This window comes from Zootoca vivipara, chromosome 12 (assembly GCF_963506605.1).
Source record: "Zootoca vivipara chromosome 12, rZooViv1.1, whole genome shotgun sequence".
NCBI classification, from domain to species: Eukaryota; Metazoa; Chordata; class Lepidosauria; order Squamata; family Lacertidae; genus Zootoca; species Zootoca vivipara.
The window spans coordinates 41,465,091-42,618,523 of record NC_083287.1 but is presented as its reverse complement, the minus strand read 5'-3'; the positions used below and the strand labels follow the sequence as shown (position 1 = coordinate 42,618,523).

At 42.6% G+C, this 1,153,433-nt stretch overlaps 6 protein-coding genes and 1 long non-coding RNA gene across 19 annotated transcripts; 4 read left to right on the top strand and 3 right to left on the bottom strand.

The window, feature by feature from the left end:
- Positions 1-48,800: 48,800 nt before the first annotated feature.
- On the top strand, positions 48,801-51,665 carry FZD8 (frizzled class receptor 8). The gene has a single exon (XM_035129840.2). It carries the CDS (start codon positions 48,855-48,857, stop codon positions 50,964-50,966), a length of 2,112 nt encoding a protein of 703 aa, XP_034985731.1. The 5' UTR covers positions 48,801-48,854; the 3' UTR covers positions 50,967-51,665.
- A 10,772-nt stretch (positions 51,666-62,437) lies between these two features.
- GJD4 (gap junction protein delta 4) lies at positions 62,438-66,629 on the bottom strand. Its single transcript, XM_035130425.2, has 2 exons — positions 66,486-66,629; positions 62,438-63,983 (listed from the first exon to the last, which is right to left on the bottom strand). The coding sequence occupies exons 1-2, from the start codon at positions 66,547-66,549 to the stop codon at positions 62,806-62,808; spliced, it is 1,242 nt and encodes a 413-aa protein (XP_034986316.2). The 5' UTR covers positions 66,550-66,629; the 3' UTR covers positions 62,438-62,805.
- Positions 66,630-71,879: 5,250 nt separating this feature from the next.
- CCNY (cyclin Y) lies at positions 71,880-177,694 on the bottom strand. Its single transcript, XM_035130426.2, has 10 exons — positions 176,955-177,694; positions 111,107-111,181; positions 104,451-104,485; positions 94,648-94,748; positions 92,641-92,676; positions 88,003-88,060; positions 87,752-87,871; positions 78,607-78,773; positions 76,256-76,418; positions 71,880-75,513 (listed from the first exon to the last, which is right to left on the bottom strand). The coding sequence occupies exons 1-10, from the start codon at positions 177,106-177,108 to the stop codon at positions 75,397-75,399; spliced, it is 1,026 nt and encodes a 341-aa protein (XP_034986317.1). The 5' UTR covers positions 177,109-177,694; the 3' UTR covers positions 71,880-75,396.
- A 20,180-nt stretch (positions 177,695-197,874) lies between these two features.
- Positions 197,875-233,887, bottom strand: CREM (cAMP responsive element modulator). Of its 7 annotated transcripts, none has more exons than XM_035129409.2 (8): positions 233,672-233,887; positions 222,838-222,961; positions 219,828-219,974; positions 215,845-215,942; positions 215,594-215,736; positions 213,684-213,872; positions 204,135-204,291; positions 197,875-200,862 (listed from the first exon to the last, which is right to left on the bottom strand). In XM_035129409.2, the coding sequence occupies exons 2-8, from the start codon at positions 222,955-222,957 to the stop codon at positions 200,718-200,720; spliced, it is 999 nt and encodes a 332-aa protein (XP_034985300.2). In that variant the 5' UTR covers positions 222,958-222,961; positions 233,672-233,887; the 3' UTR covers positions 197,875-200,717. The 7 variants fall into 7 exon arrangements, with proteins under 7 accessions (XP_034985300.2, XP_034985305.1, XP_034985301.1 ...); XM_035129410.2 differs by having other exon boundaries at positions 200,725-201,303; positions 233,672-233,882; XM_035129412.2 differs by lacking the exon at positions 222,838-222,961 and having other exon boundaries at positions 200,725-201,303; positions 233,672-233,740.
- Positions 233,888-238,547: 4,660 nt separating this feature from the next.
- CUL2 (cullin 2) lies at positions 238,548-290,980 on the top strand. Of its 4 annotated transcripts, none has more exons than XM_060280886.1 (22): positions 238,548-238,699; positions 243,693-243,831; positions 247,647-247,749; positions 248,622-248,716; positions 250,118-250,223; positions 252,357-252,439; positions 257,801-257,897; positions 258,001-258,111; positions 259,284-259,461; positions 263,484-263,608; positions 264,423-264,530; positions 266,253-266,312; positions 266,748-266,876; positions 266,985-267,071; positions 267,994-268,146; positions 269,305-269,382; positions 276,488-276,554; positions 277,768-277,970; positions 279,542-279,643; positions 282,472-282,588; positions 284,186-284,333; positions 287,127-290,980. In XM_060280886.1, exons 2-21 carry the CDS (start codon positions 243,713-243,715, stop codon positions 284,315-284,317), a joined length of 2,253 nt encoding a protein of 750 aa, XP_060136869.1. In that variant the 5' UTR covers positions 238,548-238,699; positions 243,693-243,712; the 3' UTR covers positions 284,318-284,333; positions 287,127-290,980. The 4 variants fall into 4 exon arrangements, with proteins under 4 accessions (XP_060136869.1, XP_060136871.1, XP_060136870.1 ...); XM_060280888.1 differs by lacking the exon at positions 287,127-290,980 and adding an exon at positions 252,921-252,974 and having other exon boundaries at positions 259,284-259,446; positions 284,186-284,795; XM_060280887.1 differs by lacking the exon at positions 287,127-290,980 and having other exon boundaries at positions 259,284-259,446; positions 284,186-284,795.
- A 38,974-nt stretch (positions 290,981-329,954) lies between these two features.
- On the top strand, positions 329,955-898,317 carry PARD3 (par-3 family cell polarity regulator). 4 transcript variants are annotated; one of them, XM_035129013.2, is made up of 25 exons: positions 329,956-330,628; positions 410,666-410,767; positions 542,487-542,667; positions 568,202-568,380; positions 581,183-581,314; positions 632,695-632,786; positions 636,462-636,545; positions 651,268-651,393; positions 654,294-654,676; positions 668,183-668,322; positions 676,440-676,568; positions 681,076-681,114; positions 697,817-698,005; positions 699,351-699,521; positions 712,369-712,519; positions 722,245-722,434; positions 728,090-728,238; positions 731,578-731,622; positions 738,634-738,861; positions 751,494-751,710; positions 775,226-775,327; positions 785,766-786,017; positions 881,580-881,700; positions 886,811-886,938; positions 897,453-898,317. In XM_035129013.2, the coding sequence occupies exons 1-25, from the start codon at positions 330,509-330,511 to the stop codon at positions 897,844-897,846; spliced, it is 4,044 nt and encodes a 1,347-aa protein (XP_034984904.1). In that variant the 5' UTR covers positions 329,956-330,508; the 3' UTR covers positions 897,847-898,317. The 4 variants fall into 4 exon arrangements, with proteins under 4 accessions (XP_034984907.1, XP_034984904.1, XP_034984905.1 ...); XM_035129016.2 differs by lacking the exon at positions 785,766-786,017 and having other exon boundaries at positions 329,955-330,628; XM_035129014.2 differs by lacking the exon at positions 731,578-731,622.
- On the top strand, positions 586,184-618,019 carry LOC132592866 (uncharacterized). The gene is made up of 2 exons (XR_009558421.1): positions 586,184-591,312; positions 591,346-618,019. It is a non-coding gene; the product is annotated as an uncharacterized LOC132592866 (long non-coding RNA).
- Positions 898,318-1,153,433: the final 255,116 nt, after the last annotated feature.

The following is a 1,153,433-nucleotide window of genomic DNA, read 5'->3' as shown; positions in this document are numbered from 1 at the left end:
ATCCATTCCACCCAGGAAAGATAAGTAGAGAAGAGTTGTTCTGTTGTCTGGAGAAGTCACTTCCTGGTTCGCATGGAGAAGCCATTTTCAATGGAACCCAGTGACGGAAGTGCGCAGCTGTATTGAGGCAGCACCGGGTGTTGAATTTTTGCACCCCCTAACAATTTTGTGTCAGGGGCAACCACCCATGCTACACCACTGGGTACAGTGGATGACACTACAGGAAGCTATTCTTATTCAGAGGGCTTATCCACCTCTCCATTTGACCTGACACTTCCCCCCAGGGGAAACCCACTCTTTAGAGCTGATTTAGAACAAACAGCAATTGGGTTTTCTGCAGATTGCCATCTGTTCCGATTTAGCTCTAAAGAGCAGGTTTTCTGGGGGAAAGCGGAAGAACCCATGCTTTCATTCACAGGAGAAGCAGAAGTATTGGATGAGCCCTTGTTGGTCCAACTAGCTCAGTGGATTGTCTCCTCTGACAGGCAGCACTTCTCCAGGGTGACAGGCAAGAGCTTTCCCCAGCCCTTCCTGGAGACACAGAAACCTGGGATCTTCTGCATGCAAGATAAACACTCTGCCCACTTAGCTATAAATAAACACAGCTCTGAATAGACACGCTATGCAACTGAGCTATAAATCATTTCCAATAAATAATATTCCTTCATAACACAGAGCACCTGGAGGTGTATCAGAAGTCATGACCCGATTGTTGTTAAGGCAAAAGAGACCATTCTGGTTCCCATTTTGATTGAAATTTCCTTTTCAGAGTCCATCTTTGGGAGCTGGAGAATACCCATTGGCTGCCAACTGTGAACCAGAGGGACAGAAAAACATTAGATTGGGAGGCACTTTATTCTAGGCCAGCATCTCCAAAGTATTGTGCAACTGCATTTTATAGCACCCTCAAAGCTGATGACCTTCAGATGTTTCAGAGGGCACCAGCTTGGGAAATGGTGCTTTATACCACCATCATTAAATTCTTCCTGAACCATTCCCAACAGATAAGGATCTCGTCTAGTCTGTAGTCATAAATATATATTGCATACAAACATCTAAGTGATCCAACCAGTTTACTTTCCCAAGGCTGAGTACATCATATAATTCCCCCTGCCCCACCTCATTCTTAAACTGGTGAGCCTTCCAATAGGAGAGTTTGAAGCCTGATCACCTGATACCTTTCAGCCTCTGCTTGGGGAGTACAGTAGACATGCTGCCAGCAGGAATTATTTGGCACTACAAAATAATAATAATAATTAATAATAATAATAGGGGGAAAGGGTCAGGGTCATCCTGGTAGTAAGTTGCATAAGCATCACTTCTGCCAACCTGGATCCATTTAGGTGAGTTTCTGAAATTGCACAGTGGGAGCTGTTTACAGCCATAAAATTCCACATGGTTAGAGAAAAGGATATCTCCTGTCACCTCATCGCATAATCGAAATCTCCCTTCTCCCGCTCTTTCCCTGCTGCATTTAAATACGCCACTGTCTCTCCTACTCTCATAAACTCATACCTTGATCCACTTTCCATCTCTAACTCCCACTGCACTTCGCTTCTCCTCCAGAGCCAATTTCCTTGCTTTCTTTCTTTCTTCCATCTCCACTCTAGACTCATTCCAGTCTGGTTTCCACCTCCTGAACGTGACTGAAAGTGCCCTCACAAAAATCAGTGGTATGACTGCAGAATCAAAATCCCTTATGCACACAGTAGATAACTGTGGTCTGCATGAATTTCTCCTGCAAGTTCCAAAGTTCTCAGAAGTCCATTCCGTAATAAACTTGGGACAGGGCTTTTAGTGTGACTGCCCATGTTCTGTGGAATAGTCAATATACTTTTCAGAAACTGCTCCAGATACTGTTTTGAGCCGCAACCATTTGTAATACAGTATACTGTTCTGTTTGATTCTGAGCTGGAAACTCAGTTGTGATATATGCAGCATCAAGGCCTGCATTATGATTACTCCTCTCATCTTCCAGATTCACCTCCACATGCATTTGTGTGTCTTTCTTTCTGTTTCACATTTTCATTTCCTGAATCTATCAAAATACTGTGCATGATTACTAAGCAACTGCTCCTTGTTTGGGGATAAGGTTTCCAACTGTTTCTTCTTGCTCCAATTCTATAGGTGAGTTCAATTAATTTGTTGTTTTTTTGGTTTTGTTTTGTTTTTGTTTTTTTGGTTTGTTTGTTTTGTAGCCACACTTAATCCAAATTCAAAGAGCATTTATTGACCCCCTTTTGCATTTTTCTTATCTGTTATTTTCTGGGCTCCTGATTTGTGGGAATATGTTTTGGAGGGGTGATTCATAAATTAACATTTTTACAGTTGAAAATAGGAAAAAAGACAATAAGACAACAATATTATATACTAATAATTTAGTAGTAGAAGTAGTGGTAGCAGTGCCAGTAGACCACTGTGGTGTAGTGGTTAAGAATGGTGGACTCATAATCTGGTGAACTGGGTTCGCGTCCCCGCTCCTCCACAAGCAGCTGCTGGGTGATCTTGGGCTATTTATCCTCACAACAACCCTGTGATTTTGGTGTGAAAGAATAAGGGTGGCCCAATAATTCTTGAGCCTCGTGAATGAACTGAGATTTTAAGACAGATCCCTTCAGTCATAATCCAACACTGGCCCCATGTGCACTATGCCTTTAAACATTATTGTGCCACTTAACATTATTGTACCACTTTAAACAATCATGACTTCCTCTCCCCACAAAGAATCCTGGGAACTGTTAGAGGAAGCTGTTCCCCCACTCAAAGCTAAAATTCCCAGTGTTTTTCTGTGAAGAGCAGTTGACTGCTAAGCCACTCTGAGAATTGCAGCTTCTTCGGGAAGCGGTGACTGTTTAAAGTGGTGTGAAGTGGTAACTGCTTTAAGTGAAGAGTGCAAATGGGGCCTCTAGCCACTACACAACACCACCTACCGGTATTTGCTCCTTTGCTGTATCAATCCATACTGCAAGTAGAGCTGGTTCAAATATTGGCATGTTCCCCACACTAAACACCCCTCCACACATACAGTCACCTGACACACACAACTAGCATGCCAGGAGACAATTGCAGGCTAGCCTTTTTCCGTTTCCTTTTTTTAAAAAAATACTGCACCGCTTAGGTCTTGCCTTAAAGAGAATAATTCTTTAAGCCTTGAGGGTTTGCAGTTTGCTCCCCTGTTTCTTACATGGCTTCATTTGTTTCTGAACTGCTGAAGTGCCTGTTTGTCGTGCCTTTAAGTGCTCCTTTTAGTTTCCTCTTGTTTCTGCAAATATTCCCTCAAGCAAATATTAATATTTCCAAACAGGCAAATGACACCAGCTCTGTCCACATCTGCAAGGGAGCGTATATCCCATGGCTCCCCAGATGCCTGCACTTATCAAACCACTACCAATAAATCATAGGTGAGAGGCTATGGAGACTGAACTAAGAAGCAATGCAACAAATCCCATTACACCACTGGAATGGCAGCTTAACACGTCTTTTGCTTCAGAAATACTATTTGCTGCTTTTGCAGTGTTTCTCCAAAACCTTCATGGAAAAAACAATAATCTGATCATCAACATTCTCTTGTTCCTTAACTGTCCAACTTTCAGACAGCCAAAGTGTTTGTCTTTTAAGCATCCTATAAAAATGTCTGTGGTCACATTCAAACCATACATTCAGAGTGCTATGATACCATTTTAAACACACATGGCTTCCCTCAAAGAATTCTGGGAGCTGCCGTTTTGCTAAGGGTACTGAGAGTGGTTAGGAAGCCCCTATTCTGCTCACAGATCTAAAATTCCCAGAGTTCCTAGTGAAGGACTGTTTAACCACTCTGAAAATTGTAGCTCGGGGAGGGGAATAGGGGTATCCTAACATCTCTCAGCACCCTTAACAAACTACAGCTCCCATAATTCTTTGGGGGAAGCCATGGCTTTTTATAAAGTGGTATCGTAGCACTTTAAATGCATGGTGTGAATGTGACCCAAGAGTTTCTTCCAACAGTGAGAGAAGTCATATTTCACTTATGCTCAATCATGTTTTTTTACATGGGTGGAAAGCTATCTAGAAGTATATGTGGGACCTCTGGCAAGCATGCCCACTTTTCAAAAGGCAGATAGTAAATGTGTGTGTTCTTCCTCCTGTGTCTGATCAGGAGCCCACTGCCAGCATGGAGAGGAAGGATAAAATGGAACCGTGCCAAATTTACTACTATAAAACCTCTACAGTCAATTTAAATGAATGGGCCAAAGGAGCTATTTCTAGATTAAAGCAACAGAAAAAGGAGGAGTTGTAGGAAACAAAACTCGCCCATCTCAAGTAGCAAAAATCCTTTCAACCACCCTAGATCGGGCGCACTATGCATAAGCGTCAATGGGCATCTAGCTAAAATGCATAGCAGAAAACGCTTCTTGCAAATGGGGTTGTGAAAAATTGATAAGTTTTGGCGCCATTCCAATACCGTTTGTGATACTCTCTCTTTTGGGGATTGCTAAATGAAGATTTAATGCCTCCAGTTATGCAAACACTTTCAACCCACGGAGTAAGTTTTTTCCTCCCTCCTCCCTCAGTAAGAGGATGCTCACTAGCAAGAATACTGCTGAAGTCCAGCTCCCGGCTAAAAAGGCTTGTGAGGAGAGGGTTGCTTTTGCATTTTCATGTTTGACACTGCCCACTGACATGCTAAGAGTGAACACCAAGGGGGAGGATGGGAGGGGTGCAAATGACTGTTGCAAGCCAGAGAAAATGAAATCTTCTGAACCACAAGGTCTATGATTCCCAGAGATTAACAACCATTCCCTCTCCCCAGGGAGCTCTTGGAATTGTGGCACTGTGAAGGGAATAGGGGTCTCCTAACATATCTCAGCATCCTTAACCAACTAGAGTTCCCAGATTTGATTTTTTTTTTTAGGAAGCCGTAACTGTCTAAGGTGGTATCATAGTACTTTAGATGTACTGTGCAAATATAGAATCATAGAATCATAGAGTTGGAAGAGACCACAAGGACCATCTAGTCCAACCCTCTGCCAATATGGTTTGAGATCAGGCAATAGGACTTTTTGGACTCCTGTCCCGATTCAGCAGGAAACTTATTCCTGTTTTACAGATGTTTAATGAAGACTGAGAGGTAGTACTTTGCAAATGAACTTATCATAAGCCTAAATCTGAGATGACAAAGGTCTGAAACACAAGACCAATGCTCTATCCAATGGAACCCTCCAGCTCTTCTGTCACTGACACAATTAAGAAAGTTGTGCTCATAATTCCTGGCATAGAGTAGTCACTGAAATTGTCAACAACAGGGCAAGAGAAACAAGACCCTTTTGGGGTGTTAATGCTGTGAACCCCTCCATCCTAGGGCCAGGTTGTAAATATGTGTAAATAAACCATATATCATAAAGACACCACAGTATCCGCTGTCCCAAAAGGAAACACGAACCCTGTGCAAGCGCCTGGAACCCCACTAATTTCACGCTGCTCGGAGATTGGGGTGCAACAATATCAACAGGACTTTCACTTTTGGGTGGGTGCGTAGACTGTATATCTAGGCCAGTGTTTCCCAACCTTGTGCCTCCAGATGTTTTGGGACTACAACTCCCATCATCCCTAGCTAGCAAGACCAGTGGTCAGGAATGATGGGAATTGTAGTCCGAAAACAGCTGGAGGCACAAGGTTGGGAAACACTGATCTAGGCAACAGTAGCATGACAATTATTATTATTATTATTATTATTATTATTATTATTATTATTAATTAGAATTTGTATACCTCCCTATACCTGGAGGTCTCAGGAGGGTTTCAGGAGTCATTTTTCTAACTTGCTAAAACAGTGCTTGGAAAGCTGGGTTTTTGTCTTATAGCTGCTAAAGGCACAGAGCCTACATCAGGAAAACTGTGGAAGCCTAGAGACCTGAGACTCATTAAAACCTCACAAAAAAAATTATCTCTTGTAATGCTTTCAGGATTGAATCTATTGCTTCTTCTACAAATATCACCACAATGTCTGTAATTGCTTTTAATTTACTGTATATTCCTATGTATAAGGTTACTTTTTAACCCAGGAAAATCTTCTCAAAAGTCAGAGATCGTCTTATACGCTGGGTCATATTTCTTATACGGCAAGTATATCCCAAACTCTATATTTTAACTGGAAAAGTTGGGGGTCGTCTTATACACCCAGTCATCTTATACGCCAGAATATACGGTATATTGTCTCTGTCCACCTCTTATGCCTTTAATATCTTGATGACTTCTTCTTCTTCTTCTTCTTCTTCTTCTTCTTCTTCTTCTTCTTCTTCTTCTTCTTCTTCTTCTTCTTCTTCCTCTTCTTTGTCTAGTCTTGAGTATCCCCAGTGGTATTTTTGGTTGCAAAATACGCCTTGGCAACTCGTTCCATTGCTTAACTCTTCTAATGAGTGGGTGAATTGTCTGGAATCAGAGGTCTGGCAAGTTTTTCAAGCCTTTGTTTGTTTAAAACTAGCATTCATAATCTGTATTGGAAACTGTTCCCATTAACAGGGCTTGAATTTGAGATGGATTTCTCTCAACCTCAAAACCAACCGTTGTTGGTTTTTTGGTAGGGGGGGGAATCAAACTTCGATCATGGAGAACAGGAGTTGAACAAGTAGATCCTGCAATGGAATGTTGCAGTGTGATATATCCCTTCTTGATGAGTCTCCCTCTTTCAGAACACTCCATTCCATTCCCCCTTTCACCCAGTTTTCTGTATGTCCCTCCACCACACACAAAGTCACACCTTACCTTCCACTCTGCATCCAGTGCACTCTCACTGCTAGCTTTCAAAGCTATGTACAAAGGCGTTAGTTGCAATCCATATCTATCCTGATGTTGCCTGACAAATGTTTCTGTTTGATGTGTTTTCCCTCAAACCAGCTTCCATTCCAATTGAAAACTGAAAACACATTCACTTTGTAGTTAAGCTGAGGTTGTGCATACAGTTGAGAGAGACGCTGTGTGTGTGTGCAGATGACGGCTGCGTGAACAGGAGTTGGGAGGGGGGGCTTACATCCCCACCACCTCTCCTCCCACTGGTGTGGACAGGCAGCAGGTAATTGAGAAATACATCAGACCGTACAACACCGTCTAAATGAGACTTGAAATGCAGAGGGGAGAATGCAACCTCCGGTGCTTTTTAAACTGTTCCTGTGCACATAACCTCAGTCAACATTTCACAACCACGGATCATGCCCAGTCCTTGGACAGTTTGGGGAATCACACACACACACACACACACACACTTGGGGTTTTTTGTACTTCTGTAAGCTTTGCCGTTCATCCTCTTGTGAATGGGAGATGCCATTTTGTCAACTTAAACAATGGCACTCAAGCCTAAATATCAAAAGTACGGTAGTGAGAAGAATTCTATCATAGTGCTATAGGTTTAGGAGGGTCAGTTGAGATGAAACTTGCAGGTCCCTTCCAAACCTACGGTAAGATCCTGTATCTGTGGGGTTAGAATCTATGAAGAAAGCTGAAGAACCAGTCCAATAAGTTTATTGGTTACCGTAAGTCAATATCCTAAACTGGCCATTTAACTAAAGTACCACTGTTTTTTCCCCAAAGATGTTGCTTTATTTCCACAGAGACAACTGGGTGGGCCTTCCCCCCCCCCTTCCATATCTGGCCACATCATCCTAGGATGCAGAACAATAGGCCAAGGGGAGCTGTGTGAGAGAGGCAGTTTTTGCCTGAAGCTGGAAACACATGCTCAGTTCTGGACCCAATACTGTGGTCTTCCTGGAAACCTAATGGGCAGGCAAGATATGTTGGAACATTACTGCTTTCGAGCCTTTTCAGCCTCTGCTCAGGTTGTATATACAGTGGTACCTCCGGTTACGAACTTAATTCATTCCAGAGGTCTGTTCTTAACCCAAAACCATTCTTAACATGAGCCGTGCTTTTGCTAATGGGGCCTCCCGCAGCCGCCGCGCAGCTGCCGCGTAACTTCCACTCACATCCCGGGGCAAAGTTCACTACCAGGAGCATCTACTTCCGGGTTAGCGGAGCTCGTTACCCGAAGCATTCGTAAGGAGGATGGTACATAACCCGAGGTTCCACTGTATGTGCAAATAAAACCATGTATCCCAGGGGTCCCCAGACTAAGGCCCGGGGGCCGGATGCGGCCCAATCACTTTCTAAATCCGGCCCGTGGATGGTCCGGAAATCAGCATGTTTTTACATGAGTAGAATGTGTCCTTTTATTTAAAATGCATCTCTGGGTTATTTGTGGGGCATAGGAATTCGTTCATTTTTTTTTTCAAAATATAGTCCGGCCCCCCACAAGGTCTGAGGGACACTGGACCGGCCCCCTGCTGAAAAAGTTTGCTGACCCCTGATGTATCCTAAAGATTCCCCTGGCTTTCATTCCAAGGAAACAGAACCCTAGGTAAACATTGGAATCCCTGGCAGCTCCCACCGCTCAGAGATCGGGGGTGCACACAACAATTGGTATTTACTGCTATAGAAGAGAAATCACTCAGTGTTTGCTAGACTATATTCAAAAGATCAGAATTATGACTGTTGGTTTGTTTTTGAACCTTGCACCCCTCCTGTCGAAAGAATTTCCCACTACACCACTGTGCCAGGGCCTTAAGATCAGCATCAGTGGCCTTCTTCATGGGTCCATCATCAAGATGCACCAGGGGGCACCAGGTGGGCATCAGAGACAAGGCTTTTGGGGTGGCACTGATGCTTTTGGAACTCCCTCTCAAGGAGGGCACACATGTTCCTAACTGGCCAGTGTTTAAATCAGGCATTCCCAAACTGCGGCCCTCCAGATGTTTTGGCCTACAACTCCCATGATCCCTCTCAAGGAGGGCACACATGTTCCTAACTGGCCAGTGTTTAAATCAGGCATTCCCAAACTGCGGCCCTCCAGATGTTTTGGCCTACAACTCCCATGATCCCTAGCTAACAGGACCAGTATTCAGGGATGATGGGAATTGTAGTCCAAAACATCTGGAGGGCCGAAGTTTGGGGATGCCTGGTTTAAATGAAGAACCTTCCTATTTCAAACTGCTTTTTATCTAATGTCTGGAGTGCTCTCCTGGTTCCTTTGTTTTCTTCATCCATCGCTGATCTAATGCTTTACAGTGGTACCTCGGTTTATGAACACAATTGGTTCCGGAAGTCTGTTCATAAACTGAAGCGTTCATAAACTGAAGCGAACTTTCCCATTGAAAGTAATGGAAAGTGAATTAATCCGTTCCAGACGGTCCGCGGAGTAAGCGTTCATAAACTGAAGCAAACTTTCCCATTGAAAGTACTGGAAAGTGGATTAATCCGTTCCAGATGGGTCCGCGGAGTACTTAAACTGAAGCGTTCATAAACTGAAGCATGGGTGTAATTGGTTCCGGAAGTCTGTTCATAAACTGAAGCGTTCATAAACTGAAGCAAACTTTCCCATTGAAAGTAATGGAAAATGAATTAATCCGTTCCAGATGGGTCCGCGGTGTTCGTAAACCGAAAATTCATAAACCGAGGTGTTCATAAACCGAGGTTCCACTGTATATGAAGCTGCTTTTAATTGCCCTGCATCACTGTTCTAAATTGCTGCTGCTGTGCCAGCGCTTGCGTGCTTTAGTATGAACTGTGCTTTATATGTGCTCTATTTATTATGGTGAATTATAGAGGGTTGTTAGAGGTTCCTGGGAGGCTTAGCCATGAAGATGGTGTCGAAATGAATAAAGAACATTGCCACCCACCATAATTGCAATGGTGGGGAAACCTGAAGAAAGACTTCCAACTATGATCTCAGCAACCAAGCAGGTTCAAATGAACTAGTCAGCCCAACTGCTGCTGCTATCCCAAGCTATGAAGAGGTTTAAAGGGTAATCATTGGCACCTTGGATTGGACCCAGATATAGACCAGGAACTAGTGAAGTTGTTCAAGTACAGGGGAAATATGCTCCCAGCTCCCAGAATAAAGAGATCTTATCAGGATGGTTTTGGCTATGGCAGTGTTGCACAATGAGTTGGAAGAGCAAATCCCTTTGTGCTCCTTGTATCTGGAACACCACCTACTACAGCGGGGTGGAGAAACCTTTTCAGCCCAAGGGATTGTGTTCCCTTCAGGACAAACTCTTGAGGGCCACATGCCAGAGGTAGGTGGTGTCAAAGGCAAAAGATGGCAGAGCAAGAAATGTAAATGTTTGCATTTGTACAGTTAGTTAATTTCTACACACGCTAATCCAGGGGTCAGCAACCTAAGGCCCATGGGCCACAAGCAGAGCCAGTGATTGCCAGCAACCTGGATGCCTTTAAAAAAGGATCGGACAAATTCATGAAGGAGAGGGCTATCAATAGCTACTAACTATGATGACTATGCTTTGCCTTCACAGTTGAAGACAGTAATGCTTCTGAGTACCAATTGCTGGAAACTGGGGGAAGAGACAGCGGTCTTGTGCTCGGGTCCTGCCTGTAGGATCTGGGTGGCCACTGTGAAAACAGTATGATGGACTAGATGGACCATTGACCTGATCAAGCAGGCTCTCCTTATCTTCTTATATGCTATCAGAGTCCAGCCAATGTGGCCAATAGAGAGGGATGATGGAAGCTTTAGCCCAAAGAGATCTGGGGGGTCAGTTTCCCCACCCTGATATACAGGAATATTATATACACTTCCCATTCTGCAATGAGCAGGAGAGCCCTTATTGTCTGTTTCGCTTAACAGAGGAGTTAAGAGGGTATGCAGTGAAATTAAAATGGAGCTTGAAAAGCCTGTGGGCAGAGAGGAACTCCCTAGTCAGAAAAGCAGGGAGTGGCCAGTTACTGTATATAGACAAGTGGTAAATAAACAGCAAATCCCTGGAAAACGGGAATGTCAACTAGTCTGCAGCTAGGAGAAATGGGAAGGATTGCAAAGGTGTTTCCGACTAAAGCTTTGCAAGTCAAGAACTGGACAGCCTGCAATCTACAGCAGCTTTCCCCAACCAGGTGCCCTCCAAATGTTTTCAACAACAACTCCCATCAATCTCAGCCAGCCTGGCCAAAGACCTGAGATGATGGAAGACATGGTCCAAAACACTTGGAGGGCACCAGTTGGGGAAGGCTGACCTACAGCCCCACCAATCCTTTTTGTGGCAAGCAAAAGGGTGGTACACATTATACTCAACATACCCACAAATATTTCCCTTTGAGCTCTTGCGGATTTCAAGAATTATGCTCTCTTCTCCTTAGGTCTTCATCTAGGGGTAACCCAGGCGCCCCTGGCGCCGTGGAGCGACGGATCCCTCCGGCGCCCGCCCCCCCCCGCCCTGTTTCCCAGCGCGGCGGGCGGGCAGGCGGGTGCAGCTGCGCATCAGACCGGCGGACCAGCCGGCCAGCAGGCGGGTGCAGCTCGCGGCGCCCTCCTGGCGGGCCGGCGCCGTGGTGCCCTGCACCACTGGGGGTCTACCTAGAGCCGGCCCTGTGGTAACCTATGTAATGGATGCCTTCCAGATGTTCTTGCTTGCAACTCTCATCAGTCCCAGCCAGCGTGATCAAAGCTCAAGGTGATGGGACTTCTAGTCCAACAACATCTGTGGAGCACCATGTTGGCTAGCCCTGAATGACTGAATTACACAAAACAGGTGAGCCATTTATTGGAAGCTGCTTCACACCAGGCCAGGCAATTTGTACATTGAGCCCTGGAGGGTCTACATTGCCTGGCTGAGGAGTGAACCTGGGGCCTTCTGTGGATCCTCTGTTGCTGAGCTATGGCCCTTCCCAGTCATACAGCCTGGAGACACATTAAGGAACTGAAAAGCAGCTCTGCTGCAAAAGTGTGTGATTCTTCCCAAGACAATATTAACTACGTAGGGTTGCCATATTTCAAGAGGTAAAAACCAGAACACCCCGAGAGTTGCCAAGCTTTTTTAGGACGACCCCAAAATTGTCAAGCCTTTTTATTAAAGAAAACTGCAAAGTTGTTGAGCTTTGTTTTACAAAAACACCAAGACAACATGATTCTTTTGATTGACTTGCCTAAGATCCAGGCAAAGCGCTACCTTTTGGAAATTCCTCCCAGACGTCAATTCCGCCTTTGAAATCCCGGTAATGTCTGGGATATGGACATTAGGGATGTATATTAGGGATATGCCCTAATATTAACAGTACACATTTGATGCAGATCTGTGCCCCTTTTTGTCTTCTTTTGGGGTAAAATGCATGTCCTCCTAAGTGATGTATAAGTGGCTACTCTCCGTTGCTTCCTTCCCACTCCAAAGGTGCATGTGGAGTGGAAGAGTTGAAAATGCATTAGGCCGCTAGACACACATCTGTTCTTCTTCAAAATCAAGGGAGACTCTCTCCAGCACAGCCTTGAATATCCTAGTGGGCAGTGGCTCTGCATCCAGCTGTTCCACAAGGCTGTCCCATGACTACAACTTATTATTGAACCAGGCAACACAAGATTGGAGGTGGAGTCAGGGGGAGCAGCACAGCTGGTCTTGGGCTGGCCCAGAGACATTTCCACTTGTAGCTTCATGTTCTTTCCAAATAGACGCTTGGCTGAGATCTCTGTTTAGCAGCCTCCTCTTGCAAAGCATCCATCATGCTTAAGAGTGAGTAGGTGATCAAGACATATCATGTGAATCGATCATATTAGGCGAGGTTTCCAGACACCCAATTAAGCAAAAACAAGATTGCATCGGAGGGGATAATTTGAGTAAGACATCACCCCTTTGGGGCACAAAGAAACAGCTATTGCCACCCCCTTCTTGGAAAAAGTCCCACTAACGTGATGAAATGAACTGCATTACCATATTTACCCAATAGATTATTGACTTGCCTTCCTTTGATTGCTGGAAATTGTCAATTACTGTTACACGATCATTTGAATTCCAAGGTTCACACAGCTTGTGGTTGTTGATTGTTGTTTTCCTTAAGCAACTGGTGCCTCGTGCAAACTCAGCCAGTTTGACATGAAATTTATGGAATCAGACAGCAGATAAATGTTTTAGATGGTTCCGTTGGCAAGCATCAGTCAGCATATTTAATAAGGAACCAGGGGACAGTGCTTGCAAACACAGACTATCGATGTTGCTGTGAGCTAACATTGTTTATCCTAATAAGGGGGCAGGGAGAAAGCAAGAGCGACATAATTTGCAAACTTATTTCATGTTACTCTTCGTAAGACATTTGTGAGAGCATTTTTGTTCTTTGCCGTTTCCTCCACCAGATACTCAGATCTGTTTTTGTGATTCATTGTACAATCCAACTTGTGCTGGAGCTCTCAGGGCCTGAGTCTGGGCTCCCAGCAAGTCGCCAGAGGACATGGAACCTCCGCCCTACATAAGGGCCGATTAACACAAACAAATTAGCACATGGAGAATGTGAACCCAAATGAACCACCCATGCAGAATTTTTCACAGCACAAAAACTCGCCAGAGTCGATGAACCTGCCTTATAGGTCAAATGAACATGATATAGTTAAAGCACTCTCATGGCATTTGGAGAATCCTGGAAACGGTGGTTTGTTTAGTGTGCTACAAACTGTAGCTCTGTGAGGCCAGCACCATTTTAAAAAGCTGCAGTTCCTGGGATACTATAAATATTTGGTGTGGATGTGGAATAAATTGAATCAGGTCATTTACCCATCTAGTAAAGCTTTTGCCAACTTCACCCTCATTTGTTTGTAGAGGTTATATGACAATGAGCATTTGTCCCCCATTCTTCCCAATGAGCTGGAAGGGTGCACATTCCACATTCTTTAATGGATTTCCCATAACTTTCCTAAATGCAAAAGCCCCGATTTTATGTGTGCGTTTAATGTATTTGTTCTGCTAGGGCAGGGCTGGGGGTCCTTGGGCCCTCCAGACATTGTTGGACCAGTGGCCAATGGTTTGAAATGATGGGAGTTTTAGTCCAGCAGCATCCGAAGGGACAAGGGTTCCCCAGCCCCGTGATAGGGCAACAGAGAACGCGAATCCACTTTAATGGTGGATTAAATTTCCCAGGATGCACTTGAATCCCTCCCCCAAAATGTTGAGGGTCTGCAGGTGCCCAAAAAAAGACTCCTCATATTTGTATCTCAAATTCAAAACCTGACTCTGAATTAATTAATTAATTAAGTGAGGAACCTATGGTCAAATATAGTCCTTAGCCTAATTTTATGTTGGCTGGGGGGAGTCTGGAGGGACAAAAGGAAGGGGAAGTGGTAAAAAGAGACTAGCAGGGTGGAAAGCAGGGAGAGTAACAGCAGGTGGAGCCGTGAGAGCCAATAACAAACAGAGCCAAATAATGCTACGTTTGTCCCCAACCCACTGGCGGAGGAAGAGGAGTGCGGGGAGAGCGCACCGCCCCTGGCAGCGTGATCCCGGTGGGGTGCCATCATGGCTGCCCCCACCTGTGCTGGGTGCCACGCCCCCGGGATGAGCACCACGCCCCCAGGATGTGCGCCAGCCCCACCCCCGCCTGCTCTCCACCACCCCCACGCCCCAGTGCCAGAGCATGAAGCTCCGCCACTGCCCCAACCTTCTCTTTATTGCCTTTTACAAATGAGATGCTTGGGCTAAGGAGGAGGGAGCTGACAGGCAGTTCCACCCTCTTACCTGGCAGGGGAGATACCACGATCGCCCTCCACCTCATCTCACACATCTCATGCATCTGACAAAGCGGGCAGAAGTCCATGAAAGTTGATGCCACGAGAAATTTGTTTGTCTCTTAAGATGCCACACTGTTGGTTTTGCTGAAAGAGACTTAACAGCTTAAATTGAACCATGCCTACTGATGAGTAAGTCCTAATGAATTCAGCAGGGCTTACTCCCAGGTAAGTAGGGTGAGAATAAGCTCCCTTTAACTCAACAGAAAATACTTTTGAGCGGACACGGTTAGGCTTGTGCTGCAGCCACATGGTTTCCTCTGCCAGATACTAAGAACCGTGAAAATGCAAAGTGGCCTGAGTTAGTGCAGGTGGATTCCTCCCGCTTTATACTGTTAGGGACACAAGGCTATAGGAAGCGGTCTTAAACTGAGTCACACCACAGGTCTCTCCAGCTCAGTATGGTCTACTGACTGACAGTAGCGCTGTAGGATTTCGGATGGTGGGCCCTTCTGCATGCAAGGCAGGTGTTCTGCGCTTGAGCTACAGCTCCATTTCTGCTTATTTTGTTTAAATTTCAGTTGTCAACATTTTATATTTTATTCAAGCTTTTGGAACCCGTCTAAAATGTGGCTATAAATTAATAAGGTAAATTTAACGTAGTTTCACTGACTTCCACTGTGAAGCTGAGCAAGTTGTTCTTCGCAGATTGTGAAACCCACGGTGAACACGGGAAACTGTTGACTGAGATTTTTGATCAAGGAGATTAGTGCCGGCCTTGGAATAGCTTCCAAAGCCAAATGGACTGTGTAGCCTACAGTGTTTGGGGCTTTTCTTTTGCCCCTGAATGCACCAAGCTTATGCAGTAATCTTTAGCGCAAACTGGAGGCACCAGTCAGACAATTGCCTGTGTTAGCACAACAATTTGTTTTGTTTGCAGAGTACCAATCAGTCTGTTTGTTACTAGCAATGTGCTAATTATTCCTGCTAATTACACGCATAACATTCATTATCACCTATAAGTGGAAGAGGACCCCTCAGGTTCCAGTGACAAATTGATTACTGTGTTTTCCTTCAGAACAGCACTTCTAGACCATTCCTGTTATTATCTCGGAAATAAATTGGCTTAGCAGGAAGTTTCTCCCTCAAAGGACTTTTTCTTTTCATTATTTTTTAAATAGAGAAGCAGGTTTACAAATACCATATTAAGTTTCCTCTCCTCTAGTTTTTCCCAGGCAGGTATTTCCTGAAGCTCTCAGGAGTTAGAATATTGATTTTACCAAACTCCTAATCTTCCTAAAGTAGACCACGTACAGAAGGTCGGTGGTTTGAATCTCCGCGATGGGATGAGCTCCCATTGTTCGGTCCCTGCTCCTGCCAACCTAGCAGTTTGAAAGCACATTAAAATGCAAGTAGATAAATAGGTACCGCTCCGGCGGGAAGGTAAACGGCGTTTCCATGTGCTGCTCTGGTTCGCCAGAAAGCGGCTTAATCATGCTGGCCACATGACCCGGAAGCTGTCTCCAGACAAACGCCGGCTCCCTCAGCCAGTAAAGCGAGATGCGCACCGCAACCCCAGAGTCGTCCGCGACTGCACCTAACGGTCAGAGGTCCCTTTACCCTTTAAAGAAAGAGAGACAGACCAGAGAAGAAGAAACTTCAAGTCTGCTGTCCAACCCCAGAATGACCAAAGGGTGTATGAAACTGCCTCTTAAATGAGAACGGGCCATAGCTCAGTGGGATTGTGAACCCTCTGAGAGTAACTAAAGAGAAATTCATGTATGGGTATTAGTTATTTTCAACAGCCTTGTTTATACACTTTCATACAGTGACATTTTTGCATCCTATTTTCATTTATATATTCATTTTTATGTTTTATATATTCATTTTTCTGGGCACTACTACTTGCAAACGCTGGGCAGCTGCATATTCCTGCATTGCTGGGGGCTGGACTAGATGATCCTCAGGGTGCCTTCCTACTTTATGATTCTATGAAAGGTTGCGCAATTGCCCTTCAAAATTCAGAAAAGTGCGGATTTCAAAGGAGGGCTGTTTCGGTTTTCATGTAGTTTCAGAAAGTGTGGATTTTGATCAATTCAGCTTTAATGTGAACTGAATCAAATTTGTCCCCCATCACAGCTACAACCCATTGGTTTTTAAGGAAGGCAGATGCCATATGCTCCCCAAAAATAGTTCTGAATGCAGATTTCTACCATACATGCCATTGTAATCAGGTTTCGCTCAGCCTGTGCTCCAAAGTCCTGTGTAAACACCCTTACTTTGGTTTAGAGAAGAGGGCCATTTTAGTCTGGCAGGTCCAACAAAATAAACATGTTTAATTAAACCAAATTGATGCAAGTAGTTTTGTTTAGGGGGAAAAAAGCCTCAGTGACATCTTGTTTCTTCAAAGTTGACATTTCCTACGCCCAGTTTAGGAAAACATGGGTAGCCCATTTCCCCTCCTTGACAACAAAATAACACCAGCTTTTAAAATATTCCTTCCTTCGGGTTTCCTGGCTTGCTATTTTGTTTGCTTACCCCATAGTCCTTCAACAGAGACATGTATTCCCTGGCTACACAAAATGCAGGAGGGAAAATAGTATCCTTCTCAATAATTGATCCTTCTGAAACAAGATTTGATTTAGAAAGGGGACAAGTGTAACTCCGGGGGGGGGGGAATACGCAGCAGAGGCTAAAGTGATAGCATCATTCAATTATCCACCTCATTTTGGAAACTTTTGAGTGATCGTTGGGCTTATTTCCTAGTGCACTGAAATTCTGGATTTCACAGCAAATGTAAAGTCAGAATTCCTACATTCAGAGACAGAAAAGCTGAATAGATGTCAGTTATAAACCAGTAGTGAAAGCAGGAAATGACATCTCTGGCAGGTTCTGAGTGCAGGGGCAAAGAACTGAAGGCAGCTGAGAGAGGAACCTTGTGGAAGCTAAGCAGGCATGGGTCTCACTAGAGCCAGGATGGGAGACCACTGGAGAAAAAGCCTTGGTTCAGTGGCAGAGCATCGGCTTTGCATACAGAACGTCTCAGGTTCAATCCCCAGCATCTCCAGGTAGGGCTGGGAATGTTCCCCTCTCTGAAACCTTGTGAAGCCACAGCTAATCAGAGTAGATGATACCGAATGACAGACTTCTTGGCACCTGAGGCAGAGATCCTAAAATGGTACCCCCCTCCCCACTAAGGAAGAAAGTGTGGGGGAAGCTCTACATTGGGAACAAGGGACGGGCAGGGGTGGGGAGAAAGATGAACATTGGGTGAATCCTGCCCCCTGAGGCAGTTGCCTCATGGGTGGTCCAGCCATGCTGAGATAGGTGGACCAATGGTTGGATTCAACATAAGGCAGCTTCCTAATGCAGTTGTCACATTATAAAATAGCTCACACATTTGGAGCACTGTGTGCAGTTCTGGTCTCTTTACCACTAAAAGCATAAAGTTGGAGAGGGTTCAAAAAAGGGCTCAAGTGCGTAAGTCCTGCTTATGAGTATTTGGTTGGCCACTGAGAACAGGATGGCATTGTCCTGATCCAGCAAGCCCTTCTAATGTTTGCTTACAAGCAAAATTTCAAAATTAGAAGCTTCTCTTCAGTCAGTTGGTTAGGGAAGAGGACAACTTGTAGACTCCAGACACTCCCAGCAGATTTCTTTTATAAGCATGTGGAAAGGAGAGCCTGGTTTTAGAGCTCATGATTTATGTAGCCACTTAATGCCTGGATGGGACACTCTTTTGGATTCTATAGGGGAAAGGTGGAATAAAAATGGAAGTGCTCCAGTATTTATTTATTTATTTATTTATTTATTTATTCTGAAACGCTTCAAGGATACTTGTGGTTGAACTCCCATGTCACTGCTCAACATGATGCTGACACTGTGTACCACCAATTGGAACAAGCACCCTGGTCCTCTCTGCCCAGCCTATCCATCATGTCTCAAACAGAGCTTCGGTGGAAGTTCATTCACGGCCAACACCTTCCCTGAAGATCTCAGCCCTCTCCCTGTATAAACTAGGATAAACAAACAGATGGCTCAAATGAATGGCAACTATCATGGAAATTGTGAAGCCCAGCCCAGGAGGTATGATGAGGGCAGCTGTTTGGAAGCCCAGTTAATAGAGTATGCATTCATGAGACTATGATGGAGAGGGAGATTAGTGAGCTAGAAGAGGAGGAGGGAAGTCCAACTTTAGGACTGAACAGAAAAAGGCCACATTCACGCCATACATTTAAAGCACTGTGATACCTCTTTTAACACCCATGGCTTCCTGGGAGCTGCAGTTTGTTGAGGGTATTGAGAGCTGTTAATCCCTGTGGGATAACCAGCCTCATATAACCAACATGCTTAAGTCTAATTAATGCATGAAGGGGTTAAGACCACAGAGTTGGCTGTCCTGCCAAGCTTAGCTGGTGACTCACACTCACCTTGGAAAGAAGGGTCATTAAGCTCTTTGTTCTTCCTTTCCACCATGCATAGGTGCCAACTCCTGGGAGCCAAGGCCCCTTTGTCCCCGTCCCCCCATAAAATATTTGAGGGGGCCAGCTCCCCCACCCCAAAAAAGATTGATGAGCATTGCCATTCGAATGGTGCGTGTATGCCGCTTCTTGTGATCAAATATGCAGGACAAGGCTTACCTGTGTTCCCCCAATATTTTACTCAAGTCAACACCCCTGCCACCATGTGAACTCCTGTGAGTAAGGACCACAACTCAGGCACAATTCTGTAGTTACAGAGTTCTTGGAATTATGAGATGGGATGGATAGCTTTCAAGGAAACGTAGAACCAAATACTGCTGGTCCTTCAGTGGAATAGAGTCCATCTCTCCACATTCCCAACCTCTGGCCCTCCCATTGTTGCTAAACTACTACTCCCATCATCCCTAGCCATAAACCATGCTTGCTGGGGTGGCTGGGAATTGTAGTTCGGCAACATCTGGGGAGTCAAAAGTTCTCCACAGCTTTCCTACAGCCTGATGGAATGACTGAAGTGAAAGATGTTAATTGAAGGAGCAGCCTGATAGATCTGTTTTTTCAGCAGAGCCGATGGGTGTTCCATTGTTTCTCCTGGTAAAGCAGCCAATGGCCAGCCTGGGTGGGTCATGTAACACCAAAGGAATGCTCCAAGCATTAGTTTCAGTGACTCACCTCATGGGGAAGCAATGCCCAGATGCCCACGTTCCTGGTTCTAGCGCTGCTACCTCTTGACTCATTGTCAAGCCCCAAAATGCCAGAGGAAGAAGAAAGCATGTTCCATTTCATATACTGTATCTTCTCCAGGGCTGGGGAGCCTGATCCAAGAGTCAAAGTAGCATGCAGAGCTCTAGTTAAATTGTCTTCAGTTGCACTGGACAGGGGAGGGAAGTGGTGATCCAATCAACTATTCTCCAAATACACTATTTCACCACCCATGTGGAGAATCTGCACACACATAATACAAGTCTTCTCTTATTCTTTATTTCAACACAACCTTTTCTTTTTCTTTTTTCATTTGTGTTTTGCATATTCCATATTTTCCATCGTGGATTTTTCCACTGCAGAAAGAACTTGCAATGCCCTGAAGGAAAATTCACAATGAGGCTGAATGATATAACTATATCTGTTCTTCTTCTTTTTTACCTCCCCAGCAGTAAGTGTAGTACAGAGTGAAGCTAGAGGAAAATCAGGCGTCATTGCCAGAGATAGGTAGGATGTGTGCATGAAGATGCAGGCCATGTGAAGCTTGGCATTTATTGCCGCTGTGTAGACACCATACTTGGTGCACATTTCACCACCAAAAACAGAATTCCCAGCACCCATAACAAACTACAGTTCCCGGGGTTCCTTGGGGATGAGGGAAATATGCTTTAAATCAGTGTTTCTCAACCAGTGTGCCTCCAGATGTTTTGGGACTACAACTCCCATCATTCCTGACCACTGGTCTTGCTAGCTAGGGATGGTGGGAGTTGTAGTCCCAAAACATCTGGAGGCACACTGGTTGAGAAACACTGCTTTAAATGTATGGTATTTATGCAGCCTGTATTACTTCCACACCACTGCTAAATGTAATGCTCTTTACTACCAGTAGGGGGGTTATGCACAAGGGCCATGTTTCCTTATTGGTAACTTTCTAAGGGCCACGTGCCAGTGGTGGGCAGGATGAGATGCAAAAGTGGGTGGAGCAATGAATATCAATTTTGTTGAGAATAAGCAGTGCTGGATTTCTTCTTCTTCTTTGGCAATCACTCGTAGCCGAGTAAGATTGTCTTCCATAAACACGATTTTAACAATGGGTCTGTAAGTGACTGTGGAGGCCAATTCTGGATCCACACGTCCTTCCACAGTGGGGACATAGGTTTCCAGGCGGGAGTTGATCATGGTGTGGATTTGCCAAATGTGCCTTCCTCTTAGCACGTTTCTCCGTTGCATCCTGAGATCGAGTTCCTTCAAAGCCGATGACATCTTTGGTAAAGGCTGTTCTCCAACTGGAGTGCTCGCAGGCCAGTGTTTCCCAGTTGTCAGTGTTTATACTACATTTTTAAAGATTTGCCTTAAGACAGTCTTTAAACCTCTTTTGTTGACCACCAGTATTACGCTTTCCATTTTTAAGTTCGGATAAGCTAAACAAGCTATAGCTTAGGGTCTCACTCTCTTGCCCCCCCCCCAAAAAAAAGTAATGGGGAAAAAACTGAATGTACATTTCAAAAATATAAGATTAAAAAAACAAATAAAATAAAACCTACATACAGCAACAGTGTTTTGTGTTGTGTAGGCTCCTATGATGTAAGTAATGGGCCCCACCTGCTAGCCTGCTCCCTAAAATAATACTGGTTTGCTCATTTCTATACTGTATATAGGGTGCCTACATTCTGCATGGAGTGGTTGCATGGCAACATGTGCAAATGGCTTTAGATACCTATTAGGTCCATAAATTACCATATAGCATATATTCAACACAAAAAACAGCAGCAATTTATTGTTGAGAAAGGACAGCTGGACATATAAAGGGCCCCATTACCTTCAGTAGTTTACGGCCTCATCAAACCTAAATCCGGCCCTGAGTATAAGCAGCCTTTATTTTTTTATTCAGTTTTTATTCAGGAACACATCAGAGGAAAGAGTCTGTGGCAGCATTCTTTCTTAGGTAGTCCACCCTACTGTCGAAATGTAGCAGTCAGAATCTCCTTTCTTGTAATTCGGTTTGCCCCCTACCCTCGCCTCCATCTTCCACGTGACAGCCCTTCAGATATTTGAAGATGGCGATCATACCACCTCTCAAATCTTCTCCAGGCTAAATACCCCCACTCCCTCAACTGTTCCTCATAAGGCTTGGTTTCCAGACAACCCCTTAAACAGAGGACTTCTTCCAACAGTGGACTGCCTTTCAAATAAAGGACTGTCTGCACTACACCTGTGCATCATGGCCTTCAACCACAGCTCCTATATACCAGAAGTGCATTTTGCTTCAGACTGGGAATGTTATCCTGTTGGAAGCAACATTTACTAGAACCTAGGTTGCAAATCTATGCACACTTATCTGAGAGTAAGTCCCGTTGAATTCAAGATGTCTACAGATGAAAGATATACTGGAAGGAAATATATGCAGGACTGAGCATTTGGTCTATGAAATTTTGATTGCGATGGGGGGGGGTACGACGGCCAGGTGCCCTTCCATAAGATCATCAGCAGTTCACAGGATGCACAGGGAAATCACATCACCAGACCCCAGAGCAAGTGTACAATATCGGGGCAACATATTGGGATTTCCTCAGTGCATTTATTTAATGTAAGCCGGGCATAGTTCACCAAAAAGCTCACATGAGAGCTATTGGTTGCCATGAGAGCTGCCCTTTAAGATCATCAGCAGTTCACAGGATGCACAGGGAAATCACATCACCAGGCCCCAGAGCAAGTGTACAATATCGGGGCAACATATTGGGATTTCCTCAGTGCATTTATTTAATGTAAGCCGGGCATAGTTCACCAAAAAGCTCACATGAGAGCTATTGGTTGCCATGAGAGCTGCCCTTTAAAAAGCAAAAGAAAAGCCTATGATTATTTGCATACATTTACATGTGTTAAAAAGCACAGCCATTCAGAAGAGAAACAAGGGTTCACTTTAGGAAGACAAACTCCTGGCATATGATTGAGTGACAGCGAAGCACACAAAGGCCGATTGAAAAACTTTATCGGTCCTCTCCATTCATTTCCCACTTTTCTGATGACAGCGAGGTCAGCCAAGGATGTCTTGGGTCATTCCTTCTGCCGATTTTAATTTATGATGGGATTCTTTATTCATTTTTTTTTTGTGTGTATATATATATATATATATATATATATATATATATATATATATATATAGAGAGAGAGAGAGAGAGAGAGAGAGAGAGAGAGAGAGAGAGAGAGAGAGAGAGAGAGAGAGAGAGAGAGAGAGAGAGAGAGAGTTCAAGTGCCTTTATTGGAGGCAAAGGGAGGGGAAGGGACAGGGATCAGAGCTCTTTGGCCAAGCCACAGAAGTTAAGGTAGAAGACAGTGCTGGCAAGAAAGACCCCTCCCCTCTCCCTAGATGAAGCAGGCCCCACTGATTTAGCAGAGAAACCTACAAACTGCCCTCTTAACCAGTCCAAGCATAAAGGCATGTCAGCAAAGCATTCCTAGCAGGCTGTGACAATAGTAACACATCCTTTCAACCTAATGGGTCCTGAGCTCCCTCCTTTGTCTGCTGATTAACTGCTCCATTCAATGACCAGACCGCTAATTGCATGCTCCTTATACATTACTGTAAGAATTAATGAGACACAATTACAGCTCCCAGAAATCGGAGGCCGAGATTACCACAGAAAGCACTCCAATTGAATGAGAACTCCCCTTGAAGAAAGGGGGAGATCCAGCCAATTGTTCCCAGGAAGCAAGAACATGGTGGGGGTTTTCCTTGGGGTTGAAATTTCTGTATTTTTTTTTTGAAGCAGTTTCATAATTAGGCCTCAGAGAGTTGTAGGGGAGGAGAAAAGGAAAATTTGGGGGAGGGGGGACAGAGGGGGCAGCAAGGAGAGAGAAGACTTGAGAACCAGAATTCGCTAGCAAAAAAAAAAAAGTAGAGGTGAAGAGATGAAGAAGATGCCAGGGAAAGGAGGGGAGTATAAGACCTGCTTAGATGCCTTCAGAGCCTACAACCTATTCCAAGCATCTTGGGTGGGACATAGGGGGTCAATGTCCAAGACCCCATCAGCCTATGGGGTCCCCAGGTGACAACACTGAGGCCTGGTTCACTCCAGGCTTACCAGAACTAGGGAACATGCAAGTTTCCAGAGAGGAGCTCAGAACCACTTTGCTCCTCCTTGGTCCTTTTTACTGCTGTACTGCTCTGAAATTAGCCAAGCCACCATGGTGTAGTGCAGGCATCCCCAAACTGCGGCCTCCAGATGTTTTGGCCTACAACTCCCATGATCCCTAGCTAACAGGACCAGTGGTCAGGGATCATGGGGATTGTAGTCCAAAACATCTGGAGGGCCGAAGTATGGGGGTGCCTGGTGTAGTGGTTAAAGTGCTGGACTAGGAGCTGGGAGACCTGCTTGGTCATGAAGCACATTGGGTGACCTTGGGCCAGTCACTTTCTCTCTTCCTCTCCTACGTCACAGGGATGTTGTGAGGATAGATGGAGGAGTGTGTATGCCACCTTGAGTTCCTTGGGCAAGGAAGGTGGGATATAAATGTAGTAATAAATTAAATAAATTTTTGTCTTTGCCTGTCATTCAAACCAGGATGCATGGCGAAGCTCTTTGCTTATTAACCATGAGCTGTAGCCAAGGAGCCTAGATTTTTGCATGGTCCCAATAAACCATAGTTTGGTTTACCATGTCAAGTGAAACAGGTTGGTGATGGGGACAGTGACAAACAGGCCCAGTGTCAACACCTTGGCTGGCATGAGTATACCAGGGTCCACCGGGGCCAGCTGGTCACCACCACATCATCCATCCTTTCTTCTTGCTTTTAAGAATGCTATAGTCAAAGATCAGCCAGCCAGATACATGCTTGGTTGCAGATGCTCTGCCCACTTTGGCAAGTTTCTACACACCTCTGGACACTCACACACATCTCTCCGTGGGATCTAAGTGTCTACAGCAAAGCACTATAGGCATTTGCTGCATCTCCAGAGGAAGGGAATCCCACAAATTAGGTGTAGCAGTGCTGAAATGCTTTCTGCAAGTGGTCGCAGAGCAGACCTCAAGGGCGTGTGGCATGGCCAAGAATGTCTCTCCCTTGGACTTTGAAACACTAGAGTGACTAGGCAAGAGCACTTCCCAGCAAAGCAGAACACAGCCCCAGATTCAAATAACTGGCGGTTTGTGCAAATCGCCATTCTGAATAATGCTTTTTATAAGGTAAGTATGGGGGTATGGGCGTAGCCAGGATTTATGTTGTGGGGGCAGGATTTACATGGGGGGGGGTGTAGAACCAAGCTATCTGTGACTGAATTGGTCAATTACTTAAGTATTGCTATTTATTTACTTGATGGGGGGCTGCCCCCCTCCCCCTGGCTACACCCACTGGGGACGAGTTTGTGGAACCAAGGAGTCAGTGGCCTGAAAAGCTTTGGGAACCACTGCTCTACACCTTTATCCAACTCAACTAAACCTTTACCCAACTTTTGAGGTGATTCAAAAGGAACAGCTGTACTGTACAGGAACAAATACAAAAGATGCTTATCTGCAAACCCCCAAGACATCAACAGCCAAGCCCTAGCCATCGACACACAACTATTCAGCCGGACAAGGCTGCAGCTCTGCCGATCTTGGTTGAGATTCATGGGAAATTGATGTTCTCTTCTGATGCCGTTACTCACATCATGTCCCCTGCTGATCATCACACACCATTCCCCGCTGAGTGTAAATGCTGCTCTCAGAATGTAACACTCTTGGCAGTAGTCGGCAAAAATGGACTCCCCGCCGACGACGGCTGCACCTCACTCATCACGCACTCCGGCTTGTCAATTGAAGTGCTGCTAGGAAGCCCCACCAAGAAGCGATTGAATTAGTCGTGTTAACTCAGCTTTCCAATATGGTTGGCATCACGGGACAGAAGAACGCCAGTGGGTGGGCAGGATGGTGAAGTGTCTAATGAAATGTAGGGAAGGCATAAGAACACAAGAAGAGCCTGCTGGATCAGGCCACTGGCCCAACATCCTATTCCCACTGGGGCCAGACAGATGCCTGTGGGTAACCCGTAAGTAGGATTTGAACGCAAGCACACGCTCCGCTCTCCAAAATCCCTCTTGATTGGATGTCCATGAGTTCTAATGTTATGAGAGATGGAGAAAACTTTGTCCACTTTCTCCATGCCATGCATAATTTTATAAACTTAAATTGTGTCACCTCTTACTCACCTTTTCTCCAAACCAAAATTCTGCGGCAATAATAATAATAATAATAATAATAATAATAATAATAATAATAATAATTTCTTACTTATATCTCGCCCATCTGGCCGGGCCTCCCCAGCCATTCTGGGCGGCTTCCAACAGGATATTAAAAACACCAATAAAACATCAAACATTCAACATTAAAAACTTCCCTAAACAGGGCTGCCTTCAGATGTCTTCTAAAAGTCATGATAGTTTTTTATTTCCTTGACATCTGATGGGAGGGTGTTCCACAGGGAGGGCACCACTACCAAGAAGGCCCTCTGCCTGCTTCCCTGTAATTTCACTTCTCACAGTGAGGGAACCGCCAGAAGGCCCTTGGAGCTAGACCTCAGTGTCTGGGCTGAATGATGGTGGTGGAGATGCTCCTTCAGGTATACTGATCCAAGGCTGTTTAGGGCTTTAAAGGTCAGCACCAACACTTTGAATTGTGCTTGGAAATGTACTGGGAGCCAATGTTGGTCTTCCAGGGCCAGTGTTATATAGTCTCAGCAGCCATTCCCAATTTCCCAGTCACCAGTCTAACTGCCACATTCTGGATTAGTTGCAGTTTCCAGGTCACCTTCAAAGGTAGCCCCACGTAGAACGCATTGCAGAGGTCCAAGCGGGAGATAACTACAGCATGCACCACTCTGGCGAGACAGTTTGTGCTTTCTTCATAATAGAGTCACTCCATCCTTTTGACCATTTTGGCTGCCCTTTTCTGCACGTTTTCCAACTCTAAAATATCCCTTTTGAGGTGAGGCAACCCAAAGTCGACTTGGTATTCAAAATGTAGTTGTGCCATAGATTCGCAAAGTGGCATTATGATAGTGGCAGTTTTATTTTCAATTCCTTTCCTAATTATCCCTCGCATGGAATGTGCCTTTTTCACAGCTGCCACATACCGCGTTGACATCTTCGCCAAGCTATCTGCTACAAACACAACCAGAGACGGGGAGGTAAAACGGCACCATTTTGCATTCCACCCTGTGTCTGTTGCATGCAGCACTGAAGTTCAGGTTCTGCAAAAACATTACTCGCCTCACTGTTTGCTGTGGCCAGATTTAATCACATTGTTAAGGTCTCCATCTGGTTAGATGGGAACTCACCTGGGAAACCTATGCAGGTCATCTTGAGTTCTAGCACGAAAGAAAGGTGGGATGCTGCGCAGTTAAAAATTAAGGTGCCGATGATTTATTCAATTTGCATCTCTCCCTTCCCCCCCAATGCAAAATGTCAATATAGTACAATTTGAAATCAAATCAAAACATATTTAAAACCGTTGAAAAGCATTTTAAAAAAAGAACACCTAAAAACATTGAAAAGCAATCACATGCCCTCACAGTTAATATTTTCATGACTGCCATCACCAGTATCTCTCAGCCATGAAATACCATCAACATGATGTGAACTGAGAGGTTGCCTCTCCTCTAGACCCCAAGGTCATCGTTACCAGAGACCCTCCTCCAAGTAAGTCCCTCTGCCACTAGAAATGTGGCAGCTGGTGATGGATAAAAGGGCTTTTCCAGTAGTTGGCCCACAGGTGGGGAGTACCCTCTCCAGGAGAGACAGCTGGTTACCCACTAGTACAGTTGAATCCAGAGACCTCTGTCGCCGATATGTATTCTTCTTTAGCAGAGTGTTTTTTAAAAATACAATACCGGTATATAAAAAAAATCTGGAGCATTCCATAGATAAGAATTTTATTCTTATCTCTGCAAATGCTTTCCGGTGCTTTGCGTGGATGGTGAAACTGGCATGCCCTGGTGTTTACAGATAACTATCAGATTCCGCCTACTTATTTGTTCCAGGGATAGTGGTGGATCCTGCCTCCACCCTGCTGCCGCCGCCGCCAAGTTTTAACATCATGTTAACAGAGCTAGCAAAGCTCCTCTCTGTCTTAACCAGCCTGCTGTCATTTCCCAGCCCCAGGAAAACGCCCCAGGAAATGAGGATCTCCAGCTAAATTTGGCTCTGGAAACTTTGCTGGGAGTAAAGCAAGTGGGAGAGGCAGTTTTGGGGAAGAGGTTGAGGCCAGGGGTGACCAGGTGCCCCACTTTGCAGAGGACAGTCCTCTATTTGAAGCACTGCCGGGTCCAGGTCTAATAAGGGCCATAGCACAGCACTAGAGCATTTTCCCCATATGCAGAAGCTCACAGCTTCAGTCCCCATCATCTGCAGGTAGGGCTGAGAGGGACTCCTGTTCTGAGACCCTGGAGAAACATTACCAGGCAGTGCACACACAATACTAGACTAAATGTACCAGCAGTCTGATTCTGTATAAGGCAAAGACAATGAACCATAAGGAGAAATAATGGACGCGTTGACACTGGATGGCAGCCTGAAGAGGCAAGGAGATCACCTGGTCATAGACTTCCCTGCTATGATGAGATGCATTTATATTTAAACCATGGGAATGATTTCATGGAATCATAGAGCTGTAGAGTTGGAAGGGACCCCAGGGGTCATCTTGTCCAACCCCTGCAATGCAGGAATCTGAACTAAAGCATCCATGGCAGATGGCCATCCAACTTCTCCTTAAAAACCTCCAACGAAGAGTTTACCATCTCCTGAGACAGACCATCCCACTGCCAAACAGCTCTTACCAAGCTCCTTTCTTGTAACTTGAGTCGGTTGATTTGGGTCCTACCCTCCAGATCAGGAGAAAACAAGCTTGCACCATCATCCCTTGAACCAATTGAAGATGACTATCATATCTCCTTCCAGTCTCTTCTTTTGCAGGCAAAACACACCCAACTGATCCATTTTCATGTGCAAATATGTGTCATTTTTTACAGTAATGCATTTCTCTCTCTTTTTCAGGTGATGCATAAGCAGCCTTCCTGCTTAGCCCTCTTCTCCCATCTGTGCAGGGCTAAACCCAGGGCCTGACACTTGCAAAGCAGATACTCTGTCACTGAACAAAGCTCCTTTGAAAAAGATCCAGCTGCAAGTCCCACATGGATATGCTGGTTCCTATATGCATTCTGCAGTTGCTACATCAAGTGACGTTGCTGGAACGGTGGTTCCCTTACCTGGCTTCTCCAGCTCCTGATGCTTGGCCGCATTACAAATAAAGTACCCAAAATTGTTTGGCAAGTAAACCAAGCATGTGGGCATGTGAAGCAAGGAGCTTTGCTGCATGTCACTTGCCAGGGTATCTGTGCAACTATCTCCTGAGGTTCCTGGGAAGCTGCTGAGCATGCTCATGACACTATTCCAAGTACAAGGAGTCCTGGAACATGGAATACCCCGGGCACCTAAATATTAAGCTGCCTTGGGAAACTGCATATTTCAGGGATGCTCCCAGTCCCACCCCACTTGGGACATAGCCATTTTGGTATCCCAGGCAATAGGGAGGAACAAAGACCACGCAATTCCTCCTGCAGTTGCCACCATCCAGGTTGAAGGCCAAAGTTTCCAAATTTCTTGAACTGATCTATTATTATTATTATTATTATTATTATTATTATTATTATTAGTCGGGCTATTTTCCCATTTTGGGGAGCAGTGAGAGGTTGCTGATCCCAGACGAGGGGACTTCATGCCCCATCCACTAGCTATAACCAAGAGAGAGATTGAACTTGTGTGAAATTTGAAACCAATGCAGCACAAGGCGCCAGTGTGGGAAAGCCCCCTTTTGAGCAATGAGGAGATTTGCCTTCCTTGACGGCTTGCCAGATGTCCCCAGTTTCAGGGCAATATTTCTCAACCCTCAGCTCCCAAGGGACAGGCACAGCCAGCGTCAAAGTGTCTCCTGTGTTTGGGAGAAGCTGCCAAGCTCAGGAAGGGAAAGAAGGAGGACAGCCAGGTCTTTCTGTTGAGACTGGTCTCTCGTCAAGGTCGCCAGCAGGTTCGGCGCTGAGAACCTGATGTCATATCCCTGAGGCCAAGCTAAACTTTTCTATCCCAAAGATCTCTAGGGCCTCCTTATTAAAGGGTTAGTTATGCCAGTTGTCCCAAATAAAAGAAAGGACATGCAGTGCATAGTTAAACTATGGAAGTCACTTCCACAGGAGGCAGTGATGGCCACCAACTTGGATTTGAGGATTTGACAAAACCATAGGGCATAAGGCTATGAATGTCTACTAGCCACAATGACTCTGTTCTGCCTTCGTGGCAGGATGGTTCTGAATACCAGTTGTTGGAAACTACAGGAGTGGAGACTATTACTCTGCTTAGATCCTGCTTATGGTTTTCCTATAGGCATGTGGTTGACCACTGTGAGAACACAATGCTGGATTATTATCATCATCATCATCATCATTGAATTTATATACTGTCCTTTACCTGCAGGTCTCTGGGAAGCTTACAGAATAAAATCAAAATATAAAACCACAAAATCCATAATCAAAATAAAAACAACAATCACCCAATAACACCCTCCCTCCCCCCAAAAAACCCCAACATTTTAAAAGGGCACAGGGTGTCAATCAAATGAACCAAAGGCCTGGCGCCTAAAGGTGTATAATGAAGGCACCAGGCGAACTTCCCTGGGGAGAGCATTCCACAGATGCCAGTGCAGAGAAGGCCTGTTCTTGTGTTGCCACCCTCTGGACTTCTTGAGGAGGAGGCACACATAGAAGGACCTCAGAGTCTGGGTAGGTTCATATGGGAAGAGACGGTCCTTGAGGCATTACGGTCCTGAGCCATTTAAGGCTTTATAGGTCAAAACCAGCACTTTGAATTGGGCCCGGAAACTAATTGGTAGCCACAGCAGTTGGACCAGGAACGGTGTAATATGCTCAAACCGTCTTGCTCTGGTGAGCAACCTGGCTGCTAGATGACTAGATGGGCAATTGGCCTGATCCAGCAGGCTCTTCTTTTGTTAAACCCCAGGGAACATCTGCTAGTTAATGCTTTCAGTGGCGAGCTAGCTAGGTCTGACTCAGTACAAGGCAGCTTCCTGTGTTCCTGTACTACAGATCTTCAGGGCCGTCTTAAGCATGTCGGGCGCCCTAGCGCCGTGGGGCAGAGATCGCTCCGGCTCCCCCGCCCCGCCCCGTTTCTTGCTGCGGCTGGTGGGCAGGCACAGCGCAGTGCCCCCCTGGCAGCCCGGCGCTCTGGCGCCCTGCGCCACACAGCCTTCCCCTAGAGCCGGCCCTGCAGATCTTTCTTCTTCAGAGTCAGTATGCCTCTTAAGTCCACATGGGATGGGCATCACTTTCATGCCCTATTTGTCAGCTTGCAACACTATCCGACAGGCCATTCCAACAGAACAAATTGGGCTAGATTGATCTTGCCCTGACCCAGTAGGGATCTGATGCAATAGCCAAATCCAGCTGACCACTCCTCTGCCTCCCACACATGCACTGAAAACATTTCTTCTTTATAGGCGAATCGCCTTCCAAGATTCCCCCAGCCCTCAAAACATCACTTTCCCCGGCCCTGATTTCCACTTTCAAAAATTAATTCACCCGCAACTAATTTTGCTATCCAAGTATCCATCCTTGCCAAACTCATTTCCCCTTCCAAAAATTTGTTTCCCAAAGTTCCCCCTTCTCTGTTTCCCTGCTGCCAGACACACACACACACGGCTGGCCAAAAGGAAAGGGGGAAAGTAATTCTCATTGTTTTCACCTTAGCCCCTTGCCAGTTCTTTCTCTCTGAGACACCTTCCCTTTTCCATCCTCCACTTCAACAGGCCCAAAGGTGAAACACTGAAAGGATAGTGAGAGGATGCAGTACCACCTATTCAGCAGCAGCCGCTGTAAGGAGACACATAGCAGTACGATCCTAACCATTTCTCACTCTGCCTAATGAAAGAGTTCTGCCTAGGATGGGCTGGAGAACATGCAGCCCTCCAGGTGTTGTTGGGTTCCAATTCCCATCCACCCAAACAAGCATAGTCAATGGTCAGAGATGGTGGGAATTGCAGCAACATCTGGAGGGTGTGGCATCCCTGCTTTACAATGACATTAGAGTTGTTGGGATAGTTGAGATTGTGTTGAACTCTCCAGATTTACCACTGCAGTATAATTGGCCCATTTTTTTGTGTTGCTGGTACAGCCAATGGATCTGAGCTGGCATTTGGTGGCTGAAATTAATCCGTTATGTGGCTGGAGTTTTTGTTTCAGCCCATTTTTTAAAAGCCTGTGTTTAAGGTAATAAATACATTCCATTCCAGCTGCTGCCTGGGAAGGCTTGGAAATGCAAAGAGAGCGACTCTCCAACCTTCATAACTATTCTATTTTTGAAAAAAAAGAAAAGAAAAGAAAATCACCAATGATGCCGTGGAGTGACAGGAGAGGGGTGGGAGTCGTCATCAAGCTGTCAATCAATTTTTAATTGAGTCTGATCTCAGTCACATACAGACAGCAGCATAAATTGGATTCTAAGGGTGAATTCGCATTGGCATTTCACTTCTCGGAGATGCTGTTGGATGGTCCCCTCCTGTTACAGAGTTTGCAGTAGTTTAAACTACTGTTGGGAAAATCAAGCCATAGTTTACTGCTGTCTCCCCTGGGATACTTGAAAGAGGCAGTACGGACAGTTCTGGACTTCAGATTAACTCCTTGTAACCTCTTGGGAAGAAATAATTGGGTAGAGTGCTCTTTTCAAAGACCGGCATCCTCCATACACCTTCACTCTCAATGTAAGGGAATATGAGATAGCTACGACTTTTTCTTCACAGCACAGAAACAGAGCAAAGGGGAAGAGCGCTAGTTTAATCATGCGGCAACAGCAAGGTGAACTCTCTAGCAGTGGAGTGCTTTCACAGGGAGTGGGGGAGAAAATTATTGTTGCCTGAAACACCCCAAACCAGTGATTCCCCAGCTGTGAACACTAATGTCCCGAGAAAGGTGCTGCAGTGTGCCTTGAGACATAATGCACGGTGATGATTTCCAGGGAAGTTGAACTCTTGCTCACCATTTTGTGACATTTTGGTTGGTCATAATAAACTTTATAAAGGTACCGTTTTGGAAGTTTTCTTATGGCCGCCTTTCCTTGTTTAGCCTAATTTTTAATGCACCAGTTGTATAGGCTGGCTTATTTGCTAAAGCTTCCCGTTGTTCATTTTAGCTTTCTGTAACTTTTGTAGTCGAAGGGACCCAGGTGGCGCTGTGGGTTAAACCACAGAATCTAGAGCTTGCTGATCAGAAGGTCGGCGGTTCGAATCCCTGCGACGGGGTGAGCTCCCGTTGTTTGGTCCCAGCTCCTGCCCACCTAGCAGTTCCAAAGCACATCAAAGTGCAAGTAGATAAATAGGGACCGCTCCAGCGGGAACGTAAACGGCGTTTCCGTGCGCTGCTCTGGTTCGCCAGAAGCAGCTTTGTCATGCTCGCCACATGACCCGGAAGCTGTCTGCGGACAAACGCCGGCTCCCTCGGCCTATAGAGCGAGATGAGCGCTGCAACCCCAGAGTCGGACACGACTGGACCTGATGGTCAGGGGGCCCTTTACCTTTACCTTTTAACGTTTGTAGTCACTCAAGAAATGAAAAGCAAAATGTGCAAGCTACTTTTGTTGTGGTTGCAGGCAAGAGGTGCATTCTGTCCAGAGGCCCATTAGCACAAAGATGCACCATCCACTGCCTATCGAATGCATACCCATAAAACTATTTGCGCATGCCATCTATGCCATGCCTCGTGCCCGTTTTCATTCCAGCCAGTTTATATAATTGAACCTTTTGCCCTGCTACTAAATCAAGGTCACCCAGAGAGCAATCTTACTTTATGCCTCTTCCTTTGTCAGGAGGTCCTTGCGAAACAGCAGTGCAGTCACAGTTAAGCAAGTTTACGAGTTCCCTTACAAGCCGTCTTGCAAGCGCCTGGCTGCATTATTGCACCCAAGCCTATCGTTAACTACTTCTTATTATTGGAGGTGGGTGTGCCTGTCCTGATGGATCAAGGTGTTTTGCTGCTGCTGGTGTTTAAATTTTTTGCACAATATAACATTTTTATTATTGGTATTATTGGTATCTGAAGAAGTGTGCATGCACACGAAAGCTCATACCAATGGCAAACTTAGTTGGTCTCTAAGGTGCTACTGGAAGGAATTTTTTTATTTTGTTTCGACTACGTCAGACCAACACGGCTACCTACCTGTAACTACCGGTATTATTTATTCTGTTCATAATACTAGTCTTTTTAATGAAGAGCGGGTTAGAAGTTGTCTGGAGTCAATGAATAAATCCCTTGATAGCTTAGTTAGCACAGGGGATAAGGCTGTGTCCCAATATTCAAGCCCTCCCATGTGTGCCTGTTTTTTTGAAATGTCCATATGACATTGTCCTTATTCAAGCAGTAGTGCACATTCCCCCCCCCCCTTTAATTTGCATTTTTCTCATGCATGGATAATGCAGCAAATGGGTTAGGAGTAAATCTGATGTAAAACCGCAAGTTACCCAGCTGTGGACATTGTGACGGTGGGTTTATTTGCTCGTTTACATGCGTGGTGATCTGTGGCTGGTTATCACCGCATCGATCACCACAACCCCTACTTCCATTGGCAAGGTGCTCCTTGGTGAGCTTTGGCAGGGTTCAGCAAGACAAACATTTTTTTAAAAAAAATAGCCTACTATTTTGTGTAAGTCTCATATATCAAAAAAGTTTTCTTTCAAAAAAAAACTGGCTGCACACAATACTACAACGGATCTCAGGTTTTCAGAATGCAGGTAGAATGGGCTACAGGCAGGGCCAGGCACCACACAGACATCTATTTCATTTTTTTTATACCACCGGGTTTTTTTGCAAGTCTGATATATCAGAAAGCTTGTATCTCAATAAGTAAGAAAAAAATTCTTTTGGGAGGGGTGTGTTATCCTGAACTTTATTTAGAATTTTCTTTATTTAGATATCATGCCACTGGTTCGCTTCAAGGTTTAACTTATCAAGTCTGCTGTAGTAATTTGGCATTTACAGATATGTTATTTCCGAAGAAGTGTGCAACAAAGATACATGGTTCGCTCATGTGTATTGCTTTCTATATGATCTTTGGAATCTGTCTGTATTATTAGTTGTGTGTGTGTGTGTGTGTGTGTGTGTGTGTGCGCGCACACACACACACACACACACACACACACATTTTTTTAATTGGCTGCACACACAGATAAACAAATGTCTGTGTGCATGCCCACAATGTCAACATTCAGATTGGAACCTCCTTGGAGCAGGGAACTCCGCTTTTTTTTCCTGCTTAATGTAATCTATGTATTGGGTGGTGTGGTGTATAAACAAATAACCAGCTGATACATGCCTGCAATAAAATAAACATTTATCCCATAACCTGTGCTTCATTTATCATGTAGCCTCATGGGTGAGTGTGGGCATCCATCTGATAGGAGCTCGGAATTCGCCAGTTTATTTGAAATTCCCCACTTTTGCTTTCTCCTCCATAGTAGCTCCACTTCAAAGGGGGTGGGGGGTTAGATGTTCCCCTCTTATCACAGACATGTCAGTGTAAACAGTGTAAAATTATATTTCCATTAGTTAAAGGCAGCCAGGGGTGAGAGGAGAGAGTGAGAGGATTGTCTCCTTACCCTAGAACATATAAACTCTCATAATTAAACTTTTCACCTTTCCAAGTAGCTATCTGTGTATTCCTACACAGTGGGTGGCTTGCTCTGCAGACATATTGACTTGGAACAATATACAAAGCAGAAATAACTGAATGGAATTCATCTCTCAATGGCTTCTTTTTTAAAAAATAAAAAAGGTATGTATATTTGCCTGTACACCTTTCCAGCATTCTCCAAACCATCCGTCTGCCAAAGTAGCAGTTAGGTTGCAATTAAATGGAATTAAACACTCCATTGTTTCTGAGAAGATGAAAATGCTGCACATTTCAGTAATTCACCACTTCAACTCTTAAGAATTCCTGCCATTGGGCAGGAACAACTACGGTAACATTATGGCCGAGCCAGGGGCAGGGGGGAAACTTCTAATTTTAGGAAGTGTAACAAGCTTCCCAGTTACTGTAGAAGCTTTCCTGTAGTCCAGGGGTGGCCAACTTCCAAGAGAGCTATCTACTCACAGAGTTAAAAACTGGCAGTGATCTACCCCCTTTTGGGGGGTTCAGGTCAAAGTTGATGAGCTTTTTTCAGGAAGGAGGAAGGCCCATTGGGGGGGGGGTACAGGTTGAAATTGTTGAACTTTTTTTAGGGAGGGGAAAGCCACGTTTTTTAGGGGTCCAGGGCAAAAATGTTGAGCTTTTTGGGGTGGAGCCAAACTTGTTGAGCTTCTTGGGGAGCCCCAGTGACCTACCATAGATGTCCAGTGATCTACCGATAGATCACGATCTACCTGTTGGACGTGCCTGCTGTAGTTAAATGTAAAAGATGGCGGCCTTAAGAGCCCCCTCCAAAGTCTAGGATGCCTTTCCTATTGATTGCAATGTAGATTTTTATGAAATTATTAAACATCTACACAATGACACACTCTGCTGGTTTAGGGAGAAAAGGCACAGAAAAAATGTTGCCATGTGCCTCAGCAACAGAACACATTTAAGGTGTAATCCTAACCACACATACTTGGAAACCAGGCCCATTGAAACCAATGGGACATCCTTCTCAGTAGGGTCAAGGTGCATAGGTTAGTTCAAACAACCAAATTAGTACGAGTATGTGTCTTTAGTAGCTATCGTCATGGGATTGTTTCACTCTTTTTAAATGTATTTAACCATTTTTAAATATCCTAAATATGTTCTATATTAGTTACGTGGTTGTTGTTTTTTAAAAAAGCATTTGGCCCTTTGGAAGGAAGGGCAGGATATAAATTAAACAAGGCATCCCCAAACTTCGGCCCTCCAGATGTTTTGGACTACAATTCCCATCTTCCCCAACCACTGGTCCTGTTAGCTAGGGATCATGGGAGTTGTAGGCCAAAACATCTGGAGGGGATGCCTGAATTAAACAAATAAATAGCCTGCCTCATAGGGTTGTTACGAGGATAAAATGGAGGGGGGAAATGGGAGAATCATGTACACCATCTTAAACTCCTTAGAGGAGAGGTAGGATATAAATGTAATGATAAATAAAATATTCCTATCAAAACCGCAGTACTCATGAATTCTTCCTCTTTTACCCTGCATACACAACTGGGGTCAGGTTCTGTCTTGGATCTCCTTAACAGACCCATTGCACCTGCTGCCTTTCTTTTCTTTTAATTTTTGCAGGAGCATATAATTGCGCAATGCTTTCTCGTTCCTCTGCAGTAGATTCCTTGCCAGGACTGCATTCCTCGGCTTCAGGCTGGTTTATGTATGGCTAGCCACACTTGATGACTGCAGCATCAGATTATGTGTTCCATATGCAAATGGACTGTTAAGACACAACACCCACCTCCCCTGAAACACAAGGGAATCAAGCAAACATTTTAAATGACAGAGTATGTATGTGTGAGCCGGCTATTAGGCTGCAATTTAATTGAGTGGTATCATTAGGTGGTGGGTGGGATGAGATAGATGGATAGATACAAACCATATGCACTATACATTTAGAGCAGTTTCATACTGCTTTAAATAGTCATGGCTTTCCCCCCCCCAAAGAACCCTGGGAAATGTAGTTTGTTAAGGCTGTTGAGCGTTATTAGGAGACTCCTGTTCCTTTCACAGAGCTCCTTGGGAAGAAGGATTGACTGTTGAAGCAATCTGAGAATTGTAGCTCTGTGTGGAGGATAGCGGTCTCCTAACAACTCTCAGCCCCCCTAACAACCTACAGTTCCCATGATTCTTGGGGGGAAGCCACGGCTGTTTAAAGTGGAGTGACACGGCTTTAAATCCCTGCTTGACAGGGGGTTGGACTGGATGGCCCTTGTGGTCTCTTCCAACTCTATGATTCTATGATTTTAAATGTATAGTGCAGATGGGGTCATGGCCTATATCCACCCCACCAGTGATGCAACTCAATTAAATTGTGGCCTAGTAGCTCCTTGCCATAGTTGCCCTTGTAAGGACTCAGCAGAGAGGATGGGGACAAAGCTAGAATTAGTTGGCTCTGTGTATTATTGGCTCTGGCTGCACCTACTGTTTGGACTCCCTGCTTTCCACCCCACCAGTACCCCATGGGCACCACCAGGACTAGCAGTAGTTCCTGAGCACCCTTTGAAGGAATCCCCACCTGCAGCATAATGCAGTAGTCTAGCCTGAATGCCAGCCAAACAAGATTTTAGCCACATTTGAATGAGACTTACAGTACTTGGTTAGCCATTGAAAATAGAACAGGTTTCTTGAAGAGGTAGGGTTTTCCCGATAAATGCAGATTAAATTATTTTTGGGGGTGGCAATGTTAGAACGTCTTGCTTGAATATTAACAAATACCAAAGGAGTAGCAACAACACTGCTGGCACTTAACTCTCCTTTTCCATCTTGCAACGTAAATTATCAGTTAAAACCCACAATTTACTCTTTACAGTTAACCAGTTATCATAACTGGCAAAGCATGAAACAAAGAACTTGATTTGTTAAACCTTGGCTCGTTTCCCAAGCTCTATCTTTTATTTTTTTTATAAAAAAAAACCTCCGAAATGTGAATATTTCATAGGCAGCAACATTTCTCACATCTAATACCTAAGAAAACTTGTGTAAAAGTGTAGTACTTAACTCTGACTCTTCTTAATAGGACACTTCCTCTACTTAAATGCTTGTTAGCAGGCTAACTTTTCATTTGCAAAGAATCAGCTGCTATTTGCGGAAGCTACCCATCTGCTTTTGTTCCTAAGGCTGAAAGTCTATTAGACTTTCCACATCCACCCCACCCCCTTCTCCTTAAGAAGTTTGGATCCCACTGCTGATAGCTCCAGGGAGCAATTACTGGGCAGAGTTGGCCTACTCTTCATCTCATGTCTTATCATTTAACACCACTGGACAGAGCAAACATACTTGGCAATGAGATTTTTACCAGTAAGCTGTGTGGACATTATCACTTATTAGATACTACTATGCAAGCAAGGGAGAAGATAGCAGAAGAGCCCTTTTAAACAAGACACACCTAACTCACAATCAGGCACCATTGGTGGTACGGTAGCTGCATTAATTTCCACCTTTGCAGCACTATTCTTTAAGACGTAATCAAGATGTAATTCCTTTGTGTACTTTATAGATTGCACTTATATCAGCTGACTTCAGTCTCCATTCCCCATCTGTAAAAAGGGTCAATGGTGACCTAGCATGAGGATTTCTTACTCTTGAGGATTTCTTACATTCAAGCAGTACATAACTTTATGAAATAAACAAAACAATTTATTTTTACTGACTTGGAATAATCAGTCTGATTAGCTAGTTGACGATTCCATGGATAGAACTCAAAGGGCCTTCCTTGGCTGTATTATCTTTCATAAAAGTTATTCCCTGGCCACCCTGGATGCAACACAAACTGCCCCTTGAGAAATATTTTTGCTGTAGTCTAGGCACACCTGGGAGACATGAAGCTCACTGGGTGACCTTGGGCCAGTCACAGCCTCTTAACCTACCCCGCAGGGTCATTGTAGGGATTAATTGAGGAGTGAGTAAAGCAGTGTTTCCCAACCTTGTGCCTCCAGATGTTTTGGGACTACAACTCCCATCATTCCTGACCACTGGTCTTGCTAGCTAGGGATGATGGGAGTTGTAGTCCCAAAACATCTGGAGGCACAAGGTTAGGAAACACTGGAGTAAAGCATATACTCCTTGGAGGAAAAGGTGGGATATAAATGCAATGAATAAGCTCTTCTGCTTACCTGCTTAAGAAAGCTGGAGAAACCAACCAGATGTCCATCACCAGCCCTGCATCAAATGAGCTCCTCATAGCTGCAACTGGATCTGTACCAGTCATGAAACATGCATGGTGCGTGGCTAATTTTGAAGAGTGATCATCTCCAATCTTTGGCCATGCTGACTGGGACTGACTGGAGTTGAAGTCCAGCCATATCTGGAGGGCACCATGTTGATTTGCTTACCCAAGGTGGTAAGAGGGCAGCCCCATGAGGGGTGCAAAGTTGGGTTCTATCTCTAGATGATGCTACCGGAGAACAGGTTGTCTTCTTCTTCTGCCTTTGGGCTCATGTGTGCTTGTTCTGGCTGGGCAATCTGCTCTCAAATACCTATTCCTGAATCTGGGGCCCATCAGATAGATACCACTTAGCCGAGGCTGGAGAACAAAACTGCAAGATGACCTGCTGAGCGAGCTGGAAGTACAAAGGGCAGCGCCCCTTCAACCATGATTGCCAAGAACACCATGGCAGGTTACTCACCATCCCATTCCTGAAAGACAAACACACTTTCAAGATAGGTGGGTCTTTTGGGCCCAAGTACAAAGTCAACTCATCCTCAGCAGCCATGACCATTCATTCATTCATTTGTTTAGAATATTTATAAATCACTCATCAATTTAAAAAGATAGATAGATAGATAAAAATTTATATCCCACTTTTCCTCCAAGGAACTCAAGGTTGTATACACGCATATCGCCTATTGCAGGTAAAGAAAATGCGTTAACTCCATTAGTGTAGCTAGCATGCAATAGCATCCAGCTTAAGAAGTCTGGCTGAATAAAACAGAAGTCTGAAGGCAGTACCTAAAAGAACAAATTGTTTGTCCCATCCTGATTTCCCAGTGTATTCCAGAGCGTAGGTTCCGTTTCCACTTACAAGAACTCTGATACGAGGCTAGTGGCTGCTCAGTCGCTGTGACAACGCAAGGCCTCTCAAGGGCACAGTGAAGACATCAAACTGGGGGCCCAAAGCTCAGAACAGGATGGAGAAAGACTCCTGGGACTATAAAGATACAGAAACAATGCAGTAGTCATCACCCCTGCCCCTATGTTTTACAGTCCAAAACTGGTTCGAAATACATGTACAGCAAAAAGCAGTACCAGGGATTTTTTAAAGTATATTAATAATATTAGGTATTTTTATCCCACTCTTCAGATGAGAAAGGCCCCGGAGGAAACTTGAAAATATCAGTGAGAATATAGCCCCTGTTCTCAGTCTCACAATCTATGATGAACAGCACAAAAGGAAAAGGGACTGGGAGGGAGGAGGAAAAAGGCAAGATGCTAATTCTTAGATACAAAGAATTTGTACTGAGCAGCAGGAGTTGGGGCAAGGATTGCTAAAGGCTGCTTGTGTTTCATCAGAGCTAATGGAGGGGCCCCACAGCCCTCTTTCTCTCAATCTCCTGTATCCTGATGGAATGGATATGATAGATCAGGGCTGTCCAACTTCCAAGACTGCAATTGACCTGTTGGACAGCCCAGCACTAGATGATAGTCAAAGGAAGCACTAGATGATAGTCAAAGGAGGAGCCTGACGGAGCTGGTCTCTCAACAGAGGAAATTGACTCAACAGAGCAGGCTGATTAGTGGTGTGTTTCAGTATGACATTATGAACATCTGGTTCCCATTCATAAAATACATTTACAGGGCTTCTGGTCTGACACCTCCAGGGCACCAAGATTATTTGGGGATGATCTATCTATGTGTATGAGAGTTACATTTCATGCAATTTGGTTACATTATATAGCTAGCAGGATATGTGTATATAATCATATCTGAAGTGTACTACATAGGAAGTTTTAGAAGTTACTATTCGGGTGTGAGAGATAATGTGTGAGGTTTCGTTTGTTTTTAAAAATGCATTGCAGCAGGGGGAGAAAGGTGACAAAATATTGCCCACAATAAACTCCAGGCATAGTGCAGCCAAACCTAAGCCATTTAGGCTGCAATCCTGTACTTACTTACCTGGGAGCAAGCCCCACTGAACTTAAAAGAGGGCTTGCTTCTGCTTAGCAGCCTATCTAAGTCGCAAAGCATTTCAAATCGAGCCATTCTTGAACAGCTCAGCGCTGAGCACCCTTACTTGGAAGCAAGTTTAATTAAACTCAAAGGGGCTTCTGTGCTTAGGGCAACTTGGCTCTTTAGAAGTAATATGATTGTTCAAGATGCACTAAGGCTAAAGACGAACACAAGTGAACCCTCGTCCTCTGATGAAATCTTTGCAAATTCTGGCAGTTTTGCATGATAGGGTTTTTGTTTTGTTTTTTACATTGATCATTAACGCTTAATAAACGGTCTTCTCTGTGTGCTGGCGAGGGGGTGGCCGTTTCATGCCGCCAGATCGTGGGCAAGTTGTGCTTTACACCACGGTAAGTAACTACCCAGTCGTGGGCATGGGGAGACCCACAGGGACTAGCTCCTGTCCCCCAGCATAAGCGTGCAAAGGAATTGCGAGTCCAACCGGACTGAAGGAGGACTGGAAACCGAGTGGTTCATTGCACCCTTAATGTTCGAGGTTTCTCAGAATCGGAGCTAGGATTTAACAGCGGATCTTGCTCCCAGAAAATGTGCCTAGCCCAGCGAAGGGACGCGCCCCTTCCATACACGCACAGCCCCAAAGGTGCGTCCTCGATGGGGCGTCGGGCTACAAGGCGAAAGGCGATCTGCAGCGGCTGGAAAGTTTCTCCCTCTCTCCTCTTCTTCCAGCCTTTCCACTTTTCCTTTCCGACGAAACAACTCCGCCCCCGCCCCCCAAGAAAAGGCGGCGGCGGCTGGCGTCCCTCCTTCGCAACCCTCTTGGGCTCAGCGGAGCGCTCGTTCCCGAGACGGCAGCAATTACGGCCCCAGCGTGAGCTCCACACCAGCGCTAAATGAAACAGCAGATCAATTAAAAAATAAACACTCCGTCGGAAAAGGAAAGACAACCCCCTGGGACGGCCGAACAGGCGCAAATGAACCTGCCAGGCAGCCTGCCTGAGCGCCGCTCGCCGCCCCCACTTCTCGGTCTCTTTCTCCGCCTCCGCCGCCTCCTCTTTCCCCGGCCTCCTCCTCGGTTAAGGTGGCTGGCGAGGATGGAGAGGAGAGAGGCTCGTGGCTGCAACAGGTGGGGGTGCAGCGCGGGGTCTCCCAACAAGCTCACCATTCGCTCCCTTTTGGGACAGCAGCAAAGCAGGGGCACCAGGCCCCACCCCCAGTGAGGATTTTCTTTTAAAGAATTTGACATTTCCAAAAAAACTAAAAATAAAAAGCATAAAACGTGGCATTTCTGGGGGGTGGGGCGGAATCCGAACTCTGCGCTCTATCTGCTTTTCTCTGCTATAACTCCGTTGGTAAAGACTCTTAATCTCAAAGTCGTGGATGTGACCCCCACGTTGAGCAAAAGAGTACTGCATTGCAAGGAGTTGGACTAGATGTCCCTTGTGGTCCCTTCCAAACTTTGCAATCCTATGATTCTATGATACTTGTTGTTGTTGTTGTTTAGTCGTTTAGTCGTGTCCGACTCTTCGTGACCCCATGGACCAGAACACGCCAGGCACTCCTGTCTTCCACTGCCTCCCGCAGTTTGGTCAGACTCATGTTCGTAGCTTCGAGAACACTGTCCAACTATCTCATCCTCTGTCGTCCCCTTCTCCTAGTGCCCTCAATCTTTCCCAACATCAGGGTCTTTTCCAGGGAGTCTTCTCTTCTCATGAGGTGGCCAAAGTATTGGAGCCTCGGCTTCACGATCTGTCCTTCCAGGGAGCACTCAGGGCTGATTTCCTTAAAAATGGATAGGTTTGATCCATGGGACTCTCAAGAGTCTCCTCCAGCACCATAATTCAAAAGCATCAATTCTTCTTTATGGTCCAGCTCTCACTTCCATACATCACTACTGGGAAAACCATAGCTTTAACTATACGGACCTTTGTCGGCAAGATGATGTCTCTGCTTTTTAAGATGCTGTCTAGGTTTGTCATTGCTTTTCTCCCAAGAAGCAGGCGTCTTTTAATTCCGTGACTGCTGTCACCATCTGCAGTGATCATGGAACCCAAGAAAGTAAAATCTCTCACTGCCTCCATTTCTATCATTCTTCTATGATACTTATATCCCCACCTAAACCAGGAGGTGTCCTACTACTAACCCAGATGGAAATAATGTGGGGAAATCAGCTCCTGTTATATTCTGCAATAAATCTGTGTTTTGTTTTAAATTTTTATTACACTTTATATTATTGCTTTTATTTTGAATTGCAAAAGGTTGAGGGCCATATGCTTTTCAGTGCTTCAGGCCTCTAAATGTCTGGATCCAGATCTGCGTGTGAGAGAGAGACATACAGACAGACAGAAAAGCTCTTCTCTTTCAGGACTTTGGAAATGATCCCCAATGGAGCTTAAGACCACCATTTGGGCTTAATGTGGGTTGGGGCTATTTTTAAAATGGGGGTGGTAAGTAACTTGTGGCCTTTTTTGGATATTTCTGAACTGCAGTTCCCATAATCTCTGACCATTGCACATGCTGGCTAGGGCTGAAAGGTGTTGTAAGCCCACTCCTCTTTTAATGGCTGAGACATTTATTATCTTGGGGTTTCATTATCTAACCTGTTACTCGGCATTTAACCCTTCCATTTGTGATACTTTTCTTCCAATTATTATTTCATTTATTTGCCGGGGAAGTTGGATCGCACCCTTAATCATGTGCTCAACCTGTGTAAAAGTTCTGAAGGCAAATACTTCCTCCACTGACACACAAACTTTCTGTGACTATGCTCCTAGTTATGGATCCCCTCTTAAAACACACACACCCATCCTAAAATTAATCTGAATACCAACCAATAACCCATTAAGTGTGCAAAGCCACATTTTTATCCTTCTTCTAAGTTTGTTCATGCTCTCCGTTGCAATCTGACCATGTGCATCTGTTTGTGCTAGAGAAGGATGTAGCTCTGAGGATAAATATTTGTTCTTTCTCTGACTGTGTTTTCACTGGGTCGCTTCAGATCAGGAGCATCCCTCAGCTCTTCCACACCATGGACCCATGATGTTTTCATATGTAGCACTCATCTGATAAAATGGAGGGGATGTAAAAATTTGATTTCTAGTCCTCATGGTGTATGCAAAATATATTTAGAATACATGTCTCTGCATTGGGGGTTTATATATCCTCATCCCACAAGCTCCATGGCACCAGAGCAAAGGCTCATCAAGTCAAGCATGCTTCTCCCCGGAACCAATGAGAAACCCATAGACACCCACAAGTAGGGCATGACTGCAATAACACTCTCCTGTTCATGGTCCCCAGCAATTGGAGCATTCTCTCTCTGATCCACCAATCATGGCCACCAATCATGTAGCTTTTGGTGGCCATGAATTTGTTTAATTCCCCCTTTAAAGCCATCCAGGCTGGTGGCCACCAGCACAGCTTGCAATTCCCTCCTTTAACTATGGCATAGGACAATGTATTTTCAGTCTCTCAACATTTATCTACATTGGTTGACTCAATGACATAGTAACATGATGGCCCACCCACTTGTTCATGCCATGCCCAATTTTACACACCTCTTTCATGCACCCCTTACTCATCTTTTCTCTAAGCTGCAAAGCCCCAGATGTTTCTCCATCCCTTTGATGATTTCGGTGGCCCTTTCCCAGCTCCATTATATCCTTTTTGAGGTGTGGCAACCAGAACTGCAGTATTCCCAGTGTGGCTGCACTGTAGACGTAGATAAAGGCATTCTGACAATATTGGCATTTGATCTTCTTCACCCCCTTTCTTAATGGTACCTGACGTTGAATTTGCCTAACCCTTGCCAGGTCTGCAGGCTCCCTTCTATTCACACTGAAGGAACCAGCACTTGTGGAAAGTCCAAAGCTCTATGCTGGAGTGTGTTCAATGGTCCAATGTTCCACGTCTCATTTCTTGGATTAAAATAGATCTCAGGGGGCTGGACTAGAAAAAAGCTTTCCCAAGATCCCAGAGAGCTACTGCCAGTCAGAACCAAGGTAGATAAGACTAGTGGTCTGATCTAATCTAAGAGCTGTTTGTTTGTTTGTGTTTTACTTCCAGAGTTGTCAAAGTGTGCAGTGCGACTCCATGTATGATCTGCTGCTGCCAGTGGCCATGGTCAATTCATCCTAAAAGTGTCCTTGTATAGGAGGGCCATAGCTCAGTGATGGGACATCTGCTTTGGACACAGGAGGTCCCAGATTCAGGTCACAGCATCTCCGGGTAGAACTGGGGATGTTCACTAGACTGTACTGAGCTTGATGAACTGTTGGCCTGACTTGGTATAAGGCACCTACCTTCCCAGGCAACTTCCCTCTGTGTTTGAGACTCTGAGCAGAACCATTTTGCAGCAGCTGAAATCAGGAGCTTCATAGTTCCTGGGCTTTTGGTCGCTGCCTGGAGCAAGCAGGCAGACAGGTCTTGTTAACTCCCTCTTGCTGTTCTTCCTCTGCCCCTATCTGGATGGAGCAAACCCTAAGCTCCCTGGTGAGCGAGACTGAAAGCAGGCAAGAGTATGGAGGTTAGGGGAAGAAAAGGGCAGCACTCCTGCTGAAAGTTATTTTAGCAACCTTTCCCCTCAGTTATTCAGTGCAGCAATGGGAGACACACACATCTCTGTGCGCAATTATCTCTGCTTGCTCATCGGTTAGGCAGATGGGTGGTGGGTCAGCAGGGAAGAAAAAGTTTAGAAGTGGGGGGTCCATTTAAACACGCTTGCAAAACATTATCTGTAGTGGAAGATAAGTGTCATCAAAATAGATGGGATTTGTGTCTGCTTAATGGGCTTATCATGGGAGCCCATGAGATCCCTTGCGCCTGCATGATAAGCCCATTAAGCAAAAGTAAATCCCATTTCCAACTTGTTAAGTGCACAATTTGCTTAGTGCACATACTAAACAACACACTCCCTATATTGTTGCTTCCTGGCCTCTGAAGCTATGCCATCAATAATGAAAACACTTAGCAGAGTTAACATCAAAGTCAGGGTCTCTGCCCCAATAGGCTTACAATCCAAAATTGAGACCAGGAGAGACAAGAGAGGATGGATGCAAGAAAAGACAGAGTCAGAATTAAGTCACATGCACTTAGGTTTAGCTATCAGGGGTGCCGTCAGGGCAGGACTTTGGGGCCAAAGACCAGCCCCCAACTCAGTGGATCGGGCAGGAAAATCCCTAAGCACAGTAGGACTGGTTCGCTTGCCAACTTTTGAAATAAGCAAACTAACACATATTGCCACCCAGAGAAGAGGTGGAAGACCATTAAGTCCAGAGCCCAAACTGTGACAGTGGAAATGGTTCAATTAGGTAAGGAGAGAAGGAAGAGACTTTTTCTTCTTCTTTTTTTGCAGAGGCCCAGGGGTAAGGCATCTCAGGCCCAGGGGGTGAATGTGACCCTCCATACCTCTCTGGCCCTCTGGACTCTCCCCAGGCCCCACCCCTTCATTAGCCCTTCACTTTGCACCCTCAGGTGGTTTTGCCTGGGTGGAAAGTGTCCTTTAACTGATGATGCCTCTTGCCTGTCTTGGATGGAGGATACAGAACAACGTGTGTAGAAATTAGTCTCCTGGGCAATGCAGCCTTCAGGGCTGTGTATAGAATCCTAGAATTGTAGAGTTGGAAGGGGCCACAAGGGTCATCTGGCCCAACCCCCTGCAGTGCAGGGATCTTAGTTTTTGCCCAATGTGGGGTTCGAATCCACAACCCTGAGATGAAGAGCCTCATGCTTCTAGAGGCGGGGATGAAGACGATTCCCCACTTCTGGTATGGGGTTGGAGTGGGATAGGCAAGTCCATATTAAATAAATACATAATATAAAAGGTGACTGCCAAGATTTGAAGGGAGAGGGAGAGAAAGGGCATGAAGGATGAACATTTTCTGAATCTGTCAGGGAAGGCAATGCCACCTGCTTCCATCCCACGGACCAAAACGTACTGGTGCTTCACATCCCAGTGAAATCTGCATAGCAAAGCCAGCAGCAGTTGCTGCCATTAGCCGCTCCAGCTAGAGAGATGCCATTTGAAGCAGCGCCCCATCCATCCCCGTAAAATTCCCAAGGGAGCGCCTCGAATGCAGAATTTGCACGGAGACACACAGGACACCTGTTTGCAACACTGTTTATTAACTAAAAGGAAACGCTGTTGCATGCGCCCCCGCTGAGTTCAAGTATTTCAAGCCTTGGAAAAAGTGGTGTTTTTTTTTTCAGCCCCACTAACATTGTAACACAAAACTTCTGGGGAAGAAATCATTTTTATTATATGTGAATTGAATACTATAGGACTGGGAACGGGTACAGTATTTAGCTTGGGTGTTGTTTGGAGCAGAATCCCCTTTTTATGCAACTTACCTGCCAAAGCGTTAAAGCGGGCCATTTACACTTTTTCTAAAGAAAAAGAAAAAACACCGAGGAACCAACAGCGAGCCCAGGGCCTTAAAGGGCCAGCAGCGGCAGTCGCCTTACCACCCCGGTGCGAAACCCGCTCCACCTTAAGCGAGCCTGCTGGGTCGGGGTCCCCGATCCCCGCCCGGAGCCCTCGTGATAGGTAGCTGGGACGGGCGAGGCGGGGCCTGGCATCCTCCTCTATAAATATCCCTGAGAGCGCGGCCACCGGATTGGCGCTGCTGGAGCTGGAGCGAGCGAGAAGTTGTGCCAAAGGGACTGGCGGGGCTGCTGCCGCCACTGCCGCTCCGCGAGCCTCTCTCTCTTTCTCAGGTGGCAGCGCTTCTTCGGGAGCGAGCGAGCGCTGCAAGTCTCCCGCAGCTGCTCGGGGATCGGGAAGACGACTTGCTGGGCGCAGGGGGACCGGCGATCTTCCGAGAAGCGCGAAGAGAGCGCTGAACGCCGCCGCAGCTTTCGGGGCTCCTCAGCCATCTTGACACGGCACGGCTGGGGGAAAGTTGCGGGAAGCGAGGAGCAGCAACAGCAGCCGCCGAGCCCGTCCTTGCAACAAAGCCGAACGGGGAAGAGATGAACGCGAGACGGCGGGAAGCGGACTGAGCCGAGAGGGGAAGGAGCAAAAGGCGCCCCAAAGCGGTGGGGGATCCCCCGAGCCGCCGCTTCTGCCGGGCCAGAGGGCGCACTTGCTTCGCGGGAAGGAGGCGGCGAGGCGAGCTGGAGCTTGGAGAGGTGGCGCCCGGAGCAGCGGCGGAGGAGATCGTCTTGGCAGCGGCAGCAGGAGGAGGAGGACCGGCGTGGCTGGCTCGTTCGGCGCCCGAGGAGTCTGCCTGGACGCGCTGCCGCCCCCGCCGCCGCCGCCCCCGCCGCCGCTCCGGGCCGAGCATGGAGCGCAGTTACCTGTTGGCCGTGGCTTTCCTCCCGCTCTTGCTGCCGGCTTGGTTGCCGGGGCTGCCGCGCTCTAGCTGCGCCGCCTCGGCCGCTTCTGCCGCCGCGGCTGCAGCAGCCGCCGCAGCCGCGTCGTCGTCCTCGTCCTCTTCGGCGTCTTCTTCGTCCGCGTCGGCGTCGTCTGCCAAGGAGCTGTCTTGCCAGGAGATCACGGTGCCCCTGTGCAAAGGCATCGGCTACAACTACACGTACATGCCCAACCAGTTCAACCACGACACGCAGGACGAGGCGGGGCTGGAGGTGCACCAGTTCTGGCCCCTGGTGGAGATCCAGTGCTCGGCGGACCTGCGCTTCTTCCTGTGCAGCATGTACACGCCCATCTGCTTGGACGACTACAAGAAGCCGCTGCCGCCGTGCCGCAGCGTGTGCGAGCGGGCCAAGGCCGGCTGCGCGCCCCTCATGCGCCAGTACGGCTTCGCGTGGCCCGACCGCATGCGCTGCGACCGCCTGCCTGAACAGGGCAACCAGGACACACTCTGCATGGACTACAACCGCACCGAGGCCGTCACGGCCGCGCCGCCGCCCCCGCAGCCCAAGCCGCCGCACCGCAAGCCCGCCGGCGGCGGCGCCAGGATCCCCGGCGCGGCTGTCCCAGCGCCGCCGCTGCCGCCGCCCGCCGAGCCGCCCCTGCGCAAGGCCCGGCCTCCGGCGCCGTGCGAGCCGGGCTGCCAGTGCCGCGCGCCCATGGTGTCCGTGTCGAGCGAGCGCCACCCGCTCTACAACCGCGTCAAGACGGGCCAGATCGCCAACTGCGCGCTGCCCTGCCACAACCCGTACTTCAGCCCCGACGAGCGCGCCTTCACCGCTTTCTGGATCGGCCTGTGGTCCATCCTGTGCTTCATCTCCACCTTTGCCACCGTCTCCACGTTCCTCATCGACATGGAGCGCTTCAAGTACCCGGAGCGGCCCATCATCTTCCTGGCCGCCTGCTACCTCTTCGTCTCCTTGGGCTACCTGGTGCGCCTCGTCGCTGGCCACGAGAAAGTGGCTTGCAGCGGCGGCGCAGCGGCGGGTGCAGTACCGGCGGGCGCCGGAGGGGGCGCTGCAGGAGCAGCCGCGGCAGTCGGAGGGCGCGGGGCGGCAGGGGGCGCTGCGGAGCTGCAGCCGGAACTAGCCGTGGCGGAGCACGTGCGCTATGAGAGCACTGGCCCTGCCCTGTGCACAGTGGTCTTCCTGCTGGTGTACTTCTTTGGCATGGCCAGCTCCATCTGGTGGGTCATCCTGTCCCTCACCTGGTTCCTGGCAGCTGGCATGAAGTGGGGCAACGAAGCTATAGCGGGCTATGCACAGTACTTCCACCTGGCCGCCTGGCTGCTGCCCAGCGTCAAGTCCATTGCCGTGCTGGCGCTCAGCTCTGTGGACGGGGACCCTGTGGCGGGCATCTGCTACGTGGGCAACCAGAGCCTGGAGAACTTGCGGGGCTTTGTGCTGGCCCCCTTGCTGATATACCTGGCCATTGGCTCCATGTTCCTGCTTGCGGGCTTTGTCTCGCTCTTCCGCATCCGCAGCGTCATCAAGCAGCAAGGGGGCCCCACCAAGACGCACAAGCTGGAGAAGCTCATGATCCGCCTGGGCCTCTTCACCGTCCTCTACACGGTCCCGGCCGCCAGCGTGGTGGCCTGCCTCTTTTACGAGCAGCACAACCGCCCCCGCTGGGAGGCCACGCACAACTGCCCTTGCCTGCGGGACCAGCAGCCCGATCAGGCGCGCCGGCCAGACTACGCGGTCTTTATGCTCAAGTACTTCATGTGCCTCGTGGTGGGCATCACGTCCGGAGTGTGGGTCTGGTCTGGGAAGACTCTGGAGTCCTGGAAGGCGCTCTGCACCCGTTGCTGCTGGGCCAGCAAGGGGACGGCCGCCGCAGTGGCGGCAGGGAGCATCGGAGTAGTTGGCGGTGGCGGAGGGGGCATGGTGACTGCGGCTGCGGTGGGGGGACTTGGGGGCGGAGCGGGGTCCATGTACAGCGACGTCAGCACCGGCTTAACGTGGAGGTCTGGCACCGCCAGCTCAGTCTCGTATCCAAAACAGATGCCCTTGTCCCAGGTGTAAAAGACAGAGTTCTTGGGGGCAGGTGGGGAGAGGGTGCAGCTGACTATATTTCCCTGCCTCCCCACATTCCCAAACTTCCCAGTGGCCTCTCCAGGTGCAGGACAGATACAGCTGCTGGAGGCTGTCAAGTGCCAGGCCAGCTCCTCCTCAGCCCCCTTCCTGCACTCCTTCTCTAGAGTCACACGCTCCATACTTCAAGGCACCAGCCTCCCAAAGCAAAGGACTGTCTTGAGCTGCTCCTTGGACTGGCGGGAGTCCTCTTGGTTGTTGGATGGGGTTCCCCCTGCTTTGCTTTTTCTCCTCCTTTCAAACTCAAAAGGTGACATCAAAGCAGCAGGTGTCTATGATAGGACTGCAGGGTTTGGGAAACTTTCTTTTTTAAAAAACAAACAAATGACTTTCTTTTTTAAAAAAAATATCAAATGAACAAACTGGCAGATGCCTTAAACACATTCAAGTTGTGTCTTAATTATACACCCCAAATAAATACGGGTTTCCTATGTTAAAAGATGTATTTATATAATTATTTGGTACCTTGTACAAAATGTGTAAGATATGTATATAACCCAAATGCTTTACAGTCTGTAAATTTTTTTTGTAAAAAGGAAAAAGTTTAGAGGCTTACCACCAACTGCTCCCTCTTAAGAGCAAATATTTGAGTATTCTATTTTGTCAATAAAATAATGATAAATGATCTGATTGGGAGGGGAAACATCCCCCTATCGATGCCCTGATTATTCCTGTGGGTTGTAAGTGTGAAATTTTGCGTATCATCTAAGAGCAGAGTTGACTAGGGAAAAATCACGGGAGGCTTAAGGGTTTGCACCTTCAAGATTTAAATGGCCTTGTTCCTCTAAGTCTGGGTTGGAGAATTAGTGGCAGTCCAGATGTTGCTGTCCAACTGCCATCAGCTCCAGCCAGCCTGGTCAGGGATGATGGGAACTGAAGTCCAGCAACATCTGAAGTGCCACCGATTCCCCATCCTGTGCTTTAGTGTTCCTCTAAGAAAGGTGTGGGGAACCTTTGGTCCTCTAGCTGTTGATGAACTACAACTCACATCAGCTCTGGCAAGCATGCCAATGCCCAGGGTTGATGGGGGATGTAGTTCAGCAACTTCTGGTGAGCCAAACGCTCCCCGCAGCTATTCGAATACAAGGATAAGGGAGCCTATGGTTTCTCCACATGCTGTTGGACTACATCTCCCATCATTCCTGACCAGTGGCAATGCTGAGTGGGGCTCATGGGAGTTGTAATTCAGCAACCTCTGGAGGGCCCTTGTTCCCTCTCCCTTAAAATTCATTGCCAACTCTGGAGGCTCAAAGGAGCTGAATATGATTTGACAACAGGGAGCTGCCTTGTTAACTCAAAAGCATACAGTACAAGGGTTCCCCATCCACAAGCAGTTTGTTTTCTAATGGTGCCATCTGAAATCTAATGCAGGCTGGAAGGGGCAGCTGAGGCATTTTGCCTCAGAGCTTTGCTTGTTAAACAGCAGGAAATCCTCAGGGTGGATGCAAACTCCATACTCACTATGGTGCTCCTTGAAGAGGGGGGAGAGAGAGAGAAAAGGAACCACTCCAGAGTGGTAATCCAAATTGCTTCCTCCCAGAGATTTTTCAGGACTCCTTTAGAGCAGATGTACTGGAGACTCGCAACCTTCCTTGTGGGCCATCATTTCTCTTGCAGCCGTTTGCTGCCCTGTCACAAGGAATATAAACAAGGGACGGGTATTCCGTCTCTCTTGGCTGCTTTGTTTTGACTTCTGCCCAATGAATGTTGCTTTAGGAATGCGAGAGACATGCATGCTCCATTTTGCCTGTGTTTGTCCATGCTTGTTGGGGTGAGCAGCACCTGCCCCTTCTGCAGGCTGAGGCAGAAATGCTAAAGCTGGTTTAGGGAAGAAAAGTAAGCTGAGAATTGTCAGGAGCATTTTTTATTTTATTTTTTGAAGGGGGGGGAAGCACTTAAGGATAGATCTCTCCCTCATGGGAGATGGAGACTGTCCTTGTCAAGGCTAAAGCTAATTGATTGGGGTAAGAGGCAGTGGAATTAGCAGAATGCCTGGGTGGGGGAAGCTGAACTTTTTACCTGTCTACACCAGTGGCTCAGAACATCTCCTTTTAAAGAGGAACTAAATGAATAGGGTTAATCCGTCAGGATCTTGGTTCCTTTTGAGATTGGAGAAAAACTTTGATCTTTTCTCTAAATGTACTGCATAGGGGTGTGTGGTGTGGATTTCTTTTATTTATTTTTCCAAAAAAGAAAAAGAAAAATCCACCTCCTGCCCAGATTCTCTTGTTGCAGACCAATTGGCCACCACGGAGTCCCTCAATTAAAAAGAATGTGGGGTTTTACTTTTTCGTTCTTTTTTTTTAAAAAAGGGAGACTTGTAACAGTTTGTGAACACCAGAGGAAAAGGAGAGAACAGGCTTTTAAACAGATTTTCCTAGCATTGTTAGTCAGACTGCAGGCAGTAAGGCCCACGGTTAAGAGTATTATAAAGGTGGGGGGGGAGGGAGAGTAATCCATGAATACTCTACAGGTGGTCTTCTTACAATTGCTTCAATTTAAAGCATTTCTTTTGGCAGAGAACAAAATTCTTCTCTATAGCCACTAATTGAACCAGAGGAGAACTATTACCAACCAGACACTGTGTGTGTGTGTGTGTGTGTGTGTGTGTGTGTGTGTGTGTGTGTGTGTGTGTGTGTTTTAAGGGAAGCCTTCAGTGCTTGAAATTGTAGCACTACAATATTTGTTTTATAACAAACGTTTCAATACACAAAAAGCTATATTCTGCTTCGGATTTGTTTGCCTGTGGCTTCTGTTATAGAATACAGGCTCAATGGATCAGGGGGCATGTCAGCAGTTAAAAAAAACCAAAAAACCAAAATGAAACTGTCCCAGGACTGTTTGGTGCTAGGCAGCCATTTTGCTTAAGGCCAAAACTGCAAACAGAACTGTAAAAAGGGAAGAAATCAAAATCAAATCAAACTTTATTTGCATAGCCGACAGGCCATAGCAAAAAAGGGAAGAAGGTGTGGTGACATATTATGTCCCCTGGCACCACTGAGTGAGAGAGGGTAGTCCTGGTATATTTTTCACATTTGCCTCCATGCTACCGGTATTTAACTCAGTTGTACTTTGAGCAGACCCATTGAAATGAACAAAGATGACTAATTTCAATGGGAATTCTCTGAGTAAAACTTAGTTGAATGCCACCCATTATTATTTATTAAACAGGATTTATATACTACTTGACCATCAAAACCTCTAAGCAGTTTACATAAAATATAGAATATACATTAAATTCACCAATAAGACCATATGTTTAAAAAAGTTAGCCTATTCCCCCCCCAAAAAAAATCAGTTTTAAAATAAGCATTATGAAAGACATGCTTAAATTATGTGTCTGAGTAGGTTTGCTTAAAGAAAAAGGGTTTCTAGTAGGTGCCCCAAAAGGTACAGTAAAGTGAATATCAATGGGCAGGGAGTTCCAAAGCCTAAGTTCTGCCACACTGACAAATCAATTCCTTGCAAGCGCAGAACTCCCATTTTGTGGCACATCATTTCTCTTCTCTTCCTTTAAAATTTCCTCATTTGATTATTGTTCCCTGTATATTTGATTATTGTTCCCTGTATAAGGAAAAACTTAAGATGGGAAATTAACTTATGTGTTTTGTCCTAAGATGATGATGATGATGATTATTATTATTATTATTATTATTATTATTTGCTCCTATGCGATTTCAGCTGCTGAAGCAGAACCTGCTGAATTAAAATAGCCCGGTGAGCTTTTTTTTTTTCTTAAGTGAGGTGGGGGTTGAGGAGTGAAGCTGTTGCTTTGACTTGGTCCAAGCAGTAAGTAGCTTAGAGTGTGCATTTTCTAGCAACTAAAAGCAAATGGGGAGAGGCTTGTGCTCTTTCCAGCGCAATACAATGACGTACAGCAGGGGTAGCCAATGCTTGGGAGTCCCAACTCCCATCGACCCCAGCTAGTATGAATGATGGTCAAGGCTGATGGGAAGTTGTAGCTTTGTTAACTTTGGCTTAACAGGCTGAAATAAGACATAGTGTATTGTAAAGTCATCATTGGAGTAAGCCCACTGAAATCTATAAACTTGGCTAGCTTAACCCCATTGGCTCCAATGGGTCTCCAATAGTATATGATCAGTGGCTGGATGAATGCAAAAGCTACTGGAGAAACTTTCTGTTACTGTTGTATTGGTTAGTAGGATAGTTCTTTTCCTTATTAGCTGGAATAGTTTTCAGAAATTCCATTTTTGTCTCACCACACGTCAGTCACTTGAAGTCTTAGGAGCCCCAAGGGTAGAATCAGGGAATTGTAGAGTTGGAAGGGACCCTGAGGATCATCTAGTCCAACCCCCCAAAATGCAGAAATATGCAGCTGTCCCATATGGGGATTGAACCTGCAGCCTTGGCATTATCAGCACCATGCTCTAACCAACTGAGCTCTCCAGGCTGAACTATAGTGGGACTGTAGGTTATTTCACATTTCAACAACACGTGTTTCCACATGTGAAGTGCCCTTTGCAGCTTCTTTAAATCCCCGTAATTAGTTGCAGATCTAGGTGGTGGTTGGTTGGTCCTTTAAGAAATACTGCTTTTCCCCAGGAAGCACTGCAGACAGATTGGGCTAAAAATCAATGCAAATACAAGAAGCCTGAAGGAATCTGTAGAAAGCTGTGAAAGTTCATGACTGCATTGGAGAACTCCTCACAGTTAAAACAAATTGGATAAAATTATAAACACCCTACAGAGTGGATGTTTCTCGAGATCAGTCTTCCTAATTAGTCAAGTTGGTTTCTTGTTGAATTCGACTTTGAGGAAACGACGGGTTTGGAAAAGTAAAGGAAAACGTCCTGTGAATAGTTGGGGAGCAGTGCCACTTAGTGGCCAAACAGGAAATTAAACAACCCCAAGTGAAGTGGAGCAGAAAGGTTGCTTGTGAATAACAACTTACTGGTGCTAATTTAAATACCGGTAGTATGTACTCTTGACATAAAAGGGTGAGGGGAATTAGATGCATTTTAACATTTGGTTTCAGAACGGGCAGTCATAATTTGCTGCTGCTGCTGCTGCTGCTTCCCCCCACCTCCCACCCCCACTTCTTTAGATTCGCTTTGCATAAGATACCAGTAAATACAACTCACTTTGATGTAGGAAAATTGTGTCAGTCCACATTATGGCTTCATAATATATACGTGTACATCCTGCGAGTGCCATCCTAGGCAGGTCAACTCAGATATAGGTCTCATTGAGTTTAACGGGGATTATTCCCAGGCAAGTGTATATAGGAGTACATACTTGTCTTATCACCAGTAAGCTAATTCAGGCTTACATGGCTGCTGCATGGATTAGTTAGTGGGTATTTTTTTTATTATGTGTGGTATTACAAATAAATTCTACTCAGAGTAAACCTATTAAAATGAACCTAATTTAGCCATGTTCATCCATCTCTGTGGTGCAGCTCTGAGAAAAAACTTGGTTGAATACTATCTGATATTTTGTATTCATATGTATAGTTTAAATTAGTCCGCATTTAAATTTATTTTTAAAAGAGTCAAGTTGCAAAATGCTGAAGTTGCATTCAAATCAATGGGGTTTGCTTTCAAGTAAAAAAAGCAATAGGACTGAGCTGGACACTTGAGGAGAAAGATACCGGAACAGGCTTCAAATCACACACCAGAGAGTTTCCCTTTAAACATTTCCCTTCCTTTTGCTTACAGTTCTGTAATCACAACTACTAATATTAATTACCATTCTCTTCCTACCTACACACTGACTGCTCTCTTATTTCTTAGTTTCGGGGAACCTGTGGTGCTCTAGAACTCCCATCACCCCTGACTATTGGCCATTGCTGGCTGGGCATGATGGAAACTGAACCCCTGAAAAGCCACAGGTTTCCCTCCCCTGGTGTAAGGAAGAGAGTTAATCAATGAACATCTAGGCCAGTGGTTCCCAACAGGTGGTCCGGGGACCCCCAGGGGTCCGCGAGCTATGCCAGAGGGGTCTGCAAGATGCTATTAGAATAAAAAATATATTAAATATATTTCGTATGATAACAGATTTTTTGTTTTGGCTGCTTCCTGCATGAGCAGAGTCTAGCGCAAAACTAGAATTAGATAGAGGCAGTAGTTCTGCTGTATGCCGTTAGGTGGCGCTTTACAAACACTACTGTTTTGCAAAGAGGCAGCGCGCGCATTCTACTAACGCTCACCTCCCCAAGATGCTTTGCGCGCGTCGGCTTCATTTGTGCGCTACTGCGCAGGTACCCTGTCTTCTCCATTCCCCTCCCTCCTCCCTGGCGCGCGCTGCCTCTTTGCAAATCAGTAGTGTTTGTAAACAAAGCGTTGTTTTTCGCGGAAGCTACAGTTCGCGTAGTTAAAAATGGACCGTTGGTTAAAAAGTGGTTCGTTAAAATGACAAAGGCCTACAGATGAAGAGGAAGAACTGTAAAAAACGTATAAATATAAAATATAAAAAGACTCTTAATTTGGCTCTCACTTTTTAATTTTAGGATTAGGAATTAACGGGGGTCCTTGTCACAATAGCGGCTCGATGAGGGGTCCTCGAGAAAATTTTGTTGGGAACCCCTGATCTAGGCAGAGAATGACATTAGCATTTGACCACAGAACTTACTGTGGATTAAGTAATCTGGATTTTAAAGTTTAACAGTGTGCATGCACAATCCCGTGCACTGTGTCAAAAGAGGCTTGCTCCCTTTTGTGTTTAGAGATGCGGCTGATGTGGATCCAACACTACAATGTTTGTATTAGCAAAATGGCAAAGTTGTATGGCTTTTTAAACTAACCAATGCAGCATATGTCCACTGAGGGTGCTATCAGCTATTGGATCTTTGCAGCTTGCCTTCTTTGTCTCGAGTTGGTACCCTTAACTTTCTCGAAATATAAGAATGTGTGCCCATCATTCCTTCAGTCTCAAACTCCCAAAGAACACTGTTACTGACGAAAGTGCTGAGAGTTCCCTCTTGGAGCATTGGTGGAGACACAGAACTCGCACAGGTTTTCCAGGTAATAAGTCCCCTGACTTCTGGTACCAGAGAAGAACGTGCTCTTTGGGGTGAAGTACTGATTTCTTGGTTCTGTGCAGGTTGTAGTCTGGGAAATAAATCATCTGCCTCTTAAGAATCTAACATTCTGGGCAAGTTGTCCAGGATTGTGTATCAAGAAAATAGCCATGGAGCACATTGCTGCATATGACAATTGTGTTTGTGTATTTCACAGCAAGTATTCAAACTAGGAAGTTGCGAGTGAAGTTTCTTAGCCTTCTATTTACCATGTGTACATTTTTAAATAGGTAGCATAACGAGGAGCTTTCCCTCTGCTCTTCTCACACCAGCACCATCCCAGTTTCCATGATGGTGGGGGCATTCAGTAGGCATATATGACCAGTTTCCCCAGGTGTAACCACTGGCCTGGTTTGCATGTCATGAAAACTGAAACCATGACTTAATGTAAATGTGCATGTTCCTGGAGAGGAGCTCACTTTGCTGCTTCCTGGTCATTTGCAACACAGGCCCAAACCATGGTTTGCATGTCTTTCAAACTCAGTTTGTGGTTTAGCTCTTCTGAATACACAACCACAAGCCATAAAGCAGTTGTGGGGAAACTCTGACCCTCCAGATGTTGCTGAACTACAACTGCTATCACCCCTAATCACAGGCCACACTTCCTAGGGCAGATGGGAGTTCAGCAACATCTAGATGGCCAACTCCTGTTGTAAACCATGAGGCAAACCTCGGTTACAGTACATGGTGAGTACACTCAAGCCAGAGTTTGGACAACAGCCTAAGCCATGTAATGGCCTAGCACAAGACAGTGGCACAGCAGAATGACCAGGGAGGAGCAATCTAGATATAATAGCCACAGACGCTCAAAGTGTCCCTATTTTCCAGGGACCTCCCTGATTTAGAGAAGCCGTTCCAGTTTCTAATTTCATCCCAGAATGTCCCACTTTTCCTTAGGATGTCCCTATTTTCATTGGAGAAATGTTGGAGGGTATGTAGTTTTCTGACCTCCAAGCCATCTGAAGGCAATCTTGTATAGGGAACCGTCCGGCGTGGCTGCGGCAACCCAGTAAGATGTGTGATATAAAAATAGTAAAATTATCATTATGGAATGGGGCGCCCCTATTTTCATCAGAGAAGTGCTGGAGGGTATGTAGCCATGTTTGCACTAAGCCATGGTTTGGCTCATGTAAAAAGTGGGTTCACATCAGGCTCAGTGAAGAGAGGAGCTACTTATAGCCAACAGAAGATGGTCAGTTGGCAGAAAAGCCAAGGAGGAAATGGTGCATAATATATCAATGGGAGACCAAAGCAAAGAGTATACCCAGGGAAATGTTAGGACTGGGTGACATGGAATCCTATATACCGGTAGGACTAGCAAATTCATTCATTGACTTTGCAAATGCAGCAATGTTTCATTTCAGACTCCAAGGGGAAAGTGGGGCTGAAACTTGCTCCACCTACATCATCCAGGGCTGATTTTCTGGTAACTGCAGGAATGGCAGGCATGGGCACGTCGGACAATTGCTTCCTGGTCAGGCCTCTAAAATGAGCCTGTGGGAGAGCAAAGCCTCTTTAACTGGGTCTCTGTCGTGGTTCATTGCCCCCACAGACCCCAGGAAGAGCATCTGCAACCCCCTGGAATCTTGCACCACTAATGGAGATTGGAGTGGCATGTGACAATATCTAGCTGCAGGCACGCTTGTTAAGAAATAGTGCCAAATGTAAAGGCTCCAGGCAAACCAATATCCTACCCTATATCTGGCTTCAGAGAAAGTTGCCTATATGGTGTTGCATGAGCAGGAAGTATTCTAATGTTTTCCCTTCCATGGAATAAGAGAACAGAACTTTTCACCATGCCCTCTGCTGGTAAAAAGGATGAAATTCATAAATATCTAGTAAAAGTGTTTCAACTGAAAGGAAATGTATCTTCAGGGCAGTTAGCTATGATAATTAACCAGTTTTTGTTTTGTTTTGAATCTATGTAGGGAACAGCCACAACCACAAATTTATATTTTAGGGATTATTATCCTACTCCAGTGAGAACATTTGGAATAGCAACACATAAATGCAAGATGTGTGAAATATTAGCAATATTGAGTTTTTAAAAATGCTATAATACTAAAATCTCAAGCTCATCCATAACTCGATGAAATGAAAACCCATTCTTGATTTTAGAGGTAATAGCAACTCTCAAAGAGGATTTAAAAATGCATAAACCCACTCACCCAATACACTACAAGGCAAATATCTCACATTGATGTTTTAAAACCATGAATTAATTGTGGTGCATTTCAACCCAATACTAGATTAGCAAAGCGTAAGAGGGTCATAACTCCTACCCATAATCCCTGGTAATCCTCAACCAAAACCCAAGTTCAGTCTTGAAACCTCACTAGTCTGAAAAAAGGCAGTAGCTAAAATGATTAATAAGAGAACAGGAAAGCGAAGGAAAATAAAAGAATATCAAATCGGGCAGAATGAGATTGCCTCCCCATTTCATTCACAGGAAATTCATCCAGATTTTCTAGAAGGGTTTTGATTACTCTCTTCCATTCTTTCACACCCTGGTCTATCAGACTCATCCTAAAACATTGGGCAGCTTGCAATGCTGTAGAATTTATCAAGGCCAACCTTTGTATGCATCCAGTTGTCAATGAAGCAAGAACATGTTCAACAACTTCTACTCTGCTAAAATATCTTCTAGTTCTTAGGGTGAACAACATGGAGGTAAAGGGTTGCATCCAATACTAGCCATACGAAGAGTAGACCCATTGAAATTAAAGATCTCCTGATTTATTTGCAATACCAAGGTTTAAATATTACACTCTTCCAATTCTTCTAGAGAGCAATATGTCAATTACATGATTGTACTAAAGGGGAGGTCTCAGTTTAATAGCATAGGCAGGCCTGCAATTGCACTTCTAGCACACTTTGGGGATAAATGGATCAGAAGCAAAACTTTCCAAAATTCTAGCAAGAGAAAAATAAATAGGGCTGAGCTATCAGATTCAGAATAACCCCACTCCACAGCTATATATTTCTGTCAATGTTGGACGTCCTGCAACCAAACCAATTGTCATAATGCAGGTTTGGAAGATATATGTTGCCATTTGGAGCACTGAACCAAATGACCTCTGACCATTAGACATTTTATACCAACCTTAAATTTTGAATTTTTCAGCAGGCATTGCCCCCACACTTTCAAGCATACCTTTCACAAATGCTGAAGATTAGATGCTTACTCTTTCAAATATGAAAGCTGACGTTTGCAGCAATCCGTATTCTGTACTGATCTACTACATTCTCTGCACTTTTACAGAACACACACTTTTCAAGATGAATTCTTCTTTTCTTTTTTTTAAGTACAAAGTGGTATGTCTTCTGACGCCTAAGTGATTCCAGAATGAGTGAAGAAATGTTTTGTTTTATGTTGTGAACTGCCCTGAGATCTGCGGATGAAGGGCAGTGTATAAATTTAATAAATAATTATTATTATTTTAAAAAGAAATCTGAAATTGTGAATGTCGGAATATATAGGAAATGAATGAAACATTTGTCAATGCACATTTTGTACACATATTTTAATGGTTGGTTAATGAGCAATGATGAATGGACATAAACAAACATGGGGCATTTCCTCTCCCCCCCCCCGGCAACTTTCCTTTTGTCGCTGCTGCCATGTATACACTTCTAAATTGGTCAAAAGCTGAAAATAAAAGGACTGCTACTAAGCATTCAAAACATACTGCTTACAATGACTTCTCTGCAACTAAGCCAAATCTCACACCAAAAGGCATGCAAGTTCCATCAGAGGAATCAAGACATCCTGGGACCCCCACATCCTAAACCCCTCCCTGAAAGTGAATGGGCCCTTTTAAAAACCAGCTTCTTGAACAAGGGTAATCCAAGCTATGCGACTCCATGATCCATGTCTTGGTGTGTGGATTTGCTTACTTATTTATTATTATTATTCTATTTCTGCTGTTCAGAGGAGGAGATGCAAAAGAGAGAGGTAGGCAGAGCAGTAAAGACCACAAACATTATTGTTAAAACCACTTTGGAGTTACGAGAATTCAACAGATATTTCAAATCTGCATTTTAGAGCTTATCTTGTGATCATTAAGTCCAGAAACATGTTGGGTTTTTGTTTTGCTTTTTTGGTAAAACACACACACACACAAGCCAATATTCTCAGAGTACTGAATTTTGCCTCAAAAATGCACATTCATTCATTCTTAACAGGGGCTCTCCCTTTTATGATTACCTCCTCACCTCTGCTTTGGGTCCCCACCAGCACCAGTCCCCCATCCATGCACTGGGAGAAAGATCTGACGATGGGAGCCCCATCAACATGCACAGGTTCCCTGTGTGACTCTGTACCCCAACCGTACAGGCTTCTGAATCGCATGAGGAGCCTGTTTGTGCAGAGCAGGATCCACTCCTCAGGCCCTCTTCCCAATGCAGGTGATGGAGGGGCCACATCCAGCAACCAGAGCCTTGCTGCCCCCCTCATCCAATTGCAAACATGTGGGAAGATTTAGTTATTTCCCCTTTTGCTTTAGATACTCTGTGCTTGCGACCAAAATCTATAAATAAGCACCTCCAGATGTAGCATGCATGCACACTTCATTAGCGAGTCTCCCTAGTAAAAGAAAATAAACCATCTAGCTGCATGCACAGAACGGCAATAATATTCAACCAAGGAGACTATTCCTACACTGTTCTTTAGATTAAAAGCAGTTTTGGGAGTGTTTGGTGGTAGTTCTCCTGCCATTCTATCCTGACATTTTACACCCATTCGGATTTTTTGGATCTGGAGCAGCCAGCACTGCTGCAGACAGATTGGACATCAGAAGCCTTTCTCTCAAGGGAAGAATAATGAACAGAGGGCTTGTGGCTGCTTGCAGGCGAATGGGCTCCATAACGGCACCCGTCCAGGGTTTTAAAAACCAACGCTCCTTTGAGAACGCCTGGCGGCTGCTCAAATCTCAGTTGCTCACACGAGATCTCTGGCTGCTCACTGTCATGGAAAGACACCCCTTTGCCCTCTTGGTGGGCAGTTCCAACACACGATTTGTTACTGCCATTGCTGCTGTTGAGGTTAGGGCCATTTTTTTGCTGAGGATTGAACACAGCTTGAAACGAGCACACTTCCTTCACCTCTCGGCCAAGCAAACAGTTGCCGCAGTTGTCAATGACAGCGATATTGCCTTGGCCCCCCAGCAAATCGTTGCTTAGCTTGTCACCTTGGTGCAGCAGGCCAGGACTGCATCTCTCTCCGGCCGTGAAACCTTCTGACAGCAGCTTCTTCCTCCGATTCCTCACGGCGTTGGTTCGGAAGGCGAAGCCCAGGTCAACAAGGCTGAGGAAGAACGAGACGCTGCTGAGCCCCCAGATGAAAAGCATCATGATGGATTTTTCTGTGGGCCTGGAGATGTAGCAGTCCACGTAACTCGAACAAGGGGATTGGTTGCAGGAGAAACGTCTTGGGACAAAGAATCCAAAGAGGTAGTAGTGGCCCACTCCAAAACTGGCCTCTGTCAATATTCTCAGAAGAAGGTGAACTGCATACGCCCTGGAAAAATCAGGAACAGCCATTTCACTTCCTGCATAGCTGACTCCGCTCCTTTTCCCTTTGGTCGATTTCTTTGCGACTTTTCCGCCCGCCGAAGGTTTGATCTCTTTGTAGCGACGGTAGGCTGCAGAATGTGCCTTCACAACCTGCCTGCACACTTTGTGCAATACGTAGACGCCAAAGATGGCGTAAGGGAGCAAGACGGACACGGTCTGAATGAGCCAGAAGCGAAAGTGGGACACGGGAGCAAAAATGTCGTAACACACATTGGAGCACCCTGGCTGTAAAGTGTTGCAGACAAAGCGTTCCTGCTCATCTTGGTAGAGAGGGTATGCTGCTAAGAATATCACCATAAACCTCAGCAGGATCACAAGAGTTAACCAAATCTTCCCTAGAAAGGAAGAACAAAGGTAGACATGTCATCGCTAAAGGAGTTGTGTCGTATTGTAGAATCCCTGCATATTTTTTACCCTGGTTAGTAACCACACACACACACACACACACACACACACACACACCAGCACCAATTGGCTCACTCCACCAGCCAACCAGCCAACTTGCAGGCAAGTGGCTAGATTAGGATTGCCCTATTTCAAAAACTGAACACAAAAGTGGTTGAGGTGTTGTTATTTTCAAAATTCAAGTTTTTGAGCTATTTTTAAGGAATTCGTCAAAATCTAGACTTCCGACATGGGTTGCCATACATCCGGATTTTCCCAGAGATTTCAGAGATTTCTGCCCAGACACGGTTTCCGACTGCCGAATTCCAGCTATGTCTTGGAAATTCCAGATGTATGGTAACCCTACTCTAGATCAGGCATCCCCAAACTTCGGCCCTCCAGATGTTTTGGACTACAATTCCCATCTTCCCCGACCACTGGTCCTGTTAGCTAGGGATCATGGGAGTTGTAGGCCAAAACATCTGGAGGGCCGAAGTTTGGGGGTGCCTGCTCTAGATATTCCATGCTGATCACAACCATTTATCTCTGTTGTTATATATATGGGAGCCAACAGCTGAGAGGCACCGACTCGAGCCCCACGTTGGGCGAAAGATCCCTGCATTGCAGGAGGTTGGACCTGATTATCCTCACAGACCCTCCCAACTCTATGATAAATTCTATGATGATAAATTCTGTGAAGGCTCTGTTGCTGTTCACATTGGGAACGGAGGGATGTGAAAGGCTTTTCACTTACGTCTCGTACTCGCATGGCAGAAAGTGACTGAGGTGCATAATGTAGAAATCCTTGAGAAATGAACTGAAGATCAGAGATTATCAGCCTTCCACAACTCAAGCGACTCATGACATTGTCAGACTACAACATGCTCTGTCCTCATTGGCCTGTGTTCCGTCCACCTCACCACCCACTTCAATGTTCTTTTCAGAAGGTTTTTCAATACCTCTGCAAACCTTGGGGTTCCTCTGAGCCTCCTGCAGTTCCTCTGGCACCTCTGGTCATGGATGGGCCACTTTGGCTATCTGGGGTTCAGCACTCAGATAACAGAGCTTGCTATTATTACAGGTGATTTGAGGATTTCTCCTAACACCTGGCAACATTTCTCAGGAGAGGCTTCCCAATTTTGAAGCATAGGTGGATGCTGTACCTCAGGTGAACATTTGAGAGCTTTTCCCCCTTCCCTTTTTTTGAAAGCATAGGAACAGAAGTAGCTGCCTTATGCTGAATGAGAGCATTGGTTAATCTAGCTCAGTACGGTTCACACTGACTGGCAGCAGCTGTCTGGGATGCCTTCTTAGCCCTGAGATGCTGGGGACTGAAGCTGGGGGGCATTCTGCATGTAAAGTAGTATGCCCTACCATTGAACTATGGCCTTTTGCCCAAAGACTTGGAAGTTCTTCACAGACAGAAACCGGAGGGCCATCAAGCCCAACTTTTCATCACAAGAGAGGAGAGATGGAGACAGAGGAAAGGCAAAGTTTTTGGTATGCACTCTTAGTACTGTTCTTGCTTGCTTGTTTGCAACCTTGAGGGTGGAGCCCCATTTGCTGGGAGAGAGGAAAAAAACCAGGGGGAAAAAGATGTATCATAAATACATAATTTTTTTAAAAAAAGAAAAGAATTCGGCTCATAGGTTTGGGAACACAAGGCATCTCAGCTCTAGGAAGAGCCAATTATAGAAAGCATTGAACCCATTAAGAGCTTAGCAATTACCTTCATTAATTTATTCACCCCAAATTGCTGTAGGCAATGTGAGTATTAACACCCACAAAAATCACTCTCACCAAGAGGACTGACAGAATCAAGTTTTTCGATCAGTGCAAAGTTAAAGGGGGGAACCAGATGTACACATACTAGCTATTGGCCTCGAAAATCAAACAGAGGACTCAGTGAGAACTTGGCTCAGCCAATGCCCATTAAGTTACTTCCAGAAGCCTCCTTATTTTCATCTGTGATCTGCACTGTTTAAATTATTGCTTAATAAAAGTGTAACTAGGCTATCATGCAAGGCATAATAAGTTCATGCTCTTGCATCTGAATTTGTCTTCATGTGCTATTTTCCTAAAAAAAAAAAAGAGGTGCCGGAACTCCCCATGAACACCTCCCTTGTTCTGCTATAATGGCATTGGTGCCCATCTGAGAGGTGCCAGAACGGAGCTCCAGTGAGTTCCGGCTGAAAAAAAAAGCCTCGAAACAGCTAATGAGAAAGACCGAAAAGGGCCCTAAAATTTAAATAAAGGATAGAAGTCAAACACCAATATCAAGCAATTTTTTTCATTTACAACCAAATGTTATTAAAATGCAAATGAGTGAATTCTAGAAACAGCCAAAAATACACACACACAAAACAAAAACCAGGACACAAGTTTCCAGGAACCGGGTGCCAACTCTGAACAAAAATTAAGATGTGGTCGTTGTTTTTGTTTTCAATACTCACCAATAATCGTCACATTGTAGCTGACAGCAATAATTAAAAAGCCGACTGAATCCCAACATTCCATGTCTGAACTCAGTTGCAGGGATCCCCCACTTACTGAAGGAATACGAAAAAATTGAGCATTTTCAAAAACCACAGCGATCTAAACAGAGAGGGCAAAAAACATTCGAGAGCCGGCCAGGAACAGGAGTAACAAAATCCTCTGCAGAGAGAAACGAGCCTTCTTTAGGAGACCCAGCTAAATACCACAACTTCACAGTCCTATTGATTGCTCTTACCTCTGCTCCGACAACTGCAAGAAGACAAAAGGCAACAGGAATTATCTCTGCCATTGTCGGCTATTCTTACTCTCCCGGGGCATTCCAGCCTCCTGAAATTGCTGGGATAGTTCGGTGGTGAAAGAGAAATCAAGCAGTGGAAGAAATAATAGAAGCGGCTTTGTTTCTCCCCCGACAAGTGATAAAAATGGATAACGTGAGGAAAGAGGATACCGAAACATCGTGTTATGTCTGCGAATGGCATTTTCCTCTACAGCAGTGCCATATGAAGCGAGAAATAAAATCCCACTTCCAAAAGCTGGACACACGGTAGCGTCACCAACGGAAATCAGTGGTGTCTCTGCAAATTCCTATTTCATCTCTCCTCAGTAAATGAACGGGTAATTTATTCCTGTGGGACAACAAAGCCCTGAACTTGGGGACATGAAACCTGCCCTGCTTCCTCAGTGTTTGGTGGCCTGGTCTTTACAAGCACGAATGCTGAGAAGTGGCGGCGAAAGTGTGTCTGTGCGGAATGCCTTCCGCAGAGGTGCTCATAATATACAGTATCCTCCTTCCTTTTTTAAAAAGATAATTTTTATTACATTTCCAAATAAACAACATCAAACAAAACAACAAATAACAACAAAAACAAAAACAATTTTTTTTGGCGTTTTATCTTCTATTCACCTATTTTAGTTCATTTTGCTCTGCCGAGCTTTGACTTCCCTCCCTCCCATCATTCGGTTTTCTTTTCTGCTCCTATCTCGCAGTCTCTTTTAGTCCAACTAATTAAAACCAATTCGTAGGATTTCTTTCAGTCCTGCAAGTGTCTTTAAACTTCTATAGTTTTTCTCCATGTAGTCCACAAATTTACTCCATTCCTTTTGGAACCTTGTCTCTCCCTGGTTTCGGATCCCACAGGTCAACTTTGCTAACTCTGCATAGTCAATCATCTTCGTCTGCCACTCCTCAATAGTCGGTAACTCCTGTATTTTCCATTTTTGGGCTAATAAAGTCCTAGCCGTGGTTGTAGCATACAGAAATACTTTTTGATCTTCTTTTGCAATCTCCTCTCCTATTAGTCCCAATAAAAAAGCCTCAGTTTTTTTGGGAATGGTATACTTAAAAATCTTTTTCAATTCATTATATATCATTTCCCAAAATCTTTTTACTTTTTCGCATGTCCACCACATATGATAAAATTCACCATCTTTATCCTTACATTTCCAACATGATTTACTACTCATTCTATACATCTTAGATAATTTTACTGGTGTTTAATACCATCTATACATCATCTTCATTACATTTTCTTTCAAAGCAGTACATGCAGTAAATTTCAATGTTTGATTCCACAATTTCAACCACGCATCATATTCAATATTGTACCCAAAATCTCTTGCCCATTTTATCATCACCTCTTTTGTCATTTCATCCTTCGTGAACCATTCTAACAATAAATTTATACATTTTCGATAACAATTTCACTCTGCCTTCCAACAATTTTATTTGAAATTTGGACCTTTTATCTTCAAAACCTATTTTTTTATCATTTAATAAAACATCATTGACTTGGCGATACAGCATCCTCCTTCCTCACACATTCCGCCCCTCAAAGAAAATTAATGGGAGGTATATAAAATTATACATGGCGCGGAGAAAGAATAAAACTTGGTGGGTCAGCCAAATAAAACTGAATTTCGGAAGGTTCAGGTCAGACAAAAGGAAATATTTATTCACTCACACTGTGCCTAGTTACAACTACGGCTGTGGTGGACACCACATCGGAGGGGGATTTTAGCAGGGGATTACTTACATTTATGGATGATAAGGCATGTCAATGCCCACTAGTCATGGTGGGTTATATATTACCTCAAGTATTAGGGGCAGTGTGGCAGAGCCTGTGAAACACCAATGGAAGATATTGTGTTCACACCCTGCTTTTCGACTTTCCATAGATAACAATTGGCAAAGTTGGCCCTACCATTAGGCAAAGTGAGGCAATCACCTCTGGCGGCAGATGGGGGTGGCAAAGTCAGCACTCCCCAACTGTTAGCACCATCTGAACTGTGTCTCTTCAGAAGTATGCCCTACTGAATTCAATTGAACATACTCCCAGATATGTGGGGCTAGGATTGCAGCCTTGGTGGAATGAGTCATTTCAATGGGATCTAGTCAATGTAGGACTAAGTCAGGCACCCCCAAACTGCGGCCCTCCAGATGTTTTGGCCTACAACTCCCATGATCCCTAGCTAACAGGACCAGTGGTCAGGGGTGATGGGAATTGTAGTCCAAAACATCTGGAGGGCCGAAGTTTGGGGATGCCTGGACTAAGTCTAGATCCAACCTGCCACATACATATTTCAATGGTTTTACATCTGCATTATTTACCATGTTCTAGCTGAGGGAGTTTAATTTTAACCTATTTTTATTTACATGTTCTCTATTGCTGTATATGTCCGGATCTCTGGTCTGTGACCGTAATAAATCGATTCAGCCTGTCACCTTAATACAAACACACCCAGCTTTGGGATTTGTTTGGGTGAAAGGCAGTTCAGAATTTGGAAGAAAAAAAATTACAAAATTGATTAACAAAAACTGTTAGGTGCCGTTCTTAACTCATATTGCACATTATATTTCCTTATGGCAGGCAAGGAGACTCTCCAGCCCATAGACGTAATCTGGATAACCATGGCTCTTCCTCCAGTCCCTGGCACTCCCATGGCCCATTTCCTGCAAGCCATACCTCTTTTCCCTCACCTCATCCCCATCCTGTGCCAGGGAGACAGCCATACAGGAAGAAAAGTTTTTAAGGCAGGTCACTTTCTATCCTGTCTATCTACCTGCTCACCACATTTCTATGTTGGCCTCGGAGGAAGAGACTTTCCTTCCTTTGTAGTCAGGACTAAAATCAAGTGAGCTGGCACAGAAGGAATGATCAGTCTTTCCTCCACCATCCCATTCCCTCGCCTGAATGGAATTGCTGGCCTAGGCTTTGAGACTGTAGCACCTCAGTTTAGATTTATGGCATTTCTCCATGCAGTAACTAGAGGAGGGTGCCCAAGCACATTTCTGCTTTGCAGCATTCACCAAGCGTTTAATTTGGCAATGGGGGGGTGCGTCCTGTAGGTGCATTATTAAAGTTGCTTTTAAAATAAAATAAAAGTCACCACTGCAGTTAAAATAAGAATCCTTTACACATTCTTGGGTTTCTCCAGTGACCGTGTTAAAAGACAAAGCTCAAATCTGTTTATTCAGTTACTGAATGAAGATACTGTTTTGTGTGTGCTTCACCCCCTCCAGCCATTTGAGAAAGAGAGATGGTGGCAAGATGGGCCGCTGGATTTTGGCAAGAAAAAGTGATATCCTCAAACAGAGGCTGCGTTTCAACTAAGGGCACGGAGACCAAAGCGACGATAATGAACTGATGCTATGAAACAGGTTTACTTACCTATAATTTTGCCTGTTCTTTTAGTAGTCACACACAGAGGACTGCGAGTGTGTGGATCACAGCAAAGAAACATCCAATGCTTCGAGAGGCATTCTTGTCCCTCCCGTTGCAGAAAGTAGCAAACACCTTTCCCCTTAATTCTTTTCTGATGGTCTTAGGAGACTGCATAGAGACCACATTAAGGACACGAAAACACAGAGATAGGGGCCACCTTACTCTTCATGTTGCTTATCCATCTTCCAGTGGTGCCAAAAGGAAACTTTGGGAATGCAGGATTCAAAACTGTGTTCAAAATCTATCCACTCTTTCAGGTTGATGGAAAGGGGAGCAAAAGGTGAGATAGGCAGGGTTCCCCACCCCCACCCCCAATTTCTAAACCAAGGGTGACAACTCCAATGGAGATGTGGGAAGAGAGGAAAGGATTCTGTGGTTGCAAGTGCTGGAGAAGGCCTGTTCTCCACAGTAATTTTCACCATTCTGCATCATTTATTCTGGATTTGGTAGTCATGGGCAAGAGCCATGGAGCCTCGTAGGGCACAAAAGTCCCCCCTCCAACCACCGGACATTTTATTCAGCCTCCTCTCTTGCTGCTGAGATTTCGGCAGGCTTTCCCTATACCAGGGGTCAGCAAACTTTTTAAGCAGGGGGCCAGTCCACTTTCCCTCAGACCTTGTGGGGGGCCGAACTATATTTTGAGGGGGGGAAATGAACAAATTCCTATGCTCCACAAATAATCCAGAGATGCATTTTAAATAAAAGGACACATTCTACTCATGTAAAAACACACAGATTCCCGGACCGCCCGTGGGCCGGATTTAGAAGGCGATTGGGTCAGATCCGGCCCACGGGCCTTAGTATGCCTACCCATGCCCTATACCTTTGCAAGCATTTTTTCATATCTATAAAATGGAAATACTTGCCCCAATACCACGTGCTAAGCTTCCACCAAGACCAACACCAGCTCCGCCAAGACCACGTGTTAAACAATGGTGCCACTTTGGGGCAGAAGACCAGGGTCCCAATCAGGAGAATGGACAGGGGGCGCCAACTGCACCTGAACTTGCTGAACTCATTTTGAAGTAAGCAAGGTAATGCGCTTTACTATCTAAAGAGCTCTATCCTCCCAGTAAAACCAGCAAGTGCGGAGTCTACAATTATCTAAATGCACTGCTGTTTGCCAATGCTTCTTTGCAAAGCAATGTCCTTTTAGATCAGTTCTGTGGTGTGATGCTTAGAATATTGGACTAGGATCTGGGAGACTAGGGTTCAAATCCCCACTCAACCTTAGTTCAGTCAGGGTCCTTCAGTCTAACCTACCTAATTTGGATTGACTTGGGGATAAAATAGAGAGAGGAAGTAGTGAGCTTCTAGGAGGAAAGGTGGGGTGTAAACAGAATAATAAACAGATCAAATTTATGAGTGCATAATGGGGTTTGCTTTTTGCTATAGGGGCACAGTTTTGTAATCACGGCAATGAATCAGCTTGAAAACACAGGGTAATATTAACAAGCCATAATTTTTCAGCAGTTTTTAGCAACCTTTGATGAAAGGGAAACAGATCTCCTAGGAACAGTAAACTTTATGGAATCATACAGAGAAGAACCCTAAAAAAATAATGCTCAAAGTACTGCAAAAATGTAAAATTAACAAAAGTAAAAATAAAACCCACATTTAACAGATTTTGTTTCGTTTTTTAATTTTTAGTGCAAGAAACATAACCAAGTTAAATCACAGAATCAGTACTAATTGAAGAATATGGAAAATTCTCCTATACAGAGGTAGAATCCAGTGCACAAGGCTAAAACGATATCCAATATAGTCTAAACAAGACTGAGCCAGGTTTTACGGAATCCACTTGAAATTTTACAATAAATAGACTATACAATCTTTAAAGTTGTTTAATAAATTTCACAAAATTATAGTAGATGCATTGAGAACTTTACATAATGCAAACCTTGCTCTCTTTCTGATATTTCCTTACACCAGCCTTCCCCAACCTGCTGCGCTCAAGATGTTTTAGATTACAACTCCCGTTGGTCCAAACCAGCTGTAGTCCAATGCATTCGGAGGGACTCGGTTGGGGAAGGCTGTCCTATACCCATTGCAAACTGTGCTTGCTAGAAAGTCAGCCCCAAAATGTTCTGCAGACTGTTGATAAAACAACTCCATGTACAATCACATTTCTATTGGGAGAGGCACCGTAACCCAATTCTAACAGAAGCTGACCTTTTTCACTCTCGCTCTTCTCCTTTATTTGAAGAATTTTTAAATTTGAAACATTCTAGTCAAGGAAAAGGGCAAAGGCAAAAGGGGGACCCTCAAAACTTGATAGAATCGAAGTTTCGTTATATTGGCACAGTAATAAAAATAGTAGCAACAACAATAACAAAAGTAATGGGAATTAAACTGATTGGGGAACATAGATGGGCAAAACCTTCATGTCATGTAATACATGTTAGTAGAAAACTCTTAGTTATTAGCAATTTAACCTCATCAGTGTGTGTTACCCTTTTAAGGCAGATAGCATAATCAAGGACACAGTTGTCTGATAAAAACCTTTAATGCTCTGGGGTCATAAGCACATTTAGGGAACGCAGAGGGAGCATCATTCTGCGTTCCTGATTCGGCACTGTGGAACCAAGCTAGCAGCATGGTAAGTGTCTTACGGAAGGGAAGAGAACCTGGGGCTCTTCTAATATTGTACTACAACTCCCATAATTCCTGACCATGCTGGTTGAGGCTGGCAGGAGTTGCAAGTCCACCATATGGAGGACCACATTCCTGTCCTAAGAAAACCAAGGTCTCCTGCCTACCCAGAACTGGGGAGCTGTCTATAGGTGATAGAGCCTCGACTGTAGGCCTGCTGGGAACCAGCATGTCTAAGCCACTCTAACGTGCACTCCTTAGTCAAGATCCCCAGATGGAAACATGAATTCACACGAGATAATTAAGCGCTTTCTGTTTCTTCTGCAGCAGCTCACACCACTAGGGAGCAGTTGTTCGGTTGCCTCTTTACTAACAGGAGCTCTCGTAGAAGAAATCGAGAAAAAACTTTCAGGTGTGCAGACATACCTCCTCTTTGGCATCCTGCAGGGATTGGAAGCAAAGAGAGCATGCTCGTGCTCCCCAGGATCAGAGCCACCTGGATGTGCTCTTGTAACATGAAACAGTTGGGTTGGAAATGTCAAGTAAACAATTCCTAATTTGGGTTTTAAGGCTCAATGAGACCAGATAAAGAAATGTGTAAGGGCATGTCTCCTGCAAGAGCGAACACTGAAGCTAAGGGTTAGTAGCGCAGGATGATGAAGGTTTGTCCTGCACAACCCCCAAGCAGAGCGGGGTGCAAGTGCACATCTGGAATAGGAGTTTCTGCAGAAGATGCTCTGGTGGAATGTGCTGTGTATGGTTTCACTCGAGTAGTGCATGTAGAGCAAGTGCCACACATCGAAGAGGTTCGTCTATTTCGCTGTGGCTTGCACAGGAGAATTTGTGGAGCTTCAATATCACGGAACTTACAACTGATTTTGGTTTTTGTTTGCCTTATGCATCGTAAAATGGCATCCTTCTCAAAATGTGCAAAATAATTCTTAGATGCTTATATAGAGCACAAGGGTTTTCCCCCTTTCCTTTCCTTTTTTTCAGAGATAACGTCATTTGCTTTATATAAAAAAGGTATTCAACTCGTTTATCCCATTAAGGAAAAGAATGCTGGGAACCAGTAGTAACAACAACAGAAGTACAATATAATCAACAAAGCAACAAAATTTTCTTCACAGTTTGCATTTTGTTTAAATTTCTAGAAGCACCTACACTGAAAAATGCATTTTAACGGTTTTTATTCTGAAATCTAACCTGTGACAAAACACTTGGTAAAATTAATATATATTTCTCCTCCTCCTCCTCCTCCTCCTCCTCCTTCCACGGACCCTTTTCCACTAGAACAAAAACTCTCTTTTTTCTTTTTTTTTTGTATTTTATACAAACAGATTGGTTTCCATTTAAAGTAAACATATAAAAAACTTGAGGCTATTGCTTGCAACATTGAACCAGGAAGTGAAGGAAATCATCTGTCTCTGCCATACAAAATAAGTTTCTCTCTCTCTCTCTCCCACTTTCTCTCTCACTTAATCTCTGCTAAATCTCTAAATGCTGTGAAAAAACTTGCAAACACAAAAAAGGACTACTGCATCCAATGCAAATTTCACCTCCTTGGCCCAAGTTCCACTCTCACCTGGATCCTTCCAACAACCATAACTTTATAGTAAGGAAAAATAAAACTATCCCAAAGAACATAGGAAGGCACATGCAGCCACATATACTATGAAGCAGCCAGTATCTGAGATGCAACCTGTGGGAACGCATCATGGACACGGTCGCTATAAATTAAAAAAAGAAAGAATTCCAAACAATCACCTGATCTTTTTTCTTTTTTTTGTATACTTTTGGTTCAGCACTAGAAATCAAGTCAAGATTTTGTTTTTTCAAAAAATACAATAAAGGCATACGAGAAACAAAATATGCATAATAATTAAGGGGGAGAAAAGGCTAATAAAACAGCTTATGGAGGGAAGCCTAGTGGATGGAGTAGCAGGCAGGCGATGGGAGAGAAGAAAATTGATGGTGTCTGGTTCGGAGGCTTGAGCTACAGTAGGTACTGCCTTCTTCATACTTGCTGCTTTGCAGAAGCAGGAAAAGCGACTCCCAGACAAACAGCAAGGGGGGAATGAAAAAAGATATAAAACCCAGAAAACCAATAGAAAACACTGAAGAGAAAGTGAAATACTTTCAAAATCCTCTCTCATAGTGCTTCTTCCAAGCCGATCTTGTGGTGTGTTTTTAAAATTCCCATGCCGTTGTCTCTGCTGAGGATCTTTTTCTTTTTAATAACACACACACTTGCTTTTCTGTTCTTCCAAGCATATGTATGTAGTTTGCCTTTTCCTCACATAAGAAAGGACAAATCTGCAGCAAAACAACAGAACCAGCTTTCTTCCAAAGTTCTTCCCGATGTACTGACGTCTCTCTCCTGTCCATATATTTATTCTTGTGTGCTACGCAACAGGGGAGGCACTGTAAAGGCAGATCTAAAAACAAGAATAAGGAGAAGGGGGGAGAGAACGAGGGGGGGGAATAACAACCCCCTCCCTCCCAAAGTTGATGATAGAAACAGTACTTTTGAGACTATCCAAGACTTCAAACATTAGGAGATAATCGCAGGTGACCACCTAACTACAGTCAGATTGTCCGAACTGACTGACCGTTTCTTTGCAGATTTCCTGAAGTCCTTATACTTGTCTTCACACAAGCGGGAGATGGCCTGTAGGAAGATGGGCAAGGGAGAAAGGTCAGACACATGAAATAGCCTAGCACTGACTGCTCCAACTGGCAGTAGCTCTCTAAGGCTTCAGGAAGAGGAAAGTCTTTCCCATCCTCTGCGTTCTACCTGACCCTTTTAACTAGAAATACCAACGGCTAGACCTGGGCTTTGCTTTCCCCCAAAAAAACTGGAGATACCATGGCTTTACTTTGGGGCCTTCTGCTTGCAAGCCCATGCTCTGCCAACTAAGCTATGGCCCCATCATCTTTCTCTGTAATCCAAGCCTGTTGAACTTGAGACCCTAGCAAGCCAAAAACAGTCTGTCTGCCACGCAGCCCACCCAGGTGCTCACTAACCCACTTCCTGCCCCATTGCTCCAATTTTGTAGCCCACACAGATAGCAATGGCAATGGTCTCTCTCTCTCTCTCTCTCTCTCTCTCTCTCTCTCTCTCTCTCTCTCTCTCTCTCTCTCTCTGGTTTGAGGTTCTGCCTTCTCCATCTCTCTCCTCTGACATCCCAGCCACACTAGAGGTAGCCTAAAACTTTGCTCTTTCATTTATCCTGCTGTTGTACAGTATGATACTGTTGTAAATTGATTGCTTTGTTTATTGAATATATATACTTTTTGTTAGAATTGAATATATATACATTTTGTTAGAATTTTTTCAGAGAGTGGAAAATAAAAGGTCAGCTTGCCACATCCACAAGGTGTTTGTGATGAGGGGAGATCAAGGGTCTCACCTCAAGTTTATATGCCCTGTCCCTGCTGAGCGGCTCCAATGGAAAGCTCAGGTTGTTTGCTTCTGCCAGGGATCGCAAATCAAAATAATACTTGGCATAAACACTGGAGGGAACATTAATGTTGAACTGCAGCAACTCAAGAAACTGGCGTTCCAACTCATTCCTGCAAAATAAATAGCAAGACACGTTTTAAACTCTTGACCCGAAGGACAATAAGTTACTTTGTCTTATAACAGGCTGACACCAGAGAAAGAAAACATATTCTAAGCTTGTCCACAGACATCCCATGGGAACCTGAGCTATCTTCAGCCCAGGCAGTTTGGGGACAGTTTCTCCTCCCCACCCACCCAAATGTTCAGGTTCAACAAAAGGTTGTCAAAGGTAAGCTTTTATCTCATGTTTGTTAATGCAGCATTTCTCAACCGGTGTTCCGCAGCACACTACTGTGCCGCGAGACGCTGGCTGGTGTGCCGTGACGAGAAGGGCGATTTGCATTATCACGTCGCTGACCCGCCGGAAAGGAAGCCGGCTTCCTTTCTGGCGGGTCAGCGCTGGTTATTGGCGGCCGCCAGGCACGTGACAATGCAAATCGCCCTTCTCGTCGCCGCACATCAGTAAGTGTACAAGTCGGCATCCAGCCAGAGGAGGGGGAGGAGGAGGCAGGCGGGGAAGGCTGCGCAGGGCTTCCCTTCGCCGGGCCAGAGCGGCGGCGGCTGCCTGGGGCGGCTGGGAGGGAGGCGGCGGCAGCTGCGCGCCCGTGTCTGCCCGCCTGGGGTCTGTGCGTGCCGTCTAACGTGTCCCCGCTCGCTCCGCAGGCTCTGCGCCTGGTGGGTCCGCCTGGCTACAGCGCAGCAGTTCTTCAGTGGCATGCTTTACGTCTCCCCTCCAAACTAAACTAAATATAGGGCGGCACAGAGTTGGTGTGCCGCGGGATTTTTTTTCATAGAACAAGTGTGCCGTGGCCCCAAAAAGGTTGAGAAACACTGTGTTAATGGACTATCAAGCATTCATTTCCATTGCATGCTTGTGGCTCACTTCCCAGCAATGGCCAAGTATGAAATTTAACAGCAGATGCTCAGTCGCCAATACAAAAAAAAAAGTGTATTAGATCAGTCCCGTGCTTCGGTTGCTTATGATTTACTTGGTCAGACAAGTTCCAGCACATTTTGACTTGTACAAGGAATTTTGGACTGTAAAAGAACTACACAATATAATCTGTTGGGGAATCAAATTCTCTTTGTTTTATGAGCTTTTAAATAGGGCTTTTTGTATACTGTTGAATTTCATTCCAAAGCAGCATCTGTTCCACAAGCTAACACACATAAATATAAACAAGCTCAGATCGACTTTCACTATTTTTGATGTACCTGTGTAGGAAACTCCAATGCTTCACAATGGAAGAAGAGGTATAACCAGAACACCCTGAGGCAAAGGCAGTGTAAACCAAGGAACCATCCTACTTTGATGAAGTCTGAAAGCCGCTCCATCACTTGCCTCCTCTGCTCTCTTCCTCTTTCATGCGTTTGACTAAAGCTTCCCTTTCTCCTTACTCTGTAAAACTAACCCATGTCTTCTTGAAAGTTGCAAAGATTTTAGAATTCTGCTTGATTTCTGTTTAGGCCAGGCACCCCCAAACTTCAGCCCTCCAGATGTTTTGGACTACAATTCCCTTCATCCCTGACCACTGGTCCTGTTAGCTAGGGATCATGGGATTTGTAGGCCAAAACATCTGGAGGGCCGCAGTTTGGGGATGCCTGGTTTAGGCACACCAAGGTACATCTAGCGTGAGCAATTGCACCCACATAAGCAGACCATAAAGGAAACCACTCTGCAAAGTGTTGGACTGCCATCATTCAAGCCTGCAGCAAAGCATAACGAGAATAAGACCAGCCAGCATGGCTATCATCTTCCTGCACTGTCCAAGGTAGCATGCCTCTAAATACCAGTTCCTACGCAGTGGTAGTTCTATTAGGCATTGTGAGAATGCCAATAGTTAAGACAGAAGACCCATCTAACCGGGTTGAATCCAACCTAACTTAGTTGAACTTACTTCTCTTTGAAAAATCAGTGGGATTACGTCTCTTAAGAAAAATCAGTGGGACTTAAGTGAAATCAATGGGGACCTCCCATTGATTTCAGCGGCACCTAATCTCAACTACGAATTTAGTCTGGCTCCAACCTTGTTTATTTATCTGTTGTGTTTATTTCTCTACCAAATAGCTCCAAAAGTGGTGTGCAATGCAAGATAGATGATCATAATAAGTTTTAACAACAACCTATTTTTTTAAAGGCAAAATAATGGTCAGTTCTATTGTACATCATGGGGACAACAGAAAGAACAGTGAACTCACATGTCCTCAACGGTGATATCTTTCAGAATCTGACAGTAGTCCACATTCCACACGGCCTGGTCATCCCAAACTTTTGATGCCAGTAGAATTGCACCCAGCACAATTCGCTTCCAGTTTGCTGGACATATATCTATCTCCGCGTAAGTTAAAAGTCTTTCAAGATATACCTGAAAAGACACAGTCCTTTCATTCGTTGATTCATGGCACTTTACGAATAACAGGTTTGACACATCCCTGCCCCAAGGGGGCTTACAATCTAAAAACAGACAAAAGGAAAACAACAAAAGAAAGGATGTGTGGGGAGAGATGGGTAGGCAGGGTTTTTTTAAAATTTATTTAAAAAATGCGCAATGTGCTTCATTTAAACATACTGTGGCTTAATAATAATGAGGAAGTTGGCCCAAGTTATTGGTAGAGAGAAGGACTGGCGAAATCCTGTTCCTCCCCCCTGGATTATGCTCTAGAGATTCATAAGTATATATCTATTGTCACTGGAATTTTCCCTCTCCCACCAGCTGCACATATAAGTTAATACTATAGTACCTTGAAACACAATCCTATGAAATTAATTCCCTCCATTCTCCTTGTGATTACTTGCTCCATATGGCCCAAAACACCAGATTGCTGGTACTGTCAGCATCACTTTACTGCCCCATAATTGTTCCCTAGAGACTTGCCATGCAAACTACATTTCAAAAGCTTCCTATACTTTCCTGATACAACATTCATGGGCCCATATTCAAGAAAAACCACAGCAATTTAGCCTCCATTTACTGCTGGTATTTTCAGACTCTTGCAGAGAGACAGCCTTCATCAATACTGGTATGGTAATACAGCTTCAGGAGTCATAGGTAGAAATACGATCAAGGTAACTTCTAACATTGCATTTTCAAATCCAAGCCATCTAAGTACCGGCAAGTAGGGAAATAGTATTATGACATATTTAGCCACAGGAAAGTTTAGCATAGACAGGACTGTTTGGAGGACAACCATGAATTAATCAGGACAATGTAGAACAGCTAAGTGACAATCAGCGAAAGGCACCAGACGTGCCTTGCCACTTAACACAGAAACCGAACACAGGTATCAGATGCAAAGTTAGGCTGGAACCCTGACTTGCCCTAACCATGGTTAAAACTGCTGGCAATGGTTAACTTCCTAGCAGGAGAAATTTGTATTCTGGAAGAGAGATAAACCCAAAGGGAGCACATGATCTCTTCAGCTGCTTGCAAATGTAACCGTGATTAAAACAATCATCAGTGTTATTTATTTAGAAGACCACTGTAAGCAGAATAAAACATTAGCAGGATTCTAATCACACTTGTAACAAATGTGATGGATAATATGGACAGATATAAAATATAGATTCTGATATAATATGCAGTTATAACACTGACATTAGGGGGGGAGTCGCAAAATTCAGAGAAATCTCTGTATATGGAAATGTATTTGGTTTTGTTATAAACTTATACTTGACAAATCAAATAAAAATGATTGCAAAAATTAAAACAATAAAAGAATCACCAGTATCATATCTGCCTTGGCCTCTACAACTGGCAACATCAGATGCACTCAATTAAAACATTATATCCAATATTGGAGGAAGCAGTATTTCTAGCGGTTCTGGTGCAAAACAAGTAGTTCCAGGCGTTCCTGCAGTACGCATCACCCTCCACTTCAGAAATCTGTGTGTTATTATTTACACACCCACTTCACACCCATCTTTGTGTTATCTAATAGTAACTGCCTCTTGGCCAAGGTTGCTAGAATGCTAGGTGTATACAGCTAATGGGTGTTTCCAATGATGTGTGTGGTGTGGTGTGGTGTGGTGTGGTGTGGTGTGGTGTGGTGTGGTGTGGTGTGGTGTGTGTGTGCTGTTCGATGATGCTTAGGAAAGAGGTTTCAAGAAATAGAGCTTCTTCTCCAAGCAAGCAATAGTCAATGTCTCCAGGGAGTGGTTTTTGCAGGCTTCAGGGCCTGAATCCTATCCACTAAACTCAATCAATGTTATCAGGGGGAAACTCAGTATGTACGTAAGCAAACTACACTCCAAAAGCAGTATTCACGAGCCTGTTCTTCATGCTTCATTGCAGATTGCCCTAGTGAGCATTCCACTATCAAATTTCCTCACATAAAAACACCTTATTTAAAGATGTCCTAATTGAGCTTAGTCAGCTGTGGTCTGTAGCTATTAAACATCTGAGGCAACAAAAAATACTACTTATGGGCTTCTCATTGACATCTGATTGGCCACAGTGAAACTAGAATGTTGGGCCAGATGGGCTTTGGTCTGATCCTGCACAGCTCCTCTTAGGGTTTTATGTCAGGCAGAGTGAGAAGCCACTTCTATGTTTCCTCCACAGAGCTGACTTTCCACTTATTCTATGCTCAACATTGCACGCGAGCGAATGGTGTTGCTGGTATTCTAATGCATGGCTGTTGCCACTTGCTTATATTAGTGGCACCCGCCCTGTGGAACACCCTCCCATCAGATGTCAAAGAGAAAAACAACTACCAGAATTTTAGAAGACATCTGAAGGCAGCCCTGTTTAGGGAAGCTTTTAATGTTCAATAGATTATTGTATTTTAATATTCTGTTGGAAGCCGTCCAGAGTGGCTGGGGAAGCCCAGCCAGATGGGTGGGGTATAAATAATTATTATTACTGTATTATTATTATTACTACTACTACTACTGCTGCTGCTGCTGCTGCTCCTGACCCATTGTAACAGTCACATGATACACCCAGATACCATTTTAACAGGATGACCTGTTTACTCAGAAGCAAGGCCCACTCTGTTCAATAAACCTAACTCCCAGGTATAGTAAATGCACATAGAATTTCATATATTTCAAGCCTTTCTCCCACCTGTTATTTTTGGGTTTGTTCATTTGTTACTGTGTGTGTGTACACCACCGATATTTTGTGAGATGGTGGTATAGAAATATTTTTATAAACATAGTTCAAAAAGTAAAAACAAAAAACCTAGCTATTTAGGTGTGTGTTTTAGTTTAAAAAAAACACCAAAAACATTTCAGTCAGCAATTTGAAAAATAAAATTCATAACATTCAATTAATGTTCATTAAGGCTTTTAATGCATGTGGGATCATAATGTAATTGTCTTCCCCTCCGATTTTAATTTCATCACCTATTAGAAGACAAAATCTCTTGGCAGCTTTGGAAGCGGTGAGGAAAATTACATAGTTTGTGCTTAATTACAACTCGCCTTTTCTTGTAGAGTTAAAACAGGTTTTAATTGAAAGAACTTAATTAAAGGGCACAGAGGGCTGGCAATTTGCCCCTCTCCTAGTTTTTCCCTCCTGGAGACCTGTCCTTTCAGTGCAAAGGAAGAACCCACCTAGCATTGTGGCTACAGCAAATCCCACTGAATCTGACAAAAGGCTCTGCAGAAGAAGTCCTGAGCAGCAGCCAGCCCTCCTGTGCACTACCTTGAGCTCCTGGGAGGAAGGGTGGGGTAAGACTGTGTTTACGTTTTTACAATTAAAACAAGCTGTCACCAGATTCTACCTACAGGGCAAATCTGGATATTTCTCCTCAGATGAAACATCTGAAGAAAAAAAAATCAGCGCGATTAGTGAAATGTCTCAGGAGGGGTTTACACATCTCTTTTGTCCGCATGCCAACACAGAAATATGCAGCTGTAGATTCAGGTCAACCTTTGGTCTATTGCAGGGAGATCAAGCAAGGAAGCTTGCTCACAACTAAAAATGTATGTGCAAGAAAACAAATGTGTAGAGTAAATTCAACTGCATTGTTAAGATCTAAGTTCCCTGGTGAAATATTGTAAACTGGTTTCTAAGTCTCTAAAAGCCAAAGCACACAACAGACCTTGGATCCACTTACAGTATGAAGGAGAAGACTGGATGAAGAAACCTAAGGACAGAGAGCCTCAGAACAATGATCGGAAGAGTTGGGGGTTCATGCTTGTAAAATGAGAACCACAAGCTAACACAGAACGATCATTAATTCTTCAAACCAGGATTTATTGGCCTGGCACCACCCACAGGCTCTTCCCACTGACAGGATTTGGGAAATATATTTGATGTGGTTTTCGAATCCTGTAAGGAAAGGGCTAGTAAATGTTCTTTGTGTTGTTCCTGGCGGGCCTCATGACAGAAGGCGACCCAGCCAGGTGTCTCGCAATTTCAAAGCAAGGAGCACAACTTATTGTACACACGAGGTCATGTTTTCCATCTTTCCAGATGTAGGGCACAAAGCAACTGTGCAAATGGGTCTTGATTTAGCAGCAACTGCGCAAAGAACATGGATCCAAGTAGCTTACAATTGGAAACTGAATCTAGCCATGGTAGAGCAGTGGGCCGTGTGTGAAGCAGGGTTGAGTTTAAGCAATTCCAAATAAACTTTAAGTATTTTTTCCTGTATAGGGAACAAGAAAGGGGGGCACTTATGTGAGGGATACTGTATCCCCTCCCCTCCCATGCAGTCCCACATCCAAACTCCTTGGGTGAGGGGAAAAGAACCCTCTCCCATTCCATGGAATGCCTCCTTGCAGACTGACACTCAAACTCATTTTTCTTCCCACCACAACTCTGGATGGGGAGGGAACTTCCTTGGATGGGAAAGAAACATATTACTGGGTCATTGTAAAGATGATCAATAAATAAGCCGAGGAAGGAAAGAGAGTTCAGCTCCCCTTTCTTTAAAACAGATATGTAATTTTTTTGAATGAATAATAAAAATGTGTAGCTTTAAATGGAAATGGGGTGTTGTTGTTTTATATATTTTCTTCAGCACCCTTTACAGAGCTAAGGTCATTTTATTACTTTAGGAATATAAAATGCATTTAACTATAATTCTGTTATAGAATAAAATACAATTTATTCAGACACTGATTGCAAATTTACTAATTGGCGTTCCTTTTAAATGCTTTAATTTTGGTTACAAAATTAGCATCACTTAGTTTTTGCCTGTTTAAGAGAAGCAGGCAAAAGAAGCAGCAGCTGAAAACAGAAGAAACCATCAACATTATAGTAAAAAAATAAAGTTATTCTATATTGCTGCCATCACATCTTATTTGACCAAGGGGACAAAAAGGAAGGTACAGTTTAAAAGAGCATTAAAAAAACCACACATACATTCATTCCTTCCTGCCTGCCTGCCTGCCTGCCTGCCTTTCTTCCTCTGATCTTCCTGCAAATTGCTCAGGATTGCACATGATTACCTTTTATCCTCACAACAACACTGTGAGGCAGGTTAAGTGAGAGTGTGTGATCGGCCAGTGGCAGGATTTGAACCCAGTTGGGACAATCCTGTGTTTGGGCTCCCCTTCCTTGGTGGATGAGCCTGGCTATTCGTAAGGGGAACTGCCCTCAGAGCAGATCACAGAAACCCCTTGCCTACTGGAAATGCTTTTGCAAGAAGAGTCATGCAGCCAGTAATCCTCCGGCCTGAGAACATTGCACTGGTCTCCTCGGATTTGGAGGAGTCCATTTCAGAAGCCCCAGTGCAACTGAAGTCTCATCTTCTCTGTCAGATGTAAGTCTGCTGAAGAAGGCTGGGACCCTTTAAATTAAGAGGAACCTCTCAGGAAGGCACAGGTAGCTATTGAGACACAGCCCCTATATAAGGCTCCTTCTGAGTGTAAACTGCTGCTGAAGAGAGATGTCTCCACCAAGCAGTCAGCTTGAGCCTTGCCTGGAGCTGTCCAGGGTACAGGGACCTCTTGCTGAGATCTCCCTGGCTGCAATCTTCTAGCTATTGATGCCACACACTGGGAGATATGGAAAATGGGAAGACAGTAGAAATCAGAGCAGCGGTGAGGCTATAATAATCCACAGAAGTTTTGATTAAGCAAGGAGGAGGAGAAACATTCACATTTTGCAGCCTACTCAAGGAAGTAATGATCAACTGACAGCAAAGGCTAGACAACTTCAAGGGTTTTGCTCTGCCTCATCTTAAGCTGGCACATATGTGACACTGCTAAATGATTATGCCACGTGACTGAAAGGCTCTGGAACATATCTAGCACAGTTGAGATTAAATAAGAGAGTCAGTGGCCCAATGGACAGAGAAGGGATTTTGCACGCAGACGATCAGATTTCAAGACTTATGATGGCGTCAGGCAAAGATTTTGCATCTATAAAACCTTTGCTCTTGCAATTCCCAGCAACTGGTACTCAAGAGTTATGTGAGCTCTGCCTGTGGAGGCAGAACGGAGCCATTGTGGCTGATAGCCATTGATAACCTTAGCCTTCATGGATTTGTCCAATCCTCTTTTAAAGTCTTTAAGGCTGATGGCCATCGTGGCATCAAATCCCATATTCCAGCTACCGTATTTTTCGCTCCACAAGACGCACTTTTTTCCTCCTAAAAAGTAAGAGGAAATGTCTGTGTGTCTTATGAAGCGAATGTGTGGTCCCTGGAGCGGAATTGCCAAGGGACGAAAGGCAGATCGTGCTTTTTTTGGCTTGCTTTTTTTTTTAGAAAGAGCTAAAGGCTAACAAGAGGGAAAGAGAGTGTTGAAAGGACCCACTCAGCAGCTGATTGCAAGAGATCGGGGAGGAAGATAAGGGAGCTAGCTCCCTTCCCGGCCCGGCCCAGGCCCCTTTCCCAGGCCTCAATTGTTGTCTGCAGAGAGAGGCTGCTTGTTTCCCCGGCACATGTGACTGGCTGATTAGATTTTCTGTCTGGAAACTGTAGAAAAGGGTCCCTTTCCTTTTCTAGAGAAGCTGCAGAACTGTGAGTTGAACACCATAAAACAGGATTTTTTTTCCCTTTGCAAGGTAAGCTCAACAACTTTGAGCTGATCCTCAAAAATGGAGCTTTCCCCCTTTGCAAAAAAGATGCACAACTGTGAGCTGATCCTCAAAAAAATGGAGCTTTCCCCCTTTGCAAAAGAAGCTTCCTCAAATATTTAGGGGGGGGGCAAAGGCACCTAGGCCTCTAGGAGTTGGCTGCTATGCCTAGGACAATTCAAGAAAGCAAAATATTTTTTTCCTTGTTTTCCTACTTTAAAAAACTAGGTGCGTCCTATGGTCAGGTGCATCCTATGGAGTGAAAAATATAGTATGTGTTTTGTGAACACGTTCAGCTTCATTGGATGGGATGTGAGTTTTCCCAGATGGGCGGGGTATAACTATATTATTATTATTATTATTATTATTATTATTATTATTATTATTATTATTATACCGTGCATATTCTTACATGCCTTTATCAGCCCTCAGTCCTTTACTCACCTTTTTTTTTCTGTAACAAAAAAGCCCCAAATAGTGTAAGCTTAGCTCCTGAGAGCCCCTTGATCGTTTTGGCTGCCCTTTTCTGAACCTTGTCCAGCTCTGCAATAGCCTGTTTGATCTTTAAGCAATAATGGCTTATTTTTAGGTGGGTGACCCTCGCCCTCAGCTATCAACATTGCTCGATAGTCCGGCACGCGCCAGCAAGACGCGTATGCAGGATTAATTCTTCTTCTTTTTTTTAAAGCGCTCACTTTGCATCAGCCACAAATGTGTGCCAGTCACTCACAGAGCCCTTTGTGCATCCATCAGCTTTTATTAATGCTCCTGTCTGTTGTTGACAGTTGTCCAAGATTCTTTGCTTGAAGCTATAATGATTTACAATCAGCCGCACACAAACGTGGAAAAGTTCCAGACTTCAACATCCACGGGATGCCTGCACGACTAAAACCCCCACCTGTGTATTATATGAATCAATCACCGGGGCAGAGTGTAACAGTATCCCTTCGCACAGCCAAGTTATAATCTAGGCTAAGCCCTCTTTAAATAGATTCCCTTACTGTATACAGTGGTACCTCGGGTTACAAACACCTCGGGTTACAAACACTTCTGGTTACAAACTCCGCTAACCCGGAAGTAGTACCTCGGGTTACAAACTTTGCCCCAGGATGAGAACAGAAATCGTGTGCCGGCGGGGCAGCGGCAGCGGGAGGCCCCATTAGTGAAAGTGCACCTCAGGTTAAGAACGGTTTCGGGTTAAGAACGGACCTTCAGAACGAATTAAGTTTGCAACCAGAGGTACCACTGTATAGCAATGGCTACAACTCTCCCCCCCATTCCCCGCCCCAAAACACCCCAATCATAGGTGCCTTGCTGTATACAACACTCAATCTCTTTACAAGGAAAAATTGTACTTTACTGCCGCAATGGAAAATCAACGATTGTGATATGCCATGCTGATCATGTTCACGCCTTAGGATGGGCTTCTTCTTCTTCTTTGGCGATAACTCGTACCTGAGTAAGATTGTCTTCCATGAACACGGTCTCAACAGTGAGTTGTTAAGAGACTGTGGAGGCCAATTCTGGAGCCACACGTCCTTCCACAGTGGGGACATTGGTTTCCGGGCAGGAGTTGATCACTGTGAGGGTTTGCAAAACATGCCTTCCTATTAGCACGTTTCTCCCTTTCGTCCTGAGTTCGAGCGTCTTCAAAGCCCATGACACCTTTGATAAGGCTGTTCTCCAATTGGAGCTCTCGCAGGCCAGTGTTCCCCAGCTGTCAGTGTTTATACTACATGTTTTCAGATTTGCCTTGAGAGAGTCTTTAAACCTCTTTTGTTGACCACCAGCATTACACTTTCCATTTTTAAGTTCAGAATAGAGTAGTTGCTTTGGAAGACGATCATCAGGCATCCGCACAACATGACCAGTCCAACGAAGTTGATGTTGAAGAATCATTGCTTTGACACTGGTGATCTTTGCTTCTTCCAGTACACTGGCATTAGTTCGCCTGTCTTCCCAAGTGATGTGTAAAATTTTTCGGAGACACCGTTGATGGAATCTTTCGAGGAGTTGGAGATGGCGTTTACAAGTGGTCCATGTTTCACAAGCATATACGGTAGTAAGGTAGGAATGGACACCTATAATCGGGCATGTGGTTTTACAATATGCCCAAAGCATGTGCACTACCAGAAGCGGCGTCGGGGCAATCCTAAAGAGGCAATAGCACTGCAAATCCAGGTAGTGGTGCTTCCCAAACTTGGGGTGCCAGCTGCTGTTGGGACTACAACTCCCATCATCCCTAGCTAGCAGGACCAGTGGTCCAGGACCTTCTGCACACGAATAGATGCTTTACCAGTGAGATATGGTCCTTCCCCAATGAGTTATGGTTCAGCCTAGAGGACGGGACGGTGGCTTTGCATACTCACCAGGGTGACAATGGCACATTCAGCAGTCAGCTGAGCGGCGCTGAACAGCGTCCGCACAAAGCGGTAAATCTGCTTCTGCTCTGGGTCATGTGTGTCATAATCTGGCGGCACTTCGGATTTCTGCAGGAACAGCATTATTTAAAAGGTGAGCAAACTACAATCCATGGCTTGGGGTGGGGGAGAAGCAATTAACAGGGGTGGGTAGAATGCACCTCAAGAAGAAATGAAAGAATGAGGCAGGTGATCTTTACCGTAAGGGGGTGGAGGTTTTCATCAAAAATATCTAGGAGCATCCTTCCATCTGTATCCCTGGAAAGAGCGAACGAAAAGAAGAAAAATACCAACTTGTTACGCCATGGTGGGCGAAAGAGGAGGAAGTGGGAAACTATTATTATGGCAAAATGAAAGAACTCTATACACTGGGAATCACTTCCCAGTGGACTTATTCTCACACTGCTCCAGTAATGTATATGAAAGAGCCACATGGCTGCAGACAATAATAAAGTTTCATCTCATGCAAATATTGTCCTATCATGTTAAATTAATCAACTGCTTAATATCCAGAATAGCCAATGTGTTGCCCTCCAGATGTTATTGGACTACAACTTCCACCAGCCCCGAGCAGCAGGGCCAATGGTCAAAGATGATGGGAGCTGGAGTTCAACAACAATGGGAGGGCACCAAGTTGGGGGAGGCTGCTCTGCAGAAACAACTACAAGCATTACAGAAACTTGCACTTATAGTTTTGGTTGTGGAAGCACAAATTTAAATATTGTTGGCAGAGGGTTGTTTTACTATTCCCAACTGGTGGCCCGTGGACCCCAGGAGGGGTCTGTGCAACCCACCCAGGGGGGTCTGTGGCACTCTCCACAAAACAAAAGCTACCATAAAGATATCAAAATTTTCAAATGCAGGGGGTCGATGGTTTAGGTTTTGAAAAACAGGGGGTCCACCGTACTTAGCTAACTACCGGTAGGAGCCACTGCTTTGGACAATTAAAAAACACAAAACACTTCAAACTGTTAACATAATGTGAAAGTCTTTCCCATTTATTTTATGTTTTAAGTTCTTGTGAAACTTCACACAATGCATAATAGATGTGTAGAATTCACTGTCATTACATGCAGGGGTGACCAATACTTTAGAGGGATTTAAAAAAGAATCAGGCAAATTCACAGAGGATCAGGCTATGAATCATGATGGCTAATGGCTATATTTACTGTGATGTACTCTGTACAAGCTTTAACTGTTCACAGACATCTGACAGACCACCTGAACGAAGCTGATGGTCCACCAGCGGCTCATGGACTACAGTTTGGGAAATCCTTTTCTACAGGTTGTGGAGGGAGAATCTGTGCTGAAATGCAGAGAAGAAGTGGAATTGTTCCAGTCTTAAGTCACTGACTGTTCCGCAATAGAACTGTTGCAAAAGGCCTCTCTTAGTGGATGGGATTTGTTATATCCATGTTTTTAGCTTTTATTTTGATTTAGCTTTATGTTAGTTTCAATTTTTTGTATTATATTGTAAGTCACTTTGAGATTCCATTTCAATAAAAAGTGACTGAGTAATAACAATAACAACAACAATAATAAATATACTATTTCCAGGATCAGAGGCAGTTTGTTATGGAAAACCTGTTGCTATGGAACAATGGGAGAGGGCTACTGTCTTCCTGCCCTGTTTGAGGGCTTCCCATGGGCAATAGCTAGCTGCCTGTAGGGTCAAAGAGGATGCTGGACTAGATAGGACCTTTCTCTGAGCCAGCTCAGAGCAAAGCACAATATCCCCAAGGTCCAGCAGAGGGCGCATGGAGAACGTGCTGTGTACTGACAATCACAATAAGATTCCCACAGCAATTTCCACTTGAAAAAAAATACTGTATTTACCAGTACGTTTTCGAGCACAATTCAAAGTCTTTGTGCTGACCTTTAAAGCCCCAAACAGCCTTGGTCCTGTATACCCGAAGGAGCGTCTCCACCACCCTGAGGGCCTTCTGACAGTTTCCTCACTGTGAGATGTGAGGTTACAGGTTACAGGGAACCAGGCAAGGGCCTTCTTGGTAGTGGCGCCCTCCCGTCAAGATGTCAAGGAAACTATCTGACTTTTATAAGACATCTGAAGGCAGCCCTCTTTAGGGAAGTTTTTAATGTTTGAAGTTGTATTCTGTTTTTAGTGTTCTGTTGGGAGCCGCCCAGAGTGGCTGGGGAAGCCGAGCCAGATGGGCGGGGTATAAATAATAAATTATTATAAATTATTATTACTGGTTAGGTTGTAAAAGAACAAAACCACCTGCAGCAGCAGCAGCTCTTATCTACCCTGAAGCTCATGCCCAGCTCATCTCCGGAGTTCTGAAAACTATTTTTAGAGCACATCTAAGTTTGTGATAATCAGTATAGGAAGAGGGGAAAATTAGAGCAAGGGGAGAGAGAAATGGCTAAGGGAGCATAATCCCCAAACCCGACTTTGATCCATCAACCCTAGTTAAGGGCCAGCTAATATTATGTCTGCAGAAACACCAAGAAATTAGAAGGGAATCTTTGGCAAGACTTCCAGTTTCTAGGAGATGGGATTTTAGTGAGTTTGCTGCCCTGCTACTTCAGGATGGTGAGATATATATATATATATATATATATATATATATATATATATATATATATATATATATTCTCCTTCCACCCTACACCTGCCCTGCAATCCTGCTCTCTGTCTAAGGAACTTGCTAAGCTGGTCTAAATTCTAAGGAAACTTAAAAGCCGCCATATGAATTATGCAAACTCAGCAGATAATGAACATTTGATGGAAGAAAGTTGAGACCTGGCCTTATTTTAAGAGCCCCATCCGATAGTGTTGTTACAGTGTTTGGAATCCCAGAGCCATATGGGCATGGCCAATTTACACATGTTTCATATTCGGTCATTGCTCTTCCAGGTGACCATCAAGAAGGGAAGGATTCATATCACAGTTGCAGAGCAAAAGCTTCCAATAGTGTTGTTTTTGTTTTTGAAATCTTAAAAACATAAGACGAGCTTGTTGGATCAGGACAATGGCCCATCTAGTACAGGACCTGCCTGGGTTTTGAGATCTTTGAGGGAAGCCCTTCTCTCAGTTCCACCGCCCTTACATGATGGGGACATGAGAGAGGGCCTTTTCGGTGGCTGCTCCCAGGCTTTGGAACTCCTTCCCTAGAGAAGCTAGACTAGCTCCCTCCTTGCTGTCATTCCACTGGCAGGTGAAGACCGTTTTATTCAGACAGGCTTTTGGGAACTCACTGCTTTTAATGAAAGGGCTGGTGCCATGCCATTCTTGCGATTTTTGGTATGGTTTTAATAGATGTTATAAATGCGTGTAAGTTTTAATCCTATTAATGTTTAATTTTTTAAAAAATGATTTTCTCTTATGTTTTTAGCAGTTCTTATTTGTGTATGGGCAATCTATCCAGAAGATAAAATTGCATTTCGATGAGTTAGTGATCTGACTCGGTTGCCCTCTTCCTGCCCTCTGTTCCATTTTCCTCTCCTTGTCTCTGAAGTTTTTTGATGGCACGAGAGCAGCCTTTAATGTCCTAATCTGTTGAAGGAAGTGATAGGGCTAGGTACCTTCTTTGATGCTGGACATTGTTTGGAGAAGGTGAGGCATTGGGAGAGGGTGGCTAATGAATAATCTGCACGTAGCCAGTCAGGCAAACCACACAGGTTAGCTATCTATAAATCTGATGGTTGTGGGCAGAGTTTTAGAGAGAAGCTCGTGCACAGACTGACGGCCGTGGGGACGTGCAACCTGAGCCTACGTGGGGAGTCACATCGCCGCTTCTTGAGGGCTTCCAAGTGGCAAATTGAGGTGCTTGCTTGGTATGTATATACTGCTTGCTGTTTAGAATAAAATCTTTAATCTTCTCACTCACTTGTGTTTTGTATTACTTCTGAATCTCGTTTTAAAAGAACCACCTTGCATTTGGCAAGACAATTTGTAAGCTGCCTAGAGTCCCATGGGGGGGGGGGGAGGCAGGGTATAAATAAAGATAATTCTGCTCTCACATTGCCTGACCAGATATCTGTGGGACAAGCTAGACATGAGTGGACTCTGCCCACCTGCAATTACCATCAAGTGGAATTCAGAGGCATAATGCCTCTGACAGTGGGGGTAGAGCATAGCCATTGGCAGCCACTGATTACCTTGCCTTCTGTAAATTTGCCTAATCCTCTTTATTATTTTTTAAGATTTCTTGCCTGCCCTTTACCACAAGGTGCCAGGGCGAACTACAGCCATTTCAAAATACAATATTTAAAACAGTTTAAAACAAATTACAGTCCCAACAATTTGATGGGCCCTAGAAATATATCTCTCTCAAGTGTCAAAGGCCAGGGGGGGGGGAGAGAGAGAGACATGCAGGTACAATCCCTGGTGTCTGCTGACAGGGCTAAGAAAGACCCCCGTCTGAAGCTCTGGAGAACTGTTGGTGCCGCTGAGGTAACATATGAAGTGGTCCTAAACCAAGTATTACAGTGGTGCCTCGCAAGACCAATTTAATTCGTTCCGTGAGTCAATTCGTTTTGCGAAAAATTCGTCTTGCGAATCGCGGTTTCCCATAGGAATGCATTGAAATTTCTTTTTTTGCCCATAGGAACACATTAATTAAATTTCAATGCATTCCTATGGGAAACCGCGATTCACAAGACGAATTTTTCGCAAAACAAATGCGTCTTGCGAGTCACCATCAGATCACAAGACGCATTCGTCTTGCGAAAAATTCGTCTTGCAGGGCATTCGTCTTGCGAGGTACCACTGTGTTGCTTGCACATGATAACTATAGGCAATTAAACAGAAGGTGAGAGGAAACTAATGAATGGGGGGGCGGGGGGAATAATTGGGTCTCCCAACATAAACGTACCTGTTTCTGATGTGGTAATATATTGCAAGAGCTACACTGTAAAAGAAAACATAGAGTGAAAATACGGAGTTAGTGTTCTGGGCTACAAATTTAATGTTCTCTACAAAGTCACATTACTAAGCTTTGACAACCATTTCTAACCTTCTGAGAAGGCTCAGACAACCTGAAGGAACCATTTCTTGCCAAGGGAGAGAGCAGGGATCAATAAACAAAGTGGTGGGTGTTAACCTGTAGCACGTAGGGCTAACTCCTATCAATCTGCACAGCACTAAATAAAGTGCTTCTTCAGATCTTTGAGAGAAGCGCATTTTAAAAGAAATTGATTCAAAAGAGGAGAGGGAATTGAAACCGCCAAAGGTGGCAGAGGTCTTCCGTGTGCCGAGAGCAGCAGCATCAGGCCGGGGGGGGGGGTTCAACCTGCCTCGCAAGTAGTTCAAGTGGAAGCTTGGGAATGCAATGCTTTTAGGGGCATCAATGAAACAAGCATACCAGCAAATCTAGTGCAATTGGAGTGGTGCATCCCAATATCCTTTGCAGCACCACAAGCAAAGTGTAGATACTTCAACTTGAGAAATATTTTGGATAGACCCTGGAGTTGTAATGGGGAGGAACAAAAGTGGAGTGGGAAAAGGGGAGGAATTGCAGAAACTGATAGGGATCCAGCACATAAATTTACAGAGAGGGCAGATGCAATTGCAGCAAGGACGACAATGTCTGAACTGAGTGAAGGGATGGAGACAGAGAACAGAAAGACAGGCCAGCAATAGGGGTATACTTGGTATAAGGATATCTGTTTGGGGGAAAGAGTTTTATGAATTGACTAAGGAAAAGAAATAATAGCAGGTCTAACTGTTCAGAGGAGATTAACAGAAAACCTAAAAGGAAGCAGAAAAATAGAGAAGAGATTTTATAGTATCTACTTCTTGAACAACAATCTACTTCTATTATCAACAATTTACTGTTTGCTAGCCTTATCTGGGCTTACAACTTCCCATTGTGTCCCTTATAGACAGAGGCAGAGAGACAGAGACAGAGAAAGGGAGCTAGATTTTCTCCTCAAAAGGACTTTTACAAGAAAACCACTATTTTCCCAACGCATCATGAGTTAACACAGACAGCGTGGTCCAATTATACTATGATTTCCCTTTTATGGGGTTTCAAAGGCTTTTGGGAGCAAATTGTGGAGGGGAAGGAAAGGAAGGACACAAGGGGATTATTTGTGCCTCTTCTAGAAGTTTGCACTATTTTTTTACAAACAAATATGCTAACATTTCGGTGCCATGGTAATTGCAAAGCTCAACCACAACTTTTGAATATAAACATCAATGATGTTAATGGGTCAAAGGTTTATGGTGTGTTTGCATCCACATGTACATATTGAAAGTCTGAGCAGATGACTAAAAACCTGACTGCAGTAGCAAAATCAAAGGTTTCCTTGTGGAAAAACAAATGTTTGTGTTCATTGATGGCACAGTTCTTTCACTATAGCGGTTTCACAAGCGTACAATTTGTGTACAGCATACTTGAGCTGTACACTCATAGTTATTCACATAGAAAGTTCAGTGTGTATTCAATCTTGTGTTGCTGCATACACAATAGCTGAACTGTACAAAAACACTCTTTCACACAAACACCTGTGTACATGTGCTGAGATAGCTTGTACCTGTGTTCAGTTTAATGTGTAAAAACAAAACAAAACCTTAGAAGACTTCTGAAGCCAAATGTTGAAGCATTCAGACCAGATCTGAACAAGCAAGCATGTGGTTTATTACTGGAGCATTTAATTCAAAGCAAACCCAGCTGTTTTGGACTGCAACTCCCATCAGTTCCAGCCTGCATGGCCAAATGGGCAAGGATGATGGGAGATGTACTCCAAAAACATTTGGAGAGCACCCACCAGGTTGGGGAAGGCTAGATTAGGTCCTCCCTCCTCTTTTGGAGTGCCTTTGTTATAGAAGCAATTATGCAGAAATAAGTAAAACAAAAACAAAACGCCACCATACCCACCTTTTAATTGTATACTTGAGGTTGGGCTGAGTGACTGTGCTGTCATCCAGGAAAATAGTGGAACAGGAACTGTATTTCCTTCTCAGTTGACCAGGAGGATGCTAGAAGGCAAACATACAAGAATAGTGGCAGTGACGTTGTACCAAAGGCATTCCTTAGACAGCACAACATTGAGTAAACAGTTCCTCTCTGTCTCTTGCACACACACACGTAGGCACACTCAAGTCAACAGGGGTCTGGGAATTCTTTTTTTCAGGGCTTGGGTACCTCCTCATGAATCACACAGAAATGACACTTTGCTAGTGGCTCAATAAAGTGAATGGGGATAATTTGATTCTCTCTCTCTCTCTCTCTCTCTCTCTCACACACACACACACACACTCTGTTTGCATGGGTTCGTAAGTAGAAAGCAACCAGCACACTTTCATTTCAAAATACAATGACTAAAGGACTGAGGAAATTGGTTTACTTATTATTTATTTCTTTAAAGGCATCTCTAAGTATTTTTAATTTTCTAAGCGGTGTACAACAACAACAACAGCAACAGCAACAACAACAACAAAGCAACAAACAATATTATTAAAACAAAAACAGTAGTATAAAAGCATATAAACACAAATAAAAGGAGGAATGCAGGGAATTCATGATAATTATTTTTAAGGGTCTGGTTTTACGGGTCAGGAAAAGCCTGAGCAAAAAGAGAGGTCTTTACAAGATGACTGAAGCAACTGATAGTTGACATTTCATGTATATGTGAGATAAAAAGCCATTCTATATTGCAGGGGAAACAGCAGACTGTACCTGCTTTTTGTTCACCGCCCAATGATATTCTGCAGGCTGCAGTATCAGGAGTAGAACTTTCAAAATGATCTAAATGGTCTATACAGGATCAGATCATCTTTCAAGTAACTTGGTCCAGAGTTGTTCAGGGATTTATATGTTAACAACAAAACTGTGAACCTGACCCAGTAGCTGATCAGCAGTAGCTGATCACGCAGATGCTCCACACAGCAAACCCAGCTGCTGCCCCTCTCCTGAAGAAGGTCCTCCATCAGAGCAATCAAGACCAATTTTATCCCCAAACCAGGCCTGAACCCATGCTGAAGTGAATCGACACAATCAGTTTCCTTCAAGAGTTTCTGCAGCTGGACTGCTACTACCTGCCAAAGCAGCTTATCCAGAAAAGGAGCATTTGTTACTGTGGCAACACACACACACACACACACACAAATACACAAACACACAGCACTCCTGGACCCACCTATCCAACTCAGCTAGCTTAAATAAAGTCATGATGCACAGGGGTCAAGAGAGCATGTTGTACAAGAGCATTTGGTCTACCATTTAACTGATCCCACAAGACCAGGGACGCGGGTGGCGCTATGGGTTAAACCACAGAGCCTAGGGCTTGCCGATCAGAAGGTTGGCGGTTTGAAAGAAGGAAATGACTTAGGTGCCTCGCAACTTCTGTCCCATCACCTGCTACTTTACATATCTAAGCCTCTGAAAACCTATTAGAACCAACAGACTGACCCTTAAGAGAAGAAAACGCAGATTAAACTGGCAAACAGCTGAATTCAAATCTCATCAAAAGCTCTACATTTTTTTAATAAAAAAATCCAACACATTTATACAGAACAGGTGAAGCTGAATCATATCGTGTTGGACTACCAGTCCACCTCAAGCCCAATATTGTCCATACTGCCTGGTAGCAGCTCTCTTAAGGCTACTGCTGCAGATAATTGAACAAGGGACACTGGGATTTGAACCTGGGAACCTTGCAAATGCAAACCATGCACTCTGTTGCTGAGGTATAGCTACTCCACACATTTGGATCATCATTAGTAAAAAGCAGCATTTTTATATTGAGTTACCATCTTGCATAGCCAATGCTACAAATTTAACGGATCAATGAGGAACCCTATACTGGGAAAGGTGTTCCACTTCAATCTACCTTGGTCATGGATAGTGGTGGGAGAAAGGTTTCACTTGCTTCTGGGTCCCAACCCTCCCTGGAATTTTGTGCCCTCCCTATACAGTTTGAGGCCCACTGGTTTTAAGATAAACAGCACTGGGGCCTGCAGAAACTATTTCAATTGAGCAGGAACTCTATGGCACTGCTATCTTCAACGCTACCACAATAGTATTTATTTCTGACACTTTTTTATGATGCCAACAAACATCAGCATCTCTCAGTTGTCCTTTCCACATTTCCCTTTTATAAAGCACACTGTCTGTATTAGGAAGAATGAGAGAAAGCACTGCTCTGGAATTACAGTACAGGGGAGCCAACTTGCACTGCTCAAAGATGCACCATGCACTTATGGAGGAAAAACATAAAATACAAAAGCACAAACCAACAACTCTAAAAAAAAGTTTGTCATAAAATGTGGACACAAAGTCCACTGCTACTTTATCCAAAACTACTAAGGGGCTTTACAGATAATTGCTTTCCTAGATCTCCTGGGCTTCTACTCTCCTCTTCCACTATCTCCTTCTTTATTTCTATCTTCCCATAGAAGTAAGAAGTGTAGAGTTGGAAGGGATCCTGAGGGTCATCTAGTCCAACCCCACATCAATACTACAATCTTTAACCAGGAAACTGGTGAAGATTTCTTGGAGTGCTGTTCATTATGAACTAAGGGAACTCCAAAGGCTTAGAGACTTTGATAAACTGTTAACAATCTGATAAGCTTACAGGCTTAAAGACTCTGGTAAGCTGAAGAAAAGATGTTGGCTACTTAAATACAATCACCGTCACAATCTCCCCTGTGCTCCTTCACGATACCTTTTTGTACAAATAAATAAAAACTAAAATGAAGCCAGGACTACTAGCACAAGAGGAAGTGGCAGCCCTGGCTCTGGTTCAGCTCATGTCTGCTGGATGGGTTCCTATTGCAAATGATTGCAGTCTAAAAACATGTGTAATGAACCTGCAATAATGTCTCAGGCCAAATGTCATTAGGTGGCCAAATGTCATTAGGTGGCACCCTTGTGGGCCAACTCAGGCCAAATGTCATTAGGTGGCACCCTTGTGGGCAAATATAATGACAGTTGACTGGTACGAGTTGGTAGAGTGCCACTACCACATACCCCTCCTCCTCCTCCTCCTTTGCAGCTGTGGCTAGTCCTACCCTTACTGTGCCTCCAGAGGAAATATAGAGGAGAGGCTCTGCGCCTTTATGCAGAGGGCCCACAGCATGAAAAGAAGTTCACCAGAGGATTCCCATGTCGAGGCCTCCCCCTCCCCCGCAAACCCCCCCTCCGGTGCAGCTGGCCCTGATCTGACTGCAAGAAAATACTGGTAGAAGTTGTTTCTACATTATTTCAGAAGGAAAGAGAAGCCCCACTGGATCTGACCCAAGGTCCATCCAATCTGGACCTCATGTCTCAGAAGTCTGGCAATTGCCTTCTTACAATCTCGTTATCAGCAGGAGAATGTGACAAATGGACTGCTGGGCATTGTGTCCCAGGTTTGAAAAGGATTTAGTACAGATCCCAGGGCATGGGAGAGTCCATGGCTGTGGGTAGTGTTATAGCAATTCTAAGGTCTCAAATATAGAATAAATGTTGGTACGATGCTCTGCATTGAGGGATGTCTGACCAGCATTCTTTTTTTTTTTTAATGTTTAATCTTTATTAAGTTTAAAATCAATATAAAACAAAACAGTTCTCTAAAATAAAAGCAAAATCAATACATACATATATAATCATACAAATTCAAACAAAGCTTATTCCATCTTCTCAAATATATCGTCAACTTGTCTTATATATCTTCCATTCTGTCTTCACATCTTCTTTTGTAATTCGACTTCCCCTTCTCTTCTATCCTGACTATGACATTGTTTATCCTCCTACTGCTTACATTAACTTTCCTCCTTGGAATACTACAAAATATTGGTTTCTAACCCAAGTTCTTTTAAGTATACTCCAAATTTTCCCCAATTGTCAATAAATTTTTTATTGGAACCGCCCCTAATTGAATTCGTCAATCTCGCTAAATCAATATAACCGATTAATTTCTCTTGCCAATCTCTAATAGTGGGTACTTCCTTACTTTTCCATAATTTTGCAATTAAAATTCTCGCCGCCGCTACCGAGTATAAAAATATCTTTTCATCTTTTTTTTTTCACTTCCTCTTCAACCATTCCTAATAGGAAAGATTCTGGAGTCTTCTTTATGTTGTATTTGAATATTTTCTTTAACTCTTCTAACACTCCATTCCAGAAAGGTTTAATTTTTGGGCACTGCCACCAGATATGTAGGAACGTACCTACTTCTCTTTCACACCTCCAGCAATGATTATCTTTAACTTTATACATTTTATGGATTTTGACCGGCGTCAGATACCACTTATAGAACATTTTTATTAAATTTTCTCTAATTGTTTCTGACGCCGTGAATTTCCATGTTACACTCCAGAGTTTTTCCCACTTATCCATTTCTATTGCTTTCCCTAGATCCATTGCCCACTTCGTCATTGTCTCCTTCACGACTTCATCCTTCACTTCCCATTCTAGAATGGTGTTATATACTTTGGATATAATTTTCCGTTCACTATGTAGTAGACTTTTTTCAAGTAGGGATGGTTCGGACATAAACCCTCCTTTTTTCATATCCTCTTGAAACCTACTATTTAATTGATAATATTGGAGCCACCCTGCCAATTGCTGCTTAACATCTTCATATTTTTTAATTTTAAATACCCCTTCTTTTTCCTCTATTAAGTCCTTATACTTTATCCATTTTCCATCATTATTTACTTTTTTCACTGTTATTATTTCGATAGGTGACAACCATTTTGGTGTCTTCGGTTCCATCAGAGGTTTATGTCTTTCCCATACCTTCAATAGAGATTTTTTAATAACATGCGTGTTAAACCCTTTATGTATTTTTACCTTTTCATCCTGCAAGTAGGCATGCCAACCCCATCTATTTTGAAATCCCTCTAGATCTAGTAGCTCGTGATTTTCCAAGGTAATCCATTCCTTTATCCAAAGAAGGCTTGCGGCATCATGATAGATTTTTAGGTTAGGAAGCCCCAGTCCTCCTCTCTCTTTTATGTCGGTTAATAATTTAAATTTTACTCTGGCTGGTTTATTGTTCCATATAAATTTGGATAGCATTCTGATTGTCTTATCAAACGCTAATGTTTTGTGTAAACTGTGTCTGGAACTATGTGAAACTTGCTAAACCCTCAGGAATATCACACCTTGGCCTGCCTGAGCCACAGAAACCCCACTTTATGTGTGATGTCATTTCTGACTGCTTGTAGAGGGAATGTCCTTCTTCTCCACGCCAAAATGCAAACCCTTAAGAGAGATGTTTCTTCTTGGTTCTAGGTCTCTCTTGCCTCCTTGCTAGGAGGGGAGGGAACTCTGTTGCAACAGAAAAATAAAGATCTGCATTGCTTTCACTGCATCCTGCCTCCATTCATTCATCTCTGACCGATCATGGACTTAGGGGATTCAGTCCCTTGGGGGGTTGGGCAGCAAAAGCCAACCACCCCTATTTTTCTATATCAGCTGAAATGCAGTTCCTGTGCTGCCAAGGTAGGGGTGAAGCTGGAACTTGTGTCAGCAGTCAAGCAAACTTACAAGCCAGGAAGGAAACTTCCCCTTTCCTATCAGCAATGACAGAGCCATCTAAAGCCACAAAAGGAATTGTGGGTCTCAAATCAGCAGCCTTACCAGCCAGACTCAAGCACCTTCCCTTCTGGGGGCGGCAAGGCAGCATGCCTGCTAAAGGATTTGAGGGCGGAACTGGGACCCAGGGTCACTGCTAAGCAGTATCAGATGCCCCACCAGATGATCTAGTGGACCAGTGCAGCTTTTCCTGGTCCCAAGAAGTGTCAGCCTTGAGGACCGATTGCTCTTCAGTTTCATCAACTTATCCCCGGGTAGAAACATCCTGCCAACCTAAGTTCCCACTTTCCAGCCTTCCAAATACTCTGCCTCTGGAACCTGCCTCGAACTACACTGATTGCTTCCGGCCTACCCTGGCCCAGTAAGTATTATCTGAACAGGGCCTCAAGATCACAAGCTGTGGTTGCGAAAAGCATTGTAAGGCAGCAGGTAGAGAACATGGAACCAGTGGTTTGTGTGTTGAGGATCAAGTTGCATTTGCCAGAAACTGACAAAAAAGGCACAGCTTGGAAAACAAGAGTCACCTTCCCCAACACCTGCTCTCAAGTGGCCTTTAAATTACAAAAGAAAATCACAAAGGAAATGACCAGGAACCAAAGTTCTGACATTATTGCTAGGGGCACTTTATTGTTTTGTCTTTGCCACAACGCATTTGGAACTCTGGAGATATATTGCTGCTGCTATTTGGCACACAGGTTCACCACTGTGCATCATTTTTGAACTTTCAAAGCTCTGCTGTAGCAGCTATTCTACTTTATTTTATTTTTTTGTGGGGGAAATGTCTGAACAGCTCCAATCTTCAACAGAATGCCACTTATCAAAATCAAAACAGTGTGCAGCCTGAGAGTCACCGATAAAAAGATTTTAAAAATGGACAGGCTCAGAAGCACTTGTAGTTCACTTTGCTGTTTTATCAATTCCTTTATGGCTCACAATTTTTATTCTAATGTTAATAGAGTTGTGTGCAGGGGTGGGAGGGAGAAGCCTTGCTATCAACTCTACCCAAAGTACTGAAAGCCGAATAACAACAGATGACACAGTATAAAAAAACCAGGTGGGTTGAAAAAAGGGGTATGGAAAGGTTTGGAGAGACAAAACAAGCAGAGTACTTCAGACTTGAAGCATCATATAAAAAGCACCCCAGGTCAGGGAGTCATTTTCAAGTATGATATGCTTTATTCAGTGAGGCAACAATCCAAAATGGGCTCTGGTCCATACAAATATTGGCCTTCCCCCCACTATGGTTTGGAATTATGTCCAAACCCAGCAGCCTTTGCTTAACCATGTATTACTTGGCCATCCAACCCGGATGCTTGCCAAGCTGCAAAGGCACAAGGTAAGAGCAGCTGGAAAATAAAACCGTGAGTAGACTAGAAGTAGATGGGGGGCAGATGGAAAAAAACAAACTTTGGAAGAACAAGCCATTGTTTGCTCTGCTTGCAAATGAGCGAACAAACAATGGCTTGTTCTTCCAAGTTTGTTTGTTTTTTCCATCTGTCCCCCATCCACTTCTAGTCAAGATATTTTGCCAGTTGGTGCAAAGGATAAGATGGTGCCCTTCCTCATTCCATCTAAAGATGCTGATTGGACTGGCAGCTGAATCTTCTTTCAACACTGGTGGCAGAATAGCATCCTTCATAGCACCTAAAGGTAGTAAGCCAGTTTGGGAGGAGCCAGGACAGGCAATTTAGCATACACTGCTGTTTCATCCCATAGAGGGGAATGGCTGCGGGTTTAGGGGGAACAGCCAGAGGATTACTGTCATTGCCCCCAGAACCTGCCAACTAAGGTGGTTACTTTGCCTGATGGCAAGGCCAACCCTATCTGTGACAACTTGCAGTTTGCTGACCAAGCCATGGTTAAACAAACCATGGCTTCTTCACATTATGTGAAGGTACAGCTATTAATTTATATAGTTATCAGAAAATAGTCCATGTCAACCCTAGACAATGCAATGTCAAACTCATTTTAGTAGAGGGCTAATATCCACCTCAAATTTTTAAAGTGAGAAGCCACTGACATATACTGTTTGCTAAAAAGATCTTGTAGCATCTTGGCTCCAGCTAGAAATCCTTAGTTACACTAGCTCAGGAGCATGGGGAAGCCAAATTTTTCTTCAGAATTACTGTCATAAATGACTCAGCTACCTTGATTATATTTAAGTTGCTTCCTTCCTTCAGCAGGTCTGATATTATTTATTTATTTATTCATCCTTTAATGAGCACCACTGCAGGAAGGAAGGAAGGAAGGAAGGAAGGAAGGAAGGAAGGAAGGAAGGAAGGAAGGAAGGAAGGAAGGAAGGAAGGAAGGAAGGAAGGAAGGAAGGATGAGCCTTTATGAATTTTGGCTGAAGTGATATGGAAGTTCAGCAAACAACAACATCAGGGGGTGATTTTCAACAAGAAGGCAGCACTAGGAGCAAATGGGTAACCTCTCTGCAGGCTACAACTCCTAAGCACACACGCACGCACACACACACAGACACAGACACACAAAGAGAGAGAGAGAGAGAGAGAGAGAGAGAGAGAGAGAGAGAGAGAGAGAGAGAGAGAGAGAGAGAAGAAAAAATGAAACTGCAAACATATTAAACAAAATTACTTATATCAACATGGAGGTAAGGAAAAGAAAACAGGAGAAGCTGCTCTCAGGTTTTAAAAGTATTTTATTTCATATTTCTTCCTGGTTCTGCAAAACAGTATATATGAGGAAAGCATATGGACTGTTGTCAAAAGATGAATTTCCGCTTGCTGGAGTTTCACCTACATTTATATATTTTGTAAAAGGCCAGATAATATGTTTAATATTATGCAAGTTTCTAGGAGCTGGGTGGGAGGCACTGGGGAAGGGAGGGAGGAAGAGAAAGAAAGAAAAATGCAACACTTACATTCCTATTAAACCTTGATAACAAAGGAGTCTCACCTAATCCTAGGACCACCAGTGAGTTTAATGAGTTTAGTACATAGGTACACACCCTCCAGTAAAAATACAAGCACTTCAGTTCCTATTATTATTATTATTATTATTATTATTATTATTAATTATGTTATTATATCCCAACCATCTTCCCAAAAGGAAGCACAGGGCAGTTAACCTCATAAAACAATTCATTAATCTTAAGACACCTGAAACATCAATCAGATCCTTGTCTGTAGAAATAGCAGCAGCAGAAAATACTCCCCTACCACCAATCGTACCCAAAGGCATGGATAAAAGGTGAGCTTTCAAATTGTGCCTGAATGTAGCCAGAATGGGGAACAACCAGATTTCTCATGGGAGGGAGTTCCACAGGTGGAGTACTGCCACCAAGAATGCTCTGCCTTGTGTGGCTGTCCTCTTGCCACCTTCACTAATGGAACCATGATCAGAGGACTTCCCATGGATCACAAAGTCAGGTTGGAAGATACTGAGAAAGGTGCTCCTTCAAATCCTTGGGCCCCAAGTCATCCAGGGCTTTGTACACTAGTATGAACACCTTGAATCAGGTCAAGTAGATACACTGGCAGCCAGTATTGTGTTTTGAGAATTAGGATGGAGATCATTCCCTCTCGCTGACCCCACATTCAGCCAGGCAGCAGCATTCAGCAGAGTCACAGCTTCTGGAACTTTTTCAAGGGTAGTCCCACTGACAGCACATTGCAACAGTCTATATAACAGGTTATTGGAGCACAGATAAACCGGTCATGATAGATGACACATGCATAATCAAATTACTGCTTTGCTTGACTACACAGCAAGTTGGCAGCAGATCAGGTCTCAAGTTGAATGCATTTTGCTGAGAAAAAAAATTATATATATATGTATACTATTCACAACTGAGCCCAAAATTCCTCTGTAAAACCATTCAGCTCATTTGGCTTCATCACCCTACTTTTCTGTTCTAATATGTGGCAAAAAGAAGAGATAAGAAAAGGGCATCTCCAGTCTAAAACTGCACCCCCAGTCTAAAACGTAATTTTTGCACACTTCCTTGCCATAGGCTTCTGCAACAGATTCCCATAATACAGGAGGTCTCTTTCTACAGACTCTAAATAACTTTTGGCACTCCACTGGTTGTACATTTAGACAGCTGATTTGCTTGAAAACCAGACTTTTAGATTTAATAGTGTAAACTCAAAACATGCTAATCAGCCAGAAAAAGTTGCTGTTTTTTCACTTACGTGGTTTATAAAGAGACTCTTCCGCTTTTCTCTCACTGTGAAAACACAAAACACATTGTAGGCATGTTATATGAATTTGTTTGATTTTAGTTAACTCTCCCAACCACAGAATCTATCATTGGAAAATGAAAAAACTAAATTCAATGCTAACAAAAAAGGAGTTAGTGAATAATCAAATGCTTGGCATGTGTAAATTAAAACAAGGTATATTAAATTTCTGCTTTCTAAATTAAATGGTGCTAATGCTATGTTGTACATTGCTTTGAGATGTTTAAACATTAGATGGTTTATAAACGCTCATAAACAAAAAAAATCATGCATAGCCCATTTAGTTTGATTGGAACTTTGTTATGAAGGCTAAGTACTTGAATGGCACCTGCCAATTAAATGTGTTTTTAACAATGTGAAAATGTTAATAGACATTGAGATTTACCCATTAATAAACATCCTTGCGGATCAGTTTCAAATATTTCAATATGCTAAAAAGACAAACCAAAAGTTTTTGATACCAAATTAGACACAAGCTGCCTCCAGAACCTCAAACAACTTCATTCTGGACTACTTCACTCCACCATCCCCTTTTCTTCCATCTGTATCCTTGCTGCTCTACATCCAAGAAGTGCACTGATGCCAATCCAATGAATGGCTGATGCAGGACATATAACCAACATTCTAGAGTCCCCGCAGAGTTCCACCCCTGCTCCCCACAAGAATTCTTGAACATATCTCTTATCTCATGCTGACCACATGGTGACCTTAGAAAAAAATGCAATAATTATCTGTTTTATTTAGGAGACAGGGACGCCTAGCTGAAAAGATGGTGCAGGATGAAAAAAACCAGGAATTAACAGTGCAACACTCAGTATATTCAATTCAGAAGTAAGCCAGAATTCAAAGGGTGTAAGGCTGCAAGCCTCAATGAAACTGAATACAATCGAGTCAAGGTTGAAAAGTTCAGCTGACAAGCTCCTGCAACGACCAACAAAAATTGCATTCTATGGTTTCTTAATTTGCTTTATTTTTAAAGCCAAGTGCCCGATTCTAATTTCTGAAAGTGTAGTTTAACTGTTAAGCTTTTTAGTGCCGTAGGGTGAAATTAAGCAGCATTAAAATTAAGGGAGAAAAGGCACTTTTTCCATATTATTGTGCTTTCCTGGAGTCTTTTGTGCAGTGTGTAAGAGACAATTTTTAGTGGGAGACTTCAAAAGGACAAAAGGCAATATCCCTGAGTTAATAATTACACATCAATTACAACCTCTCGCATTTTGATAGCTTTTAAATAATTTAGTACAGAAATAAAAGCCATGTTTCTTCTAGTTAGGGGAATTGTCTGGTACTGATCTAAGCAAAGGACTACATGAGTTCAAAGAAAAGCTGACTCGGTTTCTCCTCAACTCTTGAAATGAAAAGCGGAATTTTCTTTGGTCTTTTCAAGCTGACAAGTGCATACTGGCAACAAACAAGCTCACCATCTCACTCAACTGAGGCAAGCAAGCAGGGAGGGGGCTAAATCTAAAACGGTGCATCTACAGAATGTAGGCTACTCTAAGGCGAAGAACAACATTGCTCTAGGGCAGGGGTTGGGAAGCTCAGGCCTGGGAACAAAATGCAGGCTTCTCTATGTGGCCCCCAGGACTGTACACAGGCCACACCTCCTGAACTGGTGACAGCCTTAACTGGCCTTGCTCCACCCTGCTTGAATGGTTTTGTTTTGTTTTTAAGGGCACTTAAGGACTCCATGGTGCCCCCTTCCACAGTGAGTCCACCTCCTCACCATAATTATCACTATCTCCTGCAGTGGCTCTTCTTCATCATCACTGATATGGGCCACTCTAGGCATGCCATTTTGTGGTAGAGGAGGACTGCTTTGTTCTACCACTAAGTGGCATAGCTGAAGTGGCCTGCATGTCAAGGAAACAGTCGTTCTAGCCACACCACTCTGTGGTAGACCCACTTTTGTAGGCTGCACCAAAATGCCTCCAGGAGGTGAGAAGCAGTGGCAGCGGCAGAGGAGGTAGGCAAGGAGGAAGGGGTGAAAGAGGGGTGCATGTACCGTCACCTACTTCTTCTTTTTTTCAAATAAAGCACTGACGATGACGAGGAGCAGGTCAAGGGGGTTACTGCCTGTGAGTCCCATGCTGGGTTATGGGACCTGGGCTGTTGCCCTGTTATCACCCCATTCCTGTTCAGGGTTCCATTTCGCTTTTTTCCTTTTCCACTACAACTTTAAAACTTATTCCTGGACCTGCATCATGCTCTTCTTCTGACTCTGCTTATCCTTCGGCTTTAAATGAGAGCGCCACACACATCTCAAACTTGTTTTGTGCGCAACTAGCAAATTCAAATGCAACCTGAATTTGTTCCTAACACCAGAGCCTCCTTGGCAACTGCTCTTCTCTGGCTTCCACAATGCCACCGGTTTTATTTTGGGAATGGAATTTCACATATTTTTTTCAGGCATGGCCTAAATTTAGAAATTCTGAACAGTGTTTCGGGAGCGAGAGGCTGCACGTCAATAAAAGATGTTCCAGTTTATTATACAAAGATGTGGGCTGCAATCCAGAGGATCAGAAATGGGCACATATATAGCCACTGTCTCCTCAGAGCAACAGCACAGAACCCAAATGCCTCTGGCAAATGTCAGAAAGCACAATCTAGCAATATATATTTATTTTATTCATTTGTGTTCCACCTTTTTAAATAAATAAAAAAATCCACAATTAAAAGCACAACAGCTAAGAAATCTAAACACAGCACAACATGATTATAAAAGTGTCCAAAGTTACAAAACAATGTCAACATAGCAGCAGGAAGCATCATGCAACAACAAAACAACATAATTAGTAAAATTCCAGCGGCAACAATAAAAATCATAACCACTGTTTATTCAAACCCCAGGCTAATCTGTTTTGACCCAGTGCCTATAATCTGAGTGGGCTGCAGGAAAAGTTGCTTCTTTTTTGTTTTGCCTTAGGCCATCTTCCAACAGGTTTCAGGTGCTTGGTATATTTTAGCACTCCCAACTCCTGCATTACTGGCACTTGGCCAGCCTACATTGGCTTGCAGAGGTCCACAAAGAAGACCAGAACCAGCATGCAACTAGACGTCTAGCTGGCTTTTCACAGCAATTACAGAGCGTTGCAAAGCACAGGCTGCCTCCCTGCCCAAAGGAAAGCTCTTCTAAGTGAAAGTTGTTCTTAAAGCTACAACAAAATTGGACAAGTAGTAGGGCTGGGTGATATACAGTCGTACCTCCGTTATCATAACCCTCTGGTTATGTAAACTTCGGGGTGCAAATGCAGCAAACCCGGAAGTATTTTACAGGGGTTCACTGCGCGCACATGCGCAGAAGCGGTCCTCAGGTTGTGGAAGCCTCGGGATCCGACCAGACCTCCGGAACAGATCCCATCCGCAACTGGAGGTACCACCATATTGATATTATCATCCCAAACCAGTTTGAAATCCATACCGTGATAGCGATTTCATAATTTTTTATCCGGCAAGATATCATGTGTGTGCTTTGCAAAAATCACTATGTGGGGGAAAACCATGAAGTCAGCGAATGCCTCTACATAGCTCCACCCTTATTTCAGACATCACGATCGGTATATCGTGATGTTTAGCTGGTGATATATCATGATGTCGAAAACCAGATATTGCCCAGGCCTAGACAGTAGTATCCTGATCAACTGACATCCAAAAACAAAGCTAGGAAGGAATCCACCACCTAGCAATGCTTTCCATTTGACTTAACCCTGCAAGTACAGGAAAACTACACTTGATTATAAAGGTGTTTTATAATTCAGAAGCTGTTCCAAGTGGCTTCCCACACTCTAGGCATTAAAGTAAGACTGTGGTATATTGTAAAGAAAACCAGAATTGAAACAATGGTCTGCAAAATAACCCAGTTTTACAATCACTGAAATGCAATATTCCCTGCTCACAGTGGAACAACAAATGGCAAAACTGCAAGACTGCACCAAATGTCCATTTACAAACATTTCTGATGTGAAAACTTAGAACATAAGAAAAGCCTGCTAGAGCCCATCTAGTCCATCATCCTGTTCTCACAGTGGCCAACCAGATGCTTGTGAGAAACCTACAAGCAGGACGCACAAGAGCAGTCTACCCTTCTGAGGTTTCCAGAAGCTGGTATTCAGAATGATATTGCCTGTGAATTTTTTCAGCTTAGCCCAATATTTTTCTGACCATTCACACTTTTCGTGTCTATTTGTATTGGCTATCTCCCAAGTCAGACCACCTGATGATATAGAAGGGAGGCCAACATAAGCAAGTGTAATACTAGAAAGTGGAAGTAAGTTTGTTCCTGTTGCCCCAACTGATCAATATGACATTCTGTGCTTAACCAAACTGTGTAATTGGTACCAAGCAATTGGTACCTCTTTCACACTCCATTAAGAGTGGAGGAAATGTAATGTCTTAATCTGTCTTTAGTGAAACTATCGTGCAGCCAAATCTGATGTTATGCTGTGCTTCTTCTGATCTGCACCACCCTAGATAACCACTGAAAGGTGTTGTCATGGTGCAGAAGGGTTTACTGAAATCATTCCCCCATTGGGATTCATGTCCGTTTCAGCAACCACTGAGGGTTCCAGAAGTGTTTAAAAGGATTTTAAAGATCACACATGGCACACTGAGGCACACTGTATTTCATGCTGGTTCAATTCAGGGTAGACCCACTAAATGGCCTTGATTCCAATGGGTCTACACTGTGAGAAAACAGGTGGATACTATCCTGATTTCCGAGTGCTCCTCTTGCATTAAGCCATAAGAAAACACTGCACAGAAACAAAGCTTCTCTTTTTGAAAACATATCTATATACCTCTGTACCAGCCTTCCCCAACCAGGTGCCCTCCATAAGTTTTGAACTCCAACCCCCATCAGCCTCTGTCAGCATATGGTCCAAAACATATTGGGGACGGCTTTCTTTACCCTCTTGTAGAGCTTACTCCCTGTCTTGATGCAATTGTTTTGTGAATATCTGCAGCAGACCAACCAATTATAGATACATTCTGGGAAAACAAAGATGGTGCTTTCTGGTAACTTTCTGCTGAGCACTGGGCTGAATGCAGAGAAGGGTGGCAATGATCAGCTTGATCCTTAGTGTTCAGCAACATATATGCAGCAGGCACTTCTATCTTCCTTTCCCTTGGGGGTCCACTGGGCTGGGGGGGGACACAGCTTATTTCCCAGAGCCCCCACGCCCCAGCACTGGCTTGTGATATCAGGACATGATATCATGGCAGGGGGAAGAGAAAACTTAATAGAGGGTTGACTTCTAGCAAACATTTCAGAGACACAATGATTGCCATTTATTATCCCTGACAGCTTCAGAACAAGGGGGAACTATCATCACTGAGGCCCAGCACTACAGATTGAATAAGCCAACAGTAAATGAATCTCCCTCCACTGATTGCATCAAGGTTCACTCTAAGGCAAATACTGTTAATTTCCAGGTGCTGTAGAAACCCAGACTAATAAATGATGATGTTCGACTCCACTGATCAAGGAGTGCAAGGAGAAAGACTGTTTTATTTTTAAAATGTGCAGCCTGCAAGCAAAATTCTATAAATCAACCACCTCAGCTCCGAGGCCTCTCTAACCGAACTGTTGAAAAATTATTCCTAAAGTTTCCGATAAGTAACTATTGCCTCTTTTGTAAAACAAGTCATCATTCACAACATGAGCCTGTGTGGTCCAGTGGAAAATTTGTTGCAAGTAGCTTCAGGTCCTTGCAAAGCAACAGAGCCTTGAGCAAAATAACTGTCTCTCAGCCTATTTGGTACAAGAGAGGACCAATCTTTGTAGATGTACTTGGTCCTCACCGACCTAAATAGATGGGTTCAAATAAAGCACAACAACTTAAAGAACCAAGTGAGACCTTACCACACAGTCTTTTCAAAAGCAAGGTTTGTATCGAGTTAATATGTGAGGATTCTATGCAACAATACGTAAATTTCAAAACACTTAACTAGACAATTGTGTCTGTATAATGGGAAAAGATGAATTGTTGATAAACACAAAGGATTTTTTTGGGGTGTGTGTGTGTGGAATCTAAATAAATAATCCAGTAGTCGAAACGCAACAATTCACTATGAAATACAGCCCTTATTGAGAATCAATAGCACATAGGCACATAAGTGGTCTTGGAAAAAGGATTATGTGTGTATGGGGTCCTCATTTATCAGATTGCATCAAGCCTACTAGCTGATGGAACTCTTCAAAAACAGAGAGTTCAGATTGTTTTTTTATGCCTCAAGAGAACGCAATATTATTTCTCTCTCACAGATTATTTTGTTGAAGTCCTAAAAAAATGATAACAAGTCAATAAGACTCTCATGCTAAACATGTTTAGATCCTAAACACGTTTAGCATGAAAGACTTGCATGGTTGATTTCCATTTCTGATGCTGCTGTTAAAACAATCCAAGCCAGTGGCCCAGTCTGAATAGCAGGTCAGCCACAAACCATGGCTTTTGAAATAAAATAAATATAATAGCTAATAATCTATCCCAATTGCTTTCAGGTATGGTCTTGCAATAGGGCCATATGCATATTATAAACTATGCATGAAGCGTATGTTATAAAGTGCACATTAATCTTTTGTTGTTTGTATAATAACACTGGTGACCTACCGTCTGTTTGAGATTTGCTGAGGAAGATTGTGCTGGCCCGTGGGTGATCTGATGGGTTGAACTCCATGTTCAAATCTTGAAAGAAAAGAGAGATAACGTTAAAATAATGCCCCATGTGAGTCCATTTTTAAGTAACTTTGGCCTTGAGACCCTACTCCCACAGCCAATTCTTTTTAAAGAGCCGAGTCTATTCAGATATATTTACAAGCAGGATTTGTAGATGCAAAAATCAGTTGTACTGCAGCATAAACATGCATTGTGCAAATCGTTCATGCAAGGACACCAACTACTTTCAGATCATTTTCAGATATGGAACTGACAGCTGGCAAGATCTAGTATACTGCCCTCACACTGTTCTGACACAAAGCATGTAATATACCCACTCCACTAATAGGGAGGAATAATATTATTAATCTTTGTTTGACCAAATCCCACAATGAGTTGCTGTTGTTTTTTCTTGGTTAGCCTGAGTTAAGAGAAACAGGAACCTAGGAAGACCACCAGGTCCACATGGCTCCGTATTGTCAACACTGCCTTGAGATGTGGAGGATTGAACATGGGAGCTTCTACATAGAACACAGACACTGTGCCCCTGAGCTACAGCCCGTTCCCAAAAATTCTCTTATTTGCATTACCAAAGCAGGATGGGGTGCATTGGAATGACCAAAGCAGGATGGGGTGCATTGGAATTGACTATTGCACATTTTGTATGAGTGAACCTCTACCCACCCACTGCAGAAGACTTAAACCGCTGTAACTAATGATGTGGGCACTGAGTGACTATTAGCTGGGTGATTGCTAAAGAAAGGTAACTCCTTCCAAGTTTAAAAATAGGTCAACACAATTAACCTAGTTACAGGTAGGTAGCCGTGTTGGTCTGGCATAGTCGAAACAAAATAAAAAATTCCTTCCAGTAGCATGAAATGGAAGTCCATCAACCTTCCAGGTATCTGAAGAAGTGTGCATGCACACGAAAGCTCATACCAAGGACAAACTTAGTTGGTCTCTAAGATGTTACTGGAAGGATTTTTTTTTAATTTTGTTTTGACATTTACTGTAACCTAGCATATGTGGGCAAAAAAGGTGTGTTTCCACTTACGTCCACTTCCTATGTATGAGGAACACACACAGGAGAGGAGAAAGAATAAGGGTGGTTTTCAATAGCTCATTTCCAACCTAGTCACACAGCAGCCAAGTCAATGAAGGTTTCCCAGCTACCTCCCAGCAGCTTAATGGCTGACTTGTAGCTAAGTACTAAAGGCGGACCCATTCTGAATACCCCCACTATTACGGTAAGAGTCAAAGCTGTTGAGAATCTCAGTTTACTCCCTCTACAGTCGCAAGCTGTTGAGTTCCATGTAATCTATGCTGCTTAACAGGCCTGAACTAGAAATAACGAGGGACACATGGCTACTGACCCACATCTCCCCAGTGGAAGAAGGCTTGCGACCCAACATCATCCCACTTAGCATTTCCCTGACCCTTTCCCACTTCACTGGTTGCCATTTGCAAGAGGTAAGCAAATGCTGAGATCGTCAACACCACATCACATAATTAATTTCGCCAGTCATGACTTACGGGGTGGATTCACACAAGCATGCAGAAATAATACCTGCTACTAGACTGCTCTGGACTGTACCACTTTATACTGGGGGGGGGGAGGTTTACAAGTCTGAATGCTTCTCTATGTAAAAGGCTCACTCCATGGGGAGAATGGTATATTATCCCAATTTTCTCCTTGACAGGTCCACAAGGAAGAATTGGGAAATGAATTGGAAGTGATGGGGATTCTCCAACTTGGGCAGAAATGAACACCCAATTTACTTTCTGGATGATTCTCTAAATGAGACAGGACGTCTTCATACATTATGATTTCATGAGTGCACTTTAAAAGAGAAGCGTGTGACTTTGGCAAATGAGTGTTTTCAAACACAGGTGTCCCTGTGGTGCCCAGGAAGCCTGGACTAGCTGCAGTTCCCTGCTGAATGTACACTTAGCGGCAAATGCAGGGCAATGTGAGGAAATGGTCCTCTCATTTGTGCCGTCCATTAGGGTGATCTGCAAACTAACTGGGGAGGAAGGGACCAGTCTGATCTGTTCTTTTGCCTTTCACAGCAGAAGTCAGCCTGAGAATTTTATTTCAAAGCACGGGCATGCACACTATCACCTCATGTTAAAGGTCCAGAAAAAAGAATAGATGGGGAAAGGCTGGCAATGCAAGGAGGGCAATCATGATGTAAACAGCTGTAAATCAACTTATTATATGGTTTAGGCACACAAATCACACTGCCAGGCATTTCCTTAAGTTCATGCCAAAGGTCAAAACAGGAGCCACTTATCTTGTTTGGAAAAAGCTGGCATGAGATTGTGCCTATTAAAAATGCACTATAGTGGTGGCCAACTCCCAAGAGACCAAGTGACCAAGTGATCTACCCCCTTTTTGGGGGGTTCGGGTCAAAGCTGTTGAGTTTTTTCAGGGAGGAGGTAAAATGTCGAGCTTTTTTTTAGGGGAGCCACAGTTGTTCAGCTTCTTTGGGGGGAGCCAATGATCTACCAGTGATCTACCACAGACGTCCAGGGATTTACCAGTGGTTCATGATCCACCTGTTGGACATGCCTGCACTATTCTTTGGGAAATTTTGTCAGGCAAACTTTCCAATCAGAGGTCTGTGACCAAAGAAGAAGACTTCCAGGCCATCCAGCATAGTTGGTACTCATTCAGTTCAGTCCTAGATATACTCTGATCCCCAAAGGCACTCAGGACAGAATTGCCTCTTGGTGGCGCATTAGTAAATGTGACATATTAGTAAATAAGCTTGTTATGTATTGTTCCAAATTTTCCAAATCCTTCACTTAAGGGACCCAAGGTTTTAAAAACAGTGACCAGGAAAATAATTATGCAAGTGAGGTGGAATGCAAAAGTGAAAGCCTACTGGCATCATTTTAAAGAGAGAGAGAGAAATTCCTTAAACTCATTAGTGCACAGGAAGGAGACAGCCACAAAAAGAATGAAGGCCAGGTATCCTAGCAACTAGCTGCTTCTGAAGAATTCTCATCACAGCTTCCCTGGGTGTGCAATAGGAAACACTAGTGATTGTTGCCTGGTTTTATCACAAACGTTACAGAAACAAGCTTAAGTAACAAGAATGCACACAGACACTTTGGAGGGAAACTTCAGACTTATTTTCTGATACGTTCACATGGGCCAGGCTTGCACTCAACTCCTGTTAACAAATGAAGCACTTTCAAACAGAAGTCAGGAATGCCACTTCAAGTTTCCAGGACCAGGAAAGGGGTGGAGGTTCATTTTCTGGCTCAAAAGCCTGCCCTTTGATATAGTCATGACTCAAGGTACAAAGAGCACAATGCATTTTAAAAGTGCTTGCTGAGTTTATATTTTTATATATTATAACCAGAGATTCAAAGCTACTCCTGAGGAATAATCTAATGTGATCTGACTCATGATGTACTTTTCCTAAATAACTGGAAGAAGAGCAGAAATTGTAACTTGCATTAAATCCTGATGCAAACTATTATATTATTGTTTATCGCTTTCTACACACATCTCAAGGAGATGTACCGAATGCAATAAAACAGCTAAAAAAACCCTCAGCAGACAAAGTAACAGCAGCAGATAAATTTAAAAAACAAACACCAAGTAGTCACCCACGGCAAATAATAATATTATAATAATTTATTATTTATACCCCGCCCATCTGGCTGGGTTTCCCCAGCCACTCTGGGCAGCTTCCAACAGAAATATTAAAATACAATAATTTATTAAACATTAAAAGCTTCCCTAAACAGGGCTGCCTTATTCATCCAACTTGGAAGGGCTATTGGGACCAAGAAAGATCTTCAATTGTTTAGGGAAAGTGCAGATAATGGGTGCCTGCTGTGTATCTCAACAGGAATACTCTTCCACAGAACAAGGGCGGCCACGCTAGAAGCCATGCTCTGAGTTACTGTAGAGAGAGCTCCTGAGAGCTTTGGAACCTGCGACTACAACTCCCATCATCTCTAGCCAGCAGGATGATGGGAGTTGTAGTCCATCAACAGGTGGCTCCAGTTTGAGAAACAGTGCCCTAGAAGATCTATAGGAATGGAGGCAATTTTTTCCGATATTTGGGGACTAAGTATTTGGGGCTTTAAAGATTCTACAACTCCCTGGCTCAACTCAGCTACCTACAGCTCACCCTGACATCATGAGCAAACTCTGACCTGCACCTATTGCCCTACTTTGGTTATCAAGCAGGGATTCAGTCAGTTCATCGCTACCTGTCTGTGGTCATGCATAGGCAGTGGCAGGAGGGTGAAAGACTTCCTTGCTGGTGTGGTTGACCACCAACAGCCCAGAACAGGTAAGGTAATATCCCCCAGCTCCAAATCAGAGATGGGGAACCGGTTTTCTTCCAGATGTTTTGGACCATAATTCCTATCATCCCTAACCATTGGCCACAATGGCTGAGGCTGATGAGACTTGGAGTCTAACAACATCTGTAGGGCCAAAGATTACTTATCAATGCTAAAAAGTACTTCTATAAAGTATTGCTCACCAGTCCCAGCAACTAGTAGACTCTTCACTACAGACTTTGCCCTTTCCTCAACTTATGTGCACATAACAGCATTCTGTACCCAAGAACGAATCCATGCTGCTTTTCTGGAAGTGATTTTTAAATTCTATTTTTGTACAGTTCTTGTTCCAGCACATATTCTCAAATTGTCTCCCTAGATTTCTACAGCCTAAACAAATACCAGCTGGAGTTATATAATCCTTTGCTCACTCCTCTCAGCAGCAATCAAAATTCTATTCTTGCAGACAGCCTATGCATGCCTCTCAGCAGGAATAAAAAATTGTGCACAAACATTCTGCACTGATAATGCCTTCAGTGAGTTTCTTGCTATGGGTACTGCTAGAGATGAAGTTCCTGGACTAAATGGACCAACTGGTCACACCCAAATAGTGTTGGCTTCAAATTTTGGGAAGTCCTTGGGCAAGACACCCTTACTTGGCCCTTGTAATTTAATAATAATAATAATAATAATAATAATAATAATAATAATAATAATAATAATAGTAATAATAATAATAATATATTTATACCCCACCCATCTGGCTGGGTTTCCCTAGCCACTCTTGGCGGCTCCCAACAGAATATTAAAAACACAATAAAACTGGAAGGATTTTTTTATTTTAATAAAACTTCAAACATTAAAAACTTCCCTAAACAGGACTGCTTTCAGATGTCTTCTAAAAGTCAGATAGTTGTTTATTTCCTTGACATCTGATGGGAGGACGTTCCACAGGGCAGGCACCACCAGAAGGCCCTCGGAACCGCCAGAAGGCCCTCGGAGCTGGACCTCAGTGTCTGGGCTGAGCGATGGGGGTGGAGACGTCTTCTGCTAGAGTTGCTTCCTTCTCCCCGCCCCCCAATAGTCACTCACAGCTCATTTGTTTGCTCCAGCTCAATCTATACCATTGTCCAGAACAAGAGGACAAGGAAACAGAGGCTCTTTCTCCTTGTTTTTGTTCTCACGATTTGAAGATGGCAGATGAACAGGCACCAGTAGCAATGGCAAAGAGAGGGCCCAGGGAGTCAGCAGTGAGACCTCTGCTAGTGTGTGTACATCACAGCAGACATCTGACAATGCCAGTCCCTGGTGCAATCAGTGCAATGAAATTGAAGTTTTGCACTCCTGCTCTAAATGTGGACTGCCTTTGAAAACTGGTCAAAAGTGATTAGAATTTCTATACAGTCGTACCTTGGATCTCAAACGCCTTGGCTCCCGAACAAATCGGCTCCCGGACAATCGAAACCCGGGAGTGCACATTCCGGTTTGTGAACGATTTTGGGAAGCCAAGCATCTGGCACAGTTTCCACGGCTTCCAATTGGCTGCAGGACACTCCTGCAGCCAATCGGAAGCCACGCCTTGGTTTTCAAATGGTTCGGGAGTCGAACGGACTCCTGGAACACATTCTGTTTGAGAACCAAGGTATGACTGTACCACCCTTCATCTGAGGATTACAGGTATAAAAACACAAAAACCCATAAAATAGTTACAAACAAAAACAATAACCCCCCACTGCTTAAAAGGCCATTTGTTGTCGTTTAGCCGTGTCCGATTCTTCGTGACCCCATGAACCAGAGCACACCAGGCACTCCTGTCTTCCACTGCCTCCTGCAGTTTGCTCAAACTCATGTTAGTAGCTTTGAGAACACTGTCCAACCATCTCGTCCTCTGTCACCCCCCTTCTCCTTGTGCCCTCAATCTTTCCCAACATCAGGGTCTTTTCCAGGGAGTCTTCTCTTCTCATGAGGTGGCCAAAGTATTGGAGCCTCAGCTTCAGGATCTGTCCTTCCAGTGAGCCATAGCTTGTTTAATTAGCCAAAGGCTACAGAGTTGCCTGCCCTTTAAGGAGAGTGATAAAAACTTAAAATAAGCCATCTGTTGTTGCATTCTTACACACGCAACCACACTCACACTGACCCCTGCATTTGATTTTGAAAAACTCTATTGAAGGAAGTCCCTCTGGTCTAATCATATAAGCATTGGCATCACTTATAAAGTTCTCTTAGAAAACCCTGAAAGAGGCGAGCAAGACTAATAGCACCTCTTCATTTCTAATACAGCTGCTGCTGAACGCCAGCTTTTCATTCAAGTACAAATGATTTTTAAAATTTAAAAAATTCATTGCATAAGGCGATACCCAAGAAGAGGAGAGCACAATGAAAGACAGGTGCTTGCCGGTTGCTTTTCTGTTCTAGTGAAAGGAGGAAGACCAAGTCTCCCAGGGAAGAATGCCAGGTCAACTATTCTGAGAAAAGGGAAGAACCTATCATTGTGATTGCTTTATGTCAAGGCAGATATGCTCTGCTCCTGAAAATGTTCACATGTCAAAAGGAAAACTGAGCAGCAATTTGGTAACCAAAAACTCCCCTGCATATATATTAGGCGAGCTGACAAGAGAGGGAGGGAAGCATTTTTATGACTGCTGAATACATGACAGTCCAATGACGACAAAATTACCAGGGAGGTTAATTCCACCCTCTAATGGAATAAGATGAAACTTATCATTTCATGCTGCTCCTGAAGAATCTTAACACTGCCTTGATTCTGTGACCTCATTAAGTGAATGAACGTAAATCTTGCTGAGCCCGGTGTTATCCTCTGTTATTAAAACCGAGATCTTTCTTTACCATTATTTCATTCATAATTCTTTCTGTTTCTTACAGAGGTTGACAGAGCAAGTTAAAGATTATGCTCAGGTACAGGCGTATGCAAAGAACAACAAAGGGAAAATAAAGGCATTTCTTGCTTGAAAAAGCAATCAGCATTGCATTATGGTTGCTTTCAGTATGTAATTAAAGAACTGGAACCGCACAAACAAATACAAATACTCTTCTAAAATAAGACACACTATCAGAGTTGTGTGTGCGCTGCCCTAGATAGATGATAAATGATAGATGATAGATAGATAGATAGATAGATAGATAGATAGATAGATGATAGAAAGATAGATAGATAGATAGATAGATAGATAGATAGATAGATAGATAGATAGACAGACACAGACACAGAGGGAGAGAGAGAGAGAGAGAGAGATTTTCTTCCAACAGAACTGCTTAGGCAGTCCCTTTCTTCCCTTCTCATGACCTGCAGCAGCAGAACAAACAGCATTTGCCAAAAGTTCTTAGAAGAAGCAGCAAAGAGCCAGAGAATTAAGGGTCATATTAAGGGTAATCACACATTACTGAACAGCAAATCTGGATTTGCCACGAAGTATACAATCAGTGGTAGCTGAAGCCAATCACAACTCTCTAACAAGGGTACTTGTTCACTGTTCTGTATTCATTCTTTTTAATAATGTTTTAATTGATTTTTCAACCACATTTGCATCAATTCTAAGAAAAACCCAGCAACGTTAGTAACCAATGTAATACAGAGCAGGGTGACACTCATAAGTCCAAAAGATCTCTCTCCACATGTTGTTTAGGAACATTGCAATGTGTGAAGCAGCCTTTCAGCTCAACCAAAGAGTCAATTTATATCATGTTTTCCCCAAACCATTTCATGTTCTGAAGTCCACCATAACTTTAAAGCACATTTACACCACTTGAACAGGGACCCAGGTGGCGCTGTGGTTAAACCACTGAGCCTAGGGCTTGCTGATCAGAAGGTCGGCGGTTCGAATCCCTGTGACGGGGTGAGCTCCCGTTGCTTGGTCCCAGCTCCTGCCAACCTAGCAGTTCGAAAGCACGTCAAAATGCAAGTAGATAAATAGGTACCGCTACAGCGGGAAGGTAAACAGCGTACTGCTCTGGTTTGGTTTGGTTTGGTGCTCCATGTGCTGCTCTGGTTTGCCAGAAGCGGCTTTGTCATGCTGGCCACATGACCTGGAAGCTATACGCCGGCTCCCTCGGCCAATAATGCGAGATGAGCGCGCAACCCCAGAGTCGGTCACGACTGGACCTAATGGTCAGGGGTCCCTTTACCTTTACCTTACACCACTTGAACAGTTATGAGTTTCCCTCCAAGAGTGCTGGGAACTAGTTTATGACTCAAAGTCCTACAATTCCCAGCATGCGTAACAAACTACAGATCCCAGGATCCATTGGAGGGAATCATGTGCTTTAAAATGTATGGTGTGAATGTGACCAAAGTGTTGAAAGAGGGGTGTTTTTCTTTTGTTAATACACAGAAATGCTTCCGTCTTATATCCCTCCTTTTTTTGCTTTTAAAAATGTTTATCGGCTTTACACCATCTTCATTTTCCAGCACATTGAGAAGACTCAAGCATTCCTTTTATGAGCTATAAGGACTCATTAAGCCCTTTGTTTTTGAAAAATTCTATCGAATCCCTGAAAGTCTTAAATCGACTTCCTTTGTGTATAGAAATGAAGGGGTGTGTGCAATTCATAATGATCCTGACCCATTTATTATGCCTAGTTAGAGTGTACAAACCGAAAAACAAACCTTGTTCAGATTACTTTGAACCTTTTCACTCAGAAAATAATTAGAAGCTACTTGCATGTGAAATCTGAGATTTCAAGGATAACACAGCTGCTTCTTTAATATGCAGAATTATAATTTGCAATCTTTTCTGCAGAAGACAAAGGAGGGTGCTTGGTAAAGGACTAATGCCATCCCTTCCATCCCGTTTCCCCACCCCTTCCAAAAAATACATGCAAATGGCAACAAGACGAAAATTACCAGGCTAGCAATTGACAGTATTAAAGCAGCTTTCCAAAAACATCACCATCTAAAGCGACAAAATGAGACAGAGGAGAATGTGTGGGAAAGGAAGCTCCTCTCTTGACAAACAGTATCTAAATAATTTATTGCACATATTTTTATGTCAAGGAGAAAGTACAACAACCTCCAGATAAAAAAAGGAATATGAGAACTGAAGCTGTACACATTTATTTGACACGCTGCTATGCACAGTCCCCCCCCCCAAGCCTTTGAAGGCCTCTTCCCACATTGCTTTTAAGTGTACACCTAGAAATGTAACATGTGAATGCAACGAATGTGTTTTTAAGAAGCATATGCATCATACAGGTTTGCCAGATGTATCTCCAGAGGTACATTTGATGGCGGGCCTGACTTTATCGCCATATAGTAATGTAACGTTGCTCCAATCACATTGTCATACATGACACTAAGGCCGCTTCCTGATCGTTGCAATTTTGCAGGTGGCGTTTAATTACACCCCAGCTAATTCAGTTTGCACAATTAATGTGGATTTGGGGCTCTCCCACCCCCACCCCACTGCACTGGGAAAGTGTGGGCTAACAATTGATTGATGATAAAGGACTCATCTGACCTCCGGACACCCTTACCTAGCAGGCCAAATTATCGGTCGCAGCAATGGACTACACCTGAGTATGCCATGATTCTACTGACAGGCCTGTCGCAGAGCAGCAGCAGCCATCAGCAAAGATGTCAACATATCCCAGTGAGATAAATGTTGATTTGATGCATCTATTATTCCTAGCACAGCAAAAAAAAGGAGTTGGGCCTACTGTTGTATTACAAATTAATCCAATTTCTTTGAAGACCGGTGATCAAAGGAAGTCCTCGTTACTAGAATACACCAATAGGAAGCTCACAAGCAGAACCTGAACACAACAGCATTTCCCGCCTCCCACTTGCAATGCTCATCTGGTATTCAAAGGCAGCCTGCCTCAAGCAGTGGCTAGTGGTCATTGATAGCTTCATCCTCTATGAAATTGCCTCATTACATTTACTGCATGTAATGTGTTAAAAGAGAACATGATGAAGATGATGTATAGATGGTATCTTACACCAGTAAAACTGGCTAAGATTTATCATAAACAAGATAATAAATGTTGGAAATGTAAGAAAGTGGAAGGAACCTTTTACCATATGTGGTGGACATGCCCCCTAGTAAAGAGCTTCTGGGATAAGATTTATAATGAGTTGAAGAAAGTGTTTAAAAACACATTTATTAAGAATCCAGAAGCTTTTTTACTTGGAATTACAAGAAAGGAATTACCTAAGAAAGATATTACCTTTTTTCTGTATGCCACAACAGCAGCTAGAATTGTATTAGCAAGGAATTGGAAATCTGAAGATATACCTACGGTAGACAACTGGCAGATGAAGCTGATAGAATTCATGGAACTGTCTGAGTTGACTGGGAGACTCCGAGACCAGGGAGAAGAATCAGTGGAAGAAGATTGGAAGAAATTCAAAGTTTATTTAGAGAAGAATTATAAGATTGGAAGTATTCAATAAAGGATTTGGGAGAAAAAGGAGGTTGCAGAAGTAAGATAGATTAATGTATTATGCATGAAGATTTAGATATATTATAGGAGGTTATTATGCTCTTAAGACTAAAATTATATTATGAGGTTTTGGAAATTTTTGATTGAAAAGGGATTAAGAGTAATATTTAGATTGGATAATTATGAAGTAGAATGTTATTAAGATTTAGAAAGTGCTAAGTAAGTGATATATAGAAACATAGACGGGAGGGAAAGGAGGAAGTTGATAAAGATACGGAATATAAGATTGAGTGAATTGTTTTTGTATTTTTTGTTGTTTTTCTATTGTTTGTATATGATATGTTTGTAGTTTTAAATGTTTTGTTATTATAAAAAAATTAATAAATATATATTAAAAAAGAAAGAAATTGCCTCATCCTCATTCAAAGGTATCCAAATTGCTTGTCATTACTACCTACATCTTCTGGGAGTGAATTCCATCATTAATTATGTGTAGGCTGAAGAAGTATTATCTTTTTTCCCCCTGTCCTGAATCTTCCACCATTCAGCTTCACTGGCCTGAGTGCAAACCATGCAGAATGGCAGCCTCAAGAAGGCAAATTTATGAACTTCATGGTCAACAGAGGAGCACTCCGAACCACACTCTTCATTACACTGGGCACACTTACTTCCTTTGCACACACAAGAAAGGGCTATTACGAGATGTTATACAGGCAACGTCCTGTAGTGTATAACGTTTAAGTGAAATCATATATATGAAACACCATTGAAAAATCCTACAAAAATATAAACTGCATAACACAGCACCTAGACTGGCTGGTACTAGCTGCCAGGGCATTGCTACATCAGTGTTGAAAATTTCACAGTCATCTTATTTGTTTCTGGTTATAACTCAGAGTGCTTGTTCTGGCCTCCAAGACTCTATATAGCTTGGGTCTGGAGAAGGAATGTCTTCTCTTTTATGAACTTGTTTGAGAACCAAGGTGAAGCAGGTGGCAACTGGAGAGAGGTCCTCTTCCCTAAAGGGAAAGCACTCCACAGAGAGACTGGCCTGGCACCTTCATCATTTATGTTACATGTATCTGGTTTAGATTTGGCTTCCCTTTTTTGAATGATTTTAATCCACCAATTTATAATGAATCCGCTGTGTTATCTGTCATTTGTATTTCTGTGTTTTATGTTTCCCCCCTAATTTACCTTGCTTAAGATTTTGCCGTTCAACTGTCTTTGTTTAAAATGCTTTATTATCACCCTCTGGGTATCTTATACAAATTGATAAAACAAGCTATAAAATGATTATATATGACCTTAGGGGCAAGGAGGAAGAGGCAAAATCCACAATGAACTGCTGTTTTCACTTAATTCAGCCTTAAGTAACAGAAATAAATCAGAAGAAATTTGACCACAGTGATTCCCTTTAGCCCAATTATTTTTTCCTCTCGTGCACGGAGATTATCTCTTGCCATGCTGCCTATAATACTGGCATAATACCTGTATTTATTTAATAAAGAATGTAAAAGTGTTGGTGCTTCTCTCCTTTGAATTACATCTAGGTGATATGTTAGTATTATACTAACCATTCTTATACTTGGTTATATAATCCATATCAGATTCTGTAAAGGACCCCCTTCATCCTTAATAAAACGATATTATCTGAGTTTTTAAAGATCTGTCAGCCCAAATCTGAATTATTCCTTCAAGAAATAAATCCATAAATTAGCTATAGCCTGGAAAAAGACTGATCCAAGAATCAGCGTGTATTTTTAACTGCCAGATGAATTATTCATGGTCCACAGAACTGGTGAAACTAAATCCTGAGATCTGAAATTTGCAAGAGATACCTTGCTGCTAGGAAGTTGCTTATTGCTCTATTGTAGAATACTTCCATATCCATCTGCCATTGTTTTAAAACAATTCTCTCTCACTACTGTGTTTAGAGAGAACTTGTGACTGGGTGACCATACGTTTCCCCAGGCTTGCATGGGAATATTATTTCCTGTATCTTCTTAAGTCATCATATTCACTCTTTACAAGAGATTGCCGACACAACAGCAGCTCCACTAATGACAATGGCTATATGAGGAGAAATAAAGAGAGGAAAGATAGCAGCCTCATTGTTAACCTTTCAAATTCATTAGGGCCTACACAAATATATATATATATATCTTTACCTAACACAACTGCAGTATAAGGACAACTCCGGAGAAAACTTGCCATTCTCTTCCTCTAATTCAGGGGTCGGCAAGGTTTACCTTGCCTGGGCCAGTTCACTCCAGCGGAGATCCCTCTGTGGGCCGGATCGCGCACGCATGAGATTTCCAGCATCTGTGCAGACGCAATTTAACAGCTTCTGCATCTACACAGATGCAATTTTCAGCGCCGCAAAAAGCGAGTCCCTGCACTGTGCTGCACCGGTTTAGTGCACCAGGCAGGGACTCACCGGGCAGGTGGCTCAGTTCGGGGGCGGCTCATGGGCCAGTTAAATGACCCCCATGGGCCGCTTGTGGCCCAAGGGCCTTAGGTTGCCGACCCCTATTAGAATATGAACTATGATCTCAGTCAGTAACTGGCAACACAAAAACCGATTTTGCAGGCGCAATATTCTGCAGCTGACTATCAGGGACTGGCTGGACGAAGAGGAGTGGTGGGAGGAACCAGCCAGGGAACCCTCAATGGAAACCCCAGAGGAGAAACATTTAGAGCTAGGGGGTGGTGGTGGGGCATAGAGGAGAGGTCAGAGGGAGAAGATTGAGAGGAGGAGCCAGATGCTGAAGGGGCAATTTAGTGAGCAGGAAGCGCTTTTGACAGGGAGCGGTTCAGACTCTGAGGCTGAAGCAGAGAAGGGGGGTTCAAGAGGCCACTGCAGAATTCAAGGACTCTCCCTCTCCTGCTGTGACAAGCACTCCTCCCCCCTGGCCTCCAAGAACATGCAGTATAATGAGGTGAGCAGAACAGAGGTGTGAGGTGCACAGGCACAGTTTGAGACTGCTTGGGAAACATTTGGGAGGAGCCTTCGAAAGGGTGGAAGACAGGGACCTCCAGTCCTGGCATCTGCTCCACAGGGGCAAGACCTCCTGGGAAGTGTTGCTGAGCTCTGTGTTTCCTGAATAATGAATAAAGAGTTGACTTCACTGACAATGGAGCCCTGTGACTTTCGTGCTGACCAGCGTCTGACTCCAACCCTGACACTGACCACCAGTGTCTCTGCAACAAGCAAGACTCCATTCTTAACACTGTAATGTGGCAGAGAGTCATTAAAGATCTTTAGCAAAACTTTACAGGCAGCACTTGAAATTAGCCAGAGACAGGGTGTGATTGAAAATCTGGATAGTAAATTTAAAATTTGCTGCAGTTTTGCAATTTTGTAGCGTATTTTCAAATATTCATTTAATATCTTTATATGCCACAACTAACAAAGTTTCTCAGCAGCGTACATAAACATCATGATTACAATGATGATGATGACGATGATGATGATAATGTGGCCCTTGGAATATTGTCCAGGAGGGAATGCAGCCCTCAGGCTAAAAATGCTTCCCTGGCCCTACTCTAGGGTAAAAGACATTTGGAAGAAATAAAAGCTTTTAAGCAAGTGCCTATCGATTATTTTAATCTATGCCAGGGGTCAGCAACCTTTTTCAGCCCACTGTCCCTCAGACCATGTGGTGGGCTGGACTGTATTTTTTGGGGGGGGGGGGAATGAACGAATTCCTATGCTCCACAAATAACCCAGAGATACCTTTTAAATAAAAGCACACATTCTACTCATGTAAAAACACGTGGATTCCCAGACCGTCCACAGGCCAGATTGAGAAGCGATTGGGCCATATCCGGCCCCCAGGCCTTAGGTTGCCTACCCCTGATCTATGCTATAGGCAGGCCCACTAATACTGCTTCTGGGAAAGTTTCATGTCAGCAAGACCCTAAGGCAGGGGTAGCCAGAAGGGTATTCCCAGAAGGTAGGGCAGGGGCTACCTCAAAGTTTTGAGCAACCCCTGAGAAACAAACTCCCACAGTTTAATGCACACATTCGAGAAGAAGGAAATGAAAGATTCTGTTTCATATTTTCTTTAGGAGATAGAAAGCCATTTGCAGCAGCAGTTCCTGCCTGCTACAGAATTTGGAAACTGCTATCCGCTGCCATCCTGCAGCTTCTCTCATTCAAACATCAGAATGCCTGGCATAAAATGTGATGAGACTGAACTGCTGCTCGCCAACAGTCTAGTACTGCTGGGATTTTATCGTTTTTCTCTATCAGTGTCTAATTCTGGTAAGAATAGCTCCATGTCAGCAGGGGAAAGAATAGCAGGGTTGTTGATTGCTGGCTTATATTCAATGGGGGTTGTGGTGGGTTGTTGTGTGTGTTTTTGGTGTGCGGTTTTTTTTTTTTTTTGAGATTTCAGCTGCAACTTAAAACAAGGTGGGTATTATCCCACACCAAGGAGGGGAGTATCTTTCATCAGAACACTCACACACACGAGCAAAAAATGTTACCCCCAATGCTTACTTGAAGGGGATATTACCTATTATCCACTTGCATTTACTAAACTATTCTAAGATGCTGAATCAATTTAGGGATCAGCTTCTATCTACACATAGCCGACCTGACTCAGGGTCAAATATTACAGAATTCAAGTTCAAGCCACTAAAATCTCAACTGCACAGAGGCACTCCACAATGGGGTTTATTCGCGTTTTAAATGCACGTGGCAGGCGAATGGCTCAGACTGTGTGGAGAATAAAACAACATACCTAGGTTTCAAGAAACTGTATTTTGAAGATAACATTTCAAAACTTCACAGTTGAGGATGTACTGTCAGATACCTCTGGGAAAACTTCACATGATTCGCCCACTCAGTAGTAATCTGTTTGCAAAGCTGTCTAATGTTGGAAAAAAGCAACATGTGGTTTTACTCTGCATATGCAAGAGACTCTCAACAGAAGAGAGTCTGATGACACAAGCCACCAGAAAATAAAATGAGATATTAGAACATAGAACATGTGTTGTTGTTTTTCTGGATGGGGTGGTGATGGTGGTGGTAGAAATCATGAATATTTTGACCGCCAAAAATCTTTCTAGTGATCTATACAAACTATCATTTCCTCTCCCCAGGGAAATCTGGGAATTGTAGCTCTCTGAGGGGAAGAGGGGTTGCCTAACAACTCTCAGCACCCATAACAGACTACAGATCCCACGGTTGTTTGGGGAAAGCCATGAACCTTTAAAGTGGAATGGTACTGCTTTAAATGTACAATGCGGGCAGGGCCACAGATTCAAACCGTCCAAACTCCAACTAGTTACTACACCCCGTTTTCTCTTATTCTACTGTCTGGTCCCAAATGCATATCCCTACTGGAACGCTTCATCGAACTACAACTATTTGCTTAATATTTGCTTAATCTATAGTCTAAGAGACGGTTTACAATTCAGAAGGCTGTAACATTTAGGAATTTGTTTTTATCAAATGCCCTGAAACGAATCTGTGGCATCAATTTGTAACAAAGTTGTTTACTTAATGGCAGGAAGTGTGCATATTTTGAGTGCTGTTTCACTCCATTAGAAGACTCTAGTGGGAATTTTTTCATCTATTTCGTCAGTAAACAAAAAACCCTGCACCTCTTGCTTCCATAGGGTTTCGGGTTTTTTGGACAAGCTTTCCCAGATCTGACAAAAAGAAACAGCTTGGACACACTGAGGCCTCCCCATTGGGCATGGGAACTGGACTCAGAGGTGTGTCCTGCCATCAAAAATTTAGGTTCTAGCTCTAGGTTGTTCCAAATGGGCAGGCTTTCCCATACACAAAGATACCACAAAGAAAAACTCTTACAGCGTAACTTTATATGTCAGTATTGTACGTTTTGTAAATAATCTAAAACTGTTTTTTTAAACAGCTTACAAATGTTGGAAGAAATGCATCCAAACTGGTAGAATAAGGTTGGTTGTTTATAGATTGATACAAGTGAAACTTGCAACAAAACAGTGCAGCAGGTAGCATTCCTGTTCAAGTTTTCACCAGTCATATTCCATTCCAGTCTCCCTCCTCTGTTCTCCAGTTTCTCCCCTCCAAAACTCAGCCAGCATTCTTGGCTGCTAAGCATGCTCAACCCTCATTGGGCCATTTTATTTTATTTTATTTTCTGAGGAGGGGGGAACCCTGAGCTTTCTTCTCTAGGATTTCCCCCCTTTGTACAGTGGTACCTCGGTTTAAGTACACAATTGGTTCCGGAAGTCTGTACTTAACCTGAAGCGTACTTAACCTGAAGCAAACTTTCCCATTGAAAGTAATGGAAAGTGGATTAATCCGTTCCAGACAGGTCCGCAGAGTACTTAAACTGAAAGTACTCAAACCGAGGCATACACGGTATGACTGTACTTCAACCTATCTTTGAGTATATACCTCATTCTTGTGCATAAATGGTGTCATTCCCATACACATAATACAGGATCCCTCCCTTTCTTCACAACACATGAGTCCTACATATAGTTCTGGTCGCCTCACCTCAAAAAGGATATTTGTAGAGTTGGAGAAGGTTCAGAAAAGGGCCACCAAAATGATCGTGGGGATGGAGAGACTCCCCTATGAAGAAAGGCTTCAGCATTTGGGACGTTTTAGTTTAGAGAAAAGGCAAACAGGAGGCAACCTGATAGTTTTTGGCATGACACATGGCACGGAGGAAGTAGTTTATCTCTTTCAAAACACTAGAACTCAAGACATCCAATGAAGGTGAATGTTGGAAGATTTAGGACAGGTAAAAGAAGGTACTTCTTCATGCTATACCTAGTTAAACTATGGAGGCAGTGTATGGCATGGCACCTAGTATGGTAGGCACCTAGTTAAACTCCAGGAGTCAGCATTGGCCATAAACTTGGATGGCTTTATAAAATAACCAGGCAAACATTAGAAATAACCCCAGAGTTGGGCTTACTAAACATCTTCCAAGACAAAGAACTTATAACCCACTTACTCTCAGCAACCAGAAACATCATGACCAGACATTGGAGAGACCTGTCAGGAGTAAACATGGATAGATGGTACCAAATAGTATGGGAAACAGCCCTACTAGAAAAATTAACCAATAAGCTGAAATTGACACGGGGACAAATAGAGGAAGACGGCTTCACCCTGGTATGGCTCCCCTTTATCACATACACAGCCCAACAAGACAATGACAAAAATCCACCAACAGCATACAAATCAATATGGCTAACCTGATCCAAAACACCCACCCCACTCACACCCGAAACAAAGACCACCACAGCCAATCACAAATGAACAGTCATACCCTAGGCCAACTCCAATATCTCTCACCACCAAAAGAACGCAAGTGAACAGCAGAGAACCAGCACAAGCGACGCTGACAAAAACAACAACCACATACATTAAGTAAAATAGAAACATCGCTACCTGACCCCACCCTCACCCATCTCTCCCCCATCTACCTCTTTTCCCCTTCTCTTCGCAATGTCTCAACAAATGAAACTGATTTGTAAAAATGTTACGAGAGACATTGCACATACTTTTGTAAACCAAGAAAATCTTTAATAAAAATTAAAACAAACAAAAAACAAAAAACTTGGGATGGCTTTAAAGGAAGATTAGATAAATTCATGGCTACTAGCTATGATGGCTATGCCCTACCTCCATAGTTGGAGGCTGCGTTGCTTCCAAATACCAGTTGCTGGAAACCATGGGAGGGGAGAGTGGTCTTGTGCTGTTTTTCTCCTTGCTGGTTTCCCACAGGCATCTAGTTAGCCGCTGTGAAATCATGATGCTGGACTAGATGGACCATTGTCCTGATCCAGCAGGCTCCCAGCCAGTTATTGAGGTTACAGTGATAAACTCACCATTCTGCTTTATCATCCCCTACCATTTCCTACTGGTGGTTAAAGATTGCTAAAAGGTATGCAGATATTGGAAACACAAATCCAAGTTCCTTAACTTCAAAACATCAATGGAGCTGACCCAGATTTGATGCAAACACACAGAGGCAGCCTAATCCTGGAAAGATCAAAACAGACTTAAGAATTAAATGTCAAGAAGTGATAAGTCTCTTTTCAGTTCACAAGCTCTCAGCTCTTATTCATGCCAATCATCCTCTTGGGGTGGGGGTGGATTTAATAGTAAACAGCCATTGCAAATCCAAACACCTCTCCAATAAGGGTGCTTGAAAGAATGAGGAAATGATGGTTTCATATAATACCAGCATGGACAAAAAGGAGTCCCCCAAGTTGTGGGTGCACACCAAAAGACTGCAAGACTTTAATATATGGCTCCACTGTCATCATTGTGGTTGGGGAATAACTTCCCCCATTGTCTGCTGGTTCTTACACCATCCGTTTTATTGTTTGCAAGCTCCAAGACCCCACATACAAGCAGGGATGGGAAACCTGCAGACTCCAATTCCATCAGCCCATTAGCATGGTCAAGGATAAAGGGGGTTGTAGCTCAGCAACAATTGTTTCATTGGTACAGATACAAGCAAAGGTGAGCATCAACAACACGTCTCCAAACACAGTGTACATCCAAGATGATGGTGTGACTTCACTGACTTCCTTTTTTTCAGGTCCTTAAATAATTGCCAAACATAAAAGTATTTTGTCCTGAAAACCCACCTTCTATCATCTGAAGTACTTCCATTAGCCCCACACACTAATAGGCGCACACACATATTGTGAACTGTGTCAGCACAACTGGTGTATTAGGCTCTTGAAGTCCATCAGTGAGCCTCCACTCTTCAACAGACTTACTTGGGAGTTGCTGTCCTCTGAGTAAATAAGTAATGTGCAGTACCTCACACATTTGTAAACCAAAGTGGAGTTGCCCACAGCTAACCATGTTACATAAACTGGGAGAGGGGATACTGGCACTCCAATTGTTGCCCAGTCAAAGGGATTGGGTGAGCTGAAAATGTCAAACTTTCCTTAGCAGCTCTCCCCCTCACCTTTAGACCCTCATACCCTATCCCACATACTGTACACACACCACAAAAGTAGAGCTGTGCTGGATTATACCAACAAAGCTGTGGCAGATCAACACCCAGTTTCCAACACTGGCCAGATTGATTGATTGATTGATTGATTGGAAAGTATTTCTTAACTGTTCATTATTGAAAAAAAATATCTAGGCAGTAATCAAAAACCTCTGGAACAGTAGCATAAAAATATAAACCTTACGGCCCAGTAACATCCATGTCACAAAAAACAGAAGTCTTTACAACAGGCATCCCCAAACTTCGGCCCTCCAGATGTTTTGGACTAGAATTCCCATCTTCCCTGACCACTGGTCCTGTTAGCTAGGGATCATGGGAGTTGTAGGCCAAAACATCTGGAGGGCCACAGTTTGGGGGTGTCTGCTTTACAAGGTGTCTGAAGCAACTGATGGATGATGCTTCATGCATAGTAGAAGGAAGAGAATTCCAAAGTTATGGGGCAATGGGAGAAAATGCCCATTTCTGGATCCCAACCTTGTGATATTCTGTGGTGCCATAAGTAAAATTTATTCAGATGATGTAAGTCATCTTGCAGGTCTATAGACATGCAGATGCTGCTTCTGTTAACCTGGTCCTCAGTTGTTTACTAGGTACTTGCTAGATATGTCTAGTAAATCCACAAACAAGAAGGGATGAAAATAACAGCCATCTTCTATTGTTGGTCTCAGCCATCTGATATTCAAAGGTATGCTGCCTCTGAACAGGGTGATGTCACTTAGCAATTACCCTGCTCAAAATCATGCAAAACATGAACACATGCTCAAAGAAGGAGACATGTGGCACTAAAATGAGTAGCTGCCAACAGAAAACTGGCCAGAATGGTCTGCTTTACTGGACCAGAATTAAAGAATGCTAGTGGCTGTTCTATGATTAGGCAGCTCTATGTACAGAAAGATCACATCAACAAACAAAAAAATCATATTTTTAAAATGATTGGATGTCAGAAAGGTAACTCACACAGAAGCACATATACCAACGCAGACATAAAACTCATAGCCTCTGATCTTTAAATGATCGTCCAAAAATGAAAGTGATTTAGTTTCAAGCTGCTGCAACTGTTCTAAAATACTTGACAGTTTTATAAACAGTCATAAATCATGCAATTTTCATTCATCAAAGTCAGTGTTGATACAACAACAAAAACCAACAAAAACTGCAGCCCCACCCCAAAAGCATTTTCTTGCTCACTCACAAGACATGAAAACTCTTCTTGAAAATGAGATTCTGTTGGGCTGGAATGGGAAAGCAAGATAATGTAATGTAAATCCTAGCAGCACACAGATTTTTATCCATCTAAAATATTTCTCCATTGCAAAGCAACTCCAGAGCAGGTTGCAATTAAAATTCAAGCATATAGCATATCCCCCCCCCCAAAAAAAAACCCATAAAAAAACAGGAAAAGCAACCAATCATTTTATAGCCAGAGTTAATTAACAACCAACAAGATACAGCAGAAGTCAGGGTGAATAAGGTCTTCAGCTGATGCTAAAAACTTGGGACCCACCCAACATTCACACTCAAATCTATCTGGGACTCTAGTTGCTCTACTATCCTGCTGGCCGGGCCTGAGATTTGTGCAGGCAAAGTCTGAGGCTACGTCAGCAAGCTGCCAGCTCACTAGGCAGGATGACCACTGCTTCACTGAAGGAGGAGCTAGAGACCAACCTGGGGTGCCAATGTGATGAGCAAAGGGGGGGGAGCCGGGGGGGCTATCCACATATCCACAACGGCTACCCCACAAAAAAGGGCTTGCATGTCAACAGGTCCTTTGCTCCTGTAATGTCTGTGGTTTCTGCCAGCCAGTCCCAGAGTGCTGGGAATGATTTTCACTTCTGAGCCTGCTTTTGCCTGTAACAACTGCTTGGCATCCGTCTGCTTGGGAAGTAATGGAAGAGTGTGCCTTCAGGGGTGAAGTCAAACCGCTGGAGAGTTACAGCAGAGACCAATATAGGAGAGATGTGTTTGTTGCAGATGGGGGCATCCGGTTGTGCTGATGAAGGTGTAGCTCCTTCCTCAAAGGAGGTTGGATGGGCATCTGTGATGGACACTTTAGCTGAGATTCCTGCATTGCAGGGAGTTGGACTAGATGACCCTTGGGATCCCTTCCAACTCTAGAATTCTATGACGTTTCATCTTTCTGTGCTCCCCCCAGCCATCATTCCAACGAGACTCATTTTATTCCTGCAACCTGTTGCCTGGACCCTCACGCCTTGGAAACTGTTCCTTGCTATTTGTTGATTAACAAAACAGGATATGGCAGTGTTAATGTTTAAGATGGAGCTTCCTGTCTATTTGGCCCAGAGAATTGCTGCTGATCCTCAAAAGCATCTTGCCTGTCCTAGGAAAGGCCGCGAGCTTTGGAGAGACACAGACAAAAACTGGACATTCAGGCTATTTTAGCAGGGCAGAGAAAAATCTGGTACCCTGTTGTCATGCTATTCCCCTCAACCATAACTGCGGGAGGGCAGCGCAGCTCATGTACAGTAATCCATGGAGAAACATGAAAGCTCAATGGTAAATGGCCAACAGCATGTCCGCTCTGTCGTGTGATTAGCTTACACAGCCACAAGCACAGATCACAGAGAAAGAAGCAAGTTGAGATTAACTGAGCCACATTCAATCTCTATGTTGCACTTACACTGAGAAGTTCGCTATTCCTTGCCAGTTATGCATTGCAATTATTTTTCTCCACAGGTATGCTGGTGTTGGGGAAGGTGCTCCTGAACATGAGCAAGGGAAGCTGGATTGTGCACCTGCCATTCTTAAATGATAAAGCTTAGTTCAGAAAGGAGCCTGCTTTCATTTCCTAGGACAAAATGAGCCTTTTTATCTGTTAATATCAGTGCACTACTGAAGAGCACTCATTCTTCCGCAACCAACTTGCGATGCTCTCCACATGTTGGAAAAACAAGACCTTTGATTTGCATTTGGGGATTGTTTGTTTGTTTGTTTTTTGTTTGCTTGTTTCAGTTGGTTTCCAGGAAGGCACTAAAGAGCACAGGCCAAGGTGAATTAGTAATTCTTGCCCACCCTGAAAGACAAGGCGTCTATACTGACAGACACAATGCTTGCAGAGCGTCACTGCTCTTTCTTCTCACTCTTGCCACTGCTCGCAGGCTTAGAGGGGGAAGATGGACAAGCATGGAAGCCAAGAGTCTTCAGATGTTGGCAATGGGCCTCCTGGTGGGGTATGGTTCTCAGCAGCTGCCTGGCATCCAGCACCAGCCCTGTTCTTCCTATAATCATCAACAAATACAAAGTGAGCAAATGCCGGAACCAAGCTGAGCATTGCCTGTCATAATGCTTCCCTTTTCCTTCCATGAAAGGCTGTTGATAATAAAAGAACATGTGTGGCGTGACTGCGAATAGAAGCCCGCTTCTGATCTTCTTCATTTAATTCTGTGGCACTGCCCTAATATATCCTCCTGCGAGCCAAGCAGCATCAAATTATTGAAAATATCACATAATCACTTTCAGGGGCTCAGGAACTGGAATACAGGTGTCATGCAGTTGCTAACAATTCAGCTTACTGCTCTCATTTTACGAGCCAGAAATCAGTGTCTGTAGGGGCCTTATTTTTAGAAAGGTTTTTATTGCTGTTGTTTTGCAGACAAATATGTTCTAATGCTGTTCTAAAGAACAAACATCACAAGGGGCCTTTCAACAGCATAGTAGTATTTGGAATGCCACACACAAAGTCTGTGGGAGTACAAAAAGCATATACTCCCTTGCTGTTTGAGAAATGCCTCTGCTCTGTTAAGACCTTGCAAATCGCAAGTCAACATAACATTACTTAGGAACAACAACAACAACAACAACAGACCTCTTCCACCATGAAAAGAAAAGACATTGTTTTGGTAAGTTTCCTGAATGTTCACTGTCAATATTTTTTTTCTGTGCACCGCTTCAGGTAGCTCAAGTGGGAAAATAAGCCAAATTACCTGGCCATGGTTTGGCTGTGACCAGAGCAAGCTCCTATGGGGGCCTAACATGCAGCCCATAGGCCACATGTGACCCCCTGCAACATTTGAAGCCCCCCCCCAGGCCTGGCTCTAGGGGTAGTCTCGGTGGCGCAGGGCACCAGGGCACCGGGCCGGTGGAGGGCGCTGCGCGGCAAAGCCGCACGGAAGCCGTGCTGCATGCTGCGCCCGCCCACGAGGGCGGGGGCGCCAGAACGATCTCCGCGCCACGGCGCCAGGGCACCCGACCAGCTTGAGACGGCCCTGCCCCCACAGCGAGGTGCTGAACTTTGGGAAGGAGGTATGAGGGCTCTGACAAGATCCTAGAGCCCTCCTGCCTCCTTCCCAAAGCCTAACTAGCACTTTCCCAACTTTGGGGAGGAGGTGTGAGGGCTCTAGGACCTTGCCAAAGCCTTGTATCTCCTTCCCAAAGCCAGGCGCCTCACCTGGCAAGCTTTAAGAAGGCAGTGGAAGGGTGGAGGGATTGTCAAATTTTGGCCTCGCTCCCATCCCCACCCCTGCATTTTCGAACACTTAAGAGTTTGGGAGGTTCTCGTGCACTGGAGCCATTTTTTACCCAGTATAATTTCTATTTATGTTGATATTTAGGATTACTTAAAAGTAATTTAATCCTATGAATTGTTCCTCTTTGTGACTTCTTTAATTACAGGACCCATCATCATTTCCCCACAAGAATCAAGCTACCACTTGGATGGACTCATCAAGCAGACAAAAATATCGACCGACACCATGAAGCCATAAATTCTATTTATCCTTAGCGTCAGAGCCACCGCAAGCACCTTTGGCTATATTTAAAGAGATAAAAAGAGCCCTCTCTCAAAGGATTATTTTTTAGAAGAAATAACCCATCACTTACATCAAATCACAAATGCCACTGATGTCCCTAAGCTGTCCCATTCAATTAGCTTTCTTACGTCAAACACCACTCACCAACTGTCACAAATTCATGAGACGTTCTTTAACGAACTAGTGAGGACCAAAAACAATAATAATCTTAAGACCACTCCACAGAATTGCGAGCTAATAATATCACACAAGCCGATCTCTCTTCCTCTGTAGACATACACCCACATATTTTCTGGCACAATGCAAAAACAGAATAAGTTGATCACAATATTTGAAAACTAAAGCAACAGCTTAAGTGCAAGGCCAAAAGAGGACATTGAAAGCTGGAATGCGGAGAAATCAAGAGATAAGAGCAGAGATTTAGCTCTCTCAAACTCTGCAGGCAATCTACAAGGTTATCAGCATAAAACAAAGAAGACTACCGAAAAAGCTCAAAGACTAGTTCCCCTAGCATTTGCACAACACTTTCATAGCACTCCACATACATTATCATGTTTGGAGGAAACCAAGAAGGTGTCATCCAGATGCTTGGACTATAGCTTCCATCATCTTTGACCACGGGCCCTGCCAGCTGTGAATGGTGGGAGTTCCTGAACATATGGAGAGCACAATGATGGCTACCTCAGAATTATGACACACACACCCCAATTACAGATAGGAGGGACTGAAGCTTACAGAAAGTGAGAGTTGATGGCAGAGAAAAAATATCTGAACCAGGGAATTTGAGTTGTAGCTCAATCTCTTAGCTATTATGTATGCTGCATCAACTGGTCATATTATGTATTTATAAACATGTTTAAAACATATATTCCTTTAGAGGCCTGGTTGGAGAAGCGGAAGGCTAGTAACATAAATGAGTTCCTTTTCTAAACATATACACAAAATGACCTCAGGTTTAGAACAGCCCTATTAGATAATCAAGAACTCATGACTTTCTTTCTTCACCCCAGGAAAGTACTGCAATAAGACACAGGCTGCAAACACACCGAACATTTAAAGCACATTATTACCCCTTAATCATCCCAAGTGCTGGGATTTGTAGCTCTGCGAGGGGTAAACTACATTTCCCAGGATTCTTGAGGGGATTAAATGTGCTTTAGAAGTACGGTAGTGTGTGCCCCAGTTTTTCTAAGATATCATCCACAATATTCTCACTCCCTTTTCCTCTTCCTTTTCCTCTACCACACAGCACCGCTTTCAACACTGGATAGGTGCATGAAGCTATTTTATATTTGTCTTTTATAAATAGAAGCACAGGACAATATATTGAATGGGCTGTTCCCAGCACCATTTATTACACTTCCTTTTCTCACACCTGCTCATTTTGCTCCAAAGAGTTCGGGGAATGCAACCATCTCATCAAATCCTCACAATACATTCACCACGGGCTGAAATGGGCAAAGTGTCTGAACCGATCAGGGATGGCAGCCCATGTTTCCCATGTCCTAGTCATTTTATTTGTTTTATCAGTACTAAGTCATTAATAATAATAATAATAATAATAATAATAATAATAATAATTTATTATTTATACCCCGCCCATCTGGCTGCGTTTCCCCAGCCACTCTGGGCAGCTTCCAACGAACACTAAAAACAGAATAAAACTTCAAACATTAAAAAACTTCCCTAAACAGGTCTGGCTTCAGATGTTTCATAAAAGTCAGAGAGTTGTTTATTTCTTTGACATCTGATGGGAGGGCGTTCCATAGGGCGGGCGCCACTACCGAGAAGGCCCTCTGTCTAGTTCCCTGCAACTTGGCTTCTCGCAATGAGGGAACCGCCCGAAGGCCCTCGGTGCTGGAGCTCAGTGTCCGGGCTGAACGATGGAGGTGGAGACATTCCTTCAGGTATACAGGGCCAAGGCCGATTAGGGCTTTAAAAGTCAGCACCAACACTTTGAATTGTGCTCGGAAGCGTACTGGGAGCCAATGTAGGTCTTTCAAGACCAGTGTTATGTGGTCTCGGCGGCCGCACCCAGTCACCAGTCTAGCTGCCGCATTCTGGATTAGCTGTAGTTTCCAAGTCACCTTCAAAGGCAGCCCCACTTAAAGGGCATTGCAGTAGTTCAAGCAGGAGATAACCAGAGCATGCATCACTCTGGTGAGACAGTCTGCGGGCAGGTAGGGTCTCAGCCTGCGTACCAGATGGAGCTGATAAACAGCTGCCCTGGAAACAGAATTGACCTGCGCCTCCATGGACAGCTGTGAGTCCAAAATGACTCCCAGGCTGCGCACCTGGTCCTTCAGGGGCACAGTTGCTCCATTCAGGAGCACTGAGTATCTTGTTCAAAAACATGGCAGTAAATGTCAAAAAATTACCTCCCCCCCCCAAAAAAAACAACAACAGTCTGATGAACTAAAATAGCCAAAAGTTCAATTGTGCCCAAGAACAAATAGGCAGCCATGAGACCATCAGCTGCCAATGATGACATGTGCAACTGTAAGAAACTCATACATCTTTACTTGCAGGCAAAAAAATAAATCTGCAATGTATCACATCTATGTCCCAGCATCCCACCAAAGCCAAACAGATTACAAAAGCAGCAGGAATTGGTTTGGGTGTACACAGGCCTCCTTTCCAAAAAGTGTATTACACTATATATGACCCACTGCCCAGCTCATTCTTCAACCTAATCCATTTGCAGATATTATTGAAAAGACACGGTGGATTATAACAGAATGGCCATCTGCAGACAGTAATTTTGCAGCCAGTAAGATTCAGGTGACAAAAAATAACCAGAATATATTTAACTCCAGTAAACAGAAGCATGACCAATTCTGCTCCCATTGGTCATGACTCTGGACCTGAGCACAGACTTAGCGGAACTTGCTGAACCCAAGTCTCCCCCCCCCCAAAAAAAGCCCAAGATGTCTGAGAACTCCAGAACCAAGATGCCAGAGATCCCCTGAGTCTGGACTGGAGACTGCAGCCACCTACGTTCAAGGCCAACAAGTGCCCAGCATAATTGCCACCAAGGGTCTCACCTCCACAGTTCAAAACAAGGTTGCCTTCTCTTCCTCCTCTCTGTCGCTCTCTCTCTGTGCCATGGGATTGCACTGTGCTCGCTACCCATAAAGCAGTTTGTGTGTGTGTGTGTTTGCACGTGGATTTGTGCATAGATATTCAGCGTTAGTCTAATGTCTCTACTATGCGCACAGATGTGCTTATGCCTCTACTATGGCCAACCTAAATCAGAGCTCTGCAAACTTTTTCAGCAAGGGGCTGGTCCACTGTCCCTCAGACCTTGTGGGGGGCCAGACTCTAATTTTTTTTGGGGGGGGGATGAACGAATTCCTATGCCCCACAAATAACCCAGAGATGCATTTTAAATAAAAGGACACATTCTACTAATGTAAAAACACGCTGATTCCCGGACCGTCCGCGGGCCGGATTTAGAAGGCGATTGGGCTGGATGCTGCCCCCGGGGCTTAGTTTGCCTACCTTCAAGAGTGAATGAGTTTTGGTGGTGTGGATTTCAGGTGGTAGCAAGGAAGGTCCCTTGAAGAAAAACTGAAAAGGAGCACCCCCACCCCCATCCTGCCCAGAACATGCTGGAAGAATGTTTCGCTAAGCCTTGTGGTTTTTTACATGCACTTTTAACACACTGCTGACGCCATACTCTGTGGAACATTTCCCCACTTGCTGAAGATTTTTCAGTTGTACTCATTGCAATGGTTCTGAATTGCCTTTAAATTTCCATTTAAATAAGAAAGCCATAAAGAAGGCTGATCGCCGAAGAATTGATGCTTTTGAATTATGGTGCTGGAGGAGACTCTTGAGAGTCCCGTGGACTGCAAGAAGATCAAACCTATCCATCCTGAAGGAAATCAGCCCTGAGTGCTCCCTGGAAGGACAGATCGTGAAGCTGAGGCTCCAATACTTTGGCCACCTCATGAGAAGAGAAGAATCCTTGGGAAAGACCCTGATGTTGGGAAAGATTGAGGGCACTAGGAGAAGGGGACGACAGAGGACGAGATGGTTGGACAGTGTTCTCGAAGCTACGAACATGAGTTTGACCAAAATGCGGGAGGCAGTGGAAGACAGGAGTGCCTGGCATGCTATGGTCCATGGGGTCACAAAGAGTTGGACACGACTAAATGACTAAACAACAACAACAAAGAAAGCCAGTACAGTATATAAGAGTCTAGAAATAAATGAAAACGTACCAAGCAATGACTAAGGTTATTGCAATGACAATGCAAGTCGTATCTCCCTTTATGTCTCATATTGCTTCAAATTAATTTTATCTTGTGGAAGAGCAACAATGAGATTACTATTGCTAACTTACCTATTAATGATTGCAAGGGAAATGTTCAGAAAAGATCTTTAATCAACAAGGGGGGATTTGGAAATAATTGTCAGGGAGACAGTAGCAACTGAACAGCTTTGAATACTATGATTCCATGAATATGAAGCTCCAGGTATTATTATTATTATTATTATTATTATTATTATTATTATTATTATTATTATTTTATTTATACCTCGCCCATCTGCCTGGGTTTCCCCAGCCACTCCGGGCAGCTTCCAACAAATACCAAAATACATTAAAATATCACAGATTAAAAACTTCCCTAAACAGGGTTGCCTTTAGGTGTTTTCTAAATGTCAGGTAGTTTTTTATCTCCTTGACCTCCAATGGAAGAGCGTTCCACAGGGCGGGCTCCACTACCAAGAAGGCCCTCTGCCTGGTTCCCTGTAGCTTTGCTTCTTGCAGTGAGGGAACTGCCAGAAGGTCCTCGGCGCTGGATCTCATACAGAGAATGGGGAGGAAAAAGGAGAGAGAATGAGTGCAAGGCACTTCAGTCAAGGAAGGACCTTGAGAAGCCCTGCAAACAACCTCTTCGATCTTAATTAAAGCATTCAATGTTGACTACTCAGAATTTCTGTGATTTTATAGACACTCGTAATAGTTATACATTATAGAACTGCTATTATATGGTCATCATGTAGGAAGCTGCAGGGAGCTTATTCTCAGCAAAGCATCTGATCTGAGGGAAACACAGCAGCTTTTCCCCAAAAACCTTAGAAGAAATTCTTAAAACTATGGAACAAATGTGGGTTGACTCAACCATCAAGGCCCAGACATGCCCTAAGTTGCAAGTGCAAATCAGACCCTTAACATCTTCTTCCTGGGATCAAAACACAAGCATGTCATTATGAAACTAAAGTTAATGGGCTGGTTTTGTTTCTCCTACTGTGCCTGGGAGAAACAAACCACAATCCTTGGCTCAGTGTTATGTCTGAATCAAGGATCACGGCCTCTTTTGCTCCAGTAACAACCAAGGCAAAACTTGTAGCATCTTAAAGACAAATAAACTTTTGTAGACTAGAGTCCACTCCATCCGCTGTCATTCTCAGCTTTTCATATAGATATCAATTAAAGGTTAAACATATTCAAAATAAGAACAGTGACCTTTCAGGAGTAATTGGTGATAAGGCAATTATTCCCAACCTGCTGTGTTAATGAACACCTGGAGTGGGACCAGAAACCCTTGTTTCTATTCATGTTCAGATTGACAGAATTTATCCAAGAGCTGGATTCTAATTTGGAAATTTCAGAATCCTTTAAAGTTTGTTTGTTGGAAAATACAGTGTCATGAGAGTGAAAAGCTGCTACAGACTAATGCACCTAGCCCTCTGGAAAACAAATCCTGCGTTACTTTTGCCTTTCAGCACCTTGAAATATGAACATGCAGGTCCCAGATGACAGCATCCTCAAACTTCCACTGGAATGGAAGTATTTGCAACTGGCCCCACAGAGACTCAGGTGGTCTCGAGGGGAAAGTGTGGCTATCTACCGGCTCTTCAAGAGATACCTGTTCTGACAAGCATTCCCCTGATCTCCTGACCTGAACCTCTTGTATTGTTTTAATTAATGATTCAACTGTTTTAATCGGTGTGCTCTTTTAATGGGTTTGTTTCATTGTACATTTTAATTGTGGGTGTTTGTTGTCTTTATTGCACATTTAATCATTTTTAAACCAGTTTTACACTTGTCAACCTTTCAGAAGCCACTTTGACAAGTAGGCGGTACATATGTTTAATATAAAAAAAACAATAATATTAACAGTTATGGTTGGTGCATCGACTGTGCCCCTTTCCTGGGCAAGGATGGCTTGGCCACCGTGACTCAAGTGATGGTAACCTCACTTTTAGACTGCTGTAATGCGCTCTACATAGGGCTTCCTCTATGGTTGGTCTGGAAGCTGCAGCTGGTGCAGAATACCAGGCACATGTCAGGCCAGTGCTGAAGGATCTGCACTGGCTTGTCTATTAGCCACCAAGTCAGTTTTAAGGTCCTGTTACATAAGCAACTCTGGACCAGGCTACCTGAAAGAGAAGACTTCCTCCCCATTGTGTAACTGGTTTTCATACTTTGCAAACCCACTCTAAAAGTCTATTTTGACATTAAGACTATTTGGATGACCAAGAGTCAAAGTAGACCAAATTCTGAATGAGGATATCATTACATTCAAAATAAACACTATGCAAACATACACAAGGTCTGCTAAAGCTGTTGAATGAGTCCTGCATTACAATAATAAAAAATCTTTTTTTTAAAGGCAATCATGCTGATTTATAGCTGCCAGTGGTTTCTGCTCAAGCATCATCTCAGTCTGAACATGGCTCTCATGAGCAGAAATCCTCACAGGCCTGCAGCTTCTAATTATGTAAAGGTCTAGAATGAAACACGCACACTGCAGAAATCAATAAATATGGTAATAAGAGAAGAATCTCCTTGCAGCCAAGTTCAGTAAGCCAAAACATAAAATGGGAAGTTGTTTTCTCTGTGAAAGTTGTATCATTGGAGGCAGCTTATTCCTCCATCAGTGTGGCACCTTTAAAAAGCCTATGCAAAAGACCTACTGATCAGCACCAATAGATAAACAAGGAGAAGGAGATGGTTTCTGCACGTGATTCTAGTTGCAGATGACAGAGTCTTATGGCATTTTGTCAAAATGACATATTTATGGCACCGGCGTAGGGGGTAGAGAACGAGGACAGAAACGAAAGGCCACATACAAAAAGATGCCAGAGACATCTCACTTTTTCTGTAACCAAGATAAGGGCAACAAATGGGCTGAAGCTCACAAACATTCCCACTTAATCATTCTCTCGGTCCCAGCTCCTGCCAACCTAGCAGTTCGAAAGCACGTCAAAGTGCAAGTAGATAAATAGGTACCGCTCCGGCGGGAAGGTAAACTGTGTTTCTGTGCCAGAAGCGGCTTAGTCATGCTGGCCACATGACCTGGAAGCTGTACGCCGGCTCCCTCGGCCAATAACGCGAGATGAGCACCGCAATCCCAGAGTCGGTCACAACTGGACCTAATGGTCAGGGGTCCCTTTACCTTTAATTGTGAATGGGATATGGGATCAGGAGCTCCTTCCCCTCGGCTCCTCCCTTCCGCAGCTCAAACCCCAGCCCCTTTCCCTCCTTGCCTAAATCAGAGTTATGGGATTGCAAGGAGCAGCAAGGAACCAGGATTTCAAACCAATCAGGGTTTCAAGATGGTTACAAACTCTGCTAAAGAGTGTCAATAACACACTTAACTGCTGTTAAGGCTAGCAGGAGAGAATTTGCACTCAGAGGATACCATACAGTGCACCCCCAAGGATTGCTTCCAGTTGTTTAACCGTGATTAAGCATTACATGTTCCCAAGCCCATTAACAACTATGGCAGCTCTATGGTGTCAGCCCATATTATAATTATCTTAACACTGCAAGCATATAATTGTGCTTTAGATAGTTATAATTACATTGTATACCTTCCTCCTCCTACATGCCTCCCCAAAAAGTATTAATGATTTCCTAAAAAAGAAACCTTAAGATTGCCTAAAATTTTACTTAAGAACTTTGGAATACACACAACACACACACACACACACACACACACACACACACACACACACACACACATTCACTGTGTGAGTTGCCAATTATCTCTGTTATGAAGTGGCATAATTTAATGCACAATGGAACTATGATATAGTCCTTAAACTACGGTAATACAGTCCTTCCATATGAACTAATCCTACTATATAAACTAATATGATACAGTCCTGTAAACTGAGATAGTCCTATAAACTAATCACCAGCACTATCTTAAATTCAAATTACTGTACTACATGAGCCACAGTGCAGAATGAAGGCCAGTTTGGGTGAGACAACAAGTGCCAAATTCTGAACAAATCTGTGAGATACTGATAAGCGCAGCCGGAGACATGAAGACAAAAAGGTGGCAGAATTGCACTCGCTTTTCACCTTTTCCTCCCCAGTTACCTGCAAAAGATAACCTACAACAAAGCACCCAATGAAGCAGACTCTATTCCATGAAAATTTCACCCTTATAAATTTGTCAGTCTTTCCTGTGCTGTGTCAGTCTCTTCATTGTTTCTACAGCAAGCATGAAATGTAGTCCATTTAGTGGCGACACCCAGGGATAGAGTGCTACAGCATTAGCAGAGGAATACGAACGCTCTGGTAGCAATAGAGCCCTAACAATGCAACACCATGAGTTGCAATTCTGTAAAGAGAAAACTGCAACCTGAATTAGCAAAACAGAACTCGCTGGTGGTCCTGGTCCACCAAGGGCCTTCAGACATGGACCACTTGCACAGAACCTATCAGGAGATGGAGATGGCACAGCTGGCGACAACAAGGCAGTGCTGATTTTGGAATTTACCAAAGTGACTGTCCATGTTGCATTCCTCTGATTCAGGAATGGGGAATTTATGGTGCTCCAGATGTTGCTGTGCTGTAGCTCTCAAATTCCCAGACCACTGGCCATGATGGCTGGGGCTGATGTTCAACATCTGCTCCCCTTCCCGATTTAAGTAGGAAGTATGATTGATGATAACGCGAGATGAGCGCCGCAACCCCAGAGTCGGTCACGACTGGACCTAATGGTCAAGGGTCCCTTTACCTTTACCTTTATGATTGAAGAGTTATTTGGCACAGGACAGAGATGGATGGCAAGCAACTGCAGCACTGTGTGGATCAGGCTACTACCGTACTAACCACATTTATCTTTTCAAGTACATACAGTGGTACCTCAGTTTATGAACACAATTGTTCCGGAAGTCTGTTCATAAACTGAAGCGAACTTTCCCATTGAAAGTAATGGAAAGTGGATTAATCCATTCCAGACAGGTCCGTGGAGTACTCAACCTGAAGCGTACTTAACCCGAAGCATAGGTGTAATTGGTTCCGGAAGTCTGTTCATAAACTGAAGCGTTCATAAACTAAAGCGAACTTTCCCATTGAAAGTAATGGAAAGAGAATTAATCCGTTCCAGATGGGTCCGCGGCGTTCGTAAACCGAAAATTTGTAAACCGAGGTGTTCATAAACCGAGGTTCCACTGTACTGCAACATACACAAAGAAATACTTTAATCAATAATTTCTCTTCCTGATATTCAAGGATCGGCATATAGCCCAATGTACTACACAAGTGTGTGCCACAACATGCAGACACCCCACAAAAAAAGAGTCACACAATAAAATGTCAGTAAGAGTTTAGCACTTCCGCATGTGGTCGATATGTATCATTTCAGGAAATGTTTATTGTTCTTCTATTTTTGTCACACAGCTTTTTAGTTCTAACCCATGAGATCTCTTCACTCATCGCGGGTCTTCCTTTTTTAACCTTGATTTTACTGCTCACTTTCCACTACAACGTTGCGCAGTTTCTCCAAGGCAGTGAAGACTTGGAAGTGCATCTCATCGTGTGCTGCAATGATTTTTAAAATATATAAATTGCATTAATTCATGTTGCCCAATAGCTTCAAAAACCTTTCATTACTGAAGACATGCTGGATAAGGCAAAAGGTCTATTGGTTCCAGCATCCTAAATCCCAGTGGCCAAAAAGATTCTGATAAGAAGCACTAAAACAGAACATGACTGCAACTGCCCTCTCTGGCTCTTGTTATACAGAAACTAGTATTTAGAGGCACATCATTCATTGTGACAGTTCTCCACTTATCCCTGCTTTCTGCTTCCTGTTCTTCAGCTAGTCACCAATCTATCATTTTTATTTATCCAGAATATATATTAAGCTAATTGGCCTGTAATAGCCTAGATCTCTTATCAAAATTAGTGTTCCATTGGGCTGATTATAGTCCTCTGGAGCAGAGGCTGAGCTTAGGGACATATTTTTGTCAAAAGGTCACTAACCATGATGTGTTCTCTCCTCCTTCTCTCATCCCCACTACTTGCCTCAGTTCTTCAAAACTCCCTGTGAAAGGCAGTTCAGGAGAAAAATTCATTCAGCTTCTCTGCAATCTTTTCCCCCCCTCCTCAGCAAACCTTTAAGCTTTATTGATTATTGTTCAATAATCAGTTTCCTGCTTCTAATGTATTTAACACTCCTTTTTATTGTTGGCCTTTATGTCTTTAGCAATATGCTCCTCTTTTTATACTGCCTGCTTACATTTCTTTTGTTAAAGTTTGTGATCCTTTTCATTCTCCTCATTTGGGCAAAGACTTCTCAATTCTTGAAGGAGGTCTGCTTGCTTCAAACAGCTTCCTTCCCTCTGCTCATTAACTATACTGGCATCAAGCTTCTATTATTCTGGGTTTTTTCAACCCATGGGGATTCTAGAGAGATGTGACCTGCTTCAAATTCTCTTTCAACTTCATTTTAACCAATCCCCTCATTTGGGAGAAATTTTCCTCTTTTGAGGTCAACTGTGATTGCAAGGACTTTCTTGGTGATTGTCCACTTATGTATATGTTGAATGTGATTGCACTCTAGCCACTGTTTCCAACTGCATCCATAACATTCAGCCACCACTTAGCATTAAGTCTAGGGTCACCTCTGGAGGAGGAGGAGGAGGAGGAGGAGGAGGAGGAGGAGGAGGAGGAGGAGGAGGAGGAGGAGGAGGAGGAGTGCATATGGAGGAGTGGGGACGGGAAACCAGTTCACCAGATAAGAGTCCACCACGCTTAACCACTACACCGCACTGGCTCTCTAGTTGATTTCATGTCCAACTGTTCTACAACAGTCACTTAGGGTGTCTGCATTTCACCTCTTTGTCATCACTAGAACACACTTACAATCTGCATGGGGGTGGAATTGTTGTCACCCATTAACTGCAACACTTTCTCCTTTGAATGCCCATTTGATTCCATTCACCTCTTCAAGATCACCCTGAAAATGTTGGTCCCCCATACCAAATTACTATTGAGGTCAAGTTTTGCCACCTATAGCCAACCTGTGAAGTGTACCCCCTTGGGATTTCTAGCTCATTTGGCTCCATGCCCTCTTTGACATACGGAGAAACACCCGTACACTCTTCCCTGGTGTCCCAATGAAGTTTGTAGCCATATCCTATTGGTTCTTTCCCTTAGGGGATGTTTTGATCTTAAGCATAAGGGGACAGGTGCCATTTTTGCTCAGGTGGAGTGTCTCTCTTTTGATCCCCAGTGCTTGAGAGGTCCAAAACTTTCTCTTCCCCCCACTGACATCCTCCTTCCCTAAGACCCTCACCATCCCTGATGACAGAACAGGAGCTGCCAGTCTGGGGGTGGGGTGATACCATCACATCCCTGAAAGCCCCATCTGAAAGCCTCTAAGCTTCTCCAGGTCAGCAACCTTGACCTCAATGGGATGAACTTGCAACTGGAGAAGCCAGGAGCTCATTGCACCCAGTACATGCTGCAACTTATGTTCAAGTGGGCAGGTACCATATATGTTATACACTGCAAGACAAGGATAGCTCACACACCCCTGCCGTCTATCCACCTGCATAACTGTTTATATATTTTAAAAAATCCTTCCAGTAGCACCTTAGAGACCAACTAAGTTTGTCATAGGTATGAGCTTTCAAGAAGTGTGCATGCACACGAAAGCTCATACCTATGACAAACTTAGTTGGTCTCTAAGGTGCTACTGGAAGGATTTTTTAAATTTTGTTTTGACTACGTCAGACCAACACGTAGTTGGTCTGTGCGGTGTAGTGTAGAACCAGTTGTAGTGTAGTGCCAGTGTGGTGTAGTAGTTAAAAGCGGTAGACTCGTAATCTGGGGAACCGGGTTCATGTCTCTGCTCCCCCACATGCAGCTGCTGGGTGACCTTGGGCTAGTCACACTTATTTGAAGTCTCTCAACCCCATTCACCTCACAGAGTGTTTGTTGTGGGGAAGAAGGGAAAAGGAGAATGTTAGCTGCTTTGAGACTCCTTTGGGTAGTGATAAAGCGGAATATCAAATCCAAACTCTTCTTCTTCTTCAACACGGCTACCTACCTGTAACTGTTTATATATTGATATGAACATAAATCAACCATGTTACGAAGAGAAGAAAATCCTGCTTTTCCTTTTAGACCCCACTCTCTGTGGCATCCTTCACTAGCATCAAGTCAGAGACAAGGAAATCCCTTATACAGAAACCATACAGCTGTTCTAACATTCTGGCATTTTTTTCATCTATTTTGTGATTTGTATACTGCACATATTCTGAACACAATGCTTTTGATAATTACAAAACACCAACTGGAAAATAATTCCTTTGGCGGTGGCGGAGAGGGAAGCTTTCATCCCTATCCAACAGCATGCGCTCTGAACAAGGGAAAAATTAGTACTATGCATACTGGCACATTTCTGGCATTTGATAGTCCTTGGAAGCCAGCTGCTCTTCATCCATCAATAAAAGCAGACCCATGACAAATTTCATGCGACCAGTTGTAGGAAGCATCATGGGATTCCTGCCATGAACTATCTAGTTCTGCGGCTTTAACAAGCACTCTGCTTTTAGTTCCACATCACAACCACTTTGTTTCAACTGTACTTTAAGGTCCCTTCCCCACTGTAATAGACAGAAGTCTCCAAGCTTTAGAGCACAGTCCGAAAAAACTTTTCAGTGGTCAAAAATTGAACCCACACAACTCACCACTGCTCTCCCTCTTTGCTGCCATTATTCAACTGTTGCATCTTTACTTGCTCTTCAACAAAACCTTTCATTTCCCCTCTTACTCTGCTACAGTCATACCTTCCCCCAACCAATCCTGTAGTCCTTGCAGGCTCCCACACATGGGCACCAGGGACTACTTTTTAAAAATTCCTATAACTATTCATTTTCTGCTAGTGCCCATGAGCAGCACTTTGAATGACTCCCACGCACTCCCTTCAGATGCATAATTTTGTCAGCAACTGGAACACAGTTAAAACACAGTTGATATTCTCATTAAATCCAGAAACAAAAACAGGGTCATTTTTTCTAGTATAGGACCTGCCTTTAAAGTCAAAATCTACCCAACTGAAGCAAGAACTCAAGAGGAGTTATGAATCATCAGCCAACCAATTCTGAGGAACATGCCCCTTCAAATTTCATGCCAAAGTATTTAGAAATAATTATCGTCAGAATGCCCGCCGAAAACATTAAAAATATATCCTAATTCAGTGTCAAGAGATTTCAAATAGTAATGTACCCATAATGACATGTACAAGTAGCTCTATATGTATATTAATTACTGTGCATAACTAATTCTTGCTTCTAAGACGCTGAGCTTTAAAATAAAGAACTTGGAATTATCTGACTGTAAAAGTTGTGGATGAGAGGAGGGAAGAATGGATAAAGTGAAGGAGAAGAGAACAGAAACTGAGGATTCATGAGAAGGAGGGGCTAAATTCTGACACTCTCCATAACCAGACACCCCCAAAACAGCTGTGCCCCAAGGAGAGTTCTCAAATGCAGGCAACGTGGGTGGCGCTGTGGGTTAAACCACTGAGCCTAGGGCTTGCTGATCAGAAGGTCGGCGGTTCAAATCCCCGTGATGGGGTGAGCTCCCTTTGTTCGGTCCCAGCTCCTGCCAACCTAGCAGTTCGAAAGCATGTCAAAGTGCAAGTAGATAAATAGGTACCGCTACAGCAGGAAGGTAAACGACGTTTCCGTGCGCTGCTCTGGTTCGCCAGAAGCGGCTTCGTCATGCTTGCCACATGGCCCGGAAGCTGTAGGCCGGCTCCCTCGGCCAATAACATGAGATGAGCGCCGCAACCCCAGAGTCGGTCACGACTGGACCTACGGTAATGATCAGGGGTCCCTTTACCTTTACTGGCCGAGGGAGCTGACGTTTGTCCGCAGGCAGTTTTTCTGGGTCGTGGCCAGCCTGACTAAGCTGCTTCTGGCGAAACCAGAGCAGCGCACGGAAACGTCATTTACCTTCCCGCCGGAGTGGTACCTATTTGTGTACTTGCACTTTGACATGCTTTCGAACTGCTAGGTTGGCAGGAGCTGGGACCAAGCAATGGGAGCACAGCAGCACTTTATGCATACCTGCAATCCTATGCATTTTCCCTGAGAGTAAGCTCCACAGAACTTAATGAAACTACTTATTTCTGATTTGCATAGGTTCAATTTGAAAACACACTGAACTTTAATGAAGCATCTTCTGACAGCTGGGTACTTATTGTTTACTTACAAAAGTAAGCAGTCCTGCAAAGAAATGTTGCCCTTTAAAGTACTACCGGTAGGCCCATCAAATTAACCTTGCTAAAGGAAAAGGGGGGGGGAGTAAATAGCTTGCTTAATTGTTTTCTTCTTTCTCCAACTTCTTGAATGCTAATCTACCACAAACAAACTAGAAAGTCTCGTTATAACATTATTCATTTGTCAGAGCCAGGGTGGTTTGTAAATTACCCCAACACAGATGAAATTGTCACTCCAATTGTGGGGGGGGAAACTGGAGCTACACTTTGCTATTTCCCCCTCCACAACACCACTAGACAGTCATTTTGAGAGGAAACAAGGAGCAAGACAGACAGGTGAAGCGCCCAATGACTGCAAGACCCCCATCCAATACGATATTTTAAAGAAAGATAACATATTCGTGATTGCAGTTCTATTTACTGAGCATAGAATTCTCAATACTGTATACATAAGTTCCTAATGAAGAAAAGGGAATCTCTTAATGTCACAACTCTTTATCCAGCATTTCAGTACTAAACACTGAATGAATGTTCAGAATGAAGGAAATAGAATTAAGTTCATCAATTTTTTTAATTTTTTTTATTTTTGTTTTATGGTTTTTTTTAAGCTGGAGGAGAGGAAGGTAGACATCCATACAGAGAATGCAACAGAGGACAACCCTCCCATTAAAAAAAATGTATATCAGTCACATGTACCAATAGATCTTCGATTGCACTGACTACACTTATTTCAGTTCTGCCATGGGTCCATTTTTAGTGCAGGTTCTTCCTGTGGGACAGCTGTAGCATTTGAAGACCCACAACTATAAGCATGAGGCTGGTGATATGGGTGAGTTACAGAATCAGCAACTTCAATTCCAGCAGGATACCAATTTCCTGTCACGTACCCACCCCACCAGCCTGTGGTTGTGGGTCTTGGAAAAACTGCAGCTGCACCATGGGAAGAATCTGGTTCAAAGCAGTTCCTGTGACAGAGCTGTAAGGTGCAAAAGGAATCCACACCAGGAGGGTGCTAGTTCCATGAGACAGATAAAATCAGTCAATCCAACCCATGTGTTTATGGGGCTTTAATTGGGATTGATGGGAGTTGTAGTCTCGACATCTGGAGGGCACCAGGTTGGCAAAGGCTGGGCTACAACACAACACCTTATGCTACCTTAACTGCAGTGTGTGTGTGTGTGTGTGTGTGTGTGTAATCCTTCAATCAAGCACATTAAGCAGTCAGCATCAATAAAGGAACCGAATTCTAATATCCAATATGCAGCACTCACTTGCTGAAAAGAGGAAATACAGGACCAGTGGCTATCTTACTGAACCATGCCCCAGTAAACTACTTCATGTTTTGCTATCAACTCTGCAATGAGGAAGGAAAAACAGTCTTCCTGTTACTGATGAAAGCAAGTTTTCCAGGGGTAAAGAGGACAACAAATAAAAGGTGAAAGTTTTCTGAGATCAAAAGCAGCAAAACAGAGATTAACTCAACAAGCATGATAACTGGAGAGTGTGAAAAAAAGCTGTATCACAGAATAGCATTCCATGCATACCTTGCACGCTCAATGTTTCCAGCCCAACAAGAGTTCAGTGCGCTTATGCTCACAGATTTCTGTGAGGTTTTGTTCCAAATTCTATGATGGATGGTGGTTAATACCAACTGCTTCTACACTGGGCATAACTAGAAAGCAGCAAGTACGTGCCCAGAGGGCGGCAGCAACAGAACGGGCCTTTTCTGTGGTGGCTCCCTGTTTGTGGAATGCTCTCCTCAGGGAGGCTTGCCTGGCACCTTCATTACATATCATAAGCCCCAGTCAACAGCATTCCTCTTCATCCAGGCCTCTGCTTCATTAACCAATCAATGGTCTTAAAACTGTGGTGTGCTTATTGTTTTTGTTTGTTACTATGCTATATATTTTTGTGTTTTTATATTGCAAACTGCCCTGTGATCCTCAGATGAAGGGTGATATAGAAATGTAACAAACACCTTTTTTAAATCCAAGTTGAATAACTCTTCCAGTGACTATTTAGACCAGGCATCCCCAAACTGCGGCCCTCCAGATGTTTTGGCCAACAACTCCCATGATCCCTAGCTAACAGGACCAGTGGTTGGGGAAGATGAGAATTGTAGTCCAAAACATCTGGAGGGCCGAAGTTTGGGGATGCCTGATCTAGACCAACGGTTCTCAAGCTTTTTTTTCTCTGTGACACACTTTCAGAATAAAAATTTGCTCACGCCACGTCCAATTTCTCATGGACAAGAAATACATTGGAAAGCACAACTAGGATTGTCCTCCATATCACCTGATGCTCTTGCTCTCGTTTTGAAAAGATGTATATCTCCATATTCTGTCAACAAATAAAACTATGTTTTGATACTATACTACACTGAAATGTTTCTGTAATTGTCCTGAAATCTTCCTGCCACTCTTGCCATCCTCTCCTACCACTTTTGAGAACCACTCGTCTAGAATCATGGTCAGTTCACACAGTCAGAATTGAGTAGTAGCACTTTTCTGGACCACAGTAGTTTGGCTTGAGAGGCTGAAGTTACATGTTCAAATGCTCCCCTGTGGTGGGGCGGGGAATGAACACAACGCCCTACGTGGAGAATGTGATCCTTGAGATCACATGAAGCTACTTCCAAAGTTCTCGCCCCACTTACGGGGGGGGGGGGGAGAGACCTTTTCTTTCTTTGGTCAACACCAATACCCTAGAGCAGAGGTAGCACCCTCTGGATATTGCTGGAGCCCCATCCAGCAGCATGTCAGATGTTTAAGGTAAATGTTCAGGGATGCTGGGAGTTGCAGTCCAAAAATATCAGAAGGGCAGAGAAAAGACAAAGTGTGAGCCACTTGAGCTTCGTACGCTTACCGGGATGGAAGACTCCTCCGGCAAGGCTATCCTATATGGTGCCCATTGGGACTGGCAGGGCAGAAGGCAAGGAGACCAAACTGTAGGTGGAACCAGAGCCAGAGTCCATGACAGGCAGTTCTTCCAGTTTGGTCCCCATCCTCTTCCTTTCTGAGTTCTGCAAGGGGCAACACTGAAACTAAGGAGGAGAGGGAAGCTTGATGGTCAGGGTTAGCCTCTAGGCCAGGCATCCCCAAACTTCAGCCCTCCAGATGTTTTGGACTACAATTCCCATCATCCCTGACCACTGGTCCTGGCCTACAACTCATGGGAGTTGTAGGCCAAAACATCTGGAGCGCCGCAGTTTGGGGATGCCTGCTCTAGGCTAAGTAAGAAAGTAGGCAGCTAGCAGCTAGGTGAGGGCAGACTGAGGGTGGTGGGGCACCCTCTAGCTAGCCCCAATTTTGCTCAAAGCAAAAGTGAGTGTATTGTTGTAATAAAGAAATAAATAATAGACTACTCTGGTGCTGTCGTTGGCTTGTTTTAATATTGTGATGAGTATACACAGCTGCTCCCTCCCCATTTTAATTCTCTCAAATGAGGAATTAAAGACAAGGGTGTTACAGGCTTCTGTTGAAAGGGAAATTAATTATTGTTGTAGGCATGGCAAGAAGCTTGCAGCACACATGGAAAATAAGAAGGAAGCACAAACTGAAATGGGGGGGGGTGTCCTCTTGTAACTAAAACATATCCAAAGAGCCAATTGGGCTTGGCCACCTTCCAGTTTGAAACCAGGAATGAAATGCCAGAACCATAGCTGCCAAGTTATCCCTTTTTAAAGGGATTTTCCCTTATGCTGAATAGGCTTCCTCGCGAGAAAAGGGAAAACTTGGCAGCTATGGCCAGAACCAGTAAATGTGTTAGATGAGAGACCATGTACAAAGCAAGAACTAACCAGCAGACATTTCTCCTGCTAGCACAGCAGCAAAAGAGTTAAAATTTATCCTGGAACAGCAACAAAAAACCCTCAACTTCTAAAGTCTAGTGGCCCCTCTTCAGAAATTCTGGCACACCCTAACGGACATTGCATATTTCTCCCTTTGAAAAGGGCATCAGACTGGCAGATGTCCTAAGTGCCTTTTACACATCAATGATCGCACATGAAATTCCCCAACGATGAAAGGAAAAAAAAACTAACATGCAGCATAAAGCAAAAAAATGTGAATTTTATGCTTCCAAACCTAAATTTCAGCTTAAGTAAACATGTTCAAATATGCATTGTAAAGAGTGCATTCTACAGTTGAGTAAGGTCATTTAGGTATTTTTCAAAACACCATGAATATCCATCAACTTTAACTCCCTCTCTCCCACCTACCCCTAGAATGGGGCTTATCCGGTTTTATCCTGTCCATCAGGTTGATAGCGGTGAAAGGTATGGCTGGCTCAAGGCTACCCAGGGAACTAGATAGCAGTTTCAGTCTCTAGACCAACCCTAAGAGACAATCCACTATATCATACTGTTTTTAATATGTTAGATATTATATGCTAGTAACCCCATAGTTACTAGCGGGTCGCGCTGTGGTCTAAACCACAGAGCCTAGGGCTTGCCGATCAGAAGGTCTGCAGTTTGAATCCCCGTGACGGGGTGAGCTCCCGTTGCTCGGTCCCTGCTGCTGCCCACCTAGCAGTTTGAAAGCACGTCCAAGTGCAAGTAGATAAATAGGTACTGCTCCGGCGGGAAGGTAAATGGCACTCCGTGTGCTGCTCTGGTTCGCCAGAAGCGGCTTAGTCATGCTGGCCACATGACCTGGAAGCTGTACACCGGCTCCCTCGGCCAGTAAAGCGAGATGAGTGCCGCAACCCCAGTGTCATCCGCGACTGGACCTAACAGTCAGGGATCCCTTTACCTTTAACTCCATAGTACTATATGCAGTAAACCTCAAAGCAGTATCAACAGCTTATAAAAATGCTTTCTTAAGCAACAAAATACAGTATTAGTGCTCTGATTCCACATAATCACAAATTTTTAATTTGTTGTACTCAGCATAAGGGGCGATAAATCTCTTCCACAGATTTGGGTCTCAAAACTCTGGAACGGGAAACAGCAGGCAGATCAGTTCTCAGCTCATCCCTTGCAGGAGTCATGCAGAAAGAAGCATTTTCGCCTGCCACCCTTTTCTCACCAGGCTCTCTGCCAGGACACTGAGGTCCAGAACAGAGGGCATTCTGGCAGTTCCCTTGCTGCGAGAAGCCAAGTTACAGGGAACCAAGCAGAGGGTTTTCTCAGTAGTGGCACCCACCCTGTGGAACACCCTCCCACCGGATGTCAAAGAGAAAAACAACTACCGGACTTTTAGAAGACATCTGAAGGTAGCCCTGTTTAGGGAGGCTTTTTAATGTTTGACGGACTATTGTATTTTAATATTTTGTTGGAAGCCGCCCAGAGTGGCTGGGGAAACCTAGCCAGATGGGCGGGATAAAAATAATAAATTATTGTTCTTGTTATTATTATTATTACCACCGAGATACACTTGTTTAGAGAAACAGAGAGCAAGATGTGATGTGATAGGATTTTATAAGATTATGCATGGCATGGATCAAGTGGATAGAGAACTCTCCTAACACTAAAACTCAGGGGCATCCAATGAAGCTGAAAACTCAAGACAGATAAAGTACTTCTTCAAACAGTGCAAAGTTAAACTATGGAACTCACTGCCACAGGATGCAATCATGGCCACTAACTTTGGGTGGCTTTAAAATTCATAGAAGAAGACGACAAGGCTATCAACACCTATGAAGCGCAATGGCAATGTTCTACTTCCATTAGCAGACCCATTAGCAGAGCTACTGGGGATCGCAGGTGGGCAGAGTGCTGTTGGGCTCTTGGCCAGCTTGTGAGCTTCCCATAGGCAGTGGTCAGCCACTGTGAGTACAGGATGCTGGACCAGATAGGCCATTGGCCAGATCCAGCAGGCTCACCTTATCTTCTTATATCACACAGCCTTGAATGACTGCAGCTCCCTGCTTAGTCCATACCTGGATTTGCCACTCTGTAATGTGCAAAGTAGTGCTCAGAGTTAATAGTGAATTGTTGAGCTGATAGTGATACCGGTACTACTACTACTACTACTACTACTACTACTACTACTACTACTACTGTATTATTATTATTTTCTGGGCGGCTTCCAACATATATAAAAACATAATAAAACATTACACATTAAAAAAGCTTCCCTATACAGGGCTGCCTTCAGTTGTCTCCTGAATGTAATCTAGTTACTCATCTTCACGACATCTGGTGGGAGGGCGTTCCACCGGGTGGGTGCCACTACCAAGAAGGCCCTCTGCCTGCTTCCCTGTATCTTCACTTCTCGCAGTGAGGGAACCGCCAGAAGGCCCTCAGAGCTGGATCTCAGCATGGGGTGGGTGGGAAGAGGAGGAGTTTAGAACAGGCTCCCTCAAACTCGACCCTCCAGATGTTTTTGGCCTACAACTCCCATGATCCCTAGCTAGCAGGACCAGTGGTCAGGGATGCTGGGAATTGTAGTCTCAAAACATCTGGAGGGCCGAGATTGAGGAAGCCTAGTTTAGAACTTCACTCTAAAATTTACTATTCCAAACCTTAAAGAAAGAGATTGTCCATGTACTATGCTTTACTTAATACTCAAAAGTTTGCTTGTCTTTCCACAAGTTAGCATTTTTAATAGTTGTGCTGCCATCCCAATTTCAGAGCTTGTTACTTTTGACAGCCGGCCTGGAAATAGAAGCATTCACCAACCAGCTTACGTGCTGCCATTCTGAATCAGCCACCAGAAACAAAACATGACATCATTTCCTTCCCTCCAACTTACAAAGACTAGAGTTTTATTCTTCAGTGATGAAATATGTGGCACAACATGCATGACTAAATCATTTGTTCAAAATTAACATGTGCAGCGATTAATCTGCCTGCTTCCTCGCATCTTTCTCAGATTTGATGATTGTGCATCAGATGATGGAAAGAAATATCTGTAAACTCCATAAACTATTCAGCATGGACACCAAGAAGTCCATAAAATCAGTTCTGTTTCACACAAGACCTTTTAAAGAATTTTTGTTGTTGTTGCCATGCATGAAAATCATCTCAGTAACTATACAGACCCAATCATACACAGAGCGCGGGGGGGGGGGTGGAGGGAGTGAGGCAAATCCATCCTCTGAAAGATTAAACTCATCTGTGCTTATCTATGAAATCAGCTGCTACTGTACACGAATTGATGGATTGGAAAGCGGCATAATGCAATCTTGGGGATTAAATAATATGTTTGAGCCTTTAAGAAGGATGCAAACTTCCAGATAATTGTTGGCATTAGCATTATTTATTGGGATTTCCCAGAAAGTTAAGAGTGCTTGAAGTTCTAAAAACAGGGAATCAAATAAACAAGGGATCAAGTATTTTTAGAGAGAGTCTGTCTGCAGAGCAGGTGGATTATGTAGCATAGCATACAGTACTTCAAACTCCCCAGGTTGCAATGTGAATAAAGATGGACCCAAGGACAGGGCCGGCTCTAGGTAGACCCCCGCGCGGAAACCATGCTGCGCCCTGCGAGGGCGGGGGCGCCGGAGCGATCTCTGCCCTGGTGCGCGTGACCTGCTCAAGACTGCCCTGCCCAAGGATACAGGTTTACAGCATCCTCCAGTGAGGAGGCCAGGACTAATTCAACCTGTACATATAACTTTGTTCCCCACACCCCCAAATGTGCCAAATATCATTCCTTTGATATTCAACACACACACACACAGTTTTCTCCCACAACCTCTCTCTCTCTCTTTTTTGCACAGAACCATAAGGTACCAGGAATGGAAATTCTTCTCATAAGAAGTAGGGGCTTTAAGCTCAGTGTCACACTGGTGATTTTTTTTAAGCATATGCCAAGAACGAAAAGTGCTTGTTCAGTAATATTTACTTGTTGCTCTCCTATGCCAGTTACAGCATAGTTTAAATTGAAGGTAAAAACCTGATAAATACATTCTCCACATACAACTGCATTATCAGCAGGTTTGCTGACCAAAAAAATGAAGCGAGGTGTGCTCTACCTGTGCAGCTCTTTGCCTGACTGTCCATAATTTTAATGGTAGGTTTATTGTAGCTGTGAGAGACAGAATAACAACAGGAAAACCTCCAGAAACCCAGAAGACAAAAGTCAGAGATTGATGTGCATTATAATGAGTGAGAAATAAGTATTTGATCCCCTATCAACCAGCCAGATGTCAGGCTACCTGGTATCTTCACTAGATGTAAGGAGCTGAGATTAGAATCACCTGCTATAATGGAGAGGTCTTACCTGTAATCCCAGCTTGTTACAGTACCTGTACAAAAGACACCTGTTGACAGAAGCAATCAATCCAGCAGATTCCAAAGTAGCCACCTAGACCCATAGCTGCCAAGTTTTCCCTTTTCTCGCGAGGAAGCCTATTCAGCATAAGGGAAAATCCCTTTAAAAAAGGGATAACTTGGCAGCTATGGCCAAGACCAAAGAGCTGTCCAAGGATGTCAGGGACAAGATTGTAGACCTGCACAAGGCTGGACTTGGCTACAAGACTATGGTCAAGCAGCTTGGTGAGAAGGTGACAACAGTTGGTGCAATAATTCGCAAATGGGAGAAACACAAAATAACTGTCAACCTCCCTCGGTCTGGGGCTCCATGCAAGGTCTCATCTCGTGGAGTTGCAATGATCATGAGAACGGTAATGAAGCAGCCCAGAACTACCGGGGGGGGGACTTGTCAACAATCTCAGGGCAGCTGGGACCATAGTCACCATGAAAAAAGTTGGTAACACACTACGCCGTGAAGGACTGAGATCTTGCAGAGCCTGCAAAGTCCCCTTGCTCAAGACAGCACATGTACTGGCCCGTCTGCAGTTTGCCAATGCACATCTGAATGACCCAGAGGAGAACTGGATGAAAGTGTTGTGGTCAGATGAGACCAAAATCAAGCTCTTTGGCATCACCTCAACTCGCCATGTTTGGAGGAGGAGGAGGAGGAATGCTGCCTACGACCCCAAGAACACCATCCCCACCGTCAAACATGGAGGAGGACATATTATACAAATGGGGGTGTTTTCTGCTAAGGGGGCAAGACACCTTCACCGCATGGACAGGACCATGTACCATCAAATATTGGGTGAGCACCTCCTTCCCTCAGCCAGGGCACTGAAAATGGGTCGAGGATGGGTAATTCCAGCACGACAAAGACCCAAAACACACAGCCAAGGCAACAAAGGAATGGCTCAGGAAGAAGCACATTAAGTTCCTGGAGTGGCCTAGCCAGTCTCCAGACCTTAATCCCAGCGAAAATCTGTGGAGGGAGCTTTTGAGTAGCTATACATTAGCCTCAAAATCTTACTGACTTGGAGAGGATCTGCAAAGAGGGTGGGACAAAATACCTCCTGAGCTGTGTGCAAACCTGGTGGCCACCTACAAGAAATGTCTGGCCTCTGTAATTGCCAACAAGGGTTTTGCCACCAAGAACTAAGTCATCTTTTGCAAAGGGATCAAATACCCAGCCAGATGGGCAGGGTATAAATAAATTATTATTATTATTATTATTATTATTATTATTATTATTCATTATAATGCACATCAATCTCTGACTTTTGTCTTCTGGGTTTCTGGGGGCTTTCCTGTTGTTATTCTGTCTCTCACAGTTACAATAAACCTACCATTAAAATCATGGATTGGTCATTTCTTCATCGGAGGCAAATTTAGCAGGGGATCAAATAATTTTCCCCCTCACTGTATATATTTAAAAGGTGTACACTAATAGATTTCTCAGTGCCTTTCAAACTACAAATCTTGGAATTGTCAAAGGGGGGAAAAATTGCTTTTTCCAGTGCAGTTCGTAGCACTACAGTCCTACACAACTTGTGAACCATTGAGTCGAACAGAGAACACCCCCATCCACCTCCTTTATGAAGTTTCCAATACTCCTTGTCATCCATGGCTGCTGAGCTGCATTCAGCTTGGTGAGTAACAAGCTCTATTCAGCAATAGTAGTAGAGATTTGAGAAAGTCCAGGTCAGGGCTCTCGCTTATGAGGTGACTGCGAGAATAGGATATATGCCATTCTGGGCTGCACACTCTTCCAAGCTCTTACCAGCCCTGCTCTACACCCTCCTTGCGAGTTCTGCCTTTCTGGAATGTGTCCTTGAACTGCTTGCTTGTCTGGGTGGAGGATAAAGAGAAGAGTGTGTGTGTGTAAGTAAAACTAGGTTACTGCTCCATGGACTTTTTAGAAAAACAACAACATGTAATTTCATCCAATGACAGATTTATCTGCTAAACGAGTTGATTCATAATGGCATTAGCCTAACATTTTCATCTGCAGGAAATTCCCAGCCCTAAAAAGGTCTCCTGGGTCAACTTTCCCCATGTTAAGATGAACAAAACTATTCCTTCCATCTTAACTGAAAACACCAAAGAAAAGTTCCCAACAGGCCACAGCTTTATTTGATATGCAAAACAAGGTGGCATTCTCTAACTTCTCATAAATATACTGTTGTTCTTAGCATGCCAAGTTCTAGGAGAGAGTATAGGAGCAAGGTTTTATATTTGACCTCCTAAGATAAAGGGGTAGGATAAAAATGCATCGAACTAATATTAAATTACTCACAGGTATAGGGAGGTATAGGGACCCAGGTGGCGCTGTGGTTAAACCACTGAGCCAAGGGCTTGCTGATCAGAAGGTCGGCGGTTCGAATCCCTGTGACGGGGTGAGCTCCCGTTGCTTGGTCCCAGCTCCTGCCAACCTAGCAGTTCGAAAGCATGTCAAAATGCAAGTAGATAAATAGGAACCGCTACAGCGGGAAGGTAAACGGTGTTTCCATGTGCTGCTCTGGTTTGCCAGAAGCGGCTTTGTCATGCTGGCCACATGACCTGGAAGCTATACGCCGGCTCCCTCGGCCAATAATGCGAGATGAGCGCGCAACCCCAGAGTCGGTCACGACTGGACCTAATGGTCAGGGGTCCCTTTACCTTTATAGGGAGGTTTCAGCACAAGCTCGTCTTGCCCAAATCAGAATCCTCCTGCCTTCTACACCAGGGGTTACCAAACCACGGTCCACAAATCACCAGTGGTCTGCAAGCTTCACTCAGCTGGCCCTCAGTGTGCCTGTGAATGTGCAACTGAAGATGGGAGATAGCACATCCATTGCACAAAACATTAAGTTTGATTTTTACTTGTATTCTTATTTGTTCTTATATTTCTTGTATTATATTAAGATTTTAATTGTGTGGAAATCATACAGCATCTAACACGGCCCATTACAATTGGTACAACAGGCAGAAAAACAATTAAGTGGTCCAGCAAGAACATAAGCAATTTTCAAGCAGTCTATTGGGGGGGGGGGAGAGTTTGGGAACCCTTGTTCTACATGATTGTAAATGACAGACCTGCCACCTTCATATCTAATTTGGACCCAAATGAAACCCCAGCAACTCAGATGACACTGAGTTGTCACTGAGTTGTCGCTTTTGCTAAAAGGCATCGGCAACAAATAGGATCATAAACAAACAAACCTACGCATGCTGACTCAGAAGTACCCCTCTATTCAGAGTGATTATGCATAGAGCTGCATCCTGGAAGATTTTATTTCTCCCTGTGTTATTTCTTCAACAACTCCTTCAGCAATATAAAAGCATTGCAATTTCCATTTCTGGAACTGACCAAGGTGGGAGGGAGTCAAAGAAGGTTCACACTTATTTTATTTTATTTTATTTTTGCAGCCAAGGCAATCTCTGCTAGTTCATGCCAAGCAAAGGCAAAGCTGTTCAGCAGACGTTTACACCATCATATCTTTTACCAGGTATTCCAAGCTAGCACAGTGCATTCCAACCAAGGCTGGATTAGCCCAGCATGATTTACACAGGGAGAGATGCTTGTCAGAATGACTGCTAGCAACAAGAATGCTCATGACAGCAGGTGAGGCTCAGGAAGCAGCACAGGCAATTTGGGCAATTTCCCACAAAGGGCCTTGTTTCGACAATCCTATGGAAGTTACCACTCTTGACACGTGCTGGGAGAAGCACACAGTGCAAAAGGAAGGAGGGAATGAATGCTGCCATTTCCTGCAGACTTCGCAGTTTAGTACTTTTCCTTCAGTTCAACGATCTCACAGAAACCTAAAAAGGAACATGTCAGGAGTAGAAGGCAACAGAGGCCAAAAGCCTTTGGAAGCCAAGCTCAACATTCTGGGTGTTTGCCCTTCCCTGCTGAAAGTGCCCCACCCCAACACCAAAGCAGAAAAAGGGGGACAGATCACCTCCTTAGCACAGTGGCCAAATCCCTCTCAGCCTTGTTTCCAACCATGGAATGGGAAAGAGGTGGCGACGGCAGGACAGCTGCCAGAACAATTCCCACCCACTTCTCAGAAAGAAGGAAGGGGTTGTCATGCTCACCAGACAGCCAGTGGCACACAGCCCATAGCGAGTGAAAAATATGCCGCTGCTGCCACAAAAGACCAGTCATCAGGTTCCATCCACAGCTGCAATTCTGTCCATCCGATAATGTGGCATTGCCTCCCGAGGGTTGCTGGCCAGGAGGAAACAGTGGGTGTATCAAGCTGAAAACATTTGTACCACGGCCCAGAACCTCCTGGTCTGGACAATCAGATGACATCAAACAGCCAATCCTATGCCACTGAGTGATCAAAAGCTCCCAGTTCTGTCCATTATCCCTCTGTATGGAACATATCACCAAAGGAGACCACCAGCTTCTCCCTATATGAACAAGCTACTAACCTGTCTTCTTTTCTGCTTATCCAAATGCTGCTAATAATTGTTATTACATTATTTCTTGTACTCTGCCCATCTGACTTGAGTTTCTCCAGCCACCCTGGGTGGCTTCCAACAGACTATTAAAAAAAAACTCAGCAAAACATCAAACATTAAAAGCTTCCCAAAACAGGGCTGCCTTCAGATGTTGGCGAAAAGTCGTATAAAATAATAATTTATCTCCTGCAATGCTATTTGCCTGCTTGTGGTGCTGATCTGTTCCTGACAACCATGTTCAAAAGTCAGAGGATCTGTGACAACGTGGAACAATCACAATTTGTGCACATCCCATGAAATTGAGACTGAGACTGAGGAGGGAGGCGCTTGTGGTGTGCCAAGAAGGAACCAAACTACAGTAATGTATCTCCAAGAAAAAATTATGACACGAAGCTGTGCCCCAACATCTCTCCATCTGGCACAACTCTCATAAATGTCAAAAGTGTTTTGCAAAGGAGGCACCCCTGATGGATTCTGTCCCAAGCGCACTGATGCAGGGCATCAAGAATCACACCTTGATTGGGTTCCTAAAATGCAAAACAAAAGCAGCAGCAACAAGGAAGCGTTTTAACTAATCAAAACCTCATAATTGCAATCTAAAATTCAAGAGGGAAAATTCCTGGGGATTTCTCTCAAGCTCATTTAGTATAATTGGTCAGTAAAGGGGTGTATGTATATTGTTAGCTGATTTTTGTTTTAGAATTAATCACACACACAAACATTGAACATCACTATAGTTCAAATACCTCTAAGGAAAAATTACGACTAGCAGAGTAGATGGTGAGTCTCATTGTTCAACTTGCCTCATTGACTGTAGGCATTAAAGGAGGTCAGTAAGTCATCAGTAGCAGGACTTGGAGGTTGTGTCGGCACACGCTGACTGAAGAGACAATTCGCCAGCCAAGACTCATTCAAACAAATGTGCTGCAGAACTATCTGGCAGGCACAGATAGGGCTATTTCCAAAATGACCATCAAAACAGTATGTAGCCTTGTACAAGGCAGCTTGGCTTGCACAAAGCTATACAGTACTCAGCTTTCTGAATGTGAATATTGTTTGTATTTTTTAAAAAACACGGTGGTGGTGCAGGGAGGGGGAGAATAATGAGAATGAAAAGCCCCGGGTAGTGTCACCCTGGAGCAGAAGACAAAATTATTCAGCTGATATGAACTCCTGTGAAATCTAAAATGCACAATTCCTTGAATGGGCCCAGAAGTACAGAGAGCCTTTTCTGCTGGACAGGAACAATGATCCTTAGTACCAAAGACGACAAATGGAGCTATATATTTATTTCAGCCCTGGCTCCCTACATTCAACCAAGAAACACTTTCATTTCCTTCCAAAAGCAACAGGCAAAAAGCTGAAAATGACCCTTGGTGGCAGAGGTGTTAGTTCAAACACACCAAGCATTCTTGTTTCTATTCTAAATTCCTGCGTACATTGTAGAAACGTTACCTTGTCCTCTGCCTACAATTCTATATGTATTTTTTGGCTTTGAGGCCAATGCTCTTGCTGAATGCAAAGACGATATGGTTTCCACCTACAGGGTTTACAGAAGAAAATACACATGGAAGGAGAAAGGAATATTCAGTGGTAGGTCCCTTTTGTCCACAAATTCAATCCCCAGCATCTCCAGGCAGTGCAGGGAAAGATGCCCTTTCTGAAATTCTGAAGATCTGCTACCAGCCAGTGTAGATGATAATGACATCATCTGACCCTGTATAAGACAGATTTCCTTGTTCCTATGCTACCAATATGGGATGATAAGGATTAATTGCAGAATACTAACTATGCGTACTAGGAAAGCAGCAGAAGTCATAGAAAAGGTAAGCCCAGGATGGTCAGGCCAAGGGAGACTTTCTTTACAGGCTTTGCAAGCATCTGATATCTTGCCTACCTGTTTGGTATTTTCAGCTCACACTTACTGCTACTACTACTACTACTACTAATAATAATAATTTATTATTTAAACCCCGCCCATCTGGCCGGGTTCCCCCAGCCACTCTGGGCGGCTTCCAACAAAACATTAAAATACAGAAATCCATCAAACATTAAAAGCTTCACTAAACAGGGCTGCCTTAAGATGCCTTCTAAAGGTCTGGTAATTGTTGTTCTCTTTGACCTCTGGTGGGAGGGCATTCCACAGGGTGGGTGCCACTACAGAGAAGGCCCTCTGCCTGGTTCCCTGTAACTTGGCTTCTTATAGCGAGGGAACCGCCAGAAGGCCCTCGGCACTGGACCTCAGTGTCTGGGCAGAACGATGGGGGAGGAGACGCTCCTTCAGGTATACTGGACCAAGGCCGTTTAGGGCTTTAAAGGTCAGCATCAACACTTTGAATTGTGCTCGGAAACGTACTGGGAGCCATTGTAGGTCTTTCAGGACCGGTGTATGTGGTCTCGGCAGCCGCTCCCAGTCACCAGTCTAGCTGCCGCATTCTGGGTTAGTTGTAGTTTCCAGGTCACCTTCAAAGGTAGCCCCACGTAGAGCGCATTGCAGTAGTCCAAGCGAGAGATAACTAGAGCATGCACCACTCTGGCGAGACAGTCTGCGGGCAGGTAGGGTCTCAGCCTGCGTACCAGATGGAGCTGATAAACAGCTGCCCTGGACACAGAATTGACCTGCGCCTCCATGGACAGCTGTGAATCCAAAATGACTCCCAGGCTGCGCACCTGGTCCTTCAGGGGCACTCCTCCCAGAAGTCATTCCTCCTCTGGACACTGCTATGAAGAGGTCCTAAAGAAGGTAATGCCAAGCTTACAGAAAATAGCACAGCAGAAAGCAAGAGTGGGAGAAGGCAACCAAAAGGAGACTAAGGAGAGAGGATGCTGTTATCCAGACCATAACCAAGGCCTGATGCTGACACTGGGCTGTAGCCAACTACTGTAACTCCTACTCAGAGTAGCCCCCCCCCTAAATGAAAACACCGAAGTTCTCTGTGTTCATTAACTTCAATGGGTCTACTCTATGTAGGACTAGCACTCGATAAAACCCGTTGTCCTCACCTAGTGAGGATAGACCTACATCCTCATTCTTTAACCTTTAGAAGGGGCAATCGCAGACTCTCAGCTGCAGGGCTCACTCCCAGCATTCACCAGTCAGTTTCATGCCCTTTCCTCTGTGATGCCCAGAAGGTGAAACAATCACCAGGTTAAGGCAATTTCTTGGTGCCAGAACTACACATCCACCACTTAGCGCCAACAGCAGCAGCTCGTTCATCTAAGTGCCAGCTATTTTCACTAACTAAGTAAGGTGAAAATCAGTCTCACAGTTTACTTGAGCAGTAGAAGAGGAAGGAGACATGTGACGCAATTATTAGATAGCCTCCATCAATGGTGAGGGGGAAGTCACAAATCATGCCCCTGGCACAACCTGGCCCTCACAGTTGTCACATTCTCTAATGAAGAGAGAATTGGCAATTACTGTCAGGGCCAAAGGGTAAGTTGCTACTTTCAGCAAGTACACTGTCAAGGTATAATGGGCATAAAGCCTCAGTTTCACTGTACATTTCCTGCTGGACTTATCTGACAGCAATTCCTTCCTTGCTGGTACACAAAGATAGAAAATTTTCAATAAAAATACTTATTTTAAAAATGAAACGTTTGTGAACTACTACACATCACAGTATTATCAGTATAAAACAAGAGTGGTATACAATAATAAAAATAAAACAAGAACAGATAGAATACTAGTTACAGGTAGGTAGCCGTGTTGGTCTGACGCAGTCAAAACAAAATAAAAAAAATCCTTCCAGTAGCACCTTAGAGAGCAACTAAGTTTGTCATAGGTATGAGCTTTCGTGTGCATGCACACTTCTTCAGTATTCAGATAGAATACTGTAGTTCTTTTAAAAAGAAAAAAGAAAATACTGCCTGCAAGTAAATTCATTCTTCTGAGAACGCCTATGAAAATAAAAAAATAAAAAGTTTTTAGCATCTGACAAAATGCACACATTGTTGGAATCTAACTTCAACAGGCACCCTGTTCCATCGGATTGGTGAAGAACCTTGTCCAAGCTGCCATGAAATGAACCTCTGGGGCATGCAGCACCGCAAGGACAACCCCTTGCAGATGACGGTAGCAGACAGGAAGGTATATAGACATTGAGGTCATTCCTCAGATATCCTAGTCCCACGTTGTTTAGGGCTTTATACGCCAACAGTAAAACCTTAAAACCTGGTTCAGTAGCGTAATAGCAGCCAGCGTAGTTCCCTCAGCACTGACATGATGTGTTAACAGAAGGCAACCCTAGCCATAAGAGGGCCTGCCATACATCCTGCACAAGCTGCAACTTCCGGACCAAACCTAAGGGTGTACATATTCACAAGACAGTGCATAGTCACACATCAAAAGGCTTCAAAGGGAGAAAAAAGGAACATGCCCATTTAGAACTCCCAAGCACAAGAAGCCACTGGGCACAGCCATATTTGTTTACACATGGAGGCCATTTTTTTTTTAGGTTGAGCATACATAGTACTGTAAGTATAGCAGCTGGACCTGGCACTGGGAAAGCAGTCAAGGAGTTGAGCCCAGAATACCAGCAGATTAACTGAGTGATGTTACTTCATGCTCTCTCTGGTGTGAGCTCCCAAGTAGGGAGACTGTGTGTCATAGATCCCAGTTGAAAACAGAATGCTATAATAGCAGCATGTGAGTTAAGTTGGATCTGTAAAGGAGAAGAAAGCAGAGCCTTCTCATGTAATCCTTAGGACTGGAAATAAAAACGCACATTATGCATTATGCTAACTTTCTTGTAGAGATAATGAATTTAGGTAGATTTTTTTTAAAAAAAGTTATAGAATGTTAATTCTCTTAATGAGGGGTTGCTAGGTGGTGACAGCAGTCAGGAAATTAAAAGACGCCTGCTTCTTGGGAGAAAAGCAATGACAAACATAGACAGCATCTTATAAAGCAGATACATCACCTTCCTGACAAAGGTCCATATAGTTAAAGCTATGGTTTTCCCGGTAGTGATGTATGGAAGTGAGAGCTGGACCATAAAGAAGGCCGATTTCCAAAAAACTGATGTTTTTGAATTATGGTGGGAGGAGACTCTTGAGAGTCCCATGGACTGCAAGAAGATCAAACAACCTATCCATTCTGAAGGAAATCAGCCCTGAGTGCTCATTGTAAGGACAGATCCTGAAGCTGAGGCTCTAATACTTTGGCTACCTCATGAGAAGAGAAGACTCCCTGGAAAAGACCCTGATGTTGGGAAAGATTGAGGGCACTAGGAGAAGGGGACGACAGAGGACAAGATGGTTGGACAGTGTTCTCGAAGATACCAACATGAGTTTGACCAAACTGCAGGAGGCAGTGGAAGACAAGAGTGCCTGGCGTGCTCTGGTCCATGGGGTCACGAAGAGTTGGACATGACTAAATGACTAAACAACAACAAAGCGTGGCAGAGGGTAATGACTGGGATAATGGGAGATAATAAATGTGCATCAGCAAAAAGAAGAAGAAGAAGAAGAGAAGAGTTTGGATTTGATATCCCGCTTTATCACTACCCGAAGGAGTCTCAAAGCGGCTAACAATCTCCTTTCCCCTCCTCCCCCACAACAGACACCCTGTGAGGTGGGTGGGGCTGAGAGACTTCAAAGAAGTGTGACTAGCCCAAGGTCACCCAGCAGCAGCATGTGGAGGAGCGGAGACGTGAACCCGGTTCCCCAGATTACGAGTCTACCGCTCTTAACCACTACACCACACTGGCTCTCGGGGGGGGGGGGGAGACATGCAGTGAGGAAAATTCCTTTAAAGCCACTATCAAGACTGTAATGAAATCTACAATGTTGTGTTTGTCTCTACTAGCTCAGGTACAGGCGAGGGGGCTGAGAAAAAGGTCTGTCACTGGAGCTCCCAATGGGTTCTTATTCCTACTTTAAAAAGATTTTTTTAAAAAACCACTACTCCAACATAAAGGGGGGAGGGAAGCATCAATTTTGCTTTCTTTACATTCTCAATGACCTTGCCCAGAGCAAAATGCAAAGTATCTACAGAGAAAGTGAATACATTTTAATCTGTGCATGCAAGTTCATGTACTAACAGAAATGAAGAGGAAACTTCTTCCCTACCCATCCTTCAAAAAAACGACAGATAAGCAAAAGTCACCGTTAGGTCCTCCAACATAAGATAGATATAGCTAGAAAGGAAATTAGTAATTGATTCCAAATCTAAATTAGCTTTCAAGCTACAGAGTCCTCTCTGATTATCTTCCTCTAACCTAGGAAGAGAGCTCGATGCAACATGGCAGAATTGTGCATTCAAACATCTACATTTACCGTAAACATTTCCAGAACTCATGCAAAGGGGTAGAGAAAGAAAAAAAACCACATATTCTGTTAGTGATTATTTGGAAATTGTGAAGAGGTCACAGGAATGCAAGAACAACTTGCTAACAGACACTCATACCCATAAATTGCTGAATCAGTAATGTACAAGGGAAACTTCACAGGGAAACAAACGAACTTTGATCTGGTTCCTTCACCCACTTCACTCTTCAACTTCCCTGTTCTCTCCACAATGACACTGCACCTGGAAAAATGCAACTATATGCCATCATATATAATCCTTTTTATGCAAACCACATAACGATGAACAGTGGCGGAGCACACTGAATAGCCATTTAAGTATTTGCTGCTTACTCTTTCTGGCATACACCACGTATCCTCATTAACTAACAAGACTAGCAAGGAGTTAATAATCCCTCTTTTAAAAGGAGCAGGTCTCTTCATTTAGTACAGTGGTACCTTGGTTTAAGTACACAATTGGTTCTGGAAGTCTGTACTTAACCTGAAGCGTACTTAACCTGAAGCGAACTTTCCCATTGAAAGTAATGGGAAATGGATTAATCTGTTCCAGATGGGTCCGTGGAGTACTTAACCTGAAGCATACTTAACCCGAAGTATGAGTGTAATTGGTTCTGGAAGTCAGTACTTAACCTGAAGCGTACTTAACCTGAAGCGAACTTTCCCATTGAAAGTAATGGAAAGTGGATTAATCCGTTCCAGACGGGTCCGCGGAGTACTTAAACTGAAAGTACTTAAACCGAGGTAAGACTGTACTTTGTTTTGCTGCTGCATCCTCCAGGAATGAAAGCTGAGATTTAAGTTGGTGAAGGTCTTCGCTCTCAAAGCTATTATTGTATGAGCAGCTCTACAACCACAGGGGCGAACACTGCCTTCTAAAGTGGCTTTCTAGCACCTTCCTGCACTTGACATTTAAGTGGCAATATATGCCAGAAACATTTCAATTTCTACGCATTTACTCTTTACCCAGTAGCAAGCTTCAAATATGTAATATAGCTGGTTTTTTAATGAAAAATGAATAAATTACACATGTGATTTAAATTTACAGCCATACAATGTGCTATGAATTAAGACCACTTTCACAGCTCAGTACAATCCGAGGCATAATTTTGTACTTTCTTTAATTATAAACCAATGGCAAATATGCATATACAAAGAATTTCCTTGGCTTTTCATCAAAGTGGAAAGAATGGCAAGGTCTTGGCAGCCAGCACCACTCTGCCACAGCAAGCACTGAAACCAGAAGGGTTTTAAGAGACAAGAGTTTAGAATGAGATGTGCAAACAGAAAAGCTTCTGGCTACCATTACTACTAAGCTCCCAAGGCAACATCTCATGTTTGGCAAGACCAATAGGAGAAATTGTGCCATGGCTGCGGAATGACCACACAAGCATACATATCATACAACATAGGTGGAGTACTCAGTTCAATATCAACTATATAAATTTCAGCAATCACATCTGGATGGCATGGTAAGCCATAAACCATGGTTTGTTGTGAATAACCAGCTAGTGCATGCTGCCAAATGGTGCCACCCACGATCCTCCTCTGGTGTAACCAGGAACAACAAACCATTGGTTACTGGGACGTCCAGTTGGTTTCTGGATTATAGCTGGTTTCTCTCCAAACCAATCATGATCTGAAAAGGCTACCTTTGGTTTCCCCCTGGAAGAAACAACCACAATCACTAGTCCAAATGCAATGCTAACCCAAGGCTTATGGTTTATTACCCTGCTTGCGCTAAGAAAGGAGTGCAACAGGAGCACTCAGCAGCATGAATTAGCATGGTATTCATTCCCATATAGAAGCCTTATGGCTTCCCTTGCCATCCCAATACAGCCAATGTGCGAGCCTTTTAACAAAGTATGATCACTTATACATTTTCTAGTATTCTTATGTCTAGTTATTAAAAATTACTGATATGCCAACTGCCTTACACCTTATCTGCATATGCCTTGCCCAGACCTCTAACTGAATTAATACACAAGACATACGATTTACGTATTAGAATTCATTCAATTGTCAACCGCAAGGAAATAAAAAAAAATCAGCAGCACTGAAAGCTCACATTCCATATGATGAAACCACTCTAAAGTTTGTGTGTACTGTGTGTGTGTGTGTGTGTGTGTATGATGAAGACTATATTGTATCAATACTTTGAAAAACTATAAATATACTGATTCCTTAACAATGCACTCAATCCTTAACAGCACATGCACTATTTCACAGACTCAATATGGGTACGGTGTCCTGAATATGTTGCAACCCAATCTAACTGAACGTTCCTTTTTATTAAATTTTATTTAAGCAAGCCATACAAAGACTGCAAAACAATCTGTCTGCTGCTCTGAAACCCTGAGTCTTTTGCATCCAGTTCGACAAACCTAAAAGCTCTTGTACAATTCTGCCTTTGATCAAAAGAGTTTCCCACATACTTGGTTAAAGAAAATAAACTGCCCGTCTAGCAAATAAATCATGTTGAAAAACAATCCCCGGTAAAGAGTTCTTCCACCATGCACAAATTTAACACGAGATTGACATGCCATAAAAAGGAGGCCTGAATGGATTTTATTAGTGGCCCAGTTATACGGGATGCAGATTTCTGATCCGGAATTGACAATGTGAGATGTGATCTAGCAGCATTAGTGCTTCATTACAAGCATAAGGGACGTGGGTGGCGCTGTGATCTAAACCACTGAGCCTCTTGGGCTTGCTGATCAGAAGCTCAGCGGTTTGAATCCCTGCGAAGGGGTGAGCTCCCATTGTTCGGTCCCAGCTCCTGCCCACCTAGTAGTTTGAAAGCACGTCAAAGTGCAAGTAGATAAATAGGTACCACTCCGGCGGGAAGGCAAACAGCGTTTCCATGCGCTGCTCTGGTTCGCCAGAAGCGGCTTAGTCATGCTGGCCACATGACCCGGAAGCTGTCTGTGGACAAACATCAGCACCCTCGGCCTATAGAGCGAGATGAGCATGCAACCTCAAGAGTCGTCTGCGACTGGACTTAATGGTCAGGGCTACCTCTATCTTTACAAGCATGAGGGAGGAAGACATTGCATCAGAGCTTAAATTATTATGCTATTAATATTCAAACCCACCTCACAAACAGCATCTGGCATTGTCACAATATCCTGGATCAGCATGTGACATGAGTGGCAACATCAACAGCATAGCAGTGCAGAAATCATTGCATCTAATCTTAAATGCTAATTTGCCAGTGCTTCAGCTAATAGGATCATGTTGCAAGAGCATTTTAAGGATCAAATGCTGCTTTAGCCAGTTCTTAACAGCATTAATCCCCTAATTAATGGAATTTATACAACAGTTGCTTTTAGCAAAAGGTAGAGAGGGCCTGCAGTTGTTTAGTGCAACCAGTTGTTACACATGCCACAAAAAGGTCTTAATGGTGAGAAATACACAATTGGTTCCGGAAGTCTGTACTTAACATGTAGCGTACTTAACCTGAAGTGAACTTTCCCATTGAAAGTAATGGAAAGTGGATTAATCCGTTCCAGACGGGTCCACAGAGTACTTAAACTGAAAGTACTCAAATCGAAGCGTACTTAAACCGAGGTATGACTGTATCACTTAAAGAACCGGGGGGCAGGCGGGTGCCATAAATTCATCATCATCATCATCATCATAACAACAATAATTTATTTGTACCCCGCCCGTCTGGCTGGCTTCCAAGAAAGATTTAAAATACATTAACATTAAAATACATAAACTGAACCCTGAACATTATGGTCAAGAAGTAATCTTTTTCTTCAACAGCCAATGATAAAGAGTAACTTCAGTAAAAGGGCAAGGCCAGACAAATTCCTCCACTGTGAGAATGTGCAGGATTTTTGGAGTTTCAAGTTGTAAACAATTAAAGAGATGCAAGAATTATGGTGTCGGTCTTTTCAAGAAATGGCATGAGAGAGAGGATTTGTCTTATTGCATGCTGGAATCATCCTAGCCATCTCCAACTAGGAAATCTCCAATCGTTCTGACTGCGGAATTAAAGATACACAGTGCTATATGCCTGTTTGAGAGACAAAGACTTATTTCCCTTCCATCTTTCGATCCACACCAAACCTTGAGGTACTGAACCTGAAACAAGTTTGTTGGTATCCAATTCGGAGAAGCAATGCAAATAATGAACAAAAAAGACACGTGGTTATATATATATATATATATATATATATATATATATATATATATATATATATATATTCTTATATACCGGTATCATAAAATATTCGTATATTGCTGAGCTATCCATGTACAACAAATATCAACATTTATTTCAATCTATTTGACACATATTACATTGTTTATCTACTGGGGTTAATAATCCCACATACGTATAAACACACTTGAATAAATCATTAACTGAGTAGAGAGCTCAGGCTAGGCCACACCCTCACCTCTGCTTTCATGCAAAATGAACCCTTTGAACACACTGTGGCTTTCAGCAAGGGGTCAAATCAAGTCCAGTGTAGATTATTTTGCAAAATGAAATCTTACACAAAACAATTATTTTTTAGAAGTGTCATTTTACCTTGAAAAGGTACAAAATAAATACCACACAGCACTGAGCACATCTTGTCAGATGGTCAGATTATTATATTTTTCTATAAGCGTGTCATAAAATGCACTCATTGCTAACCTGGCCTCTTCCGACTTTGCAACATAAGAATTAATCACTCTGAGGGCATTAGGAATGCTCATCAGCTACTCATCTGTGGCCCCAAAAAGTCTTCGAATATTAATTATTATTATTATTATTATTAAAGTGTTTTAAATCTTTCAACTTTAGCCAACATCCACACACTATTGAGAAACAATAGTCTATGCAATATTTCAAATCAAACCAATGCACCTGGGGAAATAATGTGTTAAAATAAAATATGTTGTATGAAAAAGTTGAAGCTACCAGTTTTGTTTTGTTTTTTTAAAAGAGAAACACATGTGTGGATGGATACACTTTTAAAAGAACTGACAAGATTCCAATTAACTAATGCAAAGGACACGCACTTGACAGGCAGGTCAGGATTTCCCAGACACTTTTCAAATACCTCTCTGACTCTAGCACAAGTGTTATTAATCCATTACTGTACAGTATACCAATGTTTTGTCAACCCATGCAGCTAAAGGCATCAGTTAAGATTGCCACAGAAGAAACCTGCCCAGTATCTGTAACTGTCTACATTTCTCAGTGAAATGTAGCACAAACTAGCACAAACCAGAACAATTATCCCATGATACGAATTCAGACCCGATGGACCGCAGCTTGTTTCTGAAACTGAATATAGACAAATTTTCAAGGCTATGGTTTGCATCCAGTGCTGGTCATACTTAGAATAGACCCAGTTAATGAGTAGAAGCCAGAACAAAAGTAACGAACGTGACTAACTTAGGTCTATTACTTTCAATGGGTCTACTCTTGAGTAGTTAATTGGTCACAACCCTACAAATCTGATTGAACTTGGGAGGCCTGTATACTGCAAGAATCCATGTATGTCCACAATATGTTGTGAAGCCCAAAAGGATAGCATTCTTAAATATTACAGGTTTTCCCCACAGATACACAGACTTTAAAAGGGCAGGGTGGGGGGGGACAAGAACCCAAATTTTCCTGTTGGAATATGCCCCATAAAAGGCAACACAAAAATGAGTGAAATTTGTTGCCTAGGAACACACTGCACCTTAAATAAAAAGTAACTGTGGGATTTTTTTGGGGGGGGGTTGAGGGGAGTATGAGGAAAAATACTGATGGGCCCCAACACAGGACGGCCTCCAAAAAGCCGCCCCCCCAGAGTGGCATGATAACATCCAAAAGCTTCTTCCATCAAAAACATGAGCAACATATGCTAGCATTTCCCACAACAGAATGACAGTGATGCTCACATGTGGATGGATGAACAGCATGAGGTAAAACAAAACAAAAACAAAAACAAAAAAACCCACAGTATTTTGAGGCTGCCACTTTCAAATGAAAGCGCCGGAGGCATGAGCTACACAAGAGGGGAAAAAAAAATTCAGTCAGTAATGAGATGGAGGGAGGAAAGGCACACCCCTGTCCCTTTCCTACCCCAGTAAAACAGTCTTCCCCAACCTTCATCATGGGCGTTGTAGTCCAAAAACAAGCAAAGTGCACCAAGTTAAGGGATATGTTAGGCTACCCTAGAAACAACATACCCTGAGAACCATCTCCCCTGGCTCTTCCCCATCTCACATGGGGGACCACAACAGGATTTTCAAGGTCATCCTCTGTTTCTCTTCACAAAAATGGCGGTCAGGGGGGAAAGACCTAGAGCTGCCCCTTCTCCTCCTTTCAAATACTGGCTATTTCTCTTAGTAACTCCAGGTCACACACACCCATTCCTCTGTGAACTGGAGTTGGGGCAGAACTGTTGGATGTTCCCTTCCCTTCTTACACAAAACAATTGAGAAGATCGGGAAGTGGGCAGAAATTACCGCATTGTCCCAAGACCTCTTGGTCACAGACCGAAGGGTTAGTTCCCGTCCCCCTTGGTATGGTGGCAGGGCAAAAACTGTGGCCCTTCAGATGTTTAGACTCTCCGATTCCCATCAGCCCCTGCCAGTACGGCCAATGGTCAAGCATGGTCATAGCTGTGGTAAAGCACCATCTATGGTGCATGGGGAAAGAATGTGCTTACCATGTTCCACCTTAGAAATTGTAGGTTTTGTTTATGAAGTAAGTTTGGCCTAGCCAACGTCCCACAAAACTGCACCATCCAGTTCTGTGGTACACTGGCTAGGTCAGCCTAGCTTCACCAAGAAAATTAGCAGGGCAAGGTGAGAGACATTTTCCCTGCACAACTCTGCTAAAGAGACCAAGGGAAGTGACCTGGACCCCAGGCAAATTGTGGGACCTGCTCGATGACAATTGCTTCAAGAAAGTCTTTGAGCACAGGCATGACCTCCCTGAGCACAGCTCTCAACAAGAGAACATAGCTCCAGCACTGGCCCCCCCACACACAAAAAGCACTCGCAGCATGTGGAGACTCACTAGTAGCCCATGGAGAAAATATTTTTTTAAACCAAGGCATATTTCTTAGGTTGGAAGTTTGAAAAATGGTCCACATCTGACATCAGGATTTCAGGAGCTAGAAGAGACATATTGCCCCAGATGGCCTATTCCACCATGGCTGGGCCATTCTATCTACTACCAACTTGCTCTGTGGCAGGAAGGATCCTGGTTACTTTTTATATGTTGGTGCTGTTTAATGTGATTTAAACAACAACACCACCACAAACCATCTAAGCTGCCTTGGAAGGCTTTGCATCCTGAATATAAATACATGCAATAAATAAACAGAACTAAAAGGATGGGAAGGCCTCAAACCTCTTTGGTGGCCTCTGCTAAAGGATCCTTGAGACACCCAGCCGAGTCCCAAATCAAACCCTTTCCCCAAGGCTCTGCCATTAGGCAAGAGAGGCATATTTTGCTACCTGAGGTGGGGGGGGGCAGGTGGAGAAAAAAATAATCAAAATGCAATCCTCTTATGCAACTGACAATCTGCAACCCTTAATAGAACCCCTGAAATCTGACACCTCGTCACGCTTAACGGCAGAGCCCGCCCGAAGAGCAATCAGCACATGCTCAGAGGCTACCCCTCGCTTAACACACACACACACACACAAACAAGCTCAGGGGCGCTCTTCCGCATTCCTTCTTCGGGGACAGCTTTCAATTGCAAAGAAAGAAAGACCGCTCCAAGGCTCAAGTTTTTATTAAGCCGTCTTTGGAATGTTACTTGACGCGTGCAGGGAGGCTTTCCCACGTGCATGAGGGGGGATCTCTCTCTCTTCCCACATGCACGCCGCAATAACCCGGGGTCTCGCGCGGTTGTAGACGAGGGGGGGAGCGGGGGTCTCTCTCCTTACCGTCGATGTTCTCCCTGTCGCTGATGTGCTGCAGGTTGCATCCCGTGTCCTCCCGGCTCAGCTCGGTGTCGGGGCGGTAGGACTCCAGCCGTGAATGGGCATTCCTCCGCAGCTTGGGGCTGGACGACACGCAGCATGAGGTCGTGTTCCCCATCTCCGCCGCCCGTGGAAAGAGGAGGAGGAAGGAAGGAAAAAGAAGGGAAGGAAGGGTGGTGGTGGTGGTGGAGGAGGAGGAGGAGGAGGAGGAGGAGGAGGAGGAGGAGAGGAGGAGGAGGCAGCAGTCACCAGCGACGTCGAGAAGCCATCAGCTTGCTGGGAAACGGCAAGCGCCGCTGCGGGGCAAGACGACGGTGGCGGCGGCGGCAAGCGAGGCTCCCGCCGGCCGCGCTCCCCGGCGGCTGCTCGTGTGCCCCGAGGCTCATGCAAGCCGCCTTGCCCCGCCGCGCGGCTCAGTCCTCGTGCCCAGGCAGGCGGTGCTGCAAAGCCGGGCTATGTCTCTGCTGCTGCTGCTGCTGCAGAGCCGCAGCCCCATTGCCCTCCGCCGCTCCGCCGCCTCTTCTTCCTCTTCCCAGCAGCAGTGGCAGGAGGGGCGGACTGGCGGCGGCAACACCGCAGCCTTTTCTCCCCCGCCAGAGAGCAGAAGCGGCAGCAGCGGCAGCAAACCCCGAGGCTGCCTTTTGCAAAAAGGAAAGAAAAAAAAGAAGGGGGGGGAGAAAAGGGGAAAAACGGTTCCGGTTCAAGTGGGTGGGAACGCCGGGCTTGCTCGCTCTCGCCGCTGCTGCTGCTGCTGCTGCTGCTGCTGCTGCTGCTGTGGCTGCCAGACAAACAGGGCAGGCAGGCGGGCGGGCGTCTGTTTCTTTAAGCAGCAAGCAGCGCCTCTTCTGCTCGCTCCTCCCGTCGGGGGAAGCCCGGCCCGTCCGCAGCCGAGCGGGAGAGGGAGGGGATCCCAGCCGCGGGCGGAGGGAAAAGCCCCCTGCAGGAGTCCCTGGACGGCGAGGAGCGGGAGAGTCGTCCGCGGCCAGAGACAGCACCGCCTTCCTCCTTTCTGCCGGCTGCCCTGGAAGGAAACGGGAAGGAGGCTCCTCCGCGGCCGGGATCTTCCTCTGCGTGGCTCCGCTGTGGGAGGTCTTGGTCTTCTGCTCTGCTTTCGCTCCCCGCCCCCAGCTTAGTTTTGGAAGTGACAAGCTGAGGGGCTGGGATAACGCGAGCCCCTTCTGGTTTAGGGGTTAGGAGGGCCCGATCCGAAAGACGCTGCTAGGGAGCAAGGTCTTGTGTTCGAGTTTCGGCACCACCAGTGCCCCAAATGGATGTAAAGGCTGGCTGGCTACCATCTGGGGGGGGGGTGCTTATTGGATGTCTGAAAGTTTCGGGGCAGGGGAGCAGCAACACAAATCAGCAAACGCGCATTTATAGCATGCGGACTTGGCATGGCACAGAAGGCAAAGCCAATCATCGCGATGACTGTAGATAAATTGTTTAGTTTGAACCCTACTGGTAGATCACCCCAAATCAGCTTCTCTTCTATTCATTTTACCCCCATTAATTTCTCTCTTTTGCAAATCAATTACACTATTCCCCCCCCCAATTCATTACCCTCGCAAAGTTATGTTAAGTAAATTGATTACCTAAAATTAATATCCAACCAGTAACCAAGATCGCACTCAGTTTCTCCCAAATTCATATAGTGCACACATGCATACCCTTTGACCGCACATTATCTGGTTAGCAACCCTTTCAGGAGTTAGGAGATCCTGAATCACAGCAATTGTTGGCAGTAATTTTCCTCTTCTTAGTGCACAGCCAAAGCTTTCTGTGGCTGTTGTAGGATGTGGTTGTTCTGTATTTTGTTAATGAATTCTCTGTTTGTTTGTTTGTGTGTGTGTGTGTGTGTGTGTGTGTGTGTGTGTGTTTAAAAGGTTTTATTTCATTAGCTTGGGGGGGGGAGAATTCCTTATTTTATTTGATAGAGATGAAGGCTTACCTTTCCATGTAGTCAATGTCCTTCCTAAAAATGTGTCATCCAGAGCTGGACACAGTACCCCGGCTGTGGGATTTGGATTTTTGCAGCGGCAGCACTAGAGAGTCTTACCTCATCTGGAGTACCATACCGAGTTCTGGACACCACATCTGAAGAACAGTGCTAACAAACTGCATTGCGTCGAGAAGAAAGGAAAGCAGGATTATCTGGAAACTTTTGAAGATTGTTTGGACAAGTTGAACATGTTTAGCCTGGAGAATATCAGATTAAGGGGTAGTCTCTAGGTCTCTCTGAAGGGTTGTCACACTGCAAATGGAGCAGGTTTGTTCTTTGAGGGCAGGAATAGGCCCAGTGAGTGGAAAACTGCAGGCGTTCAGTGAAACATTATGAGAAACATCTTAACAGCAAGGGCTATTTGAGGGTTAAGCACATGGCACTGGGAGGTGGAGAGCTCTCCTTCACTCTTTGATCCTGCAGCCATAGAAGCTCCAGAACCTCTGACTGGCTGCCCAGGGGACATATCCACCAGCACTGAAGAAACGTGGAACATTCTCTGTTGGTGTGCAAGCCACAGTTCCTACATGCACAATTGGGTTGGAGTGTTTAGCTTAGTGTGTTTCTTGTTATTGTAGTTTTACTGGCTACCAATTCCCTTCTGGACTCCATTAAAAGTGCTAGTTTTGGCCTCTAAAGACCTTCAGAGCCTGGTACTGAAGGACTAGTGCTGCAGTTAGTAATTTTAGAGTCTAATGGAAGAGGACTCTTTAGACTGTGATGTCAGGGCTGGCTCTACGGGAAGGCTGGGTGGCGCGGGGGCGCCGCGCTGTGCACAGCGTCCGCCCACCAGCTGCGGCAAGAAAAGGGGTGGGGCAGGGGCGCGGGAGCGATCTCCGCACCACGGCGCCAGGGCGCCCGACATGCTTAAGACGGCCCTGTGTGATGTGTTTTACTCTTGTTATTTAAAACTGTGATACGAGTTAACCCTCTTGCCTTTGGAAGCCCCTCCTGTGAATCCTGCTGAATGGGGCCCTGTACTTCTGCCCCAAAGTCCTGCCTCGACAGTGTCAAGAGGAAGGATCACCTCTCACAGCTGAAACTTGTGTCAGTAACCAGTTGGTTAAACTAACGACAAGGTTAGGTGGGGATTTTGTGGCCCTCCAGATATTGGACTCCAACTCCCATCAGCCCCAGCCAGTATGAGCAATGGAATGTGGGAACTATAGTACAATGACATCTGGAGGGCCACTGGTTCCCAATCCCTGATTTAGGGTCTGATGCTGGTTTCCGTATTTATTTGTGTTTTTTTGTTGATGTTTTGCTTTCATCTAGTCATATGATTTGTGTGCCACTTTGAGATTTCAAAAAGCAATTTATAATCTCTAAAAATCAATCTGCCAGCAGATGCATTTCTGCCAACACAAGTCAACACAAAAGAATGTTCAATAAAAAGGGGATTAGTTGTCACCTTATGTCTTTGAAAGCAAATGTCACACACCTCTGGTGCTGCTGCTTTTAACAGCTGACCCAAATAAATGTGGGAATTAAATGTCAGAAAGGCATGCTCCAGCTTGGGTGGTGATGAATTAATTCATTTCAGCCAAACCAAAAAAGTGGGAAGCTTCTGTAAAAATGGTCATCATGTGAGCCACTGTTAAACAAAGCCTCTTCACTGTGCCATGGTTGGCTTGCTTAAAGGGTTATTGAATGGCGATATTGTTTGGCGCATTTCATTCAGTTAGAGACCACTTACTATATACCGTAGATTGCTGCTTACATGCATGAGTTTCCCTATTCTCTGAGGAGTCTCTGCAGAAAAACGGGAGCATCGCAAGTCCAGAGGCTGTAGAGTGGCCCACAGGCTGTATTCCCATGAACAAAAAAAAAAGAATTGTATTCAAACTAAATGGAAAATTGTATTTAACCTACACACTGGAACAGAGCCCAAACCATTACTTTGGAAGTCTTAATTGAAAATGAACTGGGACAGGCCTTGGAAATGCAAGTTACTAGTCCAGAATAAGGGTATATCGAGGAAGACTGAAGTGGTGGTATATTCACTGCCTCAAATCATAAGCATGTCAAGCGGCTGATAAGCTGCGCTAGGATGGAAACCTGTTGTTTTTGAAGGAGCTGTGATTGACGGTAATTCCCTGCCATTCACTTGGCCTGATTCTGCAGATCAACAGAGTTCAGCAGGCTACATCTGTGAGAGGGCGGACAGCCTTGCAGAATATAGCATCCTGCCAGTACTCAAACTGCTGTAGGTAACATTTAGAAAAGTATTTGGCAGCATGAAGCTGGATAGTGTGGCATAGAATCATAGAATTGCAGAGTTGGAAGGGACCCTGTGGGTCGTGTAGCCCAACCTCAATGCCGGAATCTCAGCTAAAGCATCCCTAACAGAGGGCCACCCAGTGATATTAATACCAGTTATATTAATCATTCCCAGACGAATCAGCTTTTATTGAAAGGGTTCTGAGTAACGCATAAGCATAGGAGACTGTGGGAGGGCCACAGCTCAGTAGCAGAACATCTGCTAGAAATGCAGAAGGTTCCAGGTTTAATCCCTGGCATCTCCAGGTAGGGCTAGAAAAAAGACTCCCTGTCTGCAGCTCTGGAGAGCCTCTGCCAGGCAGTGTCGATAGATGTACAAATGGTCTGACTTGGCCCAAGGCACCGTGCGATATTCCTATGTAAGCTTGCTTCTGCCAGGTCAGACTATTTGTAATAGTAATAGTAATTTATTATTTATAGCCCGCCCATCTGGCCGCCCCCCCCCCCGCCACTCTGGGCGGCTTCCAACACACATTAAAATGCATTAAAATATCACAGGTTAAAAACTTCCCTAAACAAGGCTGCCTTTAGGTACTTTCTAAATGTCAGGCAGTTGTTTATCTCTCTGATCTCTGATGGGAGGGCGTTCCACAGGGTGGGTGCCACTACCGAGAAGGCCCTCTGCCCGGTTCCCTGTAGCTTTGCTTGTCGCAGTGAGGGAACCGCCAGAAGGCCCTCGGTGCTGGATCTCAGTGTCCGGGCTGAACGATGGGGTGGAGACGCTCCTTCAGGTATACAGGACCGAGGCCGTTTAGGGCTTTAAAGGTCAGCACCAACACTTTGAGTTGTGCTCGGAAACGTACTGGGAGCCAATGTAGATCTCTCAGGACCGGTGTTATGTGGTCCCGGCGGCTGCTCCCAGTCATCAGTCTGGCTGCTGCATTCTGGATTAATTGCAGTTTCCGGGTCACCTTCAAAGGTAGCCCCATGTAGAGCGCATTGCAGTAGTCCAAGCGGGAGATAACTAGAACATGCACCACTCTGGTGAGACAGTCTGCAGGCAGGTAGGGTCTCAGCCTGCGTACCAGATGGAGCTGGTAGACAGCTGCCCTGGACACAGAATTAACCTGCGCCTCCATTGTACATCACAGCTGCCTACTTTGACTGGCAGCAGTTCCTGCCTAAGCCCTTGGGCAAAGGTATTTTTATATTACTTGTGCTACCTGAATAGCCCAGGGACTGAACCTTGGACCTTACACTGCATACAGTGGATGTCAGGGATCTGCGGCCCCTCCCCATAGTCATTAAATCAATCGGGCTTTTTATTTTTTTTAGAAAAAGATTATTATCTGTTGTTTTTTTAAGTCCTGAAAATAAAAAGGACCTTTCTGAAGGATGCATGGGAGGCAGATACAAGGAAAATGTAATTACGTGGCAATTAGAAATGTAATCTCATTCTCCTGCCTGTCTGGTTTATGAAGACACTTCATTTACTTAGGAAGCAGCATGTTTCATCGGTACTTAATCATGTCCCACTGCGAGGGGTTGCATGATGGATATGAAACAGCATGCTGAGACTTTTTAAAAGAGCTGTGTATCTCTGAGGTTTAGTGGTTTAAGAGCTTCCTGTTGACTATCACAGAGATTGGGGGGAAAGGGGGAAATACCAACTTAAGAGACTGCGGTGGAAGGAAACAGACAAAAAGTAAGAGTTGGAAAGTTAATAATAATAATAATAATAATAATAATAATAATAATTTATTATTTATACCCCACCCATCTGGCTGGGTTTCCCCAGCCACTCTGGGCGGCTTCCAACAGAAATATTAAAATACACTAATTTCTTAAAGATTAAAAGCTTCCCTAAACAGGGCTGCCCCTTGGCAACCTTCATCTAATCACAAGCTGATGAACTAAGAAAAAATACTGAAAAAATACCCCCTCTGCTGGGGAAACAGTTGCTTGTTAAGGCTTCAGAGCCACCGGTTCCCGTCATCTCCAAATGATTTCCCTAAAACACATCTATATCATAATAACATAGTGACCTTGTATTTCCTACCATTTTACTTCTGTCTCAGCTTACGCAGTCTATTTTTTTTCCTTCACCATATGGTGCTCCTTGATCTACTTTTGTTCTTTTTTTAGTGATTACTTTTTTTACGCTCCGTGGAGTGTAGTCAGTAAGATCCAGTAGGATGCGTTTTTAGGTCACGGACTAATTTTTTTCCCAGGCTCACATTATAAGCTTGGGTTATTTATCCATGCTCTATTTATAGTGAAAAGATGGCAAGTCTCATAACTTTTATAACCATGGCATTGCAGTGCTCACCTTGGCGTTCCATCTCCTGTTGATGGATTCTTCCCACCTGCTTGGGTGATGAAGTTGTGGCTTGGGTTCCTGAATCAGGGTGGTTTTGTGGGCCCCTGTATGCAGGGCCGTCTTAAGCGCCCCTGGCACCATGGAGCGGCGGATCCCTCTGGCGCCCCACCCCCACCCCGTTTCCCAGCGCGGCGGGCGGGTGGGCGCAGCACGGCTGCCACAGGCGCTGCTGCGCAGCGGGCGGGCAGGCACAGTGCAGTTGCCATGGGTGCAGCTGCGCGGCGAACCGGCCGGCCAGCGGGCGGGCACAGCTCGTGGCGCCCTCCTGGTGGGCCGGCGCCGTGGTGCCCTGCGCCACCCAGCCTGGCCATAGGGCCAGCCCTGCCTGTATGCGCTGCTGGGTTGTAATTGAGATGTATGACAGAGAAACAAGCAGCTGATCCATGTTCTCATAAGCAGTGTGTGCTACTCCCAGGACTTTGCCACTTCAGAATACAGGCAACGGGGTGCGTGTTTGGGGAAAGGCCATAGCTCAGTGGTAGAGGCCCTGTTGGGTGTACAGAGCTCCCAGGCATCTCCAGGTAAGGCTGAGAAAGGGTCAGTCATGAAATCCTACCATCCGTTTAGACAACTCTGCATCTTTTCCTCCACAATCAAACAGCCTCGGGGAGTTGTGTACCTTGTCCTTCTCATGGACATTTACATTTTTACATTTACATTTTTGTGTGTTTATGCACATAGAACATAGAGAGTGTCCTGCTGGATCAGGCCCAAGACCCATCTACTCCAACATCCTGTTTTTTCTTTTTGTGTATATTTTTAATCAAATTTTCTGTTTTACAATTTAAAATATTCATTTAAGCAACCTTAAAAAGTCAATGACTTCCCTTCTTCTCTTTCCATGGTTCATTTTTTAATCATAAATCCCTGCATATTTTACATAAACCAAACCATTCAGTATTCCATTATTACATCCATCAAAATTTGTTTATACTGTTGAATCTATCTGAATGCTGCCAACGTTTTCAAGTGTACACAGTCCCCTCCCCATATATTAAATAAACATTTTCCAGTCTTCTTTAAACGTATGTTCTTCTTGTTCTCTTATTCTATATGTTTGGTCTGAAAGCTGCACGTATTCCATCAGTTTAAGTTGCCATTCTTCTTTAGTTGGGACCTCGCTCACTTTCCATTTGGGGGCTAACAAAACATGGGCCACAGTAGTGGCATACATAAATAACCTTTTTTGACACCTGGGAATTTCCATCTGTATTATCCCCAACAAAAAGGACTCCATGGGGGGGTGTTTTGGAAAAGAATTTGAAAACATTTTTTTCAATTCATTATGAATTTTTTCCCAATACTCTTTATACTCTTTTACCCTTTTACAGGTCCACCATATATGAAAGAACGTACGTTCTAGCATCCTGTTTCCACAGAGACCAACCAGATGCCCATGGAAAAGCCACAAGCAGGGCCTGAGCACAACAGCACACCTGCAATTCCCAGCAATGGGTATTCTTGGGAGGGAGTGGATCATGCATCAACTGTGATCCAGACTGGATCTGTGGGTGAGAGGGAGAGGACCTTTCTCTCCATCCTGAACACCAGCAACACTAACTGCATGTTTGTTTTGAAGTGTGGCCAGAGACACATGGGAATATCGCAGGGCAGCACAATGACCCTGAAACTTCCAGCTTAACTTTTGTCACTGAAACAAGGCTAATGATAGCAGAAACACACAATATTTTCTGTTTACAGTAGCTATGCACTGTTTCAGCTATAGCTGCAAATGAGTGGCGATTCCAAAAGCCTTACAGATTTTCCCTTCTCCCACTTGATCTGCCTACAATTTTAACAGTCAAGCAAGCATGACTTCAAAACAAAAACCTTGAGGCGGCATAAAGCTCGCTGCTCACTCTATTGCCTTGCTTGAAGCCACATGATTTGGGCACAAGAGACGAGGAACATTGGCACACAGTAACATACTCTTTGGGTAAGGACTGTAGCTCAAGGGCAGAGCTCCTACTTTGCATGCAGAAGGTCCCAGGTTCAATACTCAGGAAGGTGAAACCTTAAAGATTTGGCTGCTGCAGAGCCGCCAAGTGTCCCTATTTTCCAGGGACAGTCTGGGATTTACAGAAGCCATCCTGGTTTCTGACTTGATCCTGGAATGTCCCGCTTTTCCTTAGGACATTTTCATCAGGGAAATGTTGGAGGGCATGCTAGGATGTCCCTATTTTCATCAGCATTATGTGATCCCCAAGCTAGGAGGATAAATATCTATACATACAACCTTTCAAAGACATCTGAAGGCAGTCCTGTGCAGTGGTACCTTGGTTCTCGAACTTAATCCGTTCCGGGGGTCCATTCAACTCCCGAAACCGTTCAAAAACGAAGGCGCAGTTTCTGATTGGTTGCAGGAACTTCCTGCACTTAATCAGAATCCATGGAAGCCGCATTGGATGTTCGGCTTCTGAAAAACGTTCACAAACCGGAACAATTACTGGTTTGTTCAACAGCCGTTCAGGAACCAAGGTACCACTGTATAGGGAAAATTTTTAAATCTTTCATGTTTCAATGTATGTTTGAAGTTTGGGTGGGGTATAAATAGTTTTATTCATTAGTTTATTAATAATAATAATAATATTGAATAGGATGCCCCTATTTTCAACAGAGAAATGGTGAAGAGTATGCTACTGTCATTTAGGGTAGACCATACTGTGTTAAACAGACCCGGGGTCTGAATCGGTGTAAGGTAGCTTCCTCTGTTCTGAGGCTTATACCAAGTCAGACCATTGACTCATTTAGCTCAGTGTCTTTCATATGGCCAACCTTTCCTAGCAGTTGGGAGGATGAAGAACTGGAAGATGAGCTGCAAGGTGCTGGATTCTCTTTGAGAGGCTCCAGATACGATGTGTTTCCTAAAATGATCCCGTAACCAGCAGACAAGCCACATCTTCAGGGGCAATGAGTATTGTAGTTACAGATTCTTGGCCACAGCTCTGTAGCACGACAGTTGGAAGTGGCAAATGCAGCCTGGCCCTAAGTTTGGGTTCCATTTTTCAAGAGGTGACCTCATCCTCTATCTGCATAAAATGCAGATACTTATTATTTGAGATAATGTTGCAATCCATTTCTTGACCAAAGGGGTGGTGTGAGAGGTCCTTTGTTCCCCTGAAGATGCAAGACGATCCATACAGAATACCCAAACGAAAAGTTTTTGCAAGTCTCTGCTATTTATTTGCATAATGCACTTCCTTTGGCACCAAATCTGTGTTTTCTTGTTGCAGTGTGATTTGTTGCTCTATTTTTTTAAATTTTTTATTTTTTAGCATGGATAATTTTGAGGTGTTTTTAGCAAGACTAAATGGTGGGGTTGAGACGGTTGCACTGAATGTGGATGCTGCAGTAAATTAAATAATCCTTCTGCAGAAATAAGAATAACGAATCGGGCCTTTTAGCTACGACAGATGAAACAGGCAAGGAGGTCTGGAACAGAACAGCCTGACACTTGTATGTCACGCAAGCACTCCAGATGGGAAACTGTTTAATGGCAGCACAGCTTGTTTTTGTGCCTTGGTTTGGTTTCTTACATTTCCCTTCTGAAAGTGCTTTTATTGTTCTCGTGGGGGTAGGGAGGCAGTAGTTCCCACCATTTTAAATAAACACTAAAGCCTACTATGACTGGATAATTATAGCTATGAAAACGTCAAGTCATCAGGATGGAAGAAGGCAGCGATCTCAGTGCCAAAGACACACACACACACACACACACACACACACACACACACACACACTGCAAACACTGGCACAAGGCAGCTAGAGTGTAAGAGAAGGACAAGAGAGAGCAGCGGCTGGCTGTGTCAGGTTAAAGCAGGATGGGGGACCTGAGGCCCTCTAGATGTAGTCAGGGACAATGGGACTTGTAGTCCAACAGCATCTGGAGGTCTACAGTAGCAAGAGTCCAAAGCACAGTTAAAACTAGATGTGAGGGTAGTCAAATGTGGTGCAATGTGGACTACAACAGCGGGGGAGCTGTTTTTTTTATTAAATTTGTATACCGCCCTATACCCATAGATCTCAGGGCGATTCGCAGCATAAAATTCACAACATAAAAAAGCACAACATGATAAAAAATGGGAACAAAACTAACTAGAAATTCCCCCTTCCCCAACACATTTGAAAGGGCATCATTCCTGACCATTGTCTATCTTGGCTGTGGCTGATGGGAGTTGTAGTCCAAATGTCTGGAATGCCCCATGTTGCCTACCCTTGAACTAAAAGCATTCACCATCAATACTTGCTAACAATGCTCATAGCTCAAAGGGGGGGGGAGTCTCGTTCATGGGACCTTAGAGGCTTATCGATTTGTTGTAGCATAAGCCTTTTTGAACTAGATACCACTTCATCAGATATTAACTAATCTTGCAAAGATTAAGTTTGGCTCCCCTTTTCATGCTTCATACTGCCAACCAGTCCCATCAGCGAGAGATGAACCAAGGGTGCTTGAGTCACCCTGGGGTCAGTAAAGTGCTAAATCAAGACATGAGATGCTCCCAAGGAACAAACTGGAAGAATATCAGGACAGCCCTTCTGGATTGGACCAAAAGTCCATGTAGTCCAGCACCCAGTTTCCATTGCTGGCCAGTCTCTGAGATGCTTACAAGACAGACAGGCAGGTAACAGTCTTCCTCTTGGTTTGGTTTGTTCTTAGTGCTTGGTATTCATAGATACTGTACATTGCTTCTGAATTCTGAAGTTCCATTTTGTTACCATGCCACATGGATGTTGATAGACCTCCTCTCAATCTCTGTTCATCAAAGGGAGATGTTCACTCTCTCCTTGTAGCAAGATTGGGGAATGTATGGCCCTCCAGGCGTTGTTGGACTCCAGCCAGCTCCCATCAGCCTCATACAGCATAGCCAATGGTTAGGGAATGATGGAAGTTGTAGTCCAGCAACATCTGGAAGGTGATAGGTTTCGCAGGCACACAACACTCTCCTGGCACTTTTTGTCTCTTTTTAGATGAGGAATGGGGAAACTGTCTCTCTCCATATGTGGATTAAATACAACTCCCATCGTATCTGACCACTGGCCCTGAAGACTGGGACTGATGGGAGTTGAAACCCAACATCTAGAGAGCTACAAGTTTCCCATCCCTAGTTTAGATGCTTTATTCCTCTATCAATTTGCCCCTTTTGGTCAAAACATGGGAAGGGCTGTGCTGGATCATATCAAAAGCTTTTCTAGTCCAGAATCCCTTTCACAGAGTGGCAAACCAGACACCCATACGAAGCTTCCAAGCAGGACACTAACTGGTATTCAGAGACATACTGGCTCTGACACTTGAGGTAGCAGCCACTGATAGCTTTGTCCTCCATGGGTTTGTGTAAACCACATTTAAAGCCATCCAAGTTATTCATGGCTGTAGCTGGCTGTTTGGCACTTGTGTAGACATCGTTTGGAGTAATCCTGCCAGTATTAGTGTGTGATTAAGTCCTAAATTTGCTGCAAGTTAAAACCAGAAGATTTGCATTTAATTAATCAAGTGAATTGAGAGAACGTTGGAAAATGTCGATTAACAAAGAGGACTTCCAAAACAGGCAGTAATCTCATATTATCTTAGCCAAACATAACATGAAGCTCAGGGGGACCATTAAACATGGTTTTAGTGCCCTGCCAGAAAATTACTGAAAACCTCTTAGTCAACACAAAACATTCTGGCCGGAGGGTTTATACTACCCACATAACTCACTATTCCACCTTGTCCTGATGTATAATTAAAATCATTTAGTAAGTTGTTTCTCACATCAATAAAATCAAATGAGTTGGCATGCTAAAGGAATCCACCGGGGTTAACCTAGAAAAGATGCTGCAGTAGCTTCATTCAGTAACATCAGTAAGGCAAAGCGGATGTTCCTTGGCAGAGTTCCATTATTACCTGTGTGTTGCTGTGAGAAGCTGCAATTTGGTTGGACAAAAATTGTGCTTCTTTAACGGGAGCTCTCAGCGATGAACAGAAGAACAGAAGGACCTGCTGGATCAGGCCAATGGCCCATCTAGTCCAGCTTCCTGTTCTCAGAGTGGCCACCAAGGTATCTGTGCAAAACCCACAAGCAGGACCTGAACACAAAAAGCACTATCCCCTTCTGAGGTTTCCAGCAACTGGAACTGCCAAAGTAACCAATGATGGAAAACTCAATATCAGCCTTTAGTAACATAGTGAAGCTAGTTTGCAGGGTTGGGGCAGGTAAGAAATGAATTAGAACCTTGTGTTAATATTAGAAATGCCAGACTACATCACGTAGATGTGTTTTATGCTTCAGGATTTAACAACATTACAAAATGAACTATGAAAAACAAGGCATTAAGGATTATTTCTACTTAAACTCTAGTTTTCACAAAGGTGACAGCATACATCTGTGTCACAATCAATGTGTTAGTCTTGAAGGTTCAACAGGATTCGGTTTTTACTGCAAGAGACTAAAACAGCTACCCCTCTGGAAATCTTCATTTTGTCACTCACATGCCCACCGCGTTGCCAAACTTTCTTTAAAATAAACATTAGGAAGTCCATGGTTCTCAGGAAAGATCCATGGGTTTTAAGGGCTGCAGAGGCGGGTGGAATAGTTTAGCAAATACATTTGTCCACATCTCAGAACTTTGTATGGTTGAGATTCACATTTAGGCAACCTACCTGTCAATAGGGTACCTCTCATACTGGGATGGAGCCGACAGAGGGATTATGTCAACATCACTTTCTGTTATAGTTTGGAATGGACTTTGGAGCCAGTAATTGTAATGTACACAGCAACCTGCTTTCATCACTTGCTTTCCATGCACTTCTACTTGCACTTTGATGTGCTTTCGAACTGCTAGGTGGGCAGGAGCTGGGACCAAGCAACGGGAGCTCACCCCGTTGCAGGGATTCGAACCGCCGACCTTCTGATCAGCAAGCCCTAGACTCTGTGGATTAACCCACAGCTGCTTTAAGGGGCCCTAAAAGTGAAGCACTGAGAACTGGACACAGTGCTGCACATGAGGTATGGCTACCATAGAATAAAGAGGAACTATTCTCAGTAGTGCTACAGCTTCTGTGCTCCCAGATCATTCACTGCTCACACACCCAAAGTTATTTTTGTAAGTCCTTTCCCGAAGTCAGCCTATGTTCTCCAGATATTATTAAACTACAATTGTCACCATCCCCATCCAGTTTAGCCAATGGTCAGGGATGATGTAGTCCCAAATACAACTGGCTTCCCAAGGTTGAATAGTTCTAATCTCAGGGCAATCTAATCTTCCCCAGTAGCAAAACCAGGTTTGACACCAAGTGTCTACTGAACAGGGAGTTAAGCTCCTTGAAATGTGGGCTGCATGATAGTACTGCAAGCATCTGTTTGCTGTATTCACAGTGCCCAGGAAAAGGTGTTGGCTCTCACCGTACAGGTAGGAAAGCAACTTTACACAAAGGGGTCAGCAAACTTTTTCAGCAGGGGGCAGTCCACTGTCCCTCAGACCTTGTGGGGCGCCAGACTATATATTTTTTTTGGGGGGGAGAGAAAAAAACGAATTCCTATGCTCCACAAATAACCCAGAGATGCATTTTAAACAAAAGCACACATTCTGCTCATGTAAAAACACGCTGATTCCCAGACCATCTGCAGGCCGGATTGAGAAGGCGATTGGGCCGGATCCAGCTCCCGGGCCTTAGTTTGCCTACCCATGATTTTGCCAATAAACTGAAGACAAAGCAATCAGAAGTTGATGCAGTTTTACTGGCGCTAACACACCCAAATCATTCATGTGCTGCCTAGAAGTCTCAAACTTCTGTCTGAGAGATACAGTACAGAGGACAGAAGTTCTTTCCCCAGATTCAGAATAAGTTTGGCTCCCTCTGGTGGCTTTAATCTGGAATATCATTTTGTGTTCAGTTGCCACACAGATTTTGCATTGCCGTTCGCACATGACCATTGCAGCTTGACAGTTCATTGTTTTTTGAGGCACTGATTATAAACAGCAAGTCATGCAAATTCAGCAGAGAGCACAAACAAGCATTGGTGATGGTGCACCTTCACATGGGTGTGTGGAGAACGTACACAAACAAGGGACAGGAATCTGCATTATATTGAACCAGGCCATTGCTACATCTAGCTCAGTAATGTCAACACTGACTGGCAGCAGTTCCCCTGGGTTTCAGTTAGGAGTCTTTCCCAGCTGTTATGGCAATGCAAGGGACTGAACCCAGGACATTTTGCATGCAGAACAAGTGCTCAGCTATGACCCTGTCCCTACCTTTCCTGGTTTACTTGCATACTTTCTTTTTTCTTTTTCTTTTAAAAATATTTTTATTAAATTTTACATAACAAATTTCAATTTAAACACATTTAGGATTCTCAGAATCCCTTGGCTTTCCACCCCCCTTCTCTGGTTTTCATTGCCAATCATTTTTTCTTCAGCTTATCCTTTTCCCCCAATTTGTTATATCTATTATTAACTTTTCCATTATATTTTGTCTTTTACAAGTATTACTCTAATCCTGCCAAAGTTTTAAGCTGTTTACAATGTTCTCTTAAATAGACTGTAATTTTCTCCCATTCCTTCCTAAACTTCTTCTCATCCTGGTCTCTGATTCTCCCGGTCAATTTCACCATTTCGGCATAGTCCATTATCTTCATCAGCCACTCCTCCCTGGTTGGAACTTTATGATATTGCAACCAATCTGTGACTAAATGTCCTATTTCTTCCATGCTTTTTAATTTCAATTGTTGTTCTCCCTCAGTGAGTTGCCCATTCAGCTTTTGCATTAACCTTTTTTAAGGATATCGTTTCTATTGGAGAAAGCCACCATGGTGTTCTCTGTTCCAACAAATTTTTATACTTTTCCATACACCATAGATTGCTTTTCTTATTACATGATTTTAAAAACCGTTATGCAGTTTGGTCTTTTCATACCACAAATATGCACGTCATCCAAATCTGTTGTCATGACCTTCAAGGTCTAATATCTCTGTGTTTTTTAAAGTTATCCATTCCTTTAGCCAGCAGAGACAAGATGCCTCATAATACAATTTTAGATCTGGCAGAAAGAAGCCCCCTCTTTCTTTATCATCTGTTAATAGTTTATATTTAACCCTTGGTTTCTGCAAGCAAGTAAGACCAAGGATTACTTGCATACTTTCTAAGACAGGGGTTAGGAACCTTCTTGTTCCAGGCAGATCTTTGTCTCCATACTATGGGGCAACATTGACAGGTCAATGGCACAACCCACCTGTCAACCATCTGATATCATGATAACACCTGACAATTGGTGGGTTGTCCCACCTACCAGCCAAAGTTTTTGTTGAAACTGTTGCTAAAATGGAGCTTTCTCCTTTATTTTAGCAGCGGTTTCAATGCAAACGACTATCAAATGCAAACCAATATCTGGAAGGCCAGAGGTTGACATAGAGCACAATTTAGTCAAAGTTAAGTGTATTTAAGGCAAAACACTTTCAGAACTGCAGCTAAGCACATGCTTAAGTGTATCCCATGAAATCAGCAGAACTTAAAAATGCTTAACTTTGGCTGGAGCATGCCCTGAACAGATTCACGGCGCAACCCTATCTGCATCTGCTCGGAACCATGCCCCATTGTTTAATGGGATTTACTCTCAGGTGTATAGGACTGCAACCTCAGTTACTTCTGGCCAAGCTGCAATCAAAGAGTCTAGTAATTCCAGCAGTTCACTTCACATAATTGTGCAGGGGATTCCCTAGTTACCAATTATTCTGGTTCCATCTCCCCATTCATGTGGAAGAGGTGAAAGTTGCTGAGACACTTCCTATCAGCGTTATAGAAACACTTTAGCCTAACTTGTTGAATAGCGGGCCAGTTGCTTTGTGATGTCACAAATTTGGCCTTCAGCCACTTCCCTAAAAACCTTTCCCCTAATGTATGGGGGTATTACTGCTCTCAGGCCATGTTAGTATATTGCATTTCAGAGTTCATTACTCATTATTTCATTTCTGACAACTATCAGCAGTGGATAATTTGTTATCACACATTCATGCCAACACTGACCCATACATGGTTAACTGGAAAGAAGAACATCGCCATGAACAATTGCATATGCCCAGAAATTCTCATGCACACAAAATTATCCACAGATACAATACCCTTCATTCAGGAAGCATTCAGTGTCAAAATAATGGGAACCATGTTTAAAAGATGATGACGCTTACCATCAGGGTGTTGCTGTTGTTTTGGTCTTTACCTTGGGCCACTTTAACTCTAGTGATCCTCTTGAGATGAATCTGTTGGCAAATGCTATTTTTTTGCTAAATGTTTTTCTATTAGGCTGCAAACTTTGGTTTCATAAGTCAGTGGAGCTGAGAATTAAAGACACAGATTCCTTTTTTTAAAGTTAGTTTGGGCCTAGATGTGTTATTGCGACAGGAAATGAAAGAGATATTAAAGATGTGCATTAAATTGCAAATCATCATACACTTCCTTTATTGCTTCGAGAAGCTATGTACATAGAGGTTTTATGTAAGCTTGGGAGGGGGCCCAGTATTAATGCAACCTGTTGCAAACTGCCTTAAGAATTATTCAGTGGAAAGGCACACCATAAATCTCCAAAATAGTTAATTTTTAGCCTATGTGGACCTAGGCCAAATTAAACCCAAATATCCATTACAAAATTCAGAAATATTCTTAAACAATGAATCCTATTGCTGAGGGAGAACAGGGTACACATTTAGGTATAGAAGGAAATTAAGGAAACATAGCATATTCTCACAGCTATGTCTATGGAAAGAGCAAAATGCAACCAAATATTTCCAACAAGGAAACATCCTAATATGGAAAAGGGATTATTATTTCATTTGGTGCCATGCCCTTTTATGGCGTGTAGCTGATGAGCAGTTATAATGCTCTCTAGCTGAGAGGAATTTTAATTACAGGTAATATACCGGAACATACTGTAAAGGGTGGAAAAGCAGGCAATTTGGAATCGGATTATTTGCCGGATCCTGTTTCTAATAAATACCTGCATACTTGGTAAGCAGTATGAGATAACTGAGTCATAGATATAATGGGTGTATCACATTTCAAGCTAGCTGCCTTTGCTCCACAATGTCCTAGGCTAATGCTTGTTCAACAGAGAATGTGGAAACTTAGATCCCCAATTGTCACAGGGTAGCAACTGGAATTCCCATCAAGCAGATTTCTTGTATTTGATACAAGTAAATTTCTTTATCTGCATCACAAAATGTATGCATGCATACATGAGAGCGGGAGTGTGTGTGCGTGTGGTGTATGTTGGGTACAGTTGCCGTTGCTTCTTTTAGTACAATGTCTATGTTAAATTTGACAACACAGTCCTGAGATCAAAAGTCTTACCTATTCTCAGTATACAGCTACCACTTTCAGAGATTTGACGAAGTACACCCTGACGTTTACATTTTTGACCTTTTACCAGTAATTCTTCACCTGTACACTTTTATCTATATTTTAGGCTCCCTGTGCCCACAAGATGGCATTGTACAACTAATATTGAAAGTTTCACAAGGCTTTGTCAGAGAATTGTGAAAGAACATCAGAGATAAAAATGCTATTGTTAAGCAGACCGTGATGTATCAAAGGATGAAAGACATATGTATCAACAGCACTTCAATCTTACCAGGAGCTGTTCACTTCAATCTTAAAATATGTGGACAAGTCAGAGGGTGAAGTAAATTAAATAGTTATTCTTGAAGAGCCCTTAAAATTTCAACTACCAGCATATGAATTTGAAGGGCATCTGACATAACTTTTTCAGAGACTCATCTTAAGACCCATTTCTTCATACAAATGCATGGCCATTCAACAGCTATTGACAGGAATACCAACTACGGGGGATGTTTTAAAACTCATTACCTGAAGGAGCGTCTCCACCCACATCGTTCTATCTACTCGGACACTGAGATTCAGTGCCGAGGGCCTTCTGGCGGCTCCCTTGCTGCGAGAAGCCAAGTTACAGGGAACCAGGCAGAGGGCCTTCTCGGTAGTGGCACCCGCCCTGTGGAACGCCCTCCCACCAGATGTCAAAGAGAAAAACAACTACCAGACTTTTAGAGGACATCTGAAGGCAGCTCTGTTTAGGGAAGCTTTTAATGTTTAATAAATTATTGTATTTTAATATTTCTGTTGGAAGCCACCCAGAGTGGCTGGGGAAACCCAGCCAGATGGGTGGGTTATAAATAATAAATTGTTGTTGTTGTTGTTAACACTTCTTTGCAAAGAAGGGCATTTTAGACTAAAATCATTTTAAAATGCTGATCGCTGGTATCTTTAATACCTTTTACTGGAATTTCTGGGAGAGGATATAAGCTTTTTGCATGTCTGAGAGCATCTTCTTCCAGAATAGAGAAGCAAAATAGATTTTCAGTAAAGCTGAAGAAGTTTCTGTCATTGCATACAAACCAAATTCATTAACACATGAAATACTTGTAACTTCGTATCAATATTGTATTCATAATAAACACCCCTGCTGTTATATAGCCTGGTGGCTGCTGCTGTAATCCCAGGTATCTCATTACCCACCCACCCCAAAAATAAGTACATTGGGTGTGGGTGTGGCAATCCTAGCCCTCCTGGCTACAGAGAAATCCTTAAACAGGCCACGGCAAAGCACTTCAATCGAGGTCCACATTTGCCTCTCCCTGCTTTGGCACATAATGCAGTTGCAGCCAATAGTTTAACATGTATTAAATTGTGTGAACACAGGTTAAAAACCCAGCACTGGAAATGCAGTGAGCGCATAGTAAACAGAAGTGTGCACACTGTCGAAGTCGAGATGCTGTAAAAATTTAAACTAAACTGTGCTGAAGCTCTCCTCCCAGGCACGTGAAAAGGAGCACATGAGTCAAACACTTGCCTCAATGTAGTTTTGTCCACATATCACTAAACCATGGTTTAGCATTACATGCTGACACAGTTGCTGAGAACAGACGCTGGGAGAGTACTCTTGCTTTCATGCTCAGTTTGTGGGCTTCCCAGAAGTTGGTGCCTCTGAAAAACAAGGTTCTGGTCCAGATGGAACTTTTCAACTGACCCAGCTGGGTTCTTAGGTTTTTATGTATGCAGTGCTAACTAGCAATGGCAATGATATAAAAGTGGCCTTTATCCAGTGATCCAAATCACACTGACCCAATTTTATTTATGTCCGTGGGATTGATTTAAGATCCCAGCCACATAGAATCCTCAAATATAATAAAATTATCTGGCCTGAAAACTTAATCTTACTTTGAATAAACCACAGCATTTTGCCTACATAAAAGTTATTATGGTTACTAATGCCACTGGGACATTTGGCAAGAAGTACAAAATTATAACATGTGCACTTTCTACATTTCCTAAGTTAGTAGAACACCCTCTCGCGTCATACGCTTCTCTCCCCAACTCAGGCGGGTTTTTTAACATGTGTCACGAATACGTCTGATGCTTCTTGATCCAGCACCATAAACCTGACCATATTTCAGAAGGTGAGCCTCAAAATGGGGTTGCAGCTGCCACCGCAAACCTTTAGACAGCAGATCATAGAAATTACAAGCCCTCAAACTGCAATGAACCACATGCCAAAACAACATCTTGGCTGGGAAAAAACAAAGATGTAAGAGTGACATCAATAGCCAAACCATCATTGTGTTGAGCTACCCACATCAAACACAATCAGCAGTCATTAAAAGGGCAGGAAAAGCCTCAGTGGGTAACAGCATTTCCTTTCCCTTGTTGTTGCCACCGATTTTAAAGAGACTTCAAGATGCAGTTAACCTGATTTAGAGCCCTCTCTGTTAAATCTGCATGAGTCATATTTCCTAGTGCCAGCAGCTGTGTTAGTCATCGGTGACCAAAGATGTGTGATGTGCAATGGCAAGAACATGTTGGGAATGAATAGGAAACACCCAGGATCAAAACCCTATACACTAGGAGCTGCAATCCTGCTACAACAGAATGCTGATGAGGACAGACCCGGCAGCTTCTGAACCAGAATCAAGCAGTCACCTGTACAGGAAAGACCTACTTCCTCTCACTGGTGAAATCAAATTAAACGTAGCATTTAGAACATTAGACTGAAATCAGGTGGCTTTGGGATAAGTTACCAACTCGCAGCTGGTGATGTTTCTCAGTAAAACAAAACCAGGGAAAAAATGACTTACCTCACAGGATCAGTGGGAGGCTAGAGGAGGTTAAAGGACAGAGCACACATGGGGACAAACATTTCTATAAAAACGGGGAACAATTGGAATCCTCCTCGCGTGTGCTTTTACTAAAATGTAAGACGTCTGACCTCTAGGAGCACCTGTTAGTAAAACTGTAGGTAAAAATAGTGTGGAAACAGACAAAATCCTTTATTATTTACTATGAATATCATTATCAATCTTACTGAGACCGTAACAAAAGCTACATACCAATTCTATAAGCTTTTTCAAGAATTACATATTCATTACATCTTTAGTACCCTATTTCTAAGCAAGTATTTTGTTCTTCTCTAACAACAGTGTGTGCTTTATTTTATTGAAGGTTAACTGCCACATCCCTTGCCTGTTGTTTTGTCTGGGTAGAGCTGTGAACTTGAAATGATAAGGCATTCCTTCCAATAAACCTCTAGAACAACTACATGTACCAACAATTTGCTGCTGGCCAGTTAACTCCACGAATAGCTCAGTTGGTTAGAGTATGGTGCTGATAATGCCAAGGTTGCAGGTTCAATCCCATATGGGAAAACTGCATATCCCTGCTTTGGAGGGGATTGGACTAGATGATCCTCAGGGTCCCTTCCAGCTCTACAGTTCTATGATTCTATGGCACATAAAACATTTACCAAGCCCTTCTGCTTTGAAGCAACCTGTAGTAGCTGTCTAAATAAAGGTAAAGGTAAAGGGACCCCTGACCATTAGGTCCAGTCGTGACCGACTTTGGGGTTGCGGTGCTCATCTCGTGTTATTGGCCGAGGGAGCCGGCATACAGCTTCCAGGTCATGTGGCCAGCACGACAAAGCCGCTTCTGGCGAACCAGAGCAGCACACGGAAACACCATTTACCTTCCCGCTGTAGCGGTACCTATTTATCTACTTGCACTTTGACGTGCTTTCAAACTGCTAGGTTGGCAGGAGCTGGGACCGAGCTGTCTGAATAACCTGTTTGCAAAAGACAGGAGTTCCAGGGTCTCCTTCCAAGTTTCCATTGACTAGGCCTGTACACGCTGCAATTTCTCAGCTTCAAGTTTACCATTTGTTAAGTGGAAGCAACAAGCACCTACCTCACCATGACATATTTATTGCACTTCAAATATACTTTAAAAGAACTGAGAAACAGGTCTTTTCTTTTCTTTTTTTTGCCAAATGTGAGGAGCTGAAGTCTTGAGAAGTGCTCCAGATATCTATTTTCCACTATCTTCTGAAAAGCAAATGGCAGCCAACTAGAAGAATTTCTTCTAGCAGATCCATCATCAAAATGGCAGAATTGGTACTTGTTGTTTACTGTTTTTATTTCATTTAAAAAAAAACAGAAGAATAAACTTCAATTCATTTTAATTACAGGACATATCCACAGTTCATCATCTAAAAAAGTGCTTGGAATGAATCTGTTCCAGTATTCTTTTTTCAAAATATTTGTTTGCAAAGTCTTTTGTGATTTTACTCTATCCGGTTGCCCAAGGATGCTATCACAGGGAAAGGAAGCACAGCTATGTTCATGCAAAAGGAAATCCCCCCCCCCCAGCTCCTGTTTGTGACAGCAATTGTGGCTGCAAACACATCTCATGTTTAAAGCATATCTGGATAAACTGTAGCTTACCCCTCATAGAATTACAATCTCCAGCACCCTCAACAAGTCAAAGTTCTTAAGATTCTGTTTTGGGGGGGGGGTGGGGAGTAAATGTGCTTTAAATGTGTGGTGTGTACACAGTTCCTGAAGAGTTGCTCGATGTCTATATGTGCTTTCTCGTTAAAGAACTCCACATCAGAAGGAAACACTGCTTCAGCTAAGCAGGTGTGGGAATGGAGGCCATGAGGAAACACAAGAGAAAGAGAGAAGCGTCACACAACTGCAAAGCAATATAGCCAAATGAAGGGGGCACGGAGGATGGCAGTGGAGAGAAACACTTTGTACTTCTATTGATTAGATGGACAAGAAATAAATCACCTTCAGCAAATGTGGTTTACATCCACAGCACATTTCAAATAGTAAAAATCCCCTCCCACTTTGGGCATTTTAATAAGATTTTGACAGGCAACAGCCACCGAGTAGAGCTGACCAACCATGGTTGTGCACGTTGTGTGAAATACCCTTTAAAAAAGATTGCTTAGCCTGGAAGATGATGACAAGGGAATCATTGGTATGACACAGACCTTTAAAAATACCAACGCCAGTATTATTTACAAGTAGTCTTTGTGCAAATAGTGGGCCCATGCATGAGCAGATTTTAAATCCCTGCATTACAATTCTGGAGGTGGCTTATGAAATATAAGACACACCGTAAATATGTCTGCTAAAATTACTTCATAACATGCAGCATAAATTTTAAAATTTCTTAGCTGGGCCAGATGTTCAAATAAACACCAAACACTACAAAGTTTAACCAACATGGTTCTATTTAAAAACTAGTTTCAACCATGGCACTCAGTGACAGCAATACAATACTTTCTTCACAAAGTGATGAATATAAAAATATGCCATAAATTCATTTGTAAACTAGTATTCTAATACATGTATGTCATTACAACATACCTTTATTTATTTATTTATTTATTTATTTATTTATACTTATATATATATATAACTCTTTCCTGAGATACTTAGGGTGGTTTTCATTTTATTGTGTTGGATGCATTATCTTTGATCACTTTAAAATACTGGTGCAAGTGGGAACAACCACAATTATACATTTAAAGTAATTAATGCAAAGATTGGGCAGAGGAACAGCTCTTACACTTGTTGCATTTTGAAAAGATGGAACAGACACTGCCTTAACCATTTGACTCTTTCTGGATCAGAAAGACACCTGAAGTTTCAATTAAGAATCTACAAAAATGCAGCGTTTCAGGAATGTTAGAGGTTGGAGTAGAAGACAAATGATACAAAGGAAAAGTCATAATTCTTGTTGACTAGACATTGCCTGCAGAAGCATCTGTACATGCTGTAGCCAGTTCACAGTTTCAATATTGATACTAGTCTGTCTTGGAAGAGCAAATGTCTTTTAAGGTTTCTAGCTCTTCTATAAGTTTCTTGTTTTGAACTTCTAACATCGCAACACGACTCTCCAGACATTTCACATATTCTTTCTTCCGCCGTCGACATTCTTTTGCAGCCTCCCTAAAAAAAGCAGAAGTAAAAAAGGCAAACAAAAACACTTTTTGGCATGCTTCTGGAGTGGCAGGAACAGGGAGGGGACAGGGAAACGCAGTGATGATGGTCAATATAATATGGACACCATTATGCTTTCCAAAATTTAGAACAACTCTTCAAAAACACCTAAGGACAACTGGGATTGCAAGGGCAACACACTGTCCCTTCCTCAAGGGCCACATGGCAATCTGTAGAATTGCTTCATCTCATGCCTTGATTAGCATTCTTAGTCAAAAAAAAAAAGGTCCATTGCCCAATGCCAGTTACTCTGCTTTATGGCAATAAAGATCTTTGAGGGCCTTGAGTTCCTCAATGAGAGTCTTGTTTTGGTTCTCAAGCACAGCCACGCGATTTTCAAGACATTTGACATACTCCTTCTTCTTCCTGCGACACTCACGAGCAGCTTCCCTGGAACCAACACAAGGCAAATGACTACTATAGGAAAAGGCACAGCACAATGACAACCTGGATAAAAAAAGAACCTTCAGCACCAGAAATGCTGAAATCAGCAAGTGCCAAATTGGTAAACTGTACAACAATCACACCACCAATTCTACAGACAATGCAGAGCAGCGGAAGAAGCTTGATGATAAACACAGGAGCAGCGTCAACGTAGCATATTCAGTGTGAGAAAATTGCAACACAGATGGGTGGACAGCAGTCTATTCAGATGTTAACAAAGCACCGCTCGCTACATCAAAACTCGCATTAGAACAAAAAAGCACAGGACTGACAAACATCCCACCTCATCTGTTTCCATAATTCGCCATAATCACATGCATAAACAGGTAGCTGAAGCATCAAAGCCTACGTCTGCCAAAATGTTATCAACTAAACTGTCTGCAAAGATCAATGTCATGCTTTCTCTTCAGACTGAAGTCTAGATACCAGAATGAAATTTTGCCCCCCAAAATCCTGTTTGGGGCAAAAGGTCAAATCAGTTATAAAGGCTTGAAAAGGGACACAAATGGCTATGGTTTGCACTTCGGATCTTAAGTTTTAAAATAACTATTATAGCTTATCTCTTAAGAGTGTCCAACGCACTGTGTGATATGCTGCATCTTAGCCCTACCCGCAACTCACTGTACTGAAAGAGAATGGCTTGCCTGACTCCCTAGTAAGTTCATGGCTGAGCAGACCAACTGGAGCTTTACTAGCTACAGTTCAAATTATAAGCCACTTTACTATACCAGCTATGGCTAAATGACAGGAACAGCATTTAAACAAACATGTTATGCTCTTTACAAAGGAAGGGAAAGTTCATCCCTTCCATTGATGGTGTATACAACAAGATCCAGCTCTTCTTTAGGTGAATATGGGAACCTTCCATCTTGGATTTGCTGTTATGGGCACATTTTTTCATACTATTTTGGGCACTCGGTTAACAATCTGAAGCGTCTTCTCTCCTCCTCTGAGACTCAAAACAGCTTAACAGAAGCATGTTTGAAAGCCACCTTGTACTATGTGAACAGCTCTGAGAACTTTTTTGTTGATGAAAAGCATTATATAAATATTGTAAATAAGCCCAAACAAGCAACAGTGAGAAGCTTTTAGCTATGCCATCAACTCCTCAGCTTGTGTTAACTCACTTCTGCTTGCACATGGGGGTGGGCAAGATTTTCCCCTAGAATCATCTGCACACACAGGCTGGGATCCTACTAGTTATTTATTTATATAGAAGAAAGTACATGTTAAGAAAAACTGGTGCGTGTTGCACATGTGTTACTGATGGCGGACACAAGGCTAAACCGGGTAAGAGAATGAAAGAGAAAAAGAGAGCGCAAACATCTGGAATCTAAGGCATGAATTTTTATGGATGAGCAATTTAAGACAAAGGGCATGAGAAAAAGCAATACCATGGATGCAGTGAGCAATGGCAGGGTTAGTTACAATTGAGATGACTTTTTCCTACAAAGCGCATGCCAACAGCAGACATTAATATCAGAGGTCATGCACTGACACCAAAAACAAGACACACAAATAGCACAAATAAGCTGACCACCACCACAAAAAGGGGAGGGGCAGGGGAGACATCCCACAGCAAATTTGTTTTCCTGTAACAGACACGAAATCAGCTGTTGGGAAGTTAACAGAATGCCCCCTAAAAATTAAGCAAAACACTTCCACCCTTCCTTTATAGAAGCAGATGCTACATTGAAATTGCCTGCCTCAAATTCATATCCCAAACACAGGCAATTAGAGAAATGCATAAATATAACCTCTCACCACATCTATACCATATATAGTTGTATAATATATGAAAATACTGAATATAATATTTTCTCTTCAGGGGGAGAACTCTACAAAACACTCAGTAATATGCATTGCCAAAAGCCACCAGTGTGTGCCACCTCCGAGGGAGGTCCAGAGGGTGGCAAAGACAGAACGGGCCTTCTCTGTAGTAGCCCCTTGTTTATGGAATGCTCTCCCCGTGTTCATAGAATCCTGTTATTTTATATTTTACTTGGTTGTAAATCGGTTCAGGACTTCTTCAGCAGAGAGCAATATATAAATTCAATAACCTCACTTCACTTTAACCTCCTATCTCCCCTCATGAACTATAAAGCAAAGGTAATCTAAGCTTTCCATGATCTCATAAGGAATTTCAGGTGGTTTGTTGCCATTTATATCCCCATAGCAAGTGAAGGAATTGTGTTTCTTTTCTATTTGGAAAGTCGCCAGGTTGGTGAACTTAGAAACCTGCACAGACTAGGCTGACTCTAGTCCCAAACTGGCATCCCTTTTCATGTAGCAGCAGCAGCCACAGCCTGTTTCAAATCTGTTACCACATGAAGTGGTGGAATTTCGGCTGTTTGGTCCTTGGACAACAGTTGTTCTAAAGCAGCTTTTCTCAACCTGGGGTCCTCCAAATTTGTTGGACTACAACTCTCACGATCCCCAGCCAGCGTGACCATGCTTGCTAGAGCTGATGGAAGTTGTAGGCCAAACATATGGGGGGCACTAGATTGAGGAATCCTGCTTTAAAAGCCACAAAGATTCAATAATGCAACTGTATAGTATTCAACGGCACTTTAAATGCCAGGGCAAAGGTCTTCAGCAATAAAGAGAGAAGGCATTGCCCTCTTCTCGCCAGTAAATTACGTGAAAGAACCCACTGGCCAATTTTATCTTTGGGAAAATGTTCCTTAGCAACTATACTGATTTACCACCCCCATCTTTCCTGTCATCAGCTCTTTAAAGTAAATTCAACTCATTACTTTTTCTTGAAATAGCAATACCTATTTTTCATGAGCCTTAGCTCTCTTTTACGTGTTGCTTCTTCTGCGAGCTGCTGTGGGCTATGCAACGTTCCTGGGGATGCTGCCATGACTACCCCTTGAGGTAAGGCTGTGGTTGGAGTTCGGATCTGGTAAGTTGGCATGTCACCTGTAGCAGCTGCAACAAAAGAAGAAAATGACACAAAAGAAATGTCACACAGTTCCATGATCTAAACCGTTGGTTTCGAATACCAGGAAGAACATAATTCACATGCTGTGACCAGTTCCTTAGATTTGGGGTGGGGAGCAAGCTCTCCCATTGTCCCACCACTGCAGTGTCACAGATAGGGCCTTCTCAGTGTTGGCGTCCCAGTTGCGGAATGCCTTCCCCCAGGCACCAAAAGTTTTGACATTTCAGCACCTGGCTAAGATCTGCTTTTTTGCCCAAGCAGTTTAGGGATATTAGTCTGCTGCTGAGGTTCATTTTGGTAGTTTTAATTTGGTATTTTTACCTGATCTTTATTTATTTAATATGGATGTGGTGGTGGTGTTATTTTAAAGTTACGTAATCCACCCTGAAATCTGTGGATGATGGGCAGCCTAAAAATGCTCTAATAGATAAATTAAATAAGATCCAGATGAGAATGTTCTCCATCTATTCAAGTGCAGACAGAACAAAAAGTGCATTGTTTACTGTAGAGAAAATAAGCAACACAGAAATGTTCAAAGGTTTAAAAAGCACTACAGAGACATTTTCTTATAAAACACAAACAATCAAAAACTAAGATGCCCAGGAAAATAAAAAGGTAGACACCTGGGATGGACAAGACCACAATGTAGATGTGAGGTGAGCTTTTCTGAAGAAGGCATCGTACCACTGAAAAAGCCCTCTCCTTAGCAGCTAGGAGACATTTCTCCATCTCTGTGACAGTGTTGGGACTTTATACTATACCAGGCATCCCCAAACTGCGGCCCTCCAGATGTTTTGGCCTACAACTCCCATGATCCCTAGCTAACAGGACCAGTGATCAGGGGATTATGGGGATTGTAGTCCAAAACACCTGGAGGGCCGAAGTTTGGGAATGCCTGTACCATACTCTAGATGTGACTTAATATAGATGTGACAAAAATTGCTGTAAACCACTCTGGTATTTTTTTATGAATAGTGGTATATAAATATTTCTATAAATACAAATAAATAAAAACAATCGTAAGAGAAACAATGGAATTGTAGAATTGTAGAGTTGGAAGGGACCACAAGGGTTATCTAGTGGTACAACCCCCTGCAACTGAAGGAATCTTTTGTTCAACATGGGTCTCGAACCCACGATCCTAAGATTAAGAGTCTCATGCTCTACCAACTAAGTTACCTAATTAATGGGCAACCAAGTTCCTCAAGCCCTGGCAGGCCACTATGGTATATATAGCTGTTGGAGGCCATTTTCAGCCTGGTAGGTCACACATTTTGCAGGCCTATTTTGAGAGGTACCATACCAGCAATCAGTAACTCCAGAAAATACAGGGATTTTTTAAACAGAATTTTAACAGGGCCTTCAACTCTTCACATGTAGGAAGGAAGAGCCTCAGGTCAGCCTAGGTCTGTCCAGACATGCTCTCTTGATCTCTCGAAGCCAATGATCACAGAAACTGGGATGGGCTGCCAACTGGCAGATTTGCATGGGCTCTATCTCGCTTTTGCTAAACGTAGTTAATAGCTGAATGCAAGTAAATATCAAAAAGTACATTTTCTTCCTTCTGTCCTTTAACAGAACAAATGCCAATGGCAGCCAGATAAATTCTGCAATTATTATCTATTGAATCTGTTGTCATGGTGACCACTACCAAGCAATGTCCAATATTATTCTTTGTAAAGTATGGGGAAGTAGGAGCAAAAAGCAGTAGGATAGATAAAAGAGATAATATTCCAATGAGGGTCTTACCCTGCTAGTCCTTCTTTAGGGAATTTCAGGGACATAGAGACTGAACATTTAGATGTGCTGTCTCTTCGTATGGTCATAAGAAAAGCATTTCAGAGGGGGGCGGGGAATCTCTTTCATTCACCCTATGGTTTTTTTGCTCCTACTTACATTTCCTGGTGTGGGGGTCTGTTTTTGTTGCCATTTGTAAAGTATTGCATTAGATGCCTTACAAATATCAGCAATAAGTATGTGAATGTCAGCTGCTGGAATTATTATTATTTATTAAATTTATCAGGCTGCAATCTGGTAGCTTTACACAGGCAGGGATTAAAGTTCCAGTCAGTGATATCATTCTTCCTCTGCTCCTTCCCCCCACCATATTATGAAGTTTTTACACTACTGACCATTAACATTTTAAATTCCTGTGTGATAAAAGTGACTTTAAAACAGCATGCAAAAATGCAAAAGTAAACAGATGGTATTCTGGTTTTATGTGAGCTGCATTGAGGGTTGTTGTTGTTGTTGTTGTTGTTTTTACAATCAAGCAGTTTATAACTTTTATGAAATAAATAAATAAATCCCCAACATGTTTACAAGGTTCAGCTTTTGCCAAGTTCAGTTTGAGAAAAGCACAACAGCCATTGTGTCATTGTTTCCCTTTACCCTTACTGCAACCTGGAACCTATTTTGTACAATGCATGGTATCATTCAATCAAGCTTTGCTTACAGAACTCCATCTCAAGACTGATACAAACTGGAGAACTCTGGTCTTGTCCATTATGCCAAACTTGCTCTCCCATCCACCCCATGCCCCCCCCCCGGACTCCTTTTTTGTAATTTTAACATCCAGAATAATTATTCAGAACCCCAAAGCTTCTGCATTAACTCTGAAACATTTTACTTGGCCCTAATAATTTTTTTTTTACTCAACTGTGTCTTCTGGATCTCTGCCCCCACCCCATCAATATGGCTATCTGCAATGTTTATAGCTGTTACTGGGGTTTTTTTTGCTATATAAATTGAACTGGGGAAGGGGGAGTGAATCCAGGTTTCATTTAATAACTAAACCATAATTCATAAAATAACCAAATATCCTATGGTACATACAAAAACTGTACCTGCAAGGAATGATCAGTCCACTCCTGATTCCCACCACAAATATATATACTGTATATTTTTAAACTGCCACTCAGTACTGGCAAGCAGAACCCAGGCACACTACATAATGCAGAAACCTGAGTTTCACCCACATTCCCCTCCCCACACGGCTAGCAACCTTTATCACAAGGATTATAAACTTTACTCAAGTCTGCTGCACTGCTCCTGGTCCTTTTGCTCGTGTGAGCCTGAGGTCTTTTATTACTATTATTTAAAAAGAAAATATCCCGTTGGATTAGCAACAAACAAGAGACACACAAGCCAGGCTTACTTAGCTCCAGAGACAGCACGAAGGCTACTGAATTAACGCTGTAACAAACATGCCAGCAGCGGTGGCAGCACTGGTTGAAGCAGAAAGGAACTGACTAAATCACAGCATGACTCGCAGCTGACGTCAATGTGTTTGTTGTTTGTGGAGTTTAACTTTTCCAGCCCCGCTGAAACACGATTCCAGGAAATCTATCTGACGTCAGCCTGCTGAACTCTGTTGTGGAACAGGCAGCTTTTCGAGTGGAGGAGGCGCAAAAAAACTAAATCATGAAGCCAAAAGCATTGCTGGAGCACCCACGCGGGTCACTCCGATTTCATTTCTGCTCTTTATTACCTGTCAGAGTTGGAAGACCGATTACATGGCTGAAGTGAGCACGGTCCACACAACTAAACGCTGTAGAAGCAATCTTCCATATACTCCAAGCTGTTTAATTATTCTAAAAAAGCACCAAGGGGGACAAGTTCCTTGTTCTCACTGCTTAAATCAAAGGATTGCTTCAAAGCTCACGTTAGCAAGGAAAATCAGCACAAAAACTGAAAGAGCACCCATCGGTCTAACTAACTAAAATGCTGCTTCAGCTAAAGAAATGTTAATGACAGCTTCCAGGAGTCTATAATATTTTTTTTTTTAAGTGCTTGGTAACTAAGTGCTCTAGACCAGCAACGCTGTCGCTGGGTGTTCTAGCCAACAATTCCCCCCACTTGCAATTTGTCTGCCTAAATCCCACAGATTCCATGGGATTTCAGCAGCCCAGCTGTGAGCAGGACTACAGCCCCAATTTCCCCTTTTGAAAAAGAAGCTTACAAAATTGCCTACCGGTTTCGTCTCTGGTTACAGCCATGGCCAGCGTCTGCTCAAAGGCTTCTCCTCTGCCACCAGCAGAACATGAAATGTTCCAAACAAGCAAGCATGTGCAGGATTACAAGCTCCAGCACTGACATCATAATGACCTCACTAGCCTACCCCGTCATTAATGTGCTTTCTCACTGGAACAGCTCGTTGAAACAGGAGCCCAGGGAAAACCTTTGCTAACAAACAATCACTTCAGACTTTTTATGTAGCCTAGCTTCGCTCTCCCCGCGATACAAAGGCAGGCACAGATCCAGAGAGCTGGCTATAAATCAGGCTCCATAGACGCATCTGCAGCGAGGGCAGATGTTATTTTGGTGCCAACGCTTTTCAAAATAAAGGTTTTGAAAAGTGTACTTTAAACAACAATGCAATTCAGTATCTGTAGGAATTAAAAGCTGGCAAGTCAGGGTAGAACTGTTTTGTACCATGTTGAATTCTGTCAAGACACCATAAGAGGAGCCCTACTGCTTCATGATGATGACGACTTAAAGGTAAAGGTAAAGGGGCCCCTGACCATCAGGTCCAGTCGTGTCCGACTCTGGGGTTGCGGCACTCATCTCGCTCTATAGGCCGAGGGAGCCGGCGTTTGTCCACAGACAGCTTCCGGGTCATGTGGCCAGCATGACAAAGCTGCTTCTGGCGAACCAGAGCAGCGCACGGAAATGCCGTTTACCTTCCCGCCGGAGCGGTCCCTATTTATCTACTTGCACTTTGATGTGCTTTCGAACTGCTAGGTGGGCAGGAGCTGGGACCGAGCAACGGGAGCTCACCCCGTTGCGGGGATTCGAACCGCCGACCTTCTGATCAGCAAGCCCTAGACTCTGTGGTTTAACCCACAGCGCCACCTTAACATTTACTAAAACGCCTACATTTCTCCAAGCACTATACATATATTAAAAGATGAAACAGCCCCTACTCAGAGTCTAATAGATGTGATACAAAAGGGAAAAGGGGAGGGAAGAGGAGAGGAGAGGAGAGGAGAGGAGAGGAGAGGAGAGGAGAGGAGAGGAAAGGAAGCATTAGGACAACTGCTTATTCATTAGCCAGTGGAAAGAGTCAGGTTGGTCTCCATTTTGTCCTAATTTTCTACCTGGGAGACAGGGGAAGCAGCCTCCCAGTTGGTCCTAAGTCACCTGGCTAGTGACAGAGGCTAGAACAGTGTTTCTCAACCTTTTTTGGGCCAAGGCACACTTGTTCCAAGAAAAAAATCACGAGGCACACCACCATTAAAAAAGTTAACTCTGTGCCGCCCTATATTGACTATATAATTATGACTGTAAGAAACACTTGCCAATTGCTGTGTTGGTTGCAATCTCCTGTAATAAGGCTTCACAAGACGCTGATTTCTCTGCCAGCACAATCCTTTGCTCAGCAAGTTTCAGGTTGAGCTCATCCAGCCAGCTTCTTTAAGTTTGTCTAAAACCACCCTCCCGTGGTGGTGGCTGTTGAGAGCTGCGCTCGCCCCGCGTCGTGACCCGGCCGGCTTCCTTTCCGGCGGTTCAGTTATGTATATTGGCGGCCGCCAGGCACGTGACAATGCAAATCGCCCTTCTCGTCGCCGCACGTCGCCGCACACCAGCCAGTGTCTCAGCGGTTGAGAAACGCTGGGCTAGAACATGGGTAGGCAAACTAAGGTCCAGGGGCCAGATCCGGCCCAATTGCCTTCTAAATCTGGCCCGTGGACGGTCCAGGAATCAGCGTGTTTTTACATGAGTAGAATGTGTGCTTTTATTTAAAATGCATCTCTGGGTTATTTGTGGGGCATAGGAATTAATTCACACACACACACCCATAGTCTGCCCCCCCCCACAAGGTCTGAGGGACAGTGGATCGGCCCCCTGCTGAAAATGTTTGCTGACCCCTGAGCTAGAGTGTGCCTCCTTTCAGCTCTGCAAAACCAGGTAACAGAGGAAAGGCTGTCAAGTTCAGCATCCTGCTCACCACACTGACTAACCAGATATCCCACAATCAAGACCTAAAGGCAATATCCTTTGTGGACTACTGTTTCTCTGCAACAGACACTCAGAGGCACAGTGCTTCTGACCCTCAGGTCAGTACAGTATGTTCTTACCTTTATCGTCACATCTCAGTAAGCATGAATATAAACCCACCTGAATAACTTTCCCATTGCTATTTATCTACTTTTCATGCATTGCCACCCTGCCTTTCAAGGCATGTTGCCCTGGGCAGTTATCCCTTGGCATACTTGCACATGATAAAAATTGCACAGCTCTTGGTAACTACTAAGAGACAAAAAAAAGATGATGTTGATTTTCCCCAAACCCATCAGTTCACACTAACCTCTCATAAATATTTTCCTGCAGATCTTGTGGCTGATAGGAATTTCTTCTTGTCTCCAACACCCATGTTGTGAGCCTCTACCACAGGAATCCCCAAACTCAGCCCTCCAGCTGTTTTGGGACTACAATTACCATCATCCCTGACCACTGGTCCTGTTAGCTAGGGATGATGGGAGTTGTAGTCCCAAAATAGCTAGAAGGCAGAGTTTGGGGATGCCTGCTCTACCATTTCTGTACATAGATTCTTTCCAGCATCAAGATCAACAACTATTATAGGGACTCCATTGCAGAATGTTACGGGGTAATAACTACTTGTATATAAACTACTTGGACTAAGAGGCTCTGATATGCAGTTTTTGGAACCACAGTTCCATTCAGCCTCTGGTGTGATGACAATGGAGTGCAATCACAGGAGTCACCAAATGTATATGGTTGTTGGTATAAAAGTACCATGCACATTTCGGTCCTCGGCATGGAACAGAAGCAGTGGCAAAGGAACAGAAGTGCTTTAGTGCAGGGTGGGCAGAAGAAAGATTGGGATCTACAGGTAAATCTCTGGGTGATTTTCAGTGGAACAGCAGGAGCTTTAGACTCCCAGAGGTTTAGTACTAGCAACAACTAGAAGGCTCTCTCACACACAATTAGCTTGCTGAAATGAAGAAAGCTTGTGGGGAAAGCAGGATTGGATTTGTGTGAGAAAGCACTGCAATATCAGTGAGAACAAATGCCTTGGCTGAGCAGCAATTCTAAATGTGCAGAAGTCCCCCTGTGCCATCATTCTGATCTGGCTTTGGTTGGTAGATCTGGAGGTTATAGAAAAAATCAAATTACCGGTAGTTCCATTGAGCCTGAAGTCTGTCCCCCCCCCCCTGGCTTAGTTTCCATGTCAGTGAAGAGGGAACACAAGAGTGCAAAAGGGAAGTACTCTAGTGCTGAAGTTAATGTAAGAGGTGCCTTTGCTTTGTTGTGTAAATGTCCACCCAGGTGTATTTTCAGAAATCCTCATATCCTCTCTCTCAACCTCCTTCCTATTTTGCTCAACAGGCCTGGTTTATTCCGTGCACAAGAGAAGTTAGCAATCTATTTTCATTATTGTAGCAGCTTTCCAGGCAGTGTTCACAAAGTGGCTGCTTATCATGGTTTATTGCAAACATGACTTATTGTCTGATGGCTCCTACTTCACTCCTCCTCCCCTGGTGGGATAAACAAACCAGGACATCATAATTAAGCTCAGCTTTCCATGAGGTCTGGACCTCAGATCATTGTTTCTTCCTTCCTACCAAGCCAGTATTGCTAACCAGACTAAAACTATTGGTTTACGAGTACTGGCTAGTTAGGGAGCAAGCCACAATCCTGGATTTGGATGTTACAGGAAGTCAGTCTTAATTGTTGGCTTCCTGGTTTGTTTATCCTGCTCACATCAGGGAAGGAGAGAAGTGGGTGTAATTTGACAGTGTTCAACAGCACGCTTCCCTCTCTTAGCAAACCATAATTACCCAGCAACACTGGTTTATTGTGACATGTCAATCGAGGTAGCTGTAGCCTGAGCCATTTTCTTCAGGGAAACAGGTACCGTAACTAAATGAGATTAGAATTTAATGAGATTACCACTTTTGAATACAACGGTTTACCTGGCACCTTCATTATATATCTTTAGGCACCAGATAAAAACATTCCTCTCATCCCAGGCCTTTGGCTAGTTAAACAATCTATGGCCTTTTAAGCTAGAGGGGGGTTGTTTTTGTTTATTATTATGTTATGTATTTTTTCCATGTTTATATTGTAAACCACCCTGTGATCCTCAGATGAAAGGCGTTATAGAGATTTAATTACTTAATAATAATATAATAATATAATAATAAAATACTCTGCTTCTTTGTGGCTTCACACTGGCATCTTAGGAGTTTATCGTTTTCTCTAAGATACATTTAATCTTATTCCTATTCACACATCATCCAGTGTACATAAGCAACGCACAGTAGTACAGCATGTCAGAATGTTCCCTTGCCACCATAAGCTGGGCACAATGTGCAGCTGAAGAGTATGTGCCTAAAACACTTGTGGCTAGTTTATTTATTTAACAAAATTGATATGCTACTTGCTTGTAACAAAATCGAAACAACAACAACAACAACAGCAACTTGCAAATCTCTCCTCTCATTTTGCCTGGTAAGAACCATAGATTATCAGACCTCTGTGTATTACATATACAGAGTTCATGCTTCATCTCTACACATTACATCCAAGGCAAGGAGGCATAAGTACCTACTTCTCCACAGAGCATTAAGTTATATGCAAGTTTGCCAACCTCTAAAGAGAGCTTGAATTTTGCAGACTCTTGACTTTTAAAAGTGGTACTTGAACTGAAGTTACCAACCGTTCTACCATCTACATTAAAACAAACCCTTCTTTCATGTCTATTAGAGGAAGGGCCAAGAGTAAAGTGCAAGAGACTTTTTCATAGCAAAAAGAGGATGATAAAGGGGACAAGTCACTCCCTGGCATAGCATCCAAATGACCACAGAAACAACCCTGGTGTTGAAAAGGAACAAAAATAAGCCTTTCCAATGCAGTACCTCCTGTCATGCAGGAGCCACTCACACAGTGAAAAGGCCAACATTGATCAAATTATATGCAGAAATACATTGCACCCACCTCAACATTGCAGACTAAGTTACTGTATCATCCATTTATCCAAGAATCCATGTACACAAAGAATCCAAGTACACTGCTTCAATTTGTTCCTTGCAATGATTAAAGTTAATCAAACCATGCTCTTCTCCTTAGATGAATTGGCCACGAAACACATATATTTGCATATAGTGCATATTTTACTGTATTGACTGTTAAAACTTTATTTTCATGTTTGGAAGCTCATCATTAAGTATTTTACCTGAACTCTGTCATTTTGTAGTTGTATTCTGTTAAAGGGAGAGGGTCTTTTTCTGTTTTTGTTTGTTATTTGCTGGCTACTTAGAGCCCACTTTTCTGTTGAAAAATCTATTAAGAGTTAAAAACAAATAGAGAGATACAAATGCCATTTAAAAGCAAATATAAAATGAAAGCATACCTTGGACAACAACTTGACTCCCAGGTACAAAGAACTGTTGTGTGCCATCAGCTGTTTGGGCTGCATATTGTACAATTGTAGCACCGGGCTGAGGAGCTCCTGAATTTGTCATTGTTAATGTCTGCAACCCCTGAACGCCGTCAGATGCCTGGTTAGAGATCTGGATTGCTCCACCTTGGGCTATAGCAACTTAACAAAAGCAATAATGGTATTAACCAACAGAAACAAGAGTCTTTGGAACAGCTCTAATCCAGCCATTCCTAAACTGTGTGTTGGGGCACGTTGTTGTTGTTTAGTCGTTTAGTCATGTCCGACTCTTCGTGACCCCATGGACCAGAGCATGCCAGGCACGTTAGTGCATCTTAAAAGAACTAGTAGTGTGCCATAAGAAATTAATAATGAAGAGCTCTTTTGAGGCTCTGCAACCACTGCTTTCCAGTCAGTCTTCTTCTACAAATGCAGGCAACACTGTTGAGTCTTTGCATCAGGAGTAAGTGATTTCACCTGATACAGACAGAGAACAGAATTACCTGTCCTCAGAAAAGGCCTCCCATTTCACCTCTGCAATTCTCTAATCCTGGTTATGCTATTTTCTCCATAGCTGTCAAGTTTTCCCTTTTCTCGCGAAGAAGCATATTCAGCATAAGGGAATTTCCCATAAAAAAAGGGAGAACTTGACAGCTATGATTTCTCTCATTCATATATATATAGTGTAGTACGCCTCCTGTGTTGATTTAGAAGAAAATAAGGGTGACTCAGCTATCAGAGGTTTAGGAACCACTGGTCCAGTGTGTACCACCACTTTTGTAATTTGGATACAGTCTAACTCAGGAAAGGGTCACTTGTAGCCCTTCAGATATATTTGGACTCCAACACTTATCTGCCCAAGCCAGCATGGTGAATGATCAGGGATTATGGGAACTAAAAATGTAGTAACACATTCCCCAACCCCAATCTAAGTCAACTTTGTATTGCCTCAAGGGATGCTTTGCTGTGCAGAGACAACTTTGTTCAGTGAAATCTTGTACAATAGAAGACAGTACAAAGCAGCTGCATAAATTATATTTGAATGTTAAAAAGAGAAAAGAATAAGAACCAGCTGTTAACTCCTCCTTACAAGACCTGTTACAGTTTTCGTAACAAAATGCTAGATTATAGGATATAGATTTTAGGTGTCAGAACAGGAACAATGTGATGCAAAGTTAAATGTTCCATTCTCAAACATGACAAAACAACCTTTTAAATAAGTTCTCCATCACAGATATTTCAACTCTACTCATACTTTACATGGAAAATATGCTTATTGAAGTTTTATCTGTCACCATGTACAACTCCAGTCAATGCCAAGTTGTTGGACTCTGCACTCCAAAGCAGAACAGTAAAAACTAGATTCTACACAAAATCCCCAAAGGGCTCAATCTAGTGGGAACAACTTTTGCACAATTATTAGGATTTGGAGTGTGTCCTCCTTTACGTCAAGGATACTTAGTGCAGGATTAGTTCCCAGTGCACTGAAGTCTAACTCTAAACTCATAAAAAAGTTGCATTTCTTTTTATCCTAAGGACTGTATTTATGGAAGAAAATTGTACAAACTTCCTTGTGTACCCTAGCTTTCAGTTATATAATGAAATACATGGATTTGAAGCAACACACATTAAGGAGAATAACATTTAAAGAAATAGAATGGAACAAAGTAAGCAAAATTTAACTTTTGCTTATCAGATTATTACTGTAAATTATAAGAGATCTTTATTGATGTAAACATGAATTTCACTTGGGTTTTAATTGAGACTTTTTCTTGAAATTCCCCCCACTCTCCACAATAGATCTAGCTTACTAAGTCTGCAATTTACATTTTGGTTTTAAGAACGAAAGTTAAGTATCTTGTTTGATGTTATGGAATACATACTGTACTGCCCGGTGCTAGTCTGATAAAGGCTCGTTGGCACTGCCATGGCAGGGATGCCAGAGGGCGCTCCTTCTTCCTCTGGCTTTCCTTCTTCAATCTTAGTGACACCGGGTGCATCAGAAGAAAGTTCATTCAGAATTTTTCTGGCACAAGTAAAAATACATATACATTTAAAAGCAGCTGGCCCATGAAATGAGTGACTCATTTTAACCGAAAGGCAGCAATTGTTACAACACCAAATTATAGCTTACCGATATGAAGGCCTCCTTGAAAGTATCTCCCGCCGTTTCTGAGAATCAATGACAGCCTCAGACTCTGTAGATTCATCTGCACTTGTAGCTGATGCTACCTAAAATATGAACATTAAAAAAATTAACCTTCTTAAGAGTCGACTTAGAAGAGTTAACTTGCAGCATGGAATCCAGATTTGTAGAGGAGACTTTACTACCAGTGATCCATCGCACAGGACTGTCATAAAACTGCTTTGAAAATTTAACTATGCTTTGTAAATTAAAGACAGCAGCACCAGCATCTAATGGTAAGGCTATTGATAGGGGGTGGCCCAGCGGGCTGAAGCCTCAGGTGTTTTGCACTGGATCTTTGATTCCCTACCCACACCACCCCTATTTTTTTAAAAAACACACACCAAACAAACAACTTTTTTTTAACCTTGCTTGCAGAGCTGCTGGACATACTTCAAATCACTGTGCTGGTCATATCCCCAATCACTTATTATTACTGGGTCACATCCAAAGCAGTGCCAGAGGTGTTTTGCCGACACAGTGCCAGATCTGTCTCCTTTCTTCCCCCCAGTGTGATCTCCAAATTTTCTCCAGTGTGTCCCCCAGCTCTCCAGTGCCTATTTTGAGGGTGGGAAAGGGGGAGACTGCTGAGTAGAGGAATTAAAAGTTCTGTTCCTCTAGTGCATGTCTCTTCCATTAGCAGAACAGGAGTGTTGGATACCATACTTGCTTCTATCTATTTATATATTAGCATCTGCAAATTTTGTTTCATGAGCCTATATCCTGATTATTTTAAGTACCTAGCAATGCCCCTAACAGCATATGCAAAATCTTGATCATCTTGGCTTCCGAGGCAAGATCATGGCTGCAAACCCTGTGGTCCCCACAAATACACAGTTCTCTAACCTGAGAATGACTTCCCCATTCCTGCTATGAGAGCAAAGCAACACTGATTAGTTGGGGGCACCTATTTACTTTCACAGAACACAGAGAGAAATAACAGCAGAGTGGGTGAGAGGAACAAAAGGGGGCTAGGAGCAGAACAGCTTGCAGGGATGTAGCTGGAGAGAGAGAGAAACACAGAGCATAATGGCAGAGAGCTTAAAAGGTAAATGCAAGAACAGGTATAATCTATCTAGGAGTACTCAATCCATCATTTTCACTGGAGGCTTAAGTGACTGTGGTTGCTGGGAGTACTTTACAATTGGATAGTTTTGAAATGTGCTCTTTTGTGGCTGCCCTTACATTTGGTCCAGAAACTACGAAGGTAACACCAGTGCTGAAGAAACTACACTAACTGCCAGTATGCTGCTAGGTCAGTTTTAAGGTTTTACTGTTACTGTATAAAGCCCAAAACAAGTTAGGATCAGGATCTCTGACTTACCCTCTATATACCTGCCCTATCACTGCTGCATCTATGGGGCCCTCTTTGTGATGCCACACACGCCACAGATGGATTTCAAGACAACTCAGATGGGGACCTCAGATGGGGTCCTTCAGGACAGTGGCACCTGCCTTGTGGAACACACTGTCCACCTGAGTTAGACAGGCTCCGACATTGTACACATTTTGTCAGATGTTAAAATTTCCACAGGCTTCACCAGAAGGATGAGTTGACTCACAAATGGTATTGTAATTTTCTTTTTAGAGAAGCATTTTATCTGTTTGTAGTTGCTGTGTTTTTATTGTTATTGCTCTATGGTAATTTGTCATGTTTCACAGTTTATAAATATTTCAAATTTATACACACTCACATACTCTGAGTGGATGCAGAAAGTGACAAGGAACTAGAACATAAAACTTCAAGAAAAGCAAAGGGAAATATTATTTTGTGGCAGAGGTGTTGTCAGCTGGCTGAGCTAGGGCGCTGGCAAAAGAAGTCACCAAATATGTTTTGCCAGAAATCAATGGCAAAAGGAGGGAGGGCTTAGAAAATAGATGAGGCAGAAATGAAAGTATGAACACTCCTCAAGTTGGTGAGGGTCAATTGACAATAACGAGAAACCAAGCCTTTAGTGTTAACATCCCAGTCCTGTGGAATACTCTGCCAATAGGGATTCAGCAGATGCCAGCTTTTAAATGCCCACTGAAATCTGTTCTATTCCGTCAGGCCTATGCAGGCAATTCAAAAAACATCCATTGCAATAGTTTACTGGTCCTTGTTTTTAACTTTTGTGCTTTTATTGTATGGTGGTGGTGGTTGTTGTTTTTAGTTGTGGACAGCTTTGATATATCTTTGTGGTATAAAGGTAAAGGGACCCCTGACCATTAGGTCCAGTCGTGACCGACTCTGGGGTTGCACGCTCATCTCGCATTATTGGCCGAGGGAGCCGGCGTATAGCTTCCGGGTCATGTGGCCAGCATGACAAAGCCACTTCTGGCGAACCAGAGCAGCACACAGAAACGCCGTTTACCTTCCCGCTGTAGCGGTTCCTATTTATCTACTTGCATTTTGAGGTGCTTTCGAACTGCTAGGTTGGCAAGAGCTGGGACCGAGCAACAGGAGCTCACCCTGTCACAGGGATTCGAACCGCTGACCTTCTAATCAGCAAGCCGTATGCTCAGTGGTTTAACCCACAGCGCCACCTGGGTCCCCTATCTTTGTGGTATAGTTGCATATAAATATTTCCATAAATAAATAAATAAATAAAGGAGGGAAATAAGTGACATGACAATAATAACTTTACAGTCACTGTGCCCTGCTCCCCTTTCTTCAGAATTCCTGTACAGTATCTCCTTTCTCATCATCTCTCTTCCACCTTCCTCACTATTCTCACTTACACACCTCATTTGTAGCCTCATTCCCACAATTTCAATTTTTGTATCTAAAATTTCATTTGAATACAGCAGCCCTCCTTGAGTATGTTGGGATCCTTGAATTTTTAGTGCTGCCCCACTCCTTGTACTTGAGCACACAGTTCAAATGGCATTTGGCACCTAACATTAATATGCTAAGATCTGTTGTGGGGAGGGCACTGTAACTGTATGTGTGTTTAATTCTTTATGCTTTAATGCCAGGACAGGTGTGGGTAACCTCAGGTCCGACATTTTGGCCCTTGGGACAATGCCCAGGCCACACTCCTCACCCATGGCCACAGCCCTCACCAATCCTGCTTCATACCCTCCTCAAGGGCTTTTACCTGGATCAAATTTGTCCCTGAATTGTGATAATGCCTCCTGCTTAGAATCATAGAATTGCAGAGTTGAAGGGACCATGAGGGTCCAACCCTATGCAATGCAGGAATTTTTTTGCCCAATGTGGGGCTCAAACCCAGAATCCTTAGATTAAGAGTCTCATGCTCTACTGACTGAGCTATGGGTGGAAGTGTGTTTGTGTAGGCATGAATATAGAAAATGGAAGTGTGTTTGTGTAGGCATGAATATAGAAACCATGAATATAGAAGTTTGTGTGGCTGCAATATACCTAGATTACTGCAGAAAAGTAAGAGTTACATATGTTGCCCCATCCACTTTTTCCTTTAGCCACACTCACTGCCATGTGACACACACCCCTCCACACTACTATGAGAGCTAGAAGCATGTTGCTGGTTGGGTTTTTTTTTTAAAAAAAAAAAGGTAAAAGAAACAATATATACAGAATTCTAAATATCACATCTATGCATGATTTTTTCATAGCATATGCCGGTATGTCACAACTGGTGATATGCAGATTATCCAATATTGTTAGATTATCCACACAGAAAAAGAAAAAAAAACCCAGCAGCACATGGGCATAACAATAAGACAATCTTTATGTATGTATAAGGTACAAGCCTACGTGCTCTGGTTTGAAGTAATCTCTTTAAAGAAGCAGACAGAAGTATCATCTTTATATTCTCCTGATGGCAGAAGATTAGTCAAACGGCAGCCTATCCTTGGTATTAAATACAATGAAGTTATTCTCTCCACTGCTAGAGCAAAAATTAGAAGTCAAGGATGCCAAGAAAAGGTTAAGTAAAGCCTGCAGGAACGTTAAGAGAGATGCAACTAACCTGAACAGATTGCAACTGTGGTGACTGAATAACTGAAGGCTGAGTTGCTTGAATCACTCCCTGCACATGGACTGTTTGACCAGAAGGCAATTGCACTACAGTTACAGAGGGAGATCCTCTTCCAGTTGTTGATCCCGCTACAGAAACCTATTGCATTGGTGAAAAATAACAGGAAGACATTAGCAATGTGAGCACCTGTATACCAATGATGGTGATTTGGCAAAACGTTTCCATTGTGAAATTAAGGCCTTTGAAACACAATGTGCTGTTTTCCAATACAGTAAAAGTTATATCAGCTTATATCATTTTAGTTATTTCATAAAATTTACACATTGCTTAATTGTAAAAAAAAAGACTTTAGAGCAGTTTACATAGAGAATAAAACAATAAAATTATCAGGAAACCCTGTTAAAAAACAACTACTTAAAATATTAAATGAAATAACATCAGCAATAAGCCCCAAACACATCAATATTCTACATGTCAGGGTAGACCTGCCTAAACAAAAATGTTTTTAGCAGGCACTGAAAAGAGAGCTGTGGGGGCACCTGCCTGATGTCAATATATTCCAATGACAATTGGGTTTCCAATAGCAGGTGAAATATCACTCATACTTCTGCTTCTTGCTTCAGAAATGTAACACATAAAGCACTGACACATGGTACTTCACCCCAGTGAAAACTGAAAGAGCCTTTTTTGGTTCAAATGACAATACAGTTCCATATTGTATAACTTTGATGGGGACAGAGAGGTAATCATTTTTGTAGTCCTTTTATAACAACAGACAGTCTATTTGTGCAAGTTAATGATAAAAGCCATTTTTAATTTTTCCTCATCTAAATACTACATTGTGTATTGAACACAAAGAAGCTCTGAGACCCATTTTACAAATGAAGAACAGAAGAACTAGCAACTTGTCAAAAGGCGAGTCAGCAAGTCCATCATTTAATGTCAACTTGAAAGTGAATCTTCCCCATCTTAGTCCAACATTTCATTCACGGAAATACAGGGGCTATTAGTGCACCAAGCAGCTGCTTATACTAAAACTGCATAAGAAGAAAACTATGCCCAATGGTTTGCTCTATATGATGTTGTCATGATAAACTACAAGCTTTTAAAAAGTTTGTGCCAAAAGTGCCCAATGTATTCATTTTGGGATGTAAGACAATCATATAAAGAACTGAGCATGAATCACAAGAAAAAGCCCTCTCTCTTGTAACTTACATGCACAATGAGAAGTACTAAAGGCACTTTTCAATTTCTTAAAATGGCTGGATAATATTTGAAAGTTTACAAGGAATCTCCAAAGCATCCTGTGCTCCTTTTATTAAACTGACAGTACAATGAACAAGTTTAAATTATTTGAAAGATGCATTTGTTTCCTCCTCTGCTTTAGTTGCAATATTTTAAAACTGCACCCTTTCCTATTCTGACATTCACAAATGTTTGCTTAATTACTCATGTGGAGGTGGCAGCAGTTCTAGCAATCCTGACGTCAATAAGGAGATGAACCAGCTATGGCACTTGTATCTGAATACGTGCAAAGACTCCATATTACTGGAAGCAGACAGTCTGCAGAACAATTTAGCAGACTGGGAAACAAAGTTTTATAGCACTGCCGCAGAGTAATTCCAAAAATGGTCAGACACACACACAGTCAGCTCTTTCAGGGGCAATTTATTTCAGATAAATAGGTATTCTGCAGCTTCTACTGCATGTGTGCAGTATTCCAGACTTGTTAATGCTTAACTTCCAAAACTACACTTAATTCATTGTACATATAGGCATTTAAATCCAGGTCAGATCCAGCTTCTATGGTATTTATTTAAAACTGGGGAAAGTCTCAAAGGTTTCATTATAAGCTTTAAAGAAATAAAATAGTATCATAATTGCTGGACTGGGGCTTAAGTTAGCTGAACTGAGGTTTGACAGATTTCAATGGAACCTAATGCAATTAACTAAACTCATCCAACCCTTACCATTATATACATAGCTGCCAAGTTATCCCTTTTTTTAAGGGATTTTCCCTTATGCTGAATAGGCTTCCTCACAAGAAAAGGGAAAACTTGGCAGCTATGTTATATAGCACTTTTTAATTGTTCAGAGTATGCAGTGTATATATTGTAGCAATTTTTCCAACAACCCTGTAAAATAGGTTAGGATTATTATCCCCATAAGGCAGATTTGAGGTTGAACTCAAAACTGGCTGGTTTGGACTACCTACTATAGTCCATGGCAGAGATAGCATTTCAAAATAGGGCCTTCCTGGCTCAAAACTCATACGATACCAAAAATCAGAGACAAATAATACAAGTGACTGCCAGAGTGAATGCTTTTTCATAAAAAGCCCTCCTGGACAAAAAAAGGGGTGGGGAAACATGATGAAAACAACATAGAGGCAGATTATAGGCAAGGAGAGTCCGTCTCATCTCCTTGAATATCAATCCATGTCTGTCTTCTCAGTCCTTGCCCCAAAGAAAACACCTGGGGATGAAAAGGTGCAACTTCACTGCATACAAAGGACAGTGGCCACGCTTAGCCCCTCATGGCACAGATATTCCTAACACTGGCTTGGAATGGGTGAAATAGCCACCTACTGCTAGCCTAAACCAGAGATGGAGTCCATGTACTTAAGGGGTTCTGGACAGAACTGGATATATAAATAGAGATTTCATCATCATTTTACACATAATTCATGCATTGTTTATGATCATAATCCCAACTACTAGAAAGGTCTAAACCTATTTTTTTACATTTTGCTCAGATATTTATCTCTGTGCCCCATTCTATCCCATTCTATCCTCACAGGAATTCTGCAATGCAGACTAGGCTGAATGATGCAAGTGGCACAAGACCTTCCACTGAGCTAAGTGGGCTTTTGAACTGAGAGGTCCAACGTTTTATTGGCTTCCCCAAAGCCCCCAAAGTATGCAGGCAAGTCTTGCATTCTTCTACCTGCCTGCAGTAGCTAACTATATAGGTGTTGGTGTCAGGTTGTATGTCAGATTACCTGTGCTAGAGTAGAGATCTGATTTTGGCCAGATGGAGACTGTATAGAAGCAGCATCACTTTCTGCAACAGAGTCTGCTGCATTGCCATCTTGTTGTGATTCACCTGTTTCCATGGTCATTTGTCTAAAAATGAGAGAAAAATGCACAAGATAGCACATGAAACAATTCATGCCTCTATCACCATTCACTTCATCTCTTCATTTTTGCCTTCATTTTAATATGTGGCTAAATAAAGCATGACATCAGAATATGATACCACGAGAGTTCCAGTGCATTTATCATCAGCTGAAAACCCAAATGAAGGAACACCATCTTTTGATATATGAATGTCCTCCCCATTATTTAAGACAGATTCAGCCAGAATTTCCAATGATCAGGGATAATGGGAGTTTCAGTCCAGTAACATCTGGAGGGCAATAGGGTCACCACTCCTACTTTAAGATCTGAGGACAAGACCTTCCTCCATATGCCATTTTTTTCAGGAAGAAACAACTTCTAGTGATCAGAGTAGGGAATTTCCAGAGGTGGCACAAGAATTGTGAAAAGCTGTCCCCAGGGAGATTTGGTGGGCTGCTTCATACAGCGCCAAGTATTTCTTGTTGGGTTTTTGGTGGATTGGTTGGTTAAGCTGTGAGTTAGTCTCTCTGTTGTTGCTTTTGAATTATTATTATTAAATGTTATTTATTTATTTATTTATTTATTTATAGCTTTTTAGAACCCATGTAGCATATAAATATACGGTAGTTATGATATTTTAAAAGAAGTTGGTGGGACTGTAAAGTTGCCCCCAAATACTGGAAGGGTATGTGGATTGTATTAAGAGTATTGCTGCCTATAAGATTCTGTGATCTCCTTTCAGACTATTATTGAATTGTTTACATCCTACAGAAGAATGGAACTTCAGCTAGAAATACTAGACTCTGGAGCAATTGACACCAATAGACACTTAGCAGAGAAAAGTGATAGATTAGTGAATGTTGTCAGTTTAAAACTATACAAGACCCAGGACAGCAGAATCAGCCCAAGCAGTATGCTACAATAATGTAAGGGCCATGTTTTATTTACTTGAATTGTGTGAGTGTGCCAGGAATCATAGAACCATAGAGGTTTTGGTTCTCTTATAAACTGGGTCCATTTGGATTTTCATAGTATAAAAAGCCATTTCTGTGTGCTCTGGCTTCCGTCACGGTGTTCCGTTGCACCAGAAGTGGGTTAGTTTTGCTGACCACATGACCTGGAAAGCTGTCTGTGGACAAACACCGGCTCCCTTGACCTGAAGCGAGATGAGCACTGCACCCCATAGTCACTTTTGACTGGACTTAACCATCCAATGGTCCTTTACTTTACCTTTTTGCCTAGTATAAATAGATTGGAATTAGATTGAGGCTGCAATCCTAACCTCATTTACCAGGGAATAAGACCCCCCCCCCCAATTTCAACAGGGTTTACACTTGAGTACTGTATACAAGTTTTAGTGGTATATCTCTTGGGCACGGGTGTCAAACACAAGGCCCGGGGGCCAAATCCGGCCCGCCAGACCTCGTCATGTGGCCCGCCGAGCGCCCCAGCCAGCGGGACCCAGCCGACAAAGCGCCGACAAACAGCTGGGGCCTGAGGGGGGGTGGAAAGGCGGCCGGAGCAGCGCTGCGTGGAGCGCCCTGAGCCACAGCAGGAGAAGGCAGCTTGCCAGGTCAGCGCCCAGCAGCGCCGCACGGAGAGTCCCGAGCCTCTGCGACGCAGCAGTGCTCTGTAGCACTTTGAATCCTCCTCCTCCTGCCACGGCTCGGTGCTTGGAAACAGCTGCTGCTGCTGCTGCTGCTGAAGCACAGACAAAGCCCCCAGCAGTGCCGCGTGGAGGAGGATTCAAAGTGCTACAGAGCACTGCTGTGTCCCAGAGGCTCGGCACTCTTCGTACGGTGCTGCCAGGCACCGACCCGGCAAGCCGCCTCCTCCTCCTCTTGCCTCACCTCCTCCTCCTCCTGCCGCGGCTCAGCCTCATGAACGTGAGCTCTGCAGCGGCTCAGGCTCATGAACGTGCAACTCTGAGGCTTTACGCACTTCTCCTAAAACGGACACCCGCTGCCTCACGCTGCACGGGAAATGCTTTTTGCCCCTGGGTCCCTTCGCGCTCTTTTCTGGCGCTAAATCAAGGCGGCGACCCCCCCTTTCTTTCTTCCTCTCTCTCGTTCTTATTCTTTCTTTCCCTCTCCTTCCTTCCTTCTTTATGTCTTCTCTCCGTCTTTCTTTTTCTTTCCTTCTTTATTCCCTTCCTTCTTTCCTACTCTTCTTTCTCTCCCCTCTTTCCTTCCTCTTTCCCTCCTGCTCCCTCTTTTCTTCCTTCCTTCCGTCCTTCCCATCTTTCTTCCTCTCCCTCATTCTTATTCTTTCTTTCCCTCTCTACTTCCTTCCTTCTTTCTCCCTTTCTGTCTTCTCTCCCTCTTTCTTTTTCTTTCCTTCTTTATTCCCTCCCTTCTTTCCTACTCTTCTTTCTCTCCCCTCTTTTCTTCCTTCCTCCCTCCCCTCCCCTCCCTCTCCCTCTCCTCAGAAACATAGGATGCTGCTTTATACTTCTGGTCCATAAACCCTGGAGCCAGGAGAGCAGCTCCAGTGAGTCAACCTCAGCCAGTCCCTTTGGTGAAGGGTGGTGGCTCACTGGCAGAACATCTGTCCTGCATGCAGAAGGACCCCAGCATCTCCAGGTACCAGTAGCTCTGCAAAGCTCCTGCATGAAACCCTAGCGAGCCTCCACCACCCAGTGCAGTTACCAAAAATCATTTTTCAATAAATTGTACAATAATTGTACATTTGAATATCTACTTGCCATTATTCTGACTATGTTTCTGCTTTCAGAGCTAGCTATTACTTACATTATTACAAAAAACAGTAATAATTGAATGCAGTGACAATAATTCATGATAATAAAGAGTGGACACATAGTCCTACAGATACAACCGGCCCTTTGAGGGTGACCAAACTGCTGATGCGGCCCCCGATGAATTTGAGTTTGACACCCCTGCTCTTGGGCTTGATTGCTGTCCCAATAGCAGGCCTGTTAATTGGTTTTCTGAACCATCACCCAAGCCCTAAGACTTTGGTTGTAAAAAGAGACTGCTAAAAAAATAAAAATTGATTGGACCAGTTTAGCTTTGCATAGCTTAAAAGTTAGCCAAGTAGGAACCAACTGGTAGAGAACTTTATTCTCCATCCAATGGCTGGAAGTGGTGTCCTCAAGACCTTTGTTGTGTTAAAGAGAACAAAAAAGAGAACAAAAAGGAACAGTAGCCTTGAAACTGGATTTGAAAGAGGCACAGAGGCTTGATTACTCTCTGGGAGAAAGCAAATCTATGTACTTCCAAGAAATCTGAGGAGGAACAGGATCTGTTGTTGTTTAGTCGTTTAGTCGTGTCCGACTCTTCGTGACCCCATGGACCATAGCACGCCAGGCACTCCTGTCTTGCACTGCCTCCCGCAATTTGGTCAAACTCATGTTCGTAGCTTCGAGAACACTGTCCAACCATCTTGTCCTCTGTCGTCCCCTTCTCCTAGTGCCCTCAATCTTTCCCAACATCAGGGTCTTTTCCAAGGATTCTTCTCTTCTCATGAGGTGGCCAAAGTATTGGAGCCTCAGCTTCACGATCTGTCCTTCCAGGGAGCACTCAGGGCTGATTTCCTTAAGAATGGATAGGTTTGATCTTCTTGCAGTCCATGGGACTCTCAAGAGTCTCCTCCAGCACCATAATTCAAAAGCATCAATTCTTCGGCGATCAGCCTTCTTTATGGTCCAGCTCTCACTTCCATACATCACTACTGGGAAAACCATAGCTTTAACTATACGGACCTTTGTCGGCAAGGTGATGTCTCTGCTTTTTAAGATACCTGGAACAGGATCTATTGAAGTGTTAATGCAGTGAATTTTCCATCACAAGTTTGTGCAGAGTATCTGTGTAAAGAAGACTTATATCACATTAGCATTGCAAGTCTCCAATTACCTTCATTCTAAGAAAAGAAAACCCAAGGTTTTTGCTGGGAGCCCTGAAACTTCTCACTACTTAAGAGACTGGAGTGCATGTAACATATTATGTTTTGGTTTGCATCTTATACATTGGGTTATGTGAAATGGCAGATGTTACAATATATAAGATCTTACTTTTAAAATAGCATGATTTTCTTCTTTTTGTGTTTAAGAAAACAAGTTAGAAGAGATAAAATTAATTAAAAAAGATGAGTCCTTGCACTGTTACAGACAAGAAGCTCACAATAACCACAAGTTTGTTCAAGTACCAAAAGGTATGTCCAGATAGGTGAAAAGATCACATCCATTCATGGTTACATGAAGTGTCTTGGGAAAGAGGCAGAGAACTTTCCCTCCATGACAAACGTATGCTCAGGACCAGCTTGACTGCATAGACAACCGAACTGGTACTTTTGGGTGAGAAAATGTTTTTGGAAATGCCAACGAGGAAATGAAAGGGTGCCCCATGATTTCGTGGAACATCATAGCAGATGCTGGGACACAAGTTGTAGCTGAATGTGCCACGTTGGTCTGAAACAATTTTCCGGTACACACACACACACACACAGAGGTTTTCCTTGCAGAAACTTTTGTTAAATTTATTGGTTTTAAAATAGTCTAAGGCCAATAGCTTTATGTATCACTTAGGATATGGTTACCAGATTTTTCAATGAATCCGGGCACACTTTTTTTTTTTTTGAAGCTGAGTAGCAACAGGGAGTCAGTAGTGGAGATGGTGAGGCAAAAGACCCTGGGCCCAAGCACACATGCATATTGTATAAAGATGCCAAGCCCCTTCGCACACTGTGAAACATAAATGCGTAGAGGTTTTTTTAAAAAAACTGGGCAACGGCCCGCCGCCCGCCCATGACCCCTGAGCCTTCCCCAATCTCCTTCCCTCTTTGTTTTGACAGATCAGAGGAGGGTCAGGAGTCATGGGCAGGCTAAAGCTACCACTGCCACGTTTCCCGGGGACAGATTTGCAAATCTGGGGACTGTCCCTGGGAACCGGGGACATCTGGTAACCCTAACTTCGGAGAAAGGAAAGCATTCTATTAAACAGTTGGCACTGGGGTGAAGCGACTAGTGTGTAATAACTTGGTTAGAAGTCATTCAGCCTTTGTTTCTCCTAAATCAAGGTCTTTGTCTGTAGACTAGTAAATTCTGCATGCCAATCTTTTGAGAAAAATATTTTAAAGGAACTGTAGTTGTTTTTACACCTGTAACATTGGCTTGTAGAATTAGCTTAGGATACATGAAGCTAATTATTATGGGTGGTATCAGATATTAAGTCACTCAAAGCAGACTCATTGAAATCAATAGTTATTAATGTCATTAATTTCAGTGGACATCATGACTTATATATTTAAAAGCATTTATATACCACTTTATATTTTTTAAATCTCTTAAGCAGTGCGTGATAACCATATGATACCACATGTCTGCAAAAAGTCTCATAGTGTAATGCACCATATAATTCTCCTTATCCCAAAGGAAACTAGGTTATCACAGTGACCCCAAAACATGTGTATATCTGTGGAATGTGAATTATATAGAGATGCAGCTGCCACTGTGATGGTGGCAGTCTTGGCTATCTGGCACCTGTAGCTATATGATATAAAGCAGGCATCCCCAAACTGCAGCCCTCCAGATGTTTTGGCCTACAACTCCCATGATCCCTAGCTAACAGGACCAGTGGTCAGGGAAGATGGGAACTGTAGTCCAAAACATCAGTAGGGCCGAAGTTTGGGGATGCCTGATATAAAGGGTTATAGAATCAAAGAGTTGTAGACTTCGAAGGGACCCTAAGAGTTATCTAATCCGATCCCTGGCAATGCAGGAATTGCAGCTAAAAATCCGACAGATGGCCCTCCAACCTGTTTAAAAACCTCCAATGAAGGTGTCTACCACCTTCCAAGGTAGTCTGTTCCACTGTCAAACAGCTCTTGCAATCAAAGTTCTTCCTAATGTTTAGTCAGAATCTCCTTTCTCATAATTAGCATCCTTTGGTTTGAGTCCTACCCTCTGGAGCAGCAGAAAAACAAGATTGCTTGAGATAACCCTTAAGATATTTGAAATTATTTCACTTCTGTCTTCTTTTTGCCAGGTTAACATACCCAACTACCTCAGCAATTACTCATAAGGCTTGGTTTCCAGACCCTTGATCATCTTGGTTGCCCTCTTCTGCACGTTCCAGTTTGTGAATATCCTCTGTGGTGCCCAGAACTGGATGCAGCACTCCAGGTAGGGTCTGACCAGGTAGAATAGAGTGGTACTATCACTTCCCTTGTTTTGGACCATAAACTTATGTTGATAGTCTAGAATTGCATTAGCCTTTTTGCTGCTACATCTCACTTGTTAAGCTTGTGGTCTTAAGCTCATTAAGACCCCCAGATCCTTTTCACATGTACTGCTGTCAAGGCAGGTGTCCCCCATCCTGTATTTGTGCAGTTGGTTCTTCCTCACTAAGTGTAGAACATTATATTTGTCCGTACCAAAAATCATTTTGTTAGTTTTCCAATCTGCCCAGTTCTCTAATCTGCAAAATTCATCTTGAATCTTTATTCTATCTTCTGCGATATTAGCTACCACTCCCAGTTTGGTGTCATCTGTAAATCTGATAAGCATCATCTCTATTACTTTATCTGTCATTTATAAATGTGTTGTACAACACCAGTACGTGGATAGATCCCTGCGGCATATTACATTTAATTGGCTCCCACAAAAAAAAACATGCCTGCCCGAGTATTTTTTTTAAAAAAGTTTGACATAAAACTTTGTTGCTAGTCAAATTGACAGCAGTAGATTGAATAAAGAAAAGCCTTCTTTCTAAATGTTAAGATCGTTATGCGCTTTGTTGTTCCTCAGGTTATCTGATCCACTAATATATGAAACACATTCTACATATTTGCAGTGCAGAAACATATTTTACAACAACTAATTATACAATGGCTACCTTATGTTAATTCTTGCATGCTGTTTTTTGCCACATTTGCTCATTATGATTTTTTTAAAGGACTTCTTCCTTCTCCAGACCACTCTCCCTCTTAGTGAACCTTGTAGTGAAGTTATGTTCCATTTGTGATGTCATAACTAACTACCATAGCAACCAATACTCACAATGTTACAGTACACAAGGTTCACTAGAATATTGAACAGAAGTGCAGAAGAGAAGCTTTTGTTCAATCACACGCAAGAGATTTTATAAGTATTATGGAACACACTCACCCAGTGAAGAATGGGGGGGAGCACCTTAGCTAAAGCTCTGAATTAAAGATTTGACAAGAGTTTTGAAGACATAATTGCGATGCAAGGAAGACTGTGTGATCCAAGGTACCTATGCCACAATGTTCAACTCAATTTTTGGAGACTTCATACTCCACAACAGTGGTTTTCAAACTTTTGTCAGCAAGTATTTTCCATACATCAGGTAAACAATACGCATTCACTTGCCAGAGAATTTCTGTCCGTGGCCAAAGATTCCGGGATAGGTTTGTTGTAGGGCACATGCCCATTGATTTGACATGTTTAGGAGGCCTGTTACCCCATGTGAACTGAGAGTGCACCTCCAACACTCCCCAGCACAAATATAGAAGGGTTTTAACACAAAGAAGAGCCTCAAACTTTGGAAACAAACCTTTATTTGGGGAGGGACACCCGCCTGGATTCAAGAAAATACATCCTACAACAAATCTACATAGCTTTGCACTTTATAGAATATATTCTCAGGAAAAAACACACAGAGAATCTTATTTCACATGCTAGAAACAAGAGTGGATCCAAATGTTTAATAATGAAAGTAGCTGAATAATTGAATAAAAAAAATGCAGCATTATGCTGATAATGTCTTAAAAGTACACTTTCAAAATTTTACGTTATTCAAAGTTATAGGATTATTTATTTATTTTTTGCAAAGCCTTGTTATACTGTTACCATTAATTATTTGCAGTTAACAGTTTATGGATCTAGTTTATAAATCTTGAAGCTGGGTATTTTTTTCATGTTTGTGTGCAAGAGAAATCTATTTCTCTCCATTTTTCATTGTGGCTACAAAGACTTTGAAATCTTGCATTTCATAATTTAATACTTCAACACGTGATGACATAAAAAAAAAATGTGCTGCTTCTCTGTACGTGATGGAGCTGTATCCTGGTCCAGGAAATGTCAAAGTATGAAGAAAAAAATGCTAAACATAGCTTCATATACTATACAGGCTGAAAATTCCTCACTAGTGACTTTGACTGAAAAAAGCATGAATCTCACATTTAGCTGAAAACAAGTCCTTTTCAGGTTACTATAGTTAATACAGCATCATTTTTAGGTTATTATTTACAGAAGAACATATTAAACAGCAGTTGTTTCCTTTAACATTCCACGTTCAAAAAAGCCAAAAAAAGCCATACCCATAATCCGGGTACAATGGAGGTATAAGGTGCACTAAACAGCTACGTTTCTTGTTACAATACATACATAAACATGTTCTAGAGGGGAAACCCAAACCCCATTATACGACAACATGGTGCAGTGCAATGATTCTTGTACTTATGTGTTCCCAAACACCATTTGCTTACTGTTACATGGAACCAAGGACTATTACATAGCTATATCATCTCTGTCCCACCAATAACATAAAGGGATGATCAACCTGATCACTACTGGAATTAAATGCCCATTAAGAAACTCACTAATATGGTATGTAAAACTAACCTTTCTCCTGTACCTTCCTTCCTCTGCTTCCCTTTTGTTTAGACTTTTAGATTTTAAAATTAGTGCAGGGCTTGAGCTATTATTTTGATGTACTACCGGTAGTTCGTTTAAACACTAGAAATAACGGCAAAAAGACTATTCCTTGAAAGTTGTGAAACTTTCACTTCTGTTTCCTGTTTTTGTGTATAAGATTGCTTTCACTGGACCAGATACTGTCTCACTTGCTCCGTTATTCTGTAAAGGGTATTTCTTGGGGGGGGGAGATGAAGAGAGAAGCACTGCCTTTACTAGTTATTTTACTCCATTTAAGCAGTATTTAAAAAGACACCACCCTGCAACAAATAAATTTGATATTTTTATCAACATAATTGAAAGTCAAAGTTATTGAAGACATCCAGGGTCTGCATGAAGGCTTTCCATATACAGTCTGAAGGGAGATTATGTATGCCTTGTTTGTTTGTAATATTACCCCTCATACAGTCCCTTTCTTTCTAATTGAAGCCTAGTGTTTTCTATTTCAAGATAAACAAAAACTGGTGGCTCCTTTGACAACTTCCTTCAGCCTTGCTGGAGATGGTGCCTTTGTTCCTAACATTTTCTCTACAATCTGTGGCAGGAGGTGCATGGAAGACAGATAAAACAGTCAAATCAAGCCTAGGCATGTTTACTCAAAAGGAAGCCCCACTGTGTTCAATGAAGAGCCAATTATTTCATACTAGCAGCCAAAAAGCTTTACAAGGCTTGACCTATGAAACATTTATAGGGGGGGGGGCTGCATTGGGTTACATCACACCAATCAGCTAAAAATACACTTTAATGTTTTGTAAACTATCCTATTTCCTTCCATACACAGAACGTATTCTCTTTCTTTTGCTATCAGCAAATATTGTATTTCCCGGGCTTGTCCTGTTAAAATTTAAACTGTAATATGCTTTACAATCTGTGTCCTCATGCTTACCAAGAGTGTGACAGATCATTGCTAGGTCCTTTCTTGCCTTCAAACTGAGGCTATAACATAACTTGATCAAGGCCAGATCAGACAGTGAGACCATAACATGGTGTCTTCTGAATGATGTGTTTGCTTATTAGAGGCCACTGGGTCACAATGGAACTCTCCTTGCTTTATTTTCAAATACTGTAATGTGATAAGCCCAAACCTATCACTAAGGGGAGGCCTCCCCGTAACTCTGCTTTCTTTTCTCCATGTGAGTTCTGACTCCCTAATGTGTTGCTTCCTCTTTCAGATCTCGCTTAATTTACGGTAACCCCTTTCTTTCTATTAAACTCCTCACCCTACCCTCAGCAGCAGCATAGTTACCAAAGAGGAAATCTCTTGATAAAGATGGAAACACCAGAGGAGAAAAAGCACAAACTCAGGATTAAGGCTGCAATCCTTTTGAGGAGGTTTGTTTTAACTCAGCAGGGCTTACTCCTGCATGAACATGTTGAAGACTATGCCTTTAGGAAGGAAATACAGAAAGCTGCCTTCCGAGTCAGGACCATTGGCCTATCTAGCTCAGTATTGTCTGCACTGACCGGCAGCGGGTTCAAACGGGATTTCTCTCCCAGCCCTACCTGAACAGGATCGCGCTGTATTTTTAGTATTACTGTGTTCAGTGCTTTTATTCTATAAAAAAAAGTTTAGGGGTACTCTCATTTTCCTACTCGTATTGAAATACTGCCCCTCAATGAGGCCAAACTTAGATTCACAAAATGTCTAGGGGTATGCGTCCCCCTAGAAAAAAAAACGCTGACTGTTTCCTGAAACCTGCCACGGTGCGTGGGACGGCGGCCACTCTGCACATGCGCAGAGGGGGGCAGCACGGCCTGTCTCTGGGTGTCACAACGAAGCCGCGTTGATTTCGGCCTTCGCGTGTGAGGGAGAAAGCAGCCAGTCTTTGACTCAGCCTCCCTCAAGCGCCGCTGATGCTCCCCACCCCTCCGCTCCGCTTCTCCCGGTCTTCGCCGTCCCGCCCAGCTCCCTCCGAGCTCCCTGTCAGAGCTCGCCCCGCCGCCCCAACCGCCTTCCACTCCTCAAAAACCAGGCCGCCCCTCCGAAGGGCCCGGCCGCCTTGCGCGCTCTCGCCTTGTCCCCGCCCCCTCCTGCGACTCACCCGAGTACGTGGCGCCCCCGTCACAGGGGAAAGTAGGTCGGGGAGGAGGGATTGGGCCGGGCGAGGCCGCGCGTCGCCCCCACGTCAGCGCTGATGCCGCTGCGCCGTCACCGCGGGTGGGGGGGGGGGTTGCTCAGGAAATGGCGACCATCGTCGCGCCTTAGCCTCGCTCACCTGAGCCGGCGGGCGAAAGGAGGGGGGGCAAAGAGAGAAAGAGGGAGAGGAGTGGGGGAAGCGGAGGGCGGGGCCACGGCCAGCGAGGCCCGCCCTCGCCCCCCCCTCCCCACCGGCCAACGCCCATTGGCTACTTAGGCGGCCTAACGGCTGGAACTCGCGCCAACCGCCGAGGCGACGCTTCGGCCCCCTGATTGGTTAATTGGGAACGGCAGGGGGGGTGGAAATAGAGCGACGGTGATTGCGGTGTTTTTCGTGGGTGTAACACTCCCCCCCCCAGATCGCAAGATGCAAAATGAAGGTTGGTGTGTTAAGATAGAGGCCCCGAGGCGACCAGCATCCTGAAGCCAACCGGGTTTTGAAAGTCCCTCCAGTAGAACCTAGGCACAAAAGCACTCTTTTCTCTTGGAAGTTTCCAGCGACTGGTATTCAGAAGCAGTAACAGCCTCCAGCTGGATGCGGAACACAGCTTTCTTGGCTAGCAGCCACTGATACTAGTAATTACCTGTTTCTTTGTTAAACCGGGTAAGAAAGGGATAGCCGGCATACTTCATAGCTGGACTTGCTCAAGGTTTTACAACCTATTTCCTATGCTTATAATTTTGCTGCCAAGGATGAGATTTTTAAACTGTTCAACCCACATACTTGGGTGCCTGGAATGATAAATTACAATTAATATAGCATCTTCAAGGCAGTTAGCTCTGTTGGTTGCAGTGTGGTACTGATAATCCCACGGTCTTGGGTTCAAACTGCCATGGGTGGGTTCATATTCCTGCATATTCCCAGATGATCTTCAGGGTCCCCTTCTATGATTTCTACCAATTAAAACCCATCCCCCCCAAACACTGTTCACATGTACTTCGGGTAGTCTCCCCAAGATCACTGAACTGTAGCAGTGCCATACATAATTGAGAGTACACCATGAGACCAGGAATGCACACCATCAATTTATATTTTAATGTGCAGTTTTATTTTCCTATTGCATCAGTTCTTCAATAAGACAAGCTATGTAAACTTTACTGAGATTGAGTTACTGCCTTATATTAAGTCAGAACATTGGTCTATCTAGCCCAGTACTGTTAGCAGTGACTGGCAGTGGCTCCCCAGGGTTTCAGGCAGGGGCCTTTCCTAGTCCTACCTAGGTACAAACAGAACCTTCTGCATGCAAGGCATATTATTAATTCCCCCACCTTTTCCCTGATTGACTTCAAGTGGACTTGCATGTAAAAATGAGAACTGCTAAAAACATAGAAAAAAAAATCACTTATAACAATTAAAATTGTTAGAAGTAAAACTATATACATACATAAAATCTGTTTACTGTATCCATATATGGATACATATATGAAACCATACAAATAATTACAATAAAAGAGCACAGCACCAGCCCTTTCATTAAAAGCAATCGGTTCCCAAAAGCTTGTTGGAACAAAAAAGTTTTCACCTGCCTGAAGGACAATAAGTAGGGGGCCAGTCTAGCTTCTTTAGGGAGAGCATTCCAAAATCTGGGAGCAGTGACCAAGATATGCATATGCTCTATCACTGAGGTAGGGTTTCCCTGGGTTTGGAAGCAAATGCATTACAATAGGATTTCCTGGATGTTCTTTATACAAATTAGTGGAGCAAAAGCAATTCAGATTGGGCTATTACTGTGCTCCTTTTCATAAAGCTTGGCCTTGGGAGTAGGTTGTTGGCAGAATTCTGTAAGGCATTTGAGATTGCAAACTACATCATTTGCCACCAAATGCTGTTTGTTTAGAGTTTTGCAAGGATGCTGGTGTTCTTCAACCCTGTCATAATTTTTCCCCACTTGATAATGTTTCGTCAAGTTACCTTTCACTTCCACAGAAAATACACGAGAGTTGACCTGCTTATTTTATAAAAGAGCCTACAGGGTTTTTTTTTACTCCATAGAATTTACCTGTGCCTTTTCCCCCTAAAAAAATGTTTAGGGGTAATCTCATTTTGACTCAAGAAAATCACCAGGAAAGGAAATGAAGCCGCCATCAGAGGTGCTAACAACAAAACTGACCACTCATCGTGCTAGATTCCAACTCCTACTTCACATTTTAAATGTTCGCTTCCGTCTGAGACTCGGGAAACACCGAGACAGGAAATGAGGCCGCCATCAGCGTAGCAACAGAACTGATGATTCACCGTGCTATTCAATAGAACTGACGATTCACAGTGCTAGAGTAGAAACTAATTTTTTTTTTTTAGTTTCTTCTCCCGTTAGATTTACAAAATGTTTAGGGGTATGCGTACCCCTGCGCCCCCGAAAAAACCACTGGAATTTACTAATCACATTGGTAGCCATAACTGTTCCCTGTTATTGTACCATGTAAGATAATGCATTTCTTATGATAACTCTGCACAAATTCAGAATCGCTTTTATTTACTGTACACATTTTTATATCATTCATGTATCTCTTCTTTGTTATTGTAAATGTTTTCACTGGCTTGTACTTTAATAATAATAGGGTAATAATAAACTATGGTAAGGGGGAAAACTCTGCACAATTTCTGATACCTGGCTGCATGAGGTGCTAGTTTTACTTGATTTAGGTTCTCTAATTCAAACATAGCAAACCTGACAAAATTTCTAGAGAGGTATCCTAATCTGTTGCAACAAAAGCAAGGAGTTTGTGGCACCTTAAAGTCAAATTTATTATGGTATACTGTACTGTATATGCTTTCATAGACTACAGTACACTTAATCAGATGTATGAAGTATCCTGTCAAAATACTCTCCTCAGTTATTAAAGACACCCTACATTAGAGAAAAATAATTTATCTTCACTAATATCAGAACTTTATATTTGGCTGAATAGTGAAAGACATGAGGATTCTGCAGTCTGCCAACTTTAAAATTGCACAGGATTGGGTGCCCTCTAGGTGGCCACTGCTGCTTTTTCAGATTCAAGACAGTGGTGAGCCTTGGAAGTATAACTGGAACCTATTCAGTGCTTACAGTATTTTGCATGGGATTGCAAAGTTAAAATGTTAGAGCAGCTTTATCTTCATGCAAAGGGATACAGCTGGCCTGGATGTATAGTCTACTAAAATCAATCTTAAATCATCAACCCCAAATTTCACTAATGGTTGAAATTTCATTTCAAACTAATCAACTTGTAAACCAACTTCTAACAACAAAAACACAGGTTTTGTTGAGTTTTCAGAGGGGATTCCACAGCTGAGGAGAAGCAGACCACAGTGACAATCCACCCACCAGTTTCATTGTAGTAGTAGATACCTCAACTAACACAAAAAAACAGGAGGAAGGAAACTGGGATTTGGGGGAAATGACTCAGCCCTAGCAAAACCTGTTCTATGGTATTCCACAACACAGATTTCCTATTGGCCACTGTGGAAACAGAATGCTGGAGGAGATGGGGTTTGGCTTGATCTAGCAGGGTTCATGTATGCAATAAACAATAGTGATTGCATCTGAGCATATGCAAAGCACATCACTCTTCACCAAACTGTGAAGCCCAGCCTTCTCACCAGGCATCAGGATACTGGATTTCTATGAAGTCTTGGGCCCAGACTTCTATGAAGTCTTGGGCTCAGTGGTTAAACCACTGAGCCTAGGGCTTGCTGATCAGAAGGTCGGCGGTTCAAATCCCTGTGACGGGGTGAGCTCCCGTTGCTTGGTCCCAGCTCCTGCCAACCTAGCAGTTCGAAAGCACATCAAAATGCAAGTAGATAAATAGGAACCGCTATAGCAGGAAGGTAAACGGCGTTTCCATGTGCTGCTCTGGTTTGCCAGAAGCGGCTGTCATGCTGGCCACATGACCTGGAAGCTGTACCCTCGGCCAATAATGCGAGATGAGCACGCAACCCCAGAGTCGGTCACGACTGGACCTAATGGTCAGGGGTCCCTTTACCTTTACTTTCAGCTGATAACTCATAGCTGTCAAGTTTTCCCTTTTCTCACGAGGAAGCCTATTCAGCATAAGGGAATTTCCCTTAAAAAAGAGAGAAATTGACAGCTATTGCTGATATATCACTCGCACACATAGATGCCTATTTCTATAATTGCTGTGCGGTTTCGTGTTTTGTTTTTTTACAATCAAACGGGATATACATAATTTTAAAAATGTATTTTTTCTCTTTCACCATACCCCATCTTGCATTTGCTGGCTTGAGGACTAGCGACAACATAGAAACGCCTACTTTGCTAAAACATTCCCTTTCCCGCGGGGTCATTATTTTATTTTTGCACGTCCTAACTCGCTCCACGCAAGAGCGCGGCAGGCTGCCCCGCAAAAGAGCACGTAATCACGCACGGCCAAATTAGGAAGCGCGCGCATACAAGAGACGGGAGCGGCGCACGCGCAGCCCAACCTCTCCTTTTAGTGTGCGGTAAAGGAAGCCGCGTTATTTATTTCGTTGAGGGAACGGAAGTGGCGAGGAAGCTTGGGCTTTCGCGCTTTCCGTAGTTCGGGCGATACCAACTGCCTCCGCGATTCCGAGGGAGAGGAGAAAAAAGGGGGAAATACGAAGGCGCGGTTATGAACGGCCTGCCTCCTTGGCCGAACGCGAAACCTTGATGGGGGGAGCCTGACGCGCCGAAAAGCCGGGAGAAGCGGCCTTCGCGTGCGCCTCGGAGGCGGCCGCGGGAAAAGGGAGAGGTGAATGGGCGCGCCCTCCCCTCCCACAACCTGTCCGCGCTGAGCTACTGGGAGGCCAGTGGGCGGGGCTCAACGGGCAGCCGTGGCGGCTGGGTAATGGCAGCCCTGTGAGGAGGATCCACGGGCAGCGGAGGGGCAGGAGACGCAGCCTGCGCAGGAGACGCGCCGTGTGGGGAGGGGGCGGGGAGGCGACACTGACCCAGGCCTCTCCTGTTGCCAGGTAACGGCGGGGGAGCGGGGCCGCCCTCTTTCTTCGCTTCTTTTTCCTCCGCCTCCCCCCACCCCCCTCGCCTATTTCCCTTGTGGGTCAGGCGCCCCTTATGTTCCGCCTCGTCCCCGGCTTTCTTCTGCTTTTCTTTTTTGCCCTCTTTCCCCCATGTCTAGAGAATGGGCCATAGGATCTCACTGCCGGTATGTGTCACGCTGCTGCGATCCGTCCCCGTTTGCTGTCCTTTACCCTGAGCTCCGATCTCATGGATGTTTGCGGGCGTGTTCAGAAACTCCGGGTCGGATCCAGACTTGTGCCGTGCTTTGCATTGCTTTCCATGGGGCTTAAGCCCCTTGGCTCGTTCAGGGCTGCGCTGCTAGTCTCCGTTTCCTGGGAGCAATTCCTCCTCATTGGAGTCATCAGGGCTAACCTCTGAGTAGACACGGTTAAGGATTGCGCTGCTAGTTTGGATCATAACCTTACCCGTCAAGTGGGTGGGATCAAAGAACACCTGAATAAGACTGTGCTCAAGGAAGCACTGGAGGGCACAACTGCAGGCCTTTTGTTCCCATTTTGGAAATGGCAAGTCAGTCACAAACAAAGAAGTGTGTAGATGAATGGCAAAATGCAAGGAGGGTTAATGTTGTTTTAGTTGTGTTTCCGGTTTTGCTTTGCATGAGTAATACTGCTGGATTTTAAAACCAGGTACTAAGAGTGAAGGTGATGGTTCTAAGAATTCTGATAATGAAAAATCCGGCTTGCATGCAGTAGCACCATTGAAAATTTATGTATCACTTTTTTCCATTATCGCCTCAGCAATACAAGACAGTTTTATTAAATCCACTGGGAGTTTGGGCATCCAAAATGTATCCTTTGAAATGCCACCAACTGTTTGGCCCATAAAATTAAATTTATCTGCAACAGTTTTGAAGAACTACCTCTCACAAAGCCATAGCCTTAAAAACAACTTCTCCACAAAAAAGTATCATTGACAATACACTGTCCTGGCATTTATCCTATTGGAAAAAAATCCTCCTACACAAGAGTGTGAAAGATTAACAATGAACATCATACTGTATTCCTGTTGTGGATTACATTGCAAATAAGGAGATAGGTAGTTGACACTGCCTTGACAGAAGTCAATAGTCTTCTTTCATTGCTTCCTGCTCTCTCCAGACCTCTCCCAAATGATTTGTGAGGGATGAATTAAAATAGTCAGTGTTGGACTGCATGTTAGTGAATGCAAGAATTATATCTCTTGCACTTTTTCTACAGCATTGTAAAATACAAATATCATGCTGTGTCATGCAGTAAACCAGGGATACATTTTATGCACATTTAACTTGTATGCAATCAGCTTTACATACTTGGCAAAAAATAAATTAAAAATTGGAAAGGGAATGGGTTTCGGGGGGGAAGGACTTTGGCAAACCCACTTGCCATTAAACCCACTGTGCTCTGACTATACATGATTTTGACTTTATATGCTATCACCAGAATTTAACCACTACATAAGTTGAGAGTCACCTGTATATATGTATTGTGTTCCATTTTAGCATATAAACCTTTTCCTTTTGGGGTTTAATCCTATGTTTTGTTTATAAATCCATTCACACACCACCAAATTCACCATTCACTTAATGTATCCCATCAAGATGACTTCATCAGTGGACATGGCAGACTACCTACCAGGAAGGATTTTTTCTTTAGCAGGTATCAATTTCCCAAGGCTCGGGCAAAGTTAAGATGTGGAGAGATGTACTGTAATGTGTATACCTCAGTAATGAAGTACTACCACAATGTCGTCGTATTCTGTAGCATCTTAGGACCACTTCACTTTGATAGGGACTCAAAAACCTTCTCCATGGTGGATCCCCTATTTTTGATATTATTATTATTATTTGCTTTTACACAGATATTATTACTATTATTTGCTTTTACACAGGGCATTTGTGCTAAGATTTGGCTACTGGGTAGTTGTTTTGATTTATCAACTGACCCATTTATGCTATTACAATGGTACCTTGGGTTACAAATGCTTCAGGTTACAAACGCTTCAGGTTACAAACTCCGCTAACCCAGAAATAGTACGTCAGGTTAAGAACTTTGCTTCAGGATGAGAACAGAAATCATGCTCCAGCGGCGCGGCGGCAGCAGGAGGCCCCATTAACTAAAGTGGTGCTTCAGGTTAAGAACGGACCTCCGGAACGAATTAAGTTCTTAACCAGAGGTACCAGTGTACATATTGAATATTTTTGCAGTTATCTTTTATCTCTGAGCTCACTTGCTAATGAGGGCTAAAACATGCTTAGATGAATACTTTCCCTTGGATTGACTGAAACAAAACTCATGCCCACATTTCCCTTAATGCACAGTTGTTATCTCCATTAGGGAAAATGTCATTTTGACATCTGATATGGTGTTAGTCATGGGTTTGGTGTTTTTGTTTTTTAAAAAAAGGACTGGACAGAAATTCATGGAGGATAGAGCCATTAACTGCTATTAGCCATAATAGAGACAATGAAAATTATGTATTTAGAGCTTGTATACTTTTTAATATCAGGTGATGGGGCAGCCAATATGCAAAAACACTTATCACTATCATGCTGTACATGGGAGTTATGGGGAAGAATCTAGCAGGCCTCCAGACGCTTGTCTGATGAGTTCAGTCCTTGAGAACATCGTTTTCATATATTGTGTCTACCTTCCCCCAAGTTTTGTAGACTTCAGAATTAAGCAATTTTAGTTCCAACTAATCTTAAGACATCTTTTAGATTTATCAAGAAAGACCAGTCTAAATTTCTTGTGTGTGAAGTATGCCTGGATAAGATAGGTATGCAGGTATAAGTTGGTGTTAACAGAATTGCCTGAAGGTAAAATGTTGTAATTGATTCATAAAGAAGATACTATAGGTAATTGAAACTCTATAAATTATGCACCTTAAAGAGCTGTGTTAGGTTTGTTCATATAAACAGTTTTTTTACTTATTGACATACCTCCCATAGTAAATTAACCAATTTCCATCTTTCCGAAAAGTAATAGCAATTGATTCACCGCTGTGGAACTGTCAACAGTTTTATTCTGCTTCTGTTTCTATTCAACTTCCGAGTGTTTGCCCCTTGTTTTCCATTGTTTATTCTCTTCTTTCATTGTATTCTGGAAATATTGATACATGTTTGCTTTGAGTAAGGAAGCATACAGTGTGCTGTGTTTTAAAATGGTGATTTTGCTTATTTCTACAGAACAGCAAAAATAGCACTTTTAGAATAGCCAGCATTATCAGCTACATTTGGGTTCATTGGTCTGCTCAGATAACTTGAAGTAATGTTGGCATTGCTGTTATGAGTGAACAAATACAAACTTATTGAGGAATGTTGAATATCCCAATCCACTTGGAAATTGCTGGGAGTCTAGGTGTTAAATAGTCATTTCATGTGTTCTACAAATAAAGCCACATACACAACTCATATTTTAATAATGGCAGTATTTCTAGTGTGACAGATGCACTTTTTTGGAGCGCTAAGTTCTCTGAAGTGTGCCTCATTATCAAAAAACCAAAGTGCTGTGCCCAAGTCCAGAAACTTTCAGCTGCTTCACAACTTTTCTGTGGACCTGAATGGATTTTGTGAACTAGAGTTTGAGAATCTCTGCTCTAGCCCTCAGTGAGCCCAGGGCTAGTACAGTTATTAACTGCAGTTTAGAGATTGGGATATGGGTATATATCCTCCCCCCCCCATCCTCTCGTCAGCTGGATATCCTTGCCCTGCCGTAACCACACTTAAAGGTCAGTTTGGCACCAATGTTGACTCGGTGGATTATTTCAAATTGTGGTTCTGATTCTGTTTTGGAAGCAGACTGTTATTAGCAGTAAGCAGCAAACTATAGTTACTAGTGACCAGGAAGTGGTGGAGGGAGTCTGCTTGCATGAGAGGGAGGAGGGGTTGTATAAGCAGTAAGTTCCTGGTGGCAGAAGAGCTGATGTGTTGACCTGAACCAGTATGCTTTGTAGAGAGTCTTGGATTCAGTGCTTGGGAGTCTTAAGTGTACATTTCAGTATGGTTTGTGTCTAAATTCAGATTTAATTTAAAATCTATATAACATAAAATGCACACACACACACCAGATCTGATATATATATATATATATATACTTTTAAGAAATAAGTAAATGATCTATTTTGGACATTAATACAGTGATTAGGATTGTCCCAAAATCACCCAGTGACCCATGACTGAGTGAGGGATTTGAACCTTGGTCTCTCCAGTCCTCCTCCAATACACTTTACTGTTTAGCTACACTGACTCCTTTAAAATTAATTTTCTACAATTGAAGGGCAAGCTATGTTTGGGCAACTCAAATTTTCTGTTTCTTTGCTACTTAAATACAGTACAGCACCATTGGCCTCCCTATTGGCTTCCTGTTGGAACAACAAAATCATTCATTGTTACGGGATTGCATTTGCTATTGCAATAAACACCAAAAAGGAAACAGTTTGGTTACTTTTTCTAGGCTCTGTGCTACTCTGTGTACTTTTCCTAGAAACCTCTCTAGGTCTGATGCATGTAATTGACCCCCATCTACTCAGGCTTTTTCTGCGAATCACGCTGTTTGTTCTGTGATTCATTCTTACCCGCAATATTTGTAGTATACATGGCAACAGTGAGGACCACAGAATATTGCACTTTGTTAGAGAAGTAATACAGAGCAACATTTCTGTAGCAAAGATTTCCAAGAGAAATCAGCCTGAGTAATAGAGCAGATCGATTTTTAATGTTTGGGGGAAGCTTTTAATGTTTTATTGTGTTTTTAGTATTCTGTTGGGAGCCGGCCAGAGTGGCTGGGGCAACCCAGTCAGATGGGCGGCATACAAATAATACAATCATCTACATCATCATCATCCTCTAACCAATATAAGGTTTAAAGCAAAAGAGTTGAGCAATAAAGTAATATTTTGTGGCTAACATTAGTTTGAAACTAATCATCTGGATTTTTCTCTTTTTTGCAGATCAATACTAACGCCCCACAATGTCCTTGAAACCACGAGTAGTTGATTTTGATGAAACATGGAACAAGCTGCTTACAACAATTAAAGCTGTTGTTATGTTGGATTATGTGGAAAGATCAACATGGAATGACCGCTTTTCGTATCCTTTTAATAGAAGCTGGCCTCTGATTGCATGTGATTATGTGTCTTGCAGATATTTGTTTGGCGTGACCTTGCATAATTTTGCACCCAGCATAATGCCGGCTGGAATAAAATGTCTTCTATGACCCCCATTTTTTACTACTACTGAGAAAATGATGGCTTAATTGTAAAAAAAAGTTGTCAGAAATGTTGCATACAGTGAACTGGGGAAAATCTGAATTGATCACTTCCTAAGAACTGTTGCTATGGATGAATGATAATGATGGTCTAATTACATTGAGTTTAGTACATGACTTTTTGGTATCTATTCTGAATGCAAGATGTGGCTTTTTTATTCACTTAGAGCAGACAAATTGACATCCCTAATAAATATGCCAACAGTCCGACTGGCAACTAGCCTCATATGAACTATTGTTTAGCTTTACTGCAGTTCTACCAGGGTTAGAATTCTAACTGTTGCTTTGATTGATTGTGACAGTGGATAGCTTGATGTTTGGTTTGCTCTGGAAGAAAGGATAACCATCCTTTGTATTATTGGTATCACTGACTGCCTTTTTCCAGAGAATCGTTCAACAAAAGACCTTTTTGAAGGATTGTCAGTGTATTTGCAATTAATTATTTGCATAAGCTGGATGTAACCCATCTATATATGCAAATTGTGAATGTTTACGTTTGCAAGATAAAACACACACTGCTGAAGGAACTAGTAAAGCCTCAAGCCAGATGGGATCTGTCAGTAGCTATTTCCTTTATGTCTCAGTAGCAGAGTGATTGTTCTCATCAGCATATACAAAACTGGACACTTGGTCTATCTGTATAGTCTGCACTGACTGGCAGTAGCTCTCCAGGGTTTCAGACAGGATTCTTTCCTAGCCCTTACTTGGAAATGCCAGGAATCAAAGCTATATTTTGCTGGATGCATGACCAATTATCTTTTGGAATATGTAGTATAGGGGATGGAAACAACCTTCTTTTCTTACAGAAACAACCTGCCTACCTATGATGTTGATATTGCATCCTGGTAAACTTAGAACATCATGATCCATTAGTAGAGGGGAATCTATTGTACCTTACAGGTGGGTGCAAACAAGTTGTCCTATGTAGGCAGTTGCTGTTCCTTTGCTCGTATGATGCCCAAATGTGTTGATGTTCACAGCAGGTTTTAATTCAGTTTTTCGATAGTGTGTACCTTCCTTGAGACTGAAAGCAGAGTAAATATGCTCAGGATACTGTGCTCCAGTATAATAGCAAGTCCTCTTGTAAAGAGCAATGGAGATCACATGCTACTTTTATTTAAAGCATTGACTCACTTTCAGCTACCTTTTGACCTTCAGATCTGTTCAGCCTGAACCCCTGCAGGAACAAGATATTTCTGGCACTGTGCTTCCCTTGCAGCATAACTTAAGCATGTTACTAGAAGTAATTTACTGTTTTATAACTTCATTCTAGAAAGTTAGTTTTGCTTTTTAAAGTAAGTCATTTCCAAGTTTCCATTGAATGGTTCAGGCTGGTGGAAATGGATTTTTTATGTGGGAGGGAGCCTTTTTAACACAGTTCTGTCATTCTGTCTTTACTCCATTTTTCACCCTAGTAAATGACTCTTGTTTCTTTATGCCCCTGCTCTCACTTCTTGGCATTGGTTGTTCTTGAAATTGGTGGATAGGCTTTCAACAAGATCTTATTGCATTATTTCCAATGTGTTACAATAATACCAGTGGTTACCAAAATAACATTCCGTGCCCTGGAAACCTGTGTGTTGCTTTAGGAAGGTAGACCCCAGTAATCCATAAACTGCATTATAGTTCTGGATCTAAACACAGAAATCTAAATATAGGAAGAACAACAAATTAGGGGGGGGGTTCTGCTTTTTGTGGGTCCCCCCACTGCCTGCCACAGGAGTGTCCTCGCCAGGATGCTAAGCAAGACGTGAAGGGAACTGAAACAGAATTTGGGTTAAGAGGATCAGCACCAAGCAAGGCAAATACAACAGGACCCAAAATTCAGCTGATACCTTATCTCATCAAGCAGGTTGGATAGCCTCTAGAACTCCACCCATCAAATGAAGATGCTGCTTAATGGTGGTGATAGCTTCTACCTTTTAAAAGAGTATTGGGTAGAACAATTCAGATGTTTCACCCAAAGGTCAGCTGCCATTTCAAGACTTGAGGTCTAGTCACCTTTTCTTCTCCCTTTGGAAAGTTCCCACTGAAATTCTACTTATTGCAGATTCTGGGGCCATGAGACAAGTTTCTGATCATTATTGGAAAAGTCGCTATCAGAGGGGCTTGATCGCACAGAAATATATGAGTTTAGTGAATCTTAATGCATTAAAGCTTAGGAATTGAAGAAGGGCTTCCACTTGATTCAAAGTCCAGTTCACAATTTGTGCTTATCTTTGTATTTTTCAGAATAACATGGTTAGGGCAACTGCTTATTATTTGCTGCAATGCGTCAATCCTTATGAACGCTACTACCGTAGGTATATAATGAACTCCCCAGACTTTAAAGGTTTCTCATAAATGCAACAGCAGCAACATTTTCTGGTATTCAGAAATAAAAAGCTGGCTTCATAGATGCCTTCTATAGGCAGGATCAGGCATCCCCAAACTGCGGCCCTCCAGATGTTTTGGCCTACAACTCCCATGATCCCTAGCTAACAGGACCAGTGGTCGGGGATGATGGGAATTGTAGTCCAAAACATCTGGAGGGCCGAAGTTTGGGGGTGCCTGGGCAGGATTATATTTTAGAAAGAATTATTTTTGTTTCATCTTTTATTTCATGCTTCTAGTCTACTTGGTGGCTTTAGAAAAGACCAGGAGTATAATAGTTCTTTTTCCACATAGATCAGGCATCCCCAAACTGCGGCCCTCCAGATGTTTTGGCCTACAACTCCCATGATCCCTAGCTAACAGGACCAGTGGTCGGGGAAGATGGGAATTGTAGTCCAAAACATTTGGAGGGCCGAAGTCTGGGGATGCCTGACATAGATGGATCAGCTATGAATCAGCTTCTGGAAGAACCTTGCTTGTTTCAATGCTTTGTGTTTTGGATGGCTTATGGGGAAAACAAATTTGACAGTGTGTTTTGTATAATGAGCAATGATAATGTGGTGCCATTATCATTTTTTTGGCAAGATATCTTCCTTTTCTGTCTCCCAGGAAAGCTTTAATAGAGGCAGGGTATTGGGAGGGAGGCTTATTTTAGGAACTATGTAGCCTGTTATTACAGACAAATTAGACTGCAAGACATTTTTTTCTGGAGGAGATATTATTTCACATATGGCCAACTGTTACGTTGTTAGTGATGAGTATTCAAAGGAAGCAGACCATAATGAAGAACATCCTCTCGGAAGCCAAAGTTTACAAGAAGAAAACATGCTGAAGCTTCTACTAGTATGAAGTGGTGTATTGTTAAAAACCTGTAAGTAACTTTGCTCTTGTTGTAAGGGACTGCTTCTTGCTCAAGACTTGGAGAAATAACACTGTTCTCAGAAAAGGATTGTTTGAAAGATACCGTTTCTTTACAGGTTATGCTACACTAAATACAGGCCAGGGCAAAAGGCCCTTGCATGGCATTCTGGTGATTTTCAGGCCCTCCATCCCCACTTGTGATGCTTTTCCTATAGGCTGGGAAAGCCTCTCCTGAACAGCCTTCTCTGCAGCACATGGAGCTGCAACTGAAAGAGAAAGCCAGCAACTTTTTCATGTGCAAGACTTGAAACCAAGCCACATTGTTCATTTGTTTTTAAGATCTTGTTAAAAGTTTGGGTTAAGAGAACTTGAAAGTATGTTTCATCCTTGACTTTAAACCCAGGGACATTTATGCTTTGTGTGTGGCCTATCCTGAGCCGCTGGGGGAGAGACTTTATATGGAAACAAAGAACTTTTTGGAAAATCATGTACGCCATTTGCACAAGGTAACTATAAAGTGTACAAGATGTGAGTCTTCTCAGTGTATGAGGATTTTGTGACTGTGAATACAAGCTGTTTCACTGTTTGTTAAAGAACACAGTCATTTTTTACTTTGTAAAATATTTTGTGAATTGCCACCTCGGAGTAGGGCTAGCCGATAGCAATATATCGTCCAAAACCGGTTTGAAGTCCCTATTGTGATATTGGTTTTATAATTTTTGACCTGGCACTATATTATGCATCATGATTTGTGTGTGTATGTGTGTGCGCACTGTGCAGAAATCACAATGTACAAAAAACCGTGAAGCCAGCCGATGCCTCTACATAGCTCCATCCTTATTTCAGACATTGTGATATATCAGTATATCGCGATGTTTAGCTGGTGATATATCATGAAGTTGAAAACCAGATAGCACCCAGCCCTACTGTTTGCTTCTACATAGTTCCATCCTTATTTCAGACATCATTATATGTTGGTATATCACAATGTTTAGCTGGTGATATATCGCAATGTTGAAAACCAGATATCGCCCAACCCTACCTGGGAGTAGCATGTGTACCTCGGTTTAAGTACGCTTCGGTTTGAGTACTTTCAGTTTAAGTACTCCGCAGACCCGTCTGGAACGGATTAATCCACTTTCCATTACTTTCAATAGGAAAATTCGCTTCAGATTAAGTACAGACATCCGGAACCAATTGTGTACTTAAACGGAGGTACCACTCCTAAAAAACAATTTATTTCCTAAAAAAAACAATTTAAACAGAGCACATATCAGAATGTATTATACTATAGAAATTTGTTCTTCAGCATTTCTGACATTGTTACTATAGTGCAAATTGTGGAATTTATCTTTTCCCCCTCATGCTTTTTTTGTAGAGAGTCATGGACTCTGAAGAACAAGTACTGGTAATGTATCATAGATACTGGGATGAATACAGTAAAGGGGCAGACTATATGGACTGTTTATACAGGTAAATTTTGGAGAAAACATGTTAACAGTGTAATTGATGCAAAAAAAATTATAGAAGAATACTGAAGCGGTGGGAGATGGAGACAGTCACAATTTGATTTCAAAACTATGTTTAGGACAAGATTATGAAGTGCTTCCAGCATTATTTTATTTATGTATCTTACAACACATAGATGCTTCTCTTATTTACAAAACTCAGATTAATAAAAATATGACAACTAAAAAGATATTCTGTATGAAATATATTCTTTGTTGTGTGTGTATATGCAGAAACGTGGGATTTTGATCAAGGTTTGTTTTGCTGTTAAATGACAATTTAGATCAGGCATCCCCAAACTGCGGCCCTCCGGATGTTTTGGCCTACAACTCCCATGATCCCTAGTTAAGAGGAACAGTGGTCAGGGATGATGGGAATTGTAGTCCAAAACATCTGGAGGGCCGAAGTTTGGGGATGCAGATGCGCAGGAAGAATGTGAGCAACTTGTCCATTTCCCTTGCAATCATTCCATACCTCACTATCCTAGTGGATCCAGCAACCATATATTTAGGATAAATATTTTTGGATAAACAAAATAATCCCCCCTTCCAGTAGCACCTTAGAGACCAACTAAGTTTGTTATTGGTATGAGCTTTTGTGTGCATGCACACTTCTTCAGATAGTTTGTTTGAATGCCTGTAGGCTGGGCACCAAGTGATCTCATTTCACTAATTCGTTCAAGTAACGTAACAGTGGAAAGGGAAAAGAGTTAACTGTGCCTCTTGGAGGAAGAACAAGAACAGGCTTCAGTTGCTACAAAAAGTGAGTGTGCACCCTGATATCAAACATGCTTCTATGGGCATAAACCCTGTTTCATAAATCCAGTTGGAGCAGCAATGCACAAGCCTCTTCAGTACACAGCTAGGTTTCCAGTAGGCTTTCAGGTCTGCTCAAAGTTGAGGAAAATCATGCACATCAGGATTCCATGTAATCAGGCACTCATGTGGAGAGTCTGCTTAAGAATGGAATAAAATCCTGTTGGATCAGAGCAATAGCTCCTCTAGTTTAGCATCCTGTTCTCACAGTGGCTGACCAGATACCTGTGGGAAACCCACAAGCAGAATTCAAGCACAAGAGCACTCTTCCCCTTCTGTGGTTTCCAGGAACTGTTTTTTCAGAAGCCTCCAACTGCAGCAACAGAGCATAGCCACAATGGCTGTAAGCCACTTTGATATAGTTTTTTTATGACACAGCAAATAATTTTTATAAAGAATTATTTATGTCTAACACAGCCATTGCGTCCTGTGTGGTGTTGTCTTGTGCCTACAGCTCTATGGTTTTGATAGAGAGATATGTCTTTTTTCCTGACCTAGATTTGCTTCAGAAAACACCTGAAAACATTCACAATATGTTTTGTTTTTATAGATACCTCAATACACAGTTTATTAAAAAGAACAAATTGACTGAAGCTGATCTTCAGTATGGTTATGGAGGTGTGGATATGAGTGAACCATTGATGGAGATTGGAGAGGTAGGCAGTCTATGGAAGTTATTCCGGCAAGTTAATAAGAAGTGAATTTAATTTTCTCTTCCTCACAATAACTTGCCATGGTCACCTTTGTTGAAAACCGTATAGCCCATTTTGTTGGATCAGTAAAATAAATGCATCATTTATTGCCTTCGTAAGTCTTCACAGTGAGGCATTCAATGCTTTTATTGGTTTTTTAGTCAGCCTTAGTGAACAGACCATTGTTGTATATTATTTACTTACTGAATTGAATATAGATTATACAGTATCTTGATGGGATTGGTGGATACAGAAAGAGAAATGGGGCTCTGATGATAAAGAGCTGCAAAGTAAGAAGTACGAAATGCACAACACTCAATAATTTGCAGTAGTGCCTTTAATATGGAGCTGACAAGAATAAGGGCTTGGTGAGGCATTGTTTTATTAACCTGTTTCATTAGAAGTGATGCTTGGGGTGGCATATACTTAAACCCTACATCAGGCATCCCCAAACTTCGGCCCTCCAGATGTTTTGGACTACAATTCCCATCTCCCCCGACCACTGGTCCTGTTAGCTAGGGATCATGGGAGTTGTAGGCCAAAACATCTGGAGGGCCGCAGTTTGGGGATGCCTGCCCTACATACATACTTGCTTTTCTCAAAGAGGAAAGTCTGATCTCCGAATACAGGTAGGTAGCTGTGTTGGTCTGACATAGTCGAAACAAAATAAAAAAATCCTCCCAGTAGCACCTTAGAGACCAACTAAGTTTGTCATTGGTATGAGCTTTCGTGTGCATGCACACTTGGTATCTGACGAAGTCTGCATGCACACGAAAGCTCATACAATGACAAACTTGGGTCGTCTCTAAGGTGCTACTGGAAGGATTTTTTTATTTTGTTTTGATCTCTGAATGACACTTATCTCTGGACCCTGTTAATTGATTCCTGGAATTGACAAGTTTTTGCATCTCTGATGGAATAAAAGAAATCCCAGATATAAGGAGGATTGTATTAGGGCTGTTTCACATGTAAAAGATAATGGGTTGTATCCAAACCAACAGTGCAGTCCTATACATGTCTACTTAGAAGTAATCCCAATTGAGTGTAATGGAACTCCTAGGTCAGTATTTATAGGATTGCAGCCTATGGCCCCAACCTAACTACACTGACCTGGGAGTAAGTCCCCCCTTGGGAGGACTCGTAGTTCATGTTAGATTATCTGCTTTGCTACCTGAAGGTCCTGTGTTCAATCCTCAGTATCTCCAGGTACGACTGGGAGAAATTTCTATCTGAAACTTAGGAGAGCCACTGGCAGTTATACCAAACTAGACTCCATATAAGACACCTTCTTAAAATACTGATTACTTCTGAGTAGACATGGCTAGTTCATTGTGCCATAAGTTAGTTATCTAGTCCCATTGATTTCAGTGGGAATTAACTTGCTCCATTGATTTCAACTAATTTAAGCCCAGTTAGCCATGGTTGGGCTTAGCGTTATGAGCAAAACATGAATGCGTAAGCATGCAAGGGCATGGAGCAAAGATTATGGCCACTTTGATTCCTCCCACCCCCGTCCTGCTGCTGTCACATTTCCCAGAGCTCAGCTTTTGTGACTGAACCAACTAGTGGTTTGTCTCCCCCAGACAAACCACGAGTGGTAAGGGAAGAACAAACCATGGCTATTGAGCGTACACTCAGGGGCAGCCTTAGTGTTACTACTGTTGGTTTCTTTTGTTTTGTACACATGTGCAGCAGGCCAAAGAGGACCACTTTTCCTTTCTGCACATTCCAACAGTATTGTAAGGATTTTTCAAAAGATAAGTGCAGACTGGCTTTGAGGAGCCAAAGCTAATCTGAGGGGATGCTTAAGTTCAGTACTGGCTATTGTTGATCACAGGAGTAGGGAACCTGTGGCTTTCCAAATGTGATTGGACTACAGCTCTCATCAGCCCCAGCCAGCAACACATATTTCCAAACCCTAGATTATTTTCGTTTAATTGCTATTTTCTGCATTTAAATACAATATTACCCTATTTTAATGCAATATTACCCTACTGAATCCATTAGGATTGAGAAGTTTTTAATTCTAAAAAAAATCTAAAACAAATGAATCATCTGTGCCTGACATGCTTCTGTTGTGCATTTTTTTCATAACAGCTAGCACTTGATATGTGGAGGAGGTTAATGATTGAGCCTTTACAAGCTGTCCTCATTCGAATGCTCCTCCGTGAAATCAAAAAGTGAGTTAATCCTTTGGTTGTTGTTGTTACTGCAAGTTGCCTGCTTTATATATGCTTGCTTACTGTACTTACCCGAGAGTTGTAATTGCTTGATTTAAGAACGTCACTATTCACTTCTTACTGTTGTTTCTTTAGATCGTAACTGGGTTTTTATATGTTGGCAACATATTCAGGGAAAGCAGAATCTTTTTTGGGACGTGAAATTGGCTCTAAAAGCAGGTAGTGTGTCGTAGCAAATAGAGGATGTTATTGGAGCCCTAAAGCCAGTGTTCATTTCTGCTACTTGCTGTGAAACCTTGATCTTGATCTAGTGATTTTGCAGTCTGGCCTAGAACATTTGAATCTATTGAATTACCAAACAAATGTTGTACTTTTAAGTTACTTCGAATTAGGCGTTATGGAGTATTGTATAAATGTTTTTCTTAAAAAGAGGACTGACACTAGATCTAGAATTCTTTCTGAAATTCTGAATGTATTACAGAACTGAGCAGCAGTACAAGCTTCAGCTACTTCTGTCAGTCAGCCTTGTTCCAGGGTAAGGCACTGATTGCCAGCAATGTAAAAAATATTGCATATTCTATAGCTTGTTAGCAAATGCATAGAAAAGCCAACCAAGTCTAACCAACCAACCTTCTATATTTGACCATGCACTGATGTTTTTTTGTGACCTCCTGTCCCAAAGCTGCTGTCAGCTGAAACAGAATTTGCCTTATGGCACCTTTACAGGAGTTGTGAAGAGCAGCCACAATCCAGGGCACAATCAAGTGTGCTTCAGTCCTGTTGATCTTGCAGGGCTTCCGCATGCTTAACTGCGCCCTAGGTTATATTTGGTATCATTTGCAAAAATAAATGGACAGGGACGAAGTGCCCTATAGCTCTAAGCAACAGTTTCGGGCAGATAACAGTTAAATGAAGCTTGAATGTGCTCTTTAAAGCTCACATATGGAAGTAGCTTCTCTGAGCATACAAACAGAGGATTCCCATCTTTCTGGATGGGTGTTTTGTAGAAACCAGTTCTTTTTGACAATTAAAAAATAATTAAATTCCAGGACCAAGTCATGACTCTTCTGTTAATTTTAAGAAGTGCAGAAGAGGAAAGAAAAATATATTCTCCCAATAGGAGTTTGCTCCATGGGGCCACTGTGAAACCTGCAGTGACCCAGTGCTCAGCCACTCAGGCAGAATTGTAAAGTTAGCAGTCCTGTGGCCAAGATCCTGAGTACCACCAGATTTGTTCTGTGTGTACTGACATTTGCATGATCAATGTCTTCCACTAGGACATATCTTGCCCTTTTTATCCTGAATTTTAACTTCCTTTTCTTTTCATGTAAAGCTATTCTTGATTGCTTCTTACTGTCCTGATCTAAGATCTATAGAATCTAGTATAGTTTGTACAGAGGACTCTTCAGGTTGGCCTCTGCCTGCCCCTAATGTTTTTTATCCTACCAATCTTGGATATTGTGCGGGTTATCAGTTTCTGTTTTGCAGATGTAAGTGTTGGTGTTTTAGTGGCCAGAAGGTTTTGTGTGTTTCGGTTTGCAACTATTGAAGGCAGAGATGTAGAAACGATATCATGTTTAAAAGATTGCAATAGAACTTTTGCATATTGGGCAGCTGGCACATGCGGTAGTTTCATGTGTTCAAGTTCCCCCTTCATATACAGACAAGTGTCATATCTTTATGAAGAAAAGGTTCTGATGTTTACTTCCGAAGGCGTGCTAGGCGGTTTGTGGTCATCTTAACTGACATGGTGAAAGAAAAAGGAAAACAGATCTCTGTATAAGAACACACCTGATACTTCTTTTACCGGTAGTGAAGCTCAACCACAGACATTTCTTCAGCTGTTAATGCTGCAATCCTAACCACACATAACTGGAAGTAAACCCCACTGAAATCAACAGGGCTTGTTTCTGAGTAAGCATGGTTATGATTGTGCCGTAAGAAGTTTATATATGGTAACCTTCACATTCACAATCAGCTCCGGACTTCCAGATATGAGTAACTTCATAGAACCAAGAGTTGACAGCCCAGAGGCTTGGTTCAGTTTGAATTAGGGTTTCCTGTGGAACTGTCCGTAGATCTTCCCCCCCCCCTTACATTTTTATTATTATTCTTGATTTTGTTATTTATTATATTGTTCTTCAGCACACACAAAAAGCCTCCTAGAATGGCTTACAATTATCAGTGAGATGACAGTTCCTCAGAAATACATTCTAAGTGGCATGACACAAAAAGAAAAAGGGGGAGTGGGAATGACTTGGATATCCTGGAGCAACTCCCTGTGCCAGAGCTTCATGTGACATAGGATATATTTCATAAGTGGGGACAGACCCAAAGGGTCATCTAATCCAAGCCCCTCTAGTGCTGGAATTTGGTCCTAGGTAGCCACCAATTGGGGCGGAGGTGGCACTGTGGTCTAAACCACTGAGACTTGGGCTTGCCGATCAGAAGGTCAGCGGTTCCAATCCCCACGGCGGGGTGAGCTCCTGTTGTTCAGTCCCAGCTCCTGCCCACCTAGCAGTTTGAAAGCACATCAAAGTGCAAGTAGATAAATAGGTACCGTTTCAGCAGGAAGGTAAACTGTGTTTCCGAGCGCTGCTCTGGTTCACCAGAAGCGGCTTAATCATGCTGGCCACATGACCCGGAAGCTGTCTGCGGACAAACGCCGGCTCCCTCGGCCTATAGAGCGAGATGAGCGCGCAACCCCAGAGTCGTCCACAACTGGACCTAACGGTCAGGGGTACCTTTACCTTTAGTCACCAGTTAGAATTGTGTTTTGGACTTGGTTCTATGGAACTTAGCACCTCCTTGTGACAGTGAGCCAGACATTTGTCATGCAGGATTGCGGCTTGAAATAACAGTGCATCTTACCAAGAGAAGAGGCAACCAGTCACAAGGAAGCACTCCATTTGGCTCTTGTTAAGTCTAGTTGTTCTATGGCTCTTTCTGCGATAGTCTCATGCTTGCGTGTACTGTAGTCAGGGAAAGATTAGCACAGGCATAAGTGAGAGACCACGGAACAAATCTGGAGAACAAAAAGTTATACCTAACTGATTATCTTCTTAGGTTGTGATTCAATTGGCCTCAAGTTCAGTCATGGACAGGGAGGAGGAGGCATGCTGGCAAGAGTTGTCCCCTTTAGCATGACACCTTGCAGGGTTCTAAATTGTGTGAGGAATTCTTCGAGGGCTTGCAGTGTGGTGTGCAGAAGGGTGCAGAGCTTCCTACCACATCCCTGCTCTCCTTTACATGATGATAATGAACACGCTAAAATACAGCTTGTGTCAGAGTGTAGCTGAAATGGTTTATACCAGGCACCCCCAAACTGCGGCCCTCCAGATGTTTTGGCCTACAACTCCCATGATCCCTAGCGGGGAAGATGGGAATTGTAGTCCAAAACATCTGGAGGGCTGAAGTTTGGGGATGCCTGGTTTATACATTTGCCTGCCTCAAATGAAGCTCTTTTTCTGTTTTAAAACTAATATAGGGAAGTCTAAAGCAAGTCGCTCTCAGATTTTAAGACACTTTTGGATTTGCCATTTGCTTGGGTTTAATTTTTGTCCTTTAGAACCCCGCCTTCTGCTTTTTTGCTGCCTGTTCAAAGAAGGTGGTAGGAAACTGAAGTTCTGCTACTTGTTGCTTGCAAGCCATTAGGTCAATTTTGTGTCTGTTTATTTTTGCTCTGTTCCGTCTCAAGGGTACCAGTTTTGGTGGCAATACTGCTTTCAAGTTTTAATCTGCTTGGCATAAATAAGAATGTAAGGTCAGTGTAAGGTGTCAGCTATTAAACATCGAAACCATCCTTCCCCCCTCTTCCTGTTCTTAATATGTGGTGGAATTAAAACACATTTCTCTTGACTCTTCCTGCTGTTGTTCACTTTTGCCTGCATCATATCATGGTGTTAGAACTCCTTATCCTCAGCCTGCAATATGGGACTTAGTTGGAATATTGTACAGTATACTTTGAACTTTCTCCTTTTACTTGGTCTACCTTGCTCTCCTCCACTCTACTCTTTTCTCTCTCTCTCTCTCTCTCTCTCTCTCTCTCTCTCTCTCTCTCTCTCTCTCTCTCTCTCTCTCTCTCTCATGATTTTGCCTCACCTTGAAAACATTTTAAAAGGAAAAAGTGGGCTACTGCTTGTTCAACCCAGCTGCAGGTCACCCCCACCTGTTTATCAGGTGTGAATGTTCATTGCCCTCTGGTGAGAAGGACTCTCAGAAGCCTCTATTGCATTGTAGTTTGGATAATAAAAGAAACATTTCTCCTAATTCCACCCCCCCCCCTTATCCGAATCTTGGGTGCAAGTGAGGCAAGACTCTTCCTGCTCCCGCTAGCCAGAAAGCCATGCTTTCTAGAAAGCTTGAATAATTGATAGTAAGGAGAAATTGAGGCTTTCCTTCTGTTCTCAGTAAGAAATAACCCAGCTTTTGCCTCCCTGAGCTCTGGCCAAGAAATCCAAAGGTGATCACGAAGCACTTTATAAATTTTAAAAATTAAAATTAGGTGCTAAGTTCCATTTCAAATGAAATATGCATGGGTAGTATTACAGAAATAGTATTTTAAGATAGTACAGTCATACCTCAGGATACGTCCGCTGTGGGTTGCGTCTTTTAAGTTTACGGACGCGCCGAACCCGGAAGTCCCGGAACGGGTTACTTCGGGTTTCGGCGCGTCCGTGACCTGTGCACATGCGCAGAAGTGCTAAATCGCACTTTGCGCATGCAAAGCATCAAACGCGTGCGCAGATGTCGCCCTTCATGTTGCGGCCTTTTCATGTTGCGAACGGGCCGCTGGAACGGATCCTGTTCACAACATGAGGTACCACTGTATTGCATTTTTTTGTGGTGGTATTAAACAAGCATACAGTTAAATAATTTTAAGGTAAATGCACTAACAAAGATTGCCTGTATTTTGGTTTCTGCTGTTTTGCATTGAGTGGTCTTTGTGCTTCAGAAGGGGTGGGAATGGGGAATGAGATCCAAAGGCTTTGCCTGAGGACTGGGAGAGTACAAGCCTGCCCTTTAAAATAGGTGTCAGTTTGCATTTTGCTTTTTCCACTACTGTAAGGAAGTGCAGTCAATGCGGTTCCCTCCAGATGCTGCAGTCCAGCCACTCCCATCAGCCCCAGCCAGGGAGCTTAGAGGTTGTAGCCCCATAACATGTGCAGAGCCCCACACTGGCTACCCCTGCATTACATATGCACTCCCCAAAGGGTTTGTGAATTGAACAGCGCAGGCAGCAGACTGCTTGGTCCTTGAAAAGGCTACCAACAGCCAGGCCTATTTGTCCTTCTGGTTTTGAAGTCTGGACCATGTGTAAAATTGCATGCATTATGAGAGCTTTGTTTTTCCACCTTTCAGTGATCGCTGTGGAGAAGATCCAAATCAAAAAGTAATCCATGGGGTTATTAACTCCTTTGTTCATGTTGAACAGTATAAGAAAAAATTCCCTCTGAAGGTAAAAGATCATTTCTTTTTTCTGTCTTTCGTTGTCTTGGCTTATTGTGGTAATTGTTCCATCCCTTGCCTTACTTGTACTTGATCACCCTCTCTCATTTTAGTTTTATCAGGAAATTTTTGAGTGTCCTTTTCTGAATGAAACAGGGGAGTATTATAAACAAGAAGCTTCAAATTTAATGCAAGAGTCAAACTGCTCACAGTATATGGAAAAGGTAAGACACTCAAATTTATGTGCAACATAGATGCCAATTATTCAGTGTTCCTCAAGAGAAAATATACACCAGCTCATTGGTTTCTGTACATCATAGGCAGGGTCATTTTGGGGAGTATGGGGTGACCGCCCTGGGCCCTGCACTTTAGGGGTTCTGCACCTCGTGCCAGTGACCATGGTTCACTTTTGCCTCTTTCTCACCTGGGGGAGGCTTTGTACCATCTCCCTTCCTTGAAAAAGGCAGGCAGGGAGGAGGTGGGTCCCCCTTGTATATACTGGCACTGCCATGTAAAGGAAAAATATAAGCCAGGATAGAGGTTGCCACCACTAAAAAGGCAGCAAGACAACTAAAATTAAGGCAAGTGGGAGGGGCTAGTATGCTCTGCAAGTCATGTTCATAGGATCATGGAAATAAAGCACTTTGCATTCTGTAAACTTTATCATATGGGGGTCATTTGACCCCTGGATTGTCAGCTTCCATGGCAAATGAGAAATGTGGGTGAGCAACCTGTGTGGCAGTAGAACTTGGTCATTTTCAGGGATGAGGCTCAGCTTTCTTGCCCCCTAGCAAGGTGGAATGCTAGCCTTGGGTTCTGGAGTTTGTGGACCTTGGCCTGACTCATTAAGGCACTTAACATGCTCCTCATATCCAGCCACCTGCCATCAGACAGCGGAGAAACCCAAAATAGGGCTTCTAAAGTTGATCTGAGTGATAAAAGTTGTTTGGTAGGGTGAAGAGGATATTTATTTGCAATGGAGATATCTAGCAACTGATTGCTTTTTTATTTTTCTAAGTAGGTTCCATTCTTCAAATGTAGCTGACTTCTAATGCTGATTTATGAGAGAGATATTCAGAAGGCCTATTTCCATTTAGAGATCTCATGCTATCCATATGGACAATCATGCATAGCTGATGATAGTTGAGAGAACTTAAGAAGATTGCAATAAATTTGATTAGCATCCTAAAGGGTCAGGATAAGGTCCACTGTTCTTTCCGGTTCAAGAATATGAGCAATTTTGACAGGAGTTCACCGTGTATTGGGGCATCCATTCTGCCTAAATAGTTCCCTTGGTCATAATTTGTTTCTGTTACTTTAAACTTGAATGTTTGTTCTGTCCCTAAATAACCATGCAGTGCTTCGTTTTGTTCTCTATCTCAAAAAATTCTTTCAGGTTTTATGTAGATTAAAAGATGAAGAAATGAGGTGTCGAAAATATCTACACCCCAGTTCCTATGGCAAAGTAATTAATGAATGCCAACAGCGAATGGTAGCAGATCACTTACAGTTCCTTCACGCAGAATGCCATAACATTATCCGACAAGAGAAGAGAAACGGTAAAGACATACAGGGTGATTAAAATTTGAATTCAAAATAATAAACCTTCTAAATGTTTTTAATTGAATTTATAGTCACCTATGTTGTTTTCTAGTATAAATAAGCTTAGTGACCCAGGAAGGGACACTCTTGAGCAGGGGTAGGCAACCTAAGGCCCGTGGGCCGGATGCGGCCCAATTGCCTTCTCAATCCGGCCCACGGACGGTCTGGGAATCAGCGTGTTTTTACATGAGTAGGATGTGTGCTTTTATTTAAAATGCATCTCTGGGTTATTTGTGGGGCATAGGAATTCGTTCAGGTTTTTTTTTTTTCAAAATATAGTCCGGCCCACCACATGGTCTGAGGGATGGTAGACCAACCCACAGCTGCTCTTGAGTGTCTCAGTAGGGGGGAATCCTTTTGGCTCCACAAAGTAGATCCTTGTTTGGATCAGCCTCATGGGTCAGAATTGACAAGTGGGCAGTCTACCTACCTGCTAATCACATGATGTCATTATGATGTGACATGATTAACAAGAAGGTTTTCCTGCCCACCAGAATCTCTTGCGGGGCTTCCAAGTTCCCATTGCCACTGAGGAAAACCTGAGAAAGAAGGCTGCAATGCTATCCATGTTTCCCACTTCTGAGAGAAGGGAAAACTATGGACCTACACTTCGTCCAAGGACTTACTATTTTGTTTTAGGGGCAGCACCTTCCAGAATCCAGAATATTCATTCAAATATGGAATAAATGTTACACTTGCCATTTAACAAAAGACAAGTGCAACATTCCTCTCTAGTAGGAATTCGAAAATGTTCTCTTAACTTATTTGTTCAGTTCTTTAGGATCCACACACAGCTGTAGGGATCCATCTTTTTTTGTAACTATGACTAGAGAATGAACCCATTCTTTGGGTTCTTTAACCCCCTCTATAATGTCAAGTTTAATTAGTCTATCCAGTTCCTCTTTTATCTCTTAAGAACCAGCCGGACATTCCTGGGTGCATGTATAAGTTGAAAATAGGGTTCAAGCAGTTTATTTTATAATCTGCTGAGAGCTTACCAATGTCAATAAAGACACATGATCTTCAGTGTTCATGTGACCCTGTCCTTCTGTACTGTACAGCTTCTTAATAAAATCTATAATATGGCATGTTTTTCAGTCCCAATATAGGTATCCCATTTACAGCAGTAACAACTACAGATGATAACTTTACCATTTTGTTGCTTACTTGAACATCAATTTTCCAAACTCCCCTAGCTCTGCACTTTTAAGTTTTAAGTTGGAGCTTTTTCGCATGCTGTATGGCTTGGCTTTCTCTCCCAAGTCTTTCACAGTAGCCCCAGATACAGATACATTTACTTGAGCTCCAGTATCCAATTTGTAAGTAACAAAAGCCCCATTTGTATTCAGAGTCCAGTCCAGTAACTGAATCCTGATGCCTCTGGAAGACTTCCCAAATAAAAGTTTTATCCTGTGCTGGTGCTGTAATCCTCTTTGTTTTGATCTGAGCCCAGTCTGTGCTTGCTTTCAAACCTTTGCAAAGTGAATTTGTTCTTTACAAAAGTTGCAGGTCTTTCCAAATGCAGGACAGTGTGAACACTCAAGTTATGCAGGAATTGCCAGAAAGAGGCACCATCCAACCACCTTAGGGACTGCACTCTGGGTTTGTGTTGGGTTTAATCCTTGGCCTTTTCCTCTCCTGATGATGTCCCACGAGGCAGTGGGATGCGGATTATTCCTCAGGATTTACTCCCTTAGCCTTTCTCATGAATGAGTATAGCCACAAGGCAGCCAAGGTTTAAAATTAGGCTACCTTTCCAGGTTGATGAGCCCCATCTGCCCTTCTACAGCAACTGCAGAAACCACATTCTTGACCTTTTGGACCTGCTATCGGTCTTGTCTATTCTGTGTGGCAGATTGACTGGACAAGTCCCTAATTTACCAAGGGTTTAAGACCCATTGGCTACCCTCACCTGGGTTAGCTTGTCAGTCGTAGCCATTCCTGGAGTGTGGACCTTGTTGCATGCCAACAGTTCTAGGAACCACTGCTGAGAGCTGAGTCCAGGGTGCGGACCATAAGTGGACAAACTACCCCAGAAACAGCATAACGGGTCTCCCAGCAGACATACTCCCCCTCCCCCAACACCCCATATACCCCTCCAAAATTACACATCTTGCTTTACAGTCTCAGATGTGTAATAAAGGATTCAAATGTTTCCACATCCTTTTGTACTCTCCTATGAAACTGGTATCTCTCGAAGTTTTCATTTAGTTTAGGAGTGCCGCATTCCTGAAATATCTGTAATACAGTCTCATAATTAGCTAGTTCTTCACTCAGTTGCCTCTCACCTAGCAATATTTAGAAAACTAGCTGCCTTCTGCCCATAGGGTTGCCAGACTCAATAGTGGGCAGGACTTCTGTGCCTTTAATTGCCCTGCTCTCTTTTGAGTCTGGAAACCTTAAAGAGAAACCACCAGACCCTTTGCTTGGAAATTAAACAAAGGGTCTGCTGGTTCCTCTTTAAGGTTTCCAGACTCAAAAAAGAGCAGGGCAATTAAAGGCACAGAAGTCCTGTCCACTATTGAGTCTGGCAACCCTATCTGCCCACCATCTTTCTCTGTAGCTCCACTTGCTTTCATAAAGAGGTCAAATTCTTGCCTGACTCTTTTTCCAGCGCTCTGCTGTATTCTTGGAGCAAGCAAGAGGTTCTGGAGTTACTAGATGCTCCATCTTTTTTCGTTTTTTTTTTAAATCTCCCCCTCTCCCTGATCTTTTGTATCTTTTCCACCTTCTTTGTTACTCTGTGCAGTAAGTCCAGCCTGCACCCAACTACTACCGGTGCCATGTGTTATTCTTTTATTAATAACTTTCAGAATCCAGGGTGTCCATAAACATAATATAAACTTTATTAACTCCTTACAAAATGAGGAGTCTGTTAAAGGAAGCCATAGCATCTCTATTGCTGCATCATCCTATCCAGAGGCCCCTTCCAGTCTCGCCCGACTCATTTAAACACAACCCACTTAAAGGGATAGTGTCCTCACAAGAAACTTCCTTATCACAAGCAATCTCAATAACACAGGGTTGTAACCTACTGAGGTCTACTGTATGGCTAGCACTGGAAGGCTTTATTTGATGATTCATTATCACAGCTCAGCAGTCTGTTCCAGGGCAATTCTGTCATTTTGTCTATAGCCTCTTCTCACACATCTTAACAAAGTTTCATAGTATTTTCTGGCAGGAACATTGGTAACAATATATCAACACATTACTTTAAAGCAATTCTGTTAGCAAGTGCTCTTTCTGATACACAACACCCATACCGAATACAATTTCTGGCTACATCAAAGGCTTGCACCTTGAAGCTAGAAGAATGTTGTGCTGTGATTGCCTGTGTTAGGAAGCAGAGGTGGTGAGCCTGTGACTCTCTTGATGTTGTTAGACTACAATTCCATCATCCCTGAGCATTGGCCATGCAGGCTGGGCCTGATGGGAGTTGGAGTCCAACGATGTCCGGAGGGCCACAGGTTCTTCACTGCTGCTGTTTTGAGTGACTTATGATAGCTTAACCAGTGCTTGCTCAGGTGGTGGTGGTCTAGGATATGTAATGTAATGAGAATTGGGGGGGGGGGGTTCCCTAATTTCTGTAAATTGCTCTGAGAGCTTTTCTGCTTTAATTTCAGTTAATTTTCATATTAATTACAGCAGGCATGTCCAGCTCCCAAGAGACTGCGATCTACTCCCAGAATAAAACAACACTGGCAGTGATTTGACCAAAGTTGTTGAGCTTTTGGGGGGGGGTGGGATCAATCAGGATAATGGGATTGACCAGGGACGTCCCGCAATCGACCGGTAGATCATGATCAACTGGTTGGACACCCCTGAATTACAGCATAGTCTTGACCACAGCATCTCCTTTCCCTGTTGCTCTTTTGCCGAATTTGCATTTATGTGGTGCCTTCATTTTTTAGTATCATGCTGTTTAAACATTGATGAGTTATAGTGATTTATTTTTTTTAGCACATCTGAAAACTAGACCTTCCTTTCCTTGCAGACATGGCAAATATGTACACGTTGCTTCATGCTGTGCCAAGTGGATTACCTCATATGATTCAGGAACTACAAAATCATATCCATGACGAGGGCCTTAGAGCAACCAGCAATCTTTCTCAGGAAAACGTAAGTTTTGTCTTCAATGGGAATAGTGTGGAATTTCTGATCAATCTAAGCATAAAGATGATGTTGGGAAGTTGTGTGGGGGGGGGGGAGTTCTATAAGGTTGTTGCCATTTAGTCTATACATCGACCTGCTTTCTTTACTGCCATTTTTGTTTTTTCACAAGAGCTAGGGGTTTAGCATACAGTGGAATAGACACTGTTATTATAACCATGGCATTCCTCTATTACTGAATATGTAATCACTGTAAGAAAGTCTACCATGTTTCTGACCCTGCCAAAAATGATTACATGGTAGTAGTGCTCCTCACTATTCTTTCTAACACAGCGTGAAATCTGACATTTGTTAATATGTTGTTAATATGTTAATTTGTTAATATGTCCTTCAGTATTCACGCACCCAGGGAACCAATAGGATGGAACTAGCTTAAAGTAAATGCATTTATAGCTGCAGTTTGCTGCCAGTCTTTCAAGAAGAGAGGTGCAATCACTACATTTCTGTATGAGAAATGTACTTATTGCTAGCATAAACTAATGCAACATGTGAATTCTGTGATGCACAGTTGTGTAAATTGAATACAGCAAATATTTCCTGGAGGTTGTATTATTCTGTTACATTTTCACACCTTAGTACCTGGGAATAAGCCACATCAAATCCAGTAGGACTTACTTCTGAGTAGACAACTATAAGGAGTGTGCTGCACTTCACATTTTCTCTCTGGCATAATTCCCAACACCTTTTGGTCAAGCAAAGTGCCTGTTTGTAATATTACTCTGTTGCGTTTGGAAAAAATACACACCTGTGATTCTATCCTCAGATGCCCACTCAGTTTGTGGAGTCAGTGTTGGAAGTACACAGTAAATTTGTTCAGCTCATCAGCAGCGTTTTGAACGGCGACCAGCGATTTATGAGTGCCCTTGACAAGGTAAGCCCGGTGAAAAGGCTTTGTCTACCAAATAACTGTAAGGAACATAATTTATGAGGAATCCTACCTGTTGCATTGAATAGTGAGATTGAATATCAGTCGTGAATGTGGTTTGATTTATCATAAATTGGTATGAATGATTTCACCTGACACAAAGTAATTGGAACAGGATGGCAATCTAATGTTTTCAAGACAATTTGGAAGCAAAATCAAATGAATAAGCACAGGTTTCCTTAAATATATACGTCTTTGGTACATGAATGTCATTGTATGAAACCAGGTAGTGGAAACCTTTGGTCCTCCAGAAGTTGTTGGACTACAAGTCCCATCACCTCTGCCCATTGACCTTTACTAGGGCTGATGGCAGTTGTAGTTCAGGAAGATCAGGAGGGCCATAGGTTTTCCACACCTGTGCTAAACTAATCTCCTACACCATGTTAGATGGATAAAAGAGACAACCATTCACATGTGCTTCAGGATCTAATGTCAACAAACCATTCATGGATTGTGTTTACCAGGAAACTCACAAGCATAATCCATGGTCCTGAATTATACGTGCTCAGTGGCTTTTCATAGTCATATAGAGTGGTCTGTGCATAGGTTTCTATCCCAATAAATGAGCAGTTATGGAAAATGCGCACAAGTTTGGAATTGGAGGCATAGGTCAATGGCCTATACCATTGTGGTTTTTTAATCATTCAGTTCTGAGAAGTATACTGCTTTTAGTAATCCAGTGTTTGAAATACTTCCATTCCTCACTTGCAGTTACACTTAATTATTATACAATGGTGTCACATTTTAAAAATCGTGCATATTATCACAAAATACCTGTAAGTTCATTGCATGTTGGAAGGAGACTAACTCCTTTCTAACCTACTTGTATTAGGTTTGTATCCAGTACTAGTCCTACTCAGAGTAGACCTGTTGAAGTTAATGGGCATTGCTTAGTTTCATTTACAGTGGTACCTCTGGTTCCAAATTTAATTCGTTCTGGAGGTCCGTTCTTAATCTGAAACCGTTCTTGACCTGAGGCACCACTTTAGCTAATGGGGCCTCCTGCTGCGCTGCTGTTGTGCAATTTTTCTTCTCATCCTGGGACAAAGTTCTTAACCCAAAGTACTACTTCCGGGTTAGCGTAGTTTGTAACCTGAAATGTCTGTAACCCGAGGTACCACTGTACTTCATTGGGACTATTCTGAGCCTGTCTAGCACTGAATATAACCCACAATTTATAAAATCTTGGAAATCTAGTTTTTGGTGTTCCTAAAACACATATCATTTGCAGACATTGAATGCAATCCTTAATAACAGACACCCATATTCATGTCTCCCAGCATGCTTTGCAGCTAGCAGGTATCCTATTCCCCAATATTTTCCTGAGACTTTCTTAAAAGCAGTTACTTGAATGTTTCAGTTTTGAATTAGTGGGAAGGGCTTGACTTTTTACCCTTGCGTTTTACACTAGGTTTACCCAGTGGCCAGAGCAGAGGGGTTTTGTGTTTGTTGTTTTTGTGTGTAAACCTGATAGACACTTTTGTACCTTACAGCACATTGCTAGCACCCAATAAATGTTGAGTAATTGAAAATAGTTGTGAAGAGCTTGCTTTTTGCCAGGATCTAGTGAAGAAGCATGATGGAGCCTGTATGCATTTGTTGGGGACCCACTTGGAATTGGCTCTGAGATTATGTATGACCTGATATCTTTCTTGTGTTCCTAAATAGGCCTTGACATCCGTAGTGAACTATAGGGAACCAAAGTCTATCTGCAAAGCTCCCGAGCTGGTAAGTACCAGATACTTGTCTAAAGTGTTTAGATGTAAGCATTAACTTTATTCAGATAACATCTTGTGGTTTTTCAAAGGCTTTTCCAGGCCAGTGCATCTAACTGAATCACTGAGATGCCCCCTTGAGGCAAAATGGTCCTTGCTTTGTCTTAATGTACAACCATGGTGGGACGCCTGTGTAAACCAGTATCATCTAGAATACTGCAGCTTGCCCATCCTTGACTTACAAGCCTGTTTTTAACGATAACTGAAAGTGTACTTGAAGCTCTTTGGTCACTTGATCTGTATTCTGTGCATTCTTTAAAAGTACTAGCCGTGGCATGTATCTTTTTCCAAAAGACGACACAACTATGCTGCCTTAACCACATTGTTAGTCCTGCCTTAATACTATTCTGCTTGACAAATGTGCTTTTCTTCTTTCTTTACACTTGAGCTGGCCAAGTATTGTGACAACTTGCTAAAAAAATCTGCAAAAGGCATGACAGAAAATGAAGTAGAAGACAAACTTACTAGCTTCATTACTGTTTTCAAATACATTGACGACAAAGATGTTTTCCAAAAAGTAAGTAATGCCTATTTTTCAAATTACTTATAATTCTGGTTTTTCCCCTCTCTCGAAGCGGGTCTTGAAATGCAAAGAAATCTGAACTCTTGCTCTTCTTCTATACAGTTCTATGCCAGAATGTTGGCAAAACGACTTATACATGGTTTGTCTATGTCCATGGACTCTGAAGAAGCTATGATTAACAAATTGAAGGTAATTTCTAGCTTGCTAGAACAGTAAAATCAACAGTACAGTAGTAGCCGTTGTTGACACTTTTAAGCTGCTACTAAGCTGATTCTAAGGAAATGTCCCTAAACGTACTTAGAATCTAACCTAATTTTAGGAACCTGATTGCAAACCTATCCCCAGCCCCTGAAAAGCTTCTGGTAGGATTGTCCAGTCTGTATGTTTTATCTGAGAATTAGCTAGCCGATGCTTGTCATTTAAAAAAAGAACCAGCAGATGGTGCCCAAAAGCTGCAAACTGACAAATTGCATTCCTTGCCATTCTCAGTGTAGCTGAGATGTCCAGATGTTATTGGAGCCTCTACTCCTGCCAACCCCAGCCTGCCTGGCCAATGGCTGTGGGTGATGGGAGTTGTTGTAGTACAACAACATGTGGTCACAGCTTCCCCACCCCTGTTGTACAGCTTTTGCTGCCTGAAATATGCATCTGCATTTTCTCTGCCACCGCAGTCTGGTTCTGCAGAGCTCATCAGCTGGTATCTTGGGAAGAGCCAGAACTACCGGTAGTTCTGGTACTGCTGCAATCAGTGTGTGTATATGGCTGTTGGTTCTGTTTGTTGAGCCTCATGGCACCACTTAGGTTGAACAACTCCTTGCCCCCATGCCCAAAGCCCTTTTAGAAGTTATTCAGGTGGTTTTCTGGGTTACAGTCGAGGGTGTGAGCTATGATCAGGTAGCTTTTAAAAAAGAAATACAATTGCAGCCCTAGTGTCACCACACCTCCAACCCTAAGTGCTGGAGTGGTTTTAAAACTTTTCCTCAAAAGTGGAGATGGGGTGGCTGTTCAGTATTTATCATGTAGCTCTTTAAAACAAAAGCAGGCTACTCACTTGCTGACTGTCTATGTGTGCCTTAACTACAAATCTTGTATGTGCCTTTTTGTTTTCCAGCAAGCCTGTGGTTATGAGTTTACTAGCAAGCTCCATCGAATGTATACAGACATGAGTGTCAGTGCAGATCTTAACAACAAATTCAACAACTTCATAAAAAATCAGGACACCGTCGTAGATTTGGGAATTAGTTTTCAGATATACGTTCTTCAGGTATTTAAGGCGTGTGTGTATTTGTGTGTGTTGCTTCATTTCAAATAGCCTTCTTCATGCGTTCAGGGTGACACATGTGGCCTTAAAGTGGGGATGGGAGTGAGCATGCAGGCCTTGCTGCTAATATTGCTGTGCATGCCCGTTCCAATTCAGACATTATTATTATTATTATTATTATTATTATTATTATTATTATTATTAATTACCCTGTCCATCTGGCTGGGTTTCCCTAGCCACTCTGGGTGGCTCACAACCGAATATTAAAAACACAATACAGCATTAAACATTAAAAACTTCCCTAAACAGGGCTGCCTTCAGATGTCTTTAAAAAATTGCCTTATTGCCTTGACATCTGCTGGGAGGGCATTCCCATATGCAGTGCATTGGGGCTGGGGTTTGCATGTGCATAGTCACTCGCTCCCCACTTTAAGCCCATATGTGTTCACTCTGAATGTCTGAATACAGTTAGTGTGGCCAAGCTATATGTGTGATAGGGAGCACCACTTACGAAGGAGCAACTGGGAGCGTGTTTAAAACTCCCAGGTGTCCCTGTATAATTGTGTCCAGAAATGCAGGTATGGGGTAGATGGGTGTGGTTTGTGGGGAACGTCCTTGCGGGCCAAATTGGGACGCATGTTAGTAGGCCTGCTTTAAGTCAAGGCTCGAAGCATTTCACTCAACTCCGGGGACAAGGTGGCAAGAGCAGAAAAGCAAGAGTGATCACAACCAGGTATAGCCTGGATGGATGCAGTATGGGAGGATAAACACTCAGTCTCTAGTCAACCTAGCCTTCTTTCCTTGGTTGCTAATAGGGAAAGCAGCCATAGTTTTCAGCCTGTAGCAAGGCTGAAACCCTTATCAGCTGGCTTTGACAGATGGGAGAGTCCTGGCTTTCTCTGCTTTTGAGCCAACTCTTCCTATGTGGGGAGGAAGGGGCTTTTGTTTTGTGTTCTGAAACTTTTTAATGGTATTCCATGGGTTTCCATTTGCACCCCATAATTTCAAATAAGGTTGCTGTGATTCAGCTTGGGTGTCATGGCTTGTTCTGTATTTGTGGGTGGGTGTGGACGTATGAGAGAGAGAATGATGGCTGGTTTACATGCCTTTTCCAGAAAAGTTTTAGTATAACACAATGTATTTAATGTGTTTATTTTTCAGGCTGGTGCGTGGCCTTTAACTCAGGCGCCTTCATCTACATTTGCAATTCCTCAGGAACTGGAAAAAAGTGTACAGATGGTAGGTTAGTAGGAGATTTCTTGCAGATTTAATAACTAACTTGCGTTGAGAATTGAAATACTTCAACCAGCCCTCCCTGACCTGTTGCCTTCCAGATGTTGTTGGACACCAACTCCTATCAACCATAGCCAGCATGGCCATTGGTCAATGGTGATGGGAGCTGTAGTTCAAACATATGTGGAGGGCACCAGCTTGTAGAAGAAAAGCCCGCCTTTAACTGATCAGTGTTAGTGTAGAAATAATTCACATTGCATATAAATACTGTGGTACCTCCGGTTACAAACTTAATCCGTTCTAGAGTTCCATTTGTAACCCAAAACTGCTCGTAACATGAGATGCGCTTTTGCTAATGGTGCCTCCCGCTGCCCGGGGCGTGACTTCCACTCACATCCCAGGGCAAAGTTCGCAACAAGGGGCATCTACCTCCGGGTTAGCAGAACTTGTAACCCGCAGCGTTCGCAAGGAGGACGGTACATAACATGAGGTTCCACTGTAACCTAAATGCTTGTTCGATTTGGATGCTGTCACAAAGTGCTTTTATGGTTCTGTAAGGAACGTGAGGTATGATAACTTATATTCTCCTAAGAGGACAGCACAAATCTCCTATCCTTTTTAATATTATGAGAATCCTCCTGTGGCAGGGGAAAGGGTTGATGTCTAGCACTTCCAAATTGCCAGTAAACATATATTTAAAATTCCCATTTTGACTTATTCGGATTTGAAATTTAATTGCACTCCTCTCTAAGTTACAATGTAACCTGCAAGCATAAAAAACCTACAAAGTGTTTGGAATACTGTATACTGTCTCCAACAAGGGGTGCATCAGTATCATTCCAGTTTATGTTGTTTGCTGCATATTTTCCTCTGTGTTATGATTTACGAGTTTATACTACTGCTTAACTTGACCCCATTCTCATGGTTGTAGTATTGGTGCATTGAGACAAACCTGGGTATTCATAAGTTCATTGCTCCACTTGCTGAGAAATTTATCTTAATTTCTAGAGCAGAAAAATATATTTGTTCGTGACCGCTGAATGCTCTGGACACTTTTTCACTGCCTCCGCCCACTTTCATCTTGGACAAATTGCTGCTTAATATTTTTTGGAGCTAATCGCGATAAACACCCCAAATTTAGCTGCAAATACTCAGCTTTAGGTTCTGGCAACCATTAGGAACTTTTAAAACCCTGGTATATTACAACTTGAAGGTGACTGAAATTTCAGTATTGTTGACATTTCTAACAAACAAGGTTTTTTGTATGTGGGAATATCAGTAAGATGTCTGGATAACATGTTCTGTTTCCAAGTAGTTTGATTCAGTTTTCTTTCATGTGTACGGCTAGCATAAATTCTGTGTTCCCTGGCAAGCACAGTTTTTGATGTCCTTCTGTATAATTTGAAAGACCACCTGTTCTTTCTGTAAGTTATAGGTTGGGTGCTTAGGAAAGGATTAGTTGTGTCATAAAACTTGCTGATTCTACTGAAAGATATTTTCTCTCAAACTTGCATGTGTACACGGACACACACACACACACAGGAAGAAAGAAACTGAATTCAAGCCACTGGCTCATAGTTTGTTCCTAACAGTTTTGAAAGCACTAATTGCTACTGACATTTTATTTTATAGTTCAGAAACTCTCTGTTCCTCCTGGGTTTTAAGAAAAAGCAAAATATATACATATTGTTCCTTCAGTGAAAATAGTTTCTTCATGTGATAGACTTTACCTCCTAAAACACGATCCAAATTACGTGTGATACTTGATTGGAATATATTATTTCTAAGAGTGCTCCAATTTCCATCACTTCATTATGGGAATATCTTTTGCATCTACTTCATCCTTAGCACAATTGTCTTAAGAGTTCACATGTCATGTTTAGTGTCTGAGGGTTTGTTTTTTCTTTTTTCTGGCAACTTTGATTAACAAAGATTGGGTCATATTCCCATTATTAGAAACCATGAGACACATCTTTCTGTCTGCATTGTGCATTTTATAGCCAGAGAATTCATTCTTGAACATAGTTCCTGATTTCTTGTTGCTTTTGTGGCAATTTGGGGGGGGGGGAGATGGCTTTTCCTTTTAAAACAGTCTTGTACTTGCAACCTGATGTACTCCAGTTGACATAATGAAAAGACCAAGCTTTCTTAAGGACGACTTTTTATTTTCCTCCTCTTGGACAGCTATCAGCTCGGCCTAACCTCTTGATGCAACTAAATGAAAAGAATCCGACCAGTTCTGTGTCGTTTGCACATCTTGGATGGCTCCTGAATATCTTTTCAGATCTCTGGGGAAAGGAGTAGTCAGCCTTCAGACTGGAAGTTGCTTCCGTTGTGGCACTTACACAGAGCTTGTCAGATAAAATGAATTTGACACCCATCTGCTAGGGAACCTTTTCTCATTCCCTAAGAAGTCAGAAACAGTTTAGCTTTCCCCTTCCACCATCATTCATTTTCTTTTTTAAAAAACTGCTTTCAACCCCCCCCCCCCCTAGCACTATCAGGATTGCTGGGTTAGACATAGTGGAAGAATGGGAAGTATCTGCTCTTTGCCCATGAGGTGATTTTTCCCATGGAGTCTTTAAAGCTCTTGTTTGCTGCTAGGCTGTTAACTGTTTAGGGAAGTTTTTAATGTTTGATGTTTTATCACTTTTTATTATCATTATTAATATTCTGTTGGGAGCCGCCCAGAGTAGCTGGGAAAACCCAGCCAGATGGGCAGGGTATAAATAAATGTGGATGCTTTAGAGCAGGGGTTCCCAAACTAAGGCCCGGGGGCCAGATGCGGCCCAATCGCCTTTTCAATCCGGCCCGCGGACAGTCCGGGAATCAGCATGTTTTTACATGAGTAGAATGTGTCCTTTTATTTAAAATGCATCTCTGGGTTATTTGTGGGGCATAGGAATTCAGTCATATTCCCCCCCCCAAAAAAATATAGTCCGGCCCCCCACAAGGTCTGAGGGACAGTGGACCGGCCCCCTGCTGAAAAAGTTTGGTGACCCCTGCTTTAGAGTTTTGGAAGAATCTGCTCAGAGAGTATGAGGTGTTGTTATTGTTTTTTATTCGTTTAGTCACGTCCGACTCTTCGTGACCCCATGGACCATAGCATGCCAGGCACTCCTGTCTTGCACTGCCTCCTGCAGTTTGGTCAAACTCATGTTCGTAGCTTCGAGAACACTGTCCAACCATCTCATCCTCTGTCGTCCCCTTCTCCTTGTGCATCTTTCCCAACACCAGGGTCTTTTCCAGGGAGTCTTTTCTCATGAGGTGGCCAAAGTATTGGAGCCTCAGCTTCTGTATGAGGTACTCTCTACCTTTATAGGCTGGGGGCCTGGGTACCAAGAACACTCTAAATAGCAACCTCACTTTTACCAGTGTGAGGATTGGCAGACTGCCAGTTGAGAAACATAGCTGTCCTATGATAGCAAACCTAAAAGTTCCTAAACTTTTCCCATTCCTAACAGCTGGTTTTGTAGGCTTTTTCCTTCCATCCTTCATGTGGTATCAGTCATTGTGTGGTTTTGTGTTGGAAACTGAGAACTGCCACCGCTTCAATTCGTGCATCTTTTCACAAGTTCCAAGTAGTGTAGAAATCAAAGTGGCAAGGTTATAATAGTGGGTGGGAGATAATTCTTTTGGGTACAGAGAAGCTGGTCGATCCTAACTCAAGTCCCTAGTTTGTTCATAAAGGAAGGGCTTCCTTCAGGTAAGGGCAGTCTTTGTAACTAATACCCAGTGCTTGAGACAGCCTCAGCAACCATCCACTTTTCATCAGAGCCAGCCGTGTTATCTGACCATGTAAAATTCACATTTTGGCGGCTTCTTTTGTAGCCAGCATAACTAATAAATGTTCTACTCTTTTTCATCCTCCATTTGCACTGGATTCCTGCTTCCTAATACGTTGGGGCTATATGGTCTCCCCTTCTACTCCCTCTCCTGCCCTAAAAAGTTAAAATAAAAAGACAGCAGATACTGTCACAGTATTGTTGGACTTTTGCTGCCATTCCTTTCTAACCTTCGACCCAGCGCACTTGGTAGGGATGCGGGAGAGGGACTTCTCAGTGGCTTCTCCCAGATTTTGCAACTCCCTAGAGAAGCTAGACAGGCTCCCTACTTGTTGTCCTCCTGCCGACAACAGTTTAAGACTGTCTGTCTGTCTTTTTTATCCAAATAATTTTTATTGGTTTTCATGTAAATACAAGAACAACATATAACTACAGCGACTTGTCCATTGGTACATTCTTATTAAGTTTCATGCACAGTTAACTGGGCATCAAGGTTAAGACTTTCTTGTTCCAACAGGCTTTTGGAAACTGACTGCTTATAATGAGAGAGCTGGAGCGGTGCTGTTTTTATTTTAATTATTGGTAAAGTGGGGAGGCAACCAAGATACATTTCAGACATTGTGATATATCAGCATATTGCAGTATTTAGCTGCTGATATGCGCCTGGCGTGCTATGGTCCATGGGGTCACGAAGAGTCAGACACGACTAAACGACTAAACAACAACAAATATCATGTTGTCGAAAACCAGATATTGGCCCAATCCTGAGAAGCAGAAATATGTTGTGTGTTCTTACAGATGGGCAAGAGAAGTTAGTAGGAAATTCTAGTAATACAAACTGGTATGAAATGCACCACACTAAAATGCTTTGGTTATTAGGAACAGCTTGATACCAGTGGACAGTCCAGCGTGACTGCAAAGGGATACTGTTTACTTTTTTCTGTACATCCCTGGGGCGGGATGCTGCTACATAGTGAATGGCAATGACAGGACTGATGCACAAATTGTTAGTTGACATCAACCTTTCTTGCAGATTTGCAGAATTGAAATGTTAGCAACAGCCTTAATAAGGGCTTAACTCTGTGCTATTTAAATTGTCATTTTAATCAGTGATTTGCTTTCTAAATCCCGCTTTCTAATTTATTTGATCAGACAAAATTAACTAATGTACTTAGAATTTAGATAGAGTTTGCCTTTTTCTGAGCTGGTTTCAGACAGGCTTCAAAGGAAAAGGGGAGGCTCTGAAATGGAAAGTCTCCCGTGCATTTTCTTTTTATGAACCTCCTTGTGTCAGTGGGAGATGGCCCCAATAAATTCTAACCCCTGAGGCTTGTGAATTAAATTAGACCAGGGTTTTTTGATGTTGTATTAGCAATCTCCACTGTAGCTATCAGTTTTATTTAATGAGCAATTAATGTAAGTAATGAGTGATAAATGTTCCTTAATAGGAAATGAAATACAGTTCTAAAGGCTATTACTTGAATAGTTAACGTGTACATTTGACTTTCATGAATATCTAGTGCTTAATTCCAATGATAAACCTTTATTAATTATCATTAGTGAACTATTCATATTTTGGTTTATCTTTTATAATAAGTATAGCACGAGGCATTCTTCGGGTTTGCTTGAAGAATTGCAGGCTTTTCTCTCAATCCTTTAACAAAAGACAGAATGTTCAAAGTTCTGTTGTGGTGTTTAAAGATTCTGTGGCTGGTTTCAATAATATGATTTAACCCTCTTAGGAAATAGACTAGTGTGTGGTATTACATTCTACTATCTCATTCTACTATCTGTATAGTTAGTTAGCTCAAAGTAAGGGAAAAAGAAAGGAACTAGGAATTGTTGTTGTTTAGTCATTTAGTCATGTCCGACTCTTCGTGACCCCATGGACCAGAGCACACCAGGCACTCCTGTCTTCCACTGCCTCCCACAGTTTGGTCAAACTCATGTTCCTAGCTTTGAGAACACTGTCCAACCATCTCGTCCTCTGTCGTCCCCTTCTCCTTGTGCCCTCAATCTTTCTCAACATCAGGGTCTTTTCCAGGGAGTCTTCTCTTCTCATGAGGTGGCCAAAGTATTGGAGCCTCAGCTTCAGGATCTAGGAATACTCCTCTTGAAATTTTTTAGTCCTCTCTGCCATGACTTGCTCTGAATTTAGAGCTTATCTTGCAGCTTTTGAAGCTAATTCTTAGAGCTAAGAGACCCTTAAACAGGTTACAAAGCCTGGTTTGCTGGCTCCTCTAGTGACCTTTTTGCTGTCTTCCAAGAGGGACTCAATGGGGTGCTCAGGAGTTACCAACACACACTCCTTAGAAACACCGTCAGTCGCCCAGCGAGCCTAAGCTTTAAGAAGAGCAGGAACTGCCTGCCTCACAAGTTGCTTGCTTGAAATTGTTGGTCCTGCTTCATGTGTGCCTCAAGGAGCTAGTTACTTTCTTCACAAGGTGGTAGCTGGTCATATTAAAAATCTATATAAAGTGATTAGCTATGAATTAAAAAAAAAGTATATTCTGCAGTGGAATGCTAATAGATCCAGTTAAAGGTACATGTCGGTAATTGTACTAATTAAAGTTGGCAGTAATAATAGTAATTATTATTATTAAACAGTATTATCTGCCCATCACCATCAGGTCCCAGGGCAGATTACAGCAATTTAAACTTCAATATTAAAAATAGTTAAAACAGATTAGTCACAAGAAGGTCCTGAAAATGCACAGTGTCAAAAGCCAGAGTAAAGATGCATGTCTCCAGCATACTATGCTGAATTTAACACCCAAGAGGGTCTGTAGAAAAGGAGATGATTTTTCAGAGATGTGGGGTCTAGCCCAAACCATGCTATCAAAAGCATTGAGTGCTGGTAGCTATGCAACACACACACACACACACACACACACACACACACAACCCTGAATGCAGGGGGTTGTACTAGACCAGGCATCCCCAAACTTGGGCCCTCCAGATGTTTTGGACAACAATTCCCATCTTCCCCGACCACTGGTCCTGTTAGCTAGGGATCATGGGAGTTGTAGGCCAAAACATCTGGAGGGCCGCAGTTTGGGGATGCCTGGACTAGATGATCCTCAGGGTTCCTTCCAACTTTACAATTCCATGATTCTGTGTTTGCGCTTTCTTTATGATTGGATCTTTTTGCTTCATGATTTTACAAGCATATGTCACATTATATCTGACATTTGAAGAAGGTTCATTGTATTATTGTGTATTATTATTCTAAGCTCTGCACTAACCAGAATTCTTTGTCTTGAGGTATTTGGCTGATGACTTAATCTCTTAAAATATTTGACCCAAAGAATGATTTTGTTTTACAGTTTGAATTATTTTACAGTCAGCATTTCAGTGGGAGGAAACTCACCTGGCTTCATTATCTCTGCACAGGTAAAAATAAGTGTGCATGCTTTTTACCTTCTGGAAACTTCTAATATGCTAATGCTAGTTTTTGATTATTGGAACCCATAAATCCTTTGGAAGTTTTGTAAAAAATTTTTTTAAAAACCCTCTTAAAATTACTTTTGTTGACATTGTTAATATGATTGTGCTGATTTAACACAAACAGGTATCTTAATTTCATCTCCTTTGAAGCTTGCCTGTAGGATTTATTGCTTTACAGATTGTATCTTTGCAATATTAACAGTGTGTTCTCCAGAAATGAGTTGTATTTTGAGACAGCCTTTTGGAAAACACCCAGTTATTAGTAAAGGTTGAAAAAAGTAAAATGTTAGCATAAGATTCAGGTTGATTATACAGGCAACTCGGCATAGTTTGATTCTTCAACAGTGCTTTGAGCTGGAACAGTTTAAGGTCCTTGTTAGCAAGATCTGGAAAGCTAGGACAGAAGGACATTATGGCAGTGTGTGCACAAGGAACAAATTAATGCAGACACCGGGAGACAGGATTGGGGGGTAATGGATGTGGATATGACTACACTAAATGAAAGAATATAAGAATAGCCCCGCTGAATCAGACTGGCAGCTCATTCGGTCCAGCATCCTGTTCTTACAGTGACCAACTAGATGCCTATGGGAAGTCAGCAAACACAACCTAAACTCCACAATATTTTGCCCACTTACGTTTCCCGCCAGCTGGTATTCAGAGGCACATTGCCTCTGGCAGTATAGGTAGTAAATAGCCATCATGGCCGTAGCCGCTGATAACCTTAATTTCCATGAATTTGTCAAATAGGTGGCCAGCGCTGCTACTTGTGAGAGTAAATTCCATTGTTTAACTATGCGCTGTGGGAAGATATTTGTTCTTTTGTCTGACATGAATCTTCCAACATTCAGCCATATTGGGTGGTCTTGGGGCCTAGTATTATGAGAGAAGGAGAAAAACGTCTTGCTATCCGCTTTCTCAAACCATGCATAATTTTTATATACCTCAGTATCCCAGCTGTGTACAGAAACATGCATTATTCGAGTTCTTATTTGCACAGTTAATAAAACCCTTAGCTCATTTCTTCTCTGCATGCTTGGTTCGGTTAACCACCAGCCTTGGGCTTCTCCATGCCTGCCCCCACGTTGAAGGAGAGTGCCATTTTTAAAATTTGTAATGTGAGCTGAACCTGTTCATGAAATGCATCGTTGATTTGCAGGTGAAGTTAAAATGAATTATTTGTGCAAACCGTATGTAGCCATGGTTACAACATACCAAATGGCAGTGCTGCTTGCCTTCAACAACAGTGAAACTGTCAGTTATAGAGAACTTCAAGACAGTACGCAGATGAATGAGAAAGAATTGACAAAAACGATTAAGTCCTTACTTGATGTCAAAATGATCAACCATGACTCTGAGAAGGTACGTCACCAAAGGGACGTAGAATGTATTTGCTTCTGTCTTCACTTACTGGACATTTGCAAGTGTTTTGTGTTTGTTTTATGGGGGAGATGAAGTGTTGCCGTCTGTCACTATCGCCCACAGCTTGTATAGCAATGGAGTGCAACCTGTGCTTCCCCAGATGTTGCTGAACTGCAGCTCCCATCTTCTCCGACCATTGACCATTCTGGCTGGGGGTTGGAGTCCATCAACATCTGGAGAGCCAGAGGTTCCTCATCTTTTGCTTATAGAATTTCAGATTGGCCACATTTTTATGTGGTTTTGGAACACTGTCCATGAGAACAATGCAAATTACACCTGCCTAAAAACCATGAACTTCATGCCTCTCAAGTAATGTAAAGGTAAAGGACCCCTGGCGACTGTGGGGTGCGGCGCTCATCTCGCTTTTCCAGGCTGAGAGAGCCGGCGTTTGTCCGCAGACAGCTTTTTGGGTCATGTGGCCAGCATGACTAAACTGCTTCTGGTGCAATGGGACACCGCGACGTGCCAGAGCGCATGGAAATGCCATTTACCTTCCTGCCGCAGCGGTACCTATCTACTTGCACTGATATGCTTTCAAACTCCTAGGTTGGCAGGAGCTGGGACAGAGCAACGGGAGCTCACCCCATTGTGCAGATTCAAATGGCCGACTTTCCGATTGGCAAGCCCAAGAGGCTTAGTGGTTTAGACCACAGTGCCACCACATCCCTCTCAAGTACCAGTCCCTATGCCCCTTTGCAAACTGCTTTTGAATCTCCGTGTTCTTTCAGAAACAGTTGGTAAAAATGACTTGAAGTTTTAATCCTCAAAATGGACAAAACCTCAAAAATCTCACTGGGCCCCACCTAAAGTATTGAAGCTAGGAGTGCTGAGTGTGCCTGTTTCCTGTGCATCTGAGGGGACTTGAGTTTCCATAGTTAGCAAAAAGAACATCCTGAAGTACAACTTACCCAGAACATTCCTGACTGAGGGTCTCCGAGACAAGGCAGTAGACAGTTATTACAAACCTAATTTTTGAGCTGTGCAACAAACTCATGTTCTTAAAGCTATATCTATCCCCATAGGCTGAAATGAGATTATCTGTAAGAAATGTTGCATTTTTCCTCAGTGCCTTTTTGTAATTCAATTTAAGAGGACTAGGAAGTGCACTTTCTAACTTTCCCCAGGAATGTCACAGGATTGATAGACTAAAACATGTTCTAATTATTATCTTGCTATATTTCAATCTTGTTAACAACATTAGGCATTTTTGTGTTCAGCATAGTGGAACAATTACACTGGGCTCGTTTTAAAAACAATCATATATGTAAAATGCATTATCTTGAGTGCCTTGAGTTGCCAAACTGCTCCATAGGGAAGTTAAATAATTCAGACCTGCCAAGTTGAAGAAGAAAAAATAGCAATATGTTTATATTTCAACAGCAAAGATGTAAGCCATATGTAACTCTAGATATTTTTCATGCAAGCTGTTCACTGTTCTTGGGGAAACAGACACGCTGTTAATGTGTTAGGCATCATTTGTGTGTGAAATACACATGCTTTTCTCATTGCAGGAAGATGTAGAAGCAGAGTCTACTTTTTCATTAAATATGAACTTCAGCAGTAAACGGACAAAATTTAAAATCACTACATCAATGCAAAAAGATACACCGCAGGCAAGTATTAACTTCTTTGATATGAACTAGCTTGAATTGCATGAATAGTATAAAACTGAAACCTATTTTTAAAACTGCTAACTTTTTGGTGTTAGAAGGAGAAAGAGTTAATGGGAGGCAAGCAAGATCTTTGCAGTGAGGTTGCTAATATAAACAGCATGGCATTTTCAAAGTGATCCAGTGCAAACTGGGCTTCAAATTGAGAAGTGTGGATTAAATTGGGGATTTCCAATTTACCGAATTGCTCTAAGTCTCATCAGTCCTTTACAGCTAACAGCATTAGTCATTCCAACCTGTTCACAGTGATTACAGCTTGAAAAATAAAACGTTTGAACTAGGAATGTCATTCCTTTCAACCATGTGTCATGGCAGATATCTAGATAAGCTAAGAATTAATATTTCTTGAATCTCAGTTGCATAATGAACTAAACTTTATCAAAACAAAATAAAAAAAATCCTTCCAGTAGCACCTTAGAGACCACCTAAGTTTGCCATTGGTATGAGCTTTCATGTGCATGCACACTTCTTCAGATATACTGAACTTTATCAAATTAGTCTTATTACTTCACTGATCCAATTGATCCACCACCTTCTCCAAAAACTGGATATTGCAACTGGCCAATAGCTGGAAGTCAGTAACCTCTGGACCTTCCATAATTACTCAGCTGGCTGGCTACTAGAGGACACAATGCAAGCTGCAAAATGAGCTTTATTCACAGCCCACACTTGCACATGGCAAGCATGATTGTGAGTTCTTGCCAGTGTTCGGTTGGCTTCAGAGCGAGACTACCCACTTGTGCTCCAGTCTTCTCCGGCCTGGTCCATAGTCTAGAGCAGAGTTTCCCAAACTTGGGTCTCTAGCTGTTATTGGACAATAACTGCTACCATCCCTAACTAGCAGGGCCAGTGATCAGGGATGCTGGGAAGTTTGGGAAACCCTAGTCTGGAGCTCCTTAGAGTACCAAGGAGCTGCTCCAGCTCCACGCCTCTGAGGGCAGGCCATCTGAACCGGCCCACCATTCTTACAGGGGGGAATTGCCAGTGTCCGCCCAAACTTAACCAGATAATGACAAGGGTCTGACCATGACAAGGAAGTGCCTTGCACTCCCGCTACATCAAGAGTGTGCCCTGCCTGGTGTGCTGGACCAGTGGCCATCTGAGAGAGACCCATGGTTGCCATGAAGTCTCTAGCTGGCCTGACAGCAGCCTCCATGTGGAGGTGGATATGGAAATCACCCAAGATTATCATTTTAGGGTCCTCCTCAGAGACTACTTCAGCAAGCCGGATCAGGGATGTTTAGTAGACCAGCAGCATCCCTGTCTTTCCGGCCCAATACCAGATGCAAACCCTCTGAGCCCATCCCAAGATCAAGAGGCTTCCTGGCCAAGAAGATGTTGCTCTTATGGACAGTAGCAACACCTCCACCTCGACCCCCTAGTTATGCACAATTAGGTTGTGCATGAGCATAGTTTTATTATGGACCAATCTAGCATTCAGCAACAGCACCACCGGACCAGAGGACACAGTGGATATGCTACCAGTAACTTCCGATGGAGTGAGAGGGCTGAAATAAGGATCAGAGACCAAACCCCTAGGCCTCTGTCCCTGGTGGTGGTCAGCCCCCATCCCTGCTCAAAATGTGCCTTCTCCTGCCCAACACCACTGAAACTGAGATAGCATCTTGCCCATCCAGAAGCATTATCATGCCACCATTCACCCCATATGCAGCTTGGAGATTGGAGTACAGAATAGCAAGCTCAGGACCAGTACTATATGCATCATACACAGCCAGAAGTTGTTATTAAATCCCATTATTATTATTATTATTGATTTATACCCCACCCATCTGGCTGGGTTTCCCCAGCCACTCTGGGCAGCTTCCAACAAATTATTAAAATACAATGGTCTGTTAAACATTAAAAGCTTCCCTAAACAGGGCTGCCTTCAGATGTCTTCTAAAAGTCTGGCAGATGTTTTTCTCTTTGACATCTAGTGGGAGGGCATTTCACAGGGCGGGTGCCACTACCAAGAAGGCCCTCTGCCTGGTTCCCTGTAACTTGGCTTCTCGCAGCGAGGGAACTGCCAGAAGGCCCTCGGCTCTAGACCTCAGTGTCTGGGCAGAACGATGGGGGTGGAGACGCTCCTTCATGTATACTAGCTACTCTCTTCCCCAGACTTCCCCTCCACCTGGCTCTCACCCTAGCTGAGGGTCACAGGCCTGTTTCACACAGTGCCTTCTATATCCTGACTGACACTGTGGGGCGCCGCTGCCCCTGTGTGTCCCTGACATGTGACTCAAAAGTGGTAAACCCCTTTGGTGTTGAGCAGCTTGTTATAGCAAGGCAGGCCCTGGAACCATCCCCACCCCCCACTGCATTCATCCAGCCAGCAATCAGACAATAACCCACACTATAAGCAGCACAAACACTTTTACCTTCAGCCAGATGACACACAGGTCAAGCAAATGCTGTACACACACACACACACACTTACACACACACACTTGCTGGCTTGGAGGACAGACCAGGATGGTACAAAGCCCTCCCTATTTCTCTGTGAGTCTGCTGACTTTTTGTTTAGTAGCTTAGAGAGTGTTAGAGCTTAGACACTGCTGAGATCCAACTCACCTTAACTTCCAAGTGCACAATAGCATTAGCGTTGCCATCAGGATTCACTAACAGTGCAATGCACAGCCTGAACATAACAATTCCACAACTGCATTCCTGGTGCAAACTTCACAGCTAAGCCCCTGAATTACACCTTGTTAGACTATTGAATCAGTCTCTTTGTATATAAATCAGTTAATATGTGTCTGTGTGTTTTGCAGGAAATGGAGCAAACCAGAAGCGCTGTAGATGAAGATAGAAAAATGTACCTTCAAGCTGCTATAGTTCGTATCATGAAAGCGCGGAAGCTGCTGCGACACAATGCTCTTATTCAGGAGGTAAGAGCATGTGCCGACCAGTGTTATGGACTTGATGAAAACATGTAACGTATTCTGTTCGGGTGGAAATTTGTAGAATGTAGTAGGAGATCTTGTTAAGGACAGTGGTTTGGTTATTGCTGTTTTTGGCCGGGTTAGAAGCCCCTAATGCTAAATATACAGTGGTACCTTAACTTACGAATGACTCGACAACCGAATTTTTCAACTTCCGAATGGGGCAGATGGCCGCACGCTTACGAATTTCTCGACATCCGAACAGAAACTGCGGCGGTTTTAGATAGGGTTTTTTCGACTTACGAATTTTTAGACGAATTTTTCCGTTTCCAATGCATTCCTATGGGAAATCGAGTTTCCAATGGCGCTTTTCAACTTACGAATTTTTCGTGCCTTCAGAACGGATTAAATTCATAAGTCGAGGCACCACTGTACATTGGAACTCTGTTGTTAGAACTGTCAACGTTAAATACAAAACGTAGGACACAGAATGCCACCTTAGGTATCCCCGAGCAGATGCAAATCAAAGAACATAGAGGTGTCATATTGCACCCAAAAGATGCTTGGGATTTCAGTGAGAGGTTGCCTAGAGAAGTGCTGTAAACTGAGTGGTACACCAGAACAGCAACTGACAACAATAATTTCTGTTGCCACTAAAGTCATTTTACCAGCAGTGCTTGATTATGGTAATAGCTGCAGCAGTATCCATTTTTACCAGCAGGTTTACACGTGCATTCCTCCACATGAAGTACAGTCGTACCTTGGTTTTCGAACGGAATCCGTTCTGGAACTCCTTTCAACTTCTGAAAATGTTTGAAAACCAAGGCGTGGCTTCCAGTTGGCTGCAGGAGCTTCCTGCACTCAGTCAGAAGCCGCGTTGGATGTTCGGCTTCCAAAAAAAAGTTTGCACTGGGCTTGCAGTGTTCGGGAGCCAAAATGTTCAAGTCACAAGGCACTCAAGGTACGACTGTATACTCTGTGGAAAGCTCAAGACTGTTCACAAGGAGGAAAAACAATATTATGTGAACCGTCCCACAGTTCAGAAAAAAAATTGAATGTAGGATGTGAAGGAGAGAAGCTACAGACAGCCTCCTCCCATCTTAAGCACAAGCTCATCTCCCAGCGCCAGTGGGAGCGGGGAGGGGGATGTCTCCAGCGGGGAATCAGGAAGTAGAGGGCATGGCTCAGGTAGGGTAGCAGAGCCACTGCTCCGCTTAGGAAAGGAAGTGGGAAACAGGGAAAGCGCGACCAGAAGACCGCTCCTGCCAACCCCGGAATTGCGCAAGAAGTGACGGGGGCGGAGATTCAATATTCCCAGGCTACTTTGTTGGAGGAAAACGCGGGAATCTCCATTCGGAGGTTCTGCCCAGACTGACAACATGTACATAGCACTGACTCAGCACTGTAAATAGTGTGCACTTAATAAAAGTATGAAAAGGCAACGTCGTGAGGAGTCGTTACTCTAGAGTAGCCACTACCATGCCTGTGACATATGCCCTTTTAGAATTATGTCCAGATGGTGACATTGGTTTGGTTTTGAAGCTTTATAACTCATTTGAACTAGGTATATGTTAAATAAAGTCTCTCTCTCTCTCTCTTTCAGGTAATTAGCCAATCAAGAGCTAGGTTTAATCCAAGTATCAGCATGATTAAGAAGTGTATTGAAGTTCTGATTGACAAACAATACATTGAGCGGAGCCAGTCCTCAGCAGATGAGTACAGCTATGTAGCATGAGGTTAATATCCTGCAGGTATGGTTGTACGGAGATCATTGCTGTCACTGCTTGGTGTGTCCTGTGGGGGGGGGGAGAAGCAGGCCTGCTGTGCCTCCATAATTGGTCACTTTGGCAGCCCCTGTTTTTTCTGCTGTTTACAACATCACCAGTGCCACGTCATGAGCGTCAACGAAATGAAATGAAAAGCCTATAGATATTCCAAGCTCATGTCATTATGACATTTCTTAAAACTTTACTAAATGAGAATGAGTAAAGTATTGCTGAAATGTGGAAATTTTGGTTGGATACCATGCTTCCCCCCTTCCACCCCTCCATGCCCCCCACGTTTGCAGTTGATGTTTTTTAATGTATCTTAAAAGACAAAGTTAAAACAGACTAAATATTGTAATATGGCAGATAACATAATAATTGTATCTACATTAAAATGTAAAAAGAACATGATACTGCTGCTTGTCAAATAAATAAAGAAATGGAATATGTTGTGGTGATTTGATTTTAATTAATAAATCAACTTTGAAGGACATCTAAATTAATGTTCTCTGTGCACTTCCATCCATGGGTTCTGCAACTGCTCAGAGCTACCTGCAGGTAAAAAGGTAACATGGTACAACAGCAGGAGGTTTCAAGAAGTAGTCTTTTGTAGAACATGGCAAGAGGTCGGCACAATATTGCTTTCGAGACACATTCCTGAATATTTTTTTCTTAACATTTTAAAAGTGACCATAGCTGTATAATAATTTTTAAACTTTTTTCCACCCAGTGGTGGGGTGGGACAAAGCTACTGGAGCCGCATATAGCAGCTAAGAACTTGCATCACTGTCTTCTAGCAAATTTCAAGTATCATTGCTAGGATAAATGAGCCTGCCCCATCCTAGTGCCCTCTAGATGTTTTGGACTACAGCTTGCATAATCCCTGACCATTGGCTAGATATAAAGATGCCATGAATTCCTTGGATTGGCTCAGAATACAAAATACCATCTTGATGAATTTTAATCTGCTAGAAACTTGTTAAGTCTTGCTGTGAAAAGCGTAGTGGAATTTAAATAGCACTAATGCCTTGGGGAAATGAGTCCACAAGGGCAAGCAGCAGCAACAGCAGTTACATCAACCAGCTATTAAGGTGTTTGGGAAAGAATAATATAAAGTCCAAGAAGGACCCGGAAGGAGGTGGGCTCTTTTGTTCATGAGGTTTTTATTACAATATTTGAGCACATGACATGTTTAATTGTTGACATGGACTCTAGCTTAGCTACCTGACTGCTGGGTAAAGGGAAGGAAGGGTAGCTTGAGGCTGGGTATGAAGAAGAAAGGGGAGGTGATTTAATTCTATACTGTGTTCTTACAAATTCAACTTTTTGTGGTCTAGTTGCTATCCCTAAAAATGTTTGGACTCTTAGGAGGTTGATATAATTGGCTTTCCCCTAATTCAATAGCATTTGTGCAAACCACGAATCCTCCTACTCTGCAGTAGCACAAGGAAGCGTAATGCAGGTGCTTCATGCTGCTGCTGCTGTGTTTTTTTTGCTCATTTTAGTACAGTGTGGTAGAATGGTCGTTCTCCTTTCTCTCCTATTTACTGCTGGTTGGATTTCAGCATCCTTTCCTTGCCCTTCTTATATGGCGTCTGACCGAAAGATACCATAGTAAGAAATGCATATCTTCCTTCATGTTCCTATCCCTGAGCAGATGTTCTACTTGGTGGTTTTACTAGAATATTATGATTGACAGGCTTCAGCACTCTGTGGAACAAGGACCCAAGGTACTTCTGAGCACATGTTCAGCCCAGGAGCATATTTTTACAACCCAAACTGACCTGAAGATCCTGTCACACACAATTCCACTCCCCAAGCTTTATTTGGAAGGCATTTTGGTTGCTATTGTTAAACCACTAGGTGGGGTCAAACACTTTCTGATCTACTGCACATCACCTTGAGGTGTACCAGTAGACCCCAAACTGCTTTCTGGCCCAAACCCACCCACTTGGCAGGGTAACAACGCTGGCTCAGGTGGCGGGACCCCCGAGGTAGCACCCTCACTGGCATCCTGCCATCTACGCCACTGGGGGAGAAGCGGAACTGACATCAGCGCTGATTTCCAGTGAAATCTCACCAGAAATTGGTGCCAATGCCTGTACCACTTCACCACTGGCAGAGGCAGCCGGGCAGGGAGACACTTCCCATTTTGCCTCAAGCTGTGAAATGGGACACAGTGCCCTTGTTTGTCCACCCCTGCTCTAACTTTACTTACTTGCTGTGCAAAACCTCTGCCTCCTGTTTTAAAAGCATGACTGCCCCCCCTGCTTTGCTACCTCTGCCTTTTCTGAAAGGTCAAGGTTTAAGGGAGCATTGAAGTATAAAACGTTTGGGGTGGTGTGCATACTACTACTCATTGTGATGGAAGGGCCAGAGTGAACCCATTGTACTGTGGTATGTACACCTGCTTATAAAAAAGCAGTTCTATGGCGGCTGCATTCCTCTCTAGTCAGATCTCCTGAGAGCCTGTGAACTTGTGACTTTTGAAAGAAAAGTGAATGGAATGGGAACAGTTAGCAAGCTAGATAGCTCTCCCTTTCCAGAGTATAAAGTGATGTCAATTCGTCTAATTCAGTGGTATTTTATTTATATATTGCACTCTTCCAAAACCTCCTTGGCACTTTTATAACCCAAATTCTCTGGTGCTTTCTTTTGCTAGAGCATGTTTTTATTTTTCATCAGGCTGGTTGGAAAACAGCAATGTAGCACTAACTACTCCTTTTTTATTGCCTTTTTATTTATTACTCTTCCACTTTTTATGTCCATCTCTTGCAGCACCACGTTTCTCCGAACACATTGAAATTGTATGAGCATCGGCCTCCTGTTAGACCAGCCGGGAATTAAATTAGGTTTGCATTGTGCTAGCAAAGTGGATGTCAAGTTTTCATTTCAGGAGGTGCCACACTTTGCCGGTGCTTGAAGCATCATTGCAAGTGCAGTGCGCAAACACTTTCCCTTCCCCATTGAAAGGTTTCATTTTAAACAAATGGATATGGATGTAGGGTAAATGTGTGCCAAGATTGTGCAAGGTAATGTATGGAAGAATGTGATATTCCTCCAGCTCTTAAAAACATTTGGCCTGAAGTAAAGAATACTTTTTCTCAATATAGGCAAGGTAGAGACAGAATGAGAGAGGCAGTATGCTCAAACAGCTGCAGGTCTTGACTGAACATTCATGCCCTCTGCCCTACTCATGACCACTGTTCAAACTGTGTGTGTGCCATGGATGGTATGTGCTTAGGATGACCATATATCCTACTTGACAAAGGACAGTCCTCTATTTTCAAAAATCCTCTATTTGAAGCTCCAAACCTTGTTTGAAGATAAAGAACTGCTATGAAAAGAATAGGGGCTGGACCAGGACAGCTGACATGAGCAGACAACACTGGCCTGAGGCTTCCTCGCTGTGCTGAGATGGATTGCATTTCTATTTAAATTACAGCGATTATTTATAAATTTGCAACAATGTTTTAAACCAGGCAAATTTTACGGAAGTCTGTCCACTTTTGTTCCCTTCTGTATGTGATCCATTTCCTCTTATATGTTTTATTTAAGGCATTTATGTGTTGTTTAATCATTCACAACTCTAAGCAGTCCACAGAACATGAGGCAATAAAACAAACAAATTCATAAAACTCCAACTGAACTCAATTCAAAGTTATGGTTATTGCTTCTAAAGCTTTAAATATGGGTTTGGGACAAGGCTATTTGAAGGACCGCCATCTTCCAACTTGATGTTGCCCGACCACGACATTCTTTCTCTGAGCCTTCTTCCATCTCTTGTAACCACTGGGAATCCAGTTGGCTGTGATGCATGACATCACCTTGGCCATGTTCCTTTGGATAGTGAAGACCAGTTGCTGAACAGAAAGATCGCAAAATTTTGCCTTTGGATCCCAGGTCGACTTTTCAACATTTCTATTAAGTTCTCAGCTAAATTGTACCACTCTTCTCTTGTTGTAATAACATTCGTAAGCTAGGAAGCCCTGTTTGGACCAAAAGATGAATAAACATATTATTTTGTAAGGCAAGGTAGTAGAGGTGATCTAAGAGAGGACAATACTTCCTCAATACAAATTGGAAAATGCATCATTTCCCACACCCAGGCCATTCCTTCTTTTTGATACTTCTCCATGCAGCTGAACTTCCATGAGGGAGGGAGCAGAGGAAAAAGAAATTACCTCTTAGACCAGTGATGGCGAACCTATGATATGCGTGTCAGATATGCGTGTCAGAGCCCTCACTGCTGGCACGCGCCCTATCGGCCCATTCGCGCTGTTGTTGTTGTCCCCCCCCCCCCATTTGTTCTCCTGCTCCTCCTACAGCTTTTTCTTATACCAGATCGTATAAGAGCTTTTCTCCTCTACAGCTTGTCTCCACTGTTAAAACTCGGATCCTTTTTGTTGTTGTTGTTGCTGCTGGTAGCCAGTTGATTGGTTTTTTAACCCTTTCTGGGCTATTTTTTCTGGCGCTTTGGCAGACTATGATTGGGTGTAACAGCGTTCATTTTTTAACCCATTCTGTGCTGGGTTTTTTGCGCTTTGGCAGACTATGTCGGTGCTGCGTGTTAGTTCCAGCAAAGGTATTATTCGTCATTTATTTCTGTTCTCTTTCCTCCCCAAAAGCACAGCAGCTTTGGGGCACCCCCCCAAAAAAGCAAAGCAACTTTTGCACCCTCCAAAAAAACCCCTCCGAAACTTTGGTCAGCAGCTCCCCCCCCAAAATCTCAACAGCTCTGGGCACTTTGTGATAAATAAGGGTTTTTTTGGTTTGGTTTGGTTAAATAATTCGTTTTTGGTTTATTAAATACAGTTATATATTACAATTAAACATTTTTGTTATTTAAACTATAAATATCATGAAATTATGGTTTTTTTCTTGAAGTGACACACCACCCGAGTTATGCTCGGTTTTTTGGCGAATTTTGACACACCAAGCTTAAAAGGTTGCCCATCACTGTCTTAGACAATCATTACAAGAGGGATGGATGCATAAAAACACAAGGTTAAGAGGACGGCAGCTGGGATTACCCTGTTTTCAGCACATTCAGTGAATGAGAAATACTATAATTATTGGCCTTTTGAGTGCCGGTTATTTTCTTCAGTATTGAAGTGCATTCTGCTGCAGCTGTGAAGCAGTTAGACCCCTTGCATTTGCTTTGCCATTTATTTTGGCACCAGCAATGGTGTCTTGTTTCAAGCCTGTAACTCAGTGTAATCCTAAATGTTCATTGTTTGTCAATAATATTATCTGCCAAACAAAACTTGGCTTAGTGATGTTGAAGAGCTTGTTTGCTGAATCACATTCATTGTGAAATGCCACACCTTTAGGTACAGTACCGTGGAGGATAAGGCTATATTCTTGCTCCTGCATATCAGATGTTGGGAATCACAAGCAGGGAGAGTGCTGTTTTGCTGATACTGGACGTAATATAGACATCATGACCATTGCTAGCCTTACCTTCCATAAATTTGCCTGATCCCCATTTAAAGCTATCTGAGTTGCTGGCCATCCCTACATCCTGGTGTAGAAAATCCCATAGCTTAACTCGTGCCAAATGAAAGTTCAGAAATCTCGTTTCTTTTGCATATGTTCACTCCAATTAATGGCCAACCAAATTACTTAATGCTGCATGTGTGCCTAGTTCATGTTCCAGTTAAAGGATCCTAGAGTTGATAGAGTTTGGAAAGAAGCCTTGCCAGAAACATTGAAAAGCCTCTGTCAGTCGGAGAAGGCCGTGCTTGCCAGAAGCACCGCAGATCTGATGTCAAGGTGCAGCTTTGTGTGTTCTGATGTAGCTTCTAAAACGGTGAAACAATGGTCTTGTTAGATCAAACCATCTAAAGGCCTGTTGCAGCCGGCTAGGCGCTTCCAGCTGCTCTGACTGGTCCCTGAGACATGCCAGTTGCTACAGTGCAACAGTGAGAGAGGGTTATTGCCCTCATGCCCTGCTTGTAGGCTTCCCAGAGGCATCTGATCAGCCCCTATGGAGAAACAGGAGGCTTGACCGGTGCTCCATTCACGCTATACATTTGAAGCACTAGGATACTACAGTGATACCTCGGAAGTCGAACGGAATCCATCCAGAAGTCCGTTCAACTTCCAAAATGTTCGGAAACCAAGGTGCGGCTTCCGAATGGCTGTAGGAAGTTCCTGCAGCCAATCGGAAGCCACATCAGATGTTTGGGTTCCAAAGAACGTTCGCAAACCGGAACACTCACTTCCGGGTTTGTGGTATTCAGGAGCCAAAACATTTGACTCACAAGGCATTTGGGATCCAAGGTATGACCGTACTTCAGAACAGTCATAGCTTACCTTCAAAGAATCCTGGGGGTTGTAGTTTCTTAAGGGTACTGAGAGTTGTTAGAAAACCCATATTCATTCCTCTCACAGAGTTACAATATCCAGAGCAGTTTAGCAATTATTTCCCACTTTTCAGGGAATTCTGGGAATTGTAGCACTGTGCAGGGAACATGGATCTTCTAACAACTCTCATCACCTATGGCTGCCATAATTATTTGTTTAAGGCAGCTGAAGTGCTTTGAATGTATGGTGTGAATGTGCTGTCATAGGTCTGTGATCTGATCCAGCTGGGCTAATTCAGTTAATTGACAAAACTTGAGGTTGTTGGGTTTTTTTTTATATAAAAAAAAGCCCGCTAGGATATTAGAGAGGAAAAATCCCCTATTTGAAGAGGAGCTTCGCCAGTAAATAAAAATATGCGCTGTGGGTGTTTCTTTCTCTTTTTACTCATTCTCACACCCAGAAGGAGCTCTGGAGTGTGGGCCTGTCAGGGCCAGTAGACCCACTCCTTCCCTTGTTTGTGCTGTTCTTGTGAGTGTGGGGAGGGAAGAATGGGTCCCAACATGCCTTGCTTTGTTGACAGCTCCGTGAGGAGATTTCATGTGGGAACATCTCTAAAGCGCTGTTAGGTTCAGCACCTTGCGACACAGAGTAAATCAGGTAATAATAATAAAGATAAATCAGAGTTCGCAGGGCTTGGACTGTCTGTGAAATAAAATAAGCATGGGCCAAAAATGAAATGCTTTGCAATGTCCCACAATGGGCAGAGGAATTGTCTGAGGGAATAATGTTCTGACAGTCAAGAGTTGTGAAATGCCTGTTTTTCATATTGAAGTATTTGGAGGAAGCCCTATCTATTTTAGTATTTTGATTTTTTTCCCCTACAATATAAGAGAGGTAAATTTTAACACTTTGGGGAGCAAAAGGAATATTGAACACAAAACAAAATGTTATCTACATCATAGTTCTATAACATTGTGCCATAGATTTGTAGTTATTCCCTTCTAGGGAGCACTTATTTAGTTGCATGAAATGCTCTCCACTTACTCTTCTTAATTTAATCTACCCCCTGTGAAAGCCCTAGAGTGAAGCAGAGGATTTAAATATGGGACTGTATGCATGAATCAGACATCTCAGTGCAAGCCTTCAGTCTATCAGTGTGTAAACAGGCACACAATAAATTGAAGTTGAGACCTCGCAGGTAATCCGGTATGGCATTATCATTGAATTTGTTTTTGTTCCAGGCAATTGGAAACTAGTGAACCTCATCTCTAGCAGCAGAGTGGCCTGCCATGGGCTTCTGACTTTATTGGACTTATTTATATGGAAATATGCCTAGAGGACAAGAAGTAAGAGTTCTGTGGCAGTATCTGAAAATCCTAAAGATGTACTCCATTTGTTAATCTAACATGGCTTCTACCACCCCATAATAATTAAAGAAGGCCCTTTTAAATAATGGAGGGTGGGGGGTTAATTATATGAGGCATAGTTTCCTATTCCCATCTGCATTGACAGTAGGACTTGCACTGTGTTTAAAATCAATGCAAATGAGTTTCCTGTCAACCACACTTGCCGCCATTGTCTCCTGAGCCTATTGAGCCTATTCAGCTGTCAGTGCTTGCCAACTAATAATTGCCACGCTGTTTGGGGCTACGCCACCCTGCTGACCTGCTTAGCTGATACTACCATCTTCTCTAAATAGCCCTTGAGGAGGGAGATAATTTTCCTCATAAGAAACTCTGCTTAAGAAACCACATGGTTGGGTTTTCCTTTTTTAAAAAAACTGCTTAAAAAAATTAATTTAAAATGGCAATTTATTTGGTAGCTAATATGAAGGCTGTTAAACAGGAAAGCGGAAGTAAAAGTCATAACCGATTAAAGCAGCCTCCCCCAACCTAGTGCTCTCCAAATATTTTGCATTACAATTCCTATCGTCCCTGACCAATGGCCATACTGGCTGAGACTGGTGGGAGGTGTAGTTCAACATCATTTGGAGTGTGCTATCATTTTGTGGCAAAGTGGTTAGAGATCTGGAAGACCAGGGTTCAAATGCCCCATGCAGCCATGAAGGTGACCATGAGCCAGTTACAGTCTCTCAGGTTAATCTACCTTGTAGTGTTATTTTGAGGAGTCAAAAATTAGAAAGGAGTACCGTATGGTACCTTGATGTATTGTACCTTGAGCTCCTCCAGGTAAAGGTGTCATCGTGTAACATTTAATTTACAACTTTGTGCCAATTTGCAGGGGACAACACATTTGTTGCAATTAAAAAACAAAAGGGAAAGGGGAAAGCTGAAGCCCTACACAGGTTTTCTGTCTGATTATTGGATGCTGACCTAGTTTTCAGAGGATCAATTCCTCTTCATCTGAACATCCCACTTTCTTCTTGTGGTATAGGCTATTTTATGCCTGCAATGTGTTCCTTTCTCTCTTCCAGGATCAATTTAGTCTCCCATCTCCAGATTCAGTGCTTTGGCCCAAACTGAAGATGCAATTGCTTATGGCAGAAAATAGAAGAACTGGCAATATTACTTATCCTGCCACCTTTGTCTTCATCATAACAAACCTATCATTCCCCACTCAGGGAACACATGACATATCTTTAAAAAGTAGCAAACAGGCAAGCAAACTATCTCCTTGCATGATAGACTTTTCTCCAGAACATTTTTAACATAATAGCATTGTGTAGTTGAGTTAACTGAACACTATAATTAATTGAAGTGCATTGTATATTTGTCAGCTGATTGAGATATTTATTCTTCTTTCTATATTTAATTCTGCTGTGAGCTTTTTTTAAAAAAAGACGCAGCCATGCTTCCCCTTATTAACAACTAGTCCTCTTAAACTGGATAGGACTCTAAAACACTTTTGCAGTTGATTGGGATCAACTTTGCCTTTCCTCCAAATTTTATAACATTTCCCAGAATAAATGGTACAAAACTTGGATCTACATTGGAATTTCAGCAGTTGTTTGGTTGCAACAGTGTGCAGATTCCCCTTGGCATTCTCTTGTGAAAATTGAGGCTTGGTTCTAGATAGTGATCCTATGATAACGGCATGACTTCCATGCTGTGGGAAGCACTCTGTAATTGCAGGATTTGCTCCTGCTTATTAAGTGAAGAGGAGCCTAGTGGGAGCATTTTAAATTATTTAAGGCAAAGCAGTTGTTTGTGTAGCTCATTATGGAAAAGAGCGGATGAAATCTGGGCTCTTCAGTATGAGCTGTTTATTTTTCAACTCCTCTGGGGATTTCAGTGTGTATTTGAGAAGCTCTTTTGACCAAAGTCAGAGCAAGTGAATTTTCTGCCCTTGAGATGAATATTTTTAATATATATAAAAAAGGAAACTGTGTAACGAACGTTTTCTTCAGGGAAGGAAACGTGATCCTATGTTGCAATTGCTGTGTGTATTTGTGGCTGCCTTATATTAGGAAATGAAGGTGTTTGTATATCTTTTTACTTGACTGTAATACAGTCGGGTTTTAGAGCAACATTTCCCACACCTGGGAGAATATTAAATATTGGTCCTTTTGGGGTTTCTAACTTTGAAAATGAGATAAGAAACATTTCTCCATTTTTAAGAACAAGGCCAAACCACAATTGTTATGGAAGCATGGCTTAGTATTTGAACAAATCTGAAACAAATCTCAAATGGAACATCTCTTCTCCTGCAACAGTAGAGACATGCTGATGCATGATTAGATATAGTCCCTGGTGGATCGGTAACTATTAATGTCAGTGGCCAAAAGAGAATTGGGCAGAGAAGTGGAAAGTAGCAGAATTGGGGAAAATACAACAAAAGCAAATATGGAGTGAAGCATTAAGGTGTGTTGTTGGTTCTATGACTCCAGAAATAAGGGATTTCTTGATATAGCTGCACATAGGTACTAGAGCAGAGCAGCTAGTGCCTCCAGACTGGAGAAGCATCATGAAAAATGGGGAAGAGTTGTTGTACCCTACCACAGGCAATTTTCTAGTAGATGATCAAGGGTTGCATCCAATGCTAGCCATTTCGGGTAGGTTGCTACTTAACCAGTCCCTTCACCCCTACTTGCAATTTGAGGTAAAAAATCTTTTCCCTGGGCACTTCACAGGAACACACAACAAATAAAAAGCACTTGTTTGCTCACTCATTATGTAGCCATGGAAAAAACGTATACAGTGTTTTAGTGTTTCATAGCATTGCTGGCCTACTCTCTTGAGAACTAGATGGGTCCCTTTCCCAGAGAGCAGAAATTTCAGGTGCTTTTATAAGTAATTTGAAGCCAGCTCTAGTGTAGCAGCTCTGCCTGAGCATCTGCGGCTTGATCCTGAGGGAATCGTGTTAAATGCTGGCAACAAGTGAGACTCTGATATCTCGGATGAAAGAGGAAATAAAAATTAAGCTTTCCTCTGTGTCAAATGATTAAAGGCTGTGGTAAACAAGCCAGCAAAGCTTTCCTTCGGTAGCAGCCAATACTAATCTTCACAAAGGCGCAAGATGTGCTTTGTACAAACAAGCAGCTACTATTACGGACTTAGTGGCTCTGTACTTATTCATCCTAATGGCTGCTCTTTGAATTGTCTCGGTCTATATCATGCAAAAATAATTTTCATTAGCCTACCGCCACATCTGCACTGTATATTTAAAGGAGCCATATTAAACAGCTGTGTTTCACCCCCCCCTACACACACACACACACACACACACACACACACACACACACACACACATATGCTGGGAGCTTTGTTGGATTAAGGGTGCTGAGAGTTCTTAGGAGACCCATATTCCCCTCACAGAAATTCCCAGAGTAGTTTTTTAAAAAACAATCCTTCTCAGGGAAGTCATTCTGCTATTATAACGGGGAGTTCTGTGGTTTATTGTTAGAAAATGGTTGAACAGATAAATTTGAAGCTTGACAGAACAGGAGCAGTAAGTTTGTGGATGGTCCATGCTGCATTTGGGGTAGAAGCAATAATAAATGGCTTATTTTTTTAACAATTGCAACATTTGACAAGGGACTGTTGACAAGTTCTGTGCATTTTTCTTCCACACACTTTCCTGGGGTGGGCTTTCCATAAAGATTTACAGTATGTGTTTTCACTACATTTTTTGAGGGGGGGGGGAATTGTCTGATGTATCAGTTTCAGGGGGTGTCTAATATGTGCTTTTGTGTAGTAGATGTGTTACATGTTTGTAGTTTTTAAAAGGCTTTGGGGGGGCAATGTAAGACAAAGGGATTTCACAAGGCTCTTTCCAGAAATGCTCAGCATGAACCTGTTTTGAGAGGGTAAGTGGGGGGGGAGGGGTGTTGAATGGAATGTTGGGTGGAGTGAGTGTCAAGCAGAGAGGTTGACAGTTGGAAAATGACAGTTAGAGGAGGCTGTGTGAGGAACAGGAAAAGATTGAGGGGGAGGGAAAGGAGACATGAGAGATGCAAATAAATAAAATGAATATATGTCTTTATTATAAGGCTACAGCTGTAGTCCTATTTGTCAACGGTGAGTCAGGTAAATAGCATTCTGCCATTATGCTGAAAAAAATTGGGGTTTGGTTTTAGTTTTAGTTTTAGTAACTTTGATGGCTTGAAAATGGCTGCATGGCAATGGACTGATTTGAAACGTGGCAGTGCAGCTGAGGACAGACCACGCCAAATTTCAAGTTTACCTGATGAGGGTTATTGTAGGCATGGCCTTCTCAAATTCAGTTAACAAACAAACAAACAAACAAAAACAGCGGGGTCAAGTCCTCCATCCACGATCAAGTCATGGATGGCAGTGGTCTTATGGATCATTGACCTGGCATTGCACAGTAGCACCTTCAGGTCGTGTGGGTATCCCTTGCTGATTCCAGTATCCGTCCGGTCAAGACCAGACCCGGAGGCAGGGATAGTCCTCAAAGAACGACTAAGCCTGCCTCCTCGGTAATGACGTAGTCTGGTCTTAGCGTAACTCCTTCTCCTACACGTGATCACTGAGATCAGTTGTCCCAGTGCATTCCCCGCCCCTTGGTGGAACCTGCCCCAGCCATTTTGTTGGCTGGGACCCACTCCCAGGCAGCCCTGACCCCTCCCCTTAAAATTAAACTAAAACCTATACAAAAAACAAAAACAAAAACAAAACAATAAAAACCAAAAACAGTAAAAGTTACAAACACACCAAATTTAAACAAATTCCCACACCCGACTAAATATCCACCCCACCCCCCACACACCTGAGGCCTCCTTGGAGCCTTATAAGCTACGGTGGTGAGTATGGGGCCCGCCCCCAGGCCCAAGATGGAAAATGCCAAGCTCCAAAATGCCAAGGAATGGCTGCTGTCAAGGGCCACATTCGTCTCTTCAGTCTGCGCAACTGAAGTTACCATTCTACATTACTGTAAGTAAACAATGGCAAGCAGTGCCATGCACACAGAATAATAGTGTTCAGTTCTCCCATAGGAAACACTCCCTGACTGAAACCCCAGAGAGCCCCTGCCAGTCAGTGTTGACAGTTCTGGGCTAGATGTTCCCATGGTCCCTGACGCAAGAATGAGGTAGTTTCCTGTGTTCCCTACTTCGGGGCAATGTTAAATGATGATTGCCCTCAGAAGCAGGAAAAGCTGTCAAAAGTCTGGTGCAAAAGGAACAGGGGCCACTGAAGGGCAAGTTAGTCAACAACTGTCTGTGGGCCAGTGATCAGGAATGTGAGAGTGAATGCAGACAGGTGCCAGCAGCTACATAGCCTTACCCCACTGATAACTCTTCTTTCCCTCCACCTCCCATTTTTGAATTCCTGACTCAGCTGTCTCAGTATAACTGAACACTTGGCCTTGCATCTGGTGTCTGTGATTCGGTTACCGTTTTGTACACATTGATCTTTCCGCCCATGTTAGCCGATGCAGTTGTGGGCTCTTGGAGAAGGGGAGACACACACCACATGCACACAAAACAGATTCCACTTAGCAAGAAGTGTTTGCATAAGGCTTTTCCACCAGCTGGCTAAACCATTCTGCAATTGCATCATAGTAAAGAACACATTAATATACGTTTCTCTGCTTTGCTAGGTAAATGTTACATTATAGCCCTTTTCCTCTGAATTAGGGGCACTTTGGGGATTTAATTTAATCTCTGAGGCTCAGGAGAGCCCAAACCCAGAATCTGTTTTGATTGCCAGAGCTCAGCTCTGGATCCTGTGCACTAGTAATGAAGGAGAGTGCTTCTGAGCGTATGCAGAGTACATTTCCCTCACTACAGCTACCAATCCTCTTCACATGTGAGACTAGCCTAACTGCTTGTGTAGGCTCCCAGGTATGGGGTGAAGAACAATTTCCCATTTTAACTACTAGTTTGTGTGCAATTTTAAAAGTGTATACAGTGGTACCTCGGGTTACAAACACCGCGGATTACAAACACTTCAGGTTACAGACTCCGTTAACTCAGAAGTAGTACCTCGGGTTAAGAACTTTACCTCAGGATAAGAACAGAAATCACATGCCGGTGGCACGGTGGCAGTGGGAGGCCCCATTAGCTAAAGTGGTACCTCAGGTTAAGAACGGTTTCAGGTTAAGAACGGACCTTCGGAATGAATTAAGTTTGTAACCAGAGTACCACTGTATATTGAACAAGTTATCACATTATGGATAATGAAGAGATGGAAAAAAGGACCTCAAAACTATTTTATTTCACCCTTTCAACAGTTTCCCCCCACCATTTTCATGGCACAGAAGTACATATAAAGAGTGGGAAGTGACATGTCTGATGACATCAGCTGTTGTGTCACGTCACGCTCAGATATTTAGCAGGACATAAATAATCCACAGTTCCTGAACAGAATGGATACTGCAGTGTAAAAGGAGCGTTAGAAGCTAGGACAGAAGTGCTAATAGCATCATAACCAGGAAAACTAATGCAATAATCCTCACAATAATCCAAATGCATCCATAGTAGTAAAATACTCCACATTTTAATATTGTTTTTCTCTTTGGGCACTGGACACTGGTCCATTAGGGCAAATGGGGCACTGCCCCAACAACCCTCACCCTGTCCTCACCCCACCCCACCCCACCTGCCAGCCAGTCAGAAGATGGCTCCCCCTACTATTGGTCTCCTTGCCTCCCTCCTTCCCAGTTCCTATAAGCACTAACCACCAGTGCTATTTTTCTAGAAAAAGAGGTGCCAGAAATCACCAAGAACACCTCTCTTGTTCTTTTATCATAGCAATGGCACCCACCTGAGAGGTGCCAGAACTCAGTTCTGGCAAGTTCTGGCTGAGAAAAGCCCTGCTAACCACTATTGCATTTGGGGATTTTGTGTGTAATGCCCCATCATTGCCTGACTGCACATGCTCCAGACTTGTAAAACCCTTATTCCCAGAGGGATCCCGGTTTAACTGGACATGAATTTTGATTTTTCATTATGAGCAGATGGGGGGAAGAAAAAGTAAATAAATCAATAATTTAAACTTGCCAATTACACACCTTAATTTATAATGAGTGGGCTTATGGGTTAAATGTAGTAACCAATTATTATTGCTAACTATGGAGAGACTTTGAATGTGTAAATTATATAAACCGCGACACAGTCAGAAAAAACTCTGTAGTTGATCAAATCAGTATTTGATCAGAAGCTTCACTGGCTTTCACATAGAACAGAAGCAGAAAATATGCCATCAGAGTATCTTTTGTAATTCTATGCTTCCAGTACTTCTTCAGTGAATTTGTACATGGTTATCATTTCCCAGATTTTAGCTATTTATTTATTTAAAATATTTATATACCACTGTATCATAGAAACATATCACAGTGGTTTACAGTATGAAAACAAACTGTTTTATGCTGTTTCATTGCTATTTAGAGGCTTCCTTGGGAGACTTCTAGTTATTATATGACACATCCTGTCTATAAATGCTTACAAAAGTCTTTCTTCATGTAGGAATCCAGAAGCATGGCTTTTAGGAGGTACTCATTGCCTATGTGGAGAAATTTTCCTACCCAGAAACCATGTTCCAGATCTTCCCCATATTTTGCTCCCTCCTCCATGGAGTATGAACCAATCTGCCCATGCTCCTTCTAACATTGCTGGCTATAACTTGGATACATTAGCAGAAGCTTCACAGAGGTAATATTTACCTGTTTTTTTCCTTTGTATTTAAAATGATTTCTAAGGTGGCAAATGTCCAGGTATCAATCCAATCATTTTGCCCAGCCTAGCCCAGGTCATCCCATCCCATTCTTGAACTCAGAAGGGGATGTTGTCCAAAAACTGCATTTGGTTTTTCTCTTGGATTTTTGACTGCTGGATGCATCTCTGAAGGATTCAAAAGATATGAGTGGGAGTTTGGCCACTCACTTGATATGAGACTGGCAAAGAAAATGATTTATTGCAGGTATACAAAGATGGTGAGATTGGTTCCACCTCCCCCCCCCTTTGTGACTGCGAACTTTATTTGCAGATCTTCCCCAATATCTTTAACAGCGAGTGCCAAACTATAGCCAGAACAATGTGAGGGATGGTGAAAACGCAATAGCAGAGATGATTCTGTGTGCAGCTTTTTTCTTTTCTTTTCTTTTTTTGGAAATAATTTTTATTTGATTTTACAAACAAGAAGTTATAACAATATCAAATACATAACCATACATTGAGAGTTCTCTGAATCTCCCAACTTCCCACCCTCCCCTCTGTGGGTCCTACTGTCAACATCTTCAACTGCATATTATTTCACAGTACATATATTGTATCTCTCCATATTATCCACAGTTACAAGTGTTATTAAAATCCTGCTAGTGTTTTTATCTGCTTACAGTGGTCTCCTAAATAGATTGTGTGAATTTTTCCCATTCTTTCTTAAAGTTTTTGTCTTCTTGGTTCCTGGGCTTTCAAGTAAGTTTTGCCATTTCGGCGTACTCCAACAGCTTAATTTGCCATTCCTCTCTGGTAGGGACTTTGTCTTCTTTCCATCTGGTTCCACCTTTTTCAAGGCAGCTGCAATAGCAGAGCTGTTCCTCCTTATCTAATAAGTCAACCAGTCTACATATTTCCATATTTTATTATGGAAACTAGATTCTTTTGAGTTTATAGTGAACTGCTGCTATGAGAACAGAGCACCGCTTGACAGTTGACCATCCCTGTTCATGTAGGAAATAGCTGTGCTCTTGCTTTTACCCCTGGAAGAGTCTATAGCTCAGGAGTGGGGAACCTTTGACCCTCCAGATGTTATTGGACTCCATCTCCCATCAGTCGCAGTGAGCATGACCAAAGATCAGGAATGAGGGGAATTGTAGTCCCATATCATCTGGATGACCACGGGTTCATCTTCATTGCTTGTAGCTCTACTTATATAAGAAGGCCATGTTAACGTGGTGTCAGTTGGTTTTGAAGATAAAATTAGCCCTTTTTCAGTTTTTCAGTTTTGGAGGTTCAGATTTTGATTTATTGTTTAGGGCTTCCGCATTAACATTTGGAAGGAAGTTGTAGCTTGTGTGACAAGGGCTGAGTCGGAATGAGGTAACCATGTAACATTTCCAGGCATAGTCCCTTGCACAGGCTTCAACACGAATCTAGGGTGGCATCCAACAGTCATTGCAGGAACATAAAATATTATATGGAAATGGGCCCTCAACAGATGAATATCTTTCTTTAACTTCACATTAGCAAATCTTTAAAAGATAAGTAGAATATGGACAACAGCCTTCTTACCCCTACACAAATGGTTGGCAGTGAGGCTTAACTAGGTAATAATCTGAAATGACTATATAAATGTAATTATTGATATTTTCACACCTCCTTGGCAGCTAGCGGTCAATGCATGTTGGTCAATTTCCAGTTACAGCTGAACTGAACTGATGTAAGGGTGGCTTTAAGCCATCTCTGTGTTGCTGCTCCTTGACTTGCACATTGCCTTGTGCCAACACCCGAGGCCCTGGCCCATTAATTTCTTTCTCAAGAGTGGAAAGAGACAGGTTGAGGCAGATCTCCTAAAAGCCATTCTCTCTTTTCTGAAGACATTGCCTTCAGCCTTCCCATGCACACACCTGCTGCATTGTCATTTGGGTAGAACTAACGTTTTACACACATCAGGTGGCTCTGGATCCTTTCTCTGGCACTCTCTGTGATTAATTAGAATTAGAATGTCTGTAGCTTTTAGAGGTTTATTTCTCCTTGTTGGGGTCAGGATGTGATGTGTTAATTTCATAGCTAGGCCTACTTTTTTTTTTTGCTTCCTCCCACAGCCCACAGTCACTATTCACTTGTTCAGACTTGTCATAATTCTGTAGGGGCAAGCACTTTTTTCTTCTTATTTGGCTGCGTAGCTGCAAATAGTCAGGAGCTCTTCATTTTGGCTTTGACTCACCCTTAGGCACCAGGTCAGATTCCAAGAAGTGGGTCTTCAATGGGAGCCTTCCCAAAGGCCACAATTGCACCTGTACAAACAAGAGGGAGAACATTTAATGAGAGCAAGTACACCAAGTCATTTGGTGAGGACTAGAAGCTTGAACCAAATAGCAGAACCAAATTTAATGTTTCCATAGCTAAATCATTTGCATACGGAATACATACATCCCCAGGACAAGGTGCTAAGCCTTTAATGGTTGCATGCTAGGCATAAATTAAATGTAAATATTTTTTCACTAATGCACATTCACTGGCAAATCTCTACTTATTATACAGTTGCTAAAAGCACAGAGTTTTGATTGGTTGATTGAAAAGTGATAACTCTATCTGAGACATATTAATAGTGGCAAAATTCCTTTCAATATGTACATAGTGCTTTTCCTCATGACTAGCACATCACAACCTACCAGTACAGAGTTTCCAGGTCAAATGGTGTGACGCCCAGGTTGACTTGGAAGATTTTAGAACATTTCAGTTACAGTGGTACCTCGGGTTACAGACACTTCAGGTTACAGACTCCACTAACCCAGAAATAGTACGTGATGTTAAGAACTTTGCTTCAGGATGAGAACAGAAATTGTGCTTTAGTGGCGCGGCGGCAGCGGGAGGCCCCATTAGCTAAAGTGGTACCTCAGGTTAAGAACAGTTTCAGGTTAAGAATAGACCTCCAGAATGAATTAAGTTCTTAACCCGGAGGGGTTAACCTGAAACTGTTCTTAACCTGAGGTACCACTTTAGCTAATGGGGCCTCCCACTGCCACCGTGCCACCGCCACCACTGCACGATTTCCGTTCTCATCCTGAAGCAAAGTTCTTATATGATTTTCGATCATATATTTTCAGTGAGGCTGTAGGGCCATAGCTGCCAAGTTTTCCCTTTTCTCGCGAGGAAGCCTATTCAGCATAAGGGAAAATCCCTGTAAAAAAGGGATAACTTGGCAGCTATGTGTAGGGCCCTGGCCTGAGAACCATGCTGTTGCCCATGTGTTGTTTTCTTGGCTCTTCCCGCAAAACTAGTGCTTACTTTATCCTCTAACTCTTTCCGTGTTCTTGGAGCTTGGAGCCAGGCACTCCCAAAGTCTAAGAGCTGATTCATTACTTAGCCTTCAGCAAGCCTAATAACTTGCCGCTTTGTATTTCAGGTTCCCATTTCTGTCTTTCATAGTGATTGTATTATAGCTCTCTACAGGAGGGGGGAGGGGAGAAAAATATTCTGTTTGAGTGGCATTTTGGAGAGGTGCAGCCTGATCATATATGCTTTTTTGGTTAGCCCAGTGAGGCTTTTTCTCAGGAAAATGTGGACAGGACTGCAGGATTTCCATATGGTGTCGGTATATTAATAATATACTTCAGATTCCTGGCTTTGCTTTTAGATATGAGTAATCATGAGCTAGGGTTTGATCTGGGCCATATGGAGAAGTTGCAGCAACAGTGGGACCTCTCTCCTTCTCCGGCTTATATACTCTCCTCTGATGGGTTGAAGTCATCACTGCTCTTCACTTTTCTGCTTCAGACTGCCCTCACTCCCTCCTCCCCTGGCTCCTGCCTTGTGGATGGCGTGATACTCCACAAATCACTGGTGCCCTCACCTAGGTCACTCTCCTCATCCCCTGTCTCCACCACACACACTCTTCAGAGCCCTGCCACTCCCTGATATCTAATAATAATAATAATAATAATAATAATAATAATAATAATAATAATAATTAATAAATAATAATAATAATAATAATAATTAATTTTATTCTTTATACCCCACCCATCTGACTGGGTTTTCCCAACCACTCTGATATTCCTGGAGACCCACTGGGCAACAACATAGAGTGCTTTGGGGTGAGAAGTGGTGGTGAGGTGTTAGTTGACAGAGTTCTATATGCCATACATCCTGTCCCACACTTCTAACATATCCTGCTGCCCAACACTCCCTAAATTAACTCTGTTATCAAGTCCTGCAGCCACAACTTCTATACATGGAATGGGGGGGCACCATCTTGTCTATCATCTCAAACAACAAAATGCATCATGTCCATTCCAAATGCACAGATTTAAGCAATTGTCATAATTTATTTCCATAAAACAAGCTGAATACTTTGGAATTATAGACCCCTTTAATTACCAATGGGTTCATTGCTAGGCCTGGTGAAACAGCGTTATGTAACTGGGGTGTGACAACCATTATAAAATGGACTTTTGTGTAAACTGTGGGTGTTGCACCAGCTAGCAGAGAGGGCCTTCAAATTAAAATGGCTCCTGCTCCAGTGGATGAGAGGTCTGCAGCCTTCAATTAATCTCGCTGGAGCTGAACTCATATAACCTTGTGGTTAGAGAATTATAGGATAGAGTGAAAAGGAAAATGTCTGGGGACAAAGTATGGTTTTGGCATGGAAAGATTTAGGAGTGAAAAGAAAGCTAGCTATATGTTAAACTGTAGGTTAAGGAATGTTAAACTTCACATTGCTCCCCCCCCCCCAGCAGGGTTAAAAATACACACACGTCATTAGTTGCTTTGATGGGTTTCATATAAAAGACAATAACAAGCTCTCCTTTTCTGTCGTTACCCTTCATTTTGCAAGCATCAGTGTGGCCGAGCTGTTATATTACTGCATCTGTTAACAATTTGGTTCGGTTTGTGTATGTCTATATGAATGGTCGGCTCTTTACAGGTCTCCAAAAAAGCTCCATGCATGAGCTATGAGAAACCATGAAATAGCATTAAGTGTAGCAAAAGAAGGTCTTTAGATACCTAAGTATGGTTCTGAAATTAAATCACGAAAATGAAAGGCAATATGCCTAGATTCAATCAATGAGTGGGCCCCTAACGTTCTATGTGGTCTTGGTACAGTAATTGGATCACTGTAATCTATAGACTACTCACTATGCCAATCCTCAAAACAGATGTAATAATCACATCCTATGAAAACACTTGATGGTTGAGAATTCAAAAGACACACTAAAAAGTGCTTTTAAAATAGCAGCAATGTGGAACATTTTCTGCTTGCTTGTCCCCATGCTTGCAAGCTGTATACTAAGTTACACAAAAATTGTAGAATTCAGCTAATATGCAGAATGTGGATCATCTTTTGCACTTAAACAGAATTTTGCACTGAGCAAATAGAAACCTGGCTTTAATATAACAATAATGTTATGTAGTGAGTTGTATATATAAATATACAGTTTAAAGATCTTTGTTTAAAGCAGGGGTCCCCAAACTAAGGCCCGGGGGCTGGATGTGGCCCAATCACCTTCTAAATCCAGCCCGCAGGCGGTCCGGGAATCAGCATGTTTTTATATGAGTAGAATGTGTCCTTTTATTTAAAATGCATCTCTGGGTTATTTGTGGGGCATAGGAATTCGTTCATATCTTTTTTCAAAATATAGTCCGGCCCCCCCACAAGGTCTGAGGGACAGTGAACCGGCCCCCTGCTGAAAAAGTTTGCTGACCCCTGGTTTAAAGACTACAGTCATACCTCTTGTTGCATCCGCTGTGGGTTGCGTTTTTCCGGGTTGCGAATGCAGCAGACCTGGAAGTGTTTACTTCCAGGTTCCACCGTGCGCGCATGGGCAGAAGTGCTCTATCACGCTTTTGCGCATGTGTGAAAGCTCCACTCAGATTGCAGACTTTTTGGGGTGCAAACAGCACCCCGGATCACATTGGGTCCGTAACCCAAGGTACCACTGTATTGTTATAACAAAGATCCCAGAAAGGCTGGAGGACTCCATCAATAGCCTATGATTACTTACTGCCACATAGAATCATGATATGTTTTAATAGTGAGTCCAAAATCATGCTATGATCTGTGATAAAGATAAAATAAGCCATGCAAAGAACAATTAAAACTTCTGATAGCAAACTTTACAATCAAATTGTTTCAATCACAGCACACTATATAAGGACTTCTGTTTATTAAGTCTGAGATCCTAAATACACTTTCTGTTAGGAGTAAGTCCCAGAAAAGACAGTGAACTTCTGAATGGACATATGCAAGTTTGCACTATACAACTTGAGCTTTATGACCCCCATTCTAATAAAGGTGAATGCTTCCCAAATCAGCTGATTTTATTTATTATCATAGTTGTATCCTGCATTTCCTCCAAGGAGTTCAAGTTGGCGTACATTGTTCTTCCCCTACCTATTTTATCCTTACAGCAACCCTGTGAGGTAGGCTAGACAGAGAGATGGTGACTAGCCTAAGGTGACTCAATCAGCTGAGTGTGTATTTAATCTTGGCCTCCCATGACGGTTTGACACTGAATAATAATAATAATTATTATTTATTTATTTATTTATTTATTTATTTATTTATTAATTAATTATGTATACCCCACCCATCTGGCTGGGCTTCCCCAGCCACTCTGGGCAGCTTCCAACAGAAAAATGAAATAAAATAATCGATTAAACATTAAAAACATCCCTAAACAGGGCTGCCTTCAGATGTCTTCTAAAAATCTGGTAGCTGTTTTTCTCTTTGACATCTGATGGGAGGGCATTCCACAGGGCGGGCGCCACTACTGAGAAGGCCCTCTGCCTGGTTCCCTGCAACTTGGCTTCTCGCAACGAGGGAACCGCCAGAAGGCCCTCGGCTCTAGACCTCAGTGTCCAGGCAGAACAATGGGGGTGGAGTCGCTTCTTCAGGTATACTGGACCGAGGCCATTTAGGGCTTTAAAGGTCAGCACCAACACTTATCTAATTACTATACCACCTAATATCCAAATATTATCCCCAGAAGCAAACTGTTGTGCCAGACTCAAGAGGCTTGTTATTGCCAGTGGACCAACACTGGGCAATAAAGCTTTCCTTCATTGACACTACAGATGCACAATGGGCTTAAATAGTAACTAATGTTTATGTGATGCACAAGCATATATTTAATAGTGCAAGATCAATGCAATGTTTCCCAGCCTTCCTAAATGAAATGCATTGATTTCTCATTCTATACAAATAGAATCTGAGAGGATATAGAGGATTTGACTGTGTTTGTTAAAAAAAACTCATCAAGAGAAGAGTAGGAGTGTCATATTGTAGCTCCTTAATGATAAAGCCACATTGTCCCCAGTTCATCTGGCTTCTTCAGATAGCTTGATGCTCATTCTTCTTACAGGCATTACTAATGCTCATAAATAAATACTGAAAATGCATGTGCTGCTCTGACACTTTTATCAGCAGGTGCATGTGTGGGCATGCTTATAGAGGTGGATAGAGTACCCCCAGTAGCAGCATTAACAAGAAACAACTTCAGGGACTAGGTTTATATAGAAATAGATTTCGTATCCATTGAACTACTGTGTTAATCAGAGAGATGCTGAGCCTACAGAAATGTTAAGAAAACTGGTGAATGTGAAACACAATAAAGATTTACATTCTGAGATCTGGCACCTTTTATCAGTGCTAAAATTACCACCACTCAATACTACAGACAACCCATGGTACTTAGCATTCTGGAATATGAGAAATGTTTCTGTGGCATTCCACAAGTGTAGGGTAGAGAAGGTGATCAGGATCGACCAGCAAATATCTGAGTAACTTGCAGTAAAGTGGCAGGGATGTCTGACTCCCAACTGTTTAACCAGTGGCGTAGCGTGGGGAAGCATGGGGGGGGTGATACGCTAGGCGATGCCAGATCCTGTCCCCTTGGGAGCGCACTCTGAGTGCCCGCCCTGGGGTCTGATCCAGCTGAGCTCTTCTTATGAGCTCTCCTCATCCTGCTCTAAATTATACTAGTGAACTGAAGAAAGCCTGAGGTAACCAGGAGTGGAGATCTGTACATGTGGAAGGACAGTGAGCTCTGTTTAGTTCTCATACTCAAAACAAATTCCTGGGCTCTGAGTTCTGACAATCTTAAGGTATGTCTTTTTTCATCAGGCTCCAGTTAATAGATCTCAGGGTTTTTGTAAAAAAGAAAAAGGAAAAGGAAAGGAAAGGAAGAAAGAAATCACAAAGTAGATTCCCGAAGTCTGCCCACTTCTGCTATAGAATGCTAGCACTGAACATGCAACATGGGGGTCAGAGCAGTGGTCTATGTAGTCCAGAAGTGGGGAACCTGTAACCCTCCAGGTATTGTTGGACAACTCTCATCATCCTTGAACAGTTCTTCAATCTATCAGACTCTTCCAGAAGTGGGAGAAAGGCAATTTTCACTGGTTCCCACTTCCATCTGCATCCCTCTGCACCTTTCCAAATCTGCTCCAGAAGGTTGGGAGACCCTAGGAACTCAGGGAGATGCCTTATACCAAGTCAGATCATTGGCCCATTTAGCTCAGTATTCTCCAAACTGACTGACAGTAGATCTCCAGAATTTCAGGTAGAGAGTTTCTCCCAGCCCTACCTGGAGGTGCTGGAGATTGAACCCAGGAACTAATGCATGCAAAACAGATGATCTACCCCTAAGCTGCACCCCATCCTCTAAAGTTTAGAATTGCTTAGAAAGTTATGCAGGGGGGCTACAGGAAAAATCACCTTCTTCCCTGTTCCCTTCCCAGAAGCTTCCCTTGTATCTAAAAGCCTTTCATAAGTGGAAGAAGGTAATTTGATATAACCCAAAATGTGCTATGACATCAAAACATCATTAACAAAACTGGTAACACATCGTTTTTAAAATATTGGGTAGAAAGAATTGTAAACTTGGACTTGAGCACATTTTGAAATGCAGGCCTGGCAGGACTTAAAAGCTGAATCATACAACATAAATATTGCATTTCAGACATCTTATCTTGTTCTGTTTATTGTCAGACGTCTTCCTTATGCTCTGCAAAATGCAGATGTATTTACAGTATATGACATACTGTCAAATGGGGTTTAGCTCAGCAGAAAGGGGTCTCCTATTTCACTGCATTTTCTTGCTGCATCTCAAGAGCTAAAACTATAGCTTGAAAAGACAGGATGGGTGGAAGATGATGACAGTGGATAAAAGGTGAAGAGGAGAGGTAAAGAAAAGGATATATACCAAATAATGGTGGGGAAACAAAAAAATGTAGTGCAAAACAAAACAAAATGGTAAAGGAGAAAATAATTCAACAGAATTTTTTCCTCTCTTGGTCTCTGTTCCTTAGACTTTGTTTCTGATTTTTTCTTTACATTGTTTTCTCACAATTTAGTACTACCTGCTGGAAGGGGACAGGTCTGAAGAAGTGAGATCTTGATAATATCTCCCTGCCCCTTGACAAATGAATAGTGTTCTTATAAGTATACACATCTGGGAAAAAGTCCAATTTAATTCAGTGGGACTCACTTCCAAGTAGATATGTACTGGACTGCCCTGGGAAACCCATTGAAGAAGGCAAAGACATAAATTAAATGGGTCTAGGTTTAGCAGTTACAGTGGCCAGATGCAAAAAGAAGGTGGAGCCCCTGCACATTTAATAGTGATATAGAAGAGGGCGTTTCAAGCAAGTGTATCTTGCCAGACAAGCTAGACCAGCTGAAATCCTTCTACACAACCCTTAAAGATGCAGGAGTCTTGTCTTCTTTTCCATATGACTGTCCTACCACTTGAATGCACAGAGGCAGTATATTTCTGCACATCAGACAGCTTGCTGAAAAATTGCAGATCAGCCTGATAATAAATACAAGTAGCCAGATATGTTCAAATTTATTTAAAAGTGATTTTATTACATTTAGGGAGGAATTAAGTAGAATACTGCCTGCAGCTTTTTCCTCAATGAAAGAGCTACAGATTTACTTTTTAGAATGAAAGTTGAACATTCATCTGCTCTTTCACAGATTTCAGTGGGACCTAAATCCAGCTGAGTCTGGAGCCAAACTATTGATCTAATCACAAACACTCATGCACATGGTGTTTGTGAATGAGCACTGGTATGATTTGTTTTCCTGCAAACTAAAAAGTACCACATGCTCACACCAAACAAACATTGTAAAGAAAGACAGTGTTGGGGGCATAAGTCAGTTTTGCCAGTTTGAAAATGAAGATGAAATGTTTCAACTATTGTTTCACCTGTTGCGTGAATACTTTAGTAGACAGTGTACAGCAGGTGAGCCCTGAACTTTGCATCCCCCCAAGCCCAGTTGTCCATCCAGTTGCCTAGGTCACATGCCCTTTACTCCAGCCCTAAAGATGTGTACTGCAGTGCTCGAGAGGGGGGAAGAATACTGGTTTGTGTGTTTTCAAAAAAGCTACATATATTAATAGAGGAAAGGAAAAGTTACCCAAAACAGTGCATTGCTGTGGATAAGAATGGCCACTCGCTGAAATTGTCTACTTCAAGTGCCTATTTGTATTAGTAATGTAGGGTATAAATTATGGAAAGAATGGAAAAAATATTATAGTTGTAATAATAATATGCATTAATTATAAATAATAAAAATATGTACAGAAACATGTACAAATGTACATCTACATAGAAAAGGGATGTTGACATACTTGCATGTACAAATAAATAATTTTACTTATATATAATATTACTTACCCTTTGCCATAAGGTCCCAAGGTGGGTTTCAAAACAGAATCTACAATTATAAAAACAAATAAAATAACCATTCCAATTATGAAACACAAAAGACCATTCCAAATAGAGCATGGTAATCTTAATACTAAATTAGTCCCACCAATAAGTTATGAGAGTTAAGTCCCATGTTGCTTAATTTGGAAAGAGAAACATAAGAAACCAGCAAGCTAGGTAAGTATTTAGAGTTATAGAGCAGGAGAGTGGAGGAACTGTTTCAATAAATGATTCAAAAGTAACCCTTGCAAAAAGTAGTCACAATGGTGCAGATGGAGTTGCGTAATTGTGTTGATTACTAGTCACGCTCCTACAGCCATTGGCTGAGTGTGATACATGCTGTATTCTGAGCTGTAATTGATGTACAGTAGTGGGATTAGGGGTGTGGTAGGAAAGGAGTTGCATTTTCTAAAGGGCAAAATATTGTGGCCTATGTGTTGGGAAAATACAACAATATGCCACATTGGAGAAAAGCAGTCTGGATCAGGTACAGCAACTGAGCAGTAGCTGCACAATTACTGAACTAATTAACAATCTGGAAAGTCATAGTAAATCCTAGTGATGCCTCTGGGAACTAATTTTACTCGGTGTTCTTCCAAGACCATCCTACCCACATCACTTGTTTACAACCTAAAACAATATGTTAATTCTGTCAGCAAAAGAGAATATTGCTTTGGATCCAATATTTACACAGGAAATGATATGCGGTTCGAATTTTGGTGACCGCAAAAAGCATCTCAATAAATTTTAGGAGCACATGCTTGGCCATGTTATTGCAAAAATCTATTTCCCTCCTTTTAGTCATCCTATCTATCTATCTATCTATCTATCTATCTATCTATCTATCTATATGTATATATATGTTCCCACAGCGTGCGAACGCTGTAACCGCTGAACCGAATTGCATCAAATTAGGACAAAGCATACCTTGCCCATCAGGGAGGGATCTGGCATATTTTTTCCCCCCAAAAAGCACACCTTTCATACCTAAAATAATGATTAAACACAAAAAAGTAGTGCACAAATTATACATCACCAGCAGAAGCTCTGAAGACTCCAGCAGCATCCAATAGAAAGGCAGATCACACACTGTCACCAGCAAAAGCTCTGAAGAGTGGCGCCAAATAATGATGTCATCAACCGAGCAACTGAAACCACCAAGGCGGCCATTACCAGACAACCCACAGAGTCAGGCCAGGGCCAAGGAATGGAGATACAGGGCAGAGGCCTCGGCTCACATTTAAATCATAGCTGCCAAGTTATCCCTTTTTTAAAGGGATTTTCCATTATGCTGAATAGGCTTCCTTGCGAGAAAAGGGAAAACTTGGCAGCTATGATTTAAATACTAGCCCAAGCCAAGGCCGACAGACTAGGCCTCGCCTCTACTTTAAAGCCTAAAGACTAGGCCCCAGCTCTACAGCCCTTTAAATACTATCCAGAATGGAGCCCTGGGTGGGGAGTGTGGGGGGAGAAGGGGCCCAAATAGGTCATGGGCTGATGTAGGGTGGGGGGAGGGGGAGGGGATACCTCATGGGTCGCTACAGGATAGGAGTAAACACAGGGATGAGACAACCGGGGGGGGGGGGACCACATAGTCCAGGGGGAAACGGACACATCCTCCCCCTTTCCTGGGAAACATTGGCCCTGAGCATAGCTGTCAAGTTTTCCCTTTTCTCGCAAGGAAGCCTATTCAGCATAAAGGAATTTCCCTTAAAAAGGGGGAGAACTTGACAGCTATGACCCTGAGTCAGGCACAGCAACGCATCATGGATCGTCACAGGGTGGGGGCAGCCAAAGGGATAACCCACAGCAATGCGTGGGAGGGTCAACTAGTGATACTATAAAGTTGTGGAGGGGACGTGGCTCTCCAGATGTTGAACTACAACTCCCATTGGCCATACAGGCTAGGGCTGATAGGACCTGTAGTCCAAAACATCTGGCGACCACAAGGCTAGGAAAGGCTGGGTAATTGTTCTCCAGTCCTGTTCTAATGACTGCAATAAGTACAGAGATACCAAGGAGACCACCATGTATTGCAAGTACATTGAGACTGTAGAAGATTTATAAGGCCCTCGGTTGGGAGGTTAGACAAGATGGATTTCTCACATGCCCCTTTCCCTTTTGCTGCTCCTTATTCTAGGAACTGCTTCTCAGAACACCTTCATGAAACCATAGCTGCATTCAGACATGAAGTTTATTATGGTAGTTTACTGGTTATAATGCTAGCACTTCTGTCCTGATTTTTAATCTTCCTTTTATACTGCAGTACCTGTTATGCTGGGAACGTGGGTGGCACTGTGGGTTAAACCACAGAGCCTAGGGCTTGCCAATCAGAAGGTCGGTGGTTCGAATCCCTACGACGGGGTGAGCTCCTGTTGCTCGGTCCCAGCTCCTGCCCACCTAGCAGTTCGAAAGCACATCAAAGTGCAAGTAGATAAATAGGTACCGCTCCGGCGGGAAGGTAAATGGTGTTTCTGTGTGCTGCTCTGGTTCGTCAGAAGCGGCTTTGTCATGCTGGCCACATGACCTGGAAGCTGTATGCCGGCTCCCTCGGCCAATAATGCGAAATGAGCGCCACAACCCCAGAGTCAGTCACGACTGGACCTAATGGTCAGGGGTCCCTTTACCTTTACCTGTTGTGCTATAGAACTGTGGCACTTTGATCGATATACTGCCATGTCATGCTACATTTCATCCACACCTGCAAGTGTGATGTGACACAACAATGAACACCATCGGACATATTGCAACTCTCTCACCCTTTCTACACACGCACATTTCCCATTCCCCCCCCCCCCATGATTTACCATGCAGTATGTCAAAATAGCACCCGAAATTTCATTACATGAGCGGTGCGGGAAACTAATTTATGAAAACTTCAGGAAATTAACAATGCAAAACTCCTGAGAAATTCTAGGTTCCAGGATTGCAAATGTTTTTCTTTCTTTCTGGAAACAATTACCAAGGAAATGAGCACTAAACTTCTGCTAGATTTCCAGAAGTGGATTTTACATTGTGTGAAAGGTCACATAAAGCATGGAAATTAACAGGTAAGGAACAGTGGAAAGATGGAATTAAAAATTATCTGAATGCTGTCCTTCTGGTCTAGTAGCATTCCTCAACTTGGGGCCTCTAGATATTGTTAGACAATACATCTATTGTTAGACAATATTTAGAGGGCACAGCATGGGACATGGTCAATGGTTAGATATAATCAGTGCTTTTTTTCTGGGGGTACACATACCCCTAAACATTTTGTGAATCTAAGTTTGGCCTCATTGAGGAGCAGTATTTCTATATGAGTAGGAAAATAAGAGTACCCCTAAACATTTTTTAAGAGAAAAAAAGCACTGGGTATAATAGTAGCTGTAGTTCTGCAAAATCTGGAGAACACCAGGTCCACTATGTAACTATGCCTAAATACAAGCAAATGAATTATATTAATCCCTTCTCCAAACTCCTGGCTCGTCTCTCCCTGTGTTAAATTACAAACTGTAAGCTTTTCAGTTTCTTGTACTCTGCAAAGTGCATGTACATAGGGGAAGCTATGTAAACCGTGATCCACCACCCAATGCTAGGTTTCTTGATGCAGACAGTTCCTCCCTCCATAAAAACCCCTTCAATTAAAGTGGCAGGAATTTTGCTAGTAAAATACAGTCATCCCTTTTAAAAAGCCAAGCTTCTTCTAAGGATTCATGACTCTATGGAGTTTAGATGTTGACTTAAGTCGTCTCAAGTTCTTCCCTACTCATTTTCTGTCACAGCTTTCTGAACCCTTTCAAACTATTATAGAAATCCTGTCAATGAAAGTTATGAATCACTTCAAATATAGGAGGAGAGAGACGTCTCTACCCACCCCAATCTTAGGCAAACAGAAGTCCCTAATCAGCTAAGAAGCCCTCTTACAAATCCTTGAAAGTCATGCTTGTGGAATGGGATCTGAGATTGAAGTAATCATCTAACAATGCTATAGCACTGGAGCACTCTCCAGAGCAACTGGGAAGTCTAATTAGACTGCTCATCCCTGGGTCTTAAGGCTATTTATCCAACAAGTCCTAATGCTACTGTGGTATAAATTAAGCAATTCCTCCTGATTTCTTGAGGTGCTCACTTTGGAAGTTTAAACACAGTGTGCTCTCAACACACTTCCTGGAGAACAGGCGAAGTTCCAGCAGACTGGAGGAGGGCAAATGTTGTCCCTATTTTCAAAAAGGGGAAAAGAGAGGACCCAAACAATTACCGCCCAGTCAGCCTGACATCAATACCAGGAAAGATTCTAGAGCAGATCATTAAGCAAACAGTCTGTGAGCACCTAGAAAGAAACTCTGTGATCACTAAAAGTCAGCATGGGTTCCTGAAAAATAAGTCATGTCAGACTAATCTGATCTCATTTTTTGACAGAATTACAAGCCTGGTAGATGAAGGGAACGCTGTGGATGTAGCCTATCTTGATTTCAGCAAGGCCTTTGACAAGGTGCCCCATGATATTCTTGTAAAGAAGCTGGTAAAATGTGGGCTAGACAATGCTACCATTCAGTGGATTTGTAACTGGCTTACTGACCGAACCCAAAGGGTGCTCATCAATGGCTCCTCCTCATCCTGGAGAGTAGTGACTAGTGGGGTGCCACAGGGTTCTGTCTTGGGCCCAGTCTTGTTCAACATCTTTATCAATGACTTGGATGATGGGCTTGAGGGCATCCTGAGCAAGTTTGCAGATGACACCAATTGGGAGGGGTGGCTAACACCCCAGAGGACAGGATCACACTTCAGAATGACCTTAACAGATTAGACAACTGGGCCAAAGCAAACAAGATGAATTTTAACAAGGAGAAATGTAAAGTACTACACTTGGGCAAAAAAAATGAAAGGCACAAATACAGGATGGGAGACACCTGGCTTGAGAGCAGTACATGTGAAAAGGATCTAGGAGTCTTGGTAGACCACAAACTTGACATGAGTCAGCAGTGTGATGCAGCAGCTAAAAAAGCCAATGCAATTCTGGGCTGCATCAATAGGAGTATAGCATCTAGATCAAGGGAAGTAATAGTACCACTGTATTCTGCTCTGGTCAGACCTCACCTGGAGTACTGTGTCCAGTTCTGGGCACCACAGTTCAAGAAGGATACTGATAAGCTGGAACGTGTCCAGAAGAGGGCAACCAAAATGGTCAAAGGCCTGGAAACGATGCCTTATGAGGAATGGCTTAGGGAGCTGGGTATGTTTAGCCTGGAGAAGAGAAGGTTAAGGGGTGATATGATAACCATGTTCAAATATATAAAAGGATGTCATATAGAGGAGGGAGAAAGGTTGTTTTCTGCTGCTTCAGAGAAGCGGACATGGAGCAACGGATTCAAACTACAAGAAAGAAAATTCCACCTAAACATTAGGAAGAACTTCCTGACAGTAAGAGCTGTTCGGCAGTGGAATTTGCTGCCAAGGAGTGTGGTGGAGTCTCCTTCTTTGGAGGTCTTTAAGCAGAGGCTTGACAGCCATCTGTCAGGAATGCTTTGATGGTGTTTCCTGCTTGGCAGGGGGTTGGACTGGATGGCCCTTGTGGTCTCTTCCAACTCTATGATTCTATGATTCTATGATTCTAACTACAAGTATTAGATCACTGGCAAGTCGTCAGTCATTTAAATCTACAACTTAAATAACTATGCTTGCATTAATATAAGTACTAATATTAGTGTGCATACATACTTAGCTTTATCTCATTTATACAGTATATTCCTAGGTGTCGATACAGTATGAGCTGTTGCCAGTTTTGAATTTAGATTTCTGGGCAGGGGGCAAGATGCTGCGCCAGTGACACCTCAGGGCACTCACCATCTTAATTTAGCCAGAGGCAAATGCATGTCATGGACCTGTCTCCCAAGCTGTTTAAGTGCCCAGAAAAGCCTCTGCCAACATTAGGTACTATGTTGATCAACTCAGTCCTGGCTCCACCCAAGCTTAACCAGATCAGTGGTATCAGCCAGACCACATACCTAGATGGACCTTGGAGAAGCAGCCAAGTCTGAGAGGGTTTTGTGTGTGGTTGTAGATTTGAGAGTTGCTGGCTCTGCCCCATCATCATTTCTCCATATTTGTGGGAAACATCCACTGGTACCAAAATGGTGCCTTTAGGGAGTAGGTAGGCAATTGTCAGTAGATCCCAATATGTAAAAGATTCATAATAAGCATTGCCTGCAAACCCCTAGCAACTTCCTGGCTGAAATCCAGCTCAATGTCTTTGGAAGTATCCACATTTAACTTGTGGATTGTTAACAGAGTGTTTGTTGTGGGGAAGGAAGGGAAAGGAGATTGTTGGCTACTTTGAGACTCATTAGGGTAGTGATAAAGCGGGATATCAAATCCAAATTCTTCTTCTTCTTCTTCTTCTTCTTCTTCTTCTTCTTCTTCTTCTTCTTCTTCTTCTTCTTCTTCTTCTTCTTCTTCTTCTTCTTCTTCTTCTTTGGAAACTACTTCCAAGTAAACTGGTTCAGTTATTAAGAGGATTCTTACCTTGCCAAAACTAGACTGGCATCTTCCATATGTATCAGTCAAATTCTGTGTCGAATGTATTCAACTACGGTACCAACTTGGAAAAATACGTGCAAAAGAGCAATAATAGGTCACATCATCCACATTTAAATCACTCTTATACCATTTTAACAGTCATGGCATTTTAACAGTATATCGGGAACTGAGGTTTGTTAAAGGTGCTGATAATTGTTGTCTTGAAGCTACAATTCCCAGCACCTTTAACAAACTACAATTCCCAGGATGTTTTGAGGGAAGCAATGTGCTTTAAGTGTGTGTTCCTGCATTGCAGGGGGTTAGACTAGATGACGCTTGGGTCCCTTCCAACTCTAGAATTCTATGATTCTGTATATGTGATCCTCCAGCACTTGTTTCTCACAGTGGCCAAACAGAAGCACAAGGTACAAAGTTGTTTCTTAAGTGGCTCCACAAGGCCTTATTCTTTATGCAAAGGGGTCTTTTGGTACTCTCAATGACTCCTTGTTGTCACTATAGCAATTGCCTCATAAAGGAAATCACCCAGTAACTCTCTAGTTAATAAGGGATTTGTCATATCTTGAAGAATATTAGCCGAAGCAAAAAACAAAACAAAAAGCCAAAACTGGCACCTGAAGAAATTTCAGATACTTATTTGCCACCCACATTGAAGCGGGGCGTTGTTCTAGTTAGCACTCAGGAATAATTCCTAATTTGTATAAATCAGTAACCTGTGCCAGTTTTACTCCCGATTACTATAATCTGTTATGTTAGGAATGTTTTATATTTCAAGTATTTTGTGGAATTAACCCTTGGACACTTTCGGAGATATGCTTAATTTTTCCTGGACCATTTTTTATTTCATCATCTGTGAGATGTATGTTTGGATATATGATCACAAAATACTGAGCGGAGTTGAGGGGTGAGATGTATTTGCTCTATTATTTTCAAACCCCCTTTTGGGTTTAAGATTTGGCAGTCACATAATTCTTCTGCTTCCTAATCTTGAAAAAACAATAACACTTTATTAACTTGAACTTGATAGTGTGATTACTTACGTAAAATATTCCCATGGGTTTGCAAGAGTTGGCTTTCAGTCAACAAAACAGGCAAATCTAGTTTATCCATTTGTAAGGATATGATGAAATATTTAAAGTTCCTTCCAAGTATGTTTCTGTGTACAGTAGTTTAAGAGAACAGTACATAATGCTGAGAGAAATGAAGAAGCAAAAAAGGGTAGCCCTTGAAGGCAGAGCTTCTGATCCTGTTCGGTTTGTTAAAATTCTATGTAATTTGCATGAGAATAAGACTACATATTTTCAAGTAACCATATGTAAGAATGTGTTGTCTGTCACTCTAATGGAGCAAGTTAATCATGCCCAATTTCAGGTCCTTTTGCTTTCAATGGGCCAAACCAGGTGCTATGATAAATATACTGTTCCTACTAAAAATGGTAACCAGCCAGCATAGAATGGTTACTAGTTGAACCCTCTGCAATGCAGGAATCACAACTAAAGCATCCCTGACACATGGCCATCCAACCTCTGCTTAAAAACCTCCAACAAAGAAAAGTCCACCAAACCTTCCAAGGGAGTCTGTTCCACTATCAAGCAGTTCTTACTGTCAGAAAGTTCTTCCTCATGTGTGGTCAGAATCTCTTTTCAGCCGATCCTTCCTCTTCTCTCTATAATGTCCAGTAAAATGAGTCTAAATAAAAAATGTGGCTTCTAACCAGCAACCTTATTATTTATATGTACTTAATTTTGCTTTTTTTTTAATTTTAAAAGGTCATACAAATAATAACTCATAGAATAACAATAATTTACATATAATAATCAAAATTGAAAAGCAAAAAAGGTAAAATGATAACAGACAAATCATAAGCACAAGACATACAAAATACAAAATGCAAAAAGGAAAAACACAGGAAAGAAAAAAAATGAGAAAAAAAAAAGCGCAGAGAAAAAACAACAACAAGAAAATAAAGAGAAAATACAAATTCAAGGTACCATAAAAAGAAAAGCAATAAAAAGCAACTTCCAGATAATGAGATCGGTTTCCTTTCATCATTCCTATATCATTATGTTTCTTCCTCAATTGTATTTTTAATTTTATTCATTTCCATCTTCCCTGATTTAAATATTTATCTAAACAACTTGTTGATTCTATTCTAAGCATATCACCCACTTTGAGCTTAATCCCTCTTTGTGAAAATACTCTATTGCATAACTCCATTCCGTTTTTAATTTTTGTTTAGGAGTTTCCCTAATTATTGCTGTTATTCTGGCTAAATTCATGTATTCTACTAATTTTAAATGCCAATCTTCGAGTGATGGAACCTTATCTCCTTTCCAGTTTTTGGCTAGCACTATTCTTGCCGCTGCGCATGCGTATAGAAGGATACTTCTCCTATCTTTGGGGGTATTCTCAGGTAGAAGGCTTAGGAGGAAAATCTCGGGCTTTTTTTCGAATGTCCACTTCAGCATTTTTTTTAATTTCTCGTATATGTTGTTCCAAAATATTCTCACTTTGCTGCAATTCCACCAGCAGTGGAGATAGTCTCCTGCTTCTACTTTACACTTCCAACATCTATCACATTCCTTTTTGTATATCTTGGCTAATTTGGCCGGTGTCAGATGCCACCTAAATACCATCTTCCATATATTTTCTTTTATCCCCATACAAGCCGTGAAATTAATATCCTCCCCCCACAATTTGTCCCACTGAGAGCTATAAATCGTTCTTCCAACGTCCTGTGCCCATCTTATCATTACGTGTTTAGTCATCTCGTCTTTCATGTCCCATTCAAGTAAATATTTGTAAATTTTTGCCAAAGATTTTATGGGGTTATCTAATAGTAATTCCTGTAGCTTTGATCTATTTTCAGCAAATCCAACCGCTTTGTGTTTATTGAAGATGCTTAACACCTGGCAGTAATGTAGCCAGCTCAGACAATAGTGTTCTATTTGGTGGTAGGGTTTTAATACATATTGGTCATTAGCCTTGTCTACTAATTCCTTGTATGTTACCCACTTTCCTCCTTTGGGCTCTTTACTCATTGAGACCATCTCCAAGGGGGAGGCCCACCAGGGGACTTTGGGTTCTAGTAATTCCCTGTATTCATTCCAAGCATTGTATAAAGATCTTTTGAAGACATGGTCTGAGAAGGAATTGTGATCTCCTGTTTTTCCTTTTAGCAGGTACGAGTGCCATCCCCGTGTATTCCTGAAGCCTTCCAAATTTAATAGATCTTGATCTTCTAATAAAAACCACTCCCTCATCCAACATAAGCACGCTGCTGCGTGGTAGATCTTCAAATTGGGGACCCCCCATCCTCCCCTCTCTTTTGCATCTGTCAGTAGTCTATATTGGACCCTGGCTTTTTTCTTTTGCCAAATAAATCTGCTAATATCTTTTTGCCACGTGTCAAATGTTTCTTTTTTGATTCTAATTGGTATCATTTGGAATAAAAATAAAATTTTGGGTAAAATCATCATTTTGGTCGCCGCTATTCTCCCTGAAAAAGTCAAATTTAGCCCTCCCCATTTGTCCAAATCTTCTCTAATCGCTTTCCATGTTTTAACATAATTATCTTCAAATAAATTGACATTGTTTGGTGTTACTACTATTCCCAGGTATTTTATTTTGTTCGTTATTTCCCACTCAGTAATACTCTTCAGTTTGTCCAATTCGTCTTTCTTCAAATTTTTTGTCATTATTTTGGTTTTCCCCCCATTTACTTTAACTCCCGCTAATTCTCCATAATTTAGCAATTTCTGTTCTAACTTTCCCATCATGTCAATTGGGTCTTCCATCATTATAATAATGTCATCGGCAAACGCTCTTAATTTAAAACTCCTTTTCCCTACTGAGATGCCTCTAAACTCCTCATCAATCCTAAAATCGCAGATTAGAAATTCTAATGCTGCAATGAATAATAGCGGCGATAGAGGGCACCCTTGGCGTGTTCCTTTGAATATTCCGAATTCTTCCGATAACTTTCCATTAATGATCAATCTGGCCGTTTGTGTATTATAGATTGCCTCAATTGCTTTCATAAATTTGCCCCCTATTCCCAATTTTCCCAATGCTCTTTTCATAAATCCCCACTCTAGGTTATCGAAAGCCTTCTCGGCATCTAAAAAAATGAATGCAGTTTTTTTACTGGGGTTCCAATCTATATATTCGAATATGTTTAGGAGAATTCTTAGATTATTATGCATTTTCCTTTTGGGTAGAAAACCCTGCTGTTCCTGTCCTATGAGTCTATTTAATATTCCTTTTATTCTGGTGGCTAAGATGTCTGCGAAAATTTTATAATCAACATTTAACAGTGATATGGGTCTATAATTTCCTAACTCCTCCTTCCCCCCTTTATCCTTGGGGATTAAGGTTACAAATGCTTCCTGCCATGTCTTTGGGAGTGCCCCCTTTTCCAATATTTCATTCATTAAATTGACGAAGCAGTTTTGTATGTCTTCAAATTTAGATGGACTAAATTTGAAGACATACAAAACTGCTTCGTCAAATATTATAAGAAATTGTATAAAGGGAGAGAGTTAAATGAAAAGAAATTGGAAGAATATTTTAGAAAGTTTAATGAGAACCCTATTACATCAGAAGAAAAGGAGATGTTAAATAAAGCGGTGTCAAGGCAAGAGATAGAGGAAGCCATATCCAAAATTAAATTGGGGAAATCACCGGGGCCGGATGGCCTTACCGGCGGTCACTATAAAACCTTCAAGAATGACTTAATTTTGCAAGAGGGAGAGAGAGACGGTTGGATATGCTACAGTGCTATTATGTTTCAGTAGTTAATGGATATAACAAGTGACACATAAAAACTGCATATTGCAAAGTTTACTATGCCACTGTAAAAAATTACTTATTAAGGACAGTACATTGCCTCTCTCAAGTTACTGCTCCTAAGCATCATTTCTCAGGTTGACATTTATTAATAATAATAATAATAATACCATGATTTATCCACCTCCCTTCAACTAGGCACATTTTCCAGGATCGTTAACAGTCAGTGGAAAATACAATAGCAGCAGGTTGATGGAAAACTTGATGGTTTTCAACAATAAATTTGATAACCCATTGCTATTAAATAGCTAGTGCATTTGCTCACTCTAGGCGCATCAGCTGTAAAACTGTTTATGCCAGTTTTAGTTTTACAAGGCACTACACATTCTGTTTCATTTTTAATGTAACTGGAAAATTATGGACAGCAAGTGCACAACAGAATGTACTCTAATTTGCCAGCCATCGTCTTATTTACCAGTGGCTTGCATTAAAACTGTCATCCTTCAACAATCCAAATAGGATTTTGGTAGCAGCCTGAGGGTCTAATTCAGCCCAGGGGGGCTCCAAATGTGGTCCAGGAGTCTGTTTTCCCTAAGCCATGCCCATCTGCACTTGACATCATGTCTATATGACCCATGGAACCTAAGCATCTGGGTCCTTTGGCTACAGTTCCCCACCCCTGGGCTATGGCTACAAACATGAGCACACTAAATTGAGAGCAAGTCCCACTGAACTTGGTAGGGTTTACTTCCATGTAAGCATGCTGCATAGGCTCACAATTAAGGTTATGATCATCTCCATGTTTACCTGGGAGTGAGTCCTGTTGAACGCAGCTCATGAAACATTTATTTCATAGAATCATAGAATCATAGAATCATAGAGTTGGAAGGGCCATCCAGTCCAACCCCCTGCCAAGCAGGAAACACCATCAAAGCATTTTTGACATATGGCTGTCAAGCCTCTGCTTAAAGACCTCCAAAGAAGGAGACTCCACCACACTTCTTGGCAGCAAATTCCACTGTCGAACAGCTCTTACTGTCAGGAAGTTCTTCCTAATGTTTAGGTGGAATCTTCTTTCTTGCAGTTTGAATCCATTGCTCCGTGTCTGCTTCTCTGGAGCAACAGAAAACAACCTTTCACCCTCCTTTATATGACATCATTTCATATATTTGAACATGGCTATCATATCACCCCTTAACCTTCTCTTCTCCAGGCTAAACATACCCAGCTCCCTAAGCCGTTCCTCATAAGGCATTGTTTCCAGGCCTTTGACCATTTTGGTTGCCCTCCTCTGGACACGTTCCAGCTTGTCAGTATCCTTCTTGAACTGTGGTGCCCAGAACTGGACACAGTACTCCAGGTGAGGTCTGACCAGAGCAGAATACAGTGGTACTATTAATTCCCTTGATCTAGACGCTATACTCCTATTGATGCAGCCCAGAATTGCATTTGCTTTTTTAGCTGCTGCATATATCTAAGTTCTACGTGCATACGACCAAGCTTCCTGTTGACAGGAGAGAATAGTTGGCCCATCTGTCAGGCACACATTTGGATGGCCTCTTGGACATGTCTGCTGGCAGAGGTTCCCAGAAATTTGGGCACATCTAGGAATGAATGATTATTTGGATCTGGTCCCCGCTCCAAAAAATAAAATAAAAGAAGAACCTAGCTGGAGCAGGCCAAAGGTTTTCTAGTTCAGCAACAAGATTCTCACAGCAGTTATCCAGATGAAGTCCACAAGCAGTGCTTGAAGTAAATTCCTCCTACCTGTTCCCCCTCTCCAACATTTTGGTATCCTCCTGCTTGTCAAGCTGGATAGGGACTAGATCAAGGGGCAGGTCAAGAGTTCATTTCCAAAACAGGGTGGGGCATTTCCCCAGCTCAAGGACTGTCAGCTGATGGTCAAGTGGACATTGTTTGGGAAAAATGGTGTCAAGGGCCAGACTGGATCCCCTAGTGGGCCAAGATTGGTCTGCAGAGTAAAGATTTGCCACCCTTGGATTAGATAGATACTGGTTTAGTATTTTGTTTTCCTTTTGATTGTGCGTAGTCTTTGTATCTTCCCTTGTCACCGCCACCCCCCTGCCCCCATTCTCCACTTATATGGACTCTTTAAGAATATTTCTGGAGTGTAATTGTTTTTGAAAAGACTAAAGAGCTGGTCTGGCAACATTGTTTTGGTCTTTTGGTCTATGCTGCTGGTTTAAAATGCCTGAGAAGTCAGGAGGGAATTAAGGCTAAAGTTGCCAAAAAGGAGCCTTTGAAAAGGGCTGGCAGTTTTATTACTCCTGAGTATACCACCATATGGCTGTAGAAGTACTGCAACCCATCTTCTAGGTGACAAATAAGCATGTTGGGTGGGAAGAGAGAGAGAAGCAGTATGGTTCACTGTTAGTGAGCTACTCTAACTGTATTGGTGCAAGAGTGGCAGGGCCGTCTCAAGCCGGTCGGGCGCCATGGTGCGGAGATCGCTCCGGCGCCCCCGCCCTGGCGGGCGCAGAGTACAGTGCGGCTTTGCCGCACAGTGCCCTCCTGCCGGCCCGACGCCACCGAGACTACCCCTAGAGCCGGGCCTGAGGAGTGGGGTCTCCCCATTCATCACCATGGGCAAAGCAAGAGATGTGACTCTTATCTTTGTATAATAGATTACATTCCAGCCATGAAAAAGTCAGAGGTTCCAACCCACCTTCATCTCCCCCCAGGCCAGAGAACAGGTATTGCCACATTTCAAGGGCACATGTTTGAGAAAGAGAAAGAAAAACCAGACGCAAAGGTGGACAGGCCTCCTGTTCCTTGAATTGTGGAAGGTGCAGTTTTCCAGATCACTAACAATGTACACCTTACCATGGAAAAGGTACAGACAGTCCATTGTCATTGGCATCTGGTCAACATGTAGAGAAAGAATCAGGAGTATATATAAACAGTGGACCACATCTTTTGGCTGCAGTTCAAGGTGGATCCTAGTTTGAAATATTTGAAGAGTGCTGCTCAAAGGCATCCTCTTCATCACTGTTGTTTCACATGTCTGAGGGCCAGACATTGAAATATTATTGGCATTCAAAACATGATCTGGGGCTAAGCTCAGCTGAGTGTCGTTGGCAGGTAACTCAGCATTGGCAAGTGGCTGCAGAAGAAAACAAAACTGATGAAGTTGGGACACATCCAACATGTCCTAATATTTAATCTGCCCAGTGTATAAGATACAAACAAACTTCTTACTCTGGAATATGCATGAGGAACCTGTGACCCACAGTACATAGCAAAATGGTGGAATTTGCCCCCAGAAGATGTAGTGATTGCCAGAAACTTGGATGACTTTAAAAGAGGATTAGATAAATTCATGTGCTGTTGACCATGATTGTTCTGTTCTGCCTCCACTGCCAGAGGTAGCATGTCTCTGAATACCAGTTTCTGGGAATCATGGGTCAGGAGAGTGCCACTGTGCTCAGGTTCTGCTTGAGAGCAGAACAGGATGCTTGACTAGATGGGCCGCTTTCTTAAGTTTCCCATTGACCCCTGCAGCCATGGCAGGGGTGATCTTGGGCCAGTCAGTTTTTCTAACCATCTTCAAAGCATTGTTGTGAGGATTTAAAAACCTGGGGTTGGGCATTTTCTGCTAGCCTTCCCCAGCCTGGTGCCCTACAGATGTTTTGGTTTGCAACTCTCATCAGCACCAGTCATTGGTGTTGTGGTTCAAAACAACTTGAGGGCACTAGATGGCTGTTCTAGAGATGGATGCTCTATGTTGCCCTGAGATCCTTTGGGAAAGGGCAAGATAAAAGATAAAGGGGTGGGGAAGTACTGTAAACTTCTTGGGGCAGGGACCTATATTTTTAATTTATGCTGTGTCAACCACCATATATCTTGGTGATTCTGGATCTCAAGTACAACTGTTTCCCTGAAGTCAATGACGTTTTTCAAGAGTAATGAGTTCAAGGTTGAAGGATGTACTGGTATTACAAGCAATGGCTTAAAAGGAAAGGAAAGATAATCTTATGGCTACAGCCTTAGCCATGCTTATTTGGGAGTAAGCCACATGGAGCTCATGTATTTCTGTGTAGGATGCTTGCAGCTGTCTGTCTCTGGCTTGTTGGTGCTTACAGTGTCAAAGTTAACATTCTTTGCAGGATTGAGGTATAGCAGGTCAATTAATCAGAACATTATTTAGCTACACATTACAAAACCCTGAAATGTTGTCCAACTATGAACTGCCTTCCAAAAGCTCAGAAGATTACATTTTGTACCCAGTTACATAGGAAGCTGTCATATACCAAGCCAGGCTGTTGGTCTATCTACCTTAGTATTGCTGACATTGATTGGCATCACCTCTCCAGGTTTTCAGATGCAGGAACCTTCCAGCCTTACCTGGTGATGCCAGGGATGGAAGATAGAATAAATAACAGGATCCTGAATCAAAAAGTAGAACTGTTTCCCCATCCTTTTTAAATAGTAGATTGGCATAGTTTTAGAGTAAAAGGAACACTAGGCACTTCCACTCCCTCCTTTCTTACCTACTCACTTCTGAACTTCAAAATGCATAGCCAAAACTGGACATACTCTGTTGAAGGAATGAGGAATACTGTTCTCAGAAGTGTCAACATGACTTTGACAAGTATCATAAGCTTTCAAGATGACTTACAGCATGATCTGCTAAAAATAGCAGGCTTGCACTTAACTCGACAACTTCCAATGAAATCAATGGGACTAACTCTTCTTTAACCAATTCTGAACTGAACTGTTCTCTCCACTCAGAATAATTCCTTTCTAGAATCTTAATTCCTTAGCTCCTAGAAGGTATTTCACATACAGGTTTCAAGTTCACATTTGCTAATAAACGTTTTATTAATTATTTATTTTGTTGCTTATATTTCTTCGGAGGACCCTCACCCTCAAGGTGACCCCTCCCATAATATAAATAGAATGAAAACATGTTAAAAGCATTCATATTCAGTGCAACAAGGGGAAAATGGCTTTGTATAATTATATGTTGTCATTCTTTTGTTATTGATCTTTTATAACAGTACAATTGTACCACTGATCTGATGCAGTGTAAGGCAGCTTCGTTTAATACAATTCTATACATGTATACTTAGAAGCTCCATCGGGTTTAATGGGACTTACTCCCAGGTAACTGTATATAGGATGACAGCCTTACTGAGGAATAAGCTACATTGAACACAGTGTGACTTACTTCTGAGTAAACATAAATGTCTTTAATCATGCTTTCTAATATAGACTCTGGGGCAGGTCATAATACATATCCATTTTACAGGTGGAAAGCAGATTTTTTTATTTAAAAAATCTAAGGTTAAACGGTGCTGAACTCTATGGCTTAGTAGGAATTTGAAGCTGCATGCCATATTCCTCAAACTCACCACTTTATTCCAAAAGGACAGTAACCAATTAATTTCAGAAACAAATATATCACGAGATATATTTCAGAAACAAATTAATTAATTTCAGAAACAAATATATCACGAGATATGTTCAATTGCTACAGTATAGTATAGTTTTAGTTGCATATCTAGTAGAAAGACCGCATTTCCTCAAAGAAAACGCATGTCAAATGTTAAGTGTTTGAACAAATTGTTACAAATGTCATCTGGAATGCATAATCGTCCAGCCACCAAACCAGAGCAGCCCTGTTCTGTTGCTGACACTATGCAGGTCTGGGCCCGTAAGGCTGCTGCAATCCTATGTACATTCATCAGTTGATTGAATCAGCTTTCCTCTTTATCATTTGATTTTCCTGATTGTATGAACTGGTTTTTAATGCTCTGGTGCTTGTGCCTTCAAGGGTCCCCTCTGTGTCTTGACTTGCAAAGGAGGCAAAGTTTGCAATGGGACTCTAGTTCGATCTTGCATCTCATGCAAAACCTTTTTCTCTCTAGTTGTCATAGTTAACATTGCTTAGAGCATTTCCTCAGCTGAGAATTTGAATCAGGGAGAGAGAAACCTAACCAAATGAAAAAGCAAACTAGCAAATGAAAGAAAAAACTTTTTAAACCACCACTACCACCCTAGGGCAAACTGACTGACCTACCTGTAATAGCAGTAAGGCTGTCTAACAAGTGGTCATGTTGGCGCCAAAATTTTGACTCCCTGTGATTTAGTCCGATGCATGCTTACTCAGAAATCACTACTGAATTTGGACCTTCCAGACATCTTTGCTATTGTGCATTCATGATGACTGGTACTCATGACAGTATCAGGGAAGTTATATGTAATCCTGCTTTCAATTAATTATTTTATTTATTGAATTTTTTGACATATAGCAAGAAAAACAACATTGTAAGCAGAGTACAGCAATAATGTACAGTAAGAAAATGGGGGAAAGTATAGGTAGACAGTGCTCTACTTCTGCATTTACTAAGTTCTGCCCCTCAGGGAGTTTCAGGTTTCCTTCTGGTGAACATATCCTCTCTATAGTGTCAAGACATTATAGACTCATAGAGCTGGAAGGGACCCTGAGGATCATCTAATCCAACTTGTTGTACATTTTCATCCTTGTTTAGCTAGAAAGAGAATAAAAATTGTATCAAAGTTACCCTTTTGGCAATTCCTTTTACCATCCAATTCTGATAAGCTAATTGTTCAGACAAAGCCATATCCAGATTCTGCCAACCCTTTACCATAAAGAAACCCTGTGGTTTTTCAGTAACCTGCTAATTCAAGGTACACGCAAGAACCACTAGTTTCAGTAAAGTATATTAATTGAGCAGCTTCACGTGTTAACCTGTGACAGGGCCTTTTCAGTGGTGTTTCTCCAGTTGTAGTACACTTGATTCCATTATTTACAACTTTCAGGAAGAATTTGAAAACATTCCTGTTTACCCAGGCATTTTGGTGACTGAAGAATACTGTGCCTGGCAACCCTGAGATCACTGAATGGAAGAAAGTTTTAAACTGTAACTTCTTTCAGATGTTTTTAACTGTAATTCTTTTCATAATGCTTTAACTGTTTTTTTTAGAATGCTTATGCTTGGTTATTGTTTTTAAATTGTGTATCTGTTGCCACCCTGGGCTCCTTTGAAAGGAAGGGTGAGATATAAATTCAATAAACAACAACAACAACAACAACAACAACAACAACAACAACTGTTAAGGGTTTGACCTGGAGGCATAATTTGATTTGTGATAATTAATGTATTAGTGAATGCTGTGTCCCAGAATTCCTTTATGTTTATGTAGTGACACCCCCATCATAGATTGAGTAGCTTCCTCTCTCCCCACACCCTTTCCAGCAGTCCCTTAAAGTATCTGGATTTATTCTGTGCATTTTGAGTGGGGTCCAGTATTAACTATTATAACTTTGAATGTTGCTTCCTAAATGTTTGCTAACATTGTCTGTTGGAGTGCTTTATCTTCTGGTAGCTACAGGTTTATGCTTTTAATGCCGTTTGCAACTGCAAAAGTTTCAGGGTGGACATGCTGCTGTACGCCAGTGCACGTACCATAACTTTCTGCTGAGAACCTGCAATTTTTTTTATCCCACAAATGCTCCACTTTTGTGGTGCTATAGCATAAGAGTGCCCCTCTAGATGGCAATAATGTGATGGTGCAGAGGAAGTATCACAGAACAACTAATAAAGTGGAATGATGCATGGATGGTTTGGCATAAATCCACCACTAATGTACTACTACTGTATAAACTGGCATGTTGCAAAATACACTTACAAAAAAACAGTCTGAAGGGATGCTTTGAGGAGAGTAAGTCTGCAATCCTAAACCCACTTACTTCCCGACCACAGTGGAGCCTACTTGTGCGTCAACATGCACAGAATCCTGCTGTTACTCTCAGTGGAAAGTAGGCATGGGCCGGCAGCCTTACTCCTCTCCTAACGCTGCGCACATTTTCCACCGAGTAATCCCGAACCAGCTGGGGCTGCGCATCTGTTGCGGATCACCCAATCTCTGGAGCCACAACTGCTGCGTGCTCACTTAATTCCACCAAGGCGGAGAGGTTGGCGCCGCAGCACCCACCCCATTTAAGACTGCGGCCTCCCTGGACAAGGAGACGGTTTGCAAGACGAAAGTTACTCCCGAATAAACCTGTTAGCGGGAAAGCAAAGAGTCAGGAAGTAGGGCAAAACTTTCAAAGTGGTAGGAAGGTGGAAAACAACCAGCTCTCCGAGAAAAGAAGAAGAGAGCTAGCGGATACCTAGTGCGCCTGGCCATGCATCTGACCCCTTAACGGGGCGGGGCGGGGGGAAGACTTGGAGAGCGGCTGGCGAAGAGCAATGCCCTGCACGGCCTTCGCGGGGAGACAGCCCGGCCCTTCCCGTGTCGCAGGAGTGAGGCAAGCCGCCGCCTAGCTGCGCGCAGGAGGAGACGCCGAACAGGTGGCCAGAGGCAGCGGCTGGCGCGCCAGGAAGGGAGCGGGCGAGCAGCGAGCGAGCGAGCAAGCAAGCGAGGAGTGAGCATGCCTGCTTAGCGCTGGCAGCGGCGGCGCCCCGCTCCTCCTCCCCCCGAAGCATGTGAACGGGCGCCCGCCCGGGCCTCCCCCTTCGCGCCGCCACGGGACTCCGCCGACTTAGTAGCTGCAGGCTCCGCCACCCGCCCGCCCTCGGGCCGGGCTCCCGCTTGGCGCTGCTGGCCGGGCGCGGAAGCGGGGAAGCGCGAAGGGCGAGCTGAGCGCGCTCGTCTCCCTCCGCGCTGCCCCCGATCGCGGGCTGCGCGTAGTAGCAGCGGGCTCCGGGAAGCGCCGGGCCGAGGATCGGGACCGGGAGCCGCGCTAGGCGGCAGGATGAAAGTCACCGTGTGCTTCGGCCGGACCCGGGTGGTCGTGCCCTGCGGGGACGGCCAAATGAAAGTTTTCAGTCTGATCGAGCAAGCGGTGACCAGGTACAGGAAGGCGATCGCCAAGGTGAGTGTGTGGGCGCGACGTGGGGGCCGAAGGGTGGGGTGGGGGAGCTGGGCGGCGGGGAGGGGGAGAGAACTTGGGCGAGGTGAGCAGGAAAGACGGGCTGGAGGCGAAGGAGCAGCAGCAGCTGGAGGAGGAGGAGGGAGAGAGAGGGCGCCTGGGATCAATATGGCGCTTCCTGGAGAGGGGAGGGAGCTGGAAAGAGAGGCGAAAAGTGGAGGCTGGCGGGGAAGGAAGCGAGAGGAGCGAGGGGGGCTCCGCTCGGGACACCCCCAGCCCGGAGTTGGGAGCTTTATCAGCTAAGCTGTAGCTGGTTTTCGGAAAGTCTCCCAAGGAAGCGTGGACGAGAGTTTTGGGGAGTAGGGATCGCTTCCTCTCGCTTTCCGTCGTCGTCCGCTGCCGCCTCCCCCTTCCCGCCCCGGGACAGTAAACTTTCAAGCGCCCCGAGCTCTTGTATCCGTCCTGTTACTGATCCAGAAGGAGGAGAGTGTGCGTGAGAGAGAGAGAGCGCACGATTGGAAATGGGAAGCTTCTGAGTTTGGGGCTGGCTGAGCATCATGGCTCCTTTTCTCCCTTTTGTGCTTCTTCGCTGAGATTTGTGGTTCTTGTGTGTTGTTTTTTAAAGTCAGGTGTGGCGAGATACACAGTTGCAAAAGAGAGTCGCGCGTGGCTTTTGGGCCTGAACTCTTTGTTGCACGTTTTTGTTTTTTTGTTTGTTTTTGGAACCAGCAAGTGGTCGTCGTGGCTGTAGTTCAGCCTCTCTTTCCCCATTCCCACTTCCAAAGACCCCCGCCCACCCCCTCCAATCACGTACTGTAGTTCTTCCGAGGAGGAGGATGGTGTTGGGGAGCTGCTTATGTTGCATTCATCGCCTATGCACGCCGCGGGTTGCAAGGCACAGCTATGCTGTTAGATGTCATTTAAGGCTGACATCTCTCCAGTTGCAATTGTTACACGGAGTTGTAGTTCGGCGTTTTTGTTCAGCAGCAAGTTATATCCACAAAGGTTTGTGGGTTTTTAAAAAGAACAACAACGCTGTGTTATTATTTTTGAAAGAAAAAACCCCCCATTCTTCTTTCATTCCTTCCTGCACCGTGTAAATTTCACCCCACCCCCTCTCTTCGGGAGCTGTGGTTACTGCAAAGAATTGAAATCCAGCCCCAGGCTTTCCAGCTAGTCCAGGCCGGAGAGAGAAAACCCTAAACATGAAATCATGGAGTTCTCATGCATAGGAATAGTAACTGAGTTCTGCTATTAAAAAATAAATAAACTCCAAGCTTTATTTTTCTTCCACCTCCTTTCAGCTCTCAAACACAGAATTGGTTAACTAAAGCAAAAATTAGATTTCTTTTTTTAAAAATTCTTTTAAGTGAGTTCTATTTTCCTGAAAGATAAATAGCTGTGCCATGATTATAATTGTGCAGGTCACATTTTGCACAAATTATGGGCTGTACCCAACTAAGTGCTACTCAGAATAAACCCACTGATATTAATGAGCATAGGTTAGTCACTTTCATTCATTTTGGGGGCCTCCTTTGAATGTGGCTTAACATTGGATGCAGCCACCATATCCTCACCATGCTTCCTGAAACACTGTCAACATGCAGAGTGTGTTTGCCTACTTTTATATGGGGAAGGAGAGAGGCTGTAAGACATTCCAGGGACTGAAATCCCTCCTTTGCACCATTGCCTTTTTGGGTGCTGGGAAACATAAGCAACTGTTTACTTGTGGGTTCCATGAGGTGCTGAACAAAATTAGACTATGCTCAGAACTGTAACTGCTCTGTTGTTCTGGAGCACACTGTCCACTGGAGTTCACATGTCCTCCTGCCTCATAGAGAGCTTGCTTGGATTTCTACTGGATTTGCAGGACCCCTGCAAAATAATAATAATAATAATAATAATAATTCTGATATAGTTTTGGCAGAATACATAGCTATCTGTAATGTTCAGCTCTTCTGCCTTATTGTAAGATACAATCCCTTTTTTAAGCAGAAAGAAAATACATTCTGTAATTCTGTAACTTTCCCTTTGACTGACAAGTTGATTGCAGGCTTTCATTCTAGAGATGTTTAGTTCTCATCTCTATCTTGTAGCTTGGGGAATTTTTTTCGGGACTTCGTTTGGAATTGAGAGAGAGCATAGGTAATTACAGGAAGGGATGTTTGGGTAAGCCATACAATCCTTTTCTGTTGATATTCCTACTTCCCACCATATTTTAGAACCGTGCATTGAAAATAACAAAACACAGTAGATTCTTGATTCAAAGGTAGCTGGCAAATAAGTCTTGTGTGTTGACAGTGCTACTTGTTCTTGGTGGGGTGGGGGACCAAATCCATGGGAAAATCCAAATGACATAAGGAAATACAAAAAAAGGCCCCTGTTAGGAAAATAAGCAACCTATTTATTTTGGAAAACAAAATACCCAATCGAGGTATGTAAGCTCCTAAGAAGTGTTCTTATTCATAGCTTGAACCCCCATCCAAAGTGCAATAAAATGCCTTGCTGTGGAGAGGAGAGCTGGCTTTTAGTGAGAGACAAGCCCAGCAGGTTGTGAGTCATATCAGAATGGTTGGTAGAGGCGGCAGCAGCAGCATGTTGCCTGTAAACCGCAGGACAGCGTGAAAAGAACGGTGCTGTTGCTTATATAGCACTGCCTTTGACATGCCCAGCACCACTTAAAGCCAGATGAAAGGTGGTGCGTGATGGAGTTTTCATTTTGAAACAGGCAACTGGAGATGATTGCAGAGGCACCTTGGGAAGTAGGGTATCACACATATAACAGGCTTGAGGTTGCTGCTGTTTTGCATGCTATGGGTTCGCTCTAAGAAAACTTGCCTGAAAGAGATTTTTATTGTATTTATATCTCACTTTTATTCCAAGGAGCTCAAAGTGGCATACCTGTTTCTCTCCCCTTCTCCATTTTATCTTGGCAACAACCCTGTGTGCTAGGCTAGACTGCAAGATATTAGCTCACCCAAAGTCACCCATTGGGGTCCATGGCTGAGTGGGGGTGTAGACTCTAGTCTTCTTCTTCTTCTTACTTCCAAGTAAGATTGTCTTCCATAAACACGGTTTTAACAATGGGCATTGCAGCCACCCCCCTTACTTTCAGCAAGTGTCTTCATACTCTTGTTCTCAAGAAGTTATCTTCCTCTGTTCCATCGGCCATTGATAACTTATTGGAATACAGTGTCTTAACTCTAGCTGAATATGTGTAGCTGAATGGGTATTAGGTTGCACATGGGTAGGGGAAAGAGATTAGAGAGGTGGCTCACGAGACTCCTTCAGTTGTGTGGTTAAAAGGTGTTTTGACAGAGTTTCAAGTTTGCTTTTCGCTGTTTGCTCTCTGCTTCCCAAACAATTAATGTTTGGGATTGTTTCAACATTGTACCACAGCAAACTCAGGGTTGCTACAAAGTGTTATTTGGAAGTACGCTCCAGACAATCTTGTTTTCCTAAGTGCAACAGCAGTACGTATGATATAATGGTACACAAACATCAACCTGCAGCATTCGTGCTTTGCGCACTTAGGGGCACACTTAAGATGTTTAAGCATATACTTAAAAATCTAATGTATGAAGAATCCCTTTGTTTTTGGAGAGAGATGGCTCTCACTCAGATACGCCAACTCACATTGTATGGGGGTGGGTGGGTGAGGACTTTAAGATGATGATGCTTTCAAGCTCTCAAACCCCAGAGGTGGTTCAGACATGTCAGAGGGGTGTAGCTTTGCTGCATGTCTGAATAATATTTTCATATGGCAATATTTTCATTCAGCAGAGATACCAAGGTATCTCCAGAACTTTATTAAGTTGTGCATTAAATATGCATCCTCCTACTCTCCCAGATCATCACATTATAAAAGTACTTAACTGAATACCTAAATATGCATTATGTGAAATGTTTTGCAGGCAGTGCTGCCATCCATAAGAAAATACTATGCTACTAATTTAAATGTTTGTTTATCCTATTTCTAACCTGCTCTTTACCCTATGGTTATAGTGCAGATTATAGCAATCAAATATACAATACTGAATGCTTTATGGGAAAGGGTGGGGAATCTGTGGTCCTCCCAGATGTTTCAAGCCCACAACTCCCATCATCCTTGACCATTGGCAGTGTTAGCTGGTGGTGATGAGAGCTGGAGTTGAACAAGATGTAGAGGTTCAGCTCACAGGTTCCCCGCTGCTGCTTTATGGCCTCACCCCATCTACAGAAAGCTTTATGGTATGGTTAAACCTGATTGGGAGAAATTGTACAATTAACTTCAAAATAGAGGATATGCAAATGCATGACCATATATTTAAATATTCAATTATACTGATAGATTGTCCTGCTGGTATTATTGGTCAAAATGTTTTGCATTTGAACGGTAAACCTTTGAAACACTCATTGTATTCTTTTTCTAGTCTTATGCAGGCAGTTGGCATTATTGAAAGTTTAGTTGACGTATTTGAATATGTTTTATGCATAGCAACTCCGGCCGGTGCCTGTGGGGTGTGTGTGTGTGTGCGCGCGCGCATGTGCGTGGGGGCGGTGAAAATGAAATTTCTTAAAAAACATGTCCCTCCTTTAAAACAATCTTAACACCAACCTTAATAAAGCCTAACATTAGCCACAGCCATCCCTTGTTTCTCCTGCCCAGGGGTCAGCAAGGTTTACCTCGCCTGGGCCGGTTCACTCCAGTGGAGATCCCTCCATGGGCCGGATCGTGCGCCTGCGTGAGCGTGCATGCCTGTGATTTCTGGCATCTGCGCAGATGCGATTTCAAGCATCTGCGTATGCGCAGACTCGATTTCCAGCACCACGGAAGCGAGTCCCCATGCCGCGCTGCGCTGGTTTAGTGCAGCACGCGGGGACTTGCCGAGTGGGTGGCTCGGTTTGGGGGCTGTTCATGGGCTGGCTAAACAACCCCCATGGGCCTTAGGTTGCCAACCCCTGCTCTTGCCTTTGCCAGTCCTCTTCTTCCTCTGTACCAACTCTGAAATGTAGATTGAGTGCTCTTTGGGGCATGTACCTTCCCCTTCTTAAGTTAGTTTGTGACAGGTAACATACACTATGTAAATCATGGGTGGGGAACCTTGATCATTCAGAAGTTGTTGGGCTTCATCATTCCTGACCACTGGCTGCGCTGGCTGGGGAGTGAGAGTAGTTGCAACTTGGGGGTGGGGTGTCGCATAGGTTTCCCATCCCTCGTATAAATAATTATTCTGTTGGGCCATCCTATGCATGCTTACTTGAAAGTAAATTCCATTGTGCTTACTCCAGGTAGACACGGTAGATTCCAGGTTCACCTATAAAAATGCTTTTACCAGAGGAAAGAATTAACCCATAAAAGCTACCATCAATTTAGGCATGACCAAGAGAGTGTGTGGGCGCCAACTTCCTATGCTCTTAAAACATTTCAAGAGTGGTAACCTTTTGGTGGAATGCTGGAAAATGACTGGTTGGCTTTTCATGCAGTATGAAATATAGTAGAGGATCAGCAGAGATGGAATGCATTTGGCAGTTGCTCTTCTACTGGATAGGATTATAGTGGTGCTTTTGGTGAGTTCCAAATATTTGCTGAGAGTACTCATCACAGCTTCTCCTGGACACCCGTATCTGTTTGTTGACTGGCAGGCTTGGAGTTGCAGCTATTTTGTACCCTTCTTCCTTGTGTTTAAACAAAAAATGAACAAGGTTTCATTTTCAAAGTACTGGAGAGGGAAGTCTGCATTTCAAAGCTCTGTAGTGCCCCTGTAGATACTAGCAACTCATTTCCTACTTTAAAGGCTTATATCCTATATAATTTATGGGACGCAGGTGGCACTGTGGGTTAAACCACAGAGCCTAGAGCTTGCCGATCAGAAGGTCGGCAGTTCGAATCCCTGCGACGGGGTGAGCTCCCGTTGCTTGGTCCCAGCTCCTGCCAACCTAGCAGTTTGAAAGCACATCAAAGTGCAAGTAGATAAATAGGTACCGCTACAGCAGGAAGGTAAACGGCATTTCCGTGTGCTGCTCTGGTTCACCAGAAGCGGCTTTGTCATGCTTGCCACATTACCTGGAAGCTGTACGCCGGCTCCCTCGGCCAATAATGCGAGATGAGCGCCGCAACCCCAGAGTCGGTCACGACTGGACCTAATGGTCAGGGGTCCCTTTACCTTTTTTATCCTATATAATAGTAGCAAACACAGTTTGAGTGCCACTTCTTACATAGCCAATCACAAGACAGAAGTTTCAGCAGGCTTCAGAAGCCCCAAGATTTGCAGAAGTTGCTCCCCCATCTCACCTCCCCAAAACAGGCTGATGACAACTGAGCACAGGACCAGCATAAGACATTCTGACACCTGAGGTGCACCACAAAATGACACTTCACCTCCAGGGAAGAAGGGGTGAGTGAGGATCAACATCAGGAACAAGCAGGGAACAATAAACATCCACCTTGGGATCTGCTGCCCCTGTAGATTCTGCCGCCTGAGGTGGTTGCCTCACCTTGCTTAATGCGTGGATTCTTGAGGGTTGTGTCCCTCTGTTCATAGGATGCTCTTTGCTTCAGCAGATTGGTTTCCAAGAATGGAGGGGGCAGGGAAGTGTTTGGTTTTTAAAAAAACAAACCTACCTTTCTCTTGCTGCCCCCATAGTATTCAAACAGGTCCTCCAACCCTTTGGACCAGATCCGAGGAAGGTTGCAGGGGAATGGGGGAACTGGCAAAAATGGCTTTTTCCTCTTCCATTCATGGAAACCTCTCCTGGATTGAGGAATCTTCCATGAGCAGGAAGCTGCAACTGGATGAAGCCCATAGCTTTAGGTCCCAGTGTCAAGTATTTATTCCTGAAGGGATTACTCAGTTTTGTTTATAGTTGTATGTGCTAATTGTAGAAGTAGTATGCCACAGCCCCTCTGACAGTAGTTTGGCACCCATCAGTTTTTTAAAATGTAAATGATACTTTTAATTGGGTGTGGCCACATTATTCAAATTAGCATTTTGCTGTCAAGCTCTTGGTAAGTACTGGGAGCAGACCTCTGTGGCAGAATCGCCTTGCATAAGAGAGTGCTTTGAAATATTTAGTTATTCTTTGTTTTCCAAAGCCACCCTTCCTCCTCCTGGAGCCCACCAGCCCTAACAATAACAATAAAATACGAACACATAAAAATGTTTAAAATATCCATAACATCTCCATAAAATTTATCAGCAATCAAAACATGAGGCAGGAAGCAATAAAACTGTTAAATTCCAGCACAACTATATTCCAAATACCTGGTGGAAGAAAAACATACATTTTGAATCTACACCAGAATATTATCAGGGGATGACTTGTAACTCCATGGTGGAGCATCTGCTTTGTGTGTGGAAAGTGCCAGGTTCAACCCCGGATGTCTCCAGTTAGGTTTGGAAGAGACCTCTGCCTCGAACCCTGGAGAGGTGCTTACAGTAAGAATAGACAGCAGTGAGCTAGATGAACCACAATAGCCTATCTTGGCATAAAGCTCCCATCAGTATGGAGGGCACTGGGTTTCATTAAGGATGGACTTCTACAATGGGGTAGCCACCACTGAAAATGCCCTGTTTCAATTCAACCCTCCATGTGCCATGCTAATCAATGGCATAATGATCTGCTCCACCCCCAGGTATATAAACTTCATCTTTATTTTGTTTCTACTATTACAGCTAAATGGAAGTGACTTGATAAAACCACCTTCCATTTGCTTTTGTTCATGAAAGTTTTGCCATCTTGTGGGAGGCTTTTGTGTGTTGGCACATCTGTTAGTGGTTTTGTATATTGTCCTTCACAGCAGAAAGCCTGTGAATTCCATCTTTGTTGATTCAGTGTGCAGCTCCTTTTCTTGCGTAACTGGTTTTCAGTTCTGTGGGAAACAAGTGTTTGAATTATACCTGTTAGAAAACTCTAAGAGCAAAATTGTAGAGCCTTCAGTCTTTTGACTCCTGATCAGTCTTCTAATGAAGGCTCTAGCTCCCAATTAACCCCAGGCCTAGGGGCTTGATCTGGCCCCCCAGGCACTTTTTCTGACCTGCTGACTGCCCCTGCTGATTTTGACACTGATGGCAAAAAGGAAAAATAATAATAAATTGGACAGTGCACTGGATTGGGTGGAGAGGTTTAAATCTTGCCCAACCAAGCACCCTGATGGAAATGCAAAGCACCTTTTCCTCTTGATCACCTGCATTGGATCTGTTGAGGTGGGCTGTTGTTGACTTGTACATGTGTGCAGCGAATATATGGTGGCCACACCTGGTGCTTGTGTGCAGTTTCCAGAAGGGTGATCAAAGTTGAATGCGGTCCTTGGGCCAAGAAAGGGTAGCTACCCCCTACTTATAGCTTTATGACTGCTATGAAAAGGGAGAAACATTGCGTTGGATCTCAATTTTACAGTAGTGCAGTCCTAAGTACATCTATTTAGAAGTAGTACATCCTATTGAATTTAGTGGGGCTAATTCTCAGGTGAGTGGAGTTAGGATTGCAGTCTCAGCTGTGCTTGGAAGTTATTTCAGTGGGTCTGCTATATGCATGTCTTGAATCTGGATCCAATCCATTGGCTCTCTGTAAGCTGAATATGGTCTTGATATGTGCCAGGGGCTATTTGACCTAAAATGTGAAGGTGTAGAGCAGGCACCCCCAAACTGCGGCCCTCCATATGTTTTGGCCTACAACTCCCATGATCCCTAGCTAACAGAACCAGTGGTCAGGGATGATGGGAATTGTAGTCCAAAAACATCTGGAGAGCCGAAGTTTGGGGATGCCTGGTATAGAGGGTCCCTCAGAATTTGGGGAGCACAGGAGGCTGCAACAGAAAGGGGTTTTGTTGTTGTTGTTGTTGCTGCTGCAAAAATTGTCTCCCCTGTTCTTATATTAGCACAGGTGTACAGATTACAGAACCTTTAGCCCACCATATGTTGTTAAACTACAATTCCCATTGGTCATGCTTCCTAGGACCAATGGAAACTGTAGTTCGGCAACACCCAGAGAGCCAAAGATTCCCCACTCCTGCCTTCGTGGATGTCTCTACTGGTTCCTGCACTGCTCTGCAAGAGGAGTGACAGGCTTGGATTTCCCCATAATCTTTAATTTCTGGTGGGTGTAGGTGTAGGGGGGTGAATGGGTCACTGGGCTAGGAGCCATCCATTTGGTTTCTTTTACAAACTGTCTTAATTTTATTTGGCAAAATATTTTTAGCAGTTGTGGATTTATGGAATAGTAGCTCCAATTGTTGTTTTTGAATAATGTGTTCCAGATGTGTTCCAAGATAAAAGGAGATGTTTGAACTAACTTGTTTGGTTTTTCCCAGTTTAAATAACATAAAATTCTAAATAGCCCATTGTTTATACCTACGAGACTATATTTTTCTCCTTATTTTTAAAGGCTGTGTGAGATAGCTATATTTTATTTTAATTATCAACTGCAAATATGTTTGCTTTTACTCAAAAGTAGCCAAAAAAGCTTACCTTAGCACATTTACACGGTGGAAAATCTACTTATTGGCCAAAGTGTGTGCCTGTGTGTGTGTGGCAAACTATGCATTGTAAATAAACGAAGGTTTGGTTTTGCGTTAAGAATTGATATGTAAATAGACTTGACATACTCTTGTAAATACACAAGAAAATGTATGTTTCTGAAGCGGGCAAAAGTATCTTACAGTATTAAAGTAACACAGAGTATCCCTCTGGTGGTGTTAGCATAGTATAATAAATTTTGATAGCTAAAGAGAGAAAGAGAGAGAGATGTTTCCTTTGAAATTTCCAGTTCTCCTCTCCCTGCCCTCATTGCCCTGAATTTTAGCCTTTTTTGCATTGTCCTCATTTTGATGAAAACTGGAAACATCCTTAGCACTGAGAATTCAGTGCTAAAAGACCATCGTGTCTCCCAAGGAACTGTGCCCCTATCTCTGTGGAGTTGGAAGGGATGTTCATCTGAACTTGTGTTAGAAATTCAGATTCATAACCTATTTGCCAAATGCTCCTTAAATCCAGGTTATGGGCACCACAATGGATTGTCTAGATGCCAGGGAGTGTGTGATGTGGCCAGGGAATGGGCATGTTAGCCCCACCCACAGCTGCTATGTCAAGGTTTCCAGTTGTCTGGTGAGGCCCTTTGGACATAAGGACATAAGGAGAGCCCAGCTGGATCAGGTCAGAGGTCCCTCTATTACAGCATCTTGTGTCTCAGGTGGGAAGCCCACAAACTGAACTGGAGTCCTACACAGTCCTTCCCACTTGTGATTCTGAGCAGCTGTATTTGGAGGCACAGTGCCCCTGTTAGTGGAGACAGAGCACAGACATAATGGCTAGTAGACACTAATACCCCTATCCTTCATGCAGCTCTGCTTCTCAATCTCCCTGTGGCTTGTGATTGACCACGGTATCCTCCTGGACCAGCTCTGCAGAATGGGTACTGGGGACAATGTATCATTGATTCCTAGAGGGTGATATTCAGACACTAGCATTGGGAGACTGTGCTTCAGCTCCATGGTTTTTGCACTATGGTACAATCTTGTCCCCAGTGCTGTTTTTTATCTATATGCAGGGTGTGTCCACAAATGTAAGTTTGTGGGAAGCTGGGGTGTTTTGTAGTGTACCCAGCACTGTATTTTGTAGTGTACCTAGCTGCCCTCTGCGTGCATATACAGTGGTACCTTGGTTTAAGAGCAGTTCTGTTTGTGAACAATTTGATTTATGAACTCTGCAAAACCGGAATTAGTGCCCCGGTTTGCAAACTTTACCTTGGTCTAAGAATGAAATCCAAATGGTGGAAGGTCACTGGTGGCGGGAGGCCTCATTAGGGAAAGCGCGCCTCGGTTTAATAATGGTTTTAGTTTAAGAATGGACTTCCGGAACGGATTAAGTTAATAAACTGAGGTACCACTGTATCTTGTTATGCAGGGCTTGTTTTGTGTGTAAATAGCCAAGCAACTTAATCATAAACACATTATGCCATTAACACATTCCTACAAAATTAATATATTTATTAATATTAATGAATGACATGTGTTTTGTATGAATTAGTGGTGTAATGCATTTGGTTTTCAAATGCATTGTAAGTTGCTTGGAAACCTTAGGGCAGGTGTGGGGAACCTTTGGCCTTCCAGATGTTGCTGAACAACAACTTCTGTCAGTCCCAGTAAACATGGCCAATGGCCAGGGTTGATGGGAATTGTAGTTCAGCAACTGCTTGAAGGCCAGGCATAGGCAAACTTGGCCCTCCAGATGTTTTGGGTTGACAACTCCCATCATCACTAGCTAACAGGATCAGTGGTCAGGGATGATGGGAATTGTACTCTCAAAACATCTGGAGGGCTGAGATTGCCTATGCCTGTTGAAGGCCAAAGGTTCCCCACACCTGCCTTAGTGATGTTGGTGATGATGAAGATATAAAAAGGAAGGGAAGGGGACAGGAGGTCTAGTGTTTAGTACAGAAGGCCTGGGGGGTGGTGGACCCCCTTCTAACACAGAAAAAGGTAATGTGAAGCCTTCCTGATGTTGCTGAACTACAACTCTCATCATTCCTGGCCATTTTGGCTGGTGCTGATGGGAATTGTAGTCTAACAACATGGCTAGTAGACACTAATACAACTGGCCTTTTTGGCTGGTGCTGATGGGAATTGTAGTCTAACAACAGGGTATCCTGTTGGCTTATTCTGCTACAACAATACCTTTCAGCGCCGTCTTAAGTGCTCCCGGCGCCGTGGTGTGCCGGATCCTCCGGCGCCCACCGGATCCCTCCGGCGCCCTCCTGCCCCATTCCGGCACCCTCTCACCCCGTTTCCCAGCGCGGTGGGCGGGTGGGCGCCGCGCACAGCGCGGGTGCAACAGGCGCTGCTGCGCGGCAGGCGGGCGGGCAGGCGCAGCTGCGCGGCAGACCGGTCGGCCAGCGGGTGGGCGCAGCTCGCGGTGCCCTCCTGGCGGGCCAGCGCCATGGTGCCCTGCGCCACCCAGCCTGCACGTAGGGCCGGGCCTGATACCTTTGCTAATCTACAAATATACAGTCATACCTCGGTTGAAGTCCGCCTCGGTTTGAGTATTTTCAGTTTAAGTACTCCGTGAATCCGTCTGGAACAGATTAATCCACTTTCCATTACTTTCAATGGGAAAGTTCGCTTCAGGTTAAGTACAGACTTCTGGAACCAATTGTGTTTGTAAACCGAGGTACCACTGTATGCCATAATGTATTTGTTCACATTTAAGATGCCACAAGATGCTGTGTTTTCTTTTCCAATAGACTAACAGCTATCCCTCTGGGAGACAAAGGTTTCCTGCTCCCCTTTAATAGATGGGTAGGAGAGAGAATTTCAGCAAGCGCAGATTTGTATCACTCCTGCAGCATTAAGACAGGGCAAAATTCCCCTGCAATACAACTGTTAAAATTCTGTCCCCAGTTTCATCTGGTTGTCCTAGTGGGGGGTAATGGGGAGAAATAAATTGAGATGTTGAAGGAGTTGTGGGGCAGATGGCTCAGTAGGGCTGGATAAAAGGGGAAATGATTTGTTTCATTGCTATGAATAAGCACTTTCTACTTGGGTAGAAAGTTCTGAAAGTTTCCTTGTTCTGAAAAGCAGGATCAAAGCAGGAAGATTATAACAACAAACCCTTAAATCACATACGGTAGTAGGTGGGAGAAAGACTGATGGGGGAAGAAAGGTAAGGAGCTGAAGGGGAAATAGTTAAAGGTGATGCATCCATCCTAATAAAAAGAGATAAGGGTGACATTTTTGAGAGACCTGGTTAACATTTTATGAATTGAATGGGGGAAACGCTGCAGGACAAATAACTGGGAAGAGGAGTTTGAATAAAATGATTGGAAAGTAGAGAGAACAGACATTATTCAAGGATAGGGTCACGATATATACCGGAAAATTCTGGTAATGTCCGGTGGTGGAGGCTTAATTGGTGTCCAGGAGGAAATTTCAATTTAATAGTAAATGTTTGCGCTGTGAGGTCACTTTCTTGTTGCTGTGCAGGGATGATTTTGCATGTATTTAAGTCAACCTTGACCTTTAATTCAGTAACAAGCCTAATGTAGGTTGTTGGGTTAATGTACCTAAAAATGTATTGTGTTAAAGTTTAGTGTAGGTTCATGTAGGTAAAGACACAATTTTTTAATTTCTGACTCCAATCTGTGCATTTCAGTTGTGTGTTGAATTGCATGGCCATCCTGAGTCACTGTATTGATATACTAATGAAACACATGTGGATCCACTGACATTAGCTTTCCTGCCAAGGATATTCAGCCCTTTTCATATGTTAGTAGTTGTCACAGTGGCCGGAGTGGACTACTTCAGAGTAACGACGCTACGCAGCTCTGCATTTTATTCTTTTATTGGTGCTGCGTATTTACAGTGCTCAAGTCATTGCTATTTACACGGAGCGATGTTGTCAGTCGGTTTCAGAACCTCCTAATGGCTTTTGGCGCGTCTTTCTCCAACACAAAAGCTTTGGCAGACCCATCCTCTTGCCCCTCCTCTTCCTGCGTAATTCTGGAGTTGGGGGGATGGGTCTTCCCCCCTTACTTGCCCCTTCCTGTCCCACCTGGGACCCTGGCTCCTCTACCTTGCCTGAGCCTCGGACACGACTTCCTGCTTCCCCACTGGAATCGGAACTCTCCCTGCTTTCCCCTTTGCTCGGGGACGGGCTTGAACTCAGGAGGGGAGGGACTTCGCGATATCCCCTGTCCCTCACATCCACCCCCCTCCCAAGCTCTCCTTCACCCCTCCCCAGGCCCCCCCCATGTGTCGGTGACGACTGGAAGCCTAAAAACTCGGTGCTCTCCGAGCCCGTTGGTGTGAACACCTCCCCCCAGTCCTGCGAGCCCCCCCCTTCCGCCTGGGAGGACGGGAATCCCAAAAAGTCCGTGGCGTCAGAGCTGGTGGGGGTAAAAATGTTTTGCCAATCTGCTCCTTCCTCTGACTGGGTGGATCTCGGCGACACCCATACCTCATCCTCTGGTTCCTCAAACTCCGCTTCCCAGCGCCATGGTGAGCTGTTCTCCCGTGCCTCCTCCTCCTCCCCCTCCCTTTCCATGTGCCAGGGCTTGGGTCTGTGGGGAAAGAGGGCGTGAAATTCTTCCACCAAGAATTCCTCCTGTATCTGAGTGGCGGGAACCCATTCATTCTGGGACGGTGGAGCATCCTCCCATGCCATGAGGTACTCCAGGCCCCCCACCCCCCACCTTGAATCCAGGATGGCCGTGGCCTCATTGAGTTGCTCCCTGCTTTCCCTCTCCCCCCCTCCCTCGGGGGTTTGTTCGCTGTCTCGGAGCCTGCTGCTTTCCCTGTACGGCGACAGCAGCGATCTATGAAACACTGGATGCACCCTCATGTCCTCTGGCAGTGCCAGCCTGTATGCCACCGGGTTGACCTGTTGCGTGACCGTGAAGGGGCCCAGCCATTTGGGTGCCAGCTTTTTGCACCTCCCTCTGGTGGGAAGGCCCTCCGAGGACAACCACACCTTGTCCCCCACCCTGATGACCTCCCCTTGTCGCCTGTGGCGATCTGCCCCCTTTTTGTACGCTTCCTTGGCCCTCTCCAAGTGTTCTCTGAGCTGCTGGTGCACCGTCTCCAGTTCCTCTGCCCAATCCTCAGCCTGTGGGCCCTCCTCCTCCTCCTCCCTCTCCCTCTCTGGGAAAGATCTGAGGTCGCGCCCGTAATTGGCCTTAAAGGGCGACACCCCTGTGGAGACGTGCACTGCATTGTTGTAGGCAAATTCTGCTAGTGGCAAGCGATCCACCCAGTCCGTTTGCCGCTGGCTGACGTAGCATCTCAGGTACTGCTGCAGAATGGCGTTGACCCTCTCCGCTTGTCCGTTGGTCTGCGGGTGTCTAGCCGTCGACAAGCTGACCTCCACCTGCAGGAGGTTCATGAGCCGCCGCCAGAACCTGGAAACAAATTGGCGGCCACGATCCGAAATAACCCTTAAAGGTAATCCATGCAGTCTGAAAACGTGATCAACAAACAGTTTGGCTGTCTCTTCTGCCGAGACTGCCCTGGCACACGGTATAAAGTGACACATTTTGGACATGAGGTCCACCACCACCAACACTGCAGTCTTACCCCTGGACGAAGGCAGATCTGTGATGAAGTCCATGGACACCACTTCCCACGGCCTGTGTGGTGTGGCTAAGGGCTCCAGCAACCCTGGTGGCGCTGCTCTGACCACCTTCGCCCGCTGGCAGGTGGTACAGCCCCTTACATAGTCTCGAACATCTTCCCTCACCCCTGGCCACCAGAAGTGTCTCATGACTAGGTGAGTGGTCTTGTCCCTTCCAAAATGCCCCGCTGTAGGGTTGTCGTGCATCTGCTTGAGGACCGTACGTCGAAGCTGGGTGGTGGGTAGGTACAGCGCACCCTTGTAGAAAAGCAGCCCTCTGCGTTCTGCAAAGTCTTTTGCCTGCTCCCTCCCCCCTCTCAGTTCTCGGAAGATGCGGTTGGCAAATTCATCCGCTGCCGTCAGTGCTGTGAGTTCTGCCTCGCTCACCACTGCTGCTCCGCAGGACCATGCCGACGGGGGGAAAATGTGCCTTGGGGCTGGTGGCGCCTCCTCCTCCATGTACTCTGGCTTGCGGGAGAGGGCATCCGCCCTGACATTCTGCTCTCCTGGGATGTAGTGTATGGAGAAGTTGAAGTTCGAGAAGAACTCCGCCCACCGTATCTGCCGCTGGTTGAGCACCCTGGCAGTTCTCCAGAACTCCAGGTTCTTGTGGTCTGTGCACACCTGGATGGGGTGCTTGGCGCCCACCAGGAAGTGTCTCCAGTGCTGGAACGCCGCGTGGATCGCCAGAAGTTCCCGATCAAAAACTGTGTAGTTTCGCTCGGGCTGGGTCAACTTCCTGGAGAAGAAGGCACAGGGTCTCCACTCTCTGTTGGCGTCCAGTTGCAACAAAATGGCGCCCACAGCCTTATCAGAAGCATCTGTTTCAATGCGTAGGGGCGCGTCCTGAACCACGTGGAACAGGTTCTGGTCTGAGGCGAACACCCTCTTGAGGCTTTCGAACGCTGCTTGCGCCTCTGGTGTCCACCTGAACTTCTGCTTGCCTCTCAGGCAGTCAGTGATGGGAGCCGTAACTCGAGAGAAGTTCTTGATGAACTTCCTGTAGAAGTTGGCAAAGCCTAGTAGGCGTTGGGCATCTTTGCGCGTCCTGGGGCTGTGCCAGTCCAGGATGGTCTGCACCTTGTCCTTGTCCATTGCCAGCCCCTTGTCTGACAGCTTGTAGCCCAGGAAGTCCACCTCCTTGGTGTGAAACTTGCACTTCTCCAGCTTCACATACAGGTGGTTCTCCTTCAGGCGCTGCAACACCTCCCTGACGTCCTTCACGTGCTGCACTGGGTCGTTGGAGTAAATAAGGATGTCATCCAGAAAGACCAAGCATTTCCTGAAGAGTAGGGACCCCAGGACGTGGTGCATGAAGGCCTGGAAGCATGCTGAGCCCCCTTGCAACCCGAAGGGCATCACCAGATATTCAAAAGAGCCCAGAGGCGTGAACATCGTGGTTTTCCACTCATCGCCTTCCCGGATCCTGATCAAGTTGTACGCCCCCCTCAGGTCTAGCTTGGTGAAAATCTTGCCCCTGCGTGCCGCTGTCAGGAGATCATCCACTCTGGGCATGGGGAAAGCCACTGGCTCTGTCACCGAATTCAGCCGTCTAAAATCCACCACAAGACGGCGCTGTTGCGTGTCTTTCTTGTCCACCCAGAAGACCGGGCTGCCCCCTGCTGCCTTGCTTTCTCTGATGAACCCCCGCTTGAGGTTCTTGTCGATAAAAGCGCGCAGATCCTCCAGTTCCTGGTCTGACATGGCGTACAGCTTGGCTGGGGGTATAGTTGCCCCAGGCACCAGGTTGATCTGGCAGTCAAAAGGCCTGTGTGGGGGCAGGTGGTCGGACTCCGCTTCACTGAAGACCTCCTGCAGGTCCCAGTATGGTTTGGGTATCGCCTCACCCCCTTTGACGTGCATGGTGGCCACCGTGGCTATCGGAGGCCCCTCCCCTGGTTGGTGCTGCATGCAATGTTCCAGGCAAAAGTCCGATCCAAAAGTGATGCATCTCTGATGCCAACTTATGGAGGGGTCGTGGCGCGCCAGCCAGCTCATGCCCAAAACGATTGGGGGGTCTGAGATGGTGGTGACGTTGAATGCCAGTGTCTCTGAGTGCCTTCCAACCGTCATTCTCATGGGGGGGGTTTGATGAGTGATGGCCCCTCCCAGCAGCTCTCTGCCGTCAATGGTTGCCACGTGCAGAGGAAAATCCAGCTGCAGAAGCTGGATCTGGTGCTCTTCTGCAAAGTTCCTCGAGAAGAAGTTCGCTGACGCCCCACTGTCAATTAAGGCGAGGACTGTCAGGGGATAGCCATTAGGGAGCGTGAGCGTCACTTCTAGAACCACTCCTGCTCTGGGAGGGGTGGGCTGGCTCTGCTCCTCTCTGTGCGGGTGGGTGGGCTGGGGCTGTTGTCTGCTGACTGTGCCTGGCTGCCGCCCCTTGTCTCCTGCAGCCAGGCTTTCCCGTTTCCCTGCTGTGGTGCTGCGTCAGTGGGGGAGGGCACAACCGTTCCCGCCTTTCCTTGCCACTCCCTGCGATGTGGGCAGTCTCTGACGAGATGCTGGGGGGAGTTGCAGAGAAAGCAATTCCCACCCCTTCCCTCCTTGCGTCTTGGCGCCGCTGGGGTTTGAAAAGCCCGCGCGCGCGCGCTATCAATCTGCATGGGTTCCTGGTCCTGACTGGCCCCAGGCGTGGCTTGAAAGGGTTGTTGAGGGAGTGGCTTCTCCTGCGACCGTGGGAACCAAGCCCGCTTTGCGCGCGTTGCTTGCTTGTCGCTCCATCTGGATTCCTGCCTCACCCCCACCGCCAGAGCCGCTTTGCTCAGTTGATCCATATTACTGGGCTTTGGACCTCTCGAGAGCTCATCCTTCACCTCCTCATGCAACCCCAAGTAAAACGCCGCTTGCAGTGGGGCAGACTCCAGATCCCACCCCAATCTGTGCACCAGCATGGTGAATTTCGCCCAATACGCGCGAACTGTCATATTTCCTTGGCGTAAATTATGAAGTTCCTCCTTAGTCTGGTCCATATGACTATCGGACGAATACATCGTTTTCAAACCTTCTAGAAATAGTTTGACATTCTTCATGCAAGGATTCCTTGTTGCAATTAACGGTCTTAGCCACTCCCTGGCCGCCCCTGTAAGGTGCTCCACAATAAACGCTACTCTGTGCTCATCATCAGGGAACTCATCGTGGTGCAGCTCAAGAGCATACACAATCTCAGTCTCAAAGCCCTGAAACTCCTTCGGGTCTCCATTGAACTTGCTTACTAGGGTCCCGGCTCTCCTTCCTGGCAGCACTTGGACTTGGGGTGCCCCTCCCGCCTTGTTTTTCTCTGCATCCAGCTTGTTTTGGAGGTCTACCGCCACCGCCCTTAAATGCTGCTCTTTTTCCTGGAGCTCTCTCACCTGTTCCACAAGTTGTAGCCGGTCGTCCTGGACCTTCTTAGTCTCCTCTTTAGCTGCCTTCAATTCTCCCTGCGCCTGCAGCGACAGCTGTTGCAGTTCTAGCTGGGCTTGCTCAGCGATCTGCCGCCACTTCTCCGCCTCTGACACGCTCATCCCGGCAACTCCAAAGTAGCCCAAAAATGATTAGGAGGTTGCTGTCACAGTGGCCGGAGTGGACTACTTCAGAGTAACGACGCTACGCAGCTCTGCATTTTATTCTTTTATTGGTGCTGCGTATTTACAGTGCTCAAGTCATTGCTATTTACACGGAGCGATGTTGTCAGTCGGTTTCAGAACCTCCTAATGGCTTTTGGCGCGTCTTTCTCCAACACAAAAGCTTTGGCAGACCCATCCTCTTGCCCCTCCTCTTCCTGCGTAATTCTGGAGTTGGGGGGATGGGTCTTCCCCCCTTACTTGCCCCTTCCTGTCCCACCTGGGACCCTGGCTCCTCTACCTTGCCTGAGCCTCGGACACGACTTCCTGCTTCCCCACTGGAATCGGAACTCTCCCTGCTTTCCCCTTTGCTCGGGGACGGGCTTGAACTCAGGAGGGGAGGGACTTCGCGATATCCCCTGTCCCTCACAGTAGTGCACAATCATATGATTCAAAAACAGCTGGTATTTCTCACATTTGTGGAGTGTTATAATAACACCCTTCCAAGGTTCTTGTAAAACCATACGGAATACACTTTGCGCTTCCCTCTTTCTCATGGTATATGTATATCTTGCATATGGATTTGTTTATTGGATGGTAGTTTAATACCCCTAATTCTCTTCATTCAGCACCACTATGTTCATTTCCAGTATTCAAATCAATGTGCTCCAATGTCCAGTTTTAAAAATTGTCTCTCAGATAGAAAAGTAAGTGTGCTATAATACAGAGGATTCTTATAAGTTGAGTACAATCCTATAGATGGGGAGTGGGGAACATTTGGTCCTGCAGATGTTCCTAAACTGCAGTTCCCATCAGACCTACCAGGTATGACCAATGGTCAGGGATGATGGGATTTGTAATTCAGCAACATTTTGAGGGCCATAGATTCCTCACATCTGTTATAGCTGGATTCAAATTCCCATTGAATTCAGAACCTCTAGCACAGGCACCCCCAAACTCAGCCCTCCAGATGTTTTGGGACTACAATTCCTATCACCCCTGACCACTGGTCCTGTTAGCTAGGGATGATGGGAGTTGTAGTCCCAAAACATCTGGAGGGGATGTGCTCTAGCACTTACGCAGCTGGATATAGGATTGAAACCCTTGTATGAACAAAAACTTGGCCACACTACTAAACAGAAAGTGCCATATATATGGTGACTGCATATTATGCAAGTATCATCACTTTCCTCAAATCTGAAATTTTTGCCTGAACAATATCTACACATATCAAATTTCCAATATAAGAATGGCTCATGTGATGGTTTTTTTGTTTCTCAGTTCTGCTCAGCATACATATCTATTCAGCATTTAAAAAACCCCCACATAGAACCATGTTCCCCTGTTTAGCTGTTAATATCAATTTACACTTAAATGCCTAGGGCATTACTTTTTTGTTATTGACATTTTCTTGTTTTGAAATACATATGCCTTCTGGATATCAGTCATCTGAACATCCTCAGGTAAAGGTACCCCTTACCGTTAAGTCCAGTCATGGACAACTCTGGGGTTGCGGCGCACATCTCACTCTATAGGCTGAGGGAGCCGCCGTTTGTCCGGGTCATGTGGCCAGCATGACTAAGCCGCTTCTGGTGAGCCAGAGCAGCGCATGGAAATGCTGTTTACCTCCCCACTGGAGCGTTATCTATTTGCACTTTGATGTGCTCTCGAACTGCTAGGTGGGCAGGAGCTGGGACCGAGCAACAAGAGCTCACCCTGTTTCAGGGATTTGAACCGCCGGCCTTCTGATCACCAAGCCCTAGGCTCTGTGGTTTAGACCACAGCACCACCCGCACCCCATATGAACATCCTCAACACACCTCTAAATCTGTTGCCCTTCTCTGGCTTCATTGTCTCTGTGAAAGCATGGATTTTACACCCCCACCTAATTTTGTGTATTTTAGACCGCACCCCCCCCCCAAACCCATAGTTTTATATTTCTCCACAACTTTGACATCCTTCTTTAGACTGTCATTAATTTTTGGTGTTTTAACCGGAAGTGTATTCTAAATTGTTGCCAGCCCCCATCACTGTCTTTGCCCTCTGTTTTCCCCCTCCTTTTTGTTGGTTACAATCCCAGTCTTGCTTATACTTTTTTGGATTGTGTGAGGTTAAAACTCATGATAATGATAAACCATAGTTTACTGTTGCATACCTAGTTGGGGCTGGTAGGAGTTGTAGAGCACCAATATGATGAAGGCTGATACAGAAAATAGTAAGTTTAGAGGGGCCAATAATCTGACTTGTCTAAGGCAACTTCCTATGTACTTGTTACAGGTAGGTAGCCATGTTGGTCTGCTGTAGTCGAAACAAAATAAAAAAATTCATTCCAGTAGCACCTTAGAGACCAACTAAGTTTGTCATTGGTATGAGCTCATACCACTGACAAACTTATGGTACCAATAGTTGGTCTCTAAGGTGCTACTGGAAGGAATTTACCATATATATATATATATATATATATATATATATATATATATATATATATATATATTCCTATTCCTATTCCTATTCCTATTCCTATTCCTATTCCTATTCCTATGTACTTGTTACAATTGTGGAGGTCTTTTGCTGTGCTTATTCAGTTTGGTAGTTTGATTTATCTCAGTCTTATTTAGGAGACCCTCCTAGTGGGTTGTGCTTCAGACTTAAAATAATATGTAAGTGACTTTACAAAGCAAAACAATTTTACCTATGTAGATCTCTTTGCAAAATCCATATAAACAGATGTTATGATGTCATGTCACAATGCTAAGTGTTACCACATGCTGCAGAAAGAAAGGATCAGTTTGGCAAATGAGTGCTGCTGTAGAGGAGAGCATCATGCTTTCTGTAGCATGTACTGTACTTCTTCCCTTAGTTTTTCAGAGAAGTGCTGTGATATTGTCTGTTTATCATTGTCAAGCTGCACGAATCCTGTAGAGAAAGGAAAGACACATTGTTGAAGGCTTAGAGAAAAAAGAAGCACGAAAGATTTGATACTTTCCTTCCATTAAACTACACTTGAAATTTCTGAGACTCTGAACAACATAAATAATTTGAGCAGTTCCCTTTTTACTTTGCTCTTTCCAATAATGAAAATGCAGAATGGAGCAAAGCAGGATTATTTTAATTAAAAACAAAGTGTCTCTGGGGGAAAAAATCAGACCAAAGTCCATCTACTCCAGCTTTTCATGTCCAATAATGCCTAGCCATATGTTTCTGAGCTTTCAGAAATAGGATGTGAAAGTGTTTGGCCTTTTTCTTTTTGATTTTACCTGGCATCTGGTCTTCTGAGGTAGTAGTAAACTTTAATACGATCAAAGACCAGCAAAATCTGAGGTATGCTTTCTCTGGAAGTTCATTTAACTAGGCTCTACAAACTGTTGCTGTTCACTGTGGGGAAGAGTTGCCTCTAGCTGAAGGAGCCGAGCAGTGGTATTTTATTTGTCACATTACTCATCTGATACAAAGTACCATCACCTTCCCTCCCCTTACTTCCCATTGTCATTTTGTGCTGACATTCATGGCACTTTTATCGAAACAGTCATACCTCGGTTTAAGTATGCTTCGGTTTAAGTCAGGCATCCCCAAACTTCGGCCCTCCACTTGTTTTGGACTTCAATTCCCATAATCCCTGACCACTGGTCCTGTTAGCTAGGGATCATGGGAGTTGTAGGCCAAAACATCTGGAGGGCCGCAGTTTGGGGATGCCTGGTTTAAGTACTTTCAGTTTAAGTACTCTGCAGACCTGCCTGGAACAGATTAATCCACTTTCCATTACTTTCAATGGGAAAGTTCACTTCAGGTTAAGAACCTTCAGGTTAAGTACAAACTTCCAAAACCATTTACACTCATACTTCGGGTTCATTATGCTTCAGGTTGAGTACTCCACAGACACATCTGGAACGGATTAATCCACTTTCCATAACTTTCGATGGGAAAGTTGGCTTCAGGTTAAGTACGCTTCGGTTTAAGTACTCCGCAGACCGTCTGGAATGGATTAATCCACTTTTCATTACTTTCAATGGGAAAGTTCTCTTCAGGTTAAGTACACTTCAGGTTAAGTACAGACTTCCGGAACTAATTGTGTACTTAAACCAAGGTACCACTGTATATGTGCACTTACTCATATTTTTACCAAAACAAAAACAAAAAACCCCACCAGAGCTGAGCCAATTAATTAAATACTGGCAAAGAAGAATTTCAACACTTGATCATAGAGCGGGTGTTAAGCCTCGTGACACAAGAAGTGTACCGAGCATTTATAGTGCATACAACTTAATGTGCTAGAGAGCTACATGCTTTTGCTTGTCCAACACACTTTAGAGTGCTAGGCTCACATGTAATGCCATGCCATAGTGAAAACAAGCCAAGGTTTGTAAGCGAAAAAACAAGTCATGATTTCAGATCATACTGTTAGCAGTAAAATAACCATAGCTAAACTACTGGACAATATCTGCACATAATGTTAAGCCATGGTGTAATAGACCATAGTGTAATGAACAGTTGTTTAGTCGTGTCCGACTCTTCGTGACCCCATGGACCAGAGCACGCCAGGCACTCCTGTCTTGCACTGCCTCCCGCAGTTTGGTCAGACTCATGTTGGTAGCTTCGAGAACACTGTCCAACCATCTCCTCCTCTGTCGTCCCCTTCTCCTTGTGCCCTCCATCTTTCCCAACACCAGGGTCTTTTCCAGGGAGTCTTCTCTTCTCATGATGTGGCCAAAGTATTGTAATAAACAGTGGCTTAGTGTTATTGTGCGAACCAGACCTACTATGATCTAGTTTGGACTAACTTAAATGTACACTTTGTCATTATTTTGCTACAGTGAACATGCATTAATGTGTGTTAGATACATTTCCTCTGTGGGGTGAAGCAAGAGTTTTGTCTCTTAAATTTGCCTGGGGGTTGTTGTCCCTTGAGCGTTTGCCCTTTTGAGTCCTCTTACACAGGCTGGTAAGAGCTTAGGTTGTTTAACACGCTGCAACTGAGGGAAGTGCTACAGGCAATGACTGATTTAACAAAATAAGTTACAATGGCTGCATCAGCCGAATCTTATGGCAAAGATGTTAGAAATGTCTTTTTAGCCATGTTGTCTGTGTCTTGAAAGATAATGTGTTTCGTTCTGCATAGTGTAGCTCAAAGGCATTCTTAAGCACAGTGCGCAAAATGATGTGTGTCACAATTTAAAGTGCTTGTTGTGCTGCAACCTGAAAGGAATATGGTTGTACCGTAAGCCCTCAACTTATGCAGGGGTTATGCATATAACATATAGTCAAAACACATTGAGTGTAATGGTGGGTGGGATTGCCAAAATCCTTTCCCCTGCACATCTGCCCCCTTTCTACCACATTTATTATTATTTCTTTGTCAAGCGCCTAAGGCTGAATGCACACAAGTTAAATGTGCATAAGTTGCAGGCTTACTGTAATTCATCCTAACTATGTGTGAATCATTTGGTCCCTTAAAGGCGAGCAAGTTTATTAGGACATAAGCAATCATGAATACAATAGAGATAAAGGTGCTGGAGCAGTAGTTCAAGTTCATGTTTATTGTTCTGGCAAAAGGCCGTCACCAACTTGTAGCAATAATTTTAATGTAATAATACAGAACATCTATCCAATACACACAAACAAGTTTAAATCTAGCTTGATTTCAGATTAAACCTTTGATCCATCACAACAGCTTATAGCGATTTTATGTAAACCCTTTATCCTGATTATTATTACTTTGCAGCTAATGCATAGAGCAGGGGTCCCCAAACTACGGCCCCCGGGCCGGATGCGGCCCAATCGGCCTTCCAATCCGGCCCGCGACGACCCCCGCCGCCCGCTGCCGCCGCCCGCTCTCACGGCGCGCGGCGCAGCGGCGATCTGAAAAATCGGCAAAAAATCGCCGAAAATCCTTTGTGCGCATGCGTACGGGCCTCTCCCGACCCGGAAGAGGTCATTTCTGGTGCACTTCCGGGTCGGGGGAGGCCCATACGCATGCGCACAAGCGATTTTCGCCGATTTTTTTCCGCCCGTGTGCGTGTGCGCATGCGCACGGGCGCGCACTCCCCCGCCCTCCGGCCCGCTGCGCGCGCACTCCCCTGCAGTCCGGCCCACCGCGCGGTCGGCGCGGCGGGCACCGGCCCGCCGCTCGGTAAGTCTGGGGACCCCTGGCATAGAGGGACGCACTCTGTGTTTTAAAGCTAGCTATTATTACTACTTCACAGAAACATTTTCTGCCAGGGTGTACCCGCTTGCTTGTATGAACAAAGGTTTCAGAAAGTGATCTCTTGGGTCTCTATATACAGTGAGGGGGGAAAGTATTTGATCCCCTGCTAAATTTGCCCGTTTGCCCCCTGACGAAGAAATGATCAGTCCATAATTTTAATGGTAGGTTTATTGTAGCTGTGAGAGACAGAATAACAACAGGAAAAACCCCAGGAAACAAAAGTGAAAGTACAGTGGTACCTCATGTTGTGTACGGGATCCGTTCCAGAGCCTCGTTTGCGACATGAGCAGTACGCAACATGAAGTGCTGTGTCTGTGCATGTGTGCGCATGCACATGATGTCATTTGTCGCGTCTGTGCATGCGCAAACCGCCGAACCTGGAAGTAACCCATTCCGGTACTTTGGGGTTTTGCGTGTATGTATCCTGTGTCGTACCCAACCCGCAGCATTTGTAACAAGAGGTATGACTGTATTTGATCCTTTTGCAAAAGGTGACTTACTTACACTCATGAATTTCACTCATTATAATGCACATCAATATCTGACTTTTGTCTTCTGGGTTTCTGGGGTTTTTCCTGTTGTTATTCTGTCTCTCACAGCTACAATAAACCTACCATTAAAATTATGGACTGGTCATTTCTTCGTCAGGGGGCAAACGGGCAAATTTAGCAGGGCATCACTGTAAGTAAGGTGCAGGCTAACAGTTAATGAGTGATATTTTCACCTGAAGTTGACAAAAAATGCAAAGCCCGTTTTCATACGGGACCTTGTTGCAGCGGCCACCCAAGACTCATCAGTTGGAAACACAGCTCAATAAAGGCAAACTGGTGAGGGTTTGGTCAATACCCAGCTCTGAAATGCTCATTTCTCAGGAGTGGGATGCCAAGGGGGGAATATTGTGTTTCTAATTTGTTTCAGAACCTTTCTGTATTCCATCCAGAAGAGTCAATCACTTAGTTGATGCTTACTCAAGGACAATGCAGAGCTCCGTTCTGGAGAATAATAATAGCATATTGAGAGGCTGCTTTCCAGAGTTGGTTATCACCCTGTTCCATATAGAACCACAGGAAAACACTCAGGTGGCTTATTACTTTATTAATTAATTAAATTCATATACTCCTCTTCATCCCAAGATCCCAGGACAGAGAAATGCAAAACGAGAAGTAGCAGTTCTTTTAATATACTTTAACTGAACACAGTATGCTCTTGCTTTAATTGTTGGCCAAGATAAAGGTGAAAAGACCAGTTAATGGTCACTTCACTGGAGGCCCATTAGACATGTGACTGCATGTACAAAGCTTTTCGTGCTACCTGGGGAGAAGAAAAATGAATTGTACCAATTTTAAAAAGCTGTCGTCCTGCAGTTTCTTGGAGCCCTAATTAAATATTGTTTGTATGGATTGTGCAGACCGTGTGTGAGTTCCCACCCCCCTGTTGAAATAAAATTCTTTATAGTGATGGTAATACAAAGAATCTGGTCATATCAACTTGAACCAGAGGGAGAGAAAAATACATCTTTGTATGGAGACACTCATTGATAAACTGGACTGTGTAGCCTAATTTTCAGTTTCGATGGTGCTCTGTTGCATCCCACTTTGTGTGCAGTTTTGTTAAGAATGCATGAAGAGTTTGCATGTCAATTGTATACATTTTGTGTGTGCTTTTTTTATGAAAAATGATTACTTACCAATGCATCCACTGGTAAGACATGCATTTTGTATACATCTTTTATGTAAAATACATATTTTTGTGTGAGTTTTTTTCACACCCAAACTGCATTGCAAAATCCAGAGAAGGCTGTATTTCAGCTTGGGGTTGCATACTTGTGCTCCAGTCTACAAGCATAGGATCGCACTGGTTTACTGTTAAAGGTGGACCTAATGAATTCGTTCTCTATCTCTATAGAAACCTGCGGAATCTGGAAGCTACACATTCCTAGTCTTGTGCTACTGCAGGAGGAGAGACAGGAAAGGCTGGCCAGTTGCAGAATGATGTACCATTTTCACTGCTGTCTCCAGGGCGAAAGTTAGACTGGTGGAGATCTATAGCTGTGGTGGGGTTCACATGTGCTTGTAGTTGCAGGCTGGCTAGTTCTTAACAGCTTGCCCAGAAGTGGGGAATTCCATGATACCATAGCTGATCTGAATTGAACTATGTGTTATTGCAGTTGCTTTTTTTAAAATATGACAGTAGAGATATGACAGTATCTCTATTCTGGATATTGTCAGATGATAACTCATTATCCCTGACCATTGGCCATGCTAGCTGTGGCTAATTGGAGTTGGGAGTCCATTAAGATCTGGAGGGCACCATGTTTGCTACCCCTGTAATACAACCATGGACTTGTCTGCCTTGCATTTATCATCCCAGCCAGGATAGGCCTTGTTCCAGTTCTTGTAAAATGTTTGGAAATGCATCACTTTGAGCTTTTGAAACACAGCACCAAATGCTTGCCATTTTAAGTTTCCCACTGAAGCTTTTTTCTCCAAACCTGTTGCCCTGATGGATGCAGTTGCTTGCTTTAGTGTTTGGAAAAGGCAACACAAGTGGCCTTTGCAAGCAGAAGAATCTGGTAAATACAGTACCTTTCAGCAACATGATAGCTATTGTCTGTGTTGTGTCTTAAGAAGCCTTCTTAAGGCTACTTTGCATTCAAAGTATGTGCTTTGGGGAAAGGCTTTGTGTATAGTAAATTAAGGAAGGATATGCAATTGGAAGCAAGGCGTGTAGCAATCAAAGGGTCTGGTTCACTACTATATTTAGGAATTTCTTTCCCTTTGATATCATTTCAAGGCTCACTTTTGGAGCTGGTACCCACAACTCTTGGCCATTCATCATTGAACAAGCATATAAGATTGTGCATGGTGTGGAGAAAGTGTATAAAGAAAGGTTTCTCTCTCTCTCCCCCGTAATTCTACTGGTAATACTCAGGGGCACCCAGTGAAGCTGAATGTTGAAAGATTCAGGGTGGACAAAAGAAAATAGTTCTTCACACAACACATAAGTAAACACTCCCACAAGATATAGTGATGGTCACCAACATGGAAGGCTTTAAAAGAGCATTGGACAATTTTGTGAAGGATAAGACTTAGGCATTGTGCCTGGTAGCTATACTATGTTCTATCTCCATAGTCAGAAGCAGAAAGCCAGTTGCTTGGAGACACAGGTGTAGAGAGTCGTGGTGTGTTCAGGTTGTACTTTAAGGCATCCCATGGGTTGGTCACTGTGCAAAACACATGCTGGACTAGGTGGGCCTTTGATCTGATCCGATCCAGCAAGGCCTTTCTTTATGTACATTCAACCATCTAGGGACTCATTACTCATGCAGTGTTGCATCTTTGCTTCCCACCAATGCCCTATTCTGTCCCCCACCCCGTTTATTGGGAAACATGACAGGTTGTATCTCTTAATCTGGAAGGATATTTCCCCCCCATAATGGTTGAGTCCCCTCACCCATGATCCAGTTTTTCAAAGAGTTATCTCTACTTCATTTAGTTTCTCACTTTGAAGGGCTGCTGCACTCCAGTTTGCTTCAGCTCTTATCACTCCGGTTTTCTTTTCCTTTCCCAGTTTCAGCCTCCCAAGTAAATAAGACCTAAATGAAAATTATCTCATTTGAAAGTTAAGCTCCTTCAAGAATGCTGTTCCTGCTTTCCTTTTGTTCTGCGGCTTCCTTTTATTTCCTTTTCCCATTGTGCTTTAAGTGTGCATTCTTAATCTTAAATGATTTCACAGGTAAATCTCAGTAGATTTTGTCAAAAGTCCCCATTGGCTTGAAGAGGACAGGCTGAGGGCTAGGACACATCACATGGTTGCTGCATTGCAGCAGCTCTCAGTGACTTTCCTGTGCCACACAAGAGGCTGGTAACAGTTCCGCACCCAAACCATGTGACACACCAAACCATGAGCTGCCCATCAGCCAAGGCTCTAGCTGCCTGCTAGATATGGGGTTGCCAAGCTCCTTTCAGGCAATGTTACGTGCATACATTTGTCTTGGTGGACCACCTGTGAGGTAGGTAGGTTAGGCTGAGACAGCATGACTGGCTCAAGGTCACCCAGTGAACTTCATGGCTGAGTCAGGATTTGAATCCTAGTCTACATAGACCAACATTCTAACCATTACACCATGCTGACACTATTCTCCTAAAGAAGACTTTGATGAAACGTTGGGCACATCTCTGCAATTACTGTATATTCCTGCGTACAGTATAAGACTACTTTTTAACCCAGGGAAATATTCTCAAAAGTCGGGGGTCGTCTTATACACCAGGTCGTATTTCTTAAATGCCGAGTATATGCCAAACTCTATATTTTAACTGGAAAAGTTGGGGGTCGTCTTACACACCCAGTTGTCTTATACGCCGGAATATACGTAATTGTTAACATACATACACCATATTCTTTTGCCTGTTAAAGTCTTCCTTAAAAATGAAAGTAGCTGCATCTTATTGACACACACAAAAAAGTACCATTGTTAAATACAGTGGTATCTCTACTTACGAATGGCTCGACTTACGAATCTTTCTACTTACGAATGGAGCTCCGTCCGCCATCTTGGATGATGTTTAGATAGGATTTTTTCTACTTACGAATTTTTAGATAGGGTTGCTTCGACTTACGAATTTTTTCTCCCAATGCATTCCTATGGGATTCGACTTACATTTTTTTTTTACTTACGAATGTGCGTTTGGAACGCACTAAATTCGTAAGTAGAGGTACCACTGTATATTATTTTGGACATTTAGGCATCTGACTAAATCCCACAACCAACTCTACTATCAGCTTTCTGCTCCCCTGCTTGATTATTTTAAGATAATTGTATGCCACCATGCTGAATAAAAATTTGTCCATGGTGGCTTCAAAATTAAAATAAGAGTAGATAAACTGCAACAGTATAAAATAGCACCCCCAACCAAAATTAAATAAGAAGATCTGTAAGACATATAGAATATAATCAGCAATACAAGATCCCTACCTTGCAATACAAGAACAACCTCGAAGCTACCAACGTGAGTCTGACCAAACTGTGGGAGGCAGTGGAAGACAGGAGTGCCTGGCATGCTCTGGTCCATGGGGTCACGAAGAGTCAGACACGACTAAATGACTAAACAACAACAACAACTACAACAACAGCTGAACATCACTGTCAAGCATTGTTGACTCCAACTCTGTTAGGATGATAACAAGTGGTAAATGCTCGATGCCTCATGGAAAACACCTTTTAGCATTTGATTTGTCTTTACATTGTTACAAGCTGTAGTTCAGACAGTTTGAGCATTCTGGCCTGATTTATATTTAACCGCCTTATTCCTCCAAAGTGTCTTGTAAATGTAGAGGTTTTCTGTAGATAGTGTTGTGTCATTCTTTCCACAGCTCATATGTTCAGTAATTGGGATCTGAATCCATTGTCTCCTCTGCCTTGGGGTGGTGATCAACGCTTTATGCTTTGAAGTGCAACTCACTTCTTTAATTTCAAGCAATACTTGCTTTTGCATCAATGTGCTATCGCATTATTTCTCATTTTTAAGAAGAGTTCTTGCTCTAAAGACCTTACATCAGTCAGGAGCTTTTTCACCCCTCTTTGTCAGATGTCACATTAATGCAGGAGTCACCAAAGTGCACCTGCAAAGGCCCTTCCTGGTGCCCATAGCACTCTCCCCATCAAGATTGAAAGAACAAGTGTATTGTAGCCAATAGAACAGGTGGCAGTATGTGCTTGGTTGTGGATGATCACAACAGGTTGGTTTTTTTCCTTTGTGCAAATGTGCCAAAGGGCCCCAAAAGATTGGCGACCCTGTCATTAAGGCTGCAATCCTGTGTACAATCAAGGGAACAAATCCTCTTAACCAATTATTACATACTTCTGAGTAAATAGCCATAGGATTGGGCATCATGAGGTTTTTGGTTACGTGTGTGTGCCTCACATTTATGATATCTAGCTTTTTTATGATGTTGGGTTTGTTTTGTTTGTTGTTGTTGTTTTTGCAATATCTAAGCATTTCTTTTCCCCCTAAAGGATGCATAAATGTTTTACTGAAATTGTATCCCTTTACATTTTACTTTTCTAATGCAATGCAATAAAATTATTGCATTCTTTGGATGAACAGTAGCAAGGGGTTTAAAATAAACCTTGAATTTTGACTCTGTGTAGTAGTAGCAGCTTATCTCTAATTGTGCCCATAAAAAATCTTGCCAAGTCAGATGGTACTAAGTAAGGGTGTGTGTGTGTGTGTGTGTGTGTGTGTGTGTGAGAGAGAGAGAGAGAGAGAGAGAGAGAGAGAGAGAGAGAGAGAGAGAGAGAGAGAGAGAGAGGATGATTATTCTGAAATATGGTCAATAAAGGCATCTTTGCACCTCAATTAGTGTATTGACCAGCAAACCATTTAAGGGCTAAAACATGGGACAAACCCTTTCCCCTCTCATTTCCCCCTCAGCACTTCCAAGGCATGTGATTCTGCAGTTTTCATTTTCATTTCCTCCTCTGAAGATCTGCCTTTTAATAGTCTGGTTCAAGACTCCCTGGTGTGTGTTAACATTCAGATAGGATAACACCTTGCAGGGTGAGATGCTGCTGAGTTTGCAGCCTTGAAAGAGATTCGGCTCTTTCAGTACCCAGGAAAAGTTGGAAGGTTTACCTATAGAGAACAAGTTGTTCACTTGGGCTATATAGAGTGCTCTCCTATGGGTGGGCCATGAAGTTAGTAAGGTGATACAGGAAGGACTCTGCCCATGTGGAACTTGTTTTAGGTTGATCGGTAGATCTTTTGAGCCTTTGGGGCACAGACTGCCTTATATTCTGTGTCTGCACAGCCTCCTAAGTAATGCAAATAATTACAATAATTAAATGCTAATGTGCACTGCTGTCTTTTGATCCTTTAGTTTTTTGGTTGCCAAAGAAAAGGCTTCGATCTTGTTCAGGCTTATGCTTAGCTTAGTTGCAAAATATGAATATAGTTATCTCATTCTCTCTTGGATCCTGATTTCAGCCAGTGCTGATATGTGTAGAGGCCCATTTTAAAGTCATTGTGGGCCCTGCCCGAGTCAAGATTGGCACGAGTCAAGAGTCTGCTGGGGAACTGAACTGCAGATCCCAAGTGGAGAAGCTGTAAGGAGCTGTGAACACATCGGGAAGAATGGGTCAAATATTGTGGTATGTGTGCTAATGGAATCAAATTGTTAGCTTGGTTGATGCAGGATTTAATATGGGGATCAGAAACTTGCAATCTCAGGAAATTTCTAGGTCCCCCAAAGTACCATTTTTTAAATAAATAAACCATCAAATGATGAAAGGTCACTTTTCTGTTCTTGAGATCGCACACCATGTCGATCAGCTGATTCACATATTAGCCATCAAGCAACATGGGACTCTCTTATGTACATGCACTTCTATGCTAGCAAATGAGGGAGATGGCATAATTACATGCTGCTTGTTGTGCCCAGGTACTGTGGCAGATGTTCAAAATAGGGAAGGCCTGCTCTCTGTGCAGAAATGACCGGTCCCTGCATGACTTACTTGTAGTTTGATAGTTGGGCAGGCATGACTATTTATGACATGTTAAATCCATGATGTAGAAAACCACACCTTGATGGTTGGGATTTTGCTTCCCAAATGACAAAATTCATCATTTTTTATCAAGTTGGATGCCAGTTCCTCATTCTCTTACTCCACTACTGCTTTTAGTATTCCCTAGACTCATTATACATGCGAGTTAAATAGAAATGGAATACCATTTATCCCTTCAATTTATTGTAACTACAGCTATTCCAAACAGCTTTTGATTATCTCCGTGTGGGTGGCAGTATTAAGGACCCCAAATGCTAAATTTTGAAGATGTCTAAAGTGGGCCCAGTTGATGTCATCACAAAGGCCCGGGGAATTCCAAAAGGAATGTCAGTTTCTTTTCTGAAAGAACCCAGAGGGTGCCTCTTGTTTGGTGCCGGCATCCTTCTCTTGTATGAAAGCCAGCTGTGTTTCGCTTGCTGTCCTAACAGCTGCTCAGGCTTCCAGTCTCTATGTGGCTTCCATTGGAAAAGGGGGCGGGTGGGGAGAGGCAAGCTACTGCTGCTGAGAAGCGCTTGTCCCTCTCCACTGTTGCAGTGAAAGCTCATTTTTAAAAGGAGAGCGATTCCTTGTTTGGTTTTTGGCACTAAAGACAGCGTTTCATAGTACTCTTGAGATGCCAGTTGATGACACTGAATCTGTGAACCGACGCTTGCAATCTGCTTGTGTGGCATTACTTCTGCCTGTGCTAGCTGATATGTTTACTTGGGAACTATTCATTGCTTCTTAGGCATCAGCAATCTCAGTAGTGACTTCCAGTTGTGTGTGGTGAATAGCTCTTCTAAATAAGAATAACTGAAACTGGCTGCCTATTGTTTATATCTGAGCTCTTTGTTGCTTGGTTTATGATCAAACAACTTGCAGCCTGTCATCTTTAAATGCTAATTAGCTGTTTGTGGCATACGGTTTTATGTAGCAGCCCCCACTCCTGCAAACATGGTGCCCGTCATATATTTTGGACTGCATGCTGCTGTCTTATGCAAGCATGAAAAGCTGGGATAGCTCAGTCAGTAAAGGTGAGGCACTCAATCGCAGGGTCATGGGTTCAAGCCCCACATTGTGCAAACCATTCCTGCATTGCAGGGGTTCGACTACATAATCCTCATGGTCCCTTCCAACTCTACAATTATATGATTACAATTCCCATCAGCTTCAGCTAGCATGGCTGTGTTGTCCAAAAGACATGGAGAGCACCAAATTGGAGAAGGGTTGACTAAAGCCTGCTTTTATACGATCATAGAATTGTAGAGTTGGAAGGGACTCTAGTCTCTCTCTCTCTCTCTCTCTCTCTCTCTCTCTCTCTCTCTCTCTCTCTCTCTCTCTTATTGGTTTTTACTCATGTTTTCCAAACATAACATCCCATTTTAAACAACATAACAAACATTTGGCTATCACAGCCTAGGACTTCCATCAACCTCGACTGATGGTTTTCTAACTTCCTTTCTAATTTTGCATTTTATTATTATAGCTATTGCTATTAAATCCAAATCCTAAACAAACTCCTTAGTCCTCTAAGGAGAACTATATGAATTATTGCGAGAGGACTAGGAAGTCTAGTCTTACTTCCATGCAATGCAGGAATCCTCCCCATTGGTGTCTCTGTGGTTGAATCACCAACCTTTTGGTTAACAGCCAGAATGCATAAACCCATTGCTTTATCAGGGAACAAAGCAGGACCTAGCCCATGAAAGTCTTATACCAGAATCAATAATTTGGGGAGAAAGCCTAAAACTGGATGGGAATGGATTGTAAGGATGATTTCAAGGCTCGCCCAGTGCCCTGGTGGGCTTGCATTATCCATTTTGCAGAAAGGTATGGGGTTTGGTAGCAGAGATTGTTTTGGATCCAAAGTGCTACACCTCTTTTTTTCCCTTTTCATTATTGACAAGGGAGTTTTGTTGTCTGTTGGATTAGTGCATTGAGGTTTCTGTTGTGCTCTGTGTTTGTGTTGGCAGGGAGCTGGGGGAGTAATCTGACAGCAGATTTTCCCTCCATCATCTGAGAGGGTGGTCTAATATATCCATTGACTCCTGGGGTACCCTCCCAGAGACTGAAGGATTGCACCCTTAGATATTCTTTTTTAAAGTGCAAGGGGACTGATAGATTTTGTTGCACCAGCATGTTAACTGCTCTGGAACTGGAATGCAAGACACTTGTACAGCCTATTGCTTATCCATTCATTTAGCAATTTTGATTTGTAAACTGTATCTGCAACCAATTTCACAGCATCCTTTTGAGAGAGGCACTGCTGCTCCCATTTTACTAAAGGGGATACAAGGCTAACCCTGATACAGCCAATATCACAGAAGTAGTTGACTCTGGATATCCCAGATTGCATTGAACATAAACTACAAACACTAGGATTTTTAAAAAAAGGTAATTGGAATTTTTCAGTCACTCATTTGGCTATTCATCATTTAAAAAACCCTTTAAAATTCAAGTTGGTGGGTACCTAATTGTAACACTTACCAGTAACTCATGATCTCCAATTAAAGTTCCATGTATAAGTGAAAGTAGTGCCTACTCTAAACCAAATGGGAATGTAAAACAATCATCTATTATTATTATTTTTTGCTGCTACTGCAGATAAAGAATAATAATGGAGTGTAAATATTTTATTAATGCTGCAATACAGGTTAAAGGTGTACAGATTGTATCTTTCCATATATCAGCACAGTGGATATTCCAAGTACAGGTACGGTGGTGGAAAAACTGGAAGGTGAAATAATGTAGTGGTCTCTGTAAAGACTAGGGAGGTAAGACAGTTCTGACAGTTCTGACAGAAACAGAAAGGGAAGTGGAAATAAGTTCTCTTATTTGTTCCATGTTTGGAATGGAGACCAGTCCAGTGAATATGAGGGTTATTTACTCTTATTATTGCTTTCAGTTTGCAAACAATACATAATTGATGGCACTTCTCTACTTAACATTGTGTTTTCTTTGCACTGAAATAAATGATGTGGAGTAACATAATTAAGTATGTAAAATTCCACTACAGCACAGGGGACAGTGACATAAATAATATAGTTTTGGTCAGAAGCCAAACTTCCACAGTTTGAAAATAGCATTGCATGCAACAGACATGGGTTGGAACAGAAATTGGTGCATTCTTACTGTCAGGGGGCCACCAGGGGTCAGTGGAGAGTCCAGGAAGTGGGGGCAGGGGCTCTCTGATGCAGTAGGCGCCCGGGATGGCAGCACTTTGGAACAGTCCGCAGAAGGTGGAGCTGACCCTCAAGGATGCTGAGAGGGGAAGGTTCCCAGAGGGAAGCGTTGGAGGGTCGGACCAGAGCGCTCAGGAGGGGGAGGTGCCAGAAGGAGATAGCACCAGCTCCCCAACTTGGCAGTTCCAGTGGGGAGAGTTCTCCACCAGCCCCATCACCCCAACAGCGGGGGGGGGGGGAGAGGCGCCCAGAGAGGAGGAGATTCAGAATGCCTAGCGTGTTCTGTTGGCGGAAGTCCCAAAGGGCGGTGCTTCTGGATTCTGATTCGGGATAGAATGGTCATGCTTTTTGTTGCTCTGTCTTGTACATATGTATATAATAAAACTCTGTAAAAACCAGCCACAGAGTTTGGAGCAGATTACTCGTGAGGAAGCAACCAGCACCATCACACTTACACCCCTAGCAGAGACCCCTTTACCCAAATTGTGGGTAAAGAGCTACAGTGGTACCTCTGGTTAAGAACTTAATTCGTTCCGGAGGTTTGTTTTTAACCTGAAACTGTTCTTAACCTGAAGCACTACTTTAGCTAATGGCGCCTCCTGCTGCTGCCTGAGGTACCACTGTACCCTTTCCCTCCTTCCAGTGAGAACTCCACAGGTCTACCCTTGAATAATGTGACTTTCAGCTTATGATTAGGTATCATTGACACCCAAGCATAGGTATCCCCTTCCTCAACTTTATTTATTGTCAGTACTTTGTGCAGTTGAATGCTCTCTAGGGTGACACACCCTATTGCCAAGTGGGAGTCACTCACACCAAGCTCCCTCCTGCTCGGGAGCAAAGGTTTAATTGGGCATTTGCACACTGAGAGTATCGTTTGAGTCACTTAGACTATGCGTGTTGAGTGATTTATTAAAAAGTCATTTCTGGGGATTTTTAAAGCCTCTGTTACTGCATTGTGTGTCTTGGTCTCTGGACAGGGTTTCTTTTGTAGGGTGACTCACTTTCTCATGTTTAACTTCCTAGTGTATGTTGGATTTAAAAAGAAAATAAAACAAAATATTTAAAAGAATTCAGAATGTTGACTGCACTAGAGAAATGAATGTGGAATGTGATTTTCTGTCACTTAGCTTTGTTTTGCACTTCCAGCAAAGTACCGGTGATTGATTTTTTCAGCAATTGAATGGTAACAGCAGTAAATATATTTACACAGTACTAGCAGTATCACACAAACATTTAATAATTGCCAAAGGAGCAGCTGAGGCAAACTAAGACCACCCACTCAGTTCATGACACATGCAGTATTTGAACTTCCTGGTTTATAGCTGAGTCTAGTTATACTACACAAACCCTCAAATTAGAAAGCATAACTATGAAACATATTAGTAAGAAGCGTTGGGCTTTTTGCTGCTTTATTGCTTACTGAAAGGGAGCAATAGAGGAGAACTGGAGACTGAGCCGGTTCAGTTCATCCATCATGACTCTGCTCTTCTGCACTCATGCAAGTGACTTCTTTCCAGGGCAAGTGGCTGACTCCCATGAGCAGTGCAACATTAGGGGAGATAGCTCATGGGAGATGCAAGAGGAATGCTTGTCAGCAAGGGAGTTCTGTGTCCCTAATGTGGCCAGTTCATCAAAGGCGCCATTGTGCCTGCTAATGCATAAGGTTGCATGGGAAGTAGGCTTCTCACATGATGCACATTGAAGCTGATTCTTAGCATAGAACCATATCCCAGACTCTACTGAATGGCCCTAGATATTCTGCTTTGCAGCCAGAAGTCAGCTCAGTGTGATAAGACCTTGGGCCTGATCATTTATGACACTGAGCAGACAGGACAGAAAACCTCAGGGGTGGAGGCCAAATGTGGACCTCCAGTGCCAGGCCATGTCCATATCAGCCTCGAGTTCTTTCCCTTGGCTGGAATGTGACACTGAGCTGAGATAATGCCTCTTATTGGTGCATGGAGAGAGGTGTGTGGAGGATGTGTATAGAAATACTTGCTGGAATGCATCCTATTATATAAAGGCAAGAGTCACATCCAGTGCTCCACCCACTTTCGCCTCTGATCATACCCATTATTCTTATGTGGCCATGGATGGTTGCATATGCAGGAATGCAGCCCTCAGCAGAAAAAGATTCCCTACCACCCTCTTTTTTTGCTGGCTCCACTTCAGGTTCTGATTCAATTCTCCAGTCCCAGCAATGACTGGCAGGGTTGCAAAATCACCCGAATGATTCTGGCTCTGCTCTTAATCCAACCCCTACCAGGACCTGACCTTGACTTTGTTAGCAATAACCATTGGGAAGGCTGTAATAGTACGAATCTTGTCCGAGGAGTTTAAGAATTTCATTGTACCCTTTCAGATCACATTTCCTGGCCACAAACTACATAAGCAAGATATCTAATGAGTAGTTAAAAATAAAGACACAGAGATCTACAACCCTTAGCATGAACCTTTCCATTAACATAACAGCGTAATGTCCTCGGGTCAATTTAAATCAATGAAACAACTTGCATGTCTAAAGTCTACTTGCTAAAAGGATCTGCAAGATAGCCACAAAGGAAGCTCATAATACAGACCTAGTCACATTGGGAAATGGTGGATCAAATAACATTAAGATTGGGAAGAATGCTTCAATAATAAAGCTGTTTAGCATTTTTTTACCATGGAGATTATTAAAGTTGTTTGCTGGGTATACACCATATGATTAAAGATACTCCTCCTCCAAAAGAATCATGGGAAATTTGTTTTACCCAATTTCCAGCACCCTTAACTAACTACAGCTTCCCAGATTCTTTGGGGAAAACATGTGCTTTAAGTGTGTGTGTGTGCGCGCGCGCACACACACACACACACACACATGCACACAGCTTAGGGCTTCCAGGCTCCTTTGCATATGAGAGGAAGGCTTCTTTTTCTATTTTGCCCTCAAACCACAGTCCCAATCTACTGTAGGATCCTGTTCTGAGGGCATAATATACCGGCAGCTGTCATCAAAACCGAGTTTGCTAAATTCAGACGAAACGACAAACTTTAGTTTGCTCCTAAGTGGAAGCAGAACTTTCCCCACATGCACTAAGGAAAGGCAGAAGGTGGTCAGCAGGGAGCATCTGACCCTGAGGGCACCTGCTGCTCCTTCTCATACCAAGAATCTGTGGTTTGCCACTACGGTATGTCTGAGTTGATCCTTGAAAGAGTATTTTATTTTAAAGAAGGGTCACAAGCTAAAAAGAAAAGTTTTCTGGAGAGGTGAAGATGGTATACTGGAACCAGAGTGAATAATGCCAGATCATGTTTTCACAGTGAGCTGTAGTCTTGTCTTGAAAAAAAATACACAAAGTTCTGCAAGATTAAAGAATGATTTTAATGAAGCAGTTTGAAGTTGTGTAAACACTCATTTTGGATTCAAGTGATTCAACCTGGGCTTGAAGTTGATTCCAAGAAGGCAATTACAATCTAAGACAGTTAGGCCCATATAAAGAAGTTCATATTCTGATTACCATTACTAAATTAAGATTGGGGCAAATGCAGTGGTTTCAGAATGAGTTCCAGATTGTCATTAGATGGCCACTCTAGGCCAAGTAATGACAGTGGTATACAACATCGTCTGACAAGGGCTTGGAAGATGAGCTCTTTAGGGATTTATTTTTAAAATGCACAGTGCACTCTCTCTCTCTCTCTCTCTCTCTCTCTCTCTCTCACACACACACACACACACACACACACTGTATTTTTGTAAATTGGGGTGACCATATGAACATATACTTTCATCTTTAGGAATATATTATGAAGCATATAGGGGGACAGGGTTCTTGGCATACATGTTGGGATGAAAAATACTTTTTAATGCAGAAATTTTCAAATCACAAACTACATGTCTCCTTATGCAGAATAATCATGCATATCTTTAAAGGATTTCTTGGAGGGCATTTCCTGCTACTTGAAGGTCAGATTGAAAGGCCCTTCTTCAGGTCCTACTATTGTCAGAAGGTTGTGACCAGAGTTGGTCCTGAAACTGTGTCTCCAGATCATTTTACCTGGCTGTTGTCTTTTCAGTGCCAGGTCACATGAACACTTTTTGGAGCACATTCTTTTCCTCAAAGATTTCTGGGCACTGTAGTTTAATCTTCATAGATTTACAATTCCCAGCGACTCAAACTGCAATATGCAGAATTCTTTGAGGGGAAAATCGTGCTTCAAATGTGCTTTGAAGGTATAGTGTGTACACAGCCATTGTTTGCTGTAGGAAAGACAATCAAGAGTTTTGTGGTACCTTTAATACCATCACACTTATTATGGCTCAAGCTTTTGTGGTTCACTTTGTGAGATGAATGAAGTGTTAATCCCAAGTTTCAGTCATACTGTCTGGTGGAGAGAGTGGAATCCAAAGGAGGTTCAGCTGGATAGTTTGCTAGTGGTCTTCATGAAAACAGTGAAAACCATTTTTCTTGAAGGTTTTATAAAGTGACAGATAGCTGATTGTACTTCATTGATGCTGTCGGCTGGCTTCTGGCTGCTGATCTGATTTTTTTTTTACTTGTTTGATTGTTTCAGATATTTTATTAGGTGTTGCTTGGGTCACTCACTGTTAGCTGGTTAGTGGCAAATTTTAATAGAAATGAAAAAAACCAAAGCAAGAATGCAAACTTGTCATGGTAATCAGCCTCCACATTGCATTGGGAAAAGAGAGTTCCTTGTATCTCCCAGCTGTGGTAGTACTAGCCTTTGAACAGATCTATTTCCATTCCTTATGAGTGTGAGGAGACCTAACGTTTCTGCCGTGATGTGCAGGGGAGGGCAATCCTGTTCAGCCACAGGAAAACCTTTCAGGAACCACATGAGTAAAGCAACCAATGCAACTCTCCCCTTTTGTACAATTAGCTGCATTCTAGCCACACAAAAGAAGTTCATGGGCTGTGCTTATTCCACACATTTAAAGTGCATGACTTCCCCCCAAAAAATCCTGGGGCAGTGTTAGAAACTGGAATAGGAATGCTAGGCGCCTTTTGCGACTGCATGGAGATGTCCTGGCACCACCCTTGGTGCCTAGCATCTCCACTTGCGTGGTTGCAGTCAGCTGGTCTGTCTGCGTCTTTTGCTGCCGCACTACCCTCACTAAACACCTGATTTGCCCAGCGGCACAGCAGCAAAAGACGTGTCTTTTTTTAAAAAAAAAAAAATTGCTGCCATGCTGCTAGGTGAATCAGGTGTTTGGCGGGAATAGAGCTGATGCACATCTTTTGCTGCTGTTGTGCCTAGCAGACCAGCTGATTGCAGCCAGGCAGGTGGAGATGCTAGGGGTCAAGGGTGGTGCCTGGACATCATCTCCATCCAGTTGCAAAAGGCTGGTTGTCAGTCGCAAAATGCAACTGGCTCCAGACTAATTTTGAACCCTGCCTGAGTGGGAGCTGTAGTAAAGCTCTCACAAAGCTACGGTTCTCAACACCTTAAGCAAAATACAGTTGCCAGGATTCCTTGGGAGAAGCCAAGAGCTTTAAACGCATGGTGTCTAGGCATTGTAGGTCAAGATTTACCAAAAGACAAGAAGAATCTGTTTATGTATGCGACAACAGCCGCCATAATTTTATTAGCTCAACGATGGAAAAGTGATGAAATACCAATGGAAGAACAATGGGAAGAAAAGTTGATGGAACATGCTGAAATGGCGAAGCTGACTGAGAGACTCAAAGATAAAGACAATAATGACTTTAAAAAAGATTGAGAACCTTTCATGATGTATATACAGAAACAATGTTCTGAGATGAACTCACTTGCAAGATTTGAGTAATACACTTAAAATGGACAAATATGAATAGAAAATATAAATATGAGGTTAAAATGTTAAGAATAGATTAATAAGGTGCAATCTTAATTTTAGTATATAAGGCATACAGAACTTTAAGCAGAAGAAAAAAAAAAGTAATAAACCAGAAAGGGAAGTTGGGGGAAGTCATGGGGGGGGGTGTTAATTGAAAATATAAAATGTAATCTGAACTTTTGATCATGCTAAAATTTGTTGTAAAATCTCAATAAAAATAATTAAAAATAATTCTATGGTGTCTATGCAGCTACACACAACTTTACCATGCAGGCAAGCAGGAGACATCATCACAGTTCAAGAACACAATCTAGACAGGCAAAAGAACTGAAGAGGGATGTGGAGCAGGGCTGGTGTGTGGTGTGGCCAAGGGAGGGAGGGTGTGGACTGGGGAGGGTCTCAAAGTCTGAACTGGAGGGCTGCATCATGATCCACCCTCTGCAATAGCAGGCCCACTTTAATATAGAAGTGTCACCTGGGGTGCTGTAAAAGCCTCTGTGATACTAGAACTAGACACAGTTCTAATTCTGATATAATACCTGTGATAAATTTAACACGTCAAATGCTCCATCCCCCTTTTTATTTATGCAGGCAAGAGCCGTATTGGCAGAATTTGGAGTTTCTATACTTGACTGTCTCCAGTACCAGTCTCTGTTGTTGTTGTTGTTGTTGTTGTTGTTGTTGTTGTTGTTGTTGTTGTTGTTGTTACCAGTAGTAGTAGTATCACTGCAAAATATTTTTGTGCCTTGTTTCCCCCCGGTTGCATTAATAAGACTTGTGAGAGCTCAGACACATTCATCTACAGGGAAATAAAATCTGAGCTCATGAGGATTGTGTTTCACTGTCGGACTAAGTGGAGTTGGCAGCATCTTAGCTTTTTTTGCAGCATGCGGGCACGGAGAGGTTGCCCGTGAGGCAAATCTTCACCGTGTCACAGGTTCGTGTTGTAACATGATAGCACACTGAGTGTTACGACATGGTTGGTCTTGCTGAGAGGGAATTTGGCACAAAGGCATTAGCACAATGGGATTGGGACTAGCATTCCCTGCTTTTCCTTACCTTACCCTGCTCTGACTTCATGCAGCACCATTGGGTGGGTTGCCTCACTGTTCTCCCTCTCTTCTTTCCCCATCATAGAACTGGGACAGTGGTGCCAGTTGTGAAAAATCCATATCTTTACATCCTGTTTCTTCAAGCAGGAAAGGCTCAAATGATGTTGTGACATGGAATGCATTTGTAGAACATGTACAGACAACACCCATTCTGGGTGGGTTGGGGTTTGGGAAGAGCTATGAGTCAGAGTGGTCAAAATGAAAATGTGTTGAAGACTCCCGCACTTGGTCTTTCTCTCACACATGGCTGCCTTCTTCCCATGTATGTGTGGTGACTTCAGTGAGTGACACAATGATGAGGCGCAAGCCTTAGTTCTCTAGACCTCCCTATAACCTTTCCCTCTGTATCAGTGTTTCCAGTTTCCTGTGTTCCTGCCAGTTTCCAAACAGCCAAGCTCAAAAGAGTCACTTCAGGCAGTATTTTTAGTTTTTATGCAACTAAAGATAACTTTGTTACATTTTAAGGGTATGTAGCCTTTCGCCTGGCTAAGAATGATGGATGTTGCATGCACTGGGCATAGCCCAAATAATGATATTACCGTGGTACCTTGGTTCTTGAACTTAATCCTTTCCGGGAGTCCGTTCGACTCCCAAAATTGTTCAAAAACCAAGGCACGGCTTCCGATTGGCTGCAGGAGCTTCCTGCACTCAATCGCGTCGGACATTTGGCTTCCGAAAAATGTTCACAAACCGGAATACTTCTGGGTTTGCGGCGTTCGGAAGCTAATTTGTTCAAAAACTAAGCCGTTCGGGAACCAAGGTACCACCGTATAGATAATCAGGGTCCTGATTTAACCCACAAAACCATTCTGCTGCCCCAGATGGGGCTGGGCAATGTATTAATACATTGTCCAAAATTGGTTCGAAGTCCACATTGTGCAAGTGATTTCATAATATGCAATGTGGCAATATATCGTGAATCACAATGTGTGTGCGTTCAGTGGCGTAGTAATGGGGGGCGGGGGGGGCAGGAGGCTGGACGGGGCTGACCACCTCCGACGGCTGCCGCTGCCATCGAGGAGAAGCCCCAATGCAAGCAAGACTGCCTCACTCCGCGGCTTGCTCGCGGGGTTCGCCGTGTGGCATGCCTCCTGTGCGCGCATACATCATGACGCGCAACACATATGCGCGATGGACATACCCTCCCGTGGGGTGCCTTCGGGTTTGCTGTCCTGGGTGGCCAGACGGCTAGCTATGCCGCTGTGTGCGCTATGTAAAAAAATGCAATATGGGAAAAACCATGAAGCTGGTCATAAGTTCTCTCATGATTGTTGCTTTGTACTATATAATAGTTGTAACAATATGTTAAAGGCAAATAATAATAATAATAAAAATCTAAGTAGTAGCAGTGGCCAGGATGTTACCCTATTTGCATCTACATCATTCCATTCCTATCTCAGACATTGTGATATATCACGATGTTGTACACTAGACATTGCTCTGCCCTACCCTCAGCCATGCCTACCTGCCCCATTCTTGATATGATAAGAGGCATCAGGGGATCAGAGGTAAGACAGGTAAAGGTGTGGCTGCCTCATCTTTGAAGTTTGCAGGCAGTTTGTAGTGAAACCTCTTGCAAACAAACTTAATATCCCCTCACCCTTCTGTCAAACTGGGTTCCTGTGGGGTGGGAGAAGGAAGGATCCAGTGCCCCACTCATGGATTAAGGCATCAGTTTGACTTTTTGAACAATGCTTTGGCATGATGTGAGCAGCCAAATTTGCTTCTTAATTTTTTTTAGATGATTCAAGGCTGTTGCAAGTTTTTACTTTGAGTAATATCATGGTGTAGAACAGTAGCTTTCTTTTTTCTTTTTTAAAAAAAGAAAACTCAACAGCCAACACATGTATCCACATGTAGATTTGCTGTGCAAAATGCTGAGGTCTGGATTAGCTGGTCCTGTTTAACAGCAGTGTTATTCTTAGTAGCTGGGATAGGCTGCATGGGATTTTGGGAGTGGGGAATAACTACTGTATTGGGTTTTTGCATATGCTGTAGTTTGTTGTTTAGTCGTTTAGTCGTGTCCAACTCTTCATGACCCCATGGACCATAGCACGCCAGGCACTCCTGTCTTCCACTGCCTCCCGCAGTTTGGTCATGTTCGTAGCTTCGAGAACACTGTCTAACTGCAGTTAGCCATTGCACAATGGCTATATTATTATTATTTATTTATGAGATATATAGATAGTGGGAGTGCCCCATAAGTTGTTAGTGCTACTACACTACTGAACTAGTATTAATTAATTTCAATGTTGATGACCTAGTGTGGCACAGTGGGTACATTGGGTTTGAATGGGAGAGACCTAGCTACAAATCACTGCTCCACTTCCAAGCCCAGTGTGTGCTTGGGGCATGCTGCCCTCTCTGAAGTCAAGTGGGGCCACCACCTAGCTAAAGCTCAGGAAATCAGAGTCTGGTATGACCACCCTGAATGGGTGACCATCTGAAACAGGCATAGGCAAACTCGGCCCTCCAGATGTTTTGGGACTACAACTCCCATAATCCCTAGCTAACAGGACCAGGGGTCAGGGATGATGGGAGTTGTAGTCACAAAACATCTGGAGGGCCGAGTTTGTCTATGCCTGATCTAGAAGAAATGAGTTTCACAGTAGAAGAAAGGCAAGATATTAATGTAAGAAAATGAGTAAAACACCCGACTTGGAGAACTGTAAAATGCACTGACATTCTTAGGTCTTTGCTGGCTGTTAAGGGCTGCCCTGGTTTATTGTCTGCTGGTTTATTTTGCATTGTCATTTTAACATCTGGTGGTTGTTTTCAATGGAACACTGCCTTGTGATTTCAAAAGGAAGGCAGTATATTGATATTTTAAATATAATAATGATTAAAATATGTTGAATTGTATGTCTAGAGCACATTTGTGTCCATGCATATACTAATGTTTTTACTGAACTAGGGATGAGTGGAACAAAACAGTTACATTCCATAATAGTTTTGAGATTCCCGGATCCTTTTGGTTCTGCTCTGGTTGACTCTCAGTTGAAGGCACATCTTGTTGCTGCTTAACATGCTGTCTCTGGGTTCATGTGGTAATGGTAAGCCCAGAGTTCAACAAGCTATGTCTTACCAGGAATGAGTGAGCATGCTGCTGCTACACACTGCTCAAATCCTTCCCTCCTGTGCCCTTTGCGATGCCAGGAGGAAACAAACCAGAGTGCAGGCTTAGTCTTGTGTACAAACCAATCCTCAAGGGTTGTATCTCTCCAAACAAACCATAAGAACAAGCCAAGAACAAATAACAGTCTATTCTTGGCTTTTTCTCATTGTTTATTTGAGAGAAACAAACCTTGAGTGCTGGTTTGCATGTAAGCCAGTGTTTTGGCTTGTTTCCTCCTGGTGTGGCAGAGGATAGTGGGTGCAATTGGAGCATTGTGCACCTAGTATGCTTGCACATTCCTAGTAAGCCAGGCATGTCCAAAGTCCGTTTAGGCAGTACATGTCCTGGGGTAAAGTCCTAAGAAGCTCAACAACTTTGGTCAGCCCTCACGCATGTTCACTTCATCAAATCTGGCCCTCTTTGAAAAAGGTTTGGGCACCCCTGTGTTTAACTCTGGCTCACAGTTGAATGCAAACCAGTAAAGTGTTAGTAAATAATGAGTGAGAGCACCAGAGAGTAATGAGGGATGAGGCAGCCATAGTTAGCAACCAGTTCCTAGCTATACAGAGGGGTGTCAACCTGGGACACAGGCATGATGCAGGAAAGAGCCAGAAAACTGCTAGAAAAGAAGTTGCAGCAATGTGCAAATTCCTGAAGTAAACATTTTGCAATACTAATTAAAAAGAAAACAGAATAACATTTGCAGTCATTTCCAAGTAAAGAATGGCCCTAAACTGTGTATGTACAGTTTTGTAGAAACTTTTGTAGAAATAAATCATGGATCAGTGTTGCAATTGATGGTTTAACTTAATATGTAACAAGAAACAAGAGCCTTTTTGTTAGTGAAAGTTCTCTTGTTTTTAAAACTCTTACTAACTGTAAATATAGTTCTGGAACAAATGAGTCTGCACTGTTAAGAACCTTTTCAGACTAATCTTGATCAAACAACCCATTGCAGAGCTCTCTGCGCTCTTTGTTTATTCCCAGCTTTGGCTGGAGTTGCCAGGAATTCAACCTGGGGTCTTCAGTGCCAAGTGGATGCTGTACCACTGAGCTATGGCCCTTCACACTCCATTTATTTGTTCATGGAGGCAGGAAGCTGGACTTCATAGATTCTTGTCTGGACCACAGGAGTCTTCTGTTCTTCCTGTGCCTTTTTTAAAATTAAAAAAGTTAATGATCTTTCATTTGATTGCATTTTACTTATGGGGTTTGTATTTTAGCATGTAAGTTGATTTGTACATAAACCCTAAAAACCCCAAACCAATTTCTTGCCTAAAGATAACAAAAACAACTTCATCACAAATCACCTGTTTTGTAGCTTTATGTAAGTATCTTTCCCTAGAAAAGGTGCGCGATATTTGTCCTATAGATGCTGAGAAAACAATATATGTTCTTTAATGCTATGGTGGCCATTTTGATGATGTCATCTCAGCTGTCTGCTACACATAAGAGAGAGGGGCCTTAGATATACTTCAACTTTGGAGGACTGTGAATCAAACAAACCCATCTGTATTTAATTTTCTCTAACTTTACCATTTGGGAAAGATTGAGGGCACTAGGAGAAGGGGATGACAGATGACGAGATGGTTGGACAGTGTTCTCGAAGCTACGAACATGAGTTTGACCAAACTGCAGGAGGCAGTGCAAGACGGGAGTGTCTGGCGTGCTTTGGTCCATGGGGTCACGAAGAGTCGGACACGACTAAACGACTAAACAACAACAAACTTTACCATACAATAGGCAACATTATGTTCCCTGACTTTGTATTTTTAAACAGAGAAGTTACAAATATATGCATGGTGAAGGGTGGTGGAGGAGAAGAAGTTGAACATAGTGTGTTGTCTTGCTCAGAGTCTACATTCTCCTTGCAAGTTGTATAATGATGTTACTTTGCCTGTAAGGATTTCTGGCGCTAAAAGACCAGCTGCTCAGGCTCCACTATGATAATCCCAGAGTTCTGACCTGGTTCTGCATATAGATAACCTCAGCTTCAAAAAAAGCTAAAGTCTTAATATCAAAGTGGAATGCACTGGGTTCATGTTACAAACATCCTATAAAAATAATATTGAGTGTCCATTTTAATATCTAGCAGGATCAGAAAGCCCTGAAAAAGCCTCAGTATTCCAAATCAGTACTGGAATATGCAGCAGCTCCATGTTGGAAATTTAAGGTGATATGAAAGTCAATTTGTAGAAAGAAAGAAACTGTGCGGTTCTTCCTTCCCAGTTTGGTTATGGTGCAATACTTTTAAGCATTCAGTGCTTGGAATAAATGTAAATGTCCCTCTGTTTTGTTGGGGAAGCTATATTTCATAGGGAGACCACAGGTTTGCCATCTCTGACCTATAATTTTCCAGCATCTGGCTCCACAGTTATGTTCCTCCTGGCCTCATATGATTAACAAAGCCATGAACATGGGTTAGCTTCACCCCCCCCTTTTGAGCCAGCAGGACAGGTAGCTGGCTACATCCAAGAGTGCTGACAGCATAATTTCCGGAACACTAAATTTTATAATGTGCTTGGTAAGGAGGTTCTGCAGCTGTGAAAATGTTGTTTATGCTGATCTACAAAACTGAAGGTGTTTAGTCATTGTGACAGATACAAACATTTTTCTATTTTTAATTTTTCTTTGCAGGTACATGCACACACATCTGATATAATTGGCAGCAGTGGCTAAATACGAATCCATGACCAGTTTAGAATATACCTAGTTAAGTTGGTTTTTGTTTGTTTTTTGCAAGAATTTTGGGATGCCTAGAAAGTGAGACTTAGGTTTTAGACGGGGGGGGGGGGATTTTCACGATAAATGAGCATGTGTTGCCAAGCTGATGCCTTCCAGCATATGCTGGCTGGAGCTGATGGGCATCGGGTTGGCAAATGCTGAATTCAGGTTTAAACTGGTTGTTGAGTTGGGTACAAATGGAGAAACTTTCTGTACTTCTTTAATTGTGGATCTGCAAGATGTAGGCACACACCCATACACCTTACACCAGGCATCCCCAAACTGCAGCCCTCCAGATGTTTTGGCCTACAACTCCCATGATCGCTAGCTAACAGGACCAGTGGTAAGGGATGATGGGAATTGTAGTCCAAAACATCTGGAGGGCCGAAGTCTGGGGATGCCTGCCTTACACACTCCAAACCTGCTTAGGATCTTGCTCCTGTTGCCAAGATGCAAAGTAGAGATCTCTCTTTAACAAAAGAGGATTTGGCATAATTTGTCCTGTTTTGCAGATGGCACGTGGTTAGAACTCTCCCCAACAGTCACTGAGCTGGTTCTTAGCAGCCATTTCTGATAAATTGCTTTTGAATCAGTGAGTTTGTATCTGTAAGTTCAGGTTATTTAGTCAGAAGCTGATATACATCAACTACAGAGTAGGGCTATGAGGACAACCATAGAGAAGGGGGGAAAGGGGGAACCAGTATACATACACACAAAAATGAGTGGGCGAAAGTCCATAAAGGCATTGCCCCCCCCTGCTGATATGCTTGTGTGTGTGTGTGTGTGTGTGTGTGTGTGAGAGAGAGAGAGAGAGAGAGAGAGAGAGAGAGAGAATATGAGATTGATAGAATGTTACTTGAATGCTCCATCGTGAGTCACTTTGTGCTCAACTTTGTTACTGGAAAAGTGGCATGCAAGTATCAAATCAAAGCAAGTTCAAATGGATCCATGACATATCTCTGGCACCTGAAACGCAGCTGTTTGCAGGAAAGGGGAGAGGTCAGGGGTTAGACAGCTGGTTCCAAAGCCAGCATGTGAAAGTACTGTAAAAAAGCAAAAGAAAAACGTTTTATGTTTCAGGATGATGTGACAATTCTCCTGACTCATTATCTGAGAGCATACATAGATATGTTTTGTAGTGCATCTACTCTTTGTGGAAGAGCCTAGGTTTTTTTTTTTTGCAATCATCATAATCAATAATAAGAGCGACTCATCTGAGATTTCTGAAAACATACTACTTACTACTACTTTGCCAAACTTTTATTAGGCATTACAAATATATGCCATCATAAAGCATCCATTTATTAAAAAATTAAAAGATATACAAATAAACAGCCATGTTTATGTAATGAGGATTTCCACCCGAGTTTCCTCCTGCTAAATAGTGCCATTCACCACTCTGAGAGTTACTATTGATAAAAACAGTCACTCTTGCAGTTACCGTACTTCCAGGTTAATGTCAGACAGAATCTGATATTTTCATTGTTCCGTGATGTTAGGCTACCCAAAAAATGGGGTAGCTCATGTTTGAATAGCTAGTTGTACAATGGACAGTAGAAAAGAATATGTTCTACTGTGTCTGGCACATTAAAAAAAACATCTGCAATGTCTATAGTTTCTGGGGATGTTTAAATATCTGCCCTTGACAAAAGCATTCCATTGGGCTAACATAAAGGCCTCGCATTGGACTGGAATTACAAATTCTGAAATATAAGTGAGCCTGTTATCTGTTGTCTTTAAACCATAAATCTTGGAGATTAATATTTATTTACAGCTGACTTGATGTTTTGTTTTTCAATGTCCCTTAATCTGATTTGAATATTATGATGAATATATTGTTGTTGTTGTTGTTTAGTCGTGTCCGACTCTTCGTGACCCCATGGACCATAGCACGCCAGGCACTCCTGTCTTCCACTGTCTCCGCAGTTTGGTCAAACTCAAGTTCGTAGCTTCGAGAACACTGTCCAACCATCTCATTGCTCACTTGAATTATACAAGAGTTCTAAGTCAATACCAATAGATCTGATTTTGCTATGTAAGAGTTAATACCATCTGGATTTATAAAAGTCCTTAAGTAAGAAAGCAGACTTGAAGGTTGGCAACGGAAATGGCAACGCAACCAGTTTTCTTTAATAGTGCTAGCCCACACCCAATATTCCATTGTGTTTATACCTAGTTCTGCACACATCATCTCATACCTGGGAATATTTATATTTTCTAATTTGTGTAACCTTATTTGCAGAGAATTGCCACCAAGTAAAGGCCACTGGCTTATTCCGCACTCCATTCATGCTGAATGAGAGCAGGGAAAGCACTGGGTTAAAGGAGAATATAAGAGGATCTCTCGGTGCTCTGTTTGCCATCATCTTGTATTTGCCAGTTTGTGATCTGTGATCGTAAAACTTGATGAAAGGGAGGGAGGTGATGCTAGATGTCAGTAACTGATCTGGTGTTGACAGCAAGTGCCAGTTTAAAAAGACGTTTAGGGAGATGTGCAGTGCTTAAGGCAAAAATGTTCTTGTGCTGCAAGCAAAATTCTGATCAAAGAATAAAGAAAATGTATCTGGTGTAAATAATAATAATAATAATAATAATAATAATAATAATAAACAAAAAATATGGTTGTGCCTATGAAGAAAGGGTTTTAAGTCTGATAAAGCTAAGGAGCTGACCATTTTTAGGAATGTGTTGGCCACTCTTGCCTATTTGCCAGAATGGGAACCTGGACTACTTTGGTCAAAAAGCAGAGGGCCACAGCCTCTTGGCTGGCATAGAAGGGCCATCGCTCAGGAGTGGAGTACGTGCTTTGCACACAGAATACCCCAAATTCAGTTCCTTGCAACAACAAGTAGGGCTGCGAATGACCCCTGCCTGAAACTGTGGAGAGCCGTTGCCACTTGCTGAAGACAATACTGAGTTAAATGGACTGATGTTCTGACACTATACGGTTTCTTCCATATAGGAATAACATTTAGGAAGGTCAAGCAAGTACCTACTTGGTATGGTTTTGGGTTGAGTAGCTAGGTGTGTGGGAGAAAAAGCTAGAAGTGGCATCTGAGAATTTTTAATTAATCCCAAAAATATCACCATTATCTAGATGAAAGCTGAGGAATATACTTTCCCCCAACTCCCAGCCTAGTGGGAATTGTAATCCAACAACATTCAACGGGCCACATTGTCCTGGTTCCTGCCCTAGAGAGAACATGGGGGGGAGCTGTAGTTTAGCTAGCAGAATCTAAGCTTCAGAGTTTGACTTACCGTAGGTTTGGTTAAGAGGCTTCCCTCGAGCTGGTTAGGTAAAGTCTGAGGCTGTGTGCCATTTTTCTCCCAAGCCTTTGGGAGCTTTTCCCACCACCAGTTCCAAGATGGAGTATAGTTGCACAGCCTGTTGCCTGGTCTAATTGTATGCAAACTTTGGCCTACTTTCACATGCTCTCTGTGAGCAATCATTTCAGATATCTGGGAAGAGTCACCTTGTCTCTTTCTCAGCAGCCTGTTGGGTTGAAAGGATGGGGAGGGGGCAGAGAGAAAAGGAGGACATGTGGTGGGGAGACCCCTACCACTGACTTCAGCCCCAGCCACAGTTAGCAGATGGGGCCCTCCTACTTGTGATTCCCAGCAGCCGGGATGCAGATGGATAGTGCCTCTGACACTGGAGCCAATATAGCAACCATTACTAGTAGCCACTGTTAGCCTTATCCTGCGGATATTTATTTATCTAATGAAATGAATGGACCCCATTGTTTCATAAATAGTTTTCATTCATTATGAAGTGAATGTACACCCCCAGGCCCATTTAACATTGCTTCCCATTCAGACACTGTAGCCCACGGCAAATGCTATTGCAGCATTCATTATCGGTTGCATTCATCATCTGTAGAAGTCGAGGCTAAGGAGCTGTATCTTCCTCCCCTCACTAGAGGAGTCAAAGCTCTGGTTTCCCATCCTTCATCAGAAGCTGTCCAGATGCTTCAGGTTTGCAGCCTTCTCAGCCAAGATGATTTTAAAGAGAGTTTCCAGTAAAAAACAACAACCTTCCATTGTAGGGATTTCAGTGAGAACCCTCCAACATTGGCTTCTGTCTGATTCCATATGCAAAGAACCCCTGCTGACCTGCGTTTCCTGCTGCTTCCACACATGCCATAATTTACATTTTTTTATTTCAGGCTTTCCCCGGAGCTAGCTAGATATTGCAATGCACATTTTACAACCGTGAGAAACTGGCAATATTTCTCTCTCTGCAGATATCAGTGACTTTTCAGTGCCTGAGGCCTTCAATGGCCTGTGATCACAGATACAGTTTTCACCTTATTCAAAACCAGAAGAGATGTACTGCCTCTTGAATCAAATATATCCCCTTCAGGCTGACTTTTTAGTTGTTTATAGGTCTAAATGTACTAAGCAAAAGAACTTGATTGTGCTTTCCATTTTATTTTCTCCAGATATATTTTCCCATTTTGGGGTGGTTTGTTGTTATATTATATATATTTATTATATATTCACTTCCACTTTTTGTTCACAGATGCATATATGGATGGGAACCACTCTCTTTTCCTAGTCTGTTCCCAAACCATTTGGGATTGTGTGGGAATGAAACAGCCACATGGATAGGGTAGTGATCAGGTGTCAAAGATCCATATAATCGTTCCTCTCCACACTCATCTGAGAAGTTTATAATTAAACACATTTTTTTTTAAATTGTTGCATTTCTATCTTGCCCTCTAAGGGTTTCAAGCTGGTGTACAGGTTTCCCCCCTCATTTTATCTTCACAGTGCTTTCAGGTAGGTTAGGCTGAGAGATGGTAACTGGCCCAAGGTAACTCGGTGAGGTTCCTGGCTGAGTCAGAATTTGTACCCTGGTCTCCCAGTTCCTTGTTCAGTGCTTGAAGCACTACACCACACAGTCGTTCATTCTGCTGCAGTTGTGTGTGAGACTGTAGCAGGCATCTCTCTCTTCCTCCAGCCTTGTATCATGCTGTTAAAATTTTTGTTTTACTGTCCAGATCTGCTTTCCCCTCTTGCTTATTTCAGGTATTGGAACTCTTAACTAGCTCAACCGAAAGCATCATTCTGAACTGGAAATTTTCCTTTTGCAAAAACCCTTATTTCAGTTTCGAAACACTCATTAACCATGCCAATGAGTCACATTAGAGCAGGGGTGTCAAACTCAAATTCATCGGGGGCCGCATCAGCAGTTTGGTCACCCTCAAAGGGCCGGTTGTATCTGTAGGACTATGTGTCCACTCTTTATTATCATAAATTATTGTCACTGCATTCAATTATTACTGTTTTTTGTAATAATGTAAGTAATAACTAGCTCTGAAAGCAGAAACATAGTCAGAATAATGGCAAGTAGATATTCAAATGTACAATTATTGTACAATTTATTGAAAAATGATTTTTGGTAACTGCACTGGGTAGTGGAGGCTCGCTAGGGTTTCATGCAGGACCCTTGCAGAGCTACTAGTACCTGGAGATGCTGGGGTCCTTCTGCATGCAGGACAGATGTTCTGCCAGTGAGCCACCACCCTTCACCAAAGGGACTGGCTGAGGTTGACTCACTGAAGCTGCTCTCCTGGTTCCAGGGTTTAAGGGCCAGAAGTATAAAGCAGCATCCTATGTTTCTGAGGAGAGGGAGAGGGAGAGGGAGGAAGGGAGGAAGGGAGGAAGAAAGGAAGGAAGGAAGAAAGAAAGAAAGAGGGAGTGGGAGGGAGAGAGGAAGGAAGGAAGGAAAGAGGGGAGAGAAAGAAGAGTAGGAAATAAGGAAGAGAATAAAGAAGGAAAGAAAAAGAAAGAGGGAGAGAAGACGGAAAGGGAGAAAGAAGGAAGGAAGTAGAGGGAAAGAAAGAATAAGAATGAGGGAGAGGAAGAAAGTTGGGAAGGATGGAAGGAAGAAAGGAAGGAAGTAAGGAAGGAAGAAAGGAAGGAAGGAAGAAAAGAGGGAGCAGGAGGGAGAGGAAGGAAAGAGGTGAGAGAAAGAAGAGTAGGAAAGAAGGAATAAAGAAGGAAAGAAAAAGAAAGAGGGAGAGAAGACAGAGATAAAGAAGGAAGGAAGGAGAGGGAAAGAAAGAATAAGAACGAGAGAGAGGAAGAAAGAAAGGGAAGGGGGGGGTCGCCGCCTTGATTCAGCGCCAGAAAAGAGCGCAAAGGGACCCAGGGGCAAAAAGCATTTCCCCGGCCCCAGCTGTTTGTCGGCGCTTTGTTGGCGCGGCGCTTCAGCAGCAAGGTCCCACTGCTGGGTCCTGCTGGCTGGGGCGCTCGGCGGGCCACATGACGAGGTCTGGCGGGCCGGATTTGGCCCCCGGGCCTTGTGTTTGACACCCGTGCATTAGAGCATTATATATAAGCTTGTGCAGAATGCATGCTTTATTCTGATATGGGTATTTAATGGTTTTTGGCAAGCAACAGTGTGTTGGCTGGGAGGAGGGTAGGACTTTAAATTGAGCAGGCAGTGGGGCTATATAGGTTGGAGATATAAAGCAGGAAACCACAAAGAAAGGGAAGGTCAGATAGCTGTGCCGGATGGAGCTGAAATAGTTGATTATTTATCCTCACTGTAAAAAAAGAAAGAAAAAGTGAAACCTGCACTTGCTGCAGCTGTTTCTTGTGCCAGAGTCACTCCCTAATTGCTTAATATGAAAGATGAATTCCTTTTTTTTTTACTCTTTCTATCTGTGTATCACCTTTATATCCCACCTTCCCTCCAAGCAACTCAAGGGGGCATAAATGCTTTTCTTCTTCCTTCCCTTTATTCTCACGACAGCCCTGTGAAGTAGGCTAGGCTGAGAGACTGTGACTGCCCCAAGGCCACTCAGTGAGTTTCATGACTGAGCAGGGATTTGAACCCAGGTCTCCTAGGTCCTAGTCCAACACTTTCCCCACAGTGATGGAGGCCATGATGGCCATCCATTTGGATCACCTTTAAAAAAAGGAATAGAAAAAAAATCAGCGCGGGGGGGGGGGGTAAGGCTCTCAATTACTAGTCAGGCTTGCTATATCATGCCTTCACGGTTAGAGCTGGCAGCCACAGGAGGGGGAGAGTTCCATTGTGCTGGGGTCTTGCTTGCAGGCTTCCCACAGACGAGAACAGGATGCTGGCTGGACTAGCTGGGTTGTTGGCCCGATCCATCAGGGGTATTCTTAAATCCAGAGATACATACCGTACATCTCTTTAGGGTCGGGCAAATGCATTTATTATCACCACCCTGGCAATACTGGTGACAAGCAGTAGCCTCTGTGCCAGTGGTCAGCCTGGCTGGACACTGGCCAAGGACTCCCAGGGCTCAGAAGGGCCTTCATCACTCTGCCTTACCACCTAAGGTACTCACTTGCCACTGGTTCCAGGTGGTGGTGTGTGGGCGCAGCTTGGAAGCTCAGCTCAACTTCCGTCCACAGTCGACCCACAGCCAAAAATGTTAATGACAGAGGGAGGTCTAAGAGAGCAGGGAATAATTGAGGAACACTCTGAACATAAATGCAGGTGGTCTTTTAAAGTTGTTATGGCTAGGAAGTTATACTCCCCTTCTCCCCTCCCCCAGAAATTAAGCTGTACTTTTAGGGAAGAGGCCTCAAATATTCACAAGGAGCCTATCCCTGTTGTGGCTACTGCCCTGTGGTGTTCTAGGGGCACCAAAGCATTTCCATTTCTACTTGCAAAATATTGTGGAGAGCATGCACTTGTCCTCTTCTCCTTCCCTTCCCTTCCCTTCTCTTGCTGCAGCTCTGGTCCAACAGAGGAATTATAAGGGCACAAAAGGAAAAGAGAAAAAGCAGTCAATAACATTGGAAAATAATTTCCTCAGTGTTCATTGTTTGCCCACAAAAGTTAAGAACGGTTTAATCCCTTTTTATTTCACCAGTTTTAGTTACGTAATGCCTTTCAGACTGTTTGTGGCCTGCTCTTGGTTGGGTTGTTTAGCTGGGGAATTGATTTTAAGAGTCCGTATAAGATTTTTTGCATGCTGGATTATTATGATAACATTTATGCACCCCAGGGCATACTCCAGCATTTAGTTAATACACTCCCTTTGCCTGTGACCTTACATTTGGCAATGAACCAGGTGTCTGTGTTAATGAGCCAGTGAAACAGGCCTTGTTATATCATCCCATCTCACAGCAATACTGCTCAGCGATCAAGGGAATAACTTATAAGTGATTATTGAAGTGTGGATGTGTGAAATGAAGAAAATTTATACTCCCCATTAAAGTTTCTTTGTCTCCTCTTTTAGCAAAGAGTAGTAGCTTTTGTTTCTGAGATTTTAAGTTCTTAAACTTTTCCAATGTGTATCTAAAGGGAATCTTTACTGAGTTTGTCATAACAATAAAAAGTGTTTCAAAAATCTTTTATCAGTTTTTTGACTGAAAATGGATCAGGCCTCAAAAAATGCTCCGAATCCTTGGGCAACATCATTCAACATATGCCATTTTAAAGCGAGAGTAAAATAGCAGAAATATAAGAGACATTAAGAAGTCTCAACTCCTTCGGGTTTGAAAATAAATCATTGGTGCAACCTGGTTTAAATTATTTTTAAAGAAAAAATACTTGTTATGCTTAACAGCTTGAGTTTAGCTAGTCATCAATTCACTTTGGCAAGCCACTATGACAGACAGTGTGGTGTAGTGGTTAGAATGCTAAGACAGTGGAGATACGTACGTATTCAGATCCCTACTGCTCCTTGACACTCACTGAATGACCTTGGCTCATTTAGTCTCTCTCAGCCTAACCTTCCTGACAGGGTTATAATGAAGATAACATGGGAGGGAGGTGATAGGAGGGAGTGAACTTAGTAAGTCTCTCTGAGCAATTTGTAAGAAGGGCAGGATTTAAAAAGTAAGTCAATATACAACATATTATCTTAAGTCGCAGTGGCTCCTTAGCCATATGGAACTGCTACTACTTGTCTATCTTACTAGCACCATTGTGAATGGTTCTTGAGATAATGACCTTGTTTGCACATCACAGCAAGCCAAACTATGGGTTGCTGGGATCGCACAAACATTCTGGCTCCTGGGAAGGAGCTTGGGCCCACTTTGCTCTCCTCAGTCAACAGATTGGCTACAGATTGTAGTTAAGAAAGAGATGCATTAAAGACAATCCCAGGTTCAGATGACATGCTAAACTGTCTCAGGTAGAGCTTGGTCTCCTCGACGCTCCTCATTTTCTCCAGCTCCTGGTAGGGCAGCTGCACCAGGCAGTATCTTGCCTTAGTTGCCGTGCTGTGCCATGTGTCTCTAGGAGCAAGCATGTTCCATGCAGTCCCTGTAAGCCATAACTTGGTTTACTGTGATGTGTGAACCAGGACAATGTAATGTATGAGAAACCCTTGGCACCCTTATTGAACATTAGTTATTCTTATCAGTGTGGAATGTGGCACCCTGGCTCCCTTTCGGAGCTCCGTCTGGATTGCAGTCCTCAAATTACCCTGCAGTAGCCTCACTGGCTATTCTAGAAATAAGTAAACAGTTGAAGGATGAAGTTGATGGTTCTAAATTTTGCTTCCTCTTGTCTTGGTATGTGTAGATGTAGTCACACATATCCAAAAAAAACACCAAGGCACGTTTTCTAAAAAGTCTGGGAAGCACTTGTTGTAATGGAGAACAAGGAAATCAGGATTCTTACAGCATTCGTCATTATGGAAATGGCTCAAAACACAATTCTCCCCAGAATGCTTGGCTCAGCAAAAATAGGTGCAGCCATCAATGCTTTCCATTGTTTCAAGGAACGGTGAGAACATTTTAAAGGTGGAAACTTGAGGATAATATTTTAAACATTCCAACTTGGAGCACAAATCTTTCAAAGTTGATTGCTTTGCTGCCTACAGATAGTGGTGTATGGTGATGTTGAGTGTTCCATGAAAATCCTGAAGGTGAAAAAAAATTATACTTAAAAAAGAACGGGTAGATTGATCTACAAAGAGTTCTGCATCTCTTTAGCAGAACAGTGGATCTTATGAACACTTTAGGAATGGAGTGTGTTCAGAACTGCAGGATGTTAATAATTGAGTACACTCTCCCTTCTATATGCAGTATCTAATAGCCTACAAATCCAACTTGCCAAATTTCTTGCTATTCCCTCCCTCCAGTTCTTTCCCTTGGTCTTTCCAAGGCTCCCCTTAATCTAAATCCTACCCATCAACTTCCAGTTTTTTAAAAAAGACAAATACACATTATCAGTGGCTCTGAATCAACAGCCTTTGGGAAGGGGGTCATGCATCTGGCATTGTGACCATGTAGATGGGATAGGGTTTTCCGCTTTTTAAGCTACCCATGATAACAAAAAAGAGTTGAGCATACCAGTGCTATAATCTCAGTAATTATGGTTGCATTAAGTAAGAGCTAGAATCATTATCTTGTGGTATGCAGAGACCAGTAGTGTTAAGAAATTGGTCTTCAGCTGGGGCTCTGTATTGGATCGTAGTCTGGCGTAAAGTGCGTCAAAACAGCAACAATAATGCCATATAATTACTGTAGCAGGCATGTCCAAAGTCCATTTTGGGGGCCTAATCTGGCCTGCCAATTTAATCCGGCCCCCGTGGCAGTATATGTTCTGGGGTAGAATCCTTAAAAAAGCTCAGCAACTTCAATCCTAAAAAAAGCTCTCACACATGTTCACTTCATCAAATTTGGCCCTCTTCGAAAAAAGTTTGGGCACCCCTGCGTGTGTCTATAGTCTGTAGTCCTTCTCTTTCTAGTTATTACTTCTTGTTAAACCAGCCTTTGCCCTCCAGATGTTTTAGAATACAGTCCCCATCAGTCCCTGTCACTACTGGCTGGGATTGAGTAGAACAAAACATCGGGGGTATTCCAGGTTAGCAAAGGTTGCATTACACCTTAATCATTGCAGAAAAAGATGGGTTCATTGTTGTGATCTGGTCAGGGTTTTTCCATGGTATTGGTTGAAGTTACTGTTGATATATTGTGTTGGTCCTTCTACAGATGGGCTGGTAGAACCATTCATAATGGTAACTCCCCAGATATTTCTTGTTTCATACTATATTTTCATGATTTTCTTATAACTCCATCTCCTTTTGGATGAAATCTGAAAACAAAATATCATTCTACCCAAAAAAACCCTGAATATTAACTTCCTTTTTTTTTAAAGACATTTGTTCCTTACCTGCCTATGGTAAAATCAAACTCTTAGTAGCTTACAAATAAAAATATAAATTGCACAAAAAATTAAAAACAAACACCAATAAGAACAGCATAATAAAAACCAAGTCTGAATACGATTCTATGATTCTAGATGCCTGTGTTAGCCCATTGCACAGGCAGAAATCCTTGTGCCAATGGAAGACCTTCATTGGATTACACTCCCAGGATTTTAGTGGAGGTGTGACTAAATTTTTTGTGTGCAATTAATATGTTTATTAATTAATATTTTCTCTTTGCCTTCTCTGTTTTTCTAAAGGTCAGTCTTTGCCATGACTTCATTACTTGGCTTAAAATATTGAAAAGGCTGGAGCAGGATAGTTTCCCACAGAATGAATGAGCAGAATAGTGTCTGCACACTTTGCCACATACCTTTGGCTCTCGAAGGGCTAGAGTCTTGCTTTCCAAGGAAAAGAAGAAAACTAAGAATTCATAACATGGCATAATTTCGGGTGCCAGGGGGAAGCTCCTCTCCCCTTGACCACCTGTGGATGCCCATACTTGAGACCCTGCAGATGTTGTTGGACTCCAGCTCCAGTTAGTCACGGCTGTCATGGCCAGTTGTTGGGGATGATGGGAGCTGGACTCTAGCAACATCTGGAAGCCACATGTTCACCATCTTTGCTCTAGTCACACAAGAAGGTAGATGGCAGCTCTGTAAAAGGTCTTTAAAAGTTCTCAAAATTGGATGCAGTGTTCTTGAATTTCAAAAATGCAGAAAAGATGCACTTAGATATTTTGCACATTAATTTCATGTAATATCAAAACCAGATTTTTTTAGGGATTTCTTTTTAAAAAAGAGCTATAGAAAAATAAGAGCTCTAGGTTTGATGCTGCAGTTTATTTTAATGAAAGACTACTTAGTATTTGCACAGCAATTTAAGTGCATATGAAACATTACATAATATCTCTCTATCTTATCTATCTAGTACACATTATCTGAGTAATCCTCACAATAATCCTAAAAGGTGGGCCAGTATTACTGCCCACATATTAAAATAAAAAAAAATCATTCCAGTAGCACCTTAGAGACCAACTAAGTTTGTCATAAGTATGAGCTTTCGTGTGCAGGCACACTTCTTCAGATGCATGCACACGAAAGCTCATACCTATGACAAACTTAGTTGGTCTCTAAGGTGCTACTGGAAGGAATTTTTTTAGTTTGTTTTGACTACATCAGACCAACATGGCTACCTACCTGCCCACATATTGTAGATCAGTAGTCTTTAACTTTTTCAGTCCCAGAACCCACTTTTAACCCAAACATGCATTTGGGGACCCATTTCTTAATCTTTTACCACATATTCACATGTTGGTACTGCTCCTGTTGCAACCCACCTTGGATCAGGCCATGACCCACTAGTAAGTCCCAGCTCACCAGTTGAAGGCTTGCAGATGATGGGAGGGAGAAGCCGAGGAGAGAGTGGCCTGCTGAAGTAAATGAATTGCAGAGCAAGGTTGGAACTAGAGTCATTGTGATTCTTGCCTCAGTATCCTTGCCACTATGCTTAGAATTTTGTTACTGTCTAATAAAGGGCTTTCACCCAGTATTTCATAAACTGAATAGCACTTGCTAATGTTGGAAAATTCCAGGGCAATGGGACAAGGATTTGGGCTCTTAATTCTAATAAATAGTAGACCTTTTATTCTATTCCAAGATAACTCTGAACTCCTGTTACATCCCAATTTTTTCCTAGTAATGTAGCAGATGATGAGCTAGTTTGGAAATGAATAGTGGTGGAACAGGCTACATTTAATGTACAAACTGACTTTTCTTATTGTGCCCCCTACTGATTGAAAAATGGAAGTGCAGCATATGAGATCCTCATGATCCTTCCTCAATTTTAATGGGAGACAAAGAAGGCGTGAGAGAGAGAGAGAGAGAGAGAGAGAGAGAGAGAAAGCATGAGGTCTAGAGATAGTTTAGGCAGGAGTTTCAATTGATTACTGCCTTGATATTTTGGCCATGCATTTGAAAATCTTCAGAGGTAACTTTATTTAAGTACATCATTCTCTACTTTTGGCCTTGGGATGATAACAGGATTTGAGACAACTGCTTCCCACAAGCAAAGCTCTGATACCACCTTGGCATGCAAACTTGCACTTCAGTTTATTTCTGTAATAGCAAAAGGACAAAGTCCTCGAAGTCAGTGGAAGCTTGTTGATACATGCATGGTGTTTAACAAGGAAGTCTTTTCTGACAAAAAAAGAAAAGAAAAGAAAAAAATCTCACGTTCCTTGTATACAAAGAAGGAAGATAAAATTTGAATTAAGTACTGTACGTCAGTTAAAGCAAAGCATCTGCATTGAGCCGGGGAAAAATAGTTAATGGCTTGATACATTTATTTATTTATTAAGTTGCATGTGTATAAAAAAATGATAATGGGACAAGTAAGCCAAACAGAAAACACAAACAACTTAGGTAGCTAACCCTGTGTAGAAGTGTGTGGGAGCTGCAAGACAACAGAGGTAGATGTTGGTGGAAAAGCCTTGCCTGTCAGCAAGATGCAATGTGTAACTGATCAATAAAGCATTAATCTCTTTCACTCAGCACTCATTGAGTCATTTAGTGAAGATTTGGCAAGTTTGGATGCACAATTATCTTCTAGTACGAGTGGTGGCTGGTGCCCGTAGTATTTGATAGGGTGGAAGGCAGGGAGACCAAAGGCAGGTGGGCTCAGAGCCAATGAGAGGAAGAGCCAACTAATTATAGCTTTGTCTCCATCCCTCTTCCATGCTGAAGTACTCAAAGGACAAAAGTGAGACTAAAGAGGAGGAACTTTAATCCCTTGGTCGAACTGAACAAAGAAGGCAGGTAGGTGAGGCTAGGTTTAGGCTAGCCGCTAGGTTGTGTTGTTCATATCAGGAGATGGGGAAGCATTGAATTGACTCTGCTGGTGTGTTTGCACTGCATCAACTTTGCTATCACCTTGCTCCCCACCCCCATCTAACCTTTCAGTAAACAGCAGCAAAGTGACCTTCAGCAGGATCACCACACTGTCAACTGCAGGATGGAGGGCAACAGCAAATCTATTGTTTAATTATTATTTTATTACTATTATTGTATTTTGGCCTCATACAATAAACTACAAGTTATGCTAAGTACAAGCAATAGCAATGCTATTCTGCAGTACTTTGGTTTTGGAACGTTATGTCTTTAAGCACTGAAAAGTATCTGCCCTATTTTTTGAAAACCATTTTAAGACAGCTTAAGGTTTATAAACAGGGGCTGGATGGCCACTTGTCATGTATGATCTAGTTGAGATTTCTGCATTGCAGAGGGTTGGACTAAATGACTCTCAGGGTCCCTTCCAACTCTACAATTCTGTGATTCTATAATTCTATAAGACTAATATGCATTTTGGAATTTGTCTTCAGCTTCTTCCCTGTTTCCAGTTCTGTTGAACATGTGTGACAACATGTTTACAAACTTATTTTTTAGGACTAGTAACACAGTTAACATATTTTCAGCTACAGGTAGGTAGCCGTGTTGGTGTGCCGTAGTTGAAACAAAACAAAACAAAAAATTCCTTCCAAACTTAGACCAACTAAGTTTGTCATTGGTATAAGCTTTCATGTGCATGCACAAAAAAGTTCATACAAATGACAAACTTAGCTGGTCTCTAAGGTGCTACTGGAATGAATATTTTCAGCTGGTTGGTTAATCAGTGGTTATCCAGTCAGGCAAAACAAAGCCTCAGGTCCATGAGCCAAATGGGCTCCTCCAGGCCTTTCTGTCTGGCCCTCAGGACTTTCACTATCATTGACTTTGTTTCATATAATCCTTGGTGGTTTTTGCTGCAACGTGCCTTTGAACTCTGATAATGCCCATTGTCTGGATGGAGAACAGAAAAGTGTGTGGATGTGTGGAAACTAGCCTGCTCTACAAAGCTAACATTTACATTTGTTGCCCCAAACATTTTTGCTTTTGGCCCCACCCACCACTGAAGGTTGCCGAGAAAGAATTTGGTTTTTGGGCTAAAAATATTCCCACACCACTGCAGAAAAGAGTTTTAGTTTGCCTACATTTCTTTTTTAACTACAGTGTCCCAGTCCAGTTTTGCAATCATTGCTACTTTAGTGTTCAATAATTTATTCTCTTGCAATTTTGCGTGCGACATCCCATATTGAGTTTTAAAGCCCGAAACGATGCAAAGACAATGCCTCAGGCCCTGAAAGTGAGAGAGCTGTTCCATGTACTGATCACCTCTGATTTTCAGTATTTGATTATTCCTTTTAATCTTGAAAGAAGGAGATGCTCAAATAACTGCACTTGATCACTTTAGATTATGGGTAATGCCATATAACATCCTGCCTTGCCAAATTGCTTGAAAGTTTTTTCCTCTTTTAACACCGTCTATGCAAGTAAAACCTATTGAGACTCAATTAAGAATTTTATTAGGTTTTCTTACAGTTAAAAGGATGGGCAATAGATGCTGGATAAAAGGCATGGACTGGCAGGCTCTACAGCTGTAGGGAATTTTGCTCACTTAATGATGCTGCTGCTTTATGTTCCTTTGTGGCAGTGGAAATAGCTACTATCCAATACATTCATGAAACTGCGTGGAAGTAAGTCTCTACCGGTAGATTTTAGTCCTCCATGTATGTGAGTTGTTTTCTTCTAGTAGTTACCCCATTTGTTTATACCGTTGATGTTGTTTTTGTTTGAATCAAATTCGTAGCACTGTAGTTGTTAGCGGTTGCTGACGTCGACTATTCTTTATTTGTTTAAAATATTTATATACCTTTTATTTTTAAAAAATATCCAAAGCAGTTCATAACAGTAATAAGCAATAAAACTGTGAAACTAATGCAATATCTATGAAAACTTTACACAGTATTTATTTGCATCGGCAGTATTTAGCAGTACGTAAGCCTGTGAATAGGGACGCAGGTGGTGCTGTGGGTTAAACCACAGAGCCTAGGGCTTGCCGATCAGAAGGTCAGCTGTTCGAATCGGCACGACGGGGTGAGCTCCTGTTGCTCGGTCCCTGCTCCTGCCAACCTAGCAGTTTGAAAGCACGTCAAAGTGCAAGTAGATACAGGGCCATCTTAAGCATATCTGGCGCTGTGGTGCGAAGATCCCTCCGGCGCCCCCCCCCCCCCGTTTCCCAGCGCGGATGTCTGGCGGGCACCGCAGTGCGGCGCCCCCTGGTGGCCTGATGCATTGCGCCACCCAGCCTTGCCTTAGGGCCGGCCCTGAGTAGATAAATAGCTACAGCGGGAAGGTAAACGGTGTTTCCGTGTGCTGCTCTAGTTCGCCAGAAGCGGCTTTGTCATGCTGGCCACATGACCTGGAAGCTATATGCCAGCTCCCTTGGTCAATAACGCGAAATGAACGCCACAACCCCAGAGTCAGTCACGACTGGACCTAATGGTCAGGGGTCCCTTTACCTTTACATAAGCCTGTGAATAACTGTTAAGGGAGGCCTGGGTGAACAAGTTTTAACATACACTGAAACTCCAACAACCTTATCAATAAACCATGTATTTGTTGCTCTGTGTGGGGAATAGGGGTAACCTTCCAACCCTCATCAACCTTAAGAAGCTACAGTTCCCAGGAGTCTTTGAGGGAAGCCATGACAGTTAAAATGGTATAATAGCACTTTAAATGTATGGTGTGGGTGTGGTCTTGCATTCATTTTTAATATTAGTTATATTGCCCTTCTTCTCATTAGGAGCCCAGAGTCATGTATAACATAATAAGTGCAATTGTTACAGTAATTTAGAACATGTTAAATTTCATCTCTAAAATACATAATACAAGATTACCGATCTGCTGGCAACATTCATATCACCAAACCCCAAGCAATCAAGTATACTTTCATTGTATGTCTAAATGATATCAATGTGGTGGACAAATTCAGTTCCTCAGGGAGAGAGTCCCAGAACTGGGGTGCCACCACAGAGGAGGCCCTGTCCCAAGTTGCTGCCCCACAGGCCACACCAACCAGTGGCACCACAACACAAAAGTTACCAAATTCAAAAGGATTTGAGGTTTCGAATAAATCAGGAAAAAGGGCAGATGTCTATCTTCAACATTTACAAAAATAAAATAGTTCCAGTCTCTCCCCCCCCCCCCCGGTTCCAGATTGATTGTGAAACTTCAAGTCATTCCCCCTTCTTCATTACACGCAGATAGTTGTGTTTGGGGTGGGGGGGATTTTGCCATAAGCTAGGAAGACTTTCTCACATCAATCTGCTTGCTGTTTCAATGAAAAGAATCTTTTATTAAAACCGGTTAGTCTACAGGGCTGCTGTCAAGTTTTTATGTTTTGTTATTTTGCAAAGTCGGAGGCATCCAGACATGTTTAAGGTTAACTGAGTAGAGAACAGTGTGAAATTTGATTCAGGCGAGTCAGAAAGTGGATCACTACATTTGTTTTTACAGGTCTTATGCAACCCAGACAACTCTTTTTACACTTACTGCATTTTAACCCAATGTATTTTTATGTGATTTCAGCAGTTCTCTTTCCAGAGCTGAGAATTCTTAACTTAGAACTCATTGTGCAAAAGACTGCCCACCTCCCTTTTTCACTATGCAAACACTTAAGCTGATTAGTTCTTCTGAATTAAGCTGCTATTCAGACTTTTACTATAGAGATAGTTCATTCTGTATGGTTTCCATTAAAGTGCATTTTCATGTGCTGTTTCTCCCTCATGAGTCTGGTCCTCTAACTCTCAATTTTTAGGGTGTTTCACTTTTGAACAAGCAAAGGAAGTGGGATTTGTAGGCATTGCCAGTCAGTGCTTGCAAAGCCCTGTTCCTTTGCCCACATAGTTTGATTTTAAAACAATGCAGGCAAAGTAAAACCATTCAGGCTGGTATAATTACTTAGTTCCAGAAATGTACCATTCTCCCCATTCCCTCCATTGTGACCTTTCCACCTATGGAAAAACCTATTCCCCTCACAAAGCTACAGTTGTCAGAGTGGATTAACAGCCATTCCCTCTTCAGAGAACCCTTCTAACAACTCCTGGCACCCTTAAGCTACAGCTCCCAGAATAACAACAACAACAACAACAACAACAACAACAACAACAACAATATTATTATTATTATTATTATTATTATTATTATTATTAATACCCCACCCATCTGGCTGGGTTTCCCCAGCCACTCTGGGTGGCTCCCAACCGAATATTATAAACACAATACAGCATTAAACATTAAAAACTTCCCTAAACAGGGCTGCCTTCAGATGTTTTTTAAAAGTAAGATAGTTGCTTATTTCCTTGACATCTGGTGGGAGGGCATTCCACAGGGCGGGTGCCACTACCAAGAAGGCCCTCTGCCTGGTTCCCTGTAACCTCACTTCTCGCAGTGAGGGAACCGCCAGAAGGCCCTTGTGCTGGACCTCAGTGTCCAGGTAGAACAATGGGGGTGGTGACTCTCCTTCAGGTATACAGGACCGAGCCCATCCTCCAGCCCTTCCCAGCTTGCTTTTATGAGCCAGGATGGGCAAGGATCAAGGAGACAGGTGGCTGGTTTCACTCGTCCAAGCAGCCTGTCCACATCCTCAGGATTCTTTGTGGGAAGCCATGACCGTTTAAAGTGGTACCAAAGTGCTTTAAATGTATGGCATGAATGTGACCTAAGTTTGTCATCCAAACAACAACTCGTCCTCCCACTAAGCTGTAGTTGGGGGGGGGGGGACATTGAACAGAAACAGGGTGGTTTTATTTCAAGTCAGTCCAGTCTCAATTTCCCTTGCCCCACTCACCATCTTTAGAGATGTAAACTGTTTGTTTAAAAGCTAGAATTTCATGCATGAAACAGACAGAATTGCTATAAATCAAGCCAAAACTATTAATGAATGTTGTCTAGTATTAAGTATGACATGTCTTTAAAAAATAGCTCCAGATGTTCCTCATTGCACATTCTCATTGCAGGGTCTGGGCAAGATGTGTAGTCAGCATGTCTGTGTCTTTCCCCCAAACTTTGTTTTTACATAATCTTCAGCCAAGATGTAGAACTGTGCCACTGCTGATGCCAAACCATCATTTGACATTACATCTGAACCATCTCAGATGATGTCTTCCCTCCCTAGAAGTAATTGGGCCAGAAACGTGAAGAGTGAATTTTCTTGTCCCCAGGAAAAGAATTAGAGAATAAATAGACTTGCCACTTGGTTGCTAGCCTGTGAGAGTTTGTGGCCTTTGCTTGCCAAATGAAATTAAGCAGCTGGAATTGTGGCTTTTTGGTATTAAAATGACATCCAAGAGCAGCTAGTTAATTGACCATGACTGTCATTTTCAATTGAGTGGCTTGGGACTCTATCTTTTAGCCTGGTAGTAGCTGAAATGGGCTAATGACCAATTCATGTTGTTCAGCACCAGAAAATGAATAGGCACTAATTTTTGTCGAGAGCATTGGGGTGGTAGTTTAATGTAATTTGAGAGATTAAAAAAATAAATCAGTATTGCTGGAAAGTGTTCCATGGAGGAAGGAATTAGCATAATGTTCTGCCACATAAATTCCTGTTCGTATTCAGCAGCTATCTTTTGTTCGTTCTTTTTTAATTCACAAGAGTGCTACATTTCTGTGCAGATGTCATTTGTTGCCTGGAAAAGTGTTCTTAATGACTATGTGGAAGGATTTAGGATTACTGGAATGAAGCAAACACTTTCTGAGCTGTGACACGGGGATTCCTACTTGATCCTGCTGTCAATTTAGTTTCCGTTGCTAATTTCTTCAGCTTTCATAAATTTTCATTGATGTAGAAAAGGAATGGGGAACCCATAAGCCTCCAGACATTTCAGAACTAGAGCTCCCATCATCCCTGACTGTTGGGTCATTCTGGCTGGAATTGATGCAGCTGGAGTCCACTAACCTCTGGAGGGCCACAGATCTCTGATACATAAGTTATTTAGCACTGTACATGCTTATTGAATAGAACCATTAAGTTAGCCTTGTTGGCCTTTAAGAAAAATTATAAAACCCTATTTATCTTCAAGAATCTAATATGTGTTGGCAAAGTCACTTAAATAATGTAGATAGAGTCCAGAGACAAAAATGCTAATAAAACTTTACTGAGGAAACGGAACAAAACAATATATAATTTGAGGAGATATACACAGAGAGATTTTGGTCTTTCCCTGGGCATTGCTTGACTCTTCATATCAAAATTTAATAATTTTCAACAGTAATATGATGATGATGAGGCTAGTGGTGATGAAGGTGAGGACCTCTTTAATCTCTCGTGACCTGGCAATGGAATATGGTCCCATGATGTGGTCTGAGGGCACATGAGGTCGCCGCCTTCCTGATGATGAGCAGGTCTGGGTCTGATCGGTGCCTGGATGGAAGACTTCAAGGTTCCATGATGGGAGAAAAGTAGGGTGTAAATGTAAATGTAAATAAAAATAAAATAAATATATGCCCTCTGAAAAGAAGCTCAATTGATACCCTAACTCTACTATTTTTTAGGGTTCAGGTTACAATGTTTTTATTCTCTCAGTCATTTTAGGACCTCATTTTAACTGTTCCCAAAACTTTTCCAGTCTGCTGTTTTATGGTGTATTTTATTGCTTTTTAAAATGGTACAGCACCACCCATGTGCATGGTGCTTTTTGAGATACAAGAGGACAGATTCCTGCTGTGAGGAGCTTAGAATCTAAAATTCAGCGTGGGAAACAGTGAAAGAAAGGAAGTGAAGTTGAAGCAAGGACTGAACAGGAAAGTGATACCGTACATGCTTGTTTCAAGTTGCATATTCTTAGGTGGAGTTACAGTTGGCTGTTTTGCATTTTGGGGGGCAAACTTTTCATGTGTGTTTGTTGCAGCTGCTGTGGTAGCCATAATGGGACAAGATTTTATGAGGGATAGTCTGCAAATAGCTTCAATATCTTGCTGACTAGGGGTGTCCTGCCATACAATAATTTTTGCGTGTGAGTTGGGAAGCAGTTACTGCTAACAGTGTGCTTCTTCCCCCTCCTGCAAACAAAGAACACACATTATACATTATATTGCAAACCCATTCAGCCTTATTTTGTCACCTAGTAGGTTTGGGCTCCATTGAGAAACCTCACAGAAAGCACTGTAACATGATTACTCTGAATGTGCTGGCCACATCTGCTGTTCTCTGCCCCCCCAAGTCTCCCAGCTGCTGAGTTTTTGTTAGTTAGTTGCTTGATTACATTTCTCTAACTGAAATCCCGAAAGGCATGCCTTCTGAATGAGATGTAATTCAGCCTCTAGTGTTTGTTGTTTCTGGGTTGTTGGACTGAAGAAAGTAATAGGAATCCAACTTGTACAATAAAAGCTGTGTGTTTCCCCACCTCAACAAACAAGCCGAATGCTTGCTTTGGCTTTTCCTTTGAGCATGGCAGAAGCATGCATGGAAAAATATGATTATTAGCAAATTAACAAAAGGAATGCTTGCTTTTTAAAAAATAGGGAAATGGACATATTGAATTCCCTCCTCCCTTTGCACTGGTTATAATTACAGGTCCTCCAACAATATGTTCCAAATGACTTAAAAACAGGGCAAAAGATACAGAGCAGATTTCTCACCCTTTCATAAATCCAGGCCTCTGAGAAGCATATCACTGGGTTCTTTTTTCAGCTCAAGCCTAGCTTCCTATGCTCAGTACCGCAAGAGCAATGTCCATCTAGATCAGGGGTCCCCAAACTACGGCCCCCGGGCCGGATGCGGCCCAATTGGCCTCCCAATCCGGCCCGCGCCGCCCGCTGCCGCCGCCCGCTCTTACGGCGCGTGGCGCGGCGGCGATCTTCAAAATCGGCAAAAAATGGCTGAAAATCCTTTGTGCGCATGCGTATGGGCCTCTCCCGACCCAGAAGAGGTCATTTCCGATGCACTTCCGGGTCGGGGGAGGCCCATACGCATGCGCACAAGCGATTTTCGGCGATTTTTCCCCGACCGTGTGCGTGTGCGCATGCGCACGGGCGCGCACTCCCCCGCCCTCCGGCCCGCCGCGCCGGAGCCCGGTAAGTCTGGGGACCCCTGATCTAGATCAGGCATCCCCAAACTTTGGCCCTCCAGATGTTTTGGAGTATAATTCCCATCTTCCCCAACCACTGGTCCTGTTAGCTAGGGATCATGGGAGTTGTAGGCCAAAACATCTGGAGGGCCACAGTTTGGGGATGCCTGATCTAGATAAATGGGCTGTAATTATATATATATATATATATATATATATATATATATATATATATATATACACACACACACACACACACATTATTATTTTTCCTGTTTTACAAAAGCGCATGCGCTGTCTCTTTCTTCAGGTTGTGTTTTCTACAGATCAGTTACATTTGTTGTGGACATTGGTGTTATATGCATTATAGGGCCCATTTCCTACATTCCTACATCCATCCTTTTCAGCTGTGCTTCCTTCTCATTGGTATTCTTTTCTGTGGTTCCTTACTGACTGCCCACTCCTGGCATGCTAAAAGCAACTACTGAAGGCATGCCTTGCTATTGAGGAAGTAAGTGCCCTCAGTGTGGTGGGCCTTGTCATGGCTGAGGGTATGATTACCTAAGAACATTTATGTAAGAACCCTACTGAATGATCCAAAGGCCACCTAGTCCAGCATCCTGTTCTCATAGTGGCCAGCCAGATGCTCATGGGAAGCCTGCAGACAGAACCCAAGTGCAACAGCAACTAGCAATTCCCAGCAACTGGGATGGAGGTAGTCATTGGTGGCCTTATCATCTGACTAATCTGATCAACTCTTACAAGTAGTTCAGGAATCAGGATACATTCCCGATTCAAGACAGATAAAACAATGTGCTTCTTTACGCAGTCCATAGTTAAACTATGGAATTCACTCCCACAGGAATTCTCACCCAAGAAAGCTTGTTTGACCCCCACTTCAATGACATATTGGTCTGATATCTAGCAATGACCGTCTGGTTTTGACATGCTTTTGACTTACAGAATCACTTGCTTATCTCATCCTTATCTGTACATTCCTTTGCAGTGCTGTTCTTGTCATTTGCTGCTGAGTCTGTTGCTCTGTGCCTTGCTTTCTATTTATATATTCTTTGCAGGACAGAAAGGCAGGATAAAAATATTTTATTAATAAAATGTGTGCTTAGAATTGGTTTGATTTCAGTGCAGTTTAAGAGCTGTTCTGCCCTATTACACAGATTAATGTAGCTGGCAAGGATGGTAGATTCATGGACTGTACCACTTCAGATTGCAGATGGGGATGTATGTATCACATTTTAAATATTTCCCCTAAAGAAAAAGCTCCCTGAATGTACTGCCTGAGCACTGTGATGAAAGGGACTTTTGGTAAAGTTTTCACTTTGCTGAGAATATTTTCTACACACACAGGAAGTTTCTTATGAGTCTCCTACCTGCAATCTGTGGTCTTACACATTGGAAAGGACATTTTTTCCCGTGTAATCTATAGATTCCCTTCCCTTAGATTCCCTTCAATAAAAAAAGGAAAACAATTAACAAACATTAGGGGATTTTAATCCAGGATGCCTGAAGTGTTGCGAGCAGCTGATTCATAGTTCCATATGCTGAGTTGCTGCTGCTCACATAAGAACTGTTGCAATCTTTTTAAGTATAAGCTATTACTTTAGCACTGTTCAAACAGTGCTCTCTGCTGGCCTTCCTTTTGAAACATATTAGCCTTACACAAATGTACTTTGAAATCCTTTGTGTTTGTGATGTTGACATTGTGATCATAAATATATAAATCCTTGTTACTAACATTTAGGCATACACAAAAAAGCAGGGCTTTTAAAAGTTTACAGTGTCATGAAAAAAATTGCTTGGGAAGTTTTGGGAATCTTTTCTCTGAGCATTAAGATTTGCTGAAGTTTCTCCTGTCTGAGAAGCTTAGGTGACATAGTGTTGCATTAAAATATTCCCAAAGAGCTACAGTTTGGCTGTGCCTTGTCATATGATGCTCCACTGTAAAGAAGAGGCTTTCAGGTGATATCCAGCTAAGTCATTTTCAGATGAGACCCATTGAAATGGTTACTTAAGTCTATTGATTTCAAGGAGGTCAACTCTAACTAATGTTGGATACCACCCTCTGTGTTGTTAACAGAAGAATACTGCAATATCTGGTTTTTAAAAATTTATTGTTATCATTTCCACAGGGTTGCTTGGCGAAATCAAGAGCAGATAACCGTGATTAGTGCTGTTCATGGTTTGTTGCTTTAATCAGAGAGGCTGTGTTCACATGCAGTGCTAACCCATAGTTAAGCACTATGTGTGATAGTGAGCTTCAAGCTTTTGTGTTCCTCTTCTCCCTTCCCCTCAAAAAGAGGCCTGCATGTCTAAACTGTTGTTTAACTTTATATATGAATCAGGCCATACAGCAAAGCTATGATTTAGCTCGCTGCACTAAGCAGTGCTTATGTTGGGAGACACCAGTGACATGTGTTTGCTATCTTGAAACAGGCTGGAGAAGTGGCAAAAAGTGTCTTTGATGTGGCTTGCATGGTGCAGACATTTTGCTTAACTACGGTTAATGCAAACTTACTCCAAGCAGCAGTTTCCATCTTAGATTGTTGCAGTCCTTGATCATGGTTTCAATATTTAGATGCAACACCTAGCCATGGTAAAGAGAAGCAAACCAAAGTCATACGTTATGTATGGGTATGAACACCATGGGTCTTTACATTCCTTTTTTACTATCAAGTGAGGACGTTTTCTAGCCAAGTTGGCTTTGTGAATGAATTTCCTTGAAATGTTTTTAGCTTTACTTCTACATTTCTTGAAGTCACTGAGCAATTGACCTGCAATATTTGTGTTGGGGATGAGATTATTTCTGTATAGGTAGAAAAAACATTTATTTCATAGCAATCTCTGAGGAGCATGCCATAAACCTGTAAAATGTTTACAACCTTTAGGTGTAAACTTGGCTTCCTTGAAGTTCATTGCTTTAGTCTGTCAGTTGCAAAATACTTTAAGTCAGTTTCAGAATGTCATCAAAGGGAAAAACGTAACTGGGTGTAAGCAGGAAATAAGAGGCTTCACTTGTTTTTACTTGTGGGGTGTGACAAAGTGATCATATTGTTGTGCTGTTTTATGCAGTTTCCTGATAAACTGGCCTGTCTTCTTACACACTGTGTAAGCTGAATATAAAGCAGCGGATATAGATCTTATAATTATAGCTTCCCTATATATCAGGTTAAAAAGTATGCATCGTCTTACAGGTGCATATGCATTATACTTACAGCCTTACCCAAAAGTTATTGAAAATGTTAGAGCAAGGATAGCCAACATAGTGGCTTCCTGGTGTTGTTGGACTACAGTTCCCATAATCCCTGACTATTGGCCATGCTGGTTGGGGCTCACTGGAGTTGCAGTCCAACACCTTCTGGAGGGCACTCCATTCACGGCCCCTCATTTGGAGGTTTAGACTATGAGGTCAGGTGTGGTGAACCTTTGGCCCTCCAGATGTTGCTCAACTACAAGTCCCACTGACCCAGGCCTTTGCCCGTGCTTGCTAGGATTGATGGAAATTAAGAAATGAGGTGCACCTGTTGGATCAGGCCAATGGCCCACCTAGTCCAGTATCCTATTCACACAGTGGCCAACCAGATGCCTTGTGGGAAACCCTCAAACAAGAACTGAGCACAAGAGTACTCTCCCTTCCGGCAGTTTCCAGAGACAGGTATTCAGAAGCATCACTGCCTCTGATGGTGGAGGCAGAGCATAGTTATAATGTCTAGTAGTGACTGATAACCAGTCCTCTTTTAAAGCCACCTAAGTTGGTGGCCATCACTGCCTCCTGTGGAAGTGAGTTCCACAGTTTAACTATGCACTGCATGAAGAAGTACTTTCTTTTATTTGTCCGGAATCTTCCTCCATTCAGCTGTCCATGAGTTCTAGAGTTATGAGAGAGGGAGAAAAAACATTTCTGTCCACTTTCTCCATGCCATGCATAGTTTAATAAACTTCAATCATGTTTGACTATTCTCTAAACAGCCTTTCACAGGGAAATCATTCCATCTCCCTGATATTATTGGTTGCCCCTTTCTGCACCTTTCCCATTTCTACAATATACTTTTTGAAGGAAGGTGATCAGAACTTTACACAATATTCCATTTGTGGGAGCACCATAATTTGTATAATGGCGTTATGATATTGGCAGTTTCATTTTCAGTTCATTTTGATCCCTAGTAGGGAATTTACCTTTCACTGTCAGCTCAGACCCTACAAGTTGTAGTTCGGCAACATCTGGAGGGTCAAAGGTTCCCCACTTCTGTTAGGTTAATGCACCTTTAACTAGAGTGGAAGAGCTGTATATTCTGAAGTAGATCTGCATTCCCACATTATGATTACATATCTAAAGATTGAGCTATGAATTTGGAAGCTTGCCCCTCCACTCATTCTGAATCTTGTCTCAGCTGATTTACCTAGTTGCAATGTAGATATATTTATACCTTACAATGTTGTTCTTAAGTATGAAAGAAAGTTTGAAAAACACTGGCAATGCAGGATTTGGTGGAAAAATAAGGCTATTGGTTTGAAAGAGAAAATAAGAACATTTTTCATCACTAGACACCTGTTGAATGCAAGTGGATAGATATTATTTTCATACCTGCTTATGAGATCCTGCAGTAATAGAAGCTGCTGTCAAACTAGTTTAGGGTGTTCCTTGCCTTGTCTAGTCTTGCTGACATACTGTTTTATGTAATACCTTTGCTGAACAGGAAGAGTCGCAAGAGGCTTGCCTCCAGCTGCTGGAGAATGGCATGTAGGGATTTTTTTTTATGGTTGTGGTTGTGAAATAGAAATAGAGCCTGTCTCCTTTTCTAAGATTCTTTCACGAGGGCAACAATGCCTGTTGCAAATTCATAAGACATCCAAGAGCAAACTAGGTTTTAATAAGGACACATATAAATGTAAGGCTTCTTTTGAAGATAGTTGCACTAATAAGAATCAAGTGTTAGGTTCAAAGTGCTGCCCACACAGTACTTCACTGTTTCCCAACCTGGCACTTTCCAAAAATGGTTGGACTACACTTCCCCCCAAGCTCCAGTTTGCATGAAGGGATGAAGGAAGTTGTAGTCTACAACATCTGGAGGGTGGCATATGGAAGATCTTCCAGCAGGGAATAAAATGCTGTTAGTTAGTCAGCATCACTACCTGTTTTCCTGAAGGATAATTGTGGTTTGTGATTTGAGGATCAGTGGCCCTGTCCAGGGAAAGGGGAGTTGGTGTACCTCTGTCGTGGCACCTGGGTTAACCTTTCAGCCAATACTACTTGTTTATATCTACAAGTGTGCTGGTGCAAGACAATACTGCAAAACTATGCAGGTTCTCTAGTAGATATCAACAAATAACTGAATGCCTTGCTGAAAGTGCAAATACCACCTTGTTGTAGTCCACACCTCTATTTCTCTGCCAGTATTTTCATTATGCTAATGGAGTATTTAGGAATTTCTTGTAGCAGTTGAGGTATATTGTACAACAGAATAATAATCACCTTTTGCATGTCACTCCCAAGTTTAATGTTGACATTGAAGTTCACCCAACTGGAGATACCTGTCTTGCTTTTCTTTCTGATCTTCCCGATATTTGTTTGGTGTGTAATGGGGTAAAGCAGGAACTGATGTTGCAGAAAAAGTTGTGTTTGCTAGTAATCTTTTAATATCAGCTCCATTGTCACCATAGGCAACTGGGCATGGAGGAAGCTGACGTGTGAATCTCAGCCTTACTGTTCTGGAGCCAGAGTTAGAAATAGAGGAAGCTGACTTACATTGTGTCCGAGCCACTGGTCCCCCTACCGGTAGCTTAGTACTGTCTATGCTAAATGACAATGACTCTCCAAGATTTCAGACAGGATTCTCTCCCAGCCCTAGCTGGAGATGCTGGGAATTCAACTTGGGACATTATATTTGCAGGAGTTATGGCACTTTCTCAAACTGGATGGAGAACTTAGGGCAAATGCACTGTTAGGGTCAATCAAAAGGCAAATTCAGTTTCCAGAGACTTTCAGATATGGAACCTCTGCACACTGAGTAGGTCTTGTGCCACTGCGTGACTTCTCTACTCCTCAATCCTTGTGACGAGAAATAGGCAGTGTTTTTCTAACCATGAGTTTTCTCAACTAGAAATGGACTGTAGTCCATAAAACGGTTTATGCCACAATAAAACTGCCAGTCTTGGTGCTGCTAGACTTTTTGTTCAACAAATACATGTCATGGGTACTTATACTTTGTGGATACTAAAAAATGAGGTTGTCATTTGGTAGTTAGATAAGAGGCTAGAAGTCCTCAAAGTTTTATTTAACAAGTTTAATATATTGCTTAATCAACAAAGATTAGCAGTTTACATAAAACAATATGATGTATTCATTTTAAAAAATACCGATAAAATCAAATGTTGAAGTATAGACACATGCACTCCCCCCTCTCTCTATCACACACACACAAAAACACACACACACGTTTTAAAACAAATGTATATGATAAAATTATATTTGCAAATCCTTATGTTGACTCTGGTGATTTTTATTTCATGCACCACTGTCAATATGTCAACTAATTGTGCTACATATATGCATAAGCCACATGCACACATAGTCCTGTTTTTGTTCAAAACCTTCCTGCCCATAGGTGGAATTAGCAGAGCTTCTATAAATATAAACTTTTGTGCAATGTATGAACTATGAAGGAGCAGCACAACCATGTCTGGGCTAATGATATTAAAATAAGATAGTTTTGCTTTCTAATGGGTTTTTCTTTCTGAGCATGAAATCAAAGTGTGTCCTCCTTCCCTCTGCTAGTTGTGCTGCCAACAGTGATGTGATTGGGTGGGGAAAGTAGGCACTTAGTACCACGAAGCTTGTTAAGTAGCTTGCAGGATGTTTTTTTCAAACAGCAAAGAGAGGGAGTGTAGCAGCAAAGCAATGGGCACGGCAAGAACATGAAAACACCCAGTATGTAGATTTTGATGAAAAAAGAAAGGAAGGAGAATATACAGCAAACTTTAGTGACTTCCATTAAAGAGGAGCCTTGTCAATATTTTTTTCCTGTGTTATGCTGGCAGCAACATAATTGACCTAATAATTATTTGGGATTTATTTTCCTCCAGCAGATTTCACACTTCCTTTCACTGAAGAAGTGTGCATGCACACGAAAGCTCATACCTATGACAAACTTAGTTGGTCTCTAAGCAAAAATGTACACTGAATAAGAATGCAGTTTTTAACAGGTGTACCCTTACAATTACAGTATATTTTCAAACATCTGGTTGGTATCATTTACACTCCTGGTTTGTGTATGCTTAAGAACAAAGGTTAGGTTCCCATATTTTAAAAGTGTGTGGATTGACCCTTCAGAGTAGTGTGGAACTGAATAATGCCAGTGAGGTAGAAAACTGTTTTAGTCTGCTGCATAGGTTCTGTATAGATTCTGCTAGATATTTTGAAATGTAACCTCCACCCCTCATTTTATATGTTGCCTATTTGTTGATGATCTACAAGAACTAAGAGTTCTACTCATTTATCCACCTCAGGGGACCTGGTGACTTCCCACTTTTGCAAAATGCTGTGCTTGACTGACATTACATGCATAAGTTATCACTGTTAAATTTCAGGGACCTGAAAGGGCAGAGGAGGGAATAGACCCATGGGAAATGGTGATCCATGGCATGCAAATTAAGCATCCAACTTGCACATGCTTTACATCATACAAAAGGCCCCAAGATCAACCCCAGGTATCTGCATGTAAGGCCGAAATGTCTCCTGCCTGAAATTCTGGAACGGTGCTGCCAGTCAGTGTTGACAGTACTGAGCTAATTTGGACTGATAGTCTGACTCAGTATAGGGTGGCTTCCTTCATTCCTATGTATCATTAGGAAGCAGGGAATGGAAGAGCTACAAGCATCCTTGAAACCTTTCAGTAAACAATAAATAACAAGAATTGCTGGTTGTGACTGTGTGACAACATGTTCAGAAACATTTGAACATGGAATGGGAAAAAAGATGAAATCATTTTAACAGCTTTCAAGCAGCAATCTTCAACCAATCTTAATAGAAATTAAGTCCCCTGGAAATGAATGGAACTTATTTCCAACTTAACATACTACCATACATACAAGGAGAGTTTGTAGCTTAACTGTCACAGCTGCAATCTGCAAGATGAAACTAGCAAACAAATGGATAGTTGGCACACAGCTTGTACGAAAATTGTTGCCATGAAAGCTGAAGATTAATTATACCCCTCCCATTGCAACTATATAGGAACATTCCTGGATTCATATGCTTCAAGATTAGGCCTCCTGGAACCTTAGTTGACCGAACGAGTTCAAAAGCTTCTTCTGTCTTAAACCAAAAAAAATTCTGCCTATCCCTGATGCAGATCAGTGGAAAGCTGTACAGGGCATGTCCTAATATTGGCTCCAAGCACAACAGGTTTGTGATTAACCGTTCAAGAATGTTTTAGTTGCTCATTTGCTATAGTCTAACAATGCCCTTGGCTCAGTACTACCTGCTCTCTCCATGACAGAGTTTGCAATCTGATTCATCTAGGGTAAACAAAGCACACTTAGAATAAATGAACTGCAAACCAGAGTGAAGACTTGGGTCTCTGTCTACTCTGCATTCCTTGCCCTGGTCATCTCTTGTCTAGAAGAGATTACTGAACCTCCTGTCTCTTTGCTGTTTCTCCAGTCATGTTCTAACTTGCTTTGTTGATTTGGAAATGTGTCTCCTATGTAAGGTTCTTTTTCTGACTTAGTCCAGCAACTAAGACCTTGCAACTCTCCATTTTAACCTCTTCTGCTAGCTACCTGTCAGTCTGCATTGACTTCAAACTCCCTGTCCTTGGCTGCACTCCAAAATGAGTGTTTATATGTGACTATAAGAGAGTCATTTGTGTAAGGGAAGATTCCTTTGTGCTGGTTCCCCCCATCAAGTTGCTTCACCTCAACAAGGATATTGTTGAGTTAGAAATGTTTCAGAAAACATCAACCAAAATGATCAAGGGGGTGGAGTGAAGAAAGGTTGCAGTGTTTCAGACATTTTAGTTTAGAGAAAAAGTGAGTAAGAGGTGACATGATAGAAGTTTATAGAATCATGCATGACATGGAGAAAGTGGATAGGAAAAGTCCCACCCCCATAACACTAGAATTCATGGACATCCAATGAAGCTTTTGTGCTACACCTGTGGAACAGTGGCCTGTTGGAGTCATAGGACTGGACCAGCTAGCCGTGCCCATGAACCATAAGGACTTAGCTGTGGCTCATTTCCAGGGAACAAGGCTATTTGTGGGGTGCAATGAGGGTGAGGGCACACCCCCATCAATGATTCTTGTAGATGGGTTCACTCCTGGGTGAGAGATTGGAGCAGCCAAGGTGGGTGGGCTGTGAGTTAACCTGGCTTCCAAGTGAGAGATGGGCCAAACAGCAGTAAACAATCAAACAAACTAATATGGTGCTGATGTAGATGGAGGAATGGTCTGAAATACATAGAGGGCAAGTTGACATTTGGTTTTTCATTGGCAGAGAGATTTTGAGTGAGTGAGGAGGGGACACTTTCAAACAGGCCTTAGTTGTGGAGTTACCAACCGTGGAATAATTTTTTGTTTATTATGCTTTTTTTCCGTTTGCAGGATCCAAACTACTGGATACAGGTGCATCGTCTGGAACATGGTGATGGGGGAATCCTTGACCGTGATGACATTCTCTGTGATGTCGCGGACGATAAAGACAGAGTGAGTATAAAAGCTTGGAAGATTTTCTATATAAGCACCCAGAAGCTTTCACTCATGGTACTCACTGTATAGCTAGAGTTCAAAAGGAAAGATGGGATAGAAAGGGCATTTTGCAAGGTTGGAAACAAATAATTTTGGGATATGAAAGAAATCATTTCACATATTTATGGCAGTCCTAGTTCTAATTGCAAATCAGAGTGAGCCTTGGGCCATCAGATGGTTTATGACCACAAACCTCATAGTCCCCAGGCAGCATGGTCAATGTTCAGGAATGGGAGCTGCCATCCAACCCTGTCAGGGGGCCCAAGGTTGAGGAAAGCTGGGATAGACTGGAAGACAAACAAAACTTTCCAGTATTGTCGCCGTAATGCACTCAAGTAATTTGAAGGCAAGAATTAAATTAAGCAAGAAAGTATGCTTAGTCGAAACATGAGTGTGTTGCATGTTAAGATCTTTTTAAAGGCATAACAGTCCTAAAGACCCTGCGGAATGTCTCTCCTCCTTTAACAGGAATGTGGCCCTGGTCAGTAACTGGTTTTACTAGAAAAAGGTGGAGGCCCTTTCTCATACCTCAAAGTGGACTGAAAGCAAGTCTCATTGATACAGCTAACCGCTCCCTCCACACACCTCTCTTGACTCCAATACAACCATTGGGAGAGGATGTGAGAAGTCAGATGACACACTCCAGAGGGTAGATTTGGCTGTGAGGCCTCCATTTGTCAGTTGTTTGTGTAATGAGGTGGTTTAGGCTCCTCCCCCCCCAAAAAGGGGGTGGATCTTCTGAAAAGACCACACAAGCAGAACTCTCTTAAAATGACATGAAGGCATGTAACTTTTCCCCCTCCATGTTACCGTGTGGCTTTTACATTTTTAAAGGTAACTTGTCATCACTCATGTTATCCCAAAGACTTGAGCATATTTGAGGTTTTGTTCTTCTAGGTCAACTTTTATTACTGACACTGTGTGTGGGTTTTTTTTTATGTCAACAGTTTATTGCTCACAGCTCTTGACTGCTGCATTAAAGGCAACCTCATTACTGTATTGCAACAGTAAATGCTATTGTGTCTGTGTCAGCGGGTGAGATACCTGTCCAACAACTGAAGATGATCTCCCACCCCCCACTCCTCATTCTCCCAAGTTCTCTTTCCTTTCTTTTGATGACAGTCTCCCAAGTTGTTGGCACTGTGTTCATGGGTACATTGTAATCACTCACAGTGGTTGTAGAACTGCTGGATTGCCTTGAATTGGTTATTTGAGTCTCCTTGCTTGTTTCTGCCAAATGCTTCTGCCCATAGTGTTTGCCAATGGCATACCTTTCTACACCCACTTGGAGTATAGCTGGCTTTTGATGTTTAGTCTTTCTTTCCTCCTGTCATGAATGGTTTTCATTGTACATTGTGAAACCTTCTCTATTTATAGCTCAGTCAACTTGGTATTGTGTCCTCTGGCCTGGCACGCTCTCAGGCGGGGTATTTGAACATGTGCTTTTGAGGACCTGTTTAAAGGCTACTGCACATACATGTTGGAGTCCTACATGTGCAGGGGCTCCTTGTCTCCCCACCCCAATAAAGGGGAATGCTTAGCTCAGAATGATTTTTTTGCTGTCTTTATGTTCAACTTTAAGTTCTACTCAGAGTAGACCCATTGAAATTAATGAACCTAAGCCATGTCTGACCATGTGTCTACTCTAGAACTGAATTCCAAACTGATAGTCTAAGACCTAGTTGGGAGATACTGGATTTTCTTCAGCCCTTGTGCCATCATAGGCCTTCAGCCATTCTTCCATGTACAGAAAGCTTTTAAGCACTAAACTCTAGAAATATTTTTATATTGGTTTTATGTCATATTCACACTAGCATAACCTTTTGAGGGCCTTTCTGGAAGGTCAGACTCCTCAACGATCAGTTGCCCGTTGAATTCAGATTTGCTTTTGCATTTCCAGACCAGGCAAAGCATAGTTGATCTTTGTACAGTGCAAACATTTCCCAATACTGTACAGTAGTTGTCTCTGTTGTAGAGAGATACAAAAGAGATACATTTTCCTAAAGGGTTGGTGTGTGTTTTAAAACAATGTTGTTATTCTTTCAGTAGTGTTTAAAATTAGTGTTTCTATTGCTACATTCATGTTTGAACTGTAAAAAGAATAACTGTGAAAGAGTAAGTTAAGGATGTGGTTGAACAAAGTGCCCCCTCTCCCAAAAAAATCTGTGGCAAAGCTTGCACAGACATTTTAGACGTTGTGCTGACATGGTGGAGGGGCTTTAACTAATTGGTAGAGGTCTAATTGGTAGAGGTCTAATTGGTAGAGGTCTAATTGGTAGAGGTCTAATCTAGGAAGTCCCAGGTTCAATCTCTAGTACCTACAATTAGTAAATTGAAACCCTAGAGCAGGCACCCCCAAACTGCGGCCCTCCAGATGTTTTGGCCTACAACTCCCATGATCCCTAGCTAACAGGACCAGTGGTCAGGGAAGATGGGAATTGTAGTCCAAAACATCTGGAGGGCCGAAGTTTGGGGATGCCTGCCCTAGAGAGCCACTGCCAGTCATTGTGAGTAGGCAATACTGAGCTTGATGGGCCCAATGACCTGATTCAGCATAAGACAGCTTCTTGAGTTCCTATGAGTGTTTGTGTGTGCCGGTGAAAGAAATCTTAAAAGAAAGGTTATAACTTTGAATAAACAAGCTTGAAAACTGTGTATAAGAATTGTACTCAGCATCACTCCAAGAGTCACTTGGAGTTTATTCAAAACCACAATAACACAGGAAGCTCGGGTAAAATGTATACCGCAGATGAGGAAGTCAGGCCAAGAAGATGGCCTTGTGGTTGACTAGCACAATCAAGGAGAAGCCATAATAGGCAAAAGCACTTCCTTTAAAAAGTAGAAGTGCTTTCCCAAGAAAGGAAAATGAAAAAGCTTCTCAACCTCTGGAAAAAGTGGTGCATGTTTTCACGCAAAAAACAAGACTACATTCTAGAGCAGGCACCCCCAAACTGCGGCCCTCCAGATGTTTTGGCCTACAACTCCCATGATCCCTAGCTAACAGGACCAGTGGTCAGGGATGATGGGGATTGTAGTCCAAAACATCTGGAGGGCCAAAGTTTGGGGATGCCTGTTCTAGAGGATAATATTGCTATCAGTGTTAAAGATCTATGAGGGAGGAACTAAATTGTTAGATGGGAGAGCACTGTAGTTTTTTTAAGAGTGCTGGGAATAGTAGCTCAGTGAGGTGAAAACTACAGTTCCCATGATTCTTTGGGGGAGCCATGTTCTTTAAATATATGGTGTGGATGTGACCTCAGCCTTCATTCTGGAAGACATCAGGCAGGTTCCCCCCCCCCCCAAAAAAGTGACATTCTGTGGCTAATTGACAAATTATTAAAGTCACTAGGTTTGGACTGCATTCAATTGTGAGTTCTTAAAGAACTTTAAATATGAAACCTCTGATACTCTAACAGAAATAATAGGTGACTCACCTCTACAGTTTGCTGCCTTGACAGAGGGTTGGCGGGTAGCTTATTAATGCCATTAAAAAAACATTTCCTTCATAATTTCATGGAAAATCTCCATTATAGATGGAGGGTTCTAGCCAACTAAATTCTACTCAGTGAAGACATGTTGAAAGCAATGGATCTAAGTTATGTCTTTTAATTTCAGCAGGGTCTGCATACAACACTGGGTACAACTCCGAATTACAAAGTGTTTAGTTGGGCTTGCTCAGTTGCCATTTTCTGTTGAAGTGACTCAAGAGGTCCATTGGGTGGCTGCGCAGCTATAAGGAGATGTGACATAATGTAAAAACATATCTTCCCTGATTTGGCACATGGTGTAAGACTTTGAAGGTGCTTGTGCAATGTGAGGCAGCAAGCCTTTCTTTACCTTGTCTGCAAGTGTGATGATTTGAATAGATATGGATATGTAGAGTAGGGAGATGGTGTGCTTTCTCCTGCTGGCGTAAACATAAGTCAGTGCAAAGCTATATCAGATTTGTACTGGCCTGTTTAGGAATTATTCTGCTGGTATGTGGCTGGTACTGACGGCAGAGTGTGTCCCTCCCTGACATAATGTGCAATTATTTCAGCAATTATTATGCTATTTGTTACCACTCCCTCTCCCCTCACCCTGGTAAACCTTTATCTCTCTGATACTTGAAAGAAGACTCTGGTAATAATTTTTTAATGTTTTTTTTTATTAGCTGGTACATCATAGGGGCTAGGAGTTTGTGCTACGGGTGCTAGCCAAATTTGAACATGATGATAACCAGACTTTATGGCTTATTGTGATGGGTGATTGGGTGGCATGCACAAGCACACCAGTCATTCTCAATAAAGCACAATAAACCAGAAGGTCAGTCATACTGTTACATGCAAATGTGACTTCACCCTCTCTCGGCTTTATCTCCCCCTGCACAATCTCTGTAATATGGGAATATTAGTTCTCATCTACTTTACAGGGTTGTTGTAAGAATTATAACCAGATAATGTATGTGAAGCGCTTCGAACACTTCAAAGCACTATAATTGAGAATAAATTTATCAGTGTAACAGCTCCCTTTGTGGTCTGCTGTGCTACTGTTGCTAAAGGCTGTCAGCCATTCATTTCCTCACCTTTTGCTTATGAATTACAGGAATGATGTCAACTGTGTTTGCAGTCACCTGTTTTCCAGTGGAGATGCATAAATTCCTTCGCTTGGCTTCCCATCCCTTAATATTCAGTCAGCATTTTTGCTCCTGTATAACTCTTCATCTCTTATTTATGCGCTCGGGAGTGCCGAGATGCAAAGCGAGGCGATGAAGGGGGTAAGAAAGCGGAGGTGTCTAGACCAGATTTCCACATCAGTAAGTCAGTGTCCCTGCCCTTGATTTGTGAGGTTGTTTGTCCTGCCCTCTGTTTTGCAAAACAGATTAGGGTGCTATCTTCTTATTGTTGATCAGGCACATCCTCTGCAAAGACTTGAGAAAGGGAGCCCAAGGAATTTTGTTGTGTGCTTTTGTTTTGAGAACTGTAGGTGGTGGGGACGAGAAGTTCATTTTAGTAGATCAGTGCTGAACTGGAGTTCATAAAACATTCATTGCACAGAGCCATGTTAAGTGATCAAATTGCTGCTGAAATTTCCAGTGAGATAACAAATTGCTTTATGTGCAGAACCCCATTTTAAAGCTCTGCAAGGGTTCTTTATCCCTTTAATTAATGTCTGGCTGTTATTTGCCTGGCTGTAGAAAATGCAGGGTTTAAGCAGCTGAAGCACTGTGAGCGGGGCGTGGGGGGGGGGGAGAGAGATGATTGAAGGAAGTACAGTAAAGCAGCTGGAGATGAGGCTAGAGCATTTTACATATTGGTGGCCTGATTCTTTTTTTTTAATTTTCCTTGACCCTCTCAGACTTCTATTTACACAGATGTAAGTCCTGCTGAACTCAATCAGCAGCAAGTGATTGAGGTGAGCAAAAGAGAGCTGACCTCTTTTCCCCTATAGCCTCTATTAGGAATCTGATTCATAATACTGTATGTAGCGTGTGCCATTTGTTTCTAAAGCTCCTCATTGTAAGTCTGAATTGCTTCTAAAACACAGTACAGTCATGCCATATGTGTTGATGACCGGGAAAGCAGAAGCTTTCATGGTCCAATCTGCTGCAGTGGTAATTGCTGTTTGAAATACATTTTGTAGCAACATTGTGAGCATTGCTTGTGTTCTTCCACCAGCATTGCCCAGCTGTTTAGTAGTGAGGGAGAGGTCCTTTGCACATGCTCAGAGGCATCAATATTTATCATTTCATGTGTTTGTGGACTCCAGAATCAAACTGAACCTCGTGAGCTCTGTGTGATCAGGTTATGCTAGAAACACGGCGGAGGCGTTCTTTGAATGTCCATCTATAGGGGAAGGGGTCATAGCTCAGTGGTTTCTGTGTTGCATGCAGAAAGTTCTGGGTTTAATCCCTGGCATCTCCAGATAGGGCTAGAAATCCTGCCTGCAGTCCTGGAGAACTTTTGCTCATCAGTGCGTAGAGCATACTGAGCTAGATGGACCAATGGCATCTGCCTCTGTATAAGGCAACTTCCTATGTTTGCATTATTCCCATCCACCCCTGGAATGTCTAATGAATGATTCAGATATAGAATAGCAGGTGACCTGCTGGGGATGGAACACCTCTGAGGCCTGGATTTGCCATTAATGTAAAGGTACTCCTGCATGCATTTCTTCCTGTTCATGCTCTCTGATATGCTCGCATAGCTGTGTTCTGGTTTTACTTTCTCTCTCTGTTGTCTTCCCACATTCTTTCTGTAAAATTGTTCCTTCCTTGGAGCAGAGATTTCTTTGTTTATTGTGGTTATGTCATAAAGCATTGTGCTATTGCCATCATAATAATGTATGGCTATTTCAAATTAGAGCTGATGATTGGACTGCTTTCTAGTAGCAAAGGCCATTTCATTACTTTAGAGCAAGGGTGCAGAACATTTTTTCAACCCAAGGACTACTTTATCTCAAGTCCAGCTTTCTTGGGACTGCATATCAGTGGGGGTGGAGCCAAAACAAAAATGGGTGGAGCCAAAGCCCGGTGGGTGGAGCTAAATCAGGCAGTGCTACCCAGCATGCTCTAAATCATATGCAGTACCCCTCACACATACACAATATACAGGATACATCTGTACTGTAGTATATGCTTACATAGTGTGACTGCATTCACATCTTACAGCATATGGGATGCACAGTTTTCTGTCATATTATGCTTTCATCTCAAATAGCCAACATGGCGCTCTTCAGACATTTTAACAACAACTCCCATCAGCCCCAGGCAATGTGGCCAATGGTAAGAGGTGTTGGGAATTTTAGGACAAAAAAACAGAGAGAGAGTACAATGTTAGCTACCCCACTCTAGTCAACAAGGCTGTTAGTGCCACTTGTAGGCACTGTCATCTGGAATAATGTATGGCTTTGACTCATTAGGCTTTTGACTTGGTGCAATTGTTTGGTAAAACAAGCAGCATTTTAGAAATAATTATTTGGTGAAACAATAGGCATTTTAGAATTAATCTGTGTGCCAGTCATTAACTATGTTAGAAAGGTAAAGGTAAAGGGACCCCTGACCATTAGGTCCAGTCGTGACCAACTCTGGGGTTGCGGCGCTCATTTCGCATTATTGGCTGAGGGAGCCGGCGTAAAGCTTCTGGGTCATGTGGCCAGCATGACTAAGCTGCTTCTGGCGAGCCAGAGCAGCGCCTGGAAACGCCGTTTACCTTCCCGCTTGGAGCGGTACCTATTTATCTACTTACACTTTGACGTACTTTCGAACTGCTAGGTTGGCAGGAGCTGGGACCGAGCAACAGGAGCTCACCCCACCACAGGGATTCGAACCGCTGACCTTCTGATCGACAAGCCCTAGGCTCAGTGGTTTAACCCACAGCGCCACCTGTGTCCTTATGTTAGAAAAGAGATCTGCAAAATACAATGGTAAAACAGCTGTTTTATTTAAAGTGGCATTTGAAGCTTTGTTGGAGTCAGTTTAAAAGGATGAATTGAGGAATGTTAGCATTTGCACAGAGCACTAGATTTATGAGGATGAGCTGTATTGATCCTAGGATTACACAACTTCTCTGGCCCCCAATATAGCCATGAAGTGCCTGGAAGCTCTCACTTATGTTTTAGACTAAGCACAGCTTGTGACATTGGAATTCAGACAAACTGTGGTTGGTTTTAACTATGGATAGTAGAAACAAGTCAACTTCAAACCATATGTTATGAAGCTGGCTTGTTTTCCGTAAGCTTACTAGGGGTTGTCCTCAACTCTAAAGTATGGTTCATCTAAAAGAGGCCAAGACGTCTCCTGTCTTATGGACACACTAGCAGAGAAGGGAGAAAGCATGTGAGCCTGGGGCTTGCTGCATGTAATGCTACATTATGGTTTAGTGTTGCATGTGAACTGGTTAAGTATCTCAGGATAACCTCAGTATCTCAGGTTTTTGATTGTTTTTCTGTTTGTCCTCTTGCAGTATAACCTGAATACAAGGTAGAAAACATTGTTGTTATTATTAGGTATTTCAAAGGTTGTGAAATTTTTGATGCTGGAGGAATTCTGTTCAAAGGGAACTGAACGTATCTTCACAAGTTCCTTTTTGCATAGTACGTGAGCCTCTTCAGGTGTGTTAGTCTGATTTAGAAAAACACCCAGAGGGGAGCAATGGGATTGACTGTGCACTAGCTCCATCCCATACCACACTCCATGAATTTGAGAAAACTGGGATTCTGAAACACATGGGGAGCCTCCATGAGTACAGATGACCCCCTACTTAGGATCATAAAAACAGAAGAAGTGCCCTGCTGGATTTGAATAGAGACCCATCTAGTTGAGCATCCTGTTTTCACAGTAGCCAGTCAGATCCCTATTCTGCCAGAATGGAGTGCAGCAGCGCTCTTCCCACTGGAGATTCCCAGCAACTGGCATGCAGAGGCAAAATGCCTCTGATAGTGAAAGTGGTGCAGAACCATCATGGCTTGTACTTCAGAAGTTTGCCTTTAAACTCATGAAGGGTGAAGGGAATCATGATGGGGGATAGACCTAGTGCAGTCATTCCCTTTGCCTGTCTTGCTTGTTTGCTTAACTTGGAAGGAGACTATCTGAAGAAGGCTATGGCTTGAAACGGTATATGATGATGATGATGATGATGATGATGATGATGATGATAATAGCAGCAGCAATTGTAATTTCTGATGACACTAAACAAACACCTGAGGTTATCAAGTCTGACATTTGTCCAGTTTCTATAAGGTTATATATCTATTTAAAACAAAGGATCTTAGGGACATTTTGCTTTTCTAAACCATACTTGAGAGGCTGTTGAGAACAGCAGATATCTCCATGTTATCCTGTTTACCAGGGTAAAGGAGGAAAATTCATAAGCAGTTTATTATAGTTGGTCTGCAAAGCAGATGTTGCATGCAGGCTGCCAGCATTTTGGCAAGAGTTCTCCTGATTCAAAAGCAAAACCGCACACAAAAATGTGTTGTGGTTTCTGCCACCCTCAGTTAAAAGTGCCCCCAAGGAATACTAGGAAATACTTCTCTGCCTGTTTGGGTTTTCCACCATGTTGGATGACTGTATCACGCTTCTTAAGATCATGGCAATTCTAGACCTTCTGCTGTTGTTGGCCATGTGGCTCATCAGAGCCTTATATTCCTAGAAACATTCCTTATGACCCACAAGGACAGGTTTTAACATGACAGTGGGGTCCCGTGCTTGCTATATGTTGCAGAATATAAGTCTGCATCATGATTAATCTAGATGGGTTTTTGTTGCATAAGTTGGATAAATAAATGAGGCTATAAAGAGTTTCCTAAAAATGGCTCCTACTTAACTCAGTAGGTTTTACTCCCAAGTAAACATGTAGGAACTAGGGACCTGCCCATACTGAGTTGGACCATTGGTCCATCTAGCTCAACATTGTCTATACTGACTAGTAGCACCTCTCCAGGTTTCAGGCAGGTAGACAGAGAGGCCACTTTTATCTAAATCTGACCTAGAACAATGGCAGAATTTTGGAGGATATGCAAAAAGGTAACCAGGCTGTCAACATATCTGCTTTACCACCACCACTGCTAATGATGAACTATTGGATAATGTTACAGAAGGGTTTAACAGTAATGTTAGCATGTGTTTCTTAGGACTGAGCTTCCTGCTTGTTGAAGCAGACTGTAATGTAGGTGTGGATTAGCTGGTAGCCCATGCCTTAAACCAGAAGGACAGTGTACAATTTGGATGTGCAACACTTTTGTAGTCAATCATAGCATTTTATAGTTGAGCAATGATCTTCTGTGGCAATTCAGGCAAATTTACAAATCTAGGCCATGTTAGCATTAGCACACCCTGAACGCTGACTCCTCTTTTCCATTCATTCAGTGACTCTGCCATTAATCCTTATCTTGTAAAGAGAGAAGAATGCAGTTATACTTTAAAGCTGTGAGTGTGTATAACAAATCATAGCCCTTTTATCTCTTGACATTTGGAGGGTTTACTATAACTCCTCACATGTGTCTCCTAGAAACAATGAGATTTATACTATGAAGCTCTGACCCCCCACCTAGTTTTGGTTAAGGTGGTCCTTGGCTGAAACCAAATTGCCTATAAATTGTTTTCACTTGTTTTATGTGGAATGGATCACACACACACACAGGAGAAAGATCTCTTAACTCAACACAGATCATGTTCTGTTTAAGGCAAGGCTAGTTCTCCTATTAGGAAAGCCTAATACGTATTCTTGTTTACAATCATTGGACCATGTGTGTAATTGATGGCACTTTTGAGTGGAAAACCCAGCCAGATGGGCGGGGTATAAATAATAAATTCTTATTATAAAGTTATTATTATTTGCCTTCAGCAGAAGAACAGGTTGGGTCATGGGCTGGATCAGCTCTTCCTATGAATATGTCTAAAGAGTTTCTTACACATTCCACAGAGGGAAACCTGGAAGGGCTCTGCAGCCAATTTCAGTTTTCTGATAAGTATACTATCTGATACATACGTATATGAAAGGGCAATGTGGCTCCTAGGGAAGAGCTGATCTCAGTGTCAAAGTATCCTCCCTGCATGCAGAAGGTCATAGGTTCAATCCCTGGCAGCTGCAGGTTAGGTTGGGAGAGAACCCTGCAGAGCTGCTGCCATTCGCTGAAACTGAGCTAGATGGACCAACAGGTCTGACTCAAGATAAGGTAGCTTCCTATGCCTTCAATTTCTTTTCTCATGCATATGTTTCCTGCATCCACGCTTTGCAGATTTGGTGCATTCTTATAATATCTTAGCGAAGAAATGTCAACTATGAACCTAAGCATCATTCCAAGTTTATGTACCATATGCTCATAAATGCAAGTGTTTGGGCTCAGTCATGCATACTTGATATCTCATTACTCAGTACATGGAATGTCTGAACTTTCTCCTTTGCACGGTTTTTGTATAGTGTCATGAAAGCTTTGTCTCTGATGGTGGCTCTTTTATACATGCAAGTCATCAGTTGATGCTGTGAGCACTGAAGGGTGATCATGCCCGTGAAAGCTTGCCTTGTAGCCGTGATGTTCCACAGTGGATTAAGACAGGGCTGAAGGCTGCATTTCATTGTAGCTATCCTTGGGGGGGGGGGCTCATGCCTGCATTGAGTGGGGCTAGTGCCAAGCTGGGATGGCTCAGTACAAAATGGGCAGAGTCATTTACAGTGCCTTTTTTTTCTCACCATGAAGTTGTCACAGTATGTGCCACAAGTTTTTAACTACAAAAAAGAGGTGTCGGTACTGCATGCCATTGAGTACCCCCTAAAAACCATTGGCTATATACATAAATAAACAGACAGGATACCTCAGTTGGGTAGAGCACAGTGCTGATAATGCTGAGGTTGCAGTTTCAATCCCTCTATAGCAGGGGTCAGCAAACTTTTTCAGCAGGGGGCTGATCCACTGTCCCTCAGACCTTGTGGGGGACCGGACTATATTTTGAAGGAAAAAAATGAACAAATTCCTATGCCCCACAAATAACCCAGAGATGCATTTTAAATAAAAGGACACATTCTACTCATGTAAAAACACACCATGGGCCGGACTGAGAAGGCGATTGGGCCGGATCCGGCCCCTGGGCCTTAGTTTGCCTACCCATGCTCTATAGAACAGCTGCACTAGATGATCCTCAGGGTCCCTTCCAGTTCTGTGATTCACGCACAAACATGCACATGCATTTGTAACACTCACACATAACAATCAAGCATCATAATGTAATTACATACAGTAATTAAAAATACAGGACAATGGGAACAATGGCAGATATTCCTGTCATTATTTTCAGTTAACTTGTCTGCCTTGATGTAATCTTGAAGCCCCAAGTGTTTTTTTAAATCTCTACTGAGAAGGAAAGTGCTTCATGAATGCTTGGTGGCTTCCAATTTTATATGCAGAGGATTCTCTTGCTTGTAGAAGAGAAAGTTGAAGTTATTTTGAATGTACAGAGTTCCATTTGAATTTCTGGATCCCAGCCATTGCAAGCTGCTTTACTACTTTAGACCTTGTTGGATTGCATGCCATCTATTTTTAAAAATCTGGTAGCTCCAGTCTGAATTTGCTTACAATGGCTTCCCACTAACACAGAGTCTGCGCCATTAATATGCTGCTGGTAACTTTCTGGCACATAATTCATAAGCTACTGCTCATATGAGTCATAAGCTACTGTATAAATGAGAGGCTAAGCAAATTGGAGGTGTCTCAGGCTCGGAAACATACCACATCCTGGAGGGCCAATCCAAATGATATATTTAAATTTAAGACAAAATATATGTAAGGGATTATATGCAAATTGAAATTTAATTAACATATATTTTATGGGTGGGCATGTTGCAACTTTGTTGTGGGCCTGTTGTTGTCTCAGGCAGCCTGATGCTGCCCAAATTGTACATACCCTGCAGGCCATGAGCTGTTGTTGTTAGTGTTTTGGTTAGGCTATCAAGCACATGATGGAAGCAACACTGGCACTTTTGGCACTGCCAGGTCAGTTGTGTAACCCTTGCTAAGGCACATTCTAAGTTAGAACTGGTTTTGTTGTTAAAAAAATCACAATGATCAGTTGTGTGGGAGTGAGTGATAAAAATAGGGTCAACTTAATTTCTCATTTTCTTTTCCAAATGGAACTTCTTTTTTATATATTTTATTATAATATATAAATATATTATTATATTTATTGACACATTTTAGGAAGAAAGAGGGCTTCTGTTTCAACCTAGTATCTTTAGCCAGGTGGCTCTTGATACAGTAGATACTCTTGATACGTAGATACAGATGTTACAAGGAACAGACCTTTTCTGGACTGATGCTCCAATCACTTTACTCCTTCCGTTGGCGCAGTCACTGCTCATTATCTGTTCACACACCAGGAGAAGTCTGCCCTGTTCACCCAAGCCATCACCCTCCATTAAGCTGATCTGCTGTTGCTGGTTCACATGTCTTTAGGCTGTTTATGCTTGATTTGCTCTTCTTGGTGTTTTATATTGTTTTCAATTGCACTTGTAAGCTGCCTTGAGGACTACAATGCTGGAAAGATGGGGTATAAAGCTTTTAAAATAAACATTTCCAAGATGTTAAAACTGGCAGCTCTTAATTACCGAGAAATTGAAAGCAGGCAGGCAAAGGATGAAAATGCTCAGCATTTTTGGCCTGTGTGTGTGAGGGTGGGAGCACATTTGAAATGTGGCTTCAGTGAAAGTTCTAATGGTCGGTTTGTCTCTGGAAACTCAACCCAGTTGATACAATACAGCTTGTGCAATGAGTCTGTGCAAGGGAGGAGTTCAGAAGATGGCTTTGAACCCCAGTTGAGCTGCTTCACCTCCACCCTGTAGGTGCTGACACTACTTCCACACCCTTTTGGTTTGCATTAAGTTACCTTTCCTTCACTTTTGGTATGCTTCAGATGGATAAGCGCTGCGGCTTTACATTAGCATTGCATACTGCTTTTGGTATGAAAAATCTGCTCTCACTTCCCAGTGACAGCAACCCTTAGAAGAAAAGGTGTCACCATTTGAACACATGACAGATGCTTTCCGAGTGGCACCTGTTGGGCCAGGTCACTTGCTTTCCTGTAAGACTGAAGGCATTCGACTCACTCGGAAAGTTGGAAGTGTCTGGAAGTTGCTGTCTGTGTGCTGCAACTTGGGGGATCGAAGGCCTGGATTTGGTGCTGCCATTTGTGGATTTAAATGGAAGACAAACCAAGAATGAAAATGAAAAAGAAATCTAAGTCATTTTCTTTTGATCGCCGAAGGGATTCGGTGAAAGTTAAGAGGCAGACTAAATCTCTCCGCTTTAAGTCTGCTACCTTGGAAACCTGTAAAAGACAAGGGAAAGACAGGCAGGTTGGTACAAGTTCATTTTGCATAGTTCCTAATCACATGATGTTAATACAGTTCTTAATTTTCATTTACTAGGTGCAGTTCTACTCAACCCCCCTCCCAATTGGTTGTCCTGCTTGCCCTTTTTCTTTTTTGCATGGTTTGTCTTTTTCCCATTTAGTGTAACTTTCCCTTAATATTGAGTCCCCAGATTTTGTTGGGCTACAACTCTCAGCACCCACAGCCCATGTGGCTGTCAGGGATGATGGGGGTCCAGCAACATGTGGGGATACCAGGTAGGTGAAGGCTGAGCTAGAGCAGCCTTGTTTGTTTTCCGAGGATTTTGTGAGAGGGTGAGATGTGAGCTTTTATCTGCTTTTTAAGAGCACTCTTGTGGATGATCATTACTCTGAACTAGATCCTTGGCTGTTTTGAAATCCAATTATTCAGGGTCTGGCTGTTTCCTCTGCTAATTACTTCTAGTCCCAACCAAACAGCAGTTCAAAACAGTCACAATCAGAAGTACCTTTCGGGGCACCTTCTGGTTTGGCTTTGCTGCTAGGGCTGGCAGGTCCTAATTTACATGTGTGTTTTGTGAAATGATTAAAGAATTTAGAAAGCTTAATGTTTGGCAGAGGTGTGTGCCCGGGTGTGTTTGTGTCACAGTGACCTTAAACTTTGCAAAGAAAGTTCATAAGTACTATGGGCAGAATGGCTCCTAGGAATTCAAATGTTAGGTTGTGTTAGGTTGTGTGGAGCTGAACAAACAGAAAAAAGTGCCCCTCGCCTGTTCCGGAGGGACCAGTTTTCTTTTACCTGTTCTTATCCTGCTTCTCTCCCTTAGGCACAGGCATTGGTAAGAGGTTTAAGGGAAATAAACACATGTTATAAACATATGGGGAAGCATAAATGGTGGGGAGTTACTCTTAGCAGAAGAAAAGCAAAGATAGGTGAGCAGATACAGGTAGCCATTACACAGGTGCATTGTGATGTTATTGTAGCATGTAAATGGGGTTTGTTGCATGTAAAACATATAAAATTAAAAATGCCAATATACTTACAGATAACCCAAATACCTACCTATTTTTTCCCCCTGAAGCTGATTTGTGACTCCCACAGTGAGCAGGTCTGAAGCAAACCTGAAGAAAGATTCTCAAAATCTACCTCTATGTGCCCACAAACTCATTAAAATGAAAGCTTTTTTTTGTCTTTCCTCCATTTTTACGTTTATTTAAGACATTTATATATTGTTTAATTCTCATTTTTAAGTGTTATACATAAAAACAAACCACAAAAGAAAGGGAGAGTAAAACAATATTTATCAGAAAACTGAACACTACTATAAAATGCCTGCTGGAAGAAGAAAAGCTTAGACACCCTCCTGGCTTAACTTCAGGCACAGGGAAGAAAGAGGCTGTCAACTTGCAGTCCACTGATGTATGTTTAAATGTGTTTCATTTCATTTGTAGATTGTGCTGCTTCCGTGCAGATTGCAGAGTAGTGTATGAACAGTAATATAAAATTCTAACAGCTTTGTCCTCTCACTCATCTCCCCAAAGACCAAAATGGAAAAGTAAGCCATCAGTTGGTGCCAGAAGATGAATATTGAAGAGAACAATCTTATTTCCGATGTGGGAGAGTTCCATAGGTCAAGTGCCACTGTAGAAAATATATGTCTGTTGACATTTCCCCATGCAGGGTCTTCCATGTGAATCTAAAGACAAGAGTTTGCCTACATTGAGAGAGGGGCTTCTTCAAGTATTTGGGTCCCCAGCTGGAAATACCATACTGCAGACTTGCCAAGGGATTCATGTCCACTGCAGCTTGTTCATAATCTTTTAGCACAATCTCATAGAGTGCTTTGGAATAATTCATTCATGAGTGTACTGTAGCATGGATAACTGTGATTAGGCTGTCCTGGTCCAGGAAAAACTTTAGCTGACAGACCAGAGCTGTGCATAGACACTGCTAGCTACTGATGTCACTCAAACTTGCAGTGAGAGTTTGGAATCCAAGAGTACCACTAGTGAAACAGCTCCTGGTTGCACCCTGACTAGTTCTACCCTAACTCGTTCCCAGTTGTGGGAACCAACTACCATCAGTGCTCCCATCTTGCTCATTACTGCCTTGGTGCAGTGATTCAGCACCTGTGCAGTTTTACCTTACTCAGATGGGATAAAGAGATAGAACCTAGTGTCATAGAATCATAAAATTGCAGAGTTAGAAGAGCCCCAAGTGTTATCTGGTCCAACCCTCTGCAAATAGGAATCTCAACTAGATCATATCCAACCTCAGCTTAAAAACCTCCAAGGAAGGAGAGTCCATCACCTCTTGTGGGAGTCTGTTCCACTCTTGAACAGATCTTACTGCCAGAAAGATCTTCCTGATATTTAGTCGGAATCTCCTTTCACTTGAATCCATTGGTTTGGGTCCTAGCCTTCGGAGCAGGAGAAAACAAGTTTGTTCCATCCTATACGTGACAGCCCTTTAAATGTTTGACCATGACTATCTTATCTCCTCTCAGTCTCAGACTAAACATACTCAGTTCCCTCAACAATTCCTCATAAGGCTTGATCATCTTGGTTGCCTTCCTCTGCACACATTCCAGCTTGTCAATATCCTTCTTCAATTGTGGTGCGGTCGCCCAGAACTGGACACAGTACTCCAGGTGTTGCCTGACCAAGAGAGAATAGAGCGGAACTATTACTTCCTTTAATCAGGACTGCATCTCACTGTTGACTAATGTTGAACGGTTGGTCAACTGTGATCCCTAGATCCTTTTCACACGTACTTCCGACAAGCCTGGTGTTCCCCATCTTATATTTGTGCAGCTGGTTCTTCCTGCCTAAGGGTAGAACCTGACATTTGTCCCTATTGGAATTCATTTTATTAGTTAGGACCCAGTTCTCTAATATTGGGCCCAGTTCATCTTGAATCTTGTTTCTGTATTCAGCGGCATTGGTTGCTTCTCCTGTGTTTGGCGTGACCTGCAAATTAGATGAGCATCCCCTTAATATCTCTGTCCAAGTTGTTTATAAAGATGTTGAACAGCAATGGGAGCAATATAGAATCCTGCGGCACCCCATTTGTTGCTTTTTTCCAGAATGTCAAGGGACCAATAGTGAGCATCCTTTGTCATCTGCATATTGGTGATGCCAAGCCCCAAATGCCCAGATGACCTGCCCCAGAATCATCACATAGGTTTCTGCTTTATAAGATCATTAAATCCAGAGTCAAAAATTACTACACACTGCACCAAATGTGTTAATGCGAGGAAGCAGCTGTAAGGCAGAGTAGTAGGCTAGACGTCCATGCAAAGGTTGCTGCTAGGAGGCACATAAGATCAAGACAGGTCTTGCATTTAAGAGTGGAATATTGATTTATTAACAATAGGAACAACTCCTTTACAGGCTCATGGGTGTTTCTACTGTACTGTATACTACATTATTTGGATGAGTGCCACAGACAGTGCCTGACCTCTAGTGGCCAGTGGAAATAGTAGTTGAAATACAATATTGTTTTCATTGTGTTGTACAAATCACACACTTTGAATCCCAACAATGTTTTCTGACCAGACTACATTTGCCTGATTAAAATTATTATTTCCTCCATAGTTTGAGGCAAAAATTGCCAATCACATGTTTAATTTTTTCCCCATTTGTGAAGGATTTAAAAAACAAAACAAAGCCAACAACTGGGAATCATTGGATCCTTCTTTTGAGACTGTAATTGGGATGGGGAAACTTTTTCCAGCCTGAGAGCCTTATTCCCTCCTTGGCAACCTTCCAGGGGCCACATACCAGTGAGAGGCAAGCCCAGAAGCAAAAATTGAGTGGGCGAACTAATGTAAACCTTTGCTTTGTACAATAAGCCACACTATTCAGAGTTTTCTGCACATTATATCTCTCCATCCTCTATCCAGAGAAGCAAGAGGAACTATTACAGTTTCCAAACACATTCTAGCCAAGCAAAAGTGCTTGTGAACATTGTATTATTTAGAAACCAGACTGTGGTTTCAAAGCCCTGAAACCTTCCTGAGATGAAGAAGTGTATGTTTTTTGTTCTGGTTTTTAGTAAAGTTGTATAATGTTGCTGTTGTTTCAGCAGCATTTGCCAGATATGTGCTTTTTTGGGATGTTATCCTGTGATTTATTTGTAATATCTTATTTTGTTACTCTATCTATTGGCCTTTTAAAGAATAAAACAGTAAATCTGTCCATCTCTCTCTCTCTCTCTCTCTCTCTCTCTCTCTCTCTCTCTCTCTCTCTCTCTCTCTCTCTCTGTGTGTGTGTGTGTGTGTATGGGAGTATACAAAGTATTCTGGGCCATTAGTTGCATGTGTAACATGCATCCATGTAGACAGGGAGGGGCAGACACAAATCTAGACTATGTGCTCAGGCATTCTGATCCCCATTAAGTACCCTAGAACATGCTGGGAGCTCAAGGAGAGACTGGGTCCACTAAACTCTATGACAATCCAGTTGTCCATAAATATGGCAACTCTGCTAGTATGGATTGTGCCTTTAACTTTATTTAGATTTTTCTTTTCTGCATAGCAGCCAAAGCTTTGCACCAGGCTACAGACGCAGTAGGGTTTCATGCTGGGGCAGTCAGTCAATTTGCAACGGGCACTCAATCCCATGTGCTGCATCTGGCTGTGATCCTACAGAAATGGAGAGTGCAACACGGAAAGAGAGCTTGTCTTTACTATTTGTTGTTTGCACATGGGGAAGCTAAGAGAGAAGGCCAGTTCCCAAAGGTCCAAGGATTCTATGATTCTGCAGCTGATGTGGAATTTAAATTCCTTTCTGTAAATTTCAAGTTCCAGAGAATCTAAGAAGCAGAGACCACTCAAGATAGGGGGTTGGGAACCTCTGGCCTTCTGGATACTGTTGGACCCAAAGTCCTGTCAGTCCCAGCCAGAATGGCCAGTGATCAGGGATGATAGGAATTGTAGCCTAAAAACATCTGGAGGGTCATGGGTTTCCCACCTTACTTAAGGAGCATACCAGAGTTACACTGAAAATAATGTGTAATAGAAATAACGTGCCATCAACTTTGAATTGAAAACAATGTTACGAGCTGATTTAGATCATAAACAAGTTTCATGCTTGTTTCCTGGGGTTTGGGGTGAAGGTGTATGCAGGCCTGATAGTGTGGCATGCTTTTTACCGCAGGATTGTTTCTAATACTTCATAACAAAGTGACCATTCTGCTGTACTTTAAAAATCAACTTGTGCTTCTTGACGTGTCTGTTTCTCCCCTTTTTTTGGTGAGACCATTCTCTTTGCTTGGACCATAGATGGATTACAACGGTACTGTATTAAGTTTCAGGGCAGTCATTCCTGATTTAATAGGAACATAGGGTGCTGCCTTATCCCATGTCAGGCCACAGTAGCTCAGTATAGTCTACACACTGACTGGCAGCATCTTCACCAGGATTTCAAACAGGAGACTTTCCAGCCCTGCCTGAAGATGCTGTGGATTGAAACTAGAAGCTTCTGCATGCAAGGCAGATGCTCTACCACTGAACTGTGGCTCTGCGATATGTATGTTTCCCCCCCCTTGATTTGTGGACTGTAATTTTCACTGACAGTCTTAGTGGCTTTTAGAAGAACAAGTGTCGGCAAGCAACATCCCTTCCAACAGATGCTGCCTCATCTGACTATAGCCTAATGACTGCAGCATCTGGCAGAACTGAGGATACAGTAAATCCTAATGGTGTTTCATCTATTATTTAAAATAGATTGGGAGAAAAGGCAAAGGCAGCTGTGCCATACTCTGCATTGCTTTGCTGTCTAATGCCTTAGAAGGGATGTATTAATTTTACAGCACTGTTCATTTGTGGAACTGGGGTGTCTTGCGCCTGTTGACCCTTTTATGGGAAACTGCATGTGAATGGCATGCTGTGGTATGGATCTTTTCATCAGTTTCAGGAGGCTACTTCACCTTTGTATGACCTGCACTACAATTTCCATAGAGACTGAATTATTGCTGTAGGTGTTCCCCCCGCTTTTTTGCATTGGGTAAGTAGCGGGCACCTTAAACCTGTCACAGACTGGTTCCTTGATTCTGGTTTCTGGAGAGTTGCTGCAAGTCAGTGTAGACAATACTGGAGAAATGGTCTGACTTGGTAAAAGGTAACTTCCTTTGTGTCTTATAAATACAATACAGAACACAACATTTATAAAACAGAAAGCCCATGTGAGGGAGGACATATAAATCATTAGAGCCTGACATTTTCCCATAAAAAATGATTTGATTTATAAGTATCCTTCATGTTGTCAAAATGTATTTTCTCCAAAATGTTCCCTTTTTAATTTAACACACATTTCCTATGCTACAAAGTAAGCTGCCAAATAAAGGACATCTCTCTTTAGCAAAGAGCCCTGAAAGAACGTTGACAAATAATACCCTAGCATTAGTAATTCAATTATTGGGCTCCAATAGATTCAATAACAGGGAATGCAGATGTAATTTTGAGACATCAGTCTTTTTCTATCAGTCCTCTGCACCTGTTTGTTTTTGTACAGTGCTGTTAAGTATTGACAAATTGTTTTATAGACATTGATGTATGTTGCCCCTGTGAAAATATTACTGTAGCATACATTGCCTTTCTCAAATCCAATATGGTTTTCTGAGCCACAGAAAATGTTCTTCCTCATTGGAGGGAAAGAGGTTGCTGTTCCTCGACAGCACACATCAAGTTCTGAAGTACATGTGAATGTACATGGCCTCTCATTCTGTTTTATTGATGAAATAAGCTATATTGCTGTCATGTCATGGCCTGATGCAAAATCTCACAGAGAAGCGGGCAAGGCTAGTCAGAAGTTGCAGGATGACAGATAGCTTTGAGTGAGTGAGTTGGTCCAACAAAAGACTGAGAGCAAACTGAGCCTTTTGAAGCTCCTGCTCTCAGACTATGTCTTTCAGGCTGCCCACCCACCCACCCCAGGCCATGCCTTGTGATGCTTAAAGAGCCAACCCTTCTGCCTGAAGATGGGCATTCCTCTGTTATCTAGTCACTTGCCTCATGCGCTCCCTGCACACAAGAGACTAGCTGAGGCTCTGTGCTCTGGCCCTACAGATACAGGAGGTTCTTATGGAGGCTCATGTTACTCAGCTTCATTTGTTTCCTGCCCTGAAGCAGCAGACCCAGAACCTTGTGCCTTCTTTGGCTCCACAGCTGGAAAGTCTGCAGCCACTGACTCTGAGGTCATAGCAATTAAGTTGCATTGTGTGCTCAGTGGCTGAATTCATCCTGGGGGTTTTGGATGCTTATTTCTGGTCTCAAGGAACTTGAGAATTTATTCTTTGATAGTTTTTTTATGACCATGAAGACAGGAGCGTTAGGACATTTGTCTGTGTATTATCCCAGTTAATTAGTATGAAGGTCTGCATGTTCCACTGAAGTAGCTATGTTAGACTTTTGCATCAATAGAGTCTACAATGTGCTAGTATTTTAAAGTGTGTGTTATGAAACTGGCATTTATTCTGAATGGTGCAGTTCAAGTTTTATCTGGCTATGATAGCCTTATTACAATAATGTGTTAGTTAAACAGTTATTGGTTATGTTATACGTAATATTTTTTTCTAAGTTGCTCTGGATACTTGTAAAAAGAGCAGATATACATAATAAATAACAGCAAAATAACAGAATAGATTATGAAAATTGAGAGTAGGGGATTCTCATTCATTTTAGGACTCTGTTTATGCTGCAAATTTTAACTTAATATGGCAGAACATCCCTGCAGGGTTCCAACTTGCCTTGCATTCTGAAGAATTTATCTAGTAGCTTGGAGGTTCTCAAACTGTGGTCCACAAAGTTCATTCTGGTGATCCATGATGTGTCTGTGAAGAACAGGGGCAGCAGCAGCTATTCTGTAATTTTAAGAAGCTCTTGGTCCACCTGAAAGGTGAGCAGGATGGACCAGAAGTTAAGGGGACATGAAGCAACTTGAAAGGAAGGGAAAGAATTAGGAGGAAGAGATGATGATGATGATGATGATGATAGAAGCAATAAAAATACAATTAAAACCCATACAACATCTAGCACAATCACTACAAATGACAGGGGAAAAAATCAATAAGTGGCACACCAAGATGTTAAGGAATTTTCAAGTGGCCCTCACAGAAAATGGTTTGGGAACTGCTTGTGGTAGGTTGTTATTTGCAGTTTTAGCTCATGTGTAAGCACCCTGACTGAAATTCACCCAGTAGATTTATAAAACTCAAAACACAGTTACTGCTGTACTCAGCATAAATGGATTGATGTACAGATTAAAGCTGAACATGTGAAATGCAAACAAAACAAAGCAACAAATATCAATGGTGTAGTGATTGCATTAAAACATCAGTCAAAATTGAGTAAAGCAGCCAATGCAACATTAAATGGAGAATATTTCCCCCCCTAAATAAAAATGTCTTCCTTTAGATGGCGAAATGCAGCCAGAATTGGTAATTGAAGGGCAGGGCCTGATCAGCTTTGGAATTTCATTCGTAGTGTGTGTTGCTCAATGTGTACAATTGTGTGTTTTTAAACAAAATAAAACAAAAATACTGCCTATTATCCAGTGTTAACGTAAAGAACCATGTACTTTGCTTAAAATGCACTTAAATGTTCTTTACATCACAACAACAACACACATTCTAGTAGTTTTTTGTGTGGCTGGTTATAGTTGATAAGTTTGCCATCCAGAATTCCTTTAGAGACAGCTTCTCAGTCTGTGAATGTTTTTAGGAAAGGTTTGTGTTTATGTGAGTGTAATAGTGAAGAAAGCCATTCAACAGAGATGAATGCATCAATAGGAAACTTTATGGGAAGCCAAAACTTTGCTGTTCAATGGACTTTTCTCTTTTAAAGAGCAGTGACATGTGGGAGAAGTTGGCATGGGAACGGTACAGCAGTGTCAAGCGAGAATTTTGCAGACGTATGTCAGGGATTGGAGTATGAGAGGGAAAAACACAGGCTACTCAAGCTTGATCTGTGGGGAACTGCAGTTGGTGCTTTCCTTGTGAGCATAGCAAAAAAAAATGCAAAAGAAAAAAAAGTCAAGGTAGTAAATAAACATGATATCCACATATAACATAGATATGAAAGAATTTAAGAACCACAAAAATGTTTGCTTATTATTGTACAATCTTATAAAATTTCACAAAACCTAATATTTCTTACTTTCAAAATAATTTCTTTTGGTACAGTGGCTTTTTACTGACCATCTCAGTAGGTATCCATATAAATTTTTATTTATTTATTTATTTATTTTGCACCCCCTTGGCTTGGTGCCCTGTGTGGGGAAACAGCCCATACCACCCTAAATCCAGCGCTGGCAGTGTTCAGAGTGGTTTGGAGCACATTTTCCCTCTTTTTCTCAATTTCAAACCAAGAAATCGTCATTTTCAGCTCATTGTTCTATTAATTTACCTTTCCCCCCTAATAATCTTAGTAATCCTTACAACAGGCCTGTAAATGAGGACAGATCATTATCCCAATATTGCACACAGGGAGAGTGGTGTTTGTGGCTGTGTGTGTGTCCTGCCTTCTAATTCATAGTACTAATGAATTTAGTACAGGCAGCTACTGTTTTGTGCAACGGTTGTGTTCCTGGCCCCTATGTACATGGCAGAGTGTGTGTAAGCCTGCTTTGTCCATTCTGCCCTTAACCCGGCCTCTTCTAGGGCCAGCGTGATGCAAGCTTGCGATGCATGTGTGCACCGTCGCGCATCAATTGGACACACATAAAACGGGTGTTGCCTGTAGTTAGGGCTGCCATACGTCTGGAATTTCCCAGGCATAACCAGGACTTCAAGTGTAAAAACACCACCTGGGCAGGTTTCTTAAATTTTGCAAAATGTCTAGGTTTTGATGGCAGCACCATGGCAACAGCGGTGATGAGATGGAAGCCCGCAGGGTCTACGCCCCATCACCTTCCTGGCTCGTTTGCTCACCTTTTCCTCTTCTGAGGCTGTAGCTCGGTGGGCAGGGCCACGATTTCTATGGCCGCCAAGACCATTTGCCAGCCACTGGAGGGGGGGGGGGAAGGGGAAGGCACAGGAAAGAACCCCATCTCTCGCTTGTTCAAAATCCTTGCAAAAGAGAAAGAAATAATCTGGCCAGCACTCCCCACCCCATCACCGTCAAACTGAGAGGATCTTCCAACACACTGTCCCCATTCCCCTGCTTAAAATGTAAAAAATGCATCTGTGAGGGATATTTTCCTTAGTAGAAAAGTGTGGTGGTGGTTGGGAGGAGTCTCTCTGTGTGTGCATTTGCTGGACTGCTTTGCAAGCAGCATTCGCAGGCAGAGAGAGCATGGAACCTGCGGGCTGCTTTGGGTCACTCCTGCCTCCCAGCTGGGCAAGGCGGTGGCAAGCCAGCATCATCATCACAACAGAGCCCTTGCTTCAGGGCTCTCTGATGCAGATGCTTCATTGATGGGAGCCTAACGCAGCTCCCACCCCGTCTGCCGGAGGCATGGTGGGAGCTCCTTTAAACTTCTAGGTTGAGTGGCGGGCAACTGCGCACCCCTCAATGGAGAAGTGTGACAGACCCCACACCTCCCCAGTTGAGCCAGAGATGGGGGTGGGGGCTCTGTTAGACATTCCCCCCCCTGTGGCACCCTCTATTTTGGTCTTCAAGATATGGCAACCCTAACACTGTAGTGATTTAATAATGAGTCATAGTACTAATGAATTTAAGGTCCCCAAGTGAATTCATTGCAGAAGCAAAGCAACATTTGAGCCAGGGGTTTAAATGTACATTGTCCCGACTGTGACAAATTCTAAAAGGGAATAATCTACACTTTGGTAGCTGTGCTCTGACCATTGCTGTTAGGCATTTACAGATTTCATTCCCTTTTAATGTGTGTGATTCTTAAAACCCCAGCAGCTTGTGATCATTTGGAGGTTTAATTTAACCCTGGAAAGCATCTGTTGGGCTGGTCTGGTCACTCTAGCATATGAGCTGGTAGTTAAGGAAAAGGCTGTTACAGTTAGTTCTGTACAAGTGAACATGGTGGGATTTTGCCGGTGGCCATCATTCAGACAAGAGATAATTACATCTTCAATTACACACTTTACACGAACCTCCCCTGTGTGCCTTAAAGCTTATACAGACAGCCGACTAACATGCCTGTGGTCTTTAGTTCTTGTTTTAGCTTGCCCTTTTCCAATTAGTTCACAATTCCAAATATCAGGGAAGGGGGCAAGTAGATAGAAGAAAAATTGTCCTCCATTTAATAAATGAGCTGGAGTAGGGTATTATTAATTTAATGGCATTAAATCAATAGCAGCATGCCAGTCTCTTTTGATTTGGTAGTCTGAGGTTGGTATTGTGCTGACCTGACAAATGAATAGAAATGATCACTTGATGGTTTGGTCTTAGTTCCTGGTGGAGTGTTGTTGATCCTGTCTTATTAGTTGCCAAATGATTGCTAATTAGTGATAATGAATTATTCACTTTATTCCTTGAAGATGTGCATTGGCTTTGAATAAACAGTGTTACGTTGGAAGAGTAGACCCCAAGAAAGATGGACAACTCCTTCATGAAAGGCCTTATAGCACAATTAGGTCAGTATCCTGCAGCTTCTCTCCTTCACTAGTTTTTTTAATGCTGCTTGAAGAAGGATTGCATAGAAAATTTGCAGCCTGTCAACAACTGTTTTAGTGAACACACAATCAGAATCCATTTTGGATGTTGTTATACTTCAGGATTCTCCTGTTGAAGGCAGTTTTCCTCTCTTGATTTTTTGATTTTCAAATAATTATGCCCTTTTAGTGTGAAATTCAGTGCCTCAAGGTTAGTCTTAAAATAAATAAATTATAATTATAACTTATTCATAACTTACAAATTATAAGAACAAGTGTGGGGTGCTGGTTAGAATGTTGGAGTAGGAACTGGGAAACCAGAATTAAAAATCCCCACTCAGCCATAAAGCTCACTGGGTGACCTTCGGCCAGTCACTCACTCTGAGCTTAAGATAAAGGTAAAGGGACCCCTGACCATTAGGTCCAGTCGTGACCGACTCTGGGGTTGCGGCGCTCATCTCGCATTATTGGCTGAGGGAGCTGGTGTATAGCTTCCAGGTCATGTGGCCAGCATGACAAAGCCACTTCTGGCAAACCAGAGCAGCGCACGGAAACGCCGTTTACCTTCCTGCTGTAGTGGTACCTATTTATCTACTTGCACTTTGATGTGCTTTCGAACTGCTAGGTTGGCAGGAGCTGGGACTGAGCAACGGGAGCTCACCCTGTCGCAGGGATTCGAACCGCTGACCTTCTGATCAGCAAGCCCTAGGCTCTGTGGTTTAACCCACAGCGCCACCTGTGTCCCTCACTCTGAGCTTAACCTACTTCAAAGGGTTGTTGTGAGGATAAAATGGAGAGGGGAAAAAACTATGCATGCCACCTTGAGCTCTCTGTTATAGATTTGAAGTTTAGAAAGCTGTATCTCATTAACAGTTTTGAAATGGAAGAAAAGATACTGTACACAGTTTTCTATGTGATCAAGGGGCACAGCCATAATACCTAGAATTGTGTCTGAGTCGGATATGACTAAACAACAACAACAAAAGCCTGAAGTATTATTATTTAAAACAGTAACTACCAAAGCTATTAGATACATTGGCACAGCTTCAGATGCCATAAAGCTGGGTCAACAGTGTGGTGCCCATGGACTCGCTGGCACTCTTGAGGACTTCTCTGTGTTGCAGAGTATGTTTCATGTCATCATATTGAAGACAAGCGCAGCTGTAAATGTTAAACTGGTTATTCTCACTTTCTGTTTGTCTGCCTATCGGGTGTGGGTTAGCAGGCAGAAACATCCAGATGGGATTGTGCTCGTGGTATTATCAGATGTGTGCACAAGTGCAAAAAGATTGGCATCCTCTGTCTTAGAGTCATGTGGCAGATAAATATAAGTGAGATTGTATTATTTATATAAAATGTGTCTTGTAAGGTTCATCATCATCATCATCATCATCATCATCATCATCATCATAGTCCTTATAAATATTATTAAAAGTTGGAGGTGGTTTTGTTGCAGTATATTTCCCATTATGCACTCATGCATACATAAGCCTGGCCGTCTTGCAATTTTTATGTGGCATCTGTTTTCCAGTCAGCAAACATTGCCAAGGCCTTCAAAACAGATAGTGGCTAGGCCAACAGGGAGTTGCTTAGGCCATTTCACACATTCTCCTGCAGACATGTTGTTGTTCTTAATGCGTGTGTGCATAATTAATGGAAGTATCTACCCAAGAAAGACATGAACAGGTCATTTTTACCAGATGGTTAATTATTACAGTTAAAAGATTTGGAAATACCTAGCGTGCCCTTTTGGAAAGCATAACAAAACCCAAATCGCCTTTGATTTTGATGGATCGCTTCTATTGTGTTAAAATGATGATTAAAATTATTACTCACACCTAGGAAAAACATTGATTAATCTTCGTGATGGCTTTATCAGACAGGTAATAATTACGCTATGCTGGAAATGCTGTGTGTGCGCACACACACATTTGCATTTATGTGCTGGTTGACTCTGTCGCGGGTCCAGGCTTTAATTAAAATATTTCAGAAATCAGGAAATGTCTCCTTCTGTAATTATAGCTTCAGTAGCAGCATTTCACATGGAAATCAGTCATATGAAAATGCGTAACACTGCAGCTGGTAAATTTGTTTGAAAACGATTATATATAAAACAAGTGCCTTTCTCTTACCAGCAGCAGAGAAACCAGTTCAGAATGTGAAGCTGCCTGGATAGAAAATATTATATAATGAGAAGTCTTATAGCCATTTCAGAGAGTTCTGCAGACTTAGATCATTGAGCTTGCACTGGCAAACTTAAATGTGACTTCCTTCTGATTGTTTGTCATTTGAGTGTTCTCCTCAGAGTAAGAAAACATTGTTTTTGTTTTCCTGTATATGTTAGAATTTCCTCCCTCACTCTCCCATCTGGCTCCGTTTTACTCAGATCTTTGAATTTCTTCCAAATAGTCCACAGTTCTGTTCAGCATACTGCATTAAATGTGATGCCAATAGCCACCTCTAGTGTTCAATCTCTTAAACTACAATAGAATATGCCTTTGCAAAGCAAGCATCCATAATTATAATACGATAATATTGGTGATTCCACTAATAATATAATGCTTCCAGGTTAATGGATTTTACTTTTGTAATGAGTTCTGCTTCTTGCTCAACTAGACCAGGATTTCTACAAGTCTTTAAAAAAATCATTTTTAGGAAGTGTTGCTTTAATAGACAGTTCATAGGTTAAAGGCAGATACTTATTTGTTAAAGATCTGGAATGGAGGCTTTAGCGCAAAGTGAGTGCTAAAGCTCAGAAAACTGAGAATTCTGTGCTTCGGCTGTACAGTTCCTCTTTCAGTTGCATGGACCATTATTTAATAATGTGAATGAAAACTGAAAGGCACATACATCTTTCCAAGGAATGGATGAGCTGTTTTATGACAAGCAATCATTGCATTAGTAAAATATGCCCAGAGATGGAATGCCACATTTAAACATGCTGCCTCCATGCCATCACAATATATGTCTTACCTTTCTGGGGAAAGAGCTGCACCTCAGTGGTAGAACATCTGCTTTGCATGCACAAAACTCAAATTCAATCCCTGGAATTTTCAGGGCGGCCTGGGAATGTCTCCTGTCTGAAAGCTGTTGCCACTCAATATACAGTGGTGCCTCGCAAGACGAATTTAATTCATTCCGCGAGTCATTTCGTTTTGCGAAAAATTCGTCTTGCGAATCATGGTTTCCCATAGGAATGCATTGAAATTTCTTTTTTTGCCCTTAGGAACGCATTAATTAAATTTCAATGCATTCCTATGGGAAACCGTGATTCGCAAGACGAATTTTTCGCAAAACGAATTTGTCTTGCGATTCACCATCAGATCGCAAGACGCATTTGTCTTGCGAAAAATTCATCTTGCAGGACATTCGTCTTGCAAGGTACCACTGTAATTATACTGAGCTAGAAGGACCTATGGCCTGACTCGATATAAGGCTGATTCCCCATGTTAATTAGCAAGCCAGCAACTTAAGCTAGCTTTGCACTGACACACAGCCCTAGCCCAGTGGTCAATAATGATACCAGCTGGTTTGCCAGTACAGCACCAAGTACTTGTGCTTACAAACTCCGAGAGCTGCCATGCCTGCAAGGTTCCTCCATATGCTAATCAGCTAAATATTGATGCCATCCTGGAAATATTTTTGTTTTAGTTCAAGGTTAGGGTACAAAGCCCATTTTATTCATCTCTCTCCTCAGTTTTAAGCTGTTAAATTAGGTTAGTTTATTTGCATTCTTTTGTACAATGTTGTAGTAACTGATTGTGGCGATCACACAGGGTCCCCGGACATTTGACGGTCAATTGATCCCTGTGCCACCACGGTAACTCGCTGCCACCAACCAGGTGCTTCCTGGTAATCACTGAGTCCAGTCATAAATTTTGAAAGTGAACACAAACTTCAGTTTATTTATTAAAGATTAACAAGCGTATGGTTTCAAAGATGGTATTCAGTCAATATATTTTCTTTAGTTCCTATACCTTCCTATACCTTCCACCCTCAAGTTCACAAACAAACAAACCTCCTCCCAGTTTCCAACCAAAACTGCCTAGGTTCTTATCTGATCCTCACAGATGCTGACTGTCTCTGACTCAGGTTTGCTTTCTTTCACACAGACTAAACCAACCCACAGACTCCCCTCTCAGAACTCTCAACTCCCCCACAGCTCAACTACAACTCAACTCTCAACTCTTCTCTCTCACCCCAGGGCTTATCTTATACCCTATCTGACGCCCCCCCCCTGGGTTCTCATTGGGTAGACACTTAACTCATTCACTCTCACACAGGGCTCACATCACTAGCATCCTAGTGCAAACACCACACTGATATTTTTTGTATTTACTTGTAGACTTACTGTTTAGTGAGCAACTCTGGGGACAATTTTGTGGAAAGGGGGCATACAAATAAACAGAAGGATGAATGGATGGTTAAGATACTTTCCTACTCCTTTCTTCTACCTGCCCTTTTGGTCCTGATCAATTATTGGGAAATTGTACAGGAACATCAGGTGTGTCCTATGCTGTCGGAGTTTTGAATAGTTGGCAAAGAAGTGAACAGCTGAAAGTACTAAACTCTAAAACGGTAAAATTCAGCAGTATATTATGTGAGGAAGAGTTTCTTTGCTTTTCAGTAGCATATTCATTCTCCATTATGTTGGCTAGAGCTCCATCTTTTGCCCACAGGCAGCAAATGCACCCCAAAGTTGAAGGACGTAGGTGTGACTTGGTCCTCCTCAACTCAAGTCCATCTCCTACTTTTATCCGAGGCAGTTTGGCTTATCTCTTCTTCCTTGCTGTTTTCTTGAGGTTTTTTCCCTGTTGTGTTCCTTCCTTCCTCTTCCCATCCTCCAAGAAGGTCTTCTTATCTTTTCTCTGTCTTCCCCCTGTCTAAAGTTTGGTGCAGCTGGAATTGTTTTTCACCACCATCATGCAAAAAGAGTCCCTAGCACTTGTTGTTCAGAGGTATACTGCCTCGGTCTATCAAAGTTCTACCGTATTTAGCTTTGGCATGTAGACATATATCCACATACATATATACACATAGCTAACCGGTCATTGCCGCATCTTATGGTAGTGACATCTAACCATTTTGGGTGGTAAAGAGGTTTGGCCAAATCAGTGTCTCACGCCACTTGGAAATCCGCTTGTGACTGAATTCTGAGGGTTGAGACTGCATTTTTTAAAGCTGTTTCCCATCATTATTTAGAAAAAGAATGAGAGGTGTGGATCATTCTGAGACTTAGTGTTTCTTCACAGAATGCCTCACCTCATCAACTACTTGCATCAAGACTGTCAGGGAGGTTGCTGGCTACCCTCGAGCAACGACACTCCAAACCAGGCATCCCCAAACTGTGGCCCTCCGGATGTTTTGGCCTACAACTCCCATGATCCGTAGCTAACAGGACCAGTGGTCGGGGAAGATGGGAATTGTATTCCAAAACATCTGGAGGGCCGAAGTTTGGGGATGCCTGCTCCAAACCATCTTGTCTTTAAGACTTTTATTGTGAATATTATTTCCAGTGCAATAGCTTCATGAAAACATGTCTACTCAGTATCATCAGATTCTCCCAATGGCGCTTTTCGGCTCCTCCCCCAGCAGAGTAGTTTGGGGACCCCAAATCTCTGCCGCCTGTGTTTGCAAGCCGCTGATCGCCTCAGTTCCGGGATGAATTGGAAAGGACGCTCCTCTGATGTTTCCCCGCTAGAAACCTCTGCTGGCCCCTCCTCCCTTGCTGGTATCACGGACTGTAGGCAGTGCTCCTGTATGCTTCCTGAGCCCTGCTCATTTCCTTCCTGTCTCCTGCCCCTCCGCTGTTGTCAGAGCTGTCTGAAGAACTGGATTTGATGAGGGGTGGCTGTTCCCTGTAAGCCCACCTCCTTACAAAGACATTAGGAAAAAATCTTCCAGATCTGAAGGTTGTGACTTCCAGGACACTGTGAGCCTGGAAGTGTGAGTTCAATATGTACTTAATTCTGGCTTTGTTCAAAGAAACCTCTTTTTTCATTCCTTTTTATTTGCTTTCTTCTGTGAACACGGCAACTACAGAATCCAGATGCTCTCCTGCCGAGGGATGCTGTTTTCTAGCCTCACGGCTCTCTGGCACACACCCCCAGGCTTCTGTTGTGCTGTAAGTGTGCCAAATTCTCAGACTTTTTCAGTTGTTGTGTTGTCTGGATGCAGTTTACTTGTGATCAACCCCCTCTGGATTCTTCTGATGTATGCCGTTTTACAGGTTGTGAATAAAGCCTTGACACAAATTGCCCCATGAGGATGGTGTGTAGCCTTTTTGCTTACTAGAAAGATGGATGGCACCTCATCACTGTTTCTTTTTGATGTCCCATTCAAAGTGCTTTGGGAATACTGAGCTCAAGTAAGAATCGTGCACTCGAAAGTTCAGGCTTATAAAGAGGAATGTGAAATATCTGAATACTGATTGTGATTTCTCAGAGGGGGTGGACACCTTGACAAAGGTAACTTGAAAGCAGGGTATGGCTCAGTGATAGAAGGCTTTTTCATGTCTCGGTGTCCCTGAGAGGAAGCGGAGGGGCTGTATAGATGTTCATTTTCTTTTGTAGATGTTCACTCCCTCTCCAAACATTTCCAGACTTTTTTAATGCTGGGTTTAATACAAGTTAGCTGGCTAGTTATATACATTTGATTGACTGGTGCTTGCTTCTTAAATTACTTCCATCAATTCCTGTCAATAGACCAAAAATAAAAAGCATGCAGTACACAATATTCTCAGAGCAAAACAAAATTGTAACATAAAAACAATTATATAAAGCTACAACTTCAGGGAGTTAGTCTCTGAAGATCTCTCTTCCGGTTTCAGATAATGAGTTGCTCACTTGTTCTCACTGCTGCTGGTAGAAATTTAGCCATTGCCAGCGACACCTTGGGTTTTTTTTTTATTTTCTATCAGATATTTAACATAAAATTTAACTGTCCTCCCTGGCAGTTTGCCAGTCATATGCTGCTAAATGCCAACCTAGAAACTACAAAAAAGAGGATATGTTCTATGTCTTACATTACTTTATTTAGACACCGAAAACCAGCCTTCCCATTATGGCAGGGGTGGAGTAACTGTGGCCCAACATAAAACCATAGGTCTGCTTACATCAGAGGAGTGAACACAACCCAGAAACAAGAGCCGATTTTGCACTAAGAACTGCTGTGTCTGAGTTTAGAAAATGGCTCTGTACTTCGGTTAGGATTCCAAAGTTGCTCTTCAGCACTCCCTTCTAAAGGAGGACTGCTGTTCTACTTTGCAAACTCTACATCTAAATCTATATATAAACATAAAGAACGTGATATTAGATTAGAATGCAAAACATTATCTTGCTTTTTGATTTAAAAATGTCAATTTAGCATTCAGCACAGTGGACAAAGATGCCTTAATACAACATTAACTCTGATTTCTTTTGAAACACATGATAGTTACAGAGCTCTCTGAACAATATAGTAGAAGTGCTTATGTTGCAATTTACAGCGAAGAAGAAAATAAATATACAAAGCTACAATATAATGAAAATTAAATCTCCCAAAGCCCTTAGTGTTCAAAATCAAGGCTTAAATTCTGTGCTTGGTAAATTTCCCTTATCCCAGCTCCACGAAGGTACCTAAATAGAACAGCAATTTAAATAGCCCATATGCTTTGCTAAATGTCTCTGATAAAATCTTTTTATTAGAAGCTCACATGTGGGCTTTTGCCAGCTTATTTTCTTGTAAAGCGCTAAGATGACAAATCTGAAAACTAGGACTGAGCCAAACTACTTCTCAGGGCCTATTTCAGCATATTTGAATTTATGTGTAAATCCTATTGCTTTCCTCACTGTCCTGTACATGAGACTCTGCTTCCCTAAAGTCCTTATGGGATGAAGTAATGTCCAGAAGCAATTTGAAAGGAAAGTATGGATGCCATAGGGATCCCATATGGATGGATCTATCTTTACAGTATTTATAAGATGGCCCGAGCACCACATTTCTATTAAAGCAAAAGATAGGGAAACACTAGCCCTTCAGATGTTGCTGGACTTCAGCTCCCATCAGCCCTAGCCAACATGGCCAGTGATCAGGGATGAAGGGGAGTTGTAGCCCAACAATCGTAGGGCCACAGGTTCCCCATCACTGCTTAAAGTATTGACTTTCTTACACTGTGCAATGAGCCTTGAAGCATCCTAGGGACAGTGCATGGGGGAAAAGATGGCTGCCTCCATGGGTACATATTTTCCCCAAGCAATGCATTGTATGGGGACATATTTTCCCCAAGCAATGCATTGTCCGGGGGCCATTTTTGGATGCATTTTCAATGTGAGCAGCAGCTGAAGTGCTTTTTGACCACTTTTAACAGCCAGAAACTTGGGGGGGGGATTAAGAGGGGGAAATTACAGATCGCATCATAGAACATGGTAGGAGTGTAGTTTCCAGAGCAGGCTATGTTTGGATTTGCCCATTAATTCAAGATCCCAATGGCTGCTGCATTCAAATCCTTCAGCATTGGATTTGTCTCTTAGCCTTACACAAACTTAAAGGAATGTTGTGGTGATAAAATGGATTAGTATCTATCCCACGTTCAGCTGCGTCTGTGAGTTTTGAGCTTTTAATAATTGGCTTTTCATCCCATATTGTTTAAGTTGACAGCAGCTGGATATGTTAATTTTGGGGCATTTCATTCAGGAGTTCTCTGCTTTTTTTTTTTTTAAAAAGCATTTCAGGGCTAAAATATTCCACTGAACTCTTGAACACCCCTCACCTCATGACATGAAATGCCAGCACCTCTTGTCTAAAGAAGGGTAGAATATCACTTGAGAAACAATTTTGTTTTGTTAGACTTTTGTTGGGTTTTGCTTTGCCCTTGCTTTGCTCCTTTAATATAAACCAGGATATTGCATTATCATTGCAGAAGGAATTATGTGTGTATTTAAACATAAATGAATTAACGTAAATATTAAAAATAATTCTGGCAGAAAGAAGTAAACCAACAATAGTGTTGTCCCACAAGACCCTGCTCCCTTCCCTTCCCCAATGAATCTCTAAAAATATCATGGGCAATTTAAAGGAGAAAAAATTAATTATGTTATGAGCCAGCAATTACCGAATGAGGTATAGGAGGCATGGGAAATGTTCCTATCTAAATAATGACCAGAACATTTCTTGTCTCAAGTGATACACCATTACACATTTAAGGCCTTAGGATTAAAACACTTTCATGTTATTAGGAAGATGATAATAATAATAATACTATGTTTTACTACAAAATTGCTATCGTACTCTCTGAGGTACGAAGTGATATTAATGACCATTCTCAATAAGAATTAAGACTCTATAACATGGGTATCATCTCAGTGTATTAAAATATCTTCTTAATGTGCAGTTTAAAGCCTTAGGGCACACAGATGAAAATGAAACAGTTTAATTTTAAGATGCAATGGGGAAATATATTTGAATATATGAAAACAGATAAAGAGATAAGAATTTGATAATTATTTTTCCTCCTTTTGAAATTATTTCTACTGATGATAATGGAGATGCATTTAAATTACCAGGAAATAAGTGCAGTTTCACATGACTTTATTTTAAAAAAATAAACAGCCCATGGTTTATTTTGAATGCTAACACACTCTAAATGGCAGCAAACCTTAGGCTGAAGACAGATTTGTGAACAGAATCTATGAAGGGCAATACAGTACAAGCTTTGTTGTTGTTGTTTAGTCGTTTAGTCGTGTCCGACTCTTCGTGACCCCATGGACCATAGCACACCAGGCACTCCTGTCTTGCACTGCCTCCCGCAGTTTGGTCAAACTCATGTCCGTAGCTTCGAGAACACTGTCCAACCATCTCATCCTCTGTCGTCCCCTTCTCCTTGTGCCCTCAATCTTTCCCAACATCAGGGTCTTTTCCAGGGAGTCTTCTCTTCTCATGAGGTGGCCAAAGTATTGGAGCCTCAGCTTCACAATCTGTCCTTCCAGGGAGCACTCAGGGCTGATTTCCTGAAGAATGGATAGGTTTGATCTTCTTGCAGTCCATGGGACTCTCAAGAGTCTCCTCCAGCACCATAATTCAAAAGCATCAATTCTTCGGCGATCAGCCTTCTTTATGGTCCAGCTCTCACTTCCATACATCACTACTGGGAAAACCATAGCTTTAACTATACGGACCTTTGTAGGCAAGGTGATGTCTCTGCTTTTTAAGATGCTGTCTAGGTTTGTCATTGCTTTTCTCCCAAGAAGCAGGCGTCTTTTAATTTCGTGACTGCTGTCACCATCTGCAGTGATCAACGAGCCCAAGAAAGTAAAATCTCTCACTACCTCCATTTCTTCCCCTTCTATTTGCCAGGAGGTGATGGGACCAGTGGCCATGATCTTGGTTTTTTTGATGTTGAGCTTCAGACCATATTTTGCGCTCTCCTCTTTCAGCTTCATTAAAAGGTTCTTTAATTCCTCCTCGCTTTCTGCCATCAAGGTTGTGTCATCTGCATATCTGAGGTTGTTGATATTTCTTCCGGCAATCTTAATTCTGGCTTGGGATTCATCTAGTCCAGCCTTTCGCATGATGAATTCTGCATATAAGTTAAATAAGCAGGGAGACAATATACAACCTTGTCGTACTCCTTTCCCAATTTTGAACCAATCAGTTGTTTCATATCCAGTTCTAACTGTAGCTTCTTGTCCCACGTAGAGATTTCTAAGGAGACAGATGAGGTGATCAGGCACTCCCATTTCTTTAAGAACTTGCCATAGTTTGCTGTGGTCGACACAGTCAAAGGCAAGCTTTGGGGCAGGCAAATTCTGATCAGGACACACATGATACCATTGACCAGGCCTCCCCAAACTGCGGCCCTCCAGATGTTTTCGCCTACAACTCCCATGATCCCTAGCTAACAGGACCAGTGGTCAGGGATGATGGGAATTGTAGTCCAAAACATCTGGAGGGCCGAAGTTTTGGGATGCCTGCCATTGACCTTATGTGGAAGTGACTTGATCACATGTTCTCTATTTTGAAAACACTTCTCAGAACGCAGAGAATGTGTTCATAACATACAACTACCACACTTCAAAACAGACTTGGGGAACCTGTGGCTCTCCAGATGTTGTTGAACCCCAGCTCCCATCAGCCCTAGCCAGCAGGACCTAGTCGTCAGGGATAATGGGAGTTTGTAGTCCAGCAACGTTTGGAGATCCACAGCCTCTCACTCCTGCTTTACAATGCTTGCTGTTCAGCCCTTAAATAAAAAGAGATCAGGCTCTATAATCAGTATGGAGGGCGTGCTTGGAAAATGTGTTAGGAGTGTTTTTCAAAATTGAAATAATATTGAAAAATAATTTTAAAATTATGGTATGATGGTATAGTCCAGGAATACCCAGCATGGCCAGTGTTCAGGAACAATGGTAGTTCAAGATACCTGGAGGGGAGTGACAGTTTTGGCTACTCCAGGTATAGTCTGTGAGAAGCCAGTGAGTATGAAGACTGACAACAGAACATTTTTAAATTGCCCTTTTCAGCTGTAAATACTATTTTTCAGAATTGGTATCTTCATTCTTTTTACTTTGAATTAAATACATAGTCAGTGCAATAATAAGCTATAGTTTTCCATAGACTGGGTGGAGAATTCAAAAGTATCATTCTTTGTCCATTATAGCTTTATTTAGTGTATGCAGGGTGGTGCAGGTTGATATGTGGTGGACCCTTTACAATCTGAAATAGTATAGCCCAGAATGTTTTGTCACATGACTATGGTGATAATTTGTTCCGGCATATTGTGAGCCAGAAGGTGTTTTTTAAAAGTGCCATGACACTAGACTCTGAAAACTAGCAATAACACTCAGACCAGCTGAATCACATGTGGAGAATGCCCTGTCAATCTTTTATGCTGGAACAGAAGGATGCTGAGAACTCACTTCACCTGCAAAAGAACATTTCAAATGTTTTGAGCTCCACCTATAGCATTCTGAATCACAGCCATTGTTGCCCCTAATAAGTTAATCACAGTCAGGTGGTTTTCCTAAAAATGCTGATTAAACACTGCTTTCTCTTTTTTGGCATGCAATTGCCTCCATCAATATTCTTTATAGCAAAGTGGTATGCAGTATAAGAAAAGATTTTATTCTTATGTAGGTTTTTCTCAATAGGGAAAAAAGAAACTGGCAAGAGAATTATATAAGCTTCATTTAAAACTCCAGATAGTATGAAATGGAAGAGCTGTGTCATAAACTGGATCTGGTGGCATAAAATGTGTTTAACTCAATGTGACATTGTTTAGACATCCTTGAAAACCATGTAATTGTGGATTTAAGGATAACATTTTATCTTAATTGTAAACCATGTAACCCATGTCTTGACCTGCTTCCATTGCAAAGACTGTAAATATGCAATAAGGGTGGGCTTGAGCAGAGATGGACAACTTGAGATTTATAACCAAAATCAGCCTTGCAGCCTATATCATTATTTAGTTGCTCTTGGAGTGAAAAAAAGTCCAATGATTTCATTAAGCTAGTCGCAAATGAAAATATTCAACAAATGCCTTTGGTAAGCACTAATGCTGTGCTGAGAACCTGTCCTCTGAGAACCTGTCCTTTGGTTTCTTAAAAGTTTTCTTCCTCTACAAAAAAGACTTCATTTTCCCCCTGCCACATTCTCAGTTTGTATTGTGCCTTTGAATTTTGGTTGAGAGACAGATATAATGGGAAACTGTGGCTTGCTCAAACTGATGCCAGGAACTTGGAATTGTTCAAAGACCTTGATAGGAAGCAATTTTCCCTCTCCAGAGATAAATGTTTGCATAAGTGTAGTGAGGAAAGCTGCACGAGATGATATTCTCTCTTCCTTATGTAAAGATATACTGTAGAAGCAACCTCCTTTTGTACATTATTAGCCATACCTTGAACAGAAATACTTGCTTAAACTCTGCATATGGTGCAGGTTTTCCCATATGTTTAACAATATTCCCTGTGCTGTAGCTGGACTAAAAAGGCTAGTTAGTGTTAACAATAGTTTTGTCTTCCTTAATGTGATATACTCTGAATGCTCAGCAGAGGTCAGTATAAGTTTGTAGTTTGAATTATTCGCTGTTCCTCATCAGGATGCCATCCCTGTAATAAGCAGTTACACCCACACAGTACTGCATTAGATTTGTAGAGAAAATTAATCCAGGTTCCCCCCTCCCAACCTCTTTTTTTTTGCACATTTGTTGTTCATATAGGAATTATAAGGGATTAAGGTTTAGTAAATTAAAATCTAGAACAGAAATTAAAACCACACAAATACAGAACTGACATATTGTGAACTTTAGAACTTCCAGTTGCCATTTAGGGGGTATATTGAAAGTCTACCATTGAAGGAAGATGGCACAAATCTATGTAGCCTATCTTTTGTTGTTAAGATTGATTTGTCTGTGTCTGTCTCTGTAAAACATATGTTTTAACTGTATGCATAGTTGCATGTTGCAGTATTCTCCACAAGGAGGACGGAATGTAACTTTTATATGCAGTTGAATGATTAACTTGCTTTCCAAATTTTAATTAGTCTCTGAAGACAATTGAATCTTTATGACTCTGCATCCCCCCCCCAACACACTTATTGTTCCAGAGAAAGCAATTTTTAAAAATCAGTCTGTTTTGAAACATTGCTGTAGAAATGTTGCACTTGATGGAGGGTGGATATCTGCTGTTAAATAATCCCTCGCACATCACCACATTAAAATTAAACAGAAAACAAGACAATCCTTAATTAGAAGTGCTTTTGTATCTAATGAGAACCACTTGATGTTCCTGAGCCGGGATAGGACATTTCTTCCCACTCTTTAACGACAATGTTTGCTGTGCTGCTAGTTTTAAAACTTTCTACATCCAGGGAGCAGTTTCTGTAGAAGCAGTGAGAGTCACCTACATATTTGTCAGTGAACAGCTGTGTGTTCCAGTGCTGGACCAAAATGGTCACCCAGTTTTCATGACTTTTTGCAAGCTGCAAAAGTGGCAAGGCTGTCTTGGCTATCATCTGGGAATTTGGAGCAAATTTGGGAGGGTGTAGATACCTCCATAGTGCTTTCCTCCACCCCTTGCAGAATGTCTTTACATTGTGGAAATCGTGTCATTTTCTGGGGCAGGAAAAACTGCTAAAACGTGGGACCTGTAGGAGTGCCTGTTAGTAGTGTTCACACCCACCCTGAAATCTGTGCCCTACACCTGGAAGATGAAAGAGGGAGCCAGTTTATTCCTCTTTGCACCATAGCCCCCCAAATTCAGATAGAAATGCCAGATTTTTGATGGTTTGGTCAAACACTAGTGTGTTCTAAAACATTTTGGGAAGTGGTTTTAGTTTAGTTGCCTTAATATATTGACTTCAGAGGCATGAGCTTGCGAGGATGATTGGAGGGGGGGCAGCGTCACGTGTCCTGATGTGACGTGCATGATGTCAGGATGTTGGAAGGAGCCGGTGTTGGAGCAGAACGTGGCAGCCACATGGCTTCAATGGCCAGCTCCCGCTCCTCCCCCTCCCCCACCTTCTCCTCCCCCCAGCACAAGCTGCTTCAATCCCTCTTCCCCTCCATAGCATACCCAGAGGTCTCAGGACGGTTCACAGAAACCAGGCATCCCCAAACTGCAGCCCTCCAGATGTTCTGGCCTACAACTCCCATGATCCCTAGCTAACAGGACCAGTGGTCAGGGATGATGGGAATTGTAGTCCAAAATATCTGGAGGGCCGCAGTTTGGGGATGCCTGACAGAACCATGTAGAAAGTGAGTTTATATAGGTGTAACTTTTCTCACTCTTCTGTGGCACAACTGCAGCTGTCAAATTCTTTCTCATAGCTATGGAATCAGTACTCTCTCTCTCTCTCTCTCTCTCTCTCTCTCTCTCTCTCTCTCTCTCTCTCTCTCTGTGTGTGTGTGTGTGTGTGTGTGTGTGTGTTAGCAGACATACCCCACTGGGTTCTAGAACACAGCTGAGCCTCAGTATTGGGAATGAAGAGGTTGTGCCTTTGGTCAGACCTGGTGCTTCCCTGTGTTTGCACATTTTAGGGGACAATCGGAATTGGAGTGATGCTCACTGCCATTAATGATCACCTCATTGAGGAGCCTTTGATAAGCTTTAATTTGTCCTTTCATCTAATGAAGGCTGTGATAATGTCTTCCAATAATAAAGCGCCCCCTTGCCCACCCCTTATCTCTCATTAAATTAGGATGTGGTGGAAGCAAACATCCATCATTCTTATTCCAATATGATGGGTTTTATTTTTAATCCTATAGTTGGTACATTAAATCCCAGCTGAACAGTTACTGAAACTGATTTCTTTTCCCCTAGCTAGAGTCGCTGGGAGATCATATTAACTTAACCTTTGTATGCTTAGGTGTCGGGGAGAGAGTTGTGGTAGAGAGGTAATTATAACAAGCCCTTTTAAAATGTTCAGAAAATGCTTGATAGGTAAGAAAATGCCAACAGACCCCCCTGTGCTTGTTAAATTACAACCAAAATAGGGGCTGCATTCACGATACAGAGCTTGTTATTTCAAACAGCATCATTGTGAGAATTTCCCCACAAGCATAGAAAAAAGGGGGGGTAGGGATATATTTATTCAGTGCTTTGGGCTTTTTGCATAAATATATTCTCTCTGCGAAGCAAAGTATTTTCTGATGTGTCTACATTATTGATTTCTCATGTATATATCCTACATTTTCACTTAAGGAGCTCAGGGTAGGTAGCATATAGGAAAGTTATCCCATTATATCCTCACAAACAAGCCCATGAAATATGCTCTGCTGACAGCCTGCTCTGCCAGCTCCAAATTATTCATTGCACTTGATGGTTAAGCAGGGATTCAAACCCAGATCTCCCCCACCTAAATCAGACACTCTAACCATTGTGCACTACTTTCATTCCTGATATTTACAGATTTTAATTAATCCTATATTCTGCTCTTACTATGTTAATGACATTCATACACAGAATGAATGATTCCTAAAATGATATTTTTGCTTGCTTTCAAGGTAAACCTCTCTTTTATTGATCATACGGTCACTATTTAAATCTATGGTATGACTGCATTTGGAATCCTGTGTACAAGGTCTGGTTGCCTCACCTCAAAAACTATATTGTGGAGCTGGATGGAGCAACATTTGGGTACAGCATTTGGGGCTTTTTAAGGGGAAAGGTGACAACTGCATATTCCTGCATTGCAGGTGGTTGGACTAGATAATTCTCAGGGTCATAGAATCAGAGTTGGAAGGGACCCTGAGAATCATCTAGTCCAACCACCTGCAATGCAGGAAAATGCAGTTGTCCCATACGGGGATTAAACCTGCAATCTTGCCATTATCAGCAGCATGCTCTAACCAACTGAACCGTGAGAGGCAATATGATCATAATGCAGAAAATTAGGCATGGCATGGAGAATGTGGGTGGAGAATAGTTTTTCTCCATCTCATCACACTAGAACTCGGAACATCCAATTAAGCTAAATGTTGGATGATTCAGGACAGACAAAAGAAAGTAGTTCTTCACATGGTACATAGTTAAACAATGGGATCGTTCCCACAAGAGGCACTGATGGCTACCAACTTGGATGACTTTAAAAGAAGACTGGGCAGATTCATGGAGGTGAAGGCTATGAATGGCTACTATCCATGATCGTTATGTTATACCTCCACTTTTAGAGGCAATATGCTTCTGAAAACCAGTTGCTGGAGGGAAGAGGGCTATTGTGTTGCTTCTGGGCTTCCCATAGGCATTTGTTTGGCTGCTATTAGAACAGGATGTTGGACTGATCCACCAGGCTCTTCTTATGTCAGCTGAGCTACTGCTTAGCTTCAGCAAAACTCATTGGAACATGGGTTTATTGTGTTATATCTGAGAATTCTGTCATGTTCTGAGTGTTAGGCTGAAGTTTTGTTTATTGGTCTTTTTTAGGCTAAATCAAGGAAGCAAGAAACGAGCTGATGTTTTTATTTTTTTATTTTTTGACTGATTGAATTTTTATGAGGTAGCAGTTAACAGCTACCAATGCTGAGAGTTGGTACTGTTGTTTTTTTGGAAGTGGCAATTATGAGCTCTGTGGTGTGGGTGGTTTTCCAAATCTCTCTCAGATTTTTTGTGAGATCATGGCATGACCATGAGATGCCAATTGGCTGTTCTCTGCCGTTTTTGAATGAGCAGAATAGAAAAACTACTTGCATATGTGGACATTGAGCATGGAAAATGTTCTGCTCTGGGAAATTTCACCGAATTATACAAGATGTCGAGTGAAGGAGTCAACAGCTCTCATACAATTTGAGTTGGAAAGAGGATTGCATGCAAAAACTGCAGACCACATGTTTGAGTTTCTCTTTTCACAAACCAGGCAGAGAAAGAAATTGTTCTAATGACATATAGTTGTGCAAGATCTTTCTTGGCTGCAGTGAATTTTCCCACCAAAAAAAATTAAAAAGGGCAAACCTCAGATGTCCTCTGAGGCTAGTCACGTCACTTTAGATACATTCAAAGTTTCAAAAATTATTCAGCAGAAGGGAATGTTTTGGAGAGCTTTGATTGAAAATGATAATTTTGACTGTGGGTTTCCTTGCTCACTTTTTAAACGAGAACTGTTGCCACAATGACTATTAATATAAATGGTATAATTTTGTAGGTTGAGATGACAAGCAGTGAAACATAAATACCGTGTTTCCCCTTTTTTAATACGTAGTCAAAAAGTAAGGCATGGCAGGGTTTTTAATCGTTTGAGAAATGTAAGACATACCCCGAAAATAAGCCATACTTCTGCGACATGCGGAGCAAGACCACCGAGTGCCCCAGCCAGCTAGCGGGACCCAGCACGGCGGCCACAACAGGAGGAGGAAGCCTGCCGGGTTGGGTCGGTGCCCGGAAGCGGTGGCTGCTGCTGAAGCGCCGATAAAGCGTGCAGCAGTGCCGCACGGAGCACCAAGGGCACAAGCCAGCAGGACCCAGCTCCTGCAATGCCAGCCATGGCAGGAGGAGGAAGCCTGCCAGGTCGGGTTGGCGCTCGGAAGTGGCGGCGGCTGCAGCGCTGACAAAGCGCGAAGCAGCGCTGCACACTCTGTGTGTGTGTGTGTGCGTCCGTCTCTTTCTCTGTGTGTGCGTGCGCGTCTCTCTCTCTCCCCGTGCGTCTTTCTCTCTCCCCCCCCCCTGTGTGCACATCTGTCTCTCTCTGTATGTTTGTGATCGCGTCTCTCTCCCCCCCCTCCCCGACAGAGAAAAGGTGCCGCGCAGGTTCCTCTTTGGCTCATCATTCAGCTGCCCTGGCCTCCTTGCCGAGAGCTGACGCCGCTCCTCTCCCCCTCCTTCCCTTTCCCCCCTCCCCTTCCTTCCGTCGGTCCCCCTCGCGTGCGTCTCGGAGCGGGACGGGTCCCAGCCTCCCTCCTCATTCCCCGGCCAGCGTGAGAGAGCCCGGGGAGCAGCCTCTATTCCTCCGCACGCGCGCACACCCGGCCGCCGCCGCCTTCGAAGCCATGGCGGCGAGCGCCAAGCCGAAGCAGGAGGAGAAGCACCTAAAGCTGCTGAGGGAGATGAGCAGCCTCCCAGTGCTCCCACCCAACCACAAGTGCTTCGACTGCGACCAGCGCAGTCCCACCTACACCAACATGACGGTGGGCAGCTTCGTGTATGCCTCCTGCTCTGGCATCCTACGAGGTTTAAATCCACCTCACTGAGTGAAGTCCCCCCCCTCGTGTGCACGTCTGTCTCCTAGACAGGTGGCCACCCAGCCTCTGCTTAGAAGCCTCCAAGGAAGGAGAGCCCTTGATTCAGGATGGGGAGGAGGGGAAACGGAGACAATAGAAGAGGCAGAAAATGCGCGCGGAAGAGAGCGCCAAGCGTCCTGAGCCAGTGGGACCCAGTTGTACCGACACTTTTTTAAAAAAGACACCCCCTGAAAATAAGCCACCGTGTGTTTTTTTGAGGAAAAAAAGTTGTAAGACGGTGTCTTAAAAAAGGGGAAACACGGTATAACATGCAACATTAGACATACTAATATTACTATTTTAACATTTATATTCTACATTTCCTCCAAGGAGTTCAAGGTGTAATCTTGAACCGTGGTCTCCCAGGTTCTAGTCCAACACTAAAACCAGGACACTACACTGGCTGTCCAGTGATCTCATTCTTTTAGTGCCTATATTTATGTTGTCAAAACAGCATTATCTACACAGAAGAGGGGTGAGTAAGCAGGAACCTCAAAGATTGCAGAAATACAAAACAAAACAAAACAAAAAACCCTTTAAAAATCAAGCCTAAGAGTGAGGGTAGACAGCACAGTAAGTATGGATTGTTGACTGGCTGATTAAAGTAAAATTCCAAGAGGAATTTCTGGATCCCGAGATGGTTAGTTTCCAACTGTTATTCGGAGGCAACCTAGAGGAGTCATTTCAGTGCCGCTCACAGCTTTTTGCAAACTACTGTTCTTCCTGTGTGTTTCTGGGTGTTTGCCACCCACCATCACCTTCTACATGTCAAAACAAGCAGTCATGCAATCATTCAAATTATCATGCCTTGTGGGACGAATGAAAAGCCAAGAGGAAGGTTTGAGTCTCTGTGTTCAAGTGAATTTAGGGGGTAAGTGGGGCAAGACTATTGTCACCTGAGCTTCTAGGTGATGCTTCAAACCATCATGTTGTGGTTTGCTTCAGGGGTAGCCAACATAGTACCGGTATCCTCCAAATGTTGTTGGGCCACAACTCCCATCAGCCCCAGTTAGCATGGCCAATGGTCAGGGATGATGGGAATTGTTGTCCAATGATATCTGGAAGACACCACATTGACTACCCCTGCTAACTTCTAGGTCATAATTTCTTTGCATACATTGTCCTTCCTGGCTAGAGAACTATTACTTCCTCTTAGAAATTACACATTCCATTCCATTGGCCCCCAAACATTGGCTGCCCTTTCCCCATGGCTAAATCTTAAACAAGGCAGATGTTGAGGAAGGGGGGCTCCAGGGGCAGCACCCTGATTATGGAATGTTCTGGGACCTGCTTTGATGTCTTTCCAGTGCTTCATGAATGCTTTTTTTATTAAAAAAAATCCCCAGGACTTTAAACTGGGACTTTAAACAGCTTCTGTCATTCATTTTTACACAGCTTTTACAAGCTGATTTGGTTTTTATCATTGAGATGGCTTGTATCTTGTTGGTTATCTAATGTTATAAGGCACCTTGGAAATGTTTATATTCAAGGGCACGCTTGGAAAATAAATTCAGTAACAAATATGCCCTTTCCCAGAAGTCTCAGTTTGCAATGCTTGTAAGGGAGCTGATCATGTGATTTGGGCAACTCATGTTACATGAGGGCAAGATTGTGCCAGAATTGTTTTTCAGCAGGAACTATGTCACCATAGAAACGTTTGCATAGGGTTTTTGCGAAGTAATGAGAGGGGTGTGTTTGCATAACATTTTACCCTCTTGTCTTTTTCTCACTATAGTATGTGTGTCCTTTAGAGGAATAGTATTTTCTCTTTGCATTTTCTTGGACCATATTGTGTGTGTGTGTGTGTGTGTGTGTGTGTGTGTGTGTGTGTGTGTGTTATTTCCAGGAATGTAAAAGAAATGATGAAATAGCAAAATCCCACCCTTGAGGAAGTTTTTAGAAATTCTCTTTAGAATTTATGAGGAAAACAATAAGTTTTGCCTTGAGGAGAGCATAGTAAGAATTGATGAACTTGAGCAAGCTCATTCATTAATGCCTGGGAACACAGGAGGAGGTTAATTTCTTGCCCACATGCCCAAGAAAATGTTTTATTGACTAAATGCTCTGTGTGCATTTATTTTTCTTTAAGTTGTGTATGTAGCAATAGATTCAGTGTTTTCTGTGTTTTACAGTATATCTGATGTGAAATAGTAGTCTACAGCAGGCTTACTCAACCTCTGCCCTCCAGATGTTTTGAGACTACAGTTCCATTATCCTTGACCACTGGTCCTGCTAGCTAGGGATCATGGGAGTTGTAGGCCAAAAACATCTGGAGGGCCAAGGTTGAGGAAGCCTGGTCTACAGCTGCAATCCTGTTACCTACTTGCCTAGGAGCAAGTCCCGTTGAACCCCGTGCTTCTGAGTAGACATGAAGAGGATTGTGCTGCAAGTTATCTGACAAATGCTGACACCTAAGTCATACCCCCCAACATGTTGAGAGGGCAATTCGGGGGAACCCTACCACCCACCCACTAACACTGTCCCTTGCCCCCTCCCTACCACTGACACTTTCTCACTACTCCTTCTGGAAGGCCGGCCTGGCCATTTACAGGCCGCAGCTGTCCTCCACTGCCTCGGGAGAGGCGGCACAGGCCGGGCTGACCTTCTGGCAAGCTTTGCAGGAAGGCCAACCTAGCCTGCACTGCATCTCCTGACCCAAGCAGCCTGGGAATGGTTGCACCAGCCTGTGCCATGTCTTTTGATGCAGCATAGACTTAGACTTACCTCCGCCACCTTGTCTGGCACCGCAGACAGACTTTTGGAAGAGGCGGTCAAGGTAAGTTTTTCTTCTGTTTTTTTGTCCTGGTCCTGGAATCGTGCCACAGCAGAACTAAAAAACACCATCTATTGCTCCCTCGCTCTAGCGCCACCGAGGCAGGGGAGCAAAATCGGGACATTTGGGATTGGGAGAAGCAGGGGCATAGTCTGCCAATTTGGAATACCACGAATAAATCGGGACACTTGAGGGGTCTGCAAAGTAGCCGGGGAATATGCTTTTAGAGTTGTGTTTGCATTCAGCACTCATTGGGAGCCAGTGTGGTGTAGTGGTTAAGAGCGGTAGACTCGTAATCTGGTGAACCGGGTTTGTGTCTCCGCTCTTCCACATGCAGCTGCTGGGTGACCTTGGGCTAGTCACACTTCTTTGAAGTCTCTCAGCCCCACTCACCTCACAGAGTGTTTGTTGTGGGGGAGGAAGGGAAAGGAGATTGTTAGCTGCTTTGAGACTCCTGTCTCAAAGCGGGATATCAAATCCAAACTCTTCATAATAATAATAATAATAATAATAATAATAATAATAATAATAATAATAATAAAACTGTGGAATGAATTTTAAGAGACCAGTGATAAGGAATTGCTCTAGAACAGGTTTTACAGTTGTAACATGATTGGCAGAAGTTTTGGAAGTTGCTGAACTGTAGGACTTGGAGTTCTGCTTTTGATAAATTTTGTGGGGTGGCACTAGCTTTGTTGTGGAGACTGTTGGCAGCATGCAGAAATGTTGTCTAGTTGCATAAGCTCCTGCCCATAATATATGGCTAGTTCTTAATATTTCTTGAGCATCAAATGCCTATATTTAAAATTCTCAGCCTCGCTTGAGACCATTTTTAAAAAGTTTGTTTCCTTTGAACATTTATACCTAGGGGCCAATATATTTCTCTTCTGTATGTTGTAAAGATTATGTGAAAACCTTCTGCTCCTTGCATTTATTTATGATTTCCACTTACACTGCACTCTTTATTCAGAATCGTAGGAGTAGCTCACAGATAAAAGTAAAAAAATTAATAATATAATATAATCAGAAACCATCTCATAACTTTAAAACAGGAGCAAGATTATATGTTACAATAGACTGTGCAGTAACTCAGAAAATTGCAGAAACCCAATTGAACAGCAATACTGTGTCAAGACAGCTCCAAACTCTAGGTGAAGAGGTGCATCTTCAGTAAATGGTGAAACTTGAGTACTGATGATCTTGCTGAACCTTTGAAGGCAGGGAATTCCACAAAGTGACTACTTCAGCTGAAAAGGCCCTTACATAGACTATTGTGGATCGTGTTGAGCAGCCTTTCTCAACCTGGTGCACTCCAGGATTCCGGACTACAACTCCCATCAGCCTGAGCCTAATACGGGGAAGGCTCAGGGATGATGGGAATTGTAGTTCCAAAATGTCTGAAGGGTACTGGGTTGGGGAATCCTGACCAGCAAGTAATGAAGGGTTTCTTATGCTTCAAAAGTGGTGGCAATGAATTTCAGAGCAGAGGACTTGGAATATGAAATCTTTGTCTAGTTATGAGTCAGACCCAAACTCATAACTTGATCTTAGCTCATAATGGGATTTGCTACCCACCACCCCACTTCCCAGGCCAAATTATTCTTACTGAGAGCTTGGGGCAACAGTGGTAGAAATGGTAAGTTAAAGACAGGAGAGGCTTTTAAACACAGGCCATTGGGTTGCTTGGCAACCTGCTGTTTTGGATTACTTTTCACTTAATATTTGGAGCTGGAACCATACTAATCAGTGTGCAATGAATAATATGATTTGTACATTGCATGGTGAAGTAATAAAGACATAAATGCTTGAAAACCTAGCTTGCCTTGCTGTGTTATATAGTTTCTATGAACATAGCCATTTCAGGCATGGATTTTTCTGAAGGGGGAGGTTAGAGGGACTAGGTCCAGCCTGTTATCTTCCTTTCTAGGAAAGAAGACCGGCAGATTTGTGTGCACAGGTGTGGCACTTGAAATACTAAATAGATAGATTCGCAGTACGTTGCAAAGGCATTAGTGATCTGAGATGGTGAATAACAGGTTGGATTTCTTGCCCTGATTTGTTGATAAAGAATAATATATGTTCAGCTATAACAAGCCCAGAAACATTGGTTGCTTTCTGCCAGGAAACTCGCATTTTCCTCACCTTTTTGTCTTTGCTTCCTTCACAAATTAAAACTTGAATGCCTATTGTAATTGTGTATCTGCTAGTTATAGATTTCCCCTGACAAAGAGCCATCTTTGGCCCAAAACAGGTTGGGTCTTTGTCTGCTTTGTAGAAGTCTGCTTCTGCACCCGCTTCCTCCTTGTTAGACCATGTTACAGTAATTGTAAGCCAAGCCTATGTTGAGAAGTACATGCATGATATGATTGCAAATTTTATACTTTGTATTATATAATGCAGAGGAAAAGCTGGGTTAGTGCAGAGTTGTAGCTGTGATTCAGATAGTGGTTTTAAAAAGAGAAGCTCTTTTTCTCCCCCCACCCCCCCTTCCCTGGAAGCAATTTCTCACCTGATTTCTCAACTTTATAAAGCATCTCTATGATCCGTGTTAGTGCTTCTATTACCAGTTCTGAGTTCCTTGTGTGTAGAAAAGCTGAACTCCAGTTTGATTTTTCTGTGTCACGTCTCTCTCTCTCTCTCTCTCTCTCTCTCTCTCTTTTAACAGCTACTTAATCAGACAGTGAAGAGAACTGCTGTCATGCTGTCTCTGGCAATGTCACATACTAGAGCAGTAATTTCTACACTGGTTTCTGGTCTATTGATCGGATTGCATGTGCCAATTGCACTGGTGGGAGATAGCGAGGAGTGCAGCCGGACTTGAGAAAAGGGAGCTTGAATGATAGATAAGAGAAGCAGATCCATTTTAGCTTTATTATAGAGGTCACACAGGTCTGGGGTATATATACTGTATATGGTTTGCATTGTGCACAGTAATATAGCATTGCAAGATGTGAAGCATGTTTTATGAATGTTTTAGGGGGAAATACTGCCACATTTGCATCTTTATTAATTAACTGTTACATTTATATCCCAACTTTACTTTGAATCACTTGAGGGGATGTGCACACTTCCAATTTATCCTCACAATCCTGCGAGGGAGGTTAGGCTGAGAAACCCTGAGTGGCCCAAGCACTGGCAGAGGAAGCCAGAGTGCCACCAGGGGCGGCAAACCCGGGGGCGGGGCGTTGCGATGTTCGGTGCATGCGCAGACGTCGTGCGACACTGTGGGCATGTGCAGACGTCGTGCAACGCTGCATCGCAGGGTGGCCCCCCGCGACTCCCAAGCGCCACGGCAGTGCCCGGTAAAAAGTCTCGCTCTGTGCCGCTGCGGCTGGCTTCCAGCTGTCGTTGCACCGAGCAAGGCTTTCTTTTTACTGGGCGCTGCCGCAGCGCTCGACTTGGGAGTCGCGGGGGGCACCCCGTGATGCTGCACGCATGCGCAGACGTCGTGTGATGCTGCCGCCGCGCTGAGCAAGGCTTTTTACCAGGCCCTGCCACGGCGCTCAACTTGGGCCCCTGGGCCCAAGATCACCCAATGAACTTAATGGCTGAGTGGGGTTTTGAGCATTGATCTCCCAAGTCCTAGTTCTGTTATATTACACTGCTTTGTGGGTATGCATCTTCCTAGGAATATGGACTGTACTTCCTTGCTTTGATTGGTTGATTGGTTGACCTGCCAGGACCCAGGGTCTTAGAAGCTTTCATTCTCAAATAACCTAAACTTATCAGATGCTGAGGCATCTGACGATGGGGACCCAAATTAATGGGAGGTTTTTTTGTTTTTTGTTTTGTTTTCATCTTCACAACCCAGCTACCGCCGTAGGGGGTCCATAGGTATTTCTCCCTGGCTCCACATTTCTTCATCCTGCATGCCCTGGGCCTGGAGAGTATTAGAACTCATCTCTCTTGAACTGTGTTCACATTACCAGGTTGAAAAACAGCACGGTCATTTACCCTCACTGCATTTTCAATACACATTCTTCCATTGCTGTTTAGAGTATGTTTTCACATGGTGATTTGTTTTCTCATGCCAAACCCCAGTTCAAAAAAGCTGTCATCTGTGCATGTACCATCAACTGCATCTGTGCAAAAGCTGCCTGAACTGTTCACACCACAGCGTAACTGCGGGTTCTGTTTTCTAACCAGTTGGGAGTTGGTTCATGGTAAAGCACATCAAAAAGTAGGATTTTTCAGGAAGCAGCAGAATGTTGCTGGACAGGGCTGTCTCAAGCCGGTCGGGCACCCTGGCGCCGTGGCGCGGAGATCGCTCTGGCGCCCCTGCCCTGGTGGGCAGACGCAGCATGGCTTCCGCACAGCTTCGCCGTGCAGCGCCCTCCTGCCACCCCGGTGCCCCGGCGCTCCACGCCACCGAGACTACCCCTAGAGCCGGGCCTGTTGCTGGATTATGGCTAATGTCATGTGGGCATGGCTTAGATAACAGCAGTGGGAGGGCGCTGGAACCACAGTAAACAGTGATGTGAACACAGCCTGAATGGGTGGCTGTTCAAAAGTGTAAAGCATTGAACTGACTATGTGGCTCAGCCATTTTCCCAATAGTTTGCATTAAAGAGCAGAATCGAGGTAAATTTTCTTTGTCATTGTCATCTGAATATCCATGGTTAACCAAGCGCCTTAGCACTCTGCCCATGTAAGAGCATGGATTAAGTCAATGGCCCAGCTAGTCCAGCATCCTGTTTCTTCCAGTGGCCAAGTAGATGTCTCTCCCTTTAGTTGCTTCCGTCCTCCTTGTGATTTGGACTGTTCTAATAAGTTGAGTTGACCAAATCAAAGGCAATCGGATGTGATGCGGAGTTGGCACCCTGTAGTAATGCAAACCTTACAAACCAGCATGGCCTCGTTGGAACAGCTGTATGGCTTGGGGCACTCTTAGGCGGGCCTTGATTATACATTGTCTGTGTGCAGTGTTGTTAATCCTTTTTGCTGGTGGGTCATTATTCTTGAGGGGGAGAAAAACTCTTCAAAAATCTACTTTAACAAAGCCTTAAGGAAACCAAGTTTCTGAAAATAAATTAAAAGAAATCTGATGAAATATTAGAAGGACATTATAAAGAAACATTTAACATCTGTTGCAATGATGAGCAGTGACACCACGTCAGTCGTTTTCCAAGGAGCCTGGTGTTGCCGGCACAGTTATACAGTTGAGGCTAATCATACTGCTGGGAACTTAATTCTAGCTTTATTGAACATCTGCGGGGTAATTGTTTTCCTATTTTTTCCCCTTTCTTAGAAAACCCACACAAAAATCCTGTCTTATTTTCCTTTTTCTCCAGCCGTATAGCATTTGTTCTCACTGTGCCCATTATTGGTGGCTGCCTAATTGCAACGTTGCTGGAAATTTGCACTCACTTTAGGGTTTTGCTAATGGCAGCCATTGATTAACCAGGATGTACAGCCAACCTTGTACAGTTGACCCTTCTGAGACTGTAAGCACAGAAATTCCTCACGGGCTCCAACTGTGCTTGTTTAGCATAGACAATTATTTGCCATAGTGGACTGGAGGACATTCAGTCAATAGGATGACCCCTCCCACTGGACTGGATAGGTAGGGCAGAACTATTAACTGAATGTCCCCCAATCCACTCTTCAAACAAAAATTCATGGTAAGTACCAATTTCTCTCCCCCCCCCAATTGATTTAGCCCATTGCTGCCATGGATCATAGATATTGTAATGAAACAGTAAATCACTAGCATTACCAAAATGCATGGTATTGTGACGCAATCCAGTTGCATTGGAGAAGGGGGTAGCAGATTAAGGACTTCTATAGTGAAAGGACCTTGGGATGAGGGAGGGAGGACAGGATGTTTCAGTGTGCTCTGAGTGTCTGTGTGCAGATGTACACTGCACCTCTATGTGATCCCTGCAAGTGAGAAGTGGCTGTTGGGGTAGGAGAGCAGGTTTTTGTCCTCACTACAAGAGACCCTAAGAGCAATGTACTAGTAAATAGGAGCATTTCACACTCTGGGTAGTGTGCTTCCTTATCTATGTTAATATTCCCTATCTGGGCATAATGACCTAATATGGCTACTGTTTGGTCCTCTTGGTCCAGCTGAGAGCTTCCAAGTGCATCCAGCCCAATCAGGGGAACCCTGGGAACTGGCTTCTGTATGGGGTGAGGGCATGCATTTGTCTTATTTTCACTTTCAATCTTCAAGTAGAAAATGTGGGAATATAAAACTGTTTTCAGCATTAATGGTTTTCTGTAGCAGAAATTGCATTTGTTGGGTCACGCCCCTCCCCAGTCTAGTGTTGTCCTACAGACTAAATTTCCTTCCTGGATACCAAATTGATGGGGATCTGATAACTCTGGTGGAGACAAAACAGAATCGTAAAGCTCCTATATTGTGAAATTGTTCTGATTTACTCTGCTCTGCCTTCTGCCGCAGGTTTCACTAATCATGATTAATTGTGAGACAGGCTACATGAACTACCATGTAGAGTGGGCTGTAATTAAATAAACATATAATCATTTTAACATAATACCACTAATATGTACTTAATGGCAGATAGTCCCTTTCAAAAGACTCTGCTTTGCTTTGTGATTAAGAAGTCCACATATATATATTTTGAAGAGCACAGCTGTTGTTAAAAGCTCAAATTTCAGGTCATAAAAAGTTTATTTCATTCTTAGGGGTGGTATTGTATTATAAGTAAGCTTTTGGGCATCTGTTTTGTAAAGTGCAAATTCATTTTGTCAAAAAATGAAATGAAGTGAAAGCCTGCTGAGCAACTGAAAAAGAAAAGAGATTTGGTAGCCCAGTGGATGGAAAAGCATTAGTCTAAAAGCAAGTAATTATATATATCATATCAAAAATATAAGCATGGAGATTTCTGCCAGCTGATTTTTAGCTTTTCCTAGTGCAAAGGTGGATATTATTATTTGTATGTGAGGCTTTCAGTGGTCCTTGAAGTAAAATGGTTGTTCCTTCTCTGAGTCACTATTTTCTATATATATATAAATGTAGGCATTGCACGCGCAGATGTAACAGCCTTTCTCCGTAACCGCTGAACTGCAATGTAACAAATTTGGCCACAACGTTCCATGCCCATCAGTGATGGATCTGGCATAATTCCCCCCCCCCAAAAGCAAACCTTCCATTCCTAAAATAATGATTAAACACAAAAAGTGGCACCCAAATTAGACGTCACCAGCAGAAGCTCTGAAGACTCCAGCAGCATCCAATAGAAAGGCAGATCGCCCACTGCTGCATCCAAAGCCGCACCACCAGATGACATCACAAAATTCCACAGCAATCAACTGAAAACATGCCTTTTGCATCAACAAGGCCCAACATTGCCAAGTGTAGGTAAGGGCCTGCCGGGGGGGGGGGCAAATAGGGGGCAGGGATAGGTAATGGGTGGTGGGGAGTGGGGAGGTGGGGAATGGGGGGTGGGGAGACACAGGGATGAAACCTGCCCTCTCCACAGTATCTCGCCTCAGCTTTGCAGACTAGGCTGCCTGGGTGGGGGATGGGGGGGCGAATAGGCTGCAAAATAGAATCAACTGAATATGGGCCTTTTACAGGGTCGTGCCTTTGGGCAGAATAAATGTTATTTCACATAACACACGTGGGTAGGGGAGTCAGGGTTGGGACAGGGCAAATTTTTACAGAACAAGCGCATTGGGGGAATAATTGTGTGCAAAATGAACGGGTCACAGGGATAACCCGGGGGGGGGGTGTTGGATGGAGGAGAGGAGGGAAATCACAGGGGTAAGCCGGGGGTGGGGGGAAGAGGGGGCACAATAGGTCATGGATCAGGACAGAGTTGGGGGATTCACAGGGATGAGGGAGGGGGATGAGGGGATAAGCCGGGGGGGTGAGGGGAGGAGTGGGGGAATCACAGGGATACGTCATAGATTGGCACAGGGTAGGGGAAATCACACAAATAACCCACAGCAACGCATGGCAGGGCCAGCTAGTTATGTATAAAAGAACTGTGAGGGTATTCACACGTTTGTTTCTGCAACCATTCCACTGCAAGCCCTGGCATACCCACCTGAGGAACACCAAGATCTTTTCCCTTTCTTCTACCTCCAATAATACATTCTGAAAACTTCTGTACCACTTTTCAAAAACTTTTGTGCAACACATACTTAATTGTTGAATAATATGAGAAGGTTTGTGCTCATTGAATAAGCACAGGAGAAGTCAATCACGTAACAAATCTGGCTGTGTTAAACAAGTTGCTTGTTAATCTCCGATTACAGCCTAGGATTCCCAGTGTGTTTCAGCCACACAATCTTACTAGTTATCACGGGGTCATTGTGTTTGTGCAGCGAACTGTTGAAGTCCCATCAACATGCCCTGCCTCTCTCTTTGTATCCCTCCCCCACTTTATCTTCAGCTGATCAAGAGTTGGTAGCTTAGAGTCCTTCATCTTGCCAGGATAGCTGGATCCCCTATTGGGGAAAATACCGGTAGCACCACCAGTTAAAGCGATTTCTGGATAGGTAGCTATGTTCGTCTTTAAAGTTCAACAAGACTCTTGGTTATTGCTGGAAGAGACTAACCCATTGATCATAGCGTAAGCTTTTGTGGACTCAAGCCCACTTCATCAGAAGCACGAACCTGAATCTTAGTTGGCAGGTATACAAAGAAGTTACATTCTTGGTGTTTTTTTCTGTTTGATCTAAAGAGCGCTGATCAGAGAGGGAGAAAGTCATGTCTCAGACCTTGGAGAGCTGCTGGTCCCAGCAGACAAATAACTGGACAAGATAAATGTTCTCATTTGGTATGAGGCAGTTTTAGATGCCCATATGAAGTGGTGTTCTGGTAGGTTCAGGAGTGGGTGGGAGTAGTAAGCTCAAAAACAACAACTTAGGAGCAACAACTTTTAAAAAAATGATTTTGTGAAGCAGTCCCAAAGTGTTTTGTCCATAGGTCTTCCTCAGGGACCAAGAGCTTTCATTTTTCTTATTCTATTACAGGTCACTAAATAATATACTTCATCCAAAGGCAGATCTACACAATACATTTAAAGCACACCCAGTGTGTATTTAAAGCAACATAGAATCATGGGAGCTGTAATTTATTAAGTTTGTTAAGAATTGTAGCTCTCTGCAAGGGAAAACTACATTTCTTTGGGGAGAGTTGTGCGCTTTAAATTAATGGTGTGGATCTGCTCTAAAAACTCAGAAGTAGTTTCAGGGATTCTTTCTGCAAAAAAGTGTTTATTTTCTTACAAAAAATGCAGTACATTGGTTGTGTCTCTGCATGATTGGCTCATGCTGTATGCAAGTGTGCCTGAGGGTGGTCTGTTCATCACATGGAACAGAAAAATCCCTTGTTACAAGAAGCTCTAAGTGGACAAGAAGAGTGAATGGACGTACCTTACACATGGAAGGATGAACTGGTAGCAAGAAGGAATATACTTTTAAAACAAGATGTAGCAAACATTGTTTTTCATAGTCTTACTCAAGAGGAAAATACTTAAATGACTTTCAATTTCATATACAGTACACTATGTTCAAATGAGAGCATCACCAGCTTTACAATTCATATGCCTCAAATGATTGTCCTTTTGTCACCCTACAAATACATGCGTTGGCTAATTTACTAAGTAATATATTAGGCTATTCTGATTAGAACTCTTGGCAAATATTCCAAACTTGCCTTAACATCCATTATTTCTATTTCTATTTCTGGTTGCTAGCCTCCCTTAAGCTTCTGGCTGGTTAATGTGTGTAGAAGGTGCTGGATCAGATGAGCCATTGGCCTGTTCCAGCAGACTGTTATACTACAAGGGGGTACTAGTATATTGTGCTGTTTTTAGTGCTTATTACTAAACTGAAATCTTTTAGCTGTCAAAGTAACTAAGCTGTTTAATGATGCCATAATTGCACCCACTCTGTCTCTTTTCTTGGACTAGAATCAGCCCTGCTGCAGGCATGCATTTAGAGTCCTGCCAGGGAACCATATTTAACTGTTTAACAAACGTTTTATGTGACCGACACCTGTGCAGACCCTGCGTGAATATTCAATATTCAACAGACAATAACTGTGGTCTTTTAAATTTTCCTGTTCTCGTAAAAACAACACCACATTATTCATTTGCTATTAAGTCATAGTGTTTAAAAAATGATGAAGTCTGTTATTTAATAGTGTCTCCAATTATGTGTAGCGCCTTACGCAGGGGGCTTCGCCAATAGGTCTTACCTTTTGCAAACTCTCAGCGTTCATTCTTTGCCAGAGAGGATAAGAAATCCTTTCAGCTGCTGCCTGTTGTGCTAGTTCGAGCTTGCATTCCTGCATCTGTGTGCACTATCCACTATCCCTTAAATCTATCTATTTGTATGCTGGAGTAACCAATGTTAAGGACTGCAGATGTAAAGGACTACAAGTCCTATTTTTCCTTACCATTGGCAATGCTGGTTAGGGCTAATGGAATTTGGAGTCCAACAACATCTGAGGGCTCCATGTTGGCTTACCCCGTCTATATTTTTACTATAAGTTCCATAAGACAATTGGCTTAACCACTGCTAACCACCACCTCTCTTTTAATTGTCTTTATTAGACAATTACAAGGAACCCCCTGAAATTCTGAACATAACACTATTATTTCTGCCACCTTTTTTCTCCTTGTCCTGAGATGCATCTTCTACTGATTTCGGAAATGGAATCCTATAGGCTGTGCTTTCTTAACCTTCATGTGTTGAGTTGACTAGTGGAATTAGTTTCAAATCAGAGCTTAACTTTGTCAAACTGTTTGGTTCAACCAAGTAATGGTGCTGGAGCCAGTGACAACTCTATCAGCCTCCCCCCCCCCCCCGCTCAGGAAAAGCAGCACTAGCAGTACATCTTAATTGGCAAGCTAGGGTTTTTTCCCAGTCGGTGTGCAATCTCTGATAAAGCATTAATCATCTCAAGGTTCCATCCATGTCCATTGACAGAAATTGTGAAATGTAATTTAGCTTTGGGAATAGAATTAATGTTTTCTTATAGCTCAAAGCTATTCTGTGATTTATTAGTTTCATTGCTTGAGGGTTTTCTATAATCTAAATTGGTGATTACAAATGATACACAACAGTGTATATTATAAATAGGAATTATGTGTCTAGTGGAGACCATAATGAGCTTTGTAGCTTCATGTATGTTGGTGTAGATTAGGGGCTATAGAGTAATCTGATCATGTCCACCTACTGTTCTTCCCACTCATTCATCTTGTAAAGCTACCCACTGTGTGTTGGTTCTCCTTGTTTATTCACCAGACTAAGATAATTTGGCGATTTTCATTAATTAATTAATTAATTAATTAATTATTATTACAGTCATAATACGCTTCGGTTTGAGTACTTTCAGTTTAAGTACTCTGAGGACCCGTCTGGAATAGATTCATCCACTTTCCGTTACTTTCAATGGGAAAGTTTGCTTCAGGTTAAGTACACTTCAGGTTAAGTAGGGACTTCCAGAACTAATTACACTCATACCTCGGGTTAAGTACGCTTCAGGTTGAGTACTCTGCGGACCCGTCCGGAATGGATTAATCCACTTTCCATTACTTTCAATGGGAAAATTCGTTTCAGGTGAAGTACGCTTCAGGTTAAGTACAAACTTCCGGAAACAATTGTGTACTTAAACTGAGGTACCACTGTATTATTTATTTATTTATTTATTATTATTATTATTATTATTATTATTATTATTATTATTATGTATACCCGGGGGTCTCAGGGCGGTTCACAGAATAAAGTCATGATATAAAACCACAAAATACCCAATAAAAATAAAAACAACCCAATAGCACCCCAATGTTTAATATTAGTAAAACCACTAATTATAAGCATAAACAACTCATTAAAATTAAAATATGTTCATTTTTAAGTATCAGTTTCTTTTTTAAGCCATGGTGAGCTTTGCCTTTGAAGATTTTGCTTTTGAACACTCAGAGAAAGAGAGAGAGAAGGGGTGTCTGCATGCAGTTTAATAATTGTGGGGATAATAAAAATAATACATTCACCACTCCATGGAGCCCATTGCCCAGCCCAGCCTGACTTACATTTATGAGCCAGAATGGGCAAGCATCAAGGAGACAGGTGGTCCCAACATGAGATGGCCCACTTGCCAGTATAGGCTGGCATTACTGTTTCTAAGCACCTCTAGGCAGTGGTCTACATCTAGCCAGACACTTTGTGCATATTGAGAAAAAATTATTGTGCTCAAGTCAACTAAATCCCAGATTCCTGGGTATTCTGCTATGTGGCATGGAAGGGTTCACAGGGCTATACCACAACCATCTGTTCAGCCTCAGCCATTTCTGCTCATGGACTCTGCTGAGGGGCTGGATCATGCCGTATGTACTCCAAGTACTCCCAGGAAATTATAAGGAAAAGAATCCCTAAGAAATATCTGAACTATTTCTCCCCTGCTCGGTAGTCTCTTCTATCTGCCAAGTAGGAACAGGAACTTAATGTTAGGAAATATTAATACACAAAAGAGGTAATTTAAAGATAGTTATTCAGATGTATGAATGAATGAATTTATTAATACGGTCGCAGACCAGCATCAACACGCACAATATCACAGATCAAAACATATCAAAAATACAAAGGACAGTACGAATATAACAAGGATTTAAATATAAAAATTAAAATTAATTATTAGCGTACCCCCTGTAGTTAACATTTAGGGGTTGATTGCAGACACACAGAATTTGGCTACATTTAATGTAATCTCGGTATTCTTGTCCTCTACCAGAAGTTTTAAACTATGGTGTTCGGATTCTTTCATGGACTTTTGCAAAACAGGTGTAATAAAAGTCAAACGTATATCCTCATAAAAATGACAACGTAGTAGTACATGTGAAGCAGTTTCTACTTCCATCGAGCCACAAGGGCAGACTCGTGCTGTATATGGTTTACCCTCAAATCTGCCCTGCAATAAAGCAGAAGGGAGGACATTAAATCTAACGAGGGTAAAAGACCGTCTGTATTTGGGTATCTGAAGTCCTGACAGGTAGTTAGCTGGAGAGAAACCTCTCCCATAGTCCCTTATTGCTGAATGTTTGATCATTTTGCTCATGTGGCATTGTAATTCTACGTCCCAGGTGCACTGGCGAATTATAGTCCTAGCTTTCTCAAAGCCTGCCGCTATCAGGGTCTGCTGTGGGGTCCCCAAGCCTTTCAGCTTTTCAAGCAATGTAGCTTTCCATTTAGATTGGTAGGTGTCTAATAAGGTTAAGGGTGCCAACCCAACCGGGGAGAAAATAAGCTTTAACCGATAATGGATCTTCAGTATCCATATCCAAGCACTGACAGGGTGTCTTGTCTTGTAGTTTATGGGATCTTCCTTCCTACACACTCAGAACTTACATACACAGTGGGATCGGTTTTACAAATATGTGTGCTTGCTCACATAGACACATGCTAGTAGCTGAAAACAGACATCAAGGTATCAATTTAGCTCCACATCTACATTAGAGAAGCTGAATTCTAGGGAGGACATTTTCCCAGTTAGGACTGTTCCAAATGTTCTCTGGATCTTGCTTTAAGGCATTGATCTTCAACTGGGATCCACTACTTGGCCACAGCCTGGCCCAAAGTGAATCATACTAATTGCACTACCACCATATAAATATATGGTGTGTTATATGTGAAATAAGAAGCAGATTCCCAAATGCAAAAAGAAAGCTACTGTATTTTTCCATGTATAAGACTAGGTTTTTTCCCTAAAAAATAATGTCAAAATTAGGGGGCGTCATACTCTGGGCCATCTCCCCCCATTTTCTTAAATCTGAGTCCCCCAAAATAGGGGGCATCTTATACATGGGGGCGTCTTATAGATGGAAAAATATGGCATTACTTTAGATAATGGCTTGCAGATGTTGGGGGGTTTCCCCATGCCTCTCAGTTCTTGGGTGAATCGTGCTCCTCTGCTAGCTGCTTACTCCAGTTATGAATATGTTTAGATATGCGGCTTGGGACCCTCGTACTTACGGGACCGCCTCTCCTGGTATGCCCCTCGGAGGACCTTAAGGTCCACAAATAACAATATTTTGGAGATCCCAAGCCATAAGGTGGCTAGATTGGCCTCAACTAGGGCCAGGGCCTTTTCAGTATTGGCCTTCACTTGGTGGAGACCAGGGCCCTGCGGGATTTGACATCTTTCCGCAGGGCCTGCAGGATGGAGCTGTTCTGCCTGGTCTTTGGGTTTTGATTTAGGCCATTTGAAAATGAGGCTGCATTTTAAAACAATTTTTAAATATAAGTTGTATTTTAATCTGCATTTTAATCAATTGTTTTTCTTTCTTTTACGTTTTATTGTAACTTTATTGATGTCAGCCGCCCTGAGCCCGGCTCTCACTGGGGAGGGCGGGGTATAAATAAAATTATTAATTAATTAATTAATTAATTAATGGCATTCATAAATTTCAGTTCCAGACCCATCATGTTTTGATCAGGAGAAGATCTCCGATTCAGATAACTGGCTCACAGTGATCTGCCTGAGCAGCTGAAAGGTTCCATCTTCAATATCTATCTTTGTGAACTGATAAGTTGCTTTCATGGAATATAACAGAAATCCCTTGCCTCCTTATGATTTTAGAAATATATAAATGTATATATAAATGTCTATCTAGGCCATAGCTGTCAAGTTTTCCCTTTTCTCGCGAGGAAGCCTATTCAGCATAAGGGAATTTCCCTTAAAAATGGGAGAACTTGACAGCTATGATCTAGGCTTTGTGGTGATGTTTAGATGACGTGAATTTTTCACAAAGCATTTTAAAATGCTTCTGTCATGAATAGTTCAGTGTGCACAAAATTTTTACTCTTTATCTTAGATTATGGAAACTAAACTTGGAAGCATTTTTTTTAAAGAACTCAAAGTCTTTAGCAGCAATGTTCAGTTACCGGGAATTATTAGGGAATTAAGCAAAGCACAAAATTTGATCTCCAAGAGGGGAGAATCAGTTTTCATTTGTTAAGTCTCACACTCATTTTGCTAGCAATAAGCTCTCTTTTGCCAATTCTTTTGCAGCAGCTCTAAATCAGATTTGGATGAAATGGTGGCTGCTATTTGATTCTAATGGGAACATATGCATGAGCTTCACTGGTTCATCTTATCCCAGTTTCGATCTACAGTGACTGCTAAAAGAAAGAGGACTTTTAACAGAACACAGTGGCATTGAGATCAGTTTTCATAGAACTGTAATTGTGGGAGAAGCTTTAGAGACTTGTAGAGAATCAGAGCAGAAAGGAAATGGCTTGAATGAGTATTTCCCGTCTGTGCAGGAGCAAAACAAACTAGAAGCCTGCAGCCAAAGAGTTGCTTGGTTCACATCAAAAGGTGACCAGTTTTTGACCCTCATTACCATGGTTCACTCTTCCTTTTCTTTTTGGGCTCCCTACCTGTTACCTTCTCTAAGTGAGAATCATTGGGTGAGGGGCTGAAATATTCTTAACAGGTAAATTACCTCCTGGAACCTCTTTCCATTCTTTAGCTTGTATCATGAAAGTTTCTCCTCATAGCTTTCAATTCTCTCACTGGATGGCACTCTGATACCTTTATTTCCCTAGTGGTTTCCCCCAAGACTGAATATTTGTGAATGTTCCATGTCATAAGAACAAACTCAACCAATCACTTCCACAAGCACAAAAGAAAATATATAAAAAATCAGGGTCCTCTTAAGGGTATCCAGCGCTGTGGTGCAAAATCCCTCCGACGCCCCCTCGCTTGCTAGGTGCCGTTGGAATGGCAGCTAGCAAGCCTGCTGTTGCGAGGGGGCTTGGTGGGAACAGTGCACTAAAAGGAGCCCTTTTGGGCGCTGCTCCCGCCATGTCCCCTCGCCTGGGCAGGCTTGCTAGGCGCCGTTGGAATGGCGGCTAGCAAGCCTGCTGTTGCGAGGGGTCTTGGCGGAACAGCACACGCCTGGACGGGCTTGCTAGCCGCCATTCCAACGGCGCCTAGCAAGCCTGCTGTTGTGAGGAGACATGGTGGGAACAGCACACCGAAAGGAGCCCTTTTGGGTGCTGCTCCCGCCACATCCCCTCGCCTGGACGGGCTTGCTAGGCACCGTTGGAATGGCGGCTAGCAAGCCTGCTGTTGCGAGGGGACATGTCGGGAACAGTGCACTGAAAGGAGCCCTTTCGGGCGCTGCTCCTGCCGCCCCGAACATGAGCAGCGTGCGGGGCTGCTGGGCACCCCAGCCCAGCGCCCCTGAAGGGGAGGCGCCCTGGCGCCCTGCGCCACTAAGCCAAATGGAAAGGACGGCCCTGTAAAAAATGGCATCTATATAATGGCAAGTAGCCAATGTGGTACCCTCCATTTGTTGGATTTCAGCTCGCATCAGCCCTGGCCAGCACAGTCAATGGTCAGGGTTACCTGTATGACCCCTCAGTCTATCTTCAGTGTTCTTGAATTGATATTCTTGCAGAACTGGTTGCAAACTGATACTTCTTTCTACTAGGTTGATGATTATGAATATGTGAAGAAGTGCATTAATTTAAAGACCTATATTTGGAGAAAAATTATATGCATTTCCTGTTCATCCACTATATTAAGTGTGAATGAAGATTGCTTTTAAACGCTGGTCTTTTTATCCATCTCCTGCCTGTGAGCATTCAGTGAAGCAAACAACACATTGAGTTGGGTGAATGATTCATAGCTTGATTATCAAGGCTGTCCCCAGAGACAAATTCATTAGGTGCTTGATGAGCCTGGCATATGGGACTACAAATGTTTGAGCGTTCTGCTTACTTTGGACTTCTTTTCCATTTCCTGGCCACAGAAAACAAACCTTTCCTTGTGACACACAGCATTAAGGCATCACTCTGCTTTGGGGCGCTTTTTCAGGATTCCTATGAAGCGGCTTATGCAAAGACAAAAGAGGGTGGAATGTTGTTGTTTTCTAGTTTTTGGATTTGTAAATGCATCCTCAGTTGCATATAATGATAGTTCCCTGGGAGAGATAATTGTGGACTTCTATGGAACTGTCTTCAAAAAAATTCCATAAAGACATTTATTATCTTTTGTCATGCTGTAATGATTTCACTTATTTCTATTCCAGTATTATGATACCAGCTGATATGTTTTTAAGTTCTCATATATACTTACCAAAAACTGGATCCATGCGGTGAGATGATCCCACACCGCCACAATAAGTGCCTATATACACAGGACTCACATGTGTTGGCAATTGTTTTCACATGATCATTGTCCAGCTAGGAGGTATGGTGGTAATTTGGATGACAAGGACTCATGTCAATAAGTAAAATAAGCATGGGTTCTTCAGAATCTCCAAACTTTTCTTAATCCCCCCCATAAATTTAAGTGAGAGAGAAGTGGTTGGGAATTTGCAAGCTTTATTTGTTTAAAATAAAATATTTTATGAATGTATACGCCATCCTTCAGGTAAAATAATTTCCAGCCTTGCTCTTTGTAAAGGGGAAGGAATAGAGCAATGTGGGATGGGGTAGAGATGAGGAAATAGCCCTTTTTACTCAGCCGACGGCATTTTTCATTTAATCACTTTTTGCACCGAATTTCTGGAATCACTTTGTGAAAAATACTTAATATACTATAATGCTTTCAGAGCTCTTCACATGTATTATCTAGTTGTAATCATTATGGGTACTCTGTAAGGTAGGTCAATGGTATTATCCTCCATGTTGCAAATGGGGGCTGAAGCTGAAAAAGAGTGGCTTGCCTAAGGTCATCTAGTAATTATACGGCTGAGTTGAGATGTGAACTAGGGACTCCTTGATCTGTAGAACAATATCTTAGCTGTTACACTACATGAGTTCAGTGCTTTATGGAGTTGTAAACAATTTTGATAATACTCAGACTAGACACATTGAAATTAACAAGCATAGGTAACTGTGGTCTATTAATTCTATTTGGTTTACTCTGAGTAGAATTTCATTGTAAGAAACCTTCAGGAAAGTTAAAAAAGCTGTTTGGTGAGAATCGCTCAGGACAGCTACTGAGAAGGAGGATCTGGAGAAAATTCAGGTACATGCAATTTTAGATCACAGGCAGGAATTGAAATATGAGATCTGCCAGCAGATGTAGTAAATAATATTTGGAGCTGTGAAGTTAAAATGACACAATTTGCTTATGTTTACTTAGCTTTAAAGAAAATGTAGTCAATAGTGTGTTTTGGTTCAAAAGTCAGTACCGTAGAATTCTCCTTTTGGTTTTTCATTAGTATTCATAGCTCCATCAGACTGCAGTTCAAACTCGTTCCCTTGTTTTTGTCACAGAAGATGATGGAGCAAGGTTGCTTAGAAACACTTAGCCACACTCTCAATGGGAATTATCAATCTGTTCTGTGTATTCACCTCCACATGCAGGGGAGAAAATGGAGTTTAACTGCTGACAGTGTTAATTGATTGCAAGTTGTTTTAGCGGGAGTATTATGTCTCAACCCAGATTTCCTTTTATTCCCATTAATTAGATGTAGGAACAAACATACCAAAATAGTGAGTTATGCCATTATAAAGAACATTTTAGGGGTACAAGTATTTAATTTGTGTGTGTGTGTTTGTGTGTTTTACCTTCTGCCTTTTTTATTTTTGGAATGCAAATTGTAACCTCTCTTGGCTTTGTAGTTAAGTGCTTTTGATTGACATACGTAGAAAACTAATGTGCAGCTTGTAGTCAGCAAGCACAAATACATTTGTGGCTGTCACAGCAAATCCTAATCCATAAACGGTGTGTGAAGTGCATGAAGAAGCAATCCTATTGATTATTGTTGCAAGGACAGAAGTTTCCTGTCTTCCTACCTCTCTCTAAGGCTTCTCCCCCAGTTCCTTCCCCAGCAGCCTAAGGCTCCACTGTCTTGTTTCTCTTTGCTTCATCATTTTTGTTTCTCTGCATGTTCTGGGAGAGAGGGAAGCTGGTTGCAGCAGGAGGGGGAGACTCCCTGGATTCTTCAGCAGCCTTCCTCATCTCCTGTTTCCTGCTTCCCCTCCTCTCCTGCCTCTGATTCTGGATTGCTGTCTGCCCCAGCCTCTTCCTGCTCACTGAACTCTGTTGCCTCTTCAGCTTCCTACACCTCCTCCTCCCAGTCTGCCCATCCTTTTGCTCTGACCACTTATAATCATCCCACCACCATCCCTCTGGCTCTGAGCCTTCTTTCCTTGGAGGAGTCCCCAGTTGGTGCCTCCCACCATGCCTCTGTATCCAGACAGTTCATGACATCTGGGTATTTAAGGGTGATACCAGCACCTTGGAACAATACCTCTGCATTGTATTGGATATGTGACAGGGCTTGCTTTGCTGTCTGCTAGTCATTGAAAGGTGTCATGGTGTTGCCCGCCAGCAATTCATTTCATTGATTACTTCTTGGTTATGGACTGATATATATATTATTTTGAAGTTGATGAATCGTAAATTTTGCATGACATTCTACTACTAATAATAACACATTTATTATATTCATTAGCCACGTGTTGTGGCTGTATTTGAGCAGATTATTCTGTATTGCAACACAGAGGTTTGTTTTTGTCATTATTGCTGTCTGCTAGAGCTGAAGACAGGAGTGCCTGGTGTGCTCTGGTCCATGGGGTCACGAAGAGTCGGGCACGACTAAACGACTAAACAACAACAACAACAAGAGCTGATCACTGTTAAGTTGATCTCTTGTTGTGTGTCTTGAGTGAGAGGCATGTGTGTGTTCTGTTTTTAAACTTTTCTGGTAAGCTGCATGTGTTGTACCTAATTTCAGCTTTCTCTCTGTTGCTGAAGTGGCATAATTTTTCTCCCTCTATCAATAGGGCCCAATTAGTTGCCATTTTAAAAATGTACTCTATTTAAATCTTTTAAAAAATCTGGACTTGAATGTACATTTTGTTGTCCATATCTTGGCTCTCAGGCTGCTTGAGATACTTTCCCATGCTATTCTCACAGTGATTGATGGGATTTGATGGGATAAGACAGTGATCCTCTGCTGGGCTGAACTCTGGATTCTGATCTGGGACGGTGGACGGGGTGAACCAGTTCTACTTGCTGAAAAGAGTTGTATGCTACTACTTAACGGCTTATGACATAAACATAAAATGTGGAGTGGATCAGTGGATCAGTGCTGGGACTAGACCGCATATGAAGAATTGCTGGCGTCTTTTGTAGACTGCACATTAATATGGAAGTTTTATCTTCTGAAAACCCACTGCCGGTTACAAGTTAACGAAACCCTATCTAGGCTTCCATGCCACTATATTATTAAGTATGTAAGAAAGCGGTAACAATTTCTCTTAAGATACTGCAGTCCTTTTGAGATTAAATTTGCTGCAGGTAAAGACTTTAGTTATAGTCATCTGGAGCTGTTTATGCTGGTGTTAGCAGAGTGGCTTCTCTTTCCACTGTAGAAGTGCTGTTAGAACTGGTAAATAGGAACCACCAGTTTAATCGAATCTTGGAACCAATCAGCTACTCAAATGGACTCTGTGAGCTAGCACCCATAGCCAACCATAGCCATATCTGCACTACCGTCTTTCCCACATTTTAAGACACCGTCTTATCACTTTTTTTCCTCAAAAAAACACTGGGTGGCTTATTTTCAGGGAATGTCTTACCGGTATTTTTATTACATCAGGAGCAGTGCCCCTCTTGCTCCCTGTCTCCCTGCGGGGCAGGACTCTTGACTGAAAGAAAATGACGGGCAACAGCCACCACCAAGCTCCATGAGAGGGAGTCTGAGGGAAGGGAGGTGTGTGCATCGCTGGCCCAGCCCTCTCTCCCCGGCCCTGGGATGTTCGTGAGGGAGGGAAGGAGCTCCTCCGAAGGGCTGCTCTCTCTCTCTCCCCTCCCAGGTGGGGACTCACTTAATAGCAATCTGCTACACTGGAGCTTCTTAAATTTAAACCAGTACAGTATAATGGAATCTATCTGTGTGATGCAGTCGTAGCAGTAGCCTATACTAAAGCAAATAAGGATCTCTACCAGCCAGCCAACTGCCCAAGACTTAAGAGCGAAAGTTCCAACAATGTAGCACTTTGTAGCACTGATAGCAAAGAGGCTACCGGCTGAGATACTGTAGAAAACAAAGCAGCCAGCTGAGCAGCAATTAAGATGGTAAATGGTAGCAATTAAGTAGCAATTGAGCCAGCAGAAAGCGGGGTGAGATAATCTGCTGGTCCTAACAACCCGTCCGTGTTTCTCTTACCCACAAAATGTTAACTTTTGTGTAGGGTGTAGGGCAGTGTTTAGCAGCTCCTAAACAGCGAGAAGGGGAAAGTCCTTAATCCCCAAGGCAAGGACTGCGCCACCGGCAGCGATCCCGGTACTGGTACAAATCCTTAAAGGGTAAGCTCTACAGACAAGCAATGGAAAGAAAAAAGAATCCTCACTTTTTAAAAGGCTATTAAAAGGGGGAAAGGTGGGGGGAAACGAGAGGTGGGCTGTGTGTGTGTGTGAGAGAGAGAGAGAGAGGGGGGGGGGGAGAGAGAGAGACGCGCACACAGAGTCTCTCCCTAAAGGGGAAGGCAGCGTCTTCAATCGCCCCTCTTTTTTCCCTCGTGCTTTCATCTTCTCCCCACCGCAAATGCCACTTTTCTCCTCTTCACCAAGCAAGCAGAGCTCACACAGCCTAGCTAAAAAAAAATATTTTGGAATCCTTTTACAGGTATTTTAAAAAATGCTTACAGAAACAGGAGGGGGAATCACGAGGCTGCAGGAACGGCTCTACGGTGCATTTTTACAAGCTTTTAAAAGAAATACGTGTCTTTGGAGCGACAGTAAAATGGGGAGAGATTTTTATGGGGGAGAGTTGGCTGGCGGGAGGGGGGAAGGGTCTATCACTATGTCTTATTTTCGGGTTATGGCTTATATCGCGCAACTGCTTAGAAATCCTGCTATGTCTTATATTATGGCTACGTCTTAAAAAGGGGGAAACACGGTATATATTTCAAGAACTATTATACTACTTTAACTGTCATGGCTTCCCTCAAAGAATCCTGGGACCTGTAGTTTTTCAGGGTGCTGGGAGTTGTTAGAAGACCCTTATTCCCCTCACAGAGCTAGAGTTCCCAGAGTGGGTTTACCAATCAGCAGGGCCAGCCCAAGACATTTCGGCACCTGAGGCAAACCACAGAATGGTTCCCTTTCCCCACCACTTTAGTGATGGAGGTGATAGTGTGGAAGACATTTTGCGTGGCTTTTGTTTAAAATCAAGAGATGGTTGTTGTGAAATATGTTGGCAGAACTTACTTCCACATTGAAGGAAATAATCTTAACTGCTGGATTGCTAAATGTATTGCATTTTTTCTTTTGGAAACTGCAGTGACTTTTCATTTCAGAGTAAGCCTCTTAAAATGGGAAACTGAGAATGATTGGCTGTAATCCTAGGCACATACCATAGAGTGAGTCCAATTGAACACAGTGGGACTTACTTTTGAGTAGCCATATTGCAGTGTGAGAGTCAATTTATGTGCTTGGGAGAAGGTCTGGCAATGGTATTGGGCGGCAGTTGGCATTTTCAGCTTTTTTTAAATGTCAGTGACCAGGCATCCCCTAACTGTGGCCCTCCAGATGTTTGGGCCTACAACTCCCATGATCCCTAGCTAGCAGGACCAGTGGTCGGGGAATATGGGAATTGTAGTCCAAAACATCTGGAGGGCCGAAGTTTGGGGGTGCCTGTCATTGACAGTAGTTGTTTTTTTTTTGAGGGGGGTGGTGTAGGTAGATGGTCAGGAGTGAGGAAAACACAGAGAGAACAGTCTGCTTAGTATAATCTTCTGTACCAAACCCACCAGCAAAACAAATGAATCTAGGGATCTCTGCCTTGTGTGAGATGCCTATGTCAGTCAGTGCAGAGTGTTCATTAAAATATAATGAAGGTCATTGTCTTAGAATTTTAAGGTAAAGGGACCCCTGACCATGAAGTCCAGTCGCGGATGACTCTGGGGTTGCGGCGTTCATCTCGCTTTATTAGCTGAGGGAGCCGGCGTACAGCTTCCGGGTCATGTGGCCAGCATGACTAAGCCACTTCTGGCAAAACAGAGTAACGCACGAAAACACCGTTTATCTTCCCGCCAGAGCAGTACCTATTTATCCACTTGCACTTTGATGTGCTTTTGAACTGCTAGGTTGGCAGGAGCAGGGACCGAGCAACGGGTGGCTCACCCCATCGCGGGGATTCAAACTGCCGACCTTCTGATCGGCAAGCCCTAGGCTCTGTGGTTTAACCCACAGCGCCACCCTAGAATTATCATTCTAGTAATTTATAGACTTCATTTTTCAGTAAATTGGTGTCATCCACATCCCTTAATAACTTGATTAAAGTGTGTAAGTTTGTCAACAGTGTTATTTCCCATACATTTTTATACTATTGCAAGATGTCAGCTGGTTACCCACCCTGCTCCATGTCCTCCTTGTGTTGTTTTGCCTCTTGCGTGGCTGGATGGAAGTGTGTGTGTGAGTGTGAGTGTTTGTGTAAGCCTTTAGTTTTGTGTGTGGGAGGAATATAGTTTATTGTTCTGAGGGGAGAATCACATCCATTGCTCAGACCACTATTTCCTAACCCTGCCCATCAAATCCCAAAGGTTACCCTCAGGTTTAAAAAGTTTCCCTTTCCCAGATCTAGAAGGGCCACAGTTCAGTGGTAGAACCTACTTTGCATAGCAAAGGTCCTCAGTTCAATCCTGGTGTCTCCAGGTAGGGCTGGGAAAGTCAGCTGTTGGAAACCCTGGAGAGTCACTGCCAGTCAATGTAGATGTGGCTGAGCTAGATGGATCAATAGTCTGACTCAGTATAAGGCATTTTCCTATGTTCCTAGAAAACACAGCAACCTGTGTCTTGTGACACCTTAAAGACTAACATGTTCTTTGTGGCATAAACATTCATGGACCAGAGAACCCTTCAAAAGATGTATGACGACAGCCATGGAAGCTGATGACACAAATGAGACTTTTAGTCTTTTTAAGGTGCCACAAGACTTGTAGTTCTTTCTGTACCAGACTAACAGTGCAGTTCCTATTAAGCAGAAATAAATGGTGTCTCCAGTATGTTTGATGTGTCCAACTACAGACTTCATTAATGAAATTTACTTATCCTGCTTTCTTTATGGAGCTTGGTAAAATTGAATCCATTTTGTCCTAATGTGAAGTGAGAAGTACTTTTTCTCTTTTTCATTACAGTGAGAATCTACTCTCCTTTTACTTTTGGCTAAAAATAGTGGTATAATATTGGATAAAGTGCATTGAAAGCACTGTTCTGAAGGCCTGTTTGTTTACTTAAAACTTTATCATCTGATCCCTCTGTTTCCTCTTCCTTTTGAGTCTTATTTCCTTTCTTCTCCTCTTATATTGGGCCCTGCCTTCTGCTTTATAATCTATCTTATTGTTATTTTAAAATTATGTACAGTGCATAATTTTTGGTGTGCTGTATTAATTTTTAAAAGGAGATTACTCTGGTTATTCAAATAAAAATGTGTGCCTGCATTTAAGCTGAAATCATTATTCATTTTACAGTTTTAAAAAATACATGTAGATCAATATTTTGACACAGTTGGATTTATGATTGCAGCAACACCTAAAATAAGATAAATAAAAAAAATTCCTTCAGTAGCACCTTAAAGACCAACTAAGTTTTTATTTTGGTATGAGCTTTCGTGTGCATGCACACTTCTTCAGATGTGCATGCACACGAAAGCTCATACCAAAATAAAAACTTAGTTGGTCTTTAAGGTGCTACTGAAGGAATTTTTTTTATTTTACTTCGATCCAGACCAACACGGCTACCTACCTGTAACCTAAAATAAGATGTTATATTATATTGATACTTTTCAGTCAGGACTGAATTATCTTCCATTTTGATTCCTTCTTATTACTCCATACTCTCCAGTGATAATATTTTTGCCAGGTGACTTCCCTAGACCAATGTGGCTTCTGGAAAATCTGTTGAAGGATTTCCAGTCCATTCCCAATTGTCATTCAAGGACCTGGTTTTTGCCTTTACTGTATAGCCTTAAACACCTTGAGATCAAGCTACTTTTGGCCGCCTTCTCCTTTGCGAATCTGTCTGCCCTTTAAGGTCAAATGCTGCCACCCTCTTAAATATGACTGCTGAGGCATGGTTGGTGGGAACACATAAAAGGCCTCCTCTGTGATGGTGCTCTGTCTGTGGAATTCTCTGCCCCAAGAGGTTTGGTTATTTTTCTTGTTACCGGTATTTGTGTTCAGCAATTGAAAACTTAAAAACAAACAAATCCCAAAACAAGCTTTTGATTTTGTTGCTTAATTAAATCTTTATTGGTACTTTTGACATTGAGTTGCTGCTGCTTTTAGTCTAGTAATTGTATTTTAACAATTAATTATTGTTAGTTTTAATGTTAGTTTTTTTACAATTTGTAAGAATTTGTAAGTTACTCCATTTTGAAAGAGAAAAGCAGGCTATAAATTATTTTTAAATAACAGGTTGTATCCAGCTAAGTTCTACTTAGAGTAGACCCATGGAAAACAGTGAAGCTAAGTTAGTCATGGTCTACTCTGAGTTTACGTTGGTCTACTCTGAGTAGGACCAACAGTGGCTATAACCAAAATAAATAGTAATGCAAGATAAATCCCACATCTTTCCTTAAACTGATCTGCTTGGACATAACATGTTTCTCAATATAGGAAGACCATTATGCTACTCTAATTATGGGAATAAGGAAATCCATTTTGTTCATATTGCTGAAAGCTCACAGCAGCTACCATCTTCCCTAATTAAAGCAGCTGAGTGCTTTTAACCTTGATTTAATTACTTTTGGGGATTGAAAAATAGGTCACCTTTTGTCCAGTTTCCCACACATCACTAAAATATGTTTTACAGTGGGTGGGGTGGCAGCGGTTAACCACTCCATGTACAATATTATTCTGTATACCTGTTTGATGCAGATAAGCAAGTTTTCCGGTAATAGTGTACTGTGCTGTTCTAGGGCTGTTCAGCATATCTCTCCCCCCCTTAAAGGTATTGTGCTGTCCTGTAGTCTTACTAAGCCATTAAAAATGCATTGTGAGGGCAGTTTGACTGGAACATTCATTGTCAAATGTGAATGCCATGCCACGTGTCATGACATAATTTATTAAAAATTGCCAGGTTGCTTACAGTCCAGAGGTTACTGTATAGTGGAAGAGAACAGAACTATGTTTGTATGAGTAATTGAATAAAACTGCTGCCTCTTTGATAATCCACTGCATAGCTCCAAATTAGATTACCTTGCAAGTGAGTGTATAAACTGTGCTATTTAAATCTTTACTTAAACTAATTAATGAGTGGGAGTAAGTACTCCACAGGAGGTCAGCCTCGAGGCCTGTTTTTTTTAAAAAAAAAAATGTGTCAGGAACTACAGTTTAATTGTGAGAAAAAATGTATCTCTATTAAGAACATGTGAGAGAAAATGCTCTTCATAAAAGTAATTGAGAATTGGTCATAGTGTAACAGTCTACGGAACAACTACCGATTGCTAAAAACTCAAGGTAAAGTGCAAACTTACATTGGAACTGTTAATGTATTGACTACAATCTATAGAGCTCTTTTAGCCATACTGGGACCCAGGTGGCGCTGTGGTTAAACCACTGAGCCTAGGGCTTGCTGATCAGAAGGTCGGCGGTTCGAATCCCTGTGACGGGGTGAGCTCCCATTGCTTGGTCCCAGCTCCTGCCAACCTAGCAGTTCGAAAGCACGTCAAAATGCAAGTAGATAAATAGGAACCGCTACAGCGGGAAGGTAAACGGCGTTTCCATTGCTGCTCTGGTTTGCCAGAAGCGGCTTTGTCATGCTGGCCACATGACCTGGAAGCTATACGCCGGCTCCCTCGGCCAATAATGCGAGATGAGCGCGCAACCCCAGAGTCGGTCACGACTGGACCTAATGGTCAGGGGTCCCTTTACCTTTACCTTTAGCCATACTCAACAGATGGTTCTCAGTGGGACTTCCAAATCCTTTTCTATGGATGACACCAGATCATTTTCTATAAATGGCACCAACACTCTTTTGCAAGCTGTGTTTGCCCATTCCAAGTTGCGAAAAATCAGTTGCCACATGGTGAGGAGAGAAGTTGCTGAGAAAATAAATACACTGGCCATGTACAAATAAAATTGCATAGCTTCCCTGGATTTTAGGACACAATAGGAAGCTGCCTTTTATCAGGTCAAACCATTGGTCCATGTAGCTTCATATTGTGGCAGTGGCTCTCGAGAGTTTCAGACAGGAATGCTTTTCAGCTGTCCCAAAAGATGCCAAGGATTCAACCCCTGGGACTTTATGTGCAAAAGGCATGTGCAACAACCCTCCTCAATGGACACGGGTGGTGCTGTGGTCTAAACCACAAAGCCTAGGGCTTGCTGATCAGAAGGTCGGCGGTTCAAATCCCTGCGACGGGGTGAGCTCCCGTTGTTCGGTCCCAGCTCCTGCCCACATAGCAGTTCGAAAGAACGTCAGAGTGTAAGTAGATAAATAGGAAGGTAAACAGCATTTCTGTGTGCTGCTCTGATTTGCCAGAAGCGGCTTAGTAATGCTGGCCACATGGTCCGGAAGCTGTCTGCAGACAAATGCTGGCTCCCTCATCCTATAGAGCAAGATGAGCACTGCAACCCCAGAGTCGTCCGCGACTGGTCAGGGGTACCTTTACCTTACTACCCTCCTCAGCAATCACATCATGCAGGGGGGAGCTGGATAGAGGTGGGGCTGTGGATGTTGGTCTCTGTCATGGGCAGGTTAAGGGTCACAGAGATATGGTTGGAAGTGATTATTGGTTGTAAGGTTCAGCACTTGCAGGTAGCAGCAATATCTATTATCTGTTTGTTGGCGCCAACAACTAATATTGGCGCCTCTAATTGTGTTTGGCTGCTAATTGTGTCTGGCTGCTAATTGAAGATTTTGCTGAAAAGGGCAAAACCACATGCTGCAGTTTGTAATTCATGGAGAGGTGCAAATAGCCCTATTAGTCAATGGGCAACACCAAAAATTGGGAAACTGTCAGTATGATTTTTTGAAAGATGTATGCCTCTGGATTATATTTTCATGAGGCAGCCCATTCTGACTGGTCTCTTAAGCTTTTTATGATGTCATCAAGACAGCCGAAGCCATCTTTTTCTAAGTTTTATAATTTAAGCTATAATGTGTGAAGTGTTTGATTTGAAAAATTAAAACTGTGTTGAAAAGCTAATTAAGTTTCTTACAGATAACTAATTGTAATAATCTTACCCATTACCATTTTTTGTGGGATAAAGAATCCCCTCATTTTTGTATAGTTTTCTGGTTACGACACTTTACTTGATTTAGATATGCTTCTTTAATATATTAGACAGTTGTACTGTACTCCTTTACTTTTCAAATAAGCCATGAATAGATTAATTTTGATATACCACAAGATACAGAAATAAGGAATTACTTGGTAGACTGGTCAGGAATTCTTGATTTGCCGGAACACACAAAACTGTTCACTAATGCTAAAGTTTACTGGCCCATTACTTGCCACCTTTTGGGTGACTCCAAATCGTTATTGTCTTGCAACCCATGTCCTGTTGATCAAGAAGAGGGTTGGACCCATGCCTAGTAATGTTTAGGTTAGACTCATTAACTCCCATTGGTTTCAGGGAGTAAGATAGTAGCCTAGCAGTACTTTTCACAAGTGTTATGTTTCACTGGGTATTTCCACTAAACTGATGCTAGGTGAACTAGAAGTTAAAACAGACACCATAGACTAATTTGTGTGTAGTAATGAGATCCCATTAACTTCTTGGGAGTTGTGCTGCATTCACTGCTTTTAACAGCTATAACATGCTGTTGGGGGGGGGGGCATTACATCCTGCTTTTTGTTTGCTTTTTCCTAAATAGCCACCACTACTACTCATTTCCAGCTGTTTATGGGGAAAGTGGACATAAATAGGAGAATAGATATAATGGGCCACCTTCAGCCAGAAATAAAAAACATTGTTCTTTGTATCAGGAAACCTGTTAATGGCTTGGGAAGTATCCCTTAAAAAAAATTCTTCGTGTTTTGCACGTCTTTATTTCCATTAAGCACTGTAAACATTTCAAAAGAATGGCTTGATGTGAATTTTCATGAAACTATGTGCTTCACGTTGAGATTAATACAAAAAACTGACCATCCAAATGTAGAGATATTAAATAAAATATGTGTCTTGTTGGATACAAGCAAACAGTCTGTGGCCATTGATGAATGTTTCAATGAAGATTAGTATTTTCTCCTTTCTTCTAAACATACATTTACTGAAGATGGAAGAATATTACGTGAATGACAGATAAATAACAAACACTGTCTTTGGTGTTCTCAGAAGTTATTTTAATTTGTTTAATAAATGTATCCATTTTGTTACCACCAGAAAATTGTGTCTTTTCTGTACTTAGTATAAAAAACTTCATGTTATGAAACTAGTTTTCATTTACACTTTTTTTTTTGGTAGGAAATATATTTCAGGTGGTGTGCATAATTTTGGGTTGCTAGGTTAACAAACTGACCCATAAATCTTTGTGCCAAAGGAAGAATTATCGATGTTAGCATAGCTTGAGATGGAAAACAGTTTAAAAGTAGCCTTAGAATATCCAGAAGGAGTGATTAATTCTAGGAAACAAATAGGTGCTGCTAAGCATTAGGCATGGTTAAAAATCCATATTTTCTGCCCCCTGGTTGTAGATGTTTTATGGTTTGCTGTAACCCTTTCAAGCCAACACTCAGCACCTTTGAAGTGTGTGGTGGCCTCTGAAATTGTAGTGTGGATTGACTCCTTGTCCATTTATGATTGAGCTTTTGGCATTATCATTCCATGCAATCCAGACTGTGGGGTTGTAGGGTGTTGTTGTTGTTGTGCCATTGGGGTTTTTTATTTTTTAAAAAAAGAGTCTCCAAAATATTGAGCATGGTGACCTCTGTTTAGATTTGGCTGATCCTGGCTAGGAATAGTGCAGTGCTTTCAAGCAGTCACTGTACACCCAGTAGTCATGAGAATTAGCTCATAGTAATGGTTTGTAAAATGCTCTCTGCACTCATTCAGAGGTGCTCCTTTTGTTACTATGCAATTGATGGGACTGAATCCTTGTGCTGAATACAGGTTTTTGGGTTAAATTAAATTAAAGTAACACTCAAGACGGGAGGCAGGGGGAGATGTCTAGAAGTCTTAGAATTAATTCTGGTTAGCAGTGCCTAACCATCTTAATAAGGAAATGTGATCCTTCTTCTTTAGATAAAAGTGTAAGATGTCATAGGCATGCCCATCTACCACAGTCCTTTTATTTTCCCTGCTAAATGCAGCTGAGCACTGAGGTTAAATACTGGTAGGGCACAACAGGGATATCGGAGATTTAAGGAGCTTGATAGTGTGTTCCAGACATGGCCGCCCAATGCTTTTGAGAGTGCAAGAGATTCCTCACCCTTGTTCTTGATAGGAACACTCATTTGTTTCAATGGAGGCTAGTGTAAAATGTGGACTTCTGGAGAGTGGGAGACCTATTTCCAGCTTTATTGTGGAATCAGCCTTGAAAACTAGTCTTGAAACCAATGAATGATTTCTCCTCCTCACCCCCTTTAAATGTTCTCTCTGCTGAGGTATACATACATCGAGTAAATTGAGATGGTGCAAGAGGATATGTTCTCGCTGTGTTTCTGGCATGGCTGCAGCATAACACAGAAGGCAATTGAAAAATTAGATGGAAAAGCATGCACTTGATTGCCAGACATCAGAGAGGTCTAGCCAAGCGGTTGAACTCTGGATGCCTTGCTGAGTTTCCCAGAGTTTCAACTTGCTTCTATTTAAAAGACGCACAAACACACACACACACTCACAATTACATGGTCACATTTGAAACTCCAGCTAGTTGTAGTAGCAGTGCAAGTTGTTACAGTTTTTCAGGAGGGGGAAACAAAACAGGGCTCTCTCCTCAAGAAGGACAAAGCAGGGTGTTGGCCTCTTGTACTGTATTTTTTAATTTCTCTTGCTGACCTTCTCCTTAGTTGCGTCTCAGATTACTATTGTTGCTGCTAAAACGGCCTTAAAAGGAATTTGTCCCTTGTTCTTCTGTACAGCAAAGCAATTAAATTGGTTGCCTGTTAGATTGAAGCTCTGTGGTTTGATGTGAAAGATTTGCTGCAGGGTGCAAAGGAGGGGACAGTTTGGGAAGGCAAGCAACATGTCAGGCTTCTTGTTACTGTTAGTTGAGTTCAGCCTTCCCCACCCAAGTGTCCCCAGTGAGACTGTTGGATTGTAACCTCTATCACCCCCAGCCAGTGTGGCTAAAGGGAAGATGGGGAATGTAGTCCAACAACAACTGGACACCAGTTCCCAAAAGCTCTGCTTCCTTGCACCCTCACTTCCTCCAGCCACTGTTATTTGGTCTGCCCAATTAAACCCTTAAACATAATATTCATAATATTCTCTCCAGCCACTGCTAGACCCAAGTCATCCCAACCTGTCCTTGCTGCTTGTTTGCACAAACTGAAGAATCTGTTGCTGGAGCAGCTCAGCTCATGACAGATAAATTAGTGATGAAGGACAATTAGACAATCTCTAGTATTCCAGAATGATAAAGGGTTTATTTTAAAAATAATAAATGAGGGACAGGAAGGTAAGTGGGGCAAACAAGAGAAAATAAAAATGAATTTTGTTTTGTTTGGGGAAGTGCTCTAGCTTTGCATGCAGATGGTCCCAGATGCAATCACTGGCATCTCCAGGTAGGACTGGGAGACACTGGTATCCAAAAAGCTGGAGAGACATAGCCAGTCAGTGTAGACCAAGGCCCACTAAGATTTTTGGGGCTGTAGGAACATTTGCAAACTGACATGGCAACACACACTCATGGCCAAGCATACACTGCAGCCTACTCAGTTGGCTATAAGCAAATGTTGCCTTCTAGCCACATTATAAAAGGGGGAGGGGACCCCGTGGAATCCATGTATGCTGCATTTGTGGAGCCAGGTGTAGAGAGTACTCGGTTAGATGGACCAATGGTGAGACTATGTATAAGGCAAGTTCCTGTGTAAACTTGGCATTTAGCTAGGCTAACTCTTTAAGCAAATTTCGAGGTTCAATTTACCGTGTTTCCCACATTTTAAGACACCGTCTTATATTAATTTTACTCAAGAAAATACGCCTATGGCTTATTTTCGGGGGGTGTCTTTTTTTAAAAAAAATATTACTGTAAGTACCCCTTCTTACCGCGGCCAGCATTGCTGCTGCTGGGTCCCGCTAGCTCAGGGTGCACAGCAAGGAGGACGCCTCTGACCAAAGTTTAAGGGGGGCGTGTCGGGAAGTTCCATTTGGCAGGGGGGAGTTGGAGGCACAATAGTCCTCCATAGCAGGGCCTTCGCGGTCCCTTCCAATTCCACAATTCTGTGAAACCGGAGGACATCATCGACAATGGTGGCATATGACAAAGGCGACGCTAAGCAAACCAAGCCGAGAACGGATGGCATAGGCAGAAAAGTCCCTCCTCCCCTCCTCCCCCGACGTTGCGGTGGACCTGCTGGCGGTGCTGAGCGGGGGGCCGAGGCCGTAGAGCATGGCTCACGCAGGTGGCTGGAGCGGGAGCGCAGGGGCTGCCGTGGGGCTGAGCTGCACCATGCAGGCATCGCTGCTGGCGTTGCTGCTGAGGCTGGCGCCGGTGGGGGACATGCCCGTGCCTGTGCCCGCAGCAGTGGCGAGGGTGAGGGTGCTGGCCGGCTCGGCGCGCTGCGCTTGGCTATTGCTGCGCCGCGCGGAGCACCGGATCAAGGATCCGGTCTGCAGAGTTAGCGCCCAGCAACGCCGCACGGAGCATCGCCTCCTCAATCCAGCACGGCGCTGCTGAGCGCTGACTCTGCAGACCGGATCCTCGATCTGGTGCTCTGTGCAGCGCTGATCAGTGCTGACCCGGCAGGCCGCCGGATCAAGTACGGTAAGCAGCCTGGAAGCTTCCCAGGGTGGTGGGAAAGAAAGAGGGGAAAGATGTCGGCGGGGAGAGAAAACGCGTGAGTCCTCTCCCTTTCTTTCCTGCTTAGCCAGCTTGTGGGCAGGCCGAAGCAATCGAGCCGACGTCTCTAATGACAGAACAGCTTCTGTTATTAGAGACGTTGGCTCGATTGCTTCGGCCTGCCCACAAGCTGGCTAAGCAGGAAAGAAAGGGAGAGGACTCACGCGTTTTCTCTCCCCGCCGACATCTTTGCCCTCTTTCTTTCCCCCCTCCCACCACCCTGGGAAGCAACATAGGCGAGGATCAATTGCTTTGGCCCAGGGGTTGCCATTTTACAGGAACAAACAACGTGAAAAGAAAACAGAAGCAACAAGCCCAGTCAGCAGTGCCTCCCTCCCTCCAACTCCCCCCCCCCGCCAAATGGAACTTCTCGACACCCCCCCATAACTTTTGGCCAGAGGCGTCCTCGGCCCCGTTCCCACCTTCGCTGCTGGGCGCCGACCCTGCAGGTAGACCTATGTCTTATTTTCGGGGTATGTCTTATATTTTAAAAATCTTAAAAATCCTGCCATGGCTTACTTTATGACTACGGCTTAAAAAAGGGGAAACACGGTATATGCCTCTAGCAATGTATGAATGGGGGACTCGGGTGGCACTGTGGGTTAAACCACAGAGCCTAGGGCTTGCCGATCAGAAGGTCGGCCGTTCGAATCCCCACAAGGGGGTGAGCTCCCATTGTTCGGTCCCAGCTCCTGTCAACCTAGCAGTTCGAAAGCTTGTCAAAAGTGCAAGAAGATAAATAGGTACCGCTACAGCGGGAAGGTAAACAGCATTTCCGTGTGCTGCTCTGGTTCGCCAGAAGCGGCTTTGTCATGCTGGCCACATGACCTGGAAGCTGTACTCCGGCTCCCTCGGCTAATAACGCGAGATGAGAGCCACAACCCCAGAGTTGGTCACAACTGGACCTAGTGGTCAGGGGTCCCTTTACCTTTTTAATGTATGATTCTTCAAGACGTTATGATGATTAAAAAGGGGGGACCCTAATGGCAGAGGAATGGATGTGGGAAGCCCAGCCACTGGGGAGAGGACCTAGAACGGCATGAGACAGGTAGCCTGCACATGAAACCTTCAGAGATGGGGGCAGTTGTTGTTTTGGGTTCCTGTTAGGCGGATATAACTACAGAGAAACCACTACTGGGAACAAGGATACTTGAAATGCACCTATCCAGTCTTTGAGTAGTGGTGTCTTTGGTCTAAGGAAAGGGGTGGGTAGACAGGCAGGGGCTTGTGCAGGCCATTGTGACAGATGTGGTGTTTCTCAAGTAGTCTAGTTTTGCATAGTTGCTTTTTCTTTCCTAAATAGTCATGTGGGGTAGAGGGGCTCAAGCTACCATCTGTATTGTTAATATTTAGATCCCAGCTCACTTCCTGCCCTCACTCTAAAATGGCTTCATGATTGACTATGCCTGATAAGAGTGAGGGCAGGAAGTGAAACTGGGATCCAAATATTGCAGATCCAAGAATACTGATGCTAGTTAAATTTTATCTAACCTAGGAACCTTAAGAATTGTCAGGGACAGAACCACTGAAAAGTTGACAAATTTTCACCACAGAGGAGTCATACTTAAAAGAAGCTATAGTGATATAAGAGAATGAGGGTAGGAGATTGTTACCTGTTTGGGAGATGCGGGAGACCAGCACGGAATAAGATTAAGGCTGAAGTCAACATCTGTCCAATTTGTGCAGCCTGACCGTGCTGAATTTCATTCTTGGTGTTTTATTACTACTGGCACAAACTTCTTGAAAGCTCACATTTGTTATCATTTTCAGCATAATGAGTAGCCATTTTTATACGACTCACTGAATAGTGCTGTGCATTTTTTCAACAAGCTTACTTTTAAAAAAAGCTCTGGCTACTGAGCATGTCTCAAGATGAAAAGTTTATTGGGGTATTACTGGTAAGTGATACTGCCAACGAGGAATTTTAATGTTGGCTCTTGCATGTTTAATGACTGGGTGTTCACCTTGACTAATGCCAAATAAAAAGTGGTACGGCAAATGGCAATAGTAGTAGCAGGAAATGTTATGTATGTTTCTGAGCCACATAGTGGTGGCGTCTGCCGGCAGAACATTTATGATGCTCAGTGTCTGATCATATTATTGCAATCGCATTATCATGCTCATTTGTAAGCAACCATTTAGTCTCTGAGTGATGGAGTTGCCGAAACCATCGCATAGCTTATCCTTGATCCAGTAAGCATGAATACATATAAATAATTTAGGTACAAATGCAGTCCCATTGAGTTTAACTTTATGCTTTTGCAAGTAATAAGCAAGCATCAGTCACTTGGCGTGTGTGTGTGTGTGTGTGTGCGCGCACACACACACACACACACACACACACACACACACACACACACACACACACAGAGTCCATCTTCCGAAACTGGTTAACCCAGGATTTATCTTTCTTCTATGTTTTTATACCACCCATCAGTTTTGTTCACAGGGCAGTTTTAAGAAAAATTATAGAGGAGACCCCCCCTCCCCCAACTGCAGCCGCTTTCACACAACTGTTATGGTTCCCGGAGGGATCTATCCATACGGACCCTGGGAACTGTAGTGTAGGGAGGAAACTTTCCCAAAGGGGAGCTCCCTCTTTTTCACATCTCTTGCTTGTCTGAAAGGATTTGCAAGGATTATTTCAGGCAGATTAAAAAAGATACACCAGCCATTTTGTCAATAAAATGTATTGACTTTTGCAGATATAAGATGAATTCTTCTTCTGTTTCTTAAAACATATCCTTTAAGGATACTACAAAGTATGGTATTCCTTTATAGAAGGATAAGGTGGTTGTGTGGTCAGCTTTCAGCTGCACCCCCTACTGGTATAACCAAGGCTTTCAAACCTATATAGATTTTTGTAGCAGTTTGAGGTACTGGTAGTTGATTTCAACCTGTGTTTTCTGAATGGAATTCTGCCCTTGTTTTCTACAGACCACAGGAACAACAACAACAAAAAAAATTATCACACCTTTCCTCCCAAAGGAGCCCAGAGCTGCAAAGAACAAGCAATAAAACAATTAAAACATTTTTTCAGCATATTGGAACCATTAAAAAAAAACCAGTTCCAGTACAGATGCAGACTAGAGAAGAGCTCTACTTTCAAAGGCTTTTTAGATCAGAAAGGTATTCAGCATGAGCCAAAAAGGCAACAGAGGATTTCCCGGTCTCTAGTTGCTCAAACCCTTCGACTAGGGGGTGGAGAGGAAGAACCTTAGGAACTCAAGCGGGTGTAGGGATCTGGTGGACCAGAAGGCAGAGCCTCACATTGCCAAGTAATTTTTTAAAACAACACTGGATTTCAATCACCCCATGTTTTCTGTCCCATCAGTTGTTTTCCAAGGGTCTGATAATACTAAAAAGAGTTTTCACTGTTGTGAAAAGGCAAAATAGATTTGCACCTGTAACTCCCCAAGTTCTTCGGTATTGCTAAGGGCCATCACCTGAGTAGTCTTGGGACTCGGTGGGGTTGGGTGGGGGAGAAGTTTAGCACTTTCTCTCCCTGATGCAATCCTTACCAAAAAAAAAAACCCCTTCTCCAAAGCATCTACCTAGGCTGCTCAGAAGTTGGGGTGTGTCCTGCAGAGAAAGGATGCTGATGCTGCTATTATGGAATAAGCTTGTGGGTGTTGGGGTGCTGCTGATGTGAACCTCTCCGCACAACTGAAGGCTTCAGGTTATATATATATATGTATAAATAAACCACATAGATACATAGCCTCTGCTGTGCCTCATTCCTGAAGGAAACACTAACCCTGGGTAAGCATGCCTGCAATCCCTGGAATCTCATGCAACCGCTCAGCGGAAAATGGGGTGGTGTGTAACATGATTATGAAATTGTTTTTGTAGCGTTTTTTTTAATGCATTGCTGTTTCTTTCCTGTTTGCTGCTTTGAGCATGAATTTTGTGTGTGTAGAAAAGTGGCGTACAAATAAAACGAACGAATGAATGCATTTATATATATCATGCATGCATATGCATTAATTGCATCCAGACAATTAACATCAGGTCTAGTTTGGCCCTGAAAACTGCTATGTCCGCATGTTCCCATCCCTCCACATGAAGTGGTCCTGTGCATCTGGTGATTGCCATCTACCCCCTCCTTCCCCATGCTAGCCTAAGGAAATCTGATACAGACAAAGCTGGATACTTAACCAAAAATAAAATGCACTCTTTTATAACACAAAAGAGGTTATCCACAGTCCCTTCCGCATACTCTTGAAAACCATTTTTGTTCACAAATTGGCTCCATTCTGATTGACATAGTTGAGATTTACATTTTTTTTAATGGTTCTGCAGAGGCACATGCAATTGTCTAATAGATGCAGAAAAAGTAATGTTCGTATTGGCTCAACATGAAAGATAATCCTTCTGAGCTCACTTGAAAAACATAGTTCTTGGGGTCTAGGCTAGCCATAAACATGCTCTAAAAGACTACAGACATTGCCGGATGGACACATGCAGTGACCCATGGCTTTTGAAGCAGTTTGCTCAACTTCTTCTCTTCAACAGCTGGCAAAACATGTCAGCTTGAATTCAGCCCCTGTGGTTTATTTTTTAAAATCTCTCTTTCAAAGATGGGCTAGAAAAACACAACTATTCCCCCCCCCCTTTGGAATGTTGGCACTCCAGTGTTTGAGGCAATTGCATACTGCTCTCTAGAACTATAATTCATAATTCTGGTTACAGGTAGGTAGCCGTGTTGGTCTGGATCGAAGTAAAATAAAAAAATTCCTTCAGTAGCACCTTAAAGACCAACTAAGTTTTTATTTTGGTATGAGCTTTCGTGTGCATGCACACTTCTTCAGATACAGTGAAATGGAAGTTTCCAGGCACTTATGTAGAGAAGGGGTGGGGAGGGGTGGGGATGGGGAGGGGGGATCACTCAGAAGGGTGGTGGAAATGGGTGATTGACTGACTGATAGCTGTTGATGACCGCAAACGACTGCAAATGGTTTTGCATGAAAAAGCAAGGGTTGAGATGGCTGAAGATCGCTTATCATGTATAATGAGATAAGAACCCGATATCTCTGTTCAAACCAGGTCCCTCCATGGTTTTGAGCTTGGTGATAAGTTGCAATTCAGCAACTTCTCTTTCCAGTCTATTTCTGAAATTCTTTTGTAGTAAGACAGCTACTTTGAGATCTTGTATAGAATGTCCTGGGAGATTGAAGTGTTCTCCTACTGGTTTTTCTGTCTTCTGGTTCCTGATGTCAGATTTATGTCCATTTATCCTTTGGCGTAGGGTTTGGCCTGTTTGTCCAATATAGAGAGCTGAAGGGCACTGTTGGCATTTGATGGCATACACAATGTTAGAGGATGAGCAATTAAATAGTCCTGAGATGGTATGTTGGATGTTGTTGGGGCCAGTAATGGTGTTGTCTGGGTGTATGTGGCAGCAAAGTTGGCATCTGGGTTTATTGCAGGCTCTGGTACCAGTGTCCATGTTAAGTCTGGTGGTTGTATTATTGTGGGTGAGGAGTTGTTTAAGATTGGGTGGCTGTCTGTAGGCAATGAAAGGTCTTCCTCCCAGAGCTTGAGAAAGGGAGCGGTCATTGTCCAGGAGAGGCTGTAGATCTCTGATGATGCGTTGTACTGTTTTAGCTTGGGAGCTGTATGTGATGACTAGTGGTGTTCTGTTATTTTCTTTTTTGGGTCTGTCTTGCAGCAGGTTCTCTCTAGGTATCTGTCTGGCTCTGTTGATCTGTTGTTTAACTTCATCAGGTGGATATTTTAGTTCTAAAAAGGTTTGCTGTAGATCTCTTAGGTGAGATTCTCTGTCTGTAGAGTTGGAACAGATGCGGTTGTAACGTAAGGCCTGGCTGTATACGATGGATTGTTTGGTATGTTTGGGATGGTAGCTAGAAGCATGTAGATATGTTTGTCGGTCAGTTGGTTTTCTGTATAAGGTGGTGTCTATACGTCCATCCTGTATTTTTATAGTAGTGTCCAAAAAATGTATTTCTTGCATAGATTGGTTCATTGTTAGGTTGATGGTGGGGTGAAAGTCATTGAATGTCTGGTGGAAGGTTTCCAGGGTCTGTTGTCCATGTGTCCAGATAATAAAAATATCGTCAATGTATCGCAGGTACAGGAGAGGTTTGAGTGGGTAGGAGTTAAGGAAACGTTGTTCTAAATCTGCCATGAAGATGTTGGCATACTGTGGGGCCATGCGGGTGCCCATGGCTGTGCCACATCCCCACAACACAACACCTCTCAACTTACTGGGGAACAACCATCACCCTCCAGACGCATCAATGAACAGAACATTGACCACCAACTACCACCGAAAAGAAGTTACACAAAAAGGGACTCCACATGGACCCCTCCTGATGGACGCAATACCACACTAGATCTGTACATCGAATGCTTCCGCCACAGAATCCAAACGGATGTGACCAGAAAACACCATCGCTTACAACAAAATCTAAACCATGCTGAAAGGAGAGCCATAGAAAATCTCAGGAACAACCCAGACATTATAATTAAAGAGGCAGACAAGGGTGGAGCTGTCGTCATCATGAACAAAACTGATTACATCCAAGAGGCCCACAGACAACTTTCCAATACTGCCTTTTACATGAAATTGGACTCAGACCCCACACAAGCATACAAAAAAGAACTGAACAAGATTATTAAGGAGCTACCCCTACACATCCAAGAACAGATCCTCACAAACACACCAGCGGAACCTCGGCCAGGAACTTTCTATCTTCTACCCAAAATACACAAACCAGGAAACCCAGGACGCCCCATCATCTCAGGTATTGGCACCATTACAGTGGGTGTTTCCGGCTATATGGACTCTGTTCTGAAACCATATGCTATCAGTGCTCCCAGCTACGTACGTGACACCACAGATTTTCTGAGGAAAATACAATATTTGAACAATCTTCCTAACAATACTATACTAGCCACTATGGATGTGGAATCTCTATATACCAACATCCCACACAATGATGGTTTACAAGCCATAAGGAACACCATTTCAGATAAAACCACAGCGGACTTTGCTACCAAACTCTGCCACTTTGTCCTTACCCACAACCACTTCAAATTTGGTGATGACCTGTTCCTCCAGATCAGTGGCACAGCCATGGGCACCCGCATGGCCCCACAGTATGCCAACATCTTCATGGCAGATTTAGAACAACGTTTCCTTAACTCCTACCCACTCAAACCTCTCCTGTACCTGCGATACATTGACGATATTTTTATTATCTGGACACATGGACAACAGACCCTGGAAACCTTCCACCAGACATTCAATGACTTTCACCCCACCATCAACCTAACAATGAACCAATCTATGCAAGAAATACATTTTTTGGACACTACTATAAAAATACAGGATGGACGTATAGACACCACCTTATACAGAAAACCAACTGACCGACAAACATATCTACATGCTTCTAGCTACCATCCCAAACATACCAAACAATCCATCGTATACAGCCAGGCCTTACGTTACAACCGCATCTGTTCCAACTCTACAGACAGAGAATCTCACCTAAGAGATCTACAGCAAACCTTTTTAGAACTAAAATATCCACCTGATGAAGTTAAACAACAGATCAACAGAGCCAGACAGATACCTAGAGAGAACCTGCTGCAAGACAGACCCAAAAAAGAAAATAACAGAACACCACTAGTCATCACATACAGCTCCCAAGCTAAAACAGTACAACGCATCATCAGAGATCTACAGCCTCTCCTGGACAATGACCGCTCCCTTTCTCAAGCTCTGGGAGGAAGACCTTTCATTGCCTACAGACAGCCACCCAATCTTAAACAACTCCTCACCCACAATAATACAACCACCAGACTTAACATGGACACTGGTACCAGAGCCTGCAATAAACCCAGATGCCAACTTTGCTGCCACATACACCCAGACAACACCATTACTGGCCCCAACAACATCCAACATACCATCTCAGGACTATTTAATTGCTCATCCTCTAACATTGTGTATGCCATCAAATGCCAACAGTGCCCTTCAGCTCTCTATATTGGACAAACAGGCCAAACCCTACGCCAAAGGATAAATGGACATAAATCTGACATCAGGAACCAGAAGACAGAAAAACCAGTAGGAGAACACTTCAATCTCCCAGGACATTCTATACAAGATCTCAAAGTAGCTGTCTTACTACAAAAGAATTTCAGAAATAGACTGGAAAGAGAAGTTGCTGAATTGCAACTTATCACCAAGCTCAAAACCATGGAGGGACCTGGTTTGAACAGAGATATCGGGTTCTTATCTCATTATACATGATAAGCGATCTTCAGCCATCTCAACCCTTGCTTTTTCATGCAAAACCATTTGCAGTCGTTTGCGGTCATCAACAGCTATCAGTCAGTCAATCACCCATTTCCACCACCCTTCTGAGTGATCCCCCCTCCCCATCCCCACCCCTCCCCACCCCTTCTCTACATAAGTGCCTGGAAACTTCCATTTCACTGTATCTGAAGAAGTGTGCATGCACACGAAAGCTCATACCAAAATAAAAACTTAGTTGGTCTTTAAGGTGCTACTGAAGGAATTTTTTTTATTATAATTCATAATGTCCCACTAATTTCTTGCTGTGTACTAAATAGCCTGGTGTTTATAAAGAACTGGAAAGAGTGTAGCCTAATTTATTTTTCCAGCCTGCTTAAATTTTTCATTGTGACAACAGATTTACATTTCAGGCTTTGCATTCTCAAAGTTTTTTATTTGCTTCTGTCCTCTGTCCTCTGTCTCTTGCTGTTTCCCTACGAAATAATTTATTTTTTTGTCAAGTATATGGTCTGTGCTTTGAAACACTTTACCAAATTAAATACCTCCATATACATACTTAATTTATTTCTAACTCTCAGTTCATGACTCAGTAGAATTAATGGCCCTGGGTTTTTGCTTTTTTGTGTTTAGGCCTGGGGCAACTGCTGAGAGAATGTATTTTCTATTCCCCATAACAAGTGTGGCTCTCCATGAATATCTTGTACTATTTGCTTGGCACAGTAGATGCTTGAGTTCTAGTTATATAAACCATGGAATGAACCTGGGAATACTTATCATTCCACCTTTGTGCTAAGATAGCAATAAAGCAAAAACAAAAAGGGAGACATATTTAGTGATGTATTCTACTTCACTTATCTACTTCTCACTATCATCCAGCTTGTAGTTGGCTGGTAAGTAGGAGAGATAAACATCTGAGTCGCCAGACAGATGAGGTTCTCCTTATACCTTATTATATGCTCACCACCCCACATTCTGTTTGAAGCACTGATTTGCTCACAAGGATACCAGTAGGTGATTTTAGTGTAAGAGACCTGAGTCACCATTGCACACTATGTGTATATTATCGCCTGCATCCGACTTAATTGTGCGTCAGGTTTTCCATTCAAAACACCTAACAGAGGCATAAACCTCCACATCCCGGCACCTTGTGTGTTTGTTGTGTCTATGTGTGGGGAGAGGGTGAGCAACCATTGAGTTTTCACACTTGATACCTAAAAATAAATGTGCAGTTTTCCCATTGGCCAAAGAAAATTAAGGATATTCTAGGCAAGCATACCAGAGGCAAAGCAGAAGATCTATAGTAATTTTGCTCTTTGTAGACGAGACCACGCAAAGTGAATAGAAGTGAATTAATTTGACAGTGCTGCCAGATGTTGTTGAACTACAACTTGCACCATCTCTAACCATGGGCCATGCTAGCTGGGGCTGATAGGAGCTGTAGTACTAGGGACAATGCATTGGAGAAGGTTGCCCTTGATAAATACACTTTCCTAGCAGACAGGAGCTAGCAAGTAGTCTGGTTTTAGAGGTGGGTGGTGAAAACTGCAATTTGTTGAATGGTCAAGGGATCAGAAAAAAGGTATTTTCCACAGTTCAAGCTGTGCTTCAGGCCAGGACCTTGCTTGAAAATTAAAACATTGAAAAGGTCAAACTGTGGCATTGTGTAAACAGGTATAAAACCATCCCACCCACTCTGCAGTGCTTTTGCTACATATCTCAAAGTTGTAGCTTTACTGTTAGCTGCTATTGGACTCGGAGTGAACTCTGGAAAAGATGCCTTATGGGAAGAAGCCAGATAACAGAACTTTTGGAAGCTCTGTCAAAAGCTAACCTTCCCTTTATTCTGCTCTTGACACAAACACACTGGAGGACTGGATTTTGCGCTAAGCTATTCCCTCCTGCTCCCTTTCAGCTAGGCTCTGTATTGTTTTTGGCAGAATACAATGGGATTTTGTAGAAGAGGAATTTAACCACTACTTTTAAAGCCATAAGGTTTTCACGTTTTCGTATTCTCTAAGTGCTGTGTTATGATATATTGGGACACACCTGTCCTCTAATTTTTGGCAGAATTTCGAACTGTGACATTAAGACTGAATTGAGGTGGGTCAAGTGGCCCCCTATATTCATTATGTATATTTGAAACACTGTTTCAAATGATATAGCTCTTGATACAGCTCTTTTTCTAAAAGTGCTGTGTGATGTTACAGGTAGGTAGCCGTGTTGGTCTGAGTCGAAGCAAAATAAAAAAAATTCCTTCAGTAGCACCTTAAAGACCAACTAAGTTTATATTTTGGTATGAGCTTTCGTGTGCATGCACACTTCTTCAGATACACATGCTGTGTGATGGTTTTTTCCAATTATTTTAGGGCAAAGCTACATTTTAGCTTGGCAAACTATGTTTGCTGATGTAACCTATATGTATGGATAGGAGGCATTTTAAAGAGACAGTTGGTGAATTTGGGTACTTAACTCTTCTAGCTGCTGATTGTCCCCTGCAAATCCTCCCCAGCGCCCCCACCCTTAGGTTTTCAAGGTGTTGCATTAGTGGAGAGAGCTACTTACCATGACGACTATGCTCTGCCTCCACATTCAGAGGTGCCAGTTGCTGGAAACCGTGCGAGGGGAGGATCCTCTTGTGTTTGGATCCTGCTTTCATGTTTCTTGCAGGCATCTGCTTGGCCACTGTAAGAACATGATGCTGGACTGGATTGGACATTGAGCCATCTTATGCTCCGGCACAAACTTGTTAAGTTCATTGGTGACTGTGAGCTGAATCAACAAGCCAGTTTTGTGTTATCAGCCGTATGGCTGGGTGATAACTGGTTTTCAATATTGCAATATATCACCCGCTAAACATCACAATATACCACTATACTGTATCACGATATCTGAAATAAGGAAGGAACTAAGCAGAGGCAAACAGGACAATGTCCTGGCAACTGCTATTACTTAAGGATCTAAAACGGATAAATGATGATATTATCAATCACCCCATGATCACTTTCAGCAGCATTTATCCATTCTAGACCCCTAAGTAGTAGCAGTTACCAGGACGTTGTCCTGTTGGCCTCTGTATAGTTCCATCCTTATTTCAGACATTGTGGTAGATTGCAGTGTTTAGCTGGTGCTATTGTGAGCTTTAACTGGTGATAACATTTCAATGTTTAGCTGGTAATATTGTGAGTTTTAGCTGGTGATTACAATGCAGTGTTTAGCTGGTGAGTTATTGTGGTGTTGAAAACTAGATATTGCCTAGCCCTTATACACATGGTGATTTGCAATATATTGCTAGCTCAAATATTATGAAACAGTTATCACGATGTGAGCTTCAAACCAGTTTTGGACGATATATCGCTCAGCCTTAATCAGTCGTATTATCAGAAATGTAGGATTGATGAATAGATTATTTGCCAAAACAACAAGTGGGATTGCTTAAAATTCAAGTTGAAAGTTTGCATGCTGCTATGTTTATGTTCATAGCTAGTCTTTTGAATCCTCCCTAAACCCTAAATTATATACTTGCCATACATGCTATGTGCTTCCCTGGTGTGCTCCTCTGTATATTGTGTACAATTGTGGCTTCTCTGCCAATATGTGCTGCTTTTTGCTAGCACAAAAGGCACTGTTGGATACCTCTACTCTCTTGGGTGGAAAGACAACTTGGCACTTAAGAGCCTCATCATATTTTTGGTGTTTAATTGTAGTGGATTTCAGGCTTTGTATATTGTGCAGCTCCGTAAATTAACGTTTTCTCTCTTTTCTGTCGAAAAGCCAAGGAATTACTGGTTTAATAAAACATTCTGCTGTAATTATGCACGCTAATGGACCTTGATTTTATTGATGTCGTAACTGCAGAGACTTCACCTCAAATAAAGTTGTCAGTCTCCCAATCAAGCAAAGAAAGATAAAACAGAGAATTACAAGTTGTTACTGTGAACCTTACATAGAACAGCTTCCCCTCCTTTTTCTTTCTTTTCAGCACGCTTGTCGAAATTGGTATTTTAGTACAATATGACTGACTGCAAGGGATAGGGGAAGATGTTTTCTTAAAGCAAGGATTAATTTGACATGGTAGGCAATGTTCATCTTTTTCCCATTTTGAGAAATGCAAAGCTCTTTCATCTTGAAGGATGACTTTAATGGTACAAATAAAAGTAAAAAGTCCAGTTGCCTTAGATTAATCTTGTAATCATTTTATTGGTATATATGGATTGAATCCAGTGCTAGTCATACTCAAGTCAAGCCATTGAAATTAAGGGACATAAGTAACAAAGGTTCAGTAGTTTTAGTTAGTAGAAGTTAGTTGGATGCAACTCTATATTATTTATATGTTCAGGAGGTTGATTTATTTAAAAGATTTCCTAACTACCCTTCACCAGAAGATTCCAGAGCAGTGTGCAGAAGTGTGAAAGGAATTTTGCACAGTTAGCAATACAAGGTTTAAAAGGAAAGCAAACAGCAAAAGCAACCAAGCTAAAAACTGCAGGTGATATTATTTATTGTTTGTTATTCTCAAGAGCAGACCCATTGAAACCAGTGGACTTCTGAGTGTGACTAACAATAGAAATCTAGGGATAAAACTAAGGAACAAAAACTGTTCTGACTAAAAAAATTCATCTAAAATTATTTACCACCACTTAAAAGCCCCTTTATTTGGTTGCTACCCACCTAACCCTTGGAAGTCAGGATCACCTGATATCTGAGGATGATCTCAATGTGTCTGCACAACTGTGTTAGGGAAGGGCAGCTTTTCAGATAGATACCTGGCTCCCAGGCCATTGGCCATGTTTCCTGGGTCTGATGGAAACTGCACTCTAGCAACATTTGGAGGACTACATTTTGCCCATCTCTGATATAGGACTTTAAAGGCAAGCAGCAGAACTTTGAATTATGCTTAGACATGGATGGGTAACAATATTAGGGGCACTTCACACATTGCATAGGTGAACACAGATAGCTGATGAGTACAGCATCTGCATTGCATGCAGGAGGTCCCAGGTTTATCCCCTGGTATAATAATAATTTATTATTTATATGTTGCCCATCAGATTGGGTTGCCCCAGCCATTCTGGGCCTTCCAGCAAATTAAAACATCAAACAGTAGAGGTTTGATGGTAGAGGTGATAGGATTTGACTTCTGCCTGAATAACCACTGTTACTCTCAGTTGGCAATCCTGGGTGAGGTGGACAAATGGGGTGACCTGGAACTAGGCAATTGCCCATGTAATTTTATTTATTGCTGGAAAGGGAATGTTGCAATAACATAATCTGGGGAAGAAGAGATGGGTGGATTAAAAGAATGGTTTATGGCAACCTAATTTGGGTATCAGTGGTCTTCAGCTGGTGGTGGATCAGGACCCACAACCACCATGCAGACGCAAGGTGATGAGATATGGTTCTTCATATGTTTGGGTTGAAGGTGGGCTTACATCTGAAAGACTAAAGGCTGCTAGGCTAAGTGGGAGATATTTGGTATCTAAGTGGTAGATACAAATCATCTCTGTTTGTATAAGTCAACATTCTATAGGCAACTGTATCTGTTAACCTTTCATTGCTCGAAAGTTTGTTGGCTCACTCTGGAGTTTGTACAAATGTCTGATGAGGCTTCTTAGCATTTCTATGAAGCATAAACAGTAGTAAACAAGTATAGAGGGTTTCCATTTCCTCTGTTATGGTCATAAGAAGGTGCTTAAAAATGTTTTTTTATACTTTTCTGACAACTCACAGGGTTATTACCCCCTCACTGACGAATAACCACTTCTAGACAAATTCAAGTGACCTATCTCAAACTTTTAAGCACAGAAATGGAAAGCTGTCTAATCTCCTGCATTTTCACAATCTAATATGTCTCCTCTGTTTAGCAGTGTCTAAGTTGGCCCTGATAGCTTACTTACAATTTAATTAATCAGCTTTAAAATCTCATTTCAGCACATTACTGACCAAACAGGTAAGGAGAAACACTTCCTGCTGTTTTACCAAAGGTGTTATATTAAAAGGTGTGACTTGTTTTTCCAACACTGGCGTGAGCCCATGTTAATCTGAGAATAGCTAAAATGGGACCATAATACTTTTTGAGAAGATAGGGATTGTCATTTCTCTCTCAGTGCAATTTAATTATTAGCAAGAGTTATATGTATAAATATCAGTATTCCATCACTCACTAGTATAATCAAGGAAATGATATTCAGGTAGGAATAGGCTTAGTTTCTCAGTGAGTGAGTTTGCCAGAGTTGGGGAATAGTTTCACCCAATACCCCAATGATGTCCTCCAATTTGCAGGGAAACATGTACATGATGGTACTGCTGCTGCAGAAGGAAAACTAGCCATCCCTGTCTAAATCTGTGTGTCCCAAAGGAGGGGTCAGGAACCTCAGGTCTAGAGATTGAAAGCAGTCCTCCAGTTATCTCTGTCTCACCTTTGGGACTTTCATCAGGCCACATCTCTCCTTAGTCCAACTTTTCATCCTCATTGAATATTTTTGCCTGGCTAGAACAAGCCCTTGAATTTTGATAATACTGTACCTTGTGTTGTCTGGATGGAGGATAGAAAGGGGTATGTGAGTGTTTGTAGAAACTAGCCTACTGTATAAAGGTAAAACCTATTTCACTGCTGTGTCTACTTCTGCCTGTAGACCCACTCACAGCCAGCAGGTGGCACCTGGAAAGTTGCCCAAAAGGGAATGCAGTCCTTGGACCAAAGGTTCCTGACCCTTGGGTCAGGGATCCCACAGTGTGTGCACACATGTGTGCAAAACATACAGGGATGCTCTGCATTCCACAGGAGGGGTTCTTCTCTATGCAGGCATTCTGCCCACATGCACAATAGGCATTGCATAAGTTTATGGATAAAAAAATATAATGCCCCCCCTTAATTCCTTTTTACAGATTCAGCCAGAAGGACATGAAAAAATTGTTTAGATCATGTGAAAGTGATATTTATGTGATGGTTATTTTTTCACCATATACTTGTTCCCCCTCGCAAAAGGAAACAACAAAGAAATACTCCTTGACAGTGTTGTTCTCATTTGCCATTTCACCTAAAATCTTTTCCTGTTACTTATGTGGAATATTTCCTTTAGTTAATTGCTAACACATTTGAAAAGTATTTACACACAATCCTAAAGGTGCTAATTGGCTCAAGAATGTGTGATGAATGGCAAACAGCTCCAAATAAAATTAAGCTAAAGCACATCCCTGTTAGTCCTAAAATCCTGTGTGGGCCTTGCAGTGTGCCTAGAGGAATGATCCTTGATGTTTGCTGTTCTCTGTTTCCATAGTTAATATTTTATTTGAAATAAATTTTGGAAATAATTTGTTAATGAATGGGGCAAGGTGGCAGCTTTCCTTTTCTCGCCTTGCTTACCCTAATTAAACTGTCACCAAATATTTATTCTTACATATTTTGCTAAGATTTGTTGTAGCATTGCATCTGACACCTAGTTTATTGGGTGCTAGATAGATTCTTACTATATTGTACAGTAGATGCAAAACTGATTGCTGGGCCTTGTAGTGTTCTTCACTATGGCCCAGTACAGATGTAATGAATGTCAGCTCTCAGGGAGGCTTATGTGCTCCCATCACATATTCCCCCCGCCACATTTTGGAGTCAACTAAGGCACAGCATTGCGTCTGTATTTGTTTATGTCTGTACAGTGTGCTCAGATCATAGTTTGCAGTCCTGCTTTTAACCTCCAGAGAGATGGTAACGTGCCATCAACATTGCTTATCAGGAACAGGACTATGGAACATACTTCAGACATGTTCTTTACAGACTGTTCAAGAAGGAGGTATACGTTTTGATAGAATTTGTTCATTAACATGTTAAAAATTTAACTATTCTACCCCCTGAACTATTTTTTAATGCAACCTTCCCCTGCCTACCTGATTAAAAAGAAAAACTTTTAAAACTTCTTAAATCAAGTTTAAATCAAAGGAAGGAGGCAGAATTCCAGCTTGGTTCATCTTTCTTCTTCTTTGCTGCCTTTATGGGACCATTTTGAAGTTCTCTGAGTTATGTCTGTAATATTTACACTGCAGAGCTCATAGGTTAAGTAGTAAGTAAAATCTTGACTCCATTGAAGCTGGTGCCAAAATTTCCAATTCTTCAGTCGAACCTAAATTTCTCTCTGAAGTTTATGTAAGCTATAACTTGCTGGGTTTCCTGCTTGTTGTAAGATACACCCTTGAATTTGTTATAACATGCTCATGCTTAAGTTGGTATGCACAACCTTTGAATTTATTTAACATCAGCTTGGTATAATGTATTCAGTTACATTTTGAAAAGACACATGAATAGAATAATAGATGTCCATAATGAAAACCAGAAACTCCAGTGTTTTGCTGCTGCTGTTTTATTTGTAAAGTAAAGAAGTTACTAGAGCTGTAAACCTATTTACTGCTTTGCAATGCAAAAGTACCTCGGGTCTAAACTACAGAGCCTAGGGCTTGCCGATCAGAAGGTTGGCAGTTCGAATCCCCGCGACGGGGTGAGCTCCCATTGTTCGGTCCCAGCTCCTGCCCACCTAGCAGTTCGAAAGCATATCAAAGTGCAAGTAGATAAATAGGTACCGCTCCGGCGGGAAGGTGAATGGTGTTTCTGTATGCTGCTCTGGTTCACCAGAAGCAGCTTAGTCATGCTGGCCACATGACCTGGAAGCTGTCTGCGGACAAACACTGGCTCCCTTGGCCTATAGAGCGAGATGAGCGCCGCAACCCCAGAGTCGTATGCAACTGGACCTAATGGTCAGGGGTACCTTTACCTTTACCTAATGCAGGCAAAAGCTCAGTAGTAATTCTCTCTGATAGGGAACAACTTAAACAATGCATATCTGTCTTCTTAGATTCCTTCATGCAGATTGGGAAATGGTGGGCTTCTGTCCCAAAAACAATATAATGGCAGTATGAAAGTATTGATGTTTTGCTTTTGAATCTTTGGCTCATTGTTTACAAGATTTTTTTCAGAAGAGCCACTGGAGACTAACCAACCTGGCTTACTGCAGAAATAACTGTTTTCAAGCTGCTGTACCTCCCTTACTCTGGCAGCAGCTTCCTTTGCCTAATGATAAAAGGAAGACCAGCTGCTATCAGAGTGAGGTGTTACTACTATGTGTTGGTAGCTCCTCCTCTTTTACATCGATCTTTTACATAGATTTAGTGCTTTACAAGATTGCTAGTGCACTCCTGTTTGTAAGCTACATTTCAAATATTCGTGCTTTCTTTTTGGGTGCTATAATTAAGAGTGATACATTTTACAGTGTGAGGACTTTTCACACACAAAGCCTGTACTGTATCAGGATGCCAGGCTGAAAGTGTCCCCTTTCCAGCATATCCATGTGCCAAGCTGTTTTTAGCTATTGAAATCAAAACAAACTATAGATAATAGGATGTCAGCAAATGAGAGGGGTGCTGGTTGGTTATTGTTGCATATGGGCTTATACTTCAAGGAACAATGATTTCTTGTCTTGGGCCTTTCCTTCACAAACATTTCGTTAAAGGGCCATGAATAAGCAAGTTGGTGAATGATGGCGATGTCTTCAAAATCACCATCCTTCAGAGTAGCCTTAAGTCTGTTGGCATAAATTGGGTTTCAAAAAGTAAGTAAGGGCAAAACTAGTGGTGATGTTCACACCATTTAACCTTGCATTTTTTTAAAAAAGCAAGTGTAGCCATTCCAGAGTCAGATTAGCATTGTAGTGGTGCTAAAGCTTTTGCCCCTGGCACAATTCTGTCCTGATCTTGCTTGGTACCATGTCAGTACAGTGTACCTAGGTTTAAGTACTTAATTGGTTCTGGGGTGCCATTCGCTCCCTGAAAAGTACTTAAACCGAGGGGTGATAACGCGCATGCGCGAAGCGCCGATAGAGCGTTTCTGCGCATGTGTGGACTGCACAGATTGCTTCTGCGCATGCGCACGCGGCGGAACCCGGAAGTAAACTCTGGGTCCGCGGAGTACTTAAACTGAAAGCACTCAAACCGCAGCGGACTTAAACCGAGGTATGACTGATTACATAGCATCACATCTTATTTAGTCCTTGTTTTAACTCTTTTTAGAGCCCCACTTTCATTGATCAGTTTAGTACTGTCCTTAAGGAAGGTGACTTTGGGGACACCTCCACCATTTTGTCTCATTTCCTCTCATTGCAGATAGCTTCCTCTCATTGCAGATAGCCAACCGGATTGAAAGCATGATGAACATGGCTTTAACCCTTTGACTCCATGGCAATTCCAGTATGAGTGGAAGGGGGCTACTGGAATTGTAGTTGGGTTAAAGCAGTGTTTCTCAACCAGTGTGCCTCCAGATGTTTTGGGACTACAACTCCCATCATCCCTAGCTAGCAAGACCAGTGGTCAGGAATGATGGGAGTTGTAGTCCCAAAACATCTGGAGGCACACTGGTTGAGAAACACTGGGTTAAAGGACTAAAGCCATGTTTGCCATGGTCTCAGTCCTGCTTTCCTCCTCCCTGTTGGCTATTTTTTAAAGACAATACCAACAGCAGCAGCAGCAACAACAACACACCACCACACAAGGTCAAGTGGCATGAAAAACCCCATGTCTAGTTTGGTTCACAGTGAATTAGAAGTAAATTTCCACTGGTTTCTAATTGCGTATTTATATTTGTCTGTGAACTTAAGGACATTGGTTTGCATAAAATGTTGTGTTTTTGGATAATAATAATAATAATAATAATAATAATAATAATTCAGGTAGGTAGCCGTGTTGGTCTGATGCAGTTGAAATAAATTAATTTTTAAAATTTTTTTCCAGTAGCAAATAATAATAATAATAATAATATACCCCGTCCATCTGGGTCCAACAAAAGATTAAAAATACATTAAAACACCAGTCATTAAAAACTTCCCTGAACAGGGCTGCCTTCAGATGGCTTCTAAACGTCAGATAGTTGTTTATTTCTTTACGATGGATTAAAGTTAATTTACTTTTGAGAATATGCTCAGAAACCCTCCCCCCTGCACAAAGAGAATTAAAATAATTTTTAACACATTGCATCTCATTTCACAAACCTAAGTGCCTCCTTGTTACTTTGTATAATTGTGGGAAATGAAATAATTTTTTCTCTTGAAAAGTTTTATGCCTTGAAGCTAAGAATCCTTTTAAAACCTCAAATGAACCTAGGCAGAAAGCAACCTATGGTAATAAGTGAAAAATTAGCAATTTGCCTGCGTGCCATTAGCGATGCCTTCGGAAATAGGGAGAAGTTGTCCTTATTTGTTGCAAGACTCGTTCAGCAAAGTAATAGCGAGTCCACTGATAGTGTATTTAATTGCTTTACAAATGAGTTGGCTAATTAAAATGGTTTATTTTCTAGAAGAGCTATAGTGACATGGTGGACCTGTCTCTGTCAGGTGTCGCCATCAAAGTTGTCTTGGGGTTTGAAGCATGGCCTCTTTTTAGATGACCCTATTCCAGGTGATTTCTCGCTTGTTGATCAGAGGCAAGAGACTCTGGGTTGCTTTTAAGGGCATGTTTCTGGCCAGATGGCCAAATGAAAGGAATTGCTTTTTGTGAATTGTTATGCTTGCCTCTGATCTGTCAGCTGTGCAAGCTGCTCTTCACTTCAGTCTAATTAACTAGCCTACTGCTTTGACGGCCATGATGCATTAATTGAGAGAAGCTTGTGTATAGGGGCTGCAAAACCATTGTTCAGGCCCACACCTCAGATGGTCTAAAAGTAGGACTGAGTCCTTAAAGAATGGAAATTGATTTCATTTCTATCACTTCTCATTACTTGCAGCTAAATATGAGCACATGAGAGCTAATATTTCTACTGAAAACTGGGATGTGCATTACATCTAAGGTGCAATGTTAATTTTCTTTTGTAGAGAATGGTCCTAAAAGTGATTGCGAACCAGGAACTATTCTTACCTACTACCCCTGCCCCCTACCCCTGGCTCTCTTAAATTTCAAATGGAAATTGGCTATTTCTGTGAGTGTCCTTGTAAATGCCACAGAGTGGCAGGTTTTCCCCATATTGCACTTGAGGGAGACAGCCTGCATAATGAAGGGTGCACTTTTTAATCAGCTGAGTGTTGTGTCTGGCTTCACTGTTCAAGCAGCAGCAGAATAAGAAAGGCAGGCAGAATAGCCAGGAGAGCATTTGTCAGTTTCTCTACTCATGTTGGGTGACATTTACAAGGAAACTGAGGCAGTAGACTAGTTTTATACTCTTCCTGTAGCCTGGATGAACCAGTTGCTCAGTGTGCCCTGGATATTTATTGGCAAGTCAGCATCATACAACCTCCAGACAATAAGTAATTAAATGTTGCTTCTCTGTTCCAGGAACTTTGCTGTTCTAGTCTGCCATGATAGCAAATGTTTTTCCTAATCCATATTCGATGTGCTAACCAAACAGTAGCTTGATTTGTGGCTTTCTCCCTCTGATAATTTTTTAAAACTAAAATACTGATAGTTGTCTAGATTTGTAAGGGCTCATATGCTTCTTAGAACATAGGAAGCTGCCTTTTGCCAGGTCATACCACTGGTCCATCTAGCTCAGTATTGTCTACACTGACTGCCACATTCTCTATAGCAGGGGTACCCAAACTGGGGGCTGGATGCGGCCCAATCGCCTTCTAAATCCGGCCCATGGGCGGTCCAGGAATCAGCATGTTTTTACATGAGTAGAATGTGTCCTTTTATTTAAAATGCATCTCTGGGTTATTTGTGGGGCATAGGAATTTGTTCATTTTTATTTTTTTCAAAATATAGTCCGGCCCCCCACTAGGTCTGTGGGACAGTGGACCGGCCCCCTGCTGAAAAAGTTTGCTGACCCCTGCTCTATAGGGTTTCAGAGGGGTGTCTTTTCCAGCCCTGCCTGGAGATGCCATTGAATGCAGGGACCTTTTGCATGTAAAGTAGATGTGCTACCACTGAGCCAAGAGCCTTCCCCAATGGCTGTGTCCCTTAAACAGCTGGTCTTCAGCTAGTGCATCAGGACCCAAAAGCGGGCCATGGCCCGACCCAAATGGGATGCTATATGGACAGTGAACACCACTGCCACCATTTCTGTTTGTTTAAGGTGTGTTAAATAAGAGAGAGGAAGAGGTAGGGGAGCTGATTCAAAGGAGACAGACCTGTGCCTTTTAACAGCCGCATAAAAGAGAGAATTTCAGCATTTCTCAAGACAAGATGCCTCTATTAAATCTCCCTCTTCTATGCTGCTATAAAGATACAGAAGCCCTATCCTTATTTGCGTATCTATAGAGAGAAAAAGAAGAAGATACATGGTTAAGAAATGTTAAAACTACAGGTTGTAGTTAAAGCTGAGTTCCATGAAGTCTGTAGACTTAGAAACCATTGCAGCTTTGAAGTCTTTCAAATGCTTTTGTCATGAGTCAATTGCAATATTTTCGCTTATACAGTCTGCTACCTCTGTCTCACCTGTTAAGGCAGAGAAATCTTTGCTACCTAGCAGGAGGCTGAGATCCTGAGGCTTTCTTGGGGAAGGAAGCTCCTAAAGTAATGCGATCAATGTTTGATGAACTTCTTTGAGGCTAGTAAGTTGAACTCAGTGCCCATTTGAGGGAAATCTAAGAACTTCTTTGACTCAGTGCTGCTAGCACTGGTGTTCCTGTTCGATTTAGAGTAAAGGCAAAGACAGTTTGCAGGCAGTGAGAGAACAGAATCTGCTTGTCGCTACCATTGTGGAACCCGACCTGCAAGCCTCTGTTAATCACGTTTCCTGCTATCGCCTACTGACCTAAATAGACTTCATTGATTATGCATATGGTAATCCTGCCTAGCAATATTCATTTGCCAGTTCCTGGCCTTCAAGCTTCCTGCCCAAGTGGCAACATCCAGACCAGCTTCCTCACTCTTCAGACCTCCTTCTGTCCCCCAGCAAGGGTAAACAGCTTCTGTGGAGCTGACTGAGCCACTTCGTTCATTTTTCTCTATCCTTCCCAAACATGTGTTTCTCTCTACTAATGTCTAATGACCATGCTCACAGCATTTAGTTTCTGCATTCATTGTCGGTACAGATACTGTGCCATGGAAGTAGACTGAAAAGCCTGGTCCCAGCATCTATTACACTTGAGTATCTTGCAAGAAAGCAAGCAACGAGTGTGAATAGGCAAAGAAAGGCTGGTTCAGTTCTCTGAGACTTTTGTGGATGAAATAATGAGGCTGAAGCCAGCAAGACTGATGGGGGCAGCTCTAACCGCCTCCCCTTAGTAAATAGGTTAATTAAGGTGAGGATGAGATATCATCTTTACTCCAGCCATGTCTCTGAATAAATCCCTGTAGTGCCTTCTATAAAAGTGAATAGCTGCCACTTCCCATTAGAGAGAAGTAAAAGAATTAGCATATACTACCACAATTAACCATTTAGGCACTCAGAAAGCATAAGCAAATATAAATTCATACTAGCCATTTCTTCAGTGAGTGTTGAAAGTGTTTTACATTGAATATCTTAGTAATTCTTGCAATAACCCTGTAAGGTAGGCTAATATTATCTTATAGATGGAGGAGTGAGGCTGAGAGTTTGTAAGTGGAGGTGAGATTTAGGGCAGGAACACTTCCTATTTTACAGCTCATTTTCTTAAACACTATGGTACACTAAGGCCTGGTTCACACATAATGCTAAAGGTTAGCCATAGTTAATAAATCATAGTTAAAGCTGTGATAGATGATAACTTTTTTAGTTGAGCCTTGAGAGTGGTTTCATGTTAACTAAGGTTTGTAAACCAGCTACAAACCTTGGTTAATGAGTGACCTGTTAACTTACTGGACTAGGTTCACTCATAGCACAAGGCCATGGTTTAATAAACTGTTGATGTAAATTTGAGACATGTGAGTCTGGTTTACTAAATTTAAAGTGTGTGAATAATGCCAGATCCAACAACTTAAAATATGTGTTTTTAATACAAATGGATATTATACAGTAGTTGGATGAGTATGGCCATGGGCAAGATTTGCCACATTAAATTGCAGATGCTGGCTTATTAGATGTAACAGAGATCTCTGTGAGAGAATTCATCCTGGATCAGTGGTTTAGCTCCAGAACTATTTCATGACATCAGCATGCCAGTTCAAAACATAGTTACAATACTGGGCCTGAGAGATCTGTTCAGTATACTAATATTGAGCCCCAATGATCTAAAGTAAATTTAGTAACTCTCTAGCACCACTCAAAACAAAGCAAAACATGAGATAGCATGAATGTTTAGCCATTCTCCCCCAGTTCTCCAGTGTTCTTTAACAAAGGCACATTAATTAATTAGAAATGGGTATGGTCTGAAAGGAAGGATCATAACCCAGAGGTGTAAACATACCATTCATGTCTTTATCACACCCTGTACACGTCTGACTTTGAAAGCTTTTCTGAGTTTAAAAAGCTGTTTGGGCAAGAGTGTTTGTACGTGAGAATTAATAATGCTAAAAGGGCGTCTGCTTTCTTGACTGCTACACACCAGACCATATGGTGTTTTCCCCCTTCCAGTTGTTTAGACACTGCCATCTAAAGACAAATGTTTGCATCCTTGAATGTCCTGTGTTTGTTTGTTTTTTGCTCTGGAGCGAGTCTTTGTGCCAGAGAGCTGGACCTGAAGACACTCACTCTGGTTCTCATCGGCAGAGTTGCACCAGGGTGCCTATTGGCTCTCTGGCATGACCCTGCCAATGTCCTGATTTTGGGGACCAAAATGATGGAGGGTATGCACTTATCTGGGGATACAAAAAATGCATGGAGCTAACTGATACCTTGTAGTCATACGAAATGGCCTTGATTTATTTGTTTTTATTTAACAGAATTTGTATATTGCTTGGTTCTGAAAAGCTCTAAGCAGTTTACATAAAATACACATTAAAATTACCAATAAAAGTCAGTTAGAAACAAGTTAACCTAAAAAATATAAATATAAATAAAATCAGCATACTCTCTCTCTCTCTTTATATTTTGTTTATTTAAAATGCACCCATAAAATGTACTCCTGTATGGAACTAGTAGGCCAGTGTTTTAAGTAGGGAACTGAGCAAGGAAATAAATCTGTTTTACTGATTCCATAGTAAGTAGAGGGGCAGCCAGACTTGTCTCAACCTCCATACCAAAATGTATGCTAGCTGAACAATCAACCCCAGGCAGCTCCAGTTTATCACCACATATCAAAGTGAGTAAGCCAGAGACCCACATCTGAAAGGAGGCTTTTCTTGCCTAGAAAATGTATAGCCCAAATTCCCAAAGCCCTTCCTTCTAATTTATCCAGGAATCTCAGAAATATCACCTCTAGATCTGGGGGAGGCTGCACAACAATGAATATTTCCAGGAAGCCTTGCAGTTTAAATGCTACTGTTTTCTGACTTTAGTTTTTGGCAGGCAACACTTGCAGGTGGGAATTGTAAATACTGCAGTCTCTACAGGTCAGATCTGGAAAATGAAAGTTATTTGGAATAGTTGCATTTGGGGTGGGGGTGGAAGAAGCTCTGCAAAGAACTCACCCATGTCACAGATGCCTGCAGCTGCTTTAAGTGTAAACACTCCAGGTTATGTATAGGTCATAAGTCAAATTTTGTTAGTTCGGCTCTAGTCCTGCTTGGCAAGCCTGCTGATTTTCTTCACGACTTGAATTGTGCACTGCATATGCTTTTCATTTTAAAGATGGGCTTCTTGATTTCTTGTTGAAGACATAAACAGTTCTGGATCAGTTTGGTCACAATAGTGCTGTTCTAAACCACATTGATGATGCAAGACCTGATATGTATTCTCATCAGCACTTAGAAAAAACAAGGCTTACGGTACTTTAGAGCTATATGTGTACTGTGCATCTGTATATTTTGATTCATGCCACTCTTTTTGGGTGAAGCCCCATTAGTTGCTGTTAAGTATGGAATTATATTTTGAATGCCTGATGAAGTCTTAGTCTTAGAGGTCAAAACAGAACTAATGATACCTTTAGGTGCCTATTGTGAACATCGTAAAAGTACAGTATATAAGGTGAGAATGCCAACATATAGGACTTGTAACATTAACTATAGTCATATTATATTGTTCTGTCACATTCATATTTAAATGCAGCCCCACTCCTCTTCACAAATATATAAAGTTCGGGGATCATTCATACAAAGGTGGATCACGTAGGAATTTGGTTTTATTTTTAGCATAGATCCCTTATTTGTGTGAGGCTTTCTGTTGTGGAGTACATTGCTCAGATTTCCCCACAAGGAGGATCTGCTCTGGCAATGCAAGAGGACATTATAATTTTATTTTTGCTTTTCTTGTTGAAGAAGAAAAAGTCACAGTGGTAGACTTGCACACCCTAGGCTGCTTTGAAAGCATTTTGAGATATTTATGGTTGCTTAAATATGTGACTTGAAATATACCAAAGAGCGTTTGGGTGAAAATACAGCCCTGTTTGACCGCTTTTTATGGGGAAGGTGTCTGAGGATGAGCCACCACACTGAACGGTGCCACTTATGTTCTCGTGGAAAAACACAATCATCTTGTGTAGCTTAGGTGGGCCTCCTGTGCAATACAGCAACATTTACGGATAGGTGCCTGATGGATAGGTTTTGGTAGAGGTGTGTTTTGATGAATATATTTTTTTTATTAGGACTCATTATATTGTTGCTGCCAGCCGTTAGCCAAAATATTTTGGGATTGCATTGTCCAATTCTGTGTTGTTACTATGTAATACCTTATTTTGTTAAGGGTGTTCTTTCCATACATATTTATATCCAGATGTTGAAGGATGGGAAACCTCAGCTCAGGGGCCTGAGGCTGCCCCTTGAGGTCTCTCGATCTGGCCTCAGGACTCTTCCCCTGGCCACATCCATCTCCCTAAAGAGTACACTTCTCCAGCTCCACCTTGGATCCCTGTGCTTTTTTTGCCTGTTTTTGGAATGTGTCTTTGAACTCTGTTAACAGCTTTTGTTTGCCTGAATGTAGGACAGAGGTGTGTGTGTGTGTGTGTGTGTGTGTGTGTGTGTGTGTGTGTGTGTAAGAAGTTGCCTACCTTACAAATATAGAATTTACATTCATTGCTCCACCCACTTTTGTCTTTGGCTCTGCCCACTACTGAAGGTTCTTGGAAGGCTACCTAGAAAGAAAAGCAGCAATTGAGCTGGAAAATGTTTCCCACCTGTGCAATAGTAAAATGTATACTTTAATATTAGGAATTTTTTTCCTAATGTGTAGCTAATGTTGCACTATGCATAACAACATGTAGCTATTTATTTTAATAAATGGATCTTGAACTTGGTCTTATACATATCAGTTGGTTAGAGCATGGTGCTGATAACACCAAGGTCGCAGGTTAGATCCCATAAGGCAGTGTTTCCCAACCTTGTGCCTCCAGCTGTTTTTGGACTACAACTCCCATCAACCCCAGCTAGCAAGACCAGTGGTCAGGAATGATGGGAATTGTAGTCCGAAAACAGCTGGAGGCACAAGGTTGGGAAACACTGCCATAAGGGACACCCACATGTTTCTGTATTGCAGGGAGTTGGACTAGATGGTCCTCAGGATCCCTTCCAATTCTATGAACAACTAACCTGAATCTGGTGGATCACCATAGCACTGGCCAGCGTTGGGGAAGCATGGAAGTGCTAATGCAAAGGTCTCTCTTGACTTTAAAGGAGCCAGTAGATATAGCAGTACAGTTCTATTTCTGATATAAGAGAGTGCAGTTAGTGTGTGCATGTGCATGTGAAGAATTGCATGTCAGATTGAATAGGGAAAGGAGTGATGGGAAGAAAAAAGGCCCAGCAGACTGGATTGTGCAAGTGATTTTTTTATTTTTAAAAAACCATTTACAAGTTATGCTACATCTTGATACTGCAGTAACCTGAAAGGGCAGACTTGTACAATTGGAACCTAAAATGCTTACCTTATAAGCAGCAGATCTTCAATATGATGTACATTAGGACTAAAAAGAAACAAGCCCCCTTTGAAGTTAGGATCCGAAATAACAATAAAATGAGCCGTGATTTATTATTGAACTCTAATGAGTTTTCTGCTGTATATGGTATAAATATTAGATTATGCTTCATGGAATGTTTTATATGGTCTCCGATCAAGGATTTTTTTAAAAAAGCTTTTTGATATGTGGGTAAATTTTTAAAGATGCTTTCTGAAAATCTGTGACAGTTGAAGCAATAAAAGAGGATGTAGTACAATGAATATTCTCTTGAGCCTTTTCCTTTTCTGTTTCCTAACTCTGGCATGCTTTTGCCTGCTTTAAGAGGATCTGGTTTAGTGGCTGCTGGAAATAGTGTGTGTGTGTGTGAGAGAGAGGGGGGGGGGTTCTGAGTGATTACCCACAGGAGTTAACTCTGACACCTGTGCTGATGTGGTGCGGCTTCATTCTGTGTTCACTACCTGTCTGTATAGAAGAAACTGTGCTCCCTTGCATGTTTCTCTCGTTTACATTGTGGATTGCTGCAAAATCCATCAAACACTCAGGTCTAAGGGCTGGCAAGTGCCTGGGGTAGACAGGCAGACAGGCAGAAAGGTCACTGGCAGGCTGAAATATAGACCAGAGTGACAGCCAAGCTTTCCTGTAAACTTGTGTAAGACTAAAACAGCAACAAAACAAACATTTAAAGTGTGGGCTGTGAAACCTTTTTCAACCCAAGGGCCACATTCCCTTCTGTGGAAACATCTGGGGGCCACATGTTGATGGTGGATGGTGCTAGAAGCAAAAGTGGGCAGAGCGATGAGTGTGAATTTTCCCTTTGTTACAGTAGACCAGTTTCTACGCATTCGCACATAAACACTCAAGGATGGTGCAAAACTAGGACAAAGTAGTGTGTCCTGGGGAAACAGTAGGGGCAGAGGAGCCCCGAGGGCAGACAAAGAGACCTGCAGGGGCACGAATGGCCCCTGGGTGTGAGGTTCTGTGCCTCTAATTTAAAACAACAACAATGAAACAACAACAAATGAAGAATTTTCAGCATGGTTTTGATGAATACACTTTTAAGCTGAAGATGCCAATGATAGAAGGACTTCTGACGCCACTGATTCCCGGCCTGACACTGATCCCTAGCCTTCATTGTGAGAGGAACCTGGTGGGTCTTCAGTGAGTGTGTTCCAGCCCCTACTTATGCTTTATAGCAACCTCTTCCCACCTTCCAGATAGTTTTGACTACCATTCCTGTCATCCTTGACCGTTGGCTATGCTAGTTGGGGGTAGTGAGCATTGTACCCTAAATCAACTGGAGGGCACCAGGTTGGGGAAGGCTGCTCACAATTAGAGACTTGCATGGAGATGCACACACATGCATGTCTGAATGAAAACAGGTATCCAGCTCATTCAGAGGAGCCCATATCTTACTAGGCAACTCAAGGTGAATGTGTGTCTATTCTGTGTCCCTTCTTGCATTTCATAGTGATGAATGTTAGGCCAGCTATTTCAAAGCTAGTTCTCCTCCATCAGGCTTCAATACATTTCCCACCCCAGCCTGTTTTAGTATTAAGTTGAAATGACACTACAGTAGCTGATGGAGATGAATGTCTAGACAATTCTGAGAGGCAACATGGCTCCAACCTTTTGCAAGCATAGGAAGACTGTTGGCACATTCAGTTCAGTACTGTCTGCACCAACTGGCAGTAGCTGCCCAGTATTTTAGACAGGGGACATCACCAGCCCTAACTGGAGATGGTGGGGATTGTACCTTGGGTTTTCTGTACTCCTAGTCAAGAAAGATGAACAGGTTCCAAATACGCAGTCAAAATTAAGGTCATGGAAAACACGAGGTAGCCAAGACTGAAGAATTTGGACAAGTTAAGGCCAAATCAGGGTCAGAACTGAACAAGGCTGAAGTCTCAGGGTTTGGAAGATACAAATTGGATGTCCTTGATTGTACAGATTTTGGATAAGGCAGGAAGTAGAAATTACAAAGGTTATTCACGTCTGGTAGGCAGAACAAGATACTTGTTGATTTTCCCAGCATGGAAATCCTTTATGTTTCTTCATTCTTCTGAGCAGTAAGGAAAAGGAATAACTCTTGTATAGATTGGGAAAACAGTATGTGTATAAAGCTGCTAGGCTTATCTCTGCCAGCTGTCTAGGATGTCATATTTGATGGGGAATTATTTTCTATGGATTGATTGGTTTCTATTGAGTTCACTTTTGTTTATTGATAGTCTCCTTAGAGTACACATTTATATTTAAAAAGTCAAGGGCACCCTTGGGGATGTTCTATAAATTTAAGGCTCTTAAATGTCCCTGGATTTTCATTAATATTTGCACAGATAAATCTGACAATTGTTTCTATTACTAATGCCTGAGAGAAAGTTTGGTGCTGCTCAAAGGAACAGGACCTGTGAAATTCGAATTTTGAGTGATGTGTCTTGTGGCATCTTCCATATTTCTAGTAGTAGTAAAGGTAAAGGGACCCCTGACCATTTGGTCCAGTCGTGACCGACTCTGGGGTTGCTGCGCTCATCTCGTGTTATTAGCTGAGGGAGCTGGTGTACAGCTTCCAGGTCATGTGGCCAGCATGACAAAGCCGCTTCTGGTGAACCAGAGCAGCGCACAGAAACGCTGTTTACCTTCCCGCTGTAGCGGTACCTATTTATCTACTTGCATGAACAGTTTTAATGAAAAAATGATTTCTAGGGAGGCAGGTAATTTTAAAGTGATTTTAAACTCTAGAAAATGTCTGGGGTGTAATGGAGGGAGTTACACAAAAATGTCCTCTTCTGAAACCATTACATCAGTGTATTTCAGTTGTGTGCACTACTTTTAATTACAAAGGATGTTTTCATTAAAGTGGGATCTTTAAGGTATTATCCGCTCCTGCTGTTTATTTTCCATTTTAAAGTCTAATCCTTTGTGGCAGCACAATAATTTCCACAGCAACGAGTTTCATGGAGTAAGACATTATCTTGTACCCTGACTTTCTCACAAGTAGCTTAAAATTATATATGTTTAATACCTAAGTTAATAAGGTTACATATGGCAGAGTAAGTCTAGTAGAGGTATGGGCAAAAGAAATTGTCATATGAGACAGAATAGATTGAGAATTGATGAGGCAGGGAAATACAGGGAAGAGACTGGCAGGGGCTGTGGAGAAGACAGTTCTTGCATGGCTGATAATGAGATTTAACTGGAAATACGGTACACCAGGAGGTCACTACTGTAGGAGACAAGCTGGGGAAGAATTGAAAAGAGAAAAACAAGAACCTTGAGGAAGTCTTAGACCAAACCCCTCCAGAGTTTTAAATTTCATAAACAGGATTAGGATAAGTGGAAAATAAGCCAGGAGGGGAAAAAAGGTCTTTAGCACAAACTTCCTGTTTTCATGCAAATGGCATAGAGAGAAACAATGAAAGACAAATCACATAGCTGTGAGAGAGAAACCGGATTTTTGAAGGAGTCCCAGGATATTGGCTTGTAGTTGAGAGGCTTAATTTGCATGGCTGGTGCATATGTGAGGCTCCCATGCCTCACACTTTCCCTTTTAAAAACCCACTCAGCCCAGTGTGATGTTGGCTTTGTGCTTCATATACCAATGAGAGTCTGGAACTGTGCTTCCCCCCACCCCCACCCCCAAACCAGCCACTTCATGTGACAAGAGCATGCTCTTGAATACTGATGCTTTGACTTTGCTATCTCACTTGAAAGGTCCTGTCAGCTGCTAACTAAACATTGGTTTGATCATTGGCAATCTGCTATTCTCAGCTGTGAGTAGGAAAGGGTACTTGGAGGTGAAGCTAGGCCCTGAAAGATACAGCTATCGTCTTGAGTGAAAAGTTACTTCACTCCACAGAGGGCAAATGGGAATTGTAGTCCAGGAGCCAAGTCAAAAAGGTCAGTTCTTGGGTTGCTTGGAGCAGCCTGGTTTCCGCTCCACTGTGATCTTGCAATGTGCTGCACACACTTATTTGATGTTGTATCCCCAGCCCACATCAGCATGTCTGGGGCATGGCAAGCGCTCCTCCAATTGGCTCCTTTCACATTACTTTCCCCATGCTAATATAAGCTGGTGTCATAGAGCAGCACCCGCGCTATACCTACTAGAGATGCTATAAACATATCACAGTTAAGGTGTATGAGACGACAGGTTCATCACAAAGCTTTGACAGGAAAGCATAGTGGTGGTCAGAAGGCAGTCAAGGGTCTAGGTCTAGGTCTATTTTGCCCTCTTTTAAATAGACTTAACAGTGAACTACATCAGGAGGCTTCTGGGGGAAGGCAATAGGCATGATGGGAAAATATGCTTTATTGTATAATTTTTGTGTACAATGTTACACCAGCACTATAGGAATGTTACTTTTGAGCAGCAAGGAACCCGTGGCAATCTAATATTGTTGGTGAAAGATGGAATGTTGATTTTTCACAGATTTCCTACACAGATAGCACAAGTGTTTTTCGAAGTATATGTCCCTTCATTTAAAAAGTTTTTTTATATATAAAATAAGCTTTATTTAAATTCGTAAAATACAAACATACATACACACAAAACAAACAAATTGAACAAAAATAAACAAATCAAATGATTTAACACAAAATAATCCTGATGTACAAAATCATAAAAAAGCAAACATAAAGACAGTAAACTTAAAATTGACTTCCAATCGTTTATATGTTGTTTCTCTTGTTAATTAAACATATCCTGCTATATCTCATGCCAAGCTTGAAAATATTAAATTAGCGAAGAATTCCCTCTTTAATATATACATTCCCGTGTGTTGTCTCTATTTAAGCAAATCACCAACTCTGTTTTTATACCTTCTTTTTCCAAATAATCTTCAACATATTTCCACTCAGCTTTAGATCTTTGTTTTGGTATATTCCCAATTGCTAATTTAAAAAGTTATGTGGAAGAATTCCAGGTCTAAGTTTGCTGTCCAGTGGATAACACTTAACTCTGAGCTGGACCACATCTTTCTGCATAGGAGCAGGACTCCACTGTTGCCTCTTCTTTACAGCCTTACTTTTTTCCTGAACACAGAGTGCTGCTGTTACTGGTAATGTCTTTTGGGGGGGGATAAAAAAGAGAAGGAGCAAGAGTTGGCCTGCGTGAAACATCTGGCTGATCATGTCTATCCACACATGCTCGGTGTCTGCAATATGCAACTATTTAATCAAGCAAACGAGAATGTTATCAGTTTTTCTGTTGACACTTTTTATACGACTGAACTTTTTGAATTTTTCTTGTAAATAAGAAGGCGTGTTCAGCCTTACTTCTACTTTTCCAAAGCCATTTCATGCTGTGCTTTCAGTGTACAGATATGCACTATGGGGGATGCAAATATGATTTATGGAGAATAACTGATCTGTTATCGTGGTAGGAAGAGAAATCTTCGTGATGATGTGTTGCAGGAAAAAAAGTTGGAATATTATAAAGTCAAAACTTAACTGCCAGATTAAGCCCATAAATTTCCATGAGTGCACTGGAAGAATTTTTTTATTGATGGAGATAAAAGAGCATTTAAATCTTGTTCCAGAGTTCAAACTGCTAATATCAGTGAGATGTGGATATCCAGAGTCCTTAGTAAATAAGCTACCATACAGTCTCTGCCCTTATGCAAAACTTAATGAAAAACAGACTTAGCGTTGACAATATTGTTTTGCCTGTTCAACAAAGGAGTTATATTCAGAATATTTTTGCATAATAAAGATAAGTGTTGACAGTGTAATGATCCATTTGGCACCGAGAGATAAAAATCTTGAATGATTTTTAATAAAAATAAGCCAGCTTGGCATGCTTTGAATTCAATATGAACGATAAAGTAGGTGCTGAAGCCAGAACCTCTGTGAATTCTACAGTGGACAACAAGCAGCTCCAGCTGTGTTTCTTCTCTGGTTTTCTGGTTGATGGAGGAACCAAGGTAGAATGGATATGACATACCAAGATAACCAAGCAGTCAATTCAGGATAGGGAACTATGATGTAGAGTTCCAAAACCCCTCTTACGAAATCTTTTAGACCCTTGACTAGAAGTTAATACTGTCCCTCCTCCTCCTCCTCCTCCTCCTCCTCCTCCTCCTCCTCCTCCTCCTCCTCCTCCTCCTCCTCCTCCTCCTGCAATTCCAGCAATTCTTTCCAGCATTTTATTATTCTCTTTGTGGACCGAAAATATTGTTCTTATTACCTGTGTGGTGTAATGGTTAGAGTGTTGGACCAGGACCTAGGAGAACAGGGTTCAAATTCCCACTCAGCTATGAAGCTCAGTGGGTAACATTGGGCCCGTCACCATCTCTTAGCCTAACCTACTTCACAGGGTTGTTGTGAGGATGAAATGGGGAGGAGGAGAGCCATATAAACCACCTTGAGATCCTTGGAAGATAAAGGTGGTACAGTGGAACCTCAGTTTATGAACACCTCGGTTTACGAATTTTCAGTTTACGAACGCCGCGGACCTATCTGGAACGGATTAATTCACTTTCCATTACTTTCAATGGGAAAGTTCGCTTCAGTTTATGAATGCTTCAGTTTACGAACAGACTTCCGGAACCAATTATACCCATGCTTCGGGTTAAGTACGCTTCAGGTTGAGTACTCCGTGGACCCGTCTGGAACGGATTAATCCACTTTCCATTACTTTCAATGGGAAAGTTCGCTTCAGTTTATGAACAGAGTTCCGGAACCAATTGTGTTCATAAACCGAGGTACCACTGTATATAAAATGAATGAATGGATATTTTACCTTATACATAATCATAAACCTGAAAGAGTAGTTAGTTTGCTGTGTTTACCATTTGAATCAACCTTGGCAAGGTGATTAAAATAAGCCTAAATGAACAGGTATTGAATTGCACACCAAAGCTAATTTAGGCTAATGTCAAGAAATAGCATTATCTGCTCCTTTATTATGGCAAGGTGTTGAAATAATGAGCAGAACAGAAGGGAATCAAAAAAACCTTTGAAGTTTTTCATCTCTGTCTAGATGAGTATTTCTAATTGCATTTTCCTGGCTTTTGCATGCAAATTAAACTGAAGAGCATACACTATGTAAAATTAGTGGCTATATTTTACAGATTCCATTTCCTTGAGCACTTTAATATGCTGCAAATATTGGTTTGTGTGTTTAACTGACTAGGATAGTTCTGCACTCTTGACTCAAATTAAACCCTTAAATTTTCAAGTAGCATTGTATATGCTCAATGATCTTTTTTATCCTGTATAAAGTTGAAGATCAGATGGTGTTTGCATTTGAGGAGCCTGCAGTGGCCATTATTTTCTTGGCATTTAAGGCCTCCAGCTTCCGGTGACAAATGAGACGATGGGTAGACTTAATACATCTTTATTTGAACAATATATCTTGCAGTGTGACACCAGCCTCTCTAATAACACCAGTGTCTGGCTTCCTTGCCATGTAACGTCAGTGCTTTAACTGCCAACCCTAGTGTCAAAAGTAAAAAGCAGAGCCTTCCGATTGACCTACATTTAGCGGGTCGAAGATGCTTTTTTCTTTCTTTTAGCTGAAAAGTCGCTGACCTGCAGAGTTGCTTCAGACTCACAAATTCAGCTGAATGGAGGAGGAGTAGAAGAAGAACAACCAGGGAGCCTTTTTAGAAGCATGGCCTTTTTAAAGAGGGCAGCAGGATTTTATAGAGCACTCACAAGAAGCTCCTGCTTCTAAGTAATAGAACAGCTTTGTACCGCACACGGATCACACATGCTCAACTGTGGCGAGAGAGCAAATATATTCTTTCTTTTACAGCCTTCTTCTTTCTCTCCCAGTGCTTTCTTAACAACAGTTGGTTTATTTTCTTATTCTTCTTTTCTTTTCTAAATTAAACATGACACGTACAATTGAGTAGCACATAATATGGTGATTTTTCAGTGTGCTATGTCCCAAATCTCAGCCTAGGGGGGCTCTTTTTAACAAAATGTATGTGCTCTGCTGCAGATTCGCTTATATTAGTTGGAAATGACAGAGGAACAAGGGGAGCCATTATGCTTCATATATTTCAGATGTGGGATTCATTTTAGAAATACTCCATACACCCAATATTATTATGTTTTAATACATCAACTCAGCTCGCTTTCAGGGTAGAAGTCTGTCTTCACCTGGAATTCTCAGTCAGGGGCTTTATGTATCTATGTCTTCTTTCCCTGCAGCATCACAGCAAATGGTTAGAATCAGATTTGAAAGGGACCCTGAGAGTAATCTATTCCAACCCCTTGCCTTGCAGGAATATGCAGCTCTCCCTTACTGGGATCAAACTTGCAACCTTGGCATTATCAGCACCGTGTTCTAACCAACTGAGCTATCCAGCTGATGCCAAGATGACAGCATTTTTATACTTTCTTTTTTCTTTGTTGCATTTGTCCTTTTCCTAATATGAAAGTTTTGAAGGTCTACTGGGCAGGGTTCTAAAGCAATGTGACAGTAATTCTGTACAAGCAAGGAAGTTTTGGGAACTGCACTCTTTGAACAAGCAGCAAATGTAGTTTGGGATGTGGGATTGTTGTCTAGAGTTGATACCCACTGACTCGAATAGCATCACTCCCACATGACACCAGAGTTTTTTATTTCTTTGAGAGGGATTGCTGCAAAAGCACCAAACAAGTGGTTAAACATGGTTCAGGATATCATATCCTCTGTTAAGTAGGCAGGTAAGGTGCCTTCTCCCATATACGCCAATTCAGCTATGATCATGGTGTGTGTATTCACGAATTCTTCTGTGAAACGCTTGTACATAGAGAGTTTACATTAATATGCACAGCCTATTGAGACAGTGTGGTGTAGGCATTAGAGCAGGGGTCAGCAAACCTTTTCATCAGGGGGCCGGTCCACTGTCCCTCAAACCTTGTGTGGGGCTGGACTATATTTTGAAAAAAATTATGAACAAATTCCTATGCCCCACAAATAATACAGAGATGCATTTTAAATAAAAGGACACATTCTATTCATGTAAAAACATGGTGATTCCCGGACCGTCCGCAGGCCGGATTTAGAGGGCGATTGGGCCGCATCCGGCCCCCGGGCCTTAGTTTGGGACCCCTGTGTCAGAGTGTCAGACTAGGACCTGAGAGAGCAGGGTTCAAATCTCCTCAGTCTTCATGGTCATTGGATGACCTTGGGCCAGTCACTGCCTCTTCACAGGTTCATTGTGGGGATTAAATGAGGAGAGGGAGCAGCATGTACAGTATACTGTCTTGAACTCCTTGGAGAAAATGTGAAATATAAATGCAATAAAATAAATGAAATATAAACTGTTGACCATATCATGCCTTTATAATTGTGGTCATAGAAACTCTCTCTGTTTTCCTTCACAAGAAAGAAAGAAAGAAAGAAAGAAAGAAAGAAAGAAAGAAAGAAAGAAAGAAGCACAGGCTTGTTTGTGCTCTAAAATATGTGCAGCAAATTTGACTGTTCTATCAGCCACTATTGTCATTTAATATATTGCCACACGAAATGGCCCACCCATGCAATGACTTGTCTTCAGGCATTTAATAGATCTGCATGGGAAGTAGTCTCATGATCTGAACCTAGGTTTCCCTTGGACATGGAAAGCACTTGGAGCCAGATGGAGATAAAAAAACATATTTTTGAGATTATTAGTGAAGCAGCCCTTCCTATCCCTAAATATGCAAAAGTGGCTCTGAATCATTTAGGGGCATATGAAACAGCTTTTAAAATTCACTTTCAGTGGCAGAAAGTATGTTTTTCTTTCGATTAGATGCCTGATGGGTAGTTGTTTTGAAAGATAATTATGGGGGGAAAGATAGGTTTGATATGAAATCTTGACAGTGGGGAACTAGGCAATATAATGGCTAATTGTTTATTAAATGTACTAAGTGCACATTAGATGCATAGCCATTCTAAAATGAAGCTACATTTTTTATTTAAAAATATTCATATCAGCTTTTGCATTAGTGCATGCATCCTTGTTCCTGTATATATTCATTTATTTAGGGATTTCTGTTAGGTACCATTCTTTGCCATTTTATTTTTAGGTTTATGGGAAATAAAGGTGTGTTGGATGAAGTGTCTGTGTTGCTGCTATATTGCTTGTTGCAAGCCCTTGGAATGCTAGTTATCTTGAAAATGGGTTTTTAATGATCCATGTAGGAAAGGAAAGCTCTGAGAATGCTTAAGTATTTGGGGCTGCCTCAGTACTATTTAAGTCATTTCAGTAATCAGAAAGTTTACAAATTGATTTTATACTTACTTTTTTTCTTGTCCAAACAATGATTGGTTACTGCCTCATTATATGTATTCCCAGATTTTGTATTGCTCCCATGCATGCTTCTGCATTTGTCATTTGCAGATACAACAAGATTATTCCCAAATTGTAATAATGAATTTTGGAGATTTACGAAAGCTGCTTTCTCAAATTATATAGGTACTCTCATCATTACTTTCATTTTACAGAGATTCCCAAATTGTAATAATGATTTTGGAGATTTACGAAAGCTGCTTTCTCAAATTAAATAGGTACTCTTACTTTGATTTTACAGAAGCCATCTGTCCTCGAGACCCAGCCCTCTCTGGGAACCACTACCACCCCCACCCGACAGCCCCCGACACAAACTCACCCGCTTCCTCGGGAGCCAACCCTCTCCAGGACCCGCTACCACACCACCCGCCATGCCTTACCACAAACTCAACTGCCCCCTCGAGAGCCAGACTGCTCCGGAAACCGCTACCCCGCCGCCCACCAGCCCCCACCAAACACTCAAACACCTCCTCGGGAGCCAGACTGGTCTGGAAACCTCCACCCTACCAACCAACAGCCCCTCCCAAACATGCAACTGCCTCCTCGGGACCCAGACCTCTCCGGGAAACCCTTCCACCTCCCCGAGACCCAACCCACCCTGGGAGACCCTACCATTGACAGACCCAGACCAACCCTCACCTATCCTAAACTTCACCTCAACCCTTCCATTCCAAAAAGCCCTTACCAGGTAAGAAAAAACATCTTAGACGCACCATTCTTCCCACGGCAACACATGGCCGGGTACAGCTAGTAGTAGTAGTAGTAGTAGTAGTAGTAAGTAAAGGTAAAGGTAAAGGGACCCCTGACCATTAGGTCCAGTCGTGACCGACTCTGGGGTTGCGCGCTCATCTCGCATTATTGGCCGAGGGAGCCGGCGTATAGCTTCCAGGTCATGTGGCCAGCATGACAAAGCCGCTTCTGGCAAACCAGAGCAGCACATGGAAACGCCGTTTACCTTCCCGCTGTAGCGGTTCCTATTTATCTACTTGCATTTTGACGTGCTTTCGAACTGCTAGGTTGGCAGGAGCTGGGACCAAGCAACGGGAGCTCACCCCGTCGCAGGGATTCGAACCGCCGACCTTCTGATCAGCAAGCCCTAGGCTCAGTGGTTTAACCACAGCGCCACCTGGGTCCCGTAGTAGTAGTAGTAGTAGTAATAAATAATGCAATTCCCAATACATGCTTGGGGAGGGAGATCATAGTGGTTATATCAATAAAACGTAGTAGTTTTTTTCCATATACAGTGGTACCTTGGTTTACAAACTTAATCCATTCCAGAAGTCCGTTCTGAAACCAAAGTGTTCTTAAACCAGTGCATGCTTTCCCATAGCAGTGAGGGACTGAATTTACAAATGGAACACACTCAATAGGAAGCGAAACATTTTCTTATTCCAAGGCAAAGTTCACAAACCAAAACACCTACTTCTGGGTTTGCAGCGTTCTTAATCCAAGTTGCTCATAAACTAAGCTGTTCTTAAACAAAGGTACCACTGTACAATGCTGTTGATTATTTCAAAACATATTACCGTATTATTTTCTCCTTTCAGCATTAGTGTGGACTTCTTTTCCTCCTCATTTTGTATTCCCATCAGTTTTGGTGCACTGTGATCTAACACATCGGGATATCAGAATACTCCCCTCCATTGAACTCTCACATTTTTATGGATGAAGAAGATCCACACCATATGGAACACAACACTGCTATCATACAATTACTCTGCATTAATTGTAAAGGTAGTTAGCCAGAACAACGTATCTGGAGGATAAGTGGAAGGGATATGTGATTTGAGTTTCCTGAAACTGGTAGCAGGACCAGACCTCTTTCCTGAATAACATTATTGACTTTTTTTTGAAGGTCAAACAGCAGAAATATTTGAGTTTAGGCAAGGTCTATACAAACTAGACCTTCCCCAACATATTCACGTGTCCACTCTGAGCAAGTGAGCTGTAAAAGGAGGAGAAGCTGTAGCCTCAATTTGCCTTGCCCTCTCACTCTGGGTCAATGGACAGATTGGACCTAAAGGAAGAGGGAAAGTGAGTAGTCAGCAGTGAGGAGAAGACTTCCTGTCCAAAGACCCTCCAAAACCTGGAGAAGACATTATCTAGTGCAGCCTTTATCAGCCTGGTTCCAGATGTTTTGGACTAGATATTTCTGTGCTGGCTGGAACTGATTGGAATTGATGAGATGCATCTATTCCCCCCTTGCTCCTTTTACTGCTTCCTTGCTTAACACTGGGCGAAGAGGCAGGGAGAGCACCGAGAAGGAAATGTAGCACACAGCAGTGGGCCTCAACCTCTTGGACCTTAGAAGATGGACCTGCCATCAGCCATGTTTGGCAGCGTGCTCTGCAGAGCTGGATAAACATACAGTACTTTGCTTCTTGTTTTGGTTGGTGGGGAGAGGAGGTTACACTTGAGAACCATTTTTTGGCGTTATGGGTTAATTGGTGGGGTACATGCACAGCCATGGGGAAGAATGGAGATTATGACCTTGTTGATATTTTCTATCATCTATCTATCTATCTATCTATCTATCTATCTATCTATCTATCTATCATCTATCTATCTATCATCTATCTATCTATCATCTCTCTCTCTCTCTCTCTCTCTCTCTCTCTCTCTCTCTCTCTCTCCCTCTGAGATAACTGATAGGATTCCTTCCTAACATTCTGAATGTCCTTGTCTGTTTTCTTCAGTCCTCCAAAGTGTGCTGATACTCACAAAATACCATTAGTTCTTTATCTTTCCTTTCACTCAGTAATGCTACCAGGGATTCCTCTTTCCACATCCTTCACTGTGCTCAGGATAAGAGATGGTGGATCCATCAGTGGTGGATGTGTACATGACCAGGATTCCCAAAGCTGTTCTCGTCTCCCATCAAATGCTGTTAGTTCAACGTGGTTGCTTCTTCTGATGTAGTCTTAGAGAAATTCATGCTGTGAGACTGCAATTTTTTTTAGTTTCTAGGTGGTTGTACATTTTCTTATATCTCACAGCAAAGAATCTTAGGATCTTGATTCATTTATATCAGCAGGAAGCTTGTGACAATTTAATGAAGATCCCAGGATGAGTAAAAGAAGTTAGGTTTTATGGCACATTTTCTCTTGGGAAGAGAAATTGAGCAGGACTTAAAGAGAGAGAATACTGAATGGGGAGCAGAGCAGGGGGGAAATGTTTGCTTTCCCTTTAATCTGTTTGCTTACCTGAGAAGGCGCAGTGGGGATTAAAAACAAAAAAACAAATGCATAGGTAGGAGACAATATGATGTCCTCAGTTTAAGAAAATGCATTGCTTTTGGGTAACAATGGATTGCATAAGGAGAGATATCTTAGCCCTTGAAAGAATATGCCTGTTTCTCTAGAGTGGAATACATTATAGAATGTTATCCAAACTTGATGATAGCAAGTGTCTAGTTCCCTTAATTCACTGTGTGTGTATACTATAAGAAAGCACAATGCTGTTAAACGCCTCTCTATTCATCAGAACGTTCACTTAACTCTAGATTTGTATAGTTATGCCCTTCCTTTTTGTTTTTCTAAAATAGAATGCTTTTTAGATGAATATGCAAATATTCCATTCTGTTTATCTAAACGTTTTACCCCACGTTTCAGAAAGCAAGGTAGAATAAGCATTGAAGATCGATATAAAGCAATAACCCACTCATCTAGAAACACAAAGAGCAGAGTAAAATACCAGTCTGAGCTTCCCCACAGCATAAAACTTTTAAATGGCTGAAAAGAAAAAGCATAATTCCTAATGTTCAGCAATCTTCCTAAATAAATTAGCTTAACATAACTGACCAAGCAAGCAAACAAACAGAACCTTGTTCACTTCACTTTTTGCCTGGTGGTGAATTTAGTACAGAAGAATAGAGAAACACAGTTATTTGTTTTCTGAAAAGTACTAGATATAAGATTATGTAAATGAGGAATGGATGAATCAATTAATTTTGGTTTCTTTCAGTTTCAATTTTTTAAAAAATTAATTCCGCCTTGCCTCAAAGAGTTTGCAAACTCTTTTTTTAACATTCTGTGTGCATTTTGCCACATACATGCATTTTTACAAGTGATTTCCCCTGAAATATTGCATGATTACACCTTTTTGTGCACATTTCCCCCATATAAATGCTTTCTGTACATTTTTTGGTTGGAGAAGTCCATTGCAGAATTGGAAGTAGTGTGCATATCTGGGGGATAGCTCTGTGTTTCAGGTGGTGCACTGGCTCAGGAAGTATGAATTAGGCAGGTTCACATTAAAATGTCATTTGCATAATTTCTTCCCCATCCCTAATGTAAATGAATCTTGGACGTGCTTAGAACAGTACATATATGGCACTTCAGCAGAACAGGGGACTGGGAAAATGTGAAGATCTTCTGGTTTAAGTTAGGTTTACTGGTTTCACAGGCACCCGCAGAATTATCCTCCTCCTAAAATCTGCCCGTTGCTTTCACTGCATGCATTTCATCTGGTGCTTAAGTCTGTCAGACAGCACTTAATTAAATTAGACTTGGCAATAATGTACTGGTGGTTTGGCATTGATTTTTATCCCCAAATGGTGCTACTAAGTTCAGCAAGATGGTGATCCAAAACCAGCAGCCAAGTGCCTTACCATCAGGTGATGGAATTGAGCCAGTGTGGTTCCATGTACAGTGGCCAAGTGTGGTGTCAGGGAACCCCAGTGAGCATTGACTGACTCGCTCTTAGCATCCATTAAATAGTGGATAGAAGAATAGGCACAATGTTTTACTGGCCTAAAATGCTGAACATACTCTCTTCACAGAGAGGGATTATCTTCTTCATCTGTGTGCTTTGTTGTTGTTTAGTCATTTAGTCATGTCCGACTCTTCGTGACCCCATGGACCAGAGCACACCAGGCACTTCTGTCTTCCACTGCCTCCCGCAGCTTGGTCAAACTCATGTTTGTAGCTTCAAGAACACTGTCCAACCATCTTGTCCTCTGTTGTCCCCTTCTCCTTGTGCCCTCAATCTTTCCCAACATCAGGGTCTTTTCCAGTGAGTCTTCTCTTCTCATGAGGTGGCCAAAGTATTGGAGCCTCAGCTTTAGGATCTGTCTTCCAGTGAGCACTCTGTGCTTACCACCCCTTGAATCATTTATTCAGCAGTTGGCACGTTTATGTCCCTATTTGATCACTGATATCACCTGCAGGATTGTTGCTGGGCTATCGCCCCAGGCTGGTGAGGCTCATTTGACATCGACATGAAACTGAGCCATTAGTGTCATTACGCTAGTCCTGTGGAACACTTTACTATGCCACCAGGCTTACGCTTATAGTTAAGAATAAACATTTTCTGTAATAGTTTTATGTAATTTTAAATATTTGTGTCATTTCTATTTTGTGATAATAGCTATTGTAGATTGCTTGGGGTTTTTTTTATTTTAAAAAATGGAATTGTGGTATACAGGCATTTTTTTAAATAAATAAATAAATAGCAGTCAAATAATCACATAATGTTTCATAATTTGTTTCTTAATGTGGGTAAATTTGAGTTAGCATGTTAGGAGGACATGGCTTCAGTACCATCTCTGTGTGCGTTTTGGTTCCCTTACTAGAGCCATTTCTCTATGTCCATTGCCTTACTGGCCCCAGGTTCTGCTGTGCTTTTACATCTTTCTGGGGAGAGAGAATGGAGTAATCTTTCAGAAAATGTCTTTGCAGGCAGGTTGACAAGGGCCAACACAATGTAACACAACAAATATTTGGCTGCTCTTGTACACTAAATAGTTTCCCGAGTGTCTCAGTTTTAGATGACGTGGAGTCGTTGTTCGCATAAACTATGGATCCCAGTGGTGAGTGGGGCCAGAGGCAAAAGGTGGATGGAGACATGACTCTTCCTGTTACAGCTCTTACAGCTACAGGTTTCTAAATCACAGGTGAACATAAGAGCCTGTTGGATTTAGTCCAGCATCATGTTCTCCCAGTGGCCAGCTCCCAGCCTGTGGAAAACCTCAAAGCAGGGCCTGAGTGCAACAGCACTCTCCCCATTTGTGATTCCCAGCATTGAGCTTTCAGACACAAGCTGCTTCCAACACCCCTCTCCATGATTCATCCTGGGAAGGACCTATTTTTGCCAGGTAAAAGCACTTGATGAGGGTATGGAGCAGAGGCAGTGAAAGCTGTGGCAGTGGACAGAAGTGTAGTTTGAGGAGAATCCTGGGATCTGAATAGAAAGGCTCAAGTGGGGGCAAGTTTAGCCCCAGTCCTGATGTTCTTCACCTGTGGTGCATAGGAGTGCAGTTTGAAGTTAGTGGGAGCTTTGAGTAGACATACGTAGAATTGCACTGTAATGTGCTCTTTGTAAGCATGCATTCTCAGAAGTAAGTTCCATTACTCTTTGGTAAGTAATTTTAGCATTAGATGCTTTAGGGTGGGCATACAAGTCACACCACATTTTTCTGCCACTGGCATTTCCTTCTTGCCTTAAAACTAGTTGCTCCTGTTAACAGTATTTTAAAAGTTTTCCTGTTTGTTTCAAGCATCCCATTATTACAATCCTGCTTGGACCCCCACCCTTTTTGAAATTTGGATAATTTTGTTAAGCTGGTTGCAGCTTTATAGTATTGCTAACCTACTTTTACTCTAACCCCAAAGTGTCAAAACATTACTTTAAAAGCAGAGCATTCTGTCGGTATCTCATAACTTGAATCAGGCTTATTCTTTTCTTTTCCTGGAGGGTATACAAAAATATGACTTTTCAAGGTGATTTTCACTGGAATTGATTTTTTTTTTCATATAAGGAAAGGTTGTGCTGTCGGCACTGGTAAGTAACAGCTGAGATGTAGAAGATCAAAGTGGAAGCTGGAAATAAGAAATGTTAATTTTCAGGGAATGGGCGGCTAGTGAATAATACTTCAGGTTGTAGGCTAGCTACTTGGAGAATAGAGAGAAGACCAGAGGCAATTTACGGTAATGGGTGTAGTACAAATCAAGGAAGCTTTGCCTACCAATATTTATGGGATGGATTGTAATTGGATGGGCAAACTTCATATGAGTAGTGTCAGAATGTGGAGGAAATCAAGTTTGATACATTGGCTTCTGATCTTTTCAGTGTTCCCTCCCCTCCAGTCTTGATAAAATGAGGCCTGACTTGTTCACAAAATGCTTAGTATTGCTGTTTGACACAACAGCTTTTCTCTACCAGTGAATTTGGAGAATGAATTAATCAAAGGACTGTCATTGCCAAATCATGACCTACAGATGATGCTTGCACCTTCAGCAACTGTGCGTTATATGGAGGTAATCAGCAGATAGTGCATCTTCTAAGCCCTTCTAAACTGGTGTAGTGGTTCAGAGCGGTAGACTCGTAATCTGGTGAACCGGGTTCGCATCCCCGCTCCTCCACATGCAGCTGCTGGGTGACCTTGGGCTAGTCACACTTCTTGGAAGTCTCTCAGCCCCACTCACCTCACAGAGTGTTTGTTGTGGGGGAGGAAGGGAAAGGAGAATGTTAGCCGCTTTGAGACTCCTTTGGGTAGTGATAAAGCGGGATATCAAATCCAAACTCTTCTTCTTCTACAGTGTAAAAAAAGCCACACCCCCCCCAAAATTATTTGTTCTCCATTAAAACATATGAATTGTGCCTTTTGTTAGCTGTTCCTCCACAACTGAGTGAATACCAGTGACCAACCTGCCATGTAGCTAATGTGATGAAGGCTGCACACTTCTTAAGTGTGTGCAGCAGTAGCAATGACTGGGCTTGGCTTTGCCATCTCCTGTAGTTGCTGTTTTCTAGTTTTGTTGCTATAGGGGAGCCATCCCCAATCTTGTGTCCCTGGATGTTGTTGGACCACAACTCCCATCATCTCTTTTCATTAACCATGCTAACTGGGGTGATGGGAGTTGTAGGTCAATGACATTTGAAGATCCAAGGTTAGTGAATGGTACTGGAGGGTGAAGATCTGTCACTCTTTGTTGTAGTCTTTTGTCACTACCACCTGGTTCTTTGAGTCAGGATATCAGAAAAAAGGCTTGCACTTTTAAAGTGATGAAGTCATCTTTTGCATTGCTTGTGAACCAGTGAGGCCATTTGTGTTGTGTGGTTTTAGGTTATCCACATGTATTTTGTATGCACGTGGTCCATTTTTTAAAAGCACAATTATGATGTGTGCACATGCATGCATTTCTATAAGGAAATGAGGTCTGAATATGAAGGTGGAGATTTGTACCAGCCTGATGCCTTCCCCCCCATATTCTGCATAAACAATGTCTGAAAAATACACATGTGCACATAATAACATAACATAACATAACATAACATAACATAACATAACATAACATAAAGCATTTAAAGCAGGGCAACCCCAATTTAAATAATGGATAACCTCAGGTACATACCTATATATTCTCAAACACACCAGAACTTTGGTGAGTATTTTAACAAAAATCACAATGGCTGTAAATATTTACATCTTTCAGCACCTGGAAATCGTAAACAGCAACTGGAAATCTGAACTAAAGTTCTAAAAACCATGAAGATATTCTGCAAAAGACAGCCCTGTCTGTCACACACTTTAGCTTAGGAACTTAACTTTGTTTGGCCTAGAGCTGGCCTGATTGCTTTTTCAAACAGAAATAGCTTGTGTTTGGATAAGGGAGCCAGGAACTGAGCCAGATTAGGAATGTGATGTATGTGTAGACTTTAAACCAGAAACGGGGAACCTGTAGCCCTCCAGATGTTGGACTTCAACTTCCATGAGCCCCAGCCAGCATGACCAGTGGCCAGGGGTGATGGGATTTTGCAGTACAGCAGCATCTGAAAGGGTTTCCCACCCTTGCTTTTCATCTTTGCCATAGTACTCAATCAGAAATGATTTTTTCAAAATGTTATGTTTTCATGCACCTGGAAGCTTTCCTTGTTGTATTGCAAATATGTGCTAGTGGTGGTGAAATCATATAACATTTTGTTAAAACAGAGGAAAGAAAACCATGGTAGAGAACTTTACTACTTGGTGAAGTGATTGTCTGGTAGGACCTTGTTGTTGATTATGATGATGTTGGCTGAAATACTCCTCCCACCACCTTCATCCCTGTACTTTTCACACCCACCCATTCCCATAAGCACATAGGCAGTGACTGGGAGATTCCAAAACTCCCAAAGTACATAAGGAGGAAATGCAGGGTACTTCTCCTTCGGCCACCCTCTGTGTTTCTCTCTCTTAATTGAAGTACACTTGGGTGATATTGATTTCAGCTAGGCTTAAGTAATATGGTTTCTCCTAGACCTAAGCACACATACTATGTTATTGCATTTGAATCCAATCTTCCATTTCAGGGCTCAAAGCAACATGTCAGAACTTGAATGGTACAAGCAGGTCTAACATTGCAGTTTCTAGGCATTAGCTCACGGTAATAAGAGCTCCTTAGAGATTTCTGTGATTATAAAAGTTGGCTTCAATGTGTTATCTTCCTTGACATTTAGATACAACTCTCTCTGGGAAACTCTTGCCAAGTATTTCATTGTTGCCAAGTAAATTAACCAGGAGAATCCCCACTAGTTTCCCACCCCTACATCAGAACTTTCCAAATAGTGGGCTGGGACCTACCAGTGAGTTGTGGGAACTTCCTGGGTGTGTTGTCAGGCTAGCAGGAGAAGGAGGGGGCATTGTAGGTTAGATATATGTGGAAATATATTGCACCTGGTCCTGTTGACCACAATAATACAGTTTTAATGGATTAATTTTATTCTCAGCCTAGATCAGTTACTGCCTGAATCTGGGACAGAAGCAAAAATAGATTAATATCTGTTTTAATTTTTGTGTGCATATGAATAAACTTCTTTTGGTTCTCTCTCTCTCTCTCTCTCTCTCTCTCTCTCTCTCTCTCTCTCTCTCTCTCACACACACACACACACACACACACACACTGCTCAGGTAACATGTATTGTTGTATATACTGTACTGTATTATGGGTGCACTGTCACTACAGTTTCGGTGTAGAATTATGTTTTAAATAACTCAGTTTCCCTGGGGAAGGCCACTGCTTATTTCCCAGGGTCCAATTGATCACCATAAGATCTTCAGGTCAGATAAAGCCTGCTCTTTAGTGCTCAATCAAAGCAAATGTCAATTTGGGTTTTAGGCAGATTGACCTTTGCTCTGATTGAGTGCTAAAGAGTGGGTTTTTCACGGGGGAAACTCTGGACCAAAAAAATGGGCACCTGGACACGGAGCTGTAAAATGCAGACCTGGAAAGAGGAGAGGAGAGGTAAGTTGGATAAACCCTTTGGCTTGAAGTAGCAGTTCAACTAAAGGTTACTACTTGACCTCACACACACAGGCATGTCCAAAGTCCATTTTGGGCCTGCCGGTCAGTTTAATCCGGCCCCTGTGGCAGTTTATTTCCTGGGGTAAAATCCTAAATAAAGCTCAACAAGTTTAATCTCAAAAAAAGCTCAACAGCTCTTGGGTAAAATTGTAAAAAAAGAAAAAGCTAAACAACTTCAAGCCAAAAAAGGTCAACAACATTGGTCAACCCTTTGGTTGGCCCTCATGACCCTTCACTTCATCAAATCTGGCCCTCTTTGAGAAAGGTCTGGACACCCTTGCCTCACACAATACAACTTTCCCAACTGGCAAGCTGATTGAAAGAAACAAATGAGTTTCCCCTTTCCACATTTGTCCCCACAAGAAGTGATGGTCACATGTTGAATCATTATGGGATTAGGGCTGTGCCAGCTACCCTTGCTCCCAACATCATGATGACATCATGGTGTCCTTCTGACATTGATCAGAAACACCTACAGCAAGAAGGCCTTCACGTATACAGTGGTGCCTCGCTTAACGAATGCCCTGCTTAACGAAATTTCCGCTTAACGAAAGGTTTTTTCTAGCGGAGGTTGCCTCGCTAGATGAATTCATTTTACGAAAAATTCGTCTAGCGAATCGCGGTTTCCCATAGGAATGCATTGAAATTCAATTAATGCGTTCCTATGGGCAAAAAAAAATTTCGGAAAAAATTCAATGCATTCCTATGGGATTCACTAGACGAATTTTTCGTTATAAGAAAAGACCTGTGGAACGAATTAAATTCGTCTAGCGAGGCACCACTGTACAGGAGTCTGCAGATATTCATGCCAAGCTTTTAGATGTCAGGAGAAGGCTAGCCAGCACAGTGGTTCAGTGCATGAAAATTACTTCTGAAGAGGGTTGACATATTGCAGGTTCACATTTTGTAGTTCTACACTTACTGAATCCTTATACTGTTGCAGCAGTTCTAAAGCGTTACATTCCATTCTAATAACTTGTTTATCTATTATAAGAATGTGGAGCTATACAGCATTTCCCCCTTTCGTTATGGAGCAATAACAAGAACACATTTAAGGAGCTTCCATGATGATACAATTAAACTGCAGTTACAGGAATCCATCAATCAAGCTGTAGTTACAGGAATCTATGTTTTTATTGCAGTTTTTCATTGTGCCTGGATGCAGATAGTCTGATCTCATACAAGGGTAGGAGTATCTCTCTTGAGAGTTGGTTAATGAAGTGATATTGGAGACACACACTGTCAGGCGGTATTAAAATACTGCCATAGGATATTTGATAGTACTTGTCATGCACTGAGATGGCTTCATACCTTTTTGCACGAGGATTACCACTACTTGCTTGTTAATATTACAGGTATATATGCAGATTACCACTGTTTGTATGCAAGAAGAAGATTGTCCCTTCACTCTTGCCTGAAGATGCAAAGACCTGGAGAAAAACTGTTAATGGTGTTGATACAAGCAATTCTTAGAACTTTGAATTAGTATATTCCTTTTCAATGTTGCTGCACATCTCCAGGTATTTCAAGATTCAGTCAACCATCTGGCATGAGTGAAGAATAGATTGGAAGAGATTTGCTAGCCAACACAGCCAGGCTTCTTAGCCTGCAGCAAAGGTCCTTTCTCTAAACCATATTTTCATAATACTGTACATTTCTTAGGACTAGCCAACAGTTCTCACTCCTCCTGGTTTGCAATGATGCTGACTACCTCCACTTAAGAAGTTTCAAACTTCAAAACACTGCCAGCTCATTTATTTTTTGTCTGGCAGTACACAGAGATGTAGTTAGAAGCAAGTAATTATGGACAAAAAATAGCATTTTCCCACCAGAGTGATTAACCCATGATGGGGTTCAGGAAATTAACTTTCCCAGGCAGATTCAGATTATCTGAGTGTAAGAGACATTGATTCTGATTAGAGAAATTAACCTGAGTTTTGATAGTAATTTCAAGGCAATACTTACTGGGATGGAGTGGGACATACCATATTTTTCCATCTTTAAGATGCCCCCATGTATAAGATGTCCCCTTTTTGGGGGGACTCCGGTTTAAGAAAATGGGGGGGGAGATGTATCTGTGTACAATGCCCCAGCGGTTTGAATCCCCGCGACGGGGTGAGCTCCCGTTGCTCGGTCCCTGCTCCTGCCAACCTAGCTGTTCAAAAGCATGTCAAAGTGCAAGTAGATAAATAGGTACCACTCCGGTGGGAAGGTAGACAGTGTTTCCGTGTGTTGCTCTGGTTCACCAGAAGCGGCTCAGTCATGCTGACCACATGACCTGGAAGCTGTACGCCGGCTCCCTTGGCCAGTAAACTGAGATGAGCGGTGCAACCCCAGAGTCGTTCACGACTGGACTGAATGGTCAGGGGTCCCTTTACCTTTACCTAAATTTTTGACATTGTTTTTTTAGGGGGAAAAACTAGTCTTATACATGGAAAAATATAGTAAGTGGAGAAAAAAATGTAGGTTTACATTGATAGTTTTCCCTCTATTTATTACGACACTTGCACTTTTGTGCTTTCTCCTCAGCTGAGTTTACATGGAATTGTTGTCTTACACTTAAGTAGGTGTGATTGATTGATTGATTGATTGATGTATATATACGGTATTTGTGATTCTTTGGATAAGCAGGCTTATCTCCAATACAAAAGTGCACATGTTGGTGCTATGAGTTAATTGCACTTCAGCAGGCTCTGGTGGCGTAACCGACCCTTATAGTTGGCTGGGGAGGCTCTGCCCTCCTGGCCTTCTGGGAACTGATAGAACTCAGGAAGCCATGTGAAACCTCTTTGGCAGCTTCAGGTGGAGGTCCAGCACAATAAAAGGTCAGAGATGCTCCAGGTTGCTTATTCCTTGGAAAAATGGTAGAAATCAGGGTTTCTTCATGCTAATAAGCTATCTCTTTGCTACTAAAAAGTGCAGTTTCTTACCAAGTATAACTCAGTATCCAAAGTTGTTGCTGTGCTAATGCTAAGGTCTATGTACCCTTGTTTTTCCTCCTACCTCAGCTGTTTCGAAGGTTTGGGGGCAATTTGGAATGGTGTATGATATAGCAGGGGTGGGGGCAACCCTACATATGCATGCATTGAAGTAATATGTGTGTTTGTGGGGTGGGGGGAGGTCTTTAATCCCAGTCATGGTTTTCCATCACATAAGCACTTTGTTTGTTTGTTTGATTACTTTTGTTTTGAGTGGTATTGCCTATAGAAAAAAATCCCCCTTTGTACTAAAGTAAGTTTGGGGTGTTTGTTGTGAATGAAACTATTACCTCAAAGTATAACCCCCCTGAAAATTCTGTGTTTTTTAAACACTAAAAAGAATAAAAAGAGGGGCGGGGTGGAGGAGAATTCAGGTTTTCCAGAGCTTCTCTGTTTTAATATCTTTAGTCTTGCCATCTCACATGCACTTCTATTTCAGCTGTCATATTAATCACCTGGCAATTGGGAGAAAAGGGACCAATTTATTTGCTTTAAAAGGGTTTGCTGTGTGATCTTTGGCAAGATGTTTTAGCCTCCTTGTGTCTGTCTTCTGTTTGAGAACTCTGGGTGAAGTCACATTCCTACCTTGCAGGTCTGCTGTGAGAATAGTGTAATCAAGTGTTGTAACTCATTTAAGATAAGACGGTACAGAAATGTTCCCTCTGTATTTAAACGATGAAGTCAACCTCCCCTTTTCTTATTTTCTGTGCTAGAAAATGGAAGTTACTGTATTTTAAAGATGATAGAATTCTTTTTTAAACAATCTTTGCCATGGGTTGTACTTTATCAGACTCCTTTATTTGTGCACTTAATGGGTGCTGCTGCTCTTAAGGATTTCCCCCACCAGGACACTTAAATTATTTTCACCCCTGTGGGTTGCTGTAAAAATTTTAATATACAACCATTCAGGCAATGGCACCTCCTAAGGAGCCAGGCATGAGCTTTGTAGTGGCTAACCTTGACTAGAGCAAACCATGGGAGTGGAAGGTGCTGACGCAATATCTAAGTGGTGTGGGAGCAACTTTAGTAGTTGCAGCAGGAACGTCCAATACGCATCTAAGCGAACAGACTCTTTCATTTGAGCCGTGATCCAGGTGGCATGCTAGCACACTCCTTGATGTGAGTGCTTGCACTTACTGGTCCAAGTAGGGGAAACTGCCACCTGTGTTTTGTGTAGCTGCTCTTCTGATGCTGCCGTTTAGTATAATTCCTCTTCTCACCGTTGACCCTTTTGTTATTCACAGCTTGTAGCTGTATTTGATGAGCAAGACCCACACCATGGAGGAGATGGCACCAGTGCCAGCTCCACTGGCACCCAGAGCCCCGAGATCTTTGGCAGTGAACTGGGCACCACTGCTGTGTCAGCCTTCCAGCCTTACCAAGCAACAAGTGAAATTGAGGTCACACCTTCAGTCCTTCGCACAAGTGAGTAAAGGTTCCCGGTGCCTCTGCACATTTCATCTTCATTTACTGGGATGCCAACTTCTGTTACCCTCTCATGCTGCTGGGAATATGATTCATTATGTGTCTTTATCGGAAGCTGATTAAAGTTCAGAAAGGGGGTAAATGGTTGCGGCAGGTAAATAAATAAGCTTCTGCCTTTTTGGTTTTTAATACAATGCTTATGAGCAGCTTTAGACAGTCATAAACGTGTGTGAGTCTGTTGCATCCCCAATTCCTAAGTAGCTGAGCATGAAAACCTGTAGCACAGTTTCCAGATTGTAGTTTCCAGAGTGGCAGGTTTGACCTAGCAAGTGAAGATGAAAAAGATGAAAAATTGGTTTATAGTACGTGCTTTGAGCGGCAAGAGACTATGAATATCACAGAGGTTGCTTGCATCACCTGGCAGTTAAACATAACCCAATGGCACAGTGAGTTATATGCCTTTCTACCCCTTTCAAATAAAAAAAGATCAGGGAGTTGTCTTCACATCTCAAGATCTGAATATGTGAAATCCAGGGTGAAAATAAGGACATGTTGCAATAGATATCACATTAAGTTATTTCCCCACTCTTATTTCATGCAGTACAACTTAGTGCTTGTTCTGATGTCATGTCACAATGCATTTCTTTCCCCATGCTATCAATCATTGTAGGGCAGCGCCAGGGAAACTCACAGCATCTCTGTGTCAGGACATGGGGTTTCCTATTGGAGGAGGTGGCAAAGGAGGGCAAGAAATAAATATGGGCTCCTAATTTTGGTGACGTTCTGTTTCTTGCCCCCCCCCCCCAAAGAAAATATCTGGAATAAGCCTTCAGAAGATTTAGAAAATGGGCTTAGAATATCCCTACATTGCTGGACTACTTAAACAATAAGCAAAACCTCACTGGTTCATGGCTACATTTCACTTAGTTGTCAGAAACCTAAGGTTCCAAGGATGAGCTGAAGCGGAACTTTATTGCTTGATAAGCTGGTCAGCTGAGGAGTGTTGCCAACATATCATCTAGATCAACTTCCTCCAACTTACTCTCCATATGCGTTTGATTACAAATACAGTAGCTCCGACTGGGGCTGATGGAAGTTGTAGTCCAAAACAGCCAGACAGCACTGCGTTCAGAGAAGGTTGATCTCAGGGAAGGGTTTATCATATTTCTTGTAGCTTGACTCTACCTTGATTAAACAAATGGTTTGCTGTTCCCCAAGAGTTAAGTAAGGCTCAAATAGAAACTAATGAAATGGAGAATACACACACACTTCAACAATGTCATCTGACAGATGAGTGGGAAAGGTAACAGCAGACCCATGGTATGTTTCATTATTTCCAAAGGAATTCCAGGGATGCAGCACTTCCCCTCTCCCCCCCCCCAACTATATCTCAACACAAAGCACTACAAAAGTTTCCTTTCTCCATTGACTTTCCTAAGTGTTATAATTCAGCGAATAAAACTGTTCATGCTACATTGATTACAACATGAGAGGAAGGAACTTGTCCACCTCCTAGTCAACTCAAAATGCTAAGAACCTCTTACTGGATCACACCAAAGTCCATTTAGTTCATCATTCTGTTTCTGGCAGTGATGAAATAGATACCTCTAGAACAGCCTTCCACAAGCATGGCCAGTAATTGGGAATGATGGGAACTGTAGCCCAAAACATCTCGTTGTGGAAGGCTGCTCTAAAATTGCTCAAAGGGGGCACTCACTCTTTGTGACATACTCTGATGTGGATAGCATAGGTTGTCCCTTTAGCAAATTGTGGTTCCATGGATCTGCCTTACATCTGAGAGATTAAAGGTAAAGGGACCCCTGACCATTAGGTCCAGTCGTGACCGACTCTGGGGTTGCGCGCTCATCTCGCATTATTGGCCGAGGGAGCCGGCGTATAGCTTCCAGGTCATGTGGCCAGCATGACAAAGCCGCTTCTGGCAAACCAGAGCAGCACATGGAAACGCCGTTTACCTTCCCGCTGTAGTGGTTCCTATTTATCTACTTGCATTTTGACGTGCTTTCGAACTGCTAGGTTGGCAGGAGCTGGGACCAAGCAACGGGAGCTCACCCCGTCACAGGGATTCGAACCGCTGACCTTCTGATCAGCAAGCCCTAGGCTCAGTGGTTTAACCACAGCGCCACCTGGGTCCCACATCTGAGAGATTAGGCTAGGGTTAATCAAGACTTTTTATAGTCTCTTCTACCCCGATTCTTTTAAAATGCAGTTGGTTTGAACCTTCATCCCCATTAACTGTCATGCGCATCTACTGCTTGTCCTCTATACTGAAAATGTAGCACATTGAGGAAAACTGTTTAAAGAGACTAATTTAGACAATGTATTTGCATGGCATTTATGCTCAGAGAATAAATGTGCGAAATATTTTGGCACAGATATCCTAGAAAATCAAAAGCAATGTTCTCTGTACCACTTAAAAGAATTTCTTTCCTTTCTTTGTGGAATATTTTTTTGTTCTTCGGGATGCTGCACCCTGTGGGTAATTGGAGCCATACCAGCAACGTGATTTGACATTAAGGCAAACCGATTTCAAATACCTGATTTAAATATACTTTGAAAATAGAAATAATATCCCTATTGTATTTTCTTTTTAACTTGTGAAGTGAAGCATGGCATACAAATGGTATTCTCAGGATTTCAAATAATTACCTTCTTATACTGTTCAGCTTCTATTCAGCTCATAAAACCCATCCAGTTTCATGGTAGTTGCAGATCCTGATTATTACATGTTGACAAGATCATATATCTATTAATTAGATTGGAGATGGGATGCAAAATTGCTGTAATTATTGTAATTTTCCAGCTAATTGTAGGGTTGGTGGTGAATATTTTACTTCTACCAAATGAAAAACAGTATTCCATCCGAAATTGTTTGGTAGCAGTTGTAGATATTTCTCTTTTTCTCCTTTGGTGCTTTGCAATTTTATTATTCCCTCACCCACCCCCGCCTGCCCTGAGTATGCTTTTTCTAAGTACTAAATGGGCTACACCTTTTGACAATGCAGCTCATGTGGCAAAGCCTACATTTTGTTCTGCTGTTTGCATGCGTCTGAGGGGTAACAGAACAGCCTCTGTTTCGACGCACTGTCTAGGCGTATTAAGCTAAGGCTGAATGATCTGCTGAGATTTTCATCTTTCTTTGTTCAGGTTGCCTTGTCCCACCCCCCACCCCTCCACTTTTTTGGTTTGTGTATAAATTGTACCACCTTCCCTAGAAAGGGAAAGGTTAGCTAGATCAGCTCCAGCTGAGAAAGTAATATGCATCTGGACTGCCATTACCCCCTATGCGCAAGACATAAAACCATGCATTCTCTGCAGTAACCATGTACTGTGTGCATGGAGAGATGGCTTAGATTGGATTTTTGCAACAAATCAAGAATAATACTGGGAAATAAAGTCTTTGTGCTATTCTGTATAGAAACACTACAAGTCTTCCTTCCTTCCTTCCCTTTTAAAAGTTTCTTATCTCCTTGTTTTTAACATCTATTTTTATATAAAATATTGCCTAAACTATATTTTCTGTGCTGCATTTATTTAGTTTAGAGTAACTGTGTACTAGATAAAAGTGCTTTTTTATATTAAGTGGATATCTGTGTACTTTACAGAAGATGTACATAGGGAGCTTGCTGTGGAAGATGGATTGAAGCAAACTGATGCTTATTCCCTGCTGAAATGTAGAAACTGGAGGCGCAGGTGAAAATTGCCAAACCTAATGAGCAATTTGGCAGATAAGACAGGATGTCAGGCAATGACAGTTCAGCCGCAGCGGCACTGCCTGTGAACCAACTTGTTTGTTTCAGAGGACTGAATTTAAATACTATAAATGTGATCACTTGCCATCAGATAGCAAACAAGAGCTTTTCTCCTAAATATGTAGCTGTGTAAGCTTTAAAACATTTGAAGTGGTTTAGAAATGTCTGTCCTTCCTTTCTCATTAAGAGTTTATGTATATTTAGAAGTGAAGGAACTGGGCAGCTTTAAAAAATAGCAAGGAAATATAAAACAACTCATTAAATCTTCAGATCATCCTTATATTAAAACATAAGAGATAAAATGCGTAACTGAAATATCTCTGTGCTTATCCCCCACCAGTAAATGCCTGTTCCCTTCCCTTCCCTTCTCCCATTCTTTTTGTTAAGTCTTAAATCACTACTGGAAAATGTTTGCGCTCTGGTTTTGGTGGTCTACAAGGTTAGTAAACTTCAGAGCCAGCCCAACATTTTATTTATTGACCCATCCCTGACCATATTCCATCAGACAGGGGGTTGGACTAAATGACCCTCATGGCCCTTTCCAACTTAGCTGCCAAGTATCCCGTTTTTCGCGGGAAACCTCCAGATTTTAATCCCTTTCCCACTGTTCTCCCAAATGGAGAAAAATCCCGGAAATCCCCTGGATTTCCTACCTGTCAGGGAGCCTCCATTTTGGGTGCCGCTCTTCCCATGTGTGGGCACCGAAAATCGGGCAGAGCGGTACTGGAAGTCACTTCTACGCATGCCTGGCGGCCATCTTGGTGACGGCCGCCGCGATGCGGCCGTCACCAAGATGGCCGCCGGGCATGCGTAGAAGCAACTTCCAGTGCCGCTCTGCACAATTTCCGGGGCCCACGCATGGGAAGAACGGCCCCAGAAGTTGCTTCTACGCAACTTCTGGAGCCGCGCCGCTGCTGATCCCAAATTTTTCAGCGGGAGACTTAGCACGTATGCTTTCCAACTGTGTGATACTACAAAGCAACTACTTTGCTTGATGGCTGTACTCTGCCTCCACAGTCAGAGGCAATAATGCTTCTGAGTAACAGTTGCTGGAAACCACGGGAGGGGAGTGGACTCTTGTGCTTGAATCCTGCTTGTGGGTTTCCCACAGACAAAGGGTTGGCCACTGTGAGAGCACCCTGCCTGAAACCATGGAGAGCCACCTCCAGTATCGAGCTAGATAAACCAGTGGATCTGACACAGTCCAAGGCAGCTTCCTCTGTTCCTAAGTCAGCCAGAGCCGTGGAATGAGGTTTTTTACCGGGTGGCTTGGGAGGTGCCGTTGCCCTGCTGCCCGGTAAAAAGCCTTTGTTCTGCAGCTTGTTTGCTCACCTGCTCAGTGCGTGCACGCGAAGGCGGGCCACGGAGGGGCACACCGAGTGTCACCCCCCTGGGTGGCACCCAGGGCTGCTCACTCCCACCCGCCCCCCTTGCTACACCCCTGATTGGACACCATGACCTTGAGAGCATGTGGTTCTTTAAGTATCTGCTGTGTTTTCAAAATGTCATGAGGCTCTTTGAGGAGTCTAGCCAGAAAGCAGGATATAAATCAACTAACTAAATAAACAGTACTAAATTGTATCTCCAGAGTAGGCTCACCGGGTGTCTTATCTTGACGTCTGTGGCTGACTGGCTTTCTGAAGGAGGACTGGTCAATTCACACCAATAATGAGCTTTGGGCTTGAATTTCCTAAGTGTGCCAGCTGCTAGACCCTAGCCCTGTGCTTGTGTTCAGGCACTGCACTGAATGGTGGGGATTTTGCACATCACTGCAACGCTGCTGGGTTTTGTTTTGTTTTACGTTTGCCATTAGCAGTGGCATGAGAAAAACTTAATTCTAAGCAGCTTCTATGAGTTCGATGGTCATGTGAAGCCCCACAGAGACGTTCGCCTGAGGTGTTGATGAAGCTGAAAAGGGGTGGCTTGTGTTGTTCTCTTCCGTTCACAAACAGATGTCATCCCCTTGAGACCAGAGAAGCGTGAGTAGGTGGGCCGAGAGATTTCATCTGTGGATACACCCTGTGGTGCTGTCTCATCAAGGGAGAGTTGAAGCAGATAACAAACTAGGGCTGGAGCACAGCTGTTTCTTTTCCCTGAACTATCCAGGGAGCCGTCTGTGTTAGCCTCTTCCGTGAAAAGTAACACCCACCCTCCCAAAAGCAGGAGAGGGAAAACTGCATCTAGTCATATGAATCACATGCCAGAAACAGTTCCCCAGAAATTTAGCATTTAACTTAGTAGGTCACGTACCTCCTTACCTTCTTCATAAATTCAGTTTCTTTTAAAATAAAGCCAGGTGCTTTCTTACCACCTTTAACTGGTGATGACAATTTCTGCTAGCCTCTCTGATGCGTGATTTTGTAAGCACCGAAGCCCAACAGATAGAAATCAGTCCTTTTTTCAGCTCTTGATAAGAATTTTTTTTGTTTATCTATCCTGACTGTATTTATTTTTCATTTCCCTTTAGTGTGAGAAATTGCTTTGCAATCCCATTTTGAGTTTGCTTTTTTATCTTTTCTCCCTTTCTCTCCATCCCCCCAAAGTGGTAAGATATTTCTATGTAAGTAATCCTTGTCCATCTTGAAATGGAAGAAGTATGACTCAAGAGGAGCTGCTGGCCCAGTATTTGTGACATGTTTGTGACAAAGATAGGTTAATGTGGTCCTAGGCTGGATCCAGGGTTATGATCTAAAAGCACATTGCACAGCAAGTTTGAAGCTAAGCAGGACTGGGCAGTACCTAGATGGGAGACCACCTAGGGACCCTAGGTACTTGTGTTCCACTTGGAAGAAAGGGTATTAATGTATAATGATGATGATGATGATTATATATTAGATATGGAGGTTCCTTTGATACCTTTTTGGGGGGGAAAGCAACACATAAATGATATTACTATGAATAATTTTATAACAGCAGTTTGTCATGAGCACACACATTAAGATAAGTCCTACCCATTGTGTCTTCAGGCTGCAAAGTAAAAAAACCACTGATGCCTTGATACAGAGCTTTCTAGCTGGCTGAATTTCAGCTTTGCAAGACCTCCTTGAAAGGTCCCCAGTGTTTAATCTTCTCGCACAAATTTATTTTAGGCATGTTTTTATATAGTTATTGGATGTTTTACTTTCTAGGGATTTGTTGTGGAATGCACACATACTTTAATGTGTCAATGTTTGGTTTGTAAGCTGCTTTGAGGTATCTCTTTCTCTAAGGAGGAGGAAAAGCGTTAGGTAAAGAGAGAAAAGATACTGTACAGATTTAACCCTTTTTGTACATTGAGTTCACTAGGGATGGGCACATGCCTGATTCTCCTCAAATTGACTCTAGAGATGTAAAATTTAAGAAAATTTTGAAACTTTGTCGAGAGGAGGTTTGGGACTCACATCAGCCCAGCAAATTTTAAATTCTCAGGAAAAATAACCTTTTTTTCTAAGCATTCTCTACCGTTCCCAATCCCAATCCAAACTGAGCCTGAGGGAGCTCACTTATCTCTCATTTTGATGATTGCAGGCAGAACTTGCATTTCTTTATGTGGGTCAGGTTTACTATTAAACTCTTTGCTGTTGAGCTTTGATATATGTAATGCATTAAACAGCTTTAACTGTCAGCTTCCATGATTTAGCTTTCTAGATGCGAAAATGTATGATTTACTGTCTTGTTCAGTACTGCAATATTCTATATCCCGGATTTTATGTCCTCTAGCTGAGAATTAGCTTTTTGCTTTCCTTTGGCAGGATTACCCACCACCCCACTTTTTATTTTATCCATTCATATTTGAAGCAGTTAGGGAGTTTAGAGAGACAGGCCTATGAAGTATGGCGAATTAAGATTTTGGGAATTTACCTCAACACCAACCCAGTAAGTATTCAGTGGGCTCAAGCTAAAGCTTTAACCTAGGTAGGTTTCCTTACCAGGTCAGACAGTTGGGTCCATTTTATTTTTTTCATTAATTACTACAGTGATTTTTATGCTGCTTTTTAGTACCAAAATCCTTTTAAGTTGGCTCGTGATGAAACAAAATCAAAATACAACATTAACAATCCAAGCATTATAGCCACAGACCTACCTATTAGACATGTTTAATACTTAAAAACTAGTGGAGCAGCATAAAAGTGAAAATAGCATGCATCAACTTCAGTCGAGTCTTGGGTTTTGCATGGGCAGGGAGGTTGGTGGGTGGGTTGAAGAGCAAGAGAGGGGTTTTTCACAGCTCTGGTGGAGAGTGGCAGCAGGGAGGGGAGAGTTGTGTGTGCAGTCGGAGATGGTGACTCTGAGTCAGAGAGCAAGAGATGGGTGTTTGTGTGTTGCATGGGCCTGTTTTTCCCCATTGTAAGCACCAAGTGCCATTGTAATGGATTGCTTTGAAGTCATTTCTGCACCAGATAAAGGAATTTTTAGCCCCCTAATTCCCCCCCTGACCTGTATTTTGCCCAACCCGTCCTTTATTTTGCCTGACCAAAGGTGGCAACCCTAGACAACATCCATTTCATTGGAGTTGTCTTTTAGTTTAATAAACTGTAGTTTAAACAAATGGGAAATATTTCATCAAATGCTTTACACTAGTTCATGAAATTCAGTTAGAAGGGTTTAGATAATTAGGCAATAAATGAGTTTCATTCTAGTATCTCATGAAGTTGGTAATTGTCTACAGAAACTCAGGCTCTCAATAAAATAATTTCAATCCCTCTTTTTAAAAAGTGCAACTGGACTGCCTTAATTAGTTGAACAATACTAGCATCTGCATACATGCATTTAAATTGGGCTAATTTCATGCAGTGCTTATATTTATGCTGTGATTGGCCTAGATTTTGGTTTCCAAAAAGAAAATTGAATTCTGCACTTAACTTAATTTTCGCTAAGGTGTACTCTAGCATACATTTTATTTCTGCACTAATTCCAAAAGCAGTAGTTATTTGGAACTGAAATTATCTGTTGGTCCAAGTTGTTGCTTATATATGTTGTTTGTATTGTTTTATTGTATTAGTTTGTTTTCTGTATTGGTTTTAAATTTGATTTTAAGGGGAGGGGTCAATTTTAGTTTGTAATTTTCAGTCTTTGTATTGTTTTATTGTATTTTTTGATTTATATAGGTTTTATTTTGTTTTTAAGGGGAGGGGTCAGGGCTGCCTGGGAGTGGGTCCCAGCCAACAAAATGGCCGGAGCAGGTTCCACCGGGGGGGGGTGCACTGGGACAACAGATCTCAGTGATCATGGGTAGGAGGAGGAGTTATGCTGAGACCAGACCACGTCATTACCGAGGAGGCAGGCTCAGTCGTTGTTTGAGGACTATCCCTGCCTCCGGGTCTGGCCCTGACCGGATGGATACTGGAACCAGCAAGGGATACCCACATGACCTGAAGGTGCTGCTGTGCAATGCCAGGTTAATGATCCACAAGACCACTGCCATCCACGACCTGATTGTGGATGGAGGATTTGACCTGGCATGTGTGACAGAGACCTGGTTGGCTGAAACAGATGGGCCGGTCCTTGCCGCTGCCTGTCCACCAGGTTTCTCTTATGCACAGCAACCCAGGCCATCTGGGCGGGGAGGGGGGGTTGCAGTGATTTTTAGGAAGTCACTAGTTTGCACCGGGCGTCCTATTGGCAGGACCAGGTTTTCTGAGTGCATGTTCTGGAAGTTGGGCAATAGGGGCAGTACAGGATTCCTTTTGGTGTACCGACCTCCCCGCTCCACCAAGGATTCCCTGTCCGAGCTGCTTCAGGTCGTGTCGGATGTGCTCCTTGAGACACCTAGCTTAGTTGTCTTAGGGGATTTTAACATCCATGCCAACACGACCTTACAAGGAGCCGCTCGGGACTTCGTGGACAGCATGGCCTCCATGGGGCTGTCCCTGAATAAGTCTGGCCCAACTCATAGCCGCGGACATGCCTTGGACCTGGTGTTTACCTCTATGGATGCTGGTGATCTGACACTAAGTAAAAGTGAAACCAACGAAGTGCCATGGTCAGATCACTACCTGGTGCAACTGGACTTCTCCGCGACCCTTCCCCTCTGCAGGGAGGTGGGACCTATTCGGATGGTCCGCCCCCGCCACTTAATGGATCCAAATGGTTTCCAGAGAGTGGTAGGGGATGTTTTATCCCATGTTGATGGCCTTTCAGCCGATTCCCTTGTGGCCCGCTGGAATGTGGAGTTAACCAGGGCTATTGACTGTTTGGCTCCGAAGCGCCCTCTCTGATTGCATGGAGCCCGGACAGCCCCATGGTTTCCCCCGGAGCTGAGGGCGATGAAACAGTCGTTGAGACGGCTAGAGCGCCGGTGGCGGAAAACTCATTCTGAATCCGACCAAACACGGGCTAGAGCTCAACTTCGAGCCTACCAAGTGGCAATGGCGACGGTGAAGAAAACTTTCTTCACCATTTCTATCGCGTCTGCGGAAAACAGTAGCAGGAGACTGTTCCAGGTGGTTCGCAATCTATCCGAACCACCTTTGTCATCGGGGCCTGGTAGGGACCCCAATATCCCCTGTAATGCTTTTGCAAAGTTTTTTGCAGATAAAGTCGCTCAGATTCGGGAAGAGGTAGACTCCACCGTGGGAGCAGGGCCGGGGCGGGGGAGTGCTAGAGTCCTGTCTAGTCATGTTTTGTGGGATCAATTTCAATCTGTTACCTCCAAGGATGTGGACAGGCTGCTTGGACGAGTGAAACCAACCACCTGTCTCCTTGATCCCTGCCCATCCTGGCTTATAAAAGCTAGCCGGGAAGGGCTGGGCGATGGGCTGCGCGGGTTGGTGAATGCTTCTCTCTGTGAGGGAGCCTTCCCAGACCCGCTGAAAGAGGCGGTTATTAAACTGCTTCTTAAAAAACCATCTTTAGATGCAGCCAATATGGCCAACTATTGCCCAGTCTCAAATCTTCCATTCTTGGGCAAGGTGATTGAGCGAGAGGTTGCTGAACAACTCCAAGCATGCCTGGAAGAAGCGGACCATTTGGATCCCTTCCAGTCGGGGGTTCAGGCCTCATCATGGGACTGAAACTGCCTTGGTCGCACTGGTCGATGATCTCCGGCGGGCTAGGGACAAAGGTAAGAGCTGTTTCCTGGTCCTGCTGGATCTCTCAGCGGCTTTTGACACCATCGACCATAACATCCTTCTGGACCGTCTAGAGGGTTTGGGAGCTGGGGGCACTGTTATACAGTGGTTCCACTCCTTCCTCCTGGGCCGTGTTCAGAAAGTGGTGGTGGGGGAGGAGTGTTCAGACCCCTGGCCTCTCACTTGTGGGGTGCCTCAGGGTTCTGTCCTCTCCCCCATGCTTTTTAACATCTACATGCAGCCGCTGGGAGAGATCATCAGGGGGTTTGGGCTGGGTGTTCACCAGTATGCGGATGATACCCAGCTCTACCTCTCTTTCAAATCAGAACCAGTGAAGGCGGTGAAGGTCCTGTGTGAGTGCTTGGAGGCGGTCGGAGGTTGGATGGCGGCTAACAGATTGAGGTTGAATCCTGACAAGACAGAAGTACTGTTCTTGGGGGATAGGAGGTGGGCAGGCGTGGAGGACTCCCTGGTCCTGAATGGGGTAACTGTGCCCCTGAAGGACCAGGTGCGCAGCCTGGGAGTCATTTTGGACTCACAGCTGTCCATGGAGGCGCAGGTCAATTCTGTGTCCAGGGCAGCTGTTTATCAGCTCCATCTGGTACGCAGGCTGAGACCCTACCTGCCCGCGGACTGTCTCACCAGAGTAGTGCATGCTCTGGTTATCTCCCGCTTGGACTACTGTAATGCGCTCTACGTGGGGCTACCTTTGAAGGTGACCCGGAAACTGCAATTAATCCAGAATGCGGCAGCTAGACTGGTGACTGGGAGTGGCCGCCGAGACCACATAACACCGGTCCTGAAAGACCTTCATTGGCTCCCAGTACGTTTCCGAGCACAATTCAAAGTGTTGGTGCTGACCTTTTAAGCCCTAAATGGCCTCGGTCCAGTATACCTGAAGGAGCGTCTCCTCCCCCATCGTTCTGCCCGGACACTGAGATCTAGCGCCGAGGGCCTTCTGGCGGTTCCCTCGCTACGAGAAGCCAAGTTACAGGGAACCAGGCAGAGGGCCTTCTTGGTAGTGGCGCCCACCCTGTGGAATGCCCTCCCACCAGAGGTCAAAGAGAATAACAATGACCAGACCTTTAGAAGGCATCTTAAGGCAGCCCTGTTTAGGGAAGCTTTTAATGTTTGATGGATTTCTGTATTTTAATGTTTTGTTGGAAGCCGCCCAGAGTGGCTGGGGGAACCCGGCCAGATGGGCGGGGTATAAATAATAAATTATTATTATTATTATTATTATTATTATTATTATTATTATTATTATTATTTAGGTGTGACATTTTCTTCTAGATGCATTGCTATCATACTTCAGGGATGGCTTCTTTCATTGTGCTGTGGCAGAAGCCCTAAGATTTTGTGGGCATTCTCTACATCACAGTCCTATCTTTTCAGACCAAGTGCCCATGTAATCCAGCATTCCATTTTCCAGTGACCAATCACAGTGCCTCTGGGAAGCCCCAAAGCAAGACACAAAGGCAGTACAGTAGTCTTTCCCCACTTTGTTACAGCAGTTTGGTATTCATATTCTATTTTTAAACTGCTTTGAGGTTTGTTTGCTTTTAAACAATCAAGTGAGCCTGCAAGATAGTTCAGTTGCTAGAGCATGAGACCCAAGGTTGTGGGTTGGATTAGATGACCCTCATGGTACCCTTCCAACCCTACAATTCTATGATTCTAAGTGGTGCAAAATTTTATTAAATAAATTTTAAAATGTTGTTGTAATATGTTATAACAAACATATTTCTCTGCTTTCCTTTGGACCATATTAGTGAGGCTGAGAGGGGGATCTTGCCATCTGTGCAGCCCACGACCTCCATATACACTGCCCAGGCTTGTACTTGGAGGCACACTCCATTGTCTCTCGAGACACATGGAGGCGAACTAGCAATGAAGACATGGTAATAATCTGTGTGATACATTTATTAGAGTGTTAGTTTTGGACCAAGGAGACCCATGTACGAAACCTTTCTTTGCTATGAAGCTCAGTACATAACCCTGGGGCAGTCACTTTCTATCAGCCTAGCCTACAATCAAAGGGTTGTTGTGAGGATTTGAGATCTCCCCTGATCCCAAAATGTATAAATGCATGCATTTATTAGAAATAAATAAAATATGGATTGTTATTATTTTGTCAATCGTCAACTACTTGTTTGTTTTTAAAATCCAACAAACTTTTTACTTAAAAAAGAAATGAAATAGTAATGGCAGCAGCTGTAAGAATCAGTCCTGCATGGGTGGGTCTGGGTGTCAAAATCTATGCCAGAGGATCTAAAGTAAAGTAGGAAGCATTGCTTCAAGCAGCCAAAAATAAAAACTGTTCCTACATCTGCTGACAGGAGTGTGTATTTGATAAAGCAAATCTGACATTTATTAGATGGATAATAATGTAATATTTCCCTTACTTGCTTAATTTATTCTTCTCATAGTAAACATGGCAGAATTACAGTTTGGGACTCTCAATAAGCCATGCTTTCTAAACTATAATAACATTCATAGCAATTTTGATGTGAAACACTCCAGACTGTCTGCAGTCAGAATAAAGGTGAATGGACTAGATAAATACTGGCTGCCATTTTTAATAAACAATCCTTAAAACTTCATAAAACTCCCTGCATCAAAGGAGCAGGGAGCTGTTTGTTTTAATTTCCAGCTAAGGACAGAATGCATATGAAGATACTTAACAAACAAGAGCTGTCAACTTGACCCTGCTGGTATTGTTATGGTAGTTAATTCAATCCCTCAGAAAGTACTGGTAGGTGGGATACAAGTTTGTAAAATATCATCACAGATAGTTAAATGTTTTGGTCTCAAACACAATATTCAGAGGGCATTCTCTGTGGCAGTCCTAAGTTCTGGAACTCTCTTCTCACAGATCTGAGTCTGGCATCTTCACTGTATAGTAACCATTGTATACTAAAGTCCCACCTCTTTACCCTGGCTTTTGACCACCTCCTTACTCTGGCTGCCCTATTCTTGTGATTGTAATTAATTTTAAACTGGTTTTAATGCTGTATTTTAAATTGCTGTCACCTGCCCTGGAACTTTAGGGTCAAGGATGCATAAGTAATAAATAATCAGTGCCCATTGGCCATGGTAGATGCTGGACTAGATGGGCTGTTAGCAAGTTTCTTGTGCTCTTATTGTACTGTACTGTGCTGGCATCCATCTGTCTTGGGAGACAATGGAAGAGTGTGCCTGTGGGGTGAAGTCAAAGTATTGGAAAGTCACAGTGCTTGCAGTGGCTGTAAAGAGTGATACAGGAGAGAAATGTTTGTTGCAGGTGGGGCAGATGAAGGCATCCAATTATTCTTATAATTATAAGCTATGTCCCAAAAGCAGAGCAGCTAACCTTCAGTCTAAGCTGCTGGGGACGATGATTGCTTTTTAATAGAACTCTGATCTATTTCTGATGAAGGAAAATGTGCAGTCAATAAGCATCATAACATCAGCAGGACAGACCATAGCTTTGTGGCAGAGTACGTGTTCTCCTAGATTCAATCCCTGGTATTCCCTGTTAAAAGGCTCAGGTGGCAAGTGATGGGAAAGACAGGGGCTTAAGACCCAGAAGAGCCACTTCTATACAGAAAAGGCAGCAGTGAATTAGACAGATAAATAATCCTCTCCAGTTACAAGGCATGCTATGTGGGCATGTTGAAAACTGTAATTCTAGACCCCAACATCAATATTATTTTTCTACTCAAGGGGGCCAACTGCAGAGTATTAGTATTTATTAGGGGATGACATGCACTCATAAACAACTACGCATTTCCCTTGCCCACTGCCAGGCACCCTCCCTTTTTTTCCTTGTTGACTGCTGGCTGCAAACAATTTTTCATGTCATTTACATGGGCACTCCCATTTAGAATGCAAGTGAATATTTCACAGAAAATAAATGTGACAAGATTTGCCTTTCATGGTATTTGCCAGTTGTCTGTGAGAAAATTGGGGTTTTCTAAGCTTAATGCACATTTAAGACTGATTATTTGTATGTCTGCTGCAAATAATAATGGTTTAGAGACAACTTAGTGGGAGACCAAAGTGCTACCTGTCAGTAACTCAATCTGTTAGAGCCTGTCTTTGCATGCAGTGGAAGTCCCTAACTCAGTGAGGGTTTGATACCCATTGGCTACCCTCACCTGGTTTTGCTGGCCAGTCGAAGCTGTTCTTGGGGTATGGTCACTATCACATGCTGACAGCTTCTAGGAGCCACAGGTGAGAGCTGAGAACAGGGTGGTGACCAAAGGTAGGCAGACTACCGCAGAAGGAGCGGGCGAATCCTCCACCAGAGATAATACACCCCATACACCCTTTATTGCAGTGGATCGTTTCACTGTCCCAGCATAGTGTCTAGTCTCTCCTGTTGCTTTATTCAAACTTCTATCTATCCATTTCATTCCCTGTTCAGGACATACAAAAGAAAGTTCTTCACACAGCCCATTATTAAACTGGAATTCCCTCCCTCAAGATGTAGTGATAGCCACTAACTTGAATGACTTTAAAAGTGAACTAGGTAAACTCCTGGAGGATAAGGTTGCCAGTGCCTAATAGCCAGAATGACAATGTTCTACCTCCACTGTTAGAGTCAATATCCCTGCATACCAATTGCTGGGAATCACAAGTGGGGAGGGTTCTGTTGCACTCGTGTATTTATTTGTGGGCTTCTGGTTGACATCTGGTTGTTCACTGTGAGAAGAGGCTGCTGGGTTAGATGGGCCTTTGGCCTGATAAAGTAGGGCTATTCATATGTCCACTGTCTCCAGATTTTTTTTTAATCTTACAAAATTGTACTTCCACCATTCTTGGTACCACCCTGCTCCTCTCTAAAATTTCCTTGACTCCAGCTTGTAGTTATGGATTGGAGGAACTTGGGCTGGCTTTCATATTGTTAGGCTGCCTTGTTCCCCTATTGAAGGAATGGGCAGATTTTTTATAAAGAGTAATGTATGTAAACATAAATGGACTTTTAGAACAGGGGATTTACACCACACCTGCATGTTTGCATGGTCTACCTTTAAAACAAAAACAAAAAACCACCAGAATCTCATGTTTTCCCTGAAGTGAGAAGAACTCTTGATAGACTGTCATGGCAGACAATCTGATTTCCCTATTCACCAACACACTCAGATTTTCTTGCCATTTCTGTACAGTTTGCAGATTGTACTAGTGGGCTGGGCATTAACTTTGTTACCTAATTCCCATACAAAGACTGTTTTGAATAATAAATGCAACTAATAATTTTAAGTTTGTTTATTAAATGCAAAGTGGTGCATACAGACTTGATACAAGGGGATATGATTATTATAGTGATAATAAGCATTATTTGGAAGCTGCATAAATAAAGAAATGGCTTGGGGCAGCATTTAGTTTATACTGCAGGAGACTAGGAATACGCACAAAGTATTAATTCAGGATGCGCAACAAATTGGCATTTGGGTAGCATTCAATTTTCATCATAATTGTTCTCCATTTGCTTGGGCCATTATCAGTAATTTAAGGGAATTAGAGATTCTCCTCTTAAAAGTTTCTAGTGAACTCTTTAGAATAGGAATCGTCAAACACTTATAAACCTGCGTGCATTCATTTCCTATTCATGAATGCTGTATAGCAGTGAGATGTGTGGATATGCACAATACTAGAAATTTGTTTTCCTTCTATTATACGATGGTGAGCTTCTTAAAATCTGATCTTGTGATCTTTGCTTCTTGTTAAACCATAGTGCAAACTTACCAAAGTTGATTAAATAATAAACCAGTTAGTGTAAACCAGGAACTAGCAGGGTTCTGAGGAGTGAATGGAAGTGGTAGCAGAGGCTGATCCAGAGGAAGGGGGTAGCAATTTGGGGGGTTTTGTGCCTCCCGCAAGATAGGAGCCATAGTTGGAGGATGGTGAGGGGTCTGAGCAGTTGGAGGAGGTGAAGGAAGAGAAATATACATCTTTTGCACCAGATGCTGGCTATAAAGGCCAGAGGAAGGTGCAAGGCATGTATAGCCAATGTGGTACCCTCCAGATGTTGTGGATAATTCACATAATTCATGGCCATTGGGCATGGAGGCTGGGGCATGTGGGAGTTGTAGTCCACAACATTTGGAGGGTGCCAGCTTGGAGGAGGCTGGTTTGTGGTTTCTCCACTTGGCTCATGGCCTAAGGGAAAGGCTGTAGCTCAGTTGCATAAGATCCTCTATGTAATTCATGCCATCTTTCTGCACTGCAAATCAACTGAAATTAACTTTCTCCAACCTGATGCTTTCCAGATATTTTGGGTACTAGCACCCATCATTCCTGTCCATTGTCCATGCTGGCAAGGGCTGATGAATGTTGTAGCCCAACAGCATCTGGGAGTACCAGGCTGTAGAATGCTCAGGTACGGTATATACCGGTATTACTGAGCTGCATTGATTGTTTGGCTCAGTAGGTATTTTCATATCTTCCACTTCATGTCTCATCTCTGAGCTTCCAGCATAGCCACCGCTGGAAACAAAATGAAATGTTTGAGTCAGGAAGGCAATTCTTCTGTTTAAGGTCATAACAAACATAAATTCAATCTTTTAATCCACTTACCCACCACACTGGTTTGGGGAAATTCGTCCTGGGATAAAAGTTTACAGGGAGGATTTGACTCACCCTGTCTTCCAGATAGTCAGCTTTCACATTTATAAGGCGCCACTCTCCCCACATTTTGTGAAATTTAACTCGCCAAATTAACATTCTACCCACATCCCTAGGCATGGGTCGGAACACTCTTTGGTGTCTGAAATGTGAGGCTTCTAAGGCATTTCCTTTCGGTAGGTTTCTATGAAAACAAAATCAATTGTAGAAAGAAAGTTTCCCCATCTCTACCATACAGGCTTAAAACTGTCAGATGATACCCAATGTTTGGCTTCTGATCTGAAACTGTGTTGAGTGTGACTAGTAGATAATGAATGTTCTCCTCCCCGCACCCTGAATTAAAAAAAAAGAAAACAGTTGGGGAAAGGGGGGGAGAGAGTACACATTAATCATATCCTTAAAATTCTTCAAAACACCAATTTTTGCTATGTACATTTGCCTTTTGGGTTAACTGTTTTGCAGTCACTTTTGCATATTTCTAGAGAGTCAAAAATATGGGGATGGGAGGTGGTTTTCAGCTACTTGGCTTCACAACCATTCTGAGGAATATATTGAGGGATACAGTTTATACCTTGTTTAATAATATTAATAATAATAATAATAATAATAATAATAATAATAATAATAATAATATGTTATTTATACCCCACCCATCTGGCTGGGTTTCCCCAGCCACTATGGGCAGCTTCCAACAAAAGATTAAAAATACATTACAACATTAGTAATTAAAAACTTCCCTAAACAGGGATGCCTTATAGAAGTCTATGTTCATTTCATTTCACTTTTGATTTGTATACCGTACTGTCTTTCTATACTACGATACACAAGATGGCTTGCAAGCTTTAAAATAAATAAAATATCAAAGTAATATTCAATAATTCATTTGAATATAATAGGGTAAAGGGAGGGTAAAGGGACCCCTGAACGTTAGGTCCAGTAGCAGATGACTCTGGGTTTGTGGCGCTCATCTCGCTTTACTGGCCAAGGGAGCCAGCGTACATCTTCCGGGTCATGTGGCCAGTATGACAAAGCTGCTTCTGTTAAACCAGAGCAGCACACGGAAACGCCGTTTACCTTCCTGCCGGAGCAGTACCTATTTATCTACTTGCAGTTTGACATGCTTTCGAACTGCTAGGTTGGCAGGAGCAGGGATTGAGCAACAGGAGCTCATCCCGTCTCAAAATACCAGCAAATAATACTGTAATTAAAATTTCTCTCTTAGTAATTACAGTAAATAATTACTAAACAATAATCAATAAAAATAACAGCAAGTCACAATGCATAAAATACCAAAATACATACAAAACCATGTAAAAGGATCAAATTGAAAAACAAAGGCACACAATTTATATTATTATTGTTTTTAAATCCCTGAGCTCCTCTTCTCACTTGTTATTTATTAGCTGCTTCTGCTGTTCTTTCATTGTGTCATGCAGGGCCAGCCCTACGTATAGGCTGGGTGGCGCAGGGCACCATGGCGCCGGCCTGCCAGGAGGGCGCCGCGAGCTGTGCCCGCCCGCTGGCTCCGCCGGTCCACCGCGCAGCTGCGCACTGCGCCCACCGCGCTGGGAAACGGGGCGGGAGGGCGCCAGAGAGATCACACTGTGCCTGCCCGCCCGCCCACCGCGCTGGGAAACGGGGCGGGAGGGCGCCGGAGAGATCCGGCGCACCATGGCGCGAGGGGCGCTTAAGACGGCCCTGGTGTCATGGCTGTTGCTTAGCTAGACTGGATTGAGAGTGGGTGATGTGAGGCTCCTTGCCCTTCTTTGCAGGAGGATGAGGTGGTGGTAGATGTTAAACTTTCCAAGAGGAGATGTCATTCTCTGTGTTTTACCAATGAATACAAAGGAACAGTAAATGTATAAAGTTGTCTTATACTGAGTGAGAATTGGTCCATTTATTCCTGCATTGCCTGGTTAGCAATGTTTTTCCAAAGTGTTTCTTAATCTAGCTTCTTAAACAACCCCACCCACCCAGACTCACACTCACACTCTTTTCAGTTTAGAAATATAGGCATTTTCTTATTTTAAATTTCCTGTAGTAGAATATTTCCCTGCATCTGTACAATCCTGTCCCCTAATGTCAGCTTCATTTGAATACACAAATTGGAAAATCAATAGGCTGGACAGGGGTATCTGTAGCATCAGGAAGCTTTATAAACTGCAATGTTAACTCTTGGGTTTCAGACTTGCACTGTTAAATCTATTGCTTTCCCAGGTCAGTTACATTAACTACTTCACAAACTAAGAGATGTCTGTATTTCTCTCATATGCAGCTCTCTTGTTTGATCTGCTATGTAGATACCTTTCCTATTAAAAGCTTTGAAAGAAGGTTTGTTGACTAAATGCTGCACAGGTATAAGGTAAAAAAAATCTCATCTTTTCTTTGTGGTCTCCTAAAATTAAAATGTGTGTCGTTTGCAAAGTATATATATTTTCATCTGCATCTGCATGTTATGGAGACCAGCAAACTAAAACATATGGGTAATTCTATGACAAAGTTAAGAACAGCATTAAAATCTTTTAAGTAGTTGAGTCCTGGTAAATGTCTCTTTCTCCCTCCTGCTCTCTCACTCATACACATGTGTACAGCAATGTATCAAAAGGCAAATACTGCAAATGTCTGATGTAGTAATATTGTTCCATTGAAACCCTAACTTCCAATGATTTGAATGTGAGAAAACTTAATTTCCAAACCAAGCTGGAGTGTTGGGATGAAGGACCCTGCATACTTCAGCTGGATTCATGGGTGTTGTAGGGATGAGGAGGCTCTGGACCACCAAAATTTGTCACACTCCAGCTCCCATCAGCCCCAGCCAACATGGCCAAAGACTCGGGGATTATGAGAGTTGCAGTCCAGAAACACCTGGAGTGCCACAGGTTTCCCAATCCTGCCTAGAGGGTGACAAAATTTGTATCTATAGCTTATGTCGTCTGACATCAAACCAAACATCGCCGTTAGCAATAGTTGCATTTGTGGATGGTTAGGACACAGGTGGCGCTGTGGGTTAAACCACAGAGCCTAGGGCTTGCCGATCAGAAGGTCGGCGATTCGACGGGGTGAGCTCCCGTTGCTCGGTCCCAGCTCCTGCCCACCTAGCAGTTCGAAAGCATGTCAAAGTGCAAGTAGATAAATAGGTGCCGCTCTGGCGGGAAGGTAAACCGCGTTTTTGTGTGCTACTCTGGTTCACCAGAAGCGGCTTAGTCATGCTGGCCACATGACCTGGAAGCTGTCTGCGGACAAACACAAATGTGCGCCGCAACCCCAGAGTTGTCTGCGACTGGACCTAACGGTCAGGGGTACCTTTACCTTTAGGACTATATTGAGAAGTATGAATAGATAAAAACCCAAATGTTACACTGTAGAATGGCCAGCATCAACATCAACAGTGTTCTCAGTGATTTATATATACCTGTTTTGTTTAACACCCTGGTCGGATGCTGCAGGTTCTTCATGCTTTTCCTTTGCACAGTTGGTGTCTGTGCTTGGTTACCTAGGAAACTGCTGTTGCGTGGAATTTGATTTGCTTGGTTGTCAGAGTTATATCGCTGAAATTTGAAATGGGGAGTGGTGGGCAGAGAAGACAAACCAGCTAAATGCCTGCAAATTCAGCTGTTGAATATTTGGCAGCTGAGGCAAAGCACGAAAGGCTTATAAGGAGGTGGTTGGGATCTATATGTTGTGGCTTAGCCAAGCCAAAAATATTGTTCAATTTGGACATTTAAGATTAAATTCTGTTGCTCACCTTAAGAACATTTTCTTCCATTTTTACTAAAAAATAAATACCACCCAGTGAAGTTAGTGCTCTTTCATTAAGAGTCTACCAAATTAAGTGGCATCCTTATGGAAGTGTTTGCCCATCCATCTATTTCTTTATTTGTAAAGCATTCTGCCGCATACTTCAACTTAAACAAACAAACAAACAGCATCTGAAGAAGTGTGCATGCACACGAAAGCTCATACCAAAATATAAACTTAGTTGGTCTTTAAGGTGCTACTGAAGGAATTTTTTTATTTTGCTTCGACTCAGACCAACACGGCTACCTACCTGTAACTAGCTCTTGGAGACTTTTCTCTGAACATCTCCATAGCACCTAACTGTAGTATCTATAGGTAATTGACCGGATTAAGAATTAGGTAAACAGCTCATGCACTTTGCTGTCTCCATTGCATCCTCACTATTCCATATGGCAGAGTTTTTCTGGGTTCCTCCCTACTGAGATTATACTGTCCCACCTGTTATATGCATTCTGATAGCAACTTGAGACCTATTTGTCCTGACAGGTGTTTGGCCCTCAGTGTATCATTTGTACTCACATTTGTACAATATAAATATGATTTCTTTCTGCAGTACTTTGTTTTGCTTTTACTTTGTTTTAATGCTGTATCATTGTTGTTAATCTCCCTTGGCTCTGAGAAGGGCAAGATATATGGGCAAAATGTAAGAAATATAAGATAATTACAATGAAGTGTAGGAATGGGGAAGGAAGTGTTAGTAGTAGTTCAGCTGAGGTCGAATGGGATTTATTTTCCAAGATAGAATTCAGTTCAACCCACAAGTACTGAAAGGCAGATGCATGTTCATGCAAAAACACACTTCTTATTACCGGTACTACCATTCAACCTGCTACTGAGAAATTACTTCTAGGTATTATCTCCACTTTGTTATCTTGCAAATCCTATTATCCTTTGAGGTTTTAACCACAGGTAATAGCTTACTTAATCAGAAACCTGCTCTTCTGTTCAGGCACACAAAATTTCCTTCTCATATTTTGTTTATCTAACTACTGTTGAGTTTATAGCAATAAATATGTTTTTGAAGCTACTTAAGTTTCTGCACATCTTTATGATATTTGTGCAATGTGTTGTTAGATTTCCTATTTCTAGAACTTATTTAAAATGCACCTTAGCTCCAGAAGCAAATCAATATTTACAGTGCATTAGTGCCACAGAGAATTTGAAGCCTTGTGATTAGAGTTCATTGCTGATTTATCCACTCTTCAAAGCAACATTAGACATCATACACTATCTGCCATCATCCAGGAATTTGTGACACCGCACTGGGCCTACACATGCTTTCGTCTGGTGTTTTAATTATTTAAACTCTTTTCCCTTTGATTTTTCTAACAGGGATATTATTCTGAAATCTCTAAATTAAGTAAACTAGGACATTATACCTAACAAACTTATATTAGGAAAAAATGTTCACAGTTCCATTCTTATTTGTATGTTGTCCCAGGTGGGTAGGGGGACTTGTATGTGGTTGGGAGAGGGAGGGGAGCTTAATGACTACAAAGCAAAACAATACTGGTGATTAATTAGAGGCTGGATGAGATGAATATGTCAGATCAGTTTTGGTGGAGTATTTTGTTTGTTTTGTACTTATATCATTGATTCTGGCCTTAAGCAAATGCTAATGTTAATACCCCCCCCCCTTTTAATGCTGAAATGCATTTTGGATATGTTTAAGCAATTAGGTATCCTGATTGACTTTTGTTGGTAAAGTATGGATATTAGCACTAATCATTGACATTTGAATATAGATTCATCCTGTGGAAAGACTTCATGCTGGCAGTAGACTGAAGTTTCGTGTCATGTCTTCTCATTAGCCCTGCATGTAAATCTTTTGGGAGGGGGAAGGGGCACATGAAAAGAAGCATAGAAGTAGTATTTAGGCATCTCATTATACTGACTTCTGGGTTGAGGAATTTAAAATGAGATTTTGGAAATTGCAAGCTAATCAGTGAATGTATTATTACTGGCTTCATTATTTTTGATTTCTTCTGATACATATTAAAATTTAAAATTTGGGAATCCCTTCTCATACCACTACACAGAGAGAGAGATAGAGAGAGAGAGAGAGAGAGAGAGAGAGAGAGAGAGAGAGAGAGAGAGAGCTTGGAGGATGCAAATATAGATTGGCTTTGAACTGTGGATCTCTCTACAAACTCCTAATTAAAGCATATATGCTGTCTTAGACTTTTGACTACCCAGGAAAGAGATCTGGGGATGGTGGATAGCTCAAAGGATATGTCAGCTCAGTGAGCTGCAGCAGTGAAATGGGCCAATTCTGTGTCTGGGACTGAAAGAAAAATGGCTTGTATGGTATAACTTGTGTTATTGTGCTCAGTTCTGGCCATACCTTCTGGAAATAAGATGGTAGAGCTAGAAAATGAGTGGTCAACCGTACATCAGCCACAATTATCAGGAAGTTGGAACACCTTCTATACATCTAGTGTTTGGGGCTTCCTAGTAAGAAAAAATATGTATAAATAAGATTGATCAAAATTCTAGTCACTCAGTGAAACTGATTGACAGTAATCTCAGCACAGACAAAAGCAGGCATTTTTCATGCTGCAGATAATTATCTTACTATATTTGCAGCCCAAAGCTGTGGTGATGGGAGTTGTTTTTTTTTTTACACGCTAGCATCAGCCTATTCCCCCAATTCCATCAGCTGGCTTTGAGAACATAGATTTAAGGTCTGGATTTGGCCTTGGCAATTTGTAAGACTGCTTAATGTGCTTGAAAGCCTCACTGAAGCACATAAACTGTGTACTAATATTATGTAAGAAATAATAGATTCTTCTTGATGTATGTTTCTAATTATTTTTTGCTTTGTTTTGCCTCATTAGTAGTGAACATAGCTCTTCCAGTGTGTTTTCTTTGTTGAGTGCATTGGAATGTAATAAAAATGTGTGGTATTTAAATAGGGGAAATAGATAGCCTAATGAAAATAAAATGCATTTTTCATTTTTACTTATTTTTCCTGTTTCCCGAATACCATGCTTGAGAACTTGCTGCTTTGGGGTTCTCTTGGGTGCTGCTTGATGCCAAAGAGGTTTAAAGGCAGGAAATCATGCTGCTAAACAAATATTCAACATAGCAATATCCTTAAACTATATAAACCTTTATGCTTGGAACCATGGTGCTCTTTTGGTTCTGTGCCAACCACAACAAGTCTTTCAATCTTGATCAAGATATCTAAATGCATGAAAAGGAGCAATGTTTAAACGGAACGTGAAGAATAGGCTGGTCAACTGTTGCTCCTGTATAGGAAAAACCTCCTCCTTCTCCATGAAATATATGTGTCAAAACTAGTTAACAAACCAGAACATAAAACCAGAGTATAATCTGGGTTAGTTTAAACTAAATTTTACTAAAACAGGGATTAAGAATGTGTGATTCTCCCAATATTGTTAGACTTCTATTATCCTTCATAACTGGGCAAGCTGGCTGAGGCTGATGGGAGTTGAAGTCCAAAAATCCTTCTGAGGGGCACAGGTTCTCCATCTCTAGGTAAGAACAAACCACAGTTCACCAAGTTCATATGCAGTGTGGAGCTGTGATTTGCTCTGGAGTGAAAACAGATGCTTTCCTATTGAAAGAGGGGGAAGAACATGTGAGCTGTGCTGCGATTAATTTTCAATCACCCAAATGCAGCTTATGCGATCATATGAAAGAAGCCACTGTCTGTTAGTATGCAAATGTTCATGATGATACCCTTCATCTACAAACAAGAAATTTAATATTTCTAGCATCCACGGCTTGTTTTATATGTTTAGTTTGGGCAGTGTTGCCATAAATTCATGGGGGAGAAGGGGCACAATATCTCCTCCTCCCCTATATTGATAGCCTCTGGTATGAAGCAGGTCCTCTGTGTGCTAGCCAAATGGCGTGGATTGTGTGACGTTTGTTTTGTTTTGAAGGGAGAGAAAGGATTAGTCAGAATCTTCACAGTATTCCAGATAAATTATGCTATTAATCATTACTTACAAGGAATGGAAATATTTATGGTATCTTCACTAGAAGGGTTGTTGAGACTTGATAATGATTGGTATGGGAAAGTAACAGAATTTCATGTTGCTGCTTCAAAGAAATCTGGATAGGCATCCATCATGGATGCTTAATACAAGTTGTCCTTCTGTTATGTCAGTTGATTGTGGCAGATAACTCATTGGAGTCCATACCATCATGCTGGTTTGGGATATACTGTACTCGGCAATTTAGTTTCACAGCGAGTGTGTTATAATTTCCACACTTAATGCAGAAAGATTAAGGACGTCAGCTACATATGATTTTTTTTTGTCCTTTTTATCTCTTCAGATATGCCTCTTCATGTACGCCGCAGTAGTGATCCTGCGTTAGCTGGTCTCTCAACATCAGTCAGTGAGAACAATTTTACTGCAGAGGAGCCTTCACGGAAGAACCCCACCAGATGGTCCACAACAGCAGGCTTCCTCAAGCAAAATACAACTGGTGGCCCAAGGAGTCATGAAAGAAAGGTACTATATCCCCCCCCCCAAAAAAAATCACAAACATTTGAAGAAGACACTACTCAATGGCTCAGCATTATTGCTTCATTTGGAAACCCAAACTTCAAGAAGCATTAAAAACAACAACTAAAAACTAAAACTTGGAAGCCAAATTTAAAATTGGTTTTAAAGTAGGTTAGATTTTAAATTGGCTTTTAAGAACTATACAGTAGATAAAATACACACAGGCTTGGCTGTTCCTGATGTTACGTCAACCAAGTTGACTGTGGTGTTGCACAGATAACATTACTACAAACAGGCAGTTTTACACTATATATATATATATATATATATATATATATATATATATATATATATATATATATATATATATATTCCTACCTACCTACCTACATCCTTGAATTATGCACATGCACAAGCCCTTCCTTTAGAAGGAAATGACAGAAAAGTCTAACCCAGTTTACTCATCTCATTAAACCATAGTTTAAAAAAACCCTGTGGGTTTAATGTGAACAAGCAGCATGCTTGGTGTACACAGCTAAAAGTCCCCACAGCACTTCTCACTGAATGAGACTGGTAAAATGAATGAAGCTGGTAAAATGTGGACTGGATGAAATATTTGTTAGGTGGATTTGTAGCTGGTTGACAGACCAAACCCAAAGAGTGCTCACTAGCTATTTCTCATCATCTTGGGGGGGGGGGAGGTGACAAGTGGGGTGCCACAGATTTCTGTCCTAGGCCCATTGTTGTTCAACATCTTTATAAACTACTTGGAGGAAGGTATTTAGAGGATGTTCATGAAATTTGCAGGTGATACCAAATTGAGAGGGTAGGGGTAGCCAGTTCCACTGAAGACAGAATTGGGATTCAATATGATCTTAACATATTAGGGAACTGGGCCCAAACTAGCAACGTGAATTTCAATAGGAACAAATGTAAGGTTCTACACTTAGGCAGGAAGAACCAGCAGCAGAAATATAAGATATGGGAGGGGGGGCAGACACCTGGCTAGCCATTAGTACATGTGAAAAGGATCTAGGACCACAAGCTTAACATGAGTCAAAAGTGTGATGCAGCATCAAAACAGTGTAGAATGCTATTGTAAGCTGCATCAACAGAAGCAGTTACTTCAAGGATGTAAAAGTTCCACTTTATTCTGCCTTAGTCAGAGCACAGCTGGAGTTCTGTGTACAATTTAAGAACAATAGTGACAAGCTAGAACATGTGAAGAGAAGGGTGCCCAAGATGATCAAGAGTCAAACCTTATGAGGAATGGTTGAGGGAATATTTAGGTTGGAAAAGAGGAAACTGAGAGAAGATATGATAGCCATCTTCAAATATCTAAAGGGCTGTCTCCTGCTCCGGAGACTAGGAACTAAACCAAAGTGTTCAAGTTACAAGAAAGGAGATTCCAACTAAACATCAGGAAGATCTTTCTCACAGTAAGAACTCCTGCAATCATCTGGTTGATCACTGTGAGAATATGATGCTGGACTGATCCAGTTTTTTCTTCTAAGAATCTGTGAATCCATCTTGCCCAGGATTTTATTTTCAGTCAACGAGTAGCCAGATTATTAGGGTTGCAGGATTTGATTGTGTGTTGTTATGGCATATTATTTTAAACTAAAATGATTGTTTTTGCAACAAATTTAGATTCCTCCCAGTTCTGTTATGCATCCAGTACAGCCCTTGCTGTTCTGCCATGTTGTTGTAGCACCAAATTTTGGGAAGTGGCTGTATTATTCCCACACCAAACATTTCCCCATATTTCCTTATAGATCTGTGCATAGCTGCCAAGTTTTCCCTTTTCTCGCGAGGAAGCCTATTCAGCATAAGGGAAAATCACTTTAAAAAAGGGATAACTTGGCACATATTCTCTGAATTCAATATCTCCATATGAGCAATAATACTGGTAATTAAAGAAAGCAGCAGGAAGCTTGTTTTCTTATATACCTTTATTCTTAAACAGAGGGCTTGAAAGGCCTTTTTGGTTGTTTTTTAGTTCCTCTGCTCTCCTTATTCTGACCTAATTCTGTCTGTGAGAGTACTTTATTTTATTTTTAAAAATAGTTTGATATGTTTCATTTTCAAAGCTTGGTTATAGAAATTAAGGGGCATTAAAATATGAGTTGCTGATATTCTTTGTAGAACAAAATAAGTAGTCTGTGAAGTTCCTCAGCAACTTTAAAGTGCTCCATGTGGTGTGCAGAGGAGAGAAGTTTGAGAACTGCTCATGTAACCCAATGGATTTCACCCCTGCACTATTTGGATCAAAGGGGGATGATAAATAATCACAGGTAATAAATAAATAGGTTATACTCCAGATACTAGCTAGTATTATCATTTTGGACGCCAGGCAATAACTGTTAGCTTTGGAATGCCATTTATTTAGTTAAACCTTCCGCAAGTAGATGTTTTCCAGATGTTTTGGACATGATGGGAGTTGTAGTCCAAAACATCTGGAGGGCATCTAACTAATCCTCATATATTCATTCAAGTCTTCTTCCAAAAATACATGCCTTTGACTATTTTATAGTCAGGTTTTTGCAGGAGCTTTTTTCAGCTGGAACTCACAGGAACTCAGTTCTGGCACCTGTCAGGTGGGCATCATTGCCATTATAAGAGAACAAGGGTTTATAATGAGTTCCAGCACTTCTTTTTCTAGAAAAATAGCACTGGGTTTTTGTGCTATATGTGACCAACAATGTCTCCCTTCTTTTGCCAGCTCTTTAAAAACTATTTGCCTTTCACATGATTTACATCTTATGTGGTGGGCTTCACAAGTAGAAAATATGTCGTCTTTCTGCCCTAACACTTGATACTGAACTTTCTACAGTAGTTATTTGCCACCTGCATTTTACTTTCTCTTGATTGTGAATGCAAATGTGGAGGCAATTAGTTCTTACCTTAAATGTATATATTTGAATATATGCATTTTAAATTATGTAACATAAGAGTTTCACTCACTTAAAATTTACCTAGATACACAGTGCTGTGAGGATCCATACCTTCCATGAAACAGTCACATTTTACAGACTCCAGTTAGTAAACTCCAATATTTTTGCTTCTTTAACTGTTGCATGTGTACTTCTCTTCCACCCCAGCTGAGCTTTGACACACAGCATAACAGAATATTAGATATAGGTCTTCTGTATTAGATCAGAGAGTAGCCTTATTTCATATCTAGGAATACAGACAGGAATGGAAATGATGACAGCAAGTGTGTGTGTATAGAGAGAGCTTTTCATCAATGTGAGGAGGCAGGGTTAACCTCTTCTCTCTGTGCATTTTTGTCCTGATCCTGATGGGCTACTTTTTTATATATAAAAAAGTTAAACAGGGCCAGACATTTAACGAGACATCCAAAGGCATACTGGTGTGCTTTGTGGGACTTTGACCTCTCAGCGGCAGTGATTTGCCATATAACAAATCACTTTTAAAATTCCTGTCCGTTTCAAAAAGTCTGCAGTAGGAGTTGTTTTCTGTTGCTATCAGCAAGGATGCACACCACTGGGGAGAGGTAATGGCCAAAGCAAGGGGTGGACGTCAGACAGTCCTGGTTCCAGAGGCACAGTTATCTTGGAGGGAGATCAAGGTGTAGATTCAGGACCATGGATAGTGCTTCTGCAAAGCAAGTCAAAGTTTTAGTCAGCAAGGTCCTAAACCAAATGACTGGTTTATAGCAGGACTACGTGGTCACAGATTGGTAGTCCCACTCCCTGGGTGCTTCCTCCTAAAGGGTTGGTAACTTCTGCCACTGTGGGATCCTTCAGAGTAACGGGGTTTCCAGATATACAGCTCCCTTCTCAGGGCTCTCAGGATCCCCCAAGGAGTCTGTGGGTGAGTCACCATAGTCAGGCAGTAGAGGTTTTTTCACTGGGGTTTAGGGGATATTCTGGTGTCCATGCACCCACATGGGACAGACCAGGGAGTGTGTCCGCCTCTTCCTCAGAACTACAGTTATCAGAGGACTCTATTTCCAAGGGGTCCTGTCCTGGGGCCATCAAGAAATGCAAATCCAAAGCTCCATTGAAAATGCAGAAATAGCCACACAGTTCTTTGGATCCAGGCCATAAGGTATGATTGCACCTTGCAGCAGTTTGTCATAGTTATGGAGCTGACAAAAGGAGAAATGACTCTTGTTTTTAATTCTAAACATCACCCAGAACCCAAATCCATCCTGAAAAGCTGCTGAATCTTTTAAAATGTCAGTGGACATATGGTCACTTGCCTATGAGAGCTCAAAGTTAGCCTTTAAGGTGATACAGATACCATTGTCATCTTTGTGGCAACTGCTTATTTTGGCTCCACTTCCGGAATCAAAACATTAAGATGTTTGCACTTAAATTAACTTTTCAGACTAAATTCTAAATCTGCAATTTAATAAGTTTGAAAATATGAAGGGTAAATCAAACCAAACTTTAATTGACTCTGTTGTCAGACTTTAATGTTTTCAAGTCCTTGTCAAATGAGAAGCGGAGCTGTACTTTTGCAAGGAGTGAGAAAATGTCTCACAATTGCTTAATTTTTTAAAGCAATTAACACAGCTAGCTAATGTTGGGAAAGGTATATACCACTTCTGTGGGGGAGATTTTATATATATATATATATATATATATATATATATATATATATATATATATGGAACTTGATAATCTATTGTCTGCTTTTCATATGGGGATAATATACTCAAAGCCAAATGTACCAAAGCAGACATAAAAATAAAATTAAAAGAGCATGTGTGCGAAAGAGAGAGTTTATTATCTTATTTCTTGTTGTGTAGGGATTCATTACTTTTATGTTGTAGCAGCTAATGTTTTGGGAGGCATGGGATGGTAGTGGAATGAAACTAAAATCCTATTTACTGTGTAAAATAAGAATGAATTTCAACATTGCTGTTTTTCAAAATGGAAAGAAGTTTTTAGTTCCTAGTGAGTTTCCCATTAGGACTTATGCATTTCCCCCATGGTTGATAACTGTTTTTTGAGAGCTAGTGCGATATATAAGTACTGTCCCTGTCAGCAAGTAAATTGGCCTGCTAGGCATTCGTGTAACGAGAACTGGATAGATAGGAAGCACACACACACACACACACACACACACACACACACACACAACAGCATGACTTACACACCTTCCTGTGCCACAGAGTGCCCCTTTTGGGGCAGAATTAATTTCTGCTTTTGTTTCTCTCTTACCATCATTATGCCAAGAGAAGTGGCAGATGATGAACAGGATTAAAATTTCTATTTGGCCCTTCCAGAAAAAGGAGTTGCCCACTGATCTTACAATGATAGGATTCTTAAAAGGAATAGAATAGAGTTGGGGAACCTTTTGCCTTCCCCATACTGCTGAATTGCAACTCCCATATTCCCACTGGCCATGCCTGCTGGGTCTGATGGGAGGTGTAGACCAGAAACATCTGGAGGGCAAAAACTCCCCACCCTGAGCTAGAACTTGGCTGTTGTTGCATTTATTTGTTGCCTTTTACCAAGAAAATATCCCCAAGTTACATATAAATACAGTGGTACCTCGTTTTACAAACACAATTGGTTCCGGAAGTCTCTACTTAACCTGAAGCGAACTTTCCCATTAAAAGTAATGGAAAGTGGATTAATCCGTTCCAGACGGTCTGTGGACTACTTAAACTGAAGTGTACTTAACCTGAAGCGAACTTTCCCATTGAAAGTAATGGAAAGTGGATTAATCTGTTCCAGACAGGTCCGTGGAGTACTCAACCTGAAGCGTACTTAACCCGAGGTATGAGTGTAATTGGTTCCGGAACTCTGTACTTAACATGAAGCATACTTAACCTGAAGCAAACTTTCCCATTGAAAGTAATGGAAAGTGGATTAATCCATTCCAGACAGGTCCGCGGAGTACTTAAACTGAAAATACTCAAACCGAGACATACTTAAACCAAGGTATGACTGTACTTAAAATTTTAACAGCATTTTAAAAGAAAGCAAGATCTAGTGGGCAGAATTCCTGAAGTGCTCATCGAACGGTGTCAGTGTGGTATAGTTGTTAGTGTTAGACCAAGACCTGGGAGACCAGGGTTCAAATCTCCACTTGGGCATGAAGGTCACTGCGTGAGCTTTGGCCAGCCACTGGCTCTCAGCCTAACCTACCTAACTCGTCACCTCACTGGGTTGTTAGGATTAAAATGCGGAGAGATGGGAAAGTGTGCAACTGTGAGATCCTTGGATAAAAAGGTGGGACTGGAAGTGTCCAAGTGTAGTATTTCACACAGGCTTATGGTGGCTTGGTCATGTATTACTAAACCCTGGTTTAAGCATAATGGGTAAATGCTGCCACAGGATTTTTAGAAGCATAATGTGATCATAACGAATACTGAGAAAGAAGTTGGAATTGATTCTTAGGTGAATTTCATCTTGACTGCATAGGATTTGCAGAGCAGATATAATGCAGATGGATTATTTTGAATTATTGTCTACATAAGGAGGCAGTATTTCTTGTGGTATATGGTAGTTTTTCCTCTTTAAAATGCACCTGGGGGAAACAAACAGTTTTGTGTCTCTTCATTTTTTTGGTCTTATTAAACTACCAGCAGGATTAAAGCCCAGCTCGTGCATTGTAATTACACTACATCAATCACCATATGCTGTTTTGTTTGTTTTGCATTATCTTTATTGAGATTTTACTGTGAGATTAATGAGTGGAGAGTGAATTGGGGAGTGGGAGTGGAATTCATCAGAGCTCTTGGGGCCTGAGAAATAACAATGTGAACTGTACTTAAGTTCAGAGTTTTTGGTTTTGCATGTGTACATACAAGCAGGATATCATTTGTGATTGTTCCTTTGTAAACAAGATAAAATGACTGTGGCATTTTGACTTGGACTTTATTCTCCAGGTATGGTTCATATTCTCCACTGCCGACTGTCGAAACAGAATATTGGTTGCTTAGTGGAAGAGCCATTTATCACCACTGACCTTAATAATTGCCTTTTCTGTAAAACTTTTTGGCTTTAGTCAGACCTTGTTTATCATTCAAAAGTATCAGGGAATAATAAAAAAAGAATAATAAAAAAGTATCAGGGAAACACATTTAACCTGGGATGTTGAGCTTTTTATGAGTGTAAGGGCACTGGAATTAAAATACAGCACTGGCTTATGAAAGGGTCTGCTATCTTCTCACAGCATTGCTATCTAATCATCTACTCTTTATGTGTAAGAGATTAGTTTTACTCATAGAGCTGCAGAGGCAGGCAGTTTTGAAAGGGTTTTGATAATCGGGATGGGTAACAAGTGGTCATTTCCCCCCAATATCTTTCTCAGAATGCAGATTTTCTGGTCCTGCTTTTCATCGAAGAATCTGAGATAAATGCCTTCTCCCCCTCTTGTCTCCCTAATAATTAGAACTAAATTTTTATTATTTTTTAAAATACTCTTCCTGTTTCATCCTCCCTTAACTATTTTGTATTAGAATAATCTTTACAGTGTGCATGTGCTCTCTTTCTCCTCCATTATTCTTTTGGTGGCGTACATAAAAGATTAATAGATCCCTGATATTGTGCCATTGGAGCTGGCCCCTCTGTATGTCGTGGGGACATCACCTGTCCTGTCTGCTTTAGTTTACAAGGTCATGGCTCTAAAATCATCTGGAAATAGGCAGAGTGTTAAATTGCACTGTAGAATGATAAAATAAACTGAATCTACCCAGAGGGGAATAGAGACTGCCAAGCAATGGTGTCCGTCTCATTTAATATATACAAACACTTGTAACAAGTCACTCGCTGACTGACACAATTAGTCTCTATGTCCCCATTATAGAGGAAGCCTTGAAACATGTGCCTGACATGCTGAGTAAAGAGAATTTCTCCAAAGTGGCCTTTGTCTCAAAGGTCATGATGAAAATTGCTGGGGTGGGAGTTGTTGTTTAATTGCATATTGGTCCTTCGACTATTCTCACCTGTATGTTAGGGGAAACCTGCTGAAAGCATGATGAAATGAGTCTGTCGGTCTCTCTCTCTTTGCATACCAGTGTTAGTATTTCACGCCTCCGATGCTGCAGATGAGATTGGTGTAAATCACATGCCTGTCTTATCTCTTCCGCTGTATGTACTATTGTACTGTACTGTTGCTTTTACTTCTGTCTGTTTCCCTCTCTGAGCAAGAGAGAGAAAACGCCATGATTTCTTTGTCTGTAAGTAGTATGTAAATAAATACGTAGGTTAGGTCTACGATGTCTCACGCTTCTTGCTGTGTTATGCTAGAAGATTAGTGTGCCTATATAATTTGATATATGTCGCTGAAGCGCACTGGAGAAGAAGAGAAATGCCTTTTCCAGAGCTGCGGATACCAGAGGGCGCTCGGAGTTTGGGGCTGCTGGGTCACCCCCAGGGCGTTCTCCAACAACCAGGACTGCATGATCATGCAAACTCCCAGAGAGTTACTCACAGTCACTTTGTTCTTCCCAGGTCTTTTGAAATATTGTGTCACAGTGAACTAAGCCATGTTTTGACTAAGCATGCCATCTGAGCCAGGGCACATGGTTAAGCTCTTTCTGGGAACCTGCATAGTTGCACCATCCTGGTAAGCCATTGTTCACAATTTTAGTGAAAATATCCATGCAGCAGTGCAAATAATATGGTTCTGGTTTAATAATAATAATAATAATAATAATAATAATAATAATAATAATAAATTTTTATTTATACCCCGCCCTCCCCAGTCAAAACTGGGCTCAGGGCGGCTATCACCAATAAAATTACAATAAAGCATAAAAAGCAATTAATTAAAATACAGATTAAAATACAGTATTAAAATTTAAAATGCAGCCTCATTTTAAGTAGTCCATAAATCCAAGCCATGAGGGAGGAAAACACAGGGGTCAGACTAAGTCCAGCCCAAAGGCCAGGCGGAACAGCTCTGTCTTGCAGGCCCTGCGGAAAGATGACAAATCCCGCAGGGCCCTGGTCTCCTGTGAAAGAGCATTCCACCAAGTTGGGGCCAATACTGAAAATGCCCTGGCCCTAGTAGAGGCCAATCTAGCCACCTTATGGCTCGGGATCTCCAGAGTATTGTTGTTTGTGGACCTTAAGGTCCTCCACGGGGCATACCAGGAGAGGCGGTCCCGTAGGTACGAGGGTCCCAAGCCGCATAGGGCTTTAAAGGTCAAAACCAGCACCTTAAACCTGATCCTGTACTCCACCGGGAGCCAGTGCAGCTGGTAAAGCACTGGATGATTAAATAGTTGGTAGAAGAATGTTCCTAACGCCCTTCGAAAATCCAGAATCCAAAAATCCTGCCTGGACATCCCTTCCTCCTGTCTGCTCCACTTGACCTGTGACAAACATATAGCCCAGGAAAACAGCATTTATAACAAATGAAAAGCTTATGTGTTCAAACATCAACACTGTTTATAACCTACACATCAAATAATTGTCAGAATGAAATCTGTATAGCAAAGCACTAAGCTGTTCTTGTTTTTGCTTTAACATATATAATCTAAACCCTACATAGAGTCCCACCTACTTACCATAGCTGCCAAGTTATCCCTTTTTAAAGGGATTTTCCCTTATGCTGAATAGGCTTCCTCGCGAGAAAAGGGGAAAACTTGGCAGCTATGCTACTTACCCGCTGTGGGATATGAATAATATGCCAGTAGGAAAAATAATTTGGAACACAGAGAAGTTCTAGCTAGCATGTCCACATTGTCTCATCACACAAACAGAAGAAGAACACTTGCAGAAAGTTCCTGTTGGAGATGGAAAACTCCATGCATGAGAGCCCATGAGCAAGGAACAGAATGCAATATTCACAGCTCATTGGTGATCCCCAGGTTGCAGATTCATTTTTTTTGTCTGCCCTGCCCCCTGTTAAGTCAACTATAATTTGTTTTCCCCCTGTCAAAAGTTAGAGGCTATACAAGGTATTGTGCTGAGATTACAAAGCATTTGGTAAGACCTAGTTCTCACTGGAGGATGCGGATGGTGCTGTTGGTTAAACCACTGAGCCTAGGGCTTGAGCAGAAGGTCGGCGGTTCGACTCCCTGTGACGGGGTGAGCTCCTGTTGTTCGGTCCCAGCTCCTGTCCACCTGGCAGTTCGAAAGCACATCAAAGTGCAAGTAGATAAATAGGTACCGCTCTGGCAGGAAGGTAAAACGGTGTTTCTGTGCGCTGGTCTGGTTCGCCAGAATCTGCTTAGTCATGCTGGCCACATGTCAGGGTGCCTAGGTGTCTTCACACGAGTAAAAGGCTCCAAACTTCGTAACTGGCTTTTACAGAGTTTTATTATATACATGGAGTTTTTGTCCATGGAGTTTTCTTGGCAGGGATACTGGAGTGGCTTGCCAGTTCCTTCTCCAGGTGGATCATGTTTAGTCAAAACTCTCCACTATGACCTGTCCATCTTGGGTGGCCCTGCATGGCATAGCTCATAGCTTCTCTGAGTTATTCAAGCCCCTTCACCACGACAAGGCATTGATCCATGAAGGGGACAAGGCATTGATCCATGAAGGGCCACCTCATGAGAAGAATGCTTGGAAAAGACCCTGATGTTGGGAAAGATTGAGGGCACTAGGAGAAGGGGACGACAGAGGACGAGATGGTTGGACAGTGTTCTCGAAGCTATGAACATTAGTTTGACCAAACTGCGGGAGGCAGTGCAAGACAGGAGTGCCTGGCGTGCTATGGTCCATGGGGTCACGAAGAGTCGGACACGACTAAACGACTAAACAACAACAACAATTATATACATATGTAAAAGGTAGAGCAATAAAGTCCATGACCGTTTCAGTCAGTCAGAATCCGGAAGTGCCGGTCGGCGGGACTGCCTCCAGCAACGTAGCCTTGGGGCCCTAAATCTCCTCTTCTGCTCCCAATGCTTTCCCCCTCTGCGTAACTGGGGGGATGGAGGGACAACGTTCCCCTCCCCTCCTGAGCTGCTCAATTGCTTCTCCCCAGAAACCTCCCCTGTGGGTGTTCTGAGCTGTCAGCATCCCTCTCCTCCTGCACCCTCTCGCTGGGGTCTTCCTTGTCGGAGAGGCCCGGCACCACTGGGCTGGGCTCTCTGCTGATCGCTAGTGGTGGTCCCCTGACACCACATGACCTGGAAGCTGTACGCTGGCTCCCTCGGCCGGTAAAGTGAGATGAGCGCCGCAACCCCAGAGTCGTTCGTGACTGGACCTAATGGTTAGGAGTCCCTTTACCTTTACCTCTTTTAATTCTCACTGGGTGGTCAACTTGTGCCAGGGCTGTACTACTTTAGGCTACATGTTCCTGTTTCATATGCGGTACAGCTCACTGAGAATTAGACCTTAGCTCTCACACAGAAAGTCCCACTTCTGCAAAAATAGGTTGTAGCCCATAATTAGATGTCGAACTGAAGTACATATGTATGCTTTGAAATTCCCATATTGTTCTGAGATAATTTAAAAGTAGCTGTCTGGAGGTTTATTCTTTGCATAGAATAGGATTATGTAGCCTTGTTCTAGAAGTATGTATAGAAAATGGTAATTGCCAATCAATATAGTAGTGGGAGTTCATTATCCACCTGGTCTTCCTTGCAAGGATGCTCATTTGCTCATTCAGAGAAGCTGGAGATCTGTCATATGACAAGGTCACATCAATAAATTATGGTTTAAAGTGGTTTTCCCTCACGTCAAGTCATATTTCTTTTCCCCAACTGTGATTTTGCTTTGGCTTTGCACCACATCAGATGATTTAAATAGTTGCTGTTGGCTCTTAGCAGTAGCAGATAGGTTTTTGACACAAAGAGGAAATGGAACGAGAAGCAATATTCTGCCATACACCTGACCTGCTGCTTTCTGTCAAGGCCTTTGGATGACTATTAAATTCCAGCCAGCTCCCTTTCCACTATGGAGGGCCCTTTCCGTGACTCGCTACTTTGCCTCTTGTTTCCCCATTGTGCATTTTAATAGGACCTTAATCCCTTTTTTATATTTATTGTGCTTCAGTCTGGGGACCAGAACCACATATGTATCAGAGAGGGCACAGATAAACAGGCAGAGTGCTGTTTATTGCTTTAAGGTTTGCACCCATAGATATGTAACATAACACGAAAGAGATTGTACTAGGATTGTCTTTGTCCCAAGCAGGATTGCTATCCTTCCCCATTGGCTGGACCCTTCTTTCTTCTCCCTGGATTCAACATAAACATGGTTTGAGAAAAACTTGTTTCTGCCTTTTCTTTCCCAGAAGAAACTGTGTCTGTCCTTTTCCGCTAGCAGAATCCAGGCTTAACCTGTAAGCCAGGGTACTCTGGTGTTGAAGTGTTTAAGCACTTCAATATTCCTATTGATTAAAGACTAGTCTGTCAGGGTTTTTAATATTCTATATTCCTTTAAAACTAACCCCACTTTCTATACCTCTCCCTGCCTTAAATCTTAATAGCTACACCTTATTTGAAGCTGTTAGAAGCCCCTGGTAGAACACAGGTTCTAACACACTCACTCACCTGCAGTTTTCTAACACACTCACCATAGCGTTTGCACCACTGCTATATTTTTTTAAAGAGAAGGTCCATTTTGCATATGAGTTTTCCAGAACTGCTGTAGGGAAAACATAGCAGCCTGTGAGTGTGCAAATGCATATTGCATTTTAACAGCCCCTAGGACACACTTGCTATAAAAGTGCCATACGTAGACTTTCAGTGCTGTTCTATAGAGACCTAAACTTGGAAATGATACATTCTGTTTCATTTCTAGTCTGTCTCTGGTGTGTCATTCTTTTGAAAACCTGCTGCATGGTTAGTGCCCTTAGATAGTGTTTTTGTGTTTTGCTTTTAAATTGTATCACCTTCTTCCCTGTTTTTGTTTTGAAACAGAAAGATGAAAATTACAGAAGCCTCCCACGAGACACCAGTAGCTGGTCTACCCAGTTTCAGAGGGACAATGCTCGCTCTTCACTAAGTGCCACCCATCCCATGGTAGATAAATGGCTGGAGAGACAAGAACAGGTAACATACGTGTCTTTAGATAACACAGGTTCAATCCAAACCTTTATTTATGCAGGCACACAGAACACCATGTGCCCTTACCTATATTTTAAATGGTAGTGGTGTTAGCGTGGGCATCCTGTTGGGTCATGTTGGAAGGATATGGCAATATTTTAACAGAAAACAAGTTGGATGCAAATGCTTTGGATCTAGCAGGGGTTGCCACCTTTGGGCCCATGTTTGCATTTCAGACGGGAGACACTGTTGTGAGCATCACACGGCACACAGGCTGCAGCCAAGCACACATGGCAACCTATTCTGTTGGCTAGAATAGATTGCTTTTTAAAAGCCATTTCAGGGGCGGGCGAGGAGATCTTGTGGCCATCATGGTACGTCCCTGTGGGTGCATGTGTGCCAATGTTAGAGCTGAAACACAATATTGTGCAATGCGTCTCTTACAGGCCTGTACTATTACAGACTTTAGGTGGGGTAATTTCCATTTGATAACCCCCCCACACACACACACATAAAAACATCCCAGCACATGTACAACTGGTATTTATGAACTAAGGCTTAAAATCCTTCTATCCTGTGCTATTTTTCTATTAAATAAAGAGGTGCCAGAACTCACAATGAGCGCCTCACTTGTTCTCTTATAATGGCAATGGGTACCCACTTGAGAGGTGCTAGAACTGAGTGAGTTCCAACTGAAAAAAAGCCCTGCTTCTCTCTATAATACTGGTTGAATTTAGTTCTCCTCCTCCTGCACAATCTTTCTAGTATAAATGGGCTGCAATGAGACCAGCCTTGCAACCAGCCAGGAGATGTTTACATGGGGAAGCATTCAGGTTTCAATTCGCCATGCACAGTCTGAAGTAGTACAGTCCACCAATAGATGGATTGTATGAGACTGCTGTACAGTACCTTTGGCATCTTCAAGCCTGATTGTGCAGAGCTGATGCTCAGAGTGAAAATTCTGTCAGCTCCCACCTAGTCCATTTTATTGGTTTCTTATTGTTAACACTAGAAATCCATCTTTCAAGGCAAGTTGAACTGGGAGTTTTTAAGAGTGGTCTTCTTCTTTTTTTAAGAAAAAGGTATTCCATTTACATATTTCTGATAGTTTTGTATTTTGTGCATTTCCAAGCCCACAATTGCTGTTGAGATCTGCAGTGATATCAAAAGATACTTGAATGGTGTTACTTAACAGAGCAATCTTTTCACCTCTTTTTCTGAGTATCTTTTTTGTATGTGTGGGCTCTCCCCCCTTAAAGATCTATTAAATTTGATGTTAATGAGTCTGTATGTACCTAGAAACAAAGGATCCTTTGGTGATTTCATATCAGTGGGGTAATTAATTAAACTGAAATTGTTTAACAGGGCATGAACAGTAGAAGCAAATCTATAATGAGAGCAGAATGGAGCATAACACTGTGGAGGGTGAGGATGAGGCTTGTAAATGATAGACCAGATGCAAGGAGAATTCCTGGTTTTAACCCCTTTCCTCCCCCTGTTTTAAATCTTTAATGCATACATTTTTCTAGTGTTTAATATGCTATGTCTGTTTAGTGGAATTTGGATTACTTAACAGCTGCTGCCCACCTAGCCGTTCGAAAGCACATCAAGTGCAAGTAGATAAATAGGTACCGCTCCGGCGGGAAGGTAAACAGTGTTTCCGTGTGCTGCTCTGGTTCGCCAGAAGTGGCTAGTCATGCTGCCCACATGACCCGGAAGCTGTCTACGGACAAACACTGACTCCCTTGGCCTATAGAGTGAGGTGACCTGGAAGCTGTACACCAATAACACGAGATGAGTGCCGCAACCCCAGAGTCGGTCACGACTGGACCTAATGGTCAGGGGTCCCTTTACCTTTACTCTTGTAAACACATTGGGCAGTTTCTGGTGGTACTTCGCCCTGTGACAGATACAGCATGTCACTCTTCTTCCACCCTTCTTATCTTTCTCTTCACCAAGGGGTGGACTTAATTAAACTGGAAGGTCCTGCATTAACATTATCTTTACCTTCAAGGCATGTTCTTAGATGTGGGTGGTCTAATCAGATCAGATGCAGTGCACACTGTTTCTAATCTGGCCGGCACTCTGTTTGATGCGAGATCACTTTGCATTATTGGGAGCCTTACTCTTAAATGTACTCAAGTTTGTGGATGATGCCAAATCATCCCCAAGGATTATCTCCAGACCTGGACGAATGGGAAACAAAATGGCAAATGAGATTCATTGTAATAAGTGTAAAATGATGCATGTTGAAACAAGGCAAGAAATTTATACATATGTTTATAGGAACTCAATTTGCTGTGACAGTTCAGAAAAAGGGTATTGGAGTGGTGATGAATACCTCAGTGCCTGCAGTGGCAGTGAGAAGGAAGAACATTCAGCATTAGAGATTATTACAAACTGGATTGAAAATAAAATGGCTAGTGTCATAGTGAATTTATATAAATCTGTGTTGGAACTGCTTGGAATGCCTTCTACCCAGTTTTACTCTCCCTATCCCGTAAAATTTATTTTACTACTAGAATAGGGCAAGCAAAATGATCAAGGACTGGAACATCTTGTTGTTGTTGCTTTTAAAAAGGTGAATAAGAGCAAACATGACAGAGCTTCATAAAGTTTGGCATGACAGAAAAAAAAGTGGGAGTGAGAACTTTCCCCTCTTTCTCATAATCATAGGAATTGTGGGCACCCAATTACATAGACAGACAGTGGATTCAGAAACCATAAAATAAAGTACTACTTTACGAAGTGCATGGAATTCACTGCTGTAGAAGTGATTATAGTTACTGGCTTGTTGTTGTTGTTTAGTCGTCTTAGTCGTGTTTGACTCCCTGTGACCCCATGAACCAGAGCATGCCTTGGAAATACTCGCTTCTCAAAGCTTCTCTTTTTTTTTTAAATGTCCATGGAGTTTTCTTGGCAAAATACTGGAGTGGTTTGCCAGTTCCTTCTCCAGGTGGATCACATTTAATCTAAACTCTCGACTATGACCTGTCCATCTTGGGTGGCCCTGAACGGCATAGCTCATAGCTCCTTGGAGTTATTCAAGCCCCTTTGCCACAACAAGGCAGTGATCCATGAAGGAGAGTTACTGGCTTAAACAACTGTAAAGAAGGATGTAGGAACATAGGAAGCTGCCTTACACTGAGTCAGACCGTCAGCCCATTTAGCTTATTATTGTCTATACTGATTGGCAGTGGCTTTCCACAGTTTCAGAGAAGGGTCTTCACCTGTCTAGCCTGGAGATGCCAGGGACTGAATTTGGGATTTTCTGCATTCAACACAGATGCTCCACGCACTGAGCTACAGCTCAGAGAAACTCATGTGGTCTAGGTCTATCAATCATTATTAGGCATAGTAGTTAAGTAGTGTGCTTTCTTCATGCCCGGGGTGATGGACTTTGTGTATCTATTTTGGCAAACAATGACTTTACACCAGGCCCTCTGTAGTGTCTTGGTTGTTCAAACTAGGTTTGCTCTATGGCTAAAGAGTACTTGCTTTTACTTAGCTTGTCTATGCTTTATAAATGATGAGCCAGTGCTGACCCAAGCAAATGCTAGCCACAAGCAGGAGGTTGCAATCATCCAGTTGATCCCTGGAACCCATTATAGGATCTTACACAAGCAATGCTTGTAATTCATCTATTAATCATCCAGTGTGAATGAATGGGAGCCAGCCAGCCAGCCTATTCGGCTTGTGGTGAACTCAATATCTATTTCTGTATTTTCTGAAGAGGATCAGGCTTGTCTCTTTTTCAGCAAAGACTAATTAGAATCATAGAATTGTAGAGCTGGAAGGGACCCCAACAGTCATCTAGTCCAGCCCCCTGCAATGCAGGAATCTCAATTTAAGCATACATGACAGATGGTCATCCAACCTCTGCTTAAAAACATGCAATGAAGGAGAGTCCACCACACCTTCCGAGGAAGTCTGTTCCACCCCTGTGACTTGGCTTTAATCCTGCAATGTTACATCTCTGGATGCCCCAGGAAACTCTCTACCCATGTTTTATGTTATGTAATGACTCAGGTCCTGCCTAGTTGTCGTTGGGTTTCAACTCCTATCAGCTGCAGCCCAATGATCAGGGATCATGGGAGTGGTATTCAAAAATATCTGGATGGTACCATGTTATCTATTGCTGTACTAAAAGATAGTGACTGATGCAAGTTCACCCAGTGAACTTCATGTCTAAGTGGGGATTTGAATCTGGGTCTTCCCAGTTGTAGCCTGACAAGACAACCAGTGCTCCGTAGTGGCTCTTAAATTCACAGCATGGAAGTTCTATTTTGTGGGAAGGAATAAGAGACTACATCTTCCTTCCTCATTTTGCAGAGAATTTCAGAATTTTTTCACTGTCAGTGCAAGCTCTCCTAGCAGATTGTCTATTTCTTCAGCACCATTATGAACAAACATACATAAGGCTGCAGAGAGGGACTTATTAAGAGAATAGAGCTACCCTTTATATAAAGAAATTGCTGCTGTTCATTACACTACTCTGGACCTCATCATCTGATCACTGAAAAAGCATTTGAAAATGTGTGTGTGCTCCTTTGTCCACTCAGGTGCAAATTATCACAATTTTCAGTAATGTAAAATAATTGGCAGCCCCTTTTTTGAAGCCTGGTGAACTAGAGAGTAGCATCTGTAGTTGCTGGTTAGGAAAATATGCTTGAATATATGTATCACCCCACATTATATTACAAAGCACACTTCTTGAAGAAAGCATGAATGCTCTGAGATAAAGGTTTTCTTTCATTCTACCCCATAAAATGATGTATCCTAGATTAGCTTCTTTGCCATTCTTGGCTGCAAACATGTTGAGTTCATGACTTATAGAATACACAGGCACTCTGTATATTAAGGGTGCCTGTGTATTCTATAAGTCATGTAAAATTTTATGGATCTCTTCCAGGAATGATATTAGTGGTGTATAATAGTGTTTAATCCTTCAGAAATAATTTTCAGGAAAAAGTGAAGCAGTGTTTTGTACCCAATACACAAGCCTGTTGTGAAAACCACTACTTGCTTTAGAAATAACTACAGTATATTGCCAGCTTCATATGCAATGAGGAGACTGGCTAGCCAAATGTCGAGATTCTTCATGCAGCAGTTACAGATACAGAGCAATAACCCAACAATCCATCATATTCCTGCAAGATTGCAGGATAGCCTACTGCAGCTAAGTGGCACACGCTTGATTTTTAAAACCAGAGAGAGGTGCACTAGGAGCAGCTAAATACTATCCCTGGGTGAACCTCTCTATTTTCTAGATGTTTGTTGTTGTTGTTTAGTCGTTTAGTCGTGTCCGACTCTTCGTGACCCCATGGACCATAGCACGCCAGGCACTCCTGTCTTGCACTGCCTCCCGCAGTTTGGTCAAACTCATGTTCGTAGCTTCGAGAACACTGTCCAACCATCTTGTCCTCTGTCGTCCCCTTCTCCTAGTGCCCTCAATCTTTCCCAACATCAGGGTCTTTTCCAAGGATTCTTCTCTTCTCATGAGGTGGCCAAAGTATTGGAGCCTCAGCTTCACGATCTGTCCTTCCAGGGAGCACTCAGGGCTGATTTCCTTAAGAATGGATAGGTTTGATCTTCTAGCAGTCCATGGGACTCTCAAGAGTCTCCTCCAGCACCATAATTCAAAAGCATCAATTCTTCGGCGATCAGCCTTCTTTATGGTCCAGCTCTCACTTCCATACATCACTACTGGGAAAACCATAGCTTTAACTATACGGACCTTTGTCGGCAAGGTGATGTCTCTGCTTTTTAAGATGCTGTCTAGGTTTGTCCTTGCTTTTCTCCCAAGAAGCAGGCGTCTTTTAATTTCGTGACTGCTGTCACCATCTGCAGTGATCAAGGAGCCCAAGAAAGTAAAATCTCTCACTGCCTCCATTTCTTCCCCTTCTATTTGCCAGGAGGTGATGGGACCAGTGGCCATGATCTTGGTCTAGATGTTAAGGAGAACTAAACCTTTTAAATGAGGTGCTAGGTTCCTGGGTTGTTCTTTCTTTACCTGCAAGAATCTTATCTAGCTACCTATCTATGTATATATATGTTTTTAAAGAATCTATGGGTCCTTTCTTCATTCTGGGAGAATGTCAGACACACTTGTTGCATTCTTTTTTAGGGGAACCCACTCCCCATATAAAAATGTTTCAGAATACTATTATCTGAGAAATTGAAGCTCAGCTCTGCTTTGAATATGTAAGTCCCCCTCCCCCTGCAATGCAATCTCCACCTGTTATGACAACAGATAGCCTTCAGAGTGTCTGTGACGTCACATTTAGAAAATACAATTTTTCTCCTTATCCAACTGTTACCACAGGCTTGCGATACATCAGCTAATATCCCTGGCCAGTTTAAGCAACCTGAGAATAATATTGCTGTTATTTAAACAAGTGTGTGCTAAGGCACTAAATTCACCACTGATCACCAGTGTCCTAGAGGTTGATTTAAAACCCTAAACCACAGTTTAGCATTATAAGTATGAGCCTTGGGCTTGCGTGCTCTCCCCTGTTGCAGCGTGCATGACATGGGAGACAGGGAGCAGAGGCGAGGTATTTATTTATTGCATTTATGTACTGGCTTTCTGCCAAGAAACCCAAGGTGTCTTACAGTTCTAAAGGGCAAAGGCAAATAAATGATATAAAATATAAAGATGCTTCTCTTCTTTCTCACATGGCAGATAGTGGCCATTGATGATTGGTGAGTGAAGGTGTTGGAGGGCAAGCTCTGTGTACCACAAAGCCTGTCCTGCACTCTTGAAACTAGCTATTATGCTGCCCTCAGGCACAGTAGAGGATGTTGTCCCATCACCAGCATTGAAGTACATTTCAGCTGTCAGTCCAGTTGCCTTCTGTATGCAGAATGGCTTTGCTTTAGGCAGCAAAATGTATTGGTCCATTCCTGTACATAACGTACATAAACAAAATTTGTAGATACCAGTAATTAAAACATGGATCAGTAGACAACCTGAAAAGGTGTGTTGGGTTGAATACTAGTCTTTTGGAGCCAAAAAAAGCAGGAGTAATTTATTTAACAGTTAGAAACAATTTCTTTGTGTTAAACAAAACTATAGTTCACATACATACTTATAGGAAAACATTAGACGAATGTAGAGCACCATATTAGTTCTTCCAATAAATACAGGTTGTTTTTCATTGTAAAAATCCACATGGTAATTGTTAATAAGAGGGCCAGTGGCATTGAAATGCTCTCAGCCAATAAACTGTTTACTTTTAAAAAATTGTTTTTAACAAGTCACATTGATCAATCTATTAAATATGCTTTATTATTATTTTTTCTAACCATTGGGCATATTTGAATTGCAAATCCCTAAGTTTTTCCCCCCTTTCTCTTCTTAAAAAAATCACTTTTGAGTCTGCATCATGATTCCTCAGTGAATTTCCATTTGACGTTTGGTGAGGCTGGTTCATAATGTAATGATTCTTCATTATTTGTATACTCTGAATGTTGCACTGTTTCCTGATTACTTGAATGTTCTAATTCACAGTGCTTAAGGGCACTAAAAGATAAATATCTAGAGTGCTTCAGAATATATGTTTCAGGCTCACAAAATTAATATTTCCACACCTAAAATTATTACAAGCTCAACACTTCACAGTTAGGCCAAATTTTTGCTGTTGTCCCACTGGGACTTCAACCTAAGTGAAGAGTAAGGGAACGTTGTTGAACAGTGCCCTTAATTACTATAGTGCCAAACGAATGCACAAGTGAAATACATTAGTAGAATTAAAATTTGTCTTTTATTCCCTTGGTGGGTAATACAGTTAATGAATATAGATCTGACCAAATTAAGATAATTTATTTCAATGGTTTACATCACTGTAAAAGTTTTAGTGCAGCATAGACTGTTCATACAAACTTTAAATAGAAGCAGTTCTTGTATCCGCTTCGAATATTGTGAAGGTTAAAAGTTTTAACTGTATTAAAGCAATTCACTTAATTATGTCTATAGAGGATATTGTTTCCTCTCCTGTGGATTTCTTCATCCACAATTCTCAATGCCAGTCAGAAGCAGTTTTTTAACATCTATTTAGAGATGTTTCCACCAATGTACTGTAATTCAAAATATTAGCCCATATTTTGACCTCCTTATCAGTATGGCTGGTGCCTATCATAAGCACTCCTTCCTTGCCGTTGACCAGTTTTAATTAACACACAATTAATTTATGACATTCACTGGAAAGCCTGTACACAACTTCTACTGAAGGCAGAGTGGTGGGGGAAAACCCAGCCAAATGGGCGAGGTATTTGTTGTTGTTGTTGTTGTTGTTGTTGTTGTTGTTGTTGTTGTTGTTGTTGCTGTTGTTGTCAAACTAGCTGAGTGGTATCTATACCAGCGTCCTCCAATATGGTATCCTCCAAATGTTGTTGGACTCCCAGCCAGCATGGCCAGATCAGGGATGCTGGTAACTGTAGTCCAAAACACCAGGAAGGGACCAGGTAGGGAAAAGCTGCTCTGACTGACAGCAGCTGTCCTGGTCTGCAAGCATTAGTCTTTCCCAGCCCTATTTTGACCTTTATTAAAATTTAGCCCAATGTCCTCAGTTTAAAATTGTTGTTCAGGAATGTCCCTAAGAGAGAGGGAGAATGTTCCCCTGCCCACCCCACATGCACCTGGAGACCCCCCCTCCCCAATTAAGAGACATATTGGTGTTGATTTCAATGGCACACTGTTGGCTGCAGTTGCCTGTTTCTTAGTATGAAGACCCATGATCTTACAATGAAAGGGAAAGAGTCTCCTAGCTTTAGATACACATAGAGGGAAAAGCCACATGGAGGATTCTTGTTTAAGAAATTTTGGGACAAAAACTGGACTGATGCATTTGTATTGGCTCTTCATGTGTCTCTAGTCCTGATTTCTCTGTGTTTATCATCCTCAACAGTTAATTAAGGATAGGGGTTCTGATCCGTATAATTAAAATTTTAATTGATTAATTACACTGATTGCTAATTTTAATGGCTCTCTTTAAACGAGTAATCATAAATTGTCTCAACAATACCCAAGCCATGTGCAGTTATCCCTTTTTGTTTTGTTTCTTTAAATCAGGGGTCAGCAAACTTTTTCAGCAGGGAGCCAGTCCAATGTCCCTCAGACCCTCGGACTACCGATATATTTTTTTGGGGGGGGGGAGAGAATGAATTCCTATGCCCCACAAATAACCCAGAGATGCATTTTAAATAAAAGGATGCCCATGTAAAAACACGCTGATTCCTGGACTGTCCGTGGGCCAGATTTAGAAGGCGATTGGGCCGGATCCAGCCCCCGGGCCTTAGTTTGCCTACCCATGCCTTAAATGGTTCCTGCCAGCACTTTGATTAGCTGCTTGTAGTTATGAGTCCAGTTTTTATTTCCAGGCATAACAAGTGTATAGAATAAATTGTTGAGTGCCGTGCAATAAAGCATGAATGGCCTGAAAAGTGTATTGAGTGAGCAGGCATGAACAGAAATCCTTCAGATTCAATATTGGGCTTTCTCACATGCAAAGGATAATGGTGCCCCAGTTGTTCAGCTGCAGCCTCATTTTAGTGTTATCTATGGGGCAATATATAAAATTCTATAGGAAATAAACTGTATGTTGAGAAGATTTTCAAAGAAGAAGGTGGGAGAGTTTGAGGAGAATTAAGGGAACTGGAAGTCAAGGGTACAAATCTGTAGGGAGCAGTGTGGTTGAGCAATAATATAAACCAATTGTGTACACCCTTCTGATGTGTGAGTCCTGGTTAGTGCAGGTTATCAATATCAATAGAGTGGTACCCTGGGTTACAAATGCTTTGGGTTACAAACACTTCGGGTTACAAGCACCGCTAATCCAGAAGTAGTACCTCGGGTTGAGAACTTTGTCCCAGGATGAGAACGGAAATCACGTGGTGGTGGCCCGGTGGCAGCAGGAGGCCCCATTAGCAAAAGCGTGTCTCAGGTTAAGAACAGTTTCGGGTTAAGGACGGACCTCCAGAATGAATTAAGTTTGCAACCTGAGGTACTCCAGAATGAATTAAGTTTGCAACCTAAGGTACTACTGTATTGGGGAACAGTGGGTGCAGAAGTTAATTTGCTGGCTAAAGTGGCCCTAGGTCATGGCCACTGGAGAGTGAACAACAACAGACACTCCATGTCAAGAGGTTATGACTAACTTCCTCTCAAGTATCTGACAATATCTACTCCGTAAGTCAGATTGCTGGTGAAAGACATCATTTGGTCCAGTTCAGTAAACGTTATGTGGTGATGACAATGGAAATAACAGACATTTGTTGATGCACTTGCTACTTTTGAGCATAGTTTTTTTTAGTAATTTATTTTGCCCTGCAAGATTGTCTTTGTTTAGTAATTTAAAGCATCTTTCTGCATGAGCTGCCTTTTAGCATGACAGCAAGGGAAGAAAATTGATTTGCATTTGTACTTTCTGAAAAGACAGCTTGAAGGAATTTCATGCCAGAGCTATAGAAGAAAAAAGTTCTCTTCAGAAGTAATATATTGAACAGTACTTACCGGTACATTCAAAAACTATATGTATTTACCAGGAATCAAGTTTTTGGCCCAAACCCCCAAGTATTCTATGCTTGGTTGGTATGATTGATATCTCTCCTCCCCTGACATCCAAACATACGGTAAGGAAAAAGTGTGGTCTGAAATGCAGAATGTAATTCACCACTTTTTGATTTAAACACTTTTGTAGGACTCCAAAAGAGGTAAAACGAAACATGGAAATAACTTTAAATAGATGTAGGTAATATAGACATACATGTATTGTTACAAACATGATTTATATTCATCATAATGTTTCTCTGCCAGATCTTATTCAGTTGCTTAGAATGCCTATATTTGGTCTCAGCTAAGTAATTCTTTTGCATGAAAATATTGTTTGTCCTTACATTCCATTCCAAGATGATGATATATTTGGATAGTTCTGGAGCGGGGGCATTAATTAGCATCCAGATGCAGCCTCCCACTCATTTTCTAGTCATTCAAATATTTTTCATATGTGTCTTACAACTGCAACTATTTTTTTAAAGAGTCCTTGAGCAATTTTTAAAGGAAAGGGGTTTTTCAAGGACTTTGTAACACACTTTTGAAATTCCCTTCCTTTCACATTGAGCTGTCATTCATAATTCTTTGCTACTGTTGCCCCTTGATCGGTCTCTGTTGCTGTTTCAGTAAAGTTTTGAAATTTCCAAGTTTTCTTCTATTCCTTTAATAATCATATCAACCAGTAAGGCAGGAATCACCAGCATGATATCCAAATGTGCCAGTGTGCTCAGTGGCATCTTCTGTAGCACCCACAAAAATATTAATCAATATTCCCTTAAGAATCAACAATGCATGGGAGGCTATTTGTTTTTCCTGCTCAGTTCCTGCTTGCGCTGGCTCAGCATCTCCTACATTAAACAGAGGTCAAAAACAAAGGCCCAAACTACTTAGCTATTTACAAGGCCTAGATGCATAGAAATGCCAGGAAGACCACAAAGATGATGAACCTCCTCCTATGGAAAGTCTATTCTATAACCCTGTGCAATCCCTAAAAGGTGCTGCACTCTTGAGGAAAGAGTGAGAGCCTGGGTGGAGTCAAAGTCTGCCCAAGGCAATAAAATAGCTTAGTTGAGTTCCAGGCTTGTTAGGAACACTTGTATGCTTGATGGTCTTCTCCACTTGCCTGATTATTCTCGCCCTCCACCTCTACCGGCTCCCGCAGCCCCGGGTCTGAACAGGATACCTCTTGAGTTCTTCCCTGAACAAACACTCATAATGTGGGAAATAGTTTTAAAGACCATGAAAATGTTTGTAAACTGCCACCCCCCCCCCCGTGATTCAACTCAGCTCTAGATATCTAAAAGCATGTCTTTTAGGATTAAGTACAATGTCATATAGGGACCCAGGTGGCGCTGTGGGTTAAACCACAGAGTCTAGGGCTTGCTGATCAGAAGGTCGGTGGTTCGAATCCCTGCAACGGGGTGAGCTCCCGTTGGTCGGTCCCAGCTCCTGTCCACCTAGCAGTTCCAAAGCACATCAAAGTGCAAGTAGATAAATAGGGACCGCTCCGGTGGGAAGGTAAACAGCGTTTCCGTGTGCTGCTCTGGTTCGCCAGAAGCAGCTTTGTCATGGTGGCCACATGACCCGGAAGCTGTCTGCGGACAAACACCGGCTCCCTCGGCCTATAGAGCGAGATGAGCACCGCAACCCCAGAGTCGGACACGACTGGACCTCATGGTCAGGGCCCCCTTTACCTTTACCTTTTTACAATGTCATATAGCATTTCAAAATTCTAAAACAAGATTGTAGTGAAAATCATATTTTGCCGATAGAGGCTTTCTTCCTGATAAACATCTTTCCTTCAATACCTTTTGTGGCGCTGCAGAGGTGAACACAAAAACTGTGACGTTCACTTTTGTGGAGTAGCGGCCACTTGATAATATGTATGATGTGTGATGAAGTGGGTTGTTGTCCATGAAAGCTTCTGCTACAGTGCATTTGTTAGTTTTGAAGGTGCCACGGGACTCCTTGTGTTTACTGCAAAAGATTAGCATGCAGCTATCCTGCATTTTTTCTCCAGATGGCACAGGCCGGGGGCTACATATCTTTTGGAGATGGATCCCATTGGAGCAAATCACAATACACACAGCAGCATGGCCAATTCCAATGGGAAGATAAGAGCTTGAAACCCTGTAAATATAAATAATAAACACCTGGTAGATGAATATTCTAGCTTTCAAATTAAGTTTCTAAGTGCCTCTTTTGGTACACAGTGGTTCTAAATCATCCTTCTGTATGCCACAATAACTTCATGTTCCAGTTTAGAATGCTTGGGCTGCATAAATGCAGGGCCATCTCAAGCAGGTCGGGCGCCCTGGCACTGAGGCGCGGAGATCGCTCCGGCGCCCCTGCCAGAAAGCATGGCTTTCCACACGGTTTTGCCGCGCAGTGCACCCCCTGCCGGCCCAGCGCCCTGGCGCCCCGCACCACCGGGACTACACCTAGAGCCGGGCCTGCATAAATGTTACATATTTAAAGCACATGACTTCCCCCAAATAATCCTGAGAATTGCATTTTTAAGGGTTCTGGGAATTGTAGGCCTGTGAGGAATAAAGTTCAGTTGTTCCCAGGATACTTTGGGGAAAGTCATGTACTTCAACTCTGCTTTAAATGTTTGAAGTTTATGTAGCCTTCTTCTCTTTTCTCCTCTCAGTAAATGTATGATGCTTAGAAAAGGAAACTGTTATAAGGCCTTGAACCCACTTGTTTTATTTCATGTAGTTTATATCCCACCTGCCCTGTCTCCCACTCGTTGACTCAGTTCTTGACCTCAGCTGGATTATTATTGAAGGCCCGAAATAGATTGTGTTATAAATTGCACAGTTCAGAAGTTACAACAGAGTTTAGGATACATGGATAGGCATAAACTATAACATTGTCACAACCCCTGACATGCCCCCTGAGCTCCCCTTTTGAAGGGTCATTTGCTTGGTTGTCTTCCTGAGCCACTGGGCAAGCAAGTGGGCACTCCTATGAATAAACTGGGTCTGCTTTTGTGCCATTGTAACCATTGCCACATCCCTGTCCTGCTCCCAATTTGCTCTAGCCCCAAGGGTGAGGAGTGCTTTACTGTCATGACGTGCTACTGGAGTCAACTCAGGCAACTCTGATGCTTGGTCAGGGCGTCAAATACCTCTAAGGCAGGGCTATCCCCATGACAATCTACTTATCTGCCTCCACAGTATCTAGATCAGGGCCTCCCTCAGGATCCAATCTTGCACCCTTGTCCCCTTCCTCCTCTGACCAGCCCTGTCAAGACATCTCCACAGGGTTCATAAACATCCCCCTTTAGTCCATAACCTGCACTAAATCCAAGTGATGTGGTGATCAAAAAATATTTTCAGTGTCTGGTATTTCTGAACTACAAGACAGCAGAGTGTCCCCACTCAACAGAAGGTAGCAGTGATGGCTTTTAACATACACCATTAGAACTGCATGGTGGCAGCTTTGGGAGATGTTAGCTGTTGGAAAAAGTAAAGGAGGAGAGTTGCTGGCTGTTGTGATTGAGAGCATGCCAGAGATAGTCTGACTTAACTGTTTTGTCCTCTGAAGCAGCCAATTCCCCTCTATTGCTAGATAATGTCCCTCACCACTTTTTGTCTGACTCAACAGGCATAATAATAAGCTGCATGAAATGCTTTGTAAATTAAGATGGTGCTCCCGCCAAAACAGGCAACGAGCGCTAGAAGAAGAAGGTATAAAATAGTGGTCATGTTATTGGGGGGGGGAGGTTCCTGGCCTGGTAAAATTCCCCCACAAACCCCTAAACTATTATAAGGCAGCCACTTGGAGAGGGGACTTTCTGCAAATTAAATAAATCGGCTTCAAGAACTTCCTAGCCCCGATGCTGCAGCCACAGCTGGGGAAAGGAGCGAGCCACTGCGTGAAGCCAAGCCGTCCGGCCAATTAAAGGCAGCGGCAAGCTCCAAAAGCTCGAGGGGCCGCAGCCCCGTGGGGTAAAAGCCCCTCGGGGAGGAAGAGAAAGGCAAGGTAAAGAGGGGAATTAATCGGGAGTAAGGCTAAAGGAGAAATCAAAGAAAGGAAAAGGGGAATAATAGAAACAGATCACCAAGCGGAATCGTCGAAGGTAGATCGCTCTTTCTCTCGGCTCGCAGCGGACACGTTGCTAGTGTTCTGATGCACGTTCCGAAAGAGGAAGCTCTGGGTCACGTGCATAGGTATATATATATAGGTCCCTTGATCCGTTTAGCCTGTGTCCCATTGGCCTGATTGAACCCAGCATCAAGGGACCTACCAATTGGGTGTTGTGGCTATCCAATCATACCTACCCACAACACAGGGTTTGGTTGCCAGGTCTCACCGCAACATGTGCCCTCTTTAAGGGAGGACCCAATTAACTTTATCTCCCCCCCCCTCTTTTTTCTTCTTTTTGATGGAAAAGAGCAGTTCAGAATGCAGGGGGGGAAACTGTTACTGGAGTCTGTGAGGCCATCTTCTTCATGATGGCTTGAGACTCCCTACTGATTAGAATAACCCTCTAGTCATCTGTGTCATCTGTGGCGCTAATTTAAAGGCCATAGTAATGTCACCAAACAGCTGAACAGCGGCTGAAAAGGGAATCTCTTTAAAGCAGATTTTTATCTGCACTTTATTAAATTTTTCACAGATATTTTCATCCTGCCAAATAAACAAGCAAAGCCATGAAGTGATATGTCGAAAACATTTGAATGCCTCAGACCCCCCCTTTAAATATCTCTCCATGGGCACTGAGCCCAAAGCCAATCTCCCATCTCTGTAGAGAAGATTTGCTTTAGCCGGCACGTTTTTCCCATTTCCAAAACCAGACTTTTGTAGTGCTTTGAAGTTTTATAGTGATAATATTTAACACATTGCTCCAAGCCAGAGTAAATAAAATATCTTAAAATAACCACAGCCCTTGCAACATATCTATTTGAAATTAACTTTTAAGAATCCAGAAGGATAGTGCCGATTATATTACTTTTAATTAAATATTCCATTTTTATGGATGTATAAAAGCTGCCTCATCCTAGTGTGGAGTAGGAGCTAAAAAAAATCTTGGAGTGGGCATTTTGCATGCTATGAAGATAACAGGCAAATGTGATTCTGATGGGGTGGGTTTCCTCATGTCTCTGTTTTAGCATTAGGCCTACCTTCTCTTGCCATGTGGGGACTGAAGTCGCAGGTTCAATCCTCATCATCTCCAAGAACATTGGCGTCAATATATGCTAACTCAGTGTCCTGTCATTTTTCCTTGACCTGATTTTTAGAATTGGTGTTTGTTTCAGGATATTAAATGCACTGTTGACTCCTGGTTTTAGGGGGCTCTTTGCCAAGATGCTTTCCGTTGCCTTTCCTCCCTCAGTGAATCTACTGCCTCGCTGCAGCTGGTCCAAGGGTTCTTGTCAGTGGGCCCCATGGTGGGGAGATTCCTGACCATGCAAACCTTGGACTGATTAAATTCCTCTTGAATCCTATACGTAGGATTGGTTTTGGAAAAAAAATTACATACATCTTTCATTCCCTTATATGAGCATTCATAGGATACTTCCAAACGTAATCTCGTAAGTACCAATTGAATGCCTACTAATTGACAGTATCAGTTCTTGCTGTTTTCCCAGCTGTCTTTGAGCATAACAAATAGGAATATCCAGCATTCTGTAGTATGCATTATAAGAATATTGCCAGTTGCCATTTAACTAAATTAGATCTTTCTAGCTCTTCAAAATATTTTTTTATCCTTTTGAGGGGGGAAAACAAGACTACAACTGTATATCCATTCACTGGATCTCTGTTTTGCAGCTACCTCAGTTTATTTCTTTTAAAAAGATCTTGATTTTTTAAAAATTGGTTACTCTGGGGAATAATGCACCTACTGAGTTGGATCCAGACATGCTGCTCCACAAATAGAAGAGCTTTTTCTCTTCATGGAAAGGACTCTGATCCAGGGGAGGCTTCTGGTGGAGGAAAGAGAGGCAATTTTTGCCTCTTTCTACCTGGAGCCCTCAGCAGCACCTCATGAGAAGCTTCTTAGGGGATTTCAAACAGCATTTTTTTTGGGGGGGGGAGGGAGATTAACCAGCAAAAAATATATTCCCCCCACTTCCTCCATGGAACATCCCAGGAGTAGAACCTCTTTAAGAAAATCTGGATCCAAACCTTTAGTTTAGGCTTGGATTAGGCCAAGAGCCCATCTAGTCCAACACACTGTTATCACAGTTGCCTACCAGATGCCCTTGGGAAACCTGCAAGTGAAACCAGAAAAAATATAGTGGTTTCCCGACCTTTCCCCCCAGAAACAGGTATTCAGCAGCATTGGAGATAGAACCTAGCCATACTTAAAACAGTGTACAATAAATTCTCTTGTGATTCTCAAAATTCTTAGTTGAACTAACCGTCTAATATTTTATTTGTGAACAGCCATGGTTATTTTAGTGATTTAACACTCTCCACTCCTGTTGGTAGCAGCTACATTGTGCAACAATTTCTGTTCTTTGAAGAATTATCACTTATTTGTGTTCAGCAGGTTAGATGCACTTCTCTGCTGTTCTGTTTATCTTGGTAGCTTTTGAAAACAGTGGAAATTATTCTCTAAAGGAGGTTGGTCTGTGTTCTTTGTTCAGCACCCAGCATGACCTGTCTTTTTGCCTCTAGCTGGTGATGTGACCACCCACCCCTTTACAAGCCAGAGGTTATTGTGCTTTGCTGTTTAATTCCATGCAGAAGTTTCCACCTTATGCAAGTTTGCAACATGTCACATATTTATATGCTTGTTTGGGCAACAAATGCTTTCTTTGTTTCACATTACTCATTGCCAGTGGCATAATCATTGAAAGCACCTAAATGTTGTTAATGTAACAGGTTTGGCCTGATTGTTATAGTTCTTAGGAGAAAAAGCATATAAGGTTTTTAACTTAGGACTTCTTTGTGGGATTGAGCAGTTTTAACACCGGTGAAGGGCACTGTACACCACTTGGTCTGATGCAGGAGTCTCCCTTTTCACTTTAGTGATACAGGCGGCTCTCCCATCAAAGTAAATAGGGGTGATCCTGTGTCATTCAGGCAAGGTCCCTTACTAGTTTCCCATGTCTGGAGCTGCCCAGGGGAACAAAGGAAGCAAGAACTGTTAAGTTACCGCAAAGCAAATACCCTCCTATGGAAGCACATACCCTTTTGCCTCCTATAGATGCTCCTATAGATCCTCTTACCCTGGCTCATTTCATATTGATACATTTTTGAAGCACTCATGTCAAGTGCACCATCTTCACCTCTCTGGACATGTCAATTTCATAGAGCGTTAGGGAGCACCTTATAAGGTTCAGAGGTAACGGTCTGAACATTTGTGACCCAGAGTTTGTGACTGTTTATGATCTTATGCAAGAACAATGCTTACAGATAAGCAATCTTTCTTTCTTACATTTAGATTGAATCCCTGACTGTGTTTCCCTTTTTTTCTGCAGTTACACTAGAAGTGCACATATTAGATTTTAAGGTAATTGTAGTGATTGGAATCACTAAAGACTCTCAAAGAGATTAAAGGACCAATAAAGTTATTAAACTGAAAGGAGGGAGGGATCTCACAGAATATAACCTTGGAAAGCATGGCGTGCTTTCAACTGATACATTAAACATGGAAATGTATCTGAGAGAGAACAACTAAAAATGTCCAGATAGCCGAATCACAATCAGTTCTGTCATGTTATAAATTACAAATGGATTTTATGCATCACCTTTTATTTCATTTGCACAGTTTTTAAAAGAAGGATATTTCCTTTGATCTGAGATATTACATTTCACAGTGTGGGGTGCTTTAATTTTCTTCCATTTTGGAAAGATTGGCACTGGCAAAAATCCTTTCTCGTACCTCTTGCTTGTGCCAAGAGGAAGTCCAAGGTGGTTGTACATCCTGTATCTTAGATATTTCTACACTATGTTGGTAGGATAAAAACGGGTTTAGAAATGTATGCATTTAGATAAACCATGTTAAGCAATAAGTATTTTGTAAGAAAATACATTCAAAAATGCATATTTAAAGATACAGACATACCTTGGAGATTTTGCGGGTTCAGTTCCAGAACACCACAATAAAGTGAATATTGCAATAAAGCACAGCACACTTTTTTTTTTTGTTTCCCAATGCATAAGATGTGTGTTCCATTTTTGGAAAGCCACTGTGGATGGAGATTGAGTTTGTGTGTGTGCTTGTTTGTTTTTTGTATTTGGAATTTTTACTGAAAGCTGTTTTGAGGGCTCTATTGGAAAAGCAGGATATGCATTCCTAAGTAAAAAAAAATTAAGCCTCTCATACTTGTCAGTATTTTGATAACTCTCTATGCTGTGTTACTGCTTACATTTTGATGCTTAGATCATACAGTGGAGTTTCAGTCACCTAATTGTTCAGATTTGATGTACAGGATCTGCAGTGTTGCAGTAAACATGTGAACTGCTTTAAAGCTTTTAACACTCTTTTTTGTATAAACAACTTGATATAGATGTTAAAAAGGAATCCCTGTGAAGCGTTTTGGCGGGAAATGCTATCTTGATCACACTAAGCACATTCTAGTCTTTCTTCCTCATTTAGTTTTGAATGCTCCAGGGGGAATGATTTTCATGAGAAATTTGTGTTGGTAATCGCAAACAGACATAATTCTGTAATTTTCTCATGAAGTATTGGCTAAAGTTTTGGCTTTAATGACCTGACACTTTTCCAAAGAGGAACACATTTTTGTTCAAACTCCAAGAAAAACAGCATAAACAGCACTGGAGTTTTTTTTAAAAAAATTGCTCAACATTTTAGAGCTATTTTCAATAAGCAGAGCATATAACCTATCAATTTGTAAAAATATAATGAGAATTCAAGCCTATTCAACCATTTCATTAATGTTCTGGTGGAGGCTGGGTTGCTTTCATCAGTTGCTCTAAGATGATATTTGAGTATAAAATTGCCTTATGGAAATAGCTGAGATTCTCGTACAAGTAAAAATGTGAAACTAGTTCCATCAGAGCCCTTGCATGCCTGGGCATGAAATCTGAAAATAATGCAACAACTTTCTCAGATGAATAGTCTCATATATAGTCCCCATTTGGCAGTACAGTTATACCTTGTGTTGTGTCCGCTTCATGTTGCGTCTTTTCACGTTATGTCCCGCGACAACCCGAAAGTACCAGAACAGGTTACTTCCGGGTTTCGCTGCTCACACATGCGCAGAAGCGCCAAATTGCACCGCGTGTCTGTGCAGATGCAGTGCTTCAAGTTGTGGGCATTTTGCGTTACGGATGGGTCTCTGGAACGGATCCCGTCTGTAATACGAGGTACCACTGTAGCTATTAAATGGTTATTCTCTCAAAAAGAAACAGACTTGTATGAGTTTCCATATGTATGTATGTATGTATGTATGTATGTATGTATGTATGTACCGGTATGTAACAGCTTGTGTGTATTGGGAATTGATATAGTAATTTATGAATACATATTGTTTACATTCTGGAGGATACAGGTACAATATTTGACATCTCCAGGTAAAGATGGAAAAGGCTTTTGTCTGAAACCCTAGAGAGGTGGTGCCACTTGGGGCATATGATACTGGGTTATATGTCCACAATGGCCCATCTCTTTTTTATCTTTATTTGAATTGTCTTTCCTTCCAGTGATCTTGTGTGTGTGTGTGTGTGTGTGTGTGTGTGTGTGTGTGAGAGAGAGAGAGAGAGAGAGAGAGAGAGAGAGAGAGAGAGAGAGAGAGAATGAATACCATGGGGTCAGTTATTCCTTGTAACAGTTTTAAGATGCCTGCAGTTTTTAATAACTCCTTTTCTTTCAAATGCATGCTGTTAGTTTTCTTTGAAAAGATTCAGCTGGGAACAAATGCTAGAATCACATCCTGCTTCTATTTCAGTGAATTATTTTTCAACTTTGAAGGCCCACACTAGATTTTTTTTTAAAAAAAGATGTGTTTGAAGAGAGAAGGAAGGACACTGTTTGATGTTCAGTGATATTGTGAAGTCTCTTTGCAGTGTTTTATCACTTCCCAGTAAATGCGTAAACATAATTATTGTGATTTTTAGACTTTCTTATCAGGCTTTAGGGGCCTCTGGATTTTCATTTGACCTTGCTTTAAGTAGTTGTCTTTTTTCCTCCTTTAAGGATTTATCTTCACTTTCTTAAAAGACAGTAATCCTTTTACCGATTCCTGGCTGTTATGGAAGAAAGACAAAGATACAACAAGTATATGCCCTTTTCCTTTCAACAGCGGCCATGAAGAACTTGTGATTAGCTTAGAATGCATAATATTTGACCTAAGCTGTGAGAGGATGTCATTACTTGATGGGAGATTCAGGACAGATAGCAGGAAACATTTCTTCATAGAGTGCCTCGTTAACCTATGGAATTTGCAATCACATTCAGCACTGATTGCCACTAGCTTAGAGAACTAAGGATTGGAAATTCATGGAGGGTGGCAGCTAAATGCTACCTCCAGGATCAGGAGAATGAGAGACAGTGGAGGGCGCTATTGTCTTCCTGTCCTGCTTGTTTCCACCCCACAAGGCATCTACTCGAGGTAACCACTTGGGGAAAGAGGATGCTGTCCTAGATAGGCAGGACTGCACTTACATTCTTGATAACTTCATGGCTGAGTTAAGATTTGTTCTAGAGATTTCCTGGTTCACAAGTCAGACTGTTAGTCACTAAAGCACACCAGCACTAGCCAACTAAGCATATATGTAGGTAGCATGCCAATGAGGCAGGTCTGGCCTCTCCCATGTTAGACTGCCTATGCAGCTCTCAAACTGAATGCCTGTGGTGAGCAACCACAATGTCAGAATAATTTAGGAAACAATCCTAAGTGAAAGCCATGATTCAGTGGCCAGGCCATCTCTTGTTCCATAAATGGCACAGGGGAAAAGCCAGAAGGAAGCGATCCAGAGAGGAAGAAAAATCAGCACAAAATGCAAGCAAATCATCTCTTGGTTTTTGTTTGCATAGCACAAAGCCTTCTGCCTTTATACTGTTTGGGTTATAGGGCTAGAATAGAGATATTATACCATCATATACAAATCATGCTGCCATTCTACTTGTCCCATCTCCCTTTCCATAATCAGGCTCTTAGAGTCACTCACATATCTGTACTGTGTCATAGATTTGTCCTCGTTACTTGCAGGTCATAACATTATGTGGTTCATGGAGTGTAGTAGGTAATCCACTCCACTCCCTGAACCACCCACCATTTTGTATCTAAGTTAACTTCTCCAAGCCACACTTTTTTTCCCTTCCTGGCTGTAGTTGATGGAGCATATGGTCTAGTAAAAAAATAATGTAGTTCACCCAGACTGAAAACCTCCCCACACCTGATCTGCAGTTGTGTCATTCTCTTCCATTCAAAGGCTCAGGGAAGCTTAAATGGAGCTTCTGTGATCCAGACCATCTTTTTAATGACGTTGTCCAGAGTAAGTGAGACTTCTTTAGCTGTGTAAAGAAACAGTACATTGTAAACAGTACAATGTACCTTCAGACAGTTTCCTGTGAAAAATGTAGGTGAGAATTAGGACAAAGTTTGCACCTCCTCTAGAAACATTTTGTTTCACCAGTAGTCTCATGGCACTTTGAGAACCCTGGATTTTCATTTCAGCTCTGGTGTTCTTTTGCCCTGTGTTTTCATGCCCTGGTTTATATTGAAAATGTGCTAGGACACCAAACATCACTAGCATTTATCGTAAGTCATATATATGGAAATGGGCCATGAACTTATGGCAGTTTCTATTTTGAATTGATATTGCCTTCAGCCAGATCTCCATTTCAAACTATAAGCCTGAACTCCAGATTGAAATCTGATGTCACCTGTTGGTATTCTTTTTTTTTAATGAAAATTGTTGGGAAAATGCTTCTGCATATGTGCGGTTAATTCTGCCCTCCTTGTGCTTGGGTCTAGAAAGAGTCAGGATTGAATTCCTTGTTAGTCCCTGCATGCTGTCATTTTGTGCAGTGGAGCCTGAGAACTGATTACCATAGTAACAATGTTTTAGCTTGTATAGCTGCAAATGTTGTTAATGGTAATAGAATTATCTAGTTATTTTAAATCCAATTATGTTATTAGGCCATCCAGTCCATTCTCATACTACAGCATGTTTTACTCTGCCATCTCTATCTTTTTTGGGGTGTGTGCTTGTGTATATTATTGAGCTGCATAAATTCCCTTCTGTTCATTTGAAGAGGTTGTCACTGCTGGTCAAGAATTGTTTCACTTTGTGGTCACCTTCACAGTGGAGTGGGGTTGGGGTGTACATAGGGATCTTATAGTGTTAGGTGAGATCCCCCCCCCCCAAGTTCCTGCCCTGCTTTTTAAAACAATTGCTCATAAATCCGTCTCTTGTATCAGGTCCTATGTCTACACGAGTCAAGTCTAGCATTCTTACCAGCTGTGTAAGAATATGCTTCATGTGGAAGGGACTTAAACTACTTGAGTTACTGAAACAATAATCTTTACCATGTATGAAAAGGCAGTGTATGCCTACATCCCACAACCAGGGAAAGGATGTGGGATCTGTGACCAATCAGATGTTGCTGTACTATAAATCCCACCATCCCTGAGTATTTTGGTAGCTGTTTAGAAGGGAGTTGGAGAGCTATAAGTCTGGTCTAGGGATTTTTCTTCTGCTTCTTTATTCCCCTTATAAACACTTTAAGTGTCATGATAGCCCCCTGAGCAGTCCTGGGAATTATATGCAATACGAAGTGGTCGCCAATCTTTAATGGGGAATTTGTTCATAAAGCACTTCTACTAATAGATTCCAATGTACCATTTTGGAATTGCTTACCTTGGCTGATCCAGCCTTGAGAAATTTTATCCCCAGAAGAATTTTGATGTATCCTGTATACATACTGTATATTCCTGCATATAAGACTACTTTTTAACCCAGGAAAATCGTCTCAAAAGTCGGGGGTCGTCTTATATGCCGGGTTGTATTTCTTATACGGCGAGTATATCCCAAACTCTTTATTTTAACTGGGAAAGTTGGGGGTCGTCTTATATGCCCAGTCATCTTATATGCCGGAATATACGGTACTATGTTGATGTATCCTGTATACATACTCTTTTGCTCCTATCCGTTTAAAGCAGGGTGCTATCCCAAATGTACTGATTTTTATATCGTTTGCAACCCCACCACAACTATTTTAGGATGTATTTGAAACTCCTACACAATTAAAAGTAAGAATATTTTTTTAATTCATTGTTCTCACTTCATAGATCCCCAGTAAGATTCATTGAAGAGTTTATCCTTTGTTGTGTGAAAGAATTCTACAAGCAAGATTTGCAGATGTAGATGTAATTTACCATATTTGAGAGAAGTAGCAAATTATTGAGAAAGATTAATTTAAAATCCATTGGGAACTTCCCTCTGGTATTCATGATTCTGTGAGTACTTTAGATTTCAAAATACTCAATGTTTCTAATTCACTGTCACAGCATTTCATATACTGTACAGTACAAGGAGATACAGTACAAGGGACGTGGGTAGCGCTGTGGTCTAAACCACAGAGCCTAGGGCTTGCCTATCAGAAGGTCAGTGGTTCGAATTCCCACGACGAGGTGAGCTCCCATTGCTCAGTCCCTGCTCCTGCCAACCTAGCAGTTCAAAAGCATGTCAAAGTGCAAGTAGATAAATAGGTACCACTCTGGCGGCAAGGTAAATGGTGTTTCTGTGCACTACTCTGGTTCATCGGAAGCAGCTTAGTCATGCTGGCCACATGACCCAGAAGTTGTACGCCGGCTCCCTCAGCCAGTAAAGGGAGATGAGCGCCGCAACCCCAGAGTCGTCCGCGACTGGACCTAACGTTCAGGGGTCCCTTTACCTTTACAAGGAGATAAGTGTGCAAGCAGCAAAGTATGGGTCACATTTTTTCCAAATGTGACGTTAGATAAATACGGAAAAGAGGAATTGAACATACATTTGTTTGTAGCCTTGTCTCTAAAAGAACTCCTTGCAATTTCATCAGGATCCAGCTGATTCAGTTACATTCTAGGGCTCTAATGTGTACACAGGAGTGTTATACAGTACAAGCATCCTTTCCCATGACTCATACATGAGTAGCTCCCCGCTGCGTAGTGTAGGGCATCCAAATTTGGATGGAATGTTTCCCAAGACAATCCAGGCAGTTACAGAGTGCTGTGTGCGTTCATGCATTGAATTGCTGTTACCTTGGACAATGCACTTTCCGGTTAACTTTCATATCAACAATATGAATGAAGACAAATGACATCCAAGTGAAAGACAGCAGAGCTTAAGAAAATATTAATCAACAGAACACAGTCATTTTTCAGATAAGCCTTAGCCAAGTGCAGCATTCAGATACCCGAGCACAATCCAGATATATTCACCATGCTGTTCTGCCATCACCCTCTAATGTTGTCTTTTATGGGTTCTAGCTTTCCCCACTGGGTTTCTAAGGACGCTCTCTGCATTTCCTTTCACTGTGAGATTTTGGCTTGTTCTGAGCTTTCTGTGATTATAGAAAGTTTAGGTTACATTTTCCCAGTATATACTATAACAACCTTCTAAGCCAATCCACTGATTTGATTAGATCCTTCTGGACTTTATCATAAAGAGTTACAAGACGGTTGCATAGTTACCAGAAAGGAAGAAAAGAATATCCAGCCTCCATAACTTCGTGTCACCATCAAGTTTTACCACTTTGGTTTCCATTTCCTCATCTAGGTAATTAATAAATCCATTAAACAGCCATGGCCCCAGTCTCAATCCCCGGGGAAACAATTAGTAACTTCTCCCATCTTTCCTCTAACAAGGCTTTTAAAACACTCCATTGGCCTAAACTACTTAGAAGTGAGTGTGAGTTTTTATTGCCCTCAACTTACCTATGTGGAAGGGGGACAGGAGGCAGGGCTGCTTTTAATCAATTTTATAGATCTTTGTTGCATTGCATTTTATATTATTGTAGTATTTTAAGCTACACGAGTTTTCAAGGTTTTTCTTGGAGCAGGGAAGAAAGGCAAGAATTCAATAAAGCGTAGAACCCACTAGGACAAAGAAATCCTGGCATAGGTACTAAAGGATTTTTGTTTTGTTTGGGTACAAGGTGTTAGTGTTATGGAAAAACAAAGAACATCATCTAGAATATAACAAGAGCACTGAATCAGACAAAAGGTCCATTTAGTCCAGCATTATGTGGCTAACCAGATCCCTAAAGGAAGCCTACAAGCAGGATCTGAGCTGTCTCCACCCCACCCCACCCCACCCCCTGTGATTTCCAGCAACTGGTATTCAGAGGCATACTGCCTCTAACACTGGAGGTGGAACATAGCCATTGTGGCTAGGAGCAATTTTTATCCTTATCCTCTTCCTTCCCTGGAGGTTCACGAATATTCAGGAACCCAGGAAACATATTTCCATATTTCCATAATGTACAAGGACTGGGGCCCAAAGAATAGAACAAGTAGTTTCACATGCACAGGGGACTTTGGGTTTGTATTTCTTAAAACAAACTGGATTTGAAATTAAGCTGATTTAGTGGTGTGATATGGGATCTATTAAGCAAAGAAAAAGGTCCCACTTGATCTGTTTCTATTGACTGTCTAGAATGTCTTTTCTGTACTCTCTGTACATTGCATTTTCTTAGCATGGGAGTGTAAGCTTGCTTCTTACATTTTTATTCTGGATTGTTTGGGAACATTGCCATAACATTTGCTCCCCTCTCCTCCAACTAACTTTGGGCATGTCTATCCTTTTGTAATGCTGCTGCTATAAAGCAGCAAATGAATACGTACCTGGGAGCAAGTCCATTTGCATGCAGTGGGACTTAGGCATTGCTCTTAATGTCATTGCTCCATTTCTATGGCTAGACATTCTTACTGAGCAAATAATACTTAACACAAAGGTGTATTATGGCTTAGGCCAAAATTTGCATGTCATACTAAGCCAAATTATGACTTAGTGCAAATGTGTGGTTTGCAGGCTCCTGGAGAGAAATTTCCCCTGTTGCTCTATTGCGGTGCTGACCATGTTTGGCTTGGCTTGTTGTCCAAACCCAGACTCAGGTTTAGCTTTCCCAGGCAAACCACATTCTGTAAACTATAGAATAAATTGTTGTTAGGCTGGAAAGAGAAGGATTTGATGTTTGGTTATCATGGGAAGTCAGCTATCTTCTGCTGGTTGAGATTATGGAGATCTCACTCACTTTCACACACTGATGCTGTTTCTGTCTAATAACAACAGGGAACATTATTCATTACTAGAAAAAGTATTGACCACTCTCATTCCACAGAAATTGTTTAGAGGATACCTCTTAGAAGGCACATTCTAGCCCTCCTAGAAAGAAAGTTGTGAGAGACTGACTTGTATTTTAAAATGAAAGCATAGTGTCCGGGGCATGTACCCAAGGCACCACTGGATGACATCATGGCTTCCATGGGCACCAGGTTGCTGTCCATGGGTGTAGCCAGGATTTATTTTAGGGGAGGGCAGGACTTCTGTTAGGAGATGCAATTGGTCAGTTAAGTATTTTTATTTATTTACTTGATTTAGGGGGGCAGCTGCCCCCCCCGGCTATGCCCATGTTGCCGTCCCCTATCCTAATGCAATTTTTCTGTGAACTTGGGCATTGCATTTTAGCCTTGGGAATTCCAGTTGTCCTTTGATAATCTTAAAATTAATATGGTCCATTAATTTGTTACCAGGAAAGTCACTGCCTGTCCAGCATTATCATCTATTGGAGCCTTGGACTGCTGTTGATTTGTGATTCCCTTCAGTAGATGGCTATAACTTAACCTGAGCATGTTAACTTAATGAGTGTTTAATTAAAACCCACCAGTAAAACTGCAAAGATGCAGACAGTCTTCAGCTCCCATTAGGGTGCTGTGCCTAGCAATCAGAGCAGAAAAAATAGTGGAAGTCTTTAGTGAGATTTCAAGAAGTTGTTTGCCAGAAATTGATTCACTGAATGACCTGTGAAGGATCTAATGCAGGCGTCCTGTGGAGTTAACACTCTGATTTTAAAGATGCATATCTGCCACCAGAACCCCTTTGCACAGACAAAAGGGAGTTTATATACATAATTGTGTCAATTTTGTCATATTGGAACTGAATGCTTGATTTGTAGTATTGCTGTGAATATTTTGTGTGTGCTAAGCAGCTCTGTGATTGGCAACTAAGATGGTTATATGCCTATGGCATGGTGTCAATAGGACTACCTAGGTCAGACTTCCCAAAGCTGGTGACCTCCACCGCAAACCTGAAGCAAACACATGCACAGGGCAGTTTTGATCCCAGTAACAAGGGTAACTTGAAATAGTTTGAAAGAGGGGTGGTGATTTGGGAAAGGCGGCGAGGCTGCAGCATCTCGGAACACTAAACTCAGAACTCCAGTGGTGTATCTGTTATACGTTAAAAGATGATGTGAACAGAGAATGGCCAAGAATCTAAGACAGAGGTCAGCAACCTAAGGCCCATGGGCCGGAATCAGCCCATGAGGGTCACTTAACTGGCCCATGAGCCGGCCCTGAACTGAGCTGATCGCTTGTCAAGTCCCTGCGCGCTGTGCTAAAATGGCACAGTGCGGTGCCGAAACTCTCTTTTGCGGCTCTGGAAATTGCTTCTGTACATGCACAGACGCCGAAAATCGCTTCTGCGCAGGCGTGATTTTCAGCATCTGGGCATGCAAATAAGCGATTTCCAGCACCGCAGACATGCACAGACGCAATTTCCGGTGTCACGCTGGGCTGGCCCACGGAGGATTTCCGCAGGAGTGATCCGGCCCATTCCCAGTAAGCCTTGCCGACCCCTGATCTAAGACAATCCTACTGGATCAGGCCAATGGCCTATTTAGTCCAGCATCCTGTGCTCATAGTGGCTGATCAGAATTATTGCTCTGTGGCATGTGCTAGGTTCAGGTTTGAGGTGGCTCTGAGCAAAGTACATCCTCAGATTTCTCTGTTGGTGACCTGTGGTGGTCTTAACCTGGAAGTAGTGTCTGACAGCAGCACTCTAAGTGGTGCCAAATGATGGTGGAGGAGGGTGCAGTTTTAATTTATCACAATGCCCTGGAGCAACACTATGTTGGGGGATTGGGGGGAACAAAAGTGGCAGCTTGACTCAGTTGTTGGTGTTGCTTAGGGCACAGGGCCAGGGAAAGCACTGAGGAGGAGGAGGGGCAAGGAAGGTGCGGTCCCTTTCAGAGTTCTAGGCCCCAGCAGGTGCCCAAGGATACTGGGAGCTCACACTAACCAAGTTTCCTGAGTGTGCCACACAGCTCTACCAATTTTATGTTTCAGTTGCAGCACTGCTCCCAGTCAGAAATGTGGTCTCCCAAGCCCATATGCCCATGTGGAAAGAAGTGCCTGCACAGTGCTCTGGATCTCAGAGACTGATATTGAGGAATGTATTGTAATTTTGTAAATGTACCTTTGACTCAGTGGGGGAAAGAAAAAGCTAAATTATAAAACCAGCAGCTGTAGGCTTCTTCACTAGGGCAGCTATGGGGACTGGAGGTATAAACCCTGAAGGCTAACTCATTATTTCAAGGTGTAAGATTTATGTGTTTGGCCTTGGAGTTCCTGGATTCATATCCTGGTGTGGTGTTGGGTAGGATGGCAGCTGCCAGGTTTGCAAGGATTTAAATGTTGTAATGTTTCTCTCTTGCTTTACATTCCAGAGATAATTAAAGCCTTCACCTGCGAAGGCCTGTTAGCGTGCAACAACTGGGAGCGAAAGAGTACAGAACAGAAGACGGGTTTTTCCATTCTGCATCGAGCAGACTGAGATGCGATTAACTTAGCAAAATGAGTGGAAATGAAAACTAAATTGGATTTTAAAGATTCTTTCAGTTTTAATAATAGAGCAGAGTGTTAGTGACACAGGAAGGGAAAATGGTTTTTAAAATGGTGAGTGTTATTTTTATCTTGCCACTTTGCCCTTTTTAAAATTGCAGAGTTGCAGGAAATTTAGAATTATGGCAGACCTACCAGGGTTTTGACCCGTCCAGGATACCAGAATCCTGACATTATTAAAACATATTTATTTTGTGTTTAATTATGTTTTAATTAGAAATGCTATTAATTTCCTAATGACATCACCAATGACTCTATTGCAGGGATTTAAAAAATGAGAAGTGATTTTTGAAAAATACGGAAAGGCCATTTAAGTAAGGTCATTTTCAAGTGACAGAAAACAGAACACAAAGACTTCTAGCTTACGTCTAGGTTTACACAGGGGAACAGAATGAAACATGTTTTTCTGAAGTTAAGAAGAAGAGAATTGTTGCACTATGACAGAGGTTTTCAAGTTAAGGAACAAAGGAGTGCTTCGCTTAAAAAAAGGAAAAAATAAGAATGAAAGCCAGTGTATGGAACCATTTGAAAGTTGCACTAGGGGTGCATTTCGCTTTCAAAATCCTAACATATTTTGTATTCACAAATAATAGGCCATGAATGAATTGGGGTAATTTTAACTTTGTTCTTTGAGGAGGCAACGTAAATTGCACGTTTTCTGCTTTATATCCATAAATGAGCATCGGTTTCTGTATAATTCCTTCTCTTGCGTTGTCTCCGTGTGCCTAGAAAGGTCATAAAAGCCATCTATTATGCATCTGTCTCAGTGCTTCAGACTTATACAGGTGATCTCTTTGAGTTTTGTTTCCCTCTCTGTAGGGATAATCTTTGTGTCCCAATGACATATGTTCAGTGTGGCTTGGTTTTGCCATATATTTTTTTAATCACTAACTTAAATAAATGCTTTTGTTTGTTTTTACTGAATAACTTGTACCCGTTGGACTAGAATGATAGATACATACATACATACATACATAGACAGGTTCTACATTAGTGCAAGCAGGTGAACTCAAAAGTGTTCTATTTATAGAAGGGCTAATGGATGTGTTTATCTTGACCTACTTTTTTCAGAGTATTTCACTAAGAATGTACCTCAGTTGTGTGAATTCAGGGCTGCCAACAGATTCCTTGTCTCCATGGCTTACTTTCCTCTTTTATAAAGATTCAGTAATGTTATGCACTACAGAGTATGCTTTCCTAGTTGTTTCTCAGGTGCCTCATCCGTTTTCTGCACGCTTTTGCCTTGCGTTCACTTGCAGTGAATAGGAAGTGTGGCATTCCCAAAAGGAGAAAGTTGTGCCTAGATTCAGAAGCAGCTGTGGGGTGGAGCCACAATGCTAGCTTCCCAGCAGCAGCAGGAACAGTGTCACTGCCAATACTGGAAGGGGGAGCTGTGTCTACCAAGGCTCATGTGGTGAGGTGAGGCAGTCACATCCGGTTGCAGATCCAGCTGCATCTGCCACACCTGGTGGCGATGAGTGGTGGCAGAGGAGGCAACTGGGCACAGAGAAGCAACAAAGCATCCTGGGTTGGCTCTGGTGGCCATTCATCAGCAGAGCCAATTTGGTGCACCCATACCATCCCAACCTCCCCAGTGCCCTGCCCCTCTGTTCTGGTAAGCAGCAGCGACTATCCTGCACCTATCAAACAACTTATGACAAGATTCCACTTCACAGCAGTGTACTTATTTACATGGTACTGTCTTCTAACCTTGGAATAGCAGTAGCTGCTTAAACAAGCAAGAAACAGATGGATAAGACAGGATCCAAAGAGCCTGTTCACACATTACTTGCAAGTTGTAGAAATCACACTATTCACTTTTCCTCTTCTTATGGTAGTATTGCCTGGTTTTCAGGAGCTCAATGAGGGCTTTAGGATGGGCTGCTGCAACTCATATGGCTGCTGTGGGGAAATTGTTCTGCAGTGGCTTCCATGATGTGAAATTCATACACGATGTGAAGTTCATACAGTCCCAAGTGCTGCATTGTATATAGTACTAGCTGGCCTTGGCGTGTGTTGCTGTGACTCATCCATGTGATTCCTCCCACCCTGTGCTGATCCATGGCGTATCATACTCCCTCTTCCCCCCACCCCCAGCTCATCCCTGTGACTGGCCCCACCATGTCCTGACCTATCCTGTCCCCTCCTCCCCCCAACCCCCACCGAGGCGAGTCAGTACCTCCATTTGGCCTAGTCTGTAAAGGCTTCGGCCTAGTATGTAAACGGGAGCCAAGGTGCTGTTGCGAGGGAAGATTTTATAGGTGCATTACCAGTGTAGCCGCCACTAGACGGCGCTGGTTTGCAACCTGGTTCTTTTCCCAGCATGCATTTTCATCTGAGTGGTGTGTTTTGAAACACAGGGTTTTGGGGTTTTTACCTGGCACAGGTGTGACATCTGTCTTTGAAAATGGTACTCTCATATTCGCATGCGGCATTGTGTCAAAATTTAAACACAATCGGTCAAGCGGTTTTGGTGAAACATGGATACTAATGGACATGGCCAGTTTATATTTTTATATATATACTGTACATATCTAGAAGCTAACCAAAGCTCAGGCCTGGTTTCAGTGGTGGAGAGTATGGGCTTGAGATCTAAATTGTTCAAAGAAGCAGAGCAAAAAGCCATTTTGATTCCTTTTTTCTCTGTCACTGCTGAGGAAGAAACTTGGAAAACATAACATCTCAGGAGAATTTAGTACTTTAGCTACATACATGGGGCGTAAATGAATGATAAATTGCAGTGTAACTAGATACTGCCCCCATATATATTTAACCATTTGTCCCATGGTAATAGCAAAACTTAATTTATTGACCCTCCAACAATTATTTTGCAGGCATTAATTTTAATAATTTCCAGATGTTAGTATACAAATGTGTACACCAGGAATGTGCTATATAAGCTGTTACTTCAGGACAAAGTGACCTGAGGCCACTGCTGGAAGGTTTCATTCTCTTTTTAAGCACTGTGTGTGTGTGTGTGTGTGTATGTGTGTGTGTAAGAGAGAGAGAGAGAGATGTGGTTAGAAGTGTGTTTGCTTTGCATATTCCAGTTTAACATGCACAATGTTTGTGTTCCAAAGAAAAAATCTAGAGAGGCAAACTACTTACTTTATTTATTTCTTTAACTTTATTTTTTGGATTAAATTAAATTCTTTTCATCAAAAGATTCCAGAACATTGCACAAAAGTGTGGATAAATAGTATCTATACCAAGAGTGCCAGTGTGGTGTAGTGGTTAAGAGCAGTGTACTCGTAATCTGGTGAACCGGGTTCGCTTCCCCGCTCCTCCACATGCAGCTGCTGGGTGACCTTGGGCTAGTCACACTTCTGTGAAGTCTCTCAGTCTCACTCACCTCACAGAGTGTTTGTTGTGGGAGAGGAAGGGAAAGGAGAATGTTAGCCGCTTTGAGAATCCTTAGGGTAGTGATAAAGTGGGATATCAAATCCAAACTACTCCTCCTCCTCCTCCTCCTCCTCCTCCTCCTCCTCCTCTTCAATAACAACACAGAAGTACAATTTAAAATCAACAAATCAATATAACAAAATACAAGACAAAATTAAAACCCCTCAAAGCTTAAACGAAAATTAAACACAATTCCAACAAAACCAGCCTTGCAGTTTCTATTTAGGAAATTATGTAAATAAAATATTTCTTTAAATGTTTATTTATAAATAAAATTAGTTATTAATACTGTGCTGCAACGGCATAAAATATGTGCATGAAATAATAAAATGGTATTTTCTTTAATTTCTGAATTGTTCATATTCTTAGAAAGAATTTTGCATTGTAAGTATGTTGTATGTATGTTGTAGAAAATGCTACAGTGCCTGCATTAATTAGTACATCAAAGCAATCCTCATCAATTGCTTTTCATATGACTTTCCTTTCTCCCCTTACCAGTAGATGTCACTTTTGGGACTGTGAAATCTATTTTGTTGATAAGGCATGTAAACCCACACTTTTAAATGATTGTTTTACAGCTGTGGATTCATCTGTAAGTGAGCTGTAATGATGATTACTCCCCCTCCCCTAGTTTTGTCTCAACAGAATAACAAGCAGTGTGTGTAATCTTAAAATTGATCAATATTTTCTGCAAACCATGAATTCTATCAGGTGCCTGGAAGAAGGAAGATAGAGTTTATTTTGTTGTTGTTGTTGTTGTTGTTGTTGTTGTTGTTGTTGTTGTGTAGTCATTTAGTCGTGTCCGACTCTTTGTGACCCCATGGACCAGAGCACGCCAGGCACTCCTGGAATATATTTTTTAGGATAAATCATCCCTTAAGCACACTGAATTTGAAAAAAAGTATTTTTTTAAACTGAATACTTGGTAAATACATCCCAATTATTTTAAAGAAGCAGCAGGGAATAGTCTGGGTTTAGTCTGCAGAGAACATTACAGCTGTAGAACATCTTCAAGGTCTTCTGACTTCAGTTTTTTTTAAACTGGTAGGGTGGATCTCACTATGGAACTGAAGGCAGTTAGGAAGCACTGTTGAATTCCTCAGTGCTGAACTGCAGCTCAGTGGCAGATTATCTGTTTTGCATGCAGAAGGTCTCTCTTTAAATCCCTGCCAAAAACAATCACACACTGTATAGAACCAGTACAAAATATAGATGATAGAAAAGCAACATGGAGCTGATGCACATGGTGTGTGAGCATTGCCACCCACCCCTCTTTGGAAAAAAGTGGCACTTCTTTGCCCTCCAAGACACCCTGGCTTGTGGTTAACATGCCTTCCTGTTTGCTTCCCAGTCCTCTCTTCCCTGCATTTCTCTCTCTGAATGACCCTGCTGTACCTAATTATTTTTGAGCACAAGATTTGTATTTCCTGATGCAGAACTTGTTTTATATACAGAGCCTTGAGAGTCGCTGACTGTGGCTGGCTTGAAGTGAGCTTTATTTTGCAAGATCTGAAGAGCAGTCCCGTGGAGCTCATTATGTGAGTTTCACTACACAATAGCACTTGGTAAAAAATATTCTAGATAATTCACGTTCGGTGTGTTCCTTCTGCAAGGTCTAATGCCAAGCCAATAAGCCAACTGTCTTTTGTTACTTGGAATACACCCAAGCCTTCACATATGTATTCCAGATCTTGTGTTTGTGGGGCTTTCTCCTGTATGTTGAAAGGAAAGTGCTTCCCCGCCTTTTGTTTTCTTTTTCTTAAATCAAGCTCTACTCTGCTCTGATTAAAAACATGTATTTTTCTTGTTTGCTTTGTTCATAAGGAGTGTGGAACAGTTTCCTATTTCCATTCCATCTTGCGTAAGCTTTGTGATTATAGCCTTGCATGAGGTTCTCTGTGAATATATGTGTAGAAGTTCATCTTAGGAGTTGGCTCCTATTCACTATTGGATGTATTGCTAATACAATGGGAAACCATCTAATCAGTAGAACAATTATTGTTATTTACTACTTATTACTATTACTACAAATTTTACATCTCACTTTTCCTCCAAGGAGCATATGGCGTACATAGGTCTCCCCCTCCCATTTTATTTTCACAACATCTCTATGGGGTAGGTTAGGCTGAGAGGCAGTGACTTGCTTAAGGTCACCCAGTGAGCTTCATGGCAGAGTGAAGATTTGATTCCTCTTAATAGGCATCCCGAAACCTTCTTATTAAAATAAGGGGGAATTACAGAAAATACAAACGAAATTAAAAAGGGGTACCCCGCAATCAAAATGGCGCTCCCACCAAAACAAGATGGTGCTCCCGCCAAAGTTAGCTGGGTGACGACCTCCCCTACTCGAAAATAAGGTACAAAAAGGTGATCGCGTTCATGGCCCCAGGAAATTCCTCACCTGCCTCTTAAGCAGAACAGTTGCAAAAAACAATTCACTCAGAGATGGAACTCTCCGTGATGCCCAAAAAACCATCGGCTGCCCTATAAAATTTCCAAGCCCCAAAGCTGCAGCCGGGACCAAGAAGGAAAAGGTACTGTGCAAAAGCCCACTGGCAATTAAGCAGGCAGTGGCAAGCTCCACAGAAGCCCCCTGGGGCGAAAGCCCCTCTGGGGGGAATAGAAAGGCAAGGAAATCAAGGGAATTAACCAATGAGGGAAGAATAACTACCGGGATAATCAAAGGGGAATAAAGGAAAAAGATCACCAGCAGGCCCGGCTCTAGGGGTAGTCCCGGTGGTGTAGGGCGCCGGGCCGGCAGGCGTGCGCTGCGCCTGCCCACTAGGGCGGGGGCGCCGGAGTGATCTCTGCGCCACGGCGCCAGGTTGCCCAACCTGCTTGAGACGGCCCTGATCACCAGGATGATCCGTCGACGGTAAAAAGGCTCTCTCAGTTGCACAGAGGACACGCTGTTTCTGTTCCAAATACACACATCGAAAGATGAAGCTCTGGGTCACGTGCATGGGTATATATAGGTCCTTCCATGTATTTGGACTGCGCCCCATTGGCCAGATTGAACCCAACATCGAGGGACCTACCAACAGGTGTTGTGGATAACCAGTCTTACCCACCCGCAACACAGGTGGTCAGTCTCCAGGTCTCACCGCAACACATGCCCTCTTTGAGGGAGGACCTGATTTCATGGAAGGACAATCAGAAGTGAAAGGTGGAATATTGCTCGCTGCTTCTCCTCTGCAAACACCTTTCACTCCTAGGCTGTCTTCACCCTCCTTTTTTTAACTAGGCAGTGTCAAGGAACTGCAGTAAGTGAACCTGGAAGGGCATTTGCAGAGGAGAATAAATTAATGTGGGAAATGTTAAGCATTCCCCTGTGAATGAATTTTATCATGGGTTGGGGAGCATACCTTTGCTGAAAGAACTTAGAATTCTTCCCTTCCAATGACTTGTTTATTAGCATTCTATGACCTTAAGTAATTTTGCCATTTTTATAAGAAAGTAACTGTATGAAAACTGACATAAAAAGTGTGACAATTGTGAATCTTTTCCTAATGGGTGAGGCTTCCTACCCCCCCACCCCGCCCCAGTTCTCATTGTCTCCTTCTTTTCTCAGCTATCTGTTTCTTTTCTGGTTTTGTTTTAGTTTCTTTTAGCTCCTCGGATCCTTCTCTTGATTGCCTACCCTTTAGTCCTTGTCTGCTGTCTCTTAGTTTCCCAAACTCCAGGGCCATTTTCTCATCCAACTTCTTCATGTCTAAGTACCACTTCAATCTCTAGCATTATGTGTTGAACAGGGGGGTTTCCTGACCAGAGTGGGAAAGGGGAGATATACACGCCTACCCACACACCATTAAAGGCAGTTGTATCATCTTTGACGTCTCTGATAATGGTGGCACACTATTATTATTATTATTATTATTATTATTATTATTATTATTATTGCAAACATTCTTTATTATTATTATTATTATTATTATTATTATTATTATTATTTAAAAAAACATAAAGGGTTGTTGTGAGGGACAGGGGATATCGCGAAGTCCCTCCCCTCCTGAGTTCAAGCCCGTCCCCGAGCAAAGGGGAAAGCAGGGAGAGTTCCGATTCCAGTGGGGAAGCAGGAAGTCGTGTCCGAGGCTCAGGCAAGGTAGAGGAGCCAGGGTCCCAGGTGGGACAGGAAGGGGCAAGTAAGGGGGGAAGACCCATCCCCCCAACTCCAGAATTACGCAGGAAGAGGAGGGGCAAGAGGATGGGTCTGCCAAAGCTTTTGTGTTGGAGAAAGACGCGCCAAAAGCCATTAGGAGGTTCTGAAACCGACTGACAACATCGCTCCGTGTAAATAGCAATGACTTGAGCACTGTAAATACGCAGCACCAATAAAAGAATAAAATGCAGAGCTGCGTAGCGTCGTTACTCTGAAGTAGTCCACTCCGGCCACTGTGACAGCAACCTCCTAATCATTTTTGGGCTACTTTGGAGTTGCCGGGATGAGCGTGTCAGAGGCGGAGAAGTGGCGGCAGATCGCTGAGCAAGCCCAGCTAGAACTGCAACAGCTGTCGCTGCAGGCGCAGGGAGAATTGAAGGCAGCTAAAGAGGAGACTAAGAAGGTCCAGGACGACCGGCTACAACTTGCGGAACAGGTGAGAGAGCTCCAGGAAAAAGAGCAGCATTTAAGGGCGGTGGCGGTAGACCTCCAAAACAAGCTGGATGCAGAGAAAAACAAGGCGGGAGGGGCACCCCAAGTCCAAGTGCTGCCAGGAAGGAGAGCCGGGACCCTAGTAAGCAAGTTCAATGGAGACCCGAAGGAGTTTCAGGGCTTTGAGACTGAGATTGTGTATGCTCTTGAGCTGCACCACGATGAGTTCCCTGATGATGAGCACAGAGTAGCGTTTATTGTGGAGCACCTTACAGGGGCGGCCAGGGAGTGGCTAAGACCGTTAATTGCAACAAGGAATCCTTGCATGAAGAATGTCAAACTATTTCTAGAAGGTTTGAAAACGATGTATTCGTCCGATAGTCATATGGACCAGACTAAGGAGGAACTTCATAATTTACGCCAAGGAAATATGACAGTTCGCGCGTATTGGGCGAAATTCACCATGCTGGTGCACAGATTGGGGTGGGATCTGGAGTCTGCCCCAATGCAAGCGGCGTTTTACTTGGGGTTGCATGAGGAGGTGAAGGATGAGCTCTCGAGAGGTCCAAAGCCCAGTAATATGGATCAACTGAGCAAAGCGGCTCTGGCGGTGGGGGTGAGGCAGGAATCCAGATGGAGCGACAAGCAAGCAACGCGCGCAAAGCGGGCTTGGTTCCCACGGTCGCAGGAGAAGCCACTCCCTCAACAACCCTTTCAAGCCACGCCTGGGGCCAGTCAGGACCAGGAACCCATGCAGATTGATAGCGCGCGCGCGCGGGCTTTTCAAACCCCAGCGGCGCCAAGACGCAAGGAGGGAAGGGGTGGGAATTGCTTTCTCTGCAACTCCCCCCAGCATCTCGTCAGAGACTGCCCACATCGCAGGGAGTGGCAAGGAAAGGCGGGAACGGTTGTGCCCTCCCCCACTGACGCAGCACCACAGCAGGGAAACGGGAAAGCCTGGCTGCAGGAGACAAGGGGCGGCAGCCAGGCACAGTCAGCAGACAACAGCCCCAGCCCACCCACCCGCACAGAGAGGAGCAGAGCCAGCCCACCCCTCCCAGAGCAGGAGTGGTTCTAGAAGTGACGCTCACGCTCCCAAATGGCTATCCATTGACGGTCCTCGCCCTAATTGACAGTGGTGCCTCAGCCAACTTCTTCTCGAGAAACTTTGCAGAAGAGCACCAGATCCAGCTTCTGCAGCTGGATTTTCCTCTGCACGTGGCAACCATTGACGGCAGAGAGCTGCTGGGAGGGGCCATCACTCATCAAACCCCCCCCATGAGAATGACGGTTGGAAGGCACTCAGAGACACTGGCATTCAACGTCACCACCATCTCAGACCCCCCAATCGTTTTGGGCATGAGCTGGCTGGCGCGCCACGACCCCTCCATAAGTTGGCATCAGAGATGCATCACTTTTGGATCGGACTTTTGCCTGGAACATTGCATGCAGCACCAACCAGGGGAGGGGCCTCCGATAGCCACGGTGGCCACCATGCACGTCAAAGGGGGTGAGGCGATACCCAAACCATACTGGGACCTGCAGGAGGTCTTCAGTGAAGCGGAGTCCGACCACCTGCCCCCACACAGGCCTTTTGACTGCCAGATCAACCTGGTGCCTGGGGCAACTATACCCCCAGCCAAGCTGTACGCCATGTCAGACCAGGAACTGGAGGATCTGCGCGCTTTTATCGACAAGAACCTCAAGCGGGGGTTCATCAGAGGAAGCAAGGCAGCAGGGGGCAGCCCGGTCTTCTGGGTGGACAAGAAAGACACGCAACAGCGCCGTCTTGTGGTGGATTTTAGACGGCTGAATTCGGTGACAGAGCCAGTGGCTTTCCCCATGCCCAGAGTGGATGATCTCCTGACAGCGGCACGCAGAGGCAAGATTTTCACCAAGCTAGACCTGAGGGGGGCGTACAACTTGATCAGGATCCGGGAAGGCGATGAGTGGAAAACCACGATGTTCACGCCTCTGGGCTCTTTTGAATATCTGGTGATGCCCTTCGGGTTGCAAGGGGGCTCAGCATGCTTCCAGGCCTTCATGCACCACGTCCTGGGGTCCCTACTCTTCAGGAAATGCTTGGTCTTTCTGGATGACATCCTTATTTACTCCAACGACCCGGTGCAGCACGTGAAGGACGTCAGGGAGGTGTTACAGCGCCTGAAGGAGAACCACCTGTATGTGAAGCTGGAGAAGTGCAAGTTTCACACCAAGGAGGTGGACTTCCTGGGCTACAAGCTGTCAGACAAGGGGCTGGCAATGGACAAGGACAAGGTGCAGACCATCCTGGACTGGCACAGCCCCAGGACGCGCAAAGATGCCCAACGCCTACTAGGCTTTGCCAACTTCTACAGGAAGTTCATCAAGAACTTCTCTCGAGTTACGGCTCCCATCACTGACTGCCTGAGAGGCAAGCAGAAGTTCAGGTGGACACCAGAGGCGCAAGCAGCGTTCGAAAGCCTCAAGAGGGTGTTCGCCTCAGACCAGAACCTGTTCCACGTGGTTCAGGACGCGCCCCTACGCATTGAAACAGATGCTTCTGATAAGGCTGTGGGCGCCATTTTGTTGCAACTGGACGCCAACAGAGAGTGGAGACCCTGTGCCTTCTTCTCCAGGAAGTTGACCCAGCCCGAGCGAAACTACACAGTTTTTGATCGGGAACTTCTTGCGATCCACGCGGCGTTCCAGCACTGGAGACACTTCCTGGTGGGCGCCAAGCACCCCATCCAGGTGTGCACAGACCACAAGAACCTGGAGTTCTGGAGAACTGCCAGGGTGCTCAACCAGCGGCAGATACGGTGGGCGGAGTTCTTCTCGAACTTCAACTTCTCCATACACTACATCCCAGGAGAGCAGAATGTCAGGGCGGATGCCCTCTCCCGCAAGCCAGAGTACATGGAGGAGGAGGCGCCACCAGCCCCAAGGCACATTTTCCCCCCGTCGGCATGGTCCTGCGGAGCAGCAGTGGTGAGCGAGGCAGAACTCACAGCACTGACGGCAGCGGATGAATTTGCCAACCGCATCTTCAGAGAACTGAGAGGGGGGAGGGAGCAGGCAAAAGACTTTGCAGAACGCAGAGGGCTGCTTTTCTACAAGGGTGCGCTGTACCTACCCACCACCCAGCTTCGACGTACGGTCCTCAAGCAGATGCACGACAACCCTACAGCGGGGCATTTTGGAAGGGACAAGACCACTCACCTAGTCATGAGACACTTCTGGTGGCCAGGGGTGAGGGAAGATGTTCGAGACTATGTAAGGGGCTGTACCACCTGCCAGCGGGCGAAGGTGGTCAGAGCAGCGCCACCAGGGTTGCTGGAGCCCTTAGCCACACCACACAGGCCGTGGGAAGTGGTGTCCATGGACTTCATCACAGATCTGCCTTCGTCCAGGGGTAAGACTGCAGTGTTGGTGGTGGTGGACCTCATGTCCAAAATGTGTCACTTTATACCGTGTGCCAGGGCAGTCTCGGCAGAAGAGACAGCCAAACTGTTTGTTGATCACATTTTCAGACTGCATGGATTACCTTTAAGGGTTATTTCGGATCGTGGCCGCCAATTTGTTTCCAGGTTCTGGCGGCGGCTCATGAACCTCCTGCAGGTGGAGGTCAGCTTGTCGACGGCTAGACACCCGCAGACCAACGGACAAGCGGAGAGGGTCAACGCCATTCTGCAGCAGTACCTGAGATGCTACGTCAGCCAGCGGCAAACGGACTGGGTGGATCGCTTGCCGCTAGCAGAATTTGCCTACAACAATGCAGTGCACGTCTCCACAGGGGTGTCGCCCTTTAAGGCCAATTACGGGCGCGACCTCAGATCTTTCCCAGAGAGGGAGAGGGAGGAGGAGGAGGAGGGCCCACAGGCTGAGGATTGGGCAGAGGAACTGGAGACGGTGCACCAGCAGCTCAGAGAACACTTGGAGAGGGCCAAGGAAGCGTACAAAAAGGGGGCAGATCGCCACAGGCGACAAGGGGAGGTCATCAGGGTGGGGGACAAGGTGTGGTTGTCCTCGGAGGGCCTTCCCACCAGAGGGAGGTGCAAAAAGCTGGCACCCAAATGGCTGGGCCCCTTCACGGTCACGCAACAGGTCAACCCGGTGGCATACAGGCTGGCACTGCCAGAGGACATGAGGGTGCATCCAGTGTTTCATAGATCGCTGCTGTCGCCGTACAGGGAAAGCAGCAGGCTCAGAGACAGCGAACAAACCCCCGAGGGAGGGGGGGAGAGGGAAAGCAGGGAGCAACTCAATGAGGCCACGGCCATCCTGGATTCAAGGTGGGGGGTGGGGGGCCTGGAGTACCTCATGGCATGGGAGGATGCTCCACCGTCCCAGAATGAATGGGTCCCCGCCACTCAGATACAGGAGGAATTCTTGGTGGAAGAATTTCACGCCCTCTTTCCCCACAGACCCAAGCCCTGGCACATGGAAAGGGAGGGGGAGGAGGAGGAGGCACGGGAGAACAGCTCACCATGGCGCTGGGAAGCGGAGTTTGAGGAACCAGAGGATGAGGTATGGGTGTCGCCAAGATCCACCCAGTCAGAGGAAGGAGCAGATTGGCAAAACATTTTTACCCCCACCAGCTCTGACGCCACGGACTTTTTGGGATTCCCGTCCTCCCAGGCGGAAGGGGGGGGCTCGCAGGACTGGGGGGAGGTGTTCACACCAACGGGCTCGGAGAGCACCGAGTTTTTAGGCTTCCAGTCGTCACCGACACATGGGGGGGGCCTGGGGAGGGGTGAAGGAGAGCTTGGGAGGGGGGTGGATGTGAGGGACAGGGGATATCGCGAAGTCCCTCCCCTCCTGAGTTCAAGCCCGTCCCCGAGCAAAGGGGAAAGCAGGGAGAGTTCCGATTCCAGTGGGGAAGCAGGAAGTCGTGTCCGAGGCTCAGGCAAGGTAGAGGAGCCAGGGTCCCAGGTGGGACAGGAAGGGGCAAGTAAGGGGGGAAGACCCATCCCCCCAACTCCAGAATTACGCAGGAAGAGGAGGGGCAAGAGGATGGGTCTGCCAAAGCTTTTGTGTTGGAGAAAGACGCGCCAAAAGCCATTAGGAGGTTCTGAAACCGACTGACAACATCGCTCCGTGTAAATAGCAATGACTTGAGCACTGTAAATACGCAGCACCAATAAAAGAATAAAATGCAGAGCTGCGTAGCGTCGTTACTCTGAAGTAGTCCACTCCGGCCACTGTGACAGTTGTCTTCCAAGGCAAATGGCACTCTAGGAAAGGCCTCAATGTTTATACAGGTCATTATCAGAGAAAGCTATTCCTTGCCTCTGTTAGCTCTTCTCCCTACTAAGATCAATGCAGTAGCTGCCTCCTGGGCTGAAAGGCAACAGCCCTGTCTTTCATACTGTGGAATTGTGCAGTGGTATCTGCTGTTTGGCAGAATTTCAATGAGGCAAGGCAACCTTAGCCATCATGTAACTCACTCAGGCTCACCGTCCCTCTGCTAAGTTTGAACTACACGTAAGAGCTTGTTTCACTTGAGACCCCTTCCACTGTGTGGTGTTGCATATCTAAACAGCGAGACACCCCCCCACACACACACCTGAATGAATGATCCTGATATAATTCTCTGGGCTCTGAGTGATCTTGTCTTTGTTATTTCACTCTGCGTCTCATTTCACACTTTTATTTGTGGTGTTGGAGAGAACAGTGCCTTTCCAGGTAACTGAAAAATGCTAGCAAAAGGGCATGAGTGTGAGGTAGGAATGGGTGAAGTAGTTGTAGACTGCAAAACCCCTCCACAAAATAAACAAATAAAAGAATTGTAGACAGCAAACTTACTTGTGGTCCGTGCTTGGAACATTTTCCGCTGGTACATTTTCCTTTTGAAAAAAATCCTATTTTCCCTGAATGCATTGTTTCATAAAATTAATTAGCAACATAAAATTGATTAGTAACATAAGGGGCACAATACCAATCAAAATTGACAACTTCACAGTTGTAATTCATTTTCTCACCAAGTGACTATCCCTAGGAAGCATGTACTGTATTCATATATAATAAATGGGAATGAGACCTCCAACAAAACATTGTTGTGTAGAGTCCTTATCTTAACAACAACAACAACAACAACAACAACAACAACTTTTTATTTGTATTCCTCCCTCCCCAGCCAAAGCCGGTCTCAGAGCGGCTAACAACAGGTAAAAATAGCGCAGTGTACATAAAATTGCACAGTCAATTAATTAAAATACATTCTAGAATCAATTCAGAATCAAATTAATGGCAACCATTGGGTTAGAGTTCTATGAAGAGGGTCAGACTGTGCCTTGGCCAAAGGCCTGGCGGAACAGCTTTGTCTTGCAGGCCCTGTGGAAAGATGTCAAGTCCCGCAGGGCCCTAGTCTCTTGTGACAGAGCATTCCACCAGATCGGGGCCATGGCCGAAAAAGCCCTGGCTCTGGTCGAGGCCAGTCTAACCTCCCTGTGGCCTGGGATCTCCAAGATGTTTTTATTTGAAGAGGTCCTCCGTGGGAAATACCAGGAGAGGCAGACCCTCTTAATGGAGCCAGCCAGCCATGCCCTCTTCCAGGATATTCTCTGGACTGACCCTACCATTAGGTTGTCGCTGGCCTTTCTGTCACACTCACATTCTGCCAGTATGCCAGAGACAGCACTACAGCAGAAGCCCGTGACCGAGTGAGCAGGCAGAGGGACAGCAAAGCCAGCATAGGCCATACACTACAGCAGGCATCATGTATGTTGCATGAGTTGCTCTGCTTGCATGACACACTGGCACGACTACTGCTGCATTGCAGCATTTGATTGGATGGGCAGTGAGCAAAGTGAGCGCAGTCAATGGCAGCAAGCTGTTGGGGAAAAGGGATTGCTGCGTGTGCCATGCAAGCTGCTCTGCATTCCCTAAACTAGTCAGCTGCCCTCTGAAGTAGTGGAAGTTGTGATCCAAATGGCAGTGGGATCCAGCTGCTTATCTGTCTGGCTTCCATATGTGGAGTTAGTCTTTCATTTTAGGCAGCAAAATGTCTAGGGCTAAAGATTATAATTTTCCTCCGGGAAGCTATGATATAAGTTTAATCAAGTAAATCTCAGTGTTAGAATGTTCATAGATATTTAATAGAATCAATCATTGCTTAGCCCAGTGGTTCCCAACAGGTGGTCCGCGGACCCCCAGGGGTCCGCGAGCTATGCCAGAGGGGTCCGCAAGATGCTATTAGAATAAAAAATATATTAAATATATTTTGCATGATAACAGATTTTTTGTTTTGGCCGCTTCCTGCATGAGCAGAGTCTAGCGCAAAACTAGAATTAGATAGAGGCAGTAGTTCTGCTGTATGCCATTAGGTGGCGCTTTACAAACACTATTGTTTTGCAAAGAGGCAGTGCACACATTCTACTAATGCTCACCTCCCCAAGATGCTTTGCGTGCGTCTGCTTCATTTGTGCTACTGCGCAGGTACCCCTCCCTCCTCCCTGGCGCGCGCTGCCTCTTTGCAAGACAGTAGTGTTTGCAAACAAAGCGTTGTTTTTCGCGGAAGCTACAGTTCGCGTAGTTAAAAATGGACCGTTGGTTAAAAAGTGGTTCGTTAAAACGACAAAGGCCTACAGATGAAGAGGAAGATAATGCATTTGATGTTCAAGCAAGTAAGTCAGTGACTCTCGAACCGATCTTGTCAGTGTCCATTGAACCTAAATTGTAACTGTAAAAAACGTATAAATATAAAATATAAAAAGACTCTTAATTTGGCTCTCACTTTTTAATTTTAGGATTAGGAATTAATGGGGGTCCTTGTCACAATAGCGGCTCGATGAGGGGTCCTCGAGAAATTTTTGTTGGGAACCCCTGGCTTAGCCAATGGGGAAGAGAGGTTACATACAAGAACCAGGTGTTTTTTTTAGTCTACTATGCTGTTAACATATGACTCTGAAATTATATTGAAAATTCTGTATCCTTGCAAAAACGTTGGTACAGTAGTTACTAATAATATGTAATGCAGTACATGCTCCTATGAAAATGTAAATTTGTACATACTTTTATGAAAACTATAACTGTACCAAATGTGTTGCTTAAAATTGCTGTATCATTGATTCTGGAACTTTCTCAAACCCCTAAATAAAGTATAGCATTTTCTAATTTTACCTCAGTAACAGGTGGGGTTTTTAATTTAAGAAGAAACCCAAGGCAATAATTGCAGATACTTTCGAAGCTAGATACTTTTTTTAGCAAATGAGAATTCAAAGTTACTTCCCTCTGCAGGTGTCCAAATTACTCTACATTTGGTTCTATGTGAAAGAAAGTCTATGTTACATGGGAAATAAAAGAGTAGCTGATTACGGCAATATTAAAGTTTTTTGTGATTTTTTTTTAAAGACACATCTGTTGATTATAGCATCATGATACCAGTGCTCTAGTGAAGTTTACAAGCTTCTTTTACTCTTAAGTATCATAATTGAGAGACAAATATTAAGTCTCACAAGATTACCAGACTCAACTTCCAAACACTATTCTGTTTCCTTAGAGCTGTAAAACTTCAGGGAAAACGGGTCCCCAAACACCACCATCACCAGCTCCAACTTATGGCTTCATGGAAGACAGGACATTTTTCAAATGTCCAAATATATATTGTACATCCTCTTAAATAAGTGTGTGTAATTTTTTTTAATCCAGCCTTATTAATATAGGTTAGAATTCTGCTGAAACAGCAGAGGGAAAGAAAATCAATGTAGATAAAAATAAAACCCTGTTAATTAATTTAAAAACAAACTACATTAACTGCAGCAGGGAACAACATAGCTGCAACATTAAAATCAAGGCACTTCCCAGAAGACCTGTTAAAATGGAGGTCCCTTTACAAATCTTCCTTGTGCAGAAGCTGGACTCTTCATCAATTGTTCATAGATCTACTAGTCTAGATCTAGATGCCGTGAGAAAAATGGACTTCTGTTAAATGTTCTCTCTCTCTCTTACTCTCATTTTTGGGAATCCTGGTAAAACAGAAGCCTCATGGGTGGGTGGTTCTCAGGTTCAGGAAATTGGAAGCTTGCCTGTTCTTGATGGGTTTGTACTGTCCCTGAAGGAACGAGTCTATAGCCTGGGGTTACTCCTAGATCCATCACTATCACCGGAGGCAAAGGTGTCCTTAGTGGCCTTCAGTGCTTTTCTTAAAGTTTCAGTTATATGTGTTCCTGGACAATGATAGCTTGGCCACAGTGGGGCAAGCCTTCGTAACATCTTGTTGAACTATTGCAGTGCACTCTGCATGGGCCTATCCTCATGATGAATTCGGAAACTGCAACTAGCATGGAATACTGCTGCCCGACTTCTTTACTCCCATGAACACGGCATGTGACTTCTCTATTCCCGTACTTTTATTTTAATATCATCTCTCCACAGGATAACCAGTGTTGTGCAGTGGTTGCAGTGCTAAAGTAGGACTTGGAAGGCCAAGGTTTATATCTCCACCCAGCCGTGAAGTTCACTGCATGCATGACCTTGGACCATTCACTGTTAGTTAGCCTGACCCTACATCACAGGGTTCTTGTGATTATAAATTTGGGAGGGGGAGAACCATGTCTGTCGCTTGGAGCTCTTTGGAAGAAAGGTGGGGTATAGATGAAATAAATAATACATACATACATACATACATACATACATACATACATACATACATACACATTTTAGTGTCTCAAGTCATTCTAGCAGCACCCTTAAAAATCCGTCACTGAAGGTGAGAAGCCACTCCAGAGTAGTGTTCCATGAGATGTGAGGGACGTGCTGTTTGAAGGGAAAACTATCTGCTTTCCCATAGATAAGCAGGTATCTTTGGATCACAGCCATCTCCTTTGTATTCATAGGGAAGAGAGTATATAGCCTGCACTGGTGAGGTTTTGTCTAGTATCCTTAAATATTTATGTTTTTCAGTTATGCTCCGTGGAGCAAATTTTAACTCTCACATGCTAAAATCAATACATCTGAAATCACTTATGATTGCTAACATGTTGCTGGAAGACTCAACTCTTTATATATTTGAACACCTTTAAAATAAACAAATAACACCCACATCTTATTTGGAGTTTGTGTTTATGTTCCTAATGCAGTCTTAAGCAAGTTCAAGATGCTGGTTAACCTTTGAAATGTATTACTTGCCTGGTGCTTAAGAGAGATAGATGACTAAGAAGTGCATATTAGAGCCTCTCAAAACACAGGATCATCAATCTTCAAGGAGCTTCGTCTCACGCAGGGAGCTTCCATCCAGCGCGTGCACAAAGCATCTACAACTCAGAGAAAAAGCTTGGTGCATCCAGCTCCTTATTTTTGCAGACTCTCAGAGGAAATGTCAATTGGACATTACCAGCTGCCTCTGCCTTGCTTTAATATCTCTTCAATAATTTAATATATTGTCTGACTCTCTCTGCGCTGAACTCATAACCCTTCACCCACCACTTATTATTTTGCTGATTGATGCCTCAGTGTGTAGAATCTAAAATCTGCACTCTGAAATCTGCTGGCTACATTACAATAGTTTTGTTGTGTCTGTGTGTTTGTACATGGGAGGAATGAAAGAAACACAAATGTCTGTGAAAGTTGCAGAGCTAACAATGCTTCGGCTCCTCCTCTTCCAATGAAAAGTCCCATAAATGGATGAACTAGTAGCTACTGCATGCATAGTTTTCAGATTTAAATGGAGTATGTATATGAAGCAACAGTTTAAATTTCCATTAAGGTAAACCACTTAATAACCTTTAAAAAAAATTGTTTTTTTTAGAATCCAGAAACACTTCTGGAAATTGCTTAATTTCTCTTCCTGTTGCTCCAGAGTTTAATGGAAACCCTTTAAGCAAATTCGTATTTATGTTGGGGCACAGCAGCCACAGTGTGTTGGCTATGGAAGATGTGCCTTTGTGGTAACTGTAAATTGGTAGTTTACAGACCACTCAAACAAACTTCGTCAAGAGAGTTGGACTTCTCCTGCATTGTGTTCTGCAGAGTAGTTATTCAGCAAGCAGCAAATTCTGTAGGATTTCTTCAATGAACCCGAAGCATGGGCATTTGTATTGGGGGCATGCAGAGAGACTTAAAAACACAGGCTGCAAATATAGGTTTTTGATGAGTCTCTTGTTTGTGGTAGTTTCAGTCTTTCCCTCCATGCTTATGAGCAAGGGAATGAGAATCTAGGCCTGTGTGGGGAACCTTTGAACCTTCAGATGTTGTTGGACTTCCACCAGCCCCAGGCAATATGATCAGTTGTGATGGGAGTTGTGGTCCAGCAACATTTGAAAGGGCCCCTTCACCAGCCCACTGTAGGAAAACCAGAATGTGTGCAATCAGTATATAGGCAACAACTGATTAATGGACTAAACATGTCACTAAAAGCATAGAATGGGGGCAGAACGGAAAGGTGCAGGGCACACTTATACATGTTCTGCCAACGTGTTTGGGGCCAGGAATGGAACCCCTACACAAAATGGTCATTGGCTGTAGTTTACCTTCTGCTGGCCCTTACTCCCCTGCTATACATTTTAACACATTGAACATATCAGTCCTCAAAACTGTTTATTACAAATGACTATTGAAGTCATCTACAAAAAATCTGGCCATTATCCAGAAATGCCCTATTTGCCTAGTACCATCATGAGCATTTATAACCATCTCCTTTGTTTCTGATCTTTCTGTATTTTTATCAGTGTGAGGGGTCTACATGTGTATGGGGCATGCGGAGAAATCTCAGGGTTGTGTGCTTTCTTCACTATGTGCAGAACATGCAGTGTGTGTGTGTGTGTGTGTGTGTGTGTGTGTGTGTGTGTTGTTTTAGGTTGTTCTTGTTGCGTGTAGAGGTCCCCAAAACACCTCCCAATAAATCACACTTCACACAGAAGTTTCAGTTTAAGGTTTTAGGCATAATTTTGGCCACAACTTTATTTAAAATACAAAATGTGAGTGGTTGCTTAGGCATTGGTTATGACTATCTGACATCCACCCGCCTGCGGAAGTCAGGGTGAGGAAAACAAATTGAGGAGAGAATGGAGACAGGGGTCAGAGCTCCCAGGGGCTCTTCCATGGCCCTAGCACCTTGTAGGGGGTACGGACGAAAGCAGCATTGGAGGGACCGGCACAGCCAATCCTGATCCTTCCACCAACCAATTTATTAACCAATGCCTAACCGCAACTGTCACAGGCGCGGTAGCGGCTACTCTAGAGTAACGACTCCTCAAAGCGTTGCCTTTTCATGCTTTTATTCAGTGCTGATTATTTACAGTGCAGAACAGTGCTATGTACATGTTGTCAGTTAGGGGTCAGAACCTCCGAATGGAGATTCATAGAATCATAGAAGAGTTGGAAGAGACCACGAGGGCCATCCAGTCCAACCCCCTGCCAAGCACCATCAAAGCATTCTTGACATATGGCTGTCAAGCCTCTGCTTAAAGACCTCCAAAGAAGGAGACTCCACCACACTCCTTGGTAGCAAATTCCACTGCCGAACAGCTCTTACTGTCAGGAAGCTCTTCCTAATGTTTAGGTGGAATCTTCTTTCTTGAAGTTTTAATCCATTGCTCCGTGTCCGCTTCTCTGGAGCAGCAGAAAACAATCCTTCTCCTTCCTCCATATTACATCCTTTCATATATTTGAACATGGCTATCATATCACCCCTTAACCTTCTCTTCTCCAGGCTAAACATACCCAGCTCCCTAAGCCGTTCCTCATAAGGCATCGTTTCCAGGCCTTTGACCATTTTGGTTGCCCTCTTCTGGACACGTTCCAGCTTGTCAGTATCCTTCTTGAACTGTGGTGCCCAGAACTGGACACAGTACTCCAGGTGAGGTCTGACCAGAGCAGAATACAGTGGTACTATTACTTCCCTAGATCTAGATGCTATACTCCTATTGATGCAGCCCAGAATTGCATTGGCTTTTTTAGCTGCTGCATCACACTGCTGACTCATGTCAAGTCTGTGGTCTACCAAGACTCCTAGATCCTTTTCACATGTACTGCTCTCAAGCTAGGTGTCACCCATCCTGTATTTGTGCTTTTCATTTTTTTTGCCCAAGTGTAGTACCTTACATTTCTCCTTGTTAAAATTCATCTTGTTTGCTTTGGCCCAGTTGTCTAATCTGTTAAGGTCATTTTGAAGTGTGATCCTGTCCTCTGGGGTATTAGCCACCGCTCCCAATTTGGTGTCATCTGCAAACTTGCTCAGGATGCCCTCAAGCCCATCATCCAAGTCATTGATAAAGATGTTGAATAAGACTGGGCCCAAGACAGAACCCTGTGGCACCCCACTAGTCACTACTCTCCAGGATGAGGAGGAGCCATTGATGAGCACCCTTTGGGTTCGGTCAGTCAGCCAGTTACAAATCCACTGAATGGTAGCATTGTCTAGCCTGCATTTTACCAGCTTCTTTACATTCGCGCGTTTTCTTCCAGCAAAGTAGTCTAGGGATACTGAATCTCCGCCCCCGTCGTTTCCTGCGCAATTCCGGGGTCGGCGGGATCGGCCTTCTTCCTTTGCCTCCCGCTTCCCTTCCCACACTAGGCATAGGCTCCGCTACCTTGCCTGAGCCTCGGTCACCACTTCCTGAGTCGCCGCTGGAGATATCCCCCTCCCCGCTCTCGGTAGCGCTGGGAGACGAGCTGGTACTTAAGATGGGAGGGACCTGCCTGTAGCTTCTGTCCCTCACAGCAACCTTACAAGTTGTGACGCGAAAACCAAGTGGCACCAGCCAATCAGCCAAATGGAAAAATTCCTACCAGGCCCATGCCCCAAAAGCAGACGACCCCATGACAGGCATAGCAAGGTCAAATGCAACAGCCTAAATAAAAGGAGGGTGGGCGGGTGATCTGAAGCTTGCAACGAAAGAGAAAGCCCACTGCGAGCCTTGAATATAAAGCATACTTGAACATAAACCTTTATTCATTACTGCTGAATACAAATAGTTATATCAAACTAATTTTGATATGTTTTGTGGGATGGGGTGAGGAAGGAATTTTGGAATAAATTTTGATATCCAAAGGTATATATTCAGTAATTCAAATGCTTATGTGGTACTGTCACTTCTGTTCTGACCAGGATGAAGATGGAACAGAAGAGGAAAATAGCAGAGTTGAACCAGTCGGGCATGCAGATGCTGGCTTGGAGAATGCTGGCAACTATTCTTTAGAGTAAGTTTATTAACAGAATTGCATGTTTAATTATAATACCAAATATATATATATACAGTAGCAACACTTAAACTGCTACACTTAAATTATATTGTTGTTCAAATGCACTCTATACATTTTGAACAGTATCATACCACTTTTTAACAGTCATGGGTTCCCCAAAAGAATTCTGGGAACTGTAATTTGTTATGGGTAGTGAGGGTTGTTAGGAGACCCCCCCCCCAATTCTCTTCACGGAGCTGCAATCCCCAGAGTTCTCAGGGAAGGTGGATTGACTTTTAAACCAATCTGGGGAATTGTAGCTCTGGGAGAGGAATAGGGCATCTTATAACAACTCCTAGCACCCTTAACAAACTACAGTTCCCAGGAACTTTGGGGCTGGGGGAGAGTAACAACATTTAATAAAGACTTTCACAACATTTAATAAAGGCCTGAATTTATAAGATGCCAGTACAGGTGGCGACCATTTTTCATCCATTCAATTGATGTGTGACCGCCAACGTGCAAGTTGTTTTTGACCTGAGAGTGGGCACAAACAGGGAGTTGCCTGTATTCATTCATTTTTTGTAGCACAAGACCTCTAAGCCTAAAAGCCCTGGGTAGATTTAGAGCATCACTAAGCACACTGGATTTCTTTAAAAATCGGGGAGCATTGGCCAAAAAGAAAAGCCATTTTGTGAAGAAAACTGTATTGTTACCTTCACTAAGAGTTATGTGTAAGATTGATATAGAGTCTTTATTAATATAACCAATTTTTATGTGGGAAGAATCTGTTAAAAGATATGCATCATTATCTTTGGATGTGCCCATTTTTACTATGGCAAGAGAATATTGGCTTATTCAAGCTACGCAGAAAGAGAGAGAGAGAGAGAGATCACGATCACTCAACAAGTAATGAAAAATCAATTTGGCTGTTCTCTTGAATTTTTCCCTGCTATGTTGCTTCCACTTATATTGCCTGGTATTCACGAAGTTGCATTATAAAATGCAGAAAACTCCCATGTTCATTCCCCAGTTCAGGGTGGGAAAGACTCCTGTCTGAAACCGTGTGGAGCTTCTATCAGTTCCTGTAGACTGTATTGAGTTGGATGTGACTCTGTATAAGGCTTCCTGTCCTAGCCCAGTGAAATTTGTGTCTTTAGAACAGCTGACCCTCACCCCCTAAATTTCCTCCTACTCTGACATGTCATAAGCTGCTTTGGAAATCCTTCTTGGTTTCAAAAACAGTTTCCTATTAGACATTATCCTAGTGATGGGGCTGTTATTCAAGTGAAACATGTATTAAACACTCTTGGACTCTTAGATCATTCAGAATGTGATATTGGGTATAGATTCTTTTTTTTACATTTGTTAATTGTTCTATTTAATGGAATATAGTATTGCTACTCTCTTAGAACAACTCTGTTACAAATAAAATATAAATTATAAAGACAATTTCATAGAAAATCAAAGTAATTAACATGTTTCCATTTCCAGTATCTGGTTTAAATATCCTACATGAAATGGTATAACCAGAGAGCTGTTCTCATTTAGTCAGTAGACCCAAATTTGCCTGTTTTGTTGGGTGAGGAATGCTTTGCTAATTTGACACCCCTTTCTGAGTAGCTGGCTTCATGGCTGACAAAAGCTTTTGAAACTCAGGTCTCATGGGTCTAAATGAATAATATGATAGCATATAATCAATTAGTTGTTGAAACATGACATCAGGATTTCATCACATTTCAGAAAACCAGTGTAGCCAATAAGATTCCATATAGCCGCCGTCGCTGCTGCTGCTGCTGCTGCTGCTATTACAATTTATTATCCACCTGTCACTCCAGAGTCCTAGGGCAGGTTACAAAAATTAAAACACAATATTGAAAAGAGTTTCAAATAACAAAATTACAGAAACAAGGTGGATCTCAAGTGTCAAAAACTGTATAATGAAGGTACCAGACACACCTCTGTGGCGAGTTCCACAACTTAAAATGAAAATGACATTTCATCATTGCACATGTAGGACAAATGAGGCATACAAGCATATAATGAAAATAAACATTTCAAAAGGAAATATTGAAAGTAATCTAAAAAATTGGGAAGGAAAGTGAAAGCATTTTTAAAACATCACCACCACACACCCCTTATGTTATATTTTAATTATGGAAATATTTGTAGACTCCACTCTTTAAAAAATACATGAATGTGGTGTATAGCCTACAAAATTTACAATATAGACATTAAGAATGTCAGTAAAAACATTAGTAAAAACATACATGAATACTTGTTAGCATTGCAAAGGCCAGTCTAAATAACATAGGGTTTGGGAAACATCTAAAAGAAGGCAGGAATGACACATGCCGGATCTCAACTGGCAGGGAGTTCCAAAGGGCAGGGCCTGTATTTGTTACTTGATGACGAATCATGATTTGATGAAAGGCATATGTGAATTACAAAGATACTAGGTGGTGTGTCTCACAAAACAAAATATGTCCATAAATAATTATTGGTTTGAGACCATCAAAACAGAAACTGAAGTTTGCAGTTGAATCTGCAAGCTACAGTTTATGCTGATTCTAGTTTGCTGTAACTTCTAAATTCACTGAGAATTGACAAACCATAGTTAGAGCCATTGTTCTACCTCAAGGGGCTGGCTGTACCATGGGGAGAGTAGTGAACTCAGGAAGTTGAGTGCTGAGCAGACAGGAAACGAAAGCCACTCTAAAGTATGGTTTGTGTGTTCTGTGTGTTTAAATCATGTCATGAGTTTTTAACTATGGTTAGCATAAACCATGTTTTTCACTCTGTCTGAATGCTTTTACTGTCAGTGTTAGTGCTTATCCAAAATGGAAGAAGAGTAGAAGAGTTTGGATTTGATATCCCGCTTTATCACTACCCGAAGGAGTCTCAAAGCGGCTAACAATCTCCTTTCCCCTCCTCCCCCACAACAGACACCCTGTGAGGTGGGTGGGGCTGAGAGACTTCACAGAAGTGTGACTAGCCCAAGGTCACCCAGCAGCTGCATGTGGAGGAGTGGAGACACGAACCCGGTTCCCCAGATTACGAGTCTACTGCTCTTAACCACTACACCACACTGGCTCTCTGTCAATGCTATTGAATATATCCACCCGACCCCTTAGCCTGTATTAGAATATATATTTTGAAAATATATTCATATATGTGGCATTTTCAAATTATTAAAAATAATAGATTGTATTTTATGGGGAGGGGGAATTGCATTTGAACTGTTTGCTTTCATACAATACAATTATTAGAAATAATAGATTGTATTTTTATGGGGAGAGGGAATTGCATTTGAACTGTCTGTTTTCATACAATACAATGGCTTCACTCTCAATCCATACAAAAGCCAATCTGAACCCCCACCTGTCATTGTTGAACATAATACAATTCATATAATGGATTAAGCTTAACCAAAACATTAGTTCACGTTTCATTTGATTTATTAACTGAATTATTTTTGATGATTGATCTCCTTTCATGCCATCAGATTAATACTGAGGTATGTAACATTCAGTGCTCCTATCATCACTGCCAGTTCTCAAATATATTTGTGTGTGTGTGTGTGTATGTGTGTGTTTGTTCGTTTGTGTTTGTGTCTGTGTGTATGTGTGTGGTCTTTCTTTTGGTTCATTTACGCTACATGTTCATGTTCCCTCATTCATCATTGTCTCACAGTGATATGGTAAAGCTCGTTGAAGTCTCCAATGACGGCGGCCCTTTGGGGATCCATGTAGTACCTTTCAGTGCCCGAGGCGGAAGGTAATGTATTGTGTAGGTTTTTAATTGAATCATAGCCTCCTATATTTTCGCTTCCACTTTTATCTTATGTGTAGCCACCTATGGAGGGGCAAGGGTGTCTGTTTGAAATAAAGCATGATCTTTTCAGAAGAAAATCTTGCTGACTCTCAAGCCATAAGAAAACCTGCCTGTAAGTTTAACTGCACTGGCCAAGGTGAGGATGACAGAAACTGCTTCCTAATTTATAACATAAATTATTTTCTGTCCTAATGTGCAGCTGAATTGCAAGGATGTGAATTATTTCCATCAGGGTAGTCATAAAAGTTTCTTCTTGCCTTTTACCTTGGTTTAATATTAGAAATGTACTTCATGCAGCATTTATCCCTGGCTGCTTAGCCCATCATTTACCACACGGGCAGCATCCAAAACCACAAAGACACACTTCTGGGTGTACATTTCCCCCCCCACTCAGACTTGAAAGGAGTAAAATTTATAGTGGCGGTGGTGTTAAATAAAGCCAGCGGCATGAAGTATAGCATGGTTTTTGATCTGCTGCTGAACACAAGTGTGTCTTGTATTGCATTGCATGTAAAAAGGAAAAGGAAAGGGGGGGGAAGGGAAAAAAGATAACTATCTATAAGTTCTGAGTAATAGAGATAAAATGAGTACCATGCAGATGATATGGCCATTTTCCGATCTTCATCTGTAAAGAGAACACTCAGAATAATAATGCTCACTTTATTGAGGCAGAGTTTTAGTGTTTAGGGTCTTTGATTGAATCAAAAATTAAAGTGGAAAATTAAATGACCTTTAAAGCAATTATGATTCTGTGCCACGATTTAAAGCTTTGTGGTGTAAAAGAAAATCCTGGCAATTCCTCGAAGACATAAGTAGGACTTCAGGAGGTGGGGTGGGGAAGAGAAAGAGATTACCTTTATCTTGGGAGAGTAATTGCATTCACATTTTCTGCTCTCTTTGGTGAGAAAGGACCAAACATGCATTTTATAAATGTAATCTTGGATTATATATTGAAGGGGTATTGTGTTTTGACAAGTCCACCTATCCATCAGCAATTTCACTTTAAATTGATTAAAAGCAAATGTCACTGTATATCAAATATATCTTATCAACTGCTTTTCATACTTGATAAATAGGGGAGTTCTCTCTCTCCCTGTCCTCAAGAATGATGAATGTGGTATAGAAATCATTCATTCCTGAGTATTTTTTTTTAAGTTAATGGCTGACTAGGTACAATGGCATGTGGTGCTGTGACAAAGTAATAATTTTCTTACAGCAGCCTTCCCTGGGGACTTGGGAGGTAAGACTAAATGCTGCTATAAGACTGTCCCTCTTGTGAATGATCTGGTATTCATTTAGCTATGTATTCCAGGTACAAGTGGTAGTTGCTGCTGCTGAATGACAGTCCCTGCTCCCAAAGATAATAAACCATGATGTGTTATGCTTTAATGTTGCTTGGCTGTAAAGAAAAAAGTAAGGCTTAGCTAAAGCATTGCATTTCTTCATCAATAGTCTGCCACCTCCCAAATCAAAACAAAGAAACAAAAAACAAAAATCTGATGAAAGTGTGAATTCATTGAGTTGTATCCAGATTAGAAGGCAACTTGCAGAATTTTCTCTTCCCCTTTGTCCCTCTGTAGTTCCTGTCCCCGTCAGATAGTGAGTGCAGATAGTGAGTGCAGATAGTGAGTCAGATAGTGAGTGCAGTGTTGTGCTTGGCTGCCACAGAAAGAGGCTGGGGGCATACAAAACCGGGCAAAGGAATCTTCACAAGTCTTAGTTGGGAATCTGAGAGAATTTACAGAGGCAAACTTACCCCTCTGTAGCAAAGGTACAGCTCTCTTCACTACAGAAAGGATCACTGGGGCAAGGGAATTGGGCTAGGCAGATAGGGGCAATAGCAAACTCCCTCCATTTCCTCACGTGACTCTGATTTTGAAAGTAGCTTAGTAACAAGTGATGTCTCAAGCCAACTTCTGTTAAGAGTCAAATTAAATTAAAACCATGATGTTAACGGGGGGACGGGGACGGGATGACTTGCACCTTAAACAAAAGACGCGTGTAAGGAAGCTTCTTTTGCTGTGCTAAGTAGATCATCCCTCACTGTTTGGAGGAATCAGGGGAAACAACCTCCAAAGCCCAAGAAGGAGGGGGTTGAGAGAGGATCTGGAAAAAAGGGGGGGAAAGACATGAGATCCCAGTGTATAGGAGCATAGGTATGCTATCTTCATTTCAGTCATGGATAGAAAATGTATTACATTGTTGTGGAACACAAGTTCAAGCCTTTTTCTACGGCTTGGCCTTGACTCCTGTGGTGAATTGCAGCTGCTATCTATGCCATATTTGCAATGTTTTTGCTGTCAATGGAGCTTATGTTTCATACATAATGGCACTATAAAGGCTGCATAAATCAGGTCAAGACATTGTGGTGAGGAAAAATAATGTATTTCAGTCTGAATGGACATTATAATCTCAAAGAGCAGATTCTCAGGTCGGCCAAGAAACACTTCTCAGTGGCACTTTACTGGTATTGCCATTGGGGGAAGTGTTATGTTTTCAGGTTTTAGGCAAAGATGAATAGGGCTGCATATAGGGTGGGAGGGCAGGAACAGGCAACCCATTAATTTTTCATAAAAGCTGGGAAGTGTTTATTTTTTTGTATATTCTTCTTCTTGTGCTCAGTAAAACCAATTGCCGATGTCAACCCCAAGCTGCTAAATGTGGCATTTGTCACTGTAAAGATCAAGGTATTCAGAGTGAAGGGCATTGCAGTTCATCTATCATTCACATCTCCGTGTCAGGTATTTAGAAACAAAACAGGATACTAAGTGAATGACTGCTGGTGGTATTCAGGACCTTCAGTTTGAGCAGGGTCAATTTGAACAATTCCACAAGTCCTTGGAAGTGCAGTTCTGACATCAGTTTTTTAAACTATGTTTCAGGGTCACTGAATGGGCAGTTGTTGCTGCTGTTATAATAATAATGTTGTCATAATAAAAATTGTTCTAATAATAACAACAAGATATATAGCCTGCTATACACACTTTTATTGTGTGGAAAATAAAAGTAATCCAGTTCTGAAACACAGTCATACCTCATGTTACATCTGCTGCAGGTTACAGACGTGCCAAACCCAGAAGTCCCGGAATGGGTTACTTCTGGGTTCAGCGCGTGCATGCGCAGAAGCACTAAATCGCGCTTTGCGCATGCACAGAAGCACCAAATTGCCTCATGCGTGTGAGCAGACGCGGCACTTCGGGATGCGGCCTTTTCATGTTGCGAACGGGCCTCCGGAACGGATCCCGTTCGCAACCAGAGGTACCACTGTACAGGTTTAGTAGTTCCTGTGTCCTCTATGTTTAGTACGTCCATGTCAAAAGTCATTGTCATACAGAATGCCTGCCTTCTGCCCTGGGATCTTTGTCCAAACATCCTTGTCAAGGGTCTTCAAATTCTGGCTGGCCTTTGTGACCAACCACAAATGTGTGTCTGCCAAGATCTTTCACTTCCCGCAAGGAGCAGGGTCTTGTCTCTGAGCTCAGGCTGCACCTTCAAAATGCAGTGTGAGGTCACAGACAATTCCGTACCCTTCTCTCCAGGTCCAAGATTGTGGTGGAAGTTTCTGTGCAATGCAGAAACAAGCTTCTGCTGCTCCCTGCAGCTCGGATCTAGAGGTGTGGGGCAGAGGCTTACTTTGCCTCTGGATTTGCTCAGAACACCCAGTAAATAGCACAGTTAAAAGCCACATATCTCTGTCTCAGCAGGAGAAAGACCAGGGAGGAGCAAATTGTCTCTCTTGGAACTCTCACACTCATGAGTTTGTACTAAGCCATAGATAGTAAGATGCGTGAACAGGATCTCTGTGCAAATGATATGCAAGAGCAAATTCAGAAGAATCATTTCCCATTTCCTTCAAATATTACATCATACAATTATTAACAATTATTAATTTTGTACTATAATAGCAACCGTAACCTCATTTGAGTGGTTTGGTATTAATCTATAGAAATCAGCTGTGCATAGCATTGTTACAAAATATTCTCTCCTTGTTATAAATAAACCAATTAAATATCCAGGAATTTCGCTTCAAAGAAAATTTAATCTAGGAGCTCAGGACATTGATCAGAAATTATTAAAAGAAACAATGAAAGATTTAGGTCACTAGACAAGATAAAGGTATCCTTTTATCTTAGTCAGGTAAAATAGCTTTGATAAAAATGAATCTATTACCTAAAATATTTCCTCCCCCTTTCAGAATCTACCAGTGAGGCACAATTTAGCTATTTTACACTTATGGCAGAAAGTTACTCATAACATTCATGTAGAATGGTAAACTTCCAATAGATGATGGAAAGGCATTATTTAAATCTGAATTACTTGGGAGTATAACATTATCAAAAAATTAATTTATATTATTATGCATCTAAATTGACAATGAGAGTCTACTGGGTTTTATTGTATATAGTCACAAGCCCAGCACCAGATGAATTAAAAATGCCCTTTAGTTAATTAACTTTGGTTTCCAAAACTGGATCTTATCATTGGAGAGATAGATAAGACGATACTAAATACATGGTACAAATTAAAGGTTCAGCATAGCCGTGGATTATCATCATATGTATTGGTATTTTTTATTTTTATAGTGAATAGTTTTCCTTGATGCATCATTTGGAAAATCTTTCTTTATGGTACTACATGGATTAGTTCAGTCTTAAACCGATGATGTAATAACATTGTCTCTCCCCCCCCACCCCCACCCTATCCATTGGAAATTATAAATTGATAAAGGACCAAGACCTATTTTTACTAGTATGAAATATTCCAAGAGCCAAACAAAGGAAATGCTGAGAAAGTGGTATCATATGCTTCAAGAGTTAGAAAAGTTAAATTTAATTTGGAACATAAATTGGAAACTGATTTGGACAACACCAGGATAGGGCTTGGAGAAACCCCTATCTGAGTCACTATTAGTCAGTTGATGATGATGATTAAATAAAATTTCTAGGCTCACAGGGCAGTTTACAATACAAAAAACACAAAAGCACATAACAGTAACAAACAAAAACAAACAAAACAATTACACACACCGTTTTAAAGGCAATAGTTTGTTTAATTAGCCAAAGGCATGGAAGTAAAGGAAGGAAAACTCGCCTCCTTGTCCTTCCACCAGTAGGTGAAGCCATTTGTTCCAACAGACTTTTGGGAACTGACTGTATAGTTTTTAATAGTGTGTGTGTGTGTGTGGTTTTTACTTTCATCAGTGTTAAATTGTTTTTTTAATAATAGTTTCCCCCCCCATGTTTTTAGCAGTTCTCATTTGTATATGCAAGTCACCTTGAGTCCCATCAAGGAAAGGTGGAGTATAAAGAAAAAATAATGATGGTGATGATGATGATAATAATAATAATAATAATTTCATCTGCTTGCTTGCTAATGGCATGCTTCTCTTACTAGCCACCAGAGGGCTGAGATAATTTCTCAAAGGATGAAATTCATCTAAATAAAACTTAAATAGCAACACAAAAGCATGTTGTAATAATCTGGCTGTGCTACCAATCAAAAGTGAGAGAGCAGAAAAACGTTGGATTCCAAACCATGAAAGATTGGAAGAGCAGGGGTTTTTGGATGACTCGCTTATTTCATCTCCTATATCCTGAGATGATAACATAGAACAGAGGTAGGCAATGTGGTGCCCTCCAGATGTTGTTAGACTGCATAGCTGATTGTCAGGGATGATGGGACATAGTTCATTGGCATCTTGAGGGCACCATATTGACTAAACATGTTGAATATGGAAATGATGTGTAGAAAGAGGGTGACAATTTTGTAGCTTCTCCACATGCATGACTAGTGCAATCAGCTGTTTGGCCGAACCTTTTATTATATTGCTGAGATGCTTTTAAAAGTGTTAGATCTGAATGAGAGTAGAGCGTATTTTACAGCAGAGGAGATTATCATAAACTAGGAGTGGGGGAAAGAAATTGGAGAAGCTCTGTATTCTTAGGAAAGTTGTCATGGATCATTAATTATCCTGACATGTTAGGAATTGCATTTTGACAGAGTGACATACCATAGGCTTATGGATGCCTCGTTAGGGGATTTTGGTTGGAGGCTAATCAAATGGCTCTTTAAGATTCTGGAATGGCACACAGAAGACATCTAATTGTGGAGTAACTCAGAAAATCATAAATTGAGAATAGTGGGGGCTGGGTATCTTCACTCATTCAAATAGATCTGTGGAGCATAATCAGACGACCTCTCTAACAGTGGAGTTGCAAGGCAGGCTAGGCTTGAAATTCAGTTTCAGCCCTTCAACAGATCTCACTGTGCAAATAATTTTATCCAGATAGGGGCACAGATAGGCTAACCCATCCCTACATAAAAGAAATTGTTACAGATTTTAGTCTTCCATATTGGTTCTATTTCTGTCATGTGGTTTTATTTTTTATATCCAATGTGTGCGCGAGAGCAACTTTCAAAAACTAAAGCTCATAAATCTTTTAGAAATTGCTCTTTCATTTTTATCTCAGTGTGGCTTTGGCATCTCTTGCTTTGCAAGGCTGCTTGTTTTTCTTTTATTTATGCAGCATCAGCTATGAAAGCACAGTGAGGAGTAACAGCCTCATAACTGTAAATGGCTTAGAGGTGTTCAGCTCTTAATGCAACTTGAGCCACTTAGGGCTTCCCGACATTTTAGTTAATGCATTGGTTCTGGGTCCTCCTTCCCTTTGTTTTTGCAGTTTTTTTATTACTTACATTGCCGTACTTCTTGTAATATATTTGTTGATTGTGTTAATTTTTTATCTTGTATTCTTAGCTGAACATGGATTCTGGAGCATCTCTTTGGATTATTTAGTATTCAATCCAAGTGCAAATACAGTACAGTCTAAAACCATTTAAGATACCCATTTTACAACAGCAATAGCTTAAAAGTGAGGATTCATTGTCTACTAACCCAGATGCTTATGTTCTACCCTCCAGTGTTGAAAGCAGTATATATCTGAATAGCAGTTGCAAGCCATCTCTAGCAAATGTCCCCATCTTCAAAAAGGTTTGGGGGGAGGGAGGAAGAGCCAGGTAACTACTGACTGGTCAGCTTGACCAGGAAAAATACTAGAATAGCTAATTAAACAGTTGGTTGGCAATTACTTAGAAAAGGATGCTGTGATTACTAAGACCCAGCATGGGATTCTCAAAAGCAAGTCAAATCTCATTTCTTTTCTTTTTTATATTTACATGCTTGGTGGATCAGGGCAATGATGTGGAAGTAGTGTATCTTGATTTCAGTAAGCCTTTGACAATGGCCTCATGATATTGAAGAGGATCAGAACCAGACAAGTACCATTTTAGGCCAGCAGCCATGACCCTAAGGATAGAGAATCGCCTATTGCTTGCTCACTTTTTGTAATCACTACCCCCCCTTTGGAATGTACTGTTGAGGAACAGCAAAGAGAACACCCCCTGTTACAATAGTGAAGATAAAGAAAAAGCAGAAAAAGCTGAATAGTCTACCTTGATTCTATGGCAACATATATCTTAACACTTTGTAACCAGTCAGCATGTAACACAATATACCCTCCTAGGCATTCCAACTCTAGGGTGCTGAAGGAACATCAACCCTCTTAATATTTGTTTTAAGAGAGCCAGGCCCGCTTATTCTTGAGGTGGCCCTGCCTATTGCAGGTCCAGTAGCTTGCTCCTCCAGAGTGCTTGGACTCTTCTCTTTGCACGTACAGTCACACATGCACAATGCATGTGATGTGATGTGTGCTGCCCCCCCCCAATATTGGGGGCAGCCTAGCGCCTCTGTACCCTCCTGATGACTTGATGTAAGCAACATGTAGAAAATTACCTCCTCAACACAATACCTATGAGCCTCACAACCTTGGCTTCATGGTTCATGAGGAGAGATTGATTTGAATGACATACTAAGCCAAATCTTGTCTTAGCCTAACACAGCTGGGGAGGGGGGGGACCCATGGAGGAGTAGAGAAGCTGTGAGTTCACCTCTGGCCACAGTCATGTGAACTAGGCTAGTGATGGTAAAACACATACAGCAGCAAAATCCTCAGGGAAAAGACAGGACCACTTAAGGCAGGCATCCCCAAACCTCAGCCCTCCAGATGTTTTGGACTACAATTCCCCTTTCCCCCAACCACTGGTTCTGTTAGCTAGGGATCATGGGAGTTGTAGGCCAAAACATCTGGAGGGCCGCAATTTGGGGATGCCTGGCTTAAGGGACCATTTCTGCTTAAAGGTCCATTTCTGTTTAAAGGCCACAGTGCATAGGTCTTACCTAACTCTACAGGACTCTAATTTTATGAATGTGGAATTTATATATAAAACACCACTATCCCACCTACCGTAGTCAAGGCAACTCACAATGTAAATTATTTTATAAAATGTATTAAAGTAATTCTAAAACTGCTTCCTGAAAATATAGATGCAGCCTAAAGTCCCTTATTATTGTCATTATTAATCAATTCAGTTGCTAAACTGTCCTTCATCAACTATAATCCCAGGGTGGTTTGAAGCATCAATACAGTAAAAAAAAAAGTAACCAATTAAGCACAAAAAGCCAAAGAGCCATAAAAAAATTATGGTTCTCTCTTTGGAAGAAAAGAAGAAGGGCTGTCTCTCTAAATTACACCCACTGGTAATTACAGTCAGAAGAACTTTGAGCCAGGTTCAGATTGCTGAATTTATCAACATGACCATATGCACAGGTGCAAGGCTACTTAGAAAGAGTTGGTGTGAATTGAGCCATGTTAAAAGTGAGCTGGGGTGATTATGTGGTCATGAATTTAGCAATGCCTACACAGGTTGACATTCTAACCAGAGCATAGCTCCCTTACAATAGCAGCCTGCCCATGTTTGAAGATCTGCTAGTGAAGTTAAGTAGCTTTAAGGAGTGAGTTGTCTCCATCTTGAAGCCCCAACCATGCAACACCCTCTCCAAGAAGTATTCTGACCTTGTTATGTTTTCAATTCCAAGTAAGAACTTTTATCTTTGCTGAGACATTTTAGTTGTTTAGTTATTGTATTTACTACCCCATAAAGTTGTTTTGATTCGTAATTTGGGTATATGACCATTTTTGGCTTTATCTTGTATAGTGCCCTAGTATCTAATTGATGAAGGGTGGTTCTAAAATCTTTTAAGTGAATACATAAAAAAAATACAATAGATGCATCTCATTTATTTAATCTTCTTTGATAATTGCAGTTTAAATAACTGCATTTAACTACCATGCATCTTTCAAAATAGCAACCTCCTAAATAAGAACTCCGACTGATTGTGTCAGCCTCTTTGTTTTCACTCCTTTCACCCCATAGGGTTTTGAAATTATAGTTAATGATTAGAAAATAAAACACAACTCAAGATGCTATGCAACACAGTTCTAAAAGGGAGAGAGATAGCATTTGTAATTCTGGATTATAAATAATAGAGGAACCAACCAATGCAAAAATAGTTCTCAAACGTGTGCTATAATTGTATATGATAATTGCAGCTGACATAACCTCTGCTGGATAGCTTTTTATTCATTTTTTTAAATACTCGTGACAGAAGAGTGGGAGCAGGGATTTTAACATCTTCCTTAGTTTGGTGAACCTAGAAGTGAATTTTTTGGAGAGATAGGGATGTTCATGTGTTCTCTGTAAAAATAATTAACCAGATTTGTTTCATACTTTGAACAATATATTAAACTGCTGAAAATAGTTTCTTATGAGGAATAGGCCACCCACCATCTACATTTAGCACAAAATGAATGTGTTAACTTAGGAGATATTATTGAAATTTCCACAATATGGTTTGGATTTATGAAATACAGTTTATTGACTTTCTTTGGGATTCTCAGTAATAGATGACATTTGAAACTTAATCCTCGATGTGAAAGATGACACTGTAGGGCAGGAGAATAACTGTGTTAAAATTATCTGGCATGCCAATCAGTTGCAAAGAGCTAAAAGGCTTAAAAGCCTATATTCAGTAGAGGCCCCTAAAATGTCTGAAGGAGTGGCAGAGGAATAGCATCAGCCCTTTTGGGCTCTGAGCAGGCTCAGCATCCTGTTTTCCACAGTGGCCAAGCAGATGCTTCTGGGATGTCTAGAAGCAGGATATGAGTGTGATTGCTGCCTCTTGTTGTAACCTCCAGATAAGTGGTAATCAACAGTATTCACCTTCTGAATCTGGAAGTTCCATGTATCTCTTTTGAGTAGTAGATCAACCAAACCTCCACGATTTGTCCCACAAATTCCAAAACATATGACTTTGCATTTTGCAAGGGGAAGACCAGTAATGAACAAGCTGCCTTCTATTGCTCATCTTCTCATTGAGTATTCCCAAGATTTTCCAGGTCACAATTTGAAAGCCACTGGCTTAAATCAGGAAAGACACAAAAGCTTGCATATATTAGAGACAAGTGTTCTTAATCATGGTGGATTAAATACAGTGCAATGGTTTTTGATCCAGTGGGACTCATCTGCTATTGAAAAAGAAAGGGTGGTGATGATTGGCAATTTCCTCTTCCTACCACATTTGGTATTTCCTTGACAGAGGCTTGGCTTGTTTCTTAAATTAGGTGGAGGTACTGAGAATTTACTTAATTAGGCAAATGATATTCCGGTTTAATGAATAAAACAAATGCTTTGCTTTTTTTTATCAGTTAAGGAGTTTCAGAAATTTAGTGGTTTCACAAGTATGTTCACATCCTGGGGCAACAGGTCATTTCCATCTTAATTTCTATAATAGACCCATGGTTTGAAAAATTACATTTATGATAGGATGTTAATATTTCATCTCTTCTCCCAGACACCTCTGCATTTAATAATGAGTATGTTAATTTTATTTCTGTATAATGATAGCTGTTGCTTCCTGTTTTAAAGAAAGTTATATTTTGAATTTTCTAATTAATAATAATGCAAAACACACCTTACTACCTACACAACGTTTATCATCTCTACTAACTACATAAGCCCTTAAACAAGTTGAAATCTTATTAATCCTGTCATGTGATAACAATGTGTAATAAAAAAATCTGTTCATCAAAACTGCAATTACTTTCATTAAACAAAACCCACAAGTTAAATTAATGTAAGATAGCTCAGTTTAAATGCTGCATCTGTTATTCACAAATATTGTTTTGTACCTCCTTTCTATAGTTGCCTGGGCAAAAACACGCACAGCTGAAGAGATGTAATTATCACACGGCTGAAGGCCAACCACAAGTAGGCCCCACACATGGCAATTAGATGTTTTGTATATTCAATAAATACACAGCCGTGAGAGTGATTGAGTTCTATATGGGAAGTGAATGGGCATTTAATGGGGGGCTCCAACTCCAATAAAGCAAGTAGGAAAGCCTAAGCAGATTTGAAGCTGCGTTCAGCTTTGTAAAGACAACATGCACACACACACACACACATGAGAGGGAGAGACCAGGAAGTATATAAATTCTGTGTAAAAGTTTGCCAGATAAAAGTATTCAACCCACGTCTAGTAAAAACTGCTCTGCATTTCTGTATCCTTTATACATTTTAATTTCTCCCCGAACAGGTTCCCCAAAACCTCACTTCCCAAAACCTCACTTCTAAGAAGTACAATTAAAAAAATCGGTCACAAAGATAGCTTGGTGCAAGTCTATTTATTAGTAGGAGCAGATGAAATATATGAAATATAACTGTCACAGTTATATTGGGGTTTGAAAACTAACTTGACTAACCTTGTCAAACCTAAGTACAGTTACAGTCATACCTCGGTTTAAGTACACCTCGGTTTGAATATTTTCAGTTTAAGTACTCCGCGGACCTGTCTGGAACGGATTAATCCACTTTCCATTACTTTCAATAGGAAAGTTTGCTTCAGGTTAAGTACGCTTCAGGTTAAGTATGGACTTCCAGATCCAATTACACTCATACCTCGGGTTAAGTACGCTTAAGGCTGAGTACTCCGCAGATCCGACTGGAACAGATTAATCCACTTTCCATTACTTTCAATGGGAAAGTTCGCTTCAGGTTAAGTACGCTTCAGTTTAAGTACTCCACGGACCGTCTGGAACGGATTAATCCACTTTCCATTACTTTCAATGGGAAAGTTCACTTCAGGTTAAATACACTTCAGGTTAAGTACAGACTTCCGGAACCAATTGTGTTTGTAAACCGAGGTACCACTGTATTCATTTGTGCCAGGTTTCACAGAGCTAAAGCGCCCTCTTCTTAGTCCTACCCTACATCGGTATCTCTGGCCATAGTTTAAGCCTCCAAGAACCCAAATTTGCTTTGCATTCCTTGATAACTGCAGAGCCATCATTCTCAGAAACAACCCTTGAGCCAATACTGATGTTAGCTTTCTCTACTTCTGTCTATAGGGCACATGTAGGTAACTGGGGAAACAAGGTCAAAAATGCAAAAACTATAATTATGCAATGTTCAGAAGAAAATTTTGCTCGTGAAACTGGTAATGTGTTTAGTACCTTTGATGCATGGATGGGGAACCTGTGTCTTTTGTAGTCCAACAACTTCTGAAGGGACCCTGTTTCCTATCCTTGCTTTAATGCATCTTGCCATTATGAATAAATATGTCACACACACGGATATGTGTATGTATTCTGTGTTTCCAGTGTATACATAGTTGAAGGCAGCAAGGCTCTGTTAATGACCTTCCATACTTCTCTATAAACGTATGCCCCTGTTAAAAGTAAGAGCTGCCCAAGTGTTGAAATAGTAAAGCTATTGTCACCACATTTTCACAAGCTTTGTTAGCCTAATTCTGTAACTGAAATAAACTCAATAACATATGCTAACACTCCCTTTCTACATCTAAATTATAGTCACTGGTAAAACTGGAAATAAGCAGCTAATGTTTTATTGATGTCTAGATTGTTTTGAATTTATAGACATATTTCCTTTGAAGATAGGAATGACCCACAACTGCCACCCAGCTGTATGAAAATGATTGTGACATATCCTAATAAAAACTGATTGTGTTATTGCCAGCAATGTAATAAGAACATTACTTGGGTTGCCAAAGTGTGGCTTGGCCTTCTCTGGCCTCTATACTCATGTGCTGATATTGTCCCTTTGGATAAAATTGAGTTGTAATTGAAATAACTATGGTATGAAATGACACAATCCACTTGCAATTTAACCAAATATACACAAATGTGGTCTATACCTTAAAAACAAAAAATCTGCAAAAAATACTCTTGTCAAAAGTTTTAAAGACACAGGTTCTTCAGATATCTGGGTGCCAAGCAATATAGGGCTGATGAAAGTTGCAGTTCAAGAACATCTGGAGGGCCAAGAGTTCCCTACTCTTGCTTTTGCAAAAGTGCACACCTTCCTCTAATACAGGTTTTCCCACACTTGGGTCTTCAACAATTTTTGGACTACAATTCCATCATCCCTACCTGGCAGGACCAGTGGTCAGGGATGATGGGAATTGTAGTCCAACAGCACATGGAGACCCAAGTTTGGGGAAAACTTGAATACCACCTTGAACCACAAGTAGCACCTCTGCCTTGTCAGGACAGTTGCTGTACTTATGACTGAAATAAATGAGATAAGAGGCGGAAAGTATAAGAGGCAGTGTATGTCATCACTTGGTTGATAAGTGCTACCTAAATAATAATAATAATAATAATAATAATAATAATAAATAATAAATTATAAAGTGTATCTAGTAGCAGCTGGTGTGATGGGCAGCAGAGCAGAGTAATGGTGATGAAGCCAGATCTGCACTGGTGGAGCCAATCTCTTTTGAAGTGTGCATGGGCAGACCTGACATTGGTGCTGCCCTGTCCGAGCAATATCCAGAAAAGCTGCAGTGATGACCATGTTGGAAGGGCAGCTACACCACACCAGCTGCTGCTTCTGAGTGCATTATACAGAGGCAGTTGTGTGGTTCTCATTGTTTTTGGTGGGTCTTGCATCAGTGAAACAAGCGAGTGGACTTCCTGTGTTCATAATGTGAGGTGGCTACTATTTAGTTCGTGTATTTTAATTCCGCTTAGAACACTGGTCTTCAAGTGGGGTGGAATCTACACACATATTTAAAAGTTCTGAAAATGCTTTTTTTTTTTAAAAAAAAAAAAAAGTGTTTTTAAAAAAGACATTTAATTTTCCATAAGGCTCACAATCGCCATCCAATGTCACATTGTATATTGCACTTAAAACACACTTAAAACGTTTTACAGTGGTACCTTGGTTTACGAACTTAATCTGTTCCGGAAGTCCATTATTAAACCAAAGTGTTCTTAAACCAAGGCGTGCTTTCCCATAGCAGTGAGAGACTCAATTTACAACACACTCAAGAGGAAGTGAAACATCATCTTATTCCAAGGCAAAGTTCACAAACCAAAACACCTTCTTCCGGGTTTGCAGCGTTCTTAATCCAAGTTGCTCATAAACTAAGCTGTTCTAAAACCAAGGTACCACTGTATTTGCAGCTGTATAGCTGAGTCCTAGGTCACAGACAGATCCAAGATGGGTGGCAACAGCAACACTACCACCAAAATATGTGGTAAAAGATTAAGAAATGAATCCCAAAATGCATGTTTGGTTTAAAGATGGGTCCTCGGTTTGTAAATGTTGAAGAACATTTACCTGGAGTGACTTGTTTCTGAGGGCAGAGGGGGCACTTTAGAATTAGGATGGGGTTTATTCTTCTGACCCAAATCACTGGAAACTTTGCAAGTGTACTAATAATTTGTCATAATTTATGTTCCAGAACTTTGGGATTGTTAGTAAAGCGACTGGAGAAAGGTGGGAAAGCAGAACAAGAAAACCTCTTTCATGAAAATGACTGTATTGTTAGAATTAATGATGGGGACCTTCGCAATAGAAGATTTGAGCAGTAAGTGCATCTTTACAGTTTATTGCTTTTCTTAACCTTTAACCATCACACATGGTAGTAATTTGGGGAGGAATAAAATGCTCAAGAACAAATTGCCTAAGTAAGTTCTTTCTTTAAAGAGGAGTGTGTTTGTAGATCATTACAGTGTTTCTTTAATTACTCAGTTTACAATTGCTACAGGATAATGACTGCCATTGCATAACTTTCTTTCCTCATTTTAAAATTGTTACAGGGCTGTTCTTCTTCCCTCTACCTCCTGTTAACTTGAATGATATCGTTTGTTTATAGGTGGAGAAGCGCTTAACATTAACACACCATCGAAAGCATTGTGTTCACTGTTTCTAAAACAGTAATGTAATTTTGCATGTGAAATGCACTTGTGTGTAGAAATTCTGAAGCTTCCCCAAAGAAGTCAGTAAGATTGTAACTTTCTGTGTAGCAAGGTCATTTTATTATGCCCCCCCCATAGGTTCTGGTTCTCATGAGTTCTAGTTCTCATGGAAATTTAATTTAAAAAATAAATTATGGGGCAGGAGGGAATTGTGCAGCTTATATCACTTGAACTTTTGATAATATTTGTGGTGCATAGATTTTTGTCAGAGAAAAAATGCTGGGATCTTACTTTTTTGTTTTGCAATAATGGATAATCAATCTAAATCAAAATAATTCTGACACTATTAGTGATAATTTCAATCCTTTAATATCCTGCAGTGCTTAAGTGCTTATAAAACTGCTGTGTGTTTAAGGGTTTACCCAAACACTGCTGTATTGAGGTCAACTACAGGTATGCATCAAATAAGAACATTCAAACAGGGCTGGCCCTGTGGCCAGGCTGGGTGGCGCAGGGCACCATGGCACCGGCCCGCCAGGAGGGCGCCGCGAGCTGCGCCCGCCCGCTAGCGGGCCAGCCGGTCCGGTGGTCCGCCGTGCAGCTGCGCCCACAGCAACCGCGCTGTGCCTGCCCGCCTGCCGCGCTGGGAAACGGGGCGGGGGGGGGGTCCGTCGCTCCACGGCGCCAGGGGTGCTTAAGACGGCCCTGCATTCAAACATCACACTCAAATGAAAGATCTGCAGCAAACCTTGGGGGCATACACATCCTCCTCCTGTGTGAATGGGAGCAGGGGTTTGGAAACTTTCAGTTCTCCAACTTTGTTAATCACAAGCTAGTTTCAGAAACTCATGGTTTGAATTATTTGACTTCTTTTAAACTAGCAGGTATTTAATGTTGACCACAGTCCTGGGTCTGGGCGATATAACAAAGCAAACCAAAGCTTCTTAACTCCTCTGTGGCTGCATGGAAAGGGAAGGGTTGTCTTCAGGTTTGCTCCAGCTCTTTCACATTGTGTTAAAACCTTTGTTTAGCATGACATTCAAATGTGGTATATCACTTGGGGAAAAAGAACTGTGAGTGTGTAAGGACAAATTGTAGTAATACTCTTCCACGAACTTTTGTGCAAGGTAGTAGAATGCTTCTCAAAAACAGCTCCACAATGTATTGGTGGGTTGTGTTTGTTTTGTTTTTTGTTTAACTTCCTGTTACTTTTTACCTATGTCATTTTAAACTGTATTAAGGCTGTATTCTTAGTTTTAGTTTTTGATTTATGTGGAAATTGTTTTCCATTTGGTTGTGTATTTTTTGATGTGGTTTATGTATTGTTTGTGATTTTTGTAATTGTGCTAATGCTGTATTGTTTTAATATTCAATTGGGAGCTGCCCAGAGTGGCTGGGGAGACTCAGCCAGATGGGCGGGGTACAAATAAAATTATTATTATTATTATTATTATTATTATGAGCAACATTGTAGATAAGGAAGACATTGGATCTGATACTGTAAACTCTTAATGGGCTATTAAGGGCTCATGTGGTTATTTCCCCCCACGTAGCACATTTCTTCTAAATTAGAACAAACTATGGTTTGATCCTTTTTTTAAATGAACAACAGTAAAAATAACCCCGGAACTCGGTTCCCCGGGTGATTCTGGGTCATATCTCTGCAGTAGCTTACCTCAAAGTTTTTAAGTGGCTATATGCTCATCACATTTATAAATTAAAAATTTACTGTTGTACAATGTTTAAAATGTTTGTTTTCCTTCTGGGATTGTACCCCCAGGTGTGTTTTATAAGCTGGTCTCCGACCGTAATAAATGATCTATCTATCTAACAGTAAAAATAATATTTTATTGATTTTGACATTCCTAGAATCTATGCCTAATTCAACAATTGAAAGCTGAAGCTTTCATTCTCTTCCCTTTGCTCATGAGAAAGGAGGGAGGACTACATGAGACCAAGTCATGTTATGGCTGATATAATGCTGATATATGGCTGATATATAACACTGCATCATAATTTAGTGTGACTTCTTAACTGTGCCATTGAATGCAACTAGCTCAAATACAAAAAGTTTAGCATGAAAATCTTTCCATCTGTGGGACGCATGTTATAATTTAACAGAAAGTGCTAACTAGACAGTTTAATATTATTTTGAAGTAGGTTACCATGAACTTTTATGGAAGTTAACATATCATATTCTTAGATCACCTACATTTTGAATTAAGGAGATTTTAAAGGGGGGCTGCTTACAAATCTCAAAGTCATCATTTATAATATTTAAGAAAAGGACATGAAACCTTGTGCTAATTTTAAGAAACCACATTTATTAATCAAATAAGTTTTTTTTAAAAAAACAACACTTGTGCTGCCCTAAAAGAAATATACTTTTAGAAGAAAAGGCATTTGTAGCAGATAACTCCAAGAAAATCAGCCTTTTTAGTTTACAGTTTAGTTTCAACAATATGTCTTGTCATTTCATGATGCCTAATTAACATCAGTAATTATGTTTGTAATGTCTTCTAGTCTGCCAGTCTTAATTTGCTAATTTCTCATTCATTCTCAAACCTAGAGCACAGCATATGTTCCGTCAAGCCATGCGAACACCCATTATTTGGTTCCATGTGGTTCCGGCAGCAAAGAAAGAGCAATATGAACAGTTATCACAAAGTGAGAAGAACGCTCACTACTCCAGTCGGTTTAGCCCCGATTCCCAATATATGAACAATAAGAGTGTTAATCACACTGGACTTCACACATTACAAAGAATACCCCGAGTGAGCCATCAAGCAGATCAGACGGACTCTTACACACAACTACCTCATAGTGTGAATTCATCAGGAAAACCACCCCTGGGCCTGGCATCATCACCACAAAATGTCCTCGCCTCCACTTCAAGCACTGGCTATAATACCAAAAAGATAGGGAAGCGGCTCAATATACAGCTGAGGAAAGGTAAGCAAATTTGTTTCCTGCCTGCTGGGCATATAAAGGTGCATATGAAATGAATGCACATTTATTTGTTCCAGCACCTGTGGTCCTCTGGATGCTGTTGGCTTGCAGCTCCCATCAGCTCTAGACATCTTGGGCAAATGGTCATGGATGATGAAGGTTATGACAACTGCCAGGTCCACTGCTTCCCCAGCCCTTCTTTATCATCTCTTTACCGTATCTTGTATTAATACAATATATGTATTAAAGAAGATCATATTTTTAATACATATCTTGAAAAACTCAATGCCCCTTGTCTATGCTGCTTCATGGCAGTGTAGAACATAAACTGGGTTTGGGTAAATTCTTTATGAGGACATAAGGAAAGTAGGACCTTGAAACAACTTAAATGGTTTTGACTCCATTATCAAGCTTATTGACTATAAAAAGTACTTTACACCTCTAGCAAAGCTGAGAATATTGGTCAAAATGCAAAGTACTATTCAGCTAGTAATGTGAGGCCCTGGGGCGCTTTTAGAATCTTGGCATTTTCTTCAACATGCTTTACCCTCATGCCACCTGGTTAAATTCATTCGAACCCAAAGGAAATTTCAAAGAGATAGGAGTCAAAGAGAAAAGGTCAGAAATTTCACTGTGCTCATACAAAACCTAGCTAATGTGTTTCCAGTGGTATGCACCAATCTTTTCCAAGAGTCTAGGTCAAATATTTCTCAACTGAGTTCTTATTAAGTCCCAGATAGGTGGATTGTGACACAAGGATGTAAATGTGTAGTGTTTTAAATCAGACCTTTAATGTGTGAGCATATCTGAATTGCAAGGTGTGAATATATGAATACAAGGTGTAATGTGTATTTGTCATAATATCTTATCTGAAAATAAGTTATTAAGTATGTAGCTGTAAGGTCTTTTTTCATTGCAATGAAGAAATATCAGCTAGCTTCTCAATGCCACTTCTGTGTTGCTGTTGGCAAGCATTTTTTATTTATTTACATTTGCATGTAATAGTTAAATTTAGTGCCAGTCATTTTGTATTTTTATTATGAGATTTTTTTTCACATGGAACACATCAAAGGGGACTCTTACTGTGGCTTAATAATGATCAGTGATGTTATTTTCCTTCTATGATTATGTTCTATTTTCTGTGAACTTCATGTGAACTACCAGATTGCTTGTTTCTGGTTACTGGGTTTTAAGCTCTACAAACTTGGATGACATAAGGTTGAGTTGACAGTTTGCTTCTGTTGTTGATGCGCCTTCAAAAATACTTAAGGCCATCAGCTTAAGATGACATGCTTGGAGGGGGGCGGGAGAAACCCTGTGACTAGCTGAGTGAGGAATTGCTGTGCTTATAAATATAAACCCAGTCAGTATTATGATTTACCAATTTTTCACATTTAATGGAACAGATAAAGAAGAAGCCTACAAATACACCACTGGGACATTACACAGGAATCTGATTTTTCTTAGTCAGCAATGGAAATAGTGATCATACGGTTTATATAATTGCAGTACTTTGCAGCACTAAGTAGTGGACAAAAATAGTGTTTTTTAGCAGTAATAAAAATAAAAATAGTGTTTTTTAGCACTTTGCTTTGGCACAAAGTGGAACGTAATTACCACATTGTGGTTATGTGAAACTGTCTTTAAGGAAAACTACGGTTTATTTTGCAGCTGCTAGTCTGCTGTAACTGGGGCCCGCCCTAAGAAGCATATTCCAGATTTTAACCAGAATTGCTCTCCATGGTCAATTTACAAACACTATTTGATCACCTCATGCTTTTCTTGAAATGACTTTGTGGTTCAAGAGCTAGTTACCTGGATATCTTTTTCCCATGTATTTTGCCTATGCAGTATGATCGTTATTGGAGCACCCTATCTTTTGAGGTCAGAGGAGTGGCAATCATGGAAATGACCTTTTTGAATTAGTGTCCCAATTCCTGATTATGTTGTATTTTTATTCTTATGCTGCTTTTAAAAATGGTTCTGGTTGCCATATTTTTATTGTTATAATCTTTGAGGTTTATTTTGTTAAAGCATGGTTTAAAATTGTGTCTGACACATAGCAAGTATTTTTTTAACTATATATTTGGGGTATAAATTTTATATTTGATTTTCCCATTACTTTATTTCAGTCGGAAAATTTGCTTCAAAAATATCAAGTCTTTTCAATTATTGGAGTTAAGATTGTGAATGTCTAATTAGAGTAGTGAATACTGGCTACAATCCAATCTGGAATTATGCACATGACATGTAATCTCATTATAGTGAATGCATTTTAAGTGTGCCTAATGCTCTGCCAAAATATGGCGTTTGCGTCTTGATTGCAGAGATTAGATTTACATCAGTTGAATTCAATTTAGTATGTTTGCATTTTTTTCAGTTTCTAACTTGATTTAGCAGTTGCTTATAATGCAACCACCAAACAAAATGTCCATTGAGATGAAGTACCCAGGCCCTAAGCCCATTTGGGTTTTGAAGGTCAAAACAAGCATGATGAATTGAACCAGGAAACTTCACTGGAAACAGATATTGCAAGATGGGTGTTAGATGGTGAGCTATCTATGAGGTCTGCTCACTATGTTTTATGTCGATTGGTGTTCCCGAACTGTTTTGAAGGCCAATCCCACAACCATCTTCCTCCATCTTACAACAGTCTAACCATTAACTTCTTGACAGCAATATAAGCATGATGTTACAACCTTGGTAATAATTGTTTCAAGTCCATTTCTGCTTCTTCCAATAAAAAAAAAGCTGAGGTTGGTTGTTCTAACTAAGTGTCCACCATGCCAACATCATTACCCTCTTGCTTTATGCAGAGCACCCAAGAAGGCCAGATGGTCTGCGAGCATCAGACAATTTTAAGTTTGTGTGGTTCGACTATTACAGGTTAAGTGGGCCCACTAAACCATCTTGTCCTGGAGGTCCCTCCAAATATTTTAGCTGATGCTAATGCTGATGGGACTCTTCAGATCCCAGTTTTAATGTTCTGTATGATACCACATAATATCTGGAAAGTGTCTTCTGCAGTGACATTTGGTACAACGTGAGCAGACAGGATCCCCCTTCACATCAGATGCTTTTTATTGTTAATGTTCACCATGGAAAGATACATGTCTTGTGCCTGTTCTCATTTGATTATGCTGAGTGCATGCATGTGGCGCAACAAATGAAGCAGAGCGCTTAAGTATACCCCCAAGTAGTTTATTATAAATATGAGCAGAATGGAGATGTTGATTGTCTTTGATTATTTTTAATGAAGGATATTATAATATGACAGGCTTTACAGAAACCTAACAAACGTGCTTTCTTTTCAGCTAACAGGCAGCAGTTATTTCACCAATTACCGTCATTAGATTAAAATTTCCTTGCGGGCACATTAATGCACATACACATACATATGTCATCATCATGAAGTTCTCTTCTTATTTAGCCAGTCTATTTGGAACAATGATTTAGAGTGTGCAAATTCTTCCTCTCTGATATATAAGGAAGAGACTTGGGAAGAGAGAAGTCTTATTAAAGCTGTTCTTTTTGCAGGCTGTGTGAACTATGTCTTCTCACATGACAAAGTGGGATAGTCCTACGGTAATTGTGCTTGCTTCCATTATGATTTCTTAATATTTATTGCCATTTTGGCATTTTCAAATAACCTGATCTTTCATAGGAATTAGCTGTTTAATAAAGTCAGAAGAGAAGGTCAGTAATATGCTTCTGTCAGAGCAGAATGTTTGTTGGCTTTTTCTAAATGAAAATTGATATCTATTTATCTTTTGTTAAAGGTCGGGGCTTGAACGTCTAGCATACAGATTTGGGGTTATTGCTGACGTTCTAATGTTACTGGGCTTTTGCAGTTTTGCCAGTTTTGCCGTTTATATGTAGTAGTTCCTTTAACCCAAGACTGAATTCCTGCAGCCAATTTTGTTTTTTGTTTTTTAAATCATTTTTATTAATTTCCAATTAAAACAGCCAATCAACATATAATCATAATCATATTCCAATTAAAAACAACAAACTAAAACAAAAAAGACCAAATTATATTCCCAGTTATTAATTATTATTATTTTTCAGACTCCCCATAGTCTGGACTCTTGAAGAATCTTCCACATATCGTTCCTGCCTCCTTCTCCTGCAGCCAATTTTGTGCACAAAAGATCCCCTTAATGTGTCACGTAGATTAATCTACATTGCAGCATGAAGTTTGATGGCATTTTTTTTGCATCTGATTAAGTCACACTGAAAATAAACTCGTTAGAATCAGTGGATTTAGTTAGTCATTACTACCTAAAGTCCATTAAGTTCAGTGGATCCACTATGAACATTCAACACCAGAATTAATGTTTTACAATGAACACACAAGTGGTTCCTGCTTCACTCCTCTCTTAGTGGAGGTGGGTGGGAGCAACAAACCACAATCCTGTCTTCAGGCGGTTTCCAAACTATGGGTCATGATTCATTCTTCTCCTAACAAACCATGATCTGAAGCCAAGATCTGTTCCTGGAACAAACCATGATCCCTGGCTTAAAACAAACCACAATCTCTGGTTCAGACAAATGCTAAAATAGAGAGAATGCTTTGTTGCTCCTGTTTGTGCTAGTGGAGAAGCAGAGTGGATGTGATCTCCATGTTCATAGAAAACCATTTACTTATGACATGTGAACTGAGCCACTGTTCCCAGTATCCTAGTGATGGTCAAGGGAAAGAGTGAATGCCAGGGGCTCTTGTATAGCCTTCCCTTTTCTCTTCCCAAGCACATTCCTCCCTTGCTTCTATGTGTCCTTTAGTCATGATGAAGTGTTAGGTTGACACCACCAGCAACCAGATTTTCCTCTTTACCCAAAGCAGGGCTAGATCAAGGCATCTTGCAGCCTGAGTTTATGTTTGTAGTGCTCAAGAAGCAATATGGAAATTAGAAACAGTAGCTTATAAAAAAAAACCCAAAACTATCCATATTTAGTTTTGCTTGTATGTAATCAAACGTTTAAAAATAAAAGGGGGAAAAACATACAGAAACTTTGGAACAGTGAACAAAATAACTCATAAGTGGAATGATTCATAATTGTGTTCTTCTAATTAAATTATATACACAATCCCTTTATTCTTTATATTGACTACAGACTTGGGAGTCCAACACTATATGGAGGGCACCACATTGGCTGCAACTGCATTAAACCATAGTTAAAATATACAGTGGTACTTTGGGTTACAGATGCTTCAGGTTACAGACTTCGCTAACTCAGAAATAGTACCTCAGGTTAAGAACTTTGCTTCCGGATGAGAACAGAAATTGTGCTCTGGCGGCACGGCGGCAGTGGGAGGCCCCATTAGCTAAAATGGTACCTCAGGTTAAGAACAGTTTCAGGTTAAGAGCGGACCTCCAGAATGAATTAAGTTCTTAACCCGAGGTACCACTGTACTATTATTTTACTATGAATGAGGAATGTTCCAAATGTGCACTGTTGAAATGGCAAGAAGTTCATTCTTCCTCTATTCCTCACATACCGTGTGGAAACCAGACATAATCTAGCACATCATGTCATCTGAATCTGAGCAAATGGTTTATTTCTCTCCAAACAAACTACAATAGCTAAGTCAAGAACATACACTGGCTTCTGCTCATGGTTTGCTTCGAGAGAAGCCCAGATTTGGATGATATGATAGGCCAGACCATGGCTGGATTCCTGGCATTATGGGGACAGCAGGGGAGAAGTGATGTTTTTGTGATTTCAGCAGTGTGTACTACAAGACGAATGCCTCGTGCAACGAAAAACTTGCAAGACGAAAGTGTTTTCCAATGTTTTCGGCGCTTCGCAAGATGACATTTTCTATGGCTGCGCTTCACAAGTCAAATTTTTTCGGCGGTTTTTTGTTTGTTTGTTTTTGCCGCAGCAAACCGCGCTTCGCAAGATGAAATTACCGCAAGACGAAGTGACTCGTGGAATGAATTACTTTCGTCTTGCGAGGCACCACTGTAGTTTATTTTGACTGTGGTTTAATTTGACATGTGAACTAGGCTATAGAGTAAAGGAAATGTAATATTTTAAAATTCAAAACATGATTCCTGATTTAGACAATCATGGATTATTTTTTTCTCTGGAGCAGCTAATCCACTAATTTACGGTTACATGCTGCTGAAGAATACTGAAGGGTTGAAATGTTCCTGGCAGTTGGAATTGTTATTTGCAATGTTGATTGGTGATTAGATTTATTTTTCTCTGCCTTGCAATAATAACATTATTTTGCCAACAGTGTGCTCTGACTCTCTTGTATTTTAAGCATTTTACTATTTGTTTGTTTGTTTGTTTATGTACGAACAATAGCAAATTGTAACATTTCCTGTTTTAGATATTTTTTATTTTTTATTAATATACCTTTGTTGCTTTACTTATTTAGTACTCAAGGCCAACCAAGTTATTTTGGCACCAGAGGCAGAAAAAAAATCTCCTTACACTTCCTGGCAGTATAAATACAATAATAGCAAAATGAATCATTTATCATTTGCTTTTCCCCTTTCATAGCACCCAGAATCAGCTGCCCTGGGTAGCTCTGTCTAATGGTAGGGCTGGGCCTGAAAGGCTTGAAGTGGGTTTTGCACTCCTTAACTATTAACAGCAATGATAGTATCAACAGTGACGTTCAGTTGTTAAAGGAAAGCTTGGAAAAGAGCCGTCAATTCACAAGACAAATGTGTTAAAACCATATTATGCTCTCCGTCTGGTCTGGAGGCTGGAAACGTGGTTTTGTTCCAGCTGTACCCAACAGCCAGTTGAATCCGTTTCCATCCATTCTCAGCCTGATATGCAACATAACTTCAGAAACTAACCTCTCCTGTCATGATGTCATGGGGGCTACTCATCCTTTACCCTATTACATATGACCTCTGCAATGCTGAAATTTTGCGAGTGGTGGTGCAAGGTTGGAGCAACAATGCTACAGAGTTGAAACATGGGCTGGCTAATTTTTCTTCTGAGTAAACTGGTAAAAGAACAGAAGGCCACCTGTGACTAAGTAGTTTCCGGGCCTAGAGGACACGTCCTTTGCTGTGGATTATGCAAAATGGCCCAAATTCTCTCAATTTTTCAGCAAACAGGCATTCTGAATACTTTGTGTAATTACATTGATTGCGCATGCAGCTGCAGTAATTTCTTTCTCCAATGACCAGTTCAGGTTTCTAACTGGTCATTTCAGCACACAATTACTGTGATTGTGTATGCAGAATTCTAGAGGTGTGGATCTCCAATATAATAGGATCTTAAAATCAAATCTTAATCCTTTCAAAAAGGGTATAATTTAAAAATAATCTTGATCTATGTGATAGTACAGTGCTTAGTTTCTCTCCCTTCCAAATAGTTGTGTGTTTTTTTTTAGGGGGCAGTATAATGGAAACCTAATGAAGCACACCAGACAAATAATAGTTGTGTTTGACGAACAATTCACTAAATCAGAGCAAAATGGCACCTCATTGGGGAGAAAAAGGCATACAAATGGGTCCATAATCATCAACCTATCCTCATTGTCATTGCTCTATTTTTATGTGGCATTCTTACATCTGTCACGCCTTTGCCAAATGTGGCACACTTTTCATACACTGTGCTAAAAGCTTTCTGGTTGCCGGGTGAAAATCTAAAGATGATGATCTTTACTTTTTCTATACATTCCACTAAAAGCTGAGAATGGAGAACTTGCATAATGGACAACAAACACACACTACTCATTTGTACTGCCTGCATACTACTGTTAGAATTCTTAGAATCCCAGTTGATAAGAAAAATATTAGTATATCCTGGGTGGTGGTGGGGAATTGACCTCAGTTCCAATGGCGTTTTACTCTTCTGACCCAAGCAGTGCCAAAGAGAAATGTTGTAGTTATGTGCCATTGATCTGACCTAGATTTAAAGTCTATCTAATACGTGGCTCCCAATATTCAGTCTTGCTCCCATCATTTTGTGTTATGGGTTCATGTTATGGGTTCCAGAAACAGAGCACAAAAGTAAGACTCTTCAGATAAGGTATTCCTTGGTATTCAGAGGCAAAGTAAATAGACTGCCATCTGGAACCAGTTGGGGCAAGGGATGATAACGTGCAGGGGTGGGCAACTTTCAGGAGACTGCAATCTACTCACACAGTTAGGGGGAGCCTAACTTTCAGGGGCAAGGGGATTACTTGTTCACCTAAATATTGCTGCAAAAACTCTGTTCTTTGTTCCACGGAACAGGATAAAATCCAGGGAGGGGAGAGGGGGAGGGGATATCCCTGATCTACTGTTAACTCCAGGTAGTAGGATCATCAGGGACAGAGGGAAGGATTAGCCACTTTAACTTTACTCAGGTTCTTTCTATACAGCGCCGTCTTAAGCGCCCCTGTCGCCATGGTGCGCCGGATCTCTCCGGCGCCCTTCCGCCCCGTTTCCCAACGCGGCGGGCGGGTGGGTGCGGCGCTGCTGCGCGGTGGGCGGGCAGACACAGCACGATCTCTCCGGCGCCCTCCCGCCCCGTTTCCCAGTGCGGTGGGCAGGTGGGCGCCGCGCGCAGCTGCGCAGCGGACCGGCCGGCCGGCCAGCGGGCGGGCGCAGCTCGCGGTGCCCTCCTGGCGGGCCGGTGCCATGGTGCCCTGCGCCACCGGGGGTCTACGATGAGCCGGCCCTGTTTCTATAGGTGCCAAGCATGGATTCCCCAGTGCTGTTTGAAGAATGTTTGAAGACTACACAGTGTTGTTTTTTAAAAGAGTGCTTTCATACAGTTAGTATTTTGATTTGAGGAAGTAGAACTGGGTTGTCAAAAATGTTCTCACCAGCCTTATTCAGTTTCACTTGTATCTAGAAAGCCTTTAGAATGAAAAAAATAATTATAATCCGTAAAGTTTCACTCTGCCCAAAATAAGACATTTGCTCAATGATGACCCCCACCTCTCTCTGTCTCTCTTTTGTGTGGGGTGGGTGGGTACCGTAAATAAAGATAGCTTTAATCAACAGAAACCAAAGTGGGAACCTGCTGAAAAGTTTCATTAGGAAAATCCAGGCTGTCTTCTACCCATAACAAATTGTTATGTTCTTAACAAATAGTAAATACCAGGAAAACGGAAGGAGGGGGGGGGGTTGTGAATGGTCAGGGAATTGCAGAGTGTTAAGCAATCAATGCACTAGTCTCACCATGTTAGCAGCCAGTACTCTGCTTTTGGAAGCCCTAGCACACAAAGCAGGAACAAAAATTAATTAGACACAAGACTGCGAATAACACTAATTGCAACAACGTGTCACTTTTTATTGGTTGCAAGCACTTAAGTCAAAAGAAGATGGGGACTTGGAGGGACTCCAGCTTGCCCCACATGAAAACACTCTGTGATAATAATCAGTTAATGGATGGAGACTATGCAAAGTTCCTTTCTGGTATTAGCACAGTGGTTTTTCAAGTGAAGAGGAGGGGGATCTTTGAGTGAGCACCCATTTTTCAAAGCTGAGTGGCATCTGAACAGCATTAGCAGTTGCACACACTGTCTGGCCTATATATATATATATATATATATATATATATATATATATATAGTTCATGCCAGCTCAATTTATTTAGTTAATTTATGTCTCAGCTTTCCCCCGTGACTGAACTCATGACAGCATATATAGGGTTTCCTGGTGGCCTCCCATCCAGGAGTTTGAGAGTTTGAGCAGGGTGGTTGTATCCTGTGTCCTCAGACCATGCCCTGGAACTATGACATTTATGATTTTTTTAAAACAAGTTCAAATAATTAGCAAAATGTATAAATGGTGTGCCTATCTTAGTAAACATAACAATTCACCCAGCAGCCACATCAGTATTATCAGAAGATAAATAATATCCAGTTCTGATTTAAAACATCATCTGGTATAGTTCTCCTAAGACTTTACCATCTTGTGGGTTGGCGGGGAGGGTGCAGATCTGAATATTTCCCTGCGCTAAAAACACAAGAAACAAACCCCAAAGCATCTCCCCTTCCCCCACACATAGAAAATTAGCTGGCTGGTGAGAAGGTTTCTGCCTTATAACTGATGTGCTGGTTTTGTAGGCTACAATTCTTTCCCCATACTAACACAGGATTGCACAGAAATCTAGTTGCTCACTCTCTTTTCCAGGAGGTACATACATATGGCTTCATAGGCATTATTCTGAAAGCAGTACCATGGACACAGGTATTTGGAAATAGCCCCTTATGTTCGGTATGCTCATATTTATTCAATTTGTCCATCATCTCTGGTGTAACTTGATGCGCACATCCTCCCTACCCCCCTCCTCCAACACTGCAGGCAATACAATATTGGTGTAGAATAACAGTTTCCCTCTTTCCTTATTTTATCCTCACAATAACAACCCTGAGATGTATGTTGGGCTGGGAGAGCATGATGACTGATCCAAGGTTACCCAGTGAACTTCATGCCTGGGCAGGGATTTTAACCTGTGCCTCCCCAGGTCCAGTTCTACACTCTAACTCAGAGCTTTCTAAGCTTTTCATGTTGGTGGCACACTTTTTAGACATGCATCATTTCCACGACACAGTAGTTCAGTTTTACTAGCAAACTGGAGGTTAAACAAACACCTTTCCAGCCCCGGGAGGAGCGTGGGGAGTGTTTGCACAACAAATCCACACAATGCAGCCAATACACTAATGTGTCACGACACACAGTTTAGAAAGCTCTGCTCTAACCACTACACAATACTGGCTCTTTTCTGGGGAACTCTTCATCCAGGCAACTCAGAGTGGCATATCTTTTCAGTTTGTCTGGTTATTATACATAACAGGATCCACAGAAGCCTTACTTTGAATAGGTCATTTGAAACCTATTTCCTAGTATAGTGATTATGACATTTGCATACTATCTCTTTATATGAATGTTAGTAATCCCATAGGTCAGCAATGGGGAAGATACAGCCCTCCAAATGTTGTAGAGCTAAACTCCCATCATCACTGACCATTGGACTCGATGGGAGTTGTAATCCAAAACATCTGGAAGGCCACATGTTTTCCATCCTTGCACAGGAGATGTACTAGGAAGCTTCTAGGTAAACTACTAGGATATTATTCTGAAATTATTGTAAGGTCCCTTGACTTAAACTTACTTCCTCATCTCAGCAGCTCCCAAGGTATTTCATAAAAAGTATGAAAACCTCTCCTGCCTCTGGAATAGCACAAAATCTATCAACACTATGAATTTCAAACATGCAAAAAAATTATTCTGCTCCAGAGGCAGAAGAGGTTTTAATACTATTTATAAAATACCTTGGGAACTGCTGAGATGAGAAAGTAATTTTAAGTAAAAATGGAACAGCAATATAATCAGATCAGTAATATCATTGTAGTTTCTCTTATGGGTTGTTTACATCCAGATAGTTTTCTGCATCTTGCTCAGAAGGGTTGGGCTTAGGGTTGTGTGTGTGTGTGAGAGAGAGAGAGAGAGAGAGAGAGAGAGAGTGTGTGTGTGTGTGTGTGTGTGTTTCATCATAAGCTCGAGTCTCATGCAAAAAAAAAAAATCTATATACACCACGGAGGGATAGGGCCCTTTTGGCCATTTAGGTATTGGTGGCCTGTAGCACCTTTAACTCCTGCCCATTGGCCATGCTGGCTAGGATTGTAGTCCAGCACAATCCAGACAGTTGCAGGTTCCCCATCCCTGATAAACATGCACTATCTCAGTCTCAGGCAGGTGAGGTATTAATTCCCTTCGCTCACACTCAAAAAGCAACTTCCTTTTTTTTTTTTTTACTTCTGGATATGCTTGTATTTAGTGGTAGAGCACATGCTTTGCCTGGAGAAAAGTACAGGTTTAAACTCCAGCATCTTCAGGTTGGGCTTCGAAACAGGCTTGTTTGAGACCCTGGAGAATGGCTGCTAATTCAGTGCCTAGACAATACTGAGCTAAGTGGATTGACAATATAAGGCAGCTTTCTAGCTGCTTTAATGGTGTATTTTCGGGGAAAAGTTGCTGTAAAGCAAGCCTTTTCCAGTCCTGACAGATAGTATCATGATGTATTTAAGTGTTTATCTTATATTTAAGAACATGTTCTTATGCTGTGATTTAAAAATAAAATTTAATGCCTGTTGATAAGGGTTGACATAAATATAGGTATGTCTGGATGGGTATATCCAGATCATTTCTTAGGGTGGTATCAGTTTTTATGTATTAATTCTGTGGCTATCAGATCAATAGGATGGCTTTTGTAAATTGCTGCATGTTTTACTGGTCACAAGAACGTCTGGAATTTGCCTTTAGTTTTTCTTAGAGTTTCCTGTCTTTCAGTTGCAGAGATAATTTCCCAATAACGCAATAGACCTTATTTTCTGATACCATTGATTCATTAGAATGTCCCCTAAGTTTTTTATTTGTTTGATTATTGTTAGTCTAGCTGCTATGAATAAAAATTGTTTTAACTTGTTGATTTTTTTATCTGGTTTTGTCTGAATTATCCTTAAAGACATGACTTAACCAGTAAGCTTTTTAGTTGTAAAATGTAGTAGCAGAGATTTTACTATTTGTTCTGTTTCATTGTAGCCACTTCTTAAAGATGGGGACATTTAAGATTGGCAGAATAAAGCTTTACAAAATCATTTATGTGTGTTTGAAGTTAAAGCTTGGAGGCCTATATCCCGCTTGATTGTAAAAAAAAACAACAAAGTGATTTACAAGAAGATAAAACCAGGACAGTGGGTGGCGCTGTGGTCAAAACCATAGAGCCTAGGGCTTGCCGATCAGAAGGTTGGCGGTTCGAATTCCCGCAACAGGATGAGCTCCCGTTGCTCGGTCCCTGCTCCTGCCAACTTAGCAGTTCGAAAACACGTCAAAGTGTAAGTAGATAAATAGGTACTGCTCCGGTGGGAAGGTAAGCGGCGCTTTCATGCGCTGCTCTGGTTCGCCAGAAGCGGCTTAGTCATGCTGGCCACACGACCTGGAAAAACTGTGTGGGGCCAAACACTGGCTCCCTCAGCCAGTAAAGCAAGATGAGCGACGCAAACCCAGAGTCATCCGCGACTGGACTTAACGGTCAGGGGTCCCTTTACCTAAAACCATAAAATTACAAAAATACAATACAGTCATACCTTGGTTGCTGAATGCTTCAGCACTTGTACGTTTCAGTGAGTGTTCCGTTTTTTAAACGATTTTCAGAAGCTGAATGTCTGGCGTGGCTTCCACGGCTTCTGATTGGCTGCAGATGCCCCTGCAGCCAATCGGAAGCCACAGCTTGGTTTCTGAACCATTCTGGGTGTCGAACAGACTCCCGGAATGCATTCTGTTCATGAACCAAGGTACTGTACAACTGTATATTAACACTTACAAGAAGTTAAAATACTAAAACAGATTAAAATTTACACCATATTTGTGCAAGTCTCTCTGTGTTATGTGCATTGCATGCAAATAACTGTGAATTTAATTGTACTCATGGTATAATAGAGTGATGTTTGATGTGAATAGATATATAGATATAGATATATAAGCACACACAGATGGACTTGGGAAACTTACAGCATTTTAAAATCATTTTTGCAGGTACAGAAGGCCTAGGATTTAGCATCACTTCTAGAGATGTTCCAATTGGCGGCTCAGCTCCTATTTACGTGAAAAACATCCTACCAAGAGGTGCAGCTATTCAAGATGGAAGATTAAAGGCTGGTGACCGACTCATTGAGGTGATGAAATGTTGCAAAGCTGTTAGGGAGTTCTATTAGTCCTTTCAGCAGATTGCCTGCTTTTGTATATCATTTCAATGAATTTTCTACTGCTCTGCTGGTAGTTTCCCAGGGCATTGTCTTCTGGTCTTCGCGCTTTCTGAATAACAATACTAATAAACACTCATATTCCAGGCAGCAGCTTTGCAAAAAGCAGTCTCATCTTGAAAGTTTGTTATTTTGTTGGATGCCTCAGTTTTGACTTGGGAGAGAATAATTGGATACGGCATCTATTGCTTTGTTCGTGTGCTTAAGGGGTTTGTGTGTGTGTGTGTGTGTGTGTGTGTGTGTGTGTGTGTGTGGCTCTATTCTGGTAAACAAAATGAACAGTGTGGTATCACAAGTTATTTGGGATAAGGCATAAGGCTGCATTTCCAATATAAATCTATACAGTTATGTAACTTATTCTTTCTTTGTCTCCCCGCCACCTGCAACGGTATTCTCCCTAAAGGGTGATTCATTTCAGCCTTTTCAGAAAAATATATTCATACTGACATAGAGCAGATGGGTTTTTCCTGTCTATACAACATCAGATTTTTGGACTACAACTCCCATCAGTCCTAACTGTCACAGCCATGTGGGCTGCGGCTGATGGGAGTTAAAGTCCAAAGCATTTAGAGGGCCCCAGGTTGGTGCTGGCTGCTCTATATTGTCACACGAATTTGAGATGTCCCTGCCTGCTCCATATTAAAGAATGAAGAGTGCAGCATCAGACATGCATATAAGGGGTATTGGGATCAGTAACAGAACTTGGCACCTCAAATTTCAGTGGCACCCTGTGCAATGCCAAAATCTGGCTCCCCCAAGCCTTTCACCTTCTGTGGGATGTCATAGTTACGACACCTCATAAGCTTTGCGCCCCTAGATCTGCCTTTGTTGCGATGCTTGGTGCCAGTCCTTTGGGAACATACATATGTACCGGTACTAGCATGAGACTGGAAAAGTACAGGAAGCTGGTACATAGACATCAGAATGTAGGAAGCAGAGGGTTTATGGGAAATCTGTGTAGATAAAAAGTATGTAACTTAAGTAAATTGTTAAATTTATTACAACTTCTTGACTGAATGAGTGTAGCTAATAATAATTAGTATGTACAAAAGTACTGCACCAAAGGGTAAAAATATAGAAATCTAATAAAATTGGAAGGGGAGAATGTAAGATTGCAATACATTTTTCCTAATGCTAATTTTATTATCTGATATTGCTATAGGAAAGACCTAGAATTGTTTCGATTTCTTGAATAGTGTATATTTAACATATTTGGAGCTCTTGCAAGGTTATTTTTTTAGTTTAATGAGTTTTGTAATTGTTTGGCTTCAGATAATGTTTCTACCTTTCCCCCAGTGAATTGTTCCCTGCTTTAACCTCATCCGAGTTTTTGTCTTGTGGGGATAAATATACAGTCAAAACAAAGGAGGAGGATATGGGCAATTCTATTGGAATGTGTAGATTAGAAATCACAGTCTCAAATTGAGCAACAGAAACGGGAGAAAAGTGAGGAAGCAATGAGAGGAAAGGGAAGTAAGAATGGATGGTCTTTAGTTGATTCAGAATACCTTCTTTCTCACTGATCTGTGAAAGAACTGTTCCTCAGATCCTGGAAGTGAGATCCTAGTTGTTGTTTTCTTCACAAATTTCCTGAGGCTGACCAATGCTTTCAATGAAATTTGCACTGGAAATTCATCAATGGTGTGAATTTCACTCATTTCTTCAACTCCATTTGTTATCTCTCTAGGCAGACAGATATGAGAAACCTTGGCTAATTAAACAGTTGCATTTTTCCAAAGCATTTTTTACCAGATGGAGGGGGCGACATTCCTGATAAGGATAACTCCCCCTGCTGGACACAGGCAGGGTCTTCAGATTCTTGTGTCCTCTCTGGGGTGGGGGGTGGGGTGGGAGTAATCCCATTTCTTTAGACAGACATTGCCTGTTGCTAGGCGCAGTTGGGTCTTCGCATCTCTCCCTGTGAGAAGCACTTGTCTCTCTCTTTAGTTTTTGTTTTCCATTACCCCCCTTTGTTTTTCATCATATTTTCTCTCCTTCCCTGCCATTCTGGGAAAGGGGAGAATGTAATAGGGTTCCGGGCCTGATTGCCAGACAGTCATCTAAGGATGTCACAGAAGCAACAGAGCCAGGAGCTTGCATTTCCCACCCCGTTTTGGAGAGCAGCAGTGCCATTTTATATTTCTCCTCAGCAGCTTTTCTGGAGGCCCCAACCGCTTGAAACCTGACTGCTGCATCTGGGGGTTTAGTGGCTTTCACGTTCTCTGTGCTCACGCCCTGCCTCATTGGGCTGAGTTGGGCATCTACCTTAGGCCTCAGCGATTAATTGGGAGTTTTGAACAAACACAACAGTGGGTGAAGTCATGTTAGGCCTTACTGCATTTTTCGGTGCAGCTGCACACCCAGAATTTTTAACTTTCCCCTCATGGTGACGGTGCAGAGGAGGGGGGGGGTCTATGCACACTCGCTCAGAGGATCCAGGCAAGGGGCCCCTAGTGATTCTCTGGGTCAGATGGGGGTGAGTATGGAGAGCTCCCCCAATGATTTTGAAACTTTTCTTAAGGCTTATGGTCCAAACTCTTTGAGGAATCACTGGGAGTCCACTTAGTAGAGACCAGGGATAAGAAGAAGGCTCTGCCTTCTGTCAAAAAGCCTGAGAAGAAACCATGTCAGACTCAGTTTTTTCAGGCACCTCTGCAGGTCTCTAAATTTTGACCTTTCTCTTCCTTTCGGTACAGATAGACAAGATAGGAACACCATTTTGGGAGTATTATCATAGAGCGTTTGTGCTACAAATATATATCAGTTAAATATACAAGCAGCGACAAAACATGAGACATGAAGAAACATAAGGACTTGCTGTCCCTTCATAGGTTTTTTTTTTTAATTCCTGATTTGTGCTGGTACTCATGCTGCGTAGAAAAATTATTCCTAACTGCCATGCCCATTATTTACTCACTTTCTTCTCAGAATGATGCAAAGTTATGAACACGTCTTTCCTAAACAAAGTTTGCAGTCTAACATGTAAAACGCTCCTGATAAGTGAGGCCGAGGAGGAATATGGTGCTGAAAGACTGTGAGGGTTAATAAAATTACCCTGCTAATGTCATGCAAAGCCCTCTTCTGCTTCTTTTTAGTGGCCAAGCATATCCTGTATGCTCCATTTCTTTTGTAATTTCTAAGGAGGGATAAGAAATGGCAGCCTCCTCCCACGCTATTCTATTTAAGAATGTTTAAGCAAAAAGTGGGAAATGCATTTACACATTTCTCTCTGTATTTTCACTATAGATTTTGTACTGCTCCAGAGAGCCTGCCACTTTGCTTTATGATCTGTAAGGGAAAATACAACAGTTCCTAATGCAGTCCTCTAATACTGTTGTCACATTATGAACTCATGATGCTTTCACTACTCCATTGCCTTCATATTGAGAGCTTAGAGTTGGAATAAACCGCAGGAGCTATGCAGCTTGACACTGCTGCCCAGCAGCTGAAAAGTGTGTATTTTAGGTTTCCTTGATGTATGACCATTTAGACTTTGGAAAATCTCTCATGTCACATAATGTTCCTAAACAACATACAAAAAAATGAGGGGGTGGGTGGAATAATGAGTATTCAGTCTTACATTGAGTCTCATGCTCTACCAACTGAACTAAGCTGGGCTACTGCCTTATGTTAGCCCCACCTAAGAAGAGCAGGCCAAAGGTTCATCTAGTCCACCATCCTGTTCTGCCAGGAGCCAAATAGATGCCTATGGGAAACCTACAAGTAGGATCTGAGGTCAGCACTGCTCTCCCACTTGTGATTCCCAGCAACTGGTATTCAGAGGCAAACTGCTTCCAACAGTGGAGGCAGAACATATCCATTGTGACTAGTAGCCACTGAGAGCCTTATCCTCCATGCATTTGTCTAATCCTCTTCTACAGCCATCCAAGTCCATCTCAACTCTACAATTCTATTATCTAGATCAGGGGTGTCAAACTCAAATTCATCGGGGGGCCGCATCAGCAGTTTGCTCACCCTCAAAGGGCCGGTTGTATCTGTAGGACTATGTGTCCACTCTTTATTATTATAAATTATTGTCACTGCATTCAATTATTACTGTTTTTTGTAATAATGTAAGTAATAACTAGCTCTGAAAGCAAAAACATAGTCAGAATAATGGCAAGTAGGTATTCAAATGTACAATTATTGTACAATTTATTGAAAAATGATTTTTGGTAACAGAGAGTAATTTTTTAAAAAAACATACAAATATTGCCAAACACTGTTTATTACACATGTGGCAAACACAAGGCATTAACTTTTTTTAAAACTTTTCTGACTAGATTTTACTCGCTTGCGGGGTTCTTCTCTCCTCTTTTATAATGGGCTAATTCTTGTTTTGTTTTTGGAACCGAGAGGAAATGCCTCTTAGACATTAGCTCCCTCCCTTCTTGGGTTAGAATGGAAAAGGTGGGGGAGGACTGCAGCTGACAAATATTATCCCTCCTTGCCATCGATCGGAGAGTGTATAGATGTGAGATCTTGAGGCGGCTGCAAAGCGGCTGCTCCCCGTTGTCTCCTAGCTCTCTCGCTCTCCCCCTCAGAGGCTCCCGGCTTGTCCTCCTCCCCTCCCTCCCTCCCTCCCTCCTTCTCTCCCTCCCTCCCTCCTCTCTCTCCCTCCCTCCCTCCCGCCTTCTTTCCATCCATCCCCGCTTGTTCTCCTCCCCTTTCCCTCTCTTTAAAATTGATTTCAAGGCGCTGCCAGCCCGAGAGCAGCTGTTGAGCTCTCCAGAGGGAAAGTGAGCGCTCGCTTCCCTGTCAATAGCCTCCCCACTTCTCAAACAGAAAACAATCCTCCGTGAGCTGAAACTGCCCGACCAGCCATCCCTCTCTGGTGCCAGCAGAGATCTCTTTCCCCGTCCCCAGCTCCTCAAGCCCCTTCCTTTGCATCAGCCTGCAACTCCAGCCTTGCCGCCTAACCGGACTTCTCTCGAAAGCAGCGGAAGAAAGGCAGCGGGTGAATGAGCTGATGGTACCCAGCAGCCCAAGGGTTAATCTGCCCGGGTGGGCTCCGGCTGCTTCTGAGAGCCTCCCTCCCTCCCTCCCTGCGTCTCCAGCGGCCACTAACCTTGCTCAATGGCTCAGGAAACGACCCACTCTTGTCGCCGCCATTCATTTCAGGGGGCTTTGCAGGGCGAACTCCCATGGAAATGAATGGCACTTGCGCAGTAGGGTCGATCTCTCTCTCTCTCTCTCTGTTCAGCTGGGGGGGGGTCCAACAGGAACCCCCGGCACTCACGCGGCGGCGGTCTCAGTGGCTTAGGAGCCCTTTGGGCAGCGCGAACACGCTGGCTGCCCTCAGGAGCTCCGTGGCGCGCGCCGTGATGCCTCGCCGGAAGCCCAGCAAAGAGAAATTCTCCCGCTGCAGCTGGACTCCGCCCCCCTGAGCCCTATTGGCTGGCAGAGGGTATGATGCGGCGGCGGGGAGGGGCTGGTGCAGGGGGCCAACTACGCCCCCCTGCAGACGCGGGAGTCGGCCCCAGGCAGCACAGGGCGGCGGCGGCGGTGGCAGTGGCGGCAGCGGGCGGCGGGCGGGCTGCTCAGCGCCCCCTGCATTCTGGCGCTCTAGGCCACATGACGAGGTCTCGCGGGCCGCATGGCGAGGTCTCGCGGGCCGCATTTGGCCCGCGGGCCTTGGGTCTGACACCCGTGATCTAGATGATCCACATGGCTCATAATCCATACTACTGAATATTGCCATCACTTTTACTGAAGTAAAGATAGTTACTTCCAGTGCATAGCACTTCTCTTCTAAAGTAGTTTCTTCCTTTTTTTATACAAAGGTGAAAATAAGCTTAGCCTGACAGCTTCTTGTTGCCTCTTTGATTGCTGTTATAATAGCTTGCTGAGCACTGAAGTCAAGGTGACTGGTTCTTTGTAATTTTCAGGGTTTTCTGTTACACTTTTCAGCAGCAGCCACAACAAAGAACCATGTTTGCTTTCCTGGGACATTACTTGTCCTCAGTGAATCTCCTGGGATATCACTTGCCCGCAGCAAGTTCTCACAGATAAATGCCAGTGGATCTCAAGCTCCACCCCCTTCCTCTGCTTCTTCTTCAGCTGTATATTTTAGCATTTTCTGATGCCTGTATGTTCATTATGCTGACTTCTACCCACATTTATTTTGTGGCTTTCTACTAACTGAGCATCTTGCTTTCTTAACTCTGCTACTTCCTTACAAACGAAAGCCTCCCTGATGTTTTCTATCACGTCTGGTCAGTTTCAATTCAGTATCCCAGTTTCACTTATCTGTCAGGGCTTCACATGCTCCTGGGTGTGCTTGGATATATTGCAGACAAGCAAGCACACTTATTTGGCATCCAATTCGTATGGGGATGTTATTTGCAGAGTTGTAATTTGTTTTCCAAATTCAGGCACCCAGATCATATCTAGATCAGTTCTGTGGTTGTGTTGCCTTTGGAATTGCATCACCATTGCCTGGGCCTGTGCAGGAGTAGTGTTCTCATGTGTTATAAAATGCTGATTTTTAAAGACTTGTGTGTATTACTATTTAAATGCTATGAACAAACCACGCAATTGCTCTGCACAAATAACTTATTTGTGCTGCTTCTGAATGTGGCTCCCAATGTTTACCAATGTAAGTGCCTTTCAGGCTGTTTACAAGTGTAGCAGCTTCTGAGTGCATCACAAACTATGGCAGTAGGCAGAAGTGGCTGGCAGGGAAGGGCACCACTGTGGACCGGCACTGCCTTCTTGCCCTATACTGGTGTGAAAGAGCAGTGAGGATAGAGCAATGTGGTCACACCGGCAGCACTGCTTGATTGGTTCTGCTAACGTGCCAGCATCTGCCCAACCTCAACAATACACTGCCCTGGCATGTGGCAGCAACACTGGTGCCTGGAGGCCAGGTCCATGGCAGTGCCACTCTCCACTAATTGCTCTTGTTGATAGGGGAGCACAATGGCTGTTCACACTGCCCCCAGAGAGAGTGAGAGAGAGAAGAATGGGGAGAGGGGGTGAATTAAAAAGCAGAGCTGGAGTTGCCACAATGCTGTTCTATTTCTGCCTGCCTGGACAAACATTGCAGGGCTCTGTATCTGTATTTGCTGCTCAGGAATAATCCTGCGGTTTCCCCCCCTGTGTTGTGTGCAGCTGGGCTTTCTCCAAATTTCAGCCCCAAACACAGGCATGACTTTTCCCTAAGATAAAATATGTCACCTAGTTCTAGCTTACGCTGTCCTGGTTTGTGCAAAAGACTAAACTATGGTTAACATAAACCATAGTTAATGAATCATAGTTACAGCAGAACTGTCACTTAGATCTTGTTTGTTAGGCCACTGAAGAGTTAAAAGCACAAGTGAGAGCAGCCAAGCCTTGAGAACGTGTGTGTGTGTGTGTGTGTGTGTGTGTGTGTGTGTGTGTGTGTTGCTTTTCACCTAGAAAATTGGATAACCTTTTGTAGAAAAATTGAGTGTTTTAAAATTTATTACTGTAATAAGGTACAAGATAACGCAGACCCTTACACATTATTAGGAACTTTATGACATCTGTATGCTTTGTCCGATTATGTACAGTGGAACCTCAGGTTACGTATCTTCCTCCTTATGAACGCTTCGCTTAGCTCCGCTAACCCGGAAGTAGATGCTCCTGGTTGCGAACTTTGCTCTGGTGTGCGAGTGGGAGTCATGTGAAAGCGTGCCTTACGTTAAGAACGGTTTGGGGTTCATAACAGACCTCCAGAATGAATTAAGTTTGTAACCGGAGGTACCCCTGTAATAGAAATTTACTGTTCATTTGTAAACCGGTTTCTTTCTTTTGATTGACTACAAATAAACTTAAAACAATGTTAATCAAAGTTCATAAACCAACTGCAAACTTGATTAACAAGCATCTTTTAACCATAGTTAATATAGCATTAAAGCCATGGTTTAATAAGTAATAGTTTAACAAACCACAGTTTAACATTATGGGTGAACCAGGATACTGTGCTGCTCTGGTTTATCACAACAATCTTCACCTGCTGCACACAGGGTAATTCAAAATCCTTTCCCTCCCCCCCCCCATTGCAGGTAAATGGAGTTGATTTAACAGGAAAAACCCAAGAGGAAGTTGTTTCCCTGCTGAGAAGCACCAGGATGGGAGGGAGTGTAAGCCTTATCATTTTCCGCCAGGAAGAAGCATTCCATCCAAGAGAACTGGTGCGTATTTTATTTTTATTTTTTTTAAAGTGGCTAAGGCACATTAGGTGAATATGAGCAAATAATGTGAAGACCTGCTGTCAAACATGTGCGGCTTGAAGTGGAGCACAGGAAAATAAGCTTCTGTTGCATTTCACATGGACATTTCCTTTTAGCAGACCCAGGGAAATTGGATTTCCACATTAATATGGGAACTAATGTTTTCAAATCATGGGTGACAGCAAATGCAGATTATAAACTGTTGCATGTACTTTGCTTGAGTGCCTATAGACAACTGATTATTCTCTGTCTTTTGCACTTTTGTGTCCCTGTTGGAAAGCTTGCTGTTTGTCACACTACATGAACATCCCCACCCCCACCCACCCCGGTCTCAGAGCATTTACAATTAATCTAGAACAGGATGTATGAATGCTGTGGTTTGGAAATGAATAATCTGTAAGGGCAAAAATGTGGTGGTTTCTAATACTATAGCTACATGGGAGAGACACCCCACAGTTATTAATTTAGCAAGGCAATTCAGAGAATCCCTGTTGTACAATGTATCTTAAAGAAAATTTTCATAGTATATAGACTGTGCACCAATTTTTCCACAATAATTGCCTTTGTGGGTGTAGCAAATGTTGATTGTATAAAGCTGCCTTATTTTGGACCAAATCATTGTTCAGTATTTCAGCATCTCCAGTTAGAGCTGGGAGAAAACCCTGCCTGAAATCCAGGAGAGCCACTGCCAGACAGGATAGACAATTGGTCTGACTTGGTATAAGGCAGCGTCCTACATTCCTATTCCAGTTGTCTTTACTCAAGGCTTCAAGCAATGATGCAACTAAAGTTATAATAATCTTTCTCCCTCCCCCTTTAAGTTCTTCTAAATATCAGAACACGGGTCTCTATCTCTCTTTGGTGTATTGAATGCTGCAAAAGGAGTATCCTAGGTGATAGGGAATTTAGGAAATGCAAATTTCCATGGCACTAGTATTCATGCCAAGGACATAGGTACCCAAGAAATCTACAGATGGAGACCAGTTGGTGCCCTTGCATGCACAACTGGACTTTTGACCCAGCAGGAACGTCTGATAATCGAAGAGAAGGGGGTGGATTGTTTCTGATTTACCTTCCCCCTGCAGACCCCAGCACCTTCAAAAGCCCTCTTGTGAGTCCATGATTGCCAATTAGATTATATGCTATATTTCCCAGCACCCCTCTCACTTGACACACTTCAGTGAAACTTCCCTGCCACCAACTACCATCACTACCAAATAATTCAAAAGGGTTAATGAGTCATGATGTGGGGACTTGTGGAAAGATAGGAGTGATTGTGATGAAGTCTGCATTTCAGCATAGGGGATGGTAGAGCAGGGTATATTCTACTTTGGAGGGACCCCTGACCATTAGGTCCAGTCGTGACCAACTCTGGGGTTGCGGCACTCATCTTGTGTTACTGGCCGAGGGAGCTGGCGTACAGCTTCCAGGTCATGTGGCCAGCATGACAAAGCCGCTTCTGGTGAACCAGAGCAGCACACGGAAACGCTGTTTACCTTCCTGCTGTAGCAGTACCTATTTATCTACTTGCACTTTGACGTGCTTTCGAACTGCTAGGAGATGGGAGATGGTAGCAATGGACAAATCCTTAGTGTGAATGAACTATTTAGGAGAGGCATGGCCTTTTGTATTTGCATGTAGGATAGATACTGAAGCCACAGGAGTGTGTTTACTCTCAAAGATAGGCTACCGTGTGAAAACATCCTGCTTCTTCTGGAACAGGTGAAAACTCTTAAATGGGTTGTTAATATAGAATTGAAAGGGAACTTGGGGGCCAACTGGTTCAACTGCCTACTCAGTCTGCAATGCTGGATGCAACACCAACACCCCTGACATAGCCATGCAGCCTCAGTGAATAACTTCAAGTGAACAAGAGTCCACTCTCTCCTGAGCAGGTCCTGGGTGAATTCCAGTAAGCTGAGCCTTCAAGTTAACTGGTCCCAAGCTTTTAAGGGATTTATATACTAATGGTCCTGGTCCTCACTGCAGGAAGGACTCTTAACTACCAGTTTGGTTTCTGCCAAAAGTTTTAATCCACCATTCAGGCAAGGTTCAGGTTACAAGATGCAGCAGGTACATAAACTGCTTTGAGGTGTATATAAAATTTTATGAAATAAATAAAAAGGAGGTATAAGCTCAAGCTAAGAAGTTGATCCAACAAGCAACACGTCCTCTGCACCTTCCTTTTAAAGGACAAGGCAGACACAGCACCGGGCACTGGGCAAGCAAACAGGCACTCATTAAGTGGGTGGTCCCACAAGCTTTCATCATGCTGGCATCCCCATGTCCTTGGAGGCAGAGGTGGCAGCTCAGCATCTGATTTATTTTCAGTTGCCTTCTCCTTTGGATGCAGCTCCTCACTGACAGAAGAGGCACTGGGGCAACTCCACAGCAGGAGGTATCTGCCTTGGACTATCCGATGTCATAGGGCAGAACATCCCTCTGCCAATTCCATTATTTGTCAGGATCCAACCATCCCTTCCATAACACGTCTATGGAATTTGTGACACTAATAGTAGCACGTTTCACTTGCCCCAGTAACAAAGTGGCAACCAGATCTGCAGATCTCTGATCACAGGTGATCAGACATGGTCTCTCACTCAACTTGCAAAATAGCACAATGTGGATTATGCTGGAAAGATCCCATGCACACTTACAGTCACCTCATAAAGCCTAGACCTAAATGGCAGGCTTGATATAAAAACAATTGTAGAGTGGTTTACACTAATAAATGGAAACACTCTTCCAAGACGTCAGTTCTTATTCGCTGCGGTTGACTCAGTTTCTCTTTCCCCATCATCATTTTGCCAACTTGTAGCTGTATTCATTTAGACCCAAGTGGTCAAAATGGTTAAGGAGTTCATGTGAAAAAAGCACTATTTTGCTTCTGATCAAGAATTTGAGAGATTGCAGGCAAGTTTCATTATACATGTTTTGTTGTGCCACCAACAAAATCTCCCCCCCCTCTTCATTTTTGCTTTGTTCTCCTCTTGATTTTAGGGATTAAGGAGTTCTTGGCTCTGTTCTCTGTCTTTTGTCAACCACAGTTGGCTTTAACAAGTTATTCCCTCTAGATGAGCTTTGGTTGCTTTTGTCTCTGTGCAGGAGATTAATTAAAATTGCCCCTCAAAGGAGAGTTGTGTTTGCCTAATGGCTCTGAAGCACATTAATATGGCTTGATGGGCAGGAACTTTAAAATGCATCATTCTGTGTGTGCACAGAAGGGATAAAATGTTTAAGGAAATACATTATTTGCATGCTGTAAATTCTCTTCACTTGTATTCTCTTTTTTATGCTGTTTTATTATTATTTTTAAAACAACAACAACAACAACCCATCACATAACAACTCCCATACATGGGATTTCCAAAATCCCTTGACTTCCTTCCACTTCCCTTCTTGGTTCTTTTCTTTTACATTTGTTTATGCATGTCCATAAGATCTTCAATTCAGATCATCTTTATCTTCTTTGGTGGGGGCTTCTTCTTTTTCATATTCTGGTATGATCGTGGCCAAGCAACTGCTATCAGATACAGGAGGAGATTCTTTTGCTCTTTAAAAACATTCAGTCCTTTAAGCCCAATTTTTTTTTGACAAAGGTTATTTTAAGCATATTCTTCAAATCATTATGTATCATTATCCAAGCTTTTTAAATAACCTTACATTGCCACCAATAAGATGCTCCAATGCCAAGCATTCTGAATTACCATACTTGTTATTGTGAACCACTGAGTTTAATGGAATGCTAGTTCTATGAACTAGCTTTGGATACAACCCTGTGCGCCAATAAGAGGTCATGCAAGTTCAGGTGGGCTAGGCAGGAAGGGGGGAAGCAAAATAGGGACTGAGTAGGTTTGAAAGCAGGTAAACTGTTAAATCAGCATGCAGGTCAATAGTATAATTGATTAGTTGCCAGGCCAGTGTACCTGGTCAGGGGCCTTTTGCCTAAAATAATGGAGGCTGAGTGAGATGAGTAAGTGGGGTGGAAAGCAAGCAAGTAGTTTCCTCCTTGAATGGAGTGCTGTAATGGAACCGAGAATTGGGTCTGGCTTGCAAAGTCCCTGATCTTGGCATATTACGCTGTGTAAGGATGGGAACCTCTTTTAAGGACACATTATATCAACTGAAAGGATGGTTGGACAGTGTTCTCAAAGCTACAAACAACAAAATATCAACTGAAAGAGAATAACATCCATTAAGTTAGTACAGAATGTTTTAAACATTGTCACAGCTGCATCCTGCCACTCAAGGAGGCACAAGGAGGCACTTGTCCCAGTCTCTCAGAACTGGCATATAAAGTGTCACCTGTGGGCTTTTGGGATTTTTCACAATGTGTTTTGTGTAGCTCTGATCTCCTGGCCTATGCTCCATTTGAGAACTAAACCCCTTGATAGTCCTCTTCTTAATCGTTGGCAAGTGTCTTTTCTACCCTTATTCTTATTTTAATTTTTGTCCCCGCTTCTTCTAGAGTACTGAACAAAGCCAGTCACAAATTCCAAAGGAAACGGTAAGAGTTTTGTCTTTCACGTGTCAAGAAAGGTTGCAATGATTTATTTATTTATTTATAATTAAGCAAATTTGGGCCCCGTCCCATAAAAATAAAAAAAATGTTTTTTTTAACAGACAATTCTGTTCACTGTATAGGCTGTAGGTGGCTCTCTCCAGCCTTAAATTGCATTTTACTTTATGTCTAGCACTTACTTCCCATGTGCTTCACTGATCATTTGCGCCTCTATAAGGGGCACATATGCATGCAGACTCTTGTTTGGATACAAAATAAGGTATCTGGTTCCTAGAAACCGAGATAGTTTAAGGCTGAAATAAAAACAAAGAGGTCTGAATTGCAATCTAACATTCCCCCTCACAAGCTGTTGTTCTTATGTTTTGTAACCAGTTTTTAAAGTAACTCCAAGTTGAAGAAGGAATATCAGATTTATTTACAAGCTAACTGTAGCAAATCTCCTCAAGACATCCTTAAAATGCTTCTGATGAAGAATATCCAGATGTATATTACAGGAACAATTAAAGCACAGAGTGTTTCTGGGTTGTGTTATCATTTGCTTTTAGAAATGAATCATCATATGAATCAGTACATTGCAATGCAGTCCTGCTTACTTTTCATAACATCTTTCATAATGTCTTCACCTCGGTAAGAATAATAGATATTAAAAAATGGGGATGAGAGAATTGCTTTAACTGAAAATTGCAATGGAGCATATGGTTAGTTGAGGTTTCTAGGATTTATCTGCTTCACTGTTTTTCTTTTCATATTGGTGATTTGGGGCCCCATTAATGTTGTCTATAGACTTTTTAAAGCAGTGCCCCAAAGCATCTTCTCATAATGTCTCATGTGTACAAGCTTTGGCAGTGGTTTTAAGGAAAACCATAAATATGGTTGTTTGCTGGTTCCTTGGAAGAGGCTCCAAGGAAAGTAAAAGAAGCAGGTGGTGTAGAAGTAAGAGTGGTCATTTAGAAGGGAATAGAACTGTCCCAATACATTTCACTGACTGAGATGGAGGAGCAAACAGCAAGCCTGCCCCCTCAAGTCAATATACTTAGTGCTCAACGCTGGCTAAGTTAATTTGGCACCTGAGACATCTTATCTTGCAAGCATCTCCCCCCCCCCCCAGTAAAAAATAAATAAATGCAGTAATAATACATTAAAACTAATTACAATAAATCAGATCACTAACAGTTTGCCCATTCATGACACCAATAGCAGGGTTGGCCAAAGGAGCAAAGTTACGGTATCTTTGATGGCTAAGCTATAAATCACAAAAAAGCAAATTAAGCATTTTGCACCAATGCTCCCATTTTGCTCCTCCCTCCAGCAGGGAAACAAACCACAGTGTGGCTGCTGACTTGGTGTTACATATGCACCAGCTTTCTTGGTTGGTCTCTCCCAAACAAATCATGAACAGGAAGGCAAGAAAAAAAAACCTTGGCTAAAGAATGTGGTTTGTTTGGAGCAGAAGAAATCACGAGCTCTGACTCACACAAAATGCTAAGCCAGCGGCTTTGTGGTTTGCCGGAGAAAGGGGAGATAAAAGTGGGAGAGCTCAAGCTTCATGAAGCAGTATGGCGCTCATGCACAACTGACTTAGCTTGCCCATGTTTTATAGAATCATAAAATTATGAGTTGGAAGGGACTAGTCCAACCCCCTGCAATACAGGAATCTTTTGCCCAATGTGGGTCAAAAGCAGAGCTATATTAACTCTACAAGTGTGCTCAAGAGTGTCAATTCAAATCCCATGTTACATAATGCAAATATACCAGGAGTCCTCTTTGTGGTGATCTTGGTTATTCTGCCCTTACAATTGGGGCTTTAAAAAGGTTTTTTAGAGATCAAGTGTCATACCTGAACTCCTGTCATTATGTGACAGGGAAGTGATGGCTATGTTCCATGATTTGCAGAGGTGTCAAATACTGGCAGCCTGGCCAATAGTGAAAAAATATTCTCTAAAATTGCCGTGAATTGAATGTGGAGCTTTAGATAGGTGTTTTGAGGGCCTTCTTAGCCTAGGAATGCTGACTGGAGAGAGAATGTGGTAGCATCCCCACTTCCCCAAGTACCTTAATCTTAAATGCATATCAAAGCTTTCCCAGCAAAAACTCAATGGCATGAGCTTGTTTTGTAATATTTCACATGCTGACTTCCTTGCCTCCCCCCACCCTGCTGCCTCTTTGCTTGGTTATGCATCATTCCCCATTTGGTTCTCCTGCCTTGTGTTGTCAGACCCTTCAGTTTCCTGTTCTTGCAGCTTTCTGTTTTATTGTACCACACATATGGTCTCTCTTGTGCTGTTAGTCGTGAGTTCAGTGAGTGCTGCTGTCACAGGGTTGACAGCAGAAGAAGGGAAAACTAAAAAAGTAAGGATAATGCAGGGAGAATGGGTGAAATACAAAAATGAAATGAGATTCTTCCAGCTTTGGAGCACAGAACATCAAAAGTATTTGCAGCCTGAAATAATAATAATAAATGTCTGTTAATGTGAACTACAAAATGACTAGTTAGAAAGAGAAGCCATTGCTATCAAAGTCCACTTTTCCAGCAATCTTAATGCCTCCGCACCCCCAAACTAACTTATTGTGTCAGATTTAGATACTTTTCCTCATGGAAGCTCTTGCATTGGAGGGAGTCTGCATTTTCCAAGAACTTAAAATAGCAATTACTTGACACACAAATTGGGATACTGAAGGCATTATGGGATATATTTTGGACAATACCTTCTTGATTGAGAATATCAAGCTCTATCACTGAAATGCAGGAACTTTCATGAAGTATTTTGAGTAGTTTAAAAAGTAGCAAAGGCTGACTCTACACACACACACATACACACACACACACACACACACACAGAGAGAGAGAGAGAGAGAGAGAGAGAGAGAGAGAGAGAGAGAGAGAGAGAGAGAGAGAGAGAGGACACACTGTCCCATTTAGTGAACCCTATTCATTTTCTCTCCTGTAGCAAGACTGCGTATAATTGCCTCTTCATTTAACTCTGGGTTTCTGGGATAGAAGAAAGGAAGTTTTCAAAACCATGGAACAGAATCCTTCTGGAATTGGACCTCAGATGACCCCAGAGAGTTTGGCCTGTCCTTTTGCATGTATATGGCTGGCCTTATACATCTGGCCAACTCAAAAGTGAGAAAAGCTATTAATCTCTCTGGACTTTGGCTGGCAGGCTGCTTACCTGCCTATCCCATCCTTAGGTACTCTAGGCACCTGCTACCTCCCAAGTTGTAGGAAGCTGGACATTGCCAATACCCAGACCTTTGTGCCTGAAAACTGTAAATGAACAAAAAAAAGATATAGGAAGCTTTTGGCATCAAGGAGAACAGTGTATCGATATGATCTTAATGTCACCTGCCATGTGAAAATATTTTATTCGTCCATCCCTAGTTAAGAAAGTACAGTACAATAAGTTACTCTCTTGATGAATGCATTCTGTGGTGTCCCAGCTGGGATTCCATTGGCTACCAAACTATACTAGAAAAGTGTAGCCAGCAACTTCCTGCTCTCATGTTGAGTTGGCTTCATGGATTCCCATATGGCAGTTCAAAATCTCGTATTATATACTCCTATCCAAAACTGAGCAGATGCACCTTCTGCTAGGCATGGTGATTATTTTGATATGAAAGAGATTGACTGCAATATGAAAACCAGTAATTTGTCATTACATTTCTGTTTCTGAGGATAATTATCTTAATCTTGTTACAGTGCATAGAAATAAATTGTTAATTATGATATGAGAAACATCTGCCAATTAACCTTTGCCCCTTCTTCTCAAAAGTCAATAGCGCTAGGCTAGCATTGTGCATTTTGAGTTATTTTTTTCCTCCCTGTTTTTCCTCCCTTATCCCAAATCTGACAGCAATCGTTGTGTTAGCGTCACCTGTGGGGACTTAAGAGTGCATTTGCCCACCTTGCTTGATTTCCTTGATAGTCTAAATGGCTCCTTGGAAATGTGTTTGAATAAAATAAATGCAAGGAGAATAACATTTCATTTTGCATGAAGGTTTTTTGGATTTTTTTAAAATAAAAAAGTCCCTTTCATGCATGAATCAGGTGAAAGGAGATCTCATGTAGAAAGGGGCTGTAGGAGCCATGCTGCTTACCTTGTCCTCAAGGTCAAGTGACAGCTCTGCTGCTGCTGTTGTGCTGCTAGGGACCAAACACAGTTTGGCACATGCTTTGTCTTCCCCAGGCAAACCACAGGTGGTAAACCAAGAACAAACCATGGTTATAATTCATGATCTGTCTGGAATGAGGCAAACCACAGGCATAAGATTGGATGTAATGCTAAGCCAAATCATGGCTTAGCCACAGCAGAAAGACGAGGAGCCAAATGGCTGTGATCTCTCCAGGAATGAGCACATTTCCTTGTGTGCTCTAAGACCAGTTGGTTGTGAGGCAATTGGGAAGCTCTGTGCAGAGGACCGAGCAAGCCCTTTGAACTATCTCCCCCTATTCCCTAGGCTAGCTTTGACAGATGTCAGTCACCTGACATTGTTGAGATGTCAAATGGGGGGTATCCCACATTCCTCTCAAAGTTCACCTGTGTGGTGTCATTGGGGCAGTTCTGACCCGCAGGGATAAAAGGATTCCACACACCTCCTTTAAGTCATGGTTAGGCCTGGTGTTACATGTGAAGTTGTCTATGGGAAATTGTAAATTCAATCATAGGCATATCTGTGATGAGCAGCCATCTACTGAGGGCTTCCTCAAGCCTGAAACCAGCCCTGGACCACAGAGGGTTGAGGATGCACACAAAGAACAGTGATGTTTCAGGGGTTAAACATCATCTGTTTCGACTCTTGGATACTTCACAAAATCCCCTCATAAATTGGTTTTCTTTTTCTTTTCTTTTCTTTTTTTCACATGCTGGGAGTTTCTTATTTGCAGCTCTATAGACTCCTACCCATGACTGATTCACCATATGGTATACTGGGCCCCTTGAATGAGAAGTGGATGATGCAATATATTTCTCTTTTTGTGCACAATTAATAACTGGGTCAAGATTGTTTAAAAAACTTAATAGCATTTATGAAGTGTCTTTTCAACAATGTCCTCTGGGCAGTTCACAAAAATGTGCATAGCATATTTTGAAAATATATGCTTTTATAAATGCAGTATATATTATAAGGTGTTTCACCTCTTTTGGAACACATGTGATCAGATTATGCAACATAGAATCAGGGCTCTGTGTAGTCTACTGTCCTGTTTCTAGTAGAGACTTCCTAGCTAAATGCTTCCATAAAGCTCACAACAGCACATGAAGGCAACAGCCCTACCCTCTTGTTTAGCTTCCTTTACACACCCCAAGCTACTGGTATCTAGAGAAATGCAATCTCTGAACCTGCTGGTCCCAGTTAGGTATCATGACTTACACACATTGATAGACCTGTACTCTATGAATTTGTCCAATTCCATCTTAAAAGTCCTAAGGCTGTAACCAGCACCAAATCTAGGGCACAAGAAATCCCTTTGCAGCAACTTTCCCCAGATGTAGAGCCCATATGTTGGACTTCAAAACCCATCTTCCCCAGCCAGCCTGGTCTGTTGTCGGGGATGATGGGGGTTATAGTCCAACAATATATGACAGGACAAGGCTGCTTAAGGTAGTAGATGTTATTAAACCTCAACCAGTTTTTTTAAAAAATCAAAAAATAGGACTCTAAGGAAACGAGTATTTTTTGGAAAGTTTTTAGGGGCTCCTCAATAGGATGATGACTTTCCTCTTAATAACTTTACTATCTCTACTGATTTTTTTTCCTGCAGTGCTCAGCTGCAGGCAATTGGACATGTTCTAGGGTAAACTACATAACCAATGATGAGGTTGGTTCAACATGTCATACGAATTAACCTAAAACATGCCCCAGAATCATCTTATGGCAGATGAGTAGAAGTTGCTCAGGCAAATAAATGTGGAGAACGGTCACCAAAGATCAAAGAGTTGACAGTGACTGACTGAAACGCATGTGCCTCAATTGGTTAGATCCTGGAATTTGAACTTTAGCACAAAGTGATTTATTTTGCTTACTAACCCAAAGAGTTTTGTGAGATACCCACTTGCAAACACTGTATACGCAACAGTTGGGACTTTGATAAATACTTTCCCTGGTATATGATTGTATCATTTGGAGAGGAATTCTTATTAGCAGATGGGGAGAGGTTTGATACTGATGAGGTTGACAGTATTATTCTCTGCGTTGATTGGGAGTATTGTGAACACTGCTTATTATTTCTTGTGACTTTTAGTGAGATAAAGAAAAATGCAGCCTTTTGTCTTCCAATAATGTGAGACTGGTCACGTTAAACATGAGGGTGATTGCCTTTGGTTTCATATCCATTTGGGGACCGTTTTGAATGGTTTCAGATTACATTTTTAATAAAGATGCAATCTGAAAGGAGAAAAAAATTAGGAGAGGGAGAGAGAATATGCAATCTACCCCAGGGTACTGCTGTGTTTATTTTATTTTACCAGAGTAGGCAAGCTGTTTCTAAATGGCTTATTGGGAATAATAATGCCTGGAGCTAAAGCAATAATCCATAGGGAATCATTTTATCTAACACACATAATCTCTTTCTCTACCTAATTTGAATCTCTATGGATGTTGGAAATTAATCTGTTGAATTTTGGTGGTGTCCTTTACTGGTGATTATTCCATATCAATTTATGAAATACATGTATCTTGATGTGCAAATTTAAGCTGTTTCATGAATTTGTACTTGGTACTTTGTCCATGATGGTTGAACGTATGTGCTAGTCCAAACTTAGTTTTAATATTTACAAACATGAGAAACCAATTGTGTTCAGTGTGGCTTCTTACCAGACAATGCTTTTTGGGTTAAAAAAGAGAGAGCGAGAGATACTACCGGTAGCACTCATATCTTGATAAAAGTTATGTGGGTGCCAGTACAAAATCACTACCATGGCATCACAAAAAGAGATAATGATACCCCGTACTAATGAGCTTATATGTGAAGTTTGCCTGCCTCCTAAGCCTTCTATTTGCTATATCTTGGTCTTTGTTGCCCCTTTAGAGTTGCTAGGTGACAACAGAAGTCAAAACTTTTCAAGTTCCTCTTGTTATCTTATGTTAAAGGTATAGCAGCCTTGGATACAGGGTCTAGACCAGGGATGTCCAACAGGTCTCATTGCAGGGCACCCCTGGTCAATCCTGGTCGATTGCGTGATCCTGGTTGATCACCCAAAGTTTTGGGGGTCTTCCTCCCCCTAAAAAAGCTCAACAACTTTGGTCAATACAATGGGTAGATCACTGCCAGTTGTGTTGTTGTTTTTTTGTTTTTTTAGTGGGAATAGATCACAGTCTCTTGGAAGTTGGACATCCCTGGTCTAGACCATAGGTGGGTAACCTGTGGACCACAGGCAATGCTCCTCTTGTGCTAAGCAGCCTGCTAGCTGCTGCCTGCTGCTGTGGCTGAAATTACACGTTCTTGGGCTATCAAAATTGCACTCACTGTTGAATTTGCTACACCACTGCTGTCAGTTATTTTCTTCCTCTGTACCATTACTTCAACCATCTTACTATTTGGTATCTATCTCTTTTAGGTTCCTTGGCCCCCAGCCTGCTCCACAAAACTACCCCACTCCATAAGGCCTGAGTATAGTGTTAACACAATCTAAAACTGACAGTTATCTCTTTTTAAATTTATTTTATTTTTGCATTTTTAATTTTACAAACAATAACAACAAAAAAGAAACAAAATGTAGACATCATATCCCCTTTGACTGCCCCCTTTTGTGTATCTTTATGTTTTAATTTGCATTCTGCATCTCATCATGAACTCCAATTATATTATAAGTCCTTAATCAATCCATAGTTCAAATTTGTACTACCAGTTTTCTGTCAAAGCTGCTAATGAATGTAGTTGTTTACAATAATTTTTCAAAAAGCATTGTGCACTTCCCCCATTCTTTATTCAGATATGACTCTTCCTGGCTCCTAATTCTTCCTGTAAGTTTTGCCAGTTCAGCATATTTCATTAATTTTATCTGCTACTCTTCCTTGGTTGAAACTGCATTTTCTTTCCATCTCTGGGCCAGCAATATTCGGGCAGTTGTGGGCAGTTGTGGTCCTGTACATAAACAAATTCTTCAGGTCCTTCTGGATATCTGTACCTAAAATTCCTAAAAGAAAAGCTTCTGGTTTCTTAGGAAAGGTTATTTTCAACATTTTTTTCAACTCATTATATATCATTACTCTGAAAGCTTTTACCAGCTTGCATGACCACCATATATGATTATATGTGCCCTCTACATTTCCAGCACATGTTAGAGTTTGATTCACACATTTTAGCTAATTTACTAGGAGTAAAATACCAGTGGTACATCATTTTCATATAGTTTTCTTTCAAAGTATAACATACTGTGTATTCCAGATCTATATTCCACAATCTTTCCCATGCTGCTAACTCAATATTATAACCAAAATCCCTCGCCCAGTGTATCATCACTGGTAAATCTCTCGTTTGCCAATCCAGTAGGAGTTTATGCATTTTAGAAATTAATTTTTCTAGCAACTCTTTTTCAGATTGAAGGGTTTTATTTGAATAACCTTTCTTTTTAACCGACTTAAATACTTCATTAAGCTGGTGATATTGCAACCAATCGGTTACTAGTCCTCTTATCTCTTCGGACCTCCTTAATTTGAAATCTTGATCTACTTCTATTAATAAGACAGTTATCTCTTTCTTCATTGAAGCTGTTGTGGAAACATTCTCACAGCTTTGTTCACTAAGCAGGTGGGATGATGGTAGCATTTCATCTCACCTGAGTACAGTACAGTAAGCCCACAACTCACACTCATTTAAGTTGTGTGTATTCAGCTTTACACACTTAGCAAATTAAAAATAAATTAATAAAGTGGGGGACGGGGGAAGGCATCTGGGGGAAAAAGATTCTGGCAATCCTACTCGCCATTGAACCCAATGTGTTTTGACTATACATTATTTTTGCTTTAGGCGCAGTCCCTGGAATGTAAGCCCCATGTAATTTGCAAGCTTTCTGTACAATATGCAGATGCTACTAAGATGGGAGCTGAAACAGAGAAAGGTTTCAGGCCTTTAATTTTGATGCTGCTCTAACATATTAAATAGTTTCTCAGTGATAAGATTAAAACTAAAACAGACTCTCCCAGTCTACCATGGAATCTCAAACAAGCCTCCGCATATAGTTTCTGAAATTCTGCAGCTACTGTTAGATTTGTACTAATATAGAGCCTTTGCCAGATGTGACATATTAACTTAGCTAATAAGAATAATGAGCCTCAGTCTATATGTGCAAATAAGATTAATTAATGTTTACCCTAACATGTGGCAGAAATTAAAATATTTCGCTTGGGAACAGCTGAAGAGAAGAGAGCAATGAGTCTTCTTTGTAGCTGTGATCAGCTGTATATGGTTTTCTAGTTATGCAGTGGGCACTCATGGTAGCACCAACAAAATCAAAACTATGATCACAGTTTGCCCATGAGGCTCTTTAGGCAGAATGTTTTGATCAACTAAAGGAAACAGAAACTGGTTCAGTGAGCGGGCAGATTGCGTTAGTGCCCCAGTGTTTGAGGTTGAATGACTTAAGTTTAGCAGTTTTCGGTAGCTGTACCGAAGAAGTTAAATGTGAAACTGTGAAGGAATGAGTTTGGCTGACCCCAGCAAACATGGTGAATTGTTAGGGATTATGGGATTTGTAGTTCAACAGCATCTGGAGAAACAGAGGTTCCCCACCCCCGATGCAGAACATATTTCAGGTAACCAGATCCCAATGGCCTTCAAGTAAAGCCCCAGTAATACACATGAGAACTAATGTAGCTGATAAAGAACTGGTGTTTGAGATGCTCAGTCCCAATGAATAATCTTGCAGCCCTATTTTGTTCCAGTCAGAGTTGCTGGATCAATTTCAAAGGAAGCTCCAAATACAACATGTATCGATAGTTTAAACGTGAGGTTAGACATTATTATTATTATTATTATTATTAAATTATTTTTTTCATCATTCACCTGCTATTTAACCTATATATTGCTTTACTCAGTTATATTCAAATAAATGTGCAATTACAAACACTTTATCTTTGTTCCTATTTGAGTTACACACTAGGCCATCAAAGATTTACTCAGAAAATAAGAAACAAAGTCTGCAGCTCACTGCTAGACGGAAAGGCCAATCTTTAACACGTCCTTATAACAACACACTTGGACCATAATAACCTCAGCATGCAGGTGCAATGGTGAGGAAAACTTCACCTATTAATTTTCTGCCCAGAGAATAGTCTGAATGTGACACAGTTCTACTGCTGGTCTAGCTTTGAGCACAGCCTGAGGCCAGCTAGGTAAAAGAATAAGGTAGCAACATAACAAATAAGTCACATGAGTTCAGCTGGGGGGGGGGGAGGTGAAAATCTTTTGAGTACTATTCATTCTCTTTGCCTTTCCAATACAGGGTTTTGAGTATAGATTTCACAGGAAAGTTCCAAATCTCTGTGTGTTCAGTTATAAGATTGTAGTAAAATATTTCCAATAACAACAAAAAATAGAACTGTTCGGAACGTTATAAATTTGGCCAGAGAAGTGGGTCCTACAAAGCAAAATACAGTACCTTAACTGTCAAATGCCAGGGTAAGGAGGTACGTATTCAACATATGAGAAAAGCTATACAACAAATATGCTAGACACATCTGTCTGGGGCTAGGGAGTTCAGATTCTACACACACAATCTTGTTTCTGCTGCCCCAGTTTGGACTGCTCCTAATTTTTGATAGCTTTAGTTGAACCAAATGCACACATCCATTTACTGTTGGCTTTGGTTTATTCTCCTGCTTTTATTTTTCAATTCTTTCATAACTTCTTATCTATGTGTCCCATTTCTTTGTGTTTCCATGCAATTCATCTTTTATTTCACTTTATCAAATACACTTTCTAATCAGGTGTCCTTTACTTAAAGATAGGCACCACACCACAGTCAGCAATTTTTTCATGAGTTTGGTTAGTTTGATAAAAAAAAAAACACCCAACAACATTCAGGTCCTTCATTTCTGCTTAATTTATGCTCCTTAAGTTTATTTCCTGACTGTTACTAATTGCTGCTGTCCAAACGTGAACCCCTTGTCTACAGTTTTCTATCTGGCCTTCCCTTACTTTCCTTTCCCTTAAATGTACAATATCCTTAAGTTCTTTGATAATTTTGGTCTCTCTTCCTCTGCATGATTTTTCACAAATCCCTTTGGGTTGTCTTATTTTACACCTTAGGTGCTTCCTGTCAATTGAACATTCATCTTGATTTGTTTGGAGGGAGGTAAACAACATTGGCTATTTAATGAGCCTTCTGTATGTGTAGTGAGGGTAGACAACACTATGTGTAAGCACATGTTATTCCATACTTTGCACTGGCTTTTCCTATCACTTAACATAAAAGTCCAATCTTTTGGGAAAGTACGGTAGATATGATGTGCAACTATAATTATGCAATGTGATTTTGCTGTTATGTCATTGAACCCCACCTGAAAATAGTGACAGTCTGGAAATTGATCTCTTATTCAGTCTGTGACCATTGTTTCTCCTCCATCAAGGTCGATAGTAACTGTGAATAGTTAGCTGCATTACCCTCCCCTCAAAAAATAAAACCCTTCTCAAACTGACTGCTACTTCCCCAACATTCATATTTTTGCCCTAGTATCTCCTCCAAACTTCCTTTCCATCATTTTTCTTTCTGTACATATCCCTTCTTTGTCGCCAAATACAGTCAGCTTCTTCTATCTATCTGTACATAATCAGAAATATAGATATGAACACTATATATTTTCTGACCATGTTATTCGCTTTTCTTTTAACATGAAAAGTATTCTGGTAAGATCAAACTAATACCATAACTTGCATGGACTCTTTTCTCTGTGTTCCATGAATCAACTACTCACTTCACTTTCGTTTTGTTTTTCCCTTCTCATTTTTCTTCTAACAAATGTTAATGCTGAGTGGAATGCTCTCTGTCTTCAATGTTCCTTGCACACTTCCATCTAGTACTGTTCCATGTTCTCCCCACACCTTTTTTTTTAAAAAAATTAAAATGTCCATTTTCCAAGAAGAGTTTCGGGGCCAGGGTGAATCTGTGCAGCAGCATATTCACTTTGCTTGGAATAAGTGACAGACAGTTGTTAATTGGTTTCAGTTACACAATACTTTTAGCCTGTTGCAAAGTGACTTTGCAATCATTTCAAGATTTTGATGGAATTTAGTTTTGGGAATGAGAGCGTTGCACATTGGGCTGCTCCATCATCATGTATCAGGACCAGAGCAAGGATGTGTTTGCTGAGCACATTGGGGCTGTGAAGCCAGTACTTTCAGTCACCTGACTGGGAACCATGTGCAATTCTGCACTGAGATTACTGTAGAAACTTGTAATAGAAAAATCAGTTGTGTGACTCTCTCATAATGGGCTTCACATCCCAAAATTTATGGCTGGTCCTTTATGTTCTGTCATCAACTAACATTTGGCAATACTGGCTGCCAGTTCTTTTTTGCAAAGCAAAGAACACAATTTTCAGTTCCTTCCCCGTTAGAAATTACTGTGTCTTCGCCTATTTGTGTTCCAAACTTCAGCTAGTGGAGGTGCCATATCCATTTTGGGGACATTTCTTGGCTTCTTGTTTCTATGGACAGACTTAGAATGAGAATGTATTAGGGTGCCCACTTGTACTGTACATCACAAAAAAGGAGATGAAGAAGACACAGATTTACATAAAATATGCATATGCTAACAGGTTTATAGATGCAAATTTATAAACAATGTGTATATTTTGAATACAAAAATAGTACATTTCACTTTAGTGGGGAAGGTTGTGAGCAGCTGACCTGTGTGCCTGCTTAGTCAGATGCCCAGATAGGCAACTTTAAGGCCCCTGTTGCTCTCCCTTCTGAAAGTTCATTTTTAAACCAGACTTTGTCTGGACAGCTCTTCAGATAGACAAACCCCATCAAGCAGAGGACTGTCGTCTCAAATCTCTTCAAATAGAGGACTGTGTTCTTAAAGTTGGAGTTGGACACATAGGATGATAGAATGGCCTGTCTAGAAAGACATACAGGAGGCGAGGCTAACAGGAGCTGAAAATATACCTGGGCTTCATTTCAGGTGAGCTGGGGGGGTGGTGGCTACAAAATTCATGGAAACAAATGATGGCATGTCACTTACTGTTCACCGATGCTAGGTTTGAATTTGAGGCAAAGAAGTCACCTATGTAGTTTATCACCCATTGCATTTTTATTGCAAATTACATACTTGAGCAGCTTCATTCATTCAACTGAAGTCATTTCAGGTGACCTTTTCTTCAGTACAGCAGCTCTGAACAGAGCATTGTGAAGTTGCTAATTGTTTTGGACATGGTATGCAAGAACTCTTGAGGGAGTTGAGCCTTGTTGTTCAACGATTACAGCACACAAATTGACTTGTGTGTTTTATTTCTGTGGTGACAGGGGCATGCAAAGCAATAAATTTCTTTCGCGGATCATCTAATCATGAAAATAATGTTGAGGTATTTTGATTGACGTGCTGAAGCTGTTAATTTGGAGCATATCAAGATCAAATGGAAGTTATTGCAATTAGTCAGTGATTGTGTTATATTTTCAGTTTCAGTTTTTAAATGCCACATTTTACATATTTCCCCTTGCATTTTGAAGCCATAATTCATGATCTTGGGATTTTGGTGACACTGTTGTGTTTCACATGGTCAGTGTTTCCTTCCTTCTTAAAATAAGAGTCTTAAAATAAGAGTTTTGGAGGATTTGGTCTCAGTATTTTATACTGCCAGTAATTAAGTGATGGTTTGTTCCTGTTGGGCAATAACCTGTAAGGCACTAATATAGTGGAGCCTTCAGCTACCTGGTACCATCCAGATGTTTTGGACCACAGCTGCCATTCACACCAGCCAGCATATGCTGAAGTCCATTAAAGTAAATTCAGCTAATACTATGTTACCCAGTGCTGCTTATGTATCCTGGAGAAGTTATCTCAACCAGAAGTCTTCCCCAGACCTACTTCTGGAGATAATTTCTTAACTAGTGACATGGAGGACTGAACTTGGAACTTTATACCTAAAAACCATTTGCTCTCCCATTGGCTTCTGCCCCCAAATAACATTGCTTTCAGTGTATAGTGCAGTGTAACGTCTGCACCAGTGCTAATGCTTACCATGCTTAATTTTTAATTGCTGCTTGAAGTTAGTTTCATAACACTGCCTGAAGCTAGCCATGTTTTACATTAGCTTTGATACAGTAGTAACTCAACTGGGATGTGAAGGATGGAGAGAATTCACATAAGGTTGGATTGTCTCAGGAAGAACTTGCATCATTGGGAAATCATTGTTTACTGGCATACACAAATAACTGATAGAAATTGCTGGGAAACTTTAGTTCTTGACCCAGGAAGCACAACTGTTACAACTTCTATGATGTATGAATGACAATTGCACTAGCAGTATGGGCACTTACTTATTGTTAATGAAGGACTTTGTGGCCAGACATGTTTTATCCAACTCGTGGGGGAATTGAATATTTGTTGGGAGTTCTCTGATTACTCTTAAGTGCTGATTCAGTTCCAAATTGAGATGAGGTCCCCCCACCCCATCACTATTCTATTCTTTATAGATTTGCTGTTGTCATTAAGTACTGTGGATGCTGCTACTCTTAGTGTGCTATTTCTTCTTCTGCTCCCCAGAAAGACGTATTGGGAAATAACTGGGGAATACTAGTTAATTCTGAAGTCCCACATGTGTGGGAAACTGCCAAAGAAAAGTGGCTGACTGCCTGAATTCAAAAAGTGCACGGGGCTTGACTCACTCAATAGCCCTAAAAGCCCTCAGCAGAGTTTAAAATATAGGTTGTTAGATCTTTGAATGACCCAGTATTAGTATTGTTGGCATCTGTCTGTCTTGAGACAATGGAGTGCACATCCGGAGGTGATGTCAAACCTCTGCATTAGCAGCACCAAAGTGACCTCCGTGGGGCGCAAGCCTGGGCCATGTATATGGAGGTCCTGGGCTACTCAATCAACAAGACCCCTGTCTCAGCCTTGCTGATGTGGTCCAAAGGAAAGCAGAGCAATATGTTTGGCTCCAGCTTGGCTGAAGGAGTTGCCAGATACTCATGCAACTATCTTAGGACTCCACTCTGGATTTGTGAAGGGTTTACTTTATTCTCCTGAAGATATCCCACAAAGCAGCACAGGTTTATGTTCAGAGTTTTCCTTCTGCTACTTGGGCTACCTTCCCAGTCTGACAAGCCCCGTTTGCCCCTGACATCCCTCTACAGCACACACAGAAACCTCCTTCTTGACCATTGGATCCACTATTAGTCTGGTCTGCTCAATCTGCCAGAGGCTGTCTTTGTGTTCAGGGGAAGTCTCTAACTCACCAAGGGTTTGAGACCCAAAGGTTATCCTCACCTGGTTTAACTGGCCAGTCGAAGCCGTTCCTACTGTTGTATCCAGACAATTTCTAGGAGCCACAGGTGAGAGCTAAGTGCAGGGTGGGGACCAAATGTGGACAAACTACAAAGCACAACATGTCCTACATCAGAGATATTACCCCTCCCCTTTACAGCTTCTCTAGAAATGCACTGCTTTGTGGTCCTTAACCCCTTCATTTACTAGCTAGCATAGTTATGCATGGTTGGGTTTGACTGAAAAATCTCCCACAAGGCACAGTACACTCAATAAATATGAGTAGCATTATGAAGTCTGAATCTGCACTCTGTCTCCATCTTCTAGCAGGAGAGGGAGCTTCCAGTAGTTAGAGCAGTATACCTAAAGCAAATTGTCACCACAAGTGACCAAGCAAATTAATAATCACAAAATGGCAAGATATGGTTTTTAATTTTAATCTAGCAATAACAACAGCATGTTTTATTTCTATCTCTGAATTCTACTAAGCGTCAACCATTCACTCTTTTTATGTCAGCAAGCACCATCTTTGCTATTTATTTGGAGTTAGGCAGTGTACTGTGAGCAACAAAGGTAGGAGTGTGAAAGTAGAACAGATGTGAAATGTCGAAGTTTTTTTTTTAGTATTCACAGCTGTGCCCCATATGACTTTTCTGGCACCCAAGAGCAAAGAGGCTTACCGTTACCTGATCTCATCTGTAATGTTTTATATGACGTTTCTTTGAACATTATTAATAATCCCAACTGCAAAAGAAAAATGGAGCACATGACTAATGGGTATTTATCTATTTGCCTGCTGTTTGTATCCTTCTTGCTGCTCAGAATACATAAATATTCAAATGTCATTATTTGGAAGGGCAAATGAACTTGCAACAGAAAATGTGTTGGTTTTTAATGCCGCCAATAATTATTTCCTGTTTGGAAACGGAATGGTTCAAATTTGTTTTAATTCAGAAAGTATGGTACTTATGCACACACACATTCTTTCTCCCCTTTTTCCTCATTCTCTCTCTCTCTCTCTCTCTCTCACACACACACACACACACACACACACGTGCACAACAACTGTTACTAGGAATTATTATTTGAAGGTGGTGCCAGATGCACTATTATCACAGATTTCTGCATAGAATTTCAATAGGAATGTTCATGGTATTGTAGTTCATACATGTTTAAGAAAAATTAATAGCTGTAGTTAGAAGATAATTACAAAGAAGAAATGCTTTTAAATAATGCCGTGGCTAATCTTTTCCTGACAGAAAGCTGAAGAAGAAGATCTTGTCCTTACCCCTGATGGCACCAGGGAATTCCTCACCTTTGAAGTTCCCCTTAATGATTCTGGATCAGCTGGGCTTGGTGTTAGTGTGAAAGGTAACCGGTCAAAAGAGAACCATGCAGACCTGGGCATCTTTGTCAAGTCCATTATTAATGGTGGAGCAGCTTCTAAGGTAAGTGGATAAATAATTAGCATTTTTAAAGGACCTGGTAACTTTCCATTATTTATTTTCTTTAACATGTTTTCCAATTCTTTCCTGATTTTTCCTTTGAATCGTAAGTATATTTAATCAATTTATTATATTTTATTGCTATGGAACACCTGCAGTTTCCGCCTTGATCACCAATGAAACAGCAAAGCACTATTAAAGAAAATAAAATATTCTTTTATGTGCAAAGTTCCGGACCTGCCTATTTTGAGAACTTATAAAACGTTCAGCAGAACAATGGTGTGGTCAGTGGGAGATTTTGCAGCCGACCAGCCCTGCCCCTCAACAAGTTTCCTAGGACTCCTGTGGCCCAATCAGGAGGAATGCCTACAGTCCTGGGTTCAGTATTCTTGGAGGTCTTCTGCCTGACCATGCAGATTTAGCAGCACAACCTATCTGAATCATAGACTGGTCATTGCCTGTAGCACCCAGCTAGTTACACAATAGACCTGAAAGAGGTGGCAATGAATGATACGAGTCAGACCTATGGCAGCAAAGTGATTACCCTCTCCTTTTTGCCAAGACTAGAGAGACCAACAAGTGTTATGCTCTTACAGGAACACATGGTGCTGCCTTTTATGGAGTTAGACCATTGGTCCTTCTGCCTCAGTATTGTCCACACTGATTGGCAGCAGCTCTCCAGAGTTTCAGACAGAAGACATCCCCAGGCCCACCTGGAGATGCCAAGGATTGAACTTAGATCCTCCTACATCCAAAGCAGATACTCTCAGCCCTTCCTCACATGAATTGCTTTTGCTTTCAAACCATGGAAAACACCAAATTGGAAAAGAAGTCCAGTGAGGCCAGGGAGAAAGCTCTATTTCTGCCTTTTCTGGCCCCAGGAACAGAGGAGCCAAAAGTGATGACATAGCTCCTTGGACTCTGTTATGGATGTGATTATTCACATATAAATGCACCATGCCACCATCTCATAAGAATATTGAATGTTGTAAGATGAATAGGGGAAGCTCCCAATGTTCAGCGGAGCTGTATTAACAATGCTGTATAATTTTATTGTAACTAGTATGGCTTGGGGATTACTTTCAGGGACTCAGGGAAGAAAGACGGGAACGACTCTTAAAAGCTCATTTCACTTAGTATGCTGTTTACATAAACAGATTATGATAATGACGTGAAGTTCAAATATGTATATAATTGGGAGCGATATGTCTGTAGTGATTTCTTCAAAAGTCATTATAGTTGTGTTCGCTTAACCATAAACCCTCAGGATTAAGTTTTTTCTTCCTAGCTAAAAGATGTCGGAAAGGTCCTTTGTTTTTTCCTAACGTGAACATTATTCCCTTGCCAGGATGGAAGACTCCGAGTGAATGATCAGCTAATAGCAGTAAATGGAGAATCGTTATTGGGCAAAACGAACCAAGATGCCATGGAAACCCTGCGAAGGTCCATGTCCACAGAGGGAAACAAGCGTGGAATGATTCAGCTCATTGTGGCAAGGCGAATAAGCAAGTGCAATGAGGTAAGAGTTGTGTGCCTTTTATCACCGAGAAGATTTTGTTTCGTAGGGAAAATTATACGATGGGAGGAAACATGGAAAACCCCATTCTTAGAAGTATAATTATCTGATTATAGTATAATATACCATAATATAATTGCGCTCCAGTATCTGTAAGTAATTGGGATCATGATGGCATAGAAACAAATAAAATAAATATGGTCATGTTTCACAGGGACAACCTATTTTTCACACATACACCAATATAATTAATATGATAACTATTGAAATCTGTATAGCTTCAATAGCACTTGTATTATACCAGCTACTCTGGCTTCCAGTATGTTTTTCGGTCCAACTTAAAGTGCTGGTTTTTAACCTTTAAAGCCCCAACCAGTCTGAGCCCAAGCAATCTGACAGGCCACCTACTGCTGAACCATCCCACCCACACACTGAAATCCCAGTTGGAGGCCCTCTCAGTGTGTCTATCTCCTAGGTCTGTGAGGTGGGATATCATGGGAGAGAGGGCCTTTTCTGCAGAGCCTTTGGAACTCTTTCCCAGTAGAGCTTCAACAGGCAGATACACTTCAGGCCTTTGGGAAAAGACTCATTTCCTTTGGTTGGCCTTTGCGCTAGCTGGATGGAGGTTGGAATATTATGTTGTTTCTATTGTGAATCTCATTTATTCTCACTTTTTGTAATTTTTTTTTAAAAAGTGTTTTTTTAAAGGTTATATTTATATAAGCCACTTTGCCTTGAAAAGCCGAGGTGGGCTGGCCCCCTTATGTAATGTTTCAAAAGTTATGGAAAGGTGTCATTTGGCTAAAACTGAGTGGATTTGGGGCTTGTGAATTTCATTAAAGAGTTCTCACCCTTTGTTCCATAGTTTAAGTACTTAGAAAATCATTCTGTTTGAAACCCCCTCTGTTAAGAAAAAAAGTTTGGAAGCAGGAATATATCTATTTTAAGGGAGGGGGGATCAGTACCACACATGTCCTGTGGTATGAAAGCAGAGCTTACCATTCCTGATGTGGTTTGACACCTTTGATGGCTCTGTTCCATTCCATTTCTGCATTAATATGTGACTCTAAAATAAAAACAGAAACTCTACAAAATTCCTGTTTAACTTAGGCTGGATCTAGGCACATCAAAGAAGTGTTTCAGTTAAATGTGTTGTAAATTTAAACAGGAAAACAGGTAGAGAAAAACGGGACTCCACCATCTGGTGGCACAATGTTATATCGCATATACAACACATATAAATCATTTTTAGCAGAGTCCATAGTTTATCACAAAATATAAATTTAAATATGTGTTTAATCTTGGTAGACACATTTCTAAACTTATTTTACTCTAAATTACTTTTTGAATACCTATTTTGATACATCCCATTTATTTGATACATTGGGTTGAAAAATGCATCAGAAAATTTGAAGAAGTGCAAGATATCAAGGCTGTAACACCATCCTGTATTCTTGAGAACTTTTTCAACTGTCGTGTTTTTGAGCAGAACTGTGTTTTTGCCTTTCCTTGCAACTGACATGTACTCCAAATAGGCTCCTTGGTAAACACTGAGTAAAAAAACATTATATAAGGACATGTGTAGTCAGGGGCGTCTTACCCATACACTCTACCAATACCATTTGGACCAACCAAATGGTGAAAAACAGGGGGAAAGGCTTTTGAGTTCTCCAGAACTATTAATCAGGCTGGATCTTAAGCCATGGAGTCACAGTCTTTAGTTGTAGCATGGAAGGAACTAGCAGGCTTCTTTACATTATGTTTCACTAGGAGCTGTGCAGCTTTCAAGTTGCAACTGGGTCTGCCCCTAGGATCTCTGGGGCAAAGAAGCATAGATAAAGTACATATACATACATTTGCATACATTTATTTAAATGCTGTATAAACACCTCTGTTTCTGCATAACCCTGAATCCGGCACTGTAGAATATTTCTTGTTAAGACTGGGTGCAATCCAGGCAAAGCCAAAATCAAGACAGGCTTCGTAACTATCCATCATAATGTTTTAAAATACAGTAGTGCCTTTTTAAATATATGTTTTAATCTTCTCAGATAGGTTGGGATGACCAGACTGCTCTGGACTTCTTTGGGAGCAAGGGTGGGATACAAATTTAGTTATATATATATATATATATATATATATATATATATATATATATACACACACACACACACACACACACACACACACACACACACATACAACTTTATACAGTGGATTTTAAATTCAGAACTTGGTGTGTGTGTGTGTTTGTATTATTGTACACCCTCAGGATAAAAATGTATGTATATACACTATTGTACTGTTAGTGCTCAGGACAGTAAGCATAAATACAGATTTGATGTCACATATGCTAGGAAGCATGTAGCTGGCAGGTTGTTGCTCAGCTTCCACTTATTCCAGTGCATGGCCTCAATAAAGCATGTTTTAAACAAGTGTGTTGAACTTTGGCCCAGGCAAACAAGGTAGACGCCAGAAAGTCTCAGCGCCTATAAATAAAATGTGTAGCGGAGTTAAGCACATTGAGAAATAGTCCTGTGTATCACTGCACAAGCTGCCTTCTGTTAGAGCTTAATATTAGGGGATAGACAATGTCTGCCTTGCTTTTCTCCAAGCTTTTGTCTGGGAAAATTAAAACACGTTTCTCTCTCAGAAGTGGTTGCAGAAATCCCCCAGATCTCTGTTGATGAAATGGCTACCTCTGCTGTTCAGGATGTCACTGGTTTGTGTTAGGGCTGGAAAACAGGATTGGTTGCAAAGCTTATCAAGGCATCACAGCTATAACACAATGTGAAAGGTTATGTTCAACTTGTTCACCCTCATAATTGTTTTCTACATCCGATTCCAAAGATTTATAACTTTGTAAGTCTACATTTGAATCATGAGGGATGTTCAGAGAGGTGTTGCTGGAGGTGGAATTTTGATTGGAGAAATCATTGTTGCTGGTAATAAGTTGAAAAATTCCCTTTTCTGTTTTTAACCCAGAGGCTACTTTTTTCTTTGGCTGTTAGAATAATGATAGTACTTCAGACTAATGTGTTCTGGGATTTAAATTGGAGTTTTGTACATTGTCTTGTAATAAAAAAGAAGGTAAAATGTGACTTTTAGCATATTGGGCCACAGAGATTGTATTCATTTTAAATACTCTTAAATTGCCAGACTTCTTCGTCTTCTTCTTCTTTTTAAAAGGTTTTTAAGAGCACTACAAGCCTTTCACTGGCATTGTATTTTAAACCTCAGTGGCCACTGAAAGACTGGGCCCTACTTCAGTTGACCTGATTTTGTGTGTGTGTGTGTGACAATTATTTGAGTGAAACATAAAAAAAGTTTAATTAAAGGGTAGAGTGTGCGCGCATGCGTGCATATGGCCATGCTTCTTGTGAAAGGGTACAGGGTCTTCAAATTTGGCAGAGGGGGCTGCTTCTCTTTCTCTTCAGTTTTTGAGTGTTCCAAATCCTCCAAAACCAAACATTCCCTGCTTCCCAACGTTCATTACCTACCTTCATGACAACCCTAGACAGATGACAATCAAAGTAACGATGAGAGGAAAACGTAATGTTACGACGTACTGTTTTGGCATCGCTTTTTTAGATAGTCATTCCCCACTACTTTATTAATACATCACCTGGCAATTATATTGTTGAAATGCCAGTGGTCATTTAACTGTCCCTTTATCATTTGTTAGATAAGGACTGAACAGGTTCTGGTTAGAGCAGGTAGTATTTATCAAGTACCCAGTATTTATCGAGCAGCTTGTTCTTATCTAGATGATGAAGGACCATGTGGCACAGTCCCATTTCTTATTTAAAACATGGCTCTGTCTGCATAAGGACAAAAGTGCCTGTTTTAGTGTGGGCTGCTTCCCTGCTCATGACTGATTTGTGCAATAACATTACAGCTTCTGTCCAGCGACTAAAAGTGACACTGTGTGATAAACTTTTGTCGTCGTCCCCCGATGTCATTCTATTCTTGAAAGAGATAAGGGAACAATGGGCACCCTTTTTATTTCTTATTTTTTTAAAGCAATTTATTAAATTTTTCAATTAAAACACATTAAAAAACATTAAACAAACAAACATTACAGAAACAATCACACACATACATACATCTTTTTAAACAATTCTCTCCCAAACTCTCATAAACAATGCTCCGCCGAGCTTGACTTCCCTCCCTCCCCTCATTTGGTTTTCTATTCAGTTCTTATCTCGCAGTTCCTTTTTACTTCCCATTTAATGTCAGTTCGTAGGATTTATTTCAGTCCTGCAAGTGTCTTTAAACTTCTACAGTTCTTTTCCATATAGTCCACAAATTTACTCCAGTCTCTTTGGAACCTTGCTTCCCCCTGGTTCCGAATCCTGCTAGTCAATCTCGCTAATTCTGCATAGTCTATCATTTTTGTCTGCCACTCTTCAATCGTCGGTAAATCCTGAGTTTTCCATTTTGGGGCTAACAATGTCCTGGCCGCGGTTGTCGCATACAAGAATAGTATATTGTCCTCCTTTGTAATCTCTTGTCCTATTATTCCTAACAAGAATGCTTCTGGTTTTGGGGGGGAAAGTATATTTTTTTTAAAAAAAATTCAGTTCATTATATATCATTTCCCAAAATTCTTTAACTTTTTCGCATTTCCACCACATATGATAAAAATCACCTTCCTTCTCATTACATTTCCAGCACATTCTATTACTCATTCTATACATTCTAGATAGTTTCACTGGAGTTAAATGCCATCTATACATCATCTTCCAAACATTCTCTTTCAGGGCGGTACATGCAGTAAATTTTAATGTTTGATTCCATAATTTCAACCACGCATCATATTCAATATTATGCCCAAAATCTTTTGCCTATTTTATCATCACCTCCTTTGTCAGTTCATCTTTTGTATACCATTCTAACAACAAATTATACATTTAGACAACAATTTTGTTCTGCCTTCCAGCAACTCTATTTGAAATTTGGATCTTTTATCCTCAAAGCCTATCTTTTTATCTTTTGATAATATGTCATTTACTTGGTGGTATTGCAACCAACTAGTCAAAGAATCTTTCATTTCCTCATAAGGTTTCAGTTTCCAACCGTGTTCAGATTTCCGTAAAATTTCCTCATATGTTGGCCTCTTCCCTTCCATATAAATCTTTTTCATCGTAAATACCTCCACTGGTGAAATCCACCATGGGGTCTTAGTTTCCAACAGCGATTTATTTATTTCCCATACCTCAAACAATGACCTTCTTATCACATGGTTCGTAAAGCCTTTATGAACCTTTTTCTTATCATACCAAAGATATGAATGCCAGCCAGCTCTGTTGTCGTAACCTTCCAAATCTAATAAATCTGTATTTCCCAGTGTTATCCAGTCTTTTAGCCAACAGAGACAGGACGATTCAAAGTATAATCTCAAGTCCGGCATGGAGAATCCGCCTCTTTCTTTCCTATCTACCAAAATTTTGTATTTTATTCTTGGTTTCTTCCCCTGCCAGACAAATCTTTGCAAATTTTTTGCCACTCTTTGAATTGTCCTGTCCCCTTTATTATAGGAATTGTTTGAAACAAGAATAACATTTTGGGTAATGCATTCATCTTTGCTGCAGCTATTCTCCCAAGGAACGACAACTTCATTCTATTCCAGATTTCTAGATCTTTCTTTATCTCTTTCCATGTTGGTTCATAGTTGTCGTTGAATAGGTTTATGTTTTTTGCTGTCATCCATATTCCCAAATATTGTACCTTTTTTGACTTGGTAGAAAATCTGGGCCTGGTAGATATTTGGAGAGTAAAACACCCGACGACGAAGCAATTTACTTTTTACTCGGAACCAAATCAGAGTTCGGGAAGAATTGATCATATGTGGATATGTGGATATCTAAAGAACTAGTGCCCAGGACAATACGGAGTGAGATTTCGCCACAAACATTGTCAAAACATAATTCAATATTCATGGAGATGAGAGGAAAAGAACAAAATTCCTTTAGATGGAGAATGAATGAAGATCTGCTGGAAGATAAAGAAATTGTCAATAAGGCTAAAGAAATTTTGAAGGACTATTTCTACTGGAATTTGCACAAAGAAACCGGAATGGACGTGGTATGGGACGCAAGTGAAGCAGTAATGAGAGGCTTCCTAATACAAAAGAACAGTTTCCTGAAGAAAAAGAAGGAAAAGAAGAAAAAAGAAATCCTGAGACATCTCATGGAGAATGAGAATAATTTGATTGCTAGTCCAGGTGACCAGCAAATCAAAAATAATATAAAGATGTTGCAGACCCAATTCTCCATGTTGGTGAATCAGGAGATAGAATGGAAGATAAAACAAATGAGACAAAAGAATTTTGAATCGGCAAACAAAACTGGGAAACTGTTGGCTTGGCAATTGAGAAAACGTCAAAATCAAAGTGTAATAAATAAAATTAAATTGGAAGAAGAAGTGACAGAAGACCCAAAGGAAATTAGAAGAGCCTTTCAAAGATATTATAGAAACTTATATAGCAAAGGAAAAGAAGATGGTAAGAAGATAAAAGAATATCTGGAGAAATATAAATTAAAGCAAATTCCTGAAAAAGAGAGAAATAAACTAAATGCTTCAATAACTGCACAAGAGGTTCAAAATGCAATAAAGAAAATGAAACAAGGAAAAGCTCCAGGACCGGATGGACTTTCAGCAAAATATTATAAAGTTTTGAATGGACAATTAATATCTGTTTTAGTAGAAGTAATGAATAATATACTCATAGGAGGAAAGATCCCAAATACTTGGAAAGAAGCATACATAACTTTGATTCCAAAGCCAGGCTCAGATGGTCTAGATGTGAAAAATTATAGGCCAATTTCATTGTTGAATAATGATTGCAAGCTTTTTGCAGACATATTGGCAATGAGATTGAAGGAGATATTGAAGGAGTTGATACATAAAGACCAAGCAGGATTTCTACCTGGTCGACAATTAAAGGACAATGTAAGACATATCATAGACGTAATAGAGAACTTGGAGACCAGAATAGATAAACCTGCGGCTTTAATGTTTATTGATGCAGAAAAAGCTTTTGATAATATATATTGGCAGTTTATGAAGAAGAACCTGGAACTGATGGAAGTAGGAGGATCTTTCCTGAAAGGAATAGAAGCAATTTATTCGGAACAAAGAGCTAAATTGATAATAAATAATGTTTTAACAGATTACTTTGAAATTACGAAAGGAACTAGACAAGGATGTCCGTTATCACCGTTATTGTTTATCACGGTCCTAGAAGTATTATTGAACAGAATTAGAGAAGTCCAAACAATTAAAGGAATCAAAGTAGGTGCAAAAGAATTCAAATTAAAAGCTTTCGCGGATGATTTAGTCCGTACTTTGGAAAACCCCAAAGAAAGTGTTGCAGAAGTGATAGAAGTAATTGAGAAATTTGGACAATTGGCGGGATTTAAGTTAAATAAACAAAAAACGAAGATGATGATTAAAAATTTGGAAAAAGAATAGAAGGAGGAATTACAACAAAGACATGGTATTGCAATTACAAAAAAGGTACAATATTTGGGCACCCTTTTTATTTTAACTCAGCCCAACCCCCACCTGTTTTGATACATGTATGGTATTAAGAAAATAACTGTTGAATAACTTATGGACAGTAAAGAAGGAGTGCATGCTTAAAAGTGCCATGAAAATTTTATAAATGCAATTAAAAGTTGAGCACTGAAGGTTGTTGTTGTTGTTGTTTTGGAAGTATCTTAAAAATCACAACAGGGCTGTCTGGAATGATGCTAGGGTTAAGCAGGTGGGTAATCACTGGAAGGTGGACTAGATGGGCCTTTGGTCTGACTCCTTGGGCAAGACTCTTATGCTCTTCCATCTCAACATTTCTGTCTGCATGGGGAGCAGGGAACATTTCAGGAGATGGTGTATATTCCGCAGCCCTGTTGGTCTCTGCTACATGAAACAGGGGATGTAGGTGGTGCTGTGGGTTAAACCACAGAGCCTAGGGCTTGCCGATCAGAAGGTCGGCGGTTCGAATCCCCACGACGGGGTGAGCTCCCGTTACTCGGTCCCAGCTCCTGCCAACCTAGCAGTTCGAAAGCATGTCAAAGTGCAAGTAGATAAATAGGTGCTGCTACAGCGGGAAGTTTGGGGATGTCTGCTGTAACCTATGTCATCTCTCAGCATAACATTGGCAACCTCCTTTGAAACAGTCACAATGATTTCCCTGTGATTTGCCATCAACACCTTTTGTCATGCTTAACAGCTTCTTCTATCCTGGCCTGGAAAGAGAGCTTAGCCTGTATTTTTTGCAATGCCTTGCATCTTCCCTTCAGTGGCTCCTACCATCTTACTAATTTCTAACATTCACTAATTCTAGCAATTATGGGTGCCCTTGCACCCCTAAACAGTGGCCCTTCAGTGGCTCCTACCATCTTACTAATTTCTAACATTCACTAATTCTAGCAATTATGGGTGCCCTTGCACCCCTAAACACAAATCTGCAACATTATAATCATCATGTTGCAGAGGTGTGTGGAAAGGTGGGATGTGGAGATGGAGAGAAATCCATACCATGGCCACATTGCAAGTTCTTTGGTGCGCTGAGATTTGAACTGGAGACATTGAACACAAAGTAAGGTCTGATGGTCTGAGGCCCAGGCATAAAGTTGTCAAAGTAGATAAAGCAGCCTGGGCTCTCCCATATGTTTTGGACTACAACTTCCATCAGTCCCAGCCAGCGTTTGGGCAAAGGCTGTGATAAATGACAGAATAGACCAGGCATCGGCAACCTCCGGCCCATGGAGGCCATTTATCCGGCCCATGGGCCGCCTCTGAACTGAGCCGCCCACTCGGCAAGTCCCCCATGCGCTGTGGTAAACCGGCGCAGCGCGGCGCGGGGGACTCGCTGAGCAGTGCCGGAAATCTTGTCTATGCAGCCGCAGAAGCAATTTCTGGCACTGCGGACATTTTGGAAATGGGCAGCCAGCACCGGAAATCGCTTCTGCGCAGCTGTGGACATGTGCAGAAGCGATTTCTGGTGTTTGGGACATGGGCAGCGCGACACCGGAAATCGCTTCTGCGCTTGTGTGGCCCATGTCTGGCTCACGGATGATAGTCCATGGGAATCCTCCAGCCCACGGGCAGAAAATGTTGCCGACGCCTGGAATAGACCTTGGTTCTGCACCTTTCCCACCCCTTTCTGTTCTCTTCCTGTCAGCAAAACCTGCCCTTGCTTTGACACATTTTTTTAATGCAAACCTTCTTGCAGAAGAACCAACAAAAGTGTTTTTAAAGGGGCTTCTGTGCAATCTTCTCCTCCCCTTTTACAAAAAAACTTTTGTTGGGTTGTTGTTTTTTTGCAAGTTTATAAAAGGCATTGTATCTTTAGTTAAATATTTGTGTGGCTGACTTGATGTCTTGATTTAAATCTGGCTTTTGATATGCTAATTTGTCACTGAATAAAGTCTTTTTCCCATGAAAGTGGTAAGACATACCAGCACTCTTTTCAGAGTGCAGACATTAAGCAACAGTGCTGTTGTTTACCCCACTCTGTAAGCTGCTGCTTACCAGTTCACCTGGAGCGAATGCCTATTCCTCTCCCTAGGTTCCTAAGCTGCCTCTTTCTCTGTGCCTCTTTTTGAAAAGAATAGGGGGGGGAATCTACTCAGAGCTCGATAGTGTTTAGATATGCATTGTCCCTTGAGAAATGGTTATATTATGTGGTTCAATAAAGAACTAGACATTTGTTATATAAACTTGAAGATACAGTCCTATCTCCCTGGGAAAATAAGTCATGTTAGTCATTTAGGGTAATTTTCACCCTTTGTTTGAAGAAAGTTAAAACAAAGTACAGTTCATTTGTGCGAATACACTTGGCATGCAACTTTCAGTCCCTGGATAGTATCTCTTTCTCTTTCCTTTTTAATAGCATTTCAGAATTTTAACATTTTTATTCTTCTTAAATTTGCCTTTGATTCCTTTACATCAGAGGCTTTGAATATTGTTTAATTTACTTTTCAGTGGAACTGTCAGTAGTAATCTGCAATTTTAGGAGGGGGGGAACGTGAATAAAACAAATCCTCGATTCACAATTTAAACCTTATTGAGTCTAATTCACTTGCATGGCAAGTTTATTATTCTCCTGCAGCCTGACGTGCCTCCAATGGTAATTGTGTTGACCCTTCAATGCAGTAAATCTCCCTAGTGCTGATCAAACTGGGAAAGATAAGGCTACAATTCAGAACTTCATTAAATATCTCATTTATATTAAAAAGACGATAGCTTTGAACAGAAATAATACTTTATACAGTCTCCTCTGATTATGCTTCACCCACTTTGAAGTACTGCAAGTTTTACAAATCCCTCCTGTATCCATCATACTGGTACTATGGGATCCCCTAAATAACACAGCACAATGCCTTTGGGTCGATTGCAGAGATCTATCCTGTAAATACCACATGCACAAGGTCAGACCTTTGTAGTTCACATTAATTAGAAGTTGCTACCCCTTGAGTCCAGTCTCACTCACTGAAGCGGATTAGAATCCCAACTTTATCTATTAGCATGCATAGAAATAGTGGGAACCAACCATCTTGATTTTACCACCCGTGGCTGCTTAGGTGAATAGAAGATCTTAAGGAGGGATAATTAATCAGTATTTAATATCCTTAAGTATGTGGTGAAACATTGTGAGTTAAGAATGCTTGCTAAAATTCCTTTTCCAGAGAAAAACTAAATCAAAGCATCTAATAGTAGGGGAAATTGCTTACAACAGACAAATGATCAAGATGTCAGTAAAGTACAATTAAAATAGATCAAAGAGAGTGGCTCCAAAAACACTTCGGAATAAAAGGGCTGCCTTCCCCCTTCCCCCACTCCAGCAAGTGGGGGCCAGGAAGAACAGCCCAGACAGCCTTCCCTTAGGGATTCCTCAAATGAAGGTCTTATAAAGGCAGCAGCATGAAAATAAAGGAAGGACCAGGCAGGCTTCCATTGAGAGGGCATTCCACAGTGTGGGTGCCACAACTGAGAAGGATCCATTGCATATCAGTGTATATCAGTCAGTGGGGGAACCCAAGCAGGATCTTTAACGGCTGCCAGTAAGTGGTAGTGCCCATTATTTGCAGAGAGCCCCGGGTTTAAACTCCACCATTTCCTTCCTGTAACTTTGGAGAGCCACTGCCTGGCAGTAGGTAGATAATGGGGCAAGGCAGCTTCCTGTGTTGATTGGGTTCAAGGAAGATGTGGTCCTTCAAGTAAATAGATCCCAAACTTCTTAGGACCAGCACCTTGAATCGAGCATGAAAATGAACAGGTAGCCAATTACAATTCCTAAGGGCCAGAGTAATATGCAGGACCAGGGTAATATGTTCTAGTCCCAGACAACAATTTGATGCCAGCATTTTGAAGCAAGGTTTCTGGATGCTTTGTAAGAGTGTTGTTGTTGTTTAGCCGTTTAGTCATGTCTGACTCTTCGTGACCCCATGGACCATAGCACGCCAGGCACTCCTGTCTTGCACTGCCTCCCGCAGTTTGGTCAAACTCATGTTCGTAGCTTCGAGAACACTGTCCAACCATCTCGTCCCCTTCTCCTTCTCCTTTGTAAGAGTAGCCCCACATTAAGCATATCCAGGGCTTTTTCCCCCAACCGGAACTCACTGGAACTCAGTTCTGGCACCTCTCAGGTGGGCACCATTGCCATTATAAGAGAACAAGGGTGAATTCTGGCACCTCCCCCCCCCTGAAAGATAGCACTAAACATGAATAACACTGGCCAGGTCCACATTTGCAATGGATAGTTTGCATTGTGTCACCAAGTAGTAAAAATGAGTTAGAATTAAAATATTGGTTAAGAGATCTAAAATCTTACCTCTGCACTGGCCCTTTGTGTGTGGCATATGTAGGCAGCTGAAAAGAGAAAACAGAGGGAAAAGCCACTTTATTGCCTTCCTTTTGCTACATGATACCAAGCATAAATATCTCTCTCCTTCTTACAACTTCTGACTCTTCTTGGCATGCTGATTTGTGGCACCCTGCTGGGTGCAAGGGCCTTTGAAAGCCACTACTGTGCCTGCAGGGGGTTTGAAAAAGTGGGACAAAATTCATGTGTAGTGAACCTGATGAGATTTTGCCTAGACCCTGAAAAGATGAAGCTTCTTACCCTTAGGGTCAGAAGCACTTGAGTGCATATACAGAACCTGTCTCCCCGCTACCACCAAATGCAAGTGCTGTTCCTAATTGCAATCTGTGCAAAAATAATGTTAATTCCAGATCAAAGTTCAGTTCTAAATATGCAGGTTATTTATTTGTGTATGTTCATATTTATGGCTTTGGGCTTTCTGGGTTGAGTGGGGTTGGGGGAATTGTGTAACGATTGCATTTGAAAGCAAATGGTTCCAATTTTAGAATGTGGTTAGAAATCACATACCAAATGGAGTTTTGTTTTTTTTTTGTTAAATCCTTTTTTCCCTTTTTTTTCTGCACCTCTCCACAACTGGTCTGATGGTTCCTGTCCTGACAAGCTGTCAGTCTGTGAAAGAGGTCCAGGCCATCTGCCAGATAATTTTGAAACATATGAGGTTGCTTCCTTGCTCAAGGATATGTGCAGTACAGATAAACCAAAACATGGTGCTTTGTCTTTGCATGTTTCCTATTGAAAAGGGATGGAGTCTGACAAGGCTCCATAGGAGGTGCAGTGTGAAGTGGCACAGAAAGTTGGTCATTAAGCAACACTGTCATTGCAAATTATTGTGGTCCAGGGTGAAGAGTTCTAGCTCATTTGGTGTCCAGCCAGGACCAGGCCTAGAGCAAGTTGTTATTGTTCTCCCATGCTGTTAAATGGACCTTCAGCACTGTTATTTCTCCCCTTTCCATACAGTTGGAATCACCTGGGAGTCCACCAGGGCCAGAACTGCCTATTGAAACAATACTGGATGACAGGGAGCGTAGGATTTCCCATTCACTGTACAGCGGGATAGAGGGCCTCAGCGAATCGCCCACCAGGAATGCCGCCTTGAGTAGGATAATGGGTAAGTCAAGCAGACTTGGCTATTATGTCTTGGGGATCATCTATTTTTCTTAGGTTTACAAAGAGGTGGTTGATGCATTATGTATGTGGACAGCATGGAGCTTGAAAATTATAGTGACCAATTTATGCCTTTCCCCTTCTCCCCAAGTTCGACATACAGGCTTCTTATGTGAGTCAATAAATTGATATAATAAGTCTCGGATCACAGAGCAGGTGGCAGCCACAGGAACATTTTAAAACATTTTATTCTGTCTGAGGTGGAGAGACATGCTTTATGCCAGTCTATGAGGGTCTGCCTAGTGTAGCTTCATTAAATGTAAAGTCAATGAATGTTATGATTAAGGGTGTATCAGTTAAGTTTCTGCATTGATTTTACCTCCCATTTAAGTTCCCGCACAGAAACCAGATAAGCTCATGTGAACCTTATCCAATTTGTGCTTAGTATGACGTTTGTTTGGGGACCTTTTTGCTTTTCTGCTTTACATGCCCTAGGTTTAATTTTATGCATCCTTTGTTTGAATTCAGTAGTCAACTCTCTTCATAGCCCCCAGTGGATAATGAGGTTATTAGTACTTGCTCTGTAGCAAGTCATCCCACCCCCCTAACAGATTCAGTTAATAAAGTCTTACTTTGTCACAGGATTGGCTGGATTTTCCAAGCAGCTCAGACTGAGATTTAGTTTATTCAGATTTTCAACCATTTCAAAATGTTTTAAAACATGTAAAACCTGTCATGTTGAAATACATTTATTGGTAGATTCATCTGCAGCTCTGAAACTCAAACATAAATGTTAAAATGTCACTTTTCATGCATTTACAGAGTTGTTATGGGCATCCATAGATTGATTTTGGAAATCCTTTTTTGAGTATGCCCACAGCAGTGGTGTATCTATTTCTAATTTCATTGTTTAACTTTAGAAAATGAATTCCTTTTTCAAATTGAAGTGCCATAGGAGTCCCACTGGTATGAAGGTTAAATAGATTAAATGGTTAGTATGCACAAGAAGTGTAAGTGAGCTCTTCCCACTTACATATTTGCAGGCTTCATTCCTGCACTCTGAATCACATGCATATATGACTTCAAGCAAATAAACAAGAAGCCAAAGTGCAGGATCTTATTTTGGATTTTAATACTGCCATGTTTCCCTTTTGCTTATCCTGTCTCCTCCTAGGGCAGGGGTGTCAAACTCAAATTCATTGGGGGCCGCATCAGCAGTTTGGTCACCCTCAAAGGGCCGGTTGTATCTGTAGGACTATGTGTCCACTCTTTATTGTCATAAATTATTGTCACTGCATTCAATTATTACTGTTTTTTGTAATAATGTAAGTAATAACTAGGTCTGAAAGCAGAAACATAGTCAGAATAATGGCAAGTAGATATTCAAATGTACAATTATTGTACAATTTATTGAAAAATGATTTTTGGTAACTGCACTGGGTGGTGGAGGCTCGCTAGGGTTTCATGCAGGACCTTTGCAGAGCTACTAGTACCTGGAGATGCTGGGGTCCTTCTGCATGCAGGACAGATGTTCTACCAGTGAGCCACCACCCTTCACCAAAGGGACTGGCTGAGGTTGACTCACTGAAGCTGCTCTCCTGGTTCCAGGGTTTAAGGGCCAGAAGTATAAAGCAGCATCCTATGTTTCTGAGGAGAGGGAGAGGGAGAGGGAGAGGGAGAGGGAGAGGTAGGGGAGGAAGGAAGGAAGGAAGGAAGGAAGGAAGGAAGAAAGGAAGGAAGGAAGGAAGGAAGGAAGGAAGGAAAGAGGGAGTGGGAGGGAGAGAGGAAGGAAGGAAAGAGGGGAGAGAAAGAAGAGTAGGAAATAAGGGAGAGAATAAAGAAGGAAAGAAAAAGAAAGAGGGAGAGAAGACAGAAAGGAAGGAAGGAAGGAAGGAAGGAAGGAAGGAAGGAAGGAAGGAAGAAAGAAAGAAAGAAAGAAAGAAAGAAAGAAAGAAAGAAAGAAAGAAAGAAAAGAGGGAGCAGGAGGGAGAGAGGAAGGAAAGAGGTGAGAGAAAGAAGAGTAGGAAAGAAGGAAAGAAAAAGAAAGAGGGAGAGAAGACAGAGATAAAGAAGGAAGGAAGGAGAGGGAAAGAAAGAATAAGAACGAGAGAGAGGAAGAAAGAAAGGGAAGGGGGGGGTCGCCGCCTTGATTCAGCGCCAGAAAAGAGCGCGAAGGGACCCAGGGGCAAAAAGCATTTCCCCGGCCCCAGCTGTTTGTCGGCGCTTTGTTGGCGCGGCACTTCAGCAGCAAGGTCCCACTGCTGGGTCCCGCTGGCTGGGGCGCTCGGCGGGCCACATGACGAGGTCTGGCGGGCCGGATTTGGCCCCCGGGCCTTGTGTTTGACACCCGTGTCCTAGGGTAAAGGCAGCAGGGATATGGGCTAACCTTCATTACTTCTGAAACCCATATGAAATGTGCCATTAGTTTTCTGTGGATAAATTCAGTGTTTCTTAATCACTTTCCCACATGGGATGTATTCATTAGCAGCAAGCCAAATGGAGAAGATGCTTCTTAAAAGTGCTTGAGTTTATTAAGGCACGGCAAGTTTTGAAAATACAAATTTCCTTCTTTGTGCCCAATCTGAAAGACTAAGCTTCTCTAGGTCATTTTTTAATCAATTTCCCGGTGTGTTTATTAGAGCAACTGGTTATGATGATGTGAGGGGGGTGGTGGTATCTGTATTTTTTATTTACACACACACACACACACACACACACAACGTTATTGAGGTCCATAGACCCAAAATACACAATACATTTTTTTTTAATTTACATTGTCGCTGTTGTTTTAATTTCATTTTTGTTTTATTCCCTTGTATTTATGGATGCATATTTGCACTTACCTTCACATTGATTTGAATCCACTTTGTGTCCTTCCTAAAAGAGGCTCCTGGGAGCAGGCCCGGCTCGTCGTAGACCCCCGGTGGCGCAGTGCACTGTGGCGCGGGGCTGGCAAGCTGGGCGCCGGCCTGGGAAGGAGGGCACCGCGCGGCAAAGCCGCTCGGAAACCAATTGCGCCCTGCGAGGGCGGGGCGGGCGGCGGAGCGATCTCCGCCCCTCAGCACCAAGGCGCGCGATCTGCTCAAGACGGCCCTGCCTGGGAGGCCTGAGAGACATTGCTGGAACAACTCTTGGGTTGGGGCAACTGGTTAAAATGTTTTAAATTGTTCTACCTTTGGTTCCTCTTGTTTTGTTTTTGTGTGTCGAGGCTTCCCAGAAAATTACCTTAAATAACTCACAACTGACAACAGAATTATGGTTTGGTTTTTGGCAAATAATTTAGGGCCACAACTTTATTAAATACACAATTTTAATCCGAGTGTTGGCTTAGGCTTTTGGTTATTCACTCGTCCTTCCTAAAGAAGGACTATCCCCATCTGTCCATCCAGGACAGGACTCAATCAGCTGTCCCCTTAGGACAGGACTCACCTCATCTGCCCCACGTGGCAGGACTCACATCAGCTGTCACCATTGGACAGGACTCACCTCATCTGCCCACGTGGCAGGACTCACATCAGCTGTCACCATAGGACAGGACTCACCACTGTCCGCTTGGACAGTTCCTGCTCCGACTTCCGCATGGAAGTCAAGTAAACATACCTGGGAGTGAGGAGGTGGCTGCGCCCAGTCATTCCCTCCTCACCTTCACCAAGAATGTTCCTCAAGGCTCTTGCTCTTAAAATTGGGCCCACCATTCCCGCCAATGGCGGGATGGTAAGGACAAGAGTGTAAGCCCCGAGATTCCTTTAACGGAATACTTCTATATGGAGCAAACGGAGGTGAGGGTAGGCATCCGTGTGCCACCCCCTCTACCAACCGATTAACCAACCAAAAGCCTAACCGCCAACCTAACAAGTTGTGACAATTTGCTAGCGCAGTAGGCGAAAACCAAGAGGCACAGCCAATCAGCCAATTGGAAAAATTCCTACTGACCCCTGAATACAGGCGGCCCCGAAGGCAATAGCAATGTCGTGCTAACCTGCAAGAAAGAAAGGGCGGGTGGGAGGGGTTCAAACGCCAGGCAAAAATGTGACCAGAAAATGGTGGACGCAGCTTTAAGAGGGGCCCCAACAACCAATCAGATCCAAGGAATTTGCATACACACGCCCCCCATTACTCAGCATGAGCTGTGGCCTTACACAAACCAAACCCTAAGCTAAATTTCTTAACAGCCCTACCACAATCCGCTTTATATTATATGATATAAAGCGCTTTGTTGGGTTGATGCTGGTTAAATGTTTTTAGTTGAAGTTGGTGTTTGTTTTAATTTGGGTATTGTTGTTGTTGTTGTTACTACTATTAGTTTTTACTGATTTATTGGTTTATTTGTTGCTTGTATAGAATTGTTTGTTTTGTAATGTTTGATGCTTTGTTGTGTTTTTATATATGTTGTAAGCTCCCCAGAGTGGCTGAGAAAACCCAGTAAGATGGGCTGGATAGATATTTTTTTCTATATATATATATATATAATTATTATTATATCCCAAGTTTAAAACTGTCAGGGCTTTTTAGGGAAACATTAGGACCTAGGGAAGACAGGGGCCCTCTACATGTATTACAGTTTGTGTAATACATTTATATCCCACTGTTCTTATTTATGGCATGGTTCTCACGTACTTTCCAATCCAGACTCCAAACCAGAGTCAAGATTGATGTATCATGTGTCTTCGGGTAAGAACTTGGAAGCAAAGAATTCTAGGCTTATTCATGGAATCCCTGTATCAGTCTCTTCCTCTGCATGGAGCTCTGGATGCAAGTAAAATACTGTAGCTTGTAGCAGTTTCCTCCCTTGGATGCTTTTGTTCTCACATCACAAGCAGCAAGCCAGCCTGGTGCTAGGTTAACAGGGAAATTACATCAGGGCAAGGCTGAGAAGTCTTGTGGCTGCGTCCTTTATTCCATTCAAAGTTGCTTGCTCCCTGCCTGCTAGTTTGCTGGTGGTACCACTGTTATAAACATGCCTGGAGAAATGCTTGGGTGTACAGTGTGGGCCCAGAGCACCCCCAAAACTAATTTATTGATTAGATTTCTAACCTGCCCTTCACCATAAATGCTCAGGGAAGGGTTATAACAATGTAACATGTCTTGATGTTATAGCCCCAAGGCAAGGCTAGAGAACCTGTGACCCTTCAGATGTTGCTGGAGTGCAACTCTCCTCATCGCTGACATTTGATCATAGTGATGGGAGCTGATGGCAGCTGGAAGCCAACAGCATCTGGAGGGCCACAGATTCCTTTTCTTTCCCCCAAGTCCTACATTTAGACTTTGCCTCAAGATGGAGAATGTAGGCTGGATTGGATTAAATTTTGCAACGTGCTGCAGGTGTCAGATTGCACATAGGATTATGGGACAATACAATGTATGTACATTTTATTTGGGTAAAAATTCTGGAACAAAGAACCTACAAAGCTGCCTTATGCCGAGTCAGATCCTTGGTCCATATGTCTCAGTATTGCCCCCACAGTTTTGGCAGTGGTTCTGCAGGATTTCAGACCAGGATATGTCTGGGATTGAACATGGGGCCTTCTGCTAACGAAGGATATGTTCTAGCACTAAGCCTTTCCCCAAGAAGCAATGGCTGAGTCACATTGTTTGAAGCATAACACCTAGCAGTTGCCCACATCTGCATCAAACCTTAAGGGAAACACATAGATTCATGGTTAGAGATGTAGGTACCTCAGATATGATATCTCTATGTTTTCTTGGGCTGCTACACTATAGTCCTGGAAGAGGACTATATCTTGAGTGTCCCTGATTTTTATTTTATTTTACTGTTGATGGAGGGTGGTAGAGGAGACCTTGGAGTTTGCTTTGTTCCTTGGAATCCTCCTAGCAGCTTTGTGAACAAATATGCCTTACCTATCTGAAGGCTCTGAGCAGTGGTAATCAATGTGAATGTGAATGACCATGGAATTATTCCTGCTCCCTTCATGCATGCTCCACATCCTCCCCCAATTTACTCTGGCGGGCTTGAGGGGAAACACTAAACAAACTGGGTGAGGGGACATCGGAGAGGGGAAAGGGTTCTGTTCTGGAAGTATAAATCATTGCATCAATGGAACAAGTTACTTAGCACAACGTTGGATGCAATATCATAAATTATTTAACAGATAGGCATGATGCTTCATAGACCTTACAGGTATAACATAATCTGAGAACATTTCCTTGCACAATAATGAAGGAGTGCTACCAAAGCTGTAACTGTAGCATGATTTCTTCTCTGTAGCAATCCCTCTGATGTTTTCAGAAAGTAAGGATTTCCCCCTAATTATAGAAACCCTTGCTGGATTTGTGTTTCATATCTCCTAGGTTAATAAGTACATTTTATTGAAATACAAGCCCCAAAGCATTTGGTATAGCCACATGCCGGAACTTGCATCAATGTATTTTTACCAACTGAATCACGGTAGCGTAAATTTGCCAGTTATTTTCCAAATTTCTGCAATAACTGAGCTTGTAAAGAAGAATGACATAAACAAATATGGAAAATGGATTGAAAAGTTTCTCTCAACTAATTAAAGGTTGAGGATGTAGTTAAGACAGCATTTAGTGGTTCAGTGTGTTTAATTTTTAGGATCATTTAAGGGAACTGTAGTAATTCGATTTCAAGCTTAATCAATACTGTACATGTGGATTGTAGAACTCTGCTCGTGCAAGAAGTCTCAAATATTTTTGAAGGGTGCCTTTCTCGACACTGCTTCTATATTAATGAACAGTTTTGCAAAGCTTATGTTGCTTTAAATTGTGGTATCAGATGAAAATCACTACATCTTGCCACTGTGTTAGGCTGAATGTTGGACTACTTTATGTTTAACTGATTTCTATCCTGCCTTTAAATACAAATGCAGCATAAATGCTACATTCTAGAGCAGCACAAACAACAATTAGATAAGATGCCCTCTTAATCAATATTAGATGGAACAACCAATGCACAGGAACCATAATAACTACTAGTGTTGAACCAAAATACAGGCATATAGCAGAGACCACCAGTCTCACGTGCCAATATGTATTTATAGAAAGTGGCTGTATGCTGAGGTCTTGCAGGGTCATTTCCTTCTTACGGGAATTGTATGTTGTTATTTAGTTGGATAGTTTTCCCCACCACTTTACGCAGACAAGGTCCATGGGAAATTGCATTGCTGAAAGAGCCTATGAGAGTTCAGTCAACTTTAGCTTTGTTTTTAATCCTTTGTATGACGTGGCCCTTCATGGATCCTCAGTGTAAGGAGACCACACAAAAAAGCAGTCATTGGGGGGGGGGGAAATCCCCCTTTTATGTACCAAGTGCATCATTATGCCAAACAGTTAGGGTCTCTGTTCTTGCTATGTTGCCTGTCTATGCCCATAGCTGATTTTCTTTTTATTCTTGTAATGCAGAGGTTGCCACATTGACATATGATGTTTCCATGTATTATTGGTTTTCTAGTCCACTTTGCTCAGAGTAGAACAGTAGCACTCCAGAGTTTTAAGGAGAGGTCTTTCCCACTTATGGTACACCTCAGCTGAAGGTACTCGTGACTCGGATCTCCCTCATCCAACACATGGCTATACCAAGTTATTGCTCATCTACAATATAGAATCAGAGATGTCAAAGGTCATCTGTTCTACCCGCTTGCTGATGTAGGAAATCCATTGCTACAGCAGCCCTGATTGGTGGCATTTGCTTAAAAATCTTGTAACACATGAGGGTCTATTGTATTGTCAAACATCTTGTACAATCAAGACATTTTGCCTAATGCAGGAATAGGGAACTTGTAGCCCTCCAGATATTCTTAGACTACAATTCCATTATCCTTAATTGTTGGCCATGATGGCTGGGGTCAATGGGATCTGGAGTTGCAAATGTAACCAGTATACTCCATCATCTATTAGAAGATGAATATCATATAGCATCTTGATTGTCTCTTCTGCAGGTTAGACATACCCAACTCAGAACTTGGTTTTCCCAATCTCCTCTGGACACATTCCAGTTTGTCAATATCCTTATTAAACTGTGGTGTCCAGCAAAGGACACGGTACTCCAGATGAAGTACCATTACTTCTCATGATTTTAGCACTGTAGATGCAGCATGTTACTAGTTAGAAATAATAGCCATTTTCCCCCATTGGTGCATTGTGTCTGGCATAAATCTGAAGGGTCATCTACTTCTCTCTTCTCCCATTCCTCTCCCACACACCTGCAGTAAATGTGTTTTCTTTTACATTTCAGTGCAACTACTAAAATGTCATCATTCATTCTTGCTGAAATATTAAGAAGTGCAGAGAAAACCTAGACATGCCACTGAATTGCTTTTGCCTCTCAACCTTGGAGGCTTCATCTAAAAAATGCCATAAGGTTATACTGTTTCACATTCAGCTCTTTGGAGACATTATTAGTCACAGAGTTAACAATCTTGTAGGCATTATGTTTGGAAAGGAGTGCATTACTAGGCTCAACATTAACCTGTCCATCAAAGAAGCTTTTGCTGGGCAAAGAATTAGCTGCTATGCAAACTTGAACACATTCATTTCAGTTTGACAATGATGGGTCTACGTGTAGTAGAGTTCTTTTTCGTCTAACTTTCCCTGCCTCCCTCCACTCCCCCCCCCCAAAAAAAACTTTTTAAAAAGAATTGGATCTCTCTCTGACTCTGTTTTTAAGTTGTTCAAATTGTTTCTCACAGCTGAAATGACCAGGGCTAGCAATGTTATTCTTTGAATGAATATATATGGCATGAATACAGATGATGCTTTGCCATATAGACACCATGACCTACAGAGATGGAAGTCTATAGAACAGGGATGGGAAACCTTTTGACCTCCATATGTTGTTAGACTCCGGTTCCCATGTGCCCCACCCAGCAGTGCCCAATGGTTAAGAATGGTGGGAGTCTTACATGGTCCCCTGGAGGGTCTACATACCTATTTCTCATCAATTTCCATAAATTAAAGCAGAACTTCATCCTTTGCCTCCTCACATGGCATGCACAGCCATTCAACATACCAAGTCATTATGGAGAATATAAGGTCTGTGCCTCGCATATTAATATCTAGCTCCTCCCCCATCTCTGTTTAGTTCATCACTGTAAAGGTAAAGGTACCCCTGACCGTTAGGGCCACTCGCGGACAACTCTGGGGTTGAGCGCTCACCTCGCTCTATAGGCCGAGGGAGCTGGTGTTTGTCCGCAGATAGCTTCCAGGTCATGTGGCCAGCATGACTAAGATGCTTCTGGCGAACTACAGCAGTGAACGGAAACACTGTTTACCTTCCTGCTGGAGGGGTTCCTACTTATCTACTTGCACTTTGACGTGCTTTCGAACTGCTAGGTGGGCAGGAGATGGGACCGAACACTAGTTGCACTCAAGTCTGTTGTAGCATGCAGACATAGAGACTGAGTTATGAACGAGGAAGTCCCTGTTTTAGTTTTTTCTCTGACATGAGTTCACTAGGTGGCCTTATGCAAACTTTTTTCTCTCTCTGTAAGTTCCAACCCTCCCACCACTACCACAAATCTTTAATAAGGGATTAAGAGACTGTATTTCTGGCATTTTGCCCCATGTTGTGGTAAGGTCGTTGATGAAGTAGTCTGCAACCTGTGAAGACTTACAACAGTATAAATAGGTTGCTTTTGAAGATGCCTTATGGCCCTTGGTTTGTAAATTGCTTTGTAAATTGTGACAAATAGCATAGTGTTTGTGTTGAGTGCTCAGTATGTTTAGTTCTCTTCCGCTTCCCATTTTGTGCAGGTAAATACCAGCTATCTCCGACAGTCAACATGCCGCAGGATGACATGGTCATTATAGAAGATGATAGATTACCAGTACTACCTCCACATCTCTCAGACCAATCATCTTCCAGTTCCCATGATGATGTGGGCTTTGCAACAGTAGATGGTGGAGCCTGGAGCAAACCAACAATTAATGAGTCAACAGAATGGTAAGGCTCATGTCCACACAAACCATTACTTCTACTTATCAACAGTTCATGTGCTTTTCACACCTGCATCTTTCGGCACAGAAAGGAGCAGAATTATAGGCTTATCGTCGAAAGAATAATTCCCAACCTGCTTTCTGAGTTGCTTCTTCCTATCTGGGAAGCAGAGCAGAAGAGAATTATGAGAAGCTTTCACTTGGCCAAGGTTTAAATTATTGCTCAATTGTATCTGGGCTGCCAAAGATGCTTGTGTATCTTGAACGACACCCCCTCCTCACTGCATAGCAATATACTTCTGAAAGTGAGGAGCATTGTAAAAGCAGTTAGTGGCATCCACAAGCTGAGATCTTCTCCAGGTATTCTCTACCTTTGGGTGCTAAGAGGTATAATAATAATAATAATAATAATAATAATAATAATAATAATAATAATAAATATATTATTTATACCCCGCCCATCTAGCTGGGCTTCCCCTGCCACTCTGGGCAGCTTCCAACACACATCAAAATACATTAAAATATCACAGACTAAAAACTTCCCTAAACAGGGCTGCCTTTAGGTATTTTCTAAATGTCAGGTAGTTGTTTATCTCTTTGACCTCTGATGGGAGGGCGTTCCACAGGGCGGGTGCCACTACCGAGAAGGCCCTCTGCCTGGTTCCCTGTAGCTTTGCTTCTCACAGTGAGGGAACCGCCAGAAGGCCCTCGGCGCTGGACCTCAGTGTCCGGGCAGAACGATGGGGGTGGAGACGCTCCTTCAGGTATACTGGATTGAGGCCGTTTAAGGCTTTAAAGGTCAGCACCAACACTTTGAATTGTGCTTGGAAACGTACAGGGAGCCAATGTAGATCGGTGTTATGTGGTTTCGGCGGCAGCTCCCAGTCACCAGTCTAGCTGCCGCATTCTGGATTGGTTGTAGTTTCCGGGTCACCTTCAAAGGTAGCCCCACATAGAGCGCATTGCAGTAATCCAAGCGGGAGATAACCAGAGCATGCACCACTCTGGCAAGGGAGTCCGCAGGCAGGTAGGGTCTCAGCCTGTGTACCAGATGGAGCTGATAGACAGCTTCCCTGGACACAGAATTAACCTGCACCTCATGGACAGCTGTGAGTCCAAAATAACTCCCAGGCTGCGCACCTGGTCTTTCAGGGGCACAGTTGCCCCGTTTAGGACCAGTGAGTCCTCCACACCTGCCCGCCTCCTGTCCCCCACAAACAGTACTTCTGTCTTGTCAGGATTCAACCTCAATCTGTTAGCTGCCATCCATCCTCCAACTGCCTCCAGGCACTCACACAGGACCTTCACCGCATTCACTGGTTTTGATTTGAAAGAGAGGTAGAGCTGGGTATCATTCGCATACTGATGAACACCCAGCCCAAACCCCCTGATGATCTCTCCTAGGGGCCGCATGTAGATGTTAAAAAGCATGGGGGAGAGGAGAGAGCCCTGAGGCACCCCACAAGTGAGAGCCCAGGGGTCTGAACACTCATCCCCCACCACCACTTTCTGAACACGGGTAATTAAGAGAGAGAGCTGTGATATCCTCAAAACTTCAATTACTTTAGTTTTGCTACATAGTGATGTTTTACATGGATTTTTAGATGGGCTGTTTTTATTATTATTATTATTATTATTATTATTATTATTAAATATTTCTTAGTTTACAAAAATATGTGTGTTGTCTCTTTTTCAAATTGTGTTTTCTACAGATCATTTTCATTTGTTGTGAAACATTAGTGTTGCATGCATTTCCCACCTCAAAATATCTGCAAATCTGGGGACTATGACTATAAATTTGCACCGATACACATTGTGTGTATATATTGGGGGTGGGGGATAGGTGTTACTTTGGCTTTGGGTTGTTTACTGTCTTCTGCAGGATAAATATTGCATAATTTTTGTGTAGTGCTATCTGTACTAATCCAAGAGAATGACATTAATTTGTAAGCCTTGTAATTATGTTCAGCAATAAGCAAAATAAAAGACCTCTCTGTGGAACCCCCTGCTAGGGTGGTGGCAATAATTAACACAAGCAGGTTGAAGTATGAGAATTTTTCTGAGTCCCACACTCTCCTGGGTATAGTATAACTGTGTCAGCAATATCTTAATAAGAATTAGCACCAGCAAGTATCTCTTTGTTACTGGTACTTCGTTAGCTATTTATTATCTATATCTATATCAGTATGGATTAGTGTTAAGCGGCATTTGCTCATACCCCATCTAAAGAAACTGTTTATTTGCTGTCTTAAAAGCAGCTTCTTTCTTTTTGTCTTTTGCTGATGACTTTTGTTTTTTCCTTCTGAATGTTGAACCTGCCCATTTGAAAGAGGCACAACTGCAATTTCAATCCTGCAAACACCCATCATTTTATTCACATGGGAAATACATTAAAAGCCAAAAATTTGTGATGGGGTTGGGGGGTCGGATCATGAAAAGCATGCAAAATTGCATGTAATAGATTGTATTAGCATGGATTTTTCCACTTGAGTGTGGCAAGGAAACCTCAGCAGAATGTAAACAAACACACTCATCTTTGACATTAGGAATGCAGAATATTTTCCTGCTCACACATTTCCCTGACACGGGAAGAAAGAGTGAAGAGCTATTAGTTGTCATTAAATTTCTTATGGAACCACCTTTAATGCCTTTTCTCTCAGATGCAGAGATGCAATTATGAAAAGGGGCAGATCGGTTTGGAGTCTTGTGTTGATTGCGTTATTTTTGTTAAAAAATAAACCCAGTGAAATTAAATAAACAGCAGTTGAGTGGATTTTTGTATTAATTTCCTGCTGCTAATGGACAAAGGAAGGCTTGTAAAACAAAGGTGTATTCTGTGAGTTTGCTGCAAGGCACCAAGGGGTGAAGTTAAGAATATGGATGAAGGGTTATCCAAACAAGAATGGCAGCTGTTCTGAATCACAGCACAAAATGTAAGCTTTTTCCAGCCTGACAATATCTCCCTAATCCTTGATGAAAATGTTATGAAAACAAAGGGACAATGAGACAGGATTAATAAGTGGAATTTTAATAACATTGAGGGTCACAATACGGTTACATTCTTTAAAGAGTCAACTGTCGTTCCAGAAGCTTTAGTTGTTATAATGCGCTTTGCTGCTTGTTGGTTTTATAAATTACAATAATAATAGACAGAAAGTGACTTTAGCATCAATTTGAAATATTAAGAACCACTATTTGGCAATTTTACTTAGCTATACTCACTGACTTTTGTGCTTTTTTAGTTCCTGCAATAAACATCTGTTCAAATTGTTACCATTTGAGGTGTGTTTTGCTTGATGAAATACACTGCTTCTGATCAGTTGTGTAATACATTTTCACTGTATCCTGGGCATAAAATTCATTGTGCAACATCTGTGATAAACAAAGCACTAAAACATTATTAGTTTTAGAAATAGATAACTGAATAATTATTTATAGAGCCCAGATTACTTTGCACAGTGGAATCAGTTTCACTACAGTTTCACTGTACCACTGTGTAATACAATGGTTGCCAACCTTTTAGGTCTGGTGGCACATTGGAAATTTTGAGAAGGTGCTAAGGGTGCCAGTCACAAAATGGCTGCCTTCAATGGTGTTGGTGTTGTTGTTGTTGTTTAGTTGTTTAGTCGTGTCCGACTCTTCGTGACCCCATGGACCAGAGCATGCCAGGCACTCCTGCCTTCCACTGCCTCCCACAGTTTGGTCAAACTCATGTTCGTAGCTTCGAGAACACTGTCCAACCATCTCGTCCTCTGTCGTCCCCTTCTCCTTGTGCCCTCCATTTTTCCCAACATCAGGGTCTTTTCCAGGGAGTCTTCTCTTCAAGGGTATAGCCTAACTCAAAAAAGCTGCCACCGTGAGGGTGCCCTAACACAAAATGCTGGCTGCCTTGCCTCCAAGAGAGCAGAAAAAAGAACATAATATGGTTCAAATATAGAAAATATTGGTTTCACTTGTTAACATTTTTTTAAAAAGCTTTTTATTTTGCAGATACTGCTAAATCTTGGTTGTTACATTTTTTTTTTGCTGGTGTGTTGCTGTAGATTATAGCTAGAAAATAAAAGATGATTGAATCCAGGAGTAATTTTTAATTACACATGCATAGCCACAAATAAAAGACCTGGGAGGCTGCCAAGTTTGTTTTTTAACTATCTCAGCAGCAGAACAGATATGATTGAATAATTAAAACGCCCCAACACAGCCTTTGTCCAGTCACTCTCTCTAAGCCCAGCCTGTTGAACTCACCACATAGGGTGGCTGTGAGGATTTTAAAAAAGCAATGGCACAGAGCCCTGTAAGCCACCCTGAGCAATATGGAGGAAGGGTGGGATGGGAATTTGATAATAAGCAAACCAAGATGGCTACATGAGCATGATCTCGTCCTTGTGATGCATACTAATGTAGAGTAATGATGTAGGAGAGAAGAGCACAAAGTTACATACATACATACATACATACATACATACATACATACATACGTATATCATTTTATTTGTATGTCATCTTTCCATCGTTAAAGCCATGCTAAAGGTGGCTAGCAACATGAAAAAAATACATAATTACAAATATAACAAAAGTATTCATGATCAGTAAATAAAACACAACCAAAATGCAGTACAGTAATCACCATAAGATCTGAAAATATTAAAAAAAAATCAATAACAGCAACAATTCCCACCCCAACAAAAAAACCCAACAACTCCTAAACAATACTCCAACCCAAGAGTCTGTTCAGCAGCCTCAGCTTTTGGAGCTAGAGTCACTCAGGGCAACACCCTCTCACATCAGATGGGAAAAGGCCTGCAAGGCAGGGAGCAGGTCTTCCAGGACTCAAAACCATGATGATCCCACACCAGCAGTGCCAGTCCCCACAGCACTGGGCCATTGCTGCTTTATAACATGATCCAGTCACGTGGTTCCTGGTTGCAAAAATTACTGCTGTAACCAGAAAAAGAGAAAGGGATGAAACAAACCAGGGATAGACTCACATCTGCCCAGCCAGTATGGCCAGTGGTTAGGAATGATGGGACAATGCTATTGTAAAAGAGAGAGAGAGAGAGAGAGAGAGAGAGAGAGAGAGAGAGAGAGAGAGAGAGAGAGATGTTTTTGTTTGTGTAATATGCCCTTTGAATTTTGACTTAGTCATTCACTGTCCTAGTAACTTGTTACTGTGTTTCATTTATTATGTTTTATCAGACTATAGATATATTGTGCATATTGCACATAATAACATCTCATTTCCCCATCTGGGTCCCAGCAATGTGGGTGTCCCTCTCTCCTTTTATTTTCATCTTTTCTACATTCCACACCTTTCTTTTCTGCTCATTGGGAGCAGCCCCTGTGGGTGTGATAGTTACACTGCAATGATGCACATAAAGCAGGCCACTCACATGAATCTTCCAGAGTTACATACATAGTTATTTATTTCCACAGAATGAATACCCCTGTGAAAGCTTGAACCACACAGTGTGGAGGATGCTTCAAGTGGAAATCCCAGCTGTTCTTTCCATAGAGTCCCATTGCAAATATGCTTGTCACTTGATGATTTAAAAAATAAATAAATCAAAAATTGTTGCTGGCTGATATTTTACGTAAACATTTTATTACACAACTATGATAGGTGTGTGCTTTGAATGCTTTAATTTCCCCCTTTCCCTTACAGCACTCTGAGTCCAGATGCTGATCCAGCACTTGCCTTCCAGCGAGAGGGTTTTGGACGCCAGAGCATGTCAGAAAAGCGCACTAAGCAATTTTCAGATGCCAGCCAGTTGGACTTTGTTAAAACACGGAAATCCAAAAGCATGGATTTAGGTATTAAATTTTGACGTCTTCTTTTTTACCCCTCCCCCGTGTTGTATTTCAACATGTTTCTTCAGGTTTTAATTATACTGTTTGTTTTCCATGTTGCAGTTATATTATTTGTTATGCCAAACATTTGATTTGTCCGTGCAGCTGGATTCAATATGTGGCATGAAGAAGTCTTAATATGGTCTGATCCAAGAGCATTATGTGTGTCTGTGCAATTTTAATGTTTATATATTTCAAACGTTATGCTTGTGCAGATGCATGTTATATACAATGGTTCAGTATATGTGAATGTGTGAGTGCATATGATGAGGTACTTTTCAGGAGACAGAAAAGCCAAATAATTCAAGTTTGCATTTAAAATAATTCCTAAACAACTAACGTCTGTTTGGTTTTGGCACTGATAAGGCCTTGTACTTGGGAATGATTGTAACATAACTCCAACCTGCAACATCAGCTCCTGCAATTGGCAAACAATATAAATTCTCTGGATTTTCCAGGCCTAGGGATCTGGTCAATGGGATCTGGTCCAGTGCACTCTGGACTCCATTTCATGGTCTAGCCTAAGTCCTGGTTCCCCCACAAGGTCTCAGAACCACATTCAAACATCATTGGGGCTTTGAGTTGTGGAAAGAAAAGAAAAGAAAGAAAACTTGTCTGGTTTGGCATCCTCAAACTGATCTTGATTACTCCAGAAAAAAGCAATGTGTAGGATTGCATCCTAAGGGGCATCACATAACAATTTTTTTTTGTTTTTACACTGACAAATTCAAGAGCAGTAGGCAAGGTAGTCTGCTGCAACAATAACAATAAAGAGCCTCATGGCCTTTTAAAGACTGAAGAATTTATTGTGATGCAAGTTTTCTGAGCCAGAGTTCATTTCCTCAACAGCATGAAGTGGCACATAAGTGGATTGATATTAAAACCATGGAAACGGGAAGACCGGGGTGGTGGTGGTGTGTGTGTGTGATTCTGGAAGCCAAAAATGCCAAGACATGAAAGATGCAGTAGCTCGTGTGTTGAATTACTACGCAGAGCACAATTAAATATTATATTCAATTGGATGAAGACAAGAATGGCTATGATCCATTCCTGACTAGAGGGCCCTCACAATGAATAGGCCTAGTAAGGTGAGTAGTGTAAGCACATACAGTGGTACCTCGACTTACAAAGTACTCGACTTAAGAAATTTCGAGTTACGAATGAAAAAAAAATGGCCGCAAGCTTACTTTTTTTCAACATCCGAAAGGAAAACCGTTGTGGTTTAGATGGGGCTTTCTCGACTTACGAATTTTAGATGCAGTTTACTCGACTTATGAATTTTTCAGTTTCTAATGCATTCCTATGGGAAACCACTTTTTTGACTTACAAACTTTTTGACCCACGAATGTGCATTCGGGACGGATTAAATTCGTAAGTTGAGGGACCACCTAAAGACTGTGCTCAATGAATATGAACAACCCAACCTATATTTGGATCATGCCATGTGGCCAGTTGGCTCCACCGTGCAACTATGTATACAAACACCAACTTACAAAGAAAACAGTATACATGCTTATATGCATGTTCAGCTGTCACCCAGAACACGATCCACTGTCAACAGCCAAGGTCAACCATTGTTTTTTGCTCCGATCCTTCAGAAAGGAATGGACACCTGCAGGATTTACCTTGAGCATTTTGCAAACTATAATGCCCACCTAGAGAATTGAATTGATACGCTGACAAGGTCAGATAAGGCATTCAGGAGTTACTTACTACAAGACATATTTTCCATGGTGCTGACAAAGTGCCAATCAATGCAGGAGACAGTGACAGAGGTGTCAGTTGCTATGCAGATAACAAATTAATGTACAATCCAATCAGAGTAGATTATCGTCTAGTGGTTGCTAGTGTTGGATAGTATAAATAAACATGTAAAGAGAGATTATTAGTTTCTGTAGTGAGGTAGCCATTCCCAGTATCCTTTGAGATCTAGGGTTGCAAATGTCAGATGTTGCAGGAATTACAACATTGGCCAGTATGGAGACTGTGGTTTGTATCTGTTTCATTCACTGATGTTGAGGACCTGCTTCAGTTTGTAGTCTGTAAGCAAGTATGGGTCCTGTGGGGACGTTGTGTGCTTGTACTCCCTCTGCTGGACCTGTTATGTGTCTTGTGGCTACCTTGCCAATCTGCTTCTTATTTTATTTATTTTAGTAAGATTTATAGACTGCTTAATCACTAAGTTCTGACGGTATATGGAAGAATATGGTGTGTTTGTGTGTGTGTGTGTGCGTGATATTATCATGTGCAGCTGCCACTTTGTATCTATCCAAGTTAGTGTTTATATGCATACTTTCACTGTATTGTCTAGAAAATAAACCTGCTGCATGGAATGGCCCTGACCAAAGATATATGGTGTGGAAATTCCCCCACCCCAAATCCCTTCTCATGATATTTGTATATTTATCCACTTATGCAATCACTTGATGAATTTGATGACCTTTTTATGGTGCCGCAGTACTCTTCTTTGTGGAAAGCTGATAACATGCCGTGACTGGTAAAATTTGATACGTAGCAACTCTCACCGAAGCACAAGTTAATAGTAGCAAGTTAGCTGCTCTTTAGAAAATCAAAACAGGATACCATTTAATCAGTAATGGGATACATATGAACAGCATTATTTTCATATTTAATCAGCAGCTGTGGGAATGGATCATGTAAGGAACTATATTCTAGAATCTGAGAACATTTTATAAATGCTTGCTTATGGGTAGTATATAATAAAGTGCCACCCCCATTTTATTTGTATGGTGTATGAATCCTCAGAAGGGTTAATATTTCTGTAAGTAAGGGAGTGTCATGATGAAACTTGTAGTCCTGCAGGGATTTTGTTAAATGAAGGCAAAGAAAATTATTTCGTCCACCTTGCCCCCTGTTTAATTGTTATATTCATATGTCTCAAGCATTTCTAACCAAGCCTTTTATGGCTTTCTTTTAAGTAGATGAAAGTTCAATGTATGCAAATACATATTGCTTTTAGAAGAGCCAGTGGGGCTTTAAAAAACTCAAATCACTGCATTCAGACATGTGTGGCAACTTGTCTCTGCTAGTTGTGTATGCTAGCATGTGAATAACACACTGTTTTTGGCTGTGACATGGAAATGACTGACATAACGCATGACGGTTACTAGGTTTGTTGGCGGGCTTTATTTTGCCCCATCAAGATAGTCTGCATAACATTGCTTATTTGCATGAAGAATGATGTTTCCAGTGTCCTCTAACTTTAAAGAGAATATAAACAGTGGATGCATGTGGGATGTGGGCACTAACAGGGCTAACCGTTATACATTTACCTTTTAACAGTAGCTGACGAGACTAAGCTCAGTACAATGGATGGCCAGAAAACAGGTAAGAATTGACTGTAGGGTGGTTGCCATAGAAACCTTGGTCAAAGCAGCTTACCACAATTACAGAGCTGCCAATCACAGTGCATGGGGAAAATAATATTTCAATAGTTGCATGACTTTTTCTATTGTCACAAATAATTCAGATTGTATGGAATATCCTAACAAATGTTCAGTACCATAGAAAAATAACAAGCATGTGAAAATTACATGTAGATGAGTGAGTCTAGGAACTCAGTTCTCAAAATGTAGTTGTTAAAAGACAATATTATTCCCTAGAGCTTTTCAACAATATGTTCTTTGGGCTACAAACTCAACAGAGCAAAATGCCGTTGGAAATCCTTGGTATTTATCTACAGGCGCTGATAATGCCAGACTTTGAAATTTGCTTTTAGCTGCAAAGTTCCATCATCCTGGGTTATGTGCCTAAATAGAACTCCTGTCTTTGCAACAAGTAAGCAATCACATAATGTGGAGGTGCAGTTTCATCCTGTCCATACACTCTCCTAGTCGGATATTAGAACCAAAGACTCAAATAAAGAGATTCATGTGCTATAAGGCCTTCATTGCAGGCCTTTTGCTTTTTTCTGTAATGGTCATGATGCCAGCTTCCAAAGAATGAATTTATTACCAATTAAAATAATGCACTAGCTGCAATTATGAGCCTTTATAATTTATTAATGCAAGTTAGCTTTTGACCTTTGGAATGTTGTTTTAATTAGGGTAGATCTAGAGGACACGGTAACATTCCAAACACAGAAACAGTAACATTACTTAGCTCTAATTAGGGACAATTCACCTTTGTGTCCTGAAAATATTACTTATTTCTAGCATGACTCATTGAATAGGCCAGCCCACTGATTATTAATTTCTCTATATATAATTGGCTCTCTGTTTAATCACATCGTAAACATAAACAGTCAACTGGAAAGCTAGATTTAAAAGAACTGGTGGGATGGTAGCATTTGTAAAACAACTGGAGTGGCTTGTAGAGCTTAATAAGTGAGAAGGGACAGTCTTGCAATAACATGCATGCATACATTACATACTGGGATTAGTCTCGTTAAGTGACATTTATCAACACATGCAAAGTTTAGATGTGTTTCATTTTATATGACTGGTTGAGCTCTAAAGAGCTAGATTTATATTATTCAGCCCTGTGACTATTTCCTGAGCTGATAGGCATGAGTCAAAATGATGTGATGAAATGGTAATTTAACAAAAAAAAAAGAAATTTACGGTAGTTTTCTTCCTTTTCGATCCTACACATTCTTGCTGCATTTATGCCTGCAAAGCGGTTATAATGGCCATGTTAATAGTTTAATATCCAAGTTTTATGACATGGAGCCTGTTTGTACATCTACCCTGAACACTTAACATGCCTGCACAGCAAGTTTCTCTTTATAATTCATATCTTATAACACAGACTCCTGGGGTTTGTTTTGTTGTTGTTGTTTACCCACTGTCCTCACAAAACAACAAACCCACCCACACATCCATGAGTTCTTAGCAGCTTTTCTTTGTTTTGGTTTAGATTCACATTTTCACATCCCTCCAGTCTCGTCTATTTTAAATCACGCAAAGAAACAGATGATCAAACATTTGATCAAATCCTTCTTGATTTCCCCTGGTTTTGTATACTACTCTCTTACTTTCATCCAGCAAGTCAAATCAGGTCCAAAGCCCTTGGGTTCAGGATGTTAGCATTCTTTGAACAAGTCTTTGGCACAACCTATTAACAGTGACCTGACCACTAAAAGGACACCTAATTTCTGGATTTATTTGTAAAAATGCAAAGCGTTCCATGTGACAGCCTCCGTTAATAGCCATAAAAACACACTTGGATTACAGGGCAACGACCCTTAGCCACAAACCATCTGAGCCAACCAAAATAAATATTTGGTTTTTTTACTTAACGCAGAGCAGATTTTTCATATAACCTATAGTTTTCAGGTTATGAAAAACTCAGATGTTGAATGAATCCATGTTACCAATTCAGACAAAAAAACACACCTTAGGTTATTAAAGGTAAATGTTTAATATGTGTGGTAAAACTGATACATATTCACTGAAATATATAAACTTCAAAACAGTGGAACATATGTACATTGGCAGAATAAACTGGAACCTATTTAAAACTACTAGTTGGGTTTTATTGTGTTGGCCTCAAATGGAAAGTAAGATTCTCACTAGGACAGAATCTACTATAATAGTTTTTTAAATTATTTTTCTTTATTCAGTTCACTTGGTTTGGCTCATCATTGTCAGTGTTTACAGTTTGTTCCAAAGGTCAGAAGTCTATTCAGTAGCAATTGAGTATGGCTCATTTATTCAACCTTAGCATACAGTAACTATGATGGGCTATTTCCATATTCACCTTGTCATGATGCTAACAATAGCTCTCTGGGAACAAAAAGCCTTATTCAAACACACTATGTTCATTATAGCTATTCATCAGTGGGGGAGTTTTAATGATCTTTCCCAGTAATGGATGTAATTGCAGTTTTAGGTTTTAGGGTCTTGTCCCCCCCTGACAGGTCAAAATACTACCCCTTTATTATGTGGACTTATTCACTTATCAACACTGACTATCTAGTTTCACTGAAATTATTGGGACTGTACCAGTGTAATAGTGGGGGGAAAGCTCAGATACCAAGAATCTGAAACGTTTGTTCCCAAACGTCTGCATGTTGCGCTGATCAAATGTCCTTGTGATGCTAATAAGACACCATGGCGAAAAATGATTTGTGATTAATGATTGTATAAATGCACTCAGTCATTAACCTTAGAAGAACTGCATAGCTGGCCATAGCCAATTCTTAGGACTCCAGGGCTGATATGCTGATTTCTGACTACTGGTGAAATGTGGTTTTCCACTTCTGCACTAATTCCCCATAAACCCTCTTCCTGGGTTACATCCTTCTGACTGTTGTTGATCCCAGCTAGGCTGAACCTGAGGAAGCATCTAAACACCATTTTTAAATCTCTGTTTAACTGGAGTTTTGGAGCGCTTTGATTTAGTTTAACTCTGTTGAGCAATGGGCACATCTAATCTTGAACCTGACACTTTCCTGTCCACACCATCTATTGGCCCACTGGTTTTCCTACAACAAACCACACTTAGTAAGCCAAGAACAAAGCTTATGAAAAGGATCCGGTTCAGAAATACAGTAACTCTAAGCCAGGGATCAAGGTTTGTTTTCTCCAGTGGTAGCAGAAAGGACAAAGTGGCCCAGATCAGCACATTCATAGTGATTGTTGTGAAAACAAGGCCATTATCTCAAAGCAATGTTAGCAGTTCAGAAAACTCTATTAAAATAGGAATTCAGCCTTATTCTCTCAGTTTTAGCATTGTGATTATTATAAAGTGCACTCAACATTATGAAATATTGTTATTTGAGCCACAACATTGTAGCTACAAACAACATTATTCACATTAATTATATGTTATGCATTTTATGCTTATATTATTGGCAACATTATCACTATTAAGCATTCTCTAATTCAGGAATATGTTTCAGAAAAAAGAATGAGCCTGTGCTAACCTATTCAGATGAGACATTAAATTAAAAGGGGACCTTTGTAATCAGGGATACAAAGTGAAACAGTGAATGTATGTGTTGTGAATTTCGAGAAGAAATGGTTGAAAGGCTGAATTTGACTCTGTTTGTTAGAGTATTCTGAACCATTGCAAGACTTGTGAACAATCTGTATGACTCCTGCCTGCTTCAGTGGGTTTTGTCTTGGGAGGCCTTTCCCAGGGGGTTGTGTTCCTTTTCAAAAGCCCCTTAAGATGCAATTGCATTCAACTTACTAGGGGAAAAAGTCCCATTCCTGAAAAAGTTAGTCATCTTTTGAATCCCATTGAAACCAATGGCTTAACTTACAATGCAATGTTATATTTGTCTGTGAAAGTGTAAGCCCACCTGACTTTAAATAGACTTATTCCCAAGCAGGAGTATACAGGATTGCAGCCTTAGTTGTGTCTTCAACCAAGCCCTGAGTTTTGAGAACTCTTTCCTTGCAGTGAAGGTACCAGTGAAACTGAACTGTTAACACAGAAATTGGCTTTTATCATCGTGGTACATGTTCTGCTTATGTAGGGTTATTTCAGTCTTTCAGAGTCTGCAAACTGTCCACAGTTATGTTGATGGCCACCCAAGTTCAATAAATATCCTTACCATTTCTGCAATCCATTATTAGTTTTACAGTACTCTGGGAACATTAGGTCATATCCCATCACACTTTTCCTTTGGGATAGTGCAACTTACATAAATATTGTTCTCACAGTGAGCCGCACTGGGTAGCAGGAAATGGGGCCTTTTCTTCAGGGTCCCTTATGAGCATAAATGGGTACGTAATGTAACTACTGTTTACAAAAGGAGCATGGAGCCACTTGGTAATTAGAAAAAGATTGATGTGCAATTCATTTAAAATATATATTGAAATGCTGAAACTGAGGGAACTAAAAGTTGCCACATAATAGGATAATGTTTTTACTCCCATTGGTTTAAGGAATAAATCTATTCAGCAGCTGCTTTATTCATGACTGCTTATGCTTTGCACTTTCAAAATGTTCACCAACTTTTTTGTGTTGCTGTCTTTCAGATTGAATTTGTGTAGACTTAAACGTTGAAAAATAATCATCAAACTAAATATAAGGGTTATATAACTGAAGTTAGCTATATAGTTTTATATAATGATAGTTACGTTGATGTAAAATACAGGGTAGTTACCTACAGTGAAGCTTTCTCTTAACACATTGACATATGAAATAGTCCTCGGGAAAATAATAATAATGTGCAATCTTCGCACCAGACATTTCTTTGCAAGCATAGGCTAAGGATTGTTTACGCAGCTGGGAAGAACTGAACCTTCCTTTTCCTTTCTTGCTCATCCCACCAGCTGTCCTTTCTCTCCAGTTATACCCAGGTCTCTTCCCTTTCAAAAAAATGGGGACCTGTGGGATGGGAGGTATTTGGAGGAGGTGTGAATTCATTGTATTTATACTGATCTGTGACTCCACAGACACGTAGCTGTTTCCAAACAACTATTGCAACTGCTACATTAGCTCCCTCATGCTCTGAATGCAGCGGTGAGCATGACTTAAGTATTGTATTGGGTTCCCTATAGGCTGTGAACTCCATTATACCTGTTTCCCTGTTCTGTTATTCAGCAGTGAGTAATCCCTTAGTAAATTGCCTTGTGAGGTGGTGGAGCAGATGCAAATTGGTTTGCAAATTGGGAACCAACACACCTCACCCCCTCACATCAGAGCCTTTTCTCCCTGGAACAAATTCTCCCATAAGCCCACCCAAGGACAACTACATTTGGGGTTCACCACGATTTCCCTTGATGTGGTATCTGAAACCCACTTAGTTTTAAGATCCTGGTGTAAGGATCATCTAACTGTATAAAAGAGCTGATATCCCAATGATTTCACATGTAACTCGGGAGAATTGTCTTTGGTGAACATCTGCAAAGGACATGGAATAGAGGAAGCTGCCTTATACAGAGTGAGGCCATAGGTCCACCTGGCTCTGTGTTGTTAACAGCGTCTCTCTGGGGTTACATACTATTCCTTATTTCAGCTGCCTTTGGAACTGGGGGTTAGGTTAGCATGGGAAGAATGTCAACACACCACAGCATGGTAAAACTTGTGTTTTAATCTTGTATTTTATCTTGTGATCTGCCCTTGAGATCTTGTGATGAAGGGCGGTATAAAAATACAAAGAAATAAAACAATGACCAGTACATTTCCAGCAACACTCACCAAGTCAGCATTGGTCATGACAGCTGCTACATAGAGAAATTGCACTTGGCTAACCCCCAGCCTCAACCAGTTGACCACATGAGGGGGTTCTGATATTATTTGCATTTCAGGGAATGGTTTCACTTACTTATGTTAGTAGTTTAGTTTAGTTTAGTTTAGGCATAAATAACACTGGCATAAAATACTTCTAGAGAGTGAGTTTCCTTGCTTTGTTTAGAAACGGGGATTACCTTAGCATGGCAATAGGACCAATAATTCCTACAAAGTGTTTCATAGGAAATTTTGATGGCAACCATTAAATAAACCCAGGAGAAAAATTCAATTAGAATAGCATTTCAAAAGTTACGTTTTATTGGACCAATCCCTTAAGTTTTCAGTGCAGTAGTTTGTCCATGAAGTTCACAGAAATGGTTCAGACACATGCTATTCAAAAATTATTTTGTTTATTTTTCCAATGAATAGGTTTTTTTTGGTTTTCTAATGTTGTTGTGAGCTAATATTCTCTTTGCAAGTGTTTGTTGGAGATTATTAGTGCTTTTATCATGCTGTGGTAATCCCTGTTCCTAATCAAGGTTAAAAATTTTACATTACTTGCATTTAGTCCATAATAAGTGTTGACATGAGTTTTAATGTATTATAACCATATTAACTAATATGGGTTAATTAATCCAAAAGAAAAAAAATCCATGTAGACAAGCTCTTGGGAACAGTGTAATATTTAAGTGCAGGTTATTAAAATTCACTCCATGAAAGAAGCTAGTGAGGCAGAATTTCCCCCAGATACTGTTCTTAGAATGCAGGCTAATTTTAGGTCAATAAAATCTCCTTAATGTTCATTATTTCCAGTATTTGCATAGGATTGTTTTTGCTGTTTTAAAAAACAAAATTAACTGGCTATGCCAATCAAGTATATAGTGCTGACATCTTTGTACTCTATTTTTTTAACCAGCTTCATAATTATTTTATTCTCATTAAAATGGTTGAAATAACAGTGATGACTTTAACTTCCCACCAATTTGAAAAGTGGCGTGTTACTAACCTTGTCAAATTCATAGTGTATGACTTGACACGCTCATTGCTCCAACCAACAAATCTGCCTAGAATTCCCTACAGAGTACAGAGATAATGTGAATAATGTTAAGCACATTCCTGTAGACTGTCGCTGTGGATGTGAATAATCAAGTGCGAGGGTCCTCCCTGCTAATCCTAATTATTATTTTTCTTTTTTTAAAAAATATTAAGGTTCTCCAACCAGAGATGTAGGCCCCTCATTAGGCCTGAAGAAATCCAGTTCATTAGAAAGTTTGCAGACAGCAGTCGCTGAGGTAACTTTGAATGGTGACATTCCCTTCCACCGTCCACGGCCGCGGATAATCAGAGGGCGAGGGTGCAATGAGAGCTTCAGAGCTGCAATTGACAAATCGTATGATAAACCTGTTGCAGATGAGGATGATGAAGGCATGGAAACCTGTAAGTAAACTCTTCCATGTGCACTGCTTTTAAAAATTGCCTTTTAAAGATGTTTTCACTGCTGATGGTTCTTTCAGTTATTTCCCTCCCCCCTTCACCCTGCCTGCCATTTGGATCATACCATGTCTTTTGTTAAGGTAGCTTCCTGTTAAGTTCTCTTTACTCCTCCAAGGTTTTTGTTCACCATCGTAAAGCTCCCACCTGCTCTGACTCTGTCTTCTTTGTGCAAAATTTTCACAGTTCACTTAAAAGCGGTGTGGCCACAAAGTCAATTCACACTGGAAGCTTCCAAGGCCCTAGAGGATGCCAGTGCTACTGCTAACACTATTAGACATTCAGTTAGTGCAAACAATGCAGCCCAGTTCCTGTTCACAGTGTATAACAGATAATTCAGCCAACATCCTTCCTCCTCTAGCCAACACCTACTCATCTCAAGATTTCTTGCTTTCATTTCTCTTTCTATCCCAGTCATGTCCCCATGTGCTTGAAAAAGCCTTTCTCTCTGTCTCTGTTTTCTTCTGCCTGACTCCTTCCAAATTCCTCCACCCTTTGTAAAGCCTACTTTCAGCCACAACTTCAACCTTCTTTTACTTGGTCCACTCTGATGTCTTGGTCTCTCCCCTGCCCCATCCCTGCTGTGCCGTATCAATTCCTGGCTTTTATGTCATGTGCTCTCTCTCTCGGATAGAGCACCATCTCTTCTATGTTCCGTATGGTGTGTAGCACATTCTTGACACACTCCCATTACCTTTGCCTCAATTGAAATGGTCGCTTCTGCCTTGATGTCTGTTTGGATCCATGTAAATACCATATAACGAAAGAAAAGCATCGCCCAAAGGGCCAGGCGGGGTATATGGAGGAACAGTATGAGTGGGAACGTTTACAAAAGGACTGCAGCCTTTACAGGAGCATCTCTGTCTACCTTTGGGTAAAGAGAACATTAATGCCTGACAGTGTTGGCGTAATAATGACATCTCTGCAGTCTTGCATCATACTCCAACATGCTTTGGATTTTGTGATTTGCTTTGTTTGTTTGTTTGTTTGTAAGCTCTAAAATTCAGGTTTGTCAAAATGAAGATTACTGCAAATTTTAATGTACTTGGACCTCAGCAGAAAAACATATGTTTATGTAGCCAATATTATACCCTCCAACATTCCTCAAGATGAAAATAGAGACATTTCTCACTCTCCACAAATGACCCTCCTTTGTCTCCCCTCCGCAAAGCAGGTCTACCAGCAAAAGGGCAAGAGCAGCACCCCTTCACCAGTGGGACCCAGCACACATGCCCTCCTCTGTCCTGAAAAAAACGTCTTCATCCCAATTTTATTTTATTTTATTCTTTGGTAGATTTACAAAAAGAAACACACACACACACACACACCAATAAATGGATTTTAAAAAGTGGCAAGATTAGATGCAGACATGCAAAGCATTTTTTTAAAATAAAAAAAATTCAAGATTCCTTGTGTACCGTCTTAACAGCAAGACAATGAGTTAAATGAAAAGGGAAGGGGGCAAACACTTTGGTTCTAAAGTTTAATGAGAGAGAGGAAATAAGTTGCATTTAGGATGAAAAATTTCAGCATTGGAAGTTCATCCATAAAGTGAAGAAAAATTACGGCTGTTCTTTAATTAGAATATGTAAGGTTGGCAGATCTAATAAAGCATAAAGTTAATGATCAGCTATTACCCACCCTAATGGGCGTTCATTTACATTTTCAGTTCTTTAACCCTAAGAGTGACCCAACATGAGAAGAATGTCATTAACATAAAATAATCTCTTCAAACGTAACCCGTATAATTATTGAATGGTGCAGCAATGGGCTAGTAAAATGACAGTCCATGCTCAAAAAAGAGTGAATAGCAAATTAACTTAAAAGGGGCAGAATAATATGGAAATTATTAAATTTTTAAGCTTAATGTTGTAGTATTTTGAATGTAAGGGATGAGGGTGGTGCTGTGGTCTAAACCACAGAGTCTAGGGCTTGCCGATCAGAAGGTCGGTGGTTCGAATCCCCGTGACGGGGTGAGCTCCTGTTGTTCGGTCCCTGCTCCTGCCCACCTAGCAGTTCGAAAGCACTTCAAAGTGCAAGTAGATAAATAGGTACCGCTCCGGCGGGAAGGTAAACGGCGTTTCCGTGCAATACTACGGTATGATTCGCCAGAAGCAGCTTAGTCATGCTGGCCACATGACCTGGAAGCTGTCTGCGGACAAACGCCAGCTCCCTCTGCCTATAGAGCAAGATGAGCACCCCAACCCTGGGGTCATCCGCGACTGGACCTAATGGTCAGGGGTACTTTTACCTTTATTTTGAATGTTTCCCAGCAGGTCCCCCCACCTATCTAGTTAGTTTACCTATAAACATTAAAATTTTATGACTGGAAAAGAGCTGGGGAAGCTGAGGTAATTAATTACTTAGCTTCTCGACTGACACAAGAAGTTGGAAAAATGAATCTGCAATATCAGCTTTTTATGAATGTGTTTACATTTTAAGAAACTCCTGTCATAATGAGCAAATTTGCTCCTACAAATTCACTGTTCTATTTTATATTAGATTTTCTTTTTTAAAAAGCCTGCTTCTAAAAATATCACATAATTGAATGTAAGATCATTTGAAATATTTCCTTCAATAGCAGCAGCAGAATTAATTCAGCTTCATTTCAAATCTGGCAGTTCAGAGCAGCTAAATCTTATCAGTCTACTCTAACTGACCCAGTGACACAGGGTGGAATCCAGTGGAGGTGCCCCATAACAGAAGAGGGGGGGAGGGTTTTTTCCCCCTGATTCCCTTGGCAGCCCCCTGTGGTACCTTTTGATTTGTTCTGCAGGGTTTCCCAACAACCTATAACTGATTTTCAGAGGGTGTGTGTGCTCAGGTCTGCAACAAGGAAAGCAAAAAAACCCTCCCCATCTTTTCCAAAAGTGGGTCAAAAGCCCTTCCTCTGAGACTGTGGAAACAATTGGATTCCACCCGTAGGAATCTTACAATCTTACAGTGGCCAACCAGTGCCCATAAGCAGCCCACAAAATGGTCCTGAGTGCATCAGCATTCTTCTCACGTGATTCCCCGCAACTGATATTCAGATGCAAACTGGAGGCAGAATATAGCCATTGTGGCTGGTATCCATGGATTGCCTTCCCCTCCAAGCATTTTTCTAATCCCCCTTTAATGGCATCCAACTTGCTGGATATCCCTAAATACTGTGGGGGATGAATTCCACAGTTCAACTATGTGCTGTGTGAAAAAGTGCTTTCTTTTCTCTGCCCTGAACTTTGAAACATTCAGGATGGCACCATGTATTTTGAGAGAGGGAGAAGGAGAGAGACACACAGAGAGAAAGAACTATGGAATGATCTGGCAGGCGTACTGGATGTGCCACTATTTGATATGGATGCAGACATTCCATTTTGGGTAGGGATCAAGTGTGTTAAAGTGGCACTATACATGCTTGACCAAAAATGACTGGTGGGGAGGGGAATTAGTGTTCAGTTAAACCCAATAGTTCAGAATTTAGAATGTAAAAGCAATGTTAAATTCCAGTAGAAAATGCTGTGAGCAGTAATCTTTCATTTGGTCAGTTGGTGACCCTTTTTGTATTTGAAGATAACAGAATCAGAGAATTGTAGAGTTGGAAAGGGGCCACAAGGGTCATCTAGTACAACCCCCCGCAATGCTGGAATCTTTCACCCAACATGGGTCCTGAACCCACAACCCTGAGATTAAAAGTCTCATGCTGTACTGACTGAGCTATTCAGATAAATTGGACTGAACTGTTTCATAAAGAAATATTGACCAGTGTCCTGCAATGAGTTCTAAAAATATAAGCGCACACCATGTGACCACATTTACTGTGGGGGCTTTTAAAAAACCATAATATAATTGCTGCACTCAGAACAATTGGCCATTCAGACTGTTGAACTGAGTCTGAAAGACAGATGTGAAGACCTTAAGTTTGGCAGAGGGTACCTATAGATTTTAAAGATTTTAATGGGTATAATCAGATAGTCACAGCTGACTGCTTGGGGTATTTGGATCATATGAATCACAGCGCTTGTTTTCAAAATCTTGGAATAGCTGATAAGAAACAGTTCCTTTCTCTGGTGTGTTGTCTGAGAGCATGCCATTTGAATCTGAATAAATTGGCAGAGCTTTCTAATCTCTGTTGAGTCTTAATTGCTAAAGACTCTGCTTGTATTAAATAACACAATACACAGTCTAGAAGCTCAGTTATGGAACAGCTTCACGTCCAATAGCTACAGTTTCTTATGAGCATTTTCTCTGTTTTGTGACGTAATTAGGAGAGCAGTTTCACAATACTTTTCTTGCAGTTCTCTTAAGTAAAACACATCTTTGCTCTTGGAATCATACTCTAAAGAATAATCTGATTTGATGTTTTGGTCTTAGTAGCTAAAATAGGAAAGGGGGATTGTTGTTGGCACTTTTTCATTAACTCTTCCCCTGACCCAGTGCTTTTTAGTAATGTCATCAGTGAACTATCAGAAAAATCAGAACTTGAATTTCTTGCCTGAGCAGGAATAATAATGAGACAACATTTTATTTCTTCAGGAATCCATACCCTGCTTTTCTCTTCCACAAAGGTGTTGGTCAAATCAACTTACAGATACAAAAGAAAACATAAAACCATCAGTGACTCCGACCTTAAAACTCAAACAATCACACTGAAAACAGCAGCAACATCCCTTCCAGTCAATAAATTAAGCAGTGGTCGAATCAAAAGCTTGTTTGAAAATAAATTATTTCAGTTCTGGCAGATGCCAACCTCGCAAAGGGGTTTGGGGAGGGCAGTGTGAGAGGGAAGCCCTGAGTCCTTCAATCCCTGAGCTGGGCTCCATGAAAGCACATTCTGCCACTGGCCTATCCTAACTTGGAGAAATTCTCCAGTCATAATTGGAGAGGCCAGTGATTGAAGATGGGACTTTTTGCATTCAAACTTCACCACTGAGCTACAGCCCTTTCCTTAGCAATCAAGTATCCAAAGATGGGTGTATGGATATGCAGCAGTGATTTACTCCTTCCACCTCCTATTGCACTGCATACAGCTTTAAAATTTGTGTGAAAGAGGGTTGAAAAGCAGCAGGTTGAAAAGAGGTTGCTGTTCAGAAAAAAAGGAAAGACTTAGGTTCCATGCACACAATCCTGTAGGGGCTGCCTGGATCACTTTTAAAGAAGTTTATTTATTTATTTATTATTTATTATTTATACCCCGCCCATCTGGCTGGGTTTCCCCCGCCACTCTGGGTGGCTTCCAACAAATACCAAAATACATTAAAATATCACAGATTTAAAACTTCCCTAAACAGGGCTGCCTTTAGGTGTTTTCTAAATGTCAGGTAGTTGTTTATCTCCTTGACCTCTGATAGGAGGGCGTTCCACAGGGCAGGCACCACTACCGAAAAGGCCCTCTGCCTGGTTCCCTGTAGCTTTGCTTCTTGCAGTGAGGGAACCGCCAGAAGGCCCTCGGTGCTGGATCTCAGTGTCCGGGCTAAACGATGGGGGTGGAGACACTCCTTCAGGTATACAGGACTGAGGCCGTTTAGGGCTTTAAAGGTTAGCACCAACACTTTGAATTGTGCTCGGAAACATACTGGGAGCCAATGTAGGTCTCTTAGGACTGGTGTTATGTGGTCTTGGCGGCCACTCCCAGTCACCAGTCTAGCTGCCACATTCTGGATTAATTGCAGTTTCCGGGTCACCTTCAAAGGTAGCCCCACATAGAGCGCATTGCAGTAGTCCAAGCAGGAGATAACTAGAGCATGCACCACTCTGGTGAGACAGTCTGAGGGCAGGTAGGGTCTCAGCCTGTGTACCAGATGGAGCTGATAGACAGCCACCCTGGACACAGAATTAACCTGTGGCTCCATGGACAGCTGTGAGTCCAAAATGACTCCCAGGCTGCGCTCCTGGTCCTTCAGGGGCACAGTGACCCCATTCAGGACCAGGGAGTCCCCTACACCCGCCCGCCCCCTGTCCCCCCAAAACAGTACTTCTGTCTTGTCAGGATTAAACCTCAATCTGTTAGTCGCCATCCATCCTCCAACCGCCTTCAGGCACTCACACAGGACATTCACTACCTTCACTGGTTCTGATTTAAAAGAGAGATAGAGTTGGGTGTCATCCGCATACTGATGAACACCCAGCCCAAACCCCCTGATGATCTCTCCCAACGGCTTCATATAGATATTAAAAAACATGGGGGAGAGGAGGGAGTCCTGAGGCACCCCACAAGTGAGAGCCCAGGGGGTCTGAACACTCATCCCCCACCACCACTTTCTGAACACGGCCCAGGAGGAAGGAGCGGAACCACTGTATGACAGTCCCCCCAGCTCCCAACCCCTCTAGATGGTCCAGAAGGATGTTATGGTCGATTGTATCAAGGCCGCTGAGGGATCCAGCAGAACTAGGAAACAGCTCTCACCTTTGTCCCTAGCCCGTCGGAGAGCATCAACCAACGTGACCAAGGCAGTTTCAGTCCCATGATGAGGCCTGAATCCCGATTGGAAGGGATCCAAATGGTCCACATCCTCCAGGCGTGCTTGGAGTTGTTCAGCAACCACCTGCTCAATCACCTTGCCCAAGAATGGTAGATTTGAGACTGGGCGATAATTGGCCATATTTGCCGGGTCTAAAGATGTTTTTTTAAGAAGCGTTTAATGACCGCCTCTTTCAGTGAGTCTGGGAATACTCCCTCATAGAGGGAAGCATTTACCACCCCGCGGAGCCCATCACCTAGCCCTTCCCATCTCACTTTTATTAGCCAGGATGGGCAAGGGTCAAGGAGACAGGTGGTCAGTTTCACTTGTCCAAGCAGCCTGTCCACATCCTCGGAGGTAACAGATTGAAACTGATCCCATGAAACATGACTCGACAGGGCTCCAGCACTCTCCTGCCCTGGCCCTGCTCCCACGGTGGAGTCTACCTCCCTCTGAATCTGAGCGACTTTATCTGCAAAAAAAACTTTGCAAAAGCATTGTAGGAGATATTGGGGTCCCTACCATGGCCCGATGATGAAGGTGGTTCGGATAGATTGCAAACCACTTGGAACAGTCTCCTGCTGCTGTTTTCTTCAGATGCGATAGAAACGGTGAAGAAGGTCCTCTTCACTGTCGCCATTGCCTCTTGGTAGGCTCGAAGTTGAGCTCTAGCCCATGTCCGGTCTGATTCAGAATGAGTTTTCCGCCACCGGCACTCTAGCTGTCTCAGCGACTGTTTCATCGCCCTCAGCTCCGGGGGATACCATGGGGCTGTCCGGGCTCCATGCAATCGGAGAGGGCGCTTCAGAGCCAGACAGTCAATAGCCCTGGTTAACTCCACATTCCGGCGGGCCACCAGGGAATCAGCTGAAAGGCCATCAACATGGGATAAAACATCCCCTACCGCTCTCTGGAAGCCAATTGGATCCATTAAGTAGCAGGGGCGGACCATCCGAATCAGTCCCACCTCCCTGCAGAGGGGAAGGGTCGCAGAGAAGTCCAGTTGCACCAGAAAGTGATCTGACCATGGCACTTCTTTTGTTTCGCTTTTACTTAATGTCAGATCACCAACATCCATAGAGGTAAACACCAGGTCCAAGGCATGTCCGCGGCTATGAGTTGGGCCAGACTTATTCAGGGACAGCCCCATGGAGGCCATGCTTTCCACGGACAAAGTCCCGAGCGGCCCCTTGTAAGGTCGTGTCGACATGGATGTTAAAATCCCCTAAGACAACCAAGCTAGGTGTCTCCAGGAGCACATCTGACACAACCTGAAGCAGCTTGGGCAGGGAATCCTTGGTGCAGCAGGGAGGTCGGTACACCAAAAAAACACTGCAACCCCCCCCTCCCCACCCAGATGCCCTGGGTTGCTGTGCGTAAGAGAGACCTGGTGGACAAGCAGCGGCAAGGACAGGCCCATCTGCTTCATCCAACCAAGTCACTGTCACACATGCCAGGTCAAATCCTCCATCCACAATCAGTTCGTGGATGGCAGTGGTCTTATTCATCATTGACCTGGCATAGCACAACAGCACCTTCAGATCATGTGGGTATCCCTTGCCGATTGGTCAGGACCAGACCCGGAGGCAGGGATAGTCCTCAAACAATGACTAAACCTGCCTCCTCGGTAATGACATGGTCTGGTCTTAGCGTAAGTCCTCCTCTTACCCGTGACCACTGAGATCGGTTGTCCCAGTGCATCCCCCCCCCTGTGGAATCTGCCCCAGCCATTTTGTTGGCTGGGGCCCCCTCCCAGGCAGCCCTGACCCCTCCCCTTAAAAACAAGATAAAAACCTCTATTTAAAAGAAAAGCAGCAATAAACAGAACAAAAGAAAAACAAAATAAAACAATTAAAACCAAGAACAGTAAAAATTACCGTGTATCTCATATTTTAAGGCATCCCCAAAAAATAAGCCATGACAGGATTTCTAAGGGTTGGTGAAAAATAAGACATACCCCGAAAATAAGCACTATCGCAAAGCCCCGACCGAGCGAGAGGCGAAGGCGCGGGACCCAGCAGGAGCTCCCTGCCTGCTTCCCCGAGCCGTAGCGCATCGGGGGACAGAGCCGAAGATCGGCGGGCGCTCCTTGCTGGGCTTGACAAGCCCGGGAAACAGCGCCCGCCGATCTTCGGACCTGTGCTGTGTGACAGGCAGGGGTGGGGGGAAGCGGAGATCGTTCTCCGCTCTCCCCCCACCCCCGCCTGTCACCAAAGATCGGCGGGCGCTCTTTGCTGGGCTTGACAAGCCCGGCAAACAGCGCCCGCCGATCTTCGGCCCTGTGCTGTATGACGGGCGGGGGTGGGGGGGAAGCGGAGAACGTGCTCCGCTCTCCCCCCACCCCCGCCTGTCACCGAAGATCGGCGGGCGCTGTTTGCTGGGCTTGACAAGCCCGGCAAACAGCGCCCGCCGATCTTCGGACCTGTCCTGTGTGACAGGCGGGGTGGGGGGGAAGCGGAGATCGTTCTCCGCTCTCCCCCCACCCCCGCCTGTCACCAAAGATCGGCGGGCGCTCCTTGCTGGGCTTGACAAGCCCGGCAAACAGCGCCCGCCGATCTTCGGCCCTGTGCTGTGTGACAGGCGGGGGTGGGGGGGAAGCGGAGATCGTGCTCCGCTCTCCCCCCACCCCCGCCTGTCACCGAAGATCGGCGGGCGCTGTTTGCTGGGCTTGACAAGCCCGGCAAACAGCGCCCGCCGATCTTCGGCCCTGTGCTGTGTGACGGGCGGGGGTGGGGGGGAAGCGGAGATCGTGCTCCGCTCTCCCCCCACCCCCGCCTGTCACCAAAGATCGGCGGGCGCTCCTTGCTGGGCTTGACAAGCCCGGCAAACAGCACCCGCCGATCTTCGGACCTGTCCTGTGTGACAGGCGGGGGGGGGGAAGCGGAGATCGTTCTCCGCTCTCCCCCCACCCCCACCTGTCACCAACGATCGGCGGGCGCTCCTTGCTGGGCTTGACAAGCCCGGCAAACAGCGCCCGCCAATCTTCGGCCCTGTGCTGTATGATGGGCGGGGGTGGGGGGGAAGCGGAGATCGTGCTCCGCTCTCCCCCCACCCCCGCCTGTCACCAAAGATCGGCGGGCGCTGTTTGCTGGGCTTGACAAGCCCGGCAAACAGCGCCCGCCGATCTTCGGCCCTGTGCTGTATGACGGGCGGGGGTGGGGGGGAAGCGGAGATCGTTCTCCGCTCTCCCCCCACCCCCGCCTGTCACCGAAGATCGGCGGGCGCTGTTTGCTGGGCTTGACAAGCCCGGCAAACAGCGCCCACCGATCTTCGGCCCTGTGCTGTGTGACGGGCGGGGTGGGGGGGAAAGCGGAGATCGTTCTCCGCTCTCCCCCCACCCCCGCCTGTCACCGAAGATCGGCGGGCGCTGTTTGCTGGGCTTGACAAGCCCGGCAAACAGCGCCCGCCGATCTTCGGCCCTGTGCTGTGTGACAGGCGGGGGTGGGGGAGAAGCGGAGATCGTTCTCCGCTCTCCCCCCACCCCCGCCTGTCACCGAAGATCGGCGGGCGCTCCTTGCTGGGCTTGACAAGCCCGGCAAACAGCGCCCGCCGATCTTCGGCCCTGTGCTGTATGACGGGCGGGGGTGGGGGGGAAGCGGAGATCGTGCTCCGCTCTCCCCCCACCCCCGCCTGTCACCAAAGATCGGCGGGCGCTGTTTGCTGGGCTTGACAAGCCCGGCAAACAGCGCCCGCTGATCTTCGGCCCTGTGCTGTATGACGGGCGGGGGTGGGGGGGAAGCGGAGATCGTTCTCCGCTCTCCCCCCACCCCCGCCTGTCACCGAAGATCGGCGGGCGCTGTTTGCTGGGCTTGACAAGCCCGGCAAACAGTGCCCACCGATCTTCGGCCCTGTGCTGTGTGACGGGCGGGGTGGGGGGAAAACCGGAGATCGTTCTCCGCTCTCCCCCCACCCCCGCCTGTCACCGAAGATCGGCGGGCGCTGTTTGCTGGGCTTGACAAGCCCGGCAAACAGCGCCCGCCGATCTTCGGCCCTGTGCTGTGTGACGGGCGGGGGTGGGGGAGAAGCGGAGATCGTTCTCCGCTCTCCCCCCACCCCCGCCTGTCACCGAAGATCGGCGGGCGCTCCTTGCTGGGCTTGACAAGCCCGGCAAACAGCGCCCGCCGATCTTCGGACCTGTGCTGTGTGACAGGCGGGGGTGGGGGGGAAGCGGAGATCGTTCTCCGCTCTCCGCCCACCCCCGCCTGTCACCGAAGATCGGCGGGCGCTGTTTGCTGGGCTTGACAAGCCCGGCAAACAGCGCCCGCGTGCACTTTATTAAAAAATAAGACATCCCTCGAAAATAAGCCATGTCGTGTTTTTTTGAGGAAAAAATTAATATAAGACATGTCTTATAATATGAGAAACACGGTACAAATATACCAAAATTAAACAAATTCCCAAACCCAACTAAAAATCCCTCCCACCTACCACACACACACACACACACACAAAACCCACATAATTTATTTATTTTTTGAAGTTGATAATAAGCTGGCAGTTGCCTAAAATAAAGTTCTTTTGTTGCATGGGAATTGTAGAAATGAAGTTATATTAGAGATTGTACGAAATGAATTGCAAAGCAGCAGGGAAGTCCAAACCTACTGAATGAGTGTGTTCCCTGACCCTCAGTGGATGAGATAAGAAAAGTCCTGCTGGAGTAGGCTGAAGGTCCATCTTAGTCCAGCATCTTATTTCCCATAATAACCAACAAGATGCTCTGGAAAGCTACTGAAAAATGTTATTGAAGTGTGAGGTATACATCCCTAAAAGCAATGTGACGCAATACAATAAAAGGCATACAAGTAAAATATGAGGGCAACAGCACTCCTTACTGGTTGCCCCCAAAGCAAGTGATATTCCAAGGCGTACTATCTTAGAACATGTTTGCAATTTTTCGCTACTGTATTGGCAAAGCTAAGGTAACTGATGATGATCACAAGTTTTGAATATTTAGTATATAAATAATGTGAATTGCACGAGGTGTGATTGATTGTTTTTAATAGGAAGGGAAATGTGCATAGAAATACTTCAATAAGCAATTAAACAGCATTATTATTATCATTATCCTTGTTGAATGTCAAGTATTATAAATTAGTTTTAATTAATTTGTATTTTTAACATTGCCTTAAGGCACAATGTCCTTGAGTCCTCACTTCAGATATTGCATTTTGCATCTTTTTCTCAGCCTTGCTCTATCTTTGAAAACCACTGTAATTTTCAAAGATAGAGCCCAGTGCCCAAGGGTGATATAGTATTACGGTATGTTTTACTTATTCACCAGCCTAAATGAAAGCCAGTGTGGGACTAAGTTGGTGTTTGGACTTGAAATGTAGGATTGTGCCTTGAATATGAACATGTTCATCTTTCATTTCAATATCTCAGTCTTCAAAGTGTATGTTGCATTAAGAAAATTTTTGCATCCTTCATTTTCTCCTGAAAATGGGTGTGAGGAATGAGCCGATATTCAAGGTTAAAATGGATAATTATGTTGTAAATATACATACTGTAGTAGATAGATAACATTGTAAACTCAACTGTCAATAAAGATATAGACCATGTTCAGATTAGCATATCTTGTCTTAATAATAATAGATTTGAATTTTTGACATAAAGTCCAGCCCCTTTGCCTGAGGGAGCAAGCAAACCAAGGTATTCCATTGCACTTTGTTTGCTATGATTAACATCTTTGGAACAAGCCAGGATATTAAGTCAGCTTCAAACCATGGTTTAATATCCTGGCTTGCTGTGAAGCAATTAAGCAATTAAGCATGAAATAGCAAACTATAGTCAATGGAGGACTCCCTAGTTTGCTTGCTTGCCTGCTTGGGCCAAGGGAGGATCAAATGAGCTATGTATATTTATCCAAAGACTCATTCATTTCTTGGCTTATTAAGCGAACAAAATATTGACCAAGCAAGGTCATCTTGTACAGTAAAATGTGTGCAGATTCACAGACCTCATATGTGGAGCAGAGAAAGTCATGCAGTTTGCCACCTGGGTGGTTTCCTGGAGTGTAGTGGCTGTTCTTTCTGGATGAGCAGATAAGGGTTGTTCAACTATTTGTCTTGAATCACAGCAGAGATTTTTTTTTAATCTCTCCCTCCACCAGCCCCTACTAAAATCACCTTACTCTTTCAGTGGAGGAAGATACTGAGGAAAGTTCACGATCAGGTAGAGAATCTGTCTCCACGTCGAGTGACCAGCCATCCCATTCGCTGGAAAGGCACATGAATGGCAGTCAAGATAAAGGAGACCGGAAAAAAATTGGGAAGGACAAGAAGAAAGATCGAGATAAAGAAAAGGATAAAATTAAAGCCAAGAAAGGAATGCTCAAAGGCCTGGGGGACATGTTCAGGTAGGATTTGTATAAGCAGCAGTAGAAATGTTGTAGCTTTTATGTCACATTGTTTGTGTTTTGGTGATGATTCATGCACCAGAGTTTGGACCTATGATTTTCAAAATGCCAGCAATTTAAGCATGTTTTAAAAGGACAATTTAATGCTCCTTCACTCTGTCATCATCTGTAACATGACTATAATTCTATCAGTGTGGGTTCTATTACGCCAGGATTGACACAGGTTTATGTCATGTTTTAGTGAAGCTGTTTATGAGGTGGAATAAAACAAGTGACATCTATGTTGCATCTGCTCAAGGATCAACATTTGTACAAAACAAAGGAATACTCAGTTAGCGCTGGATGTTTCTTGCATGTATGGTGATTCATTATTGACATGCTACTAAAACCCAGTTCACAGCAACATAGGCTTCTTGAAATGTAAGTGTTTAGAGAAATTCATGTTGAACCCTGGAGATCTTCCATGTTTCCCCTAGTTTTCACTCAACCTTTCTGGTTTTGATTTGGAATAGAGAACATTTCCCAATCTAAGTGAGGAGCTGGTACACATAATTATCTTGCCCTGTACGGCTTTAATTTTCAAGCAATTGCTATGCTCCAGTATGTGTGGATTTGACTTATTATCTATATGTCTCTTTTCCAGCATCAATGTTGATTTCAAAGCTGATGACAACAGTAAGAACACATTAGCAAATAAAAACACTTTCATCAATATAATCCTATCAAAAAGTACATAGCATATTAGTGAGCAAAAAAAAGCAATCCAATAAAAAATGATGCAGTTTAATACCAAAACTATAACAATTGGTAAACAATTTATCCAAAATGGCTGATAAACCCCAGCCTAGTACCAGCTGACATAATCCCTCTGGGAAGGGGGTTCTACACCAGCACAGTCCCAGCAGCAACTTTTCCCATAGTTTAAGGCACAAGGGAAGAGAGGCTGGTCTCACTCAGCCTTGAGATGGAACACACACTGCTTTGTGAACAGGATTCATTGAGCATTAACAATGTAGAGGCACTCAGCTATGTTACACTCAGTTATGCCACCTACAAGTGATGACTAAGAACAAACTCCTTGAAATATAGTACTGAGAAGGCTATTGGGAAGCCATTGAGGAGTATAGTACTGATTTCTTAATGAGAGGAACACTTTGTCTGTTTTTGTACGTGTCTGATGTGTTTTCCAGCCATGTTCTTCTACGGTATAAGGCAATGGGATGGGCAGCAGGGCAGCACCTTCAAATATTACATCACACCCTTTGTTTCAAGCTCTGACCCGCTCCATAGTGCATCTACTAGTACAATTTTTGCTTTGAGGGAGTACTGTATGCTTTCGGTTCTCAAAATATGCCTCACCTCCCAGCTTCCCTGAGGGAGAATTAGTTAGCCACAAAGCTATAAAGTGACTTCCCTAGATCCCTACTAGATCTCTCGAAGTTATGCCTTCCCAAGGGCTTCCAGAAGGTTTTCATAACAAAATGCAGTTTTGTGCTGAGTGAGCGCCAATAAGTTGAGACTGAATCCTGACAAGGTGGGGCTCTATGGACTGACAAATCTAGGGTTCAGGAATTAGGCATTCTTCTAGTTCTGGATGGGCTTGCATTCCCTCTGAAAGAATGGGTACATCGTCTGGTGGTGCTCTTAGATCCATCACTGTTGTTGAAGGTGTACGTGACGGGTTAGCTGGTAAGGTAGTTATGGCTGTTCCTAGACAGGCATTACCTGGCCACAGTGATTTGGTAACCTTTGAGATTTGTTCAGAAGCTGCAGCCAGTGTAGAATTCCAAGGCTAGGCTGTCATTTGGGACTGCTGATTGTGAACATACCACACCAGGCCAAGTTCAGGGAGCTTGTATTGACATACAGTACAATGGTACCTCGGTTTAAGTACACAATTGGTTCTGGAAGTCTGTACTTAAACTGAAGCGTACTTAACCTGAAGCGAACTTTCCCATTGAAAGTAATGGAAAGTGGATTAATCCATTCCACATGGTCCGTGGAGTACTTAAACTGAAGCGAACTTTCCCATTGAAAGTAATGGAAAGTGGATTAATCCATTCCAGACGGGTCCGTGGAGTACTTAAACTGAAAGTACTCAAACCGAAGTGTACTTAAACCGAGGTATGACTTTACAGTGGTGCCTCGACTTACGAAGTTAATCCGTTCCGAAGGCACCTTCGTAGGTCGAATAATTTGTAAGTCGAAAAGTGCCATTGGAAACGCGATTTCCCATAGGAATGCATTGGAAATGGAAAAATTCGTAAGTCGAAGCAACCCCACCTAAAAATTTGTAAGCCGAAAAAACCCTATCTAAAACCGCCGCAGTTTCCGTTCGGATTTCGAGAAATTCGTAAGTGTGCGGCCATTTGCCCCACTCGTAAGTCGAAAAATTCGGTTGTTGAGTCGTTTGTAAGTCGAGGTACCACTGTATAAAGCCCTATATAGATTGGGACCTAGATATCTAACAAAGCATCTTCTTTATGAGGAAGACCCTCTTACTGCCACAGTTAAGTGAAATTCACCAAGTGGCAACAAACAAGACAACCTTCTCGATACTGGCACCTTGTTTATTCCTTACCTTCTCAGATACAGCTGATGCTAACCCTTTTGAGTTTTCAGTACTAGCTGCAGACCTACTTATTCACCATGGTTTTTTATACAAGGATTGCAGCATAGCTGTTTTATTTTTAAAGTTGCATTTTTTTTTTCTGTTTTGTTTCAATGAGTATTATGTATTTGGTTTTAATGTAATGCACACTGGGATTGCTTTGGCAAGAAATGTTTTAATTAGATAAGACATGGAGCCAGGAAACTATATAAACAAGGTTAAAATTCTTGGTTCAACTATGTAGCTGATAGGGTGGTCTTTGGCAAATTAGTATCTCTCAGCTTAGCCCACAGAGTTGTAAAGATGTCCTACTCTGCCCTCATTCCTTAGAGGATGACCAAAACACAAATGTACGTAAAATAACATAATCACCAAAATTGTTGTATTCCCTTGATTAGGAGACCTTTTTTGCCCCCTGTCTATTAGTCTTCCACTCTTTTTTTAATATAGGATTACCACTTTCCTGATTTGAGTTCTTAATCACTGATCCACCGCTTTTTAATTGGTTTTTATCAGTTGTAGTTGTTTCTCTCTGTGTGTTTCTAATTGTTATTTAAATTGTCTTACTGAATATTTTCTCACTCAGCCTATCCCCAAGAAAATATATACAGTGGTACCTCTACTTACGAATAACTCTACTTACGAATGTTTCTACTTACGAAATACGAATGGAGCTCCGTCCGCCATCTTGGATGCGGTTTAGATAGGATTTTTTCTACTTACGAATTTTTTCTCCCAATGCATTCCTATGGGATTCGACTTACAATTTTTTTCTCCTTACAAATGTCCGTTTGGAACACATTAAACTCGTAAGTAGAGGTACCACTGTAAAACATTGGCCAGAGGTATCCAGGGAGGCTCTTGAGTGTGCTCCACAATAGAGGCTGTCCAGCATGCCTTGAGAAGATAGATGGGCATGCACAATGTAGCGAGAGTTTGCTGCAATAGAAATAAGCTTTCCTTCATCTCTTACCTCTTTGTATATGTTATTTGTGTGCAATGCCATTTCACACAGCAGCTGTGCTGTACTTTCAGCCTCACCCTGATGCAGGGCCATACTGGCAGTGAGGTACTTGCCTCAGGCAGAAGGTCGGGGGTGAGAATTTGGAGGGCAGGAAGTGTCAGAGAGCTATTGGATAATAGAACTGTGTGTGCTACCTCCAAAGATACCCTGCTGCATGCAAGTGTGGTGGAGGTTGCTGTCCTATTGCCAGTGTGTTGTGAGGATAACCATGATCGTTGTGAGGATAATCTGAAGAGAAGTGTCATGTACATTGAAGTGTAGGTGGGTTCAGCAATGATCCAAGACTGAGATTCAACTCAAAAGAGATTTATTGGAACATAATAATAATAATAATAATAATAATAATAATAATAATAATAATAATAATTTATTTATACCCCGCCCATCTGGCTGGGTTTCCCCAGCTACTCTGGGCGGCTTCCAACAGAAAAATAAAACACAATAGTCTATTAAACATTAAAAGCCTCCCTGAACAGGGCTGCCTTCAGATGTCTTCTAAAAGTCTGGTAGTTGTTTTCCTCTTTGACATCTGTTGGGAGGGCGTTCCACAGGGCAGGCGCCACCACCAAGAAGGCCCTCTGCCTAGTTCCCTGCAACTTGGCTTCTCACAACGAGGGAACTGCCAGGAGGCCCTCGGTGCTGGACCTCAGTGTCCGGGCAGAATGATGGAGGTGGAGACGCTCCTTCAGGTATACTGGACTGAGGCCATTTAGGGCTTTAAAGGTCAGCACCAACACTTTGAATTGTGCTCAGAAACGTACTGGGAGCCAATGTAGATCTTTCAAGACCGGTGTTATGTGGTCTCGGCGGCCGCTCCCAGTCACCAGTCTAGCTGCCGCATTCTGGATTAGTTGTAGTTTCCGAGTCACCTTCAAAGGTAGCCCCACGTAGAGCGCATTGCAGTAGTCCAAGCGAGAGATAACTAGAGCATGCACCACTCTGGAGAGGAGACACTCAGCGGGCAGGTAGGGTCTGAGCCTGCGTACCAGATGGAGCTGGTCAGGAACAAGAAGGACACAAGAATGACAAACGGGGCCAGTTGGCCCAGGCGAGACACGCACACCGCCTGTGATAGGTCACCTTAATGCTACAATTAGCGAATCACAACACTGGCCTTATCTCAGCAAGGATTGGCAGCCTGTCAGCTACTAACAATGTCATTGGAGGGTTTTAGAATCCTCTCTGTCTTTTGTTATGCAGATGAAGAAGCTCATGAGCCTCCAGGAGGCTTGAAGGCCTAGGTCAGTATACCATGCATACATAACATACACCACCCCTGACCTCCTTAGAAGATGAGTGGGATAAAGGTAAAATCACCGGGGTAGGGGCTTATTTCCTATTTGATTGTTTTTAAGGGCAAGAAAGGGCATCACACTACGTCTTAAGTATGGTAATGCAACTATCCACGAGAGAGCCAGCTTTTTTAAAAAGGAAGACAACAGACATTCATAACTTAAGGTGGGCACAAATCTACCCAATTAAATATAATAAACTGTAAGATAATATAAGTTGTGGGTTTATTATTGGGATATAACCTTGTTTCTTAAAAGCAGCAACCAATGCAATCATTTTCCATATATTATCTGGCAATTTGTGACATTTATTTGGGTAGATTTGTGCACCCCGTGATAGTTTGGATCCAACTCTAGCCTGTCTCTCAGCTACATTTTTTTAGGTTTTAGGGAATTAGGCCCTGCCAGGGTGTCCCTAGGCATAAGACAGCAAGACACAAAGATACATATTCTGGGAACAACTCTCTGGTATGGGGTGACTCGTTGCTTTGTAAATATCAGATTTTCTTCTCAAGAATAAGCAGTTAGTTGTAAAAGCAGCACGGACCCCATGAACCAATAAAGTGCAAGCTGCTTCCCTCCTTTTTTTAGTTACTGTCAACTGCCATGTAAGCAAAGCCTGTCTTTCCTTGTCCTTAGCTGCTGTTGTATCATGTCACATAAAATATTGAAAAATCTGTTTCTCTGGCCTGATGTTCAAAGCTGTGCTTTCCCCCTTTTTCTCTCCTTAGTTTGTGTTGCTTTCTCCTCCCCTCTCCTCCTTGCTGTTTCACAGCTACAGATGTCTGGAAGACTGAATTATTTGACATTTTTTGTTTTTCATTTTTTTAACTGCTTGTCTGCTCATGTTTTTCTAATGGCTGGTATAGAAGTAGCATGACACTAAAGGCATGATTTGCCAATCTTTTTGGACCCGGGGCACATTGGGGTGTAGTTTAGTTGGTTAGAGCAACTAAACCTAATAATGCTAAGGTTGCAGGTTCGATCCCTTTAGGAGACAACTGCATATTCTCACATTGCAGGGGTTGGACTAGATGATCCCCAGGGTCCCTTCCAACTCTATGATTCTATGAAATTTAGAGAGAAATAGTTATAGTAATATATAATACAATTAAAATCCATTGAATAACATAGGGGAAGTATTATAATTTAAAGAGAAATACAGTACTGTAGTGGAGACTGTGAGCTCCGTCTGCTATCACAGTGTTACAGTATTCATTTATTTTTTTATTTATAATTTTCATTTCTATATATATTACAAAAATTATTCAATCATAATTTTAACATTTCAAACTCTGACTCCCTTCCCCCTCTTTCTGTGGTTCTTTACATTTCTTTTCATCTTCCTGCATACTCCAAATTATCCCAACATATTATTTTATACAGTATATCTATTCATCCCATATATATTTTGAAACTGCAGGTTTTTACATTAATCCTGGCAGTTCTTAATCTGTTTACAATTTGTTTGTAAATACTCAATAAACCATTTCCATTCCTTTCCAGTTTCGCCATTTCTGCGTAGTCCATTAACTTTTGTATCCATTCTTCTCTTGTCGGGACTTCTTCCTTCCATTTTTTTGGGCAAATAACATTCTTGCAGCTGTGGTTGCATACATAAATAAATTTCTCTACTATTTAGGTAGTTCCCACCAGCCCATCTGGTGGACTTTCTACACTGGATGTAGTATTGTATTTTTATAGATACAGTGACCAGCAGTTTCTGTAAGGAATAGGGGAAACCAAAGGAGAGGAGGTAGGAGGGTGAGAAGCCAGGTAGGGAAAAGTGTGAAGAGATTAGGAGAACTGTTACAGGAATAAATAGATTGATTCAGCTTTCTGTCTAAAGAGGTTTCTTGTTAACTTGTCTAAAGAGGCCTTCCACCCCATGTGCCAAGTTCATTTTGTTCTGAAAACAGACACTAAATCAGGAGGCCTTGTGGTCTAGATTAGGGTCATAGTATGATCTGATTAATTTTGAATAATACATTGTTGTGGTTTTGTGATTGTAGTGCCTCAGGCCCACAACCAATGCTCCTTCCTAGCTGGGGATTTCCAGGTGTGGCTTCAAAGAATTTAGGGGAGCGGGGAATGATACTTCCCTTGTGACCAACAGTAAGTTCTTCACCACATTGCCAAACCCCAAGGGTCTCTGTGTGCTTTAGTATCCTTGAATTATTAGCATCATAGGAGTACAAGTTAAAACAGAAAGCTATTTTTAAGTTCAAAGAAGCTGTTCATTTATTTATGATGCATATACTGCCCTTTGGTGAAAAATTCCCAGAGCAGATAATACAAAAATAATTAAAATACAAATAACAACACATCCAAAGAGTCACAAAAGCACAAAGTCAGTGAGATTTTAAAAGCTAGATTAAAAATAAAATAAAAATCAACAAGATTTGACTAGTTGTGGCAAGTATGTTCCTTAAATAAACAAAACATTGTGCAAAAAGTGCATGTTTACATGGAAGTTTATACAGGATATATGAAAACCAAGTATAAGGGGAAATTAATCATGAACATCTTGAACTAAATTAGTGGTGTTTTTTATATGCAATATATCTTGAGAACATAAAGCCCTGCTGGATCACACCAAAGGCTCATCTAGTTCAGCATTGTGTTCTCACATTGGCCAAGCAGTTACCCATAGAAAGCCTGCAAGCAGGATATGCATGCAACAGCACTCCTCCTAACTGTGGATCCCAGCAGCTCATATTTAGCCTCCAACCATGGAGGTAGCCGATAGTCATCCTCCATGCATTTTCCAATCCTCCTTTAAAGCTGTTGAAGTTGGTGGCCATCACTACACCTTGTAGTGGTGAATTTCTTAGTGTGAAGAAGTACTTCCTTTTGTGCATGAGCCAGTGAGGTGTAGTGTCAGAGTAGGACTTCGGAGAACAGGATTATTGTCCCCACTCCGTCATGAAGCTCACTGGGTGACCTTGGGCCAGTCACAGTCTTTCAGCCTATCCTTTCTCACAGAGTTGTTTGTAAGGGTAAAATGAAGTGGGGGTAACTATGCAAACCACCTTGAGCTCTTTGGAGGAAAGGTGGGATATAAATGTGATATTAAATAAGTAAAATATCCTGAAGCTTCTGGAATGGTGACCCTGAGATCACTGTTTCAGCTGAGGAAACAGTTCAGTTATCCTAACTCACATGTGTCTGAAAATTTTACACAATGATCACAGCCTGTATATATTAGAAAATGAGATACAATGTCTTAACATGTGAAACCGAGAAACTATTTCCTTTATAAACCCTAAACCTGCAAACACCTATCTTTAGAATTTGAGCTGTGTATTATATTCCACACTGCTGTTCTTGTTTAAAAAAAGTAAGTATGATTGAGAGGGGGTTTGCAGAGTGTGGGGTCCATATATCGAAATATTCTGTTTACGGCGTTTAAAACATCGGCTGTGCAGTGTCTTGCTTTCAGTATTGTAGATTACAGATGGGCAAGCCATTCTATTGGGAACCAATGCAAATGAAATATTCCCATATTACCATTAAATTGAATCCTACAATTACATTTGAAATGATTACTGGGAGCCTTGCAGTGTTGCTCCATCCAGTCCTTCGAGAGGAAATGGATAATTTAGTTTAAAACCCTGTTTAGCTGAAATCAGATATACTGTTGTCTCTTCTTGTACAGCCACTTCCAAAGTGCACAGAACACGTCCAGATTCATAAACATATTATTTGGAGCTTTGAATTACACATTCCAGCCGCATTAGCCACCTGAGACCTCTGACTGGGCATTTGGGAAAACAACATGCACAGACTACACTTTCCCATTGCGTAGCTTGCAGGTTTTATTGTCTGCTCCATGATTTTAATTTACTGTGGCTTATTATGTCTGGGGATAGTTCAAACGCTACTGAAAAAGCAGGTGTTTTCTTCTTTTTAAGGGTGGAAATCAATATAAATTCATAATTTTCCACTGTTTTAGACGCTAATCAACCCACAATTCCAGCAGCTACATTTTAGATGTTTCATTAACTTTATAATTTTTCCTTGATTTCCTTGATTGCAAATTTGATTTATGTCCCTTAATTGGAATGGTTTCTTAAACAAAGAGAAGTAACTAAAAGCTTGGTGTTTTTAATCACCCTTTTGGTTCATGCTGCTGTCGAGTCTATATTTGTGTTTTTCTGCTAGTATGGGTGGTTTTTTTATATATCCACTTCTCCCTTTTTTTCTTTTTAGACTTAGGCAGGAGATGGGCACCCTCAGCACATTAGGCTTCAATGCATTGAAAGCATAGAGGATCCTCTGCAAGGATTATTTCACAATTTAAAAACTTGAACTTGTATATCCAGCAGGGTATAGTGTACAGTTTTTAATCTGAAACAGGATCATAGTTTTGGTTTTCATGCACCAAAATAAGTGTCAGATTGACCTGCTACTGAAACAAGTCCATAGCTCCTGATAACATATTCTCCCAGTATTCTTCTTTGCTTGTCAGGGAGTTTAAGCGGAGAACCTCTGACATCGACAGCACAGTATCTGACTGCAAAGCAAGCCCAGAGAGGCACATAGCGTGACAGCTGAGCCTTCTAAGTCCCTTCCTGACGTTTTGGTAACATTTCTTTACAGACCTGCCATCTGAATATAAAATGCAAGTGTCAGGCGTGACACCTACTTTATAATCTCTGTAAAGCAAACCTTTTCGAAGGAGAATTTGTTGACAGTTCAGAGATTCAAAGTCAATTTCAATTCAAGCCTGTGTACAAGGTGTGTGCCCCCCCCCCCAATCTCATCTGCAACTGATGTGAAAATTGAAGGCTGGTGACTATTCAGCCCATAGCGAAGTATGGTACTGTAAATAAATATCTTCCTGAGGGTTGAGGAATCTGCTAGATGAAAGAATATGTTAATGACATTCCTCCCAGTGTATGTTGGAAACATTTCTTTTGAGATTTAATTTGCTATACTGATAGTTGCTGGATTTCTGCAATAGTTAGCATAATCTTTCAGAGCTGTTTTTGTAGGGTTTTGCTTTGTTTTATTAACTCTTAAGCCTTCTGGAAATAGCCTTGTTGAAATTAATGTTTGCAATGCCATATTTATGATTTCAGGAGGAGACATATATCTGTGTATGGGTGTACACATTGATCACATAAATAAATTAAAGCTTGAGTGCTTCAGATTGACACATGCTTGAGTGATGAGCTTATGTTTAGGGATACAGCTTTAACTTTAATATTTCATTTCAGCCTATATAAGCAATAGTCTTGGGTTCCCATTGTGTTGGAATGCTAACATGTCTTGAAAGGATATCCTTTTGTTAATCATTGGTTTAGGAGCAAAGAGTTGCTTACAAAGGAAATAGCCATTGCATATTAGCCTTTGGTCATAAACCAGAAACACATACAGTAGTTTAAAAGCCTTATTGCTATAAAATGTACTAAAGCCTTGGAAATTGAGGTGTGGTGTTTCCTAGGCACAAAAGTGTACTTTGGCTGTAGCTTAGTGAATGCATTTCCAAATTCTGGTCTGATAATCATTAGTATACAATATGCCCACTGTAGTTGTTGAAATTGCAATTAAAGATACAAATCTGTAGTAAAGAATGCACCATCCAGGCACAAGAGAATTTTTTGAGAAACTGAACAGGTACAATATATCATTAGGGAAAAATGTTCAGTGGTTACAAAATGTAGAGAGTCTGTTGGGTGGAAATTGGAAAACCAGGGAGGAATAGGAATGGAATGGCGTATCCTTGGAACCCTGAACAGAAGTACTCCACACTGCAATGTTTTGTTACAGGCCCTATTTGTACATCCATAGAATCTTGTGAACCATTAATGTGCAGTGGAACCTCGGTTTATGAACACCTCAGTTTATGAATTTTCGGTTTACGAACGCTGCGGACCCATCTAGAACGGATTAATTCACTTTCCATTACTTTCAATGGGAAAGTTCGCTTCAGTTTATGAACGCTTCAGTTTATGAACAGACTTCCGGAACCAATTACACCCATGCTTCGGGTTAAGTACGCTTCAGGTTGAGTACTCCGTGGACCCTTCTGGAACAGATTAATCCACTTTCCATTACTTTCAATGGGAAAGTTCGCTTCAGTTTATGAACAGACTTCCGGAACCAATTGTGTTCATAAACCGAGTTACCACTGTACTTGTTTGTGTAGATTTCTATTTTCCAGATTTCCTTCTCTAATTACAGTTCCTCCAGCCGCATTAGCGGTCTCTAGGGTTCTCCACCTGCTCAGAGCAGTGTATGGGGGTGGGATGTGCACACGCAGGCATGCAAGAAACTTTGAGCATAGGACCATCTCTGTGTTTGGGTTCTACATATGATAAACAGTAATAGTTTTGGAAAGGGCACCACCATTTCGTTGGGATGGGATGCCCTCTTCTGTACAAATCCTCTTTTTAAGTATCGCTATAAAAGCAGGAACTAGCAGCAAAGGGAAGATGCAACGACAGACATGTATCAATGTCATCGCTTTGATAGCTTTCAGGTCAGTATTTTTTGAGAGCTGCAGTAAACCTTTTACTATGCAGTAACATTTCAGTATACCATGACGAGCATTTAATCACAGTTAACTTTTATAACCTAAGTGGCAACTTGCACTAGGTGGGAGGGTAGGAAAATTCTGCTGCACATAGAATAAAACATGTTGATGAAAATGAGACAGTCCCACATCAGGAAAAGCATATGGGCTAGTTTGGATGATGAGTGGTACAAAATAGCTTTATGGGGGAAATGGTGCTGTTTAAAAAAGTAGAAAAGAGGAGGCACCGATTCTCCTTGTTTTACCTCCACCCCAGGAAAATCAGTAGCAAAAGTGAACTTGGCTCAACTTAGGGCTAGTTTTTTTTTACAAAGTTTTGCATGGGAGAGATTTAACAGACCCTCTCCCCATTGGTTTCAAGGCTTCTTTACCAGTTACAGTTACAATAAATGACTTTTGTGTCTCCTCCAATAAGTGGAGTGGATGTACATATTTATTTTGCCACATTACGTTGTGCTAGGAAAAGCATCTGTCTAAACTATTGGACTGCAAAAGCACCGTCAGTCAGCACAGAAAATATGTAGCTATATGCACCAGTAGTCTGATGCAGTATAAGGCACCTTCAGATGTCCTGTATTATCTTTCATTCATTTCCCCATCCAAGCCTTCCTTGGTATTTCGAAATGCCTAAAACCAATCCAAATTAACTTTTCCCTGCTTCTGCATAAGCTTGGGATCAGCTGACTCTTCTCTGTAAGCACTTATTTGTTGATGAATATGCAACAGCTGCTCTGTATACCTGGGCAATTGCTCTGGATAAATCTGAAGCAATGGCCTTTGGTTGATAGTTGCAAATTAATCAAGTGCAAATTAATCAAGAAGTGCATCATTTAGATCTACTTCCAAGCCATTCGGTGGAATATAACGTTTGGTACTGTAGTTCCCGTTACACATTTGTGAAGGACATGAAGCCCACACAGCTGTTATGGTTCTAGAAATATATATTTCCCATCTGCTTACTCTCTTGTTATGTTTGTTGTTGTTGTTGTTTAGTCGTTTAGTCGTGTCCGACTCTTCGTGACCCCATGGACCATAGCACGCCAGGCACTCCTGTCTTGCACTGCCTCCCGCAGTTTGGTCAAACTCATGTTCGTAGCTTCGAGAACACTGTCCAACCATCTCGTCCTCTGTCGTCCCCTTCTCCTAGTGCCCTCCATCTTTCCCAACATCAGGGTCTTTTCCAAGGATTCTTCTCTTCTCATGAGGTGGCCAAAGTATTGGAGCCTCAGCTTCACGATCTGTCCTTCCAGGGAGCACTCAGGGCTGATTTCCTTAAGAATGGATAGGTTTGATCTTCTTGCAGTCCATGGGACTCTCAAGAGTCTCCTCCAGCACCATAATTCAAAAGCATCAATTCTTCGGCGATCAGCCTTCTTTATGGTCCAGCTCTCACTTCCATACATCACTACTGGGAAAACCATAGCTTTAACTATACGGACCTTTGTCGGCAAGGTGATGTCTCTGCTTTTTAAGATGCTGTCTAGGTTTGTCATTGCTTTTCTCCCAAGAAGCAGGCGTCTTTTAATTTCGTGACTGCTGTCACCATCTGCACCATCTTGTTATGTTGGAATACCTTAAAAGCTGGAGAGACAAGGAACATTTTCAGTGTCCTTTCTGTGTTCTCCCTGGAATGGGTTCCTAATACATTGAAATTGAATGTGCAAATCAGTTTTCAAGGTCTAAAGTAATACTATATATTGCTTAATTTATTCAGCAGAGGATATTCCTTGGGAAAGCTACATCAACAACGATTTTTCTAGTAATTGACAGGAAAATGCTAACGTATAAAAATGTTTTACAGATAATGAGGTCTGCAGGGAACTTTTAACGTTTGGGAGGTTCCAGGTGAACTGTCAAGAGCTTGGTTAACCTTTTGTGTGCATATGTAAAACTTTGCTGTAGAATCATTGTATTTAAAAGAAGAAGAATTGATTATCACTGACTATTATTCAAATTAAGTTGCCATGAGATAATTTCTTATCCACCACCCATTCCCTTGATGTTTCTCATGGACATGGTGACTTGCAGTTTTCTTTTGTTACATTTGTAAAATCTCTTCTGTGCCCAAAAACTAAAGAGAAAACTCAACTTATAAGGGAAATTCAGAGCCTGATGAGGCTTTGCAAAACTGTGACTGATTCTACATTGCTGCCCCCATATTATTACATTCTGCTTCCTGTTCCATTGTCAAAAGGTAATTTGTCCAAAGTTTTGAAAGTTTAAATACACAGTGTTGACTGGATCACCTCCAAGTGTATGCTTATTGAGAAAGAATGTTCAGAAGCTAGTGAGACAGGGCTTACCTTTGAATTACCCATGCTGGTTTGGTTTCAGCAAGACTTGTTCTTCTGTATCAGAGGTGCCAACATGTTTGGACTAGTGGGCAAGAGAGTGCTGGGGACATCTCTCACAAAATGGCTGCCCTGGAGGAGGCATGGCCTAACACAAAATTTGAGAGACAACCAAATCCATCAACTCCATATCTTTATCATGGGATGTCAGCTATGTCTTGCTGGTCCTGACTACGTAGATAACATGCACACTCTGTGCTGTTATTGTCTAATAACAAGGAGCATTCCTCAGTACCAGGAAAAATGTGCAAGTAATCTGCACCACTCACATTTCACAGAAATTGGTTGCCATCATTCGTGGTGCAGTAGTGCCTGTGCATGTTGGGTTGGCAACCTCTGCTCTATAGGCATGGTAATTCTATTTTTAATAGTGTTTTCCACCAGTTTTTCCAGAACAGACATCCAAATGCTATCTGGGTCACCTTAAAATTGGTGTTACGTTAGTTGCTTTCCAGTTCTTAGGTATTAAGACTGATTTTAGAGGCAGACTACATATCTTTCTAGCAAGTTTTTGCCAGAACTGAGATTTGAACCTAGAAGATCCTGGTTCAAAGATCAGTTTCTTAAGATCTCTAATTGTGGTTTCTCTTTTACATCCATAGTTAATGACATATTATGAAAAAAAAACGCCACTGTGTCATTGCATGATTGTTTTAAGTTATAGATTATTACTATTTTATGTGTTATCCCTCCTTTTGAAATACCTTAGTAACACTTCCTCTTTTTGACAGCATCCCCCCAAATAAATTGTGTTTGTTTTTACATCCACATAACTTGAAAAGTTGTTTTTACATCCACATAACTTGAAAAGTTATGTCCTGTGTCTCATTTTTATTTCTTATATTGTCCCCTTCTGGGAAAATACCCATAGTTTAAATTGGAAGAAAACCATGGTAACCAAATGCAGTAAGATTTGTTGGCTGTGACATGTCAAAGTGTTGTTTTTAACAAAAGAAGCTGATGGCAATGTTCAAATGGACCCTTCTCATCATATGGCTGCTTTGCAGCTCAATCAATCTCTTATTATTATTATTATCAGAGTTATTCAGGCAGAGGCAGTAGCGCTAGTATTTCTCATAATCAGCCCTTGAGCCAGATGTAATTTGCAATTTGTAGCATTGTATTTTGAAACAATAATGCATTAAAATGTACAGAGCATGGAATTGGAAGTATAGTTGCCAAGAGGACATATTGGAGAACAGGCTACGGCCTGAATGCTCGTAAATGGACACTGCTGATTTTAAAAGGACCATAATGCAAATTTATTAGTATCTAAATTGATTTAGAGTAGCTGCCATCAAAGTCTCTCTCGTTTCACAGGCTGTACAGCTAAACGGCAATAGAATGAGTGCAAATTAACCATCTTTACACGTGGTTTTTAGACACCAAACCTTTACTTAAGAATCTGTTGTGTAATCTTCATATTGCTTACGTTTGACATTAACTACTCATGCTAAATCCAGCTGATCTCTTCAGTAATATAGGCAGGTGTCTTAACTGTATTGTTTCGCAACCACTAAAAACTTTTTTATTCCTGTGAGTATACCCAAGCATGTAATTTTAGCATGTAATTTTGAGACATGGTTTTAGTAAGTGTAACTGTTTTATGATTACGGTTATACCTTGGAAGTTGAATGAAATCCATTCCGGATATCCATTTGACTTCCGAAACATTCAGAAACCGAGGTGCAGCTTTCGATTGGTTACCAATTGCTCAGGCACACTGAAAACAATAGCAGAAGCCATGCCAGACATTCAGCTTCAAAAAAAAGTTCAAAAACCGGAACACTCACTTCCGGTTTTCGATCATTCTGGAGCCGGAACATTTTACTCCCAAGGCGTTTGGGAGCTGAGGTACGACTGTACTGGTTTTATTTTACTCCCCACCCCCTCTAACTTGTTATTGGTATTTTAAGGTCTGTTTTAGAGTGTTTATTTTAAACCATTTAGAGTAAATTCTAGTAAGCGGTAATAAATGTTGTTAAATAAATAAATAAATGTCCAAATATCCTCCTGTTTTACTGGCTGTGTCAAAAAAAATTAATTTCCATAGCCAATACAATTTGGATATTGCTGTCTCTACAGGCCTTTCTAAAAACCTCTTTTTTGTTATTGTTGTAAATATCAACTGTTTGTGACTTTTACAATGTCATACATGCATGCTACTTACACATGCAATGTGATAGGTATTCCTGAGTATAAATGCTATATGAAAATGTGTGGTGTTTTATGAGCTAAAATTGACTCCCAAGTTAAGTATATCTCTCTCTTATTTACAGTTGTTTAATAGCTGTCAGCATCCTGCTGCCTAGATCTCTATAGAGTTCCCAAGTGTTTAGTTAGCTAACAAAGCACCACAGCCTTGATTGGATAATACTGACTGGAAAGAGAACATTTCTAAGTGCATTAAGTGACAGTAATGTAAGGATATGTTGTCCATTAAGAGTGCATTACCCATTAAAAGCAGGTTTAACTTGTTCATATCTTCCAAGCTGTTGTTTTTTAAGCACAAAAAACTCTCTGGAGCTGAGCTCTGTGCATAGTTCAAACCATATCAAATCTGTTACTATCAGGACTATTGAGTGCCAATATATATTAAAAATAGTAGTTCTTGGGTTTTTGTGATTTTGCTGTTCCTAATCAACCTTAGAAATGCATGGGTTTTACAACATTTCCATTAAAATTCAGTGTTCAATTTCTGTGGTTGCACTCATCACTGCTGATTACCAAGACTCTTATGTTTCAATAGAAGCTTTTCTATTCATAATCCTTCCTTCTTGATTCAGTCATTGAAGCGGCAACCTGCTATTTAACATATTATAGTTTACTCCTTTCATGTAATTTACAAGAACTTTCAGTATTTAATGCATAGGACACAAACACCATGGCAAGGGAAAATACTAGTCCTTTGTCCCAGTGATGTAAATGTTGAACTACACCTTTCCAGTATTCTTGCTCCAGGATGCTTTTGATAGCATATTCACCCCAAAGTGTCCTTAGTGTCACGTCACTTAATAAACAACATACATACATCTCTTTCGGTACATAAACATGCTTTTGAACAAAGAGAACTCTACATAAAAGCTAGCTTAAAACTACTTAGTTTAAATTAAGTGGAAAGATAAATGACACACATTATGCCACTTTACCCCCTGCACCAATTTAATCCTTCCCACCTAAAGGCCAAACCTTCCCCACCAGTTGCAGCTCTTCCAAAAAATGCAATTGTCAAGAGTTATCTTCCATGTAAGCACTAGACTACATCAACTTTACTTAATTTATAGATGGTACTTTGGTGGTTGACAGTTTGGAGGTGTTGGCTCTCACTTTTAAGACCTAGATTTCTAAATCTTTGTGTATTTTTTGGCTCAGTTTTATGTTCCTTTTCTACTGCTGGAATTTGCTGTGCAGGATGGATATTATTAAATCTTATTCTGAATGTTGGTGTTTCTTTAAAGGGATTCTATTTGTTTTATAACTTTCTGTTAGCCACCTTGAGTCTCTTTTGAGAAACAGATGGGATAGAAAAATTTAAAATAAATAAATACATCCCCAGATTTTATTCCCATGCATAAACATTGGTCAGGGTTGTCATAGCCATTGGTGGGGAGGAGTTTCTTTTCACGTTGCCATGAACGTGAGACAGACAGAAGAATACCATGCAAACCAGGGTTCTCTGTCATAGAGAAATGCAGTTGAGGTCACATTTACAAAATGGACTTGGAACTTGTAAGACTTGTATTCAAGTGTATAAGAAACATTGAATTGTTGGGTCTGATCTCCTTGCTGCTGTTTTCCTTTTCAGTTGCAGAATTATCTTTTCTTTTTCCCCTGACTCATTTCTCAGGATAAGTGGTTTCCTGATTTGCAAAGCATGCATTTGCAACCTGCATTCCCCTACTGTCCTTTTTGTGAAGCAAATGCATGTTGTGGATTTCTGGGTCTTGAACCTCCAGCAAGTTACCATAGTAACAAATTGCCAACCTGAGACAAGAACCTAGCTGGGCAGTTGTTTGGGGAGACTTTTGTAGAAGGTAGCAAGTGGGAAATCTAGTGGCAAAAAAAAGTAAGGAAAATAAAGTGAGAAATAGCTGTCTAAGATGGATCAAGGACAAGAGAATGAAGGGCAGGATTTTCATTAAGCTGTCACATAAACTAGGAAATATTTTGAACTGTGCTGTTTAGAATATAATACATAGGCTCTGTACAGAGAACCAAGGCAACTTGTCGAAGTACAGAATGTGGCCTGTGATATGGCCCTGCTCCTCTATTCCATATGTTATTTCTCCCTGGTTAACATGCCACCTGCCCAGGCATGTCTTGTGAATGTGGAAACCAGAGGATTGCCATTTCATTTTTTGCATGTTTAACATTCTTTTAAACATGCAAAAAATAAAATCCGGAATTGTATAGGAACATAGGAAGTTCCCTTATGTTGCCTTATATATCAGGCCATTTGTTCATTTAGCTCAGTATTGTCTGCACTTACTGGCAGCAGTTCTCCAGGGTTTCAGGCAAGGTCAGCCCTACCTTGAACGTGAGACCTTCTGCATGAAAAGCAGATGGTCTGTGGCTGAGCTTACAGCCCTTCTCTCTATCATTTACAATGATACACTGATGGGGGAAGGCACACCTGGCAAACAACTCCCAGGCACCTTGCTATTAACAGCACAGGAGAAGCACCATTCTGGAGAAGCATGATCTAGGTCACTTAGTTTTAGCCTTATGTCTCTCAGTTAGAACTTGGAACAAATATTAGAAGTGCCATGGGGTTGCTTTGGGAAACAACTTCTGCTAAGGCAAGCCATCCTCACTCAGGTTGTAACATGCAGTGGGACTGTCACCATCCTGTTTCGAGTGTTTACCGTACGTTCTCACTGCATATTTCTGGTATTGGGAGGGATCAGTAAACCTGGATCCATCTGGGAAATGCTTCTTTGTGTTGCATTCATGGCAGGGAACATATCTTGAAGAAAGGACACTTTGGTGGTGTATATAGCTGGCCCTGCCACGCGTTGCTGTAGGTCCCCAGTTCCGTTCCCTGCAAACCTGAGCTATCCCGTCCCTGTCCTGCCCCCAGCCACAATGCAGGCGAGTCCCCAGATCGCAGGTTCAGCATTCTATTTCCCAGGATGAACTCTGTCCCGCCCTTGGAGACGCAGCTTCTGGGTTCCATTTCCCAGCATGCCTGGCAGTGTCTGCTGTCTGAGTTTTGAGGTCCACAAAACGGGGTTTTACCTTGCGCTAGGGTGTCATCTGTGTACACAAATGGTACGTGGACACTCGGTTATTCGCATGTGACGTTGTGTCCAAATTTCATTGGCATTGGTAAAGCGGATTTGGTGAGAGGTGGAGACCAACACACAAGATATATATATATATATATATATATATATATATATATATATATATATATATATATATGTGTGTGTGTGTGTGTGTGTGTGTGTGTGTGTGTGTGTGTACACATACCACAGTGGAATGCTAAGAAGATGGCTTTTTATCATTAAAATGTGAATATTTTCTTGTTGAAAATAGTGGCTATATAAATATGCATATTATGATGATGTGTCGGAAATCTCTTTGGTATTTTAGAATCAAGCCATTAAATCCTTTTTTGTTATTGTGAATACAATCAATGTTGTTATTTCTTTATCTTTTCTAAATGATGTCTTACCTTATTCTAGGATTATGTTGGGCCATTCTTTTACATATACTTACAAAATGTTAAATATATATAACATAAAATGCCATCTGTTTTGATTATAGAGTAGGAACTGTTGCTTTGAGCATTAAAGTGCTTTGATGGCAGACTGAATGCTGGCATTTAGTTTTAAAACGTAACAATATTGCTTATTATAGGGAAACTGCATGCCCTTGGCACCATTGATAGGAGACCCAGACACTGTTTGTTAATTTTTAATGTTGGTTCTTTCTCTGTTTGTGGTGGTGGTGGGGAAGTGCTGTTGAATTGTCTCAATCATTTGTGTGTGTGTGTGTTTTCATTAATCAACTAGTGGATGCTTTTTCCATTGCTCTTTATTTTAATGAAATCTGCGAATGATTTGTCAGACAGCAGTGATCTCATCAGTAATGTGTCAGAATTAAATCCATTTGGCAGATTACATGGACATTATTTTTATTGTATCAATTTGTTCTTTCAAAGTGGTGTTGCTGGTGCAAACACGTGTATCTCTTTCAAACTAGGTTGTTAAAATGTAAACATTGCAATTTGTTTTCTCAAATTGAAGCAGAACAAATAAGCTGTTGTTTGTACCTGCTAGCTTTATATTTAAATCTATGCATTGGCTTTACTCGTCCTTTTAGTGCAGCACTGGGAAATATGACACCAACCAGATGTTGCTGAACTACAATTCCCATCATCCTCAAACAGCATGGCTGATAACAAGGGATTATGGGAACTGTAGTCTAACATCTGCAGATTCCACATTCCTGCTTTGGAGAAACTGCCGATGAGCTGTAGGAAACTAATCTAAAGCCTACCAAAGAACATTCTGTTTACACTATTGCTACAAAGATCCCTGAACTCATGGCACTTATTTACGTCTCTGATCTGTTTCATTCAAGGAGTGCATCAGGGGTTGAAGGGGAACTAATAGGTCAGTTGGTAGAGCATGGGACTCAATCTCAGGGCTGTGGGTTTGAGCCTCACATTCGGTGAAAGATTCCTGCATTGCAGGGGGTTGGATTAGATGATCCTCATGGCCCCTTCCAACTTTGATTCTATGAAAGACACATATCTTCTTGATTTTGAGTACTGGTATGTCCCCAATGGTTTGGTTTTGAACTGGACTCCTATAGTTACCCCAGCAAGAACTTCCTTGGGAATGGGTTCCATAGTTGAACTATCTGTCCTGAATCTTTCAACATTCAACTTCTTTGGGTGCCCATGAATTCTCACATTATGAGTGAGGAAGAAAGACTTTTCTCACTCCACTTTCTCTATGCCATGCACAATTTTGTAAACTTCAACCATGTCACCTTGTACTCAGTCACCTTTTCTCTCAACTAAGACGTCCCAAATGATGTCACCTTTCCATGTATGGGAGTTTCTCCCTCTCTTCCATCATTTTGGTTACCTTTTTATGGCTGTTGCCTCCCTGTGGTGGCAGAATTTGTGCTGGATTGGGACATAGGTTTATACCTGGGCACCCCTTCATTGTCGCAAGGAGAATAGGGGATGTTGTTCTTGTTTTTATTGGCCTTTATTGGCATAAGTTTAAACAGTAAAATCATACCATGTCATTCAAATACATTAATAATCCAAACACAAGCAATATATAAAAGACTAGATAGCCACCATTGAATAAATCGGGCAACTTTAGCTTTAAGAATCTCAAGGGAATGTAGTTACAAGTGGTTCCTTGCTCCATGGGTTGTGCAACAAGGACTTGTTTTGGAACAGGGCTGAATGCAAATGATTTCATTCTGAGGCAAATCCATTCTGAAGCAGGTTAGAGAGGCTTCCCACAATTTCATACTGTAAGTGCTTTGCTATGGAGATGGCAATGATGTAGTATAAGTACTGAGAGTGCCTCTCCTGGTATGCTGTTTTAAAACTATGATCCAGCCCTTCTGCCCCAAGAATTTCCCCCTTCCTACCCTTTTGTTTTATTCAACCTCACCAGGACTTCAGCTCACAGAAATCCTACAATTAAAACAAAAAACTGCAAGCCCAATACCCTTACCCTATCCGAGAATGCAGATGTCTCTGCAGATGTCTCCCACATGGAAAGGGGGCCTTTGTTCAAAAGGCCTTCAGTTAAGAAACCGGTGGTATGTTTATCATTATTTTGTTAGCTTAGATCTCATCCTACTTCCTGCAAACGCAATTTAGCACATTGTTATTTGACATCGTGAAATAAGCATTGGTTACGTTTTCCCCAGTATATGTTTGAGTTGGTTTTATTTCTTTTAAGTTTTATGCTGGTCTTCCTTCATGTCACTGTTGAAATGTCCCAGGACTGACATGTTTTTCATCTTCAGGGGGAAATGCCCACTCTCCAAGCATTCCCAGTTGTCCTGTCCATGCCATTTCTATTGAAAAGTCCTGTCATAGGTTTGTAGTACTCCTAGGACAGGGTGGTAGACCTGCCTCAATAGTCAGATGGAGTGTGCGGAGGGGGAAATTGGGAGGAAAGTCAAAATGGATGGAAGAATGGGAGTGGGAAAACCTGAAGCAAGCAATTCAGATTTCTGGCAAGAGTGATCTGTTCCTCCTCTGGCAGCTCTGCAAGATAGTGCTTTGCAAGGGATTCTGCAAGATGCCACAATCTAGATAGCAATAGAATGCACTGACATGAGTGAAGATGTTCTAGGATGTTTGCAAAGAGAAGAGCACAGAATCATTTTTTGCATATAGAATGATGCTTGCCCCAACTGTCACAAATTAGTTGACTTGAGGACTTAGACAGCATATCGTTTTGGAGAGCTTACAGGTATCTTCTCAAAGTGCTCTCTGACCTTTTTTCTCTTTTTTGCAAATGGAAAATGAGGGAGTTAAATTAACAACCCTGGAGTATCTTGGCAATTAGTCAAGAGGATTTCATCCGCTCACCCTCATCATTTTCTCACACTTTGGGACAGGCAGGATATTTTTAATTTGCAACCGTTATTTCAATCTGTCATAAAAATAATTCTATAAAAAATTGCTTTCGTTCCAATTATACAGGAACTCTAAGCTGTGTTTTTATTTCCATCTATAAGTTAATGTAAAGCCTTCATCAAGAAAAGGAAGGGAGAAACACATACACACTCAGAAAATCTGAGTGTGATATTCAGTTTGTTGATATTTAATGGTAAGCTATTCACTGGCACTGAAAAATACATTAAGCAGGGCAAAATATGACATCTTGAAGTTTCTGGGGAGAAGAAGACATTTAACATTTCTCTTGGATATATTTTCCTTACTGTGAATTAGAGCTCTCTTCTCCCCACCCCCATCCCCATTTTCTGATGTGGAGCTGGATTTTAACAGAAGGAGATTTTTCTTAACAGATTACAGCATTAGCTTGGTGGTAATGGTGGCCAGCTGACTTGGTTTTAGTGACATGTAATGCAGCTGCCTCAGACTATAGCTGGACATTTAATTGTGACTGGAATTCTTCACTCCCCAGGTTGTAAGGTAAGTTAGGCCGAGAGAGTGCCAGCTGTGCCTTGCCCTGGGACCCGGCGTCCTACCGCTTGCACCTTGATGCCAGCTGACAATCTCGGACGATCTGCGGGTCTGAGACAGTCCTCCCCCACCCTTGGGAGTCTGCCAGGGCTAATTACCCCCATATGAACTCTGAATTACCAGCACGGCTGAGGTCCAATCATGTGGGAGTCTGCCATTTTTCACCACCGGAAACAGGAGTAATTTAACCTCCATGTACACTGCTTAACTATATCTGCGCGTTGCACTTAGGAGTAAATAAAGCAGAATGTGCAATAAAATGGTTCAGGTGTTAATCTAAAAATAAACATCTCACCAGGAGTGCTACTATAAATATAAGCATCATTGAGGCTGAACTATTCAAACTTATATTTGTTTGATGATTACCTTGCCGTTCCATCCCGCCCCCTTTGTTTGAGTGTCATTCTATAATGAGCACACAGTTTTCTATGCGGAGAGTAGAAGCCTACACAATTATGGTTCCTGTTGACAAGTTAGAACTTTTGTTTTGTTATTAACAGGTTTGGCAAACATCGAAAAGATGACAAGATTGAGAAAATAAAAGTGCAGGAAGCTGTTACTTCAGAAGAGGAGAGAATGCGAATGAAGCAAGAACAGGAGAGGTAGACTTGGTCTTTTGCTTAAATCTTGATAGAGTTTTTTTTTTTTACGTTTGGTAATTTACATTCCACTGGAGTTCCTTTTTAGTCAAATGACTCAGATACAAAGATGTTTGTAGAGCTCATGTAACTAATGGGAGAAAGCAGAATATATATTGGACATCAGCTAGGATAATTTGACTATATTCAGAGGCTGTTATAGCAACCAGGAATCTGTTTCACAATTTGTCATCCCCACTCCCCCTTCTTTACAGGGGCAACTGGAGTAATAAGTACACCTGTGCTAGAATTGATTGTCTAGACACTTCCAAAAACATTAATATTTATATGGAATTGGAATAAATTTTGTATCTTTTCCTGAAAACATTTGCGTATCTACTTTTGTTGATTTTACACTGTGTCATCAATTGAATTTGAAACTCCTCGCTGGAAATAAATATTGTCACTGGAGATCAACCTTTTCCTGTTGTCCTGTAGTGTTGTGTAGATTAAATAGCTGGGTATAAAATAACTAGTGAGTACTCTTTGCTGGAGTATTTCCCCCTCAAATTTAAGATCTGCATGCTTTTATATAATTACTTCTGTCAAATAACCAACCAAATGCACCCCCACGTACCTAGCTAATGCATACTTCCCAAACTTTTCAGTGCAGTTATGCACACAGAAAGAAATGTGTGCCTGGAATAACCTGTAATTGCATTGGATAAGGAGGCTTATATGAGGCAGGAGCTGTGCGTGTATACAAAGATGCTCCCATGTCCATAATGGACATCTGGACCAGAGTTCCTAGCTACAATCATGCACCAAATAACATTAATTTGATTCTCATAAATGCTTATATCTGAACGCAGGCCTGCAACTCCAGTCTGTCACTTCCAGAGCACTACAAAATCACATTGAAGTCAATTAACTTGATTAGCTTTATGATGCAACAGTTGATTCTAAATCGCTGCCACTATTCCTACAACATTTTACTTTGCAGTGAAGTTAAACACTAACAACGATGGCTATTTATAATTCTAAAAAATATTAATAGAAAATAGGTCGCTGACTAATTGCAACGTGCTGCAGTATTGATATTAATGAAGCTATTCCAGTTTAGATTGCATGTTGAACTGCAGTCGGATCCCTTTTTTAATTTGGGTCATTAAATTACCTTGGAATACAAATATGCGCATAGTTTTATAAGCAGGACTACACATGTCTACGCATTTTATTGTTTGTTCCGATCAGAAAACTCTTAGTACTTTACACTGGATGTCTGTCAGCAGTTTTGAAAATTCTTCCCAGCATAAAGTAGTTTCTTGGGCTGGGATCCAGAGAGGCCTCTATGTACATGAAGGGTGGGCATCGTTTGCTTCTGACAGCAGCCCTTGTGCCTCATAGGGTGTCCTAGAGCTGAAATTTAGCAAGCTGCCGGTCTTCGGGGAGGCTTTTCAGGAGAAATAGAAACTGATGGGGAAAATAGGGCAAGACACATTCCCCTCCTTTTCTGTTAGCATGGCTTCAAATGTTACAAAAGAGAGAGGAGGGAACCTGATAAAGCAACAGAAGAAACAGTTTGTTTCTCATGGCTTTCTAATGCAGGCACAAATATGCATGCTTTTTTATTTCTTAGCCTGGAAATATAAATTGGGCTAACTGTAAACATACCCTCAACAGTAAAATTAAATTCACGTCCTCAGTTTAAAGCAGAGGTGAGGGAATCTATGGTTCTCCAGATGTTGCTAAGCTGCAACTCTCATCGTCCTTGACTGTGGCTGATTGGAGTTGCGGAGTCCAATAGCATCTGTGTTCCCTACCCTAACCCTATATTTAAAGAGAGAGATCTTGATAGCCAATCCCTGGTAAGGATCACTACCTTGCACCTTTATTCCTACCATTGTGTAAACCCAAGGAAAAGAAGCAATAATCCATCATAGCATATATTTTAATAAGTGATGATATATTTGTTGTGCACTGTATTTACTATGCACTAATGTAACTAATAATAAATAAATAAATAAATAAATAAATAATTATTTATATCCCGCCCATCTGGCTGGGTTCCCCCAGCCACTCTGGGCGGCTTCCAACAGAAAAATAAAATAGAATAATTTTTTAAACATTAAAAGCCTCCCTAAACATATGAACTTAATGACACATCTCCCAAGAACATTTCACAAACTTGGATTGCACTCAAGCTAGGTATGATTGTGCCATAAACATGTGATCCCCCCCCCAAATGCTTACTTTATCATACGTTACATATCTAAGTTTACAAATGTTCAGTCTAATGTGCACATCCAAAAATGTACTGTGAGAAAGCAGCCCTAAATATTAAGCCATGTCTGTGTCTTAACAAAAAAAGGGGGTGGGGTAATTTAAAATGAATTGACTCCCACATTTTGTTTCTGCATGAAGGATATTCCAGCTGGAATAATTACTTTAGTGATACATTCACTGGGCCTGCATGATTACAGGGGAGGTCTTGGTCTTGGGATTTCCTGTGCTACTTGTTCCCTTTTCCTTCGAAGTTGGGAGTTTCTTTCCAACCGACTTCCTACAGTGCCAGTTACTAACGTGTTTCCCAATGTATATTGCCTATGATTGTTATATTCTCATGTTTTTCTCTTTCATTTTATTGAGTGATTATCGTTTAAGAAAAATAACAGTGTTGACAATAGCTCTTTATTACTCTAAAAAGAACAAATCAGGAAAAAAATTATGTTAAGATCCAACCCATTGTAAACTGCTTGGGATGAATATAGTATATAATTAAGGGGACTTTAAATGGCAAGGAAACTGACCATCTAAAAGGGCTGCCCTGAAACTTACTACTGTAAGGAGAAGCAGGGAGTGTAAAACAGTATAATAAAAACATTTCTGTGGATGAAACTTTAGGCAATCCTTGAAAAAAAATTATTAGGGATCCAGTAGAACATTTCAATTTAGACAGTAGCTTGTTTTTAGAACTACTTCTGTTTTTGCTTCTTCCTGTGCTGTTAATGACACAGATAACTTAATCTCAGATTTGCTTGCTCTAATGATGAAATGCACGGGGGAGCTAGGTTTGGTGTAATGAATTTGCTGTGTAGAACCAAAATGCAGCAAAAGTCCACTGGGGTCAGAGAACAAGCGGATGCTCCATTAAAAAATCAATCAGGGCCACAATTATATAAAATTATTTTGCCCTGACTCTATAATTTTAATAGTGTTTTGCTTGCATTGTATTTTGCTCAAAGTCTTGAAAGTATTTTGTTCACATTGATTAGAAGACAAGCAAATTAATGTAGCTTAATTTTCCATTGAACGAATTGAATTAAGACTGCCATTTTTATACAGTATTCCACTGCTTTATTATGAATCCCATCTTGAACGAACCAAGACTCCTTCAGCCATTCTTGGTGTATCCTTGAAACCCACAAAAAAGGAAGTTATTTCAGTACAGTAGTACATTGCATTCTACACATGACACATACAGTATGTCAGTGCACCTGTATTGATAGAATGATGGCATTTTGATCACCATGTAGAAGAAACTAGGAAAAAGCTGATTGAACCAGGGATCTTCTGCATGTAAAACAGATACTCTCCCACATATATATGACCCTTTCCCTTAATTATGCAATTATGTCATTCCCTATTAAGTGCAATATAGTAAGATATTCAGCAGAGACAGAGAGAATGTGTTAAGCCTGCAGAGGGGGTAACAGCACAGGATTATACAACTCCCATCTCAGTTTAACCTTTGCAAGGATTCTTGCTGGAATCTCAAGGCAAAAGACTTGCTAACTAAGAAAGAGGCAGCATGAACCAAACAAGGTTTTCCATACTTGTAAACTTCAGCTCCTGAAAGAAGCCACTTTCAAGGATTTAGAGTCTGAATCATAGCGTGGCAGCAGCATAATGGTAGTTTCCCCCTATCATCAGTGATGTCATGGAATCTACCCAATAGGTGCCCGTGAATCATATTCAAGACAGCACTATGTTGCAGCCTGCTAACTGGGGAAAGAGCTACATCCTCCAAGCAGCAATATATTGTGGCTTGAATGCGGGGGAAACTGTGACATTATCGAAACAGAATTGCTTCCTTAAGGGAAAATGTCTGGATCTCATGCAACAAATGAAAAACCGCTACACATTTCTCACACTAAAAAAATTGATTTTCTGGAAAGGCCCTAAAGAAGAGATTTGAGAGGAGCAAAAGCTTACATTCCAAACATTTATAATCTCTGTACAGTTTAGATATGCATCCTTGTCTGTCAGTTCTTTTGGCAGTGTGTATTAATTAAACAACAACAATAATACTATTTAGATATTTATTTATTTATAAATACATGTTTACTTGTTAATCACTTAACTATTGGCTGTATTGGATTAGAACAGAAAAAATTATGTTGCCACTGGTTAGCTCCCAAGGACAAGTGGAATGAGATTACTTACAGCGATAGCTAGATTTTTGAGGGGGTCGTGATGGGGTTTTGAAATGCTGTTTTAAAATATTTAAGAGCTCCTGACTTTGTTGACTTGCAAAGAGCTTCGGAAGTTAGTGCTAAAGATTGATCAGTCTCCAAAAGGTAACAATTGTATTTGTGCATTTCTAAATGTGAGACGTCCTTTGAAAAAAACAAATCAACTACTCTTGGTGTTTATTATTTCAAAACTTTGCTACCCTTTTGCTTCTTAGTCAAATAAGATTACATTTATGAAGTGAATCTGTTAGTATCCTGCTCTTTGCAAATTTAGTCAGTGGGTATCAGTGCTGAAATGAAAACAGCATTTGTCCTTCACAGCTCCTGAACCAGAAGGGGGAGCTCCCCGCACTGGTTTTGTGGGTCTTGATAGAAGGCCTTGCTTTCTGATCCCAAGTGTGAAGAAAGTAGAGACAGAAAATTGCCAAGTGGAATGTCTAGGAGGCCATGGGATTGAAAATAATGACTGCAGCAAAGATTCTCAGTCTTGGTTTCTAAATGCATTGTACGTTGCCAGGACTCTTCAGTTGTAAGGATGGCATTAGAACTCTACTTTATATTTAAGAATGTATTATAAATGGCTAAAAGGAGTACAGCAGTCTTTCCAAATAATTTGTACCATGATATTTACGTCATCAGCCTGTCTCTGAATTGAAAAGTGATGTGAGAAAAGTTTCTCCCTTGGAACCAGAAGGAATGCTTAGTGAGGTTTTAAAAGTTATAAGCTTCACAGTCTCTGCTGGAAGTTATATTTGCAACAGACTACTTACCTAAGGCAGTAGGGACCTAAAACACAGTGAGACCTTCTTCCACGTCAAGGTGAGGACTGCTCATCCATCATGTAAACAAAATAACTTATTTTTGAAGATGCAATGCAGACTGATGTGTGTATATATGTACATTTATATACATTTAACAAAATAAATTAATGTACATAAGTTAAATATAAATAACTTAACTTAAATAACTTATAAATAACGTAAAATGCTTTAATTGCCTATATCTTAAAAACTTTTGCAGCATCTTGGAATGAAATTATTTCTCAAGTATGCATTTATACTGTCACCAGATTATCCTACAGCAGCATATAATCAATCCAACATTCCTAATATTTCTAAATCTCTTTTCATATAGTAAATTACTGACCTCTATGTATTCAGTAGGGTTGCTATCTTTCCTTAATCTCTTAGCATTATAGCCACCGGTTGTTCCCACATCTTCCTAATTATATATTTTTAAGTTTTTAATCTTCTTGCCATAGTTAAAATATGAAGATTTCCTGGGACCCAATATGTTGATGGGGACATTCAAGTTTACATTGTTCAAGAAGCATACTGAAGAATCCAATCTTTCTGGAAAATTTAATTAGTCACATTTACTACTATAACTCTATAAATGGTAAAAAATCTTTTCTCTCTTTACAAAACCAGCATTCCTCAGTTTTCTTGTCACACCAGACTGTCCTATATAAATGTCACATCATCAGAGCAAAATCATTGCATTCTTGCCCAATAGTGCTTAGTGTTAGATGTCACAATAAACTGCATTTATTTAGACTGTGGACACCCAAAGTATAATCATGAAATAGAATGTGCATACATTTAAAGGTATATGAACATTGATGTGCATGTACACATTTATTAACAGATAATGCATACTTATTAATAGACTATATTGATATCTTGTTCTGGAAGACTTGGTCCTCCAAGAATGGTAATTTTATGTATTGTCTGTTCCCCTTAAGGGTGTTAAAGCCTACGCCTCTCAGAGATAATACAGCCTTTCTTCATCTTCCTTTAGTGCCATTAAATCTACAAGCCTTTTGCTGTAAAAAAAGTATACTAATGAATAGAAATGTTACAAGAACAGAAGTCTTGTGTTTTCCCTTCATCATGCATCATCCATTTTAATTAGAGGAAAGGGTAGTGAGCACAGTGACAAGAGTGTGGAATTAAAATCATTAATTGATGTCAAGCTGAAGAGAGGCTGCTAACATGAATTTAGTGACAGCAGGAAGGAAATTAACCTTATTACTTTATTTAGAGCATTAGTTTATTTAATATTTTTGTCTATGCAAATCTAGAGTGTTTATTTATGACAATGGCAAAGGACAAATAATTCATTAAAAATGTGAATATTAATTATTTCTCAGCAATGAATCTTACAATAGGCTCACTGTTCTTAGAACATCCATTAAAGTTGGTAGACATGGACCTTAATGCGCTTAGATTTTTATTTTCAGGGCCAACATTCTTACATGAATGAATAGGTGGAATTGCTCATGTCGTTTGCATTAGAAAGCCACCTGATGAAAAAATGCATCAAATGGCATTGTTCACTTTAATGTGGACTATAGTGGAACAGCCAGAAAAACACATTTCTTATAATTTTGCATATAGTGCCATTTGAGAAAACTGATTGTATTCGTTTTGTCAGTGAAAGTATGGTCAAATAACAGCAAAGATTTAATGGGAAGCATACTAGCTTACTCTTGAAAGGACAATAGCACCATCCTTGCAGATCATTTGTGACCTCAGGGGTCATGATAAAAGAATAGTGAGAGTGTTGTCTTCCAGTAAAGGCCATCTGGAGCTATTAAAACATCAGATGGAGTCAGGGCTTCAACAGCAGGATGCTCTTCTGGTGTATTTCCAGAATTCCCAATGAGACCATAATATTTTTACTGGGAAATCTACACTTTGTTTCTTCAGAGCAAAATATTTTCATTGCACTTGTAGACTAGACAAAGAGATTTGGGAGTAGAAACTCTATCGACTGTAAATACGAACTGATATCTCACTTTGGTATTTTTAATTGGTGCAGTAATGTTTTTTTGTTATAGTCTTCTGAATCCTACTCAACACACAATTACTTGCACTTTGGCCATGACTTGACACATATAGTTGTGCATGGACCACCCTATTTGACAGCTAAGGAAAAAACAAATATCTGTGTGCCATGTAATCCATCTTAGTTCTCAGTCTTCTCAGTAAAGTCCTTTCGCTTTTAAATTTCCAGTGGTCCTCTGCCTTAAAAAGCAACACCACCAAAATGAGCAGCTTGCATTGGTATTTAAGATTTAGTTTATTCAAATGTATCATTCAGGGCTTTAACGGTGGCAATTAGTTGGAAGCTGTTTGACTTTCATAGTTGCACTGCATTTCACATATCACAGTACCAACAGAGATGTAAAAGTTCACAGGTGCACTCTGCAGCATCAGACCCTTGTCTGAAATCCTGCAGATCTGCTGCTAGTTAGTATAGATGATAATGAGCTAGATGGCCCAGAAGTCTGACTTGATATAAGGCAGCTTCACATGTTCCTGTGATCTTACATAAAGATTGAGAGAAATAGCCCTTTCTCTTGAGCGACATACCTAACAAACTGTGGCTTGGTACATTACAACATCCAAAGTACTCGCTAAACCAGGCATCCCCAAACTTCAGCCCTCCAGATGTTTTGGACTACAATTCACATCTTCCCTGACCACTGGTCCTGTTAGCTAGGGATCATGGGAGTTGTAGGCCAAAACATCTGGAGGGCCGCAGTTTGGGGATGCCTGCACTAAACCATTCACACCCAGCTACTCTTTGCAGAGTCAGGGCAGTTTACAGGATTAGTAGTGCTGATCTATTTCCATGTTACATTGGTATGTCTACGGTAGTTGCAAGGAAAGAACAACAGGAAATGCAATATAGCCAAGCAGTCATGACCAAAGTACAGATTCCTTTCTAGGTAAAATTAATACATATTTTTTAGAACATCTAGAATACTGGGTGTTCTCTTGGGCAGGTGGTGATGGTAGGTTTGTTGGTCTGCCTGCCAAGACTGATAGCTTATAAAACAGAAACAGGGTTTCTCCAATTTGCCCACACCATATTTGCAGGGCTTAGGGCAGGCATAGGCAAACTCAGCCCTCCAGATGTTTTGGGATTACAACTCCCATCAAACCTAGCTAACAGGACCAGTGGTCGGGGATGATGGGAGTTGTAGTCCCAAAACATCTGGAGGGCCGAGTTTACCTATGCCTGGGCTTAGGGTGATATAGATCTGAAGTCTTGAAAGGCACACCCATTACAACACTTCCCTCTGCCTGCCACAGCAGATGAGGGACCCTCTTAATACCAAATATCCATTTAAGGATGATTCATTCTAATACGCAATTATTGGAAGTGAGCTGCTCTTATTGCTGTTAAATTTAACAGTGCCGGAAAACCTATCAAATTATCCAACTTGCACTACAGGAGTCCAATACTTTGCAGCTAAAAGCGCTTAAACATCATGTTTACTCTAATTTTTAAAGGCAGCGGCAATTATCTGAATAATCAAAGGGATAGTGAATTCTCCGCATGTGTCTCTGATTTGTAGCGTTAGTCAAGCTATAACATGCATTTCTAAACTACTTACGCCTCCAGTCATTTTGGTGCTGCCTGTTTGCTTTCATACCAATTTTATACCTCCACCCTACCCATAAATGCAGTCGGGGGAATGTTGTGTGTTGCTGCCTCACATGGTAAAGTGCCCAAAGGTTCTGCTGTATCAGCCTAGATCTGTGCTATTTGTTCTTATTGTCTACTCCAGGGGTAATCAACATGCTGTCCCCCTGATATTGTTCAACTCCAAATTCCATCATGGCCAATGGCTAGGGGTGATAGGAATTGTAGTTCAGCGATGCCTGGAGGATGTCAGATTGGCTACCCCTGGAGTAGACAATAGGCACATATAGTCCTGATAAAATGCATTTTTCTAAGTGTACCTGTATGATACACAATATTTGAAAAGACGTTCTTTTCAGATCTGCACTTTCCATGTGCAGGTGCAAATCTTAGTAATGCACCTAAAAAAACAAAATATGTAGTTTCTAAATGGGAATGGCTAATATTTTAGCCATAATACTATTGTATTAAACATTATCTAAATTACATTCAAATGTCTATAATACATAATTCACAGAAGAAATGTGGTTGCAATATGTGGAGATGCTTATTTTCTTATTAATTATAGGTATTACTCAATGAGATATTTATACAGTCAATGAATGAATGATATGCTATTCTCACTGAGTCAATGGAAAGTTTTCTATTGATTTAAAAACGGCCAGCTTTTATCCTTCAGAGATATTCTTTATAGAAACCATAAAGCGGGATTGCTATAAAGCATTAAATAGTCTGTGAATAGAATAGATGAAGGGCAGAGTTAGATTAAATAGAAGATTAAAACCTCCACCATATGCTTTTAATGGTAAAGGATACTGAAAGCATTGGGTTGCAATGTGATGTCATTATAGTGTGAAATACATCATCATGAAAACACCAATGATTAATAATTACCACATGCAAAAGAATCAAAGCACTTGTAGTTTTATGAGGCAAGCTGCAAGCCACATATGGCAGGGTAAGAATTGTTTGAGTGGCAACATTTTACCTAATGAGAAAGCAAGTTGAATATCCAGACTAAGGGAGTTCCAATGCTAAAATGAACAGCATAATGAACTGTTGGAGGCAGTATCTGAATATCAGTTGCTGTGAATCACTTGTTAGGAGAGGGCTGTTGCATTCAGGTTATGCTTCCAGCCTTTTCATGGGTATCTGGTTTGCCACTGGGAGAACAGGATGCTGAGCTAGATGGGTCTTTGGCCTGATCCAGAAGGTTCATCTTATGTTCTTGGGTATAATGAGCCCATGGAGAAGGAGGACAAGAGGAATAACACCCAAACAGGAATTTGGTGCCATCAGTATGGTCACATGAAAATACTGCTGTGCTGCCTGCAGCTTGCAAACCTTGAGTTATACCGGTATGTGTCGCCCCACCCACTAGATTTCTAAAGAGTTAGGGAAGTTCAACTCTGGCTAAAGCCCCATGATTCTTAAGTACTGCACTCTAAGCACTTTTGTGATCCCCCCCAATAGGTTTTACTTACCCATGAATATAAGCATTTTTGCACCCAGCTTTCAAATATATTTCTAGCCTTATTTCTCATTTCCAGAATTCAAGCCAAGACTCGAGAGTTTCGCGAGAGACAAGCTCGGGAACGGGATTATGCCGAGATCCAAGAATTAAACAGGACTTTTGGATGTGATGGTGACTCAATGTATGCTGGAATTGCTTCATATAATTCCTCCATAAATAGTGGCACAATGAACAATAGACCACAGAGCCCTAGGGAAGGGCCAACCGTTGAAGCGTTATACGCCCAAGTAAAGAAAGCACGCAATTCCAAGTCTTCACCTGCAGACAGGTAGGCACCAGGCTACAGTCAATATTCTGCTTCCAATGTCTGGTTTGTATTTTATTTTATTTTATTATTTTTGGCTGTGGGAGGTGACTGTTCATCAGCTGTAAAGCCAGAACTGCATTTTATTAATGGATTTTTAAAAGCCTTTGTAGAGAATAATATTGAATTCACACAAATCAAGTCATAATGGAATGAGCAGTACAATCTTTTCAGATGATCCTAACACAATTCATCATCTCCTGGAAATGCTTTTGGATCCAAATTGCACTGTTTAGTATAATTCAAATTAAAGTCAAACTTGGAACAGCTTCTGGTTCAATTATTGGCAGTTCTAGTAATAAGCTGTGGTGCTTGTGGGTAGCATTTGACTTTGGTTTTCTGGGCCAGTGCCTGGGAGAATATTGCCTTTGTTTTGGAAAGAGGGGTGCAAACGGAATTATGTAGGCCACTGTTTCTTGACACCAAGGTGGGTCTCTCTGTCAGCCTTTTGACCGTTTCACACCAATTCCTGCAATAAACAACACATTTTAATCTTGAAGCTTTGGATATGACAACCTACCCATACCCAATTCCTAATTTCCCTCTTGCCCAGTTTAAAAACTGTTGTTTTTTGTTTTTTGTTTTAATGATTACCATACTAGAGGTTGCTGCTAAGCTGTTTGTGGACCTTCACTTAATTTGATCTATGATTGGTATGCTAGTAACAATTCATACTAAGCTCAAAGTAATAAAGATACTCTTTCATTGTTGTTGCTCATAATCCAAACTGAACTGTAAGCCTGGGAAACAAATGCTTTTTCCTGTTCACAGCCACTTCTAGGCAGGTCAGATTTCACCAAATCCAGTGCCATGCATGTGAAAAGAAGGCAGGCAAGATATAGAAGGTGTAAAAGCCAAACAAAGGGGTAGTAGAGAGTGGAAGAAAGAAGTGAAGGGAGTCAGGGGAAAAAAGATTAAGAATTTGTAAGAACTCTGTCGGCAGAGGCCATAGAAAACATGCTTTGCATTCAGAAATCACCAGTTCCAATCTCAATCATTTCCAGTTAAAGGTGACAACACAAAGAAAGATTCCCCAACTTCCATTCAGAGTAGACAATACTGGAATATATAGACCTAATGGCCTGACACTATAGAATGACTTAGTAGTTTTATTGATTAGCGCAGTACTGGGGAACTTTTGAACCACCGGCCAGCCAGGCCTCCCCATTTGGCCCATGAGGTCATTTGGGTCAAGCCACACCCCTTGTTACATATGGAATCAGGTGTGGGGCAGGTAAAGACATGGCTGGGCTAAAAGTGAGGTAGATTATCAGTAGCACCTGCAAGGTTCCCTGCCCAGCACTTTTGAAGCACTGACAAAGAGCTGATAGTTGCAGCTTACAGAGTGCTGTGCATGGAAGCCCTTTTGATCACCTAACCGTCTAGGCAGTGATGCTCACTGGGGCTTCCGTGAACAGCACTATAGTCGGCTAATTGCCAGGGCCTTTATTCATACCAGTTTCCAAAAACTGGACACAAGACATCATTGTGATGTCACGTGATTGTTGGATGGTCACACCCCAGGATTAGGGACTATGACAAGTTTGACACTTGGCTTTGCAATGTATCCCATCTGAGAGGGGCAAATGACTTTTCTTGAACCTTTACCAATAGAATATCTCTCTATAGAGCTATTTTCTAACTGTAAACTGCAGAACCTATTGTTTCCCTTTTCATTATAGGCACAGAATGCGATTCATCCATCTCAGCCTTAAAACAGGGCATAGCTGTGAAGTTCTCCCTTTTTAAAAGGGAAATTCCCTTATGCTGAATAGGCTTCCTCACGAGAAAAGGGAAAAGTTGACAGCTATGATACAGGGCCATAACTGCACTCCTATAATTATGCTAAATATTACTGGAGACAAGACCAGTCTGCTGCTTCAGGCTTTTTGTTGCATTTCCCAGACGCAGTTTTGTCCGACCTTCTTTTACCTATCATTCTTGGTGCCTTAAGAAACAACAAATATCAGTAGTTTCCCAGAAGGTTTTGTTGAGCTATTTAATTTCTAATACAGCTATTATGGTGCAGCACAGTATGCTGTGTGTAATGCCAAGAAAAATATGACATTCGGGCGAAAGGTTGTTTTAAAAGTTTTCACCTGAACTAAACTCTGAGGAAAATGGTCCAGCACATAAGTGCACTGTTGCTGAGAAAGCAATCTTCAATCTTTTCCAGATTTTCCAACAGTATCATTATGCTTAATGTGAAGCTACAAAAAGGATTAAGTGCATTTTGTTAGCATTAATATGCAGATTATACTCTGCCAATGAGTAGCTCCTGAAGTTCACAATAAGGACCAGCTGCTTCTTGGCATACACAATTTTGTATTTCCTACAATGTCCCAGATGTTGCATGTGCCCAGGGCATTGTGGGGGGGAAATGGCAGCAGCCATTTGGCCATCATATGTTTATGGCAGGCACGGTTTTGCTTTCTCATAATGCTCCAGACCAGGCACCCCCAAACTTCAGCCCTCCAGATGTTTTGGACTACAATTCCCATCTCCCCCAACCACTGGTCCCGTTAGCTAGGGATCATGGGAGTTGTAGGCCAAAACATCTGGAGAGTGGCAGTTTGGGGATGCCTGCTCCAGACCAACACAACATCAAGGACACTGTTGGGGAAACCAAAATGTCCACCGCCACGAGAGCTGTGTTTTCTGGTAGTGGGGGTGCTAGACCCAGGTAGGCAGGCCAGGGCCGGCTCTAGGTAGACTCCCGGTGGTGCGGTGCGCCGGGCTGGTAGGCAGGGTGCCGCACGGAAACCATGCTGCGCCCTGCGGGGGCGCCGGAGCGATCTCCGCCCCTCAGCGCCAGGGCGCACGACCTGCTCGAGACTGCCCTGAGGCAGGCATTAGTACAGTGGTGCAGAGGCTTTGCAAGCTGCCTGTCAATGTAGTGTGTAGATGTTGCTGGGCTTGAGTCAAGATGTGGTGGAGTCTACAAGCAAGTCGATAGTCAAAAGTCCCTTTTTATATTAAGAGTCCCATTGAAATCACTGTAAAAAGTTACTGATAGCAGTGTGAAGGTTTTTTTTAAAAAATTTTTGCCAGTTTCCATCCTGATCCTCACAAGTTTATATTCCAATAGATTTAATTCCAATCAAGTAATTTCCTTTGAAACATAACAAAATGTTCACTGGGTAATGTTCAGAGAAATTAAAAATTAGTTATTTTCGATTACAAACAAATGGTTGTTTTTTTTTACCAAACATTTCTCATTAAGAATTCCCTGGCATTGTTCACCAAGAGTTAATTTTAAGATCAGCTAAAGATTTATCCATGGTTATTCCTACATTAGTTCCTTGTTTTATTGGGAATGCTAAGCTGTATTCCCCCCCCCCACTTCTTCATTATGAGCATCAGAGAGTCACAGAGAGTGTGTGGGGGGGGGACTCTAGATGGAGTTTATAATTGGTTTATTTCCTTCTATTCCTTCTGTTTCCATACCAAACAGTGTCTGGAGAATTGTATTCCTGTAGCAAGAGCTTTTAGCCAAGCTAAGAAGTGTGTCGCTGGTATGTTTTACATCATAGGGAAGAAAGAAAGAAAAAGACTGATCAATACTGGCTGTGGTTTTTTAGCATTATTGTTATGATAATTATTTCAGATTGAAATGATGCTGCTAAATGTGTGTGTGTGTGTGTGTGTGTGTGTGTGTGTGTGTGTACGTTTACACACAGAGAGAGGGGGGGGAGAAGGGGCAGGGAGAAAAAGAGAATGAGGAGAGAGAGAATATGCTGTGACCCACCATCCAGAGAGAGAACCCCATGAAAAGACAGCTGCTAATGGACATTTACTGGCTGTCGCTGTGCCATCAGTTTCCACCAAGAGTGCATTGTCCTCAAATATAATTGAAATGAAATGGGCACCGTGCTGCTGTAAACCTAAATAGCTTCAAAATAGTAGGCTAGAATCACCCAACTTGCTGTGGACACTTTAATGGAAGCGTAAATACCATAATCATATGCTTTTTGCATTCGCTTTGCCATTAAAAGGAAAAATATGAAAAAGGAGACCTATGCTGAACTGGTTCCTGTTCCACTAAAAGTGGAATCAAGTTATGTCATAGGAATATATAAACTGAAGAATTTTCGACCAGGATAGAATAAGCAGGGAGAAAATCCATCTCGCCCTTTGTTTAGTCTATTAAAAAAACACACATGAATGTTGAGTTTTAAAAATTGTCACACATGATCCTGATACACTGCTGTCATAGGAAAGCAATAGACCATTTTATTTTGCTGTTGTTTATCTCATAGTATTTATCTCAGCTTAACTTCTGTGAGGCAGTGGATTATTCAGTAATATGATTTAGAAATGCACTGAAAAAGAATAAAAACACTTGCTCTCGGAGGCCTCTATATAAAAATCACCTTCTGAGTCATATTTTACTAGAGCTGTAAAATATTACATAGCAATATCAAGGTAAATATTTCTTTAAAATGGAAAAGCAAGATACTAGAATATTATATTAAACTTCATTATTTGTAATGTCAGTCATGTGAATGATCTTTAAAGGCTGAGGTGCCACTGCATATAAATCTAAACTTTCTGCCAAACCTATAATAGATGGAGAGATACGACTTTCTGTAAGTGCTGGAAATTTATTTCTTTTTTCTCTTTAATGGAGAGGTTTAGACTTGCTATGAAGTAGTACCTTAGAACTGCTTTGGCAAAAGTGAAAGGTCACAATTTTATTACTATTCCCAGCCGCAGTGCATTCTGGAGAAAGGCTGTGGATTTATTAACTCCCCTCCCCCCCCCCGGTTTTTCTGTGGTTACTTATAAGTCCCCAAATGGGCAAGCTTGCTTATGTTGAGTTGCACCTCGTTCTGTGAATTAGTCCCATTGAGGACAGTTTTAATGAGACTGCTAGAAAGGGAATGCTTTCACTCAACATAGTTATGAATAACTGTGTGAGGTTGCTATTTGTTACGTGCGCCTCCGGGTCTCGAAAGTCAGTTCAGCTGCTGATGGCCTCAAGGACAGCCAGACCTGCTAAACTTTTTCAAGTTTTGTGAAGCAAAAGAAGAGGCCCTTGAGGCAACTCACCGTCTCACCTCCTCAAAACAGCATCAGCATTGCACTCAAACATTGCTCTTTAGTAGTGTCCATGAGTAGGGTTATGAAAGCCTTGCCTATCCTAGGCATGCAGTATCGAACGTTAAGGAAAATAGCTTGGGAATGAGTGCGCCCACTCAAAGGAACCTTGGGATTTGATACCTTTCATTTCACAAATCAAACCCTGCCAGATACCTAATGTGTTCCCTTTCAACTGACCTCAGAAATTTCAGTATAATAGGCTGGGATCCAAATGATCGTGAGATTAGTTTCATGAACCTAAGCAATGGTTAAACTTGTCTTCAAACCTCTCTCACACACAAAACACCCACCCACACCATGGCAAACTACTTTTGAATCTGAAACTGTAGGTGTTTAAGGCAGCTTATGATTCGCCATTGGGGTTTGCTGTTGAAAGTGTGGGTGTGAGAAAGCACTTTAAGGGGAAAAAACACTGATGCAGAAACTTTGTGTGGCTAGAGAACATAGGAGCCAACTCCTGGCGGCTGTGGGGGCTTCGGCCAACCACAATAAAATATTTGAGGGGCTGTGCCCCCACAAAGTTGATGGGTATTCCCATTCAAATGGTTTGTGTGCACTGCATCATGTAATCGATTATGTGGGGTGGGGCTTACCTGGGCCCCCACAATATTTTATTCAGGTTGGCACCCCTGCTAGAGAACAAAAACTCAATAGACTTTCATGTCAGATTGGTGGCCATCATACAAAGGAAACCTCTGCAGGACAAACTGTACCTGCTATATTCTGTGATATATGTTGTCACATCAGCAGAGTTGCCAAATCTTGGAAGTAAAAAAAATCTGGTATGTGGATTTGACCTGTGAACATGTTATAGTAGCAAGCACAATGGCAAAGGCTAGAGATTTGATAGTCCTGAAAAATCAGGGGAAAGGCCATTTTGTCTTGTTCTGAGTATTCCCATCCATTTTTTTTTCCAGTGGCAGGCATGTGTCAACTAGTCTTGCACATTTATGGACTTAGGAGATGTCATTAAGTTAGCAGGTGTTGTGGACTAGGTAACAGTCCTGCAATTAGCTTGCCACTATGAGGCTCTGAAGGGATGTGGGTGACACTGTGGGTTAAACCACAGAGCCTAGGGCTTGCCGATCAGAAGGTCAGTGGTTCGAATCCCCATGACGGGGTGAGCTCCCGTTGCTCGGTCCCTGCTGCTGCCAACCTAGCAGTTCGAAAGCACGTCAAAGTGCAAGTATATAAATAAGTACCCTTTACCTTATGAGGCTCTGAGGATGAATCCCAAAACTTGATTCTAGGAACCAAAGCATGAGATCTGACGATCCAAAGGATTTGACAGATGAATACATTCAAACAGCCTGGCCTCAGATATGAAGCTGGACAAGTTAGTTGGTCAAACTTTAAAAATTCCAGCTAATTTCCTTCAATATACCTGTATTCTTGTTTGGATAACATGTACCTGATGAATATTTTTTACTGGTTTTTCTTCAGCTATTGGTGGGTTCCCAGTGGTTACCACAAACCCTTCTGTCTGGATTCAATGGGAATATAAAAAATAACCTTTTCCTGTCACCATAAGCAAGCATATTCTGCTGAGGAGCAGATAATATTGATTTTATAGACAAAGGTGGTCATGAGCATCACACCTACACCCTAAAAAATCCTGACAATAACAACTGACTTCTGACTTGATTTATAGACTTTGATATGCAGTTTTCTATTTTACTGCTGCTTGTAACGTGAACCAACAGGCCCTTCATCTATTCCCCAAACAGACCAATAAGAATTGTTTGCTCTTCCACAGATTCTGAGTAAAGGAAGCAATTGGTCCCACTAACTTTGGTATTTAGTGGTCTTAGGTTACTACTCTCCCTCCTGCCAACACGGATGCAATAAAAATCCGGTTTTAATATAAATTCATGAGGATTTATGCAGAGCCCCTATTGTGAAGTATATTTGCTGTGACTCTGTTCAGTGTTTGGGTTATGACTTTGAAGGTATAGTGGGGAGGATTCATAATGAGTTTTAGACAGATATTCTTGAGTCTTTCTAGCAAGACTAAGAGCTGATATGGCTGCAAAACTAGTTAACTTTGCAGTTACAATGGACAAATAATTGTGGCTTTCTTGCCCCCCCTTTTTTTCTTTGCTTCCTTTATCGCCTTAATGAGGTTTGTTTTATAATCAAAGGGCTGCAACTGTTTGTTTATTTTTTTTTTAAAGAAGCCTGGCATGGTTCTTTAAGACATTCTATACATGGGAGAATGTATGGAAAGATAAGAAAGGAATGGGCTTCCCCTAGCAGGTTGCAAAACAGGAAGAGAATGAGAGGCCCACCCAAAATTTCACCTTATAGATAAAATAATTGAAGGTCACTTAACAATCATTCTTTGTTATGAGCTAGCAATAGCTCAATCCAGTTTTGCAAATGTTTTGCTTAAGCACAACAGCTGTCAGTAGCAAGCCAAGAGAGCTTTTTAAAAGTACAATTTACTTTAGGAGTGAGTCAGAACTTGTCACCCTTAATCAGTGTAATGCTACAATTTATATTCAGAAAATGAATGGTAAAGCATGTTACTTCTAGAAGATTAAAACGGAAAACTACTTTTGTTTTGCTGCTCGTTAATATGGAAAATCTTTGTAATCACAACAAACCGCAAAACTTGGTCATCTCAAGATATCTGGGGGTGCATTTAAAAGGGTATTAGGTTAGCACAAAATTATTTGCCTTCACCTTTGTAATCACAACAAACCGCAAAACTTGGTCATCTCAAGATATCTGGGGGTGCATTTCAAAGGGTATTAGGTTAGCACAAAATTATTTGCCTTCACCTAGGTACTCTAAAAATCTGATGTTTTTGAGATTAAAAAAAAAAACACCGTAAAATGTATCTATGCACAGTCTGAGAAAATCCATATTTTGTTTGGTTCGTGAAAAAAGTGGTGTTGGGGAAGGGCTGTCGCTCAGTGGTAAAATTCCTGCTTTGCATGCAAAAAGTCCCACATCCAACCCCTGGCATCTCATGATGGGGCCAGTAAAGAATTAAATCTGAAAATCTGGAGAGCTGTTTGCAATCAATGTAAACTAATCTTCCCCAACCTGATACCCTCTGTGTGTTTTTTCATTGCAGCTCCTATCAGCCCTAGCCAACATGGGCAATGGTCAGGTATGAAAGGAGTTGTAGTCAAAACTTATGGAGGGTAGCAGATAGAGGGAGGTGGCTGAATGCAGAGGAGTGGTGGAAGGCAACAGCTCAGGAACTCCCAGGGTAAGAAGGCTGAGAGCTCAGGATTGGTGGTAGGACAAAAATAAGTGATCAGAAGGAGAACAGACTGGGAGGATGTGGTGTCAGAAGCTGAAGAGGCAACATGGTTTAGTAAACAGGAAGAGGCTGTGGCAGAGAGCGGTCCAGACTCAGAGGCAGGGAAGGAGGGAAGGCCAGGAGACAGTGGAAACAGGCTGCAGAACAATCCAGGGCATCTCCCCCTCCTACTGTGATCAGCTCCCCTCTCCCTCCCGTCTTCCAGAACGCAGAGAAATGAAGAGGGCAGAGCAATGATTGATAAGACAGCAGAGCCTTAGGCTGCTGGGAGACGATCCTTAGAAAGCGGTGGGAAGGCAGGGACCTTCGGTCCTCACAACAGCCTCATTGGGGCAAGACCTACTGGGAAGAGCTGCTTTGATCAAGTCACTTTGAATGAAGGACACTGGTGTTATTTTATTGCTGCCCTATTCCTGACTCTGGCTCTTGACAGGAGGCTTGTGTAGACAACACTGAGCTAGAAGAACTGACACAGTATATACAGCATCTTCTCATAAAAGCATCACATCATCATGGTCTCTAGACATCCTTAGCTGGCAGCTCAGTTCAGATGTTCATCCCTGTAAACCTCTAGACCTGTACTATCTCATGGATGACCATGGCGTTATACACCAAATTTCAGCTTTAGCTATTGGTTGCAGAATTTGACTCATAATGCCAAACTTTCAATGAAATAATTATTTATTCAATGTACAGTAATATATAATTGTTGGATGAACTCACTGCAATAATTGTCAAATGCTTGGTCATAGGTTAATGAGCAGGTAGCCAACGTGGTGCCTTCCAGGGGTTCTGGACTGTAACTTGCATCAGCCCTAGCCAACATGGGCAATGGTAGAGGATCATGGGTGTAGCCAAGGGAGGACAGGGGGGCATTTGCCCCTCCCTAGATCAAGTAAAATAGAAATGCTTAACTGACCAGTCATGTTGGTTCTGCCCCCCACCCAACAAAAGTCCTGCCCCCCTAACAAAAATCCTGGCTACGCTCATGTAGAGGATGATGGGAGTTGTAGTCCAAAATACCAGGAGGGCACCATATTGCCTAACCCTGGCTTAATGACACAGTATTGGTTTTATTAGATTTGCAATTCTGTTACACTGATCTGAAAGCTTAAATTTCATGACATACACAATAAAAAGTGCATCTGGCATTGGGTGGTTACATGCGAAATGGAGAACTGAAACTGTTCCTTGTGCATTATTGGTACATAAAATGTTACTTCACAGTTGCTGCAATCTTATATGTATCTATTAGGCCCCCTTTCCATTTAACTTTACTGCAGTGTTTCTCAACCAGTGTGCCTCCAGATGTTTTGGGACTACAACTCCCATCATCCCTAGCTAGCAAGACCAGTGGTCAGGAATGATGGGAGTTGTAGTCCCAAAACATCTGGAGGCACACTGGTTGAGAAACACTGCTTTACTGATGTGGTGGTTGACCTTTGCTGATGCAGTTACAAGCCACATGGTTTGGCTACCTGGCAAACCACACAAATGATAGACCTGCAGGTTTCCTGATATATGCACAAACCATGCAAACAGCACCTGCCCCTTAGCATGTTCTGTCACTTGGATGATTTGTAGACATGGTGGAAGCTTAACTATATGGGTATACATATACATATACTGTACACATACACATATACCTTTTCTGGCACAGAAGCAGATATGGAGGTGGTGTCGACGCACTTAGAAAGTATGACTAAAGGATAGGGATGAATACATCCAAACTGTGTTAATTAATGAGATGTGATTTAAAGGTTGCTGAAATCAAAAAAGCTTATTCATTTTTCATCAATAATCACTCTCCTTAATATTTCATCAAAACTCACCAATTTGCAGACCACCTTCTAGTCTTTGATTCATTAAGGCTGCAGACATAATTTAATCTTCTCTCGATTCCCTTTTTTCTCATTCAAAGATAGCCTCTTTCATCTCCATGACACTGTTTAGATGTTTCTAACATTCAGAGGTTGCTAATTGATCTAACGTATTCAAAACTGTACTTAAGGCTTAGACGTCTGTTTAGCAGAAGCATTGCTTCCTGGAATTTGTGTTTGTCTTCAAAATTTCATTAGATTCTGCTTAATAGGAAACAGTGTGTACATTTTATTATATATAATAATACGAGATATTTTGGCTCCCCCCCCCCCTGCATTAGGAAAATAGAGTTGCATTCATAGGTGTATACTATAAAAAAATACAGCTTACAGTTTCAAGGTGACACAATAACAGTGGCTCAAAAGCCATTTCATGCGTGAAACTTGTTATTCATGGTGTTTCCAAAAGCCAAATAGAAAGATGTTGCTAAATTCTCCATGGAGTTCAGAGGTTCAAATTAGATAGCTTGGGAGAAATGTGGAAATGGAACAATATTGGAGAATAAGCAGGAGTATCTAGAATGGAAAGGTTGAAGCCCTAAGTTCATTTGGTCATTGATTTTAGGGCTTGTGAACCAAATGAAATGAACTGACTATCCAACATAACATTTCTCCTCAGCTATACTCAAAAGTACTACAGCTACCACTCGATTAATCTCTGGTGCCTCTCACACACAACCAATTAAAAGTGCTGGTATTTGCACCACCACAGGCACCAGGTTTGTGTAGACCACTCCAGAAGTGCCCTAGCTCAGGGTCAATCCACATGCCCAAAGCCCAAACTGAAGCACAATCCCTTAGAGATCCTGTAGCACCCAAGCTGAGGTCCATCAACATTAATAGACACAGTACTTCAGCTCTGCTGCCCCTTTATACTTTGCATGCTGATTGCAGCATCTGGGCTTGATGAGGCAGGTGACCCTCACTTGTTCCAACCCTACTCCTATTGGAATCACATGCCTTTTCCCAGAGCTAGCGAGCTCCACCTGGCCAGCTGGGCTGTGGGCCCTTGCCTGCTTCAGCCTCCTGGAGAGCCCTGGCCACTGCTCCCTATGCCTCAGAGCCCACCGTGTTTGTGAAACCAGGGGGCCCTCTGACACTGGATCCTGCTTCTCTGGTTCCTGTGCACTGACCTCCACCCCTCATCATCCTCCATCACCCTGTGAGTACTTCCTACATCACCCTCTCTATCCTCATCCCCATCTTTCCCCAGTGTGTCCCAGCCCCAACTACACCCCTCTTTGAAATCCTCTTCCTCCCCCTCGTTGTCCTGCCAGTTCAGGACACAACCTGAGCCTATGATAGAAGGGTTCAAAGCATTATACTCCCAGTGGGTTCTGTTTTTCCCATGGCTGCTGTCTTGGATTAAAACTGTCAGCCCACATTGTGTCCTCCCCCCCACCCCCGTCTAGCCTGTCCCCACTTGCAAACTGCAACAGTTTTTCCTCCAGTTTACATCATCCCCAGCTGCAATCCTGAAACTCCATCCTTGAAAGTCTTACATTGTCTTCTGTGAACTACCCAGAGCTCAAGGCAGGGCTCAACCCATTTGCTGGTCAATAGTGTTTTGGTTTTGTGGTTGGATTTCATCACCCTTCCCTTTGTTTTCTTTTAATGGCCTCTCTCTCCAGGCAATTACTTCACCTGGAAGCCAGCGTGCCTTACGGTGTATCTTAAACATGGCCTAGATTTTAACATGTGCTGGGTTCAGGGCACCCACAAACTTATAACCATATGAATAAAATGTAGTGGCCTTCATCTTAAAATACACATCATGAAGTAGTTTCAGAGAGAGAAATACTCTTCACTCTCATTGTGACAAGCGCTAGAATTTGGAAACCACAGCTCTGTGAGCTACTGCCTCATATGGTGAGTCACTGAGAGCTGAAGCATTTCCTGGGCCATAAATGTTCCAAGGCTACACATGACACTGCCCACTTATTGGCGCTCTGGCACCTGGGAAGTTTTATTGAAACTGGAAGTCAAATAGGGACTCTACCTGGGCAACCATATTCATTGCTTCGGACTTCTGCCTCCGATCCTTGACTCTTGCTTGACACTCAGCTAAGTGTAGTCCAGTTCTGACATATTGTGCAAGCATTTTAGATAGGAATAGATATACTCCTATCTAAAATGCAAAGCCTCCCCCCCACGACCAATACATTCTGTTTTGTGCAGCAAGCACTAACTTTTGCAGCTTAGGGAGTATTTTTCATTTGGTTTGGGGCAGTTGTCTGTCCTCGGAAATCCACAATCTTTGTGTGTAGATCTGCTGTGTTGCTTCTTTCTCGCTCTTCAGAAGCCTGTCACACTTGGCAGACAGAGTTGCTGTCCATGTTTGGCACGCGTGCCTCTGATTTAGAGGAGAAGCATCCTTTTCTGTTAGTATGCATGACGATCCACCTCAGATCTCATTTGAATTTCAAAAAATGTCCTCTAAAGTCTTGCATAGATGGTCATGGCTTAAATTGTTTGGCTTCTAAAGCCACACTGAACAGTTCATGGAGACTGAATTTCATTAACTGTCATTAGTTGTAGCATTTTTGATAGCGCTTAAAATTGCTGCAGTTTAAGGCATCAGAATTTAATAGGACAATAGGTAGAACCTAGGCAGCGATAATTTTGCTTCACTGGACCCTAAATTTCTTCCTTTCAAGCTTCCTTTGTAGAGTCACCATTGCCTTAATTATCTAAATAATAATGTATGGGTTTCTTAGGTGAATGCATGAACGTCTTTCATTCTCTGGGACAAAGTTCAGCTTTGGATTTTTTTCCTCTTGGTTTAGTGGAATAAACGTGAGTCCCGGCCCCGTGATGTGGCTGGTGGTTCTAGCTCCTGTATTTTATTGCTGTTTTTAGCTCTTGTGATTTCTGTTGTATCATACTGTATTGTGGTTTTGGGGAGCCCGGGTGAGGTTATGTTGGCTTGACTTTTTAAATGATTTACTGTATTGTGGATTGTTGCTGTAGAAAGCTGGCAGAAGTAGTTGAAGTTCAAGATAATATATGAAAACTGTCATATTTCAGCCTATCACACACAAACATACATATGTATGTATGCTTTCACTAATGTGTGAGCAAGCAGGTAAATTGGCCTTCAAATATGTTACATGTTTAAATTATTTGTGTATGTCTGTTCTTCTAAAGAAAAAAGAACCTACTAGTAGATGTCTTCTAGGAAAGGATATAGAAGTGGTGCATGGGATTACTTTCCTGAAGCTTGATGGGTCTGGGAGGGAAGGAGAGAGAGAGGGGGGGGGGAGGGAGGGAGGGAGGGAGAGGGAGAGAAGGAAACAGGAATTTCCTGCTGACTTACCTGAGCACTGCTGTGATGGAGGATGGGAAAAGAAGGAAGTCAGTCATTTTTATTTCCTTCCTTTCACCCCTAAACCTCAAAGTCCTGCATGCATGAATGCTATGGAAGGCAGGTGCTTTGTGTAATGAACCTTGAGATATTTCTAAGCCTTTTCATCTCTGCTGCTGCATGGTGAATAGACCTTTGGCCTCTAAGGGTAGCCGAAGAAATGTAAACAAAGACAGAAACCAAATAAATTTCCCATACCTCCAATGATTAGCCAACCTCCTGTTTCAGAAAACCAGAACAAGGAGTGTTTTGGTAGGTAGATATTATAATCAGATGGGGAATCCAGTGAGGACATTTGAATGGCCACTTCTTGATATATATAAAAACATGTATACATTGGCACTGAATAAGTGAAGATTCTAATTAGGAAAATTTGTCACTGAAATAGCAAGCATATTCTGTTTTTAAATCGTTTTTATTGAAGATTTTCTCGGGTTAAAAAAGTATACACATAGTCTCTGTTTTCAGATCATAAAGTCCTTTCTACAGATCAGTTATATTCAATGTGAGACATTAATGTTGTAGTCAGTATAAAGTTGTGGGAGAAGAGAGGTGGGAAGGAAGAGCAGGGGGGAGAGGAGGTGGTAGTAAACATTCATTACCAATATCTTGCAAAACACATAAAGTGAGCATGAACACATAAACTGGCCTGTTAAATACTCCTTCTAATATATTGCAGTGTAGGGTTTTTCTGAACATTGTGTGACAGGAACCTCTGTCTGGTTTGAAGCAATTCCCTTCTCTCAGAGCTGAGCCCCTGCTCCTCATCCCATATCGTTCTGGGGAAGTGGAAGGGCTTTGCGGGGCTGCAGAATTGAGGAGATTGTGGAAAACTTTGTTTCTGTGTACATCTTTATGTTAACTGCAACTGAGGCCATAACGTTTGCAAGATGTGTCGCCTACATTCTCAATAAAACAATTGTCTCATAATAACATCCTGACTAGTTGAGGTGCTTTTGAGTTCCCATCGAAGTTCTCTGTTGAAGCTATAGAGATGCAACTTTTAGTGGTGTTCTTACGTTTAATGTGTATTTGGGGTTTTTTTTTTAATGCATATATTTAACCTCTTAATCAGTTTAGCTCATATGTAATTTTAATTTGTATAATCTTTTTCCTGCCAGCTGCATAATTCAAAGCCTTCTTTTGGAAGGATAAAAACATTCCAGAGGCCTCTTATATTGGATTTGCCAGTGCAAGGTTCCTGTAAGCAGGCAGCTTTAGGGGATGTAATGAAGCAAAGGGGATCAGGAAGTAATTTGTGCTTTCTGTTTCTCTGTAAAGTTCATAGTGGAACTGTTCTTCTCTTCCTGCACTTAGATATGCATGCTGTCCTCTGTTGTGGAGTTCACACATTTTGCTGCCAGGATAGATGCAAGAGTTCCAAATTATATGTTACAGAGAAGTGAAGAAATAGACTCAGATGTGGGTTTTCCAGAGCATTTTGCATTTGCATTTTTAAAATGCAAAATATGGTAATTTGCATCAGAAAACTTTGATGCCCTAGAGAGTGATCTAATTGAGCATGTTTATTTTCGTTGTATTTAGCAAACAAAGCTAAAAACTTTGAAACTGCCAAGCTTGCCTAGTATTGTATTGGTAGTTGGCACCCGTTCATTATTATTAAACAAATTATAAAACAGGAAAAAAAATAGCACTGGAAATGTTTTTGCCCCATGTCACAGGAAACAGGACTGTTATAGGACTGAGGTGACCTGGTTTCAGTGGATCGGTGGAGAACTGATTACAAATCACCTGGGCCCTCGAACAAAACTCCCCCAGCCTAACTTTCCTTACAGGGTGGTGGTTACGAGAATAAAATGTGTGTGTGTTGAAAACTATGTGTGCCACTTTAAGCCCCTTGGAGAGTGGGAAACACAGATATAAATGAAATAAATAAATGCACAAGTCAACATAAATTAGCTGCCTTGTATTCTTTTAGCATTTATTAGAGCTATGCTATCAAACTACTTCAAACTTTTTAACATTGCTTTTCAATGTTGTTTCTCATATATGGTTCATTTCTCCTGGAATTAGCTGGCCAAAGTTCTAAAAGAGCCTGGCTGCTTCCTCTCCTTCTATAGCAATATTGCCTCTATTCCTTTCCCTCAGAGCAATTTAAACAAGGTTGACACAGCAGGGCAAGCAATATACGTTATTTAGATTCTTGCAGTTCAATCACATTTGTTGCGCCATGTCTATGAGGGTGTTACAAAAGTTGATTAAGAAAATTAATGACGAGAAACAAGTGGGAAGAGAGGAAAGCAGAAGGGAGAAAGCAGAGTCTCTGAAATAAATTAATTGTGTAAAAGTCACAGAAACACCTCCCGGAGCTAAGATCCCTCAGCTGTGAACCTTCCAAAGTTGATTTCTTCTAAAACGAAAGCTTAAAGCGAATGGTGATGTGAAGCACATGGAAAGAGTGAATTCAGCAACACACAAACAAACCCTGTTTTGCTTTTTTGAATTTATTCACAGAATTTCTTTCAGGATCTCAGACACACAAAGAAGAGAACATTAGAAAGGTCAAATTTTGGACACATCCAAGATGGAGTGTTAGGGAGCTGCCTGTGTGCTAAATGCATTGCTTTTCCCTCTCTGAGGGCCTTGGTCTGTCACTTCAAGCAATTAAAACATTTGGAATCCTGGAGAAATATGAGTGTGCATGGAGGGGGGGGGGAGACCTTCCCAGAGCTGTGGGATCAGAAACTTCAAGAAAAACAAACAAGTTTAGAAATCAAAAGGGGAAATATTCCAGAGCTATTGTCCCATTGAGCTTTTTAGTGCTAATCGTGGTCACGGAGGGGTCATTGTGATCCTGTATGTTTAACCCTTTTTTAAAAAGCACTAAAGGAAGACTGGGCCCTTCTTTTGAACTGCTTTAGTTTCTATTAAACTTCTTTTGCTTTCTTTTCCCACTGACAATATGTCAGCATTGTTTGTACGGTTACCAGATGCACATTGATTTAAAGGCTTGTTAGTTTCTTCCCACACAACTTCATAGCCCCAGTTTCTGTTAAGTGTCTCCTGTTTCAGGCATCACAGCTCTGACATCAGGACTGATCCACCGGCCTATTTGCATGATTGCATGCATGGTACAAGGTGAAGCCACCCGGCACTGACAACTCTCTGAACCTCATTCTTGGTCTCCTATGCACCCATTGATCACACAGAAACTGTAATATGGGAATACAACTGGTTTTTAAGACTGCCCTGCTTCCCTACCAACCTTTCCTGGTTTTTTATTTCACAACTTTGTTCTTGTCAGTTTCAACTTCATTGAAGGTTGCTCCACATTATCAGCAAGAGCTGAGCTTGCTAAATAAAAATTAAAAAAACACAGTTTAATAGCTTATGGCCTTTATAAACCACCCAGCTCCTTACCAGTAATTATCTTGCAGAGAACTTGAGACATGTTGCAAAATATTTTGCTTTAAGCATACAAGCTCTTGAGACCTTAAATACTAGTTTTAGAGTCTGAAGTATTAGATCACACAAAGTATTGCTAAATCTTTGCATGCTACACACTTCTGATACTGTTAGAGAGACTCTTGGGTTTTAAGTAGAAACTTAAAGGCTAGGACTCAAGTCTAATGAGCTGCCATGAATTATGTGCATCAGGACCCAAGCACATAGGGGGATAGGAATGTTTCACTATTAAGTCAATGCATTTAACGGGCAGTATGAAGTCTCCAGGTTAGCTAAGACTAGTAAAAGTAGTGGTATATTGTCCTCATCTAGTCAAGAGAGCAGTACCCTCTGCCTATTACAGTTTAGGCCTTAGCTGCCAAGTATCCCATTTTTTTGTGGGAAACCCCCGGATTTTAATCCGTTTCCCGCTCTTCTTCCAAATGGAGAAAAATCCCAGAAATCCCCTGGATTTCCTACCTGGCAGCGATTTCCGGTGCCCATACATGGGAAGAGCGGCCCCGGAAGTTGCTTCTACGCAACTTCCGGTGCTGCGCTGCGCTGCTGCTGATCCCACATTTCCCATTTGAGCCTTATTATTTGGTATGAAGCTTCTGCATCACACACTAGGGTGTATATGTATTATTGTATGTTTAGACATTGTGAAAAACCAGGAGCGGGGCGGTGGGGGGTTAGATGGAGGGAAGAAGCTCTGCAAGATTAGAAGGAAGCGGTAGCATTTGATGTCACCAGGTGACAGCCACCTGGATATCAACTAGTTCCCTAAGAGATAATGTGCCAGATGTAATTTAATGCAAATATTCTCTGAAGTGGCAGAGTTTCATCAAAACAGAATCGGAAAAACACGCTCTTCCTCTAGCAACTGCAAGCCTAATGTGCCAGATGTAATTTAATGCAAATATTCTCTGAAGTGGCAGAGTTTCATCAAAACAGAATCGGAAAAACACGCTCTTCCTCTAGCAACTGCAAGCCTTGCTCATGCAGAATGATTACACCTACATCTCACTTACTTAAAAAATAAATAAATCTGGCTCATTATCCTTAAAGAAACTTAAACCTGCTCAGTGATGAATGATCACAGAAGTCATTTAGGCAGTCAGATCTTATTCTGACCGAATAATTGATGCATTTTGACAAGTTTAATATAGAGTGGTGTATATTTGTCTCTTCATAGGTATGTGATGATTAATGCAAAGTGTAGGTATGGGAGATCATCAAGGGGGAAAGGAACCCCCAACCTATTGTCTAACATGAAAGACTCATGAAAGAAGCTTTGGTTGTGGATTTAATCTGTTGGCAATATCTACAAAGATTTGGTGCCTCATATATCTGCTATCTATGCCTAGATAACGCATAGGGAATATGCTTGTAGAATGTGAAACATTTATATCATTGCCACATATACTGTGCTGTACTGTTAGTATACGTACTGTAGCTTGTCTGCCCCACTCATGACTCAGTTACATGTAATCAGTGCTTTTTTTCTGGGGGTACACAGGGGTACACATATCCCTAAACATTTTGTGTATCTTTGTATTTTTGTTCATTTACTGTATTTATTTTTCCCGATTTGAGCTATAACATGGTGATTTTCTTGAGTCAAAATGAGAGTATCCCTAAGCATTTTTTAAAGAAAAAAAGCACTGCATGTAATGATGTGCAAATAGCAATCTGTCCCCTTACCACCACCACTGATCCCCAAAGCCTTTAGGAATTTCAGACATTCCTGACAAATGCTCAAAAAGCCTTGAGTGTGTTTTTGAGCAGCTGACAAGAGCACTTGAAAAGCCCAAATGGATGAAGCAAGCTTCCTCTTTCCTGCAAAATCCCCCCATGAGTTCACTAAGCAAAAAGGTGGGGCAGGGGCCTCTATATAGCAGTGAGCACTTCTTGCCACTTATCTTTTCTCTTCAATAAGGCTATAAAATTGGAAGGAGAGAGTGAATATGTAGGGGAAGGCTGGAGAGCCACAGCAATGGCGTGTAAGCTCCATTTCAAATTGGATCCAGCTCAGAGGGCATTCTGAGTGTGTGCCAAAATGGGGCCGGTCTTTCTGAGCTGGGCAGAAAAGCAGAAGTTTGGAATTCAGCATCCTCCATTTCAAGCTTGTCCCATCTCAAGTTAAGTGAAAGTCCCCAGTAACTAGGCCCTCTGTTGCTTCTGTTGATCCAGAACAGTGTCTAGATCAGATTATTTGCTTGGGAGGAAGCCATAGTGTTGCCCAATTGACTAAGAAAATGTCAAAATGTATATTGCAGAAGTTAAGTAGCCACTGGACCTGAGATGAACCCCAATAACATGACCAATACAACACAGAATTGATAACTAATTACACTTACTGGCAAAAATAGTTGGGAACAGCAAACAAAGAAAATCCCAGACGTGGTGTCCTGAAAGCTCTCTGAAAAACCACAGGGAAGACAAAGGGAAAGAGCCATAGCTCAGTGGTATGGCACTTGCTTAGTGTGCAATCATGTTCAGTTCCAAGGGGAAAGCATTGTCTGAGAGCCACTGCCAGTTGTTGGCAGCAATGCTGAGCTAGATTCATAGCAATGCTGAGCTAGATAGAGCAATGGTCTGTCTCAGTAAAAGGCAGCATCCCATGTTCATACAAGGTGGTCACACACATACACACAAACAATCATCACAGTAATGGGTGCTAAATGATATGGGCTCAGGTGAGGGAGGTGCTTGCAGCCTTCCTTGAACACGGAACTGGCTCTCACATGCTATGTAGAATTCCACTACGCCCCTAGTTGCTTTAATCTCCCAACTGCCTCTATCTTCTGATGGACCCAGTTCACACTTTTTCTTAAAATGCCATGTGGTGGGGGAGCCATCAAGAGCTTGGTAACACATAGCCACTCCTCTTTGTGGTTCCCCCTTAATGCAGAGTTGCAGCCACCTGCTTTTGTGTGATTCTAACAATTTTAAGAAGCTCCAACAGTTTTTCTGCCCTCTTAATCGTCTGATTTAATCAACCGATTATCCCAATCTGCCATCATTGTGCTTGCAAAAGACTGCTTAAACTAATGGCATAGATTTTCTTATTCTCCTTCTCCTTTATTTGTTTGATTTGTAGGCATGCTTTTTACAGTAACAAAGAGCATGTTAAGGTTTAAAAGTAGAGAATATAATTATGTCACTTCAGGGACTGCATTTTGTTACTGCTGACGTTGGCCGTTTTCAAGAACGGGGAGGTGTGTAAAAATAAATGCAGTTGTGATGGTTTATTTTGAGAATCTGTAACACTTCTTGGTGGGATTTCAGCATAAATCTCTGCATAAGCACTGATTCATTGAGGCCACTTTTACTTAGACTTAATTATTTTTGCTAAATTTGCTTCCCCCTTTAAAGGCCTTCTTAAGTAAAATGAATATTGCACCTTATTTGGATACTTTCTAATTGCCGCTTACACTTACCGTAAGTCCTGTGTCAATTAGCTTTTATGGAAAAACAGAATATTTTGGAAATGTGCATTTATTTATGTAAATAAGCAGCTTAAAGCTGACATCTCTTAATGATAGAAAGCTGGATTAGGCTGTGAATCCATAACTAAATCGGTGAGCCCTGCACCAGTGTTTCCAAGGGGTATTCTGGGACACTGTCAGACTAACAGGCTCAAGATGTGAACTGGATACTTCTAGGTCAAATTGTAGAACCAACAAACAACTGCTTAACAAAGACCATTGGGGGGGTCAATTTAATTAAAAGACTGGGCACCAATCGGGATTAATTTTAATTTGTAAATTTTTGTCTTGGACCTGTATCGGTGCATGCCAACATTCAAATTTGCTATGTTCTGGCTCAAGTCCTATGTTGTTGTTCTTTTTTTTCTATTTCAAGAAAGATAAGAAAATCCGGTCATATGACTGTGACATGTTATTCATACAAACAATCACAGACACCTACGAACATAAGGACAGACAGAAATTAGATTCCCCCCCCCCAGTTTAAGCTATATTACAGGGCCAAACAGCTGTGTCAAGGCAGTTCACAACATTTCAAAAAGAGCAGTTAAAATTCAGCATCCATAGATAATGATCACCATCATTATCAATTCAAAGTTGGTGTAAACAGCCATGTACCTTTACTTAGACCCTGTTTATCACCAGTCAATGAGGGAGCCAAGTTTGCTTCCTGTGAGAGGGAGTTAATCAGTAAGGGGGCCATGACAGAGAATGCCCCTTCTCTTGTGCCCACTAGCCTGCAGGATCTTACTGGTGGGCCTCTGGCCAGGCTCTCTGAGACCTATCTAGAGGACTGAGCAGGCTCCTGGGTCTAGTGGAAAAACAGATTTCAGAATTCCTACACAGCATAGGTATTGAGAGGGGGCCCATAGCTCAGTAGTACAGTGCCAAAACTGCACACACAGAGTTCTGCTCACAAACTGGACTTTCATTCCTTTTCCTCTCCCCATGTGTCCTCAGCAAATTTTGAAAGTATGTGAGAGACTGCAGGGAAGAAAAGAATCAAGGGGAGGAAAGTTTAATTGTGCAAGTGGAAGTCTGCTGTACAGTCAAACCTTGGTTTGTGACCGCCTCCGTTTGTGACCGCTTCTGTTTCTGACCACCGCGGACCCGGAAGTGTTTACATCTGGGTTCCGCGGCACTCGGATGTGCAGAAACGATCTGCGCCTTCGGGGAGCGACCGATTCGGTACCTCACAAACCGAGGTACCACTGTACTACTGGCACAGCAGTGTTGAATACAACCCCCCCCCCGAACGTCCAATTACAATTTAAATGTTAAATTATCTTTGGAAAGCTACACCTGATCAAACTAGATAATACTGAGCTAGATTGTCCAATAGTCCAACTTGTGTAAGGTCATGAATTTGTGCTAAATTGGTTTCATATGTTGATATTGTGCCTTCATGGAAAGACACATAGATACACTACTACGGGATGTTGTGGCAATAGCATTGGTGCAAGCCTTTGCAGTTATGCATCAAAGTGTTTATCTTTATACTGTACTATACATATTGACATCACAGGATTTTGATCAATCTAACCCAAGTCTGATGTTGCTCTGATGAGTTGCTCTGATGAGTTTTGTCCACCCACTTCCTGGTTATTTTCTAGTTTGTGTTTTTCCAAATCAATATTGTTTTCCACATAATGTTATTTTGTTGTGATTTACCTTTTTTCATTTAACAAGTACTTTAAAATGAGCCAGATTGAGAACTTTCATTTTTTCACGTCATTATTTTTGTCTGTGTATGCCTAATTTTTAATCACTCATAAATCAGTTGCAAGCAAAGGATTCTATCGTATGCTCTTATAAATTGCTGTGCTCAAGTGTGTGTGTGTGTGTGTGTTTCCAAAGTTGGCATTCGTCTTTGTCATGTAGCTGTCTACTTTCTGAAGCAGACAAATACCACAAACCTATGACATTTGTTCATTAAATATATTAAGGGTGTTGACCAGATTATAAAATCCATCAATCCCCTTTGACTGGCTCTGGAGATACAAAGACTACCAAATGCACCAGCAGTTCTAAGGTAAAAGTGAACAAATTTCTTTAATTACTCATTTGAGGTACTACAATCTGTTGCCAAAGCTGGTTATCATCAGCTTTGATTAGAAATCATGAAAGACAGCTGCTGAAACACTGAGTCGGGAAGATTGTATTGGATTAGAAAGAAGTTCCTTGGAATTTAAAATAGCTGGAGGACATTGATGGGGAACCTGTGAATACTCATACATTTTAATATATGTTTTAATATATGAAAAGCTAGGGAGGGTTTCATCATATCATAAATGCAGCTTCTGCATGTCTTCAGTATAACTCTCTGCTAGTTTGTTCTGTGATCTTTGATTTGGCCTGCGGCCTCCACCCCACTGCCCTCTTTTAAGTTAGTTTAATTTATTGTACCCATATGTTCAGATTGAACTGCTCCAGCTTTTCTTAGGGATACCCAATACAATAGGTTTTCTTCCCTCCACTCTCAAGTATTGTTTGGTTCTGTCTCAGAAAAGATCAGTGCTGTTCCTTACAAATTGGGTTCTGAAAGGTATCGGGAAGTTTTTAGCGTTTGACGTTTTATTGTGTTTTTATATGTACTGGAAGCTGCCCAGAGTGGCTGGGGAAACTCAGCCAGATGGGTGAGGTATAAATAATAAAATTATTATCATTATGATTATCTCATTACTTCCATGTACTTGATTACTGAGAGTGGTATACAAGGGTGCATTAGAAACACTGTAAATAATACAGTCTTAATTTTGAAACAAACAAGACACAGCACTTGTGAATTTTATTGTGAAGATGGATTGGAAACAGGGCCGGCTCTAGGTAGACCCCCGGTGGCACGGTGAGCCAGGGCGCTGGGCCGGTAGGCAGGGCGCCGTGCGGCAAAGCTGTGCGGAAACCATGCTGTGCCCTGTGAGGGCGGGGGCGCCGGAGCGATCTCCGCCCCTCAGCGCCAGGGTGGCCGACCTGCTCGAGACTGCCCTGATTAGAAAGACCTGTGTGGCTTTATAAATGGAAACACAGGTTGAAGTAGCAGCTTGCCCCAGACTAGGTGTGTGTTTGATTGTCTAGACCAGTGCAGGGATTAAATCTCATGACGTGATGGCCAGCAGTCTCTACTATGAGCATTCTCAGGCTTCAGTGATGTTTAATCATGATGATGAGTATGACTTGAAGTCAACCCTCTCAGGGGAAGTGTTGGTCAACGTAGACTTTGGCTTGCTCCCAATTCTGCATTAAATCTGTGCAAGTCCCAGATATATTTTCTTTTCACAACCTGGGTTGGAAGAAAGAGCATCCTAATCCATATTAGTTCAGTCTGAAACACAAATTGTTGACTAGAAAGCATACTGTTTCCAGCCATAAAGAACCTTACAATTTATGCATCCTTGAAGGTCACAATGCATCTTAAACTATTTATCTAATTTAAACAATAGCATTTGTGGGAAATGTTCAATTATACATCCCTATAGTAGTCTGTTTCTGCTTACAAACTCTCCATTTACGACCCTCAGTTTCTTCATAAATTAGCTACTCACGGATGACCTTTGGATCAGCAAACAAAGCATTGTTTAGTGCAAACAAACAATAAAATTTTACAAGAAGTGGTCAAGAGTGCACTTCTGTTTCAGCAGGTTTCAGTTTCTCCTAGTACATTTCCCGCAAATAAGCTTTTTTTTCTTTCACATGTTGATTTCAGGGTGAGTGATCAAGGCAAGTTAGGCTCTTCAATATTAATGATGCAGTTCGTAATGACAAAATTATAGAAGTATGGAAGAAAGAATATACCCATGAGAACTGCTGTACTGCAGTGGCTGAAACAGGAAGCCCACAGTTCAAATATGGTGTCAACAGTAAACTCACTAGGTGGTCTTATACAAGCAGCATTTCCATTCATCTTCAGTGTCTGCCTTCCCTCCACCAACCCAACTGCAACAACCAAAGGTTTTTACATGGATACAGCTAGGTCTGTCTTTTTTTCCTTTTCTCCCCCCCCCTTTTCCTTTTCTTTTTTTGATGCTGAATTTCCCACTGCTAACAAGGTTGGAATAGAGGAGTCCTTTTGGATACATCTTGATACCCAAGCTAAATCAAAACTAACCCCAGGGTTCTTGTGAGAGTATACTGGATTAGTCACATTCCAGGGAGTAGAAAATGTGACCAGCACAGGATGGTACCTCTGCAATTTTAATGCTCGGAAAACAGATAAAAGTACAGTTAAGTTACATAATAAGTAGGAGTTACCCTCCCTGACTTACATGCTAAGCAACATACCGCTACCAAAGCTAATTTACCTATTGCCTTTTCCTAAGTCTGCAAACCCTGTTGAAGCCAATCCTTAGGCCCTGATTGGCCAAGCGACAGAAGAAAAAATCAATCTCAAAAAGTATCCTTTTACAAGAGAGGTTTTCGCTTGAGTGCAGGATGGGGGAAGTGGTGGTCAAGAATGGCTCTGAACTAATTGTGAGTTTACAGGTGCTCAATATTGGCTTTGTAACTTTCTAAAGTAAGGTTGGTTCAGTAAGCTCTCATCAATGCAGCGCAGGAGAAGAAAACCTTGGGTTAAATATCTCTTTTGTTTCGTTTCATAAGTGCCCTGTGTCTGTCAATGCTTTTCTCTTACCAATTGAAAGCAAACCTTTGCGGGTTCAATGTTCTAGGCCAGTGCAGCTGTGCAAGCTAAGTATAACCTTATCAAATCTAACCAGGAATAGTTTACAAGCTGGAAGCTAGCTGGGTTCAGGGGAAATCCGAAACATTTCAGTAAAGCCACAATTTGGTATTAATTCCAGGGTACATTTATTTTCACACTGGTGTGTGGATACTAGATATTCATAACATATACTAACTTTCCAAGCATTCATTTATCATTTCTTGTTACTTCAGATTTTAAAAAGGTTTATCCTTAAGTGACACTTAAGTGAAACCAATATAAAAGTATTTCACTGAAGAATGCAGAATGGTTTCCTTCACATAGCTCAATTGTTAGATCATGTGACTCTTAATCTCAGGGTCATGGATTTGAGCCCCACGTCGGATGAATGATTCCTTCACTGCAGGGAGTTGGAGTGGATGATCCTCGTGGTTCTTTCCAACTCTACATTTCTATGACTCTATGATCCTCACTTTTTATCTTCTGGTACAAAAGGAGGAGGACGTGGGTGGCGCTGCGGGTCAAACCACAGAGCTTGTTGATCAGAAGGTCGGCGGTTCAAATCCCCGCGACAGGGTGAGCTCCTGTTGCTCTGTCCCAGCTCCTGCCCACCTAGCAGTTTGAAAGCAAATCAAAGTATAAGTAGATAAATAGGTACCACTCCAGCGGGAAGGTAAATGACATTTCCGTGCACTGCTCTGGTTCGTCAGAAGCGACTTAGTCATGCTGGCCACATGACCCGGAAGATGTGCGCCGGCTCCCTCGGCCAGTAAAGCGAGATGAGCCCCACAACCCCAGAGTCATCCGTGACTGGACTTAACGGTCAGGGGTCCCTCTACCTTTAAGGCAGCGGGGGCTATTGGCTGATTGAGGCTGAAGGTGCAAAGTTTACAGGTAGATACGTAGAAATGAAGGACAGAAAGTTAGGAGGAGGCAACGAGGTCATGATGAATTTTAGATGTTCATATCTCAGGGTGAGATTTGATAGATTTGGCTCAAGCCATATGAGTATTAGTACACAAAGGTGGAGACTACAGTGGGAATGTTATCTTGTGGAGTATGTGACAGCTTTATTATCCATTCTCTGCGAATGGGCTTTAAAAAAAAAAAAAACTACTCCAACAATTGCAGGAGCTTTCAATATTCATATCCATGTTTTATTAAACAAATACGTGCAATTTAGGGCAAAAACTTTGTGATAAAATTTGACAGCATATGCTAAGTGGGAGGGTGAGTAATGTGCTGTGAAGATTTTTTTTTTTAAAAAAAAGGTGTTTAGCCAGTATTGGCAGAGATCGGTGTGTTTGAATACATGCAGAAGTACAACATGTGTCACTGAATACTTATTAAAAAGAAGTGTCCATTCATGCCATATATCATAATTAACAGCCACCATTTACAACGAGCCTTAGTTGCATTCATTGCAATAAGCTAATATACTGTATAAAAATACCAAATACTATTTATTAGCAGGAGCTTTTCTTTTGAGCTACGCTTAGGCAGGGAGACATAGGACTGCCCCTACCATTAGCCAGAGGGGGGCAACCATCTCAGGCAGCAAGTGCTGTGGGGTAGTGGCAGAAACCCCCCCTCCCCCAAGCAGTTCCTTCTGAGCCCTTTCAGGTGTTCTCTTCTGCTGGATGACAGAGCTGTCTGTACCATAGTTCCTGTACCTGCTTAACTAGTGTGTGTATCTCAGGTGGGAAATTCTATTCATTTTGCAGTTAAAGGCAAACCTACCAAATTCACAGTTTCTGGAACAATGTAGGAACTGAAGCAAAACTAGCCATCAAAATTCTCTGAATTTTGCAGTGCTGTTCTCCAGCTAAGAAATGTGTAAAAGAAAATCTGCCAATTTCAATTTCTCTCTGTTTTTCATTTTTCCAGCTTTAAGTTCAGTCCTCTGCATCTACCCATCAGTCTGCAGTTTTACTGTTAAAAAAAGGCGTCATGAAGATTCGCCAGCATTTTAGTGTGCGTTTCTGCTAATTGGCACATATTTGCATGCAGCTTTCCCTAACATGATGGATTTTTGTATGCTTTTTATCGCCAATATATGCACTTGTATGCACACTTTACCACAGTATATGCTTTCCCCCTTCCCTACTCTCTGGTGTACAGTGGTATGGCGGAGATGGTGTCCCATTTCCAGTGTAGAAATTAGATTTAACTGTCAGCCCAGTATGTTTGTGTACACATGAAATGTGTGTATGAGACATTTTGTCCTTTGCTTCTGGCTGCAAAATGTATTGGGGCCAACCCTGTGAGTGTGTGCGCGCGCACGTAAGCACATGCATGTGAACAGACACATCTATAAAGATATACGCTTCTTAAAAAACGGTAACTGAAATATGTGTGCCTGTTACATGAATTGCTTTGAGAATTAGACTTCCAAAAATCCATGTAATTGATATTACCAAATGCCCTCTTATCTCAGCACAACATACCTGTTGGCAATTACCTTAGCACTGCCAAGTCCTTTCAAGTACTATTTTTATATTCATATGAAAACATTTTCTATTTATTTACTCAGCTTATCAACAAGGGCTATTGTTTAACACCAGGTTTGCATTTTATAAGTGTGTGTGCATGTGTGTGCCCCAGGGGTCAAAACACCAACTCTATACCTTTAATGAGTTCAGTGACATCACTGGGAGAGCCTAGCGATAGTTGCTATTGTCTGAGGATATTGCATTAGCTGTAGGAGCAGTAGCACAGAAGTCAAGGTCAGGGCATTAACAAGTAAATAATCTTCGGGCAAAATAAAGACTGAAAGGGAACAATGAAATACTGTTCCAAGAATGTGTTCTAGTCTCCCAAAGCAAAGTTTCCCACATAAAAATGTTTCTCAAGTGACCTGCCCTGGCCAAAATGTTCTGCATAACTAATTTATCCGGAAGGATGCTCCATTTTTTAAATACTTGGTGAAAAGCTTGTAAGGCCATTAACATCCTTCTCTTTCCCATATTCAAACTTTAGAATAATGTTTCCCAGACCACACCTGAGGCACATTTTTTTCTGGATTAAAATTAGAAACACGCTCTGTGAAAGATACATACATATTTTTCCAATCAGCTTCCAGTACAACTGGCAGTTATCCTCCTTGCAGCTGCAAGATGACACAACTAATTTTGTATCCTGACATTTCACCCTTCCCTTTGCCCAGCTACTCAGGTCTTAGGGAATAGGATTGTGCCCTCTGGCCAATGGTGATGCTTGTGGGATTCTCTGTGCATATCAGCTAAATTCAGGATTTGTCACAGAAGCCCAGTTTCCTTACTGTTCTTTGGGATGGCATGACTGGTGATATATTAGCTGAAAAGGGTAGTGACAATATTGTGACTGTCCTCCCCATGCCAATAATACTGTTGAATGCATTCAACATGCTGGCCTCCTTTTTCAAGGCACATTTTAAATTTTCTTCTTGTCAGATGCCTCTATTTGAAGGTATCCTCTATTTGTAAGTTTTGGACTTGTCTGGTCCAAGCCCAATTTAAAGTTGTTTGTTGTTATTTAAACACTACCTTTCATTTTGAGGCGGAATACCAAAGTAACAAACAGATTGTAAAAATAGAACTACCCATAATTAAAATACATGAACCATAAGATAGGAGAGCAAGGTCCTTGAAGTTGCTCATCAAAAGTTAGCATCTGGACAATAGTCTGAGCAAGCACATAGGTCACAGTCACTCTCACTATGGCGAGATGTATTTCTGTTAAATTACAGTGATTATAACTTAATTTGCATCTGTACATAGAAATTAGTAGATTCAAATATGTTCTCTTTTGTCCTCTTTTTTGGTGATGTGTAAGTTGAGGTACACACTCTTTGGGATTTCCTGTCATCTACATTTTAAATTTGAGACAGACAGAGATGGCAAATCTCAAATAAAATGGAATATCTGAGCATTTCTTAATAAACCTGTGTAATAAAGTCTAGCAATTAAGTACAGGCAATTCTCAGGGGTTATGCTCCGGACCCCACACACACATCAGTGGGGATCCCATCAAGCATTCTGCCCTGCCCCATTCCAACCTTTTAGTGACTTCCGAGTTTAGCACTGTACACTTGTGCACGATTGCATGTCAGTTGGACATGAATAAATTGATGGTTGCCTGTACCGAACACACTCATGTGCACATGCAATAAGGACTGCAGGATCTACTTGTTATGTGTTTCCAATGAATAGAACATCCTTTTCCCACCTTGCGCTCTCTAGATATTTTGGACTACAATTCCCATCAACACCAACCAGCATAACTAATAGTCAGAAATGATGGCAGTTGTAGTCCAGAATGCCTAGAAGCCACCATTTTGGGGAAGGTTGGAGTACAGTGTTTGGTTTAGTTGTGAAATAAGGGAGTGTGCATTCATTTCAGAATGAATGGAAATTTGGACCAAGTGGATCCCATTTCGTTCTATGTACCTTTGTTTTAAAATAAATGCATCAAGTGGCATAGGGCACAAAGATTTTTTTTTTTTGTTACTCTGTCTCTGCCCATCTCTTATGCTGCCTACATTGTTCTGGGAACAGGAGACCAAGAACTGCTTTCAACTGCTGCTGGTTCTGCCACTTTATTTCCCAAGTATGCCTTGTATATCACATTGTTCTGAGGGTGTTCTGGGCAAACCCATTGCCATGGGTTGCAAAAAAACAACAACAAAAAAACTTGTAAATTAAAAAAGGAGGGGAGAAACCAAATGTGAGTTGTGAAACAAATTAAATTTACACAAATGAAACAAATGCATTTTTCCAATCACAAAACAAATGAGGTATAATACCTAACCTTACCCCCCCCCCAGTACTGCAGTGACATCCACTTACTGTATAGTGTAATTCTTTACATGTCTACACTGAAGTAAGTCACACTGATGTCAATGGGATCACTCCCGGGTAAGTGTTGCATGGGATTACAGCCTGTGAGGCCTTGGGCACACAACTCTCTATCAGTTTAAGAAACCTTATAGCAGGTTCTGCAGATTGAGAAACAAATGAGACTAGCTAAGGATTTTTACACACACACACACAAATTGTAAAGCCATGGTGTACTAGAAATGAAGCTATTGAAGAGAGGGGGGGTGGTCTGTGGTAATTGTAAGGTGGCTTGGCTACTGTCTTTGCACTTGAATTGAAAATTTCCCTGCCTTTAGAGCATGCATTTACATTAGAGCAGGGATTCCCAAACTGGGATCCTTGGTAGTACCTAGTACAGCACATGACAATTTCTACAACTGGCAAAAAGTATTAAATTGTCCAGCAAAACCTCAGTAATCTTCAAGTGGTCGATGGAGGAAAAAGCTTGGGAAGCACTGCGTTAGAGCATACTTGTCTTTACACTACCTGCAGAAAGGCTGGGAAAGGTTGGCAGATATGTAGGAAGCTAAGGAACAGTTATCACTGCATGCAAAAAAGATACAATGCACATTAAAAACAAACAAAACAATGATCCGTGGGGTGGGGGAGATAAGGATCCGGCCCTTTGGCCAGAAAAAGCTCCCTACCCCTCCTCTACAGGGTTGTTATTTTCTTGGATACCAGCCACCATGGCCAGTAGGTACAGGACGTTGTTTGCAGGAAACTTGCTTTCAGAATTTCAGAGAAGAAACAAGTATAGAAAAACAAAAACAGAAATCACTTTCTGGATAAGGAAAGCATGCAAAATAATCCACGGTTGTGCTTCTAGACAGGGTCATTGATTTTCTCACATTTAAAAAAGAGCACAAGTTGTTTTGTTCAAGAAAGCATTCAAATGTAAAAGGAATGATAGATTTATTTTATATTATTGGAGAAGGGCTTGTCATGGACTGTTTCAGGATTCCATTTAGCAGCCCACATGTTGCTAGATGATCTCATTGCACCTGCGGATTGTTCAGATTTAAGATATGGAATGCAACTTTTTATCTTGTGCATTATCCAACATAACTCTGTGTCATGCCACACAGGAGGGATGACGTGCCAAGTGCAGTCATGCACTAGATGGAAATTTCAAAGTTGTTTTGAAGGTTGCAAATGGGATTTAAAGGTGAGAAACTTCTCTCTTGTTACTCACCAAGATGAAAGTGCTCAATTTTCACTCCGTACACCCCCCTCCTATAAAAGGAAAAAGAGGGAAAGGGAGAGTGTCAGAACTTTCAAATGTATAAAATGCACAATGTGGTTTCTCTTCATATCTGCAGTTCCCCTACGGATAAAAATTTTAATCAGATGTTTTTGTACTCCTAAAGATTTTTCATTTGATTTACAACTTGTAGGAGGGAGTTGCGGCAAGTAATCAGGGAGAATGCCAGGAGGAGGACAAAAGAAAGGTGAAACGCAGCGTTAATAATTTAGTTTCAATAACCTTAAAAGGTTTGCCAGTCACTTTTAACCTTGCATATTTTTTTTTATATAAAAAAAGATCCAGCTACTGAAGTGAATCATAAAAATGTTTCGTTTAATTTGCAAACCATTCATCTCAGTTCAGCTACAAGCAAAATGAAGCATCTGGTAGAGGGAAAAGATTAAAACCAAAAGCTGTTTTTCAATTTGAGTGTCTTGACACTTTAAGTCACTCCTGTGTACATACATTCTCTTAACATGGACAAGAGGATGGTGTGAATTAATGGGAAATCTCCCATTGGTTGGGAAATATACTAGAAATATTCTCCCATTTGCTGGCAAGCAGAAAGAAATAGATACAGGCAAAGTGGGGAAAGCACAAGTAGAGCCTGGAGAAGCATAGCGTTAAACCTATAGAAGGGCTACCTGTCACTTAAATGGTCTAGAAAAGAGCAATGTGGAAGAAAATGGGCATACACATTTATTTCCAGTCGAGCAGTTAGGAAACATAGGAAGCTGCCTTAGACAGAGTCAGACCATTGGTCCAACTAGCTTGGTATTGTCTACACCAGTGGTTCCCAACAGGTGGTCCGGGGACCCCCAGGGGTCCGCGAGCTATGCCAGAGGGGTCCGCAAGATGCTATTAGAATAAAAAATATATTAAATATATTTCGTATGATAACAGATTTTTTGTTTTGGCCGCTTCCTGCATGAGCAGAGTCTAGCGCAAAACTAGAATTAGATAGAGGCAGTAGTTCTGCTGTATGCCGCAAGGACTACAAGAAACTTGGAGATAAGGCAATGAAAAAGATCCTTCCATTTGCAACCACATATCGGTGTGAGCAAGCATTTTCTTTCATGTGTTTCATGAAAAACAAATATAGGAATCGGCTCGACATGCGGTCAGATTTCAGAGTGAAAGTTTCAAGTTTGGAACCTAATATTTCAGAAATAATGGACTCAAAGGACAGATTTAACTCATCTCATTAAGAACTGAAAATTAAAACTAACTGTATACTGATGGAGTACTCTGTTGTAACTGTAAAAAACGTATAAATATAAAATATAAAAAGACTCTTAATTTGGCTCCCACTTTTTAATTTTAGGATTAGGAATTAATGGGGGTCCTTGTCACAATAGCGGCTCAATGAGGGGTCCTCGAGAAAATTTTGTTGGGAACCCCTGGTCTACACTGACTGGCAGCAGATCTCTGGGAATTCAGGCAGAGATTCTCTTCCAGTCCTACCTGGAAATATCAGGGATTGAATTGGAAAGCAGATCATAGAATCATAGAATCACAGAATCATAGAGTTGGAAGAGACCACAAGGGCCATCCAGTCCAACCCCCTGCCAAGCAGGAAACACCATCAAAGCATTCTTGACATATGCCTGTCAAGCCTCTGCTTAAAGACCTCCAAAGAAGGAGACTCCACCACATTCCTTGGTAGCAAATTCCACTGCCGAACAGCTCTTACTGTCAGGAAGTTCTTCCTAAAGTTTAGGTGGAATCTTCTTTCTTGTAGTGTGAATCCATTGCCAGGACCGTCTCTAGGCCGGGGTCCGGTGGTGCGGGGCGCCAGGCTACCACGGGCGCCGCTGCGCCCACTGAGAGGCGCGGCTGAGGCGGCCCCAGACGCCTCTCAGCTGTTCAGCAGCTTCAGGCTGCTCTCCGGAGGTGTGCGGGCCTGGGGCCGCCGTGCGCAGGGGTGTCACAACAGGGGCGGGCAGCGCCCCCTGGCCCAGGGCCTGCCCTACGGAAGGCTCGGTGGTGCAGTGTGCCTGCGGCAGCCGCGCTATGAAAGTGGGCGACTGGCGCGCCGGAGGGATCCGTCGCACCACGGCGCCAGGGCGCCGATATGCTTAAGACAGCCCTGTCCATTGCCCCGTGTCTGCTTCTTTGGAGCAGCAGAAAACAACCTTTCACCCTCTGCCATATGACATCCTTTTATACTTTTATATATTTGAACATGTCTATCATATCACCCCTTAATCTTCTCTTCTCTAGGCTTAACATACCCAGCTCCCTAAGCCGTTCCTCATAAGGCATCGTTTCCAGGCCTTTGACCATTTTGGTTGCCCTCTTCTGGACACGTTCCAGCTTGTCAGTATCCTTCTTGAACTGTGGTGCCCAGAACTGGACACAGTGCTCCAGTGCTGTATCACTGAGCAATTGCTGTTCCCCAGAACAAAGGATATGAAATAAATATGTTCAGAATGCAGTGTCAACTTCAGCACTTGGCACCCTTGAGCAGTTATTGAAGCTTGGGAACATACCTTATATTTTGCCAGACCATTGCTCCATCTGGCTCCATATTGTATACACAGACTGGCAGCCTTGTGTCTGCAGTGAGAAGGGAGACTCAACAGATAAGAGCATTTTGGCTGGAAAGATCCTGAGTTACTTCTCATTGAACACTGTCAGTTTAAACAAGCCATTTGATGTAGGCAAAATGTAAGATACATAAAACAAAATCTGTGCTTCCTTAGTATCCTGGGACCAGCTGATTTGTATTTGCATGCTCAATAGGAATCAGTGGGACATGTCAACAAAGCAGTCGATCAGTGGGTCGGGTAATTTAATTCCGTGGGTTCTAACTGACCCATGTTATATACTAGGTCAACTAGAGGCAACCCTGTTGCTATCATATTTCCTTTCCTGACCCAGTCCATACCCCCAGTTCATCTGGCGTGCCATCAGGTTCAGTTACATGAACTGCTAAGAGCTGCAGTTGTAATGTGCTGTGTTCTCTCTTCCCTGCTCCTCCCTATGATTACATTACGTAGCAACACAAATTAGTTGAACCCTCAGTCTGTGTTTGTTTTGTGTGGGGTTTTTTTAATTGAACAATAACAGGGCTTCCTTGCAATAAATACCTTCTAAGCTCAGCAAGCTATCATGTTCCTTATTGTATACGTATACAGAGGAAGAGAGAGAGAGCTCCCACGACATTTGTGTGTGTGCATGTTCTGCACTGGACTTTAGATGTTACACTACTCTAAAAGATATAAAAAGAGAAGTCCATATGTACAGCAAGGTCCTTTCCCCTTTCACCCCCTGTGTCTCATGATAAGCACACTCTACACAAACAGCTGTTAAAAGGCTAGGGATTTTAAAATGTAGTGCAGGAAAGGAAGTTTGGGAAAGACAGCTAAAACCCTCCCTCTGCCTGTGCATTATCATGTCGAGTGTACAAAGGGGCTCTTTGGATTGGCTCCAAACCATTGAAGCCATTACTCTGGTTTTCCATAATAGAATGTGGTATGTACTAGAAGGAGCATTGTTTGACTTAATTGACTTTCCTGGTAGGTTTTGCAGCAGGCCTGTAAAATAGGAGGCATGTCATCTATCATCTATCTATCTATCTATCATCTATCTATCTATCTATCTATCTATCTATCTAATCTATCTATCTTCTATCATCTGTCTGTCTGTCTGTCTGTCTGTCTGTCTCTTTCTGCTTTGTTGGGGGTTTTTAAGTTAAAGATTGGATGGCCATCTGTCATGGATGCTTTAGTTGAGATTCCTGCATTGCAGGGCTTTGGACTAGATGACCCTTTGGGTCCCTTCCAACTCTAAAATTCTATGATTCTGTGCAAACGGGGAAGTGAGAAGTAGCCCATAATCTCAGTGCTGCAGCTAGTTCTCTTTCATTTCAAGCCTTAAGCATAGCATCATCCTTTCTCTCTAAACAAGTTTACACTTGTTCTCCAGTGATAAAGTAACTGTCAAAGCATTTTAAAGGTTTGTTATGGACTGAAGCCATTAATTCTATTTTCAGAGCAAACGGCAATCGAATAGTTTCTGCCTTGGTCAGCCGTGGCACTTGTCCCTCAAAATTGTCTGGAACCTTGAACCCTTTAGGGGAGAAACACAATTTGGATTTGATCCATGTTAAATGAAAAATCCCCAGGCATTTTGAGGCCATGAACACTTGCCAAAGAATGGTGAATATATATGTGTGTGTGTTGCTGGAACATCGCTGACATATGCCTCTTATTATGAGAGGGCCATTGCTCAAGGGGATGCACTGGATTATTTGGAATGAAGCCCACATTATGTGTGTCAAATCCATCCAGATATTCAGCGGAGTCATCCCTCTGCCCCAAGGGATAGAGTGGGTGGCAATGAGCGGCTAAGGTAGACCTGCATTATAGGCAGTATCTATATTATTATAAATCCCTCCTGCATGTTTCCTAAAACAATTATACAATTGCAAGTGCAGACTTGCAAAAGAAATCACATAAAAGAAGCCACATTCATTTTCTCTCTCCAACTACGTACATGTTGACAAAGTATAATAAGAGGAGACAATGGATACCTTCTGAAAATTAGAAAGAGGAGCTTCCATTTTAGGGAGAAGAGGGAGTCTCACCCCTGTGTTTCATACCACACATTCTGGCTACTATGAAATATAATATAGAACCACAAGTCCTCTTTAATAAGTATGCAATTTAATCTTAAATATATCAAGCAACAGGGCTTTGAGTCTCCCCTCTCACCATAAAATTATTTTGTGTCCCCCTCAACCTGAAAGAGCCCCACAGTTTCCTATTTACTTGTGAATAAGAACAGTATGTTTCTGTAGGATGACTAAAATGTGCACTACATGTTCTCAAAAATATCATTTTTTGCCCTTCTATTCCTTGAGAAACCAAGTCACAGGCTTTGCCTTCCTGTGTGTTCAAAGAGTTGCTTGCCCCACGTTTTCCCTTGCAAACATTGTCTATGCTGCTGCTGGATGCTGCTTGACATGGCTATTATTTCTGAGGAACCATGACGCGATGTGCTGGAAAGTCCCAATTTTTAAGGATGTGGGGAAGAGCTGCTAATCTCCTGGAAATATGAAGGGGGTGGGGGTTGCAAATGAATATCTGCTTCATATTGTATAGAGAGAAAAGGGCTGACTCCCAAAACACAACAAAGGCAGCTAACATTCCCCAAAATCACACACATCCCAATAAAATTTTCTGCTTCCCAGGCATTCAGTCATAGGCTCAGTTAACACATAACATTAAACCAAACTATGGTTTAGCCTAAACAAGCAAACATTATGTGCAAACCTGGGCTCGTGGTTTGTCTTTCCCAAACAAACAAGCCGTAAGCCGAGAACAAATCTCGTGGTTTGTTTGGAGTGAGACAAACCACGAACCCTGGTTTGCACATAGTGCTAAAACCAAACCATGGCTTAGCTGTCGGTAGCCTGACAGCTGCAGAACTGAAAGGGGAGCAAAGTGGTCACAGTTTTCCAAATATTTATCAGTACACTTGCTCGTCCATGAAGCCATAGTGCATAAACCAGGTGTGGGTGTGTATCCTTGCTCCCCTAATGGTCTTTGTTACCCATTCACTTCCCCAAATTATTGTTTTTTATGGTGTTGCCCCTGCACAGCAAGCACAAACAGAGGAAGCACAAATTATTCCCCCTAGGCCTGTTTAGACTGCATGGCCATGGAGGACAAACAAATGGAGGAAGGCAGAACCACATCAGCTTACTCTGTTCTTCACTTCAACACATTACAGTCATACCTTGTGTTGCGATCGCTGCGAGTTGTGTGTTTTCGGGTTACGGACGCACCGAACCCAGAAGTACCGGAACGGGTTATATCCGGGTTTCGGCTCTTGCGCATGCACAGAAGCGCTAAATCACACTTTGCGCATGCACAGAAGTGCTAAATTGCGTCACACACGGGTTTCGCTGCGGGTTGCGAACGTTGCAGGTTGCGAATGTGCCTCCTGCACGGATCACGTTCGCAACCCGAGGTTCCACTGTAGCCACAACTTCTGAGTACAGCCTACACATGTACAAACCTAACAAAAATAATCTCTGCTCACCAGTTATGATTCAGTACTATTTCTATGGCATTTATACTAGACATATGCTGATATTTGCCTTAAAAACAGAAGCAAGTTAAGTGTAATTCGTCAAGGAGAAGTGTTTACAATGAGGCACGATGCCACGAGAGGAGAGACAGAACTGTTGTGATTGTCAGAGTTTATTTTAACTTGGTGTCTCTGTACAAAAGCAGTTTTCTGTTAACTGCAACTGGCTGGTAGTGTTAAAAGTCGCATTTCCAAGCCCATATCTAAAAGTACTTGGAAGTGCCTTGTTTACATTACTGCCATTTATAAAACATTTAGAATGGCCATTCTGCTGAATAAACAGTCAAGGGCCTGGAGGATAAGCATATCGCCCATCAACTTCTTAAGAGTAAACTTTCCAAACCCTTTCCTGCCAGAGGGGACCTCTGCAGTAAAATTGCAAACTCTGTGCTCCAAGATGAGATAGGCAGAATTAGATTAAGCAGCTTACTGTTGACATGTCTATTGATCTGGGTTCAGTACAGTTTCCTGCCTCTGCTAGCAGTAAGATTGCTGTATACAATAACATAGTGGCCTGGTTTATATGAAATTGGGGTCTCCAAGCATCAATTACTGCAGGAAGGCAGTGGCACTGGGAGATAAGGTTAAGCTCCTCACTGTGTTTAAGACTGCTAAAACTCAAGCAACACATTTGCTGTCTAAATTGCTACATATACATTGGGCAGTGCTCTCCCCCCCCCCACTCTACATTCCCGAGACAATTCTATATTATTCTTACTGGGTAACAATTTCACAATAGTTACTAGAAATCCCTAGTTTTAGGTGGCTTTTTGTCCTAAATAAAATGGATATTACTTAAATGAGCTGGTGTGAAGTGCATATTTGGGGGGGGATATGAACATTTTAGGGCATTTCTACAAGTGGTGCCCAAAACGATCTTTTAATTTTCCTCATTTCTAAAGAAAATGCCATACTCATTGGAAGAAAGATTTGATGTTAGAATTATTATAAAGTGGTGATTCATTTTGAAAACCAAACTGTCATATTAATTATTATTGTTACTATTCTTGAAATACCTTTAATTGAATTACCCGTGATAGCTTTTCCTCAGTGTGAAATGTGGTCTTTATCTTTAGGGAAAAGACATTTACCAGGGAAAGTCTTGAGCTTGGTCCACATTCCTAAACAATGAATCAAGAGATGGAGTATTACACCTTCTGTTGACTGGCTTGATAGTTTTAAGAACCTGGGGATAATAAGCTTGTTCTTCAAGTTTTCAGAAATCAATGAAACCTGCACATTTCCCATTCCCCAAAAGCTTCTTCTTTTGTCACCTGAAAGTATACTATGGTGCCATGTATAGCTTTATTCCCTTCATGTTTTGTCCCCATGTTTGATGAAGTTAATGGATGTTATAGGATAAACTTTCTGTTTGACTGTTATTTAAGAAGAATTAGGCAGTTAGTTTCTTGACTTGTGATATTCCTCAATGACAGCCTCATTCATTCAATTTCTTAGTTTGCCTTCCTCTAAAAGTGACCCAAGCTAACTTGTGGAAATATATAACAAATCAATATAGCAATATAAATAGAACATCGCGTAGAGATTTTTAAAATGTTAAGTGGTTTATGGATGCTTTTAAGTAAAGAAATATATATATATATATATATATATATATATATATATATATATATACACACACATATACATATAGTTTAAAGCTGAACAATAAACAACAGTGAATCATTCTTGAAGTTGCACTGAGCCACAGAGAGCAAAACTTACTACATTATTCTTTTTGAGGTTCTTTGAGGTTTCGTGCTGGAGGCCCTTGGCAAGCCTATGGCATTTAGCATGATGGCACAGACAAAATGCTGTGAATTGGATGGCACCAATGGTGTGCACAAATTTTGGCTGCCTATAAAGACCTGCCAAAAATCTATAACTTTGAATTATAATTATCTGATTTGAGCTACAGACAAATTCAACAAGAGAGCTTAAGTGGGAAAGGAAGGAAGGAAGGAAGGAAGGAAGGAAGGAAGGAAGGAAGGAAGGAAGGAAGGAAGGAAGGAAGGAAAGAAAGAAAGAAAGAAAGAAAGAAAGAAAGAAAGAAAGAAAGAAAGAAAGAAAGAAAGAAAAGGGTGTGTGTGAGAGTGAGTGAGAGAGAGATTGCTTTTGAAATAATTTGAATAGAATGGGGGAAATACCATTATCCATCAACCCCTCCACCCTTTCTACTGACATAAATGCAGCATTTGTGTCACAGGAGTTAATACCACCCAAGATAATTAACTTAAAGATGTAATAATGTTCTATTCCTATTAAGTAGCACGAGGGCAAGGCATGCTCACAGGGAGGACTCCTGGGAAGGCTCCTGTTTAAAACCCTAGAGGGCCACTGCTGGTCAAGAAACAACAGTGATGGGAAGTCTATGGCCCTCCAGGTGTTGTCGGACTCCAACTCTCATCAGCTCCAGCCCGTGGTCAGGGATGATGGGAGTTGGAATCCAGCAACATTTGAAAAACCATAGATTCCCCACCTTTGGCAATACAGTACCAAACTAGAGGAACCAATGTTCTAACTAGGCATATAATTGTGAATATAGGAGCATTAAGGTATGTTGCAGGGGAACCAGAAAGAGAAGCCTGGAGGGTTGCACTCAGGCCCTGGTCCTCAGGTTCCTTATCCCTGATGTAGACAGATGTCAAAGGAAGACTTCCATGGGCTGGGGTAATGAATAAGGCAATAAATACAGCCAGAGTATGAGTACAAACACTGGAGGGTCAAGCTAATATATTCAACACATCCCAATGTTAGTAATGTTGATTACTTGTAATGTGTCTTTAAGAAGCATTATCAAGCTATAATTATGCTTGTACTGCATTAAAAACGCACACGGTTTGACCTGTTGAATAGAGGCTAATATCACAAGACGACGGGAGCTTAATCTGTATGTTTTTAAAATGTGATTTGGCATTTTATTAGCATGGTTTTGGGGTGGTTATCTTTTAATGGGAAGTTAATTGGTTTTATTGCTTTTTTGTGTGTATGGAAGGCAAATGGAACATCTGAGGCAGACAGGCGTTTAATAAATAACATATACTGTGAACAGAGATTAAAACTAGAAGTACAAAAGAAACATTTAGACCACTGCGGGGGGAATCTGATCCACAAAGTTAATTGTCAGTTAAAAGTTTCGTGTTTTATCTTTGGCTTATGCTACTGTTGCAGGATTTCAGTAGGAGATGCACGATCTTACAAACTTACCGTACATAGATTTGTTGTACTGGAATCGTAGTTGTTAATGGTTTAATTTATTTATGTTTTAAAGCATTTTAATAAGGCTTTGAAACCGCCACCTTTTGCACTCCTTATCTTTCCGCACGCTCCCTCTGAGGGAGTCTCCTAGGGAGACTGTCAAATCTTTGGGGCTTTCCTGACATCTTACTGCCCTTATTTCCATATGCAGTTAATCAAGGGAGCCAATCCGAATGGAGGTGGATTAACACAGGGTGGAATTAATCTTGTCTGCTTTGCTGTTAATTATGTCTATTGTTGTTGGGGAAAGTAAGCACTGGCGGAAGGAGCTCTCTATTCCTCATTACAAGACAGGCTGAGCTTGTAATACGATAGACAATAATGCTTTCTCGCTGCAATTAGCAAACAGATGGGTTTTTTCTTCCTCTCAAAATATGTAATAAAAGTCACTGGCAAGCATGGTGATCTCATGGTATCCAGCTTCTTTGCAATGGACAGAGTAAGATGGGGCAACTCTACCCTAGCAGCCCAGGGATAAGGCCATAGCAGTACTATGCTATGTATGCCCTTTGCCTCAGCTACTGCAAACTCATCCTGCCCTCTCCCTCATTGAACCTGTACTCCCCTCAAATCTTTCCTATGTGCACAGAAAAAACTGTGTTTAGCTTTGAAGCTGACATTGCTACGTGGTGGCAAACTATCCCAAAAGAGAGTACCGTTGACATAAGATTTGACTTTGCAAATGTATTGTTTGGTTTACAGTGTACACTGCCATCAGCTGTAATGTATGTGCACGTAAGCGCAACAGTGTTTGCAATGATACTCTCAATTGCTCAGTTTCTAAATTTAACCTTTTGCAACCTACTATTGGATATGCATTCACACAACCTTTTGAAATGGAAGTATATTGTCTTCAACTTTCTCTGCATATAAAATGGGAGTGATATATTAAAGTGCACCCAATTGCTGTAGAAATGGTTGGTTTTGGAAATGGTCTCTCATGCAATTCGAGGATTGCAATAAGATAAGCATCATTCTGAAATGTCACTGAAGGAGTCTTCAGTGACATTTCAGGATGATGCTTATCATATCACAATCTTCGTTGTTCTTTCTTTCCAACTTAAAAAGGGACAGAGGAAAGAAGAAACTGCTTGGCTTTTTCAAAGTTACAGAGGTGAAAAGGCCTGAAGGCAAGAGAAGGCAAGAGCCCTAAAATGTATCCTCTAACCTAGGGAGGCAATTCCAAAAAAAACTTAGCCATTCTAAGATTTCCCCCTTAGAACTAAATACACTTTGTTCTTCCTTAATGTTTAAATTCATTTCCCTGCAATTTGAGGTCATTGCTGCTTAACCTATTCCTGAGTAGGAAACACTGGACATTGGTCTTGTCCAGGCATCCCCAAACTGCAGCCCTCCAGATGTTTTGGCCTACAACTCCCATGATCCCTAGCTAACAGGACCAGTGGTTGGGGAAGATGGGAATTGTAGTCCAAAACACCTGGAGGGCCAAAGTTTGGGGATGCCGGGTCTTGTCCTTAGTATTTTTTTCTTATTATTTAAGTGATCTCATTGTCTTTTTAGTCTTATTTTCCATAGGAAAAATATACCGGGTCTCTTCACCTTTTAGTATGTGGCTTCCTTTCTGTAGAATGGGCTTCCCTATGCTGGTTATCTTCAGATTATTTGTACTACCATTACCATCATCGCTGACTAGTAACTATGCTGGCAAGAGCTGATGGGAGTTATAGTCCAAATTTTGGGAAGATACCATGACTAAGAGATCACTCTGACTAGATTTGACCATGGGAATCTACATTAAGAGTTGTCTCATATTGATGTTGTCATTCAAAAAAAGATTGGCTACCTGATCAGTGAAGGAATTTATACCCTAAGCAGAATTATTGAGTCCTGCAATCAATCAGTGGGTTGTCAGATACCTGCTTCATCTGTTTCACTTGCTACGTTCTCTATCCCATGTCTGCCTGCCTCACATGTTGTCAATGCCCCTTACATATGAAAAGATGTATGACCTCAATACAAGCCAACCCACCCAGCTGTTATTCACACAATTTCTCCCCCTTTCACTGAGGAAGAGAACTAGTGTTTTACCCTCCACAACTTGCCTATGTAAAACGACAAGAGACAGTAAGCCAAGTATCTGATTTTCTAAGGCAAACAGGAATTCCCAAGAGAGGAGGTAGTTTACACAAACAAGACTCTTTAGAACCCATTCAAACTGTAAAAATAAGGAGTAGAAGAAAGCATGAGCCTTACATGCACACATCCATTCTTATAATTGTAGTCTGCAGCATCTTAGAAATGGTGTGATCATGGTGACTCAGAAAAAAGAACCTTTGTTCAAAGATTGGGTGCACCAGGGAACTTAGAGGCATTCCAGTTGTTGGCAGGACTTTTATAGCATTTGCTGAAATGATAGTTGTAAAATATTACTCTAAACGCCTTCTGCTAATGCTGGTTGAAATGGAAGCCAAAGACCCTACGGCAGTCTTCCAAAAGAGAGCTGTAATTGGCCATGTCCAGACAATATTTTACTTGGATACTAAGATTAATAATAGTAATCACATCGTAATGCTAGACGTAAGTATTTAAGTGCATGTAAATGTTCGTCGTATAGAGCATATTGTGCCAAGCATACTAGTGGTGCTCAGCAAGCACTAACAAATGACTGTTAGGAATTGAATTATCTTATCCTCAAAGGGTTGCACAAAACCATTTAATTTCTTATTTAGTGTTGCCTTAGCTTGTTTTGTATTGTGGGATATTGTAGGTCTTAAAACAATGAATGATTACAACTTGATTAGGTTTCTGAATTTACCATAATGCTAATATAAATTGTGTTGCAGATGTTTAGGAATGTGGACCATTCTATAAACACCAGACCAAGATTTTTTGCACCAGACCAAGATTTTTTGCTGCCTGAGGTAGAACAGCAAATGGCTCCACCTGTCAAATCAGCACAGTTATTTTAACTCATGAGGCACAAAATCTCACAATCTCTTCCCTCCTTGGCAGTAAAAATATACTAATGACTGAGATTGCAACAAGTTGCTTCCATGACACCCAAAACTAGTTGGCTGAAGCAAGCAGCTAATGAAAGAGCTGGCCCTGTCTGTTATAGTAATAATAATAATAATAATAATAATAATAATAATAATAATAATAATTTATACCCTGCCCATCTGGCTGGGCTTCCCCAGCCACTCTGGGCGGCTTCCAACAAAATATTAAAATACAGTAATCCATCAAACATTAAAAGCTTTCCTAAACAGGGCTGCCTTCAGATGTCTTCTAAAAGTCTTGTAGTTGTTGTTCTCTTTGACATCTGGTGGGAGGGCGTTCCACAGGGTGGGTGCCACTACCGAGAAGGCCCTCTGCCTGGTTCCCTGAAACTTGGCTTCTCGCAGCGAGGGAACTGCCAGAAGGCCCTCGGTGCTGGACCTCAGTGTCTGGGTAGAATGATGGGGGCGGAGACGCTCCTTCAGATATACTGGACTGAGGCCGTTGAGGCTCACTCCATGACACAGACCTAAGTGGGCTTTAGGTTTCATCACTTGACATTGAGAGAACCCCTGGTTGAAATAAAAGTTTCTGTTACTGGGAAAGGATCCAGGGGCAGTGTCTGAATGGATCTGGGACAGGAGCTGCAGATAACATGCCATTCATTTATGTTGTTTGACTCTTGCAAGTAGTTACAAGTCCCCTGTCCTCAGGTAACGGCACCTGCAAATTATATCAGGTCACTACAGATAACAACATGAACTTGGCTACAAGTTGTACTATAAAAAGTAGAGAATAATTCATAATTAAAACAAAATAATTGAGCAAGGCCAAAGATCAAGTCCCACATGTGTATTACATGGTCAAGGAATTAAAAATGATGAAGAAAATGAATTCCAGTGAAGGAATAAAGCAAGGAGGAAGCACAAAATGCTTTCACTTTAGTCATACACACATATATGAACATGCACACAACACACATGCATGGAGTAGGAGGGTCATTACTCAAAATTAGAGCGCATGCATTGCATGCAACAGATCCTAGACTCAGTTCCTGGTGAGTCCAGAAAGGGCTGGGAACGATCCCTGTATGAGACCATAAAGACTCACTGCCCATAAGTCACTGTAAAATCACTGTTCCTGAGCAGCAACACCCCCATGTGAATCCTTGATTTCCCCACTGTGCAGGCTGGCAAGTAAGCAAACAAAATGGGAGCATTGCTGGTGGTGGTCTTGCCTCCGGCTGGCCATGATGGTATACCGTAGTTGGGTCCCTGGCAGGAAGGTTGGCATAGCTGGGAGTTACTGAGGATTACAAAGCCTTTAAGGTGTGCTTGGGTTCCACATAACCCCTCTTCCACTTGCTGGTAGCTACAATCTCCTAGCTTGCCTCCCTGTCACTGATAGGCACCTGTACTACAACAGTACATGCAAGCCAGCCAGTAGAGCAGTGCAGAGAGGCACTTCCTTGTCATTCCCTTCCTGCCAACTCCAGTCCACCAGTGGTGAATGGTGACCATGTTAAGCATCGCAACCCGTGCCAGCAAATCACCTTCAGCAGGGTCTACCTGTTTAAGATGGAAAACTGTAATTAAGCAAAACTATTGTGCCTACCTCATTATAGCAAATGCCGAGAGTAATTTGAGCCTAGGGAAGTTCAGTAGGAAGAAAGAACATGCATCATGTTGGGGTTGCATCATCAGCTTATTTCCAATGAAAATCAACATTGTGTGCCTGTAGTTTTTATTCCTCAGAGAAGCTTTTCCTGAGCTCTCAAGTGCAATCTCTTGACCTTTCCTAGTATTCAAAACAAAATAATGCTTTATGCATAGAACTGGTTTTCCCCTCTTCCTCCAGCAGCACTGTTCTTACAGCATAGTACGGGATTTTCCGGGTCTCCCCTGCCTGTTACTGGTTAACAAAGGCGGAAGGGATTTGGATCCACCTGAATCAGCTTCATACACCTTAGAAAAATTAAGTCTGCTATCTCATGTGACTCTTTAACATGTGGTACATGACTTCTTTTGGGAAGCCGGGGCTATAACATGCCCGTACTGTAATACAAAACACTGAAGCTGTGATGGTGGGCAGGGAACACGTTTTCTATGAGGAATAAAAACTGTAAGCCTGCTAGGCTGATTTCCATTGGAAGCTGATATTGTACATGAAATTAAATTGATTACATTTGGCTTTAGGCTGCTGTTGACAAAGCATGTTTATGATGCAAATGCATTTAATGGTAGCATGCTCTTTCTTCCTACTGGTTCTCCCTAGGTTCCGATTACTCTTGGCATTTGCTATAATGATGCAGGTACAATAGTTTTGCTTAATTACAGTTTACCATCTTAAGCAACTTTTCCCTTGAGTCACTGAAAAGTTTTATTGCTACCCTTTAATACGATTATGAAAATTAATGGGCTTGCACTATCTTTTAATGTACAAGAGTAAGCAGGAATAAACTGCCCTGTCCCTAGCCTTTCTCCATTGCCAGCATGTTAAAAATATATTGGAGACACAGGAATACCCTGAATTCATTATCTGCTTTTGCCATGTCATATCGCTTGTTGAAAGACCATCTGCAATTGGAAGTTGCATATGTCAGGTGTACAATAAAATTTTGCAATATGTAGGTACTGAACCATGTCAACAAAAGTCTCAAACTGTGGCTTTCTATGAGATGTGAGGTGCCCTATCAAAACTAATAATGTGTTTTGCTCATGGTGTGTGGAAATGTCACAGGCACCTATTGGCTAATGCTCGTGACATCCCTAGTGCCTATCAATACACTTTTCCTAGTGTTGTCATACATCTGGGTTTTCCCGGACATATCCGGAATACTGCAGTTGGCAGCAGTGTTTGGGTGGAAATTGGGCAAATGGACAAATGTCTGGGAAAATCTGGATGTATGGCAGCCCCTGTTGGCAGTGCCATTTTTGCCTCCCCCCCCCCAAGAAAAATAGCTCAAAAAAGCTCACTGTTTGAAATATGGCAACCCTAAAAAGGTAAAGGTAAAGGACCCCTGACAGTTAAGTCCAGTTGCAGACGACTCTGGGGTTGCGGCGCTCATCTTGCTTTACAAGCCGAGGGAGCCGGCGTTTGTCTGCAGACAGTCTTTCTGGGTCATGTGGCCAGCATGACAAAGCCGCTTCTGGCGCAATGGAACACCGAAACCAGAACAGCACACTGAAACCAGAGCAGCGCACCAAAACACCATTTACCTTCCCACCGCAGCAGTACCTATTTGGCGTGCTTTTCTTTAAATCTGGATTAGTATTTTCTTTTTTCTTTATTGCAAGCTGTACACACTCTGCTGTACTACTTCCAATAGATTGAGCTCTCATTTATACCTTCACACATACACACTCATGCACAAACCCCCCACACACGAGAAACAGCAGTAGAAAATGGATTTTCATCTCCCTAAGAGTGTCCTCAGTCCAATAAGTTCCTTACTCTCTGGGAACAAGTTCATGCCTTTGAGGCTGAGGTGGCTGACAAGGAAAAACTAAGAGAGGCCGAGGGTTGGTGGATGAGGCCTTCAGGAATGTTATAGTTTTGTACTACTACCAGGAAGATAGCTTCCCTGCTGGCAGAGTATGAGGGTCTCAGGGAAGGAGGGTGTTACTCAGAGGAAGGGGACAATGATTTCTTAGAAGGGACCCATTCCCTGAAGGATGAGCAACAACCATCTGGTGTTGAGGGTGCTTCTCTAGTGTGCACGATCTAAGGCAAAAGGCTGACAATATGTTTAGGACTCTTTAAAATGGGCAAAATGGCAGCTCTCTCGAAGAAACCTTTGCAGTGTCTCACTGAATGTGGTGAAACTTCCTGTGGTTTTAAAATTCCTACTATTCTAGGGTTAGACCCTTATATTTCAAACAATCTCCGGCAAATGGAATATAATAGGAGGAAGAAAATGTTCTCTTTTTGTTACCCTACAAAGGGAGTCTGGAAATACGCCGGTTCTCTTTAGCCAAATAAAGACAGTAGCATTGTGGAAAGAGTTCATATTTATTGCGGGTTGCAGCAAGAATAAATGTTCCAGAGGGATTCTCCAAATTCTGGGCCCCAAATACAAAATTCAAGACACTTTTATAATATTTACATGTGTGATCACCTCGTGCACGATCCTTTTCAGTAATATGATTGGATAACAGAATGCATCGACAGCTTGTGAACCCCTAAAACAAATTTCATTGGTCAACAGCCTTCCCCTAATTACTATGACAACAGGTATCTTTAATCAAAGGCCATACAAAATATTATGGCCAACTGCGGGAAATGTCTACGGTATTTCAGCAGAAAAATATTGGGGGCCATTTCTTAGAGCATTCTTTTGTGGTTCAGAAATAGGAAGCTCAGCTGTAGCATTGCATCTATTTGCTTCTCCTTTCCCCGTCTTCTTTCTCTTCTCCTTTTTTCCTCTTCCTTCCCAGTTTTACACGAGAAAGTAATTTATACTATAAATTATATATATATGTAATAGAATCATCACTGTCTTTCCATTCCTAGCTCTCCTTTGCATTGATATACTTAATGGCATCCTCCTTGCACCAGTTAGTCTAATGAAAAATCTCCTTCATTTTGCTCAGCCCTGTAGTAAGTATTTGCAAGATTAGGACTAACTGGTCCATGGACCCCTGCCACCCACTCGGGGACCCTCGCCGCCCACTCGGTCTGTCGGCTCCCGTATGCCGCACTAAACGGGTGCAGAGCAGAGCGGGGACCGCCTTCCACGACACTGGCCAGTTTCCCATTGGCTGCAGGAAGCTCCTGCAGCCAATGGGAAGCTGCACACGCCTCCTCCGCGCTGGAAGGAGTGCCGCAAATAGCATTTGCGCATGCATTCATGGTCCCACCACACTCCGGACCATGAACCGGCCCAAGCCACAAAAATTTTGGCGACCCCCGAACTAGTGCTTTGCTTTGTTTTTGTAAGTGGGGTAGCTTGTGTGGTCCACTGAACATCAGTAGCCTGTTGATGCTTTCTTTGGGAAGGTGCTTCTTTATTTGATCATCATCAGAGTCATTAACCCAGGATACTAAGCACTTATTTGGAAGCCCTCCATTCAGAGGAAAAAAGACTATTCATCAGCATTCTTAGGAATGGAAACTCTTAGTGCTATTCCTTGTCTTCAGTGTTCAGCTGAGGTTCTGTATTTTCCCTTCTATGTTGTCCTCCTCTTCTGGGGAAGTATATGCAAGTATATGGGGAAGTATCTGTGCAGAAAACCTGTGCTGCTTGGTTAACTTGCAAGTTGTTGATGAAGTCTGTTTCTCCAAGCAGATGGTTACAGTGTACAGTACTGTATTGGTGACATTTGGTGTAGACTTTCGGCACTTGTGGAGAGCATTCATAATGAGCCAGCGGCAGATTAATCACAGCAAAGCCTGTGGACCTCAAGGTGCACTGAGATGATCTCTGAGCTGAACTTTCTCAAATGGTCTCTATGTGTGTGGATGGCTTTCCTGACCACAAATAGAAGAAGGCTGGGGCCACTCACTTCCTGATTTAGAAAAACTGCATTCACTGGTCAGCAGCCTCCAGCCATAGACTATTCCCACAGTGCATTTGCTATGAGGTCACTCTAGGGTGGTCATGTTCCCCCATTTACAGAAGACAGCCATCTATTTAATTGAATTCTCTGCTTGAAGGTCTCTCAAGTCCAATTCCTGTGTAAAGATAAAGACCTCCATAAGCAAGAAGAGGCGGGACTTTGAAGTTTCCCGCCCACAACACCTGGAGAGTGGTTTGAGCAGTTATCATGGGCTGTGTGCACACCTTATATTTAAAGCACATTTAGCCCCCTCCCCCAAATAATTCTTGCAATTGTAATTTACCTCTCACAGTTCCCACCACCGTTAACACACTAGTTTCTGGGATTCTTGGAGGTGGGGTGCTATAAATGTTCCTTAAATTATAGTGTGTATGTAGCTATGGTCTTGTCATGTTATGATGAGACATTGTGTGTTTCTGTTTAAATTATAACACTTATTTCCCTTTGTGTATGCCTAGGCACATGTTATGCAGATCTGTGTCCTCTTTTTCAGTGATGCATTTCCTATGAGGAACAAGTTGTTTAAATGAGCTCTGCTTTTCTTCATTGGAAGGAAACTTTCTATCTATCTGTTTTTAGTTGATAATGGAGTACTTTCTTCTCTCTCTTAACACGCTATAGGAAAAGAACTGTTTTGAAATCACTTAATGTTTCTGTTATGCAAATATCCACTGTAAACTTATAAGTACAGCATGTAAGCAAAACTGTGATGTCTTTCACAGAAATTACATATCTATTTAAGATTGTGGGTGCGGGGAGAATGAATTTGCAATTTATTTTGGTTTCTTCACTTCTTCAGCATTTCCTGCAAATTGTGTAGATAAGTGTAAATAAGCAGTCTTTGCTACCGGTATGCTTAGAAGTGTAAAAAATGCATAAAATTAAAACAGTGTGAGAGGAGTGTGCTTTTAATTAAGGTAAAGAAACATTAGGACTCACATGAGATGCCTCAGTTGAAAGAAGTAGTTGGCTCAGTTTATAGATAATATTTGTCTGCATATCAGAGAAGGTTCATTTCTTTATTGATATTTCCATTCTCTTCTGAACAGCTTTGAGAGCACTTCTCCAGGTCAGAGTTTTCATCAATCCAGCCCTACCATTAGGCAGGGCAAAGTATCCTGCTTCAGGTGGCAGATTTTGACATGCCATTAAAGGGAAGTAAATGCTAAATTATTTAGTTGATTATTATATTTGTATCATCATGTCTTGGGCCTTCTCTGATTTACATTTTTGAAATTAGTAATGAAAGGTAATGGCTTTGAATTAGGACCTACAATAAAAAGTTGCAGTGTGAAATGTTCCTATTCAGTAGTCCAGCCAACCAGCCATACTTTCCCCCCAGGATGCTCCATTATAGTCGCCTATGGTTTTCCACTTCTCGGCCCCTCTCTCCCAACAGACAGTCAGCATTCTGAGGCCACTGATCACTTGCAGTCCCCATTGGATAGTTTGGGGATGTTTTGCCCTATTATGGCTTTCACCCAATATCACCTTCTTGTTTGTGGTGGAGGCCATTTTGGCTACCAGGGCTGTCTCAAGCCGGTCGGGCGCCGTGGCACGGAGATCGCTCCGGCACCCCCGCCCTGGTGGGTGGGCGCAGTGCACAGCGCAGCTTCAGCGTGGCTTCACCGCGCAACACCCTCCTGCCAGTCCGGCGCCCTGGCGCCCCACGCCACCAAGACTACCCCTAGAGCCGGGCCTGTTGGCTACATAAGTATACTGTAGGCCAGGGATGGCCTGTCCCGTTTTGCCACATGAGTCATTTATGTATGCAGATGTTGCTTAGATTCAGGGTAGAAGTACCTAGACTGTACTTCTTTTGGTGAGTTTTCACTAGCAAGTGCAATCAAATGTCTGCATATCTATGAAAAAACATAGGATACAATGCACCCCAAGTTCTTCAGATTTCTGCTTCAGATTTCTGCTGGATGCACAAGAAACTGGGGGTAGCCAATGTGATACTCTCCAGATGTCAACTACAACTGCCTTGGGCTGGTCAGGTTGAGAAGCATAGATACAGCACATGCTTTTCATGCACAATGTCCCAGATTGGATTAGTAAAGACCCTAATCCGAAACCTGGAGAGCTGCTTCCAGTCAATGTAGAAATGCTGATCTAGATGAACCAATAACCTGATTTTGTATTAGGCAGCTTCCTTGGCTCCTATATCAGGAGTGATGAGGATTATAGTCCAACACCTGGAGAGCATCATGTTGGCAACCCTTAAAGCCATGTATGTGACTCTCCCATTCAGGGTGCCAACTTGGCCCTGTGACTATGGGTGCCATGCACTGTGCATGGCCCTGACACTGAAATTTGTGGGTGCCTAGCCCTTTCAAAACACTAAGATTGGCACCTATTGAAATCCATGTAATGTAGGAGTGCTTATTTTTTTTGCTGGATCGTGTCCATTGCATTTAGGTTGTTGTGAATTCTGTAGCTGCAAAGCTTTGCTATTTTGAATTTGGCTAAATCATAGGTAGCATTATCCTGTTGGATCATACCAACCTATAAGTTTGAAAGCATACCAATGCAAGTAGATAAATAGGTACCACTCTGGCAAGAAGCTAACCAGTGTTTCCATGCACTCTGGCACTTTTCACGGTGTCCCATTGCACCAGAAGTTGTTTAGTCATGCTGGCCACATGACCTGGGAAGCTGGCCTGAAGTGAAATGTGTGCTGCACCCCATAGTCAAGTTTGTCTGGACTTAACTGTCCAGGGGTCCTTTAATTTTACCTACCGGCTAGTATAGCACCCTGTTTCTAAGAGTGGCCAACAAGATGCTCTGGGAAGCCCACAAAGGCAATAAGTCCTCTTCCATTTTTGCTACCAAGCATAGTAGAGGTTCTATATAGCCAACATGACAAGTAACCATTTATGGATTTGCCCTCATTAAATGTATTTAATTGCCTTCTTAAGTCATCTAAAAACTTGTGGCCATTGCAAGTGTCTTGTGACAGAGAGTACCATAAATTAATTGTAACAGCTTAGTGAACTGCCACTTGGAGTCCAGATCTGATTGTCTTATTTTGGATATTATTGGAGCAGATATTATGTATTCAAATTCATTTTGCAATGGCAGAAATAGGATGTAACTAATTTTTATACTCCTTTATCTGGGTAAGGCCTTTGAATTCCAGGCCTTTATTGAAGAGCATTTTCACGCATCATGAAACTACCTTGAGATGATTTCATTATACACAGCTCGGCAAAATGTGGAATGTGATGATGATCTGATGGGTGGAAGAGTGGCTGAGTTCACCGGGGGGGGGGACGACGACGGGGACCAGCACCCTGTATCTCTGTTTTACCTGTTATTGACTAATTAATGCTGTAAGAATTGCTCACGAGTGTGTCTGTGTGCATGTGAGAAGTAGAGAAAGAATGGAGTGGCTTTTTCATGTTATTTTCACTAACATGTACTTTTTATGCATGCTATACACTAGTATGTGCATTTTTGCACACATTTAGCTGGAGAATTGGACTGCAGATTTCAAGGGATAGCTGCATTTTGATTCTCTCATTGTTTCAGGAAGTGTGAATTTGGCAGATTTACCTTTAAATAAAAACTGGATCAAACTTTCCCCCAGTCCTACATGCTGCTTTGATGCTTTACACACACACACTCAATTCATACACATTCACTAAATGTACGAAAATTATATAAAGGCGATTAATATTTCCTGCATCACACCAAAACCCTGACCCTATATTCCAGTGGACCAAGGGAGGGTGGTAGCAACACTTGCAGCATGCTGAAACCATTGCATTGTGTATTTGTGCATACTTCTAGTGCTCACGACCATTTTGTGTGGGATGTTGTTGTGTTCACCCATTCATGTAACATTTTGATAGGAGTGTAGTTTTATGAGGCTTTTAAACTCAATGGGAAAATGTGTGCTGTGTAACTAAAATGCTAAGAGGGTTTGTAAACCTGAGCTTCAGACACCACAGGATCAGAAAGTCAGGCTGCCCTTAGGGCCCAAGTTATAAATGGCTGTCACACTGAATTGCACGTCTAAAATCCGGGAAGAAATATAGTGAAACTTTTAACTCTGATTCCATTGTGATTGATCTCACAGATTTTTAGAGTAATTGATGGCATTGCCTTAGTTGAGTCTGTTAGTGCAAATAATTATTAATCAATATGCACTCAGCTCTTACTTTAGAAGATAATTTTAACACATGATTTATTCTGAACATTTCAATTGAGCTACCTTTACAAGGAGAAAATCAATTGGCTAGTGGTCTAAAGCACTTTAATTATCTCAAGAGCTGTGTTCTTTTTTGCTAGGCATTTTTCAACCATAGTAACTTATTGTCCCGTACAGAATAAAGCTCTTTCCTAGTTGGCACCGTCAACAGGATATTTTTCATTGCTTCTTTGAAGAAGAAAACATTGGCTTTTATTGACTTTTTAAAAAAGTTGTTTAGTTTGATACTATAAAAATTAATTTAAGACTGACTGGAGGGAGTATGGAGCGGGGAGGATTGTACTTAATTTTACTGAGCATTTGTGTGTTTGTAAATGATGAGGTTCTTTTCAAACACACAGAGAGAGATAGTCTTGAAATATTTGCCAGGAATGTTTTGCTCTAGATGCTTGCTCATGCAGATTAAGTAGAACAGTAGATAATTTGAGTTAATTTGGAGGTATAACCCCATGCCAGAATTGAGATTGGGGTGAGTAGCAATAGTTAGAGTTGGACTCGGTCACTTCACTAGTTATGTACTCTAAGCTTCTGTTATATTTCAACAATGGCTTGTGCATATGTAACACAATCCACTAGTCATGCATGGTTGGTTGGTAGGAGCAACTGTTGCGGAAGGGTACCAATGCAGACTGGGTCTCCTGCCACTGGTGTTGCGGCCACATATTTGGATGGTGCAGGGGTGGAGCAGATTGGCAGTGAGGTCAGGCAATGCAGGCATACCACCAGAGCCAACCTGACACTCCTGCCCACAGTGCTTCAAACTCCTGCTCCCCTGCCCTCATCCCAGCAAGGGGCAGTGATGCTGATGCAAGGTGGTGAGGTCTATGGCAGCACCCATTCCTACCAGTCATACCTGATGGTTAGTCATGTTCAGATCTAGCACCAGGGATTGGTTTTGCTGGAAAGCTTCTGGGGTCCACTGCTAACTCCTGGAACCTCCTAGCCTTCCTCCTCCGCTTTGCTGTTACTTCCTGTTCCCAAAGTGTACAAGCATTGGCAAGAGGACAAGGAAATGGGCAGCAGTAAACAGTGGTGAAGAGATGGATCCATTCAGAGAAGGAGCCAGTGGGGCGTTTCCCCCCCCCCAAAGGGTCCTCCAAAATCTAGAACCAGCACAAATCAGGTGCTTGATAGCCCACCTCTCTCCCCAGTTTTTTGTTGTTTTACTCATGCAGGAAAAACTGAGATTTATCAAGCTTATGGAGGGATGTCTGCAGCATAGCCTGCGTTTCACATTGTGCAAGCCTCCTCTTAATAAGGATACAAATTGCCATTTACAGCTTCATGGTAGCTAAAAAGGGGGCTTACTTCACTTGCATGATTGTAAGGAAAAATTATTAGAACAAGAATGTAAAATGCAACTTTGCAGCTACTATGTTAATTAGTGTAGAGGAACCTTTGGTGTTGTGCTTAGGTCTTGAAAGGTTTATCCCTTAATGTTGTGAAAATCCTAGTAGTTTATTTTGTTAAAATATTTACTACTGGCCTTTCGACTGAAGGTCTCAAAGGTGGCTGGCAAAACGTGTTGTACACAGTAGAATATTATAGAAAGGCATACTAAATTATAATTTTAAAGCTTCATTTAAGCTGATTAGAAGCATCATTTCAGCAAGAGTAAAATCCTAGACTATTTCCTGCAATTAATCACTGTTTTATTCACCAGTTCAGTGAGTGTGATTATATAGTCTGAAGACACTTATCTGTCTTATCTGAAGACACTGGCTACTGTTTGCCATCGGAAAGTTGAAAGCATTTCTTTTAACCTTCTGTTTCCAGCAGTAAGGTCACTTTATAGGGAGGGGGGGGGGTGATGGTTTCTTCCGAACAGTCTAACTTTAGAACAAAGCTGTTATATCTCCAACAAAACTTCAACAAAGTCTGGCGGTGGTTACCTCTGACAGTGTGAAGGAGCTTTCGAAGAACAGGAAAAGATCTTTGGTATGTGTGAAAGATCAAACAGGTTAATTCAGGGGCTGTTCCCGGCAAGCCGCTCCCTTCCTCCCAGTTGGTTGCTTGCTAGCTTTACAGCACAGCCCTGCCAAGGCTTTGGAGATTTAAAACATCTGGCTTTTCCATCTAGTTTGTGCTCCAGAAAGATAGCTTAGAAGAGTTAGCAGCAGAGTTGTCACAGCACTTATCTGACACATTTCGTTGACCTGAATACTTAGTGCTGGTATTGCCGACTAGAGATAAAAAGGCTGTGTAGGACTGCTTGTCTGACACAAGGCAGCCACCCACTCATGCTAGTGAGTAAACAGCAGAGCACATTCCCTTTTCAACTTGTTGGAAGCAAGTTGATGATTTGTTAGAATCCTTTTAATTAAGCAATCCAGTCTGGTTTGTCCAGTCTGGATTGTTCCTGGTAAGTTTCCCTTTTTATTTCCCCCTTAAAATAATAATTGAAAGAAGTCACTCTTTATAAGCCAAGCTTTGAAGCTGGCTTGTTTCAGTAATGTTCACAGTAACCACAGTTTGTTCAGGTTTGGACGAATCAACAAACTGTGGTTAGCCAAAAAGAGAACAAAAGCTTCCACTGTCTTCCAGAGCAAAGGGGGGAGGGGCAGCACACAAGCCCAAGGCTCACCTAGACTTGTTCCCGTAACATTAAATCATAGTTTATACCGACATCGTAATACAGCCACTCTTTTTTTCATATCATAGTTTTCTTCATTGGTAGAGGTTTTCCATGTTTGACTTAAAATAAGGCCCTTGAACATTCTTATCCATTTACAGTCCTACGATATGTTAAAACTGGGGTACATACAAAGATATGATAAAATTCATGTTTTTAGATTATCCAAGGCAAATATGATTTTAATGCTTTTATTACTTGCTGTAGACTTCAGATTTCAGGTTAAAACTCCCATAAAGCTGTCTTAATTTATTAGCTGTGTCATGTTAGTATTGGATAACTAGCTCAAAGATAAATCTGTGCTTAGTACAAATGTGTCTGAGTTGATGATGTTCAGTGTAATTTATATAGAAAATCTAGTTTGGTTATGAGGAGAAGTGCAATTTTATGTGACAGCTTTAGATGGTGGAATGCTTATTAATCCTGGCCTGTTGCATATATTTGGAAGAATATTTTCAACCATGTTTAGAATTTGATGAGGTGTCTGCCTGCCTCTCCCCACCCCACATACCGCTTTTTGGTTTGATTGAGTGAAGTGCCAGTTTCTTATAGTGATGAATATTAGCAGTGGCTTCTTCTTCTTCCTCCTCCTCCTCCTCTTCTTATCTGCATTTAATGTGATCAACACCAGGGTTTTTTAAAAGGCATTCTATGTGGAGGCAGGTTTTATTTCACTTTGAGCTGATGAGTTCTTTTTATATGGGGAAAGACTGTAGTTCAGTGGTAGAGCTTCTGCCTTGCATGTAGAAGGTTCCAGGTTCAATCCCTGATGTCTCCAGGTAGGGCTTGGGTGAGATCACTGCCTGAGACCCTGGAAAGGCACTCCCAGTCATTGCAGACAATACTGATGCAGATGGATCAAAAGCTAGAGGCCCCAGAGTCAAAACTTGAGTTCCTGGGTAGGTTGCTATCCTAGAAGTGGGATGGGTGTGTGGAGGGTGTAGTGGTTTGTAGCTGCAAGTTTTGCAGACATTGTACTTTTATATGATGGAGAAGAGCTCTAGGCCACCACTCTTAGTAGCCTTACAGTTAGACTAGTTGCTAAACTAGGGATGTCAGAGCAATCCATTGAAAACAGACTATACTGTATAGTGAATTTCATTCCTTATGCCCATTCAACCCCCACTGCGGCAGAGACTCTTGCCATAAAAGCTATTTGCTTTAGTTATCTACAATGAACTTTAAAAAGGAAAAATGCACACATTATATGTAAATAGATAGGTAAATTGATTCGCAATATACTCTATTTACATATTCATTGATGTTTACAAGTGCCTCTTTGCTTTTCTTGTTTCTGAAGTGTTGTTTGTTGCCAAAGGCAGCCTATGTGCACTAAGGCTCCAATCCTAATCATGTCTATTCAGAAGGAAATCGCATGGAATTTAATGAGACTCACTTTCAGACAAGGTGGATAAGGATTTCAGCCTCAATCTGTTTCCTGTTGTGAATTTTTTTTAAAAAAACCAATGGAATGTATCTCTCATTATTGCTGCTTTTCTGTGGAAAGAATTGATCATCTGTTATCTGTGGATATTATCTCTGCTTCTTAGTAAAGTCCAAGCCTTTTTGTCAAAGTGGGGAGATATGGATTTGACTGCCTATTTTGACCAATCTTAATCTTTAAAATTAAAATAATTCCTTCTTTCTTTCCTTCCCAACTTGAAGTTTTCTTAACTTAAAACTAAACTTTCCTCCTTGATGCCTGAGTGAGGGAAATGAGATGGAATGACAATTTTTATACTGAACTGATAAGGCAGGCAAGAGTTTTTGCAATCCTAACTCCACATATTTTGGAGAAATTGCTTGGTTTGTAGCCATGGATGGCTTTCTGATGAACCATTAGCCACTTCATTAACTATTCTTCTTTAAATCCATTAACTTTGGAAGATAACACACAGGGAAGGCAACTGATTAGTAAATACCTTTTGATAGCCGATATATGTATGTGTGTCTCTTGTTTGCTAAATGAACATATATGTGTAAAATGCATATATATCTGCACAAGTGGACAGTGAAATAGAACACAAACTTATGCAAAATAAACCAATTGCAGTGGAAAAGAAAATGCCATCTGAAAGTGTCAATGAATATTGGAAATCAGGTCACTAGATAGGTGGGTTCAAAACAGAAGCAAATTTAATGAGCATGGTGGGAATATTTTATTGAAAAGTCAGGATCTGCTAAGTGTAACTATTTTGGACCAGAAATGTAGCTTGTTTTAAAAGCCCATTTTAGAGTACCCAGATTAGTTAAAATTATTAGTTTGACCAAATTTATATCCCAAAGGTAATGCAAGATGTGAATATCCCATTAACTTTGTTGAACACAGCTCTTTAATGCTAGTTTTCCCAAAGCCAGCTGGCACTGTAAAAAAAGGTTGAGGCCAGCTTGTTTTACGGAGGTTGATCATCTTTCCTATTCAGATTAAAGTGCAGCAAATTTATCAGTTAAAGGACACTAAGACACAGGAAAGAGCTTATTTCCAAAGGGAACATGCATTTTTTATTTACTGCTTTGTTCCTGGAAGGTTGTCTTTTTGTAGCTTGAAACCATAACAGCCATGTGGCCTGTTTCTAACCTTAATTAAATGGTTGTTTAAACTTCCTCCCTGGAATCCTTGAGTAAACCTGATGCTCCCAGCAGCTCTTTTTCTCTTAACGTGTAATCTAGGCACAATCTAAAATCTTGCATTTTAAACAATATTGAGTCCAAATAAAAAGTATCATCTCCTATCTGTCATTCTGTGCTACCAAAGCAACTATGAAGGGTCAAACTAGATACAACTTTAGCTGTGACTTTCAACTCCATGCTTGGGATTTTGCTCTTTGGAAAACTAACAGTGACCATAGGGCTTCCTCCCCCCCCTCCATTTTGGATAGGGAGTATGGCTCTTCTCCAATAAATGATCTCTGAAGTTGCTACTTGCACTTTCAACAAAGTTGCTATTTCAACAAAGACTCTCCCAGGAGCCGAGTGGTATGTTGTTGTTTAGTCGTTTAGTCGTGTCCGACTCTTCGTGACCCCATGGACCATAGCACGCCAGGCACTCCTGTCTTGCACTGCCTCCCGCAGTTTGGTCAAACTCATGTTCGTAGCTTCGAGAACACTATCCAACCATCTTGTCCTCTGACGTCCCCTTCTCCTAGTGCCCTCAATCTTTCCCAACATCAGGGTCTTTTCCAAGGATTCTTCTCTTCTCATGAGGTGGCCAAAGTATTGGAGCCTCAGCTTCACGATCTGTCCTTCCAGGGAGCACTCAGGGCTGATTTCCTTAAGAATGGATAGGTTTGATCTTCTTGCAGTCCATGGGACTCTCAAGAGTCTCCTCCAGCACCACAATTCAAAAGCATCAATTCTTCGGCGATCAGCCTTCTTTATGGTCCAGCTCTCACTTCCATACATCACTACTGGGAAAACCATAGCTTTAACTATACAGACCTTTGTCGGCAAGGTGATGTCTCTGCTTTTTAAGATGCTGTCTAGGTTTGTCATTGCTTTTCTCCCAAGAAGCAGGCATCTTTTAATTTCGTGACTGCTGTCACCATCTGCAGTGATCAAGGAGCCCAAGAAGGTGAAATCTCTCACTGCCTCCATTTCTTCCCCTTCTATTTGCCAGGAGGTGATGGGACCAGTGGCCATGATCTTGGTTTTTTTGATGTTGAGCTTCAGACCATATTTTGTGCTCTCCTCTTTCACCCTCATTAAAAGGTTCTTTAATTCCTCCTCGCTTTCTGCCATCAAGGTTGTGTCATCTGCATATCTGAGGCTGTTGATGTTTCTTCCGGCAATCTTAATTCCGGCTAGGGATTCATCTAGTCCAGCCTTTCGCATGATGAATTCTGCATATAAGTTAAATAAGCAGGGAGACAATATACAACCTTGTCGTACTCCTTTCCCAATTTTGAACCACTCAGTTGTTCCATATCCAGTTCTAACTGTAGCTTCTTGTCCCACATAGAGATTTCTCAGGAGACAGATGAGGTGATCAGGCACTCCCATTTCTTTAAGAACTTGCCATAGTTTGCTGTGGTCGACACAGTCAAAGGCTTTTGCATAGTCAATGAAGCAGAAGTAGACGTTTTTCTGGAACTGTATAGTTTCATTGGAATTCTGGAGTGGACCTGATTCAGACTTTGGTTCCTTTACCTTGAAATCTGGACTTCCACTCTATTTCAGACCACAAGAACTCTCTTGGCTGTGATGGCATTCCCTTATTTATCATTTATTGTTCTTTCACTCATTCTTTTTGCTGTGAATGTTGATGGAGTGAAGTCTGTGGATGTGCTCTGCTGAGCCAGTGTGGTGTAGTGGTTAAGGACGGTAGACTCGTAATCTGGTGAACCGGGTTCGCATCCCCGCTCCTCCACGTGCAGCTGCTGGGTGACCTTGGGCTAGTCACACTTCTCTGAAGTCTCTCAGTCCCACTCACCTCACAGAGTGTTTGTTGTGGGGGAGGAAGGGAAAGGAGAATGTTAGCCGCTTTGAGACTCCTTAGGGTAGTGATAAAGCGGGATATCAAATCCAAACTACTACTCCTCCTCCTCCTCCTCCTCCTCCTCCTCCTCCTCCTCCTCCTCCTCTTCCTCCTCCTCCTCCTCCTCCTACTCCTCCTTCTTGTAATTTGCTTGTTGTACACTGGACTCACAGGTTCTTCACAATCTCACTCTGAGTCAAGCAGCCCCCTGGAGGCCCCACGTGCTCAGGGAAGCCATGGCATGGAGACTGCCAGTCATATGAACTGGCCCAAGGATTCATGAGTTTGCATGATTGTGATGGTGCTTGCCTTTGATCCCATTCCTTTTAAAGTGAGCATAGTGCATAATTTCAATGAACTCCAAATGATTTTTGAGTATCATGGGCAATTCTTGAAATGCCTCCTGATTTTTTAGGGCTGTGTAAAGTTTTTTTAAAATCTTTATAAATGTTGCATTCTTGCTTATCAGTCCTATTTACTCAATTAAAATGAACTTTGTTTATGAAATAGAAATAGGTCAACTGTATTTTATAGATAGGGGATGAATTCCATACTGTTTGAAACACTGCATTCAAGAAATCCTTGCACCCAGAGATTTCTTTAAATGTTATCTCTTCTAAACAACCATATTTTCATCATCAAATGATAAGTGCTTCATAGTTCACCTAGCTTGTGCTCACTGCCAAACAGCTAAGCTGCTAAAATTGGGTTTCTTCATAATGTAAACAATCTGTTTTACTTAGGGTTATTTTTATATATCTCTAGTAAAGCTTCTTACTATCTGGGAATATATCAACAGCATCAGGTCATTTTGTTGTCTTTTATTTTTTATTAGAAATTGATGTTTCAGACTGTTTCCTTTATTGCACTTGTAAAAAACAAAATGTATTTTTATTTCTTCCTACCCGTATCTTCTAGCAGCTTTTCAACTAGCTATTTAACTATTTAGAGCACATGCTCTAAACTGTGTGTTCTATTGACCTGCAATTAAGAACAAATGTATCTGTAAATTGCAAATTAAAAGTTGCTAAGTGTGAAAATGCTTGAAATACGCAAATTAGCTGGCCAGAAGAATATAACCCTAATTAAGGGGAAAGGGAAACTGTTGCTAATTGTTTTGGATCATTACAGATTACTGGAATTGTATGAGATGTCTACAGGAAATGAAAAAGTATTGACTCTTCCCTTAAAGAATGAGGAGGCCAATACTCTGGCTGCTGCAATGCCATAGCTTACACCAGCTTGGCTAGTTAGGACCCCGTGATTCCTCAGCAGTAGCTTTGGAAGCACAATAGCAGCAGGGGGGGCAGGGGGAGAGATGTAATGCAACAATGACAACAGCAGACATTCTCCCTGCTTCCCTTCATCCACAAGCATGATGTCATTCCTGTTGACACCCCCACATAAGCCCCAGTCAAGACTTGCATCAATGTCAGGATCACTGAGGTGACCAACAAGAGTCCCTTTTCCACATGGTCCATACTTACTTTGGTACATTGGTCTTTCAAATTTCATTAGCACCGTGTGTGAGGCCAACATTCTTCCCCCACCTCTCGCCTTCTATTCTGTTCAGTTCACTATGTCATAGTTGTGTGGCCCTGCAGCGCCCCCTAGCCTTGGTGCCCAGTGTGGTGGAACTGGTTGTGCTCCCCTAAATCTACTTCTGCTTTGGTCCCTTTGTGTGGAACATTGCATACCTTCCAACATCCCACAGAGGATGCCCCAAAGACACCAGTTAGAAGCTGGTGTAGCCTCTGTAGTTCTGGGATATTCTGCTCAAAGCTGAACAGTTGACCAAGTATGACACCACCACCACCATCATCTATTATTTATACCCTGCCCATCTGGCTGGGTTTCCCCAGCCACTCTGGCCGGCTTCCAGCAAAATATTAAAATACAATAATTCATCAAATATTAAAAGCCTCCCTAAACAGAGCTGCCTTCAGATGTCTTCTAAAAGTCAGATAGTTGTTTAATTCTTTGACATCTGGTGGGGGGCATTCCCCAGGGCAAGTGCCACTATCTAGAAGGCCCTCTACCTGGTTCCATGGCTACATATTTCTGAGTAACAGAGAGTTTCTTAACCAATACCGTGTAATCTGTAGCCTTTGCCTGCGGCTTATATTTGTGGACATACCTTATAGCAGTAGTTCCCAGTTGGTGGTCTGTGGACCCCAGGGGGTTGGCATAACCCACCCAGGGTTTCATGTAACAAAAAACTACCATAGATACATTGACATTTTCAATAGTAGGGGATCCATGGCTTGGCTTTTGAAAAACAGGGGATCCACAGTAGTTAGCTAATTGGGAACCACTGCCTTAGGATGCATTGTGTTACCTGGGAAATGGGGCTGGACTTGGCTGGCTGCTTCTCTGCTCCTCTCTCATTTGTCCTTACTCTGCCCTGCATCCCACCCTTCCATCACTATCTTGCTTACTCTCCAATCCTTACTCTCCAATCCTTGTCAAAACGGCATAACTTAAGGATAAAAAGCACTGTGAGGTTAAGTTCTATGCCTACTATCCCATAATATCCCTTTAATTTTGGCAGCAAAAAATAAGAAGTTGCAGCAATTAGAATGGGGGGAAGAAGCTCAGTTACAACACAAAATGTAGCAGAACTGTCAGCATGAGGGAGAGAGCTACTTCCTGGACAGTTTTATCAAGAAGTTGGGAGAAACGTTGTTGCTTGACCAGATGGGTAGATCTGCTCAACCTAATTCAGGCAAAAGCATAAAGGGTTTAAAAACAACAACAGCAACTGTAGCTTTCACATTCTCATCTTGGGAACAGGTAGGTAGCCGTGTTGGTCTGGGTCGAAGTAAAATAAAAAAATTCCTTCAGTAGCACCTTAAAGACCAACTAAGTTTTTATTTTGGTATGAGCTTTCGTGTGCATGCACACTTCTTCAGATACCTTCTGACAGTATCTGAAGAAGTGTGCATGCACACGAAAGCTCATACCAAAATAAAAACTTAGTTGGTCTTTAAGGTGCTACTGAAGGAATTTTTTTATCATCTTGGGAAGAAACTGATCCTGGAAAGGCCCCACTTTTGTAAAGACATGCTTGGCCACTCTTTTCTAAACAATTGAGATCATCTTCCATGAAATCCTCTCCTGGCTCTTTGTGGATCCAGATGTTGCAGGATTGAAGAAAAGTTTACCAATTGATAATCCTTTTGTGCTTAATATTTCTGGCATCTTCCAAGCTGAGCCTAGAATTTGGCCAGGGTTTTTCTAAACCCTGTCTGTTAGAAGCTTTCAAATGAACATCTTGCATCAAGGCAGCACATGGAGTTGCCTTAACCATAGCAACAGTCGTATTTATCAAACCCAGTGCTTAACAAAAAAGAGAAAACCATGACCGTTGCACAAGCATCATTATAATTGGCTTGAGGGTTAAGTGGGAAGATACTCTGGATGCAAGTGCTGGAGAATATTACCCTTAAGTGCGCAAGTATTGCTAATCATTTTCTATTGACCACAGAGAAAGCTATGCATTTAATTGTTGGAAGTGCACGCATGCACACTTTTAGCAGCATTGAATATTAATGCTCAGAGAGACTCACTTTGTGCCAGATTGCAGCTTTACCTTTTGCAATCTGAGCTACGTCTTGTAGGTGTTTGGCATTCTGTGCTTCTTTTTGAATTCCCTTTTGATTGGCTCTGTGCATGGAAGGGTAGTATAGAACACAAAACCTGCTCTGAGGTCACTGCCTACATTGCTGTATTGATTGGTAAACCTGGGGTGCATGGTGGGGGGAAATGCAGGTGGCAAGCTGAGCCCAAGAGACAGAGCATGTCTCTTCTGTGTCTATTAAGTGGGTTGCAAATACGTAATGTAACCTTTCCCATAAGCGGCAGCTATAAACAAATTATACCAGTTCCAGCGTCAGCAGCTTTAAATGCTAATTGTGCCTGTTGGTGGATAAACAGGTGGACTTGTGTCTAACAAGCTCATAATTCATCATTTTTTAATCACCAGATCTGTGCATATTTCCTTCTGCTCTGGTTATCTGCTGTACTTATATGGTTCCTTCACTTGGGGATATTATTTTTTTATTCAGTTCTTTCACTGATCTATCTGAATCTTGTTTGTTCTTAAATTCCCATATAGCTGCATTGTCCAGGAGCTTAATATTGCTTTCTGTCCACACGAATAATATCAGCACTTGATCTTCTTTCTTAAAAAAGGAAACCCAACAAGGAGAATTCCCTGTTGTTTCTCTAAATTCAAGTAAGTCCCAAACTGGACAACTTTGTTAATTATTTACCATTACTTGACATAGATGAAATAAATTGATATGGGCCACCTTATTTATAATAATATATTTCTTTCAGATCATGTCAAGCTAGGAGATTTAATTTTCAGTAGACAACTGTTATTAAATAAAGGTGATTTGTTATTTTGTTTAAATGAGTTATGGTTGATTCCAGTGTTGTCTGAAACACTCATTAGCCTATTTTCATAAATCTAATATGAATGCATTTTTGCAAAAGGCAGCCTTCATTGCTGAGCTAACTACAGTGGTGCCTCACTAGACGAATTTAATTCGTTCCACGGGTCTATTCTTATAACGAAAAATTTGTCTAGCGAATCCCATAGGAATGCATTTAATATTTTTTTTTAAAAAAATTTGCCCATAGGAATGCATTAATTGAATTTCAATGCATTCCTATGGGAAACCGCGATTCGCTAGACGAATTTTTCGTAAAACGAATTTGTCTAGCGAGGCAACCTCCGCTAGAAAAATCCTTTCTTTAAGCGAAAATTTTGTCTTATGGGGCGTTTGTTAAGCGAGGCACCACTGTATATAGTATCTAAATTCAATGAGAGAAATACAATGCCATGAGCCTGCATTTAATAAAAAGGATTTGCTTTCTCTCGAGATAAGGAATTTGGGGAGACTAAATAAATGCTTAGCACCTGTGTATTTCTAGTTCAAAACTCTCAATAATCCTGTAAAGCTGATTGTTTTGTTTCTCTCTATTTTTACATTTCTTCAGTGCAGATTTATTTCTTGAATCCAACCCATCATCTTTGCTTTAAAAAATGTACGCATATAACCAGGGCTACGAACATGGTTCTGCTTGCTCTGAGTTTCTTCACAAAACAGCATCTTATTGGTCCTGGGCATACAATTCAGCATCTTGAGAACCATACCTTTCGTTAGTAGCAGGCAGTGGGCTGGGATGTCAGTGGGCATACTTGACCTCTTAGCAGGTTGGTCACTGCTGCTTGGGGAGAGAGATAGGGAGGTTGCACTGGTAGAGCGTTTCTGTTATAGTGTTTCTGCTGATGTGTCTGCACAGTGCCAACCTCCGTGCTGCCTGACTCAGCCCTTGCTATCCTGGTAAGCATCATAGACTCTGCCACTAGCTGGTCAGGGAACTGCTCCCATCTCACCATCCACACTGCTACCTGCCTTTCTTTCTCTCTTTCTCTCTCTCTCTCTCTCTCTCTCTCTCTCTCTCTCTCTCTCTCTCTCTCTCTCTCTTTCTCTCTCTCTCCCTCTCAACATTATGGCCTGCATCCAGTAGCAGTTACCCAAGGCAGTACACCTGATCTGTGCCAATCCCTTGGAAGGATGCCCTTTGTGACCCCCTTCCCCCACAAAAGTCCTCAGGGCTGGGTAACCTTCCAGAACAATATGCAGTAAGGCACAGGGGGGCTGCAGTAGGAAAGAGAACATTGGCAAAAATTGGGTGCTCCACTTTGCATAAGGAAAAGTGCTTTCAGCTAGTGCCAAGCCATCACTGGATACAAGTTGTGGAAGAATGTTCAAAGTGAACATTCCAATAAAGCCAATAACAGGTGAAATCTCTGAACCCTGGAGGATATAATGCTAACCTATTAATGGCTAGATAAATCATGGAGATGGAACCCTATATGGATACCCCAGGGCTACAACTCCCATCATTCCTGTCCAAATGTGTTGTGGACTGGGCTGAAGGGAATTATAGTCCAACAATATCAGGAGGGCCACCACATTGGGAGTGACCTGAGAGTATATGATATTTATCATCTTGTTTATCTGGAGAGAATGATTAGCAGAATTCAAGTGTACCAATATAATTCTCAAGTTGGACTGGATAGCTTCCTCACAGCCTAAATTACTTTATACAAAAATTGTCAAAAGCTTTATTTTAATAACAAAAAACTTCTCCCATAGGAGAGGTACTTGCAAAAATTAAAACATAATTCTTGCTTAATTGTTAAATAATAGGCTAGCAAGCCTGAGATATTTGGAACCCTTCTCTTCCATCCTGGCCAACTAAGACACTGGGTTCCCCCCCCCCCCGTCATTTATCTACCAACTAGTGAAATGAAATTGTCAATTGAATGGGTGACCTGAATAAACTGACTGAAGTCACCTACATTCAAATTGATAGAATTCTGTGACATGGTTGGTTGGCTTAAAATCTGAAGTTTTCAAGATGGTGCATTTTGTATAAGGCATCAAGGTTCATCTATGAAAAGTTTGACATTTACGCATTGGTGTGGTGTGGTCTCGGACATCCTTGGACCCGTTTCCTTATTTTTTCCTGCTATTGATTGCTGCTGCTAATTGATAAAGTAATTGAAACATGGTCTAGCTCTTGTCTTTTAGGTAGTCATCTGCTATCATAAGCATGACATGCCCTTATGACATGATCAGCTCCCTCGGGTCAGAATGTGGTATGTCATACAGAATTGAATTTCGTGACAAAATAGTATCTTGTGCTGTTTTTTTTTAAATAAAAACACCATCTCAAAGAATATGCTAACAAGAAGAAAGAGCAACTGATTAATTATATGTATCTCATATCCTCACTAATACATAGACCTGGGATATACCTTTTAAATATTTTATAAAGGAAGTTTGTGCAGCAGACATGTTAATGATTTAAAGTACCTTGTACTACATACCAGGTTTTTAGACACAGACACTTAGTCATAATTTTGAATTTTGCATGAAAGCCTAGTAAACAAATTTCCTTGCTATGAACTTTGTGTTTTAAAAAATGTTTTATTCAATGAATGCCCAGGTAAAATAAAATTTGAAGTAATAAATATTCCAGTTGAGACTGAAGCTTGCATTTAGAGATGGATGAATGCCCATTCTATATGCTGAAATCTTTTTTTCATAAATACTAAGATCAATACAGTGGTACCTCAGTTTAAGAACAGTCTGGTTTAAGAACGATTTGGTTTACAAACTCCACAAAACCGGAAATAGTGTCCTGGTTTGAGAACTTTACCTCAGTCTAAGAATGGAATCTGAACAGTGGAAGGGCACCGGTGGTGGGAGACCTCATTAGGGAAAGCGCACCTTGGTTTAAGAACTGTTTCGGTTTAAGAACGGACTTCCGGAACAGATTAAGTTCGTAAACTGAGGTACCACTTTACTCCACAAACTATGTGGCTAGGGACACCAGCTTTAAATTCCTACTCACCATAAAGCTTATTAGCTGACCTTGAGCCAGACATAATCACTGAGCCTACACCATCTCACAAGGCTGTTGTAAAGAAGTAAACAAGGTGTTTGTGTGTGTGGACATCACACAGTCTTTTGGTCACTGTTATAAGTCGATAATAGCATTTGAAAAGAATCTTTTCCCCACATTACAAGTAAAAACGGTGGCCAAGCTGATTATCATATAGTGATTAAAATTTGGTGATGGGAGCAGATAAAATGGCTTTGTGAGTCAAATCCAGTCTATGTGCCATCTCTTCGCCATTTCTGCTTTGAATCTAGCCGCCCCCATGCTCTGTTTTGTGGAGAATTCCCTTGGGTTATGCAAAAATCACTGCCAAAAAAGAACATTGAGAATGAGCAGCCATGTTCCAATATGTCACTACAGTTTTGCCAATTCATATATATGAAAGATTGTGTTTAGTGCCACTGTGCATTAAAATATGCAAAATTCAGATTAAAATATTCTCAGTGGACAGTGTGTTGACAAGGTTGGCAGGCTAGCTGTGTTGTCCCCCCCACCTCCCCACCCCCACACAGTCTCGGGCAGTAATAAAGATCTGCTCCTATTTAGATTTGCTAATAAATGCAGCCATTCATATTTTAGTAACTGATATGGATGTAAGAGACAAGATATAGATTTTTATTCTAAATTAGAAAGCTCTTTGAACTGAAGGTTGATTAATAATCATTCTAAATTAAAGTGCTTTCATGAACTAACATATACTACTGAAAATTGCCTCACTTTTTAAAAAGAAGAAGAAGAAAGAACTCTTTCAAAGCTATCATTTTCATAACTTGATAGATCAATTATCCAGGGAGAAAAAAGAATATTTGTTCATTTTTGCTGCTAGTAAAATGTACTGAAATAAAGATCATCCAGCTAATGCACTGTATTGCAACACAGGTGAAATTGATCTCGCTAAGTGTTTCTGGAGTGCCCATTGGTGAAATATCTGGTCTCTGTATTGATATATATTGTGGTGAAGGAGTACTATACAATAATGAGAAATAGTGAGTAGTATATTGTACGCTGCACATGACATTGGCTAATCTACACTTGCCTCCTTGTATTAAAGCAACGAGCTTTGCAAGGGCAAATGCCAGAGTCTTCATCTAAGCAAACGAAGGCTGTGGGGTGGATGGAGCTGTGTATTCATGTGGGAATGCTCTGGTGTAAAATGTGTTCTGGGAATGAAACTGGGAACCAGATGATCTATGAGTTCATGTGCAAAACAACCAACTTGTATGGATTTTTTCGTTCTGTCAGATTTGTGGTCTGAACGGATTCCTGTAACATGAGAGCGCCTATGCAAACCTTTGGTGATGTAGACAGGCCTTTTCAAACAGCAAGGGCTATGCTTCTTCTGAGTTGCACTTGGGATTTGGGTTTCATCCTGTTGATGCTTGAAAATTAAGTGCTTTCCTCTGCTTTCCTGGAATATAGCAATACTTTGTGCTGCCTGAGATACATAAGGATGTTAGAAGAGTCTTCTGCATCAGGCCCATGGCACATTCTCCCAGTGGCCAACCAGGTGCCTATGGGAAGCTCAAAAGCAGAAACTGAGCACAACAGCACTCTATTCACGTGTGATTCCCAGCAACTGGCATTCAGGGGCTTACTGCCTCTGAAAGTGAAGGTAGAATATAGCCATCGTGGCTAGTAGCTGTTCATCTTCCGTGAACTTGTCTAACGTTCTTTAAAAACCATCCATGTTGTTGGCTGTCACTGTAAAAGGTGAAGGTTTAGGTCCTGGCTACCTTAATTCAGAGGCTCTGCTGAGATGCTCACCTGTATAAACCATTAGGTTGGTGGTCACATAGAACAGAGCCATTTCTGCAGTATCCCCTCCAAAGGGTGGAATTTGATTCCAAGTGAGATCAGGCAAGCCTCCTTGCTAACTTTAAATGGGCCTTAAATACCCATTTTTCATTCTAAACTTTGGATACTCTTCTAGATTATCAAACGCTGTTCTATAGAGTTGGAAGGGTAATTTTGTACCCATGCTGGTTTGTATATTCCTTGGATGGAAACTGATATTCTAATTGTTTTAGATGGTTTTTCAGATGGATTTTATGGACTGATATTTGTAAATGGGTATAAATAGCTTTGTGTGGGAGTTGCCTTAAAATCGGGCTAAAGGCCTTTTAAACAAGCAAGCAAGCAAACAAGCAAAAACAAACTATTGTGTAAAAAAAAAATAGAGGCTGCTAGGAAAAACACACACCAGAGTAGGCTAATCAATCTCCAGTTAAAACTGAATAATGCCTGCAGCCTCCCCATCCCAGTAAATAGCAGGGACTCAGATATCTGGTCAAGTGAGAGCTGCTGCTCCAGTACACCATCCATTCCTGTTGCCCATTTATCAGGGATAGTCTATTTCTTGGTACCTGGTAATGCACCTATTTCCCTTATTGTGTGAATTGCTAGATGTGTGTGTGTGTGTGTGTGTGTGTGTGTGTGTGTGTTGAGGTGGTGGTGCTGGTTGAGTTCAGATGCCCAGGACTCTTAGAAATAAGAAGCTGGACTGTCACTCTGCTTATCAAATGGTACTTTGCTTGTTCACAGTTGCATACAGTCTGGTGCTGTCCATCAAGAATGCTCTCTTAAATAATAATAATAATAATAATAATAATAATAATAATAATAATAATAATTCTGGGCTTAGGCCAGAGCATTCAGGAATCCTGGTCTAGATCAAGGAATGGATCTGCCACCATTAGAGGTGTATCTTGAAAGCATATTGTAGGGCAATACGCTTTTTGAACCTATATTGGTCCAAAAGAACAAACTCTTTTAAATTGGTGGAGCAAGCCAGGGTGTTGTAGGGTAAACGAATGCAGCAAACTGCAGCAGGACTAAAGAATTTAAGAATGTGCATTTTTCAAGAAGGGAGGACAGGAGGCAAACATTGGTCATTGATTGTAAGAATTGGGATATTGCAAGAAACATTGGAGGGTATACACACAGAGCCAAACATGGAACAGGTGGGCTATTGCCTTAGCAATGACTATGGATGGAAAAATAATCAATTTCTGATCTTTGTCAATTTAGCATGTTCTCATTCATGAATCCATCCCATTTTTGCATTAATTTCTAAAAAAATGGGAAAACTATAAAAATTATATTTAAATACATATCTCACAAAATGTGTTGAAATATATATATAACCTCAGTGTACATATGCTTGGTAGGGGGTTGGACTGGATGGTCTCTTCCAACTCTATGATTCTATGATTCTATATTTCTAAATGTATTTAGCCCTGAAAAAACTTGTATTTTTAATGCATTAGACACATTTTTTTGAGCCAAGAAATATATCACAGAATTTAGAGAAGTGCAAGATTCAAAGGTTAATTCAGTTCCAATGCAAATTTGTCCATATTTCTAAGCAGAAAGAACTAAGGAGAGTTCTCCAACATCCCTAATGACCCAAGCCCATGTCTCTGCACAGCTGCATCTTGCTGCTAGAAGAGGTGAAAGATCAGGAATGCTTTCTTCTTATGCTTCATCCATTTTACCTCTATTTCAAAGTGAAACTCACTTTGTGAGGGCAGGAAGAGCAAAAATAATAACACTACCACAATAATCCTATTGAACACATTGAAACAAGGTTCCATCTCCAAACTGAATGCCAGAAAAATAGTCTTAGTAGTCTTTCAGCTCGTTTAGTTTGAAGGGCTAGTTAAGTTAATCACTCCGATGCCCTTTACTAACTTGGTCAAATAACTGCATAGCATCGAAGGTCAGAGTTTGCAAACTGCTGGGCTCTGCAGTCCTTGGATGCTGCTGTTCTCTGGCTTCCATTTCCCATTGGAAAGTAATTGCTTCGAACACCAAAAAATGATTACAGAAGATTATACCTTTTAAAGGCAATTGTGGAATCTTGAGCAATGGAGGAACACAGCACGTTAGAAGTAGTATGACTTGCACAGCAATTACTCACCTTGTTGTATCTAATCTCAGAAAGCTCAAATTGCCCATTATTTGAGCATAGTCTTTCTGTGAACCCAACAAACATGGAGAAAATGGCTGCCTTGCCTCGAGACATAGGAAAGAATATTCAGGCACCATTAGGTGTCAGCCATCAGTAGGAACAGAACTTGATTAGAGTCAAACAAGTCCTACTTGCTCAAACCAGGAATCCTATGGCTCAAACAGCTACCATTAACACCACCAATCCAAAAGGTTGCAAATGTCCGAGAGAACTTCCTTTTGAGGCTCACTCACTTACATACAGGGGCCTTCAAGAACAAGTCCCATCAGCTGCCTCTAGCAAGGAGAGCTGCTGAAGCCTTGGTACACCTGACATCAGTCTTCCTAAACCTGTTGTTATCTAGATATTTTGGACTACAAATTCCTTAAACCGCCCAGTCAGCAGTGCTGTGCTGGCTGGAGCTAATGGGAACTGTAGTCTTAAACACCCAGAGGGCACCAAGTTGAGGAAGGCTGTCTTAGATTTGAACCATTCACCAAGCAGATAAGTAGAGCCGTTTTGGGTGTTAAATGCTGTGTTGTGGTTTAGGCTTTAACTGTGGGTTGAACTGAATGTTTGAGATGTACGTAATAATGAATAGAATGCAATAGTAGTACTATAGAGAAGGGCAACAGCCTCCAAGGCAAATGTCTTTGCGGATTGGTAGAGTGCCCACATTTTCAAAATACTTTTTGATTCACCTTCTAAAACTGCTCCATGAACTTTGTATGTTATGGAATAATGTGGCTGCTGTTGAGAAGCTTTGTTGCAAAAGTGGAGGCTCTGGGCTTAAGCCACAAAGTATGTTCTAGTAATTGGTTAGATCAGCCTGGGCCATCACTACTGATTTCTAGCCCTTGCGTGATCAGACCAGCCCTTGCGTGATCAGACCAACGTATACAGCAAACTGATTGCATGTTACAGCTCCTGCATACAGCCTCCATTCATTTGCCATTTCTCACTTGCATTAATTAGTAGGATGGCCATAAAGTGTGAGGCATGCCACAGTGGAGTGAAGGAAGTTTGGAATGGAAATGTGACTTTTCACACATTGCTAGTTGTGCACATTTATGAAGTTGAACTAGAAAGCGTTCTGAGCTGGGCCTTATTTTTCGGGTTCCCAATTATCTGGAAACAGCTTCCAGTGGAAGTTATCTTAGCTCAACTCAAGAAGTTCAAGAAGGTGACCCTCTTTTCTTGTGCTTTTTCTGCAGTGGGTTATGTTTTTAATGAAAAGTGATCTCCTAACTAGAACACGAGGAGCCTGCAACAAAATGTTGCAGTGTGGACTGCCACACCCTTTTTCAGAACTCCCCATTCCATTTCCCCTCTCTACCAGCTTCACACTGCTCCCGCTGCCAACAGACATCTTTTGTAACTACTGAGTATGCCCACTCCTCATTGGGCTGTTTTGGGGAATTCTCCTCTTAGAGTTCTCCATCCTTAATGTTTTTGGATGCTGTATTTTCATTGCAGATAGAATGCAGTTCGGATAGATGTTTCACTCTGCTTTATTTTTGGCTATAAAGATGCAGAAGTGTTGAGCATTTAAGTCTGATCTTTGTCAATCTGAAGGCGTTGGCATTTGCAGAAGCGGCAAGGAGGTATTGGAGATGTTCTTAACCTGTAAAAGAACCTTTTCCAACAAGAGGTTATAATAACAGGCATGAACTACTCAATTTAAAAATGTGTGTAGGTGTGAAAAGGAAAAGATTAAAATAATACGATTCATTATGGTAGACCCCTTGATGGTCAGTGTCTCTCAGACTGCAGGATTTGCTTCTGAGTAGACACGTATACTGTTAGTGTACTCCAAAGTTTTGCAAAACACCCTTTAGCTGAAAGGCTAAAATATATTTTCATTTATAATTCATTTCCCATGCTTGTGTGCTCTCTGTCTCTACATATAGTGGAGAATGAATATCGTTCTGTTCTTGCTGAGAAAAGATTATTTGGAACCTAAAAGCTTTGGAACCCATAAAAGTTACTTTTTCCAAGTATTTATTACGCACCATTTATTCTACAGAACAATCTTCCCCAATCTGGTGCCCTCCAGATGTTTTGGACCACAGTGCTTATCAGCACCAGCAAAGTTGGCCAATAGTAAGGGATGAAGGGAATTCTAGTTCATAACATCTGGAGGGCATCAGGCTGGGGAAGTCTGCTCTAGAACCAACAGTTAAATAAACCCTATTTGGACAATTTACTGCTAATGACATGGAAGATGAGGGAAATGTTCATTCTCCCCTCGTGTTTGTAATTGCATGAGAAAGAATGCCCCTATAGGGCTGTTCTGGCCTATAGAAAGCATGAAAAAGATGAGTGGCAGGCTGAAATAATATGCAGACTTACCTGGGTGTAAGTCCTACTGCATTCGGTTCAGACCTGCACATTAAGGGGTAGCTAAACATGCATGGGGGATGCAGGGACAAGCCTGCCAACTCCATCCTCCAACTCATGGGGGGCAACTGTTTGAAGCCAGGAACTTAGGGTACAGTTGGCCCACCACTTATGCGAAGTGTTCGATTCCAGGGACCCTTGCGCAAAGGCAAAATCACACAAAGTGAGTAACCCTTGGAATTGCCCCTCCCTGGCGAGACAGAGGGCTGCTTACTGCCCTCTGGGACACTCCCAGAGCCTTTTCACCTCCTTCCCAGAGCCCAGTAAGCATGAAAAACCCTCTGGGTGCATGGGGGGGATACATATATGGAGAGTGGGGAATTGCGGGTTTCCCCTGCACTCCATTTATTAATTCATCCTCCCTCTTCCACCTTTTATGGTTGTGATAGTGTATGTAAAGCAAGCATGAATTGCAGGCTCACTGTACTAAATGTGCATGTCTGAAGAGAGCTTTACTTTGATATAAATGTACTTTCAGTGGAGTTTACTTTCATGTAAGCAGACAAGATCAATACCTATCTCCCTACATTTATCCATATAAAGCAGACAAGCTTAAAAGTGTAGGTCATCTTGGTAGGTTGGCAGTGTAGGTCATCATGGATAAGTAATGTTTGAGACCTGTTTAGTTTAGCTACAAAAGATTTATCTTCAGACATCCTTCAGTGAGGGATAAGATTCTTTTTGTGTTCTTTCATATAGTTGGGAAAGCTGAGAAAGAAAGGTTAAGTGGTTTGCTCAGAATCACAGAGGGAGTAAGGATTAGATCTCAAGAATATTTGATTCCCTCTCAGCCTATGACACCTCTCAAAACCTGATAAAGAGAGATTATGAGATAGCTCACTGTGTTGGAACAAGATTATCATGGGATTTTGATGACCCAATGATGACTAAAAGATCAAAATTCAAAATGATTTTCCATATCTCGCTATGCCACTTCAAATGTGTTGCTGTTGTTTTCAAAAATAAAGACTGATTTTATTGGGTGTGAAAGGTACATAGGAACACAATAAGTGTCCTGCAAGATCAGGTGGCACTGTGGGTTAAACGACAGAGCCTAGGGCTTGCTGATCAGAAGGTCGGCGGTTCGAATCCCTGCGACAGGGTGAGCTTCCGTTGCTCAGTCCCAGCTCCTGCCAACCTAGTCGTTCGAAAGCACGTCAAAGTGCAAGTAGATAAATCGGTACCACTCCAAGCGGGAAGGTAAACAGCGTTTCCGTGTGCTGCTCTGGTTCGCCAGAAGTGGCTTTGTCATGCCGGCCACATGACCTGGAAGCTGTATGCTGGCTCCCTCGGCCAATAACACGAGATGAGTGCTGCAACCCCAGAGTCGGTCACGACTGGACCTAATGGTCAGGGGTCCCTTTACCTTTACCTAAGATCTGACTAAATTTACCCATTTAATTCTGTCTCCGGTTCTCACAGTAGGCAACCAACTTCCAATGGGAAACCCTAATTGTCCTAATTGTTGCTTATACTTCTTTTCACTCAAAGTACTAAAGATGGGGTGTGTAAAATACCTTTTCCAAAGGCTGTTATCAGCCTATCACTGATGTACTGCTGTTTCCCGATACATTTCTCTGACTTGCTAAGGGTACCTAACTGGAACCCAAGAAAAGACAGGAGCAGTTAAGACTATTACAAAACAGTGATGAGATGTTAAAACTACTCCTGGACTATAGGAGAGGAGCAGCAAAACTATAATATCACAGGCAAAACTATAATATCAGGAGAAATCTTAAAGAGACTCCATGCTGCCTGATTTTCAGTGGGCATGAGGTTTTATTCAATCATATGATGCCACTGTTCTGGAAAGGCAGTTTCATCACTTATTTGCTATTTCTCTGAAAGTATGCCTTAGTTGCAATTGAGACCCTGGCTCAAAGCACTGTATGTGAAATATTTAATGCCTATCAATCAGAAGGACATTTGGGCTGCAATACCACACACACTTATTATTGAGATTGGTGGGTCTTGCTTCTGAGCTGATGTGAATGGGCTTGCACCACTGAGCACATTTCTTAATGTCCCAAAGAGACAGTTATGCATATCTGCTCTCAGCAGCTTTGGTCATACTTGTCTTCTGTAATTGCTGCCTCTGTGCTTCCTACCAACTCCCTTCCTATGCCTGGACCAGGATCCTTCCTTTATTCATGAGGATAATGTCACTCTCTCCAATATCTATTTCATTAACAAAGGCTTTTCTGAGCCTCCATTGGTCTCACCTTAACTGATCCTTCTCTGGGACTTCTCTGAATTTTGGGAGGTGGACTTTGTGCTTGCCGTAGTCAAGCTATGGAGACAGTGTTTTGGGATTTTTTCTCTTCTTCCCGCTGGCCATACTTTTCAGAATGTGTTAGGACTGATGTGACGTGATATGGCATTGCTCTCAAGATGTTTCAGGAAGCTTCCTACTGACCACACTTCCTATCAACACACAACATGGTTTGTTTTGCCCACACCTGTTGAAAGACTGTACAAAAATTAAAATTTTAAAATTTTCAGCTGGGATGACTTTGGACAAACTACTCTCAGTAGCTGGTCATCACAGTTTTTGACAATGACTATATGGAACTTCCTTGCTGAGGTGCAAATATTATGGCAACAGCACAGTCTTTATTTAAGATTCAGTACCAATAGGACCTGCATTTTTGTGTGTGTATTCCTTTTATTATGGAGCTAATTCTGTACACACAAACTTCCAAAACATGTGCAAATCTTCAGGATGAAACTTCGTCATTCAAAAAGAAAAGGGAAGTGGAGATTTTAAAAGGTTTAAAAGTGGAGATTTTTTAAAGATCCCTTTAAAAGGATCTGTAAAACAGGAGGGGGGAGCATATATATACTGTTCCATCTTTGCATATTGGTTGTTTTGAGACTAGGCTATTACCATGTAAAATAAACTACATCAATCTTACATACGTTGTTGCATATGGTTCCGTGTTACCCATTACACTTAGCAAGTCTGTTTGTCAGAAAACTCTAATTGCTTTATGCGTGAGAACATTAAGCTGCAGTAAATTTCTATACACAGCTGTTCCATTACCGCAGAACAAATTTTATCTCCTAATAAATTGATGTTTCTTTTTAGTGTCAACTCAAACCAAAATTTACATCCCAGTAGGTGAACCTTAACACTGTATAATTAGTTCGCTGCCGGGACTGGTAATAAGAGGGTACATCCTTTAAATATATCAGTGAAGAAAAAGTTTTGGCTTCTGCTAATTGTTTCTTGAAAGCTTAATTGTGATTAAGAGGAACTTTAACTAGGGGGAGGGGGAGGAAAGGCGAAAAATTATGACCTTTAAAACACATATTGCAAATAGCATGTCTTCCTTTGGTCTAAGTTCCACCATAAAGAAGAAATACTAAAAGCTTCCTCTAATACCAAGGAAGAAAGATGCAATGCTGCTTTGCTATGGAGTCACATTTAGGTTAATGGAACAGGAGCTTATACCGCTCTGGACTTTGATTAATATTTAATTAATCTTCAGTAGAAGGCTGAGATTTTGAATTAAACAGGCCACTAATAAAAGAGCCAATTCACCAAAGAGTTCACATAAATCTGATCTGCCATTATGGGAATTTAAAATAAAATGCACTAAGTTTTGTTCTTATTTTAGGCTTGCTTCAGCCACAAGTAATTGGCCAGGAGCAACTGGATCGGTGGAATGTGACCAGAAATGAATGGCAGTAATCCAGCTGCATGGAAACGTGTCATTTGGGTTTCTTTAACTTAAACAGGATTGAGGAGAGATTTGTAGTGGTCACTTAATGCATACTTCTAATTCCTAATTCCTTGCTCTGAGAGCGCAGAGTTCCCTCTGAAGATGGATTGATCATTAAAGCACTCTGGGAAATGTAGGTCTAGAAGGGGAATAGGGGTCTCTGAACAACGAGCAACACCCTTCACAAACTACAGTTCCCAGAATGCTTTGGGGGAAGCCATGACTGTTTAAAGTGTGATCATAGTGCTTTAAATGTATAGTGTAAATTTGACCCTTGTCTGTGCCATGAATGCCTTAGGCCAGGCATAGGCAAACTTGGCCCTCCAGGTGTTTTGGGACTACAACTCCCATCATCCCTGACAACTGGTCCTGCTGCCAAGGGATGATGGGAGTTGTAGTCCCAAAACATCTAGAGGGCCGAGTTTGCCTATGCCTGCCTTAGGCACACCTAAGGGTTACTGAGAGACTTTATTAGTCTCTGCAGTTGGCAAACGTTTAGTCTCAGCCTTTACATTTAGAATAAAAAAGAGATAATTGCAATTTTATAGCCATGATAAACCTATTTATAGTCCCAAAAATCCAGATTGGGGAAAATCCACTGTATTAGAGAATAGTGTTTTCTCTCAGTTTAGGTAAAAGAACTTCTGTCTCTGAAGCCAATGATACATATCTGAAACTAATGAACCAAACTGCACATTCTTGCACTCAAAATAATGTTAAAGGATCTGAGAGGGAGAATTTTAAAAGCTTTTGGAAGGGAGGGGGTCTACATGTTTACTGTGGCTATCAAATGAACATAACCTGTTGGCATCCGTTTGTCTTGAGGGACAATGGGAAGAGTGCCACCGGCGATAAAATCAAACTGTTGGAGAGTTACAGCACCTGTTGTGGCTGTGAAGATCAATATGGGAGGGACATGTTTTATTGCACCTGGGGCAGATGAAGGCATCTGGTTTTGCTGTTACAGATGCACATTGGCATTTCTTCTCCCTGTGCTCCTCCCTCCTCTTCTGGTCTGGTCATTACTGTGGATACATGACCTGACTGTCTGTCTCCAGGCATTGCAGTCATCTGCAAGGGATTCTCACACAGTGGGGTTAATGTTGCCAGCCTTTATGTCACGTTTCCAGACAACTTTATTAAAGGTTTTCTTGGTTTACAAAGATATGTGCAATGTTTCTCATAACATTTTTACGAATCAGTTTCATTTGTTGAGACATTGGGAAGAAAGGGGGAAAAGAGGTAGATGGGGGGAGGGTGGGTGGGCTCGGGTGACGATGTTTCTATTTTGCTTAATATGTGTGAGGTTTTTTGTCAGCATCGCTTGTGTAGGTTCTCTGCTGTTCACTTGTGTTCCAGACAACTTAACACAGAGTTGGTTTGCCAACAGGCCTGGTGCCTGAAGCCAGCTCCCTGTAAAGCACACCCTTGGAGATCCAGCCATCTTCCATTCTGTGTACATGACGCAAGCCAGTGTGCCATGGCTGAGACAGAAGTGTGAACATACTGGGAATATGGCTTGACAGAGCACATCTTTGTTTGAGACTCTGTCCTGCCATGTGATGCCCAACATCTTCCTTACACAGTGCAGATGGAAGGCAGGGAGGTGTTGCTCCTGACCCAGGATGTTGGTCTTCAACCAGGCTGATGATAAGGCCAAACTCCATGCAGATTTGGGCAAAACAGTTGCTGAATCTCTGTAGAGCTTCCCCAGAGTGTGCTGTCAAGGCTGTGCCATCTGCAAACAACATCAAATGAACATAACCTGAATTTCAGCTTTTTATTCTCAATATCCAGGCAGACACTAGTTTCACTGATCTACATATGAATGACTTCATATGTTTTAAAACTGTTATAGTAATACAATTGTTATTATTACAACTCTGTTATTGTACTAAAACTATTACTTTTCTGTTAAATACCATGTGAGAGGTAAAGGGGGTGATAGTTCTGCGTCCAAAGCTGTGTAAACCGAATTACTTTGGTCCTAGAGATTCAATGAAGAAGGGGAAAAATTGGGCCCCCAAATTCCACTGTATAGACTACCCAATTCTAAATCTTGCCTTCTCACTGAGGTTATAAACCATATTTAGGAAAGCTTTTATATATAGCACCTGTGGCACTGACCATTCATTTTTAAATCTTTCTTTATAAATCCAGGATGAGAGAGTCAGGAAGAACTACTGTATATAGATGTTCCAATATAGATGTTTGTTTTACTGTGAGAATCCAGTGTATAGAAATGCCCTCCTGACAAATGCAAAACGTTTTAAGTATCATTGTACTTTATTCATGAAGAGGGATCAGGGGATTGCTTCAAACAAACCTTACTAGCCTTTCTAAAATACGATAACATAGGCAATTTCTGTTGAACATGATGGCTCTGGACTGATTGCAATGGGTAGGAAATTCTAGAGGCTCTTATCAGATCTGAACACAAGGAGAGACTTATGAAGCCATGTGGAAACTTTAGAGATTTGTATCAGTGGTCATTTATAGGTAGAATGCTGAGTTTTGTACAGAATAAATATGCTGCTTAGCTTACATTGAATGCAATGAATTTTGGAAGGATCCATTGGAATTTGCCATTAAAGAAGGAAAGAGACTGTTTCTAGAGATAGGTGGTAGATTATAAAGGATCTGGTAGGCCATTTTCTCCATGCTCTGAATTACTCCACTCTTATTGTCAATGGATGCATTCCAAAATCACATTGCCTTTTAAATACATATATTTTTATTCAATATGGTGACATAAAGATGCTGTGAAATATGTGAATGAATGTGAATGAAACCAATAGCCACTTTCCATCTCTATGCTCTTATAAGTCAGAAACATGCAGGGAAAACTTTCTTCCACTACCAAGATGTTTCTCCTGGCTTTATTTTCCAAATTGTAAACTTGCACAGTTAATCTATTTAATAATTGCTCTTGCATGTCTAATGTGACAGACTATTGGTTTTGTTTTTCTAACAGATCCTTTTGCACCTTGTTATAATTAATGATTATTTTCCAGAGCATCCAACTTGCTTTCCAATTTTCTCATTCCATCTTCAGCTTGCTTTTTCGATATCTCAATTGTTTGATCAATATGCTGTTCTAACCTGCCAATTTCAGATAAAAAAATATTTATTTTAGTCCTGTGGAAGCAATTGTAAATGCAGAATCTTTACTGCTGTGTGTTTCTTTTGAGTCAAATTAGACACAGTTTACACCTTAGATAGCATTACAATATCATTTATGAGGTGGGGCACCCAAAAGTATATGGCTGCAGCATAGTTCTGTATGGCTGGTCTTATTTTCAGCACCTTTTCCTCACAATCGTCAACCCAGAATTCACTTTTTCCAGAGCTCCTCTACTGACCCAGTTTGCATGTAACAATAATCCATGGGTATAGCTTATCCAAACGAACCCCTCTCAATTCTTCTTGTGATATGACTTGGCATGTCATTCCATCTAAACCTGGGATTGTAGTTTATTTCAGCCCTAACAAACCATGCCCACTAGACAACACTTTAGCCATGCTTTAGAATCCCTGTATGGTTTGTTGCTCCTGCTTTCACCAGGAGAGGAACTAAGTAGAAGGAATTTAGCAGTTTGCACTAAGCCTTTAACCAAAGCTTATTGTTTCACTGAGGTATGCACCACAACCTCAAAATTTCCCTCCTGTATAGTTTCTTACTCTTTAAATAATGAATAAAGTGCTATATCCATCACTGTAGATGTGATAAAAGATTTTTTTTAAAAAAAATGCTTCACTTACCACATACTTAAATTGAGCCACATGTTCCACATTGTCCCCATATACCCAATATGGAGAAATTGTTTAGGGGCCCTTCACAATCCACTTTGGTTTTCATCATCCTGAATAGTTTTTTACGCGTTTATAAAATAAGTTACAGGGTAACCAGCATTAAACTACAGTCCTTCAGCAAATCAGGATATAAGTCAGGAGTGGGGAGCTGGATCGATCTGTCAGGCCCAGATCCTGTCCTCCACCTCCTCCCATGTGCCATGTTGATAAGTAGGTGCGGCCACCCACATGCCAGTCACTTGATCGCATTATGGCATCCGGTGACAACTTCAAAGGGGTTCTCTATCAGCACCCGTCATCGGATTGGTGCTCACAGCATACTGTCAGCACCAATCAGCTATAGCCTGGAAGTTTCCCGCCACTGATATAAGGGATAGTTTTAAGTACAGAAGTTAATATTTGAATTGGCTTTCTGATTGCGCATATATTGGAGTGTGAAAAACAACAGTTAATACACTTTTAAAAAATGAAAGAAGGTTCCAATTTTCTGCAGTGTTCTGCTGTTTGGCTGAAGTTTCTGATCTAGATTCATTTGGGAAAACTTTTGAAAGACATTTTCCACTTTAATTTACAATTACCATGGGACCAAAACTCTTCTGTGTGCTTGATGTATCTAAGGCTTACAGTTCTCCACACATAAAGAAGTGGAACCACTTGGATATGGCATTTCATAATTTTTCAGGCAAATTATTCTATTTCATCAATCTCTTTAATGAGCCTAAAGATATACATGCGGATTTATGGGACAGTATAATGTACGAGGGAGTTCAGAGGTGGCATTTTGATGACAAAATAAAATGTCATGCTAGCCTAATCAAAACAATATTGTGATGGCAAAATTAAATGGTATCAATGTGGCTATATTTTAACATGGTGTCAAAACAATGTGCCATCTAAAATCCATGGAGATGCTATGTTGATGTCAAAATGAAAAATTGTCAACACAAGTCAGTGGAGATGTTATACAAAAAAAAGGCAAAGCGATATCAATTTAAGTCTGTATCATTATAATGTTTCCATTCCCCCCCCAAAAAAGACATTTGACATGTTAAGTGGTATTTATTACATTTCCCCCCATTTCTTTCTATTTGCAGCTAAAAACGCAAATTATACCATTTAAAACAATTGCAAAGTTAATGGCATCTACTAGAATTGTTATTAGGGTTGAGATACAAATGAACCTAAACCAAACAGCTCATAGGTTATTTTATTAAAGAGTTCCTCAGATAGAGGGCTTCTTCCTCTGACATCCTTTTCCAGTCATGGGGTTTGCTTCAACCATGGATCACACACACACCTCCAAGAGAAAGAGAGTAGATTCTGTAATAGACAAGGGAATTGTTATAATACTGGGAAATCTGAAACATTTCCATTCCTAAAATCACTGGCATGCAGTTCCCTCATCAGATTGTATGGGAATCTCATCCTGAGGAATTCCTGTATGGGAGAAACTTGTCTTCCCCCTTTGTGGAATACTCTCCCCAGGGATGCCTGCCTGGCACCTTCATTACATATCTTTAAATGCCAGGTGAAAACATTTAACATTATCTCTTGGCTGATTAACATTCTGTGCCTTTTTAATGTGTTCGTGAGATGAGGATTAATAGTTTGTTTTTGTTTTATTATGCATTTTGTGTTCTCATTTTGTAATTTATGTTGTGAACTGCCCTGTGAACTTCGGTTGAAGGGCGGTATACAAATTTAATAAATAATTAATTAATAAACGGTGTGCAAGTAGGCTTTGGTTTTAAAGAAACTTTTAATTCCCTTACTTTACATCGCTGGAGGAAAAGCATACGTACCAGGCCCTGGCTTGATCTTCCTCAAGAGGATGCTCATCCAATTATGGAGCAGAGAGCTTGAAAAATAGCTCTTTGATGCTGGACTGTGGTAACCATATGCAAGGCTTTAAAGTTCTTAATGCCTTCTGGAGGCCCCTCATATCTCCTTTGGGAGAGCACCTTGAAGGGCTAGGTTTCTTTTAGAATCATAGAATTGTAGAATTGGAAGGGAACCAAGGGTCTTCCAGTCCAATACCCTGCACTGCAGGAATCTAAACTAGATCTTACATGACAGATGGCTATCCAACCTCTGCTTATAAACCTCCAAGTGAAGTGAGTCCACCACCTCTTGTCTGTTCCACTGTCGAATAGCTCTTACTGTCAGAAAATGTCTCCAGTCCACATTTTACCAGCTTCTCTGCAAGAATATCATGGGAAATTGGTCAAAAGCCTTGCTGAAATCAAGATGCACTATGTTCACAGAATTCCCCTGATCCACCAGGCGTGTAACCCTATGAAAAGAGAGTGAGATTTGTCTCACATGACTTGTTTTTGAGAAACGCATGCTGGATCCTAGCAATCACAGCAACCTTTTCTAAGTGCTCACAGACCGACTGTTTAATTATGTGTTCTAAGATCTTTCCTGGTATTGATCTTAAGTTCACCAGTCGATAGTTACCTGAGTCTTCTCCCGCTCCCTTTTTTTGAAGATGGAGACAACATTTACCTGCCTCCAGTCCACAGGGGCCTCCCTTTTTGTCCAGGAATTCTGAAAAGGTTATAGAAAGTGACTCTAAGATTAATTCCGCAGCTCATCAGGCCCTGGAGATTTGAATTCATTTAAAACAACTAGGTGTTCCCTTACCACCTCTTTTCCCTCCTTGCATCATTGATCATGTTATCACTAGATTGGGCATTGCTTTCCTTTTCAGTGAAGACAGAAGCAAAGTAGGTGTGGCACAGTTCCTCTTTCTCTCTGTCACCAAATAGCATTTCTTCAACTTCTCCACACAAGGAACCTACTACTAGCTTGTTCTTCCTCTTGCTTTAAACATAGCCAAAGAAACCTTTTATCATTATTTTTAACCTCCTCTTGCAAAGCTGGTACAGTACTTGGTGACGATGCGAAATCTATTTTCTTTCTAAAGCCTTTTAAGTGAAAGGAGCTGTAGTTTAGATAATTGCAGTGTTGGTTGTTGGACAAATCTATAAAAGGAAGATGACAAAGGGGCTTCCGGTCCAGCGCCAGCGCCGATCGGCGGGGTTTTGTCTCGCGTCCGAGACAGCCCGCCTTCGCTAGGGGGGGGAGGGCAGAGAGAGAGACTCTGCGCCCCTTTGAACCCAGGGTCGAGCGTCCCTGGGGCGAATTTACTCAGCGGTGCCCCAAATTCGGACTCCCCAACTCTCCGGTAAGCTCTAGTAAGAGCCCCGGAGCGAGGAGGGTGGAAGTCGCAGGGGCCATTTTGAGTGCCAGCGTTACCCTGGCGGAGGGAAGCTCCGAGCCGGAGGCGGAGAGCGCTGGATTCTTCCAAAGAAGAAATTTAAAATAAAGACTGTAAGTAAGAATTCGAAAATATATTATTTGATTTTATTTCGGCACCGGGAGGAAGGAAAAAAAGAAACGGAAGCCACCTCCTCCCACCGGTATCTACATGACCCAGTTAAAAAGGGACCCAAGCCTTGATTTGAAGATCTATTTATAAAGATTCCTTCAAAGACTTTAAGAGAAAGGAGAGTTCTCCCCTGAAAGCAGGGCAAAAGGGGAGAAACAGTGTGTGGATTAAAATTCCCTGCAAAATGTGGAAATAAAGCTGAGAAAACCTATCCCTTCCTCAGAGCCAGCAGCCTGACAGATCAGCAAGTATATTAAGTATTTAGAGGAAAAGAAAGAAAGAAAGAAAAGAATTTATTATGAACTTTTTGGAACTTATATTTAAAACATTTGTTTGATTTTGAGAACTTATATTGCAGCCAGTTTGTTAAAATGGGGTTGGAAAAATAAACAGCGACCATTTCCCGCTCCCCCAAAACGGACACTGACCTTGGAAGGATTGAAAAAATGTCAACAAAAGAGTACTCAGCTGGGTTCCAACAAAATGTTTTGAGAATCTTGTGGGAAATGACTACTGGAAGGCACTATGAAGAAACACAATCGCAGGAGACAATGCAACAACCGCAGATGGTGGATAGAAATAGCGACTTTTCTGTCGGAGACAATACGGAAATTGAACTGAAGGACAATGATAGCGACTGTGACAGGGACAGCACAAATGAAAAGGAAGTACAACACGAAGGAAAAGACAATTTGGTATTGGAAGACGGTTGGAGGAATATCCCTCTTTTGTGGGGGGAAAGACAGGATATGGTGGATTTACAGAATAAACACAAGGAAAAGAACAGTCAAAGAAGAGGAAAAACCCAGGGGGGGTACAAGGATGATTGGACTGTAAAACATTGGAAAAAGGGGGTGGGTTGAAGGAAAATTGGACATTTGATTAATAGGATTGATTAACAGGATTGAAAATTGGTCTGAAGACTACGAAGCTTGCTGTGATGGAGGGGGGTAGCTGGGAAAAGAGGAAGGGAAGGCGTATTGAGGATAGTTAATTATGGAATTGAAATTTAGTAGGAAAATTGGTCTAAAATTTATGGAGGTTTTTGGAGGGAAAAATTAGGCTAGGGAGGTAATTAGATTTGGAATAGGTAAAATTAAGACGGTATGAAATGATTAGTAAGGATGGAAGTTTTGAGAGGAATAAAAAAGATTAATATAGTAAAATATTAGAAAACTGGTAAAGGAGAATTAATATGAAGACCGGGGTAGGGGGGAGGTAGGGGAAGCCAGAAAAACAATGATTATGGATAAAGATTTAATAAGGTATTTTTTCTTTTTTCTTTTTTCTTCTTTTCTTTTTCTCTTTTTTCTATTTTTCATTTTTTTTCCCCTATAGGACAGGCACGGAAAATAGTTGGGAGGATACCCTCCCTTACCCTCCCCAGGCTCTTGGGGCTCTCTGGTGGCAGGGGAGGGCTCTGAGGGGTGGAGAGGGGGGTGGGGATAAACCCAACTATAAAATGGATTGCCTCCGTCGATTCGCCGCGCATGGGTGGCTCTAGTGGCAGGAGAGGGCCCGTGGGGGGTGGTGGAGGGAGGGAATGAATTTGTTATATATGTTGTCCTTGTGTGTAAAATCAATAAAATATATTTTTTTTAAAAAAAGGAAGATGACAAAGCTTGCACCTACACTTTTTAAATCCTGCCCTTGCTCAAAGGGGCTCTAGCTTTTGAGTTGGTTAGGCTGAGATGTAGAGTGAATGGCTTGAGGCTATAGGATGCTGCCTTATTCCATTAAATCATTGGTCCATCTAGTTCAGTGTTGTCTAAACAGCTCTCCAGGGTTACAGACAAGGAATCTTTCTGAGTCCTACCTGGGGATTTAACTTGGGACCTTTGCATGCTGTTTGGATGCTCTGTTACTGAGCCATGGTCCTTCATGGTTGGATGGAGGATTTGAACCCAGTCTCCCTGCTCCAAGTTCAACAATCTGGCCACTACACCATGCTGGTTCTGAACTTTTTTGTGACTTGAGAAGATAATGGTGATGTGCTGCTTTGTTGAGCGGTGACATTTGCTGCCATTCAGCACCTGCATTTTCCATCCATCATCCCAAGCTTTGATGAATCTTGTGACATGGATGCACTCCCAGCAGCTTAACAGATGTTCAAGGACAAAATATTTTGCTCATAAGATATTACTTAAAATGTTAAATTTAACTGAAGGGGAAATCTTGACTGTAACTGCAGCAGTTTTTTTTTTTTTGACAAAACTTATTGTGTGTGTGTGAAAATATTTAAATCATAGCCTCATAGTTGATTCTTAAAAAAATCAAATGTTTGCTGTAGGATCCTGAAATGTTCGCTGCTGCTACTTTTTTATTTTTCTTAGCATAAAGGAGAGAGAGAGAAATACCCTGAAGAGTAAAACAATTTTTTGTCTGCCTCATGTGCGTTCTGACAGGCTAATAAGGAAGAATGATAGTAGCAATAAAAAGGGGTCTTGGGTACATTCCTCAGATTTCACTGCTGTAAAATGATGTCCCTGTTACAAAATGACCACATAGGAACTCAAAGTGAAAGCTTAGTCCTGACTATTTGGGGAGTGTGCTGTAGCTTGTGACCTCCCTCTTTGCCGTAAAACATTCAGAGGACTCTGAGCTATCACATCAAAAGAAAGTGCTGTATTAACAGCTTTGGAGAGGGCCTTTTTAACCCAGAGGATAGAGCTGTGTGTTTTTAATTTGTGATGATTTACTACATTGAAATTGGTGTGAAATGCACAACAAATCACAGTGTCAAAAGTGGGAAGTGAATTTTATCAGCCAAAGGAAATGCGGGCTCTGGGGAATTGGCATAACTTCCTCGTAATATTGTTCACATTACAAGGTGATGGGCAAATCTGTTCTGAAAGTAAAGTCAAAGTGACAGAAAACTTCCTAAGAAGCTGATTTTATGCGTGTGCACACAAGCTGACATGTATCCCCGGTTTTAAAGCTGCCTTTGAATGGAAATTTGGCCATTGTGTGCATATATATGACCCAGGTAGACTGTGAAGAGATCTGCTTTGTCACATTAAGTTGATCCATGAGTTTAGTTATGGGAAGGGAGTGTAAGCATTAAAGGATATATTTTAGGTATTCATCTTGCAAATGTGAACTAACAAATGGGGAATTTTATATACCCATACATAGTGAAAATAAGTACTTATGGTAAAGTATATGTAAAATGGTTCAAATATGCAGCTCAGCTTTGAAGAAACTGTCCTTGTTAGAAAGACAAACTTTGCATGCATTATCAGTTTGAGGCAACATATTCTGACACTTCAGCTAGATACAATATTGGATTCAGGCACGCACTTATTGAACACATGGGTTGTTGTTTATAACTGGGAATCTGTGGGTTGCATGTAAAACTCCTAGATATCTGCTGACAGAAGTAAGTGACGATTTTAAAACAACTGTACTTATCTCTATATTAGTAAGTGATATTTGTTCTCTAGAAACCTTTAAATCTTTCATGCATTTTGAATTCTTTGTTTCCAGAGGAAATAATGAGTAATAAAAATCTAGCACAGTCTCCAGGCATAGGCAACCTTGGCTCTCCAGATGTTTTGGAACTACAACTCCCATGATCCCTGACCACTGGCCCTGTTAGCTAGGGATCATGGGAGTTGGATTTCCAAAACATCTGGAGAGCCAAGGTTGCCTACGACGGGTCTAGACAAATGAATTCCAAACTTAATGTGTCTTGTTGAAAGTACATGGATTGACTAAACAGCATTAAAAAAAAGGAAAAACTCAGTTCTTTTTGCACTTTTTATCTGCTAGTTTATGTACCTTTCTTGGCCTAACCCAAGCAAACACCATGCTTCCCCTATTAGATAGCAGATGCTTTTTAAAAAGAAAAAAATGTCAAGAACATAAATCAGTAAAACCTTTAAAATAAAATGATACAATTCACTGTATTATCATTTCATATATCATGTAAAAAATCTAGCTCATGTAACTTCAAAGACTTCGGGATACTTAAAATTGTGAGAGTTGATAATCTCAGCTGCTAATATTTTTTAACTTTCATACATAAGTATCTAAGAGACCTGCTGGATCAGTTCAAAAGTCAACCTAGTCCAACATGGTGCTTCTAATAGTAGCCAGCCAGAAGCCCCAAACAGTCTTACTAGAAAAATTAACCAATAAACTGAAACTGACACGGGGACAAATAGAAGAAGACGCCTTCAGCCCAGTATGGCTCCCCTTTATCACATCACAGCCCAACAAGACAATGACAAGAATCCACCAAAAGCATACAAATCAATATGGCTAACCTGATCCAAAACATCCACCCGCCTCACTCACACATAAAAACTAAGTCCACCACAGCCAACCACAAACAAACAACCACACCCGCCTAGGCCAATCCCAACCTCTCTCACCACCAAAGGAACACAAGCGAATAGCAAAGAGAACCTGCACAAGCGACGCTGACACAAAACCCCACACATACATTAAGTAAAATAGAAACATCGCCATCTGATCCCACCCCCACTCACCATTCGCCCCTCCACCTCTTTCCCCCTTTTCTTCCTAATGTAAGTCTCAACAAATGAAACTGATCTGTAGAAAATGTAACTTGAAAAAGAGACATTGCACATACTATTGTAAACCAAGAAATCTTTAATAAAAAAATACATTAAAAAGCAGGATATGCATAAGAGCTGGACTGAAATTTCTAAGAAAAGAATATTATGAGAAATTCCCTGAGAATTCCCTTAATAGCCAGTGGAGGCTGGTCTATTAAAGCATATGGGATACTGTCCTACCAATCTGAGCCTGTCCCTAATCAGCCCCCACCTGCCTGCCTTCATTCTTCTAAGCAGTCGGGGGGGGGGCAACACTGATTGCCAGCTTCTTGCTTCTTAATCTAAGTGTTGCCTTTGTAGAATGCTGGTGGGAGGAGGATGGGGATCAAATTGGAAAGAGATGCCTCTGCCTGCCATTGGCTCTGGCTCCACCTACTGCTTTCCACTCCCATGGGCCCCAGCCACCACTGCTAATGACAGCCAATCTATCCATCCTGGATTTCCCTTTTAAAGCCTTTCACGCTGGTGGCCATCATCACATCTTGCGGCACAAATTTCCACAAGTCAGTTATACATTGACTGAAATGCTGCTCTATCTTTTCTACATTGCTATTCATTTTCCTTGCTCTGGCTGTGGCTGATGAGTCGTAGCCCAAAATGCCCGGGGGGCACCAGGTTGGTGAAGGCTGCTCTACATGGTGCCTTCCACGGTCTGTTATCTTCTGATTGTATGTAAACACACCAAACTATGTAATTAAACCGTGGTAAAATGCAGAGTCTCCTTTTGAAAACATATTTGCCGCTTTTTCGGGATAGTTTCCTACAGCATTTCAGAGTGTGCCTGCACCTTTTTTTAAATGTGTGGCAGGTTAACATCTTCTGTTACAGACAGACCCATCTGCACTGAGTAAACACTTTTGGGATGGAGGAGAAACTGTTTGAGTTCCATTATACACAGCAAAAGCTTTTACAGTGGATTAACACTGCTCTGTGTTCTCTTTACCTATTTCATCCTGCCCAAGCAATGACAAGAGAGGTCCAATTTAATATACACTCAGCTTGCTTTGAACTTTGGCAAGCATACATTCTGCAGGCTTAATGCGTTGCCAGAAGAATGAGGACAATGCCATTAATAGTCAATGAGGCAACCTTTTTAAAATTCAATGGAACAGCCTTTGTTTCTCTTCCATTCTACCTGTGGATACAAAGATCTGTCACAAGTTATTTATTTATTTAAAGAAACATAAGTTGAATGCTTCAAGTGTGCCATTTGACCATAAAGGGGTTTAGTTAACAGAACGAGTTTCAAATGTTTGCTTATTGGGCTGCATTGGTTAAAAAAACCTAATAGTCCATTCACATGTTGAAGCTATTTTCTGTAGACATCTGCAGCTAGATAGATTGTATGGAGTTATTATTATGAATTATTATTGTTATTGATTTGACTTATTAGTTGTTTTTTACAAAAGAAAAAAGCTTCTTAGTGCCTTCGTAGAAGTCAAAAGGAGTAGCATAAAAGACATTGTTTTTCTGTGTTTTCCCTACTTCCAGGTTTGGTGTAGGCAAATTCTAGATAATCTGCTAAACTTTTTGTTGCACTTATGATATTACTGCTTGACTTTATACTTTTGGAAGATGTTTTCCCCCCCTTCCTATCCTCTCTCAGACCATTTCCCCCTCCTTCCCAAAGCTTTAGTCATTCCTGTTCAGTAGCTTGCTTGTATCCACTTTATCACACTGACAATCTGTCCGTTCTGAAAGGATTACAACTCTGTACTTCAATGCATGACATCATAGTGAGATATTGCTTAACGATCTGAGACTCTTAACATTGCCATTGCTGTGGCTTCTTGTTACTGAAAATATGTGACAGCTCTGGCCTATATGAGCTTTGCTTACATTGCACTTTTCCAGCCCATGCAGACGATTTCATGTGTTGTAAGTGGCATTCATGGAACTGCTGAGGGTGCATTAAACAACGTGTAGTTGGCAGACATCAGAGACGAGAACATGAACCTGCTTTAAGTTTTCCCATCATTTAGGAAGTGGAACAGTTCTTGACTTACATCAGTGCTGAGTATGGAACTGAAAGCCTTTGTGTTTATTGAATAATATGAAGTAGTTCAAACAAAATAAAAAAATTCTTTCCAGTAGCACCTTAGACACCAACTAAGTTTTTCATTGGTATGAGCTTTCATGTGCATACACACTTCTTCAGATACACGGCTACCTACCTGTAACATGAAGTAGTTCAGTTGCACAGCTTTTTGTACAGAGGCGTCTTTCCCATAGGGGCTAGTGGCTCATTGCGCCAGGGTGCCGGCCTCTCAGGGGCGCCCCAGCATTGGTGGGGGTGCAAGGAGCCACCAAGCCCTATGGCTCCGCCGCCACCTCTCCCTCGGCCACGGGAATCCCCTTGGCCGTGAGCGCGAGATCCAGTTTCCCTCACTGCCTGGGCACTCCGCGGGCACGTGGAGGCAGGGGCGGACCGGCCAGCTGGCCAGCCGAGGGAGAGGGAGAGGGATGCTGCATCTGAAGAAAAAAGAAAAAGCTCCGCCCACCCTGCCCTTTGACCAAGCCAAGCTGCGCCCTGCCGGAGGAGGGTGGGCGCGAGGGGACCTTCCTCCTCTTTGCAGCCCAAGCTGCAGTCCCAGTAGGTGAAGGCGCTCATGGGGTCGTAGGCGCCAGGACCTTGTTGCAACGCCTCTGGTTGCAAAAACCCACATTTGCCCTGGGGAAGAAGCATGGGGAGTGCGGCATTGTTTGGCCCGCCCCTCTCCCTCTGCAAAGGGGATGATGAAAGAGGCACGCTCTGCATTTCTCCTCCTTTGTCCGTGCTGCTTCTTGCTTTTCTCCCTCCCCAAAGCGGAACAGGACATTGGCCAAACTCAGCCCAGCCCAGCCCAGCAACAAAGCCGTTGCATGAGATCCGGAGGGTTGTGAGAAAGGAGGTGATTTAGAACTTGGCTCCCGGGACGCCAAGTTCTAATTTTTGGGAAAGGGAGGGGGCGCCGGAAGGACCTTTGCGCCACAGCGCTGGATGTGCTTAAGACGGCCCTGTGGCTTTCTGTCCATTTACCCAGTTGTGGAGAGGCTTATAAGTTACAAACCTAAGCAGCCAGTTGGCTACAAACACTATCTTGCCAGAAAGCCTTGGGAAAGATGGTGCTTCAGCAATCGTCTGGCCCAGACAATGTAATATCTGACCATTCCTGGCTATTCGAGACAGGCTTTACCCTTCTCCCAAATAGTTTCATGTAAAAAGTAGCCTTATTCGACTGGCTAGCATTTCACCAGCAGCTCTAGAGTTGCAACCTTGGCTTGCAATCTCCTTTGCACCAGTAGTGTATATTTGATATTTGGCCAGAAGGCCAGACAAACTTAGGGAAGACCTTTGGTGCTGTGGCTAGAATGTCAGGGTCTGAAGGCTCTGCCACGACGGCAGCTGCTGCAGCCACTGGCAGTGCTATTGTTTACTGGGAGGTGGTGCTCTCTCTATGTTTCCGAGCACATTTCAAAGTGTTGGTGCTGACCTTTAAAGCCCTAAACGGCCTCGGTCCAGTATACCTGAAGGAGCGTCTCCACCCCCATCGTTCTGCCCAGACACTGAGGTCCAGCACTGAGGGGCCTTCTGGCAGTTCCCTCACTGCGAGAAGCAAAGCTACAGGGAACCAGGCAGAGGGCCTTCTTGGTAGTGGCACCCGCCCTGTGGAATGCCCTCCCAGCAGATGTCAAAGAGAACAACTACTACCTGACATTTAGAAAACATCTGAAGGCAGCCCTGTTTAGGGAAGTTTTTAATGTGTGACATTTTAATGTATGTATCTTTGTTGGAAGCTGCCCAGAGTGGCTGGGGAAACCCAGCCAGATGGGCGGGGTACAAATAAATTATTATTATTATTATTATTATTATTATTATTATTATTATTATTATTACTTCTCATCTAATGAGACCTCGGGTTCAGGGTCTGGCTGTGGCTGGACCCTGACTCTTCAGCTGAGTTTTCATACAGACTTGGAATATACTGTGCAGTTATTTGATTTTTAAACCATGATGCAGCATCCCAGTAAACCCATATGGTAACCTGGCAAAGGATTAATAGATTGCTGCGATTATCGGGTTGTTTTTGTTTTTATTAGGTATTTTGTGTTTTTATGTTGTGATTTGATGTTGTAAACCACCCTGAGTCCTTTGGGTATAGGGCAGTATGCACATTTAATTTAATAATTAATAATTAATAATGATAATAATACCTCTTATGCTAGCCCTGACAAAAGGTCTTTAGGATTGGGTTTGCCTAGCTGACTTTAGAAGTTGTGAGAAATATATATGTTGGTATTTGGGGACAATGCCTTTGCAAGCTTGGAGATCAGTTAGTAGACCTACTGAGTGCTCCTACTAATGGTCTTTGCCTGGAGATTCTTACGTAGCAATCTGGAGTGAGCCTTGTGGCTTCTTTGCAGTATTTATCACGGAAAACTTTGATTTTTGCATAACTTGAGTAAGGTTTACATAACCTAATGGTGATACTGTGTAGACCTTAAACAGCTGACTTCTGTGCGTATTTAAGCTAAAGTAATTTCACTGACTTCAGCGGGTTTTCCTCCCAAGGATATGTGCAGCCTTCATCTCTGTTGATGCCCTGGTTTGTTTCCACATGGTGAAATGTACCGCATGTCCATTAACCTTTTAATGCTATCAAGCTAATCAGTTCAAAGGACTTGTCAGAAACAGACCTAAAGGGTGACAGGATCCTATTGACTGGGGGAAATAATCCAATAGCGCCGTCTCCAAATAGTGAGGAGCCCTGTGGGACTGAGGCTCTGACAGCAGCAGAGTAGCTGAAGTGAGTGAACAATTATCTGTCATGTTGTTTCAATATTACAGGACCTGATAGAAATATTTATTTGTGCTCTTCTTTTAAAACCTAAGCCCTGTCTTTTAAATACTCTTGATAACACAATAGTGGATGTGCCCATTTGTTTTGGGCGAGGACCAGTTCACAGAATCAATCAAGTGTCCGTTTTCCATCACTATACTGTACATAGCGGCTGTTATACAAGAAACAATGAAAGGAGTAGCCTCCATAGTGCCTCAAACTCCCACCATCCCTGACCATTGGCCATCCACCAATGTCTGGAGGACAACTCTATGGCTGTGTCTGGCCTATCTAGGCCAGAATCGTGTTTCCCACAATGGCAAACCAGATGGCTGTGTGAAGCCCAGAACAAAAACATGAGAGTTTACTTTATCACTCATGATAAAACTGTCTTGGAAGGATGGGTTTATTTGTTGTCCTGCAGCTGGCTGTTTTTCTATTGTACTTGTAACTGATTTATTACCAATATTTGATGCTGTATTTCAATATGGAGAATCTTCAGCTGACAGGCAGTCTTAAAATATGGTAAAGAAATAAGCACTTAACAGAGAGATAAATGTTCTTTTTGGATAGTTGCAGTAATTATTCCAATGTCTTAAGCCCATCTTAAAAAATAATAATAATCCACCACTCTTCCCAGTTGCGTTCTGGTCATCTCTGTCACTGAAAGTGCTTTCTTTAGCCTTCTCAGATTTGCCGTGAGCCACAAGACTCACCAGCATTTTGCATATAATTCTGTTCTAGGAATATGGCTTTGAAATTTGACTGTAAGCATTCTGTCAGCTCATTATCATACGACTCAGTCAAGCTGTTTTGTATCTGAAAAAGAAAAATGGTCTTGCTTGTTTTTTTCGGTATTAATCTCTTTTCTCCCTTCCTTTCTTAGTAACAGATCAACTCCCAGCAATCACGATCGGATACAACGCCTAAGGCAAGAATTTCAACAGGCAAAGCAAGATGAAGATGTGGAAGATCGGAGGCGGACCTACAGTTTTGAACAACCATGGGTAAGTGCTCATTTGTGGTCACTATATGCAGTGCTGCACAAAGTCCTTAGGAATATGGGAAGCTTCCTTATACTGACTTGGATCATTGGTCCATGTAGCTTGCTATTGTTTACCACACTGACCAGCAATGGCTTTCCAGAGTTTTAGACAGATCATGCTTCTAGCCCTACCTAGAGATGCCTAGGATTGAACCTTGGGGTCCTTCTGCATTCAAAGCTGGTGCTCTACAACTAAACTACAGTTGTTATTCTTAATCGCTGATGCAACTTTGATTCAAGGTCCTTGGTGACCTTTAAACTCCTGACCCTTTCCTTCTCCATCTGTGGCCCAACATTCCTAATTTCATTTTGTATTGTGCTCTGCCATCTGTCAATTGTGTAAAGGGTATTGTTTGCCCTGTGACAAGGCATAGCTGGGTCACATCAATGCAGACTAGCTTATCTGTCTTGCACTTAATGCCTGTGAGGGGGTTGTGTATGCGCTATTTTCAAGAACATGATTCTTTGCTTGTGTAAGCTGTGCAGTTTCAGATAAAATATGGAGGGATTTAAGGCATTTATGTTGGACTGCACTTGAAGAGTGCTTTTAAAAAGGGCATTAAAGATAGAACCAGCAACTAGATTTTGCCAAGACAGGAAGAGCTGTCCAGAAACACATAGTTTTCCCAATCCCCCATAGATAGCAAGCCTTCCCCCCCCCCCATCACCAGTATTGTTCTTTTTAATACAAAAGGGTCCCAAAGGAAGCTTACATAACAAAACACAGCTCCATTAAATCATTAAAAAAATCCAGTTTAATAATGTTGCAATTAAAACCACCAATCGTAATCAATAAGCCATTAAGAGAGAGGATGTAAATGTCATATAAACACTATCAGTAATTAAACTATTGAAGGATTTATGTAATAGGAATGTTTTGATCAGGCTTCTGAAAACCTGGAGAGAGGGAGGTCTCTGACAGATGTTCCTGGACAGGGATTTCTTCCATTGGGGGGCACCACTGAAAAGCCAGTAGTTCTCGTGGTCACTACCTGAGCCTGTGGGTTGGCTCTGTCATTAGATACACTGAGGCAACTGCCTCACGTGGCAGTGAGGGAACACTGGCGGCCTCCTGGCTATTCCTTCTGAACTCCTCTCCCCCTACAAGCTGTTCCCTTCTGTTGGAGGACAGAACCTTTTATGCCAACTGGGCTGCCCTGCACCCTGTAACTGTCCTGCTGTCTCAGGTTAACTGGGAGATACTATCCTGCCACCATTGTTGAACTTAAATTCAGTTGCCAGTCCAATTGGGTGCAGTAGGTAAACATGGACTAAGGAGGGTCATAACCTGGCCCTTTGCCTCTGGCAACAAAATGTCTTGGCTGGCCGTGCTGAGCTGCAAAAGACACATGAAGCAGAATGCTGTGTATGATTAGATTCTTTTGATACTAGACATTCCTTGGGCACCTTCAACCATGGTATAATTCCAATGTGGGAAACCTTTGGCTCTCAAGATGTTGTTGAACTACAATCCCCATCAGCCCCAGCAAGCATGGCCAATAGTGAGGGATGACTGGACTTGCAGTTCAGCAACATCTGGAAAGCCAAAGGTTCCCCACAAACCCAAATTGTCCCAAATAGACTATGAAATCCTCTGTATGCAGTACAATTCTGTGCAGATTTTAAAAAAGATTTAACATCCATGTCATCACCAGGCTACCTTAGAAATACAGAGAGAGATGACTTGTATTTCTAGCCATAAAGAAAAGAGCTATGTCATAAATATAAACCTCATATTTTGTAAATATGTACTGTATATCATTTTGTCATCCTGGAGAACATATACAACTTTTATTCAAGTTGACTTTTGTGTCCTTAAAAGCGTTTATTTTAAACCCCAGCATAACTAATGACAACAAATGTTGCCCTTAAATCAGCTACTTCTGCAACTCTAGGTAAAATTCTCTCTCTCTCTCTCTCTCTCTATATATATATATATAGTTTAAAATATATGGGCTTCCTTTTAAAGCTCTGTTATAAAATATGCTTGGTTCTCCCAGGAACTAATTTAATGAAATGCTTGTTTTATTTCCTTGTAAAGATAACTCAGTAATCTATTTTTATTTTCATGTACGGGGTTCCAGAAAAGGGCCAGGCATTATGTAGAGGCTTCTTCTGCTTCATCTCAGAATTTGACCGGTTAAGGGATCTTGGGGGACCCTGTCTGAGGAAACTGTGCACTCAGGAGGACTTGAGAACTTAACTACTGAGGGTCATGGGCCAAAATGTTCTCTATCCAAACACCATAGCAACTTTAAACAAGCAACCTTGGCGTGCATTATACTTTCCAACAATGAATGAGTGGGAAATTATTTAGATGACAGGCTGATTACCTCAGGAATGGAATAATTTCCTAAATTGTGGGTCAGAACGCTGACCTTTCTTTTTTCCCTCTTTCCCCTCACCAACAATGAGGGCCTCTTCCCCATTGGGCTGATCATGTAAATGAGCTTAAAGTGACAGTAATTCTGTTAAATGTATTAATTTTAATCCTGAGCCTTATTGTTCCCTTGGCTGATGGTCTGCTCCTTTATTTAAGCTGCACCTCTCTCTCTCTCTCTCTCTCTCTCTCTCTCTCTCTCTCTCTCTCTCTCTCTCTCTCTCTCTCACACACACACACACACACACACACACACACACCCTTTTCTCTCCTTCCTTGCGCATGTGTCTTTTATACAGACACATTCATTTAGATGCTCAAATTCTGGAGAAATAGGTCCATTGTACCTTTGAATTATTTTCTCCCTCTTGTGTATTCCAATCTGGGTAAGATCACTGTGCTGGGAAGGGATGAAACTATGATCTCATCCATTCTGAGAGTGTTCAATATAGTTTTAGCATTGAGGAACAATAAACCCATCTCTCAAGCAGCATATGCAACTTCAGGGTATTAACTTAAAATTAGAGAGAGGTGCTTTTCCCAAAATGCATCCAGATGTAATGAATACTAAACAATGGTAAAACGCACAAACACCAGTGGTTTACTGTGAGGAAACTTCAACCATATTCTTTGAATGCTCTCTCTTTTTTATCTCAGAGTTCTTGGCTACAAGTATGTCTGTGGAAAAACACAGCTGTGCAAGTGTTAAAAAGTTTTGAATTAGCGTGAGGGAACAGGTTTGTGACACCAAATGAAAGGGAGGGGACACGGAAAAGGAAAAGCTTGGATGGGCATAAATAAAGGTTGACATCCATAAATGTCCTTCAAATCCATGATGATAGTGAGCTTTTTCCTCCTGATTTGAACAAAGAAGGTAATTTCCCATCTACAGAGCTTGATGAATAACAGATATGTATTAAAGAGCTGGGATTCGAGAAGCAGAGACAGATAAGTGTATGTGTGAAAGAAGGAGATCGGGTTTGCTGCATATGTCTGACATATAAAAATGACTTCTGCCTGAATCACAGTTTCCAGTTCCTGATGGATGGTTGTGTCCACATGCCTTTTCTTGGATCATAGTGGGCAGGTGTCCATTTCAAATTATTCTACAACGATCCTGTTGGCAAAACCTTTACTGATGTGCTGTGGGGTTCTGGCATTTCTTCCTGGGCTTGTATATCTGCTCTGCCAATAATTAATGAACTTCTGTCCTCAAAGCAGTCAGTCCCGTAGCTTTAATGTATACAGACACTCTTATTCGAAACTTTAAAATGACACTTCCTGAAGAGAGTGGGACAGAATAGTTTATGATGAGGACATGACTCAGACCCGTGAGCCTAGGGTGACGATTTATCTTTTCTCAGACATATTCTGTTTGCTACCATGCCAATACCAGAGCTCTGTTAGGGCTCCAATGTTCACTCCTGCTTGAGAAGGGTCTGCCATATCTGCAAAGAGTTGCTCAGAGGCGATTACAAACAGAAATGCAAATATACATACTACAATAACCCAGCCAACGAAGCACCGATGATCAAGGTAAAAACAGCAGCAGGGGACAAAGCAGCACTAGCTGTCAGCTCCTTAAGCAGCAGCAGAATCAAAAGATTGCTTTGAAAACTCCCTATTTAGGCATAGTCCCTTCTAGTGGCTAAAAAGAACATTGGAGTCAGCCATACTCTTCATGGGTGGTGTTTTCAGGGGTGTCGCAATGGGGGGGGCCAATGGGGGCAGTCTGCCCCCCCACCCCCACGATTCTCAAGCTGAGCCTCCAGCCTCCCGGTAAAAAGTCTGAGCGGGCTTTTTACCTGGAGTTTGTAGCTGGAGGCGCGCGGCTTTGGAGGCACGAGGGGGCGGTGATACCCCACCACGTAATGACGCATGTGTCGTTACGTAGCGACACATGCATCGTTACGTAGCGGCGCGGCGCCCCCCCCCCGGGTGCATGGCAATTTGCCGCCCCGGGTGTCGCGGCGCCTCACGACGCCCTTGGGTGTTTTATTATTTATTTATTCTGGTACACTAATACCCTTCCTTTCTTCCAACATGGAACTCAAGACCAAGGTTCCCAGGTCTTCAGTTGATACATTTACCAGACCCAAATCTGCTTAGCTTCACCAAGATGGCTGCATTATGTTTCCTCAGACTTCAAAGCTAAGACTATAAAATATGCCAGCCACTTGATTTGAGCAGCGCCAAAAACAACTTAGTCCCTCATAGCTGTGTTCAGTGACTTATCTACAAATGCAGACACTTCGACTTTGTTCATATAGGTATTTGTATGATAACCTTGTCCTAAAATAGGTAGAACCTTTCCATACTTCTAGAATCCTGCAGATAGTCCAAATTTTATCTATCAAGTTTAAGAACCTACAGCATTTATAATGGGGGGGGGAATCTCTTGAAAATATGTCTTCTACTGCAGTTTTTCTGCCATGTTTATCTCTCAAATACGTTTTTGCAGTATTTTTAAGGGTATGTCTGTAAATTGTCTTGGAGCATACATATTGAAGGTGATTCACAAATTAATACATTAATAATAATGGCTTAAACAGTTCATTTTGGTTGATAATGAAAGCATTTTAAAAATTGTGTCTTTACAGAAAAATAGTATTATTTATCATTCTGGATGCTATTATTGTTGTTGTTGTTTTAAAAAAACCACCATGTGAACTTTTTGCTTTTCCTATCCTAGCCAAGTTCAAAGTCATACTCGCAGAGTGGCAGGCATTCTGTATCGGTCGAGGTTCAGATGCAGAAGCAGCGTCAAGAAGAAAGGGAGAGTTTCCAGCAAGCTCAGCGGCAATACAGTTCATTACCCAGGTACGGCAAATTTCTAAGGTGATCTGGCAAATTAGTGCCTGGAGCCAGTTTATTCAAAGTGTTGTGTCTTCTTTATTAAGAGCAGGGGTGTCAAACTCAAATTCATCGGGGGCCGCATCAGCAGTTTGGTCACCCTCAAAGGGCCGGTTGTATCTGTAGGACTATGTGTCCACTCTTTATTATCATAAATCATTGTCACTGCATTCAATTATTACTGTTTTTTTGTAATAATGTAAGTAATAACTAGCTCTGAAAGCAGAAACATAGTCAGAATAATGGCAAGTAGATATTCAAATGTACAATTATTGTACAATTGATTGAAAAATGATTTTTGGTAACTGCACTGGGTGGTGGAGGCTCGCTAGGGTTTCATGCAGGACCTTTGCAGAGCTACTAGTACCTGGAGATGCTGGGGTCCTTCTGCATGCAGGACAGATGTTCTGCCAGTGAGCCACCACCCTTCACCAAAGGGACTGGCTGAGGTTGACTCACTGGAGCTGCTCTCCTGGTTCCAGGGTTTAAGGGCCAGAAGTATAAAGCAGCATCCTATGTTTCTGAGGAGAGGGAGAGGGAGAGGGAGGGAGGAAGGAAGGAAGGGAGGGAGTGGGAGGGAGAGAGGAAGGAAGGAAGGAAAGAGGGGAGAGAAAGAAGGGTAGGAAATAAGGAAGAGAATAAAGAAGGAAAGAAAAAGAAAGAGGGAGAGAAGACGGAAAGGGAGAAAGAAGGAAGGAAGTAGAGGGAAAGAAAGAATAAGAATGAGGGAGAGGAAGAAAGTTGGGAAGGACGGAAGGAAGGAAGGAAGGAAGGAAGGAAGGAAGGAAGGAAGGAAGGAAGGAAGAAAAGAGGGAGCAGGAGGGAGAGAGGAAGGAAAGAGGTGAGAGAAAGAAGAGTAGGAAAGAAGAAATAAAGAAGGAAAGAAAAAGAAAGAGGGAGAGAAGACAGAGATAAAGAAGGAAGGAAGGAGAGGGAAAGAAAGAATAAGAACGAGAGAGAGGAAGAAAGAAAGGGAGGGGGGTCGCCACCTTGATTCAGCGCCAGAAAAGAGCGTGAAGGGACCCAGGGGCAAAAAGCATTTCCCCGGCCCCAGCTGTTTGTCGGCACTTTGTTGGCGCGGCGCTTCAGCAGCAAGGTCCCACTGCTGGGTCCCGCTGGCTGGGGCGCTCGGCGGGCCACATGACGAGGTCTGGCGGGCCGGATTTGGCCCCCGGGCCTTGTGTTTGACACCCGTGATTAAGAGGAACCCTCTGTTATAAAGTGTGCAGCTTGAAGGTCTCCCATAGAATCCCAGGAAGTGCCGTTTAGCTCTCACAGAGCTACATTGTCAAGCACCTAAAGCAATCTGCAGATGCTTTAGACTAGAGGAAGTCGAGTGCTTTGAATACAGTGGTACCTTGCTAGACGAATGCCCTGCTAGACGAATTTTTCGCTAGACGAATGGTTTTTGCGATCGGAGGTTGCCTCACAAGATGAATTCATTTTGTGAAAAATTCATCTAGCGAATCGCGGTTTCCCATAGGAATGCATTGAAATTCAATTAATGTGTTCCTATGGGCAAAATAAATAAATAAATAAAAATTCAGTGCATTGCTATGGGATTCACAAGACAAATTTTTCGCAAAACGAATTGACTCACAGAACGGATTAAATTCGTCTTGTGAGGCACCACTGTATATGGTATGTACGCAGTTTGAAGCCAACACCATGAGTCTGACCAAACTGTGGGAGGCAGTAGAAGACAGGAGTGCCTGGCGTGCTCTGGTCCATGGGGTCATAAAGAGTCGGACATGACTGAATGACTAAACAACAACAACAATGTACACAGCTCAGGGCAACAAAGATAAATATCAAGAAATTTTATTGTATTCAAAGAGAATTAGCATACTTCCCATAATATGTTAGCAGTGCTTTTTTTCCTTTAAAAAAGTGTTTTTGGGGGTACTCTCATTTTCCTACTCATATTGAAATACTGCCCCTTAATGAGGCCATTTAGGGGCGTGCCCCCAGAAAAAAAGCACTGGTTAACAGAATCAGTTGGCACAGACTTTCATAAGCAACACCCTAAGAATGGGCTACTGGGGGAAGTTTAGAACTAATAAAGGAGTTAAAACTAATCCACAAGTTGTCAGTTCTAAAAGCATGTACAGAAATGTATAGAAATGCATAGCTAGGATGCAGAAAATAGGTGAGGAGAAAGAGGGGCTGTCTGTCCACAGCAATGAAGATAAGCCTTAAGGGCTACAGAAGTGTGTGTGGAAAAGATAAGGAAAGAAAGAAAGGAAGAAGTACACAAGTACTGTATATTCCTGCGTATAAGACTACTTTTTAAGCCAGGAAAATCTTCTCAAAGGTCGGGGGTCGACTTATACACCGGGTCGTATTTCTTATACGGCGAGTATATCCCAAACGCTATATTTTAACTGGAAACGTTTGGAGTCGTATTATACGCCCAGATGTATTTGCTGGACAAAGTTTTGAGAAGAGAGAGAGGCCATTTTGAAAGAGGGAAGGGAAGCATGAGGAAGGAGAAAAATCTGTTGCTTCGTTCAAAGTACTGACTCAGAGTATTTTGCTATGGTAAGGGATGCAGAGGAGAATTTGGTAGTATTTCCTAGAACCATCCTAGCAGTGCTTTTGTTCTAGAAAAAAGGTGCCAATACTGAGTACCCTTGAGTATCCCCCAGAAAAAAGCACTACATCCTACTACAGTGGTACCTCAGTTTTCAAACGTCTCCGTTGACAAACATTTCAGTTTTCAAACACTGTAAACCCGGAAGTAAACGCTTCGGTTTTCAAACACGCCTCGGAAGTCGAACATGCCATGTGGCTTCGGTATTGAGTTGCGAGCCAAGACCCCCAGAAATTCCCCACCAATAACTCAGACAGACACATTATTTTAGGTTTTGTTTTTGGCATAATTTTGGCCACAACTTTATTTAAAAAAATTACAATTAATTTTGAGTGTTGGCCTTAGGCTTTGGTTAATCTTCTGCCCCACAGTGGGATAGGACCAGCTCTGACTTCCTGCATTAGGAAAGTCAAGTAAACACCCCATGGTGGAGGAGATAGCTGAGCCCAGGCAATCTCCCCCCACCAGAAATGTTCCCCAAGGCTCGTGCTCTGTATTGGCCCCAGCCCCGCACCATTGCGGGGGTGTAAAGACTAGAGCCCCGGAGCCCCAGGATTCCTTTAACGGAATACTTCTATAAGAGCAACACTGATGGGCATGCACCTCCATGTGATGCCCCTCCCAAACTCATCAACCAAAGCTTAACCTGCCAACCTAACAAGTTGTGACTATTGCTAAGCAGGAGGTGAAAAACCAAATGGGAACAGCCAATCAGCCAGATGGAAAAAATTCCTACTGACCCCTGAATACAGGCGGCGCCATAGCAAGGTCATCCTAAACCAGCAACGAAAAAAGGAGGTGGGCGGGAGGGAGATTGAATCACTAGCAGGAAGGAGCTCAACCTAAAAAACGCTGACTATTTAAGGATTCCCCTTGTCAATCAAGAATTGGATACATGCAATTCTCCCCAGCGACAGTCAGCTCTCCAATCATCTTCTTCCCATTAGCTTAAACCCACCCCTTCACACACACACCGTCATTTCTGCCAGGCCTGGTCGCAACCCTCACTATTCCCTATGGGGGTTAGTGAGCTTTTTCCATATTAAGGCTTCCATATCAAGGCTTCTGTATTGAGTTTTCAGTTTTCGAACATTTCAGAACTTGGACGGTCTTCTAGAACGGATTAGGTTCAAAAACCGAGGTACCGCTGTATATCAAAAACAGCAAAAGAAGGAAAATGAAGGATTTCCAGGAAATGATAAATAGTATAAAGGTTATATGACCCATTCAGTGTAGAACAGGCCATACATAGTTATTTGCAACTGTATACCAGGTGAGAGAGAACTTGTGTGAATGTCACAAATTGCAACCTCAACGAGGCTCCTTGGAGAGAAGTGCCCTTACATTTGAGCTGTTTTTGAGCTATTTTTTGTCAAATCTGATATTAATAAATGAAAATAAAAAACAAAGACTACAAATGTTGTCTTCTCTTCCTGGGAGTGTTTTAAAATGGTGCCAGACAGGAAAAAATAATTTTAGATTTCTGCAAATGGGTTTCTAAAGTACACCTTCCTCCTGCTGCCAAGGTGTGAGTTGGAAAGAGATTAGCCTGTATTGGCAGATGCTTCAGGCCATTCAAACTTCTTGGCTAGCTGCTGTGGAGAGGGGGACAAAAGCAGCCCCATCCAGCACAGTCAAAGGTCAGTAATGATGACAGTGATAGCCCTGCTGTAACAGCTCATAAAACTGGGTTCCAAAATTTTAGAGATTATGGGGTTCTTCTGCATTATAGTTTCATGTAATGAAAATAAATATGAACTTGACAGGAGGAAGTAGCGGTAATGGGAAGTCTTTCTTGTATAGCTTGTAACAAAGTGAATCTTGGATGTATAATGTGGATGTATGTCATAAAAGAATTAATTGAGTGAATAGAGAGATTACCATGAAAAGCTATATCAGATTGGGATACTTCCAATTTTCTGACACATTTAATTGGTTCTAATATTTAAGTGCTGTCTATACACATACTTTAGTTTATAAGCAGAAAGTGCTCACAGGCAGTCTTGAGTCCAGGAGGGAGATGTATTCCAAAGGGAAAGGGTTGCTCATGACTACCCAAGCGCTGCACCTAACGCATTCAGACATTTGGTGAATGATTGAGGCTGGTTTGGGACAGAGATTGTTTGAGTCATGTTTAAAGTAAATTTGAGTGTCTTGGGAAAATAAAGCATATTGAGGCAAAATGGAAGGTTGGTTTAGAAAATTTGAATAAACTTTCACAACTTCATTTGAGTAATAGATATTTTAGAGAAATGGTAAGGGATTTTATTTTTGTGTAGGAAAAGCAGGATACGGTAAATAAAACTAAATATCTCAGCAGAGGGGGAGTTGAGGGAAGTCCAGAGGAGGGGAGGGGAAATAATTGTAAATAACATGATGAATGAGATTTGTATCATTAATTGTTATAAAATTCAATAAATATTTTATTTTTAAAAAAGGAAGATTGGTTTAGAAAAGAGCAGGTGTCCTTGAGAGTGATGGGGAAAACAAGTGGGAGAGTTTTTCCATTTAATTTTGATCTAACAATAACAACTCTCATCAAAGCCAAAGGCTGATTTTGTGTTTTCTTCTTCTTCTTCATTGAACTGATGTATTGGAGGATTGGATGAGGTCAGTAAGAATTGGGTTTGAATGGGGGAAGGAAACCACAGGAGCCCAGTGCCCTCTTGATGTTTTAGACTAAAACAATCATCAGCCCCAATCAGCAGTGCCCAATGGTCTGGGATGATGGGAGTCATAGTCCTAAATATCTAAAGGGCACCAATTTGAGGAATGCTGCCTTAAGTCAATGAGTAGTTTATTCAAGGGCTTTCCCTGCATATTCCTTGTCTATAGTCAAAAAGGTGACATTTTATAAGCCTCTGAATGCTCAGCCAGATATTATTGCCTTCTTTGCCCTGCTTGTGGGTGCCCCAGGGGCAACTGGTTGAACTGGTTCCACTGTGGGATTAAATGCTGTACCAGATCAACTTTTAGACTGATGTAGCAGAGCTTTCCTTTCCTCCTCAATTAAGGGAAGATCACTACTGCATGACTGCATTTTTGCAGTTCCCCAAATTATGTCTATGATAAACTGTAATTTTTTTGTCGGGAAAAACATGTAGTACATTATTATTTCATTTATGAATTACAGGGGACTGTGGAATAACCTTCTGCAGAGCCGCAAAATATATTCTCAGTTCAAGGGAAACTGTTTGTTCAAGGTCTATGCTACAAAACATCTGTGCACAAACAAATTAATAAGTACTTCAGTCTTTGTTTCCTCGCTTCATGGATAATCTACATTCATGCAGTTATAAATATAAATTGTTTCCAGAATTCATACATTTTTCTGATATCTTCCCATAAAAGTGGTGTTAAAAGAGTCCAACCAATCTTGCTTGCCTTATTGCTAACAGGCAGGGTGAATATGGTGTGAATCAGCTTAATCTATTGTCATTTTCAATGTGAAGCTGTTTAAAAGTAAAGTTTTGTCGAAGTTGGAGCCTGCTGTTAAAAAGGTTTTTGGATGCTTTAGAAAGCTCATGTGAACTTAAATAAAAGAGTGAATGATTCACACCATATTCACTCAGAAATCTCATTGTGCTATACATGCTTGTGTTGACAATATGGCCTTTTGTTTTGTGTGGATGGAAAGGGAAGTAAAATGGCAATGTCACAAAGTTGCCTGTCCATGTTGCATAACTACCAGTGATATTATAAGGTTTGAGTTATCTTCCACAGGAGAAAGCATAATAAATTACCTGTAATTCTCCTTGGCATTATCCAAGGTCCCAGATCTACCTGGTAGCAGAGCGTCAATATTTCTTTCCTTCTGTTGTGTCAGTAATAGGAAAACTCAGTATCCCTGGAAGAAAAGGCCCTGGAAAATGTAGTTCCAATGGACTCTGTTTTCATTTCTTTTTGTGTTGAAATCTTCTATTTTTTGGTGGTTATTTTCTGTTTTATTAACTTGTTTGATATATTGATGCTCTTATTAAGTTGCCTTCAGAGTTCCTGATGGACTGAATGGTGAGATAGAAATGTTTTAAATAAATCACTAAATGATGGGGGGTTGTTGTTGTTGTTGCTGCTGCTGCTGCTGCTGTTTAGTCGTGTCCGACTCTTCGTGACCCTATGGACCAGAGCACGCCAGTCTTCCACTGCCTCCCGCAGTTTGGTCAGACTCATGTTGGTAGCTTCGAGAACACTGTCCAATCATCTTGTCCTCTGTCGTCCCCTTCTCCTGGTCCCAACATTAGGGTCTTTTCCAGGGAATCCTCTCTTCTCATGAGGTGGCCAAAGTATTGGAGCCTCAGCTTCAGGATCTGTCCTTCCAGTGAGCACTCAGGGCTGATTTCCTTCAGAATGGATAGGTTTGATCTTCTTGCAGTCCATGGGACCCCCAAGAGTCTCCTGGGTGACAACATGGAAACAGTAGAAGTTCACTCACACAAGAAGTAGTGATGGCCACCAACTTGGGTGTCTTTAAAGCAGCATTTTACAAATTCATGAAGGATAAGGCTCTCAGTGACTACTAACCAGGATGGCTGTGTTTTGCCTCTGTTGTCAGAGACAATATGCCTCTGAATGTCAATTGCTTGGAACCACAGGAGACATGAGGGCTGTTGAACTCAGGTCCTGCTTTTGAGTTTCTCACAGGCATCTGGTTGTCCACCATGTGAACAGGATGCTGGACTAGATGGACCATGGGCCTGATCTAGCAGTTTCTTTTTATGTTCTTATGTTTTTTTGCCTATGGTGAGAGAGTAAAGGGGAATCCGGTAAACAAGGAACTATCTAGAGCAGGCATCCCCTAACTTGGCCCTCCAGCTGTTTTGGGACTACAATTCCCACCACCCCTGACACTGGTCCTGTTAGCTAGGGATGACGGGAGTTGTAGTCCCAAAACATCTGGAGGGCCGAGTTTGGGGGTGCCTGATCTGGAGCAGGGATCAGCAAACTTTTTCAGCAGAGGGCCGGTCCACTGTCCCTCAGACCTTGTGGGGGCCAGACTAGGTTTTTTGAGGGGGATTGATGCAAGAGCACCACAAGCGCAAAAGGGCTCTGGAGAGGGGCTGCTTAAAATGGCGGCCGCTCGAGCACTGCTGCTGCTGCTGCTGGCACCAACAAAGCCCAGCCCCCTTCCTCCTCTAGGCAGGGTGGGGAGAAGCCAGGAGGAGGGAGGGAGGGAGGGAGGAGGTGCTGCAGTGGGAGGGAGAGGGAAATGTGCACACTGGTGATCCACATAGAGATTCCCGGACCGTTCATGGGCTGGATCCAGAAGGCAAGTGGGCCTGATTCAGCCTGCAGACCTTAGTTTGCCAACCCATCTAGAATGAAAAGGGAAGGAACTGGTGCAATCTCACTCTGAACTACTCTCTGCTTGTTCTCTCTGGAGGCTTGTCCAGCTCTACATGTTGACAGATTGGGGATTGGTATACTCTCTTTATCTTCTCCACTTTCCCTGCCCTCATCTGAGAGGTAGATAGAAGAAAAGAGGCTGTCCATGTGCATACATTGGCAGAACCAAGTGGAGCTGCATGCCCCCATGAAGTCAGCCCTGTTTGCTTGAGGGTCAGGAATTGCCAGCAAGGGCTGGTGGTTTCAGGGCAACACTCTTTTACTTACCTCAAGCCCAATGAAGCTAGCACTTTAACTCACTTTTGTCTGTCTCCATTTCATCTCTCACTTCCATCATCTCTGTGTCTTGCTCACGTGCATTAACACACACTCTCTCCCCCTCTCCCTCTCTTTGCACTCTGACTGGCCCCACTCCTGTACGCAAAACAAACCCCTTTGTCCTTAATGCATGCACTGTTTATTGTGAGATTTCACTATCTCAAGCACAATAACGTACAGATAGATATAGCATTTCTGCTGCCATTGAAACTCAACAGTGATGGGCCAATGGCCTGTTGTAGTCCAAGGCAGCTTCATGTGTTCCACTAGACAGTAATAACAGTAAGAGGCACCCTTGGTCTGAATTCGGCTCAGCTTGCTTAAATACCACATAGTGGAATATTCTGATACTATATATATTGTAAACAGTTTTCCTCTGCAGTTGCATAAGCATGCTGGGCTTTGTAAGCCAAAAGACAGACCTTTGGCAATCAGGGTTGGTAAAGCCCTGCATACTAATTTCCCATGTCCAGGTCTATTGTAGCATTATTGTTGAAAGTTGTAATTGTTATTACAGTATTAGCTGTCAAACTGTGAATATTTATAGTGTAATGCCTCAAGGAACACATGTAAATGGAAGAATAGCTGGTTACTCTAAGCAAAAGAGACATGGCAGACACCTTTTATTGTAAGGGGATAAGTCTACCACCTGCCAAGCTGGCAGCATCATCTGGGATTCCAACGTGATATTGCCTGAAATGTTGCATCACTCCCTGGCAAATTTATTCTGAAACCAGCAGATTCTTCTGCTATTTGGAGTTGATAGCTAGGCATTGGGAGAGGGGCAGGGGGAGTTTCAATACTGCAGTCTTAACAGAACTAGAAAAGCTTTATCTGGGTGATTGTATTGACATGTGAGAAAATCAGCATTAATAGTTAGGTAAGAAGCCAGAAATTAAAATTCTGGAATACATGTACGGAACATGAAAACGGTGTGCCTCCACAATGATGAATAAAAGTGATGTGATAGGAAATGTGCTAAGAGTGTTGACTTATGCAACGCATATGGGGGTATGCAAGTATGCTACTATATATTTGGAGAACAATATATAAGGTCCAGTAAAGCTAAAATAAGCTAACTCTGCTTTAAATACATTTCTTTATTTTCTTTAATTTTATACCCTGCTTTCCTTTCAATGAAAAACAGCTAGTCAGCAGCTAATCAGTATAGGTGAGTCACAAGTAACTTTATTTGGATTGTTGCCATGCTCAACATTTGAATCTATGGTCAAATCCATTACGAAAGAGAGTGGCCATGTTCAAACACACAATCAGACATGCTTAAGCCCTGCTGGGTTGTGACCCATGTCAAGAAATACAGTATGTCTGCAGCTAAATGCATTGGGTCTCTTGGTGCTATCTTTTGTACAAACCCCCCCAACAAACCGCCTTTGCATGTGATTAACTGACAACAATTCTATATCATATTGATTATGGTTCAGCATTCCTGCTGGTCTACACTCAGTTCATCTTCGGATGTGTTATGTGTGGTTATGTGGAAGAGGACTTCCTTGGTCATAAGTTTTTCAGTGGGAACTCGCCAGAACTGAGTTCTGGCACCTCTCAGGCAGGCACCATTGCCATTGTAAGAGAATACAGGGAGATGTTTGTGGTGCACCTTTTTCTAGAAAAATGGCACTGACTAGTCCCAATGACTATACAGCACCTCCAGTATCAGAGTCAGTAGAGCTCTAAATGCAGTTGCTGGGGATCACAAGTGGGAGAGGAATAGTGCACTCGTGCCTGCTCATGGACTTCCCATAGGCTGCTGTGAGAACAGGATGCTGGGCTGAGCAGACCTTTGGTCTGATCCAGTAGGCCTCTTCTTGTGTTCTTATGTCCTTCCTGAAGGATACCCACCTTGATAGACTTTAGAGGGCAAATTATGGCCTGGTTGTTGGTAGGAGGCAAAAGAGGCCTACTGAATTAGATTATGGGGTCATTCAGTCCAGCATCTAGTTTTCCACATTGGCCAATGAATTACCTTCAGGAATCCCTCCACCCACAAGCAGATAATGGAAGTGATAGACCTTCCTCCAGCAACTACTCTTCAGTAGCAATAGCCAATGTTCAGTATTGATCAGCTGTTTGTTATTCTATGGGGAATGAGTGACTTGCCTTAGTGCCTCATACTTAGGCATAAAAGAACTACAAAAGTTTTCCAGAAATATAACAAGTGTTTTCCATAAGTATAATGAAGTATAACATACCTTGTTCTGATTTTCAGGCAAAGCCGGAAAAATGCAAGCTCTGTGTCTCAAGATTCTTGGGAGCAGAACTATCCTCCGGGCGAAGGTTTCCAAAGTGCAAAAGACAACCCGAGGTATTCCAGCTATCAGGGCTCCAGGAACGGCTACATGGGAGGCCATGGCTTCAACGCCCGGGTGATGCTTGAAACTCAAGAGCTGTTGCGTCAAGAGCAGAGGCGGAAAGAGCAGCAGCTGAAAAAAAAGACATCTTCTGAAGGGTCCAGCAACTATGACTCCTATAAGAAAGTTCAGGACCCAAATTATGCCACTCCCAAAGGTCCTTTCAGACATGATGTACCCCCTTCACCATCTCAGGTTGCCAGGCTAAACAGATTGCAAACGCCAGAAAAGGGAAGACCATTTTATTCTTGAGTCGAAGAAAAACGTCAACGTCCCATGCAATAAAGGAACATTTTCGTATGAAGAGACTTGTATTGGGGGGGTGGGGGTGGGGAGAGAAACTACTACTTCTTCTTTTTACAAAAAGGAGGTACTAAGGAATTCTTGTCTGCTTCAGTGCCTTTAGCAATATAGGCAAAGAATCAGAGGGCCTTATGTCTTTGCCATTGTGTCACAAGTGTTATATCATGGAAGGATTTTCCATCATTTGACAATCATACTCTAGGCAAGTGATGTGTCTTAGTTATCAAGTGTCCTAGCCCAGTTCTGTGCTATCAGTGTCTGCTTCACTACATTTTGCTGTCAGGTGTTAAATGCTTCAGTGAGGTCTGGTTCCAACATACATCATTAATTTGTTTTTAATTAAAAGATGCATTGCCATACCTTTGATTAAGGGAAAGGGGTACGTATCACTTGTAAGCAGTAAGGTTGAATGTTCACTCGTGATCTTTAGCCCTTGATGTTTTACAGTTGATAAATATTTAAATGTCTGTCTGCTGAAATGCTGTTTTTCTTTGACTTTACACGTTCACTCTTGAGTCCTATCAGAAAGCTTTATCCTCATTCCTAAGCAAAAAATGTTATGTTTCATATATCCTGGGGACCTTGTTGCATTTGTCTTATACCTTAACCATATATAGGTTATATTATCAGTGAAAACCTTGTAAGTTAACGTTGCCTAATAATAGTGGAGGGACATTGCTATTTCATGAAGCATGTAGAATGGTGGAGAGAAAAAATATCTCTCTGGTTTGGTTTAACAACTTTGGTGGGGATTTTTAATTATTATATTCCATTACAAAAAAATGAACCCCAGGAAGAATTATAAATTAAACATTGCCCAGTTACTCCATACATCATGATAATTTGATTTGTCCTTAATTTTTTGGGAGGGGGGGAACACAGGACAAAATAAAACAAAAATCTATTTTTGCATTTAAAATAGTTTTTTAAAAACCTGTTTTTGACAATTGTAAAGCCTTGTGGACAATTCGTGCTGTGCTTCCATGTTACTGTATTTTTACACATCAGTATCATGGTAAAGATCAACCATAAAGTGGATAATAAAAGAGAAATGGGAGGGGGCGTTGGTAAGCATTGTCATGAAAAGTTGTTGGTGTCCAAAAAATAACTGAAACAAAAAGATTGCTCCAGCAGAGTTTTTGTTAATGTGTATATTGGGTATATGAAATTTTCATTTGCAACAGCTGGTTTTGTGTTTGATGCTCTGAACTTTGATTGTGAAAGAGACATGTGTACACACACATAACTGGATTGCTAAAGTGCCTGCAAATCCTGATGTGAAAGCTCAGCATATCATGCGTAAATGAACAAAAAGAAGTATCAGTTATTGCTTGTGTATTGTTTGCCTTTTTATATATAAAAGACAAAACTCAGTCCATTTTACTTCTGCCTCAATCTTCTTTCAAGAATATATGTGACAATTCAGCACATGCTATATCTTTATGCCTGCTTGTTATTATTTTATGTTAATATACTCAAGTGTTAAAAATTTGCTACTAATGTAAGCACAAACATTGAATGACCATGACTCTTTTACGCAGAGACTTTACAACACTGTGTAAAATGGCACTCTCTGTAAATACAGAAATTTAGAATAAAAAGTCTGTTTTCATCTTGGTTTCAATATCCTTCTGAAGCTTTCACAAACTGTAGCCATCACTTGATTTTGAGAGAGAGAAAGAGATTTTCACAGATGTTGTTTTATAATGTTCCTAGTGGTTTTTGTTTCCCTTTCTTTAAAAAAAATTACAGGCATTTAACTTTTTCTTTTTTAAAAAAGAAAAGATTTGTGGGGCCCATTAGAGTTCCAAAACTGATTCTAAAAAAGAGAAAGTGGTTAATAAATGCTTTTAGTTACTTCTACCAGCTCTGTAATTTAAGAGTTTCCGTTCTAAGGCAGAACCACCATATTGGAGATCTCTCTCTCTCTCTCTCTCTCTCTCGGCAGGCTTGTGCAGCCTGAAGGCCTCGTGCAATGACATTTGGGGTTTCTGGGGGGAGACACTGTTTGAATCACAACCCAGCTAGGACAGTGTGGCGGCATCTTTTGTATGCATCGGTGTCTCTACATTTAATTGACAAATCTATAATCCCAGGCAGGTGCATGAATGAGGGCTCTGTGGTAGGAATGGATAGGCTTTTGGTGCCAGAGGACTGCTTGATCAACTCTACAGGGGGTCACAAGCCAGTGGTGGGTGTGGCCACCCACACTCTCACATAGACTCTTGTATGGACACGCAAGCGTACACACACAGAAGCACACAACCCTTCCTCATGAAGTGATTCATACAGCTCAGCTACAGAGGCATTATTGCCCTTGCTCTTCTCAGTGATTGATTCAACCATAGAATTGGAAGGGACCCTCAGGGTCATCTAATCCAACCCCCTGCGATGCTGGAATCTCAACTAAAGCATCCATGACACATGGTCATCCAACCTCTGTTTAAAAACCTCCAAGGAAGGAGAGTCCATCACCTTCTGATGGAGTCCATTCCACTGTTAAACAGCTCTTGCTGTCAGAGCTTCCTGGTGTTTAGTTGGAATCTCCATTCTTGTAACTCAAATCCATTGGTTCAGGACCTACACTCCAGAGCAGGAGAAAACAAGTTTGCCCCATCTTCCATGTGACAGCCCTTTAGATATTTGAAGATGGCTATGGTATCTCCTCTCAGTCTCTTCTGTTCCAGGCTAAACATGACCATACAGTAGTATGTGTGAAAAGGTTCTGGGGGCCGTGGTAGACCACAAGCTTAACACGAGTCAGGAGTGTGATGCAGTAGCAAAAACAAAACAAAACAACGAATGCAATTGTAGGCTGCATCAACAGGTCAAGGGAAGTAATAGTCCCACTCAATTCTGCTTTAGTCAGACCACACCTGGAATACGTGTCCATTTCTGGGTACAATTTAAGAAGGATGTTGGCAAGCTGGAAGGTGTGCAGAAGAGGGCAACCAAGATGCTAAAGGATGTGGAAACCAAGTCCTATGAGGAATGGTTGAGGGCGTTGGGTACATTTCCCCCCCCTGCTCTCCTATGAGTGTTGGACCTGTAGCAATGGATTCAAGTCACAAACAAATTGCATAATTGCAAAGGACACAAATCTCTGCAAAGGATGGGTACTAGTAGGTAGGCTGACCTTCCAGTAGCACCGTGGACCACGCAGTGTCCATTATTTCTGCCAAAAAAGAGAAGGAAAGAAAAGGAAGATAACGACAGCAGAAGTACCAGAATTTTTTTTTCTCCCTGGTGTTTGTTCAGCCTCCCCCCCCCCCCCCGAGTTTATGATTCTCCTCCTAATGCATAGTATTGGCACAAAGGGGATCAAAATGGGGTGGGGGAGAAGAGAGAACATCTGCTTAAAACAGATTGTACAATGCCAGTAATGTTCTGTTTTCCCCATTAACAATATTCAAGCTATTTTTCTCCTTTTTGCATTCCTTGTTCACACAGCATCTCCTTTTGAGCAATCCTGCAGTGAAAATCAGTGCTAATCCTCTATTTGCATGACATCACAGCCAGTTGCCATGGCAATCATGTCAGCTTATGTATTCTGACTATACTCCAGGTTCAAGGGAAGGGATGGAGGAGAGAAAGACTGCAAGGTGGATTTTGATTCATAATCTGAAGCTGATGCAGCAAGTAGGTTCTATTTTAGATGCAAATGCAAGAGAGAAGTGAACTCATAATTTTGCCCTCTGCACATCTAATGACCCAGCACCAATCAGCAAGCCGTAAAAAATCAGGTAACATGATATCGGCAGAATTTGCACTTCTAAGTGTGTGTAGATTGGACTAAGGTCCTTTCCAAAATCAAATCACTTATGCAGTGCAGTACAAAATGTGGGATGGAAAATCAGAAAGCCCTGATTGAAAAGGAAGTATTGCAGAGATTGGCACTATCCGGTGAAAGATTTTTAGCATTTGCCATTGTTAAGAAAGTTTCTTATAAGAAAGTCAGATGGTCCCTTAGATCAATAACTTTCTGCTAAGGGAGAATTTGGCTATTTCCCTCCCAGCTTCATCATCATCCTGTGTTCTTGCCAAAGATCACATTTCTCACGCTAACTATTTTCAATCCCAGAGGAGCGTGTAATAATGAGAGGGAGCCACTTTTCATACAAAACTGTCTTTTGTTCTGATTAACAGGTCTGCATACAAAAGCTAATGGTAATTGCGCAAGGGAAAGAAGATCCGGAGATATGATATAGAGGAAATACAGCTACAGCTTTGACAGATTTAGGCTTCTTGTCTTCATATGCTATAACGGTTTAGTGTGGGCATCCGTTCAGACCTCCAGAATGCAATCATCCCACTTGGCTCCTCAGCTGCTCTAAGCCCACTGCACATTGGCCATCTCTGACTCTTCCGACCAACCCTATCTTCTTTCTCTTAAGTTATAAGCCTCCCAGCATTGGCTGTGTCGCCTCTGAGTTCTGGAGCAGACCTATTATCACAATGGTAGCTTCTGCAACTACAAGCCATATGGGATATAGCGGCTCGCATGGTACAGCACACAGTATAAATGTTAAATAGTTAAAATGGACTCATACTCCTTCCTAAGAATCTATTAATATGTGTCACATCTGCTACAGCGTGATTGCCATTTCCGTTAATTTTAGTTTCTATTCCACAGCCTGTAACCAGGAACTATGTGGGCTAAGAAGATCACATGGTAAGCTCCCATGCCAATTCTTCCTGAAAGGCGGCCATATGGGCCACATCTGCCCTGGTTTCCTATTGCTGTCAATATTACCAGGGCAGAATGGGACCTAATGGGAGTAATGACAACACCACACTGACATGTGTGAATTGGGTCAAGGGCTGGTCCCAGACATGCACAAAACAGGAAGAATGGAGAGCTTGCATAGGAGAGCTTGTGTCTTTGCTTATTTCACCGCATTCTTCAACCTTGGGTCCATAGATGTTGTAGGACTTCAACTCTCATCATCCCTGAAAAGTTAGTTGGCTGGGGCTGAAGGCAGTTGGGAGTCTAACAATGACTGGGGACCCAAGGTTGAAGAGGTCTGCATAGCAACAAAGGTGGAATCTACACTATATACATAATAGTAAATAGTGCAACAAAGGTGGCATCTACACACATATAATCTGAAAATGCTTTTTAAAAAAGTGTTTCAAAAAAATACATTGACTTTTCCATAAGGCTCACCATCGCCATCTAGTGTCACATTGTATGTTGCACTTAAAACACACTTGCAGCTGCGTAAAGGTAAAGGTAAAGGTAAAGGGACCCCTGACCATTAGGTCCAGTCGTGACCTACTCTGGGGTTGCATTTGGTTTTGAAATTAACAGCACAATTAACAGCTCATCTTGCTTTACTGGCCGAGGGAGCCGGCGTACAGCTTCCGGGTCATGTAGCCAGTATGACTAAGCCACTTCTGGTGAACCAGAGCAGTGCACGGAAACACCGTTTACCTTCCCGCCAGACGTGCTTTTGAACTGCTAGGTTGGCAGGAGCTGGGACCGAGCAACGGGAGCTCACCCCGTTGTGGGGATTTGAACCACCGGCCTTCTGATTGGCAAGCCCTAGGCTCTGTGGTTTAACCCACAGCGCCACCCGATTCCAAAGTCTCTTCGACTCATACCCTTGAAATCAATCTGCTCTTTTGAAGAACCAGCTATGCCACTTTGTGAAAAGTGTCCCCAATGAGTTCACAAATGCACATTCTCTGCTTTGCGTTTCCTGACAATTCAACTGACATGTTTGTGAGTGTCGGGTGATGTGCATGTACTGGTTTTCATGTCAAACACCACAGCAGCCTCAACACAACTGGAGTCAAGATTCTTAAAGAGAATCTTTAGTAGTTACATAAGATGCACTCTATAAGGTGAAACTAGATTGAAGAAGAGTCCTGCCTGGAGATGTGAATGAGCGTCTGTCAAGAGGATTGTCTCTGCTGGCTCAGCTGGAACCCTATCGCTCCCAAGTTGTCTGCAGACCCATTGTAGTGTCTTGTATCAAAACAATTCCTTAATGCTATTCAAAGTTTCATGGAGAGGTTTTTATTAATGTACTCCTGGGCTGTATTTCCATTAAAACATGTTTCCCCAATTGCTGTAAGTCCTCTCTGGAAATGAGACATTAAACTCAATTGAGCTATTTTATGGTGCCAATATTTTAACATACATCTTTGAGGACCCTGCCACAATAAACAATTAAAATGGCCAGCTGCCCAGCATTATGCAAACTCGTAGTGCAATCGCCATTTATTATTGGCAACTATAGCTGCAACAAGTATCTGACATAGTGCAAAGATATATTTTTGGGCCAAGTTACAAACTTAGATCTATAGTTAGGAAGACAATGTTTGGTTGATGTCTGGCTGCCATTCATTTTGTTTACTGCGGAGTTAGTGGCATATTGTTTCTCTTTGCTGCCTTTGTTGGGATGAGCTGCTAGGGGAAGAGAGGAAGTAGGAAAAAGCCCTTGGCCAGACAAGGAGACAAATTAGCTCCGTTGGCTGAGCTCAGGATACCCTTGAGTAAAGCAAGGCTTTGAACTCTTCTTCTGGAGAAATCAAAGTAAATTTAGTGTTTAGATGGCCTGGCTTGCAAAGCTTTGTTTTCAAAACTTCTCATAATTTTATTTGCTGTGCTTTGATATATCCTCATTTCATTCTCAAAAGTCTGGCTTACTGGATGGATGCCCAGCACACAATAATGTAATACACAGCACATATAATATGTGCATGTCTCACAAGTCCAGGATCAGAGATGATTGACTGTGCTTGTTTAGGATTACGGGTCACAGATGATCATGCACACAACATAGTTGGATGACAAATAGTAGAAGACACATGTCTGAGTGGTTTTTGAACAACCTCAAATGGTATGTGCTCTCCTTGTCTTCTGGCCTCCTTAATTAGCAATAATGAACCTTTGGCTCTGATGGGATTTGAAGCCCAACAAACAGAGAGCCACAGGTTCCCTTCTCTGTCACAATAATTTTTGTATTTCCTCCTTAGCCCCATTCTGCCTGCCTCATCCTCATCTCACTGGTGAAACATTTCTGGAAACTTTCAGGGGGGGGGGGACAGACACATGACATATGTTCCTTTCCTTTCCTGGATATATAATCAGCCTCATCCTATGGTCTTTGAAAAACAACAACAATACATTAAATATAACAAGAACCCCTCATTCCATTTGCTGTATTGCTGCATGTGCTAATATATATTCTCTGTCTAGCCTTTTCTTTCTCTAGACTTCTAAAAGGTTAAAATAGAATACCAGTACCCAGTGAAAATATTTTCTGCCACTGTACGATTGTTGTCCCATGCTATGCCAAATATACAAAATACAAAAGGACAGTCAGTTTCAAGAGGAAACAACAACAAAAGCCCAACTGGCATGCTCTGGTCCATGGGGTCACGAAGAGTCGGACACAACTAAACGACTAAACAACAACAACAAGCAGTGCCAGTCCTCCAGCTGTTCCTCCCAAGTCTCCCCTTTCAGCCATTCCCCTCTGTTGGAGAATAGAACTGGGTGGTCTGCCCTGGACCTGTAAATCTGGTCTCAGGCACAGTGGAGGGTAGTAGTGGTAAACACCAGTAGGCTTTGGTATGTGGATTGGAAAGAAGCTGCGGTCATGTCCTTGACCTCAGGAAACAAAACATATTGGGCTGTTGCCCAAAGAACCCAAAATATCCATGTAGAAATAAGAAACTAGCTGCTTCTGTCACAAGTTTCACTTGCATCCAGCCCATTATTTCTACTTAACAAATTAAGTTATGATCTGTCGAAGAATGACATTACAGATCGCTTCAGTGCTCACATACATAGTTTCTGGGGTGGTGGTATTCTGAAAATAAAATAGCAGTGATATGATAAGTGGCTATTGTTGTTTTGATGCTTTGAAATGAAACTGGCCAGAACTGCATTTGAAATGATATTTTGCAGAACTATAAAATGCTTCCTTTCCAAAAAAAAAAAAAAAAAAGTTACCGGTACTTGAGTGTGTGTGTTGATTTGCTTTGCAGGGTTTTTCTATCCACTTGAAGAGCATGCCCCTCTGCACCTATGGAATTTCTCTTCTAAATGTACAGAACATTATTGGATCGAATCACATCTCTAAGAAAGGAAGGAGAGAGGTGTGTGTCTGTGTTTAATGCCCCTTGCCATTGCTGCACCTATATTTGGGAACGTGTCGGGACTGTGTAAAAGCCTGAGGAACTTGAAAATTTGCACATCTGGTTAAGTACTGCTTAGTGGGACAGGTTATTAATTATACTGAGGAGCAGCACACTTTTGCAGCTGGAAATGGCTCAGCCTAACATGTTCCATTATGTTGCCCTGAACCAAAGAATTTAGGACAAAAGCAAGAAGTTTTGCAATACACCCTAGCACCATATAACTGATCTGGGCCTCACACCAAATGTTTATCTGATGAGCTTTGAGCTACAGGGACAGAGACTGAAGGATTAGGAAGGTGTGAGATCTTACACTGTACATTTTGTGGCTATAGTTCCTCACACCTAGACTTTAATCTCAGTTCAACTACCCTGTTGTCTCCATATGTTTTTATAAGCATTTGCAAGTTGGCCAGACTCCACCTTCCACTGAAGAGATGCCTATCTTTCTGCTGAATCCCAGAGGGAGTGGAGGAAGAGTCCTTGTCCACAGAGACCTGTCCCAGACTCCTATTGACTTCAATGGATTGGAATCCAAAACCAGCAAAGGAAATGGATTCACACTGTCACTTTAATGTTGACGAATTGCCTAAGGAAATGCTTTTCCAAGGCACTTAGCCTTTCTCCTCAGCCATTGGGTAGGAAGGAGGTGGGCATGGGGGGGCGGAATCTACATTTGCAAGAGTTCCCTTTCATGCTCTTAACCAAACTGCAGTCTACATTAATTTCACTTCATCTCTGATTGGTTGTTGCTGATTTGGTTAATCGTATGGATTCTTCTAACGATTGAAAGTGCAATTGAGGTTGATCGCAACTCCCCCATGAAAGATCACAGCCCTTGCTATATTCATGGTTGCTATAGTATTGTGTTCAAGCCCAAGGGACATTCTAGAAAAGTGCTATATTTTGTCAAATTTTCTGGGCAAAGTGGAGCATTACTAGAGACAGTGTCTGGCTCCTTCTGTGAGGGAGGAGAGGGGCACACACAAAGGAAAACATTGATGTTTCCCCATGCAAACATCAAACATGTGTGGAATGTCCATTGGAAGCAGGAATGTCGTCCATTGGCCACACCCCCAAATATCAATGTGCCTGATACATGCTGATGAAAATGTACCCAGCTCCTCTTTACAGTTTGGATCTCTGTTTGGCCCATGGATCCTGACTGCATAGTCAAAAAAATTATTTTGCTTGGGAGAAAGGCTGTAGCTCAGTGAGAGGATATCTGCCTTGCATGCAGAAGCAGAGCTGGGAGAGACCCTTGGCTGATAACCTGGAAAGCCACTGCCAGTTACCTCAGGCAAGACGCAGCAAGATGCCCCAAGAGCCTGACTCACTATATAAAACCTCTTTCTAGGTTGCACACACACCATCCATTTTAGAGCACCCCAAAGAATCCTGGGAACTGTAGTTTACCCCTCAGAGTTGCAATCTCAAGCACTCTTAATAAACTACAGTTCCCAGGATTCTTGGGGTATGCAAGTGTGCTTTAAATGGATGGTGTGTACCTTTCTCCTTAATACTGTACGCATAGCTGCTGGAGGAACACAGCCATCGTGCACGTAAGCATTAAAGAAGAGGCTAGCAGCTATGATCCGGCTTCTTCCCCACTTGTTCTGTGGTAGTCCAGTCACACTACATATGAATTAAGGCATATATGTTTCTCACGGAAGGGAAGAATCACATGAATTGCAGTAGCAATGGCCCCCAGGGGGAAGCATGGCTGTGTGAGGAGTGGATGGATTTTGGGACAACACACCTCAGGTAAGAGTTATATACCGGTAAGTGCTGCAATGGCTGAGCAGGGGAGTGCTACTATGGGGAAGAGCTTTTTGGAACATATACAGAGTAAAGTTTAAACTGGCCCAGTGATAAGAGGCCATTCTCATCCGTTACATGTTTTTGATCCAAAGTCAGCTGGACTTTGACCAAACCCTTTCTTGGCTTGCTCGCTCCAGATTTCTTCATATCAAAATGTATATTGGCCACAATCCAACAAGGAGTTTGTCTTGCCTAGGCCTGTAGATTTCAGATGAGTGCATTTACATTCTGTGCTGGAAAACAGTCACAACATTATGTTGACTGGATTGTCATATTACCTGTTTCTACCTTTCTTAACTTTTGGCTTGGCTGCTATCTACTTAAGGAGCCTCATGGGTTAGAACTGGCAACCTCTGGCTTCATGTGAAGCTGCCACACATGAATCTAAAGTTGGAGCAGCTTTTGAGGCAGTAAAGTATCCTCTAGCTTTGGACTGACCCTGCCTGACAGGGAAGGCTATAAAGGGCTTCCTGTTTGGGCTGAGGCTGGAGCTGAGACGCAGGAGTGCCCAAGCCATTTTGCTGCCTGAGGCAAAGGACAGGATGGTGTGTTCCCCATTCTTTGCACCACAACTGACTAGACCGGGAGTTGAAAATTCAGCCCTAGTTGTCAAACAGAGTCCTCTACCGCACTTTAGGGTGGAAGGTAGCTTGGGGGATGCAGGGCACAGTGGCGTTCCTAGTCCAGTTGGTACCTGGGGCGGCACCTGTGCATAAACGCCGGATCCAGCGCGTGTGCAGTCAGCACGGGACGCCGTTGGCATGCGGCAGCTCCAAGGGGCGCCGCTCGCGCACGACAACCCTTTACGAGGTGCTGCTCTCGCGTGGCACCCCATAACGGGCCACAGTGCGTGAGCAGTGCCCCTTGGAGCCACCGCACGCCAGCGTCGCACTGCATGATGCCGGATCCAGCGTGTGCGCAGTCAGCACGGGGTCATGGTGACATCACCCTGACCCCATGCTGACTGCACACCTGACCCCATGCTGACCGCACACCCCATGCTGACTGCACCCATGCTGACTGCACACACACTGGTGTCTAGCAGCTCCAAGGGGCGCCGCTCACGCACGGTGGCCTGCTGACGCCCTTCCCTGGCCCGCCCTCGCCCAGGAACATGCAAAGTGTGCGCCAAGCAACATCGGGGCCTCTTTATGATGGCAGTCGCGGCAGCGGCGGCTGTCATAGGTGGTGCCGCACCCCCATAGCCCCCCCTTGCTACGCCCCTGGCAGGGCAGACCACATGGCACACATTTCTGGGCACTTTCCACCCCTCAGAATTGGCTGTCTGAGGCAGCTGCCCCACTCTGTCTCATGGAAGAGCTGGCCCTGCTAAGAAACAACGGTCTCTGTGACCCTACACAAGCAGGGAGAGTGAGGTTGAGGGCTCTGACCTCCATCTCCTGGTGCCACGTGAGTGCAAAGATCTGAAGCAGGGAGCCACCTCTATTCACTGGGGGAGACAGGTGCAGTGCTTCTATATTAACTCTAGAGCTTTTTATTTGGTAGGGTGCTAGTTCCACAATGTTCAGAACTACACCAATCCACCTTTCTTTGGATTGTCATGCTGAACTCTAACAAGCTGATCTAGTTTTGAGATATAATAGAGGCTAATTGCAGATAAACCTTATCCCTGGTACCCATCAGGGAAACACCAGTCACCCCAGCTTCTGAGTAAAATATCACTCACTCTTGTATTCTGCTAGTTCTTTGCCTGGTGTGCCATTCAGTGTCTATAGGTTTTTTTTCCCCAATTAAAAAAAAAATATGCGAAAGAAAACTACACAGGGTAGGTCTCTGAAATAATTTGTATTCGACAACTCTGTTCTGTAGTTTTTTTAAAAAAAAAGAAAAGAAAGAAAGAAAGAAGGGCAATGCTTTTGTGAGCAGACCGTGTACAGAATTTTGCAACTGCTCACTGGTGGTTTTCAAAGTCACTTGGCATGCATAATTTTCTCATCTTTATGCAGAATTTCCCCACATTTTTGTTGACTAAAATATTACTCATCTAATTTCCTATTTAAAAAACTCATTTCCAGCACCGCGGCGTTGAAAGGTGCTACCAAGCATTTAGCCTTCAATTTGCATACAACAAATCCTGTAATCTGATGGGGGCTTTCACACAAGGATGGCTGCAAGCAATTACATGGGCAAAGAATTTTTTTTTCCAGCCGAGGTTCTGCCCTGCGTTAATTTCATCTGCTGAACCCCCATTGAGATTTCTTCTATTGTTAAATTGCTTATTGATGTGGATTTATAAGGGGAGGGGGATAAAGTTTGCACCATACTGGGGTATTGATATTTTCTAAGGTACTGGTATTATTATTTACTTGTTTATTTATATATCACCTGTCGTGCAGGCATCTCAAGGAAGGGGGTGTAACACTTTCATGAAATATAATACAATAATGTAATGTAGCACAATAACAATTAAAATACAGTAAAATAATCAATAAGCCAGAGAGTAAATAATATCATTGAAATCCTATAATGGCCACCATGAGAAGCCAACAAAAGTCATAGTAGCTTTTAAAAAAGGGAAGGCGCACCAGGACTGCATTACTTCTGCAATGCTTGTATTTTCTATATTACATGTATATATGATTTAATATTGCAATTTGGGGTTGGGGGGTGGGGGGTGGAAATAGGTTTATTAGTAAAGGGCAAAGTGATTGGCTTGGAATAATTCACTTCATTTAACACTCATTGACAGAGTAACAGCGAACATTCTTCCTATGAAGTGTCATGAAGGAACAGAGGATAATTCCGGCATTACAACTCCAATAAATTGGTTTCGTGGTGGTATGTATTCCAATACTGCACTGAGCTCGTACAAACAATAAGGCTCGCATAGCAAACTATGTTGTCTTTGCCCCAAACTATTTTAGAAATTGTCGTTATGACATAGTATTCATGCCTGCTATTTTCCAAATGTGGAACACGAACACACACACACGTGGGGAAACAATAGTGGGATTATGGTACCATATATTATACAGTCATACCTCGGTTTAAGTACGCTTCGGTTTGAGTACTTTCAGTTTAAGTACTCTGCGGACCGTCTGGAATGGATTAATCCACTTTCCATTACTTTCAATGGGAAAGTTCGCTTCAGGTTAAGAACAGACTTCCGGAACCAATTGTGTACTTAAACCGAGGTCCCACTGTAGTGACAAACCTGTTGAACTAAACTAAATATTGTAAGTATTTCCCCCCAGATAAAATTATTTTGTTTCACACATTTGCACCCTACCCATCTCTCCTAATGGTTGTATGGTTGTTATATGGCAGCTGCCCCACCACCCCATAAAGCCCCACAAGGCTCTGGGGTGAGGAAAGATTTAGGACTGCTCCCTTAACTTGAAATGGAGTGGCTTGCTGAAGACAACCACTGAGTTTCATAGCTAAGGTAAGATTTGATCCAGTTGAACTTCAAAGTATTGAGCCTACAAAAAAGCTCTGGAATTAGAAATAATTCCAGAGCTAGCCTTATTAAATATCTTCCAGGATAACATTGCACACACACATGGCAAGGAACTCATAAGTCACTTACTCTCAGCAGCAATAAATATCGTAACTAGACACTGGAAGGACCTATTGGGAGTGAACATAGATCACTGGTAACAAAATGTATGGGAAACTGCCCTACTACAAAGTTAACCAACAAACTTAAATTAGCACAGGGACAAGCAAAGGAGGCCCTCTTCACCCCAGTGTGGTTCCCCTTTATCACATACACAGCACAATCGGACAAATACCTATCTCCTCCCACAACAGCATATGAATCAATATGGCTAACCTGACCCAACAACTTACCTCCCCACCACACATATACAAACAAGCCACACTGCAACCAACTGAATGCAATCAACCAAGCTCTAGAGTAGACCCCCTAACTTCTCTCAATAGTTTCCTTCTCATGAGCTGTAATTAGATCTAATCAACCTAGCATAGAAAAAAGACCACACGTTTGGAAAGTTAAAAATGGTTTGCTTACAAACTCTCCAAAGGTCAGATTCATGTGCTTTTCCATATAGCATTCAGAAAACACAGGCAGTACATCCTGGCTTAGTTTCAATGGTTTAAAGTGCCAAAATTATTGGCACAGGAACACAACAATGGCTTCTAAAAGCCATGCAGCTAATTTGCAGCAACCAGCTTAGCCTCTTCACACACTGAGCTTCTCTGGTAGAAGGGGAACAAAGTCTTGATTACCCTAGTCCCTCCCAATCTGAGCTAGGCCTGGCAGGACAGCTTAATCTATGGCTTTAACCCCTTCATGTGTTAATTAGACTTAAACGTGTTGGTTATATGAGGCTGGCTATCCCACAATTTGCTCTGGAGAAAACATCAAAAATAGAAGAGAAGAACTAAGTTGAGCATGGAAGTAATCTGTCACACAGTGTTAGGGGATCCTTGCTGGAAAGAGTTTGTAACCCTTGGAATAAGGAACAAATCTGTAACTCGGAGTTGTCTTCTAATTTAATCAGAATGTGTTGCTTGTTTGTTTCATTCTAAAATGAAACTTTCCATCCCCAACATTCCGTGCCTGTCTTTGTGAAATATGATCAGTCTTTCTCAACCTAGGCCTTATTTTGCCTTTCCTGGAGTTTTCTATACTGCTGGCACCACTGCCATCACAAAGCAATATTGTCCGACAAGTGAGTTTACATCCCTTCCCCCAACTTATCATTCTTCCTCCATTTTTTGTGATTTCAATTCCATTTAACCCAGAGACCCACATATTTCCAAAATATTTAAGACAGCGCAAAAGGGTTGCTAGTAACAGTGCAGTCAACAACCAAAAGTCTGTTTTCGTATCTGTATTTTTTGCCCCAGTCAGATTCCCACTTTTTATTTTCAAAAGGATGCACTTGGTATGAGTGCAATCAGAATCTGTGACATGTCAGAGCAGGCAGTAATCTCTGGCTGCTACATTTTTCAATAGTCTTCAGTTCCGAGCTGCTTTTAACCCAAATTTTCTCCCTTCATGCAACTTACGGGTTTTTTTCTTCTTCTTTCTTTTTAAGTGCTCAGCTACTGAGATAATGTGCATGGGATAGTAATACCTGCCGTGATATTGGTGTATTTATAAGCACCTTTCTCTGACACAATGGTACATGGTGTATCTCATTCCAGATGACACAAAAGGGATTATATTTTTAGCTCTCAACTAGTGCGAAGCCTGGTCCAGAGCCAATGTAACTATGGCAGGGGGCCTGCCCTGCTGCAGTGAACATGCACAGCAGCCACAATTGCTGCAGAAGTGCTGGCTAGCTGGCAAATTGTATTTTCCTAGAGACAAAATATTGGCGTGCTGCAATATTTCTGCAAGAGAAGTGTTTCGTTGGGGGGAAAGTTTTCTGGTTCTCCCAGCAACAATTGCATACTGCTTGTGCACAGTGATTTCTTCAAGAAGCTCCTTATTTGGGAGCTGGAAACAGAGACAAATTTTTGCTGTGTGCAGGATCCAAAGCTGTGACTAATGGAGAAGACTAAGTGGGTGTTAATGCTGTGAGGCCTTCCATCCTATGCTCAGGTTGTATATATGTGTAAATAAAACCATATATCCAAAAGACACAAGAGTTTCCACTGATCTTCATTGCAAGGAAACTGAACCCTGGGTAAGCATAGGTACCCCTGGAGTCTCTTCCTGCTCTGAGATAGTGGTGGCATGTTAGATATACATACATACATACATACATACATACATACATACATACATACATACATACATGATAGATGATAGATGATAGATGATAGATGATAGATGATAGATGATAGATGATAGATGATAGATGATAGATGATAGATGATAGATGATAGATGATAGATGATAGATAGATAGATAGATAGATAGATAGATAGATAGATAGATAGACTACACACTAGATCAGGCATTCCCAAACTTGGCCCTCCAGCTGTGTTTTGGGACAACAACTCCCATCATCCCTAGCTAACAGGACCAGTGGTCAGGGATGATGAGAATTGTAGTCCCAAAACAGCTGGAGAGCCGAGTTTGGGGGTGCCTGCACTAGATATAACATACTCACATACATATTGGAGCTGTTCTGGTACTTAATACTGCAGACTACCTAGCAAAGTGTTAAAGATAACTGAAGGATGAAGAAACAAACAAACTGCAGATCTCAATTATCATATCATTTAAACTAAATGGAAAGGCAGGAAACTTCTTAAAGAGGAGACAGCGGACCTCCTTGCTAATCCAAATCCCACTCCTGGCAAATTTTACATGCTTTCAAAAATCCACAAGGCCAACAACCCTGGACATCCCATTGTCTCAGGGCATGGGTAGGCAAACTAAGGATTTGGCCCAATCGCCTTCTAAATCCGGCCTGTGGACAGTCCAGGAATCAACGTGTTTTTACATGAGTAAAATGTGTGCTTTTATTTAAAATGCATCTCTGGGTTATTTGTGGGGCATAGGAATTTGTGTCCCCCCCCCCAAAAAAAAATAGTCTGGCCCACCACAAGGTCTGAGGGACAGTGGACCAGCCCCCTGCTGAAAAGGTTTGCTGGCCCTTGTCTCATGGTAACAACAAAGCTACATTCTTATGGAACTGGAGGACATTGTTTGGCACCTGTGCTTGGATGCTACAGTCCTTCAGAAACATTTGGAGGGGTGAAATCACTTCAGTTCCCCCCCCCAGATCCCCCCCCCCAGATCATATCCATATTTCTATCTGAGCTAGCAAAACTGATGTGGGAACTTCCAATGTGGTCCAACTTCATGTTACTAGAGCAAAATGGGATCCAGCTATGGGACAGTCTGGGATGTCATGTGAGGGCTCTAAAGACCGTTGTGGTCTGAGACTTCCATCACTGATAATTCCACAGCTCTCTTAGATTTTATGTCCTAATTTTAAATCATGTCAACCATTGGGCCACACCCACACCCTAATTCAGTCTTCATTCTCCTGTAGTTTAACTTTCAGCTCTATTCTGTGGAATCACCTAAGCTAGAAACAAGAACATGTGCCAGGTGAGCTGAGCCACCAGCGCTACAGTTTGGGGCATCTTCTAGGGCACAAAGTATTTTCAATCTCTTCCATGACTACACTCAGCCATGACTACACTCAGCCAGGTTGGCCATTGGCCCTACTTGCTCAGTTCTCTGGTAACCATGCAAAGTTTAACACACAGTAATCCTATATTCACAGCTCCGCCTTGCTTATCCACGCATTAAGTGTCCATCTCCTCAGTACCAGTCTAGCTGTCCTCTTTACTCCTTCTGTCAAAGCAGAAAGCAGCCTGTTGAGCTGCGGCTATTTGCAGATTGTCTACTGAAATTTTTAATTGCCCAGTTTGTTCTGCGGAAAGGAACAGGCTGTGAGGAACTACAGTTCAATTAGCGAACAATAATCCTGTAGGCACTTTCCAGTCCTTTCTTCTTTTTCTTTTCTTTTAACAAAGCTTTTAAAACATGGATTTAGTCTAGATCAACTTTTCCCAATCTGATGCCTTCCAGATGTTTTGTGCTACATCTACCACCAGCTCAAACAAGCATGGTCAATATTCAGGCATGATGGGAGATGTGGAGGGGGTTACCAGGGTGGGGAAGGCTGTTCGTTGCATGTCATTCCCCACAGATAGCAATGGGGTTTGTATGAATCATGAGAACCTTTCCTACACAGATTTAAATCACATCTAATTTTATGCTGGATTCACCTCCTCATTTCTGAAAGCATAGGAGCAGTTTAATCTTGAGACTCCAGCATCTTCTATAGAACCCAGATAATCCAGTTCAACGCTTGCAAAATGTGAACAAATCAGAGGTTAAATTGAACGAAGATGTCACTGTTATTTGTTCAACTTTAGTCATGAAGTTATAACTCTTAAAGGAGCAGGAATCTTCTTTGAGCCAGGAAAAAGCACTTAAGTCTAAAGTACATACAAACATCACAGGTTCCTCTAGCCCAGCATCCTGTTTCTCAGATGCATCTGGCAGACACTTGAAACAAACCATGAAAGCCACAATCCTTCCCCACATTGTCCCATCTGCTTTACATGCAATTCTTTTTTCAGCATTCAGAGTGCTACAAGCTGCTGTGCTGAAATATAAAATATACTTAAGACAACTGAGAAAACATCAAAACACACACACACACACACACACACACACCCCTTAGCTGCCAAGTATCCCATTTTTTTGTGGGAAACCCTTGGATTTTAATCAGTTTCTCGCTGTTCTCCCGAATGGAGAAAAATCCCGGAAATCCCTCGGATTTCCTACCTGCCAGGGAGCCTCCATTTTGGGTTCTGCTCTGCCCATGTGTGGGCACTGTAAATAGGGCAGAGCAGCACTGGAAGTCGCTTCTACGCATGCCCGGTGGCCATCTTGGTGGTGGCCGCATGGCGGCAGCCATCAACTAAGATGGCTGCCGCCATGCGGCCACCACCAAGATGGCCACTGGGCATGCGTAGAAGCCACTTCCAGTGCCACTCTGCCCTATTTCCGGTGCCCACACATGGGCAGAGCGGCCCCGGAAGTTGCTTCTACACAACTTCCGGTGCCACGCCACTGCTGATCCCACATTTTTCAGCGGGAGACTTGGCAGGTATGACACACACACACACACACACACAGAGAGAGAGAGAGAGAGAGAGAGAGAGAGAGAGAGAGAGAGAGAGAGAGAGAGAGAGAGAGAGAGGAATGTGAATGGTTCAATTCAGAACTTTTTCTCCCCAGCCAGAACTCAGCTGGGCACCATTGCCATTATAAGAGATCAAGGTGAGTTCTGGCACCTCTCTTTCTAGAAAAATAGCACTGGTTCAATTTACTTTCCCCAACAAGTGTGATCTTTAACTTTCAAGGCTCAAAGAGTCTAAAAAGTTGAAAAAAACACATAAGAGAATGAACTTGAAGATAAACTAGAAATCTACTCGAAAATGAAATTATTCAAGTTCAGTTAACTCAGCAGTTTTTGGTTGCAGTTCAGATATTTTCAAACTAATTCAGTGTATTCAGGCATGTAGCAAGGGAGGGGCGTAGGGGGCGGGCCGCCCCTAGCTCCAGTCTGGTGGGGGCAGCGCGCGGGGCAGTGCCGCCAGCCCCTGGCCCGTCCCTCGCCTCCTCCAGCCATGCGCACCACCGTCGCCATCGCCAGCCAAGCGCGCCGCCGTGGATGGACTGTGCATGTGCGGACATGCGCAGTCTGTCCTGGCACATGCGTTGTGACGCATGTCATGATGCATGTGCCAGGACGGACTGCGTATGTGCTGCCCCGGGCAGCCAAGCGGCACCGTTCGCCACTGAGTGTATTTGGTTAATCCAAACTAGTTCATTCCAGGGCCTGACCAATCCTCCATGAAACTGTCGACAGTAGAACAGTGCAAACCAAATCCTGGCTGAAATGCTACTCAAACAGCAAGCACATTTCTCAACGGCAGGTACAAAAAGAATGTCTTTGGGAACACCCTAAAAGCGCTGCCTGTACCACCGTATTTAGCAATCTGTTGATGTTTGCACAGGCTCTTCAGAGGGAGTATAAATCAGCTGTACATTCATTTTTCCTACAGTGGGTCTATAATAAGTAAAAGAAGCTCTGTTTTACAAAGTAATATTTTGCAGGCTATTAATCAGTGATATGAGCTATAGTCCTAATGATCTGATAATTCTTAATGCTACATTAATTTAGTATAAGATAATGAAACACTGTCACCTTGAATGTGCTATCTCCCCATTATGAGCTTTATCTCCTAATCCCCATTTAATAGAGGCATTCTCTGATGCTTTTGTATTAGGAAGAAAAGTACTGATTGAAGATCTCTTCAAAGACAGAGTTTCACCATAATTTATAAAGCTAAGATTAAAGTGCAATACTCATAATAGCACCTTCTTTCAGTTGAAATTCCAGCAAAGGTGCCAAGAGAGATTTTTAAAAAACAAAACAACATTTTGGACCTCGGGATGACAATCATCCTTCCTACTCTTGTCCTCCAGACATCTCCATTTACTGCTGAGTCATGCATGGCACTTGATGTGCTAAGTCATGCATGCTACATCATCAAATAACTCAGCACTCATTGACTTTTAGCAGAGGTGTGAATGGACTCCATGGAAATGCTATGGTTACAATTCAGCAAGAATTAAGCACACCAAAGGGGATGATTCACACATACATACGTATCACTTGATGTCTCATGATTCAATGAGATTTGGGAGAGGGGCACAGGGGGCTGAATCTAGATTCTAGCCAATGTTACTCATAATTATTTCTAAGTCCCATCTGCTTCAGTGGGAGAGTTAAACACCTGCTTAACTCTCTCCTGTTGAAATCAATTCAACCAAAACAGCTTTACGTTTGCTGGATCTGCTCCCCCCCCCCACATTTGTTCCTTTGGACCTTCTGTTACAGAAGTATTGCTGAAATAATGCAATCACGCCCGTCTAATTTGACAGATAGTTGAACAAATTCTCTTCCACAACTGCTAAGTAATCTGTTATGAATCACTGCTGTTTCTAGGTCTTCTTTTGATTCACAGAATATACCGTACTTTTCCGGGTATAAGACGAGGGGTTTTTTTTTCCTTTTAAAATCATGTTTAAAATTGGGGGTCGTCTTATACATGGGTACTGCATTGTGGGGATGTGGGATCGGTTGCTGCCACAAGTCGGAGACTGGTGGCTGCGTCAAGGGTTGGTGTTGATTGGCTGTCGTTGCGGCAATTGGGCTGTCGATTTGCTGCTTTTTTTGGTGAGGGGACAGAGGATAAGTGGCTTTTGCAATGCTGGCAGCCACAGATTAAGGAACATATTCATTTCCCCCCAAATAAATAGGTTAGCTTGATAGCCTTGATACATTTCTATGGATAGTGTTGTGCAGTTAAAAATAAATCTAACTGAAGCTTTTGCGTGGCGATTTGAGCACGCCAAGTATACACGAGGCACTGAGGCAAATGGCTGATTAAATAGCTGGCCTCCTGTGCTAAAAGCTACTCTCTTCTGGCGGGCAGGGAGAGTTTGCAAACTCCTTCATGCAAGGTTGGGGCAGACCCGGCAACGCTTTGCCCAATCCCCCAGGGAAGCGCATACAGGGGGGGGCCTTTTCTTTCCCCTGTTTTTAACAAAGACCCCCTAATTAGCACCTTTCCTCAGCCCTGTAGAGGAGGAGGAGGGGAGCAAGTGGCACGTTTGGATGCGCAGATAGAAGTCTCCCATGCGCAGCGCTTGCGTGGGGTTTTCGAGAGGGTTACCATGTGATGGCTTTTACAGTCCCGGTAAGTCCGAGGCTGGACCGAGACAGGAGGGTGAAATGGAGGGTGAAGCAATGGCAGCGCAGCTTGAGGCTCAAAGCGTGGGCTGCAAAGACCCCTTGGTGACCATGGTGGGTGGGCGATTTGCGGCAATGCCCCCTTAAATAAAGCTCAACAACTTTGGGGAATCCCCCCCCCATTTTCAAAAATTATAGCCCCCCCCCCAAATTATAGGCGCCCTGCGCCCGCCCACCAGCCGCGGCAAGAAATGGGGCGGAGCGGGGGCGCCGGAGCGATCTCCGCACCAGGGCGCCCGACATGCTTGAGACGGCACTGGGGGCATCTTATAGAAGGGGGCATCTTATAGACGGAAAAGCACGGTACCGGGCTTCCGGTTGACCGCGCCATCTTTGCTCAGACAGGGGTCCGATCAGCGGAGCGGACCTCGGCGCTTCAGAGGTGGAGGGAATTGCTCCAGCGAAGCAAAACCTCCTTAAAAGCCCCAAATCGAGCTTTTTGGGGATGGATTTTGCCTGGCGGCGCCAAAAGCAGGCTCTCTCCTCCCCGGATCGGCTTTGTTTAAGCCCCCGAGAGCGAGGAGGTGAACCGCGGCGGACAGGCTGACACTGCTGCTCTGAGAGCGCGAAGCTGCGAGTCTGGGAAGTGGAGGCGGCCAATTCTTCCAAGAATAATTAGCAAATGAATAGACTGTGAGTAATTTGGATTGTTTGGAATTTAAATTAAGGCAATTTGGATTTGGGAGAGAGGGGGAAAAGAGGAAGCCACCCCCCCCCCCACGGTAACATAAGAGACAGTAAACAGAAACCCGAAGCCGTAAACAGAAGATCTTAACTTAAAAGGATCCCTCAAAGGCATCAAAGAGAATCTCCCCTTTGATGCAGGGTGAAAGGGGAGAGAGACTGTGGTTTATGAGTGCCCTGCAGCAAGAGGTAAAGACTAAGAAAAACCTTTCTTTTCCTCGGGAGCCGGCAGCCCAGACAACCCAGTGAGTTGATCAGGATTTATAAGTCAATTTTTATTTCACTTTGTATTTCTGGACTTTGTGGAATTTCTTTTTTGGTTTAAATGTTTGTGAAATGTGAGTTCGAACTTTATTGTTAATAAGACTTGAAGAATGCAGCCAGCTTGTTAAAATGGAGTCGAGAAAATAAACTGTGATCATATTCCACCCCACGTGACAAGTTTTGACCTTGGCAGGATTGAATTATGTCAACAAAAAAGTGTTCCCCTGAGTTCCAGCGGTCTGTTTTGACCTTAATGTGGGAAACAAGAATAGAGCTATGTCAAGAGGAGACACGACGGCAAGAGTTACAGCAAAAATTTCAGATGGTGATGGCAGAATATGATTTTTTAGAAGATGAAGTTTTTGACACTGAAAAAGATGAATGTGAGAATGACAGTGATGGTGACTGTGATTAGGAAGGAAAAGATGAAGATGAGTACTGTGATGATTCAACACAAAATGAAGCACACCACGAAAAAAATGATGACTTTACTCTACAAAAAGTTGGATGGAGTGCCCTGCCTTTGAGGGGGGCATGATTGGTATTATTGGAACTCCAGAACGCCCACAGGGAAGAAGGAAAAAATATGCAGAGAAGAGAAGAAATTCAGGGGTCCTGTATGGTGGCCTGGATGGCAAAAGACTGTAAACAGGGGGTGGGGTGAAGGGAAAGTGATGTTGTGATTATAAGGATGGATTAACAGGTTTATAACTGGTCTGCTGATTATGGAATTTGCTGGATTGGGGGGGGGTGGAGCCGGTAATCGGGGATGTAAGGTTAATTTGAGAATAGTTATAGTTTTAAAGGTGAATGGATTTTGGAAAAATGTGAAAATATGGAGGCTTATAGAGGGAGAAAAAATTAGGCACGGGAAGATAAAATGGGAGTTTGATTTTTCAGTGATTTGAATATTAGATGAAAATGTTAATAATTGATTTATAAGTTGTATAAGATACAAAGGTGTATTTTTATAAAGTAAGAAACTGTTGCAGATGATAAAAAAGGGATGAAAACCGGGGAAGGGGGGGGAGGGGAAGCTCACAAAATATGGTTTTACAATTATGAATGTAAGAAAATTTTTTCTGTTTTGTATTGTTTTTTTTCTCTTTTTTTGCCTTTTCTTTTTTCTCTTTTTTCCTATTTCTATTTTTCTCTTTTTTTGGTATGACAATAGATGGTTGGATGGATGGCCTCCTGCGTACTGCCCTGGTTTGCTGGAGCTCCCTGGTGGCAGGGGGGGGGGCTTTGGGGTCAGGGGAGGGGGAGGAGGACAGAAATCCAAGCATAAAATGGACCATCTCTGACTGTTCACATACATGGGATACTTCTGTGGCAGGGGAGGACCCATGTGGGTGGGTAGGAAGGAGGTGGAAAAGGTGTTTATGTATGTACCGTTTTTTTTTTTGTATTTTGTAAAATTAATAAAAAGTATGTTTAAAAAAAAAAAGGAAAAGCACGGTACCGCCCACTATGAACATTTGAGCCTCTCTCAGTGCAAGCCTATACGCGTCCACTGAGAAGTATGCGCCCCACAATGGCAGTTCCTGGCAGGTTAAGTATGTATATGATAGCAGCTTAAATGCAGCTAATAAACACATTAACAGAGCAATCCTAACTACAGAAAGGAGACGCAATTTACACCACTGTGGATTACACTGCCTTAGCTTACTCCCATTGCAAACATTGTTCAGGAAGAATTAGACTTGAACCATTTTTTCCAGCGAAGTTCTGCTGGGTTGCTAGTTCGTGTGACTGAGACTGACAAGGGTTTGGAAGAGTGTAAATTGATCTTTGCCCAATCCTGCCCCTGCCATACTCCCAGAATTCCCCTTTTGGTGAAGGTTCTGCCGGGTTAAATTCCATCCGCAGAGCTGGGGTGAGCGGCTTACACTGGCATAGCCCCAGCTCAGCTAGGAAAGCCCAACATCCACCAAACCCAAAAACTCTTATCCCAGGAGATCTTGGGTTTGGATTGTGTTGCAAACTGTTATAAATCTGGGCACAGCACAGAGGAATAACAACTACTAGGGAACACATCATTTCATTGTTGAAATCTACATGACCTTTGGATATTTAGGACTAGGGGACTGGATTCCTAGGCTCTAGGTTTAAAGCAGGAGCAGACAATAGCTATGCACAGTTAATTTCTAAGAATAAATAAATTACGTCAGAGAACTTCGTTGCTGCTTATGTACAACGGAATTTAAAAACCATCCTTCCCGTGCAACTGAAGTCTTCTAAACTGCTCAAATCCCACACGGAGTCTTTTTCCATAAGCCGGCATTATGGAAAGGATTCTTCTATGTCAAAACAGTTTTATTAAAAGAACACTAAGCATTTGTCTTCTCTCCACAGTAGTCAGGAAATTTGATGTTTAGTGGCTGAAAAGTGTCCTCAACTCATCCCTTTATGCCCTGTGGATGGAAAAACCTATTTGCATCTCATAAAACACTGCATGCCAATAGAAATCTCATCACTTGGCAATCCCAAATAAGTCTTAAGAGCAGAATACAAGATCCAGATGCTCTGGCAACAGAATACCTTCTGTTGGGAGAAGCAGCTTCGGGGGAACTTATATTGATTCTTGTTGTAGTTATAGATCGAACCATGTCAAACACTACAGGCAGGAAATCATTTTGACTCTGCATCAGTCAGCCCCAGTCTTGCCTCTCTCTCTCTCTCTCTCTCTCTCTCTCTCTCTCTCTCTCTCTCTCTCTCTCTCTCTCTCTCTCTCTCTCTCATAAACTAATTGTATATTATTCTGGTTTTTTCCAGCAACATACATTAGAATTGACTTGTCTCAGTTGTATGTCACACAGACAGCTCCAAAGTATCCACCAGCGATTCAGAACTAAAATTTTACGAAGCATGTCAGTTAAGGAAGCAGAACTTCTCTCAAGAACTTATTCTAATTGGAGCTTTTATTCAGAGAGCTGTCAGGGGAAAATCTTGCATCTGCCATTGATACATCACCGCGTTGCCCTGCTGGTATTTTTATTTTTTATTTTTTAGTGCAGCTAAACTGTGTCTCCATCCACACTGACCATGTGTGTGAGAGGTAAGTTTTAAACAATTTAAGTTCCTATTGCAAAGAAAGATGTGTGTTGTATCTTATCCCACCTTATTCCAAGGAGTTTTGGGGAACACAGGGCCACATTTCAATTCACTTTGTGTGCAAAGGGTCCCAGATTTGTCCTCCAGCATCTCCAAGTAAGGCTAGGATATACTCCTCTCTGAACCCCTGGGAGATGCTGACAGACAGTGCAGGCAATACTGAGTAGATAAACCAATTATATTATTATATATTTATTTAGACCCAGTCTTTTTCCCTGAAAGGAATCAATGCGGCTTACGGATAAAAGTAAGAACTCCTAAAAACATAGGAAAAAACCATCTTATAAAAACAATTGATAGAACTTAAAACTACACACATATATAAAATCTATTAAAAACCATACCAATACAGTAATTACAATAAAAATAGCACGGCACCAACACCTTTCATTCAAAGCAGTCAGTTACCCAAAGCCTGTTGGAACAAGAAAGTCTTCACCTGCAGGCCAGAAGGACAACAATGAGGGAACCAATCTAGCGTCTCTTGGGAAGGCGCACCAAAGTCTGGAAGCATCCACCAAGAAGGCCCTCGATGGACTCGGTATCAGATAGCTTTCTGCACCTTCCCTGCTTTTATCCTCACAACTCTGTCAAGTAAGAACGCAAGAGCAGCCTGCTGGCCCATTCATTCCAGCATCCTGCTGTCACATTGGCCAATCAGATGCCCATGGGGAGCCCACAAACTGGACCTGGTCAGAACAGCACTCCTCAACCTGTGATGACCAGCAATTGCATTCAGAAGCAGTCTGCCTCTGCCAGTTGGAGGTAGAACAGGGGAGGAAGTGCATAGCGACTGGCCCAGGATCACCTAGCAAGCTTGATGATTGACTAGAGATTTGACCTTAGGACTCTCTGGTCTAACCAACACAAAGGAATGGTTAACCCCTGAGCTAGCCCACCCAACAAGCAACTTTTTGTGGTGGACACACACACACACACACATAGCACCAGGGTACATGAATGCCCTGATAAGGATGCAAATTTATCACTGCCTGCCCGTTGTGTGTGTCTTATATTTGTCTGGCCTGCGTACCTCTGTGTGTGTGTGTGTGTGTGTGTGTGTGTGTGTGTGTGTGCGTACGTGCGCTTGAGTGAAAGAGATGGTCACACACCATTTTGTCTACATCTACCAATGGCTTCCCTGGGGAGCTTTGCCCAAGGGTGAACATGATTCTCAGGCAAAAAAATGTTAGCTATTCCTGCTCTAACCACTGCACGGTGGGGTCTGTCTTGTATGACTTCATCCAGTGATGGATTTGGATGCATACAGACAGGTGGAGAATCCTGCCAGAAAGAGCCATAGGTCTTCCCGCACTCTTTGTTCCATAGTAACAAGCATGGCTTGTTCTGAATGTGCAGTGAAATAGCTGGTGCTGTGAAGGTGCTGGAGGGAGAATTAATTCCCAATAATGACAGAAGAAGTTAAGATAAACCGTCTTCCCATACTGGCGCTCAGACTACACACCGGATCTTAGGAGACACTACCAACATAATTCATAGAACTGGATATTAGCAATCATTTATATTTGCTTGAATTCTTCAGGCAGCTTAGACCTAACAAGCAGAGCTTGAGGTAGCAAAATAGTTATCCGACTTTAGACTGTAGATGTGGGATTGTATGAATGCATGCTCCCCTATGTTAAAAATATTTTAACCTTGCACTCTGCTGCACATACAATTGTGTGTGGTAACACACAATTCAGTATGTTCTTCTCCTCCTCTGCTCAAAATGCTGCTCCTTATTGAAGGCATGCATGGAATCCAGATTTATTTTTTTTAAGACTGATGCCAAATTGTAAAAAGCCACAAACGTTCAGCCCCCAACCTGCAAACGACACCCTTGCTGTGTCAGCTCTTTAACATTTGCAGGTAATTAGAAAACGCAAAAGCTTTTCAATAACACCACATGTCTCTGAGCCAAGGCAGTGTACTCCAGGTAGTAGTTCTCCAACCATATGTTGAGTAAAGAAGCCAGCTGGTTCCTACCACTGCCTCTTAATTACAGATGATGCCATATGAGGCATTATGCAATAAGTAATGGTTTTGTTTTCACTCAAATGATCCCAAGATAATAAAGGCCCTGTGTATACTGTCTACGGAATGGATTCTATGAAGATATAGGACGTCCAGTAATTTGCTGATTATTGCATTGAGTAAATTAGCAGTGCTCTGTCTCCTTAAGAACAACCCAGAAGCCAGCTATAGAGCCCAACACTGCCAAGGTGCTTCTTTTCCCATTCAGATGATTTTTGTAGTCTTGCCCTAGTATCACATTGCCCTTCCTCTGAATTGGCTTCTTAGTGACATTACCATGTAGCCCAGGGGTGGCCAACTCCTAAGAGGCTGCGATCTACTCAGAGAGGTAAAAACGGGCAGTGATCTACCCCCTTTTTGGGGGTTCAGGTCAAAGTTGTTGAGCTTTTTTTATAAGGAAAGCCCTGTTTTTTGGGGTTGAGGTCCTTTTTAGGAGAGCTTTTTTCAGGGGAGCAAAACTTGCTGAGCTTCTTTTGGGGACAGCCAGTGATCTACCACAGATGTTCAGTGATCTACCAGTAGATCACAATCTACCTGTTGGACATGCCTGATGTAGCCAAATCTGTTGTTAGAATCTTTGTGGGTTTTTTTTAACACAGCAGTAAAGCAAGGGCTGCAAACATGCATGAATAATTAATAATAATAATAATAATAATAATAATTAAATGTATATACTGCCCTATGCCCAGGTGTCTCAGGGCAGTTCACAGAATAAAATCAAGATATAAAACCCCAAAATACATAATAAGAATAAAAACAACAACCAAATAGCATTGGAAAATATTTTACTACTCCTCAACACCCTGGCCCAGTCAGAGTCTGCACTCTGGGAGGGCTCAAAAGGGCATTCTGGGTAGTATCTTGGATCCAAAGGAGCCAAGTTCTTCCTAGTCCCCTGACCACTCCTCTCTCAAACTATGGAGACATTTTGTCATGCTCTTCAACATGAGCAAGCATCTCTCTCTTCCATCGGTGATCCAACAGGAAGGAAAATGCTAAAATGTTTAAAGCTGGGGGGGGAATGTAAAAATGCACATCATCCCTCCACCCTCATTTCCACCTGCTGGCTTCATATTTTGCACTCCCCCACCATTAAGATTGTGCTGCACGGGTGTTATTTTGAGGAGAAATTATCAACAGCCTAAAATACATTGCAAATGTAAACGTCTTTGAATGCGAGTCTGATTATTGCCTTCTTTGCTGGTGCAGGTGGGGGAGGAAGGTACTATCTGGAAGCTGAGAGGGAGAGAAAGGTAAATGAACATGCGATTTGCCGTTTTGCACCTAAAAGTCATATTGCCTATCTAAAGGTCGTATCTAAAAGTGATGGAAGCTGGAACGTGTCCTCTACCACACCTGAGTACAGCAAGATAGCTTAGGGGACACAAACACCACTCAGTAATCCAACAAAAGATAACAGGAAAAATGGGGGGGGGGGTTGCTGCCACTGCCCCCAAGCACTTAGCATCTATCACCTAAGGTGGCTGCCTCACTCATTCCAATGCTAGGGTTGGCCCTATTGGTAATCCTGTTGTGAGGAAAACTGACCTAATTTGATTGAACTGTTCACAGTGTGGTGAAATCCCTGTAGCACTAAGCCTAGGCCCAATATATTACCTGAGGCGTGTGATAATACTGAAACCCAGTCTGAAAACATAACCTTAAACTGTAATCGTATCAATAACTTACCTGAATTGCTCTTCGCCGGCTTCTCCTCTCCCCCAGCTAATTCAAAGAGAAACACGCAGTCTTTGGCTCGTAGCACGAGCTCTGCAAATCTGTCTCCGTGTCATTTTAATACAAGCTACTCAGATAAATTGCCTCACAAATTTCAGACTAATGACTTATTATTTCTCACTGATGTAACATGAAAGCGGATGACATCCCATCATTGATGGCTATAATCACCTTCAGCCCAGATAAGGCACACCGAGGCCTGGCTTTCTCCAACTTGATAAAGTATTTGTCATTTCAAGTTCCTCCTCTTCTGCCAGAGATAACTTTGTTTTATCCAAACTGTCACACTTTGGAGTTCAGCAAGGACGTGGATGTGTCAGGTAATAATCCCCCTTCAGTCTGGGGAGCCGCTTAATGCTGCTAATATCAGAAACTATTAGTAGGTTGATTTACTTTTCCTAACATAATAATCCTCGGTGGCCCAAGCTTTTCCGTGAGCGCTGGTGCTGTGAAGGCTGAGCTGGATAAACTTCTCTCTTCGAAGACCTCCGTGTGCCTAGGGAGATTTACAGAAATAAGCACCTTCCATTATTGTTGCTTTCAGCACATCTGTGGTTTTTGTAAAAAAAATAATAAGACTTTAAATGACTTTTTAAGAAGGATCACAGAAGCACCTACATATGTGTGTGTATATTTCATGCATATCTCTAGAGCAAGAGGTAGGGAACATTTTTCAGTCTACATACCTCGGTTTGAGAATGCTCTGGTTTGAGTACTTTGTTTAAGTACTCTGCGGACCCGGAAGTGTTTACTTCTGGGCTCCATGGCACACGGAAGAGGCGCTTGGATTAAGTACTTTTCGGGGTGCAAATGGCACCCCGGAACCAATTAAGTACTTCACCCAACTGTAATGGCTGTATTCTCTTCCAGGCAGCCTCATGCCAGTGGGGAGGCAGAAGTGGACAGAACAATGAATGTAAAATTTACTTTTGCACAGTAGGCTAGTTTCCACACACACCCCTCTCTATTCACCCAGACAAGCATCAAGCCTTATCACAGTTAAAGGACACATTCCAATCGGCCAAGCAGCAGGGCCAATGGGATGGTGGTCTGGGGAAGGGGGGGTGGGTCAGGAAAGAGTTCCAAAAGTCAGAGAGGTCCAGTGGGCCACAAACTGGGAGGTGGAGTGTGACAAATGGGTGCTTTTGGAAAAAACAATGGACAGTTGGAGAATTCAGCACCCTCACCTGTATTGCTTCATTCCACCCCGCTACTGCTTGTTCAACATTGGTTAGGACACTACCTCCATATTTAAAGGCACATGTCTGCAGCCATCACATTTGGCTCTGAGGGCCAAGCTACCTGTGATCTCAGTTGCATGAAAGCAATTAACAGGCATGTTTGTTTGTTTTATTAATATTAATATTGTGCAAATAGCAGCTGTGAGGAAGCCCAATTGGCCTTAGGACTAGAAGCCCAATTAGCCATAGGACTATGGGCGAGGTGGAGGTTAACTCTTTCTCTCCTCAACATGGTGCCCCTCCTAAGCTGCTGTTTGCATTTCAAGGAAAGCACTGGTGGGTGCCGGTGCAAAACACAAAGAGAAAGATTTAAACTCCTCTTCACCCCTCCCAAGCTCCCAAGGCTGATCATGTCCCAAGGGCCTCAGCCCACCTCACAGTCCCAAAGCTAATCAGGGTTCATCACAGCAGTTATTTACTTAATTAAAAATGGCACTTAATTACATCCACACAATTAACAACATATCTAGATTGTCCCTGAGAGTTATTCAGACTAGTCAAGTGATTGTTTGGCTCTGCTTAGTGTTCAGCCTGATGGAATCAATGGCGCAGTTTAAAGCTCTTTTGATGATACTTGGTATTATTTAACTTACCTCAAAAGGTGGCAAGTTATCCCAGCTCTGTCTGCATTTGGGGGCCTTTCTGCTCATTGTGCTGAGTTGGGATGCTGGACATCTGCTCCAAAGTCCAACCTTGATGGCAATGCTGGGTAGGCTGTCATAAGTCTTACTCAGAAGTTCCACCCATTTAGAGTAGGGCTTGGAAATAGTTCATTCTGGCTCTGCTAGACACAGTGACTGCAGCCCAAGAGTCTCTTCATTTGTACCTTTAAATCTGCAGCTGAAGCAGGCAGTGAAGCAGGTGCAGTTTCCCCCACTCATTTCCCTCTGGGTCTTGTCATCAATCCCTTCCCTCACCTGCTATACTCCACACACCTGCAATTTCTCACTTGTAGCAGGTGCACAGAGGGGCTGAATGTCAGGAGCAGTGGAGAAAGGGGAGAGAGAAGCCTAGGCTGTTTTATTTCTGGATCCATTTGCGGTGGCTTTAAGATTACAGAGGCCATTTGTGGATTGCAGCTTGCCTAAGCAGGGCATTGTTGTCTTCTTATTACACATTTTGTCTCTTTCATTGTGTGGCTGTGTGCTAGAAAGGAATGATTAGCCATGGCTTCCCCATGCGTGTACATTAAGCGTACATGCAGTTCAACAAATGCAGAAAAGAAGTCAATAGAATTGCAAGTGAATTGCAATAGAATTGCAAGTGAATTGCAATAGAATTGCAACTTAACTGTCATAGTCACACACACACACCCAAAAAATCATGGTAAGGAACTGAGAATGCTCCATTTGAGGAACCAGTTTGACTCTTATAATGGAGACATGCCCCTTTGTTTTCAGCTTTCCATCATCCAAAGAAAATTGACCTTATCAGGACTGGCTTGGACCCTTCTCCACTAGCAGGGGAAGAAATCAAAAGGGCAAGCTATGTAAACTGGCCTTTTCTCTTTTATGTTGCTCGTAGTTTTTTCTCCCTAGCAGAAGAACTGGAAGGCAGCGTTAAAATAAAACTGACCAAATAAGAAAGCCCTGGCTGTTATTTATGTGGTACTCCAGAAGTATACTTACATTGTTTGCTGATATTGATTTTAAAATATGAAACCGAGTCAAGGAAATGATTTGCATAATCATATCCTGGTGAGGTACCCTTACCAATTATTCCAGATACGTTGTTCTCTCTCCCCCATCTCCCCTTTTGTAATAGCATTGGATCATAGAGAAACAAACTATAGATTCTTTTTACAAAACAAAATTAGAAGCTAATTCAAGCATGACATTGTATAGACACAGAACAGAAAAAAGCATTTCTAAAATTTGGAGTGAGTGCATGAAAGATATTGTAAAGTTGGATTCAAAGCAGTATTATACAGAATATATATAAAAATTTACTCAGCTCTGGAAATCCTGTCCTCTTTGACAATGGGCTAACGCTCAGCAAAAGGTATCTAACATTCATCTAAATATGAACCAATGCAATATTCACTGCTGTTGATGATGTTGTTAAATTACCCACAGGAGGTTGGTGCTTGGACTGGATACCCTCTCATGATACTTCCTAGCCCGTTGAGTCTGTAGTTGTGAGATTGGGGTCTGCTGAAGAGGAGGACTGTTAAAATGGTCAATCCAGTTTTTTCAGCTAACAATCCTGGCCAGTATCTCCTTGGTACCTTGTATGTAAGCTTGGAACAATGTGTTGCCACAGAAACTTAATAGCTGGAAACACTTCTGGAGGGTGAACAAAAGAGGGCATCTCTACCACCCACACCACTACTTTTTCTGGATGGAGGGGATGATAATGAGGTTTCTCTTTGTATACAGGAGACCAAACCAGCAGCTTTGGGAAATACACAGAATCATAGCTGCCAAGTCTCCCGTATTCCCCGGGAAACCCCCGTTTTTCCTGCTGTTCCCAGCCGGAAAAACGGATTTTTTTTGTTTCCCCCCGGTTTATTCTGGCGCGGCGGCCATTTTGGAACTGGGCGGAGCATGCTCAGAAGCGACTTTTGATGATGCTCTGCCCAGTTCCAAAATGGCTGCAGCGCGACTTCTGGTGCGGCGGCCATTTTGAAACTGGGCAAAGCAGCATCAAAAGTCGCTTCTGAGCATGCTCCGCCCAGTTCCAAAATGGCGGCAGCGCTACTTCCGGCCTGCTACTTACGGTCCAGTCCCTTATTTTTCAAAAAGGAACTTGGCAGGTATGCACAGAATACACAGAAGTTGCTATTATCAGATGGATTCAGTCACATACTGGCAAATTCTGGTTGCATACTTGTAGTTGTATAGTATGTGTTTCTTAAAAACAAAACAAAACACTTCCCCAAAATATTAGATCAGGCACCCCCAAACTTCGGCCCTCCAGATGTTTTGGACTACAATTCCCATCTTCCCCGACCACTGGTCATGTTAGCTAGGGATCATGGGAGTTGTAGGCCAAAACATATGGAAGGCCGCAGTTTGGGGATGCCTGTATTAGATGCTTTGGTCCATAGTGCCTACTTGCAGAGTAATCCTAGTCATGTTTACTTAGATGCAAATCCCACTGTGTTTAGCCTGGCTTTTTCCTAGGAAGGTTTGCATAAGAGTACAACCCAAAACTGTCAGGAGCTTCCCAGCATGCATGGTTCTGCCATCAGGATTGGAGGCTGGAGGACAGGATTTTCAGGCTCTGGGCTGGCCACATCCACTCAAGTTTGTGATTGAGTCCTCCTAGACAGGAAGCTTCCTGTTTGCGGTGGAACTTTGCTTGAAAAACAGTGGTCGTCCTGGGTTTGGTGGCCTTCTCTGTGTTGTTGTTGTTTTATTTAATTTTTTTTTATTTCACTTTCTCAAAAATGTACCAAAATAACATAGAATTATCCAAACCATAACACCAATATATTGAAACAGTAAGAACAAGAGAAACTTTCAAAAATACAAAAAGTAAACATCAGTACTAGAAATGACATCAAATAATTTAAGACAATAGAAATAATGGTTTCAAATAAAAAGGCATTCCAAGCAGGAAGAGAAGGAGCTTGTTACACCTTTCTAGGGATAAAATTCCAAAAATGTGGTGCCACCACCAAGAGTGTCTTGTTTCTGATTTCCAGTGAAGATGAGCCTGCAACTTGGGTCTGCAAAGCAAAGTCCACATGGCCAAAAGGTGTCCCTTTTAGGGCATTAAAAGTGCTTCATCTTCTTCTACAGTGTCTCACATCCACCTTTAAATGTATGTACTGTACACTTTTTCAAGTTCTCTTCAAGTCTGTTATTTCTGGTCAAATTTGGCTGAATGGAGTCAGACTTAGTCATGCTTAGAATAGACCCACTGAATCCAATGGGTCTGCTTCAAATATGGATCTATTGACACCTGCCCCCCCCTTTGCTGGGTTTTATGTAACAAAGCCATACTTAGAACAAACCTCTTGAAATCGATGGACCTTAGTTAGCAATGATGAACTGAAATTCACTGATATCAGTGGTTACTCTCTGAGTATGACTTGATGGATATAAGCCCCTTGGCGACTGGAGAAAGCCAGTATGCTGTATGAGATGCAATAACCTGCCTGGCGAGTCCTTCATCTTACCCCAGCCTTCCACAGAGGCACTCTTGATGTAGGCTGGAACGTCAACACCTGCTTTGCAGCTCATGATATAGTGCTTATCTACAAAAAACTCTTTTTGTTCTGGGAAAGCAAAGGCAGCCTTTCTAATTCTGCAGGGAGTTGCGCAGCTGCCCAGAGTGGATTCGTGCAGCACCGCACGGCCTCTTTCTTGTAGCCCCAGTAATTAATTTGGCAGGCTCTTGAATAAAAACTACCTAACTATGGTCCCAGTGCCTTAAACCTCTAACATGAAAGTCATGCGATTTGATTGTCAGCGAGTTTTATTTGTCACCCCACAGAGAGCAGAACTCCTTTAGAGGAGGGGGGCAGGGAAATGTGAGATTTTAATTATTGACTTTGAGGCACATATGATTAACAAGGATTTCTCATCCTCGGCTATCAAATCCCAAGTCTCAGTCCTGCCATCCGCTTTTTTCCCATAAGGTACCTTGCAGTTCTTGAAGTAGCCTCATTAAATCAACTAAGCGATAAGCTACTGGTAGATTAGAACTTGTTTGAGGGAATGTAGATGCAACACTTGATTACTTTCCTCAGACTGATGACATGAATTGATTTTTAAACCACCTCCCTGCCCACCCCCACCGCCTGCCAAGATTGGCCAGTCATCCTACAGCAAATTCCCCTTGTGATGTTTTTCTTGAGCTCGAGAAGGCAAGTTATTGCAGTATGCTAAACATGATCGGAACAAATGAACTCAGCTGCTTTGAGAAGCTTGCTAATGTCAGGTGACACGTCAACTAGTGTTACTGCTCCTCGAGGTCCAACTATTACTATGAAAAGAAATAGGTGTGGTGATCTTGATGATGATGATGATGATGGAAATATTCAAGTTACAGAGTTTTCTTGGTTAAGCACCATGCCTTTAAAGCACTATTATACCACTTTGAGCAGCAACACATATAATTGGAGGCTGAGACCAGAGGCATATTTAGGGGAGTGCGGACGGTGGGCAGTACTAGGTGCTGAATTGAGAGGGTGCCACAGGGAGCGCTGCAACAATGATGTAGAATGGAAGACAGGAGGTGGGAGGGTGCAGAACTTGGGTGTTGGCACAAGGCTGAAATTTGAAAGCCCAAAGTCCGCCACTGCTGAGACCCCTCTTGCCCTCATAGAGCTAATATTCTAAGAATTCCCTGGGAGGAGGAATTGACTCTGAAAATTGTAAACTCTGAGGTGGTCTCCAGCAACCTTAAGCAACAGCTCGCAGGATTCTTTGGTGGGGAGCCATGACTGTCGAAGTGGAATAATAGTGCTTTAAATGCACAATGTGGATGTGGCCTCATTCTCTGTGAACAGAAAGGCAATACAGTGGAACCTTGGTTTATGAACACCCCAGTTTACGACTTTTCGGTTTATGAACGCCGCGGACCCATCTGGAATGGATTAATTCACTTTCCATTACTTTCAATGGGAAAGTTCGCTTCAGTTTATGAACGCTTCAGTTTAAGTACTCCGCGGACCCATCTGGAACGGATCAATTCACTTTCCATTACTTTCAATGGGAAAGTTCGCTTCAGTTTATGAACGCTTCAGTTTATGAACAGACTTCTGGAACCAATTGTGTTCAAAAACCGAGGTACCACTGTAGCTCTTTATAACAGCCTGTGGGATAATTTGAACACAAATATATAGACTTGGCAGACTGCACCATAAATTTATTTGTTTACTTAATTTTATTAGATTTCTTACCTGCCCTTCACACTAAGGTCTCCCATAGTCAAATTCTACTGGATCAAACCGTCCAGGGGTCCTTGTCCTTTACCTTTATCTTACCCAGAGTGGGTTGCAAAAATAGACTCACACAATTACAAACAGGGGGAAAAACCCTATACAATTGTATACAGTACAAACAAGTAAAACAATTCTAAAGGAAAACAGCACTGTATAGTTCAGACAAAATGGAAGAGGTTGGTCCCAGAAAATGAAACATCAAAGGCCAATGTAATGAACTGGTTCTTCCATAAATGGCTGAAGATGAATAATGCTGGTGTTTGACACACCTCTGTGGGGAAGGAGTTCAGTGGCTGCCACCAAGAAAAAGGCCTTGCTCAGGCAATATGCCCTCAGTCAGCTCCCACTTCCCATTTGAGTGGTCTTTCTCCTCACCACTGCCATTCACAGGCCCATTTGCTCCACACAACATTTCAGAGGAAGAGTGCAAAACAGGTGAGGGGGAAATCCGCCATCTCCTCCTCACTCTTGTCACTTCCTGCATGTTTAGAGAGAGCAGCTGAACAGGCAGAGAGGGAATGGAGGGAGAACAGCAGACCGCCCTGAGACCTTTGGGTATAGGGCGGTATATAAATTCAATCATCATCATCAACCAAACACCAGCAGTGACATCTCCCCTACCCCACCTCCCCACAAATGTGTGTGATGGGTCTTGGCAGGGGCCTTACAATGCCCACCCCCGATGCCCAGCCGGAATCAGCTGAAGTAATTCCTGATTAAATTGTCCTAGCAGGTGAACGTAAAAGTCAATTAAAATGTATTAGTTAGGACAGGGGCCAGTTCTTAAGTAGTAGGAACAGACAAGTTCTCGCCGGTTTAATCACAATATATTACAAACTTAATTCGTTCCAGAGCTGCCAATTCTCCCGTATTCCCTGGGAAACCCCCATTTTTCCATCCGCTTCCCGCTGGCAGCCCGGATTTGTAGAAACCCCGTAAATCCCCCGGATTCTTACCGGCCCGGGGAGGCTCCTTCTGCGCATGTCTGGAGTCTCTGGACATGTGCAGAAGCGATTTCTGGTGCTGCAGCCATTTTGGAAATGGGCAGAGCATATGTAGAAGCAACTTCTGGTGCCGCTCTGCCCAGTTCCAAAATGGCCGCAGCGCGACTTCCGGTTCCGCGCAGCTGCCGATCCCGGATTTTTCAATCTGGAAGTTGGCACCTATGGGTGTTAACTGAAACAGTTCTTAACCTGAGGTACCACTTTACCTAATGGGGCCTCCCGCTGCCGCCGTGCCGCCACCACACGATTTCTGTTCTTGTTCTGAGGTAAAGTTCTTAACCCGAGGTACTACTTCCGGGTTAGTGGAGTCTGTAACCTGAAGTGTTTGTAACCCGAGGTACCACTGTAAAGCTATCTAAAAGACTTAAGTTGTTGGCACAGTTGAATGAAATCAGATACAATAATGTGTGCAACCTAGTGGGGATGCCATTTCAATGGTAAAGTCTAATGGACACCCAAAACAAGACTTTCCTCTTTTTTACCCGTATTCTTACATAATAGGCATGCTCAATCATCTATGAACACATGGCAATTCATTATGAGATGGAACAAAAACAAATATCCCTGCCTTGTTATTATATGGAATCATAGCATGCCTCTGTTTATGCTCATTATGACAGGCTTTGCTGCAGTATCCAATACCTGGAGAACAAAAGGGAATCTTGGCTTCACATCAGAGCCCCTTTTCATCCTTCCCCTTTAAGCAGGCAAGCAAACTGTCCATATTGTAGAATGTGAATTAATGCTTATTAGTGCACAAAATTTTCACCTGTGGGCAGCATGGGATCCTGTCTCTCTATTTACTGGTTTCAGAATTAAATCAGCAGGTCAGTGCTGAGATTCCTTTGCTGTGGAGGGTTTTATCTAGTCTATTTATCTCCTGCACGATCTTTTGGTCTCTTGTTCACTGGTTGTTTCTTTTGCTCAACTTTCCAGATGCCTTTCATCTGTACTCCTATGCAGAACACAGCCTGCATTTTGTGGATTATATCCATTTGCACACAGCGTACCCTTAGCGCCGGGAGGTCATTATCTATCAACACTTCCAAATCCAACTGTTCTGTTTCCAGTCTCAAGTTATATTTGCAAAATGTTATTGATATTTTATCCCAGTGTTGGAACTCGGTGAAGCTCTCTTAAGTACTTTGTAAGGAAAGGTACTTAAATAGCCATCATTTATTAATAAAGCCCATATTGCTCGTAAAATTCTTAAATCTTTCATGAATTGTGCACATATATATATATGTATGTATGCATATATGCAATATTGGGTTTATATTCTCAGTGACTTAAAGCATGAGCCAATGGATAGAAATTATTGGATTCAGCCCGGGAGACTTTAATCCAGAATTTAGCCAGCTCTAGCATCTCTGGGCTTTGGGTAAGTCACTGTTACTATCCAGTGGATTCTGTGCAGTTGAGAATAACAGCGCCTTTACTCTAACAGATACAAGATAAACTGAGATAAGGATTACAATGCAATTTGTGCAATAAGGCTCAATTTGTCAGGGCTGAGCCCTAGGGTGATGTCCAAGGTGGTGTCAGAAAAACAAGCTGAAGAACACACAGCATCCCACCAGAGGAACAAAGTTATTGCTGTTCAGGCATGGCCTAACTCAGTGATGGCAAACCTATGACACGTGTGTCAGCACTGACACGCATAGCCATTTTCGGTGACACGCGGCCGCATGCCGAGACCTCACTTCCGGACAGTGGTGGAATGCCGAAGGCGACACATCTCTGGGAGCCTTGCGGACTTCCGGCAATGCAAGATGGCGGTCGGCACGGAGCCGCGGAGCTCCTGAAAGTGACCAGCACTGCAGGAGCTGCCGGACCCCACCATCACCCTGCGAACTTGACGGACTGCCTCGAGGCACTCCGGAGGCCGGAGGAGGAAAAAGGAAGCCCCAGCCCCGCTGCCACTGCCGTTGCGGAAAGGAGGAAAAAAAGAAGGAAAAACATATATTCTGCTCTGGTCAGTGTATTCTGCTCTGGTCAGACCTCACCTGGAGTACTGTGTCCAGTTCTGGGCACCACAGTTCAAGAAGGATACTGACAAGCTAGAACGTGTCCAGAAGAGGGCAACCAAAATGGTCAAAGGCCTGGAAACGATGCCTTATGAGGAACGGCTTAGGGAGCTGGGTATGTTTAGCCTGGAGAAGAGAAGGTTAAGGGGTGATATGATAGCCATGTTCAAATATATGAAAGGATGTCATATGGAGGAGGGAGAAATATTGTTTTCTGCTGCTCCAGAGAAGCGGGCACGGAGCAATGGATTCAAACTTCAAGAAAGAAGATTCCACCTAAACATTAGGAAGAACTTCCTGACAGTAAGAGCTGTCCGGCAGTGGAATTTGCTGCCAAGAAGTGTGGTGGAGTCTCCTTCTTTGGAGGTCTTTAAGCAGAGGCTTGACAGGCATATGTCAAGAATGCTTTGATGGTGTTTCCTGCTTGGCAGGGGGTTGGACTGGATGGCCCTTGTGGTCTCTTCCAACTCTATGATTCTATGATTCTACAAGCTAAAGGAGAACAGGGGTCCACTCGCTCCGTTGCCGTCCCCGTCGCCCCCACCTCAAGGGAAAGGTAGGGACCCTTGGAGGAGGGAGAAGAACCCTGTCCTTGCTGCTGCCACCACCGCCACCTCGCCACCATCCCGGGAAGAGAGAATAGACACCCAAGAAAGCTGAAACCCCTTCCCTGTTGCCCCGCCGCCGCGCAAGTATAGCTGAGTGAGGGGAGAGGTGGGCTGAAGAGGGCCATGAGGAGGCACAGGCCCAACCCGAGCCCACCTCCCCTGCGGCAGACCCGTTGGAGGAAGGCCTGAGCCCAGAGTCCCACTGGGTAAGACCTCTGGGTTTTGCCTTATTTTTACCCTTTTAAAATATATTTTTTTAAAAAAAATAATTCTCCCCTTTTTCCTTTTTTAAAAAAGGGGAAACAATTATACATTTTTGTTATTTAAACTATAAATATTGCAAAATTATGGTTTTTTTCTCGAAGTGACACACCACCCGAGTTATGCTCGGTTTTTTGGCGAATTTTGACACACCAAGCTCAAAAGGTTGCCCATCACTCAAAGAGGCCTAACTCAAAGAGGAAACTATAATCTTATTGATAAGAGGGTTCATCTTATTGATTCTCTGGAGTCTTCAATGCAACATATCATTCACTACCAGAAACAATCCTGCTGGTCAACACTGTACTGACACAATAGTGGCAGATTTGTTTGCTGCTGCTGCTGCCGCCATGAAATACACCCTAAAATGTGCTCTTTCTCCACTATCACTCCAGGCATGTACCCAAGTGTTCCATTGCTGCAACAAGGAACTCAAGAGGGCATTTAAGAGCAACTGTGTCAGCTACCTAAGTCATCCTTCCATTCCACTAATCAACCATGCTTTGAAAGGATTTCCAGCTCTAGTGGTTGGAAAATCCCACAGAGTATTCAGGAATCTCTCTGAATCTAGTAGCCTCCAATGGCAGATCCTTTCAACAGTCACACGCCTGCAGATGTTAGGAGTCCTAACAAATAAAAAACCTAATCTGGTAGTGAACTGTGCATGGGGTTCTTTCAAACTCTCTTATTTACATGCCACATTTGCAAGTAGCAGAGCAAGTGTGCCTTGCAATATATGTAGGGCAAGATACCGTCTTAGTCAGGTCCATGATTATGGAATTGATGAAGTCTTGCACTGCTCCAGTTGAAATCTGGGTGTTGAAGTCTCCCAATGCAACCACCCCAAAAAACAGCTCAGGTAGTAAGATGGTTGAGCATTGGGGTGGACTATACCCCCAATCCTGCACCAGTAACCCCACCAACATACATGCAAACAAAGCATATTGTTTGACATGGTACCTCAATAGGACTCATGATAGATCACTGTGATTTGGCCTTTCTGCTTTATAGTAAGATACAAAAACAGGAAAACCAAGATCATACTCTATATATTGGAGTGGGGAACCTCAGGCCTGGAGGCCATATGTGGCCCTCAAAGCCTGTGCATCTGGCTCTTGAGAGTCTCCCCAGGCCACACCTCTCACCAGTTACTTCACACCCTCATCTTGTGTTTTTGGAATGAATGCTTGAAATCTGACAATTCCTCTCTGATAATGACAATGGTTCTGACAATGAGAACCTTGGGCTGAAAAAAAGTTCCCTACTCCTGCCCTGTACCCTGATTCAGCCAGATTAGAGAGAAATTACCCTGATCCAACTATAAATGTGCAGACAGAAGATGGATAGGGAACTGCAGGTGCAAAGAATGCTGTGCAAATATAGTTTTCAAATGATGATTACTTTTTCTGGAAGGACCCTTCCGTACAAACTGCACACAAATCCGAACCAAAATTTCCCCAACTTCCTCTTTGAGGTGGTGACTTTTGATGAGGGTTGCAAGTTCCCCCAGGGCAAGTTTTCAAACCAGCAATGACCATATGAAAACAGACTTGAAACTGCCATTCTATGGAATCCAAGAAACGCAATCTTTACATAAGGAGCCATGGGCCCTTCTGCTATTTGCAGTGATGGTTTGAATTGACCTCTTTCCCCCAAAATGGCCTCTCTTAGCATCTCGTCCAAAGCTCCCTCCTGTGGAAGTCCTTGTTCTTTTATCTCACACCTTGAGCTGAACTGCCGCTAACATCCTGCTTTATCACTGGGCGTACTGTCCTGCTATTTTAGAAATATTCTTACACCCGCTGGAGCAAATGTTGATAAGATGCCTAGAGAATGCGATAAAAACCAAGGAAAGAAAAGATATCTTTCAAACATGATAAATAAAGACGTTTTTTAAAGAACCTCCAGAAATGAAAGACTTCTGCCAGGGTATTGTTGAACATGAATCCTCTGCGGTGTTTGTAGAGTTGGGGGCTTATTGTTTGGTTGTGCTCTTTGAAAGGTTTAGGGCTCTTACTCTGTCTTTTGGGGAAAAAAATATCTTTGAAGGTCATGTCTGAATTCAAAGCTGTACTTATTGTCTGAGTTTTCCATGCTATCTACATTAGGACTGCGTATCACACTTGGAAGCCCAGTATCTCCTGAAGCTAATATTTTCTAATTCCACTTTTATCCTACCCTCTGGTGTAGTATTTGTCAGTGCATGTTTGCATCTGCAGGTGCTGATAAGCTAGAAACAGCTACCTGACTAACATTATTATAGTGGGCCTTTTTTTCTTCTTCTTTTTTCTTTGGTAGTTTAAAATGATTACTGCCTCCGGACTCTAGTCATATGCTAGAAGATAGCATAGTTTTATTTGGTGATCCCTCCCTCGTCGATTCGAAGCAATGGTGGTTGTAGAGATGACCAGGAGGAGAGAGGAAAAAATGAAATCTTATTGCCACTATTAAAAAAAAATAAAAATAAAATGAGGAGGGAAAATGGGGCTTGGGGGGGGGAGAAAGAGGCAGCTTCTTAAGACGAGCTGTAACAGTAGCAATATCATTTCTGTAACAAAGGCTGTGGTTCCTTGTTCAGGTTTCAGAGGAGGCAATTAATCTCTCTTGATTTGAGAGTGGTACTAAGCAGAACCATTCCACAAAACTGCTGCACATAATGATGCTTAGAGGAGGCCGCGGGGGTGGCGGTGGAGAGAAGCCGGCATTAACCTGGAGCACATCAAACGATCTGTGAATGACTATCTGGCCTTGTTGTATTGACCCTTTTGATTCTGCATTAGTGAGGTAAGACAAATGTAAAGCCGTTATGCGACCAGCCTCGATGCGAGTGGGAATCGATATGGCAAAAAAGAAAGGAAAGGAAAAGAAAGAACCTTTCCACCCTTTGGGGATGTAAGTAGTTTTCAGGCACCACTTGCGGTTTCTGCAAGAGAGACAGAATTCTCTGAGCTAACCTGGCAAGTCGGTGGCACGCTGAATGCATTCATTATACCAAAAATGGGCCCGTGCATCATTTCCTATGGTTTTCTCAACCCCTGCCCCATGCAGTTCTCATCCATCTATGTATGTTCAAGCCAAGAAAGCTGCTTGAGAAACTTGTCCTTCGTTATTTTATTTATTACGTTTGTATTCTGCTTTTCTTCAGTTCAGTTCCTTGTGCACATGTAGGGTTTGAGGCAGCTGAAATGATTAGTTCAGCCACTCACACTCGGAGTACACCTGGGCAGCACCTTGGCTCAGTTTACATTTCTGCACCTGCACAAGGAACTAGCACCTATATTAGGATGGATAGACCCAATCCTATCAGCTATTGTCTCTTGGCACATAGATGTGATCTCCAGAGATGGGGACAAAGTTCAATTCACTTTGCATTTAAAGGCAAACTTGCCTAATTTGCACTTTTCAAAACAAAGCATGAACTGAATCACAGCCATCCCTTGAAGTTTGCAGTTCTCCAAATCTTGCCATGCAGTTCTCCAGCCAAGTAATGTTTACAAAAATACATTAACTAGGGCAAAGTATGCATAATAATGCACATATTAGTGAAAGGAGCATATAACAATGTGCTGTGTTTTTAAAATTACTTTGCAAAATGTGTATATTAGGCCAAATTGCATACAGGAATGTGTGTATTAAGAGAATTTTTGCACTAAAATGCTGGTGAATTTTCACAAGGAGCTATTTTTTAACAAGCGGAAGCCGATATGAAAATGTAGAGAACAGAATTTAAGATCAGAAAAGCCATTCCTAGTGGTTTCTCATCCAGGTGCTGACTACCGCTTGACCTTTTTAGCTTCAGCAAGGTGTTGCATAATGTGCTTTAGGGCCATTCCCTGGGAGCAGTCATGGTCAACAGGTCTTCATTCAAATGTCACTCCTGAGGGCCAGTTCTATCAGGAATGGTTTAGGCAGCCCAACATATTGGATTAGATCCTCCAGCACAGACAATAGTTTGCAAAGTGGTATCTATCATTCAGCAAATAGAGCCTCTGCCCCACTTACCATAAATCCTCACTCTTAACAGGAAAGCACAGTGTGAGGATGAGCCGATTTGATCTTAGTCTGATAGATGACACAGTGAACAAGGGAGGGAAGATGTGCTGACACAGAAGGAATGATTATTTCAGCCATCAGCTGTGCTGTGCTTGTGCCTGGACTCAGTCTACATTACGGCACCTGCACAATGAATTAGCACCTATAATAGGATGGGTAAGCCCAATCCTATGAGCTGCTGTCTCTGTGCAATGGGTACCAGAATTGGACTACTGCATTTTCCTATTCTATGCAGTAATCCTGAATGTATTTACTAGAGAGCAAGCACTATTGAACACAGGACTTGCTTCTGACCAAGCATGCATAAGTTTGTGTTGCACATCAAGAGAAGTGTGTGCGCGTGCACACACAATTTTTGCAGACAAGCAGCCCCCAAAAGCAGTTTATCAAGCTTTTTTTTCTTATGGAGCATCATACTTGACTGATGGGCTGTGTTCAGCTAGATGGATCACAAACCACACAGCCCTGCAATAGACACTGTGCATTTGTATTACAGAAAAGACAACTTGCCAGTTTTTCTAAGTCACATATTTGATTGGTTTGACGCTTCAGAACAATTCAAAACTTCAGGGTAATATACTTTTCTTACACACCAAGGCATCAGCTTCCTTTATGGAGTGGGGCACATACTTTTGTTTGCTTCATTTGTTTGTTAATCACCTAATTACAGTGTTTTATTTGTAAAGGGGGAAACATGTGCTGTGTTGATCTTTCTGGCACGCACAAAGCCTTGTTGTGTTTTGAAGAAATCCCCTTCCCCTTTTGGGACGGCATTAGGAACTCTTGACTTGTTCCATAGGCATGAGCATAAATGCAAGCAGGAGCATTGATTTCCCCATTTCCTCACCTCTCAAGAACAATTCATAAAGCACGGAAGTTCTAACTGGTCAATCAATACTTGCTACTTAAATCAGAGGCACTGCGGTCTGCCTGAGTTATTAAAAGTGTTCCTTTTGAAGATGCTGCTCAATGAAAAGGGAGGAACTGATTCAACCTCTGGTTGGACTTCAAACTCATGCGCCGAAGGAAGCTGTGTTGTTAACCGCATTCAGGGCTTTTCCTGTTTGGTTCCTGCCCAAGTGAAATAAGGGAAATACAGCCAGCTGTTGCTGGCTGCTTCATGGGAACCAGGACAAAGACAACTGTTGGCCATTGTGTTTTCCCACCCCGCACCCCCATCCTGTAGTCTACAATTTTTTAAAAAAGAAGTGAGCATTACAAAGTGACCTTTGGCTATCTCTTCCTGCAATGTAATTATAGAACCGTGAGATGGGCAGGCTACTTCAATTTGTTCTTCAGCATCAGCTCTCAGATCTGCTGCAGGTCTTGGTGGATCACCTAGGCTGCAAATGTATGGCTCCTAAGAGGGTGTCCCAGGGACACTCTGGTGCTCCGACACTGGTTGGAGTGCCAACATTGGTAGGACCAAAAAGGAGGCATCAGGGTGGGAGGGCATTTCAGGAGTACTGAGAAACAGCTTAGATCCAAAACTCAGCCAGCTGACAAAAACTGGAGTTGCTCCCTCTGGTTTTCTTCCCATTGTTCTCAATGCAAGGTAATTAGTTGAAAAAATATATATTTAAAAGGATGGAGAAGCACAACTGCATTTGAAGCATCTGCCTCCAGTTTTACACACACACACACACACACACACACACACACGAGAGAGAGAGAGAGAGAGAGAGAGAGAGAGAGAGAGAGAGAGAGAGAGAGAGAGAGAGAGATATTTCAGGCTTAAAAAGCTTTTTTCTTCAGCAGCATCATTATCATTGAAACCACTTCCATATTATGAAAATCACAGGCTGTAGGGCAGGCCATTGAAAAGGGCCCCTTTAACTGGTAAATATCTAAGGGGAAATTATTAGATTGCACCACAGGCATGTTATGAAAGGGTCAAGCCCTAAACCAGGATCTCATTAACCTGTCTGATCATTTTGGCCCTGATCAAAATAGTCTCAATTTCAATTGTTGGGGGGGGGGACTAATAAAGTGCCAGGCCTATATATTCTTGATTGTTCCACAACCTTTCCTCAGAGTGGCAGTGCCAGGAGGAGGCAGAAGAGGAGACACTGGCCATTGAAGCTGCATGGCTGCCAGGATTGTCTCTGCCCCTGGCTCCTCTCAATGTCCTGACATCATGGGTGCAACACATTACATTTGGCAGTGTAATGAAGAGGTGCCCATCTTGAATAAGCTGGTCCTATGTTGCGTATTTAACCCACCTGGGAGGAACTTCAGGGATCCTTGGCTGTATCTTTTAATTTCCTTTGTTAGGGATCCATGGCTTAGTCTGCATTAGTCTGCAGTGTAAGAAGCAAGCAAGCAAGCAAGCAAGAAAGAAAGAAAGAAAGAAAGAAAGAAAGACTCAAAGGTCCAAAATATTAAAGAATTAATGGTCCGATGCATTTTGCAGATATTCTTCCCCATGGGTGCAACAAATGCAAACTATCACTGGGTATTCAGGGAATACAAGTGCTATTAAAGTATATAGAAAAAGAATTAGTCTCTAGGAGAGGGTATTTGAAATGCATTGAGTCATTAAATCTTTAATTTTGTGACTCTCACTCATCTGCACAGAGGCTGGCTGGTCCCACCAGAGCATTGCTAGCACGTTACATGGGGATGCACAGCTGGCCTTGTAAGATGTCCCCCACCCCCTACCTCTTCCTCTTTGCAGCTGATGTTGAACCTTGCCCTCTCATCCCTTCAATGGTTTAGCCAGTTGCCTTTTGGTGCTGTATGGGGATTTTTGAGGGGGTCTCCAGGCATGTTGACCATGTTTTCTTTTCGCCAGCTCCATACCACAGTCTTGTTGGGTCCCCTGCCAAATGGCACTCGTTGTCAAAACTGAACAGGCAGGGAAGGGGTTTAGCTTAGCTCTCACTCAAGGGCACCAAGTCAGTGACAGTATCTTTACCCAAGCTTACTGCCAGTCAGTTTGAGGGTGGGTAGGATATGAGGCAGAGCTTGGTCATAGCATCCCTACGAATGGGTGGGACAATAGGAGGGTGGGATGTACAACTTGTATTTCAAGCAAGCAAGTAACTAAAGCCCCTACTCAGCAAACAGTCTAATCTGTGGCCCAAGTTAGGGTGGTGTTTCCTGGGTAAAGGGTAAAGGAGATTTGCCTTCCACCATTACTATGTTAGGCTGACTGCATTGTTTTCTTGTAGGTCCTTGATTTTAATAAAGCTCTGGCCTTGTCTCGCATGTTCATTCTGTGATGTGGGGCCACCTTTAAGACTCCATCTCTCCTTTCTTCTTCTTCTGGTAGTGACACCTTCCATCCTTTCCTCTTAGTATTCTGCACTGCATCAGGAACTCTGCCCATACAGAATGGAGGCTGAATGGTGGAGGTCTCCCAAGTCTGTGCTTGCTCACTTGGCTGGCTATTTCCACTGCTGGCCTTGTTTCACATCTCTTGAAAAAGAACAGAAGACGAGACCTGCTGGATCAAGCCAACAGCTCATTGAATCCAGCATCCCGGAGTACTGTGGCCAGTTCAGGGCACTGCAATTCAAGAAGGATATTGACAAGCTGGAACGTGTGCAGAGGAGGGCGGCCAAGATGATCAAGGGTCTGGAAACCAAGTCTTATGAGGAACAGTTGAAGGAATTGGATATGTTTATCCTGGATAAGAGGAGACTGAGGACTCAGCTAGATTGGTAAAGAAAAGCATTTTATATGTGTTGTATATGTGATATGGGACCCAGGTGGCGCTGTGGGTTAAACCACAGAGTCTAGGGCTTGCTGATCAGAAGGTTGGCGGTTCGAATCCCTGCAACGGGGTGAGCTCCCATTGCTGGGTCCCAGCTCCTGCCCACCTAGCAGTTCGAAAGCACATCAAAGTGCAAGTAGATAAATAGGGACCGCTCCGGCAGGAAGGTAAACGGCGTTTCCGTGCGCTGCTCTGGTTCGCCAGAAGCAGCTTGCTGGCCACATGGCCCGGAAGCTGTCTGTGGACAAACGCCGGCTCCCTCGGCCTATAGAGCGAGATGAGCGCCGCAACCCCAGAGTCGGACACGACTAGACCTGATGGTCAGGTGCCCCTTTACCCTTTATATGTGATATAACCCTGTGACACCAAATGGCGGTGTGGATTTCTGTCTTTCCCAACCGGATTTCCCTGTGAGTTTACAACATGTTTAGCTGAAATGCTTCTTTGATGTGTCTAGATCCAGCCTGATAGCCACCTTCACTTTAGTCGACATTCCTGAATTGCAGGGGGTTGAATTAGATGACTAGCTGACCCTCAGGGTCCCTTCCAAGTCTACAATGCCCTTACTTTTGAGAGGATGCTAGTAGATAAGAAATCCTTGAACAAGTTTTGTCATAGGGTCCCTTCAGACATATAGTGGGTTTCCCCCCTGCCTACCCTCACACCTGGTACTGTTGGCAAACTCTATAGCAAAGCTCCCATCAAAAGTAGTTTTAGGATAGCAAGTTTTAAAATGCCATGTGCTCCAGTTTAGGAGCAGGCTGCACATGCTCAATAATTTCTTTTGGTGGCAGTGATCTAAAGTCAAGCTGATGTAAAACGAGTGGCCTCTTAAAATAAATAAATAAAAAGGTGGTAGAAGTGTGATGTTCAAATTTGACAATACTCCTTTAAAGTTGGTGCTTTGAAAGAGAATGGCTGCCAATTTATGGTAATTTTAATGCCTCACAACCTTGAAAGTGTCCCTTTAATTAGCCTGTAAAAAACGAGGTAGCTTTTGATACGTTCACTTCGTGAAAATGTCTGCAGGCTATCCGATATACGATGAATGTCATCATTTGTCACTGAGAAGATTTTGTTAACAGACACTATGTGACTCCTAAAGGTTGAAGCAGACGTATGCCAATCCCGAACAGGGGAACAAAAGCAGTCTGTACAACTGCTCTGTGCTGGGGCTGAATAATGAGGCTAATTGGGGTGACTGGGAATGATTTTACCCTTCCCCGAGTCAAGCCACAAAGTCAATAAAATACCCTGAGTCAGATCAGCTCCCCACCAAGCCTCACATTGCTCTGTTACGCTCTCCCTCCCCGTCCTTTATATTTGTCTGTAAATTATATCTCTATGCTTTTCTATACCTCTGTGTTTCCCTACTCTAGGTCAATGGGCTTTGCAGGAAGTGAGGCTGTCTAAATGCCACCTGCAAAGCACAGAAGAGCTCTGGATTGGTTAAAGAAAAGCAGAAATTAAAAGACAGACAGAAAAGTTTCTTTCAACTCTGTAAAAAAATCACCAGCTGTTCTACTTGGGGGTGGGAGGAATTCTCTGGAATGGTTCAGTACTCCATAGGCAATAAATATTAGGACTATCATCACCTTTTAATAACTATTGGAGGGCACCCCCTTCCAACAAAAATGAGCTAAGCTGGTTGGTGTGAAGTTGCTAGTGCTAATATAAAAAAAAATGTACAGGTAAGTACTTGGCAACTTCTTTTTTAGGTAAGAAAGTGCAGGAGACAATCTCCGTCCCTTTAAAATATGAAATCAATATGAATTTTGGGGGAAAGTGATTCTCTTTTACTCCCCCCCCAATAGTCCCAGGACCTCCAATTTGGCCATCTTAATTCTTTCTGGGGGGGGACCCTATACCTGCAGAATAAGGGCTTATCCAGACTTCCTTTTATGCCACATTTCTAGACACAGGTTGCACTTTAAAGCTCCATGTCCGAGCACTTTCTTCTTTGCCTCGGCACTTTCACAAGGGTATTTGCCTTCAGAAGTGCAAATATTAGGACATAACATTAAAGAAGGCCGGCAGTTCGAATCCCTGCAACTGAGTGAGCTCCCGTTGCTCGGTCCCAGCTCCTGCCAACCTAGCAGTTCGAAAGCACGTCAAAGTGCAAGTAGATAAATAGGTACCACTACAGCGGGAAGGTAAACAGCGTTTCCGTGTGCTGCTCTGGTTCGCCAGAAGCGGCTTTGTCATGCTGGCCACATGACCTGGAAGCTGTACGCCGGCTCCCTTGGCTAATAAGAGCGAGATGAGTGCCGCAACCCCAGAGTCGGTCACGACTGGACCTAATGGTCAGGGGTCCCTTTACCTTTACCTTATGTTACTGCAACAGCTGTTAGGTGACCATCTTTTGTAGACTCTATTGCTTGCTAATGCTAAGTAGTGGTCAAAGGATGTTTCCTCAGTGGGTCCTGATAGCTGGTGGTGGATGTTTCTTCTACTGGGCTGGGGCTGAAAACAGTGTCCTGCAGTATGTGTGTCAGGGAAATTGGGGGGGGGGAATTGCAGTGTAACCAGTGAAAGTTGCAGTTATCTGGAAGAAGGACCTGTAGCATTCTTTAAGTGGATGCTATTTGCTTAGGAGAAACTGATGGTCCACTGTTGCGCCTGTGGTCCTACATCTAGATTTACTTCACTGATTACACCATAAATTCACATGTCTAAGGGACATTTCCAAGGGAACGCTACTATATATTGCAACCAGAAAGACTCCCTGCCCCCTCGGAATAAGATTTGAATTGTGTGTCTTTAAAACAGCAGTCATATAAGACAAGCTTTTGTGCTGTGCTAAATAAGGCAATTTTCAGAATTTGAAAGCTAGTGTGCGTGTATATTAAAAGCCTGATTTGAGCTTCATAAGAGTGGCCTATGAATATCCGTAAAATACATTTTCATTTTACCATCTGCAAAAGCCAGTTAGAATATCAAACTGGAATGAATCAATAAAAACAGAGATGAGAATTCAGCCCACATATGTGGCTTTAAAAAATAAAAACACCAAACACACACGCACACTGGGCAAAGAGTGTTAACTGTGCATTCAGTTGACAAAAATGACACGTCTGCCCTGCTCTGCTGAGACAGGCTGGTGGGGAGGAAGATTCGCAGCATTTGTTCATTTAAAGATAAGGATAACTCCCTGTGCAGAGCACCACAAGGAGAATGCAATGAGCATTCCATCCCTCCCAAAAATTATTCTGCTCAAGTCGCTGAAAGCCACATCCTCTGAATTCTTTATGAGAATTTTTACCCATCTCCATTCTGAAACTTCTCTGGTAATTGGGGGCTAAGGTGATTCTTCAGAATCTTTTTGTATTATACAGAAGCAGACAACTTGATCAGCACCAATGGCACCTTGGAAAAGTGGCGTGCAGCCTTTGGAGCTTTAGTAAAGGCTGGTCATTGTTGGGGAACAAACCTGTGAATGGACTAGTTAGCTGCTCTTTATCTGAAGCACCTGGAATTATCTTTGCACCTATCCCTAGGGGACTGAAACTGATCAGCCGGGTTGACCCAAGAGTCTTTGCTACTTGATGCAAAGGAAAAGGTGCCCTTCTACTTCATATGCAGTTGCACTGAGGTCCTGCTTTCAGCCTGGTTGGTGAGGATGCTGGGCCAGATGGCTCTTCGGCCTGATCCAAAAGGACTCTTTCTATGTTCCTTATGTAGTATCCAGCTAGATTAGCAAGTGAATCTTACTTCAGCACTGGCAGCAGGAAAGCATCCTTTGCCCATACCCTCCAACTCCTGGTAAGAAAAATCTGGGATCAGCAGCGGCATGGCTGTTCTGGACATGCGTAGAAGCAACTTCCGGTGCTGCTCTGCCCGATTTCCGGTGCCCAGGCATGGGCAGAGCGGCACCCGAAATCAGTTCTGCGCATGTCCAGACATGTGCAGAAGGAGCCTCCCTGGCAGGTAGGAAATCCGGGGGATTTACGGGATTTTTCTCTATTCTGGATAACAACGGGAAACGGGTTTAAATACGGGGGTTTCCCACAAAAAAATGGGGGACTTGGCAGCTATGCCTTTGCCACACCTGGGAACAGTGGGCAAGCTTAGGGCAGACAAATTAGAAGTTTCAGTGGCTTCTGGCCAGCCCTCGGCATCTGCTGCTTGAATGAGCTGCCTCACTCTGTCTCATGGTAGGGCTGGACCTACTGACTAGTCAAGTGCAGCTTGGGAGTCTGTGTGCCAAGAAGCTGAACAGCAGCATTTTTGCATATGGCTGGGTGCCAATTTCAAAGTGCATATGCTTCTCTGAGGACCAGGTCCACCCGCCTATGTGCTGGATTCTGTGGTTCCATAATGCCTGTACATTTTCCTAAAGAATCAGATTGCACACAGCTGTGTGCAATTTAAAAGTTGTGCCCCAGCAATGTATGTGACATTTCGAAAAGGATTCTAGGTCACAATTTTGGAATGGTATAATGCGTGTGACAAAATTTCTTCGATTAGCTCAGACATGGCGAGACCTTCAGTCACCCTTCCTTCCATTTCAAGCTTTTCTCCAAAATTGTGACGGTTGGAGACATTTATTTTAAACCAAGAGCTGAAATTCTCAAGCCATGAATAGCAAACTATTGGTATCCCCGGGGATGGATTAAACCAGTCAATTTCAATTTATCCCAGTTTCTCATCTCTCCCCCCCCACCTCCAATCTGAAGTCTACTGTTTTTGTTGTTGTTACTGTTATTAGCAGGGCTTTTTTTTTTCAGCCAGAACTTGCCGGGGATCAGTTCCAACACCTCTCAGTTGGACAGCGTTGCGATTCTAAGAGAACAAGGGAGGTGTTCATGGTGCGTTCCGGCACCTCTTTTTCTAGAAAAATAGCACTGGTTATTAGTATTACATTTATTGCCCCCCCTACAGCAGGGCCCAGGGTGGGTTGCAAGAATTATTATTATTATTATTATTATTATTATTATTATTATTAGAAACCAGGTTCAACCCTTACCAAAATCATTTTAAAAAATAGTTAAACCAAGGCAAGCCCTCACCAAAAGCTGTGTAGGTGCCTTATGTGCCATTGAAGGGAGGGAGTTCCACTACTTAGGGGCTGCCACAGAGAAGCTTTCTCTGAAGTTATCTCCCCCCAACTTCTGAGGGAGATGCAACAACTCAAAGGGCCTCCTCTGCTGATCTTAACACCTGAGAAGGGAAGGAGGCAGTCTCTCAGATATCTGGGGTTTAAGCTGTGTGGTGGATATATATATATATATATATATATATATATATATATATATATATTGCATTTTTTGCACACTTTGCTCCAATATGCAGATTGTTTTGTTTGTTTTGCTGGAGAAATACCATGCAATTTTCAGAGAAGTGTCAGTTTCAAAGGATAGTTGTGTTTCGGTTCAGGTATTATTTCAGGAAGTGCAAATTAAGTAGATTTGCATTAAAATGTGTTCTGAAATTAATTCCTACGCCATCCTTGGGCTACCTACCCACCACTGCTGTTATTTCCTCTGGCTTTCTGTTCTTGTTAACAAGAGAATCCATATTGTGATTCAGTTATTGACAAAATTTATATTCTGAAAATATTTCCTCATTTGAGGAAATCAGACCCCCCCTTTTAATCTGAAGCTCAAAATAGTTCCTGCACCAATTTCTCTGTGCCTCTATCATTTATTTCCTCACCCATATCTTTAAATACAACTGCCATGCTGAAAGCTATAGATTTTCAAAGTGCTACAGCAATGACAGGTGACTTCTACCTGCCTTTTGCTATTTCCTTTCCAGGATTTGTATTCAAACTCAATTTCAGGACATGTTTTCCTAAGACTGACATACTAATATCGATACTTGCTTATTGCTGCAATAATTTTCAGGAGACAGAGGGGCAGGAGAGGGGGAAAGGGGACCTTGCTCAGGATAGGATCTGTAGAACCAAAGTGGAATATATTCTTTTTTCTTTTTTTGCCTTCAGCTTTGAAGGCTTGGAAAGTCCCATTATGCTGAATTAAATTGGCTTAGTCTAATGCATGCAGATGGCAATTCCTTTGCAAGCTACAGCTGTCATATTTTTGTCCTCAAAGGGAAAGCAGCAGAAAGAGTGTTAGCTCTCGACAGGCAACAAACAGCAGGCTTTCATAACAGAAAGGTGACAGAAGGGGGTCTGATTTTGCAGGAGCTCATCTGTCTGAAATGGGATGCACTATGATACTTTTAAAATATCTCCAATGCAAATCCCTTCCTCAGACTTATTTGAGGTGGTTATTTTTCTAGTAAACATCCTCCTTGCCATAAAAGATTCAGGATAGGTTCACTTGCTGTGAACCATTTTCTGTCAGTGTAGGACAAGAATGAGGAGCCTGTGGTCTTCCAGATGTTGCTGGACTACAGCTCCTATCATATTGGCTGGTGATGATGGAAATTGGAGACTGACAATGGGCTCATACACACCTCTGGTTGTCCCATGTTTTCTAAGCACAGGGCCGAGAGGTTTTTCGTTTGCCCCACTACTGTCCTTGGGGAAAACCCACTGTTTGCCACTGAATTGGAACCAATCTTCTGCAGAGAACCTGACTGACATTTTCCCAAAACAGCTGGTTTCCCAGGGGAAAGCAGAGGGACAAATAACATCTGAGTGGGGCGCAGATTCCTTTGCAAATTGAAAATTGGTGGAACAGCCCAAATCTCTACAAGGCATTTCTGTCTTCTATCCATGGATGGGGTGGGGAAGAGTTATTGGTTTGTTTTGATTTTGTTCTTGCTTTTATTATGTATTTTGTGTTTCTGTCTTGTATTTTTATGCTTTGAACCACCCTGAGATCTACAGGTGAAGGGTGGTATGCAAATTTAATAAACAACAGCAGCAGCAGCAGCACAGGGTCTTCTGTCCGGGGCGAACTCCCCCCCCTAATTATTTCCCCACAACCTGCATGTTGAAGCAGGGAATGAATGATTTGAAAGTGTTAGTCTTCTTTCGGAATACAAGCAAAAGCTTTCAACATTTTGCAACTTCTTAAAGGCAATGCCCAGCAAAAGAAAAGAATGTTTCTGATGTGATCATGGAGGTGTCACCCATTGCTTATAGAAATGCCTTTAATTTTAGTGGTTTGGGGCCACTGCATGTATGACATCCTAAAAGTCATTGCCAAAGCGAATAAGCAAAGGATGGGTTGCCAACTGCTCAGAAGAGAAGCAATCTCTTGCGCCTTTAGTAGCCGCAGGATATGCAGGGGAGGCTTTACATGCCATTGTGATCAGCATGATCAGATGCGAATACATGCTGATCAAGATGCTGTTAAGGCACAGGAGCAAGGTCTGTTAAAATTGTGGCAACCCTCACATGCTGGTTCTGAAATGCATAGTTCTGAGACTGCTCAGTACCATTTATGAGTAGAGCTTACTCCCAGGGAAGCATCCAAAGAATTGGAGCCCGGCTGCTTTGCAACAAGGACATAAGGAAAGCTGGAAAGCTATGTTTTTAAAACATCTGCTCTGAGAATGTGGTTCTCTGATTTGTGATTTCAAATTTAAAAGTTCCACAACAAACAAAGGAAAAACAAACTTCTACATTTGTATCAAATCCTGACACTTCTGAATGACAAGAAACAAAGAATGGATATAAAGATACAGTAAAGTACTTTGGAGAACTGGCTGCAAACCAGATTTTGGCTGCTTTACTATGAATCTTCCCCAGAGCAGATCCCTCAAGCATTCTTTGTTGTGGCTTTGGAGAGAAATCTTGTCCGACGACCAAACGGTATGATGAGAAATACAGCTGGTGTTGTATGAATGTCATGCTAAATGAACACAATGATGGTTTCTGCTTAAATAAAAGGTAAAGGGTAAAGGGACCCCTGACCATTAGGTCCAGTCGTGACCGACTCTGGGGTTGCGCGCTCATCTCGCATTATTGGCCGAGGGAGCCGGCGTATAGCTTCCAGGTCATGTGGCCAGCATGACAAAGCCGCTTCTGGCAAACCAGAGCAGCACATGGAAACACCGTTTACCTTCCCGCTGTAGCGGTTCCTATTTATCTACTTGCATTTTGACGTGCTTTCGAACTGCTAGGTTGGCAGGCGCTGGGACCAAGCAACGGGAGCTCACCCCGTCACAGGGATTCGAACCGCTGACCTTCTGATCAGCAAGCCCTAGGCTCAGTGGTTTAACCACAGCGCCACCTGGGTTAAATAATTTAGATTCTTCCCTAAAATCCCATCTGGGCGGGTACAGTTTTGCTCAGATAAATCAATCGATGAAGGAGAGAACTCCTGTGCTGATAGCTGAGGGTGGAAAATATGCCAATAAAACATAATGAAAGAAATCTTCTCAACCATCATTTGTATTGGACAGTAATTCTGAAACTGTCAGCTGGAGAGACACTGCGGTGTACTGGGTAGAGTCTGACACTCTAAAGGAGAGGTCCTTTTGTGGATCAGTACCTGGTTAAGAAAAAGGAAGCAAAGAACAATGGACAGTTCTCCCAATGGAGGGATGTGGAAAGGAGAAATCCCCAAGGATTGGTGCCGAGTCCTATGTTTTTTAACTCGTTCCTAAAAGATTTGGGTAGCCAAGTTTGCTAATGATACAAATTGTTCTGGGTAGTTAAAACAAAAAGACTGTGAAGAGCTTCGAATGGGTTCTCTCCAAAGCCAATTTAAATAGGCAGTAAAATGGCAAATGCAATTCCATGGAACCAGATGTAAAGTGAGGCACACTGGAGCAAAAAAAGGGGGAAATGAATTATTTTCACATACAGTACAGTGGTACCTCGGGTTACAGATGCTTCAGGTTACAGATGCTTCAGGTTACAGACTCCACTAACCCAGAAATAGTACCTCGGGTTAAGAACTTTACCTCAGGATAAGAACAGAAATCGTGCGGTGGCGTTGTGGCGGCAGCGGGAGGCCCCATTAGCTAAAGTGGTACCTCAGGTTAAGAACAGTTTCAGGGTAAGAATGGACCTCCAGAACGAATTAAGTTCTTAACCAGAGGTACCACTGTATATGTTTATAGCGTATATAGATACGGTATATGCTATATACATATACCACTGTATATGTTTATAGTTTATACACTACACTGGCTGTTGTGAAGCACACATGGGTTACACTTCCAAAGTTACTTTGGGCTAAAAAGTTTGAAGAAGCTGGCCAGCATGACACTGGGACACGCCATGTGGTTGCTGTCAAAGAATATGGCTGCTGTTAGCAGTCAATCCTTATTTTTCCTGTTTAATTTTTCTCTTGGAATAGGTCCATGTGCTTGGCAATAAATAATTCTAAAAACATTTGTTCATTGCCTGAGAAGCAGAACATTTAAAATGTTGCTGCATGTGGAGCCTAGTTATTGGACCACAATTTCTTTCTTTCTTTTAATGGGCAAGTACATAACATTTCATTTTCCGCATCTGTAGAAAAATAACAAACAGTCTCATACAGGCTGGAATTACATTTAAAAAAAAAAATTCACCCCTCCTCAGTACATGCAAGGTCTGGAGCAACATCAAAGCTAACTTATTTCTAAGTATTTCTATGAGTATTTTTGGCCTAATATATAAACTCATTCAGATATCCTTAGTGTTCATTAACTGTTTCCCCTCACTTTCTACTTTCACTTGTAAGCTCCTTGGGAGCAGAGACCTACCTGAGTTGCCCTGTGAGGCACAGCTGGAACAAGCACTTAATATCCTTGGGCAGCTGCCACTGATGATGGGCCCCTAAACTTCAGTCAGCCTTTTGACATCCCACAATGACTATGAACATAGATGTGAGGCATTGTGGGAAATTAAAAGACTGGCTAGGCTAGCTGTCCATCTCCATGGTTGGAGCCCTGTCAGCCTACTCTGTCTACGCTGACATAGAAGAGGGCCCATTCCGAAGCCATGACTGTTGAAAGTGGTATGATATGGGGTCACAGTCAGGAGTGGAAAACCTGTGGCTCTTCAGATGTTGTTAGGCTGTGGACATAGTCCACAGGTTCACCATCCCTACTTCATGTTCTTATTTTTTTTATAGGTAGAATTCCCACAGTTACAGAGGAAGGGCTGCAACTCAGTGCAGTGCACAAATTGTCATGCAGAATGTCTTAGGGTTCAATTCCTGACATCTCTAGATCAGGGAGCTGGTAATATGAAAGACCTCTGTTAAGACCTGGGAGCGCTGCTGCCAGCGGAAGTTGACAATATTGGGCTAGATAAGCAAATACAGTGGTACCTTGGTTTACGAACTTAATCTGTTCCAGAAGTCCATTCTTAAACCAAAACCGTTCCTTTAAAAAAAAAAAAATTTACATTTTCCATTTTTCCAATGTTACATTATAACATTTCCAATGTTACATTATAACACTGACATCCAGCACCGAGGGCCTTCTGGCGGTTCCCTCATTACAAGAAGTGAGGTTACAGGGAACCAGACAGAGGGCCTTTTCGGTAGTGGCACCCACCCTCCCAGCAGATGTCAAGGCAATAAGTAACTATTTTACTTTTAGAAGACAACTGAAGGCGGCCCTGTTTAGGGAGGTTTTTAATGTTTGATGCTGTACTGTTTTTAATATTCGGTTGGAAGCCGCACAGAGTGGCTGGGGAAACCCAGCCAGATGGGCGGGGTATAAATAATAAATTATTATTATTATTATTATTATTATTATTATTATTATTACAAAAATAATAATTCTCAAATCTCAAATTATCCCATCCCTCCCCCCACCCCACCCCCCAAACCTCCCTCAACCTCCTTCTCTGGTTTATTTTATCAATTCCTGCATATTTTCTTTACATTCATTTTTTGTACATCTAATCTTATTTATATAAATTTTATTACTTGTAAGTGTTTAGTCATAACCTGCTAGTGAGTCCAGTTCTTTGCATTGCTTCTGTAAATAAGCCGAAAATGGTTCCCAATCTTCCCAAAACCATTCTTAAACCGAGGCACGCTTTCCCTAATGGGGCCTCCCTTCCACCGTTTGGATTCCGTTCTTAGACCAAGGTAAAGTTCTCAAACCGGGACACTATTTCCGGTTTTGTGGAGTTTGTAAACTGAATCGTTCTTAAACCAGACTGCTCTTAAACCGAGGTACCGCTGTAGTTTGTTTTAGTTGGTATGTTTCCTATAACAGGGACCTTCCAGATGTTGCTGGACTCCCATCAGCCCCAACCAGCATGGCAAATGATCAAGGACGAAGTGATATCTACTTAAGAAGGACCACAGGTTCTCAATCAAGAGGCTTAACCAATGCACTCTGCATGACCCAAGAAAGCCACTAAGAAGGTGTTCCTGGAGCATGCTAGAATTCCTTGTGTATGTAGTCAGAGATTGTTATCTTGGTAACAATAAGTCTGATGTAACAATCTCTGCTTCCTTTATTTTTAAAAAAGAAAAAGATAGGACCATGATTATAGATCTTTCATGCAAACCTGTGCCATCTCTTGCTATTCTCACAAATTAAATCGAAGCATAAGGAAAGTGTTATTTCCATTATACCAGCGGATCAGCCAAATGGAATCTTCCCTTGTTTTGTCGTTACATGTTACCAGGTACTTCAAGCCTGCAAGCTGCCTTGCAAATAGCATCTACATGTGTTTTGAAACAGCCTTCAATTTAAAGCGGCAGGAGGCAGTAATTAAATTTAATCGAAACCATGTCTGTGAGGCTTAGGGTCAAGAAATCTTTAAATCCATCTACTTCTCTGCTTCTTTTCTTCAGCTGATGGAAAGCACCGCAGAGGCTAGGCCAATAAGGACTCATTTTAGATTATTCTGTAGGTAAGTGAGATTAGGGAGATTATTCTATTTGCCTTTTTATTGCATTCCTATTGGCATCCCCCCTCTATTTTGAGTTATTATTTGACCCTTCAATATGCACCCACTAATCTTCTGAAAATCGTTGCTCCATATATTCTTAGATTAATTGGAAAGGGCATACACATTACCTGTCGCAGGTAATTTCTGCCCATCTTTTCACTACTGGAATGGCTTCGTTTGAGTAGGCAGAAGGGGTGGAACAACTTTGTACAAGAAGGGTGGGAGGAGGCAAGTGTGATGACATGATCACAGGTGGTACCAAGGAGCACTAAGATGCATATTCAAGATCTATATCATTATGGAATTTGATAATGTCAGCTGCTCTTCTCATCCTTCATCCTTCATGGAAAGTAAGGCTATCTTTCAGTGGCTACTAATGATGATAGCTGGGGATCTACATCTACTGTCAGATGTAGATACCCAGTTGCTGGGAATTGTAAGTGGAAAGAGTACTGTTGTGCTCAGGTCTGGCTTAGGGGCTTTCCATCACCAATGTGGAACTGGAGCCTACTCTACAAATTGACTCAGGCCAGTAAGCTGGCTTTATGCTGCCATTTCCTACATGAATAAAACTAGAGCTGAGCCAAAATTTCTCAGGAGACATTTTTCTGAGGATTTGACCAATGAGATTTTCATTTTGTAACCCAACCCTATACCCCCAAAAGAGAAGACACTTTGTAGAATCTCCTTCAAATTCCCACCACTACCGTTTTTTGGGGAGGGGTCCCCACCACCTGCAGTGCTCCAGACTAACACTAAAACTGTGGAATTGTCTAGGGGGGGGGGAATGACATACCGTAGATGTGCTATTGCTGCTCCCCCTGAAAAACAACAACAGCAAGATCATTCTATTTTAACTAGGAATACTAGGAACTAAACCTGTATACGCTTTGCCACTGGGCCTGCAATAAGCAACCATACTTCATGGAGGAACACTGATCCAGCATCACATGACGTCAGTGATACCTAGTTAATTTCCGCCCTCTTTACCCTGTTCTGTGATTGCTCAAACTAGTGGGGAAGCCCAGAAGTGTCATGTCAAGAGACTGAATCAGTACCCAGAGTCAAGGCAATAATTCAGAGGAGGAATCCACGGCACCCAGAGTACCCTCAGGACCTTGGAGAACTCCCAGCATCTTGAGAAGGCAGCTATGCTATACAAACTGTTGATCTATAAGCAAATAGATCCAGCTGAAGCCATATGTACAGTGGTACCTTGGTTCTCGAACTTAATCCGCTCCAGGAGTCTGTTTGGCTCCCAAAACCACTTGTAAACCAAGGTGCGGCTTCCAATTGGCTGCAGGAGCTCCCTGCACTCAATTGGAAGCCGCGTTGGACGTTTGGCTTCCGAAAAATGTTCACAAACCGGAACACTTACTTCCAGGTTTGCGCCATTTGATCGACAACTAAGCCATTCGAGAACCAAGGTACCACTGTATATGTTGATTGGCCCTGTGGTGTAGTCAGACCCTGTGCCCCAGAGGAGCTGACTAGCTGTTAAGGGATCCTCACCTTATTTTGCAGGCTTTGGCTCCTATGGAGCAGGGGACTAAGGGGTCATGTGTCAGACTGCTCCTCTGAATCAGATGAAGGTAGCAGGGTGGTGTCCTCTGGGTCCTGAAGAAGATCCTGGTACTTCTTACCACAAAGGCAAAGTCCTCCCTTGCACAATGCATTGCCCCTAGGTTTGTGGGTCGCAACACCCTTCCATCACTGCATTCTCTTTTCTCCTATTTGTGTGTGGTTGGTCAGCATCCCTGTGACACATTACTGGACTCGCATGTCCTAACAACAAAGAATCTGACCAGACTGAAACAGGAAGTTTGTTTAGCATAGAGGCAATCCAAATGAATCCCTTCTCCCCCCCCTTTTTTCCCTTTTAAAATCTCCTTTAAGACTCGGGCGTTTCTGCAATTTCGGTTAAGTAGCGATAGAAAGCTTTGCAACAGCATCACGAGGAGCAAACATGGTGTGGCGATGTGCAATTAATAGGCTCAATGGCAAACTCCTCTGTGATGAATCATGCTTTGTGATGCCACACACCCTCTCAATTAGCTCCTGCTCTCAGATCCAGAGGAGCATGGGTGCATTGTGGCGAAGTGTGCATTAAAACCGACTCTGTAACCGTGCAAGATCAGTATAGCCGATAGTCAAACCACAATAGCCCTGTGTGAAAAGATCATCGTATAGCGGAAAGCATGACAGAAGCCATTCACTGTACTTTCACATCATGCCTTCTTCAGAAAAGAAGTCTCCGGGGTATTTGTTAGCAAAGTGGAAGATATTTCAGTTACTTTTGTTAGGAGCCATAATAATAATAATAAAACCCTGCTATATTGTATAGATCTCTGCTCCCCCACCCCATCTCTTTCTCCCTCTTTCCCAAAGTGCAGATCAGATCATTAGCAAGGTATGTGACTGGCAGAGAGCACCATTTCCTACTTCTTGCTCTCCATGGTAATTATCATTCCCATCACAAAGGTTAAGATTCTGACTTCCTGACCCAGCACAATGAAGACCGCTTCGTAATAAGTGCCACTCGGTGGAATCTCAACTAGAATGGATTTGTGGAACAATCATCCTTATAATTGAAGTTGTGCTAAAGTCTTTCAGAAAGGTAAAAAAGAGGAAGGAAGAAGAGTGAAACCCCAGTTTCTTGGCAGCATGGGGGCCTAGGGAATATACGGCTTTATAATGTTGGGAGAAGAAAAGAAAAATGTGGCCATTTAGTCTGTCTACCACACAGTTTCTCAGAGTGGGATGCCTGTCTCCCAGTGGGAAGCTATTAGGTGAGTTTTCAGCAGCAACACCGGCAAGCAGTTGAGCCACTGCTAAGCAACTATGCATATGTGTGAGTAGCAGAGTGGCTGAACTTATTGAGAAGTGGGTGTCAGGAACGGAGTTGTAGCTCACAGAACACAGGCTTTGCATGCAAAAGAAGCCAGGTTTGATCCCTGGCAGCTGGGAAGGACTTCTGTTTGAAACTCTAGAGAGCCACTGCCAGTCGGTGTAGATGATACTGAGCTGAGCCAAAGTGAATTCTGGAAGAGTCATAGCTGCCAAGTTTTCCCTTTTCTTGCGAGGAAGCCTATTCAACATAAGGGAAAATCCCTTAAAAAAAGGGATAACTTGGCAGCTATGGGAAGAGTGGTCAGAGCATGGTGTGTTGGGTAGAACAGAAAGAGATTGCTTTCAAGGTTAGCTAGCTACTTGTGAATTCAATGGGGTGCACTCCTAGGTAAATGAAATAAGGATTGCAGCCTAAGCCTGCCACTGAAAGTAGGAATTTCAGTGGATTTCATTTCCCCTGCTGCACTGGCAATGGTGGGTAATTCAGAAGTCTCAATAATCTGTGCATGCTCATGTTTAGTGTATACTCTGAGGTGTGTGTATGAAAATAGTTTATGTTTCTTATGGAGCTGTAAACTCTACCCAACAAGGATTATGTTGAGCCAAAAATCCCTGATCTTGCTCAGGCTTGTTCCCTCAATGTTTCTACTAAATTAAACCTTTGATTCATGAAATTCAATATTTGCTTGAACATATAAGCAAATCAGAAGCTGAAGCAAGATCCAGAGTTCTTAGTCCATGAAACCTAACAATGTAACATGCAGGGAATATGCCGTGCTAGGGGCTGGGTGCCAACAAAATAGGTTTGAGGCTCACTGATCTATTGAATTCTTCTCAAAGCAAATTATTGCCTGAAGAAAAAGAGTCCTTTTTTGGGAGGGGGACCCTATTCTGTATTCTGAAATGGTATATTCTCAGGAGGTCTACATAATGTGATTGGGGGGGGCTGTGGGAATATGTAAATTGGTTCTCGGATATCTTTTCGTAGGAAATAAATTCATGAATTTTTCAGCATTGCGCTTTCAAGCTTAAAGTGCCCCACCCATTTCATAACCCCTTCAAATAAACTCCAACCCTAGAATCCATTAGAGGTATTAGCCACATCTCTCTAAATAGGTATAATCAAGACCAGATGTGGCTGAAGTAAAATTGCTGGAGGGGATGAAACTGGCGAAGTCGAAAAAGAAATTAACATGCTGTCTGAAAAGCTGGCAACTTAAGGAAACAACTACTGTAACCCAGCAGTAATTAACATACAGCAATGCACTCAGCAGTGAGGGAATCTTCTTCTGCTCCTTCTAAACACTATGGCCTTAAGTGTGAAATTGAAACATAAGAAAGGCACCACACACACCTTTATATTTGCTCCTTGTCCCACTGCTTCTGTACTTCTTCCCCATGTGCCTTCTTTCAGAACTCTTTTCTGGTCTCCTCAGACACAGGTCTACACATCCAAAATGAGAAGCAGCCAAATAAAGGTGCAAAAAACCCTAGATGATGACTAGGCTTTCCTACAAGCAACCCTATAGGCTTTTCTGCCAAGTGAGGCTCTTCAGCCTTCTGTGGGCCTAACTACTGTGGCATATCATCCAGCCTTTCCTGTATTGTTTAGTTGTTCAGTTGCCAGCTGTGTCTGCTGCCATGCTTTCACTTGATGGCTGGAACAAGCTGGGTGTCACATGCCACAATCCAAGGGTATAGAGGAATAGAAAGCAGCTGGCTTTTTTGGAAGCCCAGGGGCACAGAGAAAGAGAACCTGGCAGCCTCCATCCATGATGGGTTGTACCTTCAACAGGACAGAACTCTGCCCTCAGCGGGTACCCAGTTCTATCCCTGGAATCTGCAGTAGGTGGTCCCTGGTGGCTATCATCTGCCACCAAAAAACCCCGAAAGATGGACCAATGCATTTTTGCCTCCTCAGGCAAAGGACAATATGCTGCCCACAGCAGACTAGCATAGATAGCACAGTGTTGATTAGTTAAGAGGTTCGGAGAATGCGCACTACCCTCCACTCTTCACTGCCTGAGGCAACCACTGCACTCTGTCTAATGGTAGGGCTGGCCCTGGCGTGGACAAGTAAATTGTCCTGGTATAAGGCATGTCCCTATCCCTGAAGGAATGTAGAATTATGGGAATTTTTGTATCAAACAGGCTAGGAGGATTCTGGACTGTTGTGCATGCATTTATTATTGTGTTTTGTACAATAAGTATTCACAGTGCTATTTTTCTAGAAAAATAGGTGCTGGAATTCACCATGAACACCTCCGTTGTTCTCTTGTAAGGGCAATGGCTCCCACCTGAGTGGTGCTGAAACTGAGTTCCGGTGAGTTCCGGCTGAAAAAAAAAGTCATGAGTATCCATGGGATTCATGCTCCTTATACTTCTGTTATCCATACAGTGCTATTTTTTAATGTAATCAATCATAAGTTGAATGAGCTCTGCATAAACTGCTAAAAGCTCTTGATGGCTTTCTCAGATGAGTAAGACTTTGCCCTTGAGCTACCTTCCTTGGAATTACAAACAAGACATGAATTGACTGAATTTGCCAAAGAAGAATGTTTTTGCCTGCTGTATAATGAAGGCACCACCCTTCACTGGTAATGCTGTAGTTCCATCCCATCTTGGATTTGGTCACAATGAAGATCAATGCCTAAAAGCCAACCAATTCTGCTCCTGGCTGTTTTCACTTTGTGCCTCCAGCTCTCAGATTAAACCCTCCTAAGGAAGAAGAAGAACCCACCTGCACCCCAGAAAGGCTTTTTCTCTGTTTAAGCAGTGGGGACGACATTCACTGGATCAACTTCTTGATGGAATAGTGTTTCAGTTCCAAAGTGAGCATGTTACAGTTTTTCAAGAATGGGTAGCAGATAAAGCAAACAGCTCCAGCTCTAATATACACAGACGTCTCTGCAGCCTTGAATTAGCAAAAGTCATCCTTTGGCGCAAATGGCAGCGCATATGCCTGGAAAATTTCCTGCCTCTTTTCGTTTTCTCTGAAAGTTAATTTATCAGTTGGCATTTGTGCTGTATATTGGGCTCAAACCTTCTCTCTTTGAACGGGGTGGGAATCCTGCCACTGATTTCAACAGGAGCAGGTGTGTGCCCTTAATGAGGCGTGTGGCGGTGTCAGTATATACACAGAAAGTCTGGAAGCCGTCAGTGTTTGAAACGCCAGGCAAAGCGATTTATATGAATCCTGAAGCCCATGAATAGTGCATGCTGGTGACATTTAAGAGTTGACAAGGAGAGTGAGGGATATCAAGCAGAGGAGCAGAATTTAAAGAAGGAGATACTGTCATGTTGGAACTATTCACCCCTCACTTGGAGAAGTTATAAAAACCTCGAACAGATAGAGGCAAAGTGAATGTTAATAAATGAGCAGTGCCTAAGCTGTAGTGGATGATCAGAGTGTGGTTTTGCTTGTCGCTTCGGGATAATTGGGAGCGTCCCCTCCCCCCTGCATGCACGCACAATGTCTGCAAGTCAACCCCAGTTGACTTCTCTTGGTTCAGCCTCAGAGGAGGAAGGGAACATCACTCTGTGCTAGAACACAGGCTTTGGATGCAAAACGTTTCAGGTTCAATCGTTGGCATCTCTAAATAAGCAATTATTTGCCCTCCCATCAGATGTGAAGGAGCCAAGTAACTATACAAGCTTTAGAAGACATCTAAAGGCAGCCCTGTATAGGGAAGTTTTTAATGTTTAGTGTTTTATTATGTTTTTATATATGTTGGAAGCCACCCGGCGTGTCGGGGCAACCCTGTCAGATGGGTGGGGTACTACTACTACTACTACTACTAAATGCAGTAGGCAATACAGTGCCAGCTGGACTGTAGCAACTCTTCCCAGTAGGTCTTGCTCCAATGAGCAGTTGCGAGGACTGAAGGTCGCTGCCTTCCCACCACTCTCTAAGGTTCCCCCTCCCCTGGTTCCTTCTCCAGCAGCCTAAGGCTCTGTCATCTTATCTGTCTTAGCTCCGTCCCCTTCATTTCTTTGCATGTTCTGCGAGACCAGTGGGGAAGGCTGCAGGAGAGGGAGACTCCCTGGATTCTTCTGCAGCCTGCCCTCCTCTTCCCCTGCCTCTGAGTCTGGACTGCTCTCTGCCACAGCCTCTTCCTGCTCAGTAAACCTTGTTGCCTCTTCAGCTTCCCACCCCTCCATCTCCTAGTCTGCCCTCTCTTCTTTCTCTGACTACTCATCGTCATCCCACCACCAATCCCCTGGCTCTGATCCTTCTTCCCCTGGATATTCCCTTGTGGGTTCCTCAGCTGGTGCCTCCCGCCACTCCTCTTCTTCCAGCCAGTCCATGACAGCTTCATTTCCCTCAGTCAAGGATGCTCAGTTCCTTGTTCTCACCAAATTAGGGCTGAATGTGTACTTGGCATCCAAGTAAGGCCAAACTCCAGCACTTATGAAGTGTTCCGATTTCATGAGTAGAGTTCATGAACCTCGCCAAAATGACTGCTGCAATTAGGAATATCCCCAAACAGAAGTGTAAAGTTGAATGGAAGTATGTTGAAGACTATTTGGTCAAAGAAGGTATGAATATTGAATTGGTGATTTGCTTAAATTGAAAGATAAGCAGGGAAATATAGAGAATTTATGTAAATAATAATTTAGATAAAGCAAGACAAGGGAAAGTTAAATAAAGAGAAGCGGTGTACAAACTTCAGGGAGTCAATTTTTGTTTTTGTTATGTTTTGTCTTATTTGCTTTGTAAATTATGTTTTTGGTTTCTTTTTCATTGTTCATATTCATTATTTGTTAATGTTTTTTATTGGAATTTTATGTTCTATGCGTTTCTGTTACTTTTCTTTATCATTCTGTATGTTTTCACCCTGTTTATTTGATTCTATTTTGTAATATTTTAAAGAATATAAATAAAGAGATTTTTAATTAAAAAAATAAACAATAAACTAATGAGTGCTGGGCCAGGCATACTAAGCGTTACCTTCTCATCACTGTTCCTGCTTCAGTTGTCGTCTTCCAACTTATGGAGAGTGACAGAAATGATAACAGGGGGTAGAGTTAGCATACCCACCTCTGAAGTGCCAGCTAGCAGTGATTGAGTCCAAACCAATACATTCTTATATGCATCATTTAGGTTTGGTGTTTGGGCTATTTGGGGACAATTTCTAACTTATTGGACTGGTTAATAATCATGGGGAAATTACCCAGCGCCTTGCTTTTGTTAGGGAGATGGCTTTCACTATCAGGCCTTAACGTGGGTTGATGAAATGTCCAGAGGCTGTGTGTCTATCCCCACCTTCTCTTTCCCTTCTCTGGGGATGGTGTCACCAAGCTGTGTCCCTGTGAAGGACACACAGTATGGCAAGTGGCAGACCAGGAATGGAGAGATAGCTCTGGAAATATCCTAGGATGCTGGCTGCTCCCCTAAAAATGGTGTGGGAAGGCCCGAACTCTGGCCGTCTGTCACAGTGTGCAATGCTGTGTCTCTGTCAACACTCAACCTGCATATTTGTAAATAAATGTAAAATGCCAGTAAACCTGCAGTGCCCGCAATTTCCACAGGAAACTGAACAAGCACAACTTGGAGCTTCTCACAACTTGGAGAACCAAAGTTACCGTGTTCCCCACCCCCACCGCATTCCTTCCCCCCTTTTCTACTGTCTTTTCTGCTTAGCCAGGCCAAAAGTGCTTTTACAGGACATATTACAATACTTCCCATTCTCTTTTGATGGAGTGGGGAGACTTCCTGTTTCTGGTAATGTATGTGGTGACCTTTCAATCTGAACAGGGCCCATTTTCTGAAAATTAGACGCTTACCACAGGCAGCCACAAAAGTCATTTCATTTTCACAAACAATTAGGTTCTCTGGCTGGGTTACTTTGATCAAATTTCAATGGAGGCGCCTGCATTTCCTTACCTCATGCAGTTTAATTTAGGCATATGTTGTTTTGCTCTTTCCCCCCTTGTGCCAAACTGTTGAACTGTTATTCTAAGGGTGCTGGTATTCAGTAGCTGCAATCTTCCTCCATGCAGTGCTAAATTGTGTTTTGAGTTCCACATTAATTAGCTCAGTTTAGATATGTTCACTTTGAAGGGCCTCACTTCTGTAAGATCGGGTGCACATTGCTTCATTTAATTGTGCCAGAAGTTTAGAGTATCTGTGGGCCAGTACTGAGGGTAAACTCGCGTAAATGGAAAGCACCCTTCCTCATGGAGAGTAAGGAACATGGGCCAGGCAGCAACTTTAATGCATTGTGAGCAAATAAAATTGTCCCACAAAAATGGCACCCCTGTCTATAACACCTTTTACACATATAAAAATCAAATACATATCTATCGGGCAGAGGGAAATCTACCATAAAATAAACGTTTCAGCCTGGACTTTACTGTTGCAATATGTACCACATGTGAGTAACAAAACCAGTCTGTGGAAATTTCTCCTCTGCAAGGCACTTTATGAGGAGAAATAAAATGCTAGCCAAGAGCTCTGAGGCTTGTGACTTTGTTTGCACTTTCTCCACAAAGGCAGGGCAATTCTGTGTACATTTGGGGATTTTTAAGAGTCGGGTGCAATGTCAGAAATAACATTTGTGCGTGTTTGATGGTTAAAAACTAAAACATATAAAGTGAGGGGGAAATCACTGGATTCTTGACTTTTGAAGTGGCTGTATGTGTATGCGCATTAGTATTAATTTTCAGAGCTGAACCAGACATTACAGTGGAACAATTTTTAAAAATCTAATTTAATTTAATTAAAACAAGACTATTGACTGCCCTTCATCAGAAGATTCTGGGGTGGCATACAAAAGTGTGAAAACAATTCACACAACTTGTAAATGTGATGTGTTTAAACAAGCACAATACGACAAAGAACAAAAAGAAAAGAGCAAGCTGAAAACGGGAAAATAAAGAAGAAAATAAAGTTCTGACAAAAATTCTCTCTGGGCAAACAGGAAACCTTTAACCTGGCACTGAAAATATTGTAACAGCAGGGAATCACTGTGGAGCCCAATCCTGTATTTCTCTCATAACAGCAATGGAGGGGAAAGGGGACCATTTGCAGGGGAGAACTGGCAGGTAGCAGGTGTGCTTAAAGCTTTTTGCATCCGCCAGTTCTTTGCTTCAGTTGTTCTGCCATTTTCCAAGAAGCTTCATGGAAAAATGTCCTGAGGGGTGGGGGCGGGGAGAAGAACCTGCCCTACTCAGCAAGCATCTCCTGCCTGCCCCTACAACCTTATGTTACATGAGCAGATGCATGCTTAGGAAACAAAAGCAACTGTAGATATACAGCACTGTTGCATGGTGGCAAGTGGGGAAACAGGTTTGGCAATGTCCCCAAATTGTACCAACTCCCCTCCCTCTAAACTGGCCATCTTTTCACTAGGCTGTTTTTCAAGTAATAGTGGAAACACTACTATTCTCACATTTTGCCTCTAATTATATATTTAGAGCCATCTGTTTGTTTCAGGTTTTGTTTCTTACATTTTTCTTTGCCTTCAAAATCTCGAGTGCCAGCATTACTTGGAATTAAGAAATTGCTATAACATTATGTAGGGGGTGGTAAAATGCTTGGCAATAAAGGAATGCTGGGTGTTAGATAAGCAGAAGTGGTTCACTGCTTAGGGTTGTGGGAGAGATTTGTGTCATTTGCCTTTTAATGAAAACCTGCTTTATTTGCACTTCTCTGCAGTTTGCCTTGTGATTTCCTATCATACGTAAGACATACACAATACTTTTATTTGTATGCCACCTTCCCACAATTCAAACCATGCTCAAGGCGGCTTACAACATGAAAGACATACATAATTGCAACATAACAAAAGAAATAATAAACAATAAATAAAATATTAAAAAATCGCAGCCAAACCAAACAAATCACATGCTCTAAGATAAAGATACAAAAAACTAACAGCAAAAACAGCAACAACCCCCCCTCAACAACAACACCAACCCCAATAACCCCCTGGCCCAAGAGTCTGCTCAGCAGCCTCAGGTTTCATAGCCAGAGTCAGGCCTGGTGGAAAAAACATGCAAGGCAGGGATCAGATCTTCCATGACTCACAGCCAAGATCACATCAAAACAATGTGTATGAAAATGTGCATGTGTGCATAATTCAGTGGCCAGATTGTTGACTGGGCCAGGGTGGTCTGAACACATAACACCAATTCCCAACTGAGTATTCTACCCACCCACCCCCACTTTCAAATATTCACAGCCTGCAAGGCTGTACCAGTGGGATGGGAAACCCACAAAGCCCCTGACTAGTTTCTTGCTGCCTTTGAAGTTTCAGGTTTTTCCCATAGAACTAAAGACAGTTGGAAGGAAGGATCACCGCTCATACATTTATCTACTTCTCACCTTGAGAAAAATGGTTCTGGCAGGGCCTTGTGTTTCAAAAATCAGAAAAACTTTTTCGATCCAAAGTGACCATGAGACAAAGGTGTTAAGTGAGAAGTGATGCCTTTCCAAAACCCATTTTCAGTTCTCTTGAAAAAGACAGGCTGTTTCTAGCCTTACAAAAATGATGCAACAAGATCTCTGTAGATAGGAGCTAGACCCAGATGGCTATTCTGCTTTTACATCATTTTAGAGGCTATGAAAGTGGTGCTGGCTTTGCAACTATTGGGCAGGGGAGCTTGTGTGAATTTCAGGTGTGGGGTGAAAATTACCCCTGCTCCTGCAGCTTCCCTGATGATCATGGTTGCCATTCACTACCCACCCAGCGACCCAGAACAATGCTGTGTCATGACATAGTATCATTCTGAGTAGCATTTTTGGGGGTGGGGGTGGGGTGGGGAGATGGCGGGAAATGGTAAGGGGCTAGCATTTCCTCCACCCACTCTGAATGTTTTGTTCCAGGGCATTTGGGGAAACACAAATCCCTCTTTATGCGTTACTTATGTCAGTGAATGACATTGTTCACAGAGCATTATATGATCCAGAATAGATGCTAAGGTAGTGAGATCTCCTCGCCTGGTCCACCCCGCTGTGTTACTGAATGGTAGCACCATCCCAGCTAACATCCTTCTGATACAATGATAGCATTGTCCCCAGGGCAGATAGAAAAATTTTCATTGTACACTATGTATGCCCTAGGAAGTGGGAAAATGTTGGATTGCAGCCGTGATATTTTGGTTCAGATCTGATCCAGTCTAAACCTGTGTGCAAAGTGTCTTATGAGTTTAATTGAACTGGCAGTAGCATTAAGTCTAGCAATGAGTTTGATGTCATCCGCTGATTTCATGTATCATTGCTTTTAAGCTCTGTTAAAGTCATAACAAAAAAATAAATCTAAGACAGCAAGGAAGAAGGATGAATGATGTTTTCATTTTGGATGTAGCCGGAACAGCTCTAGACTGAAGAATATCTCAGAATCTTTAATCAACCCTTTTCTGAAGTGTGTATTTATTTTTCTTCTGCTTGCACAATTTATCTTTTATTTTCAGAGGAACTGGAACAAAGCTCCCCCCTCCCTCTCTGACAAAAGCAAAGGAAGAGAGTTTGACATCTTCCCAGGTTTTCTCAAATAGCCATTACACATCTGCCATGATGATGAGTTATTGGTTGTCAATATTGCGTGTATTGATCACAATCTTCCCAAGTTCGACCTTCATATATGTGTTAAAACAGAATATACAGCGATCTATAAAACCACATTAATTGCTTTGGTCCCAATCCAGAGATTCTGGGGCAAAGCAATGGGCTGTGTGCAAGGCAGATGGTCAGCATGGTCAATTTTTGACAATGCTATTTATCTATTGGAGGGTAGAATCCACTCCCTTCCTCCCTTTCCAGACAGGTGATTGGTCCTGTCAAAGCTAATATTGCTTATCAGTAATGTGCATGTAAGTGGCAGAAGCACTGAGCATCACACTCTTTGACACTGGATGAAGCTTACACACACACTGCACAGTACTTCTTGTGCATGTCTGGATACAGTCCAGAAGGACACTATATTTCTAAAAATAAAATACTGTAAAATAAAATTCCATGCATTTTTGTTGAATAAAGCATCCATCTTCAAAGAACTGGTGCCAGAAAAAGATATTCTAACAGTTCACAGGAACATACAGCACAAGCTCATTTATCCTGACACCTCTGGGAATAACAAACTTTGCATAAATAGTGAGAGGTGGCATCTTCTGTTTGTAATCTTACCATGCTATAACCCTTTCCCTCTCAGGAACTGACAGCAAACCTGGCATTGGGAAGCCAGATAAGAGCACACACACACACACCTGCCAGCCACTACTGATAAAACCAAGCCAAGGCTTAGCTCTGAATAGCCTGGCGGTGGAAGTGGAAGTGAAGTAGCCACAACTTTCTAACTGCTTGCCTGTAGACCAGGCATCCCCAAATTGCGGCCCTCCAGATGTTTTGGCCTACAACTCCCATGATCCCTAGCTAACAGGACCAGTGGTCGGGGAAGATGGGAATTGTAGTCCAAAACATCTGGAGGGCCGAAGTTTGGGGATGCCTGCTGTAGACTTTAAGGCAAACTTTGGCTTAGCTTTATGTGTGAACCAGGCCTCTGTTGAGACCAAACAGCAGGAATGGGATTTGGGGAGACAATTTATGCATTGCTGATGAAACGTTTGGCTTAGTTCTTGCAAATCTACACTCTGAATTGTCAAACAGCATAGGAAACAAAGGTGCTAGAACTTGGCAAATGCCTCAAAATGCATAACCTCCAACATTTATTTCCCTCATGAAAATAGGCATGTTCTATTATTATTATTATTATTATTATTATTATTATTATTATTATTTGTACCCTACCCACTTGACTGGGTTGCACCAGCCACTCTGGGTGGCTTCCAACATATATAAAAACACAATAAAACATTAAACAACTTCCCTATAAAGGGCTGCCTTCAGATGTATTCTAATGGTTGTATACTGTAGTTACTGATCTTCTTGGCTCAGAGGTCGCATACTCTCCAACATTTCTCCAATGAAAATAGGGATGTCTAAGGAAAAGCAGTACATTCCAGGATCAAATAAGAAACTGGGATGGCTTCTGTAAAAATGGGATTGTCCCTGGAAAACAGGGACACTTGGAGGGTCTGAAAATGCCATCCTCCCAATAACCTCTGCCTTATATTATTGTTATAGATTGGGGGGGGGGTAGGATTTTGATTATTTGGGTGGCGTATTGAAGGGAAGATTGGAGGCCAGTGGAATATTATACAATAGGCTAAACTTCCTTCCAAGCCAGGGCCTCCCCTGGGATAGAGGCATCAACATGACAAAAGGTATTGATGGCCCATCTAAGAGGAATCTTGGGCCTGGGCAGACAGAGGTTGCCATTGTGACATAGCTGCCAAGTTTTCCCTTTTCTCGCGAGGAAGCCTATTCAGCATAAGGGAAAATCCCTTTAAAAAAGGGATAACTTGGCAGCTATGCATTGTGATGGGTATGTATTTGAGGTCTCAGGAAAAGAGAGTCTTTAGAGCAAGGCATGCTGGGAAGAAGAAGGGAGAGAACAAAGACTGAGCTCCATCTTGGGCAGGCTGGCTGCAGGCATGCTGGGAGAGATGCCTTGGACTCCAGGGCTGTACTGCTGTGGGGAACAAGCCCCTCCTGAAATGACCATGCTGTAAGATCTGGACTCCCTCCATGCAGACTGAAGGCATAAATATGTGAATAAATCATATTTCTTAAAGATACGACGGTTTCCACCACGTCTTCAATTCTCCAAAGGATCACAATCCCTTGGTAAGTGCCTGGAACCCCCTGGAATTTTGCTGCTGCTCGACAAAGAGTGGGAGTGGTGCCCAACTTTTGTAATATTATCTTTCACTTTCTTTCCTGTATATTTATTTGCATAGCCCTTGATGTCCGGGGATAAAAGCTGTTTTTAGCTAGTGTTGATTGGTGAAACTTTAATGCATTTCAGGTTGCTCTCCTCTGCATTGAGTAATTATAAATGCTGTAAAAGGTGTATTTCAGAGAGAGCTTTTTAAATTAAAATTTCTCAAACATTTTTCTGTTCTGCTTACAAATATAGATGAGAGTGTTTGGAGGAAATAGTGCTGAAAGTCTCATTATCTTGTCAACGGTTGCGTTTAAAATAAACAAAAAGTGTTTCACAACTAAATAAACTTGAGTCAGCTTACTTAAACATTATTTTACTTTAGAATTTTTAATGCATATTTAGAACAGTGGTGTGTAGTTTTTGCTTCAGTTTACAAAGCTGCTTGTTCTTACTGCTATTAATGATTTAGGCTGTTCTCCATCTCCCCATTTTAAAAAATTGTGTTCACTTTAATATATCCAAATGGCATCATTCTAAAGCATCCACTAGGTGCAAGGAATCAGCCAGAATTAATCTGAGTGAATTCGTTATCAGAATGTTCTGCTGAATTGTACTTGCAATTTGCAAGTTTTGCATTTTTGATTTTTCCACATAGTCACATTTGTTGAGATTTCCCAAAGTTCTCTGCGTGTGTCCCCCACAATAAGAGTTACAGATCTGGCATGCAATTGTTAATTTAAGAGTTGTTTGGTTTAACATTAATTAAAGACTGATTGCCCACCCATAAGCAGAAATGATGGAAGAAGAAGGTTAGACAGTACCATATCTTCCATGGGCAGCAATATGTGAGTACATACTGTCCTTGTTTATGCTCTTAACAAAGAGCTATGCATTTCTCCATAGCCTCCTGGCCCTGCTGTGTTTCCTAGAACACCCATGGAAATGATGCTATGTTGCTTTCTGAAATTGCTACCAAATGTCCAGTCTTCCATTTGCTTAATCAGCTGTGTAGTCCTAAACAGCTGATTAAGTTGTCATGGGGTAACATTGCAAAAAGAATATGACATCTCTGTCATGATTGTGAGCGTGGTTTGTTATTCCCAGAGGTGTTAGGATAAATGGGCTTATGCTATATTTAGTGTTATGATAGAAGAGATACATTATTTATAAATGAATAACCAAGATATGCTCAGCCCATGACTCTTAGGAAAATGGCTTTGAGAGATTTCTAGGAAAGGATAACGGTTGGTAGTGCACTGGTGCAGCCATCAGAATTATTAACAAGTGCAAGGAACTGGAAAAGAATAACTGATCACATAATGCAAACCTTTATTCTGTACGTGTGTTATGAGAAATTGTTATTCATGGCAACGCTGTGGGCTAATCAGGCCTTATTTCCTGGGGCATTCTTTCATGTCAGAGGACTGCCAGAATTGTCAAGCATTCATTGGTGGAGGTCAGAAAGAGAGGAGGGGATTGATTTTTATATATATTTTTTTGGGGGTAAGAGCACATTGCCGTGCTTCATTTCCTAAGTCTTTAAAAGTGGGGGAGGGGAATGATACATTTAAAATATTTAATACGGCAACGTCCCTGTCCTTGAAGTCACAGCACATGTGAAACATCCTTTGATGTTGATGAGAGAGTTTTGCAGATGAAATGACTGATCAAACTAATTATTTAGAGATAATTGGCTTCAATGCATAATAGATATCTCTGTTAAATGGCCAGACTTTCCAGCCATGGGACCTTGGAAATTAATTCTGATCCTGCTGTGGGCAGGACTGGGCTTGCCTTGGTTCTGCAAGCTATTTCTGCTGCCTCCTCCTTTCTCTGCCCTGAGATCTATGAACTGGAAGGGCTGTAGCTCAGTGCTTTGCATGCAGAAGGTCCCAGCTTCAGTCCCCAGCATAGGGTTGGGAGAGACCCCTGCATGAAATCTTCTCTCAATGTATATGATGCTAAGCCATATGGACCAAATGGACTGACTCAGTATAAGGGAACACCCTCTGTTCCTATGCTGCCTTTGTAGAAAAGGAAGCAAGCAAAGGTGAAGTCCAAGAAATAGTCATACCATGATGCATTCTGATAGCCCCATGGGATGCTTTTTTGATTGGGGGTGGGGACGCAGTACAAATATAGCTGCCAATTCCCATCAGCAACTTTTGTGATTCTGGCAGCATCATTTCCAACCATCACAATAATAGGAGTTGCTCTTGGGGAGCTGCAGCTCTACCAGTATAACCACCACACTGTTAAGAGTATAAGAAAGAGCATGTTTATCAAACCAAGAGTTCATCGAGCCCAGCATACAGTTTCCAACAATGGATAGAGAGATAATGCCAAGAAGCTCATTAGCAGGATGGGGGGGAAATCATTTGTTTATTTATTTATCAGGGTTCCATTTGTTGTTGTTGTTGTTGTTGTTGTTGTTGTTGTTGTTGTTGTGTCGTGGCTAATAGCCATGGATAGAATATGTCATTCTGTAGAGCTGTCTAGGCTTTTAAATAAGCCCAAAATATTTAGGTGATGGCTCTGTGACATTAATGTTTCAGGTTTTACTGATATTTTCTCTTGGTTATTCTTGTATTTGTTTGTACAGTGCCTAGTGATGCTATACGGGGTTTATGAAAGATTATGCTATACAAAAGACTCTTCCACTCTTTCTCACCTCCTTCCTAACCCCTACTCGCCTTCTTTTTTTCTTTTTCTTTTGCCTGCATGGAAGGTGTCCTTGAACTCTGATAATGCCTCTTGCTTCCTTGGGTGTAGGATAAAGGGTGGGGATGTTGGCAAAAACTAACTTATTTTTCAAAGGTAAAATTTACAGTGATTGCTTCACCCCATTTTGCCTCTGGCCCTGCTCACTATTGACATACCAGCCCAGATCGAAGGAGGGGGCAAGAGGCAAAATAGCCCCAGTTGGCAGGTTAGCAGGGTAGCTATGCTTATGTTCCAGCCAGGTCCCACTTATTAGAAGAGGTGGGTGACCATAGAAAGGCCTGCCTTCTTGCCTAGACAAAGATGAGTATTAGAGGGTTCAATTTATTAATTTTGTGGCTACATGATAGAGGTTTGACATGTATACATGCATATTAGCAATATGTTTGTGTTGTCATACAGTGGTACCTCTACTTATGGATTTAATGCGTTCCGAACGCACATTCGTAAGTCGAAAAAATTTGTAAGTCAAATCCCATAGGAATGCATTGGGAGAAAACAATTGTAAGTCGAAGCAACCCTATCTAAAAATTCGTAAGTAGAAAAAATCCTATCTAAACCGCATCCAAGATGGCAGACGGAGCTCCATTCGTAAGTAGAAACATTCGTAAGTAGAGTTATTCGTAAGTAGAGGTACCACTGTATATGATTATAACTCTGGTTCAAGATGCTTGATATAAATGAGAAGCTTTTAGAAGCATTTTAGCTGTAAGTGTCAGGTCGCTGGAACAGAAAATAGGAACAAAAACTGAATGTTCTATAGCTAAAAACGGGGGGTGTCAGCCAGTTTCAGGTGTTCCTGTGGTTACGGAAAGTCACCGAGAACAGGATGTAGAGATGAAAACCTTCTGCTGAGCTCCTTGCCTTTTTGGTAACACCAAGGGCCATGGGAGTCATCCTTTCTGCTTTGTTGAAGACCCTGTAAGGGCGTATGAAAGGGTGTGTTTGAGATATGTTCGTTATCTTTCCAGCTAGTAATTAAAATGCCCAATTAGTATTTAACCATCTGTGTGTTGATTGTGCATTATCTGTCCAGTTGATGTCCTGTTAATCCCCCGTCCCCTGTCCCCATCTACAGGTTTGGTGAGTTGCTGAGTGTGAGCTGTGACCCCCTTTGGAGTTCTTGAAAGATCAATAATTTTAATCCCGCCCCCCCACCCCCAAATGGAAGGCAAGAGCAGCAGTGGTGGGATGGGACACAAAACTACAGGCTGCCTTCTCTTGGCAGTGATGGGAGGGGACGGAAGTGAACAAAGCTCCCCACCATCATCTCATGGCTTGCTGCCACCAGGAGAAGGAAGCCTGAATGGGACACAAAGTGTTATGTACTGAGCTGAATCCTAGAGCAATAGGATTCAGAATCAGCAGTCTGATTGGTCCGCAGGAGCTACCCAATCCAACTCCAGGTGGAAGTGAATCCGCAACCTGATTGGCCTGCAGGAGCAGCCAATCAGGCGGCTGGCAGAAGTGAATCTGCAACCTGATTGGCCAGTAGGAGCAGCCAATCAGGCTGCAGGCAGACGTCAATCCACAACCTGATTGGCCCACAGGTGTAGCCCTGAAGTAGCCAATCACGCAAGGCCCATTGTGTAAATAATGTATATAAGCAGATGGTTTTGGGAAAAGAGCCATTCTTCTCTTCTTCTCCTTGATGACTATGAGCTGAATAAAGAGCATGAAATTCACTCTCGACTCTGAGTATATTTCACAAAGGGAAGCAAGGTTTTCTCCCTTTTGTGTCCACACTCAGCCTGCCACTAGAGCAGACTTCCTTCTCTCAGTGGTGGTAGGAGAGTAGACAAATGAACATGAAGCTACAGGAGAGAGGAGGAGCAGCAGTATAGACCAGGGCTGTCTTAAACATTTCCAGCGCCGTGGTGCAAAGATCCCTCTGGCACCCCCCCCCAATTTCCCAGAATTGACAACCTTTTTTAGGCAGCAGATCCCCAAAGTTGTTGACCATTTTTAGGAAAGATTCCCCAGAGAAGAAGCTGACAAAAAGCAGCGGGTGGAAATTAGCAAATGCTAAGGAAAGAAGGGGTGAAAGAGAGAGGGGGGAAGAGAGAGGAGAGGAAGGAGGGAGGGAAGAGAGGGAGGAAGGAAGGAGCCAGAGAGAGAGAGAAAGAGAGGGAGGGGGAAGGAAGGAAGGATGGAAGCAAAGTGAGAGCTGCGCACAGCGCCCAAGCGGCTCTTGCTTTTCTTGCTGGTACAGTGAGCTGGGAGAAGGGGCGGACTGACGGGAGCTCCCGTCCACCACCACCCCTCCCATCTCGCAGCAAAGCAAGCAGAGCAGGCTTGGTAACTGGCAGCAGCGGGGGGGGAGGGGCATCCCAAAAGTGCTCCTCCTGCCTTCCGTGCCTGCGTTCCAATGGAAGGCAGGCAGGCAAGGCAGGCGGCTCAGCCCGGGAGAGGCTGTTGCTTTTGCAAGCAAGGTGACAGCCTCTTTGGGGCTAGAGTGCCTACGTTCAGTGGGCTCCTCCCACCCACCCACCCTTCTGCGCAAAGGGGGTTGATTTGTAAGGCGCCCGCACTGCTCCCTCACTGACAGAGGGGGTAAGACCACCACCACCACCCAAAAAACCAGGGCCCCCTCTCTTTCTGGGGGTGGGCGGTGGAATGGGGTGGGGGAGGGGAAGGCGCAGCTGCCGAGGCAAAGAGGCAGCCTCGTGGCTGCTTCAAAGCCTCCCACCAGGTTCTGAGTTGAGGAAGCAGGGGCGCCCAGCAGTGAGTCCGCCGCCCTCCACCAACTAGGGAGTCTCATTGGGTCTCCTCGGAGGAGGCGGAGCTACGCCAAAAACCCCACAGAGCAGCGTCTGGCGCTGCTGGCCACAGGCAGGGAGAGGGCGGGAAGGAGGCAGGTGAGCTCTGTGGGGCTTTCGGCGTGGTGCCTCCTCCTTCTAAGGAGACCCAAGGAGACTCCCGAGTCGGCGGAGGGCGGTGGACTCGCTGAGGGGCGGGCGAGGTGGCGCATGGGGCCACTCAGCCAAATGGGAAGGACGCCTCTGGGTGCAGCAGCGCCCCTGGTGGCCAGGCGCCCTGGCGCATTGCGCCACCCAGCCCAGGCCTAGAAACGGCCCTGGTAAAGACTCCCTGCAACAACAAAAAAGTAGATCCTGCACTGCTATGGTCCAGATGGGGGATGGAGCCCTCAGGGTAAAAAAGGTTCCCCACCTCTGCCTTAAGTTCTGTTTATGATTGACCCACCCTGTGCTCTACAAACTGAGTGGAAGACGAAATCCTTCATGCAACTACTGTAGATCAAGTAAAGCCAGAGTGGCAAAATGAAGCTTAAGCTAAAAGTTCCTCATCTACCACCTCCAAGTTTGGTTTCCTTGAAATGCTTGTAGTATGGAAAGTGTGTGTGTGTGTGTGTGTGTGTGTGTGTGTGTGTGGCTTCCCGCTGTCAATCACTGTTTAGAAACGTCACCAATAATTTGTACTCTGGAAGTGCTTGACTTATGGACCCCTGGGTCTAATTGGATCCGCTGATTTCGGCTAAATCCCATTCTGTCAACAGCTCAGCAGTAGGTACAATATTGAAACTCTAATTAATCTAGTAATAACGTCAATTTGCCAGACTGGGTTTTATTTCTTTTTTTAAAAAAAAAAATCATTATTTTCTGTGATCTTTGACTGAAAAAGCGAGAAGGCTAGCTAGACGCTTTAATTTTTCTTACCTGATCTCTTTATGTGTGCTTTATGTACCTGTAGTTAGAATTGCCAACAAACTAAGCCAGCATTACCAGGTGGTTTTTTTTGTTTGTTTTTTGGGGACCAATCCCCGGAAAAGCAAGAGGTTTGCTTGTTTTATCCCTCAGAACTTTGGATTTGTTTTAGCCATACATACAGTACACCTAGTGTTAAGAGACTTTTTTGCATTTGCCCCTGACTTCAAATCTACTAGAAACCACAAGGTGTTTTGTCCTGAGCTTCTCCCTATGGTTTCTTCTGGGACATACTGACTCTTTTTGTGGGAATTTTTTGTCTTTGAACATACTCTTCCTGCTAATCTGGATAGAAGATAGTGAGGGGGGGTGAGTGTGTGCAGAAACCAGACAGCTGTACAAAGTTGGGATAAGGCATTTATTGATCCGCCCACTGTTGCCGCTGGTTCCACTCACCACTGGCATGTGGCCCTCAGAAGGTTGTGAAGAAGGGAACATGGCCCTTGGGCTGAAAAAGCTTTCCCACTGCTGTTTTCGGATGTAATGACATGCTTTCTAAGAGGTTTCTTACATAGATACATAGATGGGTCCCAAGAAGAAATAGGTTCAAAAACTAGGATTGTCCAAAGTCACATTTTTTCTTTTTCAAATATAGTTTTTTTTTGGGGGGGGGATGATTACAAAGTACTCATTTCTTAAAGCCTCTCCCCTGGTAATTCCAGTATAAGAACATTCCCAGTAGGGATGTACAAGCATCCCACTGCTCACCCCAAAATGGGTCAAGCTTTTGCGAGTATTACAGACAAAAGGTCTCTCTGTTCTATTTGCAACAGTGAGCAGCAAGATGCTTTCAGGAAGCTTACAAGTTGGATTTGAAGGCAACTGGCCTCCCCTGTTGTTTCTCCACAGCATACTAATCATCTAGTATTTATTAACCCCGTGTGAGTTGCATTATATTACCACATCAGCTACAGTCAAATCCTGGGAAATGAGCATGTCTGTAAATTAAGATGGGAGTAAGAATGGAAGGAGGGCAATGTTAGAAGAGGCACAAGGTGGAAATTCATTAGCAACATTTAGATAGTAACTATCTTATAAGTGCTGCAATAAGCATCCAAAGCTTGAGGGGATTACAGAATCAATTGCCAAACACACTGAGTTGCCACTTATAATTTTTGATGCATTTGTAGGGCAGCGAGAGACAAATGTATGCACAGTTGAAATGATTGACTGTATCTGCACCCTTGAGATTTCTACACGCACACCCCAATTCAAAAGTTTTCCTAACGAAGCACATGGAACCTATGAAGAAGCGATGTTGCTTAATTAGTAAATGTTTGTAATGTAAATGTTGATAAATTAGTTAATAGGCTAGGCTCACTCCCAGAAGAGAGATGCTGAAGTGGTAAATCCATAGGGATTTGGGAATGGAACAATCTGAGATTGCTGCAGTGGGGGGGGGGAGTATATTTGCTGTGATGGCCTTTGTGATAGGCGGCTGTATGTGAATAGAATTCTGGGCTCATCTCAATTGCCAGCAGTCCTAGTTTTTGGGAAGAGAGCAAGGGAAAGAAAATGGTTATGTGGCCATTTCTGTGACTTACATTACAATGGAATGCAACAGTAAATACTATTTATTGTTTCAATAGCATTTTGAAAAGCTAAATCTTAATATTCCACACTACAGTGGTACCTCTACTTACGAATAACTCTACTTATGAATGTTTCTACTTACGAATGGAGCTCAGCCCGCCATCTTGGATGCCGTTTAGATAGGATTTTTTCTACTTACGAATTTTTAGATAGGGTTGCTTCTACTTACAATTTTTTCTCCCAATGCAAATGTGTGTTTGGAACGCATTAAATTCATAAGTAGAGGTATCACTGTACTCAAAACAATAAGAAATTCCGGAGACTATATTTTCCTTGTGAGACGATATGGTAGTCTTATGGCATGTGTGTGTATGTGTGTGTATTGATGCCTGTTTGTTTCTGAATATTTAAGCCAAGCTTGATTTTTACAATTAATTTATTAATTGCCTTCTAAACTGCCCCTCTCAAGTGTTGCATAAGGCAACAATAAACACACCAAAACAATAAGTACACTTAAAACAAAAACAAAACCCTAACAAGTGGACCCTTGAGGTAAAGACCAGCTGGGAAAGCCTGTGGGAACAAAAATATCTTCCAACTATATGCAGAAAATGCAAACAGTGGGCATCTGTCATATCTCAATAAGAATGCTATTCCACAGAAGAGGGGCAGCCACACTAAAAGCACTGCTCTGAGTTACTGGCAAGCATACCAGCAATGCAAGTATTTCAAACAGCATCTATTCTATCCTCACTGATCCAAAGCGAATAGCATTTCCTTCAAGTCCCCCAGACAGCAGCAAAAATGGCTTCTGAGTTGAGTATATTCCAAGCTCTGAAAATCCCTCTCTCCAACCCCTACTCAAGTAGATGGGATGTGCCCCAATCCCTACCTCTACTAGCCATCGAAAGACAGTGAAGAAGCACATTCTAGTCCTCCAAAGAAGCATATTCAGCATGTAAACTAAAGACTAGAGGAGAGGTGTCTAACCACAGGCCTTTCATACATTGTTTGCCTATAATCCATGATCATTGGCAAAGCTGCCTGGGGCTGATAGGAATTGGAATCCAAACGGATCATCACTGGTTAGACTAGATAAATTGTATTCTTAGCTTGCTACCCTAACTATTGTTTGTAATTCCTCTGCATATATTACCATAGCTATCCTGTGTGGCAAGTTAGGTAAAGGCAGCTTTCCCCAACCTGGTGCTCTCCAGATTTTGAAGGCTATGCAACTTCCATCTCTACCATCCTATTGCTAATGGTAAGCCTTTGGTCAGTGCTGGCTGGCACTGATGGGAGCTGAAGTCCAAAATATATGGAGGGTACCAGGTTGAGGAAGGCTGGAGTACAAATCCCATTGCATCCAGATGGTCCCAAGTACAATCCTTGGCAGCTCCAGGTAGGGAGATGATGATTGGCTCAATGTTAGCCAGTAAGCTTCATGACTGGGTGGAGATTTGAAGCATACAAGGGTTATGTTCAGATGCGGCACTGAGGTGCAGTTGCTAATGTTGTTTTGTTCATTCCTAGGTCTGCCTACCCTGCACGTCTGGATAGTCGGGCACAGCTTTGTCCACTGGGCCAGCAGGAGGGTGGCGGAGTCTGGATTCGGACGCAGGCTCAGACTCCCCGACCATGTGTGCATCTCCTGGATATCCAGATGAGGAATGCTTGGGAGGAGCTTCTCCCGACGGTGCAGGCAAAGGTGTCTGCGGAAGGCACACCTGCGGCAATGGTGGTGCAGCTGAGTGAGAACGATTTGCTTGAGCCTGCAGACCCACATGCAGGAGGACTTGGAAGAGTTGAAGGCAGCTCTTCCTGGACTCAAAATATTTTGGTCACGGCTGTTGCAGCGATCTGTGTGGCGTGGTAGCCAATGCCCAGCTGCCACCAAGAGGGCCAGGAAGCATGTCCAGAGAGCAGTGGCCAAGAAGTTTCTGGCCTTGGGCGGGATGGTGATCCATCACCCAGGCATTACCTTCCATGATGTGTCCCTTTACAGGCTTGATGGGGTTCATCTGTCTGTGACTGGGAATGATTTGTGGCTGACTGCCGTGTCAGCAGGGTTAAGGGATTGGTTACAGGTGTGAGTGTTTGGCAGCAAGCACAGGTGCTCGTGTGGCGGATAGGCACTGGTTCAGGTGACAGGGATGGGAGAACGCTCTCGCCATCCCTATGTGAAGGGTATTCCGTTAAAGGAATCCAGGGACTCAAATGGTTTGGTCAACCCCTGAGAGGGGGTTGTGCCCGTGACTGAGTCCAGGGGGACATCTGGGTGGCAGACATAGTCTGTTCCCGGCTTTCCGCCTATCCAGGTGTTCACCCTTGGCTGACCTATGCTGGTGCCCTGGGTCAGCGCTACCTGTAAGCGTGCAGGGAGCTAGTCAAACCAGAGCCTATGCAACCACTCACTTTCTGTAATCAATAAAATTGTGGCCTAAATTCTGCCAAAAACCAAACTAAAATTTGAGTCACGTGTGAATTTATTTAGGGGGGAGGTCTCTGGGTCTGAACACGCAAAATTCCCCCAGTGAAAAAGGAAGGTGGGGGAAGCATATATGTGTGTGACAGAGAGCAAGCGAGCGAGAGGAGAAAAATGTATCTCTTGGCAAGGCTGGGCTGCATGATCATTGTAGTCTTTGGCTACACCATAACCTAGAAGAGTTGCCATGGGAACCACTGCAAAAGAATTAAATATATCAAGGGGCCTTGATTGTGAGAAATGGGTGGAAATAAGAGAATTCAATTAACATAGAAATGGTGTTTTTGTTTGCTCCCCAAGTCACGGTAGGAACCTTTAAATTCACAAACATCTAATTAAGAGGAAAAGTTGTAGTGAATGTCTGTGAGGCCCATTCAGAGGAGCATGATTGCTCTATAATTGAAGCAAAATAAATAGTGTTTTATTTTTCAAAATGAAAATTAAATGGTTCAGATTCTTTTGTGTTCCACTCTCCCCTTGAACGTTATTCTGTATTTTGCTGGTTGGAGGCAGACCAGCTGCTTTTGACCTACAAGAGGAGCTCACAGGTGCAATGGCTGTCAGCCATGCGGTAGCGAAATGGGTTCTCCCCCCCCCCAAATACTTTAAGTGGGAGAACCATTTAATTCCCAGTTCACATATGGGTGCAAATATCTGCGAAGCCAGAGTGGAAACAGGTGGCAATCTGTGAGGATGAAGTCAAGACAGCTTTTCATTATTCTGATGCTGGGAGTTACCATTTAGACTGGTTTCTGGGAGTGAAAAAATAAATGCCTTCTTGAGTCACTTCAGGATTATGAATTTAAAACACTATCATACCACTTTAAAAAACCATGGTTTCTCCCATAGAATCATGGGAACTATAGTTTGGGAAGGGAATAGTGGCCTCCTAACAACTCTCAGAATTCTTAATGGATCTACATTTCCCAGGATCCTTTGGGGGAAGTGATGACTGTTAAAGTACAGTGGTAGCTCGGGTTACAGACACTTCAGGTTACAGACGCTTCAGATTACAGACTCCGCTATCCCAGAAATAGTACCTCAGGTTAAGAACTTTGTTTCAGGATGAGAACAGAAACCGTGCGGCGGCACGGCAGCAGCGGGAGGCCCCATTAGCTAAAGTGGTACCTCAGGTTAAGAACAGTTTCATGTTAAGAACGGACCTCCAGAACGAATTAAGTTCTTAACCCGAGGTACCACTGTAGTATGATGTATACTCTAAAGATTTGTGCAGGGCACCAGGGAGGTTAACAAATGTTCATAACTCATGGAACACTATGTCAAAGGTTTTCCTCGTGTCAAATATCAAACCATACTGGATCTCCATTGAAGGTTTCCATGGTGATTTGTTCTGGCCTGTGGGAGCTGAGAAAGACAAAAGGGTCCAGGGCTCTTTCCTCAGCAAATTCAGTGGCAATAGCTCAGTGTGCTCCTATAGTAAACTGTCTCTGTCTGAAGATAGAAAGGATGATGTGTGGCTCTAGACAAGGAATAGCTAGCATGGCTGCACTCCACATGTTGCTGGGCTCCAAGTCCCATCAGCCCAAGTTAGCATGGCCTGGGATGATGGAAGTTGTAGTCCAAGAGCATCTGGAGGTCACCACATTGACTAAACCTGTTCCAGACTGCCTGAAGCTCTCTTCCTAACATGATCCACTTATCAGCTTCGTGACTGTTTTCAAGAGGGCAGCCTATGCTTCATAGTGGTTCAGCAAAGGCTGAGCTCAATTCAAGTGTGTGGATTGCGCTGGGTCTAGTGCAAGTCTGCCCCCAGCCGCACCCAGCCGTGGTTATAGTTTAGTTATTTCATAAAATCATTTACATACCACCACCCCTTTGATTTAATAAGTTTTCAGGGGGTTTGTCAACAAGATAGCAAGAGTCAATTAATAATACACAGTGCCACAGGTAGTTTATGTTCTGCCATATCCTCTCATATTTTCATTGTTTGACTTTCTGGCAATAGTTAATATATAACATTTTCAGTATTATGCATATTTGAAAATAAATAAATAAAGTGCAATGAATTAAAAAACAAATGCCTTTGTGCCTTTTGATTTAGGAAGACGAGGGGAAACGTATGGAAATGAGGTGTGTGTGTGGGGGGGGGGGGGACTTCAAGCTCTTGTAATCATTCAAGGTCATATTTCAATGTGAATCCATGCAAAGAATATCCAGTGCTGGAAGTTTTCTCTCCATAGCATTTCCTCCCTGAGCTGTTGTATTGTTCACTTTATTATAGCTGTCATAGTCTGTTCTGCATCCAGCATGATTTGGATCCCCAAAGATTCCCCCCCCCCCAATAGCAAACATCCTGTAGTAGTGACCCAGCTTCAAAAACAGGAAATTTATTTCTTAAACAATACGCTATCTGTTCCATTTTAAGTTGTGCTATTTCCAGAAAGACTCTGACATGAAAATCAAGTAATGTTTGCCTAACATTTGCTCTAATCTCCAGGTAACTTCAGACCAAGTCAAGCCTATGATTGTGTGCTCATTTTGAATAGCAACCAACCATTTCTTCGTCTTCTAATCAATACGTACTAAATAATAAGTAACAGCAAACAACATCAAATCAGACAAATATCAAAAGGTCACTGCCCATCATTCATTTTCTGTCTGCCAGCAACTTGGCAGGGCTCAATTTAATCAACTATTGTTCTAATATTTTAACCCCTGATGGGCTCTTACTAAGTCCACTTATAAAGGGGTTTCTCTCAAGCAACTGGATTTTAATGGGTTGGTTGATTAATCTAACCCATTAAAATAAATACCACTTGATGCCTACACAAATGACAGCTTGATAGTTCCTCTTGATTGCAGCATGTATTGATCGAGAGCTTTTTGTCTTGATTATATAACACGGACAAATAATTTATCATTAAAGGCAAATTGCCCCATCCAAAGATTTCCTAGAAGGGTGCCTTATACCAAGCCAAACCATTTCCCCATCTACTCCAATACTATCTATTCCCACTGACAACAGCTCTCCTGGTCCCAGGAAGATTTATTTTGTACAATCTCCTACCAGATACTTTTTAAACTGGGTTGCCAGGAATTGAACCTGGGATCTTCTGTATACAAAATTCTGACCACAAGATCCAGTTCTAACCCCAATTCAGCACTTAGATCTTAAACACTTCAGAGGCTACCGGTACCTGATTTGGTTCAGGTCTGAATCCATATGATTTGGAGAAATGAAGCTTTGTGGCTCCCAAGTTCACTATTAAGAGGAAAATTAAAAAGTGGCTACAACTTTTTTCTCTGTTGGAGAGAATTGGGTGAAATTGGGAGGACTTTGTTAGCCCCAAAATGGAAACTACAGGAATTACCAACAATTGAGGAGTGGCAGACAAAAATGATGGATTATGCTGAACTCGCTAGGTTGACTTGCAAGATCCGCGACCAAGGGGAGACGAGGTTTCAAAAAGACTGGAGTAAATATGTGGATTATATGGAGAAAAACTGTAGATCTTTAAAAACACTTGCAGGATTGAAATAAATCCTACGAACTGATTAAAAAAGTCAAAAAGGAACTGCAAAAATGGAGTCAACAAGAAACCCGCATGAAGGGAGGGGGGGAAGTCGTAACTCGGCAGAGCAAGATGTAAGATGAAAATATAAGATGTTTTGTATAAAAGATTGCTTTCTTTTTATTATTTTAATTGGATAAATTGGAAAATGGAATAAAATTTACTTTAAAAAAAAAGAAATGCATTGGGAGAAAAAATTCGTAAGTTGAAGCAACCCTATCTAAAAATTCGTAAGTAGAAAAAATCCTATCAAAACCGCATCCAAGATGGTGGACGGAGCTCCATTTGTAAGTAGAAACATTCGTAAGTAGAGTTATTCGGAAGTAGAGGTACCACTGTACAGACAAAAATGTCATGGTTTCTTTGCTGGACAGCTTTTAAAATGTATTTTTAGAATGTCAGGCAGGGGAGCCCAGCAACTTCCTTCTTTAGCAGGTACTGAAAGCACTCAGCTGCTCTCATTCTAATAAGGTTGCACAGAATAACTTTTGAGTCAGCACAATACAATGAGCATGAACTGACATTGTTTTTGTCTGTGCCTGACCTTGGTACTTACACTAGGGGTGGGGAATGTTTTTTTAAGATCAAGGGATACATTTGATGACCATTTTTAAACCACCACCATTTACGAATATGAATAAATTGCTCAGACTTTTGCTGGCTTGTATTTAAATAATGACCCCCAATAGTCCACTCAAACTGTTACATTTACAAAATATTGAGCTTGCCCCATAAATAATTATGGGATGCAGATTCAGAAACCAAAGCTACAGCAGATGCCTAACATTTATGGGGATGGAATGACTTCATTACAAAGACTCAGTGTGGGTGGTTGTTCGTATGTATGTATGTATGTATGTATGAGCTGCCAAGTATCCCGTTTTTCATGGGAAACCCCCGGATTTTAATCCGTTTCCCATAGGGCAGAGCGGCACCGGAAGTCGCTTCTACGCATGCCCAGCGGCCATCTTGGTGGTGGCTGCATGGCGGCGGCCGTCACCAAGATGGCCACCGCCATGCGGCCACCACCAAGATGGCCACCGGGCATGCGTAGAAGTGACTTCCGGTGTCGCTCTGCCCTATTTCCAGTGCCCACACATGGTCAGAGCGGCCCCGGAAGTTGCTTCTAGGCAACTTCCAGTGCCGCGCAACTGCTGTCCCCACATTTTTCAGCGGGAGACTTGGCAGGTATGATGTATGTATGTATGTATGTATGTATGTATGTATGTATGTATGTATGTATGTATCTAGATTCAGGTAGGTAGCCATGTTGGTCTGATGTAGTCGAAATAAAAAATAAATAAATAAAAAGTGGTCCAGTAGCACCTTAGATATCAACTAAGTTTGTTCTGGGTATAAGCTTTCGTGTGCATGCACTAATGAAGTGTGCATGCACACAAAAGCTTATACCCAGAACAAACTTAAAGGGTACAGGGACCCCTGACCATTAGGTCCAGTTGTGACCATCTCTGGGGTTGCGGCGCTCATCTCACGTTATTGGCCAAGGGAGCCAGCATACAGCTTCCAGGTCATGTGGCCAGCATGACAAAGCCGCTTCTGGCGAACCAGAGCAGCACATGGCTTACCTTGCCTCTGTAGCGGTACCTATTTATCTACTTGCACTTTGAGGTGTTTTCGAACTGCTAGGTTGGCAGAAGCTGGGACCAAGCAATGGGAGCTCACCCCGTCGTGGGGATTCGAACCGCTGACCTTCTGATCGGCAAGCCCTAAGCTCTGTGGTTTAACCCACAGCTCCACCTGGGTTAAACTTAGTTGGTCTCTAATGTGCTACTGGACAATTATGCATGTATGTATTGATTTGATTTGCATGCCACCCTATCCTGGTAGGTCATAGCTGCCAAGTGCCCCGTTTTCCCCAGGAAACCCCCGTATTTTCTTACCATTTCCCGCAGGTGTCCTGAATGGCACAATACCCTGAATTCCCCCGGATTACAGAGCTCCTGCTGGCTGTCATGTTCTTCTGGTGCTGCGCTGGCACTGGAAGTCGCTTCTACGCACTTCCAGACATGCGTAGGAGCGACTTCCGATGCCGCTGTGCCCATTTCCAAAATGTACGCAGCGCCAGAAGTCGCTTCTACGCAATTCCGGACATGCATAGAAGCAACTTCTGCAGACATTTTGGAAATGGGCACAGCGGCACCAGAAGTTGCTTCTACGCACTTACGGGCATGCATAGAAGTGACCTCCGATGCCGCTGGGCCCATTTCCAAAATGTCTGCAGCGCCAGAAGTCGCTTCTACGCATGTCCAGAAGTGCGTAGAAGCTACTTCCGGTGCCGCGGAGCTGCTGATCCCGGATTTTTCAATCCAGAACTTGGCACCTATGCCGTAGGTCTCTGTCTCTCCTTTCCCATTATCAGCCATTTATTTATTAAGTTGGTTAGTTAGTTATTGGATATTTCTTACCTGCCTTTCACCACAAGGCCCCAGGGTGGGTTTACAACCATATAATAATTTGATATTAAAATTCAACAATGCAATTTAACCAAGCAAAGAATTTGCACCAGACAACCTTAGTTGCTGAAGGCCAGGAAAAAGGGGTGCATTTTGAGAGACAACGGAGACTTTGAAATGAAGCTGCTTGTTGCATCTCATATTTTGGGGGTTGCTACAGAGAATGCCCTCTTCTCCTGGGCCATCATCCCTCATGCTTCAGAGGCCATCAGAATTACCAAGAGGGTCTATGGCAGGGGTCAGCAAACTTTTTCAGCAGGGGGCCGGGTCCACTGTCCTTCAGACCTTGGGGGGGGGCAGACTATATTTTGAATAAAAAATATGAACGAATTCCTATGCCCCACAAAAAACCCAGAGATGCATTTTAAATAAAAGGACACATTCTACTCATATAAAAACATGTTGATTCCTGGACCATCTGTGGGCCGGATTTAGAAGGTGATTGGGCCGCATCCCGCCCCCGGGCCTTAGTTTGGGGCATAGCTGCCAAGTTATCCCCCTTTTTAAGGGATTTTCCCTTATGCTGAATAGGCTTCCTCGCGAGAAAAGGGAAAACTTGGCAGCTATGGTTTGGGGCCCCTGGTCTATGGGGAAGGAGGTGATCCTTCATATATTTGGGGCTTACAGTAAGTCATTTAGGGCCTTAAACACCAATGCAAGCACCTGGAATTCAGCTCAGAAACTATTTGCTTGGAATGCCAACAAATGTAGGCAGCCTAATGCAGCTTCAAAAATCCCCACAAATCTCCATGGAATGAATGCACTGCTCAGCCTCTCTAGTGAATTGATTTAAGCCCTTGGGGTATGCTATCACAGGGAAACGATATTTTAATACCCCTCATCCTCAAGGGTCATGATATTGAGTTTTCCTATTCCGCCAAAGTGCTTTTCAATAGCCTCTTCTTTTGGCTCCCTTCATACATGGCTTGACGTTCGTTCTGCTAGATCCATTTCAAATTCTGTATTTGCCTGCCTCAAGGACATCATATGCATCTACATCTTAATGAGGTTGACTTCTATATCTGTGACTAGATTACTTTTCTCTCAGATAAATCATCACATCAGATTTTGTCAGTGCAGTTCAAATTTAGTGTATAGATGGCACTATCATGAGATATTCCCCTCACACACCTCTTTCCACACACAGTCTCTGCGCTGAATAATGGAGATGAGTAACCAATTCCCCAGAGACTCTCACAGCAGCATTATGGCAATGAACACCCTTTATGCTTCATGATTTCCCCCTTTATATCTCTGAAGGGAAAGTTCACAAGCAATTCATAGGACCACTCGTGCTGATGTTATGACTCAGGTGTGCAGAAAGAAACCTCCTTCAAGTGATGTGTGATCTCTGGAAATGCTAAAAGAATGATCATATGGTATTCAAGTCAGGTGATTCTTTACTGACTTATAAAATGCAAGTATGTTACCATGATCCTTTAGGGCATGGAACTAGCACAGAGGCTGCAGGCAACTTCTTGGAAGTTCAAATCTAGATTGACAGAAGGTCCAGACTGGTCATTATTGGGTATATGCTATGGTATCATCTGAACTCAAAATCCTATGCACACAGCTATGTACACACATGGTGAATGTTGCTGCAATTATGAATGAATTTTTAAAAAACAAAAACTGCAAGGGAATTTTCAAATATTATTTTTAAGAGGGGGGAATCATTCCTGTACATAGGAAACTATACAGTATTGCATAAACTGGTAACTATGTGCACAACTTGCCAAATCTGAAAACTCAAAGTTTTGAATACAGGAAACAAGGTTGGTTTGTGGAAAGTTGAAGCGTTAGGTATTATTATGGAGTAAGAGTTTTGCATAGGTTTTAAAAGCAAAGCTCTTACTCCATAATAGTAAGGGAAGGGAAAGGAGATTGTTAGCCGCTTTGAGACTTCTTAGGGTAGTGATAAAGTGGGATATCGAATCCAAACTCTTCTTCTTTTAAAGCTGATAGACAGAGAATCAGAAGTCTTTTCTTTTTCTTCTTTCTTTCTTTCCTTTCTTTAAGTTTTTATGTTAAAAATCGCTTGATATTTGATGTTGACTTCTGTGTATTGATTTTTCTTTGTTTTTCAAGCTTTAATAAAAATAACTTTAAAAAAATAAATCTGAAAACACAGAGGTAGGCAGGGACTGAATGAGGAGCAAAGCAGACATGATGAATAGAATTTGTGACTGGGGCTGCCCATTTTTATTTTATTTTTTTTAAAAAGATAATACTAGCAGCTTCTAGGTCTCTTGATTTGGATTAGAAACACTTCACAGGGGGAGGGACTTTAAACCCTTTCCCTTTGCTCATTAATATTCAAGTCATCTGCTGTGAGCTATACAGACAACTTTATGGCTTCTGTTAACAATGTAGGGAGATCATCTTCCATGTCACATCTAATTGTCTTACTTGGGTGGGCCTGCGAAAAAGTATCAACTAAATCATCTTCAGCCTTGTCAGATCCACCAAAGAGAGCCCAGTCCAAAAGCCATACAGTTCAGTATAAAGCATGTTCCTCTGAGCACATGGTGAGTCTAGGAATTTGTTTCCAGTACTGGAACTAAACTGAGCTAACTGTACTTTCACCCAAACTCACGCCTGGTAACTTGCTTCATTTTGACATTCTAATTTTGCTGTTGCTATCGTTAAAGCAGTTGGGAGTTGGAAACACTCGCTGATATACTGCAAATCACCCAGAGATCTGCTAGCAGATCCTGATCTACATTCTGCCCTCTTCTGGCTCCTTGCTTGATGGAGGAAATGGAGAGCTACATGGCCACAGAGAACACCCACCATACAGGAGCAGGACATTCCTCCATTCTGGGCAGAGGGATCAGTTCTGGTTGTGCAACCAGATGTCTTTTAGCTCATCCAGCCCTGCCTCCTGGGAGAGAATGCAATCATGATGCTTCAGTTATTCCAGTCTGAGCTGGTAGGATTCTCAGGTCCAGTCTGGCATTTCAAAATAATTTTCTAAGGAGTGACAGTTTGAAGAACAGACAGGAGTCAGTAAGAGAATCAGTTCCTGGATGCAACCCATCTGGAAGGGGCAACCACAGCTCAATCCCAGATAAAATGCAGGATGCTTCTCCCCCCCCCCCATCTTTTGTCAGACTCTGGAAGCTGTAGGCTAATCTAAAGTGAATGGCAAATAGAACTCTTCTGTTTCCTTTCTAAAGTAGATAAACTACTACAAAGAGACAGGTAAGGGCTACTGAAACTACATAGCCAGGGTCTAATACTCAGTTTAGGCGGCTGAGATCCTAGAAGATGATGAAACTCTCTAAATGGGGGGGGGGGGAATGTCATTTGAGCTTCTTTTTAATAATGTGATTCGCATTAAGAGCATCCCTTTAATAGACTCATTTCTTCCTGTACCCTTCTCATACATTTTCCTGTCTAGGCATTTTGTTAACTGGAATTGCTTTCCTGGAGTCCTTTTTTCAAACTTTTCAAGTGGCACATTAGTGAAGAGCCTTTTGTGATGATTTAAAATGCTGGCATAAATTTGTGTGTCCTTCAGCCTTTTGCTGGGGCAGAAATGTGAAACGGAAATACCGAAAGAGCTAAAAGAAATGGAGGGTATATTCCAACCACATAGAGAGCTTCAATTCTGCCTGCCCACTTCCACCCTTATCTGGATTTTTTAAAACCACCCCCTCCCAAGTGAAGTAACACGGGCATTTCCAACATGATGGCCATGGGCATCAGTGTGCCCAGCAGTACCTCCTATGACACTCTGTAAATATCCCCTCAAAAATCCACAATGCTTGCTCTTCCTGTTCAGTTGCTTTATGTCAAGCCACAGCAGCCATTTAATGTTATGATAAGCACCGCAGCAGCCATTTTGTAATATGCCACACCCCTACAGCAGCCATTTTGTGACCACCAAAGAGTAAATGTGAGGAATGACCACAGAGAGAAGAAATACCATGGTGCATCTGCAGCAGCAAAACCGGATTCTTTCATCTGCCCCAGCTGCAACAAAACATGTCTCTCCCATATTGGTCTTTTCAGCCACAGCAGGTACTGCAACCTTCCAACAGTTTGACTTCACCCTCAAAGGAGCACTCTTCAATTGTCTTCCAAGACAGGTGGATGCTGACAACAACGTAACAGTGAAAAGATAACTGCATCTATGTAAAAAGGTAAAGGGACCCCTGACCATTAGGTCCAGTCGTGACCCACTCTGGGGTTGCGGCGCTCATCTCACGTTATTGGCCGAGGGAGCCGGCATACAGCTTCCGGGTCATGTGGCCAGCATAACAAAGCTGCTTCTGGCGAACCAGAGCAGCACATGGAAACACTGTTTACCTTCCCGCTGTAGTGGTACCTACGATATTTATCTACTTGCACTTTGACATGCTTTCGAACTGCTAGGTTGGCAGGAGTTGGGACCGAGCAACGGGAGCTCACCCCGTCGCGGGGATTCGAACCGCCGACCTTCTGATCAGCAAGCCCTAGGCTTTGTGGTTTAACCCACAGTGCCACCTGTGTCCCTTACTGCATCTATGTACGGAGTTGGAATTGAAATAAAATAATAAAATTGCAGGTGTTTTTTTTTTAAAAAAATAAAAATAACAGTTTGAAAAGGGGACAAATCTGGGGCTGTTGGTGCTTTGAATATATTGGTGGTTCCCCTTGAAGACCTGATATGGGTGCAGTGAACTTTTTTCGGGGGGGATCTGTTGGGATATCTAATGCTGTATATCCTCTTATGATCCTGTATGTAAAAAAAAAAAAATGCCAGCAAGCCTCTGGTGACTTCATTTCAAAGGCGACCAAACCTGTGTAAGTGCTGAAACACCATTTCCGCTCACAGAGCTGGGGTATACGTAGCAACATCTAAAGCGACTTCTCACAATACAGAGTGACCAACCACACCCAGTGCACACATAGCTACAGCAGGGATCAGGGGAGGGGGGGGGCAGGATTCCCAGGAAGTCCAGCTACCAGCAACCCCGCAAAGCTTTTGGCAAGGGGGAGGCAATGTAAACCACAGTGCTCTTGTAGTGTGTTGCATTACCAGCTACAATCTGAACAGTAGATGGATTGTCCGTAGTGTTGTTTAGTAACTATGTTTATTAGCACCACGTACCAAGAGTGTATCAGACTGTTGGACCAGGTTTACTCTCCTAAGTGAAGGAAAGTGCCAAAATAGAGGGCCAAATTGGAGGGGCTGTACACCAGCTGACGCCACAGATGGAGGACAGAATACTGGGATCTGTTAAAATTGCAGCTGAGCCCACAGCTCCTCTCAGACCAAATCAAATTTGGTACTACAGTGCTACTTGCAGTTAACATTGCCTGGCAAATCTTCCCACTGTTTTGCTCTCAAGAGATCCCTTTTGCACACACACACTATAGTAACAGCTCCCTATGGTTATCTCTCATATAGAAAGTCCCTGCCTGCTTGCCCTTCAAGAATAGGATATGGGAGGCTGAGATGCCATTTTACAGCACTCGCTTCTGTTGGTGAGGGTATGCCAGTTGTCGTGCTAATCTCTTCAGGGTTTGCTGACAGGAAAACTCTGGTTACAAACTCTTCTCTGTGGAAATTGCTTCATTAACTGTGGCAGTGACACGAGAATACATAGCTTAAGGGAGGGAAGACATTTAGAGACTGCAACTATCGGAGACCAAAGATGTTGATACCTTTATATAAACAAATAATGGATGACCCAGGAGCAGCAATTGCTAGGCAATTATTCACATTTATTTTCCTCATTCCCTCTCTGCTCTGCCTCAACAGAAAAACCATAATGTTGGCCTGTTGTGTTTATGCCCAAGCTATGAGGCAAAATTTGGCTGAAGGCCTAGCCTAGGCCAAGGCCTAGTTGTGTTGCTTTTTGCTCTGGATAATGGGAGTAGAAATAGCTCTGTCACGGTACCCTTCATTTGTTTTGTTCCTGAAATCCTACATTAAATGTTGTGGAATCATATATAATAAATGCAGTATGAATTACAAATGTGAATATCTTCACATAAATCTCTTCGTTCTTTATTTTTGCTTCCCTGGAGGCTGATGTGTTACGCTCCATATATTCAATACCTTGTGCAGAGAGCTCTTCATCTAAAAGATCACAAACTAATGTTTTTCAACAATGGGTGCATATGACCCCCATAGGTATGTGTCTGATTGCTAAAATGTACTCAACCCAAAACAATTAAGTCTGTCTCCATCTTTGAATAACAGCCAATGACAAAAGAGGAGAGGTCAGAAGAGGCTCATTGTGTGGAAATAGGAAACAAAATGGTATTTGGGCTGCACTCATCCAGCATCCCATTATTACAGGTACCATAGCTCAAACATTTGCCTGCTAGGTGTGGATAAGGTGTGTGACTCTGTCTGGTTTGAGTTGTGAGAGAAAGGTTGTGTGCATGTCTTCCTATCTGAAGAGCCACTGAGATAGGTAGCACTCTTTTTTTTCCAGAAAAAGCCATTCACTGTGTGAGTTTCATGCATCTGAACCAGAAAACTATTGGTTCACAACATAAAATTACAATATAAAAACCACAAAATATGTAACAATAATAGTAATAACAACAGCCCCAATAATCCTTCCTCCCACAACACATCTAAAAAGGCATTGAATGTCAATCAGCCAAAAACCTGATTGAATAGAAACGTTTTTATCTGGCACCTAAAGGTGCATAATGAAGGCGTCAACCTAACCTCCCTATGGAGAGCATTCCACAAAATGAGCACTAAATTTGTGCTATATTTCTTTTCTTTTTAAAGTTCTCATGAAAATGTGTCAGCATTTGTGCAAATATCTCCTAATATATATTTTGTTTGCAGATTTGCCTCACCTACACATACACATTTTGCCAGCAATGTTCCTTAATTAAAACATTTTATATATTATTTTCAGTAATAAATACATTTTTATGCACAAATAAATACATTTTTATATCTTCTAATATACAAATTCCCGTACACATGGTTTGATTGGGGAACTACATCACAGTTTTTTTGCAGAAGTGTGAATTTCGAAAGATAGCTGTGTTTTGGTTTACATATTGTTTTGGAACATGTGAATTAAATTGAATTTGCATTAAAATGTTAACCGAACTGACTTTCTCTCCCGTCCTTACTAGGAGGAGACTTGGAAGTTGGAAAGATCCAGCATAGCAATTGTTACCTTAGTAAGCACAAAGTGTTCCTCAGTTTACTTTCAGTATTCCATATAGAAGACTGTCCATTTGATTATATAGACTAGATAGTATTGGAACTTGTAGTGATGTTTTCACCTTAAAGATTCATGTATATATTTGAGGTTTCTAATATCCTGTCCATCAGTTCAATGAACCCCTAGGCCATCTTGTGACAAAACGAGATTTAAAACAAACTTGGCAACAAATTGCAAGGTTCCTATGCTCTGCTGCACCTCCTCCATGCAATACATTGACAAACTTTTCTGCTTATTTTTGTTCCAGAGGATGCCTTTCTGTTCTACTTGATAAAATATGTTATCTTAAAACTGATGCTCCAAGTGAGACGGGAGTGGCTTTTAACATTAAAAATAAACAGGTTGTTATTTATTATTATTATTATTATTATTATTATTATTATTATTATTGCAAAGCTATTCTGTGACACCGTTAAGAGTACTCAGCTTACTTGGAGCAAGAGCTAATATGAATGAGTGGGGGGGGGAGTAATGTGAAGCAAAGGCCTCTGACTCAGTGTACATAATAACTTCCTTTCTGTTTGAAAGGTAAAGCCAAAAATTTTTGGCCAAGTTTTTAAGTTTTCTATTGTGAAGTATCCAGTTTACAAAATGTACTTGTACTGTACGATGTGCACGGTATTGTATTTTACAAAGGTATGTAATATTGTCTCTTGGCTGGGAGGAAGTTGTTAAACAATTGTATTTCTACATCTGTCAGCTCAAGGCTATTCAACCTTGTTCCAGTGGAAAATGAACATTTCAACTATTTCCTTCCTTTCATTTGTCTGACTCCCTTTTCAGAATCAGACATCACCAGACAAGGCAGGGACTTGGGTGAATGGCTGTGGTTCCTTGGGAATTCATAGTATCCCACACCAGCATAAACAAACAGATTCCGGTATTTCTCACATATTTTCTCGTACCTTCCTGTTTTTGGGGTTCTCATGTTACCTTTGGAAAGGTTTTGCTCAGATAGCTGCTGTTCCCACATCTTTCATTCATGAGAACAATGTAAACATGTGAACTGGTAGTGTGTTGATGTCACCTTTGATTTCATCTGTGATTTCTAACAAATCCTGGAGTGCTACAGGTCTTGAAAGACATGCAGGTGACATCTGTGAGCCTGGATAGAGAAGCAGGGCGAATTTATTATCCACACATGCAAAATCTGCCCCAACATAATGTGAGGGTTGGGCTGTAGGCAACAAGGTGGGGAACTTGCTTTGCTTTGACTGCCCTCGTTCTGAAATTCAGACTCTGCAATGGAATAACAAGGAAGCAAAGAATTAGAGTCCTGCTTAAAGGAGAATTTTTCAGGAAACTGTATGTGCATCAGGTGGAAGAGCTTTTGGCAAGAGAAACCACGGTACCAGAAGCACAGATGGAAAGTCACTACAAGGATCCAGATAAGGGAAGGCGTATTCTGACATGGGATGAAGAACCTCAAGCTCAGAGATCAGTTGTGCTCTCTGTTTAGCCTTTGGGGCTCATCCTAGTCCACCCTCCATCAGCCACCCCTCTCTCCCCAGGGCATACTGCTCATCAGCCCTACTTCATACACTGAGTGGAACGTATCCTTAAACTCTGATAATGACTCTTGCCTGCCTGAATGGGTGGGTGTAGAAACCAACTTACTTTATGAAGGTAAAAATTGCATTTGTTGTTCTTTTACAACTGGCCCCACCCACTGGTATATGCCCCCCCCCCCTGCTGAAGGTTTCCCCAATGGGAGTATGGCCCTCAGTCAGAAAAAAGGTTCCCCATACCTGGTCTAAGCACATCATTTCTCTGTAGGTACTTGTGTGTGAAAAGTAATCCCCTTTTCCTGGCTCACATCCTATCATGGTCCAGGACCTCTGAGCCTGAAGACATGGAGGATGCATTTGGCTTGTCACTGTCAGCCAATCTGACAAATTCCAAAGTGAGCTATTGGTAGTGCTATCTGCTGGTCACTCTGGATTCTGGCTTTTGGTTAGGGCAGGAGGAAACAAATGACTCTCCCACGCATTCATATGTGGGGTCATATGTGGGGGCCATGTGGGCTGGTCCTGTCCCAGCTGCATGGCTCTACCACCACCTTCTCATTTGGTGTCCATGAGAATGACTTCACACTTACAATGTGTGTGCATAGAGAACGCCTGCAAGATCTCTTGTGGACGCCACTAGGTAGATAAAGCCACTTTTCTCCCACATTGAATGAATGGATAGTAAAGGATGTGACAACTGGGGCAGGGCTGGCCCACATGGCCCGGCAACACACCAATTCCTTAAATATTTGAGAGGGGTTTGCCATGACCCTTTCCCCCACATCCCCACTGCAAGAAAGAGATAACCAGAGAGGAAAGATTTGAGCATCTTCCCCATCTTAGCTAACTTTGATCTGTAGGTTCCGTATACACACAAAAAAGATGATTCTTTGTCAAAAAGACTCAGTGTTTAAAATAAACAAAGGATGTGGGGGGGGGGAGGAAGGGAGACAAAGAAATTGTGGGAATACTATCTGAGCATTTCCTTAGCTTCTCTAACAGCCCTTTCTTTGAGTTTTTGCTCAGCAGCCAACCTATATTAATTAGGTAAGTGCCCATTTGCCCATATGGATAACATTAGGCCTATGTAGCTCATGTACTGTAGTCCACTGGGCAGTTAAGGATGCTCCAGCCCTATTGAAATCAATGGAATGTATGCACACTCACAACGGTGCATTTAATTGCAGCCTGCAGTTTCAACTGTTTCGATGTATTCACTTTACATTCTGTAGTTTCATTCACAGTTTCCCAGGCTTGGTAATCTGAGCAGCTGATGTACAGTACTGTTGATGTATTCTTTTATTGTTTATAGGAATGAATCTAGTGGGCATGCTACTAACTGATAGAAGACCAGCAAGAGACTAAGAATGTTCCAGCGTCAGGGTCCCCAAAATGTAGGTCCACCACCATGGGCGTACCCAGCGAGAGGCAGGGGGCGCAGCCCCCCCCCCAGAAGCAAAAAAATATATTAAATGGTTATAAAGTGATGAACCTAAAATTTTTTAGGTAGGGCGATGGTGAATAATCAGTTGTTTACCACACTGAAATGGTGTAAAAACCGAGAAGTATCTAGAGCCACCTAGCGACTGGTAGAGGAATCTATGTCAGCCAGCCATTGGGATTCAAGGGAGGGAGAGGTCTCTAGCGGGCTCTAGCAGATAGAAGAGGGAATCTTCTAGAGGGGTCTAGTGAGTTCCGTGTCACTAAACTGAGCCGCCCGCCGCTAAACTGAGCCGCCTGCTATTAGTTTACCTTCTTATTTACATTTAGAAGACACTGCCTAAATGGATATAAGAAACTGGTTCCAAAAAGGTAAGGTAAGTAATTTCTGTAGAAAATTAAAATTTAAAGGGTAAAGACATACCAGTAGCTCAGAAGTACAATGGGAGAGGACAGACTGATTGGGTTGTGTTTGATGAGCATCCATCGGAAATTCTTCAAGGAAAATCAGGACTGGATTTTTGAACAAAAGTTTTGAACAAATTTTCTTCAAACCCAAGAAAAATGATATTAGTATAAGACATTTAGCTAGAATAAAAATTTAAAAAATCCAAGCAAATAATTGTAATAAAGCACTGCTATAATTATATATAATTTTCTTAAAATTTGGGTTTCATTCGCCTTTTCCATGCTGAAATGTCATAACCTGAACGACCATGGCTCCCCACCCCCCTAGTTTTTATCCTGGGTATGCCCCTGTCCACCACTGCCCTTGAGGGTCAGCTGACTGCTACTGCAACCTTCATGGCAACCTTGACTCCCAGATCTCCATCTACCAGTCTGGTGCAGGAATTAAGTTACTGGAGACTGGCATATTGGAACCCAGATTTGATACTTTTAAAGGGTGATCTGTTCTGGTGCCTTAAAAGAGTAATATGTCAAAATAACAAAATAATTATTTTGTTTATTATTGTCTATTATTATTATTATTATTATTATTATTAATGATTATTTCTACGTACGTATATATGATTTGGAGTTAATTTTATGCACATTTATTGTTTTGTTTGAATGTCCTTTTTGTTTAAAATTTTGTTTATGTTGTGTTGGTGGTGTTTGTTCTTTTTTCTTTTATTATTGTGTATGTATAAAAACAAAGTATTTTTTATAATTAAAAAAATAAAAATAATAAAAAGAGTAGTATGTCCAATTAATATGTGAGGGACAGGGGATATCGCGAAGTCCCTCCCCTCCTGAGTTCAAGCCCGTCCCCGAGCAAAGGGGAAAGCAGGGAGAGTTCCGATTCCAGTGGAGAAGCAGGAAGTCGTGTCCGAGGCTCAGGCAAGGTAGAGGAGCCAGGGTCCCAGGTGGGACAGGAAGGGGCAAGTAAGGGGGGAAGACCCATCCCCCCAACTCCAGAATTACGCAGGAAGAGGAGGGGCAAGAGGATGGGTCTGCCAAAGCTTTTGTGTTGGAGAAAGACGCGCCAAAAGCCATTAGGAGGTTCTGAAACCGACTGACAACATCGCTCCGTGTAAATAGCAATGACTTGAGCACTGTAAATACGCAGCACCAATAAAAGAATAAAATGCAGAGCTGCGTAGCGTCGTTACTCTGAAGTAGTCCACTCCGGCCACTGTGACAGCAACCTCCTAATCATTTTTGGGCTACTTTGGAGTTGCCGGGATGAGCGTGTCAGAGGCGGAGAAGTGGCGGCAGATCGCTGAGCAAGCCCAGCTAGAACTGCAACAGCTGTCGCTGCAGGCGCAGGGAGAATTGAAGGCAGCTAAAGAGGAGACTAAGAAGGTCCAGGACGACCGGCTACAACTTGCGGAACAGGTGAGAGAGCTCCAGGAAAAAGAGCAGCATTTAAGGGCGGTGGCGGTAGACCTCCAAAACAAGCTGGATGCAGAGAAAAACAAGGCGGGAGGGGCACCCCAAGTCCAAGTGCTGCCAGGAAGGAGAGCCGGGACCCTAGTAAGCAAGTTCAATGGAGACCCGAAGGAGTTTCAGGGCTTTGAGACTGAGATTGTGTATGCTCTTGAGCTGCACCACGATGAGTTCCCTGATGATGAGCACAGAGTAGCGTTTATTGTGGAGCACCTTACAGGGGCGGCCAGGGAGTGGCTAAGACCGTTAATTGCAACAAGGAATCCTTGCATGAAGAATGTCAAACTATTTCTAGAAGGTTTGAAAACGATGTATTCGTCCGATAGTCATATGGACCAGACTAAGGAGGAACTTCATAATTTACGCCAAGGAAATATGACAGTTCGCGCGTATTGGGCGAAATTCACCATGCTGGTGCACAGATTGGGGTGGGATCTGGAGTCTGCCCCAATGCAAGCGGCGTTTTACTTGGGGTTGCATGAGGAGGTGAAGGATGAGCTCTCGAGAGGTCCAAAGCCCAGTAATATGGATCAACTGAGCAAAGCGGCTCTGGCGGTGGGGGTGAGGCAGGAATCCAGATGGAGCGACAAGCAAGCAACGCGCGCAAAGCGGGCTTGGTTCCCACGGTCGCAGGAGAAGCCACTCCCTCAACAACCCTTTCAAGCCACGCCTGGGGCCAGTCAGGACCAGGAACCCATGCAGATTGATAGCGCGCGCGCGCGGGCTTTTCAAACCCCAGCGGCGCCAAGACGCAAGGAGGGAAGGGGTGGGAATTGCTTTCTCTGCAACTCCCCCCAGCATCTCGTCAGAGACTGCCCACATCGCAGGGAGTGGCAAGGAAAGGCGGGAACGGTTGTGCCCTCCCCCACTGACGCAGCACCACAGCAGGGAAACGGGAAAGCCTGGCTGCAGGAGACAAGGGGCGGCAGCCAGGCACAGTCAGCAGACAACAGCCCCAGCCCACCCACCCGCACAGAGAGGAGCAGAGCCAGCCCACCCCTCCCAGAGCAGGAGTGGTTCTAGAAGTGACGCTCACGCTCCCAAATGGCTATCCATTGACGGTCCTCGCCCTAATTGACAGTGGTGCCTCAGCCAACTTCTTCTCGAGAAACTTTGCAGAAGAGCACCAGATCCAGCTTCTGCAGCTGGATTTTCCTCTGCACGTGGCAACCATTGACGGCAGAGAGCTGCTGGGAGGGGCCATCACTCATCAAACCCCCCCCCATGAGAATGACGGTTGGAAGGCACTCAGAGACACTGGCATTCAACGTCACCACCATCTCAGACCCCCCAATCGTTTTGGGCATGAGCTGGCTGGCGCGCCACGACCCCTCCATAAGTTGGCATCAGAGATGCATCACTTTTGGATCGGACTTTTGCCTGGAACATTGCATGCAGCACCAACCAGGGGAGGGGCCTCCGATAGCCACGGTGGCCACCATGCACGTCAAAGGGGGTGAGGCGATACCCAAACCATACTGGGACCTGCAGGAGGTCTTCAGTGAAGCGGAGTCCGACCACCTGCCCCCACACAGGCCTTTTGACTGCCAGATCAACCTGGTGCCTGGGGCAACTATACCCCCAGCCAAGCTGTACGCCATGTCAGACCAGGAACTGGAGGATCTGCGCGCTTTTATCGACAAGAACCTCAAGCGGGGGTTCATCAGAGAAAGCAAGGCAGCAGGGGGCAGCCCGGTCTTCTGGGTGGACAAGAAAGACACGCAACAGCGCCGTCTTGTGGTGGATTTTAGACGGCTGAATTCGGTGACAGAGCCAGTGGCTTTCCCCATGCCCAGAGTGGATGATCTCCTGACAGCGGCACGCAGAGGCAAGATTTTCACCAAGCTAGACCTGAGGGGGGCGTACAACTTGATCAGGATCCGGGAAGGCGATGAGTGGAAAACCACGATGTTCACGCCTCTGGGCTCTTTTGAATATCTGGTGATGCCCTTCGGGTTGCAAGGGGGCTCAGCATGCTTCCAGGCCTTCATGCACCACGTCCTGGGGTCCCTACTCTTCAGGAAATGCTTGGTCTTTCTGGATGACATCCTTATTTACTCCAACGACCCAGTGCAGCACGTGAAGGACGTCAGGGAGGTGTTACAGCGCCTGAAGGAGAACCACCTGTATGTGAAGCTGGAGAAGTGCAAGTTTCACACCAAGGAGGTGGACTTCCTGGGCTACAAGCTGTCAGACAAGGGGCTGGCAATGGACAAGGACAAGGTGCAGACCATCCTGGACTGGCACAGCCCCAGGACGCGCAAAGATGCCCAACGCCTACTAGGCTTTGCCAACTTCTACAGGAAGTTCATCAAGAACTTCTCTCGAGTTACGGCTCCCATCACTGACTGCCTGAGAGGCAAGCAGAAGTTCAGGTGGACACCAGAGGCGCAAGCAGCGTTCGAAAGCCTCAAGAGGGTGTTCGCCTCAGACCAGGACCTGTTCCACGTGGTTCAGGACGCGCCCCTACGCATTGAAACAGATGCTTCTGATAAGGCTGTGGGCGCCATTTTGTTGCAACTGGACGCCAACAGAGAGTGGAGACCCTGTGCCTTCTTCTCCAGGAAGTTGACCCAGCCCGAGCGAAACTACACAGTTTTTGATCGGGAACTTCTTGCGATCCACGCGGCGTTCCAGCACTGGAGACACTTCCTGGTGGGCGCCAAGCACCCCATCCAGGTGTGCACAGACCACAAGAACCTGGAGTTCTGGAGAACTGCCAGGGTGCTCAACCAGCGGCAGATACGGTGGGCGGAGTTCTTCTCGAACTTCAACTTCTCCATACACTACATCCCAGGAGAGCAGAATGTCAGGGCGGATGCCCTCTCCCGCAAGCCAGAGTACATGGAGGAGGAGGCGCCACCAGCCCCAAGGCACATTTTCCCCCCGTCGGCATGGTCCTGCGGAGCAGCAGTGGTGAGCGAGGCAGAACTCACAGCACTGACGGCAGCGGATGAATTTGCCAACCGCATCTTCAGAGAACTGAGAGGGGGGAGGGAGCAGGCAAAAGACTTTGCAGAACGCAGAGGGCTGCTTTTCTACAAGGGTGCGCTGTACCTACCCACCACCCAGCTTCGACGTACGGTCCTCAAGCAGATGCACGACAACCCTACAGCGGGGCATTTTGGAAGGGACAAGACCACTCACCTAGTCATGAGACACTTCTGGTGGCCAGGGGTGAGGGAAGATGTTCGAGACTATGTAAGGGGCTGTACCACCTGCCAGCGGGCGAAGGTGGTCAGAGCAGCGCCACCAGGGTTGCTGGAGCCCTTAGCCACACCACACAGGCCGTGGGAAGTGGTGTCCATGGACTTCATCACAGATCTGCCTTCGTCCAGGGGTAAGACTGCAGTGTTGGTGGTGGTGGACCTCATGTCCAAAATGTGTCACTTTATACCGTGTGCCAGGGCAGTCTCGGCAGAAGAGACAGCCAAACTGTTTGTTGATCACATTTTCAGACTGCATGGATTACCTTTAAGGGTTATTTCGGATCGTGGCCGCCAATTTGTTTCCAGGTTCTGGCGGCGGCTCATGAACCTCCTGCAGGTGGAGGTCAGCTTGTCGACGGCTAGACACCCGCAGACCAACGGACAAGCGGAGAGGGTCAACGCCATTCTGCAGCAGTACCTGAGATGCTACGTCAGCCAGCGGCAAACGGACTGGGTGGATCGCTTGCCACTAGCAGAATTTGCCTACAACAATGCAGTGCACGTCTCCACAGGGGTGTCGCCCTTTAAGGCCAATTACGGGCGCGACCTCAGATCTTTCCCAGAGAGGGAGAGGGAGGAGGAGGAGGAGGGCCCACAGGCTGAGGATTGGGCAGAGGAACTGGAGACGGTGCACCAGCAGCTCAGAGAACACTTGGAGAGGGCCAAGGAAGCGTACAAAAAGGGGGCAGATCGCCACAGGCGACAAGGGGAGGTCATCAGGGTGGGGGACAAGGTGTGGTTGTCCTCGGAGGGCCTTCCCACCAGAGGGAGGTGCAAAAAGCTGGCACCCAAATGGCTGGGCCCCTTCACGGTCACGCAACAGGTCAACCCGGTGGCATACAGGCTGGCACTGCCAGAGGACATGAGGGTGCATCCAGTGTTTCATAGATCGCTGCTGTCGCCGTACAGGGAAAGCAGCAGGCTCAGAGACAGCGAACAAACCCCCGAGGGAGGGGGGGAGAGGGAAAGCAGGGAGCAACTCAATGAGGCCACGGCCATCCTGGATTCAAGGTGGGGGGTGGGGGGCCTGGAGTACCTCATGGCATGGGAGGATGCTCCACCGTCCCAGAATGAATGGGTTCCCGCCACTCAGATACAGGAGGAATTCTTGGTGGAAGAATTTCACGCCCTCTTTCCCCACAGACCCAAGCCCTGGCACATGGAAAGGGAGGGGGAGGAGGAGGAGGCACGGGAGAACAGCTCACCATGGCGCTGGGAAGCGGAGTTTGAGGAACCAGAGGATGAGGTATGGGTGTCGCCAAGATCCACCCAGTCAGAGGAAGGAGCAGATTGGCAAAACATTTTTACCCCCACCAGCTCTGACGCCACGGACTTTTTGGGATTCCCGTCCTCCCAGGCGGAAGGGGGGGGCTCGCAGGACTGGGGGGAGGTGTTCACACCAACGGGCTCGGAGAGCACCGAGTTTTTAGGCTTCCAGTCGTCACCGACACATGGGGGGGGCCTGGGGAGGGGTGAAGGAGAGCTTGGGAGGGGGGTGGATGTGAGGGACAGGGGATATCGCGAAGTCCCTCCCCTCCTGAGTTCAAGCCCGTCCCCGAGCAAAGGGGAAAGCAGGGAGAGTTCCGATTCCAGTGGAGAAGCAGGAAGTCGTGTCCGAGGCTCAGGCAAGGTAGAGGAGCCAGGGTCCCAGGTGGGACAGGAAGGGGCAAGTAAGGGGGGAAGACCCATCCCCCCAACTCCAGAATTACGCAGGAAGAGGAGGGGCAAGAGGATGGGTCTGCCAAAGCTTTTGTGTTGGAGAAAGACGCGCCAAAAGCCATTAGGAGGTTCTGAAACCGACTGACAACATCGCTCCGTGTAAATAGCAATGACTTGAGCACTGTAAATACGCAGCACCAATAAAAGAATAAAATGCAGAGCTGCGTAGCGTCGTTACTCTGAAGTAGTCCACTCCGGCCACTGTGACAAATATGTCCAATTAAAATATGAAAAAAGAATAAAGTGGATGGGCTTCTCTGTAGTGGCCCCATGCCTTTGGAATGACCTACCTTCTCAGATGCATCTTACCACTACATTGTTTTCATTTCATTGGCAGAACCTTTTGCCTAGGGCCCCAGGGGTGCCCAAACTTTTTTCAAAGACGGTCAGATTTGATGAAGTGAACATGCATTGTTGAGCTTTTTTTTTTTTTTTTAAAAAAAAGAATTTTACCCCAGGACACGTACTGCCACAGGGCCAGATTAAATCAACCGGCGAGCCGAATTAGGCCCACGAAATGGACTTTCGACATGCCTGGCCTAGGCTCTGGGGAATCGATGAGGTGTATTGAGGATTTATGTTTTAGCCACTGCCACCGTCTTTAAACATGTGCTTTGAATTTTCAATTTTTGTTGTTTCATACAGTTTATATTTTTGCTTTTAATTTTGATTTTGAAGTTTATGAATTTCTGCCCTTGGGGGAAGAGTAGTAGACAGACAGACAGACAGACAGACAGACAGACAGACAGACAGACAGACAGACAGATATAGACAGATATAGACAGATAGATGATAGATATTAAATTCATAAACTGTTTCTAATCATGGACTCAGCTATACAGCTGCAAATAAAATGTTTTAAGTGTGTGCTATGTGTTTTTTTAGTCCAATATACAATTTGACACTAGATGACGATGGTGAGCCTGATGGAAAATTCAATGTATTTTTAAAAACACTTTTTTAAAAAGCATTTTCAGAATGGTGGTTTTTATATGTGTGTAGATTCCACTCATTGTGCACTTCTCCAAGTTAGCATTCTGTATAATTCACATGTGTGCACACAGCACAATATTCCAGTATATTAACCACGTGGAAAGGTCCATATGCCCAGAGCTGTTGGATACCCCACCCCTTCCACTTTTAAGGCAACCTCCAAGCCGCTTGCAAGGTATTACTGAATGCTGAGGGACTCAGCACCAACCTTTCATGCAGACCAAACAAACAATATTTTCTTGGCAGAGTAGCATGTTAAACTCTGCCAGATAGAGGACATTTGCTTTACTACCCTGCAGACTCTGGCTTGTCTCGACTGCTGCAACCTCCTTTAGAGGCCTCTCTGATCTTCAGTACATTCAGAATGCTTCTGGCACCAGTTTCAGGGTGTCCAAACTTTGCCTGGGGACCCTCCTTGTGCTTGACTGGTTCCCAAGACCCGGCCATCTGGATGAGCGTTACCTAAACATACCTGCACAGATGGACCGGTTCTGCTCCCTTTGCCTGCATAAATATTTATTTTGGCGAAGGGAGCGGAGGAGATGGGGCAGAAAGACAACAGGGAAAGGGGAGGGGAAATGTGGGACTAAGTAAATTCAGTGAATAAATTTACCTGATCCTCCAACTGATTTAGATCCTTAAATAACTGAGGAAGCTGGAGACGTCATGGAGTTACTGGAGCTTTGCAACTGAAAGGAGTGGTGGTGAAAGAAAGACCTTTCACTTGCTCCAACAGGGCTCACCTTATGTTCTTGTTATTAGTGAAATGATTTGTACAGTGTCTTTAAACATTAAAAAAGAGACATTCCCCAAGGTGGCTCATTATCAAGATCACAAAAAATCTATTTTTAAAAACTCAAGAATGAGGGTGTAAAACAGCTCCTAACCCAGAGTAATAAAACAATACCAAAATGTGAAAGGTAGCACAGAAGTGACCACTTTTGTACTGCCTCACTCAAGAACTGCAAAGTGAATGGCTTGGAGCCTAAGATAACTTACAGAAGCTCATGGAAGGCAAGTGTCTCATCCTCTCCTATCCCACTTCAGCCACCTGTGAACCCCACAAAGTCTTTCTGGAGGGTTATGGGACATTCTTCAGCAATAGAATGCCCTCTTTTCCATCAGAGAAACATTGGAGGATATGTGTGAGCAACAAAAGTCCGCCGGGGTGGTTGGGAAATTGTCCATAATTGGGACTGGATCCTTAGGTGAGTTAGATCATGGAAGGAAAGTCTCTCCACTCTCACCCCCATCCCAATATCACCCTACAATGCAGCCCACATGATTTCCATATACGAATCAACAGAGGATCTGGGGTGGTGGAGGTTCAAGCGGTTCTAGAAGGGGGCAGGAAACCTCCCCTCTGTGAACTTCTTTCATTTAACTTACAGTATATTATGAACCAAACCACTATCGGTTAGTTGTGATGGATCAAAATTTCAAAGCTAAAGCCATTTAAAACTCTTATTCTGTATATTTTACAGACTGCCTGAAAAGTGGTGTGAATTGATATGAACCTTTATGTACTGTGAATTGAGATTACACTGAAACAAAGTTTATGCAATTAGAACGAGGGTCACCGGGCTGATTGGCAACCTTAGTAAGAAACTGTACAAAGAAGTTGTTGTTATCTAACTCCAATTTTCAAGCACTGGAACATGTTAGGTGCTAAGAGAAACCAGGATTCATAAAAGTGTTGATTTCCATGGCATCAGAATATGTCTGGACTTGTTTTCATTAAGTGTATACAGACTTTTTTATTTGCACTTTGGGAGTGGGATGTGAAAGGTTAAAAATAACAATAATTCATTACCTGGTTTTCCTTTGTTTTGTCTCCCAGAGAAACTTTAATTTGTGCCCTGGCTTACTTCTTATAGTACCCTCACAGTCCCAAAGATGAAGTTACTAAAAATTAATGAGCTGTGGCCATTCAGAAACTATCATGATCTCTCTCTCTCTGAGGATGGAGGAGGAATCCATTCCAAACAGGTTTAAACATAGAATCTGGTAGTGTTGAATCAATCAAGCTTCGCCTGCATCAGTGTCCGTGCCTTGTTTTTAAAAATAAAGCCCAATTAAATATGTAGAAACATATGCATATAATGTAGAGGGAGTCATCTCAAGCAATACCCTACCATATTTCTGAAGCACAATTTATAAAAAACTAATACATGAGTATATACACACAGGGACGCGGGTGGCGCTGTGGGATAAACCACCTGTGGGTTAAACCACAGGTAGACAAATAGGTACCGCTACAGTGGGAAGGTAAACGGCATTTCCATGTGCTGCTCTGGTTTGCCAGAAGCGGCTTTGTCATGCTGGCCACATGACCTGGAAGCTATACGCCGGCTCCCTCGGCCAATAATGCGAGATGAGCGCGCAACCCCAGAGTCGGTCACGACTGGACCTAATGGTCAGGGGTCCCTTTACCTTTACCTACACACACACACACACACACACACACACACACACACACTTATACAATATGTGTATAATATCATAATATAATGTTGCATATAATTAATACAAGATAATTGTTTATATTTTAACAGTTTTTTTTAAAAAAACCCACCTTTTTGTGTCAAGATAAAGAAAGAGGTAGGTATTAGAAGAAATCTGTGGAAATAAGCTCAACACCAAGATGTTCAGAAAATCTCATCCCTACTCCTCTCAGCCAGAAACCCAGACTTGTGCAAAGTTGCTGTGTGTTTTGTGTGTGTGTTATTTATTGTTTTTCGAAAGGTACATTGATACTTTACAAGACAAGATTATACACTTCCGAAAGATACATTTACTGCTACGGAACATGCAGACAGTAAGTTTTAGTAGGTTTAGTTTTGGGGGTAAAGTTTATGGCACACTGAGGCTGTTCTTTGTCTTTCCTTTCTGTTTGCTCTCCTCTTTCATAGATCACTTCAACTAGCATTTCTTTAACAGCCGCCCATCATAAAACAGTAACCCTAAGCAATGTCAGCTGCAGGATTAGATCAGGCTCTGCTAAGGACACTTTTAATATCACTGTGTTCACACCTCATTCCCTTGGGGGAAATGTCTGTATGCATAACTAGAGCCATTAGTTCCACCCAGGATTTCAGTTTTTGAATGTGGACAGATGATCAGGCAGGCTTAGATGTTTCTGAATCATTATTCTCAACCTTTAGATAACATTGCATTTGCAAGAGAAATGGGATTTTATCTCCCTCTTTTTCTTTTGCAAGCTCAACCTGGCTGCTGATTCAGTTTTAATGTGAAGCAAGTTACCTTCAGAATGGATGATTTGGTTGCACAAAGTGTATTCATGAATTTCCCTCCCTTCCTACGTATGTGCTCATGTATCAGGATGTTATTCATTGATCCTTATCTACCCCACTCCCTTTCTGTTCCCGTTAGCAAGTAGAATAGCTTTTACACATGTAAGTTGCAAAAGCAGGAATGAGTTCTCCGATAACGTGCCATTCTCCCATGCCTCTTGTCCATTATTTTCTGGGAGCTATACTTTCATTTGTGTTGTGTTTCTGCACCTTTTGTGTTTCATGATGTTAGCTGTTGACTGCATGTGTATTTTAAAAATACCTTTCAGGCAGTCTGGACATGCACAGAATAGGAGATGTTGTATATAATAATATGAGGGTGGAAGCTGCTGCTTTTGAAGTTTCAACAGAGTTCATTGCATGCCTATGGTAACTCTACTTTCCCTGTTTGGGCATTCTAATCCCATCTCTCACTGCTTTACTTGTCACCCTTCAATGAGTTGGAGGCAAATGTCTGCAACAGGGAGCCAGCTTTGTTTTAGGGTTCTAAATCACACAGGGAGCCTTCACAAGCAGAAAAGACTCATGATCCAGCAGTCATCCCTCCAACTCGGGGTGAAATTATGGTGTCAGAGTTAATCCACTCATCCCCATTCTGCCTCATTGTGTGAGGGATTGAATGCCTGACAGGGCTACTGAGACACCTTTAAATTTAAGTCTTGGGCATTTTCCAGGAACAAATCAAGTGCTTTGTGCAGCATGATCCTCTACACCAGGGATGGGAAACCAATGTTGCTTGAGTACAACTCCAATAACCCTTGACCATTGGCCATGTTGGCTGGAGCCGATACAATTTGCCATCCTGTCCTGTATTTTGCCAGAACAAATGTGGCAACCCTTACCTACACAGTATCACAGGTTTGGGGGGGCACCTGTGGGTATCATTATTTATTTATTCATTTATACCCCGCCCATCTGACTGGGTTTCCCCCGCCACTCTGGGCGGCTTCCAACAAATACCAAAATACATTAAAATATCACAGATTTAAAACTTCCCTAAACAGGGCTGTCATCCAGAGAGACATGCCAAACCTATAACACTAGGAAGCTGCCTTACATCAATTCATATCCTTGGCCCATTTTGCTCTACAGTGACTTGCAGTGGCTTTCCTAAGCCTTCAGACCAGGGTATTCCCATCCCTCCCTGGAGACTGAACCAGGAACCTTCCACATGCAAAGCTGATGCTGCACCAGTGAACTAAAGCACTCCAGCCTGGCTGCCATTTTTTATCCTCCACAATGCCTTACCTGGGGCATGATGTGTGCATAGGGCCAGGCAGGGGATGTCAACTGACCTCAAAACAGTGGAGAATATTCAAAGAAAAATCTGCAAAGAAAAACCTCAGCGATATTCTTAGAAAAAAGTATCCTAAAAATTTAAATTCAGCTCTAGGATGAAGATATATGGCACATTCAGAGGTGGAACTATTTTTGGGGGGGTGGGGGGGTTTCATCCCTGCCAAGCCCTATTTCTGAAGCATTTGTAATTTTTGAGTTGTAAAAAGCAATAAATGCTTGTTGTTTCAGTCTGAAATATAAAATCAGCCTAGTCTAGTGGGTGGGTAGTTGTTGTTTAGCTTTTTTTTAAAAAAAGCTTTTAATATAAGTCTTTTTTTGTCTGGGGTAAAAGCATTTCTAGATGGAATATATGAGTTTGGATAGTGCATTCACATTCCCCTTTGTCTGCACACAATTGCTTCCCATAGTACAGCATTGTCTTCAAAGCTTTTGTCTAGCCTTACTCTAAATAATAATGCAACTGTACAGCTGATTTGCTATCCTCTGTGCTGCATAACCAAAAAGAGCAGGTTCCTATAGCAGGATGTTTACTGGAAGGACAGATGGAATAGATATGATTGTATCTCTGGCTTTTGTCTTTTTATGGCACAAAGGAGGAAGAAGACAAAGGAAGTATCTGAGGTGGGGTAGGGAGGAGGAAGAGAAATGTTTGTTTAGCCAAAGCGTATACAACCGTGGAGAGATGCCCAAATGTTCTGAATTACATCGGTTTGCCTGGATCTGATCCAAAGATGCTAGGATGCTTCAGTTGCCATATCCAGCCATTGCAACTTGGGAGAGTACCGGTAGTTGATTTCCATTTTCAAAACATATTAGGATTTCTTCCCACGCACACCAGTGTAAACACTTGTTATCAGTTCTGGACAAAGTAAGGAAGACTTCTAGAAAGGTGTGTGATTCAGAGGGGGTGGAAGCACATATTTTCCTAAATCTGGGCACTGTAGAAAGTCCAAGAGCTTGTGAGGTCTGGATATGTTTCAGCAGAGCAAGTGCTGAGAACAGCGGGCTTTTTTTCACAGCTTTGGGTGTGTTTGCAAGGATATGAGAAATCAATGAGTGTGTCTTTTGCAGAAGATTATAGAGCCTGCCCAAGCCAGCTCTAAAATACATTTCACAATACTGTATTAAAGATACCCCTAATCTGACACATAAATCGCAAAGAACACCTGCCATTTCTCAGTGGGGTAGCTATCTTTAAAAGAGGGTCTTTGGGGTGTCTGTTATATTCATTCATTGCAGAACAAAACAGTCCCTATATACCCAAAGCCTAAGCAAGCCCAGGCAGAATATCCTGACCTCATCTCCCCAAAGTCTCCATCAACCCCCACAAGCAATTAAAGTGAACCACCCCCAACAGAAAACCAAATGTGTAGCTGGAGAGAGAGGTCAAAGAAGCAGGTTTTCAACCACTTACTCAGATTTGTAGAGAAGAAAACCTGAATGTGCAAGCTTAACTCCAAAGAATAGCTATTTCTTGTTGAACATTATTCAACATGTATGGCAAGGGATTATTTTTAGTATGGTCCCTCCAGGTTTCTTTGTGTGTGTTATAAGTCTGAAATCCTGTAATTATTGGAAACATTGGAGGGGAAACTAGGAACAATTGAGGGTCAAGTGTACTTCGGTCCCCCAAAATGGGGGAAAGCTTTTCACATAAGGTACCTCTTCCTTTTGTGGTGCTTGGGGAAGCAGGTATAGCTGTTTCTTCCATGTGATTTTCCCCATAACAATCTCTTTCCTCATCCCCCCTCATTCAAGCTGCTGCTTGCTTTGTGATTACCATATTCACAGGCACAATCTGCGACTTTCACTGGGAAATTTGCACAGGGGGTGGGGGTGGGTTAGCCCGTTTTCTTAGTGCCATGGTTCTAATCAGATTCCCTGCCCTCTCTCTTACAGCAGCCAGAGACCCAACCCCACATTTCAGATCACACACTTGATTTGGCATAGTCAGGGTCAGATGGCAGGTGCTAGGAAACACCTCCTCTTGAACCTTTGGAGAGCCTCTGCCAATCAATGTAGAAAATTCTGATGTCGATGGAGAAATAGCCTGAACTAGTGCAAGCCATTTTCTTATGACTATTATCCTCTCCCAAACATCCAGTTTCAGGCTGATCTCATCAATGAGAAACAGTCACTACACACATCCAACTGGAACAATTGCATTTTTATAGTGTGTGTGTGTGTGTTTTTAGAAAACCTGTTCTCAGTGTTTGTTGTATTAAAAAGTATCTTTGTGGTTGTAAACTGAAATGTGGCGCATATATATTTAATATAAACAAATCTTCCCTAATTTTCATTCTCCAACCAATTCATGGCATGTTCCTGTGATGCACTGTGTAAGGTCTATGAAGCATCAGTGTGTGTATGTGTGTGTCTTTGCTGAGTGCCCCACAATGGCATTTAAAGTGTAATCATATGTAGCACACCACTAGCTCAGACATTTGTGGTGCCATCTTACCCTGCCAATGTTATCGTGCTTTCTCTTTGCCTTGCCGGAATTAAGTTACCTAATGTTGCATTATTCCTCTAAGTGGTTTAGTCCCACAAGAATGCAAAAAAAAAAATATTCAAGCTGGTATGCACTATGTTCTATGTGCTTTCAAACATTCATGTTGCCTTGTCAGAAATGCTGGTGGATCCCCCCTCCCCCACCATTCTTAATATTAAAATTCAAAGACTGCAACACATAGGTGAAGCATCTGTAGAGTACATTTCACATTTAAAGCCTGCTGTTGTTTATATGTCACTAAGATGCAAAGGAGCCTGGCAGGCCTTTGTTGGTAGCATTTTGCCATCCTCACTGCCTACATTTCTGCCAGTTTTCTATATCCAATTCCAAAAAATACATCAAAATGTCATGGCTGATTTAAATTAAGTCTGCACAATCCAGGCAAACCAGGCCAAAAGTGTATTTCTAAACTGCTACAATCCTGTTTATACCGGGATATTGTTACAAAAGATGGTGTCTATATGCTTTATTTTGATGGGGAAATCTCATGAAAATATGCAACACAAATTGGAATTAACCAGATGACTGCATGGTTTAATGTTAGGTGTAGTAAGTTCATCTGGTTTCATGGTTTTTGCAATTATTCAATAAGAGAATAATCCTTCAAATTGGTGTGCCAAGAAATAACTGTGGAATGTAATAAGCTGAGTACAATGATAAGGTCTCTGAACCAAGTGATCAAAGTTGTGTTTTTTCCAGTTTGCAGAAGGGAATGGATGATCCCATATGAATGGGTTGCTTATGTGTTTCATGGCTTACACATTTAGGGATGGGAAAGAAATTCGATTCACTCCACATTTGTCGGTGAATCTACCTAATCCAGAGTTTCTAAATATGTGAACTGAAACACAACCATCCTTTGAAATTTGCACTTCTCCAAATTTTGCAATGCAGTTCTGTGGCAGATAATGTGCTCACAAATGTATACCAAGGTAAAGTATGCATAAAAATGCAGGTATTAGTGAAAAAAAAGCACACAAAATGCAAAATATAAGGGGAAATTCCTTCAAAATGTGTATATTAGGCAAATGACAATATATGGAGGAACTGTCAGGAAACTGTTGCTGAATTTGGTTGAGGACTTATTTCTTTCTTTTAAAAAAGTCACAAATTGATGTGGAAATGTGAAGGACTCAATTTAAGAATGGACAAATAAGGAACAAAGAAAAGCTGAAAATGGCAGATTTGTCCATCCCTACACTACTCATATCAGAAGTTGCTTGTTTCAAGTGGCAGCTGTTCTTGAATCATACATGTCATGTGCTTGGTTAAAAGGTTCTCTCTGTAGTTAGCGCCCACATCCCACTAAAATCACCTGGAACATCCATGCCTCCCCTTGTGCCAGGTGAGCATTCATGATGCAAAGATAAAACAAACACAAAGACGGGGTACCAGTTATTTATTATTATCACATTTATTATGAATACATTCATTGTGTGTTTTTCATATCGTGATTTTATGTTGTGAACTGCCCTCAGATCTATGGGTTAAGGGCAGTATACAAATTTAATAGAAATAATAATATTTCTGCATGGGCCTACCTGTATGTTAAGCTCATCTGCTGAGGGCCTTTTTCTGGGTGCTGCTGGCCACCTCAGGGGAGGTAGGTGGGTGGCTGTCAGGGAAAGGGCTTCAATTATGAAGTACACTAGCCCAATTTGTTCCTGCCATTTTTCTATAGACAACTTTAAAAATATATCAAAACATACTGGCTTAAGTAAATTGAGTCTGCACAATCCAGGGTATAAGAATACTTCTCAATTGCTCCATTCCTGTTTGCAATGGGATGTTGTTACACAATATGGTGTGTCTGTGCTTTAGTTTTGATGGGGAGAATATCATAGAAATATGCAGCATAAATTGGAATTAGCGAGCTGAACTACTCAGAGAGGTGTTCCTGGCCTCTACTTCATTGACCTTTTGATGCAAGACAAAGACTTCTTTTGTTTTTGTGTTTTATCCCAGGCCTTTTAGATTTAATTTTAACCCTACTTAATGTGTTTATCTGGCTCTTAAGGTCTTGCTGCAATTTTAGTATTTGCATTTTATGATCGTGTTGCCTTATCCTTTTTGTATTGTTGCTATTTTTGTAAACTAAACCTGGAAATTTCTACAGAATAGGTGTATATATAATAAATAAATCCTATGGAAGCAGAATGTGACAAGAGGACTTGGGTGGGTGTGGGGAAAAAGACTGAATGAGTCGCTTTCATACCATGTTGAGAGCAGTTTTCAGCACCAAGGAGCCATCTAAGTTAGTGGAACCTTACATAACCTCTTATAATGGGATTTCTACTGATAAACAGCATTGCAGGACATTTTTGCCCAACATATGTCACAGATAGGGCACTGCTGTAGCTATATCAGTGCAAGACAGTCCACAGTTACCCATATCGTTAGAAACAGTTGTTAAATTGGCTATGAGATTATGTGATTATGTGTGTGTGCCATATTGCAAATCCCAGTCTCAGAACAGTGTACAGCTCTGTTTGTGCAGACGTTTCCATGTTTTGAGTGGAATTGCTAAATCTCCATTAAAAAATTTATTTTAGCAGAAAGGTAGGAATCCCTTGGGTCTCCTGTAAAAGTTGGCAATAGCTATAGGAGAGAATGAGGACCTAAGTACATAATATATAAGAATGGATGGAACCAGACATTGAAGGTCCTTATTTTTCTCCCAACAGCTGTTTCAGGAGGGGCAATAGAGGAAATGGGGGAGGTGTTTAACCCTTTCCCTGCTTCTGACTTCCACCCCCTCGGCAGCATTGCTCTTCCAAACTCATGAATCCTGCTGAGATTAACCAACCTATCATTCCCAAATTTCTTTGCGGGAAGCCATGCTAGTGAAAGTGGTGTAAAACCTACATGCATTTGTGGTGTAGAGATGTCTTTCCCCATTGTTTTTGAACAATCTCTGTCATTGTTATTTGACAGAGACAGTGCAAGTGCAGATTCCAAAGTCTATTCATTTTATGCCTGAACTTACATGCAATTTTGTATGCATACCTATATGGAAACAATGGCTTTCTAGGTTTGGCTCCTCTGAAGGTTGTGACTCATGTCTCAGACAGACTCATCTAAACACACACTTTCACACTTCACATGCATGTCTCTTCCATGTTCTTTATCTGTTATGTTTGCATAGCTAGAAAATTCCCTGATTGTATGCCATTTAGGGCACCTGACAGCTTTCATCTCCAGGGCACCATAAATCCCAAGTCCTACCAGGGGGAACCATATGCACACCGAAATGACAAGTAAAAGCCACTTTGTAGAAATAGGATCACATAAAAAAAATTAGCCTGAAGTCTGGATCACATGATTGATTCTTGAGACTATTTATTTATTGCATTTATATACTGCCTTTCTACCAAGGCACCCTAGGAGGTTAGGATGACTACATCTTTAAGGGGAGGGGGAGCCTGATATCAACACTACGTATCTTTCTACCCTTCCATTTCTCCCTGATTAACAGCCACATGACCTACCATTGGTCTTCCATGTAATATTTAAAACATCCTCAGGAGCACTGGCACTCTGAACAGTGGTACAGCTAGAAAATTTTAGATTTGGGCAGCAAGGTAATTTTAGCCTCTGGAGGTAATTGTTTTACGGGAGTCCCATCTTTAGATAGTACTGTGTATATTGCTTCACTTATTTCAAAATACGGCAAGCCAGCCTTGCCAAATTTGGAGAAGTGGATTTCTCCCATTCTGTTAAATGGTCCTCCTAGACTCCTGCCTGAACTCCTGAAGGCACTACTGATTCTGAATGCAAATGTTCAACACCACACCCATCAATTAATTCTTACAGCTCAGAAGAATGAATGAAGATGGGGTGCTTTGCAGGTGATGATGAGCCAGGGATGACAAGTGTAATGATATGGAAGTGCTTTTCAGAAATTTAATTTCCTACGAAATAATTCTTCTCCCACGATAGCAACTTCTTTTTTGTCTATTAGATATTCTGACAGGAAACTCTGAAAGTACACTAATAATTGTCTGTTCCTGATGCGCTTCGTGAGTCTCAACAAAAAAATTCTAATGTTAATCCATCTGCTGACTAGGGATTGGTCTTGTTTAGCAACAAATGACATGTTTATAATTTAATTGGATGATGATTACTGTAATGATGATGATGTCTGGTCATCTAATCCCAATCCTTTATCCAATCTGAATCTGCAAATAAATCACTTTTATGCAAGCATATTATCCATAACATTGTTTGGTATGCCTGCTTCCTTCCAAACTTGACATTTGTGTTGCTTTGTTTTTCATAATTTGGACTGTCTTGACGTGAAGCAAGAGGGAGTCCATGGACAGATGGATAATAGTCAGATCTGGGGCGAGCAATATGATCAAAGCCATGAACAGTCACTTCATAAAGCATGTAACTTCCATTGCTAAACCTAACAGCCTTTTAAAACCTTCTCCCCAATTCAGTAATACAGTGCTAGAGCTTTGATGAACACATAGTATTGCTCTGATGGTAAGGTTTTCTCAGTTCACTTCTCTTTTTTTGCATAATCTTTGGCAAAGCTGATTCTTTTACTGAAGTGAAAGGGGAAGTTCTGTCATGCAGAATCTCCATGTGGGCATGGAAATACAAGGCTTCATGTTAGAGCAACTTGGTACCTGCTTTCAAAGCATACTTGCATGATTATGGGTGTGGGTGGATGTAGACATTTGCTTTTGCATTTAAATGAAGCAACCTCCCAAATTTGCAGCAGGTGTCAGATACTGTGCTAGAGAACAAATATCTGCACAAAATGCCATGCATGTGGAACTCCTGCAAGCCAACAGCCCATCCGATTACTATGGTAGCAGTTACTGCCTTTGTTCTTGAACATCAACAACTATAAGCTCTGGGTATTTCGTTACAGGAATGAATCTAGGCATCTGGTGGTGTACCTACAAGTCCTATCATCCTTAAACCATGGCTATGCTGTCTGAGACTGATGAAAGTTGGGATCCAACACCTTCTGGAGGGCCACAGCTTCCCCATCCCTCAGGTACATTTTAGATGGTCATTGGCAGGTTAAAAAAAAAAAAGATGCCATTAAAAACATTATTTTAACTAGGTGGTGCCTCTTCCAAGAAATGGTTTTCTTTTTCAAAAGTTTTCATTCTACTAGGCATTGACTTGCATTAACTGTCTCCAGATCTGTATCTCCAGGATACTCCTGACCTTTTAAAAACTAAATGCCACAACCTTATCATCTTAGATTAGATATCAATTTGGCATCACATTGGTATATCACTGGCCTGCCTTCAACATAAATACTGTAAGTACGAGACCAGCCCATATTCTTTCATTTTTTTGTAATCTGTTCAAAATCCTTCATTTTTGTAATCTGTTCAAAATCCTTCAATTTTAAGGCCTTGGATGAAAGTGATTACAACTGAACTTTTTGAGATATGCCAAAATATAATGGACAAAAACTCATCCAGAATATATGCATGGCTTACATTTCCAGAGAATATATAACATTGTGGTCTAATTTATTGATTTTATTTTTTATTTATAACCCAGCTTTCTGTCACAAGGCAATTCACAAACCTCTCAAGTGCCAGCGTAAAATCAGCATTAAAATATAAGTCACCAGCTCATTCCAAAGCCTAATAACATTTTAAACAGTTTTCTAAAGCAGAAAAGACAATAGGATCTTTCCTGGGGGAAGAATTCAACAGAACAGGTTGAACAAAGAAAACTGCCTTATACCAACCCAAACCACTGATTCATCTAGCTCAGTAATGTCTCCACTGACTGGAAAGTCTTTCAGGCAAGTGTCTTTTCCCAGCCCTACCTAAGAGGCAAAGGGACATAACCTGGGACATTACACATACAAAGTATATGCTCTACTGTTGGCCTTTCTCAAAAAGTTGTGGCAATTGCCAGCATCTCTGCTCCCTGTAACTGGTACTCAAAGTTTGCATTATGAGCAGAGTCAACACATGGGATGTTGATAAGCCTCCCTTTTGCAGTTTTTGCAACACAGGATCTGAAAATGGACGCAAGGACGCAAAAGGAGCCACAACTGGAACACAGCAGACCAGGGCTGCCTCCCAGAAATAATTGCCTTTCCTCCCTAGCCCCTTCTCCTGTTTCTCTATCTGCAATGCTGCCTTTGTTACAAGCTTATCCTAACAGGGTTGCTGCCAATTTCTTGGAGCAGGGGTTCCTCCACGGCTTCCGCATTCCTGTTTCCAGTCCACTGGTTTCAAGTACCCATCCCAATCAGAAGTCAGTGAAGGAAATGCCTCTTGTTGCCTTCAACAGAATTGAGAAAGAGCGGCACTTAGGTAGGGTGGCCGGCCCTTTCCCTGCCCCCCCTTTCAAAAAATGTATTGTGTTCCCTCTTGGATTTCTGGCTTTTAGGTTTTAAATTCATGGATAGCTGATACTTTGATAAGGCCATGCCCATGGGCTGCTCAGTGGCTTGCACAGCCTTTGAAACCTTTAGCACATTCCTTGAGTGGACCATGAGAACAACATCAGGGTCCCCCTATGTGACTCATTATCTTGATGATTTTTTAATTATCGGACCCCCTAATTCCCCCGTTTGTGCCCAATCTCTGGCGACCTTCACACACCTTGTAGCGGACTTCGGAATTCCCTTAGCAGCAAACAAGACCAAAGGCCCTTCCACAGTCCTTTCCTATCTGGGTATTGAGCTGGATACATGCCAGCAATCATCCCGTCTCCCGCAGCCCAAGCTGGATTCATTAAAGGCCTTGCTGGAAACCATGCTGGGGATTAAAACGACCACCCTTCGGCAAGTGCAATCCCTCCTTGGTCACTTGCAGGGTTGTTGCCCCGGGTTGCGCTTTCTGTGTGCGCTTGGCGTGGCTCACTTCTGGAGGAGTAGCTCCACACCATCACATCAGGGTGACAAGAAAATAAAGGATGATTTAAATATTTGGCTTACCTTCCTGCAGGATTACAACGGGGTCTCCTTTTGGCAAAAAACACTTGATCCGGGGGTGGCGCTACAGGTGCACTCCGATGCTTCGGGCTGCTTTGGTTTTGGTGTGTTCTCCAAGGGTCATTGGTGTGCCAGGCTGTGGCCGGAGGCTTGGTGTGTGGCAGGCATCACCCGTGACTTAACCTTTTTGGAGTTTTCCCCTATTCTAATTGCCATTTGAAACTGGGGAACCCACTTCGCGAATTCCAAGGTCTCCTTCTGGTCTGACAATCAAGCAGTGGTAAGGAAGTTTGAGTCTACCACTTTTGTGCTTTTTCGGAATCCCGTGACATTGCCATTTTCAGTGTTGAAACCTAAGTGAAGACATGATATACAGTTGACTGCATCTGTCCCATCCAACTCTATGATTCTATTGGTCTTACTCTTATCTTACGAGGCTCCACTCACATTCAGGAATGGTGGACCTGCCATCCTCCAGATGTTGGATTCCAGATCCCATCACCTCCAGGTCAAAAGGTTAGGAATAATGGGAGTGGAAACACAATGACAACTGGAGGGAAACCTTTCCCAAGCCTGCTTAAATTCATGTGAGGCAGAATATAATAGCGTCCTGTATTTAGGTTGTAGTCCTAAGTACATTGAACAGGAAGTTATTTGCCATTGGACTCCTTGGGAATTAATATGTTTAAGACTGAGTTGTTTAAAAATATCACTTGTTTTAGGTAAGGCTATCATAATAATCTCACTTCCTATTCTGTTTCATGGAGTTGAACATCTGTCAAACACACACATTGTGCCCAAGGGAATAGTGAAAAGAAGCTGTGAGTTCTCACATTGTTCCATACCATACTATATTATCCCGAGAGAAGCATTTTTAAAAGATACTTCTATCACCCCTTTGTGAATGTCTGCAACATTCTCATTGAATGATGTGCCCTAAATTAAGAATATTGTTTCTTCTGTTTCAGAGGAATTCCATGAAGCTAAATTGAATGCCGTCACATGTCTGAACACTCAAGAGATGTTCAAAAACCCTGCACTGGGGATAAAACTGGTATTTGAAAGGTGGGGACATCAAAATAATTATGCCAGGGAAACTTTAAATGTTATTACTTAAGTGTTGTACTTTTTGACAGCCTGGAAGGTATTGATCGATTTATTGTCCTGGAGGAATTCCCTGCATTGAGATATTGTAGAGATTCTGAAGTTGGTAATTGATAAGTTTATTCAGCAAAGTTAAGATTGGACTGGAATTTGGGACAAATCCAAAATAAATTGTTGTGTACATAGAATTACATTGCTTTAGGGTGGCATCATTGGCCTCCTCCAGATATTTATTGGACTGACTAGAGTTACTGTATGTATCTCAGCCCCTAAGGTCCTAGGGTGTCACACAGTCCTGAGCTGCCAGCCCCAGCAGAGTTCAGTGGAGGGTGAAGCCAGCCAACCAGCCAAGTCTCAGGGGGGTACTTGCCTGTAGGCAGAGTCCATATACATGGTCCAGTCCAGTCCTAAGATCCAGGAATATCTCGGTTCCTGTAGTCATACGATCCAGGGGTCAAGAAGCAGCAAGGTTAGGAACAATGAATGTTGTTTCCAGCAACTGACTAAGGCTGGAAACCCTGCTTAAGAAAGCTGGAGCCAGCTGGTTCTCATCAGGAGTAAGAAGGCTGATCAGCAGCAGGTGGAGTCACTTTGCCTTCTGTTCCTTCAGGCTGCTGCTCAGCAGGTGAAGCCGACTCCTGGCCCATGACATGCGAGGACTCTTTAGAGAAGCACCTGGTGGGAGCCTTGGCCATTTTCTTTTCCCCATTTTAAATTATTTTATTGATTTTCCAAATTATTACAAATCAAACCAAATTACTTTGATTTAACACAATTTCTTAAAATCAGGTTTCCCACTCTCATTGTAATCATATGCCCAAGATTTCCTCCCATAGCTGCTTCATTTCTTATTTAGTCTCCAGTTGACATCCTTCATTTGCCATTAAACCATTCTTCCAGCTGTCCGCTCTTTTCACCTTACACCTCAGTTTCATCTTGTTTACCCATTTTCATCACTGGGCACCCCTCTTTTTATTGCTTTTATTTTATGTTTCTGGCCAGTTCAGTCTCTTGCTCCCCTTCTTCCCTCCACAGTGCCCACATCTCTCCATGCTCCCTCCCTTTTCCTCTTCACTGACACATCCTTGGGGGTAAGGGCCCCCTTTTTCCACCTCATCCTGTTTTCCTTCTTCCAGTATGCTCTTTGTCGCAGCCCAACTTCCCTTTGTAGTCTATCCTGTTCCCTTCTACCTCATCTTCATCCCTCCTGAAGTCTTTTTGTTTCCTTTGGGCTTTACCTTCCCCCCTCAGTAGTCCTTCTACTTTGCTCCTGTCCCTCTCCCCCTTCTGCTTCTAGCCAGACTGAGATAAAATGCTCTCAAATGTTGCCCTTTCACCTGCTGCAAGACTGTTCTCAGCATCCTTCTCCGACCTCATCTGGGTGTCAGCTCAGTCACAGTGTCTACTGGAATCCCTTCACAACACAGTAGAGAAGTAATCATCACACACCTTCCACCCGCCATATAAACGATGCAGTAGCTTTTCACCAGCCTTCCCCAACCTGGTGCTATTTAAATGTTGTTGGACGACAACTCCGTCTGCCTCTTATGACACCCTTGGAAGGTATCAGTATCTGATTTCAACACAAAAGCACCCCACCCCCCAAAAAAAAATCACAACGCACCAGAGAAGGTAAACCAATCTGTGATCAGCTAAGATTTACACAGAGTAGACTGACTGAATTAATGGACCCAACTCAACCTGCATTCACATGACAGTTTATTCCATCTTCCCAGTGTTTTCCTACCTGCTGATTTTTGCATTTTATTTTATTTTTCTAGAAGTCTATCAGGATATAGCAGAAGTTTAGCACTCAGTTGCAGAGCTTTTTTAAAAAAAATAAGAAAAAAGGTGCCGGTACTCACCATGAAGGAAATCAGCCCTGAGTGCTCACTGGAAGGACAGATCCTGAAGCTGAGGCTCCAATACTTTGGCCACTTCATGAGAAGAGAAGACTCCCTGGAAAAGACCCTGATGTTGGGAAAGATTGAGGGCACAAGGAGAAGGGGGCGACAGAGGACGAGATGGTTGGACAGTGTTCTCGAAGCCACCAACATGAGTCTGACCAAACTGCGGGAGGCAGTGGAAGACAGGACTGCCTGGCGTGCTCTGGTCCATGGGGTCACGAAGAGTCGGACACGGCTAAACGACTAAACAACGAAAGCATTGATGGAGCAAATACACTCATCCCTGGTGCTTCCTCACACATGTACTTACAGACTCTGATTTGTAACCCCTGGACAGGACTAATGAGCAATTAAAATCCAAATGCATTTAAACAAAAAAGCAAAAGCAAAGGCAGAATTTGTAATCTAGCAGCGTCTGTGCTTTTTCACTAGAGAGGATGACTTTCTTATGTGATAAGGAAGTCAACTTGTGCTTTCCATGTAGTAAAGCTTGGGAATCATTGCCAAACTTACTCTGCATGCATCAAGGTGGGAAAACTAAATCAATGTATTGGTGGTGGCATTGCACCCAGAAGCCAACAAATTGTATCAGATCCAAACTAGATGGAGGGTATGTTTGTGAGGATTTAAAAATTGGCCTAGTTTCTGCAAATGAGAGCCAAAGCTCTTTATTCCACAAAGCTGTAATAACCAGCAGAGCAAGGTAAATGGTGTGAAAGGGACAGCATTAGGCTATTATAGCCAAAAAGCAAAATGAGCAAAAATGCACATCTTAATACACACAGCCACATAATGGGTGTTTTGATACAAAACAATGTAATTATGCAGAAACATTGCAGACATTTAAATGTCAGGGCTAGGAGATGCTTAATGAACTTAATAACACGGACACAGTTTGGGATGTAAAAGAAATAAATAAATTTGAGGTGTTAGAAGCATAAAGGGAGGAGGAACCCAGTCGCTTTGCCTGATACAAATTATAACGGATATTTTCAGATTCTTTTACATCTTCACGCAGGGCCAAAAATTATTAACAAATCAATTCTACATGCTCCACGCATGATACATTTGCTCATTTCAGACCTACAGTAAGGAGACCAGCCAGCCAGTATTGTAAAGTATGCAAGAGCACAGAAATCAGTAAGCAGCCCAATCCTATTGATCAGATTAAGGTGCAGAGGTCCCAGCTGCAATCCTATTCATCATGCCTTGATCAGGGCTGATGTTACACTGCGATGGTTCAGCCCTGGAAACAGCTTCTCTTCTACTTCCCATCAGAAATGGTCAACACAGTTTGTTTATTATTGCTGGCTTCTGGATTTCTAGGATGTAAGAATGCTCCCAAAAGTGACAGGTGATAAAGTGTGTGGCAGCTTTTCTCCCCACCTGGAAGAATGGTTCAGTGGTATTCCTATGGCCTGAATTTGCTGAATGGTCGTTGACAGAAGAAAAGGAGCTGGATAGCAAATGGCAGCAGTAGCACATATGTGTAAGGTCTTGCCGCTTATACAATGCCACCATTTTGCGATTTAGCAGTTGCAAAGTGGTCCCTGAAGCCTGATCCCATGTGCTGGTAAGGTAAAGGTAAAGGGACCCCTGACCATTAGGTCCAGTCGTGACCGACTCTGGGGTTGCGCGCTCATCTCGCATTATTGGCCGAGGGAGCCGGCGTATAGCTTCCAGGTCATGTGGCCAGCATGACAAAGCCGCTTCTGGCAAACCAGAGCAGCACACGGAAACGCTGTTTACCTTCCCGCTGTAGCGGTTCCTATTTATCTACTTGCATTTTGACGTGCTTTCGAACTGCTAGGTTGGCAGGAGCTGGGACCAAGCAACGGGAGCTCACCCCGTCACAGGGATTCGAACCGCCGACCTTCTGATCAGCAAGCCCTAGGCTCAGTGGTTTAACCACAGCGCCACCTGGGTCCCATGTGCTGAGAGGAGTACAAAACAATCTTGTCCCTTTCCAGCTCTTGGACAGTGGAAAGGCGTGCAGGCCTAGGTGGAGGTGGGTAAGTATTTTGCATAGCCTGGCAAGCAAAAACCTTTGTTCAGCAGCTCACCTGTACCACAGCTGCTGTTCCTGGTTCCTTTCTTGCTGCCATTGGAGAGTGGAAAGTCCTTCAGTCCTGGATGGTGTAAAGAAAAGATTGTGCAGCTAAGCATTGTCAGTAATCAGAAGTGTGCGATGGAATGAAATTTGTAACAACCTAATGAAAACTTTTTGGGGGTGGTACGATATGTTATCCCAAAGCAATTGTGAATGTTGGAGAGGAGAGGAGGGGCTGCATTGCAAGCTGCCTTGAGGTTCCTTCAGGATAGAAAGGCAGGGAAGAAACAAAACACTGGGTTGTGTTAGCATTTCCTGGAGATGCCGCAGACTGAATGAATTCCTACCTCCTCCTCCCAATGTAAAAACCCTTACTCTGAGGTGGCGTCTCACATATCCTCCAACACTTTGATGGCAAATTCCAGGTCGCCATCTTCCTGTTTTTTCTCTCAAGAGAGAACAGCAACCATTTTGGACACTGTGATCTCATGTGATTTTGTGCTGTGATCCCTCCCTCATGCACTTTGGAGTGGTGTGGTGTGCAAGATCATGGCCCCTCAGAATCTTTTTTTGGGGAGGGGGGAGGATTGTGGCACAAAATCATGCAAGATCATGGTGTCCTAAATGGCTTCTGTTCTCTGGTGAGAAAAGAAATGGGATGCCCTGGTTTTTCTAGGACACTTGCTGGGTGTGGTCTCACAGGCAGGGCAGAGGTTCATAGGTGGGGGGAATTGTGCTGCTCCACTATTCAACTTGAGTAGCCCAGTGGAGTTCATATTCATTCATATCCATAACTGCAAAGGTGTTGAGTATGAAAGAAACTGCCCAAGAGTGGGCAGAGTGAGGCAGCCACTGTTGGGGGAGTGTTATAAGTTGCCAGAAGACAGAGCTTTGTGTTCTGTGTGATCTGTCCTGTGCCACTCAGCTAGCCTGTTGCAATGTAGAGCAGTGTTTCCCAACCTTGTGCCTCCAGATGTTTTGGGACTACAACTCCCACCATCCCTAGCTAGCAAGACCAGTGGTCAGGAATGATGGGGATTGTAGTCCAAAAACATCTGGAGGCACAAGGTTGGGAAACACTGATCCTCCCATTACCGGTGTTGACGTAAAATCCAGCTGTTTGTCTGGTTGGCTTTTGTATACAGAATGGGAGGGCAGACCACCTTTCATTTGTCTTGGGCAGCAAAATGCCTTGGGTGGGCCTGGTCTGCCCATCTGCGAAAGGGTTTGGACTGTATGTCAGAATAAATTTCTACTCAGAGATTAAGCAGCTGAAGAGCAGAGTGTGTGGGGCCCGTGGCACAAACTGCCTAGAGATTTTTAAGGCTCTTCCTGATATTGCATGAAAACAGCAGGAAAATTATACTGGATTTCAAATAGCTCTGATTATGAACAAAGAAGGATACGCTCTGTCAGTTGAACAGAGCATCATCTTTGCTTTGGCACCTTCATGGCCACTTTGGTTTTTAAAATGATTGCGATTAAGCCAATCCTTGCTGCTCGGTAAATGCACAGAGGGGGAAAATAAGAATATAAGAGAATCGAGACAGTATCTAATTATTCAGGTATAAATGAAGCAGGGGAATGCAAAAGGCAGAGCCAGGTAGAAGAGAGCTGGAAAAGGCAGAGATCCTTGTTTTCTTTTTCGCGGTGTTTTAGCAAGTCTAATGAACAGAGAGAGAGAACGGAAAGTGGTGACAAGAATGGCAGCTTCTTCAGCTCTTCAAGTACACGAAGAAGGTGATTGGGAGAATGAGTGGGCAGTGACAGGAAATCTTTGGCAAGTGAATTTAATGGGCATTCAATGAGATTGTTGCTGAACTACCCAAGTGCTATTACAACATATGGCTGAGGAATAAATGCAGCAAGAGCAATGGAGAATGATGACATTCTTGGAGAGGTGGCAATCTCCATACAATTAAGACTGTAAGGTGGAGGCCCCACCCTGTACTGTACATAAAACTTAGTCCATGCATGAAGTGTTATAGCCCAGTCCTATGACATGGGCCCTGCTGTTTCAGCAAGCACCCCTCCCGAATTGCTTCAGCTTGCGTTTAAAAGTGAATCTACCTAATTTGACCCTTCTGAAACAATTTGAAAATTGAAGCATAGCTGTCCTTCGAAATCCCCATTTTTTGAAGTTTGCAGTGCAGTTCTCCAGCCAAGTAATGTGTACAAAATTGCACACGCAGGTAAAGTGTGGCTAAAAATTCATCCATTTGTAAAAAATGGCATGCAAAAAGGCATGTGTTGTATTAGGGAAGTTCACTTTGCAAAAATGTGCTTAGGAAAAATTGCATACAAAAATGTGTACGCTAGGAAAAATTCGCACTAAACGCTTGGTGAAATTTCATGAGGGTTTTAAAACAAAACAAAACAAACCCCAAATTGAAAATGTACATTTAAGATTGGAAGAGTGAGAAATGGATAAAATGAAATTAACAGATTTCCCTATTCCTGAACCAGAACCCATCCCCAGGAATCCAGCAGTGAATATATTGACAACTGTGTTAGTTGCTGCCTGCTAAGACAGATAACAGAGCCAGAGCTCAGCAAAGATATCACTTGCCTTGAAACTGGGAATGAAGCTTTGAGTTATAGATCAGAGGGTGCTCCACATTATTCACTGCTCTTAATCTGTATTTGCATAGCACTGATGGGGCTGAAGGGTAAACTTGGGACAAAGGGGCCAGCATAACCCTATGCTAGAGCATCTGACTGTAACAATGTGGTGAAGGGGGGGGGGGTAAGCTGTCACTTGACAGTTTATTGTAAAGTTGTCTGGAGATAATGTGAGTGCTTGCAGTTTAGTAGTCACAAGCCTTGAATTTCAGCTAAGCTGGTTGAATATTTAAATCCTACCTATTCTCCATATTTCCACGTCTATAATATTTTAGTGTAATCTCCAAGGGTATTCCAGTAATCAAAGTGAATCTAATTCGGTAAGGGGAATTGCACCAAAGTCTCAAACGGCTTCTTTGCTTTATTAATTTATAGAAGTATTTCTATGGAGCCATTTCATAAAATATCAGGGTGGCACACAAAATTTAGAACTGCAGCCCCATTAAGAACAATACAGATAATCATTAAAGTGACTAGTTTAATAATAATAATAATAATAATAATAATAATAATAATAATAATAATAATAATAATAATGGGACCAGCAACACTAAATGACTGACTTGAGTTGAGTTGAAGTCTCTGTAACATTGGCAACAATGCTCCACTGGATTATCTCAGTGATCGAGTTGGGATATAAAGGCTCAGGTGTCCTGGATGCTAGTTCTTTACAGCTTTTGTAGATCAACACAATAACACTGAATCTGACCTGGTAGCCTATGGGCAGCCAGTGGAAATGCTCTAGCAGAGGTGTCATATGCAGTCTAGCTGCTGTTTCTTCACCAGTTGGAGCTTGTGGACTGGATCCAAGCTGCCCCCATATACAACACATTGCAGTAATCCAGTCTCAAGGTCATGAATGCATGGACTACAGTGGTCAAGTGATCCTGATCCAGATATGGCTGTAGCTGGCATACCAGACAAAGCTGGTAAAAGGCACTCCTGACCACAGAGGTCCCTTGACAAATAGGTATTGAGGAGCACCCCAAGCTATGTACAGTGGTACCTTGGGTTACAGGTGCTTCAGGTTACAGACGCTTCAGGTTACAGCCTCCACTAACCCAGAAATAGTACCTCAGGTTAAGAACTTTGCTTCAGGATGAGAACAAAAATCGTGCACTGGCGGCGCGGTGGCAGCGGCAGGCCCCATTAGCTAAAGTGGTACCTCAGGTTAAGAACGGACCTCCAGAACGAATTAAGTTCTTAATCCGAGGTACCACTCTACCTGCACCTTTAGGGGGAGTGCAACCCTATCCATAACAGGTAATGGCCTATATTCTTGGCAAAGGAACAACTTACCCACAGAGCCTCCATTTTGTGTTGACCTGTATCTTCGAAATTCGGAACCTTTTGCCAACTTTGGAGTTTCTGTAACATTCCCCTTCCCCCAGTTCCAGTAATGGTGCCGTGGTCGCTTTCCATTTCCTACATACAAAGGGAAGGTTAGTGGGCGAAAAAGCGCAGTAGTTCAAGCTAACAAACACACAGTATCTCTTGGGCAATTCTTGTGCTTCACAATAATTAGAAAGGAAAAAGCAAGTTAGCTGGTTTATTGGAGTTTCAGAGTTTTCTTCTTTTATTGATACGAGGTAGAGGAAAAGCTAGCTGAGAGATGAGGGCTCTTAATTTATTATGACGGGAAAGCCAGCATTAAGGATCATCCTTTCCTCTTGTCGTCTGGAGGATGGTGGCTCGAAAGTACAGCCTCGCTCTAATTGCTGTATTGTTGGCAAGGAGCAAGGATCCTACTGGGAGACTCGAATCCAGACATCTCAGGTAAAGGTGAAAACATGCTGCCAACTGAGCCATGGTAGCACTCGCAAAAGAGGTAATTTAACAGTCAGTTTCTTCAATAGGATAGTAGCCAAGAAGTCATTTGTTAGAGCTCATCACTGATTTTCTGCCTGTTACACAGATTATTTTTTTATTGGAAATAGCATCACAGTTTATGCAGTGGGCTTTGAAAATTTTAAGGTATTTATTTATTTCATGTCCTCCTGCTCTTCAGCCAAGAAATGCTTACAAATTTCAGTAATGAGAGTTGTTGCCTCCCCCACCCCCTATGACCACCATATGTTTAAATAATGCCTTCCTCCAAGGAATCTTGGGAACTGTAGTTTGTTTAGGATGCTGGGAATTGTAATTCTGTGAGTTCCCAGGACTCTTTGGGGGAAAACCATGGTGGTTAAAGTAGTATAAATGTGCTTTTAAATATGAGGTGAATGTGTCTTATATGACAAAAAAAAGGGAAAGAGGATTGGGAGGGAAGATGAAACACTGAAACTCAGGCACTATTTCTTAGTTAAAGGATTAATGTAGTGATCAGCTGTACTGGAAAGAGTTCAAGGTGAGGAAGAGCTAAAGGATTGCTGGTCTTTCAGCAAAGCTGATGGAGAGGTCCCACAACTTACCTCTTATCCTCTCTTACAGTCTGAAAGGATGGCTACCATAGCTGATAGTAAAGAGAGGAACTTGATGGAGTTGCTTTTTCAGGAGACTGGATGGTGACGCCTCTAAATCCCATCTTTCTCCCTCTCCCATAGCTTGGTGAAAGGTTTTCTGTAAATCATAGAATCATAGAGTTGGAAGAGACCACAAGGGCCATCCAGTCCAACCCCCTGCCAAGCAGGAAACACCATCAAAGCATTCTTGGCATATGCCTGTCAAGCCTCTGCTTAAAGACCTCCAAAGAAGGAGACTCCACCACACTCCTTGGTAGCAAATTCCACTGCCGAACAGCTCTTACTGTCAGGAAGTTCTCCCTAATGTTTAGGTGGAATCTTCTTTCTTGTAGTTTGAATCCATTGCTCCGTGTCTGCTTCTCTGGAGCAGCAGAAAACAACCTTTCTCCCTCCTCTATATGACATCCTTTTATATATTTGAACATGGCTATCATATCACCCCTTAACCTTCTCTTCTCCAGGCTAAACATGCACAGCTCCCTAAGCCGTTCCTCATAAGGCATCGTTTCCAGGCCTTTGGCCATTTTGGTTGCCCTCTTCTGGACACGTTCCAGCTTGTCTGTATCCTTCTTGAACTGTGGTGCCCAGAACTGGACACAGTACTCCAGATGAGGTCTGACCAGAGCAGAATACAGTGGTACTATTCCTTCCCTTGACCTAGATGCTATACTCCTATTGATGCAGCCCAGAATTGCATTGCCTTTTTAGCTGCTGCATCACACTGTTGACTCATGTCAAGTTTGTGGTCTACCAAGACTCCTAGATCCTTTTCACATGTACTGCTCTCAAGCCAGGTGTCTCCCATGCTGTATTTGTGCCTTTCATTTTTTTTTTGCCCAAGTGTAGTAATTTACATTTCTCCTTGTTAAAATTCATCTTGTTTGCTTTGGCCCAGTTGTCTAATCTGTTAAGGTCATTCTGAAGTGTGATCCTGAGCCACCCCTCCCAATTTGGTGTCGTCTGCAAACTTCCTCAGGATGCCCTCAAGCCCATCATCCAAGTCATTGATAAAGATGTTGAATAAGACTGGGCCCAAGACAGAACCCTGTGGCACCCCACTAGTCACTACTCTCCAGGATGAGCACCCTTTGGGTTCGGTCAGTAAGCCAGTTACAGATCCACTGAATGGTAGCATTGTCTAGCCCGCATTTTGCCAGCTTCTTTACAAGAATATCATGGTGCACCTTGTCAAAGGCCTTGCTGAAATCAAGATAGGCTACATCCACAGTGTTCCCTTCATCTACCAGGCTTGTAATTCTGTCAAAAAATGAGATCAGATTAGTCTGACATGACTTATTTTTTAGAAACCCATGCTGGCTTTTAGTGATCACAGAGTTTCTTTCTAGGTGCTCAAATGATAGTTGAGAGAGGAGCCTGATGGAGCTGGACTCTCAGTTCAGGAGTCCCACAAATGGAGGGGCCCCGCAGTCCCATATCTCACCTTGTCCCACAGCCTGTTGGAATGTGGAGTGAAAAATAGGATTGACTACATTGCCATCCAAATATGTTCATTTGTACAGTCAGTGCAATTGTGTGAGTGTTTATTCATAAGCACATCATGTTTGACCTTAATGAAATTCACTCATTGCTAAATGCACAGCCTAAATAGTAATTTGTCCCCTTCTTGTTTTTCAGAGATATCTGCCTTTAACTGAAAATTGCTGGTGTGGGCTAATGGGAGTTTTAGTCCAACCTAGCACTAGGTTACAAAAGACTGCCTTATTATAACCAAGCAAAAATGTGTGTAATCAAAGTATGTAATCACATATTATTTCGTTGCCTAGCCATGCTTCAATCTCCCCCCTCCCCCCTATTGTTTGCACACGTGTATTTTTGGATTATAAACCTCTTGTGGTTATAAACCTGCCATTCCTGGTTTTTTGTATAACACCATGTACATAAGTGGCAGTATATAAATAATAACAGCAATAAATAATAAAGCATGTTGAGTATACATAACAAAAACTGGGCAGACTCCATAATGGCAAATAACTAAAATCCTGAGGAAATGTGGCCATTGCCCTCTGCATGCCTCAGTTTATTATCCCAGGGACAATGGAGAATCTAACTCACATCGCAGGGATGTTTCCAACCTGCTTTTGTGCCAGAACTCTTTAATGTTGTATTGCGGGCCAAGTAAGCATATTAGGTCCGAAAACTGGGCTATGAGCCATTTATATTGTGAGTGGCTGCTAAAGCGCAGATTGTATTGTAATCAGTGTTAAAAAAGAAAAGGAAAAGGAAACCATACAAATTACAAACCAGCTTAGAAATAACAAAATCATAGAGGTCTGGGGAAAAAATCCTGTTTCTTGCGTCTGCTGTGAAAAGATTACAGTTAATGCATTTTCTGTGAAATCTGTAAAATTTGGGATTTTTCACTTCATCAGCTCTGAGGATATGTGGAGATACACTGATTTTCTCGAAGAAATGGCTGTAGATTATGTGACCATTTTATATACGCTATCTGGAGAAGGTCTTTTTGCTTTGCTTTTGTAGATGCATCTTAAACTGGATATAAAACCCATCATTTCCATTTAAAAAACATTTTAACATCTGGGAGCCATTTGTTACAATGTAATCAGCATTGTGCTCTTTTTAAAAAAGAAAAGAAAATGTTTCATTGTAACTTCTGTTATTGTTTAACCCATGACTGACTGTGTAATTTGCCAATCTAACCCTGACCAGCCTGTGAAATTTGTCATTTTTGGCTGGTGACTTACATAAAGACCTTAAATGGAATGATTTATTTACACTCATTCTGCCTTGAAGACAATAGTGCCCCTGTCTGAAACAGGATGTCCTAACTCTACCCATTCCTTTCTAAAGCATGGAAGCTTTAGGAAGAAAATACTTCTAAATCCCACAAAAAAAAGTTCAGTGTGAGAAAGTGAGTATGGGTGGAAGTAGCATGCCATTAATGTAGAATCAGCTTAGCGCTTTGATGAGTTCTGTGCTCTCCAGTCATTTCATAGTACAGATCTTGGTCAGAGCTGCATAATTAAAGGAACAAGTTTGATGAGGTATAAAAGGAAAGAGAAAGGTATGAGAAAGGGTGGGGAACCTCAGTCCTCCAGATCTCTCCCTCCAGCCCTCAGGACTCTCCCCCTCTCAGGCCGTGCCCCCTCTCCTCAGGCCACAACTCTCACCCATCCTATTCCACATCTTCCTCAAGTGATTTTGCCTGTGATACTGCCTCTTGCTTGGCTGGGTGGAAGATGGAAAAGTGTGTCTGTGTCTGTAGAGAACCCTCTGAATCTTGCATGGCTGAATTGTACAGGTACATGTGTATAGTGGTACCTTGATTCTCAAAAGCCTTGGTACTCAAACAACTTGGAACCCAAACACTGCAAACCCGAAAGTAAGTTTTCTGGTTTGCGAACTTTTTTTGGAAGCCAGATGTGCTCTTTTTTGAGTGTTATGCTTCTGTTTAGAGTGCCACACTTCCGTCTTGAGTGTTACTCTTCTGAATTGAGTGCCACACTTCCATTTTGAGTGTTACGCTGAGGCCTGTCTGTTTTTGCTATTTATTTTGTGTTTTTGTTTTTGCGGCTCTTTTTGTTTTGTTTTTGTGACTGCGTGGAACCCAGTTCAGCTACTGATTGATTGATTGTGTGACTGCAGTACATTGTTTATTGCTTTCATTTCATGGATCAATGGTCTCATTAGATAGTAAAATTCATGTTATATTGCTGTTTTAGGGGTTGTCTTTAAATGTCTGGAATGGGTTAATTCATTCTGCATTGTTTTCTATGGGAAAGCACACATTGGTTTAGAAATGCTTTGGTTTTGGAACGGACTTCCAGAACAGGTTAAGTTTGAGAACCAAGGTCTGTATGTTAGTCAAATGTTGCATGCAAAAATGTATATATTAAGATAAGGAGAAAGGAAAAACTGACAGAGTTGTCCATAGCTAAATCTGCCCACTCTCCAGTAGTGTTTTACTCGCAATTGTCCGCTTCCTGTTCAAGCTTGAACATACTTTAATTGGTTTACTTTGCCAGGAGGATACTAAACCAATCAGAAACTGCTTCCACACTGCAATGTACACAAACTGCAGTTGTGCTAGAGCTTCAGCACCACCAGTAGTACCGATTGTGTTAATATAAATGATCAGAAGACTTCGTGGAAAGGCACACTTGATCCCTAAATGACATAACTCACCGTACTGTGAGTCAACCCCAGTCGCATTAAACCCAATGGCCCTTGAGTGCCAGCTCTTTTTCAGAGTTAGTAAGAGGTATGAGGCGGAGCATGTGATGGCCCCTTCAAATGTAAAGGGCAATATATGTCTTTTAAACAAGGTCCAGCAAAGGTCAAGCAATAAAGAGGCGAGAAAAAGAAACAAAATAAGAAGTGAATGGTCAGGTGAAGAGAGCCTTTAAAACAGAGCTGGAATCAAATTAGGGGATAAATCAAACGATGGAGTCCTGAAACAGGAAAGGTTATAACCCTGAAAGTGTTTGGAGAGGGAACATGTCAGCACAGACATGCCAAATCATCATTTACATATGTAAAAACCAAAGGAACAGACTGTAGCCATTGAATCCAGGGAGGAGTTCTTCAGTATGTGAACCACTTAACTTTTTAATATGGAAGCGTCATTCAGCAATCAAAGACGTTAAATAGCTAAGGTTAAATTAAACATTAATGTTGATTCTCTGAAACCTTTTGGGCCCCCCAGTGCTTCTCAGGCCAATCTATAGATTAAACAAGAGCTAACAATGGACAAAAAATCAGGCAGTCAGGTTTGCTAAGTTTCACTGCGATTTTATGTCAGCCCTCTTTGTCATTTAAAATAATTTCACTTAAAACATATTCCTTCCTCCCCTTTCCCCCACAGCAAATGTATTCCATTATTTAGGTCGGAACCAGCTTTTACTTCCAGTTAGTGATGGTCAATGAGCACAACAATACTTCCATCGTGTACGGCAAGGGTGTCAGAGACCAGACCTGGGAGCCTTATTAGGCCCTGAGTGGATTCTGCAGCATCCTCTCCACAAATTATGGATTTATCTTCAAGGCCACAATTCATGTGCCCTTCAAAGGGCAAAGGTGATGGCTCACTGGTTGCTACTACTCTATCACCCCTCTCTCCTCCGCAATTCCTTCCTTATTAAAAGCCAGGTGTCATGGATCATGTCAAGTACTGGAGAATGAAGGGCAGTGCACCGGAGGTAGTGATGGATTCTGGTTGAGCTGACGTTTTTCAGTGGGGATGCCAGACAATTTGATATCCCTGATGCATAAGATGTGTAGCAAGTTCTCTTGCTGTGGGCTACATCTGAACGTACGTGTGGGAGAGATTTCCTAAAAAGACACTCCAATTTAAGGGAGCGGTCTAGTGATCAGTAGGAAGAGATTTGTACATCATAAAGCCATATGAAATTTCTGAGGCAGCAACAGCCACTGTCAATTTCAGTGTCTCAGCTTCTCATTTTTGCAATCCTAAATTCAGCTTTCCACACTTCCATTTTTTTGCCTTGGGGTGATACTTTCTAATAAGAAAACTTAAACCACAGGTCCTGAGCAGGTTGAAGGTAAAGCCTGATATATCTTTGTATCCCAACAATAATTCCCCATATCATTGTAGGGTTAATATGGGGGCAGGAAGTACAGTGAAACTTTAGGGACATAAATCTAGAAAATGGAACAAACCTGTTAATAATAAGTCTTCTATCTGGAGCAGCAGCTGATTCACTAGCTACCACATTTGGAGCAATATTATCCAGTAAGTGATTTGATCCCTTTAAGCCACATATGGGAAGAACCATTTGTATTAACCAGGACTGAGAAACTTCTGGCCCTCTAGATATCATTAAACACCAACTCCCATCAGCCAGGCTAGGATGGATAATGTTCAGGGCTGATGGGAGCTATAGTACAAATTGAATTGTCGCCCTAAGTTTGCCATAGATGCAATCTATGGAGGGTGGCTGTGTTTTCAAGTCTATTCTATTTTTTTTTAATATTGTGTTTTAACACTCTAAGATCATGTGTGTTGAGGGGTGGGATGGGGGGAAATAAAACACCTAATTCAGGCATCCCCAAACTGCGGCCCTCCAGATGTTTTGGCCTACAACTCCCATGATCCCAAGCTAACAGGACCAGTGGTCAGGGAAGATGGGAATTGTAGTTCAAAACATCTGGAGGGGCGAAGTTTGGGGATGCCTGACCTAATTCATCCCTGCTATAAGCCAAGGCAGCATGACTGGTGCAGGTTTCTCTCAAATAATTCTACTAATGATCACATTTTGCATATGTCTCAAGGTCATTTTCAGAGGTAAAAACAGCTGGAAATGGGTTTAAGGTAGCTCAAAACACAAATGAAGGTAGCTTTTTTTTTTTTTTTTAAAAAAGCAAAGTGACACAATGGTTCTTTTTTCAGGGAATTCCCAATGCCTTTTGCTATGCTAACAGAGGAACTATAGTGGAAGCTGCCTTATATTGAGTCATCCACCTAGCTCAGTATGATCTGCACCAGGGATGGGGAACATGGGTGGACCCCCAGATGTTGCAGGACTACGGTTTCCATCATCTCTGACCGCTGGCCGAGATGTCTGGGCCTGGTGGGACTAGGGAGTTCAACAACATCTGGAGGGCCACAGGTCCCCTCCACGCTCCTGTGCTTCAAACAGGGGACATATCCAGCCCCACCTAGAGATGGCAGAGGTTGAATCTGGGTGTCATGCCTAGCCCTGACCTGGTACCAAACACGGAGTCCTCAGAGAAAAAGAACCATACAGCCCACACGTCAAGGACCTTGAGGAGCAGGCAGGGCCCCCAGAATACAAGGCTGAGGAACCCCTTGATGGACCCCTCTGGTTGAACCCCTGACACTGTTGCAAAGGCTTATAACCTCTGTAACTGGGACCCTAGCCCCTGGGGTCACCCCCTGGAGCATGGCACTGGGACCTTTCATGTGTTAAGCACGAGTTCTTCCCATAAGTAATGGTGAAAGTATATCTATTTTACTTTGAATTTGTTTCTTTAAGAATGTGGAGGGAAGCAGCTGATGAGGATGCAGAAAGAGCTTGCGCCACAAGGCATCAATCATACAAAATGAATATGGCAAGAGAAGATAATAGTTATAATGGATAGAGAAAGTGACAAGGTTCTCTTGTAATTAATAGGAAGAAGCAAAGGTTGTATATAAAGGACCGCAGAAGGAATAGCTGACCATTCCCCTCCCTATCTTCTATACCACTAACTGTCTGCCTCCCCCCCCCCCCCAGTTCTCTTTTAGAACAATATGTTTCAAGGATATAGGACAACACAGTGAAACTCTTCTGAACTATAGTCTTAATTTCATTGCTGATTCATATATATAGCCACCACCGCGGGGAAGCAGCTCACAGTTAGTTCTAAATTTGATTGCCTCATTGTTGAGATATTTCAGCCATAAAGATATACTCTGCTCCCCCCTTTTGTGTGTGTGTGACTCTGCTTGAGATAAATTGTTCATATAAATGAGACATTTTTCTTTCTGTGCCAGCCCTCAGCATTTTGGTGCTGTTGCTTGGAGTTCTTTTTTTAAAGCAAGAAAACTTCTAACACATGAAGAGACTTGGTGGGCAGGGCCAAAGCCAAAAGGGGGGCAGAACTCTTAGCTGTGCACTGTAGACCACATTCCAGTCACACACCAGCCAGATGTTTCCATTTCTACCTCCATGCACACCCACAGCTCTTCAACCTCCATGCAGGCAACCAGGGGTGGAGGAAGGGGTGTGTGGTGGGTGTGGGCCACTCTAGGTGTCATCACTGAGGGGGGGGGCTTGACAAAATGTTGGGTAGCACTCACCGTGGGGCTGCAGCTCTCCTCCTGCAGTATAAGGCAGCTCTCCTCCTGGGAGAGACACGGTGGCTTGGGCACGCGCAGGCTCTGCGCTGTCCAAATGGTCCGCCCGCTGCCTCCCCCCAGCAGTAGGGTGGCTGAGTGGGAGGAGGCTCACCCCACCCTCGCCTCACCCCACCCCTGGGCACACCACCCCAGGCACCCAAGCAGCTTTCTCTGGCGCTGCAGGCAACCAAGAAGCATTTTCGCAGTTCCAGGACACATCCCAGACAAGCAAATGTATTTGAGAAGGATGCAGAGTAGGACCGGTGAGGGGTTCAGGCTGAGAAGAGAAGGGCGGAGTCTGGGATGGATGTCGCCTGAGGGGAGTCTCAAGGGCCAGATAGAGGGCATGACTGTGAATACTAGTTGCTGGGAATTGCAGTTTGGAATCCCATATGTTCTTATTGGAGGCCGGGAGCCTGCATTTAGTCCCTGCGTATGAGGTTCTCCACCCCTGCTGTAAAGAGGCTTGTGCTTGATGATTCCTGACTGAATTGAAATTCATGTGCTGGTTTCCTGGATATATCTCCCATGCCTGCTATGGGATTGCGCTAGTTTTTAACAGAGCACAGGGAAGGGTTGTTGCTTAGTGGTGAAGCATCTGCTTTGCATGCAGTAGCTTCCAGGTCCAATTGCTGGTATCTCCAGGCAGAGATGAGAATGTTTCCTTTCTGAAAGCCCAAAGGGCAGCTGCCAATCATTGTAGATGATCCTGAGTTAGGTGGACCAGTGGTCAGAATCGGTATATGCAGTCACCTCCTGAGATCATAAGGTTTTCTCTTTTAAAACTGTGGTATCTTTCACAAGGCAAAACAGTATCATTGTGAATGTGACTCTTTGAATTGGATGCCGAGTTTTCCAAATGGTCACAGATTATCTGGCTGCAGCAGGATGGAAAGGTTTTAGCTAATAACAGTGCTTTGAAGAAAGGCAGCTGATAGAAGAATCTATTTTGCCGGTCACGTTCACAGAATTATCTATATACCTCCCAGTCTGAAGAACAAATAATAAACCTAAGGCCAGCTCTTTGAAGATAGTGGAGAAAAATAAATACGGGAGCATCTGCAAGTAATCCCTTCTAGCTGCAAGAAAAACACAAAGATTAATAAAAAAAATAACACTGTTGCACAGATACTTGTTTGTAATAGGAGTGGTTTGGAAATATATTTTGCAACATAGAAAGATGCTTGTCATGGTGACATTTGCTATTTCTCCTTTTGTGTGCCAGAGCAGGAGATGGGAAGGATATTTATTCTTCTAGAAGGAAGGTGTGTATGCAATGTTTTTCTATAGGTGTCTTGCATATCAATACTTCCTGCACCTACAAAATGGGAGGAGTGTTGGTTTGCATGTCTTGGTACAGAAAATACTGAACTGATGTGTAAAGATTTTTCCTATTCTAATTGATTCAGGAGGATTCTGGAAGCTTCTCTGTGTGGTACAAACTAGTGCAAGATGGAACTTTCTAGCTAACAAGCAAGTTTCTGTTCTGCCTAGAAAACAGAACAGAAACTCGCTTGTCAGCTAGAAACTGATGGGTTCTTGCTAGGTTCCTGATGTTTGGATTATTCCTTCAGAGAAGCTGAACAGCTGGTTTAACTGGTTGTGTTATCTCTTTCACTCATGTCATGCTGACTATAAGAATAGGCCAGAAGGAGCCTGAGTTTCAATTTTCTATCTCTCTTTCCTTCTGGTGTGGTATGCTTAAGTGTTAAGGTTTTAGTCTTATTGTAAATTATTGTAAATTTAGGTTAAATCTGCTGCAACTGGATTACTTATATTTTCCTTGACTTTCTTTCTTTTTCACCATTGAAATTTCATGCTTGGCAACACAGTCCATTGTAATAAAATAAAATGAACTCCTACATTCATTAAGACTAATTTATGGCTATGGTTAATGTTCTTAAAGTGAGTGCCAATTTCCATCAGAACATCCCTTTGCAATCCAAAAGTGATATAAAGATGTGCCTATAAAAAGGTGACTAGAACTCTGGTGTCCACCCCCCGCCCTGCTTCATTGCAGTCATACTTTATTTATTGTGATATATCATCCATACACAACCCAGTTGCACACTGGGTCAACATCTTCATCAAGCTTCATTGGACCATTCTCTTTTTCCACATACAAACTGTCCGGGTGGTAGGGGAAGTAAGGCACCTTGGTCCTGCTGTTAAGTTCCCAGTTTTCAGCCTTAAAGCTATTGACTCAAGCTCTATCAGATAGTATACAAAATTCTTTTAGCCTCCCTGAAGAGACTAAGCCTGTTGACCCTGAAGGGTTTGCAATGTGAAATGCACTGGGCCTAAACATACTGCACGTTGGAGGGCTATCTCCCTTGTCCTTGTGCTGAATCCTTCCTCCTTCCCTCCCTGGAGCAACTTGCACCTTTAGAAGCTCCCAAACTATTAAGGGCAGGGCCGTCTTAACTGTTGGCGCTAGGGGTGCATGGCACCTGGGTGCTGGGCTCTCAGGGGTGCCAGGCCGAGAGTCTGGGGCTGTGCGTTGGAGTCCTAGGAAGAGCTGCCGACAGCTGAGCGGAGCAGAGCCCATCGGAGCGCCGCAGGTGGCTCTTCTGCGGACTCCAACGCTTACCCCCAAACTTGTGCCGAGCCACCGCTCTGCTTCACTCAGCTGTCGACTCTTGCCCCAGCTGCATGGTGGCTAACTGTTTTGGCTGCACCCAGAGCACCATGTAACATTGTGGGCATCCTGTTGTGTGCGCTGAGCTGCAGGTTCCTTTGCTGGCTTTTCTGATGTCAGTGCACACTCCTAGTGCCGCCCAATGTGGGGTGCCAGCACAGAATGATGGGGAATGCAAGTGGCAGCAGAGGAAACATCTCTGGACGGTATCTGCCACGTGCCAACAGCGGCAATGGCAGCAACAAAACCCAATGAATAGGAGCACGTGGATCACCTTTGGAGAACTTTCCTCCGCTGCTGCTTGCATTCCCCATCATTTTGCGCTGGCACCCCATGTGCCGGGAACCTGCAGCTTGGTGCATGCATCAGGATGCGTTGCGCAGCGCCCACGTTACAGGGCGCTCCAGTGCGGCGACTGTGCCATCCAACATTCCCCCCAGCATGGAAACCGCGCCCACCTTCGCACACCTCTGTGCATGGGGTGCTGGGACCCCCGTTGGTTGGCGCTGTGAGTCCTGCGTCCTGCAACCGTTCTAAAGATAAACAACTATTTCCTTAAAAAAAGGTCAACAACTTTGGAGGTTCTCTCCCTAAAAAAAAAGGTCAACAGCTTTGGGGTCCCTTCCCCCTAAAAAAAGGTTGACAACTCTGGGCAACCTAGGAGTGCCAGGCACATCTTTGCACTCCAGCATTGCATATGCTTAGGATGGCTCTGATTAAGGGCAGCCTCACATAAAAGTAGATTACAGTAGCCCAGCCTCAAAGTTGCAAAGGTTGCTAGATGAGCCATCCAATTTCTCTCTCCATCACTTCTGCAGGTAACAGAAAGGTATAATTCCACTCTTAGAATGGTGACTTGCAAAATTTCTTACATGTACTCCTGCACCTGTAAGAGTTGTGTCAAAGACGGAATTGCCATGCAAGCTGCACCTGCTGAAATTCCCTCTTTTCTAGAACTAAGGAATGCAAGAGGCCACCGTGTCCACTCTCTGCCAAGTGCCACCATTTGGCACTTGACAGAGATCACCCCTGAGTCACTGGCTGTGCATCTGAGACAAATGGCTGCAGGTCTTTCACCAAGGATAGCTGACAGAAAGCATTCAGAGCTTTGTTCAATGTATGATGGACAGGGCCCATTAATTCATGCAGCTTGATAAACACACAGGAATCTGCCTGTTCCAGGAAGGCCAGGATTGGGCATGGTTTGACCAGCTTCCTTGGCAATGTAGCTCATCCTACTATAAGCACTTTGGACAGGACCAAAAATAAAAAATAAAGCAAGCAGATCCTCTGCTTTCCATATCTGTTGCTTACATGTGTTCAAAATTCATTTAGCACTTCTGGCTCTTCATTTATGAATATGCCTTGTTATAGGAGGGGAGGTTGTAAATGACAAACAACATCATCTGTGAATCAGGCTGAATAAATATGGCTTTTAAAATTTGTGAATCAAATCCAATATGGGTCCTATGACAAGGATTTGAATTTGTACGCTCATCTTCTGAATACAGATTAGGGCGGATAATTTGAATAATTCACCATGCATCATTTTACTCATTTGCATTTTACTAATTTGCTGTTCATTAATTTGCCATGGGTAATGAAAAATGTCCATTGACTTGAGTGATTCAGGTCAAGTTTTTGGGTTACACGCCATGGGAAGTTCTGGAATATTCTTCTCTGGGAGTTTTCTAAAAAGAGACTAGAACAGGGGTCCCCAAACTAAGGCCCAGGGGCCGGATGCGGCCCAATCGCCTTCTAAATCTGGCCCGTGTACGGTCCGGGAATCAGCATGTTTTTACATGAGTAGAATGTGTCCTTTTATTTAAAATGCATCTCTGGGTTATTTGTGGGGCGTAGGAATTCGTTCATCCCCCCCCAAAAAAATATAGTCTGCCCCCCCCAAGGTCTGAGGGACAGTGGACCGGCCCCCTGCTGAAAAAGTTTGCTGACCCCCGGACTAGAAAGACTTAGAAATTGAACTTTAGATTTACAAGGGATATTCACATCAGCTGTTGTAACTCTTCACACTAAATAGAATTCTCCATGCAAACACCTGTAAAAAGTAGAGATTTCTTCTTCCGTTATTTATTCAGTGCTTACTACATTTATATCTTGCCTTGCCTTCAAGGAATTCAAGGAAGCCTACATAGCTTTCCATCCCCTTCATGCTGTTCTCACAACAACCCTGTGAGGTAGGTTAGGTTGAGCGATAGTAGCTGACCAAAGGTCACTCAGTATGAACTGTAGCTGAATGGGGATTTGAAGAGGAATCCACTGCCAGTTCCACAGATCAAAGTGGAAAAGTATTTATGGGGCAAAGCAATTTCACATTATAGGAAGGGCACATATGTTTGTGTCATTCCCTACATTATGGATAAATGGCCCTACATTCAAGCATAGTGGTGTACAGGCAAATTTTAATGTGAAAAGAGCTCCTTATTCCCATTGTTTTAAGAGAGAAGCATAGTTAGTCATCAAAGACAAACAGCTTTGAAGACTAATGGCAAAAATGGAGCGGAGGTTAGCAAAATGGACTTGGGAAAACTCAAGTTAATATCCATGGATTTACTACGTGGCTAGTGGAAAGTCAGTCTTTCCGTCAAACTCACCTTCCCATCTGTCAAATGAGAATTATAGTGGCCTAGCTCAGAGCAGGATCATTGTGGTGAAAATGAAATAAAATGTGCAATTCGCAAATTAAGCATGCTGTGTGCATGAGAAATCCTTAGCAGCATCGGAATGGTGTTCAGATGGCGGTCTCTAGATTTATGCTGTATGCATGGAGTTTGTTTCCATGCTGGAGTTTCGCCCTCTCTTATTCAAGAGAATATGTAAGTGGTTGAAACTCTATTGATACTGCCTGCTGACATTTATACTGCGAAGATGCTATATTTCTAGAAATTGCTGAATGCTCAGGGCTCTTTCTCATGTTATATTTATGCAATGTGGGAGTAGTGCAGGTTGTCACTCTCAGCTGAAAAATGTTCTTTTACCGTAATTGAGGAAAAGCATGTTTACCTTTGAGGAAGACATGGTGACTCCTAAGCCAACTTCCTTGGTAGACAAGTGTATATTAAGCCTTTTCACTTCAGAGTTTAAGACCATTTAGGCACACATGATCAGTAAATGTTCAGTATCACTCCAAGAGCTCATTGGGGTTTTGGCCCCATGGGGGAAGCACTAAATGACTTGCAGGCTGATTATAACCCAACTACTCATCGTGTGTGTGTGTATGTGTGTGTGTGTGTGTGTGTGACACATGTATCTAAGGGGTGTGGCTAGCTGGCACATTTTTATAACCCTATTTACACACTCAGTGCTCAAGTTACCGAATAACAGAAGAAGGCTATTGCCTTATCGTGATTGTCCAATAACAGTTGAGCTTGCTTTCATTGCAGCCTGACAAAAGCTAAAGCCTAATAATATTTTGGTAGGGCTGTAGGGTCTTCCCTCAGGAGTTTAATATTATGACAGAAGGGTTTTTGCATCTCATATCTGCATATCTGTTTCATTCTGGCTTTATTTCATTCTGGGATATTTTATAAATGCCTATTAGAAGCTGAAGCTATCGTTTGCTGTGAGCTTTGCGGATGATCAGGTGGGCTGCAGTTTTAAATAAACAAACAAATGCCCTCAGATCACAGTTTTAAATCAAGCTCTCTGCATCTGTTATGAGCTGTGTGCATTCAGTAATAATAGGAACTGGGCTCCATTTTGTGAACACATTGTTCTTTGCTGTAATTTGACTGTACACCTTCTAAAATGCTAAGGTTTATCTCAGCCAAATATACAGTATTTATCTCTCCATTAACAGGGCAGAAAGGGGAATTGCCCAGATTCAAAATGATTTCTGAACTCTTTACAGTTCTCCTTAACACATCAAAACATCTGCCCTATAGTTCCAGCAACTGGACAACTATTCTGAGCTCTGTTACCTGTTTTTAATTTAACTTGCAAAACAAATGGGATAGCTTTGCCATGTGAGCGAAATGGCTTTAGTTATCATGTATTTATTAAAGATTTTCAAACAACAAAAACATACAAAAATACAAAACACAAAAAGAAAATACAAAACACAAAAAATACAAAAAATACAAAAAATATCAAAACAAAATTTCTAATCTATTGGCTTCCTCATTCCTCCTCCTTCTGTGATTCTTTACATATCATCTGGAGTAAACTCTAAATCTTATATAATTTCTAATTATTAACTTAATATTACCTTATTTCTCTATCTTTTACATCTTATCCTTTTATATTCTATCTATATCTTACTTCTTAATTAAATTATCATTAACTTCTAACAATACCTATTTCACACCATTGTATTAACTACAACCTCTATTTTATCTCCCTCACTTCCACTAATTCGGCTTTAGTTATCATAGCCAGAAAACATATAGTGCTTTTGTATTATTTCAGCGTCCTTTTTTGGTTTCCACATTCTGTAAACATGTTGGTTTTCATTTTGTTCCCTGTTGGCTTTTTTGACCAATAATATGCTTAGCTTGATGCTCTTCAGCATTGGTTTTGAAAATGTTGGACCCGCAGTGTCCAAGTGTTGGTGTAAGTATATATATATATAGAAAGAAAGGAGAATACCTGAATGCCAAGATCCAAGTTTGGGGCAAGTATAATTTGATGAGAGAACCCTAGCAGAAAGTCACAAAATATGCAGTGGAAGTCTGGTGCATAGCTGCCAAGTTATCCCTTTTTTTTAAGGGAAATTCCCTTATGCTGAATAGGCTTCCTCGCGAGAAAAGGGAAAACTTGGCAGCTATGGTCTGGTCCAGAAACACTCAATGCAGAATGTTGTTTGTTCTGTTAGAACCTGATTGGCTCCAGCAGTGCTAGCAAGATTGGGATGCCACATATAGATCCATAGAAAAACGTTAATATATTTGCATCAAAACCCATAAGCATGAGCTTCAGTTTAACTTCAATTCTATTAATCATGGTAATTGGGCTTTCAGCCAGGGTAAGACCCCAAGTAAAGTGTGCCTGGGACCCAATCCCCATGCTTGTACCTTACACAAACTCAACATCTAAAAGCCACACACAGCAATCTTACATAGGTAAAGGTAAAGGGGCCCCTGACCATCAGGTCCAGTCGTGTCCGACTCTGGGGTTGCGGCGCTCATCTCGCTCTATAGGCCGAGGGAGCCGGTGTTTGTCCGCAGACAGCTTCCAGGTCATGTGGCCAGCATGACAAAGCTGCTTCTGGCGAACCAGAGCAGCGCACGGAAACACCGTTTACCTTCCCGCCGGAGCGGTCCCTATTTATCTACTTGCACTTTGATGTGCTTTCGAACTGCTAGGTGGGCAGGAACTGGGACCAAGCAACGGGAGCTCACCCCGTTGCAGGGATTCGAACCGCCGACCTTCTGATCAGCAAGCCCTAGACTCTGTGGTTTAACTCACAGCGCCACCTGGGTCCCTCAACGTATAATCTTACATAGAATGTGGCGCTAATCTTACATAGAATGTGGCGCTAATCCTATAGTATTGTTTTTACCACTTTGATCAGATTACATCAATATGTTTAGTGTTGTTTTTTTTTCATGATCTCTCTGGTTGCTGCAATAAATCCTTCCATTTCTGAGAAAATAATCTCTTATTTGGAGGCATTTTGCGATCCAATGCATATTCTACCATTTTTGGCATGCTGGATAATGCCATGCATTTTGTTAGTATCAATCCTAAGGGGGGGGGTCTGTTTTGGTATGAATTCCTTTTAATCCCATGAGCCCCAAATATTCTTTGCCAGCAGTCTGATTTTGATCTATCCACAGTACTCTAAGTCCTGTTGGTAGATCCTGACTCATTCTTTAGGAATCCCCTTTCTAGGCCTACAGTGCTTTGTTCTTGGAACAAGTTGCAGTGCAATTAAATAACCCCCAGTTTTACTATTGAAGCACTTCCCACCATAAAACATATCACAAGAAAAGAGGTCTTCGTAATGTTGGGCATTTCAGGCAGAGGCACATCATAGTTTCCTCCACCCCAAACTAAGTTGAGAATAGCTGGTGTGTGATTCAGATCACGTAACAAATTGTGAAAGTAATGAAAGGCCATGCTCTATGGATGCAATCTGCTTGAAGAAATAATTTCCACAATTCACTGAAGACTTGATCTTTTGAGAGCTGCAGCTTTGCTTACATTTATCATTTGCATACTTCCGCATCTTCCTATTTGGTTACAAAGCTCCTCCTTGTCTTCTCTGTCTTTATTTACCCCCATAGAGGTTTGTCCACCTACCTGTAAACTGTGCAAAGAACATTTCATTAGAAACATCCATGCATGCTCACAGATTATTATTATTTTTTTGCTGTTGCCCGCATAAGTAATGATAAGTGACAAGAGCCAAAATCTGTTTGATAATTTAATTCCCATTGCTGAATTATGATTCTGTATGCATCATTAGTTCAATCAAGAACCAGTCACAATAGGAACTACTTCTGTTTACAGCACGAGGCAGGCAAGGCTGCTCAATGAAGCAGTCAAGGGTTTTTAATGTTACATTTGTTCTTTACTATGAAAACAAACAAGCATGCTCCTGATCTACAGCAATCTGAATATTTCAGCCCAGACATGACAACGCAGCTGGAAATTAGGCAACCTCTATGTGGGCTAGTGATTTAGGGATGTGAGAATGAGGATTCCGAAGCTCAGTCTCAATCACTTGGGCTGGCTCTGAAACAAAAAAAATAATAATGATTGAGTTGCATTTCTGAAATGGGCCATCATTTCACAGACACACTTTTACATCATCTGGAATGATTCTTTCCTATGGAGCCACTTCATATTGGTGCAATTCACAATTGCATGTACATACCTTCATTTCTCCACATTACACCCCTCTTGAGACATTGAACTGAATGCATTGAGGGGCATTGCACACACTGTTCCTATTGGCCATCTCCAATTAGAATTCTGTATATACTATATGAATGTTCAACTTTACTTCACGTGTTCCCAACTACATGTGATAAGCCCTGTGCATGTGCAGTTGCATAGGTGGACAACACAAAGGATCCTGCTCCCTCCTATGACTTCAGTCGAACATCAGGATATGGCTTAAATTACTTAAAGCTTGATGAGTGGCCAGGGAATGTGTTAACTGATTGTTGGAAAATGTTACATATCAGAGGGATTTGAATAGATCTCCAAAACAGCATCCCAGTGCAGACATTTAAAGCACCATTATTCCACTTCAAACAGTAATGACATCCCCCTAGTCAGTGAATCCTATTATGGGTGCTGAGATTTGTTAGGAGAGCCCCATTCCCCTCACAGAGCTACAATTCCCAGAGTAGCTTAACAAGCAATCCCTCTTCCCAAGGGACTCTAGGAATTGTAGCTATGCTATGTCTCCTAACAATTCTCTGCAGCCTTAACAAACTACAGTTCCCAGGATTCTTTGGGGGAAGCCATGACTGTCATAAAGTGGCACCATAGTGCTTTAAATGTATAGTGCAGATGAAGCCATATACATACCGGTACATAAGCTTCTTAACCCATACACGCATGAGTCTTGTGTCCCCAGATTCCTTCACGCTGCCCCTTGTAGCACTACAGTTGAAAACCTTAGATTAACCATAATTTCCTATTATGGTTTTCAGGACTGGAACAAGCCATGATCTGAATCCTACTTTAGACCATGGTTTCAGATCCTAGTTTCTTCTAATTAGACATTCAGACATAATGGGAAACTATGATTAATCAGCTCTGGAAATCTTGGCACACCAAGAAGGGAAGAAAGAAGGGATGGATGGTGCGAGGAGAGGTACCAAGTTTGGGTAGATCTTGGCTGAATGAGCTGAGAGATGCACCACCGAACAGGGCCACATCCCTTGAGAATAGCACCATAAAGTGGTAATTTGCATTATGAGTGAGCAATTGCAGAGTTAACATCCCTGAACTTTCATATTGTATGAAATCCAAAACTTTGCAATAGAGTTGTTCTGTACATTCAGTCATCAAGGGTGGAGTTCTGAGATACCGTAACATACACATGCATTTTAACTGGACTACAGTCACTCTGGCTGAATATAGTATGAGGAAACACTGTTTTGAATTTAATCTTCATCCTGGACCACACAAACTACAGCCTTCAGAATAATGCATCTTTCATGTCTAATAGCAGATTTGTCCCTGAGATGAGTGAGTTGTTGCTGTTGTTGTTGCTGCTGCTGTTGTTTTGCCAAGTTGCAATCTCAGGGGGAAGCTGGATATGGCAGGCATCTGCAGATATTTCTTCACTTCTTCCATTACCTTGCCTAACTTAGAACAAAATGTCAGAGGGATCAGCTACTCAGACAACCTGGATCTCCTCTGAAAGCCCTTTCCTTGCCCTGTTATTGTGTGATGAGTTAATTCATGATTATAATAATGGAGTCTTTGTCAGCAGGTATTCATTTTATTTCCAAGGCTTATAGTTGGGAAATATAAGCACATAATTTTAATCTTCATATTGTTCGTTCACTTTATTTATTGGTTTTTAAATTGCTGGAACTTAGTAGCAAGAGAAATTTCGTGATCTCACCAAGGCTGCTCTTGTTGATCTCGTACAATTGTGGTAGAAAGGCAGTTTGTTGTGGTGGTTGAAGTGTAGTGGTTAGAGACTTAGACTTGGGAGAGGCAGGCTCGAATCCGCACTCAGTCATGAAGCTCATTGGGTGACCTTAGACAAGTCACACTCTTTCAGCCTGATGTATCTCACAGGATTGTTGTGAGGAACCCTGGCAAATATAATTTCTCCAGGACCCGCAAGTCACATGCATTGATGTCAGGAAATCAGGATACTGCATGCCTAGGAACTATGTCTTCTCGCTGCAACCACCATCAATTTTGGGTGGAAAGTAGCTTGGTTTGACATGTCCAATTCTGAGTAGAACCAGGAAGTGTGTACCTTCACTTCTGTATACGGTATATCATGAGGGCTGAGCTGTAGTCTTCTTCTTTTGGTATTTTTTATTATTATTATTATTATTATTATTATTATTATTATTATTATTATTATTATTTACTTGCATTCTGAAATATTTTATAAAATAAGATGATATATTGATTCTTTCCTTTCTTGCTCTGGTCAGCACTGATGTCTCACACTGCAGAAGAGTGAACAAAACCTTCCCACATATCATGGGGGCAGGGGAAATTTTCCTTACTTGATGTCAGCTGGAAACAAAAATATGTGATAAAAATTTAAGGTGCGCCTCATTTATTGCAATGTGGCTACATGTAGGAGTTAGGCAATCATCATTTGGCCTGTGTCTTTATGCTGTGTTGACTTTTTCACACTTACTCATGAAGGGTTGGCTGGGTAACAAGGTCCAAAACATCACCTCAAATGGCTGAAGGCCAACCTGTGTTTGTTGTCCATTTCTTAGATCTCCCAGTCCAGTGTTTTCTTTGGAAGAGGAAATCAGAGTCTGATATTTTCAAGGAACGTGGCTCAGATTTACTGCTGTGGGATATTTGGCATAGTGAATATGCTATTCTTTCTGCAGCCAAATGCTTCAGGGAAAGTCCCTCTTCTTAACATCTTAAAAGAATGCCTGCTAGACAGGTCCTTTACAAAACCTTTGCCTACAGCTTGGTCACTAAGACAAACAGTATTAGCTAAAAGTGAAAAATTCAGTCCTGAGTGACTGAACACCTCCAGCAGGTAATATCACCTGCAGGTTGTGATGGTCAGCATGGTTGGAGTTCAGAGTTCTGTCTAGTTGATAGTCTTTCTGCTCTTTTCAATCACAGTAAGCAGCTGCAGGCATGCCACTCCACCAAGCCTGCTGTCTTCACACTATACTTCTAAACAAGGCAACCTGAAATAAGTCAAAGTTGTAACCGCAAGTTAAAAATAATCACTGCTTATTTAGCAACTTGGTCCAGGTTAAGCTCCAACATGCATGCATGCACGCACGCATGCACACACACGCCAGTGACACATGTAATACTTGCCACATGACGGTGGCCTTAAATAGCCACCTTGTGGTGAGTTCTTCATGCCACAGCAAAACATTGTTATTTGCTACCCATTTCCCAGATGGTGAGAAGTCCCAGGGGTTTGGCTTCTTGGAAGAAGATGTCACTGGAGATTTATGGTGTTTGTATGCTATTTTATTTACATATCATACAAGTATGATTTGGGTGTAGAGACAAGCAGCAGCTTACATGCCCGTACTAAGTAGCACATGCTCCCTTCAGGACTCCCAGCCTTTAGCATGCATTTCCCTCTTCCCCTGCTTCTGTCATTCTTTCTCAAACTACCACTTCTTCAACAGCCTTCATCATCGGCTGTGGTGACTGATGCCCACTAGTGGAGTGGAAAGCAGAGATACCCACAGTGGTTGGAGCCAGAGCCACCAAAGGCCAAAGCCAGAGCCAATGACATGCAGAGCCAACTAAAGGCTCAGCCATGCTTGCTCTTGTCTTCCTGCCCACCCCCCGAGCAAAACCACTCTTTAGCACTCAGTTGGGGCAAACAACAATTTGGGTTTTCTCTGGAAAACTGCTCAGCCCCGTGCTTTCTAAGCATGACACAAGCAGAAGTGTGGATAAGCCCTGGTTCTGGTTTTGTCCCCACCCTCTCCCTACTGAGTTCTGCAACGGCAACACTAAAAATCAGGAGGAGAAGGAAGAAGTCCGTACTGTAGCTAAGAAGGCAGACAGATGGGAGCTGGCTGAGGGAAGATGGAGGGTGGTCAAGTGACGCCCCATGGACCAGTTCCCCCCCCCTACAAAGAGGCCTGAGAGATGAACCGCTTTCCCTGAGCTCTGATTGATTTCCAATTCTAAACATTCCAGGGTAGCCTCTATATCAAGAAACCTTCATTTAAGAGTTTGCTCTCACAAAGGGACATCATGAATGGTCACCTCTTTCTTCCAGCACCTCAATGACACTTCCTGTCCCCTCAACAACGGCATCACTCTGCCCAACAGTAGGGCTGGATTTGAACTGAGATGTCAAAATCATGCCAAAGGCTTCATGGAAAAACTATTGAGGAGGGTTTGAGGGTAGAGAGTGGTGGTGCTGGGATTCCACCATTTTTAGTGCGCACAATGTTATCAGTTGTGAAGAGATCCAGGTTCAGAGCTCAGGGTGCCCAAGGAGACTTGGGACAAGTGGTGAGGGGAAATTCCTCAAAGTTCCCTTCACAGAGACCCTCTTGAACTATGAAGAGCTGCTAGAATTCCACAACTGACTCAGAAGTTGTTTTTATCTCCCCAGACTGGAGCTCTAGCAGTCAGGTTCTGGTAAGCAGAAACCAATGTTATGAGATACACAAAATAATATTTGTGGCCTGGCTTCACCACAAAGGAAGTGGAATATTCATATATCAATTGTATTGGTCACAGTTGGTGGTTTCAAGCAACTATTGCCACTTGCCAGGGCTACACATTGTTCCTTCCGCTAATGCTGTCAATAGAATTTGCTGGATTCTGTCATTAAGTGCCAAATAGACATTATTGACTCATTAAATTTTCCCATTTATCCTCCTCCCCCACCCTCCATTTTATCGCCACAACAACCCTGTCAAGTAGGTCATCAGGCAGAGACATGGTGAATGCTGCAAATTCACTCAGCAAGTTTTACAGCTGAGTAGAGAACGGGATCCCTCCTTTAACCACTACACCACACTGTCTTGTGATGTTGAATAGCAACGTTGGTTTCTCTTACTGTGATATGCATTGCTAATTCCAAAAACAGATGTATGTCAAGAGGCAGTCCCTGTCCCAGAGAGATTATTGCTCATCTCATTCCCACAGAAGTGTTTTATTGACATGTATTTATGCTGCAAACTCCCATTAAACTAAAAAGGAAATAAACTGATGATGTTCGTGCTCTTTACGGTTTGGATCATTACATTTCTTTCAAAAGGCAATATAAATGTCTAAGCTCCTATAAATATCTCAGCCTTGCTCCTTATCTCCCTAGTAAAACTGGCAGTTCCCTAACCTCACTACACTGTTGTTGTGTAATCTTTTGCGTCTATCTGGCACAGGCTCTGTTTTCTTAGTTTCCCTGATAGGAGAAGAATGCTTGACAGCCTGCTGGAAAAGACAACATTGCAGTTGCTGATCAGGAGTCTGTTGTTTATCTACTGGACTGACTGGTGGCCATGCAGCCATCTTTCACTGGTTTGGTTTATTAAGATAATGTGTAACAAACAGCAATGGAATAAATGATGGTTCTTTCCCCTTTAGAGTTGCTGATTTCAAACCCAGAGATGGCGGCTGCTCCTCTATGTTATACTAGTGAAATTCTTCCTTCCATGCAGTTCTTGCATCCTGAACTTCTGCATATTGAACCAGTTTTATCTATGGATTTGAATGGGATTTATTGCCATGTGCGTACACAAACAAGATCTTAAAGATACTGGAGCCTGTTCAGGGTCTCGACATGACATTCCCGCTTTTGATTCTGTTCTATGTCAAACATCAACTTGATTCTTGTCAGAACATGGGTGAACTGCTATCTCATTTATGGCAACCATTACATTAAAACATATTCAGATGTTTTCTTAATTTCAGGGTGGGTCCAATGGCAATTTGGCATAAAAACAAACAGTTTGGCTTGAGTTACCCAGATGGTGTGTGTGTTAAAAATGCTGTTAGTAATATATAGGGGAATGTGGGGATATAAGCCATTGTAATCTACAGAAGGATTGCCTCTACATGTTTGCTTTTGCTGTAGCATTGTAACTTCATAGCATTCTGTGCTTGCCATCAGAGCTGGCCCATTCATGAGGCAAGGTGAGACGACCGCCTCAGGTGGATGGATCCACAGACGCAGGGTGTCCCAATATAGATACTTACCCCCCCCATTATTCCTGATGTAAATCTTCACTCATCCCTTCTTCCCTGGTGGGGAGTGGGAGGTGCCATTTTGTGGTGTCAAAATGTCTTGGCTTGCCATGCTTGCCATAGAGTCCTCCTGAACTTCTTAACTTATTTTTATTTTATTCATTTATTATTGCATTTGCACCCCACCTTTCCTCCACAGAGTTTAAAGTGACACCCATGACTATCCCCCTCCCCATATTATCCTCCCAACAAAACTGTGAGGTAGGTTCATCACCCAATAAGGTTCATTGCCAAGTGGGGAATGGCCCAGCACTCTAACCACTACTCCACACTTGCAAAAGGCTCAGGAGCCCTAGGATACCCCATACTTAGGGAGGGAAATGGTCTTGGTCCACTGGTGGAGCACATGTACTGCATGAAGAACATCTCAGGTTCAGTAGACATAGGAAGCTGCCTGAGGCAGAGTCACATTATTGGTCCATCTCACTCAGTAATGCCTCAACTGACCAGCAAGACCTCTCCAGATTCTCTCCCAGCCCTACCTGGGGATGCCGGGCAGTGAACCTGGGACCTTCTGCATGACAGGCAGATGCTGCACCATGAAGCTATAGCTCTTCCTTGGAATCTCCCATAAAAAAAAGGATTCGGTAAGAGGTGATGAGAATGGTCCTCCCCTGCCTGAGAACCCACAGAGCCACTGCAACCAAAGTACACAATTCTGGGCTAGGTGAGAAAAAAAGGTTGCCCTGGTATAAGACAGTTTCCCATGCCCCATGTACATAACACAGTTACTGCCAATGTCCTGGATCCCAGATGTTTGCATAACATGGGCCATTGCGCCACACCCTTTGGAGCTGTCCAGATATCCTCATACAGCACTGAAGTGAGGTCAGAAAGGAAATGCCAGCATAGGAGAACCAGTGGCTTTAGCCAGGCTGCGGCCAGATTCTAATAAGAGTGTGAGAGCAGCGGTGTGTGAGTCCTCTTCCCACACGGTGATTCATAGAATTGGGCCATTAGCAAGGAGAGAAGTAGGAAAACACCGACAAAGACATGTGGTTACATGAATGGGACAGATGTTCCAGCCAAGCAATGGACAGGCCAGCACTGCATGACTAATTCCTCTTGGCATAGCCCTCAGCACTGGGAGAAGAGGTGCTCCTGATGGTTTTTTGGACTGCACAGAGGTGGTTATGTGGCTTCCGTACCTCCAAGTCCCAAGTCAAGAAGTCCGTTCTGCATAAAAGTATGAGAATTATTCTGGTCAAGGGAGATAGCTTTAAAAATTGGATTCAAATAAATTAACAGAGGACAAGTCTATCAATGGATATGCGCACGATGATACTATAGAATCTTAAGGTTCAGAGCCTGTGTGACTCTCAATAGCAATTGCTGGGGAGCAACATTGGAAGAGGGCTGTTGCTACCATGCCCCTCCTTGTGGGCTTCTCAGAGACATCCAGTTGACCACTGTGTAAAACAGGATGCCGGAATAGATGGGCCTTTGTCTGATCCAACAGGGGCTCGTAGGTTTTCATCTTAAAAACTTTTAGTTCAGGACATAGTGGGACTTCAGCTTGTTTGCTCTTGGAGACACTCAAGGTCTACTGATGGCTCCTATTTCTCTCCACTTACCTCAGCACATCCCCACACTGTTGCTTGTGTCCAAGCCAAGGAGGTTACAGGTAGGTAGCCGTGTTGGTCTGGATCGAAGTAAAATAAAAAAATTCCTTCAGTAGCACCTTAAAGACCAACTAAGTTTTTATTTTGGTATGAGCTTTCGTGTGCATGCACACTTCTTCAGAAGCCAAGGAGATGAGATAAGAACATGGCACAGTGTGGGGAAGCTGGAAATCAGAGCCGCTTCTGCTTCTCAGCTGAGATGTTCTGGTGTTTTCAACAGTGGCTGGAGCCTCTTAAGGATGTGTTAGGTGAGAGGGAGGCTGATGGAGGGGGGGTAATAGGGCAAGAGCCCTGAGGTCACAGGTCTAACCCAAGTCATCTTGTCATAGTCTCTCATCACTGTAAGTAACCTACTTCTGAAAGATGGCCTGGCATCGTCCAGATGAGCCATATGTTATTGTTTCAAACATCTGCTATGTTGAATTTTTACGTTTGCATTTTACAGTGTCTAAGAGGAAGTCAAGAAGCCATAGCCCATGTTAATAAGGGTAACTAACTCTTATGGAGGTTTTTCTTTTACAACATTACCTAGGATTTTGCTGGATGGGGGCGGGGTGGGGAGAGGAGTGATGTTCAGACTTTATTAATGTGTCCAGACACAGCTAGATTAATGATGAGTCACAGGAGAAATAATGTGAGGTATTTTTATGAAGTTCATTTCCTCCTGCCGTTATTTTCCTTTTATAAATCAGCAGTGGTAAGCCAATTTTATAGTTCCACCTCCATGAAATCTTCCTTTATACTGGATGACTGGAAACCACAGTTCCATGGGGCTCTGATGTGTGTTTGAGGCCTGTCTGAGTAGGGCAGGTATTAGTATCAAAGACTTCTCAGTCTCCAGGACAGGGGTGAATAATACAGCAGCAGCAGCTTACAAGAAGCTCCTATATGTGCTTCAGGTGATCCAAGCGACAAAGACCTAATTTCTTACTCAAGGTGGTCCACCTCTGTCAGGGCTATACCATATCAGACTTCAAGGTAGCTGGGGCTTGTTAGGTTTCTATTCCTCCCACTGTGCAGGTCACATGCCTGTGTTATGCATTCCAACAAAGATTGTTGGAATCACGGGAGTGGATGTTTGCTGTATTCTGTTTCCATTTGTTTTTTCTTCCTCGGACTTCTCTCAGTGAGAGGAGACATGTTTTCTTTTGTTCTGCCTTATGCTTAATAAAGTAGCTTTTAGTACACAACCTCAGCCTGGTTCCGTCTGCGTTTCATCTCTGCTGGACTCTGAATATGTGCTCAGTGTCTCAAAGACATGAGTTGTAATAAATCGTCAGGAAGGGCTGTCGGAACTCCTGCATTATGCCTGTGGATCGTTCCTGCCCCCGGCTGACCCGCCAGGGCTTACTGGCTTACTGGCTCAATAATTTTCACAGAGACTTTTCTTTACATACAAAACTTGAGCTCAAGTTAAAATGTAGCCAGCTTGATTTCTGACATGTGGTTTACTGTGTGGCCAGGATATTTTTGGATGGAGGAAGTAGGAATGGCTAGGCTGGGTGTGTAGCAATTTGCAATGATCTGGGGCGGGAAAGTTTCCATGAAAAAAATTTCCAAACGAACATTTTCTGTTTCATAAGTTCATTAGTAACAATGAATAGATGCCAAATAGACAGGTTTGGCAGTTTCAAATATTTTTTTGTATGTTTACTAAACACACGTAAAATAAGGATGGCATATTGGATTATTTCTAGGCCACTAGAATTTTTTCTAATGTAAACTGACAATTTTCTGATGCAAATTGACAGCTTCTAAGAGCCACAGGTGCATGGTGGAGACTAAAAGTGGATGAACTGTGGCAGAAGGACCTTGATGCGTCACCCACCGGAGGTACTTTCTCTCTCCTAACACCCCTAATCCAAACTGGGTCTAAGGAAATGCTGTCTCAGGAAGTATAGTGGTACCTTGGTTTAAGTACACAAACTGGTTCCGGAAGTCTGTACTTAACCTGAAGCGTACTTAACCTGAAGCGAACTTTCCTATTGAAAGTAATGGAAAGTGGATTAATCCATTCCAGACAGGTCCGCAGAGTACTCAACCTGAAGCATACTTAACCCGAAGTATGAGTGTAATTGGTTCTGGAAGTCCGTACTTCACGTGAAGTGAACTTTCCCATTGAAAGTAATGGAAAGTGGATTAATCTATTCCAGACGGTCCGCGGAGTACTTAACCTGAAGCGAACTTTCCTATTGAAAGTAATGGAAAGTGGATGAATCCGTTCCAGACGGGTCCTCAGAGTACTTAAACCGAAAGTACTCAAACCGAAGCGTACTTAAACTGAGGTATGACTGTAATTTAGACTTGCCTTGAATTCCTTATTTTCTTTAGTTCTGCTGGCTACAGAATTGCAGATTTCTCACAGAGGCTGAAGGCAAAAGTCTTGTTCCTTGTTGAGTGTCAGTAAAAAAAAAAAGTACAGTATTGGATGTTCTCAATGGCAGCTAAATTGGTCTTGAAGAGAGCAGCGCTCTTGGCTACAAGCCATTAGTAAGTGACCTCTTGGAAACTTAAGGGAAAACCTCCTACATGCATACAACCTGTCATAACTGTGTGATTGGAATCATATGCTCAGCCTTCCTGGGGGGGGGGAGTGGTGGGTTAGTGAATAAAAAAAGTCATTCTGCCTAACATTTTCCAGAATTGACACTGGTTCTCATTAGCTGGTATATTGCATGTGTAACATTCAGATCAAAACGTCTGATTTCCATCAAGCACTTAATGTTGCCGAACTCAATGTTATGGGATTATTTTATTTTTTAGAAGGCCAAACCATGAATGTTTGGGAGTTCCCCTCCCTCCCTCCCTCCCTCTCTCACCCCAAGTCATCTTGCTGATGGTAGTTCATGAAGGATGTGCCTTTATTTCACAAGCAGTGTGGACTGTGGACTCCATAACCTTAAAGTGAGCTCTGTTAGCTTGTCTCCTTATCTTCTCATTTTTGCTTCATTTGCTTGTAATTTCCCCCATGGACTGCCCCACGTCTGAATCTCAGGCTGGAGAAGTTGGGACCAAGATAATCAGGAAGCAAGAGCATTACTTTCATTTCTATTTGTGGCGTGTCTTTGCTCCAAGGAGTGCAAGGTAAGATGTACTTCTTACCTGAAGGATGGAGACTAAACCCACTTTATTCAAAACAACTGTAAAAGACCTTAAGCAAAAGGAAAGCCCATCAGAAATCCATCTCTTCAGCTGTCTCAGGGCCTGGGCTCTAGAGCTTTATGTAAAAACGGGACTGGAATTACTCCAGCTGGAACACAGACTGTATTCCTTTACCTTACAGTGACATATATGATTTTCCACTCCCAACTCTCTATTCTATTGTCTCAGCAAACACAAGAGGTAGATAGAGATGGGTGAACATTTCTCCCCACATGCACTGGTAAATGTGTGAGAGTAATTTCTCAAATAGTACAGTATCACAGGGACACTGTGATACTAATCCAGTGTGGTAAAGTGGTTAGAATGTTGGATTAGGATCTGGTAGACCAGGGTTCAAATCCCCACTCGTCATGGAGCTCACCTTGGACCAATCATTGCCTCTCAGCCTAACCTACATCACAAGTTTGTTGTGGGGATTAAATGAGGAGCAGGAGAAGAACTTTGTACGCTACTTTGAGCTCCTTGGAGAAAAATGTGGGATATAAATGCAATCAATCCAGAAAAGGTCAAAGGGCAAGGCACCACGTGCACAGCCTGGCCAATCTGGGGGTTTTATGCTGCCTGCCAAAATTGCAAAAGCCAAGGTTTCATGTGCCTATTCCTTCATGTTGTCTTCTAAATAGGAAGAGACCGCATACCTTCTCAGCCTACTGAAGACTTTAAGTCCTAGGTAGTTCACCAAGGTTAGCTTTCATTTGTGGCCCTGAGATTCCCAGTTTGTGGCCCTGAGATTCCTAGAATCCTGACATACCGTTTGAGTATGCAGAAAGCAGAGTTCATTTAGAGGTTGCTTTTGAAGTTACACTTGATAAAAGATACAGGACTGGCTTTGAATGCCTGCCCAATTCAGTGGACCACCTGAAGCTTCAGTAGCACAAAAAGTGACTCGCAAGCTGTGTCTTGCGGTGTGATCCTGTGCTTAGGGAGTGGGCAGGGTAAGAGAGCCTGTGAGTCAGAGCAGTGCCTCATCAGCACATGCAAATGTTATGTGGGAGTTTAAATATAGGCAGCTTTCCCAGGAACAGTGAGATTCCTCATGCACCTCACTAGTAGGAGATTCTCCCTCTGGATTCATTGCCCTTTTATTTTTCTCACAGTGTTTTTCTTGAATATGACATTCCTTTCCCCAGGGTGTTCTGTTAGCCCCTTTCTCTCTGGCACTAGTTAAATTTTACTCTCTCTCTTTTGGGCAGATTTATAAACTGTTTCACAAAAGGCAAAAGTTACTGAAGCAGCATACAAGGTAAAATATCAAAGTTTACAGATTCAACCTAGTTTCTGGTATATATGCTAAATTCACCTCTGGGGTTTCTTGCGCTCTCAGATGAGGAGTGCAGTTGCTGTAGGTTTTGTTACTTAATTAACATTCCCCCCCCTTCCATTAGGTATTTGACCTATCAAGCTAAAGCAGCTTTCATAGGCCAAACCTATGGATTTTTTCCTGGCTTCTGTATGCTGCTCCTGTGCCTCATTTATATTTATGTTTTATTTATTTTATTGTTACATCTTTAGCCTGACTTTACTCCAAGGAACTCAAAGTGGCACACCTAGTTCTGCCCCACCCAGGGATGCCATACATCTGGGTTTTCCTGGACATATCCAGGATTAGGCCCTCAGAAATTGCAGGGGGGGGGATTTCCGGTAAGTGGTAAAATGCCCAGGAAAACCCAGGCATATGAGAAACTGATGCAGCCTCACAGATGCAAAAAGGAAGGCAGAAAAGGAAGCAAATGCCTAAGAGTGAGATTTTTGGGGGGTGGGGGGAGCCTGGCTAGAGCCTAGCTGGCCACCCTCCACTTCCATCAGGGCAGCTGGAGCAACTCCTGAAGGGGACCCACACCTCCAACCCAGCCCTTCGCTCACCCTTGCTGACTGCTGGAAGCAGACAGGGCCATGGGCAGAGGGGCTCCTGGGTGGGGCTCAGGATCCCTGTGGCTCCTGGAAGGGTTTCCTAAAGTGAGGTTCTCCGAGAGGGGCCAGAGCCAGGATGCCTCAACCAGGAGACCACAAGTGTGTGCAAAACCACCCTTCAGGGGGGAAAGGAGTCCAGCCTTAGCACCATGCTCAGCTTCGCTCACCGAGCCAAGGTGGACAGGCCTTCCTTGTTGGCTGACTCACTAGCCCAGGATGGCCTTGCCCTAGCAGGCAGCCTGAGGGGCCCACCGAGTCTCCCTGCAGGGCCACCGAGATCACCTCTGGCCGCCCTTCTTGCGCCCAGTGTGCAGCAAAGTGCGCCTGGCTGGACCAGACTCAGCCGCGCACCCAGTGGCAAGCACAGAGGCCCACGATTGGCTGGAAATGGCACCCCTGCCTCCCCAAACCCCAAACAGCCAGCAGCGTGCTGGGGCAGCTCCAGAGGGGCGCTGCCGCCTCAGCACCTCAGCTGAGCCCAGCACATCAGCGGACACAGCAGACTGCCTCAGCACAGGATACAACCCTAGCCCCACCCTTCCCATTATATCCTAACAACAAGTCTGTGATGTAGGTTAGGCTGAGATACAGCCCAAGGTCAGTCCAATATAAATATTTTAATCCCCACCCCCAAAGAAACCCAGCCAAATGGGTGGGGTACAAATAAATTATTATTATTACCTGCAAGACTGGACCTCTGCTTTACAATGTCCTACTCCTTACAACTGATTCTGGGACCTGCTCTCCATAGATATCACAAGCTTATACTACACGACATTTTAGGTCTTTTTTTAATATACCACTGATATAGTTTATCAAAGAACCCTGGGAAGTGCTGCTTAGCAAACTACTGAGCATTTTCAGTATATTGGCAACACAAAGCCTCTCTCCCAGGATTACATTCCCCAGGGCAGCATCCCCAGACTTCGGCCCTCCAGATGTTTTGGACTACAACTCCCATCTTCCCCGACCACTGGTCCTGTTAGCTAGGGATCATGGGAGTTGTAGGCCAAAACATCTGGAGGGCCACAGTTTGGGGATGCCTGCCCCAGGGTTCCTTGAGGAGAATGAGCCTCTGAAGCTGCAACCTTATACCCCATTGAACTCATGGGGGCTTCAAAGCCCCTGCCAGGGCAGAAAACCTGCTGATACACATAGGGAAGGAAGGATCTGACAATTTTGGTTCTCTTGGTTTTTCATTCCCCCCCCCCATCCCCAGTCTTAAATTCAGTTCTCCACATTTCTGCAACAATTTGCCATTAAAAAGCTTATGAAAATTCTCCAGCATTTTAGTGTGAATTTTTCCTTTATATATGCAGTTTTGACTAATGTACACATTTTTGCAAGGAATTTCCCCTAATGTAATGCATTTTGTATGCTTTTCATTAATATTTTCATTTTTATGCACACTTGCCCCTAATATTTGTAAACACTGGCTGGAGAACTGCACCATAAAATTCAAATATGGGAGAATTTCAAAGGATGCTTGTGTTCCCATATTGTTTCGGAACATGCAGATTTGATAGATTCAGCTTTAAATGCAAACTGAACTGAATTTCTCCCTCATCCCTTGCTACAGCATATATGATAGATAAAATAGTCTTCCAGCCTCTTCTGAAAAATTTATGTCAAAGGAGAGTCCATCCTTTCCAAGGCAGTCAGTTCCGCTGTTGAATAGATTGCACCAGCAGGAAATTCTTCCTAACAGTTAGTTGAAATCCCCTTTTCTTAGAATTTGAACCTATTGGCCTGGGTGGAACAGCAGAAACCAATTTTGCTCTACCATATATGTCACAACCCTTCCAAGTAAACACCGTGAAGTTTAAATTGGTCCGTAAGGTCAAGCATTGAAAACAGGACATCAAAGTTTATATGGGAGATGCTATAACTCTGGGCTGCGTCTGAGTTCATCCGCTTTTTTAAAGTACTTGAGCTGCACTTTGTATAAGTCCTCAGCTCGATCCTTTCTTCTTGCCCTTGGGAGTTGTTTCTTCTTTTCAACTAGCCCCTGCAGGAAAACAATATTTAAGAAAGGGCGGCGGCGGCGGCGGGGGGCTATGACTAGTTCTTAGGCAGGGGGTACTTTAATTAGAGGAGATAGGATGTTTGCTGCTGATTTGCATTCCTAGAAGGTGCTGTAATTGCTCTGTGAAGAGCAACTTGTGTCAACTTCAGTAGAGCTGAGCTTTGTTAGTGCAAGACTAATAAATATATATGTCATTCTCCCCATCCCCACCCCCACCCCTGTTGACTGTTTGCAGTGCTTCTTGTGGTAAGATAGGAGGGAATATTTTCAAAAGTGAGAACAAGGCATGATTTTTAATGAAGAGTCACATGCATATCTGTCTGTGTGAGCATATCTGTAAATTCAGCAGACCTTCCTGTCACCTGAACACCAATTATTATGATTCCATGACAACTTAAGCCCTTAGCAGATGACATGTTCAATGTACATGGGGAGGGGGCAGGATTGCATCTGCTGTGCCCCTCCCCAACCTACCCACATTTAGCCTACTCTCTGAACACACCTTAACTGCATGTCTGTTGGGACTGGGAATGTAGCACGTAGGGAGGAAGTTAAATTAAGCTCCTGTCTCCCAACACCTAGTCCAATTTGAGGCCCTCAGGCAGCAACTGCATCCAAAACGCATGTTTGCAACAATATATTTAAATTGGACCTTCCATTTACCCAAATGTTCTAGAGCTGTGCTTTACAGAAACAAATGAGGCAGTGGGTGCTTCCACAAGGCAATTTGTTGTCGACGAAGTGCACCTCTTCTACAAATCAGTGACCTAGGGCTAGTCACTGCCCCTCACCATAATCTAAATTACAGGGTTGTTGTTGGAATAAACAGGTACACCGCCTTTAGCTCCTTGGAGAAAAAGGCGGGATATACCGGTACATAAAAAAGTAAATTAAGAAAGTTTTGCATAGTGTCCAAGCAGCAACATCCTGGGATAAGGCCATTCCAAAGTTGGAAAGAAACCAGTGCCTTTACTATATAAATACATAAATACACACACACACTTTCAAAGAGACTTATCCTGTTTACCTGTTGAGATCGCAATCACAGAGGTTGACACAGTGGGTAAACGTTCCTTGGATATGTAGGAATGTATAAGACAAAAATAACACCTTGAATTGTGTCTGGAGGGTCGCAGCAAACCTGTGCACAAAAGGACTGAAATATAAAAGCACAGGAGGAACCAGAACAAAAGTTTGATTATTTTTGTGCCAGTTTTGAGAAGAAAAAGTTTAATAGACTATTTCAAACGCAACAGGCGAAGGGGGGAAATCGCACCAGAGAATAGTTGAAATTCTCATGCTATATTTTCTCCATTATTTCCCACACAATTTTGAAATTAGGAAATCATATAGGAACAGCAGGAAGAATCCTAGCCTGGCACAATTTCCTTCCCCTGTGATCATGAGTTCTTATTGCCTCGCGAGGCCCTGCTGCCTCCCATTTCAGAGAAACCCAGCAAGGAACGAGATTGTTCCAAGTGTGGGTGGGTAACTAACATGTATTCAGCAGAAGTAGTGGAGCTATTCTGCCTTGACAGAAGACTGCCCAAGATGAAGCACGGAATAATCATTTTCAAAGAGAAAAATAATAAGGAACAGAGAAAAGCACTCTGGGATCCCATTCTCAACCTCCTCTTTCATAATGCAAAACCATTTATAATTACCAGGAGAGAGGTCAGAGCTGTAATGGTATTAAGTTAAGGTGCTCCATTCTCCTGCTTGTTGAAGAAAATGGATTTTTAAAAAAATATATGTGAAGGAATAGCGCTGGGAAGGGAGGAATATACTAGTTCTTGGATAGTATGTATTGGAGGGTATGTATTTTGAATCTCCTAGGTGTTTATTACTACTGGTACTACTCTTACTAACAATTGTCACTACAGCTCTGTAAAGTTATGTTGTTTTACTGTCAAGAAAATTCCTGACTGAAACCACACCTTACATTCAATGAACATTTAAAGCATTTTTCAAGTACGTGTCTTTCCCCTCAGAATTCTAGGAATTGTAGTTTGTTACAGGTGAAGTGAATTGTTGCTCTGTGAGGGGTAAACTACATTTCTTTGGGGGGAATGAGCTTTAGGTGCATGTTAAGTGTGTTTTAACTGTATGGTGTGGTCATGCCCTGCGTTTTATGCTAGAGATTTCTCAGTTTGCAGTTAATACTTAATGACACCCACACCCACTTGGGCACTGTCAACTAGGGCTGCCAGTTCAGGAGCATTCCAGATCCTGTGATTTCAGGGTCCAAACCTGAGAACTTGGGGGCAGCCCCTGATGATGTCATGGTGATTCTTCCTTTGTGCTCCCTCCCACCACTGAGCCCTGGAGACAGAGGTTAATTGGGAGAAGGGAGGACGAAGCGTAGAAGGGTTAACTTCCTCCCACCCCAAGAGAGTCTATGCAATATTTTGCAGCCAGCTCCTATTGGGCTGAAGCTTGCAAGTCTTCTTCTTCGTAACAATAATAAATTAAGGCACTCTTGCCCACCTGGAGATTCAATTGCTTCTCTTTCCACCTGGAGGGGTGCAGGTAAACCAGGAGAGTTCAGGCCAGCCCTGGAGATCTGGCAACCCTACTGTCAACTGATGAGGAAGTTGTGTTGCTGTTCAAATGTAAAGTTAGCAGTGTGGTCTTAACAGAACCTGCAAATATATATTATAGATAATTCCAAGGTGCCCAGTGGCTTCATTCTGTGTATATCATAGGGTAGTGTTGTATAGTGGTTAGAGGACCAGGGGGATCCAGATTCATAGCTGCCAAGTTATCCCTTTTTTTCAGGGATTTTCCATTATGCTGAATAGGCTTCCTCGCGAGAAAAGGGAAAACTTGGCAGCTATGTCCAGATTCAAATCCACACTCATCCACAGAGTTTGCTGGCTCACCTTGGGCCCATCACCCAACCTGACTTCATAGGGTTGCTGTGCAGATAAAACAGGTTGGGGAGAGAACTATGTGCACCACTTTATGCTCTTTAGTGGAAGTATGGGATTAAAAAGTGTAACAAAATATAATGATCATTCCCTCTAATAGCAAACGTAGGTGATTTGGTACAGGATTGGAGCCAAAGAAGGAGGTATCAGAATGCTTGGATAAACCCCAATCATAGAAAAGAACGCATGCATGCAAGAAAGACCATAAAACAACCCAATGAAGACCGCACATGCTCAGTGGCCTCCAAAGACCATGGACTGCTGAGCATCGGGAAACCAGGGGAATGTGGAGAGCAAGCTGGACCGCTTGATAATCTTGATAGTAGTATCCCAGAGTAAGGCATAGCTGGTTGGCTGGCTAATGAAGATACACGGCAACAGTTTGTTGTAGGGCCCATTTGCATTAATTTAAAGGTGTGGTCCAACACTCTCTTTTAGTTTTTCCACTCCAACTCCAATCACAGACATCATGGTCCATTCTCTGTGACTAAAGCTGTTTGCAGACCGGTGGAGGATGAATTCAGTGTAGTGTTCAGTGGGTTTCTCTTCCCCTTCCCCCCCTGGCCTTCAGCCATCCATTCACCATCCATTAATTTCAGCAGGAGACATGTGTGCCTCACATACATGCATCTCCATGCCCAACAAGCTTCACATGTGTATAAATTGGTCTTGACCACACAGAAAGAGGAAACTGTGTCGACTTAGCACTTATTGCCTCGGTAACCATAAACACAAGGAAACAAAGGTTATTGAAATGAAGGGAGGAATGCAACCAAAAACAGCTATCTATTGTCAAGAGGAAAGACTAACAGATGCCAGGTGTGACATATGGAGCTGGCATCAGACAGATATAAGATGGATTGCTTGAATTAGTTGTACTACCCTCAGGGGTGTTTGTGAGACCAACTCAGCAAAGTGTTACTATGTGGTATAGTGTATTCTAGTAATACCGCTTATGTGGCTGTGAACTACTTGTGGGTGGTAGAAGTAGTAGCTTGTGGGCGAGTTCCCACCGTCGCGTGAGATGAGACATCTGTACAATTCTTAAGTAGTTAATTGATTTATTTACAAAAGTATTTATATCTTGTCCCACTCTCATAAAACATCAAGGCAACGTAGGCAAGAAAAAATAAGATATGTAAAAACGAGCAAAAAAAATAAATAAATCATAAGAATAATTGGCTTGTCTTGCGGGGGGACAGGACCAAATGAATAGATCATTTTTTAAAAGCCTGGCGATCTTAGCAGAGAGGATGCCTGCTATAGCTCTGCAGGAAGAGTATTTGACAACGGACTAGTGCCACTAAATGCCCAACTTCTAGTTGAACCAATCAAGCTTCTGAAAATTGGGAAACAGTGTTCTTCTGGATGAACTTGGAGATTAAGCTGAAATACTTGAGTTCAGATGGCATTTAAAGGTATCCTAGAGCCAAGTTGTTGAGTCCACTGTGTATTGATACATGAACTGTGAATCTTACCTGATAGCATATGGGCACCCAGAGCAAATGTTTTATCAGAGGTGACTCATAACATTGGCCTCCCACCCCCATCAGCAGTCTAGTCACTGCATTCGGCCCTAGCTGGAACTTCTAGTTCAGGTCTAAGGGCAGCTCCACATAGAATGCTTTGCAGTAACCCAGTCTGTAGAATACCAGTGCATAGGCTACAGTTCATTGTCTTATAATGGTGCTCCCAAGTAGTGAGAAAGAGGTGTTTCTAGAGCTGGGCGAATCAGTCAGTTTCTAGACCAGGCATCCCCAAACTTCGGCCCTCCAGATGTTTTGGACTACAATTCCCATCTTCCCTGACCACTGGTCCTGTTAGCTAGGGAAAACATCTGGAGGGTCGCAGTTTGGGGATGCCTATTCTAGACCGTGTCACTTTTGCATATGCTCACGCATAAATCTGTTTTACTTCTTTCCACATTAAACTGCAATTAAAAAAAATGCATGGTCAAATGTATAGTTTTCTATCAAAATAAGCATTTCTAAATGTATTTTCTCCCAAAGTATTTGTTTTTAAAATGCATTTTGAGGGTTTTTTTTAAAAAAAAATGAACTGAAAAGTGCATCAACATATTCAAAGAAGCCACTGGATAACTAAACTCCAACACTGATAGGGTTGCAGAACAGCTCAGTTCATTCCTTCAGTAGCACCTTAAAGACCAACTAAGTTTATATTTTGGTATGAGCTTTCGTGTGCATGCACACTTCTTCAGATCTGAAGAAGTGTGCATGCACACGAAAGCTCATACCAAAATATAAACTTAGTTGGTCTTTAAGGTGCTACTGAAGGAATTTTTTTATTTTGCTTCGACTCAGACCAACACGGCTACCTACCTGTAACTAGCTCAGTTCATGTTAGAGTCCATGAAGACTGGATTTCCCACACAACCCATGGGATCATTATAGGGTTTTTTCCTCCTATAAAAAAATAAATCCAACAGTCCCTTATCTGTGACTATGGCTCCATCCAGTCATTGTGCCAAACCATGCAAAAGCCAATCATGTCTGAACAGCTTGCAAACTGTCACTTGAAAGGACGTGCCAGCCATCCTAGGATAACATACGGAAAGCATGGGGATTGCAATGTCCTGTGCCTCCCAGTTCAATGAATTGGTCTAGGAAATAGGAAATCCTATGAAATTGGGCAGGAAATTATCCTTCAGGATGTGTGTGTGAGTCAGTGAGTGAATGAGTGAATGAGTATAAGAGAGCTTTTTAAAAATAATAATAATAATAATAATAATAATAATAATAATAATAATAATAATAATAATTAACCCTCATATGTAACTTCAAGCATTACATCTTGTAGGGGGCAGTGTGAAGTAATGGAAGAGAAAGCAGTAGATCACAGGTAGAAATGAAGGATCTCCAAAGCATTTCATGTGTTGCAGATCATGCAGTTTTGCATTTGTCTTTTGTGCTTTGTTTTGCCCTGTTGAGCACCAAAGGCATCATTTGATAAGAAATTTGCTTACTGGTCTTTATTTTCTTTCCTCTTTTTTTGGCAAAGTAATGTTTTTTCAACATTTTCTTTCACTGTGAGGTTGTAACAAGTGAGGTGCAACAACATCCTTACAGTCGCTGTCTACTTTGCAAATTGGACAGCCCTGCAAAGCCAAGGGGTTGTGGGTTTTGCTTTGCTTTTTTGGTGGGGGGAGCCACAGAAAAGGAAAGGAAGAAAATGGGTGGCAAATAATAATTCTTCAATCCATCTTCATTTTGTTCCATGGCTTCTCTCTTCATGCCTTCAAAAGAACACCACACATTCAGGACTTCTGGCGGAGTGAGCATCAGTTGCCAGTCTGGATTATAGGGAACATGTGGCAAAAATGAGATTGTTACACACTGACAAAGCCAATGAGGATTCTGAAAGGCATCAGCTAGTCTAAGCTTCAGAACAAAGTGGTTTTAAAACTTAAATGGCTCTTGTTGCAGCAGGGTATATTTGTGAATGAAGCCCCATTTAGTGCAAAGAAATCAATTTTAATGGCTCATTAATTGACATTGCTGAATACAATGTTGCAGTATAAAGATAGCCTATTCTCTAAGTTTAAACAAAGAAGAATGCATTTGTTCCTCCCTTGACTGGCAAGGAGCTGGGGGATCCTTTGTCAATGTATTTTATTCCTGAGATATTGTCATCATTTCGTTTGTATCCCACATTTATTTTCCTCCAAGTAGCTCAAGAAAGGTGAGCTTAATGGCTGAGCAGATATTTGAAACTAGTCTCACACTACACAAGGACCAAAAATCTGTGGTCCTTCATATATTGTTGGATTCCATCTCCTACCATCCCCAGGAAATATTGTCAATGGTCAGGAATGATGGGAGTTGTAGTCCATCAACATCAAGCGGACCGCAGATCCCTCTACCCCAGCCTTTCTCACTCTTGAGTCGTCATGATCCCTGGCCATGCTGTGATCTATTGTCTCTTTCGTCGCCACCAGCTTCTGCCCCTCTGCATTTGTCATCTGAGGAAGCTAGTTCACTCAACCTAATAATAGGACTGGCCCTTTCTGGGAAGCAAATGAAATGTTTTTGAAATATTTTTGAGCAGTGTGTGGCTGGACAGATGGGAAAAGTTGTTTGAGGGTTTGTTTTATTATTGAAAATATCTGTGCGAATTAGAATCCTCAGAGACACTGAGGGTTTATTTATACATGCACATAGGGTGGGGAGGTCACTAGTCCCAAAACAGAGGATTTCCCAGATTGGCATCTGCTCTTCCCATTTACAGATTATCCTTCCTTCCTTTCTTCCTTCCATAAAGTCTCCTTTGAGTTTTGTAATTACCTGTACATAACCAAGAATTACATTTTGGGTTTAGCTGTTTTCAGCAGCAGAAACTAACACCAAATAATAGAACATTACAACTTGGATTCCCTTTCAGATGAAGCTAGCTGTGACAAGCTATTTTTCTATTGTGATTTATCTCCTTTGAAATCCACAGTGCTGAGGGTTTTCTTCTTCTTTTCACATCATCTATGTCTCCCTTTCCTATCACATTATCTGTAACCAGGCAAATTATTCTGTTCTGTCATCAGCTGGGAAAAAAAATCTTTTAAAATTTAGAATTATTATTATTTTTTAAAAAAGCTCCCTATAGATTTGATCAAAGTAATCCCAATAAAGCTGTTTTACACAATTCATTTCCCTCTCTTCTGTTATACCTCTGTGCAGCTTTCTGGAATAAAGTGACCGTTAAGAGGTATTAGCCATGTGCTAATTATTTCTTGCAATAAAGGAAATAATCTCTATCTCCAAAGGACCATCACCTTTGTAGCCCTTTTAAATTCACCTTTTTCCATTGCCTGCCTCTTTGCACCCATATCAAGCAGCAGAGTCCATTTCCAGCACTTAGGCATATTCTTTGTACCATTTTATCTTTTGCTTTAAAGGCTTCTTACCACACCTCCTCTATAACAGAAATCCTGCATGGAAAAGCATTAAAAAGGTCGACTTTTAGAGAGTCATTGGTTCAGAAAATAATGTGTGTGCGCACACACACACACACACACTGTTGCAACGTAACAAGACACTGTCAGCCGCAGCAACTCTGCACAACCTTAAAAGGAACGAAAGAGGGTTGAGAATCCCTAAGTCTCCCATCAAACCCTACAGGACTCCCTTTGTGTGTTATCAACACTGTCACAATTACTGGCAGTCAAGGTACAGGATAAGAAAGAACAGGAAGAAAAACTCACACATAAATTACAGCCATTAAGGCACTGAAATACATGTGACACAAAAAAAGGCACATCAGATACAAGGAAGAATAATGCTTAAGCAGCGTGATGGATAATATAGAGTGTTAAGCTGCAGACTAAACAGAGGTGTTCGGCTGCAAGTTGCTTTTTAAAAAGGGTATTAATGTGCATTTTGGCAACTTCTATTACTTTCTGGAAGTATGTTTTTCCTTTATTGTATTTTTCTTAATACCTAAAAGCATAAACGTTTCAAAGACAGGAGTTGTATTCATCCTACCATTTTATCTTCCTCTTAAAAGGCAGGGGTATTATCTTTCCCCCCACCCCATATAAAAATCCCCAATGAAGCAGCATTAAAAAGGTAGTGTGCTTACTGTAAAACATCTTCTGCAAATGCAAGAAGGGAAGTGCAGATGGTTTCCAAATGGGGCTTGTCCAGTTGTGAAACAATACTTTGTTATTCCTTGCATAAAAGTCTATCAAAGGCAGCCTGGGTCGTCATGATCGATCTGGTTTGCTTTAGGTTTAAGTGTATGCTCTGCTTTGACCCAGCAGGAAAACAGCCTGGACAACTGAAGAGTTTAGTAATAACATGGCCATGGTTCTGGCTGGCATTTCATAATGAGCTGAATTATGATCCTTTCCATTTGCCAATTCATGGCACAGTGCAGTAGTATTGATCTTTCTTTCTTTTTATAATCACAAAACACATTATAGATGTTGTTTTCAGTGATTTCTCTTGAAATTCAAAACATCGGGCTGTGCATAGCGGAACATGGTGGTAGTCCAAACTACTTGTGATGCCAGTATGGTGCAGTAGATTCTCAAAGGCTCTCAGCCTTCACTTCCCTTGTAACCAGGGATTGCAAGCCTACTTATAAAGCCCAGTTCTGGGGCCAATCCATGGTTACAGCCAATGCACATGTAAAGCTACCACCATGTTAAAGGAAACTATGAAAGGGAATTCATTTGAGAGGGGAAATAAAGAAGAAAGTATGTAAGCCCCCAGTCTCCAAAACCATGGTTAGACCATCAAGAGCATTACATCTGTATTGGCTTAGTGTATGTGTTTATAACTGCTTTAATATGTATGTCATGATTTTGGAAGAGGTCTATGATGTGTTTGGATTGTTGATGATAAAAGAGATTATGAAACCAATGGTCTAATTCATGGTTTATGTTAATTTTATTAGTAACATCTGCCCATTGCCCACCCAGTCAGTGCAGGTGCAGGGAAATGTGTTTGTCTGAATTGTAGGGGGTAGGATGGGAATATTTCTCCCATTTCCCCTCAAGAGCAAAATATCAAAACTGCGCCCACTCCTATGAAACTATTATATACTTAGAAGTTCTTGAAAAAGGGCATTAAGAACTGGATTTTTTTTAAGAACCAAGAACACAGGGGATGAGACCAATTTTCCATTTGTCACTGTTTTTTAAACTGTAGAATCAAGACTAACTAATTAGAAAAAGCTCTGCCTGATGTTGGAAAATAAGATAAACATTTTTGGGGCTTTTTGACAGAAAAGTATGGTACATCACTAGAAAACTGGCAGAGAGCACTGATACCATACACTCCTTATTTTCTGCACCCCTGGATCACAAGGGAAAAGGATATTATAGCCTCTGAGTCATTCCTATATAGTCTACTTAGACATTCGCATCCCCCTAATTAGGCCTTTGATGTAGCTTTGTCCAGGTTACATAGGTAGCTGTAATCCTGGGAAACCTCTGACTGATAGCTACATCAGTCAACCCCATACCTTTCTTTCATCTTGCCAGACTAATGCCTGGTAATACATTCTAAGATATACCATATTTGTCTTGATAGTTGATCATAAGCAGGTGCTTTGTAGAAATCTGTATTTGGAGGAGTGAAAATTGCTTGGAACAAAGGCTTCATGGTGATGATGATGGTGACGATGATGATGATAATGTGAAATCTTCCTTTCAAGAGTATACATTTAGCTAATCCAGGTTGCCTTATAAAAACAAGTTGTATTTCTTATAAGGAGATGAACTGTAAGGCACAAGTTCTGAGCAGCATCTCAATGGCTGTCAGATACTATCGTATTATAAATTCATCACACATTAATCATACATTTCCACAAGAGAGTTTGCTGTTCCATGCCTTATCTGCTTTCGAAGGAGGAGGAGGGGGGATATTCAGAAGTCCCAAATTATTCCATTTATTTTATGGTTATAAATAATCAAATACAGTTTGTGACTCTGCGGTCCGTAATGCATTTAGACTGACTTGGAACATGATAGAAGGGAACAAGCCTGGTTTGTACTTGAGGTTCACTAAGGACTATAATTCCCTCCATGTCTCTTGCTCATTATGTAGGGCACAGTTGTGTTTCAGAAACCTCTCTCCAAACCCAGGGGAAAGCTAGACTATCATTAGGCATGTCCCAGTGAGCACTGCTGATGGGAATTGGTATTGCAAAGCTGATTGGCAGACTCAGATGAGACAGATCAAGATTTTGCAAAACTGAAATTGGTCTAGTCCTATCTGCTAAAGGCTTCTTCTTTCTTTCCTTTTAAAATCCAGAAACCTCTGGTGCAAAGACGAAATGCATGGTGATAATGCACAGTCAAATATGAATCTGCTCTGACAGAAATATGGTCAATAGCTTGTTTTTCACAGTTCGGCAAACATTTATTTCAAGGATGAGAGGAACACACTGTGGAAGTTCCGGCCCCATTTCAGCACCGTGAGGTCAAAAACGTCCAACAGAATAAATCCCTTCCTTCCTCCTTCCCATCTAGCTCCCTTTTTACTCCTGTGATCCTAGCTTCTGTTTAGCAGGATCTCTCTTTAAGGGCAGCCATTTTGATGCGAGTTTGATGGAAGAGTGATTTGGAAAGAAGTCAAAGGCGGCAAAGAGCACTGTGGCACCTTAAAGGTTAACAAATTGCACAAGCTTTTGCAGATTGGAGTTCCACTTCATCTAATGCATGAAGCGTAATCCTCAGCTGGTAGATAAATGAGTTTAAAGGTGAAATGATGTAGAAGTTCAAGTGACAATGAAGTGCAAAAAGTACAGGAATGTGGATCCCCAGAGTTTCAGGCATGGGCGTCTCTCAGCCTTACCTGAGATCCCAGGGATTGAACTTGGAATCTTCTTCATGCAAAGCAGATGCTCTACGCCCTTCCCCAGTGATGTGACAATTCAGTTAAAGCTTCAGTGCATGCCAAACAAGCACAGTGACCCTTTGCGGCAGCAACAATTTGTAAAAACAAACAAACAAACACAGTCATCTTACCAATGTTTAATACATGCCATGAACACATGGACTGTGACAATAAACCATTGTCTTCATTCAGACCCAGAAAAATGAAATTGAACTCAGTAGTTCAAATAAGGTTGACATCATTAAGAGTAAGAGACTGCAGTGTCAGAGCTTATGGGACCAATCAACTCCTCCAATGGTTAGGTATGGTGCTAGACCTTGGGAACATTAGAGCGCACCTCCATTTATAAAAAAAATAATATGAGACCTGAGCAAACCTATGTTTGCTACATTTGCACGCTATTCCTTACATAGAATGAAGGGAGGGGTGTAGGAAGGGGGGCAGTGAGGGCGGCTTGCCCCGGGTGTCATCCCTGAGGGGGGGGGTTTACAAAATCCTCCATGGGCAGCTCGCCCCGCCTCCAGGTGCATGGCATGTCTGCTGCTCTGGGTGCCCAAGCGGCTAGGTCCGCCACTCAATGAAGGAATGTATTTTAATTAATTGACTGTGTGATTTTATGTACACTGTGCTATTTTTACTTGTTGTTAGCCGCTCTGAGCCCGGCTTCGGCTGGGGAGGGTGGAATACAAATTTATTATTATTATTATTATTATTATTATTATTATTATTATTATTATTATTTTGTGATGCCACACCCTGTGTATGCTTTTTACTGCATCGCCGGTCTATCAATGGTTAGTTCAGATCTCAGAGGGGTTGCCATGCAAATTACTTAAGCAGACAAATGAATTAAGCTACTACAACCTCCCTTGACTACCTTCGGTCATTCACAAAGTTGCTGTGTTTCCATAATAAACTGTAAGCTTCACCAATTGTAGTGATGGGTGGATCTGTTGATTTCAGTTTCTCACTTTTCCATACTTAGATGCAGTACTCCATATTTCTGCATCGCTTTGGAATTATTATTTTTTAAACTCCTCATGGATATCCACCAGCACTATACGGCAAATTTCTCTTAATATGTACCTTTTCGTATGCAATTTCCCTAATAAGGATGCATGTTCTTTTCACTAATATACACACTTCTTTGTGGAAATAACTCTAGTATGTGCATTCTTGTACTTGTACTTGGCTGGACAACTGGACTTTGAGATTTGAAAAAGGGCAGATGTTGAAGGAAGTGCAGATGTTGTGTTTCAGTTCTCATGTTGTTTCAAAAAGTGTGAATCACCTTTAAATGTGAACTGAATTGATTTTCTCCCTCAACCTTACCAATTTGCCAAGAATAAAAATTTGTCAACAGGACCATAGGCTAGATAGGAGCAGGATTTGAATTTTTAGAAGGTTTTGGTCTCACCTAATGCCTATTACAATTGTTGGGGGGGGGGGCGGGGAGATTGCCTTGCTCATGATGGATGTTTAACATGGGCTTATGAAGCATTAGGGGATGGGTATTATGGACAGACTCGAGAAATCTATTGCTGTGTCCTTTCCTGTGAGGTTAATAGCTGCACCTGCACCTCGCAACGGGGTCCCTTTTCTAAAGTCTGCTTTTCAAAGTGGTTTGTGTCTGTTGGGCCTATTGTTGTTGCCCTCTGTTAAGTTCCTTGGTTCATTCGTTTTGTAGAGGGAGGAAAAAATTCCTCTGGTGCCTGGCCCTTAGCTAAAGTTCATGGCTCTGCGCCCTTTCATATGTAACTAGCTGAGGCTGCCTTGTACTAACTATCCTCTCTTCTTCCCGTCAGGAATGCGAAAGGCAGCCCTCTCTCCTTTTCATCTTGCGTTTTTCCCTCCCTCCCTTGAGGTTTCCAACAGTTCAGTCCAAAGAATTGCTTTCACTCTTCACTCCCATTCTAACCATGTCATAGCATCCCTATACTGTGTTCTGTTCATGATTCACAACAATAATGTATAGGTGGATGTAAATAAGAAATGTTCTGTCTGCAGTCTGGTAGACAGACAGGCAGACAGACACCTACCCCAGTTTACATCTGCCATTATGTTATTGTTGAGCAAAGTTATCCCTGCCCCGCCCCCAACTGCTCTATTCAGCATTTTTGCTAATGGAGCTACAGCCTTATCCACCCCTAACCTCAGATCTACTCATGCTTAATGTTTCATAATATATTACTCTTGAGTGTATATTCTATCCCCCCCCCTTGCTGGGGCTTTTATTTTATTTTTTCATTCCCAGACTCATTACCTTACATTACGTACTTTGAATTTCATAAGCTACTTATCTCGCTCCTCTGTTCTGAATTTGGTCGCCCTCCTCCTTTGTTTTGACTGCCCTAGCACTTTTCTGTTGGCGGCGAGCATAATCCACTTACAGCTTCTTCTTGCTTGATATATAAAGTGAACAAAATTGATCCTAATACTAATCCTTGAGACTCTCCTCTAGTCACAGCCCTACATGCTGAACTCACATTTGTCATTTCTTTCTGATGTTCAAGCAAGTTCTTTCCCTCTTTGAAGTCAATTATCATTTCCTAAATTCCGGGCAGGACTTCATGCCAGATAGCTATTGGACTACGAGCAGCAATCTAGTCCACTTAAGAACAGAGCTTACACGATTAATTATTGCATGTAATTTCCAGTTCTGTCTGTTTAATAGGTGCTTTAGCTGTTTTCTCATTGGCCTCGATCCAAAGAAGCATGCGTGCACCATAGGCCTGCACAAATGCTGTGCCCACATATTAGCCAGTACTGTTGTTTCTGATACCATCCATCCCCTGTTTCTCAAGTGAGTGATTGACACATGCCTGGTTCATGGCTGCCAGCTATGTGCAAAGCACTAATGGGGCCAGCCCAGGACATTTTGTTGTCTGAAGCAGAAGACAAAATGGCGTCACTTCCACCACCATTCCACATACAGAAACCAAATAGACCAGCACCTAAATTATATTTTGTCACTGGTGATGGAACATCTTTCACTCTCCTTGAGGGCAGCATTCAAGCTAGTTTTGGAGGGTGCAGGGCCAGTGGCAGAGTGACATGCTCCGGCACCCGGAGCGGCAAACAGGCGGGGGCCTGGCTGGCATGTGTCGCGGGGGGCATGGTGCTCATCGTGGGGCCTGGCGTGCGTCACAGGGGTGCGCAGCGTGTGGCCCGGGGCTGCGCGGTGAGCGGTGCATGTCCCGGGGCGGCGGTGGCCACGATGGCACGCCCCCAGATGGCACCTGGGGTGGAAGCTCCTCCCACCCCCCACGTTCGTCTGCCAGTGTGCAGGGCACGACAAGAGACACACATGGTGTTTTCCAATACCTTACCATCACTGTCTGCCTCTAGGATATGCCACCTGAGGTGGTTTCCTCACTCAGCCTAATGGTACGGCTGTCCCTGAGTACTAAATAGTCTATATATACTCCACTCCCAAGAGCCACACATAAAACACTCCAATCCAGCTGGGGCATGCAGACTCTTGCTTCCTTGAAGAACTCCCCTGGAATGATCATGACATGCCCAAAAAATGTTTAAGAGGAGAGTTGGAACAGCACTGCCTGGCTCTGAACTAGTGCCTACTTCACATGCTAAGTTATGAAAGTCACGTCAGAAAACTAGGGGAGATGTTTTAATATTTGCATTAGTTCATGCAATATCTCTAAATGAACACCAAATGCAACAATGCAAAGGCACAATGTACTCTTATGTTTTCAGGCTGATTTATATATTCTGCTGAATTATGAGTTTGGAATATCCAAAACCACAGCTTTCGATCTGAGCAGTCTAACAGCTCAGTTAGCCCAGTTTATAATGAGATTTCATTGTAACAACGATTTTGTAAACAACTTTGACTTGATCTGGCAGAGATTCTGAAAGTTTATTAAAATGAAGCTTCCACGTAGGGGAAATTGACCAAAGGAAAAGTAAAATTGGGAGAAGAATGGGAGGAAGAAGAGAAGGATCAGAGATGAAAGAGAGAGGGTCTCACTTCAAGGCCTGTTCAGCTAAAATTAATCATGATTAACAAGTGGGTTCCAAGATAGTAATGAGCCTCACCCTGGCCTGAGAGTAAGCCTCAATGACACCTAACTCTGAGAAGACATCTCTAGAATTGCAGCGTTTATTGCAACTAGCTTTAGCTGGATCAGGACCTGCATTTATAATACATTAGGGACTCGAATCATGATTTTGTACCACTTCCATTTTCTGATGGTATAAAATTGCTCCAGAGCAAAAATTGATCCCTGATTCCAAATCTAATTTTTTTAAACTTGGGAATATTCACGTTTTTAATATTAAAATTGGTCAGAAGGATTGTTTGGTGTTGCTTGAAGTTTTCGTTATTCACTGATTTTATTCTCTGCTGCTGAAGGTTTTCTGCTCTCCATATATGTATACAGACACACACACACGCGCACACACACACAGTTTGTTCCTATTGGAAATTGCATTGTGTCTCTTGTTATTATAAGCCGCCCGGATAACCTTGCTCTTGGGTGGCATATAGATATTGTCGATGTAGAATAAGCCACCTCATTGATGAGAGCAGCTGCCTGGCAACACCATTTCTCCAGGAAGTTCTACCATGGTGAGTGACAGAGTCCAGCAGCAAAACTGTCTTTGCCTTCCCACAAGGTTTCTTTTGCAAAGGTGGGGCTGTCGGAGACAGACAATTCCTTGTGGCTTCTTACACTTTCCACCCATGCTCCCACCAAGCTTGGCAGGGACGAGAGGGGAGGGAGAGAATAAGTCCCTTCACACACTTTAAAGGGTATGTATAAAAGTCCAGGTAAATTGCAACTATCTCTTTCCTCTGTCAGCAGTTTTTACTACAGCTCCGGAAATCCCATTATCGTTTGTTAAGCACGAACTCCCTTTTGTGAATCCATGCTGACTTTTCCTAATTAAATCGTTATTCCCTTTATTCTCTCCCTGACTAGTGCTTTGAGTACCTTCCATGCAACTGCCTGTCAGGCATATGAAATATACAAGCCCTTTGTTTTGTAGGGTTCCCTCTCTTTTCTGCGCACCACAAAGGATATATCGGAGGCACAGTCCGTCAGGTTCAGCTCCTGCGCCTGCCACCTTCTTGCTTTGTTTGCTGTTGAGCATTGGTGCAGCAGGATAACTTTAGACCCTGGACATAATGGTCTTACGGAGGGTGGCTGGGGTAAGGAGGAGTTAGCTAGCCATGTACATTACTTCAGCTGCTGTGAAGCACACCGTTGTGCTTCTCTTCTCCCCTCTCCCCTACCTGATACGTTAGAGCAAAAAAGCAGATGAAAAACACTATTCCAACCCTGATTTATTTTTTATTTCTTAAAAAAAAAGCATGTCCAGCTTCACATTTTAAACTCATAGCACTACAGGAATAAGGTGGATTTTGCTTCTGATGCTCCATACATTTATTTAGGAATAAACACTATTTTGTTGTATGAAAATATAACATATTTTAAATGTAAAAATTAAAATGACAAAGTATGTGCTTGCCACCCCCTGACTTTAATGGAATGTTAATAATAATAATAATAATATGCTGTTTTAAATAAATAAATAAATAAATAAATAATATACTGCAATGACCGGTGTCAGCCCTGATGGAGTCACACCCTTACATTCAGGAGTTGGTGTGATACCTGTTTAGCACTGCCATCATCATTTGTTGCTTTCTTGGTGTTCTGAGGCTGAGCTGTGGGGTGCCAGTCCTTGGCCTTGAGGCCCAGCCCTAAATGCACCACTGCTGCCATTTTAATGTGACTTGGTGCTCTGGTTCATCCTGTTTATAAAATGAAGTTGTAATCTGCTGTAGTGAACAACCCGTGGATCCTGGGAAATAGGCTGGCTTAAACCATACAGCTTCCTGGCACACTGAAGTGGTGTAGTGAATCACCAGAACCATGTTGTGAAGTCAAATCATTGCTTCATAAAGGATCCAGAAGATCTAGACTGGTATTTAGTTACTGAAAATATTTTATATAGGTCCATTCTTGCCAGCAGGCAGATGATGGGAAGTGCCAGACATATCTCTCTCTCTCTCTCTCTCTCTCTCTCTCTCTCTCTCTCTCTCTCTCTCTCTCTCTCTCCTCTCCCTCCCTCCCTCCCAGACACAAAACATAATTCCTTGAGTCCCCTAAGCTAGCCTGCACTTTCTAACCTAGCTGGCTGCCATTGCGTACAATGGAAGATGCTGTCCCATTGCCAGTGTTGACATACGTAAGATCAGCTGCCAATCTGCTCAGATTCCCTATGTGAAATCTGGAGGTGCCAATGTGTACTTTGCCTTGGGGCAGCAAAAGGGTCACCCCTGCTGATACTCCTGTTTGTGCACAGGTGGTGCCAGTTTGGTTACATGTGCCGTAGCACACAAAGCCCCCAACAGAAATACAGGGAATGATTCAGGGTTGCTCTTACTTGTGCAGCAGTTCCTGTTCCTACTGCAGCTGGCAGATGTAGGTTGAAAATGTACTGGATGGTGTGTTTTCTGCTTAGAAGAGCTCTACTGTGTCACATTTGGAGGCCGGGGCATTGGTGGTGCTGTGGGTTAAACCACTGTACCGCTTAGGCTTGCCAATCGAAAGGTCGGCGGTTCGAATCCCTGCGACAGGGTGAGCTCCTGTTGCTCGGCCGCAGCTCCTGCCAACCTAGCAGTTCAAAGCATGCAGTGCAAGTAGGTAAATAGGTACCACTCCAGCAGGAAGGTAAACAGTGTTTCCGTGCCCTGCTCTGGTTTCGCCAGAAGCAGCTTAGTCATGCTGGCCACATGACCCAGAAAAACTGTCTGCGGAAGCGGACAAACTCCAGCTCCCTTGGCCTTTAAAGCGAGATGAGCGCCGCGACCCCAGAGTCGTTCACAACTGGACTTAATTGTCTGGGGTCCCTTTACATTTACTGTGTCACATCATTGGTCCATCTAATCAGGATCCTCCTTTCTACAGTGGTCAGTGAGATGCCTCTTGGAAGTGCCCTGCATGCTCAGGGACAAGAATTTCCTTAAATTGATGAAATGGTAATACTGGGGAGCAAGCATGGCCCTGTATATCCAAGGTCAAGAGCAAGGTAAAGCTGTCCTGCTTGTGAACTTTCTAGCAGCATCTGGCTTGCCCGGGTGGGAATGGCAGAAGAAGGCGGACCCTTGGTCTAGTCCAGTCAGGCTGTTCGTCTGCTCCTGTGTGCCAGCAGCAAATTGAACAAGTAACTCAGACTGAACACAATTTAATAATGCAGTAGGAAATGCAATATCTGCAGAGAGACATCAGGACCAATACCTTTTAAAAAAAAAACAAACAAACCAGGCACTCAGTAGATATTTTTGCATTTTTTTGAAGGTCATCAAGATTGGGACAATGCAGGGAATAAAACTCAGAGCTGAAGGCTTGCTAACCCTGATCTAATCACCAGCAAACAGTCTCCAGTTCTCCCTTTTTCTGTTCCGTTTCTAGTTACACAGGAGGCATGCAGATGAAATAGATCAAGCTTAGGACTGTTTTCTGTTCACAGCATATTCCAGAAGGTGGGCATGTAAAAGCATATGTTCCAGGAATTAGAAGACTGGCAGGTCTCCTTTCAGATTATGGAGGGAGAGGACATGGTCACAAGGTATGGTCAAAAGGCACATAAGGCCACCCCTTTGCTGAAGCTGTGTCTAGTCCAGTGTTTCCCAACCAGTGTGCCTCCAGATGTTTTGGGACTACAACTCCCATCATCCCTAGCTAGCAAGACCAGTGGTCAGGAATGATGGGAGTTGTAGTCCCAAAACATCTGGAGGCACACTGGTTGGGAAACACTGGTCTAGTCCAAGGACGAAGAACCTCTATCCCATTGGCTTAATTTGGCCCAGCAAGATGACTGCCAACTTGAATGTCTTTAAATGGGGATTCAATAAGTTCAATAGATACTGGCCCAATGGATACATGTCACCTGCAATATCAGATGAGTCTGTCTAAAAGCCAGTTGCTGGAAAGCATGGATAGGAGAGAACTATTGCTCTCCTGCCCTGCTTGCAAGCTTCCCATAGGCATCAGGTTGGCTACTATGCAAACACAATGGCATGTCTTTAGTCTGATCGTATGTAAGGCAGGAATGGGGAACTTGTGGCCATCCCTTGTCCCCTGCCAGCATGGTCAAGAGTTAGGATGGTGGGAACATTAGTCCAATTGCATCTCAGGGGCCACAGGTTCCCCACCACTGTTCTACAGTTAAGGCTGATATCAAATGCCTAAATGCATATTTTATGCAGCTGCATTTGATATATATGCATCTGCATTTGAAATATGACTCCAAATATGCTCAGTCTGAATTCAACTGGAATCTTGATTATAAGGAATAAATTCTAAGCTACAGAACAATGAAAGAGAAAGATATAATCTAAGCGGTGTCATGAAGTCTTCCAATAATTTTACCTCAGAGTAGCCCAGCTGGAATCTGTGTCTCTGCCTGCAAGCAGACTGAGGGTTGCAGCAGAAGCAACTGGTTTGGGGAACCAAATCCAAAAGTGAAGCTGCACTCTTTGCATGTAAATGATAAAATGTTAAGTAGGGGAGCATAAGGCAAAGTTATGCACTATTCAATATTTCCCAAGTGCAGCATCCACAGGTGCTGCTTTTATGGATGCAGATCATAAATCTGTAGGGTACTCAGATGATTAATTCTTCCTCTGTATCTCTCTTTACCTCCTCCCCCTGCTCCAGCAAGTTGGATCCCAGCTGGTATGGAAACCTTATCAATTTTCAGACATTTCCATTTCTTGATTATGTGTCAGGTCATGACCTTCATTGTCTCCCCCCCCTCCCTTCCCTTCCCTTCCCTTCCTTTTTTTAAAAAAATAATATTTCTACCTCCTCACTAGGGAAATTTCCACATATTTCTGACATGTTTCTGACATGTGTCACCCCCTTTATGAACTCTGAGTTTAATTCATCTGTTTATTGTGGTAATGTTGTTTCTATTTAAGTACAAAAGCCTGCTCTTTCTTTTGATATTCTGAATCCACCTGAGGCACTTATACCTTGCAGTTCCATTCTGCTGTATATATTTTAACAGCATCAGCAGGAGAGTGCCTTTTGCATCTACAGAGGATGGTCCTTCAAGGTCACATCAAACATCACTGTTTTTGAAGCTATCTGTGGTGTGTTTGTGTAGAGGACAGTCTGATTTCCTGTCAGAGCTCCACAATATACTGTACATCTAATCCTATGAGGCTCTGTATGTTTTCAGCTACCCAAAATCTATGCAACATAAACCATTGGATCTCTGTAATTATTTGAATGAAAAACAACCTTGTTTTCATAGATCTATCTGTCATCTCAAAGTACCAGTCTAGCTTCAGCTTCCCATTCTAGATTCTACTCTCCCTTCCTTGTCTACATGGTAATCACCTGTGATTGATGTGATTATGCTACAATGGAAGCAAGTCCAATCCCTTGCAATGAAGGAATCTCAACTAAAGCATCCATGACAGATGGCCATCCAACCTCCTATAGATTTAAAATTTCAAGTGTGTCATGAGATGAGTGTAAAGGGGGCACCCCCAAACTGCGGCCCTCCAGATGTTTTCACCTACAACTCCCATGATCCCTAGCTAACAGGACCAGTGGTCAGGGATGATGGGAATTGTAGTCCAAAACATCTGGAGGGCCGAAGTTTGGGAATGCCTGGGGTAGCGTATTAGTGTCACTATGCTAGCACAGGTATTCAGTTCTGAAAATTTCTGAGATGTTCTACAGTAGGGGTAGCCAATGTGTGTCCTGCTGATGTTGCAAACGGCAACTCCCACCCTCGTTGACTGTAGGCCATATTGGCCGGTAGCTGGTGGTAGTTGCAGTCCAAAACATCTTGAGGTTACTACCTTGGCCAGCCCCGTTCTACAGGACTGATGCTCACAACAATTTATGTAAATAGCAACCATATGAAAAACCTTACACCTGCTCTATGCCCAAGTTATATGCAGGCACTGCCTTAAATTCAGTAAGAATGTTTTAGACCCTGAGTGGGGGAACTGGCTGAGTCCAGATGCCACCAAGGGGTGGTTTACATAAAAACAACAACAGTACAACAGATGTTAACAATATAGGGCCTTTGTACCAACTACTTTATCTAAGGTTTTGTGGGTTGGTGGAACCTTTTGTAGAGTTATGGCATTACCATAAAACAATGCAATCAATGGTTACAAATAAACTGGTAATGTTACTGAAGGTAGCAGGTTGAATGCAACATCTTAAGGCATCCTACAAAATTACGCTTCAAGAATATCAAATTCGTACATGGGTCCAACATTTCTTTATGAGGCTTGTTTGGTTGGTAATTTTAGATTAGATAAATTCAAGCATTCTACATTTGTTATCTGGTGGTTTGTTATCTGATGTGTATGTGCATGTGTGTGAAAGAGAGAGGGAGAGGGAGAGAAAGGGAGATGTCTCATATATCTTAAATTGGTTTTATAGCTATTTATCATCACGGCTTCCCACAAAGAAGGATGGGGAGGGATTGGGGAGGCTTCTGAGAATGCTGCTATAGATCCCTGCTGTGGAACAGATTCTAGGGTGCTTCTGACAGCTCCTGCTCAGCAAATATTTTCTTCAATGAGGTGTCCATGTGTGGAGGATTGTGAGGGAGTTAGGATGGTGTTGCTTACAGACAGCTCTTGTGACTGGCACCAGCAGTGTATAAAGGAGGGAGATAACTTCTTAAGGAAGATAACTTTTTAAAAACCTAATCTTATTAACTTTCATACCCACTTCACTGCTCCAACATTTTGTTCCCAGCATTTAGCCTTTTACTTTCACCATTGCTGTGCATTTTATATCAAAATAATTTTGAATAGCTATATGACTAAAGGTTTTGCCAGCAATAGATTCACGTCAGCTTCACAGGAAATTAATGGTTTTGCTTCAGTTCCAGCGCACATTGGTCATTGCTCACACAACAAGCCTCAAGAGCAGCTGTATTATTGATTTTTAATTCTTCACACATGAGTAGTTTTGCTTCATTGGACTGAAACTGACTTTGAGATCCCACAAGGCTTCTCCACATCACTGAGAAGAGGCCTGCATAGGTCACAACAGGCAAATCTCAGCCAGAGTCCTGACCCAAACTAGGGCTAGTTTCAGGCAGATGTGAGGTAAAAACTGATGGGCTGATTTGAGTTCTTAACCTCTTTGACCATGCCTGTGTGCAAAATATGAGCCAGACATGAGGTAAAAGATGACCCAAATGAGGTGAAATCTAATGAGTTGACCTTGATTTCTTAACCTATTTATTTATTTCAAACATGTGTTGGCTGCCCAATCAACAAAGCCCATTGAGCAGGTCGCACCAAGTTCAATCAATGTACAATTAATACCTTAATTAGTACATTTAAAACATTTCTAAATCAATTTAAAATGATTTTTAAATGTTAGAAACCAGCATAAGCGATGCAGCAGTACTTAAAACCCAGCAGAAATCTACCCCAACAGCAAAAGAAATAGTAAAGGGCCTGAGAGAATAAAAGGAACCTAAATGTAGTCATGAGGTGTTCCATGACCAAGGTGCCACCACTGAGAAGACCCTCTGCTTTGTAACTATCTGCTTGATCTGAAAAGGGGACTCCAATGAACATCTCAGGGTCTAGGCAGTTATACACAGGAGGAAGTGACCTTTCAGGTAGCTTGGTGCCAGGCTGCTTAGTATTTTAAAGCCTAATACCATCACTTTGGATTGGTCCCAGAAACAGACTGGAACATTTCCTGAACAATGCCAATTCAGGTTGCAGGGTTGCATAGGGGTTGATGAAATGCTGGCATAATAATAATAAAATATATATTATGATGATGCATTCTAGCCCTTCCCCTGATGTGCTACTTTCCTATATTCAATGATTTTTTTGTGTGCATGAGGACTATGCTGCCCTCTCTTCCCTTTATGCCTTGAAATGGCACAGTCCAGGAAAAACTTTACCACTAGATCCTGCTGAATGTATTAGTATTACTAAGACTATTAAGATGAGAAAGAACTGGAGGCAGAGGAAATGGATTCAGTTGCACCAATCGTGCAAATAAGAGAGAGGGTTTTTAAAAATATAGCATACAGATTTAACACTTTGCATTTTCCTATCTTGCTTTGATATTGGGCTAAACAATGGACTCTTTGAGATGTAAATTGGAATAAACAATTAAAATGAGCAATAATGAATTGGGGTGGTACAGATGCACCAGCAGTGAGACATGGCACCCGCTTTTGGCATGAGAAATGGGTTCTCGTTGGGTTCTGAGAGCAAGTCCGGTGTGCTCAATTTTAGCCAAGGGAAGTTAGTTGGGCCAATCTTAGTCCATCAGGAGACATGAGTATTCTTCAGGAAGAATCCCATCCACTCAGTTATCCCCCATTTCCCTCTAGAAAACCACTTGCTAAGCAATAGCAGTAAAAGGATCAGAGAGTGATGAACAGTTGTTGCAGGCTTCAATTGGCTTGTGTTAAACTGGGGATAAATTCTCCAATGTCAGGAGCCTCTTTGGGCTGAAGCCTGCAGTAATGAAGTGTACAGAAAACACAGCCTCAGTTATCTCATTATCTTACAACCCGAAGCATCCTCCTGACATATTATGTTGAGTAAAGCAAGACAGACTTGGGCATCTCAGCATAATTTATGCAAACACCAACCAATAATTAAAGCAGCTAATTAGCTATTGGTATCTGATTCTCTAATAATGTGGAGAGCGAGATAACAGACACAAAGCACAAACGTCTCGGTGCAGCCAGTAATAAGGAGTTTGGTCTGTACATCCTGGCACTGATCATTAATTTGGCTATGTTTTGATATAGTGTTTGCATTAATGTATTCCAGTATGGCTGAGGATGTGAAGTGAACACCTGGCACGCAGACTGCTTCAGGAGGAGAGCCAAAGGGGACTTGCTGCTAGACCTGGAGCATCTTTGTAAACAGACTTGGGGGAATCAGTGCCTGGGTTTTCTAAAGCCAAAGAAAAACCCACCAGCATGTGTGAGTTAGAAAAAACAAACCTCCCACCCAGCCCTCACATGCACAGAGATGTATATTGAAAGATATAACCCAGAGAAAAGTTTATCCGTGCAGGGTTTTGTTGTTGCAGAGCTCGGTAACAATTCATAATTCTCCACCAGCCCTACTCATTGGGGGGGGGTGTCATGATCCAGAAAACAGATAAGATAAGATAAGATATCTTTATTGTCATTGTCCCCTTGCGGGAACAACGAAATTACTCGGTTGCTACATCCACTCAGATAAAGCATTCTGCATAATCCAAAATTACAAAACCTAATTAAAAACAGTAAATATAATACAAATAACAAGTAAAATAAGATGACTTCAAAGTCCAGGCTTTCCATTTAAGGCCAGAATCGCTCTAGAGAAGAAACTGTTCCTGAGACGGCTCATTCTCGCCTGCATAGTTCTATATCTCCGTCCCAATGGCAGGAGCTGAAAGAAATGGTGACCAGGGTGCGTTGGATCTCTTGATATGTCTAGTGCTTTTCTATGGCACCTGGTGTTGTTGTTGGTAAACAGAGAGAGTTGATATGTTTGGAATGTCTAGGTTCAGGTCAGTAGATTATCAAAAAGTGAGCTTCCCTTTCAGAGTTGAGCAAAATTGTGTTGCACACACACACACACACACACACACACACACCTGTCATTTCTCCAATACCCCAGAGTTATGTAATGACACAAGGGCATTGTGGCAAATGAAAATGACAACTCCCAGTCACTCTTGGAGTGCTGCTACCCCTCCCTAAGGAGGTAAGCCTAAGAGGGCCTCAGCAATGCTGGCTTTAGGGGAGTGAGGGCATTTCAGGGCACTGAACTGAGGGGATGGCAAGCTGAGGAGGCACAGAATGGAAGGCAAGAAGGAGGAGAGCGTGAAAATAAAGAATATTTAGGGGGTGCCAATTTTTGTCTTCGCTCAGGGCACCATATTACCAAATCAATTCCTGGCCTCTGAATATAAGAGGGGGCCCACCAGGTGGAAGGGACAGGAGCCAGGGAAAACACATAAGTAAACAAAGTAATCCATCAATTTTGGCATTACCAAAATGGGAAGTCTCTTACGCATTTTCTTTTTATGTTAGTCAAGCGATCACAATTTGTTGTTGATCCACTATAGTTGTTGATCCACTATAGACAGCAAAATGCATAAAGTACAGGATAGAAGAAGAAGAAGAAGAAGAAGAAGAAGAAGAAGAAGAAGAAGAAGAAGAAGAAGAAGAAGAAGAAGAAGAAGAAGAAGGAGGAGGAGGCGAGGATAATGATGAATACATAAACATATGGGTTTTGATTTATTCTTATGTCTCCCCCCCCCACCCTGAGGCTTGTATTATTTTATACATTTTGCTCTGTTGCAACAGCCTGCGGCAATAAATGCCTATTGCTTATTCCAGCCATGACTTCTTTAAAGAAAATAAAATTGGTGGATGGATACAATTTTGTTGCCTGACGTTTTCCCTCCAACACATGGCCATTCTTACTGAGGGAAGCAAAATTAGTCCAGCTGTAACATTCCTTAAAACAAGGTTACCTTAAAAATTCTCCCAGAACTGCACAGACAGAATGACAAAACGACAGTCCAAGGCAAAGACCTCATTCTGTCTCTGGTCACATTCTGTGGTGAACTTAATCTGTATTGTGTTCAGTGGGACCACATAAGCAATGGCATGCATGACAGACACACATTTCATTTTATGTGTGTCATGGTGGAGGTCTATGACTAACAACTCCAGAGCTGAGTAAGCAAGAATAGCCTCTTATCCAACTTATTTGAGGGGTGAACTGAGAGGAGTCATCCAGTAGAGGAATACTATAACAGCTTATTGGGGAGGTGGCTCAACACTAGGAGAAGCACAACTCTATTGTTACTATTGTTATCCCAAAAGGCTTCTGAGTTGAAAGCCCAGCCACCATTTTGTATATCTGTGGGTAAAATAGCAACTGCTACCATAGGAAAATGGCAGAGAATAGCCAAGAAAATTTAGGAGGCATTGTACTTTGGACTGCCTGATGGTTCTTTCATCCTGAATTGGACCAGACAACCTTCCTAATAAGGTCTATTCTATGGCAGCCCTTCCAACAGAGGAGTGTCACGTCATGGCCACCCTAGCTGAAGACAAACAGGGAAAGGCCACCACCCTCTTATTGTCCTTGTGATCTTCTAGTGGTGCCTGAATGGCTGCTGTTGGAAACGATGCTGGACCAGATAGACCTTAGTCTGCTCCAACATGGCAGTCTTTCCTTTTTTTATATGCTTTGCGGACAAACTGGTTCTTCGGTCCAGCGTCTGCCCACCCTTTCTTCCCTTTTCTCCCCATACATGCACACCCTTATTGAGACTGACAAGCTCTTCAGGCAGCATTAGCACCTGGAAACAGGAGTTGGTAGCATGGAGCACGTTTATATGCCATTCACTCATGAAATATACATCTCTGGCTGGAGAAGAGGTGCTTGGGACTTCAGCAGGAGTCCAGCGGTGCACAAGGTGAATGTAGCAGGCTGCTGAGCTAGAGTGCTAGCTAATTAATACACTGCTGAATGTCCTTTGGAGCAGAGAGGGAAGAGAATATAAGCAATAAATGAGCTCCACATGCTGCAACAAGCCTGCTTGCAAGCCAGTGGGAAAACACAAATAGATATGGAAATGAGCTCCCAAATCCGAATCTTCTGAGCTTGAATGGGGAGAGAGGTCCAGAGTTTTCATTTGACCAATCCCTAGCAGGCTGAATTAAGAGTCAATTTCATTGTGATCGAAAGCAGTACTTTAAATCTGCATTAAAATATGAGCAAGCTGGATTTCCTACCCGCCACTTCAGAAAATGAAGCTGAGAGACATGACAAGGGCTTTCTAAAGCCTTTCAAAGATGCTTCAGTCAGATAAATATGGGTGAATGCAAGGGTTGAGCCGAAAGTCCTTCCTGCTTTTCATTTTCATCTCTGTCAAAAAATCAGCATCATTTTCCAGTTGGCTTTTGCCTCTCTTTCAGACCTTTCATATGGACTTTTTGTTCATGCCGATTTAGACCTTTGCTAATGCTCACTGAACTCTTCACATGCTCGTGTATGTATGCCTAGCATACAGTGGTGCTATTAGGCAGGGATGGATGAACCTGTCAATGTCAGTTTCAGTTTTTATTTTTCTCCCGATTTTAAATTCAGTTCTCCACATTTCTGCAGAAGCTTGCAAATTTTTATTTTTTAAAAAAGCTGTATTTCAGTGCAATATTGCTGTATGTAATGCTGATGAATATGCACATTCCCTTATTGCACGCATACTGGTACTCATTACTTGGCTGGAGAACTACATTGGGCAATTCTGAGAAGTACAAATTCTAAAGGGTTGCTGTGTTTGGGTTTGCATATTAGAATTACTAGATTCTGAAGTACCAATTAGGTCATTTCTCATTAAAATGCAGAAAGAATCAAATCTCTTCCCCATCCCTGCCCTCTGAGCAGGATTTTGGGGTAGAAGTCCAGAACCCCACTCAGAACTGTGTAAGAATGCCCCCAGAGCCAGGAGGGCTGTTGTATTGCATTCTGAAGTATGTGAAGAAATATATATTACCATCTGCAACTGCAAGGCCATGAGGTCCCAAGTTTTAAACCACCTAACTCAGGGGTCCCCAGACTTACCGGCGTTTGGGCCGGTTCCCACCGCGCCAATTGCGGCGGGCCGGAGGACGGGGGAGCGCGCGCCTGTGCGGGTCGGCGGGCGGGGGAGTGCTTACTGGTGCGGCGGCGTGCTTCCAGGGTGGAAAAAGCGCCCAAAATCCGTTGTGCGCATGCGTATGGGCCTCCCCCGACCCGGAAGTGCACCAGAAATGACCTCTTCCGGGTCGGGAGAGGCCCATACGCATGCGCACAAAGGATTTTCGGCACTTTTTTCCCGACCCGGAAGAGCGCTGCTGCGCTGCGCGCCGTAAGAGCGGGCGGCGGGCGGCGGCGGTTGTCGCGGGCCGGATTGGGAGGCCAATTGGGCCGCATCCGGCCCCCGGGCCGTAGTCTGAGGACCCCTGACCTAACTGCACCACCGATGCCATGTCATTGGCAAGAGGACCCATACAGAATGTTCCAATTTCAACTCTTGGCATCTCCAGTTAATATGATCAGTTAACGGCCCTGCTAGCTACAGAATTAATCACAGTTTCCTTGCAGACAACACATGCTAGTTGCAGCCCCTCCACGTTTCCCTGTTTACAGAAGTCGTCACGGTTTCTGATGTGATCCCAGAATGCCCCGCTTTTCCTTAGGATGTCCCTATTTTCATCGGAGAAATGTTGAAGGATATGGAGTTCTGTGACCCCTGAGCCAAGGGCATACAGTAAGTAACACTATACAACTTTTAGAAGACACCTGAGGGCAACCTTGTATAGGGAAGTTTTTTAAATGCTTTATGTTTTATTATGTTCCTATATATGTTGGAAGCCGCCCAGAGCGGCTGGGGCAACCCAGTCAGATGGGTGGGGTGTTAATAATAATAATAATAATAATAATAATAAATAGGCTGTCCGTATTTTCGTCAGAGAAATGTTGGAGGGTGTGTACAGTAGTTGTAGTGCTTGAAAGGTGCAGTGTGACTTGAAACAGAACGGATTCCTTCGAGAAAAACAAAGAGCTCCATTGCAACAAATGAGCAACAAATGTGCAGCACATGATACTTATGAACTGGCCCTCTGGAAAGGCCTCGAGCAAATTCAATGGTGCCTTCTTCTAGCTTCAAGTAAACCTCTGCTAGCAGATAATGCAGTGGCTTCCAAACAATCAAATCCTCGAAGGAATGGTGTGAGTCATTTCTCTACTCTGTTCCTTCTTCTTTTGCTTTGCTGACAAGGAGATAAGCTGTTAAGTGTGCAGCTGGTGGCTGTGCAGAGCAAACAGTTGCAAATTCACAAATCTGCAATCCTTAGTTGCTGAGCTGCTGGAAGCTGCACATATGTGTTGCTTCTATCGTACGCAGAGCCCCGGTAGCTGCTGGCGAGCCATCTTCTGACAGCTGGCTAAGGACGGGTCCCGATGTGGCGCAATAGTTTACAAACCTAAGAGAGAGAAAGGGCTTTCAGCAGCAGTCAGAGGGTAACGGCAATCAATATGAGAGAAATACAGTGAATGGTGGAGTAGGGTGTCAGATAATAAGGTTTCTGATAAAAGAGACAGTAGAATCTATTTCTATTTATACTTCCTTATTCTTCTCTCAGCCATGAACCAAGGGCTGCCATGGGACCAACCTCTTCCCCATCCCTAGGGTCACTGTATAATGTCATTATGGGGAAAAATTGCTCAGGGGAAGAGCAACTGCTTTGATAATAATAATAATAAAACCGGGCTCAGCGCGGCTAACGACAAATATAAAACATTGATTAAAAATGACTTTAAAAACAGCATAAAATACAACATCGATCAATGTAGCATCGCCAGGGATAACTGGTCAAGTTAGTCCAGCTAAGGCCAGCAAGGAGACCAGGGAAGAGTTTTAATGTGGGGACCCAGAAGGGTTTCTTCATAAAAAAAAGGGAAGGGAAAAGGGAATGGGGGATCAGGCCAGGGGGAATAACTCTGTTTTACAGGCCCTGCAGAAGGAGATCAAGTCCCACAGGGCCCTAGTCTCATGGGACAGAGCATTTCACCAGGTCGGTGCCATCACTGAAAAGGCCCTGGCCCTTGTGGAGGATAATCTGGCTTCTTTAGGGCCTGGGACCCTTAAGCTGTTATTATTCGTGGACCTCATGGTCCTCTGCGGGGGACTTTGCATGCAGAAAGTTGCAGGTTCATTCCCCAGGTTAGGACTCCTGTCTGAAACTCTGGGGAGCCATTGCCACTGGGACAGAAGGGCTAATGTTCTGATTCAGTATAAGGCCACTTCCTATGTTCCTGAGTATCTGCTCGACAAAGAGCTGCATCCAGTCACGGTTCTCTGACTTGTACACTTGCATTGTCAGTGTGTTTGCCTTCACACATTTTTAGTGGTGCATACCTGAAAAATAGATAGGATGTGGACCTCAAACCAACTCTGGGGATATCTTTAAAATGGCAGGATAATATAGAAGTTAAGAATGGGGCTTACCTAAAAGCATGCTTTTCAACTTCATATTTTACAGTGCAGGGTATTTATTAGTAGCTGTGATTGGGGTGCCCACTAGTCAAAGAGGTCTGGACTAAGATATATAAGGTAATTATTGACATTTTAAAAGACCACAGTTGTCATTTTTATCTTTATTTGAGAATATAAATGTGGGTCTTAAAGACAAGGAACTTTTGGTGGTGGTGGTTGTTTTTGTTGTTGTTGTTGTAGACCATTAAAATACTTTTGGTTGAGCAAAAATTTTGGAAGATTTGAAGCTTTCCTTATGGTACAAAACATGGGGCATTGCTACATCTGAGATGATTGTGCATAATTTGAGAGTCATGCAAAGGTAAAGAATGACCACAGGCCTTTTATGCAATTTGGTGGAACTTCATTTCATACATCAATAGTAACAATCTACATCGATCTAGGGAAATTCAAAACTTATGATAATATCCTGGCCTCTTGTTCTTTAGCTATACAGTATTTTCACTGTATTTCTTTTATCTTCCATTCGTTTAACAACGGTGTTTATTACGTGATATATGACACCGCTTCCCTGGAACTATTATTTAGTTTCATTGTTTGTGTAATTGAAGAAAACTCAATAAAAGTATTGCTTTATAATATACTCCTGCAGATGATTATATCAAGGAGCTTAGAAAACAAATACATAGATATTGGTAGATAATAATAGATTTTTCTGAGGTCTTTGGCTACTGACTTCCCAAAACAAAACACAGTAGATGTCACAAGCTCAACGGCTAACTGCCTAATGAAATCAGAGACACAGAGACCTTCCTCCAGTTCTGGCCAGCCCCTGACAGTAGAATTCTTAAAGAAGGTTTATTTAGGAAAAGGACAGAAAACATACAACTGGGTATATAAGAAAGCAATCCGAAATGGCACCACCACTTCCGTTGCTAAGATGTCAAAATCTGCAAATGGCATGATACAAGTCCCTTGGTTACACAAGTCACCATGACTAGCCCATTTCAAACCAGGAATGGCTGTAGCTCAATGAACATCTGTCTTGCATGCAGAAGGACCCAGGCTCAGTCCCCAGCATATCCAGGTAGGGGTGGAAGAGATCCCGTCTGAGTTCCTGGAGAGCCACTGCTAGTCAGAGTAGTCCAGGGGGCAGGGAACCTATGGCTAGGGTTGCCAGACTCAATAGAGGACAGGACTTCTGTGCCCTGCTCTCTTTTGAGTCTGGAAACCTTAAACCCTTTGTTTAATTTCCAAGCAAACGGTGTGCTGGTTTCTCTTTAAGGTTTCCAGACTCAAAAGAGATCAGGGCAATTAAAGGCACAGAAGTCCTGTCCTCTATTGAGTCTGGCAACCCTACCTATGGCCCTCAAGATGCTGTCGGACTCCAGCTCCCATAAACCCCAGCCAGCATGGCCAAAGGCAGGGATGGTGGGAGTTGTAGTCCATCAACATCTAGAATACCCATATGTGTTGCTTCGATTGTACACAATTGTACACAAAATCTCAGGGTGGGGCAAACTACCTTCTAACAGTTGGCTCATGAAGGGTCCTGTTTTTTCACTAACACTTTTAAAAAACACCTTGCTGGCTACTGATTACAACCAGCAAGACTCTCCCAACTCCAAAACCTTCTGCACTCCTGCCAACTATGTTACTCTTCCTGCACCAGATCACCATAATAATGCTACGGAGCATGGTTTTCATGGGGATTTATTGACTGCAAAGTAAATTAAACCAAGCCTTTTGCCTCCCCCCCACAAAAAAAATTCTCAGAAATCTCTCCCAGCCCCATCTCAGTTTTGGGTGGTATTTTCTTTTTGTCCTTTCCCCATGAAAGAAGAGTGGTGGGAAATATATAGTACAGTATATAATTTGCAGGCTCAATCAAGCAGTAAAACAGTGGTTTTACAAGGTCCTGGGAGACTTAGGGGGTGGAGGAAGCATGGGGCTGATGGGGTATCCTTGGCTTGTCAAATTGTAAGTCAAGCAGGCCTAAGTTACATTTTAAATGCAACATTTGAAAATCTGCCACAATAGGTATACTGTAGAATGATTTGAATGCAATTAGCAAATTCAAGTTTACATTCCAGGATGGCGGCTGCTTGGTTTCGTGAAATGCCAATCAAGTAGTTTCCTGTATTTCATGCAAACATCTTTCTATAACTATATAACAACCTTCTACCTCTCTCCTTACCAGCACAGTCATTCAGTCTCAGAGCCTCTCCCAGGACGGAGACGCAAATCGAATGTTCTGTCATTCACATGAGCAATAAACATGAAGGCCCTGCTTTTTACTCCCAAAATAACCATGTGTAAACAAGATGCACGAGATAGTTAAACAATATAAGAAGTGGTTTGCAAAGGAATTTGTTCTTCTTTCCAAATTGAGTTTGTGCCTTTATTTTCTCCATATGGCATACCCCAGCAGATGTGCGGGTTGTGTTGATTTGTTTCAGATTTTTTATTTATCGTGTTTGATGCACCAGGAACCATTCTGCTCTTATCAACGCTGGTTTTGCTTAGGACTGGAAATGTATAAACTCTCTCCATATAATTGAGGGGTTTTTAAGCAAAACCATTCATTAGACAAAACAGTAGCAAAGCACCGAAATGGGATGTGCTACAAACAATCCAGTTTTAAAATCCCTCACCAGCACACAGTTGCTAAATCTTTCCTTGCTATATTCATGTAAGCAGTGGCGGAGCTTCATGCTCCGGCACTGGGGGCAGAGAGCAGGCAGGGGCGGGCGCGCCGCCTGCAGGGGCATGGCGCACGTTCTGGGGGCAGGGACAGCCGCGATGGCACCCTACCGGGATCGCACTGCCTGGGGCAGTACACTCCCATCGCCCCCTCTCCCTATGCCCCTGCATGTAAGGAAGTCATGCCAGTATTTCTTCTTTAACCCTTATCTGCATAAAGTCTTTGTTTGCTCTCAGACTTGTGCCCAGGGGCATAGGAAGATAGGGGCGGTGGGGGCGGGCCACCCCAAGCGGCGCAATCCCAGGGACGCCATCGCCGCTGCACGCCCCACCCCCAAAATGCACGCCCCGCCCCTGCACACGGTTCACCCCGCCCCCCCAAACGCGCATCACGCCCTGCCCCCAGAACGCGTGCCACGTCCCTGGGGGCAGCATACCTGCTCTCCGCCCCCAGTGGCGGAGCATGAAGCTCCGCCACTGCTTGTGCCACTGTGGTGACACCAAAGATGGTGGTGAGAGCAGATTTAGACTTTGCCTGGAATGTGCTGAAGGCCCCATGTCAACAATCACTCAGATTATGCAAAGCATTTTAGGAAGGGACACAGGAAGCTGCTACATATTCTGATGATACCACTTTGGCTTCCTCCAAGGAATTCGGTAGTTTGTTAAGGGTGCAGAGCAAGCAGCAGTAGTGGGTTCTGGCCAGATCTTGCAAGCTCTTGTGAAAACTCATGCAGCTCTCATGAGATTTCAGCAAGATCTCACTGGAAGTCGCCAGTGGTGGAGGCAGCAGGGCACCCACTGTGGCACCACATTTGTGGCTTGTGCCAGCCAAACCACCTGCTTCAGCTGTCATGGGTGGGCCAGCCCTGGTCCTGAGAGTTGTCAGGAGACCCCTATTTCCCTCCCAGAGCTACAGTTCACAGCAGGGGTGCCGAGTCGACTCCTAGGGGCCAAGGCAGTTTAAGCCCTCTGAATGTATTTTTGTGAGGAGGCTGGGCACCCTCAATTTTCAGAGGACGTCATGCATGAGACATCAGGACACAGTACAACATTGTGTGTGCGCATTCTCCTCTGGAGAAGCTGGCACCTCTGCTTCACAGAATGGTTAAACAATCAATCCCCTATGTTGAATAATACACCAGGACTCAGTATTTTAGGTTAAATGGGCAAATTTAGGCCACAACTTTATTGGTTACAGAATGTGAGTGGTATTGGCTTAGGCACTGGAATTGAACCAAGCATATGTGACTCCTGCCCCCATTCAGGGAGTCTGGTAAGGGTCAACAAGCTCAATAGGGGGAGCACTGCTGATGCACATCAACTAGAGCTCCCCCAGGGTCACTGGCAAGGTCATGCCATGGCCCTAGCTACCACCCGGGCTTCAGACAGGAACCACGACCCCTTGATTCCTTTAACAGAATACCCTTTTACATGGAGGGGCAGGTGATGGTCACACCTCCCCTCCCCCAAACAAGGCTTTACCAATGCCTAACCGCCAAACCTTACAAAAGTTGTGACGATTGCTATGAGGTAGGCGAAAACCAAATAACGAGTGCCAATTTGCCAGGTGGAAAAATTCCTACCAGGCCCCTCAACAGCGACCAACCGAGGTCCATAGCAAGGCCAATAAAGCAGACACATCAAAAGAGGGCAGGCAGGTGGGAGATCTGCGGAAGCCGGACAAACAAGCCATGCAGCAGCTTAAATCAGCCAAGCCATGCACCCCGGCCACCCGGATTGGCTGGCTGGAGTCCATGACGCAGTCAAGGGATCTCCAATGACGCGGGAGCTAAGCTCAGTTCCCACGGCGTGTGAGAGGCCACGCGGTCTGTCCGCAACCCTGCCCTACAGGGAAGTGGACCGGACTTCCCAGGGAATTCTGGGAATTATAGCTCTGTGACAGGAATAAACACCTCCTAACACTTTTTAGCACCCTTAACAAACTACAGCTCCCAGGAATCTTTTGGGAAAGCTACGATTGTAGCTTTAATTGTATGGTGTAAATACAACTTCAGTCAGTCCATTGGTCTACCCAGCCCACCAGACGGAAAATTTGTTGAGCAAAAAAAGACGTTTTAGAGATATTTTTAAGGACAATTGGCAAAAATGACACAGCCGGACACTGCTTCTGACCACAGTATTCCGGGTATGTCCAGGAAATTCCGGACATATGGCAACCCTAGTACTGATTGGCAGTGACTCTGCTACTGGTACTTAACTTCATTGGGGAACCATGACTTTGGCCAAATTGGATGTGAATCAAAAGGAAGGAGCACAGAGCATGCTTGTGCCATTGTTTGTGCTGACTGTGAAATGGTCGCCTAATGACTGCGTGCCTGAAAATCAGTCTGCTTCCTTGATTACTGTTGCCCTTTGAATCTGTGCCGCGCTGTCACAAACCAAGAAGTGACACAAAAAAACCGCTTCCACTTTTTTGGTGCAAGAGGACAGCACAACCACCTTGACATTCAGAAGTGTTCGTGGAAGGTTTCTACACTATTTTTTTGAAAAGTTCAAGTAGGAAGTTGTAAAGTACCCATATATACTCGAGTATAAGCCAACTTTTTCCAGCACATTTCTTATGCTGACAAAGCCCCCCTCGGCTTATACTCAAGGGCATGCACAGGAACCGTGGTGCCTTTCCCAACCGCGGCTCCTATGCCTGCTCTTGCGAGCAGCAGAGGCAGAGGCGGAGGAATGAGCAGCCAGAAAGCAGCCCTTTCAGGCTGCTCCTTCCTCTTCCTCTCCCTTTGCCACTGTCAGCGGAGGAGGAACGAGCAACCAGAAAGCAGCCCTTTTGGGCTGCTCCTTCCTCCTCTGCTGGTGTGTGGTGTGGTGAACTGGCTTATACTCGAGTCAATAAGTTTTCCCAGTTTTGGGGGGTAAAATTAGGTGCCTCGGCTTATATTTGGGTCGACTTATACTCAAGTATATACAGTATTCTAGAGCTCTAAGCACTTTTCAAACTAATAAACAGAAGTATGGAAAACAGATTGTGCTTGAATCCAAAGTAAATGCTGCTATACGTTGGAATGATCGATATATATGATCGGTTATTGATTTCATGTCTGGAACTGGTAATGTCTGACAGAACATAGAGTACTGTACAGCAAAGGAAGATTGTGTTCCCTTTATAGCTGGCTTCTTTATGTACACTGCTAACGTTAGGCACCCCTTTCTGACCCTCTTATCATCCACTGTGCTTTAAATCAAATGAAGTTAATCTGCAATTTGCAGGCTAGGAAAAAAGTAGACCCTGCAAATTATTTAGACAAGTTTTTACATTTTAAGAAAATCTACTTTTGCTAAGGCATGTAAATATTCAAATGTTTTCTAGATGGAAATCAAGAAAGTGTGTTCCAGTGTGCTGCCTGCAGTCCACATGGAAACCCACATGGATATTTGTGAATAGATCATGCATTTCAGAAAATAAATATGTACCATGAGGAAAGCAAAAACAGCTGAGGGAAGGAATTTAAAAAAAATCAGAGTGGATAAATGCATTCTATAATTACCATTGTACTGTTGTATTCTGATTAGAACAGCTTTTCTTATTTTTATAATTGTCACTATTTTATCTGTTTCTTGTATCTGTATATTATATTGCTGTAACCTGCCCTGGGGCCTTATGGTGAAGAGCAAGTAAAAAAAAACCCATAAACAAACAAAGAAAAAATGGGTAAAACCTAATAGGAAACTTCAGAAGAGTCCTTTAAATACAAGTAACATATTTTAGGGAACTCCCTAGAACTCATTTTGAATTGTATCAAAAAAAACAAAACAAAACCTGGAGGTTGTATCCAATGCTAGCCATGCTCAAAGCCTTTCATCCAACAGAAGCTCCTGCAGATGAAAGGGAGTGAGAATATTTTTCTTCACCTTTTCCTTTCCCTCCACAGCCCCCTCCATGACTTCTCATGTTATTCTGGAAGATCTCCAATATGCTTGGGCAAATTTTCAAGGGGCGTATGAGACTTCAGGGAAAATGGGGAATCTAAAGCAAGCATCTCATAATGCCTTTCCATCAGTAAGCATTTTGTGAGCAGAATCACCATGCTTGGGATCCCTGGGAAAGCCACTTCCGCGCCTGCGACGGAAGTGGCGTTGTGGGCCGACCGACTGCACCACCGCGTAGGGGCTGCGAGTTCAGCCCCTACGCGATGGTGGCTTCCCGCCTGCGTCATCCCCGACCCGCCAATGAGAACGGTCGGGGCGGAGCCAGCAGATTTAAAGCTCCCCGCAGGCGGGAAGCCAACCTCTTTACTCCCTTGTTCGCCGGAGCGAACAGTTCAGCGCTGCTGCAGTTGTTTTTTGCCGTTTCCTCCTTTGGTGCTGCAGTTGTTTTTCGTTCTCATTTTCCTTCGGGGCATCGTGTTGCAGCTAGCTTGCTCTCAGCTAGCCTCGTGGCGGTTAGTTTGCCTGCTGTGCCTCGCTGTTTTCGTCCTCGCTTAAGAGCGAAGCCGCCCATCAGCTGTTCTCCGCTGCTTCACTTCCGGGTGCGGAGAAGCGGCCAGCGACCCGCAGGCTCGGGAAGCAGTGCGGGGAACATCGCGGAGCCGCGCCGAGGGCACAAGCTTCTTTCCTCCGAACAGCGGATCGTTCTTGGTCCGCTCACCAGCTGCAGCTCCGAAACACAGCTTGGACACCGTGGGAGCGCTGAGGCTACCGGAGCACCCCATCCACCGCGGAGCCTTGCTTACTTTTGTTTTTTCTTGCTATCAAGATCGCTGGGTGGGTCTAGGCTAGGAGTGGAGGCGGCTGCCCCCCCTTTCCCCACCCTCGTGCCTTGGACCTATATATACATCGCAGTGAAGCTGGGTGAGTGAACGTGGCCCCCCCCACCGTCGTAAATCTTGGAGGTTCCTTGCCTTATCCCCTTTGAAACGGGTGGAGGGTGTTCTGTTTAGGGTTGTTATTATTTTGCTAGGGTTGTGCTTTGTTATCTGGGCTTCCTGTTTTGCCGGCCACGTGTACCTTGTTGATGTTGCTTTGCTTGGGTTCTGGTTAGTTATCCGCGCTTGTTGTTTTGCCGGCCACGTGTACCCTGTCCGGCAGCCATTTTGGTTGTGGGCAAGCCCTCTCCCTTCTTCAGCCGCCATCTTGAGTGTGGCCACGTGTAGTGCTCCTGCCGGCAGCCATTTTGGGTGCGGCCAAACCCTGTCCCGGCAGCCATTTTAGGTGGGAAAACCCTGTCTCCTCTTCAGCAGCCATTTTAGGTGTGGGTAAACCCTGTCCCTTCTTCAGCGGCCATCTTGAGAGTGGCCACTTGTGCTGCCTGGCTATATTTACGGCCATATAGTTCTGTGGCATTAGGTGAACTAGTGCACCCTATTGGCTATATAATTCTGTGGCATTTGGTGAGCTAGTGCACCCTATCGGCTGGCTGGACTTTATTAATAACTGGACTTCATCAATAATATTCATAGTAAACAATTGAGTTTATCATAGGGTAGTTAATGTTCAAGAGATAATAAGCTAGTTAACGATTTATAGGGAGCATTTAAAGTTGATTGGTGACCTGTTGCATTTTGCGGCCAGCGCCTTGGCCAACTAACTCGAATCATAGAGTCATAGAAACATAGAGTTGGAGGAGACCGCAGGGGCCTTCCAGTCTAACCCCTCGCCAAGCGTTAGCTGAGTGCTGGCCAGTGGTCTCTAGGACAGCTAATTAGAGCCTTAGAAGCATAGAATCATAGAGTTGGAATAGACCACGAGGGCCATCCAGTCCAACCCCCTACCAAGCATTAGCTGAGTGCGGAAACATTATAGTGATCTGTTCAGCTGAGGGCTGAAAGTTTTGCAGACCGGAGTTACTTTGGGATTTAACTTTCTGGCTATATAAATAGCTCCTTCGTCCCCCTGTTGTGAGGCATAGCAGTTGGTGGGGCAGCTGTTATATTTGCGCATCTGAGTTATCTACAACATTAGTCATAAATAAATAAATAAAATAGAATAAATACATAAATATATAATTAGTAATATATAGGGAAATAATAAATAAGGAGTAATAATAAATAAATAAGTAAATTGCAAATAATAATAATAATAATAATAATAGTGATACAGCGATTAATAACCCAGTGCAGGTAATTAGCTAAATTCATAACTTGGTTGAGCCGCATTCTGATAATGGCACCCAAGCGTGTGCGAGGTACGGCCCCCCCAAAGAATCCTGCGGCACAGGACAAGACGGAGGCCTTGGCACGTGTGGTTTCCACACTTCAGAAAACCCAGCTGGATGTGTGCAAACAACTGGCGGCCATTGCAAAATCCCTGGCTCCCACGGCCGAGGCCACACAGGATGATCCTCGTGCGTCGCAGGAGGAGCCTGCCGAGTCTCAGGATTGCATCCTAGACACTTGCTTTTCGGAGGGCGGGTCGCCGGGCACCTCTGCCTCCTTATTTGCCAGTTCTAGCTCCGAGCGTGGTAGCTATGCGAGCCAGGCCCCACGGACACGGGGGCAGAAGGCGCGCTCCAATGCTCCCAACGCCCAAAGTCAGGGGGCCGGGGCTCAAACAACAGGCTCGCCCGGGCAGTCCACACAGTCTATTGCAGGTCTCCAGGGGGCCCAGCCCGCTCAACCAGTGGTGCAACGGGAAGCTGGGGGTTCCGATACATCAGGGGACTATGACAACTCCAGGCCGGCAAGAAGTGGCGAAGCGGCGTCGCGGGACGAAGAAGGCCGTCAGCGGAGCGGAAAGGCGAAGAAGAAAACCAACAAGCGTAAGAGAGCTAGGGATGACGACTCCTATGACTCAGGTACGTCTTCCGATTCGGATGGGGAGATCCCAATGGAGGATTATTGGGGGATTGCGGAAGATCAAATGGGTCTTCCCTTGTGGGTGCATAAGAGGAGAGCCAGTGCCCATCGTAAGGGATTCAAGGGGACCTTGGAATGGAGGGACGGTGCCTTGATACCAGACTCAAAGTATTCCACCAATACAGACACAGATATCATTCTAGGATCCCATTTATCAAATAAAACAAGGGAAAAAATCTTGAATGGCGATTTTATAGACATTTTCACCCTTTTACCATTGTCCCATACGCTGGGAAAGGGCGAAAAGAGAAAGGAGTATGGCAGGCGCAGACATAGGACACCACGGGCTGACCGCACCTTCGAAAATTGGCTGGATGGAATGCATATTTGGATCGCAGTGATAACAGCTGCTTATCCGAAAAGGGCAATGCACCTTATGGCCTACATAGCCGATGTTAGGATGGCCTACAGGATGGCCGGGGAGGCGGCGGCGTTGAATTATGATGAAGACTTCCGTAGGAATGCTTCGCAAAACCCAAAAACCAGGTGGGATCAGCGCCACCAGCATTTTTGGAGCAATCACGTAGTCCCATATGTAGAAAGGAAGCAGACGGATCCACCTAGGTCCGCCAGGTTTGAACCCAAGAGGGACCCGCGACGCAGGGTTTGCTGGGAATATAATAAGGGCCTTTGCCAGCGACCCAACTGTAAGTACTCCCACGAATGCGAAAAGTGTTTGGGTCAGCACCCGGGGGTTTCGTGTTTTAAAGGGAAGCAGTCCTTTCGGGGCGCCAGGGGCAACTCGCACCAGGGCCCCAGAAATACCTCAGGTGCCCCCCACGGATCAATCTCGGGGACTAATAAATATTAATAGATCACTTGCTCTGGCCCACTCTCCGGTAAAGCTTCACCCTCTGAAATTACTGCTTGACTGTTACCCCAATCGAGATGCAGCTAAATACCTTTGGGAAGGGTTTTCTACAGGTTTCCGTATTCCCGTGCGTACCCCACCTAGCACGGGTGAACCCCCCAATCAAAAATCCATTCGGGAACGACCAGATATAGCCATTAAGAAAATTAACAAGGAAATCTCAGCAGGACGTGTGGCTGGCCCGTTCGCGTCGCCACCAATACCTGATCTCCACATCTCCCCATTAGGAATAGTCCCTAAGAAGGCGCCCGGGGAATTCAGGCTCATACACAATCTCTCCCACCCGATAGGCAGGTCAGTCAATGATGGAATACCCCAGGAGCTGTGCACGGTAAAATATGCCTCATTCGATCAGGCGGTGAAGTTGGTAAGGCAATTTGGCAAAGGGGCGTTAATGGCTAAATGTGACATCGAATCAGCATTTCGCCTACTCCCAGTTCACCCGCGAGACTATAAATGGTTGGGTTTCAGATTCAATGAGGCATATTTTATCGACAAGGCCATGCCGATGGGTTGCTCCGTGGCATGCGCCGCGTTTGAGACCTTTAGCACATTCCTGGACTGGGCCCTGCGCTTTAGGACAGGTCTTCCAGGGGTCTCGCATTATCTGGATGACTTTCTCTTCGTGGCTGGGGCTCGCAGTTCCGAGTGTGCAGGCCTTATGCGGGCCTTCTCAGCTCTCGCAGAGGAATTAGGGGTACCATTGGCTGCTGAGAAAACCGAAGGCCCCGTCTCATGCCTTACGTACTTAGGCATAGAACTGGACACGGTTGCACAAACTTCACGCCTGCCTTCAGAAAAACTACTTGCCCTCAAGGAGACCATTAGGCAACTCATTCCCCTTAAAAAACTTACCCTTAGGCAAATGCAATCACTGCTAGGACACCTCAACTTTGCCTGCAGGGTTATTTCACCTGGTCGCCCATTCTGCCGGCGCTTAGCTAGGCTCACAGTAGGCCTAAACAAACCTTTTCATAGGAAGCGGCTCCCCCGCGGGGTCAAGGCCGACCTTGAATCCTGGCTGGTGTTTCTTGAGAACTATAACGGGGTGTCATTATGGCAGGACACCATGTTGCTGCGGGCTGATTTCCAAGTGCAATCCGACGCGGCAGGTGCTTTAGGTTTCGGGGTCTACTTCAGAGGTAAATGGTGCTCGCAGCGTTGGCCGGCCAGGTGGCAGGGTACAGACATCACACGCGACCTAACATTCTTAGAATTTTTTCCCATAGTAGTAGCCGTGCACTTATGGTCCGAAGAATTCAGGAACCGACGGGTCTGCTTCAGAACCGACAACCAAGCGGTGGTCAGCGTCCTAACTCGGCAATCCACGCGGTCGAGGAGGGTGTCTTCCCTCCTACGCCACTTCGTATTACTCAGTTTGCAGTTGAATATGCATTTTTCTGCCAAATTTGTGCCAGGGGTCAATAATAACATCGCAGATGCTCTGTCTCGCTTCCAGATGGATCGCTTCCGATCGTTGGCACCGGAGGCAAGCCAGTCGCCAGAGCCGTTCCCGGAACACCTATGGAACCTTGGGAGCGAGAGATCCTAAAGGGAGTATTAGCTTCCGTTGCCCCGTCTACACTGAGCTCGTATAAACGGGCTTGGTCAGACTTCACTAAGTTCAGGCAGAAAGAGTCCACTGCTTCCCTTCTGGGCCCTCCTACCCCGGAGGAGGTCATGCAGTATGTGGTGCACTTGAGGAACCTGGGGCGCGCACCAAAGACTCTCAACATTCACACAGCAGCCATCACATTCTTTTCAAAATCACTCTATTTTACAGACCCGTGTGACAATTTCCATTTGCGTAGAGCTATGGAGGGCTGGCGCAGGCTTCAGCCCCCTGCCAGCGACCCTAGGCGACCCATTACCTTTGACATGTTGGTTCAGGTACACAGGCAGTTGAGGTCCCTCTGTTGGTCCAAATTTGAGGCGCGCCTATTCTCCGCAGCTTTTTCTATAGCGTACTTTGGAGCGCTCAGAGTGGGCGAGGTAGTATGCGAGGACTCCCCCCTGGGCATCACACGCGGCATACTCATGCAGGACGTGTCTCTGGCCGACTCCCAAATGCAGGTGCTCATACGCTGCTCCAAAACGGACCAGAGGGGTAGGGGCGCGACTATTAAGCTCCCCGCCACTGATACCACAGGTCCATGTCCGGTGAAAGATACCAGACGGTTTCTTTATCTCCGGCCCCCCGGCCCAGGCCCATTGCTTATCCACCAGGATGGCGCCAGGCTCACCCGCCACCAATTTACCAGGGTTCTGCGCAAGGCCATTGCCTCCTGCGGTTATAATCCCAATCAATTCTCTGCTCACTCTTTTAGGATTGGCGCAGCTACGTCAGCCATGCATTTGGGCCTTTCATCCAAGAGAATTCAGGACTTGGGGAGGTGGAAATCGAATGCGTACAAAAGGTATATCCGTACGTAGCATCGACGCGTTGGCCTGGCTGATCCCCGGTTGTCGTTCTTTATTTTCAGGTTCTCGGATCGTGCGGGTCTGGATAGCCGGGCATAGCATAGTCCATTGGGCTCGGGAAAGGGCCATCGAGGTGGGCCTGGGGAACGGGCTGGGCCTTCCAGAATTCGTCCAGGTGTCTTGGATTGCGAGGAGAGGCATGCTGTGGGACGAGTTTCTGCCGGCAATACAAAATCGGGCTGCTTCGCTCGGCTACCCTGACCTACTGGTGGTCCAGCTTGGAGAGAATGACCTTGCCTATCGCAATGCCATGGACTTAAAATTGCAAATATTCAGAGACTTTGATACCCTTTTGGACACCTGCCCGAGGATGACGCTGCCTTGGTCCTCCTTGCTTGAGAGGCGCAGTTGGCGCGATGGACGTTGCCCTGAACCGAGCCAGACGGCTCCTGAATTCCTTCGTGATCCGCAGAGTCCTGTCCTTGAATGGACGTGCCATTTCGCATCCAACTTTAAAACAGAGCGAAGCAGCCCTTTATCGTTACGATGGTGTTCATCTGTCGCCCAGGGGGAATGATGTTTGGCTCGAGAACGTAATAATGGGAATCAAAGATTGGTTACGTGTTAGAGAATTTAATTAGGTGAATAAGAGAGGAGGATCACGGCCCCTTAAATAGTATGCGAAGTCCCTAAATAATCCAATTAATCTTAAATTATTGGTTGAGGCATGCGAGCGGATTGGCGGCGAGCCTAGGGGGGCTCGAGTGGCGGTTAGGCGTTGGAAATTTGCATAACAATAAAGGAGGAGGGGCAGATTACGTCAACGGCTGCCCAATTTTGGAGAAGTAATTCCGTTAAAGGATTCCGGGGGCGTTGCTTGGTCCTGAGCCTGGAGTTGCCTGGGCCGTAGGGCACGCCCCTTCGGTGGCCACAGGAGGAGCTCTAGTAGATCTACATCGCGGGGCTCCTTTCTGGTGGTTAACTTCTCAAGGACTCCAACACACGGGTTGGAGTCGGATATAGTCTGTTAGGTTCCAACGCCTAAGCCAATTCCGCTCAACATGCTTATCAATAAAGTTGTGGCCTTAACCACCCAATTAAATCTTAAACTCTGTGTCACGAGTCTTGATTATGTGGGAAGGAGGGACATTGCCACACAATTAACCCCCCCCCCCAGGCCACCCTTAACTTTGAGCCAAAGAAAGAACGCAACATTAGTTCCAGAAATTGGGGGTGAAGGCTTTCGGAGTCAGGGACAATTGCTACAAGAGCAGAATAGACACTAGAGCAGCAGTAGCTAAATTGTGGTTCAGGATCCAGATGGAATCCACCTTCCCCATCTCATATCTCTGGGATAACTATAGTGAAAATAATCATTTTTCTAAGAAAAAGAATTGCACATTTTGTGCTGTACTGAATTCCTTCCTCCCCAAGTGCTTAAGAAGTGCTTCCCTTTTATAGTGTTTATGACAACAGAAAAGACAAGTACACACTAGGTCAGGTCTACTGGACAATTTTTTATATTTATTTAATTTTTTTTTACTGTGTCAGACCAACACGGCTACCTACCTGACACTAGGACAGGGAGAGCCAAAGTTGGTGCCTTTCAGATATTGTTGATTTGACTCTCATCATCCGTGGCCATTGGTCATGCTGCTGAGGCTGATGGGAGTTGTAGTCTAAAAAAATATGATGAGCACCACATTGACTACCCTGAAACTGGCCCACAGTGTTCAGAATCAGTTTCCCCCAGAATCCACTGCACCTCCTCATATGGAAGACTTGTGGATCTAGCATTGACCAAATTGTATTGTGGACACCTGAAGGATACAGTAGCTCTGCAGCACATACAGTGCTTTATGTAAGCAGGCATTTCCCCAAGCTTCCATGTTTTCTTAGCACCTCAGGATGTGCAGTTATGCAGTCACACTCCCATAGACCACTGAACCGTACCTAGGCTGGCTGGATACAGTCACAAACAGAATGTCTGTTCCCTTTAATAGGAAGGAGAGGGAATTTCTGCTACAGTGCTTTTTTGGTTCTGTAGTAATATGACATGACAGGCTGTGCTTGCTGATATTCCCGTCTCCCTACCACCTTTGAGGATGCAGGTCACCCCAATCTCTTAGAGTCATCCATACCTGTCTTGTGTTTCTCCAGCTGGTCAAGGGTACCTGCATTTTCTTTGAACAATGCATCACTTCCTAAATTCATTATATCAAGAGACTAGCCTTTTGACAAGCTGATATTTTCCCCGTGGTTTTTCTTGTGAGTTAATAACTTAATGGCTAACTGTGCTTAAGTACAGTGAATCATGTAAATATCTGTATCAACACAGCACATTCATTTGTTTATTGAGGAACAGCAAGTTCCATGGGAAATATGTTTTGAAATCAATTCAGTAGAAAAGATAGATATTTTTCTGGGAAGACAGATGGGTGGGAATGAGACTGGGGGTACGGAAATAGAACATAACACATGCTTTTAAACAGGTTGTACCCAGTTCTCATCCTACCCTGGATTGTTGTTGTTTAGTTGTTCAGTCGTGTCCAACTCTTTGTGACCCCATGGACCAGAGCACGCCAGGCACTCCTGTCTTCCACTGCCTCCCGCAGTTTGGTCAGACTCATGTTGGTGGCTTCGAGAACACTATCCAACCATCTCATCCTCTGTCGTCCCCTTCTCCTTGTGCCCTCCATCTTTCCCAACATCAGAGTCCTTTCCAAGGTGTCTTCTCTTCTCATGAGGTGGCCAAAGTATTGGAGCCTCAGCTTCAGGATCTGTCCTTCCAGTGAGCACTCAGGGCTGATTTCCTTAAGAATGGATAGGTTTGATCTTCTTGCAGTCCATGGGACTCTCAAGAGTCTCCTCCAGCACCATAATTCAAAAGCATCAATTCTTCGGCGATCAGCCTTCTTTATGGTCCAGCTCTTACTTCCATACCCAGGATAGACCCATTGAAATGAAGGTACCTAAGTTAGGTATGTTCATTAACCTCAGTGGGTCTGCTCTTTATAGGGCTAGCATTGGATAGAACCCATTATATCTCAGTAAAAAGCAAGAGATTGTCCTCTCATGGGCAACATCTTTGAAAAGGGCCATTTTGGAATGCTCAGAGACTAAACACATTCAACAAACCCAGGGGTCCCCAAACTAAGGCCCGGGGGCCAGATGCGGCCCAATTGCCTTCTAAATCCGGCCCGCGGACGGTCCGGGAATCAGCATGTTTTTACATGAGTAGAATGTGTCCTTTTATTTAAAATGCATCTCTGGGTTATATGTGGGGCATAGGAATTCGTTCATATTTTTTTAAAAAATACAGTCCGGCCCCCCACAAGGTCTGAGGAACAGTGGACCGGCCCCCTGCTGAAAAAGTTTGCTGACCCCTGAACAAACCCATATTATGTGTTTCTTGGTGGACTGTACCGCCTCATGGGGGATTAATTGCACTCTTCTCCCACTTTAAAAACTTCACGTATGCTCAAAAAAAGTAGATCTTTTGGACCAGGACCAGGCTAACGATTGACCTGCTGCTTTGTATGAGCAGGAGGTTGGTTGTATCTTCTTTTCATCTGCAGCAAGCATTCAAACATCCGATCCCCAACCAGCAGGCTGAAGTAAGGATTTTATTTATTGCAGGTATTTCATAACAGCAACTGTGATTTTACTTGGTTGAGTAGAAAAATTGCATAGTTGCAGGAGCAATGTAATGGCTATAACAGGAGTGGCTATTCTTTTTTTGGCCTGAGAGTCACATTCACCTATGGCTAAGTCAAAGGTGTAGGTGTGGACATCCTCTCAACCACACACTGCCATATGCCATAAGCCGGTCCATTTCAATCACATCAAATGATTGATCCAATAACTGGGAGTGCACAATCTGCATCCCCATCAGGGTGCTGGGCTCCACTCATTCCATTGCTCTGTCTACATTAACTTTCTTTTCTCTGCCATTTCCAAAATCAGTGGGGTCTTGGTAAGTCTGGGGGGGGGATGCTGGGGAGTGGCAGATTAGACGGCTGACCACTCCTGGAATATAGCAGAAACAAGTTTTAGAACAGCTATTGTTGCTCTGCAGAAAAGAAGGGCTGGCATATTATGTTGTTAAACCAATTACACAGTGGAGAAGCATTACACAATAGCCTAGGGGCAGCTGACAGGGTGCCCTCCGAATGCTGGAGGACTCCCATCAGATCCAGCCAGCGTGGCCATAGGCCAGGGGTGATTCAAGCTGTAGTCCAACATCTTCTGGAGAGCACTGTGTTGGCTACCCTTGCAATAGCCTGACCTTTTCAGCAACCTCGTGGTAACTAATAGAATAGGGAAAAGCTTGATCACTGCCATGAATGCTTGGAAAACTTCTTCATATCAGCTGTATTGTTTATGTGAGGCTGGCCACAGTTTGGTGAACTTTGATTCCTTCCAAGACTTTGAAGAAATGGTTTGTGGAGCATATAATACAACAACCATATGGCAGTCCATCTGAAATCTAAATGGAGGGGGCTGTTTTGCTGAATATGAATTTTAGAAATATGGACCTATCCTCTGTAAGGCTTCTAAAATGCTTGAGGTACATTGCTTATGCAGACCATGCAGATCTCTATGGCTTCTTCCTACAGTGACTGGGTTGTTGTTGTTGTTGTTGTTGTTGTTGTTGTTGTTATTATTATTATTATTACCCCGCCCATCTGGCTGGGTTTCCCTCGCCACTCTGGGTGGCTTCCAACAAATACCAAAATACATTAAAATATCACAAATTAAAAACTTCCCTAAACAGGGCTGCCTTTAGGTGTTTTCTAAATGTCAGGTAGTTGTTTATCTCCTTGACCTCTGATGGGAGGGCGTTCCACAGGGCGGGCGCCACAACCGAGAAGGCCCTCTGCCTGGTTCCCTGTAGCTTTGCTTCTCGCAGTGAGGGAACCACCAGAAGGCCCTCGGTGCTGGATCTCAGTGTCCGGGCTGAACAATGGGGGTGGAGATGCTCCTTCAGGTATATAGGACCGAGGCCGTTTAGGGCTTTAAAGGTCAGCACCAACACTTTGAATTGTGCTCGGAAACGTATTGGGAGCCAATGTAGATCTCTTAGGACCGGTGTTATGTGGTCTCGGCGGCCGTTCCCAGTCACCAGTCTAGCTGCCGCATTCTGGATTAATTGCAGTTTCTGGGTCACCTTCAAAGGTAGCCCCACATAGAGCGCATTGCAGTAGTCCAAGCAGGAGATAACTAGAGCATGCACCACTCCGGTGAGACAGTCTGCGGGCTGGTAGGGTCTCAGCCTGCGTACCAGATGGAGCTGGTAGACAGCACCCCTGGACACAGAATTAACCTTTGCCTCCATGGACAGCTGTGCATCCAAAATGACTCCCAGGCTGCACACCTGGTCCTTCAAGGGCACAGTTATCCCATTCAGGACCAGGGAGTCCCCCACACCCGCCCGCCCCGTCCCCCAAAAACAGTACTTCTGTCTTGTCAGGATTCAACCTCAATCTGTTAGCCGCCATCCATCCTCCAACCGCCTCCAGGCACTCACACAGGACATTCACTGCCTTCACTGGTTCTGATTTAAAGGAGAGATAGAGTTGGGTGTCATCCGCATACTGATGAACACCCAGCCCAAACCCCCTGATGATCTCTCCCAGCGGCTGCATGTAGATGTTAAAAAGCATGGGGGAGAGGACAGAACCCTGAGACACCCCACAAATGAGAGCCCAGGGGTCTGAACACTCATCCCCCACCACCACTTTCTGAACATGGCCCAGGAGGAAGGAGCAGAACCACTGTATGACAGTCCCCACACACTCTCTTTTCACGCAAGAGTGCTCCCCGCACTCTCTTTTCATGCAAGAATAGAAGCTATCTGAGACAATCATTATTTCAAATCCCTTGGCTGTTAAGATTAATCGTGTCCTCCCTAAAAGGGGGCACGTGTTGCGGTGAGACCTGGAGACTGACCCCCTATGTTGTGGGTGGGTAAGATTGGTCAGCCACAACACCTGATTGGTAGGTCCCTCAATGTTGGGTTCAATCTGGCCAATGGGGTGCAATCCAAACGGATCGAGGGACCTATATATACCCATGCACATGACCCAGAGCTTCCTCTTTCGGCATGTGCATTCGGAACACCCACCCACCTCTCCCTACTTTTAGGGCTTTTGTGCTTGACCTTGCTATGCGGTCGTGTGTCGTCTGTCATTGGGACAGGGGCACGGCAGGAATTTTCCCCACTTGGCTGATTGGCTGTTGCCATTTGGGTTTCTCCTGCCGCGTAGCAAATCATCACAACTTGTAAGGTTGCGGATAGGCACTGGTTCAGGTGATAGGGATGGGAGAACGCTCTCACCATCACTTTGTGAAGGGTATTCCGTTAAAGGAATCCAGGGACTCAAATGGTTTGGTCAACCCTTGAGTCCAGGGGGACATCCGGGGGGCGGGCATAGCCTGTTCCCGGCTTTCCGCCTATCCAGGTGTTCACCCTTGGCTGACCTATACTGGTGCCCTGGGTCAGCGCTACCTGCAAGGGTGCAGGGAGCTAGTCAAACCAGAGCCTATGCAACCACTCACTTTCTGTAATCAATAAAGTTGTGGCCTAAATTCTGCCAAAAACCAAACTAAAATTTGAGTCAAGTGTGAATTTATTTAGGGGGAAGGTCTCTGGGTCTGAACACGCAAATGGTGGCAAATGGATCAGTCTTCCCTAAAGGCTCTGTTTGCACCGACTGCTTTTCAGAAATGTGCTGCATGCACATATTGTTTGGGCAATGGCTCGCAGAGATCCTATCCCAGAATGCCACTGTTTGTGTATCCCAAAACGTGCAACCGCCTTAGGTGAGAAGGTAGAATTGCAGAAGAAATTAAGCAACTTAGGGAAAGGAGACATATTTGATAAGACAGTGACTGAAAATACATATTAAGTCATCAAGGTGGTTATAGGGGAAGAGGTGGTATTACAGGAGGCTCTGATGCAAATGGTAGCAAATGAGGAGGAGCCTCAGCCTTCACAGAGGTAGGGTTACCAGGTCTGGAGTGGGGGGGGGGATAAGCAGCGGTGGCAGGGGCCCATTTGGGCTGGTAGGGTGGAAGTCAGTGAGCCCAAACAATAGGTGGAGCCAAAGCCAATGACAGGCAGAGCCAGCTAATTTTAATATTGTCCCCATCCTCTTCCTGGCTGAGTTCTACAAACATAATATGCAGCTTAAGGAGGAGGAGGAGGGAGTTGGCATGGGTGTCAGTAGAAAGACAGGCAGATAGGCAAAGGTAGTGGGGCAATTCAATGTATCAGTGGCAAACCAGCTGTGGAAGGGAGGGCCAGGAAACTACTGAAAATGTATTCTCTATTTTTTTCCCTCTTCAACTACTCTCCATCAATAGATGAGAAAAGAAATTTCATCTGAAAATTATTAAAGATGAGAGAAAGTTTTGGTGAAACACTCCTGAGCGGGGAAGCTGCAGAGCACTGGAGAAACATTCAACAGAAAAGCAAACACTCTACCCCCACCCCCAATTCTAATGAAATTCTAAAACACCCTGAGACTGAGGCAGCAACACAGAGCTTCTTTTTAGCGGGTGGGTGGGTGGGTGGGTGTCAAGAAATTGGAGGACACAATTTGGCATAGCACTGTGGGGGGGACAGGACGTGTGTGTGTAATTGACAGTCTTCAAGCATTTAAAAGGATCTTATGTGAGGATATGTACTCAACAAACTCAAAGTGATTTCTTAGCAAACTGCTTTCCTTCCCAGAGATCTATTAGAAGCACAATTGGCCTATATTTGAAATTTATTTGCTACATTTATATAAGCTGCCTTTCTGCAGTGCACTCAAGATACTTCACAGCTTAAATTAATGGTTTACAATCTAGTAGGCATGATTCAAAAGGGATGGGGAGGGAAATAAATGGAAGTGAGGTTCTTCCATGGTCACTGCGTTGAGAGACAGATCTGGAAATGAAGGAGTCAAAATGGTATCTTGTCAATGGTCTCACCTGTGCCTTGGATGAAGCCAGGTGGGTGGATTTCAATTTAGACCATTCTGGAAGAAGATGAGTCAAATGGCTGTTGTTCCAAACTAATCTATAGAGTGTACCTTACTTTGCCACCTCTCTTTCAGATGCAGCCGGATGGAACAACCACCAATGGACTTAAAGTTCTTGGAAAGAATGAGCCAAATGTCAGTTCCAGCCAGCCTGGTGGAAGACTTGATGCTTGTCATAATGATATAAAAACTTTGGCATGCAAATAGAAAACCATGTTTTACAATTTGGGAAGCAGATAGATGAATAGAATTGGATAAGAGGCCATGCCCCCTCCTGGGCATTTTCTCCTCCCTCATTCAGTACTTTTGCCTGACTGGGATGTGTCTATGAACTGATCATTCCTCTTGCCTGCTGGGTGGAGGATGAAGAGATATGGGTGTGGAAACTTTTGCATGGCTGAAATGTAGCCTATTGTACAAAGGTAAGAGTCACATCCATTGTTGGGTCCACTTTTACCTCTGCCCAACCATTTTTGCATTTTTCCATCAGGGGCATTGCAAGGGAGGGGCGTAGGGGGCGCTCCGCCCCGGGCAGCGCGATCCCGAGGACACCATGGTGGCTGCCCCCCTGCCTGCACTGGATGCCCCACCCCCAGAACGCTCGCCCACCCCTACGGGCAGCGCACCACGCCCCCAGAACGAGCACCAGCCCCGACCCCACCTGCTCTCCACCCCTGGTGCCGGAGAATGAAGCTCCGCCAGTGCTGAGTATAACACTCATTGCTTAAAGTACTTGTGGGATTTTTCTTGCCATCTTAAGAGGCCATTAGAGCAAGGTCAGTCATGCATTGGTACCACTGGATTTCTCATTGCTACTTAATGATCAACTGACCCATTGAAAAGCATTGGCTTTGCGATGACACTATGTGATATGAAAGTTGTTGCTATGATTTGAGATTAATTCACACACGCAAGTCGCCAAGGGAAGAACGCGTGTGAACTAAGCTCTTAAACCAAGCACTGGCAGGTGTTACTTTTTGTAGCTAAAGTCGTGCTGAACCAAGAATTGCAAGTCAGCCCTTCCTTTGGGACAGTGTCATAGAATAAAGATCTTCTGCTTAAGGCAATCCAGTGAGCCTGAGTTACCTACCATCAGCACAATGAACATGATGTGACTTGCAGGCAATCAGTTTGCCGCACACTTTGAGCATGAGGTTGCTCACCACCAAAATGATATTGATGCCATTGTTATTGCAGAATCTGTCCATGTGTCCGGCATACCATCTGAGTGTGGTGGATCAGTTTCAGTTGCTGCAGCCTAATGACCTGGACAAGATGCACATCACAATGCATCAGACAGCTTGCCCATATACACCACTATTTACGCCATCCTGTTTCATTTATACATTCTTTTCTCTTTCCATGCATACTAAGTGGCCACCCGTAATTAAACAGAATGCTTCTTGTCTTTGGAAGATTCCCTTTGAGAGCTGGTGGTTCATTTTTACTGCTCATGAAAGTCATATGGCTAATAAGTAACATTTGTGACCTTTCAACATGGTGGATTCTGAACCCACGAACAACTACCACGTGTTTGGCCCATCTGTCTTCCTTCAAACCAGCTTTTTCTCTTTTCGCAGAATACAGAAAAAACATTTGAAAAACAAAAGACACTGCATATGGGGGCAGGGAGGAATCCCTTGAATAGTTATTTAAAAGTGCTTGAATTTACAATATTTGATGGAATAAAGTTCAGATGTTTCCATGCTGGTCTCAGTGTGGGTGGATATTTGAAGTTCTCAAAAAACAGGACATGCAATTTCCAAAAGATAGATATTTTAATCTCTTTCATCTGCTCCAAAGCGTGCTATTCACTTAAAAGCAAAGATTCTCTGGTGCATATAAGTCAATTGACTTATTAAAATGGGGAGAGGGGAAGGCTCACGCAACAATTAACATTTTCCTTTATTCTCTTTGAGCTCTCTGTGCATCTGTCATTTATTCTAACAAATGGTCTTGGGTTGTCCCCTAGGAAATAAGGAGGCCCAGACAAATTGATGCATACAGAAAGATAGTATGTAATAAAAACATATTTGCATTGTTCAAAAATCAGCCATGTGTTTGCAGTTTTCATGCGGAACCTTAAAAAGCCTATCCCTCAAGTGATTACTTGATGACAATTGGATTGGGGACTCATGTTGTGCCCTGGGTGTGGTCTGAAGGCACAAGAAGCCACCATCTTGCTGAAGCTAAGCATATCTGATTCAATGATATAGTGCTGTATTTCATTGCAACCCTGCTTTGGGGGAACTGGGGGCTGTGATCATAGGAAATCTGAACACAAGGACTGTCATTAGCACACTTAAAAACAATGCAAAATAAATTGTAATGGTAGCCATGTTAGCCTGTAAGAAAATTCCAAAATTCTTATTGCAACAATACCTTTCTCAGGCCAACCAAAACATCACAGAGTGATGCACAAGTTTTAAAGTTTGGAAGTGGAAGGAGTGGTGACACCATGAGTCTGCATTTGCAAAGTTTCTTGGTTAACCCAATAAAGATATTGCCCTAAGACCTTTACCACAACAGGTGGGGAAAACCATGTGAGCCATATGACCTTATAGACAGCTTTTAAAACATGGTGGGAAAGTTTATGCTTTTCCATTCTGCTAGTTGGCAGTTTGATCAGAGTCTGTCTTTTTTTCTTATACTCATCTACACATTGACTCCATGCCCCCCCCCCAATCAAGCCTTATAGCTCTAGTAATAAAATACTTCCAAGGAAAGTCATTCCACCTCTTAACTGCAGAAATATGTTCATCCTCCTTTACATGATAACTCACTTTGATCTTCAACTTCGCTTTTTGGCACTTGGAAATTTGTTGGAATAATGATGATGAGAAATGAAGAAAGCAATGATGGCTGGGAAGGTAAGAAGCAATAGCATCCTGCTTGGTGAATGGAAAGTGTTTGCTAGTTGGAAGAAGCAGGAATTTGGGTTAGACTGATACTCCTAAGAGATCCGGGCAAATTAGTGGAATTTCTTATCTAGCAGACAGATAACCTCAGCACAATTTGGCCTTCATTGCTGCCAGTGAATCTCACTGTAGGACTTCTGTGGTCCACAGAATGAGGTACCATTAAATGACTCACTAAATAATCTCACACTGTCAAAACCAGCAGGTGATCAACACTAAGCTTCTTTTGGCTAGACATAGTTTTTATCACTGTTAGTTTAGTATGCACCGTTTCCTCCATGCAATTCTTTAGCAGGTGAGATTTAGCCAAATGTATCTTTCAGACAGCAGGTAAAGTAGTAACACGACGGCTCCAATGTAATTGAAACAACAGTGGGCTGTGCCAACAGAATGAAGGTTGCGCTAGATAAGACTAAGGCATCTGTGGGATGAGACCCACAGTAGATGTTGCAGCCGTTAACTTTCTAAGTCTTTATCTTTTCCATTATTTTTTGAGAGCTTTATTCCAGATTAGTGGCTTCATGCTTAGCAGGCAGGGGTGGTGAGAATTTAGTGAGACGCTTTTCACAGGGGGGAAATGTGTGACAAATAGCCCAGTCAAGGTAATATAATGCTCTGAGCATGCAGTACTCGGTGAGTTGTATATGTTTGGCTTCGTGCAGTTTTCGTTAGCAAGCTTCACTTTTTGTAACTTCAGAATTCAGGCACACAAAACTTAGGACCTTCAACAACATGATGTTAAAATATGCTAGTTGTTAAAAATCATAACTGGAACATCACTCATTTGCCTTGTTTTACAGATGGCAAGGTGGTAAGGAAGGAATAGTATCTGGCTTGCCCACAGTCAATGTCAAGATTCCCCTTTCACACTTAAAAAATGTAAGCAGTCAATCCTGGGCATTTTATTACAGGTAACTCACAACTTGCACACATTTAATTTGTGTGCATTCAGCTTTACACACTGGGCAAAAAAATTAAAAAGGGGGCGAGAAAAAAGACTTTGGCAATCCCAACCACCACTGAACCCAAGGTGTTTTGACGGTATGTTATGTTGGTTTTATGCGCTATCCCTGGAACATAACCCTCTCATAAATTGAGAGTCACCTGTATATTCACATTCACTGCCAGACCTTTTCAAGTATGGCAGATGTCATTCACTTCTATTCTCATTGTGCCAATGATCAAGACATTGTCCTGATCTAGATATGTCATATATAACAAGGAGGTAGGCAACATCAGCTCATGCTTGCACTCTAGCTAGCATGATGAAGAAGAGACAGTGAAAAACAGAGAAAGCTTCTTACCTACCAGCACTTAGATCCAAAGCAGCCACAGCAGGTTATGTTTTCTGGATTATCAAGATCTAGATGCTTAACATCATGCTCTTATACTTTAGCCCATTACATGGCGAAAACAATGTTGGAGGGAACGAAATGCACTTTCTTCTGCTGTGATGACGAGAACATTATCTGTAAGTGGCAAAGCGTAGCCCTTAGATTGAATGAGCTAGATAAGTGTAAAGTGCACATCAATTTAATTATTTACCATCATTGGCTCACTAATTACCAAAGTTAAAGAGCTAAGAAGGCAAGAAGCATGAGCAACATCTCAAAGTAGCAGCAATTTCAGAACGGAAAGCAAATGAGGATTTTAATTTACACAAGGGCAGCTAATAACACCGAAGTTCAGAAATAAGTGTGTGTTCCACTTCCTTGATTTGTAAATGGTCTGATTTGCAAACAAACGGAAAACTCTGTGGGGTGTCTTAAAAGCTGGGTGTGCAACACAGTGCAGAGTTCACCTCTGTTGTTGCCTTTAAATGCTGTAGCCTCTAGTTTTGCCCTTAAATTACAAGGCTGCTCCAAATTATGAAATATTTAGGTGTGGCTTCAAAAGTATGGTGGGAATGTTCCAATCTAGTAGGTAGGCACAGCCACTTAATTCAGTTGAACTATTTGCATTAGGAAGTGGATTCCATTCTAATCTCCAGTGCATTTTTGGAAATTATTAGATACAAATTTAGATAGCCTACTTTTGGGGGGAACTAATTGTTGTTTCAGAAGGAATGCTTTTTCAATACTATCTATTAATACAAACTTTGCAAGTGATTTTTTTCTTGTTTTAACCACCCTGAACAATTTAGTAGCATCAGAAAACCTGAAGGGAAATTTGGTTGGCCACTGTCAGGCCCACCCTTGACCTCTATAATTTGATTGGGCATTGTGCAAAAGGGCTTCCCCATACACTCTGTGTAGTCTGAGAATGTTTGATTTGAACCCTGCAAAACTGAGAGTACAGATCACATGTTTGAGAAATCTGTGCATGGGGAGGTTCACGAATAGGTTCTTGCACATATTCTTTCCCATTCATTGAAGTCAAGGTCAGGCCCACTGTCTTCCTGTCTTCCTTCTGGAAGTTCATCTATAATATGATTGAGTATCTGTGTAGGTCTCTATAGATCTTTAAATTAGTGTTTGCTGCCTCAACTTCTTTTCCTATTCTTAATCCAGCAGAACGATGCTGGAATAAACATGGTCATATCAGTCTTGGAGCATATCTATAGGCTACCCCATGACGAACTATTCCTGTTTATTCTTTCTGCTATAGGTATAAAATATAAATTAAGGGAGTGATGTCAGCACTTAGTTTTGAGCTGCTGGGTTGTAATGATTCACTCTTTTATATAAAAGTCATGTCTTGATTTGGATGATTAAATCTTGTGCATTGCATTGTGTTTGTATGCTATTATCACTCGGCCACCTGTAACTGTAAAAAGAAAAAAAGCGGGGGAGCCCTGTAAGCAGACATGACGCTAAGTGGTAATGGAATCATTTTATAGCTCCTAGAAATTGCCTCACTGACAAGAATGCTTGAGAAGAACCAACAGCAATAAACACTATGTGGAATCAAATTAACAATATCCAGGAAGCCAATGATTAACACCATGCCAGTTGCTTAAAGCTGCATGTAGACAAGAGGATGATGGCAGGATAATAGACAACATCGTTGGTCTTCTATAAATGTGTTAGTAATAATGAAATCAATACCTTAATCCTGAAGGGCAGTAATGCAATAAACCTTATTAAGTGTGTACAGTAACAGTGGATTTTCTGATAACAGAGGAACAGGACAATATATGAAAAAGGGGGCCTGTTGGAACTGAAAAGGAAATAAGGAAATCTGGAATTGAGCTTCACAATGCTAAACTGGGAAAGCAACAATTGAATTCACATGCCCAGAAGCATACAGATATTCTGCTTTAACTTTTTAAAAAGTTAAAGGCAGTTATTTCTGGGAACATTATACAAATGATTCTCCAGAGTTTGGGGGCATTACTTTGCACCCTAGTCATCCTGATTTGGGCTGCAAATGATAATTATGAAAATAATTTAAGGAGGAGAAGAGAGTGCTACCCCCCCCCCCACTTCAGCTGATGAAGAGCAAAGACATAAATTGTAGAATGTTTAGCCAACCTGTTTCTCTTTCTTCCTGTCTATATTCTGGCCCGTTTGACAGCATTGGCTGTTGAATACAACTGGAATGAGGAGAATCGGAAAATATCTCAATAAACATTCTCCAATTTTTCTGGACTACTGGAAATCACAAAGGAACTAGAGACAAATTTTGTTGATGCATAAAATTTGGAAGATTCAGAGAAGCATGATTCACTACAACGATCCTTACAGATTGCACAGCCTTCCCATCACTGAACTGTGGAAACAGAAGAACTTAAAGAAGTTTCGGTGTAATAAGAAGGCTCTTTGGATCAGACTATAGAGAGATCACAGACTAGTGCGGACTGTAGTATGCCAGCAGGCTTAAACTAATGCTTGTAGAAAGATAAGAGACTGGTTCTAAAGCATTGGCAAAACAAAGCAAATATTTTGCCTGCTTCTTCTTCCGAGATTTCTGTGTGGTTCTTAGAATACAAAATATTTAGCTTCATTTCCTCTCTCTTTTATTTGATAAGATGCCAACTCTTAACCAGTGCTCTTTTTCTAGAAAAAGAGGTGCCGAAACTCGCCATGAACACCTCCCTTTTTCTTTTACCCTGTTGGTGTGCTATGTATAGATGTTGTGTTCCGAGGAGAGAGGCCTTTCCTCCTTGGTATCCAGTATACCAGGCACGTCCAACTTCCAAGAGACTGTGATCTACTCACAGTATAAAAAGACCGGCTGTGATCTACCCATTGTCATTGCCAGGAGGTGTTGAGCTTTTTTTAAGGGGAGGGTTGGCCAAAGCTATTGAGCTTTTTGGGAGGCCAGCCAGCCTCCAAACAGGCATTTGGAGGCTTTTTAGAAGATGCTGACTTTACACAATTTCAGTTATGTGGGGGGGGGGGCAGACTGTAACCCTCGTGTAAGTGAGGGGACAAAACTCCCAAATAGAAAAAAAATCATTTCCCTTGTAAGTTGAAGGAAGACAAAATGTTTATTGCACTCTGATTATCATTTGGTAGGGCTACTACAGGCTCAATCAGCCTTCCCCAATCTCGTACCTTCCAGATGTTTTGGAATGTAACTTCCATCAGTCCCAACCAGCATGGCTGGTGGTCAGGGGGGTGATGTGAGTTGTACACCCCCCCCAAAAAATAATAATAATTGGAGAGCACCATCTTAGGAAAGCCTGACTTAGATAAAAGTGCAGTGTCCACAGATAAAATAAGGAACTGACTAAAGCTGTCCATCTCTGATTTAATTGAATCATTTCTGTGCCTTTTCTCTGAGAGCCCTTAATTCAGAGATATATACATTCATCATGTTCTCATATAAATCTCTGTAGGGCTCTGCTTAAGTGCTCTGTGAACAGGTAGCATCTGTTTCCCATGTATCTGCACGAAATGAACATTCTCTCTCTCTCACACACACACACACACACCTACCAGGGGGTTTATTTCACCATTTCTCTATGCAGACAATGCTTCTCTGCTAGCTTCCAAAACTCTTAGGCCACGTAAGAAAGGATCCATTTATAAATAACCCAATTGTTAGAAAACACCCTCAAGCACGTCTTCCTGCAGTGTGTACTAACAGCTTTTCCTTGTTGTTGTTTATTATTTATCCTTGCTATGAAAATCAGATTTTATCGTGGACGTGTTCAATAGTCTGCCGTGAAATATGTATGGCTGGTCTTGTTTCAGCAGCTACCATTCACAAATTGCTCTCAAAAGGCAACCCAGAGGCATTAGAGGCAGAAGTGCAACTGATACACGATTCTTGAATGTCATTACCTTCTGCCAAGTATCCAGTTGTGCATAATGTTAGTTTCTAAATGGTCCAGCAAATACCCCTTCCTTCCTTCCTTCCTTCCTTCCTTCCTTCCTTCCTTCCTTCTCATGCTGCCATAGTATATCAAGGGTCTAGCTGCTTGACAGTGTGACAGCCTTGAGTGCAGTAGTGTGCGGTCATTGGATTAAGGGGACTAGGCCTAAATGTTCCCCTGGTGCCTCCTTCCCAAAGCACAGAAAGATTCTGCCCTGCTTAGGGAGGTGCAGAGCTCCAATGGGTCCAAGATCCGTCCAGCCATCTTTCCAAAGCCCATCCAGCTTGTGGAAGGAGGAAGTAGGGCTCCAGCATCCTGTCAGAGCTCTGACACTTCCTTCATAAAGTCTGGGAAGCGTCTGCCTGGCTTAGGGAGGCACAATGCTCACGTGCATAACCTCAGGATGTCACAACGTCACATGCATGACATTGACTCCCCACACCCCTCGCATGCTAGCCCTGCTAGCCCTGTTGCCCTATGAAAAATTTAACAACATACCACTGCTTGAGTGGGTCAACTCATACCCATCAACTGTTCCAGAAAAATCAGGACATCCTGTGAGAGTACAGCAGCCATTTTGGCCGCCTTGTTCTCACACAATTTCAGGCCGAGAACTCACTCTGGAAAAAGTTTTTTGGGTCTGCGACCTTGAGTGGTGCCCCAAAATGCATGCCCCCCAAAAGTGCATTTTCCAGGTCCATGATCTAGCGCTGGTCACATGACTTGAGCAAGATTTCAGACCAGGAAATGATGTCCCGTATTTCGGCCGCTTCGTGTTGGAGTGCATGTCAACGTGAGGTGCTACTGTGGGAAAGCAGGGCCACATTCATGCCATACGTTTAAAGCGCAATGAAACCACTTTAAACAGTCATGGTTTCCACCAAAGAACTCTGGGAGCTGTAGTTTGTTAAGAGTGCTGAATGTAGTTTGGAGACCCCATATTTCCCTGTCAGAGCTACAATTTTCAAATTGGTTTAACAATCAGTTCCTCATCCCGAAGAAATTCCTACACATGCCATGTTCCCTATATGGCACTGCTGCAAATTTCTACAAAGGTGGTATTGATTTTAGGAAGTCCTTTCACAACAGAACCATAAAACTTGGTCGAGTTCCTCCAGAAAAATGCTGCTATGCAGTGTCAGTCACTGTTAGTTTTTATTTAATTTGTGATTAAGGTTGCTATTGATTTCCCTGCAGGATGGAACATATCAATATCTTTGGTTTCAGAGGAGCATACAAGAAACCTTTTCTATATATATAAAGGACTGAGCGACATGCTTTATTTTAAATTTATGAAACCGCCATTCCGAGTCCCCTGAGCATGTCACCAGAAATGCCACTCAATCGCACAGTTCAGCCTTTGCACAGAGAATCCATGTTCCCTTGGTGCTGGCAGGTTCACAAACATACATTTTTAACTAGAAAAAGAAAGCTTATTTAGGACTTAGGAGGAACTAACATTATTATACAGAAAGCTTTTAAGCTATCAGATGAATTCCTTTAAATGTTATCATAAATCACGTGAGCTTATCTTTTTTATGCAACTGGAAGTTCAATCTATGCTGCCGGAAAAGGAGAGACCCTTCTATATATATGTATAGAAATGTTCTGCTCATCTTTCCCGAAAGAATCACATCCCTTTTGGGTTCAAAGCAGATAAAAAAACCCCAAAGCCTGGCGCTTGACTGACACAGCTGTGACTTCTACAGCACCTATAAATCCATAATAGTGATCTCTGCTACAGCAATCTTTGCAGCACTTACTCAGCAAGTTCTGGACAGAAGGAAATATAGGGGCCTGATGCAAGGAAATCGTTGAAAACCATGGCTTCATTCATATGAGGGGTAGAGCGGTCAGTCCATTTCTGGGTTGTATCAACGCTGCATATATTCATTCATTTCATCCTATTTCTGCATTAATCTGCAATTTTAAAAATGCAACAGAAATCATATTTAACTACATCGTTTTATTTCAATGTACACATTCCTAAACATATGTCACCCTAAAATACACATTTTAAACATGTTTTGATATGTTTTTGAGATAAGAATTAAATTTCAAATTTTCCATTACTTTCCATTACTTTCGATGGGAAAGTTCGCTTCAGTTTAAGTACAGACTTCCGGAACCAATTGTGTACTTAAACCGAGGTACCACTGTATATAAAAGCTATGGATAGGTCTAAGAACATGCAGGAAATATGATAAAGGCGATCATAACCTACTGTTATTAGTAGCATATTGAACTGCCAGACTCTATACAAAACCATTGATTATCAATGTATTACCACTCCAACAGACCCACTTGTTTTCATTAAGAAAGGATTCACGAACAGATCTCCTATGTAATGTGTGACCTATTTATCTAGCAACAGATTGTTCAGGCTTCAGATGAAAATCAACGCAGGATTTGGGTTATGGTGAATCTTGTCTCTGTGCAGAGAAGTTGACAAGATGACCTTTCAAGGAGTGCTCCACCCAGCTGTGCAGAGCTATGAAACTAGAGACATAGCAAGGCAAAGCTGTAGGAAAACACCAGAAACAGGAAGAAAGGCGATGTTTTTATTTTGAAATAAATGAGCAAGCCTTTCTCTGTGAATCCATTATCTATACCGTTTTCTTCCTTTAGAACAGGTGTGAGGAACTTGTGGCCATATCCCATCAGTTCCAGGCAGCATCTTGAGAATTGCAGATTTCCCTCAAATGTTTTAAACCAGGGGTTCCCAAACTAGTCAGAAAGATCATTATGTGGTCCGCCAAGACCAGTGTTATTTTTCTAGAAAAAGAGGTGCCAGAACTCACCATAAACACCTCCCTTGTTCTCTTGGAATGGCAATGGCTCAAACCTGAGAGGGCCTAGCACTGAGTTTCAGTGAGTTCCAGCTAGAAAAAGCCCCAGCCAAGACCCTTAGCAATTTCTAAATGGTCTGTGGGGGCAGGGAAGCTGGAAACCAGTGTTTTAGACACTGACACAGCACAGCATTTATTTTATTTCTTCTCTTTCTTCTTAGTCTTATGATAACATATGTTATGAGTAGCAACACACTCAAAGCAAATCATAAAAACAATTGAATTAAATAATCAAGTCATCAGTACAACAGCAGGAGGTGACATAATTCATAAAAATAACCCAGCAGATTATGACTCGAGACTCAGTGGCCCAGCAAGGCAGACTTTTAGAGGTCTGTGGAAATTCTTTTGAGCCACAATATCCACAATCTCAGGACATTTTGAGCTATGCAAATATAAATGTTCTTTATCAGATTGCAGCAGCACCTTTGACATCTTGAAGCAGTGCTTGGTGCCATTATCCTGATTTGCGGCCTCGCAAGAGGAGGTCTCTGTTGTTCTTTTAACATCAAGGCTAGAGTTACACAACCACAGAGGAGCTGTTAAAAATGGATGTCGCCTAGTGATGAATGATGTACCGCCAGTACAATACAACCTTCGTCGGGGAGCAGGGGGGGGGGGAGAGATAATCTGTTCCTGAGACTGTTCCCTGTTTGTAATGCCAGCACATCAGTCATGTAGCATGTGTGTGCTTTATCATGTTGCCTGTGGATGCTTCCCGGCAACCTGTTTATTGACCATCCTGATATGTTTGCACAGAGTTTGTGTGGAGGTTATACAACGCTACTGTGTATTGAGAAATCATTGTGATTTGTTTGCATGGAGGACACTATATCGCATTGCCTGATGCCACTGTTATCTGGGGATGTCGGAAGAATTTCGATGAAAACAGAAATGGGACTGGACATTGCCAGTGTTCAGGTATTTGTCCCACGCCCAAAATGGAAATCAACCCAGAAAACAGGATTGGTATTTGCTGCCACAGTTGCTGCTGCTTTCAGTCCACCAATGACATGTAATTGATTACACGCACACTCCCATCGCCATTTGCATTAAGTTTCCTTTGAAATGAATGGGGTGAAAGAACATAATGATAACAAAATTTATGGATTTATGTAAAATACATAAGTTACCACAACCTAACTCTGTAGTAGTTGAGCAGCCAGTACAAGTGTTTTGACCATGTTGTCCCATGTTGTCAGCTAGGTGGCCCATCAACAGTTTGGCCACCACATTCTGCACCAGGTCCAAGGGCTGCCCCACATACAGCTAATTGCAGTAAATCCAGCCTTGAGGCTGGACTACAGTGCATGGACTATAGTGATCAGGCTATCCTTGCCCCCTTTGCAAAGGGATCCCTGCTTTTCAACTCGCGCTGGTGTGTACAAAAACCAGAAATGAATCTGACACCTATGAAGCCATGCTTATGTAAACAGTGCATTGAAACATACTGAGGTGTGGGGGGAAACAACTTCATTGAGCTCTAAGGCAGTAATGTGAACACACCCTAAAATGCCTAGGTGGGAGACAAAAAACCGTTAGTGTAGTATGTAGTCTATTAAAGAAATTGAGTTGTTTCTGGCTCCACCCACTTGTTGTCCCTCATTACAATCGCCACTGGCATGTGGAGACCCCAGAAACTTGACAATGAGAGACTTTGGCCCTCAGGCTGGGAAATGTCCCTGCTATAAGACAAACAGTTTCTTTTCTTTTTTTCTGCAGATGAATTTGATATAAATCTTAGAAAGTAGCTCCAGCGTGCTGAAATGATTCATATTCTTCATAGTTCATTCCTGGTGAACAGCATTTGTCCACAAGAACATATCATGAGGATTCTTTAAAAGCAAAACAAAAAACAAAAAAACCAGATGCCACACATTATTTTTATACTTCTTGTTAAGCAAGTGAAGATGAGCGCAATGGTTTTGGAGATATTTTTGTAGGACAGTAGGAAAGAGTGTTGGGTGGGACAACGCCATAGCATGGGCCACTTTAACCCAGCTGTTAAAATCAGCAACTGCGTAGGAATGTCTCCGTGCTGTGGAAAAGCACCGAGAAGCGTGGGCCAGTGATAATTGCTGCCAGGTGGACCACAGATGTGTCGTTCCGGTCGATTTAGATGGTGGCCTCCACCTTGGAAGATGCTAATTTTGCAGCACGTATCTAATGCATGCGACACAAACTGTACATATTAACTCTATTAACGGTGGCGCTTTGATGTCCCTTATGAAAGCACTCAGTAGCTGCAGGAGTGATGCAACCTCAACATTAGCCCTAATTCTGGATTTGTTTAGGAAACCACCCTCAGATGAAAACCTTTCATATGGAATTCACTACGCAGAGAGCTGTGGCCAGTACCCTGCAGCTGGGGACTGGCGGGGGGGTGGGGTGGGGTAAGGACACATTGCATGTGCCTCCCCCCCCCTCTTTATTCCTGCTTTCATATGGCTGAAAGTTGTTGGGTGGGGGAGAGCCAAGAAAAATAGTCCATCTTGGTGATCCTTGGCCTGCTGCCAAGATAAAGAGACCTGCAGATTTCTAGGGACGAGAGGCCATGAGAAAAGATTTTTTTCCATCTTTCAAGCACACATCAAAATCTACCAGAGGATATTTTTCCTGCACTTGCCAGAGGTTTGACAGGCCAGCAAAGGAACACAAGTGTTTAAGTCAAATCAAGCAATTAAAAGTACAGCCTGAAGAAAACAAGGGCATTTAAAAAAGAAACTGCAAAACAAGGCAAGGCAAGGGAATGTGGATTGTAGTTTCTAAAGGAAGACTTATTTTCTGTTGTGTTTTTTTAAATAAATAAAAAAACTGGTTATAGAAAAGGTGTTCTTTAGAAGTTGAGCTAACGTGAACACTTCCATTCCTACTCTCAGGCATAAGACATCTTGAATTTTATTGAGCAGGTGTTAGGATCACGAGGAACCCTGTTGTGCAAATTAATTAAAACAAACAATGTAGTTTATTGTACAAAACTCACATATACATGTACAAAACTCACATATACGTACATTTGTAACGGATATGACCTCCACTATTTTAAAGCAGCATTTGAACACGGTTTGGCATGGAGTCTACTAGTTTTGAACAGTCACTGTTGATTTTCGGATCCCTGTACCGCACTTGAATCAGCACCTGAATGAGCTTCTCCATAGTTACAGTCTACAACACGGGGGGGGGGGGACTTTTGTATATAGCCCACAAATTCTCAATGGGATTTACGTCCGGGGAATTCCCTGGCCAACCAAAATACCTGTATCTGCCACTCTGTCATGAATTGCTTCACCACTTTTGATGTGTGACAGGGGGATAGGTTCTGCTGCAATATCATAGTACCATCAGAAGACCTCTTTCCCAGCTCTGGAACAACTCTCTTTCGTAGAAATCTCAATATATTGTGGCGAGCGCATCATTCCTTCTATTTGCTGCAGGCTTCCAACACCATAATGATCAACTGACTTTGATCACAACATTTGGGGTTCTTTTCTTTATGAAAAATGGGAAGCAAAAGGAGGCATGATAGAGATGTCTAAAACCAAGCATGGTGTGGGGAAAGTAAAGAGCCTCTCTCATAACGCTAGAACTTGTAGTCAAATACTGAAGCTGAATTGTGGGACCTTCAGGAATTTGCTGTTTCCCCTTTTAAAGTTATCTAACTTAGTGGCCACTGCCATATCTCATGACTGTGAGTTCCACAGATTAATGGATTACGTGAAATGGATTACGTTACTTTCCTTTATCTTTCCTGAAACTACTAACCATCAACACCATTGGATGACCCCAAGATCTTATAGAAGCTTATTTCCATTCACTTTCCCTACATCACACACAATTTTATAACCCTCCCTTATAGCCTTTGCCAATCTAGTGCCCTCCAGATGAGGCTGGGGGCTACTGGGAGTTGTAGTCCATTAACATATGGAGGGCACCATGTTGGTGAACGCTGCTCCATTATGTTGCTGTTTGCAATCATCACTACTCAAAAAAGCCCTTTCAACAAACTGCTGAACTAAATGCTCTTGAGTTTCAGGGACTGTTTATATACTAGAGAGTAAACGTCAAAGTTCTTTTGACAGGAAGTGAGTAATAAGACTTTGAGCACAAGAGAAAGCTGTAGAATTTGGAGAATGTTATTTTATTTTTCTGTTTGCTTAATGTTTATTTATATTAAAGGTCAATGGAACACTAAGGGGGAGGGAAGCATTTAGTCAAAATGGATAAACCGTTATAAAATTCCAAATAAATTAACAAGTTCCATATGTACGTCTAGTTCAGAAGAGAAACAATATTCTTAGTTTTTAAAAAATAAATAAAAACTCTCGTAGATTCTCTATTTATTTGACAAGCAACAGTCATGAGCCAAACCATATAAGGTTTCCTTAGGAAAAAGGAATCCATAAAGTCTAATGAGAATTTTCTTTCCATTAAGTATCTGTGTTTATTGTTGCTTTGTAGAGCTGTTGATATGATCCATGCGTTGGTCGGGGATTAAAGCCATACTCAGCAGTAGCTTCTCACATGACGAGAGAGTGCCAAGTCTGTGCCCATGTGACCATTAGCACACAAAGAATTGGCTTCTTGCCAGTGTTCCAGAAGGAACAGAATCTTCTAGAAAATGAAATTCTCCGCCTGGGAGGAGAGTTGGCCAAAAGATTGAGAGAATTATTTTGTCATGGATTCTCATCCAAACACCCATTCCAGTTGAGGAGGAAACTCCCAATGACAACTACAGATGTTGTAACAAGATAACCTTTCCCAAGTATTTTTCCCAGAAGAAAGTCCCTGAGGTGTTTTGCAGAAGAAAGTCCCCAAGGAAACACAAAAATTCTCTTCATTTCTGCCCAGACCACACATCAAATACACACAGAAGCCAGGCTAGAATGAGATTGTCACCTCAAGCAGCTGATTCTGGGTGTTGTGAAAGGGCAGAAGAATCTTATAATTTAATCAATTATTATTATATTTTTATCAAGAAAGAGGAGATTTTCTTGTGAGATCTTCTGCCTCAAGTTCCAAATTAACTCTTTCTGTCTTGGAAACTGCCAACTGCCTAGACATGTGGAGACTGCCCACAGCTCTGTGTCATCTCCACAGCTAGATTAATGCTATGGAAGCAGAAAAGAAAGAAAAATATTTCTTATTTAAATTATGTTTATCCAGTGGGCTTTTCTTGAATGTGTTTCCGTTTTTGCTCTGGAGCATTAAGCTGATATTATTCAAAGCTGCTATACCAGAGGAGGGCGACCCTTTTCCGACTGAGGGCCACATTCCCTCCCAGGAACTGACCATGAATGTCAGTTTTACAGTTTTGCAGTAGCCTAGTTTCTAAACACATGAACTCATCCCTCCATCCAGGAAAGCATGAATCATTATCCAAGTTCAAGGACTGTGACCCCCCCCAACCCATTTGCAGTTATGATTGTAAAGGGATCACCCCACCTCCAGATACATTCAATCCATTCATGCATCTAACATATGGGAATGGTTTGGATGAATGTTCCCAGCTTCATATTCTACTTACCAGACCAACATTAAAAACATAGTTCCCTGGTTTTGGTGCAACAGGGAACTCTGGTTTAAACAAAGGAGGAGCTTTGCATCAAAATGAATGTGCAAGGCCATATGAAGCTGGGATCATTCGGTGAGAACTGGCCCCTTTTGTAATTTGGCCCTTAGGATCTTATTATAATCAAACTTATTAACGAAGAAAAGGACTAACTGGAAGCAAGATTTCTGAAAGCTAAGACCTTGATCTGTCCCCTATCAAATGTCACGCTGTTAGCTTCTTTGCTACTTACAGGGATTCGATAACTCAAAACTGAGTTCTAAATCCACATTCATGTTCTCAAGCCTAAAACTGCAATCTCTTTAATTTCTTAATCTGTGTGTCATCTGAGTCTGGACTGCATCTTGCATATCTGTAGTCATTAGTCCTCTGCCACATTTCCTTCACTTTCATAACATGCCAGGAAATGTTTTGACAGAGCAAAACAGCCTTCCCCAACCCTTCTCACTCCATATCTTCTGGACTGTCACAGCCTGCAACTTCAAAACGTAGGAAGAAAACCAGGGTGGTGAAGGTGGATCTAAACCAACTTCCAAAAGCCAGAACTAATTAGGGCATCTCACAGTTCCTGGAAAGTACAGTGGAGTAATCATATTTGCTCCATTCATTAGGGAATAGTTAAAAGATTTCCAAAGCATTCACTTCTGCAAACCAAAACTGTATGCAAAAGGATTCTCAGAAGGAAACTTTTAGTCTACTTTCTCTAAATAAAATGTGATCTCTTAGCTCAATTCTTGTGAGCAAAATCAGTGCTAATCACCACCTTTCAAGGCAATCACAACAGAAGATGTTAAGGACAAAACGGGCATGGAAACCTTTTTGCTCCTACAACGAGCATCACACAGGGGGGATGATGAGAAAGACCTTTGTTGCTTCTGTTCTTTTCAATGGGATGAAAATTTAGGTCTCTGAAGTTGTCAGGCTGACACATTTCACCAGTAATGACAGTTATTACTTAAAACATTTCAAAGGAAGGAGAATGCAAGGCTAGCAAGAAGGTTCTCACTTTGCAGCAAGATGATCAAAGAGTGTTATAATTTTGCCACGTACTCTTCCAGACACTGATCTCTTGGCTCTCGAGAAGTTACACTCCATTGTTGATTATTCCTGAACACTGGGAGGCTACTGAGCCAAATCTACTTGCCATATGAAGGACACTTATAAACTGCCTCCACGTAGTGATATAGTGCTGCCTGTGCCATCTTACATTTAGCTTTTAGGTTTAGATTTCTTAAATTTGCATGACACTTTCCACTAAAAAGGGGGAAAAAGTGATTTACAACCAAGTTTTAAAAATACAATAATAAAATCACATGTAACAGTACAGTAACATATTATTGGTGCTGCTCAAATGCCCAGGAAAACAACTATCTCTTTGCCAGGTGCAGAAATGATGGCAAGGCTGGTGCCAGGTGGGCCTTCCTGTGGAGAGCATTCTATAAATTGGTGCCCCGTTGCTTTGTCTCCCAGCTTGCAGGTGGTACACAGAAAAATGTCTGAGATGATCTCAGACAGTTTCATAACAGGAAAGGTGTTTCTTTATGCATAGTATTCACAACCTCTATAAGGCCTTAAAGCACCCAACCTCGGGTTACAAACACCTCAGGTTACAAACACTTCGGGTTACAGACTCCGCTAACCCAGAAGTAGTACCTCGGGTTAAGAACTTTACCTCAGGATGAGAACAGAAATCGTGTGCCGGCAGCGCAGCAGCATCGGGAGGCTCCATTAGCTAAAGTGATACCTCAGGTTAAGAACCGTTTCAGGTTAAGAACGGACCTCCAGAACTAATTAAGTACGTAACCATAGGTACCACTGTATTGCAGAAATCTGGACTTTGCCAATTCTAATGTGAACTAATCTGATCCATACGACCCAGCCTAGCAGATAGGAACATAGCTTTCCTTTGTATTTTGCACTCCTCTGCATGTTGTGAAATGTCCCAGTAGCTGCTGGGCTTCTGGCAGTTACTTTTGGACGACATGAATAACATGAATGCTATTGAAGCTCTGTGCTAGCGAAGCACAGATAGTCAGACTCCGCCTAAGAAGAGAATGGTATTCTGAGGGGCAGAACATATGTTTTGCTTGCATAAGGACACTCAAGGTATTTGACTGCGCTTAAGGCAGAGATTTCCAACCTTTTTGAGTCCACAGCTCCCTTGACCAACCACACAGGGGTGGGAATGAAATTCAATTCAGTTTGCATTCTTTATCTACTTCGTCACAAAGGAGCCCAGGGCATCACCCTACAGTATAGGTGAATCTACCTGATTTGCACCATCTATCTCAGCCTGCTCCCCATCTGCTTGTTTATAGACAGTGGTACTGCCTGTCTGTCACCTTCCTCCTCCTTATTGTCTCAGTATTGCCCCTTGTAGAACTCAGCAGGGAGGAAAACAGGGACAAAACGACAATGAGCTCAGACAAACTCTGCATGGGCCAGCTGTCTCTCGTGAGTTCTGTGTCTACCTACAACTGACACAGGGGCTGCCCAAGATGTTTTAGCACCTGAGGCGAACCACAAAATAGTTCTCCCCTCCCTGCCAGGGAAGAAGGGGTGAGTGAAGATCTACACCAGGAGCAAGGGGGGAATAAAGATCTACATCGGAATCTGCTAGCCTTGTGGGTCATGCCACCCGAGGTGGTCGCCTTACCTTGGCTCATAGGTAGGCCAGCCCTGAGTTTACTTCCCTGCCTTCTGCCCTACCAGTCCCAATGGGCATCACTAGCAATCAATAGAGGGAGGCATTAACAGGCTTGTGGTCTGTACATTTTAAAAGGGAGGGAAAACCCTAAGGGAGAAGAGGCTTCCCACAATCTTCTGAGGACTAAGCATGCTCCGTGGCCATGGAATACTGGTCGGGAAGCAGAATGGAATGGGATTTCATGGAGGAGGACTTGGGCACTGAAATGGAGTGCTCAACACTGCAAGATTTTGTTGCAGTTGTCACGTCTTCAATATTCATTTTTCACGAGCCACTTTCGATTTTGAAAAGTAGCATACAAATTGCAATATAGTAAAGTAACACAAGAATGCCCAAGAACGAAAACCAGCTTGATAAGTAAACAAATGTGCCCTTAAAACACATGCCAAAGAGCATGGAGACTCCCGGGCTCATAACAAATTGATGGCACTAGTCCATCTCAAATGCAGATGTTTGGCATCGTGCTTTTTTATTATAAACATTATCTCATTTGTTTCTGTGCTTCTTGTTTTCATTGGTAATGCATGTAAAATGGTGGTTTTTTGAATTGCATTTGATTGGAAGAATATGTGCGAAATCAAAAACGTGATATAAAATCTATCTGGGCATTGCATTAAGAAGTAGTCAGGTTTTAATAATTCTTTACAAATGTTTAATGGGAGCTGCTTTCCTCCCACAACTTGGAAATAGATCAGCTTCATTATGCTCTTTAAATGCAAAAAACCCCACTGGATCAGCTGAGTCTTAAAAAATAAAGAATAAACAATACATTTGTAACGCAACATCAAACAATCGTTCCATTGGCACACCTTCATAATGGATTCTTTATGCAAACTTTATAGCCTTTCTGCCATTTTCTAGTTGTGCTGTTTCCAGTACATTTATTTCAATGAAAGCTGCTTGCTGCAAACCTTGTAAACAATTTTAAAAGATTGGCCCTTTGTCCACAGGCTTTGGCATGTGCATTTACACTGAGAACTTCCACAAACTATCAGTGGCATAACAAAAATGCCACTCACAAAACCCGCATGAATGCATATTTTCCCCCAATACATTCCAATATTTCTCCAATTTCCTGCAGTGAGCTTTGGTTTGGTTTTATAAAGGCAGAAGAGCAGAGGAATAGGATACACTGATTTGCGTCAAGAAGAGGAACTGTCTCCTTTAGACCCTTCACCCAGATCTTGATGTGAACTGAACCAAAACATTAAAAATGCTCAGATGATTCACATGCCTCCCCAGTGTCTTTATTTCATCTGTTCCTACGAGAAATACTCTTACTAAAGTTGATCTGATCAACAGCTGCAGGATCCTTTAAGATACCCATTTTCTCAAGGTTTCTTTTATGCTACTTTCCCAATTTCTATGCCAAAGCCATTAAATAATAATAATAATAATAATAATAATAATAATAATTTGTACCCTGCCCATCCAGAAAGTTGCAAAACATAGCTTTAAAATGAAGATTCAATTAAAGCCTGAAATGGGTGATGGAGGCATATATTTATAAACTGCAGTACTTCACTTTATTTTCCATCCCATCTGCAGATATTACTGTGGGTGATGTCCCAAAGGAGAAAAATAAGATTAAAAACTCAGAGGCCTTAGAAAATGAAATTCCCTCTTTTTCCCAACTGACTGCATCTTGCCTATCTATCTATCTATCTATCTATCTATCTATCTATCTATCTATCATCTATCTATCTATCATCTATCTATCCATGTATTCCTTGCTTCCTCAGTCCTACCCAACAGAGGGGGGAAATGAGAAGTCTTAAAATATTGAGGGGAAAATACATTCAGCGTTAACAAATCTGCTACATTCAGGCATGGAAAACCATAATATGAAAAGCAAAATGAGCAGCATAAGGATATGTGGGCTTGCAGGGCCACCATCAAGGCTTGGCATGATTGGGGATCTGCATCCCAGCAGGGGGGCACTGACAAGAGGCCCCCTAAACCTGCTTCTCCCCTTCACCATTGCAACCTGTTCGAGCACAAGTAATCAAGGGAAACCAAAGTTGGCTTCTGCTGTCATTCTTCAGCAAAATCTCCCCCAAATCTCATAGGAATGAGGCTGATAGCAGCTAGACTGAAACAAGGAAAATATTGCAGTGGGGGCAGGAAATGGACATACAGGGGTGGGGTGGCCAATTGCTTTAAGGTGAAAAATTGACATATCAAAACGAGCTTAAGAACAGAAGGAGGGCCTGCTGGATGAGGCCAATGGTCCATCTAGTTTAGCATCTGGGGCTCACAGAGGCTGTCTGTGGGAAGCCAGCAAACTGGACACAAGCAAAGCAGCACTCTGCCCACCTGCAATTCGCAGCAACTGGTATTCAGAGCCATAATGCCTCTAACAGTGTTAAACACTACTGGAAGGATATTATTTATTTTAAGCAACATATTATCATATCCAAACAAATAGTCATCTCTGCAAAGCCCACCATCTTCCCAAGATATTTTTTGGAATGTTGCTTTCTGGGACATTTGAGTCTGTAACTCCAAGTCTATAAATACTTGAGTGACATCTTCGTTGTTATCCAGGGGAAATAAACAATGACCGTTCTATCTTCCCCAGACTTTCTGCTATTCACTTCTTGTTGTATTTATCTTGTTCATGGTGGTATTATTGCCGTTATGCCTGAAAATGAAACAAAAACATATGTCTTTAGAAACCCCAAAAAACATATAATATCCTTTATCATCAAAATCAGCTTCACTTAAAAACATAAAGACTTTGGTCCAATGGCTACTGTTCTCTTCAAGCTGAAAGAAATAATTGCAGCCAACCACTGTGTGTGCAGCAATCTCTACGCAGCTCTGAAAAGAGGGAATAACCATTTTTCAAAGAGGGGATGCAGTTAAAGTGAGCATGTGGACTTTGCTATCAGTGCCCAGGGCTAGAGTTTACAGAGATCTTTCACTGCTGTGTTCACTTCCCAACTAAGACATTCTTCTTTTATTTCTGGAAGTTTTTCATGTCCTCCCTTTTACAGCACCCTTAGGCACAGGCCAAGGCTAAGGAAGAGATGAGAGGGACATTATTTGTGAAAACTGCCAGATTTAGAACACCATGACAATTGTCACACTTCTCCTTCCCCAATGTGGCCTGAAAATGACCAAGGAAACCCCAAACTAATCTACTGAATTAAATTTTTGAGGAGGGTGACACAGTTAAAGTGCAGCAGCCGGTAGTTATGGAGTGATAGGGCAAATCTGAAGCGTGAAGATTTAAAAACAGAGCAATGGGATTGGAGGATAAGGTCATCAATGTCTGCTAGTCTTGATGGATATATAAAGTAAAGGTGAAGGACCCCTAACAGTTAAGTCCAGTCATGAACGACTCTGGGGTTATGGCGCTCATCTCGCTTTATTGGCCGAGGGAGCCCCTGTGCAAAATTCGGTGCCCCTCTCCTGCTCCATGGTAAATCATGGATCTGCATCCAGTGCAACTGAACCAGTCATGCTGCCCTAAATCTGCCTCTGCCTGCACTATATATGGCACGGGGGGACATCTGGTTGCCCACTGTGGGAACAGGCAGGCCTTGGGTCTGATCCAATGGAACTCTTTCTATGTTCTTAAAGGCAGCCAAGGCACTTGTGTGAAGGCTGCCTTGTCCTTCGCAAGTCCCACCTTGCCCCTACCATCTTGACTCCACCAAATCTTGGTTAACCACATCTTTTTGTTGATGATGCATGCAATCATGACTATTTCATTTGGGACCAGCTGATTCATTTACAAACCAGGCGTGAGCCGATCTCTTTTGCTATACCCACATGGCACTTTTCCCACATCTCATTCCAGCTCTGCCCTTCCCATCTTGGACACAGCGAGATCATTTCTGACAAGGGTCTCAAGAAGATAAGAGAAATAAATACTAACTGGCTGTTGTGGCAGGGTTCTTCCAAGGGTGGGTAGTGCTGTTCTTTTTGTGTGTGTGATTTTAAATGTTTTAATTATACATGATAAAGCCATTTTTAGCCATCTCACCCCTTGCTTTTTCCTGTAAGACCAATTGCAGTCATTAACAGTCGTCCACAGGTTTACCACACCTATCAGACAATCACCCATTCCCACCACCCTTCTGAGTAATTCCCTTCCCCAACCTCTCACTATAATATATAAGGGTCTGGTGACTTCTGTTTCAGTGTATCTGAAGAAGTGTGCATGCACACGAAAATTCATACCAATGACAAACTTAGTTGGTCTCTAAGGTGCTACTGGAAGGAATTTTTTATTTTGATTTTAAATGGTTTTCAGTGCTGTTTCTAATAGGGTAACCTAGTTAATTGTTTCTTAATATTTATATTTGTTGTGTATTTTTTGTTGTAATTTGTGCTCTGAGCTGCGTTTAGTCCTGCACTTGGAGAAAGGGGGGTACAGTATATTAAATGCATAAATGGTGAAGGGTGACTGTATGGACTGGTGAATGTCACCCTTATTTTGGCAGTACGAGCATGGCATATCCAAGACACCAAACGCCACAGGAGCAAAAGGTGCCACCATTTTGAATGCAGTTACCTGCATCCTCTCCCACCCCACCCCTGTCATCATTAGCACTAAACAAGGCAGTAATAATCCCACACAGAAGAAAGTTAAGGGGAAGATAGTTCCTGGGAGGGACAGGAGTTTGAGAACAACAGAATTTGGCTCCCCCCCCCTTCATCCCCACTCTGTCGCAGAAATGAATACTGCGAGAAAAGTTTTGGTCTGAGCCCATTTGCCTCTCCTTGGGGGGGGGGGGGAGACAAACCTCTGCTGTAGGAAATCAACCAGCTAACTAAGCTAAATGATGCAGAGTACAGTGGCACATTCTTTTGTTACCTCAGCTTCTCGAATTGCAGTGCTTCTTCATTCTGCGATATTGGAGCCAGTCACTGTGGATGGTTTCCCTGTTGCCACTTTCTCAAACTCGAGTATGTTTCCTTTTAAAAGGACGACACTTAATACAGAGTGAATTATCCGGGGCAGACAGAGTGATTTCTTTTATAAAGCTGTGTGTTGTGAGCCGAAATTGGTTTTTCTCCTCTCGGCACGTGGCTATCTAGAATAACCCCACTGATGCATAGCCCAAGAGAACTAGTGGAAGGCACAAACACTGCAGCCACAGCAATGTTGATACTAGATTGCAATACTCACAGCGCTGCTTCTGAACTAGGAATGCAGGAGAAATGAAAGGAGACCTTTCTTGTCCCCACAGCACAAGCTTTTGAAGGAACCAAAGACCTCTGATTGACCAACTCTAAAGAGGTTGCAAACAGACAGCTGAAAAGAATGTTCAGCAGCTCCCACATCGTATTTCTGAACAGGGAAGAATCAGAATAATTTCCACCCTTGTTCTGCTAATTCGGCAACAAGCGTAAGACAAGAGCATGAGAACAGGCTTAAGAGATCAGATGTGTAACCAATAAAGCTTTCTTCTACCATGTCACCAGCAGTTCCCAGTACAAAATGCCACAAAGGAAGCGTATCATCTTCCAGGAAGCCCATAACCCCCCAGGCACTAATAAAATGCTTCTGATTTGCCAGCCACTTTCCACACTGTCTTTCCAACACCATGTGCAAGCAGTTTAAGAAAGTGGTTAGAAACCTATACTGTTTCAGCTCCTGATGATGGCGGAGCCAAAAAAAACCAGTTTGTTTTTGTTTCTTACTGGCATTGATGAGTCCTATATGTTTTGTTCATTTTTAAAATGAAAACGAAGGGAGGGAACAAATTTGAATCCAATGTTTCATTATTCCCATTGTTTCCATATGTTTGCAATTGCTTGCATGGCAGGGCCTAGATACCTGGGTGCAGGTCACAGAAAGGCCCAGAAGAGACAGCAGCAAAAGAGACTAACTTGGAAGCTCAGTTTGGTTACGCCAAAATTAGGCCATTATTTGTCAGCTTGTTAATTTCCTATAGAATGGATCGTTGTTGTCTTATCTCTATGAAATTGAGACAGACTAATGCCCTGGGTGGTGAGGGGAGAATTCTGAAAATTCAAAGGCGTTTAGAAGGCAAGCACCAAAGTTACAGCTAGCAAAAGGTTGTCTGGTTTTATTTATTTATTTCATTAAAAATCATACACTGCTTGATTGTAAAAACCAAAGAAAACCCTCAAAGCGGTTAACAAAAATGTGGAATGATAAAGTCAGGAAAATTTTACAAGCCATGCTTTAAAACTTACGAAAGTTAAAATGCTAGAGCAGATTAAAAGTAGTACCCCAACTTTCTAAGCATCTGGGTAGCCTTGTCTAAACAAAATGTTTTTAGCAGTTGCTGAAAAGGGTAGAGTGAAGACACCTGCTTGATATCAATAAGCAGGGAGTTCCACTGCCACAATTGGGTGGAACGGGTATTATGTGGCACCTATAGTGTGTGCCAATTCCACTGGCTGAAGTGGTTGAGTGGGAAAATGTAGGGTAAGTTGCTATGGTAGGTACACTGGTCCCAAGTTGTTAAGAGCTTTATATACTAATAGTGTGATGCGGGTGGCGCTGTGGGTTAAACCACAGAGCCTAGGGCTTGCCGATCAGAAGGTCGGCAGTTCGAATCCCTGTGATGGGGTGAGCTTCTGTTGCTCAGTCCCTGCTCCTGCCAACCTAGCAGTTCGAAAGCATGTCAAAGTGCAAGTAGATAAATAGGTACCACTACAGCGGGAAGGTAAACGGTGTTTCCGTGTGCTGCTCTGGTTCACCAGAAGCGGCTTTGTCATGCTGTTACAGATTGTTGTGCAGATTTAATGAGGGGGAGAATCATGTACACCACCTTTAGCACCTTGGAGAAAAGGTGGGATCTAGACGCGGCAAATGAATCTATGAATTCTAAATTGGCTCTAAAATGGCAGATCCAGTCTGTTTGGAATTCTGTAGGTCTGATGCCCTAAGGAAGAAGTAGAATGCATGTGAAATTCCATGTCATTTGGGATGGAAAATACCAAAGTTACGTGCAGCAGAATCTGGCAGGGTTGCCATGGAAATCAATGGAAAACTGAATGAAAATGAGAAAGGAAACACAAATTATTCAAACAAATGGAAAATGTTTTTATGCCCCTATATCAGTAAGTGCATCCATTTCAGGGAAATCTGATTTTCTCTGCTCTTAAACCACAGAGCCTGAACCGTTGGCCAAATGCCATTCCCCTTTCACTGCCCTGCAACTGAAAGTTTCCTTGCCCACTACCTACCCAATCTTTGAACAGTTAAATTCACCTCACTGTTTCATCAGTACTTTTAATGTTCCTTTTTATTACATGGGAATTGAGATATAGCACCACAAAGGATGGATCAGGGCCAGTGTTGCAATAGAACCTGCAATTACAAACACTTTGGGGGCCGTTTGGAAAGGCCCTTACAGAAACTTGCATTAGAGAAGTGGGAAGCCTGAGCTGCATAAAAACATTTTCGCCAAGGCAAGGCACAGCAGTAGAATAGGAAAAGGCAAAGAAAAGGAAACCTGAAATGATGATGATGATGGTGATGGTGATAATTTATTATTTATACCCCGCCCATCTGGCCGGGCCTCCCCAGCCAACAGAAATATTAAAATACAATAATTTATTAAACATTAAAAGCTTCCCTAAACAGGGCTGCCTTCAGATGTCCTCTAAAAGTCTGAAAGTTGATGATAGTGGTGGTGAGAGAGATTGTAACTTTTTTCATTTAGAAGAGGAAGCAAAAAAAAGATGACCGTGAGGGAATGTGGTTGTGGTTATTAAATCATGTTGATACAGATAATAAAAAAGAAATCATCCATTCTTTTTCAAAATGCAAGAACCCAAGGTCATTCGATAAAACTAGTAGACAGGAGGCACACATTCAATTCAAAATGTCAGCAAGCCACGATAAGGATGCAAGAACGCTGCTAGATCAGACTAAAGGCCCACCTAGTCCAGCATTCTGCTCTCCCAGTGGCCAACTAGATGGCCATTGGGAGCCTGTAGGCAGAACCTGAGCAAAACAGTACTGTCTCCACCTGAGATCCCCCAGCAACTAGTATTCAGAGACATACTGCCTCTGACACTGGAACACAGCCAGCATGGCAAGTAGTCAATGGTAGCCTTATTCTCAATGAATTTGTCAAATCCTCAATGAATTTGTCAAATCTACCTCTTGTGGGAGTGAATCCCATCATTTAAATATGTGCTATATGAAGAAATGCTGAAAGCCGTTTGGCAATGAAGGTTAAAAAAAATAGATAATTGCATCATAGATGGAGGTAATGGGAAGAAGTCACTGATTCATATGTACTATAGCAGTTCCTTGCCGCCGCCCCCCATAAGGATGGACTGAGGTGGGGTAGAACCTCAGATTAGAGAGGCAAACCAGACAAATGATTCGATTTTTATTTGAGTTAATAACTTAGTAATACTGCTTTTCCAACATCAGAGTTGAGCTCAAAGCAACTCAGAACAACAGCAAAGAATTGAAAAGGAAAAGGAATTGTCACAGAGTAACAACCCCTAACCCAGAAGAAGCAATGAGTGGAATATAATCATTGGGTTTTTGTTTCTCTGTTTTTATTAAAGAAATTTCTGGTGGTTCCTTTTTTATTAAAAAAAAGGAAATAATATGGCAGTATGTATGGGAATGCAATGAATGTTAGATCAGCCAGGATTGCTCAAACAGGAAAAGGAACTCCAAGGGAACAGACACTCCAAGGATGTTAAGGGAAACAACTCAAAATTTTAAATGTGCAATAAAGTCTCCAATATGGGAAGTTTAGCATGGTGTCAGATTTCATTCAGAACACTCTGTGTGATTTCCACAATTTCCTAGGCTGGAACTATGCAGAGGCACAGAAGTGAAAAATGTTTGTTTTTTAAGAAAAGGTTCAGGCAGTTAGTTAATATCCACACATACTATGATGTGTCATTTATTGCCATGTCTAAATTTAATTCAGATGATATCTTTAGCCTGTGGACTTTATACCACATGAATCAATTTAAATTTGAATATTGCAGTTTAACACATTTGGTAACTTGTTTAGACTCCTTAAACCTGGATACATTCTCCCACTTTAGAAACCAACAAACAGCATGTAGCACTTTTTATAAAAAATAAAAATACAATTATTTACACCCTGAAAGTATTGTTCTGCTATTCATTCACCACACATTTTTCATGCTCTTTTCCGTTTTACAGCACTCATAGTAAGGCTTGCCAAACCACTTATTTCTGTTTCTTTAGCCAAACCAGTGTCTTCATCTATTGTTCCCAAGATCCTTCACCTAACATGGTTAGGAGGGAGCCTTGAATTATACAAACTATGCCCTGTACTGCATTAGGTTCTCTGGATTATTTGTAAAGGATCATCTGATATGTCTAGTTGCACAGAGGAACTGTCGAGTGACACAGTGCTTCCAAAGCATATAATTGTGGTGGTTCAACTTCCCAAGGCATAAAATGTTTTGGGAGCCTGGTTAATTCGTTCATTGTAAGTGAAAGCCAAGAGCTTTGCATCCAGCAAGGATGCTGGAGAATTCAAAGCCCAACCGAGCTCTGTAACTCAGCTGAGCTATGTAAAGGGAAATTATACCTCACCAACACAGAATCAAAAGTACGCACTATTTTTTGTGTAAATGTTTTTAATGATGCTAAATATATAGCTCTCACATTTTCAATGGTTGTTCCCAATTTTCCTTGTGAAAATGTTTTCTTATGGATTGAAATTGCCCTCACTTGTCTTTAGTGATGCCACCATGCAGCAAATCTTATTGACTATGAAGATTTCAAGCCTACCTAATTCACACTTTCCCAACCCCTACCCCAAACATCGCAAACTGAAACAGAGCTACACTTTAGCATTTCCACATCTCCAAACTTTTTGATGCACTTCTCCAATCAAAAACTGTGTATCAAGATGAGTCTATTGGGGGGAAGTGTGCTTTAAATTTCATATAAAGCTAAAAATAACATACAATAATGTTTTGCGTTAGAGAAATTGCATACCAAATATGTAGACTGTATTAGGAAAACTGCAAACTGATGGTGAAATGATGGCGATTTGTGGTGATGACTTCTTAATTAACAAAATGCAAACTGATGTGGAAATGTGGCAGACTGGACTCACAAATGGAAAAAAGAGAAACAGAGAAATCAAAATTGTCCATCCCTACTCATGTGACTAATTCTGAAAGAAGGAAAAAGAAGGAAACAGTCAATAAATTTAAAAAAATGGCACCAGAGCAGCAACACAGGTGCCAAATAGGTGTGGTATTCACACAGTCTTACACTATCTTCCAGGAGAAATTTTCATCACTAGCTTCGGCCCCTAATTGGAAAGTAGATAATATTCAGCACAGGCCTATGCCTTGCAATTCTATCTAATTTCTACGATGTCAGGAAGCATATGTTTATTTTTTAAAGGCTTTGACAGAGTCCTCAGCAAGTGTTGTGCTGCAGTCTAATAACACATGTCACATTTACAACTGAAATTCATGACAGTCTGCAGATCACAGAAATGATATGTGGGCTTTTCTTCCCTGGCTTTTAATAGATGGCTAATTACTGCATTCTAAAAAAAGATCTACAGAAATTTACTGGGATATAAATACGATATAGAGAAAGAAGAGATCTAACCCAAGATGTAAAGCTTCGATTCCATTGCATATTATTATTTTATTTATTTACCACTTACTAGTCGGAATTTCTAAGCAGTGTACATAAAATGTATTTTTTAAAACTACAAAGAATAAGGACAATTGAAATCCATGCAAAAACAGAAAACTACTTTGCAACACCTGCTGAAAAAGGAAAGTCCTGTCAACTGCTTAGTCAAGGGTGATGGGTTGTCTAATCTTGGTTGGGTGGAAGTTCCACAAAATTGGACCCCCAACACTGAATGGACACTTCCTGGTGGTTGCAACCAGTGCAACACTCTCTTCATACACAAAACATGTCGCCCACTAACATCACTGGAGGAAGCCTTTCTGTGCGCCCTGACAATGACAGAAGTGAGATGACTCGGATGCAGGGGAGGACATTAATCATGGCTGCATGCCAGGAACTGGAATTTTAATGGCATTTAGAAGCCCCTGCCCAAGATCTTTCTGCTGCTTGACACAAAGGCCCAAAGGGTGCTTGCTCCATTCCACACACAGAAACCAAGCAGGGAGGCAACTGAGCCTTACTTTCAACAGTGACGATGGGAAGGCAACCTCCACCACAATTGAGGACAGCAAGATGAATTAGTTAGCCTGAGGCAGGCTGTGGGGTTTGCTTGCCTTACTGGATCTCACCAGGAAGTGCAGCTGGTGGGAAGCTATGGAGAGACCCTCATGGCCCTGGGATGAAGGCTGGCATGGTGCTGGTCTTGAGGCTCCCAGGACCTGCAGCCAAGGGGGAGTTGCAGAGAACCTGAAGCACTGTGAACAGCAAGGACCACTTTCTTAAATAAGGAATTCCCTTGGCCACATTGTAAGGTTTTTTTCAGGTAAGCGGAAAGCCTCTCTCAAAAATTTCAGAGAAATTGCTTTCCCCTCCCCACATTTTCAGGGTAGCTCTTTCAAATCTGTTGAAGATATGATTGGACTTTTGTGTGTTTCCTCTAGAGCTTCTCACTGAGTAGAAGGAATCTGATGGATGCTGTTCTTATATTTTAATCATGCCTGGAGATGAGAGAGAGAGAGAGAGAGAGAGAGAGAGAGAGAGAGAGAGAGAGAGAGAGAGAGAGAGAGAGAGAGAGAGAGAGATTCCAAGTGCAGCCTTCACATTGTCTGATATTACTTATATTCTGAGATATCATGTCAAACCAAACTGCATTTGGGTTATCTAAAATAGTGGCAAATATCCATTAATTTATTTTTGGATGTGTGAGAGATAATGCGTTTTTCCCCCTTAGGAAAAGAAAGGATATGCTGTAAGGTCACACTCCTCTTTCTTTCTCTCCCCCCCCCCCCAAACTGTGCTTGATAAATTATTTCTGTTTCCTTTAATCCATTTTTTATTATTCTTCAAAAATCTCTCCCTTTATCTCCCTAGTGTTGCTGAAAACAAATCCTTTCTAAAGCTCAGCTTTATTATCATAAGACCTATCGTAGATGGATGCTGCTACCAGAGTTAATGAATTAGAAAATGAGCAAGTAGCGATTTGAAATTACCTAATTGTCTTAACTTTAAAAATCTATGTATTGATGAATTCCATTAATTGAGCTGCCATTTATTGCCTTTGACATATCCCTGACTTGATTTCTCTGGGTGTCTGTGTTTTAGTGCTTACTGCACGAAATGAATGAACAGAAGGAATACACATGCACACAGAGATTTCTACATGCGCTAATCAGAAGTTTCTGGACACTGTTTCACTCTAATATTCTCATATAGCTGTTTTGTGGGCCATTGGTTGAAATGTAGGGGAGGGGAAAACCAAAGATAGTTGTAAAACATGAATCCAAACTTTAGAATAATCTTCCCAGTGAAATTCACCTGTCACCAAACTTGATGTCATTTCAGTACCAGATAATTCTCTCTGACCTTGTTAAGTGCTGATTTCTACAACATTTCACAGCACAATCCTGTGTCTATGAACTCAAAAGTAAGCCTCATTAAGTTCAGTGGCACTTACTCACTGGCCTGCAGGCTATTAAAATGCAGCCACACAGCACAATCCTCAAGCATGTTTACTCAGAAGCAAGTTTTGCTGTGTTCAATGGGGCTTACTCCCCAGGAGGCTAGATTGCTCTCTGAGCCTGCCACTTTATTGCTGCTTCCATGGTAGCAAACTCCATTGACTCAGTGGGACTAACTTTTGAGTGGTTATGCCTAGGCATGCAAAGTAAAGTGGTTGTTGCTGTTGTTTTGCAGCTGCTGTTTCTAGGCAGTGTTCATGTTACCGTGGTTGTGTCTTTGTTTTTATGGCACTTTTAGTCTCCCTGGGACATTTTCACCTGAAGAGCGAAGAACAAAACATCTTCTATGCAAATCGGGTCCTCCCTAACAAGAGGGAACCTGTTGCGGTGCAACCTGGCAACCAAACCCTGTGCTGTGGGTGGGAACGTTTGGATGGCCACAACACCCTATAGGAGGTCCCTTGATGCTGGGTGCAATCTGACCAATGGGATGCCTGCTAAATGCTATCAAGGGACCTCTATTCAAGCCAGAATCCTCCTGACCCAACACATCTGGAAGGCGCTGAGGAGTTGCTCCTGATGGTGGTAAGTTGCCCATGACTCCCTTCCATAAAGCACAGCCAATCCTGGCCCCTCTACCAACCAATTTATTAACCAATACCTAACCGCAACCTTACAAGTTGTGATGAATTGCTACGCAGTAGGCGAAAACCAAGTGGCACCAAATGGGAAAATTCCTACCAGGCCCCTGCCCCAAAAGCAGACGACCCCATGACAGGCATAGCAAGGTCAAATGCAACAGCCTAAATAAAGGGGGGTGGGCAGGTGATCCGAAGCTCGCAGCAAAAGAGAAAGCCCACTCTGCGAGCCTTGAATATAAAGCCAGTAGGCTGTCAATTAAAAATTGCAACATAAAAATCTCCCTAACAACCCAAAATCTCCTATTACAGTTGTGGCCATCCAAACGATCTCGCCCAACAGCAAGAGGAGGGTTTTTTTTGCTAGCCTCCACCGCAACACGTGCTCTTCATGAAGGAGAACACGCCTTGTCTGCTGTAGCACTGCAATTTATCTCAATTTTGCACATTTACCCTAAAATAATCTCAACAGCTTTGGCCTGGTCCCCTAAAAAAAGCTCAACAACTAACAACTTTGTGGGTAGAATACCGTCAGCCCCCCCCCCCGAGAGTAGATTGCAGTCTATTGGGAGTTGGACGTCCCTGATGTACAACATCTTCAAGAGGAGGGAGAGGAAGAGAAAGAAGGGCTTGTTCTCCAGCAATTGCTACAAGCTGCCTAAGGAAAGAGCCTGGCGGCAGCCATGAGCTCACAATAAGATGCTCCATTGCAGCTGCTACCACCATTGTCATTTTGATCGGGACAAGCACCTGCTCTTCCTCCTCTCAAAGTGTGGGGATGGCAGGGGGAATCAGGACATTCAGATGGCTTTTGTAATTCCGGGACTGTCCTGGGAAAATCAAGACACTTGGAAAGTATGCTTTCAATATATGCATAGCCCAACTCATGCTAATAATGCCGTGTGACAGCAGTGGAGGTCTAGAACTTGCTTAAGACACTTTCTGGACTTGGGCCTAGACACTGAACGGATAAATCCACTATCACATGCAAATATAATACTCAGGCACATTCCGGGGAAGCTATATCTATATATGTATTACACATACATACATTTTATTCCTCTGGGAATCCTACAGAGGAGGGAGCTATTTATTTCCACACTATTAATGTTCTCCTGCCAGAAAGCAGCAATGCAAGTTTAATAGCACATTATTTCTGTGTCTCGGGGGAAGAGGATAGGAGAGGATGGAAATATGTTTATGAATGTAATATACTTTGGATTAAGTTATGAGGCTCTTTTATCAAGGATGGCCTTGTTACAGATGCTACAAGCACCTGTTGAGGATGAAAGGAATTAGAAAAAAGCAGCTCATGGCACTCCTGCAGTTGGACCTCTATCAGTCTTCCCGTTCGAAATCCCTTTTACACAGAAGCTCATTGCTCAGAGGCAAAGGCAGGTTTCTGGCTGGAATTTCATAAGCAGGCCCAGCTCCTTGTAACACATGTGCTCTTTTTTTCTCTTTCAGTAATTAGGTTTAATCACTTCTTTAATTTATGCATATTCTTAGAAGAGTTTGCAAGTTGTAAGCACTGGGTCTCCTTCCGTTTCCTTCTTGCTAACTTTAAAAGAAGATTTAATTATTTAAGCATAGGGATGGAGAAAGAATTCATTTGGTCTGCTCTTCACTGACTCAATATGGCATCCTTGCTTACAGATTGGAATGCAGCTTTCAGATTGTCCACTCCTCTAGATTTGGGGGAGTAGTTTCAGTCTCCAAAAGTGTGAATAAAAAACACAAACACGCATCATTGAAAATGTGTACAAAATATACTGAAAAGCACCACAAGGCATATTATGCAGAAAGAGAGTGCACAAAATGCATACATGTCTTACTTGTTGTATATTCTTTCAGAAAGTCAATTATTAAAAAATGGGATGTGATGGCCTTATGCTTGAAAGCCATTGAAACTGACACAGAGCAGACTTTGTTCTGGAACGCCCATCCTTAGTTATGTGAGGACACATGAGTAGTTGAACAGATAGATTGGGGCAGTAATGAATGCAAGCACAAGTAGAGAATACTCTCAAAAAGCTTATCCACTGCTCTCGGGGTAGAGTTCTAAATTTGCTTGAAAATGATCCACTGCTGTTTTCTGGGGGTTTTCTGGGGGTACTCAGGGCCTTCTCGGTAGTGGCACCCACCCTGTGGAATGCCCTCCCACTAGAGGTCAAAGAGAACAACAATTACCAGACCTTTAGAAGGCATCTCAAGGCGGCCCTGTTTAGGGAAGCTTTTAATGTTTGATGGATTTCTGTATTTTAGTGTTTTGTTGGAAGCCGCCCAGAGTGGCTGGGGGAACCCGGCCAGATGGGCGGGGTATAAATAATAAATTATTATTATTATATTACTCAAGGGTATGCAATACTGGCACCTTGTTTTCTAGAAGAAAAGCACTTGATACATCTTGTGAGCCCTATTTTTTTCCTATTTAAGGGAGAGCAGCGCATTTCTAATTAAGGGCCGTAGCTCAGTGGTGGAGCATCTGCTTTGCATTCAGAAGACCCCAGTTTCAAACCCCAGCATCTCCAGGCATGGCTGGGAGAGACTCTTCCCTGAAGCTCTAGAGAGCCATTACCAGTCAGTGTAGACAATACTGAGATAGACTGACCAATGGTCTGGCTCAGTCTAAGGCAGCTTCTTGCCCCTAAGATTAAGGATACCCAAATGGAACTGATTGCAATGGAAGTTCCGTGTGAGCAGCTAGACCCCCGTTTCTCTCAGTGTGCATGCACACGAAAGCTCATACCAATGACAAACTTAGTTGGTCTCTAAGGATCTGTCCTTCCAGTGAGTACTCGGGGCTGATTTCCTTAAGAATGGATAGGTTTGATCTTCTTGCAGTCCATGGGACTCTCAAGAGTCTCCTCCAGCACCATAATACAAAAGCATCAATTCTTCGGCAATCAGCCTTCTTTATGGTCCCAAAACATCTGGAGGGCCAAGTCTGCATATGCCTGACCTATACAATGGTGACCCATGTAAGGCCTAGATCAACATAGAAACTTGACTTCTTCTATGTAAAGCCTAGATCCAAGAATGGAGTTTAATCCAGTGCAGGGTTTGGAATGGGTTGAGCTGTGCATCTCATCCATGGCCCTATCCTGATCCACAATAACATTCCAGTCTTAGGGTGGCACTTAAGCAGGCCTGGCCCATCCATGAGACAAGGTGAGGCCCCCACCTCCGACAGCAGGATCTACAGGGTTAGCAGATGCCAATGTCAATCTTTCCTGATGTAGATCCTAATGTAGATCTTCACTCACCCCTTCTTCCCTGGCAGGGAGGGGACACCGTTTTGTGGTTCATCTCAGGTGCCAAAATGTGTTGGGCAGGCCCTTCACTCCCCCAAAAAGAAAGGAAGCAAAGTAAGCCTATCACACACACACCAAATAACCTGAACCCATGACATGGATTTGCATTTTAAAAATGCTACTTTACATTATGTATGCGTGCACACATTTAGAAATATTTATTGTTATTTTAATAGGAAGACTATGCATCTCAATACAAGACTTGTTTGCCTACCCAGTTTGTCCTCTGTGAACTAGGTTTTGCAATGCCCCCCACTCTCCTTGCTTGAGATTGTTCATTTTTCAACTGATCTTGGATTCAGTCAGCTCTTCAAATAGAGGATTCCTTCAAACAGACTGTCCTCTGTAACATAGAACACATGGCCCCCTATTCAATCTGCCATGGTTTACATCTAAGGCTACAATCCAACACATACCTACTTGGAAGTATGTTTAAGTTTACTCAGTGGGACCTACTTCTGAGTAAATGTGCATGCGGTGAAGTGCGCTCTCTCTCTCTCTCTCTCTCTCTCTCTCTCTCTCTCTCTCTCTCTCTCTCTCTGTGTGTGTGTGTGTACTCAACATGGATATAGTTGAAATAGAAGGATATAGCATATATTTTCTCTCCCTAATGATGTTTTTAAAGCTGTCTGTATTTTCTATTGGTAGCCAGATTTTTCCTCTGAGATCTAAAGGCTTGTGATCTATATCTAAAGAAAATAATTCGAGCAAACTGGAGCCTGGGCCCACAATTACTTTAACTGATATAAATCAGTAATTGTATTGAATTAAAATGATTTATTTTAAGTAGTGTAAACAGGCAATAATGAGATGCAAGTATTTCACAAATGGGCTTAAACTGCAGTAGGAAGTTTTCTAAAGCAGCCTCCAGACTTTCAAGGCTTTCGATGCCTGTCGGAAGACTGCAGTTGGGTTTGGAAGTAATAGATTTGGGGGGGGTTCACATTCAAAGTATTCAAAATGTGATTGTGAAAACAGTTAAGAAGGGCTGGTTTCCTAACCACTGACTTCTCAGAAAGTCCAAGTGATGTGAATAAGAATGCAGTTTGAAGAAGGCCACTGAGTCAAAGACATGCCCTCCAATGTTCCTCAAATGAAAATAGGGACATTTCTCACTCCCCCACAAGTGACCCTTCTCGACCCCCTCATCATCTTGCTCCAATGAGGGCTATGTATGCCCTTGACTTTTGTCCAAAAGTTGCAGCTGGAGCAAAAAGCAGCGATTCGACTGCTTGCTGGGGCAGGATATAAATTATAATAATTATAATAGCCTCTAGGGATCACTTTTTGCTAGCAGGGATCACAAAGTGTCCTATTAGGTTGGTGGTTCCCCAACCCCTGCTGCCAATAATCTCTCTCTCTCCAACTGAAAGTATGATGGGAATATATTTGGGTTTGGCTGCTAGCTGAATGTGTGAGTTCTCATATTTTGGTAAACTGAAAAAGCAGCTTGCCTAGGAGAGTGTTCTTTGGAGAAAGTAATCAAAAGGATTATTTATTACAACAGTTTATCGCAACACATAATTACCTTGTTTTTGGCAATTAGGACCTCCCCCTCCCTCCGTCCTTCCCTCCCTCCTTCTTAATTACAGTTTTAATATTTATCCAGACAAGCAATGGTGGTTGTTTCTGTTTTTGTTTAGAGCTGCGCCAAATGTTCACGTAGTTTGATTTCAGACTACGTGCAGAAGTTTTGTGGGGGCGGTCTTCAGTTACCCTCCCCCCCCCAAGGTGATATTTTTAAAATAATAATAATAATTTTATTAACTTTTTCCAAATAAACAAAAACAATTTTTTATACAATTCATATCAAGGGTGATATTTCTTCATGCATGCCTGTTTGCTGCTGTTCGCTGTTCTGCTCAACTGATGCTGAAGCATCATTATTCTTCCTGCAAATAGTGATTCCCAGGCAGTCAGGGATCACATGATCATATGTCTCATAACTAATTTGGCTATGTGATGACATCACCTTATATGGCGTCCCTGCACGAAAAGCGGCTAAAAGCTGAGGCACTTTTCATGCCTCTCAGAAGTTTGCTGTGAAATGCGGCTCACCTTTCCGCACAGCCTTATTTCTGATGAGCCAAAAGATCTAAGTGGAACAACTGAAGTCATGCAGAAATGATATAATTTTAAGGGTTTTAAATATTGTAATTAGTTTGTGTCTCTTAAAATATCCCAATTAATGAACTAAAAAAAACATTAAACTTTCTGTAGTTCCATCATTTATGGTGCCTTTTTAATTGCAGAGAGCTTATAGACTTAATTATATTTGACTTTACAGCAATTGTGTAAGAAAGATCACTATTGTTTTCATTTTGCAGGTGGGCAACTGAGGCTGAGAGATAGTGGCCTGACCAGGGACATCCAACAAGTCCCACAGATTCAAATCCAGGTTGCTAGTCACTGTCGGTACTCTCACTGTCTTAACAAATTACATTTCCCAGGATTCTTTGGGAGAAACCCTGGCTGTTAAAGTGGTATACTAATGCTTTACAGAGTCTGTCACACTGCACTACAGAGTGAGACTTCAGACTCCTCACAGAAAGAAACAGTTTTCATAAGAGTAACATTTCTTTATAACACCATTATGCTAATGGTTTGTACATATGACACCCATGGGAATTTCACTTTGCCAAAGTGCTGGGAAAAATTTAGTAAGCAGCCTTAAAAAGATTTAAAAAATCAATATTCAAGAACACTCTGGAAATGAACTCGTTTCCTAGGCCTACATACCCTGATTTGCAGGGGCTTGGGGTCCTCATCTAGGCCTCGCTCCAGTGAGCAACCTGGCCACCAAATTCTGCACCAGCTGAAGTTTCCCATGGAAGAAAGGTTGGCTATGAATGTAATAAATAAAAAGCAACTTTAATTTTTATTTCATGGTATTGATTTTTTTTTCTGGCCATGATGTATCCTTTGCAGCTATCTTGAATTAAATTTATTTTGTCGAATGAAAGAAGAGCCAGGAAATCCACCTGAAGCTCATTTGACTGATTCGGAAAAACAGAAAAAGAAACGCTGACGGATGTTGCATTGTTCTCCCTTAATTTCCATCATCATCGTTACTGATGTCTGCATATTGAGACTTCAGTGGGGAGGTGAGGAGGGGGCACTCTCTGTCTCCAACCCTAACTCATCCCTCTTTATCTTCATTATCTCCCTGCTCTTTCCGAAAGGCTTTGCTAACTGACACCCCGTTAACAAATTGCAAATATCCTAATTGCTTGTCCCCGATCCCATTTTCCATGTCTACAAATGTCCAAGCCCCCCAGCCTCTTCTGGAAAGGTGACCCCTACAAAGAGCTGCCTGTCTGAGGAATCCAAGAGGTTGTGACTCACACAGCAATTTATTATGAGCAATTTGCTGTTGCAATGCAACTTTCTGGCTTGCTGAGAGCCGGCTCCAGTTTTCCCATAATGACCGCTCTGTGTAATATAGCATTTTAGGGTGAATATAAGCACTATAATAAGAAAGGATTGATTTTGCATCTGGCACGGGATTCTAGTGATTGGAAATAATACATTGATTTTTTTAAATTAAAGCCATCTTCACATTCATAATGGAAGGTCCTGCCCTGCTTGAAATTTATTGCCA

What these genes read in the sequence shown, in the direction of transcription:
- FZD8 (XM_035129840.2), top strand. Translation starts at nt 48,855, where the DNA reads ATGGAGCGCAGTTACCTGTTGGCCGTGGCTTTCCTCCCGCTCTTGCTG.
- CCNY (XM_035130426.2), bottom strand. Translation starts at nt 177,108, where the DNA reads ATGGGGAACACGACCTCATGCTGCGTGTCGTCCAGCCCCAAGCTGCGG. An exon ending in CGACAGGGAGAACATCGACG is followed by an intron (nt 111,182 to 176,954) that starts GTAAGGAGAGAG and finishes TTTTCTTTCAAG; the next exon opens with ATTTGAACATGGAGTTCAAC. An exon ending in CTCAAGTATACAATTAAAAG is followed by an intron (nt 92,677 to 94,647) that starts GTGGGTATGGTG and finishes TTTCTTTTACAG; the next exon opens with TGTAGCTCTTGCAATATATT.
- CREM (XM_035129409.2), bottom strand. Translation starts at nt 222,957, where the DNA reads ATGACCATGGAAACAGGTGAATCACAACAAGATGGCAATGCAGCAGAC. An exon ending in GAGTCAAGTTGTTGTCCAAG is followed by an intron (nt 204,292 to 213,683) that starts GTATGCTTTCAT and finishes CTTTTGTTGCAG; the next exon opens with CTGCTACAGGTGACATGCCA. An exon ending in CTAAGGCTCATGAAAAATAG is followed by an intron (nt 200,863 to 204,134) that starts GTATTGCTATTT and finishes TGCTTTTTTTAG; the next exon opens with GGAGGCTGCAAAAGAATGTC.
- CUL2 (XM_060280888.1), top strand. Translation starts at nt 243,713, where the DNA reads ATGTCCTTGAAACCACGAGTAGTTGATTTTGATGAAACATGGAACAAG. An exon ending in CATTGATGGAGATTGGAGAG is followed by an intron (nt 250,224 to 252,356) that starts GTAGGCAGTCTA and finishes TTTTCATAACAG; the next exon opens with CTAGCACTTGATATGTGGAG. An exon ending in ACAAAGATGTTTTCCAAAAA is followed by an intron (nt 266,877 to 266,984) that starts GTAAGTAATGCC and finishes TCTTCTATACAG; the next exon opens with TTCTATGCCAGAATGTTGGC.
- GJD4 (XM_035130425.2), bottom strand. Translation starts at nt 66,549, where the DNA reads ATGGAATGTTGGGATTCAGTCGGCTTTTTAATTATTGCTGTCAGCTAC. An exon ending in CTACAATGTGACGATTATTG is followed by an intron (nt 63,984 to 66,485) that starts GTGAGTATTGAA and finishes CTTCCTTTCTAG; the next exon opens with GGAAGATTTGGTTAACTCTT.
- PARD3 (XM_035129013.2), top strand. Translation starts at nt 330,509, where the DNA reads ATGAAAGTCACCGTGTGCTTCGGCCGGACCCGGGTGGTCGTGCCCTGC. An exon ending in ATTAATGAGTCAACAGAATG is followed by an intron (nt 722,435 to 728,089) that starts GTAAGGCTCATG and finishes TTTCCCTTACAG; the next exon opens with CACTCTGAGTCCAGATGCTG. An exon ending in ACAGTTTTGAACAACCATGG is followed by an intron (nt 881,701 to 886,810) that starts GTAAGTGCTCAT and finishes TTCCTATCCTAG; the next exon opens with CCAAGTTCAAAGTCATACTC.